The sequence below is a fragment of the Bos grunniens genome, chromosome 9 (assembly GCF_055505025.1).
Source record: "Bos grunniens cultivar Pamir isolate PY7600 chromosome 9, Bosgru_T2T1.0, whole genome shotgun sequence".
Classification (NCBI taxonomy): Eukaryota; Metazoa; Chordata; class Mammalia; order Artiodactyla; family Bovidae; genus Bos; species Bos grunniens.
In genome coordinates this window covers 16,048,991-17,202,423 of record NC_141173.1, presented here as the reverse complement: position 1 = coordinate 17,202,423, position 1,153,433 = coordinate 16,048,991, and the positions used below count along the sequence as shown (strand labels likewise).

Below are 1,153,433 nucleotides of genomic sequence, written 5' to 3'. Positions count from 1 at the left end.
ATAGATGATAGATAGATAGATAACCTGATTTTTAAATAGGCAAAGGACTTGAATACACATTTATCCAAAAGAGACACAAAAATGGTCAATAAAAATGTATTAAATTGCTCAACTTCACAAATCATTAGGGAAATAAAAATCAAAGCCACAATGAGATGTCACTTTGCACCTTTTATGTGGCAAGTATTAAAATAAAATACAGTAAATTTTGACAAGCATATTGGCAAATTGGAATCCTTCTGCTGAAGGGAATTTTAAATGGTGCAGCCATTGTGTAAAACAGCATGGATGTTCCTCAAAATATTAAAAATAAAGCTACCATGTGATTTTTAAAATATCATTTCTGGGTAAGATAATTGAAATACAGATTTCAAAAAGATATTTGCACTCCAGTGTTCAGTGCAACAGTATTCACAATAGCCAAGATGTGGAAGTAACTGAAATGTCCATTGATAGATGAATGGATAAGAAAATACATACATATAGCTAAAAATGTATTTTTTTTAATCTTAAATTACCATATATCTTTCAAATCCTAAAAGATGATGCTGTGAAAGTGCTGCACTCAATATGCCAGCAAGTTTGGAAAACTCAGCAGTGGCCAAAGGACTGGGAAAGGTCAGCTTTCATTCCCATCCAAAAGAAAAGCAATGGCAAAGAATGTGCAATCTATTGCACAATAGTACTCATCTCACACACTAGCAAAGTAATGCTCAAAATTGTCCAAGCCAGGCTTCAACAGTATGTGAACTGAGAACTTCCATATGTTCAAGCTGAATTGATAAAAGCAGAGGAAACAGAGATAAAATTGCCAATATCCATTGGATCATCAAAAAAGCAAAAGAGTTCTGGAAAAACATCTATTTCTGCTTTGTTGGCTATGCTAAAGCCTTGACTGTGTGGATCACAACAAACTGTGGAAAATTCTACAAGAGATGGAAATACCAGACCACCTGACCTGCCTCCTGAGAAATCTGTATGCAGGTCAAGAAACAAAAGTTAGAACTGGACAAGGAAGAACAGACTGTTTCCAAATTGGGAAAGGAGTATGTCAAGGCTGTCTATTGTCATCCTGCTTATTTAACTTATATGCAGAGTACATCATGCAAAATGTCAGGCTGGATAAAGCATAAGCTGCAATCAAGATTGCTGGGAGAAATAACAAAAACCTAGATATGCAGATGACATCGCCCTTATGGCAGAAAGCAAAGAGGAACTAAAGAGCCTCTTGATAAAAGTGAAGGAGAAGAGTGAAAAAGCTGGCTTAAAACTCAACTTTCAAAAAAAATTAGATCATGGCATCTGGTCCTATCACTGCATGGCCCATAGATGGGGAAACAATGGAAACAGTGACAGACTTTAATTTCCTGGGCTCCAAAATCACTGCAGATGGTGACTGCAGCCGTGAAATCAAAAGATGCTTGCTCCTTGGAAGAAAGTTATGACCAACCTAGACAGCATATTATAAAGCAGAGACATTACCTTGCCGACAAAGGTTTGTCTAGTCAAAGCTATGGTTTTTCCAGGAGTCATGTATGGATGTGAGAGTTCGATCATAAAGAAACCTGAGAGCTGAAGAATTTATACTTTTGAACTTTGGTGTGGAGAAGACTCTTGAGAGTCCCCTGGACTGCAAGGAGATCAGATCAGTCAATTCTAAAGGAAATCGGTCCTGAAAATTCATTGGAAGGACTGATATTAAAGCTGAAACTACAATACTTTGGCCACCTGATGCAAAGAACTGACTCATCGGAAAAAACCCTGATGCTGGCAAAGGTTGAAGGCAGGAGGAAAAGGGGATGACAGAGGATGAGATGGTTGGATGTCACCACCGACTCCCTGGACATAAGTTTGAGCAAGTTCCTGGAGTTGGTGACAGACAGGGAAGCCTGGTGTGCTGCAGTCCAAGGGGTCTCAAAGAGTTGGACATGACTGAGAGACTGAACTGAACTGAATTAAATATTATTCAGCCTTAAAAAAGAAGAAAATCCTGCCATACTTTAAAACACAGAAGAGCCTAGAGAGCATTAAGCAAAATAAAATAAGATAGGCACACATAAGAACATGTATTTCATGATTTCACTTACATGAGGATGGACAGAGAATGAGACAGTTGGATGGCATACCGACTTGATGGACAGAGTTTGAGGAAGTTCTGGGAGTTGGTGATGAACAGGGAAACCTGGTGTTCTGCAGTCCATGGGGTTGCAAAAAAACTGGACACGACTGAGCGACTGAACTGAACTGAACTTACAAGAGGAATTAAAGTAATCAAACTGATTGAAGCAGAAAATTCAATAATGATGTCCAAGGATGAAGGCATAAGGAAAACAGGGAGCATCTGTTTAAAGGATATAGAATATTGGTCACACAAGATGAAAACGTTTTATTGATGAGAATGACTTGCAAACTAGCAGAAAAGATTTTATGCAACTAATGTTATAAAGAGAAACCACAACAAGATGAGTATGAGGGGTACAAGGGGCAGAGATGTGGTATAGTGAAAACCCACACCTCTGGATAGTGACCCACAAATTGGAATATAATCACGATTGTGGAGATATTCCCCCAAGGAGTGAGTGTTCTGAGACCCACAAAGGACTTCACAGCCTGGGTCTTATGCTGGAAGACAGGCCCTCAGAACACTTCCATTCAGGCCCTCAGAACACTTCAATTTGAAGGACAGGAGACATGTGAACAGGACAGTGGGAAGGATATAGGAAACAGAAACTCTGCTGTTAATGATTGCGTGCAAAATCTCACACTTTGGGTCAAAATACTGAAAAAATAATTGGAAAGAAGTCTGGGTCAGAATCAACTGCTCATCTTATTTTTAATTTTTTTTTTATTTTTTTACTTTACAATATTGTATTGGTTTTGCCATACATCAACATGCATCCGCCATAGGTGTACACATGTTCCCAATCCTGAACCCCCCTCCCACAATGCAAACTAGTACAGCCACTATGGAGAACAGTGTGGAGATTCCTTAAAAAACTTCAACTGCTCATCTTGAAGAGCCTCCCAAAGAGGTCACTGGAAACTACCCTGGAGATACAGAGACTGGTGGCAGTCATTTTGAGGAACTCATTCTGTGACAATGACACTGATACCGGCAAACACCATTAGCACCAGTGGCTCACTTGCTCACCAGTGGGTCAGCATCAGTCCTGGAAAGCCCCAGGACAAGCATCCAACCGTACTGGGACACAGCCTCATCCACAAATAGAACAGAGGCCACTTTAGTAGTTATGACCTAGCACCCAATCGTACTGAGAGCCAATCCCACCCACTAGCACATCCACAGTAGGTGGTCCCACTGCAAGAGAAGAGCCCATGCAGCCCACATAATGGGAACTCCTAGAGCATACAGTTCTAGTGACCAGAGGGGAATATGCTGATGGGGCTATAGGATACTCCTACACAGTCTCAAAGATCATCTCCAAGTTCAGGAAATGCAATTGACTTAACCACAGCATTTGAAAAACAACAACAACAAAGAATTAGACAAAATAAGGAGGCAGAGGAATATGTTTCAAAAGAACAGGACAAAACCCAAGAATTAAGCAAAGTGGAGATAAACAACTACCCAGAAAGGAGATCAAGGTAATAATCATAAAGATATTTAGTGAACTGAGGAGAATGGATGAACAGAGTAAGAAGGTTAATTCTAAATTGAAAAATATAAAAAAGAACCAAAGAGAACTGAAGAACACAATTACTGAGATACAAAATACACCACTAGGAATCAACAGTAGATTAGATGATATAGAGGGATGAATCAGTGACTGGAAGGAAGGCAGAATAGTGGAAATCACCCAACATGAACAGAAAAAGGAAAAGAGAATTTTAAAAATATGAAGGTAGTTTAAGATACCTCTAGGACAACATTGAGCATACTAAAATTTGCATTCTATGGGACCCAGAAGAAGAGAGAGAAAGACAGTGAACTTATTTAAAGAAATAATAGCTGAAAACTTCCCTGGAAAAGGAAATGAATGTTTACCTATAGGAAGCAGAGAGAATCCTGAAGAAGATGGCCTCAGAGAGGTCCATACCAACATACATTATAATTAACCGGCAAAAATTAAAAATAGAATCTTAGCAAAGCAAAGGAAAATCAACTAGTTACATACAAAGGAACTGCCATGAGACTATAAACTGAGCTTTCAGCAGTAATGTTGGAGGCCACAAGGGAGTGAAACAATATAGTTGAAATGATGACAGGAAAAAGTTACAACCAAGAAAACTATATCCAGCAAGGTTATAATTCAGAAAGGTAGGAGAGATTGTGAGTCCTACAGACAAACAAAAGCTAAGAGTTCAGCACAAGAAAACTGACTTTACAAGAACTGTTAAAGGAACTTCTCTAAGTGGAAAAGACCAGACCACAAGTAGAAATATAAAAATTATGAAAGGAAAAAAAAATCCATTGGTAGAGGCAAGCACACAGTAACCACAGTAAATCAAAAAAATTATAAATATTATATAAATCAAAGACAAAAGCTGAAAAATTATTTATATCAACAATAAGTTGTTGAGAGATACACAACACCAAAAACTATAAAATATGACCTCAAAATATTAAATGTTATGTTTAATGGAGGAGGAAGCAAACATCCACAGTTGTCAGATTAATTTCAAACTTAAGATATCCTTAACTTAAAATAATCATGTAAATATTGAGTTTGATATATATGAACCTCATGGTAACCACAAATTAAAAACTGAAAATAGATACACATAAAAAGAGAAAGGAAGTCAAATACAGCACAAAAGATAGTCATCAAAGCACAAGGGAAGTTAGCAGAAGTAGAATTAAGGAACAATGGAGAACTTCAAAACTAAGCAGAGAATAATTAGCAAAAGTGTAATAATACATACACATAAAGTTAAAGTCAAAGTTGCTCAGTCATATCCATCTCTTTGTGACCCCAAGACTATATAGTCCACGGAATTCTCCAGGCCAGAATAGTGGAGGGGGTAGCCTTTCCGTTCTCCAGGGAATCTTCCCAACCCAGGAATCAAACTGGGGTCTCCTACATTGCAGGTAAATTCTTTACCACCTGAGCTATGAGGGAAACCCTACATATAAAAAGTCATCTTAAATGTAAATAGATTAAATGCTCTAATCCAAAGACATACTGTGCGTGACCAGATGAAGAAATGTGATATATATGTCATATTTCTTCATCTAGTCAGGCACATATATTGTCTACAAGAGACTCATTTTAGATCTAAAGATGAACACAGACTGAAAGTGAGGGGATGGGAAAAGTGGAAATGGAAATGAAAACCTGGGTGGCAATACTTATATCAGATAAAACTGACTCTGTAATAGGAGACAAATAAGGACATTATGTAATGATCAAGGCATCAATTCAACAAGAAGATATAAAATTTGTAAACACATGTACCAAACATAGAAGCACTTGAATACATACAGCAAAGAATAACAGACATAAAGTGAGAAACTGACAGTATCACATAATAGTATGTTACAATTTGATGCACTTCAGTGCACCAATAATTAGACTAATTGTCTGGGAAATGCAAATCAAAACCACAATGACTTATCACCTCACACCTGTCAAAAAGACAACCAATAACAAGCAAAGATGTGCAAAAAGGGAAAACACTTACACTATTGTTCGGAATATGCATTTTTGCAACCACTATTGAAAAAAGAATGGCGATTCCTCAAAAAAAAAAAATTGAATTACCACATAATCTGGACTTCCCAGGTGCTGCTAGTGGTAAGCAATCTGCCCTTCGATGCAGGAGAAATAAGAGACATGAGTTCGATCCCTGGGTAGGGAAGATCCCCTGAAGGAGGACATGGCAACCTACTCCAGTAGTCTTGCCTGGAGAATCCGTTGACAGAGGAGCCTGCTGGGCTCCATAGAGTCACAGAGGGTCTGACTGAAGTGACTTAGCACTCACACACACATGCATCATGAGTGAGTAAGTGCCAGTCGCTCAGTCGTGTCTGACTCTTTGCGACCCCATGGACTGGAGCCCACCAGGCTTCTTTGTCCATGGAATTCTCCAGGCAAGAGTACTGGAGTGGGTTGCCATTTCCTTCTCACACACATCATATAATCCAGCTATTCCACTTCTGATTATTTTTCCAAAGGAAACAAAAACACTAATTCAACAAAATATATACACTTTATGTTCATAGCAGCATTATTTAAATAGCCAAGTCATGGAAACAACCTAGGTCCTTACAGGTAAATAAAATATAGAAATTATTATTCAGTCCTAATAAAAGAATGAAATCTTCTGTTTGTAATACCTATAGGGTATTTTGTTAAGTGAATTAGATCAGGCAGAAAATGATAAATAACATGATTTTATGTATCAGTTCAGTTCAGTTCAGTCACTCAGTCATGTCCGACTCTTTGCAACCCCATGAATCGCAGCACGCCAGGCCTCCCTGTCCATCACCAACTTCCGGAGTTCACTCAAACTCATGTCCATCGAGTCCGTGATGCCATCCAGTCATCTCATCCTCTGTCGTCCCCTTCTCCTTCTGCCTCCAATCCCTCCCAGCATCAGAGTATTTTCCAATGAGTCAACTCTTCGCATGAGGTGGCCAAAGTACCGGAGTTTCAGCTTTAGCATCCTTATGTATACATGATATTAAAAAATCAAAGCAAAAGAAGAAACATAACAAAACAGAAACAGATTCACAGAAACAGAGAACAAAATGGTGGTTTCCAGAGAGGAAGAGTGTGGAAGGATGAGTTACATAATAAATAAGTCACATGGATATAAAGCATAACAGTGGGAGCATAGTCAATATTTTAATAACTTTAATAGTGACAGTAAATAGACTTGTTGGGATCATTTTGTAATGTATCAAAATATCAAATCACTGAGTTTTACATCTGAAACCAGTATAACATTGTAAGACAATTATTGGCCTTGGAATACGGAATGAAGAAAAATTTGGCCTTGGAATACGGAATGAAGCAGGGCAAAGACTAATAGAGTTTTGCCAAGAAAATGCACTGGTCATAACAAACACCCTCTTCCAACAACACAAGAGAAGACTCTATACATGGACATCACCAGATGGTCAACACTGAAATCAGATTGATTATATTCTTTGCAGCCAAAGATGGAGAAGTTCTATACAGTCAGCAGAAACAAGACCAGGAGCTGACTGTGGCTCAGACCATGAACTCCTTATTGTAAAATTCAGACTTAAATTGAAGAAAGTAGGGAAAACCACTAGACCATTCAGGTATGACCTAAATCAAATCCCTTATGATTATACAGTGGAAGTGAGAAATAGATTTAAGGGACTAGATCTGATAGATAGAGTGCCTGATGAACTATGGAATGAGGTTTGTGACATTGTACAGGAGACAGGGATCAAGACCATCCCCTGAAATTAAAAAAAAAAAAAAATTAAAATTAAAAAAAAATAAATAAAAAAAATAAATAAAAATAACTACTTTTAAAATTCCAAAAAAAAAAAAAGACCATCCCCATGGAAAAGAAATGTGAAAAGCAAAATGGCTGTCTGGGGAGGCCTTACAAATAGCTGTGAAAAGAAGAGAAGCGAAAAGCAAAGGAGAAAAGGAAAGATAAACATCTGAATGCAGAGTTTCAAAGAATAGCAAGAAGAGATAAGAAAGCCTTCTTCAGCGATCAATGCAAAGAAATAGAGGCAAACAACAGAATGCAAAAGACTACGGATCTCCTCAAGAAAATTAGAGATACCAAAGGAACATTTCATGCAAAGATGGGGTCGATAAAGGACAGAAATGGTATGGACCTAACAGAAGCAGAAAATATTAAGAAGAGATGGCAAGAATACACAGAAGAACTGTACAAAAAAGATCTTCATGACCCAGATAATCACAATGGTGTGATCACTGACCTAGAGCCAGACATCCTGGAATGTGAAGTCAAATGGGCCTTAGAAAGCATCACTACGAACAAAGCTAGTGGAGGTGACGGAATTCCAGTTGAGTTATTCCAAATGCTGAAAGATGATGCTGTGAAAGTGCTGCACTCAATATGCCAGCAAATCTGGAAAACTCAGCAGTGGCCACAGGACTGGAAAAGGTCAGTTTTCATTCCAAGACAATTATACTCCAATTTACAAAAAAAAAGATTGGGATATGGGAAAGCTGTAGCATATGTAATTTTGCAAGTTCTGGAAAAAACAGAGAGAAAATAGTAATTTTAGAAGTGATACAGGGCTAAAATAATTCAAAACTCACCAAAACATTAAGATTCTCTAAAATTTCATGCAACACAATTACAAAGAAAGTCAGACCAGTAAATCCTCTGAAAACCAAAGAAAAATATACCTTAAGAGTCTTTCAAAAAGACTCCTTTCAAATAACAAATACAAATACTGACAACAAAGAAATGGTGCAAGCCGGAACACTCAGTGATAACATCTTTAAAGTCCAGACAGAAGATAATTGCTAACCTAGAACTCTAAAACTACTGAAAACTTCTTGCTAAAATGTAGTTAACATAAATGGCAACCATTAAAATCAGGATCTAGTCATGAAAAATGTAGGCAAATACCATAGTTTTAGTGAAACAGAGGTTGAGAGAATATCTTGCTGGGAGAATCACACTGAAAATAACAATAAGACAGAAATTTTCCCACAAAAGAAAATTCATTCCAGTTGAAATTATGGTAATGCATAAAGGCATGAACAGTACCATAGGGATTAAACGTGTACCTAAATTTAATTTTGTACAGATTGTTTAAAACAATAAGAAAAATGTCTTGAAGTCTAAAATATATGAAGAATGAGATTTATGGCAATTATTGTGGTGACTATAGAGTTCTGATTTAGCATAATTTTCTGGGAAGAATTAAAGTATCAATTTAAAAAGAACTATAAGTCAAAGACAAACACTGTGTGTTATAAGCTCCAGGAGAGCAATAAAAGAAGAGCCAGAACTAACAGATTACAGAATAAGATGAATAAATGTAATGATTTTTGAAAACTTAACTAATCCACGAGAAAATCAGAAAGAAAGAAACATGAAACAATATAAATAAAATGTAAGTTTATTTATAACACCTATACATTTAATGCGGAGAAGACAATGGCACCCCACTCCTGTACTCCTGCCTGGAAAATCCCATGGACGGAGGAGCCTGGTAGGCTGCAGTCCATGGGGTTGCTAAGAGTCAGACACGACTGAGCAACTTCACTTTCACTTTTCACTTTCATGCATTGGAGAAGGAAATGGCAACCCACTCCAGTGTTCTTGCCCGGAGAATCCCAGGGATGGGGGAGCCTGGTGGGCTGCCGTCTATAAGGTCACACAGAGTCGGACACAACTGAAGTGACTTAGCAGTAGCAGCATACATTTAATGATAAAGTATTAAAGGGAAAAGATTGTTCAAAATCCAACTATAAGTTGCTTACATTAAACACTTTAAATATAAGGGAAAAAAATGTCTAAATAGTAAACAAAAAATATCTCATGCAGATACTAATTTAAATTTAAAAGGCTAGCATGGATCTACTAATATCATACAAGTTCAACTTTAAGGCAAGAGCTATTTTTTTTGAGCTATTTTCTAATGAAGTTGCTTATTTTATATTCTTACTACAAGCCTTTTACTATATAGTGAATTTGAAACATATTCTCCCATTCTGCATCTTGTCTTGTCATTCTCATGGCAGTGTTTCTCACAAACACAGACCAAAACTCCAATTTACTTATTTTCCTTGACATATAAATAGTTCTGCTGTTGTCATGTCTAAAAACCCTTTAGACATTTAGCTTTAGGATCCATTCTGAGTGAAGGTAGAAGTTTTTGGTAGGAACATACTTGGGCAGTTAGTATCTTAATCTCCATGTGGTCACGAAAGAGTCAGACACGACTTAGCGACTAAACAGCAACACCAACAAAACAGTGGTTAGCAGTTTATAGTCATTATAGACTTATGTGAACTAAACCAAAAAAAAAAAAAAATTGAAGGTAAATATAATTAAAAACAAAATCTCCCAACATAGATATGCTTTCCCAAAATAAGTAGAGACGGAAAACACTTTCATCACTGGATAAGCATTAAACCAGAATATGATAGACATCACAGTCAATCAACTAAGTGACTGCAAAAACAGAAAGAATTTTCACCCCCCCCCTTTTTTTTTTGTAGTTGAGCAGATACAATGCACACGTTTTCAAGCAATAACTAGTCCTTAAATGAGAGGAGTTTGCAACTTCATTTATCACACCTAATTCATCCTACATTTACTTGGTAATTGTGGTGATCATCTGTGTTACCTAATTAGAATTAATAGGAGGGAAAAAAAACACCCCATCTTTGTGGAAGAGAGGTAGTTTTGTGTCTTGAAGTCAGGCACCCACAAAGTTAGACCCCTACCTTCCCACAGAAACTGGAAGATGGGAGTGCCACCTCTCTTGATGTTTTCATTTCAAAGAAATGGCTCCCAGGCTCTTGAGAAAGTCATTTTTAGGTTATAAAATTGATAAAAATCCTATGTGGTCTTCAAAAATAATTCATATGCACTTCAAAGAGATGAGAAAGTATTTAATTTTATTTTCTATGTAGCAAATACTCTAAGAATAGGATGGAGAGGGAAATCTCCCCTAGTTTTCAACAGAGAGAATAAAGCCTCCGATTTTAAATTTATGTTGTCCTTACAATATGAAAAATATATCTCAGATTTAATTGTGTGTTAGTCACTCAGTCGTGTCTAACTCTGTGATCCCATGGACTGTAGCCTGACAGGCTCCTCTATCTATGGGATTCTCCAGGCAAGAATACTGGAGTAGGTATCCATTCGCTTCTCCAGGAGATCATCCCAACCCAGGTCCCTTGCATTACAGGCAGGCTCTTTACCATTGAGCCACCAGGAAAGCACCCAAATTTAATTAATCACACTGAAAAGTTTTTCACAGTGTATGTTTGCAGTTTATTTAGTGCATTTTTCTACAATCATATGTATGTGTATGTATTGATACTGCTGCTAAGTTGCTTCAGTCGTGTCCGACTCTGTGCGACCCCATAGACGGCAGCCCACCAGGCTCCCCTGTCCCTGGGATTCTCCAGGCAAGAACACTAGAGTGGGGTGCCATTGCCTTCTGCAATGTGTATTAATTAGCATCATTTTACATATCCGTTTTATTACTTATTATATATTTCATCATGTGTTCAAATCTTTCTGTTAATCCTAAGGTTAATGAGGACTCATCTTTGTGAAGGGAGTTAAAAACCAAAGAAATTCCTAAATAATAACAGGCAAAATTTACTTGAAGAATATTTTTTGAAATTTTTCTACAACTGGCAGCTCTAACCTCCAGGATTTCTGTGTGATGCTTGAGATACACCTAATTTGGTACAAATTGTAGTCTTGTAATAATTCTTTTAAGAAGTATTTATTCCTTTAGGAATTCACAATTTGATCTGTAAAATAACACAACAAAATTAATTTCTGTGCATTATTACATTTGCTTTAATAACGGACATGTAAGAAAAGTGCTATGGAGATATAGAGGTAGGAATGGTTAAGTCAGCCTGGGAAGTTCAGGAAAGACTCCACAGAAGAGGTTAAAAGTATAGTCTAGGCAGAAGGTGGGGTGGGGGCTGCTATGGTGAAAGTTCTGGAATATTTGAGCAATGGATTATAAATTCCAGTAGCATTATTTCGGATTTACCAAGGCTGTTTGTTAATGGTATGGATCCTGAGGCTCTATGCCAGAGTCAAAATATCTGTGAAGTAGTCCTAGAAATCTTTAAGTTAATATCTACCCATTTTGATTCCAATGCTCACTCACATTTGGGAATTACTGATTGATTGTGCTCAGAGTCTAGAGTAGATGAGAAGTGAGAGAGACAAGTGGAAACCATAAAATGAAAAACTGTGGGATGTGCATAAAGTGACAATTTATCCTGATGGTTTCTGACCAGACGTGTCATTAATTCCAGCCAAGCTGAGCATTAACAGTTCTAGGAAATGGAAGGCAGAAAGAAAACTAGAGGAATAAAAAGTCAGGATGGAAAAGTAAGTGTTAAGTTATCCCTCCTCTTCCCCCACCAGCCAGGGGCAACACTTTCTGCTACTTCAAGTGTTTTCTACCCTAGCAAAGAGGGAGCACAATTTATCAGGAAAGACCTCTGCAATCAAAGCATTTTGCTTCAAGCTGTGAATCTGACGGCTGTTCTTTTGAGTCACACTACCAGCCTCTGCTGGTAGACATGGTCGCTGTTTCTAGGAAGAAAATAAAAGTCTATGATTTGAAAATTATGGGGGAAGAACACCATTTTTCTCTCAGTCTGTGGAATAGCTTATGTAAGTAAGAAAATACATTATATAAGTGTGGTATTCAGGAGAGGCCACTCACTTTGTACCTTTCTAATATCAATTTTGACAGAGTAAGGAATCCATTACATATGTATTTACATGTATATATAAATATATATTTAATCCTGCACAAAAAGTCTTAAGGATAGTGACATCCCAACACCTATTGAGAATGCATAAGATTTTCTAAGTATGTCATAAGTTAAAATGACATCAGAACCTGTTAGAAAACCAGTTGTTACATGGGACTGCTTACTGCATGGTGCCTCAGCCTCAGCGTTACTGATATTTAGAGATGAAGAATTCTCTGTTGTGGGGATTGTCCTGTGTGTTGTAGGCTGTTCATCAGCGTCCCTCATCTCTACTTGCTAGATGCCGAGTTGTAGCAACTAAAAATATCTCCAGACATTACCAAATGTTCCTTGGGAAGAAGAGAGAAAAACTCATCCCTAACTGAGAACCAATAGTAACAAGTGAAGGTGAGATACCTCCTATAATTTCAAAATTATCTCCCACATACAGAGTATTCAAATCTAACCCAGATCCAATGTAGGGAATATATGTTCACTAATGCCACCACGTCCAGTGATGTGAATGCACAGGTAAATAATTAGGTGGGCTTCCCTAGTGGCTCAATGGTAAAGAATCCGCCTGTCAATGCAGGAGATGTGGGTTCAATCCCTGAATTGGGAGGACACCCTGGAGAAGGGAATGGGTTCCCACTCCAGTATTCTTGCCTGAAGAAATCCACAGATAGAGGAGCCTGGTGGGCTACAGTCCAGGGTGTCGCAAAAGAGTCAGACATGACTTAGTGACTAAACAATAACAACAACAAATAATTATGTCCATAAATAGCCTAGATTAAAAATGGAGTTGAAGCTTGAAAAGAGACTTCATAAAAACCTTAATGATACCCATTGCACTGATTTTTTCCAAACATTAGATTGTATCACAGTATCCTCAAAAGTTAATACTTCTCAAAACCAAGAGTGATGTATTCCTTTCTAGTCTTAAAGACCTTCCCATTATAAAACAGTGTGGCTCCCAGAGATAGGAAGGGGAGAAGGCAACAACCATTCTCCAAATATAATTTTTGTGTATTCTACAGACTCTCACAAAACTTGTGCAGTCAGGATCTCTGAACACCAAATATTGCTCATTCAAAGTGTCTCCTCTAACTTATGGCTCTGACCTATCTTTGCAAAATGTGGCATTCCTTTTTTTTTGGTTATGGTCATCCTTGAACCTAAAGGTAAATTTGGCTCCACAAAAGAATCTGGGAACTGAGTAACCTCTCTGAACACTCTAGTTTTACTTCTATAGGTCATGTTTTATTTTTATCCTCTATTAAATCTAACATAATTAAATTCGACAGTAAATACTGGCACCTTCTTGGTGTTCATAAATCCAGTTCTAAATGAAGCTTTGGTAATATATTACTTGTGTAAAATCTATATAAACTTTTATGGGAACAATTTACCTCTTCAACAATAAAGATATGGTTAAATAAATTACTCTACAGCCATGTACAGTCATTTAAAAATCATAGCTGAGGAATCTAGATGGCAGAATAGAAAGACCCAGAACTCATCTCCTCCCATGGGTATATCAAAATTACAATTACCTACAGAGCAACTATCTATGACAATGACTTTTAGGCTACCAGAAAAAAAGTTTCCACACTTAAAGATATAAATAAAGAGCCAAATGAGACCATTAAGAGGGGTAAAGATGCAATCAAGTCAGGATTAACATGCCTGGACTGATGACCCAAAAATGAGAGGGATATCACACCCATAGAGGTCCTCCCTGAGAAGCAAAGGGTCTAAACCCACATCAGGCTCCCCAGCTGAAGGGTCCTGCACTAGGAACATGAGTCCCAAAGACATCCAGCTTTGAAAATCAGCAGGGCTCACATTCAGGAAAACCAGAGGACTACTGGGAAGAAAGACCACTTATAGGGCACACACAAGACCTCACATGCTCTGAATCCCAGCCCAGAGGCAGCAGTTTGAAAGGTACCTGGGTCAGACCTATTTGTTGATTATGGAAAGCCCCCAGAGAGCAGGAGGCAGCTGGGTCTCCCTGGCCACAGAGAGGCTGGAAAAAGCCACTTTGAAGATGTTATTCTACCATGCTGGCACCAAAGCTGGCAAGGGCCATTTTGGAATCCTCCCTCCAGACAATTAATGACAGCCTTGTCCACCAGTGGGCCTACAGCAGCATGTGGGACTGGGCCAGACAGTCAGCCTGGAGGTGCCTAGCCTACCCACCAACAATCTCAGGTAACGGGTCAGTCTTAGGTCTCAGGTCACGGTCATGGGCAGCCGCCACAGAAACCTGCCCCACCCACCAGCACAACCACAGAAACAACACGAGGGAGAGAATTACAGCAGGCCAGGCCAGGGGCCAGCCTCACCTACGTGGGCAACAGTAGTCAGATCTGCCCAACAGCGGGCACGCACAGTCCATATATAGGACTTCCTTAGAGCATCTACTCGGGGGGCAGAGTGGAGTGTGCTGCTAAGCCGTCTCCTGTGTAAGGCTGAAAGTGAAAGTGTTAGTCTCTCAGTCATGTCTGACTCTTTGAGACCTCACGGACTCTGGCCCTCCAGGCTCCTCTGTCCATGGGATTCTCCAGGCAAGAGGATGGAGTGGGTTGTCTTTCCCTTCTCTAGGGGATCTTCCTGACCCAGGGAGTGAATCTGAGTCTGAGCCACCAGGAAAGCCTGTATAAGGCTACTTCTCAAAAAAAGAAACGTAGCCAACCTAATACATATATGTAAACACAAAGAATTAGGCAAATGAGGAGACAAAGTTCCAAACAAAGGACAGAGTTATAAAAGAGGGAAAAAAATAAATGAAATAAAGATAACTGATCAACCCAACAGACTTCAAAATAACGATGATAAAAACGTTCCCAAAGAGAAGGGACAAAGTGAGAATTTTGGCATGGTTAGAAAATATAAAAATAATTAATTAAGGCTGAATAATATGCTGTGTTGTGCTATGTCATTTCAGTCTTATCTGACTCTTTGCAACTTCATGGACCGTGCGTAGCCTGCCAGGATTCACTGTCCATGGGATTCTTCAGGCAAAAATACTGGAATGGGTTGCCGTGCCTTCCTTCAGGGGATCTTCCTGACCCAGGGATCAAACCAGAGTCTTTATGTCTCCAGCACTGGCAGGCAGGTTCTTTACCATTCGTGTCATCAGAGAAGTCCAGAGCTGAATAATAAAATATCTAAATAAAAATATACTAGGAGGAATCAATCATAGATTCGTGATAGAAACAGATCAGTTATCTGGAAGACAGAGTGGTGGAAATCATATATATTGAACAGGAAAAAGGAAAAGTGTTTTTTGTGTGTTTTTTGGAGGAAGGTATTTTAAGAAATTTCTGAAACAACATCAAGCATATTAAGATTTGTACTATAGGAGTTCCAGAAAAAAATAAGTGATATCATAATTCCCTGATGGTCCAATGGTTAAGCATCTGCCTTGCAATGCAGGGGATGTGGGTTCAGTCTCTGGTTAGGGAGCTAAGATCCCATACGCTGACGGGCAAACCTGTGTATCACAACTACTGAGCCCGCACACTCTACAGCCCATGTACCACAACTAGAGAGCCGATGCAGCCAAATAAATAAATAAGTAAATAAAAAAAAATAATAATAAGTGGGGGAAAAAAAGGACAGAGAATCAATCCTCCATTGGAATGCTGGTTCCAACCCAAACAAGCTAGGCTACTTTGAACTAGCTCTTTAGCTTCTCTCACACTCTGTCTCTTTATCTGGGTATAATGGGCCAAACAAAATAAGAAATCATTACCAAAAAAAAAAAAAAGAAAGAAACACTGTATTTCATATTCAACAAGCAATTTGAATGCCAGGTTTGTGCCACAGATTTTGCTAGGCAGGGTGTCAACATTCTGTGGTAACTTATAAATTCCTTCTTGGGTAAATTTGCCTGTGTTCTCTGAGGTTTATTCTCATTATATTTTAAGAGAAGAAAAAAACAAAACAATTGTGACTGAATTTTTAGATACATTCCACTTTGCAGTAGCAAAATCTTGCTAAGATTTCAGGTTCTATTCACTTTTTTTAGATACATTCCACTTTGCAGTGGCAAAATCTTGCTAAGATTTCAGGTTCTATTCACTTTAAGATTTTCAACATTTTCAAAATATAATTATATTATATGCTAAAAATTTTTCTGGGTTTCATGTATCCATGAGGTATTTAAGGAAAGGTAAACATGGTTGGCAGAATTATTAGGCAGATCTGGGTCATTATTGAGAGTATATACCATTTGCTAAATTCTGCATATATGTCTATTCATTTAGGTGTTATTATTCTTGTTCTACAACTAAAAAAAAAAAAACAAGATTCAGAGAGAATAAACAATATTTGTAAAGTCACAATGCCAGTGCATAAAGCCAAGGTTCATACCTTGACCTCATCTGACTGAAAAGTTTCCATTGTATTAAAGCACTATGCTTCTGTGAAGGTACTATGACATATTCTGATCTTTTTCTAACATATATAACATAGGCCAAACTTATTGGTAACCTACTATTGTTTAAACAAAATGCCACATTAACTTAGGATCAGATGGTCACTTCTGTTGTCTTCCTCTACATGCATTGACTTACTGTATCTTCCCGGCTGTTCTCAAAACTCCTAGGACAGCATTCTTTTTGCTCAAGTAGAGCCTGGAGTAGACCTTTATAAATGTTTGGAAGGAAACCAGAAATGCAATAACCACTTTATTAAGTAGAAGAGATTACTATACACTGAATTTAATTAAAACTATGGGAGCTGGTGCAATGGAGAGACAGATAGCCCAGATTGAACTAGTTTCCACAAATTCCACTACCCTCTTGGGTTCATGCCCTGAGAATAGTGTAATGTCCCTGGAATCAAAGAAAACTGCTAGACCTCACAGATTAACCCTTACAGGGACATTGTAAAAACTAAGAAAGTTTTAATATCATCAGTGCCATCTTCAGGGGCATGAATGAAACAGTAAATCTCTCTTTTCAAGTGTTTTTGAAATTCTTTGTTAGAGCAGGAGTATGATAATATGCATTTTTTATGTATCTTATCCTTCAACAGATATTGTTTTCTAAATTTCTCTTATAATCTGTTCCATTGATATGGAGCTAAATGCTGAGATTTCCTCATAACTGATGGCACTTTAATACCAATCAACCATATGGGGAATTTGTAGCTTAATATAAAATAGGCTAAGGGAAAATGATTGGTGGTTTTCAGGTACTTAATACCAGTCAAATTTGTTGTCAAAAAAGGATTTCAGTTGGCAAGATAAAGGGATAATTTGTAAAAAAAAAAAAAAAAAAAACTCACAGAAAAATGTAAGAAAATAAATCGTGTGTCTTTGAGAAATCTTACATCTGGCCCCCACCAATCACTGCAGGCATCTGTAATATAATTATTAAGTTGATGCAGGTTGGAGAGCAAGGTTCATATGCTCAAAAAAAAAGCTGATACAAAAACTAAAATATGGAATTCAGTGTCAAATGTGCAATAATTATTTACTTAATTAATCTTTATTAAAGCTTGGAATTAACTACAAGACTTTCAGCTTCCTCACTGGCTCACCTGATAAAGAATCCACCTGCCAGTGCAGGAAATGCAAGAGATGCAAGAGATGTGGGTTTGACAGCTGGGTTGAGAAGATCCCCTGGAGAAGGAAATGGCAACCCACTCCAGTATTCTTGCCTGTATTCCATGGACAGAGGAGCCTGGTGGACCACAGTCCAAAGGGTCACAAAGAGTCAGACATGACTGAGCACACACACACACACACACACACCAGACTTAGGCTTAGAGTGGAGTCTCCAGTTCCTCTCCTCTGCAACCCTATTCATGTCCAGTTCACTCACTTATTCAGCCCAGGGCCCTTAGTCACCCAACATCACTGTAGGGGACTCCCTTAGAGACCAGTTCTTCTGAGCCTCTGGACCACTTCATGTTTATCATCTTTCCCTTTATCAAATGCATCTAATTCTTATTTCATTGCTTGAGCTCTGTATGTTACTGTTGCTGGGTGGTTATATCAATTTGAATGAATATTAGTGCCCTTTCATGTCTACTCTTTTAACAGAAGTTCAGTGTTTAACTTCAATCCAGTAGCATATATATTGTTGGGGATATCCATGTCATGGTTTGTGGATGAAAGAGCAGCTAGGAATATGATATATGTTCCAGTTCCAGTTCAGTCACTCGGTCGTGTCTGACTCTTTGAGACCCCATGAATTGCAGCACGCCAGGCCTCCCTATCCATCAGCAACTCTCAGACTTTACTCAAACGCATGTTCATTGAGTCAGTGATGCCATCCAGCCATCTCATCCTCTGTTGTCCCCTTCTCCTCCTGTCCCCAATCCCTCCCAGCATCAGGGTCTTTTCCAATGAGTCAACACTTCACATGAGGTGGCCAAAGTATTGGAGTTTCAGCTTTAGCATCAGTCCTTCCAATGAATACCCAGGACTGATCTCCTTTAGAATGAACTGGTTGGATCTCCTTGCAGTCCAAGGGACTCTCAAGAGTCTTCTCCAACACCACAGTTCAAAAGCATCAATTCTTCGGCACTCAGCTTTCTTCACAGTCCAACACTCACATTCATACATGACCACTGGAAAAACCCATAGCCTTGACTAGACAGACCTTTGTTGGCAAAATAATGCCTCTGCTTTTGAATATGCTATCTAGGTTGGTCATAACTTTCCTTCCAAGGAGTAAGCATCTTTTAATTTCATGGCTGATATATGATATATAGCTAAATGTGGCGGAAATAATACCATCACTTCATGGGAAATAGATGGGGAAACAGTGGAAACAGTGTCAGCCTTTATTTTTGGGGGCTCCAAAATCACTGCAAATGGTGACTGCAGCCATGAAATTAAAAGACGCTTACTTAGAAGGAAAGTTATGACCAACCTAGATAGCATATTCAAAAGCAGAGGCATTATTTTGCCAACAAAGGTCTGTCTAGTCAAGGCTATGGTTTTTCCTGTGGTCATGTATGGATGTGAGAGTTGGACTGTGAAGAAAACTGAGCACCGAAGAATTGATGCTTTTGAATTGTGGTGTTGGAGAAGGCTCTTGAGAGTCCCTTGGACTGCAAGGAGATCCAACCAGTCCATTCTGAAGGAGATCAGCCCTGGGATTTCTTTGGAAGGAATGATGCTGAAGCTGAAACTCCAGTACTTTGGCCACCTCATGCGAAGAGTTGACTCATTGGAAAAGAGTCTGATGCTGGGAGGGATTGGGGGCAAGAGGAGAAGGGGACGACAGAGGATGAGATGACTGTATGGCATCACTGACTCGATGGACGTGAGTCTGAGTGAACTCCGGGAGCTGTGATTCATGGGGTCGCAAAGAGTTGGACAGGACTGAGTGACTGAACCGATTGACTGAACTGACACAGGTAAAAGACACTAGACTTTCTGCTTCTACCATGGAGGAAGCCATTCCCTATTTTTTTTTTCTTTTAATTGCAGTTTTGGGCTTCCTAGGTGGCACAGTGGTAAAGAATCCACCTGCCAATGCAGGAGATGCAGGAAGAGTGGGTTCAATCCCTGGGTTGGGAAGATCCCCTGGAGTAGGAAATGGCCGTTCACTCCAGTATTCTTGCCTGAAAAATTCCATGGACAGAGGGGCCTGGTGGGCTACAGTTCATGAGGTCACAAAGAATTGGACCCAACGGAGCTCAGACACATAGTTGCTTTACAATACTGTGTTAGTTTCTACTATACAGCAAAGTGAATCAGCTAAACATATACATAGAGCCCCTCTTTTTTGGATTTCCTTTAGAGTTCCCTGTGCTATACGGTGAGTTCTCATTAGTTATCTATTTTATACGTAGTATCAATAGTGTATATATGACAATCCCAATCTCCCAATTCGTCCCACCTCCTCTTCTCCCTTGGTATCCATACGTTTATTCTCTATAACTGCATCGCTATTTCTGCTTTGTAAATAAGACCATCTATACCAATTTTTTTCAGATTCTACATATGTACATTAATATACAATAGTTGATTTTCTCTGATTTATTTCACTTATTTCATCCACATCTCTACAAATGACCCAATTTCATTCCTGTTTATGGTTGAGTGATAGTATCACATCTTACTCTCTTGATCCTGGTTTTACTATTGCAAAAGAAGGCTATGAGCCACACAATCTCTAAGGGTCCATCTAAACTTCTAGGATTCTTGCTTCAGAAAACCACATATAGAATACAAAACATACACATAAACATAAGGCCAACTTCTTAAGGAATGCTGATTTAGACCTAATTGGTGAAAGCAATCTATAATTATGAAATGTACTTGATTAACTTAGTCTCCAATACAGTCCATGTGTCTATCAGTTAAAATAAGCTAGATTATGCTTCAGTGAGTGACAAATGATCCTCAAATTGCATTGCCTAAATACCAATTTTTATTTGTTGCTCTTGAAAACTTCACTGCAGCACAAGTAACTTTCCAATACTAGTATCCTTCTTGTTTTGACTCAGTGTACCAAGTTTCTTGGATTCTATGCCATCTCTGTATCAACATGCAGTTCTGTGAATAATGAGGCAGAGGAAAAGCAGGGTGAAGAGCTGAATACCACCAATAAATGCTCCCTTGCCATCTGGTCCATATATTTTACTTTCCAAAGGAGGTTTGCACTCACACCTCACTTCAAAGAAACAGAGAAGTATAAGCCACCATTTAAGAAAGTAGGGGGGAATCAGATGTTGGTAAAGACAGGTAATGCCTATTATAATGTGACATGGTATTGAGTATCATCAGATATTCAAGCAACAGATATAATGTGTGGATGTGAAAATGTTTGTCTATATGAAAACATCATTGTAGTGTAAGCCCTGATGATTTTTTTTTTTTTTTTGGCTTTTGCCTTTTTTTTTTTTAAAGCAAATATCTGACTTAAGCTTTGATTGCCAAGGCATCCATTTCAAAGAGGCATTGACTTCAAGACAGATAACTCAAATAAACACATCACCAGCTACACAACTGGACAAGGAGCCTTTCTGTCTACTCCCACTAAGGCTCCTTTGTTTTAGAAATCTTAGCTGATTTCAATAACACACACGGACAGAAGAGCCTGGTGCGATACAGTCCATGGAGTCACAAGAGTCGGACATGACTTAGCGACTAAACCACCAAACCACCATGTGGACTAATTGTTTTTTTCCCTTCACATGTTTTTAAACATTTAAAACATGTTGTGTTTTAAATTCATGAATAAACAGTGAGACTTCAAAACCCTAGGCCCCCATATTCAACCCTTATAAAAGTAGAACCCCAGGGCCATGTGGTCCCTTTCTCTTTGCATGATCTTGTGCATGACCTGAGCTGTGTTGTATAATTTCCAGACCTAATATGTCATAACTTTCTATGTGTTCAAAGTTTCCAGTGATTATTGCCAAAGGAGTAGTCCAACCACAACATGATGAGACTGGTATAGAAAAACAGTGAATACAAAACACAGTAACAAGGCTACAAATGTCTGCTGGAAATCCTGCGGTAAAGATGCATATGGGCCTTTGCAATCATTTATTCATTCATCTAGAGTTCATTTAACATTTATTTTTGAGTGCCCACAGTGTGCCAGGTGCTAGGAATAGTTATCTCTCTTTTAGCAGATTTAATTCATTTCTGAAAACCCTGATGCTAAGTGAAAAGTCATTAAATAAAAAATATGTTTCAATTAATTTTAATGGGAATAGTTTTGGTGCATTCTATCCCAAATCAAGATGCCCAGAGAAATTTCACAAATAGAAGACCATATTGATTGAATAATTAAACATGTTTAAATGGGAAATAACTTGGAAGTTAAAAAATTAGTTTGTACATAAATGGGCAGAAAGGTTCTTATTATAATTGTTGAACCAAACGAAGAAATAGCTAAAAGGAAGGCAGGAACTCTTACAGATAGTAGATATGTGAGATGATCATTTTATTTTTCACTGGAATTAGGACAGTTTTAGGAACTGAAGTCAGTGTTACCCATAAATACATTGGGAAAACAGGCATAAACCAGAACCATCCTGTGAAATCTGGGAAGTATGGTCCTCCTACTCAAATGCAATGTTGTTTATGAGCAAAAATGAGATGGAAGTGAAAGCTGGTCCCTCAGATTGGACCCACTGACACTCAAATGTGTATCACATTTCAGTTTTACACAGCTCAGTATACATTTACTCTGAGAAAAGTGAGACCACACTAAAGGATTTTGACTGAAATAAAAATATGTGACTGAGAGCTGATAGTTTCAGTTTTATTTTGCAACTTACTGAGGATTATAGCCCAGAAGATAGCCACTCAGAAAGCTCCAAGGAACAGATCTAAAGATGTAGTTTGGGAGGCCAGTATATATGTATTTTTGATGAAGGGTTATATGTGATCAAGCATACATTTCAGTAGAAGGTTACTGGTAGTCACAAGGAACAGATATCTCAGTGAATAGTTTTAGTGTTTTTCTAAGTATAAAAAGATGCAAGTATCAGGTTCATTAAAAACTTTGACTGAAATATTGCTTATCTAAGGGCCTGTTTTGCCTGTTTCCCAAAGCATGAGTTCCTATTCAACTCTTCATCCTGAGTTCCTTTCAGAGTGTACTGTAGGTCAGCAACTGCAATGGCCACGACCCCATTCTTGTAGAAACAGGTGATGTGACATTCCTTAGTAGATGGGGAAGAGTCTGCAGCCAGTGTTAGTTTGCCAAACTCCCCAGGTTTCTCTCTAGTCCCCAGAAACATACAAACCAGCAGACTCATGGGGACTACCAAGGCAGATTTCATTGCAACCCTGATTGGCACCAACCCCTGCCACAGCATCTTATTTTCAGGCAGGCAGTTCTTAAGAGTAACTATCCACTTGCACTTGTCTCAAACTAATCTACATAAATGAAGATATCTGTGAACAAAGATCACAACTCAACAAAATTAACCAATAAACATAGCTTGAATAAAATTTGTTTATATCCTGCAAATGACTTTAATGGAAATTGTATTATTAAATCTCACCTTAATTCTACCACCAAGAGTGTCACTGAAGAGTTTGATGCAAGAGAATGACATAATCCTACCTAGGGTGAATCTCTGTTTTGTCACTGACAATTTGCCTAGCTGTGAACAAACTATTAAATCTATCTAAGCCTCAGTTTCTCCATTTGCAAAAAAAAAAAAAAAAAAGTTTATGCTTCTATACTACTGAAAGAATTAAATGAGCCAAAGTGTGTAAACTGCCTGATATATTAGCATTTTCCTCCTTTTAAAAATAGAAAAGCAACAACACATAAATAAAGATAGTAACATAGGAGGCGCTTCAATTTCCCTCCTGCCACAGATACACCAAATGTACAACAAAACACAAAACAGTTCCCTGCAAAGAGAAACCCAGAAACCTACAGAGTGACTCATACACATCACTCAACTAAGAAAATTAGTTAAAACTCTAGACAGACTAAATAAGAGAAAAGGAGAGAAGACTCAATACATGAAATCAGAAAAAAAAGAGCAGACATTACAGCGGCTAACAGAGAAATACTAAGAATCATAAGAAACTACTGTAAGCAATCACACACCAAAAATTAGACAGCCTAGAAGATATAGATAAATTCCTAGAATCACACAATCTACCAAGACTTAATCATGAAAAAATAGAAAATTTGAACACCAATTACTAACAAGCACATTGAATTAGTATTTTAAAATATCCCCACAAAGAAAAGTGCAGTATCAAATGACTTCACTGGTGAATACTACCAAATATTTAAAGAAGAATTTACACCAATCTTCAAACTCTTCCAAAAAACAGAAGATAAAGGAACACTCCCAGATTCATTTATGAGGTCAGTATCACTCTAATAGCAAAGCCAGACAAGGGCACAACAAAGAAAAAATTACAAGCCAACAACCCTAATAAGCATGAGTGAAAAGAATACTTAACAAAATATTAGCAAACTAAATTCAGAAACACATTAAAAGGATTGTATGCCATGATCAAGAAGGATATATTTCTGAAATGCAAAGATGGTTCAACATAGGTAAATCTATTAATGTGATACACCACATTAACAAATGAAGGATAAAAGTCATATGAGTGTCTCAATTGATGCAGAAAAATTATTTGACAAAATTCAACATTGTTTCATGATAAAAACTTTCACATACTGAGTACAAAAAGAATGTACCTCAAAACAATAAAAGTCATATATTGCAAGCTCACAGCTAACATCATAATAAAAAGCTGAAAGCTTTTCTGGAAGAAGACAAGGTAGTCTACTTTTGCCATTTATATTCAAAATAGGACTGGAAGTCCTAAACAGAGCACCTGGTGAGTTGGGGGACAGGATAATAAAGGAATCCAAATTGGAAAGCAAGAAGTAGAACTATCCCTATTTGTAGATGGCACACACACACACAAAGTGTTAGAACTAATAAACTAATTTAATAATATTGCAGGATGCAAAATCAATATAAAATTTTTTCTGCATTTCTATGCAACAGCAATGAACTATTGGAAAGAGAAATTTTAAAAATGCTCCCATTTATAATAGCATCAAAAATATTAAAACATTTAGGAGTAAATTTAGTCAAGGAAGTGAAAGATCTGTACACTGGAAACTATAAGCATCAATTTCAAAGAAATTGAATATAAAAATGAGTGGAAATATTTTTCATATTCATGAATTGAAAGAATTAGTATTGTTAAAATACTAACACAAGCAATCTACAGATTTGATGCAATCCCTACCAAAATTTCAAAGGCATTTTTCACAGAAATAGAAAAAAGTCATATATCTGATTAAGGGCTTAATATCCAAAATATATAGAGAACCCAAAAACTGAATAGCAAAAACAAATTTTTTAAATAGTCCAACTTACAGGCCAAGGAATCTAAGCCAACAATTTTCCAAATATTTGTTCTTTGAAAGACATACAAATGGCCAAAATGTACATGAAAATATGTTCCACACCAATTAATCATTAGGGACATGAAAATCAAAGCTACAATAAGATATCATTTCATACCAGTTAGGATGTCTCTTATTGAAAAAAAAAAAAATAACAGGAAATAACAAATGTTGGTGAGATTGTGAGGAAAGTGGATCCCTTGTACACTGTTGATGGGAATGTTAATTGGTGTAACCCCAATGGAATACTGTATGGATATTCCTCAAGAAACTAAAAATAGTCCTATGATATGATCCAGCAATTCTATTTCTGAGTGTGAGTATATATCCTAAGGAAACTAAATTATTATTTTGAAAAGATATCTGTACTCTCATGTTCATTGCAACATTATTCACAATAGCCAAACATGGAAACAACTTCAGGGTTCATCAACAGATGAATGGCTAAAGAAAACGGGACATATACATATTAAGCATGTTCAATGGAATAATATTCAGTTTTAAAAAATAAGAAAATCCTGACATTTGTGAAAAGTTGCATGACTTGTAGGACTAAGTGAAATAAGCCAGACAAAGAAAGACAAATACTGCATTCTATCACTTATATGTGGAATTACAAATGAACAAACAAAAAAGTTAACTCATAGAAGCAGTGACTAGAATAGTAGACTGATGGTTGCAAGAGCCTGGGAGGTGGGAATTTAGAAACAGGTTGACCAAAGGGTACAACTCTATTAAAAGATAAATAAGGTCTGAGGGTCTAATATACACACAATGACTATAATTGATAATACTTACTGTGTAAATGAAATCTTTTGAGAGTAGAATTGGAGTTTCCACCAATAGAAAAAAAAAATGAAAGAAAAGAGGGAAGAAAGGAAGAAAGAAGGAAAAAGAGTAAATACGTTGGGTGATGGATGTGTTAATTAACTTAGTGGTGAAAATTCTCTGACAATGTATACATATATCAAGGGCTTCCAGGTGGTGCTAGTGGCAAAGAACCCAGCTGCAGTGCAGTTAGACCTGAGACCCGAGTTTGATCCCTGGTCAGGAAGACTCTCTGGAGGAAGACAAGGGAACCTACTCTAGTATTCTTGCCTGGAGAACCCCATGGACAGAGGAGCCTGGAAAACTGCAGTTCATAGGGTCTCACAGAGTGAGACACAACTAAAGTGACTCAGCATGCATGCACATATATCAAATCTTCACATAGTACTCTAAATACATTGTTATTCTATTTGTTGATTATACTTCATAAGCTAAAAAGCAACCTCTTAATATGGCAGGTATATGCCAAGTGTTTTCTATGTGTTTTATGTGTGTTAAGCCATTTGTTACTCCTAATAGCCTACGAAGTAGATATCATCACTTTAATACATGAGAAAACTAAAATATGGTGGGGGAGAAGGCAATAACTAAATTAACAACATTACAAAGTGGTAAAGCTAGAATTTGAACCCAGGAAGCCAGACTCAAGAGTCTATATTTAACACAAGGATATGAAGTCCTGGCCCCCTTCTTCCCAACTTGGGACAAATCTGCAAGGTTATCTCCACTTCTAAGCTGCCAGTAGCGTCAGCTGAGCATTTCATTGAGACAGACTCACACCTGATGTTCTCTCTGTGCCTGATCTGGCTTCTTCTCCTCCAGTCCAAATTTCTGTCCACCAAAAGAATTTTGCATCATGACAGAAACTATCTTAACCCATAAAACCTTAAATATTTACTAATTTACAGACCCTTTAGAAAAACTTTGCCAACTAGACTGTTAAAGTAGTTTGTATTTGGCTTTCCTTGTGCCCATAATGACCCTCAAACCACAGATCAATTAAACAATGTGAAGATTCAGACATCTGACAGAATATCTATTCCAATTATGAATTCCAAACTGAGAGAATAAGCACAAGGCTAGTCCAAGGACCTAAGAGATACACAGTAAAATGGACCCAGGCCAAAACTCACCGATCAGCCAATGTCCAGGAGCTTTGCTCTGATTCATGGACCACAATGACAATTTGCTTGACAAGGAATTAGAGTCTGTTCAGAACCAGTGTCCAGCAATTCCTGGAAAGTCTGATAATTTCCCTTCTGAAAGCATAATCAATCTGACAGATGGATACTGATCTCTTTGGGAAAGGTGAGGAGTGACTGAGTGACTAAGCACAGCACAGCATAAATACTTTGAAAGGGTAAATATTATGCTATTTTATTTTATTTTATTTATTTTTTTTATTCATCAACTGATCCCTTTTTTATTTTGTGTTTTTTTTTTTCTTCTTTTTTTAAATAATTAAAAAAAAATTCTACATGTGTTCCCCCGATACTGGATGCTTGGGGCTAGTGCACTGGGACGACCAAGAGGGATGGTATGGGGAGGGAGGAGGGAGGAGGGTTCAGGATGGGGAACACATGTAGAATTATGCTATTTTATACTATGAAATATACATTACACTCGGTAGTAAATATTATGTCTATCCTATGAAAATCACCCTTTCAATACAGTTTAAGTAGTAACTGAATGTATTGCTGATTATAAAATTACCATATTTGGAAACAGCAGAGGGGCCCTAAGCTGTTAAACTACTGCTGATCAAACATAAATATGGGAAGTATGGGGAGTTCGAATTTTTGAGTTTAGATCTTCAGTGACTGCATGAACATATGCTTATATATTTTGTATACATTTGTGGTATTGAGAAATTTAACTTCTGCACGTGTGAAACATTACCAATTTTTTTTTCTCTTTTGATACTGACAAACAAAACATGCTGTCCCTCTTGCACTACCAGTATGAGAGAATACATGTGAAACTTAAAGAGGAAAAACATTACTTACTTGGTGACATTTTTCTAAACACTGTGATGGGGGTTTTTTGTTGTTGGGCTTGGGTTTTTGGTTTTTTTGAGCCTGAGAAAATTATGGGGAACTTTCTTGACTACTGCCCCCTTGTGGATAGTATGTACAAACAGATTAGAAAAGTTGCAATATTTTGAATGTTTTCTTTGGGAATTTTTTTTTTTTTTTTTTAATTTTTAAAAGGAGTTGTTTAAGAACTGCATGACTAAATATTTGAAAACAAATAATTCACCATAATATTGAAACAGGAAAATTACATTGACATACCTCATTTCTCAACTGTTTATATGTAGGTTATATGTGTTTCATAGCATAGATTTACAGAAATTTTATCAACAGGAATCTTAAAGATAATCTGATCAAATCTAATTTTATAAGTGAGAAAATAATGAAACAGGGACAAAGCCTCACTTTACTTTCCAGTATGTCATGACTGCTGCTGCTGCTAAGTCACTTCAGTCCTGTCTGACACTGTGCGATCCCACAGACAGCAGCCCACCAGGCTCCCCCGTCCCTGGGATTCTCCAGGCAAGAACACTGGAGTGGGTTTCCATTTCCTTCTCCAATGCATGAAAGTGAAAAGTGAAAGGGAAGTCGCTCAGTCTTGTCCAACTTTTCGTGACCCCATGGACTGCAGCCTACCAGGCTCCTCCGTCCATGGGATTTTCCAGGCAAGAGTACTGGAGTGGGGTACCATCGCCTTCTCCAAGTATGTCATGACTGGGTAGATAGAAAAGGATAACAATTGGATGTGATTCTCTTATCTATCAGTTCAGTTCAGTCACTCAGTCATGTCCGACTCTGCGACCCCATGAATCACAGCACACCAGGCCTCCCTGTTCATCAACAACTCCCAGAGTTCACTTAAACTCAGGTCCATCAAGTTGGTGATGCCATCCAGCCATCTCATCCTCTGTCGTCCCCTTCTCCTTCTGCCCCCAATCCCTCCCAGCATCACAGTCTTTTCCACTGAGTCAACTCTTCGCATGAGGTGGCCAAAGTACTGGAGTTTCAGCTTTAGCATCATTCCTTCCAAAGAAATCCCAGGGCTGATCTCCTTCAGAATGGACTGGTTCGATCTCCTTGCAGTCCAAGGGACTCTCAAGAGTCTTCTCCAACACCACAGTTCAAAAGCATCAATTCTTCAGCGCTCAGCTTTCTTCACAGTCCAACTCTTATCTATAGTAAAGGACAAATACTTAGAAAAGAAACTTGCTTTAGTTTTATAATATTTAGAAGTAATATTGTGATAAGATAAAATCAAAGTGACTAAATTCGCCTTTTATTATATAAAGCTGTTTTTGAAGAAAAAAAAATTCCTCTTCTCTCTAACAGTAGAATCTCCATTTTTCCTTTAGCTTCACTTCCTGCTGCTACTGCTACTGCTAAGTCTCTTCAGTCGTGTCCGACTCTGTGCGACCCCATAGACAGCAGCCACCAGGCTCCCCTGTCCTTGGGATTCTCCAGGCAAGAACACTGGAGTGGGTTGCCATGGCCTTCTCCAATGCATGAAAGTGAAAAGGGAAAGAGAAGTCGCTCAGTCGTGTTCGACTCTTCCCGACCCCATGGACTGCAGCCTACCAGGCTCCTCCGCCCATGGGATTTTCCAGGCAAGAGGACTGGAGTGGGTTGCCATTGCCTTCTCCTTCCCTTAAAGGCAGGCATGGCTGTGTGACTAAGTCCTGACTGACGCATATAAAGGCAAGTCATATGTGCAGTTTTCAGATCACTTCCTCAAAGGACAGGTGGCACCCATTCTTCCTCTTCAAATGTAGACACCAAGGTGAACTATTTGAGATCATGAGAATAGAGAAAAACCTCGAGGATGGAAGAGAAAATTATTAGAAAGAACTTGGGTCCCTAGTTCTGAACTGATACCCAGACTCTTTTTTTTTCTTTTTTTAAATTTTTATTTTATTTTTAAACTTTACAAATTGTATTAGTTTTGCCAAACATCAAAATGAATCCACTACAGGTATACATGTGTTCCCCATCCTGAACCCTCCTCCCTCCTCCCTCCCCATACCATCCCTCTGGGTCGTCCCAGTGCACTAGCCCCAAGCATCCAGTATCGTGCATTGAACCTGGATACCCAGACTCTTAAGTGGAAGAAAAGTAAACTTCTAACATGTCTATTACTGGGGGACTGTTTTACTCCAGCTAAATTTATACTTGAACTAACAAAATGTTACAAATCTTTCAATGGGCAATTGGCAACTTCAGGTGCCACAGAGAAATAAAGACAAGGGATATGTATTGCTAAGGCTTACAGAACAAAATATCATAAACTGAATAACTTAAACAACAGAAACATCTTTTCTCAAAGTTCTAGAAGCTAGAATTTCAAGATGATGGTGTCAGAAGAGTGGATTTCTTCGGAGTCCTCACTCTTTGGCTTTCAGATGGCTACCTCTTCACTGTGCCTTCAACATGGTCTTTCTTTCTGTAAACACATGTCCCTGTCTTTATCTCTTTTGCAGCATGGACGTCAATTATACCAAATTAGAGCCCACCCTGATGATTTAATTGAAACCTGAAAGTGTTGAAAGTGTTAGTCCCTCAGTTGTGTCCGACTCTTTGCAATCCCATGGACTGTAACCCACCAGGCTCCTCTGCCCATGGAATTCTCCAGGCAAGAGTATTGGAGTGGGTAGCCAATCCCTTCTCCAAGGGATCTTCCTGACCTAAGGATTGAACTCAGGTCTCCTGCATTGCAGGTAGATTCTTTACAGTCTGAGCCACCAAGGATTATTAACTAAGTACCTCTATAAAAACCCTATCTCCCAAAACAATCACATTCTGAGGTACCAGAAGCTAGAACTTCAACATGCAAATTTTGGGAATACACAATTCATCCCATAATAAAGTAAAAGTGTTTACTGCTTAAATTAAAAATGCTATTTACCAAGTATCAAAATGCCAGAAGCCAAACACACAACAAAAATTATATTGAATGAGGACCACCTAAAGAAAAATATCAGAAGCTCTGTTTTTGTGGTTCCCTATTAATAATTTGTTTTCTCTGGCCTGTATCTCATTAGTTTCCTTTTCTGTTTCCCTTTTCAACCTCGAAATGTTGGTGAGCTTTCACTCTTCCTTCCTGGCTTGGTCCTAAGCCCTCTTACCCCTGCATCTACTTTATCTCACTAGGATAATTCATCCAGCCACAAGACTTCTTATATCTTTGCCTCAGTATTTCCACACATCTCCAGGCTGATATACTCATCATTTCCTACTTGACATCTCTATGTGGATGCACAATAGATATGTCAGCTTGGTTTTTCCCCCTCAATTTTTATCTTATCGCATAAAAGAACTGAAATGACAGACTAGGACAGCTCGAGCAAGCAGGATTTACTAAGCAAGCAGCAAACAGTATACTCTTGAGACATGAGAGTGGACCAGATCCTATATGAATGATCTCAACTGATCTCGGTTTCCCTTTTTTTGTTATTTGTTCCCTCCCATAAGTGGTCCCCAAAACGTAATTTGTTCTGCCCCACACAAAATAGGGCTTGTACCTGAGACCAACTGGGGAAGGAAATGTAAATAGGGCATATGCTGAAGGCCAATCGGGGAAGGGGTGTGCCAGGGTATCTTTTCCTGCTGAAAGTTCTCAGTTCAGTCTGTGGTTTTCTCTTTCCTGAGCTTTTCCTTGTCTTGGTTAGCCTCTGCATGGTTCTTCTAGTCATCTCTTTCTCTAACCACCATCTTGAATTTCTTTTTCCTATTCTAACTGCCTAAGAGATATCTGAAACTGGATGTGCCCATAGAGATCTCTTGATTTCTTCCCAGGCTTTCCTATCTTCTTAAATGGCACTACTACCCCAAAACTGTTCTAAAGCCCAAACCTAGATCTAATCCTCAATCCTTCCCATTCATCCCTCCTTACTCTCCATTACCCCCATACACGAAATCGAATCAATTCTTCTGCCAAAACATACTCTGCAAATTCCATACACTCCTCTGCATCTCTGGTGTGACAACTGTAGCCCAAGCATCACCATCTACCCTGGGGACCAACTGCTGTAGCTCCTATTTGATCTTAATGCTTCCATTCCTGCCTCTAAGTTTGTTTTCAACTTAGAAACCAAAGTCATCTTTTTGAAACATAAACCAGATTGAGTCACTCTCTTGCTTTAAACTCCCTCATGGTTTTCCATCGCACTTGAACTAAAATCCAAGTGTGTCACCATGGGACCCTCATGTGGGGCCCTTTGGGATCAGCTCCCTGTCTGTCCCTCTCATGATGAGATTCTGTCTCATGCCATCCTCTCTCTGTACACTGGGCTCCTCCACACTGGTTTCCTTTCTCTCTTTTGAATGCAATTGGGGTTGGGGTCATTTCTGTGTTTGGAATGCTTTTTGTCCAAAAGGTCATTCAGGTTTCAGCTCCAATGTTACCTTTAAGTAAGTCCTTTGCTGACTACCTGGTGTAGACACATCACTTTTTATTATATCACCCCCTTTTATTTCTTTCAGAAGAGTTACCACTATATGGATTTGTTTGGTCAATTTATTTACTAATTTGGGGATTTTTTTTTTATCCTCTCCATTATAACACTAGCTACCTGAATGCAGGAACTTATATACCTTGTTTACCATATTATTTATAACACCTAAAATACAGTCTGGCAATAAACACTATTGGATAAATGGACAGATGAATCTTGCGAGCTGCTTTGTGGGGGGTATCCTGCTATAATAACAGAGCAGAAGCTAGGTGAATAGGATTTTGAACAAGATCATATAATGTTGACAGCCAAGGCACAACTCACCCTGGTGTGAATTTCCTCCTTTAAGTAAAATTTAAGATGACTAAGCGCTCTTTTTAAGAGATGTTCTTCACACTCATTTATATTCTAATAGTTCTGAAATCTGTATCCTTTGAATTAGCCCATTTTCTTGAAATTCAGACACAATTAACAAAGTATTCCAATACATCATCTGTAAATTCAGGCATCTCAAACTAAGCTTATTTTTGTTTTTAACTCTTCTTCAATCTCAAAGTCAAAAAGCCTTGGAAATTCTTGGTTTTAATTCCATGACTAGTTGTATGATTTTGAGCAAGTCATTTTACCTCCCTGACTCTGCTTCATCCATAATATAAAAGGGTGTGTTTAGGTGACCTCACCTAAAAAAGTTAACATCAACATTATAACTTTATCTTACTGTGATGTCATGATTGAGCAATGTTAAGCTATTTTCCCCTCCAAATTACTACATCTAAGCAGCTACAAAAGTGACCAGGCAGCAAATTGTTCTCTTGGAATCAGAGTAGATGTAGTCAAATGAACACCGAATATAAGATTAGTTACTGAGAGGATTCACCATTCCAAATACACTCCCTGTAACTCACAAATATTCTTAAATAGAATACCTCTAAGGCTCACGTTTTCTGCTTATTATTTATGTACATGCTAGCTAATTAAGAATTTAGAACCAAAAACAGACTCAAATTTCCCTCATCACCATTTCACTTTCTTAAGTCTTTCTCATGTTTAAAATTTCAGTTAACATCTTTCTTTATAGAGGCCATAGAATACTTCCACCCCCTCTCGTTACCTTTAACATTCATTTGTCAATTGATACCTTTTTTTCTAACTCACAATGGGTAGACACATGGATAGATAAATACATATAGGCTCAGATACTGACGTAAATAGTCTCTCTTATTTATTTTTTCCCTTAGTGTTCAGTATTGCTTCTTGTTTTTGGGAAGTGGTTGATAAATACCTGAGAATAGTTACAGCTATTGTACCAGAAACTTACCTTATCTCTAAAGAAAACCATCATGAAGACCAGTTTGGGTGCCATAAATTAAGAAATCTAGGAGGGTGGGATCAAGATGACAGAGTAGAAAGACCCTGAGCTCACCCTGCCACAAATACATCAAGACTATGATCACATACAGAGCAACTCTTGTGGAATAGTCTGAAGACTAGCAGAACGACTCATCATCAAGACTGTAAGAAAAGAACTGAACGAAGTCTTACATGAGGGGAAGAGGGATGATCTTGTTGGGACCCATTCTCCTAACAGGTGACCCAGAAGAAGGGACTATCACAAGCTCCAGGATCCTTTGAGCCCCAGATTAGGCTTCCTAAACCTTGGGTCTGGAACCGGAAAGGAGAGTTCCCTTAAATGCTCTTAAGACCAGTGGGGCTTACTAGAGGGTAGGAAGTCACTGAGACTCTGCTCTTGAAAGAGTGCATAAACAGGCTTGATTGCTCTCAGTCACAGAGCAGAGAGAGCAGACTGAAAACTGCTGTTCACTGTGACTGGCCTGCCCAGGACTACCCAAGCACACCCACCAGAATCCACTGGGCTTCAGCCCCTCCTTTGGCACTGCTCCCTGCAAAAGCAGCAACTCCACCAGGGAAAGTGGAGCCAGGTCAGAAGTGCAGGTCCAAGTCCTCAGGCCTCGGTCATACCTGCCCCACCATAGGGTGGTGACCACCACTGAGCCCAGGTGATACCCCAGCTCACACCTGGCTTTGGCTACAGTCAATAAGACTCCAGCCTCACCTCCCACCAAGTCACAGGCTGCCACTTCACCCTGGAGGAAGACGTGGCTTGAGCTCCCTTCAGATCCAGCCCTGCCAACAAGACGCTGGGTGCACAGACCACAAAGGGCCACTCTCGCGTAAGGACACGACTTCAAGACCTGGATAGGTCACCATTTCATCTAGTTTCACAGAGACAGAGAAAGTCAAACAAAAAGAGAAAACAAAAGACTGTTTCAAATGAAAGAATGTAATAAAACCCCAGGGGAAAAAATCCCTAATGAAAAGGAGATAAATAATTTACCTGATAAAATGTTCAAAGCAATAGTAATAAGAACAAGCCCTGAACTCAGGAAAAAATAGAGGAACACAATGAGAACTTAAAAAAAAAAAAAAAAGAACTAGAAAAATAGAGTTAATTAGAGTTGAAGCATATAATAACTGAAATAAAAGAGACATTAGATGGAATTAACAATAGATTAGGTGACATAGAAAAAAGCATAAGCAACTGGAAGATGAAAATCACCCAAACAGACAAACAGAACAGGAAAAAAAAAAAAAACTAAGTGAGGAGAATTTAAGGGACCTCTAGGACAATGTCAGCCCTGGGATTTCTTCTGAAAGAATGATGCTAAAGCTGAAACTCAAGTACTTTGGCCACCTCATGCGAAGAGTTGACTCATTGGAAAAGACTTTGATGCTGGGAGGGATTGGGGGCAGGAGGAGAAGGGGATGACAGAGGATGAGATGGCTGGATGGCATCACCAACTCGATGGACGTGAGTCTGAGTGAACTCCAGGAGTTGGTGATGGACAGGGAGGCCTGGTGTGCTGCGATTCACGGGGTCGCAAAGAGTCAGACACGACTGAGGACTGAACTGAAATGAACTGAACTGAACTGAGGACAATGTCAAGCATTCTAACATTCACATTACAGGGGTCCCAGAAGGAGAAGAGAAGGAAAAAGGACAGAAAACTTATTTGATGAAATTATAGCTATAAACTTTCCTAACCTGGGATGGAAACAGATATTCAGATCCACGGATCTAAGAGTGTCCCAACAAAATGAACCCAAAGAGGCTCACAGCAAGATATATCACAATTAAACTGGCACAAATTAAAGACAAAGATAGAATTCTTTAGGTGGCAAGAGAAAAGCAAAGAGTCACATTCAAGGGTACCCCCATAAAACCAACCATCAGCTGATTTTTTCAGCAGAAACTTTGCAGGACAGAAAAGAGTAGATGATTTATTTGAAGTGCTAAAGGAAGCAACTTACAACCAAGGGTACTCTGCACAGCAATTTTGTTATTTCAAGTTGAAGAAGTGTAAGCAGCTCCTTGCTGGAAGCCTGCCCTCAACAGGAAACCCCTTTTCCTTGTCAATTTAGGAAAGCTACTTTGTGATTAACCATAAACAAGGCATCGCCACACTCTGCTCATCTCTGACCCAAGCACACCTTTGAAATCTTTTGAGCACACAATACATCATGTAAGCGGTTGGTTCTTTCCATAGATCAAATAAGTAGAAATGAAGAATAAGTAATTAGCAAATAATCAGATCTCTTCCCTAGCTTCCCCTTCATTAATCTCACATGCAAACTGTGTGAACAAGATAACATCCAGAGGACAATCACAAGAAGTTGGCAAGCCTGCCAAGTGATCCCCTCTCTCAATGATTAGTTGAGATTACCTCCCTTTCTCCTTTAAAAAACTTTGATGACCAAGCAGAATCTTGGGAAAGGATTCTAAGGGGCACTGAGTCCACCATCTCACCAGATTGCCAGCATTCTGATTGCAAGCAATCTTCCTTTCTAGTAAGAACTGCCTCTTGGGTATTGATTTTCTAGCAGTGAAGAGCCAGACCTCAGTTCAGTAACAGAAGAGACTGAGCTCCCCAGACAAGCAAAAGCTTGAATTCATCACCACTAAATTCATCTCATTCTCTCTCTCTCTCTCTCTCTCTCTCTCTCTCTCTCGCTCTCTCTCTCTCTCACACACACACACACCATTAAAGAATCTTCTTTAAGTGAAGCTGGAGTCAAGGGAAGGTGATCAGGGAAAGTTTAAAGGATTTTCTCTTTTTTTTTTAACTATATATTTTTATTTATTTATTCATTTTTGGCTGTGCTGGGATTCCTTACTGGACACAGGTTTTCTCTAGTTGCAGAGAAAGTGAATCACTCAGTCGTGTCCCACTTTTTGCGACCCCATGAACTGTAGCCTGCCAGGCTCCTCTGTCCGTGGATTTCTCCAGGCAAGAATACTCAAGTGGGTTGCCATTCCCTTCTCCAGAGGATCTTCCTGACCCAGGGACAGAACCTGGGTCTTGTGCATTGCAGGCAGATTCGCCTTGCAATATGTGGAATCTTCCTGGACCAAACCTGTGTCCCCTGCATTGGCAGGCAGATTCTTGACCACTGGACAAGGACTTCCCTATAGCTCAAACAGTAAAGAGTCTGCCTGCAATGCATGAGACCAGGGTTCGATCCCTGGGTTGGGAAGTCCCTCTGGAGAAGTGAATGGTAATCCACTCCAGTATTCTTGCCTGGAGAATTCCATGGACAGAGAAGCCTGGCGGGCTACCCACCATGGGGTCGCAGAGAGTCAGACACGACTGAGTGACTAACACACACACTACAGACATCTAGGATTTTTTCTTAAAGAATAATTCAGTACAACTTCCCATGCAGCAATGAAGATTGCTCTTTCAGGTGTTTTCATGAAAGATAATTAGGTTTATATTACTCCTCAGAAGAGAGAGAGAAGAATCTCAGAGACACTCAGAGAAACATAAATAGAACCTAAAATAATAAAAGAATACAGCACTGGAATTATTGTCACCACTTACCATATGATGGAAGATGAAGGATATTATGTCACTGGCAATAAATACAAGACATAAAATAAGCAACAGCCAGTTTAAATTTAAACTGCACTTGAATGGCAGCATGCAGAGGGCACATACTGAATCTATCAGAGGTAGGGTGTTGTAGCTTTTTATTGTTAAAAGAAGAAGCCAACAAAAACATCCTTAACAGAGAGGAGAAAAACTAACAAAAATGAGAGATTAGGTGAGCTTGTGAGAAAAGGGAGAAAAAGAATGACACCAGTATTCTTTCTATGTTGAGCAAATAATGAAGAGAAGAGGAAACACTGAGGAAGAAACTTCCCTGTGTTGTTCTCTTTATAGGATTCAAGAGAGATCATATCAAATCTTTCCCCTTGGGGCACCTCACAATTTCAATGGAGCAAACAATCAGATTGAAGGTCTGGAAACTACAAGACAATGAACATTTAAATAGATCTGAAAAGAAAAGAAATATCCTGAGGGAAAAGATAGGTGGGTGCAAGCTAGCCCAGAGAAAATTGGGACTTAGAATCAAACTAACCTGCTTCCCTGGTGGCTCAGACATAAAGAATCTGCCTGCATTGCAGGAGATCTGAGTTCAATCCCTGGGGTGGGAAGATCCCCTGGAGGAGAGCAAGGCAACCCACTCCAGTGTTCTTGCCTGGTGAATCCCAAGGACAGAGAAGTCTGGCAGGCTACAGTCCATAGGGTCGCAAAGAGTTGGACAGAACTGCAGCAACTTAGCATGCCTAATCTGAAATTTAATTGTGGTTCAGTTGTGTCCGACTGTTTTCGACCCCATGAATCACAGCACACCAGGCCTCCCTGTCCATCACCAACTCCCTGAGTTCACTCAGACTCACGCCCATCGAGTCGGTGATGCCATCCAGCCATCTCATCCTCTGTCGTCCCCTTTTCCTCTTGCCCCCAATCCCTCCCAGCATCAGAGTCTTTTCCAATGAGTCAACTCTTCACATGAGGTGACCCAAGTACTGGAGTTTCAGCTTTAGCATCAGTCCTTCCAAAGAAATCCCAGGGCTGATCTTCAGAATGGACTGGCTGGATCTCCTTGCAGTCCAAGAGACTCTCAAGAGTCTTCTCCAACACCACAGTTCAAGAGCATCAATTCTTCAGCGCTCAGCCTTCTTCACAGTCCAACTCTCACATCCATACATAACCACAGGAAAAACCATAGCCTTGACTAGATGGACCTTTGTTGGCAAAGTAATGTCTCTGTTTTTGAATATGCTATCTAGGTTGGTCATAACTTTCCTTCCAAGGAGTAAGCGTCTTTTAATTTCATGGCTGCAGTCACCATCTGCAGTGATTTTGGAGCCCCAAAAAATAAAGTCTGACACTGTTTCCACTGTTTCCCCATCTATTTCCCAGGAAGTAATGGGACCAGATGCCATGATCTTTGTTTTCTGAATGTTGAGCTTTAAGCCAACTTTTTCACTCTCCACTTTCACTTTCATCAAGAGGCTTTTGAGTTCCTCTTCACTTTCTGCCATAAGGGTGGTGTCATCTGCATATCTCAGGTTATTGATATTTCTCCCGGCAATCTTGATTCCAGCTTGTGTTTCTTCCAGTCCAGCGTTTCTCGTAATGTACTCTGCATATAAGTTAAATTAGCAGGGTGACAATATACAGCCTTGACGTACTCCTTTTCCTATTTGGAACCAGTCTGTGGTTCCATGTCCAGTTCTAACTGTTACTTCCTGATGTGCATACAGATTTCTCAAGACGCAGGTCAGGTGGTCTGCTATTCCCATCTCTTTCAGAATTTTCCACAGTTTATTTTGATACACACAGTCAAAGGCTTTGGCATAGTCAATAAAGCAGAAATAGATGTTTTTCTGGAACTTTCTTGCTTTTTCCATGATCCAGCAGATGTTGGCAATTTGATCTCTGGTTCCTCTGCCTTTTCTAAAACCAGCTTGAACATCAGGAAGTTCATGGTTCACGTATTGCTGAAGCCTGGCTTGGAGAATTTTGAGCATTACCTTATTAGCGTGTGTGATGAGTGCAATTGTGCAGTAGTTTGAGCATTCTTTGGCATTGCCTTTCTTTGGGATTGGAATGAAAACTGACCTTTGCCAGTCCTGTGGCCACTACTGAGTTTTCCAAATTTGCTGGCAGATTGAGTGCAGCACTTTCACAGCATCATCTTTCAGGATTTGGAAGAGCTCAACTGGAATTCCATCACCTCCACTAGCTTTGTTTGTAGTGATGCTTTCTAAGGCCCACTTGACTTCACATTCCAGGATATCTGGCTCTAGGTCAGTGATCACACCATTGTGATTATCTGGGTCGTGAAGATCTTTTTTGTATAGTTCTTCTGTGTATTCTTGCCACCTCTTCTTAATATCTTCTGCTTCTGTTAGGTCCATACCATTTCTGTCCTTTATCAAGTTCATCTTTGCATGAAATGTTACCTTGGTATCTCTAATTTTCTTGAAGAGATCTCTGCTGCTGCTGCTGCTGCTGCTAAGTCACTTCAGTAGTGTCCGACTCTGTGCAACCCCATAGATGGCAGCCCACCAGGCTCCCCTGTCCCTGGGATTCTCCAGGCCAAGAACCCTGGAGTGGGTTGCCATTTCCTTCTCCAGTGCATGAAAGTGAAAAGTGAAAGTGAAGTCGCTCAGTTGTATCTGACTCTTAGCGACCCCATGGACTGCAGCCCACCAGGTCCTCCGTCCATGGGATTTTCCAGGCAAGAGTACTGGAGTGGGGTGCCATTGCCTTCTCCGGTTTTGAGTCCCTGCTGCTGCTAAGTCACTTTAGTTGTGTCTGACTCTGTTCGACCCCATAGATGGCAGCCCACCAGGCTCCCCTGTCCCTGGGATTCTCCAGGCCAAAAACACTGGAGTGGGTTGCCATTTCCTTCTCCAATGCATGAAATGAAAAGTGAAAGTGAAGTAGCTCAGTCATGTCTGACTCTCAGCAACCCCACAGACTGCAGCCTACCAGGCTCCTCTGTCCATGGGATTTTCCAGGCAAGAGTACTGGAGTGGGGTGCCATTGAGTCTTTCCCATTCTGTTGTTTCCCTCTATTTCTTTGCACTGATCGCTGAAGAAGGCTTTCTTATCTCTTCTTGCTATTCTTTGGAACTCTGCATTCAGATGCTTATATCTTTCCTTTTCTCCTTTGCTTTTTGCTTCTCTTCTTTTCACAGCTATTTGTAAGGCCTCCCCAGACAGCCATTTTGCTTTTTGCATTTCTTTTCCATGGGCATGGTCTTGATCCCTGTCTCCTGTACAGTGTCATGAACCTCATTCCATAGTTCATCAGGCACTCTATCTATGAGATCTAGGCCCTTAAATGTATTTCTCACTTCCACTGTATAATCATAAGGGATTTGATTCTAGTGGTTTTCCCTACTTTCTTCAATTTAAGTCTCAATTTGGCAATAAGGAGTTCATGATCTGAGCCACTGTCAGCTCCTGGTCTTGTTTTTGTTGACTGTATAGAGCTTCTCCATGTTTGGCTGCAAAGAATATAATCAATCTGATTTTGGTGTTGACCATCTGGTGATGTCCGTGTGTAGAGTCATCTCTTGTGTTGTTGGAAGAGGGTGTTTGCTATGACCAGTGCATTTTCTTGGCAAAACACTGTTAGGCTTTGCCCTGCTTCATTCCGTATTTCAAGGCCAAATTTGCCTGTTACTCTAGGTGTTTCTTGACTTCCTACTTTTGCATTCCAGTCCCCTATAATGAAAAGGACATATTTTTTGGGTGTTAGTTCTAAAAATTCAGACATTTCAATGAATAGAATAGCAGTTTATGAGATATGCCAAAGGACCCCAAATCCCATAGTCATTAGGAACATTTACTGTTTTAGTTTTCATTGACAAGGGAAAGACGTTCTTTTCTTTTGATTTTTCAAATGCTGTGGCAGAAATTTTCCTTAGGACAAATCAGTGCCACAGATAGGAAACATTTACACTGTTGAGTCTGTTTTGATCTTTGGTCAACAGCCCACTTCAGATCTGTGTACTTTCCTAGGAGAGTCAGAGGGAAAGGTGAGCACCTTTGGACTTTAAAGAGCAGCTCAGGGCCATTAGTAGACAAAGGTTTATTATTAGCACAGTCTACTGAGATGGCAGTCCCTGAACTTGCAAGAAATTTCCCCAGCTTATCAATTTATTTCTAGTTAACCTTTGCACCATTGCTTCCATTTGATGCTGAAGTTCATTGAAGAAGCCTGACAAAACCTGTATTATAGTGCTTAATTGGTATGTATCAAGCTATAATATGGATAATTAAAATTCATCCAAGTACCATCATTTGTAAAGGAGGGCAGAGTTTAGTTAGGCTATTTCCTCAGCAGTCTAACTTTCTGATGTAATTTAGAGAGGAAAATAATTTAGTAAACTGTTCTCCAATAAGAGTTAGGTAGACAAAATGAAAACCAAAACAAAAAAGGAAAAATCAAAAAAAATTTTTTGGAGTCTTAAGAATTACAATTCAGAAGACACAGAGACATAGATTATGGCAAAACTGAGTGTTCCACGGTAGAAAGGCAGTTCAGTTTAATTCAGTCACTTAGTGGGGTCCAAGTTTTGTGACCTCATGGACTGCAGCACACCAGTCTTCCCTGTCCATCATCAATTCTTGGAGCCTGCTCAAACTCATGTCCATCAAGTTGATGATGCCATCCAAACATCTCATCCTCTGTCATTCCCTTGTCCTCCTGCCTTCAATCTTTCCTACCATCACGGTCTTTTCCTGAGTCATTTCTTCACATCAGGTGGCCAAAGAATTGGAGCTTCAACTTCAGCATTAGTCCTTCCAATAAATATTCAGGACTGATTTCCTTTAGGATTGACTGGTTTGACCTCCTTGCAGTCCAAGGGACTCTCAAGAGTCTTCTCCAACATTACAGTTCAAAAGCATCAATTCTTTAGCACTCAGTTTTCTTTGTAGCCCAACTATGACATCCATACATAACTACTGGAAAAGCCATAGTTTTGACTAGAAGGACCTTTGCCAAGCAAAGTAATGTCTCTGCTTTTTAATATGATGTCTAGGCTGGTCATAACTATTCTTCCAAGAAGCAAGCATCTTTTAATTTCATGGCTTCAGTCACCATCTGCAGTGATTTTGGAGCCCAAGAAAATAAAGCCTGTCACTGTTTCCATTGTTTCCCCATCTATTTGCCATGAGGTGATGGGACCGGATACCACCATCTTAGTTTTTTGAATGTTGAGTTTTAAGCCAACTTTTTCAATCTCCTCTTTCACTTTCATCAAGAGGCTCTTTAGTTTTCTTTGGTTTCTGCCATAAGGGTGGTATCATCTGCATATCTGAGGTTATTGATATTTCTCCAAGCAATCTTGATTCCAGCTTGTGTTTCATCAAGCTTGGCATTTCACATGATGTACTCTGCATATAAGTTAAATAAGCGGGGTGACAATATACAGCCGTGATGGACTCCTTTCCCAATTTGGAACCAGTCTGTTGCTCCATGTCCAGTTCTAACTGTTGCTTCTTGACGTGCATACAGATTTCTTATGAAGCAGGCATAGTCAGGGGCTTATACAGATTAAAGCACACTCTCACACACACACAAACACAAGGTTGTAAAGAGCTGCCCAGTGAGAAGGGACTCTGAGGGAGTCAAGAAGTATTTGATTCTGAAGGTAGTCAAGAAGTATTTGTCCTTAAGGAGTCACAAGCTATGCTAGGGTAGGGGTCTAAATACATATATAGGCTGTCATGAGCTATTTTAGAGTAACAATCTCAAGTACAGAATTTCTGGCATGTCTTCTATATGCCTCTTCAGGACAATATATGGGTCAGGTTCCATCCAGGCTGAAACACATAAGTCACACTTCTTCCTTGGCTTCCTGGCTTGACTTTAGGGAGATTCATAGCAATACTGACATCATTTTGATTTTCCTTTCATGTAGGCAAATTGCCAAGCAGAGAAATTTCAATTTCTATTAACTGTCACTTCATTACTATGATAACTTTTAATTTGATAAGGTACAAGTTTTAAATTGCTAGGATACAACAAAAATAATCTTAAAAAGAATACTGGGTCCCATTTTTTTACATGAGACCTGTTCAAAATTTGATGGAGAGACTGGATAGCTTCTGATAATGAAGGCAAGGCTCATGATGTGTGTGACTTTATCTTGAAAAGGGACAATCAAACAAGACACTTCTAATAATGCTAGAGGAGACATTGTGACACCTTCTTAGATGTTACAGGGAGGTTTGTAATCTGGTATTAAACATGCCTGGAAAAGTTCAACAAATTATATCAAAAGGCATTTAATTGTTTATATTTCTAACACATAATTTTTAAGAATATATACTAGAAGAAAAAGTGGAAATGTAATAAAAAATTAATGAAAATTGTGACTCATATTATTTGTGATATTAAATCAGAGAGATCAATTTTAAGGATTAACAAGCTGCTAAGTCACTTCAGCCATGTCCGACTCTGTGCGACCCCATAGATGGCAGCCCACCAGGCTCCCCTGTCCCTGGGATTCTCCAGGCAAGAACACTGGAGTGGGTTGCTATTTCCTTCTCCAATGCATGAAAGTGAAAAGTGAAAGTGAAGTTACTCAGTCATGTCTGACTCTTGGCGACCACTTGGACTGCAGCCTACTGGGCTCCTCCAACCATGGGATTTTCCAGGCAAGAGTACTGAAGTAGGGTGTCATTGCCTTCTCTGAAGAATTAACAAGAGGAAACTATATAAGTGAACTAGCCCATATTCGAATTGAAAAAGTATCAAAAATTCTGTAATTTTGAAGTCTACAAAAATATTAAAGACAGAAAAGTGCTCATATTATATCAAGTTAAAAGACAGAATAAGATTAATTCATCATGACCTCAACTATAGCTAGAGGCAGAGTTAGATGGAAAAATATATTGCAGTATAAATAGTTAAGGGCTTTCCTGGTGACTCAGCAGTAAAGAATCTGCCTGTAATACAAGAGACCTGGGTTTGATCCCTTGGTCAGGAAGATGGCAACCTATTCCAGTAATCTTGCCTAGAAAATCCCATGTATCCTGGTGGGCTACAGTCCATGGGGTTGCAACAGAGTCAGACATGACTTCATGATTAAACAACAACAATGTAAATAGTAAAAGTCTCTTGGAATTAAGGAAATTTTATCTCTATATTTTCTATAATTGTCATGTATCACTAAAGTAAACATAAATACTGAAGGTGTGAATCTGTCATCTACTTGAACATTCCAAGATAATTGAATAGCTCTATCCCTCATAAATGCTAGAATTATTTGTATGAACCATGTTAGATATGAACATACTATAATTATCCTTTATCAGAATAATGGTTTTCATCAGAGCGATGCTAACTAAATATATAACCTGGACTTTTAGAGAGGCCTTATTAAGACAAAGACAGTTGGAATAGAAACTTTTATTAATAGTGTTAAAAATTTTCCATAGAGTCTTTAATATGATATGATTCTAGTGATGCTTAAGTGTTCAGTCAGTTCAGTTCAGTTCAGTCGCTCAGTCATGTCTGACTCTTTGTGACCCCATGAATCACAGCACACCAGGCCTCCTTGTCCATCACCAACTCCTGGAGTTCACTCAAACTCATGTCCATCAAGTCAGTGATGCCATCCAGCCATCTCATCCTCTGTCGTCCCCTTCTGCTCCTGCCCCCAATCCCTCCCAGCATCAGAGTCTTTTCCAATGAGTCAACTCTTCGCATGAGGTGACCAAAGTATTGGAGTTGCAGCTTCAGCATCAGTCCTTCCAAAGAAATCGCAGGGCTGATCTCCTTCAGAATGGACTGTTTGGATCTCCTTGCAGTCCAAGGGACTCTCAAGAATCTTCTCCAACACCACAGTTCAAAAGTATCAATTCTTCGGTGCTCAGCTTTCTTCACAGTCTAACTCTCACATCCATACATAACCACAGGAAAAACCATAGCCTTGACTAGATGGACCTTTGTTGGCAAAGTAATGTCTCTGCTTTTGAATATGCTATCTAGGTTGGTCATAACTTTCCTTCCAAGGAGTAAGCGTCTTTTAATTTCATGGCTGCAGCCACCATCTGCAGTGATTTTGGAGCCCCAAAAAATAAAGTCTGACATTGTTTCCACTGTTTCCCCATCTATTTCCCATGAAGTGACAGGACTGGATTCCATGGTTTTAGTTTTCTGAATGTTGAGCTTTAAGCTCAACTTTTTCTCTCTGCTTTTTCACTTTCATCAAGAGGCTTAAGTGTTAATATTGTTCATTTTGACTAAAAGGAAAGGAACAAGGAAGGAAGGAGGAAAGAACAAGGAAAAATTAGAAAAGCATGGCGGGTGGGGGGGAAGCAAGCAAAAATAGCCACTTTAATTTTAAAGGAAACAAATCAGTAAATCCTTTAGTGTGACCTATGGGTTTGTCCAACACTTCAGATATAATCAGACTTAGTCTTAAAGTTCCAGGATAACAAAATCAGTTGGCATCTTCTTTCTATGATTTCCAATTCTTAGTTGTTCACGAAGGTGAGAAAATATTCTGGGATCTAGATTAACCTGGAGAGGACTAAGATATGTTTCTTCAGATAACCAAGGTGATTAGATATAAAGCAGGGCTCCCTGATGCCTACAAATAAGGTCAGGATACCAAGAATCCATTTGGTAACTTCTAGAGTTCTCCAAATTCTACCTTTCTGCTCTGAAACTAGACAAAATATATCCAAATATGACTGGATCATACCAGGAAATCCTGTGGCTGTCACAGAAACATTCATGAAAACAGCTAATGGGAAGTAGAAAGTTAATGATAACTGGATGCTGACTATTTTTATGGACCACAGGCCAACCATGTAAAGCTCAGAAAGCAGGTATAAAGCAAACAGTAGAGTAGATACTCGGACAAGGCAATGCCACCCCACTCTAGTACTCTTGCCTGGAAAATCCCATGGGCGGAGGAGCCTGGTAGGCTGCAGTCCATGGGGTCTCGAAGAGTCAGACGTGACTGAGCGACTTCACTTTCACTTTTCACTTTCATGCTTTGGAGAAGGAAATGGTAACCCACTCCAGTGTTCTTGCCTGGAGAATCCCAGGGACAGGGAAGCCTGGTGGGCTGTCTTCTATGGGGTCACACAGAGTCGGAAACAAGTGAAGTGACTTACCAGCAGTAGCAGCAGAGTGGGTACTGGTTACTTTGTAATGAACCAGTAGGCTTATTTGACATGTTATTTGATACAAAAAAATAAAATGCCTGACAATATAAGACTGGACCCCATAGTTTCACCCAGCTCCTTAGTCTAACTCAGTGCTAACTAGAGTGATGAGAGCTACTGCCCATTACTTTCCTCCTCTGCAAAATGCATATCTGATCATCTTTAAGTGAATAAAGTATATTACAGATATTTTTTTAAGATTCTGTACATTAAATTTTTTCTGTTAAGGTATTTTTTTCCTTCTGTGCTTTTGTCTTATGAATTCCAACTTTCTGTGAGAAAAAGCAATGTTTCTTATTAACTTAAACACTAGTAATCAAGTCACTGCTTTTTTTTCCTGTTTTGTATCCACCTCAACTTTAAAGAGGCTCAGCCATTAAGAAGGCTGAGCATCGAAGAATTGTGGTGCTGGAGAAAAGTCTTGAGAGTCCTTTAGACAGCAAGATAAAACCAGTCAATCCTAAGGAAAATCAATCCTGAATACTCATTGGAAGGATTGAGGCTGAAGCTCCAATGCTTTGGCCACATGATGCAAAGAGCCGACTCTTTGGAAAAGACTCTGATACTGGGAAAGATTGAGAGCAGGAGAAGGGGTGACAGAGGATGAGTTTGTTGGATGGCATCACTGACTCAATGGACATGAGTTTGGGCAAACCTGGGAGATAGTGAAGGAGAGAGAAACCTGGCGTGCTGCAGTCCATGTGGTCACAAAGAGACACGACTTAGTGACTGAACAACAACAACTTTAAGCAAACAAAAAACTTTTAAAAATAAACAGAAAACAAACCCAGAAACTAGTGCCCCAAGTATGTTTGGAAGTCTATCCACTAAAACTGAGAAGAAGTGCAGATATTTCCTGTATATTCCCTCCCCCATCCACATACAGCTGCCTCCATTACCAACATCCCCCACCAGTGTTGTACATTATTATAATTATTCAACAAATCTATCTTGAAACATTATTATTGCCCAGAATTCATAGTTTATATTGAGCTTCACTCTTGGTGTTGTATATTCTGTGGGTTTGTATAAATATATAATGATGTTTCCATCAGTCTAGTATCATACAAACAGTTTTGCAAAATCCTCTGTATTTTGCCTATTCATCTCTCTTCCCCTCTAACCTCTGGCAACCACTAATCTTTGCACTGTCTCCATAGTTTTCCCTTTCCAAGAAATTCATAGAATTGGAGTCAATGTGTAGCCTTTTCAGATTTGCTTCTTTCACATAGTAATATGCTTTTAAGACTCATCCTTGTCTTTTCATGGCTTAAGAACTCAATTCTTTTTTGCATTAATAATACCCCATTGTCTGAATGTATTGAATGTTCAACCATTCATCTTCTAAAGGACAATGTTGCTTCCAGGTCTTGGCAAGAATGAATAAAGCTACTATAAACATGTATCCCAAAGAAGGGCAATGCCCAAGAATGTTCCAACCATTGTACAATTGTGCTCATTTCATATGCTAGCAAGGTCATACTCAAAATCCTTCAAGCTAGGCTTCAGCAGTACCTGAACCAAGAACTTCCAGATGTACAAACTGGGTTTAGAAAAGGCTTAGGGTCATGGAGAAAGCAAGGGAGTTCCAAAACATCTACTTCTGTTTCACTTACTATGCTGAAGCCTTTCACTGTGTGGGTCACAACAAACTGGAAAATTCTTAAAAAGATGGGAATATCAGACCAACTTACCTGTCTCAGAAACCTATATGCAGGTCAAGAAGCAATCATTAGAACCAGACTTGGAACAATGGACTGCTTCAAAATTGGGAAAGAAATACAACAAGGCTGTATATTGTCATCCTGCTTATGTAACTTATATGCAGTGTACATCATGTGAAATGCCAGGCTAGATGAATCACAAGCTGGAATCAAGATTGCTGGGAAAAATATCAACAACCTCAGATATGCAGATGCTGCTACTGCTAAGTCACTTCAGTCGTGTCCGACTCTGTGTGACCCCATAGATGGCAGCCCACCAGGCTCCCCTGTCCCTGGGATTCTCCAGGCAAGAACACTGAAGTGGGTTGCCATTTCCTTCTCCAATGCATGAAAGTGAAAAGTGAAAGTGAAGTCCCTCAGTCATGTCTGACTCTTTGCGACCCCATGGACTGCAGCCTACCAGGCTCCTCCACCCATGGGATTTTCCAGGCAAGAGTACTGGAGTGGGTTGCCATTGCCTTCTCCAGATATGCAGATGATACCACTCTAATGGCAAAAAAGAAAAAGAACTAAAGAGCTTCTTGATGAGAGTGGAAGAAAAGAGTGAAAAATTTGACTTGAAATTCAACATTAAAAAAAGTAAGATCATGGCATCTAGTCCCATCACCAAATGGTGAATAGAAAGGGAAAAAGTGGAAACAGTGACAGTTTTTCTTGGGCTCCAAATGACTCCGGACAGTGACAAGGGTCATGAAAGTAAAAGACTCTTGCTCATGGGAAAGAAAGCTATGACAAAACTAGACAGGGTATTAAAAAGCAGAGACATCGTTGCCAGCTTTGTTGACAAAATCCATATGGTCAAAGCTATGGATGTGAGAGTTGGACTATAAAGAAGCATGAGCACTGAAGAATTGATGCTTTTAAATTTTGATGCTGGAAAAGACTCTAGAGAGTCCCTTGGACAGAAAGGAGATCAAAACCAATCAGACTTAGAGGAAATCAATTCTGAATATTGATTGGAAGTATTGCTGTTGATGCTAAAGCTCCAATATTTTGGTCACGTGATACAAAGTGCTGACTCATTGGAAAAGAACCTGATGCCAAGAAAGATTGAAGGAAAATGGAGATGGGAGTAGAGAGTGAAAAGATTAACAGAATTATCAACTCAGTGGACATAAATTTGAGCATACTCTGGGAAACAGTGGAGAACAGAGAAGCCTGGCATGCTGCAGCCCATGGGGTCACAAAGAGTTGGACACAATTTAGCAACTGAAGAACAACAAATATGTATATAGGTTTTTGTGTGGACAAAAGTTTGCAACTGGCTTCCCTGGTGGTTCAGACTGTAAAGAATTTGCCTGTAAAGCAGGAGATCCAGGTTCAGTCCCTGGGTCAGGAAGATCCCCTGGAGTATAGAATGGCAATCCAACTCCAGTATTCTTGTCTGGAGAATCCCATGGACAGAGGAGCCTCGTGGGCTACAGTCCATGGGGTCGCAAAGGCAGGGCATAACTAAGCAACTAACACTTGCCCTTTCTTTCAAGTTTTCTATTCCTTTGGGTAAATATTACAGAGTATGATTTCTGGATGGTAAGAGTACATTTCGTTTTTTAAGGAATTGCCAAACTGTCTTCGATAGTGGCTGTATCATTTTGCATTCCTACCAACAATGAATTACAGCTACTGTAGATTCACATCTTCATTAGCGTCTGGCTTTGTTATCAGTGTCCTGAATTTTGACCACTCAAAGAGTTGTGTAGTGGCATCTTATTGCTGTTTTAATTCATATTTCTCTGATGACATATGATCTGGAGCATTTTTCATGTGATTATTAACCATTTGCATGGTTTCTTTGATGAAGCATCTCTGAAAGTCTTTGGCCTGTTTTTAACTGGGTTCTCTCTTTTCTTATTGTTGAGTTCTAGAAGCTCTTGCATATTTTGATATCAGGCCTTTATCAGATGCATTCTTAGATTCATACATTCTCCCCACCTGTGGCTTAACTTTTCATTCTCTTAACACTGTTTTGTCAAGCAGACTTTTAAATTTTGAGGAAGTACGGTTTATTAATTATGTTAATGGATTATAATTTTGAGTTGTATTTAAAAAGCCATTGTCATACCCAACGTCATCTTAATTTTTCCCATGTTATCATTCAGAGCTTAATAGTTTTAGATTGTACATTTATGTCTCTGATCTATTTTTAATTAAATTTTGTGAGGTGTGTAAGGTTTGTGTCAAGATTCAATTTTTTTTTTTTTTTTTGGTATGTGGATGTCCAGTAGTTTCAGTACAATTTATTGAAAAGACTGCCTTTGCTCCACTGTATTCCTTTTGCTCCTTTATAAAAGAACAGTTGACTATGTTTATGTAGATCTGTTTCTGGATTCTCTATTCTGTTGCATTTATCTACTTATCTCTCTTCAGTAGATACCACACTTGTCTGGATTACTGTAGCTTTATAGTAAGTCTTCAAGTCAGGTAGTATCAGTTCTCTAACTTTTGTTATTCTTCAATATGATGTTGGCTACTCTGGGTCTTTCTGTATAAATTTTAGTATCAGTTTGTCAATATTCACAAAATAAATTGCTGGGACTTTTATTAAGATTACAGTGAATCATCTACAGATTAGGTTTGGAAGAACTGACATCTTAACAGTATTGAGTCTTCCTATTCATGAACATGGAATAGCTTTTCACTTACTTAGTTCTGCTTTGGTATATTTCCTTGGAGTTTTGTTCATATTTGGCACATATTTTGTTAGATTTCTACCTCAGAATATCATTTTGGGGGATGCTAAAGGAAATGGTATTTTTGTTTGTTTTGTGATTTCAAATTTCATGTCTTCATTGCTGGTCTATAAAAAAGAAGTGACTTCTAATGAATTTTTGTGCTAAAATACACACAACATATACCATTTTAACCATTTTTAAGTGTATAGCTCAATTGCATTCAGTAAGTTCACATGTTGTACTGCAGCATGACAACTGCAAACATTAACACCATTCAGCTCCAGAACTTTTTTTTATTTCCCTAAACTGAGACCCTGTACCAATGAAACAACTCCCCATTTACCCTTGCCCCAGCCCCTGACAACTGCCATTCTTTTTTTTCTGTCTTTGAATTTTACTACCCTATATACCTCTTGTAACTTTAATCATACAATATTTGTTCTTTTGTGTCTGTCTTATTTCACTTAGCATAATGTCTTCAGAGTTCATGTATGCTGCAGTATGTGTCAGAATTTCCTTCCCTTTTAAGACCAAATAATACTTCATTGTGTATATGTACCACAATTTGTTTATCCTTTCATTTGTTGGTGGACACTTAGGTTGCTTTCACCTTAGGAGTACTGAGAATAATCCTGCTATGAACACAGTGTACAAGTAGAAATGTGAGTCCCTACTTCTAGTTCCTTTATTATATGTACAGAAGTGCAATTGCTGGGTTATGTATAATTATATTTTTAATTTTTTGAGGAACCACCATAACTGTTTTTCGTAGCAATTATACTATTTTACATTTCCACCAGTAGTACACAAAATATTCAAATTTCTCCACACCAGTCATTTTTCTTTTTCAGAAAGCAATTGATATGTGTAGATTAACCTTGAATCCTTCAACCCTGCTCCAATTGCTTATTAGTTCCAGGAGTCTTTGGTCAATCACTTCCAATTTTCTGAACATCTCATCTACAAACAAGTGTCTGAGAAGGACTTGCTGTTCTGATAAAAAGATTGTTCATGGGCAGAGTTGAAAATCCATTGCTGACCTTATTTTTTCCACCAAATTATTAGCACTGCCTCTAAAAGAGTCTCAAGGGCGGGGTGGGGGGGGGGGGGCAGGAAGATCCCCAGGGTATATTACAGAAATCTTAAAACAGCTGAACGTTGACAAGAGAAAGTGTGCTAATTGACCTTCTTTATAATCACTCATGGAAGGTAATTAGAGAGGTGGAATCAAAAGATGAAATTAGGAGAACCTAGTTATTCATTCCAAATATGAGTAAGTTTTCAAAATGAATATTCAAAGATGAAATGTGGCACCTTGGAAAGTATTGAATTAGTCATCAAAGGAAACACTCAGGTTTAAGGAAGATAAATGTAAGCAAAGTACTGGAGTCGGTATTCAAGAATCACAGATGGTTAAACTAGGTGAAATTTTATTTTTTACAAGTCTATAAATATAATTGCATGCCAAAAGTGATCAATTTTTAAGAAATGACAAGTAACCATTGGTTGGATTAGTTAATAACTGAGTTCTTATATAGTCGAGAAACTGTGCAAATAAGCCTTTGTGTTAAGGTTGATGGATGTGACAACATATATGTTTTAGATGTTTCTCTTTCTTTCTGGTGAGTTAAGAAAACAGAAATTGTAAACCACTGTGTATCTGATACTATAGTATATACTCAGAAAGTGAGTGCGAAATAAATGGCAATATAAATTTAGCTTCGAAAAAAAAAAAAAAAAGCCAAATTTACTAACACAAGCTTTTGTTCTTTGTCCTTTATCTTTTGTCCTTGTTTCTTAAAACTGCTTGGATACAGACATGTGGCTGGAGGTGGAACAGCTTATACATGAGGTCAAAAACCATGGCTAGGGATTGCAGAACAAGAATAAGCATAGGATGAGTATCTGAAGGCATCACTTAGAATCCTTATGAGTCTTGGATTGCTGCCAAGTGATTAGAAAAACAAATTTGTAAACAAAAACCTTGCAATTATTTGAGTTATTGTATAAGAATTATAGGAAGTAGAAAACAATTCTTAATTGATATATTAGTTATCCAGTCTGTCAGCTTATTTATTTTCTTTGAGCTGGTTTGTTTTCATGGTATCCTTTGAAATGTGCTTCTATTTTCAAAGCTTGACCTATTATTCTATATTGTTGAATCCATAATGAGTAGTTTCCAAAATGCAATTTTGGGGAAGATGTCTGTTTAGTTTTCCATTCAAAACACTTCTAAGATGAATGGAATCTGAGGTTTCTATCTTACTGGCTCTCACCCAAGTGTTCAAGTTTCTCTCTTATTTTATTGCTCCGTATACACTATTCATTGCTGATTAGACTTCACTACCACATCTCTGTTCTTTATATACCACTTTTCTTGTTCATGCTTTTTTTTTGCCTACAATACCTTTCACTAATTATTGACCTTTTCTCTCATTGTCAGAAATGAGTCCTGTGATCATTTACGGCATAAGGAAGTGAACATTCTACACTCTAATGTTTGGAAGATAGAGAAGGAAATTGCAATGTGAGAGAGAAGAAGCCTTCAGTATCTGCCAAACCAGTGGACTCAGTGTAGGGAACATCACAAAAGTATTTGTACTTAACAGATCCTTTTATTTGCCTACTCAGTAGTGATTTTCCCCAGTCTTTTCACTAATTTTGCCCAGAAGCATAGAGCTTGTGCTCAAGAAACCTGGGCCCAACTCTAGCCCCAAGAAAACAATAATTCACCTTATTATTATATCATCACCAGTCATGATGACCACAGACTCCTTTGTAATGACTATATTGAATGGTCACATGACCCAATTTTAGCCAATAGGATATAAGGAAAAGTCTACCAGAAGCTTATGTAATAAGGTTTTCTCCCTGGTAAGAAGATAAATATGGAAACGGTTGTTCTTGTCTCAGAGCTACTGTTGCCATCTGTGAGAATGAGGAAAGTTATCACCACACGGACAGCAGAGTGGATAAATGGAAAGCACATGGATTCCTGATGACTTCCGGGAGTTACTGTACCAGTTCTGCAACCACCTCCCCCTGGACTCCTTATTATTTGAGATAATAACTGCTTAAGCCACCATTCATTTCAGAACATGTACTTGCATCCTCAAGCATATTAAGTGCCATAATACGAATGGGGCATCCAAATGAAGATTCCAGAAACCCTGAGGAGAAATGAGGGAACTAATTTAGGTCATTGGAGAGGGCAATGGCAACCCACTCCAGTACTCTTGCCTGGAAAATCCCATGGACGGAGGAGCCTGGTAGGCTGCAGTCCATGGGGTCGCTAAGAGTTGGGCACAACTGAGCGACTTCACTTTTACTTTTCACTTTCATGCTTTGGAGAAGGAAATGGCAACCCACTCCAGTGTTCTTGCCTGGAGAATCCCAGGGATGGGGGAGCCTGGTGGGCTGCTGTCTCTGGGGTCGCACAGAGTCGGACACGACTGAAGCGACTTAGCAGCAGCAGCAGCAGCAATTTAGGTCATAGATTATGGTCCAGGACAAGATCCTGGATACAGTGGTGGGGGAGAATAGAAGTTACAAAATTAGACTAATTCACTCTAAAGTAACTGTATTTTGAATCCAATCTGATCATATAAAACAAAATTTTGGAAATGTAAATGAAAAGTTGGCTCTCATCATTCCCAACAGACTATGATAGCATTATTGACTTTATTATCCATAAAAAAAATCACTGTTTTTGTGCACTAGGTCTCAAAGGTGTTTATCAGACAGCCCTGGAAATGGCTATGATGGAACTTGGAAGCTAATCAGGGCTCAGGCAAGTATCCTGAAATGCAAAGTTCACCTTTGCATTTCTGACGGAAAAGCAATGGCTGAGAAAGGGAACTACAAGAGAAGATTCTGACATTAAAAGCTTTTCTATTGTAGCAACTTTTCCCTCCCATGCCATCACCCTACTTGCTTTTATAAAATATAAACCTTTATTTATAAGTTGAGTAAAATTCATGGCAGAACTAAAATGATGATAAATAACATATCATGAGGTTATTTCATTGTGAAAAGCTTTTTCAGAGGCATCTGAGGAAGAAAATATAATATAGCTGATGATAGATATTTTGTGATTGGATCTATTAGGGTTATTCCTAGGCAGCAATGGGGGTGTGATTGTCAGGACAAATTATAGTGTAAGCTGTTTTCTTCCCACGCTCAATATTTTTGTCCAGTTGAGAGGTGTTCAGAATAAATCTCAAGAGTAGCTTTGAAAAAGAAAATACGTGGGAAAGGGTATAATGCTTAGTCTTTGGAGAAGTAAACAGACAGTCCATCCAGCTAGTCTTTGATGACGGGAGTTGGGGAGTGGGCTATAGTCTGGCTGCTGCTGCTGCGGCTGCTGCTAAGTTGCTTCATGTCTGACTCTGTGCTACGTATTCAAATTTCATGTGACTTTGCCAGAGCTACTATGAGCCAGGGGATGAACTCTACAGACTGCATCTCCTTAGCTCCTTTACTGTCTGGTTCTAGTCAGGTTCAGCCAATGGAAGGCAAGACCAAGAAAGCAGAGGTTGGAGAAGGAGTACTTCTTTCCAGTTCAGTTTCAGTTCAGTCGCTCAGTCGTGTCCGACTCTGCGACCCCATGAACTGCAGCACGCCAGACCTCCCTGTCCATCATCAACTCCTGGAGTTCACTCAAACTCACGTCCATCGAGTCGGTGATGCCATCCAGCCGTCTCATCCTCTGTCGTCCCCTTCTCCTCCTGCCCCCAATCCCTCCCAGCATCAGACTCTTTTCCAATGAGTCAACTCTTCACATGAGATGGCCAAAGTATTCGAGTTACAGCTTTAGCATCAGTCCTTCCAAAGAACACCCAGGGCTGATCTTCAGAATGGACTAGCTGGATCTCCTTGCAGTCCAAGAGACGCTCAAGAGTCTTCTCCAACACCACAGTTCAAAAGCATCGATTCTTCAGCGCTCAGCCTTCTTCACAGTCCAACTCTCACATCCATACATGACCACGGGAAAAACCACAGCCTTGACTAGACGGACTTTGTTGGCAGAGTAATGTCTCTGCTTTTGAATATACTATCTAGGTTGGTCATAACTTTCCTTCCAAAGAGTAAGCGTCTTTTAATTTCATGGCTGCAGTCACCATCTGCAGTGATTTTGGAGGCTCCAAAAATAAAGTCTGATACTGTTTCCACTGTTTCCCCATCTATTTCCCATGAAATGGTGGGACCAGATGCCATGATCTTTGTTTTCTGAATGTTGAGCTTTAAGCCAACTTTTTCACTCTCCACTTTCACTTTCATCAAGAGGCTTTTGAGTTCCTCTTCACTTTCTGCCATAAGGGTCGTGTCATCTGCATATCTGAGGTTATTGATATTTCTCCTGGCAATCTTGATTCCAGCTTGTGTTTCTTCCAGTCCAGCGTTTCTCATGATGTACTCTGCATATAAGTTAAATAAGCAGGGTGACAATATACAGCCTTGACATACTCCTTTTCCTATTTGGAACCAGTCTATGGTTCCATGTCCAGTTCTAACTGTTGCTTCCTCAGCTGCATATAGGTTTCTCAACTACTTCTTTCCAAGCCCCTCACTATTTCACTTACTGCAGTCTCACAGCAGCTGCATCCTCTGTCACCTCAGCTTCTGATCAGTCTCTCCTCCGTGGCTCCTGTCCTCACAAAATAATACTCTTCAAGCCTCTTGAATCTTGAAGAGCTCAATGCCTCTTCAAGCCTAGTGCAATAACATTTTCTCACAGTAGCAAGGTCCTGAGTGTATCAACATCTGTATAGATTCCTTTAACCCTACCACATCCATCTGACTGTGACTTCTGTCCCCAAGAGTCACTTATCTTTTGTTCTTAGTCCACAACAATCCCCGTTTACACCATATTATCTTTTTAAAATGTTTATTGGACTATAGTTGCTTTACAATGCTGTGTTAGTTTCTGCTTACAATAAAGTGAATCAGCTATATATATACACATATCCCGTCTTTTTTGGACTTTTTTCTCACTTAGGTCATGACCGAGCATTGAGTAGAGTTACCTGTGCTGTATGATTGTTCTCATTAGTTATCTATTGCATACATCGTTGTGTAAAAGGAACACTCCCAAACTCATTCTATGAGACCACCATCACCCTGCTACCAAAACCAGACAAGGATATCACACAAAAAAGAAAATTACAGACCAATATCACTGATGAACATAGACACAAAAAGAACTCAATATTCATTCATGATAAAAACTCTCCAGAAAGTGGGCAAGAGGAAACCTCTCTCAACATAATAAAGATCATCTATGACAAGCAAGCAGTATTCTCAGTGGTGAAAACCTGAAATCATTTCCTCTAAGATCAGGAATAAGGCAAGGATGTCCACTCTCACCACTGGTATTCAACATAATTTTATACTATAGTATCTTTTTATGTGTGTTTGCAATGCGAATACCTGTTTTATTCCCTCTATGATCACCAATCCCCAGGAAAACTCGAGATATGAATATTCGAGACTTAGAAGACTACTCAGTTTGGCATAATTTATGAAAGGCTTTGATCGATGTTCATTTTCGAAAAGTGTTTGGAATGTAAGTTCATTGGGACATATTTGTTTTCATTATTTTTATAAAATTCCTTCCTCAGAGTAGGTTGAAAATCTTTGGGAAAGAATGACTTATTAAGAAGATTGGCACAGTATGACTAGTTCTTCCCAATTATTTTTTAGAAAAATATATAAAAAAACTATCCAAAATAACCATTCGTTCTTCACCTCAGGTACACAATACTTAGGGAGAGGTACCCAGTAGTTAGGGAGAGCATGAAAATAGCTAACGAGAAGTCATATCAAGAAGCAGAGATAGTTTTTTCCTTTGTTGGTTCCTGTGGTCGGTTTAAACTGCATAAATTCAGTCAAAGAAATAATTGTTTTAAAAATTGCAAAAAATTTTCCATTCCATTTTGCTCTTTCTAAAAGTATAATGATCTTGGCTCTACATAGAATGATATTATTGAAAAGTGTTGCAATGATATGAACTGAAAATTAGACTTTTTTGCCTTAGTTATATGATGACTTTTCCTTAGATGACCTTTATATTTTCATTTTGAGAACTAACTTTTTAAGTTGAGCATGAACCAAATTATTGTAATTTCAGTTATTTGATTATGTGAGCACTTCTGTTCTTAGGCTGCAAGTTCCTTAAGTGCAGGTGCCAAATAATTTTTGTACTCTCAGAACGATCCTGACATATCAGTGGTTACTCAGTAAATGCATCTTTAATTAATTATGATATTTTTAGCAAAAAGCTACTCTGATAATCCTTTGCAATATTTGTACTAAATGCAAACTGTTCTCCAATGACTATAATGCTGTTTTTTGTGTGAAATGAGTTTTTTGTTTGTTTTATATTTCGCAAACAGAGCATGTCAATCAACTATCCAAAACCATTCACATTTCTATCTTGAAGACACCCAGCCTTCCTTTATCAAAGTTTACAGAAGAGACACAAATGATAGCTTCATTCCTGTTTAGAGTATGTATCTTGGCAACACATGAGACATGAAATGCTTTTGTGCATATCTAATTGATGCCATGTTCAGACATGAAAAAGGCTTTGTTTGAACTTTTTCTAAAGTAGATATCATCCACTCTGGACACTTGAATTTCAGCTCAATTATTGGTTGAGTCTCAAGTTCAAATTTCTCTTCTGAAAACTCTCTCACACACATACACATTCATTAATCTCAAGGATTATTGACTTTCACCACCACTCATTTGATTCCACTTTGTGCCAGAAATTATACATGGATAGGTAAAAATCAATTATACGAAGTTTAGACAATTGGTATAGAGAATAAAAATCAAGTCCCCCTCACCTTCCCCACCCCTTTCCCCTTCTATAATAGTAGCCACAGTGGTTAACAACTGGAATGTACCCTTCTGGACTTTTTCCTTTGTATTTGTAAACTGATATGTATAGCTGCAGATATATACAGTGCAGAGTTGTTATTTTGAGGGTTTTATTAACATAAATGGTATCGTGTTTTATGATTTGCCTTTTCCTGTTAACTCCTCCAAGAGATTTTCCTGTCTACACAACACCTTATTTTACAGAAAAGAAAGTTAAGACGCAGAAAGGTGAAGCCACTTGCCCAAGGTCACACAGCTACTAGTCCCAGACTTCAAGACAGATAATTTCCCTACATCAATAGGAATGTGTATTTTACCATTCCAATAACAATAAACTTTAAAAACATCAGGGGCTCACCACAATGAAAAGTTGTCCCTCATTCACTTAAAAGATCTGTCATGGTGGCACCGGCTCCCCACGCCCCCTTCCCTCTAGGACTCAAGAAGCAACCTCTGCCAATCTCACAGCAAATAAAAAGCAGAGATGTCAAGGTATAACCTGGCCCACAAAGCTTCCACACTGATCTTCCGTTGGCTAAAGCAAGTTACAGCCTGACACGTAACTTGCTTTAACCAACATGCAGCCTGATCCAGCAATCCCGCTGCTGGGCATACACACTGAGGAAACCAGAATTGAAAGAGACATGTGTACCCCAATGCTCATCGCAGCACTGTTTATAATAGCCAGGACATGGAAGCAACCTAGATGTCCATCAACAGATGAATGGATAAGAAAGCTGTGGTACATATACACAATGGAGTATTACTCAACCATTAAAAAGAATACATTTGAATCAGTTCTAATGAGGTGGATGAAACTGGAGCCTATTATACAGAGTGAAGTAAGCCAGAAAGAAAAACACCAATACAGTATGCTAACGCATATATATGGAATTTAGAAAGATGGTAACAATAACCCTGTATACGAGACAGCAAAAGAGACACTGATGTATAGAACAGTCTTTTGGACTCTGTGGGAGAGGGAGAGGGTGGGATGGTTTGGGAGAATGGCATTTAAATATGTATAATATTATATATGAAACGAGTTTCCAGTCCAGGTTCGATGCACGATACTGGATGCTTGGCGCTGGTGCACTGGGATGACCCAGAGGGAGGGTATGGGGAGGGAGGTGGTAGCAGGGTTCAGGATGGGGAACACATGTATACCTGTCGCAGATTCATTTCGATATATGGCAAAACCAATACAATATTGTAAAGTTTAAAAATAAAATAAAATTAAAAAAATAAAAATGAATTGAGCTCTAACTCTTATAGATTAAAAAACAAACAAACAAACAAACATGCAGCATGACATCAAGAGGGTGGGGAAGTATAACCCTCAGCAGGAAGAAGAGTCATAATAATTGACGAATCATGATACAACATGTATGCATCCTTCTTTCTCCTATTCATTCTTTTGATTTGTTTGATTTGTCTTTTTTTTTTTTCCTGATTCCACTTTTTCTCTCTACTAATTTGAAGGTTATTTTTAATGTTTGTTATAAAATGTTAAATGTATATTTAACTCTTTAAAGACTAAAGTTATTATTTTTATCTTCCCAAACAATACAATTTAATTCTAATTGACTTGCAGGCTATTTGACTCCTTTTTCTTACTTTATAAATCACACTTTATTTTAGTACTTTTTAGTTTTATAGATAGTGTTCATTGAGATTTATCCCATTTTTACCAGTCTGCTAATCTTTCCTTCTGTAATCACAGAATATTCTTGTAGCATCATTGTCTAGACTTCTGGAGTAAATACTTTACCATTTTAATAAGGGGGTTTAGTAAAGGATTGTTAGTAGTAAAATCTCCCTCTTATTGGTACAGGAAACAAGATATGAGTTATATTATTCTGGGTTAAGATTTATTTTTTAAAACACTATGAAAGTGTTATTCTACTGTCTTCTGGCTACCATTAGTGAGGTAAAAAATACCCTGTGTATCTAAATGCTGTTTCCTGTACTTAATATGTCTTTTTTCTCTGTCTGCATCTAAGCTTTTCTGTTTTTTTGATGATTTTCAGTTTCAATCTGATGAGACTTGAGTTTGACCACAAATCTTCTCAAGGATTTAAATATGCTTTTAGTTTATCTCTGGGGAGATTTACCTTTTCTCCTGTCATTCAGAAATTCTGCAGAAAATACTTATTTTGCATCCATTCAGAAGATGCAACTTTCCTAGTCTGATCTTATCTGAAAGGTCTCCTATTAGACTTCACATGGAACGTGATCTAGGCTTTGCCTTTTGACTCCATCCAGCCATGAAAATAAAGGCCATGGAACCAACTGTGGAAAAATGAATTTCTCCAGAGAAGCCAGGTACTTGTCACTTATTCACTCATCTCTCTGGATTCACGCTCCTAACTATACTTTTGCCTCCAGAGAATTTCTCTTAATTTTTTTTCTGGCCCAGCAATGCATTTGTAGATTTATCTGTAGGTGATTTTCAGATGCCGTGGGCAGGAAAGCTAGTGTGCCAAATTACTACAAATGAAAATACCTGACGGACTTAACCAAGAAAATGAAATCACAAGCCTGACAAAAAAATTAATTGAATAGAATACATTAAATAGTATTTACTGAATACATTTATAAAATAAGAAAAAAATATGGTATTTTCTGTTATTAAATACCAGCCATCTCAAAGAAGGATATGGATTATCACTAAGCCCAGTATTTTGAGGTAATCAATACAAACATACTATGAGCACTGAGAAATGGCTGACAGAGAGATTAAGAACTCTCCATAATTGCGTATCTGTTTGTGGTCTGGTGATACATGAGCCATAGCATTTTATAATAGGTTATATATTGACTTATCTTCCCATCACTCACTGCTTTCTGCTTTATGGAATATCTCCACAATAGGGTCATTAACCAAAATTTTTAAAAAGCAGACCTGATTGAAATTTAAAAAGTGTTTGTCAGGGATTTGTTAGGACAGCAGCCCAGGAGACATAGATTTAAGAAACACTTGAATTGTGTTCTGCCGGAGTACAAAACAAGGAGGCTTACCAAAGCAAAAGTCACAAGATTACAGTTAGTTATTTAGTTATTTGAGTTGTTTATCAAGAATTATAATTTAAATTGGCAAGAAGTAAAGGTGCTTGAGGTTAGGGTTCATTGGAGTCTGAGATAGATGCATAATTACAAGAGGAGAACTTAAGACTTTTGGCTGGTGGTGTTCTAAATACGGCTGGTGGCGTCCTTGGGTCTCATGCAGTTCAAACAAACTTAAATTGTCAGTGGTGCAGAGACAAGTCTGAGACCAGAATCTCTATGGCCACCTGATTCCTTTTTTTAACACCTGAACTGTGATTACTTCATTATAATTTCAATTTGCTATCAGGGTCTAACTTTGATTTTGTGTATCACTGAGTGTTTCACTGTCCTTCCCAGCCTAATTCAGATACTCAGCTGAAATAATTCATCTTTATCCCCACCCCAAACTCTGCTCATTGGCTCTAAAATGTTCACAATCCGATCCCAGTCTCATGAGGCCTTAGCTATATTTCCACATTCCATTTCAACACTGAATCATAGTGATTTTCCATTATGCTACTGACTTGCATTTGCAACTAGAGACTTTTGAGAAGATTCTTCTTCCTCAAGTCCTCACAGTATTGGTAAGGGAGAATTAAGAGGGTAGAACTACTTCTAAAAATTAAATATTTAAATGTTACTCAATTGTAGAAAGCAATGGATTAGTCAGATTCAAGTACAAAATGTCTTTTCTTTTTTCTTTTTAGATCTAAGTGTTAATTATGACCCCAGGGCAAAAATAATACTCTTTTGACAGCAGCTATTGTCTGCAAAAGATGCTTTTGAAACATACACAACAGGTGAAGCAGTTGAAGGGAAGCAGTTGAAGACCTTGGACATTTATTTAAATGAGTTTAGCTTTCCCAAGTTGGATCTGCTTCAGAAATAGGTAGTACATGTTTGTGCAGAGATCACATGATCTGAAGTGTGCCAGCTGGAAAGAACCTCCAGTAGTAGCTACTGTCTTAAATTCTAAAATTGGAGTTCTGTTTTGGAATATGAAGACATTTGATTCTCTATTAAAATATCTTCCCTACTTCCACCTCTGTCCCATGAGTACCACCCTAATTTATTTGAGTAGCGTGCTTATGTGCTCGTGCTCAATCAGTCTTGTCTGACTCTTTGCGATTCTATGGACTGTAGCCTGCCAGGCTCCTGCATCCTTGAGATTCTCCAGGCAAGAAAACTGGAGTGGGTTGTCATGACCTCCACCAGAGGATCTTCCCAACCCAGGGATCGAACTCACATCACCTGTGTCTCCTGCATTGGCAGTCAGATGCTTTACCTCTGATCCACTTGGGAAGCCATATTATAGTAATACCCTCTCAATAATTAGTTTAAAATAATATTTTAAATGTTGACATCTTAAGTAAAAGAACATTTTGAATGAACATCATTGTGTTTCTCAGATTGAACCTGTAATATGGCTAATTTTTAATTTTGATAAAGTACTGATATTCTTATTTTTGCTATCATTAATGGAAAAAGCTCTTATTTGGAGCTTTTTTCAAATACATTTTGAAATATTGTAATAGACTTATATAATTAGTCAAACTGTTAGAACCATTCTTCTGTAAAGAAAAAACACTTAAACTTATTTTTTCAGTGTACTTTGGAAAGTAATGTTAAAATAAAAGTCAAAAGACAACAGAATCATTCATTTGGTGTTTATATTACTGCTATCCTGCTGTAGTTATAGAGCTCCTATAAAGTTTTATTTGCAGGCTATGAAGATAGAGTGAGGCATAATGAAATTATACTAACGGAAAGTCTGTTCAAAACTAAATGTTTAATTACCAGAAAGTCAAAACTTAGTTAGACTATGCCAAATTAGACATCTTCTATCATCAAGATGAAGAGAATGTGGGAGACAAAACAGTACTAAACACATTTGTGATTTTATGTTCTTCCTCAAGACACAAAACAGAATGCTCAGTTGTGAAGCAGCGAGACAGCCTGCTAATTTTATAATGATAGACCCTAAGAATAAGCAACAATCATTCTCTTTTTCATTGTCTAACTGCTGACTCAAAGTCACCCCTCAAAAAAATCACTTAACTTTATTTATAGTTGCCAAAACTTGGAAGCACTTAACATAAAAATAATGAATGGATCTGGGATGGCCGAATGGAACATCTTGCCTAGATTTCTGTATTCCAATGCACATCATGTTGCTAAAGAGAGCTTGACTTAATAATTGCAAGAAGGGATTTAGTTCAAGTTCACAGAAATATTCTCATTGTCCCACCATCATATGTATGTGCTTTTTGACATAGATGACTTCTGCTCATCATTTAGAATTCAATATTTTGCTTGTATCCATTAATGGCTCCTTGAAAATCCTAACCTCTTGCCATATGTGAAGGGATTAGATCTCACTCAGTATTTTATTACATGTAAAACTATTCTCTTTATAGGTTCTGTAATGAAACAAAAAAACTTACCTAGCTAACACTTAAAAAATATGGAGTGATTTTAACATAAAAGATACTTGGAAAAATAGAAACTTTATACACATTTAACAAAAATAACATTGTCATTATTAACTACATGGGTTTTAAGAGCTTAATCTTCCCAATGGTCCAAAGTCACATTAGCTTCTGGAATATAACCAAGGGTAGTAATTGAGGTTTAATGTTCTATCAAAGAAGCATCAAGGGCCTCATTTCCTTGATTCCAAGGTCACTAATTAGTGATTTGTTTTTGTTTGTGGTTGGTGGGAACGTTCAGGAGAATAAGCTCAATTTAATAGTTTATGAAGAATTGGAAGACTATTACTCAAAATGATATTTTCTTTTTTTTTTCTTTTTATTTGATTGTACCAAGTCTTAGTTTCAGCACTCAGAATATTCGTTATCCTGTGCAGGATCTTCACTGAGGCATGCAGAATCTTTGGTTGTGAAATGTGGGATCTAGTTCCCTGACCAGGGATTGAACCTAGATCCTCTGCATTGGGAGTACAGAGTCTTAGCCCCTGGACCACCAGGGAAACCCCAAAACGACATTTTCAGTAGTTTTACTAAACTACTGCTAGTTATACTAGTAGTTATACTAAACTACTGAAAACTATACTAGTTTAGTAGTTATACTAAAATACTGAAAATATATAATTGGTGGTGGTGGTGTTTTAGTTGTTGAGCCGTGTCTGACTCTTACAACCCCATGGACTGCAGCCTGCCAGGCTCCTCTGCCCATGGAATTATCCAGGCAAAAATCAAGAATACTGGAGCAGGTTGACATTTCCTCTCCATAGGTTCTTCCCAACTGAGGGATCGAAACTGCAGCTCCTCCACTGGCGGACTGGCAGGCAGATTCTTCACCACTGAACCTCCTGGGAAGTCCCAAGGGAATATTACTCAACACTAAAGAGAAAGGGAGTATCAAGCCATGAAAAGACATGGGAAATGAAGTCAGTCTGAAAAGGCTACAGACTGTATGATTATAACAATATGCCATTCTAATAAAGGCAACACTACAGAGACCATAAAGAGATGAGTGGTTGGCAGAGGCTAGAGGGGAAGAAGGGATGGATAGGCAGAATATAGATGATATTTTTTAAGATATTGAAATTATTGTGCATAATACTATAGTGATGGATACATGCCATTATACATTTGTCATAATCCATAGAGTGTATATCAAGTGACCCTAATAGAAACTATGGATTTGGGATGATAATGATGTGTCAGTATAGTTTCTTTGCTTGTAACAAAATAAGTAAGTGTTAGTGGCTCAGTCATGCCCAACTCTTTGTGACCCTGTGGCCTGCAGCCCACCAGGTTCCTCTGTCCATGAGATTTTCCAGGCAAGAGTACTGGATTTGGTTGCCGTTTCCTTCTCCATGGTATCTTCCCAACCCAGGAATCGAACCCAGGTCTCCTGCACTGCAGGCAGATTCTTTACTGACTGAGCTACAAGGGAAGCCCAGGTGCCACTGTATTCGGTGATGATAGTGAAGGAGGCTGTACACAGGTGGGGGCCTCCAGGAGCTCTCTCTACTTTCTGCTCAGTTTTGCTGTGAACCTGAAACTGCTCTTAAAAATAAAGTTTGTTTTTTAAAATGTACATTTTAAAATTCTGTCCACTGAAAATGACTAGGAAAATAAAATAAAAGATCACCTTGGCAATAACGAGCACCCTAGTGCCTGAGTGGTGCTACCTAATGCCTTTCCCACTAAAGTAAACCAAAGCTCCATAAGAAATAGGTGATAAAAGGCTGGCAGAGGAATTATACAAGATGAGCCTGGGATATCTTATAATAGAAAGCAATAAAATTATTCAAACTTCTATGACCATGTCCACAATACTCAAGAGTCGACTTGAAGAGACTTTTACTCAGCAAAGGTAGGGTGGCTTGAGTCTCAGAAAGACTACTAGCTGAAGCAGATTGAAATAAATAAAATGAGTTCAGAAGTATATTTTTAAAATGCAGTTAGTGGTCGCCTTAGAAGGATGCTGGGAAAGCAATTAATTTAAAAAATAAGTACACTAAGGGAAATAATCAGGCATGCATCCTTTCTATGTGAACAAAACTTTGGAGTAACCAAATCTAATAGGTGATTCTTCACAGTTATATTCCAGGTTAAGAGGAAAAAAGGAAGAATAATTAGTAGACTATTCCCACTTTGCAAACCTATAATGAAATAATTAATCTAAATAATAATCATTAATGTTTGCCAGTGTCATAAAATAAAGGACCACCAGCCACTAGGTATCCCTGATAAAAGTATATGATGACATTCATAAAATAATTCTAACCAAATAAATTTAAAAAAAATCTGAATATGATCAAATCTCTAGATTTGGCTATCAGTTTACAGAAAATGCAGGGAACACGTCAAACAATGTCAGAAGAATAAAAAGTAAATCAGAGGGGAAAATGTTAGCTAATTAAGAAATTTTGAATATTGATTGGATTTTAAGTTTTTGAAAACAATTATGTTGTATTTCCAAATGGTATAATGGTATTATGATTGTACTTTACAAAGATCTTTATCTTTTTAAAAATATTTAGTGAAATATTTAAAGATGAAAGATGTTATGTCTGGAAATTGTTTCAAAATAATCCAGTGCGTCTTAGTGGGCAAAGACAAAAAAAAATCGTGTCTGTGAGTGACAATTGTTGAAGATGCTAGATGGGTACATAGAGGATTTATAATTATGGTAAGAGATATCAACCCCCCCCATTTGTATTAACAGATTAAAGGCTAAAATACATACAAGCAAAATATATACCTGAGACATGAGGCTTTAACAAACCCCTTTGGAATTCTTAATACTGATAATGATGCTTGGAAGATGCTCAGGAGAAATTTAGAAATGGAGACCCTATAGCAATATAATATGGGCAAATATTGCATTAACTAAATAGTTTGCTCCCAAAGGAATTCATAGTTCCGGATTGGATTTTGTTAAAAATGCCAAAATGTTAACCTCTTCTCCATCAATAAAAAACCAGGTCTGTTTAAAATAGAAAATACATTCATATAAACTGAATAGCAAGGAGCACTCTAGGATCCTTGAAATAATTGTAAGCATTTATTTTGAAAACTAGAGGTACATCCAGAACATCCTGAATAAATACACTAGAACTATGGATTATAATATACCAAACTATGGAAGGATAGAGACTTCCTTGATGGCTCAGTGGTAAAGAATCCACCTGCAGTTCAGGAGACACAGGAGACTTGTGTTCAATCCCAGGGTCAGGAAGATCCACAGGAGGAGGCCATGGCTACCCACTCCAGTATTCTTGCCTGGAGAATCCCATGGACAGAGGAGCCTGGGGGGATACAGTCCCTGAGGCTGCAAAGAGCTGGACAAGACTTGAGCACACATGCACACACACTTGTATGGAAGGATAACCCTGCTTGTCATAGGAAGGGAAATTTTCCATGACGTTTGATAAACTTGAGATCTGCATTTCTGAATATTAGATTTTAACTTTTAATATAGATTACAGAGAACAATAATCAAAATACTAACCATATATTCAAGCCAGATTACTTTGATAGAATCCTAAATAGAACAGTATTTGATGCAGATTATATTCTTATTACCTATTTATTACTTTAAGAAATATATTCAATGGGCACTGAGTTTCAGTTTTGCCAGATGAAAAGGGACCTGGAGACGGCTGATGGTAACAGTTGCACAACATGAATGGACTTAATGCTGCAGAACTGTATGCTTAAAAACAGTTATGGGAGTAAAGTTTATATCATGTTTATTTTACCTTAATTGTAAAAAGATTAAGGAGACATTAGCAGAACAAAAAATAATATGGTGCAAAAATCAAACCATCTTATATTATTTGGTGGATCAAAAGTTTCATTCAGGTTTTTCTGTAAGAACTTAGGCCAAACTTTTTGGCCTACCCAATAAAACTATGTGCAATTTAGAAACAGTTACGAAAACTTTGGTGTTCAATTTAGTGGCATGATACATGGAAAAACAGATAATACAAAGTTTCATCATGTAGCATTAAAAACCTTACTTATTACATTAGTGACATTCATTAACTCAAGCATCTAGAAAAAATCTGAAGCATAAGGACAGTCTGATAACACTGAAAAAAAAAAAAAACTTTAACTTAATTGCCATGTCTCTCTATATTAAATGCTTACATATATTACAAAGGATTTTATGTATTCTATTCATTTTTGCATCTTGGGTATAATTTTATATATTATATATAATTGTATATATATAAATTATATATAAATTTAGTTTTATTTATATATAAATTATATATATATATATAATTTTATATATGTGGTACACTGTCTTGGAAGACAATTCTCCATGGTCTCTCATGTTTCTGAACAATGGCTGTCTCTGTCAATGACACTGTTTTCAAGAGTGTTTATGATGCTTTCTCACTGTGGTGCTGAAGATGACTCTTGAGAGTCCCTTGGACAGCAAGGAGATCAAACCAATAAATCCTAAAGGAAATCAACCCTGAATATTCATTAGAAGGACTGATGCTGAAGCTGAAGCTCCAATACTTTGGTTACCTGATGGGAAAAGCAATTCATGGGAAAAGACCCTGATGCTGGGAAAGATTGAGGGCAGGAAGAGAAGGGGGCAACAGAGAATGAGGTGGTCGAATGGTGTCACTGACTCAATGGACATGAACTTGAGCAAACTCCGTAAGGACAGGGAAGGCTGGGATGCTGCAGTCCTTGGGGTCACAAAGAGTCGGACACAACTGAGCGACTAACACTTTCATTTTCACTTATTATATCAAGCATTGAGACCTGTGTGTCTCAGTAATTGACCCTGTTTAAATGATCTCAATAGAAGTTAGTACATGTCTGTTTCTCTATGACTTGATTTCTTTGTAACAAAAAAAAAAGAGGGGGGGGAGTTACAATTCAAGAGAGAAATCACAAGTATATTCTGAAAGCTAACGAGGAAATGTGGCGGAGTTCTTTAGATAAAAGGCATTACAGATTGAAATTACTATTTGATTTTGACACTCCTGCCAAGGGACTGCCTGTGTGTTTCTTTCTAAAGAAAATGCAATTTGTCCTCGGGAGAGAAGCCTCTAACCTGTTCAGCACTCAATGATACAGGATGAATACCACATCTCTCTAAATTATATTTTCTCTTACTTCTAACAGTGTATAAATTTTGTAAGTCAGTATCTTCACTAGTCTCTCTGCAGGTCTGGATTTTGCAATTCTATTGAGATACTCTCTGTCCTCATTATTTAACTTTCATTGAAATATATTCTTATCATGATTTTACTAATTTGAATTTAATAAGCATATGGAAATTACTTAGCATCCACTAATAAAGTTATTTGTTTTTACTTTTCATCAGAACTTTACAAAATACCAGATGCAATAATAAGCTTTGTTTTGTTTTTCATATTCGCAGATTGAGATAAGTGCCATATGGAAGGAAAATGGTAAAATGAACAAAAGCTGAGGCTAAAGAGATAAACTACAGGTGGTTCTCAATTTTGCCTTGAGCTAGACTTGAAAATTAAGCCAAATACCAATCTCCTCTAAAACATAAAATCGTGAAGAAATCACACTCAATAGTTGTCTCCTTGGCTTTGCTTAAAACCATTCTTCTTCTTTTTTTTTTTAACCAAAAATGCTTCCATGCTTAAACTCGTGTTTTGAATGGTTTCTTTTATATCAAGGCTAGAATCATTACACAAATCTTTAAAGCAAAGATTTGTAAAATGTACTCTTCTTGAAATTGGCCTGAAGAAAAAATCTAGGTTAATTATTTGTTCCATTTTATCAAAAAATTAAATTTTTATTATTGATGTTTTTTATTTTCCTACTATGGTCAGGAATGTACCATTTAATGTACCATTAAAATAAGTAACTTCCTCAAGGGCCTGCTCTTTATCTTTTATCTTTCTAAATCATTTTCATATTCTTATCTAGTTCTATATTACCATATTTTACTATGTTTGAAAAGCACCTTGGAAGCAGTTTTCCCCATTTAAATATCTCTGCAACAAAAATGGGTCTTACAAAGGGTATCCTGCGTACTCCCTGGCTGCTCTCAATATCCATTCTCTATCCACTGGGACTTTTCTCTGGCTTAAGGTCTGGCCAGGGTGTGCTAAGCCCTCTGGGTTTTCTTGTCCTCTGGATACTGGTAGGGTCCTGTAGTAGGAAGCTCCAGTAGCAGGTCAGAGGGAAAAAAGTCAGAAAATAAGCTCCCTCAGCTCTCTCTTGAAGACTTTGGTGCAGCAGTAACTGTGTTCCTCCACCTAAGACTCAGGTTGTTGTCTGGCTCCTAACCTCCCATAGTAGTTGGCAGTCACAGCAGCTTGTTCCCCTAACCCTTCCAAATAAGGGTTGCTGAAGGCTTCCAGTTGTTGCTAGATCCTGCTTGCATTGCGGTCCTTGTTTGTTTCCTTAACCTTCTCAACCCTCTGTCAACTGCCCCTTTATTTAACTTTATATATACATATATATATATATGGTCCTGATGGGATTTTTCCTTCCTGATGGGAAAAATACAATATTTTTTTTTTTTCCAGAAGTGGCCTGAGGAAACAGCCATTGAAAAGGAATTCTGGGATTTGGTCACACGTGTCAATGATCACGTTAGATATTGGCTCTAAACTCCTGCCAGTCTCCAGACACAAGAAAATGCCATTACAGAAAACTGGTCAGAGTAGGGCTGATGGAAGTTAGGTGACAGTTGGAGCTTTGGCCTTAGTTCATCTCATAATAGGTCCAGTGGGACTATAGAACTCTCCTATAGTTATTTCCTCAAGCCCAGGATTCATAGTAAGATTAGATCAACAGGGTCTATGGAATCTCTGATAAACCCTAATGGGGGACCCATTAGACAAGTCCCTAGGGTCTTAGAACAAGGCTATGTCATATACTGTCCAAAAGTATTCTCTACTTGAAAAGCAGTTTTTGGTGACAACTCTGTTTGATCCCTGAATATTCATTGAAAGGACTAAAGCTGAAGCTGAAGCTCTAATACTTTGGCCACCTGATGTGAAGAGCCAACCCATTGGTAAAAAAACCCTGATGCTGGGAAAGATTGAGGGCAGGAGGAGAAGAGGGCAACAGAGGATGAGACGTTTGGATGGCATCACAGACTCAATGGACCTGAGTTTGAGCAAACTCTGGGAGATAGTGAAGGACTGGGAAGCCTGGCATGCTGTAGTCCATGCTGTTGCAAAGAGTTGGACATGACTTAGCAACTGGAAAACAACAGTGGTTGATCATGACGCATCAGATTACTATGTCACCTCAACTCCCATCTGGACCACGCATTACCAATCCATGGAGTCATAGTATTTAATGCACAGAGTAGTATCCCATTTTAGGACACCTGGACCCAGCTGCTCCAGAGTGCAAAATTAAACTTCCTAAGCTTATGGCCAACTGGGGATTTTCCTGGACCAAGGGAAGAAAGATACAGGCCAGGTATATGGATGGGTCTGCAAGGGAATATGGAACCAGCTGGAAGTGAAGAGTTGTTGCATTACCTTGACTGTTAGGGTAGTCATGAAATATAGCAATAAAATTATATGCTCCCAGTTGGAAGAATTCTACATAGGATATTTAGTTATCTATTTTACAGCATGGCAATTATGACCTGAGGTAGGAGTCTATACTCATTCAGAATTCCTAACCCATTGGTCAAGGACTTAAATAAAAGAGTATTTGAAGGTGAATGTGATAGCACAAAGAGCTGACTGTCAAATCATTTTTATAAATACATATTATTACTCAGTAACAACATTTACATATAATTTAGAGGATAATCAGGAAACACAGGCAAGGATAAAATTTCTTCATGGATTCAACAGGCTAGTTCAAATGTCGCCAGTGCCCAAACTGCCAAATGCAAAGAACGTGGTTGAGTTTCCACTATGGCATCATATATGGTGGTCAAAACCCACCAGATGCTCTGAGGCATATTGATTACACTGAACATCTTTCACAATAGAGAGGATATCTGTTTGTCTTCATGGAAGAAATGTATATTTCATATTCATACCTACCTTTCTATTTACAAAATTTCTGAGAGCATCATCGTTTTTAGATTTATACAATTCCTTCATACGCTACACTAATATTATCTCTAACCAAAATATGTATTTTACAGTGAAAAAGGTATGCAACGAGCTTCTGACTACTCACTGATCTTATAAGTGTACCAATATCAGAAGTGGCTGGCTTGATAGAGTGATAGGATGGCCTATTGAAGTCTCTGTTTTCTGTCATCCAGGGGACAACAGTGAAAGACTGAGATATTGTTCAACAGAATATGGAAAGGGCCTTAAGTCAGCAACCAACATATGACATTATTTGCCCAAAGCCAGAATGCATGGGTTTGGGAATCAAGGGATGAAGGTCAAAATGGCCCATATCACCGAATGAATTATTTACTCCTTCCCTCTCAATCTTGGACTCATTGGATTTGGAGTACTTGTCAACATTTATCTAGAGAGAAATGGTCCACCAGGAAACAGAAGCATGGTCCATTAAATTGGAACTGACAGTGTGTGTAGAAAACTATTTCTATTGCTGTTGTAACAAATCAGCACAAATTTAGTGTCTTAAAACAACACAAATCAATCATCTGGCAGTTCTAAAAGTTAGAATTCCAACATGGATCTCATGGTACTAAAATCAAGATGCCAGCAGCGCAGCATGCCTTTGGAGAGGCTCTAAGGGAGAAATCCTGTCCTTGCCTTTTAGCATTTCTAGAGGCTACATAGATCCCTTCACTCACGGCTCCCTTCCTCCATCTTCAAGGCCAACAATGTGAAATCTTTCTAGTCATTCCTCTGTAGTCCCATCTCTCCCTATCTCACTTTTTCTGCCTCCTCTTCCAGTTTTAAGAATGCTTGTGATTACACTGGATTCACATAGATAATCCAGAATAACCTTTCTATTTTAGGGTCAGTTTATTCACAATCTTACTTCCACTCAAGGGGAAATTGCACATTAAGATTCCAGGGTAACTATTTCTGAAGTCTGGAGGATTCACTGGTCACCTTGTATGGATAATGGAGAACTACATAACCAATAAATACAGGACTACTGAGGATTTGGATCTTCTGGAAATAAAAGTTTCCATCATCCCATCAGATTAAATAGGCAACCAGTCAACATGCTAGAAGAGGGTAAGAGAAATACAGAACAAGTCATTAAAGAAAAAAGCTATTTGTCAACGTAGCCTTAAGATCAACTATAAAAGAGGGGACTGTAGTAGCTATGTTTCATGTAAATTAAATATGTTTCCTTTTTTTTCTTTTTCAAGAAGGAAATGGCAACCCACTCCAGTATTCTTGCCTGGAAAATCCCACTGATGGAGGAGCCTGGCAGGCTACGTACCATGGAGTTGCAAAGAGTCAGATACAACTGAATGACTTCACTTCACTTTTTTTCTTCTATGATATCTAAATGACACAGTTGGTCCTAATATTTTCATTTAAGACTATAGAGATGTTGTTTTGTAATAAGACAGACATGTTTTCTCTTTGTTAGATAAGAATCAAAAATGATGGGCAAAAGGAGTCGATATTCCCCATTTATTTTCTATAACCACTTTCTACTCTTTTCTAACCTACTCTGAGTTCTGAGCAATGATATCCATAAGCTGTCTTATCCAGGCTCTCTTGAGTTTGGCATCTGTTTGCGTTCATTCAAGAAATACTAGTAGCAGATAAGAGAGCAGGAGGAAACATGAGACAGAATATTTACTATCTAATTCCTACTTTACAAGTATAGAGAAGTGGCTGAAGTTCTCTAGCTATGGCCACTGATTCCAATAAACTGCATGTCCAGGGATGGGAATAGATCCCAGCTACTGTGAGTCCTTCTGTATTTCAGCATCACTTGTTACTTTTCTTACCCTGCCTACCCCTTTGGAAAGAGTACCGTCATTAAACTCTTTTTAGTTACTGAGTATAACATCTGTTCCCTGCCTGAACTCTAATTGAGAAATATGACAAGTACATATTTTTAATGATGCAAGCCAACTCACATCTACTTATCCTTCTATCTATTGCAATTTCTCTCTTTCTTTTTCCATTTACTGACTTTTCTGTTACTCTAGCTCTTGTTCTCTTTCAACTATTTCCAGGTAACACAATAGAAATCATAGGTCACAAGTCTTTTCATTTTGCATAAAATATGTAAAAATAAAGATTAGACTTTACATGTAAGATGTGGAATGCAGTGTATAAGAAAAGGGCTTTAGAATTATCTATCTATCTATGTATATATACATGAATCCTAATTTATCATCATGAGGAAAGATTATTTGAATTTCACTGCTGGTTAAGAAGTAATAAATCTACCAGAGGCCATTGCTTCCATTGATTACAACTAAAACTTCTGGACAAAATACAAAAAGCAACTAAATGAGGAGTCTGAAAAATTACCATTAACAGGTAGACTGAGGAAGTAAATGGTGAAGAATAATCTATAATGGGGCTAAATTTAAAAGCCTTTCCCCCTATCTTTTATCTTGATTTTAAGCCAGATAGTCCCATTGCAAAACTTTGCAGTGGGGCATGGACAGCCAAAATCCTGAGAGAAACTTTGCCTTTCTGGCCAGCATCTTGGGACAGGAAGTCCCTCTGAGCCAGAATGTATAGGAGGAAGTGCTTTTTTGCCAGAATGTATAGGAGGAAGTGCTTTTTTTTTTTTTTTTTTTTTTGCACTGTCCCAAAGACAATCTCATTCATAGATTATCCAGTGGTGATAGTCGTGGTGGCACAGGCATCAAAACCATGAGAGAAAATCTAGAATAGCGCCTCCTGTCACTGAACACTGTGGAGGGAATCTCTGTCATTTTTTTCTCTCTCTCACTCTTTCCTCTCACTGTTTTGCCCTACAGGAACTCTTTTCTCTCAGACAGAACTGTGGGGCAGCAGGAGTGGTGGGATCTCTGAAAAAAGTATCAGTTTCTAGATCAGCTCACCAAGAAGATATAGCAATTATCAATGGGCATGTATACAAAAGCACAGGTTCAAGATACATGAATATAAATGCACTCCAATGTTCATTGCAGCACTATTTACGATAGCCAAGACATGAAAGCAACCTAAATGTCCATCAGCAAAGGAATGGATAAAGAAGAGGCAGTACATATACACAACAGAATATTAGCCATAAAAGGAATGAAACACTGCCATTAGCAGTAACATGAACGGACCTAGATATTGTCATACTGAGTGAAGTAAGTCAGACAGAGAAAGGCCGATACCATACAATTAAACCTATATGTGTAATCTTAAAAAATGATACAAACTTGTCTACTAAACAGAAATAGAGTTACAGATGTAAAAAACTTATGGTTACTATTAGGCAAAGGGAGGGGAGGAATGAATTGGAAGATTGGGACTGAAATACACACATTACTATACATAAAATTCCAATTGCATAGGAACTTGGAATGTTAGGTCCATGAATCAAGGCAAAGTGGAAGTGGTGAAACAGGAGATGGCAAGAGTGAACGTCGACATTTTAGGGATCAAAGAACTAAAATGGACTGGAATGGGTGACTTTAACTCAGATGACCATTATATCTATCATTGTGGGCAAGAATCCCTTAGAAGAAATGGAGTAGCCATCATAGTCAACAAAAGAGTCCAAAATGCAGTACTTGGATGCACTCTTAAAAATGAAGGAATGATATCTGTTTGTTTCCAAGGTAAACCATTCAATAACACAGTAATCCAAGTCTATGTCCCGACCAGTAATGCTGAAGAAGCTGAAGTTGAACGTTTCTATGAAGACCTAAAAGACCTTCTAGAACTAACAACCAAAAAAGATGTCCTTTTCATTACAGGGGACTGGAATGCAAAAGTAGGAAGTCAAGAAACACCTGGAGTAACAGGCAAATTTGGCTTTGGAGTACAGAATGAAGCAGGACAAAGGCTAAAAGAGTTTTGCCAAGAGAACACACTGGTCATAGTAAACCTGGAACATTCCAGGTTCCTATGCAATAGGAATTTTATATATAGTGATGTGTATATTTCAATCCCAATCTTCCAATTCATTCCTCTGCTCCCCTTGCCTCTTCCAAAAACACGAGAGAAGACTCTACACATGGACATCATCAGATGGTCAATATTGAAATCAGACTGATTATATTCTTTGCAGCCAAAGATGGAGAAGCTCTATACAGTCAGCAAAAACAAGACTGGGAGCTGACTATGGCTCAGATCATGAACTCCTTATTGCCAAATTCAGGCTTAAATTCAAGAAAGTATGTCAATGTATGGCAAAACCAATACAATGTTGTAATGTAATAGCCTCCAATTAAAATAAATAAATTTATATTAAAAATAATTTTAAAATTTTTTAAAAATTAAAAAATAAAAAAAAGAAAGTAGAGAAAACCACTAGACTATTCAGATATAACCTAAATCAAATCCCTTAGGATTATACAGTGAAAGTGAGAAATAGATTCAAGAGATTAGATCTGATAGACAGAGTGCCTGAAGAACTATGAATGGAGATTTGTGACATTATACACGACACAGGGATCAAGACCATCTCCAAAAAAAAGAAATTCAAAAAAGCAAAATGGCGGTCTGGGGAGGTCTTACAAATAGTTGTAAAAAGAAGGGAAACAAAAAACAAAAGAGAAAAGGAAAGATATACCTATTTGAATGCAGAGTTCCAAAGAATAGCAAGGAGAGATAAGAAAGCCTTCCTCAATGATCAATGCAAAGGAATAGAGGAAAACAATAGAATGGGAAAGATAAGAGATCTCTTCAAGAAAATTAGAGCTTCCAAGGGAACATTTCATGAAAAGATTGGCACAATAAAGGACACAAATGGTATGGACCTAACAGAAGCAAAAGATATTAAGAAGAGGTGGCTAGAATACACAGAAGAACTATGCAAAAACTTCATGACACAGATAACCAGGATGATGTGATCACACTCCTAGAGTCAGACATCCTGGAATGAGAAGTCAAGTGTGCCTTAGGAAGCATCGCTATGAACAAAGTTAGTGGAGGTGATTGAATATCAGTTGAGCTATTTCAAATCCTAAAAGATGATGCTATGAAAGTGCTGAACTCAATATGCCAGAAAATTTGGAAAACTCAGCAGTGGCCGCAGGACTGGAAAAGGTCAATTTTCATTCCAATCCCAAAGAAAGGCAATGCCAAAGAATGTTCAGCCTACCATACAATTGCACCTGTCTCACATGCTAGCGAAGTAATGCTGAAAATTCTCCAAGCCAGGCTTCAACAGTTTGTGAACTGTGAATTTCCAGATATTGAAGCTGGAATTAGAAAAGGCAGAGAAACCAGAGATTAAATTGCCAACATGCTGGATCATCAAAAAAGCAAGAGAGTTCCAGAAAAACATCCACTTCTACTTTATTGACTACACAGAAGCCTTTGACTGTTTGGATCACAACAAACTGTGGGAAATTCTTCAAGAGATGGGAATACCAGACCACCTACCTGCGTCCTGAAAAATCTGTATTTAGGTCAAAAAGCAACAGTTAGAACCAGACATAGAACAATGGGCTGGTTCCAAATCGGGAAAGGAGTATGTCAAAGCTGTATATTGTCACCCTCCTGATTTAACTTACATGCAGAGTACAACATGTGAAATGCTGGGCTGGAAGAAGCAAAAACTGGAATCAAGATTGCAGGGAGAAATATCAATAACCTCAGATATGCAGATGACACCACCCTTATGGCAGAAAGCAAAGAACTAAAGAGCCTCTTGATGAAAGTGAAAGAAGAGAGTGAAAAAGCTGGCTTAAAACTCAACTTCCAGAAACCTGAGTTCATGGCATCCAGTCCTATCACTTCACAGCAAATAGATGGGGAAACAATGGAAACAGTGACAGACTTTATTTTCTTTGGATCCAAAATCATTGCAGATGGTGACTGCAGCCATGAAATCAAAAGATGCTTGCTTCTTGGAAGAAAAGCTATGACCAACCCAGACAACATGTTAAAAAGCAGAGACATTATCTTGCTGAAAAAGGTCCATCTAGTCAAAACAATGGTTTTTTCAGTAGTCATGTATGGATGTGAGAGTTGGACCATAAAGAAAGCTGAGGGCTGAAGAATTGATGCTTTTGAACTGTGGTGTTGGAGAAGACTCTTGAGAGTCCCTTGAACTGCAAGGAGATCCAACCAGTCAATGCTAAAGGAAGTCAGTTCTTAATATTCATTGGAAGGACTGATGCTGAAGCTGAAACTCCAATACTTTGGCCACCAGATGTGAAGAACTGACTCATTTGAAACGACCTTGATGCTGGGAAAGATTGAAGGCAGGAGGAGAAGGGGATGACAAAGGATGAAATGGTTGGATGGCATCATCGATCCCATGGGCATGAGTTTGAGCAAGCTCCAGGTTTTGGTTTAAATCATAGATTTTAAATAAACTATAACATATCCATCTTATAAAATATACATAAGAGACTCTACTTTTAACCATCTTTAAATTAAATAAATATTCATTACCATGAATCAAACAATAGCTTCTTTACCCTGCTCACCACCAAATGATGATTTTATTGGCCCTCTCATTTGGATTTCAGAACAAATGGATTTTCAGATCCTTCCAGAACTTTTATTTTATATAAGCTTATATACCACCTGAAATATAAGTTGTTACAGTCACTATGAAATATGAGAAATCTAAATGAAATGCTACAAAAAGATTTTCAAGACACAAATTTTAATGAAAATATAAAGTGTCACAGAAGGATATGTTATTACACAATTTATCCAAGAAAACAGTTATGCACACATATGTGAATATGTAAATACAAAGAAATTCACTGTAAGGATGCTTATCAAACTGCTAATCACACTTATCTCTGGGTAGAGTAATGGACGATTGATGGAGAGTAGTGTACAGAAAGTGGAATATGTGTGATTCATCCTTCGCATTATATATTGCGTGTTTTATTTAACTTTTATATAAATTATAAAAATAAAATTGTTTTATAATTATATATTGCAAAGGTTACTTTTATAATGAAAAGAGAAAGATTATGAGTTTAAACAAACATGCACATAACAAAACAGAATTAGAAACAGAATAAGAGAGAACGCAGCCTTGACTGGGATCAGTAGTGGGTCCCAGTGGCACACTTTTATACGGAAAATTCTTAGAGGCTATAATCTTAACTGAAAGGGAAGTCTGAAACTTTTCTGCAGAATAATATAGGAGAGACTGAAAAGTAGCTCAGGCTTCATGTGAAAAATCAGGAGACTGAAAGTATGAAGAGAGCTCGAATGAGGCTATTTTTGAAGAGTAACAAAATAAGGAAGGAAATAAAGAAAGGTACAGAGTAACTGAAGCGGTCTTGTGTGAAGAGCCGCTACCTGCACAGCTGAGTAATGGGAATGTTGCTCTGGAGAAGTTAGTTCAAACCATCCCTTGCTGTGGCTTCATTCTCTGTGTGGATCATAAAGTAGGCGAAGTGAGGTGAAGAGGGTTGGGGTGGCTGCTTTGTTACACGCAGCTTTGTTTTACTACCGGGTCTATTTGCTTATAAAGAATTGCCTGGTGGAATGTGTTGTATCAAGGGAAACTGACCCAGTGATGCTTTTCTCTCAAAACCTCTTTAAGCCTCTAGTTTCCCACTTAAACATTATGGAAAACAAGACCTACGTCACAGTGTCATTCTGAGTGCCAAAGGATACAATGTATGTAAAAGTGTAGAAAGTTACAGTTCAGTCGTTCAGTTCAGTTCAGTCATTCAGTCCTGTCCAACTCTTTGCAACCCCATGAATCGCAGCACACCAGGCCTCCCTGTCCATCACCAACTCCCAGGGTTCACTCAGACTCACATCCATCGAGTCAGTGATGCCATTCAGCCATCTCATCCTCTGTCGTCCCCTTCTCCTCCTGCCCCCAATCCCTCCCAGCATCGGAATCTTTTCCAATGACTCAACTCTTCGCATGAGGTGGCCAAAGTACTGTTGTTTCAGCTTTAGCATCATTCCTTCCAAAGAAATCCCAGGGTTGATCTCCTTCAGAATGGACTGGTTGGATCTCCTTGCAGTCCAAGGGACTCTCAAGAGTCTTCTCCAACACCACAGTTTAAAAGCATCAATTCTTTGATGCTCAGCTTTCTTCACAGTCCAACTCTCACATCCATACATGACCACTGGAAAAACCATAGCCTTGACTAGACGGACCTGTGCCATGCAAATTTACATGTTATTTAAAAGATAAAAAAATAAAGTTCTATAAATGCTAATATAAAATCTAGTAGCTTCCCTGGTGTCTCAGTGGTAAAGGAACTACCTTCCTGATCCTTGAGTTGGGATGATCCCCTGGAGAAGGAAATGGCAGCCCACTCCAATATTCTTGCCTGGATAAACCCACGGACAGAGAAGCTTGGCAGTCGACCGTCCATGAGGTCCCAAAAGTCAGACATGACTTAGAGACTAAATAACAACAACAGAAATCTGAAAAACATAGCCTCTAAGTGTAATGAGAACTCTATATAAATTTCCCCACTTAGGCTTACAAATTAATTTTTCTATAATGTGTGAAACAAAAATAAAATGGAATAGTTGAAAATCTGTAGTAGTGAGTCTGTTGGACTTCAATTAGCCCTCTAATTTTCAATATTGAAGGTTTTGTCTTTTCAATTAGAAAAAATATGCATAATAACACAACTCAATTGTGGATTTATCCTCAATTATATGTCTGGTTTATCTTTCTATGTCTAACAGTCTTCCCTGATGGCTCAGATGATAAAAATTCTGCATGCAATATAGGAGACCTGGGTTCGATCCCTGGGTTGGGAAGATCCCCTGGAGAAGGGAATGGCTACCCACTCCAGTATTCTTATTTGGAGAATTCCATGGACAGAGGAGCCTGGCAGGGTACAGTCAGGCATCACAAAGAGTTGGACAGGACTGAGCAATTAACACTTTCAATTACCTAATTCATTTTGACAACCTACTCCAAATTTGGTGACTTAAAACAAAATAGCCATTTGCTTTTTTGCACTAATCTGCAATTTGAGCAGGTATCAGCAACCACAGGCTATTGCTACTCCATGCAACACAAGCTGATGTCACCTGAATGGGGCTGGAATAGCCACTTCAGTTTGACTTTTTGACAACACCTGGCAATTAGGAGCTGGCTGTCAACTAGAAGCTCAGATACGGCTGTGAGCCAGAGATCATGATGGTTCCTCTCTACCCGGATTGCTTGAGCTTCCTCACAATGTGGCAGCTGAGTCCATGCACAAGTATCTCACAGGAACCAGAAGGAAGCTAAATCTTCCTTTATATCTTACCTCCAGAGTCCACTGTATCACTTCCACACTGAGACTCTAAGATGCCAATCCTCCTCAACTTAAGGGAAGTTACAGCCTGTCACATTATCTAAGATATAGTAAGAAAAAATCAATTTTAAATTTTATATTCTTTCATATTCTTTTGATTATTGAATTGTATAAATGTCCTATTCAAAAGGCATGTGTATAGGTGTACATATGCCCATGTGTGTGTTCCCAGAGATACTTACAGAAGTTAAGTAACCTGAATAAGCTCACTTAGGTAGCAAGTCATAGATTTAGGGATTAAAGACTTGTATATATAATCTTGAAATATAACCTCTTACCCACATTGTGACTCAGCTTCTCTCTCTGGGTCAAAACCCTCTCTAGATCAAGGCAGTTAGTCTATAAGATAGCTCCCTGAGACACTGGACTACACGTTTCCTTTCCTGTAGAGAAAGATTGTGAGCCAGCTCTCAATACGTTCCTGGTTCCCATATATCTGCATAATGCCTGCTCTCCTTCAGACTGCTTTCATAATGTGGTATTTTATTAGTTTAAAAAGAGAAAGAGAAAAATGATGCCTAAGAGGGAACACTTCTACATTTCCAGGATTTTCAACAGCTCAATAAAATTTTCTTTTAAAATCACATGTAAGAAAAATGAGCAATGTCTAGTGTACATACACTAGACATTGTTCATTTTTCTTACATGTGCTTTCAGTTCCACTGAAATATATATAAATATATATTTATATATATATAAATCCCATGGTGGTAGTTTAGTCACTAAGTAGTGTCCAACACTTGTGACCCCATGGGCTATAGCCCAGCAGGCTCCTCTGTCCATGGGATTTCCAAGGCCATTTCCTCAATCTTCCCAACCCAGGGATCAAACCCGGGTCTCCTGCATTATAGGCAGATTCTTTACTGACTAAGGCATCAGGGAAGCCCTGAAAATCCCATGATCTGTAGCCAAGATTGGCCTCAGCTTTATTTGTTTTTCAGAGAGCATCCTTGTATATTTAGAATATCAAATATAAAAAGCAATCTCATAAGGTAAACAAATGCTAAGCACAAATGCTTGGAATGTTGTCTTTCCATAAAATCTAATCCACTGGTGTTCTTATGGTATGGATGAAACATGAAACAGAATGACATTCAAGTCACATTGCTACCATGGATTTTGAATATTAGAAGGCAGCCAAGACGAGCTACCCCACACCCGAGGTCAGGGGAGGCAGCCATGAGGAGATACCCCTCGTGCAAGGTAAGGCGTGGTGGCTCTGCTTTGCTGGAGCAGCCGTGAAGAGATACCCTATGTCCAAGGTAAGAGAAACCCAAATAAGACGGTAGGTGTTGCAAGAGGGCACTAGAGGGCAGAAACACTGAAACCATAATCACAGAAAACTAGCCAATCTGATCACATGGACCACAGCCTTGTCTAACTCAAGGAAACTAAACCATGCCATGTGGGGCCATCCATGACCCCACAGGAGGGTCATGGTGGAGAAGTCTGACAGAATGTGGTCCACTGGAGAAGGGAATGGCAAACCACTTCAGTATTTTTGCCTTGAGAACCCCATGCACAGTATGAAAAGTCAAAATGATAGGATACTGAAAGGGGAAATCCCTGGGTCGGTAGATGCCCAATATGCTACTGGAGACCAGAGGAGTAATAACTCCAGAAAGAATGAAGGGATGGAGCCAAAGCAAAAACAATACCCAGTTGTGGATGGGACTGGTGATAGAAGCAAGGTCCGATGCTGTAAAGAGCAATATTGTGTGGGAGCCTGGAATGCTAGGTCCATGAATCAAGGCAAGTTGGAAGTGGTCAAACAATAGATGACAAGAGTGAACATCGACATTCTAGGAATCAGCGAACTAAAATGGACTGGAATGGGTGAATTTAACTCAGAGGACCATCATATCTACTACTGCAGGCAGGAATCCCTCAGAAGAAATGGAGTAGCCATCATGGTCAACAAAAGAGTCCGAAATGCAGTACTTGGATGCAATCTCAAAAACGACAGAATGATCTCTGTTCGTTTCCAAGGCAAACCATTCAATATCACAGTAATCCAAGCCTATGTTCAAATCAGTAACGCTGAAGAAGCTGAAGTTGAATGGTTCTATGAAGACCTACAAGACCTTTAAGAACTAACACCCCAAAAAGATGTCCTTTTCATTATAGGGGACTGGAATGCAAAAGTAGGAAGTCAAGAAACACCTGGAGTAACAGGCAAATTTGGCCTTGGAGTACAGAATGAAGCAGGACAAAGGCTAATAGAGTTTGCCAAGAGAACACATTGGTCATAGCAAACACCCTCTTCGAACAACACAACAGAAGACTCTACACATGGACATCACCAGATAGTCAACACCAAAATCAGATTGATTATATTCTTTGCAGCCAAAGAGGGAAAAGCTCTATACAGTCAGCAAAAACAAAACTGGGAGCTAACTGTAGCTCAGATCATGAACTCCTTATTGCCAAATTCAGACTTAAATTGAAGAAAGTAGGGAAAACCACTGGACCATTCAGGTATGACCTAAATCAAACCCCTTATGATTATACATTAGAAGTGAGAAATAGATTTAAGGGCCTAGATCTGATAGACAGAATGCCTGAAGAACTATGGACGGAGGTTCATGACATTGTACAGGAAACAGGGATCAAGACCATGCCCGTGGAAAAGAAATGCAAAAAAGCAAAATGGCTGTCTGAGGAGGCCTTACAAATAGCTATGAAAAGAAGAGAAGCAAAAAGCAAAGGAGAAAAGGAAAGATATAAGCATCTGAATGCAGAGTTCCAAAGAAGAGCAAGGAGAGATAAGAAAACCTTCCTCAGAGATCAAAGAAATAGAGGAAAACAATAGAATGGGAAAGACTAGAGATCTCTTAAAGAAAATTAGAGATACCAAGGGAACATTTCATGCAAAGATGGGCTCTATAAAGGACAGAAATGGTATGGACCTAACAGAAGCAGAAGAGATTAAGAAGAGGTGGCAAGAATACACAGAATAACTGTACAAAAAAGATCTTCAGGACCCAGATAATCACGATGGTGTGATCACTGACCTAGAGCCAGACATCCTGGAATGTGAAGTCAAGTGGGCCTTAGAAAGCATCACTACGAACAAAGCTGGTGGAGGTGATGGAATTCCAGTTGAGCTATTTCAAATCCTGAAAGACAATGCTGTGAAAGTGCTGCACTCAATCTGCCAGCAAATTTGGAAAACTCAGCAGGGCCACAGGACTGGAAAAGGGCAGTTTTCATTCCAATTCCAAAGAAAGGCAATGCCAAAGAATGCTCAAACTACCGCACAATTGCACTCATCTCACACGCTAGTAAAGTAATGCTCAAAATTCTCCAAGCCAGGCTTCAGCAATACGTGAACCATGAACTTCCTGATGTTCAAGCTGGTTTTAGAAAGGCAGAGGAACCAGAGATCAAATTGCCAACATCCGCTAGATCATCAAAAAAGCAAGAGAGCTCCAGAAAAACATCTATTTCTGCTTTATTGACTATGCCAAAGCCTTTGACTATGTGGATCACAATAAGCTGTGGAAAATTCTGAAAGAGATGGGAATACCAGACCACCTGACCGGCCTCTTGAGAAACCTATATGCAGGTCAGGAAGCAACAGTTAGAACTGGACATGGAACAACAGACTGGTTCCAAATAGGAAAAGGAGTACATCAAGGCTGTATATTGTCACCCTGCTTATTTAACTTCTATGCAGAGTACATCAAGAGAAACGCTGGGCTGGAAGAAACACAAGCTGGAATCAAGATTGCCAGGAGAGATATCAATAACCTCAGACATGCAGATGACACCACCCTTATGGCAGAAAGTGAAGAGGAACTAAAAAGCCTCTTGATGAAAGTGAAAGTCGAGAGTGAAAAAGTTGGCTTAAAATTCAGCATTCAGAAAACTAAGATCATGGCATCTGATCCCATCACTTCATGGGCAAACAATGGAAACAGTGACAGACTTTATTTTTGTGGGCTGCAAAATCATTGCAGATGGTGACTGCAGCCATGAAATTAAAAGACACATGCTCCTTGGAAGGAAAGCTATGACCAACCTAGACAGCACATTAGAAAGCAGAGACATTACCTTGTCAACAAATGTCCATCCAGTGAAAGCTATAATTTTTCCAGTGGCCATGTGTGAATGTGAATGTTGGACTATAAAGAAAACTGAGTGCTGAAGAACTGATGCTTTTGGTTGTGCTTTTGGAGAAGCCACTTGAGAGTCCCTTGGACTGCAAGGAGTTCCAACCAGTCCATCCTAAAGGAGATCAGTCCTGGGTGTTCATTGGAAGGACTGATGCTAAAGCTGAAACTCCAATACTTTGGCCACCTCATGTGAAGAGTTGACTCATTGGAAAAGAACCTAATGCTGGGAGGGATTGGGGGCAGGAGGAGAAGGGGACGACAGAGGATGAGATGGCTGGATGGCATCACTGACTCGATGGACATGAGTCTGAGTGAACTCTGGGATTTGGTGATGGACAGCGAGGCCTGGCGTGCTGCGATTCATGGGGTCGCAAAGAGTCGGACACAACTGAGTGACTGAACTGAACTGAACTGATAAAAGCTAGGGCAGGAAACACGATGAGATGAACAGTGAAACTTGCACCCTCCTCACAGCCACTTTTCTGTTCTCCTTGAGCTCTTTGGATCACAATGAGCTCTGGGAAACAGGCTTATACAGCAGACAGATCTGTTGCATTTATTCATGCTTTGATGCATTGGGACAGGCCACATTTTATAAAATGTTGGAAGGGCCACTGAGTTCAGAGTCAGAATACTTGAGTTCAAGTTTACATTATGCCACTGAGAATAATAACTCATCTGCCCTGCTTATTTCACCAGGTTGATGCAAGACTCAAAAGTACTTTGTAAACTGAATGACAGCAAGACTTTGTTATTATTAAATTAAAGAAAACAATTCAAGCAATGGCTGAATTCATGGAGTTATCTGGCTTGAATCAGAATTTTGCCACAGCAGGAAAGAAACAAACCAGTGTTTCTTTGTTACAAAGGGAAAAAAAGAAAAGTCAATTTTCAGGGTGATTGCATCTTAGAGTAACTGATTTTGTTTTAAAAACTGCTGTAAAATGGGGTCAAATAAAAGAGATGCTGATGATAACTATAAGGTATCACTGACTTAAGCATGAACAACTTGAGAGTTGTGAGTTTTAGTTTTATTTGGGAGCAAAATGAGGACTGCAGGCCATGTGACAACATCTCAGTTATCTCTGAGAAACTGCTTCCAAGAGGAAGGGAGAAGGTCAGTATATATGTGATTTTGGTGAAAGGTACATGCAATCAAGTACGTATTTTCTCAGGTTTCTGCTAGTCTCATAAAGCTTTTGCTAGTCACAAGGAACAGCTGTCATCATGAAGAATTTTAGTGCATATAAAGAGGTAGAAGAACTGGGCTCATAAAATCAACTCCTAAAAATATTGACTTATCTGAGGAACTGTCCTGCCGTTTTCTTTCTCCAGCACAGAGTGCATCATTTCTTTTCTACACCCCTGAACTTCTTTCAGTTCAGTGCAGTTCAGTCTCAGTCATGTCCGACTCTTTGAGACCCCATGGACTGCAGCACACCAGGCCTCCCTGTCCATCACCAACTCCTGGAGCTTGCTCAAACTGATATCCATCGAGTTGGTGATGCCATCCAACCATCTCATCCTCTGTCGTCCCCTTCTCCACCTGCCTTCGATCTTTCCCAGCCTCAGGGTCTTTTCTAATGAGTCAGTTCTTCACATCAAATGGCCAAAGTATTGGAGTTTTAGCTTCAGCATCAGTCCTTCCAGTGAATTTTCAGGACCGATTTCCTTTAGGATTAACTGGTTGGATCTCCTTGCAGTCCAAGGGACTCTCAAGAGTCTTCTCCAATACCACAGTTCAAAAGCATTAATTCTTCAGCGCTCAGCTTTCTTTATAGTCCAACGCTCACATCCATAAATGACTACTGGGAAAACCATAGCTTTGACTAGATAGACCTTTGTTGACAAAGTAATGTCTCTGCTTTATAATGTGCTTTCTAGGTTGGTCATAGCTTTTCTTCCAAGGAGCAAGCGTCTTTTGATTTCATGCCTGCAGTCATCATCTGCAGTGATTTTTGGAACCCCCAAAATAAACTCCTTACAGGGAGTGCTGAAAACCAGCACCCCTAGAGCACTTGATTTAATCCTTGCACAGGCAGAGGCCAAGTGCCAATCTGTAGTCGGTAGTGTGTATACACATTGTTCTTATTGTTGTCATTATTATTGTTTCTCCAAAATGGTCAATTTGGGGAAAACTAAAAACAAAGCAAAAATTACAATGGAGACATGTCTGTTTTTGTTCTTTAATTATTTTGTCCCTTTGTGCGTGAGGCCAGCCCTTTTCATCAAGACTTCCTTGGATACATTCTTAGAGAAAGAGAAGGAGCTGGTAGCTCCTTAAATGACTGAGATGAATTAGTCTTAATAAAAAAGAGAGTGTCCATGAATTCCAAGTTACCTGTGCCCTAAAAAGTTGATAGGGGACAACACAAATATAATATAATTGTGTTAACTCACCCTAAAAGAGAACAAAAATGATGCCTCTGAACACCCATTTTTATGGATAAGTTGCTTGTGCTTGTGCCCAGTAGTTATGTCATGCCCAACTCTTTGTGGCTCCATGGGTTGCAGCCTACCAGGCTCCTTTATCCATGGAACTTTCCAGGCAAGAATACTGGCGTGCATTGCCATTTTCTACTCCAATTGTTAGGGTAGCATAACAAAATAGCTTCTCAGAAAGGAGAAGAGTAAAGATTAAGTGAAAACACAGTCCTTATTTATTCAGTATCTCATTTTTATATACTTCATAACCATAATACCAGAGATTTTGAGCAACAGGAACATTTTTAACTTACAACAGGGCTTTAAGATAACACAATGTCTATTTTTTTAAAAATTAATACCGATTAAAAAGGAAAATAAACTACAGAGCTAGCTCTTTAATCTGTTTTATAGCAATCTCATAGAAAATGGTAATGTTTTCTAAAATTACAATATTTTGCATATGCTAAGTTGAATGTCAAAATTGGATAACATCAGCTGCAACTGTGGTGTCAAAAATCTGATAGCAAATTTGCTGCTCCATTTTGCTTGCAACATTATACCACAGATATGCATCAATTTTTGCTCCTGGAGGACAAAACATATCCATGATTATATTCATACCTTGCTGAAGGTCATCATTGATTAAGACTTCTGATGCTGGAATCTGGAAGAATTTTTCAGAATTTGTGAGGTAAGTTTCGAATTCTCCCATTCCATTGTCAAGACTGAATGTCATTATAAACACATGTTGGAGGGGTACAATAGCCAGCATTTCTGCTACAGAAGAAGGAATCCACAAAGTTTTATCAATGAGGGAATTTAGATTTTGTATCGGTCTCGAACTAGAACACTGTTTACATCCATAGTGACGTATTTTTCCTTGCAGAAGGAATGGTGCTGAAAGGTCAAGTATTTCCACATCTTTGTGACGAGATCTCATAGGAATTACTCTATGAAACTTGTTTGAGTGTTCTCAGATTTCACTGAGTGTATCTCCTTCTATCAAAATTAGACATTCATTTGAAAGTGGGAGAATACTGTTATTTTTCACAAAATGAACAGCTACTTTTCATTTCCTTTGGTCTTTAGCTAAACTGAGGTCATGTAAACTCAGAAGACTCTTTCAATCTGTTAAACTTTATTGTACTAAGTGTCATTCACTGCAAGAAGTTCCACATGAAGGTGATCTGGTTAAGATTTTGCAAGAGGGTGTAATCAAAAGCCCCATATACAAAATAAACCATTAGATGATTTGAAGAATGGAGAAGTTAAGCTACCATTTTTATTTATCTCCATGTGGTGAATAGGAGCCTTCAGATGACATTAGAATTTATGTTGGCTTATCTTAATCTCCTGGGACTTCCCAGGCGGCACTAGTGGTAAAGAACCCGCCTGCCAATGCAGAAGACTCAAGAGATGTGTGTTTGATCTCTGGGTTGGGAAGATCCCGTGGACAAGGGCAAGGCAACCCACTCAGGTATTCTCCCCTGGAGAATCCCATGGAGAGAGAAGTCTGTTGGGATACGGTCCATGGGGTCGCAAAGAGTTGGACACTATCGAAGCAATTTAACATGCACATGCAATTTAATCTCCTAAGGAAAAAAAAGCCATAAAAACTAAGAAACTATAGTAATAGTCTTATTGAGTTAATTTAAAAGATTCCAGATATTGGGTGCCACATACTCGTAAATCATTGATTAAGTCTTTCAATGGCAAATATATTAACAAATGCACTTCAACAAGAAAAAATGTACTATTCAATTTAAAAGAAATGAAGTAAGGATTAAGCTAATGTATTCAACACTTAGGCACTCAAATTATGAGAAAATTGCTTCAGGTTTTCCATTAAGAAATGATAAGACATTTATTCTGCTTAGCATCAATGCCCTTATCACAGCTGATATAAATCATTATTTCAGTGCAGTTCCTAAGTGACCAAATCCACAAATGACTTGCAATTTGTTTACAAACTAATCATTGAAGTTTTCAGATTTTCTACTGGCACACCTCAAAAGGAGGCTGCGGTGTAACTGCATGAACGCCTGCAAGCAGGAAACAAACAGATTTTATGATTTTACTGCCTGTTCTACTTCAGCTGAAAATGATCAGGGGGAAGAAAATGCAGACAGGCACACAGTCAGAGGTTTAGAGAAAAACATGAGGAGGAACGTAAGGGTAAGTAGAAGCCTTTGTTGGAAATGCCTTTGGAGTAGTTTGATTTCTATTTTTTGTGATAGTGTTTTACATGATATGTGGGGTATTTGTTAAGCAAAATGGATCCTCCTAGGAAAACACTGATAACTGTTCTGAAGACACTGCCCTCCTAGTATGGTTGAATTTAATAAATAGAACCGAACCTACAGACAGTGCGGGTCTCTATTAAATAAATCTCCTGAAATGTATTTATAGAAATAAAAAGGGGAAAGAAGAGTTGAAGTCCTTTTTGTGTGTCCATAAGGAGAAATCCCTACATATGCTGTCTGTACCGGGAGACACACTAGGCCACATCCCTTCACTTTAGTCTGCATTATGTGTCTAATAATGTAATTTCAGTACTGAAAACACGTATTTGTTCATAAGCTAATAAAAACACCTTACAAACATACTCATTTTGAGAAAAAGATTCACATTCATAATAGGGATATGAATTTTACCTGGCAGATAGATAGCAGTCATCAACCCCCGATGTAGGGATACTGTTGACCTACACAACTTATTTCCTGTAAAATATTTTGCTACGCTGTGCTGTGTGCCAAGAAGCTGAGCTCTTTAAAGGACAAAAGCAGAAAATGAGTTTTGCTTGCAAAGTATTTCTGATGTATTGTTTTGAATGCCACCATAAAATCAACAAGAACCAAAAAAAGCTTTTAGAAAATGTATTGTTGAAGTTTATTTCTTTTCAACTAAAGTGCTTAAAGAACCCTTCTTTAGCAGATGGACTGCTACAGGCAGGAAAATAACATATATTTGAAACAGCACACCATATTGTGTGTGTCAGGGGGAGTTCAACAGGCTAAATTAATATATGATGGTTTTCTCTTCCCCTTCCTTGTGTAACACCTGCTGTGATGAGTTTGAATTCTGAGCATTTCTAGCTCTCAGTATTAGAATATGGTAAGCTTAAACAGTAAATATTGGCTTCTCCCCTGCTTTAGAGAGAATTTCTGTGCATTTTGTGGACACCCTGCCATGCTTTCTGCCAGTGGGGTGCAGAGGAACCCAAAACCAATCACAGCAAGTGGGAGGTTTAAACTACTGTCTTGATGAAAAAAATATTATGTTCATAAAAGCAAAATTATTTACTGAGGCGTTCCACCCGCCAAGTATTGAAAGAGTAAATTATAAATATTTTCCCCAGATACTATAAATTGCAAGCATATTTGAAAATGATATTTCCTTAATCCTACAAATATATACACTGTTGAAACCACAAGGAGAAGCTCCTCCTCATTTTGTTAATTAGTTTCAAGCACAGGTGACTTCATAACTCTGAACTTTTCAACTAAACAGATAAATGTTTAATTTCGTAAGTAAACATACATAAGAGATTTTTTTTATTTTTTAAAGCCAGTTTTTTTTTTTAAATCATTTGCAACTGGAGTATCCAGGATCATTGTGAGAACAGATATTGATTAACATCATGGAAAAAAAAAAAAACAAGACCAGTGTCCATAAAAAAGATTTGAAGTCTTGGAAAATTTACCAATCGATGTCAGTTTCACTAATTGCTTGGTTCCAGTACTCTTGCCTGGAAAAATCCCATGGACGGAGGAGCCTGGTGGGCTGCAGTCCATGAGGTGGCTAAGAGTGGACATGACTGAGCGACTTCACTTTCACTTTTCACTTTCATGCACTGGAGAAGGAAATGGCAACCCACTCCAGTGTTCTTGCCTGGAGAATCCCAGGGACGGGGGAGCCTGGGGGCTGACGTCTATGGGGTTGCACAGAGTCGGACAGGACTGTAGCGATTTAGGAGCAGCAGCAGCAGCAGAATCTCTAACCACAGGATTTCTGGCTCTACCATTTCAGCACCTCTGCTTTTGTCAATTTTGCCCATTACCTCCAGGTGGCCAATTAGCCAACCCCCACCAGTCCCATTTTCTCTAGCGTCACACTTGCAGATTTTCCTCCTTCCCAGGAGACTTAAGTGACTTCTCTACTACTCAGTCACCAAATACTGGCTCAATCTGTTAACCGTGGCTTCTTTCTAAAAGACTTCTTCCCACAAGTTTAAGTCCTATTCATATGATAGTTACTCTCCAGTTTGTATCAACTTTAAGTTCATGTATTCACCTGCCAATTTGATATCTCCACATAACTGTCCACACAATCTAACCTCACAATTGACATGTCCAAAATAAACTCTCCCGCTAAAAATCTTCTCTACCTTACTCCCACTTAGCAACACTGTTCATGAATACCTACAGACAAAATACAAAGATCTGATTGAGTTTTTCCTTGTCCTTGCTCCCTTAATCCAGCAACAGTTTCTGTTGACTCAAACTCCAAATCATCTCCAAATCTGTCCTCTTCTCTCCATCTTCACTGTTACAAACCTTCTTCAGAACCCCATTACTGTTATATTGGGTCACTACATTAATCTTTTTATCCTGTCCTTTATACTCCATGCCAGGCACCAGTTAGGGTGATCTATGTTGAGTAAATCAGACCAGAGTATTCTCCTTCCTAAAAAAAAAGAAAAAAATCAATGTTTTCTTCCTTTGGCTTATGAGGCAATATGTGAACTAGCTTGGCTCTCTAGATTCATCTCATGCAATGATATCCATTTTTACAATGTGCTGGCCACCCTGGCCATCTTCTATTACTCCAACAAGTCATGCTCTTTCCAAATACACATCTTTACATTAGTTATTCTCTTGGTCTGGAAAGGTCTTTGCCCAGATCAGTGCAATCTTATTCTTCTGATTTAGACTTTGGATTAAATTTTCCTTCCTAAAAGAATGCTACCCTGGACACCAAATTTTAAATAGACTCCCTCTCCCACTCCACACCAAACACTCAATAAGATCCCACCATGTTTTACAGCATTTGTCACCAGTGATTTATATTTTGTATTCTATTAGAAGACATTTTACACATGTTCCTTTCCTGTTGTGTTTGTTGCTAAGTCCTAGCATCTTGAACAGGGCTTGGAACATAATATATGCTCAATAAATGTTGTTGAATAAATATGCGTGTTAGAATGTTAGGGGTACCTACAAGAAAGTTCCAACCGAGGATGAGTATGGTCACCTTTGGAGTTGTTTCTTTTTTTAATATGTAAAATGACCTTTGACTTTGTTCATTTACTTTCCCTGGTTTCAGTCTTGTCCCCATCCATCACTGAGTGGCTGCAGGTGGGGCTTTGGATAAATGCTTATGTTCTCTGTATGCATTTCTTTAAATATAAGATATAGATTTATATTTGTCCATTTGATACATTAAATAATGTCTAAATCTCCACTCTGTGCCAGATACTAGACTGGGCACCCAGAATACAGCAGTAAACACTTTATGCAAAAATTCCTGCCTTCAGAGATTTATATTCTATCAGGAGGATATGAACCACAGTCAAGAAAAATAAGCCACATATATAGCATGTAGATAGTGGTAAATGTTAAGCATAAAAATAAAAATAGCAAAGAAGTATAGGGATCCAGAATTGGTGGGGGGGAGTATTATACTTTTTAACTAGAGTGTCCATAAAAGATGCCATTTAAGCAAAGACATGAATTAGGTGGAGTGAGTCATCCAGGTGGCTCAGAATCGTGCAGAGAGAACAAGTGCAAAGACTATCCTGACAGAGAAGCCAACAAGGAGGACAGCCTGGCTGCAGAGGGATGAGTGAGAGGGAGGAAGGCAGGAGATGAGGTCAGAGAGGGCTGGACTGGAGGCAGAACACAGGAAGTCTTTGGGAAGAGCACTGGGTTTTATGCCTGTGAGATAGGGCAGCAATGGAGAGCTTGAGTGAAGGAGAAAATTGATCCGACTCCCTTTTTTTCTCAGCAAAATTTTTTTTAACTGAAGTATAGTTGCAGTTCGATGTTATATAAGGTAACAGTGTACAATTTAGGGATTCACAATTTTTAACGGTTACACTCTATTTATAATTGCTATAAAATATTGGTTATATTTCCTGTGTTATATAATATTTTCTTATAGTTTATTTTATGCCTAATATCTTGTGCTTCTTAATTCCCTACCCAGACATTTCCCCCCCCTCCTCCCCTCTGGTAAAAACTAGTTTGTTCTATCTGTGAGTCTGTTTCTTTTTTGTTACATTCACTAGTTCATTGTGTTTTTTTAGATGCCACATAGTTCAGTTCAGTTCAGTTCATTTCAGTCGCTCAGCCGTGTCTGACTCTTTGCGACCCCATGAATCCCAGCAGGCCAGGCCTCCCTGTCCATCACCAACTCCCGGAGTTCACTCAGACTCATGTCCATCGAGTCAGTGATGCCATCCAGCCATCTCATCCCCTGTTGTCCCCTTCTCCTCCTGCCTCCAATCCCTCCCAGCATCAGAGTCTTTTCCAATGAGTCAACTCTTCACATGAGGTGGCCAAAGTACTGGAGTTTCAGCTTTAGCATCATTCCTTCCAAAGAAATCCACATATATAGGATAAAATAAAATATTTGTCTTTCTTTCCATGTTGCTGCAAATGGCAAAATTTTATTCATTTATATGACTGAGTAGTATTCTGTTGTGTGTGTGTGTGTGCACTCAGTCATGTCCAACTCTTTGTGACCCTATGGACTATAGCCCTCAAGGTTCCTCTGTCCATGGGATCTTCCAGGCAAGACTATTGGTGTTGGTTACCATTTCCTTCTCAGGGATCTTCCCCACCCAGGATTCAAATTCATGTTTCCTGAATTGGCAGACAGATTTTTCACCACTGATCCATCTGGGAAACCCATTCCATTATATATATACATATATATATATATACATACACATATATATATATGTATATCTCACATTTTCTTTATCTATTCATCTATTGATGGACACATATATGTATACATTATTATATATTATTTATTTTACAAATATTTTTAAAAATCACCACAAAATACATTTTTGCATTGGAAATTTTACCCAATTGTATTTTCTTTCCCTGAACAATATTTTCATATATATTTACTAATAAGCAAACACAGAGTTTTGCTAGCTTTTGTGAAGGGGGAGAGCACAATGTTTTAATTAGGGTATGCTTGCCTATGAAAGGTACTGAAGTGATATTTTGTAGAAGTCACTAAAATTGATTTACTAGCTTGGCATTGTTGCAATCAATTTCAGGTAAGGGAAATATTGACAAAGGTAGAAGATGGTCATTCCTCTGGAAACCAGTTATCTTGAAAGTATTCAAGGAAAGTGACACAGAAACCAACATGAAGGAGCAAAAATAAACATAATAAAATAATAAAAGGTTTATATATTAATTTCTCACAAAAAATAAAAAATATATCACCACAAAAGTAAGCTCTTATCTTTGAATAGTTACATAAGTACATTTTGATGATGTTTTTAATTACATATAGCTATATTTTGCAACTTTTTTTTTTAATTTAGAAAGCTTCTGTAACCAAAGGAGATTCCATATTAACTTTGTAAAACACTAATTACAAATATCTGTAGTAGTAAGTATAATAACAAAATAAATATAATATATTTTATAAATAATATAATTAGTTAGGTACTCCCTCTCCCACTGAAATTTGAAGTTAAGGGTACTAGTTTATTGAAGTACTTTCTTTTTAATTTGTATTTGTCCTTACAAGGTCTGAGGGCTTCCCTGGTAGCTCAGTTGGTAAAGAATCTTCCTGCAATGTGGGAGACCCCAGTTCAATTGCTGGGTTGGGAAGATCCCCTGGAGAAAGGAAAGGCTACTCACTCCAGTATTCAGGCCTGGAGAATTCCATGGACTGTATAGTCCATGGGGTCGCAAAGCTGGATATGACTGAGCGACTTTCACTTCACATACAAGGATTGAAAGCATTCTAGGCAGAGGCATAAAATTGTTAGTACCTGGAAACATACAGGCACAAACTAGATAAAGTAGAAAATACTTTAGAAACAGGGATTCGATTGAATGTCAAACTATTATATTCTCCCTCACTGAAGACCTCATTGATCTTAATTAATGGTTTTTCCATTACAAGCTCAAAGCTTTCCCTTTAATAATTGAAAAACAAAAGCCTTTATTTAAATTTTATAAATGTACATCTTTTCTGTCCTTCCTCTTCTACCTGTGAAATTTAGTCCAGTTCAGAAAATTACCTCAATTTTTAGATCATCTTTCTAATTCTTTAAAATGGACATTTAAAACCAAATACTTTTCCAAAACACTGTTGCTTTTCTCCTTTGGACTTGAGCACTTTGTTTAGGAGGAGGAAGGGTAAAGATGAGGAGAAAAGGAGGATGTAGCAAATTAAGGGAAAAAAATTAAGCCAAGATCATAATGTGGTGAGCAGCTGTACTAATAAATGCCAATTGAAACTTTCTTGCCATTATGTCTAGTTGAAGCAGAATGCAACCAGTGACAAGAAAAATTCTTACCCACATTCTCATTTTTCTGATCCCTATTTCTCACATCATAATTATCAGTATCAGACCTTGCATCTTGCCTCTGTTCTCTCAAGGTCATCACAGGGCTGCTGAAGGCCTGAGCCTCTCTGCCTCCAGCGTCTCCTTTAGTTTTCTCTCTCCTCTTTCATTGTTTTCTCTCTGCAGGCCCAATTTGAACAGAAACTCAACCCACTAGGCAGGCACAGTCAGTTAGCAAGTGATAAGAAGCTATCAGCCTCAAAAAAAAAAAAAAAAAAAGACAACTAAATGGTATAAAAGCAGTGAGGAGGAGCTGTGTGGAAATGTAATACTTTGGTTCAGCTTTTCTCTGTGGATTTAATCATTTCAACGTCCTCACTTACCCTCTGCTGTCCTTCCAAGTAGATTAGCCTCTATTATCAGTTCTCAGGAACCAGGACAGAGAGTGAACCAGGAGAGAGCAGGTGCAGCTGTGCAACAGAGTGGAAGAACCGCCATTCCACCAGGCTCAGGGCAGGACTGAAGAAGCAGATGGCTAGGGTTCCAGCTACTTTGCAGCACCAAGTTTCATGCTGACCCTTTGAGATAAACCACCAACAGGAACAATGTGCCCTGACTGGATGAAAGCAAAGCAACCCACCACAGCCTGCTCCTTTTGTGGTAGAGAGGATTTCCCAGCCCAACACTTGTGCAGAAGGGATCTCAAGTCATCCTCTAGTAATCTTGGCCACATTGTAATATTATGATAATATCATTAGCATTGTGGCTTTGATCCATCCCTGCCCCATGTGGGTTCACTTCGGTGCTCATGGAAAAGATTCAAAATGGTGCCTGGTGGAAACGCAAGAATCACAGATGACATGCTTCTAGGAAAGGGGAAATGCAGTTACCCTCATCTAAACCCCAGAAAACTAACCCCGTATTAAAAATCTAAGCTATCCCTGCAACGTGTAACTCACTCTACAGGAATGCCTGTGTGCTCTCCCACACATGCTGCTGCTGTTGCTGCTGCTAAGTCGCTTCAGTCGTGTCCGACTCTGTGCAACCCCATAGACGGCAGCCCACCAGGCTCCCCCGTCCCTGGGATTCTCCAGGCAAGAACACTGGAGTGGGTTGCCATTTCCTTCTCCAATGCATGAAAGTGAAAAGTGAAAGTGAAGTCGCTCAGTCGTGTCTGACTCTTAGTGACCCCATGGACTGCAGCCTACCAGGCTCCTCTGTCCATGGGATTTTCCAGGCAAGAGTACTGGAGTGGGGTGCCATTGCCTTCTCCGCTCCCACACATACTGTGCTTCTAATAAACTCTGTGCCTGCTTTGCAATCTTGACCTCTTTGTCAAATATTTTATTCAAAGAATACAAGGACTGAGATCCTTTTGCTCATAGGAAACAGGACCAGCGCTCTCATCATCTGGGCACTTAGTCTAAAAGAATGGGCTCATTTGGTTTCATGTTTACTTCACGCATCTATGATAGCCCATCCTGTTTACAGAAAAGATTACAAAAGATCATAGACTTTAATTAGCTAATACTGGTTTTTTTTTTTTTCAAGATTTTTATTAGACTGCAGGGGTATCTGTATTATCTTTAAAGGTCAGGTTTCAAATTAAGACAAAGATGGAAAACTGGTGGCCCATGGGTTGCTATATGGCTGTCACACAAACTTTCTCTGGCAGACCCTGTGTTTTTATAAAAACTGAGTTGAAATCCTTTCAGACAGTGCACACAATTATGCTCTCTCCATCCCCCATTCTTCCCTATTATTTTGTACTCGACCTGACCCACACACTAGTTTATCTGTCTGTCTGTTACAGATATTTCAGATAGAACCCTCACAGTCTTTCAATCCATGTTGATCTGGGTGTGCCAAGAGAGGAAATTTGAAACCATTGTATGTTTCTATCTGTTCAACATCAATTTACTTGTACAGACAGAACTTTTCAGGTTTCCATGTTCCATATACTTCATCTCAGTTTACCAGAGGAACAAAGAGCTAATGACTTACATTTCTAATTGCTTCATTATAATTTAACTTCTCTTGCTGTCTACACAGAAAGGTGGCCAACTATCACTTTTTCTCTGTCCTTCAAATAATGGATAATTATTAATGATTTTATTTGAGATTGAAATATTTAAAAGCCATATGCATAATTGATAATTTCCTTTGACCTATTAATCAATTAATGGTTCAGTGTGCATATTCATGTCTATCCTGTGGTATATTTTAGCAATCAACACATGGAGCTGATAGAAATATTCTCATATGGAGTTGAGCACAATGCATGAACTTCTTTTAGATTCTTTCATCCATTCGCCTGATTCACCTATGCCATTTTATCCCTGAACACTGTAGGGAGAGTGTTCACTTTTCTTATAGGTACCGTGGCTGGTCCAGTAAGTAAAGTGATGTAAGACAGATTAACAGGAGAAAAACTGAAGTATAATAACATGTATATCCCTTACATATGTGAGAGTGATCCAGTAAAACTGAGTAAGTCCCCAAAGTGGCAGAGCCCTCACCTAATAACATCTTCAGCTAGATAGCAGATGTTGGAAGTGGGGAGTCAGGTGTGGGAGGTTACCAGGAAAAGCACGCTAAAAGAGGTTAAGATTGTTAAGCATAGTTAAGTCTATTTCCTTCTGCATAGAAGGAAATAGTGTTATAGAATTGGTCAACCAGACATATGCTGGGGTCCCAGCCCGGACAGAGACCTCCCTCTTGTCTCAGCCAGAGAGGTTCTTTTTCTGATGAGATTTGCACAGCCAATAACAAAATCTATGCTGAAACTAGAACAACTCAAGCTTTATTAAATGGTCAAAAAATGGAGAAATGGGACTTTAGTTCACAAATCAACTCAACCCAATTTGAGTGAGACAAATTTGGATGGAGACACCAATTTGGATAGACAGCAAATATATAGGAGGGTCAAGGTAAAAGGGAGAGATTGGGAAAGAGTGGGAGAAATAAATATCATGAGTTAACCAGGAACAAGGATGTGATTTGGACCGAAAACTAATACAACTCACCTTTTCAGTCCTTTTTTGGACCTCTCTGATTGCTGTCATGGCAATTGTTAGCTCTCATGGTGCTGACAGGTGTGTCATTTAAGTAATGATTTATAATGAGTGTATAATGAGGCTCATGGTCTGCTGGAACTCAAATCTTCTGCCATCTTGGGCCTAGTTGCTTCTAACTGGTTCTTGTTTTATTCTCTTTGCAGCTTCCTCCTGAAACTTAGGTAAGAGTAATTAGCTTCTGTTTGAGAGAGGGCAGGGGTATGTTTCTGGGTAACAGAAACAGCCTTGGCACAATAGGAGTTTTTAGAGATAACTTCATCTCCCTCTTCCTGGTACAGTGAGGGAGAGGCCCTTATAAATATATATATTTATACATGTAAGTGTCTCTTACAAAAGGATAACTTCTCAGTTTTCAAAGCTTCTCCTATGTCTGCAGTTTCTTAAAAATAATCAGCCTAAAATAATCCTTATGCCAATAAAGATCTTTTAGGGTGGCAAAATATGCTCTCCTGTAAAACTCAAGGATTTGGTACTCATAATAAGCCAGTTTGTCTTCATCTCCTTCATGCACTCTTTTCATCCTTATATCCATATCTTTATTCAGCCTAAAATGAATTTATTTTCCACTTGACAAATTCACATTCATTTACCTTGAGCACAACTTGATTTTTTACTTACAATGTTGTCCCTAAATAATGTTATCTTTAGGGTAATTACTCCTTAGTTTTATTTTAGGATTCTAAATTACTAAACATTTGTGTATTTTATTTTGAAACATTTTCCCCAGATGTTTTCTATATTTGTTATACATTCTGAATTAGATTTTAGGTTCCATGAAGTCAAGAGCTGTATGTGTTCTATGTCTTTATAGTGTTAAAAACTGAAAGTTCAACCTAGAAATTAGGAGATATCATTGATTTTATTGGGATACCCTCATAGCTCAGTTGGTAAAGCGGCTGTCTGCAATGCAGGAGACCTGGTTTTAATTCCTGGGTTGAGAAGATCAGGCAATTCATGAATCCAGCAGCATCCTATCTGGCAATTAGAAGGGCTCTCTGAGCAGCTGTACAGAATGGAAGAATTTATAGGAAGACTAGTGAGGCAAGAGAAAGGAAGAAAAAGAAAAGAGAGAATTATTCTTAGGCTAGGACATCTTTGGGGGAGCTTGGAGCATAGGCAAAGGGTTTTATCATGCATGCTGCCGCTCCTTCCTCTGTCTGATGGACTCATTGATTACATTTCTGGTGAAGGTCCAGAGTACTATGAGGTTAGGTATAAAATCTAGATTTGGCATTATGTGTACGAGTGACACCATTATGGGCCTGTGGTTTTTCTCTTTAACAGTAGCCACCTATAGCTACTCTGATTCTTAGAATATTCTAAAAGAATTACATATTCATATTTTGTTTCTTCATACCCCACAAACCATCAACACGATTCAGTTATTACAAACATTTAGTCTCTTATCTCCTAAATGGGTTTACCAGGTAGTGCTAGTGGTAAGGAAACTATCTGCCAATGCAGGAGACTTAAGAGACACAAGTTCAATCCCTGGGTCAGGAAGATCCCCTGGAGGAGGGCATGGCAACCCACTCCAGTATTCTTGGGCTTCCCTGGTGACTCAGCTGGTAAAGAATCTGCCTGCAATACAGGAGACTTGGGTTCAAACCCTGCATCAGGAAGATCCCTTGAAAAAAAAAAAAAAAGGAAGATCCCTTGGAGAAGCGAATGGCTACCAACTCCAGTATTCTTGCCTGGAGAATCCCCATGGACAGAGGAGCCTGGTGGGCTACAGTCCAAAGGGTTGCAAAGAGTCAGATATGATGAAGCAACTTATCACCTAATCTCCTAAACTGCCTAACTGTTGTTGTGTTGTTGTTGTTTGGTCACTCAGTCATGTCCAACTCTTTTGCTACCCCATGGTCTGTAGCCCACCGGACTCCTCTGTCCATGGGATTTCCCAGGCAAGATTACTGGGATGGGTTGCCATTTGTAATGGCTTACAAAATAAAAAACACAAATCTTTTTGTAATATATTTTGATTTGTAGTTTAGAAAAGATAATTGCCACTCATCCCTACCTAAAATCCCACCTAACAGTGCTGGAGTTATGCAACATTTGCTTGGTTGGATTCCAGAACATGGATGAGGCTACTTAAACTAATGGTCAAGTCACAGGGAAGAACAGTCGAAAATCATGAGCATGGTTTCTGAATAGTACTTCTATTTGGCTGGAGCTAAAAGAAGGAGTGAAGTGTGGGAACAGAGCCACCATGCTCCTCCACTTCTCTCCAAGAAGCAGATGTCATAAACTACCCCAATTTTTCATTCTGGAATAGTTGTGGCAGGTTTTGCAGATCACAGAACCTTGTGTTTCATGAAAAGTGAAAGTCATTCAGTTGTGTCCGACTCTTTGTGATCCCATGGACTATACAGTCCGTGGAATTCTCCAGGCCAGAATACTAGAGTGGGTAGCCTTTCCCTTCTCCACGGGATCTTCCCAACCCAGGGTTCGAACCCAGGTCTCCTACATTACAGACGTTGAGCCACAAGGGAAGCCCTGGGTTTCATGATGCTGGTTGTAAAGTAAAATGCCAGCCTCAGCTTATAACTCTTGGGGTGAGCAGAAGGATGGATTATCCATTTGGAGAGTCATGTTTCTGTGTTATTGCTGATTGTATTAACAGGAGAAAAATATCTGAACTTTTGGCTAGTTGTATACCCTCCAGGTCAATTGGAAAGAGTTCTTGTTATTGGAATTCAGGACCCAAGGCACTTAGCAATAAGTATTACCATATACTCCTAAACCATTATTCCCTGTAAGTTTAGCTTCCTCAATAACCATACTGGGGTGGATAAATGTGCTATGTGGAAGGATTTATTGATTCCTAGCTCTTGGGGCCATAATATATTTTAAAAAGTCTAATATTTAGACCAAATACTGTACTATTTGTATAAAACTTAATGGTATATTTATTGAAAGTTCTATAACTTGATGCAGGTATATATTTTAGGGTATTTCAGAGTACATATTTGAGAGTTTTAACTTTGTAAAGAGCACAATACAAAGAAGAGAGGTTTATATGATACCCAAGGGATTATGTCTGATTGGAAAATAGAGGTGCATTAATGAGAAACTTCTAGATAATGATAGGGAAGAAAGCTATATTGTAGAATCTTTCTTGGGCAGCTATTTTTTTTTAAAGCAATAAAAATATTTACCATATGTTAAAAAAGAAATGTCAGGCCCCTAATAGAGTTACAAATGCTAAAATCAAGACTTAATACATATATAACCTAGCTGAAATTACAACTTTCCTCAGGAATATAACCCTAAACAGTCAGTGTGAAATTTTCTGGTCAACACCAGTGAGGGTTCTCTCTATCTCCACTGAATGAAGATGAAGTAATCCGCCTAAGAAGACCACTTTGTCCCCAAACAGAGATGACCTAATCTGAAATTGTGTTTTTTGTTTATTACCTCTTTGTCCTGCCTCTGAAAACCTTTCCCTTTCTGTGGACCATTGCAGTTCCCCTCTACTCACTAGATGGGAGGCTTCCAGGTCCATGAATCATTCAGTAAAGCTTAGTATATTTTTAAATTTTACTTTGGTGAACTTTCTTTTTTGTTACACCATCAACAGCAACCATATAAAGAGCTACGATATAACTTGGAATAAATCTAGTCAAAAGATAGAGATAAAAATTGCTATAAAACTCTTAACCCAATCTTGTTCCTGAGAAGGGGGTCAGCCAACTCTAAGAATTTTTACTGAATTCAAAAATCTGTGGAAAAACAAGCACTTCATTCTCACTAATATGTCCACACCTATAGAAAGAGTAAACCATGCATTTTTTTTTTTAATTGGAAGATAATCACTCTATGGTATTATGCTGGTTTCTGCCATACATCAACTTGAATCAGTCACAGGTATGCATATGTCCCTTCCATCTTGAACCCCCTTCCCACCTCCCACCCCATCCCACCCCTCTACATTGTCACAGAGCACTGGGTTGTCTCCCTGTGTCACACAGAACATTCTCAATTGTTATCCATTTTCCATGTGTTGTGTGCTGTGCTTAGTCGCTCAGTCACATCTGACTCTGCAACTCCATGGACTGTAGCCCATCAGGCTCCGTTGCCTATGAGGATTCTCCAGGCAAGAATACTAGAGTGGGTTGCCATGCCCTCCTCCACGGGATCTTTGCAACCCAGGGATTGAACCCAGGTCTCCTGCATTGCAGGAGGATTCTTTACCATCTGAGCCACCGGAGAAGTCCATCTATTTTTTTTTTTTTTTTGACATTTTATTTTATTTTTTTTTCCTTTTATTTTTTTTTATTTAATTTTATTTTATTTTTAAACCTTACATAATTGTATTAGTTTTGCCAAATATCAAAATGAATCCACCACAGGTATACATGTGTTCCCCATCCTGAACCCTCCTCCCTCCTCCCTCCCCATACCATCCCTCTGGGTCGTCCCAGTGCAGCAGCCCCAAGCATCCAGCATCGTGCATCGAACCTGGACTGGCATCTCGTTTCATACATAACATTTCACATGTTTCAATATGAAAGTGTTTAGGTTTCCATGCTACTGTCTTAATTCATCCCACCCTCTCTTTCCCCCACTGTGTCCATAAGTCTGTTCTCTGTGTCTGTGTCTCCATTGCTGCCCTGCAAATAGGTTCATTGGCGCCATCTTTCTAGATTCCATATGCATGCATTAGTGAATGAGGCAAACATTTGTAAGAATTCTCACTAGTATTTGAAAATCTGCAGAGAAACTGGGGGAAAGAGCCTTTGTTACTGGGAAAGACAAGGTATAATGGGGAAAGTGAACAGCTGGAGTCAGGTGTTTAAATTCTCAGCTATCACCCCATAGGAACCACATCTGGCAATGTGGAATAAACCCTATGGCAGTAAATTTACCAAACTTCACATGAGAGCCAGTGGTTTTCAATGGACTGCACAGAGTTTCCACTGAGTTCTCTCCCTTCCCCTCCTTAGTCTTCATCGGACAGAATGCACTTGAAACCAATAAAAAAGTATTGATGTTTGGACAGAGATGGTCCTGTTGACTTAAGTACATGATGAGACAAATGCCAGGACACCTGTGTAATAAAATCGCAGGTAAAAAATAATAATAATAATTCCATGCCGAAAACAAAGAACTCAGACCAGAAGCCAGCAAAAACAGAGGAAATGAAACAAACAAACAAAAAAAATGATTGCAAAAAATAAGAACACAGGTAAAATACCTGAATGATATCATTATCAAACTAAGATAGATTTAGCAAAGTAAGATCCAAAAAGCAAATTAATAACAGAGATTGAGGATTCCTCTGACAACCAGAGTAAATGGAAAGGAAACCATAAAAGTAAAACAATGAAAGAAAACAGTGAGGAAAACAAAGATAATGTGACTTAAAGATAACTTTTCCTTAAATAGAAAGTCCAACAAACAAACAATTAATTCTACTTCAACATTAAAAAATTCCTTGCAGATATCTGGAAATAAATAAATCTTTTTATTAAAATATATGATTTTCAGGAAACACTAAGAAAAGTAATTTAAATTAGAAATATTCTGGATAAGCTGTTAAATTTCAAAAGTAAAGAAAATAATATGTTAAGCACTCAAACTGAAAAAAAAAGGGGGGGAGAATAAATCAAGCTGGCTTTAGGCTTTTCCACATTAATATCTCTTTGCAAGAGAAATTTTTTTAACATCTCCAAAGTTTTCAGGATGTAAAATTATGACCCAATAATATTCTAAGCAATCAGAAACACCAAAGGTTCTTCACTATACCATGGTATATTGTATTAGATCCTTATCACTTCTATAACAAATGATCACAAAATTAGTGGCTTTAAACAATACAAATTTACTTTCCAGGGGGACAGAAGTCCAAAATTAGTCTCATGGGTCTAAAATCCAAGTGTTACATAGTGGAATGTGATTTCAAATCTACTTGTCTATGGGAGAAATGAAGTTGTTTCTAAGACCGAATCTGTTTTGATCTAAGAATGAAGTTGTTTTGATTAGTAAAGTTGTTTTGATACAAAAAGGAAATTGTTGCATCATCCATGATTGCTGACAAGTGCTGAGTAAGCTGCTGAGAGGCACCACTGGTTGCTTACCAGTAAGAACATAAGAAGAAACAACCACGGCAAGGGACATTTAGAGTACAAATACCCACAGCTCGTGATGAGTATTCAAGAGTGTGTGATCTGGGCAAGGTGACTCCTGCTGATCTAAATAGCTCTTTGAAGACTTTGGGGCACCAGCTCATGCCTGGAAAATGAATGTTTGGCCACAGTGAAAACCATGTAGTGGCCTCAGAAGGTTGTCTTGCCTGTCAACACCTACATCTTCATTCCCTCGCATAAGGAGGGAATAAACAATAAGGAAATTATTCCTCTAGCAATAAGGAACATTTATTCTTATGCCAGCAGTTGGACATCAACATTTGGTTGGCTAAACTGACTCTCCTAAGAACAAGGGTTCAACTTGGTAGAAGGGTTCACCTTGAACTATATTTGGATTTTATTCCTTTCATCTTCCCTTACTTGGATCAATAGTTATTAATCTATCATTGGTTTGGAATATGGTATTTCTCTATTGGCTTATTACGAGACATTATCTTGCATGTTATTGGCTTATGAAATTATTATACCAGTTCTGCAGTAACTTGTGTTAAGTAAAACATTGGCAAAGATAATCGCAGTCTCTGAGCATAATTTGTCCCTACCCACCACCCTCCCCCCCCAAAAAAAAACCACAAGATGTTCCTTTTGGAGGTTCCAAAGAAGAACAGAGTTCTTGCTTCCTTCAGCTTCTAGAGGCTTCTGGCTTTTCTTGGATGGTGACAATATGTCTCCAATCTCTTCTTTCTCTACATTGTCTTCTCTTTCACTGTACTTTGACTGCCTCCCTCTTATAAGGACACTAATGGTTACATTGGACCCATCTAGATAATGTGGATAACTAAATCTCAATTTGCTATTGTTCAGTCCCTCACAAAATCTCAATATCTTTGATTTAATTACATTTCTAAAGTCTCTTTTGGCATATTAGGTAATATATTGCTATGACTGAATATGTGTGTCCCATAAATTCACAGATTGAAACTTAATCCCTAATGGGATAATATGTGTAGGTAGGGCCTTTGGAAAGTGATTAGGTCATAAGGGAGAATTGTCACGAATGGGATAAGTGTCTTTATAAAAGTGGTCCCAGAGAGCTGCGTCTCCCTTTCCATCATGGGAAGTTACAGCCAAAAGATGGTCACAGACACTGAATCTGCGAATACCTCCACCTTGTACTTCCTAGTCTCTAGAAATGAGAAGAAAAAAATTACTTTTTTCTTTTAAGCCACCCAGTCTATGGTATTTTGTTAATAGGAGCCCTAAAATATTCAGATACATATTCATAGGGTTCTAAGAATTAAGATGTAGATATAAGTCCTTGGAAGGAAAGTTACGTAGATAGCACATTCAGAAGCAGAGACATTACTTTACCAATGAAGGTCCGTCTAGTCAAGGCTATGGTTTTTCCCGTGGTCATGTGTGGATGTGAGAGTTGGACTGTGAAGAAAGCTGAGCACCTAAGCATTGATGTTTTTGAACTGTGGTGTTGGAGAAGACTCTTGAGAATCCCTTGGACTGCAAGGAGATACAGCCAGTCCATGCTAAATGAGATCAGTCCTAGGTGTTCATTGGAAGGACTGATGCTAAAGCTGAAACTCCAATACTTTGGCCACCTCATGTGAAACGTTGACTCATTGGAAAGGCTCTGATGCTGGGAAGGATTATGGGCAGGAGGAGAAGGGGACAACAGAGGATGAGATGGCTGGATGGCATCACCAACTCGATGGACCTGAGTTTGAGTGAACTCCGGGAGTTGGTGATGGACAGAGGCTTGGCGTGCTGCGATTCATGGGGTCGCAAAGAGTCGGACACGACTGAGCGACTGAACTGAACTGAACTGATATCATAATAGGGCCATATCATAGATATTCTCAACATTTAAGAATTAAAATCAAGTGAATTAAAAGATTAATCAAAGTAATATCCCCCCGGGTTTTGAAGAAATTTTAAAGAGATGAACAGAAATTCATTCATTAGGCAATTTAATTACAAAGTTAAAACTAATCAACTGTATGGTGACACAGCATTTTGTAAATGTTACAAAACTTGATAAAGATTAAATAACTATCACAATAAATAGCAATGGATTATGAGACGTTTATAATAGGTAGTGGAATGTTAATGTTCAGCTAATGTATAATAATAAGTCAAATTCTATGTTTAAAAATATTTTGTTGATCTTAGTAGTTTTAAGAAACAATATCACTTAGGGAAAGAAATACATTTATTTATTGTCAGTTTAAAATAAAAGCCTGGTAAATGTGCTTTCAATATACTACAGTGATTTCTCTGAAGATGCAAAGTAGTTGTGTAGTTCTTGAACAACAACAACAACAACAAAATCAATCGTGTCAAAAGAGATTTTAGTTATATTCTTTACTAAGAAGTATAATCATTCACAGACAGACTAAGCAACATAAAATACCCTTTTTTAAGATCTTCTATTGCAATATGTTGCTTTTCCTGCACAGTTTTACCCACGCTTCTTAGATTATTCTTTGCAAGATTCAGATTTTGCAAGTAGTCCACTAAAAATGTCTGTATTCTTTATCTGAGTTTGTCATCTACTGGGCAAACCCTCAAAAAATATTTTAATCTGAAAAAATATGCATTTCAGAAATTTACAAATCAAACATTAATTTGTCACAATTCAATATAATTTATGTGGTTATATATATAGAGAGAGAGAGAAATTAAGTAATATAAATTAATCTATTCAAAGTTACTTTCTTAATCACATGTATTACTGTCTTAATTATTCAGTTGTTTTTTGCACTTAAAATAACATGTAGTAGTTTTTGGTGGAAATATTTGTATTCTGCATAAATGTTTTCCATAATATGCAAATTTTGCTATAATTCCTGCCAAATGGAAAAGTTCCATTTGTTGTTGTTATTGTTTATTTGCTAAATTGTGTCCAACTCTTTTGCAACCCCATGGACAGTAGCCCTCCAGGCCACTCTGTACATGAAATTTTCAAGGCAAGAATACGGGATTGGGTTGCCATTCCTTCCTCCAAGGGATCTTCCTGACCCAGGGATCAAACTCACATCCCTTACATTGCAGGTGGATTCTTTACCACTGAGCCACCAGGAAAATGTTCTATAATCATGCTCATTATATTGTTTGGCTAATCCATCGGTGTTAGACATTGCATCTCTAAAAATTGAACTATGCTTTCAACTATCATATGACATTATTTTTTCTCATTTACATATAGTTTCTATTCTACAACACTAATTTTAAAATCGGATTATAATTCTGAATATTTAATATTACTGCTTAATACACATTTCTATTCTTTCATGTTTCCCTGTACTACATGCCAATATTAGATACATTGTTTTATATCTCCAAAGAGTTTGAGATATACACAATATAGAGAATCCTTTGAAATTGAATTAAGTAACCAAATTCTAGTCATTTTTTCCATTTGAAATATTCACATAATATTCATTTCCAAAACTTCCTACCTTTTGGAAAGTTAGACTTTCTTACTTGAGATTCAGAACTTTCAAAAAAGAGTAATTTAAGAGTCAATTTACACAGTCATATACTTAGAGTTGCAAAAGCTGTGTTTAGTTTAATGGATTCTCTGAGTATTTTTTTGTGTGTGTGTCTTTTAGTTTTGGTAAAATGTATCAAATATGCTTGATATTTATTAGTATGTTTTGCTGAAAAATAAGCAATTTTCTTTTTTTCCCCCTGGCATTCCATATTTTCTTCCAAAATATTTCTGTGATATAAGTAATTTTCTTTTCTTTTCTAACGTCTTTCCATCTTCCATTTCTCTGCTGATTGTGATACTTTTATTATTTTCTCTCTGGTAAAAATTTTTAGCATTTAAAATAACATGTAGGAACATGCCACTACATTTTAAGAGCAGTTTATATATGTATTACCTATAAAAGCATCATAAAAAACATGCAATTGGTGGATAATTGCTTAGTAATCAATGAAATATCTATTTTGTGGATTAGTGGCAAATAGATATTAGATATTATATTATGGTTCATGAATGCCACTCATTATCAATCACCATTAGAAACTGATTTCAGTAGTTATGCTTTTTTTCAGTAGTTTTGATTGGAATAGTTTTGATATTCAATAATTTTCATTTGGGATATCATTTCTAAAGATAGAATCTGTGCAAACATTTTCACCTTTCAGTTTTTAATATTTTATAAACCATATTTCCATATGTTGCTCAAGTTATCTTAGTATTTTGGATACATTTGTGTTTTACTAATTTAATAATTATTGATTATATGTCCAACAAGTATTTATTAGTCATCCACCATATTCCAGGGCACTAATCTAGGTCATATTATATTCAGTACGTTAGGTTCATTAATTTGAACATTATTTTATATTTACCTTTGACTTGAGAAAATTATAAAGAACATCAAAATTAAATCATACATTTCATTATTTTTCAATTTTTCTATATATATTTATGTAAAGATTACAAGCCTTAGCAAACAAGAGTATTGTCTGTCAACTTTTAAATATTTTACATCCTGTCTGACATGATATGATTTAAAAATACAAGCATTACCAAGAAGTTTCAAGTTTTGGACCCTCTGTGATGCAATGATGTTGGAAACCTGAATGCTACGGTGAAAAAGACTGCAAAATGTCTGTGTCCCTGAACTCAGCAGACAAGAGGATCAGGAATAATTAGCAACACTTGCCATATATGAGCTCTTGCCAGGTAAAGCTGCTGTACTAGTCTCAGAGGGTTAGAGTAGCAAAAGTTTATTTCTTGCTCATGGTACATCCCGCTCTGCTCTGGATGGAATTCTGCTCAATATATCAACTTCTTCCTGAGATTTAGGCTGAAAGAAACCACATTCTGAAATGTGCTGAGATACAAAAAGAGGCACGAGTTCTATTCTGTGTGCCTTCTCAGTGTGTCCAAATTTTTGTGACCTCATGAAAATTTCAAAGCAAGCATATTGGAATGGGTTGCTATTCCCTTCTCCAGGGGATCTTCCCAACCCAGAGATTAAGCCAGGGCCTACCACATCACAGGCAGATTCTTTATCTTCTGAGACAACTATTACTATATTATTACTACTGAAATGGGAGGGAAGGGGGCAGGGCACAATGTTTAAAAGAACAACATAGCCTGAGGACATTGTATAAGCTGATTAGAACCAAAAGATCCAAGATGGTGGATGAGTCATCTTTCAGTGAACCGTGAGCCTCACTGTATGCTCATTGTAATACATTTTGCTGTTGCTGTTTAGTCATTCAGTTCAGTCAGTTCAGTCGCTCAGTCGTGTCTGACTCTTTGCGACCCCATGAATCACAGCACGCCAAGCCTCCCTGTCCATCACCAACTCCTGGAGTTCACTCAAACTCATGTCCATCGAGTCAGTGATGCCATCCAGCCATCTCATCCTCTATTATCCCCTTCTCCTCCTGACCCCAATCCCTCCCAGCATCAGGGTCTTTTCCAATGAGTCAATTCTTCGCATGAGGTGGCCAAAGTATTGCAGTTTCAGCTTTAGCATCAGTCCTTCCAGTGAACACCCAGGACTGATCTCCTTTAGAATGGACTGGTTGGATATCCTTGTAGTCCAAGGGACTCTCAAGAGTCTTCTCCAACACCAGAGTTCAAAAGCGTCAGTTCTTCAGCTCTCAGCTTTCTTCACAGTCCAACTCTCACATCCATACATGACCACTGGAAAAACCATAGCCTTGACTAGATGAACATTTGTGGACAAAGTAATGTCTCTGCTTTTGAATACGCTGTCTAGGTTGGTCATAACTATCCTTCCAAGGAGTAAGCGTCTTTTAATTTCATGGCTGCAATCACCATCTGCAGTGATTTTGGAGCCCAAAAAACTAAAGTCAGCCACTGTTTCCACTGTTTCCCCATCTATTTGCCATGAAGTGATGAGACCAGATAACGTGATCTTAGTCATTGGTTTATGCTAAATGACACACCCACCACTGCCTTTACAGGCCAGCCATTAAAGACCAAAAAGTACACAAAGGCCCAATTGCTGGAAAACTTTATCCCTTCCCCCAAATTAGTGGAATAATCCTCCTACTCATTAGCCTATAAAAATAGCCAGCCTATAAAAACTAATCACACCATATTTCGGGCCTCTTTTGGGCTCTCTCTCTCTCTCTTTCTTACCTTCTGAGCTGGTCCACACTCTGCCTGTGGAGTGCATATCTAAAGAAATTCACTTCTTGCCTATCATTTCATCTCCAAATTCTTTCACAGTGAAGCAAGAACCTCAAATTCACTGGCAACACTGCGACTACTACTACAATTATAAAAATTCTGGGATTCAGATATAAACTGCTGCCTCACAGTACTATGCCTGAATTTAAACCCCTTGAACACAGAGCTACTGTTGCTTCTTTAGATGCAACTCCTGTTTTACTTAATTATACTCATAACAATAAATTCACTTACCACCAGACAGCTTCAGTCTCTGAGTCAGGGCTAAATTTGCATACCTATAAAATAGCAAAAAACGGTTAATAGCATGTACCCTGATGAGGTAAACAGGCCCAACTCTACCACTTACTAGCGTTGTGAATTTACTTAATTCCCTTAAGCCTCAGGATCCTCAAATCTAGAATGCTGATAAGAATGGTAGCTACTTCATGGGATTGTTGTGAAGATTAATCAGGTGATGCAAAGAGTTAACTGAGTAACATATGCAAGATATAGCTATATAAATGAAACATAAACACAATTTTATTTTGTTTAATAAAATAAAATAAAACACTAATTTATTAAAAAGTCCCTTTTATTTTGATTACCATCTTGGTTTTTGTATGGCAACCTTTTATAAAGAGGCTATGGAAGAGGTAAAAACAGATGGTACATAACATCTGAATCTTGACTGACATTCTTTGAAACAATGATGAGAATGGACTACAGTTTTGAAACTGTATGTGATATTCTACCTTCCAACATCCACAGATATGACTACACTTTTGATGTCTTTCATTTCTTTACTCTGAAAAAGCACATACAACAGACACATTTATGCACGTAAAGACTGAAGAGCATATTGTGGACCCGGTGAAAATCAAGATGATGTGAAATTGAAAGAATACACTAGAATGTGTCATAATTTAGTGAAGCATTTGTTATAAGGTAAAGTATATCTTTGAAGATTATGCTCTTTTTAGAAAAAATTTTCCTTTCTAAATATGAATTTAGATGCTACTGTACCAATGTGGCTAGGCTTTGTGAAGAGGCAAATGTTTCCTTTGGATGATCAAAGCCAAATAAAGCTCAGAAGGTGGAGGGGACATGCTTAAACCTAAATGTCTCATTCTAGAGAACTGACTTGGTAAAGTTTGGCTTTACCATTTGTTGCCGTCCTATACTGTGTTCAAGAAATAGTAAAGAGTTGAAGCTGGTAGTCTTTCTTTCATTTTGTACCTAAAAAAAAAAAAAAAAAGAGGAAATTTAAAGGAAAAGTTATTTGTCATTGATAATTAGTTCTTACACTGATGTTGGTCTATATATGTCAGTGCCACTGTTCTGTTTGAGACAAAAGAACCACTACTGTGAGCTGTGAGTAAGGGATAAGGTTTTGAATCAGTTAGGGTTCATCAGAGAGATAGAATCAGGTGTGTGTGTGTGTGTGTGTGTAAACAAATTTATTATAAGGTATTAGCTCACATGATTATGAAGACTTAAGAAGTCTCAGAATCTGCTATCTGCAAAACATCTGAGAAGGCCAATGGTGTAGTTCAAAGGCCTGAGAGCCAGAAAGCCAATGTTATAGATTTCAGGCTGAAAACCCAAGAGCCAGAAACATTAAGGGCAGGAAAACATCGATATTCCAGCTCAACAGTAAGACTGAGAGACTGAATACTCACTTCCTCCACATTTTTGGTCTATTCAGTCACCCAAGGAATAAGATGAAGCCCACTTACAGTATGTAATGTGCTGCACTAAATCTGTCAATTCAAATGCTAATCTCTTCCAGATCCACCCTTACAGACACACAACGAAAGAATGTTCCCCAGACATCTGGTCAACCCACTATCCAGTCAGGTGATACATCATAAACTAGCAACAGTTTCATCTAAAGGTAATGAGAATTCTCACTTTCAATCACTTTATGAAGAATCTGGGACAAAATTTTGAAAAGAATCTGCATGCCAATGCAGGAGATGCAGTCTTGATCCCTTGGTTGGGAAGATTCCCTGGAGAAGGAAATGGCAATCCAATTCTACATTCTTGCCTGGGAAATCCCATGAACAGAGGAGCCTTGTGGGCTACAGTCCTCGGAGTTGCAAAAGAGTCGTACACAACTTAGCTACTGAACAACAACAATATCAAGAGGACATTCTTGCTCCTTCTGAGTCTTCAACCTAGAATTCAAAAATTTGAACATTTTTGCCTAAATGATGAGCAGAAAATCAGGCTATTCAACAAGAAGTTAGACTGTATGGAATACTCTCAATCTGCCATCCGAATTCACTCTCCATTTTTTTCCACCCTACCCTGTGCTCCAGAAGGCTAACATTGGAGACTGCATCAATAGATTACTGGCTGATATCCAAGAAACAGATTGGAAGATCTCTTTCAAGAAGGGATTGGAAGATCCCCTACCAGACACAGGTTAGATTTTGCTGTGTCCTGCTATCCAAAGTTACAGCTCCTAGCAGACATTCCTCTTCTACAGCCATAGCTTCAGCTTTTAGGTTCCATAAATTCCCTTTGTACTCTTTCAAGACTAGAAGTGGTTTTAACAGCTCCCTTTTGTTGTTGCTAAGCATAAAGTTCTTCGCAATCCCTTGGCAGTTGTTCTTCACCATAAAACTAGTCGATTGGATGACCTAATTATTGAGAGAAGTCTTCCACCAGGAAAAGCAGTCATAATTGTATTAAATTGTAAGCCAAGACTGTCCCCTGTTCATTTGGGGCTCTTTATGGCACTGAACCAACAGACAGATAAAGGAACACCAGTGACTGATTCTGATTACTAAAAACAAATTAGGATGTTGATGCTCAAGAAAGGCAAATGATTTCTAACACCCATCTCCCCCACCCACAGTGAACATTTGAATTCATATATACATCATCATTTTCATTGAGTGCATGCTCAGTAGTCTTCAACTATTTTCAACCCTATGGACTGTAGCCCACCAGGCTCCTCTGTCTGTGGGATTTCCCAGGCAAGAATACTGGAGTGGGTTGCTATTAGCTTCTCCAGGAGATTTTCCCTACTCAGGATTGAGCTCTCAGCTCTTGTGTCTTCTTCATTGGCAGGCAGATTCTTTACTACTGTGCCACTTTGGAAGCCCCATATATATGTACACATGTAAAAATACATGTATATTTCATTTTACTATTGTGCCCCTTAGATGTTCCCAAGTGACCTTAGTAACTGAAGAATATCAAGGCGAAGATTGAATACCGGACTATGTTCCTTCCATAGAATCATCTCAAAAATTTTTAAAGAGCTGTTCAATGTCCTGAGGTCAAATAATATTATGTATCTTCAAAAAGGCCTCTAATTATGTCATTCAATTAAAGCATCTTCATATCTGAAGCAAAGATTTTGAATGCTAAGTGAAAATGGCTCAAGACTTTCATTAAATAAAAGTTGTTCAACCAAGTTAGTTTTACTATGATGACTTTAAAAGTAAGTTTATTTTATATGCATTGTTCATCCTCACTTACAGTTCGCTATCTAAACAAGACAAAATAATATTAATAAAGACAAGAAGTTCTACTTGGTAAAGGCCTTTCACTATACTTGCAGTTCTGTTTCCAAGACAGAGTATAGATTAGGTGTTCCAAAAATTGATTAAAAATTGATAGTTGTCATTCATATGCAATTTTTCACTTAAAAAAATCATAAATGATTTTTGCATTTATGAAACCAAGCAAAATTTTAATTTCTTAGGCTAATACTAGCCTACATACATAGCTGTTCAATTGGTTGAATATATACAGATATGCTTTTAAAGGTCTTTAGCTTTTATCCTCTGGAAAATCACTTACATTATACTTTTAAATATTTTTGACTCAGCTGCACATAATTGGATTAATTATTATACTAGATGGTGATTTAATTTCATCATCAGTCTATGGATGACCCCATTCTTAATCTTTCTTTTTGTTGTTTAATTTTCTATTTTGACAAATATAATACCAGTAGATAACCTTTCACTTAAAAATGAACACCTAACTATAACTTATAGTAATTAGTGTCATGTATATCTATGCATCTTCCCAACTATGTATTTCTAAATCCTTTCCTTAATGTTCTGCCTAGAACTTCCACTACAATATAGAATGCAAGTGGTGATTATGGAATTTGTTGCAAAATTCTATACTTTAGAAAAGACTATTCCATTGTTTCCTAGGTAAAATAATGTGTACATTTTTTGAAAAATGAAATCAGTTTATCAGGTAAATAAAGTTACCTTCTAATCTTAATTTCCCAAGAATTATTTTTGTGATTTGGTGTTGAAATTTATCAAATATTTTTCTGCATCTATTGATATGATTATATAATTTTTTATAAATTAATATGTTGAGTTACATTTATGGATTCCTAAAATTAAAGGATTCTTAGAGATGTAAAATTAAACCTAGCATGGTTGGAATGTATCTTTTTCATGCACATTGGATTTTACATGCTAATATATTCTTCTTGGGTTTTGTTTTTGTAAGTATGATTGAAACGAGTATGTCTTTTTTTCTCGTAATGACTTTCATTTTGGTAAATGCATTGGAGAATAAATGGAGGATTTTCTTGCCTTTTCAATTGTCTAGAAAATTTGAAAGAAAATTAATGCTTGTTTCCTAAATATTTGCTATAACTTGTAAAGTTATTTAGACATAGTATGTTTTGAAGAATAAATTTTTAATGACTTTTACTTGTGTTAAGGGGTATAAGACTATTAATGTTTGACTTCATCACAAGTCAGTTTTCATTGCATTTTTCTAGCATTTTTGGTAAGTTTTCAAAATTGTCATCTTATCATTGATAGTGTTTTCTTATTTTTGTGGTCTCTATTGAGTCTGTATTTATGTCCTCTTTTTATTCACAGTATTGTTTATTTGTGTCTTCTTTCATCTCTCTAACAATAATGATATATGTTTATTTCCTCTGTTAGTTTTTTTTTAAATCATCAAATTTTGCATCCTCTTTTCTATTTTATTTATTTCTACTGTATTTTTTTTCATTTACTTCTTTCTAATTTTTGGCCTTACTATGTTTTTCTTGTACTATATTTTTATATTAGATACTTAGAACTTTAATTAGATGCTTTTTTGTCTACTAACATAACTAGCTGGAGAAGGAAATGGCAACCCACTCCAGTGTTCTTGCCTGGAGAATCCCAGGGACAGGGGAGCCTGGTGGGCTGCCGTCTCTGGGGTCACACAGAGTCGGACACAACTGAAGTGACGCAGCAGCAGCAACATAACTAGCTAGAAAGTCTAACTTTGTATAAAACTTAGGTTTATGACATCCCGTAAGTTTTAACACATGTTTTCACTGTCATGCAGTGCTTGGATTATTTTATTATTTCCAATATTTTTCTTTTTCTAAAACAGTATTATTTTGGCAGAGAATATATATCATACTTTGACTTCCAGGTGACTCAGCAAGATACTCATGAGATGCAGGTTTCATCCTTGGGTTGGGAAGATCCCCTGGAGTAGGAAAGAACAACCCACTTCAGTATTCTTTCCTGGAAAATTCCATGAATAGAGGAGACTTGGCCTGAGGTCCGTGGGATCACAAAGAGTCAGACACCACTGAGTGACTGAGCACACACTCACATATATCATACATACCTTAATTTATGGCCACAATATAATTACCTTAGAAATTAATAACAAGAAAAATTTTCAACTTGAACATTGAATGAGTGTGTGTGTGTGCACTCACGTGCTTGGAGAGAGAGGAAGAGAGATTGCTCTAATTCTAGATTATTGTTTTATACTGATGTGTGAATTCATAGACTTTTTCTGTTTTCTCAGTACTTTGTACCTATTACATAAGATTGTAGATATAGTATTTACATAAAAAGAGACTTACTCTCTTTAGAAGTGCTGAGAATTGTCCAGGTTACAGTACATTACTCCCTTGAATATTAGCATACATTGATCTTAGTCTTTGATTTTTTTCCCTTATTTTTTCTGTATAATTTTTCTTGTGTTATTAAGCAAATCTATGTGTACTAGTGAACTGTGTGAAATGTTCAAAATATTCAATAAATGTTTGTGAAAGAAATGAATTACTTAATGAGATATAATTGAGTCACACATACATTATTAGTTCTCTGTCAGTGAAAATAAATTAACTTAGTTTTTCAATACTGGTACCTTGTATTTCCCTAATTTTTTCAGTTTCTTAGCATTTTAGCAATTTATTGGTCAGCTTGCTCCTGCTCTTCTAAATTGTATCCAATTTTTGTTTTCTAGGACCAAGACAAATATTGCTTAGCCTATAAATCCAAAATATATTGAATATATTCTTGATCTCAAAGTTGCAGAAGGCAGTTTTGTTTTAAAAAACTAGCAATCTAACCATTACAGTTACGTTCATGAAACTGAAACGATAATATGGGTACAAATTCTAGTTTTATTAATAATTGCCAATCTGGCTGTAACTGGATAGTATTTTTAAAGAACTGATTGGTATAAAAGAGCATGGACTGACTGGTCTACTTTTCAGGTTAGTTTTTAAAGGCTAATGAGGCAAACTTTACTAAATTAAGTATATGCAGAATGCTGCAAAGATTTTCCATCCAAAAGAGGTAAAACTAAATATCTAAGCAGAAAAAATATATTTGTGTAGTTTGCTTGTAGATATTGATTTCTAAAACCAAACTAAAATTCTACTCTAAGGTAACATATGATATTCCTACGGTTTACTCTTTTTCTGTCATTATCAACCTAACCAGATATGTAGGTAGCTTCACAGTAGCAATAATAGACTCCATAAAACTGAGAACAGCTTGCCAGCCATATTTTTATCTATGATACAAGAACAGTATCGTTTAATTTAATTTCAAATTAGATATGCATTTAATTTAATTTAATTTCAAATTAGATATGTATTTCCATAAGTGCAAAATTGAAAACACAAAGCTATTATAGACTAGGCATCTGAAATAATTTAGAGGGATTTGAGATATGCAAAATAGAAACCAATTTTTCTCAAAATTTTAAAGCCTGGCATTAACAATCTATCAAGTTTTCAGTCCCCTCAGTAACAGTTTTGAGTTTCAAATTTAAAAACTGAAATTATGTTAAAAGTGAAAGTGTTAGTTGCTCACTCCTGTCCAATTCTGCGACGCCATGGACTGTAGCCCACTAGGCTCTTCTGTCCATGCCATTTCCTTCTCCAGCGGATCTTCCCAACACAGGGATCGTACCTGTGTCTTTTGAATTATAGAAGGATTCTTTACCCTCTGAGTTACCAGGGAAGCCAGATAAATCAATACAACATAAGAGCCTTATTAAGAGCCATCATAAGGAATAATAGTCATCACTGCAGCTGCAGGACAGTAAGTTGGTTACTCATGGTTGATTAAAATGCACTTTGATATGACAGTTTGAGAAGCTTCTCTCTTTTTTCATGTTCTCCAAATGGGTAAGTTATAAGATTATTGATTCAGAAAAAAATAGCTGACAAGTTGGAAGTTCATACGCAAGAACAGGCATATCATTAATTTGTGGCGAATCTAATGACAACAATTATATCTATCTTTCTACTTCTTTCAAACTTAATATGTTACTATATATGAATACTTAATAAGGTCAGATCTTTAAGACAAATAATTTCATCTAATTATTAACAAACCCTTTGAGAGGTGTACAATTAGCTCTTGCTATTCAAAATCTCACCAATTTGTAAAAAAAAAAAAAAAATTATTAAAAATTCACTGTCAAGATCAAAACATCCCTAAACAAAACTACATATGCATATCAGCAGACACTAAACTGAGTGCTTCTCCTATAAGAGAGTTTTAATCATATTGCAGGTCTAACTCCACTGTTCTTTTAATGGGACTATGACTTGTGTTAACATTTTTAAAATCTATTATACAAAATTATTATTGTCTCCTCCACTTGTTACTTAGAGCTTTATACTGATGTGGATTCTTGTTTGTTTTTGTCAGGCACCCAAGAGCCCTATCAACGAATTCCAATTTAGTCAGTATCTTTTCTATTTTTAACGTATCATTTCACTATACAGCTGCCTTGAAGTACTAGCTCTTTGTAGTGGAAAAGGAAAAATCACAATAACATGGTCTACTCCAATGACTTCATTGCTTGTAAATAATAAGATATCTTGTATTTTCAATGCTGATGTTATCCAGAAGTCATTTGTGGACTGTTATTTAGGTATTTAAGAAAGTTTTAGTGACATTTGGTTGGAGTTTTGTGGTTTGGAATCCATCATGATTTTCCCACTAAAAATAATGGAATATAGGCTCCTCCTCTCTGAAATCCACAATAAAACAATTTCTGTAGGAATGAAAAGAGATTTAGCCACTCTAGGATACCTATACTATCATTATCAAAATTTGCAGGTAAGGAAATAAACCTCTATGTTAGTTCTTTCATTGATTGAACAAATATCTTAGTGTTGGATATTGATGATATAACAATGAATAAACAAAGATACTTGCCTTCATTCTAAAGAATCCTGTGGAATAAAAGGCAACTAACAAACTGAGTAAATTATACTGCATGTCAAGAGATGAAATGGAGAAAAAATGAGCAGAGAAGAGTAATGGGGAGTGAGTGGAGACTGTATATGCTTGGTCATGAGAATTTTAATGGTTAAATAATTCTGAACAAAGTTCTATACTAAAAGTAGAGCATTTTCTCTGATTCTTGCCAGCTCTGAAGTACTCACTAGTTGGACAAATTGAGAGTTCATTCTAGGGAGAAGAAATGGAAACTTGAATATTTTTATGAGAAATTTGAGCCAATTGGACTTGTGGATATGAGTTTAGGTAGAAGATCTGGGTTTGGCTAAGTGGCTAATCTCAGGGACAGTAACTAGAGCAGAATGACCACAAATTAGATGAACAAATCAGCCACTGACAGAGATAAATATGAATATGTAGTGAATAATAAGTGCAGGGTTCCGGAACTAGGCTGTTACATTTAGGAGCTAACATATCCCACTAGGATAAATCTCCTACATTAAGAAAGTACTATTAATTTTAACAATTATCATTATTATCCCTCTAATGACAAGCATTGCTCCCCACAGCATTTCTCCTCTGGCACAGATTTTTAACTAAATTTAAAATGAAATAGTAATGCAGTCACTTTGCAGCTGTCACAGGAGCTCCTAGAACAGGAGTCTCTCTAGGGAATCTCTCAGTGACAATGACACAACTGTGTCTTGTCTTGTTGAACTGAAGTGATCTGGCTGTTTTTCTCTGACACTTTTTGGCATGGTTGGAATGCTCTGTGGTACATAAGCACTAAACATACTCTGCCCATTAGGATCAGAGCTGCAAGTACAGAAATCATTTTGATATGACCACTATATGAAGACTGGAGAAGGCAATGGCACCCCACTCCAGTACTCTTGCCTGGAAAATCCCATGGATGGAGGAGCCTGGTGGGCTGCAGCCCATGGGGTCGCTAAGAGTTGGCACGACTGAGTGACTTCCCTTTCACTTTTCACTTTCATGCATTGGAGAAAGAAATGGCAACCCACTCCAGTGTTCTTGCCTGGAGAATCCCAGGGACGGGGGAGCCTGGTGGGCTGCCGTCTATGGGATCGCACAGAGTCGGACACGACTGAAGCGACTTAGCAGCAGCAGCATATGAAGATTGGGTTTAAAACATCCTCCCTTATGTTACAAATCTTGCCCTCAAAATTCATGTGGGATTTTCCTCTTCTCAATTTAGTTCAGAGCTAACAAACAATATTGTGTTGCGGCCTCTCTAAACATCTTTGTGCCTGTTCTTCTTTTATATTTTCATTTTCTTGCAAGCATGTGCATGCTCTCTCTTATTGAAAAGTCTAAGCTAATGAGAAAGTGCGATTATCTGGTAGAAAAATATTATAGAGGAAGTTCAGTAGTTGGTGAACCAGCTCTTGCTGTTTCAACATATTGCCTTTTTCTCCATATCCCATCCATTTTCAGAGGTAAGAGATTAATTTATTACATGAACCTTGAAATATTAAATATGGTTAAAAATCTATAATAGCTAAAGATAAACATATGCATGCAAATAGAGAATAAGTAATAATCCATTCCTGTAGAGGACAGAGTGGGAGTTAGTAGACTCTCTAAGCAGTCCTGGATCCGAATCCCAGTGGAATTTCTTATAGTGTCAGTCACCTAACTTCTAGCCCCACTCTCCTACTCAGTAAATATGCATATACACCTCCTCACAAGGATATTGTTAGACATGAATTTTAAAGTTCCTGGAATGTAGTATTATGAAAAATCCATTTTTGTACATAAGAAATGTTCAAATACTGGGAATTTCATATGATTTGAGCTAATAAAGGGCTTTCCGGGTGGTTCAGTGATAAAGAATACACCCTCCAAGCAGGAGATTCAGGAGACCTGGGTTCAGTCCCTGGGTTGGGAAAATCCCCTGAAGTAAGAAATGGCAACCCACTCTAGTATTCTTGCCTGGAAAATTCTATGGGCAGAGGAGCCTGGCAGGCAGGTTCATGGGATCGTAAGGAGTAGGGCATGACTAAGCACACACACACACAAGCTAATAAACACTCAATTAGTGTCTCTCTTCATTTTCAAGAAAATTTTATGAAGAGCTCTTTCTTGGAAAATAAAATAACCTCCAGTGAGTAAGATTCTATAGTTGGAAAGCAATTAGCAGTGTATACAGAGTCCAGACCTAACCACAGACAGGAAATCCATATCTGGGCAAATATCACACATCTCTTAAATAATGCTTAATAAGCCAGGATAAGTGAACAAATGACTTTAACTGAAATTATAAATGAAAATATAGCTTTACAAATAAGTGTAATAGGTAGTCTTTGCTTCTGGACAATAGTCATGAATCATAAACTAGCACTGTGTGTGTGTGTGTGTGTGTACATGTGCACACTCAGTAGCGTCCAATTCTTTGTGACCCGCTGGGCAGTAGCCACCCAGGCTCCACTGTTCATTGGATTTCCCATGTGAGAATACTGGAGTGGGTCACCATTTCTATCTCCAGGGATCTTCCTAACCCAGGGATCAAACCCACATCTCTTGTATCTCCTGCATTGGCAGATGGATTCATTACCACTGTGCCAACTGGAAAACTTAAGCCAACACTATTTAGTGCTGTTATTTACCACTAATTAATTTTAACTTTTTCAATGGTTTTAATAATGATAACACTGCAAGTTTCTCACACCTAACAACAGTTCAAAGAGACACACCTCCTCTTTCAGATCCTGTGCAGACTGAGATATGCTTTAGAAAACTTTTTTGAGGCATAACTGTCATATAACATTACATTAATTTCACCCAAGATGTACTTTTGCTGGGTCAGAAATATAAAATTCAGCACATTGCAGAAGTTTGGTCTGCCATTTATTTTAGATTAAAAACAGAAAAAAAAATGAGATAGACAATGATAGCTGTAGAATACTAACAAATACAACAATTTAAAATAAGGATAGGACACTATGATTTGTAATTTTAAATTAAACTTGAATTTGATAATACATATTTCTTTCTGTTACATAAGACTGTGTAACAAATTACCTCAAAATTGAGGGGCTCAAAATAACAATCTATTATCTCTCAAGATTCTTTGGGTTGACCAGGTTAAGCCAGGCATTCTCACTTGGCATCTCTCATGTAGTTTTAGATCCTTGGAGTCTGGAGTTGGCATTATCAGAAGGTTCAGATGGAATATTCATCCACAATGACCTCTTCATTCACGTGCCTGATGCTTCCCTAATCTTCCATGTAGCCTCTCTCTTCAGACCAAATTTTTTACAAGGCAGTTCAGAGCTCCAAGAGGCAAGAGCGGAAACTGCTAGTGTTCTCAAAGGCCAGGTCTATAACTGAAGCTGCACCATTTTACTACTCTCTTGGTCAAAATTGGTATGTCAGCTCTGGTTCAAGAGAATGAGCAGCAGACCCCACTTCTTATGGAGTGGAAAGTTAGTGAGAGAATGAGGACTATATTCTACTTCTTATGGAATGGGAAGTTAGTGATAGTAAACATCTTTGAGACAAGCTACCACACTGATATCAGCAGATAAAAGCTGAAAAGTCCTTACAGTAAGATATACGTCAGAGTCTGGAAAACTTAATGATATCTTTGTATCTCTTATGTCCTGTTATGTATTTGGTGAAAAATCATGGGGAACTTCACCTCTCTAGTCTTAGTTTTTCTCATCTATAAAATAGAACTAATTAACACCAATTCATAGGCTTGTTGTAAGAATTTAATGTAATGTCCACAAGGTGATTAACTCTTCTTGGGTCAATAAATACTAGCTGTTACTAGAGTTCTATTTAGAACCAAAATTATAGCACATGTATGAGAATGATCACCACCCAAACACCTATTTTAGAAAAGCAGAAAAATTGCTCGCATGGTGAGTTATTCCTTCATTCATTTTAAAATATTTAATAATATTAGAAAAATTGCCAGGATATATATTCAGTTCAGTTCTGTTCAGTTCAGTTTCTTAGTCATGTCCAACTCTTTGTGACCCCATGGACTGCAGCACACCAGGCTTCCCTGTCCATCAGCAACTCCCAGAGCTTGCTCAAACTCATATCCATTGAGTCAGTGATGCCATCCAACCATCTCATCCTCGGTCACACTGTTCTCCTCCTGACTTCAATCTTTCCCAGCATCAGGGTCTTTTCCAAGGAGTCAGTTCTTTGCATCAGGTGGCCAAAGTACTGGAGCTTCAACATCAGTCCTTCCAGTGAATATTCAGGACTGATTTCTTTTAGGATTGGCTGGTTGGATCTCTTTGCGTTGGGCACTAGAATAGCACAGACATCTTGAAACATTCTCATCTAATGCTCACAGTCTGGTGGAAGAGAAGGAACTCTGAACTATTTGGAACAAGGTGTTGCACATGTTGTATAAAAGAAGCACAAATGAAGGGAGGGCAAATCTTAGGGAGTTAGGGATGGATTCATAAGAAGAGATAACATTTGAAAGAACCATTAAGGAATGAGTAGGAAAAGTCTTGAAATGCTATTAAATGACACTCGAGTAAAATGGGGTTATAAGAAGTAGAAATAGGTCATCAAATCATCAGATAAATTAGAAAATAAGCAAAATGGACTAAAGTGGAAACTTTCTGACCAATAGCAGTTATTCTCCATTTGTTAGTTCTTCCTACACTCAAATCCCCAACCCAAACTGGGTCAGCAGTGCCAGTTCTCCCCTGCCCACACTGCCCAGGTGCACTTAAGGGATAAGAATGACATATAGCATCTTTAGTTCTACACTAGAATTAACTCATTGCAAGAGAAACAGATGCCACCATTGGGGAGGAGAATTGAGATCCTGTCTAGGATTCCTGAAGAATTATGGATGGAGGTTCATAATATTGTACAGGAGACAGTGATCAAAACCATCCCCAAGAAAAAGAAATGCAAAAGGGCAAAATTTATAAGGCCTGAGGAGGCCTTACAAATAGCTGAGAAAAGAAGAGAAGCTAAAGGCAAAGGAGAAAAGAAAAGAAAAACCCATTTGAATGCAGAGTCCCAAAGAATAGCAAGGAGAGATAAGAAAGCCTTTTTCAGTGATCAATGCAAAGAAATAGAGGAAAACAATAGAATAGGAAAAACTAGAGATCTCTTCAAGAAAATTAGAGGTACCAAGGGAAAATTTCATGCAAAGATGGGCACAATAAAGGACAGAAGTTGTATGGACCTAACAGAAGCAGAAGATATTAAGAAGTGGTGGCAAGAATACACAGAAGGACTGTACAAAAAAAGATCTTCATGACCCAGATAATCACGATGGTGTGATCACTCACCTAGAGCCAGACATCCTGGAATGCGAAGTCAAGTAGGCCTTAGGAAACATCATTAGAAACAAAGCTAGTGGAGGTGATGGAATTCCAGCTGAGCTATTTCAAATCCTGAAAGATGATGCTATGAAAGTGCTGCACTCAAGATGCCAGGAAATTTGGAAAACTCAGCAGTGGCCACAGGACTGGAAAAGGTCAGTTTCATTCCAATCCCAAAGAAAGGCAATGGCAAAGAATGTTCAAACAACTGCTCAACTGCACTCATCTCACACACCAGCAAAGTAATGCTCAAAATTCTCCAAACTAGACTTCAAAAGTACGTTAACTGATAACTTCCAGATGTTCAAGCTGGATTTAGAAAAGGCAGAGGAACCAGAGATCAAATTGCCAACATCCGCTGGATCATCCAAAAAGCAAGAGAGTTCTAGCAAAACATCTACTTCTGCTTTATTGACTACGCCAAAGCCTTTGACTGTGTGGATCACAACAAATTGTGGAAAATCCTTCAAGAGATGGCAATACTAGACCACCTTACCTGCCTCCTGAGAAATCTGTATGCAGGTTAAGAAGCAACAGTTAGAACTGGACAGGGAACAACAGACTGGTTCCAAATTGGGAAATGAATACATTAAGGCTGCATCCTGTCACCCTGCTTGTTTAACTTATATGCAGAGCACATCCTGCAAAAAGTCAGGCTGCATGAAACACAAGCTGGAATCTAGATTTCTGGGAGAAATATCAATAACCTCATATACGCAGATGACACCACCCTTACGGCAGAAAGTGAAGAAGAACTAAAGAGCCTCTTGATGAAAGTGAAAGAGGAGAGTGAAAAGTTGGCTTAAAACTCAGCATTCACAAAACTAAGATCACGGTATCTGATCACATCACTTCATGGCAAATAGATGGGGAAACAATGGAAACAGTGACAGACTTTATTTTCTTGGGCTCCAAAATCACTGCAGATGGTGACTGCAGCCATGAAATTAAAAGACACTTACTCCTTGGAAGAAAAGCTATGACCAACCTAGACAGCATATTAAAAACCAGAGACATTACCTTGTTAACAAAGGTCCGTCCAGTGAAAGCTATGGTTTTTCCAGTAGTCATGTATGAATGTGAGAGTTGGACTATAAAGAAAACTGAGTGCTGAAGAATTGATGCTTTTGAACCATGGTGTTGGAGAAGACTCTTGAGAGTCCCTTGGACTGCAAGGAGATCAAATCTTTTAATCCTAAAGGAAATCTGTTCTGAATATTCTTTGGAAGGACTGATGCTGAAGCCTAAACTCCAATACTTTGGCCACCTGATGCAAAGAACTGACTCACTTGAAAAGACCCTGATACTGGGAAAGATTGAAGGAGGAGAAGAGGACCACAGAGGATGAGATGGTTGGATGGTATCACTGACTCGAAGGACATGAATTTGTGTAAGCTCCAGGAACTGGTGAAGGATAGGGTAGCCTGTGTGCTGCAGTCCATGGGGTCACAAAGAGTCGGACACAACTGAGCAACTGAACACAACTGAGCAACTGAACTGAATTAAGATGGTATGGGGAGGGAGGAGGGAGGAGGGTTCAGGATGGGGAACACATGTATACCTGTGGCAGATTCATTTTGATATATGGCAAAACCAATACAATATTGTAAAGTTAAATAAAATTAAATTTAAAAAAAAGATTCCATTGCTAAATAGTTAACACACACACATACACAGGCCTGTTTTAACATCTTTATTTCTATATATTTCTACTGTATCTTTATTTTTCCTCATTAGCATGAGATTGAATGAGACTAAAAGTTTTGGTTCATTTTGCTCTTCTCTGTAGGTTCAATTGACAGATAGGACCATGCTTCGGTAAAATTTGCCTCTCAGTCCTGTAGTTTAGACATTCTATTATTTGAAAATACCTCTGTTAAATGGAGTAATAAATCCTACCTCATACAAATACTGTAAGGATAGCATATGTCATGTATCTAGCACATTTGACTATGCACCATAGAAATTCAATACATTGGACATTTATTTCTTTGAGGAGTTTCCAAAACTAAGGAGTTGGAAGTTCATCTTATGACAAGGTTTTATTTAATAATTTATTCAGTAAGCATTAATTTGTTGTCAACTATGTGAAGGATCCTCTGCAGGTCTTTTAAGAACTTAATAATTATACTTTTGGAGATTTTAAGCTTCCTTGTTTCCATGTTTTGTTAACAAATGTTCATCATCTTATCTCCTTTTGACCTCACAGTATTTGAAAATCCTTGTTTTTTGTTTTCCCCTAATCAAATACATATTTTTCAATTTTAACTAAAAATTTTCTTCTAACAGATTTTTCCCTCTGTTTCTATCATGACTGTTTTTTAAAAATGTAAAATTTCATTTATTTTTCTGTTCAGTGTTTTACAGATTTGAGGTAGAAGCCTTACACAGTTTTCATTAGATTTGTCTCTAAGTAGTTTGTTTTTGTTACTATTGTAAGTATTATAAGATATTTTCAATTATTAATTGCCAATAAAAGGAAATATAAATTATTTTTACTATTTGGCTTTGTGTCCTGAAATCTTGCAGAGTTCAAGTGTTAGGTCTAATACTTTGATTTTCAATATACATAATCATACTGTCTGTGAGTAAAAGCAAGTTTACTTTTTCTTGCACAATAGTCATACATTTTATTTTATTATTTCCCATCTTTTAGGCTAAGACCTCTAGTACAATATTGAATAGATGTTGTAAGAGTATTCATAAAGAATATTGTTTGGTTTTTATAAATGTCAAGTTGAGAAAATTTCCTTCTATTCATATATTATTGAGTGTTTTTTCATGAAAATTTCAGATATCAACAACTTTTTAAATCTGTTAATATGACCATATGATTTTTCTAATTTACTCTGTTAATGTGATGAATTACATTGGCTAAGTCTCACTTGTTAAGTTATGCTATTTTTATTGCTAGATTTAATTTAATAATATTTTGTTGTGAACTTTTGCATCTCTATTCATGAAGAATGTAACTGTATCATTTTCTTTTCTTATATCCTTTCCAAATTTTGCTATTAGGGCTACAACGGGCTATCATTATCACAACTTAGTCAAGTTTTTAGTTTTTTTTTTTTTTAATGTATTTACTAGCTTTTATTTTATATATATCACCCATAAGCAGTTCTAATGAAATTTCAGGTCCTTTACTACTGGTCATGGAAGTTTTTAGACTGTTCCATCCATACATTTCTCCTTTCACTCCTTACTTCCCTCAGCCAAAACAGCACAGAAGCTAATGTGACCCTGTGGTTGGCTGGAACCCTCATGTGTACATCATCTATGCTAATGGCCAACCAAGGATAATTACCATCAAAATAAAAGGACTATTTAACTTAGATCAGTGGTGTATCTTGCTTGACATTCTGTATCTTTCAGTGAATAATGTTTAATGCTTAGGGGGAAGTATAGAACCTATTATGCTCCTAACTATGCAAAACTATTCCAAGAAAAAAAAAATAGTGTTCCTCTGATAGCTAATCATCAGCTTGAAGCCAAAACATAAGGACAGTAAGAATCCAGTGCTTGAAAAATATGCCCCGTTGTGAAATTGCAGAAGCTGTTCTTATGCTCAGATGTTCTCCCAGTAGTCAGCATCTTCCAGGATTAATTCAATTTCAGTCTCATATGACAAGTAGCGAACAATTATTAAGAATAAATAAACCAGTATTTTTTCTCTTTCTTTTTAAGTCCTAATATTAGTAAAAGATAACCTCTGAAATAATTGATCAAGTTAAATAGCTGTTGAAAATAGGAAAAGGGGGGTTTCTTTATTAAAGTATCCATCTTATTGATACTGTTTTTCCCTCATTTTTTCTAACATTCCCCCACACACACACTCTGCACAAACCTTTTAATGAGAAAGGGCTTGAATCTACTCATACATGGGTAGAACAACAAAGCCAAAAAACTTCTCAAGACTGAGGATATATTGTTCTACACAATTTATCCCCGGACTGCAGACATGACATGAATTCTTGGTCTAGTTGCTTTGTCTGTAAATTGAGTGGATCCCTACTAAATTCCCTTGCAAGTCATATACTTTTTACTTCAGGTTATTCCAAACGTGGCCTTTATGTAGGCTTTACCAAAATGATAAATGGCAGTCAATAGATGTGCTTATATTAATACAATGTCTCCAATCATCTTTACATAAGATAATCACCCTCTGTATTTGTTCTATAATCATTTGAATCCCTTAATTCCTAAACTGTAGTAACATATTACTTGTCTTACAGGTTAACAAGGCATGTGCTTAATCCTTCAGTCATGTCTGACTCTTTGCAACCCCATGAACTGTAGCCCGCCAGGCTCCTCTGTCCATGGGATTCTCCAGGCAAGAATACAGGAGTGGGTTGCCAAGCCCTTTTCCAGGGGATCTTCCCAACCCAGCGATCAAATTCAGGTCTCCCACATTGCAAGTGGATTCTTTACCATCTGAGTCACCAGGGACAGTAATGAAACCTAATGTCTGAGATATGTAAATTAGCTGTCATTTAAAATAAAATACAAAACCAAAATAGAATCGATCTTATTTTAAACCACATGTCACTGAACAGATCACTGCAAATGAAGACATATTTCTCAGCATTTAGACTTTGGAAAGGGGATTATATTTTCTGCTAAGTTTAGTACAGTGGAGAGGTGATTATATAGGGAAATGGCCATTCTTTCAAAAAATAACAATAATTAATCATTTAGTCCACACTACAATACTAATAATAATATTATCCTGTTTTTTCTATCCTTTTTTTTCCAGAAAACTGAGTCTTAGAAAGTTTTAATAATTTAAACAAAGTCACAGCGTTCATAAATAGGCTAAAAAACTAGTATCCTTTTTAATTAGTCATGTTGCCTTCTCAACCAAGTAATTTTGTTTAGCATTACTAATGTGTATTCAGAGATGTTCTTCATGTCCACAATGTAAAGCATTAGTTGTTGGAAGAACATTATTGGGGTAAAAAAAAAATATCAAAAAGTTTCTTAAAAAAAAAAAAAAAAAAGAAGTCAGATTAGATTAGTAATAAGAGCTAGAATTAAACCAATATGTATCAGGTCCCAGGCACTACGCTAATCTCTTGATCATCAAACATTTACAAAATATAATACATACAAAATACTATCATTCTTTCAATGTTAACTGAATGCCTTTTATGTTTCATTTATACTTAAAACACCATATTATTCCTATTTCACAGGTGAGGAAACTGAAGTTCCGAGGCTTTAAATATCTTGTTTAAGGTCACAAAGGACTCCACATGATGAGGAGTCAGGTCAGAGCCATGGCTCCCAGCCACCAAAACTCACGGTTGTTGGCAAAGTCCTCAGAAATTATCCATGAAACTTAGGATATCTATCTTGATAGAAAATAGAGGAGTGCCCCAAAACATGTAGCTTCAAAAAGGACAGCATGGAATTCCAAACACCTCTTACCCAAGACACACATGATTCAATGACTTTTATCTAAATGTAAGTTACAGATGAGACACCAGCAATTATCAGCTCATCCTCCTGTCGGTTGTGATCTCTCATTTTCATTCTCTCCGTGTCTTACCTCATACCTTTCCACTTCTTGCACGTGAAATCAAACCCATATGTAGTCTTTCTAGAGTTTATATAAAGTAAGAAACTATATTTTTAAAGTGGAAGGATGATTATATCCATTTTTTTAACATAATCACAGAATCTAAAATTTAAAGAACTGAAACTATAACCATCAAACAACAAAGTGCCCACCTCCAAGAGTCCTTTGAAGCAAACAAATGTGCTTTTCTGGTTTCTATATGTTGACCTTTCATGCTGTTCTCTTCTAAAAGGAAACAGAACTCCTTGAGTAAGACTGATTCCATATTTTTGGCCCGAAAAAAAGCAAGCTGAATCTGAGATACTTTTTATTAAAGAATACTTGCAGAGTAGACAATGGTAATGATAATAGTAACAGCCTAGTGGCCGAGTAGAAACAGGCTGAATGGCTACAGGAGGAAGCAATTAGAACACATTGGTATTGTTAGAATAGTCCAGCATGATACTGGCAGGAAAAGTTTACAAAAATTGTGTTAAAAGGTGATTTTATGCAAACATGACTTTAGCACATTTTCTATAAAAATGCTGTGCACTGAACAGTCCATATTATAGGATAACACTGAATGTTCGGTCAAGTGCAAAAGCTTAAAATGCAATCATGGATTTCTTTTATAGGGAGATGAAGTTTAGAAAGAAAAGAAAGGTGAGTGTTGAATAAAAATTATCCTTGAGAAATTTCAAAGGATCAGAAAGAAAGGAGAAAAAAATCATACAGTGCGGAGTATTCACGGTAACTAGCCCTTAAGCGGAGAAGGCGGTGGCACCCCACTCCAGTACGCCTGCCTGGAAAATCCCATGGATGAAGGAGTCCGGTAGGCTGCAGTCCATGGGGTCGCGAAAAGTCAGAAACAACTGAGCGACTTTACTTTCACTTTTCACTTTCATGCATTGGAGAAAGAAATAGCAACCCACTCCAGTGTTCTTGCCTGGAGAATCCCAGGGACGGAGGAGCCTGGTGGGCTGCAGTCTATGGGGTCGCACAGAGTCGGACACGACTGAAGCGACTTAGCAGCAGCAGCAGCAGCCCTTAAGATGGCTTTTCATGATTTCACTTCTTTGTGTTCATGGTTTCTGGTGTGGTCCCTACTACACTGACATGAAATGACCTGGTAACCAATAGTGTGATGTCTGAGGCTGAGTCACAGAAAGACATTGCAAATTCTGTATTGATCCCTCTTGGATCACTTACCTGAATGAAATGAGTGGCCATATCATAAGGAATTCCACCCTCTAGAGAAAAATGCATTGCAAGGAACTGAGGCCTCCCACCAACAACTAATTTGCCAGAAATATGAGTGGGTAAAGCATTCTTTCTGAGTATGTCTATGTGGATGTTTATGAATGGGAGTAGCATTTAAACTGGTGATCTCAGTAAATTATATTCCCATCCCTAATCTGGGTGGACATAATTTAATCTGTTGAGGTTCTATTAGAACAACACAGCAGACAAAAGAGGAATTTGTCCCTTTCATCTGCCTCAATAGTTAGGCTGGGACATTGCATCTTCCCTGCCATTCTACTGGCATTTACACTCTTGACCCCTGCTGGTTCTCAGGCATTTAAGGACTGGGTCTGAATTATACCCTTGACTTAACTGGGTGTCCAGCTTTCAGATAGTAGATCATGGGGTGTTTCTGCCTCCATAATCATGGAGGCATACGTGTCTTTTGATACATACAGTCTTTTGATTCTATTCTCTAGACAACCCAGACTGTAAAGAGGTTAATCCTTCAGACTCAGTCAAGCCTCCACTCACATCTTGACTGGAATTCATGAGAGATTCCCAATCAGAAGCACCCAGCTAAACTGTTCCTGAATTCTTAATCTACAGAAATGGTCTGAGATTCCCTGGTGGCTCAGATGGTAAAGAACTTGCCTGCAATGCAGGAGACCTGGTTTGAATCCCTGCATCAGGAAGATTCCCTGGAGAAGAGAATGGCTACCCACTCCAGTATTCTTGCCTGGAGAATTCCATGGACAGAAGATCCTAAAAGGCTAAAATCCATGGATCACAAAGAGTTGGACAAGACTGAAAGACCGTCACTTTCATCTTCAATACACAGTCATCATTGTTTCAGCTGATAATTTTAGGGGAAATTTGTTATACAGCAAGAAGCAACTAGTGTTACAGGAGAAAAAATATACAGAATAGTCTGTAACAAAATATAAGCTTGATATATCCACAGAAATGGATAATTAGGTAAAGAAAAGAGAAAACTACATAATGTTTAGAAAAGAAACAAACCCCTCTGCACTTTTTGCCCCCTAAGCAAATGAAAAAGAGGAATCAAACCATAGTAAACGTGAGGAAAAACCGGAGTTGGGGGAGGGGGCAGGGAATTAGATCAAAGCAAAAAGAAAAAGAGATAAAAAACAAGAGAAAAGTCCATTTTGATAGAAATAAATTAAGAAACCCAGAATTGCCTTTTATTTTTAAAAGAAATTTAAAACAGATTGTGGAGTTGATGAAATTCCAGCTGAGCTATTTCAAGTCCTAAAAGATGATGCTGTTAAAGTGCTGCCCTCAACATGTCAGCAAATTTGGAAAACTCACCAGTGGCCACAGGACTGGAAAAGGTTAGTTTTCATTCCAAACACAAAGAAAGGCAAATGCCAAAGAATGTTCATACTATCACACAATTACACTCATTTCACACCCTAGTAAAGCAATGCTCAAAATTCTCCAAGCAAAGCTTCAACAGTACATGAACTGAGAATTTCCAGATGTTCAAGTTGGGTTTAGAAAAAAGCAGAAGAACCAAGATCATAGCAAAAGCAAGAGAGTTCCAGAAAAAACATCTACTTCTACATCCGAAAGGCTTTTACTGTGTGGATCACAACAAACTGTGGAAAATTCTTCAAGAGATGGCAATACCAGACCACCTAACCTACCTACATAAGAAATCTGTATGCAGGTCAAGAAACAACAGTTAGAACTAGACAGGGAACAACAGACTGGTTCCATATTGGGAAAGGAGTATGTCAAGGCTGTATATTGTCACCCTGCTTATTTAACTTATATGCAGAGTACAACATGTGAAATGCTGGGCTGGAAGAAGCACAAACTGGAATCAAGATTGCAGGGAGAAATATCAATAACCTCAGATATGCAGATGACACCACCCTATGGCAGAAAGTAAAGAAGAACTAAAGAGCCTCTTGATGAAAATGAAAGTGGAGAGTGAAAAAGTTGGCTTAAAACTCAGCATTCAGAAAATGAAGACCATGGCATCTGGTCCCATCACTTCATGGCAAATAGACAGGAAACAATGGAAACAGTGACAGACTTTATTTTCTTGGGGTCCATAATCATTGCAGATGGTGACTGCAGCCATGAAATTAAAGGACACTTGCTCCTTGGAAGAAAAGCTAGAGACATTGTTTTGTTGACAAAGAGCTATATAGTTTCAGATCAGATCAGATCAGTTGCTCAATCGTGTCCGACTCTTTGCGACCCCATGAATCATAGCACACCAGGCCTCCCTGTCCATCACCAACTCCCGGAGTTCACTGAGATTCACATCCATTGAGTCAGTGATGCCATCCAGCCATCTCATCCTCTGTCGTCCCCTTCTCCTCCTGCCCCCAATCCCTCCCAGCATCAGACTCGTTTCCAATGAGTCAACTCTTCTCATGAGGTGGCCAAAGTCCTGGAGTTTCAGCTTTAGCATCATTCCTTCCAAAGAAATCCCAGGGCTGATCTCCTTCAGAATGGACTGGCTGGATCTCCTTGCAGTCCAAGGGACTCTCAAGAGTCTTCTCTAACACCACACTTCAAAAGCATCAATTCTTTGGCGCTCAGCCTTCTTCACAGTCCAACCCTCACATCCATACATGACCACAGGAAAAACCATAGCCTTGACTAGACGGACCTTTGTTGGCAAAGTAACGTCTCTGCTTTTGAATATGCTATCTAGGTTGGTCATAACTTTCCTTCCAAGGAGTAAGCGTTTTTTAATTTCATGGCCGCAGTCACCATCTGTAGTGATTTTGGAGCCCAGAAAAATAAAGTCTGACACTGGCAGCCGCCGGGAGGAGCAACCCACGCCCGAGGCCAGGGGCGACAACGAGAGGAGTTACCCCACTATATAGTTTAAGTTATGGTTTTTCCAGTGATCATGTATGGATGTGAGAGTTGCACAATAAAGAAAGCTGGGTGCCAAAGAATTGATCTTTTTGAACTGTGGTGTTGGAGAAGACTCTTGAGAGTTCCTTAGACAGCAATGAGATCCAACCAGTCAATCCTAAAGGAAATCAGTCCTGACTATTCACTGGAAGGACTTATGTTGAAGTTGAAGCTCTAATACTTGGGCCACTTGATGCGAAAAACTGACTCATTGGAAAAGACCCTGATGCTGGGAAACATTGAAGTCAGGAGAAGGGAATGACAGAGGGTGAGATGGTTGGATTGCATCACTGACTCAACGGATATGAGTTTGAACAAGCTCTAGGAGTTGGTGATGGACAGGGAAACCTGGCATGCTGCAGTCTATGGGGTGGCAAAGTGTCAGACACGACTGAGCAACTGAACTGAAGTGAAACCAAATTGACTTAAAATCAAAACAAACAAGATGTCAGAAGAAATAAAATATTTAGTTCCCCATATTATGTTAATAAATATACTATAAAACACAGAAACACAGACTTCATGTGGTTTTAAATGAGGCAGCCCCAAGAGAACTAGGGTAAAGTGAGAAAACAGTTGAAGAAAGAGTTTGTTGTTGCTTTGTAGAATTATTTAAATATATACATTGAAACCAAATGGGCTTCTCTGATGGCTCAAATGGTAAAGAATCTGCCTGCAATGCAGGAGATCTGGGTTCAGTCCCTGGGTCAGGAAGAACTCCTGGAAGAGTGTGTGGCAACCCACTCCAGTATTCTTGCCTGCAGAATCCCCATTGACAGTGGAGCCTGGTGGGCTACAGTGCGTGTAGTGGCAAAGAGTTCGACCTGACTAAGTGACTAAGCACACACACACAAACCAAATCCTTGAATATTTGGCACCACCAATATGGTAATCTTTCTACTGGTGCTAGTCATATAAATACATGTAATAAATCATGTAGTCAAATTCTCTGCTAGCCAATCAAAGTTGCTATATGGGAGAAAGGTACAAACTTGGTTTTCATTTGCCTACAGTAACATGTCTTATATGCAGACTCATGGGTACTACATGATCAGGCAGTATCTAAAACTATAGGGATCCCCCAGTTTGTATATTTTTATGTCTTTTTTCAACTCCAAATAAAATTTAGCTAGGTGTATATTCGTGTAGTAATTTTATAAGTGATAAGGAAAACTTGCACAATTTTTGAAATAGTCCTAATCCAGTGATTTAGATTGAGTGGTATGTTCTCCCAAAATCTTGAGTCGAGGAAAGAAGACATTATTGCAACCATATAAATTTCATAGAGGAATACATTTTTATAATTTATTTTCTTTCATATAAAATTGATGGTAGTGAGTTATTTTTGCACTAAAGTAATTAACACAATTGCCAAATTAAAAATATAAGTTTAGGGAATTCATTAGCAGTCCAGTGGTTAGGACTCCATGCTTCCACTGCAGGGACACACAGATTTGATCCCTGCATGCCACATGAGTCAACAACCACAACAAAAAATACACAGACACACACACACACACATACATATATAAGTCTAGTGCTGATAAATAGCTTAGGTAAATGACAAAGTTGTCAGCTTTGATGTTTTATTTTGTTTGATTTATATCTATTAACTAATTGCTTATTAAAATGTGATCACTCACTTGGAGTAAGTCTACAAAAATTCATTTTAGAACCTTCTCCAACATCATATAAATTTGTAGGTTCATTAACTTATATAATCAACCAAGTCAAAAGTTAATGAGTGCTTCAAATCTTCCAGATCCTATCTGCTTTCCATTTTATGGAAATGGAGTAACACTTTATAACATACATTCTTATAAATTCTTTAGTGAAATACAATTTAACTCAAACTCCTGGATCTAATTTGGGATATATTTTGATGACAATTGCTAATTATATCTAATTCTTAATAACCATACACATTACTTTATAGACAATATGTTCTATGCAAATAAAGTTGCATCTTTCAACACTAATGAGAAGTCAAAACACAAACTGATATACTGTATTTTGTGATTTTATTATACTTTTTCTTATCTTTATTCTACAAGCTTCTGGAAAGCTGGTGAGGTGAGCTTCTATTTAGCTTTGATTCTGAATTCCACATACCTGGAAAGCTATGGTCACATTGCTACACGGGCTGCAACAGCAGCTCAATGTCTCTCTGTCACTGACTCTTTGGTTTTTGTCTTAAATTATCTTACATGGATAGGCTTAACTTTTATAGTTCTTACTCTGTATTTGTGCTCAGTCACTAAGTCATGTCTGACTCTTGTGACCTCCCTGGACTGCAGTCCGCCAGGCTCCTCTGACCATGGGGTTTTCCGGGCGCGAATACTGGAGTGGGCGGCCATTTCCTTCACTTTGATTCAGCATTTTGGCCTCTACTTCACTAGTGCATAGGCAATAGTTTCAATGTCCCTATTACTTTCCTGGGCCTTGAATTTATTGTTTTTCTGAGCTCTTTAATTCTTTATAGGTGATATGGGAGTTGAAGAAAGAATGCCTGAAAAAACATTTTTGTACCTAACCTCCCTACAGAGTGTTAGTTGTTCAATCATATCTGACTTTTTGTGACCTCATGGGCTGTAGCTGCCAGGCTCCTCTGTCCATGGGATTTTCCAGTCAAAATGTTACCTGAAAGTTCATCCTTAGCAAATAGCATCCACATCCTAAAGCTTAATCCTTAAGGATTAAAAAGGGTAACTAAGTTTCATTTAGTCACTCAAATACCATGGTTTCCTAGCAGCAGCAGGAGAAGCACCTGTCCTCTCCCACAGGTTGGTTCTAATCTTTGAATGAATCACTGAGAACTCCTGTAAGCCAAACATGAATTTTTGTATGAATATGTGTGAATGTTTTTTATTAAAGCATGTATATGAAATAAAGTCTTTCTGATGTTGCCTTTTATGAAAACATATTTCTATTGACCAGTAAGTCTCTTTTACCTCTTAAATCTTTGTTCTTGTTGCAGCTCTTGCTGAAATTAACGAACCATGTGAATTTCATCAAATGATACAACTACAGCATGACATAAAGCATAATTTTTCAGATTTTTTTTTCATAACTCTTTGCTATATAACACCCAGGAATTACAAGTTCAGCTTTTTTATTCCTCTGTCAAGTATCAAGCACTGGAATTTTGATTCTATACAGTGTGTTATATTGAACACACAAAGTGAAAAATAGGAATATTTTACTAGTAATATATTAATCAAGCAATTGCAAAATCTATTATTTAAATAATTTTGAATATTTAAAATGTAATAGTCATGGTTATTTTGAGAAATGACCAATAGCATCACTTCTAACATCAAACTTGATTATATTAATGGGAATTATTAACTTTGAGAAAGACATGATCAATAATTATTAATTGCTGGGAGAATCCTGTGGACAGAGGAGCCTGACACTACAGTCCTTAGTGTCACACAGAGTCAGAATTGACTGAAGTGACTTAGCACATGCGCGCGCGCGCACACACACACACACATGTACATTAGCTATTGTGTATTCAACTATAACCAATGTTAGTAAACATAAAATTGGTATTGGTCCAAAACTATATTAGTAAGTTTTTCTACAAAATAGGAAAGTACCAACAATTTATGATTTCTATAGGTTTAATATATTACTTTTTCAATTTTGAAAAAAAATTCTAGCTTAATTGATTAAGTAACATAGTAACTCATCTCTTTGAAAATATTTATTTAATTGATTTATACCTTAATTATCACTACAGTTATATGTTTACAGATTTTCTGAAAATTTAGAATAAATATTTTATGTATTTCTATTCATCAATATCTCTTTAAAGTTTGTTACCTTAAGTCAAATAATGGCTTTTTCATGAACTCTGAAAATTTATGTACCAAAGTTTTTCTTAGTATAATAACTTTTTACTCATATGAATTTCTGAAATGTATTTACTCCTTTAACATTTAGACAAATTTAAAAATTGAATTGTGCAGTGTATTTTTAGTAGTTATTTTAAAGACATATTACCTGCAACTTTATTATAGCTAGACAGCAATTTCTACACCACATTAAGTTAATCCAAACAAGAAAACAAATTCACAACTCCCTGCTCCTTTACTGTTTCCTGAAATCTCAATATTTGAGCCAGGAACAAACAGGTTTACACGAGCCCACTCCTTATGAGCGGGCTTCACAGGTAGTGTGAAGAACCTGCCTGCCAATGCAGGACATAAGAGACGCGGGTTCATTCCCTGGGTCGGGAAGGTCCCCTGGAGGAGGGCATGGCAACCCACTCCTGTATTCTTGGCTTTAGAATGCCATGGACAGAGAGAGGAGCCTGGTGGGTTACAGTCCACAGGGCTGCAAAGAGTCGAACATGACTGAAGCAACTCAGCAAACACACTCACCTTGTGAGCACTCTCCTTTATGTGCATTGCTTAATTCTCTCTTGTGTATATTTTCCATAGAGCATGACATTTTAATTCTGTCTGACTTCTAAAGGCTTACTTCAGCAGATGGTCCATATGGAGCTAGAGGAAGTTTCCCGGTAGTTTGGTTTTTGTGATTTTAATCAAATGCTCAGTCACGTAAAGCCAGAGGCAGTTCTGTTGAGTTACAATAAATTTCACACAGAGATCCCATACTGTGCAAAACATCTAAAATTTGATTTTCTAAAATGTTAAAAAGTCTGTTGAAACAGTAAAAAATTAATAAACATAAACCACAATGAAATAAAACTGGGAGATTAGAAGGGGATTTCTCATGCCCTGACAGCAGAGCCCAAGAAGAAGAAGAAAGACTCCTCTTCCTTCCTGTCAAGGACTCAGCCAATGAAAAGCTATGGAATCTTTGTTTCCCATAGCTCTCCCACCTTCCTTTTCCCCTCTATAAAAGCATTCTCCTTCCCTTGCTGTGCAGAGACTTGAAGGTGACTGACCATGGTTCCAGACCTCAAACTGAAATTCTCTGCTAGTCCTGAGTGATCCATCTTTGCTGGAAAAATATCTGGCAGCTTATTTCAGGTCAACATTTTAGAGGCCTGTATGGGAACCAAAGACCCTTAATGTTTCCAGGGCTGCTGAGCAAATAGGTACAGTATGTGTCCAATGCCACACACTGCTTTCTTGCAGATCTCAGGGGTTGGAGGTACATCTTTCTCCTGGATCTAAGCCCACGCTATCTTTGCATTTGAAGCTTTCCACGTTTTATTTGAGATCTGTTTTAAAGTTTTTCTTTCTGGTTAAGATCTTGTTCTCTGTGCAAGTATTTGTTTGGCACTTCAGCCTAATTTTTTGATCAGACTATTTCAACCAAAGCTGCCTGAAAATGCCTTTGGCTAATTTCTTCAGGAATAGGAACTGCTTCTCTGAAATGGCACACTTTTTCAGACATCAGCCTTTTCCTTTAGGAAGGGATATTCTCTTAAACCTGGCTGAAAAAGCCCTCTCCCTGGTTCCTCTGGGATCAAGCTGTTTTCTTAGAATTGGTTGGTATTCTGGCTTGTATACTACTTAAAAAGGAACTTTTTATACTGTAAGCTTTTTAAGCTGTCAGAAAATTGTTTTCTTACTCTATAGAAAAAACTCTGAGAAGCAAGGTCCAAGTCTTCTAAATATTATGAGAGTGTCCTACCTACAGGGACTTCAGTTGATTTTATATTTGAAAACCATGGTCCTTCCTCAAGTGCATTTCTAACTAATGGGACTGACTTGACTGAAGTTAATTTAGAATATTAATAGCCATCATGGGGTATTTTTTGAAATCAAAAGTAATTTTATTAAAACCAAATTGGATTACAATAGCTCAAAATTTTCCAGACTTTACTGAAATTTTTATTTTGATTGGTATTTTTATGCTTCCCAACATTATCTGGAGTCTACAAATGCCTCTCTGAAAAATAAGATTTTGAGATTACCTCAAGCAAAGCAAGCAGTTTATAAAAAGATAAAATGGCTCCTGAAACCTCAGATTCTTCTTCCACAACTTCTTTGCTTTAGGCACCACATCTAGCACTATCTTCCTCTTTCTCCCTTACACTGCCTATCCCTCCTTTATATCCTCGATGTGCCCTGCTTAGTCATTCAGTCATGTCTGACTCTTTGTGACCCCGTGGACTGTAGCCCACCAGGCTCCTCTGTCCATTCGGATTCTTCAGGCAAGAATACTAGAGTGGGTTGCCATGCCCTCCTCCAGGGGTCTTCTCAACCCAGGGATTGAACCTGGGTCTCCTGCATTACAGGTGGATCCTTTAACAGCTGAGCTACCAGGGAAGCCCTATATATCCTCAATACTCTCATACCAATTCTCTTGCCAACTTCTTTTCTCTGAAAAGAACCCTCCACTACTGTTTCCTCTGAACTTGTCAAAACATGTCCCTTTAAAATTAAGCCTTCTAAAGATTCAGAAGTTAACCTCTTAATTTCTTCTCTTTTTTTGGACTAAATATGATCTGCCAGTCATAATCATATATTTTCCCAAGGTAACTGAAGAACCAAAATTCACTGAAGAATTTGATACAGTCATTAAAGTTTATTAAACTGGGTTATCTGACATGTCAGCCAATTCATATGCTTATTGGTGAAGACTAGACTCATTAGTGGATGAAAGTTGCTAATTGCAAAAATCCTAAATAGTATCTAGAATTACAACCAGGAGATCAGCCTGCTAACATACCGTATGATCTACCTCAAGTAAGCACTGGGTGACTTCACTGAATAGTTCTTAGGGCTTTTACAAAATCTTTTCATTAGAATAACATTTAAACTTACACACAAAAATCTGATGAACTCATTATGATTAAAATGTGTGTGCTAAGGTCGCTTCAGTCATGTCCACTCTTTGCAACACTATGGACCATAGCCAGCCAGACTCCTCTCTCCATGGGATTCTCCGGCCAAGAATACTGGAGTGGGCTGCCATACCTTCTTCCAGGGGATCTTCCTGACCCAGGGGTCAAACTCATGTCTCTTGTGTCTCCTGCACTGGCAGGCAGGTTCTTTAACATAAGCATCACCAGGGAAGCCCCATGATTATCATAATAAACTTCAAATTATTTTTAAGGAAACTATGATCTTACTTCAGATGTTGACCCAGCTGTAGTTTTTAACTCTGTGTTGATTAATCAGCTGAAATGAGATCTTTCTTTTCTAGTTAAAAAAAATACGATGAAATGAGAAGATATGTTCACCCCAGATTTAACCTGGAAACCATCTCTCTCTCTCACCAAAAAGGAGGACTGGCAAAATTCTTAGCCTTTAGCTCTAGTAAGTGAAGGATCCTACCTAGAACCAAAGCCCCTCTAGCTTCTGCTATTATTGCAGACAGCCAGGACATTGGAAAAGAGATTATTATAAATTTAAGCAGTTTAGGCACCTTCAGTCCTCTAACTGGGTTTTCCAACATCCTCCCAGTTCTCAATGATGGGCTCCAAGGAACTACAGGAGTTCTTCCCAAGCCTCCTGCTTAGTCAACTTGAAGAACATTTCTGCATATTTCCAATGAATCTGTTCTAGTTCTGATATTGGAGCTGCACTCTAAGTACTCACTCACTATTATAAAATGCTTTTAGAGAACAATCTTGATCAAAAGGGGAAATGTAAAAAATTAATAACAGAAATCTCAATTAAATTGAGTTGGGAGACCATAAAGGGAAGCTTTCATGCCCTATAAGCTTCAGTTCAGTTCAGCCGCTCAGTCGTGTCCGACTCTTTGCGACCCCATGAATCCCAGCACGCCAGGCTTCCCTGTCCATCACCAACTCCCGGGGTTCACTCAGACTCACGTCCATTGAGTCAGTGATGCCATCCAGCCATCTCATCCTCTGGCGTCCCCTTCTCCTCCTGCCCCCAATCCCTCCCAGCATCAGAGTCTTTTCCAATGAGTCAGCTCTTCGCATGAGGTGGCCAAAGTAATGGAGTTTCAGCTTCAGCATCATTCCCTCCAAAGAAATCCCAGGGCTGATCTCCTTCAGAATGGACTGGTTGGATCTCCTTGCAGTCCAAGGGACTCTCAAGAGTCTTCTCCAACACCACAGTTCAAAAGCATCAATTCTTCGGCACTCAGCCTTCTTCACAGTCCAACTCTCACATCCATACATGACCACAGGAAAAACCATAGCCTTGACTAGATGGACCTTTGTTGGCAAAGTAATGTCTCTGCTTTTGAATATGCTATCCAGGTTGGTCATAACTTTCCTTCCAAGGAGTAAGCGTCTTTTAATTTCATGGCTGCAGTCACCATCTGCAGTGATTTTGGAATCCAAAAGAATAAAGTCTGACAGTGTTTCCACTGTTTCCCCATCTATTTCCCATGAAGTGATGGGACCGGATGCCATGATCTTCAATTTCTGGATGTTGAGCTTTAAGCCAACTTTTTCACTCTCCTCTTTCACTTTCATCAAGAGGCTTTTTAGTTCCTCTTCAGTTTCTGCCATAACGGTGGTGTCATCTGCATATCTGAGGTTATCGATATTTCTCCCAACAATTTGATTCCAGCTTGTGTTTCTTCCAGTCCAGCATTTCTCATGATGTACTCTGCATATAAGTTAAATAAGCAGGGTGACAATATACAGCCTTGACATGCTCCTTTTCCTGTTTGGAACCAGTCTGTTGTTCCATGTCCAGTTTTAACTGTTGCTTCCTGACCTGCATACACATTTCTCAAGAGTCAGATCAGGTGGTCTGGTATTCCCATCTCTTTCAGAATTTTCCACAGTTTCTTGTGATCCACATAGTCAAAGGCTTTGGCATAGTCAATAAAGTAGAAATAGATGTTTTTCTGGAACTCTCTTGCTTTTTCCATGATCCAGAGGATGTTGGCAATTTGGTCTCTGGTTCCTCTGCCTTTTCTAAAACCAGCTTGAACATCAGGAAGTTCACGGTTCATGTATTGCTGAAGCCTGGCTTGGAGAATTTTGAGCATTACTTTACTAGCATGTGAGATGAGTGCAATTGTGTGGTAGTTTGAGCATTCTTTGGCATTGCCTTTCTTTGGGACTGGAATGAAAACTGACCTTTTCCAGTCCTGTGGCCACTGCTGAGTTTTCCAAATTTGCTGGCATATTGAGTGTAGCACTTAAACAGCATCATCTTTCAGGATTTGAAATAGACCTATAAGCTTAGCAGAGGCCAACAGGAAGAAGACCGACTTCTCTTCTTCCTGGCAATGACTTAGTCAATGAAAAGCCATAGACTGTTTACTAAGGCTTTCCTAACTTCCTTTAACTCTCTATAAAAATCTTCTCTTTCCCTTGTCAAATGGGGACTTGCATGTACCTTGTCATAATTGCAGAACCCAGATTGCAATTCTCTTGGTTCAAAATTAACCTATCTTTTATGGAGAAATATCTGGCAGTCTATTTGTTTCAGATCAAAAAAAACAAAAGAAAATACTATGAACTACAGATAAAAATATTTATGCAGGTGGGGGTAGATGATTCCCTCTTTTGCATTGTCTAAACCTCAAAGCTAAGCTGCTTTCATCTGTTGGCTGAAAAGTAGCCCCCACTGAGTATTATTTAAGAGGTGTTAGAAATCATTCTCTCTTCTTTAAAATCCTGCTCCCTCTAATATCTGAATTTTTCATCAGAATATACAAATGATCTTCCTACCATCACATATACATTTGAAATGCATGGACTCTGGAGAAAAGTGAAACTACTGACTTCAGTTTGAAAGAAGATATAAATTACTGTCATTAGTCCTAGGTATTGAATTTGTGATAGTCTTCACATGGTATGTGAAAATCATGGCAGAAAGAAGTATTGATAGAAATAAGGCTGAAGCTGAAACTCCATTACTCTGGCCACCTAATCCAAAGAACTGACTCATTTGAAAAGACCCTGATGCTGGGAAAGATTGAATGCAGGAGAAGAAGGGGACAACAGAGGATGAGATGGTTGGATGGCATCACCGACACAATGGACATAAGTTTGAGTGAGCTTCGGGAGTTGGTGATGGACAGTGAGGCCTGGTGTGTTGCAGTCCATGGGGTCACAAAGAATCAGACGCAACTGAGCAACTGAACTGAACTGAAGACAAAAAAGACAAAGAAACGAGTCAGGTATAACAAAACCCAAGCTTTCTCTAATTTTCCACTCTACATAAGACAAGTACTTTGTTAAATCTTGGATGAAGTAGTACAAAAATAAAAACAAATTTTGAAATAAAACAGTTGAAAAGATTTTAAAAAATTAAAATGATTAAAATCAACCACATCTACTGATTTGATATTTCTCAAAGCAGCAATTCCACCTGTATATTGTCCTGCTTTATAACCTGGCTCAAACATCAACTTACAGAAAAAAACATATTTCTTTTTCTGCTCTGATTGCTGTGGTCAAAACTTCCAAAACTATGTTGAATAGTAATGGTAAAAGTGGGCACCCTTGTCTTGCTCCTGACTTTAGAGGAAATGCTTTCAATTTTTCACCATTGAGGATAATGTTTGCTGTGGGTTTGTCATATATAGCTTTTATTATGTTGAGGTATGTTCCTTCTATTCCTGCTTTCTGGAGAGTTTTTATCATAAATGGATGTTGAATTTTGTCAAAGGCTTTCTCTGCATCTATTGAGTTAATCATATGGCTTTTATTTTTTAATTTGTTAATGTGGTGTATTACATTGATTGATTTGCAGATATTGAAGAATCCTTGCATCCCTGGGATAAAGCCCACTTGGTCATGGTGTACGATCTTTTTAATGTGTTGTTGGATTCTGATTGCTAGAATTTTGTTAAGGATTTTTGCATCTATGTTCATCAGTGATATTGGCTTGTAGTTTTCTTTTTTTGTGGCATCTTTGTCAGGTTTTGGTATTAGGGTGATGGTGGCCTCATAGAAGGAGTTTGGAAGTTTCCCTTCCTCTGCAATTTTCTGGAAGAGTTTGAGTAGGATGGGTGTTAGCTCTTCTCTAAATTTTTGGTAGAACTCAGCTGTGAAGCCGTCTGGACCTGGGCTTTTGTTTGCTGGAAGATTTTTGATTACAGTTTCAATTTCCGTGCTTGTGATGGGTCTGTTAAGATTTTCTATTTCTTCCTAGTCCAGTTTTGGAAAGTTGTACTTTTCTAAGAATTTGTCCATTTCTTCCACGTTGTCCATTTTATTGCCATATAAATGCTGATAGTAGTCTCTTATGATCCTTTGTATTTCTGTGTTATCTGTTGTGATCTCTCCATTTTCATTTCGAATTTAATGGATTTGATTTTTCTCCCTTTGTTTCTTGCTGAGTCTGGCTAATGGTTTGTCAATTTTATTTATCCTTTCAAAGGACCAGCTTTTGGCTTTGTTGATTTTTGCTATGGTCTCTTTTGTTTCTTTTGCATTTATTTCTGCCCTAATTTTTAAGATTTCTTTCCTTCTACTAACCCTGGGGTTCTTCATTTCTCCCTTTTCTAGTTGCTTTAGGTGTAGAGTTAGGTTATTTATTTGACTTTTTTCTTGTTTCTTGAGGTATGCCTGTATTGCTATGAACTTTCCCCTTAGGACTGCTTTTACAGTGTCCCACAGGTTTTGGGTTGTTGTGTTTTCATTTTCATTCATTTCTATGCAAATTTTGATTTCTTTTTTGATTTCTTCTGTGATTTGTTGGTTATTCAGCAGCGTGTTGTTCAGCCTCCATATGTTGGAATTTTTAATAGTTTTCCTCCTGTTATTGAGATCTAATCTTACTGAATTGTGGTCAGAAAAGATGCTTGGAATGATTTCAATTTTTTTGAATTTACCAAGGCTAGATTTATGGCCCAGGATGTGATCTATCCTGGAGAAGGTTCCATGTGCACTTGAGAAAAAGGTGAAATTCATTGTTTTGGGATGAAATGTCCTATAGATATCAATTAGGTCTAACTGGTCTATTGTATCACTAATAGATGGAGAAATATACCATGTTCATGGATTGGAAGAATCAATATAGTGAAAATGAGTATACTACCTAAAGCAATTTATAGATTCAATGCAATCCCTATCAAGCTACCAACGGTATTCTTCACAGAGCTAGAACAAATAATTTCACAATTTGTATGGAAATTCAAAAAACCTCGAATAGCCAAAGCTATCTTGAGAAAGAAGAATGGAACTGGAGGAATCGACCTGCCTGACTTCAGGCTCTACTACAAGGCCACAGTCATCAAGACAGTATGGTACTGGCACAAAGACAGAAATATAGATCAATGGAACAAAATAGAAAGCCCAGAGATAAATCCACACACATATGGACACCTTATCTTTGACAAAGGAGGCAAGAATATACAATGGATTAAAGACAATCTCTTTAACAAGTGGTGCTGGGAAATCTGGTCAACCACTTGTAAAAGAATGAAACTAGACCACTTTCTAACACCATACACAAAAATAAACTCAAAATGGATTAAAGATCTAAACATAAGACCAGAAACTATGGACAACGTGGAAGAAATGGACAAATTCTTAGAAAAGTACAACTTTCCAAAACTCGACCAGGAAGAAATAGAAAATCTTAACAGACCCATCACAAGCATGGAAATTGAAACTGTAATCAAAAATCTTCCAGCAAACAAAAGCCCCGGTCCAGACGGCTTCACAGCTGAATTCTACCAAAAATTTAGAGAAGAGCTGACACCTATCCTGCTCAAACTCTTCCAAAAAATTGCAGAGGAAGGGAAACTTCCAAACTCATTCTATGAGGCCACCATCACCCTAATACCAAAACCTGACAAAGATGCCACAAAAAAAGAAAACTACAGGCCAATATCACTGATGAACATAGATGCAAAAATCCTTAACAAAATTCTAGCAATCAGAATCCAACAACACATTAAAAAGATCATACACCATGATCAAGTGGGCTTTATCCCAGAGATGCAAGGATTCTTCAATATCCGCAAATCAATCAATGTTATACACCACATTAACAAATTGAAAAATAAAAACCATATGATTATCTCAATACATGCAGAGAAAGCCTTTGACAAAATTCAACATCCATTTATGATAAAAACTCTCCAGAAAGCAGGAATAAAAGGAACATACCTCAACATAATAAAAGCTATACATGACAAACCCACAGCAAACATTATCCTCAATGGTGAAAAATTGAAAGCATTTCCTCTAAAGTCAGGAACAAGACAAGGGTGCCCACTTTCACCATTACTATTCAACATAGTTTTGGAAGTTTTGGCCACAGCAATCAGAGCAGAAAAAGAAATAAAAGGAATCCAAATTGGAAAAGAAGAAGTAAAACTCTCACTATTTGCAGATGACATGATCCTCTACATAGAAAACCCTAAAGATTCCACCAGAAAATTACTAGAAATAATCAATGACTATAGTAAAGTTGCAGGATATAAAATCAACACACAGAAATCCCTTGCATTCCTATACACTAATAATGAGAAAACAGAGAGAGAAATTAAGGAAACAATTCCATTCACCATTGCAACGGAAAGAATAAAATACTTAGGAATATATCTACCTAAAGAAACTAAAGACCTATATATAGAAAACTATAAAACACTGGTGAAAGAAATCAAAGAGGACACTAATAGATGGAGAAATATACCATGTTCATGGATTGGAAGAATCAATATAGTGAAAATGAGCATACTACCCAAAGCAATTTATAGATTCAACGCAATCCCTATCAAGCTACCAACAGTATTCTTCACAGAGCTAGAACAAATAATTTCACAATTTGTATGGAAAAACAAAAAACCTCGAATAGCCAAAGCGATCTTGAGAAAGAAGAATGGAACTGGAGGAATCAACCTACCTGACTTCAGGCTCTACTACAAAGCCACAGTTATCAAGACAGTATGGTACTGGCACAAAGACAGAAATATAGATCAATGGAATAAAATAGAAAGCCCAGAGATAAATCCACACACATATGGACACCTTATCTTTGACAAAGGAGGCAAGAATATACAATGGATTAAAGACAATCTCTTTAACAAGTGGTGCTGGGAAATCTGGTCAACCACTTGTAAAAGAATGAAACTAGACCACTTTCTAACACCATACACAAAAATAAACTCAAAATGGATTAAAGATCTCAACGTAAGACCAGAAACTATAAAACTCCTAGAGGAGAACATAGGCAAAACACTCTCTGACATACATCACAGCAGGATCCTCTATGACCCACCTCCCAGAATATTGGAAATAAAAGCAAAAATAAACAAATGGGACCTAATTAACCTTAAAAGCTTCTGCACATCAAAGGAAACTATTAGCAAGGTGAAAAGACAGCCTTCAGAATAGGAGAAAATAATAGCAAATGAAGCAACTGACAAACAACTAATCTCAAAAATATACAAGCAACTCCTACAGCTCAACTCCACAAAAATAAATGACCCAATCAAAAAATGGGCCAAAGAACTAAATAGACATTTCTCCAAAGAAGACATACAGATGGCTAACAAACACATGAAAAGATGCCCACATCACTCATTATCAGAGAAATGCAAATCAAAACCACTATGAGGTACCATTTCACACCAGTCAGAATGGCTGCGATCCAAAAGTCTACAAATAATAAATGCTGGAGAGGGTGTGGAGAAAAGGGAACCCTCTTACACTGTTGGTGGGAATGCAAACTGGTACAGCCACTATGGAGAACAGTGTGGAGATTCCTTAAAAAACTGGAAATAGAACTGCCTTATGATCCAGCAATCCCACTGCTGGGCATACACACTGAGGAAACCAGAAGGGAAAGAGACACGTGTACCCCAATGTTCATCGCAGCACTGTTTATAATAGCCAGGACATGGAAGTAACCTAGATGTCCATCAGCAGATGAATGGATAAGAAAGCTGTGGTACATATACACAATGGAGTATTACTCAGCCATTAAAAAGAATACATTTGAATCAGTTCTAATGAGGTGGATGAAACTGGAGCCTATTATACAGAGTGAAGTAAGCCAGAAGGAAAAACATAAATACAGTATACTAACGCATATATATGGAATTTAGAAAGATGGTAACAATAACCTGGTGTACGAGACAGCAAAAGAGACACTGATGTGTAGAACAGTCTTATGGACTCTGTGGGAGAGGGAGAGGGTGGGAAGATTTGGGAGAGTGACACTGAAACATGTAGAATATCATGTAAGAAACGAGTTGCCAGTCCAGGTTCGATGCGCGATACTGGATGCTTGGGGCTGGTGTACTGGGAAGACCCAGAGGGATGGTGTGGGGAGGGAGGAGGGAGGAGGGTTCAGGATGGGGAACACATGTATGCCTGTGGTGGATTCATTTTGATATTTGGCAAAACTAATACAATTATGTAAAGTTTAAAAATAAAATAAAATTTAAAACAAAACAAAAAAAAAACTCCTAGAGGAGAACATAGGCAAAACACTCTCAGACATACATCACAACAGATCCTCTATGACCCACCTCCCAGAATATTGGAAATAAAAGCAAAAATAAACAAATGGGACCTAATTAACCTTAAAAGCTTTTGCACAACAAAGGAAACTCTAAGCAAGGTGAAAAGACAGCCTTCGGAATGGGAGAAAATAATAGCAAATGAAGCAACTGACAAACAACTAGTCTCAAAAATATACAAGCAACTTCTGCAGCTCAATTCCAGAAAAATAAATGATCCAATCAAAAAATGGGCCAAAAAACTAAACAGACATTTCTCCAAAGAAGACATACAGAGGGCTAACAAACACATGAAAAGATGCTCACATCACTCATTATCAGAGAAATGCAAATCAAAACCACTATGAGGTACCATTTCACGCCAGTCAGAATGGCTGCGATCCAAAAGTCTACAAGTAATAAATGCTGGAGAGGATGTGGAGAAAAGGGAACCCTCTTACACTGTTGGTGGGAATGCAAACTGGTACAGCCACTATGGAGAACAGTGTGGAGATTCCTTAAAAAACTGGAAATAGAACTGCCTTATGATCCAGCAATCCCACTGCTGGGCGTACACACTGAGGAAACCAGAAGGGAAAGAGACACGTGTACCCCAATGTTCATCGCAGCACTGTTTATAATAGCCAGGACATGGAAGCAACCTAGATGTCCATCAGCAGATGAATGGATAAGCAAGCTGTGGTACATATACACAATGGAGTATTACTCAGCCATTAAAAAGAATACATTTGAATCAGTTCTAATGAGGTGGATGAAACTGGAGCCTATTATACGGAGTGAAGTAAGCCAGAAAGAAAAACACCAATACAGTATACTAATACATATATATGGAATTTAGAAAGATGGTAACAATAACCCAGTGTACGAGACAGCAAAAGATCAGTGTTTTGGACTCTGTGGGAGAGGGAGAGGGTGGGATGATTTGGGAGAATGGCATTGAAATACATATAATATCATATATGAAACAAGTCACCAGTCCAGGTTCGATGCATGATACTGGATGCTTGGGGCTGGTGTACTGGGAAGACCCAGAGGGATGGTATGGGGAGGGGGGAGGGAGGAGGGTTCAGGACGGGGAACACGTGTATGCCTGTGGCGGATTCATTTCGATATATGGCAGAACCAATACAATATTGTAAAGTTTAAAAATAAAATAAAAGTTAAAAAAAAATTAAAATTAAAAAAAAAACATAAACCTCTAAGAAGCCATAGTTTAGATTTATAGTTTTCCCTGTGTTAATTTTAAGTAATATGATATGCAGTTTAAACTAATACAGTAGTTTTAAGACAAAAGCAGGTTGAATCAGGAACAGTTTCTATATGTTTTTATACTTTTTAAAAATTCTGAACTCACTGTTTCAAGTAACTTAGTTTTAATTACTATTTTCACCAGAGCTATAAAAATGTAATTGTATGAAGATATCATTTGTATTACTTAGACAACTAGACTTTGCAATATGCATGGTAAATATTTTTAAAAAGTCAGAAGAGAGTTTCCATCATGTGGAATGGAATGTTCTAGAACAATCTAGCAATGTTCTAGATCAAAAATTAAAATGATCTTGCTTTACAAGGTTATGTTGGTTTCTGCCTTACAACAACATGAATCAGCAATAATTATAATAATTATACATAAATACCTTCCTTCTTAAGCCTCCCTTCCCCATCCCATCCCACACCTCTAAATCATCACAGAGTGCCAGGCTGGGTTCCCTGTGTTGTATAGCAGCTTCCCGCTAGCTATTTTAGATGTGATAGTATATGTATGTGGATGCTTTCTCAATTTGTCCTATCCTCTCCATCCTCCAATGTGTCCACAAGTCCATTATCTACATCTGCATCTCTGCTTTCCTTGCAAATAAGTTCATCAGTACTATTTTTCTAGATTCCATATATATGTGCTGATAGTCAATATTTCTTCTTTCTCCTTCTGATTTCACTCTGTATAAAAGGGTCTAGGTTTTGAAAATCATCTTGCAGGGCCATTCACCAGCTTTTGCTAATGAAATAGTCAAATTGAGAATAAAACTGTCAAGTTCTAAACATAAAGTCAGTCAGGATAGGCTAAGTTATGCTCCAGTAAAAATCCTAATTTTCAGTGGCTCAGTGCTTCATGTTTACTGAAGGGCTCTTTGTTGTTGTTAAGTTGCTAAGTTGTGCCTGACTCTTTTGTGACCCATGGACTGTAGCCTGCCAGGCTCCTCGGTCCATGGAATTTCCCAGTGAAGAATACTGGAGTGGACAGCTATTCCCTTCTCCAGCAGGTTTTCCCAACCCAAGGATTGAACCCTGATCTTCTGCATTGGCAGGGCAATTTTTTACCACTGAGCCACCAGGAAAACCCCAAGAGGGCTCTACTCATTGTATTTATTCAAAGATTTAGGCTGATATAGTCTTCAATATCAACAGGTACTTCCATGATTTTTCAAGCAGAAAGAAGTTGCTGAAGCAAATAATGCACAAACTTTTAAAACTTCCACATGGAAGTGACTCATGACCTTTCAACTCAACATTTCATTGGCCAAGGCAAATTGGATGACCATGTGTAATTCAAAATCAACTATTGATGTTGTTCAGTCTCTGAGTCATGTCCGACTCTGAAATTCCATGGACCACAGCACCGCAGGCTTCTCCATCCTTCAGTATCTCCCAGAGTTTGCTCACACTTGCAGCCATTGAGTCAATGATGCCATCCAACCCTCTCATCCTCCGTCTCCCACTTCTCCCAAGAGTTATCGCCAGCACCACAATTCAAAAGTATCGATTTTTTGGTGCTCAACATTCCAGTGAAAAAGCTTTGAAGAGTATTAACTTAGAAGTATTAATAGTTCATGAGGGCTCAACACCAAGCTACAAGTGGTCTGTGTGTATGAATCCGTGTTATCTACATTATAACTATTTGTTGGTTGTACTTTCGATTTCATTTTTTATTCCTTTGTTCAATAATGAAAAATCACTCTATTTTGTTATAGGTAATATGCATTTTATTCTTATAGTAATTAACTAGAATTTTAATTACAGGTCTGAAACCTCATCTAGCCTGCAGCGTGTTTTCCAATGGTTTTACTCTCCTCTCAGTTCTGGATACCAAGAAACAGGAGCAAAGTTCTGAAGATGTTCTCAGTCCAGCCTCTGAACACTAATGGGAATATTTTGGTGTCTAACTAGTATTTACCCATATATGTATCTATATAAAATTATGTTTCAATTTCCTCAGAAGTCTGAATAGACATAGATTCACTTTATCACAGATAAGATCCTCACCTAATCTATTACAGTGGAATTGAACAGAAATACTAAAAGAAATGGTAACAGTTCGTTCTCTATGATTTTGATTTAAAAAAAAAAATGCAACCATATTACTACTGAGAACTCAAGGCTGTTTACATATCTGACCTTCATATTCATAGTGTCTCTAAATTGTTCTAATTCTTCTCTTTATTACTTCAAACCATCCTAAGGTTCTCAACCATGTCTCTAATCACTATTGAATTTAGTTGAACTCAGGGCTAATGGAAGGTGTGGGGAAGGATAGAATGTGGCTTACTTACAAAACTCTCCAGGTCCCAGGGCCATTAGACAATGAAATTTAAATGCTTTCCATTTTATAATTGATAACTACAGGCTTGGACTAGACTCTAATAAGACTTTACTTCTTCAACTAAAAGTGTATGTTAATTAAATTTGGGGGCAAATATGAGCAGCACTGAACTCTGTGCTCTAAAACCACAGCTTGGCATGATATTCTGGTTAGCATTACTGTAATTACAAATATACTCATCCTGTGGCTGTACTGCTTAAGTTCCAATGTATTTATCATCAAAATTTGAAATGGCTATTCCTCTAAGTTTCCTTTTTCTTTTGGAATTCTAATCAAATCCTTTTACAAAACACATAAGGCCTTAAGCTATATTAAAGAACAAAATAACAGAACCTATCACAGAACATCACTTTCATAATTATTATTATTCATAATAATCTTTAACTTGTTGATCTTACTCTGTTCCCCAATTTTTATTATTTTTCTGTGAAAAACATACTTTGGACAATTAAAAATTTAACATGGAACATGAGCTCTTCTTGAGACTACATTAAAAATGCACGCTTACCTTGAGTGAAAATTAAGAGAAAACATTTGATTTATACCTTATAAGAAAGCTCTATTTTAATAACTCTTGATAACAAGTAGCTTAGGGAGATATTATTTCAAGGTAAATAACTTTGTCCATAAAAATGTAACCAAATTCAGAAGAATAAAAAATGTTAATGGGGTCTTAGGCTCCCCTGGTGGCTCAGCTGGTAAAGAATCCACCATCAATGCAGAGAACCTGGGTTCGATCTCTGAGTTGGGAAGACCCCCTGGAGCAGGGAAAGGCTACTCACTCTAGTATTCTTACCTGGAGAATTCCATAGACTGTATATAGTCCATGGGGTCACAAAAAGTCAGACAAGACTGAGCAAATTTCACTTTCAATTTCAAGTTCAATGCTAAACAAAACCAAGTAGATATCAAATGAGAAAACTGTTAACTGTTAGTTGAAAACTGTTAACTGTTAATTGAAAACTGTTAACTGTTAACTGAGAAAAGAGTTAACTGTTAACCTTAACCCTAATTTTTAGTTCAGTTTATCTAAATTAGATTATTCCTCTTTCCCCACATCTACCCTAAATCTATCCTCAATGAGATTTTGTTCATAATGCCCATGTTACTGCTCCTGTGTGAAATGGCTTTCTCCCCATCAGTTCTATGAAGACAGCAGTTTTTCAAGGTCCTGTTCAGAAAGCTTCTTTTTACTAATCTTTCCCCTTCAGAAGAAAAAAATATATGCTCTTTAATTTAGCTAATGAAGCTTGAGGTCTGTACCTTTCTTATGGAAATTTTATGGCAACTTTCTTCTAATAGATTAAGTTCTTCGAAAATAGAATCTGTAAAATGATCATTGTTATATGCTTCAAGAGCCTAGAATAATTTCTTCAACATAATTGAAGCTTAATACTTATTTGTCTGAATACTGTTGATATTTTTAACATCTGCAATATCTCCTAAATCTGGGATAATTTCAAAATTATCTGGAGAGATTTGTTTGAGATGCAGACTTCCAGGCCTTGAAAGTTAAAGTCACTCAGTCGTGGTCAACCCTTTGGGACCCCATGGACTACACAGTCCATGGAATTCTCCAGGCCAGAATACTGGAGTAAGTAGCCTTTCCCTTCTGCAGGGGATCTTCCCAAGCCAGAGATCGATCCCAGGTCTCCGGCATTACAGGTGGATTCTTTATCACCTGAGCCACAAGGGAAGCCCAAGAATACTGGAATGGGTAGCCTATCCCTTCTCCAGTGGATTTTTCCGATCCAGGAATCAAACCAGGGTCTTCTGCATTGCAAGAGGATTCTTTACCAACTGAGCTATCAGGGAAGCCCTTTCCAGGCCTTGTATCAGTCTAATAAATCCAAACTCCTTAGAACATCAGCTGTTTACCTCTTTTTTATTTATTTATTTATTTTATTTTTGGCTACACTGGGTCTTTATCACTGCATGCCGGTTTTCTCCAGGCTCTGTGAGTGGTGGTTACTTTTTGTGGCCGTGAGCGGGCTTATCCTTGCAGTGGCGTCTCTTGTTACAGAATTTTGGATTTGCTCAGTAGTTGTGCTGCTGCTCGAGGCATGTGGAACCATGTCCCCTGCTTTGGCAGGTGGATTCTTAACCAATAGACCACCTGGGAAGACTCTGATTTGCCTTTTTTGATGATTCTAATGTATCTTGTATGTAGATAGACAAGCTTAAGTACTTACATATTCATTTCCTAATGCTAACAATATAAAATTTCATTGAGAGTCAGAAGGCCTTGTGTGTACCTGGCTCTTTAGAAATGTTCCTATTTTTAATAGCCCAATAATATATACTTTTATAATTGTCTTTATCCAAGTCCTTCTTTATTAAACTATAAAATCTAATGCTGTTTTTCCTTTCATCAATAAAAGTAAAATATCTAAAACAACCAAAAAGCTTCCACATCATTTTACAATTTCTACTGACACTTTATATGAACATTATATTTCCTAATTTGTCCACTTAATATGTATTTACCATTTTCATTTTTTCATCTGCTTCTTCAGTTATTTTCTTTTAAGCCTTGTTCATAAGCATCATGAATATCATCACAATTCAATTATTATCACTGCATTCTAAAAGACCATCTTTAGTTAAAAACACTTTTGATCTACTTTTTCAACAATAGCATTTTTCTAACATTTGATAATCATATTTTTCTTATATTTTGTTGTTATTTTCCAGCCAAATCATCCACTCTCAGTCTGCCAAAATAGTAGCATTATTTCCTCTCATGAATACAATAGCACATAAGACCCTGATTCTATTCTTTGATTGGAAATGATGTGGAAAAAAATTGCCTGGTGAGAAAACATCCACAGTTTTCTTTTTTCCTTTTCAAAAGTTACATGCACCAGCACACATCTGATGCAATTCGATCCAAAGCACTGGACAAAAAAAAAAAAAAGATCAATAATGAAAGTAATATTAGATCAAAACAACCTCATATCAAAATTCATGCCTAAGAAAGTAAAAGTGAAAGTGAAGTCGCTCAGTCGCGTCCGACTCTTTGCAACCCGTGGACTGTAGCCCACCAAGCTCCTCCATCCATGGGATTCTCCAGGCAAGAATATTGGAGTGGGTTGCCACTTCCTTGTCCAGAGGATCTTCCCGACCCAGGGATTGAACTCAGGTCTCCCACATTGCAGGCAGACGCTTTAACCTCTGACCCACCAGGGAAGCCCTTAGAAAAAATGAATATATTGATCCTATTTGATAGAGTTCAAGTTCAGTGACTCTACAGTAAATAAATAACGCTTGTGAGAAAAAGCATTCCTTTTAATAAATTTGTAATAATTTATAATAGTTAGCATTGGTTTAAACCCTACTTTGCATCAAACACTTTATAAACTTGTTTATTCTAACCCTACCAGGAAAGATCTACCAAGATGGCAGACTAGAAAGATCCTGAGTTCATCTGCTCACATAAACACACCAAAATCACAACTAGTGGTAGAACAGCCATCAATGAAAAAAGTCAACCTATCAGAAAAGATATAAAGAAAGAACAACAGTGAAATGGATAAGAGGGGGTGAATTCACAAGATAGTCAAGTCCCATACTACTAGGTGGGTGACCCACAAACAGGAGTATAATTACAATTGAAGAGGTTCTCCCAAAAGAGTGAGAGGTCCGAGCTTCATTTTGGCCTTCCCAGCCCTGGGGTCCTGCACCAGAAAGATAAGCCCTCAGAGCATTTGGCTTGGAAGGGCAATGGGGCTTAGTTTTGTGAGGCCCAGAAACCTGGGGGAAATAGAGGCTCCACTCTTAAAGAGCACTAGAAAACTACACGATTGCACATACATACATTTGCATAAAATTTCAGGGGTGGAGAGATATAAAGAGACCTGACAAGGGAGACTAGATAAAGACTTGTTCATGTGTCTGATCACTCTAAAGAAACTGCATTTCTTCATCCTACCCAATAAAGAACTATAGCTGTAGGAGGCTTAACATCACCATAAGAGATGTAATAAAGCCAACACTATATCAATAATCTATAGCATTGTTCACACAGAAGAAATATGTTTAGGCAAGAAAAGGAGTTTAAATATCAGTGTAAATTTTTCCATAAGAATACTAGTGAAACACTTCTTTTAAAATTTTGCATTGTGCATCAGTTCAGTTCAGTCACTCTCTTTGCGACCCCATGAACCACAACACACCAGGCCTCCCTGTCCATCACCAACTCCCTGAGTCTACCCAAACCCATGTCCATTGGGTCAGTGATGCCATCCAACCATCTCATCCTCTGTCGTCCCCTTCTCCTCCTGCCCTCAATCTTTCCCAGCATCAGGGTCTTCTCAAATGAGTCAGCTCTTTGCATCAGTTGGCCAAAGTATTGGAGTTTCCGCTTCAACATCAGTCCTTCCAATGAACACCCACGACTGATCTCCTTTAGGATGGACTGGTTGGATCTCCTTGCAGTCCAAGGGACTCTCAAGAGTCTTCTCCAACACCACAGTTCAAAAGCATCAATTCTTTGGTGCTCAGTTTTCTTTATAGTCCAACTCTCACATCCATACATGACTACTGGAAAAACCATAGCCTTGACTAGATGGAACTTTGTTGACATAGAAGAGTATAAAAAATAATAGTATCTAAGATGTAAAATAGGTAGAAAGAGAGAAAATCTTCAGGTCACTATAATTCATTGTTGGTAATTTTCAAAGTTCAAATTACATAAATAGAAAAGAAAAATTAAAACAACATTCAAAAATAGTCATTTAAGAAACTGCAAGTCCATTATCTTAGCATTTATATTTTTATAATATAATGGAAACTGGGAAAGCAGCCAGAATATTTGGGAATATGAGGGAAACTTACAGGTCATTCTCATCTTCAGTTTAAGAGAATTATAGAGTATTTGCCAAAATAGACAACCTGATGCTGGGAAAGACTGAGGGCAGGAGGAGAAGGGGGTGACAGAGGATGAGAAGGTTGGATGGCATGACCAACTCAATGGACACAAGTTTGAGCAAACTCCAGGAGTCAGTGAAGTATAGGGAAACTTGGCATGCTGCAGTCCATGGGGTCACAAAGAGTCAGCCACGACTGAGCAACTGAACAACAAATTTAAGAAATTATGAATACAAGTTGTTGGAAAGCAAATTAAACCTGTGCATGAATCCTGTCCTCAACATTCATAGTAATTGGTCATCCTATCTCTATTTGAACATTTCCCTATGTCTTAAGATTCAGCATGGCAGCACAGTCTGTTTTCCAGGAAGATCTTACAGTTAAAAGTTTACTCTAACATTGAACCAAAAGCCATTTCCACATCACTTATCCATTGATGTGATCCTTTCCTCTGGAGCCACAAATAAATTTACTTATCTCTGGCCTGTTTTAGAACTATTAACTGCTCCTAAGTTATCTTCTTTCCAGGCCAACCTTCTCAGATTTTCCCATTATGTTTCATAAATTAGAGTTGTCAGTACCTTCCCTCTTCTATGAACTCCAATTTGTTTAGAGTGAGTTTCCAAAACTGAACACCATATATCAGCAATAGTCTAGTCAGAGAAACAAAAAGAAAAGTTAACCTAAATGTAAATCCACAAAAAAATAAATAAATAAATAAAAAGTAAGGACATAAATGGTGCTTAACAATTATTTAATAAGTAAACCAAAGTGTTGATTTGCTTTTATTTTATAGACAAGATTTTCACATATCAAATGAAGTTATATTTCTCCTGTCCTAAACATTATGACAGTATATTAAAAAGCTAAATGTAGTACTTTAGTTTATTTCAAGTCAATTTCACCTTGTTGGATACAGAACAGCTTTGCAGCATATAGAGATCATTATAGATGCTAATTTTGTCACTCAGTGTATTTGTTATACTCCCAGTTTCATGTTGTCTCAAAATTTAGCAAGAATTATTTTTTGTCAACTTTTAAAGAAGCAATGAAAACATTAAATTTAACAGTGTACTGAGATACTACCAGAGACCTTTCCTGCATTCTAACAATGATATAATCAGTAGGGCCTTTCAGGTACAGCCATTTCACTGATTAAAAATTCACTTATCATTAGATTATACACATGTCTTTTCTACGTGAATAATTTTTTAAGTTGTCAAATTGTTACTCACATCCAAATTTGTCATATTACTTTTCCTATCACTTTAGTAACTATTTCACATAAAGAAATTTGTTCCATCAGTGTGTTTATTGTTGGTAAAACCATGCCAAAAGTCAGGGAGTTAATTTTTTTCCTAATATTCTACATCATTTTTTAAAATTTATCTTCAAAATGGTAACATCTCAAGCCACTTTATTAAACATTCTTCTGTTTTTTGACAGCATCTCGAGGTCTCCATTATACCTGTTTTGAAAATTCAAAGGCTTTTTTACACTGAAAAGATATTTTACCACTTATAAGTAAGTAGACCACCATGTATTTTTTTTCTTTTATATTTCTTTCTCAAGAGTTGGCTGGGTGAGGGGTACCTACTAAAATGGGTATTAGGAATGTTACAGTCTTATTCAACTGGTCAAATGCCTTTTAATAGTCATGTGTTTCAAAGCAGACTATGATATAAATAAAACTTAGGAAGACAGAATTTTGTAAATGACATGGCTTACCTAGTATTCTGGAGTAGGAAATGGCATTCTACTTCTGTGTTCTTATCCCGAAAATACCATGGACAGAGGAGCCTGGCAGGCTACAGTCCATGGGGTTGCAAAGAGTCAAACACAACTGAGTGCACACACACACACACACAAACACACACACCTGCTCTTATATACATAGGTAGAATCCACCAAGCACAATATCCATATTAAATAATCCTTGAAAAGATTTTCTAACTGTGGATTCCTTAAAAATGGCAAAATATGTTGTTTGGAATGATTGATTCTGCCATCAATAGTAAGAATTACATATCATTTTCAAGCTTATACAGAAAAAAGAATACAGGGCTTTTGACACCAAGCTTCAGCGACTCTTCACAATGGTATTATTGATAACCTTTAACAATACAGAGTAAAAGAATAGCCTGTTCTACCTAAGTTTTTTAAATTCTCTAATCTCAGCGACTTCTTTCCCAGTGCTACCTGAGCACTGATATCTTCATTTTTGATTCAAGTCCTTTATCATTAATTTCTATTTGTAATTCATCAAAGTGCATTCTTCAATAACTGACTTTTCAACAGTTGATTGAATCATTCATTCTTTCATCTGATATTCATCAAACACTCTTGCTAGACATTGTTCTAGGCTCTAAATATCATGGTTTTAAAAAAAAACGTCAAACTCTCCTCCTCACCAAGCCTATATCTTAGTGAGAGTTTGCCTTCTTTGCTCATCAGATATAATGATAAAGGCCATGAAGAAATAAGAAAGTAAAGGATTAGACAACAGGGAGGAGAGTGAGGTTCTTTATTTAGCTTAGAAGATGACTCTGCAGAGATGGCCTTAGAGCTGAGAACTGAATGAAGAGAGAGAGTCAGCAATGCAGAGATTTGGGGGAAGAAGTGTCCAGGCAAAGGGAAGTGCAAATAAAAAGACTTGGAAGTTTGGCATATCTCAAAGAAGGAGAGAGAGATGATTCATCTGGAGCAGATTGGAAATGAACTAAGAGGTAATGCCCCAACCAGGCAAAGCCCTATAGACCAAGCTAAGCATGCTGCTGCTGCTGCTGCTGCTAAGTCGCTTCAGTCATGTCCGACCCCATAGACGGCAGCCCACCAGGCTCTGCCGTCCCTGGGATTCTCCAGACAAGAACACTGGAGTGGGTTGCCATTTCCTTCTCCAATGCATGAAAGTGAAAAGTGAAAGTGAAGTCACTCAGTCGTGTCCAACTCTTTGTGACCCCATGGACTGCAGCCTACCAGGCTCCTCCATCCATGGGATTTTCCAGGCAAGAGTACTGGAGTGGGGTGCCATCGCCTTCTCCAAAGCACACTACTTAATTCTAATCATATTGTATATGTGCTGTGCTTAGTCACTCAGTCATGTCCGATGCTTTGCAACCCCATGGACTGTAGCCCACCAGGCACCTCTGTCCATGGCGATTCTCCAAGCAAGAATACTCCAGTGAGTGGATTGCCATGCCCTCCTCCAGGAGATCTTCCCAACCCAGGGATTAAACCCAGGTCTCCCACATTGTGGGCAGATTCTTTACCATTGGGACACCAGGGAAGCCCTATATTATATATAATAGAGGGTTAAACAAAAGAGTGATATTACCTAGTCATTAATATGTTATAATTTATTATAGGACCATTATGGAGGTAATTTGGAGAATTCCCCAAGGAAAAACACAAGGGAGCTTGAAGGATTGTAGAACAGTAAAGAGAAAGGATCAGATTTGAGATTCTGAAGATGGTGCTGATAAATGAGATGTAGGATATGAGGAAAATAAGATTTAATAATGCCTCCGAAGAAAATGACCTAAGTTACTTTGTGACAGTTGTTGCCATTATTGAGGTAGTGGAGGTTGAAGTTTAGAGGTGTAAGTAAGAAATCAAAAGTTCTGTTTTGGCTATGGATCCTTATAATATAGCTGGTAAATATTTAAAATAAAACTCAAGTTCAAGAGAAGACATAAGGATTTCCCTGGTGGTTTAGTGATTAAGACTCCAAGCTCGCATTGCTTACCCCTGATTGGGGAAGTTCCTGCATGCCTCACAGCACAGCCAAAAAAAAAAAAAAAAACTATGATTCTAAAAAAAAAAAGAGAGAGAGAGAAGATATTAAGCTTGAATGTACACTTTTGAGAAACACCAACAAATAAATTGGACTTTCCATGTGGCGCCTGTGGTAACGAATCCATTGGAAGGTCCCCTGGAGAAGGGCATGGTGACCCACTCCAGTATTCTTGCCTGGAGAATTCTATGGGCAGAGGAGCCTGGAAGGCTACAGTCCATGGGGTTGCAAAAAGTCAGACATGACTAAAGTGACTGAGAACACACTCGCACACAATACATAAATTATACTTCAAGCTGCAGAATTATATGAGATGAGGCAAAAAGATCATTTAAATGAAAAAGTGGATTTTTTAAAAAAGAGCATTTAAGCAAAAAAAAGAGGAACTGAGAGAATCAAAATTCAAAGAATGAAACAGTAGGAAACAGAAAAGGAAACCAGAAAGATGACTGACAGCTGAGTAAACATGGTATTCCAAAGGCAAGATGACAGTGTTTCAAGAAGAACAAGGTCAAGTGAGAAAGCTGCTGAGAAGCCATGTAAGATGAGAAATGATGACTAACAGGGAAAATGGGGGTCAGAGGTGGTCCTAATGGATGTTATTTCAGTGGAATGAGGAACCTGGGATTAGAAAGGAACGGGTTAAAAAGAGAACGTCGGCAAGGAGTGGAGGCAGTGTGTGCTGCTTTAGCTAATTTGTTCCATAAAATTCTGGCCTTGAGTATAGGACCCTCTGGAGGTACCAGTATATCAGGGTTCTCTGTATATCATTCATCTGGTAGATTAAGGAAGATGAATTTTAAGCCATAATTATATGTAAGTAAGAGTTAATTCCTGGTGAGACTCTTAAATGAAAATTAATATGGGTGGTCCAGAAATACATTATACGTATGCAATACATATACAATATATATGGCACATAAACAATATAAATATAATATATATATAATATTATAATGCAATATAAAATATTCATATCATATACACTATATACAATAATACTATATTATATAAGCTGTTAGTTTTCCTTGAAAATAAACAAATATTCTCTAGGGTTTACAATTCAACTGAGGTAGGCCTTGCACAAACCAATATTTTTAGTACCAAACCAATATTACTAGGTCAGTTCATAAGCCATAGATTATTTAATTTTATTAAGAATGTCTCAGATCATGCTGTTATGTTACCATCACTTACCAAATTGAGTCACATTACTTCTATATGAAATAAAATGTTTTTCGTCTAAAACAGGATGAAGATGTAGATCTCAGACTCTCGGTCTGCTGCAATTAACTTTAATTGTTAAATCTCACATTCATATATAAAAGTACATGGCATAATTTCAACTACTAAGGAAGTCATTTAGAATCTAAGTCTATCAGTATGCCTTCCTTCAGTAATCAATTCTTAAAAATTAATGTAAAATATTATTAAGGACAAAGTACAGAAAATAAGTTATGAATCTTGTGCGTGTATGTGTGTGTTAAGTCACTTCAGTCGTGTCCAACTCTTTACAACTCTATGGACTGTAGCCCGCCAGGCTCCTCAATCCATGCAATTTCCCAGGCCAGAATACTGGAGTAGGTTGCCATTTCCCTCTCCGGGGGATCTTCCTGACGCAGGGATCCAACCCACATCTGTTATGTCTCCTGCACTGGCAAATGGGTTCTTTCCCATTAGCGCTACCTGTTATAGATCTTAGCTAATAATATCATTAGCACTTCTTACGTAACAATCATCATTCTTAAATACATTAATATGTTTAATCCCCACAACCTAATACAGTACTACTATTATCAGTTCCATTTTAAGGATAAGTTTCACAGAGTTTAAGTAACTTATCCTAAATTGCGGTAACAGTTATTGTGACTAGAGTCTGAGGTCTGTTCGACCTTTGAGGACTTTCTTAAGAGGAAAGAGAGAAGAGGGATGCCAGCAAGTTGGCAGAGGAGGAAATCCTTGGCCTTTCTTCCTCACTTAACCCTCAGTGACCTCCTTGGTAGACTGAGATTTAATCTCTGGAAGAACTGGGAATCAAAAAGGAGAGCAGGTAGATAGCTTGCCATAAAGATAGGGATTAAGTGAAAGCTCTTGTGGCAAACGAAACGCCTGATCCATCACTGTCCCTCTCCCAGTACCAGAATGCCAACAACCATGCTTATACTACATTCATATTCTCACTGACACACTAACTCCACCTCAAGCAGGAGATGAAAGCATTCTTATCCGGAGAAATTAAGCTATCCAGGGAAATACCTACAGATATAGACATCCAGGGCTTACCAACAGAAAACTAGGAATCCTTCACCCAAATCAAGTTCTGCCTTTTCTCCAAGCCTTGCCAGTACATACAGAGCCTGCCATCAGATTGTTAGCATCTTAGTCCAAAAGTATAATAGTGGCCAAGATGTTTGAGAAAGACATACAAAGAAAGGCAGAGAGGGAGGAGGAATGTGAAGGGAGAGAGGGAGAAAGAGAGAGATAGATGCAGAGAGAAGAAGCTCACAAGAAAAAGAGACAATAAAGAAAAGAAAAGATGTCATGACCTAATAGAAATATGTCTGCTAAGTCACTTCATAGATTGGCACTAAAAATAAACATTTGAGGATAGCAAACTATCAAAAAGTAAGATTGCCGGGAGCCAGCACGGGAGTCCCCACCCATGACAAGGTCATGTGGGAGAGATCCGGTGGGCAAGGCCAGCCAGAACTCAAGGGGTGCCCCTCTGGGCCTGCCTGAGGATCTACCCCAAAACCTGAGCCTGTCTGTTTTACTGCTTCATGACTTTCACCAACTCCCTTGACAGTCACGAGGGGCTATCCCCAACCACTCTTATCTGTAAGAAAAGCAACTTAGAGCTCTAGTTACTAAGTCTCCGGGGTATAATAAGGTGTGTTCCAATTGTGATGCCCTCAGAAAGCTTTCTAACGTGCCTAACAGGTTTCCGGACTCCTACAGCTATGCATGTGATTGTTTATAGTCTCCCAACCGTATGAGGTACAAGGAGACTCAGTTACTTTAACAATGCAGAGCCTCCCGGGGAGTTAGAAAATGTCAAAATAGAACCAATAGAAGAATTCTTTGTCGAGTTAATGCCTGCTGCCAAGTTTCCATATTTTCCACCCACTATGTCCCTGAAAGTGTATTGATTAATATAGTTGATATAAAAAAAAATATATATATATATATACAAGTAGAAACTTTAATGTTAATAATAACCTTAGACTCCTAAGCTAATAAATTCTTCCCTTAATTACCCACGCTGCACCCTTGCCCTATAGGAATGCAACTCTGCCTAGTGCTTTTGGGGAGTGGTACTAAACTCTAAAAAAAAGTCACCTTTGGAGAAAATAATTTTTTTTTGTTGACTAACTCTTATCAGAAGAAAAATGTTAGCAGGTCTCCTGACCAGAAGATGATGTAAATCATAAAGCCTTTGTATCTGAAGAAAAGCCTGGTTTCAAGGTCTGCTGACCTTGCATGACTTTACATCCCCTATTATCTTCTATGTACAACTTAGGGTATAAAAGCCCCTGCTGGAAATAAAGCTACGGACCCCGCTCACTAAGCTCGGTCTCCCAGCGTTGTTCTTTCTCGTCTCCTTTTCTTTCCTTTTGTCTCTACTCTTTCTTCAGGCCAAAGTAATTGGAGCATGGGGGTATATTAATTTCCCACGTAAATCAATTATAATTAGGCCTCTGATTCTCTCCACTGACACTATCCCTTTAATCGCCAACACCATCCTCCTGAGGGAATCCCTGGATCCAACTGGGGCTGGACCCTGGTATATGATAGCTAAAAAGTATGTTAAAAATTCAGGATTTGGAATATGTAATAGCAGAAACCCTCCAAAAGGCAGGGGAATAATCAAAGTTTTTTAAATGGGAAAGATAGAGAACATTTTTAGAATACAAAGCATTAAACCAATTGGAATTTCAGAACAAAAATATAAAGAAAAAGAATCTCTGAAAGAATAAGAAAATAATATTTTCTCAAACTGACAACCCTCTAAGCTCTAAGAAAGGCCTACACAAACACCCAAATAGTTGAAAAACACTAAACTCATGTTATGACGCATTATTATAAAATTTCAAAATAAAAGGATAAATTCCATAAAACCTCTCCAAGAGATAAGTAAAGTCACACTGAAGAAATAAAAGATGTCAATCTCATTAGACTTTTCAAAAATAAGACGAGAAACCATAAGACAATGAAACCATTCTTTCAAAATTACAAGTGAAAATGAGAGTCAATGTAGATCTCTTCCCCTATTTAAACTATCACAAAGGCAAGACCATAAACCATAAGACATTGAAGTCATTCTTTCAAAATTATGACTGAAAATGAGGTTCAGTATAGATCTCTTCCCCTATTTAAACTATCAACAAAATGAGTAAATAAAATGAAGTCATCTTTTAATTCTGTAATTCTCACATTTACCTCCATTGGCCTATTTTCAAAAAACTACTTACTAGTAAAACATATGTCACCAAGAAAAGAGCAAACCCAGAATGAGAAACACTAACACAGAAGCAAAATGGCAAAAATTCTCAAGATAAATAATTGAGTGTTCCAGGAAAATATACCAAGAAAAAAAGCAATTGAAATAATATGCCTTGTCCAAATGGAAAATTGTATTGAGAAATAGTTTACAGCAGTGATATACACAGAATTATTCCAATAAAATAATAATGAGACAATTTTTAAAATCATATAAGAAAGAAAATAAAATCATAGATACTATTTGGAACAGAAATAAATTATATTTAAATTGCTATGAAGATGATAAATATGGTTTTCTCCCAAAATTTATATATCATTATATTGGATTTTTTTTTAATACACTTGTCTGGGTTTTTTTTGGTTTGCACTCCATGACATGTGGGATGTTTTTTCCCTGACCAGAGGTTGAACTTTCACCCTCTCTGTTGGAAGCAGAGCCTTAACCACTGGACCATCAGAGAAGTCCCAATGTAAACTTATATTGGAATGATACAACTAGATGAAGAATATGGAACATAAAATAAAAAAAAAAGTTACTAAAATTGATATGTCTATTGAGAGAATTGAAAATGAGGTGGTAGTGTAGGAATACCACTTACAAATATGATGGTAAATACCAAAGAAACATCAAAAGAATAGAAGATGTTTTCATCTGGTAAGTTATGGGGGAGGATAATACTAGTTGGTGATCAGGACCATTATTTTTCACTATAATTCCTTTAGTACAAAATAATTTTTCAAAATTTTTGAATGCAATATAGTGATAAAAATATTTTTTATATTTTAAGTGAGAAAGGATTTGAAAAGGAAGATACAGAAGTCAATAGAACTAAATTTAGTAAAGAAGGTAACATGATGAAGACTGAAAATGACCATATGGATTTGTCAACATGAGAGAAGTTCATGATCCTTTGAGGGGAGCAGTTTCAGTGACATGGATAGTAGCTATATGTTTTCTCCAAAATGTTTGAATGAGAAGGGGAAAATAAGACAGTAACTCATTCATTTGCTCATTGCTGAATGAGAATTTCTTGTTCTAAGAATTCTAAGATATGATCATAATTTCTCATATTTTACTTTCAAAAATCATTCTGAGATACGACATTAAGAATAAATCCCAACTCCTTATCAGCCCGTGGCCTTTCTCTCCTTTCATGTTTTCCCCTCTACATACAATTCCAGCTCTATTGTCCATCTTCATCACTATTTTTGTGTTTTTTTTCTTTTTAATTGATTATTTTTCAACTGGGTTAAAGAGGTAATACTTCCCACTATCATCTTTTCATCAAAAGTTCTCCTTTAAGATATTGAATTAAAATAATTAACAGGGAGAGCAGCTAAATCTCACACCACCCTTTTAATCCAAGTTCCTGTCAAGGAATTGTGTATCATAATCTAGCCATGTTGAAGCATTTATAAGGTAAGAAGTGATGTCTCTTTGAACTTCCCAGTGCTGAGCTATTTTTATGTCAATCTTTATAAAAGAAAGAGACAGTGCATGACATAAGTAAGTATGTCTGTGTGGACAACACAGAACCCTAACCAGGAAAGAAAAAAAAAAATGTCCTGCTAAGAGATTTATCAGTTTCCTAGCTAAAAGAGTCACTATATGAACACTTTTGTATAGGGTTTATAGCTAGTTATGTGATAAAATTAATTGGAGAATAAACTCTATACAGTTTTCATTTGAAGAATGAATTTAGCCCTCTTCAATGTATGCTTTGGCAGCCATGTAATTCATGTATGTATTATAAAATCAGGTTGCAGTTACAGCTGATGTTTTAAGAAACCCTTGATCTCCTTTGCTTATGCTTGTTCTCATGGTTTTAATTCTAAAAATCTTAGCTTTATTCCTTGTCTTGGTTCCCCTGGAGCTAACAACCTCCTTGATTGTTTTGCAAAAGATGAGATTTGATTTTTTAGTCTCATTATTTTTCCAGTGTAGAAGAAATTTGACTTTTAGGGGATGACCCAGCATCCATTCCTCTCCCTCAGAGCATTTCTAATTCCTTTTGGGGAATTAGCTACACCTCATTGGGTGTATTATGGTAAGAATCCCGTCAAAGTATTTTGCACTCAGTTAAGACCCACGTTAGGTCAATAGAATGACTTTCAAGGGCCTTTGAATCTTGGAGAGAGAGCTTCAAAGACTTGAAAATGTCTGGTGTACACTTAGTCCAGCTGCTCCTCTTGGGAAAGACAGGTGAGTAGGTAATTTCTTATGCAGTCTCCCAGGGCAGCACTGATTCCATCCTGGACCTGCTACCATACTAGCTCTATAATCTTGGGCAATTTGTTTAATTCTTTGTGCTTATATTTATTCAGCTGTGAAAAAAGAACAGCAATATCATATTTAATAGGGTTGTTGAGAGGATTAAATGAGATAATTCATGTAAAACGCTGAGAACAGCTCTTGGCATTTATCAAGTACCCAATAAATGTTGTCCATTAAGTTTCATTTCTCCAGCCTCACAATAAATTTGACTTGGCTAAATGTATCCTGTATTGGTTTTGTTACATGGATCCCATGAACCATATCTGATTTATCCATCACTTTTCCATGGTCTTTGATGAGACTTGTGCCTCTAATCCATCAGCCTGGTCAAATAAGAGCCAAGTTCTCCAAGTCAAGGAGGGAATTAAGATAACCATTACTTGCCCTCTGAGGAAAACGTTTAAGGCCACTTCATTGTTCCTAATTCATTTTTCCTTAATAAACCTTGTCTTGAAATAGAAAAATGCTGATTTCCAACTGGATTTCCAGAAAGAACATCTGCTTAGGGAATAAGATGGACATTAAAACTGTGGCACTTTTTCTTGCTTTCAAGCAACCCCAGTTACAATTATAGCTCATAAGAATGAAATTACATCAGAGGCCTTGGCCAGTCAGCGGAAACCCTTGAAAAGTTAAATCATTCAGTACCCTTTACATGACTTATTCCATGTGATAAATGCTGGTCAGTTTTCAGTTCTCAAAGCAGTATTATACTAACTTGCATAGTTATTGTGTGTGGGCAAAAGTCTCTAAGAAGTTAACTAAATTGATATAACAAGCTATCGAAATTTAGTCATTAAAAATATTATATATGTGAATATTGCAATTTAGTAAAAAAGAAAATGCCATTTGCCTTTCATTAAGTTTACTATTTATCATTTTAATGTTCAATTTACATAATGTTGAAATTTTACAACCTTAAGAAAACATAAAGAGAAAAATATTTAGCCTTTCCACCCAGTTGCAAGTTTGACTTGGAAAAACACTGTATTTTTCATAGTCTGAACAGTTTAACAAAGCTGTTTGCATGTCATGCATACCACAGATACCTTGAACTAATGGTTTTGAATAGTAATCTTGATAGCCACCTGGTATTCTGTTAGTAGAAAACAATCTCAAAATGTTCTGGTCCTATTTTCATAATAAAGAATTTAACCTTGGAACAAGTTTTGAAAATAATTTAATGGTTTAATGTCCTGTAAAGAGGCTTTTAATTGATTTTTAAGGAAAATCCTTTATTCTGCTTTGCTTCACTGGACAACGAAATTTAAAATGATAATCAAAATATATAAATGTGTGGTCTTGGGAAAGAAGTTTTCTTAGTTAAGCATGCTCATTCAGATTGAGGCACTAACACTGGCAGGTTTGGGGGTTAGTTTTTTTTTTTTTTTTCCCTATGAAATCCATGAGGGGGAAAAAAAAAAAAAAGTACTGCTAAAAGCTAGATTCGAATAGGTGTGATTTAGCCTGCAGTAAAATGGAAATTTCCATATCCCATTCTAGCTCACTCTCCAAACAGCCCCTGGTGGATGTGGTTGATCACACCAGTAGTGACCAAATTGCAGATCACTGAAATGCCATTTGTTGAATACTGTATTTCAACTCAGTTGTTCTCCAAGTTGTTTTTTTTTCCCCCCTTTAGGCTGTATACTGAGATAAAGGAAAAAATTCTTATTATGCTTCATACATTTCACTGAATTTAGCTAAAAGTTAAGCAAAATTCTCTTCCTCTTTACATCGTAAAAGTTTAACTGCTATTTGGCCTCCAAGTAACAGAAAAAGTCAAACGTAATTTTCAACAATGGCATGCTTTATAATTTGGATTACAGAAAAGCAATTTCATTGTGCCACCTCCTCTACTTCTTCAGAGAAGAGTTTAGTCACTGTTCTACATAAGAAAATAACACTAGTGTATCTACTGATACTCTCTCCTGTCAGTAGTTCATGTATAAGTAACTTCTTTTTTTAAACTTCAGAATTCTTGTGTCAATGCATTTTAGCAGTGATCTGGTTGGTTTGTAATAATGAAAATGGATTATCAATAAAATAAATATTCATGGTGATTATCTATGGACATGCATTATCTGAATTGGATCTTAACTTTGGATTGGCACTATAATTCTCAGTTTTCTGAGACAGCCAATAAGAAACGTTAGTAAATGTAATGCATGCACATTTCAGTTTCCTCTCCTATAGTCAGTCTTTAGCTGATGGAAGCTAAGAAAGATATTCTGGGAAATACTGCAGAAAATTTACTTTGTTTCTACTTTATGATCAAGTTTCTGATCATGTTTCCGAACACTCAGTGTGAAATTCTATTGTTAATATATTCACTTAAGTAAAAGTACTACTTTTTTAGCTACAACAGAGAAAACTTTTAAAAAGCCCTTGTTGGAATTTCCCTGGTGGTCCAGTGGCTAATATTCCCAAAACAAGGACCCAGGGTGCAATCCTGGTGAGGATACTAGATCCCACATGTGGTGACTAATAGTTCACATGTCAATAACCAAAGATCCCACTTGCTACAGCAAAGACCTGGCATAGTCAAATAAATAAACAAATATTTTTAAAAAGAAGCAAGTATTTGTAGAAAGAAAAAACAATGTTTAAAAAAAAATACTCTCTTGTCAATTACTAGGGCTGATTCTAGTAATATTATTCTCTAAGAACAAATGAAACTGAAAACTGCAGTCATGGCTTTTTAAAATTGTTGTTTACTAGACCTTTTGAAATATTATATCCTAAAAATAATGTGAATAAAATGTCAAATTTATTAGGACAAGCTTTACATTCAGATGCATTAACCTAAAGTAAATAGGACATGGAATAATAACTGGAAAATTAATTTATGGTTAGAATATCATCAGTTCAAGGTTATTTGATGCGTCCTAAGAACTGGCAACTAAATTTATATTTCTTTGTACGTGAGCTTATATTTATATTTTCAGTAAGATCTACTGCTTTTGTATTCAATTCATCAACAATTTTGAGAAGAAGTCAATAGAAATAAAAACTTAAATATTTAAAAACTTTAAAACTAATTCTGAAAGGACTTCTGATGTTGAACTATTTTATCTCTGTCATCATTGTTTCTAGAACTTTGCTGTCAGTGATCTCCATTTTCTGTATATTTATGTGGTTGATTACAAAAATGACCATACCTTTTATTCCTTCCTGTGTTTGCAACCTTTTAAGTCCTTGAATCTCTACCCCTTGAAACTGAGCTGATTTTGTGGCTTGCTTTGGCAAATAAAATGAAGCAAATGTAATCAGGTAGCAGTTCTAAGGAAGGGCATGCTTCTCTCTCTGCTGGAACTCTGCCTCACCACCATATGAGGAAGCCTGGGCTAATCTGATGGATATTGAGACTGTGTGAACTAGAGCTGAGTTGATCCAGTTGTCCTACCCAAGGTCCTAGACAGATGACAAAGTCCAGCCAAGATTGGCAAAGGTGTTCAGGAGCCCAGATAAGAAGAAAAACTCCTCAGCTGAGTCCAGCTTCAATTGCTATCCAGGAAAGTCATGAACTAAATCAGTGGCTGCTGTTTTAAGCCACTAAGATTTGAGGTGGTTTATTACATGGCAATAGTTAATTCAATTAGACATTGAAAAGGGCTTCCCTGGTGGCTCAGCAGTAGAGAATCCATCTGCAATGAAGGAGAAGCAGGTTCAGTCCCTGCGTTGGGAAGATCCCCTGGAGAAGGAAATGGCTACCCTCTTCAGTAGTCTTGCCTGGGAAATCCCACGGACAGAGGGCCATACAGTCCATGGGGTCACAAAGAGTCAGACACAACTGAGAGACTAAACAGGAAAAACACAAACATGGAGAAGTCTACTAGATTTGGGCTACAAGTTGATACATCACTATGGGATGTCATTCTTTAATACATCTTTCATTTAACAAGCATTCCTATAAGAAACATCAATGAGATATGTTGCCTCTTTTGTCATTATTTAGAATCATGTATTCTACAGTATGTTGTAATTGTTTTACTGAAAACTAAAGGAAATTCTTCTTCTATGTCTCGCTCATTGTCTTTTCCTTTCCTTTTCGTTTGTGTATTGTATTTGCTTTCCCTCTCTCTTTCTCTTACAAAAGAATATGACCAAATCATAGCACAAACGATAGAGATAGTTTATTCTTTCCATTGGCAAAATAAGTTACTTACTGACTAACATTGAAATCTATCAGAACCTAATTCCTAGACTTTTTCTCAAAACTTTGGGCACAAGAGTTTAACAGTGTGCGACTTTGTCTATTCTGCCTCCCATTGTTCATTAGGGATTTAATAAAATGTTCAGAAATGATGATGGAAAGTTCCAATGGTTTTTTATTATTTCCACTTAATGAAGCTATCTGAATGAAATAGAGATTGTCATGCTTTTACTTCAAATAGCTTTTCAGCAATTTCTATATAATTATATTCCCTGAATGTGCTAGACTTCTCGGGAACTATTTGAAACATATTTTAAAACATGTACTTTCCCTTTCAATCTGTTTTTCTACTGAGTCTTTAAAATTTTAGTTATATAAATATGCTATCATAAAAAGTGAGATCTCCAAAATAGTATACAGTTTCACTAAAGACATTCTAATTTAATCATATTATAACATGTTTATTTTCTTTATACGTATCAGTTATTTGAGAGATCAAACTGACTTACAACTTTGTCTTACTAAGTTTTTCTCAACTATAGGACTTTAAATCATGGAGACTGGAACAGTGCAATTTTTCTAAATGACTGTGAGTTTGTTTAAAGAAGAATTTATATTTGAATACATTATTTGCTAAGAAGCATTTGTTAGATAAAGTAATGCATTCACTTTACTAGATACTGGGAATACAAAGACTTTTTTCTTCATTCGGGTGCTCACCATGAGGAAGAAGACAATAACAGACACAGAAAAAAATTATGATGTGGCATAGAAGATTGAATAACATTTAGCAAGAAGAGAATGAAACGACCCTTCTTGAAAAGTTAGGAAATCCTCACAAAAGAAGAAACTTTAGACTAGATACATCCTTTTATTTATCAACTATGAAGAAAAGGCACAGAATTTACAGTCAGAGGAACTGTTTTAACTACCTTTCATTCACCCCACTGGTGAAGAAAGGGCTCTTGCCTTATAATTATAGGAGTGGCTGAACACACATCACCGAACACTGGACAACTGAGATCAGCTGCAGTTAGTCACCTATACTCACAGCCAGGAGGATCACACTGCATCACACAGGGCCACACAGGTGATGCACTCAAGAAGGGAGTGAGCACATGGGAACTGTGGGAGGCAGGCTTTATAGTATCAAGGAGGTAAGATACCCCTGACTCCTTTGAGATGATATATCACTGACTTGGGATGATACCATGGCTATTGACTATGCCAAAGCCTTTGACTGTGTGGATCACAATAAACTGTGGAAAATTCTGAAAGAGATGGGAATACCAGACCACCTGATCTGCCTCTTGAGAAATTTGTATGCAGGTCAGGAAGCAACAGTTAGAACTGGACATGGAACAACAGCTGCTGCTGCTGCTGCTGCTAAGTCGCTTCAGTCATGTCCGACTCTGTGCGACCCCATGGACTGCAGCCTACCAGGTTCCTCCATCCATGGGATTTTCCAGGCAAGAGTACTGGAGTGGGTTGCCATTGCCTTCTCCTTGGAACAACAGACTGGTTCCAAATAGGAAAAGGAGTAGGTCAAGGCTGTATATTGTCACCCTGTTTATTTAACTTATATGCAGAGCACATCATGAGAAACGTTGGACTGGAAGAAACACAAGCTGGAATCAAAATTGCCAGGAGAAATATCAATAACCTCAGATATGCAGATGACATTACCCTTATGGTAGAAAGTGAAGAGGAACTAAAAAGCCTCTTGATGAAAGTGAAAGTGGACAGTGAAAAAGTTAACTTAAAGCTCAACATTCAGAAAACGAAGATCATGGCATCCAGTCCCATCACTTCATGGGAAATAGATGGGGAAACAGTGGAAAGAGTGTCAGACTTTATTTTTTGGGGCTCCAAAATCACTGCAGATGGTGACTGCAGCCGTGAAATTAAAAGACGCTTACTCCTTGGAAGGAAAGTTATGACCAACCTAGATAGCATATTCAAAAGCAGAGACATTACTTTGCCAACAAAGGTCCGTCTAGTCAAGGCTATAGTTTTTCCTGTGGTCATGTATGGATGTGAGAGTTGGACTGTGAAGAAGGCTGAGCGCCAAAGAATTGATGCTTTTGAAGTGTGGTGTTGGAGAAGACTCTTGAGAGTCCCTTGGGCTGCAAGGAGATCCAACCAGTCCATTCTGAAGGAGATCAGCCCTGGGATTTCTTTGGAAGGAATGATGCTAAAGCTGAAACTCCAGTACTTTGGCCACCTCATGCGAAGAGTTGACTCATTGGAAAAGACTCTGATGCTGGGAGGGATTGGGGGCAGGAGGAGAAGGGGACGACAGGATGAGATGGCTGGATGGCATCACTGACTCGATGGACGTGAGTCTGGGTAAAATCCGGGAGTTGGTGATGGACAGGAAGGCCTGGCGTGCTGCAATTCATGGGGTCGCAAAGAGTCAGACATGACTGAGCGACTGAACTGAACTGAAATTGGGGAAGTAAAGCCCACTAGTCAGGGATAACCAAAACTGTGTCTGGTTTCTTGAGAAGTATGGTTGTTTCTCAAGGAAACCTTATCAATGGAAACAGAGTAAGGAGGGAAATTTATACTTAGGCCATTATAGATGCTCCTGATTTTATGATTTCAAGGTAGCACACAATTTTGAGTCTTTAGGTCTCATACTATAAGAATGGAAGTTTTATAAAAATGGTGAAAAGTTCTGTGTGTTAGGGCATGGATAGGTAGAGGGTGACAAAGGTGGAAAGCTTTGTACGTATACTTGGTGTCTTTGACATATCTTTATGAAAATAGTAATTCTGTCTCTCTTGTCCAGATTGTACACCCAGCACCCAGAAGAACACTTGATACATAAGTTAGTTTCAAAAAATGATTTGAATGAATTAATAAAGTAATAGTTTTTGGTAAGACTAATGTTTTTATTTAGATGCACAGATAAATAAATCCTGGCCCCTCACTCACAGTCTCACATTGTCTAACTAAGACAGAACCAAATACAGCCAAATAAGTTGACTATTAAAATCATACTCAAGTATTATGTTTTGGTGTGGATTTTTAAGAAACTCGTAAGCTAAACAAGTTTCAGTTCAGTTCAGTTCAGTTCAGTAGCTCAGTTGTGTCCGACTGTTTGCAACCCCATGAATCGCAGCACGCCAGGCCTCCCTGTCCATCACCAACTCCCGGAGTTCACTCAAACTCACGTCCATCGAGTCGATGATGTCATCCAGCCTTCTCATCCTCTGTCGTCATTAATTCTATAATTGGTAGAGAGATGAAAGAGGATTTTAAGAATTATAGTTAAACAATTATATTTGTTATTTAAGTGGAACATCCTGATAGCAAGGGGAAATTACAACTGAATTGGGAGGAGGCTGAAGTTTGTGAGACAGTAAGTTATGCTAGTCAAGGGAAGCCATTGTAGGGATGTGAACTACAGTAGAAGTATTTGGCAGGGGTGGGGGTACTGATAGATTTGAGATAACTTCAAATTTCTTTGGGAGGATAGACCCTAGAAAAACTTAACAACTTGAGGTACCAACATGAAAAAAAAAATACAGGTATGAGAATTAAAACACTTGAACAATGAATATGGAGCAAGGGGCCTTTCCATTTCAGTGTAAAAAATACAGAATGCTGTTGTTGTTCAGTCACCCAGGCATGTCTGACTCTTTGTGATGGGTGGACCACTGCACACCAGGCCTCCCTGTCCCTCACCATATCCTCAAGTTTGCCCAAGTTCATATCCATTGCATCAGTGATGACATCCAGCCATCTCATCCTCTGACTCCCTCTTCTCCTTCTGTCCTCAATCTTTACCAGTATCAGGGACTTTTCCAATGAGTCAACTGTTTGCATCAGCTGACCAAAATACTGGAGCTTCAGCTTCAGCCTCAGTCTGTCCAATGAGTATTCAGACTGATTTCCTTTAACATTGACTGGTTTGATCTCCTTGTCCAAGGGACTTTCAGAAGTCTTCTCCAGAATGTATTTATCACCAGCAAAAAATAATAAGGGAAAATTAAACAAATCAGTGTTTATCTCTTAAGAAAAGAAACTTGCTTAGTAGGAGAACTCTCCATTTTGCCTTAACAAATGCCCACTATGTGAAATTTTCCCAGTCCAGCTTCTCATCAACATATCTCATAGTAAAGTGTATAGGAGGCAGACATCAGACAGCATCTTTACCGATGTCATTTTGAATAGAAATGTACAGGTGAGAAATATCAGTGAAGATATCACATACAGAAAATGAAAAAGATTAAAATAAACATATAGACAAAAAATAACTGCAGATCCAAAAATGACAATCCAGGGAATAGTAAATAATTTTTTTATGAAAAGGTCTTATAGTGTCTTGAAAGAAATTCTAGACTATATCTACAAAAGCAAAGACAAGATGTAATGAGAGGACAGGAAAAAAAGAAAGCGCTTAAGAAACTAAAAATATTATTGCCAAATAAAAAGTTAATTTAAATGTTGAAACATAAAATTGAGAAAGATCAAGAAATGGAAAATACAAGAAAGAAAGGATTTTGTCAAGATAAACTGGCCCAACTGAAGTGTCCAACATAAAACTAAGAATATCAGAATGAGAGTGCAGAGAGGAGAAATTTTCAATGGAGTGATACAAAATAATATCTTAGAACTGAAGTTGCATATGAGTCTTTAGGGCCTCCCAAATGGTGATAGTGGTAAAGAACCCGCAGCCAACGTTCAGGAGACATAAGAGATGCAGGTTTGATCCCTGGGTCAGGAAGATCCCCTGGAGGAGGGCATGGCAACCCATTCCAATATTCTTGCCTGAAGAAGCCCATGGACAGAAGAGCCTGGCAGAATACAGTCCATAGAGTCACAAAGAGTCAGACATGACTGAAGTGACTTGCACACACACATGAGTCTTTAGAGTAGAAATGCCAACTGTTTGACTTATAAACTGAATAAAGAAAACCAAGAGATCAAGATTGGTATATATCCAGAAGTGGGATTGCTGGATCATGTGATAACTCTATTTTTAATTTTTTGAGGAATCTCCATACTATTTTTCATAATAGTTGTACCAATTTACAGTCCCATCAACAGTATATAAGTTTTTCTTTTTCTCCACATAGTCATCAACACTTTTTGATAACAACCATTCTTCCCTGTGTGAGTTGATATCTCATGGCGGTTTTGCTTTGCATTCCCATAACAATTAGTGTTGCTGAGTACTTTTCATACACCTGCCATATACTTCTAGTCATATGTATGTTTTCTTTGCAAAAATGTCTATTAAAATTTTTTTCATTTTTTAATCAAGTTACATGTCTTTTTCCTACTGAGGTCTAGCAGTTCTGTATATATAAGATATTAACCTGTTAGGACAGTTTGCAAATATTCTTTACCATGGTATGTATCACCTTTTCATTTTGCTGTTTCCTTTCTTTTGCAGAAGTTTTTTGTTTGATGCAGTATGGCTTTACATTGGTCTATGTGTCTGTTTTTATGCCAGTACCAAATTCTTTTGATTATTATAGCTTTGTCATATAATTTGAAATGAAGACTATGATGTTTGCAATTTTATTCTTCTTGCTAAGACTATTAGAGTTCTTTGATTCCAAATAAAATGTTTTGTAATTTTGAGTATTGGAATTTGGCAGAAATTGCATAATCAGTAACTTTAAAAAATTGTAAAGTTAATCACCACCAACAATTTTTTAATAAAATCATGAGATGAAAGCACAGAGAAAACAGTTAGTGTGTATGTACATTCACATAATAACCAAAAAGGCAACAGGTATAGCTTTAGCAACCTCATTTCTGTAACTGGCCAGAAGCTATAATTGTCATATTTTCCTACTTCAACAACCCATTCCACGTTCCCTTCACAGTAAGTCAGCACTTAAGAGGGGTGAAATTCTTTTCCTTGTCACTCCTAAAGGGCCTGAGACCTCAGTGGTTTTTCCCATTTTGGGTTACTATTGTTTATCATTCATTTTTCTTAATGGATAAAGCACCCCAGAGAATCTCCTGGATTTCAGACATAATCCTCCCTCTCTAATTATATAAAAGCTTTCCAATTGGTATATAAAAACAAACACCCCAATAAATATTGTAACTCCCTAAAGTAAAGACCTTGTAAAGAGCCTGATGCTGGGAAAGATTGAAGGTGGGAGGAGAAGGGATGGCAGAGGATGAGATGGTTGAATGGCATCACTGACTCGATGGACATGAGTTTGAGTAAACTCTGGGAGTTGGTGATGGACAGGGAGGCCTGGTGTGCTGCAGTCCATGGGGTCGCAAAGAGTGGGACATGACTGAGTGACTGAACTGAACTGAAAAGTAAGCAGGAATCTCAACTTCCAATTTAAATGGGATATTATATGTTCCCTGGTGGAAGCATTTTTTGTCTTAAGTACTAAGCCCTCTAGATCAGCAAAGTTTGAAGTTTCAGGGATGGGAAACAAAAGTTCTATATGTAGTTTATTAAGGATAATAGTGAAAGAAGCCACATATATTTCCACTCTGGGGAAGAAGTAAAGCAGTTGGCTTATGATCAATGTCTCTGTTGATTACAGGAATCAACAGAGAATACCTCAGGGAAAGAAGAAGACAAACAATTTGCTCTAATTAACTCACATAGAAACATATCTAGTTATTTGTTAGTTTAGAATATAAACTAATAATATTGACTAGGAAGAGAATCGTCATCTGTGGAATACTTTAGCAAGATGTCCTTGCCTCTGGCTTAGAGTTGCATGTGGTACAAGTTATGAATCTGTGAATCATGGCTATCTGAAAATAACACCTAAACTTTAGTACTAGATGAGGTGGAGAATGTGGGCTTCCTAGGTGGCTCAATGGGTAAAGAATCCACCTGCAATGCAGGAGACATGTGCTCAATTCCTGGGTTGGGAAGATTCCCTGGAGGATGGTATGGCAAAACCCACTCCAGTTATTCTTGCCTGGAAAATCCCATGGACAGAGGAGCCTGGCAGGCTATCGTTCATGGGGTGAAAAGAGTTGGACGTGACTGAAGCAACTGAGCACACACAGGGTGGTAAATGGAAATATTACAATACATACCTTGTGTGAGCTGCCCTGCCAACATCATTAGAAACACCATCTCTTTCTCTAGGCCAGAAAGAGTATGACTGATGCTGGAAGGAATGACTTGGGGAGCCATATGGGACCTCTCCTACTTCATCTGTGCCTTTAAATTCTTTGTAACCCTGAAATTATAAGTAAAGCTTGTCACTGCGTAAGATATATGACTCATGTGGGTCTAATTTGATAACTCAGTCCTTTGTTCATATTCCTGATTCTTGATCCCGTATATTATGGCCATTGGAGAAAAAGCGCCATAGGTTTATCACTAATTCAAAGATATCCCAAAACCATCTCATCAGATCAGATCAGCCGCTCAGTTGTGTCCAACTCTTTGCGATCCCATGAATCGCAGAACGCCAGGCCTCCCTGTCCATCACCAACTCCTGGAGTTCACCCAAACTCACATCCATCGAGTCAGTGATGCCATCCAGCCATCTCATCCTCTGTCGTCCCCTTCTCCTCCTGCCCCCAATCCCTCCCAGCATCAGAGTCTTTTCCAATGAGTCAACTCTTCACATGAGGTGGCCAAAGTATTGGAGTTTCAGCTTTAGCATCATTCCTTCAAAAGAAATCCCAGGGCTGATCTCCTTGAGAATAGAGCTACACAAACAAATTTGTTTTTAGAGTGGAATGCTATTTATGGTTATTTTCTAACTGAAACAGAATTAAATTTGTAACATATTAAACTGGAAAAAGGATAAACTAGTAAAGCTCAATTCTCATCCTACTTCACTTGAAACTAATAAAAAAAAAAAAAAATAGGAGAAGCACAACATATCTTTTGGGCAGGAAGAATAGCTGACAGTGTATGCCCTAGAACTTGAGTGCTAAATTCCTTTGGGATTATTTTATACCAAGCTTGACTAAAAATAAAGACCCCAAGATTACTAAGGCAAATCAAATGGCAGGAATATAGATTTAGATAAATGGTCACCTGTCACCTATTGATTCTTCCCAGGAGCATGGGTCAGGTCATGAGTCTGTTGACATGTTCAAGTATCTCTCAGGGTAAAATCTACTTGTTATTAATATTAATGAATAGATATCTCTCTGAAGTAATGAGTACACTTTCTGATTTCACAGTCACATCATGTACAAACATGAAGAACTATAGCTTAATCAGATCTGTTGATTTTTAAAAAATAATCACTTCGGTTTTCACTGAGAAATATTCACAAAAAATGTTCCTAGTATTGCATTTGGCTATTATAGGTATACATATGGACACTGACCTTTTTTTCCTCAGGCTCTGTCTTTTACCTACACTACAACAAAGGTCCGTCTAGTCAAGGCTATGGTTTTTCCTGTGGTCATGTATGGATGTGAGAGTTGGACTGTGAAGAAAGCTGAGCGCCAAAGAATTGATGCTTTTGAACTGTGGTGTTGGAGAAGACTCTTGAGAATCCCTTGGACTGCAAAGAGATCCACCCAGTCCATTCTGAAGGAGATCAATCCTGGGTGTTCATTGGAAGGACTGATGCTAAAGCTGAAACTCCAATACTTTGTCCACCTCATGTGAAGAGTTGACTCATTGGAAAAGACTCTGATGCTGGGAGGGATTGGGGGCAGGAGGAGAAAGGGATGACAGAGAATGAGATGGCTGGATGGCATCACCGACTCGATGGACATGAGTTTGAGTGAACTCCAGGAGTTGGTGATGGACAGGGAGGCCTGGCGTGCTGCGATTCATGGGGTTGCAAAGAGTCGGACACGACTGTGCGACTGATCTGAACTGAACTGAACACATACCTGACTGGAGAAAGCTAGAGAAAAATTGTGTTACAAATGTAGCAGTACTCATCCTGACAGAGAGATCTGTCAAGATGAAGTCGATGTTTTTGTAGATTTTGAATGATTAGCTTTCTCTGCCCTGATACTCAGGGATTCAAGAAAAGAAAACAAATCAGCAGTACTTCAGTTGTCACTGATTCTACTGTCAAATCTATGGCAAGGAAGTACAATGCTCTATTGTATAAAGAAGAAAATATCCAAAGAATTTGAGTTTGTCGTAGTCAAGGTTTAGGATAAGAAACAATCCCTTACATTTTAGTGCAAGAAGAGATTAATCAGGCAACTAGGTACCTAAAAACTGGAAGCTCCTGAGCAGCAGATTCTAGGGGAGATCTGTGAAAACAACATGCAACTGATGCCCTAAATTTATCACCACATAGAAATTTAAATCAAGAACCCACAACATCAACCATGAGCCTTTCTTAGACCCAGAAGGAGAAAAAATAATGAAACATGAAACTAGGCTCCTGAGTTTAGAAATTAAGAGCAAGAACTTACCAATGCTACGTTTGCTTCCTCATACACTGAAATCTGGAGATAGACACTGTTGTTTTGCAAGCAAGTCACATGTTTCCAGGGACTTCCAGGTAGCGATAAATCAAAGACATCAAGCATGTGGCCTCCACCTCATATCTACCTTCCAAACACCAGACGAACGCATCTAAATGGCCAAAATGCATGTGCACACACATAAACACTAGTTGCAGAATGGAAAAAAGGGTAGGAAAGATAGTTTCTGCCTTTCCAGTTTTTCCAACTAATATTATAATTTAGAATAGATTGAGTTGGACAACCCCAAATGACCAAAAAAAAAAAAAAAAAAATAGCCTAGAATGTTAGGAGTTTCCTGTGCAAATGATAGAAAAATAAGCATCTCTTCTTTTGTAAAAAGAAAGACAATAATCTTATCATGTACATGATAACCCAAGTTACAGGTTCACAGGCAGAATCATTTGCCTGGTAGCTTCAATAACCAGATACAAAGAAAGAGAAAAGAAAAGAATTAGGAAAATATCCAACAATTTCACCTTCCTGAATACACTTTCTTCCTACTTACCCTGTGAAAAATTCATCACAGCACATTAAAAAGACAGCACCTTTCACAGTACTGCTCTATTAGCTAATGTGGTATTTTCTGTGCTTCTAGCAAGCTTATTATATTTGTCATGCTTTTAATATATGCTGCTTCTAAAAGTATGTCTTTTCATTAACAATACTGTTTATTTTTGTGTTTTGATCACTCTTACCAAAAGTTATTTTATTAGATTTTTTAAAAGAATTAGCCTTACCTTTGATTGTCTTCCTTACTATTTCCTTGTTTTCTATTCTTTAATTTCTTACATTTAATATTGCCTACTCATTATTTTCTTTTGGTTTATTCTATTCTTCCTTTCCTAAGTTCTTAAACTGGTTTCTTAGCCCCTATTTTTCAGTTTCAATAGGAAAATAATATATTATTCATAAAATACTAATTCTATCAAGTATTTCTCTATATATGCTTTTTTATTTAATTATTTTATTGAACCAGTAGTCATGTATGAATGTGAGAGTTGAACTATAAAGAAAGCTTAGCTCCAAATTGATGGTTTTTAACTATGGTGCTGGAGAAGACTCTTGAGAGTCCCTTGGACTGCAAGGAGATCCAACCAGTCCATTCTGAAGGAGGTCAGCCCTGGGATTTCTTTGGAAGGAATGATGCTAAAGCTGAAACTCCAGGACTTTGGCCAACTCATGCGAAGAGTTGACTCATTTGAAAAGACTCTGATGCTGGGAGGGATTGGGGGCAGGAGGAGAAGGGTACAACAGAGGATGAGATGGCTGGATGGCATCACTGACTCGATGGACGTGAGTCTGGGTGAACTCTGGGAGTTGGTGATGGACAGGGAGGCCTGGCGTGCTGCGATTCATGGGGCTGAGCACCGAAGAATTGATGCTTTGGAACTACGGTGTTGCAGAAGACTCTTGAGAGTCCCTTGGACTGCAAGAAGATCAAACCAGTCTATCCTAAAGGAAGTTAGTCCTGAATAGTCATTGGAAGAACTCACGCTGAAGCTGAAGCTCCAATACTGTGGCCACCTGATGCGAACAACTGACTCATTGGCAAAGACCCTGATGCTGGGAAAGATTGAAGGCAGGAAGAGAAGGGGATGACAGAGGATGACATGGTTGGATGGCATCACTGACTCAATGGACATGAGTCTGAGCAAATTCCAGGAGTTGGTGATGGACAGGGAAGCCTGTCATGCTGCAGTCCACGGGGTCACAATGAGTGAACGACACTTGAGTGACTGAACTGAACTAAACTGAAGTACAGTTTATTTGCAATGTTGTGCCAATCTCTGCTGTGTAGAAAGGGACTCAGATATCCACATTTAGACATTCTTTTTTATTTTCTTTCCCATTATGCCACTTCCCTGGTAGCTCAATGGTAAAGAATCTGCCTTGGGGATTCCCAAGTGGCGCTAGTGGTAAAGAACCTGCCTGTGCAGGAGACAAGAGATGAGACTTCGATCCCTGGATGGGGAAGATCCCCTGGAGAAGGAATTGACAACCCACTCCAGTATTCTTGCCTGGAGAATCCCCATGGATGGAGTTGCCTCATGGCCTACAGTCCATGGGGTCGCAAAAGAGTCGGACACGACTTGATGACTAAACACCAGCATGTTTTATCACAGGATATTGAATATAGTCCTCTGTGTTATACCAGACCTTGTTGCTTCTATATATATGCTTTGATAAGTAAATTTTTCATTATTTTTCAATATGAAGTATTTTCTAATTTCCCTTATTTTTCTTTGACCCATAGGTATGTGAATTATGCCTTTAAAGTATTTTTAAAGGCACAATTTATAAGAAATATATCTTATAAGACTATTTTTGTAATAGATTTTAATACATATAAAAACTCCAGTTCTATCTTTGGCTTAAAAATGGTGATGTATTGGTGAAAGGCTATAAACTCTTCTACATTACTTTATATTCTAGGATGTGGTCAATTTTTCTAAATTTTTAGAAAATTTGCAAAGTATATTTATTCTTTAGTTTTGGAGTACATGGGTTTATATATATATATATATATGCCTATTAAATCAATCTATTTATGCAACTGTTTAAATCTTCTTAAATCCTTCCTGCTTTATTTTATAATGTGATCTAATTCTTCCTAAGAGACATGCATTACAATTTCCCACTATCATGGTAGAGTTTTCTATTTCTCCTTGAAGTTATGTAAATTTTTGCTTTATGTATTTTAAAGTTTCATGGGACACATGTAAATTGAAATTATCTGCAGGATGTTTTGAATTTTTTTTTTAAAGTATAGTGCCACTCTTCACTTTAAAGATTTTTACCCTTAAAATCTATTGTAAAGTATTAATATGATTACAAGAGCTTTATTTTGTTGATTTATCCTTGATGTGGGTTTTTTTCATTCTCTTATGTCCAGCTTGCCTTTCCCTGCCCTATGTTCTAGCTATGTCTCTTAAAGAAAGTAGTTTAAATTATTTTTGATAATCAGTTATCTTTTATAGAAGAGTTGAAACCATTTATAATGATTATAATTATTTATGTTTCTATTCATTTCTACCACCTGATTTTGTCCCTTTTGTTTTCTTTATTCTTTAACAATCATCTTGCCCTACTTGAAGTGATTCTCTTTTCTGTCAGTGATATATTTTCTGTTATTGACTTTTTGTTAGTGATTTAACTCTCAATAAAATTCAGTGATGATCAGTATCTTTCATCTCTTCCTGAAAAAATATAAGCAGTTTAGAATGTTTAAACTAATACCACTGCACTCTCAACTAATATGATATTTTCTAGGATTTTAATTCTAGCTTGATGTAACCCTACAAATCTGATATTTCTTTTATCCAAGAAATGTTTCTTCAATTTATTCAACAGTTTGCATTTTATTTGTTGACTCTTCCTTTTTTGTATCCTAACCTATTTCTTGCAATTATTTTCCTTTTCCCTGAAGTACACCCTGAAAGCTTAAAGTAGTGAGAGGAACTTTGTAAGAGGAATAGTTGGTAATGACAGCTTTCCATATGTGCTCTCTAGCTGTGTCTCTGTTCCAGGGTCTTTATTGAAAGATAGCTTTTTCAGTTTACATTTATGACTCATTCCCATCTCTCGGTACAGAAAAATATTATCACCATTGTTTTTGAGACATCAGCAGTCAATTTTTAAGTAGTCAGTCTTTTTCCTCTGGCTAGTTTTAAGATCTCTTTTGTCTCCACCTTGTTGCTGTTGTTCAATCGCTCAGTTGTGTCTGACTCTTTGGGACCCCATGGACTGCAACACACCAGGCTTCCCTGTCTTTTACCATCTCCCAGAGCTTGCTCAAACTCATGTCCATTGAGTTGGGGATGCCATCCAACCATCTTGTCCTCTGTCATCCCCTTCTCCCACCTTCAATCTTTCCCAGCATCAGGGTCTTTTCCAATGAGTCAGTTCTTTGCATCAGATGGCCACAGTATTGGAACTTCAGCTTCAGCATCAGTCCTTCAGGGTTGATTTCTTTCATTTTACTACAATTCTTCTGAGTGTTGTTTGTTTAGTTGTTTTTTTTTATTTTGTTTTGTTTTTTTCCACATTATCCTGCTTGCAACGTGTGCGTTTTAAGATTCTGAGCATCTGTATCTTTAGTAAATTCTTAGAGAAAAATTCAACTGCTATCTCACATCATATTAGTTTTTCCCTCTTATTATCTCCTGGATCCCTTTGATACTGTACTGTCAATATCTCTCATTTCTGTAGCAGTCTGATTGAAAGAATACCTCTCATCTCTGTAAGAGTCTGATTGGTTATTTCTGCTGAACCTTGCTTATGTGGATTATTTCCTTGTATAAAAATGTACCACATTTTGAGGACTTGCTGGCAAGATGGACAAATAGAAGAACATGAACTTAACTCTTCTTATAAAAACATTGAAATCATGACTAACTGCTCAAAACCATCAACCAAAAAGAAAAAAAAAGTGAACAAACAAAAACAAACACTGGAACCTACAAAAAAATATACCCAACATCCAAAAACAAAGAAGGAGCCATAATGAGACAGTAGGAGGGGCACAACTGCAATCAAATCGAATCCCTGGGACTTCCCTGGCAGTCCAGAGGTTAAGGCTCCAAGCTTCCGTTGCAGGAGACATGGGTTTGGTCCCTGCTCAAGGAACTAAAGATCCCACACGCCACATGTCCTGGCCAAAAAAAAAAAAAAAAATTAAATGAAAGCCCATACCTGATGAAGTGGGCAACTCACAATCTGGAAAATAAATATATTACAGAGGTTCTCCCACAGGAGTGCAAGTCCTGAGCCCCATATCAGTCTTCCCAGTCTAAGGATTTAGTAATTAGAGGAAGAAGCCTTAGATAATCTGATTTGAAGGCCAATAGGGTTTGATCACAGGAATTCCATAGGACTGAGGGAAACAGAAATCATCCTTGAAGGGTGCATACAAGGTCTAGTGTAAGCCAGGGCCCCAGGGGAAAAAACAATGAGTTCACATCAGTAAGAATGGACATAACTAAAAAGTCTGCAGACAATAAATACTGGAGGCAGTGTGGAAAAAAGGGAACCCTTCTACACAGTTGATGGGAATGTAAATTGGTGCAGCCATTATGGAGAGCAGTATGGAGGTTACTTAAGAAACTAAAAGCAGAGCTATCATGTGATCTAGCAATCCCACTCTTGGATATACATCTGGAGAAAAACATGGTTCAAAAGAATACAAGCACTCCAATGTTCACTGCAGCACTGTTTACAGTAGCCAAGACCTAGAAGCAATTTAAATTTCCATCAACAGATAAATGGATAAAGAAGATGAGGTATCCATATACAATGGACTATTACTCAGCCATTAAAAATAATGAAATAAGGTCATTGCAACAACATGAATGGACCTGAAGATTATCATACTGAATGAAGTAAATCAGAGAAAGACAAACATCATATGATATCACTTATACGCAAGAGTCTTAAAAAAAATGATACAAATAAACTTATGTACAAAATAGAAATAGACTCACAGACTCAGAGAAAGAATTTATGGCTACTAGGAGGAACAGAGGGGGAGACATAAATTGGGAGTTTGGGAATGGCACATACATATTGCTGCCTATAAAACAGATAAACAAAATGGACCTATTACTACTTATAGCTCAGGGAACATGCTCAATATTCTGTAATAACCTAAACAGGAAACAGAATCGATACAAGTATATGCATAACCAAATCACTTTGCTAAACACCTGAAACCAGCACAACATTGTTAACCAACTATGCTCCAACATAAAATAAAAATAAATTTTTAAATATACTACATTTAATTTACTTTTCCCTTCTAATTAAGATTTTAATTTGTTTGCAATCCATCCCTATTGATATCTCCTTCGTCAAATGCACTAGTTTTTTTTGAAGATACTCAGAATGAAAACTGATGGTCACAGGGTTTGTTTACCTTGCTAGTTTACAGCCTTTAAAATTGCTGCAGTCATTTCATCCCCACCAAAAATATGGGAGAACAGTTTTTTTACAGAAAATCTCATCAGTACTTGATATTGTCAGGGTTTTACATTTGTATTGATCCTATGAGTTATATAGCTATTTTAAAGCTTATATTTCTTTAAATCACAGTGTCATTCATATCCATCTTTTCAAATGGTTATGGCCGTAAATTATTTTGTTGTAACTGTTGTCCATTTCTCTAAAAAACAAGTATTTGTTACTAGTTGAATAGCATGTTGTTTTGTACTAAATTTTCTAGTGAAAACTCATATTTGCTACTGCTCTTTTGAAAGAGATCTATACTCCTATGTTCCAGACATGAACATAGCAATGTTGCAGCGCTTTTGTGCACACTTCCTTCATAGGCCTTCCTAGGGCTTCCTTCATAGGCCTTCCTAGGGCTTCCTTCATAGGCCTTCACAGGGCTTCCTTCATAGGCCTTCATAGGGCTTCCTTTATAGGCCTTCACAGGGCTTCCTTCATAGGCCTTCCTAGGGCTTCCTTCATAGGCCTTCATAGGGCTTCCTTTATAGGCCTTCACAGGGCTTCCTTCATAGGCCTTCACAGGGCTTCCTTCATAGCTCAGTTGGTAAAGAATCTGCCTGCAATGTAGGAGACCCCGGTTCAATTCCTGTGTCAGGAAGATCCCCAGAGAAGGGATAGGCTACCCACTCTGGTATTCTTGGGTTTCCCTTGTGGCTCAGCTGGTAAAGAATCCGCCTGCAATGTGGGAGACCTGGGTTCAATCCCTGGGTTGGGAAGATCCCCTGGAGAAGGGAAAGGCTATCTACTCCAGTATTCTGGCCTGGAGAATTCCATGGACTGCATAGTCCATGGGGTCACAAAGAGTTGGACACTACTGAGCAAACGTCACTTTCACCTATGTTAAGATTTTGCTTGCAAAGAAACCTCTCAACCTTCCCTCTCCCCAAATCCCTACACCTTATAACCACTCTGTTTCTGAAGTAGCACCTGGGAATTATATCACAGTAGGTGGTAGGAAAAACAATTTGCTCACACATGCTTCTTGAGTGCTGTGTGAAAAACAAGATTCTACATATAAATAAGATTTTATTTTTAAAAAGTTATATAATGATTTGAGTAAAGGGAAATAGAATTTAGATGAGTTTAGTCTTTAGCTAATTTTCTCTTTTTAGAAGCTAAAGCAATATCCTGAATTGTAGCCATTAAGGAACCATCTATCATGCTAATGCCATAACAGAAGATTTTAAAGTGCAGATGCAAAACTCAAGGTATCACTAGTCTCCAGTATTATACAAGTTTTACAAGTGGATATCATAATTGCCTGAAAGATTTTGGAAAAAAACAAAATTATAATCCAAAAGTAACAACCAGCGAGTCTTACATCAATTAATATAACTACAGACTAATTAGCCGTACTGTGAATTGTCAGGACAATTTTCAGGCTGATTGCTGAGAAATATCTGATTACTCCAAGAGCTTGCACCTTTATAAGATTTATGTGGTCATTTTGATGAAAATGTGCTTCAACAAAACCTAAGAACTGCAAGTATTAAAAACACAAAATAAATTATACAGGGCTCTCTTTGCCTAACAACTGAAATTATATATGAGCAGAGCTATTCACTTTGATAGAATAAAACTAAAGTCTTCTGTTAGGTTAAAAGCCAATTTGAACTTATTTCCATAGCCAGAATAATCATTAACAAATTTACTAATAAAGGGCTTGTTTATAGTGAGGTACTAATTATTTGCTAGCTTAAGTAAAACTCTGGGCTTTGGCAACTATTATTATTGCACTAATATATTTTAAAAGGTTGGCTATCAGCCAGAAATATGGAAAGCACAATTTTGCAGATGCTTACGAAATTCAAGGATATTAGGTTTATTTGATAAGCAATCATAGTTATCATAAACAAAGAAGACTTCAGTTAAAACAATAAATTATTATACTTAACAAATAAGTAAAATCAAATATCTAATGAAATGTAAAATTGTTAACCCAGGCAGGTTCCCGAGTCATGGTCATTGAGTTTCCATTCATTTGATGAGCTGTAGAAAGTCCACAGATGTGTTTGCTGAAGGTGAATAAACCACTGAACTGTGACATGTAGGGTGTACCAGTGTCCAGAAGCTGTGTTGCTGCAGAGGGCGGGCAGGAAATGCTGTTGCTAGGGAACAGACACCTCCTAACAGCAGCCAGCCATTTTGAAAGAACCGCTGTAACTCTGTGAGAAAATACATCAAGAACATCAAAAAATATAACCAATATTCAATCCTTCTACACATATGAAACTGTTACCTGAAAACCAGTGGAATCAAGAAAACAATGCATTTGCAGATGACTTTTTTCAGTTTAAGAAGTACATTTAAAAATATCTTTAATTGAAGTCCAGTTGCTTTACAATGTTGGGTTGGTTTCTGCTTATAGCAAAGTGGATCAGCTATATGTTTACATATGTCCCGTTTTTTTCTGTTTCCTTTACATTTAGGTTCCCTAGTGGCTGAGTTGATAAAGAATCTTCTTGCAATGCAGGAGACCCAAGTTCAATCCCTGGGTTGGGAAAATCCACTGGAGAAGGAAACAGCTACCCATTCCAGTATTCTTGCCTGGGAAATCTCATAGACAGAGGAACATGTTGGACTACAGTCTATGGGGTCCCAAGGGTCAGACATGACTTAGCAGTTAAACCACCACCCAACAGAACACTGAGTAGAGTTCCCTGTGTTATAGGATCTCATTAGTTACCTATTTTATACCTAGTATCGATAGCATATATATGTCAATGCATGCATTCTTGCTAAGTCGCTTCAGTCGTGTCCCACTCTTTGCGACCCTATGGACTGTAGGCCACCAGGCTCCTCTGTCCATGGGATTCTCCAGGAAAGACTAATGGCGTGAGTTACCATGCCCTCCTCCAGGGGAATCTCTCTGACCCAGGGATCAAATCTGTGTCTCCTGCAACTCCTGCATTTCAGGCCAATTCTTTACTGCTGAACCACTGGGAAAGCCCATATATGTCAATCCCAATCTCCCTATTCATTCCAGTCCCCTTCTTGCCTTGGTATCCATACATTTGTTCTCTATGTCTATCTCTATTTCTGCTTTGCAAATAAGACCATCTATACCATTTTTCTGGATTTCACACATATGTGTAAATATATATTTTTCTCTTTCTGACTTCACTCTATGTGACAATCTCTCAGTCCACCAATGTTTCTGCAAATGGGACAATTTCATTTCTTTTTATAGTTGATTAATATTCCATTGTGTATATGTGCCACATCATCTTTTTTTTTTCACATCAGTGCAGGGGTCTTCATTTATTTTATAAACAGTATTCTAAGGTTAGTGAGAAAACTGTGCCTTGTTTTTGTTTTTTGGTTTTTTTAATCTAAGAAAACAAGGAAAACCAAGTGAAAATATTTCACTGGCTGTATCCTTTAGTTCAAACATCAGCGAGAAAGAAAGGTAAGTAGCCAGAGTGAAATTGTGCCTAGTATGTCAGCATATTTATGTCTGATTATCTGAAAATAAACAACATGCTTATTCTACAAAGACAGAGGACCTGCTGAAAGCTTATAGCAACACACAAGTCTATTTAAAATGATTCCATATGTTACCCTGTAGAGTTGCTGCATAGTTATACAAGGGAAAGAGTAAAAAACCCTGCACAGACACCTGTTATCGAACTTGAAACACCAAGTGGAAACAGAACTATTCAGTGTCTTCATTTATACACAATTTATAATATTTGACTCAAAATAAAAATCACAAGAAAAATACATCTGTTTCTGCTACAATTTCTCCCCTTCCCCCATCCACCCCTCAGTGAAAAGTCTTCTAATAAAAGGTATTATATTACCATATTGTCTTGTCTTGGGCTAATTCTGAAATCCCACCTTGGTATAGTTAAACACAAAAAGGAATGGCAATACTTGGAATTTATATAATGTACACATTTTATCCAAGGATCTTAAGTTCTTGCAGTCACGTCTCCAGATTTGAGAAATCATGGTTCAGTGGAAGCCAGAACGCTGGACGGATGCTGGGCAGGTTGCATGGGGTGTAAAATCCTTTGTATAAGTCTATGATCAAACAAGGTCAGGGTTGGTTGGCTAGAGTTGGGCTCAATTCCTCTTTCCGGACATATAACATCAGTCAGTTTTACCCTCTCTTACACCACACACCCATCTTTAGGTTACTGCCTAGAGTCAAAATCAGCTGAAGAAGCCATGTCCTCAGGATAAGCAGCAGGATAGAAAAGCAAAAACAGAGGAACACATTCATCAGCATCTGGCCAGAGGAGATGGGAAAATCGACTTGAGAGGCCATTCCTAGCAAGAATGAGACAAAGGTGTCAATTCACCCGTTTCAATTACAGTTAAGCTCGTGGTAGAGTTGATTCCAGCAGAGGTGAGGCTCATGACATCTAGTGCTTGATGTAAGATAATGCTACCGAAGAAGGGTAATGAGAGCTCTTTCTCGGCGGCAGAAGCAAGATGACGAAGGGAACGTCATCGTTTGGAAAGCGTCGGAATAAGACGCACACGCTGTGCCGCCGCTGTGGCTCTAAGGCCTACCACCTTCAGAAGTTGACCTGTGGCAAGTGTGGCTACCCTGCCAAGCGAAAGAGAAAGTATAATTGGAATGCTAAAGCTAAAAGACGAAATACCACCGGGACTGGTAGAATGAGGCACCTAAAAATTGTATACCGCAGATTCAGGCATGGATTCCGTGAAGGAACAACACCTAAACCCAAGCGAGCGGCTGTTGCAGCATCCAGTTCATCTTAAGGATTTCAACGATTAGTCGCACAATAAATGTTCTGGCTTTAAAAAAAAAAAAAAAAAAAAGAAGGGTAATGAGAAAACAGCAAACTAACAGGCAGGAACTGGCCATAGTGTATCTGGAGGGCCAAAGTGATTTTCCTTCCTTATCATTTCTACAGGAGAAGGCAAGGAAGGGATAGGAGATCAGGGCTAGAGGGCCCCTTGTTTGCAGATTTTTTAAAAAATTATTTTCTTATAACTCTGTAATGAAAATGTGTATTATGGTATAGAGGTTACAGAACCGAATCTGCTACTGGGTCACGGCTACAGGTCTATGAGCTGATCCACCAGCAGTAAAGACCTGGCTTGGTTGGGAAGACTGGACTCGGAGCTCCTACTGCTGTTTCTAGAGTGCCCACCTTGCGGGGCTTTGGTTATCCATGCAGGAATAGGGTCAAACTCATCTTCTGCCACCTTGTCCAAGCCCTCAGGGACATCAAAAGCTGAGATGAGATTACTATCTTCTGCAGCTTTATGGGCCGGAGCATATGCTTGAGAAATGTGTGCCTATAACCTTTGTGTGCCTATAACCTAAGAAGTTTGTGACTTCTCTAGGCCTCAGATTCCTCATTTGTAGAATGATGATAACAACAATGTATTTGTCTTGTTGTCTGATGTTGTGATAATCAAGTCATAGGTGGTTGATTGAGAGACGGTTGAGAGATGGCTATGGGCCAAACTCTTCTAGAAGGTCTGTAGAGGGGTTAGAAAGCAGAGAGTGATCAATCAGGGAATCTTCCCCAGCGAGAGGATCTGTGCAGTTCAAGGTCACAGATTTTGTCTAAGAAGGGAGGCACTGAGGCACCAGGGGCTCCAGGCCCAGTATCAGACTCTCAAGAGCAATGTCAGCTTTTTCAATTACAGCATCAAAAGTGCTCCCAAAGGGATCTTCTTTATCCACATCTTCTTTATCCATATCCATATCTCTGTTGACAGATATTTATGTTGCTTCCTTAAGAAGCATTTTTAAACCACCTATGTCTTGATTCTCACATCAGACAACAAGACAAATATATTGTTGTCATTATCATTCTACAAATGAGGAATCTGAGGCCTAGAGAAGTCACATACCTCTTAGGTTATAGGCACACAAAGCAAACTCAGGTCTGCAGCCCTGATGCCCAGTCCTTTCTTTCTTTTATACATTTTCTCAAGCACATGAGTTCTATGCTAGGACAAGCAGATATTCCAGAACAGCAGTTCCATCATGACTGGCAAGGCCAGTTTGACATGGAAAGAGATTAGGAAAAAGCATCTTAATGAGCCTCGCCAGCTGTTGCTTCAGGTGTAAAGAATAGTTGAATGGACAAGAGCCTAAAACAGAAAAATGACCGCTGTAGCACAGAAATTGTTCAAGTGGTTGTCATAACTGCATTGTCACACTAACTCTCCCACAGCTCTATTTGATGAACAAAGAAACTAAAGCTCATAGGAAGGAATCAGTGGTGCTCTGTCACCAGTAAGTGACAGAGCTGAGGTTTCAACTGTCTAATATCAAAGCTGAATCTTTTTTCAAAATGCTTCAAGACATAACAGAACTCACTCGTGTAATAAAATAATCAGATCTTTCCATACAACAAAAGACCTGTACAATATGTGAACTGTAGTGAGTGACACAGCATTGATGATCAGTGCTCACACTGCATGATCTACACAGACTTTAATTCACATCAATAGGTAGCAATTGCTAATTTTTTGTGACAAATGTATATGCATGTACCAAAGTAAACTTCTTCCATTTTTATTCTTTGCAAAAAAAAAAAAATGTGTTAGATTCACACACCTTCAAATATTCATATTAATTTACTAAAGCTAAAAACTCTTAGTTTTGAAAGAGAATCTGGAGATTTAAGCAGAAGCTCTGCCACTAAAGTGACTTCCCTGGTGGCTCAGATGGTAAAGCATCTGCCTACAATGCGGGAGACCTGGGTTCGATCCCTGGGTTGGGAATATCCCCTAAGGAGGAAATGGCAACCTACTCCAGCATTTTTGCCTGCAAAATCCCAAGGACAGAGGAGCCTAGTAGGTTACAGTCCATGAGGTCGCAAAGAGTTGGACATGACTGAGCAACTTCACTTTCACTGTCACTGACACTAAAATACCCATTTTTGGACTTTACCATATTCAGTTAAATTAATACATTTGTATATAACTCATTTTTTACAGATCTTTGTGGGATAGAACGGAGAAGACAATGGCAACCCACTCCAGTACTCTTGCCTGGAAAATCCCATGGATGGAGAAGCCTGGTAGGCTGCAGTCCATGGGGTCACTAAGAGTCGGACATGGCTGAGTGACTTCCCTTTCACTTTTCACTTTCATGCATTGGAGAAGGAAATGGCAACCCACTCCAGTGTTCTTGCCTGGAGAATCCCAGGGACGAGGGAGCCTGGTGGGCTGCCATCTGTAGGGTCGCACAGAGTCAGACACGACTTAGCAGCAGCAGCAACAGTGGGATACAAAATAAAGAATTTTCTTAAGAAAATAAATATTTTCTATGAATATCTGTTCCCTAATTTGTAGGCTAATTATGAAATGTACATCATATAGTTTTCTTAAATAAATCTCAATATAATTTCAGGTAAAGCAGTTTGTTTAGCAAGGAAAAGTGATCATAATTGCTGATATTTATCAAGCAGTAGACACTGCACTAGGCATGTTACATTTACATCTTCACATGCAAATTTCAAAACATCTTTGTGCCACAGGTACTATTATTTATCCTAAATGACAGACTTACAAATGATAAACAAGTAACCCATGTTCACATTGCTACTAAATGGAATAATCAGAACTTAAACTCATAGTGCTTTCAACAACCAGGAATCATGCTTCCTATGGAGTACTTACAAAGATTATACAGTAAAAGAAATAATTATAAACATTTTTATATTCTTTGCCAAAATGTATTATTTCCCATAGTTTTCACAAAAGATAGTATCTTTCCTAAGCTGTAGCAAGCATTCAGTTCAGTTCAGTTGCTCAGTCGTGTCCGACTCTTTGCGACCCCATGAATTGCAGCACGCCAGGCCTCCCTATCCATCACCAACTCCCAGAGTTCACCCAAACTCGTGTCCATCGAGTCGGTGATGCCATCCAGCCATCTTACAAGATACGTTATTAGATTAATGAATATGATTCAATGCCTATTTATTTGGCAAAAAATAAATATTTTTTCCTGCCACAGAACACAATTTCACTTCATTCTTACACATTTTACATTTTCCACCACAATACTTTAAACTGCAAGAATTTTAAACACCCAAAGAGAAACTGCTTAGGAAAGAAAAAAAAATCCATTCAATATAGATTTAATTATAAAAGCATTTAACTGCACTGGTAGTGATCATTACATGGCATTTCATGCAACATTAATAGAGAGCCTGATAGGAAAGATAGATTACTTAGAATTGAAACTCGCTTACGTGTCCCTAAATTATTAGGCATCTACATGTTTCACCTGTTTATTTCTTAAAAGTTCAAGTCCAGACCTGTTCAAAATCTTTGGCCTGATGTCAAATTTTCTTTGGAATTAAGTAGGAATTATCATACCCTACCAAATTTAATTTTTTTTCTAAACCAAGTCAGATATATACTAGAAGAGTATAATATTCAATTATAAAGAATTAACAATGCACATCACTAAAAATGACTATTTGCATCTCTAACAGATCATTTATTAATACAGTCAATAACTCTCATTAATTTAACTGAAATAAGCATTTTAAGTTATGTAACTATTTTAAAAGAAAAGCCATTAGAACTTCATAGTATGCATGCCACATAACACTATTTTAATCATATTAGTGGTGGGATACAAGACCTCAGGGAGGTACTTATAGAAGAAACAGGACAGTATATTCAGTGGGCCAAGGACTGTCACTGAAAATTACTTTAATATGTAAGAAATGTAATCACAGAGTTGGAGTTAAACTAAGTTATAAGAGATCCAAGTATAAAACCATGGTGACCAAATATCAACACAAAGATCAGAAATTAAGGAAGTGTACAGTAAGCCAAATTTCAAGGCAAGAATGAAAAATTAAGTAGAGAAATCTAAGAAAAACAGGGCATCTGCCACACACCTATGTTGCTCAAGAGACTTAAATCTAAAATACATAGGACTGACTTTATTAAATAGATGGCAGAATAACAGAATTGGTGTTGTTTTACTGTGTTAAACCCCAATAGCTCACCCTATTTATCAATACAAGTGAAAATAAACCCACAGGTAAAGAGTAAAAAAGGATTTTTGTTATTTACTCCAGTTCAGTTCAGTTCAGTCATTCAGTCATGTCCGACTCTCTGCAACCCCATGAACCGCAGCACGCCAGGCCTCCCTGTCCATCACCAACTCCCGAAGTCCACCCAAAACCATGTCCATTGAATCAGTGATGCCATCCAACCATCTCATCCTCTGTCATCCCCGTTTCCACTACCCTCAATCTTTCCCAGCATCAGGGTCTTTTCAAATCAGTCAGCTCTTTGCATCAGGTGGCCAAAGTATTGGAGTTTCAGCTTCAACATCAGTCCTTCCAATTAACACCCACCACTGATTTCCTTTAAGATGGACTGGTTGGATCTCCTTGCAGTCCAAAGGACTCTCAAGAGTCTTCTCCAACACCACAGTTCAAAAGCATCAATTCTTCGGCACTCAGCTTTCTTTATAGTCCAACTCTCACACCCATACATGACCACTGGAAAAACCATAGCCTTGACTAAACAGACCTTTGTTGGCAAAGTAATGTCTCTGCTTTATAATATGCTGTCTAGGCTGGTTTAACTTTCCTTCTAAGGAGTAAGCGTCTTTTAATTTCATGGCTGCAATCACCGTCTGCAGTGATTTTGGAACCCAGAAAAATAAAGTCAGCCACTGTTTCCACTGTTTCCCCATCTATTTGCCATGAAGTGATGGGATCAGATGCCATGATCTTAGTTTTCTGAATGTTGAGCTTTAAGCCAACTTTTCCACTCTCCTCTTTCACTTTCATCAAGAGGCTCTTTAGTTCTTCACTTTCTGCCATAAGATCATTTACTGGTCAGAAGTTATAACTCATCACCAAATGAAATGTATGTATGCAGTAGTCAGACTATGTTAAAAAAACTTTGGATTTTGTGATGGAAAGGACTGGAGATCTTATCAAATGCTCAGTTTAGTTCAGTCATTCAGTCGTGTTTGACTCTTTGAGACTCCATGGATTCCAGCACCCCAGGCTTCCCTGTCCATCTCCAACTGGGAGAGCTTACTGAAACTCATGTCCATCAAGCCAGTGACGGCTATCCAACCATCTCCTCTTGCATTGTCCCCTTCTCCTCCCATCTTCAATCTTTCCCATCATCAGGGTCTTTTCCAATGAGCATCAAGTAACCCAAGTATTAGAGCTTCAGCTTCAGCATCAGTCTTTCCAATGAATGTTCAGGACTGATTTCCTTTAGGATTGAATTATTTGATCTCCTTGCAGCCCAAGGGATTCTCAAGAGTCTTCTCCAGCACAACAGTTTGAAAGCATCAATTCTTTGGTGCTCAGCCTTCTTTATGGTCCAACTTTAACAATTGTACATGGAAAAACCATAGCTTTGACTAGATGGACCTTTGTCATCAAAGTAATGTCTCTCCTTTTTAATACATTGTCTAGGTTCATCATAGCTTTTCTTCCAAGAAGCAAGCTTCTTCTAATTTCCTTGTGATTTTGGAGCCCAAGAAAATAAAATCTGTCACTGTTTCGCTTGTTGCACCATCTATTTCCCATGAATAAATAAGACTGTATGCCATGATATTAGTTTTTTTAAAATTTTGCTTATCAGATCAGATCAGTCACTCAGTCGTGTCCGACTCTCTGCGACCCCATGAATCACAGCACGCCAGGCCTCTGTCCATCACCAACTCCCGGAGTTCACCCAGACTTACATCCATCGAGTCAGTGATGCCATCCAGCCATCTCATCCTCTGTTGTCCCCTTCTCCTCCTGCCCCCAATCCCTCCCAACATCAGGGTCTTTTCCAATGAGTCAACTCTTCGCATGAGGTGGCCAAAGTACTGAAGTTTCAGCTTTAGCATCATTCCTTCCAAAGAAATCCCAGGGCTGATCTCCTTCAGAATGGACTGGTTGGATCTCCTTGCAGTCCAAGGGACTCTCAAGAGTCTTCTCCAACACCACAGTTCAAAAGCATCAATTCTTCAGCACTCAGCCTTCTTCACAGTCCAACTCTCACATCCATACATGACCACAGGAAAAACCATAGCCTTGACTAGACGAACCTTTGTGGGCAAAGTAATGTCTCTGCTTTTGAATATGCTATCTAGGTTGGTCATAACTTTCCTTCCAAGGAGCAAGCGTCTTTTAATTTCATGACTGCAGTCACCATCTGTAATGATTTTGGAGCCCAGAAAAATAAAGTCTGACACTGTTTCCACTGTTTCCCCATCTATTTCCCATGAAGTGGTGGGACCAGATGCCATGATCTTCGTTTTCTGAATGTTGAGTTTTAAGCCAACTTTTTCACTCTCCACTTTCACTTTCATCAAGAGGCTTTTGAGTTCCTCTTCACTTTCTGCCATAAGGGTGGTGTCATCTGCATATCTGAGGTTATTGATATTTCTCCCGGCAATCTTGAGTGCAGCTTGTGCTTCATCCAGTCCAGCATTTCTCATGATGTACTCTGGATAGAAATTAAATAAGCAGGGTGACAATGTACAGCCTTGACGAACTCCTTTTCCTATTTGGAACCAGTCTGTTGTTCCATGTCCAGTTTTAACTGTTGCTTCCTGACCTGCATACAAATTTCTCAGGAGGCAGATCAGGTGGTCCGGTATTCCCATCTCTTGTAGAATTTTCCACAGTTTATTGTGATCCACACAGTCAAAGGCTTTGGCATAGTCAATAAAGCAGAAATAGATGTTTTTCTGGAACTCTCTTCTTTTTTCCATGATCCAGCGGATGTTGGCAATTTGATCTCTGGTTCCTCTGCCTTTTCTAAAACCAGCCTGAACATCAGGAAGTTCACGGTTCACATATTGCTGAAGCCTGGCTTGGAGAATTTTGAGCATTACTTTACTAGCATGTAATTTTGCTTATAGAATATATTAATTTGCAGGAAGAAAGTGCTTTTCTTTAAAATTTTATAGTTGATCACTATGAAAAATATCAGCTTACTCTAACAAATTTTAGCATCAAGATAAAATCATAGATGAGACACAGATGTATAGAACAGTCTTTTGGACCCTGTGGCAGAGGGAGAGGGTGGGATGATTTGGGAGAATGGCATTGAAACATGTATAATATCATATATGAAACAAATCGCCAGTCCAAGTCCGATACATGATACTGGTTGCTTGGGGCTGGTGCACTGGGACGACCCAGAGGGATGGTACGGGGAGGGAGGAGGGAGGGGTTTCAGGATGGGGAAGTATACCTGTCGCGGATTCATGTTGATGTATGGCAAAACCAATGCAATATTGTAAAGTAATTAACCTCCAATTAAAATAAATAAATTTATATTTAAAAAATCATAGATCTTAGTAAAAAAAAGGAAATGGATAAACTAAAATAGTTAATGTGGAAAACAGATTATATTTTCAACAATGATTCATTTCAAAAACAAATTTTTGTAATAAACATTTTATATAAAATTAAATACCATCCATCTATGTGTTTCCAGGAGTATTAAAGCAATATAGTCTTTATATTGCCTATAAACAATCATAAGCAGGGTGATCATTCTTTGTACACAGTCAGGTACTATAATTAATTTCTCAGCCTCATGCATAACTAATATGCCACAGTTATTTTTAAAAGAATGTATTTGAAAATAAGATCTTATTGTTTTAACTTGCTGATACATTTGAATACAGCCTTGACCAGAGTCAGATCAGATCAGATCAGATCAGTCGCTCAGTCGTGTCCGACTCTTTGCGACCCCATGAATCACAGCACGCCAGGCCTCCCTATCCATCACCAACTCCCGGAGTTCACTCAGATTCACATCCATCAAGTCAGTGACACCATCCAGCCATCTCATCCTCTGTCGTCCCCTTCTCCTCCTGCCCCTAACCCCTCCCAGCATCAGAGTCTTTTCCAATGAGTCAACTCTTTGCATGAGTAGAATTATATAATTAATATTTGATAATGTTGATATCCTTCACTGACTATTTTGTCTTTACCATAGTATTTTAAATCAAGATAAAATTCTCTGTAAAAATACTGTAAAAATTAATGAAAATTTTTACTAAATAAAGAATAATTTCAATTCTAAATTTGTTTTAAAATAAGTATTTCAACACAATTATTTTTGTAGGTGGACTTCCCTCTATTCAAAATATCTATCTTCAATAAGTGTTTTTGTCACACAAAACTTGTAGCATAATATCACTACGATGCTTTTAAAGTATCACATAATTTAGATGCTGCTGCTGCTAAGTCACTTCAGTCATGTCCAACTCTGTGTGACCCCATAGATGGCAGCCCACCAGCCTCTGCCGCCCCTGTGATTCTCCAGGCAAGAACACTGGAGAGGGTTGCCATTTCCTTCTCCAGTGCATGAAAGTGAAAAGTAAAAGTGAAGTGGCTCAGTCGTGTCTGACTCTTCAAGACCCCATGGACCGAAGCCTACCAGGCTCCTCCATCCATGGGATTTTCCAGGCAAGACTACTGGAGTGGGTTGCCATTGCCTTCTCCAAATTTAGATGCTACTAAGGACTGAAGCTGAAACTCTAATACTTTGGCCACCTCATGTGAAGAGTTGACTCATTGGAAAAGACTCTGACGCTGGGAGGGATTGGGGGCCGGAGGAGAAGGGGACGACAGAGGATGAGATGGCTGGATGGCATCACTGACTCGATGGACATGAGTTTGGGTGAACTCTGGGAGTTGGTGATGGACAGGGAGGCCTGGCGTGCTGCAATTCATGGGGTCCCAAAGAGTCAGACACGACTGAGCAACTGAACTGAATTGAACTAAACTAAACTGTAAAATTTGTTGAAATCATTTCAATAAGGCAGAGAATCTACATTTTTTAGTTAAAAATAGATGCTCTATCAAGAGTCATCCTGCAAACAAAATTCCAAACTGCAAATTTGGAACTTCAAAATTAAAACTTTTACACAGTCTATGCTCTCATTGTTTAACTGTTGAGCTTTTCCCTTGATTTTGTAGGTAGAGATTTTTAATATCTTCCTGTTTGTACCTTCAGTTCAGTTCAGTTCATTAGCTCACTCCTGTCAGACTCTTTGCAACCCCATGAACGCAGCATGGGAGGCCTCCTTGTCCATCACCAACTCCTGGAGTCCACCCAGAACCATGTCCATTGAGTCGGTGATGCCATCCAACCATCTCATTCTCTGTCCTCCCCTTCTCCTCCTGCCCTCAATCTTTCCCAGCATCAAGGTCTTTTCAAATCAGTCAACTCTTTGCATCAGGTGGCCAAAGTATTGGAGTTTCAACTTCAACATCAGTCCTTCCAATAAACACCCAGGACTGATCTCCTTTAGGATGGACTGGTTGGATCTCCTTGCGGTTTTATTGTTTGTTTTTTGTTTTATTGTTTTATTGAGAGTCCAAGGGACTCTCAAGAGTCTTCTCCAATACCACAGTTAAAAGCATCAATTCTTCTGTTCTCAGCTTTCTTTATATTCCAACTCTCAAATCCACACATGAGCACTAGAAAAACCATAGCCTTGACTAGATGGACCTTTGTTGGCGAAGTAATGTCTCTGCTTTATAATATGCTGTCTAGGTCAGTCATAACTTTCCTTCTAAGGAGTAAGTATCTTTTAGTTTCATGGCTGCAGTTACCATCTGCAGTGATTTTGGAGCCCAAAAAAATAAAGTCAGCCACTGTTTCCCCATCTATTTCCCGTGAAGTGATGGGACTGGATGCCATGCTCTAAGTTTTCTGAATGTTGAGCTTTAAGCCAACTTTTTCACTCTCCACTTTCACTTTCAACAAGAGGCTCTTTAGCTCCTCTTCACTTTCTGCCATACGGTTGGTGTCATCTGCATATCTGAGGTTATTGATATTTCTCCTGGCAATCTTGATTCCAGCTTGTGCTTCTTCCAGCCCAGTGTTTCTCATGATGTACTCTGCATATAAGTTAAATAAGCAGGGTGACAATATACAGCCTTGACGAACTCCTTTTCCTGTTTGGAACCAGTCTGTTGTTCCATGTCCAGTTCTAACTGTTGCTTCATGACCTGCATACAGATTTCTCAAGAAGCAGGTCAGGTGGTCTGGTTTTCCCATCCCTTTCAGAATTTTCACAGTTTATTGTGATCCACACAGTCAAAGGCTTTGGTGTAGTCAATAAAGAAGAAATAGATGTTTTTCTGGAACTCTCTTGTTTTTTTGATGATCCACTGGTGTTGGCAATTTAATCTGGTTCCTCTGCCTTTTCTAAAACCAGCTTGAACATCTGGAAGTTCACAGTTCACATACTGCTGAAACCTGGCTTGGAGAATTTTAAGCATCACTTTACTAGCATGTGAGATGAGTGCAACTGTGCAGTAGTTTGAGCATTCTTTGCAATCGCCTTTCTTAGGGATTGGAATGAAAACTGACCTTTTCCAGTCCTGTGGCCACTGCTGAGTTTTCCAAATTTGCTGGTATACTGAGTGCAGCATTTTCATAGCATCATCTTTCAGGGTTTGAAGTAGCTCAACTGGAATTCCATCACCTCCACTAGCTTTGTTCATAGTGATGCTTCCTAAGGCCCACTTGACTTCACATTCCAGGATGTCTGGCTCTAGGTGAGTGATCACACCATCGTCATTATCTGTGTCATGAAGATCTTTTTTGTGCAGTTCTTCTGTGTATTCTTGCCATCTCTTCTTAATATCTTCTGCTTCTGTTAGGTCCATACCATTTCTGTCCTTTATCGAGCCCATCTTTGCATGAAATGTTCCCTTGGTATCTCTAATTTTCTTGAAGAGATCTCTAGTCTTCCCATTCTATTGTTTTCCTCTATTTCTTTGCATTGATCACTGAGGAAGGCTTTCCTATCTCTCCTTGCTATTCTTTGGAACTCTACATTCAAATGGGTATATCTTTCCTTTTCTCCTTTGCTTTTCTCTTCTCTTCTTTTCACAGATATTTGTAAGCCCTCCCCAGACAGCCATTTTGCTTTTTTGCATTTCTTTTTCTTGGGGATGGTCTTGTTCCTGTCTCCTGTACAATGTCACGAACCTCATTCCATAGTTCATCAGGCACTCTGTCTATCAGATCTAGTCCCTTAAATCTATTTCTCACTTCCACTGTATAATCATAAGGGATTTGACTTAGGTCATACCTGAATAGTCTAGTGGTTTTCCCTACTTTCTTCAATTTCAGTCTGAATTTGGCAATAAGGAGCTCATGATCTGAGTCACAGTCACCTCCGATCTTGTTTTTGCTGATTGTGTAGAGCTTCTCCATCTTTGGCTGCAAAGAATATTATCAATCTGATTTTGGTGTCGACTGTCTGGTGATATCCATGTGTAGAGTCTTCTCGTGTTGTTGGAAGAGGGTGTTTGCTATGACCAGTGCATTCTCTTTGCAAAACTCTATTAGGCTTTGCCCTGCTTCATTCTGTACTCCAAGGCCAAATTTGCCTGTTACTCCAGGTGTTTCTTGACTTCCTACTTTTGTGTTCCAGTCCCCTATAATGAAAAGGACATCTTTTGGGGGTGTTAGTTCTAGAAGGCTTTGTAGGTCTTCATAGAACTTTTCCACTTCAGCTTCTTCAGTGTTACTAGTCGAGGCATAGATTTGGATTACTATGATATTGAATGGTTTGCCTTGGAAACAGAGATCATTCTGTCCTTTTTGAGAATGCATCCAAGTACTTCATTTCAGACTCTTTTGTTGACCATGATGGCTACTCCATTTCTTCTAAGGGATTCTTGCCCACAGTAGTAGATACAATGGTCATCTGAGTTAAATTCACCCATTCCAGTCCATCTTAGTTTGCTGATTCCTAGAATGTCAATGTTAACTCTTGTCAGCTCCTGTTTGACCACTTCCAATTTGCCTTGATTAAGGGACCTAGCATTCCAGGTTCCTATGCAATATTGCATCGGATCTTGCTTCTATCACCAGTCCCATCCACAACTGGGTGTTGTTTTTGCTTTGGCTCCATCCCTTCCTTCTTTCTGGAGTTATTTCTCCACTGATCTCCAGTAGTATATTGGGCACGTACCGACCTGGAGAGTTCATCTTTCAGTGTCCTATCTTTTTGCCTTTTCATTCTGTTCATGGGGTTCTCAGGGCAACCTTAGTGTTCAATAATCATAGTTTTCTAAAAGTATTCAAAAGTTGGAGTTTTTAATACTCTACTTGAATGTGTTTATTAAATATTCTCAACAGATATTAAGCAAAATGTAATAAATACAGGACACAATTATGTAAATATTTGATACCATTAAGTGACAAAGATTGATTAACAAAGTGTTTTGTAAAGTCTCAAATATTTTTAAAGTCTGGCATTACATGGACAGCAAAGAGCATGTTTTGCTATGCTGCAGTATTTTTATTGTTCAGTGGCCTTGTTTATATATAAACATACTTCTAAAGTTTTGCCATCTATAGCTGATGGCAAATCATGAGTCAATGACTGGAGCCTATTTGGATGTAATTATGAATTATATGTTCCCATTTCAAGCCAATTCCAAGTTCATTTTTTGGTCCATGAATTTCTTAATTTATCAAGAACATTACTTTCATCATTATTCTGTAGCCTACCAATATGTGTATTCCTATCATCACCATGAAAACAAGTACATTACCTTCAATAATTAAAATTTTCACCAAAATTACAATAGCAATCACAATATTGCAAAATGTTTTATCTTCAACATGATGAACTTCCAGATATATTTGACTCCATGTTTCAGAAGAAAATTAGGAGCCATTATTAAAATTTACTGATACTTTAATTTGACTCATATTTCTATTTCTATTGACTTCTAATGACACTGCTATAAAAACCAACATATTTTAGACATTTGTGAAGTTATTCCTCTACTGATGAAACCAAAAACAGCAACCAATACACATTTTCATAAAAAAACTGGAGTCAAAAAAGGCAAATCAAATAGGACAACTGTCATCTGATCTAAATGAAAGGTCATGTTTCACAAATTAATATGTAAATACATCTTCTGCAACTGCACATGTTAATATTTGATCTGATTTTTTTTTAATTTTAGTGTATCTGTGTCTTCTGGTTGTTGCTGCTATTGTTTAGTCTCTCAGTTGTGTCTGACTCTTTGTGACCCTATGGATTGTAGCACACCAGACTTCCCTGTCCTTCACTATCTCCTGGAGTTTGCTCAAACTCATGTCCATTGAGTCAGTGATGCTAACCAACCATCTCCTCTCTTGCCCACATCTTCTCCTGCTTTCAATCTTTCCCAACATCAGGGACTTTTCCAATGAGTCGGCTCTTCACATCAGGTGGCCAAAATACTGGAGCTTCAGCATCAGTTCTTCCTATGAATATTCAGGGTTGATTTCCTTTAGGATTGGCTGGTTTGATCTCCTTGCTGTCCCAGGGACTCTCAAGAGTCTTCTCTAGCACCACAGTTCAAAAGCATCAATTCTTCAATGCTCAGCCTTCTTTATGGTCCAACCCTCATATCCGTACATTACAACTGGAAAAACCTTTGACCATATTGATCTTTGTTTTTTTTCTCTTTCCAAGTTTTTTTATTAATCCACAATATTCAAAATTCAAGGAAAATTTATGAGAATATCTTAAAAGTGAGAAAAATAGGCAATTAATAGAGCATTTCTACAAGTGATTTGAATACTGACATCTTATAAGAATATTAAATAATCATTATATACTGGAATCATAATTGGGGATTTTAGATCATCTTTCAATAACTGATAAGTGGACAGAAATAAAATCATTAAGAATGCATCAGGTTTAAATAAGATTGTTCAAATTTATTTAATTTACTTATGTTGGTGCTGGTATAGTCGCTAGGTCATGTCTGACTCTTTTTTTTTTTTTTTTTAAACTTTACAATATTGTATTGGTTCTGCCATATATTGAAATGAATCCGCCACAGGCATACATGCGTTCCCCATCCTGAACCCTCCTCCCTCCTCCCTCCCCATACCATCCCTCTGGGTCATCCCAGTGCACCAGCCCCAAGCATCCAGTATCGTGCATTGAACCTGGACTGGCGACTCGTTTCATATATGATATCATACATATTTCAATGCCATTCTCCCAAATCATCCCACCCTCTCCCTCTCCCACAGAGTCCAAAAGACTGTTCTATACATCAGTGTCTCTTTTGCTGTCTCGTACACAGGGTTATTGTTACCATCTTTCTAAATTCCATATATATGCGTTAGTATACTGTATTGGTGTTTTTCTTTCTGGCTTACTTCACTCTGTATAATAGGCTCCAGTTTCATACACTCTCTAGGTTCGTCGTAGCTTTTCTTTCAAGAGCAAGTGTCTTAATTCCATAGCTGCAGTCACCATCAGCAGTGATTTTGGAGCTCAAGAAAATAAAGTCTGTCACTGTTTTCATTGTTTCCCCATCCATTTGCCATAGTGATGGGACCAGATGCCATGATCTTCATTTTCTGCATGTTGAGTTTTAAGCCAGCTTTTTCACTCTCCTTTTTCACCTTCAAGAGCCTCTTTAGTTCCTCTTTTCTTTCTGCCATAAGGGTGGTGTCATCTGCCTATCTGAGGTTATTGATATTTCTCCTGGCAATCTGACTTCCAGCTTGAGCTTCCTCCAGCCCAGCATTTCACATGATGTACTCTGTATAAAAGTTAAATAAGCTGGGTGACAATATACAACCTTGACATACTTCTTTCCCAATTTGGAACCAGTACATTTTTCCATGTCCAGTTCTAACTGTTGCTTCTCAACCTGCATACAGATCCTCAGGAGGCAGCTAGGTGGTCTGGTATTTCCATATCTTTAAGAATTTTCCAATTTGTTGTGATTCACACAGTCCAAAGCTTTAGCATAGTCAATGAACACAACTGTTTTGAATTTCAGAAATTCAGCCTTAGTATTTAAGTAAACATACTCTTCCTTTTTTTTTAATTGGCTGCTATCAAAATTGGATACAGACAGTCCTTGTCTCAAAATGGTTTGACTTAAAGTATTTTGACTTTACAATGGTGCAAGTACAATACCCATTCAGTACAAACTGTGTTTTGGATTTTGAACTTTGAACTTATCCCCAGCAGTAGTTTTCCTCTGTGATGGTGGATGATGGCAGCAAGTCACAGCTCCTAGTCAGTCATGAGATCGTGAGAGGGGACAGTCAGTACGTTTTCAACCATTCAGCGTCCATACAATCATTGTGTTCTTCACTTTCAGTAGAGCATTTAATAAGTTACATGAGATTTTTAGCACTTTATTGTAAACTAGGCTTTTTGTTAGATAATTATGACCATTTGTAGGCTAAAGCATGTGGTCTGAGTGCATTTTGAAGGTAGATTAGGCTAAGCTATGACATTGGGTGTAATAAATGCATTTTCAGCTTAATGATATTTTTTACTTATGATGGCTTCATTGGGATGTAACCCAATTGTAAGTACAGTAGGAGCTGTATTGAAAACTAAAATGTTTGCTAAACAATAAAATTCATAGGTACTTGTATATTTGCACCTTATTATAAATGACAAGTCTTCCCTGGTGGCTCAGATGTTGAAGAACCTGCCTGTAATGCAGGAGACCCAGGTTCAATCCCTGGGTCGGGAAGATCCCCTGAAGAAGGGAATGGCTATCCACTCATTATTCTTTCCTGGAGAATTCCATGAACAGAAGAGCCTCGTGGGCTACTGTCCACGTTGTAGCAAAGAGCAGGACACAACTGAGTGACTAACATTTTCACTTTCGTAAATGACAAAACCATAACTACTAGTATGCTCTGATTGCTTTCTTATATGTATTAAAGTAGGACCTTTCAGTCTTTTAATTTCTGAAATAATATTCTGTACTTAAATGTGTTTCAGAACCTCTGACCTATAATCTGATCTCTCTTAAACTGTTTCTACTACCTTGAGAGCTGCTGACTTTAGGCATCAAACTGGCCTCAGTTCAGTGACTGGTCCACCAAATTTCCAGCAAGGACAGTAGAAGATGGATTTCTCCCATCACCACCTAAGATCATAATAGGTACATAACTGATCTTCCTTACAGCTTCCTCTCCTGAGCCAGAATGGCAGTAAGTGTTGATTAGGTAAATGTCAAGACTAAAGGACTATGTATACTCAACAACTTCTGGATGAGTAGAGAACCAACTTGTGGTTGCCAAGAGTGGGTAGGGAGAGAAGATTGGGAGTTTGGGGTTAGGAGATGCAAATATTCTATTGTATATAGAATGGGTAAACAACAAGGTCTTATTATATAGCACAGAAAACTATATTCAACATCGTGTGATAAACCATAATGTCAAAGAACATGAAAGAGAATTAACATAAACATGTGTAACTGAATCACTTTGCTACACAGCAGAAATTAACACAACACTGCAAATCAATAAAAAATAAAAATATAAGTAAAAAATAAAAAAGAATACACAGTGAGGAACGGGGGTTAATATTCAGAATGAATCTACATGTACTGCAATATCTAAATTAATATGGTAACAGCTGAATTTAAAAGTTGTAAAATTTAGTATTTTTGTTGTTGTTGTTAACAACTGTCCCTTATTTTGAGCTTTCAAGTTCCTTCCAACCACCTTAAATTCCAATGACACACTGAAATTTCAAGGCAAGTTGGAGATAAAATACTTCTAACCTTAAGGTAAGACAACTTGAAGAAGAAAGGAAAAATCAGGGCTTCCCTTGTGGCGCAGTGATACAGAATTCTCCTGCCAATGCAGAAGACACGGGTTCAATCTCTGTGTTGGGAGGACCCCACATGCCACCGAGCAACTAAACCCAGGGCCCACAACTATTGAGCCTGTGCTCTAGAGCCCAGGAATCACACTGAGCCACATTTCACAACTATTGAAGCCTGCATGTTCTGGAGCCCATGTTCCGCTCAGGAGATTCCACCCCCTAGGCCAATGAGAAGCCTCACACTGCAATCAAGAGTAGCCCCAGCTCACCACAAGAGAAAAGTCCACGCAGCAACGAAGACCCAGCACAGCCGAAAATAAATAAGTAAATAATTATTTTAAAAAAGGAAAAATTAAAAAGAATATAAATCAAAATAAGCAACTAGAACTACACCAATAAAGAAGAGATACAAAGAAGTAATGAGTGATTATCGCTCTTTAGTTTCCACCCATTAGTAGTTTGATCGTGGATCCAATGTGCACCCAAAATTCATTTGGGATTATCCAAACAATCCAAGTTATATTTCAGACAATAGCTTCACAGATAAAATAACAACATAATATTTATGACAGGTGATTTTAATTCTTTCCAAGAATAAATTGTTTCTCAGAGTTCAGGTAATTATTCATTGCAAAAAAATAGCAGGAGATGTAAATAGTGACAGCTGACCATAAACTGAACACCTAAATCACTGGAAATTGGAGAAGATATTTTCTATGTGGATAAAATTAATATCTACTTATTTTTAAGTATAACAAAAGCTCATTCGTTGAATTTGATTGGTATGTAATGTTTTATCGACCCTGGTACTATGTTACGAAGCAATGTTTATAAAGTGGGCAACTGAAAAATTCTTAACCACCCACCCAAATTAGAACCAACTCTTCATTTGGAAAACCAATTCATATGGAAAATATTTCAATTAAATTTCAATAAGGAGGAAATTGTGTGTATATTATTAATCATTTGGAAGTATCCTTTACAAAATAATATATTTATTCTAATCAAAACTTGTAGAACTCTTTAGAAATCTTAATTGTACTAATAATTACCCCCAATACTATAATTCTAAAATATAAACTTAGTTTATAAAACTACAGAACCATTACTTTTGTACAAAAAAATACACAGACCTTAAAAACTAGATCGTGAAGAAAATATTTTCTACCATTATGTGTCCCAAACCCCTGTGATGTACACTGCAAAGGCCTTGATTTGACTTTCTAGCATGTGAATCTTTGTGAGTACAGATAATATTGCATGTGCAAAGTGTTTTGAGATCCTAGAACTGATCTAATATTTTAATATGTTATTGCCACTGCTTTATTATTTTTTATAAAACCCTGGATTTCTCAAAACACATCAGCAAAGCTGCAATTGAAGTGTCCTATCTTATCACTTTATCTGTAAAAAATAGGTGAAAAGACAAGTAAAAAGTCAAACAGAAAATGATTTTTAAAACACATTTTATGATTCCTTTTAAGTGGGTGAATAAAATTGAAAATAATTTCCCTTTCTTTATTTATTTTTTTAAAAAATCCTCTATTGTGCAAGCTTGCAGTTCAGTTCAGTTCAGTTGCTCAGTCGTGTCCGACTCTTTGCGACCCCATGAATCCCAGCACGCCAGGCCTCCCTGTCCATCACCAACTCCCGGAGTTCAACCAGACTCACGTCCATCAAGTCAGTGATGCCATCCAGCCATCTCATCCTCTGTCGTCCCCTTCTCCTCCTGCCCCCAATCCCTCCCAGCATCAGACTCTTTCCCAATGAGTCAACTCTTTGCATGAGGTGCCCAAAGTACTGGAGTTTCAGCTTTAGCACCAGTCTTTCCAAAGAAATCCCAGGGCTGATCTCCTTCAGAATGGACTGGTTGGATCTCCTTGCAGTCCAAGGGACTCTCAAGAGTCTTCTCCAACACCACAGTTCAAAAGCATCAATTCTTCGGCATTCAGCTTTCTTCACAGTCCAACTCTCACATCCATACATGACCACAGGAAAAACAATAGCCTTGACTAGACGGACTTTGTTGGCAAAGTAATGTCTCTACTTTTGAATATGCTATCTAGATTGGTCATAACTTTCCTTCCAAGGAGTAAGCGTCTTTTAATTTCATGGCTGCAGTCAACATCTGCAGTGATTTTGGAGCCCAGAAAAATAAAGTCTGACACTGTTTCCACTGTTTCCCCTTCTATTTCCCATGAAGTGATGGGACCAGAAGCCATGATCTTACTTTCCTGAATGTTGAGCTTTAAGCCAACTTTTTCACTCTCCACTTTCACTTTCATCAAGAGGCTTTTGAGTTCCTCTTCACTTTCTGCCGTAAGGGTGGTGTCATCTGCATATCTGAGGTTATTGATATTTCTCCCTGCAATCTTGATTCCAGCTTGTGTTTCTTCCAGTCCAGCGTTTCTCATGATGTACTCTGCATAGAAGTTAAATAAGCAGGGTGACAATATACAGCCTTGAGGTACTCCTTTTCCTATTTGGAACCAGTCTGTTGTTCCATGTTCAGTTCTAACTGTTGCTTCCAGATCTGCATATAGGTTTCTCAAGAGACAGGTCAGGTGGTCTGGTATTCCCATCTTTTTCAGAATTCTCCACAGTTTATTGTGATCCACACAGTCAAAGGCTTTGGCATAGTCAATAAAGAAGAAATAGATGTTTTTTCTGGAACTCTCTTGCTTTTCCTATGATCCAGCAGATGTTGGCAATTTGATCTCTTGTTCCTCTGCCTTTTCTAAAACCAGCTTGAACATCTGGAAGTTCACAGTTCACGTATTGTTGAAGCCTACCTTGGAGAATTTTGAGCATTACTTTACAAGTGTGTGAGATGAGTGCAATTGTGCAGTAGTTTGAGCATTCTTTGGCATTGCCTTTCTTTGGGATTGGAATGAAAGCTGACATTTTCCAGTCCTGTGGCCACTGCTGAGTTTTCCAAATGTGCTGGCATATTGAGTGCAGCACTTTCACAGCACCATCTTTCAGGATTTGAAATAGCTCCATTGGAATTCCATCACCTCCACTAGCTTTGTTCGTAGTGATACTTTCTAAGGCCCACTTGACTTCATTTTCCAGGATGTCTGGCTCTAGGTGAGTGATCACAAGATAAAAACTAATGTTTGAAGATGTCTTCACCCAGTTTGATAACATTTTGATATTTTACTCTGGAAGACAGAACTGATCTTTATAATACAGAAGTTTTATTATGAAGCATTATATGTTGTATCATAATAATTAAACCATCATATTTCTTTGCAAAACGGCTTAAAGAAGTCGCTTTTTCTACCAAAAGTTATTGAAGAGTTTACACACTGGCCGTCAATTGAATATTATTTCAAAGACTTACTTTCCGATAATTTTGATCATTAAAAGCTGGAGGAATCTTAGGGAGAAAGTTCTTTAGCACACTTGCAACACTCACTGCTCAGTCAGCAGTGATGATTTTGATTAATAATAAAGTGTCATGAGACACAACAAGCTTCACTCAATCCCAGATTATTTAATGATCAGATAAAGCCAGGACACGCAATGTGGCTTAAAGACCCCCAGCACAGCAGAGGCCCTATGCTGCTGCTGCTGCTAAGTTGCTTCAGTTTTGTCCGACTCTGTGCGATCCCATAGATGGCAGCCCACCAGGCTTCACCGTCCCTGGGATTCTCCAGGCAAGAAAACTGGAGTGGGTTGCCATTTCCTTCTCCAATGCATGAAAGTGAAACGTGAAAGTGAACTCTCTTAGTCATTTCTGACTCTTAGGGACCCCATGGACTGCAGCCCACCAGGCTCCTCTGTCCATGGGATTTTCCAGGCAAAAGTACTGGAGTGGGTTGCCATTGCCTTCTCCAAAATCATCGCTAGATTACTTCATAATACCTTACTTTATAATACCTCAGTTCAGTTCAGTTCAGTTGCTCAATCATGTCCGACTCTTTGCGACCCCATGAATCGCAGCACGCCAGGCCTCCCTGTCCATCACCAACTCCCGGAGTTCACTCAAACTCAAATCCATTGAGTCGATGATGCCATCCAGCCATCTCATCCTCTGTCGTCCCCTTCTCCTCCTGCCCCCAATCCCTCCCAGCATCAGAGTCTTTTCCAATGAGTCAACTCCTCACATGAGGTAGCCAAAGTACTGGAGTTTCAGCTTTAGCATCATTCCTTCCAAAGATCACCCAGGGCTGATCTCCTTATAAAGTGTAAATGATACATAAATAGTTGTATACTGTAAACGCTATGTAAATGGCTGTCAGTGCCTGGGAAATTCAAGTTTTGCTTTTTGGAACTTTTAAAAATATTTTCAAACTGCAGTTGGTTGGATGCCCAGATGTATAACCTGTGGATACAGAGGGCCAACTGTTAAAGGCCCAAAGGCATAGGCCTGAACATTTTATGTTGTTTAGCAAGTCCTCAGAACATTTTGTTGTTTAGCAACATCCTAGCAAACGAGCTCACATGTTCTGTCATGGCTGCCCTTACTGTCACAGGCCCACGGCTGCTAGAATAGTGTAGGAAGATCAGTCAGTCCCTGCTTGAGCACACTCTTCCCTCAGACCCCGCTGTGCCATGTTAAAGTACTTCCCCTGTATATCAGAACCTGCCTGAAGAACCTTTAAGAACACGGGTCCAGGAAAACCAGGAAAGAGGCTCTTCCATCTCCTCAGCAGCTAAGAGACACTGATAAAAGAGCTGATGTTATTCCTTTTTTTTTTTTTTTTTTTTTGCTATTTTTTGCTATTTTGGTAAGTTTCTAGGAGAGGTTTCAAAGGTTTTTCCTATGTCTTCACTTTCTTTTTTTTTTTTTTTTTCTGGAAGCTTGAATTCATTTTAAAGTTCAATATGTAAACTAGTGTTATAATTAGGGTGAAAAATAAATAGTAATAATAATCAAGTTATTAATAATTAAGTCACAATTTTCTTCTGAGGAGTACCAAAGTACCACCACCCTTCTGAGGAGAGTGTTTCCACTAACTCTAATTTTTATACACACAAGTAATAGCAAGGTAAAAAAAAAAAAAAAACAAGATCTCCTTTGCTTACTTTACCATGAAGCCCTTGCATCCTAATTAACATATTTCTCCATTTAGACATTAATTTCAGGTTACTCCTATACTGGTATATTGAAAAGAAGGTCAACCTTTTAAGCTAATTATTAAAGTCAATACACTGATGAATTGGGAGTTTTGATAGGAGCAAGTTGAAGGAACAGAAAAGTCAAGGTAAGTGAGTCGATACCTGACTCAGGGAAATGGAGATTCATTTTCCACCTCCATCAGCCATTGCCCCTAAAACCAGAAGTAAGATTTGGAGTGAAAATTGAAATAAATAAAGGCAAACTGTCTTTCATGTAATTTTTTCCCAAAGCAAGAATGGCTTCAAGTACCCCTCTTTCTTTCCGAAATCTCAATAAAAATCAAATGTAAAAATCAGACTAGAATTCCAAAGAAGGAATGATTTTATAACTCACTGGAGGGATGTTAGATTTCCTCCTCCGTAAATGTTCTAAATTAAAGAATCTCAGAGCCATATGGGCAGATAAGTCTCTCACATATCTTTAATGAACCTTGAAGTTACCAAATAAGTTATCTCCCAAGTAGAGGTTTTTTTCTTTATTAATGTGGTTAATAGATAGAAATTTTTCTTCTGTTTCATACTTTTCCTCTTTGGGATATAAACATTAAGTCCAATTTACTTCAGTAGATACATTTAGCCTGCATACATGTCTTAACTGTTATAAAGTAATATAAAGAGCTTTAATATAGTTGCCTTTTTTCTCAGTTCAAAAATCTTCTTATCTAGAGCTAAAATATTCATGGTACTTTTTCATATTTTACTGCATTCTATGCATTACAGAAGTTTTCATTATGTAACTCTAAAATTCTGCAATGCATATTTGTCTAGAGAGCTAGAAATAGTTATACACTTTGAACACAATGTGAATATAATGATAATTATAAGTCTGCACTGGCTTTCCAATGAGCAGTCAATAGTGATGGTGAAAGTGTTGGTCAGTCGTGTCTGACTCTTCGCAGTTCCGTGGACTGTAGCCTGCCAGGCTCTTCTGTCAGTGGACTTCTCCAGGCAAGAATACTACGTGGTTTGCCATTTCCTTCCCCAGGAGATCTTCCTGACAAGAATCAATCCCAGGTCTCCTGCATTACAGGCAGATTCTTTACTCCATGAGCCTGGTAAAAAACATCCAATAACAGTATCTGCAGTTCTTATATGTTAATGCAAACCGGACATAACTATGGGGCCTTATTTGCAACCAAACCATTTATACTTGAAGTATTTAAGTATTTAATGACTTGGCAGGACCTTTTACTGGAGTACGTGTGACTTCTTTCAGAGTATACCAGTTTAGCTTTCAATAATAGCAACCTCATTCTAGCACTTGGACAGCAAAGGTAAAACTTATTACTTTGTCCTTTAATTATATCATGTGTGAGAATTCCTGACTTCTATTGGGAGGCAATGGCTCTCCTTTTACCTATAGCTGATATTTATATTGCTGAATATGTTTTGTTTCTCTTACATAAGTGAATTTTAATAAATAGCTGCATAAGGCAATTCACCAGGAAACAATCCTTAAATGCTGCAATGTTTTAAATGCTCTTAAGCACTGCAATCTCTTCAAAGGTATATGTTTGAACACATGTTACTTTTTGCTAAATGAATGGGAGATAAATTATTTGCTAAATAAAAAGCATAACTGTTTGGGGCAAAACATCTAATTCAAACCATAAACATTTTCCTGGATAATCTTAACCATAAAGAAGGAAATGTTACAATCCTTTTTGTCTAAGCCATGTGGGATTTCAAGTCATCAGAGATTTAGATTCTAGTATTACATTTAAGGGCTTCCCTGGTGGCTCAGCAGTCAAGAATCTGCCTGGAATGCAGATCTCCACCTGCAATACAAGAAATGTGGATTCAATGCCTGAGTAGGGAAGATCCCCTGGAGAAGGAAAAGGCAACCCACTCCAGTATTCTTACCTGGGAAAATCCCATGGACAGAGGAGCCTGACAGGCTACAGTCTGAGGGGTCACAGAGAGTCAGACACAACTTAGCCACTAAACCATTACCACCACCACCGCTGCTGCTGCTAAGTCGCTTCAGTTGTGTTCGACTCTGTGCGACCCCATAGACGGCAGCCCACCAGGCCCTGACATCCCTGGGATTCTCCAGGCAAGAACACTGGAGTGGGTTGCCATTTCCTTCTCCAATGCATGAAAGTGAAAAGTGAAAGTGAAGTCGCTTCAGTTGTGTCCAACCCTTAGCGACCCCATGGACTGCAGCCTACCAGGCTCCTCCATCCATGGGATTTTCCAGGCAAGAGTACTACAGTGGGGTGCCACCACTACTACATCTAAATCTGAAGTGTAGACATGATACATAACTTAAATATGCACTTTTTACCTCCAACTTTGGGTGATGCTGCTAAAGTGCTGCACTCAATATGCCAGCAAATCTGGAAAACTCAGCAGTGGCCGCAGCCCTGGAAAAGGTCAATTTTCATTCCAATCCCAAAGAAAGGCAACTCCAAAGAATGTTCAAATGACTACACAATTGCACTCATCTCACATGCTAACCAGAGAAGGCAATGGCACCCCACTCCAGTACTCTTGCCTGGAAAATCCCATGGACGGAGGAGCCTGGTAGGCTTCAGTCCATGGGGTCACTAAGAGTCAGACACGACTGAGCGACTTTACTTCCACTTTTCACTTTCATGTATTGGAGAAGGAAATGGCAACCCACTCCAGTGTTCTTGCCTGGAGAATCCCAGGGACGGGGGAGCCTGGTGAGCTGCCGTCTATGGGGTCACAGAGTCAGACACGACTGAAGTGACTTAGCAGCAGCAGCAGCACATGCTAACAAAGTAATGCTCAAAATTCTCCAAGCCAGACTTCAACAGTTCATGAACTCTGAACACCCAGATGTTCAAGCTGGATTCAGAAAAGGCAGAGGAACCAGAGATCAAATTGCCAACATCTGTTGGATCATTGAAAAATCAATAGAGTTCCCAAAAAATATCTGCTTTATTGAATACACCAAAGCTTTTGACTGTGTGGATCACGAAAACCTGTGGAAAATTCTTCAAGAGATGGGAATACCAGGCCACCTGATCTGGCCTCCTGAGAAATCTGTATGAGGTCAAAAAGCAACAGTTAGAACTGGACATGGAACAACAGACTGGTTCCAAATAGGAAAAGGAATACGTCAAGGCTGCCTATTGTCACCCTGCTTATTTAACTTGTATGCAGAGAACATCATGCAAAATTCCAAGCTGGATGAAGTACAAGCTGGAATCAAGATTGCTGGGAGAAATATCAATAACCTCAGATATGCAGATGACACCATCCTTATGGCAGAAAGTGAAGAAGAACTAAAGAGCCTCTTGATTAAAGTGAAAGAAGAGAGTAAAAAAGCTGGCTTAAAACTCAACATTCAAAAAACTAAGATCATGGCATCTGGTCCCATCACTTCATGGCAAATAGATGGGGAAGCAATGGAAACAGTGACAGACTTTATTTTTGGGGGCTCCAAAATCACTGCAGATGGTGACTGCAATCATGAAATCAAAAGATGCTCACTCCTTGAAAGAAAAACTATGACCAACCTTTTGGTCTGTGACAGACAAGAAGTCTGTCTAGTTTCAAGGCTATGGTTTTTCCAGTAGTCATGTATGGATGTGAGAGTTGGACTGTAAAGAAAGTTGAGCCCTGAACAGTTGATGCTTTTGAACTGTGGTGTTGAAGACTCTTGAGAGTCCCTTGGACTGCAAGGAGATCCAACCAGTCCATCCTAAAGGAAATAAGTCCTGAATATTCATTGGAAGGACTGATGCTGAAGCTGAAACTCCAATACTTTGGCCATCTGATGCAAAGAACTGACTCAGTGGAAAAGACCCTAATGCTGGGAAAGATTAAAGGCAGGAGGAGAAGGTGACGACAGAGGATGAGATGGTTGGATGGCATCACCGACTTTATGGACATGAGTGATGAACAGGGAAGCCTGGCATGCTGCAGTTCATGGGGTCGCAAATAGTCAGACATGACTGAGTGACTGAACTGAACTGATAAGAAATGCAAACGTTTTACAGTGGATATTTTGCAGATAGAAATAATCTGCACATTCTTAATTGGGACATTTCAAACAGGACGAGTTAAAAAGGTAAAAACTCATAAATGCTTGTTTGCTTTTGTCTCAATCACAGAAGCTGTGAGAGCAGTAATCTGTCATAAAACTTTAACTTTAGTTTCCAAACTTTTTCTTAAACAAGAAGAGATGCCAAGTGTTTTGAAAGGGGAATACTAAAATTTTGAAAATCCCAGAAATAAAAATTCTCTATGTTCCGGAAGCTGTTGCCTGGGTAGAGTTATGGCAGAGACATCCTGCTGAGGAGATGGACTCTTTTGCTGCCCTAAGAATATTGTCATGACAATATACAAATCCTCCCTCCTATCACACAGACAAAAGCAGAGCAGAACAAGGAAGAGTCGGCAATTACTCATCTCACTTTGGTTAAGTCCAAGAGTATGAGAACTTCTTTCTCTACTAAACAAAGTGCCAATTCAGTAGAATTGTGACTAGCCAGGTGGGTCATATGACTCACCCTTGGTCAGTTCCAGAGGGTCGTGTTGACCCTCTCCTTTCTAGAATGCATGGAATAGGGGAAGAGCATTGCAACAAAGAAAAGGTGCTGTTATCTCCAGAAGATGGGCAGGAACTTCTGGTCAAACAGAAACCAAGTGATGTTCTCCACATGTGACAAGGGAGATATGAGCCCTGCTGGAAGGAACTAGAAACAAACAAGATTTGACTCATTTCAGCACTTACATATTTTAAATATTTAGCAAGTTTAGTGATTATTTAAAGTGTATAGATTAAGAAAATAAAATGTATTTTATAACTATTCAAGGAAATTTCCAATTAAAAAAAAAAAATGTACGACGTGAGAGGTGCAAGTTAAGTTTTACTTGGGAAGAGTGAAGACTGGAGCCCGGGATACAGCACCTTGAATAGCTCTGAGAAACTGCTCCAAAGAAACACGAAGAAAGTTGCTACTTACGTGATTTTAGTGAAGAAGGAGCTGTTGTTCAGTCGCTAAGTTGTGCCCAACTCTTTGTGACCCCATAGGCTGTCACACACCAGGCTTCCCTGTCCTTCACTATCTCCTGGAGTTTACTCAAACTCATGTCCGTTAAGTCAGTGATGCCATCCAACCATCTCATCTTCTGTCGCCCCCTCTCCTCCTGCCTTCAATCTTTCCCAACATCAGAGTCTTTTCCAGTGAGTTGGCTCTTTGCATCAGGTGGCCAAAGTACTGGGGCTTCAGCATCAGCCCTTCCAGTGAATATTCAAGGTTGATTTCCTTTAGGATTGACAGGTTTGATGTCCTTGCTGTCCAAGGGCCTCTCAAGAGTCTTCTCCAACACCACAGATCAAAAGCATCAATTCTTCTGTGAAGACAGTAAGTACAGGCAATCAAGCTCATATCTCTCTAGGAGGTTCCTGCTAGTCTTGTGAAGCTTTGGCTAGTCACAAGAAACAAGCATCACCATGAAGGATTTTAGTGCTTTTCTAGATATAAGGAGGTACAAGAATGAGGCTCATAAAATCATCTCCTGAAAATGTTGAATTCTCTGAAGACCTGTTCTGCCAGTTTTCCCAGAGCACACAGTGCCTCATTTCTGCTCTCCACCCAGAAGTCCTTTCAGCGGGTGTTTGAAGTCAGCAAATGCTGCAGCTCATGATTTAATCCTTGTAGAAATAGATGGCAAGTGCTGATTTGTAGCTGACAAAGTTTTCAGAAAACACAAAGATATTTCTCAGAACACGCTTCCAGATGAAGAATCAGCCCTGGATGGAGAGGTTTCAAAGGCACTCACTGAACAGTTATCACAGAGGCAAGCGCTGGATCCTTCATCAACATGAATTTTCCTTGAAGATGTTGAGTCTGTCGGGCCACTAGAGCCTTGATCAGTAAGTAGTCCAGGCACAGAATAGGTAGGATACTCAGGCAATTTAAGTAGCCAAAATTCCCTCAAACACTAAGCATGTCATGAGGAAACAAGCAGAGAAGTAAATCAATATGGGAAACTTCAGAACAAAGCACAGAATATCTGGGAAAATTTCTTAACAAAAGATATGTTACCATGGAAAGCTAGGATGCTCCAAAGCTTAGTTCCTAAATCTCACCCTCTCAAGGGACCCAGCTCTCCAGTGATGTCGCCACATTCCAGAACCTAGAGTGATTTGGAAATCTCTGTAGGGAGAATGTCAACAGTTTAAGGAGGTTAGTCAAATAATTGGAAAAAAAATTTCCCATTTGCAAGTACCTTGTAAATGAATTAACTGCATAATAAGGTTTCAAACAGCTTTCTGGTAGAAAAATAACTTGTTGAATTTAAATTAAAATAATTGGAATACGTTTATCATAGTGCAACATGTTCCAGCATAACTACCGAGATCGTGATTTGTACTCCTAACAGAGTGAGCAGCAACTGCTCTTCTCACACCATTGCAGTTAGAGGATAAAAGTATATAGAAAAGTAGCTTTCTTAGCCATTTGGAAATTCCTACAAACCTTAGGTAAATTCCAGACCACAGGCAAACTTGAAAAGGGTTTTACAAAAAGCTGTTATAATGCTTCAGAATATACAGGGCAGTCAATTTAATACTCTAACAACCCTAAAGCAACTGGAGTTATCATCTAATTCACCCCTTCTTTTTTTTTTAAAATAACTATATAAACGTGCTTTACAAATGGAAGATTCACAATAGACTTGAAATCTTTGCCACTGACTTTTAGAATCATGGCGTTGGCCATAATCAGTAAGGAAGTCATGGTGAAACTCCTTGATATCAGGAGCTAAATTTTAGAAATGCTCTCTTTTATCCCAGTTTTACCTTTTCCATTATCTTATTCATCTTGACTGCAATTCAATTTCTGATCACAGATGTGAAAAAAAAAATTGACACCCATAACAATCAAACCTCTTCCCAGGCTTCCCAAATCACAGTGAACATTTTATCCTTTTCTTCAACGCTTTATTGATAAAATTGGCATATGATATTGTGCAAGTTTATGATATATAACTGGAGAAGGAAACAGCAACCCACTCCAGTATTCTAGCCTAGAGAATCCCATGGACAGAGGAGCCTGGCAGGCTACAGTCCTTGGGGTCGCAAGAGTAAGACAGGATTTAGCAACTAAACCATCACCACCAACCAGGATATATAACATGATCTGAAATATGTATATATTGCAAAATGATTACCACAGTACAGTTAGTTGACACATCTATCATCTTGCAGAGTCACAATTTTGCTATTTTTCAAAACTTTTATACAATTGAAGGATAATTGCTTTATAATATTGTGTTAGTTTCTGCCATTCATCAACAAGAATCAACCCTAGGTATATATATGTCCCCGCCCTCTTGAACCTTTCTCCCACTTCTCACCGCATCCCACCCTTATAGGTTGTCACAGAGTACCAGGTTTGAGCTGCCTGCATCATATGGCAATTTGCCATTGGCTATCTATTTTATATATAGTGATATATATGTTTCAATATTACTCTTTCAATTCTTCCCTCCCCCTCCTTCCCTCCATCCATTCATTTTAAAGAAAAACTATACCATCCCACGAAATTGTCATCTGCTCCAATGAAAATACTATGAGAAAATCAAGAAATATATAGCAAAGGACTCAGATGATTTTATCCATCCATTCAATAAATAGATACCAGGCAATGCCAGTATCTGCCTTAGGCATTTGGAAGGCACAGGGAATAAGACACAATCTCCATGAAGAATGTATAGTCTAGTGGGCAAAATAAGTAAAGAGATATTAATAATTTCAGAATAATGTATGTATTCTGAGAAACAGTCAAAATATATTTTTAGAAACATGATTTTGGTATTTAATGACTCTAGAAGAAAAGGTTTACCATCTAAACTGAGACCTGTCACACGATTTTGCCAGGTGAGAAGGTGGCTGAAAGAAGTTCCAGTGAGAGGGGACCAAACTTGTAAAACCCTAAAGACAAAAGTGGAAGTGGCTTATTAGAAGCTTAGGAGTTGGTGTGCGTGGGTCTAATCAGGTGGTGTGTTCAGATACCAGGCTGGAGAAATAAGCAGAACCTCGCTAAGAGTCGGACATGGCTGAGCGACTTCACTTTCACTTTTCACTTTCATGCATTGGAGAAGGAAATGGCAACCCACTCCAGTGTTCTTGCCTGGAGAATCCCAGGGACGGGGGAGCCTGGTGGGCTGCCGTCTCTGGAGTTGCACAGAGTCGGACACGACTGAAGCGACTTAGTAGCAGCAGCAGCAGATAGTAAAAAGACTAGAATATTATGTTGGGGTTTTGGAACATTATCAAGCAAGCAGTGAGAAAGCAATAAGGTTTGTAAGCATAAAGTGTATTTGATCAGATCTGAGTATAAGGAAGATTTATCTAAATGGGAATGGAAAATGGCTTGAAGATGGATAACACTGGGGGTGGGAGCGGTGAAGGGGCTGTTGTAGGAACCACTCAGTGAGAGGATTCAGAGTTCAGATCAAACCAAGACAGCAGTCATGAGAACAGAAAAACCTTCCCTGATTCAACTACTCTTTTTGAAGCAGTACAGATCCGACCTCACACCATACAGGAAATGAAGAGTCAAAGGAAGGAACTGGGATGTCTGCTGGATTTTTGGTCTTGGGACTCGGGTGTCTTCAGAGGGGGAACACAGAAGGAGCAAGACTGGATTAAAGACAATGAATTCAGTTTTTCATGTTGGATTTTGTGTTTCTGTGACTCATTCAGTGGATAATTTTTATTCTTATATTTATCCTTATTGAACTCAGCTACACTATATGAAGTGGGGCAGGGGGAGGGAAGAATACATAGTGAAAACAAACAGTGATGAAAACAGAGTGCAATTGAAAAACAAAACCCTATACCAGACATGGAAAAGGGACAGTTCTTAGTGAAACAGAATTACATAATCATAATAATGTAAATGCTGTTATTAGTTTTTTTTAATTTACATGATCAAAGAAACAATCAGTATCTGAATTGAGTGCTTATGAAGCTTCACTGTTGGTGTAAAGATGTGTTTATATGAAGAAGTCAATGAGTACATCTCTTCTCCAAGGTCCTTTGGGAGAGGATTTTACAGATAATCATAAAAAGTGATGTTCAGGCTGTTTAGTGAGGATAGGATTGCTCGTCTGGACCTGGTTGGCCTTAGTGTCTACATTCAGATCTTCAGGACATAGTGTACATGCAAACATCCTTAAACACACTTCATGTTGCCTATTCTAAGGACTTCTTAAGCAAAACATTTACAGGCTATAAAATACGATGGTTCACAAATCTCTTCCTTGATCTAATTTTTTCTGCAACAGTCAAATTATGAACAGAATACAGAAAATATTAATTTTGGGTTCAATTAATGTTCTCTTCCGTACAATATGTAGTAAGTAATTGTTATCAATTTTTACAAAGTAAAAATACAAATAGAAATTGCAGTAGAGAACTGCTAAGAGAAAGTTAGAGGTACGAATATCCATATTTTATAAATCAGGGAATAGAAATGACTGTTTATAGTTGGCAGAACAAAAAGTAAAGGCATAAGAATATTATCTAATGCTCCAAATGTAAGAAGTTAGTAATTAAAAAAAAATACAATTGTGTTAGAGTGAAGGAAGATTGCTCAGTTATAAGTGGGCTAAGTTCTCATCTATCTTAGCAAGAGGTTAATAGAAAATATCTAAAAACTGACAATCAAGAGACTCTATTTTATCCACATTATTTGCAGCAATGCAGACAACCTCCAGGGAAAAGAACTGTGAGTGGTAGTGACAGGACTTTTTTTGTTTAAGTCTTCTGATTTGTCAGTCATGGATGAGTATTACTTTGGCAAAAGTTTAAAAATTTAAAAAGATATAAAAAGGATGTGTGCTATGTCATCTAAAATATTAAAAATGACTCCCAGTTGGCACTGTGTTTGCAGACATAACAATGGCATTAATATATGTGAACAAAGAATGTGTCAATCAGAAAAAATATACATGTTGAATGTGTGTGTGTGCAGGTAACGTGAAAAAGAAAAGCCAGCTGTGACCAACAGACAGAGGGAAGAGTGATGGGACTTAAATTAACTGAGAAACTTTGCTGAAGATCACATGCACTATTATGGTCTGAATGTTTGCATTCCCTCAAAATTCATATGTTAAAGTCCTAATCCCCAAAGCGATGGTATCAGGAGATGAGGTCTTAGAAGGGTGATTAGGCCATGAGGGCAGTATGCATGGGTGTTTAGTCACTCAGTCATGTCCAACTCTTTGTGACCCCATGGACTGCAGCACGCCAGGCTCCCCTATCTGTGAGGATTCTCCAGGTACGAATACTGGAGTGGGTTGCCATCTTCCCAACCCAGGGATTAAACTCAGGTCTCATGCATTGCAGGCAGATTCTTTACCATCTGAGCCACCAGGGAAGTCCCTGAAGACAGAGTCCTCATAAATGGAATTAGTGCCCTTATCACAGAGGCCTTTCTTGCCCCTTCCCTCATGTGAGGTCACAGCAAGAAGTCAGCTGTCTGTAAGGAAGCAGCCTTACCAAACACCAAATATGCCAGTGTCATGATATTGGACCTTCTAGCCTTCAGAAATGTTAGAAATAAATAGCTGCTTACAAACCACCGTGTCTGTATTTGGCAGAGCACCAAAGACACGCTCTGTGTGCTTGTTCTGTGTTCACCAAGCAGCCTTGTTTTTATAATCAGATTTGTCACTGCAGCTAGCTTATAGGGAGAGAAATCTTGTCACAACATCACAAGTACTCTGGTCAGTGTAGAGTTTTATTTTACTATTAATTAATAATTTAGCATTCAGAATTACATCTAAGTCTTTGGTATTATGTGTGTGTCCTCAGTCGTGTTCAATTCTTTTTGACCCCATGGACCGTCGCCCACCAGGCTCCTCTGCCCGTGGAATTTTTCAGGCAAGAAAAAGGAGTGGGCTGTCATTTCCTCCTGCTTGAGATCTTCCTGACCCTGAGATGGAACCCATATCTCTTGTGTCTCCTGCAATGGCAGGCAGATTCTTCACCACTAGCGCCACCTGGGAAGAAATAGTGCTTTTCAGCACCTGTCTTTCTACCTTCAATGACTTGACCAGGCCTCCCTTTTGTTAGATCAATGCACATCTTTGGTTTCATCCAACTTCTTGTTGTGTTGTATTGCTGGAAGTTGTTCAGTTTTTAATAGCTCATACAGAACTAGTGTTCTAAGAAGCAGGCAACAGTGTGTGGGTCACAATCTCAGTCCTTCAGATTTGCTCATAACTTTTGAGGAAAAAAAAAAAAAACTGAATAAGAAAACATAACCAGACACAAAATCTAGTGTAGCAGATCTGAGACTGCAGAGAGCAGGATCCTACAGGGTGAAACTTTTTCTCAGAAAGTGCTGTAATCAGAGGCAGATTTGCTGTGAAGCTAATGAACCTTAACTTCTGGGCAATTTTCTTAGAGAAGGCCCTTCCCAGGCCCTAGGATTTCCCTTTGCAATGAGCTCACAGAAGCACTGTTTTTTCTAAAACTTTCAAAAGTGAGAGATTTTAACACAACTGGTTAGATTGCCATCTCTTTTCTCTCAACTCCCTCTCCATCACAAATCCCCTGGAGTGAGGTGTCAATGGAGGAGCCATGTATATTTTAGAATCAGGCTAACGGAAAGTTGAATAGGGGATATATTTACCTGGTTTGGATGTGTTTATGTTTTACAGTTTTTCCCATGTATAGTTCAATTGTTGCTCACTCACCAGGCATCGTTAAAAGAAATATTAATGAATGTATACATCCAGAGTCCATATTGTGGTATAAACAAGCCTGTAGTTCCCAGGAGAGGACAATTTGTAACTAGGAAAGAAGAAATAAGGTTTGAAATGTATGAAGCAAGAAGAGTATGGGGAAAATTCTTCTAATTATCAGACATTGTAAAGGAAAGGATTTAGCTCTCAGTGACCCCCAATCAAAATGGAAGCTCTATTTTTTTCAGGAATATTCTCAATAATGCAGCATATATCATTATCAGCACAATATAATGTTTTACAGGAATCTCTCAAAATGAAATGTATTAGAATTAGAATTACTGTGTGTGTGGTGCACATACTGAGATCAGCACTATAAATAGTAGAAATGTGTTCTCAGTTGCTCAGTCACATCCAACACTTTGCAATAATACCCTGGCAGGCTCCTCTTTCCATGGAATTTTCCAGGCAAGAATATTGGAGTGGGTTGCCATGCCCTCCTCCAGGGGATCTTCCTGACCCAGGAATTGAACCCAAGTCTTCCATGGCAGGCGATTTCTACACCATCTGAGCCACCAGGAAAGACTGAATAATAGGTATAGTTTATTATAATATTTCATATTGAATGCATCCCAGCTCTTACTAATGAAAAACAAATTTTAATCAGCTATGGTAGAAAAAAAGGTTAATCCTGTAGTTGCTATAGTGAATATTGCACAATTATTTGTCATTTAATGAGATAATGAAAGAGCATTCAACTGAATACATAGGAAACAGTATTACTGTGCTTTGTGAGGCAGTTCATTAATAAAAATACTAGAGTAAGTTAATTTCTAGACATTTGTAGAATATGCAACTTTTTAGGGTTTTTTCTTTATCCCAAATAAATGTTTACATTTTTATACAACCTTGTTGTTGAAATTTTTATCCCTTTTATGAAAGAGGGCCCTCCCAAATTGCATAATCTTCAGGCAAAGCAAGGTTGAGAGCCAACCCTTCATGTAATATCAATCTTAAAGTGTTCTCTTAAAATACAATCAAAAGATAAAGGAAATAACTCAGTGTATAAGTTATTACCAACCTTTATATGTCATGTACACAGAGAAGACTGTTTCCAAGGAACAAAAACATGTAGAAATATTCAGTTTACATATATTGACAAGTTTCAATCACTTGCATCTAATTTTCTCTAACTTCCTCCTCCAGTTCCAAAGACACTTTTCTTTCTCTTTTTTTTAATTAAAGAAAGGATGCACAGAAAAAAAAATCTGTTTGGATGTTCTCTAAAATTCCATACACTTTTGCAAAGTAAAAATTACCTTGTAAAAAACAAACAAACAAAAAAAACAAAACTAAGGCATGAAGGTTGTCAGTGGTATTAGAGCAAAAGTCCCATTTGGAAACAAGTGAGGGAGCTGTCCTAAATGATTCCCAAAATCATAAAAAATGAATGGGACCATCAAAATAGAAATGAATAATTAAAGTTGCACTCCAATTCTGCATCGATGAAGATCAGGAAAGCAGCAAACTGAAATAGCTAGTAATGCTGATTCTCTCCAGGTAGAAGCTCAAATTATACTCTAAAATTTAATAACAGATATAATCCTCAGGACTATAATGCTAAAACATAACAACCTTTGGCAAGTCTCTAGCAAGGGCTTATCATCCAAAAAAAAAAAATGCAAAGAGAATGCATACAGATCTTACTGGAATAAAAAGAAAGGAGAAAAGAAAGCTAGTTCAGTCATAAAGAGAAAAGCAAGAAGTGATGGAGAGAGGGAGGCAGGGGGGCAGCTAGAGGGAGGGCCCATGGGCACTCTGCCATGTATTCAGTGTTTTATATCCTTCAACACTGCTTAACCGTCACAGGCTCTGGGCGATCATTATTATAATAACCATTTTACAGAATAAAAAATTGAAGCAAAGAGAATAAAATCACTTGTTTGAGAACACAAAGCTGAGATGAAGCTGGAGTACACGACCAGATCTGTCTGCCTTGAGCCCACACTCTTTTCACTCTGAAGTTTGGCACCAAAAGCATAATTTCTATTCGCACCTGGTCAGTTGGCTAGACTTGGTCACAACAACAAATACACTATTGATAATGCAGCATATACACTTCCTAAGTGCAAGACAGAATTCTGAGCACCTGACATGTATTGCCTTATTTAACTCTAACATGTATTGCCTTATTTAACTCTGTGTATGGAAAGTAATATTTTCCCATTTGACGTAAGCAGACATTTTGCAGCATATACGCTTCCTAAGTGCAAGACAGAATTCTGAGCACCTGACATGTATTGCCTTATTTAACTCTAACATGTATTGCCTTATTTAACTCTGTGTATGGAAAGTAATATTTTCCCATTTGACGTATGCAGACATTTTGCAGGATGGAATTCTGCTCCCTAGGCTTCTTCTTTACCTTGCTCCCATTGGGTGATATGAACTAAATGATATTAAAGATACCAGTGAGAGTCTTTATCTATTGTAGCAAAGATGGAGGTGAAACAGATCAGAAAAAGAAGATAAAACTCTGAGAGCCATCTCTGAGTGTTTGGGTTTCTTTTTTAGCATTGTAAAAGCAATACTGATTGTAATATAAACACAAACTGTTTGAAGTGATTAAAGAGTGCATTTCCTGCCAGAGTCACTGAATCCCACTTAGAAGCAGTTAGACTGATGCACATAAACATTCGTACTGAACTACAGCTACTGCACTTAGACTGGCTTCACGATACATGGTTCAGTTCAGTTTAGTAGCTCAGTCGTGTCCGACTCTTTGCGACCCCATGGACTGCAGCACGCCAGGCCTCCCTGTCATATTTTATAACAGTAGTCCATACTCTGTACGTACCATAATTTATTTAAGCGGAACTAAAAGAATTTAAATCTATTCAAGTTTTGCGTATTAACAAAAGAAATTTTTCCTTCTGCAGAAACATGACACAGGGTTCCTCTAACTGCATCAACCTGTCCCTGTTCTTAGGGGATACTCAGAGTTCCACTGTATCAGCAGCTCTCTTAACTGATCTCTACTTTGCCTGCTTACCGGATTACCCAACGCTCTATTTCCTCAGTGAAATATAGCTGATGATGACTGCGGTTCACTAAATACTCAAAGCTGCTGAACTGCTTTCTGTTGGGTCTCTTCTGCTTCCATCAGTTTCCAAATGTCAGTTGTATTTTCACCCAAATAAGTTTATGCCAATTTTACATGTTATTCTAATTATAACACAAATTAAAGAAAAATGAGTGCTAAATATAACTGTTTATATGAAAATGAAATTAAACTTTTGACCTTAATGAAGATCCATCATCAAAATGAAAGTGGTATGAAATTAGATACAGAAGAAAACTATAAAAATTGGTGGAAATTTTACAAAGCTCTACCAGGATTATGCACTCAGATTGCTTTGCATATACGTTTGAAAACTTATTTTAGTGCTGGAAATACATCTACATATTACAGAAAAATATTGCCCTTGAAAGGACAAAGTTGAGCTCTTCCTTAATCACAGTACAGATTTAATGAGGTATGGGGATATTTGTCTTCTCTATAAGGAATGCTTAATAGGCGAATCCTATTTTAGAATATATAGAATTGACACAATTTCAAAAGAGGAAACATCACATGAGTTAATATACACGCTATCTCCTTACCTACCCTGCCAAAACTTGTGAAAAGAAATAAGTATTTAGGAAATATTATCCTTTTACTGAACATACTTTGAAGGGTAATGAGAAGGAAATCATAGACTTTAAGACTTAACTGAAAAAAAATGGAGAGCCAACCAGATGTATTTGGCTCTCCATTTTTTTGGATTTATTTATATCCAAAAAATGTAAATAATTGTTCAATGCATAGATATAAATATATATGCTGCCAAAATGTCACTGATACAATTTATGTAAAATGCCTTTTTAAATATAAAGCAACATAGAAGTATAGAACATGTAACCAGTAAATGAGTTTTTTTTTACAATTGAAATACAAGGAAAGTTTCTGTGATTCTTGTTAGGAAAAGGCTATATGCAAATAAAGAAATAACAGTCTTTCCAGGAAAAAATAAATGGTTTAAGACAATAGTATTTTTCTAATATCCATTCTAAGCTTTATAAATCTTAGAAAAAATGTAAACGCATACATCCATTTGTCCTAAATCAATCCTACCAATAACATAGAGAATAAAACAATAAGCAATCCTGAATCTTAATATAAAGTAATATATTCATAATAAGCTATTAAAGTGTTTAGAATGCATTCATGAATTTCATAAGAATCAATACAATAATTTGCTTATTAGAGAGCATAAAATTATAATATTCCCTTACTATTTGATGCCAGAACTAATTACATATATACACAGGTAGTTAATATACACATAAATTACCATATCTCATTGACTCTAAGATAATTTTGCAGTTAAATATTCATGAAATGTTGAAATACCTTACCCCACTAACATAAATATTTAATGGAGTGTTTCTCATCTTTTGTTAATAAACATTAAAAAAAATTGAAATGACACATATTTTAAACTACATTTTAGTACCAAGGAACTCCAACAGTAAAATCATCAAACCATATACTTATCCAAAAAAAATTCTTTAAGAGGTTAAAATAACAATGCAAAATCTTAATAAGAAAGAAAGAAAATGAAGTCGCTCAGTCATGTCCGACTCTTTGCAACCACATGGACTGTAGCCTACCAGGCTCCTCTGTCCATGGGGTTTTCCAGGCAAGAATACTGGAATGGGTTGCCATTTCCTTCTTCAGGGGATCTTCCCAACCAAGGGATCGAGCTCAGTTCTTCCACATTGCAGGCAGACGCTTTACCATCTCAGCCACCAAGTAAGCCCAAAGTCTTAATAGATAACCATCAAATAAAAGTCAATAAATTTGCATTTTTCTGAAAAGCTACCCCAGAGTCTACCAGAATCCTGGAAAGTCCTTGAAGTAACTAATACCAAAACCCAAACAAACAAAAACAAAACACACAAAGATACAATTATTTACACAATTCTGCAGTAGTTTACTTCAATGTCTTCAATGGTAGTGGGCATAAATTTTTTAAAAATAACCAAATCCCAAAATGGAGAAAAGAAAAAATAATACAGAGCTTAAATGTAGTCTGAAATTTTAAGGTAAGAAAGAAATAAATAATCCTTTCACTATAAAAGCGCATCTGAATTTAATACTATTCTGGTTGTACCATTTTGCTTTTCTCTCCTGCAGCATTTCAGGCCAAGAGAATTGAAAAAAAATATTTAACCTTAATTTACTTAAGAAGAATTTACTTAATGCTTAATTTACTTAAACATTCTTGGAAACATCTTGGTATTTCAGTTAACAATAATATATAGTTCTTCATTACCAAAGAAAGACTTTGCTTCTAAGGTTTATCCTTAACACTATAAGATTTAATAGAAATGTACTTGATTCTCAGCAGGATAACCCATACCTATCATTCTCACAACATAAACTGCATAAATCCTATGTCTAATTCATTTCTCAAAGACTCTGAAAAGTCCTCTCTTTTTATTAAAAAAGATTGAAATCTTTTATGTAGATATGAGTTTCTAATGAAACACTGAAAATTAAATATCTATATTAACCACCAACCTCTCTTAAAATCCCACTAGAGTTATAACAAAAGAACTAATTAATATGATACTAATATATAAAGACAGTGAGAATGGGAGAGTAAATCTCAGAAAACAAGATTTAATGAAATTTTAGAAGTCAGAAAGCTAATAGCTCATTGGTAACTACACAGAGGAGGGAAAAAAAGTTACTCAGGAGCTCAAGGGTATAGAAACCAAGAAATTAGAAACCGCACATCTCAGCAACTTGGAAAGTCTCAAGATTTGGAGGTACAAAAACTGCAAGTATTGCAGCAGTCAATGAAAGCAGAAATACCGTGTAGTTACAGAACAGAAGAATAGGCTGAAGATGTTTATAGGGTGCACTTGACCCCTGGATCACTGAGGGACAGCAAAGCAATTCTTCTCCATGGGGAAGCTTGGCCATTCACTCTCTAGTGAGGCTAAACTGAATACCTCTTGACTCAAGACACTGGGCAAAGCTACAGCAGACGTGCTGGAAACCAAAGCTGGGAAACTAAACAAAAGATTACGTATGAGGAATAAGACCTACTGGGGATTCTTTGGTTTATATCTTCAGGGTTGAAAGGGAAGATATTCTCTAAGGGAAAACTGATTAGGACAAAGAAAAAGTCAATCAATGTTGATTATTATGGATCCCTTGTGAAAAGACCAATCCCTAATTAATCAGTGAGATACAGCAGTCAACAAGTATTGCCCTTGCCACAGTCTGTAGTCAGAATTTTAGGGTTTCACTCTGAAATATGGAAAGACAGCTCAGAATAACCTGTCAGTGAAGAAAGAATTATTTTAGTCAATGCAGATACCAAAATAAACAAGTAATCAGAGACAACAGAGGCTATGCTGAGATCAAAAGAAAACTTTTAATATTTTATAAATTACATTTAATATGAATCATTTATAATTTTTTAGAAAATGATGTAAATAGATTTGCATCTATTTACTGGTATGTTTCAAATGTTCTGTAAGTACTGTATTATTTACTTCATCCATTGATATTTAAAAGAGATGCTATTTAAAATGAAGCTATCCAAAAATAAGAATTCTTGCATTTTAAAAATATGATTACAGAGCCAATTTTGTTGGTCAAGTTGTTAGAAATCTCTCAAAAAGGATTTTAAGATATAAGATGGGAGATGAAAGAGAAGAGATGAGAATATTTGGGGCAGTTTACCATGCGTGTTCAGTTGCTCAGGTGTGTCCAACTCTTTGCAGCCCCATGGACTGTAGCCCACTAGGCTCCTCTGCCTGTGGAATTTTCCAGGCAAGAATTCTAGAGTGGGGTTCCATTTCCTACACCAGCAGCTTACAATATTTAGCATCAAAATAAAGCCATCCCAGCCTAAGAAAAATAAATTTGTAGGGTAAAAATTCTCAAACAATAACACCAATAGTTTTACCAGACCTGAAGTACATGAACATCCAAGTTAAAAGAGACTACAGAAAGCCAAGGAAATTAGATGAATAGTGACCTCACTAAGTCACAGCATCAAAATTTTCAAAAATCCAGAAATAGAAGCTTTTATAAGCAATGAAAGAGCAAAATTAAATGTCATCTAACTTTTAATGCAACTTTGGAAGCTTGACTATAATACAGCTTTCACACACACAAGAAAAAAGTCTGAAGGTAAATGATTTTCAACCCAGTACTGTATTCCAAGGTAGAAAATCAGTTAAGTTTGAGGGAAGATCAAAGACGTTTTCAAATATGCAAGCTCTCAAAAGTTTACTCCAATATACCCTCTTTTCATAAACTACTGGATAATGTGAGTACCACCAAAAGTAGGGAATAAACCAAGAGGGCAAAACGTGGAAGATATATCATGAAGAGAATCCAACAGAGAATGGAGGCAAAAGGAAAAATTCTGTAAGGATAGCTATGCTACATGCTGTTTTACTTAGAGTACAAGATCCTTCAAGGAAATCACAGAGTTCCAAGATAAACACCTTCAGAAAAAGAATAGAATTGATACATGATTTATGCATTTGAATGTGTTGGAAGATTCATGGCTGTTTTGGAGAGTTTATGGGTGGAAAGCTTATGGGTGGGTATTATTAAACAGGTATATTAACAGCTTATTAACAGGTATATTAAAAATTAATGAAATTTAAAATGATTCTGAATTTAACTTCAGAGAATTTTACAAGAGAGCAAAACAAATTTTGATATACTATAAAAAGATTGAATAGTGCTTATATATCTATTATAATAATGTATACACTGGACATTTACCAAAAATTGGGTATGACTTTATCAGGAAGATGGAGGAAAAGTGTGTGTGAAAGAAATCTGTTACAAAAAAATCAGGAAAAAAAATACCCAAAAGTGAAAAATAATATGACACTGTAGTAGAGGCAGGTCATTCCAAAATATGGAGGTAAATTGCAGAAAAAGCTGTAGTTTCCTGAAAGCTGGATCTCAGGACAGCAAGGATGGGAAAGTGGACGACTATTTCTGCTGGAATTCTATTTTTAAAGTATTTAGTTATTTTTGGCTGTTCTGGGTCTTTGGTTCTGCATGGGATTTTCTCTAGTTGCAGACAGTGGCAGCTACTGTTCTTTGCAGGGCTTCTCTCACTGCGGAGCACAGGCTCTAGGGAGCACAGTCTTCAGTAGCTATAGCACGTGGGCTCAGTAATTGCAGTTTCCTGGCTCTAGAGCACAGTCCCGGGAGTTCTGGCACACAGGCTGAGCTGCTCTTCGGCATATGGATTCTTCCCAGACCAGGGACTGAACCGGCATCCTCTGCATTGGCAGGCAGATTCTTTACAACTGAGTCATTAGGGAAGCCTTATAATTCCTATTAAGAATGTTTTTTTAAGATCCCCTGGAGAAGGAAATTGCAACCCACTCCAGTATTCTTGCCTGGGAAATCCCATGGACAGAGGACCCTGGTGGGCCATAGTCCATGGGGTGGCAAAAGAGTTGGACACGACTTAGCAACTAAACAGCAATCGCAGTTCTCTTTTACTTTTTAAAAATTTCCAAGTTCTACTTGGCTAAAAATGAAATGTAAAAGCTAAAAACTCAGTGTATATGGGAACACAGGACTGTTCTATAAGCAGTGGGGACCTGTGTCACTGTTGATAATCTTATTTTCAGTGACATGCAACTGTCCCCTGAGGACCCCACTTTCCAGCTCCCTCAGGAGCAAAGGTTGTTTCACGTCTATCCTCCACATTCCTCCATGCCCGGACGTGGGTGAGCTGCTCTTACTGCTTCCCATTGCTGCTTTTAAATCATTTCTCTACTCTCCCTTCTCAAAACTTCAGTTTCTGGAGTTTTGAAAACTCTTTCATTTTTGAAGACTTTTGCTCCCACCTGACTCTCACTCGCTTAATATATGTGCATTTCATTATATGTAAATTATGCCTCAATAGAGCTAATTTAAAAATTCAAAAAGGGAGAAAAATCAGTGTCCTAGGCTTCCAGGGTCTGTCCAATTATTGATCAAGATGACAGCACCAAGGGACACAAGGGGGACATCAAGAAGCAGTTCCAGGTGAAGTTCAGTACTGATGTTCAATTCAGGTGAAGAGCAGCAGGAAGATACGAGTAAGGAGAAACAACCAGATTTCAAGTCAGAGAGGCAGAGATTTAATGAGTATTGCTAACTTTTCTACACACACACACACATGAAAAAAATGGTGGAAGAATATATGTATCCAGGGCAAACACAGCAGATTTTGTTAAACGATATTTGAGACAACAAAGCCTCAATCAAAGCTTTGATCTTCATCAGCTCAGTCACCACATTTGCCTTATATTATCTATGTAAAAAAGAAATAATTCCAGTCCCATTTAAACATGATGTGTACTTTAATCAGGTGGTAAATTATTCCTTCAGTCTTTGGTAGTAACTAGACGTTATTTTATGCTTTTGGTATTGCTTTGTAAAAGATTTTCATTTCAGAGAGGAGTGTTCACCTTTACCGTTTAGCACAGTAATTTAAGTGTTGATCATTCCATTCAAGGAGAGTCATAATTTTTAATGGTTAACAGTGAGGTTTCTGTGGCTCAGACAGTAAAGCGTCTGCCTACAATGCGAGAGAACCAGGTTCAATCCCTGGGTCAGGAACATCCCCCTAGAGAAGGAAATGGCAACCCACTGCAGTACTCCTGCCTGGAGAATCCCATGGATAGAGGAGTCTAGTGGGCTACAGTCCATGAGGTTGCAAAGAGTCAGACACGACTGAATGACTTCACTTGCACTTTAATATTCAAAAGGAACCATAAAATCTCTAATAATAGATGATGAAAAAAAATATGAATAAAGGAAATCACAGAGTTTCTCCATGTTTTTTTTTTTTCATAATTAGTCTCCACTAATTATGACAAACCTCCACAAAGGGACAAGGAAGAGATAGAAAGTTTGAAGGATGAAATCATACGACAACAGAAGTAAGTGAAGAATAAACTGGCAGAATTCAGTAAAGAAAGGAAAGAACAATGCAGAAACATCACCAAGAAAGAAAATCCAGTCTTTGATCAGTGAAAAATAGGATCACATGACTGAAATCCAGAGAGACACAACATAGGTTGGCTAGAGAAACTAAAATTAAATAAAATGGAAAATAACAAGGTTTTTTATTGAAAATGATTTCAAAAGAAACCCAAAACACATGTATTTATTACTCTTGAAAAGAAAACTCATCAAATGAAAATTGTCACAGGTCTTTTATAAGAGAATCTCCTTGAAACATAAACATAGTATATCCTAGGGGGGGAAACAATGACAGAAAATAACCAACCCCAAGATATATCCTGGTGAATTTATTGAACTTTCTTTGTAAGAAAAGAATCATATAGATCTTCAGGTAAATAAAGCAACACTCTTAAACCAGAAGGAAATAAACAAGCTCTCAGAATTTGATGGCTCACTGGTAAAAAAAAAAAATCTGCCTGTCAGTGCAGATTAGGGTTGGATCCCTGGGTGGGAAAGATGCCCTGGAGGAGGAAACAGCAACTCACTCCAGTATTCTTGCCTGAAAAATACTATGAAGAGAGGAGCCTGGTGGGCTACAGTACACGGGGTTGCAAGCAGTCAGACGTGAGTTAGCAACTGGGCACAGAGACACGTGCACAGACTCCTCCACAGCAACACTCTAGGCAGACAGAGCACAGCACCATAACCAAAATTCTGAATAAAAGATGTTCTTCAAATATAAAGAAACCACAAATTTTCAAATAGGCTTTAGGATTACAGTATCCTTGAGTTTGTTCATGAAATGATTGGCCAGTGAAATCCAGCAAAGAAAGAATGAAATAAAGAATTTTTTAAAAAAAGCAAATGGAGGTGAGCTTAAAATTAAGTGTAAATCAATTTTAGTACTGAACTAGGCTACATACGTGTGGATATTCATTATTTAGACATCAGAGAATAAAACTAAAATAATAATGCTACTTTGAGTTTAATGACTGAAAGTATCCTTGAAACTAAGTATAACCTACAAAGCCTTATGGATAAAATTAACAAACTCTCTGAGCCTCTTGAACTAATACACTGTTTAATGCTGTTCCATGTCATCCATGCTTGTACCCAATGGAGAACAAAATGAATTACTTTCTGTATGTCTACCAGATCATAGGTCCCTATTCCAAATTCTGGTCCCCAAGTCCTTATGGCTATACAGCTCTCTGGGTCCTACTCAGCTCAATCTCACAGTCAGAGCTGATTGGACATGAAGGCATAATGATCCCCACTCGGCCAATCAGATCCTCACACCTGTGGACTGGAATTAGGACACAGATATTGTAGCTGAGAGTACCAAATGCCAGAATTACCATTCTGGCCCAACAGAATTCTAGTCAGTAGAGAGAAACAAATGAAAAAGATACACAGAGATGGGAGATCAACTTAATTGAAATGAAGAAGATAGCTTTTAGGTTCTTAGTTTTTCTTTCCTAAAGTCTAATATACATCCTGCCTTTGGCTTCATGAGATATCTGTGAATGTTGATAATAACGTGAGCTCTTTTGCTTGAACTTCTTTGAATGGGATTCACTCATCTGCAGCCAAAGTTAAAAACAACGGAAATTAGTACAAGAAGTGAAGTTGTAAATAAATTCACATGAGGAAAAAAAAGCAAAACTGGATGAATTTAAATGGAATACATGCTGAAGGGTAATAATGATTCCTCTATCAAGGAGTAGGAAACCAGCAATTTCTGTTGGGCAATATAAAAAGATTTCAGCTAACATCTGCCTCCTCTGACAATTTAGAGAGGCTTTAACAGGTGTCATAGCCAATTTAAAGGTATCAGAGTATGCAGATTACAATTTGTGAAACACAGCTACAGAGAAAGAATACAGGGGAAAATTCCCTGTCTAGAGGCAGAAAGGAAAGCAGGACCTGGATCTAAGATCTCTGTGTTCCAGATTAAGAAATGATGTGCCTTGCCAAAATGCAGCATCCAAATTATCTGAATGATCACATATTACAATTTAGGTGTTCTGATGTTCTGATTGGGGGAAAAGTATCATAATATTGAGAATGATAACACGCGCAATTAGCTAGAAAGTTAGAAAGGAATCATTCTCCATAGGCCCTCTCAAAGAATTCCCTCACTCTGTGCCATCCTCAAGCTTCCACATAACAAATATACAAATAATTCAAAAGCTAAACTGGATTTCATGACTTGAAACTGAAAGTGAAAAAAATGAAAGTGAAGTCGCTCAGTCGTGTCCAACTCTGCAACCCTGTGGACTGTAGCCTACCAGGTTCCTCCGTCCCTGGGATTTTCCAGGCAACAGTACTGGAGTGGATTGCCATTTCCTTCTCCAGGGGATCTTCCCAACCCAGGGATCAAACCCGGGTCCCCCCCCCTGCATTGTAGACAGATGCTTTACCGTCTGAGCCACCAGGGTAGGGGTACATGACTTATGACTTGGGAAAGATACAAATACTTGAATAGTTTAAAGAAATCTGTCCCATTGGCCATTATTTTTCTACTAGACCTTAAGACTAAGGTCATTAAGCAGATAAATATAGAGTTACAGAATCCCAGGAAGAGATGTTGATAAGAATCATAAACCTGGCCCCAAGAGTTCAGCCAAGCTCATAGAGCACTATGATGCAACAAGTTTTCTGACTTGGTTTACTACAAGCAGAGCTCCTCCAAACCAAACAATAGCCACAAGGATTTCACTAAAGTCTACAAGAATGTTATTTAATTTCAGAAAATAAGAGAAAAAAGAAAAAATAAACCAAAAACACTCTCTGATCACTAGGACATGAATGGTTCAAGGCAAGCTAGTAAACTAAGCACCAAGATTTCTTTTAGACACAGTTGCAAAGGATGCTGGAACAGTCAGCCTTGATTCTTACAGCCTTTATAGACAGACCGTCTGTGGGAACTCTACTCAGTGCTCCATTCAGAATGGTGCTGAAGGGTATCTGCACCAGAGGACAGAGCCCAAGGCACCTAGAACTGTTAACTATGGAAGACATTCTGCTGCAAAGTAAATGAGTCACCAGCCCATGAAATTAACTGGTGCACCTCCTCCCTCAGATTATCACATGTCTTCTCTCAGGTTCCAGTGATATTCCAGAGGAGGAAATTTTAATATCAAAATGTGGTGAGAAACAACATAAAATCACATTAAATAAACTATACCATTCATTAAGTTCTATTTGACAATGTTAAAATTTTACATCTTTGTCAAGATAAACACTGAAAGAGAGAAACACTGTGAGTGCCGTCTTGCGGCTGTTGATAAAGTTATTGCTTTGTTAGTCACTCAGTGGTGTTTAACTCTTCATGACCCCATGGACTATAGCCTGCTAGGCTCCTCTGCCCGTGAAATTCTCCAGGCAATAGTACTGGAGTGGGTAGCCATTCCCTTCTCCAGGGGATCTTCCGGACCTGGGGACTGAACCCAAGTCTCCTGCATTGCAGGAGGATTCTTTACTGTCACCAGAGAATCCATCTTGTGGAAGGACTAATAAATTCACCTCAAAGGCTGGCCCTCCATGAATCATTTTAGTCATGTTGCCAAAATTCAGCCTCTGTTCACCAGTGCTAAATAGAAATGTGGAGACAGTTTGGGGTGAAGTACAGAAGAGTAGCTTTTATTGCTTTGCCAGGCAAAGGGGGCTGATGCCCTCAAGTCTATGTGACCCATGCTGGAGCCACTAGTGAGGAATAGGGCACGATCTACTCATGGACATTCTTCTGACTGAGTGGAGTTAGTCAGGAGTCAGCATCATCAACCTTCTGGTTCCTACAAACCTGGAGCCTAAGTGCTTCTGGGCAGCAGACAGTTAACTTCTTCCACCTGGTGGGGGCTTTCAGTTTCTGCAAAATAGCTCAAAGGACATGGCTCAGAATATTAAAACTATGGTCCTTGAGAAAGAACTAAAAGTCCTTGACTTCGTTTAATGGCTCAAGTATTATTATTTTGTCTTGCTTGATTGTTTTCCTTTCTTTCTGCCTTCCCTCAATTGCCTGATTAAATGCATCCTTTGACTAAAGTTCTACAGAAAAAAGGCAGTCAGAGGACATGGGCAGAGGTCTATTCTCGGAAGGCCTCGTAGGGTCCTGCTTGGTTACAGTCACACTGCAGCTTTGACCTTCTCATGGCAGCCATTGGCCACAGGAGGTTCCAAACACAAAGGCCAGAGGCAAAAAAGACACAGAGTGATGAGATGAGAGGAACAGTCAGAACTGGTGCCTCACAGAGAGCAAAGCTGCTCCCACGGCATGAGTAATGGAGAACAATATTTTGCACAAAGAAATAAAAACTCCTAGGTAAGGCAGTGATAAAAACTCAAATTCAAATGAACACTGAACAAACACACAGGCAAAGACTAGAAATGGTATGCAAATTGTACTCACAGCATCCCATCCTGAGGCAGACTTAAACGGACTAAACCACTGCAGAAGGACAGAATGGGTCACAGGAGATGGTCAGTGGAACCTGGAAAAAGAAACATGAAAATTACATGTGAATAAACCATGCCTTTGTCCACACTCTCTGACCATTTTCACCAGTTTCATTATGAGAGAAGACAATGTAAGTGCCTAATAGCACCCACTGTTAAGAATCCCTAAGTAGAGAATAAAATTAAATCAGTTTATAGTCCAGTACTATATGTAGCTTTTGTTGCATAGAACAGAAGATATTCTTTTAGTTGCAATTTTATAAAATACTGACTTTAACCACCTCTCCAGGTATTCATCAACATTCTTATCCTTATAGGAGACAAAACAGATGAGCAAATAAATTTGGTTTCTAGCAAGGCATATTCTCTGGATAGGTAATAAGTCATTTGAAAACATAAAACTTCTATTAAAAATGGATCTGTTTAGATGAATATGCCAATAACATTGACTTTTCTAGCCAACCCAGCAAAACAAAGATAAGATCTCAGATATATTGAGATGTAAATACCGGAAAGGAAGAGACAATGCTGTTATTTGTAGAAAATGCTGCTGGAAAAACTGACTAATGAACACTTCAGGGATACAACCCCATCATATGGGGAAAAAACTTATCTTTGATGCAATCATTCTAGCTCAAGAAATTTATTTAAAGTAGATAAACAGGGAAGTGAGCAGATTTGTGTGAAAGATGTTTATCATAACTATATTTCTCTGGTTAAGAAAAAAATAGAAACATTCTTTATGGTCAAACTGCTGAATTAGTCAAATGATACTTATAAAATGAGGTAGGAGATAGCATAATATACCATCAGTTTTGTGGGCTTAATTCATCTGAATACAAATCAGCTGGGAAGAGTAGTTGGCTATGGGTGTTGCTGCTGCTGCTAAGTTGCTTCAGTCCTGTCTGACTCTGTGCGACCCCAGAGACGGCAGCCCACCAGGCTCCCCCGTCCCTAGGATTCTCCAGGCAAGAACACCGGAGTGGGTTGCCATTTCCTTCTCCAATGCATGGAAGTGAAAAGTGAAAGTGCAGTCGCTCAGTAGTGTCCAACTCTTAGCGACCCCGTGGACTGCAGCCCACCAGGCTCCTCCATCCATGGGATTTTCCAGGCAAGAGTACCGGAGTGGGGTGCCATTGCCTTCTCCGATGGGTGTTGAGCACCCTTCATATATCTTTGCTTGGTGCTCTCAGTTACAAATCTAACCTCCTCTGCTTTGATACTATTTGGGAAGCTTAACACGTGGGCAATAAAGTGGGTAAATGCTACCACAGCACGAAACCATGAGACTGAGGGGCTTGTTTATTGCCTGCTACAAAAGGTGCTGAGCCCTTCACCCAAGGATCCTGGGATAAGGTTCGTATGACTGTGTGAAGAGTTACCATCCACTGAGTCCCTCCCTGAGATTAGCGTCAGGAAAGCTGGCATTATCATGCTAATTCTCCTGCTGTTGGATGTGCCATGAGTACTGAATTGTCTGGTTGAGACAAATTGAGAATCATACTCTATTTTCAGCACCTCTCTTACAAGGGTTGAGATTTTTCTTTAACCAGCTCCTTGCTTCTTCATCTGTCACTTCTATGTCACTTCCTTTCTTTGTGTTCTGCTTTATGTTCCTTAAACTTGAGAAACGCTGACTGAAAGAAGTGCAAGCTGCAATCAAGATTGCCAGGAGAAATATCAATAACCTCAGATATGCAGATGACACCACCCTTATGGCAGAAAGTGAAGAGGAACTCAAAAGCCTCTTGATGAAAGTGAAAGTGGAGAGTGAAAAAGTTGGCTTAAAGCTCAACATTCAGAAAACGAAGATCATGGCATCCGGTCCCATCACTTCATGAGAAATAGATGGGGAAACAGTGGAAACAGTGTCAGACTTTATTTTTTGGGGCTCCAAAATCACTGCAGATGGTGACTGCAGCCATGAAATTAAAAGACGCTTACTCCTTGGAAGGAAAGTTATGACCAACCTAGATAGCATATTCAAAAGCAGAGACATTACTTTGCCAACAAAGGTCCGTCTAGTCAAGGCTATGGTTTTTCCTGTGGTCATGTATGGATGTGAGAGTTGGACTGTGAAGAAAGCTGAATGCCGAAGAATTGATGCTTTTGAACTGTTGTGTTGGAGAAGACTCTTGAGAGTCCCTTGGACTGCAAGGAGATCCAACCAGTCCATTCTGAAGGAGATCAGCCTTGGGATTTCTTTGGAAGGAATGATGCTAAAGCTGAAACTCTAGGACTTTGGCCACCTCATGGGAAGAGTTGATTCACTGGAAAAGACTCTGATGCTGGGAGGGATTGGCGGCATGAGAAGAAGGGGACGACAGAGGATGAGATGGCTGGATAGCATCACTGACTCGATGGACATGAGTCTGAGTAAACTATGGGAGTTGGTGATGGACAGGAAGGCCTGGTGTGCTGCGATTCATGGGGTCGAAAAGAGTCGGACACGACTGAGCGACTGAACTGAACTGAACTGAACTGAATGCATATCTTCTAGGTATATCTGAAGGTTAAGAGACATAATATGTTAGGCACTTAGAACAGTGTCTGACACATAAAAATACCCAAAATGTATTTAGCAATCATTATCATTACTATCAGCATCACCTCCATTGTTATCTTTGTGTTTGGGTTAGTTGCTCAGTCGTGTCCTACTCTTTTCAACCCCATGGTCCATAGCCTGCCAGGCTCCTCAGGCAATCCTCCAGGCAATAATACTGGAGTTGGTTGCCATTTCCTTCTCCAAGGGATCTTCCCAACACAAGGATCGAATCCAGGTGCCCTGCATTGCAGGCAGACTATTGTCTGAGCCACCAAGAAAGCATCACCATCTTTAGAATGATGCAATATAATTATACCTAGTAAATATCAGAAGGTATGCTATACTTGCTAAATAAACCAGCAAGTTATAAAGCTTTGAGCACAAATGGGGAAAATATAAACAACTGTTGAATGTTAGTAAAGAGTATGCTGAAGCTGTTTGCACTAATCTAGCAAATTGTATGTAAGTTTAAAATTGAATCAACAGTTACCTAAAATCCAGTGAGTACAATAAATATCAATATGAATTTATCTATATGTAATACATGTGTATATATGTGTGTGTACAAACACAGACATTCTATGCACATTTATAAACACATGTGGAAAAATAAATATAAGGTTTCATTGCCTCCCTGATGTGATTTGGTATAACTTTCTTTATTCGCATTATCTCAGTATTTTCCAGATTTCTAAATAGACATAAATCATGCTTAAAAAAGGAAAAAGTATTACCAAAAAAAAAAAAAAAAAAACTCTAAAACTCTTTTTCAGGGAAGTTTTGCATTAATAATGCCTTCAAAGTACATAACTCAGATGCTTTATGTCTTTTTGTTTAAATAAAGAAATGTAAATGAGGTATTCAAACAATGATCATGATTTGAATAAGTCAAGAAATTAGGCATTCAGAAACTCAGAAAGTTAATGACTGATCAAACACTTTACATGAAGTTTGGGTTTCAACTCAATTTGGATTCCAGAAAGTTTGCAACACCCCCAGCCTTAAATAAACAAGGAAGTGAAGGAGATGGTGCCTTGTTAATCAGCTTCCAGATTTTATTTGATCAGATGAAGGTATGGTCAAGTTACTGGGGATAATTCTAATTATGAATTAGCACACTGATCAGAAGAAAAGATCTGGCGCTGACTGGGAAGATGAGAATACGTGAAACTTCAGTACTGCCTGCTCCAAACAAGGGAGAATAAGAGAATCATCAGGAGTGAAGAAAAAAGAATAAAGCCTGAGTTGGCAGAATCTCAACAAGCAAATTCAGGTTCCAAAGGAGTCTTTGTTGCCTGGTTCAGTTTCCTGATCTACAGCACAGATCTCAAAGGGCTCCCTACAGAGAGGAGAATAATCTCTTTCATGAAAACTTTGCTGAAAGTTTGTTTTCTTCAAATGAGAAGGCTAATAAAGATGACTGTCATTCTCCCAAGTAATGCAGACAGTACCAATACTCACAGGTTTCTGCAGAAAAATTCATTTTCTTCAATAAACAATAAAAGCTCTAGCCTATGAATATATTTGACATTTTAAACCATTGGACTTTTTTCCATACTCATCTATCTTACTCTTGGATATAACAACTGGATAAATGTTTAACAGAACTTCAGAAAGTGAACTTGCTCCTAGATAAGAAATGTATTAATTATAAAAGTGATTCTGATAAACAAGAAAAAGCATCCCTCCTAGAGAGACAGACAGAAAAAGTTAACATTGACTTTAATTCAGAATGTCCCAAAGAGAATGCAGAATTGGGTCATAGCAAGAAAGATATATATCTACAGATGCTTTTGGTACAAATAATGAAGTATCAAGAGAAAAAAGGCTGTACCAAGAAGTAAAATTCCTGATCTCTCATAATTATAAATGGCTGAGTAGCTAGTTCCAACGTTGGCTACTAGAGTAACTCAGTGTAGAGAGGACTCCACATAGACTTCTGCTCTACTCATGGACTCACATTAATTGCCACTATTCCAAGCATCATAGTGTCTGTCAGTGTCCAGAGGCTGAGAGAATCAACTCATTGTATTGGGTTCCTTTACTAGAGGTCCCCAATATACATTCCATTACCTCTCAGTGACCAAGGATTCAAACCATTTTCACACCCCATCCAGTCACTGAAAAGGGGAAGAAATTACTGTGATGGGCTTAGATATTCAACCCCTCAGGTAGCCAATAGTGAGAAAAATGGAGATTTTGATGGCAAAGAAGGATAGCTGTGGGAGAAACACAGCAGACTTCCAGACAGCGTTTAAGACAAAGGCCAAATTTACTGTAATATATGATGCCAGCCCAGCTTTTAAGCCCTTCAATTCCATTCCTCTGCTAACCATATACTCTTTCTCTGCAGTTTTATCAGCTGTTTCCTGGACAAACACACTCATCTCATATTTGAAAATTTGCTCCCATCCCTATATGGAACATCTCCTCACTTTCTTCCAATTATAATTACTTTTCTCTTCCAGAGCTTAGTTCAAAAGCAACCTCATCTTATCTCCCATAGCAGAATGCATGCCGCATTTCTCCAGCCATTTGCAGTTTGGAATCTACTTGGTACCTAACCTTTCTACTTTATGTCAGTCTTATGTCTCTGACCCCACTAGAATAAAAACTTCTTCAAAACAGAAATGGTATCGTCTTCATCTTTTACTTGTGACTCCGGTGCTTTCAATATAAAACTGATTTAATAAACACCTGTAGAATTCATCCAAAATTGTCATCCTATTTAGAAACACTCAATTAAATTCCAAACAAGGATCCTGACCATCATTCTCAATTTCTGTTAAGAATCAAAAACATGGGTCACCTTGAAACTAATTTCAGAATAAATTCAAACTAGATTATTAAGATTTAATTGTGTCATTTGGTTGTCTATTTTAAGAGACATACATTTACATTTTTAAAACACCTAGTGGATTTACAATATTAATATACTTCATGTGCATCTTTGGGATATTTCGCTAAGAAGCATTGCAAGTGATCTTAAACAACTCATCAGATCCTGCTGTGACTCTGCCCTTTTCCACTTATCAATTCTTATTAAGTTTTCATCTTCTTTGTGTTTATTCTAACAATCTCTACCCTCATTTAATAATACAATTTTCAGGATTCCCCTGGTGGTCCAGTGGTTAAAACTTCACTTTCCAATGCAGTGAGTGTGGGTTCGATTCCTGGTCAGAGAGCTAAGATCTCACACCTCAGGGCCAAAAAACCAAAACGTAAGAACAGAAGCAAGGTTGTAACAAATTCAATAAAGACTTTAAAAATGGTCCGCATCAAAAGTCTTTTTAAAAAACACAACTTTCAAAATAAGGATCGATTAAATCAAACATTGCAAACTCAAAGTGGTAATATAGAACACATATTTACATTTCTCCAATCAAATGAGACTTTATTTCTTGGGCTCCAAAATCACTGCAGATGGTGACTGCAGCCATGAAATTAAAAGACATTTGCTTCTTGGAAGAAGAGTTGTGACAAACCTGGACAGCATATTAAAAAGCAGTGATATTACTTTGCCAACAAAGATCTTTATAGTCAAAGCTATGGCTTTTCCACTAGTCGTGTATGGATGTAAGAGTTGGACCATAAAGAAAGCTGAGTGCCAAAGAATTGATGCTTTTGAACTGTGGTGCTGGAGAAGACTCTTGAGAGTCCCTTGGACTGCAAGGAGATCAAACAAGTCAATCCTAAAGGAAATCTGTCCTGAATATTCATTGGAAGGACTGATGCTGAAGCTGAAACCCCAATACTTTGGCCACCTGATGCAAAGAATGGACTCATTTTAAAAGACCCTGATACTGGGAAAGATTGAAGGCAGGAGAAGGGGATGACAGAGGATGAGATGGTTGGATGGCATCACCGACTTGATGAACATGAATTTGAGCAAGCTCCAGGAGTTGATGATGAAGAGGGAAGCCTGGCATGCTGCAGTCCATGGGTTCATAAAGTGTCAGACATGACTGAATGACTGAACTGAACTGAACTGAACTGAATCAAATGAGAAACTTATCTTAAAAGATCTCTGGAAAGGAGACACCATAATCACTTAGGTATGATATGTTTGACATTTCCTAATCAGGTAACTTTTCTTTTGGTCTGTCTAAATCCTTTTGTGTTACATCTGGAACCTTCTTTCAAACTTCTGTTTGCGATAGAGATAATACTAGACTCTGCATCTAAATTAGAGCTTTCCCTGTGGCTTAGTGGTAAAGAATTCACCTGCAGTGCAGAAGATGTAGGAGGCCCTGGATTCAATCACTGGGTCAGGAAGATCCCCTGAAGGAGGGCGTGGCAACCCACTCCAGTATTCTTGCCTGGAGAATCCCATGGACAAGGAGCCTGGCAGGCTACAGTCCATAGGTTCTCAGAGAATCAGTCACGACTGAAGAGACTGAGCATGCATACACACATCTATACTAACTGTGCCTTAGATTGGTTTAGCTTTTGTCTTAGTTTGGTCACCCACCATCTGAATATTCTAACTTGCTTGTGGAATTCTCAAACTTAGGAATCTTAACAGGAAGATGAGTGTATCTATCTTTCCCCATAGAAGCAAAAAAAAAAAAAAAAAAGTCAGATCCCCTTAACAATAAATTACTTCCAGATAGGGTATAGGCTTGTGACATAGGCTGGAACTATGATTCAGCCATTAGTGATAGGAGAGTTTCCATTGCTGAATAGCAAGTACTGGGACCATGGCTGTAACCATTGTCCACAGGAGGCCAGGTTAGGTCTGGAGTCCAGTGATAAATAACAGCAGTAGGGACCTATGTCATAAGACTAGCTCTGGTGGAAAAGTCTATTTATTCCTGCATGTTTCCCAAGCCTGTTTCTCCAGTGTTCTCAGAAATTCCGTAAACTTTCCAGTTCAGTTCAGTTCACTCACTCAGTCGTGTCCGACTCTTTGTGACCCCATGAACTACAGCATGCCAGGCTTCCCTAACATCATCAACTCCCAGAGTTTGCTCAAACTCATGTCCATCACATAGGCGATGCCATCCAACCATCTCATCCTCTGTCATCCCCTTCTTCTCCTGCCTTCAATCTTTCCCAGTATCAGGATCTTTTCCAATGAATCAGTTCTTTGCACGAGGTGGCCAAAGTATTGGAGTTTCAGCTTCAGCATCAGTCCTTCTGATTAATATTTGGTACTGATTTCCTTTAGGATTGACTTGTTTGATCTCCTTGCAGTCCAAGGGACTCTCAAGAGTCTTCTCCAACACCACAGTTTAAAAGTATCAATACGTTGGCACTCAACTTTCTTCATGGTCCAACTGTTAGGGGAAGCACACTGACTGAAACCGCCCACTCTGGTCAGGCCCTTTAGTAACCATTCGCATGAGTTGTTTTATGACAGGAGATCCTGGTAAGAAAAATGAAACTAATAAGCCACCACCAACCGGAAGAGTTGGGGAACGGTCAAAAGGAGACACCACGTGTCTGTCCACTTCCCAGAATCCCTCTCACCAGCATCCATCTTGGCTGAGCAATGAGTGCACCACCAGGAAAGACTCTAAATTAGGATGATTGGCCAAAGACAACCCAGAAACTAATCCCATCACCATAAAACCCGAGACTGCGAGCCATGTGGCAGAGCAGTTCTCCTGGGTTCCCTTACCCTCCTGCTCTCCACCCGGGTGCCCTTTCCCAATAAAATCTCTTGCTTTGTCAGCACATGTGTCTCCTCAGACAATTCATTTCCGAGTGTTAGACAAGAGCCCAGTTTCGGACCCTGGAAGGGGTCCCCCTTCCTGCAACACAACTTTCACATCCATACATGACTACCAGAAAAATCATAGCTTTGACTAGACAGACCTTTGTTGGCAAAGTAATGTCTCTGCTTTTTAATATGCTGCCTAGGTTGGTCAGAGCTTTTCTTCCAAGGAGCAAGAGCCTTTTAATTTCATGGCTGTAGTCACCATCTGCAGTGATTTTTGGGGCCCCCCAAAAATAAAGTCTGTCACTGTTTCCACTGTTTCCCCATGTATTTGCCGTGAAGTGATGGGACTGGATGCCATGATCTTAGTTTTTTTAATGTTGAGTTTTAAGTCAGCTTTTTTACTCTCCTCTTTCACTTTCATCAAGAGGCTCTTTAGCTCCTCTTGGCTTTCTGCCATAAGGGTGATGTCATCTGCGTATCTGAGGTTATTGATATTTCTCCCAGAAATCTTGATTCCAGCTTGTGCTTCATCCAGCCTGGAATTTTGCATAATATACTCTGCATATAAGTTAAATAAGCAGGGTGACAATATACAGCCTTGATATACTCCTTTCCCCATTTAGAACCAGTCCATCCAGCTCTAACTGTTGCTTCCTGACCTGCATACACGTTTCTCAAGAGGCAGGTCAGGTGGTCTGATATTTCCATCTCTTTCAGAATTTTCCACAGTTTATTGTGATCCACACAAAGGCTTTGGCATATTCAATACAGCAGAAATAGATGTTTTTTGGAACTCTGTTACTTTTTCGATGATCCAGGGGATGTTGGCAATTTGATCTCTGGTTCCTTTGCCTTTTCTAAATCCATCTGGAAGTTCCCAATTCATGTACTGTTGAAGCCTGGCTTGGAGAATTTTGAGCATTACCTTTGCTAGCATGTGAGATAAGTGCAATTGTGTGGTAGTTTGAGCTTCTTTGGCATTGCCTTTCTTTGGGATTGGAATGAAAGCTGACCTTTTCTAGTTTGTGGCCACTGCTGAGTTTTCCAAATTTTCTGACATATTGTGTGCAGCACTTTCACATCATCATCGTTTATGATTTGAAGTAGCTCAGCTAAAATTCCATCACCTCCACTAGCTTTGTTAACAGTGATGCTTCCTAAGGCCCACTTGACTTCACACTCCAGGATGTCTGGCTCTAGGTGAGTGATCACACCCTCATGGTTATCTGGGTCATTAAGATCTTTTCTGTATAAACTTCCAAACCTCCTTCAAATTTCTCTTATGGGTCAATCTCTGTTACTGAGGATAAATAACATAGCCAGTATTTTACATAACACTGCAAATGTCATTGCTCATATGTGTATGGTCCCTACTCTCAAATTGTTTTTCAATCATTATTTTATTTGTACATGGAAATTCAAATAGTTGATGTTTTGTTTTTCATTTTGTTCTTTTCTTTTTATTTCTGAATTATGAGTATAGAGAGAAAAGTTTTGAGGATGAACTTTTGTAACTCTTTTTCTGTATCCCTTTAAAGCTTGAAAATCAGAAGTGGGTATAGAAGTCATGTGAAATTCTGTGAATGATAGTTATGTGGTATAATTATCCTGACCTTCAAACATTCCATAGAAACCAAGCAGGTAAAGATATTTTGCATGTGTGATGTGAAAGGCCAACTGATTTTCTCCAGAACAGGTTTTCAACAAGGACGGCATTGTATTTCCTGAACAATAAAAAAATCTCACTAATGGGAAGGACACATTATTTTTTCCCTAATATTCTACTTATATCTTTGTATGCAGAAGTTTATGCTTTTGTACCACATGAGCAATGTGAAATCTTTACTTTTTGACCTTTTGCCTGAAGCAACCTCAAAGAACAACAAATACCCCAGAAGATTAATCTGTTTTGAATTCAGAGGAACCCTGAAATTTCAAAAGCCCAGCTTCTGCTCTCAGAATAAGAACCTTTCTGAAAAGGTTAAAACTAAGAATTTTGATGGATCAATATTATACACAAATACACAATGCGTTTCACTGGTCCTATGAAAATTATATCAGAAAACAAACTCATAAATTCTAATTATAAAAGAGAAAGAATTGTTCACTTGTGCTACTGAAACAGGAGGGAAGGGGAGAGAGCACAACCTTTAAAAAATGACATAGCCTGAAGACACAACATAAACTAATTAGAACAAAATAGGTCCAAGATGGCAGATGAATCGACTTCCACTAGACCTTGAGCCCAGTATACACTCATTGTAACTCAATCAGCAAGTTAAAAGACACACGCACCAGTACCAAGACAGTTCCAAGGCTGACCATGAAAGTCCAAAAGTGGGTAGTGGCCCAATTCCTGGAAATCCCCATGCGTTCCCCAAAATAGCTGGAATACTCCTCCCGTGCATTAGCCTATGAAATTATGCACACTTATAAATACTGGCAACCCCATACTTTGGTGCTGTTCTGACCTTTTGAGACAGCCCATACTCTGTCTGTGGAGTGTGTTTCTCTCTAAATATATCCACTTCTTACCTCTCACTTTCTGTCACTGAATTCTTTCTTTGATGAGACATCAAGAACCTGAGCTTCATAGGGCCTGAGATCAAGTGTGATCTCAGTTAAAAGACTGTGGGATCAGTCCCAAGCTGAGATGCATGATTTTATTCCCTCTCATGTCCAGGTGGCCGTCTCTTAGCAGTTACGCTGTTGCCGCTCCTCGTTTCCCCAGCATACCCTACCCACCCCAACTAATCCAGCTCCCCTTCTGTTGAGACCAGCTCGACAAGCAGGGTTTCCAAAAGCGCGATACAGTAAGAGAATGAGAAACAAGACACAAGAATTTAGAGAAAAGCCAGGATCAGGGGACTAACACCGCTCCAAGGTGAAGGTCCCGAAACTGAATCCAAGCCAGCTTTATTATACTTTCAGCCGTGAATGAAAGAATATGCGGGGAGTTAAACTATAACTCATGTGGCCTTCAGGGCCAAAGAACACAATGATCATTAACCACTGAGTAGTTAGGAAACAGTCATCAATAACAAATCAGTAATTAAGACTAATATTCTTATCTATAGATTTTCCACCAGATACGTAAAACATGTGACTCTGAGACGCCAGTTGAGAAAGTCTGGGGTCGGTTTTCTGACTCCAGGATCATATCTTGTTTTCAAGATTATGAACTGTTCCCTCTGGACTTGTTCCAAGAGTCTCATGCCTTATAGCATCCAGTTTATCAATAATTATAAATTTCTTTTGCAGCCCTTGCTGGGGCCTGCTTTTCTTTTATTTTTCCTGTCTCCTACACCCTTCATTGTCTGCTCTATGGCTTGAGAGACTAGTTTCTTCTGAACTCTCTTGCTGACCAGCTTTATGCAGGTTAATAGAACTGGTGAGCAAATCAGAGCACCAGAGGGGAGAGAGCTGTGGCACTCTGCCGTATTTCTCTGCTCTATAAGCAAACCTCTTAAAATGTCCACTTTTCTCCATGACCATAGTTCTCACTGGGTCTCCTCTCCTCCATGGCTCTAGCTTTCACTGGACTCCAATCAATCCACTTCCTTCCCATGTCTCATTGGCACCAAGAGTGAGGCAGGCTTTCCCTTTTGCTCTTGTGGAAACCTCACCATCCCACATGCATTCTCTTAACTGTGACCTACAGCTGGGCAAGTAATCTGTTAATTAACTCTCTCCACTTGAACTACCAGGGTTTATTCTGTTTTCTGGCAAAACCCTAGCAGCTTACAGGATGGAGCAACATGATGCATTTAACATAAACCAAGGTCTTTTTTTTTAAATCATCTTTTCAGCCCAGAAAGCTGTCTGGTTAGCATCCTGGATCTATACTTTAGAGAAGGACTCATGGATGCAAAATTCAGGAAGGCATGACAAATTCAGAATAGCAATTTTTTCCAATACAATAGTAAATATTGTCAAGAGGATTGAGAGCCTGTGTGCCATCTTGCCCTTTTACTGTAAGATTTGCATGAGAAACCAACTTATAGTCAAAATATTCAAAAGTGTGCTTGGTAAGTCTAGCTTCAGACCAAGAGGAGTTAATTATATTATTCAAATATTTTATGATCTTGGACTAACACAGCCTAGAGTCTCTTCCACTGCCTTTAGGACTTCTCCTGAGACATAGTAGGTGAGGGGAGGGTGTGCTCTGATGAGTGCTTTGGGCTGTACTGCTAAAATTTATCACCCTGATTCTTTTATTGAGTTTTCAAGCTGACAAATGTGTTCCCCACTTCACGCAAACTCCTTCTCTATCCATAGTTATGATCAGAGCATCTCTTCGTTAGAATTTTTTTTTCATTTATATAGTTAAATCATATAGGATTGAGGGCCCTTATGTCTTCATAAAATGACTTTCATTTATTCATGCTTGCCACACCTCAAATCTTTGTTGTGTCTGGCAGATGCTAGGATTGGGGAATATACCTTGAGTCATAAATTTACTCTATCACTCATTATATAGTGGTTTCCTATTGTAATTCTCAGAAAATCCACCCCCAATCCTTCATTCTAATTTCTTTGGGGACACCACAAACTACCAAAAATACAATTTCCTACATAAAGATCAAAGAAGAATCCAATTAGATATAGGGCAATACCCAAGGGAAAGGAGGAAATTTGGTAGAATCATTTTGAACATTCCAGATATTCTGAATTTAATGAAAAATAGTAAGAAACTACATTTTATAATGATGTAAGCAAATTTATATTTTTAAATTTATTTTAATTCTATTGAAATATAATTGATTAACAATGTTGTGGTAATTTCTACTGTACGGCAAAGAGATGGATTTCCCTGGTGGTCCAACTGTTAAGACTCTGTGCTCCTAGAGCAGGGGGGTGGCTTCAATCTCCAGTCAGGGAACTAAATCCCGCATGCCACAGCTGAAACCTTGGACAACCTTAAGTTTGGGATTCAGGTGGCTGAATGGTAAAGAATCTGCCTGCCAATGCAGGAGCAGCAGGAGATGCAGGTTTGATCCCTGGGTGGGTAAGATACCCTGAGGAAGAAATGGCACCCCACTCCAGTATTCTTACCTGGAGAATTCTATGGACAGAGGAGCCTGGTGGGCTACAGTTCATGGGGTTGCAAATGGTCAGACACCACTGATCATGCACGTGTTCAGCAAAGTTATTCAGTAATACACATATATATTTTTTCATGTTCTTTTCCATTATGGTTTATTACAGGATACTGATTATAGTTCCTGGACAGTAGGACCTTGTTGTCTATTCATTCTATATATAGTAGTTTCCATCTGCTAATCCCAAACTCCCAATCCATCCCTCCCCAACCCCCTTCCCCTTGACAATCACAAGTCTGTTCTCTATGTCTGTGAGTCTATTTCTGTTTCATAAGTAAATTCATTTGTGTAAGATTATGTTTTTAAATTGTGGTCTCCTATTTATCAAATATGTATGTACTGGTTGTATGTATATGTATGTACTGATTAGAAATCAGAGTTAGTCCATACCAAATGGACTAGTCATTCTGTCTTCCTCCTCTCCATCTTCATCAAACTGAAATTGTTCACTTCAGATTGGAACTTGACCCCATGTGCAGGGACTCGAACCTGAACAAAACCTGCTTGGAACTCAAACCCACAATCTTTTCATTAAAATCACTCACCTGATGTCTTGACTTACTGAAACTCAGGTTCATTGTGTCTCAGTACAGAAGGAATTCAGTGAGAGGCAAAGTGATGAGCAAGAAACAGATTTACTAACATAGGATGTGTGCAGGAGATGCAAAAAGGCAGGGGAGGGAGCTTTTCCCCGAGGGTTGAGTGCACTACAATTTTATAGTCAAAGGAAGCAGAGAAGGGGGAAGACCACTTTCTTTGAATAGGCATGAGGCTTTTATCATTAACTCTTCCTTCATATCAGAGGAGAGAGTGTCTGACCCTATGAGGTCCAACTAGGATTATTTTATCAGTAACAGGTTGGTGATATTTTTCTTCCACCTAATGGGCTAGGGCATATCTCATGCTTTTATTCAAGGCCTTACAGTTAAGCAATGTTCCATGACATTCCAACAGCTTTCTTGCGTGCGTGTACAGTCTCTCAGTCATGTTTGACTCTGCAACACCATGGACTGTAGCCTGCCAGGTTTCTCTGTCCATGGGATTTTTCAGACAAGAAGACTAGAGTGGGTTGCCATTTCCTTCTCCAGGGGATCTTCCCAACCCAGAAATCGAACCTGTGTCTTCTGCATTGGCAGGCAGATTCTAACGCAAGAGAGCAACCAAAAGTGTCTTGTGTCTTCAAGAAAGACACAGGCAGAGCTATGAGAGGTGGCATCTATAGAGTCTGAATGGTTGGGGTGAGGAACCAAAAAAAAAAAAAAAGCAGTCAGCCTGAGTCATAATCAAGGACCAGATGACAAGAAGAGCGCTTCAACAGAGGTCAGCATGGAGAGATGGACCCCATCTCTCACACCCCAGCCCCCCCCCCAAATCCCTCAGCACAATATTAGAAACAGTCCCAGGATAATGAGTTATACTATTGACAGGGTCTCAAACATTCAGTGCAGCTGTAGAAATATATTCTCTACATTCTTAATGCCTTCCTGTTGCTCTTAAACTACACACTTCTTTCACTTACGAGGACTGCATCTCCAGGTAGCTAACTCCTTCTCTAAACTTGTCTCACACCATTTTTTCTCCTGTCAGAACATTTCAATCATACTAGCCACCTTTCCCTTTAGGGAACAAGGCAAGTCCTTTCCCAGATTAAAGCATTTGCAGTTGATTGTTCCCAGCACTCTTAAAATGTGTAGATCAGTCTAACCTTCTGGTATCATTTGAAAATGTTTTCTCAGAGAAGCCTTTTCTGACTTAAAGTGAACTTCCCAGGGTATTCTCCTTATCATCACCTTAATTTCTTCCATAATACTAAACACAAACAAAATTATGTTATTTGCTTACCTACTGCTGTAGACTTAAAATATATTCACAACTTAAAAGGTGAGAGTTATGCTTTATTTTGTGGGAAATTTTTAGGATTTCAAGCCTAGAAGACAGCATCAAGTGGCCCTGAGAGAACTGCTCTGGAAAGTGGGGGAGAACAGCCAGGTTATATAGAAGTTTTGCAACAAAGGGCATGCAGTCTGAATATCAAAAGGTTATTACTAATTAAAGAAAACAAAATATTCCAAGGGCCTCCCAGGTGATGCTAGTGGTAAAGAACCTGCCTGCCAATGCAGGAAACACAGGTCCAATCCCTGGGTCAGGAAGATCTCCTGGAGAAGGGAAAGGCAACCCACTCCAGTATTCTTGCCTGGGAAATCCCATGGACAGAGGAGCCTGGCAGGCTACAGTTCTTGGGCTTGCAAAGAGTTGGACACAACTTGGCAACTAAACAACAACAATATTGTTTAAAGATAACCAAAGTCAAGGAATGAAGCACTTTCTAGGCATAGAAAGTTGCAAGAGTTTGGGCTCACTTAAATCATTCCTTTGATATGCACCTCAGCTATCTGAGACCAGGGTCTTGTTTTCACATCCTGAGTTCTTAGGGCTCACCACAGGGAGTGACTGCAGTTTGATGGCTGCTAGATGGCAGGTGTCCTTTCCTTCCTGGGTTCCCTCGGGGCTCACCAGCTCACCTTTTGTGGTGTCTGCCGTTGCTGATGACTGTGACATACTTTGTTTACTGATATGGCAGGATATGTTTCATTCCTTGCTGTTTTTATTTTTTTCTTTTTCTGATCTTGATGAGAACTGGAAACTTTTCCATTTTGCTTTTTGCAGTGTCCCCAGCATCTTGCATATCTATCCTAGCCTAGAACAGTTGTTCAATAAATTTTTGTTAAATGAGTAAGTGAATGTTTTCCTTCACCCAATCAGTGGGAAATTTCACACTGCTGTAAGAATGACTTAATATTTTATCCTTCCCATTTAAAATTTGTTTTTAAAAGAAACCTTGAGGCATATTTTCTATCCTAAATATAAAACTGCACATATGTCCATGGATCTACAAGACCATCTTCAGGTTCAATGATTCACTAGAAATAATCACAGAACTCAGCAAAGCCATTATACTCATGGTTAGTTTATTACTGCAAAAACCCCTGCAGATTAAAAATCAACAATGAGAAAAGATACTTAGGATAGCATCCAGGAAAGATCAAGTACAAGCTTCTAGCAGTCCTCTCCCAAGGGAGTCCTGTGAACAGTGCTTAATTCTCCCAGTAATACTCTGTGACAATACACAGGGAGTACTACCAACCAGGGAAGTTCACATGAGCATGCAGGGTTTTCACTGAGGGTTTTTCATCTAGGTGTGGCTAACCGCCAAAGTCAAGCTATTACCATGTGGGTCAAGGACCTCATCATGTGTCTCAAGCTGATAGCACTGAGTATCAGCTATGGTCCAAGGCTCACAGATAACCAAGACATTCTGTTTAGACATAATATTCCAAGAGTTTACAGGTTAAACTTCCAAGAGCCTGGCAAGCACCAAATCTTTATTTGGAACGTGCAGAATTTGGACATCCCATATTTGTTGAGTTAATCCATTACCATAAATAATATATCTTTAGTCATTAAGGCGGAGAAGGCAATGGCACCCCACTCCAGTACTCTTGCCTGGAAAATCCCGTGGACGGAGGAGCCTGGTAGGCTGCAGTCCATGGGGTCACTAAGAGTCGGACACGACTGAGCGACTTCACTTTCACTTTTCACTTTCATGCATTGGAGGAGGAAATGGCAACCCACTCCAGTGTTCTTGCCTGGAAAATCCCAGGGACAGGGAAGCCTGGTGGGCTGCCATCTATGGGGTCGCACAGAATCAGACCCGACTGAAGCGACTTAGCAGCAGCAGCAGTAGTCATTAAGGCAACTAGGGATGCTGAGAGATAGCTAGCACAGATTGATCTCAGAGGGAGAGAAATCAAGAATCCTAGCCACTAGACCACCAGGGGCTGGGAGCTAGAAACAAAGTGGCCCTGGGCTTGAAAGCAAGAATGTTTCAAGGAGGCCAAACTGTAAAAACAGGTACAAAGTTTGTTATTAGAGACACAACACAATGTATCTCTTTGTATCTCAATGTATCTCTTTTCAGTGAGCACACAGGAAAACAGTTTGTTTATCCAAATCAGAAGCTAGATAGAGAGACACACCCAGAGAGTGGTGTGGGTGTCTTGGATGAGGAAGAAGGAATATGGAGGTGATGTAAATCACTTAAATAGGAGAGTCCTTCCAGGTCTTTGTTTATCCTTGGCCAATTATCTTGTTTCTTTCTTTACATCTGACTGGTCCATAGATCCTCCCCAAGATGCGTGGGCAACTTTTTTTTGCTAAGATTGATCCCACTATAGAGGCTTATGGGTGCATGTCCACATTTTTTATGGGGTGGGCCTCCCTCATTTTGTGACTTCTAAGAAGCCTTTCTGTGCATGTGCGGACAAGAAAGATTTCCTTGATCCCAGGAGTGGGCACCTTATCACTTTGCTTTAGCAGAGTTCATCTTTTACCACTAGCTTTGTCTTTGGGGTGTCTGGGTGAGAACAAAGTGTGAATTTTACTCTACTTAATAAATACCACGAGTCCAGCCCAGATGCCCACTGTCTCCTACCTCAAGATGAGAGAGCCTTTTCTAAAACTCCTAAAATCAAATATAGTAAGAGAATAGTGTGGGACTCCCCTGGTGGTCCAGTGGCTAATTTGTGGCTCAGCTGGTAAAGAATCCACCTGCAATGCAGGAGACCTGGGTTCGATCCCTGGATTGGGAAGATCCCCTGGAGAAGGGAATAGCTACCCATAGTAATCTGGCCTGGAGAATTCCATGGACTGCATAGTCCATGGGGTCACAAAGAGTCAGACATGACTGAGCAACTTTCACTTTCAAGAGAATAGTAAGAAATTATTGGCTTTGTGTGTGAACGTGTGTTAGCACAGGGTTGACGTACGTGATCAGCTCTCACAGAGATAAACATATCGTTGAATGAATTGTTAGAAGACCCTGAAGGAGAACATATGAACCTCCCTCTGAGTAATAGAATATCTCGGAATAGAATATATTGGGAACTTGTTCCCACCAGGAAGGGAACTTCCTCAATATAGAGCAAGAAGAACTTTGATATAGTAGTCACCTATTTGAGAGTTTCACTTGAGAAGTAGATTATCCAGAGGATTCTAGAAGCTGATTGGTTAACACTAGTTCACATCTATTATTTCAATGCAGCAATATGTCTACTGAGAGTGACAGAGCCTCCAGAGAAAATGAGCAAAGCTGGGAGGGCAAGATCAGTAAAATCAGTCATCTCACGTAAACTTGATAGCTAGTGGCACCACACGTGCCCACATTCTATCAAAAAAGGAAGGTAGAAACAAGGAACAACTTAGTTCAACTTCTTAGAATTGTGGTGATTTTCCATTTTTCTCTTCCAAATTCCTCAGAACTTAGCAGTGAAACCTGTAAGGCAGAAATGGCTTATATATTTAGTTTTTATGAGCTGAAAGAGAGTTCCTGAAGAAATTATGTCCCACTCGGCAGCAATTCTTAAACAGGAAGTAAACCCAGGAGATACTATAGGTGGTGGTAATTGCAATTAAGGGAGAAAAAGAAAAATAAATTGAATCTCCGAAGGTTTAAGATTCATGGGCCCATAACTTGCAACCAAAAAGTAATACATGCTGCTGAGAAAAAGGAATTCCATGTGATTACTTCCTACTACACAACTATATACACGGCCTTGCACAGAGAACATGTGAATGCAATCCAAAATTAGTTTTAATGAAGATTTTTAATAAGATTAAGAGTCGAGACATATTCAAGCTCTCTGATTAGGGCAAAGATCTTCCAGTGATTCTACATTTGTTGACCAAGGTATTGACTGCTCTTTAGCTATTTTCTGGAGGATGCACCAAGCAGCATGGTTTGGTACATCCAATTTGGTGCAACAGTCCAAAATGAATCTTTGTTGCTACAGAATTACAGTAATTTATATTCACTTGCAGACCAAAAGAATTTGACACAAGTTTTTTGTTTTTTTTTTTAATAATATGACCAGTACAGAAGATTCTAGATAAAATATCTGCATAAGAAAATGATACAACACAGAAGACTTGTTTGGAGATACGTTTGACAGATTTCAAGAACCTAGATGAACATTCACTACCACCAGTGTGAATGAATTCTGGAACTCAAGGTGATAGAGAAACTGAGTAGGAACCTTTGGGGTTCCTGGGCACAAAAGCCTTTCTGTGTCCACCACTTTTTGATTGTAAGAAATAGGCTTCATTCAGCTTCCATGACTTTCCTTGAGTTCCAACAGGCAGGTTCAAACAGATGCTAATTAGAGAAGGGAGGGGAGGCAGAAACAAGGGAGAAACAGTCAAAAGAAACAGTAGTGCAGCCCTGGGGCAGGACCCTGGTCCCCACTCAAGGGACATATTTGTATATAATAATATCTTTGAGCTATTTTGCAGACAATGAAGCCTGGAACAGGTGGAAGTTAACTGTGTGCTACCCACAAGCATGTAGATGCCAAACTGATTGGAACAGAAGGTTAATGATGCTGACTCCCACTTAGTCACCATCAGTCAGAAGAACATCGGAGAGCTGTTCACACTCTCTTTGAATCATTACTATAAAACTCCTCACTACCCGTTCTATGTCAGGACACAGTTCTGAGAGCATCAGCCCACTTTGGCCCCCTTTGCCTGGAAAAGCAATAAAGTTATTCTTTTCAACTCCACCCAAAACTGTGTCTCTGAGATTTAACTCTGTGTTGGAGTACAGAGGTCCAACTTGGCTTCAGTATCTGGATGCTCCTCTCCCTGGATTACACAGATTGGTGGACTCATCACAAAAACAAAAATAATCATAATATGCCAACCACATTATCCAAAAAGATAATGTTTTATGTTGTTTATTATAAGAGAGTATATTACTTTTTATTGTTTATACTAGCAGCGTATTATACTGTTTCAAGGACAAGTTAGCCAAAATTATCCAACTTATTTGGCATTTTCCTAGTAATGCTCTAGATGGTCAGGTCTGAGAAGTTTACTCAGGGATTATTCTGAGAAGCTGTGAAACCATGCTGCTCGGTGCATCCTCCAGAAGGCAGCTAGAGAAGAGCAACACTTTGTTCAATAAATGTAGAATCACTGGAAGATCTTTGCCCTAATCAGAGAGCTTGAATATGTCTTGACTCTTAATCTTATTAAAAATCTTCATTAAAAAGCAGACAGAAATTCATTATATTTGCATATGCACCCTTGTATAGTGTCATGAGTAAAGAATCAACATCAGAAGCAAAATAAATTAGAAAATCATTTTAAAGCACTTACGGGTCATGGAATATAATTAAAGTCTCGGTAGGTTATTATTTTCATCACAGCTCTCTGAACAGTTTAACCACATCACAAGCAGACAAATGATGAGGAGATGAGTTGTCATGTCAAAGATAGAAGTATTCCATAGTCTTTACTTCTAAAGATCTCCTTAAGAGCCTGTTTTCTTAAAGGGACAAAGGGCAAAAAGTCTAAAGACTCTTAAAGTCATAGGTGATATAAGAAAAAAATAGCTTCTTCTGTTGTACTGATGTGACTGATCAAAAAACAAGCTCAGGCTGCCCTGTGATGCCTCTGCAGCAGACAATGGCAGAGGAACTGAGGCTAGATCTACATTAATTTAAGGGCCAAAAGTTGTGACCTGAGATTCTGCTCCCAACCACATTTATACTGATGGTCAAAGGCAAAGAAAGATATTCTGATATTCAAGCCTTCAGACAATCTTCATATGCATTTCCTAAAATAAAAATGATTCCAAAATATTTCCAAGTAGGGGGTAGTTAGTCAAGTAAAGGAACTCAAGTGAAAAGTTGTAGCCACTTTTTTAAATTCCAAAAAGAGAAATAAGGAAAAAGAAATAAAAAGTTAAAAGGAAAGTTCCCAATGTTTACATATGAGAAGAGTGTCCTTCAAGAAAGACCTGGATGATCAATGAAAAAATTATTTGAATAGAGAGCTCACTAAAAGAGCCTGTTTAAAAAACATACGTAGATATTTCCACACTTTTATAGCTGAAATAACACATTTTAAAAATCACAGAAATAAATTACTATTCCCAAAACAAGAAAGTATTTCAGATACCTGGGAATCGCAGGACAAATTTATGTGGCATTTATGTAAGAAACTATTAAAGATATCAAGGAATGTAAAGGCTAACTTGAAATGGAGCACTAACACTGTTTCTAAATGGAAAGGCTGAAGGAAATGTAGATGAGGATGAAACGGGAGTGAGAATAAAAAGCTTTTTTAAGTGTAATGCTATAAGGCAAAAATTATAAAGGAAAGCACTGGATTGCACAACAGGGCTAGGAAAGCTTAATATTCGTACACCCAGAAGCAAAATAAAAAGCACCCATCTATCTGGGAACAATACTTGCAATCTATATGACAAAAAATGGATAACACTCATATAAAGAGCACAAACAACAGACCATCCACCACAAGTGAAAATAAGTGGCAAATATAAAAAAGTTTTCACTCATGTTGAGTTTTAGAGGGAAATTTTTGAGTTAGAGCTCTTTTCATTTTTATGATTTTCCTCATTCCTCTTTCAACAAGGATGATGTAAATTCTAAAACTCGTATTGCATTTCCAAGGCAGAGAAGTATAGTTGCAATAGTACCATGACCACAGGAACTGACCTTTCAAAAGGTTAAAATGCCCACCACATATAGAAAGTGTGCTTTTTCTACTTTTCTTTTTTTTTTTGATTGATAAGAATGCCAGACATCTATATGATAAGGAGAAGCAGCTCTCTCTGTTCCTCTGTATCTCTCCCTCTCTCTCCTGGTGTGTGTGTGTGTGTGTGTCCCAATTTGGACACAGTTTATTCTCTGACTAAAATACAAATGGTTTGAGGTCCACTTCTCCAACAGGGTATAAAAACCTATGTTCTTTTAGATACATATTTATTGAATAGACAGATAATGTGACATTTTGTTAAGGAAGAGGAATGCTTAGATAGCAAAATGCATAAAAAAATATATGTAGATAGAATGGCTAATAGATTAAATAGTTGACATCCAAAAGTCTCAAAAGGGCTACATCAAATACCATGTTTCCACTTGATGCTGGTATTCCCCCATGATCCTTGTTATATTTCACATGGGAATCCTCTTCTACATCACACAATTGCTCCCATCTCACAATTATTTCATTAAAATGATTATTTCTTTGTATGCAGAGCACTGTGTTAGTTGCACCTGCTTTTCTTAAATTGCCTTCAATATATCTAGGAAAGTCTGTAACTTCGCGATAACAGCTACTGTTTATTAAACTTTTACTATACTGCAATAACTAAAACACTTGTTTTAAATAATGAACTCATTTATTTACTACAGCTACTCACTGAGATAGGTACTATTATTATTATCCTCACTTTTAATGCAAATGAATGAACTGAGGCTCAGGGACATTACATAACTCTCGGTTAGAAGAATGGAAATAGAATGTGAGTCAAGGCGTTTCTGTTTCCACAGTGTATGCAGGGTTTAAAGTCTACACTGCCCCTGTGCACGCATGCTCAGTCGCTTCAGTCATGTCCGACTCTTTGTGACCCCGTGGACTGTAGTCCACCAAGCTACTCTGTCCATGGGGATTCTCCAGGCAAGAATACTGAGGTGGGTTGCCATGCTCTCCCCCGGGGGATCTTCCCCGCCCAGGGATCGAACTGGTGTCTTTTATGTCTCCTGCACTGACAGGCAGTTTCTTTACCACTAGCGCCACCTGGGAAACCCCTACACTGACCTCAGTCTAACCCAAATCTCTCACATCCTCAGCTTGGGGTACAAAATAAGCTCATCAACTTTTAACAATAAAATGAATAAGACTTCAAGCCCCATTTGGCCACTCTGACCTTCTTGAACTCCTGAGGCATGATTTCCCAGGAACTGTCTTTATGTCTTTAGATGATAACCGAGCTCTTGTCTTTAACACAGGCCACTGAATGGGTTTCCTGAGGCTATGGATCCTCAATCCATGAACAGCAGGTTTCTAACAAACTCTAAAAGCACAGCTGCCACTGCCATCAAAACAATGGAGAGCTAATGGTCAAAGGGTCAGTACTGAGGGCACCATCAGAGCCAATGAGCTATCCAAGGGGAAAGTGGAATTCTTCTTTCCCTCACTGGATGCTACTTCTATTTCTACATCAACTTTGCTATTGTTCAGTGGAGGAGAATGGAGACCACTATCTCTATGTGAAATTCTGCAATGAGCACCTCCCTCTGGGGGGCTTAGATCCCAACATTCACTGTTAGATACTGATAACCAACCATTAATCCCAATGAAGGTCAAGGAACAACTCCTGAGTAAGAGAATAGAGGAATTTAGGAATGCCTGGGGTTAAAGAAAAGCATCTGTTTTTAATTTTAATGGGTGAAATTTCATCTTTCTTTTTAAAACATCTAGGGCTTCCCTCGGAGAAGGCAATGGCAAGCCACTCCAGTACTCTTGCCTAGAAAATTCCATGGATGGAGGAGCCTGGTAGGCTGCAGTCCATGGGGTCGCTATGAGTCAGATGCAACTGAGCGACTTCACTTTCACTTTTCACTTTCACACAATGGAGAAGGCAATGGCCACCCACTCCAGTGTTCTTGCCTGGAGAATCCCAGGGATGGGGGAGCCTGGTGGGCTGCCAGTCTATGGGATCACACATAGTTGGACACGACTGAAGTGACTTAAAAAAAAAAAAAAAAAAGGTCTTCCCTGGTGGCTCAGACTGTAAAGAATCTGCCTGCAGTGTGGGAGATCTGGGTTTGATTCCTGGGTTGGGAAGATCCCCTGGAGAAGGGAACGGCTACTCACTTCAGTATTCTGGCCTGGAGAATTCCATGGACAGAGAAGCCTGGCAAGGTATAGTCTATGGGTCGCAAAGAGTTGGACACAATTGAGCAACTTTCACTTCACTTCACTTCCAGTAGACTTAAAATACTGCACAAAACTCTAAGGGTTTTGGCAATTGTTGTCCAGTTTTTTCAGAATAAGTAACTCTCTGTAATTCTACCTGGATAAATTTGTGCTCAAAAATTGTAAAAAAAAAAAAAAAAATCCTTTAGATAAAGGGGACCATAAATATTCACAAAGCCTCTGTATGAGTAATTAGGATAATTATATTTAGACTGGTTGTTCTTACGTGTAAGGGAATATCATCTATCTCTCAAATTATAATGTACTTCAGGTACCTATTATAAGTTTTAACTATTCTGATTATAAAAGTAGCACATGGTCAACATAAAAGTATAAAAAATAAAGAAAAGCATAAAACATTAAAATTATTCATGATCTTACTACTTAAAGATTACAACTCTTAAGATGTTTATATATATTTTTCCTATCTGTAGGTGAATGCTAAGTCACTTCAGCCCTGTCAGACCCTTTGTGACCCTGTGAACTGTAGCCCACCAGGCCCCTCTGTTCATGAGATCTCCAGGCAAGAATGCTGGAGCTATCCCCTCCTGCTGGGAATCTTTCTGACCCAGGGACCAAACCCTTGACTTTCATGGCTCCTGCACTGCAGGCAGATTCTATACCACTGAGCCACATAGGAAGCCCCCATCTGTAAGGTTACCCACCACTAATACTCAGACATTTTCAGTCCTCTCTTATAAACTGTTAGGAGAGTAGGGTAGCGTAGTCAGATCTTATTCCCAAGAACATTTGAAAAGCTTCCTGGAATATTGTACCTGAAGGAAGGAGAGAATCACAACCAATTGGAACTACCACCAGAGTAAGCAGTTGGCAGAGAGGGACACCAGGTCTGGACCAGAGGCTGGCACTCAGGTGTGTACCAGATCCAGTTCCAGGGAAGCCTCAGGGAGCAGACTGCTACAGATGAATTACTGATGACTGCATTCTCCAAGATCTCAGGAAGGTACTGAGGATTAAGGCTGTTCTCTGATCGCTTTCTAACTGACTGCAATACAATAAGGATGGGGGACATTCTCCTCACTTCAGCAAAAGCAAGTCTTGCTTTAGCACAGAACTTTGACAGTTAGGATTCCAGATCACTGAATAGCATTTATACTTTGATATATCAACAGCAAAGGAGACTCTAGACAATAAAAGGGGGAGTTTGAAGTAGCAACAGGGCTCTGTTTGAGAAAAGAGAAGAGAACCAGGGAAATATAAATCAGTACTTTCAATGGGAGTTCATTTGCACGCACATGCTTGTGAAAACTGTCCAAAACACTTGATGTCTATTCATATATAGGAAGAAAAAAAGATTTTTATTCTCCTTTTAGAAAGAAAACCAACAAACTATTTTGCTAATAGAAAGACAGCCCCAGGGCACGCTCCTGAGGATAGAGAAATGAAGCAAAAGAAAGCTAAACTGTTTTGCATTACAAAAATCTGGGGACTAATAAACAAATTTGTAGAAAAAGAACAAAGGTATTCAGAAAAGGTATTCTTTGGAAGAAAAGCTATGACCAAGCTAGATAGCATGTTAAAAAGCAGAGACATTACTTTGCCAAAAAGGTCCATCTGGTCAAAGCTGTGGTTTTTCCAGTGGTCATGTATGGATGTGAGAGTTGGACTGTGAAGAAAGCTGAACACAGAAGAATTGATGCTTGTGAACTGTGGTGTTGGAGAAGACTCTTGAGAGTCCCCTGGACTGCAGGGAGATCCAACCAGTCCATCCTAAAGGAGATCAGTCCTGGGTGTTCATTGGAAGGACTGATGTTGAAGCTGAAACCACAATATTCTGGCCACCTGATGCGAAGAACTGACTCATTGGAAAAGACCCTGATGCTGGGAAGGATTGAAGGCCGGGGGAGAAGGTGACGACAGAGGATGGGATGGTTGGATGGCATCACTAACTCAATAAACATGAGTTTAAATAAGCTCCATGAGTTGGTGATGGACAGGGAAGCCAGGCAAGCTGCAGTCCATGGGGTCGCAAAGAGTTGGATACGACTGAGCAATTGAACTGATTCAGAAAAGGGTAAAGATAAAAGAGAACTAAGAGACTGGCAGGAAGCAATTGCCCAAAGTGAAGGAACAATCTATGAAAAATGCCTGGTGGAAGATATGGCTAAGGGACTTTGAGAAGGGGGATGCTAGGCTGTGCTTTTAGGTTGAAAGCTTGATGTGCTAAAGCCCTTCTCCACTGCCCTCTAACATTCAGTCCGGGTCCTCTGCTGCACACAGCTGCCCTGTGTGTGAGATGCTCAGGGGAAGTCAAAGAAAAGTATGTCCACATTTTGTTGGAGGGAAAGGAAGTAAACAGGAGGCAAGATATTAGATGTCTGTAGAAATAGGATTTGGAAAGGAACTCACTATGTGAAGATAAACTTTGGGGAAATAAAAGAAAACTATAAATTACCATACGATACTATTATAAATATGTATTTATATGGAAATACATAACATTGGAGAAATGCTGTCCTTTTTTACTTAAAGTATATCTATGTTTTTACTCTTATTTCTACCTTCTACTTTTAATGCTACTAAGAATTTCATAATAATATATGAATGTGAATTTAATTATTGTTGCTTTTTGTTTGCTTGTTTGTTTTTAACCATTTTAAACTATCTCCTGTTTGTGACTTGTGGGTTATTTCCTATCACAAGGATAAGAGAAAGTTTGCTTTTTGTCTGGGTGAATCCAACTAGCAAACACAAATGGCCTTCTATTCGCCTCCCTCCAGCTCATCAAAACTCTCCAGTGCTTTGCTTCCACAGAGTTGAACTCAGACAGATTTGTAGCCTTTTTTCCCTGTAGCCTTGAATAAAATCTTCCTTGCCTGTTTACTTTTGTCCAGTGAAATTTTTGCTTTAATCCTCCATAAAACAGTCAGAAAAGCAGGATATTTGTGTGTGGTATAATTAATAAATTGCTGTGGAATTAGATGGCTTCTTAAAATTCTATTTTATTTCTTTCATCTAACATAAATTTACAAAGTATTCCCAATATTAGAGCTTTTTTAATTGTTTTAACTTGGTAAATATTGAATTATTATAGGCCCTACCACAAAGGATATGATTTCTCTAATCTCTGCTTTCACATTTGTAAAATTAGACTTGTTATATGGCTACTAAGATCTTCAAAGATCTAATATAGTTAACTTCATTCTTCACAAAATTCCAAATTGTTAAACAATCTGTTCTACTACTGTACTAGAGTATTTTGTACTCAAAATACTCTAAATACTAGAGTATTTTGCTGAAACCGTGCACCTCTGATTGAGCCAAAACCTGGACGTGTTACAGTGAACATATACTGAGGCTCCAGATCTAGTGGAAGTTGACTCATCTGTCATCTTTGGCCCATTTGGTTCTAATCAGCTTTTGCCGTGTCCTATGGGCTTCCCAGATGGCACAGTGACAAAGAATCCACCTGCCAACGCAGGAGACAAGAGTCTCAAGTCCGATTCTCGGTCAGGAAGATCCCCTGGAGGAGGAAATGGCAACCCACTCCAGTATTCCTGCCTGGAAAATTCCATGTACAGAGGAGCCTGGTGGGCTACAGTCCACGGGGTCTCAAAGAGTCAGACATGACTAAGCGAATGAGCACACACACACGTGGCTATGTCATTCTTTCAAAGGTTGTGCCTTGCCTCCTTCCCTCCTGTTTCATTTCTACAACATGAATTAGCTCATGAAGAATTGGGAAATAGAGAAATGTCAGTATAATGTGGAGATAATCGGGTTCATATGTAATTTTGCTAGTTGAGGGGAGCCAAAAAAGCAGGAACAGAAATAAAACCTTCAACAATGAAGGAGAAAGCCCTCAGTCCATGTCTGCTCAAGCAGCAGAAACTCTTTCAGCCCCATTTTCAAAAAAATTTGAAATAAATCCTCCCCAGAGAGGAACATCCCAGAGTCCTATAGTTTATCCTCTTGACAGTCTTCACACTCCAAACTCATCTTCAGAGGACCCCCACTGCTCAAGATTTCTGCTTCTATCTACCTGCTAGTCTGTTGCTAATTAAGGAGTTGCCAGACTTTCTACTAGATTTTTTTGTGTACATTTTAGGATCCTCTGGGACAGCCTCTAGCTATACTGAACTGCCTGCCTGAGTAGTCTGTTATCTCCCAAGGCATCAATGCTAACTTGGTTAGTGCTCTAGTCACAAAGTTGTACGAGTGTGAGTGGTCACCTCTCACCCTCACTCCATTTTCTCCATTAAGTCTTGCTAATTTCAGCACACAGTTTTGCAAAACATCAGATTCTTGGTCTTTGGCTTTTTTTACCCCCAAACACAGAATCTCTATACTGATAAACATAACTCCTCTCAACCTACCAAAAACTGAAAAAAAAAATTTGTGATAAGACCCTCTACATTTCTCATCTATTTGTCCAAAAGTTAAGTACCTGCCATGTGCCAGGCACCGTGCACATCTCTTCAACTGCTCTGTTTAAAACCATCTGAAGGTTTTTCACTTCCATTGATGATAGAAATATGTTTTGGTACTTAAGATTATCCCCTCAAATATCCTTTACATGCTTCAAAACTCATTCCTAAACATAGAGAATATTCTTTTAAAAAATCAGTCCACTCTTTGACTTAGAGAGCTGTAACTCAGACCTCGCTGGTGTTTCATCCTTTCCCCTACCTCACTTTCCTCAGGCTCTCGGGAAGGGCATCAGCCCCAACAAGACAATCTCTATTAGTCCCTACCTGGTAGCTCACTTCACAGCTGCTGGCCTGCTTACCTCCACATCCTCGGGCTTTCTTTCACAGCTGTAGCTTTCACTCAATAAACTAGACCACACTTGGCTTTTCATCTTCCTGAAGCTAATTTATAACAGAGCCCCTAAAAGAATGCAAATCTGAACAAAGCACACACACACACGCACACACACACACCTCACACTAATTTTATTACAAAACCAACATTTCTCTATCAATGTGGCGGGGGAGGGGAGGGGGGAAGGAGGACTTCAAAAACTGATATTTCAAACACCAAAGAAAATATTTTGGGGCCTCCATCCATTTACTAAGCCTCACATGATTAATATGTGATACAGACAGAGAGGATTTTTAGCTTGCAAATATATGGCTTGCTTTTATAAGCAACGGTTAAGACACAAATAAAATTGAAAGGCAATCCAAAGCTTTACCCTAATTCATAGTGAAATGACAAAGGTAAATATATGTTTAGAGCACGCATGTATGAAAGCACGTGGCATGTATGCTCAGTTTCCCAGTCGTGTCCAAGTCTTTGTGACCCTATTAACTATAGCCCACCAGGGTCCACTGTCCATGGAATCCTCCAGGCAAGAATGCTGGAGTGGGTTGCAATTTCCTCTTTGTGGGATCTTCCCAACCCAGGGATAGAACTCACGTCTTTGGCATCTTCTGCACTGGCAGGTGGATTCTTTACCACTGAGCCACCTGGGAAGCCCCAAAGCACATGGAGATGTGCATAAATATGTACGACTATAGAAACTGGAATCATAAAACCAACTTTTCTCCTCATCTCAACTCAGACACACAGAATGGGAAGATGTATGAATCTTTGCTAAAGAACAATTTTAATCAATGATTTACACATATTATTGCAAGTATTGTTTTAAATTTTCTCTCAAGGTACTTGTGTAGCTAAGACAATGGCTTGTAGGAGGCATAAGACTTAGCTAAACCCCAGGGGCACAATTACCAAGCAGGGGACTCAATTACTACATAATAATGTGAGCACTGATTGCATTGTAGAGAGCTTGCCTTTCACTTTACATTATAGTTAAGAAAATATGTTCTCCCTCCTTAAAGTTTTAAAATGTACTGTCTCGGGAAATTAAATGTCCTTCAGAAGTGTCTCATTTGTATGTATCTCTAAATCATCTGGATGAAATAATTAAGGGGTATATACCCAACCTACCTGGAGTAGGGCTCATAGCAGTGACCGTATCTAAGGCTACTGGACCAGAGGTGAAGCACCAGTCATTCCCAACCCCTGACCCACTGAACAGGACTTTATATATCGATTGTTACCACAGGCTGTGTTTCCAGAGCTTCACAGGATGTGATTCTAGACCACTGGTTCTCCACCCTGGCTGCACAATAAGATCACTTGAATATTTTAAAATAAAATCGCCTGGGCATAATTTTAAAATGCACGCATGTATGCATGCTAAGTTGCTTCAGTTGTGTCTGAATCTTTGTGATTCTAGGGACTATAGCCCGCCAGGCTCTTCTGTCCATGGGATTCTCCAGGCAAGAATACTGGAGTGGGTTGCCATGCCCTCCCCCAGGGCAATCTTCCCAATCCAGGGATTGAACCTGTGTCTCCTATGTGTGCTGCATCAGCAAGTGGGTTCTTTACCACTAGTGCCACCACTTTGTGTCTCGATAGTAAAGAATCAGCCTCAAATGCAGGAGACCTGGGTTCAGTCCCTAGATAAGGAAGATCCCCTGGAAAGGGAATGGCTACCCACTCCAGTATTCTTGCCTGGAGAATTCCATGGATAGAGGAGACTGGCAAGCTACAGTCTATGGGGTCACAAAGAGTTGGACACGACTGAGTGACTAACACTTTTCAAGCTAGGGAGCAGCCACCTTGAGAACTGTCTTAAAATTGCTAGAAGTTTAGAAGAGTTATTAACCTTTCTCTCCCTCTGTTTGCTCAACTATAACATTGGAAAATAATAACACCTATCTATAGCGTTGTTTTGAAAATTAAACAAGTTAATGATATAAATCCCTTAAAACAGACTGACACGTAGTAATTCACTATAAGCACGTGAGTTGTTATTTTACCCCAACCATTCAGGAAAGTCTGGTATCCCCATTCAGTTACGCATGGTAGTGCAGATGGGACCATAGAGGGACAGGGGCCAGCCCATATTCACTCCTCCTTTAGCACCCACTCAGACAAGGTAACATTCTGATGAGGACATTCTGACCTGAAAGTGACCTGTTTCCTTGCACTAAAACCACCAGTAGTCCAAGGTGATGCTAGAAACAGAAGAGCACCAATAAATTTAAATGGCCCACAAGTTTATCTCTAAGCACAAAGATTGTCCAGGGCAAATGCCAGTACTACCTTTCCATGCTACCAATGTGGCCATTCACTTCACAGACAATGCTATTTCACCTGTGAGTTACCCAAAAACATACTACTGCATTCAGCTGTAAATACCCCGACACAATGAAAAATTTGTGTTATAGCAGAGTCCCAAGGAGTTCTGTGACTCTAGCTTGACAACACAGCTTATATAAAGAGAAGGCAGAATACCTGTTTCTGGGTCCTGGCTCACTCTATAGCTTTTGTGGAAGCTAGTTGCTTAAAATGAAGTATTTAATCAATACTTGCAAACCAAAAACAAAGAATGCAATTGGTCATCCAGCAAATCAATGCTGAACAGTCAATACAAACAAAGCATGATAGAAAGTCAAGACAGCGAGACTATGGCATTTTATATTCTCTGCATTTTTAAATGTCTAAGTCACTTCTAAAAGAGTGTTCAGTGAGAAATGAGGCAAATTCTGTAGAATGCTTTTACAAAAAACAAACAAAAAACCATTTCATTCAACCACAATTCCCCAATGTTAATGGGCCTTTAACATTTGGGAGACTTAACCCCCACTGGGTTTAAGTAATAGCACAAGGCTTTCCTATTTCCGTTAGCCTCCAGCTAATGACACTCGATTCTTCTGTCTGGGAGTGCTTCTGCTTGAGGCCTGTCATTGCCTCCCTTGAGCAAGAGTATATTAAGGGAAAAGCAAAGAGTAACCCCACCTGGTATATTTGACATATGGGTGCTGGACAATTAAGGACATCAGGATTTAATCTTATAGGATTCCAGGAATCTTAAAAACTTCAGAAATTCAAATAATTTTCATAGAAGAAGCCCAGAAGGGCAAATAGCAGAAACATTTTGCTCTCACCACTTTTATTATTCTGTATCTATACATTTAACAAATTTGTACTGAGCACTCATAATGTGCTAACTATTCTGGCCTTGAGATACAACATGATACAAAAGACAGCTTCCTTGATCTTTATTCTATTAGAGAAGTAGAGAGTTGAAGGATGCAGGTAGTGAAAAATTGAAAAATGAAGATGATTTTACCGAGTATTTTTTTTAATGTGTGAGAGATTAGAGATGAGAGTGACGCAGGGTCACTGTGACACGAACATCAAAGCAGGCGGTGACTAAGAATGAAGGCTTGGGGAGGTCTGTAGAAAGAGCATTTCCAGTGGATGAAACTCACTGTGCATTGGCCTAGAGATAGAAATAGTTTCATTGGTTCAAGAGACCTAAAGTAAGTGCCAGTAAGACTAGAGGGAGGGAGCAAGGAGGAAAGGTTTGGAGAAATGGGGTCAGAGCCTGAACACAGACAACATTGGGCAGTTTGAAGCAGGAGAGTGATACAACTGGATTTGTCTTTCATTTATGAAAGTTTTACTGGTAACTGCCCAAGAGGGTAGTTGGTGTGGGACAAGGATGGAAGCAAGAGAAGATGAACATGGCATTAACATGTGAATCACATGATAATTTACCTATAGAATCCTGCTGACCTTTCTTCCCTGACTCAGATTGAGGTTGGAACACTACCTGCTTCCTCTGAAATGGAGATAAAAAATCCTCAGCTCCACTGTCTGATCAGTATCTCTTTTATTTTATTTTATTTTTTTATTGTATTTTAGCTTTTTAATTTAATTTAATTTTTTATTTTATTTCTTTTTATTTTATTTTATTTTGAGATCCAACTCAAATCTCAGGTAATAGTCAAATAATTGCCTAATTAGTTTTTTTATTGGTAAAAAATAAACTACTTTTTTATTACAATGAGTTTGAGAGACTTGAGTCATTGTCATGACCTATATGTAGTAATACCATGGGTAGCAAGAGAACATATTCTCTACTTGTTCCTAATAACAGCCTATTTTTTGTTGCCATTGTCATTCTTATTTTTAACTTCAAAATGTGATAAACATTGCATAAATGTAACCTGAATTGTCACCACTAAACACACTCATGAAACCCCTGCTCAGATTGCAAATCCCCAGAGGCTTCCACTCAGTCACTACAGGAGTTGTTACCTCCACACTCGCTTCCCAACCCCCAGGAAGGCAGTAACCACTGTCCTGACTTCTAACAGCATAAGCTAATTATGCCTACTTTTATACTTTATGTAAATGGGACTCAGATGTAGAGAATAGACTTTTGGACTTAGTGGGAGAAGGCAAGGGACGTTGGGAGAGAAGAGCATTGAAACATATATGTTGCCATATGTAAAATAGATGACCAGTGCAAGTGTGAATCACTAAGCAGGGCTCCCAAAGCTGATGCTCTGAATCAGCCCGGAGGGATGGGATGGGGAGGGAGGTGGGAGAGGGGTTCGGGATGAGAGGACATGTGTGTACCTATGGCTGATTCATGTTAATGTATGGCGAAAACCATCAAAATATTGTAAAGTAATTATCCTCCAACTAAAATAAATATTTTTTTTTAAAATAGGGTCTATACAATGTGTTTTCTTCTATGTCTTACTTCTTTCATTCGATAATGTGTTTCAGATATATCCATATTATTGTGCAGTTGTAGCCTAATCATTCTTCCTGTTCTCCACTGGGTATTCATTGAACTAATTGTTAATGGGTATCTGGATAGTCTGCATTTTGAGCTATGCTAAGAGGTGTCATTAGATGAAAAGAAAGGAAAAGAAATAGATTTCTACATATGCATACACATGCACACACACTCATACACCTCGGCTGAGTGTGTATCTAGAAGTAAAACTGCCAGGCCATTGAGTATGTGTATTTTAAACTTCAATAAATATTACTAAGGAGTCTTCCAAAGAGATTATACCAGTATACATCAGCAGTATGAATTTCTGTTGTTCCATACCCTGGAAAGATCTAGTTTTGTTTTTTATGAGGTCCTACTTTAGAGGTAATAAAATAGATTATAAAGTACTTTCAGTTCAGTTCAGTTCAGTCACTCAGTCGTGTCCGACTCTTTGTGACCCCATGAATCCCAGCACGCCAGGCCTCCCTGTCCATCACCAACTCCCGGAGTTCACTCAGACTCGTCTATCGAGTCAATGATGCCATCCAGCCATCTCATCCTCTGTCATCCCCTTCTCCTCCTGCCCCCAATCCCTCCCAGCATCAGAGTCTTTTCCAATGAGTCAACTCTTCGCATGAGGTGGCCAAAGTACTGGAGTTTCAGCTTTAGCATCATTCCTTCCAAAGAACACCCAGGGCTGATCTCCTTTAGAATGGACTGGTTGGATCTCCAAGGGACTCTCAAGAGTCTTCTCCAACACCACAGTTCAAAAACATCAATTCTTCGGTGCTCAGCCTTCTTCACAGTCCAACTCTCACATCCATACATGACCACAGGAAAAACCACAGCCTTGACTAGACGAACCTTTGTTGGCAAAGTAATGTCTCTGCTAGGAACATGTAATCAATCAAAATTCAGATTTCACCTCTCTCGTACAAGGTATATTTCTTTAAGGAAATTATCTGTGTCTTCAGCCACACATATGACAGAGATGAGAAAGGCATGAAATGACTGTTTGGAGCTGATATCACCCCACCACCGTTACTAGTGTCTGGGACGCCTACCATGAGTGAGTCACTCTGCTCTACATACCATAGCTCATGCTTTAAGGAGAATAGACTGGCAGTCAGACACCTTAGCACCTAAGGATTTGATTCTCTAGCCAATAACAAAACCTTTTCCAGACTATTGTTTTCATGCACACTTCTTAATTAAGGTGTATATGAATTTGGTCAACTATTACATTGCACTCAAGCTACGTTGATGTTGTTTAAAAACCAACTCCTGACAGTTCAGAGTAGGCATGTTTTAATCAATAAAGAAACACAGTGATTATAGAATTACAGTTTGGGGGACATTTTGTCTGAAGTCATCAGACCTATTAGAAAGTTCATCCTTCTGTAGTTTTAGAAGCAAGTGCAACCTTAACAACATGTCATGAAAAATTGTATTTGATGAGTACAAGGCGTAGTTTGCTGAGAAAAGTGCACACTCAAACTAAGTTAGTATCTATGTTGAATCATTGTGCCAGGTTTATTAGAACAGTCAGCCACAAAGTGGAGTGTGGCACCAGCTCTTCCAAAATGCCTGTGAGTGACACTGAAAGTCACGACCTGTGAGTGGCAGCTGCTTCTCTTGCCTTGGTCAACAGGCTCAGTGATTAATATGAGACATTATCCATGTATTTTAAAGGTAGAATATTCAACAGGAGAAAGTCGATTAATGTCATGTTTAATCATTTCCAAGTAAGGGAATATAAATATCCACCTTTCTCCACTTATCCAACCATGCATTATCTTCTCAAGTTCTAGGTAGGTACATACTTTTCAAAAGAGTGCAGTTATTAAGAAAAGAGATTGGAATATTATAGCCCTTTATTCAGGAGAGAACGCAAATAAATTTTCAGTGAGCTTAGGAATGGTGATAAAAATAAGATTCTTTCTGGGGAACAGGAAGTAGCAGCATGTGTTATTTTAATGTGTGTCATATACATATTCTGTATTATGTATCACAGAGTACCAGAAGTTTACAAGACTCCTGTATGTCGTTAAGACACTTTCTCCAATGCAAGGGTCTCAAGTTACTCATTATCTTGTTCTACTTCCCAGGATTTGTTATTGTGGTGGTGGCAGTTCTGGTTAGCTTAATTCATGTAAAATATTCTGAGCATCAAATATAATTAGTTATAAGGGAGGAAAAGTTTGGTTTACAAGCACTGTACATGGTATCTGGGGAATACTGGAATTTCCATTGGTATCTGATCTGATTCAGTATTTACCCCTCTGGTGCTCCTGTGACAAGTCAGGCAAAACAGTGCCCATTTGCACTGGCCCATGGACTTGGTTTTCACAATTGCCAGCCCTGAATATTCCTACCGCATACGTAAAGATCTGCTCTATACTTCCTCCATTCATTAAGATTCTCTTTCAAAAACTAAGTCACAATAGAATAAGCATTTTAAGACTCCAATATTGTAGTATTTAAAGGAAATTTAAGAGGACTTTGGCTCAGTTGTCTGCTGAGAATTCTCTTCCCTGATCGGACAAAGGATCAGGCAATTTAACACTGTGGCTAAAAGCCCAGGTGTCAAGGGCAGAACCTGGGTTTGAGGCCAAGCTTTCTAACTTGTAAGCCTCCAGATCTTAGGCAAGCTCAAGAAGCTTGCAGAGTTAGACTCCTCACCTCTAAAACTTCGGTAACAGTATTTATCTGCAGGATGTTTTATAAGAGAGGAACATGAGGAAACACACATTTAGCCCTTAGCTGTTATCTAACCTCTCACCACAGGATAGCTATTATCTTGTTTGTTCATCTTTAGGAAAAGGGGCACCTCAGGGAGGAAAATCTTTATCAAAATGATCTGAAAAAAAAAAAAGAACAAACCCTCCTCAAAAAGCAGCTGCCAGGAAACAAAACCAGTAGAACTATATACTTCACTCAGGAAATGGAGTCTGGTAATTTTCGTGTCCTGAGCCAGCCCTCAGAAATGGGTGATAAAATGGAAAATGGACTTAAAAGGGATTAAATTTCTGATTTCTAGTCTGAACAGGCCATCCGAGTGGGAAGGGTACTGAAATCAAAGAGCCTGGCGACCCAGATGGTTCCACAGACGGCTCCATCTCTGAGAAATTCTGCACCTCGGCCATTCAGTCACCTGCTGGGCCACCACAGCCCACTGTGGCAAAAGGAAAGCCAGCTACATCAAAAAGGTCTGCAACCTTCTGTAAGTGAGGAGCTCACTTCCTGGGTCGTTGACTTCCTGATAGCGACCGTAGGCAGAGCTGGTCTCAGCCAGGGCTGTGCCCTCCTGCGTGTGTCCTCTGCCCTCACGTGGCTCCCAGGAGGCTCCTCCAGGACAGTCTGAAACCACCAGACTGGACAGTTATGTTACTCCTGGCTGATGTGTTCAGTTCTGATATCGCCATTCTTAGCGGTGTAGCTTGGCTCTTGGGATGGGATTTTTCTGAACTAAAATGGGAAGCAAACAGTGTTTTGGAATTAGACCTGAGTTTGAATCCCTCCACTTTTCAGCTTGGTGACTTTGGGCAAGTAACTTAACATCTTCCTAGGTTCTTATCTGTAAAATGGGTCTGAGAGGAATTAGATCAGCCCAAGACAGTCCAGGCACAGTGTGCTGAGCACTGGCTTCTCTTCCCTATGCCAAGCGTGCTACCTCACTTTTCCCCTCTTCAGTCCTCTGGAAAGGATTTAGAAACTTCCTCACAGAATATGTTCTGAAAATATTCATTAATTGGTATTTCTTCCCAAAAGAATCTCTTCATCAAATAAATCTGGGGATCTCACCAGATTAAGTAAGGATTGCTGTTGTTGTTCAGTCACTAAGTTGTCTCTGACTCTGCAACTCCATGGACTGCAGATTGCCAGGCTCCTCTGTCCTTCACTAACTCCCAGAGTTTGCTCAATTTCATGTCCATAGAGTCAGTGGTGCTATCTAACCATTCCATCCTCTGCCACCCCTTTCTCTTTTATCCTCAATCTTTCCCAGCATCAGGGTCTTTTCCAATAAATCAGCTCTTCTCATCAGGTGGTTGAAGTAGTCGAGCTTCAGCTTTAGCATCAAGCCTTACAATGAATTTTCTGGGTTGATTTCCTTTAGAATTGACTGATCTGATCTCTTTGCTGGGCAAGGGACCCTCAAGAGTCTTCTCCAGCACCACAGTTCAAAGGCATCAATTCTTCAGTGCTCAGCCTTTTTTATTGTCTAGCTCTCACATCCACACATGACTACTGGAAAAAACATAGCTTTGATTAGACGGACCTTTGGTAGCAAAGTGATGTCTCTGCTTTTTAATATGCTGTCTAGGTTTGTCATAGCTATTCTTCCAAGGAGCAATCATCTTTTAACTTCATAGCTGCAGTCACCACCCACAGTGATTAATCTGGTAGTCCTGAGTTATTTTATTTTGCATTTTGAGATCTGATATCTGGAAACACAATAAGAACCCTACAGTCGAGTCAGCATAGATGACTGTCAGATCAAGGAAGTGGAGCCCTGTCTCAGGCACAGGTTGCTACTTGTCCCTCACGGTGACTTCTTTACCACTGGCCCTTTCCTCTGATGTGGCAGCTTTCAAACTGAGGTCAGTGCTTTGATGGCAGCAGGAGATTCACCAGGGCAGCTGAACACTCACCTCCCCCCACCACCCCAGACAAAGCAGCTTAGCTTATTGTATACTGTATCATATATTTGACTTCCTTAAAAGACTGCATTCAAAGGGGGATTCTGTGTGCCTGAAATGCAAAGTCATTGACTGAACTGCCAGTCGGCTTTCAGGCCTCCTCTGTCTCTGGCCTGCTGCACTTTCATCCGAGAAGTGTCAGTGCAGTCCAAAGATAGAAGCAAACAACGGAGACATTTTTACAAGGACTGCTGTTACCCTGTACTGGAAGTTTCCTAAACTGTCAGCAGGTTGAGGTTATCCTAATGCCTTCCTTCTGATATAATTGCTGTATTTGTACAGCATTGCGGAAAGACCGTCATCAGCATTTTTCTAATTTTCTCATCAACAAACTACGGCAAAAATAAGGAAGATATTATAATTTCTGCTAAAGCCAGGGCTAAGAGAAATTAAATATTTTGCTAGAAATAGTAGGCTAATAAGTGGAAGACGAGAAACATAAATCTAGAAGTTCTGATTCTTTCCACCGCACCTTGACCCTTCTAGATAACTTTTTTTTTTTTTAACATGGCTCCTGGAGAAGGGAACAGCTACCCACTCCAGTGTTCTTACCTGGAGAATTTCATAGATAGAGGAGCCTGGCAGGCTACAATCCATGGGATCACAAAGAGTTGGACATGACTGAGCGACTTTAAAAAAAAACCAAAAGACAATCTGAACTTTAATTACATAAGTATAAGATCAAAAGTCCATCACATCAAAACCTCTCAGAGAATTAATAATACTAACTGTAGCACTTCATGCCATAAACCTTTCAAGATCTTCCCTTGGCAAACATAAATTGCTGAATAAGAACTTCATGGATAGACAGAACCAGCCTTGGTGCTCTGAGAGGTAGCAGCTCACTCTGAGAGGGTTCCCAGCCTGCACACCTTTCTCTGATGGGTAATCCTGACGTCACTTCCTCTGAGGGTGATAGGAGCTCCCAGCATCCCTTTCTTTCATCATGTTACCAGCATTCCTCTCTCTGATGGAGGCTTCCAGAATTCTTCCCTTTCATCATGTTCCCAGCATCCCTCTCTCTGAAGGCAAGTTCCCAGCATCCCTCCCTTATATTGCCTTCCCAACATCCCTCTCTCTTGTGGGGATTCCCAGCCTTCCTCTCTTACATGGTGATTCCAGGATCCCTCTCTTTGTTAGATAACTTTATTTTGATGAAGGACAAAGGTCATGAACAGAGCAGGAGATAAAAATAATTCTCTTGAATTACTGTTCCTTATATTTTTCTTACTAATAAACTTGACTATTACAGTTCACAGTACATACACATATACAATAGAAATCTATAGATGTGTAGACAAATAGTATCAAAGAACTGAAATTCACTTTTGCATTCAATGTTTTACAAGTGATCATTGTACTCCAACTTTCAGAAACCATCTGCACTTAATTATGAATTTTTTTAAATTAGGCTGCATCACTCATGACTCCTTCAGACCAGATATTCAGAAACAACTCAGAAAATATTGCTATGAGTACAGACACAGGAATCACCTTTTTAAGTGAAAAGTGTTGAAGGAAACTGAAAGTGACCAGGAATGAACTGGGCCCTTTGACAGGATTGCTTATTATGATATTTCATGTTTGGGATGAGCCTTTGTTCTGAGGAGGCATCAATTTCTGTCGGATCTAAAGCCCATCAGCTTTTTGAAGGTGCCTTGAAGAAGTCAGGGCATGAGTGCTTTGGGGGATCTCACAACCTCACACATTTAGAAATAGGATGTGCCTTCAGGAGTCAGATATCTATTTAGCAGACTCCCGGGTTCTGCCATGTGAAGTGGAGAACTTTCCCCTGAGAGTGACTACTGTCTCTGGGCTCTGTAAATTGAAACAATGACTCTGCTTTTAAGATGACAAATCAAGTTAACTTGCAGAAACAGATGGATTCACATATGCATTTTACAATTCTCTTCTTTTCAAGATGATCTGAAAGCAAACATTTTATGTACTCTGTAACCCAATTTTAATCTACTTAACGTTTATCTAAGCTAGAAATTAGAATAACTAATAACTTTAAAATGAAGAATAAAATAAAATAGACCAAGTTCTAGGTTCTATAGACTTTTCTCTGCAGTGATTTGTCACAATGTGTAGCAGATTATGTAAAATAGCAATATCTTACCATTTCAGTATTTTCCATACTTGGAACTTCTTATCTTAAAACTATACCTCTGGGGAGCACAGTACCAAAACCCAACTGTAAGTATCCTAAAAGGGTAATAATTTGTTTCATTTATTGACATATTCATTCTTTCAATCATCAAAAATAATAATGTGTTATGCTATAGGCCATGCGCTCTGCCAAGCATTGGACATGAAATGATTAACAAAAAGGTTCTCTATTGTCATAGAGTTTATGGTCAAGTGTATAGGCTTTCCCTCTTGACCTACTGATTTTTATTTGACATACAGTTCTAACAGCTCAATATATTTAAGAGTCATGTCTAGATCCCAATAGAAATATCAAGTTACAAAGGGAAAGAGCTACCAGAAAAGGTGAGGAGAGCAAGGAGAGAGGAAAAACTAACCTGAAAAGAGAGAAAACTTAACAGGATTCATTCATTCAGACAAATATTTATTAAAGTGAAGTCCCTCAGTCATGTCCCACTCTGTGACCCCATGATATGAAGCCTGCCAGGCTCCTCCATCCATGGGATTTCCAGGCAAGAATACTGCAGTGGGTTGCCATTTCCTTCTCCAGGGGATCTTCTCAACCCAGGGATTGAATCTGGGTCTCTTGCATTGCAGGCAGATTCTTTAGCATTTGAGCTACCAAGGACTCCCTATAAGAATGAGGTAAGATCTGGGGGCTTTTTTGTTCAGTGATTGCCTCCAATGTTTATTGAGTATCCAATAAATGTCAGTACTGCTCTAGGAACAATCACTGAACAAAAAGCCCCCAAATTTACCTTATTCTTATAGGACTCACCTTCTACCGCTGAGCAGACAAACATCTAAAGGCATGTGAAGTTGAGGAGATATCAGGTAAAGATGTGTAAATGATAATATAATAATGATGTCAGTGAACCGTTTTCTGATACTACATGCTAGACACTATTCCAAATCTTTTACCTATAAAAATTCACTGAATCCAACACTTTTCTGAGATGTGAACTATCATATATTTCCATTTAACAGAAGAGGAGATTGAGGCATTTCTCCAGAAATGAACTTTTACAGAAGCATACCTACAACAAAGGACTTCCCTTGTGGCTCAGACAGTAGAGTCTGCTTACAATGCAGGAGACCCGGGTTCAATCCCTGGGCCAGGGAGATCCCCTGGAGAAGGAAATGACAATCCACTCCAATATTCTTGCCTGGAAAATCCCATGGATGGAGAAGCCTGGCAGACTACAGTCCATGGGGTAGCAAAGAGTTGGACACAACTGAGTGACTAACACATACACACGTTCAACAAATGTGTGATTGTCCTGGTTGAAGCAGCCATGAGTAGCCTCCTCACACTCAGCCTCCACCTCACACTCCTAGTTGCCCTTGGAGATTCTTCAAGAAATGAGATTTTTTGGCTTTTCATAAAAAAAATTGAAAATCACTGACTTCTGATAGCTCATTTCTTGTGAGGCTGAATGGCTGATATAGAATCTGCTCATTCTATTCTAAAAAGTTAGTGGATATTTTAGACATACCCTTTCATTCTTTACCCTTATCTTCATATGAAGTGAGGAGTTGAAAAAAAGGTATCCCTGTTTCACAAATGAACTTAACAAGACATAAAGAAGTACTGGCTAACACTGTTTTCTACCAGCTACTATGAGATTAATCAGATCATAAAACTGAAAATGTTCTTTTATTCTTTCCTCCAAGTACCAACAGCACCTAAGTCCTCCATTTAGATGAAAACAGATACTCTAGAAAAGGTCATTTCACAAACTTTGCAGTAATGTTTTTCACTTGGGATTGTTAACCTTTACTAATATTTATTGAACATGTATTTCATGAACCTTTCACCAAATTAGAAATTGAGATCATACAAAGGCTTATGGTCTGTAATATTGAGGTCAAAAATATAGCTAAAGAGAAAGAATATAAATGTTATTTTTGATGTATTTTAAAAGGTCAGTTTTCATTCCAATCCCAAAGAAAGGTAATTCCAAATAATTTTCAAATTACCACACAATTGCACTCATTTCACATGCCAGCAAGATTATGCTCAAAATCCTTCAAGCTATGCTTCAGCAACATGTGAGCCAAGAACTTCCAGATGTACACGCTGGATTTTAAAAAGGCAGAGGAACCAGAGATCAAACTGCCAACAAATGCTGGATCATAGAAAAAGCAAGTGAATTCCAAAAAAAATCATCTACTTCTGCTTCACTGACTACGTGAAAGCCTTTGACTATGTGGGTCACAACTGTGGCATATATTTAATGAGATAGAAATACCAGATCACGTTACCCGTTCCTGAGAAACCTGTGTGCAGGGCAAGAAGCAAGTTAGAACTGGACATGAAACAATAGACTGGCTCAAAACTGGGAAAGGAGTATGTCAAGGCTGTATATTGTCATCCTGCTTATTTAACTTATACGCAGAGTACATAATGAGAAATGCTGGGCTGGATAAAGCACAAGATGGAATCAAGATTGCAGGGAGAAATATTAATAACCTCAGATATGCAGATGATACCACTTTAATGGCGGTAAGTGAAGAGGAACTAAACAGCCTCTGGATGAAGGTGAAAGAGGACTGTGAAAAACTTGACTTTCAAAAAATGAAGATCATGGCATCCTGTTCTAGGACTTCATAGCAAATAGATGGGGAAAATGTGGAAACAGTGTCATATTTCATTTTCTTAGGCTCCAAAATCACTGCAGACAGTGACTACAGCCATGAAATTAAAGGACACTTGCTTCTTAGAAGAATAGCTATAACAAACCTAGACAGTGTACTAAAAAGCAGAGACATAACTTTGCCAACAAAGGTCCATCTAGTCAAAGCTATGGTTTTTCCAGGGGTTACGTATGGATGTGAGAATTGGACCATAAAGAAATCTGATCACCAAAGAATTGATGCTTTTGAACTGTGGTGTTGGAGAAGACTTTGAAAGTCCCTTAGACTGCAAGGAGATCAAGCCAGTTAATTCTAAAGGAAATCAACCCTGAATATTCATTGGCAGGACTGTGCTGCAGCTGAAGCTCCAATACTTTGGCTACTTGATGCAAAGAGCTTACTCACTGGAAAAGACCTGATGCTGGGAAAGATTGAGGGCAGGAGGAAACAGGGTTACAGAGGATGAGATGATTGGATGACATCACTGACTCAATGGACATGAGTTTGAGCAAACTCTGGGAGATAGTGAAGGGCCCGGAAGTCTGGCATGCAGCAATTCATGGAGTCACAGAGAGTCGGACACGACTTAGCGACTGAACAACAACAATATCCAAAGAAGGGTGTCTGTGTGTATGGGTAAATTGATGATTTAGTGGATGAATGGGTGAAAAGCAGATGAAAGGATATAGATGGATGCATGGAAAGGTGTATGTATTGTATGGATGGGTGGATGGATAGATGGATTGGTTGAGAATGAATGGGTGGATGGGCCACAGGTTGATTAATAGAGTGAAGGTGAAAGGATACATGTAGATAGACAAAACGACTACTAAATAAATAGTAAAGATATGAGTGCTGTTTATACAGAAATCAGTAACCATTATTACTGAGGCTGATTAAATGATGTTTACTATTATGTATTTAAGAATGCAAGAAAACAGGTTATGAACAATTTAGGAATTTTTGTATTTGTCTAAAGCTAAAAGAATGAATTCTTATATGTCTCTAGAATAATTATCAAATAAATCATTATTCATAGCTATAGTAAATAATTATTTAAGAAAGTGTCTTGAAATTGAGTCTTTAAAAATAGATATCTTGAAAAAGTGGAAAGGAAGACTCTCCGAGCAGAAAGATGAAATGCCAGAGGAAGGAATAGAAAGGGTTTATACACGAGAAATAAATCCATGTGTTTGACGTAGAAGTTCCATGTTGGGAAAGGGTGAACAATGAGGCTGACCATGAAGCAGGTGCCAGATTGTGGAGCACCTCATGCCCTTGGATGAGGTGTTTAGAGTTTCCCCTCCACATACTAAGGAGATCTTGCATAGCTGTGGTTTTGTTTGTTTGGGTTTTTTAGTTTGGGGGATTGGTTTGCTTGACTGGTTTTTTAAAGTGATGTATGCCAACTACCTCGCCGCAGGCCACGGGGTTGCAGAGTCGAGCACACCGGGTGGCTGGACAACAACCATAGCAGGCCAACTGCCCTCTTGGGAAAATCACTCTATGTGATAAAGAAATGATGTGTGAAGGGAGAGGAAGTCTATATTTCCTAACAAAGACGACACCAGCTCTTCTACCCAAATAGCCCCTTAGAAAGATCTTCAGTGACCAAACAACCTGAGATAGGCTTACCTGATCCGTACCCCAACGAACTCACCATTCTTTTACCTTGCTTTATTTATCTTTACAGCCTTTGTGTTTACCCTGATATAAACATATATACTTAATTTTTACTTGTTTATGTTATTTATTTTCTTTTTCCCACTAGAATATATTCTTCAAAGGGTAGGGAATTGAGTTTGCTCACTGATTTATTTCTAGTTTACAGAACAGTACCTGGCCCAGGGTGGCATTCAGTAAATATTTGTTTTACAAAGAATGAGTCTAAACAATAAGGAGTCATTTATAGAAAGTCCACAAACCTGTAAATTCAGTCATAGTGCGTGTGTGTGTTAGTCACTCAGTCGTGTCTGACTCCTCACGACCCCGTGGGCTGTAGCCCACCAGGTTCCTCTGTCCGTGGAATTCTCCAGGCAAGAATATTGGAGTGGGTTGCCATTTCCTCCTCCAGGGGATCTTCCCAATCCAAGGATTGAACCTGGATTTCTAGCATTCTTTACTAGCAGATTCTTTACTGTCTGAGCTACCAGGGAAGCCCAATAAAACTTTTAAAATAAGCCAAAATTATTTTAACTGAGGAAAAAATCCAAAGCAAATTAAATAAGGTAGTAACAAAGTGACAAAACATACAAAGCTAAGCTAATTATAGAATATGAAATTCAGCAATTAATAATTTTAAACACCTTTGCTATAAAAAGCATTAAGAAATAACAGGGGATTATGTAAACAAGAAATAACCTTTAAATCCACAAAATTCAGATCTCAAACCTGGGAAGGAGGAGAAGGATCAGAGAATCTGGTCTGTAAATCTGCAGAAAGCTAAAGGAACAGAGCCAGACCATGGCTTCTTTCTCAGAGCTAACAAGACTTGGACAGATTCATACTAAATGGAACCTGCCTCCAAGTCTACCTCGTCTAGGCTTCCTACATAGAAAAACAGATCTGTTGGCAGAGACAGAGGTAATAAATCAAACAGCCCATCCAACTCATTTAAGCTTGGTTTTCTGGTTGTGGTACATTGTGAAAATATTCATCCCCAAGGACTTGCAGAGAAAGAGTACTGCTTGTCCTCACCCCACTTCCCTCCTTCCTCCAGAAGCCAGGTGGCAGGTTGGGTCCAGGTTTACAAATGAGTTGCATAGCTTCCAACATCATTCCCACACAAACAAAACATTAAGGGAAAGAGCTATACATTGAAAAATTAACCATTTTGCATTTGGAATCAAAGATTATATTGACTTCCTCAACACTAATAACTCTAGAAATTCCGGACCAAGAGATAGGGTATGAAAAAGTTGGATGGCCTCATCAACTCAATGGACATGAACTTGAGCAAACTCCAGGATTTAGTGAAGGACAGGGAAGCTTGGCATGCTATAGTCCATGGGGTTGAAAAGAGTTGGAATCAACTTAGTGACTAAACAACGAACAATCTTGCTGAGATACTATGAACATTCAGCTGGTGCTGCAACAAAACCTCTTTTCAAAGATCATTTAAGACAAACACACATACGGAAACCAAAAGGCATTTCTTCTAAAGACGAAAAGGTGTGCAATTTAAGAACATTCTAGCACATTGTTCATATTTGGGAATGATTCATCTGCATCTGCAGCTCTCCTACTCTCTGTGTGCTCTCAACTCAGCTTCTCCAGGCTTCATATTGCAGCAGGGGAAGTACACTAATTCATAACTGAGTCCATTGTCCTACAGCCAAAGGGAACATTGTAATTCTTCTTCCCAGCCACTTAAAGTACAGTCAGCCCAGATGAAAACACTGTTTCAGCTGTGACTCCATCATTATACCTAGAAATTACCCTCAAAAGTAAACGTGTCAAAAATTTAAATATTATGGCCACATATTCAATTTTTATTGTAGAGAAAGATCACATCAAATTTTGACCAAATAAAATAGGAGGAACCAGTGCTCCAAGGGGAGTGGGTTTTAGATATTAAGTTTCATTAGCTCAGTCGTGTCCAACTCTTTGTGACCCCATGGACTGCAGAGCAGTCCCTGTCCATCTCCAACACCTAGAACTTGCTCAAACTTGCTCAAACTTGCTCAAACTCAAGTCCATCAAGTCAGTGATGCCATCCAATCATCTCATCCTCTGTCATAACCTTCCCTTCCTACCTTCACTCTTTCCCAGCATCAGGATCTTTTCTAAGGAGTCAGTTCTTCCCATCAGGTAACCAAAGTATTGGAGCTTCAGCTCCAACATCACTCTTTCCAATGAATATTCCTTTCTTTTTCTTGGGGATGGTTTTGATCACTGCCTTCTGTACAATGTTATGAATCTCCATCCATAGTTCTTCAGGCACTTTGTGTATCAGATCTAATCCCTTGAATCTATTTGTCCCTTCCACTGTATAATTGTAAAGGATTTTATTTAGATCATACCTGAATGATCCAGTGGTTTTCCTTACTTTCTTTAAGTCTTAATTTTGCAATAACATGACCCCACGGAGACTGAGTCAGACCTGCTTTGAGTGGCCTGCCATGGGGACAGGGGCTCTGGCTGCAGTAGACCTGGGAGGCATGGCGCACATCATAAGTCATCTTGCCAGGAGGTTGCCTTTAGCCCCACCATAGAGCCACTGAGCAGATGACCCACAAACTGGAGAACAATTATACCAAAGAAGTTCTCACACTGTTACAAAAGTCCTAGGACCCACAATAGATTTCCCAGCCTTGGGAAATCTGGCAAAGGGACTGAGAATGCATGAGAATTTGACTTGGAAGACCAGTGGGATTTTATTACAGAACTTCCACAGAAATGGGGAAACAGACTATTGAAGGGCACAAACAAAACCTTGTGTGCACCAGGATCCAGGAAAAAGGAGCAGTGACCCCACAAGAGACTGAGCCAGACTTGCCTGTGAGTGTCCAGGATTTCTGGCAGAGACGTGGGTCAACAGTGGCCTGCTGCAGGGTCTAGGGCACTGAATACAACAGTCCAGGGAGCTGTGGCAGCTGGCATAAGTCATTTTGAAGGAGGTCACCATTATAGCCATTACCCCTACATAGTTTGGCCTCAGGTCAGCCCTGCCCAGCAAAAGAAAATTTACTAAAGAATTACTGAGCATGGCCCTTCCCATCAGAGCAAGAGTCAGATTCCCCCACAACCAGTCCCTCCCATCAGGAAGCTTCCACAAACCTCTTATCCTTATCGTCCAAAGGGCAGGTAGAACGGAAACTGCAATCACAGAAAACTAACCAAACTGATCATATGGGTCACAGCCTTGTCTAACTCAATGAAACTATGAGTCATGTCACGCAGGGCCATCTAAGACAGACGGGTCATGGTAGAGAGTTCTTGCAAAACGTGGTCCACTGGAGAAGGGAATGGCAAAAACTTCAGGATTCTTGCTTTGAGAACCCCATGAACAGTATGAAAAGGAAAACAGATATGACACTGAGAGATGAACTCCCCAGGTCGATAGGTGCCCAATATGCTAAAGGAGAAGAGTGGTGAAATAGCCCCAGAAGGAATGAAGAGGCTGAGCCAAAGCGAAAACAATGTCCAGTTGTGATATGACTGGTGATGGAAGTAAAGTCCGATGCTATAAAGAACAATATTGCCTAGGAACCTGGAATGTTAGGTCCATGAATCAAGGTAAATTGGAAGTGGTCTAACAGGAGATGGCAAGAGTGAACATCGACATTTTAGCAATCAGTGAACTAAAATGGACTGGAATGGGTGAATTTAATTCAGATGACCATTATATCTACTACTATGGGCAGGAATCCCTCAGAAGAAATGGAGTAGCCCTCATAGTCAATAAAAGAGTCTTAAATGCAGTACTTGGGTGCAATCTCAAAAACGACAGAATGATCTCTGTTTGTTTCCAAGGCAAACCATTCAATATCACAGTAATCCAAGTCTATGCCCCAACCACAAATGCCAAAGAAGTTGAACAGTTCTATGATGACCTACAAGACATTCTAGAACTAACAACAAAAAATGGTGTCCTTGTCATCACAGGGGACTGGAATGTAAAAGTAAGAGTGAAGAGATACCTGGAGTAACAGGCAAGATTGGCCTTGGAGTACAAAATGAAGCAGGGCCAAGGCTAGCAGAGTTTTGCCAAGAGACTGCATTGGTCATAGCAAGCACCCTCTTCCAACAACACAAGAGATGACTCTCCACATGGACATCACCAGATGGTCAATACCGAAATCAGATTGGTTAAATTTTTTGTAGCAAAAGATGGAGATTCTCTATACAGTCAGAAAAAACAAGACCAGGAAATGACTGTGGCTCAGATCATGGACTCCTTATTGCAAAATTCAGCCTTAAATTGAAGAAAGTAGGGAAAACCACTAGACCATTCAGATATTAGGTTTACCCACTGGTATCAGTTTCATGACAAATTTCCTGGGTGCCACTGCATTGATTAGTAAACATCAATTTTCAGACCGTCTAAACTCACATTGAAATTAATGACATCCTATGCGCATTATTTTTATTGTTCTTTGAGCATACAATTATATATATACATATATATGTGTGTAAAGAGAGAGAGTCCATAAAATATAGCAAAAAATAAGCCCATTTGCAGCTCTTCAAAAATCTGAAAAACAGTTTGGCTTACCAAGGCACTTGCTCTGACTTCCAATAGCAAATCCAATTTAGCTCAGTCTCTGGTAGCAAGTAGTCATGTAATTGAGCATAATTTGTCACAATTGGCCATTCTGACTAGAGAACCATTTAGGATTGAGTTAGTACAAACATTGGAAAGCCCTTGCAACATTCCAGCTAAAAAACAGAAAAGATATAACGTGGCAATCTGCCCTCCCTCAAAAACAATCTATTAAACTGTAATATTTTTTGTTTCCTTATTTACTTTGAATATTCTTATTGCTGAAATATTACTATTTGCATAAAGTTCTGATCCCTGTCCATAGAAGTAACATTCACATTTAATTATTCAGTGTCACATGGCCTAAAAGTCAGCACTTACATAGTACCTTTCACTTGAAGATTTTTTTCCAAAGTGTTTGAAATAAAATTTTGACAAGTTGATTTTCCTCACATCAATGCTGCTTGACTGCATAAATCTCTTAACTCTGACATTTCCAAATGTACTAAACTGAATACAATTGTTCCTCAGTAACTGCAGAAAGGCTAGTTCTAGATTCCCTCAGATATCAAAATTCAAGCAAGCTCTTGTATTAATATTTATATATAAATGAACATTGTATTTACATATAACCTATGCACTTCCTCCTCTATATTTTAAATCATCTCTAGATTACTTATAATACCTAATACAATGCAAATGCCATGCAAATAGTTGTCTGCATGTGACAAATTCAAGTTTTGTTTGTGGAACTTTCTGGAATTTTTAAAAAATATTTCCCATCTTTAGCTTGAATCCATAGATACAGAACCTTGGAATATGGAGGACAAATCATATATGGAAATGAAAGATGGAAGTACTCATGGATTTCTTGATCAGAGGAAAAAAACAGACCATGACATTCACTGTAAAGTCATTATACAGTGAATGGCTTTTACTAAAGTAAAAACAAACCTCTAGAAAAGGATGGTAGCCCCACAACATTGTGGACATTGTTAGAAGTCGTTAAATGTTAAGAAAAAGGCATAATTAGACTTCAGACATAGTTTTTCACAGTTGTCATGGCTGAGGACTTTGTAGCACTGTGGCTTTCTGCACCGGAACAGCCTCTCGGAATACATGATAATGTATGATAATGCACGCCACATTGTGCTGTCCTTGTCCTCAATCTTTCAGTCGTGTCTGATTCTCTGTGATCCCATAGACTGTAGTCTGCCAGGCTCCTCTGCCCATTGGATTTTCCAGGCAAGAATACTGGAGTGGGTTGCCATTTCCTACTCCAGGAAATATTCCAGACCCAGGGATAGAATCTGTGTGTCTTGTGTCTCCTGCATTGGAGGCGGATTCTTTACCACTGGGCCACCTGGGAAGCCTACATGCAACACTAATCATAATAATAATGGTAATAACAATAATAACAACAGGGTGTTAGCATTCTTGAGTTCCGCCTGTGTGCCAGGCCCTGTGGAAGAACTTTGCAAACTTTCAATTTACAAGCAAAACCCTAACCCTAATCCCACAAGGCTGGTGCTATTATATTTTGGTTTGATTGATGAGACTGGGGTTTAGGGAGAGAATTTGCAAGAATGCAAATTTAGATCTCTCTGATTCTAAACCTTAAGCTTCTAGATATTATATATTCTATCTTATAACGCTAAGGAATAATTATTTAGGAAATCTTTGCATGCAAGTTAATATAATTTAAAATTAAGTTAGAAAGTATTTTAAATTAAATTTTGCAAGTTTTTGCATATACCCTTAACTAAAATGCTCATATAATTTTTTTCAAAATGTATGTAGGATACCTTTTTCATTTCTTTTCAACTTCACCTTCTATATATCATGTTTATTTCACTAAGCAATAGTACTCCTTCTGAGTTAGCAAAAAATTTGCTTTGCTGATTCAGGAGAAGTTTTTCTTAAAAGAGGTCAAGGTTTGAGTTTTTTTATGACATTAATTTAATCCTTAAGGTTACCACCTACAGCACAATACATATAAATGCATGTAATAAATATAATTCTGTAAACCTCAGCATTCTGAGGACACATCCTCAAGCCCCTACAGACAATTAAAAACATACAATGTGGAAAACAGTGAACAAGGACTAATCTTAAGAAATTATTTCTAACTTTTTTTCTCTGGTAATGTTTCTCAGCTTTAAATCCTCAGTCTTTATCCCTTTGGTGGTCAGTAGCTTGGACATCAAGTGCAGAGCAAGAACACATAAGACACATTTGATAACCATTATCTTTTATGAAGCTCTGATGCTCATCTCTGTTGGAATAGCAACAATTTTTCCTCAGTGTAACAGAATGAGAACATTTGAACATAGCTATCAATACATCTCAAAATACATCTATTCCCTCCCTCTTATAAGCAACAGGAAAATGAAAATTAAAATCTCTATTAAGCTAGGATTGGCCAACTGTTTCACCACAGAGCTCTTAATAATTAAAGGGAAATGCTACAGAATTATACACAGTTAAACATGTAATACCAAGGAGTTAATGTACATTAAAAGCTATGCTTATATAAGGCAGCGTTCTCAGGGCAGATTATTTGCAATAATGTATTTTTTTAACCCCAATTTTAAGAAGCATGTGAGAGGAGGGGACTTTAGATGAAGGCAGTCAAAAAGTGTAAACTCAATTTAAGATATATAAATACTAGAGAATATAAAGTAAAACGTGATAAATATTAACATAGCTATTTGTTATAAGAAAGGTGTTAAAAGAGTAAATCCTAAGAATTCTCATCACAAGAAAAAATTTTTTTCTAATTCTTTAACATTGTACTTATTGAAGTGATGGATTTTCACTGAACGCACTTTGGTCATCATTTCATAACGGATGGAAGTCAGGTCATTATACTCTACACCTTAAACTTACACAGTGCTGCATGTCAGTTCAGTTCAGTTCAGTCGCTCAGTCGTGTCTGACTCTTTGCGACCCCATGAATCGCAGCACGCCGGGCCTCCCTGTCCATCACCAACTCCCGGAGTTCACCCGAACTCATGTGCATCAAGTCAGTAATGCCATCCGGCCATCTCATCCTCTGTCGTCCCCTTCTCCTCCTGCCCACAATCCCTCCCAGCATCAGGATCTTTTCCAATGAGTCAACTCTTCACATGAGGTGGCCAAAGAATTGGAGTTTCAGCCTCAACATCAGTCCTTCCAATGAACACCCAGGACTGATCTCCTTTAGGATGGACTGATTGGATTTCCTTGCAGTCCAAGGGACTCACAAGAGTCTTCTCCAACACCACAGTTCAAAAGCATCAATTCTTCGGTGCTCAGCTTTCTTCACAGTCCAACTCTCATATCCATACGTGACCACAGGAAAAACCATAGCCTTGACTAGACAGATCTTTGTTGGCAAAGTAATATCTCTGCTTTTCAATATGCTGGTCATAACTTTCCTTCCAAGGAGTAAGTGTCTTTTAATTTCATGGCTTCAGTCACCATCTGCAATGATTTTGGAGCCCCCCTCAAAAAAAATCTGACATTGTTTCCACTGTTTCCCCATCTATTTCCCATGAAGTGATGGGACCAGATGCCATGATCTTCGTTTTCTGAATGTTGAGCCTTAAGCCAACTTTTTCACTACCCTCTTTCACTTTCATCAAGAAGCTCTTTAGTTCCTCTTCACTTTCTGCCATAAGGATGGTGTCATCTGCATATCTGAGGTTACTGATATTTCTCCCGGCAATCTTGGTTCCAGCTTGTGCTTCTTCCAGCCCAGCGTTTCTCATGATGTACTCTGCATGTAAGTTAAATAAACAGGGTGACAATATACAGCCTTGACATACTCCTTTTCCTATTTGGACCAGTCTGTTGTTCCATGTCCAGTTCTAACTGTTGCTTCCTGACCTGCATATAGTGTTTCTCAAGAGGCAGGTCAGCTGGTCTGGTATTCCCATCTCTTTCAGAATTTTCCACAGTTTATCGTGATCCACACAGTCAATTACATCTCAATATAACCAGAAGGAGAAAAAAATTAAAAGATGCTAGAAATGTGGTTCTTATAGAAGATATAGGGTTAAAGGCGATGTAACTACAAGACAATAGAGTGGGCAAGGAAAGAGGGAAGCTGCTTTGGGCCTCACTGTATGAAACAGTTTATAGCTACTTGCCTTCTGTATTATCTGTCAACTCCTCTAGAGTACACTACTATCATACGAGAGCAACAGGAAAGGAACTATATGTGCTGTTTTCCTTTTAGAGCTGTTCTGGTTTATGTTAATTGTGGTAAAAAAAATTTATAAATGCTTTCCTTGGGACTTCCTTGATGGTCCAGCAGTTAAGAGTCCACTCTTCCAATGCAGGGGGCACAGGTTCGATCACTGGTTGGGGAAGTTCTGCATGCCGTGGGGTGTGGAAAAAAAATTTAGGAATCCTCTATTTTATTTGGAAGATAAATTATATAGGGAATTATCAGTTATAAATTAAAATCTTTCCTGAACAATAATACAGAGGGTTGAAAACAATCATCATGACAGAATGAGCTGATGTTGACAGGATAAATCAAAAACAATGAAAATACAAAAAAAAAAAAAAAATACCTAGGCACTAGAAGCAAAGAGAGAGCTCTGTAACAGATGTGAGCTGAGGAGAATAAATTTCGTGCAAGAATATCAGAGCCATGGTACCCAGACAGCCTCCATGGCTGCTGGGCATGACCTGTAGGAAAGCTATTGCTAAGGGTGAACTCTGTGTCTAAAATATGAACAAAACAGGGCTGAGGAAGCAGAATAAAAATTTGAAAGACTTAAGTTAATTATGTTTAAACGTTCACAGAGGTGAAGGACTTGATTTATAAGCCAAGAACAGAAATGAATGAAAAAGTGAATGACTATGAATATGAATGAAATGAATGAATAATGAATGACATCTATAAAGGACTATCACAAAATCACTATGAGGAAGGTCTAATGTAAATGATTTTAGAGAACATTCCATGTGCTGTACAAATATCTGGTACATAATGAAGGTTTTCAGGTCACTCTACCTGAGATTAATTTTTATTGCCATATCTCTTCCAAAATAGACCTTATCCCAAATCATAAATTCTTGACAAACCCAGAGCAATAAGTATACCATTTAGGAGATCTTATATTAATACCTGTACTAAAACCTTGAAATTGGGCCAAAGCAGAGAAAGAAAGGCAGAAGAGTCTTAGTGGAATTTGAGTAGCAAGTTCATAAGGTTTGACAGAGAATTTTGTTCCCGAAAATAAATGAAAAAAAGGTGATCATTAGTAGAATCATCATCAAATATCTACTTGCCCTTAAAACTGATCATTTATTGCCAATTTTCCCTTTGGTCAAAATAGAACAGCTGTTTATTCTAATATTTGGAATGTGTTTTTATGCTGCTACAACAGCAATAAATGTAGTCATCCTTTCTTGAAAAGTGATAGAAACTTGCAGTCAGTCACTCAGTCTGGTCTGACTTTTTGAGACCCCATGGACTGCAGCATGCCAAGCCTCTCTGTCCATCACCAACTCCCGGAGTTCACCCAAACTCAAGTCCATTGAGTCAGTGATGCCATCCAACCATCTCATCCTCTGTTGTCCCCTTCTCCTCCTGTCTTGAATCTTTCCCAGCATCAGGGTCTTTTCAAATGAGTCAGCTCTTCCCATCAGGTGGCCAAAGTTTTGGAGTTTCAGCTTCAACATCAGTTCTACCAATGAACACCCAGAACTGATCTCAAGGGACTCTCAAGAGTCTTTTCCAACACCGCAGTTCAAAAGCATCAATTCTTTGGCGCTCAGCTTTCTTAATAGTCCAACTCTAACATCCATACATAACCACTGAAAAAACCATAGCCTTGACTAGACAGAGCTTTGTTGGCAAAGTAATGTCTCTGCTTTTGAATAGGCTATCTAGGTTGGTTATAACTTTCCTTCCAAGGAGTAAGCGTCTTTTAATTTCATGGTTGCAATTACCATCTGCAGTGATTTTGGAGCTCAAAAAGATAAAGTCTGACACTATTTCCACCATTTCCCCATCCATTTGGCATGAAGTGATGGGACCAGATGCCATGATCTTCGTTTTCTGAATGTTGAGCTTTAAGCCAACATTTTCACTGTCCTCTTTCACTTTCATCAAGAGGCTCTTTAGTTCTTCTTCACTTTCTGCCATAAGGGTGATGTCATCTGCATATCTGAGGTTATTGATATTTCTCCCACAATCTTGAGTCCAGCTTGTGCTTCATCCATCCCAGAGTTTCTCATGATGTACTCTGCATATAAGTTAAATAAGCAGGGTGACAATATACAGCCTTGACATACTCCTTTTCCTATTTGGAACCAGTCTGTTGTTCCATGTCCAGCTCTAACTGTTGCTTCCTGACCTGCATACAGGTTTCTCAAGAGGCAGGTCAGGTGATTTGGTATTCCCATCTCTTGAAGAATTTTCCACAGTTTATTGTGATCCACACAGTCAAAGGCTTTGGCATACTCAATAATGCAGAAATAGATGTTTTTCTGGAACTCTCTTGTTTTTTCAATGATCCAGTGGATGTTGGCAATTTGATCTCTGGTTCCTCTGCCTTTTCTAAAACCAGCTTGAACATCTGGAATTTTATGGTTCACATATTGTTGAAGCCTACCTTGGAGAATTTTGAACATTACTTTACTAGCATGTGAGATGAGTGCAATTGTGAGGTAGTTTGAGCATTCTTTGGCATTGCCTTTCATTGGGACTGGAATGAAAACTGAACTTTTCCAGTCCTGTAGCCACTGCTGAGTTTTCCAAATTTGTTAGCATATTGAGTGAAGCACTTTCACAGAATCATCTTTCAGGATTTGAAATAGCTCAACTGGAATTCCATCACCTCCACCAGCTTTGTTCATAGTGATACTTCCTAAGGCCCACTTGACTTCACAATCGAGGATGTCTGGCTCTAGGTGAGTGATCACACCATCGTGATTATCCGGGTCATGAAGATCTTTTTGTACAGTTCTTCTGTATATTCTTGCCACCTTTTCTTAATATCCTCTGCTTCTGTTAGGTCCATATCATTTCTGTTGTTTATTGAGCCCATCTTTGCATGCAATGAAACTTCATATTTGTATTATTCTGATGAAATGTTGAATGTACTATTATTCTCTTTTCAAATCCCATTCAAGTGCCATGTAAGCTTAGAGAAATTCTCCTGATTTAGGATTCCTTTTTATAATTTCAGTGGACCTTCTGAAGTGGATTCTTCTCCTTAAGGACTTGTTCACTTCTTTCCTTGTTTATACCCGGTAGTGGAAAGAGAACAGTGGTGAGAATGCAAAGGCTTGAGTTTTAGTCCCAACTGTGTGGCTAACAAGCTAAACCTTGGGGAAGTCACTCTACTTCCTAGAAATTGTCTTCACATTTGTAGGAAGAGAAGGTTGAACTAAAGATTTTTTTTTTTTTGCTTCTTTCAGAATTTTATGTTTTCAACAATATTTACCTAATTATTATTCATTATACTCTATTTTTGTGTGATGCTACTTAGGTTTTTTGATTATGTGATCAGTATACAAACCTGCACTATTCTTGGACTGTTCTATTTTAAATGTGTATGAGTAGCTTTTATCCACTGACTTCATTCTTTCTGTGGCTTTGCTTCATTTATACAGAGACAAGGGTTTGGTCAGTGTGGCAAAGAATGTTATTATGATTTTTGCTGATTTAAATAAATTATGATTCAGATTTCCAAACTTTCAGTTAATATCCATGTCCATGTCATATAACAGAAACTTCAAAAAAAAAATGTCTTATAGACATTTATTCCTGTGTCACATAAAAACAAGTCTACAGTTTTACCAGCCAGAGACAGTAATTCCAAGTAGCACAAAGAATCCAGGCCAGCCTTCTATCCAGGCTCTAATTGTGAAGATCAGAGGAAAATGTTTTCTGTCTGAGACCTTCTACCTTTTCATTTTAAAAAAATAATGGCTTCCTATAAACTTGTACCTAGGTCTAGAGACTTGGTTGGATTCAACAAAATATTTTTGGCAAGGAAATGTCAAAGCTCATGTTGCGTATTTCATATTAAATCACACCAGGAGCCACATAATATGAGGTTGCTTCTTATTAGTGATGCTACGTGAGGCCATTTAGTTAAATTGGTGACAGCCAGATATCTCTGTTTTCATGGTATTAATACCTTGTTCCTTAGCAATTGAAGTGATCTGAATAGTGTTCATTTGGTACCATGCTGATATATCCTATTCCCCTACAACTTTTTACCTAATGGCTATAGCATCTTTGGATGGTCATTGGCTGAATGGTTACTACATTGAGGGGCAGCACACGGTAATCGTCTTAATTCTACTATGTGTGTGTGTATGCCCACTCAGTCATGTCCAACTCGTTTCAGCCCCACACAGGCTCCTTTGTTAATGGAATTTTCCAGGCAAGAAAACTGGAGTGGTTGCCATTTCTTACTCCAGGGGATCTCCCCAAGCCAGGGATCAAACTCTTGTGTCTCCTGCATCAGCAGGCAGATTCTTTACCTCTAGCACCACCTGAGAAGCCCCTTCTTGATTCTATTATTCCTTCTTTATTAATTAGCATTCCTCTGCAAAGATGAGGTCTTCTAGCACATCAATATGTTCCAGACTGTCAAAGAAAAAATTCACTGGTTAGGGTAAACAGACAAAGAAGACTTTATTCAAGACTGTTCCAATAGAGGAGATGACACTCAATTCTGCTGAAACAAAAGGTGGGTTTTTAAGCATGGGGTGGATGAAGCAGTGGAAAGTACTAGAGGACATGAAGTGGGTGGTTAGTTAATGGGATCGGGCCATCTGCACTTGCTAATTTTAGCTTAGTTAGTTTTTACCCTCCTACAGAGACTGGAAGATAGAGTAGCTATCTTTCTTGCTTATTACATTTCAAAGGGATAGATCCTAAATCCTTGAGAGTTACATTCCTGGGTTGTAAAACTGATAGAAAGCTGGAAGAAGATTTACATCTTAAAGAGACAGAAAAGAATTTAGAATTGAACGTTTTTTAAAGTAAATGCTCTAAGAGGAAGATAAGAGGCCTAAGAAATCTACCTGAAGTTTACTCACCTTGTATTTTCTCATGATATAACACACATAGACCCCATTTCCAAGGTCATTCCTAGGCCCCATTTCGAAGGTTGCGCTTAGGCCCAAAATGGCTGGTGACCATCATGGCCACTTGCCAGGCAACAGGAAATACAAAATTTCAAGAGGAAAATAAAACGTGCCATCTATTTGGTTTGTTTTTTATTATTAAATAATCTTAGAATCACCCAATAACTTCTACTAGCATGTAATTGACCACCTCTAGCTATGAGGACATGAACTTGGGCAAACTCTGGGAGATGGTAAGGGATGGGAGGGCTGGTGTGCTGCAGTCCATGGAGTTTCAAAGAGTCAGACATGATTGGGTGACTGAACAACAACAACAGCTATGAGGAAGATGAGAAACATGGTATTTTAGGTGAGCACACTGTTCCCTGGAAAAGCCAGGAATCTGTTACTATTTTAAAAGATGAAAATGGCTGTGGAGTAGGCAACCAGAAGTATCGAATATATTGATGAATATAGATGTCACAGAAAATAGAAGCAATGGTAACACTGACTAAATAGTCAGTGTTCATTAGTTCTTCCTCAGATCTGTTATCCAGAATATTTTGTTTCATTAAGAGTATATCACTAGCCTGATGCTTCATATCTTTTTTCAGCAAATCTTCTTAAACTATAATAATAATATTCTTTTAGTTTTTATTATATTTGTCAATATTAATGGACAACTATTAACCCACATAGTATATTCAAAATGCCATATATTTGATGTAAACTTTGTAATCTGTCTTTCCCAAAATACAAAGAACCTATATAAGGACCTTAAATAAAGTGATATGAAATATTTAAGATGCTGTAGTTTCTAGACTATAATCTGACCCACAATTTTAATCTAGTTTAATAAATCTGTTCTTTAGAAGTGAAGACATAAACTTAAAAATCTTTAGGAAAACCTCTTAATGAATGACCTTTGGATTGCATTTATTAGAACTGAATCAAATCAGAACTTAAAGTTTCAGATCAATACTACCTACGTAATATTCCATTTGTATAAATTTGTTTCAACAAGCAAACAGCGGAAATTTTAATAAAAATCCTAGCTCTTCCTATTCACTTCAGCACGTGTGTGTGTGTGTGTGTGTGCGCGCGCACTCAGTCATGTCTGATTCTGCAACCCCATGGACTGTGCCCCACCTGGTTCCTCTGTCCATGGTATTTTCCAGACAAGAATACTGGAGTACGTTGCCATTTCCTTCTCCAGGAGATCTTCCCAACCCAAGGACTGAACCCACATCTCCTGCATTGGTAGGTGAATTCTTTACCACTGAGCCACCCAGGAAGCCCTTATTACAGCATAAACTGAAGAAAAATTTCAAACCTCAGAAAAATTCTCCTAATTAGGCAGGGCCAGCTTCCAATTGAAATTAGTATTCAGAGTTTTCACTTAGTACAGTTGCTTCTGGTTTAAAAATAGACCACAGATAATTTTTCACATTTTCTATACAATCTCCAAATATCCAATGAAAAGAAAAATAAGGAACTGGGATTTATAATCATGATGTACATACATTTGTTTTCAGGACTGTGTTTTTCTCACTGCATTTTTTATTCTTATCTGATGGCATTATTAGAATGCCATACAGGTGGTCCATATTTACCATGCTTTATTTATAATGCCATACAGGTGGTCCATATTTACCATGCTTTATTTATTTCACTCTTAAAATGATAAGCCAAGAATTTATTAATATATTTAAAGTTATCTAAATAAAACTTCTTATATTATTTTTCTAAATTTTCAACCAATATTTCAGCTTAATTCAACAGTAAGTGATGGACTAGAAAGATTATATTGCCTAATTATGAAAAATATTATTAATTAATATATGTGATGCCCTTTAACAGCACATATTTATTCAAACTTAATATTAGATACCTAATATTCAGTTAAGGCTGAGAATATGCAGCTATATATAGTATACAATCTCTGCACAGTCTACGGAGGAACATAGATGTGTATCAAGAACCAAATACCATTTGATAGCTAAATTTGATAGAGTCGTTAACCTGATATAAACATCCTTACCACATAAGAACTTCACCCATGAAACAAGGGCTTCCTTGGTAGCTCAGTTGGTAAAGAATCTGCCTGCAGTGCAGGAGACCTGGGTTCAATCTCTGGGTTGGGATGATCCCTAGAGAAAAAAATGGCAACCTACTCCAGTATTCTTTCACCAACATGAAACAAAAAGTGACCCAGAGTTTACATCCAGTGTAATTTGTCTTAAAAGGCTTTGTTGTTAAAATGGAACTGAAAGGTATAAAGAAGTTGTATACTTTGGCAAAAATGCAGCAAATTTGTCATGCTGTTGTATCTTTCCAAATTAATCAATTTGAAAAGCTTCTATATGTCAGTGGTCTCAAGAGAATAAACAAAACTTCTATCTCCTTTACACTGTTGTTGTTCAGTAGCTAAGCTGTGTCCAACTCTATATAACCGCTTGGACTGAAGTACGCCAGCCTTCCCTGTCCTTCACTATCTCCTGGAGTTTGCTCAAATTCATGTCCATTAGGTCAGTGATACTATCCAACCATCATATCCTCTGTCACCCACTTCTCCTGCCTATGATCTTTCCCAGTATCAAGGTTTTTTCCAATGAATCAGCTGTTGGCATCAAAGGGTGAAAGTATTGGAGCTTCAATTTCAGCATCAGTCCTTCCAAGAATATTCAGGATTGATTTCCTTTAGGATTGACAGGTTTTTTTTTCCTCTCTCTCTCTTTTGCATTGCATTTTATCAAAATAGAAATTTATCTTCTGCTCTTCTAAATTGTGCTTTTAATTTGAAAAGGAAAGTATTCCATTCCTTTAAAATGAACATGCTAAAAAGTGTGCTTTACTAAGTCTTTTTTAAAACATTTTCACCAATACTGATGTAGAAGGCCAATTCACTACACCACTGTTACACCAGTAACACTCTGTTTATGAATGCAATTTTCCATGATAAGGAACAATTAAAATTATCAACTACAGTTCAGGATGGGGAGCACATGTATACCTGTGATGGATTCATTTTGATATTTGGCAAAACTAATACAATTATGTAAAGTTTAAAAATAAAATAAAATTTAAAAATAAATAAATAAATAAATAAAATTATCAACCGCAGAAGACAAAAGAAAAGGACAACCATGACTCTCTAGGCCACAAGTGAAACATAGAACTTTCAAGTATTTTTTCCCTTGAAAATTAAAGGATTACTTTTAAACACTGAGATCAATAATGAGATTTCAATTGCCAGAGCTTCCTGGATCAACCATATCTAATGAGAAATAGATTAGAGTTCCTGCTAGAGTGGGTGAATTCTCATCATACTGCGGCAAATTCTATGAATTGGGCTATTGCAATTCCTCTCATCTGAAGTTTGAACATAATTGGGCATCAAATGATAATTCTCACTTTGTTTTTCTGGTTGACTAAAGGAAAGATTACTGATAAAGATGCCATTAAAGTGCTGCACTCAATATGCCAGCAAAGTTGGAAAACTCAGCAGTGACCACAAAACTGGAAAAGGTCAGTTTTCCTTCCAATCCCAAAGAAGGGCAATGACAAAGAATGTTCAAAGTATTGTACAGTTGCCCTCATTTCACATGCTTTCAAGGTAATGGTCAGAATCCTTCAAGCTAGGCTTCAACCAAGAAATTCCAGATATAAAAGCTGGATTTAGAAAAGGCAGAGGGACCAGAGATCAAAATGTCAACATCCGTTGGATCATGGGAAAAGCAAAGGAATTCCAGAAAAACAGCTACTTCTGCTTCATCGACTATGCCAAAGCCTTTGACTGTGTGGATTACAACAAACTGTGGAAAATTCTTCAAGAGATGGGAATACCATACCACCTTACCCACCTCCTGAGAAACCTGTATGATGGTCAAGAAGCAACAGTTAGAACCAGACATGGAACAATGGACTGGTTCAAATTGAGAAAGGAGTTAAGTCAAGGCTATATATTGTCACCCTGCTTGTTTAACTTATATGCAGAGAACATCATGTGAAATGTCATGTTGGATAAACCACAAGCTGGAATCAAGATGGCCAGGAGAAACAGCAACAACATCAGATATGCAGAAGATACCACTCTAATGGCAGAAAGCAAAAAGGAACTAAACAGCCTCTTGATGAGGATGAAAGGACAGTGAAAAAGCTGACTTAAAACTCAACATTTAAAAAACGATGAGCATGGCATCCAGTCTAATCACTTTCTGAAAAATAGATGGGGGAAAATGCAAACAATGTCAGATTTTATTTACTTGGGCTCCATCACTTCAGACAGTGACTGTAGCCATAATTTAAAAAGATGATTGCTCCTTTGAAGAAAAGCTATGACAAACCTAGACTGCATATTAAAAAGCAGAGACATCACTTTGCTGACAAAGGTCCATTTAATAAAAGCTATGGTTTTACCAGTAGTCATGTATAGATGTGAGAATTGGACCATAAAGAAGGTTGAGTGCAGAAGAATTGATGCTTTTGAAGTGTGGTGCTGGAGAAGTCTCTTGAGAGTCCCTTGAATTGCAAGGAAATCAAACCAGTCAGTCTTAAAGGAAATCCTTCCTGAATATTCATTGGAAGGACTGATACTGAAGCTGAAGCTCCAATACTTTGGCCACCTGATATGAAGAGCAGACTCACTGGAGGAGACCCTGATGCCTGGAAAGACTGAGGGCATGGGAAGGCGGGGTGACAGAGGATGAGATGGTGGGATGACATCACCAACTCAATGGACATGAGTTCGAGCAAGCTCCAGGAGATAGTGAAGGACAGGGAAGCCTTGCATGCTGCCGTCCGTAAGGTCACAAAGATTTGGATGCTAGTTAGTGACTAAACAACAAAGGAAAGATTGACTTCTAGCATATGTTATCCTGGATGGACTTTATCAATGACTACTTACAGTGATACTCAACGGACCACAGACAGGGAGCTTTCATACCTTGCTGGGGATTGGGGAGCATGGTACCTTCTAGAAGCCAGTAAACCAGAGAAGGTGCCACTTAAGACTCATTCCCCTTTTTCCACTCATGATGCTGTTCCCTTACACATATATAACTTGCTCATCTTCACCCTTGACCTAACACTAATGACTTTCTTAGGAATTCACAGGAAAAAAACATCTACCATTTGTTGTAGCATCATCTTTTTTTGGTAAGCAATGTGCATTAGGGCTTCATATAAAATATATACAATATTTCTTTGAGACTGAACAACAGTACATTGAAAAGATGGGGAAGTTGGGCCTCCCTGTGACAAACCAACAATTCCAATTCTATTCTAAGGCCAGAGCCTCTTTCCATCCGCTAATACCATATGTATTGTTGCTACTGTTGCTCAGTCGCTCAGTCATGTCTGATTCTTTGCAACCCCATGGACTGCGGCATGCCAGGCTTCCCTGTCCTTCACCATCTCCCAGAGCTTGCTCAAACTCGGGTCTATTGAGTCAGTGATGCCATCCAATCATCTCATCTTCTGTCATCCCTTTATCCTCCTGCCTTCAATCTTTCCCAGCATCAGGGTCCTTTCCAATGATTTGGCACTTCACATCAGGTGGCCAAAGTATTGGAGCTTCAGCTTCAGCATCAGTCCTTCCAATGAATAGTCAGGGTTAATTTCCTTTAGGATTGACTGGTTGTATCTCTTGCTGTTCAAGGGACTATCAAGAGCTTTCTCCACAGTTCAAAAGCATCAATTCTTTGGTGCTCAGCTTTCTTTATGGTTAAACTCTTACATCCATAGATGATTACCAGAAAAACCATAGCTTTAACTAGACAGACCTTTGTTGGCAAAGTAATGTCTCTGCTTTCTAATATGCTGTCTAGGTTGGTCATATCTTTTCTTCCAATGAGCAAGCATCTTTTAATTTCATGGCTACAGTCCCCATCCACAGTGATTTTGGAGCCCAAGAAAATAAAATCTTTCACTGTTTCCATTGTTTCCCCATCTATGTGCCATGAAGTGATAGGACCAGATACCATGGTCTTAACTTTTTTTTTTTAATTGAAGGATAATTGCTTTACAGAACTTTGTTGTTTTCTGTCAAACTTCAACATGAATCAGCCATTGGCATACATATATCCCCTCCCTTGTGAACCTCTCTCCCATCTCCCTCCCCATCCCACCCCTCTAGGTTGATACAGAGCCCCTGTTTGAGTTTCCTGAGGCATACATCAAATTCCTACTGGCTGTCTATTTTACATATAGTAATGTAAGTTTTCATGTTACTCTCTCCATACATCACCCTCTCCTTCCCTCTCCCCATGTCTATAAGTCTATTCTCTGTTTCTCCAGTGCTGTCCTATAAATAAATTCTTCAGTACCATTTTTCCAGATTTCATATATATGCATTAGAATACGATATTTATCTTTCTGCCTTCCTTCACTCTGTATAATGGGTTCTAGGTTCATCCAAACTCATTAGAACTGACTCAAATATATTCCTTTTATGGCTGAGTAATATTCCATTGTGTATATGCACCATAACTTCTTTATCCATTCATCTGTTGATGGGCATCTAGGTTGCTTCCATGTTCTAGCTATTGTAAATAGTGTTGCAGTGAAGAATGGGATACATGGGTCTTTTTCAATTTTTGTTTCCTCGGGGTATATGCCTAGGAGTGGAATTACTGGGTCATTTTTAAGATCTTAGCTTTTTAAATATTGAATTTTTTTTCTAATTTTATTTTATTTTTAAACTTTACATAATTGTATTAGTTTTGCCAAATATCAAAATGAATCCACCACAGGTATACATGTGTTCCCCATCCCGAACCCTCCTCCCTCCTCCCTCCCCATACCATCCCTCTGGGCCGTCCCAGTGCACCAGCCCCAAGCATCCAGCATCGTACATTGAACCTGGACTGGCAACTCGTTTCCTACATGATATTTTACATGTTTCATTGCCATTCTCCCAAATCTTCCCACCCTCTCCCTCTCCCACAGAGTCCATAAGACTGTTCTATACATCAGTGTCTCTTTTGCTGTGTCGTACACTGGGTTATTGTTACCATCTTTCTAAATTCCATATATATGCGTTAGTATACTGTATTTATGTTTTTCCTTCTGGCTTACTTCACTCTGTATAATAGGCTCCAGTTTCATCCACCTCATTAGAACTGATTCAGGAGGAGGAGCCAAGATGGCGGAGGAGTAGGACGGGGAGAACACTTTCTCCCCCACAAATTCATCAAAAGAGCATTTAAACGTCGAGTAAATTCCACAAAACAACTTCTGAATGCCGGCAGAGGACATCAGGCACCCAGAAAAGCAACCCAACTCTTCGAAAGGAGGTAGGAAAAAATATTAAAAACAAACAAACAAAAAAAGAGACAAAAGAGGGAGGGACGGAGTTCCGTCCCGGGAAGGGAATCTTAAAAAGAGAGAAGTTTCCAAACATCAGGAAACCTTCTCACTGCCGAATCTGTGCCGAGCTTTGGAAGCACAGAGGGCAACATAACAGGGAGAAAAAATAAATAAACAATTTAAAACTCGCAGATTGTGAGCCCTATGGTAACTCCCCCAGCAGAGAAGCAGCGCAGACGCCTGCATCCGCCATTAGCAAGCGGGGGCTGGGCAGGGAGGCGCGGCGCGGGCTGCATCGCTGAGAGTAAGAATTTGGCCTGAATACCCTGAGCGCTATCTGAGCGAATTAATTTGGGCTAGCAAACCAGACTGTGGGATACCTACCACGCGAAAAGCCAGCCCTAACCTAAGACCGCCAGGCCCGCGCACGGAACAAAGGACTGAACAGAGATAGCCGGCTGCAGACCTTCCCCCTCTGGTGACAGGCAGCCAGAGCCGGAAGGGGGCAATCGCAGCCCCAGAGAGACATTATCTATAAAATTGTAAGCAGGCTTCTTTGCTAACTAAAACTTCTTGGGGGTCTGGACGGTCAACATCTGCCTGAGAAGGTGCGCCGGTTTTACATCCAGATAACCGAGTGGCGGGGAGGAGATAAGTCGCAGCATTGGCGCTCGCCTGGGAAGAGCAAATTGGCGCTCGGACCTGGGAAGAGCACAAAACGCAGGCCCAACTGAGTCTGCGCCTCTGAGGACTACCCGAGTGCCTGAACCTGAGCGGCTTGGACCTGGGAGGTGCATGCAGCCCAGGGCCAGCCTCGGATTGTTCCCGGCGGAACAACCTAGAGTCTGAGCAGTGTGGACAGGGAAGCTACACGCGCCGTGAGCGGGGGCAGACCCAGGGTGGCTGAGGCACTGCGAGCCCACGCCAGTGTTATTTGTTTGCAGCATCCCTCCCTCCCTCCCCACAGCGCGACTGAACAAGTAAGCCTAAAAAAAAAAAAAAAAAAAAAAGTGTCCTCCACCGTGCCCTTTGAGTCAGGGCGGAAACCAGATACTGAAGAGACTAGCAAACAGAAGAAGATATAACAGAGGGAAACGCCTTGGAAGCTACAGGCAATAGATCAAAACCCTGTGGTTACTACGGACTACATAGGAAGGGGCCTATAGATCTTGAGAAATATAAATCTGACCAAGGAACTAGCCAAAAATGAACTGAACCCACAACACCCACAAAAAAAAAACACAAAAAAGTCCTAGATATATTTTTATTATTTTTACGATCATTCTTTCTTTTTTTTTTTTTTAAGTCCTCTATTGTTCCTTTAATTTTCACTTTTATAACCTATTACTTTGCAAAAAAAAAAAAAAAGGAAAAAAAAAAAAGACCCTATTTTTTTCTTCTTCAGCAAACTTCATATATATATATTTTATAATTTTTTGACCTTGGTTTTTTTGTTGTTGTTGTTGTTTTTGTTTTTTTCTTCTTTTCTTTAACGTATTTTTGAAATTCCAAACTCTACTCTAGATTTTTAATTTTCGCTTTTTGGTATATGTTATCAATTTTGTACCTATAGTTTTTTTTTATATAATTTCTGTGACTTTTTTTTTTTTTTTCTTCTTCTCTGTTTCTTTCTCTTCTTCTTTTATATAACATTGTATATATGAAATTCCAAACTTTACTCTAGATTTTTAATTTATGCTTTTTGGTATTTGATATCAATTTTGTACCTGTATTTTCTTTATAATTTTTGTGACATTGTTCGTATTTGTTTGTTTGTTTTCTCTCTTTATTTTTCTTCTTTTCTTTTTTTTTTTAACATTGTATTTTTGAAATTCCAAACTCTACTCTAGATTTTTAATTTTTGCTTTCTGGTATTAGTTATCAATTTTGTACCTGTACTTTCTTTATAATTTTCGCGACCTTGTTTGTTTTTGTTTGTTCGTTTTTTCTCTCTTTCTTTTCCTTCTTCTTTTCTTTAACATTGTATTTTTGAAATTCCAAACTCTACTCTAGATTTTTAATTTTCGCTTTCTGGTATTAGTTATCAATTTTGTACCTGTACTTTCTTTATAATTTTCGCGACCTTGTTTGTTTTTGTTTGTTCGTTCTTTCTCTCTTTCTTCTCCTTCTTCTTTTCTTTAACGTCGTATTTTTGAAATTCCAAACTCTACTCTAGATTTTTAATTTTTGCTTTTATGTATTTGTTACCAATTTTGTACCTTTAAGGACCCAATCTTCAGGACCCATTTTTCACTAGGGAGTGAGATTACTGGCTTGACTGCTCTCTCTCCCTTTGGACCCTCCTTTTTCTCCACCAGGTCGCCTGTGTCTCCTCCCTAACCCCTCTCTACTCTACCCAACTCTGTGAATTTCTGTGTGTTCCAGACGGTGGAGAACACTTAGGGAACTGATTACTGGCTGGATCTGTCTCCCTCCTTTTCATTCCCCTCTTTTATCCTTCTGGCCACCTCTGTTACCTTCCTCCTTCTTTTCTCTGTATAACTCCGTGAACATCTCTGAGTGGTCCAGTTGTGGAGTGCACATAAGGAAGTGACAACTGGCTAGCCCACTCTCTCCACTATTGATTCACCTCATCTCATCTGGGTCACCTCTAACTCCCTCCTCCCTCTTCTCTTCTCCATGTAACCCTGTGAACCTCTCTGAGTGACCCTCACTGTAGAGAAACTTATCATCTTTAATGTAGATGTTTTATCAATGGTGTTGTATAGAAGGAGAAGTTTTGAAACTACTGTAAAAATAAGACCGATAATCGGAAGCAGGAGACTTAAGTCCAAACCCTGACTCCAGGGAACTCCTGACTCCAAGGAACATTCATTGACAGGAGCTCATCAAATGCCTCCATACCGACACTGAAACCAAGCACCACACAAGGGCCAATAAGTTCCAGGGCAAGACATACCAAGCAAATTCTCCAGCAACAAAGGAACACAGCCCTGAGCTTCAAGATACAGGCTGCCCAAAGTCACCCCAAAACTATAGACATCTCATAACTCATTACTGGACATTTCATTGCACTCCAGAGAGAAGAAATACAGCTCCACCCACCAGAACACTGACACAAGCTTCCCTAACCAGGAAACCTTGACAAGCCACCTGTACAAACCCACACACAGTGAGGAAACGCCACAATAAAGAGAACTCCACAAACTGTCAGAATACAGAAAGGACACCCCAAACTCAGCAATTTAAACAAGATGAAGAGACAGAGGAATACTCAGCAGATAAAGGAACAGGATAAATGCCCACCAAACCAAACAAAATAGGAAGAGATAGGGAATCTACCTGATAAAGAATTCCGAATAATGATAGTGAAATTGATCCAAAATCTTGAAACTAAAATGGAATCACAGATAAATAGCCTGGAGACAAGGATTGAGAAGATGCAAGAAAGGTTTAACAAGGACCTAGAAGAAATAAAAAAGAGTCAATATATAATGAATAATGCAATAAGTGAAATTAAAAACACTCTGGAGGCAACAAATAGTAGAATAACAGAGGCAGAAGACAGGATTAGTGAATTAGAAGATAGAATGGCAGAAATAAATGAATCGGAGAGGATAAAAGAAAAACGAATTAAAAGAAATGAGGACAATCTCAGAGACCTCCAGGACAATATTAAACGCTACAACATTCGAATCATAGGGGTTCCAGAAGAAGAAGACAAAAAGAAAGACCATGAGAAAATACTTGAGGAGATAATAGTGGAAAACTTCCCTAAAATGGGGAAGGAAATAATCACCCAAGTCCAAGAAACCCAGAGAGTACCAAACAGGATAAACCCAAGGAGAAACACCCCAAGACACATATTAATCAAATTAACAAAGATCAAACACAAAGAACAAATATTAAAAGCAGCAAGGGAAAAAAAACAAATAACACACAAGGGAATTCCCATAAGGATAACAGCTGATCTTTCAATAGAAACTCTTCAAGCCAGGAGGGAATGGCAAGACATACTTAAAATGATGAAAGAAAATAACCTACAGCCCAGATTATTGTACCCAGCAAGGATCTCATTCAAGTATGAAGGAGAAATCAAAAGCTTTTCAGACAAGCAAAAGCTGAGAGAATTCTGCACCACCAAACCAGCTCTCCAACAAATACTAAAGGATATTCTCTAGACAGGAAACACAAAAACGGTGTATAAACTCGAACCCAAAACAATAAAGTAAATGGCAACGGGAACATACTTATCAGTAATTACCTTAAATGTAAATGGGTTGAATGCCCCAACCAAAAGACAAAGACTGGCTGAATGGATACAAAAACAAGACCCCTACATATGTTGTCTACAAGAGACCCACCTCAAAACAGGGGACACATACAGACTGAAAGTGAAGGGCTGGAAAAAGATTTTCCATGCAAATAGGGACCAAAAGAAAGCAGGAGTAGCAATACTCATATCAGATAAAATAGACTTTAAAACAAAGGCTGTGAAAAGAGACAAAGAAGGTCACTACATAATGATCAAAGGATCAATCCAAGAAGAAGATATAACAATTATAAATATATATGCACCCAACACGGGAGCACCACAGTACGTAAGACAAATGCTAACAAGTATGAAAGGAGAAATTAACAATAACACAATAATAGTGGGAGACTTTAATACCCCACTTACACCTATGGATAGATCAACTAAACAGAAAATTAACAAGGAAACACAAACTTTAAACGATACAATAGACCAGTTAGACCTAATTGATATCTATAGGTCATTTCATCCCAAAACAATGAACTTCACCTTTTTCTCAAGCGCACATGGAACCTTCTCCAGGATAGATCACATGCTGGGCCATAAAGCTAGCCTTGGTAAATTCAAAAAAATAGAAATCATTCCAAGCATCTTTTCTGACCACAATGCAGTAAGATTAGATCTCAATTACAGGAGAAAAACTATTAAAAATTCCAACATATGGAGGCTGAACAACACGCTGCTGAATAACCAACGAATCACAGAAGAAATCAAAAAAGAAATCAAAATTTGCATAGAAACGAATGAAAATGAAAACACAACAACCCAAAACCTGTGGGACACGGTAAAAGCAGTCCTAAGGGGAAAGTTCATAGCAATACAGGCACACCTCAAGAAACAAGAAAAAAGTCAAATAAATAACCTAACTCTACACCTAAAGCAACTAGAAAAGGAAGAAATGAAGAACCCCAGGGTTAGTAGAAGGAAAGAAATCTTAAAAATTAGAGCAGAAATAAATGCAAAAGAAACAAAAGAGACCATAGCAAAAATCAACAAAACCAAAAGCTGGTTCTTTGAAAGGATAAATAAAATTGACAAACCATTAGCCAGACTCATCAAGAAACAAAGGGAGAAAAATCAAATCAACAAAATTAGAAACGAAAATGGAGAGATCACAACAGACAACACAGAAATACAAAGGATCATAAGAGACTACTATCAACAATTATATGCCAATAAAATGGACAACGTGGAAGAAATGGACAAATTCTTAGAAAAGTACAACTTTCCAAAACTGGACCAGGAAGAAATAGAAAATCTTAACAGACCCATCACAAGCATGGAAATTGAAACTGTAATCAAAAATCTTCCAGCAAACAAAAGCCCAGGTCCAGACGGCTTCACAGCTGAATTCTACCAAAAATTTAGAGAAGAGCTGACACCTATCCTGCTCAAACTCTTCCAGAAAATTGCAGAGGAAGGTAAACTTCCAAACTCATTCTATGAGGCCACCATCACCCTAATACCAAAACCTGACAAAGATCCCACAAAAAAAGAAAACTACAGGCCAATATCACTGATGAACATAGATGCAAAAATCCTTAACAAAATTCTAGCAATCAGAATCCAACAACACATTAAAAAGATCATACACCATGATCAAGTGGGCTTTATCCCAGGGATGCAAGGATTCTTCAATATCCGCAAATCAATCAATGTAATACACCACATTAACAAATTGAAAAATAAAAACCATATGATTATCTCAATAGATGCAGAGAAAGCCTTTGACAAAATTCAACATCCATTTATGATAAAAACTCTCCAGAAAGCAGGAATAGAAGGAACATACCTCAACATAATAAAAGCTATATATGACAAACCCACAGCAAACATTATCCTCAATGGTGAAAAATTGAAAGCATTTCCTCTAAAGTCAGGAACAAGACAAGGGTGCCCACTTTCACCATTACTATTCAACATAGTTTTGGAAGTTTTGGCCACAGCAATCAGAGCAGAAAAAGAAATAAAAGGAATCCAAATTGGAAAAGAAGAAGTAAAACTCTCACTATTTGCAGATGACATGATCCTCTACATAGAAAACCCTAAAGAATCCACCAGAAAATTACTAGAAATAATCAATGACTACAGTAAAGTTGCAGGATATAAAATCAACACACAGAAATCCCTTGCATTCCTATACACTAATAATGAGAAAACAGAAAGAGAAATTAAGGAAACAATTCCATTCACCATTGCAACGGAAAGAATAAAATACTTAGGAATATATCTACCTAAAGAAACTAAAGACCTATATATAGAAAACTATAAAACACTGGTGAAAGAAATCAAAGAGGACACTAATAGATGGAGAAATATACCATGTTCATGGATTGGAAGAATCAATATAGTGAAAATGAGTATACTACCCAAAGCAATTTATAGATTCAATGCAATCCCTATCAAGCTACCAACAGTATTCTTCACAGAGCTAGAACAAATAATTTCACAATTTGTATGGAAATACAAAAAACCTCGAATAGCCAAAGCGATCTTGAGAAAGAAGAATGGAAGTGGAGGAATCAACCTACCTGACTTCAGGCTCTACTACAAAGCCACAGTTATCAAGACAGTATGGTACTGGCACAAAGACAGAAATATTGATCAATGGAATAAAATAGAAAGCCCAGAGATAAATCCACGCACATATGGACACCTTATCTTTGACAAAGGAGGCAAGAATATACAATGGATTAAAGACAATCTCTTTAACAAGTGGTGCTGGGAAATCTGGTCAACCACTTGTAAAAGAATGAAACTGGACCACTTTCTAACACCATACACAAAAATAAACTCAAAATGGATTAAAGATCTAAACATAAGACCAGAAACTATAAAACTCCTAGAGGAGAACATAGGCAAAACACTCTCCGACATACATCACAGCAGGATCCTCTATGACCCACCTCCCAGAATATTGGAAATAAAAGCAAAAATACACAAATGGGACCTAATTAACCTTAAAAGCTTCTGCACATCGAAGGAAACTATTAGCAAGGTGAAAAGACAGCCTTCAGAATGGGAGAAAATAATAGCAAATGAAGCAACCGACAAACAACTAATCTCAAAAATATACAAGCAACTCCTACAGCTCAACTCCAGAAAAATAAACGACCCAATCAAAAAATGGGCCAAAGAACTAAAGAGACATTTCTCCAAAAAAGACATACAGATGGCTAACAAACACATGAAAAGATGCTCAACATCACTCATTATCAGAGAAATGCAAATCAAAACCACTATGAGGTACCATTTCACACCAGTCAGAATGGCTGCGATCCAAAAGTCTACAAATAATAAATGCTGGAGAGGGTGTGGAGAAAAGGGAACCCTTTTACACTGTTGGTGGGAATGCAAACTAGTACAGCCACTATGGAGAACAGTGTGGAGATTCCTTAAAAAACTGGAAATAGAACTGCCTTATGATCCAGCAACCCCACTGCTGGGCATACACACTGAGGAAACCAGAAGGGAAAGAGACACGTGTACCCCAATGTTCATCGCAGCACTGTTTATAATAGCCAAGACATGGAAGCAACCTAGATGTCCATCAGCAGATGAATGGATAAGAAAGCTGTGGTACATATACACAATGGAGTATTACTCAGCCATTAAAAAGAATACATTTGAATCAGTTCTAATGAGGTGGATGAAACTGGAGCCTATTATACAGAGTGAAGTAAGCCAGAAGGAAAAACATAAATACAGTATACTAACGCATATATATGGAATTTAGAAAGATGGTAACTATAACCCTGTATACGAGACAGCAAAAGAGACACTGATGTATAGAACAGTCTTATGGACTCTGTGGGAGAGGGAGAGGGTGGGAAGATTTGGGAGAATGGCAATGAAACATGTAAAATATCATGTAGGAAACGAGTTGCCAGTCCAGGTTTGATGCATGATGCTGGATGCTTGGGGCTGGTGCACTGGGACGGCCCAGAGGGATGGTATGGGGAGGGAGGAGGGAGGAGGGTTCGGGATGGGGAATACATGTATACCTGTGGTGGATTCATTTTGATATTTGGCAAAACTAATACAATTATGTAAATTTTAAAAATAAAATAAAATTAGAGAAAAAAAAAAAAAAAAGAACTGATTCAAATGTATTCTTTTTAATGGCTGAGTAATACTCCATTGTGTATATGTACCACAGCTTTCTTATCCATTCATCTGCTGATGGACATCTAGGTTGCTTCCATGTCTTGGCTATTATAAACAGTGCTGCGATGAACATTGGGGTACACGTGTCTCTTTCCCTTCTGGTTTCCTCAGTGTGTATGCCCAGCAGTGGGATTGCTGGATCATAAGGCAGTTCTATTTCCAGTTTTTTAAGGAATCTCCACACTGTTCTCCATAGTGGCTGTACTAGTTTGCATTCCCACCAACAGTGTAAGAGGGTTCCCTTTTCTCCACACCCTCTCCAGCATTTATTATTTGTAGACTTTTGGATCACAGCCATTCTGACTGGTGTGAAATGGTACCTCATAGTGGTTTTGATTTGCATTTCTCTGATAATGAGTGATGTTGAATTTTAAGCCAACTTTTTCATTCTCCTCTTTCACCTTCATCAAAAGGCTCTTTAGTTCCTCCTCACTTTCTGCCATAAGAGTGGTGTCATCCACATTGCTGAGGTTATTGATATTTCTCCTGGCAATCTTGATTCCAGTTTGTGCTTCATCCAGCCTGGCATTTCACATAATGTACTCTGCATATAAGTTAAATAAACAATGTGACAATATACAGCCTTGACACATTCTTTTTCCAATTTTGAACCAATCTGTTTTTCCATGTTTTGTTCTGTTGCTTCTTGACCTGCATAGAGGTTTCTCAGGAGGCAGGTAAAATGGTCTGGTGTTCCCATTTCTTGAAGAATTTTCCACAGTTTTTTGTGATCCACACAGTCAAAGGTATTAATATAGTCAATGAAGCAGAAGTAGATGTTTTTCCAGAATTCTCTTGTTTCTCCTGTGATTCAACAGATGTTGGTTATTTGTTCTCTGGTTCCTGTGCCTTTTCTAAATCCAGCTTAAACATCTGGAAGTTCTCAGTTCACGTACTGTTGAAGCCTAGCTTAGAGGATTTTGAGCATGAACTCATCAGCATGTGAAATGAGTTCAATTGTGTGGTAGTTTGAATATTCTTTGGCATTGCCCTTCTTTGGGATTGGGATGAAAACTGACCTTTTCCACTCCTGTGGCCACCGCTGAGTTTTCCAAACTTGCTGGCATATTGAGTGCAGCACTTTAACAGCATCATCTTTTAGGATTTGATTTGCTCAGTTGGAATTCTATCACCTCCACTAACTTTGTTCATAGTGATGCTTCCTAAGGCATATTTGATTTCACACTCCAGGATGTCTAGCTCTAGGTAAGTAATTACACCATCGTGGTTACCTAGGATGTATAAGGGTACCTAATACCATTGTCAACCTGTGTAAGAGCAGTATACACAGCAAAGTGTGCTTTCCTTTTACAATCACAATGGAATTATGTTATTGTTGTATTAACTATTTTAGTTGAACTTGCCAGATTGTAAAGTTAATGTGATGCAAACATACCCAGTCTCTCCCATACTTGGCTTAGAAGCAGGAACCTGTGATGACCCTTCATTGCTGCAGAAATACCAGAAGCATTTATGAAGTGTTTGGATTTTAAGCATTTTTTCAAAAGAGACACAAACTATGTGAAGTCTATATAAACCCTTTCCAGATTAATATACAAAGGAGTAACATGTTTTCAACATACAAACATAAGGGTTTTCCTGGAATTATCTTTGCAATAATTCTGCATTTTTTTCTTCTTGTAAGAAGGCCTTTGAAAGTCAACGATGGTAGTGACTAAATAATTTTGAAATGTGACTAATGAAGGAAAATCTTCAAGAAATATATGAGTTTGAATCTGTCAGAGGAATTAACCCAACAAGCTGTAATACTATGTGATAACAAAAAATATTCAGGTTTTATTTGTACAAGGTGAGTTAAAGTTTATCCAGGAATAACCTCAAGGTTATACTGGCTGTATAGACTTTATTTTTGAACTTACTTCATTCATGTGACTTTCAAGTCATAAAAACCATTGAAAATCATGTACTCAAAGAAAAAAAAAAAAAAAACAAATGTCAACTCCTTATAGCAAATAAAATTCCAGTGAATAATGACCCCTTCAGTGTATGTGGTCTCACTCAACCAGTTCACAGTCCTTTACACAAGATAAATTACAGGTTAAAAGAGAAGAAAAAAACAAAGGTTAAAGCAGAGCTTAGCACTTACGAAAGCTTACAAGCATATGAAATAGTTGTGATTTAAAACCAAACTCTGTAATTGATAGAAATATCACTAAATAATAATGAACACGTTTATACTACATGCTTTATTATATAATGCTCTCTGTATAATATAAAGTTTTCTGTTTTATAAAGTGCTCCAGTCTGTGTGACAGCATCATGATTATGCCACCACCACCTCCTCACAGTGAGAAAAATAAAGTTCAGCAAGGTTACTTTCTCAACTAGATTTGCAGAGCTAGAGCTAGTACTGACTCCAGAATTCACCTGATACAAAACCGGTGCTGTTTATTTGTGCCATGAAGGCAAATATATATTCCAAATCTGGCCGGCTATTGCCCTTTGCCTCCTAAGGTTCCCCAATAAGTTAAGTAAGGGAATCTGATTTATTTCTCTCTCCAGATTATATGAACTACTCAAATTTTGTTTTTGAAAACTGAAGCAGCTAACAGTATTCTTTCAGAAACCGAATGGATTAATTACTATAAACCAAAATAGAATAAAAGTGTAATAGAAATCAACCCAAGTTTCTAAAGATTCTTTACAGAGTCCCAGCATGACTGACTATTTCTGCAACATGGCCCAGATCAAAACAAACAGCAAAAACAACAAAAAAGAGTCTGTTCTCTTATTGATTATGTGGCAGTCTGGCCAGTATTACTAAAGGGAAAACTTCAGAAGATATTTTTTTATAAAAGCCCAAACTTTACTGCTCCTCTAATAGTCCCATGACTCAAAGCACCCCAGCAGCAACCACTGTGGAAAGCAGTGAGCAAGCTGTAAAGTCTTCCAGCAGCAGGAGGCTCAGAAAAGAATCCAAGACTGAGTGGCTTCACAACTTGGGACACCAAAAACAAAGATCAGAAACCCACAGGGAAGGATGTAGGCAATTGCCCAGGGTAGCTGGTCCCAACAGACAAGGAAGCAGGCATCTGGCTAAGGAAAGGCTTTGGGTAGAGGGGAAGGCAGGAGGGGAGGCAAGATGACATGGCAAAAAGAAAAGAAATAAACAGGTTTCAAGATGGATCAACAACGGACCACTTCATAGGTAACAGCAGATTTCAGCCTTTCAGGCTGGGAGATAGACATTTTCCTGCCTTCTGGAGCAAACTTACCTCCCAGAAGGGCAAGTGTGTCTGAGTGCACAGAGAAAGGTCCCATTTGCTCATCAGTTCAGGTCATCTGGACAAAGGCTGCCCTGATTGTAGCACCCCGGGAAGCAGGCTGAGCTGGCCATGCGGATGCCAATAGGACAGAGAAAAGGGAAACATTTAAGGGGATGACAGCATATTAGATAAAGAAAGTTTGTGAAGACACATCTGTGATCAAATCTGGCTTTGTGGAGTTCATGTAGCACTTTCTACTAGCAAAAAGTCTGCTGCAGAATGAAGAGTTTATGAGTATGTCAGGGAAACTGACACAGGCAAAAATCTCCAGAGCTGAAAGCCAGCAGGTGCTTGTCAGTTTTACTCAAATTACCAATCAACAACAGTGAAACAAACACACAACAATGACAACAAAAAACACCAATGCAACAGCCAACCCTTCTTTGGACGAGTAACTTCCCATCCAGTGTATCAGGGGCCTTATGTTTCAGACCACAGTTGAAATGCAAATTCCATCATGCTCTTGAGTGGGAATTATGGGGAAGTTGTTGCAAAAGCTATGCTATCACAAACCATCTGCAAAAGCAGTTTGGGACCTGGACAATTTGCTATGAGTATTACCACCATCATTACTGTCCTAGGAACTTGGTGATAAAATAAAATATTCTGACTTTTGGCAAAGAGGTCAGAAAAGGAAAATCAGTTTCCAACATCACAGGATAACTGTGGCCTTTGAGAAACAAAAATAAAAGATGAAACTTTTATCATCTGAGCTTAGCCAAAAGAGCTGATTTCTTTTTTCAGCCAAGGGGCTTTTGATCAAAGTGAACATTCAAGTCAATTTCACAAATGAGTAGGACCTAAACAGTGGCCTCAAGTGAAAATCAGACTCATTATCTACGTGATGATCTGCATCCCCTACCAAACCCAGGGCTCAGTGCTACAGCCCAAACCCAGCCCAGCTGCCAAACAAGGCTGTTTGTCAGCCTAAAGCTGAAGAACAAATCAGATCCATAAACACTGGTTTTGAAAAACTATTATGTCCATCTACCCTTTTTTATTTCAAGGGATAAGTTCTGTAGAATGCTTTCTTTTCAAATGCATCCAAGACCCCATACGTAAATTCCTTGAGCTTCCAAATAGAGAAAAAATATTTCCTGGAACAATTTGTGGGCAAGCTGTCTCTTGGAATTCAACCTGTGATTCATATTTCCAGCTCCATGCTTCCCTGAATGACAGCTGGAAATACTGTATATATGCGAGTGTGTGTTCATAAATGATGTATTGGGGAAGAAGTGTGTGATGCTAGAAAAGGCAGAGACTGCTGCAAAATCTTCAAAATCCATTTATAAATGCCCAAGATTTATTGACGATCTTGGTTTCCTTTTCTTTAGCTGATGTTTTCTATAAGACAATAAAAATCCTGAGCTACATTGAAGAACATGCAGAGAGGCATTCTCAGGGAAGGGGATATAAATTAGACATTTTACATTTGAAGAGCAACATGAACTGTTCAAGATAACAGAACAGAGACAGCACATAGAAAGGAAATCCTTGTTAATTATCAGTTGTGCTTGAGTTGGTGGTTTTGTCTCTCATGATAATGGTGCAACTATTTACCACAGAGTCGGACACGACTGAAGCGACTTAGCAGCAGCAGCAGAAGATAGACAAGGGCTTCTTCCCTGGTCGCTCAGCAGTAAAGAATCCACCGACTAGTTCAGGAGACATAAGAGACGCAAGTTCCATCCCTGGGTTGGGAAGATTCCCTGGTGGAGGGCATGACACCCCACTCTAGTCATAGCATCGCAAAGAGTCAGACAAAATTTAGCACTAAACAACTGCAACAGAAAATAAGAAAGCAGTGTTTCTGGGAGCTTCTCTTACAAAAAAAACCAAAAAGTTAACTGCTACAACATGTTTAGCAATTAGTATATGCTACACTATTCTAGGCACTCAGCACATATACTCTTTTATTAAACATATATATATTTATTTATTTCTTCTTTGGGCCATACCACATGGCTGGTGAGATCCTAGTTCCCTGACCAGAGATCAAACTGTATCCACAATGAAAGCATGGAGTCTTAACCACTGAAACACCAGGGAATTCCAGCATATATATTCTTTTTTTTTTTTTAACTTTACAATATTGTATTGGTTTTGCTATATATCAAAATGAATCCGCCACAGGTATACATGTGTTCCCCATCCTGAATCCTCCTCCCTCCTACCTCCCCATACCATCCCTCTGAGTCGTCCCATTGCACCAGCCCCAAGCATCCAGTATCGTGCATCGAACCTGGACTGGTGACTTGTTTCATATATGATATTATACATGTTTCAATGCCATTCTCCCAAATCATCCCACCCTCTCCCTCTCCCACAGAGTCCATAAGACTGTTCTATACATCAGTGTCTCTTTTGCTGTCTCATATACACAGTTACTGTTACCATCTTTCTATATTCCATATACATGTGTTAGTATACTGTATTGGTGTTTTTCTTTCTGGCTTACTTCACTCTGTATAATAGGCTCCAGTTTCATCCACCTCATTAGAACTGATTCCAATGTATTTTTTTTAATGGCTGAGTAATACTCCATTGTGTATATGTACCACAGCTTTCTTATCCATTCATCTGCTGATGGACATCTAGGTTGCTTCCATGTCTTGGCTATTATAAACAGTGTTGCGATGAACATTGGAGTACACGTGTCTCTTTCCCTTCTGGTTTCCTCAGTGTGTATGCCCAGCAGTGGGATTGCTGGATCATAAGGCAGTTCTATTCCCAGTTTTTTTTAAGAATCTCCACACTGTTCTCCATAATAGATGGAGAAGTATATATTCTTAATAGTTCATTCTCAAAGTTACTCCATGAGATAGGCATTCATATTCCCATTTTACTCATGATGGATTGAGAGACAAGGATAAGTGACTTGTCAAAGATCTTGTGTGAGAGAGAGGCAAGATTCAAAGCAGAAGCTTTTCTCACTCCCCAAACTATAGTCATGCCATTACACTCCATTGCCTAAAAATAAATATTTCAAGAGTTAACATCAGATGAACCTCAGTGAATACAGAAGTAAGCCCAGTTTGCTGCACTGATATTTGCTAAGCAATACTGTTTTTAAAATCACTGTTGTTGTTGTTGTTTTAATTTTTGAAATGTTTAGTACTTTTTTAAATAAAAAAATTAATTTTTAAAAAATTTTTAACTTTACAATATTGTATTGGTTTTGCCATATATCAACATGAATCCGCCACAGGTATACACGTGTTCCGCATCCTGAACCCTCCTCCCTCATCCCTCCCCATACCATCCCTCTGGGTCATCCCAGTGCACCAGCCCCAAGCGTCCAGTATCGTGCATCAAACCTGGACTGGCGACTTGTTTCATATATGATATTATACATGTTTCAATGCCATTCTCCCAAATCATCCCACCCTCTCCCTCTCCCACAGAGTCCAAAAGACCGTTTAGTACTTTTGAAAGTAAGCTTTCACTATACCCACTCCCAAATCTAGGAGCGTTAAATTAATGTGTTCAAGTCACTGTTAAAAGGTGTCATTAGTCTATACTTTTGTGTCTAAATAATTCTCATAATGGGTTGCCCAAGGGTCTCAGACACATTCCTGCTAACTGACTCACCTGTCCAATAGCACTATAACACCAAGAAACCATATGGCAGGTAGGGGTAGAAAATTGGTTAATTCCAGGCTTAAAAAAGGATTACCTTCCTTGAAGCTCACCTATGAGGAGATCTGCTGTATTTATAGATGACATTCGTCAAAATGGACAATGGCTTCTATGAGTTACTGACTCAACTGCTGAATGAAAAGATACCCACATACACACCATCTACATGATCGCTGTGAATATTTCACATATTCAGGTACAAGAAATGTCATACCTCTCTTCCACAGTCCCTGACTGCACCTTTGAAAGCTAGCAAGGGAAGGCAAGAGACAATACTTCTCTCATACCCAATGAGAGGGAATATGCAGGAACTTTTGATTATAGAAGAAAAAAAATGTTCCTTTTAGAAAATATATGAGTTCAATAAAATATAAAATAACTCACCCTAGGACCTATTTTGGTCCGTTTCTTCACTATTATTTGGGGACTTACCCATTTCCTTTAAAATCTTTATTCTTTGAATATGCATCCTTCAACTAGAACCATTTTGAATGTATCTATTGTGATTTCATTTTTGAGTTAATAGTCCATTATGGGGATTTTAACACTTCATTAAACATTAAATATCTATGATATTACACCATGCATGTTAACGTAACTCACTTGCTCATTCCCCTGTTAGGCATTATTTCTGATTTTTCACTACTGCAGGTATAATGATAATAAGCATTTTCATATCATTTTTGTACATCCCTGAGTATTTGCTTAGAATAGGTTCTGCAGGTCAGAGAAGTGATGGGTAGAATATTTAAGTAAGTTCTGATGAATTGCTCTCCTGCAAAGTTGTACCCACTTATATTTATGAATTGTCATTTCATATTACTCTTATCAAATTTGGAGCCTAATTTTAAAGTGATGCTTTTTCAAGAGGTAAGGCATTCCCGGAACAAATCAATTTCTACATACAGCGTTCATTAGCTTCCTGAATAAAACAGTCACAAATATTTGTGCCATCACCCAACTCAAAGACAGATTCTATTTGCAGTATTTTCCAACAGATGTTGTTAAGCGCTCAATAAATATTTGTTAAGTGCAATGAATAAATGATCATCTAATTCTGTCAAATTTGAACTTGGATGTGGCAACCAGTATGTGTTTTACAAAGGGCTTTAACCAATATGTATCTCATTAGATGATCACAAGGACCTAATGGGAAGATACTATGACTCCAGCTTTAGAGATGAGAAAAATGAGAGTCATTAAAGTTCCAGGATTTTCTCACAGTCGTAAATAGTAACTGTTAATTCTGAACCCTGTCTCCTAGAGCATGCTTGGTTTCTGCTAGCTTCCTCTATGCTACAGCCAAAGGTGACAAGGCCAGAGGGATTCATGAATATTCTGACCGTTCAGTACTCCACACCAATTAAATGAAATTTAAACAATCGCCCAATATATTGAATTTTCTAGAAAGTACTTTTTGAATAATAAGATATTTGCCTCACCAAGTGTGATGTTTTCTCTCAAAGAAATATGATGCATTTAACAAATTTAGATTTATGTTTGTAAGAAGTGCAAATGAATATTAAACATAGGTATAATCCTTGGTTAATTATGGGAATAATAATGGTTATTTTAATATTATTGAGATAGTAAAAAGAATAGTAATAGTAAATTTTAAAATATTTACTATTTATATGTATTAAAATAGTAATTTTCATAGGAAAAAGAATGAGGACTAAGTAATAAAAACTATGTCGTTAGAGCCTGCCAACCACTATATACGTGTTACTCTCATTCTTACACTGAAAGGTAAGTTATCAAGTCCATATCATACATCAGTGGTTCTCACACTCTAGAATGCACCAGCAGGACCTGAAGGGCTTGTTAGAAAATAGATTGCTGGATTCTTCCCTGAGTGTTTTGTATTTAGGAAGTCTGGGCTGGGGCCCCAGAATATGTATGATTCAGGTATACTGGTGAGGCTGCAGGTCCCTGGATGCCATTGCGAGACTCACTGGCTTCCCCGCAGTGAGAGCTAGGAAGAGCTAGGATTTGAACTTAGCCTGACTTCAAAAGTCATACATGTTACTTGCACTGTCCTAACTGGATTATAATGTAAAGACTTTGAATTAGAATGTTCTTCATCTTAATTTGATCTTTGAGACTTGTACATAAATTAATAAAAGAAGGGATGAGAAATTTATATTGGAATTCTAAAAAGTAGATTTAAACTGAATTAATCAACTCTCAATGAGAATTAAATTAGCCACAACCTGCTCACTTTACCTCTCCTATGTCATGAAATAATATTTTAAAGCTAAAAGTAACCTTAGATCTCATTTGGTTGAGTTCTTTCATTTTATAGATGACTTAAATTCTTAAGATGCTTCAGTGATCCCTCTCCCCTATCAGTCAACTCCCACACCTCAAGGAAGTTTAACCTCTTCTCTCCTCCACCACACTGTAGAGTTTACCACTTCCTTCTCTGCTACGATTGCTTCTTATTTTTTATTGTAGTATAGTTAATTTATAATATCATGTAAGTCTCAGGTATACAGCACACTGATTCAGTTTTATATATATATATATATATATATATACACATATATACACACATATATATATATATTCTTTTTCAGATTCTTCTCCTTGTAGGTTATAACATAATATTGAGTATAGTTCCCTGTGCTATACAGCATATCCTTAATGGCTGTCTATTTTATATATAGTAGTGTATATATCAGAGAAGGCAATGGCAATCCACTCCAGTACTCTTGCCTGGAAAATCCGATGGATGGAGGAGCCTGGTAGGCTGCAGTCCATGGGGTCCCTAAGAGTCGGACACGACTGAGCGACTTCACTTTCACTTTTCACTTGCATGCATTGGAGAAGGAAATGGCAACCCACTCCAGTGTTCTTGCCTGGAGAATCCCAGGGACCGGGGAGCCTGGTGGGCTGCCGTCTATGGGGTCATGCAGAGTCAGACACAACTAAAGTGACTTAGCAGCAGCAGTGTATGTATGTCAATCCCAGTAGCTTCTTATCTTGTAAATGCAACAGTAGAAGTCTCTCTATGACTGACTTTGCCACTAATATTTTAACTTACTGTTTTATATTTTTGCTTCCTCTTCTGAACTAGAAACATCTGAAAACCAAGTATGACATTTACATGTTCTCTGTAGCCACTTAGAAAATGCTTGTTGAATTAAATAAAATTGAATGGGATGGCATTTCATTTAGCTTTTCTCTTTACTGCTGTAACCATTTTTCCCACTGTGCTTAGCTTGCTTCTGAAAAGCAGTCACTAGTAAATAGTTCTTTCCTTCTTTAGTTTTACCTACAAGTTCATTAAGTAATGTAATAATTAAGTATTAATCAGTTCAGTTCAGTTGCTCAGTCGTGTCCGACTCTTTGCGACCCCATGAATCGCAGCACCACCAGGCCTTCCTATCACCAATTCCTGGAGTTCACTCAGACTCACTCAAGTCAGTGATGCCATCCAGCCATCTCATCCTCTGTCATCCCTTTCTCCTCCTGCCCCCAATCCCTCCCAGCATCAGAGTCTTTTCCAATGAGTCAACTCTTCGCATGAGGTGGCCAAAGTACTGGAGTTTCAGCTTCAGCATCATTCCCTCCACAGAAATCCCAGGGCTGATCTCCTTCAGAATGGACTGGTTGGATCTCCTTGCAGTCCAAGGGACTCTCAAGAGTCTTGTCCAACACCACAGTTCAAAAGCATCAATTCTTTGGCGCTCAGCTTTCTTCACAGTCCAACACTCACATCCATATATGACCACTGGAAAAACTATAGCCTTGACTAGACGGACCTTTGTTGGTAAAGTAATGTCTCTGTTTTGAATATGCTATCTAGGTTGGTCATAACTTTTTTTCCAAGGAGTAAGCGTCTTTTAATTTCATGGCTGCAGTCACCATCTGCAGTGATTTTGGAGCTCAAAAAAATAAAGTCTGACACTGTTTCCACTGTTTCCCCATCTATTTCTCATGAAGTGATGGGACCAGATGCCATGATCTTCATCTTCTGAATGTTGAGCTTTAAGCTAACTTTTTCACTCTCCTCTTTCACTTTCATCAAGAAGCTTTTTAGTTCCTCTTCACTTTCTGCCATAAGGGTGGTGTCATCTGCATACTGGGGTTATTGATATTTCTCCCAGCAATCTTGATTCCAGCTTGTGCTTCTTCCAGCCCAGGGTTTCTCATGATGTACTCTGCATATAAGTTAAATAAGCAGGGTGACAATATACAGCCTTGATGTACTCCTTTTCCTATTTGGAACCAGTCTGTTATTCCATGTCCAGTTCTAACTGTTGCTTCCTGACCTGCATATAGGTTTCTCAAGAGGCAGGTCAGGTGCTCTGGTATTCCCATCTCTTGAAGAATTTTCCACAGTTTGTTGTGATCCACACAGTCAAAGGCTTTGGCATAGTCAATAAATAATAGCAATTAATAAAATAAGTGAATGTAATTAATCTGACTAATCAATAATAAAAATCAATGAATATTGATTATATAATTTAACTAATATATGCCATTAAGTAATTTAAAAGTATTTTTAGGATGATTGCTTTCAATGATATTTAGGGTATTAAAAAGCATTTTACATACATACAATGTGTGTGTATATATAGAAATATATTTACATATCATTCAAATCTTCTTTGCCTCTTCTCTTTCAAATATGTCCATCTCCCACTTTCTTATGGAATATGATTATAAATCAGTCCATTTTATTAATGGAAAAAAATAGATTATTTGGAGACAGTACAATGACAGAGTAGATTACAGGTATAACTTGAGTTCTTAATTATGACCCTTAACTCCTCTAGTTCAATTCAAAAGAAATAATGACTTAGATCACACAGAGTAGACAAAGGGCTTCATCCAGGTATTGCAATGAAATCAGCAGAAAAGCAAACCCTGTCAATGCTTCTGTCTGAATTGATGCAAAAGCTAGTATTAAAGCACAGAGTAGGAAAGTAGAGGAATGGCTGAATCACAGGTCTCTGGCATTCCTGACATCTATTGTATAATATGGAGTCGTACCTACTCCTTCCTTAAAAATGTCTAGACCAGAGGAGTTTTACAACCCATATCCTCAATGTTCTCCTAGCGGTGATATTAAGATATACAACACCATCCCTTAGGGCTTCCCTTGTGGATCAGCTGCTAAAGAATCCGTCTGCAATGTGGGAGACCTGGGTTCAATCCCTGGGTTGGGAAGATCCCTAGAGAAGGGAAAGGCTACCCACTCTAGTATTCTGGCCTGGAGAATTCCATGGACTAGTCCATGAGGTCGCAAAGAGTCGGACTCAACTGAGCGACTTTCACTTCACTTCACTTCACCATCCCTTAGAGAAGGGTGCATTTCAATAATAATAGCAATACAACAACAATAATGATAATAACAGCAGCCCTTTAAAGGGTGCTTCTCACATGGCAAGCACTTTGCAAACATTGTCTAAACATTTTCTAAACCCAGCCTTGGAAAAAGTCCTGAAAAGTAGACATGAGCTTATCCATGTTACAAATGCAAAGGGAGGATCAAAGAGTTGAGGTGACACAGTTGTGGTCGCAGAGTTTGGATTCTTTGTTTCCAAACCATACTATTCATTTAAGTTGTTACTTGCTCCATTAGAAGTACAAGCAGATATCTATATTTCAGTGGAAAGGGGTTACATTTTTTCCCAAGAGCTATATTTTTAAAAAATTGATTCTTCTTTCTTTGTCTCTCTGAGACAGATGAAGAGTTGCTATTTTCCATCCAGCAGAAAAGTAAGAGCACTTCTGAACATGTGATGCCTCCTTAAAATTTAAACAAAATTTAAACAAATCAAATGAAGATGTGGGTGAGCTGAGAAGTCCAACCAAGACTAGGACTGAGTGTGTGTGTGTGTGTGTGTGAATATAAAGTTTCCAGAAAAATTAATCTTTTTGAAAATCAAGACAAAAAAGTTTTTTGTAGTGCACTCTACATGACCAAGTTGCCAGTCTGAGAGAAACAAAAAAATTCTGATGTGGGCTCCCTTACCTTTTATTAGCAGTACGAATACTCCCCACTCTTTCACAAACCCTAACTTTCCAAAACAAAGGGTGTACAAATAAAATTTGGCACAAAGAAAAAATCTTAATTTCAAATGATGTTTTCACTTTTCTTAATTAGATATTGACATTTCTTCAAGATATCAGCTCTTCAGTGATCAAACTTTATCTCCCAGATTGTTTCTTTTATCCCAAAACCATGAAATAAAAATCTTTCTCAATTTAGGAACACTAGACTTTCTTCATTGTTGTTTAGTAGCTAAGTTATATCCAAGTCTGTTTGTGATTCATTGGAAAAGACCCTGATGCTGGGAAAGATTGAGGGCAGGAGGAGAAGGGGGCGACAGAGGGTGAGATGGTTGGATGGCATCACCGACTCAATGAACATGAGTTTGAATAAATTCCAGGAGATAGTGAAGGACAGGGAAGCCTGGCGTGCTGCAGTTGCAACCCCGTGCATGAGGTTGCAAAGAGTCGGACATGACTGAGTGACCGAACAACAACACACCAACAGACTTCCTTCTTCAAGACCAGAATAATAGACAAACTGAAAAAAAGATACCTTTTAATCTCCTTTCAGAGGTAGCTGAAAACAACTGAGTTGATTGTTTATAACTGAGTGTGGAAACAGACCTGTGCAGGGGAAAAACTCCAGGGACCATGGTTCTGTTCTTCCCTCCAGCTACTAATACAATGTGGAATAAAAGATTTACAACATTGGTGCTAATTAGTGTCAAATGAGGAGAAGAACAAGCACGATAAATACTTAGATCTGGGAGGAACCATGGAGGGCAATGATTTATCCCAAAACCCTCTCTTTCATGGCTCTTAGGAAAGAAAACAAAATGGAAAGAATCAGTCTGACTGGGGCGCCAGAGGGAAAGGGCTTAAGTTCTGTCTTTATTGTTTAAAGCTGCTTGACCTTGAAACACTTAACTAATCTGAGCCTCAGTTGCCCTATTAATAAGACAGGAACAATAATTCCAACATCTTCAGAGCTATTTTAAGGATAAGAGCTGTGTTCTTTAAAATGATGCATTGGAGACTTCCCCGGTGGTCCAGTGGTTCAAACTTCCCCTTCTAATTCAGAGGTGCAGGTTCAATCCTCGGCCAGAGAGCTAAGATCCCACGTGCCTATGGGCCAAAAAACGGAAACATAATACAGAAGCAATATTGTCATCAATTTAATGAAGACTTTAAAAAATAGTCCACACCAAAACACTCTTTAAAAAATAAGTAAAATGACAGGTTGACAATAAATGTTCACAAGGTGAAGAAATTTTGATGCCAAGAGTTTGTGGCCTTTCTTACAATTAAATAGCTGTGATTTGCAGCAGAACAGAAAATAGGAGTCAGAACTGCCACCCAAATACTCTTAACACCACTTCATGTGAAAATTTCAGAAGTAAGCTCTGTCTGCCCTCGTTAGTGATGTTTAGGATTATTTCATCTCATTTAATCTCTGTTTCTGGGAGCTCTTTGCTGATTTTTACTTGCTGTTGTTTTATAATTTCTAGGTTAAAAGACAAAATGAGATGTGAAAGAGATCCAGTCTCCCTTCAAGTTACTTTCAAGGCTTGTCTGGAAAGATGAGAGCCCTTGGCTACCCCAGAGATAGAAAGACACAAGGTCAGAACTGGCAGGTGGGAAGCTCCAGGATACAATCAATCCCCACGTGTCTGGAGGACGGGTGGATCCCATAGCAACACATGTGGATGTAGATTCTACACAAAGCACTTCTTCCTCCAGGACGACACAGAAATGACGGTGTAGAGTCAAGCTCTTGCTAATGAGTGCCAAAGGGCATCGCATAATTGAAGTGAAATTAAGAACTCTCAGAGACACATCAGCTAGGAGCCCGAAGTCCCATTCCTTGTTGATGATCTGAGGTCACTCAGAATATAACCCCAGGCAACATGAGCCAAGGCACTGGTGAATTACATCTGCAGACGTCCATCCTAAATGACAGTCAAGATTCGTTCAGCCATTTCAAAACTGTGTTTCTGCTTTAGTTTTGTTCTCATGATTTTATCAAACATTGACTAGATAGAAAAGAATATAAAAGGCATGGGAATTATGATGAACAGTGATGCAAATACTTGTGTGCCCAAAACTAAGTTTAACTGAAAGGGTGTAACCTTACATGGGAGGGTTCTTTCAAGTCCCTCCCCAACCCCATTCTGATTCTCTCTGCTTAGAGGTAAGCATAGTCTTCTGAGTGTATAACTCCTTTGCTCTTTAAAGTTTTACCACATATATTTTATATCCCTGAGAGATTATTGTTTAGTATACATGGTGTTGAACATTGTATAAATAGTCACGTTATATATATTTTTATACAACTTGATATATCCCTAGCATTTCATCCACACACTTTACCATTTAATAGAATACTGAAAATAGTCCAACATTCTAATACTATGTTCATAATTAGAATAGCCGTTGTATTTAGGAAAGGCATATAATGCTCTAAGGAAAAAAAAAAAATACCTTGAGGTGCAAGAAAGCTTTATTATGACAGTAATCCTTATGCCTTAACTTTCTTTAGTTTCTCCCTTCCAATAAATGAATGTTAAATAATGAATTATAGTTGTCTTTACAAAAATTCACTACAGTTGTGTGATTATTCAGCAACATAACTTCAAGATGATGAGAGCAACAAAACTGGCATCTTCTGAAGTTTCTCCAGAGATATTTTTAGCGCTTCCCTTGAGTTGGTTGCTACTGAGAGTCGTTTGTTATACTGTTTAATACTTATCCTTCGTTATTGTCCATGATTCTCTATTATTCCAGTGTGTGAATGCACCCCTATCATTTATTCATTTTACTAGTGTTGGATCTCTGTGCTGTGTGCTGTGCTTAGTTGCTTGGTGGTATCTGACTCTGTGTGGCCCCATGGACTGTAGCCCGCCAGGCTCCTCTGCCCATGGGGATTGTCCAGGCAACAATATTGGAGTGGGTTGCCATGCCCTCCTCCAGGGATCTTCTCAACCCAGGGATTGAACCCAGATCTCTCACAGTGCAGGCAGATTCTTTACCATCTGAGCCACCAGGAAAGTCCATTGGATTTCTGAGCTGCCTCTAGTTTTCCTCCTTTTACATTTTTGGCCTTCTCTCCTGAAATAAGTGCAAGAGTCACCCAAATCTCTCCCAAACTTTCTCACATAAAGAGTACTTCAGAACCCACATCACTCCACATCCTTGCCTTAAAATTGCAAGCCCATGAAAAATGATATCTCATTGTGACTTAACTTGCATGATTACTAATGAATCTAAGCATGTGTTCATGTGTTTATGTGCCATTCATGTTTTTTCTTTTCTTTTGTGAAATGTTTATTCATGTCTCTGACCCATATTTCTGTTGAGTTGTCATATTGGTATTGAATCTGTTGAGTCAAATTATAATCCCCTGATGGTTTTGTATGCTCCAAATGTATTTTCCCTTTTGTAGATTATATTTCTCTTTGTTTTAAAGCATCAACTGATGAACAGAAGTTCTTAATCCTAACAGTGAAATTTATAACTTTGTTTATGGTTTGTGCTTGTTGTGCCCTATTTATGAGATTTTTCACTACTGTGGGGGTTATAAATATACACTCTCACGTGGTTTTGTAAAAATGTTTTTAGTTTTTCCTTTCCAACATGTCCTTAATTTTTTATATATTTTCCAATTGCTTCAACACCATTTTTAAAAGTCTTTTCTTTCTCAACTATTGTGCTAGCTTTTAACAAAATTAAGTTTCCATATATATGTGGGAATTCCATATGTATGCGATTATAATCTATTAAGGAGATCAAACCAATCAAACCTAAAGGAAATCAACCCTGAATATTCATTGGAAGGACTGATGCTGAAGCCGAAACTCCAGTACTTTGGCCACCTGATGCGAAGAACTGACTCATTGGAAAAGACCCTGATGCTAGGAAAGATGGAAGGCAGGAGGAGAAGGGGATGACAAAGGATGAGACAATGGATCATGGCCTCAATGGGTGTGAGTTTGAGCAAACTCCAGGAGATAGAGAAGGACAGATAAGCCTGGCATGCTGCAGTCCATGTGCAAGGAGCCAGACACAACTGAGCAACTGTACAACAATATATTGCATTGGTCTTTTCACCTGTCACTGCACCAGTACCACATTATCCAATTTGGTATGAGTTTTCTTTCATCTGGTAAGATAAGTATTTCCAAGCTGTACTTCTTTAAGAGTGTTTTGATCCTTTGGGGGCTTCTTCAATTTTATATATGGATCAGCTCATCAAATTCCACTTGAGCACCTGTTGAGACTTTTGGAATTGCATTCTCTGTAGATGAATTTATTCATCACTATAGACTAGTCTATAAATCAATTGGCTTTGTTCAAAATTTGTATTTTGTATCTATTTATTTATATCTGAGGTAGTAGTAATAGTTTTATGACTTTCTCCATGAAACTCTTGCTTATATTTTGTCAGGTTTATTCCAAAGTGTTTTACATTCTGATGCTATTTTAAATAGTATCTTTAAAAATTACTTTTTAATAAAATTTTCTGCCAATAGTGTATAAAAATACAATTGATGTTTTTATATCTAGGCACTTTGTTAAACTTTCTTATCATCCTAATAACTTACATATAGATTGTTTTGTTTTTACTTACACAATCATATCACCTGTGAATAATGATATATTTATTTAGATTTCATTTATAATTGAATGATATTTCATTGTATATAATGCTAATTGAAAATTATGTATAAAGAATTGTAGATATAGGGAGTGACCTTATTATCCATTCATCCATTGATATACATTTAATTTGTTTTCCATATCTTGGCTATTGTAAATAATGCTGCAATGAACATAGGGGTGTATACATCTTTTTTGAGTTAGCATTTTAGTTTTCTTTGGACTAATACTCAGAAATGGAATTGCAGCCTCTAAAAATGGTAGCCCTATTTTTATTTTCTGACAGCCTCTATACTGTTTTCCATCACGGCTGCACCAATTTGCATTCCCACCAGCAGTGTACAAGAGTTCCCTTTCTCCATATACTCATCAATACTTGTTATCGCATGTCTTTTTAATAATAGTCACTCTAACAGGTGCAAGATAATATCTCACTGTTATGATTTTCATTTCCTAGGTGATTAATGATGTCAAGAATATTATCACATGCCTGTTAGTCATTTGTAGGCCTTCTTTGGAAAAATGTCTATTCAGATCCTCTATTTTTTAATTGGACTATATTTTTGGCTGATTAAAAAATTAATATTTTAAGGATATTAACTTTTCCAGTTCATAAACATTGGATATCTTTCCATTTATTTATGTCTTCTCTAATTTCTTCCATCAGTGTCTTATAGTTTTCAGTATACAAGTCTTTCACCTCTTTGGTTAAACTTATTTATAGATATGTAATGATAATTTTATTTATCCCTTTTCCAATGTTAATTCATTCATTTGTGGTTTTGGTATTTTTATTTCTTGGGCTGTTTGTTTGTTGTGGGTTTTTTTTTATTTTCCTTTGGTTGTTGTTGGGTGGTTTGTTGGTTGCTTGCTTGCTTTACTAAACTAATTTGAACTTCCAGCACAATATTGAATGGGAGTGGGGATGGTTGACAACTCATTAACCTAATCTCAAAAGGAATGCTGTTAATATTTTACTAGTAAGTACAATATTCCCCATAGCTTTTCTGTAGTCATCTTCTATTACACTGAATATATTGACTCTATTGCTAATGTCTTAAGAAGTTTTCCCATAAATGTATACTGAATTTTGATCAATTATTTTCTTGCCTATATTGAGATAATCAGATTCTTTTCCTTTAATGTGCTAATGTTGTGAATTAAATTCTTTATAATGTCAAACCAACTGTGTATTATTAGAATAACCCCCAATTAGTAATAATGTGTCAATTTTTTATGCAATAATCAGTTTCTTAATATTTTTAGGATTTTTGCATTCATGTTCATAAATGATATTGGCCTGTAATTTCCTTTGTATTGTCCTAGACTGGGTTTCACAACAAGATAATTCTAGACTCATAAATAATGAGTTGAGTACATTCTTTCATTGTCTGTATTCTGCATAGTTTTGCAATATTGTAATAATTTGTTTGTTGCATGTTGATGGAACTCATATGTAAGAAATCTCTGGTCCTGCTAACTCCAATGAGGTAAACTTTTTATTTGTTCTTTTAATTTCTTTTGTGGATATATAACTGTTAAGTCTTTCTGGTTTTCTCTGAGTCATTTTTGTTAATTTTTTTTTTAATTTGTTCTTCTCTCATCAAAACTTTCAAATTTATTGGCATAAAGTTACTTACATTATTTTGTTTTTCAAATCTCTGTAGTTGTCTCCTTTTGATTCCTAAAATTACTTACTTGTGCATTCACACTTTTTTTCTGGTTAATTTTGACAGAAATTGTCAACTGCAGTCTTTCCAAGTGAACCTTTCAGTTTTGTAGATATATGCTATTAAATGCTTGTTTCCTATTACATGTGTTACCCTGTTATCTCTATCATTTCTTTCCTTTAATAGTCTTTGTGTTTACTATTCTTTTGCATATTAAGTTAGCTACCTAGCTCATTAATGTTGAAACTTCCTTCTTTTATAATACAAATATTATTTGTATAATAAAATAGTATTTTATTGACAATAAAATATAAATTTATTTGATTGATAATAAAATATCAATTTATCTGCTGCTGCTGCTAAGTCACTTCAGTCATGTCTGACTCTGTGCGACCCCATAGACAGCAGCCCACCAGGCTCCCCCATCCCTGGGATTCTCCAGGCAAGAACACTGGAGTGGGTTGCCGTTTCCTTCTTCAATGCATGAAAGGAAAAGTGAAAGTGAAGTCGATCAGTCTAGATCCCCCAAATTTTAATATGCAGCAAATTATTATAATTCAGTTCAAAATATTTTCTATTTTATACTTATGATTCTTTAACTATTATATTAAGAATGTATTTCTAAATTTGCAAACATATGGAATTCTTCTGTCTCTTGTACACATATATATGTACTTACTGTGTTAATTTCACTGGAGTCGGAGAATGAAATGGATATGAAATCCATCTCTTTTTTTTTTTTAGTTTTATTTATCTATTTGTCTGTGTCAGGTCTTAGTTGTAGCACATAGAATCTTCGTTGCATCATGTGAGACCTTCTGTTGCAGTACACAGATTCTCTAGTTTTGATGCACAGATGCAGTAGTTTTGGTGCACTGGTGTACGGGCTTCAGAGGGGTTGGAGGCTGCTTCAGTAGTTGTGGCTTAGTTGCTCTGCAGCATATGGGATCTTAGTTCTTTGACAAGGAATCAAACCTGCGTTCCCTGCATTGCAAGGAGGACTCAACCACTGGATCACCAGGGAAGTCCCTGAAATCCATCTTTCAAAATGTGTTCTATGGCCCATTATGCATTAAATTCAGAAATATTCCTTGTGTATTAAAACAAGAGTATGTACCTTGCAGTCCCTGTTGCAAACTTATCAATTAGGTTATTCAAATAAATATTCAATATCATCATTAATACATTTGCACACTTATTATTCCAATCATTAAACTGTGTGTGCTAAAGATCTCTCACCATGATATTGATTTGTTAATTTTCTTTGTACTTGGTCAGTTCTGACTTTATATAGTTTGCAGGCTGGTATTAGGTATATAAAAGTCTAGATTATTATATCTTCTAGGTCATTTGAGTTTTTATCAATGTGAAATTGACTTTTTATTCCTAGTAATACTTCTTACTTTAAATTCTGTTTTGACTGAAGATTAAATAGAGCAATCTCAGCTTTATTAGTATTAGCATTTATTAGTATTGTTCCAGGAAAAAATTTGATATTCTTTGATTTTCAAACTGTCTCCAAATGATACAGATGGGTTACTTGTAAATTATATGTATTAATAGCAGAATTTTGGTTTATTGATCTAGTAATCTTTAACTCTTAGCTATAGAATCTAATCTACTTATTTTTATTATAGTTGCTAATATGTTCTCTAACCCAGTTTATTTCTTATTTTTTATGAATCCTTTTCTACATTTTTATTGTGCTTTCTGCTTTTCTTTTTTTCTTCAACTGGTTTGAAAGTAATGTACTCTATTTCTATTTTGTGCATATATGCTTATCTAGAGAACTAGCTAAATGTGTTAACATGTCTACTTAACTTATCAAACGTAAATATTATTAATTTATTTACCTTTGAAGGTAAAGATATTCAAAATATAATTTTTAAAATTCTTAGGATTTTAGAAACTAAATATCTGGACTTCTAATAAACAGAATTACTTTCCTATGCTTTTGTCAAGGAAAAAAGAGAAACAAAGGAAAAGAAATAAAATAAGAGAAATTTCATTTGACCTGAAGGAGACCTTCAACTCAGTTTATTATTCAACCTATAACCATGGGATTTTACAATACAGATTTCATTTTCAAAGAGAGCATTTGAGGGTCTAGAGGTACCACCATTTCTAAGACTGCATTCTATCCAGCTTCCAAAGCATGAGGTTTGGTGAAAAGACTGCAGGCTATGTAGATGAACTGTGGAGCCCATAGCAGACCCTGTCATTGTCATCGCACCAGTATTTACATTAAGCCCACAAATCTATGGCTTTGCCAGTAGTCATGTATGGATGTGAGAGTTGGACCATAAAGAAGACTGAGCACCAAAGAATTGATGCTTTTGAACTGTGATGATGGAAAAGACTCTTGAGAGTCCCTTGAACTGCAAGGAGATCAAACCAGTCCATCCTAAAAAAAATCAGTCCTTAATATTCATCAGAGGGACTGATACCGAAGCTGAAGCACCAATACTTGGCCACTTGATTGGAAGAGCCAATTCATAGGAAAAGACTCTGATGCTGGGAAAGATTGAAGGTAGGAAGAGAAGGTGATGACAGAAGACAAGATGATTGGATGACAACATTGATTTCAATGAACATGAGCTTGAGCAAACTCCAGGAGATAGTGAAGGACAGGGAAGCCCGGCATGCTGCTGTCCATGGGGTCTCAAAGAGTCAGACATGACTGAGAAACTGAACAACAACAACAAAATAAGGAAACTGAGACATAGCATGCTTAAATTATAGGTTATATTCATTATAAATTACAGGCAGAGCTGGGGCCTCAACACAGATTCCTCAACTAAAAGTTGGCCTTTTCTTCACTGCTTTACATATATCTCTCTAAAGTATATACAGGGCAAAAATAAACCTGAATTACTGCTAATCTACTCTGACCTATTATTCAGGGCTAATAAAGGAGAATCATATTTTTTTAAAAATTTTTTTATGAGGATACAAAAAATACTGCAATTCTCTTCTACTTTGAGAATCCTTAAAGTTGAAAGGCTAGAAGTTCATTATTTCACACTTAAAACTCAGTTGAAGAATTCCCCACTCAGTTAATCATCATCTAGAGTTATTTCATTTTTAATGCCTTGTACCCATGAATACTTTGAATACCATTATGCATGAATAGAACAATGGCTTCCTACCTCATCCTGAATCCAGTAAAGTTCATTATTTTCTTGTCATTTGGGGGGAGCATGTATGCATTAAATTTGGAAGATCTTAGAAAAGAAAATAGCACAGAGGTAATATTGAAGAAACAATTGATTTACTGGAAGTGCCTGGAGATTCTTATTCAGATTTCTGACTTCATTTTTTATGATGGATGAGACTTGACAATTCTGTCTAGGTGTTTGCTTGCATTACTGATCAAAATGAGAAAGTAGAGAAGAGGGAAAACAGTTTATTAAAGCAATAAAATCCTATTTGAAATATTTACTTCAAAGACACTTATCATGTTAGCATCTAGTGCCCATAGTAATGTCAAAATTAAAAAGGAGATGAACTTTCCTTGGGAGTCAGATCAGGTTTAAGAGATTATTTTAAAAGAGCAAGAAATGCCTATATCTTGGAAAATAGCACTCAGTCTTTTTATAAGTGGATAAAAGCACAGTATGAGGAAATATTCTAAGCTTAGATCTGTCTACTATGTTGAGTCATCTCATTCTGATCAGAAAAATCTAAAGTACCTATTAAGCATCAGGTGGTAATTATATAAATGCTTTCATATATAATGAGATTTAACTCTCACCATAATATTCTTGTGTGGTAGGTATTATAATGAGCATCTTGACAGATTTAAAAATATAAGGCACAAAGAAGTGAAGTAAATCAATCAAGGTCATAACTAACAAGTGGAAGAAACCAAGGTGTTCCAATAAGGCCCATGTCTACCTCCCAACGAACCACAACGCTGGAGGGTTTTGCTTTTCATTGTGTTTGTATCTTTCAACCTTGACTTGCAAAATAAGATGCAATAGGACAAAGAGGGAAAAGGTTGTGTTGTTTCAGAACGACCTACATTTTACAAGCTGGCTTCAATAATTCTGTGGCAAAACAATGACTTAACTACTCTCAGTCATCGTTTCTTCAACTAATTTTAAAAAGATAGTAACTCTCATCGGGTTATGGTGAGGATTAAGCCTACAGTTATGGTAAAATTAAAAGACCTAAGTTTAAAAAGCTATTTTCTACAGTTTGGAGCCTCTATTAAGGTTTCAGAAAAAATCAAAAGTGAGACTTCTAATTTCCCTGACCAGCGTTAAAAAGTATGTCACCCCACTTTCTTGAAAGAACATTAGGGGTAGATTAATATTGGCTTTCATGAAGATTTGAGGTGCATGAGAGCCAAAGGAGGAAAAACAAAGCTTTCACAAAAGCAAGCCATTAGTGGTATTAAAGAAAGTCAAAGCCATCTGGAAGTTATCATAAAATAACAGTGAAAGCAGATTTTTTTCATGAACTATTGCAGTAGGGGAGAAGATACCTCAGTATATAACTTGACTCAAATCTGAATACAACCTGGACAAGTAGGGATTTATAAACAAGGAGCTTGGTGGGGGACAGAGGATAAAAAAATTACTGAGGTGATATCAAAGGTCAGGGGAATTCTTGCCAGACTGACTTAGCAGGATTCTTGCTGAAGGTAGACCAGGTGATCAGACCCAAGGGTGAAGGAAGGATGAGGCTTCAACCTGAACTGACTGAGCAAGATTTCTGCTAAAAACCAGGTGACACAAAGAACAAGTCTGTCCAGAGACTGAGGTCCAGTTGACAAAAGGGGCCTGAAGAAAGTTTGGTCAAGGAGGACGTATGGTCAATGACCTAAGGTTTTCTTTTAAAGGCAGCTTTTGAGTACAAATTTGATTAATAAATATAGAAGTATGAAGCTTTTCTATTTCTTCTTATAATTAGTTTTTGTAAACTGTTTTTTCTAGATTTGGAGAAGGAAATGGCAACCCACTCCAGTATTCTTGCCTGGAGAATCTCATGGAAAGAGGAGCCTGGTGGGCTACAGTCAAGTCCATGGGGTCGCAGAGTTGGACACGACTGAGCGACTGATACTTCTCTAGGTTATCCATTTCACCAAAATATGTTGTCACTAAGTTATTTGAAATATCCTCTTATCATTTTACTGTGGGCAGAATCTGTAGCAATGTGTTCCTTGGCATTCTAAAGGTTAGTTTTTCATTCTTTAATTTTTTTCATCAAGTCTTATAGTTTCTTAACTATAAATTGTTAAGAAACTTAACTATAGCTTCTAAACTATAAGTTTCATCAACTATAACTATAGTTGATGCTCTCTATTGTTTATATGTTTTCTATAGCCACATTTAGAAGCCATTTCTGCTTCTAAATCTGACTTTCTTCTTTCTATTCTTTGTATTCTTGACACAGACACAATGCTTACTTATTTTTTTCCAGTTTTTTTTTTTTAAAGTTTCCAATATGTGCAGTTAAGGCTATAAATTTTCTTTTAATTCCAGTTTTACTGCTATACCAGAAAATTTTATATAAAGTAGTTTCATTATCATTTGAGTCAAAGTATTTCTAATTCCCACTGTTTTTCTTTGATGCATGGATTGTTTATACATGCATCTTTTATTTCAAAGCATATTGTGATATTAATTAATAGTTACTTTTTTGCTATGAATTTCTAACATAAATACATTATGGTAAGATGCCATGTTTCTGGTTGTCTTCAATCCTTTCAAATGTATTGAGTGTTACTTTGTGGCCCAACATGTGATCAATTTTTGTAACTCTTCCACATGTACTTGTAAAGAATGCATATTCTGCAGTTTGAGAGAAGCACTGTTGTAAGTATGTTTATTTTTTTTTTTTTTTTCAAATAGAAATCTCCTTTTATTATAAAACTCATTGGGAGAAATTAAAATCCAAAAATTTGGATTTTTTTTTTTTTCCAAAAATTTTATTTAAAAAAAAATCACATGCTCCCCATCCTGAACCCTCCTCCCTCCCAACCTCCCCATACCATCCCCCTGGGCCTTCCCAGCGCACCAGCCCCAAGCATCCAGCATCGTGCACTGAACCTGGACTGGCATCTCGTTTCATACATGACATTTCACATGTTTCAATGACATTCTCCCAAATCTTCCCACCCTCTCCCACAGAGTCCATAAGACTGTTTATAGGTCAAGATTGTTAATGGTGTTCAAGTCTTCTCAATCTAGTCACTGTGCCCTAGCCCATGACACTCCTGAAAGTCTCCACCACCCAGTCGAGTTGACAGTTGTGCCCCCATCCAGGAGACAGTGGTTGAGGGGGTAAACTTCAGCAGAGCCCCTGCTCACCTCATCTTGACCCCATAATTCTTCACTGTCTTATTAGCACTCTGATACCTTCTAGTAGATTTTGTGTGTGCCCAGATGCTTTAGCTAAATTCAGTGGGACATTTTAATTGAAATACTAGTCTGCCTTCATCAAGAACGCTGTCTATTTGTTCTCTCTCCTCCCCCGGAGTGTGAGGTCTAGAAGACCAATGATCGTCTCACTATTGTGTCTCTAGTGCTTAGAAGAATGCATAGAGTAGATGCATAATAAGTATTTGTCGAATGATTAAGTACATACTTCCACTCCAGCATTGCAAATGATTCTTCTTGGCTCAGCAACTTTCCACTCTTTTCCAGAAAGAAAACTTTTCAGAGGCCCAACTTTTTCGCTGGGTACTGCAGATCTTTAAGCCCTATATCTAGGATAATTGGATAGTTAGCCTTTCTAATCATGTCTGCAAAAGCCCCCAGAGTGTTTAATGCATTGACCACTATAAAATGTTTTATCATCTTCAAATTTAAGGCTGGAAAGCATCAAGTGATATGCTTAAGTAAAAGAGTTTTAATTCCACATAGGCTTAAGATCACAGTGACTGCACACAAAGTAAAAGCAATAGGGACTCTTCACGTGAGAGAAAAACATTAACTATTGTGTTTGAGTTGACATATCTTTCATCTGATAAATTCTGAGAGCGTGAAGATATTTGAAACGTCTATTTCCAGCTATTTCCTGAGAGAGTTTAAAAAGAGTTTTCTAAGCAAGATAACTTTTGCCTGTATTTAAAACATAGTTCATGTGTTAATATACAATTTATCCATGAGGAAAAAAAACAGAGACAACATAAACTTATCCAAAGTAATAAAAGTAAGTCATTAAGTTTTTAACCCATGGCCCTATCTCTTGACTAAATTCTGGGCCATTATCTAAATGGTCGATTTTTAAATTGTTAGAGGGACATTTGAAAGACCTAAAAAAAAAAGTATAGAAAATTCTACCTTCTAAAAATAAGCGAAATAAAGATTGGTGAGTAAGTGGGTATGAACCTCCTGGGGAATATCCTAGAAATGAATCCTTGAAGAATTTTTCACACTTGTTCAAACCTTCTTCTATTGCTTTCCTTCTATCCCTTTCTGGGAGTTACAAGGACAGGGTAAGGAGTGAGAGGCATTCACCCTACCCTCCACTCACAGCTCCATTGCTAACTGACCAATTCCAAGAAAAGAAACCCATTTTGCTTGGCCACTGATTAGTGATGAGAAATACTTGGGCATCTATAGTTGGATATTCAAAGGTGATAAGGCATTTTACATATCCAGTGAATTACAACTTCACTGACTTTAATTAGGATAGAAAGGGATAACTGTCCAGCAATCCTAGATGAAGAGCTAAAAGAGCTGAAGTAGCCAGTTGAAAAATGTAGCCTTCAAGGATCTAGATCTCCAAAGCTGGGTATCATGCAGGCTGCCCAGCCGAACTAACTTAAGAAGGTAGATATATTTTATTCACTGTGAACGTCCTGGACCTAGACTGATCCTGACACATAATAGGAGTATCACAGTGGCAAGTGACAAGAAGTAGAAAGCTTGGCTCCTACCAGTTCAGTTCAGTTCTGTCACTCAGTTGTGTCTGACTCTTTGCAACCCCATGGACTGCAGCCAGCCGGGCTTCCCTGTCTGTCGTCAACTCCCAGAGCTTACTCAAACCCATGTCCATTGGGTTGGTGATGCTGTCCAACCAACTCACCCTCTGTCATCCCCTTCTCCTCCTGCCTTCAATCTTTCCCTATAACCCCAATAATTAAAAGTATACTGGTGCCCAGTAGCAATCAGTGGACTTTGATATTAGTGTTATTATTATGAATTCAAGAATCTTGTATATTTGATACTTTTCAATCCATTGCAGTCAGTAATGCTTTTTCTAATTCAAAATGCCATCTTGATGGACCTAGAGCTCATACTAAGCAGAGTAAGTCAGAGAGAGAAAAACCAAACCTCGTATGATACCACTTATATGTAGAATCTGAAATATGATACAGATGAACTTATCTATGAGACAGAAACAGACTCACAGACATAGAAAATAGACTTGTGTTGCTGGGTGGGAGTGCAGAGGGATATTGGAAGTTTTGGACTAACAGATGCAAGCTATTATATATAGGGTGGATAAACAACAGGTACTGTTGTATATATAGCACAGGGTTCAATACCCTGTAATAAATCATAATGGAAAAGGCTATGAAAATAATATATGCTGCTGCTAAGTTGCTTCAGTTGTGTCCAACTCTGTGCAACCCCATAGACAGCAGCCCACCAGGCTCCCCTGTCCCTGGGACTCTCCAGGCAAGAACACTGGAGTGGGTTGCCATTTCCTTCTCCAATGCATGAAAGTGAAAAGTGAAAGTGAAGTCGCTTAGTCATGTCCGACTCTTAGCGACCCCATGGACTGCAGCCCACCAGGCTCCTCCGTCCATGGGATTTTCCAGGCAAGAGTACTGGAGTGGGGTGCCATTGCCTTCTCCGATGAAAAGTTATATAACTGAAGCAGTTTGTTGGTTCAACATTGTAAATCCTGGCTACTCCACACTTGCCAACATGTGACAGGTGAAACTTTGACCGTATTCTTGATCTTAATTTTAGCTATTCTGTGAGGTGTTGAGTGGGAATTTATTGGAGTTTTAATTTGCATTTTCCTGCTGACTAATAAAGTTGGGCACACTTTCCTATGTTCATTTTCCATTTAGATATTATCTTCTCTTACATTTGCTGGTCAAGTGAATTCACTGAAGGAAGAGCCTTTAGGTCAGCATTCATACAGGGTAGAATGGTCTCCCATCCCAAACCCACTTTGAGAGGTCTATCTAACTCTTTCCCATACCTCTTTATTTCTCTCCTTCAATTGTGGGTCTTTTAAGTTCCTGACCATTCAGCCAACTTAATTGCAGCATCCTGTGAACTGGGATAGATCCATGCCTCCAAGGGTCTCTCTTTCTAGAAAATGTGGGCAAAGTATAAGTCTCTATCTGCTAGGAATAGTTCCCTCCTCCACTGTTCTGCAGACCACAGCTGACAATGTCTCATCAGTGCACCTTGGACTGACTCAGCCCAGGCAACCTGATGTGGGCAAAGCTGTGGGTTAAAGGAACAGGCACACTCTATGAGTCAGCTCTACATGTATCTTATTTGTGCTTCAAGGTCTGCTCCTTCAAGATCTAACCCCACATTACCACTCAGTCTGATAAAGGAGTCCTACTGGACATGCTCCAACTTTACAACTTGATATATACCAATTTTTCAAAGTTTTGTTTCTAATTTTTGTGTTATGTTAGAGTATAGCTGATTAACAACGATGTGTTAGTTTCAGCTGTACAAAAAGTGATTCAGTTATATGTACACATGTATGTATTCTTTTTCTAGTTCTTCTCCATTTAAGTTATTACAGAGTATTCAGCAAAATCCCCTGTGCTATACAGTAGGTCCACATTGTATATCTATTTTAAATAAATGTCAGTCCCAAACTCCTAGTCTATCCTTTCTCCTAACCCTTTCCCCCTTGTAGCCATAATTTCATTTTCTAAGTCTGTGAGTCTGCTTCTGCTTTGTAAATCAGTTCATTTGTATCATTTTTTTAGGTTCCACATAAAAGTGATGCCAAATGATATTTGTCTTTCTCTATCTCACTTACTTAACTTAGCAAAATAATCTCCAAGTCCGTCTGTGTTGCTGCAAATGACATTATTTCATTCTTTTGATGGCTAAGTGATATTTCATGGCATATATGTACACACCTTCTTTATCCATTCCTCTGTTGATGGACATTTAGGTGGCTTCCATGTCTTGGTTATTATAACCAGCACTGCAACAATAATTTGGGTGCATAGATCCTTTCAAACCATGAGATTCCCTCAGTTGAATATATGGTCAGGAGTGGTATTGCTGGATAATATGATAGTTCCATTTTTAGTTTCTTAAGGAACCTCCATACCGTTCTCCACAGTGGCTGCACCAGTTGACATTCCCAACATCAGTGTAGGAGGGTTCACTTTTCTCTTTGCCCTCTCCAGCATTTACTGCCTAAGCCTTTTTGATGATGGCCATTCTGACTGGTCAAAGAAAACTCAAGTAGTAATATCAATACCCAACAAAATAGACTTTAAAATCAAGACTGTTACAAGAGACAAGGAAGGACACTACATAATGATCAAGGGATCAATCCAAGAAGAAGATTTAACAATTATAAACATATATGCGCCCAACTTAGAAGCACCTCAATATATAAAGCAAATACTAATAGCCATAAGAGGAGAATTGGCCAGGAAGACAATAATAATGGGGGACTTTAACTCCTCACTTTCTTCAATGCACAGATAATCTAGACAGAAAATCAGTAAGGAAACACAAGCCTTAAAAGACACATTACATCAGTTCAGTTCAGTTCAGTCAATCAGTCATGTCCAACTCTTTGCGACCCCATGAATCACAGCATGCCAGGCCTCCCTGTCCATCACCAGCTCCTGGAGTTCACCCAAACTCATGTGCATCGAGTCAGTGATGCCATCAGCCATCTCATCCTCTGTTGTCCACTTCTCCTCCGGCCCCCAATCCCTCCCAACATCAGGGTCTTTTCCAATGAGTCAACTCTTCACATGAGGTGGCCAAAGTACTGGAGTTTCAGCTTTAGCATCAGTCCTTCAAAAGAAATCCCAGGGCTGATCTCCTTTAGAATGGACTGGTTGGATCTCCTTTCAGTCCAAGGGACTCTCAAAAGTCTTCTCCAACACCACACTTCAAAAGCATCAATTCTTCAGCGTTCAGCTTTCTTCACAGTCCAACTCTCACATCCATATATGACCACTGGAAAAACCATAGCCTTGACTAGACGAACTTTTGTTGGCAAAGTAATGTCTCTGCTTTTGAATATGCTATCTAGGTTGGTCAAAACTTTTCTTCCAAGGAGTAAGCCTCTTTTAATTTCATGGCTACAGTCACTATCTGCAGTGATTTTGGAGCCCAAAAAAATAAAGTCTGACACTGCTTCCCCATCTATTTCCCATGAAGTGATGGAACCGGATGCCATGATCTTAGTTTTCTGAATGTTGACTTTAAGCCAACATTTTCACTCTCCTCTTTCACTTTCATCAAGAGGCTTTTTAGTTCCTCTTCACTTTCTGCCATAAGGGTGGTGTCATCTGCATATCTGAGGTTATTGATATTTCTCCCGGCAATCTTGATTCCAGCTTGTGCTTCTTCCAGCCCAGCATTTCTCATGACGTACTCTGCATATAAATTAAATAAGCAGAGTGACAATATACAGCCTTGATGTATTCCTTTTCCTATTTGGAACCAGTCTGTTGTTCCATGTCCAGTTCTAACTGTTGCTTCCTGACCTGCATACAGGTTTCTCAAAAGGCAGGTCAGGTGGTCTCGTATTCCCATCTCTTTCAGAATTTTCCACAGTTTATTGTGATCCACACAGTCAAAGGCTTTGGCATAGTCAATAAGCAGAAATAGATGTTTTTATGGAACTGTCTTGCTTTTTCGATGATCCAGTGGATGTTGGCAATTTGATCTCTGGTTCCTCTGCCTTTTCTAAAACCAGCTTGAACATCTGGAAGTTCACATATTGCTGAAGCCTGGCTTGGAGAATTTTGAGCTTTACTTTACTAGCGTGTGAGATGAGTGCAATTGTGTGGTAGTTTGAGCATTCTTTGGCATTGCCTTTCTTTGGGATTGGAATGAAAACTGACCTTTTCCAGTCCTGTGGCCACTGCTGAGTTTTCCAAACCCAAAAAAGATGTCCTTTTCATTATAGGGGACTGGAATGCAAAAGTAGGAAATCAAGAAACACCTGGAGTAACAGGCAAATTTGGCCTTGGAAATGAAGCAGGGCAAAGGCTAATAGAGTTTTGCTAAGAGAACGCACTGGTCATAGCAAACACTGTCTTCCAACAACACAAGAGAAGACTACACATGGACATCACCAGATGGTCAACACCGAAATCAGATTGATTATATTCTTTGCAGCCAAAGATGGAGAAGCTCTATACAGTCAGCAAAAACAAGACCGGGAGCTGACTGTGGCTCAGATCATGAACTCCTTATTGCCAAATTCAGACTGAAATGAAGAAAGTAGGGAAAACCACTAGACTATTCAGGTATGACCTCAATCAAATCCCTTATGATTATACAGTGGAAGTGAGAAATAGATTTAAGGGCCTAGATCTGATAGAGTGCCTGATGAACTATGGACGGAGGTTAGTGACATTGTACAGGAGACAGGGATCAAGAAAAGAAATGCAAAAAAGCAAAATGGCTGTCTGGGGAGGCCTTACAAATAGCTGTGAAAAGAAGAGAAGTGAAAAGCAAAGGAGAAAAGGAACGATATAAGCATCTGAATGCAGAGTTCCAGAGAATAGCAAGAAGAGATAAGAAAGTCTTCCTCAGTGGTCAATGCAAAGAAACAGAGGAAAACAACAAAATAGGAAAGACTAGAGATCTCTTCAAGAAAATTAGAGATACCAAGGGAACATTTCATGCAAAGATGGGCTCGATAAAGGACAGAAATGGTATGGACCTAACAGAAGCAGAAGATATTAAGAAGAGGTGGCAAGAATACACAGAAGAACTGTACCAAAAAGATCTTCATGACCCAGATAATCACGATGGTGTGATCACTCACCTAGAGCCAGATATCCTGGAATGTGAAGTCAAGTGGGCCTTAGAAAGCATCACTACGAACAAAGCTAGTGGAGGTGATGGAATTCCAGTTGAGCTATTTCAAATCCTGAAAGACATTAGATATAAACTACATTAAAAAACTGTAAAAAACACAAGACACATGTAGAGGCTAAACAATACCTACTAAAAAACCAGTGGACCACTGAAGAAATCAAAGAGGATTAAAAAAGTAAGTAGAAACAAATGAAAATGGAAGTACTTACAATCCAAAACCTATGAGATGAGAAGTTTACAGCAATAGAATATTACCTTAAGAAATGAGAAAAATCTCAAATAACCTAATCTTATACCTGAAGCAATAGAGAAAGAAGAACATACAAAATGCAAGGTTAATAGAAGGAAGGAAATCATAAAGATTGGAACAGAAATAAATGAAATAGAGACAAACCAAATGATATATAAAGATTAATTAAACTAAAAACTGGTTCCTTGAAAAGATGACATATATATATATATAAATTATACATATATATGTATATGTCACATACACATATATATTTATAATATGTATATACATATATACATATATAAATTAATGGGCAACTTTTGTGTGATCACCCAGTGAACTATGATAAGACTTTTGGTCTCTCTCAGAGCCTCACAAGAAAGCTAGAGCTCTTTCTCAAAAGGGAAGGAATTGTTTGATGAAGATCTGATTTTTCTCGAAAGCCCTAGAAACCACTGCAACTATTTTTCTAATTAGAATTTAGCACAGCTACATAAAATTCTGATTCTCCCAGACACTTTAGACATCACTGGGTCTTAAGGACTGACTGGTTAGCTAAAGATCCACATAAATGATCCAATGAAAAGACTACATGCATAAGTCTTGACAATGAATTCATCTTATACTTCTGACGAAACTGACAGAGAACATTACTTTTAAAACTATAGTCACTATTGTCTAGGTAATAGATTTGAGTGGAGCTTGTGGTAAATAACCTGCCTGCCATTGCAGGAGTCATAAGAGATGCAGATTTGACCCCTGGGTTTGGACGATCCCTTGGAGGAGGGCATGGCACTCCACTGCAGTATTCTTGCTGGGAGAATCTCATGGACAGAGGAGCCTGGTGGGCTACACTCCATGGGATCGCAAAGAATCAGACACGACTGAGCGAGCACATAGCACATTGCCTCTGACACCCACAACCAGAATGGATTCTGCACAGTCCCTGCTTCATCACATCACTAGCTTTTAAGCTAAAGTTCTGCACCAGGGGTATTGATCAGCAGAGCCTAGATCTTATGTCCAAGCCATAGCTGAGAGGGGAGCTAAGAAAGCAAATATTTAGCTTTTTCCCAGACATTTCTGAATATAAGACGGGGATTTAAATTCTGAGCTGTCAAAATACATATAAAAGTCCACTTCATTAGGCATTCAATCGATGTTTATTGATCTGAATTAAACTGACCCCACTTCTGTCCTTTCACATTATGATAAAATATGAGAAAGTGTGAAGTAAGGTTTAGCAGCTGGTCCCACAGCTGAGAGACGCCTGAGAATTTGACCCTGAATTTACTCCTTGCACCATTGATCTCCAGAACATCGTGAGTTAAGATACTATATAATTTAACTGTGTGCCATTCTCTAACAAAAAGATTGTATCTTATGAAGAAAATAAACCATGGGGTCCCTAAAAAACTTAAAATAGAATTACCATATGATTCTGCAATCCCACTCCTGGGCATACATCTGAAGAAAACTCTAATTTGAAAAGATATATGCACCCCAGTGTTCACTGAAGGACTATTGGCAATAACCAAGACATGCAATCACCCTAAATGGTCAAGAAGAGATGAAAGAATAAAGAAGATGTGGTATCTATACATAGACAATGTATGTATATATGTGTATGTATGTATATATTACTACATATATATATATATAAAGTTTTATTCAGCCATAAAAAAGAATGAAATAATGCCACTTTTAGCAACATAGGTGGACATAGACATTATACTAAGTGAAATAAGTCAGAGAAAGATAGATATCATTTGATATCACTAATATGTATAATCTAAAAAACTGATACAAATTAACTTATTCACAAACCATAAATAGATTCACAGATATAGAAAATAAACTTAAGGTTACCAAAAGAGAAAGGGGAAAGAGGGATAAATGGGAGTTTGGGATTAACAGATACACAGGACTGTATATAAAATAGATAAACAACAAGGATTTGATATATGACACAGGGAACAATATTCAATATCTTATAATAACCTATAATGGAAAAGAATCTGAATATATATGCATATGCTATGCTATGCTATGCTAAGTCACTTCAGTCGTGTCCGACTCTGTGCAACCCCATAGATGGCAGCCCACCAGGCTCCCCCGTCCCTGGGATTCTCCAGGCAAGAACAGTGGAGTGGGCTGCCATTTCCTTCTCCAATGCATGAAAGTGAAAAGTGAAAGTGAAGTCGCTCAGTCGTGTCCGACTCTTAGCGACCCCATGGATTGCAGCCTGATAGGCTCCTCTGTCCATGGGATTTTCCAGGCAAGAGTACTGGAGTGGGGTGCCATTGCCTTCTCTGATATATGCATACACATATATGTTTATATATAACTGAATCACTCTGCTGTACATCTGAAACTAACACAACACTGTAAATCAACTATACTTCAATAAAAAGATAAAATAATCTTTTTGAACATATGGTTGAACTTCCTGTTACAAAAATTTTGGAATTCTGTATCTGTTAGTGCTATATATGTTGCAAGACATCAAAAATCAGATGAGCTTAATGAGGCGAATCTATAACCAAAAGTAGTTTCTAGTTCGGTCAGATTGATCATGCAGTTCAAAAACCATTGCCCAGAACCACGTTTGTCTTTATTTCTCTGCACTGCCTTGCACAGCCTCAGTCTCCTATATAGGTATTATGCAACACCCAATGACCCCTCCCACCAACACACACACAGCGACACAGGAACAGACTCTACCTATAATGGTAGCCAAATAGATGCCTTAGCTATAAACCTGAGAGACTCACATGCTTATTTTAGTAACTGTTGTAGAAGAAAAGCAGAATCTTCTCTTTTCCAGAAAAGCTTGGCAACTATCTCCTTACATCGTAACACCTTTGAATGACTTGTGTGTCCATCTCTGAACTCTGTATTATGACTCTGAAACTGGGATGGCCACCTTAATTTAAAATTATGAAAACTCAACCTTGAAATCAGGAGTAGGTAAAACTGCCCCCCAAAAATTAAATGTGAATGAAAAAGGATGGTTCCATTAGAGGAAACATCTTAGAAAGTCAGGGGATTATTGGTAGAAAAGGCAGGAAATAGATATGAGAAGACACATAATAAAAGCCCAATCTGGATTGGTTTAAATTTTCTGTGTAATTACAACTACCTTCTTTTTTGAGTGATTAAGAACTATGCAGTCCATTAAGTACTATTACTACTATGCATTTTTTAAAAGATTAAGTGATTTTTAGTGATAGAATCCATTCATAGTTCCTAAGTTATTATCTTCCTCAAATCTTTATATACGCTATTAAATGTCAATCCAAAAACTCAGAGCAGATGTTTCTATTTGACCCTGTACTGATGGTACTAAGCATTGCTGTCAGGAACACCAAGCTGTGTCATATACAGATATACAAGCTTTACCTGTGTCCCTACGCACCATCCCCTTTGATTATTCTTTAGATCAGAATTCCTCAAGATGTTTTCAGTGCTAAGAATAATCTCCAAAATTATTGTGAAAAATCTCTCTCAAATATCCTAAATTGAGGGCCCTGAAAATAATGATCACTTGGGAACTTCTATCTCTAAAAATGTCTTGAACTTGTGGATTTTTATGTCCCAGTAAGAAACACCACCTTGTGCAGTGTATCTTTCTCTTTCTTTCTCCAGGAGTTCTCTTGAAACATCAAAATCAGTCCCCAAACTGCCATAGCAGCTTAAGTCCATACTTCTACAGTACAATTACATTTCATTAAAAGCCAATAGTGTGCGAAAATATTAAAAAAAAAAAAAAAAACAGCTAAATTGTGCCATCCTCGTTGACATTGACTTACTGTCTCTGGCACCCAACTGAGTAACCAGAATAATGCATTTTTATCTACTGGTGACAACCTTTGAATAGGAAGCAGCCTAGGAGGAGGGGAAGGGGACAGGTATGTCATTTGGTGAAGAAACAGGCAGTACAACATTTGGCTTCCTCTGTACCTGGGCTTTGAAAGAACACTAGGCAAGCTGCCAGCTTTTATTCTGATGCCCCAAAGGCAAAATACTTGCTGAGGTCGCACTGCCACTTCCAGACAGCAGAGAGAGTTTTGCCTTTGTGGATGCCCTCTCCAGAAGTTCACAGCTTGGAGTCGCTGGTTTTCTGCACTGCCCAACTTACTCAGCAAACCTGGGATGAGAGAGTGCTAGGGAAGCATTTTCGTGTATTCACTTTTCACATCCTGTCATTTGCAGTGACCTCAGGGAGACAGTACATGGCATTTGTCAAAGCAGCAGAAACAACGTGTCCGGGGGACTTTTACTTGAGTTGCTTTCTAATTTGAGATGGCAGCAATCTATAAGAATTGCTCTGGTGAGTGTGAAGGAGAAGAAAACCAGGGGCTCTCTGCCTGTGTAGCCATGTTATTTCTGATGATGCTGAATTATATTAAGTGAATTAATACTTTGAAGTCAAGCCACACCTGTCTAATTGTATATTCCTAGATCAGGAAGATCCCCTAGGGAAGGGATAGTCTACCCACTCCAGTATTCTTGGGCTTCCCCTGTGGCTCAGCTGGTAAATAATCCACCTGCAATGCGGGAGACCTGGGTTCAATCCCTGGGTTGGGAAGATCCCCAGGAGAAGGGAAAGACTACCCACTCCAGTATTCTGGCCCGGAGAATTCCAGGGACTATACAGTCCATGGGGGTCACAAAGATTCAGACACGACTGAGCAACTTTCACTGAGAAGTAGATGTCTTTGTGAAAGTAGTAAAATAGATCAAATGTTTCCTTTTATATATCTAGTTATTTAGCAAGCCACAGAGATTCTTATATTTTTACATTATTCACCATTAGAACAATAGAGAAAATATTTGTATTACTTCCAACCTCACCATCATCACAATAATTCTACTATCCCATACATTCCAGTCTTTCACAATGTGTATACAGAACTTACATCATAATCATGGTGTAAATCACTGTTATCTTAGAGTAAATATTAGTTTATATTCTCCCTGATTTCACAGAACATTATTTAATAAACATTATCCCAATGTTTTGCCTGTACTTCATAGAAATCATTTTATTTTGTATTTTTCCATTGAATTGGTGAACGATATTTCATTAAACAATTCTATTGTTGGACATTTAAGTTGTTCCAAATTATATTATAAATAATGCTGCAATTAACATCTTGCAGTAGAGAAATTTGGGGAAAATAATTTTGTTTTTCTAGGTACAAAAGCACCACATGCTCATTGCCTAAAACATGGAAAACAAAGCAAAACCTAAAAAAAAAAAATTATCTGTAGCCCCACTACCCAGAAGTAACTATTTTTACTTTGGTAATGTCCTTCCATGCATTTAAGGAATTTTTTCAATGTGATAATATTACATATAATATTTTGTATCCTTTTGCTTCACTATAAGTCATGTGATTAAATTCACATTTAATTCATGTGATCAATTCACTATTCATAAAGTCTGATAAGCTTCAACTTTATAAACAGTCATACCTGGGTCTGAATCCAATTTTCATAATTTACCAGATATGTGGCTTTCAGGTGGTATATAATATCTCCAGCATTAGATTGTTATGAGGATTAAATTTTGAAATGTATTTAAATGCATTAAATGGTACATATTAAGTACAGATGGCCTCTCTGGTAGCTCAGCTAGTAGAGAATCCACCTGCAATGTAGGATACCCCAGTTCGATTCCTGGGTCCAGAAGATCCCCCTGGAGATGAAATAGGCTACCCACTCCAATATTCTTGGGCTTTTCTCTGCTCAGATAGTAAAGAATCCACCTGCAATGTGGGAGAGCTAGGTTCTATCCCTGTGTTGGAAAGATCCCTTGGAGGAGGGCATGGCAACCCACTCCAATATTCTTGCCTGGAGAATCCCCATGGACAGAGGAGCCTGGCAGGTTACTGTCCATGGTGTCACAAAGAGTTGGACACAACGGAGCGACTAAGCACAGCACAGCATTAAATACAGCAATCTTCTCTTCCCTGAGGGTATATGGTCCAAGACCCCCAGTGATGCCTGAAACCGCATGTGGCGCTGAACCCCATCTACATTATGTTGCTTTCTATACATGCATAACTGTGATAAAGTGTAAAAGTTAATCAGTAAAGAAGTAATGATCATAACTAGGAATAAAATAGAACAGTTATAACAATATGTTTTACTAAAACTTACATGAATGTGGTCTCCTTCTCTCCATTGAAGTATCTTACTATGCAAATGTAATGCATTTTCCATCTCAGCTAAGTAAGCACTGTGCAGCTTGTAGTTTGAGGTGCCACATCAAAACTACCACAAAACTAATTTTCCTTCTTCACGATTTTAAAGATAGAAGATTTATTCTTACTGTAGATCTAAACAAGCTCAGCACACAATTTTTTTTCTTTCCTTATCCATGGAGAACTTTTACCTTTTCACTTAAAGGAAGCACTTTATAGCGTCTCTTTGGTGTATCCATGTTGCCAACATTGCTAGTCTTGCAAGTTGTGGCCATTGTTCAGTAAAATCAGAGTCAATGAACATAAGCACCATGGTACCACAATAGTGCATCTGATAACCTAATGATTACTAAGTGGCTAACGTGGACAAAGGGATGCTTCAAATCCCAGAAGGGATGGAGCAGGACAGGGCCAGAGTTCATCCTGCTTCTCAGAATGGTGTGCAATTCAAAACTTAGGAATTATTCCTAAAATCTTCCATTTAATGTTACAATTAATATTACTATTTTGCATGATTTTAATTGTACCATATAATTTTATTATATAGAGAATATAATTAACTCATCCCCAATTATTGGTATTTAACTTATTCCCGCTTTTTCAGTAGTATAAAGAAAAAGATCATAAACATCTTCATTGAATAATAGTGTACTCAGTTCACTAGCTCAGTCCTGTCTGACTCTTTGAGACCCCAAGGACATCAGCATGGCAGTTGTCCATCACCAATTCCAGAGCCTCAAACTCATGTCCATTGAGTCAGTGATGCCATCAAACCATCTCATCCTCTATCGTCCCCTTCTCCTCCCGCTTGTAATCTTTCCCAGCAGCAGGGTCTTGTCCAATGAGTCAATTCTTCATATCAGGTGGCCAAAGTATTGGAGTTTCAACTTCAGCATCAGTCCTTCCAATGAATATTCAAGACTGGTTTGCCTTAGGATTGACTGGTTTGATCTCATTGCAGTCTAAGGAACTCTCAAGAGACTTCTGCTGCTGCTGCTGCTGCTGCTGCTGCTGCTGCTGCTGCTGCTGCTGCTGCGTCTCTTCAGTCGTGTCCAACTCTGTGCAACCCCATAGATGGCCTCCTACCAGGCTCCTCTGTCTCTGGGATTCTCCAGGCAAGAACACTGGAGTGGGTTGCCATTGCCTTCTCCAATGCGTGAAAGTGAAGTCATTCAGTCGCGTCCAACTCTTAGCGACCTCATGGACTGCAGCCTACCAGGCTCCTCCATCCATGGGATTTTCCAGGCAAGAGTACTGGAGTGGGGTGCCATTTCCTTCTCTGTGCAAGAGACTTCTACAACACCACAATTGAAAAGCAACAATTCTTCGCCACTCAGTCTTCTTTATGGTCGAACACTTACATCCATACATGACTACTGGAAAAACCATAGTTTGACTGGAGGGACCTTTATTGGCAAAGTAATGTCTCTGCTTTTTAATATGCTGTCTAGGTTGGTCATAGCTTTTCTTCCAAGGAGCAAGCATCTTTTAATTACTTGGCTGCAATCACCATCTGCAGTGATTTTGGAACCCAGAAAAATAAAGTTTCTCACTGTTTCCATTGTTTCCCTATCGATTAGCCATGAAGTGATGGAACCAGACACCCTGATCTTGTTTTTTGAATGTTGAGTTTTAAGCCAGCTTTTTCACTCTCCTCTTTCACTTTCATTAAGAGGTTCTTCAGTTCCTCTTCGCTTTCTGTCATAGGGGTAGTGTCATCTGCATATCTGAAGGTATTGACATTGCTCCCAGCAATCTTTATTTCAGCTTGTGCTTCATCCAGCCTGGCATTTTGCATGATATACTCTGCATAAAAGTTAAATGAGCAGGGTGACAATATACAGCCTTGGTGTACTCCTTTCCCAATTGGAAGCAGTCTGTTGTTCTATGTCCGGTTCTAATTATTGCTTCTTGAACCACATAGATTTCTCAGGAGGCAGGTAAGGAGGTCTGATATTCCCATATCTTTAAGAATTTTCCAGTTTGCTGTGATCCACAGAGTAAAAGGCTTTGGCATAGTCAATAAAGCAGAAGTAGATGTTTTTCTAGAACTCTCTTGCTTTTTCTATCATCCAACACATGTTGTCAATTTGATCTCTAGCTCCTCTGCCCTTTGTAAATCCAGCTTGAACATCTGGAAGTTCTTGGATCACATAATGTTGAAGCCTCACTTGGAGAATTTTAAGCATTACTTTGCTAGAGTGTGGAATGAGTGCAGTTGTGTGGTAGTTTGAACGTTCTTTGGCATTGCCTTTCTTTGGGATTGGAATGAAAACTAACCTTTTCCAGTCCTGTGATCACTGCTGAGTTTTCCAAATTTGCTGACATATTGAGTGCAGCACTTACACATCATCTTTTAGGATTTGAAATAGCTCAACTGGGATTCCATCACCTCCACTAGCTTTGTTCATAATGATGCTTCCTAAGGCCCACGAGTTGAGTAAACTCCAGGAGTTGGTGATGGACAGGGAGGCCTGGCGTGCTGTGATTCATGGGGTCGCAAAGAATCGAACACGACTGAGCAACTGAACTGAACTGAACTGAACTGAGGGCCCATTTGACTTTGCATTCCAGGATGTCTGGCTCTAGGTGAGTGATCACACCGTCATGGTTATCTGGGTCATGAAGATCTTTTTCCTATAGTTGTTCTGTATATTCTTTCCACCTCTTCTTAATACCTTCTGCTTCTGTTAGGTCCATACCATTTCTGTCCTTTATTGTGCCCATCTTTGCATGAAATATTCCGTTGCTAGCTCTAATTTTCTTGAAGAGATCTATAGTCTTTTCCATTCTATTTTTTCCTCTATTTCTTTGCATTGATCGCTGAGGAAGGCTTTCTTTTCTCTCCTTGCTATTCTTTGGAATTCTGCATTCAAATGGATATACCTTTCCTTTTTTCCTTTGGCTTTAGCTTCTCTTCTTTTCTCAGCAATCTGTAAGGTCTCCTCATACAGCTGTTTTGCCTTTTCAATTTCTTTTTCTTGGGGATGGTCTTAATCACTGTGTCACAAACCTCTGTCCATAGTTCTTCAGACAATATAACAGATCTAGTCCCTTGAGTTTATTTGTCACATCCACTGTATAATTATAAAGGATTTGATTTAGGTCACACCTGAATGGTCTAGTGATTTTTCCCTACTTTCTTCAATTGAAGTCTGATTTGGCAATAAGGAGTTCATGATCTGAGTCAGTCAGCTCCTGGCCTTGTTTTTGCTGACTCTAAAGAGCTTCTCCATCTTTGACTGCAAAGAATATAATCAATCTGATTTCAGTATTGACCATCTGGTGATATCCATGTGTACAGTGATCTCTTGCGTTTTTGGAAGAGAGTGTTTGCTATGACCAGTTGTGTTCTCTTGGCAAAACTCTCTTAGCATTTTCCCTGCTTCATTTTGTACTCCAAGGCCCAATTTGCCTGTTACTCCAGGTATCTTTTGATGTCCTACTTTTGCATTCCAATCCCCTATAATGAAAAAGATAGCTTTTTGGGGTGTTAGTTCTAGAAGGTCTTGTAGGTCATCATAGAAGCATTCAACTTCAGCTTCTTCGGCATTAGTGGTTGGGGCATAGTCTTGGATTACTGTGATATTAAATGGTTTGCCTTGGAAACAGAGATCTTTCTGTTGTTTTGAGAATGCATTCAAGTACTGCATTTCAGACTCCTTTATTGATTATGAGGGCTACTGCATTTCTTCTAAGGGATTCCTGCCCACAGTAGTAGATATAATGGTCATCTGAGTTAAATTCACCCATGCCCATCCATTTTAGTTCACTGATTCCTAAAATGTCAATGTTCACTCTTGCCATCTCCTGTTTGACCACTTCCAGTTTACCTTGATTCATGGACCTGACATTTCAGGTTCGTATGCAATATTGTTCTTTACAGCATCAAACTTTACTTCCATCACCAGTCACATCCACAACTGGACGTTGTTTTCATTGTGGCTCTGTCTCTTCATTCTTTCTGGAGGTATTTCTCCACTGTTCTCCAGGTACATATTGAGCAACTACCAACCTGAGCAGTTGATCTCTCAGTGTTATATCTTTTTTCCTTTTTATACTCTTCATGGGCTCTTAAGGTGAGAATGCTGAAGTGGTTTGCCATTCCTTTCTCCAGGGGACCACATTTTGTCAGAATTTTCCACCATGACTTGTCTGTCTTGGGTGGCCCTACACAGCATGGCTCATAGTTTCATTGAGTTAGACAAGGCTGTGGTCCATGTGATGTGTTTGGTTAGTTTTCTGTGATTGTGTTTTTCATTCTGTCTGCCTTCTGATAAGAATAAGAACAAGAGGCTTGTGGAAGCTTCTTGATAGGAGAGATTGACTATGGGAGAAACTGGGTCTTGTTCTAATGGTGGGGCCATGCTCAGTAAATCTTTAATCCAATTTTCTGTTAATGAGTAAGGTTGTGCTCCCTCCCTATTGTTGGCCTGTGTCTCTGCTGGAGATTCCTAGACATTCACAGGCAAGTCTGACTCAGTCTCTTGGGGGGGCACTGCTCCTTCCTCCTGGCTCCTGGTGCACACAAGGTTTTGTTTGTGCTCTGTTTCCCCAGGCCTGTGGACGTTCTGTGATCAAATCCCACTGGCCTCCAGAGTCAAATTCTCTGGGAGTTCTCCATCCCTTTGCCAAATCCCCAGGTTGGAAAATCTGTTGTGGGTCCTAGAACTTTCTTAACAGTGCAAGAATTTCTTTGGTATAATTGTTCTGCAGTTTTTGGGTTGTCTGCTTGGTGGTTCTGTATCCCTCTAATTCTTTAGCATTAATATATAGCAGAATTGTTGTGTCAAAGGATATAACTGTTTTTGAATTTTTAATGAATGTAGCAAAAAAAGCCCAGAAAATGTCACCCAATTTATACTCCCACACACAATTCACTGCCCTTCTGACTTGTTTACAAGAAAACCTGATTGATGTAAGGAGAGATAAAAATATATGAGCCAAATTTTCAACAACAAAAAAAAAAAAAACCCTCTGTGTAACTGAGGATGGAATGGATATAATTTAATATGTGCAACCAGTGATGTACTTCTTTCATTTAAATTTCATGTGCTATTACTGCTACTATATTCAGTCTGAAAATAAACTCCCTTAGAAGAAGATCTTCAAATCACAGTATCCAAAGTGTCAAACTAGGACTTATAAAAAGTAATGAAGCATATTGCAATCACATTACTTTAAAAATATATATTATGAACTTTTGTAAGAATAAATGATTGAACACATAATAAACCAAAACTCAAGAGGATAACAAATAATCCTGATAATATTGTTGCTGATATTAGTGACAACCCATTTCACAATTTTTAATTTAATAATGTCAGATATTATATTTCTTCTAAAATATTCACATATCACAGGATAGATATTTCACATTTTTTTTACTTAAATGCATAAAACTAACAGCCTAACAAGTTCACAAATATCTCATTACAGAAAAGCCATACTATATCATTAAATAATATAAAATAGTTGTGTTAAATGCATTCCTTATATTTCTGAATATTATTATTGGATCTCTGTCATAGCAAAAGCTTACACTGTACTGGAAGTGATTTAGTATCTTTTATTAAGAGATTCCTTTGTGAACACTTTAAAAAGAAGGAAATTTTGGTTTAGGTACTCTACAGGAATTATTCAAACAGCCCCCAAATTAAGATATTTTATTGATTTTCTAAATTTGGGTTGAAATTTACCAGAAAATCCCTGAATGACCAAAAGCCCTTTTGACTTTCAGACAGAACCCATGAATTGTCAGAGAAAATACATGTTCTGAGCTCTCAAGGAGAAAATCTTTTCCTAATGACTAATGGCTAATGACATAAAAAAAGATAGCACCTATCTTATCAAAGTATGCAATCATTTAAAATAAATTCCTTAAGTCCCGTAAAGATTTTCATCCTTGATAACTAGAAGGGTGATCTTTCTACAGTTCAGGCTAACATGCTAATGTCATCACCTTGCAACCCTCTACTCCCTGCAGGCTGCCACCTTGCAAATGTGAATCCATCTGTTGCAAAGTAAATCAGAAGAGTGTGGTTGAGTCAGCAAAAACCTAACACCACTTCAGAAAAGTCACTCCATTTATGCATGCCTTATAACACTAGGCTAGTAGCATCATCCACCTATGAACCAAATCAAATGTAGCTGCATCTTAACCATATCAGTTCCTTGCTAAGAGTAAGAATTCACACTGTCAGTTGTAACACTGTGACTTCATCTGTCATTAACCAAAGTGGAGTTCACTGATGTTCTAGTTTTCATTTTATTACACACTAAAATTCCCAGATTTGCTTTCATATCTCTGATTAGAATACAATATGTTAGTTAAGTTAAATATCCTCTACTCTCTATTACCTGTGTTATCTTGAATAAGTTTCTCAATCTCTATGGACCTTAGTTTTCTCATTTGTAAAATTGGAATCAGAATGCATTTCTTGTAGCATTGCTTTAGACATTTCTCGAAAGATATAGATCAAATTTATAGTTGATTGTGGCTCAGATCTCGAGCTCCTTATTGCAAAGTTCAGGCTTAAAACAAAGAAAGTAGGGAAAACCACTAGACCATTTAGGTACAACCTAAATCATTTCCTTATCATATACAGTGGAGGTGACAAACAAATTCAAGGGATTAGGTCTGGTAAACAGAGTGTCTGAAGAACTGTGGACAGAGGTTCGTAACACTGTACAGGAGGTGATGGTCAAAACTATCCCAAAGAAAAAGAAATGAAAGAAGAAAATTGGTTGTCTGAGGAAGCCTTACAAGTAGCTGGAAGAGAAGCAAAAGCAAAGGAGAAAGGGAAAGATATACCCAACTGAATGCAGAGTTCCAGAGAATATCAAGGAGAGATAGGAAAACTTTCTTAAGTAAACGGTGCAAAGAACTAGAGTGAAACAATAGAATGAAAAAGACTAGAGATCTCATCAAGAAAACTGGAGACACAAAGGGAATATTTCATGGAAAGATGGATACAACAAAGGACAGAAACAGCAAGAACCTAACAGAAGCAGACGAGATTAAGAAGAGGTTGCAAAAATACACAGAACTATACTGGCAACCCACTCCAGTACTCTTGCTTGGAAAATCCCATGGACTGAGGACCCTGGTGGGCTACAGTCCATGGGGTCACTAAGAGTCGGACACGACTGAGCGACTTCACTTTCACTTTTCACTTTCATGCATTGGAGAAGGAAATGGCAACCCACTCCAGTGTTCTTGCCTGGAGAATCCCAGGGATGGGGGAGCCTGGTGGGCTGCCATCTATGGGGTCGCATAGAGTCGGACACGACTGAAGCAACTTGGCAGCAGCAGCAGCATACAAAAGAAGTCTTAATGACCTGGATAACAGCAGTGGTATGATCACTAACCTACAGCAAGACATCCAGGAGTGTGAAGTCAAGTTGGCCTTAGGAAGCACGGTTTGTTTGTTCATACTATGAACAAAACTAGTGGATGTGATGGAATTCTAGCTAAGCTATTTAAAACTCTAAAACATAATGCTATTTAAGTGTTTCACTCAATTTGCAAGCAAATTTGGAAAACTCATCAATGGTCACAGGGTTGGAAAAGATCAGTTTTCATTCCACTCCCAAAGAAAAGCAATGCCAAAGAATGTTCAAGCTACCACAGAATTGCACTCATTTCACATGCTAGCTAAGTAATGCTCAAAATCATTCAAGTTAGCCTTCAACAGTACATGAACTGAAATTCCAGATGTACAAGCTGGATTTAGAAAAGGCAGAGGGACTAGAGATCAAATTGTCAACATCTGTTGGATCCTAGAAAAAGCAAGGGAATTTAAAAAGGAAAAAACTTCTCATGCTTCGTAGACTAGGCTAAAGCCTTTGACTGTGTGGATCACAACAAACTGTGAGAATTCTTGAAGAGATAGAAATACCAGACCATCTTACCTGTCTCCTAAGAAACCTGTATGCAGGTCAAGAAAACAGTTAGCCTCAGACATGGAACAACAGACTGGATCAAAATCGGGAAAGGAGTATAGCAAAGCTGTATTTTGTCACTTTGCTTATTAAGCTTCTATATAGAGTACATCATGCAAAATGCTTGGCTTGATGGAGTTTAAGCTGGAATCAAGATTGCCAGGGGAAATATCAACAGCCTAAGATATGCAGATGATACCACTCAAATAGCAGAAAGTGAAGGGGAACTAAAGAGCATCTTGATGAGGGTGAAAGAGAAGAGTGAAGAAGCTGGCTTATGTATACCTATGGCTGATTCACGTTGACGTTTGACAGAAAACAATAAAATTCTGTAAAGCGATTATCCTTCAATTAAAAAATAAATAAATTTATTAAAAAAAAAAAAAACCCTCAACATTCAAAAAACTCAAATCATGGCATCTGGTCCCATCACTTCATGGCAAACAGATTGAGAAAAAGTGGAGACAGTGACAGATTTTATTTTCTTGGGCTCCAAGAAAGTAAAATCTAAATCTAAAATCACTGCAGACAGTGACTACAGCCATGAAATTAAAAAATGCTTGCTCCTTGGAAAAAAAGCTATGAGAAAACTTGACAGTGTACTAAAAAGCAGAGACACCACTTTGCCAACCAAGTCCATATAGTCAAAGCTATGGTTTTTCCAGTAGTCATGTATGGATGTGGGAGTTGGACAATAGAGAAGGCTGAGCACCAAAGAATTGATGCTTTTGAACTGTGATGCTAGAGAAGACTTTTGAGAATTCCTTGGACAGCAAGGCGATCAAACCAGTCATTCCTAAACAAAATCAACCCTGAATAGTCATTGGAAGGACTGATGCTGAAGCTGAGACTCCAATACTTTGGCCAACTCTTTGGAAACGACCCTGATGCTGGGAAAGATTGAGGGCAGGAGGAGAAGAGAGTGACAGAGGATGAGATGGATGGATGGCATCACCAACATAATGAACATGAGTTTGAGTAAATTCCAGGAGATAGTGAAGGACAGGGAAGCCTGGCATGCTGCGGTCCATGGAGTTGCAGAGTCAGACATGACTTAGCAATTAAACAGCAACAACAAAATCTAGATTAAATTTATAGCACAGTATCTGGCACATAATACATTGTTCAGTTAACCATAACTATTATCATTAAGTTCAGTATTTCTTAATTAATATTGATCATTAGATTGTTAATAATACATCTTTAAGATTTTCTTCTGACAAACATTAGATGCACTAAACAATTGGTAAACATAAAATGTTGGCTTAACTTAAATAATGCCATTGTTAAATAACACTTTAAGCAGTTCAGATTTTAAAAATTCTATTTAAAACTCAATTTGAGACATGCATGCACAGCAAGTGGTAAAAAAAATCTAAGAAACATGCTGTTTCTGAGTAGCCTAAGTGGCAACTCTGCAATAGTCAATTTCACATCAACAGAAACTAATAGTTCAAGGCAGAGATGGGTTCAAGCCCATTTGCTCTCAATGGACCTCCACCCAGGGCCGTAAGTCATGATATTTGAAAGCTGACCTTGATAGCAAGCAGAGCTTGCAGCCTACCCTGCTCTTGGCACTAAACACTCACTAAACTCAAGCCTTGTGCACTCAACAAGATGAAATGCATGTATGGAAAAAAACAAAACCAAATATGTATGCAAAAGCTGATGGCAAACACTGAAAATAGACCCCAAAACAACAGAACACATAAATTAAAAGCATTCAACAATCAAAAATAATGTTTTAGATATTGAGGTAAAATTTCTATCCCACTAATTTTGTGAGTAGTAATCCCCTGCTCACAAAAACCACCGAGTATTCAAGAGACCAGAATTGTCTAAATCATTTTAACTCCTTTTTTCTACATTTTTTTTCTCTCCTCTGACCTACTCTACACACAATTTCCATAACAAGCTTACCAAATATTCATTAACATATCAATTAAAGGTCATCAGTGATTTTCCATAATTCATAGGATGAAGTCCCCAATTTTGTCTGACCCCTCCCTGTCTCTGCAATTCCATATCCTGCCCATCTCTGCCTGCGTGCACTCTGTATTTAAGCTTGACTATCACTTATACATCAAATATCCACCTTATCCTCTTTCTCCTTTGACTGCTTTGGTGCAGTCATGCTCTTCTATTATTACCTAAATAGCCTACCTTTCCCTCCAGATTCAGTCCAAAGTCAAACTGCAGAATCCGGTTGTTAACATAAATTAATAGATTCAAAAATAAATGAGGGCTGTAAGACTATGGGACCAAAACTACAGCCCGTTGATTTTTTTCAAGAGGTGCTCCTCTCACATCCACCCCCTACTCTGATGGAGGGAAGATGCAAACCCAAACTGATGGAGATTGACATTGACATTGAAGTCACTCAGTCATGTCCAACTCTTTGCGACCCCATGGACTGTAGCCTACCAGGCTCCTGCGTCCATGGAATTTTCCACGCAAGAGTACTGGAGTGGGTTGCCATTTCCTTCTCCAGGATATTTTCCCGACCCAGGGATTGAACACAGGTCTCTCGCATTGTAGGCAGACGCTTTACCGTCTGAGCCAAGATGGAGATTAAACATCTACTAATCTGAAGACTATGAGCTCAAAATACAAATTACATTCACTTACAGAAAAGTGAAATGTATTGCTTGATTGAGTTTTGGGTCTGCAGATGCACCTGCCCCACGTCTGCAAATCAGACCAGCCCAGCACTATCTTCCACAATGATCCTGCTGCCCAGTGATTCCTTTTTCCTCTCCAAATATTGAGAGTTTGCAGTTGGAAGCAACTACTAAAGGCAATTTCTATTTTTATATCTTTGGAGGCTTCTTCATCTATGTAACCATTCCTCAAGTTTCTGAAGGGGCCACATCTGTGTTCCACCATCCAACCCTGATGCTGGAATACTCCAGGGTAAGTCCTTTGTGTTTTGCTGAGAATTCTAAGCCACCAGGGAAACCCTTTCCCCCAGAGATGGAACACAGATGTGGCCCCTCCAGAAACTTGAGGAAAGGTCTTATAGAGGAAGAAATCCCCAAAGAGCTCAGATGGGAAAGAATCTGCCTACAATGCAGGAGACCCAAATTCAGTCCCTGGATTGGGAAGACCTTAGGAGAAAGGAATGGCTACCCACTCCAGTATTCTTGCTTGAAGAATTCCATGGACAAAAGAGTCTGGTGGGCTACAGTCCATGGGGGCCCAAAGAGTCAGACACGACTGAGAAACTAACACACACAAACACATACCTGGGGAAACAGACTAAAGATATGAGAGGGAAGCAAGGAGCATAGATGGATACACCTGCTGCAGAGATTGACTGAACTCCTTTTGTACAAGTGATTGTTACTTTCATCACATTCCTGGAGGAATCTAAACCTCTCGGTGCAAGTGAAGTCCCTAGAGTCATGGCCCACAATACTCCTCCACTGCCTGCCAAGATAGACAGAACACACGCTGTGCTGTCCTTAGTCTGACTCTTTGTGATCCCGTGGACTACAGCCAGAAAGGTTCCTCTGTTCTGAAACTCCGCTGGCAAGAATACTGGAGTGAGTTGCCATTCCTCCTCTAGGACATCCTCCCAACCCAGGGATAGAACCCAGATCTCCTACACTGCAAACGGATTCTTTACCATCTGAGCCACCAGGGAAGCCCATGAATACTGGAGTGGGTAGCCTATCCCTACTCCACGGGATCTCCCCAGCCCAGAATTGAACTGGGCTCTCCTGTATTGCAGGTGGATTCTTTACCAGGGAAGCCCCAGATAGAACATACATACTCCCTTGGAAATTAAGTCCCTGCTGCTTTTGTGTAATAGATACCTTTTGTAGAACATCTGCAGATTTAGCCTAAATCAAGGAACTTTGCAGCCCAGGGATTTATTGATAGATTCCATGGGAATAAAATTCTGTTAGGGAAGGTTTCATATTTACAACAAAAAGCCTAGGGTATGCAGGTGGGAAGAAAGGTTTGCCTCTACAGCGCCTGACTTCTGCCCTATTTTCTGTTAATACTTCATTGTGAAAGTATGAATCCAACTGTGACTCCCTCCCTAAATAATGGTGCTTTATTCCCAGCTGTCTACCTAGAACTTAGGAATTCCATTATCAGGTGGATGAACCTGGAGCCCATTATACAGAGTGAAGTAAATCAGAAACAGAAAGACAAATAATATATATTAACTCCTATATATGGAATTTAGAAAGACGGCAGCAATGATCCTATATGCAAGACAGCAAAAGAGATAAAGATGTAAAGAACAAACTTTTGGACTCAGTGGGAGAAAGTGAGGGTGGGATGATTTGAGAGAACAGCCTTGAAACATGTACATTACCATATGTAAAATAAATGATCAGTGCAAGTTCAATACATGAAGCAGTGAACTCAAAGCTGGTGCTCTGGGACAACCCAGAGGGACAGGATGGGGAGGGAGGTGGGCGGAAGGGTTCAGGACAGGGGCATACATGTACACCTACGGCCGATTCATGTTGATGTATGGCAAAAACCATCACAGTATTGTAAAGTAACTATCCTCCAATTAAAATAAACACGCTAAATTTTTTGAAGTCAAGCATCTTCCTTGGATTAATGGTATGCAGGCTCTTCTATATGCTAAGTGTGATGTCTCGCATCACCCATCCCTTTATTTTTGTTTTATCATCTAATACATATGACAGAGTGGGACACCAAGATTGGGGTCAAGCTGAGAAGTTGCATTGCATAGGGGACCTTATTCATCCTCTAGCATTCGCAGCATGGTTTTATGGTGTTGGCACAGGGCAGCTCTTGTGTTCATGGGTCCAGGGGTCTTTGATAAATGGTTTCACCTAAATCTGTTACTTCTGTTTAAAAATAGTGTGTTTTTTAATCTTCAAAAAGAGTTGTTCACTGTGATGTGTCATTCAAATAGCCAGAGGCATCTGGAGTTTCTAACAGCTGGAACCCAAAGATCCTTCTAAAGGAAAGCCCCCCTCACTCCATGATGCCACTTACACATTCTAACTCGAGGCAGAAGTTCCCTGTGGTTTGCTGAAAAGTAACACAGGACTGCCCAACACTTAGTAATTAACACATCATTGAAAATCCACTATTCTTCAATTAACATTTTTATTAAAAAAAAGAAAGCAGTAAATACAAACAGATTTCAATCAAATCTGTCACCCAAAGAAAGAAAGGAAAGAAGGAAGTAAGAAAGAAAAGGTAAGAAAGAAAAGATGCCCTCCAGAGTCAGTTTAATGCCATGAACCAGCCAGGGCTGAGTGGCCCGGTTTTTCTGTATTCTCCTAATGTTCTTCAACCCTCTTTTTAGCCTTTCCTATAAACAGATAGATCTCTTTTTTTTTTACTTTTTATTTATTTTTAAATAGCCTTATTTTAGGTAGGTAGAATAACGTGAAAGTGTTAGTCCCTCAGTTGTCTGACTCTTTGCGACCCCACAGACTATAGCCTTCCAGGCTCCTCTGTCCATGGGATTATCCAGGCAAGAATACTGGAGTGGGTGGCCATTTCCTTCTCAAGAGGATCTTCCCAACCCAGGGATCCAGCCCAGAACTTTTGCGTTGCAGAGAGATTCTTTACTGCTGAGCCACCAGGGTAGAAGAATAGATCTGACTAACTATTTAGGAAATTCGTAATTCCATAAAAAACTTGTAGTTTTTAATTCTGTTCAGTTCAGTTCAGTCGCTCAGTTGTGTCTGACTCTTTACGACACCATGAACCACATCACACCAGGCCTCCCTGTCCATCACCAACTCCTGGAGTCCACCCAAACCCATGTCCATCAAGTTGATGGTGCCATCCAATCATCTCATCCTCTGTCATCCCCTTCTCCTCCTGGCCTCAATCTTTCCCAGCATCAGGGTCTTTTCCAATGAGTCAGCCCTTCACATCAGGTGGCCAAAGTATTGGAGTTTCAGCTTCAACATCAATCCTTCCAATGAACACCCAGGACTGATCTCCTTTAGGATGGACGGATTGGATCTCCTTGCAGTCCAAGGGACTCTCAAGAGTCTTCTCCAACATCACAATTCAAAAGCATCAATTCTTTGGTGCTCAGTTTTCTTTATAGTCCAACTCTCATATCCATATATGACCACTGGAAAAACCATAGCATTGACTAGATGGACCTTTGTTGGCAAAGTAATGTCTCTGCTTTTTAATATGCTGTCTAGATTGGTCATAACTTTCCTTCCAAGGAGTAAACATCTTTTAATTTCATTGCTGCAGTCACCATCTGCAGTGATTTTGGAGCCCAGAAAAATAAAATCAGCCACTGTTTCCACTGTTTCCCCAGCTATCTGCCATGAGGTGACAGGACCAGATGCCATGATCTTCGTTTTCTGAATGTTGAGCCTTAAGCCAACTTTTTCACTCTCCTCTTTCACTTTCATCAAGAGGCTCTTTAGTTCCTCTTCACTTTCTGCCATAAGCGTGGTGTCATCTGCATATCTGAGGTTACTGATATTTCTCCCAACAATCTTGATTCCAGCTTGTGCTTCCTCCAGCCCAGCATTTCTCAGAAGCAGAAGATATAAGGAAGAGGTGGCAAGAATACACAGAAGAACTGTACAAAAAAGATCTTCACTACCCAGATAATCATGATGGTGTGATCACTCACCTAGAGCCAGACATCCTGGAATGTGAAGAATGTTCAAACTACCTCACAATTGCACTCATCTCACATGCTAGTAAATTCTCCAAGCCAGGCTTCAGCAATATGTGAACCATGAACTTCTAGATGTTCAAGCTGGTTTTAGAAAAGGCAGAGGAACCAGAGATCAAATTGCCAACATCTGCTGGATTATCGAAAAAGCAAGAGAGTTCCAGAAGAACATCTATTTCTGCTTTATTGAGTATGCCAAAGCCTTTTCTTTGATTGTGTGGATCACAATAAACTGTGGGAAATTCTAAAATAAATGGGAATACCAGACCACCTGCCTCTTGAGAAACCTATATGCAGGTCAGGAAGCAACAGTTAGAACTGGACATGGAACAACTGACTGGTTCCAAATAGGAAAAGGAGTACGTCAAGGCTGTATATTGTCACCCTGCTTATTTAACTTATATTTAACATTTAATTCTGCAGCAACCTTAACTGGTACTTTATTTTTTTTTTTTCAGTGTTACAGCTCCATTTTATTTAGAAGATAGCAGGAGAATCCGAGACTTGAAGAGAAGAGAGTGGAGTAGTGCGTGGGGAGGGAGAAAGAGAAAGAGAGAGAGAGAGAGTGCGCGCATGCACGTGGGAGAGAGAGTCCGAGAGAAAGCACTTTGGCTCCTCCTTTTATATTTTTTTCCTCCACCTGGGCCTGCCCTATGCAAATTGGGCTTAGCCAGGAGTGCTGTTTGTTCTGTTTGTTCTGCCTGAAGTCTTCACTCTGGTCCTCGGATCTTCCTTGTCTTTTAGCCGCCGCCATTTTGGACTCCTTTTCCCTATTCTACCTACCTAACATTCCCCCCTCAAGAGATGGGAGGCCCAATTCTTTGGAAATAGGGGTGTCGAGGTCTTTCTGGGTACTTCCTGCTGAACTGGGGCGGCAAGGGGTATATTGGGCCTCTCCCTCCTGCTAGTCTCAATCTTCAGAGTCCTTATAGCGGTGTCCAGGGGTGTGTGATATTTTTCATGGTCAGCTGTAGTTTTATATCTTTGTTGAACTGGCACTGCATGGTGTAGCTGGTTGACCTGGGCAGAGACAAAACAGGTTAGACAATTGACAGTACATGGAATAATCATAGGCATCATCAATATAGCATAATGAGGACTAGTAGGGACATTGGTCAATTTTAAATCCACATCGCCAGGATGGCTCAAGTCCCTCCTTGTTCAGGGATCAGAAGATCTATCTCCTGTCTGTTTTGGAGTACAGTCTCTGTCAAGCTGTGTTGACTCCTTAGAGTTATCCTGAGAAATCTTATCCCCAGAAACCAGATTTTGGGGATGTTCATTAGAATGACACTCATTGGTAGTTCTGAATAGGTATCTGAGATCTCCCAGGGGCTCACAGGTGTATTGAGTGTCCTCTTCTGTTTTCTTCCATGGCTTGACTCATGAGTAGTGAATCCAGGAGTCATGTCCTGGTACCTTGATTGCTGTGGGGGTAGAAAGTATCTTTAAAGTCTCAGTGTCACATTCCTTGTTAAGACTGTTGTGATGGTTTAATGAAGCATTTTATTTCTTCTTTTTTTTTTTTTAAATTTTATTTTATTTTTAAACTTTACAATATTGTATTAGTTTTGCCAAATATCGAAATGAATCCGCCACAGGTATACCCACGTTCCCCATCCTGAACCCTCCTCCCTCCTCCCTCCCCTACCCTCCCTCTGGGTCGTCCCAGTGTACCAGGCCCAAGCATCCAGTACCATGTATCGAACCTGGACTGGCGACTCGTTTCATACATGATAATATACATGTTTCAATGCTATTCTCCCAAATCTCCCCACCCTCTCCCTCTCCCACAGAGTCCATAAGACTGTTCTATACATCGGTGTCTCTTTTGAAGTCTCGTACACAGGGTTATTGTTACCATCTTTATAAATTCCATATATATGCGTTAGTATACTGTATTGGTGTTTTTCTTTCTGGCTTACTTCACTCTGTATAATAGGTTCCAGTTTCATCCATCTCATTAGAACTGATTCAAATGTATTCTTTTTAATGGCTGAGTAATACTCCATTGTGTATATGTACCATAGCTTTCTTATCCATTCATCTGCTGATGGGCATCTAGGTTGCTTCCATGTCCTGGCTATTATAAACAGTGCTGCAATGAACATTGGGGTACACGTGTCTCTTTCCCTTCTGGTTTCCTCAGTGTGTATGCTCAGCAGTGGGATTGCTGGATCATAAGGCAGTTCTATTTCCAGTTTTTTTAAGGAATCTCCACACTGTTCTCCATAGTGGCTGTACTAGTTTGCATTCCCACCAACAGTGTAAGAGAGTTCCCTTTTCTCCACACCCTCTCCAGCATTTATTGCTTGTAGACTTTTGGATCGCAGCCATTCTGACTGGCATGAAATGGTACCTCATAGTGGTTTTGATTTGCATTTCTCTAATAATGAGTGATTTTGAGCATCTTTTCATGTGTTTGTTAGCCATCTGTATGTCTTCTTTGGAGAAATGTCTATTTAGTTCTTTGGCCCATTTTTTGATTGGGTCATTTATTTTTCTGGAGTTGAGCTGTAGGAGTTGCTTGTATATTTTTGAAATTAGTTGTTTGTCCGTTGCTTCATTTGCTATTATTTTCTCCCATTCTGAAGGCTGCCTTTTCACCTTGCTAATAGTTTCCTTATTGCTGCATTTCAGTATTTCTACCTTAAACATTGATCATCAAAATTTGAAAGTAGACAAGAAAAAACAATCTTCAGACCATCCTGTTTCATGAGTTAAGTCTAACTTAAGCTATTTTCAACTTTCAGAAATGAGTGTTCACAGAGAAAATGATCAGGCACGCATTTCTGAGATGATGACCAGGAAATTACCCTCACTAGCAGGCTCACTGCTTCCCAGGCTCTACCGCATTTGTGCTTCACAACAACCCTGAATCAGGTGCTGCTAATATTCCAGTTTTAAAGCAGGAGAGAACCGAAGCTTGGAGAGATTAATAACTACAGTCAATGTCACACTGCTGGAGAGATGAAGCAGGGGTTTGGCCCCAGCTATAGCGTTGCAGAGTCCATGGCTACATCACCACACAGAACTGCATACACTGCCATACACTGCTAAACAGTGAAATCCTACTCTCTCACCCAGGAAAGAGTAAACCCTGCTCCTGGACTTCTTAATCAGAAGCCCCCAAACTTCTGATTAAGGAAGGGAACTTGATTCTCTCAGTTACATCACCAAGATTGAGTTCTTATTTCCCAAAGTATGTATTCCAAAGACCTAAATTCAATGAAGAAATAATACTGGGCAAGCCAATGTCCTAGTTTTCATACAAATCATTTAATCTTCAAAATGACATTTCAGGTGGATTTTGTTACAGACGTTTTCATAAAAGAAAAAAAGAGACAGAGAGACAGATAAGTGACGCAATTTACCCCTTGATGCACAGATAATAGAGATAAAAGCTGGAATTTATACCCATCTCTCTTTAACTCCAAAGATGACTCTACTAGCTGAATCCACATTGGTCTTGGATGAATTAGAAGCAGCAAAATCACAGCAATCAGATGGATTCTTGTTCTAGGAGTTGATTCAGCTGCCAGTGCTACATAGTAGCCCAAACAGCAGAGAGAGAACACTGCTGAATTACCAGTTCTGATGATCCCCTGAAAAGGATGCTCCTTATCCAACACAGTTCTAACTTCATTCCTCGTGGTTTACACTATTATTAGTTCCATTACACACACACACACACACACACACACACACACACACACACACATATGTGTGTGTATATGTTTTTCCTAGAGGTTTTTCCTTTTTTATGCTCTTATAAGCACCACAAGATATGCTAAGAATTTTGTCATGTAACCAAACGGGGTTCTTGCCACAGACATTAAGAATATTTAGTTAGGGCTGCAGAAAACCATTAGAATCTGGCAACTAAATTGAAGCAAAATATGAAAACTCTTCTTCAGAAGAAACAGTACACTTCAAATGATTCATTTTATCTAACTTTGGCATTCCAAATGGATAATTTAAGTGTCAGCTTAAGACTTCAGTGGATTAAAACTTCTCAGAAAATTATATTAGAGTTGTTCAGCATCTCAAGTGGTAGTGTAAAACGTCAAAGGTCATCCTTACCACTTCGTGCATATCACCATTTGCTCAGGTCAAAAACCTATGGGGCATCTCTGGTAGCTCCTTACCCTTTGTCCTTTATTCAAGTCCTTGCCCACATGAAATCTTGTAGAAACTTCACACTGAAAATAAAGCATATACCAACTAAAAAGGGTCTCTATAATAGTCCCCAAAATTGATAATATATTACACAAAGAAACCCAGCGCATGCCTGCTCAGTCATGTCTGATTCTCTGCAACCCCACGGACTGTAGCCCACCAGACTCTTCCATCCACAAGATTCTCCAGGCAGGAACACCGGTGTGAGTTGCCATTTCCTACTCCAGGGGATCTTCCTGATTCAGGGATTGAACCTGTATCTCCTGCATAGCAGGCAGATTCTTTACCACTGAGCCACCAGGAAGATCCATTCCAAAAACTATAACCAATCCAAGCTCTATTCCCTGATCACAAAATACTAACTCCACAAATTACAAAAAAAAAAAAAAGTTAAAAAAAAATTGTCAGGATAAGTGAAAGCGCTATCTTCCTAACTCTCTAAGAAAAAAATTACAAGAGCTAAAAAATAACGATGATGAAAATATCACAATTGAGCCTATAGAACACAGCAAAATGTGAAATAATCAGTATCAAATAAGAGAAAAAATAAGTAAATTAACCATTTCATCTCAAGAAACTAGAAAAAAATTTAAATTATCTTAAAGAATGCAAGAAGAAAAAATTGATAAAGAATATTAGAAAGTTAAAAATTATAATCCAGAAAACAAGCATAACCGATAAATAAACTCAACAGTTCATTCCAGAAAATAAAATAATTAACTAAAATGAATAAACCACTAGCACAATTAATTGAAAAAAGAGATGGACAGAGAAATCATAAATATATAAAAATTTTAAAAATAATGGTGAAAAAGTATAATAAGAAATTAAATAATTAATAAGAAGCAAACAATATCTAGCATAACATACACTGTTCTAGCAGAACTTAATAGTCATTGATGAACTATTAATATGTTCTGTTCATCCAAGTGTATACCTATCACTGCAATTTAAAAGTTCTTTTTCTTAGATACTAGTCTTAATGAACCTAATAAATGAACTCCTGAAAAGGCAGAGGAACCAGAGACCAAATTGCCAATATCTGTTGGATCATAGAAAAATGAAGAGAATTCTAAAAAATGTCTACTTCTGCTTCATTGACTGTGCTAAAGCCTTTGATTGTGTGGATCACAACAAACTGTGGAAAATTCTTAAAAAGATAGGAATACCAGACTACCTTACTCCTAAGAAACCTGTATACAGGTCAAGAAGCAACAGTTACAAATGGACATGGAAACATGAACTGGTTCCAAATTGGGAAAGAACAGGTGTATATTGTACCCATGAGTACATCATGCCAAATGCTGGGCTGGATGAAGCACAAGCTGGAAACAAGATTGCCAGAAGAAATATCAATAACCTCAGATGTATATGACACCACCCTTATGGCAGAAAGTGAAGAAGAACTAAAGAGCCTCTTGATGAAAGTGAAAGAGGAGAGTGAAAAAGTTGGTTTAAAGCTTAACATTCAGAAAACTAAGATGATAGCATCTGGTCCCATCACTTCATGGCAAATAGATGGGGAAACAGTGGAAACAGTGGCTGATTTTATTTTTCTGGACTCCAAAATCACTACAGATGGTGACTGCAGCCATGAAATTAAAAGACGCTTACTCCTTGGAAGGAAAGTTATGACCAATCTAGACAGCATATTAAAAAGCAGAGACACTGCTTTGTCAACAAAGGTCCATCTAGTCAAGGCTATGGTTTTTCCTGTGGTCATGTATGGATGTGAGAGTTGGACTGTGAAGAAAGCTGAGCACCAAAGAATTCATGCTTTTGAACTGTGGTGTTGGAGAAGACTCTTGAGAGTCCCTTGGACTGCAAGGAGATCCAACCAGTCCATCCTAAAGAAGATCAGTCCTGAGTGTTCATTGGAAGGATTGATGTTAAAGCTAAAACTCCAATACTTTGGCCACCTCATGCGAAGAGCTGACTGATTTGAAAAGACGCTGATGCTGGGAAAGACTGAGGGCAGGAGAAGAAGGGAATGAGAGAGGATAAGATGGTTGGATGGCATCATTGACTCAATGGGCACGGGTTTGGGTGGACTCCAGGAGTTGGTGATGGACAGGGAGGCCTGGCGTGCTTCGGTTCATGGGGTCGCAAAGAGTCGGACATGACTGAGCGATTGAACTGAACTGCACTGACATTGTGTGTTGAATATCACAAAATAAATCTCCAAGAACTCATCCAATAGATGATAACTTATACAGGAAGGAAGAAAGTAGAAAGCTTTAACTACTGGCAATTTTAATATATGTCTCAATTGTACCTTCCTAAACCTTGGTTATTAATCTGTTTGATACCCAAATTGTTTCATTCTCTAATTACCTTAGACATACTCACCAATTCTATCTCCAATTGCTCATCCTCCAAACCCTCTGAAACTTCAACCCCTCACCATTTGGGTAAGAAAATGCTAACTTATCATCCCAAGGAAAGGCAGGTTCTTTAGGATAGGGCAGGATGCTCAGTACTATCCAGAGGTACTCAGGGAACTTTGCCATTTCAAGACCCACTTAGTTGGTTATTGTCTTCCCTGGTGGTTCAAATGGTAAAGAATCTGCCTGCAATACAGGAGACCTGGGTTGGGAAAATCCCTTGGAGAAGGGAATTGCTAACCACTCCAGTGTTCTTGGAGAAGGCAATGGCACCCCACTACAGTACTCTTGGCTGGAAAATCCCATGGACGGAGGAGCCTGGTAGGCTGCAGTCCATGGGGTGGCTACGAGTGGGATATGACTGAACGACTTCACTTTGACTTTTCACTTTCATGCATTGGAGAAGGAAATGGCAACCCACTCCAGTGTTCTTGCCCGGAGAATCCCAGGGACAGGGGAGCCTGGTGGGCTACATACAGTCCATGGGGTCGCAAAGAATCAGACATGACTGAGTGACTAACACTTTTACTTTGACTTTGTTCAATTTCACATAACCTGCATTTAGGAAAGACTCTTTCTCTCTCATTCTTATTCTAGAAAATTTCCTCTGGACAAAATGTCCCTCTTCCTGTCCCTGCATTTCCAGACAAAGTAAGTTCAGCACTTTCTGTAAACATTCCCACCCTTAATTCTCTCTGGCAGGTTTATAATCCCAGGAGTCTGTTAAAAATAAATTTAAAAATATGGAAAAAACAGAATGGATATATATCATTAATGGAAATGAGTCCTTAAATATCACATGAAACTGTGTGACACCTTTCAAAGTGTTGACAAAGTTGCTAAAACCTCAAGCTCTAGAAACAATGTCTTCTCTAATTTTGTTCCATCATATTACTCTTTACCTCAATTGATTCAGTCAGTTGCTGTGTACTGGTCAGGCACAAGGCTGAGTGCTGCAACATGTAGCAAGTATGCTGCTGCTGCTGCTGCTGCTAAGTTGCTTTAGTCCTGTCCAACTCTGTGCGGCCCCATAGACAGCAGCCCACCAGGCTCCCCCGTCCCTGGGATTCTCCAGACAAGAACACTGGAGTGGGTTGCCATTTCCTTCTCCAATGCATGAAAAGTGAAAAGTGAAAGTGAAGTCGCTCAGTTGTGTCCAACTCCCAGGTACCCCGTGGACTGCAGCCCACTGGGCTCCTCAGCCCATGGGATTTGCCAGGCAAGAGTACTGGAGTGGGGTGCCATTGCCTTCTCCATGTAGCAAGTATAAAGAACTCATAAAACATATGGGAAGTTGATAAGACCTCTACATTATTATCCATGTCTCAAGGAAGGAAATAAATTTCAAATCCACTGGACACAGAGGGCCTTTTGTTGGGTACTTGGGCAAGAAGGTGCAGGAATGCAAAAGAGACATAAGACATAGGGCATATAGTATATAAGCCCTCTGAGACCCCACAGTCTACTTAAGGATGTGAAATATCTTAAGGAACATGTAGTTAAAAAGAACTGGCAAAACAACAAAAGCTGTATGGTTATGCGCTTCCTTCTTCCCAACCCAAACTTGTCCTGCTCCTCATCCTCTAAATCCATTCTGAAGCCTCTCTTCCAGGGTTAACAAACTGCCTCTCTCCTTATATTCTGCACTCACACACTTCAGACTTCCTCTGAACCTCTCAAATTGAGAGTAGTTATTCTCCCAGGCACCTTCATAGCCAGGAAGTGAGATAGACATTGCCCCCGAAATCAGTGTCATTTACAAACTATACAAAGCAGGCTTCAGTGCCTTCCCCACCCAGCGTCCATTGAAACTGAAATACACTGAGAATCTTGAGAGTTAGTGGTGAGAAACTGTCACGAGGCAACCTCAGGCTCAAGGGTAGGTTGACATTGGGTATTAGGTGCAGACCAATGGTAAGATGAGGAAATTCCAGAGAGAAAGCAGAGATGGACACAGAAACATGAGAGGAAACTTTAATGTGGCCTTTGAAAGAGGCCACAGAGAAACTCAGCTCCTGAGAACCCATCTACATCCCCCAATGGCCCTACTTTTTCTATAGTGCCAAGACTTTACACATCTACACACCAAACTAGTTTAAACTGCTTTGCATGTTTTCTCAGAAGAGACATGACCAGAACATAGGCCATTACCTCACTGCATCCATAAAATTCCTATTTTGAGCCCTGCTAGTCACTGCCTGCCCCCAACATGGATTTCTTCTAAGATGCTGATCACCCCTGCTCATGCACAGAAACTGTGACATATCACCTTGACCTTGCCTTCTGTACTGCCACCATCCTAGGTAACTTCAAAAACAATGCTGATAACAGTGACAGTAAATTTTAAAAGTCAACTTGGATGGGCTAAGGGATGCCAGGATATCTAGTAAAGAATTAATTCTGGGTGTGTCTGGGTGTTTTCAGATTTCAACATTTGAATAAGCAGACTAAGGAAGATCCACTCTCACCAATGTGAGTGTCACCCAGTCCTTTGAGGGAAGCAGAGGGTGAGACTCCTGCCACACTCCCCCCAACCCACCCTCACCCTCCTTGAGCCTGACATCAATCTTCTCCTGCTCTCACACAACAGAGCTCCTGCTTCTCAGGCCCTCAGACTCCGGGACTTATATCAGCACCCTCACCCCCTACAATTCCCTCCCTCCCATCCCAGGTCTTGGGACTGAATTATCCCACCAGCTTTCCTGGTTCTCCAGCTTGCAGACAGGACACCGTGACTTCTCAGTCTCCATAATCATGTGAATCAGTTCCCATAACACAACTCCTCTTATACTGATTCTGTTTCTCTGGAGAATGCTGACTAATACAATACCACATTGAACAGACTGCTTTACTATTTGTTCTTCATTCCCATCATGGCCACATCCCATCATAGCCACCACCAGAAGCTTCTCCAATTCCATCCTTCCCTCTGTGCACCCTCTCCAAGATCAGATCCCTTAATGATAAATTCATCTTACAGCTCATGTCTCACGTGGCCTTGCTACAGAGGTGGCAGGGCTTCCTGGTGGCTCAATGGCAAAGAATTCACCTGCTGATGCAGGAGATGTGAGTTCAATCCTTGGGTTGGGAAGAACCCTTGGAGAAGGAAATGGCAACCCACTCTAGTATTTTTGCCTGAGAAATCCCAAGGACAGAGGAGCCTGGCAGACTACAGTACATGGGGTCACAAAAGAGTCAGATACGACTTAGCGACTAAAACAAAATAGATGTGGCATCACCGGCCACATCAGATGAAGCCAAACCTAATACTAGATGGGATATATTCAAGAAGAATTAAGCAAATCTGAAGTTGATCTAATGTCTTTTATTTTTAAACATATATATGCAATGATATTAAAATAAATAAATAATATGTTAAATTTTGCAATGTTTGCTTCTAAGCATATTGAAAAAATAGACATCCCAATTTAAAGATGATGACCACTTTCCATTTGTGTGAATTGAATTCTGCTAGAAGACAGTCATACGTATTCTTGATAGATGCACAAGCTATATTTTATATCATTTTGTTGCTACGGTTCAGTTGCTCAGTCATGTCTGACTCTGTGACACAATAGACTGCAGCACGCCAGGCTTCCCTGTCCTACACTATTTCCTGGAATTTACTCAAGCTCATGTCCATTATGTTGGTGATACCATTCAACCATCTCATCCTCTGTTGCCCACTTCTCCTCCTGCCATCAGTCTTTCCCAGCATCAGGGTTTTATACATACTACAGAATAAAGTTATTATACACCCTAAAATAACAGACTGTTTTGGGAAAAGAGTGAAGGTATATTACAAAAACATTATCAGATCAGATCAGTCGCTCAGTCTGTCCGACTCTTTGTGAACCCATGAACCGCAGCACGCCCTCCATGTCCATCACCAACTCCCGGAGTTCACCCAGACTCATGTCCATCGAGTCGGTGATGCCATCCAGCCATCTCATCCTCTGTCGTCCCTTTCGCCTCCTGCCCCCAATCCCTCCCAGCATCAGAGTCTTTTCCAATGAGTCAACTCTTCTCATGAGGTGGCCAAAGTATTAGAGTTTCAGCTTTAGCATCATTCCTTCCAAAGAAATCCCAGGGCCGATCTCCTTCAGAATGGACTGGTTGGATCTCCTTGCAGTCCAAGGGACTCTCAAGAGCCTTCTCCAACACCACAGTTCAAAAGCATCAATTCTTTGGCGCTCAGCCTTCTTCACAGTCCAACTCTCACATCCATACATGACCACAGGAAAAACCATAGCCTTGACTAGATGAACCTTTGTTGGCAAAGTAATGTCTCTGCTTTTGAATATGCTATCTAAGTTGGTCATAACTTTCCTTCCAAGGAGTAATCGTCTTTTAATTTCATGGCTATAGTCACCATCTGCAGTGATTTTGGAGCCTAGAAAAATAAAGTCTGACACTGTTTCCACTGTTTCCCCATCTATTTCCCATGAAGTGGTGGGACCGGATGCCATGATCTTCGTTTTCTGAATGTTGAGCTTTAAGCCAACTTTTTCACTCTCCACTTGCACTTTCATCAAGAGGCTTTTGAGTTCCTCTTCACTTTCTGCCATAAGGGTGGTGTCATCTGCATATCTGAGGTTATTCATATTTCTCCCGGCAATCTTGATTCCAGTTTGTGTTTCTTCCAGTCCAGCATTTCTCATGATGTACTCTGCATATAAGTTAAATAAACAGGGTGACAATATACAGCCTTGATGAACTCCTTTTCCTATTTGGAACCAGTCTGTTGTTCCGTGTCCAGTTCTAACTATTGCTTCCTGACCTGCATACAAATTTCTCAAGAGGCAGATCAGGTGGTCTGGTATTCCCATCTCTTTCAGAATTTTCCACAATTTATTGTGATCTACACAGTCAAAGGCTTTGGCATAGTCAATAAAGCAGAAATAGATGTTTTTCTGGAACTCACTTGCTTTTTCCATGATCCAGAGGATGTTGGCAATTTGATCTCTGGTTCCTCTGCCTTTTCTAAAACCAGCTTGAACATCAGGAAGTTCACGGTTCACATATTGCCGAAGCCTGGCTTGGAGAATTTTGAGCATTACTTTACTAGCGTGTGAGATGAGTGCAATTGTACAGTAGTTTGAGCATTCTTTGGCATTACCTTTCTTTGGGATTGGAATGAAAATTGGCCTTTTCCAGTCCTGTGGCCACTGCTGAGTTTTCCAAATTTGCTGGCATATTGAGTGCAGCACTTTCACAGCATCATCTTTCAGGATTTGGAATAGCTGAACTGGAATTCCATCACTTCCACTAGCTTTGTTCATAGTGAGCTCTCTCAAATAATATGGTACCATAATTTATTTCTGTTTCTATTGAAGTGTATTGTTTTATACTGCTGTGTTAATTTATTGCTATTTCTTAAATACATAACGCTAGCAGGGCCAGAGGCTTCCATTCCTTATACTGCAGGGCCCCGCTTGTGTACTGTGTGCATAGTCACGTCTGACTCTTTGTGACCCTGTGGATTGTAGCCTGTCAGGCTCCTCTGTCCATGGAATTTTCCAGGCAAGAATACTGGAGTGGGTTGCCATTTCCTACTCCTTGGGATCTTCCCAATGCAGGGATAAAACCCATATCTCTTGTGCCTCCTGCATTGGCAGACATTGCTTTATCACTGAGCAACTTGGGAAACCCCATGAAAATATATCAATCCCAAACCCTGCTTGATTAGGACTATTTGTTTTGCTGTCTCCCATTTGAAATTCCAGGCATGATTTAAAGGCTGATTCTAAATATTTTTAAAGTATCAATCATTCTGGAAACCAAAATATTGTAGAACAATTGAGAAAACAACACTCTTTCTTCGTAATCATGACGCCAAAGACTTTGTATTGAATATATACCATAACTATCACGTTTGATTCTTTCACCTCTAACAAGGAACCTGGGCTTGCTATTCCTATATTAAATGAGAAAGCTAAGACACCTGGCATATTCTACCTTTAGAATTCCTAGGAAGGTTTATGTCCTTGCCCTGTCATTATTAAATATTGACTTCATCCTCCAACATCACTTTAGTCCAATAAGTTCTAAACTGTCATTTGCTGCAGTTTTATACATTATGACTAATTTCACCAATATACATTTTACCCATTTCAATTGTCCTGTGAAGCAGTTTCTACCCTAAGGCCTTTAGAAAACACATAAACCACAGCTCTAAAGCATTCCTGAAAACTGCTTGTCCATTGATCAGTGTCAGTTGCATAAATATATTGTTTCACATGGGGCTTCCCTGGTGGCTCAGATGGTAAAGAATCTGCCTGTAATGCAGGAGATCCAGGTTCGATCTCTTGGTCGGGAAGATCCCCTGAAGGACATGGCAACCCACTCCAGTATCCTTGCCTGGACAATCCCATGGATGAAGAACCCTGGTGGGCTATAGTCCATGGGGTTGCAAAGGGTTGGGCATGACTGAGCAACTAAGCACACGCATGCACACACACACACACACACAATTTTTTTTAACCTGAAGGCATCTGGGACTTAGCAATTAATACCACGTATAATTTGAATACTGAAAACAGTGAAGTTCACAGCTAATCTAAGATCTGATCTAACAGCTCAGCTCTGTCAATCAACCTGCAGGATACCTCCTAATGACCCCTAAGGGCTAATTTATATTACCTGACCCAAAGCTAAGATGTTCCTCAATGAAAAGGAATGGCTTTAGCAAGTATTTCAAGCCCTTGCTTCTTTTCTTAGGTGGTGTATATGATTTAAATAATTCTTTTGTCCTAGACTTCTATAATCTTAATTTGATTAATACACATACAAATATATTGAGTACCACTGAGTCAAATTAATGTTATGAAAACACTGCAAAGTCTGGCATCAGTGTCTAGGAGCCTAGAACCCTCACTTCTGCTCTTAAGTAAATATATTTGAATAGGAATGTTGACTCCAAAGCCAACATCTACTTGGTTTCAGTATGTCCATGGCTTAGACCTGTCATCATATCACATTATGTTACAGGCATTCCTTGAAAAACCACCTTGTCAAGTGCATTTCACAAATGCCTGACATGTGGCCCTGGCAACTTCCAGGTGTTACATGACATTCTGTGTCTGAGTAATACAGCATAATTCACAATTGGTCTGTTTCTCATTTTCAAATCAATTCTGCTGAATGACAAGGAAAAGACTGTTATATTTTGTAGATACTATTCTTTCTCCCCTTAAAGCTATCACAGAAGCTTCTCTCAGAGCAAACAAGGGCAAGTGTCACTGAGGACCAGTGTCTCCTAACAAGCATATGGAAGTTGATCCGTCCTAACACTCTGCTCATTAAGAGCCAGCCAGTCACACACACAAAAAAGATCATTTAACATGTGTCCACCCCCAAAATCATTAAGTTCACTTCAACCATCTAATTTCTTCTCTATTTCATTCGGCTCAAAAGCAAAATTGGTGCAATCTTATTCACCACTGGAGATTAACTTCTAATAGAGTTGTTAGAGTACATATATGTGTATGAATTGTTTGCCATTGTTTCAGAAAATGAAGAAGTGAAGACTGGAACAGAAATTGGTACAAAGCTTCTAAATGCTTAGAGTGAGCCTGAAAATTACATTCTTGAAAGTCTTTTTTCAATTTAATGAGAAATAATGAAACAAGCATTTACAAAGAAAATAGAGAGCACAAAGAATCATTAGCAAAAGCAGCAAGCACTTTCGAGAACAAATCAGACCAAGTTGATAGCTTTTCAGTGAAATTATAACACTGATGGATAAAGACAGAAGCTATCTTATGTGTTGTGGATATATGCAAAAGAAAATGATTCTCTACTGCTCAAGTATTTTAACCACATAAACAGCAGAATAATAAAAGTTCAGTCTTTTGATCAACAAGGTCAATATTGGTCAATGTAATTCTCCTAAAGTCTTTTTCTTTTATTAGAGTATAGTTGCTTAACAGTGGTGTGTTAGTTTCTGCTACACAGTGAAGTGAGTTAGTTATACATGTACTCTTTTCAGTTCAGTTCAGTTCAGTTCAGTTGCTCAGTCGTGTCCGATTCTTTGCGACTCCATGAACTGCAGCACACCAGACCTCCCTGTCCATCACCAACTCCCAGAGTTCACTCAAACTCACGTTCATCGAGTCGATGATGCCATCCAGCCATCTCATCCTCTGTCGTCCCCTTCTCCTCCTGCCCACAATCCCTCCCAGCGTCAGAGTCTTTTCCAATGAGTCAACTCTTCGCATGAGGTGGCCAAAGTACTGGAGTTTCAGCTTCAGCATCATTCCTTCCAAACAAATCCCAGGGCTGATCTCCTTCAGAATGGACTGGTTGGATCTCCTTGCAGTCCAAGGGACTCTCAAGAGTCTTCTCCAACACCACACTTCAAAAGCATCAATTCTTCGGCACTCAGCTTTCTTCACAGTCCAACTCTCACATCCATACATGACCAGAGGAAAAACCATAGCCTTGACTAGATGGACCTTTGTTGGCAAAGTAATGTCTCTGCTTTTTATCTAGATTGGTCATAACTTTCCTTCCAAGGAGTAAGCGTCTTTTAATTTCATGGCTGCAGTCACCAGTCCCTTCCCATTTAGGTCACCATAGAGCACTGAGTTTCCTGTTCTATACAGTAGGTTCTCATTAGTTATCTATTTTACATATAGTAGTGTATATATGCCAATACCAATCTCCCAATTTATCCCACTTACCCTTCCCCGCTTGTTAGTCATAAATTTGTTGTCTATATTTGTCATTATTTTTGCTTTCCAAAAAGTTCATCTGTATCTTTAGATTCCACATATAAGCAATATTATATGATATTTCTCTTTCTCTTTCTGACTTACTTCATTCTGTGTGACAATCTCTAGGTCCATGAAAATGGCATTATTTTTTCAATTTTTACAGCTAATATTTCAGTGTGTACATGTCTCACATCTTCTTTATCCATTCCTTTGCCAATGGACATTTAAGTCAATTCCACATCCTGGCTATAACATAGTACTGCAATGAACATCCTGAAGTTTTAACAAGGAACCACTGGCAGTAGTAAGTTCCTGATTCAGGTAAATATTATTACTTTTTCTATGAAAATAAGAACATAAAACAAACTGAGATATTTCTCATTCACATATTTCAGTTCAGTTCAGTTCAGTCACTCAGTTGTGTCTGACTTTTTGCGACCCCATGGATTGCAGCATGCCCGGTTTCCCTGTCCTTCACCAACTCCCAGAGCATACTCAAACTCATGTCCATTGAGTCAGTGATACCATCCAACCATCTCATCCTGTGTCATCCCCTTTTCCTCCTGCCTTCAATCTTTCCCAGCATCAAGGTCTTTTCCAATGAGTGAGTTCTTCGCTTCAGGTGGCCAAAGTATTGGAGTTTCAGCTTCAGCATCAGTCCTTCCAATGAATATTCAGGACTGATTTCCTTTAGGATTTCCTTTAGAATCCTAAGGTCACTTATTTAGGAAACCTATCCATAATATTCCCAAAAGCAAACTATAGTAATGTATTCATTTAGTTTTAAGGCACTTACACAATTTAACAACAAAATTAGCTTAGAAAATATATATTATCATTGGAAGACAGGTTTAGAGTGAGAAAAAAACTTTTCTACATTAACAAGAATGAGAAAATACTATAAATTAGCATTATAGTCTTAGTGAAACAATCAATAATTTATTTATGATATATGAAGTACTTGTTACTTCAGAAAAAGCTTTTGACAGCATTCAACATGCATTTATGATAAAAACTCTCCAAAAAAGTGGGTATAGAGGAACAAACCTAAACATAATAAGGCTGTGTATAACAAGCCCACAGCTAATATCACATTCAACAGTTAAAAGCTGAAAGCATTTTCTCTAAGATCAGTAACAAGACAAGGATGTCCATTCTCACTACCACTTTTATTCATTGTGGTATTGGAAGTCCTAGCCACAGCAATTAGGTAAGAAAAAGAAATCATAGTCATCCAAATTGGAAAGGAAGAGGTGAAACTGTCACTTGTCATGTCATAGATGAAATTATTTAAAAAAAAAGAAAGAAAGAAATTATTTACTTGTATACATAAAATCCTGACAATACCACCAAAACCTGTTAGAACTAATAAACGAATTCAGTAAGTTGCAGGATACAAAAATCAGTACACAGAAATCTGTTATAATTATTTACACTAGTAATTAACTATCATAAAGAGAAACTAAGAAAATCATTGCATTTAGAATTGCAAAAAGAAAAAAATATGAAGGAACAAATTTAACCAAGGAGATGAAAGACTATAAAAATTATAACATTGATGAAAACCATTGGAAAAGACATAAATAAATGAATAGAAAAATATTACCAGCTCATGAGTTGGAAGAATTAATATTTTTTAAATGTCCAAAATACCCAAAACAATCCACAGATTCAATGCAATCCCTATTGTCAGGGCTTAGGGCAGGCCACCCCCAAAATATGCCTCAGTGGCATGTTGATTACTTTGAATTAAAATTATTTAAGGAACAACTGAGGCGAGAAGAACATCCAATTCTTCTTTCTGTATTCCTGAAAGCAGGAACTAAATCTCCCAAATGAAAGGTATTCTCCTCTTACCAGGAGGTAGAAAGACATCTTTGTCACCAGAGACTGAGAATTCAGAGCCAAGAAGCCAGTATAAACAAATCTTGCTATTTCTTTACTGATGCCCTACCCAAGCTCAAACTTTCCTTACATTTTTTACTAATTAAGCACCCAAACCTAAGTTTCTTTGTCTGATAAAATCCTCACAAGTTTCTCATTTATCGGTATTAAAATAAATATATAAATGTTGCCTGCTTATAGTCATGCTATGAACATCATTTTATGGTCTCCTCTGAACACAAAATTAAATTACTTTTTCTCCCATTAACCTGACATGTCAATTTTATTATTAATCTAGGCACAAGAACTATAAAAGGGTAGAGGAAGAAATTTCCCTCTTCCAAACACTATCAAAAATCCAATGGTATTTTTCACAGAAATAGAACAAACAGTCCTAAAATAGCCAAAACACCCTAGAGAAAAAAGAATAAAGCTGGAGACATACTCCCTGGTTTCAAACCATATTACAAAGCTACAGTAATCAAAACAGTATGGTGCTGGCATAAAACCAGACACATAGATCAATGGCACAGAATAGTCCAGAAATAAACCCAGCCATATATGGTCAAGTAATTTACAGCAAAGGAGCCAAGAATATGCAACGGAGAAAGGACAGTCTTATCAATAAACAGTCTTGGGGAAACTGAACAGCTACATGCAAAAAAATAAAACAGAAACACTATCTTATACCATAAACAAAAATCAAATTAAAATGGATCAAAAACTGGAATGTAAGGCCAAAAACCATAAAGAAAAAAAAATAAGGGGTAAGTTTTGAATTTGAACCAAAAATAAAGGCATCAAAAGCAAAAATTAACAAATGGAACTGCATCAAACTAAAAAGCTTCTGCACAGCAGAGGAAACCGTCTATAAAATTAAAAAGCAATCACCTGAATGAAAGATAATACTTGAAAATAAAACATCTGACAAGAGGTTAATATCCAAAGAACTCATAATTCTCAACAAGAAAAAATAATAATAAATCAATTAAAAAGGGACAGAAGATCTAAATAGACATTTTTCCAAAGAAGATATATTGATGGTCAACAAGAACATGAAAAGGTATGGAACATCACTAGTCACCAGGGGGGTACCAATCAAAAATACAATGAGATATCACTTCACACCTGTCAGAATGGCCTATGATCTGAAAGATAAGAAGTAAGTTTGGGCAAATACATAGAGGAAAGGTAACTTTTGTGCACTGTTGGTTGGAATGTAGTGCACTGTTTTGTGCACTGTTGGCTGCAATCACTATGGAAAACAGTATGGAGGGTCCTCAAAAAATTTAAAATAGAACTACCATATGATCCAACAATTCCAATTCTTGGTATTTATTTGACGGAAATGAAAACATTAGTTCAAAAGGATATATGCAGCACCATGTTCACTGCAGCATTATTTACAATAGCCAAGCTATGGAAACAACTAAATGTCCATGGATGGATGAATGGATAAAGAAGTTGTGTCATATGTAGAAATACTCACATATGTCACAAAAAAGAAGGAAATCTTGCCCTTCGCAACAATAAATAGATCTCAAGAGCATTATACTAAGTGAAATAAGTCAGCCAAAGACAGAGAAATACCACACAATGGTTACCAGAAACTTGAGGAGATGGGGATAAAATGGGTGAATGGCATCAAAAGGTACAAATGTCCAATTAGGAAATAAATGTCATAAGAATGTAATATAGAGCATGGTGGCTATAGTTAATAACACTGTATTGTATAGCATGGTGACTATAGTTAATAACACTGTATTGTATATTTGACAGTTGCTAAGAGAGTAAATCTTTAAATTCTCATCCCAAGAAAACAATGTACAACTACTTGTGGTGATGAAAGTTAACTAGACTTATTGCTGTAATCATTTTGCATTATATACAAACATCAGATCATTGCAGTAACCAAAGGGGAAAGTTGAGGTGGGACAAATTAAGAGTTTGAGATTAAAATATGCACACTGTTACATATAAAATAGATAACCAACAGGACCTATTATATAGCACAGGAAGCTATACCCAATATCTTATAATAATCTATATTGGAAAAGAATAAGGAAAAAAGAATATATGTATATACATATGCATGTGTTCAGTCACTCAATCAAGTCTGACTTTTTGTGACCCCATGTACTGTAGCCCACCGGGATCATCTATCATTGGAATTTTCTATGCAAGAATACTGGAGTGGGTTGCTATTTCCTAATCCAGGGGATCATCCCATCTCTTGCATCTCCTGCATTGGCAGGCAGGTTCTTTACCACTGTGCCAGTTGGGAAGCCCATGTGTGTGTGTGTGTGTGTGTGTGTGTATGTCTGTATGTGTGTGTGTGTCTGTCTGTGTGTGTGTGTATAACTGAATCACTTTGGTGTACATCTGAAGCTAACACCTTGTAAGTCAACTATATTTCAATAAAAAAATTTTAATATCAAATCATCATGTTGTACATCTGAAAATAATATATTATCAGATGGCAATTATATCTCAAATTTTTTAAAAAAGAAAAAATTAGAATCCTTGTTTTTGAAGTGATAATATTAAAATGACAACACCAAGAAAACAGAAAGGAAACTTTCAGAAGAGATGCCAGAAGGAGACATGCACCAGAACACTTGTGAAACTTCTAGGATGCCAAATGAAAATTGAAACTAAGTTAAATACACATGGAGAGGGAAATCTCATATTAAAGTGTGGTGTAGTCAGTGAAATATCATACAGATAAATCAAGGGGATTAAATAAATCTACACAGGTAAATCTTAAGAAAAGCAAATTGTTCTACTGCTAAATTAAAAAACCAGCAGCTAGTTGTGAGATGATATGAATAAGATGATTCCTTTAAAACACACACACACAGAAACACCATATATTATTCATGGGTACATTTATACTTGCATAGTAAGGTAATACTGCCAAAGGGGAAGTTCAGAACACATTAACTTAAGTTTAGTGATTCTTAGAGGAGGCCATCTTGAGTGGAAGGACAGCTATACTCCAAATACCTGGGGAGGAGAAAGGAGGGCTTTCACAGGTGGAAGCCATGAACCAGGGATGCAGGGGCATGGGGCCATTAGCCTGGCTGTTGAAAGGTGGGAACAGAGGAAAATGAGAAGTGGAAAGGTAAATCTGTGAACTGACTGTGGGAAACTCTTAGCCAGATCAGGCAGCCTTACCTTACCTACAGACAACTGCAAATCACTGACATTGTTCATGGAGGTACCAACACAGTTTGAGTTATTTGGGGAAGACTGGGCTGGGAATTGTGTGCATAATGGATTAAGATAAGAAATTTTAAAGGCAAGTGCCATTAAAAAGCTATCACAATAGCCCATGCATTAAATAATAAGGGTTCTGAATTCAGATGGTCTTGATAAGAGTGGAAAGGAAGGTACAGATGAATGTGTATGACAAAAAAAAAAAAAAAACTTGGAAAGATTTGGTGACTAAGAGAAAAAGGAGACATTATAGGCTGAAAGTTTGTGTTCCTCTCAAATTCATATGTTGGAGCTCTAACCCTCAAAGTGATGGTATTTGGAGATGGGGATCTATGGAAGTTAATTGGGTTAGAAGAGAGATGGCACTAGTGGTAAACAACCTGCCTGGCAATGCAGGAGACAGAAGAGATGTGGGTTTGATCCCTGGGTCAGGAGGATTCCTTCTGGAGAAGGAAATGGCAACCCACTCCAGTATTCTTGCCTGGGAAAATCCCATGGACAGGCAGACTACCGTTCATGGGGTTGCAAAGAGTTGGATATGACTGAAGTGACTTAGCACTAGGTCATGAGGGTCAGGCTGTCAATAAGCCCTTACAATAAGAGAGCTTTCCATCTCTGTCTGTCTGTCTGTCTCTCCCACTGCACACACAAAGAAGTCATGTGAACACATAGCAAGATGGTTGGTAGCCACCTACAAGCCAAGATAAGAAGCCTCATCATGAAACCTACCTTGCCAGCATCTTGATCTTGGATTTCTCAGCCTCCAGAACTGTAAGAAATAAAATTCTTTTGTTTAAATCACATAGTCTTGATATTTTTTATGGTGGTCTGAGCTAAGACAGGAGAGTGAGTGAAGTCGTTCAGTCATGTCCAACTCTTTGCTATCTCATGGACTATAGTCTACCAGGCTTCTCTGTCCATGGGATTTTCCAGGCAAGAGTACTGGAGTGGGTTGCCATTTCCTTCTCCAGGGGATCTTCCTGACCCAGGGATCGAACCCAGGTCTCCTGCATTGCAGGCAGACGCTTTACCCTCTGAGCCACCAGGGAAGCCCTGAAAGACAGGAGAAGTCAAAGATAAAACTCAGATTTTCAATCTGGATTCATAGGGAAAACGATAATGACCCTGATGAACAGGAAGGTGAGGATAGGACCTAGTCTGAGAAGAGACCAACCTAAATCTACATGATTTAGATCAGCTTCAGCCCCCTCTATGCTATGTAGATCAAATGGGGTTATGTGTTCAGTACATAATAAAGATGAATGTGATTAAGTATAAAATGATAATGCATGGGCATGTCTCTGTAGGATGACCACAGAATGATTTTGCATTTGAGATATCAGGATTAACAAAGCTGTAAGAACACACCAAAAAAAAAAAAAAAAAATCATTTGGCCCTCTCTGCTACTGGTTAATGTTTGGTATATGTTTTTATTTATTCTTCTCTAATGACATTGGTAATAGCTTGCCAAAAAATTTTAGTGCCAGGATTTGAAATATTATATTTCAAATTGTTTGGATTTTTAGTATGTTTTATTATAATGTGACAGTTACACATAATAAGAGGAAAACCACTTAATACCCACTCAGACCAAGAAGAAATTTTTTCTATTGCCAAACTTAAAATTGTTAAACCATCAACCAACTGTAAAGAAATCATACTTTTTTAAAGTAATCATCCAGGTATCAATCTGATACAACACCAAGTCTTCTGGACTGATTTTCTTTTTCTTTTACTGGGTTCATGATGGTTTGCAAACGACTGATGGAGGGCTACCCTACAGTGGTTCATGTAAAAGTTAGGATCAAGATGACCACATGTGTGCATGAGTTTTAATAATTTAGAATTAAGAGTTTAGAATAAATAATTAATTTTCTCTTGTTGGCTTTCACTAGTGTTTTATCAAAATCAACACCATTTTCTCCATTCAGCATTCTGTTTGATGAGGATATTAGTAGAGATAAGTTGAAACAAATTTTTTTTCCATTTTTTGCTCCTTAAAAAAAAAAAAAGGTCAAAGACAAAAAAAAAATAATGTCATTGAGATCAATAGGAGAATGGAAAGGTCATTAAGTTTAAACGAAAAGGAAAACAAGGACAAACCAACTTGTATAAATTTCATGATACATTCAATGGAATGTGATTCAGCAGAAATCAGTAGAAAAGCTGCTATATAACTAGGCTGGTGTCATCCAAAGCAGCCCCAGGTAATTAAAAATTCTGGTAGCTCAAGAGCACAATTTGAATTTCGGTAACTCCAGAAGCTGACTCTGAGACAAGTAAAAGTATTTGGAAGGTGATTGTGAAGTGAGACAAGGGCATCGGAATCAAGGGCTTATTGAAGCACACACAGCTGTGTCCAAGGGGCCAGAGCGCACCCAGCAGAAGGTACACTTTTTGGGTGAGCTGTGAAGGTCAGCATTACCAAGAAATTCCCAGGGATGCTGATGTGGCTACAGAAACCACACTTTGAGAAAAACCACTTTAAAACAGTCTGGGCATCAACTCCTATGGAAAGCCATCTCTGATGTCCTGTATTTTCCCCTGCATTTCACTCTGTTGTGCTGTTCTTAGATGCTCCGTCATGTCTGACTCTTTGAGACCCCAAGGATTGCAGCCCGCAAGACTCCTCTGTCCTTGGGGATTCTCCAGGCAAGAATACTGGATTGGGTTACCATGCCCTCCTCCACGGGATCTTCCCAACCCAGGGATCGAACCCAGCTCTCCTGTATCGCAGGTGGGTTCTTTACTGACTGAGCCACCAGGGAAGCCCAAGAATACCGGAAGTGGGTAATCTATCCCTTCTTCAGGGGATTTTCCTGACCCAGGAATCAAACCAGTGTTTTCTGCATTGCAGGCAGATTCTTTACCAGCTTCACTTTGATATTACCTTGTATTTCTCTCCATCTTAGCACACTTACTACTCTGTACTATAACACTGTCTTTCCTATTCTGTCTCTCTGGAGAGACTTTGAAATTCTTTTTTAAATTTTATTTATTTATTTAATTGAAGGATAATTGCTTTACAGAATTGTGTTGATTTCTGCCAAACATCAACCTTGAAATTCTTGAAGGAAAAAAAAATAACTGTCTCTCATCTCTATTGTTTGGGGGTTGCAATAAAATAGGCATTCCACAAATACAGGATTAAGGAAAGGAAAGTCATAGGGTAGGGAGAGAGGAGACGAGTGAGAAAAGAAAAATAAAGAGGGCTTTAAATCCTTGATTAGCTCAGTGTCTTAAACTCTTCAGAAACCAGGCACTGCATTGAGGACTGAATGCATAGAGTTGATTTGGGAGGGGCAAAGAAACCAACATTGACTGGAGGGGCACAGGAAGAAAAGGGGAGGCAAACAAATGAAAGATGCATTATAAGGCAGCGAGCATTGTCAGCGAATGAAGTGGGTGATGGAGACGCTGTTGGAAAGAGTGTAAAGTGCATGTCCTCCCAGCAAGGCCGGGGGGAGCTGGAGTGGATTACCCCAACATCCTTCAGTAATCAGTTAGGGGCTGCCACAGGAGTACTTGAATTCTCAGGCACGTTCAGTGACGGTTCTAAGGTCCTAGATGTTGGAAGTCAAGCTGGAACAGGCTGAAATGGTCAAGAGATCCCAGGAGATGGGGTGAAGAACTGACAACATCTGCTATACTCAGAGACCAAAGAGAACTTTCCAATCAGGTATGTCCAAGAGAAAAAAAAAGAAACTGGGTTGAAATATGGAAACTTGGCATGTTCTGATGCACCAGTGAATGAATCTTAGGCATTTCTATTAGAAGAATCTAATTTACAATAGCAGGAAACAATCCAAGGCAAATTAAGGAGAGACACCATCATTTTAAAAAATCTATATTTAAACCTCCCTAATATTAAGCTTTCTTAGAGACAATTTCCAGACTCAGTCATCCGAGAGAAATGAGCATTGTTACAGCTGACAAGAGAGAAAGCTCAGTTAAACAGCTCAGGGAGAGGCCCGGAGAGGCAAAGAGTCTGATTCCCTGGGTCCTTAGCTAGTAACTGATAAGCAAAAGAAAAGCGAGCTCCCACAGCAAGAAATCTATGAAAATATTCATCTGGCACTTAATTAATGAAATATGTGAATGCAAATATGCAAGGAGATCCAACCAGTCCACCCTAAAGGAGATCAGTCCTGGGTGTTCATTGGAAGAACTGATGTTGAAGCTGAAACTCCAATACTTCAGCCACCTGATGTGAAGAGCTAACTCATTTGAAAAGACCCTGATGCTGGGAAAGATTGAGGGCAGGAGGAGAAGGGGACAACAGAGGATGAGATGGTTGGATGGCATCACCGACTCAATGGACATGGGTTTGGGTAAACTCGAAGTTGGTGATGGACAGGGAGGCCTGGCGTGCTGCAGTCCATGGGGTCGCAAACAGTCGGACATGACTGAGCAGCTGAACTGAACTGAATGAAATATGTATTACAAGCCGCATTGCTGTCAGAAAATAGGTCATGAGAGGATGGTCATGTGCCAGGTCTCAGGTGAGCTCCTGGGACAGGCCACCAAGTGAAGGTCTTTGGGCTCTCACAGGAAATAATTTGAGAGCAAGCCACAGTAAAGTGAAAGCAGGTTTACTGACACAGATATACAATTCTTAGGCAGAATGCAGTCCATCTCAAAAGGCAAAAGAAGCCCCAAAATATGAGAAGGTTAGTTTTTATGGGCTGGGTAATTTCATAGGCTAACGAGTGGAAGGACTATTCCAACTGTTTTGGAGAAGGGGCAGATATTTCCAGGAATTGGGCTATCCCTCACTTTGTTGTCCTTTTTTAGTGGGCCTTGATACTAACTCACGTGGCATTTGTATGTCATTTAGCATATGCTAATATATTATGAGCATAGAATGAGGCTCAAGGTTCATCGGAAATGGAACCTTCCACCATCTTCTACCTAGTTGCTTCCGACCAGTTTTGTCATATCCTCAGTGACTGTGTCATTCTTTCTTTTTTCTTTTGGCCAAACCACACAGAATGACGGATCTTAGTTCCCTGACCAGGGATTGAACCCGTGTCCCCTACGGTTGAGACACAGACTCTTAACCACTGGACTGCCAGTGAAGTCCCTATGCCATTCTTTCAAAGGTTATGCCCTGGCCCCTTCCTCCTGTCTCATTATGAGTATGCTGTGGTTGGTAAAACTACATTTCCCCCCAACTTGAAAGCACTGTTATAAAAGTCACATAAGTCCAAAATAACTACATATGTATCCAGGTACACATTTTTCATTTCTGATTATTTGCAATCATTTTTGAAACCTAGTTAATAAAAATCACCCTCAGGTAGAGTTTAACTTATGATTCATTAAGCGTTCAGTAAATGCCATCATGAGCAAAGCACAGGGCTAAGCTTTGTTACACAAATTTTTTTTATTTAATTTAATTTTATTTTTTAACTTTACAACATTGTATTGGTTTTGCCATATATCAACATGCATCTGCCACAGGTATACACGTGTTACACAAATATTTTCATAGATTTCATGGAAGAAAACACAGTCCTTGGTCTCAAGAGATGTATGACCTGGTAAAAGAGATATGATGGCTGTGTAGAAAACTTAAGGTTGCTAAGCGCCATCCCAGAATATAAGGGCTGAAAAGTCAGAGAGGGGAAAGCTTACTTCATGTGAGGGAAGATAGGACCTCCTGGGACAGGTTGCGTTTGAACAGTGTTAAAGCGCCTGCAAGACTAGGCAGTGCGGAAGAGAAATAGCATCTCATGGGTACAAAACAGCCCAGAGACATGGTGGCAAGATAATACAGATGATTTACAGACATGGATATTGAGTGCAACTTGACTCGAACGTACTGCATAAACAGAGGAAAGAAAACAGAGACAGAAACAGATCTGCAACACGTAGTGAAAGTTCTAGCGCTTCACTGTCTAACGGGGCAGCCATTACCCTCATACGGCATTGAGCCTTTGAAATGCAGCTAAAATCATATTTCAAGGTTTAGTAGAAAAGTAGAATGTTAAATATTAATACTTTTACATTGATGAGGTGTTGAACTGATAATTTAATAAAATATTGGGTTACGAATATATAACTTCCTTTTAACTTTTTAATGTGATTATGACAAAATTTTAAATTGTGTATGTGGTGCAAATTGTACTCTACTGGAAAACACAGTTCTAGAAAGAAAGTGAAAGTGGTGGTAGTCCAGCTGTGTCCAACTCTTTGCGACCCCCGTGGACTGTAGCCCACCAGGTTCCTCTGTCCATGTGATGTCCCAGGCAAGAACACTGGAGTGGGTTACCATTCCCTTCTCCAGGGAATCTTCCTGACCCAGAGATTGAACCCAGGTCTTCTGCACTGCAGGCAGATTCTTTACTGTCACGATAGCTATAAAGCTCATACTTTGCTTCATAACAATTTGGGGGGCCTCAGGATGAAAAGTGCATGGATGGGTGACCTAATGAGATGTATGCTGCAAGACAATTTGAAGAGAGCAGATATCCTTTGGTTTAAAGAGAGGGACTAGGACAGAAAGAAGAAAGAAAACCAAAGACACAAGATGTGGTGAAGTAAGTTGCAGTTGGGTGTGCAGACAAGGTTAAGTGATGCTGGGTAGGTGGCATTGGCAGTGTTTGGCCATGGACCAGAAACCATGTAGGAAAGGGTGAAGTCAAGCAGAATGCCAAATCCCTGGAAGAAGTAGCTGGAGTAAGTGCGATGATGTTAACACTGAGGGGGAATCTACTAAAAGAAAAAAGGATGGGGACTTCCCTGGTGGTCTAGTGGTTGAGATTCCACTCTTCCAATGCAGGGTAGGTAGGTTTGATCCCTGCTTGGGGAACTAATGACAATGAGTCAAAAAATAAAAATTTTTGTAAAGGAAGACATTAAAAACAAAGAAGAAAAAAAAAGATGGGTTCAGCTTGGGACAAAATGAAATTTAGGTCCATGGGACATACCTTTGGGTCCACAGTAAAAAAGCCAAGCAGACAGCTAGAAATGTGTTAGAACAGATGCTCCTACAACTCAGGAGGTTTTCGAAAACCATAAAAAAAGAAGGAAAACATGCTAGAAGATTTATTTTTTTAATTGTGAAAAGTTATGAGAGACTTTCCTGGTGGCTCAGATGGTAAAGCGTCTGCCTACAATGCAAGAGACCCAGGTTTGATCCCTGGGTTGGGAAGATCCTTTAGAGAAGGAAATGGCAACCCACTCCAGTACTCCTGTCTGGAAAATCCCATGGATGGAGGAGTGTGGTAGGCTACAGTCCATGGGGTGGCAAAGAGTCGGACATGACTGAGCCCTTCACTTTCACTTTCATGTACTCATCATTCAGGTTAGATTGTTTTACTGTATTTGCATTTTGTAAGTAAATAATGGTAATTAATATTAAATTTGGTGTTTTTTTTTTTTTGGTTGAGGAGTTGAATTCTATTTTATATTTTTTATTTTTTAATTGAAGGATAATTGCTTTACAGAATTGTGTTGGTTTCTGTCAAACATCAACATGAATCAGCTATAGGTTTACGTATGTCCCCTCCCTCTTGAAACTAACACTTTATACTCAGGAAATGGAGCCCTCTTGTTCCTCCTTGATCAGACATGGAGGCACAGTCCCAAGTGCTATGAAAACCAGTATAACATTGTCATATGTCACCAGCCAATGGCCTTTTTAAAAAGTTTTAATGAGAGAAAAGCATAAAATAAGGAAAAGCTCACCCTTCATTTAGCCATCATTTATTGAGCTCCACGCTCCAAAATCATTGCAGATGCTGACTGCAGCCATGAAATTAAAAGACACTTACTCCTTAGAAGAAAAGTTATGACCAACCTAAACAGCATATTCAAAAGCAGAGACATTACTTTGCCAACCAAGGTCCATCTAGTCAAGGCTCTGGTTTTTCCAGTGGTCATGTATGGATGTGAAAGTTGGACTGTGAAGAAAGCTGAGCGCTGAAGAATTGATGCTTTTTTTTTTTTTTTTCCCTTCCATTTTATTTTATTTTTTTAAATTTTATTTTATTTTTAAACTTTACATAATTGTATTAGTTTTGCCAAATATCAAAATGAATCCACCACAGGTATACATGTGTTCCCTATCCTGAACCTTCCTCCCTCCTCCCTCCCCATACCATCCCTCTGGGTCGTCCCAGTGCACTAGCCCCAAGCATCCAGTACCGTGCATCGAACCTGGACTGGCATCTCGTTTCATACATGATATTTTACATGTTTCAATGCCATTCTCCCAAATCTTCCCACCCTCTCCCTCTCCCACCGAGTCCAAAAGACTGTTCTATACATCAGTGTCTCTTTTGCTGTCTTGTACACAGGGTTATTGTTACCATCTTTCTAAATTCCATATATATGCGTTAGTATACTGTATTGATGTTTTTCCTTCTGGCTTACTTCACTCTGTACAATAGGCTCCAGTTTCATCCACCTCATTAGAACTGATTCAAATGTATTCTTTTTAATGGCTGAGTAATTTGAACTGTGGTGTTGGAGAAGATTCTTGAGAGTCCCATGGACTGCAAGGAGATCCAAGCAGTCCATTCTGAAGGAGATCAGTCCTGGGTGTTCTTTGGAAGGACTGATGCTAAAGCTGAAACTCCAGTACTTTGGACACCTCATGCGAAGAGTTGACTCATTGGAAAAGACTCTGATGCTGGGAGGGATTGGGGGCAGGAGGAGAAGGGTCTGGCAGAGGATGAGATGGCTGGATGGCATCACTGACTCGATGGACATGAGTTTGAGTGAACTCCGGGAGTTGGTGATGGACAGGGAGGCCTGGCGTGCTGTGTGTCCTGAGAGTATTCACTGTCACAAAGCCTTTTCCCAGGGAAAGTGAAAAATGTTAGGAACACGTAGCTGGTATGAAAATGTGTTAAAACTTTAAGTGATAAAGATTACAACCCCGGATAGAAACAAAGGCTGAGGCAGAGTGGGGTGAAGAAAAGCACTGTTTTCTTTTCATTCTGTGATTGGTTGATTGGTTTTAGTATGAAAACAATACTAGCCTTTAACACTTTTGAGCATACTGCATCGTTAAGTGTCTATTGTTTATGTTGATATTCAGGAACCATTTCTAATCAGTGGAAACAAAAGCTGCTCTGTTCTCTATGTGAGGTCACATCTCTAATTTTGAAATATCATGTCCATGATCAAAGATACCTACAGGATTCTCTTTACAGCTGAGAAGACTACACCTTGCAAACTAGAAGCAATATGTATCCACTCGCTAGGGAGACAAATGAAAACACCACATCAAATTCTCAAAGCATCACCTGGAACTGCATCATGGGTCAGATCCAGTTGCACAGGGCTTGGTCAGAGGCACCCTAACAACCCTAAATGGAACACTGTGATAGGTTTTGCAGGGTAGGGAAATAAGAACATTGAAGCCCTGAAGAACCATGATCTCCTGAAAGCCTGACCCCTGAGTCAAAGGAATAGAGAACACATCTTTTTTTCAACCAGAGAGATGGAAGAAAGTAGCCACAGTTCAGGTCTTCACTGATGGCTCAGCAGTAAAGAATCCACCTGCAATGCAGGAGAAACAGAAAACACGGGTTCAATCCCTGGGTGGGGAAGATCCCCTGGAGGAGGAAATGGCTACCCACTCCAATTCTTCCCTGGAGAATCCCATGGGCAGAGGAGCCCAGTGAGCTCTACAGTCCACAAACAGTAGGACATGACTGAACGAACTGATGCATGTACAGTCACAGTTTAAGAAACCAAACGCCCAGAAACTATAACCACATCTGACAGAGCAGGTAAGTTCTGCACAGTGTTAGCACTGAGCTCTGTCATTTTCATCAACTGAGGGGGAACCCACAGTTTTTTCCAGATCTGTACAGCTGGTTCTAGCAAAGCACGATGTAAAATTCCCTAGAAAAAGAAGACACAAAACTAAAAAAAGTCCAAGTGTGGTGATTTTTGACTACTGACAAATTATATAGTCACTTTAACTCGTTTCCCTTCCAAAAACAGAACAGAAAAGATAGATGTAGCGCCAAGATTCTGCTTTGTCAGAATCACAATGAAACTTTCTAGGATACAGTAATGGTACTAGGGAGAGAGGCTGATGGCAAGTCTTAAGCTTGTGATTAACCCTAAAAGGAAGTATGATTGGATGATTATTCTAATAACAGAAGAATAAATGATGATCCGGTGACAGATCAGACAAGGGAGTTCTTTCTCAGAGGAAAAATATTACAGTAATTTTCATTTTAATTTGAGCTGATCTATTATTTGGTAAAACTCCATAGATCCTTAAAGAATATTAATTCAAATCTTCTAAGCTGTTGGTGAAATACACTATAACTTTTTTCTCCTTCTCATTTCTTCAAAAATCCTGACAATGAAGATGTAGTCCCCCGTTCCCGAAAATGACGTTCTGTATAACCCTTATAATGATTATGGAAAATCAAGGCATTGATCTTCTCCTCATTTCTCATTGAAATGATGGCATAGTCAATCCCCTTTCCTGCTAGAACATTTGTTTAAATTTAATTACTGTACAGTTAGAAAGCCATCTTGTCACATTAAATGCAAAACATAAATTTTAAAAGATATAAAATATCTATATCCATGCCCCCTAAATACCAGCTAGGGACAAGTCACCCTAGAACAAAGAGCATTTCTTAATTTTGATATTCAAGTAGCCATTTTTAGAGGGAGATAGCTAACCTTTACAGATCTGATATTGAAGGCCAAGCACTAGGTGAAGAGCTCTATGTAGATTATGGCATTTAATTATCATTCTATCTTATGAGATCCAAAACCAGGCATGCCAAGGATTGACAATACTGGAAATGTGAAAACGCAGGAGAAATGTACACCTCACCACAGTCTCCAACTTCCACCCCACCTATGCACACCCCCAGCCCTGGGTCTGCTGTTCCTCCACCTGTAGGGTCCCTGGGCTGGCTGCAACAGCACAGGCAGCCCTGAAATCCTGGCAGAAGAAAACACAGGCTTAAGGGGCAACTGTAAACATATATCCTGAAGATTCCCCAGGAGAAGAAAGTAAACTCTGAATGTGCTGCTTCTGAGTTTATTATACTAAAGTAAAAAACAACATATTTAGGGATTTTCTTTCCCATCATTCATCATTTTCCCTACAAATAATAAGCAGAGAATGATAAGAATGTTGCAGAAATGTTTTATAAAAATAGCTGGGTAAAGCAAATGCGGTGATTGATTAACTATAAAGTTAGAGGCAAGGGGGAATAAAGAGCTCCCTGGGACAGCTGAATCAGAAATGGTTACAAGTAACAGAAACCAAATTACAGGAGTTTAAGCATACAGAGGAGTGGGAGGACGCTGGAGTTTCTTCTGAAACACAAGAAAAATATTAAAGGAACTGGCCTTGGGACGGTTAGATTTAGAAAAACTGATGACAGGAGTTCCTTTAGAAATCTGTTAGTGGTGACATGTGAAAAGCTTGTGAAAAGAGCACTGATTATTAGGGAAATGCAAATCAAAACCACAAAGATACCACTTCACATCCAGTAGAATGATGACTATTTTTTAAAAGAAATGAAAGAAAAGAATGGTGAGGATGTGGAAAAATGGGAACTCTTTGCATTACTAGCAGGAATGTAAAGTGGTGCAGCTGCTTTGGAAAACAGAATGCTAACTCCTCAAAAACTTGAAATGACCATATGATTGAGCAATTCCTCTTCTGGGTATGTGGGCTTCCCTGGTGGCTCAGAGGGTAAAGCGTCCTGCCTGCAGTGAGGGAGGCCTGGGTTCAAATCCCAGGTGGGTAAGATCCCCAGGAGAAGGAAATGGCAACACACTCCAGTACTCTTGCCTGGAAAATTCCACGGATGGAGGAGCCTGATAGGCTACAAGTGCATGGGATCACAAAGAGTTGCACATGACTGAGCAACCTCACTTCTCACTTCTGGGTATGTACCCACAAGAATTGAGAGCAGAAACCCTCGTGTTCATAGTGGCATTATTTACAACAGCCAAAAAGTAGAAACAACTCAAATATTCAGTCATGGATGAGTGAACAAACATATTATGGTATATACATACAAGGAAATACCGTGTGTGTGCCTTCAGTCATGTCCAACTCTGCACTCCCACGGACGGTAGTCTGCCAGGCTCCTTGTTCCAAGATCCAACCCAAGTCTCTTGCATCTCCTGCACTTGGCAGGTGGATTCTTTACCACTGTGCCACCTGGGGAGCCCATAATGGAATATTATTCAGCCTTGTAAAGAAAGAGAATTCTGACACATGCTACAACAGAGTGAACCTTGAAGACATTATGCTAAGTGAAATAAATCATAAAGATTGTATTAGAAAGTGTGATACATTCCATGACTCCACTTACATGTGGTACCTAGTCAGACTGATAGAGACAGAAAGTAGAATGGTGGTTCCTAGTGGGTCTAGGGGAGGGGAAGTAGGGAGTCAATGGGCGCAGTTTCAGTTTGGAAGGGTGAAAAAGCTCTGGAGATGGATAGTGGTATTTTCATGCATGCTGAGTCACTTCAGTCGTGCTTCACTCTTTGCGACCCTACGGACTGTAGCCTGCTGGGCTCCTCTGCCCATGGGATTCTCCAGGCAAGAATACTGGAGTGGATTGCCATGCCCTCCTAAAGGGGATCTTCCCAACCCAGGGATCGAACTCGGGTCTTTCATGTCCCCTGCATTGGCAGACGGGTTCTTTACCACTAGCACCACCTGGGAAGCCCTGGGATAGTGGTGATGGTTATACAGTAATGTGAATGTGAGACAGGCGGGGACCTGGAACCTGGGGACTTTGCTACAGTGCCTGCACCTCATGCAACAAAGCACAAAGAAATTATAAGGGACTAAAAACAACTGTGTACATGCATAGTTGGGGCAAATTAGGAACAAGATACATAAAGACCAAAAACCCTCTACCACTTCTGAAATGTCGGGAGCAAAAGCAGGTATTACGCATGCTCGCTACACACATCACCACCAAGGGGAGTAAGGCAAATACCTAAGCCACCCCTCCAGTCCAATCACTAGACACACCCCTACCATCATCCATTTAGGGGACCAGCTTGCCTGCCCCAGGGACCCCTGGCCAGGGAGCAATCAAGGGCACCTATTTGTTGTTTAGTCAATAATTCGTGTTAGATTCTTTTACAACCCCATGGACTGTAGCCTGCCACGCTCCTCTGTCCATGGGATTTCCCAGGCAAGAATTCTGGGCTGGGTTGCTATTTCCTTCTCCAGGGGATCTTCTCGACCCAGGGATCAAACTCGAATTGCGGGTGGATTCTTTACCACTGAGTCACCTGGAAAGCCCAGGGCACCCCTTCCTGTTACTTGTTTTCACTCCCTCCTGCTGCAGCACAAGTCTCAATAAAGCCCTGCCTGAAATTTTGCCTGATCTCTTATCAAGTTCTATTAAGAGTCCAAGAACTCCGATCACTAACTTGTGTATGTAATGCCATTAAACTGTATGTCCTAAAATGTTGTGTTAGTTTTTTAAGATCACTAGATTTAGATCTGATCTTTGAAGTGTTCAGATCAGATCAGATCAGTCGCTCAGTCGTGTCCGACTCTTTGCGACCCCATGAATCGCAGCAGGCCGGGCCTCCCTGTCCATCACCAACTCCCGGAGTTCACTGAGACTCACGTCCATCGAGTCAGTGATGCCATCCAGCCATCTCATCCTCTGTCGTCCCCTTCTCCTCCAGCCCCCAATCCCTCCCAGCACCACAGTCTTTTCCAATGAGTCAACTCTTCGCATGAGGTGACCAAAGTACTGGAGTTTCAGCTTTAGCATCATTCCTTCCAAAGAAATGTTACTAGCTGCCAAATGAGCGATTTCAGGAAAGATAAAAGATAAAAGCCAGGCTGTGAAGACCTAGGATTCTGGCCAGGTATGAGCAGGAAGTGGTGGACAAGTGTGTTCACTGAGGTCAGATAGGGCCCTGGACATGGTGGATGGATGAGAGAATATACACAGAAATAAATGACTGAAAGATAGTGAAAGTTTCTACTTTCAGATTAACAAAAAGGATCCTGCAGCTAAAGGCTCAACAATTGATATTTTCTGTTCAGCAAACAGTATCAGTTCAGTTCAGTTCAGCCACTCAGTCATGTTCGACTCTTTGTGACCCCATTGACTGAAGCATGCCAGACTTCCCTGTCCATCACAAATGCCTGGAGCTTGCTCAAATTCATATCCATCGAGTCCGTGATATCATCCAACCATCTCATCCTCTGTCATCCCCTCTCCTCCTGCCTTCATTCTTGCCTAGCATCAGGGTCTTTTCCAATGAGTCAGTTCTTCTCATCAAGTGGCCAAAGTATTGGAATTTCAGCTTCAGCATCAGTCCTTCCAATGAATATTCAGAACTAATTTCCTTGAGGATTGACTGGTTGGATCTCCTTGCAGTCCAAGGGACTCTTAAGAGTCTTCTACAACACCACAGTTCAACAGCATCAATTCTTCGGCACTCAGCTTTCTTTATGGTCCAACTCTCACATCCATACATGACTACTGGAAAAAACTAGATGGATTTTGTCAGCAAAGGAATGTCTCTGCTTTTTAATATGCTGTCTAGGTTGGTCATAGCTTCATTGCTCGGAGAAGGCAATGGCGCCCCACTCCAGTACTCTTGCCTGGAAAATCCCATGGATGGAGGAGCCTAGTGGGCTGCAGTCCATGGGGTCACTAAGAGTCGGACATGACTGAGCGACTTCACTTTCACTTTTCACTTTTCATGCATTGGAGAAGGAAATGGCAACCCACTCCAGTGTTCTTGCCTGGAGAATCCCAGGGACGGGGAGCCTGGTGGGCTGCCATCTATGGGGTCGCATAGAGTCGAACACGACTGAAGCGACTTAGCAGCAGCAGCAGCAGCAGCTTCATTGCTGCAGTCACCATCTACAGTGATTTTGGAGCCCCAAAATATAATCTGTCACTGTTTCCACTGTTTCCCAATCTATTTGCCATGAAATGATGGGACCAGATGTTATGATCTTAGTTTCCTAAATGTTGTGTTTTAAGCCAACTTTTTCACTCTCCTCTTTCACTTTCATCAAGAGGATCTTTAGTTCTTCTTCACTTTCTGCCATTAGAGTGGTGTCCTCTGCGTATCTGAGGTTAATGTTATTTCTCCCAGCAATCTTGATTCCAGCTTGTGCTTCATCCAGCCTGGCATTTTGTATGATGTACTCTGCATATAAGTTAAATAAGCAGGGTGACAATATACAGCCTTGACATACTCCTTTCCTGATTTAGAACCAGTCCGTTGTTCCATGTCCAGTTCTAATTGCTATTTCTTGACCTGCATACAGATTTCTCAGGAGGCAGGTCAGCTGATCTTGTATTCCCATCTCAAAAGAATTTTCCACAGATTGTTGTGATCCGCACAGTCAAAGGCTTTGGCATAGACGATAAAGCAGAAGTAGATGCTTTTCTGGAACTCTCTTGATTTTTTTTATGATCCAATGGATGATAGAAATTTGATCTTTGGTTCCTCTGCCTTTTCTAAATCCAGCTTGAACATCTGGAAGTTTACAGTTCATATACTGCTGAAACCAAGCTTGGAGAATTTTGACATTAGTTTGCTAGTGGGTGAGATGAGTGCAATTATGCAATAGTTTGAACATTTTTTGACATTGTCTTTGTTCAGGATCAGAATAAAAACTGACCTTTTCCAGTCCTGTGGCCACTGCTGAGTTTTCCAAATGTGCTGGCATATTGAGTGCAGCACTTTCACATCATCATCTTTTAGGGTTTGAAATAGCTCAGCTGGAATTCCATCACCTCCACTAGCTTTGTTCGTAGTGATTCTTCCTAAGGCTCACTTGACTTCACATTACAGGATGCCTGGCTCTAGGTGAGTGATCACACCATCGTGATTATCTTGGTCATGAAGATCTTTTTTGTAGAGTTCTTCTGTGTATTCTTGTCACCTCTTCTTAATATCTTCTGCTTCTGTTAGGTCCATACCATTTCTGTCCTTTATCGAGCCCATCTTTGCATGAAATTTTCCCTTGGTGTCTCTGATTTTCTTGAATAGATCTCTAGTCTTTCCCATTCTGTTGTTTTCCTCTATTTGCATTAATCGATGAAGAAGGCTTTCTTATCTCTCCTTGCTAGTCTTTGGAACTCTGCTTTCAAATGAGTATATCTTTCCTTTTCTCCTTTGCTTTTCATTTCTCTTCTTTTCACAGCTATTTGTAAGGCTTCCTCACATAGCCATTTTGCTTTTCTGCATTTCTTTTTCATGGGGATGGTCTTGATCCCTGTCTACTGTACAATGTCATGAACCTCCATCCATAGTTCATCAGGCACTCTGTCTATCAGATCTAGTCCCTTAAATCTATTTCTCATTTCCACTGTATAATTGTAAGGAATTTGATTTAGGTCATACCTGAAGCTCGAATACTTTGGCCACCTTATGTGAAGAGTTGACTCATTGGAAAAGACCCTGATGCTGGGAGGGATTGGTGGTAGGAGGAGAAGGGGAAGACAGAGGATGAGATGGCTGGATGGCATCACCAGCTCGATGGACATGAGTTTGGGTAAACTCCAGGAGTCGGTGATGGATAGGGAGGCCTGGCGTGCTGCAATTCATGGGGTCGCAATGAGTTGTACATGACTAAGTGACTGAACTGAACTGAACTGAATGGTCTAGTGGTTTTCCCCACTTTCTTCAATTTAAGTCTGAATTTGGCAATAAGGAGTTCATGGTCTGAGCCACAGTCAGTTCCCAGTCTTGTTTTCACTGACTGTATAAAACTTCTCCATCTTTCGCTGCAAAGTATATAATCAATCTGATTTTGGAGTTGGCCATCTGGTGATGTACACGTGTAAAGTTTTCTCTTGTGTTGTTGGAAGACGGTGTTTGCTATGACCAGTGCCTTCTCTTGACAAAACTCTATTACCCTTTGCCCTGCTTCATTCTGTATTCCAAGGCCAAATTTGCCTGTTATTCCAGGTGTTTCTTGACTTCCTACTTTTGCATTCCAGTCCCCCATAATGAAAAGGACATCTTTTCTGGGTGTTAGTTCTAAAAGGTCGTGTAGGTCTTCATAGAACCATTCAACTTCAGCTTCTTCAGCATTACTGGTTGAGGCATAGACTTGGATTATTGTGATATTGAATGGTTTGCCTTGGAAATGAACAGAGTTCATTCTGTCGTTTTTGAGATTGCATCCAAGTACTGCATTTCGGACTCTTTTGTTGACCATGATGGCTACTCCATTTCTTCTAAGGGATTCTTGCCCACAGTAGTAGATATAATGGTCATCTGAGTTAAATTCACCCATTCCAGTCCATTTTAGTTCGCTGATTCCTAGAATGTCGATGTTCACTCTTGCCGTCTCCTGTTTGACCACTTCCAATTTGCCTTGATTCATGGACCTAACATTCCAGGTTCCCATGCAATATTGCTCTTTACAGCATCAGACCTTGCTTCTATCACCAGTCACATCCACAACTTGGTGTTGTTTTTGCTTTGGCTCTATCCCTTCATTCTTTCTGGAGTTATTTCTCCACTGATCTCTAGTAGCATATTGGGCACTTACCGACCTGGGGAGTTCATCTTTCAGTGTCCTATCTTTTTGCCTTTTCATACTGTTCATGGGGTTCTCAAGGCAAGAATACTGAAGTGGTTTGCCGTTCCCTTCTCCAGCGGACCACATTCTGTTAGACCTCTCCACCATGACCCGTCCATCTTGGGTGGCCCCACAGGGCATGGCTAGTTTCAATGAGTTAGACAAGGCTGTGGTCCATATGATTAGATTGGTTAGTTGTCTGTGGCTGTGGTTTCAGTCTGTCTGCAGTCTGATGCCCTCTCTCAGCACCTACTGTCTTACTGGGGTTTCTCTTACCTAGAACATGGGGTATCCCTTCACGGCTGCTCCAGCAAAGTGCAGCCACTGTTCCTTAACTTGGACGCGGGTTATCTCCTCTCGGCTGCTTCTGCACCACACAGCAAATAAGTATATCTTTCCTTTTCTCCTTTGCCTTTAGCTCCTCAGACAACCATTTTTCCTTTTTGCATTTCTTTTTCTTGGGGATGGTGTTGATCACTGCCTCCTGTACAATGTCACGAACCTCTGTCCATATGTCTTCAGGCATTCTATCAGATCTAGTCCCTTAAATCTATTTCTCACTTCCACTGTATAATTGTAAGGGATTTTACTTAGATCATACCTGAACGGTGTAGTGGCTTTCCCTACTTTTTTCAGTTTAAGCCTGAATTTTGCAATATCTGAGCACAATATCTGTGATTCATGATCTAAGCCACAGTCAGCTCCCAATCTTGTTTTTGCTGTCTGTATAGAGCTTCTCCATCTTTGGCTGAAAAGAATATAATCAATCTGATTTCGTTACTGACCATCTCATGATGTCCATGTGTAGAGCTTTCTCTTGTGTTGTTGGAGGAGGGTATTTGCTATAACCAGTGTGTTCTCTTTGCAAAACTCTCTTAGCCTTTTCCCTGCTTCATTTCCAAGGCCTAATTTGCCTGTTACTCCAGGTATCTCTTGACTTCCTACTTTTGCATTCCTATGATGAAAAGGACATGTTTTTCAGGTGTTAGTTCCAGAAGGTCTTGTAGATCTTCATAGAATTGTTCAACTTCAGCTTCTTCAGCATTAGTGGTTAGGGCATAGGCTTGGATTACTATGATAGTGAATGGTTTGCCTTGGAAACAAACAGATCATTCTGTCATTTTTGAGATTGCACCCAAGTAATGTATTTTGGGCTCTTGTTGACTATGAGGGCTACTCCATTTCTTCTAAGAGATTCTTGTCCACATTAGCAGATATTACAGTCATCTGAATTAAATTCACCCTTTCCAGTCCATTTTAGTTCACTGGTTCCTAAAATGTCGATGTTTACTCTTGTCATCTCCTGTTTGACCACTGCCAGTTTGCCTTGATTCAGGAAATGGCAACCCACTCCAGTGTTCTTGCCTGGAGAATCCCAGGGATGGGAGAGCTTGGTGGGCTGCCGTCTATGGGGTCGCATAGAGTCGGACATGACTGAAGTGACTTAGCAGCAGCAGCAGCAGCAGCATGGACCTAACATTCCAGGTTCCTAGGCATTATTGTTCTTTGCAGCATCAGACTTTACTTCCATCACCAGTTACATCCACAACTGGGTGTTGTTTTCACTTTGGCTCTGTCTCTTCATTCTTTCTGGAGTTATTTCTCCATTGATCTCCAGTAGCATGTTGAGCACCTACCAACCTGGGGAGTTCTTCCAGTGTCCTATCTTTTTGCCATTTCATAATATTCATGGGGTTCTCCAGGCAAGCATACTGAAGTGGTTTGCCATTCCCTTTTCCAGTGGACCACTTTTAGTCAGAACTTTCCCCTGTGACCCATCTGTCTTTAGTGGCCCTACATGGCGTGGCCTAGTTTCATTGAGTTAGACAAAGTTGAGGTCCATGTGATCAGTTTGATTAGTTTTCTGTGACTGTGTTTTTCATTCTGTCTGCCCTCTGAAGGATAAGGATAAGAGGCTTATGGAAGCTTCCTGATGGGAGAGACTGACTAAGTGGGAAACTGGGTCTTGTTCTGATGGGTGTGGCCAATCTCAGTAAATCTTTAATCCAATTTTCTGTTGATGGGCAGGGCTGTGTTTCCTCCCAGTTGTTTGACCTGAGACCAAACTATGGTGAAGGTAATGAAGATAATGGTGACCTCCTTCAAAAGGACTGTGCACACACAGATGTACTCAGTGCCCCCCACCCCGCTGCAGGCCACCATTGACCCACGCCTCCACTGGAGACTCCTGGACTCTCACAGGCAAGTCTGGGTCAGTCTCCTGTGGGGTCACTGCTTTCTCCTGGGTCCTGGTGCCCACAAGCAAACAGTATATAAACTACCTAAGAACAGCTCATATACCTGTTACACACAGAGTATGACTTTCTAATTGTCTCAGAAAGAAAATACTGTGTTGAGTTAAACAAATCAGTTAGGTACCATTCAGTCTTATCTTTATCATGGTTTCTGTGGTTTTATCCCTAGAGATTTTGTCATTTTGGCTAACAATAAGTGAAATTACAAGAGAAGATTCATATGAAACATTACCCTCTGTAATTGGAAAGTAAAAAAAAAAAGTGAGACAAAGTAGAAAACAAACAAGAGAAACCAACATTTAGGTATTTACACTTTGGCAATCTTTATAGACAGGCAGTAGCAAATTTTGTTGGTGGTGGTGTTTAGTTGCTAAGTCATGTCCAATTCTTTTGTGACCCCATGGATTGCAGCCCACCAGGCTCTTCTGTCCATGGGATTTCCCAGGCAAGAATAGTAGAGTGGTAGATGATATTTAACCTCCTCCAGATTTAGTAATTTCCTTTTGAAGCTAATTGTGCTTTGACTTAAAGTGCATATCACTGCATAGAAATTTCTCTATAAAATAATGCTTTTATTCAAAGGGATAAAATGTTCAATTGGAACAACCTGAAGAATTATCTCCCTTACACAGGAAAAGAGTTAAAATTAAAATAAGCAAATTAAAAGTAAATTTTTTAAGATTAAATTCCAATGTAAAAAAATGGCAAACCTTGTAACTTTATCAAGCCTAACATAAAGAGACTAATACATAGTTGATCAATAAAGAAAGTATCATGTTACTTAACTCTCAACATCATTCATCCTGCCAGAGGCGCTACAGTGTAAGAGTCCATCACTCAAGCCTCACAGCTACACTCCGGGGGTTTGGAGCCCACTTCTGACAGTACCCGTCACTTAATCTCCCAGTGCAAAATACAGATGATGACAATGAGGAGGATGATGGTGGGAGCAGCGATGATGATAAACCTAACAAGTTTGCTGTCAAGATTGGACAGGTAAGTGTTTATAGTGGTAGCTGACACATAGAAAGTGGGACAAAAGTACTACCATTGGGTCTCCTGGTCAGTGCAGGGTCTGAAATTTGCAAATTGTACTAACAGGTAAGAAACAAATGGTACCTTTCAACTACCTCCTGCTGACACCAGTTCTCCTTGTGTCACTCTGCTGTTGTTAGGAACATGCCCAGCATTTGCTCTCCCAAAAGGCGGCCTCACACCAACCCCTCAATGCCCCCTCCCTGTCCTGCCAGGCTGCTTCCTGAGATAGAGGAGGGGTGCTCTCTGCTGCTTCTGATAGCATTCAGCAGCTTCCTTAATTATTGGACAGCTTTATACATGACTGAACACTCAAATTTGTTACAATGACATGATAATGTGAACAAACCAGAGAAATTAAGTAATTGCATACAGCAAATAAAATCACTGCTGCCGAAACTATTTATGTCAAAAAGGAAGACACCTGAAGCAAGAATTCACATAAAAAGTACACTCTTTAGCACCAAAATATTTTTGTTTTACATTGTTATTAATATACATATGAGTGTGAAAAGGAAAAACTGAATATAAAAATATACACTGAAGTCATGCTAGTGGTTGCTTCTGAGGTAAAAGAAAGAAATATGACTGGAGCATGTGGTCAAAAGAAGCATCACCTGTACCTGGGACTCTGTTTTTCTAACTGTAAAATCTGTATAATGGTATTATGTACCTCATAAGATTACTGTATGAGATAATTCAGCACAGTAAAATGCTATAGTAATACATATTTTTTTCATTAACCAGGTGTTTTCCAATAAATTGTGTATCATAATGTTACCTTGAAATAAAATTATCTGCTTGCATAATTTGTAATGAAAGACATTTATTTGAAATGTTATTTTTAAATACACTATTTCACTCTTCTATCCTCTCATCGGAGAAGGCAATGGCACCCCACTCCAGTACTCTTGCCTGGAAAATCCCATGGGCAGAGGAGCCTGGTAGGCTGCAGTCCATGGGGTCGCTAGGAGTCGGACACAACTGAGCGACTTCACTTTCACTCTTCACTTTCATGCATTGGAGGAGGAAATGGCAACCCACTCCAGAGTTCTTGCCTGGAGAATCCCAAGGATGGGGGAGCCTGATGGGCTGCCGTCTCTGGGGTCGCACAGACTTGGACACGACTGAAGCGACTTAGCAGCAGCAGCAGCAGCAGCATCCTCTCATATTTTAACTATATTTGATCATTTCTATGTTTACAACAGACATATTGATTAAAAGTAGGTGTAAATATATACTCTAAAGAAGCTTATTTCAATGTTATAATAGGTTTTGAATCCTAATCTATCAGTAAGTATATAAAGATATTATTTGTATCTCTTAGTTATAATTTAGACATCAAATCAGATCAGATCAGTTGTTCAGTCGTGTCCGACTCTTTGCGACCCCATGAAATGCAGCACACCAGGCCTCCCTGTCCATCACCAACTCCTGGAGTTCACTCAAACTCATGCCCAAGGAGTTGGTGATGCCATCCAGCCATCTCATCCTCTATCGTCCCCTTCTCCTCCTGCCCCCAATCCCTCCCAGCATCACAGTCTTTTCCAATGAGTCAACTCTTCGCATGAGGTGGCCAAAGTACTGGAGTTTCAGCTTTAGCATCATTCCTTCCAAAGAAATCCCAGGGCTAATCTCCTTCAGAATGGACTGGTTGGATCTCCTTGCAGTCCAAGGGACTCTCAAGAGTCTTCTCCAACACCACAGTTCAAAAGCATCAATTCTTCAGTGCTCAGCCTTCTTCACAGTCCAACTCTCACATCCATACATGACCACAGGAAAAACCACAGCCTTGACTAGACGAACCTTTGTTGGCAAAGTAATGTCTCTGTTTTTCAATATGCTATCTAGGTTGGTCATAACTTTCCTTCCAAGGAGTAAGTGTCTTTTAATTTCATGGCTGCCATCACCATCTGTAGTGATTTTGGAGCCCAGGAGAATAAAGTCTGACACTGTTTCCACTGTTTCCCCATCAATTTCCCATGAAGTGATGGGACCAGATACCATGATCTTTGTTTTCTGAATGTGGAGCTTTAAGCCAACTATTTCACTCTCGACTTTCACTTTCATCAAGAGGCTTTTGAGTTCCTCTTCACTTTCTGCCATAAGGGTGGTGTCATCTGCATATCTGAGGTTATTGATATTTCTGCTGGCAATCTTGATTCCAGCTTGTGTTTATTCCAGTCCGGCATTTCTCGTGATGTACTCTGCATATAAGTTAAATAAACAAGGTGACAATATACAGCCTTGACATACACCTTTTCGTATTTGGAACCAGTCTGTTGTTCCATGTCCAGTTCTAACTGTTGCTTCCTGACCTGCATACAAATTTCTCAAAAGGCAGATCAGGTGGTCTGGTATTCCCATCTCTTTCAGAATTTTCCACAGTTTATTGTGATCCACACAGTCAAAGGCTTTGGCATAGTCAATAAAGAAGAAATAGATGTTTTTCTGGAACTCACTTGCTTTTTCCATGATCCAGCAGATGTTGGCAATTTGATCTCTGGTTCCTCTGCCTTTTCTAAAACCAGCTTGAACATCAGGAAGTTCACGGTTCACATATTGCTGAAGCCTGGCTTGGAGAATTTTGAGCATTACTTTACTAGCGTGTGAGATGAGTGCAATTGTGCAGTAGTTTGCACATTCTTTGGTATTGCCTTTCTTTGGGATTGGAATGAAAACTGACCTTTTCCAGTCCTGTGGCCACTGCTGAGTTTTCCAAATTTGCTGACATATTGAGTGCAGTACTTTCACAGCATCATCTTTCAGGATTTGGAATAGCTCAACTGGAAATCTATCACCTGAACTAGCTTTGTTCGTAGTGACGCTTTCTAAGGCCCACTTGACTTCACATTCCAGGATGTTTGGCTCTAGGTGAGTTATCACACCATCGTGATTATCTGGGTCGTGAAGATCTTTTTTGTACAGTTCTTCTGTGTATTCTTACCACCTCTTCTTGATATCTTCTGCTTCTGTTAGGTCCATACCATTTCTGTCCTTTATCGAGCCCATCTTTGCATGAAATGTTCCTTTGGTATCTCTGATTTTCTTGAAGAGATCTCTAGTCTTTCCCATTCTGTTGTTTTCCTCTATTTCTTTGCATTGATCTCTGAAGAGGGCTTTCTTATCTCTTCTTGCTATTCTTTAGAACTCTGCATTCAGATGTTTATATCTTTCCTTTTCTCCTTTGCTTTTCACTTCTCTTCTTTTCACAGCTATTTGTAAGGCCTCCCCAGGCAGCCATTTTGCTTTTTTGCATTTCTTTTTCATGGGGATGGTCTTGATCCCTGTCTCCTGTACAATTTCATGAACCTCATTCCATAGTTCATCAGGCACTCTATCTATCAGATCTAGGCCCTTAAATCTATTTCTCACTTCCACTGTATAATCATAAGGGATTTGATTTAGGTCATACCTGAATGGTCTAGTGGTTTTCCCTACTTTATTCAATTTAAGTCTGAATATGGCAATAAGGAGTTCATGGTCTGAGCCACAGTCAGCCCCTGGTCTTGTTTTTGCTGACTGTATAGAGCTTCTCCATCTTTGGCTGCAAAGAATATAATCAATCTGATTTCAGTGTTGACCATCTGGTGATGTCCATGTATAGAGTCTTCTCTTGTCTTGTTGGAAGAGGTTGTTATGACCAGTGCGTTTTCTTGGCAAAACTCTATTAGTCTTTGCCCTGCTTCATTCCGTATTCCAAGGCCAAATTTGCCTGTTACTCCAGGTGTTTCTTGACTTCCTACTTTTGCATTCCAGTCCTATATAATGAAAAGGACATCCTTTTTGGGTGTTAGTTCTAAAAGGTCTTATAGGTCTTCATAGAACCATTCAACTTCAGCTTCTTCAGCATTACTGGTTGGGGCATAGACTTGGATTACTGTGATATTGAATGGTTTGCCTTGGAAACGAACAGAGATCATTCTGTTGTTTTTGAGATTGCATCCAAGTACTGCATTTCAGACTCTTTTGTTGACCATGATGGCTAGTCCACTTCTTCTGAGGGATTCCTGCCCTCAGTAGTAGATAAAATGGTCATCTGAGTTAAATTCACCCATTCCAGTCCATTTTAGTTCGCTGATTTCTAGAATGTCGACATTCACTGTTGCCATCTCCTGTTTGACCACTTCCAATTTGCCTTGATTCATGGATCTGACATTCCAGGTTCCTATGCAATATTGCTCTTTACAGCATCAGACCTTGCTTCTATCACCAGTCACATCCACAGCTGGGTATTGTTTTTGTTTTGGCTCCATCCCTTCATTCTTTCTGGAGTTATTTCTCCACTGATCTCCAGTAGCATATTGGGCACCTACTGACCTGGGGAGTTTCTCTTTCAGTATCCTATCATTTTGCCTTTTCATACTGTTCATGGGGTTCTCAAGGCAAGAATACTGAAGTGGTTTGCCATTCCCTTCTCCAGTGGACCACATTCTGTCAGGTCTCTCCACCATGACCCGCCCGTCTTGGGTTGCCCCACGGGCATGGTTGAGTTTCATTGAGTTAGACAAGGCTGTGGTCCTAGTGTGATTAGATTGACTAGTTTTCTGTGAGTATGGTTTCAGTGTGTTTGCCCTCTGATGCCCTCTTGCAACACCTACCGTCTTACTTGGGTTTCTCTTACCTTGGGCGTGGGGTATCTCTTCATGGCTGCTCCAGCAAAGTGTAGCCATTGCCCCTTACCTTGGACAAGGGATGTCTCCTCACCGCCACCCTTCCTGACCTTCCACGTGGGATAGCTCCTCTAGGCCCTCCTGGGCCCGCGCAGCCACGGCTCCTTGGACGTGGGGTTGCTCCGCCTGGCCGCCGTCCCTGGCCTTTAGACATATGTTTAATCAAATGAAAGCATTTTCAGGTTAATTTTTAAGGTTAAGTCTAAGCCTAATCAAGCAATGGTATAAAGTGAAAAAAAAAAATTAAAAATCAGTGAGTCGTTAGGTAAACAGAACCACTGAACAAACCTCAGAGGATGGGTCTACTCATTGCTGTATCCCCATTGCCTAGAGCAGTGTGACATTAGTGGCATTTAAACAGCTGTCTGCATTTTGAATGAATGAATGAACTATTAACCTCTAAAGCTATTATTAGGCAGAAAGTTCTGGGTTTTGTAAAAGAAGTGATTCTCAACTCGGGGGGAAGAGCAACTTTCTTATGGGTATTTGGAAATATGCTGTGAGATCAGCTTGTCACAATGACTGTGCTATGGACAGTTAGTATCTGGGGGCCAGGGATGCTAAACTCTCTACAATATGAAGAGAGGTGGAGGGGACATCAGCAGGACAGTTCAGTCCAACAAAGATCTTTCAATGCAAAAGGCAAATAGCAGTCCATCAAGAGCTGCTGGAAGCATGTACCCACTGCCATGTTTGAAATGGATAGCCAGCAAGGACCTTCTGCATAGTAAAGGGAACTCTGTTCAAAATTATGTAGCAATCCTTATGGGAAAGGAATTTGAAAAAGAATAGATACATGTGTTTGTATAACTGGGTTCACTTTGCTGTACACCTGAAACCATCACACATTGCTAATCAACCATACTCCCATATAAAATAAAACGTTAAAAAGAAAAAGAATTACTCCAAGAAGCACTGGGGTGGAAGGGATAAATGAAATAAAGACAAGCAAACCAGAAAAATGAGATCAAAAGGCAGGGGCAGGACGTGGGCATCCTTCATAGTGCTCAGGAAGTCTCTCCTAAGAGTGGAGAAGGAACTGTTCTGAAAACTGAGCCGGCCTAAAAATGCCTCCCAATGTTTAAATCAGAGTTTCTGGGATACATGTACTAGCCCATAAATGACACCAAGCATCTACTTTTTATAGTTAAAAAATATGGAATAATTATAAAATAGAATGCAAATTTACTTTATATAAAGATAAGAGATTCAAAGCAATTTCACGTTTGTGGCAAGCATCTGGGGCATATTCCCAGAGCCCCGTATAACCCACTCCCACACCTTGGGTGGGTGGCACTTTAGTGGAAATTCTGCCTCAAGCCCTGAGCGGTGAACAGTTCATCAGAGGCAAACATCAGTACGAAGTATGGAACGCCGTGTACCAGGAGAGGAGCAAGCAGAAAAACTGCATCTAAAGGAAGGGAAGATGTTCACGAGAACACAACAAAGACGAGTTCCAAGGTGTGAAATACACAAAGTACGGAAAACAACGAAACTAAGGCCATGTTTATTTCACTTATCATTTGTTAAATGTTTGCATATGCATCAGGCATCATGCTGGGCCCTAAGCACAAAATGAACAACAACAACAAAAAAAATGACCTGACGCCTAGAGTCTCCAGAAGAAGAGGACATTAAACAAATAAACCATTATTGAAACTCACGGAGCACTTAGAGAGACGATAGCAAGGGCTTCTTTTTAAAGGATGAAAAAGAACCTCTCAAAGAAGACCTCTTCTGTGGTTCTGAACAATGATCAGGAACAAGGCAATCTTTGCAGACAAGCATTCAGGGATAGAGGTCAACCTGTATCCAGGCTCGAGGCAGGACTAAGTCTCACACATTCCTTTTGCAACAACAAGGAAAGTGTGGCTGCTATCTTGGTCAGCTGGGAGGAGGGACGTGACATAAAGTTGAGGACAGGTTGGGGACATACTGCTTCGGCCTCCTATAGGAATTTGGGTTTCACCCTAATTGGGAAATCACTGAAGGGCTTTCATCAGGCCATGAGTCAGGTTTCATCTTACTAAGATCACTGCCTATAGTGTGGAGAAGAATTAAAGAGGAGACAAAAACAAGGGGTGGGGAGAACATTAAGGAAGCCAGAGCAAGAGTCAAGGTGAGAGATGATGACAGCTTGGTCAAGGGTGACAGCAACTGAAATAGGAAATACAGATAGATATGAAGCACAGAGTTGGCCATGAATTGGATATAGAGAGTGAGCCAGATGTGAGTAACGAACAAGCATGACTCTGGCATGAGTAACTGCAAGGGTGTCAGAAGCAGGCATGTTCCAAGTGGGCATGTTGGAGGAAGAAGGGTTTCAAGAGAGGTTGATCAAAGACTCAGTTCTGGACTTCCTCACCAGCAGTGCCTGAGAATCATCCTCATGGAGGTGTCTAATAATCAAATCTCCAAGTCAGAAGTGAGCTCTGGATCAGGCTGTGAATTTCAGAGCTCCAGACACACATAGGAGCCTTTAAACACCTGGCGTTGGATTGTTGTTATTTAGTTGCAAAGTCACCCCAACTCTTTGCAACCCCATGGACTGTAGCCTGCCAGTCTCCTCTGTCCATGGGATTGCCCAGGTAAGAATCCTGGAGTGGGTTGCCATTTCCTTCTCCAGGGAATCTTCCTGACCTAGCAGTCCCACCCATGTCTCTTACACTCCCTGCATTGCAGGCAGATTCTTTACCACGGAGCCACCAGGGAAGCGCTATTTAATAGGATCACCTAGGAAATGTGTGTTTGTCTCAGACCACAGAAAACACACTGAAGTCAAGTAAATATGATCCCATGGGAGAATAATGTCATTTCCAAACCTTTGTCCATTATATTTCTCTTGTCAACGGTTTTGTCTGGTCTTTCTTCTCATACACTAAAGTGCAAAAGAAAAGAAACAAAAAAGTCTAAATGTTCTGGCTCTGTGTGCTTCACATTTTAATGAATGATTCCATTTCAAGATGTAGCAATAATTGCTTTTTTTATTCATGTGCTTCCTGTGTTATCTGTAATGAATGATTCCATTTCAAGATGTAGCAATAATTGCTTTTTTTATTCATGTGCTTCCTGTGTTATCTGTGAGTTGAGTAAAATGGTCACTAACAAATGTTTCTCAGAAGTTCACTGTGAATCTATAACATACACTACATTAATGTGGGAAGCATGCAGTCTACTTACACGTCTATGCTTCCATAATTCAAATCTCGTCGGCCCCCAGCATCACCTTACAAGGTAAACTCAACCCCAGGCTGCATATTCTTCCAGCCTCTCTCTTCCCAAACCCACATAACAAGGCATGACTTAGCAGTCAGTGCTTATACAGCTTCCCACTGCTCTGCTATTGCCCATGCTTTTCCAATGCCTGGGAAAAATGAAAATGCAATGTTTCTTATTCAAAAATTATGAAGACTTTGAAGGCATTACACCAATGCAGGGTCCCTCTGAGGCCCTGTGTAATTGTACAGATCTGCAGGCCCCTGGAGCCGGCCCTGGCCTGTTTCCTGCCCTGGGAATAATAGTATCTGCTTCCTAAGGTTGGTATGGGGATTAAATGAGGCAATACGTGTAAAACAATTAGAGAGTGCCTGGCACATAGGAGACATAATGAAAGTGTGAGCGACACTGTTGTTGCTGTTCAGTTGCCAAGTCGCATCCGACTTTGCAACCCCATGGACTGCAGCACATCGGGCTCTGCTGTTCTTCACTATCTCCTGGAGTTTGCTCAAATCCATGTCCATTGAGTCCGTGATACTATCTAACCATCTCATCCTCTGCCGGCCTCTTCTTTTGCCTTCAATCTTTCCCATCATTCAACAACTAAAGACACTAGAGTCATTTTTGAGTTAGAAAGAGTCTGTCTTCCAAATTTTAATTTTATAATTTAAGCATAATAAAAAAAAGAGTACAAGAAAATTTTTCATTTTTGCATCTTTCATTCTTTACCTTCCTTCCACTGAAACCTTCTCCCACTACAACTCAGCACCCAGCCCTTCCAGGTCATTCCTTCTTTGGTAGCTCAAGGGAAAGCAAAGGTGTAAAGACAATGTCTATGAAATATTTCAACTTCTTCAGGAAGTTGTGGAGAAGATGAAGTACCTAAAATCCATTGGTCAAAGTCTGTTTTTGGAAAGAGGTTCAGCAAAACAGGTCTTTGAGAAAAGAGTAATGGAAAGCAACTCTGACCTGACAAAAGGGAATCTTCCCATGTTGTCAAACTTGGAGGAAAGGAATCAAGGGAGGAAAATCTGCAACACTGGGGTAAGGCCCCAAGACCATTTTTGTTCCCAGTCTGCCTTTTTTGCTTTGTGGAAGAAAAAGTACTTGGGGACTTCCCTGGTGGTACAATAGTTAAGAATCCACCTTCCAAAGCAGAAGATCCAGGTTCAATCCCTGGTCAGGAAACTAAGATCCCACGTGTGATGAGGCAACTAAGCCGACATGCCACAATGAAGACCCAGTGTAGATAAAATTAAAAAAAAAAAAAAGAACTTGAACTTGGAATGAGGAACTTAGAATTCATCGTGTTGAAGTTGATTTTTTTTTAAATAGCTTGTTGAGTATTTGACACTCATCTACAATGGTAAAATTTTAGGATTAAAACAGAACAACCAATTTTATAAAGAAAAAAGGTGACTGGAGTCTTATCACTCAAGGTCTCTAATTTCTTTTTCTTCTGTATGTGTCCCTGCTTATTTTTAAGTGCATTTATTCTTTAATTGAAGGATAATTATTTTACAGAATTTTTCTGTTTTCTACCAAATAATTAGAAGCAGAAATATAATTTCAAATATTCTGTCAATGGATATTTTAAAAGTAACAGCATTTTTTCTTAAATTTACATGAAAAATAGTGTAGGCATTTCCCCTTTCTCAGATATTTTCTTTATACCCAAAAAAGGAGGAAAAAATGACCAAAATTAATAGCAATCATTATCACAGTTGTAGTGATTTTCTTCCCAGAAGCTTAAAGTACTTTTTAAACATCATTTTATAATGAAAAGAAAGCAAATGGACTATTGAATTACTATGCTACCATCATTATTTGAATAATTTTATAGCATCTGTAGTGAATTTTAAGATAGTTGAGAACATCAGACATGTAAGAAATGCAAAATGGCAGAGGCATTTCTATTATTTTTAACCCTGAACTTTATTTTCTCTAGAAAAGTACTGGGTGATTGTGTACTGATAGCTCCTAACACCAAATACACCAGGGTGAGCCTAAGACAAAATAACAATTTAGAAAATGAGGGACCAAATGGGAAATGTCACATCAATCTATCAGCCTGGTTCATGACTCATATAGAAAAGATATTTCAATACTGGCATCCATGACAATCCTCATACCAGCTTATCATACAAATTAGATTATTTTGGAATAAAAATTTAGCCAGTAGTGTAGGTTGTACTCAGTTCAGTTCAGTTCAGTCGCTCAGTCGTGTCCGACCCTTTGCGACCCCATGAATCGCAGCACACAGGCCTCCCTGTCCATCACCAATTCCCAGAGTTTACCCAAACTCATGTCCATTGAGTCAGTGATGCCATCCAGCCATCTCATCCTCTGTCGTCCCCTTCTCCTCCTGCCCCCAATTCCTCCCAGCAGCAGTGAGTCAACGCTTTGCATCAGGTGGCCAAATTATTGGAGCTTCAGCTTCAGCATCAGTCCTTCCAATGAACACGCAGGACTGATCTCCTTTAGGATGGACTGATTGGATCTCCTTGCAGTCCAAGGGACTCTCTCAAGAGTTTTCTCCAACACCACAGCTCAAAAGCATCAATTCTTTGGTGCTCAGCTTTCTCTACGGTCCGTCTCTCACATCCATACATGACTATTGGAAAAACCATAGCCTTGACTAGACAGACCTTTGTTGGCAAAGTAATGTCTCTGCTTTTCAATGTCCTATCTAAGTTGGTAATAACTTTCCTTCCAAGGAGTAAGTGTCTTTTAATTTCATGGCTGAAATCATCATCTACAGTGATTTTGGAGCCCAAAAAAATGATAAAGTCTGACACTGTTTCCACTGTTTCCCCATCTATTTGCCATGAAGTGATGGGACCAGATGCCATGATCTTAGTTTTCTGAATGTTGAGCTTTAAGCCAACTTTTTCACTCTCCACTTTCACTTTCATCAAGAGGCTCTTTAGTTCCTCTTCACTTTCTGCCATAAGGGTGGTGTCATCTGCATATCTCAAGTTATTGATATTTCTCTCAGCAATCTTGATTCCAGCTTGTGCTTTTTCCAGCCCAGCGTTTCTCATGATGTACTCTGCATATAAGTTAAATAAGCAGGGTGACAATATACAGCCTTGACGAACTCCTTTTCCTATTTGGAACCAGTCTGTTGTTCCATGTCCAGTTCTAACTGTTGTTTCCTGACCTGCATACAAATTTCTCAAGAGGCAGGTCAAGTGGTCTGGTATTCCCATCTCTTTCAGAATTTTCCACAGTTTATTGTGATCCACACAGTCAAAGGCTTTGGCATAGTCAATAAAGCAGAAATAGATGTTTTTCTGGAACTCTCATGCATTTTGATGATCCAGCAGATGTTGGCAATTTGATCTCTGATTCTTCTGCCTTTTTTTTTTTTTAACTTTACATAATTGTATTAGTTTTGCCAAATATCAAAACTTACCCACCACAGGTATACATGTGTTCCCCATCCTGAACCTTCCTCCCTCCTCCCTCCCCATACCATCCCTCTGGGTCGTCCCAGTGCACTAGCCCCAAGCATCCAGTATCGTGCATCGAACCTGGACTGGCATCTCGTTTCATACATGATATTTTACATGTTTCAATGCCATTCTCCCAAATCTTCCCACCCTCTCCCTCTCCCACAGAGTCCATAAGACTGTTCTATACATCAGTGTCTCTTTTGCTGTCTCGTACACAGGGTTATTGTTACCATTTTTCTAAATTCCATATATATGCGTTAGTATACTGTATTGGTGTTTTTCCTTCTGGCTTACTTCACTCTGTATAATAGGCTCCAGATTCATCCACCTCATTAGAACTGATTCAAATGTACACTTTTTAATGGCTGAGTAATACTCCATTGTGTATACGTACCATAGCTTTCTTATCCATTCTTCTGCTGATGGACATCTAGGTTGCTTCCATGTCCTGGCTATTATAAACAGTGCTGCGATGAACATTGGGGTACACGTGTCTCTTTCCCTTCTGGTTTCCTCAGTGTGTATGCCCAGCAGTGGGATTGCTGGATCATAATCTTCTGCCTTTTCTAAAACCAGCTTGAACATCAGGAAGTTCACAGTTCACGTATTGCTGAAACCTGGCTTGGAGAATTTTGAGCATTACTTTACTAGCATGTGAGATGAGTGCAATTGTGCAGTAGTTTGAGCATTCTTTGGCATTGCCTCTTGGGATTGGAATGAAAACTGACCTTTCCCAGTCCTGTGGCCACTCCTGAGTTTTCCAAATGTGCTGGCATATTGAGTGCAGCACTTTCACAGCATCATCTTTCAGGATTTGAAATAGGTCCACTGGAATTCCATCACCTCCACTAGCTTTGTTCATAATGATGCTTTCTAAGGCCCACTTGACTTCACATTCCAGGATATCTGGCTCTAGGTAAGTGATCACACCATTGTGATTATCTGGGTCGTGAAGATTTTTTTTGTACAGTTCTTCTGTGTGTTCTTGCCACCTCTTCTTAATATCTTCTGCTTCTGTTAGGTCCATACCATTTCTGTCCTTTATCGAGCCCATCTTTGCATTAAATGTTTCCTTGGTATCTCTAATTTTCTTGAAGAGATCTCTAGTCTTTTGCCTTCTATTGTTTTCCTCTATTTCCTTGCATTGATCGCTGAAGAAGTCTTTCTTATCTCTCCTTGCTATTCTTTGGAACTCTGCATTCAGATGCTTATCTCTTTCCTTTTCTCCTTTGCTTTTCCCTTCTCTTTTCACAGCTATTTGTAAGGCCTCCTCAAACAGCCATTTTGCTTTTTTGCTTTTCTTTTCCATGGGGATGGTCTTGATCCCTGTCTCCTATACAGTGTCACGAACCTCTGCCCATAGTTCATCAGGCACTCTATCTATCAGATCTAGGCCCTTAAATCTATTTCTCACTTCCACTGTATAATCATAAGGGATTTGATTTAGGTCATACCTGAATGATCTAGTGGTTTTCCCCACTTTCTTCAATTTAAGTCTGATTTTGGCAATAAGGGTTCATTATCTGAGCCACAGTCAGCTCCCAGTCTTGTTTTTGCTGACTGTATAGAGCTTCTCCATCTTTGGCTGCAAAGAATATAATCAATCTGATTTCAGTGTTGACCATCTGGTGATGTACATGTGTAGAGTCTTCTCTTGTGTTGTTGGAAGAGGGTGTTTGCTATGACCACTGCATTCTCTTGGCAAAACTCTATTAGCCTTTTCCCTGCTTCATACCATACTCCAAGGCCAAATTTGCCTGTTACTCCAGGTGTTTCTTGACTTCCTACTTTTGCATTCCAGTCCCATATAATGAAAAGGACATCCTTTTTGGGTGTTAGTTCTAAATGGTCTTGTAGGTCTTCGTAGAACCATTCAGCTTCAGCTTCTTCAGCATTAATGGTCAGAGCATAGACTTGGATTGCCGTGATATTGAATGGTTTGCCTTGGAAATGAACAGAGATCATTCTGTCGTTTTTGAGATTGCATCTAAGTACTGCATTTCGGACTCTTTTGTTGACCATGATGGCTACTCCATTTCTTCTAAGGGATTCTTGCCCACAGTAGTAGATATAATGGTCATCTGAGTTAAATTCACCCATTCCAGTCCATTTTAGTTCACTGATTCCTAAAACGTCAACGTTCCCTCTTGCCATCTCCTGTTTGACCACTTCCAATTGCCTTGATTCATGGACCTAACATTCCAGGTTCCTATGCAATATTGCTCTTTATAGCATCAGACCTTGCTTCTATCACCAGTCACATCCACAGCTGGGTATTGTTTTTGCTTTGGCTCCATCCCTTCATTCTTTCTGGAGTTATTTCTCCACTGATCTCCAGTAGCATATTGGGCACTTACTGAGCTGGGGAGTTCCTCTTTCAGTATCCTATCCTTTTGCCTTTTCATACTGTTCATGGGGTTCTCAAGGCAAGAATACTGAAGTGGTTTCCCATTCCCTTCTCCAGGTTGTACTAGTCAGTCCTTATTAGAGAATTTTGAATGCTGAAGTCCTTTCATGTACAGGTAGAAATGATGTCATTTCTCTGAGATTCTATTAGCACATATCACTAATCCCTCTCAATTAAGTATTTAATTCCTCACATGTAGAATTTTCGTACAATTATTTGAAAGTGAGACATATAATTTTGCAATCAGTGTAACTGAGTGGATTAAAGACATTACTCATTTTACAGAGACAGAATGTAGTTCTGTGGGACTGGAATTTGGAATTACAGAATTACATACATTTTTGTCCTCACCACTTATTAGCTGTGTGAATGTGGGCAAATTACCTTAACTTTTCCAACCCTCAGTATTCTTGGCCATAAAATTGTCCTAATAACAGTGCCTGCTTCATAGGGTTGCTACTAGAAGTCATGAAATTATCTATGAGGAGCACTCAATACATATGAACTGTAGGATTTTATTTATACATTCAAATGCATTTAATAGCATACTGATAAAGAATCCACCTTCCAATGCAGGAGACACAAGAGATGTGGGTTTGGTCCCTGGGTCAGGAAGATTCCCTGGAGAAGGAAATGGGAACCCACTCCAGTATTCTTGCCTGGGAAATTCCATGGACAGAGAAGCCTGACTGACTACAGTCTTGTGGGGTCCCAAAGAGCCAGACACGACTGAGCCACTGAGCACTCACAGAAAGAATATAGTGTCTAATATAACTTGGGATAGGAGCAAGTTTAACATAACTTCAAAGATAAATATTATCGGAACCTGCAGCCATTATTACCACAGCAGCCATTTTTTAACAGGCTCTGAAGAATTCACCCAGGAGATCTCAGGAGCCACTTGGGGTAGGGAAGCAGCTTGGCATAGGGAAAACTTGGCATAGGGAATGGTGGGTTGTGGGGAGCAGTGGTCAACTGGGGACATAAGAGTTGGGGGGGCTAGACTGACACATCCTTCCCTCAGGCCCACGAGAGCATCACAACTTCATCTGAAGACAACTTTGATTCTTCACTTTCTCTCATGCCCACACCCAACCCATCAACTAATTATCAGTGCTACCTTCAAAATACACCTACAGTCTGACCATATCAGGCCACCTCTAACTCCAACACTTTGACCTACATCTTCATTATTTTTCTGCTGTTATCCCTTCTCCCATTCCTCCACAAAACCTATTCACAGCTATAATGATCCTGTTGAAACCTGAACATGATCTTGTTCCTCTTGTACTCAAAAGTTTCAATGGTTTCCCAATGAACGTAGAATAGAATCAAGAATTTTTTTCTATGAGTTTCAAGGCTATATACTCCTTCTAGATAGCTTTTCCTACCAATCTCCTATTCAGTCTTCCTGATCCAACTTCAGTGGTCTCCTTAGTGTTCCTCCAACACATCAAACACACACCCATCTCAAGGTCTTTGCACCCATGATGCCCACCATCTGGACTACCTTTCTGCGTGGTATCCACAGGGGCACTTCCTTCATATTTCTCTTCAAATGACATTGTACTAGAGATGCCTTCCTTGACCCTCCTGCATAAACTAAATTCCCCATCACCACCACGTTCTTCTTCATACACCTTTTATTCTTCACAACACCTATCACGACCATCAGACAAATATACTATTCACTGTTTACTGCCTGATCTTGTACTAAAATGTAAATTTCGTAAGAGGAGATTATTCTATTTTATTCACCAATGCATCCTAGAATCTAAATTGGGCTTCCCAGATGGTACTAGTGGTAAAGAACCCACTTGCCAATGCAGGAGACGTTAGAGAAATGGGTTCCCTGGGTCAGGAAGATCCCCAGGAGAAGGGCATGGCAACCCACTCCAGTATTCTTGCCTGGAGAATCCCCATGGACAGAAGAGCCTGGCAGGCTACAGTCCACAGGGTCGCAAAGAGTTGGACATGACTGAAGCGACATAGCACACACACAGTATCTAAATTAGTCCCCAGGACACAATAAATGATTAACAGAACTTTATAATTGATTGGCAGAGTGAAGAAGAAAGTGGTACCCTGGACGACTTCCAATCCTGGCTCATGGAAGTGAGCAAGATGATGATTCAATTCATCAATGCTGGGCATCCAAGAAGAGGGTCTGGTAAGCAGTATATTAGCTCTCCTTTCCTGCTTAACAAATTACCCTAAAAGATATCAACTTAACATACTAAGCACAGAGTTTCTAAAGGTCAGAAATATGGGAGCAGGTCTCCATGAAATTGCCAGCAAGCTACCTGCCAGGGCCACAGTCATCTTAGAGTCTGTTGTTACTGAAGGATTCATTCCTAGGCTTGCTCATGTGGTTGTTGGCAGGTCTCGGATCCTCCTTAGTGATTGACTGTAGGTGTCTGTTCTTCTCCATAAGACTGCTCCCAACAGAGCAGCTGGCTTCCTCTCCTCCCCACTCTGTGCCCCACCCTCCCCATACAGTGAGATAGCCAAAGGAAAGAAAACACAAGCAAGAGAAAACTTTCAAGATGGAAGCTGCAGAGTTTTTTAACCTAACAGCATAATTGACATACCATCACTTCCTCCATATTGGTCACATAGACCAACCCTGGTACAATGTGGGAGAGGATCACACAAGCAGTTGACCCTCAGGGAGCAGGGACCCTTAGGAAGATGGCCAGGAAAGGGGATGAACTGTGACTTCAGTAAAGGACAGGCTGACATTGAAAGGTCTCTATGATATTTAAGGGGAACAAGTCAAGGAAAAGTTGGGGTATAGGGCAGTTCTAACAAATGAGGACAGGCCAGGAAAACATCCCTCTTAAGTGTGCTTCAGTGATAGTCTATGGGGTTCCCCCAGAGTCAGACACGACTGAAGCGACTTAGCAGCAGCAGCAGCAGTGATAGTTACAGCTCATGATTCAGATTTATTCCATTGGGATTAAAGTTGATCTAAATTCATTTCATTTTATACTACCAATATTATTTCTCTTTTCATTGAAGTATTGTTGATTTGCAATATTGTGTTAGCTTCAGGTGTGCAGCAAAGTGATTCAGTTTTACACAAATATATATGCATGTATCTCCTTTTTCAGATAACATTGTTATTTCTGATGTGTGAATTTTGAAGAATGTATATACTTATTAAAATTAAGGAAAATCTTCTACTCTATATTTAAAGATTAATACAATTATATGTAATTAAATGAACTATTGATTCACTCTGGTAACAACACTTTACTTCGTGCATTAAGGAACATCTGTAAAGGATAAAATCAGAACACATAAAATTCATTTTCCATTTATCCTACACCACTGTGAAGTTTGAGATCATCAGGCAAAAACAACCCAACATTCCCCTATCTGATTCAAATCTTCTCTATTACTTTCCATTTCAGTGAGAAAAAAGAAAGGGTAATAATCCTTCCCATCATGCCCTGGATGCCACCTGGCCTGACCTTCTCTGAGAACTTGCTCTTGGAGAATCTTTCCACTACTTACTCCTCATATCACATTCTCTCAAAGGACTCTTCCCTACAGTTTGTAAATACCTGCACATGCCCTCTTCTTAAACAACAACCTTTCTGTACCTTTCCTACCTTTTTGTTCAAGTGCAATCTTACCTGCTTCCTTCCTTTTTCTGCCAAACTTTTCAAAAATAAAATATGCTAGCAAATTCCTATATTCTTCTTTTCATTTACCATAATCCAAAGTATATTCTCATCTGATGTGCTGAAATTGTTCTCCCATAGCCATCAGTGACCTCATAGCCATCAAGCCCACTGGCTTCTTCCCATTTTCAACTTCCCCTGCAGCACTCGATTGTGTTAACAGCCTTCTTGTATAAAAACCTCCACTGGTTCACTATAGACTCTTCTTCTCCCATTCCCACTCTCTCTTCATTGTGGTTCATCTCCTGACACCAACTTCAATATGAACATCTCTTATGGATTAATCCATGGATTTCTTCTCTTCTCTCAAACTGTTTTCTTCTTTGTCAGTTTGATCCAGGCTCATAACTTGAAATACCAGCTGGATGTTGATAATTCCTTTTTATCTATGTAGAGCTCTTATTTTTCTCTCAAGGTCAGCACCACATTTTTAACTGAACTAAATACGTTTCCTCCTTCGTGGGGACACCATCCTCCTGAGCCCTAAGCTGAAAACATTTTCACACCCTTAACAGCTCACTCTCCCTCGGTTGCCCACATGTAATCAATATTCCTTCTGCCCTCATAACAGCTCTAACATCCATTTCATCCTCCACATTCTCACCACCACTAGCTTTAGACTCTTGGGATTTTTCATTTGGAGCACTGGGGAAGTCTCCAAATTGTCTCTATTTTTTTCCCCTTCACATTCTGTTTAATATGTCATTCCAGAATCTTCTAATGTCCCTAGAAAGCTTTCAGTGACTGCTTATTATAAAAGGAAATCCAAACCCTTATTCTGATCTTTTATTCTCTCCAATTAACTGATATATACTTAGATGTCACACTTTTAACCAATCTTACAAAAAGGCCCCAGCCTTCTTGATTTGGTTTCTGCTTTTGCTTGGACTCAGTGACTTAAGATTCATTACTAGTAAAGTCACTGTTTGGCCTCAGATTAATGATCAAATAGTTTATCTGTTAAAGAAAATAAATTCATGAGACCATGATACTTGTTAAAGAACAGTGAGGCAGAATTCATTTAGGGGAATGAATGAATGTCCCTTGTATAGGGACAAGGAGTTTTGCATCAGGGAAGAGAGACTGGACTCAACTCCAAATACAACAGGAAAAAGTGAGGATTAATAGCCAGGAATATAAGGGAGCAGGATGAGGGTCAGGGGATGGGAAATTACTAAGGGGAAATATGGGGGCAGGGGAATTCTGGCTAAACTAACCTAGCAGAATTCTTGCTAAAGGCAGGCCAGGGTGATCACACATCACTTGGAGATAGTAGAGAATGGGGAGCTTAAGTGGATATTGAGAGTGATTTGATATCAAGGGAGGGCTTCCCTGGTGGTTCAGAGGTAAAGAATCTGCCTGCAGCCTTGCAGACTCCACCACCCCAGAGCCTTCCATGCTGTCCATGGTCATGGTCAACCCCACCATGTTCTTCAACATTGCTGTTAATGGTGAGCCCTTGGGCCTCATCTCTTTCAAGCTGTTTGCAAAGTTCTAAAAACAGCAGAAATTTTTCCTGCTCTGAGCACTGGGTAGAAAGTATTTGGTTATAGAATTTCCTGCTTTCACAGAATAATTCCGGGACTTATGTGCCAGGGTGGTGACTTCACACCCCTAATGGCACTGGTGGCAAGTTCATCTATGGCAAGAAATCTGATGATAAGAATTTCACCCCAAAGCATACAAGTCCTGGCATCTTGTCCATGGCAAACACTGGCCCAAACACAAATGGTTCCCAGTTTTTCATCTGCACTGCCAAGACTGAGTGGTTGGATGGCAAGCATGTGGTGTTTGGCAAGATGAAAGAGGGCATGAATATTGTGGAATTTGTGCAGTGCTTTGGGTCCAGTGCTTTGGCAAGACCAACAAGATCATTGCTGACTGTGGACAAATCTAATAAATTTGACTTGTGCTTTACTTAACCTGATGTAAAGAACTGACTCATTTGAAAAGACCCTGATGCTGGGAAAGATTGAACGTGGGAGAAGAAGGGGACGACAGAGGATGTAATGGTTGGATGGCATCACCGACTCAATGGATGTGAGTTTGAGTAAACTCTGGGAGTTGGTGATGGACAGGGGCCTGGTGTGCTGCAGTTCATGGGGTCGCAAAGAGTCAGACATGACTGAGCGACTGAACTTATTTAACCACAAGACCATTCTTTCTGCAGCCCAGGAAAGGACCCTTCACCTCCATCTGCTAGAAATATCCTATAATCTTTATGCTCTCGCTTTAGTTTTTTGGGTTCCATATTTTCCTTATCCCCTCTTCAACTTTAGTTGGATTTCCAAGTTAAATTTATGATTATGAAATAAAAACTAAACAACAACAAGAAAAGAATCTGCTTGCTATTCAGCAGACACAGATGAGTCAGGCTCAATCCCTAGTTCAGGAAGATCCCCTGGAGGAGGCTATGGCAACCCACTCCAGTATTCTTGACTGGGAAATCCCATGGAGAGAGGAACCTGGTGGGCTACAGTCCATGAGGTCACAAAGAGCCAGACACAGCTGAAGCGACTGAGCATGGCACGGCACATGGATAGCAAAGGTAGGGGATTCTGGCTGCACGGACAGCAGGATTGCTGCTAAAACTAACAAAGCCAAGACAGACATGGAAGCCCAAAGTCAGAGCTTAACTGAGAAGAGCTCAGAAGAGTCTGAGGAGATGATCAAAGGAGATTATCTTTGTCAATCTTAGCTGAGTTCAAATACTAATAACCTTCAAAAATTATCCCCATGTCTCATTTTTTGAAGATCAAGAAATGTTTTCAATGAAAGATCTCCCATTGGCAGGTTTAATTATTCTTTTCTGCAAGAGAACTGGTTTCTTATCACATAGTCAAGTGCAAAGTTTTGCTCTGTGTCTTTGTCTAGCTGTATCAAATTTGAAATGCATCCTTTTCCTAGTTTTCTAATGAAAAAAATTCTTAACTGATATGAAAAAAAAGTCCCATGAGACATACTTTTGCACTTACAATCACCTAATAACAAATCATTCCTTCTTTATTCAGTAATAATATTTTATGATTTATTCTAGGAATTTAAAGATAAAAATCATTGATAACTAAAGCCACCGATAATTGATGCAAACTCATTGGAAAAGACCCCCGATGCTGGGAAAGACTAAAGGCAGGAAGAGAAGGGGGCAACAGCAGATGAGATAGTTGGACGGCATCATCAACTGAATGGACATGAGTCTGAGCAAACTCCAGGAGATAGTGAAGGACAGGGCATGCTGTAGTCCATGGAGTTGCAGAGCTGGACACGATATAGAGACTGAATGACAACAATAATTTTCATGGGCTAGAAAGCCACCAAAAATATATAAATAATAATTCTCCAAAATATTGGCTAATTCACTAAAGCCACTATTAGATACCATACTAAAATTTAAAACTTTGCAGAGAGCAAATCTGACAAGAAAACAAATCACTCCAAGGAAAATGTTCTCCTTTTCTGCTTGATAACTGACTAAAACGGAGAAAGTGAGTAAACTGAATGATCATCTCCACAGACCAATTTCTCACTGCTACTGCTAAGTCACTTCAGTTGTGTCCGACTCTGTGTCACCCCATAGACAGCAGCCCACCAGGCTCCCCTGTCCCTGGGATTCTCCAGGCAAGAACACTGGAGTGGGTTGCCATTTCCTTCTCCAATGCATGAAAGCGAAAAGTGAAAGTGAAGTTGCTCAGTCGTGTCCGACTCTGTGCGACCCAATGGACTGCTGCCTACCAGGCTCCTCCATCCATGAGATTTTCCAGGCAAGAGTACTGGAGTGGGGTGCCATTGCCTTCTCCGAATTTCTCACAGTCTATGTGATAATTCTTTCAGGCTCTCCAGGGTACTTTCAGCTCCACCAGCCCTATCTAGGTCCTCACTTTCTTGGCTCTAAGTCTGAGCCCAGCAATCGTGGGTACCAAGCTGCTTTCTTAGTACAACTCGTTGTCAGTATGATTCAGTTGGGCATGGAGGAAACATACTTTGCCTTCATAACCAAAAGAAGTGGTTCTTTGACTCTAATTCTTAACTCTGAAAAATATTTTACTTCCTAATATTTGTAAACTTTACAAATCACATTAGTATGTTGACCTGAAAAGAAATACTTTACCACCACACTCTTGACAAGCACTGAGGAGTCACCCAGTAAAGGTCTGTCAAGAAAACACTGGACGTGGAGCCACAAGACCCAGTGTGACTCTCAGTGCTTATCAGCTCAGTGACTAGCATGGCACGTGCCCTCTTTGATTTTCAGTTTCCTCAGGTGTAAAACAGAAGTAATTACCCTCAGGTGAGAGAGTTCTCGTGCCAGTGAAAAGTGAGACACTACATGAGACAATCTTTTTGTGAAAACTATAAAGCAATACACAAGTATAAAGTATGTTTTTTATGAGGCCTCAAAAAATCTCACCTATCAAAGCCAAGCTCCTCACATCACATTCACATCTTTGGAAACTCATATTTTTCAGGTTAGAAAAACATTTAGCTCCATGTGTCTCTGTATGAAACTGAAAAGCAAATGCACTTTGATTGACTAATAGCTGTATAACTCCAAAGAAACCTGAGCTAAAATAGGACTTGGGTAATATTAAGGTGAAATTGAACAATATTAGAGGCAAAAAGTTCTGCTAGATTCCAACTTAAGGGGAAAAAATAGGAAATAAAAATACATATTTCTGTCAAAATCCCTAAAGAAGTTGCCTTTATTAGTGTCAGGAGACACACTATAAAACTTACAGACCACTTAAGGACCAGTTATAATCTTCCTGGAGAAGAAGAAAACTTTCAGTTCTTTCTCCACAAATCATCTCTTTTCTCATACAGCAATATCTTTCCTCAAATTTTCTTATGGCTAAGATTAGAAAGCCAATGGTGCGCTCCATTTTTTCCAATAATTAATACACCTCTCCATATTTTTCTTAAATCAAATCACATCCACTTACAGTGATGTGGCTAAGTTCTCAGGCTAGAGAGATCTTGTTTATATTTAAACATCCATCACAAATAGAAAGGATGATACATAAGTATGTCTGATTAATTGAAGCTCATCAAGTATCTAGTCATTCAATACAGGACTACACCAGAAAGATCTGGTTATTAACAATGGCTGTGGGACCATCATTATGGAAGACATTAGAAGCAGTACCAATCTTAATGAAAAGATAATCTTAACAAATCCTAATGAAAAGATAAAATCAAATTACTTTTTTTCCAGCACTTCCAGTTTTATGTCTTTCTTCCCCCACAGCGCTTCCATGCTCTTCTCCAGTTGTCCATGTGGTGTAATCACACACACACACACACACACGCACCCCTACCATTTTGTTGTTGTTGCTAAGCCCTGTCTGACTCTTTGTGACCCCATGGACTGCAGCATATCAGTCTTCTCTGTTCTCATTGTCTCCCAAAGTTTGCTCAGATTTATGTCCATTGAATCGGTGATGCTATCTGTTTCATCCTCTGTCATCCCCTTCTCCTCCTGCCCTCAATCTTTCTCAGCATCAGGGTCTTTTCCAATGAGTCAGTTCTTTGCATCAGGTGGCCAAAGTATTGGAGCTTCAGCTTTAGCGTCAGTCCTACCGAGGAGTATTCAGGGTTGATTTCCTTTAGTAATGACTTCTTTAATCTCCTTGCAGTTTAAGGTACTCTCAAGAGTCTTCTCCAACACCACAATTTAAAAACACCAATTGTTCAGCACTCAGCCTTCTTTATAGTCCAACTCTCACATCCATACATGACTACTGGAAAAAAAACATAGCTACTATATGGACCTTTGTCAGCAAAGTGGTGTCTCTGCTTTTTAATATGCTGTCTAGTTTTGTCGTAGCTTTTCTTCCAAAGAGCAAGCATCTTTCAATTTCATGGCTGCAGTCACCATCCACAGTGATCTTGGAGACCAAGAAAATAAAATATGTCACTGCTTCCACTTTTTCCCCTGCTATTTTCCATGAAATGATGGGAGTGAGTGATAGTCGCTCAGTCGTGTCCAACTCTCTGTGACCCCATGGACTGCAGCCTGCCAGGCTCCTCTGTCCACTGAATTCTCCAGGTAAGAATACTGGAGTGGGGTGCCATTTCCTTATCCAGAGGTAATGGGACCAGATGCTATAATCTTACTTTTTAAAATGTTGAATTTCAAGCCAGCTTTTTCACTCTCTTCTTTCACCTTTATCAAGAGGCTCTTTAGTTCCTCTTCACTTTCTCTCATTAGAGCAGTATCATATTTCTCCCATCAATCTTGATTCCAGCTTGTGATTCATCCAGCCCAGCATTTTGCATGATGTACTCTGCAGATCGGTTATATAAGCAGGGTGACAATATAACAGCCTTGACATATTCCTTTCCCAATTTTGAACCAGCCTGTTGTTCCATGTCTGGTTGTAATTGTTGCTTTTTGACCCAAATATAGGTTTCTCATGAGACAAGTAAGGTGGTCTGGCATTCCTATCTCTTTAAGAATCTTTTACAGTTTGTGGTGATCCACACACCTACCATGACCCTCATCAAATGCCATAAAAATCTCTATCCACCTCCTTTCAAATGCAGTGGCTTTAGTACCACTTAACTGTCTTCTGCTCATAGCAATGTCTGCACAAATACAAAAGATAAAATATAATATTAATACCATGAATATTTTTAATATTTACACATATATACATATACTTAAATAACTTTATAAATCTAAAATGCCAACTGTCTGGCACTGGCTTTTATGGATTGTGATAGTTTCAGCGCAAAAAAAGATATGTGAAAATGAAAAAGTAAGTAGGTAGACAGACAGATACAGACAGCTAGACAAATGACAGCCAAGCAGCCAGAAATTAACTGCTTATATGTCTGTGTATATTTCTAGGGATATCTCTTCCTACTGAGGGGAAAGTGAAAGTGAAGTCGCTCAGTCGTGTCCGACTCTTTGCGACCCCATGGACACCAGGCTTCTCCATCCATGGGATTTTCTAAGCAAGAGCACTGGAGTGGGTTGCCATTTCCTTCTCCAGGGAGCTTCCCAACCCAGGGATTGAACCCAGGTCTCCCACATTGTAGACAGACGCTTTACCGTCTGAGCAGAGAGTTTTTATATCACACTACTTTAGATGACATTCTAGTCTGTTATATGTGAGGTCAATCATGAGATGAAACAGCCATTTTTTCCCTGAACCAAGTACAACATCAAACAATGGACAAGACTTTTGCAAAATATTTCTTACCTTGCAAATGCCTTTTTAATCTTAGGTAAGAACACTTTCTAAAATTGGATTTGAATCCTCACATTGCTTGACTTATAGCACTCCTTATTCTGAAGCCTCTTTCTGATGTCTTGGTATCTATGATAGCTTTTCCAAAGAAATCTTTTCTGTTTTCTGAAAAAAACTACTTGCTTCAAGAAACTTTTCTTTAGAGTTCTCTTTCAAAGATTATTTATTTATGAAAACAGCTATAATATTGAGACCTATAGTATATAGAGAGAATTACATTATTACATTTATGTTAATCAATATTTATTCTTCTGCAACCCTTAAAATCCAGGAAGTAAGCATAATCCCAGTTCTGTGATGAAGGAAAGCACATGTATGGCTCAAACTGACAGAGCTACATATAACATACAACTAACACACCACTTGCAGAAGCAACTGACACAATTAGGAATCAAGAGTCCTTTTTCCACTCTTCCCTACATTTTCTTGGTAATTCTGGATTTTAATTTGCTCCCAGAGACACTAATATTTTCCCTGCCTGCTTCAGAAGGATATTGAGAATCATATGGGACAATATATTTTAACACAATGTATTGTGTTATTATTAGTATTTATAGACAAAGAACACTATAAACTATTTTTGGCTTTTCAAGAAAATAAGCTCCCAGATTTTACCATTAACTTCCAGAATGATGTGTTTTTTTATAACTTGTTTTACAGTCTTATAGAACTGCCAAATCTTAGATATGGGGCTTAAAGACCCTAGTAAGTATAGTCTTTACCATCTTAGCCACCAGGGAAGCCCCAAGAATACTGGAGTGGGTAGCCATTCCCTCCTCCAGGGGACCTTTCTGACCCAGGGGTCAAACCTGGGTCTTATGCATCACAGGCAGATTTTTTACCATCCAAGCCACTAGTGAAGCTCTAGAAGTGGTTAAGCAATTACTTAAGATCCTATAAGTTTTAAGGCACAGACTTCAAGGACAGTGGAGGCCTTCAGTTAGTTGAAGACCATAAGATGAAGTCCAGGAGGCTTAGGCAGTCCTACAAGGTCAGCACAATATGATTTCACCTCTCCTCTCTCTCATCATCTCCTAACACACCAACAGCACCTATGCAGGGAAATAAACATTCATGTCTATTCCCTCCCCAACCCCACATGGAATTCTCTCTCTACTGATTCAAATTCTACCCAAGGTCACGCACTATAAAGATCTCTGCCTTCCTTGGTGATCTCTGTAGCTATTCCAAACCAATGCCACTGACCAACATTTAAAGTGCTTCTTAGCATCCTTCCTTCATTTTTGCTTTTACTACTATCTGATTGTTTAATTATATATGTCTGGTTTCAACCTTTAAAGTATGAGGTCCTTATAACAGAATAAACTTGGGATTATGGACAACCATCAGAACAACTGTGCAAGTGCGTGCGTGCTAAGTTGCATCAGTTCTGTCTGACTCTTTGTGACCCTGTGGACTATAGCCCTTCTGGCTTCTCTGTCTGTGGGATTCTTCAGGCAAAAATATGGGAGTGGGCTTCCATGCCCTCCTCCAGGGGCTCTTCTCTACCCAGGGATCAAACCAGCTGTTTTCTTATGTCTCCAGCATTGGCAGATGGGTTCTTTACCACTGAGCCACCTGGGAACCCCAGAACAACTGCAGGAAAAGGCAATCAATTGCAGAGCCAATTTGAAAGATGGAGGTAAACATGAGTTAATACCACCATCCTCATAAACCCTCAAAATGTTCATAGTATTGTTTTATTAGAGTGAATGATAATTTTGTTCTATTTGCTGTGAAGGACACACTTTACAATGAAATTTGAGTTTCCACCCTCCAATGCTATACTTAGACAATTTAGTCTCTACTTTCCTGAAATGCAACCAGAATCAGAACTGAAAGACTGTCCCTATTAATACTGTCACCAAGGTACATACACACATCATTTAAGACAAAAAAGTAGGCTTGAGACTATTACAGTTTAATTTTACCAAGTGTAGGTGTTGATAATATTTCTAAATATCTCTAGCTATTAGTCATTCATTTCTTCCACTTGAAATTTTCATCTTTTCAAAGTCAAGGAGAAATGAGGGAAACAAGTGGAAAGTTTCACCAAATTTTAACCCTTCTTTCCCAATTTCATCACAATCCTAGTGCTGGTCAAATTTCTAAGACTGTAAATAGACCATTGCTAAACCCAAACCTTTGACCTGAAAGAAAATAAAATATGTACAGAGACTGATCATGTTTCTCAATTGTACTTCCAAAATCTTTTTTAAGTATTATTAAATGAAATTAAATTCAATTTAAAATCAGGATATAAATGTGTCTATGTATATTACTTAAAAGTCACCTTATAGACTTTATATTGTTCTGCAGTTTAATGTATTTTAGTTTTTATCTATTGGAGCAGACTAAAGGTAAACTAGAGCTCTGGTTAAAAAAAAAAATGCCAAGGAGATTAAATTCTGTATTGGGTTGGCCAAAAAGTTCCTTTGGTTTCTTTAAGTAAAAATAAAAGACATATTTTTCATTTTCACCAAGAACTTTATTGAACAACATATTCACCATTTTGTTCTACTACTTTCTGCCATTTTTCAGGCAACTTCATAATTCCATATTCCCAAAGATTTTTATCTTTTTTAGCAAAGAACTCTTCCAGGTACCTTTTACAGTCTTCCAGGGAACTGAATTTTTTTCCATTAAGAGAATTTTATAAAGACCAAAATAAATGGAAATCTGAAGGTGCAATAGCTAAGTGAATTAAGCAGGTGAATCAGAAATCCCTAGCCAAACTATAACAATTTTTGCCTGGTCATCAAAGAAACATGCAATCTTGCATTATCCTGAAAGATTATGTATTTTCTCTTGATTAATTCTGGGTGCTTTTTGTTGAGCTTCCCTGGTAGCTCAGCTGGTAAAGAATCCACCTGCAATGCAGGAGACCCCTGTTCAATTCCTGGGTTGGGAAGATCCACTAGAGAAGGGATAGGTTACCCACTCCAGTATTCTTGGGCTTTCCTGGTGGCTCAGCTGGTAAAGAAGCCTCCTGCAATGTGTGAGATCTGGGTTCAATCCCTGGATAGGAAGATGCCCTGGAGAAGGGAATGGCTACCCACTCTAGCATTCTTGCCTGGAGAATTCCATGGACTGTATAGTCCATGGGGTCGCAAAGGGTTAGATACAACTGAGTGACTTTCACTTTCACTTTTGTTGAGTGCTGCCTTTAGTTGGTCTAACTGGAAGCAGGACTTGTTGGAATTATTCATTTGGTTTTCCAGAAGGAGCTCATAATAGAGGACTTCCTTTTAATCCCACCATTTACACAGCACCATCTTTTTTGGATAAAGTCAAGTCTTTGGTGTGGTTGGCAGTGGTTCATTTCACTTGTCCCACAATCCCTTCTGTTCCACATTGCTGTGGAGTCTCCACCTTTCATTACCCATCAAATTTTTTTTTAAAAAACAGAACATTTTTGTTACATTTAATTAGAGAATCACATGAGGAAATATGGTCAAGAAGGTTTTTTCTTACTTATGTGGAACCCAAACATCAAAGCAATTAACATAACCAAGCTGGTGCAGATGCTTTTCAATACTTGATTTGAATACTTTGAGTTTGTCGACTATCCCCCCTGTGGTATAACTTTGGTTATTCTTAATTAATGTCTTGATCGCTATCAACTTCAACTGGTCTACTCAACTGTGGAGCATTGTCCAGTGAGTAATCCCCAGCAGGAAACTTCGCAAACCACTTTTGACACATTGAATCAGTGATAGCAGCCTTCCATACACTGCACAAATCTATTTTGCCCTTCTTGAAATAACAAAGCATAATATGCCAAAATATTTTTTATTCCATCTTCAATATTAAAATGGCTACATAAAAATTCACCAATTTTAATGTTTTTTTTAAAAATGCACACTGATATGACAGCTGTCAAAATACAATCTAACAAAATTATTTTGAATGAAATTAAAGACAACTAAGCATTATTAGAGCCATCTTATGGGGGGGGAGAATGAACCCAAAAGTATTAGGAAATAATTCTAACAATTTATAGAAACAGCTGTGACATACCTGTTGTTGAGACCAAGTTGACATATTAGAAAAGGACACTGTGATAAGAGTAGAAACTCCAAGGCAAGTGCAAATTCACATAGTGGAGAATTTAGCAAGAATATACAGGTGGAGTTCCAAAGAAATCTGTGCAGAAGTTAACCTGGGTGGAATATTTCCAGGCAAAAGTTACCTGTTTGCCATAAGCTTTTTAGAAATTGTGAAAGTAGGTTTGATTTTATTTGGATTGATAATTATTATCCCTCTAATAAAGTCCTCTAAAGGCGTTCAACTAAGATGGTACCGAATATTCCAACATCATCTGACATGAATATGCTTGTATACATGGTTCCCTTACCTGGCTCCTTCCTCCAACTGCCTAAATTTCCTCTTGGCTTCAGATTCTCTTGTTCATGCTTATTCAGGTTTGGAGATTCGGCTAATGGTTTTTCTTTCCCGTTGAGCTTCCCCAAGGCTGCTTTGGTGACCTACCTCTACCGTTTATGGGACCTGTGTTCAGCTCCTCCCATTTCAGCATGAACATCTCACAGGAGACACAGTCTACCTTATCTCTAGGACGTAGCCCAATTTTCTCCCCATGAAAATCAGTATTATGAAAGAGTAATGTGTTAGCATGCCTCGAAGAAAGAAGGAAATGTACTATGTCACATAAGACCACAAGTTTTGAAGGGATTTTTAATTCTTACTAATGGAAAAATGTCCAAAAAATCTGAAGATTCAAGATAGCTTTCTTGAGAACAAAATTCTTGACCCAACTGAACCCTAAGACTTTTCTCCTGCTTGTACATTCCCTCCAAGAACTGCTCTCAATTTATTTGATTTGGCCTTAAGAGTAAATAAAACCCATACAACTTGCTTAAGCAATCCAATTTTATAATGTTTTCTGTAAATGTCAATCTCCCTTCTATTTCCCTTTTCCCACTAGAATCATAATTTAGTATTGCATTAGTTCAATATTCATTTACCTTTTCTTTCCCTCTATCACCCCGCTATTTGAACATAGTAAATGCCAAAATAAAGTTTTGAAAGATAACAGAATAAGTATCATCTAATATTATATAAAATGTATTCTGAAAATTTTTTTCTTTTGAGTCTTCCAATTGTTATAAGTAAATTGATCTTCACTCTACCAATTTAACACTTCAGATAATATATACGTTAGGAGATTCACAGCTCTTCAATTTTTATAACTCTCTTCCCTGAGCCAAGAAATTCCTCCATCACATGATTATATTAAATTCAGAGTATTCTTCAAACTTCAGCAAAAGAGTGGTCCCCCCAAGAAAGCCTTCCCAACACCACCAGACTTCTCTGGTCTCATGCTGTCTCTCAGGGTCTTTGTTTCTTCATGTTGCCTTCTGTGGCAACGTGACAAACATCATAACAAAACCCACCCTCACCCCCAAGACCTCACTCCCACAAAAACATATCCGTTCCACAAACACATCCTCAGAACTCTGCTGAGTAACTGCAGATAATGAAATCAGATGTTTTATCTATCTTCATCATTGTGAAGCGAGACTGGGTGAGCTCAACGGCAGTCTGCATTACTTTAAATTATAAATGGTCTGATGAGAAATTTTAAGGCACAATGCAAAAATTTTTTAAGCATAAGATGCAAAGGAGAATGTTTTAGAGTAAAGGGGAACTTTGTAACTCCTTAAGTGAGCCATTCATTGATGTTATAAATGTCAACACTATCTTGCCAGCAACTTGTAGCCAACGAAAGCTATAAATGTTCTGAAATCCAAGTTCAAGCAGGAATCAATATAAACATACAGTTTAGAAAAAACATTCTAACTCATGAGGCTCCTATGTTTTTCAACTTACAATTATTAGTCCTTATAAAGAATATCAGCTTTATTATATCTTATCTAATTAAATCAAACTAGGCTTAATCTATTGGAGAAGGAAATGGAAACCCACTCCAGTGTTCTTGCCTGAAGAATCCCAGGGATGGGGGAGCCTGGTGGGCTGCCGTCTATGTGGTCACACAGAGTCGGACATGACTGGAGCGACTTAGCAGCAGCAGCAGCAGCAGGCTTAACCTTATAGGTGGGTTGCTTTGAAGAATGTTATCTAAGTCCCATAAGTATTGAGTGCTTTCTTCATTTCCTTTATATCTGGACATAATTTGGGCTTATCTCTTTCCACACAGTACCTCCTGAAATAATTTTGACCCCTGCTAATTTTGGTTAGCTTCACACAGATAAAAGTTTGTGTGCTGAAAATGGTAAGACATTGATGAAAAAAATTGAAGAAGACACAAATAAATGGAAAGATAGTGCATATTTATAGACTGAAAGAATTAATCATTCAAATGCTATGCAGAGCCAACTATAGATTCAATGAAATCACTATCAAAATGCCAGGGTAGGACAAATACTATATGATATCTAGAATCTAGAAACTGAACTTGAAAACAGAGAGTGGTTACCAGAGGTGAGGGTGGAAGAAATGGATGAAGAAGGTCAAACAGTACAAATTTTCAGTTACCGGATACATAAGTTCTGGAGACTAATAAATAGCATGATGACATGTTAGCAATACTATATTGTATACTTGAAAGCTGCTAATAGAACAAGTCTTACAAGTTCTCACCCCACACACACCAGAGAAAAGGTAGTGTGAGTGACGGATGTGTTAACTAATCTTGGTGGGGTAATCATTTTGCAATATATAAGAATACTAAATTATCATGTTGGACACATTAAACCTACACAGTGTAATGTGTCAATTACATCTCAATAAGGCCACTTGCGTGTATGTGTGTGTGTGTGTGTGTGTATGTGTGAATTCTACAACCATAGGCATTCTTCCTACAAAAACACATAATTTGCAAAAAGCAAACCAGGTAACAGTGTCACATAATGAAATACAGCCAAAAGTAGGAAATGGCCATCCTAGCCATCTTTGCAGACACGCAACAGAATAAATGATAATATTTTGCACTATGGTTAATCTTGTAAGTTGCCTCAAATCCTCTCTAAACTTTAAATCCTAAATAACAGTGCAACATGATTTTTACTAAACAAAATAAACATAAAAAATATTTGGCTTTTTTGTGATGATCCCACTATCAATCTAGAAGTTAGAAACTTGATAATCATACACAACGAATATTAGAGAAGCATGGCCTACCATAAACTGGCCTGGCCTACCATAAATGTGAAATTGTTCAAACCTTCCTAACTAGCAACAGAGTTTTGCATAAGTGACATCTAGGGGCTTAAAATGATTAACAGGAAAGCAGAGTCTTCAGCTAGAGTCCTTAAATTTTCCCCCTATTTGCATCTGAGTAATTAACATATATATAGTTCAACATCTAGTATAGAATCTATACTTAAAATGGAACTCCTGTTATTAAAAATGCCATTACCTAAGACCATTTCTTTATTTTTTTTTCCTTTTTAAAATAGCTTTATTGAGATGTAGTACACATACCAAACAATTCACCCATCGAAGTATACAATTCAATAACTTTTAGTATAGTCACAGAATTGTGCATCCATTAGCACAATTTTAGAATTATAAAAGAAACCCCACATCCTTCATCCATCACCCCCAATTTAAACTATTGCAATACTGTATGAGTTCACTTATTGAAGACTTAAGAACCAAAGAATGGAAAAGAATTTAGTCCTCCCTATTCTTTAATCTCCTATCATTGTCCTCAATAGATTTCACTCTATAATCTCTTCATAGCAATGTTGGAATCCTCTTTATCTACCTTGCTTCTCCAGTAAAGCTTTTGCTGTGGTTCTATTATCTAGGAATAATGCTTGTGATACTAAAGGAAAGTAAGTTTCCACCTGAGGAAGTGGGATGAAAAAAGAGGTTAAGCTATATATTAGCTCCCTATACCTACATGGCACTCATATAAGGTGTGGTAATTCCCCTTGTCCTTGAGGGATGCATTCCAAGACCACCAGTGGATGCCTGAAATCTCGGATAGTACCAAACTCTTATAAATACTGTCCTTGTTACAATGCATACATACCTATGATGAACTTTAATATGTAAATTAGAACTGGAAAAAGAGTAACAGTAATAATGAAATAGAACAATTTTAATAATACACTATCAGTCAGTCAGTCAGTTCAGTCTCTCAGTCGTGTCCAACTCTGCAACCTCATGAATCGCAGCATGCCAGGCCTCCCTGTCCATCACCAACTCCTGGAGTTCACTCAAACTCACATCCATCGAGTCGGTGATGCCATCCAGCCATCTCATCCTCTGTCATCCCCTTCTCCTTCTGCCCCCAAACCCTCCCAGCATCAGTCTTGTCCAATGAGTCAACTCTTCGCATGAGGTGGCCAAAGTACTGGAGTTTCAGCTTCAGCATCATTCCTTCCAAAGAACACCCAGGGCTGATCTCCTTTAGAATGGACTGGTTGGATCTCCTTGCAGTCCAAGGGGCTCTCAAGAGTCTTCTCCAACACCACAGTTCAAAAGCATCAATTCTTCGGCACTCAGCCTTCTTCACAGTCCAATTCTCACATCCATACATGACCACAGGAAAAACCATAGCCCTGACTAGACAGACCTTTGTTGGCAAAGTAATGTCTCTGCTTTTCAATATGTTATCTAGGTTGGTCATAACTTTCCTTCCAAGGAGTAAGCGTCTTTTAATTTCATGGTTGCAGTCACCACCTGCAGTGATTTTGGAGTCCAGAAAAATAAAGTCTGACACTGTTTCCACTGTTTCCCCATCTATTTCCCATGAAGTGATGGGACCAGATGCCATGATCTTCTGTATGTTGAGCTTTAAGCCAGCTTTTTCACTCTCCTCTTTCACTTTCATCAAGAGGCTTTTGAGTTCCTCTTCACTTTCTGCCATAAGGGTGGTGTTATCTGCATATCTGAGGTTATTGATATTTCTCCCGGCAATCTTGATTCCAGCACTGTAATGAAAGTTAAACGAAGGTAGTCTCTCTCTCTTTTTCAGAGTATCTTATTATATAAATTTAATGCCTTTGCCTTTCAAACTGTGGTGCTGGAGAAGACTTTTGAGAGTCCCTTGGACTGTAAGGAGGTCAACCAGTCAATCCTAAAGGAAATCAACTCTGAATATTCATTGGAATGACTGATACTCAAGCTGAAACTCCAATATTTTGGCCACCTGATGTGAAGAGTTAACTCTTTGGAAAAGACCCAGATGCTGGGTAAGCTAGAGGGCGAAAGGAGAAGGGAGCAACGGAGGATGAGATGGTTGGATGGCATCACTGACTCAATGGACATGAGTCTGAGCGAACTCTGGGAGACAGTGAAGGATAGAGAAGCCTGGTGTGCTGTAGTTCATGGGGTCACAAAGAGTTGGACACAATTTAGCAACTGAACAACAATAACAATACCGTTGCCATCTTAACTAAGCGTGTTTGGGATATTCCCTGGTGGTCCAGTGGTTAGGACTCAAGACAACCACTGCCATGGCAGCCCAGGTTCAGTCCCCAATCTGGGAACTAAGATCTCAGAAGCTGCTTGGAGCTGCCAAAACACAAACAGAAGCACATATCATGCACTATGGCCATAACCTTTGTGCTTTGAGATGCAACAGTAAAACTAGCAGGAATTTCTTTTTCCTTCTTCAAATTCCACAGACAGAAGATTCATTCTTATGCTAGATCTTAGCAACTTCAGTGACTTCTTTTCTTTCCTCGTTAAGTCAAGAACTTTCACCTTTTCACTTAAAGGAAATATGTTATAGCTTATTTATTTTTGGCATATAATAATTGCCAGCATCACTCCTCTTGGGGTTTGCAACCATTATTCAGTAAAATAAGAGTCACTTGAACACAAGCATAGCAATAACCTACAGACAGCTTGATAACTGAGAAAGATGCTGAGGGGTTAAAAGGCAGAATACGCTAGACAAAGAGATGATTCATGTCCTGGAGAGATGGAGCCAGACTGTACAAGGTTTCATTACACTACTCAGAACGGTGCTCAATTTAAAGCTTATGAATTATCTCTAGAATTTTCCATTTGACATATATGACCGTGGTTGGCCACAGCTAACCGAAACCATGAAAAGAAAAAGTGCAGATGGGCTGGGAGGACTACTGTATTTACTTATTAAAAGTGTTTAGAGTAGTTTGAGATAGTAAAAGCCCATTCATATATTAAATGTTTCATTCAAGCATGTTTATATAATTTTTATATCCAAATATAAAAATCTACTTTAAGAATTTTGATGACTTAAGAAAACAATTACATTTAGACTTCTTGATGCTTGTGTTTTTATATCTGGTGAGTAACTAAGAGATTGAAAAAAAAACTATCTCAGAATGTTTTAATAGCTTTGATATTGTGTAAAATAAAGGCTTTGGTATTCGTCTTGGTTTTCCTTACTATGAATTAAATAGGAGTATCCAGGTATCTCAAAAATAACACTTTCTTTTCTTCAAAACAAGTCCAGGAGGATTTCTTCAATTCATTGTCAGAATTGCTCTTTATATTGCAAGAAAACACTGGAGTTTTTTAAATTATTTATTTAAAGATCTTCACCTCACCCAATTATCAGCAACATACTAACCACATCTCGAGTTTGGATGCACACTTATCTAGAAAATGGCTGTGGAGGGCCATACTCCCCTTTAGAGACTCAGGCTATTTGGAAGGAAAATTTCTAGGTTATTCCTACAGGATTTCTGGAATCAACTCTACTGGAAACTAGTCCCATAAATACTAAAACAGCTCTTCTTCATTTCCTTTACATCTGGACATAATTTGTATTCATCTCCTTCCACCCAGTTTCCAGTTACAGTCTAGTTAAATCCTAATGACATGACTATTAGGAGGAACCGCTGCACTGAGAGAGCACAACTCAGGCAGCACCAGCCACACAGTGGGGATAAAAAAACCAATTCTTATGATCAAAATACAAACCAACACATTGTACTGGAGAGAGGGAAGAGAGTCATTTGCTATACAATTTTACATTATTTTTAAAACTCACATTAGAATAATTAAATATGAAAAGGTATGGAAATAAGAGAGATTTTGATCTGGTATATGTTTGGGTTATAATAGCTATTTGTTGAATGAGTAAATGAAATGCAAAGCAGTACAGTCACTGAAGAGGCTTCCACAAAGAACGCAAAACAAGAAAGACAGTGAGGAAGGTGTCCACTCTCTCCACCCCACTAGCAAGTGAAACCCTGTTGACCAAGCCCCCTCCACACATTCTGTTATTTTTCTACATCCACTTCACAGCCGATTATATCAAGTTGTTTATACCCATCATCACTACTTCACCACCTTCCATTCATTTTATACCTTATTTTTTAGTCTGAGGCCGACTTCCCCAAAGCCTCAGAGTGACACGAGATGACCACAGTGGAACCAAAATGGCGGCAGAGCAGCTGTGCTTATGTTGGGGAGGGGGGACAGTGGGAGAAGAGGGCCTGAGATACAGCAAATACACCCGGAGTTTCTCTCATTCTTCCCAAGGTGACTCAAAGGATAACCAGCTGAGGCCCATGGCAGAGGATGTGAGCTTCTCTAATTGGAGACGAAAGAGATGGGAATACTAGACCATCTCAACTGCCTCTTGAGAAACCTGTGTGCAGGTCAGAAAGCAACAGTAAGAACTGGACATGGAACAACAGACTGGTTCCAAATAGGAAAAGGAGGACATCAAGGCTGTATATTGTCACCCTGCTTATTTAACTTATATGCAGAGTACATCATGAGAAACACTGGGCTGGAAGAAGCACAAGCTGGAGTCAAGCTTGCCGGGAAAAATATCAATAACCTCAAATATGCAGATGACACCACCCTTATGGCAGAAAGTGTAGAACTAAAGAGCCTCTTGATGAAAGTGAAAGAGGAGAGTGTAAAAGTTGGCTTAAAGTTCAACATTCAGAAAACTAAGATCATGGCATCTGGTCCCATCACTTCATGGGAAATAGATGGAGAAACAGTGGCTGACTTTATTTTTGGGGCTCCAAAATCACTGTAGATGGTAATTGCAGCCATGAAATTAAGATGCTTACTCCTTGAAAGGAAAGTATGACCAACCTAGACAGCATATTAAAAAGCAGAGATAGTACTTTGTCAACAAAGGTCCATCTAATCAAAGCTATGGTTTTTCCAGTAGTCATGTGTGGAGATGAGAGTTGGACTATAAAGAAAGCTAAGCACTTAAGAATTGGTGCTTTTGAACTATGGTATTGGAGAAGGCTTGAGAGTCCCTTGGACTGCAAGGAGATCCAACCAGTCCATCCTAAAGGAGATCAGTACTGGATGTTCATTGGAGGGACTGATGTTGAAGCTGGAACTCCAATACCTTGGCCACCTGATGAGAAGGGCTGACTCATTTGAAAAGACCCTGATGCTGGGAAAGATTGAGGGCAGGAGGAAAAGGGGACAACAGAGAATGAGATGGCTGGATGGCATCACCGACTCAATGGACATGGGTTTGGGTAAACTCTGGGAGTTGGTGATGGACAGGGAGGCCTGGTGTGCTGCAGTTCATGGGGTCGCAAAGAGTTGGACACGACTGAGAGACTGAACTGAGCTGAACTGGAGGATTGACAGCACAATCTCAGACCCATGTGAATGGGAAAGCCAGTGGGAAGGGACCACTGTGCACCTTCAGTGTTGAGAACAAACGTCAGTTCAACAGGCATACTGGTACCTAGATCCAGCGGGGGCAGAGGAAGAGATGCACATGACCGGCAACTGAGACCCCTCACTGGAAGCCAGAAAGGGCCAGAGGGCAGCAGGTTCCTGCCCTAATGCTGTGAAGTTCAATCAGGATGCAGTATTGGTGAGCAAGGGTATTCCTGTCCCCAGATTCAGCAGGAAGAAAAGGAAAAAGAGATACTCTGAAAGCTTGAGTATTTACTCAAAAGACACTGACATAACCTGGATGAAACTGAGGAAACCAGAAGGACTATTGTCTTTAAAGAGCCAGATGATCAATCCTGCCACACAAGACAGGTCGCAGGAACAGATCAAGTTCACTTGCAGAGAAATAAAATTAGATGCCTGCATATCTGAGTTGTAACTGTGAATTTTAAACTTATTACATTTGAAAATGGAGAGACTAGAACCCAGAGAAATTCTATAATTAGCATCTTTCCCTGCCAGATGGATCTCCACAGAAGCTGAGCAATTTAAGCTCATGTGGCGGACGATTTCCCCTCCATAAACGACAAACAGATGTGACACAAATTTCCTCATTCTGAAGAAGGGAAATTGAGATGCAAAAAATTTTAATGATTAACCCAACTAAATTCTGTGATTCTAAATACCCAATTTATTAGTCACAGAAATAAGATCGAGACTTTTTTTCCGCCAGCATCAGTCTAGGTGGGATAAGAAACAGAGGGTGAAGGCCGAGTGAGCACTTGTCCCATGAAAGTGAAGGTTAGGGAAAGAAGACAGCAAGGTCTTCAGTGAGAGATCAACTGAAATTAAAGTGTTTGTTTTGTTTTGTTTTAAAGATTTAATTATGTTTTATTTGGTGGAAATTTTTAGGACTTAGGCCTGGGAGGCAGCATCTCAAGTAACCTTGAGAGAAGTGAAAGTGAGAAGTGTTAGTTGCTCAGTCATGTCCAGCTCTTTGTGATCCCATGGACTGTAGCCTGCCAGGATCCTCTGTCCATGGGATTCTCCAGGCAATACTGGAGTGGGTAGCCACTTCACTCCCTTCTCCAGGGGATCTTCCCAACCCAGGGATCGAACCCAGGTCTCCCACATTGCAGGCAAATTCTTGACCATCTGAAGCACCAGAGAAACCCTGAGAGAACTGCTCCTGAAATTACTGTTTTGAACCTGAGTTTTATGTTGCTTTAATTAAATTAGGAGCTCTCTTGTGCTCTCCCTCTCTGATAATTCTTCTAATCATTCACGATATGTTTATTGAGGGCTTGCTGCTGCTGCTGCTGCTGCTGCTAAGTCGCTTCAGTCGTGTCCAACTCTGCGACCCCATAGACGACAGCCCACCAGGCTCCTTCATCCATGGGATTTTCCAGGCAAGAGTACTGGAGTGGGGTGCCATTGCCTTCTCCTTAATGAGGGCTTATTTCTGATCAATTCAGTTTATTCCAATTAAGTGTTGACAGTAATTAGTCATGTGTCTGCCACTGTGCTAACTTCTCGGGACAGAGGAATGAAATGGACTAAAACACTCCCTGCCCCCTGGCCTAAAGCAGTGGGGAGGAGGCTTTAAGAGGTTACTGTGATTGTGATAAGAGTTAAAAAATATAAAGTATAAGGTACCATGTGGAGCATGAAATTGAATCTAATCTGGACCAGAGCCTTACTCTAGTAATGGTCTTCATAGGCTTTTATTTACAAAAAATAGATACAAATGCATCTTTCTTTGAGGTTAAAATTAGAATGCTTTTTTTTTTTAATGATAACATTTTAAAAATCAGATAGCATAGAAAACCAAAGTAATTTATAAAACTTACAGATTATTGGGATTTGAACATTCATTGAGCACAACCCTTGTGCAACATTTGAGTTCTCTCATTCACATTGTTCCCTGAAGCATCATAATTTATATACATAATATTATATATCTATATATATGCACACACCATATTTTATATCTCACTAATCACTCTTTGAAAGAGAGTGAATCCAAAACCACTTTGTCATGTAAACAGCCTAAATTGATTTTGTACATAGTATATTATAGCAGGCATGGTATTACTATGTGTTCATGTGTAATGAGTTTTTAGACCTAAAAGCTAAACATTGCTTGTGCCAATATTGAGAATGAATTGATTGAAAAAAATGTTTACATTATTTTTAAAGCCCTAAAATCTACGTAGTCTGGAACTCTTTCCGTTGTCCAGTTGCTAACTCATGTCCGACTCTTTGGGACCCCATGGACTGCAGCACATTAGGCCCCTCTGTCCTCCACTATCTCCCGGAATTTGATCAAATTTCTGTGCACTGAGTCAGAGATGCTATCTGACCATCTCATCCTCTGTCATCCTCTTCTCCCTTTCCTTTCAATCTTTCACATCAGGGTCTTTCCCACTGAGTCAGCTTTTTACATCAAATGGCCAAAATATTGGAGCTTTAACTTCAGTATCAGTCCTTCCAATGAAAATTCAGAATTGATTTCCTTTAGGATTGACTGCTTTGATCTCCTTACAAGGGATTCTCGAGGGTCTTCTCTAGCACCATAATTCGAAAGTAAACGTTCTTTGGCACTCAGCCTTCTTTATGGTTTATAAACTCTCACATTCATACGTGACTACTGAAAAAATCACAGCTTTGACTAGTCGGACCTTTGTTGGAAAGATGATGTCTCCGCTTTTGAATACATTGTCTTGATTTGTCATAGCTTTTCTTCCAAGAAGGAAGCATCTTTTAATTTCATGGCTGCAGTCATCTGCAGTGATTTTGGAGCCCAAGAAAATAAAGTCTGTCACTGTTTCCATTGTTTCCCTATTTGCCCTGAAGTGATGAAACTGGATGCCATGATCTTAGTTTTTTGAATGTTGAGCTTTAAGCCAGCTTTTTCACTCTCCTCTTTCACTTTCATCAAGAAGCTCTTCAGTTCCTCTCTGCTTTCTGCCATAAGGGTGGTGTCATCTGCATATCTGAGGTTATTGATATTTCTCCCAGAAATCTTGATTCCAGCTTGTGCTTCTTCCAGCCCAGCATTTCTAATGATGTACTCTGCATATAAGTTAAACAAGCAGGGTGACAATATACAGCCTTGACATACTCCTTTCCCAATTTTGAACCAGTCAGTTGTTCCAGGTCTGATTCTAACTGTTGCTTCTTGACCTGCATACAGCTTTCTCAGGAGACAGGAAAGGTGGTATGGTGTTCCCATTCCTAAGAATTTTCCAAAATTAGTTGTGACAGAATTTGGCAACATGATGGCAACTTCAGTTACTGGGAACTACAAAAATTATCTGGAGATACAAATAATTAAAAGTATATTTAACACTATAAAGTTCAAATAGTTTTACAGTAAATTAGAGTATATGTGATATTACTGACATCATAAGATTATTCTCTCACTTGCATTCTGATATGCTCTCATGAGAAAGATAACGAGATGACATTATGACCAGCACATTAGTAAGAGTGGGTAGGAGTGGGCCTGTGGGAGTGTCAGACATGGGAATAGCAAGTGTATCCTACAGGTTACATGTCAAGGACATCTGCTCTAACCGCTAAATGGTCCTCCCTGTCAGGGCCTCTATCCTCTGACCTTGGGTATTTCCAAGAACAGAAAATATCTCTATCATGAGTCTGTTGAAGAAGCAATAGAACAAAATAAAGAGAAATCGGGAAAGCAGCAGTGGGAAAACAGAAGTGGATTTCATTGAATGAATATGATAGCTTAAGGATAGGAGGAAAAGAGGGATAACAAAAGCAAAACCGTCATTCACACACGTCCCGAATTTTCTGAACCCTTATTCACATTTGAAAATATATGTATCCCAAGAAAAATGTTTCCATCCCCCCTTTTATTGCTTAAGCCATGATAGGTGTTTTAATCCCACCAACAGAAGCATCTGTGGGTTAAAGCATGACTTTAACTCAGAACTAAATTACAGGAAGAGAAGGGACAAGAGGTTGCCATGGATGTGGATCATAGCCATGTCGGTGTTGTTCTGAAGTCCCCAGCTCAGAGGAAGCTCTAATTCAGCATCTTATGGATGATGGAAGGCATGGCACATTTTTGGAGCTGGCAGGTGGAGTGGCACCTTCATAATTGGAGGCGCTGGTCTTCGCAGGGCTAGCAGATGGTGCTGTCAGCTTCAGAAACTCAATCTGTATCAATCAGTCTCCCCACAGGAAAGAGTCAACATACTCAGAAAAGTTTGGCTGAAGAGAATTTAATGAAATGACTGATACAGAGTTTCGGGAGAATTTAAAGGAACCAAACAAAAAGGTTAAGCAGCCAGACAGTAAGCGCCATTAAGTGTGAGGGGACAATAAAGGAAAGAGTAAGGTATAGCCAGGGAGAAGGGGCCCCCTGACAGAAGATACAACCTTAAAGAAATTCAGCGACTGCCAGACCACCACATGGCAGAAAAGAATAAGGAGGAATAAATGCCTAACTTCCCTCTGAACTCTGAACTCTGCTCTTCTGCTTCATGCTCCTATTGGCTGAACCTGACTGGAAGCCAAGGTGCAAAAAGCCCAGCTAATGCTGTTCGTGGAGGTCCATGTTCTGGGGTACTACAGGGCAAAGAATGGAGCAGGGAGAAGCCAGGAAGCAGGAAGTAACTCTGATGTAGCCCATAGTCTACTTATTCATCTTGAGCTTTTTATCTTCCTTAATAAATCTACTTAAATTACAATCATGGATTCTGTTGTCTATGACTTAAAAACCGGATCTGCATGTTGTTTGCACTAGAAAATGAAGACCCTTAGGAAAATTAGATGGGTTGTCTTATTTACTTGGGTTTGAAGGTGATTAACATGAGGGAGGCCTGGCATGCTTCGGTCCATAGGGTCACAGAGTCAGACATGACTGAGCAACTGAACTGAACAGAACATGAGGAAAGCTTTAAGGTAGGAGCAGCTCAGTCGGTAAAGAATCTGCCTGCAGGAGAAAGTGAAAGTCACTCAGTTGTGTCTGACTCTACTACCCCATAGACTCTACAGTCCATGGAATTCTCCAGGCCAGAATACCCAGTCCAGGGATCAAACCCAGGTCACCCACATTGCAGAGTGATTCTTTACCAGCTGAGCCACAAGGGAAGCCCAAGAATACTGGAGTGGGTAGCCTATCCTTTCTCCAGTGGGTCTTCTCCACCCAGGAATCGAACCAGGGTCTCCTGCGTTGTAGGCGGATTCTTTACCAACTGAGCTACCAGGGAAGCCTGCAGTGCAGGAGACCAGAGTTCAATCCCTGGCTGGGGAAGATGCTCTGGAGAAGGAAATGGCAACCCACTCCAGTATTCTTTCCAGGAGAATCCTACGGACAGAAGAGCCTGGCAGGCTACAGTCTATGGGGTCACAAGAGTCAGACATGACTTTGTGACTAAACCACCATGAGGATGAGAAAAGACCCTAATGCTGGGAAAGATTGAAGGGAAAAGGAGAGGAGGGCGGCAGAGGATGAGATGGTTGGATGGCATCACCGACTCAATGGACATGAACTTGGGCAAACTCCAGGAGATAGTGAGGGACAGGGAGGTCTGGTGTGCTACAGTCCATGGAGTCACAAAGAGCTGAACGTGACTTAACAACTGAATAACAACAAGATGATGTTAACACTAGAGGATGGTATACCACTACTCCTTGTAATGAGATGCAGGCAAATATTACCTACAGTAGCCTTGTCAACCCCATCAACTTACCCCTGTACAATGCTTCCCAGCTAGAAGGGCAGCTTGCTCCAGTGGACCTTACTGGTATTTGCAGTAACGCCCATATGGATTTGCCAGTATTGTGCAATCTGTCATACATGCTTTGCTTCTCTAAACACTGAATTCCTCCTCTCTGCAGTTAAGATTTCACAGCCTTCTTGATAGAGTTGTTGTTCAAAAATACTAGTACTTGCAACAGCAACTAGCACTTAGATACTCAATAAATGTTAGTTCTCTCTAGACTGGATGAATGGCCTTGAAGACATCTCAGCAAATGACCTGAGCGAGCCTGCATTGACTTTTTCTACTATGCATAAAGGCCTGGACATCATGAATATTTTTTCCTTGTGAATTATCACATCTGAGTTTAAATCTGTGATGCATTAGTTAGAATAACTCATCTCACTTTAGAATTCATCTGCAGTTTGAAGTTCAGGGTCAGGATATTGCATTATTATCCACACATAGCTCTGCTCTTGAATTTAATGCCAAAAAAGAGTGAAAATATAGACTCCCCCAAAAAAAACGATGCTGTAAGGGAAAAATTTTTGAAAAGGGCTTAATAATAGACTCCTAGTTTCCTTCTTTGTTTTACTTTCCTGTTACTTAACTACAGCTATAGATGCAAGAATTACAGGCAGGCAGACTCCCCAAAATCACATTTAAATTACTTCAGATTTATTGCTTTCTTCTTTTTATTCTTGACTCCCTCTCATTGCTTTTTTCAGAGTTGCTGCCTTTCTTTCCTGCTGCAGAACCCCTTGCTTCAGAGGAAACTCACTTCCCATGGCTACAAACAGCTCCACAGAAGCAATGACTCTCTCCTTCTTCTGCATTCTTCTATTTCTTCAGCCCACAAGGAGACCTTCACCATGTCATGAAAAGTGATCTTTTCCAGGGGAGTTTAGCCTGATTTCATCTTGAAGTCCTAACTGCATTCTGGCAGTTGCATTTCTATTTTTCATCTTCCTTCTTTCAAGCTGAAGATTTTTTGCATTATTACAGAGATAAGGCAATTGAAGCAGGAAGGACAGAACTCAGGTGAGACACTGAGATCTCTGGTTCAGTTCTGGTTTCTTGCTTCATGTATTTCTTTAGGACAAATGCATGGACACAGAATCCTTTATTCTTAAAGTCTCTTAAACAGTTCTCCTATTAATCACCAATTGGTTTCTTAAAATAATTTGGCATAGCTAAAAGGAGAAGAGTAAGGAAGTTCTGACATATGGTGAAGTTCTCCAACAGCAATTGTGAGATTACAATTTAACAGCCACAAATCTGTATGCACATCTATTAAAAGTGTCTAGAGACTTCACGGGGGAGTGAAAGTGAAAGTCTTAGTCATTCAGGCGTGTCTGACTTTTTGCAATGCTATGGACTGTAACCAGCCAGGCTTCTCCGTCCATGGAATTCTCCAGGCAAGAATACTGGAGTGTGTAACCATTCCCTTCTCCAGGGATCTTCCCAACCCAAGGATTGAACCTAGGTCTCCTGCACTGCAGGCAGATTCTTTACCATCTGAGCCACCAAGGGAAAGTCCCAAACAATGCTAATGGCAGCCACACCCAAATGGCCGGTCCAGGAACCTGAAGAATCTGAGTATACAGGCTTGTGAAGGATAATTAAAATAATTTATGATTTTGTGCCCGCAAAAATATAGACTAAGCTTTTTTTTCTAATAGCAATTTAAACTCATATCCCTACCTTTTCCAAGAAAATTGGAGATATCAAGGGAATATTTCATGTAAGGATGGGCATGATAAAGGACAGAAACAGTAAAGATCTAACAGAAGCAGAAAAGATTAAGAAGAGGTGCCAAGAATACACAGAGGGAACTATACAGAAAAGGTCTTAATGACCCAGATAACCATGATTGTGTGGTCGCTCACCTAGAGTCAGACATCCTGGAGTACTAAGTAAAGTGAGCCTTAGGAAGCATTACTATGAACAAAGATAGTGGAGGTGATGGAATTCCAGCTGAACTATTTCAAATCCTAAAAGACGGTGTTGTTAAAGTGCTGCACTCAATATCTCAGAAAATTTGGAAAACTCAGCAGTGGCCGCAGGATTGGAAAAGGTCAGTTTTCATTCAAATGCCAAAGAAGGCAATGCCAAAGAATGTTCCAACTACCGTACAGTTAGTCATTTCACATTCTAGCAAAGTTACGCTCAAAATCCTTCAAGCTAGGTTTCAGCAGTACAAGAATAAAGAATGTACAAGCTAGGTTTTGAAAAAGCAGAAGAACTAGAGATCAAATGGCCAACATTTGTTGGATCATGGAGAAAGCAAAGGAAATACAAAAACACATCTACTTCTGCTTCATTGACTATGCTAAAGCCTTTGACTGCGTAGATCACATTAGATCACATAGATCACATATGGAAAATTCTCAAAGAGATGGGAATAACAGACCACCTTACCTGTTTCCTGAAAAACCTGTATGTGAGACAGGAAGCAACAGTTAGAACCAGATGTGGGACAACTGACTGACTCAACACTGGGACAGGAGTACGACAAGGCTATATATTATCACCCTGCTTGTTCAACTTGCTATGCAAGGTACATCATGGGAAATCCCCTACTGGATGAATCACAAGCTGGAACCAAGATTGCCAGGAGAAATATCAATAACCTCAGATGTGCAGATGATACCACTCTAATGGCAGGAATGTGAAGAAGAATTAAAGATCCTCTTGAGGGCAAAAGAGGAGAGTGAAAAAGCTGGCTTGAAACTCAATATTCAAAAAACTAAGATCATGGCACCTGGTCTCATCACTTCATGGCAAATGGAGAAAAAGTGGAAACAGTGACAAATTTTATTTTCTTGGGCTCCAAAATCACTATGAACAGTGACTGTAGCCATGAAACTATAAGACGCTTGCTTCTTGGAAGAAAAGCTATGACAAACCAAGAAAGTGTATCAAAAAGCAGAGACATCACTTTGCTGACAATGGTCCATATAGTCAAACCTATGGTTTTTTCAGTAGTCATGTACGGATGTGAGAGCTGTATCATAAAGGCTGAGCACCAAAGAAAGGATGATTTTGAATTGTGGTTCTGGAGAAGACACTTGAGAGTCCCTTGGACTGCAAGGAGGTCAAACCAGTCAGTCCTAAAGGAAATCAACCCTGAATACTCATTGGAAGGGCTGATGCTGAAACTGAAGCTCCAATACTTTGGCCACCTGATGCAAGAGCTGACTCTTTGCATTAGGTGGACCCTGATGTTGGAGAAGATTGAAGGCAGGAGGAGGTGAAGGAGAAGGCATCTCTGACTAACGAACATGAATTTGAGCAAACTCCAGGAGATAGTGGAGGACAGAAGAGCCTGACATGCTGCAGTCCATGGGGTACCAAAGAGCCAGACACCACTCAGCAACTGAACAACAGCAAAACTCTTCCAGTAAGCTGACCCAGGAAGAAAGCCACGTCAGAAAGTCAATCCCAGGACTTCCAAAAAACTGGGTGGGTTTCTTTTTTTTCATTTTCTGTCTAGAATATTTAAGGACATTTAATCAAGCTACAGAATGTAAAAGAAATTAATTCTGCAATCTATTGTGACTGCTAAAAAGAAAGACACAGAAGGAAATTTCAACTATAATGAAAGATTCAATTATTTCAATTACATCTCTTTTCAAAATGCACATTCTTTTCCATCAGACATCTGCACATTAGTGCTAATTTGCTCCCCAAAATAGCATCAATTATAATACTTTAACCAAAAAAAGATAAAATACATTCACAAATTATTTAATAGTATTTATAAAATGTAAGACTTATAAACATATCTGATTGGTAAAGTTTTGTCTTTATAGTTAATTCAATTATTATCAAGGACAGCATGTAATTACACATATATATTCTCTACTTACAGTGTGTGTCTCTGTGTGTAAATGTGTATTATTCACATATGTAAATAAATTGCCCTCTCCTCACAGTCTCCTGCATTGCAGGTAGATTTTTTACCAACTGAGCTATCAGGGAAGCCCCTTCACTTCACTTCACAGTCATAAATACCCAAAGAAAACTTTTTATTTATTAACGTGTCTTTGCCTTCCGAATTTCCATGAATATCTACAAGCATTGAAGATCCAAAAAAGGAATTAACTGACATTTTCTTTTATGGGGATCCATCTAGTTTGTACCTTAGCAATTGTAAATTCCAGCAAAGAGAACAGTAATTCTTTCTATGGACCTTACATTTGGAGATAAAGATCAGATGTGCTTCCCCAATCAGGACATGTCATTACACAGTAAGCCTGTCTTATTATCCCCAGGCAGCGTCGGGACAACCAGTTTTCAATGACAGACAGGAATGGACTCATGAAAGCAGTCTTCAGGAAATCTTAACGAGGATGAGTAGATGAGAACTTGGCACTGATATGCAGAAGCTGGCTCCTACTGGAGTGCCAACTGGTAAATACTTGGGACTTAGGAATTAATACTTAATTTGCTAGAACAATAGTATTTTTAATTAAAATGAAAATGAGTCATAATATTTTACTTCCACCATACAAAGATTCATTAAACTTATCAAAGCAGTAATCATTATTATTACTGTTGAGTACCTGTTATACATTATAAGGTACTTTTTTTTAACACACTGATATTCCACTTTATGAGTCAGAAATTATTATTAGCATTTTACAGCAGCAGAACTGAGAGGCCTAAGGAGTTTAACTTACCTAGTTTCACAACAGGTAAGAGTCCAAGCTTGGATTAGAACCTTCTCTCTGACTCCAAATTCCCTCCATTTAACCACTAACATTTTATTGCTTCTTGTGCATACATAGTTCCCATGCACAGACCAACACAATTGTTTCTTTTTACCAGCTTAAAACCATCAGAACTGTGCTCTGAGCTAATCATAATGATTATTGACATGCTCATGACTAATGTGTAGTCCCAGGCTGTTTAAATTGACTGCCTTTGAGAGTTTATGCTAAACTGGGTTGTTAGTTTTAATTCATCCACCAACTAAATATTTGTATCAAAATTGCCACAATAGTCAAACCCCTTCATTACATAGTGAATCTATGGTCCAAAATCTTTCCTGCTTCTCACATCGCCTCAACATTCTGCAATGAAATTTCAGTTTAGTACTGATGACTGCACATACTTAAAAAAATTTTTTTAAGTTAATTTTTAGGTTAAGTGTTATCTTTGATCCAAAATAATATAGCAAGTCACAAAGTCCACACTTTCCTATTGGTTTCAATATCTAAAAATTGGATCCTATGATTGAATGTGGAAAATGAAACTGATCCTACAATCCGTACATCCATTTGGCCCCATCTTTATCAGTAAGAGGAACATTTAGAATGAAATCGAAATGTTCTTAGAAATAAGGCCAAGACACAGCTGATAGAACTCCACAGCAGCAATTGACAGGAAAATATCCTTTACTTTCAGAAACCGGCAAATTGAATGGTGTCTGGTATGTTGAAAATGTCTTATAAATGTTAGAGAAGGCAAGGTTTAAACCTTGGGGAAGTCACTGAAAGTTCAACCTTATGATAATCACAGTGTGAGGAGAGAGATGCCCCCAGGATTTCAGGGACGTTATTAAATCTGTGGGCAGACTTCTATTGGTTCACAAACTATTCATTAGCACTTCACCTAATCCTGAGTTCTCTTGAAATTGAGAGACCCTTATCTTGTCCATTTATTTTCAAGTAATTCCAATAGGAGAATGTTATTAGATGAGTTTTAAAGATGAATAAGGGAGTTTTGACGGCAATCAGCAACTGCTCTTTAGTTCAGAGTCATTCCTTATACCTTCAAGAATAACATAATTTAGCTCAACTTCATTTTCAGTAGTGAATAATTAGTTATCTCACATATACAAGAAAAAAATTGCATTAAAAACTCAATTACTTTGCTCAACTGAGATTACTCTCTAGATGAAATGGCTCATTACCATAAAAACGTGTACTCCAAACAGAGGTTTCTTTGATATTATGAGAAAATATATTTATTTCATTAATAAAAAAGTGAATTTGAAAACTTATGATGTCTACTTTGATTACTCCACATTTCTCCTGATCCCAATATGTTTCCAGGGTTCACTGATTTCCCACAAGAAATTATACATGTAATTTGCTGAGGAACAGTGCTATTTTTTTTTTTTACATTAAAACAAGTTAATAGCTTATACTAGATTGTTCTTAAAGTCCTTTCCAGGGCTACATTTCAATGACCTCATGTTTATATTCCATGTATTTTCATAATTATACTGAATAAGCACACAAAAGAAGCTCTGTGCATCAAGTGTATATATTTATGCTATTTTTTCTCTAAAATTTCCCTGATCTCATGTGATAACAATACTCTACTTTGTCCTTTTTCCAACCAGTTTGACAATGAGTTTTATGTTAATATCACCTGTTCCTAAATAATTATTCTCATAAACAATGGTCTTATCTTCCTGCTCAGCAAATGCACTGCTGAATCTGTGAAATTGCAACTGTTACCATGACAACAGAGGTGGCCAACAAGGAGAAGAGGCAAAGCTTTTGTATAGCATCAAGTAGAAACAGCGTGTAATTTCTTAAAGTTGTTATTCAAATTAGATTTTGTGATCTGTTTAAAAAAAAAAAAGAGAAGGAAACATGTAACTTTCTCACTTTTATTCTCTCCTATAGGTTAATAGCTCTAGGACAATCTCTCTGCACAAGATAAAATAATTCCAATCAAATTCAATTTTTGTAAGCTTAACTGGCCTAAATGGCATGGACTAACAGTATGCATAAAACAGAATTGATGCAACACTGATGCTAGTGTTTAATAAAAACAGACCAACCCAAATTACCCTCTGGTAACCCGATCCTAATTTCACCCAGATTGTTAAAACTTCTGGGATGATAAGAAGAAAGGATTTGATACAGATGTATTTTTCTGTCAGCACATACTGCCCTCCAAGTCAGAGCACAACGTGGCTTCAGGAATAACTGAAAAGGTGGATGGGGAGGGCTAGCCGGGCACACAGACAAGGGCCCTTCACTGTGCAGCTAAAGCAGCTTTTCTGCAATTGGTTTTTCCTCACTCTGCCTCTTAGATCCCCAAGCATTTCAGAGTCTCTAATACATCCCACTCCAGTACTCTTGCCTGGAAAATCCCATGGACGGAGGAGCCTGGTAGGCTGCAGTCCGTGGGGTCGCTAGGAGTCAGACACGACTGAGCGACTTCACTTTCACTTTTCACTTTCCTGCATTGGAGAAGGAAATGGCAACCCACTCCAGTGTTCTTGCCTGGAGAATCTCAGGGACAGGGGAGCCTGGTGGGCTGCCGTCTCTGGGGTTGCACAGAGTCGGACACGACTGAAGCGACTTAGCAGCAGCAGCAGCAGCAATAAGAAAACAGATAAGCGCCAAGGCCAGAGCCTGTAGAAAAATGACAACAGGCATTCTGAAGCAATTTGGGCTGACACAAATGAATAAATCTAAAACACAAACGGACGCCAGGTGTCACTGAATCCTGGCATCCCCCAGGATGAATTGTGAGAAGCATTGGAAGCGCTGGACACCCTTGAAGTCGGCGTGTTAAAGAGGAAACTGCACAGCGCTTGTCAAGCAGAGTAACGTAGTTTGGGAAGAGAAAGGAGGTGGAGGAAGCTGACAGATCACACAACTCTGGGCCTTCCCAAAATACAAGTAATTTTGCCCACACATGAACAATCTCAAATTGTTTGCCAGTTAATCACAGGCAAACACTGATTTTCCTCTCCCTAGGGATTGTACGAGCAAGGCGGTTAGCGTCCCCCAGGGCACCGGGGGTCACTCTTGCAGAGCTGCTGGTCCACAGTGGCTATCTGGTTTTTATTTCTCTGTGGACAGCATGTGGATTTTTTCTGATCTAAGATTTACAAATGGATTGCACCCAAGGTCCCATCCTGGGCCCAGACAAACCAGAGAGAAACGTGCAACCTGGAACAATACGGAGGAGTCTCAGGGGAGTGGAGATATCTCAGCAGCGAGAGACTCCTCCCGTCCACCCACCCCCACCCCCAACCCCCAACAACCCACCCCTCCCCACCCACCATGACCTCCATCCCCCTCTCCCCCCGCCCTCTCCAGACACAAAGCTCCTTGGTCATGGAAAAGCAGGCAAATTCTGAACACAACCTGGAGTTTGCCACTCTAACTGATCTCCGGATGCCCAGAAACTGCTGTCTGCTCAATTAAGCTCCTGCTGGTCACTAGACTGGGCTCTGAGGATACAGAGGTGAGCAAGATAAAACTGTCAGTGAACAATTAAAACTTAACCTCTAGCACAGAAACCAAGCTCTTGCAGAGCAAGCTGCTCCAGGTGGGCTCAGTGTATAAGGGGCTGTGAGACTCTGTAAGAGCACTGAAACAGGGAGATGTAACCCGGGGAAGTCAAAGGAAGCTTCTCTGGGGAAAAGACAAATTGGGATGTAACCAGGCAGGAGCCAGAGGCTAGGGATGGAAAGATTAAACTGTGCCAAGACCCTAAGGACCCATGTGATGGACTCAACTCCAGCAAGTCCAAAGAGGGGGTCCATAGGTATCAGAAGGTGTGGCAATTCTATCCTGTGTTTAAGGAAATGGGCCAGGGGAATTCCCTGGTTGTCCAGGGGCTTCCATGGTGACTCAGACGGTAAAGAATCTGCCTGCAGCTCAGGAGACATGGATTCAATACTCTGGGTGGGGAAGATCCCCTGGAGAAGGGAATGGCAACCCACTCCAGTATTCTTGCCTCGAGAACCCCATGGACAGAGGAGCCTGGTGACTACAGTCCATGGGGTTATAAGGAGTCACAGAGACCAGTGTCTGCCCATATGAGGCACACAGATTATTGTTGATTCCAGCAATGGAGCCTCCGGATTCCTGTTTTCTGGATTCCCTTCCAAAAGCTCCACCTTCTCACTTCCTTATACAGAATAATTTGCATTTGACCTCCTACTCTTTTCCAGAGCTGTCCTTACACACCTCCAAAGATTCATTAATATGCTCCAACAGAGGTTCTCACGCCTTACCCATTACATAGGGAGGAACTATCAGAGACTGGATTTCATCTTCTCTACCCTCCAGTCTCTGCACATAGTTCATGTGGGATTAAAATAGCTTGCTTTCTATCCAGCTACTCACAGGAATGGGAAAAAATGTGTGGAAATTTTATTTCCTAAATTCACTTAGTTGAAATAATATTAATGAAAATATCTAAACTGAAAATGAAGTAAAAGTGAAAGTTCATTTTTTTTAAATTCATTTTTGCTTTAAATTAAGTTTTTGAAATGAAGTCTACTGCCTGGGCTTCCTTGGTGACTTAGATGGTAAAGAATCTGCACAAAATGAGGGAGACCTGGGTTAGATCCCCGTGTCGGGAAGATCCCCTGGAGAAGGGAATGGCAACTCATTCCAGTATTCTTGCCTGGAGAATTCCATGGACAGAGGAGCCTGCCAGGCTTAAGTTCATGGGGTCACAAAGAGTTGGACACAACTGAGTGACTAACACTCTCACTTTCATACTGCCTATTTTATAAAATAGCATAACATAGTGATTAGACTTTGCCAAGGAGACTCCCTTTTTTGTTCCTATTTCTTTCATGTTTTCTTTTCCTTTTTCCTCTGAATATGCATGCTCATTATAGAAACCTATATATAATATGTGTGTATGTTATATACACACATATATGCACAAAAATGAAATCAATCATTTTTTCCTAAAATTTATTTTTTATGCATTTTCTATCCATAGTTAAAATGATACTATATACACAAAACTGTCCTGGTGCCTCAAAGCTCTTGAACTATAGGGGTTTTTGTTAGCCTAAAATATACTGACACTACATTAAATCAATTGCCAAGACTATGATACAAACAATGTGTGCTGTGGAATGAAGAGAACAAAGAAATCACTGGGATAGTTTTTCAGAAGACCTGTGACTTGGACATGAAGAAACAGAGAAGGAAATTTGGAAAGAGAAGTTACTCTGAAAGTGGGGAGGGCAGGCATCAGGGCAAAGCAAGGGATTCATGCTGAAGAGAGAGCAGGATCATGAGGGAAGAATGTTAGAGACAGAGTTTGGGTTGCTTAAGAAGTGGTAGGACAGGCATGCTGACGAGCAGCCAGGTCTAGATATATCAGCAATTTCAATTGGGAGGTAGAAAGAGATAAACTTGGAGAAGATTTGATTTGATCCTCATACAATGCTGTTGAATTACAGTTTTTGCCATGTTTTAAGACATGATGCTTTCTGAACTTATTTTAGAAAAGATTAGCATAATCAGACTAAGTATCTTTCAGGTAATGAGATGGTTCGTCTATTTTTGCAAATATAACTCTTGACTGCCAAAAAGCACGCTGCAATCCTATAACTAGTAATTAGATATACTCCAATAACTTTTAGATACATCATGTAAAACCATGACTAGCATATGTAAAGTTCTTCTGTACCATATTTTAACTTTAGGGGAGAGAGCTTATTAGTAGTTGCTATAATTATTCTCACTCTTCCTAAAATTTTATCCAAAAGTGTTTGTTTTCTTATTATAATCTAGCAAAAAGCAAGTGCTCAGATCAGATCAGATCAGTCGCTCAGTTGTGTCCGACTCTTTGCGACCCTATGAATCGCAGCACACCAGGCCTCCCTGTCCATCACCAACTCCCGGAATTCACTCAGACTCACGTCCATTGAGTCAGTGATGCCATCCAGCCATTTCATCCTCTGTCGTTGCCTTATTCTCCTGCCCCCAATCCCTCCCAGCATCAGAGTCTTTTCCAATGAGTCAACTCTTCGCATGAGGTGGCCAAACTACTGGAGTTTCAGCTTTAGCATCATTCCTTCCAAAGAAATCCCAGGGCTGATCGCCTTCAGAATGGACTGGTTGGATCTCCTTGCAGTCTAAGGGACTCTCAAGAGTCTTCTCCAACACCACAGTTCAAAAGCATCAATTCTAGGAAAGATTAAATTTACTTTTGTTTTGTATTTGCACTAGAAGACTTCAACCCCATGATTTTTTTTTTTAATTTATACAAAGACCCTGTTTCAGAAATAAAGAGAAGAATAGAAAGAGTGGAAGAAGGTGCTGCCTTCTAGAGAGAGAGTGTGTGTGTGTTAATTTTCAGTGTTCAAGGGCCTCTCATTTCATCAGTAACCTATTTATTCTTCTGTCAAAGATATAAGGTTAAAAGAAAAAATTTGCACTTAAATTTTTCATATAATATAATTAGACTTCCTCTAGTATTTTTACATTATCTCAGGAAGGACTTACTATATTCTTATTCCACTTATTATTAACCAGCCCTTCAGTGTCAGACAGTATTGTGCTACAAATTATGTGTTAGGATAAACTCAAGGGAGTTGGCACATAAGCAAAAGCACATTACAAATTATCATTCATTCCTGTTCCAAACTGTAAATGCAATACAGATCTTAACCAACAATATCTTTTTTCCATGCATGTAATTTTTTTTCCCTAATAGTGAAACTTAGTTTATTCAAAATCACAAATGATGCTAAAAGAAGCCCCCATTGTCCTTTGGGATCTGCCATTCTGAACAGCAAGTCCAAATGGCTTTTCCTCTGTCGTTCAGATGCTGATATTTCAGTACAAGTGTGTGAACCATAGTCAGTAGCAGCTGAAATAGCATCACACCTGCAACAAAATAATTGTTCCTTTTGGTTATCTAACTGGCTACCGCCCCCCTTTGTTTCATTGATAATGATGATCCTGCATTGTATTTTTTAATTAATTCTTATTTGAGCATAGTTGCTTTATAGTGTTGTGTTAGTTTTTGCTGTACAGAAAAGTGAATCAGATATACATATACATATATGTATCTTTTTTGGATTTCCATCCCATTTAGGTCATAACAGAGCATTGAGCAGAGTTCCCTGTGTTATACAGTAGGTTCTCATTAGCTGATCTATTTTATATATAGTAATTGTTATATGTCAATCCCAATCTCCCAATCCATCCCATCAACCCCCTTCCCTGGTTGCTATCCAAATGTTTGTTCTCTACATCTGTGCCTCTATTTCTGCTTTGCAAATATAATCATCTATACCATTTTTCTAGATTGTGCATATATGTGTTAATATACAATATGTGTTTCTCTCTATCTGACTTACATCACTCAGTCTCTAGGTCCATCAATAGCTCCACAAATGATCCAGTTTTGTTCTTTTTATGGTTGAGTAATATTCCATTGTATATGTACCATGACTTCTTTATCCATTCTTCTGTTGATGGACGTTTAGGTCGTTTCCCTATTTAGAGTCAAGTAAAATGATATTGCCTGGAAAATCCCATGGGCAGAGGAGCCTGGTAGGCTGCAGTCCATGGGGTCGCTAGGAGTCGGACACGACTGAGCGACTTCACTTTCACTTTTCACTTTCCTGCATTGGAGAAGGAAATGACAACCCACTCCAGTGTTCTTGCCTGGAGAATCCCAGGGACGGCGGAGCCTGGTGGGCTGCCGTCTATGGCATTGCAAAGAGTCAGACACGACTGAAGCGACTTAGCAGCAGCAGCAGCAGCAGCAGCAAATGACACACAGCCCAGGCGGCTGAGATGGCGCACATAGCGCAGGCTAGAGGAGCTACCCCACGTCCGAGGTCAGGGGCAGAAGCCAGGAGGACCCCATGCCCGAGGGGCAGTGGCCAAGAGGAGTTACCCCACATCCAAGGTCAGGGGCGGCGGCCAGGAGGAGCTACCCCACTCCGGAGGAGCGGTGACTGCACGGGCGCAGGAGGGCCTAGAGGAGCTATTCCACGTTCAAAGTCAGGAAGGGCGGCGGTGAGGAGATACCCTTCATCCAAGGTAAGGAGCAGCGACTGCGCTTTGCTGAAGCAGCTGTGAAGAGATACCCCACATCCAAGGTAAGAGAAACCCAAGTAAGACAGTAGGTGTTGCAAGAGGGCACCAGAGGGCAGACACACTGAAACCATAGTCACAGAAAACTAGTCAATCTAATCACACTAGGACCACAGCCTTGTCTAACTCAATGAAACCAAGCCATGCCTGTGGGGCCACCCAAGACGGGCAAGTCATGATGGAGAGATCTGACAGAATGTGGTCCACTGGAGAAGGGAATGGCAAACCACTTCAGTGTTCTTGCCTTGAGAACCCCATGAACAGTATGAAAAAGCAAAATGATAGGATACTGAAAGAGGAACTCCCAAGGTCAGTAGGTGCCCAATATGCTACTGGAGATCAGTGGAGAAATAACTCCAGAAAGAATGAAGGGATGGAGCCAAAGCAAAAGCAATACCCAGTTGTGGATGTGACTGGTGATAGAAGCAAGGTAGATCCAACCAGTCCATTCTGAAGGAGATCAGCCCTGGGATTTCTTTGGAAGGAATGATGCTAAAGCTGAAACTCCAGTACTTTGGCCACCTCATGCAAAGAGTTGACTCGTTGGAAAAGACTCTGATGCTGGGAGGGATTGGAGGCAGGAGGAGAAGGGGATGACAGAGGATGAGATGGTTGGATGGCATCACCGACTTGATGGACGTGAGTCTGAGTGAACTCCGGGAGTTGGTGATGGACGGGGAGGCCTGGCGTGCTGCAGTTCATGGGGTCAAAAAGAGTCGGACACGACTGAGCAACTGAACTGAACTGAACAGAAATGAAACAAGCTTAGGTAAGGGGTATTCATTGTAAGTAGGTGACCGGATACAAGCTTTCTTCATTCATTAGTTTTAACAACAGAATAGAACTTAATTATGGCCTGAAAGTTTTGACTTAGAGTGGCCTCAGTGAATAGTATCTCTGTTTCATATTTCACTGCCTCCAATATGAAGAGGTACAGATACCTTGGAAACATAAAGCTTATCCATCATGTTAACTCCGCTTGGTTGGAAAGTCTTCAAACAATTAATGAATCATTTGGAAGGAATTTAACAAATAATTTTGTGAGCAACCACTGTCCTCTGCTGTGCTAAGTTGTGTCAGACTCTTTTGTGACCGCATGGACTGTGGACCACTAGGTCCTCTATCCACACAATTTTCCAGGAAAGAATACTATGATACACAAGCAGTTTCAAGGTATTCTGTCTGTGACTCAATTTCATTTTCAAAGCAAACTTAATTCTCCTGATTTCTTCTGCAAGTTAACTTTCCAGATTCTCTGAGCAGGGCTGCCATAAATAGGCATGTGTTATTTCTACCAATGTATTTAAACTCCAAGGGGAATCTAGTCACTTGGTAAGGTTAATCTTTTTAATTGTTTCTATTCTAATGGATAAAGTGATATCTCTTTGGGTATTTTAATTTGCACTTCCCTAATGACTAATGATGTTGAGCATCTTTCTGTGTGGCTATTTGAAAACTGTTTATCTTCTTTGTGAAGTATCTTTTCAAATTCATTTCTTTTTTAATTAATTTTTTTTGTTTGTTTTCTTATTGCTAAGAACCGAGTGTTCATTATGTATTCTGGGTACAAGTCCTTTATCAGATATAACATTTGCTAATATTTCCTCTCAGCATGTAGTTTGTCATGGCATTCTATTACAATCTCTTCTGAAGAGAAAAAGTTTTTAATTTTGATGAAGTCCAGATTATCAATTGGTCCTTTTATAGATCATGCTTTTAGTGTTGGATCCAAGAGATGTTTGCCTAAGTTAAGATCACAAAATTTTTCACCTATGTTTTATCTTAGCAGTTTTATAGTTTTAGGATTCATTTTCACATTTATCATTTATTTTTGTTTTAACTTTTGTGTACTGCTCAAATATGAACCAAACTTTTTTTTGCACAAGGCTATCCAGAGGCCTTACAAATAGCTGTGAAAAGATGAGAAACGAAAAGCAAAGGAGAAAAGGAAAGATATAAACATCTGAATGCAGAGTTCCAAAGAATAGCAAGAAGAGATAAGAAAGCCTTCTTCAATGATCAGTGCAAAGAAATAGAGGAAAACAACAGAATGGGAAAGACTAGGGATCTCTTCAAGAAAATCAGAGATATCAAAGGAATATTTCATGCAAAGATGAGCTCGATAAAGGACAGAAATGGTATGGACCTAACAGAAGCAGAAGATACTAAGAAGAGGTGGCAAGAATACACAGAAGAACTGTACAAAAAAGATCTTTACGACCCAGATAATCACGATGGTGTGATCACTCACCTAGAGCCAGACATCCTGGAATGTGAAGTCAAGTGGGCCTTAGAAAGCATCACTACGAACAAAGTTAGTGGAGCTGATGGAATTCCAGTTGAGCTATTCCAAATCCTGAAAGATGATGCTGTGAAAGTGCTGCACTCAATGTGCCATCAAATTTGGAAAACTCAGCAGTGGCCACAGGACTGGAAAAGGTCAGTTTTCATTCCAATCCCAAAGAAAGGCAATGCCAAAGAATGCTCAAACTACCACACAATTGCACTCATCTCACACGCTAGTAAAGTAATGCTCAAAATTCTCCAAGCCAGGCTTCAGCAACATGTGAACCGTGAACTTCCTGATGTTCAAGCTGGTTTTAGAAAAGGCAGAGGAACCAGAGATCAAATTGCCAACATCTGCTGGATCATGGAAAAAGCAAGAGAGTTCCAGAAAAGCATCTATTTCTGCTTTATTGACTATGCCAAAGCCTTTGACTGTGTGGATCACAATAAACTGTGGAAAATTCTTCAAGAGATGGGAATATCAGACCACCTGATCTGCTTCTTGAGAAATTTGTATGCAGGTCAGGAAGCAACAGTTAGAACTGGACATGGAACAACAGACTGGTTCCAAATAGGAAAAGGAGTTCGTCAAGGCTGTATATTGTCACCCTGTTTATTTAACTTATATGCAGAGTACATCATGAGAAACGCTGGACTGGAAGAAACACAAGCTGGAATCAAGATTGCCGGGAGAAATATCAATAACCTCAGATATGCAGATGACACCACCCTATGACAGAAAGTGAAGAGGAACTCAAAAGCCTCTTGATAAAAGTGAAAGAGGAGAGTGAAAAAGTTGGCTTAAAGCTCAACATTCAGAAAACGAATATCATGGCATCCGGTCCCACCACTTCATGGGAAATAGATGGGGAAACAGTGGAAACAGTGTCAGACTTTATTTTTCTGGACTCCAAAATCACTACAGATGGTGACTGCAGCCATGAAATTAAAAGATGCTTACTCCTTGGAAGGAAAGTTATGACTAACCTAGATAGCATATTCAAAAGCAGAGACATTACTTTGCCAACAAAGCTTCGTCTAGTCAAGGCTATGGTTTTTCCTGTGGTCATGTATGGATGTGAGAGTTGGACTGTGAAGAAGGCTGAGCGCTGAAGAATTGATGCTTTTGAACTGTGGTGTTGGAGAAGACTCTTGAGAGTCCCTTGGACTGCAAAGAGATCCAACTAGTCCATTCTGAAGGAGATCAGCCCTGGGATTTCTTTGGAAGGAATGATGCTAAAGGTGAAACTCCAGTACTTTGGCCACCTCACGCGAAGAGTTGATTCATTGGAAAAGACCCTGATGCTGGGAGGGATTGGGGGCAGGAGGAGAAGGGGACGACAGAGCAGGAGATGGCTGGATGGCATCACTGACTCGATGGACGTGAGTCTCAGTGAACTCCGGGAGTTGGTGATGGACAGGGAGGCCTGGCGTGCTGCAATTCATGGGGTCGCAAAGGGTCGGACACGACTGAGCGACTGATCTGATCTGATCTGATCTGATCCAGTTGTTCCAGTGCCACTTGTTGAAAAATTGATTCTTTCTCCACTGAACTGTCTTTGCATCTCTGTAGACAATTAGTTGCCAATATTCTTGTGTGTTAATTTCTGGACTATTTTGTCCCATTGATCTACTGATGTCTGTCAATATCGAATCAATATGGTATTGATTATTGTAGTTTTATAATGTCTTATTATCAAGTAGTGTTAGTTTCCAACTTTACCATATGCATTTTAAAATTATAAAAATTTAAAAATGTATTCTCTATTAACCTATATGGGGAAAAACTGAAAAAAAATGGACATATGTTTATGCATAACTGAATTACTTTGTTGTATACCTAAAACTAATACAACATCATAAATGAACTCTACACCAATATAAAATAAATATATAAAAGAGATAAACAAATAAATGCCTACTGTATGGCTCAGGGAACTATATTCAATATCTTGTAATAACCTATAATGAAACAGAATCTGAATAAAGTCTATATGTATATTTGAATCACTTTGCTATATACCCAAAACAGTGTAAATCAACTACAATTAAGAAATAATAAATTATAGAAATGGAAAAATTTATTAAAAAAATAAAAGAACAAAAGTTTCCCTGAAAAAATAAAAAAAAATAAAACTTAAAAAAATTTTTTTAAAACTAAACTAACAGTTCTCCTGTTATCATGGAACCCATTCATTATATCCTTTCAGTGTTGAGATACAGGTGTGCTGGGCCTATACTTGTCCACACTTGTGTCTGATCAAGGCTACTAATACTCTCCTTACTTTAGAAAGGCAGTCTTGTTCTTAGAAAATATGGGAAGTGTGGCCATTTGCAAACAATCTTATAAGCACCTCAAGTACTAGCAATAGGATATGGTAAAATACTGTTCACTTTCCCAAAATAACTTGCTCTTTGAGCACAGTTTCATTTACATACACATGGGAATTAATTCAAACCTCAGCAAAGCAAGATGTCATTGCAGCAGCAGAACTTAGTTCATGATCTCCTCTAGGGGCTGTCTCAGAGCTGTAGCCCTTGTCTTCTTTTATTCTTTCCACCCTTCAGCACCTCAAACATAACTCTAAGACCCTCCCCCAACCAAAAGTGTCCATTAATAATTAGTGATCATCTACTGTAAAGGAATGTTTTGGGCTAAATTAAACATCAGAATGTTTACCCACCATTTGGACTTCTTCTCTCCTAAAGATAATTGATAATAATTTCAAAAGAAGAAAAGTCAGTCTCTTGTGGTTATTCTATTTTCAAATAGTATAAACTGTTTTCCTCAGAGACTAGTTTTAAACACCTTGCTGTTTTCTAACAAACAAAGAGAGATAGGGCCTACAAACAGGGGCTTCCTGGTAGCTCAGCTGGTAAAGAATCCACCTGCAATGCAGGAGACCCCAGTTCAATTCTTGGCTGGGGAAGATGCCCTGGAGAAGGGATAGGCTACCCACTCCAGTATTCTTGGTCTTCCCTGGTGGCTCAGCTGGTAAAGAATCTGCCTGCAATGTGTGAGAACTGGGTTTGATCCCTGGGTTGGGAAGATTTCCTAGAGAAGGGAATGGTTACCCACTCCAGTATTCTGGCTTGGAGAATGCCATGGATATGTGTAGTCCATGGGGTTGCAAAGAGTTGGATACGACTAAGAGACTTCCACTTTCACTTTCACACCTTAAAAATAAAGTGATTTGATTAAAAGAATTAACAAAACTGGTTTTTAAAAAGCACTTTTTTACATACTTTTGCTTAAAAGAATATCATGAGAGTAAAATCACATTATCCCAAAAAGAACTCCAATGTCAGGTAAGAGATTTACAATAAAATGGAAGACTTTATTGTGTATTAAAAGCCATAAAGTCTACTATGTTCAATGAAAAAGCTCAAAAAGCTTGCTTTTGAAATATTCAGTGATCAAGGTGTATAGTGATAATTCAACAAATATTTATTTTATTTAGTCACTAAACATTGATTGAACATCTAGGCTGTGCTCAACACTGTGTCAGGGACTGAGGTTTCAAATAAGAATGAATCAAATGTCTTTCCTTTCATAGAAACTTGTGGATGAGATTATTGGAACAGGGAAAAGAGGAAGGAGGAGACAGACCTGTAAGCAAATAATCATAATATCATAAGTACGCTTTAATAAAGTTAAGCACAAAGTACATTGAAAGTCCGTAAGAGAAAGTAACTAACTCTATGGTGGGGGATGAAGGGGAACTACAAAAGGTCAGCTCCCTGAAAGATTCCAAAAGACACAGGAGCTTAAACCCTCATTGCAGAGAGAAAACCTACCCATATGAAATAGCTACTGATTCAAATAAACACCACTTCGAAGAAATCAGTTACCAACTAGAATTTTCTAAAAGCAGCTTTTTCTATTTAACATTTCTATCTAGAAACAACGATGCTAGTAGAAACTTTAGAAAACTTTTAACCTTGAAAATAGTAACAAGTCTTAAAATAAAATTTTATTTTTTGTTTTACTTCATCAAATGTTAACCCATATCCAAATAGTGGTTGTCACTTATGTTTTAAACTAAGCTGTTAGGGAGAGGGAGTGACTGTGTAGTTATTAAAAGACCATACTATGATCAAAAAATACCATTAAGAGAGTGAAAATGCAAACCACAGACTGGGAAATATTCATAATACATACATCTACCAAAATGTATCCGCAAATATGGAAGAACTGCTAAAAGCCATAAAAAAGACAGTCTAATTTTTCGATGAGAAGAGCTAATCAACATTTCAAAACTATATATCCAAGGGACTAAAAAGCTAATTTAAAATGATCAACATCATCATTCTTCAGACAAAAGAAAATTGAATAAAAATGCCCCATCAGAATGATTGAAATTAAAGAGGTCAACAATTCCAAGATTTGAGGAGGATGAGATAAACTGGAACTCTAGTTACTGCTGGAGGGACTATAAATTTGTGCAGCCACCTTGGAAAACTGGCAAGATTTACTAAAGCCAGAGACCTGCTCTGTGTTGTGCTTAGTCACTCAGTCATGTCCTATTCTTTGCAGCCCTATGGAATGTAGCCCACCAGGCTCTGTGTGTGGGGATTCTCCAGGCAAGAATACTTGAGTGGGTTGCCATGCCATCCTCCAGGGGATCTTCCCAACAAATGTGGTATATAGATTCAACAGAATAGTATTCAGCCATAAAAAAAATAAGGAAATTCTGTTATTTGCAACAACATGAATGAAACAAAAGCATTATGCTAAATGAAATAAGTCCTACAGAGAAAAATGTATGCTGTGTAATTTCACATTTGGAATCTGGAAAAAAGTTGAACTCATAGAAACAAAGAGCAAAATGGTGTTGCCAGGGGCTAGGTAGTGGTGGAAATGGGTAGATGTTGCTCAAAGGGTGCAAACTTCAATTTGTAAAATGGATCAGTTAGAAGATCTGATGTACATCTGGGTGACTATAGGTAATAACATTGCATTGTATATTTGAAGCTTGCTAAGACAGTAGATCTTAAGCATTTTCACTGTACACCCGCAAATGGTAACTATGTATGGTGATGGGTGTTTTAATTAACTTGATTTATGGTAATAATTTAACACTATATACATATATCAAATCATTTAAATATACATAATTTATCACATATACCTCAATAAAGCTGGGAAAAATAAAAAATTTAATTTGGAAAGATAGTAAAAAATTAAAAATCAAAAATATTAATCATTTCTGAGTGGTAGAAGTGTTCATGATTTTTATTTTCATTAAGGTTTCTCTGTTTTTTCAAAATTTCTTCAGTGCATGTACATCATTGTTATAAAGCACATTTTATTTTCAAAGTGTGTTATTAAAATGTATAGTTTACTTCCTGTTCTTGTTCTTTTTACTCTATGAATCCTTTATAAGTATTGTACGTGAGAGCTTTTTATCATAAGTACATAGATCGTTTCTCAGGCAAATTATAGCTTAAATACTAGGTATTCCATCAAAATCTTGCCCCAAATCAGCAGATAATGAGCATCCCAACTGAAAAAAGTATACAAACACTTCTTCACAGCTTTAGCTGTTATCTTAATTAATTATCAATGATTCTTGATTATAGTATTAATACATTCTTAAAGTAATTCAGTTTCAAGGAGAAACTACTACCATGTACTTCACTACATGATTGTTAATTATCCAGCTCTTTGCAAAAACTTTAAGGTGTTATAGATTAGTAAATGCATTGTGAATTCCTTATATGTCCCAGGTTTCCATGGACCAATAAAATTAGTATGCTGTTTTTGTGCATCCAGAATACTAATGCAGACATTTTTTCAGGAGGCAGAAAGACAATATTACAAACCAAAGTGCTAATCCCATCGATTAAGTTTAATCTTTATTTTTTTATTCATATATATTGATGATAATGTTACTTCTGTTCCCAGTGTCTCTTCAATATAGCGCAGAGAAAAGATCGGGATTTTAGTTTGCTTGCATTCTGCTTTGCTTGTCTGGTTTGTGGGTTTCCACTTTACATCACATGGAATGAAGTGGAAGCCAGTCTGCAGTCCCACCACCTTTGCCTGAAGACAGATACTGTGTGGTGATTAGTAAGCAGTAAAATTGGCTCTAGGGAGAAGTTTATCTTTCCCTTAACTATAGCTTTCTGAAGTCAAATTACAGCTGGTACTAAGCAACACAATATATACTGGAACAGACTTTTCCAGCCTTAAGAGGCTATTGTTCAAGGTACCTTAATGACAGGCTGTCCACGAGCTTCTGATTGACTGGTTCACAACTCTGACTCCAATGCTCATCATACTGCCTAAAGCTCAGTAGGGAACAAGAGAAGACAAGGAAATTAGCACAGAACTTTCAACAGATCTCAAGAGCTGAGAGAATTGAATTACATCGTAGAGGAGATACCTAAGCCGTAAAATAGAAAAGCTTTGAGATTGTGCACAAAAATGCAGCCCAACTATGATCTATTAATGTCTTACGCTCTGTCCCACCTGAACTGACACAACAGACAGATACAGTCGGCAAAAATCCCAAAGGTCCACTCAGTACTTCATGTTGAAAGAATTTGGATCAAAGACTAAGATCAAAACCCAGATGGGTCAGAGTCTGACCTTTGTTCAACCCCAGCTGTCCCTCAAACCTTGCCTTCTCCCCGTGATCTCTCCTTTCGCGCTCTGGGCTGAGTCTTTCTTCCATCACATTTCTGGGAGTGGGGTCTCTCACTTTTGACATATTTGCAAAATCTTTACAGAAAGTATTAAAACTTAAAAAAAGGAAAAAGACAGGAGCCACAAACAGAGATGAAATGTACAAAACAAACAGACGAACAAACTAAAGGTTCTGGAAAGTATTTTACTTCAGAATGAAAAATGAACAGTTTTCACTCTGTTCATTGCAAAATACCCAGAATACAATGCTGGTCATTTGAGGAAATGTACACCCCTCAATTTCTCCATCACCCTTTTTCTTAATACTGTTTACCAAAAAGAAACTTCAACAGCATTTGAAAAATGATTTTCCAGGAGCCTGGTGGGCTGCCGTCTAGGGGGCCGCACAGAGTCGGACACAACTGACACGACTTAGCAGCAGCAGCAGCAAGATTCCCAACGGAATCAAGATTGCCTCCCCCCTCACCACCACCTTAATATAATCACTTGCTTATCAGAACACAAAAATTTGCACCATAAGGGTACATTAACTTAACAATGAGAGTCACTCTCAAAAAAAGAAAGAGAAGGAAAAAAACTTCAGTGTGGTAAATATAACATGGATTTCTGCAAGTATTAAGTGTCTAAAATAGGCAGCTAAAACTGGATTTAATATTATTTTGTAAATAAATTATTCCCTTGTCCCTAAACATAAATCTACACATTCACAATAGTCCTAGAAAAGAAATACTGTGATTAACATAATATATTATGACAAACTAGTTTCAAAATCCCCAAATTCAATGTCTTGATAAAAATTCTGATCAGAAAAAAATGTGACTCAATTTTAAAACATTGTCAAAACAACATCACATTTAAAATCTTCCACGGTTTACACAAATAATAAGAATTTTCAATTTTCCCATTGTGACTTAAAACACAAATAGTTCAGTTCAGTTTCTCTGTTGTGTCTCACTCTTTGCAACCCCATGGACTACAGCATGCCAAGCCTCCCTGTCCATCACCAACTCCAGGGCCTTGCTCAAACTCATGTCCATCAAGCTGGTAATGCCATCCAACCATCTCATCCTCTGTTGTCCCCTTCCCCTCCCGCCTTCAATCTTTCCCAGCATCAGGGTCTTTTCTAATGAGTCAGTTCTTCCCATCAGGTGGCCAAAGTATTGGAGTTTCAGCTTCAGGATCAATCCTTCCAATGAATATTCAGGGCTGATTTCCTTGAGGATGGAATGGTTGGATCTCCTTGCAGTCCAAGGCACTCTCAAAGGTCTTCTCCAACACCACAATTCAAAAGCATCAATTCTTCGGCACTCAGGTTTCTTAGTAGTCCAACTCTCACATCCATACCTGACTACTGGAAAAACCATAGCTTTGACTAGATGGATTTTGTCAGCAAAGCAATGTCTCTGCTTTTTAATATGTTGTCTAGGTTGGTCATAGCTTTTCTTCAGAGGAGCAAGCATCTTTTAATTTCATGGCTACAGTCACAATCTGCAGTGATTTTGGAGCCCCCCAAAAGTAAAGTCTCTCACTGTTTCCATTGTTTCCCCATCTATTTGTAATGAAGTGATGGGACCAGATGCCATCATCTTCATTTTCTGAATGTTGAGCTTTAAGCCAACTTTTTCACTCTCCTCTTTCACTTTCATCAAGAGGCTCCTTAGTTCTTCTTCACTTTCTGCCATAAGCGTGGTGTCATCTGCATATCTGAGGTTATTGATATTTCTCCCGGCAATGTTGATTTCAGCTTGTGCTTCTTCCAGCGTTTCTCATGATGTACTCTGCATATAAGTTAAATAAGCAGGGTGACAATATACAGCCTTGACATACTCCTTTTCCTATTTGGAACCAGTCTGTTGTTCCATGTCCAGTTCTAACTGTTGCTTCCTGACCTGCATATAGGTTTCTCAAGAGGCAGGTCAGGTGGTCTGGTATTCCCATCTCTTTCAGAATTTTCCACAGTTTGTTGTTATCCACACAGTCAAAGGCTTTGGCATAGTCAATAAAGCAGAAGTAGATATTTTTATGGAACTCTCTTGCTATTTGATGATCCAGCAGATGTTGGCAATTTGATCTCTGGTTCCTCTGCCTTGTCTAAATCCAGCTTTAGCATCTGGAGGTTCACAGTTCACATATTATTGAAGCACAGCTTGGAGAATTTTGAGCATTACTTTGCTAGCATGTGAAATGAATGTAACTGTGTGGTAGTCTGAACATTCTTCGGCATTGCCTTTCTTTGGGATTGGAATGAAAACTGACCTTTTCCAGTCCTGTGGTCACTGCTGAGTTTTCCAACTTTGCTCGCATATTGAGTGTAGCACTTTCACAGCATCATCCTTTAGGATTTGAAAGAACTCAACTGGAATTTCATCACCTCCACTAGCTTTGTTTGTAGTGATGCTTCCTAAGGCCCACTTGACTTCCATTCCAGGATGTCTGGCTCTAGGTGAGTGATCACACCATTGTGGTTATCTGGGTCGTGAAGATCTTTTTTGTACAGTTCTTCTGTGTATTCTTGCCACCTCTTCTTTATATCTTCTGCTTCTGTTAGGTCCATACCATTTCTGTCCTTTATTGTGCCCATCTTTTCATGAAATGTTCCCTTGATATCTTTAATTTTCTTGAAGACGTCTCTAGTCTTTTCCATTCTATTGTTATAGAAAGCTGTTAATTTCAATGATGACATCAGTTTTGGTCTTTAGCATTATTTTCTTCATAAAAAAATTGAGTTGTAATGTGATCATTTCCGGTCTGATTGGTTTTCAGTATTTTATAAATGTATATTAAAAATTTCTTAAAAGCCAACATGTTTAACTATTGTGAGAGAGAATAACTATAAACAGCTTTATTTAAATCATATTTAAAAATTAAAGATTAATAGGTCTACATTTCATTGCTTATTAAGGCCAAGTATTTCTTTTTTATTTGTTTTTTAATTGGAGGAAAACTGCTTTACAATGTTGTGTTTGTTTCTGCCATACAACAACACAAATCTGCCATAATTATACAGGGAGGTGATATAAACATGAGGAAAGCATGGCAACCCGCTCCACTGTTCTTGCCTGGAGAATCCCATGGACAGAAGAGCCTGGTGGGCTACAGTTGATGGGGTTGCAAAGATTCAAACATGACTGAAGCAACTTAGCACACATATACGCATGATTATATAATATATACCCTTCCTGATAGGTTTCTTGTGAGGATTAAGTGTGCACACAGGATGGTATATAGTAAACAGTCATTAAACATAGTGTAGGTGATGCCTCTCATTCTGCTTTGTCTCAAAGTCTTACATGTATGTATGTGTATATATGTGTGTGTATATATATATATATATATATATATATCTCAAGAAACTCCTGGTGTAACAGGCAAATTTGGCCTTGGAATACGGAATGAAGCAGGGCAAAGACTAATAGAGTTTTGCCAAGAAAATGCACTGGTGAACACCCTTTTCCAACAACACAGGAGAAGACTCTACACATGAACATCACCAGATGGTCAACACCAAAATCAGATTGATTATATTCTTCGCAGCCAAAGATGGAGAATCTATATACTGTCAGCAAAAATAAGACCAGGAGCTGACTGTGGCTCAGATCATGAACTCCTTATTACCAAGTTCAAACTGAAATTGAAGAACGTAGGGAAAACCACCAGACCACTCAGGTATGACCTAAATCAAATCCCTTATGATTATACAGTGGAAGTGAGAAATAGATTTAAGGGCCTAGATCTGATAGATGGAGTGCCTGATGAACTATGGAATGAGGTTCGTGACATTGTACAGGAGACAGGGATCAAGACCATCTCTATGGAAAAGAAATGCAAAAAAGCAAAACGGCTGTCTGGGGAGGCCTTACAAATAGCTGTGAAAAGAAGAGAAGTGAAAAGCAAAGGAGAAAAGGAAAGATATAAACATCTGAATGCGGAGTTCCAAAGAATAGCAAGAAGAGATAAGAAAGCCTTCCTCAGTGATGAATGCAAAGGAATAGAGGAAAACAACAGAATGGGAAAGACTAGGGATCTCTTCAAGAACATTAGAGATACCAAAGGAACATTTCATGCAAAGATGAGCTCGATAAAGGACAGAAATGGTATGGACATAACAGAAGCAGAAGTATTAAGAAGAGGTTGCAAGAATACACAGAAGAACTGTACAAAAAAGATCTTCATGACCCAGATAACCACAATGGTGTGATCACTCACCTAGAGCCAGACATCCTGGAATGTGAAGTCAAGTGGGCCTTAGAAAGCATCACTACGAACAAAGCTAGTTCAGGTGATAGATTTACAGTTGAGCTATTTCAAGTCCTGAAAGATGATGCTGTGAAAGTGCTGCACTCAATATGCCAGCAAATCTGGAAAACTCTGCAGTGGCCACAGGACTGGAAAAGGTCAGTTTTCATTCCAATCCCAAAGAAAGCAATGCCAAAGAATGCTCAAACTACCGCACAATTGCACTCATCTCACACAGTAGTAAAATAATGCTCAAAATTCTCCAAGCCAGGCTTCAGCAATATGTGAACCGTGAACTTCCTGATGTTCAAGCTGGTTTTAGAAAGGGCAGAGGAACCAGAGATCGAATTGCCAACATCTGCTGGATCATGGAAAAAGCAAGAGAGTTCCAGAAAAACATCTATTTCTGCTTCATTGACTATGCCAAAGCCTTTGACTGTGTGGATCACAATAAACTGTGGAAAATTCTGAAAGAGATAAGAATACCAGACCACCTGATCTGCCTCTTGAGAAATCTGTATGCAGGTCAGGAAGCAACAGTTAGAACTGGACATGGAACAACAGACTGGCTCCAAATAGGAAAAGGAGTACATCAAGGCTGTATATTGTCACCCTGTTTATTTAACTTCTATGCAGAGTACATCATGAGAAACGCTGGACTGGAAGAAACACAAGCTGGAATCAAGATTGCTGGGAGAAATATCAATAACCTCAGATATGCAGATGACACCACCCTGATGGCAGAAAAGTGAAAGAGGAGAGTGAAAAAGTTGGCTTAAAGCTCAACATTCAGAAAACGAAGATCATGGCATCCAGTCCCATCACTTCATGGGAAATAGATGGGGAAACAGTGGAAACAGTGTCAGACTTTATTTTTCTGGACTCCAAAATCACTACAGATGGTGACTGCAGCCATGAAATTAAAAGACGCTTACTCCTTGGAAGGAAAGTTATTACCAACCAAATAGCATATTGAAAAGCAGAGACATTACTTTACCAACAAAGGTTCGTCCAGTCAAGGCTATGGTTTTTCCTGTGGTCATGTATGGATGTGAGAGTAGGACTTGAAGAAGGCTGAGCACCAAAGAATTGATACTTTTGAACTGTGGTGTTGGAGAAGACTCTTGAGAGTCCCTTGTACTGCAAGGAGATCCAACCGGTCCATTGGGATTTCTTTGGAAGGAATGATGCTACAGCTGAAACTCCAATATTTTGGCCACCTCATGCGAAGTGTTGACTCATTGGAAAAGACTCTGATGCTGGGAGGGATTGGGGGCAGGAGGAGAAGAGGATGACAGAGGATGAGATGGCTGGAAGGCATCACTGACTCGATGGATGTGAGTCTGAGTGAACTCTGGGAGTTGGTGATGGACAGGGAGGCCTGGCGTGCTGCGATTCATGGGGTTGCAGAGTCAGACACGACTGAGCGACTGAACTGAACTGAACTGATAACCAAATATCTTGTAATCTCATTCTTTATCCTCTCCTTTCATGGATATATCTTTAACGAAAGATTTTTAAAGCATGGACTTGTTTCAAATCATACTGTAAATTTTGGTTGTGGTCAGACACTACCAAGCAACTAACAATTTCACTTTCTTTGAGTTCAAGCGACATATATAATTCTGTTATTCATCCCATGTTGAGTTTGAAATTCCATTAGGAATATTTAATGGAATGTAAGTGACATTTCTGAAAAATGCTTTCTCTAGGTCAGTGTGTGTGACTCTTAATTATGGCCATTTCTGAGATGAGATTCTTTCATATATATATATATATATATATATATATACACACACACACTTATGAGAGCAAAATTTCTTGAACCCAACTCTCCCAGTCAAGCTCAGCTCCATCACTGACTCATCATGTGGCCTCCAGTAAATTATTTAATCTCTCTGAGTCTCAGTTTCCTCACATGTGAAATGAACACAATAATTGTACCTTCCTCGATACAGGGTTCTCGTGAGGATTAAGTGTGCACACAGGATGGTACATACTAAACAGTCAGTAAACACAGTGTGATGGTCACATATCACACAGCGTGTGATGGTCCGTTCCACCTTATCTCCACATGAGCTCAGTGCCTGAGGAAGGAACTGGCCCTCTCTGCCTGGCAAAGTTCAGTCTGAAACACGATTGAATGGCACGTGCAAATGACTATGTGTAGAAATGTAGCTGTTTTATTTTAGCTAAAAATCTATTCAAATAAGTCTTTCTCAGGTATGTATTTAAATCAATAAGTTCAAATGGTCTCTTAGGTCTGTTTCTCCCCACCATTCATACATAATTTGGTGACTGCCTTTCCATGTTGGAGGTAAAACAGTTTTCTTAACTCTTATGGATTCCTCTTCTGATAAAATTTTTCAAATGCTACCCATCTTTTACAGTCCATCCTGAGTAGAACTTCTGTCAAAAATCTTTTCTGACTATAACAGGCAACTTGGCACCTTGCCTTTCCTCAATTTCTAAGGGTTTTACATAGTCTGAATGTCACTTGATTCTACTGGCTCAGATTGCTGCATATCTTAAAATTGAAAACAATTTAAACAAAAACTAAAATCACTTGGAAATTATTGGAAATTATAGCTTTGTGTTAATTAAACCATAGGGAAAACATTCAGAAATATATTTCTGATTTCCTCAAATCCCATAGGTGTAAGTTGTTTAAAATTACTTCTTATTTAGTGAATGCATTCTATGTTCCATACTGTAGGCTATGTGCTTTTCCTATCTTGTTTAATTTAAACCTAATGGGCCAGGGTAACCAAGAGGTAGGTTAAGATAGATGGTAAGGAGAATTATTGTTTGAGGAGTTAAACATTATGGATTTTGTTCATATTATTAATTGAATTCTCCTAACAACCTTTGATGGAGACACTAAATTCTCCCTTTATAGGTGAAAAAACGGAAGGTAAATGGGTTTAAATCATTAATCCAAGGTCATGAATTGACCAATAATTAGCAAGTGTCAAGCCCAAGGTTAGAATTCCTTGATTTCTGACTCCAGTACCTGAGGACTAAGCCCTAATTCATTCTCTGACCAACTTGTGACCTTGGGAAAGTGAGTTAAACCTGCCAGACCTCAGTCCCCTTGTTGGAAAGGAATTACTATAAAACCAAAAGCTAACATTTATTGAAAATGTACTTTGTTCATGAGCTGTGGTAAGTGGTTTATGGAAATTATTTCATTCTGTCCTCAGAACAAATTCACAAGGCACTTATTATGATCCCTGTTTTAGAAATAAGGAAAGACAAGCCCAGAGAGTGTTAAAACACTCAGACCACAGAGCTCGTGTGGTTGACCTCGACTTCATGTCCCACTTTCCTCTCCACCACGTGCTACGCTGCCTCCAGGGACTGAAAAAATCTGCCATCAACACTGCGAAGCATCCGGTGAAAGAGTGCATGTGAAATGGCTAGCACAAAAAATGTCAGCTTTGCTTACAAAATCATAGGTAATACCAACTAATGTATTAGGACAAAACTCAGCTCTAAAATATCCTTGACAAGCTCTAAAGGTTGGCCAAATTAACAAGAGGAAATTTCACAGGATAACAGCCAGGCCCTATAATTAAATTTAAAAAATCAAATGTACCTGTTCTGAAGAGAGCAGGCCTGATTAGCAGCTGGTACATAAAAGGATTTTAGTAGATTTCAAACTCCAGGATACAATACTGTAATATAACAACTCCCCCCAACAGAGTCAAAGTTATCTTAGGCTACTTTAATGGAAATTCAGTCTCCAAACAAGATGGACCATAATGGGACTCAATTTGCACTGGTTGGATCATGTCCGGAGTACTGGGGTTCAGTCAGTTTTAGAGAAAATGATGATAGAAGAGCCGAGAACTCAGAAATCTGCCACACTGGACCCTGAAGTTCCGACACTGTACCAGAAAGTTCACACTAGTGGTCATTAAATATTTGAAAGTTTTATATTCTAGATGGCCCTTTAAAGCAAAATAAGAATCATGGTTGGAAGATACAGGGAAGAATGTTCCAGTTCACTATAAGGGCAACTTTCAGAAGCAAGTAAAGTCACATAAAATTGTATGAGGGGCTTCCCAGGTGGCGATACTGGTAAAGAATTTGCCTACCAGGGCAGGAGACACAGAGATAAGGGTTAGATCCCTGGGGAGGGAAGATCCCCAGAAGTAGGAAATGGCACCCAAAATCACTAGGACAGTAACTATAGCCATGAAATTAAAAGGTGTTTGCTTCTTGGAAGGAAACCTATGACAAACCTAGACAGTGTATTCAGAAGCAGAGACATCACTTTGTCAACAAAGGTCCACATAGTCAAAGCTATGGTTTTTCCAGTAGTCAGATGTACGGATGTGAGAACTGGACCATAAAGAAGGCTGAGCACCAAAGAATTGATGCTTTTGAACTGTCGTGTTGGAGAAGACTCATCAGAGTCCCTTGGACGTCAAGGAGATCCAATCAGTCCATCCTAAAGGAGATCAGTCCTGGGTGTTCATTGGAAGGACTGACACTGAAGCTGAAGCTCCAATTCTTTGGCCACATGATGCAAAGAGCTGATTCATTGGGAAAGACTTTGATGCTGGGAAAGATTGAGGGTAGGAGGAGAAGGAGGAAACAGACAATGAGATGGTTGGGTAGCATTACCAGCTCAATGGACATGAATTTGAGCAAACGTCTGGAATAGTAGCAGACAGGGGAGCCTAGTATGCTGCGGTCCATGAGGTCACAAAATGTTGGACACAACTTAGTGACTAAAGAACAACAACAAAATTGTATGAACTTCTTTAAGACTATGAGTGTTTACTTTCATTGTAGGTGTTCAATCAAAAGGCCAACAATCACTTGTCAGAAGTATTATGCAAGCAATCCAGGTAAGAGACAAGGGCTCAGAATACATAAACTTACTATATTCCTTCCAGCTTTGTAATTCTATGTGTGAACAGGAGTAGGAAGATTTTAATCTGACAGAAGTTACATACTTCTGCTTGCTTAAATTATTTCAGACAGCACATTAATTGCATAGTGCCATACTCATAAGTGGCTTAATAAATAGTCTCTAAATAAAGAAAACTTTTCTACACATCAAAATAATATGTTGTCTAATAAATTTAAGTTTAAAATGTAGTTTAAATGCATCCTACAAGTTTAACACTTTATAGGCTATCAGATAAGATCAGATCAGTCGCTGGGTCATGTCCGACTCTTTGCAACCCCATGAATTGCAGCACGCCAGGCCTCCCTGTTCATCATCAACTCCTGGAGTTCACTCAGACTCACGTCCATTGAGTCAGTGATGCCATCCAGCCATCTCATCCTCCGTCGTCCCCTTCTCCTCTTGCCCCCAATCCCTCCCAGCATCAGAGTCTTTTCCAATGAGTCAACTCTTCGCATGAGGTGGCCAAAGTACTGGAGTTTCAGCTTCAGCATCATTTCTTCCAAAGAAATCCCAGGGCTGATCTCCTTCAGAATGGACTGGTTGGATCTCCTTGCAGTCCAAGGGACTCTCAAGAGTCTTCTCCAACACCACAGTTCAAAAGCATCAATTCTTCGGCGCTCAGCCTTCTTCAAGTCCAACTCTCACATCTATACATGACCACAGGAAAAACCACAGCCTTGATTAGATGAACCTTTGTTGGCAAAGTAAGGTCTCTGCTTTTGAATATGCTGTCTAGGTTGGTCATAACTTTCCTTCCAAGGAGTAAGCGTCTTTTAATTTCATGGCTGCAGTCACCATCTGAAGTGATTTTGGAGCCCAGAAAAATAAAGTCTGACACTGTTTCCACTGTTTCCCCATCTATTTCCCATGAAGTGGTGAGACCGGATGCCATGATCTTCGTTTTCTGAATGTCAAGCTTTAAGCCAACTTTTTCACTCTCCACTTTCACTTTCATCAAGAGGCTTTTTAGTTCCTCTTCACTTTCTGCCATCAGGGTGGTGTCATCTGCATATCTGAGGTTATTGATATTTCTCCCAGCAATCTTGATTCCAGCTTGTGTTTCTTCCAGTCCAGCATTTCTCATCATGTACTCTGCATATAAGTTAAATAAACAGGGTGACAATATACAGCCTTGACGTACTCCTTTTCCTATTTGGAACCAGTCTGTTGCTTGTCCAGTTCTAACTGTTGCTTCCTGACCTGCATACAAATTTCTCAAGAGGCAGATCAGGTGGTCTGGTATTCCCATCTCTTTCAGAGTTTTCCACAGTTTATTGTGATCCACACAGTCAAAGGCTTTGGCATAGTCAATAAAGCAGAAATAGATGTTTTTCTGGAACTCTCTTGCTTTTCCCATGATCCAGTGGATGTTGGCAATTTGATCTCTGGTTCCTCTGCCTTTTCTAAAACCAGCTTGAACATCAGGAAGTTCATGGTTCACGTATTGCTGAAGCCTGGCTTGGAGAATTTTGAGCATCACTTTACTAGCGTGTGAGATGAGTGCAATTGTGCAGTAGTTTGAACATTCTTTGGCATTGCCTTTCTTTAGGATTGGAATGAAAACTGACCTTTTCCAGTCCTGTGGCCACTGCTGAGTTTTCCAAATTTGATGGCATATTGAGTGTAGCACTTTCACAGCATCATCTTTCAGGATTTGGAATAGCTCAACTGGAATTCCATCACCTCCACTAGCTGTGTTCGTAGTGATGCTTTCTAAGGCCCACTTGACTTCACATTCCAGGATGTCTGGCTCTAGGTCAGTGATCACACCATCGTGATTATCTGGGTCATGAAGATCTTTTTTATACAGTTCTTCTGTGTATTTTTGCCATCTCTTCTTAATATCTTCTGCTTCTGTTAGGTCCATACCATTTCTGTCCTTTATCGAGCCCATCTTTGCATGAAATGTTCCTTTGGTATCTCTGATTTTCTTGAAGAGATCCCTAGTCTTTCCCATTCTGTTGTTTTCCTCTATTTCTTTGCACTGAGTGCTGAAGAAGGCTTTCTTATCTCTTCTTGCTATTCTTTGGAACTCTGCATTCAGATGTTTATATCTTTCCTTTTCTCCTTTGCTTTTCGCTTCTCTCCTTTTACAGCTATTTGTAAGGCCTCCCCAGACAGCCATTTTGCTTTTTTGCATTTCTTTTCCATGGGGATGGTCTTGATCCCTGTCTCCTGTACAATGTCACGAACCTCATTCCATAGTTCATCAGGCACTCTATCTATCAGATCTAGGCCCTTAAATCTATTTCTCACTTCCACTGTATAATCATAAGGGATTTGATTTAGGTCATACCTGAATGGTCTGGTGGTTTTCCCTACTTTCTTCAATTTAAGTCTGAATTTGGCAATAAGAAGTTCATGGTCTGAGCCACAGTCAGCTCCTGGTCTTGTTTTTGCTGACTGTATAGAGCTTCTCCATCTTTGGCTGCAAAGAATATAATCAGTCTGAATCAGTGTTGACCATCTCGTGATGTCCATGTATACAGCCTACTAATTAATTTACCATTATGTGTGACAAACCATATTTAGGTTTCCTTTTCTTTTTGTTCTGCTTTTCTCTTTTCAGGGCTGAACTGACAAACTCCCCTCACCACAAGACTCGAAATACTACTATTACTAGCCCAGATCACTCTTTTGAGCTCCATATCTGTATCTCTTACTCGATAGTTCCATTTAGATAGCCAAGAGATATCTCAAAAAGATTATTGTTGCAATTGAGCTTTTAAAGGCTAAATCCCACCCACAATCTAGTCTTCCTCCAATTTTCCAAGTCTCAGTAAGTGACCCATTCATCCCCAAATTTGTTTATGCCAGAAAGCTTGGAGCCTTCCATGAAAGTTCCTTCTCCTTACATCCCATAACTTGCCTGTAACCAAGTAGCAATTGTTCTCAAAAGCATTCCTCTATCCACTTCTTTCCATGGCTTATGCCCTCATTCCAGCCCATTCCATCCTCATCTCACACCTGAACTACTGCAAAGCCTCAGAACTAGCCTACCCTGTCTTAACTGTTGTGTCCTAATTGTATTATCTCTGTTATAACAGCTTATCTTTTGGTTATTTTGCATTTCTATGTAGTCTACAATCTGAGATAGATATTTGTCAGTGGTCTTTTAACATATGGAGGTGGAAGGGCAGGATTTCATGCATGGAAAGAAATTCTTTGTGATATTTTCCATATTTTGATTAATATTTAATTTATTAAATTTATGCATGTTAAAATATTGCTTTACTTAGCTCCATAAGATAAATTGAAAGATCTTATTTTATTTCTGAACTTTCAGCTAAAAATAAAAACCTCAATTTCATTTGTTCTTTGAATAATACATAATAATTCATGTTTAACAAATTAAATTCTTTTAAAACATTTAATACCACTTACATACATAATTAATCAAATCCTGTTAGACAGTTCAAGTCTTAATCACCCACTCAGTATACCTGATTCTCTCAACTACATTAAACACAAAAAGGCAGACTTACAAATTGAACAAATACATTTTCTTAGACCATCACTCTTGTGAGTCTAAGTCACACATTGTTTTAACAGGTCATATTTTATTACACATTTCAAATATCTTGGAAAACAAAACAAGAATCTTTTGGGCTAAAAAATGTGAAGACATATCTAGATGTCTTCTCTCCTGAAATACTACTAAAACCCAGAGTAAAAGACATTTTTTTAAACAAATCAATACACCTAATCTCAGACTTCCAACCTCCAGAAATATGAGAAATGAAATTTGGTTATTCATAAGCCACCTAGTCTATGGTGTTTTGTTACAGCAGCCTAAACTAAGGCAAAACCCACAAATATATTCGGAAGACTACAGCACAGAATTTTGGAAGTTAAAAAGCCTAAAGCCAAGAAAGGTAGAAACCAAGTAAGTAGTAAGGAAAGCTAAGAACCAGCCCAGTTTACAGCATAGAGTCTCCAAACTGTTCAGGAACAGGCAGCACCAGGCGTTTCAGGTAGAGGGGCTCAACTGTGGAGACAATTAAGGACAATTTGGTTTTAAAGGACATTTACATGTTTAAATCGCCTGCCCCCATCCCATTTTTGACAGAAAGTTTATACTTTTGGATAAAGAAAACAGAAGGTCTCTAGACTGATGAATACTGGAAAGAGTTGGGGGCTTAATTATTACATCTACACAGGGGAAAATAATGAAACAGCAGACCAGTATAAATGCAGAGAGTCCCGATGCCCTTGCCCCATTGAGCGCTCAGAAGTCTGACAGTCACATCTTCATCCTACAAACAAGTGATTAGAAGGCCCTTTCCTGGGAATCTGACTAGCCCAAGAGGAGTTCGGAGAGTGTGTGTGTGTGCGCGTGTGTGCGCGTGTAAGCACACGTGTGCACTCACATGCACACGTGCGCATTCAGTCATGTCCAGCTCTTTGTAAACCTTTGAACTGTAGCCCTTCAGGCTCCTCTGTCCTTGGGATTTTCCAACAATACTGGGGTAGGTTGCCATTTCCCACTCCAGGAGATCTTCTCAACCCAGGGATTGAACCTGTATCTGTTGTGTCTCCTGCATTGGCAGGTGGATTCTTTACTAACGGCAGCACCTAGGAAGCCCAATTCTAGGAAGTTTTTCTAAAAAGCAGCCTACACTAAAGCAGTAGTATTCAACTGGGAGCAATTTTCCCACCCCACTCCCCCAGGGAAAAATTTAGCAATATCTGAACACATTTTGCTGACACAACAGAAAGGAGAGTTTACTAGTATCTAGCAGGTAGAGGTCGGGAATGCTGCTATGTATCAGGACAGTCTCCACCTCTAATGACAGAAAACAGGAAAAAAAAAATCTATCTCCAATTTTAAATAGTGCTGAGGTTGAGAAATCCTACCCCAAAGAGAAATTCAAAGTTCACAATTCCTGACAATCCATCAAAGTTACCAATAAGATTTTTGTCCCCCAAATTTTTAACTGGGAACTGGGAACCAAGAATTATCAGACCCCTGAGCAAGACTTATAACTTGGAAGATAAGAAAACAGGATCAAAACAAAAGAAACTGAGACCATGGAGGGAGAATAAAATTTCAAAAATATATTATTCATCTTGAAAAAATGAGAGAAGATACTGACTCTGTAAAAATATAAAGAATGCAATAAAGCAGTTTTGGAAACAAAATTCATGCAGGCAAAAATTTTAAAATATCAGTGAAGGATTGCAAGATAAATGTGTACAAATCCCTAGAAAATCGGCAACAAGAAAAAGAAATGGAAACAAGAAAGAAAATAAGAGAGGAGAGAATTAGTTCATGAAGTGCAACACCCATATAATATATGCTCAAAAGAGAGAAGAGAGACAGTAGAAGGAAGAAAATTATTTAAGAAATATCACAGGAAATTTCAGCAGAAAAAAAGACCTTGAATTTCCAGATTGAAAGGTTACACCAAACGCCCAGCTTACTGGTTTTAAACAGCAACTCTAGAAGATAAAAGTTAGTAGAATAATGCCTTTAAATTATAAAAGGAAACTCAATTCTCTACCCAGCCAAAATATTAGCTAGTTTTGATATTTTTAAAGATATTTCAGACATAAAATGTATTTTAAAGTGTACCTTCCCACAGACATATGTACCAATGAATAAAATAGGGGAGCCAGAAATAAAACTTCAGGTACACAGGCAAATAACTTTTGACAAGGATGCCAAGATCATTCAGTGGAGAAAGGACAGTATTTTCAACAAATGGTGTTGGGGAAAGTGTATAAACATATGGGGAAAAATGAATTTGGACTTGTTACATAATAAAAAAATTTGAAAGTGTAAGTTAAGTTGCTCAGTCGTGTCCAACTCTTTGGGACCCCATATACTGTAGCCCACCAGGCTTCTCCATCCATGGGATTCTCCAGGCAAGAATACTGGGGTGGGTTGCCATTTCCTTCTCCAGGGGATCTTCCCAACCCAGGGATTGAACCCAGGTCTCCCGCATTGCAGGCAGATGCTTTAACCTCTGAGCCACCAGGGAAGCCTTAAATAAAAAAATTTAAGTGGATCAAAATCTAAACATAAAACGTAAACCTATAAAACTCTTAGAAGAGAATATGTGGGAAAGCTTTATGACACTGCAAATGACAATCATTTCTTAGATGTGACAACAAAAGTATAGGGGACAAAAGTAAAACTATATAAATTGCACTAAATAAAATTTAAACTTCTGTGCTTCAAAGCACTCAATTAACAGAGTGAAAAGGCAACCTAAAATATGAGAAACACTTGCAAATCATTGATCAGTTAAGAGGTTAATATCCAGAATATATAAAGAATTCCTAATAATGCAACAAGAGCAAAATAAACAGGCCAATTTAAAAATGGGCAAAATATATGAATAGACATTTCTCTAAAGAAGATATACAAATGGCCAGCAAGTATATGAAAAATGTTCAACATCACTAATCACTAAGGAAATCAAAATCAAGATCACAGTGAGATGCCACCTCATATCCGTTAGGATGGCTACAGAAAGAGCAACAAAACTCAGAAAATGCCCATAAAATGGGCATCTTAGCACAAATGGATTTAGAATTTAGATTTCTAAATTCACAGAAATGTCCCCAGACTGAATCAAGAGAAATATAAAACATGAGCAGACCAATTGCCAGCAATGAAATTTATCAGTATTTTTAAAAACTTCCAGAAAACTAAATACCAACACCAGATGGCTTACCAAGCAGTTAAAAATGAATTAACACCTATTTTTCTCAAACTATTCCAAAATACTGATGAGGAAGGACTCATTTTGAGTCCACCAATGGACTGTATACCTCATCATAATAAAGGCCATATATGACAAACCTGGGTTTCCCCAATGGCTCAGCAGCTAAAGAATTCACCAGCAATGCAGTTCAACCTCTGAGTCAGGAAGATCCCCTAGAGGAGGGTATGGCATCCCCCTCCAGTATTCTTGCCTGGAGAATCCCTTGGACTGAGGAGCCTGGTGGGCTACAGTCCAAAGGGTCGCAGAGAGTTGGACATGACTCATTAAGCATGCATGCATATGACAAACATACAGCCAGTATCATAAAAAACATTGAAAAGCTGAAAGCATTTTGTCTAAGATCAAAAACAAGACTAGGATGACCACGCTCACCAATTTTACTCAGCATAATATTGGAAGTCTTAACCACAGCATTTAGACAAGAAAAAGAAATTTTAAAAATCCAAATCAGTAGGAAGAAGTAAAACTGTCATTGTTTGCAGGTGGCATGATACTATGAAATCATAAAGACATCATCAAAAAAACTACTAGCATTTATCAATGAATTCAGTAAGGTTGTAGGATATAAAATTAATATGCAGAAATCTGTTTATACACTAACAACAAAATATCAGAAATAGAAACCAAGAAAACATTCCCATTTACAACCACATCAAAAAGAATAAAATACCTATGAATGAATCTAATTAAGAAGATAATTACTAAGGACTTCCCTGTTGACCTAGTGGTAAAGAATCCACCTTGCAATGCAGGGGATGAGAGTTCGATCCCTGGTTGGGGAACTAAGATTTTGCATGCTGCGGAGCAACCAAGCCCATGCTCCACAACTACCAAGCCCAAGCACTCTAGAGCCTGTGCTCCACAAGAGAAACCTGCACATCACAGCTAGAGAAAGCCCTCGGGCCACAGTGAAGACCCAATGCAGTCAAAAAAGAGAGAGAGAGAAAAAAAACTATACAATGGGAAAGCCTGACAAAAACTGCTTCAGCTAGGTGATCAAGGCCAACACCAAATATGAAATCATGTTGACAGTATGCCCCCAAATGATGAAATGAGCATGGTACTTTACCTCTTATGGTCTTCCTGTCCAGAAATTCAGATTTGCGCTTTTGCCCTTATAGCCACACTCTAATCATAAGAAAAATATCAGACAAGTTCTTATGGAGGAAATAAAAAACTAAATGATATTTAGTCCTGAGGTCACATGTCTGTTTTTCACCTTTTCCTTTATGGGTCATGTTGTAAAATGCTTGATCTTCTTCTGCAAAATATCTGACCAGTACTCCTCAAAACTGTCAAGGTCATTGAAAAGAAGGAAAGTCTTAAAAACTATATAAATGAAAGAAGTCTAAGGAGGTACAGTGTCTAAAATGTAATGTGGTATATATACTGAATTGGATCCTGGAATAGAAAAAAGGCATTAGGTTAAAAAGTAATCTGAATAAACTATGGATTTTAGTCAACAATAGTAAATAAATATTGGTTCACTAGTTGGAATAAATGCACCATATTAATGTAGTATAGTATAAAATACACACTAATATGTCCCCCTAAAGGGAAAATTGGGTGGGGCATATATGGGAACTCTCTGTACTCTTTGTAACTTTTCCATAAGTGTGATATTATTCTGATAACCTAAAATCTAAAAAATAAAAATGTATTAATAATAAAATAAATAGAAATAGTCAATAATACTCAGAAGCATGCAAGGTGAGTACTGAAATGACTGTTCACATTGAATGGCCAGGTAAATGCTAAGAATGGCAAAAATAGAGCCTTTTTTTTCTCTAAGACAATATCAAATGTAGGTATTTCCTACATTTTAAAGAACTCAATAGAAGACCCAAAGCTTTCATCAGTTGATGATCATTACAATTAAATTACTTTACTGTTCCTCCCCCAAACTCTTCCTTACAATCTAATTAAATTCATTGTACTACAATTTCAGCTCATCTTCCTTTTGATTTTTCTAGATGAAGACCTGAATATGGTGGACCATAGTGTGTACTTGTAAATGCTGTACAAGTACTTAAAGACAATTATGAAAATGACCTGTAGTCTGGAGGCCAAATAACTGACTCTTTCACCTTTTCTCTCGTGGGTCATATTTCTGTCTTTAATCATCTTTGTAATTTTTTTAACCTCTTTATTAAAAAGTCTCAACAGTGCAAAAGAACAAACTATTTAGCAGACTTGCAGCATTATAACAGCATTGCTAAATTTCATCCTTCAGATTTTCCCTTTTCTTAAGTCATACTCAGACTTCTGCAGCTGAAAAAATAACGCCAAAATTTTGCCCTAAGATACAGAAATTATATTGTCACTGAAATAATATCTTCCTCCAAAATAACACTGTGCAAATTGAAATACCACTGTAGCTTTTCCAGAACCAAGTGTTTAGCATTCAAAATGCATATTTTGACTATTTTAGTACATGCTCCATAATTAGGTTATTATGGACAATCCTTACTTCAATAAATAATAAAGAACTAACCTCATAAAATAAAGCAATTACTTTCAAAATTCTAGCCTTTTCCTTTCTACAAGTAGACTCACTGACCTCTCTTTTTATAACTGCTGAGGTTAAACAAGATGTGTCTGACAATGAATTATAATAACACAAGAGTCAATCCACTTAAACTGATCTGAAAAAGAATCATTTTATCTTCCTAAAGCTACCTATTATTGGTTTATCTTCACCTCATGAAGTTAATTTGACTTTTTTACATATAAAACTGCCAAAGTCTTACCAATGCTCAGGAAGGAAGTGCCAATACACTAATTTCTGGAGCGGCTTCATTTACCCAGTTTCTACGTCTTTTACATTTATCATTTTCATTGTTTTTTGTAGCTAATGTGTTCCTCGGTTAAATTCATCACACTTGTGACAAATAGAAAATAAGAAATTCACAAAAATTTGACCTATAAATCAATTCATATGTTTTATTGTAATTGTATTGCATGGGTTAATCCCAATGTGGAAGCACTAAATCCACAGTTCCAACTGGTCACACTTTCTCATCAGTCTCTCACCATCTCAAACACACGATTTTTCATTTACATGGGACTAATCTAAACACAAGAATATGAAAATCTTTGCTCACTTCTGATAAAATCCCCTGCTTTTTCCCCCCAGTTTTCCTACCTTCTCTCCCATTTTCTATCTATGTTCTGAAATTCACTTGTCCCATAAGAATCCTTCTGTAACAGACATATTCTGCCCCACTCACATTCCTCATCTCTTATCATTCTCATTCAGGCCAAGAACTTCATTGCAAGTCTGTCTGAGGAGCCTCTCAGACTAAAGAAGCAGGTATTGATGGGAAGGTCAGAGATGCTGGGAAGTTAATGCCTCAGGGGTAACTCTTCACCAGTGATGGGCAGGAGCTAGTAGGTGTGTTTGTCCTTCTGAGGGGCAACCTGGCTCTGTTCTACATAGTATTGAAGAGGTCTACGCTGACATTGAACTTCAGGTGCCCACAATGACAGTCTGTTTATTAATGCACTTAATAGCTCTTTCTTTTTCTGACAATATTCCCTGGGATCACCTCCCAAATAAAACTTCTTATGCTCAAATCCTTGTCTCAGGGGTCAATCTGAAGCCATGATCTTTATATCAATATTTATTTTTCTTTTCCATTCTCATTCTGAATACAGAGGGGTCAAAGCCACTCATTGATAGTTCTAGCTATGTTTGAGTTAATATTTAAGTTATAATCATGTAACTAGAAATCCTTGCTTGATTTCCATAAGCTCGATAAATTTAAAATTATAATTTTAGAGAACTATGTTACCAGTTATTGATGCTTTTGAACTGTGGTGTTGGAGAAGACTTTTGAGAGTCCCTTGGACAGCAAGGAGATCCAACCAGTTAATCCTAAAGGAAATCAGTCCTGAATATTCATTGGAAGGACCAATGCTGAAGCTGAAGCTCCAATACTTTGGCCACCTAATGCGAAGAACTGACTCCTTGGAAAAAACCCTGATGCCTGGAAAGATTGAAGGCAGGAGACGGAGACAACAGAGGATGAGATGGTTGAATGGTATCACTGACTCAATGGACATGAGTTTGAGCAAGCTCCAGGAGTTGGTGATGTACAGGGAAGCCTGGCATGCTGCAGTCCATGGGGTCACAAAGGGTTGGACATAACTGAGTGACTGAACTGAACTGATGTTACCGGGTTCAAAATAGTTTGAGCTAAACTTTGCAATCATGTTGTTAATTTCCTGTAATCAGACATGAGCTTTCAAATTTCAGAAATATACACACTAATACTAGCATGGTCCTAGCATGAAATAGCTTTCAAATATTGGTTCATTCTTCACTGTGTGGGACATGGTATCACTAATTTGTATACCCATTTCATAAATTCTGCAATATCTAGTTGACCTTCAGGAAAATATGAATTTTCTCCATTGCCAACAAAATGGACAGTGATTAGAACTGCAAATAGTCTGATAAAACATTAAATAAGATTTAATGAAATACTTTAAGTTAAAGGCCAGCTTTCATTAAATAATTTTGATGAGGCATATGGTATGTGAGCATCCATCTGTGCTCCTATGCGGGGTCTCACAGATATTAGGAGAGAGAGAACAGGGGTGGTCAAGACGCTCAGTACAGGAAGGCCCCTCCACTTCACAGAACCACGCCCACAAAAAGAAAGTCAAAGCCAACAGCAGGGAACTGGCAAAATTGGATGTTTGTGAGAGAATTTAGTTGGAGTCTGGTGAAAAGTGTCTGTTTCATTTTACTCTAGGCCCTTGATTTCTTTTCCAAATAATTGGTACTGTTCTGAGAAATAGAGTTAATCCTCATTTAATATCCAAAGGCATCCAGTAAGGCACATTGCTGCTTCTCACCATCACACTGAGAGATTACTCTCTGGGATAACTTACAGGTATACTCAGCACCAACCAGAGCTTCTAGAGAAATATTAAGCAAAGTGGCATTTGGTCCCTATAAATTTCTAAGAGAATGAGGATAGAAGGAACTGGCATTTGGTGAGAAGACAAGTAGTGATTTTCTCACCATCAACTTTTATTTTCTACATGTGTGCTAAGTCACTAATGTCTGATTCCTTGCAGCTCCATGCACTGTAGCCCACAAGACTCCTCTGTCCATGGGATTTCCCAGACAAGAATACTGGAGTGGGTTGCCATTTCCCCAGGGGATCCTCCCAACACAGGGATCAAACCTGAGTCTCTTATGTCTCTTGCATTGGCGAGCAGGTTCTTTACCACTAGTGCCACCTGGGAAGTCATTTTCTACATGAGTTGTGCTTAATAAAATGGCTTTAAAAAATATTAGTGCTCTTTGGTACAGAAATATAAAAATTCAGGGAGTTAGAATGTTCCTATTATGAAAGGTCCTAGTACTGCAGAATATCGACACTTCAAAGGGCTGAAGAAACAGAAAAAAACAACGGGCCCTGAGATAGCTGCTCTATGAACCAGCCATCACCTAGGACTTTCTCCTAACTCCTCCTGAATAGTGTATGCATGCAGATCCAGGTGCCATCACACATTCTAAATCAGCCCCCACAATGGCAACACCATCGAAATACAGACGTAGAAATCATGCTGCAGTCTCTAGACGTGTCCACATCCCTGCAAATGGCACAGTTACGTTCCTTTCTAAGACTGAGTACTATTGCATTGTCATGCAGAGTGAAGTAAGTCAGAAAAACAAATATCAAATATTAATGTGGAATCTAGAAAATAAGGCAGATGAACCTTATATGCAAAACAGAAATAGAGACACAGATGTAGAGAACAAACATATGGACACCAAGGTGGGAAAGAGGGGTGTGGAATGAACTGGGAGGTTGAGATCGACATACAGACACTATTGATACTACGAATAAAGTAGATAACTCATGAAAACCTGCTGTATAGCACATGGAATGCTACTCAATGCCCTGTGGTAACAAAGAAGGGATATATGTATACCTGTAGCTGATTCAGTTTGGTGTACAGCAGAAACTAACAAAAAATTGTAAAGAAACTAAACAATTTAAAAGAAAGAAATCAGGCTGCAAGGAGTACTTACAGGTCAACAGCGTAGTTACAAGGAAAACTTATCACAAAACTTTTCTCTTTTAAATTGGAAGATAATTGCTTTACAATGTTGTGTTGGATTCTGCCACACAACAACATGAATCAGCCATAAGTATACATGTGTCCCCTCCCTCTTGAACTTCTCTCCCACACCCCACCACTTCTCACCCCACTAAGCTGTCACAGAGCTCTGGGTTGAGCTCCCTGTGTTATACAGCAACTTCCCACTAGATGTCTATTTTATACATGGTAATGTATGTGTTTCAATGCTATTCTTTGAATTCATTCCACCCTCTCCTTCCCCTACTGTGCCCACAAGTCTGTTCTCTATGTCCACATCTCCACTGCTGCCCTTCAAATAGGTTCATCAGTGCTATTTTTCTAGATTTTATATATATATATGTATTAATATATAATATTTGTTTTTCTCTGACTTACTTCACTCTGTATAATAGGCTCTAGCTTCATTCATCTCGCTAGAACTGACTCAAATGCATTCCTTTTTATGGCTGAGTAATATTCCATTGTATATATGTACCACAACTTCTTCATCCATTCATCTGTTGATGGACATCTAGGTTGCTTCCATGTCCTGGCTATTGTAAATGGTGCTGCGGTGAACACTGGGGTACATGTGTCTTTTTTTTTTTTTATATGTCTCTTTGAATTATGATTTTCTCAGCACATATGTGCATGAATGGGGTTACTGGGTTATATGGTAGTTTTATTCCTAGTATTTTAAAGAATCTCCATACTGTTCGCCATAATGGCTGTATCAGTTTGCATTCCCACCAACAGTGCAAGAGGGTTTTCTTTTCTTCACATCCTTTCCAGCATTTAACAAACAGATTTTTTTAATGATGGCCATTCTCACCAGTGTGAGGTGATACTTCATTGTATTTTTGATTTGCATTTCTCTAATAATGAGCAATGTTGAGGATTTTTTCATATGTTTATTGGCCATCTGTATGTCTTCCTTGGAAAAATGACTGTTTAGGTCTGCCCAACTTTTGATTGGGTTGTTCGTTTTTCTGATATTGGGCTACATGAGCTGCTTATGTATTTTGGAGATTAATCCTTTGTCAGTTGTGTCATTTGCAGCTATTTTCTCCCATTCTGAGGGTTGTCTTTTCATCTTGTTTATGGTCTCCTTTGCTGTGCAAAAGCTTTTAATTTTAATTAGATCTCCCTTGTTTATTTTTGTTTTTATTTCCATACTCTAAGAGGTGGGTCAAAGAGAATCTTGTTGTGATTTATGTCAAAGAGTGTACTGCCTATATTTTCCTCTAAGAGTTTTATAGTTTCTGGCCTTACCTTTAGGTCTTTAATCCATTTTGAGTTTATTTTTGTGTATGGTGTTAGGAAGTGTTTTACTTTCAGTCTTTTATCCATAACTGTCCAGTTTTCCCAGCACCACTTATTGAAGAGGTTGTTTTTTCTCCATTGTATATTCTTGCCCTCTTTGTCAAAGATAAGATGCCCATAGGTGCATGGGTTTATCACTGGGCTTTCTATCTTGTTCCATTGATCTATATTTCCATTTTTGTTCCAGTAACATACTGTCTTGATGACTGTAGCTTTGTAATATAGTCTGAAGTCAAGAACAGAGCTTTTTAAGTCCACATACTGAGGCTAGATTGATTTAAAAATGTAACCTGTATTACTATAAATTTGGCAATTAGTAGCCACAAGCATAATTTAACTACAATAGCCCAAATAGGCCAAACACAAGTTTCTGTTATGATGCTGTGGCTAAAAATATGGTGGCTGGGAAAAGAGAAACTCTAGCTAATTGGAGAAGCAGAGAAGTTAACCACAGAAAGACATATTAATACAAATTGTACCTGTGTAGCCAAGAACAAACCTGATTCTGTATATGATCTATTTCTTTAGCTCTGACCCTTGTGCTCTATTGCCTGTGCTTAGTCATGCTGACCCTACACTTTTTAAAAAGACGTTGCCTATAGCCTGATATATACAATATAGCCCATTCTCAAGCCTCTGACCTTTAAAGGTCCATTCATATAGATATTGAAAGTTGATTTTTTTTAAGTTGCAGAGAAGAAAGTTAAAAAAAAAAATTTTTGGAGGCTTTTTTTGTTGTAGGTTTTTGGTTTTGTTGCTGTTGTTTGTTTTTCTTGTTGGAGGTTTATAAGAACATTGTGACCTAACCTATGTAGAGAGCTAAAATAACAAAGGATTCTGATACCAAGAAGTATGCAACAACCAGCCATATCCCCTTCTTTTAGTATAAAAGAAGCCTGAGTTCTAACTCAGTTAAGATGGTTCTCTGAGACAGTAGTCTACCATCTTTTCTGTCAGTCGGCTTTCTGAATAAAGTTGCCTTTCCTTGCCTCAGCAATTCGTCTCTCTATCTGTTGGCCTGTGGTGCTGTGAGCAGTACAAGCTTGGATTCAGTAACACTGCCTGAGGCCCATTGTGAAACTAGCACCACCATTCTCTTCCCAACTTTACTTTTATTTTCTTCATGTAAAATGCATCAAGAGAAATCTTATTCAACGACTCAACTATATTAATAGAATAATATAAAATATATGTCAACATGGTTTATGTCTGGAAGATTACTATAATATTAAAATTAGTGTCAATCTATGATTTTCATATGTGTTAGAGACAGGAAACTAAGTAGGGAAAAAAGAAAAAGTGTTCTGATCCTGAGGTCAATGAATCTAATTTCAATTCTACATAGAAAACGGCCATGACAGCAACTAACCCTCTTCCTCTAGGCTACACATAATGTCCTGTGACAGGAGATGGGGAAAAATCAATTAACATTTTATCATTTAAATGATGATTGATGATGTATTAAAATATTCATGAAGGAAGAGCATGCTTTGAAAACTGTTCAAAGCATCCAAAGTATGGGTGATGTAAGTCCATTAACTGCCTTTTGGAGAATGTATGCATTACAGATGCCATTTACCGAAAATAAGACACCATGTATATAGTGAACTTTGAAGTAATTTCTCCAACAGAATATATACCAGCTAGACACTTAAACAAATATGTGTGATGCACTGTGATGAAAGGATCTATCATTTTATCTATGCCACACCCCCACATCTTGCTTGATATCATCTTTAGGCTTTTTTAATTCCCTCAGGAAAGCATACTCTGACCCTCACGTCTGCATGAAGCATCCCTACATGTCCTTCCATCATATAGAAACCCGCACTTATATCACAGCTCCTCTCTCCATGCATGCTAATTCCTGTTTACTATGTAGAAGCTCCACTGGCCAATGCACTTTGGAAGTTGGGGGCCATGCTAAGCTCACTTCCTTTTCTATCCTTAGCATCTCCCAAAATGCCTGGCACTCAGTAGGTACTGCATAAACACTTAAGTGAAATCTGTCTCAATGGGTCCAGAGTCACATTTTAATGATTAACCTATGATTATCAACGAAATAATTTTTGTTGGATCAAACTTGTTAAAAATTTAAGAGTCATTCATATATACCAGCATGTCTTTGGGTCATTTCTTTACAACATTTTTATTGCCATTAGGATAGCCATGGTGATTTTAAGACAAATAACAAATGGTAAGTAAGATAAAATCTACTGCCAAAAGAAAACTTGTAACTAGCCTCCATCCTACCTGAAACCTAGTTTTCTCATTGCTACAACTCAAGTCCCTCAGTTCCAGTCATGCATGACTCTCTGATATGCAATTCAGCCTAATTAGCTTCTACAACATCTTATGGGATAACACCACCACGACCAAAGGCCAGCATGATTACACCTCTCAGATTTCTCATAGTCTGAAACATAACTTATATCACTGAAATGCAATATGACATTATAAATGATATTTTTTAAAGGAGGCATAGTATTATGAAAGACAGAAATAGAGAGCCAGAAGTGATTACATCTGTCTATGGCAGTCTTGGAAGAAAAGTTATGACCAACCTAGATAGCATATTGAAAAGCAGAGACATTACTTTGCCAACAAAGGTCCGTCTAGTCAAAGCTATGGTTTTTCCTGTGGTCATGTATGGATGTGAGAGTTGGACTATGAAGAAGGCTGAGAGCTGAATAATTGATGCTTTTGAACTGTGGTGTTGGAGAAGACTCTTGAGAGTCCCTTGGACTACAAGGAGATCCAACCAGTCCATTCTGAAGGAGATCAGCCCTGGGATTTCTTTGGAAGGAATGATGCTAAAGCTGAAAGTCCAGTACATTGGTCACCTCATGCGAAGAGTTGACTCATTGGAAAAGACTCTGATGCTGGGAGGGATTGGGGGCAGGAGGAGAAGGCAACAACAGAGGATAAGATGGCTGGATGGCATCACTGACTCGATGGACGTGAGTCTGAGTGAACTCCGGGAGTTGGTGATGGACAGGGAGGCCTGGCATGCTGCAATTCATGGGGTTGCAAAGAGTGGGACATGACTGAGCAACTGAACTGAACTGAACTGATGGCAGTCAGGAAGTCTTCTGAAAAGAAATAATACTTGAGCAGTGTTTTTATCTAGGGGAAAATAGTGTTGACATTAACATATATATACACACATATGTGTGTGTGTACATATATACATATATATACATTGAATATCTATATAGACACATTGAATTGAAATGTATGTGTGTATATAGATCCTTCTGAGATGGTGCAGTGGTAAAGAATCCCCTTGCCAATGCAGAAGGGATTCCCTTGAGTAGGAAATGGGAACCATGCCAGTATTCTTGCCTGGAAAAACCCATAGACAGAGGAGCCTGGTGGGCTACAGTCTATGGGGTTGCAAAGAGTTAGACACAACTGAGTGACTAAACATGACGATGACATCAGACTCACTCACCTAGCTCCCCAGGTAGGTATTATCATCCCCAAGAAAAGGAAATGCAAAAAGGCAAAATAGTTGTCTGAGGAGGCCTTACAAATAGCTGAGTAAAGAAGAGAAGCAAAAGGCAAAGCAGAAAAGGAAAGATATTCCCATCTAAAGGCAGAGTTCCAAAGAATAGTAAGCAGAGCTAAGAAAGACTTCCTAAGTGAACAATGCAAAGAAATAAAGGAAAACAAGAGAAGGGGAAAGGCTAGAGATCTCGTCAAGAAAATTAGAGATACCAAGGGAACATTTTATGCAAAGATGGGCTCAATAAAGGACAGAAACAGTATGGACTTAACAGAAGCAGAAGATATTAAGAAGAGGTGGCAAGAATATTTGGCAAAACTAATACAATTATGTAAAGTTTAAAAATAAAATTTAAAAAAATAATAATAAAATAAAATAAAGACTGTTACAAGAAGCAAAAAAAAAAAAAAAAAGAACATACAGAACTGTATGAAAAAGGTCTTCATGACCCAGATAACCACAATGGTGTGATCACTCACCTAAAGTCAGACATCCTGGAATATGAAGTCAAGTGGGCCTTAGGAGACATCACGAACAAAGCTAGTGGACATGATGGAATTCCAGCTGAGCTATTTCAAATCCTAAAAGATGCTGCTGTGAAAGTGCTGTACTCAATATACCAGCAAATTTGGAAAACTCAGCAGTTGCCATAGGGCTGATAAGGTCAGTTTTCATTTCAGTCTCAAAGGACAATGCCAAAAATTGTTCAAACTACTGGACAATTGCACTCATCTCACACACTAGCAAAGTAATGCTCAAAATTCTCGAAGCTAGGCTTCAACAGTACATAAACCAAGAACTCCCAGATGTACAAGTTGGATTTAGTAAAGGCAGAGTGACCATAGATCAAATTGCCAACATCAATTCAATCATAGAGAAAGCGAGAGAATTCCAGAACATCTACTTCTGCTTCATTGGCTATGCCAAAGCCTTTGGATCACAACAAATTGTGGAAAATTCTTAAAGAGATGGGAATACCAGACCAACTTACCTGCCTCCTGAGAAACCTGTATGTAGAAACATACAGGAAGCAACAATTAGAACAGGACAGGGAACAACAGACTGGTTCCAAATTGGGAAAGGAGTACATCAAGGGCGTATGTTGTTACCCTGCTTTTTTAACTTATGCAGAGTACATCATGAGAAATGCCAGGCTGGAGGAAGCACAAGCTGGAATCAAGATTTCCAGGAGAAATATCAATAACCTCAGATATGCAGATGACACCACCCTTATGGCAGAAAGTGAAGAGGAACTAAAGAGCCTCTTCATGAAAGTGAAAGAGGAGAGTGAAAAAGTTGGCTTAAAACTCAACATTCAAAAAACAGACTATGGCATCCGGTCCCATCACTCCATGGCAAATAGAAGGGAAAACAATGGAAACGATGGCAGACTTTATTTTCTTGGGCTCCAAAATCACTGCAGATGGTGAGTGCAGCCATGAAATTAAAGGACGCCTGATCCTTGAAAGAAAATCTATGACAAACCTAGACAGCACATTAAAAAGCAGAGACCCTGCTTTGCTAACAAAAGTCCATCTAGTCAAAGCTATGGTTTTTCCAGTGGTTATGTTTGGATGTGAGAGTTGGACTATAAAGAAAGCTGAGCACCAAAGAATTGACGCTTTTGAACTGTGGTGTTGGAGAAGACTCTTGAGAGTCCCTTGGACTACAAGGAGATCCAACCAGTCCATTCTACAGGAAATCAGTTCTGAATATTCATTGGAAGGACTGATCCCAAAGCTGAAACTCCAATACTTTGGTCACCTGATGCAAAGAACTGACTCATTAGAAAAGATCCTGATGCTGGGAAAGATTGTAGGCAGGAGGAGAAGGGGACGACAGAGTATGAGATCGTTGGATGGCATCACTGACTCAATGGACATGAGTTTGAGCAAGCTCCAGGAGATGGTGAAGGACAGGGAAGACTGGCATGCTGCAGTCTATGGGGTTGCTAAGAGTCAGATACAACTGAGTGACTGAACAACAATATACATATTAAACAGGAAAAGGGGGAAATGCCAGAATATCCAGAGAAACAATAATATTCAAAAATAAAGTATGGGAGAGGATCCCAAGGGAGAGCCCAGGGAAGCAGCCAAGGCTTTGGATGCTGTCCTAAGTGCTGATACTTGTGTGTTGTAAGCAGAAAAGTAAAACCATTCCGCACTCTTTATCACCTTAGAAATAGCACTCTAGCTGACAGATCTATAGAATGGATTTGAGTGCTGTAAGGAGAGTCAGGGGGATCAATTAAGAAGCTGCTGCAAAAAAGCAGGCAGTGCTGATGGAACAGGATGGTACTTTTGTGTCATTGCTCTCCTCTAATCAGTAACAATTGTTAGAAGGGTCTTATATTCCATGCTTTTCTATGCCAAACTACAACTCCTAACCCTAGAAAACTGCAGAAGTGGACTCCTACCTCGAGGAACTGAGACTGGGTGGATTGCAAGGGAGGGCAGGACAGGACATTTTTTTTTTTTTCCTACAGAATTCTTTTTCCCCTGAGAGGTACCATTTGACATTATCTATAAGATGTCACTCTAAGGTACCAAATACTGTGTTCAAGGTAAGCTTATGAAACTCCCTCCATCTCCAAAACCTGCTTTCCTGGAGCACTTCTACATATGGCAAACCAAATAAGATGTTATTTTAATTAAATTGTTTCAATCAAAAGATCAAAACCTTGCTCAATCACTGAAGACAGTTCAACAAGGACTGATTTTAAAAGGGAGATCCAGTAAGGATTTTCATAATCTGCCTTGTACTGCCTGAGAATAAGAAGCCTGTTTTGGAAAAATCTGAAGTGACTTGTTCACATTTGTTGATTACAATGATGATAAATTAACATAAACTGTAACAGCTAATTCAGAACCGTCATATCTCACTCTTTAAGAAAAGCAACTGACTCACACAAATATAGTCACCTGATCATTGACAAAGGAATAAAGACAACATGGTGGAGAAAATATTGTCTTTTTAACAAATAGTGCTGAAACAACTGGACGTCTTGATGTAAGAGAAAGAGCTTAGACACAGACCGTACACCCCTCACAAAAATTAATTCAAAATGGATCATAAACCTAAATGTAAAAAAACAAAGATAAAACTCCTAGGAGAAAGCATAGCAAAAAACCTAAATGACCCTGGGTACGGCTGTAACTTTTTAGACGCAATACCAAAGGCATGATCCATAAAAGAAATGGTGGATAAATTGCATTTTATTAAAATTTAAAGTCCTGCTTGTCAAAAGACTATCTATTAAGACAATGAAAAGCCAAGCCACAGAAAGGGAGAAAATATTTCAAAAGACATATCAATTAAAGGACTATTGTCTAAAATATGCAAAGAACTCTTTAAAACTCAGCAGTGAGAAAAGCAAGTGAAAGTGAAAGTCATTCAGTCATTGCTGACTCTTTGTGACCCCATGGACTGTATAGTCCATGTAATTCTCCAGACCAGAATACTGGAGTAGGTAGCCTTTCCCTTCTCTAGAGGATCTTCCTGACCCAGGAATCAAACCGGGGTCTCCTGCATTGCAGGCGAATTCTTTACCAACTGAGCTGAGGGAAGCTCAAACAACCAGATTAAAAGGTAGGCCAAAAACCTTAAACAGAAACCTCCCCAAAGAAGATATACAGATGACAAATAAACATATGAAAATACGCTCCACATCATATGTCATCAAGGAAATGCAAAGGGAAACAACAATGGGATACCACTACACACTTCTTAAAATGACCAAAATCCAGAACACTGACAACCAAATGCTGGTGAAGATGTGGAGCAATGAGAACTGAGACATTCATTGCTGGTGGGAAGGTAGAATGGTTCAGTCACTTTTGAAGGCAGATTTGCGGTTTCTTATAAAGCTAAACATACATTTAGCATACTATCCAGGGATCCCACTCCTTGGTTCTTACCCAAAGGAGTTGAAAACTTATGTTCACACAAAATCTGCATATGAATGTTTATAGCAACTTTATTCATTCATAACTACCAAAACTTGGAAGCAATCAAAATATCCTTAGGTAGGTGCATGGTTAAATCAATTGGACAGAGGAGTCTGGTGGGCTACAGTCCAGGGAGTTGCAAAGAGTCGGACATGACTGAGTGACTAACACATATTCACTATTTCCAGACAGTGGACAGTCATTCACTGCATAAAGGAAATGAGATATCAACCATGAAAAGACGTGGAAGAAACTTAAACGCACATTACTAAGTGAAAGGAAGCCAACATGGAAAGGTTACAGAGTGCATGCTTCCTACCATATGACATTCTGGAAAGTATAAAAACTGTGCAGATGGTAAAAAAGGTCACTGGTAGCCACGGACTGGGGAAAGTGAGTGAAGTGAAAGTTGCTCAGTCGTGTCTCACTCTTTGTGACCCCATGGACCATACAGTCCGTGGAATTCTCCAGGGCAGAATACTGGAATAGGTAGCCTTTCCCTTCTGCAGGGGATCTTCCCAACCCAGGAATCGAACACAGGTCTCCCACACTGAAGGCAGATTCTTTACCAACTGAGCCACCAGGGAAGCCCAAGAATACTGGAGTGGGTAGCCTATCCCTTCTCCAAAGGATCCTCCCAAACCAGGAATTGAACCAGGGTCTTCTGCATTGCAGGCAGATTCTTTACCAACTGAGCTATCAGGGAAGCCCCACAGAAAGGGAAGGATAAACAGGTGAAGCAAAGAGGATTTTTAGGGCAACAAAATTAACACTGTGTGATACTAAAGTGAGGGATAAATGTCATAATATATTTGTCCAAACCCACAGAATATACAACACCAAGAATGAACCCTAATGTGAAACCCTAATGTCAAAAGAGCCAGCCTAAGACTAAATATTAAAAAACTAAGGTCATGGCATCCAGCCCCATTCCTGCATGGCAAATAGAAGGAGGAAATGTGGAAGTAGTGACAGATTTCCTCTTCTTGGGCTCTAAAATCACTGCGGACAGTGACTGCAGTCATGAAATCAGAAGACGATTGCTTCTTGGCAGGAAAGCGATGACAATCCTAGACCGTGTGTTGAAAAGCAGAGGCATTACTCTGTCATTTCAAAGGCTTGTATAGTCGAGGCTGTGGTCTTCCCAGTGGTCACATAGGGTTGCAAGAGCTGGACCGTAAAGAAGGCAGAATGCCAAAGAATTCATGCCTTCAAACTGTGGTGCTGGAGAAGACTCCTGCAAGTCCCTTGGACAGCAAGGAGATGAAACCAGTCAATGTTAAGGGAGGTCAACCCTGAACATTCACTGGAAGGACTGATGCTGAAGCTGAAGCTCCAGTATTTTGGTCATCTGATGTGAACAGATGACTCATTGGAAAAGTCCCTGATGCTGGGAAAGATTGAGGGCAGAAGGAGAAGAGGGCGTCAGAGGATGAGATGGTTGGATGGCATTACCGATGCAGTGAACCTGAACTTGGGCAAACTTTGGGAGGTGGTGAGAGACAAGGAGGCCTGGCGTGCTGCAGCCCATGGGGTTTCAAAGAGTTGGACACGACTGGGCGACTGAACAGCAACAACAACAACAATGTTTATTCAATGGAATTATTATGCAATTAAAATATATTATACAATTAAAATATCATTATGTATTTTTTTTAAATCCTACTGAAAACTTACAAGTAATTTTATCAAATTGTTCATCATTTTAAAGTTGATTTGTTTGAAATTATTTTGCTTTTTTGTATTTGAGTAGCAGCTTTAAGGACACCCAAACTAATTTTCAATTAATCACCAATTATTAAGCACTATCAGGCACAGTGCTAAGAAATTTGAGGTCAATAAGACCTATCTCTTTGCCTGGATAGCTTATGATATATTTGACAAACAAGGAAAGCAAACGTTAGAGTCAACCAATGTTGCTTAAATATTCATCTAAACCAAAAATGAGTTTAAAAACAACATACGATGAGCCGCAATATACTGGATTGGCCAAAAAGATCATTCAGATTTTTACATAAGATGTTACAGAAATACTAAATGATTCATTTCCACAATGATAGAATTAGACAACAGTTGTGTTCAGAGAATGTGGGCAATAGGGATAGTGATTTATCCATAAGAACTGGTGTATAATGGGAAATGGAGTTGTCATTTCGATAACTCAAAATCATATGCCATGCTTCTTTAACACATGAAAATACAATTCTAATTTCCAGGTTCTGCCTAAAGGACCAGTAGCTGTTTTCAGTTTAGTGTTTGTGGCTCACAAGTAATATGTGTCCATCCCAGACCAAAGGAGGGTGAGCCTTCAACTAAATCCCATCATCCTGGCCACGTAAGGCCTCAGGCCACACTCGGGCCACATGCGCACTTTCTCTTTCCATCTTTGATTCCTCATACAGCAATTACAGCAACACATGGGCAAAAGCACTGATTGATCTAAATATCCCAATTCTAATCCCCAGAGCTAAAAACAATTTTAGTTAAAGCAATATGACCAAATGTCCCTACAAGAAGTAACAACCCAAAGGGACTGCATGCCTAGCAGAATCCTTTTCTAGCCCTGGTTGATGGATCACATCAATTAAGCAATGCTCCTCACAGTAAAATTAGCGCACTTCATAAACACAGGAACTGCACACCAACTGCCATAGAATATTAGAGCCATGTTTTCATCTTGAGTTGTTTTCCCCGGTCTGTATTACCATATTGTTAACTCATATTTAGGCTCTCATAATTCTACTGCTTGCTATTTTCTTCCTCTTGGTCTTATTAGTTTTACAATTGTAATTACTTTATATGGCTTCTCTTTATTTCTTTCTTTCACTCTTCACTATGTAACTTCTATGCTTCAAAATGATAAAGAAATATCTTAATTCTCATGGGCATCCAACAATAAAAATATCACTTAAGCATCTACAATCTTTCTACCATTGGGTAATAGAAACTTCTATATACATTACTATCTTGCCTTCTGAAAATTTGCAACACAATTTTCAAAATTCTTGAATAAGCTCAACTATGATTGCTCCTGTATGTTCCCTAAATATACGGAAACCCTTTTTCCAAGGTGTCCCATATATCAAAACCAAAATCCATGGATCAGAGGTAACAATGATCTGTTCAAGCACTAAACTAGGAATTTTATATGCATTATCTCTTTTAATGTAGGTAACAACCCTGAAAGGTAGCTATTATTATTTCTATTTATCAGTAATAAAATGGAGTATGAGGAAGCTAATGTTCCTCCTTCGTTCAAAGTGAAACTGAAAAGTGTTAGTCACTAAGTCGTGTTTGACTCTTTGTGACCCCAGGGGCTGTATCCTGCCAGGCTCCTCTGTCCATTGAACTCTCCAGGCAAGAATACTGGAGTGGGTAGCCGTTTCCTTCTCCAGGGGATCTTCCTGACCCAGGGATTGAACGCGAGTCTCCTACATTGCAGACAGATTCTTTACAATCTGAACCACTAGGGAAGCCCCAGGTCTCATGCAAAATTTTAATTGTTCTGCATCCATCACATGTCTCTCTGCTCCCAAATACACATTCTTCTTACACTACCACCACTAGGCTTCTCTCCCTCCTGCAAGGCGGCAGTGTGTCATCACACTGACATAGCAACTTGGCAATAAACTTTGCATTTTCCATGGTATCTTAAAGTTTTTCCCTGAAAAATTTACTTAACAAATGCACGTAATTGGGCAAGGAAGTCTAACAGAAAATCATGGAAAATGAAACAACCTCTCCAAATGAATATGTTTGAGAGTTTATGAAAATTCATTGATTTTGATCTTCTTAACTTTTGGTTCCTTTAGGATTTATGGAAGGCAGACTGCACAGTGTTCAGGGAAATCAAGTTACTGTCAGCTGTACCATCTTGGTCTCCATTCAAGTTCAGCCTCCCTCCCAACATGTGTACCCTAAGCAAGTACAACAATTCAGAGCCTATTTTGTAGGCTATAAAATGACTAGTGCTGCCTTGAGGGCTGCATATAATAACAATCTCTGGGACATAGCAAGTGCACAATTGAAAAAAAAAAATCCCTGATGATGCTTATCATGATTCCTGCAGCATGGAAATGCATCTTTATAAGTAGAAATATCACCATTGCCCTCACCTACCTAAATCTTTCAAGGTGAAGTTCTAATTTCGTAGTGCATCATGTAAGACCTGTCATGATGTAGCCACTGCTTCCTCATTAGCACCATCGCTCAGCCTTCCAAACTGCATCTTTTGCACCAATTTGGGGACATGGACACAAGTTCCTTCTTATATTTGATCTGTTCTGCCCAGATCCCACACATCCTTCAGCTCCCGGGTCAAGCACTAACTCCTCCAGTATGGTTTTCTCAGCTCATGTTCTGGCTACACACCCCTCAATTCAGATTTGCTTTCCCTCCTCTTTTCCAATCATTCCCCTCGCAAGCCTGCAGCACAGCAATAGTTCTTCTGGGTTATAACTGCTGGTGACTTGATTACTTCCTCTATTAAAATTAAGTTCAATGTTGAATGATTAAAAAGCACACTCTCCAGCATACAGGCAATTTCCCCCCAAAATTGAGACTGATATGACCAACTTTGCTTACACTTTGGCTACTAAGTAGACATTAAATTGTAAATACATTTAAAATGTAGTAATCCCTTGGCAATTCAGTTCAGTTCAGTTCAGTCGCTCAGTCATGTCTGACTCTTTGCAACCCCATAAATCATAGCACGCCAGGCCTCCCTGTCCATCACCAACTCCCGGAGTCTACTCAAACTCATGTCCATAGAGTTGGTGATGCCATCCAGCCACCTCATCCTCTGTCATCCCCTTCTCCTCCTGCCCTCAATCCCTCCCAGCATCAGGGTCTTTTCCAATGAGTCAACTCTTTGCATGAGGTGGCCAAAGTATTGGAATTTCAGCTTTAGCATCAGTCCTTCCAATGAACACCCAGGACTGATCTCATTAAGGATGGACTGGTTGGATCTTGCAGTCCAAGGGACTCTCAAGAGTCTTCTCCAACACCACAGTTCAAAAGCATCAATTCCTCAGTGCTCAGCTTTCTTCACAGTTCAACTCTCACATCCATACATGACCACTGGAAAAACCATAGCCTTGACTAGACAGACCTTTGTTGGCAAAGTAATGTCTCTGCTTTTGAATATGTTATCTAGGTTGGTCATAACTTTCCTTCTAAGGAGTAAGTGTCTTTTAATTTCATGGCTGCAATCACCATTTGCAGTGATTTTGGAGCCCCCCAAAATAAAGTCTGACACTGTTTCCACTGTTTCCCCATCTATTTCCCATGAAGTGATGGGACCAGAAGCCACCATCTTAGTTTTCTGAATGTTGAGCTTTAAGCCACCTTTTTCACTCTCCTCTTTCACTTTCATCAAGAGGCTTTTGAGTTCCTCTTCACTTTCTGCCATAAGGGTGGGTGTCATCTGCATATCTGAGGTTATTCATATTTCTCCCGGCAATCTTGATTCCAGCTGGTGCTTCTTACAGCCCAGCGTTTCTCATGATGTACTCTGCATATAAGTTAAATAAGCAGGGTGACAATATACAGCCTTGACGTACTCCTTTTCCTATTTGGAACCAGTCTGTTCCATGTCCAGCTCTAACTGTTTCTTCCTGACCTGCATACAGGTTTCTCAAGAGGCAGGTCAGGTGGTCTGGTATTCCCATCCATGGCAATTACTGTATTTTAAATGTATTTACAATCTAATGTCTACTTAGTAGCCAAAGAATAAGCAAAATTGGTGATATTAGTCTCAATTTCAGGGAGAAACTACCATGTGTAAAATAAATAGTTAGTGGGAAGCTGCTATAAGGCACAGGGAAATCAGTGCTGTGCTCTCTGATGACCTAGGGGGTGGAATAATGGGGAGTGGGAGAGAGGCTCACAAGGGAAGGGATATATATACATATAACTCATTTACTTTGTTTTATTGCAGAAACTAATGCAACACTGTAAAGCAATTATACTCCAATTAAAAAAAAAAGATAAACGTGTACTAAAATAACGCAGTAATTGCATTTATTCTTTAAAAATAAAATCTTCAGACATCAGATAGTAAGGAACCAATAAAAAAACAAATTTTGCGTGACTATTATCAAGAAAGTTTTTTTACTGTTTTGTTTTCAACATAAAGTGTGAAAAAGTTCTAAAACTTTTTATTAATTGAAAGTGAGTTTGGGACACCAGAAGTAGCTCTAATTAAATAAATTCTAAGACATCTGTTTTGTCCTCTAAAGTACAGTTTCATGTTCATTTTTCCATTAACCACTGTGAATAAGAATACATTGTTCTTTCTAAAAATAGTTGCTGGCAATTTCCAAGGACATAATTTCTTGTAGGGTAATGAACTATGCATAGAGGTGGTATAATACTGGGCTCTAAGGTTTGTTCCTCAAGGACACTATTTTTTTTAAGTCCTCTATCAGGTGAAATGGAAACTTTTAGAATATTTGATGAAATGGCTTAAATTCCACAGAAAGATCTATAATTGTTCCTTTTAATTACTTTCATTAATAACAAAAAAAGTTGACCACCAAAGTTTGGGGCAGTGAAAGGTACAAAGATTCATCAGTGAAGCAAGTCATTAAATTTGAGTGGAAAGGAAATTACATCTCTGCTAAATTTTAGCATTTTTCTCTTAAATACTCCAGGATATTTCTCTAGTGAGTAAGAGGTCTTCTTCTTGTGATGTGAATTTCTATGGAGCCTGTTGGATTTTTCCCAAGAAGTCTTTTCTCCACAAAGGAAATTAAATCTATTCCTTCTTATATTGAAAATGAGAATACATATCACAGCAGACAACTCTATATCAAAAAATCATTTAACAGTGATCATTCTGGTTAAATGTACATGGGTATTATATATGTATTTTATATAATTTTAGTCTATTAATATTACGAATATCAATACCACAGAGCAGATATAATATGTATTTTGAAATTTTACCTTCATTTAGGACAAGTCACACATGACTTATCAAAGCATTTCAAGTGAATCCTTAATTTTAAAAGCTACATATATTTTTTTCTTAATGTTTTGCCCAAGAGTGGCAAGGCTTGTGGGATCTTAGTTCCTGGACCAGGGATCAAACCCGTGCTCACTGCAGTGGAAGCAAGAAGTCTTAACCATTAAACCACTAGAGATGTCCCCAAGAGCTATATTTTCTTGAGCTTATCTTTTGTTTTAATTGGGGTATGTGAATGGATAGAGAGTATGTGTGAGAGAGATAGAAACAGAGACAGAGACATAGATATAATGGAATGTTATTCCATTATTATTCCATGAAAAAAGAAGGAAAAGAAGGGAATCCTGCCAATTGCAGCAACATGAATAGACATAAGGGCAATAGGCTAAGGGATATACGTGAGACAAAGACAAATGCTGTATGTGATCTATTTAGACACAGGTTTATGTGATCTAAAAAGGCCAAACTCATAGAAACAGAAAGTAGGGGCTTCCCTGGTGGCTCAATGGTAAAGAATCCACCTGCCAATGCAGGAGACACAGATTTGACCCCTGGTCTAGGAAGATCGCAAGTGCCAAGGGACAACTACTGAGCCTGTGCTCTAGAGCCTAAGAACTGCTACTACTGAGTCCCATGCTGCAACTCCTGAGCCCACGTGCTAAAAACCCATGCTCCGCACCAAGAGAAGCCACCACAATGAGAAGTCCACGCATTGCATCCACAGAATAGCTTCTGCTTGCTGCAGCTAGAGAAAGTTGCAAAGAAGACCCAGCACAGCCAAAAATAAATACATAAGTAAAATCATAAAAACCGCTGATTGGGAAAAAAAACAAAAAGTAGTGGCCAGAGGCTGGAGATTGGGGAAACAGGAAGATTTTGGTTGAAGGGTAGAAACTTTCAGCTATAAGATTAATCCATTCTGAGGATCCAAGGTACAGTGTGCTGACTGTAATTAACAACAATGCTTTATATACTTGAAACATGTTTAGAGAGTAAATCTTAAATATCACATATGGGCTTCCCTGGTGGCTCTGATGGTAAAGAATCCGCCTGCAATGCAGGAGACCCAGGTTTGATCCCTGCATTGGAAAGATACTCTGGAGAAGGGAACAGCAACCCACTCCAGTATTTTTACCTGGAGAATTCCATGGACAGAGGAGCCTGGCAGGCTACAATCCATGGGGTCACAAAGAGTTGGACACAAACAACCGAGGGAATAACATACACACACACATACATACATACAAAAATGTGACTGCATTAGGAGATGGAGGTGCTGCTGCTGCTGCTAAGGCGCTTCAGTCCTGTCCGACTCTGCGACCCCATAGACAGCAACCCACCAGGCTCTGCCATCCCTGGGATTCCCCAGGCAAGAACACTGGAGTGGGTTGCCATTTCCTTCTCCAATGCATGAAAAGTGAAAATTGAACGTGAAGTCGCTCAGTCGTGTCCGACTCTATGCGACCCCGTAGACAGCAGCCTACCAGGCTCCTCCATCCATGGGATTTTCCAGGCAAGAGTACTGGAGTGGGTTGCCATTGCCTTCTCCGGATGGAGGTGCTAACTAACTTTATTGCCATAATCATTTTGCAACGTGTATATGTGTGTGTGTGTGTGTGTGTGTGTGTGTGTATCAAATCATCACATTGTTATATGACATATAACTTACATATTGTATATCATTAATATCTCAATAAACCTGAGGGAGAAAATGTATTTTCTTGGGCATCACCTATCATGGCTTATAGTTTAGAAGTCAGAATGGAATCTAGAGCACATCGGCTCACTCTGCCCCATGAACCCTAATGCAACACAAGCATAGCAGGACCACTGTCAGAAAATAAGAAAACATGTCAGAAAGTCCCATGTAGAGCCAATACAACGATGGATGGCGCGAAAGAGTGCAGAGTGAACCTCAAACTGCGGAGAAAGTTATTGCATTTTCCAGGAGGGACACTTGGCGAATTTAATAGCAGATGCATTGGTGTCTGTGGTTCTAACCAAGAATGAAAAACGCTCAACACAGACCTAGCCCCGGATGTCACTCTTCCTGCCAAAAGGAACTGACTCCTGGGACTCCTTTCATCAAGACAGGAGGAGACAGCGGAGCTTGAAAGCAGAAAGTGGTTGGAGAGGAAGCCAAGGTGTGTTTCTAAGCAACTGCTTATCAACTGAGGCTTGATGTAAACCTGTCATTAAATCAATTTTGTAAGTTCAAACCATATTTCTTAATGAAATTGATGAGACTAGGATAGAAACATGAGTGAGTGCATTGCAGATCACAATGATGAAAATACTTTACCATGAAGTCACTTTTGTTTCATTAGTATATGTACACATGTTTGTGTAAGGAATAACAATGTAAAATGTGTTTCTTACTGTGAATCATAATGAAAACTGTTGCAAAAACACTGCCCTGGCAAACAAAGAAAGAACAAAAGCCATGAGTAATTACTGGCAGACATTTTAGAAAATGTTTCCTTACCAACAGCTCATATAATGACTTTAAAGTATTTAAAGTAAATTTGAATGCCTGAGTCCTGGTCAAAATTTTATTTACTATGTTAATTTTTTTTAAAAGCCATGTGTAAAACAGCAAGTGGCAAACTGCTATATAGCTCAAGGAGCTCTGATCAGTGGTGTGATGACCTGGAGAGGTGAGGTTGAGGGGAGGCTCACTAGCGAGAAGGTATATATATACATACAGCTGATTCATGTTGTTGTACAGCAGAAATTAACACAACATTATAAAGCACGACACCCCAGTTTTGTTTTTTTAAAGCACCTGGATTTTTAATACAGGGTCTAAAAGCTGGTGTTGTTACTATCATTGTGGTCTTGGCAATAATAATCATATCTGGGATCACTGCACTGTTTTTTCCAGAAAGAAGAGAATGGCAAAGTATGGGATGGCTGAGATAAAGGAGGTGTGAGGAATGCATATGGAACTCAGTGGATGACCACTGTAATTTTAGGAGTAACTACAGAAAGGAAACTTAGCACGTGGACTCAGATTACAAATGTGTCTGTGTGGGACAAAGCAAAGATCTTTGAGGATTACTATTTCATTAGTTAACATCATATATTTGTAATGGTGAACTTGTACTCAAAATAAAAATAGCTTTAAATTAGCTTTACCAACCTTTTTTCAAGATTTGTTTTTTGCAATTGAACATTGAGATCCAGTTTTAACGAGCTTTTAATTTCAAAAGCAATACATAAAAACACTGTAGTTTTTAAATGCCAATGAACACAACAAGTGTACAATATGAAAACAAAATCCTCCCTAAAATATACCAATCCCATCCCCCAAAATACACATCACACCTCCCTCCTCACTGGTAATAGCAGTTAACAAACCAAGAGTATTTTACAAATTTTTATCTATGCAACTACAAACATACATACACACACATGTGTAATGGAGGAGAGTGTTTTTTAAATAAATGTTTATTCTATATCTATTGTTCTATGGATGGTTTTTCTTCCTTTAACAGTTTGTCTCAGACATCATTCCAGGTCATTGTGTATAGACCAGAGGTTGCAAACTAGGAGCTCACAGTTTACAAATCTTTTTTAAAAATTTTATTTGTTTCATCATACAAAGTCATTATTTTCCTTTTTTTAGTGAAAATATCCAGCAGCATTGTCCGATCATAAGCAGGGGGCCCTCTGATACAATGCACACTCTCAGTACACCACAAACTCCTGCAGCCCCCAGCCCCACTTTCAGGCTGGCCCTTTAAATCTCCAAGTTTGCTACCCCTGTTTAGATATATTCATATTGCTCTTTCAAAATGTGCATTATATACAAGGATGTATGGTACAACCCAGGGAATATAGCCAGTATTTTACAATAACTATAAATGGAATATTACCTCTAAAAATAGAATCACTGTGTCAGACACCTGTAACTCATGCAACATTGTGCAAAAACTATACTTCAATTTTTAAAATATCAAAAAATAAAATAAAAGTCTGCATTATATCCCATAAGAAATACCATATTATATCCCATAAATAAATACCATAATTTATTTAACCATTTCCTTATTTATATCACATTTTGAATGTTCTAGTTTCATGCTGTAGAGTAGAACTAAATCTCTCAGAATGAATTCCCCCCTTTTGGTTTTTATTTTTTCCTAGAGTTTGTAAAGATCCCAACTCCATAACTGGTAATGCCTTAGAAAACTTTCCAAAATACAAAGGATTGTTGTAAAAAGCCTGTTGTCTATAACAGATAATGCCTTACAAGACTTTACAAAATACAAAAGGTTGTTCAATTTTTTCCCTTTGAAAAATGATAGTGTAACTGAAAAACCAGAGATCCAGGGATTCAGAGAGAACAAGGACATTCTAAAAGATAAAGAAAACTCAAGCAGAAGCTCATTAAGATGGGTTCTCTGTGCTATTTAGTTAAATCAAAGTTTTCCTCTTTTTGCAAAAATATGTCCCTGGCTGAAAAGTGACAAAGACCCACTGAATAATTAAGGTCTTGCCTTAGTCTCTTTCGGCAGCTGTCTGTATTCTCATTCTCCTATTTCTTTTTTTATACCCCTGGCTCAAAAAAAATCTCTAAGAGCATGTAAAGTTCCCATCACAGGGGTTTGCAATTGTGAAAATGGGACAGCAATCCTGAAGTTCAAAACTTCTTCCTCCAAACTGATGCTGTTCATATGAATAAAGCTGACAGCCTTCTAATAAGAGGCTCTAAATCACAGCTACAGTTTAGTAACTATAGTATACACTGAGCCAAAAATCAAAGCTCTTTATTTGCAGGTTTGAGACTATCTATCTACTGAATCTCTTCTATGTGCGCATGTATAAAGAATAGTCATCTTTGATTATTTTTAACAGGAATAATTTTCAATAGAGAACAATCAGCATCTACAAGTCTTTATAGAATGCATCAAATATTGTTGAAACAAGCTATTTTAAATTAAAATTGCATGTCTGTTTTGAAACAACAAATCCATTTTTTTTTTAGTCCCTTTCTGCTTATGTGAGCTATTAATGGTATTGCCCAGGTAAAGTCAAAAGTTTAGGCTTTACATAAAAGGCATCTTGCGCTCCTCACAGGAACTGAGAACAGACTGATCAGATGGCTCGGCCTCCACCACTGATTTAGAACATAGCAGGCTCGTCAAAAGAATTCTGGAAATGCTCACGGTTCCTTGCAATAGTCCCTTCCCCATCTTTTGAAGTTATACACAACCTAAAAGTCAGTACATCACGCCAGATTTAAAGAAATCCTCAAAACATCTGCTCCTTTCCTATGGTTAGTATCAAACAGGTATCAATAAGGATTCTTTTAAAACAACCACCCCTATGATTTCAATAATGGCAGAGAAAATTAGCCTCTAAAAATCAATGTCTCAGAAGATGATGATGGGCTGCAGTCTACGGTGAAATACAGCAGAACTTGCAAAAATACTCAAGCCTTGCAGAACCTGTGCATCCTTCGTGCTCTGAGCTGACCTTCTGACCAATATCCAGAGAGGCTCAAGATTGATAACCTCATCACTGAAAGATCATGCAAATACTGGTGCCTGTATGCACCAAGTACTGTGATAGAGACTTGAGGAAATTGGGTAATATGTATATATACCTTGGGGGCAGACTGATGAAAATAGAATTCCACAGTATACATTGTAGCTAATACCAAAATGCAGTAATGCACAAGAGAGCATAAAGAAGGGACTAACTCTAATGAGGACCATTTTTTTAGTCTTCATTGAAGTTGTTAGAATACTGCTTCAGTTTTATGGTTTGGTTTGGTTTGGTTTGGTTTTTGTCTGTAAGACATGCCAGATCTTAGCCCCCCAACCAAGGATCAAACCCACACCTCTGCATTGGAAGGTGAAGTCTTAACCACTGAACTGCTGGGAAAGTCCTTGGCTTTACCGATCTTAAAATTTGACTACAAATGTCTTATATGTGCAGATTTAATATTTTTAAACCTGAACTTGGACTGCATCATTATAAATATTTATACATAATGTTGAAGAGTTTACATTAAATATGCTTCCGCAGGAAAGGTTGTTCCATCCACTTGTGATTGAAAACTGCCTACCTATTTACTTTGCATCCTATACACCTAAACTTTTTAGTGAACTATGAAATAAAACACTTTTAAATAGGAAGAAAAAAAGGAAAAGTGAAAGAGAAAAAGAAAGGAGGGATGGAGGGAGGACAATAGAAAGAAAGAAAGAAACCATAAGCGGTTATAGACTAGGAACTGATTACTCGTCCCAACTTCCCTGAAAGTGCTCTAATACTAGGAAATGGCAACTTGGCTCAAAAATGGCACATGTCAGAAACTGTTTGGAACATAAGAAAAATTCAGAACAGGAAATAAAGAAATAATCGAAAACAGATTTGACTATATTGGCTAGAAGCTGGGGTACTGGGTTTAACATATTTTTAGGCATTGGGATTTAGAATCACACTGCAGTGGAAAAGGTGTGCTTAAATCAACTATATAAAGTTCTCATCCATTAGTGAGCATCTGGGCATTCTCCACTAGACTTTTCTATCATCTCCATAAACTCCTCGGTTAAAAACATCCCTCATTCTACCACAAACTCCCCTCCCATCCAGGCTGCCACATATCATTGCGTATATTCATGGTTGAGTCCCTTCACCATTCTCCTGAAACTATCACAGCATTGTTAGTCGGCTCTACCCCAATACAAAATAAAAAGGTTTTTTAAATGTCCCTCCAAATATAGCCATAGTTAGAGAGCTAAAATAAAGAGATCCTTTCTAACTCTTGCAGTCAAAATTCAGATATCAGGGTAGACAAACAAGTGGTGAGCCCGTTACAGAAACTCTCCCTAGCCAGGCATATTTCTGCACAGATATGCTCCTCGAGTTACACATGCATGAAAACACAAGCAAATTTAATTTTCCACCTTTCGTAGGTCAGAAAATTCAACCAAAGTCAGGAAAATAAGTACTACACCTGTTTTATCACCATCATTTCAGAAGTCATGTTGATTCACACATCTTCAAAAGTGAAGTTTTGAAGTTCTAGAACTTTATGCTGTTCCCAAAACATTTTTTGATATCAGTCTGCCTTTATGTTCCATCTAACCACAATTTGAATGAATTAAGTTATCACTTTGCAGAATAGGCTTGAATTCTCACAGATAAGGCCCATAATACACCTTAGATTTTCACGTAGATTAGAACATCTACATGTACTGGCATCCTTCTAGGCAAGAAATTTTCTCTTAGCTGTGTTCTATACTTTCAAACTATTTAAAAATTAAGCCATAAATTTTGCCCTATCTTCTTATTTTCCAACAGATTTTGTGTGTCTACATGAAGCCAAAATGACTGTGAAATTCTGAGCGCTCAATCAAGACTTTACAAAGCTTTCATCTACAGATAACCCATAAACACACACATTTTTCAGAAGTGGGTCAGAGTTCTACACAATTAGAAAATTCAATTTAAAAAATGAGGATAAGGGGCAATTTAGCTTCATACAAAAAACTTAACTAAGCTAACTTTTTCAGCATGATTTTTATGGTATCTTACTGATAGAAGCTGTGTCTGACATTGATCATCCTCTTTGTATCTCACTGATAAAAGTACTTCTTTCTTTTTAATTTTATGTCATCCCTTGCTCAATAAATTTCACATTTCTAGAACTGCCTAGGTCACAAACAATTTTTACTTTTTCTTATTATCATTTTCCTTAACAGAACCTCTTCCTATACCATTTATACCTGGAAAACTAATAATGAACTGGAAATTTCCTGAGTAAAAGATTAGATTTATTTTTATATAGTCCATATAGCGCCCAATCCACTATCAGAAAATAGTGGATGCAAGAATAAATTAATTAATTGAAATGAACACTTTGAACTTAATAAATATAACTTCATTTTCCTGTAAACTCCTAAACACTCTGTAGAAAAAATTTCAGTTTTTTTCTCTCTAAAATCTATTGGATCTCTCGCATTGACTTTGGCTTACCAGACCACCAGTGATTCTGTCTCCCTTGCTCAGGATTGATGCTCATGATTTTAGTAAAGTTTCTATTATCTGTTCTGAGGAAGCAAAGCAAAGATATGACTATAACCAGAATACAAGTTCTGATTTTTAAAAGATTCACTTTTCTGAATTGCCTCCCTTGGGCTCATATTAAAATGTGTTTGTACTAACTTGAAAAAGAGTATTAAGGTAAGGTTCAAAGATGGATGGTGGCTTTTAGGGGAGAGGTCAATCCAGGATGGAAATTTACTTTCTATACTACTCAAAGTGAGAGAAAAAATTCACATAACTACATACTGAACATCTAAATACCAAATATCACTTGCTTGCCCACCTTCAAAAACTCACCAGTTAATAGAGTCAGCAAGTTTGCATTTTTGCTGCAAATTAGCTGTCAGTAAATGTTGAAACACTGTTGGACACGTATTTTCACTGGGGCTACATGTCATAAACAGATTAGGTTCTTATCAGATGGTCCAGACTTCAAAAAGGCTATGTTGCTTTTCTTTCTGTGTCCCTGTGGCATCACTATAATAAATGGTCTACATGATTATTCACGGTTAGGAGAATACTCTCGTTCAGTGAGGTCTGTAGATGAGGCAATGAAGCCAGTCTTTTACTAGACTTTCATGTGCCATCTCTTTCTCTTCATCAAAAGTTTACTTTATACTGTTATGTGCAAATTTATAGCCTCCATGAAGCAGCTTCTGTTTCAAAATCTTGGGTGAGAAATTTCAAAGCCTGTATAGTGAATATCACCTTTTGGTTGCAGAAAAGTAGCAAAGAAAGTTATTGTTAATTTTATTTATTACCTTGAAATTTTAAAAAATGTTAATGGACATTGAAAAAAGTTTCATTATTTCAAAAAAAACCATTATGCTGCTGACAAGGAGAAAGCACAATAGATGTTTGTATTTACAAGTGAGTCAATAAAGCCCAGAAATTTTTGTGACCATAAGCAATTTAGTAGCTAACTATAAAAATAGACCCAAAATGCAGAATAACCACTCTACTTCTTAATTTCCTTTTATAGAAAACTACTAGTAATAATTTTATTAAAAATATAATTTTATCTTAAAAATTTTTATCAAAGACTTTCCGTGTGTAAGAAACTTCTGAGATGCCACTTATTTATACCAAATGCAACTGAAAATTATGACTTTGCTTTAAAATTTTTATGTCCGGTCACAGACTATTTATAAACTATAGGTATGATTGACAATTATCATTATTCAGAATGCAGTACTAGTTAATGGCCACATTTTTTAAGGATTAAGTTAGGTAGTGTGCCTTTTGTTATTTGATCGCACTGAGCTCTGGGCAGATTTTCTATAATAAAAGAAAATTTGGCTTCAATAGTCTTCATTGTAATTAATTAGTTAGTTAAGTAACTGATTCATTCATCCAGGTTTTGAAAATCCTTTGTATTACTGTTTTGTTTTGCATCATTGGAGCTAAGATTAAGCATTCGATTTGCCTTGAGTAAAGATTAGTATCTGATACACAAATAGTAAGTACCTAAACAATACGTGGTACTTAGAAAATGCTGTTGCTCTTTGTAGAATTTCTACAAATTCTAAGAATATTGTTACAATTATCTCAGCGTGGGGAAAAGGAAAATGAGAGTCTTACCAAATATTCTGACTTTGAATAATTTGCTTTCAGCGTCTAATTTACTAAATATCGTCTCCCTTGACACAACGAAGCCACTGAGCCAATAGTATTTAGACGTCACTTCTCTGAACCAGTGCAAAGATACATCATTTTTATTTATGGTGGTAAATAATCAATTACTTCTAATAAATCAATCTTAGGGGAGATGAAATGACGAAGAGGAAATCTGCTTATGATGAACAGGAGGAAACACCCTCACAGGACAGAGCCCAGGAGGAAGAATGGCCTTACTGTTTTTGTAACACCAAAAACATTTTGTAATGAGGTATAGCTGATTTTTTTTTTTTTTTTTTTTTGTGGTAGTTTCAGGTGAACAGCAAAGGGACTCAGCCACACATATACGTGTATCCATTCTCCCCCAGACTCCCCTCCCATCCAGTCTGGCACGTAATATTGAGCAGAGCGCCATGCACTATACAACAGGTTTTGTTGGTTATCCATTTTAAACATAGCAGTGTGTACAAGAGCTACCCAAAGTCCCTAACTATACCTTCCCCTCAGCAACCATAAGTTCGTTTTCTAAGTCTGTGAATCTCTTTCTCTTTTGTAAGTTAATTTACATCATTTCTTTTTCAATTCCACATACAGAGGATGTCATATGGTATTTCTTCTGGCTTCCCTGGTGGCTCAGACAGTAAAGCATCTGCCTGCAATGTGGGAGACCTTGGTTTGATCCCTGGGTTAGAAGATCCCCTAGAGAAGGAATTGGCAACCCACTCCAGTATCTTGCCTGGAAAATCCCATGGACGGATGAGCCTGGTAGGCTATAGTCCACAGGGTCGCAAAGAGATAAAACTGAGTGACTTCGCTTTTCTGTCTGACTTATTTCACTTGGTATGACACCCACTTGGTCTATGCATTTGCAGCAAATGGCATTATTTGATTCTTTTTAATGACTGAGTAATAAGAATGGCCTTATTTCATTGACGTGTCCTTCCTATTCAGACAATGGCCTGAGACCTGAGCCAGTTCTAGAGGCAACCCATGGCCAGGACCCTGGACAGAGACACTTCAGCCCAGGCATGCTTCGAGAGGAGCTACCTCCATCTCACCGAAATGCCATAAAACATGTGCTCAGCTGCTAAGTTATTTCTGACTCTTTACAACTGCAGCCCGCCAGGCTCCTCTGTCCATGGGATTTCCCAGGCAAGAACACTGGAGTGGGTTGCCGTTTCCTCCTCCAGGGGATTTTCCTGACCCAGGGATCAAACTTACGTCTCCTACATTGGCAGGCAGGTTCTTTACCACTGAGACACCAGAGAAGCCCATGGGTGTGTCTTGTCTTGAGGCAGGAGAGAAAGAAGAGAGAAACATGTTGGTTGATACCACTTATTTCTTTCCCCTTTCTACCCTATAATTTGGTTCTTAATCACCTTTATATTTATATACATATATATATATATATATATATAAATCTGAAAGGTCATTTCACATCCACCTGTAGGTGATTTTGGAGAAAAGTAAAATAAACCCCTTTCTTCTTTAGCTCATTGAAAGACCATCTAGAACTATCATCAAGATAAATGAATATTTTAAATGAGAAATCAAGTCAAATCCAGCATTATCATTATGAAAACAATGCAAAGTGGGTAACTCACAGATTCAGTTAATTATACAGTAAGAATTAAATGACTTAATTCACATAGAGAAATAAATGCATAATAAGTGTGTGTAGTTAATATCAATAATACCGGTAAACATTTCTGTCACATATTATAGGAGATCCTCGAGCTTATCATCTCATTCACTCTTCATAGTAACTTTCAGAGATAGCTAGTACTTTCTACATTTTATGGATATAAAAAGCTTAGTTATCAGGTTAAATAACATAAATTCCATCATGTCACTCCCCATCACACACATTAAATTGCTTCATCTTTCATCTTTAGGATAAAGTTCAGTCTCTTTCCCTAGGGTAACTCCTGATGTGGTCCTACACACAAGCCACATCACTATCTTCCAATTCACCAACCCATTCATCTGGACAGAAATGAAGCACCTCCTCTCTAGGCTAAATCCTGGCCACCTGGCTGACTTTTACTTATTTATTAAGACTATGTTCAAGCCATGTTTTTCTCCGGATGGACCTAGAGATTGTCATACTGAGGGAAGGAAGTCAGGCAGAGAAGGAGAAATATCATATGACATCCCCTATATGCAGAATCTAAAAAGAAATGATGCAAATGAATTTATACATGAAGCAGAAACAGACTCACAGACTTAGAGAATGAACTTATGGTTCCCTGGGGGAAAAGATGGGAGGAAGGGATAAACAGAGAGTTTAAGATTGACATGTACACACTGCTATGTTTAAAATGGATAATCGGCAAGATCCTACTGTGTAGCACAGGGAACTCTGCTCAAGGTTATGTGGCAGCCTGGATGGGAGGGAAATTTGGGAGAGAATGGATCCATGTATGTGTATGGCTGGGTTCCTCTGCTGTGCACCTGAAATTATCACACTGTTAATCAGCTATATCCCAATGTAAAATAAAAAGTTAAATAAGATAGACTAGGTTTAAACATTGTACTGTACTTAGTCACTCAGTCATGTCTGACTCTTTGCGACCCCATGAGCTGTAGCCCGCCAGGCTGCTCCGTCCAAGGGAATTCTCCAGGCAAGGACACTGGAGTGAACTGCCATGCCCTCCTCCAGGGGAAGGTCCCAACCCAGGGATCAAACCCAGGCATCCCACATTCCAGGTGCATTCTTTACCGTGTGAGCCACCAGGGAAGCAGGTTTATTTTAAGCATTATGCCTCCTAAAAGAAGTCAGCCTTGATTTTTCTTTTCCCACTTTCTCTAGATATAGGTTGCTTCCTGCTGTACTCACCTTTTCACAAATTTATCATATGACTTTAAACCTCGTCTGCCCCTACACCTCCATTTAGATGCTGAGGGAGCACCCATAACCATTTCTTGCTTCTATATTCCTACCGTTTTGCACACTATCTGACATGGGACAGGTGCTCTATCTATGGAGATAGAATGAAAGGAAAAAAGGGAATGGGTAAATGAAATGTGCAGAGTGATAAACAGTAAACAGTACTTAAACCCAAGACTTCTCAATCTGAATTCTTTCATTAACGCATTTATAGAGTATCCCTACTGTCTTCTAAGTTTGCCACTAACACTGGAGACAGAGCTGAGAAGGGCATGATTAACACCCTGAAAGGCAAATATACAAACCCTACTGTGCCTCCAGAAAGCCAATTATTATGAAACTAACAGCATTAGACATCTCATTTGAAATATTTTCTTCGTGGATATGTGAAATTGCTCAGAGTTCCAAACACACAGGAGGAGGAGGCAAAGGAGCCAGGCTTTGTTTTTCTTAGACATTGAGCTGTACACCTGATGGTGACAACCTGAACTTTTCTTCACCTTAGCAAAACCATTAATGCCAAAAAAAAGTTGCAGTTTTCACAGAATACATAATTAGTCATCATTATTTCCAAGCTCTTTGGATATTGTAGAACTTGACTGCACAGGCAAAGACTTTGAGGTGATCCTGGATCTAAATTTTTAAGAAGTGCCATTTGGATAATCATCATAGAATAAAACAGTGTATGAAGTCACAGAAATTGATTGTGATTTCCAGCAACATTATTTATGTCGTTGGTCTAATCCAGCAACTGTTTAAATTTTTTGCATGACAAAAAAACATATTTTACATGAAGTCATTCACAAATTAAATGTAAAATACTGGAACCAAAAGCTGTTGAAAGAGAGCAAAACCGAACATACAAATTTTCCTCTTGCTGAACGTCAGTTTCAAAATTATGATTAATTCTGACAGAAACTCCACTCTGAGATTTGAAGCATGATTGAGTTCGAAGGGATCTTTTATGTCTAGGAGTGAAATATTTGCATATTCATAGGGAACATGCCTCCTCAGAGTAATGAGAAAGATGCCAGCAGGCCCGTCAGCTGAAAAATGCCTCTGTGCAAGTTGGCATGACAGTGCCTCCCTCCAGGTCTGAAATACTCACCACTGCAGTTTACCTTTCAAACAGGGAAACAAGCCCTTGGGAAGATGGTTGTCAAATGCACTTGGGTTAATTGAGGAGAGCTCTCTGGTGTTCTCTTATATAAAAGGGAATTAAAAGTCTGGAGAAATATAAGAAAGAAGGGGCTCACCAAGAAAGATTACAGAAAGAGAAGAAAAAGTATTTTCAATTTTATTAAAGGCTAGCCCTGCAACATAAAATAAATGCCATGTTTCTCCATCTTCTCTTGTAAGTGCCTTTAGAAATGGAGAATAATCTTCCATATGAGCTTATTTTTTTTCTTTTTTTTAATTTATTTTAATTGGAGGTTAATTTACTTTACAATATTGTATTGGTTTTGCCATACATCAACATGAATCCACCACAGGTGTACACGTGTTCCCCATCCTGAACCCCCCTCCCACTTCCCTCCCTGTACCATCTCTCTGGGTCATCCCAGTGCATATATAATATCGTATATGAAACGAATCACCAGTCCAGGTTCGATGCAGGATACAGGATGCTTGGGGCTGGTGCACTGGGATGAGCTTATTTTATATGCTTTTTTTTCTAGTTATAATAAATTTTACTTCTACTCAGTCTACACTACGTCATGAGAATATTGCATTTTTCCATATGTTGTCTTGCAAGTGTTTCAAGATCATGTTAACGATTTATATTAGTCCAGGGACCATGTCTAATTTTAACTGACATTAAGGGTCTGCAATGTATATAAGACACTGTCTGTTAGGAGCAGTGAAAAATATAAAGATCAACAATGGATAGGAGAGATTGAGGGAAGGAAGAAGATGAAAAAAGAACATTCACTTTGGGTTTGGGATGTGTATTAAGACTCTGTCCGACTCTTTGCAACCCCAAGTACTCTAGCCTGACAGGCTTCTCTGTCTATGGAATTCTCCAGGCAATTCTACTGGAGTGGGTAGCCATTCGCTTCCCACCCCAGGGATCAAACCCAGGTCTCCTATGTACTGCAGGAGGATTCTTTACCATCTGAGCCACCAGGGGCCTTTATGTGATACCCCACTTTATATATGTGATACTTCATTTTACATATATTTATACGATACCTCGCTTTATATATATATTTTATATGTGATACCCCACTTTATACCTCCTATCTGGTGAGACAAGTGCTATTATTATCCCATTTATATAAAGGAAAATTAATCTCAGAGAAATATGCTATTCACCCAACTTCTCACAGCTGGTCAATAGCTGAAGAGACTCTGAACCCAGGCAGAACCCATACATGCAAGCACTATATTACTCTCCCTTCAGAAAAACCATGTGTTATCTAATAATAATTTATATGTGCAGATTGGTTGACATTATTCAGGGCACCTTAACAAACATCATTGCCTTAGCCTTTTACAATGGCCTGAGAATTCTCACCATCATTTTCCAGTTGTGGTAACTGAAAGCCAAATGTTAAAGTTTCCAAAGCGAGAGAAGTTTGCATCAGTATGTATCCATCCAAACAGCAAACACATTCATTGTTTCAACTGAAGGTGACTTGGAACGAGGAATTGCCTACCAAAGTGTCAAAAAGCCTAGAGGAGAGAAAAGGAGAAGATGATGAGTAATGGCACAGAACCACTATCATCATTAGAGCAGAATGAACAGAAAAGAAAGTGACGTTGTCCTGAGCCAACAGACTCTGCACTACTGAGAAATGCAGGACCCCAGGTGTCTCTTGACAGCTCTGCTGAAGCTTCTGACTGGTTGCTTTCACTGTTAATTTCCATAGTCACTTGCAACAGCTCCTGCAGCTGCTGAAGCCAGAAGCAGAAAAAAAAAAAAAAAAAACAGCTGCTCTTTCTCTCATCTTAAGATCTTATACAAGGTGTTCCATTGAATAAGTCAAGAGCCTTTAGGAAATAATGTTTTTAGACTGCCAGGCATGTGCAATCCAGAGAATACAAAATGCCAAGTGTGATGCTAAGAGCCAGAAGACAGAAAAGTGACACAGTGGCAGAAAGAGACCTGAACTCAGAGCTTCTGATTTAGAATCAGTCCTTTTCATTCAGTGTATATTTATGCAACTACTCAGGAGACCAGCACAGTGAGAGCTGCCAGAGGTTATCATTATGAACTAAGTCACAGCCTTGGGGGAATCACAGTGTTACAGAAATGAATATGGGAACTCTTTCCATAGTATCCCATCCTCTGGTCAGAGCTGAGTCCTCTTTTACAGGGGAAGACTTTGCTGAATTTTGCTATGTCGACTTGATTAATCTGGGAACACTGTGTTTAACAGTGTTTCCTAATACATGTATGTCTGAGTTAGAGTTGGATGAAAGAGGAACTTGCATGAGACTGGAAAACAGAAGCAAAACAAAACTATTAGAAGGCTCTGTGGTAAGCTACTATTAAGGACAGATGAGGTGCCTGGTGGGTCTCGACTCTCCTCCACTCTACCGCCATCCCAGGGGTTGGTTCTATCAGCCACCTAACATTTGGCTACACAGAAGCAGTAATTGCACAGCAGCTGCTTCTCATGGGTCATTCCCTGAACTGCCCCTTCACTCCAGTTCCACAGTTGGACGTGCTAGCTTTGCAGATTGCCCTATGATTCCTGTCTGTCCACGAATGCTGGTCCATCAGGCAGAATAATTAGTGATTCCTCCTCTAACCCCTAGGACTTTCACGTTCCAGTTCCCCAATTGTGCATGGGCTAGTGTTAAAGAAATCTTTTATCTTGTAAACTCAAAGTGGCCCTACTCTCTTTTTTCCTAATTGGAGTGTAATTGCTTTGCAAAGTTGTGCTACTTTCTGGTATACAATGAAGTGAATCACCTATATGTATACAAATATCTCCTCTCTCTTTGATCTCCCTCCCACTCCCCCATCCCACCCCTCCCTATTATCTTAACTGATAAAGTTAGCATAGAGTCTCTCAGGTATTTTCAAAAACAAATTGTCTTTCAGAATCCTGGAAAGAATTGCTACAAGTTATGTACAGTAAATCATTTCTTATGCCTGGTTCATGATGTTTTCTTACATGCCTAAGACCCATCCACCTCTCAATCAATTTCTCTCCCAACCGTCATCATAGTATTCTGATATGGCTACAAAATATAAAGGCTAATTATATCTCTGACTTTAAATTAATAAATAATTCAGCAAGATGTTTCTGGTTGGTCTCCTAGGAGTACCAAGTGGCTAACCAAAAAGATAACCAGAAGATGATTTGGCTTATTTCTTACCCTATGGCACCCCACTCCAGTACTCTTGCCTGGAAAATCCCATGGACGGAGGAGCCTGGTAGGCTGCAGCCCATCGGGTCGCTAAGAGTCAGACACAACAGAGCGACTTCACTTTCACTTTTCACTATCATGCATTGGAGAAGGAAATGGCAAGCCACTCCAGTGTTCTTGCCTGGAGAATCCCAGGGACGGGGGAGCCTGGTGGGCTGCCGTCTATAGAGTCACACAGAGTCGGACACAACTGAAGTGACTTAGCATAGCATAGCATAGCATAGCATTGCTACTGGTAGTTGAATTCTTTTAATTTTTTAATTGAGATTTATTTACATAGAGTGAAATGCATAGATCTTCAGTGTAAAATTTAATCATTTTTTACAAATACATGAACCTGTGTATAACAGCCTCTACCAAGATCTAGAACATTCCTAATTTCCACCGTCCCACCAAGTTAATCTGTCCCCCAGAAGCAACCCCAGACTAGTTCTAGAATGACATAAAAATGGAGTCATATAGTAGGTACTCTTTTGGACATTACTTATTTCACTCAGCATAATATTTTTGAGATTCAATTTTGTCTCCCTTCCCTGGTGTAATGTTTAATACCCTGCTCTAAAATGCTAATATGATAAGTTTTCTCAACTTTCTTACAAGTAATTAATTGTTCTCTTGACTGTGTATTGGAAACAAAGAGTATCAACTACCTTTTCTTGGGGTGCCATGGTAACTGCCAAAGAAGATAACATAGATTTGGCAAAAGCCAACCAGTCAATAAAAATCAGGGCATGACTTCCTGATCTTCAAGGAAAGGAAATAAGGGGTTTTGAAAAATAATCATAAGTTCTTTTTTGTGAGTCACTAAACCATTAACTGTAATGTTTTCTATGACTTCAGCAACACTGATAGAAAATATCATCATCCAAACTATTTGAAGTGCTGATCAACGAGGATAAAGCCAATACAACAGCACAGGAGAAGTTTTGAAATGCCACATCAGCTTATACTCACGTTTAGTTAATTTCAGTGATGTACATTAACATAAAAGGCAAATATTGGATGAACTAGGAGCTCTGGGGTGTTTGGATTGCCAGAAGCAAGGACTAAAGTCAGAATTCCAGAGAGTGAGGTGCAGCAGAGTACATCATGAGAAACGCTGGACTGGAAGAAACACAAGCTGGAATCAAGATTGCCGGGAGAAATATCAATCACCTCAGATATGCAGATGACACCACCCTTATGGCAGAAAGTGAAGAGGAACTAAAAAGCCTCTTGATGAAAGTGAAAGTGGAGAGTGAAAAAGTTGGCTTAAAGTTCAACATTCAGAAAACTAAGATCATGGCATCTGGTCCCACCACTTCACAGGAAATAGATGGGGAAACAGTGGAAACAGTGTCAGACTTTATTTTGGGGGGCTCCAAAATCACTGCAGATGGTGACTGCAGCCATGAAATTAAAAGACGCTTACTCCTTGGAAGGAAAGTTATGACCAACCTAGATAGCACATTGAAAAGCAGAGACATTACTTTGCCAACAAAGTTTCATCTAGTCAAGGCTATGGTTTTTCCTGTGGTCATGTATGGATGTGAGAGTTGGACTGTGAAGAAGGCTGAGCGCTGAAGAATTGATGCTTTTGAACTGTGGTGTTGGAGAAGACTCTTGAGAGTCCCTTGGACTGCAAGGAGATCCAACCAGTCCATTCTGAAGGAGATCAGCCCTGGGATTTCTTTGGAAGGAATGATGCTAAAGTTGAAACTCCAGTACTTTGGCCATGTCATGCAAAGAGTTGACTCATTGGAAAAGACTCTGATGCTGGGAGGGAATGGGGGCAGGAGGACAAGGGGACGACAGAGGATGAGATGGCTGGATGGCATCACTGACTTGATGGACGTGAGTCTGAGTGAAGTCCGGGAGTTGGGTGATGTACAGGGAGGCCTGGCTTGCTATGATTCATGGAGTCGCAAAGAGTTGGACACAACTGAGCGACTGAACTGAACTGAACTGAATGGCTGTCTCACTGAAATCTCTATGCAACTGTTGGTCTGAAACCTCAAGAGCTTCCCAGGTGAAATCTAAAACTGGCCCTCATAAATGGAGGGCAAGGAAAATCCAAACAAAGAGGCAGCTCACTATAGATTGATATGCAGGAGGTTTAATAAGAAAGGGAACTTACATACAAGCCTTGTCTTGGGCAGCTGCATGACAAATAGATCACCACCCCTGCTTGTCAGAATCTTGAGAGTTTATCCAGAGACCTTAATAGGATTCAGTCACATATATACCCAGATAAACTCAATAACACATTGTTCTCTCAAGGCTGTGTGGGACTGGCTCCCACTGTGGGAACAGTGTGTAGCATATACAGTTCAAGTCAGGGGCAGGGGTGAAGAGCCTCTGAGAGCCCCAGTCCAGCAAATGGGTCAACTGATGGTCACATCCTCTTCATGACCTCCTGCAACAATAACACTGGACAAATAAGACAGCATTTGGGGTTTACCATGGCAGAATGCGTTGGAGAGTAGGGGCAGAGAGGAAAAGAGATTCCACCCATGTTGCCAGAGTGCTCTTGTTCAAGGTGGCCTTGGTGTAGGATAGTTTGGAGAGAGGGGGACAGCCACAAACAAGAAGCAACAGCAGCAAGATGATGCCTTCAAGAGGCTCTAAAGAAAAACACGGAAAAGAAGCCAGAGAAGGAAAGGAAAAGAAGATGTAAGCACCTAAGAGCACATGAAAAGGGCAAGTGTTAGTCACTCAGTTGTGTCCGACTCTTTGCCACCCCTTGGACTGTAGGGGACTGTAGCCTGCCAGGCTCCTCTGTCCATGGAATTCTCCAGGCAAGGATACTAGAGTGAGTAGCCATTCCCTTCTCCAGGGGATATAATCAACCCAGGGATCTGAACCCAGGTCTCCTGCATTGCAGGCAGATTCTTTACCATCTGAGCCACCAAGGAAGCCCATAAGAGCACATGCCCAGAAGCAATTATCGGACATGGTCTGCAGACCTTGAGATCTAAATGGAGAGATTTTTTTTGCAGGAAAGGAAAGCTTGAGGTGTCACAATAGTAGGGCGAGATGAAGTACATATTACATTTAATTCTCCCAAAATACTGTGAGGCAGTTCACAACAAAAGCAAAGATTATAAAAATCTTAAGTATTTAAAATACAACAAATGTCCTCTTGCTAAATTCTCCAACAACCCTTCCCCTACAAGCCTACCACTGTTCCTGGAACTTAGTAGGAACTCAAAAAATATTTGCTGAATTGAGTAATAAATAATGTAAATACCAAAATGTTTACCAAATCCAACATTTGAACTAGTCAGTTCAGTTCAGTTCAGTCACTCAGTCATGTCGGACTCTTTGCGACCCCATGAATTGCAGCACTCCAGGCCTCCCTGTCCATCACCAACTCTCGGAGTTCACCCAAACTCATGTCCATCGAGTAGGTGATGCCAACCAGCCCAACTCCAGAGGGTGACAGCCATCCTCTGTCATCCCTTCTCCTCCTGCCCCCAATCCCTCCCAGCATCAGAGTCTTTTCCAATGAGTCAACTCTTCACATGAGGTGGCCAAAGTATTGGAGTTTCAGCTTTAGTATCAGTCCTTCCAAAGAACACCCAGGACTGATCTCCTTTAGAATGGACTGGTTGGATCACCTTGCAGTCCAAGGGACTCTGAAGAGTCTTCTCCAACACCACAGTTCAAAAGCATCAATTCTTCGGTGCTCAGCTTTGTTCACAGTCCAACTCTCACATCCATACACGACCACAGGAAAAACCATAGCCTTGACTAGACGGACTGTTGTTGGCAAAGTAATGTCTCTGCTTTTTAATAGTAAATAACGTAAAAGCAAAAAGTAATGAATCAAAAAAAAAAAATTAGAGAAATGCAAAAAGAAGGAAACAAAGAGGAGAGGGAAGGTTCAAGATGGCAACACAGGAAGATCTTGAACTCATATCTTCCCAAGGATACAACAAATCTACAACAGCATGTGGCATAATTCCCTCTGAAGGAGACCTGAATACCAAATGAACAGAGTGTCCACATGAAGGGTAAAGGAACAGCACTGAGGATAGGAGAAGTAGATATCAGTCATGCCAAGGAAAAAATACACCCCATTCCCTAAAGAACCAAAATGATCTTGAGAAAGAACAAGCTGGAGTTATCATGCTCCCTGATCAAACTCTACTGTAATCAAAAAGTTACAGTATTCAAAACAGCATGATACGGACAAAGACACACAGGTCAATGGAACTGAACAGAGAAGAGAGCCCAGAAACAAACCTACAATTATTTGGTCAATTTATGACAAAGGAGGCAAAAAAAACACAATGGGAAAAAAGGACAGCCTCTTTAATAAACAGTGTGGAAAAACTGGACACCCTCATGCAAAAGAGGGAAACTAGACCACTTTCTGACACTATACAAGCAATGAACTCTAAATGGATTAAAGACCCAAAACCATGAAATTCCTATGAGAAAACATACGTGGTGATTTCACTAACATCTGTCTTAGCGACACTTTGGTGGATCTAACTCCAAAGATAAGAAAAACAAAAGCAAAATTAATAAATGAGGCTACATCAAACTAAAGAGCTTCTGCACAGTAAAGGAAACCATCAAGAAATGAAAAGACAATCTACTGAGTGGGAGAAGATATTTACAAATCTTATATCCAATGAGGGGTTAATATCCAAAGTATATAAACAACACCTACAAGTCAGCAACAACAAAAACCTGAATCAATAATGGGCAGAGGCTCTGAATAAACACTTTTTTCCAGAGAAGACATACAGATGGCCAACAGGCACATGAAAAGATGCTCAATATCACTAATTATCAGGAAATGCAAATCAAAACCACAGTGACAAGACAAATTATAAAACTGATGCCAAAGTTAGAAAAAAAAGTGTTGTGAACATCTGAGAAGCTGTTCAGAATCCCAGTGCACGTGTAATGAAGGTGAGTGGTCAAGATTTGTAAAGACGAATGAGATCATACTTTGTATTCCTTCTATGGAGAGTGAATTAGAATAACTGATATAGCAAGAATTCACACTCATAGTAAGAACACAGTTTCAAGAGCACTTACATAAAATCTTCTCTGGACATGTTATTCATCTTTTTGTTAGCCAGCTACAGTTGAAAACCAGAAGAGTCTGTAAAGCTTTTCAATCTACAAATGGCCAGTTCCCCATCTCTAGAATGTGCCTGAATCCCAAGTCCCAAGCTAAGGAAGACATCAGCCGCCAATCAGTCAGCTACTGTGGAGCAAGTAATAAGCTTGTAGCATGTCTGTATGACATTCGGAAGTTACCTGGCACTGAACCATACACATGATTGAGGAATACCTGGTTAGAAGAAAAATAAAAGTTCAATTTTAGGAACTCTCTGACCCACAGGCTTCCTATCCTGCCTCAGAATATTTATCCTCAGCTGTTTATCCACAGACTTACCACCATCTAAGGTGTGTCAGCTGCCAGAGAAGGTTGTTAGACATTCTGCCTTAGTTGACAGAGCCATAGCTGATACAGACAACCCTACACAACATCATGTGTGTGCTAAGTTGCTTCAGTCATGTCCGACTCTTTGTGACCCCACAGACTGCAACCCATCAAGTTCCCTTGTCCGTGGCATTCTCCAGGGAAGAATACTGGAGTGGGTTGCTGTGCCCTCCTCCAGCGGATCTTCCCAACCCAGGGATCAAAGCCGTGTCTTTTATGTCTCCCACATGGGCAGGTGGGCGCTTTACCACTAGCACCTCCTGAGAAGCCCACACATCATCATATTCATCTCATTTTACAGTTTTTACTTTGCCTCATCCTTGACAGTCTAATCAGAGTGAGAGAGTTGCTTTAACATTCAGGGTCATCCCAACCTCGGCAGGCATCTGATGCAGGTTTAACAATACAAAGCAGCCTTTCTAGTCACCTAGCATGCACTGTCCCCCTACCAACAACTTCATTAGAAAGCCCTATAATCTCTACTAGGAACCATATCATAAAACTCCAGGGATCACATTTGAGAACACACACATACACACACACACACACACACACACACACACACACACAGGCTTTTCGGATGTTAAGCTGTGCTTAATTGGGAGGGGCAAGTAAAAACTAATGAAGAAATGTCTTACAAAAAGCATCCATAGTGAATCAGGCTATCACCCCAGTGGTCCAGCTATACAGAATCTGCCTACAATGCAGGAGACGTGGCCATGGCTGAGCCTCAGGTTCAATCCCTGGATCAGGAAGATCCCCTGGAGAAGGAAACAACACCCCACTCCAGTATTCTTCCTTGGAAAATCCCATGGACAGAGGAGCCTGGCAGGCTACAGTCCATAGGGTCGCAAAGAATCAGACACAACTGAGTGAGCATTCACACAGCAAATCATAGTCTATTCCTTGGACTGTAAAAAGAATACTGACAACACAAAAGGCTTTTCTTCTCTCTGTACTTTCTGATTCTCCCTGTTACACCATTCTATTCTGAGAAGAGGAATTAGGGGATCAAAGAAGCTATCACTTTTAGCCAGTGATCGAGAGCATCAATACAACAAATAATTAATAATACTGATCTCCTTGAGTTATTAACTTCATTATCTGATGAAAAAATCATGGAGAAGAAACCTAAGACCTAGAACATAAAATTAAGTTATTCTTCAGGTCAGTAGTAGGCAGAGCACATCAAGGACCCCCCAGGAAAGAAGCAAGGGGAACAGATTTGAGGAGGCAGCCAGTGTGTTTACTTCCCTACCCTGTCAAATTTCAAGACACAATTCTTTTTTATCATTTCTGGAAACATTCAGAGCTGACAGGATCAGGGACTATGCAGCTGCTTGCCTTTTGTAACTTCACATGGAATGTGTCTCCAGTTCCTGATTTGCTAACTCTGACAGGGTTTGACAAGCCTGGTGAATACAACGCACCTGACCAATTTCCCGGAGTGGGAGAATTTAGAGACTATTTCAGTTAACATCTCAAGAAAAGGGGCTGCCGGGAGAAGTCAGCCAGCTCTGTGGGCCAAGAGCATACAGGAGTTGATGAGAATGAAATTGGATGGGCATGGGACTAAACACCAGGCTGCAGAAAGAGAAAATGAAAGAGATCACATTCAAGTTCTTTAAAAAATGGGCAAATGGGAGGGGAGTCAACTGACTGAGTTTCTCAATTATGGGGAAAATCGGGTCGCTATGTATAAGAACTCAAATGAATGGCAAAAATGAATTCAAGCCAAGAAAGGTGGGAAATTAAGTCCAAGGAAAGACTGTTAGTAAAGTGATTTCCCACTGGGAAGTGAGTCCTGGCATTACACATTATGCTCTATGGGACCTCTAGCCTAACCCGAAAAGCTATTCAATTTTTCTCCAGATAAACAAGGGACGTTTGCAGTAGGACTTCTACTATTTTAAGGTTTTTTTGTTTTGTTTTGTTTCAATTAAAGCTGCATTTTTTTCTGGAGTGAGGGAATAAATGAGGTTCCCTGACCTTAAGGCATTGTGGATCCCAGGACTGGGGGTGCAAAGTTCCCTGCGCTGAAACGCCAGATGGAGATAACTCCAACCCTAACCAATTAGTTTCTTTTTATTAATTTACGTTTTCCAGGATATACCAAGCTAATGAAAAGCACTGGAGGGGACAGCAACAGAAAGAGAGGGAAATCGCCATTGGAAACTACAACCTCCCATTCGTGGCTCAGGCGGTAAAGAATGTGCCTGCAATGCAGGAGACCTGGGTTCGATCCCACGTTGGGAAGATCCCCTGGAGGAGGGCATGGCAACCCACACCAGTATTCTTATCTGGAGAATCCCTATGGACAGAGGAGCCTGGAGGGTTACAGTCCACGGGGTTGCAAAGATTAGGACACAGCTGAGCGACTAAGTGCAGCACAGCACATTCCCAGAGCCATCTGCTAGCACTGTGTTCCCCTCAAATTCCCCACCCACGTGTCTGAGCAGCCCCAGCGGGAATCTGGAGAGAGGGCGGGGCATCCTCTCCTGCGATACACGCATTCTCCATTTCCTCTTAATCCGTGCTGCCTGCCCCAGAACGGTGTTGTTGGAGACATCTCTGCTACTCTGCTCACCAAAGTCAAGGTCACAACTGTGAATGCCCTCACACGCAAGCATACGCTACCCTCCCAGATGCTGGTGGTGCGAAGCTGCTAACCACGCTACCTCCTGGAGTCTTCATCCCTTCCAGGGCTAGCTGTGGTCACTGTAATGGTTCTATAAGTGGTGTCGATGCGGCAGATATTTTATTTCTGTTTCCTTTCCTTTTCACTGGAGCATAATTTGAGCTCTCTCACCCCAGACAGAGCTCAGCCCTAGGAGGCTGCAGACAGGGTGAAACCTGAATGATGGCATACACCATCATCAAAATCCTTCTTCCTCTCAGACACTAGTCCTCAGTCCTTTTGGCTAAATTTATGTCTTTATGTTGGGCTTCCCTGGTGGCTTAGCAGTAAAGAATCCTCCTGCAATGCAGGAAACCCAGGTTCGATCCCTAGGTGGGGAAGATTTCCTGGAGGAAGACATGGCATCCCACTCCAGTACTCTTGCCTGGAGAATCCCATGGACAGAAGAGCCTGGCGGGCTACAGTCCATAGGGTCACAAAGATTCTGTTGAGACAGCAGGCGCACATGTCTTGATGTTCCTCTTTCCTTTGCTTCATTTCTCTCCAAAGAGGTTTCTCTGTTCATATAGTGAGTGAGGCAGACATATCCCTCCAGTCCCGTAGACATGTGTCATCCTGTCTGAATCCAAGGCACTGCTGGGTCATCATAATTCATTCGTTTATTCGTTCAGCAAACATTTTTCGGTGCCTGTTTTTACCAGAGACTCTACTAAGTGTTAGACATGCAGTGGTGAAAGAGACCAATACAATCCCTGTCTTCATGAAGCTCTCATTGCATGAAGAAAGATGCAACAAAATAATCATAAAATAAACTGGGATACGAATTATATAATTGCAAGAGACTGACCATATAAACACATGAGGAAATTTTTGAATCTGTGCTTTGAAGAGAAGAAAATCAATTTGCCTGTTTATCCTGGAAGTAGGTCAACATAATAAAAGATTCCAATGATTTTGACCTTCTCAGAAAAGTTTTGGAGGAACAGTCAAAACTACCTGGATGTTGTCCAGCACAATCCTAGGAAATTGAATTATAGATCCCTCCCTAGGTAAAATTTTCACAATTATTTCCTTCTCTGTCTGTGATACAGGGCACTCAGGATAATTGGCCACAGTCAGCAGTCATAGATTTCAGAGCACAAATAGCCTACAGAGGTTCTGAACTGTCTTGGAAATAAGAAAACAGCATTGTCCCAACTCATTCGGAATCGCCTTTGAGGCTGGTCTTGCAGCTCTCTCCTAGAGTTAATTTGGCAAGGGGCTCTGCTAAATGTCCTGCGTAGAAAAAGCCCAAAGATAAAGGTATCTAAATATGCCCAAGAAACCACTGCAATTTTCACTTTTATTGCCACCACCATCACCATCTACCTGGTCATCCCCACTTTTATATTGGTATTCCAGGACAGGAGGCCTCTGGGAGATGGAAGACAGGGCTGTGGATGAGAAGGCAGTAGGTCCTCCTTGCTCCCTGGCCAGTGAGGTGGCAGGAATCTTGAAAAAAAAAATGATAATAAAGATTTTTAAAAGGAAAAAAAAAAAATGAAGACCTAGTGCTTCTCAGACCCTAACAATTCCAACTGTCTGTGAGGGTGAAACAGAGCGGATCATAGCCCCAGGCCATGTTAGGCCAAAGCAGGTATTCATTCCCATCACCCTGGCTCACGTGCACAAAACCATTTGCAGCATCTTAGCTGCCATGGTCCAGGGCCCAGGCTGGTGAAAGGCCCAGAACCAGGCATGAAAGCAAGGGTGATGACCACAGAGATGGCAGCAGTGGCAGCCACAAGAGTGGAAATTGCTGTGAAAGCAGCATTGACCGTATGTCCCATGGGGAAAATGTTGGCAGGAGAGCAGCAGAACTCACGTTCGAGCAGCAGAGAGGCAGGGAGCAAAGGCAAGGCATCACCTCCAAGAAGTCCTTGCACACTCTTCTTGGGAGCAGAAAACAGTGATGGGAACTGAGGCTTCCAGGAAGTTGACGTTGGCTGAGCGGGTCTTGTGACTCTATGAACCTGGTGCTGGAGAAACTCTTTTATGCTTGTAGAGATTAAGATGGTGATATTAGTGTCTGGAATCAGCAAGGAGTTCAGGGATGGATTAGTAGGAATAAAAACACCCACCACATGTCTGTTCTTTGAGACAAGCAAGATAATCCTCTCTATGTCTTCCACACTTCCATTTCTCATCCCCCATCCATAAATAACAGAGCCTCCCACCTTGTCCTCCCAAGATCCTCCTCCTGGGGTGATAGCTGATCGAAGTCCTCAGTCTCTATTCCTGAATCTCATCTCTCTCAGCCATCACCCCAGACACCTACCTGGCTTGTACCTTCTGCTCCTCCCCTGTCCTTTATCCCTCAGTTGGCGTGACTTCTTTCAGTCAAAAGCTTGTAATAGCTACTCAATATCTCCTACTGATTTTCTCTAGAAGCCCTGGCACATAGTGTGGAATTCAGATGATACTCAAGGTTATTGCACTCCCCCAACACACACACACACACAAATACTCATTTTTGTCTCATCATGTGAAAAATTGAACTTGCTATTAGAATGTCAGCATTGGGAACTTCTCTAGCTGTCCAGTGGTTAAGACTTCACTCTCCAACAAATGGATTCAAGTTATATCCCTGGTTGGGATGTCTCACAGCCAAAACAGCAAACAAAAAACCCATAAATGACAGAAACAATATTGTAACTAATTTTAAAAGACTTTAAAATGGTCCATATCAAAATAACTTTTTTTAAAAAGTCAAGATAATCAATTTGACCTTGCCTTTTATTATCTCTCACAATCACCTACAGAGTTCAAAATTCTCATATCACATGGTGTTTCAGTAGCTCGAGGTTATGGGTTTAGGAACTTACTAAAATAAATAAATTTACTATATGCATTGAGTTGGAACTTCTAACCATGCAATTCAATGCATATAGTAAATTTATTTATTTTAGACTGATGAGACATGAACTAGTCAAATATATTCCAATCTAAGAGGGGGGATATTTGTGGGCCTGTGACCAATGCAGTTCACAGTATCTCATGCTTACTTTAATCCTCTGTATCACTGTCTTGAAATTCTTAATAATTCTTGAACAAGGGGCCCCCATATTACCCTGGTCTCCACAAGTTAAGTGGTTGGTCCTACTTTTGTGGGTCATGATCACGTAGTCCTCACATTCACTCAAATCCCAATTCAGCAGAATTGGTGGGAAGCCTCCAAATAGAATTCAAATAAAACCAGAGAAGAAGATAGAAAACAGAGATCATCAGCTATAGAATTATCCTGAGAGAGTCTAAACAAGTAGAAGAATTAGGTAGCCAACCTATCTCACAAACAAGACAAAGTCTTCGCTGTTATAAACCCTTTCATCTGTTCTTACTTCATGCTTTCAACCTCTCGGATAATGAAGCTCTCAGAGTTTCCACAAAAGAAGGTCTATAGCAGTCAGGGAGAATGCCAAGGAAGAGTTAGGGTTTGACATCCTCTCTGTTTACATGGGTGAATGTGAGGTTTGTAGACAGAATATGTTGATGTGGAGAATAAAGAAGTGTTTTCCAAGCCAGACAGTCAGAGTTGGGATTTCCCCAGTGCTCCAGTGGTTAAGAATCTGCTTGTCAATGCAGGGGACATGGGCTTGATCCCTGGTCAGGGAAGATTCCACGTGCTGCTGAGCAACCCAGCCCATGTGCCAAACTACAGAGTCCACGTGCCTGCAGCCCGTGCTCCACAACAGGAGAAGCCGCACAATGAGAATCCCACGCACCACAACTCGAGCAGCCCCTGCTTGCCACAACTAGAGAAAGCCTGCACACAGCAATGAAAATCAAGCACAACCAAAAATAAACAAAAGAGAGAGAGAGACAGAGAGCCAGAATTGGCACTGCATGTGCTAAAGTCAAGTGCAATACAAGGGTGTATATGAGGCCACAAGAAGAATGTGGTTGGATGGAGATTGAATGAAAGAGGCAAATTTGGGGTGACTTGAAAGCAGGACTTCAAGTAATAAAAAAAAATCTAGGCATATTTTTGAGCAAGAAAAACCTAACATGGTGACTTTCTCTGAAGGCTTGTTTGACCAATTTTTACCTTTTGGTCTGGGGTGAGAAAATATGAAGAAAAATAGCCAACTGGAAGAAGGCTGCAATCATCCACAACAGTGACAGTAAGCTTTGACATTAAAGGAAGAAAATTAAATGTGTTTAAAAAAAAAGTCTCCAGAATTTGGGGGATCAGTAGGGAATCCAAATTAAAACAGAAAGAGAAAAGAAGGGCTAATACAAAGCTCTGCACAAGACTTTCTCCTGCTGACAGTAAAGCAAAATTGTGGAGGTGATATTGGCAGTCTTCAGTTTCAAAGAAATAGCGACAGTTTTTTGTGATGGGCTACCTCTTGCAACAGATGTATAAACAAGGAAGAGTTTCCTTGTTCATGATTTGTGAGACTTTCATTTTTTATGACAAACGTTGGGAATGTTAAAAAAAAAAGTTGAAGAGTGAATGACAGTGATTCACTCTCTACATTATGAAGTCTGGATAGTCACCCATCCATGAATATCATTGGCATTGAATCTTGTTTGTTTAAAGCGTAAAAAGAAATGGATCTGTCTGTAAATTGGGCCACAGATACTGTGACTGCTAAAATCAGAATAATGAAAGGGCAGAGCAAGAAGATAAAATAAAGCTAAAATTGTTGTTGTTGTTCAGTCATTAAGTTGTGTCTGACTCTTCGAGACTCCATGGAATATAGCAGGCCAGGTTTCCTGTCCTTCACTATCTCCTAAAGTTTGCTCAGATTCATGTCCATTGTGCATTGTGTTGGAGATGCTATTTAACCATCTCATCCTCTGCTGCTCTCTTCTCTTTTTGCCTTCAATCTTTCTCAGCATCAGGGTCTTTTCCAATAAGTCAGCTCTTCACATCATGTGGCCAAACTATTAGAACGTCAGCTTCAGCATCAGTCCTTCCAATGAATATTCAGGACTGGTTTCCTTTGGGAGTGACTGGTTTGATCTCCTTGTAGTCCAAGGGACTCTCAAGAGTCTTCTCCAACACCACAGTTTAAAAGCATCGATTCTTTGGTGCTCAGCCTTCTTCTTGGTCCAACTCTCACATCCATACATGAGTACTGGAAAAACCTTAGCTTTGACTAGATGGACCTTTGTAGGCAAAGCCTTTTCTGTACTTTTTAATACAATCTCTAGGTTTGTCATGGGAGAAGGAAATGGCAACCTACTCCAGTATTCTTGCCGGGGGAATCCTGTGGGCAGAGGAGCCTGGTGGGCTGCCGTCTGTGGGGTCACACAGAGTCGGGCATGACTGAAGTGACTTAGCAGCAGCAGCAGGTTTGCCATAGCTTTTCTTCCAAGGAGCTAGCATCTTTTAATTTCATGACTGCAGTCACCATCTGCAGTGATTTTGGAACCCAAGAAAATAAAGTCTGTCACTGTTTCCATTTTTCCCCATCTATTTGCCATGAAGTGATGGGACTGGATGCCATACTCTTAGTTTTATGAATGTTGAGTTTTAAGCCAGCTTTTTAGCTCTGCTCTTTCACTTTCATCAAGGGACTTTTTAGTTCCTCTTCACTTTCTGCCATTAAGATAGTATCATCTGAATACCTGAGGTTATTGATATTTCTCCCAGTGATCTTGATTCCAGCTTGTGAAGCTAAAGTTCAGTTCAGTTCAGTCGCTCAGTCATGTCTGACTCTTTGCTAAAGTATGTGCTTTGAATCTTTTTTAAAAAGTAACATTAAAAACATACTTTACAGGTGAGTTGAAAAATATGGGAAAGGTGAGAAAAATTAAGAATATGGGAGTGATTGAAATTATTATGAGGAGGCAAAATATATTTTTAAAAAATGCTTTAGGGAAGGGATAATCTTCAGAGGAAATAACAAAAAAAGAATAAAAGTGATCATCCAGAAAACTGCCACATTTTTCTTGTGTTTAATTTTCAAGATGTCACTACCAAAAATGTTAGTAGCTAAAAATTCAATTAGACAACACATCTGGAGCCATTGTGAGTGCTAGCTACACCAGCACAGTATGCAATGGTCATTGGAATACATGTAACACAGAAGTAAAGAGTACCTTGGGCAAAAAAAAAAAAAAAACAGATGCAAAGTACAAAAGACTGAAGGACATCTCTCCAAGATACTATGAGGGGGGAAAACTCATAAAGTGTCCTGTAAATATTGGGGTGAATGCAATGAACTGTACATAGATGAGGATGAGATTTAAATTATGCTGGTGTCATGCTGGATAAACCGATTAAGGTACTTCATCTCTGTAACAAAAGCCCAAGGTTAACAGTGATAAACTTCCCCAACTGTTGCCCAGAAATCATGTGAAAAAAAGATGACTTTAGACAGAAACTGTACAGTGGTTACTCTCTGCACCTGGAGAAGTTCAGTAGAACCATATGAAAGAAATCAGATATAAACCTGTCCAAAGGAGAGGGGGGAAGCTTTTAGAAAGACAGATGGTATTTTTAAAATTATAATGAAACCAGCTTCAGGGAAAATCATTGACAGGGAAGTAAGGCAAGAAAATAAGCATCCATTAACATAATGGGTCTAAGAGTCCAGGTATCATGTAATGAGTGCAGAATGTACAGTAGATTTTAAAGTAATACTTTTAATACAGACTAATAATAGCCCCAATCCCCCAAGAAGTCTAGTCTCCCAGATTTGCCAAAAAAAAATAAGAGATTATCATTAATCTGCTTCCAAATGACTTCTTCAAGCCTACAAATTTCTCTGGAAAACTCTCAACCAGGAAATTAATCTCACTGCACAAAGAGAACATTCCCTCCACCTAGACCTCAGCTTTAGGAAGAAATTGCCCCAGACAGATGCAGGTTGGGCAAAGAAAAAACACAGCATGCAATCAGCCTTTGACTCTCAAAGCACACTTACTTTAAGAGGAAAAAAAAGTCTGATATTTATGCTATACCCACAAAGAAATGAATAGATGTGGCAGAGAATAAGGAATATGCAGTGTCCCTTTCTGAGTCTGAGAGTTTTTTCATAAACTGTATAAACTGTAGAGACATCCTACTCTCACCAAGCATGGCCTCCTCCTAAAGCAACTCTATACTCTGCATCTATTGTGTGTGGGTCTTATTGTGTGGGGTGGGGAGAGAGATAGAAAGAGAGACAAAGGGATAGGTCAATAGAGAGAGAGAGAGAGAGAGAGAGAAAGTCGAAGAGACAGGAAAGAGAAACAGCCAGCATACAGATGAAAGAAGGGCGTACAGAGAGACAGCTCCTGAACATGAACTCTGTTCCCAAGGTCATGTCATTTCCTTCACATCCCAGATCAGCCTGTTCAATCACCTTGCCCACAGGAATTCTGGTTAATGGAGATCTGTGCTGGAATTCTAGGTCTGAGGAGAGATAGTCAAGCCAATTAGCTGCAAAGGTCAGAACAAACAGTAGCCTTTTTCAGGTGCCTGTTGTTGACAAAGAAAAATACACAATGTATGAGTTGTGAGTCTGTGTTATTCAAAGTCTTACTGAGGACTAGAGCCCAGGAGACAGCATCTCAGTTAGCACTGAGGAACTGCTCCCCAGGATATAGCTGCTGCTGCTGCTAAGTCGCTTCAGTTGTGTTCGACTCTGTGCGACCCCATAGACGGCAGCCCACCAGGCTCCCCCGTCCCTGGGATTCTCCAGACAAGAACACTGGAGTGGGTTGCCATTTCCTTCTCCAATGCATGAAAGTGAAAAGTGAAGTCGCTCAGTCGTGTCCGACTCTTAGAGGAGAGGCCAATTTCTATATGACATGTTTGTTTGGGAAAACATGGAGTCAAAAAGACATCTTGATAAACTGTTAATCACAAGGAACAATTAACAACAGTTAACAATTTTAATGCTTTTCTACGAATGGGAAGACACAATATTCTAGGGTCACTGAAATTCTTCTAGAGATTTGCATCTGACTATGTAAAAGCCTGTTTATCTAAAGCATAGAGTGACTCAGCATATTTTTCATCCTGGATTCCTCCTGGTAGCACCGTGGGTGGGCAACTGCAGTGGATAATGACTTAATCCTTGTAGAATTGGTGGTGGGCAATGCTATCTTGTTCATCTTTGTTTATACTATCTTTCAATCTCGTTCTGATGTTTCCTATAGTAATAACAAAGACAGCAAGTTTGAAAGATACTTCATTCTGAGTTCACTGCTAACTGTATTTATACTGCGAATAAAAAATAGTCTGTCATATCAGTAAACAAAGGATGTTGCAGCCACTGAGCCATCACATTACAGCTGTCCTGACAGTGAGCCCTGAAAGAAAGCAAGATGGAGTCAGGATGCCTCCCCACAGCTGGCGGTCAACTACTGTGGTCACCCACAAAGGTGCACCTCAGGAGACTCAGGATGTGAAAATATGGGATACTGGCCCCAGAGAGCTGAGGTTCAGATCAAAGGACTGATTTCTATGAACCCAGACTCTTGCATCTTCCCATGCACAGAAAAGTGCTAAATTTGTTAACTTGGGATATCTGGTTGTTCTTAATTAGCAGTAATCTTTTAATGTTCTGACTACCTGGTTTTTGTTGCAAAAACTCCTGCATATCCTGGCTTCCCTCCACCCCTTTGCCTCTTTGGAGCAGTCTCCCAGAGTTATCTGAGATACGGTGGCCTGGGCCTAAGTCCTCAGTTTTGTCCACTGAATGAAACATAATGCTCAACTTTTAGGTTGTGCATTTTTTCAGTTGACACTACGTAGCTTGTATATAATTAATAAATCTTACACCCTGCCACTGTTCGCTTTCTTCTCCATCCAGCCACCCTTCATCTTCTTCTTCTTTGCACCTCAACAGTCCTTTCTTCCTTGCTTCTCTTTATCCCATGTTCTTTTTGCTCATTATTTTTTCTACTTTTCCTCTTCTCTCTCTTCACTTTTCTTTCTTTACTTTGAACTCCTTTTGCCAAATTCATTGGGCTTCCCTGGTGGTTCTGTTGGTAAAGAATCTGCCTGTAGTGCAGGAGACCCAGGTTCGACCCTTGGGTCAGGAAGCTTTCCTGGAGAAGGGCATCGCAACCTAGTCCAGTGTTCTTGCTTGGACAATTCCATGGACAGAGGAGCCTGGTGGGCTACAGTCCATGGGGTCACAAAGAGTCAGACACGACTAAGGGACTAAGCACATTCACTTCTTCGTTCAATCCTATCTTAACCTCCTTTCTACCTTCCCTCCAGCTCACCATATTGATTCCTGAAAGCTGTGATGTTTGAATTCAGGTTTTTTCATATAGTGAAATTTCTGTAATTCATCATAATCATGAGAGGGGAAAAAAAGATTATTTAACTTAGTGGAAACTTTGAGGAAGAGAACTTTTCCTAAAGGAACTAGGTTTCAAAACTTTCCAGGACAAAGCAATGAAACCACTGTCACAGAAAGGCGAGCTGTGAAAGCACTTCAACCGATAGTGTATTTATAATTAGCACATCCATTATTTGAATACAAATGCTTCAGCTGAAGATCTTCACTCTAAATCAGCATAAGATGTCCCTTGCTCACTCTATTAATTTACTTAGCGGCCCCTTGTTCATAGATGTAGGTTAAACAAAGATTCTGCCTAACAAAGCTAGATGTCCTAGCAGATGGCCCATCGAAACAGCCTTGTTGGTCTAGTCAAAACAAATTTTGCACAGCAAACACTTGCTGTTCCATGGCCTTGTCATAATCACACTCCACGTCAGAGTCATTCTCCCCGGAGAAAAACGTGTAATTGGGTATTGTTTGCTATTTGCATTGTAAGCAGGCAGAGCTGGCCTTAGATATAAATATGAAAATAGTTCGTTTGTCTGCAAAGTCCTGCTTGCTCCTCTTCTCACCCTTCTCCCTGCTTCTATCCCATAATAAGCAAGTGGTCTATTTCCCTGCCTTCTGCAAAACTGCCTTCCTTCTTCCAAGGATCAGTCCCTATTCCACTGGAAATGAGGAAAGGTGATGGGAGGTAAGAAAAGTTAGGTAAAAGGTGGTCTGGAAAAGCATAGCCACGCTACGTGGCTCTTTACAGGATGCATGTTCAGAAAATAGTGGTGTTAGGATGTTCTGAGGGTGGAGTTTTTGGCCCTCTGATGTCATATGGTCAGCCACTGGATGCTCATGCAAGTCCACTTGGAAAATGTATCACATTAATGAAGCTGTGAAAAAGAAAATCATTACCTGTCAAGAATCATTTCATTATTTTACCAATCAACACTGTTATTTGTAAAATTTAATGTATTTTTTTTAATGTCTGCCGAATTTTTAAGAAATTTATATCCTTTTTTGGATCAAAGACACATATTAGCTTTGAATCAGATCATGATGAGGTCTCAAAGCACTTACATTGTGAATGCTCCTTTCTATGAAATCTGCACTGCATCCACAACCCAGCCTGGACCCCCTTTTCAGAAGGTGCACCCTCCAGCTCCTGGTTGTGAAAGTGAGGATCAGCCTGATTAGGCTAACCAAAACTACCCTTGATGAGAAAAGACTCTGAGGCTGGGAAAGATTGAAGGCAGAAGGAGAAGGGGACGAGGGGACGACAGAGGACTAGATGGTTGGATGGCATCACCAACTCAATGGACATGAGTTTGAGCAAGCTCCAGGAGTTGGTGAAGGACAGGGAAGCCTGGTGTGCTGCAGTCCATGGAGTCACAAAGAGTTGGATACGACTGACAGACTGAACAATAACAAAACCTACCCTACCTCAACTAACTTCCACCAGCCTCCTAAGAGATATCACCTCTGATGCAGGGATGACTAGAGTAACTGTTGTTAAAATTGTTTTTCAGAAACTTGGAGCTAGTTCTTAGCCAGTTCAGACTGCTTGAGACCACCAACCTTTCAGCTGGATCTGCATGAGCATCCAATGGCTGACCATATGACATCACAGAGCCACCAACTCCATCCTCAGAACAGCCTAATGCCACCATTTTCTGAACACGCCTCCTAAAAAATATCATGCAGCTTGGATATACTTTTCCAGACCACTTTTTATCCCACTTTTCTTACCTCAAATCACCTTTCCCCATGCCTCAGACCACCCTGCCTTTTAATCCCATTCAGTTCAGTTCAGTTCAGTTTAGTTGCTCACTCGTGTCTGACTCTTTGCGACCCCATGAATCGCAGCGCGCCAGGCCTCCCTGTCCATCACCAACTTCCGGAGTTCACTCAGACTCACGTCCATCAAGTCAGTGATGCCATCCAGCCATCTCATCCTCTGTCGTCCCCTTCTCCTCCTGCCCCCAATCCCTCCCAGCATCAGAGTCTTTTCCAATGAGTCAACTCTTCACATGAGGTGGCCAAAGTACTGGAGTTTCAGCTTTAGCATCATTCCTTCCAAAGAAATCCCAGGGCTGATCTCCTTCAGAATGGACTGGTTGGATCTCCTTGCAGTCCAAGGGACTCTCAAGAGTCTTCTCCAACACCACACTTCAAAAGCATCAATTCTTCGGCATTCAGCTTTCTTCACAGTCCAACTCTCACATCCATACATGACCACAGGAAAAACCATAGCCTTGACTAGAAGGACCTTTGTTGGCAAAGTAATGTCTCTGCTTTTGAATATGCTATCTAGGTTGGTCATAACTTTCCTTCCAAGGAGTAAGCGTCTTTTAATTTCATGGCTGCAGTCACCATTTGCAGTGAATTTGGAGCCCAAAAAAATAAAGTCTGACACTGTTTCCACTGTTTCCCCTAACTATCCCTAAACCCATCTTAAAGAGATAGGAATACCAGACCACCTGATCTGCCTCTTGAGAAACCTGTATGCAGGTCAGGAAGCAACAGTTAGAACTGGACATGGAACAACAGACTGGTTCCAAATAGGAAAAGGAGTACATCAAGGCTGTATATTGTCACCCTACTTATTTAACTTGTATGCAGAGTACATCATGAGAAACGCTGGGCTGGATGAAGCACAAGCTGGAACCAAGACTGCCAGGAGAAATATCAATAACCTCAGATACACAGATGACACCACCCTTATGGCAGAAAACAAAGAAGAACTAGAGAGCCTCTTGAAGAAAGTGAAAGAAGAGAGTGAAAAAGTTGGCTTAAAGCTCAACATTCAGAAAATGAAGATCATGGCATTCGGGCCCATCATTTCACGGCAAATAGATAGGGAAACAGTGGAAACAGTGGCTGACTTTATTTTTCTGGGCTCCAAAATCACTGCAGATGGTGACTGCAGCCATGAAATTAAAAGACGCTTACTCCTTGGAAGGAAAGTTATGACCAACCTAGATAGCATATTCAAAAGCAGAGACATTACTTTGCCAACAAAGGTCCATCTAGTCAAGGCTATGTTTTTCCAGTAGTCATGTATGGATGTGAGAGTTGGACTGTGAAGAAAGCTGAGCACCAAAAAATTGATGCTTTTGAAGTGTGGTGTTGGAGAAGACTCTTGAGAGTCCCTTGGACTGCAGGGAGATCCAACCAGTCCATCCTAAAGGAGATCAGTCCTGGGTGTTCTTTGGAGCTGAAACTCCAGTACTTTGGCCACCTGATGCGAAGAGCTGATTCATTTGAAAAGACCCTGATGCTGGGAAAGATTGAGGGCAGGAGGAGAAGGGAATGACAGAGGATGAGATGGTTGGATGGCATCACTGACTCAATGGACATAGTTTTGGGTGGACTCCGGGAGTTGGTGATGCACAGGGAGGCCTGGCGTGCTGCGGTTCATGGGGTCGCAAAGAGTCAGACACGACTGAGTGACTGAACTAAACTGATCCATAAACCCTAACCTTGGGGAAGGCAGGTCTGAAACTTGTTCTTCCATCTCCTCTCTTGACTGCTTGATGAATAAACCTTTTCTGTGCTGCAGACCTCAGTGCTCAGCATTTGCCTCGCTGTACATCAGTCAAACAAACCTAGTTCAGTAACAGTTGGGCAAGGACAACTTAACCAAAATGAGCCAATTTGTTCTCTTTCCAGAGGAACTGGAAATGGAACTGAGAGATTCCAGTCATCTGGAATCTAAGAGCCTATATGCTTGTTTTGGAATAATGATGATGTGTCTTCATTGCAAACAGATCTCGAATAAGTTGGCCATTTATATATTTACTGAAGGCAGAGACAAGGACATTTTAGCAACATTTAGGTGAGTTAAATTTCTCACCACAGCTTGACAACAGAATCCAGAAACAGAATGGAACTGAGTCCTAGGACAAGAAATGCCTCTTCAAAAAATGTAACTTGATACCTGCTCATATAAAGACTTATAATACTTCTGACCAATCTCTATATCTTGAGTATCACACATTTCACTCATGCAAAGTCATTTCTATTGCCCTGTGTGCTAGTTTCAAAACTGTCTAGGGCTTCCCTGGTAGCTCAGATGGTAAAGAATCTACCTACAATGCAGGAGGCCTGGGTTCAATCCCTGGGTTGGGAAGATCCCCTGGGGATGGAAATGGCTACCCACTCCAGTATTTTTGCCTGGAGAATTCCATGGACAGAGGAGCCTAGCGGGCTACAGTCCATAGAGTCACAAAGAGTCGGACACAACTGAGCAACTAACACACACAGAGCTAAGATGAAGTAAATATATTTGAAACTTGTAACTGTCTTCAGATTTCCATTTAAGTTCTTTCAAATGTTAACTAACTTGTGTAGGTAGTCAAATACTCCTGAAGAAGTACTTGACTTAGTATTTCAAAATTTAACTGGTCCCTGAAGAACAGATTAAGTATGTATGTACAAATGTGTATATATACATACATACATACATATATGAGTGCATGTGTAATACATGAGTGTAGATAGATACACATAGATAAATACACAGACTATCTTCATTCAAGTGTGGCATTTGCTGGCAGAGCCTAAGTATCCAGCCTACAGGGAACTGGGTAAAACTTGTTCCCACAAGAAAGCAGATAGGGGACATCTGATGCTGCAAGGTGAGCATTCAAGACAGCTGCCTTCATATTTGGTCAATTTTGTCCTTCTGCTTTCAATATTGTATGAGATGTAGCTGTGCTTCCTGATTTGGGCTTGTACAAGATACCAATATCATTATATTCAATTTTCCCTTTTCCTTAAGTAATCTGAGTGGTACAAGTAAGTCCCCTATATACGAACCTTCAAGTTTCAAACTTTCAAAGACAGGACTGTACATTGGTATATCCAAGCAGGTAAATTAGTACATGTGTCTGGTGGACATTATCACATGTGCAACCTTGGCAAGTGGTTGTGCTTTTGTGTACTTTATAGTACAGTACTGTATAGAGTACAGTAGTCCAGGATCTTTATTTCAAGCCCAGGAAGCAAGCATAAAAGCAGCGGTGATGTAGCTAGTACTGCTAAGAAGTGCCTAGCAATAATGATGGAAACAATAGTGAAAATAATTGAGAGAGTGAAGTGAAGCAAAAAAAAAAGTGTGCTAAGTCACTTCAGTTGTGTCCAGGAGGGTTGTAACACACTCTGCCTCAGTCGACAGAGCCATAGGTAATACAGGCAATCCTAGACATCATCATGCGTATGCTAAGTCACTTATTCATGTCCAATTCTTTGTGACCCTATGGACTGTAGCCCTCCAGGCTCCTCTGTCCATGGGATTCACCAGACAAGAATACTGAAGTGGGTTGCCATGCCTTCCTCCACTATGAATGGGTTTGGAAGAATCTTTGCCCACAGTTTGTCCACAATTCTTATGAATTTGAGATGGTGGGGAAAGAATCTAAAGAGGTCTTCAGCAACTAAGTGACCCTTAGTGAGAAGCTGAGCTAAATCTACAAGAATACATTATTGAACTCCTTGCTGTGCATCACAAGGGGCTTACTAATGAAGACCTGATGGAATTGGAGGTCCAGAGAAAGGACAGAGACAAGAGGAAGAAGTAACAGAAGAACTGAAGGGATTCATGATATAGGAACTGACAAGGGGACTTTCTTTCTTTAAGGAGGCTGTTAGTTTTGAAGCACAAGACCTGGATGTAGAACAGTACACGAAGGTCGCAGCAGCTATTCAGAATGCAATCCAGTGTTACCGTGTCATCCGGGACAAGAAAAAAAAAAGCCACTGGCCGAACATCACGGGATTGTTTTTTCAAGAGGGCAGACAGAATTGAGTCCAGCAAGGAACCAGAACCTGTGCTTTATTTTACGGTGGGAGTGAAACTGCAGCTCGCCCTCCATCTTCCATTGCTGACAATCCTTCAGCTCTGCCACCTCCCACCTCCTCTCCCTCCTCCAGTCAGTAACTCTTCTTGCCTGTTCACTCGAGGCCAGCCCCTGTGTGCAGCTGTTATACTGTACTACTGTAATTTTCAAGGTACTGTACTGTAAGATTAAAAATGTTTTCTTTATTTTTGTGTTTGTTTTATGCATATTATTTATGTGAAAAGTATTATAAACCTATTACAGTAGTACAGTACTATTTAGCCAATCATGCTACTTGGGTACCTAGACTAACTATGTTGGACTTATGACCAAATTGGACTTAGGAACACACTCTCTGAATAGGACTTGTTTGTATGCAGTGGATTTACTATATCCTGTTACTTTCTACAGAACAATACTAGACTAAGATTAATATTCTTCCTACAGAGTTATTTGCAAACAAAAACAAGAAAATTTGACATTTTAGTTAGTCTCATTATAGATAAATGTGTGATTTCCATTACGCCTCCTAAAATACTAGAAGTAGCTCAAGGACCCACATATGATCTTCATGGTCAAGAACCACTAAACAAAGGCGTAAATGCTCAAGTGTTTTCCTCTAAGTATTTCTAAATGTATGCTCATTTTAAAAGAAGATGACTCAGATGGTAAAGAATCCACCTGGCAATTCAGGAGACCAGGGTTCAATCCCTGGATTGGGAGGAGCCCCTGGAGAAGGGAATAGCAACCCACTCGAGTATTCCTGGAGAGAATTCCATAGAGGAGCCTGGTGGGCTACAGTCCATGGGGTTACAAACAGTCAACATTTATTGACTACCTGATATATATTTAGAAAACTGTCTTAAGTTTTACCATGTCTAAAAGTAGAGGGCAGCATTCTTAAGGAGGATAGAAATTCTTATTTGCATTCCAAAGGAGGATAGAAAAGCACACAACTGACTACAATGAAGGGTCGGAGAAGGTGGTAAATGTCATGAAAAGTATAAACTCTGAGGGGCGTGAAGGCAGGGGATGGATTTCTCAGCTCAAGTTCTCAAAGTCTTGGGTAGATACTGGGAGACTGGTGTAGTCTGCACAGACAGAGATGTAAGAAAGAAGGAAGGCCTCTCAGGCAAGAGAGACTGTAGGAAAGTATAGAGCCTGGAAGCCAGAGGACTTGTTCTGGAAACAGCAGGACTATGATTTGGATGTTGTATAAAGTGCCTGAAGACATGATATGAAAGACTGAAAAGGCAAGTTGGAACCTGATTGGTGAAGACCCTGAATCACACACTGAGGTTTCTGAAAATGTATTCTATAGTCAGTGTGCGTATAGAGGGGAAGGAGGAGAGGCTAGAGAAGTAAAATGACATGACAAATTTGTACTGGAGAAAAGTACCTGTGGCCACAGGAGGTAGAGAGAGTGAGAAGATGGAGAGACTAGAGCTGTGAAGCCCGTTAGGAAGCTGTTCAAACCTCCAGCTGAGAGCTAATAGATGCTATTCTAGGGCAGGTGCAGTGAGAATGGAAATGAGGGATAAAGTCAAGAATCACTATAGACTTAAAGATGACAGGACACAAGGATGAACCATATAGGAAGTCTGAGGGCTACAAAAAATGACTTTAAAAAGTTTCTTAACCATGGCAATTTGGTTTCATCTTCTTTAAAGGGGAGTTTGATATCTTCTCCCTCACAATATTTTGTGAGAATGAAGGGTATAGTGCATAGAAAAGTGAACACCTATCAAAAAGGGATTTATCAAGAGTGTAAAGAAAGGAGTTTTCTAAAAGCAATCTAGGAAGTCATTGCTAATAGGAAGTAACTTAGAGCCACAGACTTTGGCTGCCTCAACAAGACTTTTCCAAGTAAGGCCCACCCTAGGTCAGAGCCACACCTGATATGAGTTCTCAAGTTTAGTATATTGTTGCTGCTGCTAAATCACTTCAGTCATATCCAACTCTATGAGAGCCCATAGACAGCAGCCTACCAGGCTCCGCCATCCCTGGGATTCTCCAGGCAAGAACACCAGAATGGGTTGCCATTTCCTTCTCCAATGCATGAAAGTGAAAAGCGAAAGCGAAGTCGCTCAGTCTGTCTGACTCTTTGCGACTCCGTGTACTGCAGCCTACCAGGCTCCTCTATCCGTGGGATTTTCCAGGCAAGAGTACTGTAGTGGGTTGCCATTGCCTTCTCCATAGTACATTGTTAGAAGGGAACAAAGATATGCCAAAGATGATCAACACTCACTGTTAGCCTCAAAGAGGTTGACTGGCAATAAAAAAAAAAAGAAGCAAGAAATTAACTAAAAATGACGTCAAAGTACCGACTTGGCAGGTAACATGCTCCATTCCAGCCTTCAGGAGACTTAGAGATGAAGTGATGTTCAGATGTGCCCACTGGTGCAGTTCAAAAACGGATTCCATAACCATGTTGTAGCCACGTGGCAACATTCAAAATAGCTGTTCAGTGGGCATCACTGGTCGAGGGTGGGCTTTTATAGCTGCCCCCAGCAAGTTCCATGAGATTATTAAATCCTACTGCTCTCCTAAGCTATTTATTGTATTTAATAAGTGAATGTCTCCATTTTGTATCTAACGTGTTGTCAATATGCTATCCTGGGGAGAATTAAGAATAAGCCGACATACTAAGTAGATCTGCTAACCTGAGAATATATTGCATGGAAAACACAAGGCATATGAAGGAAGTAAATCTGCAGAAGTTCCTGCTTTATTCCAATCTGTGTAATACCAGCATGCATTCTCAGTCACTCAGTTGTGTCTGACTCTTTGCAACCCCATGCACTGTAGCCCACCAGGCTCCTCTGTCCATGTGATTTCCCAGGCAAGAGCACTGGAGGGGGTTATCATGCCCTGCTCCAGGAGATCTTTCTGATCCAGGGATTGAATCTGAGTCTCCTGAGTCTCTTGCATTGGCAGGTGGATTCTTTACCACTGAGCCACCTGGGAACCTAGAGCTGTAGAAATTCAGTTAGCAAAAATCTACAGTTAGTCTGAACTTTTAAACACTGTCGAGTTGCAGGCAGAAGCAAGGCAAAGGCAATCTCAGACAGGGCTGGCATGAGACCCAGACTTGTGAGGGACACTGCAGAGGATCAAGGGGTGAACCAAACAGGACTCCCAGTAAAACTAGGACCAAGATGGTTCCTGCAGATGCTGCTAGTGAACAGCTGGGAATAAATTTGTTTCCATAGTTAACACTTTAAGTATCAGTTCAGTTCAGTTCAGTCGCTCAGTCGTGTCCGACTCTTTGCGACCACATGAATCACAGCACGCCAGGCCTCCCTGTCCATCACCAACTCCCGGAGTTCACTCAAACTCACATCCATCAAGTCGGTGTTGCCATCCAGCCATCTCATCCTCTGTTATCCCCTTCTCCTTCTGCCCCCAATCCCTCCCAGCATCAGAATCTTTTCCAATGAGTCAACTCTTCGCATGAGGTGGCCAAAGTACTGGAGTTTCAGCTTTCGCATCATTCCTTCCAAAGAAATCCCAGGGCTGATCTCCTTCAGAATGGACTGGTTGGATCTCCTTGCAGTCCACGGGACTCTCAAGAGTCTTCTCCAACACCACACTTCAAAAGCATCAATTCTTCGGCATTCAGCTTTCTTCACAGTCCAACTCTCACATCCATACATGACCACAGGAAAAACCATAGCCTTGACTAGATGGACCTTTGTTGGCAAAGTAATGTCTCTGCTTTTGAATATGCTATCTAGGTTGGTCATAACTTTCCTTCCAAGGAGTAAGCGTCTTTTAATTTCATGGCTGCAGTCACCATCTGCAGTGATTTTGGAGTATATGGCTCTTTATATAATATAAATTCTGGCAATTCATTTAAATTTTTCTGTTAAAAAAGCACTCCCCTTCCACCCCACCTCCTTTCAAGTAGTGTCAAGATGGATATTTGATACTTAACAACTGAATATAAAGTTCTGTGATCCTGAGTGGGTGAAGGAAGCAACTTCCATATGAAATCCTTCTTGTTAAGGCCCCCTGTCCATATATGTCCACTTCACAAAAACTAGTCTAGTCCCTTGTGTAGTACAGATGCCCAAACATTGTCCTGCTTTCTTTCTTAACTTTGAGATTCTTCCATCATTGTGTTCTTCACTACCCTGGAAAGTACTTCATTCACTCACTCAACAAATATTTATCAAGCCCCTCCAGGAAGCTAGTATGTGCTTTCTTGGCACACTACCACCAGCTCAGATTACCTGTTCTCTAAAAAGCACAACTTGCAAATCCATTTTCCCTTTAAACCTATCATCAGTATATTTTCTGCCAATATGCTTGACTTTCCTTCCTTTGTGCTCAGTAAATTAGGCTTCAAAAGAAAAGCAACTAAATGCCATGGTTCACAGAATAGACTTTACAGGCTCATCACCAGGTTTGATCTCCAACTCTGGCACTTATTAACTATGTGATCTTTGGTAAATTACTTCACTTCTCCCCATCTTATAAATGTCTCCTTGTTTATTTTTTTTAAAGAAGGACTGTATATTTTTAAAATGCTTTCAAGGAAAATACATCAAGGAAAGAATTATTTGCTTAATAAATTCAAAAATGACAGGCAATAGCATAAAATCCACATGAACATTATAATGTGCCCAATCATTACTAATTAAGGGTCTAATTATACCTATTTCATAGCTAATTTGCATTTTTTCTGGATTTTTAAAATTAATTTATTTTAATTGGAGGCTAATTACTTTACAATGCTGTGATGGTTTTTCCCATACATTGACATGAATCAGCCATGGGTGTACATGTGTCCCCATCCTGAAACCCCCTCCCACCTCCCCTCATCCCATCCCTCTGGGTTGTAACAGTGCACCAGCTTTGAGTGCCCTGTTTCATTCATCAAACTTGGACTGGTCATCTATTTTACATATGGTAATATACATGTTTCAGTGCTATTTTCTCAAATCATCCCACCCTCACCTTCTCCCACAGAGTCCAAAAAACTATTCTTTACATCTGTGTCTTTTTTGCTGTCTTGCATAGAGGGTCATCGTTACTGTCTTTCTAAATTCCATATGTATGCATTAATACACTATATTGGTGTTTTTCTTTCTGACTTATTTCATTCTGTATCATAGGTTCCAGTTTCATCCACCTCATTAGAACTGACTCAAATGCATTCTTTTTTTATAGCTGAGTAATATTCCATCGTGTATATGTACAATTACTTTCTTATCCATTCATCTGCTGATGGACATCTAAGTTGCTTCATGTCCTGGCTATTGTAAACAGTACTGCAATGAACATTGGGGTGCATGTGTCTCTTTCAATTCTGATTTCCTTGGTGTGTATGCCCTGCAATGGGATTGTTGGGTCATATGGCAGTTCTATTTCCAGGTTTTCAAGGAATCTCCATCCTGTTCTCCATAGTGGCTGTACTAGTTTGCATTCCCACCAACAATGTAAGAGGGTTCCCTTTTCTCCACACCCTCTCCAGCTTTATTTATTTGTAGAATTTTTAAATTAATTTATTTATTTTAATTGGAGGCTAATTACTTTATAATATTGTAGTGGTTTTTACCATACATTGACATGAATCCGCCATGGGTGTACATGTGTTCCCCATCCTGAACCCCCCTCCCATTTCCCTCCCCATCCCATCCCTCAGGGCCATCCCAGTGCACCAGCCCTGAGCACCCTGTAGACTTTTTTTTTTTTAGTATGTAATAACAGAACACACATTCTGTCTATTTATTTTTTATTTTTTAATTTAAATTTATTTATTTTAATTGGAGGCTAATTACTTTACAATATTGTATTGGTTTTTGATGGAAGCCATTCTGACCGGTGTGAAATAGTACCTCATTGTGGTTTTGATTTGCATTTCTCTGACAATGAGTGATGTTGAGTATGTTTTCATATGTTTGTTAGCCATCTGTTTGTCTTCTTTGGAGAAATGTCTGTTTAGTTCTTTGGCCCATTTTTTGATTGGGTCATTTATTTTTCTGGTATTGAGCTGCATGAGATGCTTGCATATCTTGGAGATTAATTCTTTGTCAGTTGTTTCATTTGCTATTATTTTCTTCCATTCTGAAGGCTGCCTTTTCACCTTACTTACAGTTTCCTTCATCGTGCAAAAGCGTTTAAGTTTAATTAAGTCCAATTTGTTTATTTTTTGCTTTTATTTCCATTAGTCTAGGAGGTGGATCACAGAGGATCTTGCTGTGATTTATGTCAGAGAGTGGACTTCAGACTATACTACAAAGCTACAGTCATCAAGACAATATGGTACTGGCACAAAGACAGAAATATAGATCAATGAAACAAAATAGAAAGCCCAGAGATGAATCCACACACCTATGGACACCTTATTTTTGACAAAGGCAGCAAAAATATACAATGGAAAAAAGACAATCTCTTTAACAAGTGGTGCTGGGAAAACTGGTCAACCACCTGTAAAAGAATTAAACTAGAACACTTTCTAACACCATACACAAAAATAAACTCAAAATGGATTAAATGTCTTCTTGTTTACAAGATGGGGAGAATGATAGCTCCTATTGACCTGCTGGGGCTGTTGTGAAAATCAAAGAAGTTGATTTAGGTAAAGCACTTAGAAAGAAGTGTTCCAAACATATTAAGCAAGCACTACATAAAGTATCAGCTTTTATTATGTAAACTCCACTTTTTAAATATTTCACATGTTCAAGGATCCCTGACTGGTCAGTGCAACCTGGACTCTTCCTACCCCAGGTTACATCTGTGGGGCTCAAGCCCTTCAGACACAATACCCCATTTAATACAAATGTCTCATGGTCCTGAAATTAGCATCCATTGGTAATATAACCTACCTAAGAACATAATCTCAAAGTAATTCATATAATGCCCCAACTATAATAAATAGGAGATATAAAAAAAAACCTTGGAAATAGTGAGAAGAGGGCAACAGAGGATGAGATGGTTGGATAGCACCACCAATTCAATGAACATGAACTTGGGCAAACTCCAGGAGATAGTGAGGGACAGGGATGCCTGGTGTGCTGAAGTCCATGGGGTCACAAAGAGTTATACATGATTTAACAACAACAAATAAAAAATTATAATAAAATACTATTAATTCCAGGACATAAATTCTTGGGCAAACTACAATAACATCCTCACATTAACGTTCGGGAGGAACTACACTGAATGAGAAAACAAAGTAGTCATCGTGTGCTTGTACTTAGGCTGCAAGGACCCCTGGTGTGCTGCAGTCCATGGGGTCTCAAAGAGTGGGACATGACGGAGTGACTGAACAAAAACAACAAACTGTACTTAGAGGTAGCCTTGTGAAGGCAAAGGCCAAAGAGCACATTAATGAGAGTGTGTTGTGTTGATGAATTAAATACTGTAGGTAGCAATTCTACTAGTAGTTTCCTGAAATGGAAAGAGCCAAACAAAACAGCTTTCCATCTTCCTCCAAATTATCCAGTAATTGTTTTTATAGAAAATTCAATGAATAGTGAAAACTATGGAAAAATTACTTTGTGGTTATAAGAAAACAGAACTAAGGTCCAGTCTCAGATAAGTAGAGACAGTTTTTTACCTATATGAATTTGGCGTTAACATTCAAAAGCAATGAAATACATGGGACAGTTCTTCACTGTGAAGGACAAAGTGCAAGATACTTACCTCCCCGACCCTGCCTGCTGAACCCGTTAGCTCCCAACTCTCTCAAACATCTGACAATCGAAGCAAACCCAGAAATTTCTGAAACAGCCCTTGGGGAGAATACTATCCAACCAAGAACCATTGGATTAAAGAATGACAGAGGGATAGAAGGAGGGGAGATACTTGTTAGGACACAGTTTCATTCCTAAGAGACCACAAGGCATTAACCCAATTGAAAAAGATCTAGTGGTAAGACTATCCTAACAATGGAGAGGATAGTCTCCTAAAATATTTAAAAGAAAGATTAAAATATTTCTTTCTAGATTTCTCTATATTTAAAAATAATCGGCAACATGAAAAGCAATGAGCATACACTGAAATATAATGAAAATATTAAGAAATTAAAGGGAATTCTCAGAATCGAATATAATTTAACAAAGCTCAGATTATTGGAAAACTCCCCAAAATATAAAAGTCTCTTCACTTAGAAAATTGCAAGAAAGAGAGAGAAAAAAGGAAAGGATTTATAGATTCATAGGTTAAAGGAGACTAAAACAACATATCAATCCATTGCAATGTGTGGATCTTATAACATAATAAGAATTATAAACACTGGATATTTGATGATACTACAGAGGACAAGGGGACGACAGAGGATGAGATGGTTGGATGGCATCACTGACTAAATGGACATGAGTTTGAGCAAACTTCCGGAGATAGTGAAGTCAGGGAAGCTTGGCATGCTGCTGTCCATGGGGTTGCAAAGAGTTGGACATGACTGAGCATCTGAACAACAACAACAAGACTTATTGTTAATTTGGGGGGGTTATATTTGAATTATGATTATTTTTATTTTCTTTTTTTTTTAATTTTATTTTATTTTTAAACTTTACAATATTGTATTAGTTTTGCCAAATATCAAAATGAATCCGCCACAGGTATACCTGTGTCCCCCATCCTGAACCCTCCTCCCTCCTCCCTCCCCATACCCTCCCTCTGGGTCGTCCCAGTGCACCAGCCCCAAGCATCCAGTATCGTGCATTGAACCTGGACTGGCGACTCGTTTCATACATGATATTATACATGTTTCAATGCCATTCTCCCAAATCTCCCCACCCTCTCCCTCTCCCACAGAGTCCAAAAGACTGATCTATACATCAGTGTCTCTTTTGCTGTCTCGTACACAGGGTTATTGTTACCATCTTTCTAAATTCCATATATATGTGTTAGTATACTGTATTGGTGTTTTTCTTTCTGGCTTACTTCACTCTGTATAATAGGTTCCAGTTTCATCCATCTCATTTGAACTGATTCAAATGTATTCTTCTTAATGGCTGAGTAATACTCCATTGTGTATATGTACCACAGCTTTCTTATCCATTCATCTGCTGATGGACATCTAGGTTGCTTCCATGTCCTGGCTATTATAAACAGTGCTGTGATGAACATTGGGGTACACGTGTCTCTTCCCCTTCTGGTTTCCTCAGTGTGTATGCCCAGCAGTGGGATTGCTGGATCATAAGGCATTTCTATTTCCAGTTTTTTAAGGAATCTCCACACTGTTCTCCATAGTGGCTGTACTAGTTTGCATTCCCACCAACAGTCTAAGAGAGTTCCCTTTTCTCCACACCCTCTCCAGCATTTATTGCTTGTAGACTTTTGGAAGGCAGCCATTTCTGACTGGTGTGAAATGGTACCTCATAGTGGTTTTGATTTGCATTTCTCTGATAATGAGTGATGTTGAGCATCTTTTCATGTGTTTGTTAGCCATCTGTATGTCTTCTTTGGAGAAATGTCTATTTAGTTCTTTGGCCCATTTTTTGATTGGGTCATTTATTTTTCTGGAGTTGAGCTGTAGGAGTTGCTTGTATATTTTTGAGATTAGTTGTTTGTCAGTTGCTTCATTTGCTATTATTTTCTCCCATTCTGAAGGCTGTCTTTTCACCTTGCTAATAGTTTCCTTTGTTGTGCAGAAGCTTTTAAGTTTATTTAGGTCCCATTTGTTTATTTTTGCTTTTATTTCCAATATTCTGGGAGGTGGGTCATAGAGGATCCTGCTGTGATGTATGACAGAGAGTGTTTTGCCTATGTTCTCCTCTAGGAGTTTTATAGGTTCTGGTCTTACGTTTAGATCTTTAATCCATTTTGAGTTTATTTTTGTGTATGGTGTTAGAAAGTGTTCTAGTTTCATTCTTTTACAAGTGGTTGACCAGATTTCCCAGCACCACTTGTTAAAGAGATTGTCTTTAATCCATTGTATATTCTTGCCTCCTTTGTCAAAGATAAGGTGTCCATATGTGTGTGGATTTATCTCTGGGCTTTCTATTTTGTTCCATTGATCAATATTTCTGTCTTTGTGCCAGTACCATACTGTCTTGATAACTGTGGCTTTGTAATAGAGCCTGAAGTCAGGTAGGTTGATTCCTCCAGTTCCATTCTTCTTTCTCAAGATAGCTTTGGCTATTCGAGGTTTTTTGTATTTCCATACAAATTGTGAAATTATTTGTTCTAGCTCTGTGAAGAATACCGTTGGTAGCTTGATAGGGATTGCATTGAATCTATAAATTGCTTTGGGTAGTATACTCATTTTCACTATTTTGATTCATCTAATCCATGAACATGGTATATTTCTCCATCTATTAGTGTCCTCTTTGATTTCTTTCACCAGTGTTTTATAGTTTTCTATATATAGGTCTTTAGTTTCTTTAGGTAGATATATTCCTAAGTATTTTATTCTTTCCGTTGCAATGGTGAATGAAATTGTTTCCTTAATTTCTCTTTCTGTTTTCTCATTATTAGTGTATAGGAATGCAAGGGATTTCTGTGTGTTGATTTTATATCCTGCAACTTTAATCATTGATTAGTTCTAGAAATTTTCTGGTGGAGTCTTTAGGGTTTTCTATGTAGAGGATCATGTCCTCTGCAAATAGTGAGAGTTTTACTTCTTCTTTTCCAATTTGGATTCCTTTTATTTCTTTTTCTGCTCTGATTGCTGTGGCCAAAACTTCCAAAACTATGTTGAATAGTAATGGTGAAAGTGGGCACCCTTGTCTTGTTCCTGACTTTGGAGGGAATTGCTTTCAATTTTTCACCATTGAGGATAATGTTTGCTGTGGGTTTGTCATATATAGCTTTTATTATGTTGAGGTATGTTCCTTCTATTCCTGCTTTCTGGAGAGTTCTTATCATAAATGGATGTTGAATTTTGTCAAAGGCTTTCTCTGCATCTATTGAGATAATCATATGATTTTTATTTTTGAATTATGATTATTTTTAAATGAGTTTATATGTTCTAGGAAAAAAGCTAAAATATTTATAAGTGAAAAACATGAGATTTTCTTGAAAATAATATTGGGAGCAGAGCAAGGCTGTGGAGACATAGCTGAAATGAGATTAGATAAAGTTATTCTCTTTTTGGATATGTTTCACATATTCCATAATTTTTTTTAATAAATAAGTTGTAAAAATGTGGTTATAGAAAAAGGAAGAATTGAGAAGTATCACAGTCTGATAATGTTCTAATTAATGCCGTGCTGAAAATGTGTTGTTGTTTTCCATTCACTCAGTCATGTCCCACTCTTTGTGACCCCATGGACTGCAACATGCCAGGCTTCCCCTGTCCTTCACTATCTCCCTCCCAGAGCTTACTCAAACTCATGTTAATTGAATCAGTGATGCCATCCAACCATTTCATCCTCTCTTGTCCCCTTCTCCGCCTGCCTTTAATCTTTCCCAGCATCAGGAGATGCTTTTCCAATGAGTCAGTTCTTCACATCAGGTGGCCAAAGTGTTGGAGTTTCAGCTTCAGTATCAGTTCTTCCAATAAATATTCAGTACTGATTTCCTTTAGGATTGATTGGTTTGATCTTCTTGCAGTCCAAAGGACTCTCAAGAGTCTTCTCCAACACCATAGCTCAAAAGCATCAATTCTTCAGTGCTCAGCTTTCTTTATAGTCCAACTGTCACATCCATACATGACCACTGGAAAAACCATAGCTTTGACTAGACAGATCTTTGTTGGCAAAATAATATCTCTGCTTTTTAATATGCTATCTAGGTTGGTCATAGCTTTTCTTCCAAGGAGCAAGTGTCTTTTAATTTCATGTCTCCAGTCACCATCTATAGTGATTTTGGAGCCCAAGAAAAATAGTCTGTCACTGTTTCCATTGTTTCCCCATCTATTTGCCATGAAGTGATGTGACAGGATGCCATGATTTTAGTTTTTTGAATGTTGAGTTTTAAGCCAACCTTTTCATCCTCCTCTTTCATCTGCACCGAGGCTTAAAACTTAAAAACACAAGAAGGGATACAGAAACATCCACAATTCCATCACAAAGTTTTATTTATTTTTTATTATCAGTTTTATTGTGATTTGGGATATAGCAGTAATACTTTTATTTATTATTTTCATCTATGGTCTCTTTTCCACTTTACAAAGCTTTTAAAAATAAATTTTCCCCAAATCTCAGCAGTGTTTCAGGGTCAGGAAAGGAGAGGAAAGGTATAAAGATGGATACAAAGTAAAGCCTCTGTAATGTCAACATTAATCCACTTGATGTTTACTCCATTGGTTACAGTCTTGTAGGACCCAAAAGTGTCCTACAGTGACACCAGAGTCAGGCAATGTCCTCTGGCTGAAGCCACTAAGACCAAGCACCATACATAAAACCAGGGCACAAGATGTGGATAAAACTTCCCCTGTCCCCACACAGGAGGGACTGGTGCTCTGGAACACTGCAGAGGGAGAGCACAAAGATGGCATTCACTGGGAAATTTTTTTTAAAGAGGAAAGAGGAAAAAAAGAAGGGGGGATTAGAGATTTGGGGCTTTTAAATGGCATTTGCCCAATGATGGACTTCCCTGGTGGCTCAGTGGTAAAGAATCCTTTTGCAGTGTAGGAGAAACAGAAAATATGGAATCAGTCCTTGGGTTGGGAAGATCCCCTGGAGCAGATCATGGCAACCCACTCCAGTATTCTTGACTGGAGAATCCCATGGACGCAGGAGCCTGGTGGGCTACTGTCCCTAGGGTTGCAAAGAGTAGGACACGACTAAGCGACTTGGCACACAGGCATGATGGGCATAAAAGAAAGATGCAAAGATGGTGCCCACCAGTCTTAGTCCTGGGGAGCACCCAGCAGGAGTCATATGCATGACCTTCAGTCAAGGCTTTGGTGTTTATACATACGCAAAATCTGATGTGAGACTTGCTTTGCCTGTAACCTGCCTATCAGACATGGAGGTATGGTTAGGGGACACCTATAGCTGTCACCTATGTGAAAATAGATAACAGCTCTACCAATTAAGACTTATCCATTGATTGTATACAGCCCATTTGGCTTAGATCATTTTGCAACCCATGTGTCTCTGACATCTATCAGAATAGATCAGTCGCTCAGTTGTGTCCGACTCTTTGCAACCCCATAAATCACAGCACGCCAGGCCTCCCTGTCCGTCACAAACTCCCGGAGTTCACTCAGACTCACATCCATTGAGTCAGTGATGCCATCCAGACATCTCATCCTCTGTCTTCCCCTTCTCCTCTTGCCCCCAATCCCTCCCAGCATCACAGTCTTTTCCAATGAGTCAACTCTTTGCATGAGGTGGCCAAAGTACTAGAGTTTCAGCTTTAGCATCATTCCTTCCAAAGAAATCCCAGGGCTGATCTCCTTCAGAATGGACTGGTTGGATCTCCTCGCAGTCCAAGGGACTCTCAAGAGTCTTCTCCAACACCACAGTTTAAAAGCATCAATTCTTCAGCGTTCAGCCTTCTTCACAGTCCAACTCTCACATCCATACATGACCACAGGAAAAACCATAGCCTTGACTAGCCGGACCTTTGTTGGCAAAGTAATGTCTCTGCTTTTGAATATGCTATCTAGGTTGGTCATAACTTTCCTTCCAAGGAGTAAGTGTCTTTTAATTTCATGGCTGCCATCACCATCTGTAGTGATTTTGGAGCCCAGAAAAATAAAGTCTGACACTGTTTCCACTGTTTCCCCATCTATTTCCCATGAAGTGATGGGACCGGATGCCATGATCTTCCTTTTCTGAATGTTGAGTTTTAAGCCAACTTTTTCACTCTCCACTTTCACTTTCATCAAGAGGCTTTTTAGTTCCTCTTCACTTTCTGCCATAAGGGTGGTGTCATCTGCATATCTGAGGCTATTGATATTTCTCCCGGCAATCTTGATTCCAGCTTGTATTTCTTCCAGTCCAGCGTTTCTCATGATGTACTCTGTATATAAGTTAAATAAACAGGGTGACAATACACGGCCTTGACGTACTCCTTTTCCTATTTGGAACCAGTCTGTTGTTCCATGTCCAGTTCTAACTGTTGCTTCCTGACCTACGTACAAATTTCTCAAGAGGCAGATCAGGTGGTCTGGTATTCCCATCTCTTTCAGAATTTTCCAGTTTATTGTGATCCACACAGTCAAAGGCTTTGGCATAGTCAATAAAGCAGAAATAGATGCTTTTCTGGAACTCTCTTACTTTTTCCATGATCCAGCAGATGTTGGCAATTTGATCTCTGGTTCCTCTGCCTTTTCTAAAACCAGCTTGAACATCTGGAAGTTCACGGTTCACATATTGCTGAAGCCTGGCTTGGAGAATTTTGAGCATTACTTTACTAGCGTGTGAGATGAGTGCAATTGTGTGCTAGTTTGAGCATTCTTTGGCATTGCCTTTCTTTGGGATTGAAATAAAAACTGACCTTTTCCAGTCCTGTGGCCACTGCTGAGTTTTCCAAATTTGCTGGCATATTGAGTGCAGCACTTTCACAGCATCATCTTTCAGGCTTTGGAATAGCTCAACTGGAATTCCATCACCTCCATAGCTTTGTTCGTAGTGATGCTATAATTATATACAAAATGTTTTTTCCTACAGCAACCTCGTTTCACAAGTATTTTAATATACATATGGCTATGTTCTTTACTGCTGCAATTAAACACATTTCTGTGCACATCATGACCCTGCAAACTGCTTCTCAAGGGTCAACTATGGCCTGCCACATTTTCTATGGCCTGTGAGCTCAAAATGGATTTTACAGTTTTAAACAGTTGGAAAAACTAGAAGAAAAATAATATTTATGACATGCAAAAATTACATGAGATTTCAACCTCAGTATCCCTAAATAAAGTTTTATTTGGTGGTGTGCCCAAGGTGCCAGAGTATGAAGACACTGAGCTCACTTCCCAAGGGAACGCCAGTTTTAGAGCTACTGACAACCATCTGTGACAAACCCCTGAAGACTAACAGAAAAGGTTTTCCACAACTAAATACATAAAGAAGAAACCACAAGAGGGGTAGGAAGGGCAGAGACATGATACAGTCGAGACCCACACTCCTGTAACCTACAAACAGGAGGATAATCACAATTACAAAGGTTCTCCCCAAAGAGCTAGGGTTCCAAGCCCCCACACTGGGCTCCCCAGCCCAGGGGTCCTTCACTGGGCAGATGAGCCTTCTAGAACATCTGGCTTTGAAGGCCAGCAGGGCCTATATACAGGAGGAGAGCTGGAGGGCTGTAGAAAACAGTGACTGTGCTCTTAAAGAGTACATACAAAATTTCACATGATCCAAGCTCCAGTGTAGAGAAAGTAATTTGAAAAGTACCTGATTTGGATCCACTTATTGACCTTGGAAAATCTCCCAGACAGGCAGAAGACAACTTGGAGTCCCCTTGACAACATTTACACTGATATGACAAACCTAGACAGCATATTAAAAAGCAGAGACATCATTTTGCCGACAAAGGTCCAGATAGTCAAAGCTATGGTTTTTCCAGTAGTCATGTATGGACTACTGAGAGTTGGACCATAAAGAAGGCTGAGTACCAAACAATTGATGCTTTTAAACTGTCGTGCTGGAGAAGACTCTTGATAGTCCCTTGGACAGCAAGGCTATCAAACCAGTCAATCATAAAGGAAATCAATCCTGAATATTCATTGGAAGGACTGATACTGAAGCTCCGATAACTTAGGCCACCTAATGCAAAGAACTGACTCATTGGAAAAGACCCTGATGCTGGCAAAGATTGAAGGCAGGAGGAGAAGGGGGCAACAAAGGATGAGACGGTTGGGTGGCATCATCAATTCAATGGACATGAGTTTAAGCAAACTCCAGGAGATAGTGAAGGTCAGGGGAGCCTGGCGTGTGGCAGTCCATGAGGTCACAGAGAACCAGATATGACTTAGCGACTGAATGGCAACAAGAGCACACTGGCAGCAGTCATTTTGGGGAGCACGTTCTACCATGAAGACACAGTGCTAGGAAGCATTACTGTGGAGTCCTTCCTATAGCCCAGTAGGATGAAGGGTTTATCTGCCCACCATCAAAATGGCACCAGTTCTGGGAACAACAGGGATCCACAGCCAACCACATGGGGACCCAGCCTCACCCACCAGCAGGTTCAGTTCAGTAGCTCAGTCGTGTCTGACTCTTCGTGACCAACCAAACTATTCCAAACTATTGAAGAGGAAGGAATGTTTCTGAACTCATTCTAAGAAGTCAGCATCACTCCCATACAAAAACCAGACAGAGATACCACAAAAAAAAAAAAAAAGAGAGAGAGAGAGAAAGAAAATTACTGACCAATATCACTGATGAACTGGTCAAGAATCTGCTTGCAATACAGGAGACTGCCAATGCAGGAGATGCGGGTTCAACCCCTAGGTCCAGAAGACCCCCCCAAAGAAGGAAATGGCAAACCACTTCTGTGGGAATGTATTCTTGCCTATATAATACTCCTGTATTCTTGCCTGGGAAATCCCATGGACAGAGGAGCATGGCAGACCACAGTCCATGGTGTCACAGAAGAGTCGGACACGACTTAGTGACGAAACAACAATTGCTGATGAACATAAATTCAAAAATCCTCAAAAAAATTAGCAAATCAGATTCATGGCTTCTAATATGCCTGCAAAGTCAAGTGCATTAATCAAATGCTGGGCTTAGAGCAATGAGTCAATGAAGTTTTTGATCAAGTTTTGAGGGTAAAAACAGCCAATTAAGGTGTGTATGCTGCTGCCTCTTAAGTCATTCTGGAGTGATTTGTCAACAAATTGGCCAAGCACTGAATTCAGCAGTTATTTTAAAACAGAAGAGGCAGATACATTTTAATATCCTAATCTACAGGTTTCTCTTGATTCTGTACCTCTTCTATTTAAGCTCAATAAGAATCTCGTCAAGCTAGACACAAACAACCTGTCAAAACAGTGGCTGAGAAAGAAGGTTCCAGCTCATTAGAACTGTGCTCATTACCACCTTAAGAGGCTCCTGGAAAAAAATGGAAAGTTAAGCAGGGCAATTGAGGTTCACGCACAATAAATCCAGTCAGGCAGATTCTTCTAATCTACTGCTCCTAATCTTCACAGACAAAGGCCACTCTGAGCATTTTGACCCACTGTTTAAAAAAAAAAAAAGTGGTAGAAGTGTGCATATTCACACATGAAGACAGCTCTTGATTTTCAAATTCAAAATCAGTTTTAAATCAAAGGGAAATTTCCAACCAAAGAGAGAAAGTTCAGAATATTGACATTAACATATGGAAAAAATCTGTGGATAAACTCAGATTGAGAAAAAGAAATCAAGGTTGTTTGATGGCCTGATTTTTAAATGTTTGCTTAAGAAAGTGTGAGAGAAGTGGGTGATAGTTTTTCTTAACCTCTCTGGAGTCTAGCAAAGGACTATGGTACATGCTGTTACTAATCTCATTAATGAAATCCCATTTTCAACATTTATTATCTAACTAATAATCCACTGACTTCACCAATGAATACCCATCTCCATCTTTCATTATGATACTATTTTAAAATCTGGTATTAATTGGAATTAAAGACTATTGAAGATTGCTGTATTTATCTCTGGACTGTGGCCTTTTAATTAAATGTTGACCATCCCCTTCTCCTTCTAGAGTATGTACTGAGACCAGGCAATTGGCCATAAATAGAGTGCAGCTCAAACTCACACAGGCAAACACACATACAAATACGTGTGCACACATATGGACCTATGCCCAAGTATTTTAAAGTAAGGTGCATTATCCTACGTAAAGTAAGATACAGACATTATTGAATTTTCACTAGAGAGTTGAAGTCACAAGCTTCACTCAGGACTTCTACTGACTAGGTGAGAGCCCAGCTTGTGATCAGAGGCTGGATTTAAATCATTGACTAGCTATGACTAACACTGATTACTTAAGGACTTCCTTGGCCTATAGCCTGCCTAAACCTCAGTTTCCTCATTTGCAAAATGATAACAGTACGAACGTGACATGGATACTAGGTAAATATACTGAACAAAGTCATGCAATGTTTTTTCTTCTGGTTAGAGTGTTCTGGCTAAAATCTTCTGGCTGGTATCATTTTGAAAGCTGCTGAACCGGTAAGTCCATTTCATTATCTCTATGTGCTTTGTGTCACTCTTTGCCAGCCCCTCTAGGACAAACGTCTATGTGTTTCATGCTCTGAACCCTTTGAGTCCTACAACAATTAAGCAGTCTTGTAAACTTCCTTTTTTGGTAATTGCTTATCAAGCTGACTGAGCACCTACCTGCTCCTGGAAAGTTTTGCTAACCAGTGCCTCTCTCTGTCTCCCTCTACCACCCTGAACTCTGTTATGAACACATATCTTTCCCACCCCTTCTGCTGGGCTTATAAACAATCTTTTTAAAAAATTGCACTTTGAAGGATGGGGAGTTTGGAATTAACAGTTGCAAACTATTACACATAGAATGGATAAACAACAAGATCCTACTTTATAGCACAGGGTTCTATATTCAATATCCTGTGATAAACCATAGTGGAAAAGAATATGAAAAAAGAATATATATATATATACATATACACATATATGTGTGTGTGTGTCTGTCATTTTGCTGTACAGAAGAAATTAAATACACCATTGTAAATCAACTTCAATAAAATTTTCAAAAAATTATACTTTGACCCAGCTCACTGGATGAACTAATTCTCTCCCATATTTCACTGCTACAAAGAGAAGTCTCACTCACTGTCCCTTTTTTGCTACCCCATTACTGTATAACGCACTATAAGTGGATTCTGTCTCCACTGTGCTACTGACATGCTCCCGGGGTGGTGGCTTCCTCCCTATCACAGATCTCAGCACTTCCTCAGCCTCATAGTCTCTGTTCTCTTTGCATCTCCTGACCTTGCTGACCACCCACTCCATCTTGCTCTGTGTCAGGCCATGAGGGCTAGAGGAATTCAGCCATGGAAGATCTTTCAACAGCATCATTTAAACTGGTTTTAATGTCTATAAAATTCAAGTCACTGATGAAAACGCTATAGCTCTCAGAATGTGCATCATGGCTTCATATTGAAAGGAATATATGAAGCTTGCTGACATCAAATCATACCTTATTGCTTCTCTTAGTAGACATGACTGGTAATTATTTTGAAAATGATGTATTTTAAAATGCATGCAGGTCCCTTTTTCCACCAGAGGCCAAGGGAGCCCTGTAAAGTGGGAGGACGGTGCTGGAGGTCCTGGTGCTGCTGTCAGGGGATGCTACTGGGGAATAAGCCTAATACAACTGCTCCTCCCAGGAGCCCACCAACATTTCCATCCCAGACTTCACCATCAGGGCCGGAATGGAAATGACCTCAAGGCTGTCACACCATAACAAAACTGAGATGGGACCAGCCTGATGCCCCCTCACCTCCAGCTGCTCCCTGCACTCTGAGTCCAGCCTGTCCCTACGCCCCTGTTCTCGCAACCCAAGGACAGGGATGAGCAGAGCCACTGGCATTTGTGGGCAGCCTCAGTGAAGCTCTGTTGGCAGCTCTGCCCCAGTGTGGCAGTCAAAGATGTGCCTTGAGGTCAGAGAAGTATCCCAAGGATGATCCCAACCTGATGTGGTGGGCATGCCCAGAGCTCTTCATCCACTGCAGTACAGCTGTCAGGCACTGGGGGACAAGGGGCAGAGCCCAGGGTCTTTCTGGAAGACCCCTGAGGGTGCCCCTTCACCATCAAGTTCTGCAGCTGGCAGGATCAGGAAGGCAGCTGCAACTTCAGGGCCCCTATGGGGCCCCAACAACCCCAGCTGTTCTTGCCTCCTGGAGATGAACCTGGAGTTCCATCTCTAACAGTGTGAACAAGTCAGGTCTCCCCACTTCCAGTACAGGTAGGTGCACATTTATAGAGGAGCAGTATACACATGAGGCACATCTGGCCAGGAGCCACTATTATTATTGTGATTTAGTTGCTCAGTCATGTCCAACTCTTTGTGACCCCGTGGACTGTAGACTGCCAGGCTCCGCTGTCCATGGGATTCTCCAGGCAAGAATACTGAAGTGGGGTGCCATTTCCTAAGGGGACCTGAAAGAGTTCCTGCCTGTAGCAGATGGCCAAGAACTTCCACAAGATTTACAACTTCCCAAGTGGCGCTCGTGGTAAAGAATCCTTCTGCAAATGCCGGAGACGTGAGAAACACAGGTTTGATCCCTGGGTCAGGAAGCTCCCCTGGAGGAGGCCATGGCCACCCACTCAAGTATTCTTGCCTGGAGAATCTGTAGGGTCGCAAAAGAGTCAGACACAACTGAAGCGACTTAGCACAGAGGCACTCATGGCCGAAAAGGACCAGGAGATGGCTTTCTTGTCCTCCTCAATGGGCAAGCACTCGGAGAAGGTTGACCAACTGGAAAAGAACCTAAACTTAGGTTTGATTGTCCTGGAGTGAAGCCAGAGGCAAACTCAGCGAGGACCTCAAGGAGTTCTGGAGGGAACTCTTCAATAGGCATATCCTGCATCAGTGTATCACTGAACATAGACATCCAAGGCTCCTGTGACCTTCAGCAGATCCTTAAGTGCAAAGGAAACTGCAGAGTCATCAGGGCGCTGTCTGGTGCCCCTATGTCTACTCCATGGGTGACCTCCTATAACAAGACACTTGTACCATGAGCAAGTGTCAGAAGATGCTGGGCTCTGATGGAACTGTGCCTGCACCCTGCATCAGGATGCAAGCTTGCATGGTAAGCAATGGTATGGTATGGCAGCTCAGTAGACTGTGCTATCACCTGAGGGACATCCAGAGCCTGTAGGAGAATACCTCCTGGGCCCAGACAAGCATTGTGCACACTGGCCTCATCACTCAGCATTCTCTTTAGCAGATCCATGAAGGCCATCGGGTCTGGGACATCATGGATGGGCACTGAGATGACCTTGAAGAAGCCATACGTGGGCCTCAATCACTAGGTGCAGGCCCTGGTGGCCACCCAGAACCATCTGTACCTGGAAGGCCACTCCTAACCAAATAGCCAAGATCTGGGATGTCTGGACACTCAACTGCATCCATGACCTGCAGACATTGGCAGAGGGGTCACCATGATGGATCACCAGTGACTGCCACACCAGAAGAACCTTATCCACATGTGTGACATCAAGTCCAAGCAGCAGGTGCAGATCTTGGAGGGCCACGTGAGCAGCGTGCCAGCTGAGGCATCTTGTCACCAGACCAGATCAGTCTCCAGCACATTCTATGGTCTCTCAAGGATAACACAATCAGTGCTGGGAAAGTTTGGACTTGCTCACAGAGAATCCAGGCCAGCTCTTGACTTCCTCTGGCCCCTTCCTAGGCCTGTCTGAACTGGACTGACCACGCACGTGATCTCGGAGTCTCTGCTTACCCTGTGAGACAAGACAGCAGGCTAAACAGAGAAGCTCAGCCAGCTGGGCAGTTCCCTCCCACCCTATTCCCCACAAGCCTCTCTCTGCTTGGCCCTGCCATTGTTTGCCTCCAGGACAAAGCTTAGCACCCTCTCTCTGGGTACCAAGAAAAATGCTGGTCCAGACCACCTTCTGTCCCCATTCCAGACAGACAGCAGGTCTCTTCACTTACTTTTTCTAGACCTTTTTAGATTGTATATAGTTTTAATCATTTCCTGATTGAAATAAAAGCTCACAGACTGTGAAAAAAATTAACTAAAACACATGCAGATTGAAATCTTTAGTTCAGTTCAGTAACTCAGTCGTGTCTGACTCCTTGCAACCGCATGAATCGCAGCCCGCCAGGCCTCCCTGTCCATCACCAACCCCTGGAGTTCACTCAGACTCACGTCCATTGAGTCAGTGATGCCATCCAGACATCTCATCCTCTGTCATCCCCTTCTCCTCCTGCCCCCAATCCCTCCCAGCATCAGAGTCTTTTCCAATGAGTCAACTCTTTGCATGAGGTGGCCAAAGTACTGGAGTTTCAGCTTTAGCATCATTCCTTCCAAAGAAATCCCAGGGCTGATCTCCTTCAGAATGGACTGGTTGGATCTCCTTGCAGTCCAAGGGACTCTCAAGAGTCTTCTCCAACACCACACTTCAAAAGCATCAATTCTTCAGCGCTCAGCTTTCTTCACAGTACAACTTTCACATCCATACATGACCACAGGAAAAACCATAGCCTTGACTAGACGGACCTTTGTTGGCAAAGTAATGTCTCTGCTTTTGAATATGCTATCTAGGTTGGTCATAACTTTCCTTCCAAGGAGTAAGCGTCTTTTAATTTCATGGCTGCAGTCACCTACTGCAGTGACTTTGGAGCCCTCAAAAATGAACTCTGACACTGTTTCCACTGTTTCCCCATCTATTTCCCATGAAGTGATGGGACCAGATGCCATGATCTTCATTTTCTGAATGTTGAGCTTTAAGCCAACTTTTTCACTCTCCACTTTCACTTTCATCAAGAGGCTTTTAGTTCCTCTTCACTTTCTGCCATAAGGGTGATGTCATCTGCATATCTGAAGTTATTGATATTTCTCCCGGCAATCTTGATTCCAGCTTGTGCTTCTTCCAGCCCAGTGTTTCTCATGATGTACTCTGCATATAAGTTAAATAAACAGGGTGACAATATACAGCCTTGACGTACTCCTTTTCCTATTTGGAACTAGTCTGTTGTTCCATGTCCAGTTCTAACTGTTGCTTCCTGACCTGCATATAGGTTTCTCAAGAGGCAGGTCAGGTGGTCTGGTATTCCCATCTCTTTCAGAATTTCCCACAGTTTATTGTGATCCACACATTCAAAGGCTTTGGCATAGTCAATAAAGCAGAAATAGATGTTTTTTCTGGAATTCTCTTGCTTTTTCCATGATCCAGCAGATGTTGGCAATTTGATCTCTGGTTCCTCTGCCTTTTCTAAAACCAGCTTGAACATCTGGAAGTTCATGGTTCACGTATTGCTGAAACCTGGCTTGGAAAATTTTGAGCATTACTTTACTAGCGTGTGAGATGAGTGCAATTGTGCAGTAGTTTGAGCATTCTTTGGCATTGCCTTTCTTTGGGATTGGAATGGAAACTGACCTTTTCCAGTCCTGTGGCCACTGCTGAGTTTTCCAAATGTGCTGGCATATTGAGTGCAGCACTTTCACAGCATCATCTTTCAGGATTTGAAACAGCTCAACTGGAATTCTATCACCTCTGCTAGCTTTGTTTGTAGTGACGCTTTCTAAGGCCCACTTGACTTCACATTCCAGGATGTCTGGCTCTAGGTGAGTGATCACACCCTTGTGATTATCTGGGTCATGAAGATCTTTTTTGTATAGTTCTTCTGTGTATTCTTGCCACCTCTTCTTAATATCTTTTGCCTCTGTTAGGTCCATACCATTTCTGTTCTTCATTGAGCCCATCTTCGCATGAAATGTTCCCTTGGTATCTCTAATTTTCTTGAAGAGATCTCTGCTGCTACTGCTAAGTCACTTCAGTCGTGTCCAACCCTGGGTGATCCCATAGACGGCAGCCCACAAGGCTCCCCTGTCCCTGGGATTCTTCAGTCAAGAGTACTGGAGTGGGGTGCCATTGCCTTCTCTGGAAGAGATCTCTAGTCTTTCCCATTCTGTTGTTTTCCTCTATTTCTTTGCATTGATCGTTGAAGAAGACTTTCTTAATTTGCCTTGCTATTCTTTGGAACTCTGCATTCAGATGCTTATATCTTTCCTTTTCTCCTTTGCTTTTCACTTCTCTTCTTTTGACAGCTATTTGTAAGGCCTCCTCAGACAGCCATTTTGCTTTTTTGCATTTCTTTTCCATGGGGATGGTCTTGATCCCTGTCTCCTGTACAATGTCATGAACCTCATTCCATAGTTCATCAGGCACTCTATCTATCAGATCTAGTCCCCTAAATCTATTTCTCACTTCTGCTGTATAATCATAAGGGATTTGATTTAGGTTATACCTGAATGGTCTAGTGGTTTTCCCTACTTTCTTCAATTTCAGTCTGAATTTGGCAATAAGGAGTTCATGATCTGAGCCACAGTCAGCTCCTGGTCTTGTTTTTGTTGACTGCATAGAGCTTCTCCATCTTTGGCTGCAAAGAATATAATCAATCTGATTTCAGTGTTGATCATCTGGTGATGTTCATGTGTAGAGTCTTCTCTTGTGTTGTTGGAAGAGGGTGTTTGCTATGACCAGAGCATTTTCCTGGCAAAACTCTATTAGTCTTTGCCCTGCTTCATTCCGTATTCCAAGGCCAAATTTGCCTATTACTCCAGGTGTTTCTTGACTTCCTACTTTTGCACTCCAGTCCCCTATAATGAAAAGTACCCCCTAAAATGAAAGTGGGCGGCTGCAACGGCACATAGAGCGCAGCGGAGAGGAGCTACCCCACGTCCGAGGTCAGGGGCAGAAGCCGGGAGGACCCCATGCCCAATGGGCGGTGGCCAAGAGGATCTACCCCACAGCCAAGGTCAGGGGCGGCAGCCAGGAGGAGCTACCCCATGCCCGAGGCCAGGGGCAGCGGCCAGGAGGAGCAACCCCAGGTCCAAGGAGCAGTGGCTTCACGGGCACAGGAGGGCCTAGAGGAGCTATTCCACATCAAGGTCAGGAGGGGCTGCGATGAGGAGATACCCTTCATCCAAGGTAAGGAGCAGCAGCTGCACTTTGCTAGAGCAGCCGTGAAGAGATACCCCACGTCCAAGGTAAGAGAAACCCAAGTAAGATGGTAGGTGTTGCAAGAGGGCATCAGAGGGCAGACACACTGAAACCATAATCACAGAAAACTAGTCAATCTAATCACACTAGAACCACAGCCTTGTCTAACTCAATGAAACTAAGCCATGCCCGTGGGGCAACCCAAGACGGGCGGGTCATGGTGGAGAGGTCTGACAGAATGTGGTCCACTGGAGAAGGGAATGGCAAACCACTTCAGTATTCTTGCCTTGAGAACCCCATGAACAGTATGAAAAGGCAAAATGATAGGATACTGAAAGAGGAACTCCCCAGGTCAGTAGGTACCCAATATGCTACTGGAGATCAGTGGAGAAATAACTCCAGAAAGAATGAAGGGATGGAGCCAAAGCAAAAACAATACCCAGTTGTAGATGCGACTGGTGATAGAAGCAAGGTCCGATGCTGTAAAGAGCTATATTGCATAGGAATCTGGAATGTTAGGTCCATGAATCAAGGCAAATTGGAAGTGGTCAAACAGGAGATGGCAAGAGTAAACGTTGACATTCTAGGAATCAGCAAACTAAAATGGACTGGAATGAGTGAATTTAACTCAGATGACCATTATATCTACTACTGAGGGCAGAAATCCCTCAGAAGAAATGGAGTAGCCATTATGGTCAACAGAAGAGTCTGAAATGCAGTACTTGGATGCAATCTCAAAAACGACAGAATGATCTCTGTTCATTTCCAAGGCAAACCATTCAATATCACAGTAATCCAAGTCTATGCTCCAACCAGTAACGCTGATGAAGCTGAAGTTCAACAATTCTATGAAGACCTACAAGACCTTTTAGAACTAACACCCGAAAAAGATGTCTTTTTCATTCACACCTTTAAAATACTTTAAAAGTCACCTGCTTTTCTAGTGTTCAGCTTAGAACTGTTTTTCCCAAGAAGAGACTAGTTCCATTTTCTGCCTTACTCTGTTTGTTACCAAGGACTTGCAGGGGGTAAGAAGGAGAGACAGGGAGCCCTGGGGAAAAGACTAGGCTGCTTGGTGTTCACAAGAGCACAGGGCCATCCGAGTCCTTCCACACCAGGATTCTTTGTCAGATCTCTGAGAAGATAACTAAGGTTGATGAGGATTCAAGGCAGACATCCCTGGAATATTGCTATCATTCACATCCTCTCTCAGCCTTACGATTCCCTCCCTCCATCCCTGTTCTGATGCAGCTTTTGTCAGATTCCATCTCCTGCTCCTCCCCTCACTATGTCCAAGGCAGCCCTTTTGGTTTAATCCTGACAGTCAACAGGAGCTGATCTGGGGGGATAAACCCAAAAGATAGGCACCCCCCTTAGATGACATTGCCATCTGTGCTCCCCTTGTGTTTCTGGATGTTTTATCCATCCTCCCTAATGTATACAAGGGAAGCTCTCTAAGCTACACAGTGTGACTCTTCTATTAACAAGAAAGGCACTTACTCAAGATGCCCAAAGGGCAGAGGAGGACACTGCATTTTTATCAGAGGTCACAGAACCTCTTCACCCCAGATCATGGATTTAATACCCATGGCGCTGTCTACCTGCCCCTCCTACTGATACAGGAAACGCTTTATCAGAAGTCCAGGCTATTGTCCAACTCATCTAAAAGAATTTGGGTGAGGAACACAAAGCACAAAGGAAAACACAAACGCACACAGAGGGGCAATGAGAACAAAGAAGCAAATTATTTAATCACTTTCACAGAAGTGAAAGTTACATACTCCGAGAAGAAGAGTGTGAGTGTCCTCAGAAGTGAGGGGCACACTGTAGGGTTGTTGATCTCCTCTCACTTTATTTTTACCCCTTTGAATGGGTGGAGGTCTTTTGATTAAAGGTGCGATATTCATTGAGTTGAGGCGGGGCCTGTATTGCACCAGTTTCCATCAGCCCCCGGTCTTGCCCATTTGTCTCCTGAAGTCATTGGACATTGGCTGTAAGAGTTGTTCTGCCTTAAATGTTCCCTTACTAGTCCAGCACCACATGTGGAAGGTCGTACAGCCATCATCAGCTTCCTATGCATTTTTTATCGCACAAGCTCCATAAAAACTCTTTCAGGGTCAGAGTTTCTTGCTCAGATGTTACAAAGTTTCTGTTTTAGATACCATTCCTCTGTTGTGTCATGGCCTCCCTAAGTGCAAAACAAGGAGGTGGCTTTGCTTTTCTGCCTAATGCCTGACCCTGTCCTTCCTGCTTCAGTAGGACTAGTCCCGTCTAGGAGTGGTTCAGCCACTCCTGGGTAGTCACTCATCCTGATGGTGATGGAAATACCTCAAGAATCCCCTTTGTCTGACCAAATTGAAGAGGCAAAGCAACCACATGAGCAAAAGGAAACCTAGAATCCTAAGTGGACAGTCATTCCTCTACCAAAGAAAAGAGGTGCAAGTTTCCTTCCAGAGATGGGAACTGCCCAGATTCCTATGATGCCACTCTATCCATGATGTCCAAATTAGTAGATGCAATGTGAAGGAAAAGACCAAGGCCAACAGTGGGCTTCAGATGTGACCCTATGTTTTCATCATCTTCTCTTTTTATTCAATATTGCTGTGACTTTGTGATTTATAAGAAAATGTACTTGATCTTCTTCCCTGTTTATGGCACAGAGCTCCCCCTTTAGAATTTCTTAAGTGTGCATAGTGAGAAGGGTGTCTTTGATTTTGTTAATGAGATGGCTTAGGACCCCATGTTAGGATGGAGGCTGATTGCCAGGGAGCCAACCATGAGATCATAGGGTGAGAATTCTCAGTCCCACTTCCCCTCTGGGGAGGGGATATGGGCTGGAAACTGAATTCAGTCACCAACGGTCAATGACTTAATCAACTGTGCCCACATAATGAAGCCTCCATTTGGTTTTTCAAGTCCAGAATAACAAGGTTCAAAGAGCTTCTGGGTTATCGAACATATAGAGATTTGGGGAGAGTGGTGTGTTCAGGGTATGGAGGCTCTGCATCCTTTCCCCAGACCTTGCCCTTCACATCTCTTCCATCTGACTGTTCCTGAGTTATATCCTATCATATGAAACCAGTAGTCTAGTGAGTAAAATACTTCTGAGCTGTGTGAGCCACTCAGCAAATTTGTGAAACCCAAGAAGGAGATCACTGTAGCCTTCAATCTATAGCCAGTTGGTCAGAAGCCCAGGTGACAACCTGGACTTGCAATTGGTAGAGCAGGACAGAACTGAACTTGTGGGTCAGACACTATCTCCAGATAAACAGGGACAGAGTTGAGATGAGTTATAGGACACCCATTGAGAAGGAAATGGCAACACACTCCAGTATTCCTGCCTGGAGAAACCCATGGACACAGGAGCCTAGCAGGCTACAGTCCATGGAGTCACAAAGAGTCAGACATGACTGACTGACTAAGCATAAATATGACACCCAGCTGGTAGCTATCCAAGAGTTGCTTGTTAGTGTGGGAGAAAATACCCCTACATGTACACATTCTGAAATGGGTGATCAGAATCCATTAGTTCTTAATTTTTCTGATGAGTATCAAGAGTGGCAGGAGAAAAATCAACAACCTCAGATATGCATATGATACCACTCTGATGGCAGAAAATGAAGAGGAATTAAAGAATCTCTTAAGGAGGGTGAAAGAGGAGACTGAAAAAAGCTGGCTTAAAGTTCAACGTGAAAAAAACAAAAATCATAGCATCTGGTCCCATCATGGCAAATAAAAAAGGAAAAAGTGGAAGCAGGGACAGATTTTCTTCTCTTGGGCTCCAAAATCACTGAAGATGGTAACTACAGCCATGAAATTAAAAGATGCTTGCTCCTTGAAAGGAAAGCAATGGCAAATCTAGACAGCATATTAAAAAGCAGAGTCATTACTTTGCCAACAAAGGTCCATCTAGTCAAAACTATGGTTTTCCAGTAGTCATGTACAGATGTGAGAGTTGGACCATAAAGAAGGCTGAGTGCCAAAGAATTGATGCTTTTGAATTGTAGTGCTGGAGAAGACTCTTGAGAGTCCCTTGGACTGCAAGATCAAACCAGTCAATCCTAAAGGAAATCAACCTTGAGTATTCATTGGAAGAACTGATGCTGAAGCTGAAGCTCCAATACTTTGGCCACCTGATGCGAAGAGCTGACTCACTGTGAAAGATTGAAAGCAAAAGGGAAAGAGGGCAACAGAGGATGAGATGGTTAGATAGCATCACTGACTCAATGGACCTGAATTTGAGCAAACTCTGGGAGACAGTGAAGGACAGAGGAGCCCAGCATGTGACCTCCATGAGGTCCCAAAGAGTCAGACATGACTTACCAACTGAACAACAATAAAAAATCACTTACATGCTTAACACCTGCTTTCCTTCTAGAGGGAAACTAGTGAGGACCCAAGAAAAGAACATAGGCTTTGGAATTTAGATGCAGGATGAAAACCCTGCTTTACCTCTACTATTAATAGTATTCTTTCTGAGCTTCAATTTCCTCATCTATAAAGCAGAAATAAAAGTATCAATAGCATTTACCTCATAGAGGTGCTGAGAAGATGTCATCCATGAATATATAGCACCTAACAGACGGACCTAACAGAACCAGAAGATATTAAGAAGAGGTGGCAAGAATACACAGAAGAATTGTACAAAAAAGATCTTCACGACCAAGATAATCACAATGGTGTGATCAGTGACCTAGAGCCAGACATCCTGGAATGTGAAGTCAAGTGGGCCTTAGAAAGCATCACTATGAACAAAGCTAGTGGAGATGATGGAATTCCAGTGGAGCTATTTCAAATACTGAAAGATGGTGCTGTGAAAGTGCTGCATTCAATATGCCAGCACATTTTGAAAACTCAGCAGTGGCCACAGGACTGGAAAAGGTCAGTTTTCATTCCAATCCCTAAGAAAGGCAATGCCAAAGAATGCTCAAACTACCACACAATTGCACTCATCTCACACACTAGTAAAGTAATGTTCAAAATTCTCCAAGCCAGGCTTCAGCAATATGTGAACTATGAACTTCCAGATGTTCAAGCTGGTTTTAGAAAAGGCAGAGGAACCAGAGATCAAATTGCCAACATCCGCTAGATGATTGAAAAAGCAAGAGAGTTCCAGAAAAACATCTATTTCTGCTTTATTGAAAATGCCAAAGCCTTTGACTGTGTGGATCACAATAAACTGTGGAAAATTCTGAAAGAGATGGAAATACCAGACCACCTGACCTGCCTCTTGAGAAACCTATTTGCAGGTCAGGAAGCAACAGTTAGAGCTGGACATGGAACAACAGACTGGTTCCAAATAGGAAAAGGAGTACATCAAGGCTGTATATTGTCACCCTGTTTATTTAACTTATATGCAGAGTACATCATGAGAAACACTGGGCTGGAAGAAGCAGAAGCTGGAATCAAGATTGCCAGGAGAAATATCAATAACCTCAGATATGCAGATGACACCACCCTTATGGCAGAAAGTGAAGAACTAAAAAGCCTCTTGATGAAAGTGAAAGAGAAGAGTGGAAAAGTTGGCTTAAAGCTCAACAGTCAGAAAACGAAGATCATTATATCTGGTCCCATCACTTCATGGGAAATAGATGGGGAAACAGTGGAAACAGTGGCTGACTTTATTTTGGGGGGCTCCAAAATTACTGCAGATGGTGATTGCAGCCATGAAGTTAAAAGACACTTACTCCTTGGAAGGAAAGTTATGACCAACCTAGATAGCATATTGAAAAGCAGAGACATTACTTTGCCAACAAAGGTCCGTCTAGTCAAGGCTATGGTTTTTCCAGTGGTCATGTATGGATATGAAAGTTGTACTGTGAAGAAAGCTGAGCACCGTAGAATTGATGGTTTTGAACTGTGGTGTTGGAGAAGACTCTTGAGAGTCCCTTGGACTGCAAGATGATCCAACCAGTCCTGGTGGATCTCTCTCTAAAGGAAATCAGTCCTGGGATTTCTTTGGAAGGACTGATGCTAAAGCTGAAACTCCAATACTTTGGCCACCTCATGTGAAGAGTTGACTCATTGGAAAAGACTCTGATGCTGGGAGAGATTGGGGGCAGGAGAAGGGGACAACAGAGGATGAGATGGCTAGATGGCATCACCGACTCGATGGACATGAGTTTGGGTGAACTCCGGGAGTTGGTGATGGACAGGGAGGCCTGGCATGCTGCAATTCATGGGGTCGCAGAATCGGACACGACTGAGTGACTGAACTGAACTGAACTGAATGGAAAGCTTGACATGTAGTGCTCACAAACAATTATGTTGGTTGATTGATTAACAAATGGAAAAAGTTCTTTATAATACTGAATGATTCATTTTGGCAACCATTTCTCATTTCTACTGATTTCAGGTGAAGGAATATATACTGCCCTTTTCAGCCTACCTTGTACATTTTAAATACACCTCTGAAATTCTGCCAGCAAATAAAGGGGAACATTAATTTATTTAAGAATATATAATTATTATTGATGTTTAACCACCTTGAAGAAGTACTTCTGAATTAACAGTAACCCACAATTAAGAACAACAGTACTTATAGAAAGACCTGATGGTCTCAGAAAGCAATAATAATAATAATGAGTGTTCATCATTATTGTTTGCTTCCCAAATAGCAGATATCAATGTTAAGTTACCAATGTGAAAAAATTAATAAGGTACTACTGTCAAAAGAAACTTTTAAATATTTGTCATTGTAGTATAAATTCTATGCCTTCGTGATCGTATTTATTGCAACTGAGCAGGACCCAGTGAAGAATTCCCCAGGGACAGATCACACACACACACACACACACACACACACACACACACACACACACACACACTGTGTCCCTTGCCTCTTGTTTATAGAAAAGCTTTACCTTCCCAGGCCATCTCCGAGTTTCAAAGAGCAAATTTAATCAGAGAAGTAAAAATGCAAAAACAGAGGAAAACAGTCAAGTAAGACAAAATAATAATAGTTTAGCTATGGAACCAAGTCAAGGACTTTGAGTTCCTCTTCAAAGACTACAGATAATATTCTGAGTTATATCCTTGAGCTGTTTTGTAGATGTTGATACCTCTACCATGGGAAGAAGTTAACTGCATGTTAATCACCAGCACAAAGACCCTAGATAGGTTGGAGCTAGAAAATGGATAACTGAGATTCCCAAAACTTTATCCTTTACCTCACCATCAATCAATCAAAGATGTATGCAGAAGCTGATTAGCACCCTGCAACCCACACCCCTAACCAGACCTTCAAAAATCCCTTCCCTGAAAGCCATTGAAACTTTGGGTCATTTGAGCATGAGCTGCCACTTCTCTTTGCTTGTCCCCATGTTGTAATAAAGGCTGTACTTTCCTTCACTACAACCTATTTCAATAGATTGGTTTTACTGCAGGTGGGAAAGCAGACTCAAATTTGGTTCAGTAACAATATCATATAGGATATTTTTAAGAATGCAAAGTAGTCTATACCACATTTTCCTTTAACCAACATGTTTTATAAAGCAGGCTATTAAGTAGAATTTATTTTCAAAACTTAAAATTATTGCTTTTTATCCTAGAGAAAGAATACTGATGTTTCACAACAGGGTTAAAAACTAAGTATAACACAGGGATATACAGCAAACGAAGAAAGTATTTTGTTATCACCCATCAGCTTTCCAGCCCATAAAAATATACATTAGAAATACTTATATATGTAACTATTCAGAAGTAAGGGCTTCCCAGGTGGCACTAGTGGTAAAGAATCCCCGCCTCCCAATGCAGGAGATGCAAGAGACTTGGGTTAGATCCCTAGGTCAGGAAGATCCCTTGGAGAAGGAAATGGCACCCCACTCCAATATTCTTGCCTGGAAATTTCCATGGGCAGAGGATCCTGGCAGGCTGCAGTCCATGGGGTTACAAAGAGTCAGATATGACTGAGCAACTGAGCACACACACCCACATGTAAGTATGTTTCCATTCTAAGTCCTCAGATCATTTTTCCTGGATATGGTTATTTAAAGGCAGATTCATCTTTCATTGAGTTCATTTCTCATTTTCAGATGCACAATTTTGAGTAATATTCTACACTAATTTGATGATTCTAATTTTCTTTAGCTACCACCAAAATAATCTGTAGTTGAAGAGGAGAGCTGAAAACTTATTACCCTATTCTACCCTCTAGATACTCCCTCAAAATAAAATTAAAGGCATTTTTAAAGTATAAAGCCACAATAAACAGAATTAGAAAGGAGACAATAGTCATAAAACTTAAAAATTTTTGCAGTAGGTAAAGCAATTAGGTCATTTGAGCCAATTCTCCAGCTGAAGAAATATAGAAAAGCTGGATGCAATATAATAGCATCTGATGGAAGGGAACAGAGAACTAACAAATAATGAAGCAGAACAGAGATTTACAAGAGGTCAGAATCAAAACAAGTGAGCCTAGCTCTGGGGGCTGCTTTTGCCCCAAAGCATTTGCGATCTGTAAGAAACACAGAGGCTGAACGGGGCTTTGAAAATCTCTTGGTAGAAGCAGACAAAACTTGGAGTCCAGGTCATAGCAGAGCCCTGGTAAATTCTGAAGAGCTGCCTTCTAGAAACAAAGGTGAAACTAGGTGATCCATGCCTCCACCAATTACAGCCCAGCTCCTGTGTAGCCTAGAAAATCTCTAATTCAGAAATTTCATTACACTGATCTTGGATTGCTAGTAATTCCCAGTGCTGAGAAGAAGCAAAGGAAAATTCTCTCTGGAAGGAAATATCCTAGACTTCAAATTCTTTCTATAAAATTATTTTTTATATTTTAATAAACTTTTCATATTAGAATAAATTAGACTTACAGAAAACTTGTGAAAATATTAGAGTTCCCCTATACCCCTATATTATATACCCCTAATATTAATACCTTCTTTTACTACGGTACATTTGGTACGTTTAATGAACCAATATTGATACCTGAAACCCATTAACTGAAGCCCATACTTTTTTAAAATTTTCCTAGGGTTTGTTTTTCATTTTAATATCCGTTTTCTGTTCCAGGAACAGAAGACGTGTTCTGCTGTTCTGCTCCAGGACACCACATTGCATTCAGTCTCCATGTCTCCTTAGGCAAGTCCTGGCTGTGACAGTTTCTCAGACTTTTCCTATCTTTGATGATCGTGACAGTTGTTAAGGAGAAACTGTCAGGCACTTTGTAGAATGTCCTTCAACTGGGATTTGTCTAATTTTTTTTTCTCATGATAGGAGCAGGATTACAAGTTTTTTTGGAGGAAGACCACAGAGGTAAAGTCCATTCCCATCACACTGTATGAAGGTGGGTACTGTCAACATGCCATCAGTGTGACTATGCTGTCAACATGACTCTCTTGTTGAAACTGACCTTAATCAAACGAGATGTGCGTCAGGGTTCCCCACTGTTAAAGTTACTCTTTTCTTCCTCCTTTCCATATTGAACTCTTTGGAAGGAAGTCACAAGTCACACTTAAGGAGTGGGAATTATGCAGCACTTACTAAAGGGATGTTACCTACACAAATTATTTGGAACTGTTCCACATGGGATATTTGTCTATTCTCTCCTGTTCGTTTATTCCATAATTTATGTGTCACCATGGACTTGTGGGTATTTATTTTACACTTTATGTTATAATCCAAACTGCTTTATTCCTCAGATTGCTTCAGTCTGGGTCGTGGGGACCTCTCTTGGTTGGCTCCCGTGTCCCTTTGACATACGCCACCAGTGTTCAGCTTTTTGGCTCTTTTTTGTTTTGTTTGAGCACTTCCTTACTTTCTGGCACTACAAGATGCTCTAGGTTATCAAACTTCCTGCCCCGGTTTTAACATCAACCATTTTTCCAGGAGTCCTGATTTATTTCACTGAAAAACAGGAAGAACCAAGATCTGGGTGCTAAGTCTGCTCACTCCCGGGGTATCATAGCTTCTAGGCTCTTTCAGCTGTTGGAGAAAGAAAATATGTGTATACTAGCCAGTATGTATGCACAAGTCCATAAATGTTTAAATACATACAACAAACTAATTAATATTTGTATGGTATAAATTAATACAGCCATCTCCATTTACGTATAACTAAGCATGTGTTCATACTGATATCTCCAATTCTACTCTATTACCATATATGTTATTTTTGCCTCTTCCACTTGCTTGTCTCCAACCTCCACTCCAACAGTGAGAAATCTGACTCGCATCATTCATTTACTTAACTGTTCAGTTCCAGCATGCACACAGTTGTTTCAGAATTGTTAACTCATACCCTTCTGGGAAACAATTTTTTTCAACTAGAGTACACTGCCTAGGTACAGTTCCTTTTGCCTGTTGTCTGACAGACATTTCCAAAGTTATATAGGTCAGCTTTTCCCCCACCCTCTTCAGTGACGGTTTCAGACATTTTTAATAAAGTTGTTTAGTCACAGCCTGCACTGTCACAATTAGCATAGTTAGGTACTACCTGAAGGATTTGTTTTTAATTTACATGCTTTCAGATTCATTCCTCTGCTATAAAGTTCTATGGGTTTTGAAAAATGTATAATGTCATGCATTACAGTATTATACAGTAGTTTCATGCTCTAAAATCTATGTTCATCTATTCAAAGTAGTTTCATGCTCTAAAATCTATGTTCATCTATTCAAAGTACACATACCCCAAAATGCCTACAAATGTTTCACCTGTTTGTCCCATCCCAAGTGTCATAAAATGGGATGACATGGTATGCGTCTTTTCAGAATGGTTTCCTTAATGTAGCAATGTGAATTTAGGATTCATCTGTGTCTTTGCATGGCCCAGTTCATACCTATTACTAATAATATTCTCTTGTATGGGTAGGCACAGTTTGTTTATTACTCCATCTTCCAAAGAACATCTTGTTGCTTCTGGGTTTTGGTGATTATGAACAAAGCTTCTATAAATATTAAAGTGCAGGGTTTTGCATGGACCAACATTCTCAGTTCAATTGGGTGAATACCTAGGAGTGTGATTGTTGGGTTGTACGGTGAGACTGTTTAGCTTTTTTAAAAAATTGCCAAACTGTCTTCTAAACTGTGCTAACTTGCATTCCCACCAGTAATGAATGAGAATTCATCGTTGTTCCACATCTTTGCCAGCAATTGTAGCATTAATTTGTATTAAGTTACCCTAATAGGTATGTCAACATCCGCTGGATCATCCAAAAAGCAAGAGAGTTCCAGAAAAACATCTAATTCTGCTTTATTGACTATGCCAAAGCCTTTGACTTCATGGATCACAATAAACTGTGGGAAATTCTGAAAGAGATGGGAATACCAGACCACCTGACCTGCCTCTTGAGAAACCTATATGCAGGTCAGGAAGCAACAGTTAGAACTGGACATGGAACAACAGACTGGTTCCAAATAGGAGAAGGAGTATGTCAAGGCTGTATATTGTCACCCTGCTTATTTAACTTATATGCAGAGTACATCATGAGAAACGCTGGGCTGAAAGAAACACAAGCTGGAATCAAGATTGCCGGGAGAAATATCAATAACCTCAGATATGCAGATGACACCACCCTTATGGCAGAAAGTGAAGAGAAACTAAAAAGTCTCTTGATGAAAGCGAAAGAGGAGAGTGAAAAAACTGGCTTAAAGCTCAACATTCAGAAACCAAGATCATGGCATCTGGTCCCATCATTTCATGGGAAATAGATGGGGAAACAGTGGAAACAGTGTCAGACTTTATTTTGGGGGGCTCCAAAATCACTGCAGATGGTGATTGCAGCCATAAAATTAAAAGACACTTACTCCCTGGAAGGAAAGTTATGACCAACCTAGATAGCATATTCAAAAGCAGAGACATTACTTTGCCAACAAAGGTCTATCTAGTCAAGGCTATGGTTTTTCCATTGGTCATGTGTGGATGTGAGAGTTGGACTGTGAAGAAAGCTGAGCGCCGAAGAATTGATGCTTTTGAACTGTGGTGTTGGAGAAGACTCTTGAGAGTCCCTTGGACTGCAAGGAGATCCAACCAGTCCATCCTAAAGGAGATCAGTCCTGGGTGTTCATTGGAAGGACTGATGCTGAAGCTGAAACTCCAGTACTTTGGCTACCTCATGCGAAGAGTTGACTCATTGGAAAAGACTGTGATGCTGGGAGGGATTGGGGGCAGGAGGAGAAGGGGACGACAAAGGATGAGATGGCTGGATGGCATCACTGACTCAATGGACTTGAGTTTGGGTAAACTCCAGGAGTTGGTGATAGAGAGGGAGGCCTGGCGTGCTGCGATTCATGGGGTTGCAAAGAGTCGGACATGACTGAGCAACTGAACTGAACTGAACTGAATAGCTATGTAGTGATATTTCATTGATGTTTCAATTTGCATTTCTTAATGACAAATGACACTGAGCATCTTTTCATTTGATTATTTGACATCTGTACATCTTCTTTGGTGAAGTGTCTTGTTAAGACCTTTGGCTTATTTTTAATTGACTTGTTGTGTTTTCTTATTTTTGCTTATTTAAGCTTATTTAAGCTTTCTTCATATATTTTGGATACATGTCTTTTATCAGAAATGTGTTTTACATATATTATCTCCCCATTTGTGACAACTTTTAATTTTGTTTACAGTCTCTTTAGAAGGCCAGAAGTTTTTCACTTTAATAAAATCTAACTTACTCTTTTCTTTCATGGTTCATGCTTTCATATTCTGTTTAAGAATCTCATCATTAAGCCTGAGCTCAAGAAGATTTTCTTCTATATTTTTATAGAATTTTATATACATTTCTCACTTATGTGCATGATTCATTTTTACTTCATTTCTGGATAAAGTGTAATGTTTGTGTGTAGGTTCATTTTTTGTTTGTCTTTTACAGGATTTTTTGGTGATGAGGAGGATTCATATGGAAACATTTGTTGAAAAGACAATCCTTTTATCCGCTGAATTGTTTTTGTACCTTTGTCCAAAATCAGTCAACTGTATTCGTGTGAGCCCTTCTTGGCTCTTTATTCCGTTTCATTAATCTTTATGTCTTTTCTTTCACCAATACAATGCTATGTCTTGCTTATTGTACTATAACTCTTAAAATATAATTTTCATCATACAATAATAAAAGATAACCACTTGTACAAGGAGATGAGGTAATAATGAATCAGAAGAAGACAACAAACACAACACCCTGAGCCCCATAATTTGAAGTTATCAAACTATTCTTTCTATGTTCAATGAGATAAAGCACAAAATTAAAGATTTTAACACAGAGGCATAAACTATTTTTAACAAATAATGAAGCAGACTTGAAAAAGAAGTAACTTATCTTTCAATAAAAAGTAAATAAATTAAAAAAAAAAACTAAATGGATATCCAGAACAGAAAAATGCAGTAACTAAAATTAAAAACAGTAACTTATACCCAGCTGAAGAGATAACAGTGAAATAAAAGATGAGTCAATATAGTGAAAGTTAGAGGGAGGAAAAGGGTAGGGAAAACATGAGTACATGATATACACAGATTTTATGACAAAGGTGGAACTTCAAAACAATATGGAAAATGATTCTTTCAACAGAGGGTGGTGGGATAAGCAAAAGTACGCAGTGGTGCTTACAGATGTGTAGTTAAGCAGCAAAAACAAATAAGAAAAGCAAATAAGTGATCACCATAGAAATCAGAATTAGTGATTATAATTCATAGAGAATAAAGGTCTTTCTTTGTGAATAGGACCATGTATCCCTCTGGAGGGCTATTAATATTCCCTGGTTTTACTTGTATGTTACCAGGGTGTTCACTTCATAAAAATTTTATTGAGCTGAACATGTAGGTTGAAGCCAAGTTTTAAAATATGGATAAATGGCAGCAGACCTAGAAAGACTAATCTTAAACTGGCAGGAGAGAAAGCTCAGAAACAATCAAATTCACATATATATATATATTTATATACAAATATTTGTATAAATTGTATATATTTGTATATATTACATATTTATATATATACAAATATATATATTTAGATATTTGGATATATCTAAATTTACATAATATATATAATATATATATATTCTTCCCTAGTAGCTCAGCAGGTAAAGAATCTGCCAGTAAACAATCAGCAGGTAAACAATCAAATTTACATATATATATTTACATATATATATTTGTAAGTATATATATATTTGTATATATGTATACAAATATTTGTATATATATATATTATATATATAAATTGTATATATGTATACAAATATTTGTATACATATATATTATATATATATTGCATATATTTATATACAAATATATATTGCAAGTTTATATATGTAAAAATATATATACACAAATATATATATTTGGATATTTGTATATATCCAAATTTACATATATATATATTCTTCCCTAGTACCTCAGCACATAAAGAATCTGCCTGAAATGCAGGAGACATGGTTTGATTCCTGAATCATAAAGATGCCTTGGAGGAGGGTGCAGCAACCCACTCCAGTATTCTTGCCAGGAGAATCCCATGGATAGAGGAGCCTGGTGGACCACAGTCCAAGGGGCTGCAAAGAGTTGGACATCACTGAGCCGCTAAGCACACATGCACTCATTAAATATAAATATATATACATACACATATATATATTTAAAGACATGCAGAGTACTTCTAGATATGTAGGTAACTTAACGGAAGATGACATTAAAAATAGAAGAATAAATTGAAGTAGCTAATAATCACCTAGATTTCCAACTCCCCTCCCCCATTCCATTATTTATATAACTGTCTTTTTGCCATCCAACAGAAGGATGAATGTTTATTTTCTGAACAGGGTAAAGCATTCTCTGGACTATTAAATATTTGGCAGATTTGAGAATAAAGGTACTTCTCTGAAAGCAAGAAGATTAAATTAAAATATATATTAAGACCCAAGTCCCAGACCTATTTCTTCACTCAGGTACTGATATATTGGGAGTTAGGCTATCTCCTAAAATCAAGAGATGAGTATAGTCTTTTCAGGAAGATCTGACCCCCTGGGGAGGAAATATTTAAAGATACTGACTTCAGATATTCTGGGAAAAGATTTGCCAAATGCAGCATAAAAATGTAGAATTCTCAGTTAAATTTGGATCTTAGACAAATAATTTCATAGTATGTCACATGTAATGCTTGTGACAAATTTATACTACTGCACTGAAGACCACAGTTCCCAGGTTCCAATATTATTCACAAAACTTTCAGTCAACTATATATAGACTTTAAAATAGGTGAGTGGTCAGCCAAGAATTATCAGATATTTGTGAAAAGCTTTGAATATGAGATCAAAAAAATTTAAATTCAGCTTGGATGAAACAGGCAACAAAAGAAAGTAATTTTTGAAAATGTTATTAATATCATTAAAGACGTAAAAGAATTTTTATCCTTGAAATCCTGAAACAGTATCTTATTAAAATTTTTTAAAAAGAAAAGAATTTAAGACAAAAACCACCAAAAACAATTCCCCAGAAATTATAAATGACATAAAAATTTAAGGTTAAAAGATTAAGTTAGAAAATGTTCTAGAAATGAGAGTAGAAAGAGTATGGGGGAAATAGAAGAAAGTGTGAATTTTAAAAGTCAGAGAATCAGTTCAAGAATGCCACCATCCGAATTATACGGGTGGGGAATCTACAGAAATCTCTAAGAACAATGTTGATCACAACACATGAGTTCAATACCTGTTAGTAATTATAGTATATTGCAGGCTCAGAGATAAGTAGCATGTATACAGTCACAATAACGTAAGACTGAATTTTCAATACACTGAAAATACAATAAGATTGAGGCAGGTGGAAGGATAGGACTAGAGTTTGTTTATGAGGGTGGGGAAGGATTGGGTGGGGTCAGGGGAGAAGGCGTTCTCAACATTCGTGATTTGACAATGCCTGAAAGTGAAAAACAAAAAGATTAGCAACAGAAGCCTACTATTTAGAGGTACTAATGAGACTACTAGAAGAACTAGCTTAAAGAATTAAAAGTGGTTGCTGTCCACGACAACATTGGCAGATGCCCGTGGGCACTTGCCATCTATCTCTACCACGATTAAATCATGTGCTGCTGCAGCTGCTGATCGTCAAAACTCTCTGCGAGGAGTTCAGGGTGGAGAGCCCCGGGGAGGCATGCTGTGCTGGGCGCAGGGGGACTGGCAGGACAGGTCTTCATAGTTAGGTGTTTTCAGGAGCCAAATTTATGAGCCAAATTCTTGTATCTTCTCAAATCTAGAAAAGCCCTAAAATCCTTCATGGTGATGACTGTCCCTCATGACCAGCAGAAAGCTTCCCCAGGCTAGCAGAAACCTTCTGGAAAAATATGTGCTTGGTGACATGTAGCCCCCCTTTCCTAAAATCTCAAATATATTGCCATTTCCCCCTGCTTCTTTGGAACAGTTTCTCAGAACTGTTTGAAGTGCTATCTCCTGGGTTGCAGTCCTCATTTTGCTGCAAATAAAACTAGCAACTCTCATGTGGGGTATTTTTTTAAGTCAACATTACCTTTGAATGCAGGTAGGTATGGTACCATTACTTTGCACAAATCTTGTAGAACTATTTGACTGTATACATTCTGCGAAAAAAAAAAAAAATTTAATTTAGATTGGACTTTAAAAGGTCATCTGTGTACTCACAGATGCCAGAAAGAACGCAGTAGTCAAAGCAGTTCAATTCTATGAGAATGGAGACAGTTTTGCTACCTCTGGAGACGAACATATCAAATAACCACATACTTCCATGGGCTCACAATTAAGTTCCTTCAATGGCTGATCCCGCACATGTCATTTTGGAAAACATTTGACCCTAACTGTCAGCCTTCTTCTGCGTTTGTCAGGACTTCCCTAGCTCTCTGTGTCCCTGTAATAGGTGAATAACTAAGGGAAAAAGCATTCCTTCTGTCTGTGGACACTTGTTTTTAATGGCATTTGGGGTCCTGGAGCTGGGCTGACAGATGCTCTTCCAGAAGGTTAATGAGATAAAGGTTCTCCAGCTGGTCCTTAAGCAGAGATTACACCTGAGGGGAAGATAAGGAGATTATTCCAGAAGCAGGCACTGCCTCCTGTTCTTCATAAATTGGCACCCTCACAAAGATAAGCCGAGAAGGTTATCCTCACTCAGTCAATTCAATATTTCATTATTTTTCATATTTCTGTCATATTTTTTAATGTGAGTGTGGGCTGTTCTGTGACTATTATCAGAAGTATCAATGCACAAAAGCCAGAATGCATTTGGAAGCTGCAAGAGTTATTTTTTTCCTTTGGATTTTTCTTCAAGTTCAAGGAATCAAAGGTAAGTTAAATACTTCTTTATTTTTTTAACTGCTTATATATAAAATCTATTTACAAAGGTGAACAGTCAAAATCAAGAAAGTCACCACTGTATTTCTGAGGGCTCGTATACAGTAGGCCCTGAATTAATCATGACTGAATGATTGTCAGAAATGATTTTCACTTGATTTTTTTGAAATATTTATTTTATATTTACATTATATGTTTTTTATAGTTTCATGCCAAGTGAAACTTACATAAACAAGAGAGATGAATGCATCCTATTTGCTCTTTAAAAAAATGAACAATATTCATAATACTAATGTTAATAGCATTAGTAGGTCCACAAAAAACATGAAATTAATACTTTGTCACTTATGATCAGACAAAAAAAATATTCGTTACTTTCTCATAGTTAAATCATGAGCTGCTTTCCCTTAGAAAATAGCAAATGTGCTTCATCTTCAGAGTCCATGATGAAGACCAACTCAGAAACTTGGCTGCTTGTTAGGCTATACGCATAAAAGAACTAGGCCCTGAAAGTTTTTATGGCAAATCTTAAAGTGAATCTAAAGAAAGTCACAAAAATAGGTATATTTCAGAAAAATAGTGTACTAAAAAATAACCTGTTGAAGAAAACTTCACTTTTTTAAGTATAAGACTGATCATTATAACATACTTGATCTTCTTAAGACATCTGAAATCAGTAATGTTCAGTTCTGTAAGAATGACATAACTTTACACAATCAACGTTTTAACTGAAGCACTGATTTTAAAATGCCTGTGGAAAAGTAAAACACATACTTGATTGCATTTCTTAAGTCACAAAAAAAACAGATTCCAACAGTTATTTTATATGTAACGTCTTAGTCATTGCATTTGGAGGGAAGAGAAAATTTATGGAAAAATCATATAAAAACTCCCTTTATGTTTTGCTACCTATAAATGATAAAGGATGGAGACAAAGTTTACTTACCTTTCAGTTGTCAATTTTATATAAATGTTTACATTTATAAAAACATTTTAATTAGAAACAAATGATGAGATTTCAGTATATTCTGAGCTTACTCTGCTGAAGCAAACTAATTTGTCACTTTCCAAAACCTGACCCATCAAATCAGCTTTGGTTTTATTTGTTTAATTAATTGCTAACTAATGTAGCTATTTTTTCTATTTTCATATATTATATATCAGCTACTACAATTTCAAATAGCATAATTACATATAGAAAGTTAAGTGAAAGAAGCTTACCAAAAGAACTGCTATTTGTTATATGCCGATGTCTAGGAAATAAAGTACTATAACTGCATAATAAAAGATCTTACATGGTTACTTGTTTGGGGCTTTTTATTCCGTAAGAGTCTCCGATCTGTGAATTTCTGTTTATCTTCATTAGCGAGGTTTACCTTAATTAGAGTTTATATACTTTAGCCAGATTGGTTTCTCATTTATGGCTAATTAGGCATTATGACTGGTTTCCCATTTATGGCTAATTAACCATTTACACAGAAAATGCTTCTGGTAGACAGAGGAGTTCAACTCAATAAAACTAGCTTTTGAGTTTAAAAGCTGGGAATTTAAAGTCAATCAGTAAGCCACTTTAGTCCTTACTCATGTCTGACTTCTGACTCTTTGTGACCCCATGGACTGCAGCACACCAGGGTTCCCCGTCCTTCACCAACTCCCAGAGCTTGCTCAAACTCATGTCCATCGAGTCAGTGATGCCATCCAACCATCTCATCCTCTGTCGTCCCCTTCTTCTGCCTTCATTCTTTCCCAGTTTCAGGGTCTTTTCCAATGAGCCAGTTCTTCGCATCAGGTGGCCAAAGTATTGCAGTTTCAGCTTCAGTATTAGTCCTTCCAATGAGTATTCAGGAATGATTTCCTTAACCACAGAATGGTTTGATCTCCTCACAGTCCAAGGGACTTACAAGAATCTTCTCCAACACCGCAGTTTTGGCACTCAGCTTTCTTTAGGGTCCAACTCTCACATCCATACATGACTACTGGAAAATCCATAACTTTGACTACACAGACCTTTGTCAGCAAAGTAATGTCTCTGTTTTTTAATACGCTGTCTAGGTTGGTCATAGGTTTTCTTCCAAGGAGCAAGCATCTTTTAATTTCATGGCTGCAGCCACCATCTGCAGTGATTTTGGAGCCCAAAAAAATAAAGTCTGTCACTGTTTCCATTGTTTCCCCATCTATTTGCCAGAAAGTGATGGGACCAGAAGCCATGATCTTAGTTTTCTGAATGTTGAGCTTTAAGCCAACTTTTTCACTCTCCTCTTTCACTTTCTTCAAGAGGCTCTTTAATTCTTCTTCACTTTCTGCCATAAAGGTGGTGTCATCTGCATATCTGGGGTTATTTCTATTTCTCCCAGAAATCTTGATTCCAGCTTAAGCATCATCTAGCCTGGCATTTTGCATGATGTACTCTGCATTTAAGCTAAATAAGCACGGTGCCAATATATAACCTTGATGTACTCCTTTTCCTATTTGGAACCAGTCCATTGTTCCATGTTGGGTTCTAACTGTTGCTTCCTGACCAGCATACATATTTCTCAGGAGACAGGTAAGGTGGTCTGGTATTCCCATTTCTTGAAGAATTTTCAACAGTTTGTTATGATCCACACACTCACAGGCTTTGGCACAGTCAATAAAGCAGAAGTAAATATTTTCCTGGAACTCTCTTGCTTTTTCTATGATCCATAGATGTTGGCTATTTGATCTCTAGTTCTTCTGCCTTTTTTAAATCCAGCTTGAATAGTTGTAAAAAGTTATAGATTATTTTTTAAAAGGTATGGAAAATTACCCATAGTACACCTATCCAAACACAACCTATGCTGGCATCTTCATATGTTTCCTCAGTCTTTTTTCTATGCTTATTTAATATTTAAATGGTTGCAGTTCTACCATGCACACAATTTTACATAGAGCTTTTTACACAAGTTTTCTGTTAGATCTACATTGGTCTCCATTGTTATCTTGCTTTGACAATCATCATTCTATTGGCTGCATATTGTTCCTTTCAGTTGTTACACCATAATTTGCTTTATCTAAATACACAACAAAAAGAAAGAACTGTTTCTAATTGTTTTGTTATGATGAGTAACGTTACAATAAATATCTTTGTGCATAAGCCTCTCTCAGTATTTAAGATTCCTAGCATAAATTCACTAAAGTAAAATTATTGGGTCAAAGCAATATCAACAGTTTCATGGTATTTTATTCATATTGCCAAATTGCTCCTCAAAAGTTTTCCTATACTCTTAGGTAATTTTTCCCAATTTGAGTCCACAAGTAGAGTATTTCCTATTCATTAGAGTATATGTACCCAGCACAGATTATTAAGAGATTCAGAGACACGGCAACATTTCAAAAAGTTTCCTTTAAGCTTTGCAGATTCCAAATGTAGTTTTTCCATTGATACATGAAAATGAAATGGTTTTGATTAAATAAAACTGTTTAGGGCAACAAGACCGTTCAATAGTTTCAAAGAACAATTACTTCATCAAGATACAAAGGGGCCTGTCTTCAATTTTCAAATGAGGATGCTAGTTACATCTGGTGTGTACAGCACAGCTTTATGCTCTTAGCTTTCCAGTTCACATAAGTAATTTCATCTAATTGCTTGTAACATTCCTATGTGTGGAAGAAAGAGAAGAGAGATAACCCAGCCTTAGCAAGCCCTAAAATGGAAATGGTGTTTATCAGAGTCTGTGCTTTTTGTATTATATTTGGTTATACTAAATGAAACCTTTAGCTAAGTTATTATTAGTTCCCCAAGGTAAAGTAACTATTTTAGCAACTGTGAAATGTGAGGAAATTTGCATTTGAAGACTCTCCAGTTCTTGCTAATCCTTTACTACTGGGATATGTTCTCATTTCATAAAATTACCCAGGAAGGTATTTTCCTTTATTGTGGCTCCAAGAACAGAGAACAAAGCTTCATTTATATCCCTAAGATACCTGCCCAATGACAATCACATTAACTTTGTGACTCCTCTATTTTTTCATCTCGGCTACAGTTTCAGAACAGTGTAATTCAAAAGGCTGAAGGCAGATATCCTGAAACTATACCTGAAAAGATGTCCTTAAAATCGAAGTCATATGAATTGAAGACACTTTGTGTCCAACTTAACAAACCATGGCAGCACACCTCAGACCATTTATTAGATTATATACTTTAAAAAGAAAAAGTGACTGCTGCCTTGTGACCCTCCCACACTTATTTTGAGGATCACTGCTGCTGATGCTGCTGCTGCTGAGTCGCTTCAGTCGTGTCCGACTCTGTGCGACCCTATAGAAGGCAGCCCACCAGGCTCCCCCGTCCCTGGGATTCTCCAGGCAAGAACACTAGAGTGGGTTGCCATTTCCTTCTCCAATGCATGAAAGTGAAAAGTGAAAATGAAGTCGCTCAGTCGTGTCCGACTCTTAGCGACCTCATGGACTGCAGCCTACCAGGCTCCTCCGTCCATGGGATTTTCCAGGCAAGAGTACTGGAGTGGGGTGCCATTGCCTTCTCCTTTGAGGATCACACTTAAGGACTATTGTATGTGTGAACTAATTAGACAGCATTGGCATGATCTATTACTTTCTTGGCCACTTCCCTCATTCGTGAGCAAACCACTACCTTAAATACCAGCTGTATTTGCACACTAAGCCTGTCTGCCAATTCAGATCCTATAAACTTTTGGTGCCTCAGTCACATTAACATGTTTTATGCTGTTTTAAAATAATCCATCTAAGGCAATCAAGTTCGTTTTTCACAATCATCTATAAGTTTATAATTAAGTAGATATGTGGAAGTGACCATAATAAAAGTCTGGTTTTCAGCAACCACGGTGTCTGAGTTCCCTGAGAGTGAGAGACAGTGTCACTGGGAGTCAACCTCACAAATGAAGAGCACCAGTCAGATGAAATTATTTTAATAAGGGAAATGGATGTACTTTTTGTTCTGAGTCCAAAGCAAGCTGCATGCCACAGCTTATCCTATACTGAGTTGATGTGGTTGACTGGCAAAGCTGTGGTAATGAGAATTCATATATGGAAATGCCACTGTAAAGTCTGAACGGCAGCGTGCATTACTATGATTTTTTATTGAGAATGTACTCCCATTGCAGCCCCTTTCCTCTGGCCATAGTGAATGTGGAAAGAATATGAAAGAGCTACGAAACAGTGATAAACACTTCTAAGCATGTGGCTGTATTCAGTAGATAAATATTCTCCCATTTACATTCAGGCATTCTTGAGGAGGGCTTCCCTGGTGACTCAGACAGTAAAAAACTGCCTGTCAACACAGAAGACCCATGTTCAATCGCTGGGTTGGGAAGATTCCCTGGAGGAAGAAATGGCAATCCCCTCTAACATTCTTTTATTTTTTTAATTGAAAAATAATTGCTTTACAGAATTTGTTATTTTCTGTCAAACCTCAACATGAATCAGCCATAGGTATACACATATCCCCTCTCTTTTGAACTTCCCTCCCACCTCCCTCCCCATCTCACCCCTCTAGATTGATGCAGAGCCCCTGTTTGAGTTCCTTGAGCCATACAGCAAATTCCTGTTGGCTATCTATTTTACACATGATAATGTAAGTTTCCATGTTACCCTTTCCATACATCTCACCCTCTCCTCCCCTCTCCCCACGTCCATATGTTTATTCTCTGTTTCTCCACCGTTGCCCTGTAAATTCTTCAGTACCATTTTTCTAGATTCTGTATATATGTGTTGTTTTCAATATTTATCTTTCTCTTTCTGACTTACTTCACTCTGTATAATAGGTTCTAGGTTCATCCACCTCATTAGAACTGACTCAAAGGCATTCCTTTTTATGGCTGAGTAATATTCCATTGTGTATATGTACCACAACTTCTTTATCCATTCATCTGCTGATGGACATCTAGGTTGCTTCCATGTTCTAGCTATTATAAATAGTGCTTCAATGAACAATAGGATACATGTGTCTTTTTCAATATTGCTTTCCTCAGTGAACATGCCTAGGAAAGGGATTGCTGGGTCATACGGTAGTTTTACTCATATTTTTTAAGAAATCTCCATACCATCTTCCATAGTGGCTGTATTAATTTACATTCCCACCAACAGTGTGAGAATGTTCCCTTTTCTCCACACCCTCTCCAGCATTTATTGTTTGTAGACCTTTTGATGATGGCCATTCTGACTGGTATGAGGTGATCTCTCATTGTGGCTTTGATTTGCATTTCTCTAATAATGAGTGATGTTGAGCATCTTTTCACATGTTTCTTAGCCATCTATATGTCTTCTTTGGAGAAATGTCTGTTTGGGTATTTTCCCCACTTTTTGATTGGGTTGTTTGTTTTTCTGGCATTGAGTTATATGAGCTGCTTGTATATTTTAGAAATTAATCCTTTGTCAGTTGTTTCATTTGCTATTATTTTCTCCCATTCTGAGGGTTGTCTTTTCACCTTACTTATAGTTTCCTTTGCTGTGCAAAAACTTTTAAGTTTAGTCAGGTCCCACTTGTTTACTTTTGTTTTTTATTTCCATTACTCTAGGAGGTGGGTCATAGAGGATCTTGCTTTATGTCATTAAATGTTCTGCCTATGTTTTCCTCTAAGAGTTTTATAGTTTCTGGTCTTACATTTAGGTCTTTAGTCCATTTTGAGTTTATCTTTGTGTATGGTGTTAGGCAGTGTTCTAATTTCATTTTTTTATGTGTAGCTGTCCAGTTTTCCCAGTATCATTTATTGAAGAGGCTGTCTTTTCCCCATTGTATATTCTTGCCTCTTCTGTCAAAAATAAGGTACCCATAGGTGCATAGGTTTATTTCTTGGCTTTCTATCTTGTTCCATTGGTCTATATTCCTGTTTTTGTGCCAGTACCATGCTGTCTTTATGACTGTAGCTTTGTAGTATAATCTGAAGTCAGGAAGGTTGATTCCTCCAATTCCATTCTTCTTTCTCAAGGCTGCTTTGGCTCTTCAGGGTCTTTTGTGTTTCCATGAGGAAATCAGTCCTGAATTTTTGTTGGAAGGACTGATGTTGAAGCTGAAACTCCAATACTTTGGCCACCTGATGCAAAGAGCTGACTCATTTGAAAAGACCTTGATGCTGGGAAAGATTGAAAGCAAGAGGAGAAGGGGACAACAAAGGATGAGATGATTGGATGGCATCACTGACTCAGTGGACATGAGTTTGAGTAAACTCTGGAAGTTGGTAATGGACAGGGAGGCCTGGCATGCTATAGTCCATGGGGTCACAAAGAGCTGGACATGACTGAGCAACTGAACTGACTGACTGATGAATTGTGAAACTTTTTTCTTCTAGTTCTGTGAAAAATGTCATTGGTAATTTGATAGGGATCACATTGAATCTGTAGATTATATTTGGTAGTATAGTCATTTTCACAATATTGATTCTTCCTACCCAGGACCATGGAATATCTCTCCATCTGTTTATGTCATCTTTGATTTCTTTCATCAGTGTCTTATAATTTTCTCTGTACAGTTCTTCTGTCTCCTTAGGTAAGTTTATTCCTAGATATTTAATTATTTTTGTTGCAATGATTAATGGCATTGATTCCTTAATTTCCCTTTCTGATTTTTCATTGTTACTATATAGAAATGCAAGTGATTTCTGTGTATTAATTTTGTATCCTGCAACTTTTCTAAATTCACTGATTAGCTCTAGTAATTTTCTGAAACTATCTTTAGGGTTCTCTATGTACAGTACCATGTCATCTACAAACAGTAAAAGCTTTACTTTTTCTTTTCCAATTTGGATTTCTTTTCTTTTTTTTTTTTTTTTTCTTCTCTGACTTCTGTACCTAGGACTTCCAGAGCTATGTTGAATAATAGTGGTGAAAGTGGACACCCTTGTCTTGTTCCTGATCTTAGGGGGAATGCTTTCAGTTTTTCACCATTGAGAACAATGTTTGCTCTAGGCTTATCATATATGGCCTTTACTATGTTGAGGTAGATTCCTTCTATGTAGATTTTTTGAAGAGTTTTAATTATAAATGGGTGCTGAATTTTGTCAAATGCTTTTTCTGCATCTATTGAGATTTTCATATGATATTTATCTTTCAATTTTTTAATATGGTGTGTCCCATTGATTGATTTGCATATATTGAAGAATCCTTGCATCCCTGGAATAAACCCAACTTTATCATGGTGTATGAGCTTTTTGATGTGTTGCTGAATTCTGTTTGATAAAATTTTGTTGAGGACTTTTGCATCTATGGTCATTGTGTTGTCTTTGTCTGATTTGGGTATCAGGGTGATGGTGGCCTCATAGAACGAGTTTGAAAGTGTTCCTTCCTCTGAAATTTTTGGAAAGAGTTTTAGAAAGATAGGCATTAGCTCTTCTCTAAATGTTTGATAGAATTCTCCTTTGAAGCCATCTGGTCCTGGGCTTTTGTTCTTTGGGAGATTTTTGGTCACAGCTTCAATTTCAGTGCTTGTAATTGGGTTGTTCATAATTTCTACTTCTTCCTGGTTCAGTCTTGGAAGATTGAACTTTTTCTAAGAACCTGTCCATTTCTCCCAGGTTATCCATTTTATTGCCATATAGTTGTTCATAATAGTTTCCTGCATTGTCTGTTGTAACCTCTCCTTTTTCATTTCTAATCTTGTTGATTTTATTCTTCTCTCTTTTTTTCTTGATGAGTCTTGTGAAAGTTTTGTCAATTTTTTTAATCTTGTCAAAGAACCAGCTTTTAGTTTTATTAACCTTTATTATTGTTTCTTTCATTTCTTTTTCATTTATTTTTGCTCAGATCTTTATGATTTTTTCCTTCTATTAATTCTGGGGGTTTTTTGGTTCTTCTTTTTCCAGTTGTTTTAGGTATAAAGTTAGGTTGTCTATTTGATGTTTTTATTGTTTCTTGGGTAGGATTGTATTGCTATAAACTTCCCTCTTAGAATGGCTTTTGCTGCATCCCATGGGTTTTGAGTTGTCATGTTTTCATTGTCATTTGTTTCTAGAAATTTTTTGATTTTCCTTTTGATTTCTTCAGTAACCTGTTGGTTATTTAGAAACGTGTTGTTTAATCTCCATGTGTTTGTGTTTCTTACAGTTTTTTTCTTGTAATTTATACCTAGTCTCATAGTGTTGTGGTCGGAGAAGATGCTTGATATGATTTCAATTTTCTTACATTTACTGAGGTTTGGTTTGTGACAAGATGTGGTCTATCTTGGAGAATGTTCCATGTGTACTTGAGAAGAAGGTGTGTTCTTCTGCATTCGGATGGAATGTCCTGAAGATATGAGATCCATGTCATCTAATGTATCATTTAAGACTTGTGTTTCCTTATTAACTTTCTGTTTTGATGATCTGTCCATTGGTGTGAGTGGGGTGTTAAAATCTCCTACTATTATTGTGCTACTGTAAATTTATCTTTTTATGTCTGTTAGTGTTTGTCTTATGTACTGAGGTGCTCCTATGTTGGGTGCATAGATATGTCCAATTGTTATGTCTTCCTCTTGGATTGATCCCTTGATCATTATGTAGTGTCTTTCCTTACCTCTTATAATCTTCTTTATTTTAAGGTCAATTCTGTCTGATATGAAGATTGCTACTCCAGCTTTCTTTTGCTTCCCATTTGCATGGAATATACTTTTCCATCTTCTCACTTTCAGTCTATATGTGCCTTTAGGTCTGAAGTAGATTTCTTGTAGACAGCATATATATGGGTCTTGTTTTTTGTATCCATTCAGCCAGTCTGTGGCTTTTGGTTGGAGCATATAACCCACTTACATTTAAAGTAATTATTAATGTATATGTTCCTGTTGCCATTTTCTTAGTTGTTTAGGGTTGATTTTGTAGATCTTTTTTCTTCTCTTAAATGTCTTGACTATATAAGACCCTTTAACGTTTGTTTTAAAGCTGTTTTGGTGGTACTGAAGTCTCTTAACTTTTGCTTGTCTGAAAAGCTTTTTATTTCTTCATCAGTTTTGAATGAGATCCTTGTTTGGTACAGTAATCTTGGTTGTAGATTTTTCCCTTTCAGTACTTTAAATATATCCTGCCATTCCCTTCTGGCCTGCAGAGTTTCTGCTGAAAGATCAGCTGTTAAGTGTATGGGGTTTCCCTTGTATGTTAATTGTTGCTTCTTCTTTGCTGCTTTTAATATTCTTTCTTTGTGTTTAGTCTTTGTCAGTTTCATTAGTGTGTGTCCTGGCGTATTTCTCCTTGGGTTTATCCTTTCTGGGATTCTATATGCCTCTTGGATTTGATTGATTATTTCCTTTTTCATGTTGGGGAAGTTTTCAACTATAATCTCCAGAAATTTTCTCATACCCTCTCTTTTTCTCTGATTCTTCTGGGACCCCTTTAATTCAAATGTTGGTGCATTTGATATTGTCCTAGAGGTCTCTGAGACTATCCTCAGTTCTTTTCATTCTTTTTACTTTATTCTGCTCTTCAGAAGTTATTTCCACCATTTTATTTTCCAGCTCACTGATTTGTTCTTCTGCTTCAGACATTCTGCTATTATTCCTTCTAAAGTATTTTTAATTTCAGTATTTGTGTTGTTTGTCTCTGCATGTTTATTCTTTAATTCTTCTAGGTCTTCATTAATTGATTCTTGCATTTTCTCCATCTTGTTTTCAAGGTTTTTGATCATCTTTACTATCATTATTCTGAATTCTTTTTCAGGTAGTTTGCCTTTTCCTCTTCATTTATTTGGACTTCTCTGTTTCTAGTTTGTTCCTTCATTTGTGTAGTATTTCTCTGCCTTTTCATTATTTTTTTTTAACTTATTGTGTTTGAGGTCTCCTTTTCCCAGGCTTCAAATCTGAATTCTTTCTTCCTTTTGCTTTCTTCCCTCCTAAGGTTGGTCCAGTGGTTTGTATAAGTTTCTTATAGGGTGAGATTTGTGCTGAGTTTTTGTTTGTTTTTCCTCTGATAGGTAAGGCTGAGTGACATGGTAATCCTGTCTACTGATGGCTGGATTTGTATTTTTGTTTTGTTTGTTACTTAGATGAGGCATCCTGCACAGGCTGCTACCTGGGTGGTACCAGGTCCTTTATTCAAGTGGTTTTCTTGGTGTGAGTTCTCAAAATTTCATACCCCTAGGGTTGGTTCTTTGGTAGTCTAGGGTAGTCTTGGGACTTCCCTTGTAGCTCAGCTGGCAAAGAATCTGCCTGCAATTGGGACACCTGGGTTTGATCCCTGGGTTGGGAAGATTCCCTGGAGAAGGAAATGGCAACCCACTCCAGTATTCTGACCTGGAGAATTCCATGGACTGTATAGTCCATGGGGTTGCAAAGAGCTGGACACGACTGAGCTACTTTCACTTTCATTTCTAGGGTCTTAGAGCCGGTGCTCCCACTCCAAAGGCTCGGGGCTTGATTTCTCAATAGTTGCCAGTCCAACAAGCAAAACTAACCAGTTGCTCCAAAACAGGGGCCAGAAGGACTCCAGAGAACTTGGCATCTCAATCAGGACTTATATCCCCTCCTTCTCGTTCTCACACAGAGCAACAGGGTAGCCGAGAAGGACCAAACTTAAGATGCACAGTAGCGTGTCTGACGTCTGACATAGGCCTTCCTGCCACAGAGCATTTTGGGAGGAGCAGCAAAACACGAAGCGGGCACTCCTCTGAAGAAGAAACAAAGTCCAAGGACGACTAGAGGTGACTGCCCAGTGCCTGTTGCAAGTAGGGTTACCCAGGTTTTGTGGAAACAGCATTGCCCACGTGGAGCAGGAACCACCCCCAGTCCTCTGGAGTCCCAGTGAGATGCACAGTGACCCTCTCTAGTATTCTTGCCTGGAGAATTCCATGGACAGAGGAGCCTGGCAGGCTACAGTCCATAGGATCACAACAAGTTGGACAGGACTGAAGCAACTGAGCACACACACAGCACATTCTTGGGGAAAGTGTCTTTCTGGGTGCCTTTGTAAAGGCATCTTCTTTCATCCCAACTTGGGTTCCTTCATCCAACCATCTTTCATCCCCTCACACACCACTGCTGGAGGAGGAAATTGCAACCAACTCCAGTATCCTTACCTGGAGAATCCCATAGACAAAGGAGCCTGACAGGCTACAGTCCATAGGGTTGCAAAGAGTTGGACGTGACTGAAGCGACTTAGCAGGCATGCATGAAACCCAGGGGCACTATTTTTAAACAACCGTAGTCAATTCAGAGTTGATCACAATGCTTTGTAGCTAGCAATCATATTAACAATAAAAATATTATATTTTTATTGTAAAAGCTCAACCAAATTTTAATTAACTCATTTCTTAAGATTTCACTGCTTGGTAGACAAAGTGCTCATTTCTGGTCAGGAATCTATGGCAGAGAAGGCTAAGTAATGTTCCTAAAATCATTTGAGGTTGGAAGGTTAGGACCAAACCTGAGATTTCAGCTGTATCCAGTCCCATTTTACATCTACTTGGTCTAGTAATCAATTCAGTATAATATAATGAGTACAATTAATATGATTTTTATTAGTCATTCAAAAGCCAACTTTCCTCTGGTAGCAGCACCAGATGATGGCTAGTTCTGGACCATCTCCAACATTTATTTGCATGACTGATCTCAGGGTGGCTGGCCACACCCTTCAGCTCTACCTTAAAAATGGAAGCATCAATTTTAAAAGTTCTATTACTCATTAAGAAAGTGTGACACTCTGAACTCTTCAAAGAAATAGAGTTGTTTTTTCACGGTGTTGTTTCAAATGCCCAATATTATGGTCTAAGTTTAGTGGCAACACCCTGATGCTGGGAAAGATTGAAGGCAAAAGGAGAGGGGATGGCAGAGGATGAGATGGTTGGACAGCATCACCAACTCAATGGACTTGGGCAAACTTTGGGAGATAGTGAGGAACAGGGAGGCCTGGCATGCTGCAGTCCATGAGGTCGCGAGGAGTCAGATACAACTGAGCGACTGAACAACAACATTAGTGGCAAGTGACTTATTAAGAGAACTGTGGTTTTGGAGAAGACTCTTGAGAGTCCCTTGGACTGCAAGGAGATCCAACCAGTCCATTCTGAAGGAGATCAGCCCTGGGGTTTCTTTGGAAGGAATGATGCTAAAGCTGAAACTCCAGTACTTTGGCTACCTCATGCGAAGAGTTGACTCATTGGAAAAGACTCTGATGCTGGGAGGGATCAGGGGCAGGAGGAGAAGGGGATGACAGAGGATGAGATGGCTGGATGGCATCACTGACTCCATGGACGTGAGTCTGAGTGAAGTCCGGGAGTTGGTGATGGACAGGGAGGCCTGGCATGCTGCGATTCATGGGGTCGCAAAGAGTCGGACAGGACTGAGCGACTGAACTGAACTGAACTGATGTATCTAAAGGTAGTACCTGACCAAATGGGTGAAGTCAGACACAGCAGGAAAGCCTCTCCTGAACCAAAAATACCCCTCTATCAAAATGCTGAAACTTCACCTACAGGTCTGTAATATTTCCAGATTCGAGATACACAATTCTGAAACACCTCTTTCTAATAATCTCTCCTTCTTGCCTTTGTGGAATATAATTTTCACTATCAGCAAAACACCCCAATCCCTCTGTGTGTTGTGTGCCAAGTCACCTCAATCATGTCCAACCCTTTGCAACCCCATGGACCGTAGCCCACCAGGCTCCTTTGTCCATGGGATTCTTCCCGCAAGAATATTGAAGTGGATTGTCATGCCCTTCTTCAGGGGAACTTCCCAACCCAGGGATCCAACGTGCATCTCTTATGTCTCCTGAATCGGCAGGCGAGTTCTTTACCACTAGCACCGTCTGGGAGGCCTCTCTCAATTTCTCCAGTTCTTCAACCTATCCAGCCCTCAGAATCCTTCATATTAACCCTTGGTACTGGGATCCACTTCTGAACCTCTCTCAAAAGTCTTCTTATTAGTACATTAGAAACCTTAGACCTTGACCTTCTGCTCCATTTGCTTTGATTAACCCCATTTTGGGTAACTAGCTTTAGAGAATCTCTTTAGAAAATGTCAGACAAAATGCTTGATCAACAAATTCATGCCCCAAACCCTTAATTGGGCCCTCCACAGTCAAACTTATCTCTGATTCCCTGATCTAGTCCAAAGCTGATTTTCAAAGCTTCTCTTTCTCTTTGAACCTGCAGTCTGATTCTTCCTCATTTCCATGATGGCACAGTTAAAAGCCAAGGCTTTCAGGTTTGCACAGCAGTGCATTCAACACAGCTCAGTGGTGTCTGACTCTCTGTGGTCCCATGGACTGTAGCCTGCCAGGCTTGTTTATCCATGAAATTTTCCAAGTAAGAATACTGGAATGGTTTGCCACCTCCCACTCCCAGGGATCTTCCCGACCCAGGAATCGAACCTGAGTCTTTTGCATCTCCTGCATTGGCAGGCAGATTCTTTACCACTAGCACCACGTGAGAAGTCCCCAATACAGCACACAGATACATAAAGAATTCTGTCACTTATGAACTGTGTGACCTTAGCAAATTTCTGGGTCCCACACATCTCTCCATCTTATGGCTTCTAATCAATAAAATGGGAAAAAATAATAGCAGAATCTGCTTCATAGGGCTGTAATGAAGATTAGTGAAGCATTTAATACTATTGTAGAAACTTTTGCTCAATAAACACCAGCTCCTAAATGACAATGATGATCATCACGGTTACTATTACCACCTCCTACACTGGACTGGAAGAAGCACAAGCTGGAATCAAGATTGCCGGGAGAAATATAGATAACCTCAGATATGCAGATGACACCACCCTTATGGCAGAAAGTGAAGAGGAACTCAAAAGCCTCTTGATGAAAGTGAAAGTGGAGAGTGACAAAGTTGGCTTAAAGCTCAACATTCAGAAAACGAAGATCATGGCATCGGGTCCCACCACTTCATGGGAAATAGATGGGGAGACAGTAGAAACAGTGTCAGACTTTATTTTTCTGGGCTCCAAAATCACTGCAGATGGTGACTGCAGCCATGAAATTAAAAGATGCTTACTCCTTGGAAGGGAGGTTATGACCAATCTAGATAGCATATTCAAAAGCAGAAATATTACTTTGCCAACAAAGGTCCGTCTAGTCAAGGCTATGGTTTTTCCTGTGGTCATGTATGGATGTGAGAGTTGGACTGTGAAGAAGGCTGAGTGCCGAAGAATTGATGCTTTTGAAGTGTGGTGTTGGAGAAGACTCTTGAGAGTCCCTTGGACTGCAAGGAGATCCAACCAGTCCATTCTGAAGGAGATCAGCCCTGGGGTTTCTTTGGAAGGACTGATGCTAAAGCTGAAACTCCAGTACTTTGGCTACCTCATGCGAAGAGTTGACTCATTGGAAAAGACTCTGATGCTGGGAGGGATTGGGGGCAGGAGGAGAAGGGGATGACAGAGGATGAGATGGCTGGATGGCATCACTGACTCGATGGACGTGAGTCTGAGTGAACTCCAGGAGTTGGTGATGGACAGGGAGGCCTGGCGTGCTGCGATTCATGGGGTCGCAAAGAGTCGGACACGACTGAGTGACTGATCTGATCTGATCTGATGTGTGTGAAGCAGGAAAATGGTTTCTTTAAAAATATATGTATATATGGATCATCAATTGTTTCAGCACTATTCAATGGATAGTTTCTTCTTCTCTCTCTGGTCTGTGATGCCTTTTCTGTCATGAACATGGGTTTGTTTGTTTGCTTGTTTTAATTTATTTATTTTTAAATTGAAGGATAATTGTTTTACAGAATTTTGTTGTTTTCTATCAAGCCTCGACATGAATCAGCCATAGGTATACATATATCCCCTCCCTCTTGAAACTCTCTCCCATCTCCCTCCCCATCCCACCCCTCTAAGTTGATACAGAGCCGCTGTTTGAATTCCCTGAGACATACAGCAAATTCCCATTGGCTGTCTATTTTACATATGGTAATGTAAGTTTCCATGTTACTCTCTCCATACATCTCAGCTTCACCTCCTCTCTCCCCATGTTCTGAACATGGGTTTGTTAATTTTATTACACCTGAGCTGGTACCACATTGCTTTAGTTATTACAAATTTATAATAATCTTGAAATCTTGTAACCATGCTTGCCTGGCATTGTTCTCTTTCTACAGGAATGTCTAAGCTATTCTTGATCCTCCACTCTTCTATAATATGTCTAAAATTAGATCACTAAGTACCACTGAGATTGGATTGGAGTTGTGTTGAATATGTAGATCAATTTGGGGAAAAATTGACACCCTTATAATGTTAAGTCTTTCTATCCAGAAACATGGACTATCTCTCCTGTTATTAGTACTTTATAATAAAGTTGCATAATTATATTGTAAAGGGCTTCCACACCGTGGACTTATCCCTAGTTACTTGGTATTAACTGTAATCTTGTAAATAGCTCTCTTATTGAAGTTTTTGTGTAGAAAAGTAATTGGCTTTATATCCCTTAGCTTTGCTGAACAATCTTAATTCTGAAAATTCACTAGCAATTCTTTGGAGTTTTCTGCTTAAAAATTATACCATTTTTGAATAACAAAAACTAAAGATCTCCCTTTTCAGTTTTTGTATCTTCTTCTTTATATTTTCTTACTGCCTTCCATAGGCCATCCACTATTGCCTATGTTTATTTCCTTTATATTCTATATAAAGAGAGATGGTGATTGCATACACCATATACTTTGATATCGCATATAACCTTGATACTGATCTGGAAGGGGATGCTTTCATAGTTCACCATTAAGAATGGTGTTTGTTTTAGATTCTGTGCTTGTTTTGTTTTTGAAAATCTGCTACATCAAGTTTTAAAAAGTTCCTTTCTAGTCCTAAGAGTTTTAATCATGGATAAATAGATATATATCATGAACTTCTTTTGTACCTACTGAGATTATCAAGTGGTTTTTCCTTTTAATTCATTGTGAAAAACTACTTTAATCAATTTCAAATATTAAACCCACCTGATATTCCTGAGATAACTTGGTCGTCATCTTTTTTCACACTCTGCTGGATTCCATTTGCTAATATTTTATTTCACATTATTACATTCATATTCATAAGTGAGATTGGACCATGATATTTTTCTCATACTTTCCTCATCAGGTTTTTAAGAGTTTGTATGAAAATAAAGTTATTCTTTCCATGAATGTTTGATAGAACTCTTAGGTGAAGAGTTATATTTATGAAAAGATATTTGGCTACTGACTCAGTTTTTTAAAGATTATAATAACTCTTCTGTCTCTGCTTACATTCGTTTTGTATAATAAATTTGTAATTTACATATTTCTAGAATTTATCCATTTCATCAAAATTTCAAATTTATCAACAAAACATTGTTAAGTTTCTCATGCCATTAGGAAGTATAGTGATGTCTTCCTTTTCAATCTTGATAGTAATTAATTGTACCTTCTCTTTCTCATGTTTTTTGTTTTTGTTATTAGTATTTTCAAAGGAAAAATGTTTTGCTTTTATATGGCTTTTTCTTCTCTGTTTTGTTATCTTTTCTTTTATATTTTATTAATCTCTACTTATCTTTATTCTTGCACTTTTTTGAATTTATTTTGTTTTCTTTTATTAAATTCTTGAGATAGATGCTTAGATCATTAATATTTAGCTTTTTTCTTTTTCTAAAATAAGCATTTTAATGAGCTAAATTTACCTTTCAAGTGGTGATTTAGCTATATCCCACAAGTTTTATTATGTAAAGTTTTAATCATTTGATAAAGATATTTTTAATATCCAGCATGATTTCTTCATTAACTCATAGGTTAATTTTTTTACTTATATGTTATTTATAAGAATTTTTTTTTCAGTTTTCAAACATAGGGATTTTCTATTTGTTTTTTAAAACTGATTTTTAACTCATCCAAAAAGGAGGGTTTATATGTATGCATATAGCTGATTCACTAAGATGTACAGCAGAAACTAACACAACATTGTAACATTGAGAACATAACGTACATGCATTACAGTCCAATATATAGTCAGTATTCATATAGTTGCATATGTTCTCCCTAAGCTTGAAAAGAAGGTTTATTTTTATAATGTTCCATATATGTCCATTGGTTAAGTTTACTTATGTTCTCAATCCTCTATCTTTATTGATTTTTAATCTGCCAGCTCTATTAATTACCATGGAGAAGGCAATGGCACCCCACTCCAGTACTCTTGCCTGGAAAATCCTATGGGCAGAGGAGCCTGATAGGCTTCAGTCCATGAGGTCACTAAGAGTCAGACACAAGTGAGCGACTTCACTTTCACTTTTCACTTTCATGCATTGGAGAAGGAAATGGCAACCCACTCTAGTGTTCTTGCCTGGAGAATCCCAGGGATGGGGGAGCCTGGTGGGCTGCCATCTATGGGGTCGCACAGAGTCGGACACAACTGAAGTGACTTAGCAGCAGCAGCATCAATTACCAAGAAAGATCTCTTAAAATCCACCTATTATTATTGTTGATTTTACATTCTTTATTGTTCTTTAAACTTTTGCTTTATATATTTCAAGGTTATATTATTTAGTATATAAAATTATAATTTGCTACATCTTTCTGACGACTTTTAAACTTTTATCTTTATGTTGTAACCATCTTCATCTTTGTAATGCTTTCTGCCAAGGAAGGAACTTTGTCCATGGGTGTGCTGGAACTGGCCCACAATGATTTACAGGCACTAATTGTTCACATCTCTCTGGGTTCTGTGACTTGAAATCAGTCATGGAGGAGTACATGTATCTTATAACACATAAAAACTGGCAAATGCTACAAATCAGGCCTTCTCAATCAGCCCCAAGGCCTGAGGGGTTACCAACAGGCCTCTGATCTAATATGATATTAACATAGCTAAACCAAGTTTCCTTTGATTACTGTTTGCATAATGTAACTTTTTTCATCCTTTTAATTTCAACTTCCCTGTATCTTTTTTTTAAGTGTGTCTGTTAAAAGTATATAGTGGGGTTTTTTTTAAATGTAGTCTGACCATCTTTGTCTTTTAACAGAATCTTTTTTGTCCTTTTATACTTAATGTGTCCCAAATATACAAATGTGTCCTAAAAAATAATAATAATAATTACATAGTTGTTTATTGGAAATTCAAGTTTGACTGGTGTCTTATATTTTATTTGCTAAATCAGGCTATCCTATTCCTAGCCTTAAACTTCAAAATAGAATAACAGCCAACACTAGGTCAGGCCTTCTGCAAAATCCTAACATCTAGTTTCTCATTTGATCTTCAAAACAAAACAGAACTATATAATATGCAAACATTAAACGATGGGTTTTTTTTAGGCTGGACCCATGATTTAACTTACACTGATCAATTTCAACATGGACTGTTTTGGGGGTTTTTTGTTTGTTTGTTTTTTGTTTTTTTCAGTTTTGCGTTTTTAAATAAAGCATCATTAATGTATATCGCAGGGTTTTGCCAAACAGCCCAAGCTGTATACATTACAATCATTAAAAGCTCTTATTTAAAAAAAAAAATGCAAACATTAATACAAAACTATGGTGGGATTATAGTTATACCTTTTGTTGGTTAGAAAGTTAAAGCATGTAGAGATTATTTGCCCAAGTTCGGGAAACAACTTAGGAAAGCAGAGCTATCTTACTGCAACTTCAGCCCCCCAGGTACTCAAACTGCAATTGACCTTTCTTCTCTACAAGAACTGTGATAGGTTCTTAAGCACAAGAAAGGTAGAGATGGATGGGATGGGGTGGTTGGAGGCAGATCCGAAAAGGAGGTTTGCATATAGCTGATTCACTTCATTGTACAGCAGAAACTAACACAACATTGTAAAGCAATTATATTCCAATTGAAAATTTTTAAAAAATAAAAAAAAATGGATTACACAACACAAATTTTTTTAAAAAAAGAAAGGCACAGATTTATAGCTGTTTAAACTGTTTAATTTGTCTCCAACTCTCCTTAAGTAGCTACAGTATCACTCTTTTATGGCAATATATGCAAGAACACTTTACATGCAAGACTATTTACTCAGAACTCCCAATATACTCTAAGATCAGGCTTACATGAGAGCACTAAAATTTAAGAGGAATTGTTTCATAGTTTGCAATATTAGAATCACAAGTAACAAAAAGATTCAGAAAACAAAGATGCTAGGCTAAATTAGGGATATTTCCGTTATGAGTACTTCAGGCATGGTTAGACTCTACTGAGATAAATATGCCCCAATAGATAGCAGCCCTAGGGATCACGGGGAGAAACACACCAATACAGCTGGAACCAGAAGAAAGTGGGTATTTTGCACATGTCATTAATGTGTCCCCTAAGCAAATCTGTATTCCTGCCTGTGATATATTTCCTCAGTGCACTCCCAGCTTCTGAAATTAGCTTCTTCCTAATTTGGGGGGATTTTTTTTATAGACTCTTGGTAGGTCTTCATGATTTGCTACTTGTCTTGTGAATGACCTTGTATAGTTTCAGCAAAATCCTTTGGTCTCTGTATCATTCAAACTTCTGTCCAGCCAGGCTAGAAAAATGCTCCGAATACTGTCACATCCCATAAACATTTGTGAGATACAATTGCAACTCATCATGCACAGATCTCAGATTAACTTGTAAAATTCCATTCTGATTCTCTTATTCATAACCTATGTGTTTGTTTAACCTCCACATTCCGAAACCTATGGAGATGGTGCCCTAAAAGTTTTCGTGATGGGTCAGTGCCTGGGAAGAAGTAAGAGTTTGTGATGGTGGTTTAGCTGCTAAATCGTGTTCAACTATTGCGACCCCATGGATTGTAGCCCGCTAGGCTCCTCTACCCACAGGATTTTCCAAACATGAATCCAGGCAAAAATCCAGCCATTTCCTTCTCCAGGGGAATCTTCCTGACCCAGGGATCAACCCCAGTCTCCTGCATTGCAGGCAGATTCTTTACCAACTAACATACCAGGGAAGCCAGGAGAAGTTAATGTAAGAAAAAGATGATCGTTGTTCAGTCGCATCCAACTCTTTGTGACCCCATGGACTGCAGCACATCAGGCTTCCCTGTCCTTCACCATATCCCAGAGCTTGCTCAAATTCATGCCCATTGAATCAGTGATGCCATCCAACCATCAGGTGACCAGAACAACATCCTCTATAATCCCTTTCTCGAGGGGCTTAACAGGGTTAGTCCTATATGGATACGCAGAAGGTACCTGTCTACCCAGGGTGATTTGAGGGGTTGTTGAACATCTAGCTGGGGAAAACACTGGTTTCTTTTTGTCAGCACCTGAAAAGAAGCCTTAACCAGGCGGACCAGCAACTTCAACATAATCGTTCTCACCTCAGTTTCACATCCCGTTTACTTCAATCTGACCTCAGCACTAATCCAACTTCACTCAACATTTTCCAAGGAAATACACTTTACAGTTAATCACGGCTTATAGAAATACCCAACTTGTCTGAGGGAGAAAGAATTTTGCTGACTTCGCTTGTGTATTCATGTGAAAATCGTTTACAGTTCTTAACATTTTCAACTTTTCTCCTAAAATGCTCAAGTAAATTTAGTACCACAGGAAGAAGCTAAGTGTTGATCCCGTGGCTTCTCACGACCTCTGACACACTACTGCAACCCTTGAGGGCACTTGAGAGTTAAGGGCACCCCGTGGTCCTGAACTGCAGCAGAAACAGTGCCTCTGGACCTGGCAGGTGGCTGGGAATGGGCCTTGGTCAAGAGGCTCCGTTGTGAAGCTTAGATGAAGGCAGCATGAGCGATCTCCAAGCTACGCAGTGACGAGCACCTCAGCTGTGTCGCTCGACTATCTCAGGACACACAAGGCCAGTCCTTTCTGAGAATGCTCCTTCCCCTCGAAACATCATCCTCGAAGGAAGTGGGGAGCAAGCACTCGTTTCTGTTCAGGGTACAGTGAAGGACGCTGCCCTCCTGGACTCCTGTGTCTTCACTCCCTGAAAAAGGCGAAAGTTACTCATTTAGTCGCGTCTGACTCTTGTTGACCCCATGGATATTAGCCCACCAGGCTCCTCTGTCCATGGGATACCCTAGGCAAGACTACTGGAGTGGGTTGCCATTTCCTTCTCCAGGGGATCTTCCCCACCCAGGGATCAAACTCGGGTCTCCCACATTGCAGGCAAATTCTTTACTGTCTGAGCTACCTACCAGACATGAAGAGCTCAGGACCCCAGCTGGTCACAGGGCATCCCCCTCCCAGGACACAAAAGACACTACTCCATTCCTCTTTTCTTATTTTTTTAATCCGTAATTAACATTTTTACAGATCTTTTCCGATTCTTCCAAGTATATGAATACATAATTATTTTGTAAAAATCGGATCAGCAAAATATATTTTCAAACCATCATTTTTAATGTTTGCCCAGAAGTCAAATGAACTCTCCTTTTTTTAACTTGGTAGGCATTTTTATTTTATTTATTTAGCTTATTTTTTTACTGAAGTAGAGTTGATTTGAAATATTGTGTTATTTTCTGCTGTACAGTAAAGTGATTCAGTTATACATATATACATACTTTTACAAATTCTTTTTCATTATGATTTATAACAGATTATTGAATATAGTTCCCTGAACTATCCAGCAGGGATTCTGTTGTTCACCCCTCTCTTTTCTACTTCTCCCTTCAATTTCAGTTCTGTTTCTGCCCTGTTACCAAGCTGTATATGTCCTCAGCAAAATTTCCCAGCATCTCACTTATAGATCCTGTCCTTTCTCTTTTTTTTTTTTTCCTCAGTTCAGTGAGATGGAAGAGGAGCTCAATACAGATGTATCCATATGAATATACAAGAGAATAGAAGATAGCAACTGTTGTTTCTTGTAATGGTTTTCCCAGGTCCTAATCCGTTCCTCCTGATGTAGCAAAAGCAGTGGCCAAACCTGGTTTTTGCATTGTGAAGAAAAATAATGCATCTGCTCTGATTCTTTGAGAGAAGCAAGCATTGGCTTTCACCCTCAGCAGGGAAAAGTGGAGCTGAACAAGGCTAGTGCTGGAGGCAAGGAAGGCTGCGATAGCATCCAGCTTCCAAAGCTTCTGAGAGGACAATGGTGTGGCACCCACCAGCTGCATCACCGATAATCACCGTGCATGCGGACTCTCAAGGGCTTCCCCTGTGGCTCAGTCGGTAAAGAATATGCCTGCAATACAGGAAACTTGGGTTAGATCGCTGGGTCGGGAAGATCCCCTAGAGTAGGAAATGGCAACCCACTCCAGTGTTCTTGCCTGGAAAATTTCATTGACAGAGGATCCTGGTGGGCTACAGTCCCTGGAGTCGCAAAGAGTCACATACAACTGAGCGACTGAGCACATGTTTATTCCCTTCATTTTCCCCTAAAAAAAAAATCACTGGAATTGCCCTTAATCCCTATGGTTCTTTTTTCTATCACTTATTCCAACACACTCGCACTGGGGCTGTCACGGTGGAAGTTCAGTAGGAACTACGCATAAGATGGGAAAGCAGAAGTAGGAGCTTTTGCGATCTCTGCTTGATCATACAGAAGACAGTGTGCTTAAAATCCATGCCACTTTCTGGAACAGCATTGAAGGTGTTCAGTACCTCTGCGTAATTTTTGAGGCGTGTTCAGGTATGTTAAGCATGATGTACATTTAGTTGCCCTTAATCTTTGAAGAAAAACAATTTCAAGTGGGTAACTGAGCATTTCCTCTAATGGAGTGGGGAGGACTGGGATATAACAGATCACAAGCAAGCTGAGCGTTTGCAGAAAGGCCACAGCTGCTTATTCTTTTTTGTTAAGGTCTGTCTGGAAAGCACATGTGAAATTAAATTATTATTTTTTAAGACTTCCAGTCATTGATTTGGTCCTGGAGTGTTATCTACTTTCTCTCTGTGGAGTCCTGTTCTTCAAATGGAGATTTTTATTCTGTAGGATTCCAGTAACTTCCATCTCCACTCCTGTTAATTCATTCATTAGCCACTGAAACGCTTTCCCTTAGGAAAACATAATGGGTTCACTAAGTGCTTTTACCAGCCCAGCCACTGCTACTCTCATAACAATAACGCCACAAAAACCCCATTCTCCTCTTCCTAGAGTCTATTACTGTCACTATACACGTACGGTAATCCTGGATTATAAACCTGCAATGTTAGATGGTGAGAAAATATTTCTCTAGAAAAGAGTGTCTGGTCTGAACAGGTTAGTAAAGATCCACGTGAATACATAACCTAGAAAGAAGCAGATTCAAGGGCAAGGCTGAGCCCTGAAATGGAAAACTTGTAAGCAATCTCTGTGTGTGTGTGTGTGTGTGTGTGTCTACTAAATTGTGCCCAACTCTTTGTGACCGCCCCCCCATGGACTCTACCCTGCCAGGCTCTTCTGTCCATGGGGACTCTCCAGGCAAGAGTACTGGAATGGGTTGCCATGCCTTCCTCCAAGGGATCTTCCCAACCCGGGGATCGAACCCACATCTGAGGCATGTCCTGCATTGACAGGCAAATTCTTTACCTCTGAGTCACCTGGGAATCCCAAGCAATCTATGACTAGCAGCCAACTTTAGTACATGAAGGAAAAAAATAAACTCTTCAGTGATATGATAGGGAGATGGTTTCCAGGATGCCAGTCAGTATCAAAGAACCAACCTAGAGCCTAGAATGGAAAAGATACTTTTGACTGAAGGGCTAACATTCACAAGAACTAGAGGGCATGTTTAGGCGGTGCCCAGACAATATAATTTTGACACGATAAATGAAGGGTCAAAAGCCCAGTATTTCAGAGCAGCCTCTCTACCCCAGCCAGATTTGACTTTTCCTTTGGGTAATATAATGTTGGGATTCAGTGTTTGAATCTAATGGTTGTTTCATTGATTTCCCTTTCTGTACATTTAGACATTTCCAAACTTGTCATTGCTACCCTGGGTGGCACAATCTGGGTCAGCCCCAGGATTGAGTGTTGCAGTTCAGTTCAGTTCACTCACTCAGTTGTGTCTGACTCTTTGTGACCCCATGGACTGCAGCACGCCAGGCCCCCCTGTCCATCACCAACTCCCAGAGTCTACCCAAACTCATGTCCATTGAGTCGGTGATGCCATCAAACCATCTCATCCTCTGTCATCCCCTTCTCCTCCTGCCCTCAATCTTTCCCAGCATCAGAGTCTTTTCCAATGAGTCAGCTCTTTGCATGAGGTGGCCAAATTACTGGAGTTTCAGCTTCAACATCAGTCCCTCCAATGAACACCCAGGACTGATCTCCTTTATGATGGATTGGTTGGATCTCCTTGCAGTCCAAGGGACTCTCAAGAGTCTTCTCCAGGACCACAGTTCAAAAGCATCAATTCTTCGGTGCTCAGCTTTCTTCACAGTCCAACCCTCACATCCATACATGATTACTGGAAAAACCATAGCTTTGACTACACAGACCTTTGTTGGCAAAGTAATGTCTCTGCTTTTTAATATGCTGCTTAGGTGGTCATAACTTTCCTTCCAAGGAGTAAGTGTCTTTTAATTTCACGGCTGCAGTCACCATGTGCAATGATTTTGGAGCCAAAAAAAATAAAGTCAGCCACTGTTCCACCATTTCCCCATCTATTTGGCATGAAGTGATGGGACTGGATGTCATGATCTTAGTTTTCTGAATGTTGAGCTTTAAGCCAACTTTTTCGCTCTCCTCTTTCACTTTCATCAAGAGGCTCTTTAGTTCTTCTTTGCTTTCTGCCATAAGGGTGGTGATATTTGCATATCTGAGGTTATTGATATTTCTCCTGGCAATCTTGATTCCAGCTTGTGCTTCATCCAGCCTAGCATTTTTCATGATGTATTCTGCATAAAAGTTAAATAAGCAGGGTAACAATATACAGCCTTGATGTACTCCTGTTCCTATTTGGAACCAGTCTGTTGTTCCATGTCCAGTTCTAACTGTTGCTTCCTGAACTGCATACAGATTTCTCAAGAGGTAGGTCAGATGGTCTGGTATTCCCTTCTCTTTCAGAATTTTCCACAGTTTATTGTGATCCACACAGTCAAAGGCTTTGGCATAGTCAATAAAGCAGAAATAGATGTTTTTCTGGAACTCTCTTGCTTTTTCCATGATGTTGGCAATTTGATCTCTGGTTCCTCTGCCTTTTCTGAAACCAGCTTAAACATCAGGAAGTTCAAGGTTCACATATCGCTGAAGCCTGGCTTGGAGAATTTCGAGGATTACTTTGCTATCATGTGAGATGAATGCAATTGTGTGGCAGTTTGAGCATTCTTTGGCATTGCCTTTATTAGGGATTGGAATGAAAACTGACCTTTTCCAGTCCTGTGGCCACTGCTGAGTTTTCCAAATGTGCTGGCATATTGAGTGCAGCACTTTCACAGCATCATCTTTTATGATTTGAAATAGCTCAACTGGAATTCCATCACCTCCACTAGCTTTGTTTGTAGTAATGCTTCCTACGGCCCACTTGACTTCACATTCCAGGATGTCTGGCTCTAAAACATAATTTAATCCCCAACTTAAAACATCGGTGTCATGTCAACCACCGTCTTCAGTCTGCTGAAAGATGCCTCCTGTGGACTTGTGGTCCTCCTTCCCACCACCTAAATATTTCACATCTGGCAGGCCTTTCAGGAGTACCTCCCAGCTCAGTGGGAGTCCATTTCAGCATATTAAGTCTCAGCCCTTCCTCAAATAGTCTGCTTTTCTGCAAAATCACAACCCTCACCATCACCTCCATCAACACATGTCAGTGTTCAACAGGTACAATCCCAAAGTCAAAGAACTGATTATTTCATTATCCAGTGGGCAGCTTTCATTATATTATGTGTTGCATAGCGACACCTACTGGTGAAGTAACGCAATAACATGTTGAATACAACGGGCTCTATGAGCATGCTAGGGCTTCTTCCCTGATAGTTCAGCTGGTAAAGAATCCGTCAGCAATGCAGGAGACCCCAGTTCGATCCCTGGGTCCGGAAGATCCCCTGGAGAAGGGATAGGCTACCCACTCCAGTATTCTTGGGCTTCCCTGCTATCTCAGACAGTAAAGAATACACCTGCAATGTGGGAGACCTGGGTTCCATCCCTGGGTTGGGAAGATCCCCTGGAAAAGGGAATGGCTACCCACTCCAGTATTCTTGCCTGGAGAATTCCATGGACCGAGGAGCCTGGCAGGCTACAGCTCATGGGGTCACAAAGAGTCAGACACAACTGAGCAATTTTTGCCTTCCCTTTTTCACTTATGAGCACATTGCAAACAAAAATTTTTTAAATAAAAAAGTAAAAAGAAGGAAAGGGAAAAGAGGAGGGAAATGTCGATAGCTTTGCACATGATGTCACAGAAATCCTCCCTTACTCATGTGAACCTTGCTTTTGTCAGGAAAGGAAGTAAAAACAGATCTTTCCAAGAGTTTTGCTGAAAGCGCAAATAGAAAAATGTAGGGAAAGTGATATTAAGAAAGAATCTTTTAAGTAGAAGGAGAAAATAATAGAATGTCTACAGGCTAAAAAGAATGATCCAGTAGAAAGAGAAAAAAAATGATCCAGTAGGTGAACAAGGAGCATTTCTGGAAGAATATCCTTGAGAGGTGAAAAGTCTGGGATCCAGAGCGTAAGTAAAGGAACTGGCCTTAGACAGGAGCACAGATCAGTCATCAGACACAGAAGAGAAAGTGTGAGTATTTGAGGTCAGATACAGCCAGTGAGGTGATGCAGTGCTAGAAATCCAAGGAGTTATCTTCTGGCTCCTTCTGCTCTCAAAAAAAAAAAAAAAATGTGAAGCAAGGTCATCAGCTGAGACTGAGAATTGGCAAGAAGTGCAGGAAATTTGAGATAAGTTGTGCATAGTTGTCCAAGAGAGAGAAACTCAATGGACCAGAGAAATGTAGTGTGATATTATTTAAGGATCATAAATTTAAAGTGAGTCCTAATGGTTGTTTTTCTCCAGCCGAGTTCAGCTACAAGGGTGCAAGTGAGGAGAAGGCAAAGAGCAGGGTTTAACCCTGGCTATGGTTTTGCCTATCAAGTACAATAATTGGGGGGGTAAGAGAGTGGAGGGCTTGTCCTCCTAAAGAGCCAGGCAATATTAATTTCCTTTCCTATTACACTCATGTTTTTAATGACTCAGTTTCCTGTTCGTTTGTTTACTCTTGGATAAATTGAAAGATTGTGGGGATGATGATTTTACTAAATTATAATTTGTGTATAAGCCATTTCTTTTCTGTTCTTTTGGTTTTCTTTCACAAAGGATTTTTTATTTGTCTTTTCACTTAGGATATTATCTTTAATAAGATGACTGTATCCAAAACCTCTGATATTCAACACTGTGGAAAGGAGTAGATGTTTCAAAGGAAGATTGCAATAGTGTAGGTTGACAGGACATATGAAGCTATTTTTCATAGTCTAATGGCTTATAAAACAAATTAACTCATGCCCATATATAAAAGACTCACTTCTCTTAATGGCTATGTATTGCATATCTGTTGTGTACAAAACACTGTACTAGGCAAGCACTGAGGTGACTTGGGGAGAGGGTAGGATTATAACACACAGGAATTCGCTGTCTAAAAGTTCTAGGTATTTGCAAACCCAAAGGTATTTGCAGTCTAAAATCATATATTTACAACAAATTATTGTGCAAGGCAGGACAAAGCAAGCACTACACACAAGGTCCATGACAGTCGTTCACCTAATTTACCTTTACCTACCACAGTGGGCCTGAAACAGTAGAAACCTAGTGAATACAGTAAATCAGTAAATGTAAAAAAGATCTGAGCCAGGCTAGAGGGGCTGGAGGAACCCACACGTGAATTCTGCACGTGAGATCTGAGAAAACTTAAGAGAGAAGGAGAGCCGGACCTTGAAGTAAAAAGAGGAGCCCAACAAAAAAAGGGGGAAGAAAAGAGCCCTTCTCTACGAAGACACAAGCCTGAGATATACAAGCAGCATGGAAGCGCAGGGATGCATGGGGCATGCGCAGTCTAGTCCGTGGACCGCGATGCAGTACCGTGCAAGAGAGTCAGCAAGGAAGGGCGATGCGGTACGCGAAATCTGTGATCAATCAGATGAGTTTTTATCGAGCACTTACCACTGTGCCCAACACCGTAGCTCTTCTAATATCACAGAAACCCTGTAAGATAGCCACCAAGTCTCCATTTTACAGTGGAGAAATTTAGACAGAGAGGTCAATTTTATACCTCTTATACAGCTGGTCAGTCACAGAGCCAGGGCCTCGGGCACCGCTGGTACTATTAATTAAAACACTTTGAATAGTGGAGTGACATGTGGTTTGCGTTGCTGCTACATTTTTCTTTCACAAATAACGGACATATTCAAGTTAAATTTAAAAGTTAAGCGCCATAAATATTAGCTGTTACTCCTCCCTGGCCGCTCAGCGGTAAAGAATCCACTTGGGACGCAGGAGACACAGGTCTGATCCCTGTGTTGGGAAGATCCCCTGGAGAAGGGAATGGCAACCCACTCCAGTATCCTTGCCTGGAAAATCCCATGCACAGAGGAGCCTGGTGGGCTACAGTCCATGGTTGCAAGAGTCCCACACCGCTTGGCAACTAAATCACCACCACCACCTCTGTACTTAGAAGTTCTGAATAGACAAATGTATTAATTTCCTCTTTCCTTCATCCAATGATATGACTATTTCCCAAAACTACTGGCTTATGGATTGTTTTCTTTATGATTAATCTACAATATAATATAACTCAACTGCACTGTTATCCAAATGCATATTTAACTAAATTTTTCTAATACTATGAAAAATATAGTTTCTTTTTTAATGAAATCACTTTGTCTTTCTCTTTGTAACTTTGAACTTCATCCAGAGACAGTTGTTGATGACACCCAATTCATCATCATACAGGTTATACTTATGTTTTATCACTATCTTACAGAAATATTTTCTGCCTCAAAAAATTTTCCAATCTATTAAATGCACTCCTTTTTTATAGCAAGTCTTTCAACTCTCAACTCATTCTCATTAAACTTTTACCCCATACCTTCCAAATACTTATATAAACTAAAACTATCAGCTCATAAAAATGTATCCTGAGAATCGGAGTTCAGTTCAACATCAACATTACAATTTATGCAACACTGAAGGACAGTATCTAATGTGATCTAATTATTTTACCCAAGAGTGCTTTCATTAGCTCTAATAAATATCAGCTCTTTTTACCTCCTCTAAATTTGTAACATTACATGTTTCAATTCTTTACATTACATATATTTTGTTTTTACTTGAAATCCTTGGGAAAGAGACAGATTTCATCAATGTAGCCTGTCTTGTAAATATTCTTGAGCCCAGGTAACCTTAAGCCTCTCTTCTCAAAAATCTTGCCCACATTTTCTCTAGAGATGACAGGGGATGGGGGCACCCTGCTCAAATGAAAGTATTATCAGAGTGGGTCCCCTGTGGTTGGCTTCATATGATCTGAAGAAACACAGAAGGCTGGGGAATCTGATACTTAGGTCATGCAAGAAACCAAAGAAAGGTAGAGGATGTTTATCCTAAAGTAAAAAAGTGCCTAATATAAAGAAAATACAAGGAACTGCTTGTAGAAGCATATGTAACTTGGTCTTTGCTAGACCAGAGGGCAGAAGTAGAACTAATGTGTGGAAGCTACTGGAAAATAATTTTCAGCTCAAAGGAAAGAATTATCTAGGTAGACATTCAAAAATGGAACTCGGTGTTTCCTTGAGGAGGGAGGCAGCCGTTTGCAGAGTACCTGCATTAGGTCTCCTTCCACAGGAGATCTGAAAAACTGGTGACTGTATTATTTATTTTCCAAGTAGGGACACATTGAGAATGAAAGGACAGAAGCAAGAAATCAGGAGACCCAAAGCCCACCAAGTCCCACACCCTCCTAGTTCACCTCCTTGTTGACCACTAGCGACGTGGACTTATGGACACGTGGAGGTTTGTGAAATATCAGCCCTGGTAGGGAAAGGGAATAGCTCAGATCCCATGAGAATGCAGGGAAACAGGGAAATCTGTGACCTTCTCATCTCTCCTTCTGTTCCCACTCTGATAAGATGAAGTCCAAAGTCATAGATCTAGCAGGATCTCTGTGAGCGAGCCTGGGTATCAGCAAAGTGTTAAGATCCAAAGGGATCTGATTGGGAAAAATTCCAGGATGGGGGCTTTGTTCCCAGAGCCAGGGTGGAAATACTATTCCCAAACCAAGCCATTCAGAGAGTTCTACCAGAGCATAACAAGCAAGTAAGAACAGACCAACCCCAAAGGACCAAATACTCTGGAGGTGGCTCAGGCGAGAGCAAGACCAGCCTAAGAGCAGGGCCCCACCCTGCAGCCAGGTGCCATGGCAAGGACGGAGAGTGCAGGAGTGTGGAAACACGAGCTCCCCCAGTGGGGTCTGTGCTCACCAAACCAGAGAGGCTTAGAATTATCCGATGACGCACATTTTTTCTCTTCCGTTCTTCATGGCGATTGAAATACGATTACAAAACTTTGTGAATGTTGCAAAGAGTTTATTAGAAATTAACATTCCTAAACTAAAATTCCCGTCTTACCAACTGCAGTGGCCACTCATGGCTGTGGATTCAGCTTCTAGACTCCCCCTTGGGCAGCTTTGGCCCTGACGTGGAATGGGCACCTTCCACTCTGCCGTGCAGCCCACCTGACAGAGGGAAGGCTGACCCCCACCTCCAGTTAGAATGAGCCACTCAGGATCATCCCAATTCCCTGCCCAGGACCACTCAGCTCAAGCTAATAGCGCCAGCGTATCCCCATTGGCAGCTGGTATTCATCTAAGCACGTGGCGTGGATCAGCCAGACTGTAGGGAAAGGCTATTTTTCAACACGAACAGGGCAAGCGCATTTAATTTGGTGGAAGCTGGCCTACAAATAAAGTCCCACGTGAGGGGATGGAGCAGAGAAAATGAGAGTAGTAGAAAGGCAAGCAGGGTTTCATTGCAGCAGGCAGTTCTTACCTTTTAGCTTTCTTTCATATGCAGTAATAACTCCCTTATTGTTTAAGCCAATGAGAAGAGGGTTCTCCTGACTCTTCAGCTGAAGGTCTCCTTACAGATCCACAAAACAGTGGTTCCCAAACCTGTCCACATCTTGGAATCACCTGGAGACCTTCAGAAGCTGCTGACCCCTGTGTTCCAATCAGAGATTTCACGTTATTGCTCTGTTGCATGCCTGACGAGTCTCTAAGAATGGGTCACTCCCCAAGACTGGCAGTGTCCTTTGAGCCTCCTCAATGTGACAGAGAATGTGTTCCTACCCAGACTCCATCAGCCCACTCACCCCACCCCCAGTGAAGGAGGGGTTTATATGCTTTGTGGCAAGGTTTGAATTGCTCTGCAGCTGCTGCTGCTGCTGCTAAGTCACTTCAGTCGTGTCCGACTCTGTGCGACCCCATAGACGGCAGCCCACCAGGTTCCGCCGTCCCTGGGATTCTCCAGGCAAGAACACTGGAGTGGGTTGCCATTTCCTTCTCCAATGCATGAAAGTGAAAAGTGAAAGTGAAGTCGCTCAGTCATGTCTGACTCTTAGCGACCCCATGGACTGCAGCCTGCCAGGCTCCTCCATCCATGGGATTTTCCAGGCAAGAGTACTGGAGTGGGGTGCCATTGCCTTCTCCGGGCTCTGCAGCTACATGCTTACATTTCTGCTTGATCCCCTCATCTGGACAGTATTTCAGAAGCTAAAGGGTGGAGTGCCTTCTTTAGTAAAGTGACAGCATCAGTCTTTGTAATCCACATGCTGGTGGTCTCCAGGGGCCAGAGTAAGTGGTCCCAGGTCATCAGTAATTCATCCCTTAAACAGTAGACTGGCTAAAAGGAAGGAGGTGGAATGGGAGGGGAGGAATGGAGATGTGACCACACTGTTAACATGCTCTGACAGCTCTGGACCCCAGTACCCAACTGGGTGGTAAATGGAGATATAAAATAGTATCTGTTTCATCTATATAGTGGAGTTTCCCCAGTGGCTCAGTGCTAAAGAATCTGCCTGCAGTGCAGGAGGTACGGGAGACATGGGTTCAGTCCCTAGGTTGGGAAGATCCCCTGGAGAAGGGCATGGCAACCCACTCCAGTATTCTTGCCTGGAGAATCCCATGGACAGAGGAGCCCGGTGGACTGTTGTCCATAGGATCGCAAAGAGCCTGACAGACTGAAGTGACTTAGCATGCATACGCATCTATATAGTACAGCTTTTGTGACAATGATAGGAAATAATATATATAGAAGAAAACTCAAAATAAAATAGTGCTCTGTGAATGTAAGGTATTTTTATGAAAGGTCCACAAAGTTACAAATGAAATCCAGACCTCACCCTACCAGACACCACGGTGGCGGCCAGATGAATGGCTCCAGGAGTTTAATCCTCTGCCAACACCCTCTCTTTGGCCTGTCTTCCACTCCTTCTCTCATCATCCTTCATAAAATATCAAGCATGCTCTGTAAATGAAATTCTAACTCCTCAAATCACTTTCAAGCACACTGCCACCCCCAGAGCCCTGCCCACACAGAAATCCTAGGGCTGCGACTAATGGGCAGGGAGGTTGTTTGGCTGCATTTTTTTCCCCTTGGTTTTTAGAAGCACTCCACTTCCTCATCAAGAGCACACCTCTGGGTACCACAGTGCTATATCATTCCCTACTTGAATTATAATGTCTATCAAAAGAGGCATCTCTCGGGAGGCTTGAGTGCTAAGTGGGGAGTGATTTTTAGAGAGATGTGTGGGAAATCGTTTCAATATTTGGCAGTTCCTAAAGGCAAGATGATTCGAGACTTTTTTTAAAAATACACTTGATCGGCTCATTCTGCTATTCCCTGATTTCTGAAAATGCTTTATCATTGGAATTTGACATTTGCATTAAAATAAAACTTCCATAAGCCACAGGACCAGTTTTTCATTTTCTCTAATCATTTATCGTATGCTTCACCTATAACACACAAATGTATATGTTCACCAGGAAATCAATCTTTTTTTAAATCGAAATATAGTTGATTTACAGTGCTTCAGGTATACAGCAAAGTGATTCTGTTATGCACATATATATATTCTTTTTCAGATTTTTTTCCATTATAGGTTATTCAGTTCAGTTCAGTCGCTCAGTCGTGTCTGATTCTTTGCGACCCCATGGATCGCAGCACGCCAGGCCTCCCTGTCCCTCACCAACTCCCAGAGTTCACTCAGACTCACGTCCATCGAGTCAGTGATGCCATCCAGCCATCTCATCCTCTGTTGTCCCCTTCTCCTTCTGCCCCTAATCCCTCCCAGCATCAGAGTCTTTTCCAATGAGTCAACTCTTTGCATGAGGTGGCCAAAATACTGGAGTTTCAGCTTTAGCATCATTCCTTCCAAAGAACACCCAGGGCTGATCTCCTTCAGAATGGACTGGTTGGATCTCCTTGCAGTCCAAGGGACTCTCAAGGGTCTTCTCCAACACCACAGTTCAAAAGCATCAATTCTATGGCACTCAGCTTTCTTCACAGTCCAACTCTCACATCCATACATGACTACTGGAAAAACCATAGCCTTGACTAGACAGACCTTTGTTGGCAAAGTAATGTCTCTGCTTTTCAATAGGTTATTATAAGATATTAAATATAGCTCCCTATGTTATATAGCGGGCTTCCCTGGTGGCTCAGATGGTAAAGAATCCACCTACAATGCAGGAGACCTGAGTTTGATCCCTGAGTTGGGAAGATCCCCTGGAGGAAGGCATGACAACCCACTCTGGTGTTCCTGCCTAGAGAATTCCCATGGACAAAGGAGCCTGGCAGGCAACAGTCCATGGGGTCGTGAAGAGTCACACATGACTGAGTGACTAAGCACATGTTATATAGGAGACCTTGTTGTTTATCTATTTTATATGTAGTAGTGTGTATCTGTTAATCCCAGGTTTCCTATTTATTCCTCCTCCCTCCTTTCCCCTTTGGTAACCATAAATTTGTTTTCTCTGTCTGTGAGTATGTTTCTGTTTTGTAAATAAATTCATCTGTATCATTTTCTTTAGATTCCACATACAAGCAATATCATATGATGTTTGTCTCCGTCTGACTTACTTCACTTAGTGTGATAATTTCTAGGTCCATCCATGTTGGTGCAAATAGCACTATTTTTTTTTTTTTTTTTTTTTTTTATGGCTGAGTACTATCACCAGGAAATCAATCTTTCTTTTACAGATCTCTCCATTAAAATATACGGTTCTGAAATTAAAGACATAGATAATGCCCCAAGAATTGAAGCAACCAAAAATACCGCAAAAACGTACAAAGTGTCAACCATGAGACGAATATTCGATTTGGCAAAGCATCGAACCAAAAGATCAGCATTTTTCCCAACTGGGGTTAAAGTCTGTCCACAGGAATCCATGGAACAGATTTTAGCCAGTCTCCAAGCTTATTATAGATTGAGAGGTAAGGAAAGAGATGTAGCCTGTTCAGACTTCCCCTCTTTTTGTCTCTTCTCTTTCTTCCATACCTAGATTGTCTTCAGCCCAGGACTTCCAGTTTCTGCTTCAGTCACAAGAGTTATACAAAATAGCCAACTGAACTGAGAGTTGTGAATAATAAACCTTTGAAACTATGGTAGATCTGTGTTTGTCTGTCTTAAAGCCATGTCCTCTGCAACACAGAACCATTAGGGCATTTAACAAGCCACCCACCCTGTGGCGGATTCATGTTGATGTATGGCAAAACCAATACAATATTGTAAAGTAATTAGCCTTTAATTAAAATAAATAAATTTAAATTAAAAAAAAAAAAAAAGCCACCAGAAAGCCTTCGCCTATGGGTTTCACCTCTTTGTTTTATTTCTGCCAAAGCCCAGTACTGAATTTGAATATTGTTATTATGAAGAAGCACAAGAATGATTGCGACATCAGGGAACTAAGCAAATTGATTTATGACTTAAGATCTCACTTTTCAAAAACCACGTTACAATCCTGATCCTCCCTTCCTTCTTGGTAAGTTTGCTGATTCAGCAAAAAGGCCTGACGCTGGAAAACCTAGAGGCACAAATTAGCAGTGGTTACCAAGATAAATGCATAGGTGTTAAGGGGATTTACAACACAATTACCGTGGCTTCCAGCAGAGTTACAGCACAGGTTTTACCCCGAGCCAGCATCACAGGACTCTTACAGCATTCCCGGAAGTCATGACGGAGTTCAATCACACCACAGCTGTCAGCGGCTGTCCTTGCCATTCACTTACAATGGATGAAAAAAATTCCCATGGCTTACTTAAACAGAAGAAAGAATCTTTGGTAGCTTCTGTTACATCCCCAGGACCTCCCTGCTGGCTCAGTGGTAAAGAATCTGCCTGCCAATGCAGGAGACTCAAGTTGGATCCCTAGGTCAGGAAGATTCCCTGGAGAAGGAAATGGCAACCCACCCCAGTATTCTTGTCTGGGACATCCCATGGACTGAGGAGCCTGGCGGTCTAAAGTGCCCAGAGTCACAGAGTCAGACACAACTTAGGGACTGTTAACAATTACATCCCCAGGTAGTCCCATATTATGCAAAGAGTCTTGCTGGCTGAATTCTAAACTCAGCTCACCTTCCCTGTGAGTGCTGAGGAGGGTTACTGATTACAGCCTTGATCATAATAGACATTTGCTTCTATTCCAAACAGCGCAGTCACCTGGCTCCAGACTTACTAACCAGAGCAAGCTGGTGCAATTCCAGCCTTGATGTGTTACACGTTATGACCACTGAACAGTATGTCTTCACACTAACATCTCACCAAATTCTTAAGTATTTACATCTATAAGATGTGCAAGGATTGAAATTAATGTGGGGCATTCTTATGGACTTGGAAAGCATCATTAACTAACAGTATCAAAAATACCAAGCCTTGTGTTCCTTGTATGCCTCATTTTATGTGGAAGTAAAGAGAGAACTTGCTTTTTGACAGAAGCCACACCTGCAGAGAAATGACAGGTACTGGATCAGAGTCAGAAGGAGGACTCTAATGATAGAAAATCAAGTGCACTATATTAATATTCTTTATTAATATAATATTTAGCCCAGCACCTCTGTGTAGCGGTTTCTCAGTAAATGCTTGTTGATAGATGCAGGAAGTCATTGGAAGTACAAAGAAAAGACAGTGCTGCTTATAAAGCATTCATTTGAATGTGACGACACAGTGGTCAGCTAATGACACTGGTAAATTTCATGTTATTATTTAATAGATAGAAAAATAAATGCATAATATATGCATCGCACTGACCATGAACACAGCTATTGCTGACTATTTTCATGTAGCTTCTAATCTTTTATGACATTCACAAACAGGATTCATCACAGGAATTTGCAGACTAGACTACTCATTGCTGCAACCGAATTCTTTGCTCTGAATTTTATTCATAGCTCTTTATCCTTGATTAGGTTTGCCTCTTTCATTCTTGCTTCCCTGGATGAAACAAGCCACTGTTTTCTCCCCACAGCAATGACAGCCCATTATCTTTATGGCTGCCCCTGGGTGATATGAAATTTTACTATTCATCAGCATAATGTTTTTAAGTCTAACAAATTGGTTCACAAAGAAACTAGAACTAAGACCCAGCTATAAAGTGGCATTTCTCAGACAGAGTAACCCACTTATTGTTCTCATAGCTGCTTTTACAAAATTATCTTTCTAATTTAGGAGAGACAGCATCCACACTCCTCAAATCAAATGGAATATTGAGCTATTTCTTTTCCCAGTCCTAAAACAACACAAGGGAAAATGTTCTGTGCTTCCTGATGGAATCACAGGCATGCTCATCAGAAAGCACAGACACAGGAGCCAAGGTCATTTCTGGTAGCTTCCCAGGTAGGACCCTGTGCGCCCACCTAGATGACTGCTGGGGCTGCATCCCTTCAACATCCTCTGTGAGTCCTTTGAGAAGCCACTCTCCCCATGTCTTCCCCCTTCTCTCCCTTCCTCTGTCTTCACTCTCTCTCCCAACCCCAATATTAAAAGTTAGATAGAAGTTAGATCTTTGTTTCATGTTACTGTGTGACCCAGAGAAAGCTAAGATGGAGGGAACCCTGGTTCTTGCTGCTCAAAATGCTGTCCACAAACAGGCGGTATCATCATCAGCTGGAAACCACCTAGAGATGCTGGTACTCAGACTCCACAACAGACCTACTTCATAACCTGCATTTTAATAATTTGCCCAGATAATCCTGCTCTTTGGCCTGCCACCCTTTCTTACACCTTGGGGACACAGAAAGCCCTTGTCCCCATTAAAACTTTTCACCAATGTTCTGAGAGAACATTCTCCCTGAAGCACAAATGGCTGAAGCTGCTTGAAGAATTATTTCCCTAAAGCATTGTAGTTTCTAGAGATCAAAATGTTAGGATGTATCTAGGAGCCAGTGTCTTTTCTTTAGACTAATTTGAGGGACAAAAAAAATTTTTTTTTGGTGACTCCTCTGATGTCATTTTTTTGCCCTCCTGGAAGCTCAGCACAAACCAGGAGAAAGAATCCTTTTGTGATCAGGAAAACAGGGGCACCAGCCCATGACTCACCGGGATAGTCATCCATCCTTATTGAAGGCATAACAAATAAAAACCTTGTAAGCCGAGGTATCAAAAGATCTCAGGGGCTGGGAGGCATCTGGAATTTTCTAACACTTTGTTATACCACTCTGCACCATCCTTGTCTGAACTGGTTGTGAAGGATTGTCACAAGAATTTTGGAGAAATCAGAGCCTTGAGTCCCCAGTCTCCTCACCGTTACTTGAGATCTGACCACAGGACCTCAGCCTTCCTGCTGAATGTCTCAACCTAGGCTGTTTGGTGATGTAGGAAGAACTCCAGGGAACACACACTTCATAGGTGGACAACTTAAATGGCTCATTCCAAGTGGTGGGAGCTGCACCCACCCCCAGCTCTATGGCTTCTGGTCACATTGCTGATGATAAATGACCTGAGCTTCTGTTGGTCTGGAATTCTCTTTGTTTCTCAAAACAGAAAGCTAAGAGAAACCCAGATGCGGACCAGATGGGGAGTGTGGGAGGGTAAATCATAGGAATAAAAGTCTCCTAACTAGGTTTCTCATACCTCATTCCTCCCCACGACTCACAATCCTTTTTCTCTGCCTGGCAGTCAGAGGGTTTCTTTAGAAAGTCAGATGACGTCAACTTCTGTTCCAAAGCCTCCACTTGCTCCCCATCCCTCCAGAGGGCAAAATCAATATATTGCAATTGCTTATGACTGAAATCATCTAACTTTTTAAAAAATCTAACTTAATCCCCTAAAATAATTTGTAAATTCAATGCCCCCTTGCATGCCATCACTTCATGGCATGTAGTTGTAGAGGTGACTGCAGCCATGAAATTAAAAGACGTTTGCTCCTTGGAAGAAAAGCTATGACCAACCTAGACAGAATATTAAAAAGCAGAGACATTATTTTGCCAACAAATGTCCATCTAGTCAAAGCTATGGTTTTTCCAGTGGTCATGTATGGATGTGAGAGCTGGACCATAAAGAGAGCTGAACGCCGAAGAATTGATGCTTCTGAACTCTGGTGTTGGAGAAGACCCTTGAGAGTCCCTTGGACTGCAAGGAGATCCAACCAGTCCATCCTAAAGGAGATCAGTCCTAAATATTCATTGGAAAGATTGATGCTGAAGCTGAAGCTCCAATACTTTGGTACTTTCACATCAATATCTGATTCAAAGAACTGACTCATTGGAAAAGACCCTGATCCTGGGGAAGATGGAAGACAGGAGAAGAAGGGGACAACAAAGGATGAGATGGTTTGATGGCATCACTGACTCCATGGACATGAGTTTGAGCAAACTCCAGAAGCTGGTGATGGACAGGGAAGCCTGGTGTGCTGCAGTCCATGGGGCTGCAAAGAGTCAGACACGACTGAGTGACTGAACTGACTGACTGCATTCTTCTTCTAAAGTTTTCATTATAAGCTTAAATAATTGGATACGGTGTAAGTTTGGTGAGCTGTAAATATCGATATTGAAAATAAAACAGGAGTTAGATCATTCTCCCGTATACAGTGGAATCTACCACAGGCTCAATACTTATCATCAAACACTCTTTACAAATGCATGAACACCTCTTCCTAACAGCAGGCAATGTCACATGGTCCCTCTCTCTCCACACACCCACATTTCCATCCCACTTCTCGCTGCAGAGTCTTATCTTAATGTGATTTATATCATACTTTAAAGTCTGTTATGGGGTGCTTGAAGATATTCCTCAGTAACAAAATATACATAAATTGAAGTTAATTATTTTAACTTATTTCCTAAGTAAATAACTTATTTTACTTATTTTCAGAAATCTCTTCTGGATTCAGTTACAATTATTTTTAATATAGGATTGATTACAGTAAGTAGATGTAAATTTGACAAAAGTTTTTATTTTTTGTACTGACAGATGCATGTAAGCTCAGATGTTCGGTTTTGGGTAACTAATGTTTATGAATACAAAGTTAGGAACAAGGCTTTGAAAAGAGCCAATTTAAATGAAGAGCCTGTAGCTTAAGCTCTCCTAACCTCTGCCCTGGAGACATGGGATTGCTTTGGTGCTGTTCCTTTCCTCTGTTAATTCATGTGCCATTATTTGTTATTTCTATTATGCGTTGCGAACATTAGACAGAACTTAACATCAATTTGATCTCTATTCTTTTCCTTAGTTTCGCTTAACTGCTAGGAAAACGTGAAACATAAATAAGTAGACAGGAACAGATGGAGTTTTGTTATAGTGATATTCTTATTCTTTAAGTTCCTCTGGCATGTTAGGCTAACAATCACACCATGATCTGATCATTATTTTTAATGATGTATCAGCTGTTGACTCCATTAGGACTTCTAACGCAAAGAATCACAAACTGCCCTACTTGCAAAAACTGTGTGCTATCCGTCAACCAAGTTCCCTCCCTGTCTTAACCTCAAACACAATTATTTCAAACACCCTTTGTGTGGCAGCCCAGGGGCACCATGCCACAGAAAGATCAGGGATGGGGGAGTCGGGCAAGGATGCTGGCCAAGGGGGAGATGAGGAAGGAAAAGTCGTGTCCTTAGGGAAATTTAGGAAAGCATGCTAGGAAAGCTGAGATCTAGACACTGAGTGTTTAAATATATATGTGACTGTTTACCCCTTGGAAAATCTGCAGATCCAGCCAGGTACCCGAGGCCCAGCAGAAGACGACTGGGCTACAAGTCCTGTACCCTCTGTGTGCCTCTCACCACAGCCTTCTATGTTCCACCTCTGTGACTCTCAGCCTTGCTCTGGCCACAGCTGACCTGCTTGCTAGTCTTTCAATGCACTCCCTGTTCTTCAGCCTTGGGGCCTCTTTCCAAGCTGTTCAAAAGTCACCTTGATCATGAGGACTTCTTCAACCACCTTATTATAAATAGCAGTCACCCACACATACACATTCCTATCTCCCTTCTTTTATTTTTCTCCCTGGTGATATATATACACCTGGGAGTATTTCTCCCAGGTATATATTTCTCCCTGCTCCATATATACTTGTTGAATGCGTTAATCTCTATGGGCTGTAAGCTAGTGTGTCAACATCAGCCATGACAGAGCTCTCCATGTTTAGGACTGTGTTTGGGTTGGGAGAAGGGCATCTTCTAAGGATGTGGCATCTTCTAAGGCATGCTGCCTTCCAGTGTGCCAGGAGGCGGTGTGGGAAGCCTACCGGATCTTTCTGGATCGCCTCCCTGAGCCGGGGGAATACCAGGACTGGGTCAGCGTCTGCCAGCAGGAGACCTTCTGCCTCTTTGACATCGGGAAAAATTTCAGCAACTCCCAGGAGCACCTGGATCTTCTTCAGCAGGTCAGTTCAAAGACGGTATGTAAGTTAGTCCAAAGTAGCTCCCAGGCCTCCAGCCCTGTCCCCTTTAGAATTAGTTTCCCCAGGGTATGGGTTGGTTGAAGAAATGCTTGGAAAGATCTGAGAAGGCCAACGGTAAATTCATTTCTGCAAAATAACATTGCACAGGCAGGTTGAAGTAAAGTTAAAGAGAAAGAGGAATGAAAATAGACTCTGGCTCTTCGGTTGGCATTATCTCTTGGTAAAATGACTTTTTATCTTTCTGCAGAGAATGAAACAGAGAAACTTCCTTGAGAGGTAAGTACCCAAAATAGAGTGCAGCATGCTCTTGACTTTTGAAGGATCACACGATGGAGCTATTATGCCTTTATATTATTTCAGCTACTGAGATCTGAGTAGGTGATTCTGACAGACAATTTGTGCATGTATTTTGCTGAAGATAAATGAGTATATAAAAGGGAAAATGGATAGACCTTATAGACTGAGATAGATGTTTGCACTACATTTGCAGATGAAAATGAATGCAATACCAGGTGACAATTACCTAATATGGTTTTTTTACTTATAAGACATAGAGCAATTAAAATAGTTGTTTTTAGAACTGTTGAAAAATATTAGTTACATCGGAAACATATTTAATGCAATCAGAGAGCAACCTGAATTTTGAACTCTCATTTGGTATTCTATAAAGTGTTAGTATTTCTCAAACTAAATTACTGAAGCACTGAGCTATGCCTTCAACAAGAACTGAATATCAAATAAGAAAATCGAAATGCAAAAAAAAAAGCAAAGGAAAAGTACATTCGATAAAATGATTAAAGAAGAGACATGCTGTTACCAAACTCTAAACTCACAAATCACACACATTATATAACATTTAGAAATCTAAATCTGAAGATAATAATGCTGCAGAGAGAGACACAAATTGGGCTATAGAGATTACTGACAATGCTTTTCACATTTGTTCCTTCATTTCTGCTCCCTTTGCCGCCACCTGGTCCAGGACCTTTTTAATTTACATGGTGAAAAAAGTCAAATCTGGTCTCCCTAACAGGTTTTTCTGCCTCTAACCTCTTCCCCTGCTTACCTGGCATAACTTCCGCTGGATTTATATGTCTGAGATAGGCCCTTTTTTGCACTGAACTTTGTTCAAAGGCTTTTGAAAATATTCCCGCATCTTCCTCTGGCTCTTGGGATTTTCCCCTCCCCACCCATCTCCACCTGCTCTGTGCCAAGGGTTGAGCGGGAATGATTGCCTCACTCACCTCCCCTGGCCTCTGACTTCTGAGAAGGACCAGCCAGTGGGGGGCAGGAGACCAGAGGGCAGAGCAGAGTGAGGTGAACGAATGCATCACCTCCTGCACCCGCCGCCTGCAAAGTCTTCCGGACGGCTGGCCTCCTTCAGCCTCCGCCCAGCCCCTGTCAGGCAGCCCTCTCTTCCCACGGAGCCTCCAGGTCTCTGGTTGACATCACCGCTCCATCTCCTCAACCCTCCTGGATGAAGGGAGCTTTCAGCCCCTCGCTGTTACCAGCCGTGGGTTCTGCACTCACCCTTGTGGTTGCTCTCACACTTGTCCCATGACTTAGCAAGGCCTTTATTACACTCTGAGTGAGCTATCTGTTCCCTGTTAGGACCTCCACTGAGGGAGAGACCAAATTAATTAATCAAAGCTTTCACCCCCGGACCTTTCCAGCCTTGTCTCCACAAACCGTGACCCCACCACAGTCACCATGACACTTCCCCACCGTGTCCAGCCCACACCCTGCTCATCCTGGGCTCTGACTGCGGTCTTCCTCTCTGTCTGGAGAACCTGCCTTCTCCTCTCCACACATCCAAATCCTGCTCTCCTTTCAAGCCCCCTGGAGAGTCCCACCTCTCCATGACCCTACAACAGAGGACCTCGCTGTGACTTCTGGTCTGCCGTCAGCATGAGCTACTGTTTGGATCAAACAGTCCATCATGGCTATGTTGCACAAACTCAGACACCATCCTTTGAGACCTGATAGCTTACAGTAAGAAATCATTCAGTACGCTTCAATAGATATCACTACTGCTACCCCTTTCTAAATAAAGCTTGCTAGAATGGGCTAACATTATATGCAGACAGCCCTATAACCATGACCTTGGGTTTGCCCTTGGATATCATCCACACTCACAGTCCCTGGCACTGCAAGCCTACCCACAAGTCCCCAGCAGGTCACCATGGTGGGCAATGATTATGTCCAGAATAGGGATTTAATACACCTGCATTATCCAAAAATCTATCCCTCTCTCATTATCGTAACCACAAGAGTTACTTTATCAGATAAACTTAATGACTCTCTGAGTTTGCAGGTTTGAGGGTCTGAGATTTTAGAAAAACTGTTTCAGTCATAGTTCATGTGACCAATTGTCTTTGATGTCAAGGACACAGTTGCAGCATAGTGGAACTATAAAGTTTCAAGCCCCCCAAACATTTGTCTACCATGAAAATGCTCCCCAGGACTACAAAAAGCCAAGGTGCTCAGGAAAAACCCTGGAGTCAAAAATAATTTTTTTGGAAGTTGTTTGAATTTTTCTTCAATGAAAATGTATTACAAGATTACTTTTGTGATTAAAAGAATAGGTAAACCTAGTTTTAAAGTATACTTTCTCTCTAATTTTTAGGTCTAAATACAAGAAAATGTGTTAAATGTGTTTCTTCTGTTGTCATCAAGCTCCTTTTCACCACCTGTTTTTTATTTTCTATTGTGCTAATAGAAAAGATGAAGTAGTCACAAAGGAGACCTTAGGAGAGCTTGGTCAAACCCCTGTGTCTTCAACAGGTAAGCTTGGATGTCCTCATTTCATCTGCTTCTGAACCTTAATTCACATCATCATGAAAGCCTGTTATTTGAAAAGCAATCCTTAATTGATGTTGACACAGTTTATAATGCACTGCTTCAAAACTGACTATATTTCTAACTTTATAATTTAAACTCATAGCATGAATCTTAGAAAATATAGGAAAAAATAAATGGAAAACCAAATCACCCATTATCCTACCACTTGGAGGCAATCATTACCAATATTTTCCAACAAACAAATTCAAGATAAGATATCTTTGTGACCTTAATATAATCACAAAAAGAAAAATTAACCAGACCTCATTCGGCAAAAACCACTTAACTAACACGTCTAGGGAAGCACCAAGCTTGGGTCTTGGAAAGGATAATGAGGAATTTAAGTGGGATCAAGAGTATGAGTTATATTTTGCCCAAGAACACATATATGTGATCTTGAAAGAAAATGAGTTCTGATATCTGTAATTTTCAGAGTGACAGGAAAAGCATGTGACATCGTGACCTTGTTCTACTTTAAACTCCTCCAGTCTCAACGTTGTTCTTTTTAAAATTTCCACAGACGTTGCCAGTGTCTCACCCGGGCCCTTGCCTCTCCCTACCGACGACACACTGCTCAACAAAATCCTCAACTACACCCTCCCGGACACCAGAGTGCCTACAAGAGTAAGACGTTCTCAGACTCAATCTAGCTCTTCACATGTCTGTTTGGTTTTATTAGTAAAACAGGGATGGGCTGGCCATTCGCTGTCATCAGTGCTACCCCTTTCTAATTATTAAAGCTTACTAGAATGGGCCAACATTATATGCAGACAGCCCTTTAAACATGACCTTGACTAACAGGACTTTCACTTAGCGTTAGAGTGAATAAATGATGGGTGAATGAATGAATGCGTCTCTCAACTCATCAACAAAGTCCTTTCCCCACCAAAGTGTGATCCCACCCTGACAGCAAGGACAGAGGCTTTTTTCTCAGTCATGTCCAGCTCAAATAGTCCAGAAAAATATCCAAATGGCTGAAATCCTGCATGTCAAGATGGGGAAAAATTAAAACAGTGTTTTCTGGCAAAAAGCAACTCTGGCCACCACCCTGTTTGAGTGAAAAGGCATTCAGGATGAGAGGATTGTTAGGGAATTGAATGTTGGTTATCACTAAAGGGGGACTTTTTAATTGACTACCTGATTTGGGCTTCTCAAGTGGCTCCGTGGTTAAAGAATTCACCTGCAATGCAGGAGATGCAGGAGACACAGGTTCAACCCCTGGGTCAAGAAGATCCCCTGGAGGAGAGCATGGCAACCCACTCCAGTATTCTTGCCTGGAGAATCCCACGGACAGAGGAGCCTGGCAGGCTATGGTCCATGGGGTTGCAACGTGTCAGACACGACAGAGGTGACTGAGCACGCACGCACAGTCGATTTGCATTGTTGTGTTAGTTTCAGGTTTACAATATAGTGGTTCAATATTTTTATACACTCCATTTAAAGGTACTACAAAATAATGGCTATATTCCCTGTGCTGTATGATAAATCCTTGTTACTTATTTATTTGATACATAGCAGTTTGCATCTCCTAATCCAAAGGAGGAGGAGGGCATGGCAACCCACTCTAGTATTCTTGCCTGGAGAATCCCCTGGACAGAGAAGCCTGGTGGACTACAGTCCACGGGATCACAATGAGTTAGATGTGACTGAGCAACTAAACAACAGCAATCAAAGGAGGATATTTTCAACCCCTCCAAAAGGCTTTGGGCCCAGACAGTGCAGAAGCAGGCAAATCTCGCTCCCTTTGTTCCAGTGGTAGAGTTGTGGAAGCGCCAGGCAGGCAGCAGACCCAGAAGAAGGCAGTAATATAAGGCTCTTGTGCCCTTTGTCCAACTCAGCCGAGTCCAACTCCTGGTGACCCCATGGACTGTAGCCCACCAGGCTCTTCTGTACATGGAATTTTCCAGACAAGAATACTGGAGTGGGTCACCATTTCCTACTCTGGGGGGATCTTCCCAACCCAAGGAGCAAACATGCATCTCTGGAGTCTCCAGCATTTTTGGGCAGATTCTTTACCCCTGGGCTGTCTGGGAAGCCTCAGTAACGTAAGGTTGTTGTTGTTCTGTCACTCACTTGTGTCCAACCCTTCATGGTCCTCAGGCTTCTCTGTCCCTCACTATCTCCTACAGTTTGCTCAAACTCATGTCCATTGAGTCAGTGATGCCAACCAACCATCTCGCCATCTGCCACCTCCTTCTCCTCCTGTCTTCAATCTTTCCCAGCATCTGGGTCTTTTCCAATGAGTCAGTTCTTCACATCAGGTGGCCAAAATATTGGAGCTTCAGCTTCAGTATCAGTCCTTCCAATGAATATTCAGGACTGATTTCCTTTAGGATTGACCAGTTGGATCTCCCTGCAGTCCAAGGGACTCTCAAGAGGTTTCTCCAACACCACAGTTTAAAAGCATCAATTCTTCAGCAATCAGCCTTCTTTATGGTCCAACTCTCACATCTATACATGACTACTGGAAAAACCATAGCTTTGACTATATGGAATTCTGTTGGAAAAGCGATGTCTCTACTTTTTAATACGCTCTCTAGGTTGGTCATAGCTTTCCTCCAAGGAGGAAGTGTCTTTTAATTTCATGGCTGCAGTCACCATCTACAGTGATTTTGAAGTGAAGTGAAGTGAAATCACTTAGTTGTGTCCAACTCTTTGCAACCCCATGGACTGTAGCCTATCAGGCTCCTCCATCCATGAGATTTTTCAGGCAAGAGTGCTGGAGTGGATTGCCCTTTCCTTCTCCAGGGGATCTTCCCAACCCAGGAATCGAACCCAGGTCTCTCGGATTCCAGGCAGACGCTTTACCGTCTGAGCCACCAGGGAAGCTGTAGTGATTTTGGAGCCCAAGAAAATAAAGTCTCTCAGCGTTTCCATTTTCTTCTCCATCTGTTTGCCATGAAGTGATGGGACTGGATGCTATGATCTTTAGTTTTTGAAAGTTAAGTTTTAAGCCAACTTTTTCACTCTCCTCTTTCATCTTCATCAAGAGGTTCTTTAGTTTCTCTTCACTTTCTGCCATTAGAGTGGTATTATCTGCATATCTAAGGTTATTGATATTTCTCCCAGCAATCTTGATTCCTTCTTGAGCTTCATCCAGCCTGGCATTTTGCGTGATGTACTCTGCATATGGGCTTTCCCAATAGCTCAGCTGGTAAAGAATCTGCCTGCAATGCAGGAAACCCCGGTTCGATCCCTGGGTTGGGACAGTCCCCTGGAAAAGGGAAAGGCTACCCACCCCAGTATAGTTCATGGGGTCACAAAGAGTCGGACATGACTGAGCAACTTTCACTTTCACTCTGCATATAAGTTAAATAAGCAGGATGACGTAAGTAATGTAAGGAAAGGGCCCCAAATCAGAACCTGGATTTTATCCTTATGCTGCCACTGTGATAGGTCTACCATTCTCTGCAGTCTGTGAGGCTTCTCGGGCCCTTTCCTTTTCCTCTGACCCTCCCTCCAAAGCACAGGTCAAAGTCAGGAGGTAAGGACAGGAAGTTCAGTCTCATCAGTTCCACATGGAAACAGAGATAAGAACCCTGCAGACCATTCTTTCTGGGTTTTAGGCTGGACGACTGTAGACCTGATGGAACTATTGCCATGAACAACAAATTTCAATGCTTTGTTTTTCTCAGAAATACTGGTTTACCAACAGTGAAATCTGCCATTGGAAAAAATTAATGAAATTAAGGATATTCACTACAAAATTTCTGAAAACTCCAGTTTGCCTTCTCTTTTCTCATATTAACAGTGTTTCATCTCCTTCAGAGTCTGATATAGGTCCCTCCTTCTGCAGTAAATATGCTCCGAAGGTTTTATTCCACATTCATCACATCCTCCTCTTAACATCCTTTTTCCCACCTACATCTAATTCTTTCATTCAGCAAACATTGGGCTGTACATAAAGATACTAAGATGAGCAAGACTTAGTCCCTGCCTTCAAAGAATTTATAGTGCGCATAAGGACAAAAAATAAGTACTGTGACTGAAGATGAAATCAATAAGCCAAGACAGGTTACTGAGGATGTGACCTGCCCCGTCATATATATTTCCCAAGAGTTTTGTACAGAAATGGTCTCACGTTTTTTGCTGTGGGGGACTCAGTGAAGTGTGAGAATCACACTGGATTCAAGGGGATTATTTGTGGGATGACAAGATTACCATTAAACAAAACCTCTATATAAGTATATCAAAGGTACCAAATGAGCGATTCAGATGTTATTCACCAGTACAAAGGTTCAGAGAAGGCGAAGATTTCCACCCTAGATGATAGAGGAGATATTATTTTAAATGAACCAAAGGATATAAAAAGTAAAAAGTAAACAAGTGTGTGTGTGTATGTTTGTAAATGCTTCCACAAGAGCATGCAGTCATAAAATGACAATGTTCTTGAAGACTCTACGTAATTAACTCATTACAGCTCTGATACTTCGTCTCTCAGTGAAATTCAGAGGCCAATTCTAGTTAATAGGACTTACTCTAAAAGCACTTAATGCTTCATAACCCTCTTCTTGAGACAATAGCAATGCATACATATTATATGATGTAACCATTTGCTTATGCTTTACAGTAATAGAACCACTTCTCTTTTTTCTAACTCTAACACAGGAAAGAAAAATAGAATTCACTGATGCTGCTGAGGATGCACTGGAGCAGAAAGTAGAGCTAAGTATCTCTCTGGCAAACCAGAAGTTCAAGTCAGAGCTGGATAACTCCCAGTCCCCGTATTACCAGGAGGTCGCAGCCAAGTCTCAGCTTCAGGTGAGCAAACCCACCCCACACAACCAGAGCCCAAGGTGTGACTTAGATCTGGGAGCCCATAAATCCCTTCTACTCTTCTTCTGGCGATCAAGCATTCTTTTTACTCTTATTTATTTATTTTACTTTTTGACTGCTTTCACCCATTTCTGCTCCCCTCCACCCAGCTCTGCCTCTGACAGTCACCAGTCTGTTTTTTGTATCTATGAGCCTGGTTTGGGTTTTTTTTAGGTTCCACATATGCGTGGGTTCACTCAGTATTTGTCTTTCTCTAATTTATCTCACTTAGCATAATGCCTTCAAGATCCGTCCATGTTGTTGGAAATAGCAAGATTTCATTCTTTTCATAGCTGAATAATATTCCATTGTGTGTGATATATTCCATCTTCTTTATTCATTCATACATTGGTGGCACTCAGGTTATCTCCATATCTTGGTTATCATAAATAATACTACAGTGAATATGAAGGTGCATATATCTTTTCAAATTAGTGTCTTAATTTTCTTCAGATAAACCCCAGAACTGGAATGAAGTGGAATTGCTAGATCATATGGTAGTTCAATTTTTTAATTTTTTGATGAATCTCCATACTGCTTCCATAGTGGCTGCACCATTTACACTCCCACCAACTGGGCACAAAGGTTCCCTTTTCTCGACATCCTCTCCAACACTTGTTATTTTTAAAAGGCATTTTCCAGGGTGATAAGTGGAAGAAGTGATACGGTCCCCATCAAGGTGCTCTCCCAAGATGTCTCTTCTATCTCTGACCATCATCATAGCTGCCTGTTTCTGATTAAATTAAAAGCTCTTCAAACGTCAGTGCTAAACTTGGCATCTATGTACTATGATAAGCCTCCTGCCTTCCTTTCCAGCCTCCTCTTAACACCAGTTCCTCACATCCCCCTTTAGACTCCACAGAAATGAAACTGCTTGCAAATCTTTTATCACCATTAGTCTTTACACGCACTGCATCCTCTCTCTAGAATGCCCTTCCCTGAGTCGCATTGTACAGACTTCATCATGAAGTGTTCTCCTTACCCATCCCGGGCTCAATGCCTCTTCTCTGGGCTAACACCCAGGGCTCCCTGTCGTCACAGCACTGATCACCCTGTCTTGAGATTGTCTACTTACACATCTGTGGCTTTCGTGGTCTCCACTCCTCTCTGCTTCTCAGACGCCCTCACCAGCACCAGAGCATAAGCTTCCCCTTGAGGTCAGGAACTGCTTCTTTCATCTCTGCCACTTACCTCCAAATACAGAGCTTTGCAGGCAGTTAACTACTCAGTAATTGTCTGCAGAAATGCAACTGAAAATAGAAGCACCTGTGAGATTAGGTAACCATGAATTACATTTCTGAACCACCTGGGTGTACAAGCATCTTACTCAACATAGTCAGGGAACCACCGGTATCCACTTCTCATACTTGGAGAATTCAGTGCTCCCCTCCTCTCAGCTGGTGAGGAGATAAATAACGAAATACATTCTTAGCCTCCAATCTCTTACTGCATCAGCATTCAGTCAACAAAATGGTAAAGAACCCTTTCTACAGATTTCAAAGAGAAAGCATCAGTGTATTTATGGACCAGAGAAGTACTGAGGCATGGATTAGTAGATAGCATGAATTAAAGAATAGTCTGTGAACTTTTCCATTTGCTCTTTGAAATATTCTTTTCAGCAAATCCTCAGGAGAGTCAGAATATTTTAAAATTGGATAATTGGCCATAGACTGTCTTCATCGACCTGTTGTTAATTCTCTAAGCACCTAAAACCACCTGATGTAGAATAATGCAGATAAATTATAGTTTTTTCAAGTCTTAGTTTTAATCTTTGTTTCTGCCCACAAGGTAGTCATGAGAATTTGGGGATCACTTCCCTGACCTTGGATCCCTCATTTAGAAACTAAAGATGACCTTGAAGTCCCTTTCCAAGTCTAAAATGCTCTGTATCAAAATAGTAGCACTGTTCTTAGTGTTTTATATATATATATAAACGCATTTCATTTCTCACATGATTCTATACTTAAAGTAAAATCATTTCTCTTTTTGACAAGTGAAGATACTGAGGTGCAGGAGGATTAATTAATTCACCCAACTGACAGAGTCAAGTTTCAGACCCAGACAGCCTGACTCCAGAACTCCTGCTCTTAACCACTATGCTATACTCTCTATTTTTCCCAAATAACTAAGTGTGGGAAAGGATTTTGCATCATCAGCAAATGCACATGCCTCTTCTAGCCTCTGAAAAATTTGTCCACCAAAGAAGAGTATGTATTGCTGAGTCTTGTCCCAAAGACCATCGCACCAGTCCTCTGGTTCCACTTCCACGGTCAGGGGACTGCTTCTGCTCAGCCTTCTGTTCCCCTTCCAGGCACCCCAGCAGTTTGACCTCCCAGCAGCTACCCTGAGAGAACCAGCCAGCCTCACCACAGCCCAGCACTCACATTAGCGCAGCCATCCAGGCCTAATCAGGAATTAATGGCCAGTCCTCTGCAGTAATTTAATTTCCACAATAAACTTAATGACCAGTTTAATACAAATGTCAGAAGGATCGCTTAGTTGTTGTCTGCATGCTTTCTCTCGTGCAAACATTCGGGAGAACTCCACACAGCTGCCTTTTTACAGCCCCGTTAACATACATCCCAGCAGAATCAGGAAGGCCCCTGTGCATTTCATATTATTAATAAGATTAACTGGGCACTTAATTAGCAATTTAGTGGTTAGCGCTCCATGATCAGAAGGTCCCCAGAAGATAATTTAGCAGAATTAACTGAAGGCCTTTGTCATCGCCTCCCTGGATGCCTTCTGCACCCTCCTAAGCAACGTTGATTCTTAATCCATTACAGGCAGGTTCACAAAGAGGACAGGGACACGAGCAATCAATCCAGTCCCCCAGAGCCAGGGCTGCAGGGCTGCTCTCCCCACAAGGCTCACTGCTGCCCACATTGCAGCCAGGGCTTCTCCAGAAATAATTCTGTGTGTGATACATTGTTTTCAGATGCGTAACAGCGTCCCTGGTATCCCGAACCAGAAAGAAGGATGAGTCAGGGTCCGAGTCTTTAGCTACAGATTCTGTAGCTCACACTTGAACCTTCCCTGGACTGTAACCCACCAGGCTCTTCTGTCCATGGGACTTCCCAGGCAAGCATACTGGAGTGGGTTGCCATTCCCTTCTCCAGGAGATCTTCCTAACCCAGGGATCGAACCCGAGTCTCCTGAGTTGCAGCCAGATTCTTTGCCATCTGAGCCACCAGGCTGTCACTGGACTGGCATGACAATTGCTTTGTGGCCCCAAAGCCATTTGTTGTAGGGCTTTTGTCACTGAGCTTTCCCACCTGCCCCCAAATAAAGACGGGCCCTTCAAAACCTTGCCTCCTTGCTCGCCTCTATCAAGCTCATGGTGAGGCACATGAGTGGAGGCATGGAAACTTATTCCCCAGGCCTCCTGCCCTCGGCTCTATGGGGACTGTCATCCTGTCCTTCCTCCCCCCACGGTGGTGGTTTAGTCACCAAGTCGTGTCCAACTCTTGCGACCCCATGGACTGTAGTCTGCCAGGCTCCTCTGTCCAGGGGATTCTCCAGGCAAGAATACTGGAGTGAGTTGCCATTTCCTGCTCCATCCTCCCCCCATCAGTTCAGTTCAGTTCAGTCGCTCAGTCCTGTCCGACTCTTTGCGACCCCATGAATCGCAGCACGCCAGGCCTCCCTGTCCATCACCAACTCCCGGAGTTCACTTAAACTCATGTCCATCGAGTCAGTGATGCCATCCAGCCGTCTCATCCTCTGCCATCCCCTTCTCCTCCTGCCCCCAATCCCTCCCAGCATCAGTCTTTTCCAATGAGTCAACTCTTCGCATGAGGTGGCCAAAGTACTGGAGTTTCAGCTTTAGCATCATTCCTTCCAAAGACATCCCAGGGCTGATCTCCTTCAGAATGGACTGGTTGGATCTCCTTGCATAAGTCTGTCTAAAACAACTGACTGAAGGCTTGCCCTGCCCTCCCCAGACTCTGTGCTATGTGGACACTGAAGAAATAACAGGAAATTGGGCTTTTAAGGTGCTAGGAATCCAGTAGGAGAGGCAGAGATTAAGTAAATAAATAATATAGCATCACCAACTCTCTTCCCAGGTGGCGCTAGTAATAAAGAAGCCGCCTGCCAAAGCAGGTAGATGAATGAGACGCAGGCTTGATCCCTGGGGTCGGAAGATCCCCTGGAGGAGGGCATGGCAACCCACTCCAGTATTCTTGGCTGGAGAATCCCATGGAGAGAGGAGCCTGGAGGGCTAAGGTCCATGGAGTTGCAAGAGTTGGACACAACTGAAGTGATTTAGCACACACACACAGCAACCTTACGCTATATGAATTGTTATCTTATGCCGGCTAAGAAGACAGAGGTCCAGAGAGATTAAGCAATAAACTCAAGGGCTTGCAGCTAGAAAGTAGCAGAACCAAGGTTTAAACTCAGGTGTACACAGCTATCTCCTCCTCACCCAAAAGCTGAGCTACCTTCATCACTGCAGTTGTCACACACTCGGGGTGGGGGGTGGGGAGGGACTATTTATAACACTGGTACAATAAAATATAATTTAGATAGTAAATCAGTCTGCTGGAAAAAAGAAAATCCACGATGCACTCCAAAGCCCAGTGTAAGTGACTTGGGGTTATCTGTGCATGACTGCTCTAGTCCTTGGTGTAGATAGCATAGCATCAGCAGTAATTTTAGATACCGTGACAAGGCAGGCATGAGGATGAATTTAGAGAATGAAAAGATGCACTCAACTCGATTAAGCAAAATTTGCTGAGTTCCTACTATAAGTCCCTACTATAAGACTGGGAGGGAGGGAGAGAGATAAAGTAGAATAAATTTGACCTAAGCCCGAAGTCCAAGAAGCACAGTTTCAGTGAGGGAGGCAGCATTCCCCTCATGGACTATCTTGTGGGATATATGGCAATAAGTTCTAGAACAGTAGAGAGAAGATATAATGGAGCCTGACTTTGGGGAGTTACAAATGCTTTTCAATAGAGAAGATGTTTGAGCTGCCTTTGAATGATGGGGGGTGGGGAAGACAGTCAATGAACAGAAGGTAGAAGTTGCCTCTTAGGCCAAAGGGAAGAACAGTCACAGAAGTCGGGAAAAAGGACAAGTTGTATTTAGGGAGACACAGGGGTTAGTTTAGTGTGACTTGAGGACAGGATATTTGCCAAGGGAATAAGGATGGCAGGAAGAGCAATGGAAAGATACTGGGGGGTGGACAGGGTAAATAAATTGTGGAGGGTCTTAAATGCCATTCTAAAGAATTGGACTCTTTTTTCTCTTTTTCCTTTCTCTTTTTTTTTTCCTTTTTCCTTTTTTCTTTCAACCTCAGCCAGGATGATTTTATTTTTTCTTGGAGTATAGCTCTTTTACAATGTTGTGTTAGTTTCTACTGTACAGCAAAGTGACTCAGCTATCCATATGCATATACCCCCTCTTTTTTGGGCTTTTTTTCCCATTTAGGTCACCACAGAGCACCACACTGAGTTCCCTGCGCGATACAGTGGGTTCTCCTCAGTTATCTATTTATACAGTATTGACAGTGTATATATGGACCTTATTCGATACACAGTGCCGCCTATCACAGGATTTTTATCGAAGAGCCACAGATATGAAACAATAAACTTGGTTACAAAAAAAAAGAAGTGTAGTTAGGAGATGTCTTCCTTCTCCCCACCCCAACACACCCCCAAAACCCTTCCTTTCCCCTACACATCATCCAGAAAAGCCATTTCAGCAGACAGGGAGGGTGTGCCTGCCATGGGAATAAGGAAAACTTGGTGGCATCGAAAGGCATGGGGGATTTGGATGAGCATGTGTTGGTGACTGGACGGGAGGGAAGGTGTGCAGGGACCGCTGGGCTCTCTGGATGGAAGCTGGTGAGTATCCGTGACCCTGACTGATACAGGGTGCCTGGGGAAGGCAGGCAGATCGGGAAGGATGAGGCTGACTCTGGTTCAGACATATTTAGTTAGTGGCAAAGTTGGGATCTGCAGGTGAAGGACTCGAAGCTGTTTCTTAAGTGATCATAGAAGCCGTGGGAGCAAACCAGATCCCCCATGAGAGGTAGAGGGGAGTGGGCACGGAGGATGGCAGACAGGGCAGGTCCCGCTCACCTCTCCAGCCCTCCTTTGGCCCTCCTCTCCCTCCCACGCCTGGATACAAACTGTTATCACTTCCTCGTGGTCTCTGTTGCCTCCCTGCTTTCCCACTAGTGAGCTGCCCAGGGCACATCTGCACGGTGATGCGTCCCAAGAGCCTAGCACAGAGCGCAGGGCGAACTTTCTGCCTAAATGGGAACATGAGTGCAACGCGAGGCTGAGGATGCGGACCTGAAGAATCCTAGTAGTTAAAGGAGTGGGTGAAGCCAGAAATATTAATAGGATGGAGCAAAGGCGACTGAGAAAGTGGCCAGAGGAGTGGAAAAAGAACCCAAGAAAAGCAGGGACTCAGTGGAGAAGGGATGGAGAATGCTGCTGAGTTTGGCGAGGACCATCTCATGGCGACCCACTCCGGTACTCTTGCCTGGAAAATCCCATGGACGGAGAAGCCTGGTAGGCTGCAGTGCATAGGGTCGCTAAGAGTCAGACACAACTGAGCGACTTCATTTTCACTTCTCACTTTCATGCATTGAAGAAGGAAATGGCAACCCACTCCCGTGTTCTTGCCTGGAGAATCCCAGGGACAGGGGAGCCTGATAGGCTGCCGTCTATGGGGTCGAACAGGGTCAGACACGACTGAAGCGACTTAGCAGCAGCAGCATCCCTCCTGGGGGAACCCAGAGACAGAAGGCTGCCGTGGGTCAGGGAGTCACTGAGTACTGCAATTGTAAAACATTCTGATCATATGCCTCATTAACAAGGTCAAATGAAGAAAATGTAAAGTCCGTGTAAATCTAAGAGTGAATCTAATAAGATTAGAAGCTGCTGTTACCGTTTTTCTACTCATTCTTTTTTATTCTTTCAATTGAAGTATAGTTGCTATACACTATTATTTGTTACAGGTGGACAGTATAGTGATCCACAATTTTTAAAGGTGCCATTCCATTTATCATTATTATAAAACATTGGCTATATTCCCTGCATTGTACAGTGTATCCTTGTAACTTATGTTATAGACAATATTTTATACTTAACCCCATCCTCCTATCTTGCCCCTCCTCCTTTCTTCTCCCCACTGGTAATCTCTAGTTTGCTGTCTCTAGCCATCTGTGTCTTTTTTGTTATATTCACTAATCTACTATATGCTTCTACTATTTTATTTAGGTACAGCAGCCAGTCTGACTTTAACAATCCTTTAAGCATCACAGAATCTTCCCAATCATATGATACAATGGACTTGAGTTGGGGCAAACCCTGGGAGATGGTGACAGACAGGGAGGCCTGGCCTGATGCAGTTCATGGGGTCACAGAGGGTCAGACATAACTTGGCGACTGAACAACACCAACAGTAATGTGTGCGTTAGTTGCTCAGTCGTGTCTGACTCTTTGCAACCGCATGAACTGTAGCCCACCAGGCTCCTCTGTCCATGGAACTCTCCAGGCAAGAATATTGGAGTGGGTTGCCATTTCCTTCTCCCACACTGTGGGTAGATTCTTTACCATCTGAGCCACCGCCAGAGAAGACCAAGTGAAAGTAATTCAGTCATCCCAACTCTTTGCGACCCATGGACTATACAGTCCATGGAGTTCTCCAGGCCAGAATACTGGAGTGGCTAGCCATTCCCTTCTCCAGGGGATTTTCCCAACCCAGGGATCAAACCCAGGTCTCCTGCATTGCAGGCAGGTTCCTTACCAGCTGAGGGAAGCCCTGGGTGCTAGTTGCTCAGAAAATATGATCATTACTCAGTGTGTGGGATTCCCTCATAACTCAGTCAGTAATGACACTGCATGCAATGCAGGAGACCTGGGTTCGATTTCTGGGTGGGAAAAATCCCCTGGAGGAGGAAATAGCAACCCACTCCAATATTCTCACCTGGAGAATCCTATGGACAGAGAAGCCTGGCGGGCTATGGGGTTGGAAGAGTTGAACACGACTTAGAGACTAAACCACCACCCAGTGCGTATAACTAAAAGTACTGTAGCCTTCTTCCATATAATACTACCTTAAATTATTTCATATTTTATATAAGGTAACCAGTAAAGCAGCTCAGAACTACCCCCCAATTATTAGCTTTTCAATGAATAGCAAAGCACTTTCCTCTGGGTTTCAGAAATAACTGAGAACAAAGAGTTTGGCCTCAATCGTTCGTTCAATTTTCATTTTTTTTCCATTAATTCATCAAAAGTGTTTAGGCTTTTTCAGTTAGGTAAGATCTGACCCAGTAGAACCAAAGAGGGTTTCATAACTGTTTTTCTCTCTGCAGATGCAAAAGATATTTAAGAAACTTCCAGGATTCAAAGAGATCCATGTGTCAGGATTTAGGTAAGAAAATGGGACTCTTTGCAATTTTTAAATTTACTATCTCTTTATCCTCTTTTAAAAGCGATGTCATGAGGATTTTAAGGTCCCTTATGCCCCAGTTGTTTAACTCTACCAAATCCTGAAATCTAAATACATTTCAGATAAAGGACTTGTCTAATTAGAACATGACTCTAGGTGATTTTTAAGGCATAACAGAGGAGCTGCTCCTTCCTCCCTCTGGAGTCAGAAACATGGCTTCCTGCAAAGAGTTTGTCCTCTGTCCTTGGCAATGTCACTACAGAACCTTTTAGGAAAATCCCTCAGCAAAGACAGACCCAAAAAAGTAGCAGTTAGTTACCTTGTTCTCTGATTGACTGTTCTCCTATCCAGTGCTAAATACCATCATTGTTTAAGCAAATCAGTTTGACCCTGGGGAGACCGGGGAAACTAATAAAGTGGTACCCAAGGGGTAAGAGAATTGGGTGGACAGGGGTGGGGAGGCAAGTACCTTTTTATCATTCTGATGTCTGACCGTACTTTTACATCTTTCAGATGTCTGAACCATAGTAATGTATTACCATGCAAAATTTAAAAAATTGAAATTTTAAATAGAAGACATGAAATAAAATAGTGCCACACTGAAGCAGAATTCCATCATGTTCGTAGGGTTTGCTGTCAAGCAGGCATCTCAACAGTCTGATGTGGGTTCAGGATTTGGGGCAAGAATTTTTTTGCATCTTTAAGTTCTCGTCATTCAAAACATTTACAAGTGGAATCATAATATGGTATTTTTTTTTAAAACCATGCCACAGGGCATACAACAGCCCTGGTGTGAGCAGAATGAGATCCCTTGCATGGAGGGGGATGTATAAAATGGGAGGACAGACCTCACTCAAAGTCCTTCCCAGCCCGTCATCATCTGATGTCTTAAAGCAAGAAGGCCCGTAGGGCGGGTCCCACACTCACAGAGAAGAGCTTCAGTGGCGGGTGAGGTGTGGGGCTGTCCATCCATTTATTTCTCGCGAGCTATCAGGCACCTCTGGTTTGTGTAATTCCAAAGGAAGGAACTGTTGATGTGAACCAACATTTACCAAAGCAAACTGGTTTTTTTCCCTTAATTTTAAGATGCTGCTCCACAGTACTCCATGTGAAATCAGATGGATTGGAGGGGAATAAAAGGTGATAGGAGGGTACTAGTGTAGACGCAAGGTCTTCTGGATAGATCACTGCAGTGAAAGAACAAATTTTTAATTTAAACCTGACGGAAATGATAGGAATTCTCTTGATGAATGCTCACATACTCATTATCCCCACCCTTCAAATAAACTGAAAAACTAATAATAAAAAAAAAATAACTGTTTACGAAGAAGACCAAAATGTCAGGTGATGAAATTTTGCACGGTAAAAATTGTAAAGACATATCCCTTGAAAATGCATCTTTCCCATGTGTTTTTCTCTGTAAGAATTTATTCTTATTTCTGTCGAGGATGCTTATAATGTAAATTTGATCACATTTTGTCAATGATTTCCATTATGTTGCATAGAATTAGGCTCCCAGAAAATATTTTGAACTCTGAATACAATAAATAATATGCTTATGAGTGTGGCAAACTTTTAACCATGAAAACAATGCTCAGAATATTGTAAAGCAAACTTATTAGGAAGGAAATTGCTTTCCATGGAGCCAGATCCTCCTACAGAAGACCTAAAACTGCAGGAGCCTCAAAGTACCCTCTTTTTGTGAGCTCAATTGTAGAAAACCTGATCTACAATTGAACAAGTACATTTAGATCAGTGACCTCATTTGATTCTTTCAACACAACTGGGAAGTAATTAGAACACCTATTATTACCATAATTATAAGGAGGAGCAGTAAAAGTTCCACTTTAAATATTGCTGTAACAATCATTCAGTCTAGTTAGAAAATGCTGTACCTAGTCGCTCGGTCGTGTCCAACTCTTTGCGACCCCATGGACTGCAGCCCACTAGGCTCCTCTTTCCGTGGGGATCCTCCAGGCAAGAACATTGGAGGGGGCTGCCATGCCCCTCTCCAGGGGATCTTCCCAACACAGAGATCAAACCCAGGTCTACACGCATTGCAGGCAGATTCTTTACTGTCTGAGCCACTAGGGAAGCCCAAGATCACTCTGAGTGGGTAGCCTACCCCTTCTCCAGGGGATCTTCCCAACCCAGGAATTGAACCGGCGTCTCCTGCATTATAAGTGGATCCTTTACCAGCTGAGCTACCAGGGAAGCCCAGTTAGAGGGTATACTCCTTCAAAAACTTACTCCTTCAAAAACTTACACACAAATACCCACAGCAGCTTAATTGTATTAGCCAAGAACTGGAAACAACCCCAATGTCCTTCAACAGAGCCGTAGATAAACAAACTGTGATATATTCTTATCACAGACTTCTACTTAGCAAAGGAACAAACTATTGGAATGTACAACATGGATTTATTTCAAAATAATTGTGTTGAGTGAAAGATGCCAGAAAAAAAAAAAAAAGGGGAGTGTGGTATACTTCCATTTGCATTTAACTCTAGATAATGAAAAGCAGGGCTTCCCAGGTGGCACTAGTGGTAAAGAGCTTGCCTGCCAGAGCAGGAGACTGAAGAGACTCGGATTCCATCCCTGAGTTGAGGAGAGCCCCTGAAGGAGGGCCTGGCAACCCACTCCAGTATTCTTGCCTGGAGAATCCCACAGAGAGAGGAGCCTGGCCAGCTACAGTCCATAGGGTCGCACAGAGTTGGACGTGACAGGATTGACTTAGCATGCAAGCACACACAATGCAAACTAGTCTACAGTGAGAGAAAGCAGCTCAGTTATTCCTTAAGGAGGGGGAGACAGACAGGGATTATAAACAGGGGAAGAAGGGGAAGATTATAAACAGCCATCAGTAAACTTTTGGAGGTATGAATTTGATTGTAGTGATGGTTTCACGGGTGTATATATGAAATTTATCAGACTGTACATGTGCAACATGTGTAGTTTGTTTTATGACAATTGCATCTCAACAAAACAATTCTGTGAAGTTAATAGGATTAGGGTCTTGGCCCAGGAAGCTCGGTCTTTCTCCAGAGCTTCACGGATTGAAAACTATTGCTGAAAACAAGCAAGAGACAAGCCCTGAATAAATGTCTAGCAGTAGAAGCAGAGGCCGTTTCAGTCATGTTACATCAAAGAAAGACAGTGAATGACTTTGTGATCCAGGCAGAAAGAGCAGCAATGCAAATCCCATCACGTGTGTAGAGTGTCTTTGTCAGCAACTAGCGCGTGAGACTGGAGAAGGCGATGGACCTCACTCCAGTACTCTTGCCTGGAAAATCCCATGGATGGAGGAGCCTGGTGGGCTGCAGTCCATGGGGTCGCAAAGAGTCCGACACGACTGAGAGACTTCACTTTCACTTTTCACTTTCATGAGTTGGAGAAGGAAATGGCAACCCACTCCAGTGTTCTTGCCTGGAGAATCCCAGGGACGGGGGAGCCTGGTGGGCTGCCGTCTATGGGGTCGCACAGAGTTGGACACCACTGAAGCGACTTAGCAGCAGCAGCAGCACTTGAGACATAAAGTGGGAAAACTGAATGTAGCTTCTGAACTAAATTCACATATATGCCCACAGAAGTCCAGAATGTTTTTTTCAATCTGGTGACCAAATGACCTTTCTGGCACAAACATTGCAAAATGAACCCAGGTTTATGGCCAGGGTTTGAATACCAGTTCTGCCACTTTCCACATGATAGCTTTCCCTCTCTCTGCATCTTCACTTACCTATGAAATAGGAGTTGCTGTTGCAAAGATTAAATGAGGATGCTCCTAAACTGCCTCCAACAAACCACCCTCTCAGTAAAGAGGTATTTGTTTTTCCTGCACCCTGTTGCATGGTAGATTGTACCACCCCCCTTAAGTCTTACTGATGAAACCAATTCAAAAAACAATCAGTCAACAAAACTCCAGTTCCAGTGTCAAGTCTCAAATAAATTATCTTCGGGAATAAACTAACCATATAATGCCATACAGAGGATGAGAAATCCATTTACAAAATATTTTTTAAAAAAAACTTCCTGGTACTAGTAGCCCTGAAAACCTAAGAGCTATAGGATATATTTGCAACCTCTATAAAAGGAATATAAGGAAATCAAAGAGTTTAAGGATGCATAATCTTTGAATTAGGGCTCAAATTCTAATAAGAGGCATCATAGAATAATGTTTACTTCCTGAGATTCATATGATTCTCAAAATTTCCATCCAGATTCTGATGGCAGTTTATATATTTCCTTCAAAGCTCTGAACCAACATGAGAGACAATGTAATATGTATATGAATTGATTCATTGAATGCCTCAGTAAATTTCTTGAAAATTCTTTCTCCTTTCCATGTTTCCATTGTGCATGATGAAATGAAGACCAAAGAAAGAAAGAGACGGGTAATTTGAACTTTTTTTCCTACTGTTTTGAAATATAGTACATCCCCCACATAGACACATTTATATGCTAATCTCTTAGAGATCACTTCTACATATAAAATCTGGATAAGTCATTGACTATTGGTGACTTAGTCTAATGGGAGTAACTGATCAATTGGTCAGTAGTAGAAAAGAATTCTTAAATCAAGATCACTACATGAGATACGCAGGTAAAAGGTGACTTTATCAGTGGAAGTGTCTTCTATAAAACTCAAAAGCTTTTCAAAAGAAAAACATAAAAACACCTATCTGCAATGCAAGTATGTCTCAACAATTTCCTAAATGTCATTTATGATGGGAAGTTGTCAGTCTGGTTGCACACTCATGCATGCAACATATTTAGGTCTGGAATAAAGCAGAGAAACTGATTTGCCCCTTGGCTCCAAGGTCAGCGTGACTGGGCAAAGGGCCCACTATACCTTAGAGAGCTCAGTAATAGGCATCCAGCTTGGCTCCTGTAATTGGTGAAATAACCAAATGTAGACTTTGACTAATCATGTGGCCTGAAGAACTGCTGAGAATACACATTATTGGCTCCTGTGGCCTTTAAAACATTTTTGTATCCCTCTGTGTGAATTTATGGCATAAACAAAGAGATGAAATCTGGTCCTAGACAACAGAGGTAGAGAGAATCCTATTTCATTTATAAATGCATAAGGGCATTGAATCAATAAATATGAGAATAAATACAGTTAATCATGAACTACTTCCCTTTCTCTTTTCTCACATCTTCCTTCCAAGATGTTATTTTAAAAGCAACTTGAGGGAAGACAAAATTATGTTTAATATAGAGTTGTATTTTTTTAATTAAAAAATGCTTCTTGAAAAAAACAGGAAGGAAATAGCCTTGAGAACCGAAGCTTTGACTTGGTTACAACACTTAAACATTATTGCCCTATTGCTCTATCCTACTTCTATTTCACAGACCTTCCTAAAGGAGGCTACTTGTAGAGAAAAAAGACAATTCATCCTTCCTACTGACTGGCCATGAAAAACACTGATCAACACCAGCAACTCTTGGCAATTAACACTTTTTCACAAAGACCTGACATGAAAATCTATGGCCCCTTGATCCAGTTAGCAGTCCCTCTTCAAGCTGGATTTAAGTCTTATCATAACAATCTATTTCAGAGCTAAAATACACATTAATTCTTTCCTACCTTTCAAATAGGGTAGGATAAACACTTATCAGTGTTCCTGATAAACACTGAAATTAGTTTCAAGTGTGATATTCATTAAGAGCCCATCAGGAAAGAGGTTGAAGCTGTCCTGAAGCTTTGTAGCAGCATAGTGATTCTCTTTACAAGGCATGTAACAATGGCTTTGGATGCAATGTGTCCCCTGCTGTCTACAGGACAAGCTCCACAGAGATGCAACTTACAGCCATCTTTAAGAAAGGCAAGGCAGAAGCAAAAAGCCCTGCCAGTGACCCTCTGTCACTTGATTCCAACAAAATTGAAAGTGAAGGAGACCCTCGTGGAACGACGGAGGAAGAGAAGCAAAGAGAACTCTATCCCACAGCTTCAGAGCTCAGGAAGCTGATCAGCAGAGCCCTGGAGGAAGACCAGTCCTTGGATGTGGGGACAATTCAGTTCACTGACGGTCAGTGGGTGATTTCATAGCTCTGGGATTATCCTCATTCTGATAGAGATAAGGAGGCATGAATGTCTCCTGGTCACTGATATTTTAATGGGTCCTGTAGAGTCGATCATTTCTGTGACTTTCATTGCTTTTTTGTTTTGTTGTTTTGCTATTTTCAGTTGCTAAGTCATGCCCAACTCTTTTCGACCCCATGGATAACAGCACACCAGGCCTCCCTGTCCCCCACTATTTCCCAGAGTCTTCCCAAGTTTGTGTCCATTGCGTCAGTGATGCCATCCCACCATCTCATCCTCTGTCATCCTCTTCTCCTTTTGCCTTCAATCTTTCCCAGCATCAGGGTCTTTTCCAATGAGTCAGCTGTTCGCATCAGGTAGCCAAAGTATTGGAGCTTCAGCATCAGTCCTTCCAATGAGTATTCAGGGTTGATTTCCTTTAGGATTCACTGGTTTGATCTCCTTGCTGTCCAAGGGACTCTGAAGAGTCTTCTCCCACACCATAGTTTGAAGGCATCAATTCTGCGCTCTGCCTTCCTTACGGTCCAACTGTGACTCTGGAAGGTATCATTTCTGTCTTTCCTCACTGTCCCCAGGGTCTCAATTGATAAAGCTTTCATGACCACTTCATGCCATAAATAGCTCTAGGGAAGCCGACAACTATAGCTCCATCCAGCTCAACAAGTCACCCACCAAGTCGAGGTGGAGAGAAGAACCTGGGTTGTATTCCCTTGGCACAACCCAGATTCCCTCATCTAGTAAATTGGTCAGGGTCCAGGAGGAAACAGATGGCACATTCAAATTAGAATAATTTGAGAAGGGTTTGATAAAGGGACTATTTATAAAGGTTTCTCTAACGCCCAGAGGTAGAAAAGGAAATGGCAACCCGCTCCAGTATTCTTGCCTGGAAAATTCCATGGACAAGAGGAGCCTGATGGGTTACAGTCCACAGGGTCACAAAGAGTCAGACACGACTGGACATGCACTCTATGCCCAGAGGACTAGAACAGTTCCCTGGGGCTGGAAGCAGTAAGGCCCCGCCACTACCTCTAGGCCTGATCTAACCAGCAGTCCCCAACCTTTTGGGCACCAGGGACCGGTTTTATGGAAGACAGATGAAGGGGAAAGGGAATGATTCAGCAGTAATGCAGTGGTGGGGAGCCATGCGGGAGTGGCAAATGAAGCTTTGCTCCTTCACCCACCATTCACCTTCTGCTGTGCGGCCCAGTCCCTATCAGGCCTTGGACTGGTATGGGCCTGAGGATTGAGGACCCCTCATCTAAGCCATCCCAAAGACAGGGAGCAAGGAACCACTGATATGGTTCATATAAGTCAACTTCCCAGGGCGGAGAGTTGTGGAGAGAGAAGAGTGTATAGATCTAAAGAAGTCAGCAGGGAAGCAGGACCCTCAGAGGGTGCCTGGAGGGACCCAGGAGCCTGCAACTCTTCACAATTCCCAGTGCTCCAGGCATAATAGATGAGCACTGGAAATGTCATTTTAGTGTGACCTGGCGCGAAACTGGCATTCTCTGTCAGTTCTGTTTCTGTAATTTAGATAGTCAAACTCAACTCTGGAAAACTTTACAAAGATCTCTTGGGATTAGATAGAGGGCATGTCAGTAAAGATGTCAGCAAGCATTAAAGTCCTCTTGGTTCACTTTTGAATTTCTAGTTCAGTGAAAAACTTCAGGTTCATCTCCAAGGCCACCTGATACTCTGGGTTGGTCTCTTGGTTAAATCCTTCGGGATAATCTGAAAATCCAGCTTCAGGGTGGAAGCAAGCAAGGACTCACAAATGGTCCTTGGTTCCAGTATTTTTTCTAGACATTCCTGTCTTTGTCAGCTTAGCAATATTTTTGTTCCCACTGGCCTAGCCAGTGAGCCTGCCTGCTTGGTCCAAATGTGTACAACTAAAGACCTTAAAAACCACCTTAATAACTGTTCTATCACATAGACTTGCACAATGCACTTCCTGCAACCGTCCTTCGGTAGCTCCTAAAGGATCAATGACCACCAATGCATCTGATGCTGATTTCTTGATCACTTGTTGTACCCTCCTTAAGCTCTGACTTTTGCCACATTTTACAACCCTCACTGTTTTACTGCCCCAACCACAAAAAAAAAAAAAAAAAAAAAAAATGGGCAGGGGGGGACGTTGAACCCTTGTGATATTTTTTTCACCCACAGAAATTGTTGGGTCATTGCCAAGCCTGGATCCTGACACCCAGATGGTGCTGCCCACTCTCCTCACTGATATCACAAAGGTGAGTTTGTTATCCTTTGTCCTTCAAATAGGAACAAAGCCTCCAAACTTCCATCAGAAAAAAACAGCCTAAGGACTGAATAGAGCAAGATCCCCTCTGCAGTGCCAATTGAATCTAAAAAAGAATGAATACATGTATACATATAACTGAGTCACTTAGTACATCTGAAACTAACACAACATTTTAAATCGCTATACTCCAATAAAAATAATCCAATAAATATAATTATTTTCTGTGTTTTACAGGTAGTACTTGCTTACCCACTTTCAGTGTCTGTATTAATAAGACGTAATACAACTTGCATTTCAAATATCGTTAAATTCAAAGTTTTCTTCAACGTAGTTAGAGCTTTGTTCCAATTAGAATCAGAATTTGCCTTTTTTGATAAAACAAATTATGTGTTCGTGAAGTGAAAAAGAATACTTACAGTAGAATGTATATTTGACTTTGACTTTCTGACACAAATACAAGCATAAAAATGCATTTGTTCTTAAGTCTTAAGGTCTCTATATATTTATGGGGGGGTTGCAAGCATAAATTAATGTCTTTGGAAGTACAAAGTTATGAATTCAGTAATAATTTTTGTATTTCATTTAAAGGTGTGTTCATTTAATTTACGCTAAAAGTTGTCACTGGGGGTGCATAACTCAAAGTGCTGACTAAGCTCTATTCCCTTTTTTAATGAAAGAATTCATAAGTTGAAACGTGATTGACGCATGTTTCAAAGTATTTCAGTTATAAGTCAACCCTACACAGGCAGACTCAGTTAGCCGAGAGATTGTATTTTGCTACTGTATCAATGCATCTTTTCCTTTCAGGACTTGTTTCTGTATCAGAACCTATATCAGAATCCACAGTAGATTCAAGTCAACTACAAAATGATTTGTTTAAATTTAATTGAAAAGAAAAAATACAGAGCATAGCCCTTCTCAGATACAGAGCAATGTCCCTTGTCAACAGCTGTCTCTAAATCCTTCTTCAGGATGCTACTCTGAGTCCAGAACTTCCTCTTGGTCAACCGAGGCTGGAGACAGTGGACAGAGCAGGACACAGTCCACCTGGTGAGTAGAGTCTATGTTCTGGAGTCATAGACCCTTCCCGTAGGGTCTACGTTAGAGGACAACATCCTCTCTGAGGAATATATCTACGGCACTGCTTCAAAGTCCAGTGATTAAAGTCCTCCTCAGCCCAGGAGAGGGTTAGGTCCCCACAGCATTTCCAAGAGGAGAGCCATCCACTGAACTCCTTCTTCTGATGAGGCGATCACCCTCAGCCTCCTTTCCTCAGCTCTCGGCCCCAGTCCCACAGAGAACACTGAAAGCCCTTTCCCGACGGATCTGGTGAAAGAAGCTGAAACCAAAGCAGCACCAACTGCCCACACAGAACAGCTGTCTCTGCTGGGCTTCAAAGCTGAGAGCTTGTCAGGACAAGGTAGGTCCTAAAGCCCGCATCCACGGCAAAGCGCTGTGGCGGCAGAGGACGGGGCCCTTGCAATCAGTGTTTATATTCCTGTTCACCATATGCAGGTTGCCATGGATACTGTCTGTTCCTCCATGTGTGTTTCTTCGCTGCCAGTTACCACATGTGTAACTGGTCTATAAGGATGTCAGTAAATACTGAAATCCTCCTGGTTCACTTTTTTTAATATTTTTTACTTTTTCAGTAATTTTTCTTAAATTGAAGTACAGTTGATTTGCCATGTTGTGTTAATTTCTGCTATATAAGAAAGTGATTCAGTCATACATATGTACACATGTTTTTCAGATTTTTTCCATTATGGTTTCTCACAGGATATTGAATATAGTTCCCTGTGCTATACAGTAGGGATCTTATTGTTTATTCATCCTGTATATAAGGGTTTGCATGTGCTAAACTCGAGTTCCCAACCCTCCCTGAACACCCACCCTCTTGGCAACCATGAGTCTGTTCTCTATATTTGTGGGTCTATTTCTGTTTTATAGGTGTTTCATTTCTGTCTTATTTTAGAGTCCACATATAAGTGATATCATATGGTACTTGTCTTTCTCTTTCTGACTAACTTCAATTAGTATGATAATCTCTAGTTCCATTCATGCTGCTGAAAGTGGTATTGTTTCATTCTGTTCTATAGCTGAGTAGTGTTCCATCGTTTATCTATACCACATCTTTATCCATTCATCTGTCAACACGTTTAGGTTGTTTCCATGTCTTGGCTATTGTGAACAGTGATGCTATGAACATTGAGATGCCTGTATCTTTTTGAATTACAGTTTTGTCTGGACATATGCCCAGGATTAGGATTGCTAGATCATATAGTAATTCTATCTTTAGTTTTTTGAAGCTTCGAGTTCACGTCTGAATTTTCAAGAATGTTTAATTTTGAGGCGATGGGGTCAAGTTTTCTCATAATTTAAGAGGAAATCTTTACCAATATATGAAGACTTTAGGAAAACAAATACCAATATTCTGCAGAAGAGTCCTTTTTTAGTGCAAAAAATAGTGGATATAATGGCTTTGAAAGTGAAAGTTAGTTACTCAGTCTTGTCCGATTCTTTGTGACCCCATGGACTGTAGCCCATCAGTCTCCTCTGTCCATGGGATTCTCCAGGCAAGAATACTGGAGTGGGTTGCCATTCCTTCTCCAGGGGATCTTCCCGACCCGGGACCGAACCCAGGTCTCCTGCATTGCAGGCAGACTCTTTTACCAACTGAGCCCCCAGGGAAGCCTCTTAGGAATCTCTATGCTTCCCACTTTATACAGCTCTCTGGTGACGCTCTAAATAAAAATGCCTTTAAGGAAACATGGAACCTCAGAATATGAGGCTGATAAGTATGATCTGTGATTCTAAGTGAAAATGCCAGGGAAGATTGTCGTTGTTGATATTCTTACAGGAGTTTTACCATTGTAGTTAGGGCTCTTTACAAACTTCTACAGGTTTGAGTGGTCTATCTCATTTCTATTTTCCTCATAAACCTTGTGTGAAATTAGTATGTAATTTTATTGTATACAAAGTTTTTCCCAAAAACATATATACCATGATTGCAGAACCACCTATACAGATCATATTTGGTTTACATGATTACATGTAATGCATGTAATGAATAACATGAATGCATGTTAACCGCATGATACAGTTATCTATTTCTGCATTATAAATCACCCCTGAAGTTAGTGTCTTAAATTAACAACCATTTATTTTGCCCATAACTCTGAAATTTGGGCAGGAATCAGTAGGGACAGCTCTTCTCTGCTCCATGTTGTATCAGCTAGACTATCTCAACTGGTGTTGAAGATCTTTTTTCAAGAGGGCTCACTCATGGCTAGCAAGTTGGTGCTCAGTCAGAGCTACTGGCTGGAGTCCTCGTTTCTTCTCTGTGTACCCTCTTCGAGGGGCTGCTTGAGCTTCCTCCCAGCATGACATCTGGTTTCAAAGAGTCATTACCACAAGAGAAAAAAAGTTGAAGGTGCCAATCTCCTCAGGGCCCAGAAACAGTGTCACTTCCTCACATACCGATGGTTAGGCAGCCATTTTGTTTAAAGAGGAGGGAACATAGATCTTGTCTCTTGATGGAAAAAGTAACAAAGCATTTATGGCTATTGATAATCAGCCACAATCCACATCAACCACTACTTTGACTTTTGAATTACTTAAAAGTTGGTTGGATAAAACAAACCAAATTTTGATGACATGAGGGATATAAAGTTCTCACTGAATCCCTTTCCTTCATTATGATATAAAAAAAGCTTTATTATAAGATCAGCATTTCAGATATATTAACTAAAATGATAGTATATCTATGAGGAAAGTATTATTGTATTTTCAGAATTGCATTACCGTTTTCATTTTATTATACATTCCTTCCATTCATAAATATATCATAGAACACTAAAGCTGGAAGGACTCTTAGACATAGTCCAGTTAAACTTTATGTTTCACAGTAAGAAAACCAAAGCTAGAGATGGGAAGTGCCTTGCTCAAGGTCATATCATGCTGCTGCTGCTGCTGCTAAGTCGCTTCAGTCACATCATAGCTGGTCACAAAGCCAGGACCATCCATATGCTTGGCTTAAGTAGCCCCATCATTTAAAATACTATGTTCTTTCAATCTTGTTTGCCCTCCACTCACAGCCTTTTCTTTTTCTATTTCACTACACCGTCATTGTTTTAGTAGTCTAGGCTTGTAAGTCTTCACCTCCTAATCTTACCTCCTAATCACCACAGTTTTCACAAGGTTTCACACATTACAGGGACACAATTTTCACAAAAATCACAGATTTTGTTTTCAATTTAGCAGCTTCATTTCCATCTTCATTTTACTTGACGCTGCTGGCTTGAGTTCCTGCTGATGCTGCCTTCTTGAAACCCCTTCATTCGTCTTCCACAAATGAGTCATTCTTGTTTCTTAGGTTTTATCAATAATCTTTTAATTAAAATGCTGCATCATTCCCCAAAAAAGATAATGATTGTTTACAGACATATATGAAACACAGTAAGGTTTTGTTTTTAAAGAATTGAAAGAAAATGGAAGAAAAGATGAAACAATGCTAGGTCAGATGATACTTTTACAGTAGTAAAATGTTTGAGAACAAGACAGAGGTGATGGTTACACTATATTGTGAATTTTCCTCACAATTACTGAATCATTTATTTTTTTAAGTCATAAGATATTTATAACTAACGAATAATTTTAGAATAACAGAATTAAGACAATATTTAGCTGAATAGCATCATCCCGCCTTTTGTATATTTGACATTTTACAATTTGAACCATTTTTTTTAATTTTATTTTATTGAAGTATAGTTGATTTACAGGACTGTGTTAATTTCTGCTGTATAGCAAAATGGTCAGTTATACACATATTTGCATTCTTTTCCATACTCTTTTCCATTATGATGTATCATAGAATATTGAATACAGTTCCCTGTGCTATACAGTACAACCTTACAGTTTATCCACTCTGTATATAATAGTTTGCACCTGCCAATCTCAATACTTCCCTCCCCCACCCCTTCCCCCTTGACAAACACAAGTCTGTCGTCTGTGTTTGTGAATCTGTTTCTGTTTTTTAGATGATCTCATTTGTTGAAACATCCACTTTAAAATGTCAAGCTTCATGCTGTTTCACCTCAATAATATTTTTTTTTAAGTCACATGATTCTGTAGGGAAAATTGTATGCAAAATAAACATCAGAAAGGTCTTTGTGTGCTTTAGGTGGTTCATGAATTTGGCTTTGAGATTCTTGGCAGACTGTACAGTGAGGACAATGCAATTACACACAATTTGGAATCTGTGTGCTTACAGCATGGTAATTGCTTAGCAGAAAAACTTTCTCCTACAGGTCCTTTTAAGGAGGAGCGTCTGGGTTACAGTGAACCGTGTCCTGTCTGCATCAGCTTCCCTACAGCATAAACTTGCTGTCAGATATTTCCTAGAAAGTGCTCACTTTCTAGGAGAGGCGTAGCCAATTCCCGAGCCCAGTTCACGACAGCAGTTCCATGAGAGGTCAGGTGCTGACCGACTGCCCTAACTCAAGGATTGATTTTAGAATATCCATAGGAATGACTATACTACATAACCTTCAGCCAATGTTCTATAAAATAAAATAAATTATGCTCAAAACTGAGCTTTTGATTAGTATTGACCAAGAAGCACTATATTTGCTGGCCTGGGCTTAGACAACAAATATGCTGTGTTGCCAATGAATGGGAGATCCATACACTTTCAAAATGAGCCCAACCAGGGATAGAAAAGACCTTCAATGACCAATGAAGACCCCAATTAGAAAACCTCCCTGATAAAAAAGGACATTTATGTAGAACAGAGCTGGTCGTGGAACAAAGAGCAGCTCTAGGCAGGACCAAGGCTTCCCTTCCTCATAAAATTCTGGCTCTTTCCCCAGCACAGGTAGCTGACAGCCAGACTCCACAGCCCTGCACATTGGCATCACTAAGATAAATCCAGCCTGGAAAATGTTTAAGGTCAGTGTCACCAAACACCCACTAAGCTATTAAAATTTCAGTCAAGTACTCATAGAAAGCTCTCAACTGAAGTAGTTTAATATAATGGTTAATCCTTTGAGATAAAGTACTTGCAAAATGTGCCTCTGGAGCTCTAAATAAATTGGTATCTATTTGCCTGAAATTCTGCGGTCTTCTATTTTTACTTTTTTAGGGTATCCCTTTCTTTCTTGCAGGGCCAGTTGTCTGTTAAGATCACACCTACTTCATAAATATAAGTCATACACCTATAGAATAAACTCAACATACTCTTCTCCATATAACATACATCTAACACATTCAAAAGTAGTATCAAATCATTAGGATAAAAATTGTGTGTGTTTTGCTTTGGTTTGGGTTTGGTTTGGTGTAGGGGTGTGTAGGCAGCAATACATTTTCCTTTTCACTCATTAGAATGATGACCTCAACTATCAGAAAAGAAGCTCTTTAGTGTTCTCCCAAATACCAGAGTTTTTCACTTGCTAGAATGACTTTTAAGATGAAAGCCAAATCTCTCAATAATTTGCAATATTTTAAAGGTGAAAAATAAAACTTTAGGCAGAGCTATTTTATATTGGACATTGTTTTGCCTTTTATTACCCTATAGTAGACTGGATTCTCCAGAGAAACAGAACCAATAGGGGATTGAGTGAGTGAAGTTGCTCAGTCCAGTTCAGTTCAGTCGCTCAGTCGTGTCCGACTCTTTGTGACCCCCTGAATCACAGCATGCCAGGCCTCCCTGTCCATCACCCAACTCCCAGAGTTCACCCAGACTCACGGCCATCGAGTCAGTGTTGCCATCCAGCCATCTCATCCTTTGTCGTCCCCTTGTCCTCCTGCCCCAATCCCTCCCCAAATCAGAGTCTTTTCCAATGAGTCAACTCTTCACATGAAGTGGCCAAAGTACTGGAGTTTCAGCTTCAGCATCATTCCTTCCAAAGAAATACCAGGGCTAATCTCCTTCAGAATGGACTGGTTGGATCTCCTTGCAATCCAAGGGACTCTCAAGAGTCTTCTCCAACACCACAGTTCAAAAGCATCAATTCTACGGTGCTCAGCTTTCTTCACAGCCCAACTCTCACATCCATATATGACCACAGGAAAAACCATAGCCTTGACTAGACGAACCTTTGTTGGAAAAGTAATGTCTCTGCTTTCGAATATGCTATCTAGGTTGGTCATAACTTTCCTTCCAAAGAGTAAGCATCTTTTAATTTCATGGCTGCAGTCACCATCTGCAGTGATTTTGGAGCCCAGAAAAATAAAGTCTGACACTGTTTCCCCATCTATTTCCCATCAAGTGGTGGGACCGGATGCCATGATCTTCGTTTTCTGAATGTTGTGCTTTAAGCCAACTTTTTCACTCTCCACTTTCACTTTCATCAGGAGGCTTTTTAGTTCCTCTTCACTTTCTGCCATAAGGGTGGTGTCATCTGCATATCTGAGGTTATTGATATTTCTCCCGGCAATCTTGATTCCAGCTTGTGCTTCATCCAGCCCAGCGTTTCTCATGATGTGCTCTGCATATAAGTTAAATAAGCAGGGTGACAATATACAGCCTTGACGTACTCCTTTTCCTATTTGGAACCAGTCTGTTGTTCCATGTCCAGTTCTAACTGTTGCTTCCTGACCTGCATATAGGTTTCTCAAAGGCAGGTCAGGTGGTCTGGTATTCCCATCTCTTTCAGAATTGTCCACAGTTTATTGTGATCCACACAGTCAAAGGCTTTGGCATAGTCAATAAAGCAGAAATAGATGTTTTTCTGGAACTCTCTTGCTTTTTCCATGATCCAGTGGATGTTGGCAATTTGATCTCTGGTTCCTCTGCCTTTTCTAAAACCAGCTTGAACATCAGGAAGTTCACGGTTCACGTATTGCTGAAGCCTGGCTTGGAGAATTTTGAGCATTACTTTACTAGCGTGTGAGATGAGTGCAATTGTGTGGTAGTTTGAGCATTCTTTGCTATTGCCTTTCTTTGGGATTGGAATGAAAACTGACCTTTTCCAGTCCTGTGGCCACTGCTGACTTTTCCAAATTTGCTGGCATATTGAGTGCAGCACTTTCACAGCATCATCTTTCAGGATTTGAAAGAGCTCAACTGGAATTCCATCACCTCCACTAGCTTTGTTCATAGTGATGCTTTCTAAGGCCCACTTGACTTCACATTACAGGATGTCTGGCTCTAGGTCAGTGATCACACCATCATGATTATCTGTGACGTGAAGATCTTTTTTGTACAGTTCTTCTGTGTTCTTGCCATCTCTTCTTAATATCTTCTGCTTCTGTTAGGTCCATACCATTTCTGTCCTTTATTGAGCCCATCTTTGCATGAAATGTTCCCTTGGTATCTCTAATTTTCTTGAAGACATCTCTAGTCTTTCCCATTCTATTGTTTTCCTCTATTTCTTTGCATTGATCACTGAAGAAGGCTTTCTTATCTCTTCTCACTATTCTTGGGAACTCTGCATTCAGATGCTTATATCTTTCCTTTTCTCCTTTGCTTTTCACTTCTCTTCTTTTCACAGCTATTTGTCAGCTCCCCAGACAGCCATTTTGCTTTTTTGCATTTCTTTTCCATGGGGATAGTCTTGATCCCTGTCTCCTGTACAATGTCACGAACCTCATTCCATAGTTCATCAGGCACTCTATCTATCAGATCTAGGCCCTTAAATCTATTTCTCACTGAAAGAGGAACTCCCCAGGTCAGTAGGTGCCCAATATGCTACTGGAAATCAGTGGAGAAATAACTCCAGAAAGAATGAAGGGATGGAGCCAAAGCAAAAACAATACCCAGCTGTGGATGTGACTGGTGATAGAAGCAAGATCTGATGCTGTAAAGAGCAATATTGCATAGGACCCTGGAATGTCAGGTCCATGAATCAAGGCAAATTGGAAGTGGTCAAACAAGAGATGGCAAGAGTGAATGTCGACATTCTAGGAATCAGCAAACTCAAATGGACTGGAATGGGTGAATTTAACTCAGATGACCATTATATCTACTACTGTGGGCAGAAATCCCTCAGAAGAAATGCAGTAGCCATCATGGTCAACAAAAGAGTCCGAAATGCAGTACTTGGATGCAATCTCAAAAACGATGTTCGTTTCCAAGGCAAACCATTCAATATCACAGTTATCCAAGTCTATGCCCCAACCAGTAACCCTGAAGAAGCTGAAGTTGAACGGTTCTATGAAGACCTGCAAGACCTTTTAGAACTAACACCCAAAAAAGATGTCCTTTTCATTATAGGGGACTGGAATGCAAAAGTAGGAAGTCAAGAAACACCTGGAGTAAGAGGCAAATTTGGCCTTGGAATACGGAATGAAGCAGGGCAAAGACTAGTAGAGTTTTGCCAAGAAAATGTACTGATCATAACAAACACCCTCTTCCAACAACACAAGAGAAGACTCTACACATGGACATCACCAGATGGTCAACACTGAAATCAGATTGATTATATTCTTTGCAACCAAAGATGGAGAAGCTCTATACAGTCAGCAAAAACAAGACCAGGAGCTGACTGTGGCTCAGATCATGTACTCCTTATTGCCAAATTCAGACTTAAATTGAATAAAGTAGGGAAAACCACTAGACCATTCAGGTATGACCTAAATCAAATCCCTTATGATTATACAGTGGAAGTGAGAAATAGATTTAAGGGCCTAGATCTGATAGATAGAGTGCCTGATGAACTATGGAATGAGTTGCTCAGTTGTGTCCAACTCTTTGTGACCTCATGAACTGTAGCCTGCCAGGCTCCTCTGTCCATGGGATTTTCCAGGCAAGAACACTGGACTGGGTTGCCATTTCCTTCTCCAGGGGATCTTCCAAACCCAGGTCTCCCACACTGTAGGCAAACTCTTTACCATCTGAGTTACCAGGGAAGCCCAATAGGGGATTCAATATAGAGAAAGAGATAGAGAAAGATAGAGATGATAGTGACAGAGGGAGAGATAGAGAGATGATTGAGATACAGACAGAGATAGAGAAAGAGCCCACCTGAGCTTCCCAGGTGGTGCTAGTGATAAAGAATCCACTTGCCAAAGCAGGAGATATAAGAGACGTGGGTTTGATCCCTAGGTCAGGAAGATCCCCTGGGGGAGGGCACAGCAATCCACTCCAGTATGCTTTCCTGGAGAATCCCACGAACAGAGGAGTGTGGCAGGCTGTCCACAGGGTAGCACAGAGTTGGATATGACTGAAGCAACTTAGCACACAGAGAGATGATAGAAACAGGGAAAGAGAGAAGGAGAAAGAAATAGAGATAGGTTTACTATAAGGAATTAGTTCATATGGTTATAGAGGCTGGTGACATCCCAGATTTAAAGTCAGTAAGCTGGAGACCCAGGAGCATCAGTGGTGTAAGTCCCAGGATGAGTCCAAGTCCAAAAGCAAAACAAGACCAGGATTCCGGCTCAAAGACAGGGAGAGAGAGTGAACTCTACCTTACTTCACCTTTTGTCCTATTCAGGCCTCCAACAGACTGGGTGAGGCCCACCCACATTAGGGAATAAGCTGCTTTACTCAGCCTGCTAATTCACATCTTAATTCCACCCTGAAACACCCTCACAGACATGCCCAATGCCAATAGTGTTTATCCAAATATATGGACATCCCATGGCCCAGTCAAATTAGCCATCACAGCCCTTATCTGGGTAATAGGTCAAAACACCATGGGTTTCTGGTTTTTCTTAATCTTGCCTCAGCCTTTGACTCCAGTGAAAGGAATCACTGAGATGAGCTAAACTGAACGAACCCGTTAGAGAACTGGCTGCTCATGTTCCATGAGGTCAAGGACTTGGTCTGTCTCTATTTATTGCAGGATCTTCAATGTGAAGCCAGATGCTTAGAAAATCTAAACAGGTAATTAACCCACGTTAAATGAGTTGAAGGAGTTAATGGACAAATTTATAGCATAATACCTCTGTGAAATTCAGAATTGAGGGGTTAATTTGATTATTTCCCTTTTTGAAAGAGGAAGTGAAGTGAAAGTGTTAGTCGCTCAGTCTCTTTGCGATCCCATGGTCTGTCCACAGGATTCTCCAGGCAAGAATACTGGAGTGGATTGCCATACCCTTCTCCAGGGGATCTTCCCAACCCAGGGATCAAACCCAGGTCTCCTGCATTGCAGGCAGATGCTTTACCATCTGAGAAGCTCAGAGAGAGCCAATTAAGTGGTCCAGAATGAGGTGTCTTCTGGTTGGATTGCACACCATTCCCACAATATGCCATCCATATTCACACTTTTGTGGGTCTGCACAAATTATTTTCTGATGTGCTTATAATACCCATCCATCCTTCTAGCCTGAAGACCTCCTACTGACACTTTAAGTTCCAGCTTATGTGCCATCTCCTCTGTGAAGCTTTTCCCCAAGTGCTACCTGAAAAGACTCAGTTCAGTTCAGTCGCTCAGTTGTGTCCGACTCTTTGCGACCCCATGAATTGCATCACGCCAGGCCTCCCTGTCCATCACCAACTCCCAGAGTTCACCCAAACTCACGCCCATCGAGTCGGTGATGCCATCCAGCCATCTCATCCTCTGTCGTCCCCTTCTCCTCCTGCCCCCAATCCCTCCCAGCATCAGAATCTTTTCCAATGAGTCAACTCTTCACATGAGGTGGCCAAAGTACTGGAGTTTCAGCTTCAGCATCATTCCTTCCAAAGAACACACCCAGGACCGATCCCCTTTAGAATGGACTGGTTGGATCTCCTTGCAGTCCAAGGGACTCTCAAGAGTCTTCTCCAACACCACAGTTCAAAATCATCAATTCTTTGGTTCTCAGCTTTCTTCACAGTCCAACTCTCACATCCATACATGACCACTGGGAAAAACCATAGCCTTGACTAGACGAAACTTTGTTGGCAAAGTAATGTCTCTGCTTTCGAATATGCTATCTAGGTTGGTCATAACTTTCCTTCCAAGGAGTAAGCGTCATTTAATTTCATGGCTGCAGTCACCATCTGAAGTGATTTTGGAGCCCAGAAATATAAAGTCTGACACTGTTTCCACTGTTTCCCCATCTATTTCCCATGAAGTGATGGGACCAGACACCATGATCTTTGTTTTCTGAATGTTGAGCTTTAAGCCAACTTTTTCACTCTCCTCTTTCACTTTCATCAAGAGGCTTTTTACTTCCTCTTCACTTTCTGCCATAAGGGTGGTGTCATCTGCACATCTGAGGTTATTGATATTTCTCCCGGCAATCTTGATTCCAGCTTGTGCTTCATCCAGCCCAGCGTTTCTCATGATGTGCTCTGCATATAAGTTAAATAAGCAGGGTGACAATATACAGCCTTGACGTACTCCTTTTCCTATTTGGAACCAGTCTGTTGTTCCATGTCCAGTTCTAACTGTTGCTTCCTGACCTGCATACAAATTTCTCAAGAGGAAGGTCAGGTGGTCTGGTATTCCCATCTCTTTCAGAATTTTCCAGTTTATTGTGATCCACACAGTCAAAGGCTTTGGCATAGTCAATAAAGCAGAAATAGATGTTTTTCTGGAACTCTCTTGCTTTTTCCATGATCCAGAGGATGTTGGCAATTTGATCTCTGGTTCCTCTGCCTTTTCTAAAACCAGCTTGAACATCTGGAAGTTCACGGTTCATGTATTGCTGAAGCCTGGTTTGGAGAATTTTGAGCATCAACGGCAACCCACTCCAGTATTCATGCCTGGAAAATCCTATGGACCGAGGAGCCTGGTGGGCTACAATCCAGGGGGTCGCAAAGAGTCAGACACGACTGAGCGACTTCTGTGTGTATTCTGTGTTACTAGCGTGTGAGATGAGTGCAATTGTGCAGTAGTGTGAGCATTCTTTGGCATTGCCTTGAAAAGACTCATAATTGCCTAACTCTAAAAAGTACATATACCTTCATCAAGTATTTACCACTCGGTACTAACATGATTGCTATGCATATCTGGGGTCCCTCCAAGAGTGAATTGCTGAAGTAAAAAAATGTTATTCACTTATTCCTTTAAAAAAAAAAAAAAATCCTGTACTGAGCACAGTCTCTGACACATGCTTGGGGTTTCATAATTCTTTGTTACCATTGTCCACTTCATTGACATCAGTGTTTCTGGAGGATACATCTTCTCCTGTTTCAGTCCTCTTGCATCTCCAGAGATAGCCTCATATGAAAGGTGATATTCTACCTTGGCAAATACTTTTGTCAAAATGAGCTTACTGAACAACTTTAATCATTGCCCTCACATGGGATGCATTAATATCACACTGACTCATGTGTAGGCCTGAAGTGGAGGAAATAGGCAATAAGCCCCTCTCCCAGCCAAAACATTTTATATCCTAACTCTCAACCAGAAGGGCCTGGTCAAGATGTTATTTAAATTGCTCCACTTCAAGATGAAAAGATAATGATTAAGACTTGGAAAAGTCTGTAAGAAAACCTCAATTGAACATAATGACTACTGTGGTCAATATGTTTGCCTTTTCTTCCTTGTCCTTCTAAATCAAGGACCAAACAGTAACTTTTCCCAGACAGAATATGGCATTTACAAAAATAGTTCAGTGAAGTCCATGGGGAAAATCTCATCTCAAAGAAGGAAGGGATGGCCACTTAGCAGAAGCTTGCAATTGCACTCCATCCCTAGATAATGTCTTCTCAATGCCTGGAGAAAGTAGAAACATAAAGGCTCTCCAACTCTTCAATTGAGTCAAAGCTGAGACTGTACTGTTACCAAATTTTATATTTGGGAAATTCAATGCCTTGCCCCAAATTGTGGCATTTCCCAAGAAAACGTGCGTTCTGACTTTCTGCCCCCAACTGAACGGATCTGACACCTTCTCCCTGATGCAGGGCTGTTCAGTCCTCATTTTCTCAAATCTCCCTTCAATGTCCACCCTTTTTCTAGGCTCTTCCCAATTCCGTCCTCAAGTTATGACCCATTTTTTTTAATGCAGAGTAGCTATCCCTTTAATCTCTTTTCAGCATTGTAGTGAACAGAGACCATATGTTTCTAAGATAAATTCTGCCGCTTCTGCAAGAGCAAAAGCAAGTAGAAGTGATCATCATTAGAGATTGCCTCTCTCTCTCCCTTCCGTGCTCACAGTCCTTCTCGTGAATACGCTCACAAACACAGCAGATGGCGCCTTGTAGACGGTGGTTTCCAGTAACTTTGGCCACTTCATCTCACCTTAGGGCCCCATTTCTCCTTTCCTGCTTTCTCAGGCGAGCTCTCTTTTTCCTCCACTGTATCATGTATAATCTCCTGGTTTTACCCCATATGGCACTAGTATATATGGATTTCCCCAGTGGTTCCCTGTAACTTCTCCACACATCTTCAGATACGAGACCAGTTGCCATCTTGGTGAATTCCAGGGACACGATAGACTACAGAGTCAAGCAAACTCTTCGTGTGCCAGTAAACCACAGAGTAAAAAGGATTTCAACTAGCTCACTTAACTGGTAGTGGGATGCTGGGAGGCTATGCTCATTTATTTACTTATTCAACAAATATTTATGTTATGCTTGTTAGATAATGGAGATGAAATAGTGGACAAACTAAGGACACTCCATGACTATTGTGGTTTGAGTTTCCCTAAAAACGGGCCCTGAGACCAGGATTTGCTTAAAAGGAGTTTGTTTCAGAGATGAACCCAGGAAACCCAGTAAAGGAACAGGCAACAGAAACACGGAAGGGAAGGAAACTGATCCAGCCAGCTAACCCAGTTACCCTGTGACCACCAGAACTCATTGGTGATGATAAATATTTAACAACCAATCTCAAAAAAATCTGGGATATATATGCATATAGCCGTTTATCATAAAAAGTTTCTGATGCAAAGGATATGTAGCAAATAATAATAATCTATAAATAATAAAATATACATATCCTTTATTATTGATTCTGTATAGCCAGTTAAATCTCCTGAGGAAGTTATTCAAACTGAAATCAGAATGACAAGAGCAAAAGTAGCAATGGTAGGGGGAGAGTTTTGCGCAGAGAGGAGTAGGTGAAGCTGGAAGTAGATGGCGCATTGAAGGAGAGAGCCAGTGTCACAGGAGCACAAAGGAGTTAGAAAGCAATGGAACTCCAGAAACATCTAGCTTTATGAGCCCTGTTAAGAACATCGAAAGAGTCTTGAGCATGGGAATGACACATCAAATTTGAGTTTAAATAGATCTTTTGGCTGCATTGTGGAAAATTGACTGGAGGTGGGCAGATGCAAGCAATCAATTAGAAAAGTGTTAACAGCAATCCAAGCTGAAAATGTTGCTGGCCTGGACTTGGGCTACTACTGCCCAAGGGGAAATGGACAAAAATGAACTGATCTGAGTGATCTTTAAGAGGTGAAATCGTTATGCAGAATTTTGAAGCTGTGAATGGCCTGGCCTGATTAATATGTGAGTGAGCTGGTCAGAGCCATGCTCACAGATGTCCAAATATTCCATTCCGGTTACCGCTTTATGGTCACATGACCAGTGAGCACAACCTAGGAGGTGCTAGCCTTCCCTGGTTCTCAGATGCTTGGCATGGTTGCTTTTCATCACTCTCATCCATTTTTTCTGGTTCATATTTACGTAAGGAGGAAGATTGATAAGTGTCCATTATTAGCAATGCTTTCGATTAATCTGTCAAGTATTTTACAGAGAGGAGAAAAGGAGAGGTCGATGGGTACAGAAAACTGTGCCACCTAAATGCGTCAAGATAATTATTTCCAGTGACTCAGGATGTCTCTTTAGGGCCCACTTTAGGAAACTGTCTCCAAGATCACTTCACATCTGTAGAGCTCACAGCCCCTGTGAGCACTTGATCCTCCAACACAGACTGACTTAGAGGTTCCATTCTAACCACCCAGGGGCTTTCATTTGGTTTGGTTTTTTATTTCAATTTTTGGCATCTATCATATTTTTCACTTTGGGTTTAGCATCTGCATCCTATCCTCTTGCTTCTTGGAGTGGCTGCTGACACACCCCAGGAGTTGTTTTTGTATCTTCCTCACTGTAGCTACAGGGCCAGCATCTCAGCAGCACTGGAGAACCAGCTCTGTGGGACATGTGCCCCACACCACAGGCTCTGTGGTCCCTCCTGGGGCATCGGGCATCAGCTCAGTTCTGTCTCCTTTCACACATGGTGGCACTGAGGCAATTAGAATAAACCTGGTGAACTCAAGTCCCAGAATCAAACCTCAGTGCAAAGCAGCTCTAACGACCAGGCCAGTGTCTCTGCGTGCATTCACCTTTAAATGCATCCCAAAAGCAAGCTTTTATGAGAATCTTAACAGAACTCTTATCACATGTAGAGAATTGAGAACATTTTCAGGAAAAATATAAAAAGGTAAGACAAAAGGAAGAAACTAATGTGACATTGAACAGGAAAAATACTGAAGGAAATCTATCTTTAAGATATGAATGCACTGTCACATATGTCTGTGATGTTTTCAAGGCCTAGATTTAGAGGAAAATTAAAATTTCATGTTGAAGGGGCCACCCTGGTGGCTCAGATAGTAAGGAATCTGCCTACAATGCAGGAGACCCAGGTTCAGTCCCTGGGTTGAGATCCCCTGGGGAACGAAATGGCTACCCACTCCAGTACTCTTGTTTCATGTTAGAGATCTCAATTATGATAATGCTACAAATTTGGCTCTGGAAAGGGAGGTGAGTTCATATCGGACCACAGTGTGCTTCCCCTCTGCTCCCTTTATTCAAGACCTATACACAAGAAATAGAACAATGTAAGATTTTTATGTATAAAGACTAAAAATTTTTTTCTGGACTAAACATATGTATGTATACAATTGTTTTAGGTTACAGGGACGTGTATTAGTGAAAAGCAGAAGCACCAAAGAAGGCATATGTGAGATGTAAGTGGCCCCAAGGAGGCACAGAGGCAGAGGTTGGGGATTCAGGATAGAAGACAGAAAAATAAGTAGGAAGAGGGCAAATATCAAGCAAGACTTTGAAAATCAGGAAAAAAAAGTTTGTTCCAACTTTTCAGGAAATCAAGGGGAATGGTGAAGATGGGACTTGGGAAAGTTGGTCTGGCCACAGCTTGATGGATGAAAAGTAGGACAGTGAGATTTTGTCACACATGTAGTATGAAGCTTTAGGGGCAAGGGAAAGGGTAGGAGCAGAGGAAGAGGGGAGGAAGAAGAAACACAAAAGATTTTATTTAAAACTAGAATAGAATTAAAATAAAAAATAAAACAGGGCTAGTGGTAAGTGGAGGAGAAGTATGAGCATGATCACAAGGTTGAACAGTTCCGTGGTCAACCATATTATACATGAGACATCAAATTTCTTCTTACCCTGAAACATAATGGAGTATAATGATCAACATATTCCCTCTTTCTCTTTCTTTCCCTCCTCAGCCTCTCTCTCTTTCTTTGAAAAACCAGTACAGGTCAGAGAATAGGGATTTGAATATGTATGAGAAAGGCCCCCTTAAGTAGTTAGAATTTCACCCAGAGGTGAGTTGAATGTTCAATGCATGTATTAGTCGGGCTTCCCTGTGGCTCAGGTGGTAAAGAATCTGACTGCAAATGTATTAGTCAGGGTTCTCCAAAGAAGAACTAGTAGGGTGTGTGTGTGTGTGTGTGTCTGGAGAGAAACTGATTGACTTTAAGGACTTGACTCTCTGGCAGACCAGAGACCCAGGGAAAGAATCTGCTGACAGAATTTCCAACTCCTATGGGGAGGTCAGGTTCATTTCTTTTTTTTAACTGAGGCCTTCAACTGATTGAATAAGGACCTTCCACACTATAGAGGTCATTTGTTTCACACAAAGTTAACAATTTGAATCTTAACCTCATCTAAAAAATACTTTCACAGAACCGGCTATCTGGTTGACCAAATATCTGGGTACCATGGCCTAGCCAACGTGACACATAAAATTAACCATACTCAGTTCAGTTTGGTCGCTCAGTTGTGTCTGACTCTTTGCGACCCCATGAACCGCAGCACTCCAGGCTTCCCTGTCCATCACCAACTCCCGGAGTCCACCCAAACGCATGTCCATTGAGTTAGTGATACCATCCAACCATCTCATCCTCTGTCATCCCCTTCTCCTCCTGCCCTCAATCTTTCCCAGCATCAGGGCCTTTTCCAGTGAGTCAGTTCTTCACGTCAGGTGGCCAAAGGATTGGAGTTTCAGCTTCAACATCAGTCCTTCCAATGAACACCCAGGACTGATCTCCTTTAAGATGGACTGGTTGGATCTCGTTGCAGTCCAAGGGACTCTCAAGAGTCTTCTCCAACACCACAGTTCAAAAGCATCAATTCTTCAGTGCTCAGCTTACTTTATAGTCCAACTCTCACATCCATACATGACTACTGGAAAAACCATAGCCTTGAGTAGATGGACCTTTGTTGACAAAGTAATGTCTCTACTTTTTAATATGCTGTCTAGGTTGGTCATGACTTTCCTTCCATGGATCAAGTGTCTTTTAATTTCATGGCTGCAGTCACCATCTGCCAGTGATTTTGGAGCCCCAAAAAATAAAGTCAGTGACTGTTTCCACTGTTTCCCCATCTGTCTGCCATGAAGTGATGGGACCAGATGCCATGATCTTCGTTTTCTGAATGTTGAGCTTTAAGCCAACTTTTTCACTCTCCTCTTTCACTTTCATCAAGAGGCTCTTTAGTTCTTCTTCACTTTCTGCCATAAGGGTGGTATCATCTGCATATCTGAGGTTATTGATATTTCTCCAGCGAATCTTAATTCCAGCTTGTGCTTCCTCCAGCCCAGTGTTTCTCATGATGTACTCTGAATATAAGTTAAATAAGCAGGGTGACAATATACAGCCTTGACGTACTCCTTTTCCTATTTGGAACCAGTCTGTTGATCCATGTCCAGTTCTAACTGTTGCTGGTATGTCTTTAATGAGCTCAAAATAGTAGGTTAAAAAAAAAAAAAAAACCAACAGGTGCTTTATACCTTATTTCAGCAGGAAAAGAGGCAAAGTCAGGACTAGAATAAACAGAATCAGGTAGTAATTTGACAATTCATCTGATGCAAACAGAAAGCAGGGTGGCCTGATGGAATGCCCTTAATCTTCGTGTGCATATGTTTGTCATCAGTGATAATAGGAGGTCAGTATTTGTGCCATTTGGAAGAGGAACCCATGGTAGAAAGAGGGGCAGGAAACACACAGTAGAAAGAGCATTGCCCAGAAGAGAGCCATGGAGAGAGAGGCACCAGCGTGACAGAGGCCAGACAGATGTCCAAGAGACATCTAACCAATTCTCTAGTCATGCATTCCCACCTGAGTCACTTCTCGAGGGACTGGGCATATCCATAGGTACAGGACTGCTGTCTCGTGTGTTATCTTGACCCATATGTGGTAACATCAGAATTACGGTGGAAAGGAAAATGTTTCTGACCCTCTTTTTCCCATTTTTACAGAGTGTGAGCCTCTGGTTGTACAAATGGTTTGAGGCCAGAGAGTAGTAACCTGGAGCAGGCAAGGTCACCTTTGAGACTGGGGAATGATTGTCCCCTGGGTCCTGCTGTGGAGAACTGCAGGTTTACAACAGGATCAGCACTGTAATCAAAGAAGCAACTCTTCCATTGAGGGACAGTGACATTTTAGCAATCTTCAGATAGAAATAGCAAGAGGATCTACAATGGAATTCTATCCATTTACATGGACAGAAATTCCCATGAATGTTTCCTTTAATTTTTTAGTTATAAGATGAAACTGCATTTCTAAAGGCATCAAGAGACTACAAGTTGCATGCTGTGGTCAGTTTCTAGAAGGAAGTCTACACAGGCGACTGAGCAAATGGGTCATTGACATGCCCTTCTGCTCGAAGAGATAGGTCACATCATCCATCTGACCTTAAAAATGTAAGTGTCAGAAAACAGGACCTTCATCTTTAGATTCTATCATCACAGAGAGAATTTAATCTCTTTTGACCACTGAATAAGCCAAAAGATAAGAGGATTTTTCAATTTCGTCCACCTCTCTTATTTTTTCTTTTCTGCTTGGCAATGAATGAGATAGAAGAATAACAACTCTCCCATGCTACTTGGCAAGTTCTCTGTACTCTCAGATTAGGTAAAATCCTTGCCAGAGCATGTGTATTAGCTTTATGCTATTTGAAATGTTAATACAAGTGCTAATTCACAGAATTTTAATAAAACGCTCACAAAATAGCATCCAAAGGCAGTACTGACAAAACTTACCAAGCTATATTTATGGAGAGGACAATTGAAAGCATTGACAAGAGGTAAATGAATACTTCTATTTGCATCTATTTGTTTGTTTGCTTTGAATGAGCATGTCTGAAATTTAAGAAAGTGTCTCTCTTAAGGTTTTCAATCCAGGCCTTCATTCTGTAGGATGACAAACTGCCCATTGATTTGAGTCTTTCCAGGAGAGTTTGCCATCACTTTAGTCGAGCCCTCAGTTGTATATTTGACACTCTTTATTTTTTTTAATTTATTTTTAATTGGAGGATAATTGCTTTACAATGTTGTGTTGGTTTCTGCCATGCATCAACATGAATCTACCATAGGTATACACACGTCCCCTCCCTCTGGAACCTCCCTCCCACCTCCCACCCCATCCCACCCCTCTAGGTTGTGTGACATTCTTGTAAATTTCTTCAACTTTGAAAGCTAGAGTGACTTGAGGGTAGTGAGCAAATGAGGTGTACCACTGTCTGCTTTAAGTATTTTTTGTATGATAATTTTAAGTAGAGATAGTTGGACATGAAACTGAGAAGAAATATTCAAGAAACAGAACAGGAAATATTACAGCTGAGAGAACTGGGCAGTGGAGAGAAAGAGGAAAGATGGAAGAAGGGAAATAAGACAGAATACAAACCACAATAGCTTAAGGGCCTTTTAATTGTGGAAAATGGACTTCCGTGGTGGTTCATCAGTAAAGAATCTGCCTGCAATGCAAAGGGACTGTGGTTCCATCCCTGGCTTGGGAAGATTCCCTGAAGAAAATGGCAACCCACTCCAGTATGCTTAGCTGAAAATCCCTGAAATGGATTTTCATTTCATTTCATTTCAGCTGAAAATGGACAGAGGAGCCTGCCTGGTGGGCTACAGTCTATGGGGTCACAAGAGTGAGACACAACTTGGTGACTAAACCACCACCAATTGTGGGAAATACTCGTTTTAATCATGGGATCTAGAGGGCTGCCAGTGATAGAGACCTTGGGAACAGAACAGCGGCGGTGGCGAGAGGTACCATGCAAGAGGGGGGTCTTATCAGCTGGGGGGAAAGAGGCTTCTGGAAAGGGAGCTGGGGATGGAACTGGAGCTGATTAAGTCCCTGGAGAGCCAGTTCAAAGGAGTAAAGGTTGATCAAGAACCAGGGAAAGGAGAAAAGCTGAACTGATTTGAGGGGGCAGTTCAGTTCAGCTCAGTCGCTCAGTCTTATCTGATTCTTTGTGACCTCGTGGACTGCAGCACGCCAGGCCTCCCTGTCCATCACGAACTCCTGGAGTTTACTCAAACTCATGTCCAATGAATCAGTGATGCCATCCAGCCATCTCATCCTCTGTCATCCCCTTCTCCTCCTTCTTTCAATCTTTCCCAGCATCAGAGTCTTTTCAAATGAGTCAGCTCTTCACCATCAGGTGGCCAAAGTATTGGAGTTTCAGCTTCAGCATCAGTCCTTCCAGTGAACACCCAGGACTGATCTCCTTTAGGATGGGTCAGAGTCGCCCTTTGAGTGGACAAAGCCACACCACTACGGGGTTGGGTACCTGCAATTAGCTAACTCACAAACTTTACACAGGATTTTCACAGGGCTCTAAGGAACTGGATATTTTGAATAACTGTCATGCACATAAGGGTGAGAATATGCGGCAAGACATTAGTGTCTGACAGAAATTGAGCAAGAGGACCTCCCCATCTTCCTGCAAAGAGGGCTGGGGGAAGACCCTTTTCCACTTCACCCCAGGTGAATCCCTCTGCTGAGGTTCTTCCCAGTGAGGCTGCTGCTTCTGAGGCTCAGAGGATGCTAAGCAGAAGCAAAGAAATTGGAGAAGGAAATGGCAACCCACTCCAGTGTTTTTGCCTGGAGAGTCCCAGGGACGGGGAAGCCTGGTGGGCGGCAATCCATGGGGTCACACAGCGTCGGACACGACTGAAGCGACTTGGCAGCAGCAGCAGCAGTGCTGCCGTACCAGGCCCCAACTGCCTTAAGACTCCCTTCGGAAAATGGAACCTGCCAGCTGGCATCGCTGATCTCTATGCTGTGCTCAGTCACTTCCGTCGCGTCAGACTCTGCAACTCTATGGACTGTATTCCTCAGGCTCCTCTGTCCATGGAATTCTCCAGGCAAGAACCCTGGAGTGGGTAGCCATTTCCATCTCCAGGGGATCTTCCTGACTAAGTAGTGGAACCCGAATCTCCTGTGTCTGCTGCATTGCAGGCAGATTCTTTATCCCTGAGCCACCAGGAAGGCCCATTCACTGATTCATGGGTGCCCTTAATTCCTGCATGAAAAAGAAAACCAAAAAAATACTGTGAAACTTTCCTGAGATTGCATACTACAGTAGAAGGCTCATTTCTGGGGACTTCCCTGGCCAGCCAACGGTGAGGACTCCACCCTTCCACTGTAGGAGCCTAGAACTCCATCTCTGGTTGGGGAACTAAGATCCCACATATCTGCACAGAACAACGCTCCCCACCCTACCCCACCCCCCTCCAAAAAAAGGAAAGAAAATATCAGAAGGCTCATTTCTGGAGCAATTTTATCTGTTGTTTCATCATATATGAGAGGTATGAAACTCTCCTGTTTTCATGAAACTGATCTGAGGGGGTTTGTTGGTTTGTAGGCTTGTTTTGTGTTTGTTTTTCAAGTTTGCAACCTCCACACACAAATTAATGGATTTCTCAGTTCATTTTTCCCCGGGAAATTCTCATTTTCTCTCGTTAGGAAGCACAGGCTGGACTAGAGATCCAATCTGACATATCATATTTATTGCTGATAGCAATAAATCTGCAATGAAATCCTCTAGTCCTCTCAAGGCAGGTTCTATTACAGATGTCATTCTCTTCTGTTGTAAGGCCATTTTCCCAATTTCAAGTTTTCTTGGGAAACCTATGATAAACAATAAAGTATCTTTATCCTGATCCCCATCCAGATCTGTGTCTTCAGGGTGCCCACCACCTGGCAAATATAAAGTCAATTTGCCCAGGACTCAATGGACCTGGTTTTTCTTCCTCAGACTTTATTATAGGAATTCTTAGGACCTCGAATTCACACTGGAATATTTTTTCTTGGTTCCTTCATGAACTCCTGAACAGACATTCAGCCCTTTCTCTTGCTTCTCTCAACCTAATCTTAACATGCCTTCAGTGCAGGTGTGACAAGTAGCACCCCAGCAGAACCGGGTTTAGTGAGGCACAGATTTAAGGGCGATCCAACAGACTCAGTCATCAAGATAATACTGAAATGTAAGATTTCAAAAAAAATCAAGATTAATGCAGGGAGATTAGGATTGACTTATATACACTCAGTTCAGTTCAGTTGCTCACTCGTGTCTGATTCTGCGACCCTATGGACTGCAGCACGCCAGGCCCCCCTGTCCATCACCAACTTCCGGAGTTTACGCACTCATATACACTACCATGTGTAAAATAGCTAGCTAGTGGGAAGCTGCTGTAGAGTACAGAGAACTCAACTCTGTGCTCTGTGATGACCTAGAAGGGTGGGATGTGTGGAGTGGAAGGGAGGCTCAAGAAAGAAGGGATGTATGTATAAATATAGCTGACTCACTTTGTTGTACAAGAGAAAGTAACACAACATTGTAAAACAATTATACTCCAATTAAAAAATAATGCAAAAACTCATGAGGAACAAAATATCAACATTTTAAACAAAGATAGCTGTTGTTGGTTCTACAATCCTGTATTACCATATGAAAGTGACAGGCATTTCCAATGTGTGCAGCTTTTGTGCCCCTTCAGACAGATTTCTGGGGGTTGACATTGGTGCAAATGACTGAATAACATAGTGTTTCACAGAGAGTTATGGTTTGACTTGGTTTGGGGGGTTTTTTGGTAGTGCTTTTGCTAATTTTTCCTAACTGTATACAGGGGCACACATTTTTCCTTTTGCCTCAGGACCCAGTAGGCCCAGGGCAAATAGAACTAAGTCTTGCTAACTTTGTGTTCTATGAGCAGTACTCCCCTCCAAGCTTTGTACAGCAACCCGGTGCCAGGTCATGGAGTAGCAGGGTTGCAATAGACCAGATAACAATGTAAACAGTACAGACGGGGGTATTTACAAGGATGGCAAAAAGGTTTGTTGTAAGTCACTAAAGCATTCTTTGGGATGAGGAAATGTATTCATTTTTCCAGGCATTCACTGAAATATGCTTTTCAGAAGGGTTCAGAATTAATTTTTAAATTTTTCTTCCCTAATGACCCACCCCATCAGTGTAAGATTATCACCTTGGATCTGGTCCACCTGGAAAATGTTGGCTGCCTTAACATGTTCCCTGGACTGGCCAGCCAAATCTTCTGCCCTCTGCCTCCTCCCGATCCCAACACTATGTTCTGGCCCCCTGTGCTCTCTGCGCTCTGAGTTCCCCTCTGCCAGGGCCAGCATTTTTTTTTTAATTGGAGTAGAGTTGATTTACAATGTGGTGTCAGGATCAGCATTTTAAAGTCCCTTTTTGGTGGAAAGAATTCCTTCCTTAGTTGACCTGTAAGAGTCAGAATTTAACCAGGAAAAAAAAAAAACAGAAACTCTTTCAGGCATGAGGTTGCCCAAAAAAAAAACAAAAAAACAAAACAGAAACTCTTTCAGGCATGAGGTTGCCCTTTTTTTAGGCCAAAAGTCAAACATGAGCAATTTTATAATGATTTAAAGTATTATTTACAAGAAAGTGAATTTAATGCAAGGAATCTGTTAGTTAACAGAGGAACTGAGAAGCCAGACAGGAGAGAGGCTGCCCATAGATGCAGAAGAGCAGTGCTTCTACCCCACTCCCACCCCAGGCTAGAGAAACAAAGGTTGGAGGGGGCATTCCTGCAATTCATTGCTCATCCACACCCAACACAGAGCTCTGCTATCCAGCCATTTCATTTCCAGTATTGTAGGAACACACAGGCCATTGCACTTTGAAACTGTCCCCTTATTAAGTGCAAATAATAAATAATAAAACAGGTGACTGTCTCCCAATGTATCAAGTAATTTTTTAATATGTTTTATTTTATGTTGGGGTTATAGTTAATTTACAATGCTGTGTTAGTTTCAGATGTATAGTAAAGTGGTTTGGTTATAGACTATATATATATATATATCCATTATTTTTCAGATTCTTTTCCCATACAGGTTTTTGCAGAATTATGTACAGTTTCCTATGCTGTACAGTAGGTCCTGGTTAATGATTGGACCAGAACCTGGTGGTCCAGAGTTGACAATAAGAAAGTAAAGGAGAGAGAAAGAGGCTGATATTCCTTGGTTTATGTAGAAAACCAATAAAATCCCTGACACAGGGGTTGCTCTGTTCAAGAAGGCCTCAGGCGCCCTCTTGATGGGGTGAAGGCGCAGAGCGCCTTCTCAAGAGGGTCTTAGAAGTCTGGCAGGAAAGTGAACTCAGAGAGCCTCTGCGCTCCAGGGGATCAGCCTGAAAAAGAGAGACAGAGAAAGAGAGAGGGAAAGAGAGAGAGACACAGGGACCAAAGCTCTGATGGAGCAAAGGTGTTTTATTCAACACTGTGTGAGTATTTATACTGTCTTGCTGCTGCGGCTAAGTCACTTTAGTCGTGTCTGACTCTGTGCAACCCCATAGACGGCAGCCCACCAGGCTCCTCCATCCCAGGGATTCTCCAGGCAAGAAAACTGGAGTGAGTTGCCATTTCCTTCTCCAGTGCATGAAAGTGAAAAGTGAAAGTGAAGTCGTTCAGTCGTGCCCGACTCTTAGCGACCTCATGGACTGCAGCCTACCAGGCTCCTCTGTCCATGGGATTTTCCAGGCAAGAGTACTGGTGTGGGTTGCCATTGCCTTCTCCGTTATACTGTCTTACAAGGTAGCTATTTTCAGCAGAGATAAAATTAAAACTTACAAGTTATCAAGGAAACATGAAGTCATCCATATGAAAGAGAGGGTTGTAAATAATCACTTTTACCCTATGGTTCATAAAAAGGAAGAGCGTCGTAAATAGCTGCTTATCACTGTATGGAAATGCATGCATACTTCAGCCCCCAGGAGTAGCTTGCTGCTCCACTTAATTCCTGAATATTCAGGAATTAATAAGGGACAGAGGATTCATGACAGATCCAAAACAACACACAGGAAGCCTCCTGTTAAATGCTTCCTGACAAATGATCTAGTATACATATTGTAGTATGTATATGTTAGTCTCAAACTCCTAATTTATCCCTCCCCTCTCTGGGCTTCCCTCCCCTCTCTGGGCTTCCCTCATAGCTCAGTTGGTAAAGAATCCACCTGCAGTGTGGGAGACCCCGGTTCAATTCCTGGATCGGGAAGATCCCCTGGAGAAGGGACAGGCTACCCACTCCAGTACTCTTGGGCTTCCCTTGTGGCTCAGCTGGTAAAGAATCTGCCTGCAATGCGGGAGACCTGGGTTCAACCCCTGGGTTGGGGGGATCCCCTGGAGAAGGGAAAAGCTACCCACTCCAGTATTCTGACCTGGAGAATTCCATGAACTGTATAGTCCTTGGGCTCCAAAGGGTCGGACACAACTGAGCGACTTTCACTTCTTCCACCTTTCCCCTTTGGTAACTGTAAGTTTGTTTCCAAAGTCTGTGAGTCTGTTTCTGTTTGTGCTAAATAATTTTAAAATTGCAACAGAACTGCTTATTTTCCCAGGTAAATAGCTCCTTGTGTACCCAAACCTATCAGGTTCTACAAAGTAGTACACATCATGATCACCTGGTGTAGTCCTCATTGTTACTGACATCTTCCTGATGTAGTTATCCACCTTAGTTGTACTTGAATTGAAGCAATTTCACTCCATCTTTGGACACCGGCTCTTACCATTATCTTGTTTGCCTCTCTAGACACACTCTAGGTGAATAGATGGATGAAGGGGTGGAGGAGTGGGTGATGGAAAATGGATGGATGTTAATGACAATGATGATGTCCCTGGATTTTAAATAAGGGGATAGTCTCAGCCTTTCTTTTGGGGGCTGCAGGTTGATACACACAAGTGCCACAGTTGATTCAAGGTCATAGATGTAAAATGTGAACCTCATCAATGTAACACTTTATTTTCTGTAGTTAAAATGTTAAATTAAAAGTAGAAAGAGATGATTTTCTCTGAAAGATATTAATGATGCAAGAATTCCTCCCAGCAGATGTGGAGCATTTGAATGTATTTTCTTAGTTCAGGTAATAAATAAACTGTTGCCTGAGTTATTCAGATTCTCTTCTTAATGTTCACATTCTCTGTACATTCAGCCTTTGCAGAATGCTGTAAATCTTCCCTGCACCCCACCACCTACAATGTCCTATGGAGCTGAATTTTTATTACTTAATGCTAATATATGATTAGGCTATTATTTCTTCAAATACTGTTTATTACTTTTAATAAATCTTGCAAATTATTCAAAATCCATTATAAAATAAAAGCAGATGAAATATATTTTAGGTATGACTGTCAATACCAAGAGCATGAAATTAGCCAGGTATCTGAAAGACTAAAGGCAATTTAAGTGATCTTTATAGATCACTTGAGGCTGAGTGGTGCCTCGAGTTTGAAATTAAGACTATTAAGATAACCCCCTCGGAGAAGGCAATGGCACCCCACTCCAGTACTTTTGCCTAGAAAATCCCATGGACAAGGGAGCCTGGTAGGCTGCAGTCCATGGGGTCGCGAAGAGTCGGAACACGACTGAGCGACTTCACTTTCACTTTTCACTTTCATGCATTGGAGAAGGAAATGGCAACCCACTCCAGTGTTCTTGCCTGGAGAATCCCAGGGACGGGGAAGCCTGATGGGCTGCCGTCTATGGGGTTGCACAGAGTTGGACACGACTGAAGCGACTTAGCAGCAGCAGCAGCAGCAGCAAGATATCCCCCCAGAAGTTCTTGCTTCTAAACTATCTTTGAAAAACAGAAATTTAGAGCCAGTCTCTTGCATTCTTCCCTCCTTTGCACATAAGGATTCCCTCAAGCTGATAAAATGTGGTGTACTCTAGTAATATCTTCAAAATATGTATTTACAAAACCAACTTACAAAATGCATTGAGGCAAGATGTTATGGTTTTAATCAGCTGATATACAAATGTCTTCTGCAACTGTAACTTGACAAAAACCACTAAAAACTGTCATACCAGCTCTCTTTCCCAGGAGGATTTATATTCCATTAAGAAGTAAGCAAAGAAAGATCCTACCCAGCTTGTATTGACAACATCCTGGGAATTCAAACATACTTTTAACATATATTTGCTTTTTAGCAAGTTCTATAGATATATGGCAGGAAACATTAATTTTTTTCCCAAAATGACTTTCACGGATATAAAAAGCATTTTATATGTCAAATGGAAGAATGTTTCTGAAAGAACTTCAATGTGATCTTATTATAGCTTTCTTACTTTTAGAGTACAAAGCTGCTGTCTAAAGTTGAATTTTCTTGTCTTTAATAAATTAATTCTAAAGAAGAGTTCCCTCACAGATTTTGGTATTTAACATAAATGTTCATGTAACCCTTCTGGACCCAAGTATTTACCAGTAAACTATAATAAAGGGGCACTGGTGGACGAAACAGGGATTCCAAGGATTGAGGGCTGAAGAACAATGTTGCTTTACATCCCCCTCAGGGGCAGATCGGCTGGGATGCCTGCATCGCTGTGATCTCGGAGAGGCAGCAGTGAGCAGTAGTGTGTTTCTAGATGTTAGTTCCCTGCCCAGGAATTGAACCTGGGTAGCCTGGATGAATCCCTGGTGGCTCAGCTGGTAAAGAATCTGCCTGCAATGTGGGAGACCTGGGTTCAATCCCTGGGTTGGGAAGATCCCATGGAGGAGGGCATGGCAATCTACCTCCGTATTTTGGCCTGGAGAATCCCCACGGACAGAGGAGCCTGGAGAGTTACAGTCCATGCGGTTGCAAAGAGTTGAACACGACTGAGTGACTAAGCACACACACACGGTCTGGATGAAAACCAGGAATCCTGAGCACCAGACCAGCAGAGGCTAGAGGCTAAAAGCTATCTTTCCCTGGCTCTTGACTCCAGTGACAAATGCATTTTTCTCATGGAGGAAAAAAACTTTATCGTTTAGTATAGTATACAGCAGGTACAGAGTTTATCATTAGAGGCGTAGCACAACAACTGGGAGAGCACACAGAGAAACCTTTTGTTTAGTTAAGATAGAAGCAAGGCAGAGATGCACACCCAGAGAGAAAGGGTGTGGGCCTCCTCCCTCAGGAGGAGGAGCACAGTAAAGAGGCAGTTAAATGTAGGACAGTTCTTCTGGGTCTTTGTTTACCTTTGGCCAGTTATTTGGTTTCTTTTTCTACACCTGACCTGCCCTAGGACCCTCCCCAACGTGAGTGTGCAAGTTTTTTCAAGATAGATTCCGATGCAAAGGTGTCTGGGAGGAGCAAGACTCATAATGGCTTGGCATCCCCTGAATTCTGAACCCCAAGAAGCCTTTCTAGACATATGTAGTGTCTCCCTTGTCCCATGGAGGAGAAATATGTGATCTCTTGATCCTTTACTCAACCAAAGTTTAGCCCCTCTCTGTGCCTGCGAGGACTGTTTTCTTAAGGTGTCCACAGGAGGCAAAGCCTGGCTATTTACCCTGTTCCTGTTGTTACTTCCATTTCAGAAAGGAAACAGGAGGCTGATTATAAATGCCTAACCTGGAGCCCATCTATCTCCGGTTTCAGGAAATGCAAACAAGAGGCTAGTTGTAAATGCCTAGCATGGAGCCCACCTATCTCCTGCCTCAACTGTACTTTAACCACTGTACATTTTCCCATAATAAATTGTAGACATCTCTTCTACAGTGTTCATAAACTTTTCCATGAATCAGAATCCCTGGAGATCTTGTTAAGACACAGATTGCTGGGCCCTTCCCCTGGAGTTTCTGATTCAGTAGGTGTGAAGTGGGGCAAATTAGCATTTCTAACAAATTCCCAGGGGCTCAGGTGCTGCTGGGGGCCTGGAGCACATTTAGAGAAACTCCACTCCATAGGAATAGCTATTGGGCTTTATTTGACATCTTCAAAGCTCTCCCATGCCTTTGCATTGAATTAATTAATTTCTAAACTTTGCCATAAGATGCACAGAGTAGCTCTTCTCCTTTCCATTTTAGATTATAAATGAAAAACACTGAAGTTTCCCTCCCACTTCCCACCCCCCAACCCCTACCCCACCCCACCCCCATACCCCTCCCTCCCACTCCAAGTATTTCCTGTCTCAGTGACTACGCTCAGAATGTAAAGAATCTGTCTGCAGTACGAAGAGCTGGGTTCCATCCCTGGGTTGGGAAGACCCCCCGGAGAAGCAAATGGCAACTCACTCCACTATTCTTGCCTGGGAAATCCCACGGACAGAGGAACCTGGAGGGCCCCAGTCCTTGGGGTCACAAGAGTTGGACACGACTTAGTATCTAAACCAGTGACTACAACCACCATCAGTGAAAGTGCCCGAGCGGGAAACCTAGCAGTGCCCCAGGCCCTCTGCTCTCCGCGCCCGCACGTGCAGCACCACAGTGCCTCCACGTCACGCTGCCCTCAGTCCCGCCTGCTGAGCGTCCTGCTCCCTTCCGTGTCTGTGCCTTTGTACATACTGTTTCTCTTCCTGATAAACCATCAACAGAAAAAAATACACAACCTAAAAGTTGAGATTTATGTTTTATTCAGCAGACCACATGGAGGACTGAAGCCCGGGGCCAAGCCTCTCAGATAACTCTGAGAGACTGCTCTAAAGAGGCAAGGGGGTGGGGAGGAGCCAGGATATACAGGCGTTTTTGCAACGAAGACCAGGTAGTTGGACTATCAAAAGATTACTGTTAATTAAAGAAAATCGTATATCTCAAGTTTAAAAATTTGGTACTTTTCTATGTATAGGATAATGCAGGGGGCTGGGCTCACTGAAACTATTCCTTTTATATGAACCTCAATTCTCTGGGGCCAGTATCCTGCGTTTTCTCATCCTGAGTCTGCTCTGGGTGCACCACCAGGGGTGACTGCAGTGCTGGGCGGTGGGGTGGGGGGCTTGGGAGGCAGCATCCGCCCTCCATCCTGAGTTCCCTCAGGGCTCAGGGTGGCTGTAATGTGATGGCTTCACAGCTGCTACATGCTTTTACTGTTATGGCATTTTTTATTCACAATACCTTGATACTTTTAAGTTTTTCTGCAAAATGTTTCTTAATATTTGATATATAATATTGAAACAGTATGAGTTAACCTTTGATACAGATCTAGTACATTTTGTCCCCTTCTTAGCATTCATGAACCCAGTTTCTCCGTCATGCTGGTTAATTTTGTGGTACATTTTGTTTTTAAAATTCAGCATTCCCCAAGTGTGTGACTGGGTCTGAAACAATCTTGCTTGAAACACATGAGGCATGCGTGGCGAGACCTCTTCAGTTGGGAACTGGAGTAGCTAATCGCATAATTCCCTATGGAATCTGAGTCCCATTTCTCCAGCTTCATTCAACCTGCTTCTTCGCCCTCACAAGTGTTCTGACTCAGAAGTCTTCCCCTTCTTCTCCTGGGCTCATTAATTTCAGCGGAGCCTCATCAAGACCTGAGGTTGAATGGGGAGAGCTGCTCTCCTGAGAAAAAGTGTACACTAATATTGATAAATACAATTACCCTTTTATTGTGAAACTTTATGAGGAATATAAACAACCATGTTGCTAAACTGTCAGACTCAAAATCATTAAAAAATATAGCTGCTGTAATTTTCCTTAACTTGAAATTTCTGAAGTCTGTATTTTCATTGAAAGAAAGTCTCTCTAGACTCCTTGTTTAATGCTCCCTCAAATCTCAGCTCCTGGACCCTCCCCCCTAAACAAAATGGGGAGGAGGTGGTGAATACTGTTCTCAGTAGACCTGCCTGTCCCAGTTCCCGAAGACAGTTGAACTACCTGGAAAATAGGACTTAAGCAGTTTAGAGATTCATTATTGAAAAGTAAAAAACTAACCTTTTGTTTTACATCATGCGACCCACCCACTCTAGTATTCTTACCTGGGAAAATCCTATGGACGGAGGAACCTGGCAGGCTATAGTCCATGGGGTCGCAGAGAGTCTGACACGACTGAGCGACTTCAATCAATCAATCACGTGTTAGTAAACCCACATGCCCCCTGATTGTCATGCCCCTGATTGTTCTCTGTTGTACGTAGCTTGTAATTCACAAAGATTCACCAGAGCCACTTCTTTGGGTGTCCCCACATCCACCCACCCGCCTACCCACCTCTTTTTCTTCCAGTTCTTCATAACGTATATTAGATCCAGCACCTCGTTAAACTACTGGTTGTTCCTGGAGACGATGGGTCTCCCATGTACTTAACACCAGCCTTATTAAGTACACACTGCTGATTCTATTAAGAGTTTATTTATCTGTCTAATTGTCTATATCTCAATTTCTTTATCTGCACCTTATAACTTAGATGTGACTTTTAGATACATACATAAATACATAGAAGGTGCTCAATAAATAGAGTCATTGCCATATTTTGGCCACTATAAGCATTGACAGAGAAGGCAATGGCACCCCACTCCAGTACTCTTGCCTGGAAAATCCCATGGACAGAGGAACCTGGTGCGCTGCAGTCCATGGGGTCGTGAAGAGTCAGACACGACTGAGAGACTTCACTTTCACTTTTCACTTTCATGCACTGGAGAAGGAAATGGCAACCCGCTCCAATGTTCTTGCCTGGAGAATCCCAGGGACGGGGGAGCCTGATGGGCTGCCGTCTATGGGGTCGCACAGAGTCGGACACGACTAAAGCGACTTAGCAGCAGCAGTGAATGAATTTATCTTGTTCATTGCTACTGCCCCTGTGCCTTGTAAGTAGCCAGCACCTGGTAGATACTGCATAGTTTTCTTGAATTCAATGCAAGCATGCATACACGAATGAGTGAAAGAAGCCCTGGCAGAGAAGCAACAACTTAGGGGTAGGGGGGTCTTGGTGGAAGTAAAATGGATAAGTTAGGAAAACTGAATTTTAGGGAGGAGCCAAAGTAAATTTTGAGTAGGACTTCTAAGTTTTCTCAGTCTTTCTCTGTAAATGGGACAGCAATGCCTACCTTGCCTTTCTCAAAGAGGGGTTAATAGACATAAATGAAATAAAGAATGGGTATAGAGAATAGAAAGCAAGTAAAACATATGTCAGCAACATAAGACTACACTGGGTCTCACCAACAGGAAAGATGGAGAAAGCACAAAAATGCGTAATTTTCACTGCAGTCCGTGAGGTGCACTGCCTGTGAATGGCAGAGAGTCAGGGCAGAAGGGACTGAACTCTGAAGACCCCCAAAGAGGAGCAGAGAGGACCAAGACAAAAGGTCAAAGACAGCTTGTATTTAGTGAGTATTTGAGTAGGGCTTCCGGGGTAGCTCAGTCAGTAAAGAATCTGCCTGCAATGCAGGAGACATGGGTTCTATTCCTGGAGTTGGAAAGATCCCCTAGAGAAGGAAATGGCAACCTACTCCAGTATCCTTGCCTGGGAAATCCCATGGATAGAAGAGCCTGGTGGGCTACAGTTCATGGGGTCACAAGAGTCAAAAACTGAGAAGAGTTTTGATTTCATATGGAAAATAAATTACAAATTTTATGCAATGTAACTAACTCTTATAATACCTATTAAAATCTTCAAAGCTAATTTTACACAAAATACATAAAAATACTTTGTGAGGTATAAAAAGTCAGGGAAGTATATAGCTACTTGGTATTTCAGAGCTCAGTTCAGTTCAGTTCAGTCGTTCAGTCATGTCTGACTCTTTGTGACCCCATGGATCGCAGCACGCCAGGCCTCCCTGTCCATCACCAACTCCCAGAGTTCACTCAGACTCACGTCCATCGAGTCGGTGATGCCATCCAGCCATCTCATCCTCTGTCATCCCCTTCTCCTCCCGGCATCAGAGTCTTTTCCAATGAGTCAACTCTTTGCATGAGGTAGCCAAAGTACTGGAGTTTCAGCTTTAGCATCATTCCTTCCAAAGAACACCCAGGACTGATTTCCTTTAGAATGGACTGGTTGGATCTCCTTGCAGGCCCATCACAATTAGTGAGTTCTCAAAGTTACTCAAAACTTTGAAATCTGGAAAATTTACAGGTCCTGCTTAAAAAAGACTCTAAGTTTTCCTTTTCAAAAAACTAAGAACACTATAAGATGGAGTGGAAAATCACACTTACCAGGTTGTTATTATGTTTTCAGTCCATCTTGAATTCTTTATGCAATGAAGTAAGGGTCCAATAATGAAAATTAATGTTTGAGTTTTGCAATAACCTTAACTTGCCAATTTCCAAACAATTAGAAAAAGTTTAGGAAAAGATTAAATATGTTCATAATCTTATAATCATCTGTTTCGTGTAATTGGATCTTTCTATTATGCTTTAAACTAAAAGAATATTCAGTCAGTTCAGTTCAGTTCAGTTCAGTCACTCAGTCCTGTCCAACTCTTTGCGACCCCATGGACTGTAGCACGCCAGGCCTCCCTGTCCATCGCCAACTCCCGGAGGTGACTTAAACTCATGTCCATTGAGTCAGTGATGCCATCCAACCATCTCATCCTCTATCATTCTCTTCTCCTCCTGCCTTCAATATTTCCCAGCATCAGGGCCTTTTCAAATGAATCAGCCTTTCGGATCAGGTGGCCAAAGTATTGGAGTTTAAGCTTCAACATTAGTCCTTCCAATGAACACCCAAGATTGATCTCCTTTAGGATGGACTGGTTGGATCTCCTTGCAGTCCAAGGGACTCTCAAGAGTCTTCTCCAACACCACAGTTCAAAAGCATCTTTGACACTCAGCTTTCTTCACAGTCCAACTCTCACATCCATACATGACCACTGGAAAAACCACAGCCTTGACTAGATGGACCTTTGTTGACAAAGTAATATCTCTGCTTTTTAATATGCTATCTAGGTTGGTCATAACTTTCCTGCCAAGGAGTAAGCATCTTTTAGTTTCATGGCTGCAGTCACCATCTGCAGTGATTTTGGAGCCCAGAAACATAAAGTCTGTCACTGTTTCCCCATCTATTCACTATGAAGTGATGGGACCAGATGCCATGATCTTCGTTTTCTGAATGTTGAGCTTTAAGCCAGCTTTTTCACTCTCCTCTTTCACTTTCATCAAGAGGCTTTTGAGTTCCTCTTCACTTTCTGTCATAGGGTGGTGTCATCTGCATATCTGAGGTTATTGATATTTCTCCCAGCAGTCTTGATTCCAGTTTGTGCTTCATGCAGCCCAGCGTTTCTCATGATGTACTCTGAATATAAGTTAAATAAGCAGGGTGACAATATACAGCCTGATGTACTCCTTTCCCTATTTGGAACCATTCTGTTGTTCCATGTCCAGTTCTATTGCTTCCTGACTTGCGTACGCAATTCTCAAGAGGCAAGTCAGGTGGTCTGGTATGCCCATCTCTTTAAGAATTTTCCAATGTTTGTTGTGGTCCCCACAGTCAAAGGCTTTGGCATAGTCAATAAAGCAGAAGTAGATGTTTTTCTGGAACTCTCGCTTTTTCCATGATCCATCCGATGTTGGCAATTTGATCTCTGGTTCCTCTCCTTTTCTAAAACCAGCTTGAACATCTGGAAATTCACGGTTCATGTATTGCTGAAGCCTGGCTTGGAGAATTTTGAGCATTACTTTACTAGTGTGTGAGTGCAACTGTGGTAGTTGAGCATTCTTTGGCATTGCCTTTCTTAGAGATTGAGATGAAAACACCTTTTCCAGTCCTGTGGCCACTGCTGAGTTTTCCAAATTTGCTGGCATATTGAGTGCAGCACTTTCACAGCATCATCTTTTAGGATTTGAAAGAGTTCAACTGGAATTCCATCACCTCCACTAGCTTTGTTCGTAGTGATGCTTCCTAAGGCCCACTTGACTTCACATTCCAGGATGTCTGGCTCTAGGTGAGTGATCACACCATCAGGATTATCTGGGTTGTGAAGATCCCTTTTGTATAGTTCTGTGTATTCTTGTCACCTCTTCTTAATATCTTCTGCTTCTGTTAGGGCCATACCATTTCTGTGCTTTATTGTGCTCATATTTGCATGAAATGTTCCTTTGGTATCTCTAATTTTCTTGAAGAGATCTCTAGACTTTCCCTATTGTTTTCCTCTGTTTCTTTGTAAAAAATATTATATATTGTTAATGTCACAGGAGTTCTATCCATTATTTATTAAATGCTGTCTATCTCAAAGAAACAACTTATCATTGCTATATCGAGTAATATTTTTAAATGCCACTTCCTCAAATGTACTGATTCTCCATCCAGACTGCATGTTGGAATGACCCGGAAAGCTTTTCTAACAGTGCAGGGGCCGTCTCTGAGGATCTAATTGTGCAGTTCAGTTCCTTTGCAGAAGAGCGTAGATATAGATACAGTTCTGAAAATTTGCCAAGATTTTAATATTCACTCAGGACATAGAGTCTTTCAGCCTGTGGTCATGGTCTCCAAATACCTCAGTTGAATTTCATTCCAACTGCCTTTGACAAACAGTAAAGAATAATTCTCTAAAGGGGTAAAATCATGACTCTCATTCAAATATAAAATGAACACACGTCAAAGATTTTATCCAACTCATTAGTTAACAATGGGACAGATAAGATGTTACAACTGGTTCAGATGAGAATTCAAAGACAGGCAAAATGTAAGTCAGGGATTGACAATAGCCCAGTGGGCCAAACCTAGCCCACCAAGGGTTTCCAAACAGCCTGCATTAAGTATGGCTTTTACATCTCTAAATGGCTGAAAAAAAAAAATCAAAAGAATCTTTTGTGACATGTGAAAAGAACATGAAATTCAATTTCAACCCCCCATAAATAAGTTTTACTGGAACACAGCCAAGCCCCTTGGTCTACTGACTGTTTTAGAGCTACAGTAGCATAGCTGGGTGGTTGTAAAAGAGAACAGATGAGCCATACAACCTAAAACATTTATTATTGGGCCCTTCTCAGGAAAAGTTTGCCAACCCCTGATATAAGCAATTAGGGATGCTGACATGAATTTGCAAATTAATGCAAAACTGGGTCAAAAATCTACCCGGCAGTAAAATGTAATGCTTGAAATCATTTCTTCCAGAGGAGGGAAATCAATGACCCCCCATCAGACAAACTTCACTTGCATCTCTATGGACTAGAATTATTGCATTACCTTTAGTTTCTCATAGCTCATGGAGTTGTGAAATAGCCCGAAGACAATGAAAACCACAGAACTCTCTAGAATTAGAAAACCTCTCAAAATCTGCTCACTGATGCTCAGAATTCCTTTGAAAAGACACCCAGTAATCTTTTACATCCATATCACAATCTTTCATAATTTTTCCTGACAAAAAACTAAACTGCATTCACTTTTTTAAAAATTTTATTGGAGTATAGTTGATTAACAATGTTGTGGTTGTTTCATGTGTAGAGCAAAGTGAATTTGTTACATATATTCATATATCCACTCTTTTTACAATTCTTTTCCCATTTAGGCCATTACAGAGTGTTGAATGGAGTTTGCTGTGCTATATAGTAGCTGTCTATTTTATGTATGTGTATGTTAATCCCAATTTCCCAATTTATGCCTTCCCCAGCCCTTACCCCTGATAACCATAAGTTTGCTTTCTACATCTGGAACTCTGTTTCTGTCTGTGGATAAGTTCTTTTGCATCACTCTTTTAGATTCTACATATAAGCAGTATCATATAATTTATGTCTTTCTCTGTCTCACTGACGTCACCTGGTATGACAATTGCTAGGTTGATCCGCATTGCTGCAGATGGCATTTGTTGTTCTTGTTCAGTCACTCAGTCGTGTCCAACTTTTTGCAACCCCGTGTACTGAAGCATGACAGGCTTCCCTGTCCTTCACCATCTCTTAGAGCTTGCTCAAACTCATGTCCCCTGAGTCGGTGATCCATCCAACCATTTCATCCTCTGTCATCCCCTTTTCCTCCCATCTTCCTTCAATCTTTCCCAGCATCAGAGTCTTTTCGAATGAGTCAGCTCTTCACATCAGGTGGCCAAAGGATCAGAGCTTCAGCTTCAGCATCAGTCCTTCCAATGAATATTCAGGAAATAGCATTACTTTGTTTTATCCACTGAGTAATATTGCATCATACATATATACCACATCTTCTTTATCCATTCCTCTATTGAGGGATATTTAGGTTGCTTCCATATCTTGGCTATTGTAAATAGCACTGCAATGAAGACTGGAGTACATGCATCCTGATTAACCATGTTTTTTTATATGCCTAGGAGTGGGAGGGCTGGATCATATGGAAGTTCTATGTTTAGTTCTTCAAGGAGCTTCCATACTGTTCTCCATAGTGGCTGCATCAATTTACATTCCCACCAACAGTGTAGGAAGGCTCCCTTTTCTCTACATCCTCTCCAGCATTTATTGCTTGTAGATTTTTTGATGGTGGCTATTCTGACCAGCGTGAGGTGATAACTCATTGTAGTTTTGATTTACATTTCTCTAGTAATTAGTGGTGAGCATTTTCTTATGTGCTTTTTCTAGGCATCAGAAACATACTTTAAACAGAACTTCTTGTATTTCAGATGTGCTTAGGACATCGCCAGACTCTGTTTTAGAACCCATATTCTCAGCCTGCTCTAGGAGCTGGGTACGTACCAGTGACTGACCACCACTAACTGACCCCTGAATGTCAGCTTCTCATTCACAGGCCAAGCATGAGTCTTTATTTGGCTTGTGCCTTGTCCCTGGGCAAGGAGCTCCTTTAAACAAAGGCCCAGGTTCTACCCTGAGAGAGCATGTGTTGCTAGCACACACATTCCCAAACCAGTGTTGTTGTTCAGTCACCAAGTCGTGTCTGACTCTTTGCAACCCCAGGAACTGCAACATTCCAGGCTTCCCTGTCCCTCAACATCTCCCAGAATTTAGCCAGGTTCATGTCCATTGAATCAGTGATGCCACCCAACCGTTATATCCATTGTCACCCTCTTCTCCTTCTACCTTCAGTCTTTCCCAGCATTAGGGTCTTTTCCAAAGAGTCAGCTGTTGACATCAGGTGGCCAAAGCATTGGAGCTTCAGCTTCAGCACCAATCCTTCCAAAGTGTATTCAAGGTTGATTTCCTTTAAGACCAACTGGTTTATAGACATTCTCCATTTTAGATCTGATTCCCCTGTGATTTTATAGCTTCGTACTTCCCCCTAAAGAAGAGGCAGCATCCTTCTAAAATTCTTATCTAGACTGCATTTCTTCCATGTACTGGTAGAAAAACAAGTCTGCATAAAAATCAGTTTCCTCTGATATCCTCTGATCATCCCTTAAAATACATGTTTGACTTTTCAATCAATGTTGAATACTTACTGCAATTAACAAAATTCTCATTAAATACACCTTCAGTGTTTTCATGACATTCTTATGGAAAACTCTGTGAGGTAAACAGTCTTCTTCCAAACCTGCACTAAAATGTTTGCATTATTCTTAAAAAATGACTCGCTTTGATCTTAGTAGTTCACAATGAAAATTGCTTAAGGCTGTTCTCTGAAGAGACTCTCTCCTAAAGCCAGACATGTGTCTCCAGGGTACACTAGTTTGGTTTCTATAAATGATCACAGTTTGTGGTTCAAAGAATTGCACTTGCTAAGTTTTGCTTTCTCGTGTTTGGCTTTGTTTCTCACCACACCCCTAAAGCCAGCAGGGCAGGTCGTATCAGCCTCCTTTCACAAACACAGACACACCAGGTAGTGAGAGTCAGGCCTCCCTTTATGTCTTCCAAAGCACCTCGCGTGAACCCTTTGGTGGCACTTGGCACACGTCTGACTGTACAGTTACTGCCTGAAGATGAAAAGTTCCCTGGAAACAAGGGCTAGGCCTGCCATTTTCATCACTCTAGTGTCAGCAGTGAAGTGAGGAGTGTTCTGGAGTGTGGCTGTGTGCATTTAAACTCCAGTTAACCACTAACTGACTCATTTGAAAAGACCCTGTTGCTGGAAAAGATTGAAGTCAGGAAGAGAAGGGGACGACAGAGGATGAGATGGTTGGATGGCATCACTGACTCAATGGATATGAGTTTGGGTGAACTCCAGGAGTTGGTGATGGACAGACAGGGAAGCCTGGAGTGCTGCAGTCCATGGGGTCACAAAGAGGCGGACACAGTGAACCACTGAACTGAACTAACCACTAGCAACCTTGGGTAAGTTCTTTAACTGATCTCTGTGCCTCAGTTTTCCATCTGTGAAATGGCCACAACAGTGCTTATTTCATGGGGTTCTTACGAAGATTTCATTAGTAATGTAGAATACTTACAATTGTGCCTAGAGGGAGAAATGGACTGGGAATTGGGGGTTAGTAAATGAAACTCCAGTACTTTGGCCACCTCATGCGAATAGTTGACTCATTAGAAAAGACACTGATGCTGGGAATGATTGAAGTCAGGAGGAGAAGGGGACGACAGAGGATGAGATGCCTAGATGGCATCACTGACTCGATGGACGTGAGTTTGAGTGAACTCTGGGAGTTAGTGATGGACAGGGAGGCCTGGCGTGCTGCAATTCATGGGGTCGCAAAGAGTCGGACACAACTGAGCAACTGAACTGAACTGAGATGTAAACTATTATATATAGAATGGATAAATGACAAGGTCCTACTCTATAGCACAGGGAATTATATTCAGGATCCTGGGATAAGCCACACTGAAAAGGAGTATAAAAATAATGTGTGTGTGTGTGTGTATATATATATGTATATATATACACATAAAACTGAGTCATTTTGCTGTACAGCAGAAATTAGCACAGCATTGTATAGCAATTATACTTCAATGGAAAAAATGAGTTTAAAACTCTAAAAAATAAAAGATCTGTGTCTGGTACATACCATGTAACCAAAAATTAAGAGCATGTCTGGCCACAACTCAGTATGCAATAAATATTTATTAAACAAATGATTGATTGGAATAAAAGCAGAATTGAATCAAATATTCAAATATTCCATCTCCAGATATTCATATATATGAAGGGGAAAAACTATAAATTTCTAAGCATATACCTTGACTCCTGTTAAAGTTGTTGTTATTATTGTTTCGTTGTTGTGTCCAACTCTTTATGACCCTATGGACTGTAGTCCACCAGACTCCTCTGCCCATGGGATTTCCCAGTCAAGAATACTAGAGTGGGTTGTCATTTCCTCTACAGGAGATCTTCCCGACCCAAGAATCGAACCAACATCTCCTGCATTAGCAGGCAGATTCTTTTCCACTAAGCTACCAGGGAAGCCCCATGTTAATGTAAAACTTTATTAAAACCTTCCATTAATCATTACTCTCATATATAAAATAAATAAGTCAAAGATTTTGTATGTTACAAATTAACTATTAATAATGAGGCAACAAGTAAGATGAGCAGTTTGAAGGAGAATTCAAACAACGCACAATCAGCAATTTAAGAATGAGGAAATACATTTACAAGTATATGCAAAATTGGTCAATATCCACATGGAAACAGTCAATTATATTCCCCCTGACAAAAACCCTTTGTCTTTCATAAGCAAGAGTAATTTGCATTACTCTAGTTCAGTTCAATTCAGTTCAGTCGCTCAGTCGTGTCTGACTCTTTTCGACCCCATGAATCACAGCACACGAGGCCTCCCTGTCCATCACCAACTCCTGGAGTTCACCCAAACTCACGTGCATCGAGTCGGTGATGCCATCCAGCCATCTCATTCTCTGTCGTCCCCTTCTCTTCCTGCCCCTAATCCCTCCCAGCATCAGGGTCTTTTCCAATGAGTCAACTCTTCACATGAGGTGGCCAAAGTATTGGAGTTACAGCCTCAGCATCAGTCCTTCCAATGAACACCCAGGACTGGTCTCCTTCAGAATGGACTGGTTGGATCTCCTTGCAGTCCAAGGGACTCTCAAGAGTCTTCGCCAACACCACAGTTCAAAAGCATCAATTCTTCGGCACTCAGCTTTCTTCACAGTCCAACTCTCACATCCATACATGACCACTGGAAAAACCATAGCCTTGACTAGACGGACCTTTGTTGGCAAAGTAATGTCTCTGCTTTTTAATGTGCTATCTAGGTTGGTCATAACTTTCCTTCCAAGGAGTAAGCGTCTTTTAATTTCATGGCTGCAATCACTATCTGCAGTGATCTAGGTATACTACAACTAAAAGATTGCATAAATAATAAATGGCATGGACTCCTATAGATCAGAAAACCCAGAAAGTTCTCTAGATAAGACACTAAAGTCCTTCACACTTTTTCCTGACACTTTTTAAATATAATTTGCAAAATACATTTTGCAAAATTTAACTTAACCTGAAGTTCTGCAAATTCAACTAATACGTATAGGGAACTTTATGAAGTGTTAGCCACCTATTCAGAAAACCATGTACTACTCTTACCATAGTGGTGATCACTGTGTTTGTGTCCAATACAACATCTGAATCTGCCACTATAGCTGTAGAATTTATAGTGATGTTTAGGAAAACGATAACTCTCAGATGCTCAGTCATGTCCAACTCTTTGCGACCCCATGAACAGTAGCCTACCAGGCTCCTCTGTCCATGGAATTCTCCAGGCAAGAATACTGGAGTGGGTTGCCATTGCCTTCTGCAGGGGAATCTTCCTGACCCAGGGATCAAACCCAGGTTTCCTGCATTGCAGACAGATTCTTCACTGTCTGAGCCACCAGGGAAGATCCTGGTGATTATAGATGTTTATAGAAGTGATGTTTATAGATGTTTACATGTAAGTACATACTGAATCTGACTAGTTTATTATGTCTTGTGGTGCTGTAATGCTTTTTGAATTACATATTATACTATTGTAAATTATTTTTTATCTTTTATATTACATTTTGAACTTTTCATTTTATATTGGAGTATAGTTGATTAACAATGTTGTACTATTTTCAGGTGTACAGCAAAGTGATTCAGTTAAACACATGTATCTGTTCTTTTATAAATTGTTTCCTATTTAGATAGTTCCATAATATTAAGCAGAGTTCCCTGTGCTATACAGTAGGTCCTTTTGGTTATCTGTTTTAAATATATCAATGTGTACATGCCCATCCCAAACTCCCTGACTATCCCCCCGCCTCCTTGTTCATATTACAGTTTCAACCATGCATTGATTTTTTTGAAAGTGTGTGTGTGCTCGATTATATTCTTGATGAAGCTCATTTCAGGATCATGTGGTGAGCATTACAAAATATTTTCAGGAAAAGGGGTACTGAGTTGGTTGGCTTGGGGGCACCTGGCATGGAGGTTGTCTGTGGTAACCTAGATTAGGTAAATTAGGTCAGAGCAGCAACACTGAGGATAGAAACCACATTCCTGAACACACAAGATATGTCTGTCTATCTGTCCTTCCTTCTGCTCAGTCCTCCCCTTCTTCCCACCATAAACACAAACACACACCATGTTCTAAAAGCTTCCTGTAAAGAGGTTGTCATCTAATGTCCCCATTGCAGGTTAGAATACTGATAAAGCCTTTCAGCATATATTATGTAGATTATGACATATTTCTGTAAAAGAAGATGACATACATACATACATACATATGTATACGTATGTCATCTTCTTTTACAGAAATATGTCATATATAATGACATATTACTCAGCCATAAAAATGAATGAAATAATGCCATTTGTAGAAATATGGATGGACCTAGAGATTGTCATACTAAGTGAAGTAAGTCAGACAGAGAAGACAAATACCATATGATGTCACTTATATATGATATCTTAAAAAATAATTCACATGAATGTATTTATAAAACAGAAATAGGTCCAAAGAAATAGAAAACAAATATATGGTTACCAAAGGAGAAGGCAGGGGGAGGGATAAGTTAGCAATTTGGGATTAAGATACACACACTATTATATATAAAACATACCAACAAGGACCTACTGTATAGCAGAGGGAACTCTATTCAATATTTTATAATAACCTATAAGAAAAAAGAGTCTGAAAAGAATATATATATAAGAATTTACATGTTTATGTGTATGTGTGTGTGTGTGCTTAGTCGCTCAATTGTGTCCAACTCTTTGTGACCACATGGACTGTAGCCCACCAGGCTCCTCTGTCCATGGGATTCTCCAGGCAAGAATACTGGAGTGGGTTGCCACGCCCTCCTCCAGGGGATCTTTCCAACACAGGAGAGGAACCCAGATCTCCCACACTGCAGGCAGATTCTTTACCATCTGAGCCACCAGGGAAGCCCATATATATATTATATATATATATATATATATAAAACTGGATTATTTGCTCTACATCTGAAAAATTAACACAGCATTGTAAATCAACCATACTTCAATTAAAAATTAAAGTTTTTTTAAATTTCATAAAAAAAAAGAAAGGGAATATCTTAAACCAAAGCCAGATCCTTTGTGGTATTATAAAAGCTAGCGTAAGAGACTGAGAGACATAAATTCCTACAATGCCAGGTCCTTAAGGGGTTCTGTGTGGATTGTTGCTGCAATAAAAAATGATTGTACAATCTGGTGGCCGAAAGCAACAATGAGCATTTATTGTCACTCCCAGTTTCTGTAGGTTCGAAATCTATGTAATAATTTAGCAGAGTGGTTCAGGCTCAGAGCTGCTCATGAGGTTGCAGCCAAGATGTCAGCTGAGGCGATAATCTTAAGGCTTGACTGATGGGGCTAATGGATCTGCTTCCAAGATGACATACTCAGAACCTTGCAAATTGCCCACAAGAAGGTTTCAGTTGTTCCTCATTCAAGCCTCTCCACATGGCTGCTTGAGTGTTCTCACAACGTGACAACTGATTTCCCTCAAAGCAATTCATCCAAGAGAGCAAAGTGGAAAAAGTCATATCTTTTGTGACCTAACCTCAGGGTCTTGCGTCATCATTTCCATAGCATTCAATGGAAGTCAGCCCTCTGCTGTGTGAAGGGGGAATCTATAGGGATCCTAATAACAGGAGGTAGTTTCATCAGTAACCCCATGAGAGGCTACCATATCAGGTAATGTGCTGTGGGCTTTCCACAGTCCCAAATGCACATTTTATGTAATTGTAATCTTTACTATTCCCTCAGGCACATGTGAAATTATTAGTAGAGAGAAAATATATTGATTAGTTCACTTTGCAAGTCAAAGCTGGAAAAACACCTTTTCAATAATCTTGGGATAAATGATTCAGAAGCCATTCAGAACCAAACTATGACCATGTTATTAAAACTAATAAATATTAGTTTCCTCCCATTTCATCCTCAATCACTACCACAATACTGTCACAATTACTTCATTTAGCCCAAAATATTCACTTCTTCGGTGAAATTTTATTGTCATCAACAAACCAAGGATTGTTGTTCTTTTTATCCAAGTCATACTCATAATTTCTTCCTAAAGGGCTGATTCTAAGCTTCTAAATTGACAGCTATTAGAAATTATACTACAAGGAAGAGAGGAAGTAGTCAGGTGTGACTCAGAGCTCTGTACTATTTATATTATATGAGGCAGGGTTTAGGTGTAATAAGATATCATAGATTAGGCATTTTTGTTTAATGAGGGAAAACTGTAACAAACTAAACTTGAAAAAACTGTGCCTTGCTTGATTTGTTAAAATACACTGACAGCCATAGTTCATTCTGATGATGACCTCTGGTCAGAGGACCTTCATCTTCATAGCCTTGAATCACTTCTCTTAATTACTCACTTTAATCACTTAAGACATAATTAGATATTTCAAAGACATCAAGTAGTGAGTGCAAAGTGTTAAATCCTGTGGAAATGTATAAAATGCCTTAAAGTAAATGAAGTTTATTTTTAATATTCCAGTACCTAGAACATAACAGGTGTCAAATAAATATTAGTTTTCTTCCATTTCATCTTCAGTCCTGTCTCTCAATATTCTTTTTTTTTTTTTATTTTATTGAAGTATAGTTAATTTACAATGTAGGGTTAATTTCTGCTGTGCAGCAAAGTGATTCAGTTATATATATATATATATAATGTGTATATATATATTCTTTTTATATTATTTTCCATTATGGTTTATTAAAGATATTGAATATAATTCTCTGTGCTTAGGACCTTATTGTTATCCTTTCTATATATAATAATTTGCATCTGCTAACCCCAAACCCCCAATCTATCCCTCCCCCTGCCTCTCAAGAGTTTAAGACTAGATTCTGAGGCCATAACCCCGTAGAAACATCTAATTAAAATAGTAATAAGGCACAATGAGGTCCTCCAAGGTGTAGGAATTAAATTGCTTAACAATTTCAGTTTTAATTGAAGTGTTAGTTTAATGTTAACAGTAATGAAGATTTGGTAGTAAAATATTTTTACTTCTGTGGTGACTCTCTGCATAAGATTTTTACATAATAAGTAGGCACATGTGAAATTTACATTTACCTCAGTTAACCAAGGAGCTATATTTTTTATCTGGTTTATAAAATCTAAAATAACATCCACAGGAAACACTTTTAAAACTGTATATTTCTGTAAATGTTTATTTATGTAATGTGTATTTATATATTTCACAGTGCACAAAAAGATAATATTGGAGATTTCAGTGACCTCAAGTTTCACCAAGAAAAAAATTACATATATTTATGTTAAGAGACTAAATAATAGACTTATAAAAATATTTTTAAATGATACATGCTCATTATTTAAAGTGTTAGAGAATGAAGAAAATTACCAAAAAGAGAAAATAAAATAATATTAAAACTGTGCTGCTCACAAATATTTAAATGCTAAATCTGTCTTTCCAGCTATCTCTCAATACATTTTAAAAGATAGGCTAGATGAAGTGCTTTTACAAATATGAAATGTTTCTGGAATGCTATTCAAATAAAATGGACTGCATTTTATTTTACTTGACTTTAACATAAGAAAGTGAAACTGAGATAAAACCTAAGAAATTGCTGAATTTCAGATAAATATTTCCTTACTTTATGAGATACTCATTATTAAAAGATCCCTAAAGGCTAAAAAAGATTACCTAAAATATTAATTTGAGACATTATCACATTTACTGTCTATGTACCAACATTAAGCAGCATTTTGATGTATTGTTATAAAAGGCAGGATTATCAGAACACTCACAGTCCAGCCGTCTTCACTCCCTGTATCCCAAGTATTGATAATTAGGTGAGTTATTATACTTTGTCAAGGTTTATAAATTTAAAACTGATTCTGCTGCTACAACTCCTATGGCTTCTTGGACAAATTTCCACGTTTAAATGAATTTAAGGCTCAATCTCAAACCTGCTATCACAGCTTCTCCATTCCTGAGTTCTCTGTTTTGATTTATCTTTCAGTTGGCTGGAATGCATCATCAAGTAACTGCTTCGAGGAGGGCTCTGGGTATCAAAGTTCCTGAGGGTTTGGCTACTAAACGAACTAGTTTTCTATTCACAGCACTTCTAAAATCAAATGTGTAGGGGATTTTCCTACATCAACCAACGCTTAGCTTTCCAGACATCAACTGGGTGTCCTCCAACTCATTTATGACACTAAACACCTGCAGTTGGTACAGAGCCCCCAGATAAAGAACTCAGATCCTCAAGACTGCCCCCTACCATAGATACCAAAGTGCCAAGGTGCCTCTTGTACTTCTGATCAACAAGTTATAAACTGAGCTTTCCCAATTTTTAGGGCTGCCATAGGAGGAACTGGCTCCCAAGTCACCCAGCTCTGGCAGCCAATGGCATTCATCATTCACAAGTCCCCCAGAGCCACAGAAAAGGAAAGAAGAAGTTTTAAACGAACACCAAGCCCTTCCTGTGATCATCACCCTGGATTTAGCACAGGGGAAGCAAGCAAACATGCACGGCTCCCACTTCCTCCCTGAAACAGGTTTGACTACAGACTTTTCCAGCTGCTGCTGCCCAAGGTTCAGAAATTTAGGAGCTCTGTGTCAGGAACTGGAGGCTGAGATAAATATGTGTTTCTTATTGTATCACAATTACTTGCTACCTGTAACTTTCAAACGTGAAGGACAACTTCACTTTTGGAGTTTCTTCCTCTGCCATTTTCACTGATGCCCCTCTCTACTGTTCTTAGAACTGCATTTGAATATTCAGTCGCCTCCAAATAAAAAGTGTAAATTTTTTAAAGCCAAATCGTATTAAAGTATTCTGACAAATATGGCATTTTGCTACCTCACACTTCCCTTCTGTGCAGGCCCTCTTACCAAAAGTACTCCCTTTTAACTCCGCTCTTTCTTCCGGTATTTATTCTTGCCTTATTTCTAAATGATATATATCCTTTGAGCCGTCTGTTTCATATATTATTTACTGACTTCCTATTACTGCAATTAGAAATCTGAGGTTCTACAACACCCTTCCCTCTCAGTATGGTAACAACTATTACTGAATCAATATTCAGTGTTTACATTATGTATTCACAGCAGACCTATTTGCCCGAAATATGTTTACTTTCTGTTTTCCTGGAATTTAACGTCTTCTTTGTTTTTGTTTTTCTTTTTTTTAACTTGCATAATGTTCTTTGACATAATACCTAAAAAGTCAAGTTGTTTTAGATCTGTTTTGCATCCCTCATGATGAAATAAATGGCCTTGGCTCTTTGTGCTTGCCATCTCCAATGCAGAGTAAAAACTTCAAGATCAGAATGGCTTTTACTGTTGCCATGTGTTTTACATAAGAATCTGATGAAAACATAATTATTTAAAATACATTTATAAGTGGTGGTAAGGTTTCTAAGAAAGTTTTATTTTGAAAGAATTGACTATAGCCTTCAGTCAGTCAGTTCAATCACTCAGTCGTGTCCGACTCTTTGCGACCCCATGGAGTGCAGCATGCCAGGCCTCCGTGTCCATCACCAACTCCTGGAGCTTACTCAAACGCATGTCCATTGAGTCGATGATGCCATCCAACCATCTCATCCTCTGTCGTCCCCTTCTCCTGCCTTCAATCTCTCCCAGCATTGGGGTCTTTTCAATTGAGTCAGTTCTTCACATCAGGTGGAGATTGGATGGACTGGAGTTTCAGCTTCAACTTCAGTCCTTCCAATGAATATTCAGGACTGATTTCCTTTAGGATGGACTGGTTGGATCTCCTTGCAGTCCAAGGGACTCTCAAGAGTCTTCTCCAACACCACAGTTCAAAAGCATCAATTCTTCAGTGCTCAGCTTTCTTTACAGTCCAACTCTCACATCCATACATGACTACTGGAAAAACCATAGCTTTGAGTAGATGGACCTTTGTTGGCAAAGTAATGTCTCTGCTTTTGAATATGCTGTTTAAGTTGGTCATAGCTTTTCTTCCAAGGAGTAAGCGTCTTTTAATTTCATGGCTGCAATCACCATCTGCAGTGATTTTGGAGCCCATTATTTCCATTGTTTCCCCATCTATTTGCCATGAAGTGATGGGACCAGATGCCATGATCTTCATTTTCTGAATGTTGAGTTTTAAGCCAACTTTTTCACTCTCCTCTTACACTTTCTTCAAGAGGCTCTTTAGTTCCTCTTCACTTTCTGCCATAAGGATGGTGTCATCTGCATATCTGAGGTTATTGATATTTCTCCCGGCAATCATGATTCCAGCTTGTGCTTCACCCAGTCCAGCGTTTCTCATGATGTACTCTGCATTTAAGTTAAATAAGCAGGGTGACAATATACAGCCTTGACGTACTCCTTTCCCTATTTGGAACCAGTCTGTTGTTCCATGTCCAGTTCTAGCTGTTGCTTCCTGACATGCATACAGATTTCTCAGGAGGCAGGTCAGGTGGTCTGGTGTTCCCATCTCTTTCAGAATTTTCCACAGTTTGTGGTGATAGTTTGGCATAGTCAATAAAGCAGAAGTAGATGTTTTTCTGGGACTGTCTTGTTTTTTCAATAACCCAGTGGATGTTGGCAATTTGATCTCCGATTCCTCTGCCTCTTCTAGAACCAGTTTGAACATCTGGAAGTTCATGGTTCACATACTGCTGAAGCCTGTCTTGGAGAATTTTGAGCATTACTGTACTAGCGTGTCAGTGCAATTGTGTAGTAGTTTGAACATTCTTTGTCATTGCCTTTCTTTGGGATTGGAATGAAAATTGACCTTTTCCAGTCCTGTGGCCACTGCTGAGTTTTCCAAATTTGCTGGCATATTGAGTGCAGCACTTTCACAGCATCATCTTTTAGGATTTGAAATAACTCAACTGGAATTCCATCACCTCCACTAGCTTTGTTCATAGTAATGCTTCCCAAGGACCCCTTGGCTTCACGCTCTAGGATGTCTAGCTCTAGGTGAGTGATCACACCATTGTGATTATCTGGGTGGTGAAGATCTTTTTTGTACAGTTCTTCTGTATATTTTTGCCACCTCTTCTTCATATCTTCTGCTTCTGTTAGGTCCATACCATTTCTGTCCTTTATTGTGCTCATCTTTGCATGAAATGTTCCCTTGGTATCTCTAATTTTCTTGAAGAGATCTCTAGTCTTTCCCATTCTGTTGTTTTCCTCTATTTCTTTGCACTGATCACTGAGGAAGGCTTTCTTATCTCTCCTTGCTATTCCTTGGAACTCTGCATTCAAATGAGTATATCTTTCCTTTTCTCCTTTGCTTTTCGCTTTGCTTCTTTTCACAGCTTTTTGTGAGGCCTCCTCAGACAGCCATTTTGCTTTTTTGCATTTCTTTTTCTTGGGGCTAGTCTTGATCCCTGTCTCCTGTACAATGTCACAAACCTCCATCCATGGTTCCTCAGGCACTCTATCAGATCTAATCCCTCAAATCTCTTTGTCACTTCCACTGTATAATCATAAGGGTCATACCTGAATGATTGGGGTCATATAATCATTTAATGATTATATGATTATTTATAATCAAATAATTATATGATTATTTATAATTATATCATTATATCATTTAATGATTTAATCATATAATCATATAATCATTTAGGTCATACCTGAATGGTCTAGTGGTTTTCCCTACTTTCTTAAGTCTGAATTTGGCAATAAGGAGTTCATGATACAAGTCAGCTCCTCGTGTTGTTTTTGCTGACTGTATAGAGCTTCTCCATCTTTGGCTACAAAGAATATAATCAATCAGATTTCAGTGTTGACCATCCAGTGATGTCCCTGTGTAGAGTCTTCTCTTGTGTTACTGGAAGAGGGTGTTTGCTATGACCAGTGAGTTCTCTTGGCAAAACACTATTAGTCTTTGCCCTGCTTCATTCTGTACTCCAAGGCCAAATATGCCTGTTACTCCAGGTGTTTCTTGACTTCCTACTTTTGCATTCCAGTCCCCTATAACGAAAAGGACATCTTTTTTGGGTGTTAGTTCTAGCAGGTCTTGTAGGTCTTCATAGAACCGTTCAACTCCAGCTTCTTCAGCATTACTGGTCGGAGCATAGACTTAGATTACCATGATATTGATTGGTTTGCCTTGGAAACTTGGATTGTATCCAAGTACTGCATTTCAGACACTTTCATTGACTATGATGGCTACTCCATTTCTTCTAAGGGATTCCTGCCCACAGTAGTAGATATCATGGTCATCTGAGTTAAATTCTTCCATTCCAGTCCATTTTAGTTCGCTGATTCCTAAAATGTCAGTGTTCACTCTTGCCATCTCCTGTTTGACAACTTCCAATTTGCCTTGATTCATGGATCTAATGTTCCAGGTTCCTATGCAATATTGCTCTTAATAGCATCAGACTTTGATTCTATCACCAGTTACATCCACAACTGGGTGTTGTTTTTGCTTTGGCTCTGTCTCTTCATTCTTTCTGGAGTTACCTCTCCACTGATCTCCAGAAGCATACTGGGTACCTACCAACCTGGGGAATTCATCTTTAAGTGTCCTATCTTTTTGCCTTTTCATACTGTTCATGGGGTTCTCAAGGCAAGAATACTGAAATGGTTTACCATTCCCTTCTCCAGTGGACCACATTCTGTCAGACCTCTCCACCATGACCCATCCATCTTGGGTGGCCCTACACAGCATGGCTCATAGTTTCATTGAGTTAGACAAGGCTGTGGTCCATGTGCTCAGATTGGTTAGTTTTCTGTGATTGTGGTTTTCAGTCTGTTTGCCCTCTGATGGAGAAGGATAAGAGGCTTATAGAGCTTCCTGATGGGAGAGACTGACTGAGGGGAAAACTGGGTCTTGTTATGATGGGTGGGGCCAGGCTCAGTAAATCTTTAATCCAGTTTTCTGTTGATGAGTGGAGCTGTGTTCCCTCCCTGCTATTTATGTGGTGCCAGTCTATGGTGGAGGTAATGAAGATAATGGGGATCTCCTTCAAAAGATCCCATGCATGTACTGCTACACTCACTGCCCCGAACCCTGCAGCTGGCCACCACCGACCCATGCCTCTGCTGGAGACTCCTGGACACTCACGGGCAAGTCTGGGTCAGTCTCTTGTGGGGTCACTGCTCCTTTCTCCTGGGTCCTGGTGCACACAAAGTTCTGTTTGTGTCCTCCAAGAGTCTATTTCCCAGTCCTGTGTAAGTGCTGGCAGCTCTATGGTGGGGTTAATGGAGACCTCCTCCAAAAGGGCTAATGCCATACCCAGGTCTGCTGCACCCAGAGCCCCTGCCCCTGTGGCAGTCCACTGCTGACCTGTACCTCCACAGGAGACGCTCAGACACAGTTCTGCCTCAGTCTCTGTCAGTCTCTGACTATAGCCTTACTGGTTTCCATATCAAGCTGAGAGAATATAAGGAGTCTTTTAAAATCACACTTAGATAGGGATACTAAATTCAGCAAAGAGAAATACAACCAACTTAGTTTAAATTTCAGATAAAGAAATGATGATTTAGTGTAAGTATATTCCAGTGGGGACCCTGTCTTTCACCTACCAATGTACATTTAAATAGCCAACTGTTCTATCAGTGAAACCAACTTGGTTGGGTTTATTGTGAATGTGAATGATTAATGTTAAGAGGCTACAAAGGGGAAAAGAAAGTCATTTTTGTTGGCTGATAACATAATGCTGTAGGGCTTCCCTGGTGGCTCAGAGGATAAAGAGTCTGCCTGCAATGCAGGAGACCCGGGTTCGATCCTTGGGTTGGGAAGATCCCCTGGAGAAGGAAATGGCAATCCACTCCAGTATTCTGGGCTGGAGAATCCCATAGACAGAGGAGCCTGGCGGGCTACAGTCCATGGGGTCGCAAAGAGTCTGACACGACTGAGTGACTTCACTCACTCACTCAACGTAATGCTGCAGACTGTTTTAATCTGACTCAAGTCTGTATAGTAGAAAAGGTGTGAGTGAGTAGTGCAATGCTGACCCAGAGAAGAATGAAGACATATATCATTGGTCTTCTTCCCTGGCCCTGGTCACCTGGAGGGGTGCTGAGATCGCATGCCAGGAGCATGAATTCAAATGTGTTTCTCCATAACACCAAGAGGCCACTGATAGTACTCAAAGGGTTCAATTCACTCATCCCAGATCCCTCCACAGGTATTCTAGACAGCTCGGGCTGCTATATAGCAAAACATCATAGACTGGGTAACTTAAACAACAGAAATTTATTCCTCACAGTTCTGTAGGCTACAATGTCCAAAATCAAATTGTTGACTGATCTAGTTCCTGGTGAGGGTCTTTTTTCCAGTTAACACACAGACGCCTTCTTGCTGTATCTGCACATGGCAGAGAGAGATCATCTCTCATGTCTCTTCTTATTTATAAGGGCACTAATTCCATTCATGAGGGCTCCATCCTCATGACTTAATTACCTCCCAAAGACTGTTCCTTCAGATACTGTCACACTGGAGATGAGGGCTGTAACACATAAATTTTGGGAGGAGGCAAACATTCTGTCCATAGCAATGGAGATGTGAATAAAACTACAAGTGTATATCCAGAAAGATCTTAGATGTTAGGAAACTTCATTCTGATAGTAGACAAACCTAGGCATCCTCCAAGGGGGAAAGAAAGGGAGGAACTTCTTTGAAATCTGCTTACAATTCACCATAGACAGTTTTTATTTTAAGAAACTAATAAAAGTAATATGATTCCACCTTTCCGAGCTGTTTATCACTTGGAATTTCAGTTTGGGTGATTGCACTCTTGTAAATTAGCTGACTGAGAGTCCAAAGATTATATCTGCCTCCAGACAGTCCATTCATCATGCTTAGTGTTTGAATTTGAGCACAGCTTTCCCACATATTTGCCAAAACACCACCAAAGTAATCACAGAAAGCTCCCCGTTTTGATCTACCTAATGCCTTAAATATTGCCAGTGGCTGTGAAATTTAGGTTTAGTGGAATATTTTAATAACCCACCAATCTCTTTATCTGAAAGCTTCATATAACCACTCTCTTAGTTCATAAATACTTATTGATTTTAATTTTTCACCAAAAAGGGAGTGGACTTCAGTAGTTCTATATGTACTTACTCAAGAAAGCAATGCAAAGTCGTAGTATTATCAAGATATAATCATGTAGGAATGAAAAAACCTTTAAATAGTATCAACTATTTACTTGCATGGCCAACACAAAGTTCAAATTATTTGTGTGTAACCCACACCTTCACACTTTCAATATTATTTTGCAAACAGGGAAAGTGTTCATTTAGATTATCCAATTTTGGAAAAACATGATTTAAATTTTGATTGGTAAAACTACCAAAATGTGATCACTGTGATCCCAAAAAAGCCAATTGCATAAAATTCAGGCTTGCATGATTGGAAAGTGAACAAAATTTCCAGGCCAAAAGTGCCCAACTAATTGGCTGAGAGTTCCAGATGGGTATGTGGGATCCAAGTCTATGCCAAAGCCATCTGTGGTGTGTACCACCTGCTGACCTAGTCATTTTTTTACCACCTGGTCCCTGTGTGTGCTGTGTCTCACTGGGCAGTAATTCCTAAAATTCTAGGCAATTGGTGCTCTTTTAGACGCACATATCCACAAGTTTTGGACCTGAATAAAATGGTTACAGAGACCTAGCCTCTGTATCCCTAAGTGTGGATATAGGGCTGCCTGCCCTTTCTGTACCAATTTGTTTTTTGAAATATGATATGAAACATGGTAATTACTTCATTGTATATGTAAGTCAAACCATTATGCTATACATCTTAAATTTATACAGTGAGGTATGTCAATTATATCTCAATAAAACTTGGAAAAAATCTAGAAATTAAAAAATAAGTAAAACCAAATATGATATTAAAATAATTAATTCAAATGCTATCTTTTCCAAGATTAATTTTAACTTTGGATTTTCTCTTTTGCCTTCTATTCTTTGTGGGGATGCTTGGACATAATGAACTGGTCTCAGGAGCTTCACCCATGGATGGTTGGTCTCCACCTGCTATGACCTCTACCTCCCTATCAGAAACTCTACCTTTTTTTACTGCATCAAGCGTCTTTCCTCAGACTGATCAAAGTGCCACAGACATAATGTCCATTGACCAGACAGTACTAATCCCACGGCTTACTGTCCCCACTGATGATTATTCTGCCATCAGCCCATTGGTTCCGGAAATTTCACACTTGCCTACATCTTCAGAAGACTGGTTGAGTACCAGCAGCCAAGATACAATGGAATACTTAGATGGAGTGGATCTCACTAAGACTCCTACCTCCTCTGAGGTCCCAGGATTCAGTGGGTATGTTTCCAGCCTGGATTATTTCCTGGAGAACATCACTCCTGACCCAGGTTTGCGCTACATCACCACCAGCGCCATGACTGTCGCTGCCAGGGGCCGAGAGTTGGTGGTGTTCTTCAGTTTGCGTGTGGCCAATGTGCCCTTCTCCACTGACCTGTTTAACAAGAGCTCGCTTGAATATCAAGCTCTGGAGCAGCGATTCACACAACTGGTGAGTGGACACTGCTTACAACTCTGTGTGTCTCCTTTCTTTTTTGTTGTTACTTTATAATGTAATCACTGCTGTCTTGAGCAATGCAATTCGGAAGAGACAAGCTTCTGAGCTATCTGTTGCTGATAGCATTCAACTGGAGTGTTGAGATGGATTTGGATCCAACAGGCAAGAATTCTATGGTAGATGCACGAGGCGGCCACTCAGCTATCTGGGAACAAACTTATTTCTAAGACCTTTTCATCATAGTTCTTCTAGATTTCGTTTTCCTGGGAATAATACATAACCACTCAAGAACTGAACTTGGAATTTATAAATAATATGAGCAGACTTTTCCTAAGTTCATTCTGTTTTCCAGCCATCTGACAAAAGGGTTCAAGGCTAGAAAAGTCCAGAAGAGATGAGGTCAAGTGTTCAGGTATAAGAAATCTTTTTTTTTTTTTTAGTTCCTTTATGTTCTTATAAAACAAACCAACAAAAAAATAAAATGACAAAATGGCTCAGCATTCCAACCACTAACAAAGAAAGTGAGATCATCATCAAAAAGCATATAACTCTGATTACAAAACATCCCCCCAAATCACATATTTATTTTGTTTCTTCATGTACTTTTGTAGAAATACATACGATATGAAAACTGCTAACCTATGAACCTCTCACAGGCATGGATAATTAAATTCAAGTACACAATGCCCATCACAAAGATTATAGAATTTCTGAAAATAAGAAAAAAATATTTGTAAGCTCCATGTAAGTTAAATCACTATGCAAATTAAAACCACATTAAAACCAATTTTTCAAGTGAACTTTAAATAAGACTTTGTGCTATACCCACCTCCCCCAAGTGAGGTGAGTTGATGTTGGGACAATCTCAAGGAACAGAGTCCCAGGGTACCAAGTCCAGGTGTATTAACTAGGATACATCTAGGCTGCCATAATGAAGAAATCAAGAATACAGTAACTTAAATAGAATATGAGTTTATTTTCTTTTACTGGGTGGGTGGGACAACTCTGCTCTACAGAGTCATCCACAGACTCACATTCCCTCCATCTTATAACTCTGCCAACCCCAGGGGTGTTTCCTCACTCTCACATCCAAAGCTGGATCACTGGTACATCATTTTATTTATTTATTTAATTGGAGGACATTTATTTTACAATATTGTGATGGTTTCTCCCATATATCAACATGAATCAGCCATAGGTACACATGTGTCCCCCCGATCCTGAACCCTCCTCCCACACCCCTCCCCATACCACCCCTCCAGGCTTTTCCAGAGCACCAGCTTTGGGTGCCCTGCTTCATGCACTGAACTGGCCCTGGTCATCTATTTACATATGGCAATGTACATGTTTTGATGCGATTCTCTCAAATCATCCTACATTGTCCTCCCACTGAGTCTGAAAGTCTGTTCTTCATGTTCGTGTCTCCTTTGATGTGCTGCATGCAGAATCATTGTAACTGATACATCTCTGTTTCTATTTCCCTTCTCTGTGAGAAGAGGAAAGTGAGGAACCCCAGGGCAAGCAATATCCTAAGCAAGTGATGCCAAAGTTGCCCACACCTCTTTCACTCATATCCAATTGGTGGGAATTGGTCGTGTGGCCACACCGTGCTGCAAAGGAGGGTGGGAAATGTCGGCTGTAGCAAGGCAGCCTCTTAGCCATGAAGAAGAGGAGAATGGATTTGGGGAAAGGGAGCAACTAGTTGTCTGCACATGAAGTGAGGACAGGGAATTCTCACTAGAGGGCAAAGCAATGTTAAGACACAAAGAATGAGTCTAGTTAAAGTACATGGGAGAAAATAGGAGAGAGTAATTCCACACTCTGTATACAATTTCATTTTATTTTCATAATAACCTGGAGGAGGCGGTTAACTGGAGGTGGTACCAACATGTGGGTTTGGGTCAGAATCTGGTGGGGTGGAGATGGGGACAAAGGGAAAGTAGGTCTGGGCCAAGCCTGGGAGATAATAGGTTGTATCTGTGTCCTCTCTGGGTTTGTGGGTGTCAGTTCATGAAGGAGAGGTCCCACTTTCAGAGCCAGGAACAAAGCAGACATCACTGTTTCAGACATTCCTGAAAAGTGATCTGCAGGATGGCTGTGGGGAATTCCCTGGCAGTTCAGTGTTTAAGGCTCTGTGCTTCCAGGGTTCAGATCCCTAGTCAGCAAACTAAGTTCCCATGTGTCATGGGGCATGGCCAAAAAAAAAGGCTGGTTGTGGGTCTCAAGAGGCAGATGGAGGAATGTGAAGCACAACTCCCTGAAGCATCCTTTCAAGATACTTAAATTCTAGCTTGAAAAAGGTCCTTAGGGAGCCATTTTTTTTCTCCCTCACAATTCAAATAAGAGCACTGAGGTACAACTTAGTAGGTTATGTGGATTGATGAAGTCACATGTCTGGTTAGCAGCAATCTGAGGACTGACACCTAGTTTCCTGAGGACCAAGTTCTTCACAGTTTCCACTGCAGGGAATTTGTGTTGACATGAAACCCCCTGAACAGACCAATGAGCCCATGTTTATGCTGTTGTTTATTTCAATAGGTCATTTCAAATTGGTTGCTTCCAAACAGATGTTCCATTTACCAGGCATAGGTCAATCTGCTACTGCTCAGTTTGGAACATGTTTTTATTTACTTGGATTTTTTTTTTTTAATAACTGAACCTGGCATCCCTGCTTGGCTCACAGTGTTGACCAGGATTTCTTTTTCAATCCTCTGTTCTCGCAATTCATCATGAAGAAAATCACTGCCCATCCATCTCAATACACATAAAAGTGGAAATATGGGACATAATCACTGCAAACAGATCATTAAGTAGTGGTGTTCTGGTTTCACATTAAGTCCAAACACAAATATAAAAAAGGAACTGAAATTTATGCCTCAGATAATGAAATGTGAGTATAAATGGAATTAGCAGCAGCTGAGCACTTGCAACACCATTAAGGGTAAACCGTCTTTTGTTTTTGCAGCTGGTTCCATATCTGCGATCCAATCTTACGGGTTTTAAGCAACTTGAGATACTTAACTTCAGAAATGGGAGCGTGATTGTGAATAGCAAAGTGAGGTTTGCTAAATCAGTGCCATATAACCTCACCAAGGCTGTGCGAGGTGTCTTGGAGGATTTTCGTTCCACAGCAGCCCAACAACTTGATCTGGAAATAGATAGCTACTCTCTCGACGTTGAACCAGGTAAAAGAATCCAACCCAGAAAATTGTGGGAGTGTTTTTGGTTTTGCTTGTTTGTTTAAGCATGCAGCTCAAGTTTGAGGCAACGAAAATCAACTTATAATGGCATTTAGCAAAATAATTTTTTGGAAGCTATGAATCAATATAGAAGAAAGGTAGCGCCCTAAGACATGCAGCCCAACAGGCTCCTCCATCCATGGGATTTTCCAGGCAAGAGTACTGGACTTGGGTGCCATTGCCTTCTCCATCTATGTGTGCAGGTTAAAACAAAGTAGAGTTAGATGTGAAAAAAAAAAAAAATTAAAGATACAGGGGCTTAGCCTGAAGCTACATAATAGAAAGCGAACATTTGTTCTGATAATAAAGCACAGTGTACTGTACCAGTGTAAGAAGCTATGCCCAAATTGGGAACTGTTTCCACCATTAGCTTCAAAATTCTGTTTCCTAACCAACCGAAGGAAATTTTTTAATTCCCCAGACTGCAAGTGGGCAAGGCTCCAAATCCACTGGCAAAGCGACCTTCGAGGCAGGTTCAAAACAAAGCTTCCTAATTGGCCATGAATTAGTGAAGTGGATCTGTAACATCCTCCCTAGATTTTCCCAGACTAACAAAGAAGGCAGAGAGAAAGGCCTTGGGCAAAATGCAAACAAAAAGCCTCTGTTGGGAGACACTTATCTTTGACAGAGCAGAACTTTGAGCAACTTTAAGAAAATTGCCTCCTACCTTAGTAAATAGGATTATTAAAAAGACAGAAAGCCCTGAAGGTGCTGAGCCCTGAAGCACTTACCTTTGAACACAAGCAGCTAAGCAAACCCTCTGGACCCCCTAGGAAATCAAAGACCTCCTAAACACTAGTAAGATACCTCCTCTTCCCCTGAAAACTTCCAGGGGGTCCTTGCCGGTTGAAATCAGGAAGACCAATTTTTTCCAGTCAATTGAAAACAGAAACATATATAGAGAGAACTTGGCATAAGAGAGGCAAGGGCCCAATCCTCTCCCTTCCTTTCTCCCCTGCGGAGCTGACAGACAACAGAGAGACTCATCCAACATTAGGAGAAGATCAAACGAGGAGCCCAGTTGAGGCAGGGGAAAACTGGGCACCTCTTAGAAAGAGGGCAGGAAGCTGGTGATGCATTTGCCAGTGATGCTCAAGAGACCCTAGTGATGCTGGAAGGAAGCATTGCACAAAGTCACGACTCTGTAAGACCATGGTCCTGAATCTGTATGCTGCTGATGCTGAAAACTCAGTCTTTGTGCATGCGTGCCGAATGAAATCTCGGAGACAGAACTTTGGGGAAAGTAGAAAAGAATAATGTTACTGCAAAGGGGGCCAGCAGTCGCATGCCTCTCAAAACTGTGTCCCAATCCAGAGTTGGGGGCAGGATTTGGTGAGGAGTTTTATAGCAATCGTTCAAGGGCAGGGTTGCTGATAAGGATTGGGTTGTACCAGGCCTACATTCCTTTATTCTGGCTTTAAGAGGTCCCCTGATAAGCTTCTGGAGTTTCTTTCATCTGTCCTCAGGTGCTCTCTAGATGAGCTTCTTGAGGTTATCATTCTCTGATCTTCTCTGGAAGGAAGAATGCTGACATCTTCCGTTTGTTTTGGGTTTTAGTTCTGCAGAAGAGCTCAAAGACACAGTTCTGTGTATCCCTTGAGGCAGAACCAGGACCCTGCCCCAAGGCTGCACCCTTGCTTCCTGACTGCTCCTCCCTTGTCTCAGCACCCTCTGCCTCCCCTGATTAGGACTGTTTAAACCTGCCCTTTGAAACTCAGGGCACGTCATGCTGGCTGGAGTCTGTTCCCTACAAACGAGAAACAGCGGACACAGAAATGCTTCCATAGCCAGGAGCTCCACAGTGTCCTGCTTGGTTTCACTAACAGCAACACTCCATCTCCACAACTGGAAAAATGGATATAGTGACAGTTGCGAGGATCAATCAAAATTATATTTACAACACTTAGCGTAACATTTGATACACAGTAGTTGACTAACAAATGTTAGTGGTTAATATGATAGCATCGTCATTAGTAAATGAGCTAATACTTTGTGATATGAACAGGGTACCAGTGGGACCAATGAAAAGTACCAGGACAAGGTATTTGCGTGGAGGGTCCACTGAAATTATTTCACTAATTTCTCATGACCAGTTCTGCTGTGTAGCCTTTCCTCTAAGAAGCCAAGAGCAAGAGAAATGAGACAGTGCTAACATGGGTTTCAGTCCCTGCATGCTTGCTATGTCACTTCAGTCATGTCCGATTCTTTTGCAACCCTATGGTTGCATGGAATTCTCCAGGCAAGAATACTGGAGTAGGTTGCCATGCCCTCCTCCAGGGGATCTTCCTGACCCAGGCACTGAACCCGCATCTCTTATGTCTTCTGCACTGGCAGGCAGGTTCTTTACTGCTAGTGCCACCTGGTCCTTACTGAAGCCAAATTTATACTGATTACTTAATTAGAACAGTAGCGGAAGCTAGAGAGCATTGGGCAGCCTGGGACATTATCTTACTCTACGCCTGGCTAGACAGTTGGAAAGTTCAGAAGCTCTGAATTTTTGATACATTGGAGACTCATTGAATAATTGAATGAATGGACAGATGGATAGATGGACAAGGTCTGCCAAGAATGACTACTGTGAGCCAGCCAGGACATAAGTACTGCCTAAACCAGTGGGTTGGAAGACAGCAGATTTAGAAAGCCAAAAATTATTTTATAAAAGTTAAAAATAAATAACAAAGAACTTTATGAACTACATAAATCAAAGTGGATAAATCCAGTATTCAGAAGGGATCTTATTTATAGTGAGAAGCCACTGTGCCATCTACCCCCAGAAATGCTCCTTCCATTCGACAGGGAGCTGGACAAGGTGGGAGAAGCCTGGGCTTCCTCCTACCTCGCTGGTTTAGTCATTTCACAGAAAGCAAAGTGAAGAGTCACCCATGTAACCAGCAACTGGCTGAGATTCATTAAACCGTGACCATCTTCTACACACGTGTAATCCAAAACAATCACCGTTCATTCACCACAGTTATAAACTGTAAAAATGTGAAAGTCCCTGCCCAAAGGAACATGCCCAATGGCCAAGGATGATCACCTTACAACAATGCTGGGATCAAAGCTATTCCTTTTTCCTTCAAAGACCTTCTAATGAGCACCTTCTGATATGCTTTATTTTATGGTTCATTCATTCAGTCTTGTCTGACACTTTGTGACCCCATGAACTGCAGCAGGCCAGGCTTCACCATCTCCCAGAGTCTGTTCAAACTCATGTCTATTGAGTTGATGATGCCATCCAACCATCTCATCCTCTGTTGTCCCCTTCTCCTCCTGCCTTCAATCTTTCCCAGCATCAGGGTCTTTTCAAATGAGTCAGTTCTTCCAATCAGGTGGCCAAAGAATTGGAGTTTCAACTTCAGCATCAGTCCTTCCAATGAATATTAAGGACTGATCTCCTTTAGGATGGACTGATTGGATCTCCTTGCAGTCCAAGGGACTCTCAAGAGTCTTTTCCAACACCACAAGACGGACGGGTCATGGTGGAGAGGTCTGACAGAATGTGGTCCACTGGAGAATGGAATGGCAAACCACTTCAGTATTCTTGCCTTGAGAACGCCATGGACAGTATGAAAAATGCTTCTGCAGAGTTCATTAATTTCATACTTCTATGAATTTATTCATTTTATAAAACTTCTTGAACTTGAAATGTAAAATGTTGTTCTTAAAAAGAACACCTGTATACTTATTGTACAGTAAAGTGTACTATAAATAGTGTCAGTTCTCCTATACAATTTTAGTTTGGAGAAATATGCACAAAATTAGTATTTTGATTATAGAAGAAATGGGCTTCTGGGTTTTAAAACAAATTAAGGGAAAATATGCACATGATTTTCAATAGTTTTCTTCCTATTTTTTTTTTTTTTAATCTAGAAGATCACAGGTATTTTGCTCCCAGTTTTTCAGCATGACTAGCTGATCCAGATTTCCTGCTTGTGGTGGTGTATTTGAGTGTAAGCTGTCATGGTGATTGACAGGCAAGCTGATTAAAATGTCTTCCTCGTAGAGTAAACCAATGCAACCACCTGATTGTGCTGCCTCTCAGCTCCCTGGACCTGTAGTGAAGATAATTACTTCAGCTTCCTGGACAACAAGGACTCAAATTCTAATTTACACAGCCTCTGGCTGTGTAGCTGGTATGGTCTCTTCCAGTGTCTAAGGCTTGGCTGATTCTCAGCAGTGCCCATCCCCCAGCACATAGTAAGGGAGATCACAGATCAGGACACTGCTAATCAAAATCCCAAGTAATACCTAAAGGTCATTTTAGCCAATACATGAAGCCTCCCTGATTCAGACTGGATCTTGCAAGTATTTCCTTGAACTCATTGATGAAAACTCTCCTTGAAAGAGAGTTAAAAGGGGAAATCTTGAGGGAGATAAAGGACAGCTGCTGGAAATACCAAACACCAGGAATACATACCTAGCTTTGTCTCTGGGAAAGAATCTCAAGAATCTTCCCTTGGAAAATGGAGACGGTATCCTACCATTTCAAAGTTTTTCCAACCAGGATGGCCAAATATAGCAAAACTGAGTTACTGGATGTCTTACCCCTTTGCCCTTTTCTCATCACTTTCTTGGGAGAAACAGGCGATTTGAACTAGGTCTCCAAAACACTGGAGGATCTCCCACCTCAAATCCAGTGTTCCGCAGCCCGGGAGCTGCTGGCTTTACCACCCATGCCTCCCACAGCCCTTATCAAAGAATAGCCTCCATGTGTGAAAAACATACCAGTCAATCAGGTAGATAGTGGTCGTAGTCACTAAGTCATGTCTGACGCTTGCATCCAATGGACCATAGCCCGTCAGACTCCTCTGTCCATAGAATTCCCCAGGCAAGAAAACTGGAGTGGGTTTCCATTTCCCTCTCCAGCAGATCTTCCCAATGTAGGAATCAAATTTAACATCTCCTGCATTGCAGATAGATTTTTACCACTGAGCATTAGACGACAAATACAGTTTAAAGAGGATATGGAAACAGGTTTTAAACAGAGAACAAAAGCAAATGCTGAAATCTAAATAAAAAACAGAAAATACAATCACTGTATCATATCCATTATCTATACAGTAACTTCTGACTTTATAGAGATCTGAAATGCCATTATCAATAGTAAATGGTAAATCAGTCCAAGTTACTGTCTTTTAGGTGTCAGCAAAGTGTTTCTTAAAATGCCAGATGGTTAATATTTTAGGCTTTGCAAGTCAATAAAGCAGAAGTAGATGTTTTTCTGGAATTCTCCTGCTTTTTCGATGGTCCAAAAGATGTTGGCAATTTGATCTCTGGATCCTCTGCCTTTTCTAAATCCAGCTTGAACATCTGAAAGATCTCAGTTCACTTACTGTTGGAGCCTCACTTAGAGAATTTGGAGCATTACTTTGCTAGCATGCCAGATGAGTGCAATTGTGTAGTAGTTGGAACATTTTTGGCATTGCCTTTCTTTGGGATTGGAATGAAGACTAACATTTTCCAGTCCTGTGGCCACTGCTGAGTTTTCCAAATTTGCTGGCATATTGAGTGCAGCACTTTCACAGCATCATCTTTTAGGATTTAGCTCAACTGGAATTCCATCACCTCCACTAGCTTTGTTCATAATGATGCTTCCTAAGGCACACTTGACTTCGCATTCCAGGATGTCTGGGTCTAGGTGAGTGATCACACCATCGTGGTTATCTGGGTCATGAAGATCCTTTTTGTACAGCTCTCCTGTCTACTTCTGCTTTATTGACTACACGAAAGCCTTTGACTGTGTGGACCACAACAAACTGTGGAAACTTTTTAAAGAGATGGAAATACCAGACCACCTGACCTGCCTCCTGAGAAATCTGAATGTAGGTCAAGAAGCAACAGTTAGAACCGGATATGGAACAATGGACTGGTTCCAAATTGGGAAAGGAGTATGTCAAGGCTGTACATTGTCACTCTGCTTATTTAACTTATATGCAGAGTACATCATGTGAAATGCTGGGCTGGATGAAGCACAAGCTGGAATCAAGATTCCAGGGGAAATATCAGCAACCTCAGATATGCAGATGACACCACCCTTATGGCAGAAAGCAAAGAACTGAAGAGCCTCTTGATGAAAGTGAAAGAGAAGAGTGAAAAAGTTGGCTTAAAACTCAACATTCAAAAAACTAAGATCATGGCATCCAGTCCCATTACTGCATGGCAAATAGATGGGGAAACAGTGGAAACAGTGTCAGACTTTACTTTTCTGGGCTCCAAAATCACTGCAGATGGTGATTGCAGCCATGAATTTGAAAGACGCTTACTCCTTGGAAGGAAAGTTATGACCAGCCTAGACAGTATATTAAAAAGCAGAGACATTACTTTGCCAACAAAGGTCCATCTAGTCAAAGCCATGATTTTTCCAGTAGTCATGTATGGATGTGAGAGTTGGACCATAAAGAAAGCTGAGCGTCAAAGAATTGATGCTTTTGAACTGTGGTGTTGGAGAAGACGCTTGAGAGTCCCTTGGACTGCAAGGAGAAACAACCAGTCCATCCTAAAGGAAATCAATCCTGAATATTCATTGGAAGGACTGATGCTGAAGCTGAAACTCCAATCTTTTGGCCACCTGATGGGAAGAACTGACTCCTCAGAAAAGACCCTAATGCTGGGAAAGATTGAAGGCAGGAGGAGAAGGGGACAACAGAGGATGAGATGGTTGGATGGCATCACCAACTGTATGGACATGAGTTTAAGTAAGCTCCAGGAGTTAGTGATGGTCAGGGAAGCCTGGCATGCTGCAGTCTGTGGGGTTGTAGAGTCGGACCCGAAGGATCGACTGAACTGACTGAATCTGCCCTTTGGAGTTCAGGCAAAGTCATGGGGACTAGAATCTGTTTCCAATAAAAAAGAAATGGGGAACACTGAGAGGCTTCCACGTCCAGGAACCTCACAGTGTCCAGTTCAGTTTCAGGGTGGGGCTAGTCTAGAAAGGCAGGAGGAAAATAAAGAGAGTCCTAGGAATGGCAGGGTACTTCTCCTGCTGTGAAAGCAGCTTTGGATACAAGGTAAAGATGCTCAGCAGAGAAGGAAGGGAAGGCAAGAATGAGACAGTGTTACCCCAAACACAAGGTTTCCCTCTTGGTGGGTGTCTAGCTAAATAACACAACCAAGCCAAAGAGCAGAAGGATGTATCACTTGCAACAAGTAAGGAAAACCCCATGGATCCTTCCCAAAGCAGTGTCTCCCCAACCACCAAATTGGCGAAGTTTTAAGCTAAAGGTACATGCATATTCATGGGGGGCTTGAGAAGAGGAGAACTAAGGACAAAATTAGGACAAAGGTTGAGTCAGAACTTTAGCTGATGGAAGTCAGCAGGGTCAGAAAAGGTCAACGTCATCTTCCCTCAGGTTCCAGGTGACCTGGAGGTTGAACCTTCAGGGTAATCTTTCCCACTGAAACAGAACTGGGAGTCTTTACAACTGGTATGTTATCTTTGCTATAGGTTTGTAACTTTAAAACTGATATGTTTTCTTTGTTATTTCTCTGGTTGTTTGTTTCTGCATTCTTTTGTTCCCTTAAGATTAATTACTGAAAACTGTTCGAGGGCAAACATTATAGCCAGGCTTAGATCACAAAATAGCTTAGGCCAAAGTGGCTTCTCTTATGTCAATAAAGCCAAGCCTGGTTCTATCTCCCAGGAACCCCATCCTATCTGCATACAGCAGCTCAGTTAAAGTCAGGTTGTCTAACAGACCCTGTTCAATCTATTTGCATCTTCTCTGGGGCCCATTTTTCTGTTCTTTCTTCTTCCCTCCCCGCCATGATTTATGGATTTTTGAAGTTAAACTTTTAAAAAAATGTGTGAAAGTCTTCAGACTAGGTGTTTAAAGCATTCCCAAGATTATAAAGTAAAAACACATAGAGTTTATCATTCATAAAATGCTGAAAATTTAGAAAATATTTGTTAAAAATCTATAAATAGTTACAAAGGACACATAAAGTAACTCATTTTTAAAAGATGAAGGGCAAAATTAATAAAATGCCTTAAAGATATCAAAATATCCCAAAAGACCTCTTTGGGGAAGCCAATTTTATGGAAGTGGATATTAGGTGAATTGACCTCTAACCTACGAAGTAGCCGTCTGGAGGCCTGGGTTGAGATGATACTGAAAGGATGCATTTGGGTGAGTGAAGAGTAGATGAAGTTCCTTTAAGCTGACAGTGCATAGGTCGTTAGAATCCTCTGCAAAAGCAATCTGGTGGAGCAGCAGGAGCAGAGGCCACATTTCTGTGAGATTGCAACGATACGGAAAATGAGAAAGTCAACACGCCCTGTCCACCTCCTGTCTTACAACTTGGAGCAAGGCTCCAACCCTTCCACAGATACTGGAAGGAGGGGGTGCTATCTTCCTTGATGATTACATTTCATAGGGATGGCTCCCAGATCCTGCAGAAAGTCAGGAGTCCAAATTCTGGCAGGAAGCTTTAAAGAGATTTCCATCTCAAACAGAGGAAGAAGTTACAAGTTTTCTAAAGTCTTACTCTTGATGCCAAAAATTTGGCCTCTGTGCGCTGGTGCCAAATCAAATCTGAGAGACAAGAGTTTCGTGTGAAGCAGAGAAGGATTGCTTTATTGATTTGCCAGGCAAAGGGGGACACAGTGGATTCATGGCCCTCGAAACTGCGTGTACCAACCTGGTGGGATTTGGTAAGGAGCTTTATAGCAGTGGTTCAAGTATTCGGTTGCTGATAAGACTAGGATGTGTGCAGGGCATGCACTCCTTTAATCTAGTCTCAGGTGGTCTCTTGAAGAGCTGGTCTCAGGTGGCCTTCTCTGAAATGAAGAAAGCTAATATTTTCTATTTATTCGGAGTTTTAGTTCTATTGCTGTTGTTCAGTCACTCAGTCATAACCGACTCTTTGCGACCCCATGGACTGCAGCACGCCAGGCTTCCCTGTCCATCACCAACTCCCAGAGCTTGCTCAAACTCATGTCCATTGAGTTCTAGAAAGACCTCAAAAGATAGTGTTCTGTGTATCCCTTGAGCGGAACCCGGACCCTGCCTGAAGGCTATGTTATTGATTCTTGGCTGCTCCTCCCAAGACTGTATCCCTTCCCTTCCGTGATTAGCAACTGTTCGAATCTGCCCTTGGGAACTTAGGGAAGGTCATGGAGGCTGGAGTCTGTTCCATACAAGAAGTGGAGGACACAGAAAAGTTTCTGTGGCCAGGAGCCCCACAGGGTCCTTCTTGGTTTCACAGTAAGGAAAGAGAGGTCAAGGAAAGAAGTCTGGGTAAAGATGAGTTGAGCTTAACAGTCCCAGACAGCTTAACAGTCAGAGGATGTAGCATTTCTTTTCTTTGCCCCAGTTTTAATATATTTATAGGCAATGCCCAGACAGACCAATTATTTAGGTACATCTGCAAAATTTGAAACAAAATCCAATCAGATCTTTTTCTTTTCTTCTGGCCTAATGTCAGGGTGGAAAGTGGATTGGGGTAGCAGTGCTGGGAGGGTGGAGTATTTTACTACTTGGGGACTAGAGAGAAGAAAGAGAGAATTTGAAAACCCTCCGGAGATTTCCAGGTGAGTCTCATTCCACATTCAGATCAGCACCAGGATGTGGGGCTGCGTCCTCTAAAGGAGGATCGGCAGTGGTTAGGGCAGAGAGCATCTCAGAGGCGCAGGCAGGTAGGAGGAGCCACACCCTGTTGGTACAGCGTGCGGTTTGCCTTTCACCTTTTGAAACTCCCTGAATAAATGAATCTGTGATATAAAAAGTATAAACCAATGTTAGAACCACCTGATTCATCAACTGAGAAGCTGAATACATCACGGCTTGCTCAGTATTCTGCTGGCATCCCCGGCCACTAGGGTCGTCTTTCATTTGAGCTGCTATGAAAATTCTTCAGAAGCATGTAGGGCTTTTATGCCAGTTAGCTGTGCAGGGTGGAGATTTCAAAAATGCAAAACTCCATATAACTTATTCTAACTTCTTCTCTTCTTGAATTCCTAAAAATCTTCCTTAAAAACAGGCAGACCTCAAGGCTGGTAAGTGGTAAACATTGAAATTAATTACAGTCTGGCATCCACGACACTTCCGGCCAGAATGTGGGTCAACGCTCACTTTCTCTGGAAAGTGCATAATGTGTAAGACTCGCACTTAGTCACCAGCTCTGCGAAGGTGGTAGGTGTCACTCATCACAATGGCAATAAAAATGGTAATTGCTGTTAATTAACACTATTTTTAAAATCTTAATAAATAACTACACAAAGTTATTTCCCCCCATTCCATACTTGAAGAAACTGTGTTTCCTAAAAGTGTAAATAACTTATGTTTTACTGTTAAACAGTCACCAAGGGCTGGAACTGAATTCAAAGGCAGTTTTATGTGCTTCCCTCAACTCTACCTACTGCCTCTTTGTGAAAAAGAATCTTATTAACCCTCCTCCTACTGGTATACTGGAGAAGGAAATGGCAACCCGCTGCAGCATTCTTGCCTGGGAAATCCCACGGACAGAGGAGCCTGGCGGGCTACAGTCCATGGGGTCACAAAGAGTCGGATTATGCCTTAGCAACTAAACAGCAATTACTGGGTATACGCCAAGTGTTTAATCTACTTAGAAAAGGTGACAACACACTTCAGTCTAATGAGACCTAAACGAACTCTTAGGTTCTACATCTCACCAAGAGAAATTTCCTACAATATTTTATCATATTCTAGAATACAAAAAAAAAAAATAAACTTATTCTCAGAAACAAAAGTCCTAAACTTCCCTTTCTATGTTCTGTTGTCCCTGCTAGGAGTGTCCCCAGCCCCCCCCATCTCTGTCTCTGGCTGTGCCTCCTGCTGCCCTGTGTTCCCTGTGCTGCCATCGTAGGAGTTTTTCTGTTAACGCCTGCTTCCACTAGGGAACCACAGTGCCGGCTGGACTGCCAGACGGCTTTTGCCCGCTCCAGAGTTTCAGCCTGTCCCCTCAACCCACCCCCAACCACCCCATGGAGCTTCCTTAAGAAGCTCCCAGGGTCCGTCATCCAACCCTTAATGCAAACCCTCCACGCGAGCCTGGGCTTCCGCCCAGCTGCAGGGCCACCTCCCACGCTCCTCTTGGGGTCCCCATCTATCCTGGGACACTCAGGCCCTAAGATCAGTGCACCCAGAATCCCTCGGTTTGGCAAATATAAAAAATGACTGAGAGCGGAGTTCATTCTTCAGCTTCTAGTCCAGGGTAAGCTACGTGTGTTTGCCTTGGAAGTGTTCCTGAAAGCCTACTATAAACAGGTTGTGGTAGTTGTTCTTGAGAATGGTAGAAAATTGAACTGAAACCCAAGCTTCTTATCGCATGCCCCTTCAAGCCAGAAAAATGTCCCATGGATAACTGATTCAATTCCACAAACTTAAAGTGTATGCTCCAACAGCCATGTGCATGGTCCTGCTGCTGCTACGCTTCAGTCGTGTCCGACTCTATGCGACCCCATAGACGGCAGCCCACCAGGCTCCGCCGTCCCTGGGATTCTCCAGGCAAGAACACTGGAGTGGGTTGCCATTGCCTTCTCCATTGTGTGCAAGTGAAAAGTGAAAGTGAAGTCGCTCAGTCGCATCCGACTTGTAGCGACCCCATGGACTGCAGCCTACCAGGCTCCTCCATCCATGGGATTTTCTAGGCAAGAGTACTGGAGTGGGGTGCCATTGCCTTCTCCAGTGCATGGTCCTATGTATCATCAAATAATTATTCTTAATCCTACCCTTCAGCAATAAGTCATAAGCAAAACATTTCTGGCCAATAATAAAATAATAATAAAATGATAAATATGAACTTAAGTGTAGTTGTTTTTTTCTTTAAGTTCTTTTAGTCACTGACCTGCACAACAATTCTGGAGCCTGGCTATATCTCCTGCTAGCTTTGTTCCAGTAGGACACCTCAAATAGAAGATTTATTATATTTGATCTGGAGCAATATTAGTGATCACCTTCTTTAAATTTCTCTTTTTAGAGAGGGAAGAAATGGGTCTCAAAGATGCTAACCCACATTCCAAGGCCACAGACAATTGCTAGCAGCCAGTTCTTCTCTCCCAGGGTGCTTGGGTGTGCACAGCAAGGATGAGCAGGTTAACTCCACGGCAAGTGAAGCCAAGCCCACAAAGTCCTCAGAATTTAGGAAAATAAGCCAGATGCACATGTGTGGAAGGTGAGGCATCTGCATTATATCTCAGATGAAACCCCAGAAGGGCACCATAGTTATTCAAATGACTAAGCACTCAGCACCAAGCACTGAATCGATACTCATGCCTTAAGAAGGAGCAGTCAGAAGACCAGGCTGCCTAAGGATTCCCTGGGCTCCAGACCCTTTGCTTCATGCATATTAATTTTAAACATTAATATTAATTAGTGTTTAAAATTATATATCCTATCTGCAGTGGTATAGAGACAAATATAATCCAGGCTGCATTATATTAATTTTTGTTTCTGATTTCAAAGAATTTAAAACATGTTCTTAAGTTCCTAAAAGTATGGTGGTCAAAACTCTGTCCAGTGCCCCTGCAGATTATATGGATTGGTATGTGTGAGTTTGTCATTCTTTGATGCCCCAAGCAAAGGAATGACACCCCCTCCTCCCCACCAACAAAACCAGGACTGCAAAGCCTCCGTGGTTGGGGAATGAAGGGGCCCCTGCTTTCCACTCCTTTCAGACTTGGTCTCAGCCTCCTGGGAACTCCAGGGCTCTGGCTCTGCCTTTCTGAAATGGGAAAAGATGAGCCAGGAGTTTGCAATATAACCTCCAGCCGGCCAGGCCAGATCTGCTGTGGTGATCAGAGCCCTAACGGCTCTATCACTGATCCTCTGGAGCTGCTCTTCCCACCGCCCGATAGCTGACAGACCTCGCCTCCCTGCACCAGTGCGCTCAGCATCGCAGTTTTCCAGCTCAGTTCAGTCTCTCAGTCATGTCCGACTCTTTGCGACCCCATGGACTGAAGCACGCCAGGCCTCCCTGTCCATCACCAACTCCCAGAGCTTACTCAAACTCATGTCCAAACAGTTGGTGATGCCATCCAACCATCTCATCCTCTGTCGTCCTCTTCTCCTCCTGCCTTCAATCTTTCCCAGCATCAGGGTCTTCTCCAAGGAGTCAGTTCGCATCATGTGGCCAAAGGATTGGAGTTTCAGCTTCAGCATCAGTACTTCCAATGAATATTCAGGACTGATCTACTTTAGGATGGACTGGTTGGATCTCCTTGCAGTCCAAGGGATTCTCAAGAGTCTTCTCCAACATCACCGTTCAAAAGCATCAATTCTTCGCTGCTCAGCTTTCTTTATAGTCCAACTCTCACATCCATACATGACTACTGGAAAAACCCATAGCTTTGAGTAGACAGACCTTTGTTGGCAAAGTAATGTCTCTGCTTTTTTTAAATATGCTATCTAGGTTGGTCATAGCCTTTCTTCCAAGGAGCCAGCATCTTTTAATTTCATGGCTGCAGTCACCATCTGCAGTGATTTTGGAGCCCAGGAAAATAAAGTTTGTCACTGCTTTCATTGTTTCCCCATCTATTTGCATGAAGTGATAGGACCGGATGCCATGATCTTAGTTTTCTGAATGTTGAGTTTTAAGCCAACTTTTTCACCCTTCTCTTTCACTTTCATCAAGAGTCTCCTTAGTTCTTCTCCGCAGTTTTTAAGGAAACAGAAATCAGTTCGGACCTTATATTAACAGTATAATTTAATTCCGAGTCTATTCCTACTTCTTTTGCTATTGAGCGCTACCTAGCGATCACTAGGTTTCATCGCATCAAAAAAAAAAGTCCACCGTAAAGGCCTAACAGGCCCTCAGCCGGGACCAGCCCTAAGAAGCCAGGGTTTCAGCCACACTGAACTGAAATCCTGCCCTAGGATGGAACCCTATCAAAGCAGATGCCTCATGTCCTGTCCAATATTTGAGTGTTAGGGCAGCGCAAGGCAAGGGGATGACAAAATGGTAAAGAATGATGAAGTACAGGGTGGAAAGGGAATAATACACAGAACCAAGGATTTGGGACAAGTGACAGGATGTTCTAGGGGAGGCATGTGAGTGCAATGATCCAGAGTTAGTGACACGTGGGCCTGAGACTCTCAGGGGCCGGCAGGAAGGGAGAGTCTGTGTTTAAGCCTGAGCAGATGAGTAGAGTACCTTTGGGATCGGTAACAGAGGGTTTGAAAAAGACAGTCTTGGACCATCAGGAACCTATGAATTTATAAACTGCTTGATGACCTGGATCATAATCTTTTTAGCTTTAACTGTAAAGTGCTTCCAAGTGTCGCCTGCAGGCAGCAAGGACTGTTCACTAAATGCATTTTGATTACATGGTGTAGAGTTGAGAGACAACCTTCCTCAGTCAGCGCTTGGGAATGCTTTTCAAGACCTTTAAAATGCAAACCTACTGCTCTGCATGCATGCATGCACGCTAAGTCACTCCAGTCATGTTCGACTCTGTGTGACCCTACGGACTGTAGCCTGCCAGGTTCCGTCTGTCCATGGGATTCTCCAGGCAAGAATACTGGAGTGGGTTGCCATGCCCTCCTCCAGGGGATCTTCGCAACTCAGGGATCCAACCCGCATCTCTTACGTCTACCTGCATTGGCAGGTGGGCTCTTCACCACTAGCACCACCTGGGAAACCCTATAAAACATTAAATCCGGCTGAATTCGAGCTCTGCAAATGTTCCCGCGTGGGAAATACTAGCTCAGATGATCACTGAAACGATCCCAACTCTGAAACTTCTGAGATCTATGTACATGTTTTCTAAAGCACACGTCTGTAGTATTACAGCCCTCCCCTGCCCGCAGATCCTTCATGGCCCTCACCTCCTGTCAAGTCCAAAGTCCTTAGCACGGCATTCAAGCCCTACCAGAGCTTGGCCTGAACGTACCTCTCCAGGCTCAATTCCCTTCCTTCCCATCCACGAGTCTCTGCTCCCCCCTTGCTGAACTTGCCCTGCTCCCTCTTCACATGCCTGTTTCTCTCCCACCTCCGTGCCTCTGCTTATGGTGGGTCCGGTCGGAATTCCTTTCCCAGTCTCTGCAGATCCAAATGCAATCCACCTTAGACACAGGGTTCAGCAATCTCCCTAGCCCCTGTATCTCTAATGTAACCTTGTGGTTAGAGTTCTTACACTAGACGAGACCCTTGTCTTCTTGTAGAGGAGCATCTGTGTGTGTCTCTTACTGTCCCCCCTCAGCTTCTTGAAAGAGTGGCTTCATTCCGGATTGCCTGTCCCCTAGTCCCTAACTGGCTTCCCTGGTAGCTCAGCTGGTAAAGAATCCGCCTACAATGCAGGAGACCCCACCTCAATTCCTGGGTTGGGAAGACCCACCAGAGAAGGTATAGGCTACCCACTCCAGTATTCTTGTGTTCCCTGGTGGCTCAGATGGTAAAAAAAAATCCACCTGCAATGCGGGAGACCTGGGTTCGCTCCCTGGGTTGGGAAGATCCCCTGGAGAAGGGAACGGGCTACCCACTCCAGTATTCTGGTGGACAGAGGAGCCTGGCAGACTACACTCCATGGGGTCGCGAAGAGTCTGACGTGACTGAGCACCTTTCACTTTCACTCCACTAGTTCCTAGCACATGATAGGTGCTTGTTGAAATAATCTGAAGGGTAAATAGCTGATGCGATTCAATGGGAAACCCTTCTAGGCAGAAAGAACCGTGGTCTGGGGACCAGTGGCCTGTTGTGATTGTGCCATCAGCATGTGATGATACCGACCTTTTGCTTCTCCCCTGGAGAGCAAGGTGTGCTCAACTCCAAAAGACAAGGAAGGGGCTGGAAGGGGCCACGATTCTCCCAGAGCTAACAGTCTGAGATTTATAATTGTCTGTTGATTTGTAATCTACTTGATGAAGATTTTGAGACAATCCTACAGAATTAAGAATAGAGTGAAAAGAACAATTGATGACTAAAAACAAAACAGAGAAAGACCTGAGGTCTATTTGAATTTTCAAAGAAAAGAACCTCTAGGGATCAGCAAGAGACTGAAAGAGATTTTCAAACCAGGAAGGTCTTGAAACTACTGACTACTGCTTTAAAATGTAACCCTGATCTTACATATGTGTTTACCAACTAATCGCTGCAGAAAATGTTTGCCTTAAAAAAAAAATTCTAACAAAGAAAAAGAATTTTATTGAAATATAATCGATTTCTAGTGTTTCGTGTGTACAGCAAAATGATTCAGTTATACATACATAAAATATACGTGTATTTTTTCAGATTTTTTCCATAATAGGTTATTACAATGTATTGCATACAGTTCCCTGTGCCATACAATATCTTGTTGTTAATCTATTTTATATGTATTAGTGTGTATCTGTTGGAGAAGGCAGTGGCACCCCACTCCAGTACTCTTGCCTGGAAAATCCCATGGACAGAGGAGCCTGGAAGCCTGCAGTCCATGGGGTCGCTGAGGGTTGGACACGACTGAGCAACTTCACTCTCACTTTTCACTTTCATGCATTGGAGAAGGAAATGGCAATCCACTCCAGTGTTCTTGCCTGGAGAATCCCAGGGATGGGGGAGCCTGGTGGGCTGCCTTCTATGGGGTCGCACAGAGTCGGACACGACAGAAGCAACTTAGCAGCAGCAGCAGCAGCAGTGTGTATTTGTTAATTTCAAATTCCCAATTCATTCTTCCCCACTCCCTTCCCTTTTGGTAACCATAGTTTGTTGTGGCTGTGAATCTATTTCTGTTTTGTAAATAAGTTCACTGGTATCATTTTTTTTTTTAAGATTCCACATATAAGTGATACTCTATGATATTTGTCTCTCTCTCTGATTACTTCACTTAGTGTGATAATCTCCATGTTGCTGATGTGTATATATATGTACCACATCTTCTTTATCCATTCCTCTGTTGATGGACATTTAGGTTGCTTCCATGTCTTGGCTACTGAACATAGTGCTGCTATGAACACTGGGGTGGGTGTATCTTTTTGAATTTAGAGTTTCTGTCTTTTCCAGATATATGTCCAGGGGAAAAAAAAATTAATTCTCTAATGAGGTGGTTGTCAAAATGTGCTCCCCAGATCAGATACATTAACATCATCTACATTAGAGGATTTTTTAAATGTTCTGCTTGGTTTTTTCTTAAGTTTTTTTTTAATGTGGACCATTTTTAAAATCCTTATTGACTTTGTTACATTATTGCCTTTGTTTTTTGTGCGTCCTTTGGGGTTTTTTGTTTGTTTGGTTGCTTGTTTTGGCCATGAGGCATGTGGGGATCTTAGTTCTCTGACCAGGGATGGAACTTGTATCGCCTTAATTGGAAAGCAGTCTTAGCCAGTGGACTGCCAGGGAAGTCTCCCTCTTCTGTTTGTTAGCGCCTTAGAGATACAGATTCTTGATCTCTAAACCTCCTGCATCAGAAGTTGTGATGGTGGGGCTCAGGAGTCTGACATTCAACAAGGCCTCTAGCTGATTCTGATGCACACCAGTTTGTGCATAATTAAATATGTCATCACCTATGTCTGTAAACTCATTCATTAAGGATATAGAAATGCTTGGTTCTCTTTACTCCACTCTGTTCTCACTCCTGTACAACTCACGTCACAGTGGGGCGATGGCAAACCTTTTCGATCTTCTGTCTTGACTTCTGCTGGTCCCACTGCTCAGGCATCCACGCATCAGTAAAATATACCCTGTTTTCTACAGCGGATCAAGCAGATCCCTGCAAATTCCTGGCCTGCGGCGAATTCGCCCAGTGTGTGAGGAATGAGTGGACCGAGGAAGCCGAGTGTCGCTGTCGATCGGGGAACCCAGGCCCTTGTGCTCCCATAGAGGACTGTGAAGACATCCCGGGGAAGGGAACACCGTGCAGGTGAGGCCAGCATCCCAGCGCTGAGACCTGAGAATCCGTTCCTCAGGCTTCTGAGACACCCATCATTAGAATGTCTTCACACGGTCCCTTAAACCCATGATCCTTAAACTTCAGCGAGCATCTGTCAGAGAAGTACTTGTGGAAACACACGTGGCCGGGCCATGCGAGGCTGTTTCTGATTCACTCAGTCTGGGTCGGGCCCACGCCTGGCTGCTGCTGCTGGGCCAAGGACCACACTTTGAGTACCACTTGTCCTCAGCCTTTCCAGTGTTTCATTAAGACCAGTAAGGGAAGAAAAATGAGCCTGTATCAGTTTCTAATGATATCTAATGGCCACTTACCTCAGTTTCCCACTGGGGGCTCATGGCTAGCTGCTTACACAATCAACAAGAAAGGAGAGAAATTTAGCCCTTTTCCTGATGAAACATACCCTGTGACTTTCAAGTATCTTAAAGACCATTATCCAGTAGGGGTTAAGAAGCAATTGGCTCAGCAATTTACTAAGCAAGTAGCAAGACACATTTCCTAACTTCTCTAAACCTCAATTTTTCCCCGGATAATGAGACTAATAAAACCCCCCTGCTGGCTTGCTGCAGGGGGTATATGAAATGACATTTATTAAACATCTTTACAAAGAACACAAAACACAGAGTATCTATTCAAATAAGGGGGGATTATAATGATGCTGTCAATTTTCCCTGAGTTAATCCCAATTAAAACCCTGACGGGATTTGTTATGGAACTTGACGTTCTGGAAATAAAAATGTACAAGAGAAAATCTTGAAGTACAGTGGTGGGGAGGCCGCTCTATAGGAATACATAACATAATAATCTTTAAAGCATTAAGATACACACAGACCTAGACAGTAGATCAATAAAACATACATAAGCCCCAAACAAAGCCTTATATAGCAGGAAATTTATTTTAACAAGCATTTCAAATCAGTCAGGTAAGTATAGAGTTAACAGCAATAGTTAGTATAAAACTGGCCCTCCATTTAGAAAAATAAAATTAGTTTATTACCACACACAAATCAACATCAAAGATTCAAACCTAAAATTGGAAGTATGAAAATATGAGGAGATTTTTTTTCTACATTTCTACAAATTGGGCTTTGAAAAAATTTTTTCCTGAATAAAATCCAAGAAGACATTAAGAAGAGGATTTCCACAGGGCCAAGGACACCAAAAATAAACAGATAAGCAATGAGGTGGGAGAAAAATATTTACAACTTATAGATAAAGGATGAATATCCCTACTAATAGGAGCTCCTACACATCAATAAAAGGTAAACATACTAATATTAAAATGAGCAAAAAATACAGAGGCTCAGTTCATAGAAGATATCCAAATGACCCATGAAGCATAGGAAAAGATAATCAATCTCACTACAAGTAGGGAAATCTAAAAGCAATATGGAGATATCATTCGTTACTCATGAGTTTAGCAAAAGAAGGCTAATAGCATCCAGTGCAGATACTATCAGGGAAAAACAAGTTCTATCAGGCATTACCAGTAGAAAAAATGGTAAGACGTTATTGCAAGAGAAAGTTGTCAATATTTTAAATTTGACTAAGATGCTCTACTTTTAGACAATTATCCCTACAAAAATAGTTGCACTTTGCAATGTTCACAGCATCATTGCTTTGAGTCATGAAACAATTGTGCAGCCTATCGGTAGGGGATCAGTTAACTCCATAGTGTGGTGTTATATTCATTGTGAAACATGGCAGTTAAGAGCGGTAAGATGGTCTACTAGAACTGCTGTAGAAAAAGAGCAAGACATTTCATTAAATGAGAAAAGTAAATTTCAGGATAATAAATGCCATTTATGTAATGTATTAATAACAGGAATATGTACGTCTAAGTATTTTAGGTTCAACCATATGGCATTGCCGTTTTGTCAGTCACAAATCATACAATGTTATACGATTCATTCTAGTGATAGTCGCTCAGTCCTGTCCAACTCTTTGTGACCCCATGGACTGTCGGCTGCCAGGCTCCTTTGTCTATGGGATTCTCCAGGCAAGAACACCGGAGTGAGTTGCCATTTCCTTCTCCAGGGGATCTTCCCAACCCAGGGATCGAACACATGTCTCCTGCATTGCAGGCAGATTCTTTACCATCTGAGCCATGAGGGAAGCCTACTATTAAGAGACAATGCTAAGTATAGAGACAGGTCAACTTAAAAAGTATCAGCTTGACTTTATCTTGTAATCTGTAGACAATACATTAGAATACGTAATGAATCCATACACCTTTTCCAAAGGAATACCAGAGACAGACAATCATCAATCAGATGAAATAATATAGATGAAGCTTATCTCTCTCAGAGAGATGGGGACTGGGCGAGTGGTCAGGAAGGAAATACAATGTGCTTTTAAAATCATAGCAAATATGTGGACTAATAGGTTCACTTAACTACCATTCCACTTAACAATGGAGAGGAGCAGATTTGTGGTCCACAGTTTTTAGTTATGTGAATATGTTCCTGCTTCACCTGTATAACATAAATGAAAGGGGAGGAAAGGAAGAAAGAGTAACAAGCAAGGCCCCAGTAAGATGTGGAAGAGAAAGGGGTTGCACATGCCCTTTACAAACAATGAATATAATTTCTATTTTAGTCAACCTTATTTCCTGTTTCAGATGGCTATACAATTTGTCATTTTAGACACCCTTCTTCTAGAGGAAGAAAGACCACTTTCTGGTGGTTATAAATGAGGTCAGCAGAACAAAGCTTTCAGTGATCTGGAAAGCTGTCACGAGGGTTTGCTGTATCTACTGCCTCCACTTGTGCCTGCCTCTGGGGCTGACATGGACCCCAAAATGCAGTTACACAGGAATAAGGTGCCCCTTCAGTTCAGTTCAGTTCAGTCGCTCAGTCATGTCTGACTCTTTGCAACCCCATGAATCGCAGCATGCCAGGCCTCCCTGTCCATCACCAACTCCCAGAGTTCACTCAGACTCACGTCCATCGAGTCAGTGATGCCATCCAGCCATCTCATCCTCTGTCGTCCCCTTCTCCTCCTGCCCCCAATCCCTCCCAGCATCAGAGTCTTTTCCAATGAGTCAGCTCTTCGCATGAGGTGGCCAAAGTACTGCAGTTTCAGCTTTAGCATCATTCCTTCCAAAGAACACCCAGGGCTGATCTCCTTTAGAATGGACTGGTTGGATCTCCTTGCAGTCCAAGGGACTCTCAAGAGTCTTCGCCCACACCACAGTTCAAAAGCATCAATTCTTCAGCACTCAGCTTTCTTCACAGTCCAACTCTTACATCCATACATGACCACTGGAGAAACCATAGCCTTGACTGCTGCTGCTGCTGCTAAGTCACCTCAGTCATGTCCGACTCTGTGTGACCCCAGAGACGGCAGCCCACCAGGCTCCTCCGTCCATGGGATTTTCCAGGCAAGAGTACTGGAGTGGGGTGCCATTAGCCTTGACTAGATGGACCTTTGTTGGAAAAGTAATGTCTCTGCTTTTCAATATGCTATCTAGGTTGGCTCCCCTTACACCAATTCAATTCAACAAACATGTTTGAATACCCATGTGCTCATTGCCATGTTAGATGCTGGGTAATAGCTAGGAAGGGAGGGAGGGAGAAAGGGCCCCATGGACTGTAGCCCGCCAGGCTCCTCTGTCCATGGAATTCTCCAGGCAAGAATACTGGAGTAGGTGGCCATTTCCTTCTCCAGGGGATTTTTTCCATCCAGGGATCAAACCCAGTTCTCCCATATTTCAGGCAGATTCTTTACTGTCTGAGCCATCGGGGAAGCCCAATAAATAGGAAAGGAGGGAGAGAGAAGAAGAGTAGGAAGAAAGGACACAAGAAGAATGAAGAGAAACTCAATTTCTTTGGGTGGTAGAGAAGAGAAATCTGCCACATCCCCTCAGTTCTACTCTTTCCAACTCCTTGATTAAAGATCCCTTTTCAAATGTGAAGTATTAAGCCCTAAGAGTATTATATCCTCTGGAGAAGGAAATGGCAACCTACTCCAGTATTCTTGCCTAGAGGATTCCATGGACAGAGGAGTCTGGTGGGCTGCTCTCCATGGGGTTGCACAGAGTCGGACATGACTGAAGAGACTTAGCATGCATGTATGCATTGGAGAAGGAAATGGCAACCCACTCCTGTAGTCTTGCCTGGAGAATCCCAGGGAAAGAGGAGCCTGGTGGGCTGCCATCTGCGGGGTTGCACAGGGTTGGACACGACTGAAGCAACTTAGCAGCAACAACATTATATCCTCAGCATGAAGATAAACCCCACTGCCCCCATGAGTGCTTCAGACAGATTCTGGAGAAAAATCGGAGCCCAGGGGTGCTCTGAGCATCTCTCCTGGACCCCTACCACCTGTTCTTTGTCTCATCAGTTATTTCTGTCCCTCACAGGATGCCATCATTTGTGTGACTCTGGCAATTTACTTATTTGAGGATCAGATGACAAATGAAGTGTAGATAGGTGGGGGCACAGCCACACCCAGCTGCAGACTGGCTGCCTAGGAACTCCTGAGCCCCTAGCCATTCTGAGAGCCCAGGGCAAAGCTCCACCCACCAGTGGACTAACAACTCCAGGATCCCCAGAGCCCTTAGTCAGAGACCCTGGAACCTGGATTCACCCCTCAGAGGGTAGGCACCAGCCCCAAGATGCCCCTGGGCCACAGGCCCCCCTATCAGCAAGCTGTCTCCAGGTCTGAGACACCTTGGAGCCCTCAGTCAGCTGCCCCACTCATGATGGGCCAACACCTCTTTTAGAACATCCTAGATCCCCAGGCCAGCCACATTAGGAACTGGCTCTGCCTACCAGCAGGCTAACACTAGATCCTGGACCACTGGCTCTGTAACAACCCACCCTAGAGCCAGGTTCCACCCACCAGTGACCTGGTGCTAATCTTGGCACCCACCGGGGCCGTGTAGTCAGCCACCTTATGACCTGGTCCCACCCACAAGTGACCAGTAGCCACCACACAAGTCAGGGTTTGGCAACCAAATAGACCAGGACCAGGCACATCTACCAGACCATCCGCAGTAGTCAGCCTGGCACAACAGAAGAGCCAGTACTGCACACACAAAGCATGTGTCTAGAGCATGTAGCTCCGGTGACCAGAGGGGAGTGTACCGCTTGGATGCACAGGATATCTCCTACAAAGGCCACTTCTTCAAGGTTAGGAACTGTAACCAACATATCAAATACATAGAAATGAAAATAGCAAATTAAGCAGAAGAATATGCTCCAAAGGTACAAGATAAGACCCTGAAAGAACTAAGTGAAGTGGGGATAAACAATTTACCCAATAAGGAGTTCAAGGTAATGATTGCAAAGATGTTCAAAGAATTTGGAAGACAAGTGGATGAATAAAGTGAGAAGTTAAAAGCTTTTAACAAAGTGAGAAATATAAACAAGCACCAGAGATGAAGAATACAATAACTGAAATTTAAAAAACTACACTAGAAAGAATAGTAGATTAGATGATACAGAGTGAATTGGAAGACAGAGATGTAGAAATCCCTGAAGCTGAGCCAAGAAAAAGAAAAAAAAATGATGACAGATTTAGAGACCTCCGAGACAACATCAAGCATATAAGGGTCCCAGAAGGAGAAGAGAGATGAAGAGGAAGAGGACATATTTGAATACATGAGAGTTGAAAACTTCCTCAGCCTGGGAAAGGAAACAGACACCCAGGTCCAGGAAGCACAGGGAGTCACAAACAGGCACAATCCATAGAGGACCACACTAAGACACGCTGTAATTAAAACGGCAAAAATTGAAGAGAAAAAGAACATTAAAAGCACCAACGGAAAAGCGACAAGAAGGTAAGGCTGTCAGTTGACTTTTCACCAGAAACTGCAGGCCAGAAGGGAGGGGCATGACATATTTAAAGTGATGAAAGGGAAAAACATACAACCCAGAGTACCCTACCCAGCAAGGCTTTCATTCAGATTTTATGGAGAGATCAAAATTTTACAGACAAAAAAAAGCCAAAAGAATTCAGCACCACCAAACCAGTTTTACAAGAAATGTTAAAAGGATGCACCAAGCACAAATTCCCATAACTAGAAATATGAAAATTATGAGAGAAAAGAATCTCTTTGTTAAAAGCAAATATTAATGTATATAAAGTTAATAAATCAACCACATATAAAGCTAACAGGGAGGTTAAAAACAAAAGCAGTAAAATCATCTATATCCACAGTAAATAGTTTAGAAATATACAAAAGTATGTAAAACAAAAACAATAAACATGATCTAGGGGAATTAAAAATGCTGGGTTGTTAAAATGCATATAAATTTAAGAGATCAGCAACTTAAAACAATTATATGTATGGCTATTTTATATAAATCATATTTATTTATGTATTGTCTTTATATGAATGATATCTCATGGTATGCACAAACCAAAAGTCTCTAATAGATACACAAAAAAGGAGAAAATAAATTCAAATATAACACTAAAGATAATAAATCAGAAAGGAAGAGAATAAAAGAATAAAAAAGAAAAAAAAGAACTACAAAAACAAACCCCCAAAATAATTAACAAAATGGCAATATGCACATAGCTATCAATAATTACTTTATATAAGATGGTGGGGTAGGAGAACATGAGCCATGAACAAATCCCCCCGTGAACACATCAAAAATATATCTACACATGGAACAATTCTCCCTGAAAAATAACTGGAAACTGGCAGAAAGATGACTGTACAACCAAGGCTGTAAGAAAGATCCACATGGCATCAGGTAGGAAATGAAGAAAAGTGATCAGGTCTGGACCTGTGTCCCTGGAAGGGGGCTCAGCGGAAAAGGGAGATTACACAGGCGAACACCTTCCCTGGGGAGTGAACAGTGAGGGCTCCAGATTTGACGCCCCAGTCCTAGGGTCCTACATGGGGAGACAAGACCCCCTGGCTGGTTGGAAGATGGCTGGGACTAACAGGAGGGCTGTGGGAAGCCTGGACTCAAGCACACAGGTAAGGTACAAACTTCCTGTTGCAAAATAAATGTCACAGGTACGAAATGTGGAGTGTGAGGAATATCGTCGATAACTGTAATAAATGTGTAGAGTGACACGCTGTAGCTAGACACACCGTGTTGATCATTTAGAAATGTACAGGAATCTTGAATCACTGTGTTGTGTAACAGGAAATAACGATAGTATTACAGGTCAGTTTTACTTCAAAAACAAACAAACTCACAGAAAGATGAGATTTGGGGTTACCAGAGGCAGGATCTGGCTAGGGGGAATTTGATGAAGGTGGTCAAAAGTTACAAACTTCCAGTTATGAAATAGATAAGTACTATGACAGTATGGTAAGTATAATTACCACTGCTGTGACATTATAAATTAAAGTTGAGAATACTGAGTTCTCATGACAAGGAAAAACATTTTTTTTCTCTATTTCTTTGTCTTCTACCCAAGATGATGCATGTACATTAAACTTATCATAGTCATCATTTCATGATGTATGTAAGTCAAAACATTATCTCTACACCTTAAACTTTTACAGTGCTGATGTCAATTATATCTCAATTAAGCTGGAAGAAAAAGAGATTGGAGGCTTTAAAGTTAGTCCCAAGTTCCAAGTTTAAGCTCTACCCAAACTAGTTGCAGTCCATGGGGTCACTAAGAGTCAGACACAACTGAGCGACTTCACTTTCACTTTTCACTTCCATGCATTGGAGAAGGAAATGGCAACCCACTCCAGTGTTCTTGCCTGGAGAATCCCATGGACGGAGAAGCCTGGTGGGCTGAAGTCCATGGGGTCGCACAGAGTCGGACACGACTGAAGCAACTTAGCAGCAGCAGCAGCAAACTAGTTGCAACCTTAAGCTACATTTCCCCACTTTAAGCCTCAATGTCTCATCTTAAAATGAGGACAAGAAGAATAAATCTGTGGATTTGGTAAGCAATACCTTAGATGCTCCTGGGTGTCAACTGCTCTGTGCTGGCATTATTAGAGCTGTGTGACCGTTATCAACAAAGGGCAGCCCTGTAAGGAAAAATCGATTCCCTACCTGGAACTTACAAGTAGTCTCAGAGGGAAATCAGCTGAGGACACTGAGTGTTACAGCTTTGAAAGCAGCATTCTCTAAAGAACCGTACACTTGGCTGCATTTTTGTTATTCCACCTGAAAGTGAAGAGAGAGATGAGGGTGTCCTGAGGGCGAGGGCCCTGCTGGGAAGATGAGGCCCCTGACACACAGCACGTTTGCACCTGGTTCAGGGCTTCATTCTAGCGCCGAGTCACTGCCGTTCGCTGTATTTCACCTTTTTCTTCCAGTTCCTTTCCTCCGTTCAATATTTATGAACAGAGACCATACATTTTTCATTTCCTTCAGGTTTTGATTTTTATACATAGAATCAGTTGTACTAGCAACATGGCAAACTGCTCCCCAGAATAAACAAAATTTCCACTTTCCAAGGTCTCTTTTTTTGGCCTGATGAGCTTGACTTTTATTAATCATAATTACCATTATAAGTGCACTGAACATGCAAATCTACATCTAACAGAGTAAATTATACATGATTTTTCCTCTTCAGAATTAAGCTTTTTCACTTTGTCCTTCAGTAGGGCCTAACATGTTCTCTATGACATTATTTATAACAATGAAAACCATTTCCAAATATAGGGGCCAGATTAAGTACATGATGGTAAAAAGTGAAATTTATGAGGAGGTTTTAATAATATGGAAGTAATGTTTTAATTACAGCAAGATCATAGGTTTACTCACATGCTATACCTCAAATAGGGTGGGGTGGGAGAAGGCCCATTTTTTTTTTTTTTTTTCCTTTAGAAGCTATTCCTAACTCCCTTTTGAACCCTTTCTCCACTGGATAATGGAGGTATGGGGGGAAATATGAGAGGGAGAGCTTGGAGTTTAATATACTCCAATCTAGTTTATAAAACTTCATTTGATTAATAGTTCAAATAATCATTTGAGGCAACTCAGCTCCCTTGGGATATACAGCCCAGCTCACAGGTCCTCCCCAACTCCCCTGTCTCCCCCCAGGTGGTATCTGGATGTATGGCAGAGCGAGGTGGCTCTCCTTGTCTTACAAGATCCTTTGAGAAGTTTCTATTGCCATGGTCCCCTCACCGGTGACCTGTGAGTCCTGACGCCAGTGTCTGCCTGATCCTTGGTACTCTCGGAGCCTCCAATTTGCCCAACTAGGGCAAATACGAACCAAAAATGCTACCTTAGCTAGAGGCAGGAGGAGCCAGGAACTTGATACTCATCCTCTTCAAACCCATCTCAGTTTTCCGCCTTCTTCCACTCAAACACAAGGACAGGAACAGGGTTTCCCTCCTTCCCCCTTTCCCTAAAATTATACTGGACAAAATATTCACAGAAGGGAAAGAGTTTACTGATAAGGAAATATACATCAGAAAACATCTCACAAATATCATACTCATTTTGCAATTTAAAGAGGGAAAAAAAGCAAGGTGCAAAATGTGTGTACAGTATTGTCAGAGGTTATATTACATGTATATATGAGAGTCTGGAACTATATACATACAAATTTTAAATACATTATATTTTTAAATTAACAAAATGTTATTACAGAGTTGTTTTTCAGCAACCATAAGTCAGAATTTGAGTTCAAAAATAACCCCACTTCTTGCAAGATAAACATCACTCTTTCCCATGAGCTTTGTGCAATCCTTCTGAGACCATTGCCAATGGAATAGTAAGCCAACTGGAAGGCAGAACTCAGTGGGGGTGGGGAATGCAGGAGCATGTTTCCCCCAACTCCAATGGAAGACACCTGCAAAAATATGCTATTTTCACGTGTCACAATCATTTTAAAACATGATATGAGAAAACTGTAGCTGCTCTTAATATTGGTAAGTCCAGGAAACAGGATATGTTGTTTTCACTTTCTTTTGCAGATCACTAGACCAATCTAAAAATCAAGTGTATGAACCTGGTGTTAAAAAGTTCCAACGTCAGCAAGATAACAAGGTAAGACTGTATTTTTATATGTTGGTTTTAATTGTTGAATTAGAATTCTGAAGGAAATTAAAAATATTTCTGGGCCTGACTCATATTTTAAATAGAGATAAGAAAAATCACTTTTCCTTTATTTGCCAGGCTTTTTAATTTTGTGTTTTAAGAGGGAAAAAGGCAATTCCTGGTACAAAAAGGATAGAGACAGAGGCTGGCACTAATTGAAATATGTAGACAAAACAGTAAGATTTCAGGAAAAAAAAAGCATATTATAATATTTCTAACCTTTTCTTATAAAAATACACATGCACTTTATCAAATGCATTTCAACAAGGTTGAATTTTTCATAATCATTATTTATATACCTGGAGTTGAGTAATTATATATATATATATATATATATATACACACACACACACACATATAAAATCTTGTGACATGTCTTTTTATTTCAAATAATCAGCTAAAACAAAAATATGTAGGAGAAACATGATTTGTGAACAATGAGCAGCATCAAAAATTCCTAAAAGTTCATCCTCAGATAAAGGTTTCTTCCAGTGTTCAAGATGTCTCTTTGAAAATACTCATCCATTCCATCTTTTTTTTTGACTAAAATTTTATTCTGCAAAGGGAAATAACTTATCTAATAACCAAGTTAGCATAAGAACTTTTAAAATAACTTTTTGAAAAATACCTTGGACAATTTATAGCCTAAAATAACCTAGTTTCAAAAATTATACCTAATCTTTATGGTAAAAAATGAGTGTTAATCAGCCAGTGTCCTGTCCAGTCTACCTGAGATCTCTCTCTCTCTCTCTCTCTATATATATATATATACACACACACACACATATATACGGTGCTAAATGGAAACACACACAACAAAGCTTGCAACTGAAACTCAGCATACAGTCAATATACAGTCAAGAGGGATGCTGAGGCCACCACACACACACATATATCCAAGGGGGCACAAAGAATAATGTGTGCCACTTTTATTTCCTAAAACAAAGAACATTGAAAAGACAGGAAAGGGTCAGACTTGGGCCATAAAATGACAGCAGGACACAGGAGCTGATCATGAAATCTCCAGGATGAAGTGTACACCAACTGAATCCAGAAGGACCAGGGAGAATCAAAAACCACATTTCAAATGAAGCAGCAGTCTGGAATAATAATGCTTGGAAGGGCACATGGTGACTGATTCACAAACTATTTGCCACCCCTGCTTCAAGATACTGGTTCAGTCTGAGAAGGTTTAGGAAGAAATTGACTACATTCTCAGTAGGTTGTAAAGTTAGAGATATCTGGGGGGAGGACATCTCCCACCTTTCAAAGAATATATCCTAAATGACAAGCATATTATCTCATCTACCAGCAGAGCTAATATTGGAATGAATCACTGGTTTTGACCTTGGATGGCATTTCTTAATCTCTTAAAAATATTTCTCTTCCAGGTAACTATGAAAAGAAATTTGAATTACTGACTATAGGATATGAAGAATTTAACTATCAAGATTGGGAAGGAAATTAAAAACTGGAAGTGTACAAATTACCATCTAATCTATCTCAAGAGAAATGACTTGCTTTCTCAAGGAAAACTGGATTCACTCTCTCAAAATTCTGAAAACCTAGGCAGGCATATCCACTGGTCATCAAAATCCAGGCATGTAATCAACACAGAACCAGGACACATCACATTTCAAATAGAGAAGACTTAGATACTTGAAGACCAATAAATTCTGAAGAAAAAGCAGCTTATTATCAAAACCCAAAACACAATCAGTTAAACAGAGTAAATATTTTGGTTATTTCTCAGTGACAGTCAAGGTGATAGCAAACCAGGTTTTTGTCTAGCCGCCCTTAAAATATTGCTCACAGATCATTTACAAGTGCAACTTAATATTTGGGGGCAGGGGGGTGGGATTGACCATATACCGGGAAATAAAGCTCTTCACATGTTAGGATGTACATAAAAGATTACGCATGCAAGGAGGTGCAGAATGAATGCATAAGGGACATGAACTGTGGTGAGCACATAGGTGCTCCACACTTCAGTGTCTGTAACTCACATACCTCTTCAGTGCTTAGGCATACTAGTTGTATAAGAAATTACTGCTTACACAGTAGATAATTTTGCTGCCAATAATTCCTAGGTTGTTCCTTTGAAGAACTGGGATATACATATCATGGAAAAAATCTTACTTTTCTTGTAACTGCATAGACCTATTTTAGAGGAAGATATTATATAGGGGAAAAAAGTGAGGTTGTACTTTGTGAATAACCAATTCCTCTTTCCCAACATGGATGAACTGTATGTTTCTACAATTTGGTAACCTCACTGGGTAATCCTGGACACTAACTGTGGTGTGTGCAGAGGTAGACTGGCATCAAAGTGTTCCAGTTCAGCCAGTTTGCAATGTGCATTGAATGAAAAATGAATTCCTCCATATCTCTTTCAAATGTTCAACTATCAATTATATTTGATGCAAAACTTTAATTTCAATAAAATATGATATGTACTATATCTCCATAGATTTATAATGTGTGTTTACTAGGTATCTCCTGGATTTGCTTTACAGATTATGGTCAATGATTTTAAGCATGCAAACCCTTGGGAAAAAACCACTGATATTTGTCTCCCAAAGGCATAACTTTGACCCCTATTCTCGTCCCAATTCTCCCCAAAGTGAGGAGTGATGATATAGGATGGAGACTGTGTCCTGATAAAGTGCTGCAAAGCCAAGAATGGTGGCAAGACGTGTACCTGCTCATTTCCACGGCCTTGGAACTCCCCAGAGGAAAACATGCTTGTCAGAAGCATGACAGGCCAACCAGAAGCATGCAAGAACAATTCCATCAAGACAGAAAATGAAAATCTGACGCCATTACCTCCCCCATAACGTGCCCTCCACATGTGAGTTGTGCTGTGACTACTACAGAGAATGCTGCTTTGGGTAAGGAAAGAGAAGTGGGCAGGCACTCCAGCTTCTGTGGGGAAGGGCTCCTGTGGAAGCAAGTGTCCCCCACCCTTTGGATCACCCACTTTATGGATTGGTCTTTTCCAACCCCCCAGAGAAGAGCTGCTGAGGTAAGCCGGCCCGCCCCCCTGCCGTCAGAAGACCCTTCTGGATCACGGTAGGCTTCACACGAGTCAGCCTACAGAGACCAGCTGTCTCTCAGGGAGGAACCTTCTTTGGGTCCCCGGTTTTTACATCCTGTGTCACCTCACAAACAGATTGATGAGGGTCTGGGGAAATGCAGCCAAGATTTGGTTTCTCTTTAACCTAGGCAAAGTGGCTCACATATGATCCTGCTTTTCCCTGGAGGGAGAACCCAGAAGTTTGGGGTCAGAGCTCAAAGACCTTCCAATCACCCAGGTTCCTTGCCTGTTTCTCCACCTCCTGGCACAGAGTTTCCAGTGACTGGACCAACTTCAAGATCCCAGCTTCTCCAATTTATTCCAGGCAACACATGCAACATTTACAACTTTGCAACACTTTGCAACTCTATTAAAAGCACAAGAAGCAAGAGGAAGTTCTACATAGAAAGCATTTATTTTTTGTATTTCCAGTACATCAGTATTTTAGGACAGTGTCAGATACACATCTTTAGGAAATAAGGAAAAATTAAGTAACAGATATAATTCACTGAATTTTCAAAATGAAAAGAAAACAGCCAAGTAATACACCTACTTGGATCTGAAGGTGAGTCTGGTACAGGTAAAAATTAGCATTGAAGATTTTCTTTTTGATGTGAACTTTTTCCTGGTTATCTCCTGTTGAAGACTATGACATACATTAGGCTAGTCATGGGCAAGGAAGACTACACTGATTTGACTTGAACTTCACTGTCCTCCAGATCTGGTCCAGGAATGGGTAGGCTTGACCTCTCAAAGGATTTCTATTTCATCCTTCCACAAGGCTTATGCACAGAATGTCTACTGGCCTTCCCCAGCATGCCATTTCTATATGCTAAGAATGTATACACCAGGCCTGTCTCGGTCCAGGCTCAATAGGTCCGTGGGTTCTGCTCTTATATTGCATACAATTCATTCTAAAACTTGGGGAGGATCTAGGAGCACCCAGCCCCCTACACCACATCAGTGCTTTCCGCCTGGCAAGCAGCTCTTCAGGAAGCATCTCTATTCTTTCTCTCCATCCACTCTTCTCTCTCCTTACTGTTACCGCTGCCCCTGACCCCTGCCCCTGCTTGTCGTTACTGTAATTTTTAGGTATCCTCTGCCCTCCCCTCCCTTGTTAGTTTATCTTCTAGGAGAAATAAAAACACTCAGTAATTGTTACTGCTGGCTATGCTACAAAGGTAAAAGCTGCCACCCCTTCTGAATATTGGGGGTGACAGAGGAGCAACCCTCTGTAAACCCCCAGGGGTTACTCGAAGAAGTCTGCTTGCTTTGATCCCATGCTCCATGAGTGGAGTGAAGGCATTTCTCTCTCTTTCACGGTCTAGAACTCAATTACTCAAGCTGTCTGGATCCCTGTTAACCTCTTACATAAAAGCAGTCAAGTCTACCACTAACACTGTAATAATTCACTGACTGATTCATCCAATACTATTTATTCTATTGATCCAGTACTCTCAAGGTGGTTCAGGTGAAGAAACCAAAGATCTACCTATTTGGATCCCCTGAGAACCATTGCAATAACCTGTGAATGAAAATAGCTTTTTAAAAATCCAATTAATAAAACTACAATATCCTCATTATTCTTTGAGCCTGTGAGTTTCTATTCTCTAAGTTTTCACAAATACCACTTGCGTTCCGCGTAAGATGCTATATTCTTTTGTGATCTGATATGATCTTTTGTTTCGCTGTCTACAAAAGGGTTCACTATGTTACTGGAAAGAATGACCTACAAAAAGTCACTAGAGGAAGCAGAAAGTAAGTTACAGTAGAATGTTTTTTGTGTACTCTTTTACTTCTTCCTCATGTTATCCTTCGAGATGGTGCCATCTACTCAACCTTACAACCAAGAAAACTCACTTGTCTCTTAACATCTGAGTATTAGAGAAACTTTTTCTTGGAACCTACCCATAGCTCACAATATGTATCTTAAATGTGTTAATGAATTAGGAATTCCATTATAGTAGAATGTGAAAACTTTCTGTTTTCTCAGTTTTAATATTTTATGGACGTCTACCCTTACAAAGCATATGCTAAGGAAGGAACTGGTATTGAGCAAGTAATACAATATTGTAAAGTTTAAAAATAAAATAAAATTTAAAAAAAAAAGAAGAAGAATTGGCTCTTAATGTAGAGTATGCTGGTTTAAACTTCCAATTTTATATCCCAATTAAAATGACTGATTAAAATTTAAATTTGCATTTGATTCATCCGGTTTTCATCTGGCATTCCTGGGTGTGACTGAGAACACTGTAAGACGCTGCACCCACATTTTTCAGAACACCACCTCCACTACTTCCCTCAAAGGGTGAAGGGTCCGAGGCTTCTCCAGCAAAGGGGCTTCTGTGTGTGTGGAGCTGTCCTATGGAGGTGACTGGAAGCTATCCGAACTAGGGCAGGTCTCCTGGAGTCAGAACTAACTCAGGAGACTACTTAAAATAGATGTGTTCCAGGACAGCTGTGTAACACAATTAGCAATAAAATGAGTTCAGGCTTAAGACTGCCGATAATTTTATCAGCTATTAAAGTAAAACACTATGAAGATCTGTAACAATGCTTTGCTGTGATATATTTCTTTTAAAAAAAATACTCTTAATTATTATTTCTTAGCTAAACTTTTTTCTGTACCCTTCAGTGATTCAAAGAGCATAAAGGTCAGGCCCATTTCATAAACCCTTAGAGCAACTAAAGATTTCCAATGCCTAGATAATGATGTGTGGCATCATTCCAAAGAAACTTGATCCGGACAGGATTTGAGCTGTAAAAACAGAACTAAACTGCACTCAGAGCACTAGGTTCAGGCCTGTGCTTGATATGGACACGGACCGTGATACATTTCCCACAAATTCTTCACAGCTTTAAGTTCTCTGTTTCCATAATTTAACCTGTGTGACTAGCTTTCCATCAAGTGCCTGCATGGATCTCGGACGCACATAAAACTGTTTCTGGAAACAGTACTAAAGGCACAAGGCATTAAAAATCTATTTGGTTACTAAATTTTCTTCCAGCACTCTACTTGCTACCAGTTAAGAAAAAAAGCTTTCTATTCACTATCCTGTACAAATAAAAACACCAGTTAAAGCCAAGTGATAAGAAGAGGAAGAAGAGGACATTTATTTTCAGTAACCAGACCGCCTGTCACCAAATCACAGAGGGACCGCAGGACCCAGGGGTGGGTGAGTCTATGCGGTAATACAGCTTTCAAAGGATGATCACATCGACGTTCTCAACAGGACAGACAGGACCACTTAATTTCTTTAACAGAAGACCATCATTTGCACAGTGTCGTAATAAATAAATATCTCTACACTAAGACATATTATGAGAGAAGCAATTCTGAAAACAGTGTCTGGCTCACAAGCTCTAATCTAGTCAGCTGGGAAATACCTTCCTAACTGAGATGGCTCTCTCTAAGAGAAAAAAAAAATTACTGGAAATTCATTTCAAAGGTTTAGAGTCTTTGAACATCAGGGAAAAAAGGTACAGAGAATAATTTTATTTTCTAATTTTATTCTAAAATACAAACAAGACTCCTTAGAACTATATCAACATAACTCCTTGATGTATTTCTGTTTCCAAATTCCTAATATGAAAGTTAGAAATATTAGGCTTGAAACTGCTGACATTTGATCAAAACTAAACAGCACACAAACAAAAACATTTTTTTAAATTATCAGTTACATGAAACAAGCAATTTCTAAGTATAGGGTTTTTGAATTACAAAGCTTATAAAAGAGCTCTACAATTACCAGAATCTCAAAGGCCAAAAAAGACAATAGGAATTTTTTTTAAAAAACAGGAGTGTTTTGAAGTAGAACACTAGATTAAAATCACATGAAACACCTTGGACAAGATTCTGATATAAAATTGCAACTGAGATGAAACTGAAATATCTGAATTCAGTCAGTTAAGCCAAACTGCCACCTAAAACTTTCTTTTTCTAAGTGAAACAAAAGTTATCTCAAAACTTTCAAGCATTTAAATGATCCAAATTTCCTTTATTTGTTCATGGAGTATAAGAACATATTCTTATAGCAACACAATGTGATAGAAAAGCAAAACAATCTGTGCAGAATACTATGTACCTTCTCTATCAAAGATCGTATCAGACACATCAAGGCTCTCTCCAGAATTCTAGAACTTCAGGTAAATTGCTTTACTCAAACTAAGACGTTGCAGAACAGGGGGGAAAAATATTTCCACCTTTGATGGAAATTTCCATGAATTTCTGAAAAAGTGAGTACAGGAAGGATACAGCTTTCAGAGAAAAAACACCAGTGCCTTGATCATTCTAAGTGCCTTGATTTTCGTAAGAAAATTGAAGTTAAGTTTTCTTTATTCCAGTTTTACGGTACTGCGGCCTCCTTAAAAAGCAAGAATTCTGCATTTTTTAAAAAAAAACTTCTTTTCCTAGCGAACAATTAAAATGGATATAAGGTAGTCTGTTGGCAAAGAAAGAGAGACGTCAGAGTCTGTCCAAGTGTAACAAGTATCACACTGACGAGAGGTCTAACAGTTATAGCTGGATACAGGAAAACAATTTTTTGGTCCCAAAGTCACTACCATAATTAACCTTAAATTAACAAAAACCCATGATTAGTAAAATCTGTTCACTTGTGTAAGTAATCCTAACTTGATCGTGGAAGGGTTTAATCTCTGGGGCACACTCCCTACATGGCAAGGCCTCCCAGCTGCAAGGTTAGTGCACCTTCTACTTTAACAGATTCTGCAGCATGGCCGTGGCATACGTGGGTCTGGCCTGCCTGCTCTCGATTGCACTCTGGAGATACTGGATGCCTCCACAGCGCTCCCAGATTTCTTCAAACTGTCTTGGCAGAATCTCAGCACCGCGCTTTCGAGTCAGGCCTGTCTCTTCAAGATTCAGCTCACACATCTCCATGTCATCCTTCCCTGCACAGATAGAGACATCAGAGAATTAACCATACCTCCTTTCAGATGTTTACTGTAAACTTTATTCCTGAAATGTCTACCAGCTGTCATAGATTTGAGAACTTTTAAAACTTTATTTCCTTCCTTGAAGGTTGAAATTTGCTTCATAAATTCACCAGTAAGAAATGTGTCCTCCACCAAGTATACCATTTCAAATATACTAAGGATGCAGTTGATCCAACAAGTTGCCAGGGTTAAGAGAAATGCTACATCTCCTTAAACCACTACAAGGCAACCTATATAATTAAATAGGAAAGGACACAGACAAGTTTCTGTGTGTTCCACGAGGACACAATCCAAGCGATTGATTCCACGCTGTAAATAAGTAATCCTCACCTGATGTGATTTAACTGCAAAACTCCATGCCTCAACCTTGAACTTTACTGCATTATTACATTACCCCATTTCATTCAGAGGGTATACACTACTTTTCTGCTTTACAAATTTTTGTTCATAGGAATCGTACACACCAGCCACGAGGAGAATGGGTGGCTTGTCAGGATGAAGCTCCATCTGCCGGGCAATCCACGGTCCATCAAAATGGGCATACCACCAGCCTTTCTTCTTATTCTGCGGGTCTTTGTACTGGTCAGCGGGGCGGATAAATGGGATGCGGAAGAAACGCTGCTGTCGGTTCATCTCGATCTCCTGCTGCCTGGCAGGAAGCTGGGCTGCCGGGTTCTGCTGAGCTGTCACAGGGAACAAGGACAGTCACCCAAGGGAGAAGGTAAACAGTCTTTAATCCTAGAATGCACCACCAATTTTTTTTTAAAGCCGAGACAGGGGGTCCTAATAGTGAATTTAAAACAAAATGTAAATATGAATTATCTACAAATGAATACAATTCAAAGTGTGATTTTTTTTTTAGAATTTTCTCTCCCCCCGCACACACCCCAACCACCAGCACCACACCACCAGCACCATCGGCAGCAGCAGTAACAACAGCAGCCCCCAGAGAATCCCACAAATGCTTGCATCCCTACCTAAAATGAACTCATGCAACTCACACGGCAGGAAAGCAAACTAGTTCTGTTTACTAGATTTATAGTTTTCCTCCAAGGAGTTCATATGAACGCTGCAGAATGATTTTTATGGGACTATTTATGATGAAACAAACAGCAATTCTACAAATCTAAGGGATTCTAGATATTAGACAATTTAACCACAATTTCCTCAAAGAAGTGAAAGACATAAAAGTTTTCTCCTTGCCAACTGATCTGGGGATGTAAAATGGCCCAGATAACACAGATATTTTATGAATAAGATTTAAACAACTTTATGACAACAAAACTGTAACAGGAAGCATGAACCTTCACTCAGATTTACTTACTCTGAAACTAGACTTCTCTTGGAATAAAATCCATTGTAGTAAGTGGAACGTGTATAATATTTGGTTCTCTTTGCCAATAGAAAAGAAAAATCCTTGCTCTTCTGTTAACACTGAGTATTGAGCTCACAGTAACCTCTTTTCCCTTGCTCAATTTTCATTATGGTTGGTTTTTTCATTTTTTTTTTTTTTCCTGAAAACACACAGTTCTCTGGGGCAATGACTTTACATCTTCAGGAGCATAATTATGGCAAATCTGTTTCATATTCTCTATACTCACAACTTTAAAGGTAGACCAATCATTTACTGCAGCTCAGTTAAGAATCTCTCTGAAACTAAGTATGTCAATGAAAACTTGTATGTCTAAGTCAGGACAGTCACATGGCTTTTGTAAGACTTTCCAAGTACTGAAAGGATGAAATTACTCTTATTCTACCTCTTGCACCAATAGCAAAAGCTACAGAGCAGCTGAATTTATTTCTGTGCAAACAACAGAAAGCAAAAAGCAGTTAGCAAAGTTGTATATGCCTATGAAAAGAGAGTCCCAGCTTTATTAGTGATTTAAAAAAGCTGTATCACCTTCAGCATGTTACCAGAGATGAGCTTATTTATCCTCTCATTCCTATTCCCTCAAAACAACTTACAGCTCAGTGTTTCCACTTCGAGTTTTAAAAACTACCTACTCTTCAGGATATACACTAACTCAAAACTAAAACATTTTATAAAAAGGATTAAAAGGAAAAAACCCTGCCTTCCATCTTAAACAGTGAATTAGAACTCAAGGTCCTACTGATCGAAACATACTAGATACCAATGGCCACCCATTAGTACAATCTACTTTTTTTCTTTCAAAATAACAATCTCCTGTTGGATAAAATTAAGAAACCCAACAGAAAGCCTTGGATGGCTTTGTCTACTAATGTGAGAAAGGAAACTGTATTTGGGAAGCCTGGAAATGAACAGTCATCTGGAAAAGTACAAAGATACAGATGTGGAAAGCCTGAAACTAATCTTCTAAACAACTATTTCTTTCACATTCAATTGTTCTTCTAAAGTGTATGAAAACGTTTCAAATCTGTAAGTTTGTAAGTTACTAGAAGCAGTAAAAAATAATTATGTGCAACCATTTGGCAAATAAATATGGCATTATATTCAAATCATTACTGTTCAACTGATTCTAGAAGAAATTTACTGTACACTAAGATGACTCAAAGGTTTTGACATTATCAAAAAAACATGTATCATAGGAAGCTATAGAAGTAACAGAATAATCTCTTCCTATTAAGAGGTATTCTATTAAGCTGTGTACATTATCACATGAAAGTCAGATCTCTTCAGACAGAAATCCTTAGACCATTACAGCATTTGAAACCAGCACCTAAAGTTAGTCTTTATTCTAAAAGACTAGCTGCTTATTAAGATAGAGTTTTGCTACAATAAGAATTGTATATACTCAACTTAAAATGCTAGGTTTTTTAAAAAGGAAGTAATTTGATAAAATAGGGACTTCCCAGGTGGAGCACTGGTAAAGAATCCGCCTGCTAGAGTTCAATCCCTGGGTTGGGAAGATCCCCTGGAGTAGGAAATGGTGAGCTGTTCCAGTATTCTTGCTTGGAAAATTCCATGGACAGAGAAGCCTGGCTAGAGTCCATGGGGTCCCAAAGAGTCAAACATGACTGAGCGACTGAGCACTTTTATAAAATAACAGATTAATTAAATTTTTTTCTGCAAATATATTTTGGAGTGATCCAAATGAAAGTACTCTCAAATTAAGTATCTTAGTACATATAAACCGAAATTAATGTACCACAATTCACCTTAAAATTGTAGCAAAACAATGTTTAGAATAAGTTAGTACTTTATAAAGTATTTTTAACCCATCTTCCAGTTAGCTCATGAGTAACCACCCATTGACTTACGTGAATTGTTCAAAAATGGTGCAAAATCTGTGAACAAATATTTTATGTTGAAGAAAAGATAAAAATGCCAAAAATGTTATATAAGCATTCTTCTAATTCATAACGATTTCCCATCAATGGAGGTGGTGACTAACAGATAAATTCCCTATCCATAGCCAAGTACTTCTATAATAACCTACAAGTAGATGCTGCTTTCCAACTTTTAAAAATCTATTTTGATGTTTGGGGGACATCCTGCTTGATAGACATAGAAAGAGGACCAAAATTTAATTTTTAAACACAGCAATATCCAAACAAAAATCCAAAACAGCAACTTAATAATCAACATGAGAGTACCATCAAAGCATTACTAGAATTTTTGTAGGGGAGGGAGGGAAGAGAATAATTCACAAATTCATTAAAAATGCTTTTTATATAGAGAAAAAGCATTACCACACTTACATATACTCAGCAGGTTTTAATTTCTTCACACTGTCTTAAATCTTAAGCTGACAACATTTTTAGTTAGGGATGATGAAATAAAACTACTCTCCAAAGTCACTGTTTCAAGCAAGTAAATATAAATCTTTACTGGGTAATTTGCTACTACCCCCCAAAATTATTTCTGAAAGCCTCTTTCCAGGGTAAATGTGATGAGGGGTGTGCTCCCCTACTACAGCAAAAGGAAAAGGGTTTCTGAGCCTCCCAATTCCTAACTCTTAACACTAATCATGATTTGTCAATGTCTTACTCTTTAAGGCTATATTTTTGTTAATTGCTACGTTGTCATAATTTTGCTTTCTCAAATTAAGGACTTCTAATCCTTCTAAATATTAAACTGCATAGCCATTCCTTTTATAAGTCAAGCAGCTGCACCATTAGGAAACCTTCTGGAGAACAGAATTTTCTCAAATAAGCTGTTAAGCATCTTGGTGCTCGTCACCTTTCAACTGTACTCCTGTGTCAGAATAAATTTTACATGAGAGAAAAATAAAAATGTACTTTTCAGAGCAGAAGTTACCTTCTACCCTGAAAATACACCATGTTCAATTAAAATTCTCTGAAGACTACATATATGTGGAGTATGTTCATACACAAGTCCTAGTTTTCTTCACATACCTGGATGGGACCCTTGGGAAATTTTCTTAATCTACTCTGTTGTTCTTCCCAGTGGTACATTATGAATGGAAACAGTATGGGAACCAGTAAGGCAAGCCACATTTTATTTGCTCCTTTTGGGGCAAAGTTGGCTGAGTAAGGTGCCAAAGTTTGGTTTGGTACAATAATACAATAAATACTTATATATTCATTAAAAATGTGAATGTCAAATATGAGAACATTTATTTCTTTAAAGAAGTGCAATCATTCAGATGCATAAATTTTAAAATAGAATATAATGAAAGTCAATCAGTTGAAGGTCATGATTAGAACATTACAGCTAAAGATTATCGCTAAAAAAAATACTCCTTTGTCATTTTCACAAAACAGAGCAACTGTGGTAGGAACTTGGTACAGACAGTGAACAGAGAATGGAATCATTGCATCATCTTCAATTCCTAGAGACAAAGTTTTAAACCAGAGAAGAGAGAGGTAGTTACAAAAGAGCAATGTTTAGAGGGCTTTCCACCTGCCATCTCTTAGTTGCAAGGCAAGCTTACTGCTCTTTCAAGAGTCTTACATTCTGATTGATGACACCCATAAGCAGTTACTAGCACTACTAATAACACTTCCCTTCCTCAATCTAACCTTTGCAACAGCTTAGAAACACTTAAATTTTACCACCTAATTGCCTTTCATCAAACACTGTTTTATTTGCTAGGAAGGTAGTAAGGAGACAAAATATAACCGTGAGCTCATTTCCTAAGTCAGCTTGGGTCATGCATGGCTAAACTATACTATCAAGAATTGGGAATATACCTCTTTAAAAAAAAAAGATATTAATATGCTGTCACCTTGACATTAACCAGAATTAACCTAATAAACTACTCCTATGGTAAGTTGAATAAATGAAATTCTAACTATTGTTTTTAAGACTGAAATTACAACTCACAGTTATTCTTACTAAATGTTAAAGCTAGTATGTGCTTTGACTAGGTTATGACTCTTCTGCTGTATTCCCCAATTGCACATACACAGCTTTGCCGTTTGAACAGCAAAGTAGCAAAATTCATTTTTAGGATCTCAGTCAAAAAATCAAATTCTGGTTGAGGGAAAATTCTTCTAACCAAGGTACTATTTCTCACTCTTATATTTTCACTGTATTATAAAGTGTTATTTGCAATAAATATTCTTTTTTCATAGTAATCTTTATATTTCCACACTTAATCTTTACATATGTCTGTATATGCATATGTGGAAAGAATACGTATTTACAGCATTATCATACAACTTCCTCAGTAGAGATAATTTTTACCCCTAGACTTTATCTTAACAAGTAAATTCAATACTTATAAACAAATATGACTTTAAAGATGTATCTAACAGAAATAATACTTTGAAAGACAAGCTATCATGGTTGTGTCAGGATCAGTGGACCCACAGTTCTAAAGTAAGAGGAAACTTGGACAGTTTTACCCAAATGCCTTATGCATAATTACATGTAATTATACACATATACTTTGGAACATTCAGAAGTACAGATGTGTTTTTACCATAATCAGTAACAGACTTTGGAGCACGCTGTTCTGTTTCGGTATTTCTCTTCTTGTTCTTGGATTTCCAAGCATGATACACTTTTAGTCGCCTATGAAATTCTTCTCTGCAAGCTGCCAGGAGCTCAATATCTATCAGTTACATAGAAAGATTTAAAAAAAAAAAGCAATTAACATCCTAATTTAGTTCTCTAGCATAATTATTCTTTGGCATAAACATATTTTTAAATGAAGGTTTCATTTTTAAATTAACAGTACAAAATCAAAAGTAAACCAATTATTGACAAAGATGAGTACTTTCATGGTAATACTATTTTTTAATACAGAGCATTTTCTTATGCATAACTACTATCTTATATCTTTACTCCACACAAGAACTCTGGACCAAATAGGTCTTTTATAGATAAGGAACCTGGATCAGAGAGGTTAAGTCACTTGTCCAAGGTCACAGACCAGAATAATAGAATAAGAAGTCACTGTGCTCAAATATAAGCTAGATTTACAAGCACCGCATGTTTTACATTTGTAATTATGCAGATAAACTCAGTGACAAGGGAAAGAACAATAGTGAGGCGTCCTGTACGATTATGACATCTGAGGTCCTAGTTACAGGGTCCCAAATTCAAATACTGTGACTGACATGTGAACACAACTGTGTGGGAGCCCCTGGATACAGTATTTTACTCTGTTCTGTTGGAAGATAAACAGCTTTAAAAAGGAAAAACTCCACTGCCATTTTTCACTCTGCATTTATGGGCCAAAATTCTTGCTGGAATAATCCCATGGACAGAGGAGCCTGAAGGGGTACAGTTCATGGAGTTGCAAAGAGTCGGCCACAGCTGAAGCAAGTGAGCTCACGGACCAAAAGGGTCTGATACATAGGCATTTAGCTATTACGAATTGCCGGGAGCCAGGGTGAGGAACGCCGCCCGTGGCAAAGCTCATGAGGCATACGCAAAGGCAGGATCGAGCCTCAGGAGTCCCCCTGGAAATTCTCGAGCATCTACCCCCAAAACCAGAGTCTGCCTTCTTTACTGCTTTGTGCTCTCACCTACACCTCTGACTTTATGGAGGGCTGTCCCCCATCACCATCTCTCTCTCTGAAAAAGAGTTAACTTAGAGCTCCAGTTAATAAAGTTCCTGGGCGTGACAAGAGTGTTTTAGTTCACAAACTCCTTTGGAAGTTCTCTAGCCTGCCTGAACAGGTTCTTCCGGCCACATGTGATTGTTCACAGCCTCCCAACCGTGAGAGGCATGAGATGTTCTAAACTTTCTAAATACAGATTCCTTTGAGCAGTTAGAAGATTATTAGTATAGTATAGTGGGTTGATTAGAAATTGTATCGGTGAAGGGTTTTCATTTATTGGGCCAATGTTTGCTGCTAAGTTTCCATATCCCTTACCTACTGTGTCCCTGGGAGTGTACTGATTAATATAGTTGGTGTATAGGAATGTAAGTAGTAGCTTTAATGTTTGTAACCTTGGACCCTTGAGTTAATTCTTTTCTTGTTATAGCTGACCACATCTTTGCCCTATAGGAATGCAACTTTATCTAATGCTTTCAGAGGGTGGCGCCTCACTTTAGAATAATCACCTTTAGAGAAAAATAAATTTTCTGAAGAAAGGGTCATAAAATGTTAATAGGCCTCCTGGCCAGAAGATGATGTAAATCACCTAAATTTTTGCATATGGTAAGTTTGCAGGAAGAAAGCCTGGCTTCAATAAGGATCAAGGACTGCTGACCTTGCCTGACTCTACCCCTTCCCCCATTATCCTCTATGCACAACTTAAGGTACAAAAACTACTTTGGAAAATAAAGTGCGGGCCTTGCTCACTGAAGCTTGGTCTCCCCATGTCGCTCTTTCTCTCACCTTCTTGCTGAATTCCCATCTGGAGCGTGGAGGCTCGTCAAGCCTACTAATTTTGCCTGGGCTTCTAAGGTCTGACCGGGGAGGCCTTAGTGTCTCCTCTCCTTCGGGAGAATGGGAGGACGCCTGCGGCCTATGTAGGTGACGCAAACTCCTTGTCTTGGAGTTTTATTGGCTTTCCAGGTAAACCAAGTTATTCAGGCTCTTTTCTTCACTGAATTTCTTCGCTGAGCTATCCCTATTTAACCACTCTTTATATCTTTAATTCTATCGTATCCTGATCGCCGAAGCCGTCTCCCCTTTGAATTTCCTGGATCCACCGGGGCTGGACCCCAGCAACGAATAATGACAGGAATGCTGTGTGCTGTGCTTAGTCACTCAGTCAGGTGCAACTCTTTGTGACCCCATGGACTGTAGCCCGCCAGGCTCCTCTGTCCGTAGGGATTCTCCAGGCAAGAATACTGGAGTGGGTTGCCATGCCCTCCTCCAAGGGATCTTTCCAACCCAGGGATCGAACCCAGGTCTCCAGCACTGCAGGAGGATTCTTTACTGTCTGAGCCACCAGGAAGCACATGTTAGGACAGTCAGTCACTGATACAGCCCCAACTGTAACTTCTCTGCGCTCTTCCTCTCTGGCCTGCAAAATCAATTTAACTTAATATCTGTCTTTTAGCTTTGTGAAGAAACTAGGTCTTCATTGCAAGGTGTGAGTAAAAAGAGAATGGTTTCAACTAATTTATATGAATAAAATTCCCACCCCAATCTAGGTATTTACTTGCCAGCTACGGAACTTTCCCACTTTTCATCCTCCCTGTACACTTACCACAAGAAGTATTGATGGTATCACGGAGTTCTGCGTATTTCCACTTACTAAGATCGTGTTTCTTGGTACCAGCAGCCGCCTTCGTGGCTTGTACAGCAGGGCCTCTGTAATTATTACACATTTTTACATATTGAAACTAGAAACACAAAATGTTGACTAAATAGACAAGAAAATGAACCTAAGTTTGCAAACTGGAAACAACTCCTGGAAAATATAATTTTTTTATCTTTAATAGATGAGATTAAGAATGGTATTCTATGGAATGCCCAGGCAAATTAAAATTTTCCACTGCATCATTTTTGTATTAGATTTTAAATCAGAACTTCTGATTCCAATATTCTAGTACCATGGAGTCAGAAGTTCTGATTTAAATATTTTTTAATTTAAAAATTTAAAATATCTGTTTAAATATTTTACCCACACCTGTTTAAATATTTTAACTCATGGATATATGATCATCAAGACTTAATACATTTATATATATATAGTGTGTATATACATATATTCCTCAAAATCAAAACTACAATGAGGTATTACCTTACACTAGTCAGAACAGCAATCATCAAAAAGTCTACAAATAATAAATGCTGGAGAGAATATGCAGAAAAGAGAACCTTCCTATGCTGCTGGTGGGAATGTACATTGGTACAGCCACTATGGAGAACACTATGGAGGCTCCTTAAGAAACTAAAAATAGAACTACCATATGACCCTGCAATCCCACTCCTGGGCATATATTCAGAAAAAAACTATAACTGGAAAAGATACATGCACCCTGATGTTCATAGCAGAATTATTTACAACAGCCAGACATAGAAGCAACCCAAATGTCCAGCAATAAACAAATGGATAAAGAAGATGTAGGTATAATTAATATATACAATGGAATATTATTCAGCTATAAAAATGAATAAAATAATGCCATTTGCAGCAACATGAATGGACCTAGAGATTATCGTACTAAGTCAGTCAGACAGATAAAGACAAATATCAAGTGATATCTCTTATATATGGATTCTAAAAGAAAAAAAAAGACACAAATGAACTTATTCTCAAGACAGAAAAAGATCACAGACACAGAAAACAAATTTATGGTTGCCAAAGGGGAAAAGGTAGTGGGGAAGGGATAAATTGAGAAACTGGAATTAACATATACACACTATTATGTATAGAATTAATAGCCAACAATGACCTGTTGTATAGCCCTGGAACTAAGCTCAGTATTATGTGATTATGTGAAGTGAAAGTTGCTCAGTTGTATCTGACTCTTTGCGACCCCAGGGACCATACAGTCCATGGAATTCTTCAGGCCAGAATACTGGAATGGGTAGATGTTCCCTTCTCCAGGGGATCTTCCCAACCCAGGAATCGAACCCAGGTTTCCCTTATTGCAGGCAGATTTTTTGCCAACTGAGCCACCAGGGAAGCCCAGGAATACTGGAGTGGATAGCCCATCCATGTAGTAAGGGAAAAGAATCTAAAAAAGTATATACATATAGATAGATAGGTACTTGTGTGTGTGTGTGTGTGTGTGTGTGTGTATAACTGAACTGCTGTGCTATACACTTAAACGATATTGTAAATCTACTATACTTTAATTGAAAATTGTTAAAAAAATCACATACTTTAAGATCATGAGAAGCACATGATGGGTTAAGGGCCAGTCACCTGCAGACTGCTGGAAGCTGCAGATGACCAAGCCCCAACCATTCCTACTGGCTGACTCTCCCTGGACGTCTGGATATTTACAAGTCCCCAGGGGAGTAGCCAAACTGCCACCCTTTGCAGAAGTCTCCAGATATAAGCTAGAAGAGCTGCTTGGAGCCTGGAAACTCCTGTGACTTTTGAGTTCAGGTCAAAAGTTTGAAAAGTTCTATAAGCAGATAAAAAAATCACACCTTGGTATTCAGTGAGTAATAATATGACAACTAGTAAATTAAAGGAAAATGGTTGTAGGTCACGAGACAGATAACGGAGATTCCAAAGGGTACAGGTACTATAATATGCCCCAACTGGTAGGAACGTTTGAGCGGGAAAATAGAATGAAATAAAAAATAAAATACATATATTTACAATATAAAAAGTAAAATAATAAATAGTTTAAAAATTAAATGGGATAAGCTGTTTCACAGTAATGCTCCTGAGGGACGATCATGGTACAATGTTCAAAATGAGCTCGTATTTTCTCAGCATTTTACATTTTGAAAGACAACAGCAATCATGGCAAACAACCGAGACATAAGACACTTAATGAGACTTATGTTATTTAAAAACGATGCTTGAAAATATGAATCGTCCTTCCTGAAATAAAATTACTCCTTCAGTACTAAGCTTAAAATTGAAACAAGGTACTTATGACTCTTCGAAAGGGGTAGTTATGCATTTTTAGAGAATAAAAAGTAGCATACTTCACCCTACATTCTTAAAAATTGTTAGACATGATGATTTTTAGTCACTTATATGCCAAGTTAAAGAATAATGTGTGCCCGTTTAGTCCTTCCTGAATTTTCATGGTTACAATCTGTGTCAAGTTCACTGTAGAATTTCTTCATAAGCTGTGTAACTGGCATTCTTCATGGAGCTTTTTCTTCTTAAATGTTTTGCTCAAAAAGTGCCAGCTGTGTGTCAGCAAGCTCTCCCTATTACCCTTAACAATAAATTATGCTTTTAACATTATTCAAATATCTGTTTTTTCTTTTCTGCATCCTGAAACCACCATTCAATAAGCTTAACCAAAAAATTCTCTTGTCTTCCTAGCTCTTCTACTAGTCTTTTCTAAAGGTAGCTCAAATTATGGGTTTTTGCCGTTGTTTTCTTTCCTTTTGAAAGAGAAAGTGATTCTACATTATACAGCTTTATAGACTGTCGAATATATATGAGATGTTGATATACATAAGATGTATTTTGATACTTCTAAAAATCACACTGAATTCAAATTATTACTGCTTGAAATATGGTTTTACTGTTACCAACTTTTAATTCATAGTACCTCAAAGAAAAATACACCTGCTAAAAAGCATATTCAGCATCCTAAGAAGTACATAAATCAAATTCACTTAAATGCCCCCCACCCTCATCTTTGGAAGTATTAAGATAGAAAATGAAGCTTCACTTTCAACGACTGATTATTTAGACTTGTTATAAAGACAATCATGTGAACAACAGAGTAAGGCAGTGGCAAAATTGACTTTGATTTAAAAAAAAATTAATTTGAACACTTTCAATTAGCTCTGTAAGTTCAGAATTGAAAGTTAAAAGGTTCTTGATTCATATCCAGGTGGTAACGGACCAGATCCTGCCGGGAAGTTCCATTCCTTGGTGGCTCAGCTTTTACACCTGGTTTTCCCTCCCTGTGCTATGGTGGGCAGGGGCCTTGGGGCCACACGCTTCCTCACTTCTCTTCCGTTCCCCAGGCAGAGTGGGTCTCAGTCAGGGGGCAGCACCACCCTCAGGGGGCATTTCAAAGTGTCCCTTCCGTCACAAGGACAGGAAGGGTTCCCCCACTGAGACCGAACTGGTGGGGTCCCTGGCAAGTGCGACAGCACCAGCAACAAGGGACAGTCCCCTCTGAACACCAGCTGTATCCCCACTGAAAAAGGCCAATTTACAGGCACTCTGGTTGTTGTTTTTTTTTTAACCTTTTTCTACGTTAGTGTGGCAAGAGAGCAGAGTGACATTTCTTGTACAGAAAATTTACATGGAAAGAACAGGCTACTCTATATAACAGGTTCTGGTCCAAGTGATGAAAATATGATTTTGATGTGACACTTATCTCCCCAAATTACACTGCACTAACCTACTCAAAATTTCTGACATCTCTTTCGCCATTTGTTCCCTATAAGAAAAATAATAATCCAAGTTATATAAGACAACTATATAAAAGTATAATAAAAATTTCAATAAGAGTATTGCTTTAGTAACCATACACTATTATTTTACTTTGCAAAAGTTGGTAATACACTTTTTGATATATAGCCATAAAATACAATAAAATTTTTGTTTGACTCCAGTTAAAGTTATTTGAACTTCATTTTTGCAGTAGCAACTTTTGGATAAAGTCTCATGAGAGAGAGCCATGCTCCTGTGATATTTTCACATATAGAATATAATCAGCATGTTCTAAATGCACACAGGGAACTTGGTGGAATTCAGAATATGTACAAGGATTTTTGCACTGGGGTTGCTTGGTAAATATTAATTAGGGCATAATGGTGGTACACCAAATGATCTATTTTATGGTGTCAGAGTTTAAATAAGAGTCTGAGGTGTTCAAAACTCTAAAATTCAAAATCAAAGCATGCCTAAAAATATTCAAATCAAGTACTTGTTAAATTAAAGATCAGAAGTGTTCTGACCTTTCAAGGATAAACATTTCCCAAAGGCAAAAACGTACTTTTTTTTATTAACCAGAAGACTGTAATTTTTCTCAAAATCTGCTTAATTCTGTGTAATGGAATGTTCATGTAATCATGTTCATCGGCTTCCTTAATATTTTATTTTCCTGTTTTGCTCTCTTCCTTCATAATCAATCATTCATTCATTCTATTCATCAGACTCTGGTAACCCCAAAAATCTTATAAGTCAGCAAAAATCAAGAGAAAAGAAGATGGCCATGTTTGCTTCAGGACTCAGAGCTGGGCCCTGACCATAAAGGAGAAGATTCATGGCATTTAACTGACTGAAACAAATTTCTTACATCAACTTGCATTGGTAGCTGTTGCATTCATGGTGATTCTTTGTATATGTGAAAACATCTGAGTACCTACTATCATTTTCTTATAGTTGAGAGTCAGCACTTTCATATTAAAATAAATAAAATATAATAAAAATAAATAAAATATAATAAAATAATTATAGACTGCTGTCTTTTTATTTCTCTTTTATGTGTATTATTTAGAGAAAACTATTAAAGGAGGTTGCATCATTTATGAAACATTTGTTATTGGTACTGGGATCTGATACAGTTAAGAACCTTCAGTACAAAGGATACAGCTGGAAAAATAAAAGCTGTTAAACTTCCAAATTTTATATATATAGCACATATACAAAAATATATGTAAAAAGTATATTTTATGCATATAATGTATATGTATATCCCAAAATGTTATTTAGATTCTCTCTGTGGGGAGATTTTCATAACAAAAAGATACACAAACACCACAATTAACAATACATATATATAACTTCAAATTATGAGCTGTTTTAGGTGTTAGCAGAATAAACTATTACACATACTGAAAGACAGCTATCTGCCATGATTCAAATACTTTAAATATTTTGCTTATTCTTATTTATATCTCTACATCTACTTCTATAAAGACATCAGTAAGGGAAATTAAAAACACATAAAATGGGTGTTAAAGTTGAAACAAAGTTAGCAAACACAAGGAAAGAAACCAAATCATGAACTACTGTGACTGAACACCAAAAAGGAGCATAAACATCTTTCCTGGGCAAAATAACAATGATGATGATAGTAACAAGGACGTAAAATTTACTTCAATGAGGAAAATATTTCTCCTAAAAAGTATCCACAACCTATTAAAAAAGAGAAAAAAAAGGTTACACGATTAAGTCAACTTTAAAAGGGAAATGACATACGGTGTCATTGTGCGTCTTGTTCCGTTAATTCTGTGAAAAGAATACACATATTTTAGTCAATACCATAACCAATTCTGAACTGTGGAAATCTGGATTGTGCCAAATTTGTGTTTCAGTGACTTTGCAAATTGATTTTCAAAACTCCATTATCTCTATTTAACCTATGTATGAGAACACTCAGAATTTTAATGTTTTTAAATCTTCATTACAAATGATTAGAAAAGAATAAACTAAAGGCATTCCATGAAAATTAAAGAGTGAATATATTATATCTGGATTTGAAAAAATTACTCATGTGGGGTTTGTGTTTGGTTTTAGTAGAATCTAGAAATGATAATATTAGATAATGTGAAATCATTACTTTGCATCAAGGATCATTAGTGTTATTAAATGAGATCATAATTTGAAATACATTACATATGTAGGAAATAATTCTTACTTAGAAGTTACTGGATGGAAATCCAAGCTGGAAAAGTAACTTAAAATTGTTTACTGCAGCAGAATCTATCTACATATATATTTTTAAATGTATCACACACCCCAAGAACACTTTCATGCCATATATTGAGAACAGAGTTACTTAGGTTCTTACTCATAAACATGTTAGAAAGAGTTCAGTGCTAACTAACGTAACATAAACACTCAAAAACACTTAGTTGTAGCCCATGGAGTAAGATAAAATAATCAAACATGGGAAAATACATAGAGAACATCATCCACAATAAAGTGTTAATGCTTGTAGTACAGCGTATAAAATAACCAGGCACTTCAGAAGTGAAGGAGTTCACAGGGAACCGAGGGTCAGGAAAAGCTTCCTGGAAGACAGCTGGCAGAAAGGACCTGAAGGGACAGTCCAAGGAGGGGACATCATCCCTACAGCTACCCCACAGGAGAACTAAAACTCTTCTGCGGTTCAAGTCATAACTACTTATGTATCTCCTAATTACTTCATAGTGATCCCATCACCCAGTTAATGCTGTTTAATTTAAATCATGGTAGCTCATACCTTATGCTAAAGTTCCTAAATGCTCCACTCTATCCAAGACCACTCACACTGGATGAACTGCATCTTTCTGAGGATGGGAAGGAATCCACATATGAGCTAGTATTTTATTCACAGTACACGGAATGACACTGGATACAGCTAAATATTTCAAATGCTTAAACACAGAGTTAAGCCATAAATACCAAAAAGGGCTCCACCTAAGAGTTTTTCACTAAAGAGCGTCAGCCTTTATGATGTCAGCTGTGTCAAGTGCGGAACTGCCTCACACACATCATGGCCAGCCTTGGCTCACTGGGAACCCGGCCTAGCCCACTAGCTGGTTATCCACAAAGGCTCCAGACACATCACCAAGAGGCACGTGGAAGGAACTGAATAGCAGCTGGGCTGAACCTGCAGTTAAAAAGCCAGTATCAAGCAAACTCACTTTAACTATAGTAAGAATGTTAGTTAATTAAGAGCCCAAAGAGTGGCTCCAAACCAATGAGCTCAAAAATTATTATAACACATAGGCCTATTCAATTTAAATATAACTTTCATGTACAATTCAAGCTCCAGAGTTCCCCAATATAATCATTCACTACAAAACGTGCAAAGGCAACTTAACATACCCTTTTCCTTACCTGTCTTTGTTTTCAGCTAAATAAAATCTAATTGCCACGTTCCAATGTGGACCAAATTTTCTACCTTTCACAAGGAAATAGCAACATCTAGTGGTTGTGTTTTACTTATTTTGTTATAAACAGCACTTGGACATTCTGAAAAGTATGGTTACACACAGGCCCCCATATATATACAACATAGGTACTTATGCATAAAGGAATTCCACATCTGAGTTTTGTTTTTACAAATAAATAATAATAACTAATGTCTGTACATTCTATATTTTTAAAAATGAATCTGTTATAGTAAAACCTTCCTTCAACTTTTACCAAGAACTTCTGTAGTCCTCTGTTCAGTAGGAAGTTAGACATGAGCAGCAAGGGGAGGCCTGGCTGAAAAGAATGCAATCTGATTTCTAAACTCCATCCCAGACACACCTAGGAGAGCTCACAGATGCTACAAGATAACCACAGACTTTGCACCTCCTGCACAGGCACCCTACTAACATAGTGGATACAAAGAGGCTTCTCCAAGTAACCTTTGGCCATGAGGAGCCCAGTAAGGGCTGATGAATATTCTACATCTAATCTAATTATAACAGACTGAATTATACGAAGACATAAGCAACACAGTCTGCTGTTATATAACTTGAGATTGTCAATCGGCCTTGAGGGTATGCCTATTTGCATTCCCTTTCATTGACTGGTGGAGGGTACAAGCCCTACTTTGAACCAGGCATAACAGAAAGGAGACTGGAAGAATAAAAGAGGGAAGCCAAGAGGAGTGGATAGGAAGGGTGAGGAGCCCTCCTTTGGGAGTGTCCGACTAATAAAAGATATGTCTGCTTAAGCTGAAATGAGCTGTAACTTGTCTATTGTTTAACGCTTTTTGGTCCATTGCTCCAAAATTTTGTTGCAAGGAGACAAGAACCAAGGAAGAGAAATAAACTGACCTGACACCTCCACACTCCATACTATTTAGAGATAATTCAGACCTGAGGAGCAAAGTTATTTCCATGTGATTAATCTGCCTTCTTGGAAAGGTAAATCTTATTTATTCTAAATCACAATGGGGAAAGGTATGTGTATGTGTAAAATTTCTCAGGGGTTAGGGTACATGATACATTTGAAAAATTTGCAATACATTCCAGCCTCAAATATATTAAGCTGGATTATAACATATTCACCATTTTTATGCCAGTATCTAGTGGCAGATATTTAAAAACTGTCTACCCTTTATACAATATTTTTTTGATAGTTTCAGAGTAAACCAAGATGTTTCCTTTAAGTAGTTATGAACTGAAATAGCAGTTTTAATTTTCAACACAGCTTGATGAAATCAACAGTTTCACTGACTTAAGGGTAAAAGTAAATACAAATAAATTTTTAAGTGGCAAATATACCAGGACCTAAGCAACGTGATTTTCCCCCTACTTCCCTCTCCGTGGAAGGAGAGGCAAGGCAACAGGTGAGTAAAAGCAGCAGCGCCCTTGCCCAGGCGGCATCGCCCCGCCCATCCGAGCGCCCCACCCCGCCCATCTGTGCCCCGCCCACCTGTGCCCCCGCCCACCTGCGTGCCCCGCCCCGCCCCCGGCCCACACGCCGTACCTGCGCAGCGCCGCAGGGTCGGCCTGTGCCTCGTCGCTGATGAGCTCGGCCTCGCTCCGGGCGATACGTAGCGCCAGCTCTCGGTCCCGGCGCTCCTGCTCCAGAACCGCCTGCTGCTGGGACTCCTCCTCCCGCTGCCGGGCCAGCTGCGCCTCCACCTCTGCCTGCCGGCACAGAAGGCCTTGACGCCGGGCATCTCCGCTTGTTTACCTGCTCATCCCCCTCACTTTGCACACTTGCTCCATACACGTTTTTCTTTTCATTTTTTTTTTAAACTAAGAAATACATACTCTTTAACCAGAAAAATCCCATCTTCTCCCCTTCTATATTATGATTAATGTTTCCTCATGCCCAAACCAAGAATCCGCCATTCTATCACTAGAATATGAGTCTCCCAAACATTACATCAGTAGCCTTGGTGTGACCTGAATACTAACACCTACACTGCAGATTTCAGGAATTTAAAGTCTTGGTTGTGTTCAGGATAAATCAGAAAGCCAAGACAGACAGATACTCAAAATAGGATTAATTATTCTCAGACATGGATTAAAAAAAAAAAAAAAAAAGATGGTGGAGGTAGAGAGAAAATCTTAATCCTACTAATATTAGCATCTACAAAGTTATAAAATAACATTTTAAAATATGAGATAATTATGTTGTGACTGAATGCTGATCTGACTTTCCCCCTCTGAATAATAACAAACTAATATTTACTAAACAAGGCACTGTTCTAAATGCTTTAATAGGTATTACCTCATTTAATGCTCACAATTATTATTTATCTCCATCCCAGAAAGAAAACTGTGGCCCACAGTCACTCACTGTAACTCCTGCAATATCACAATTGCTGTCAGAGAGGCTGGATTTGAACTCACTTCCCTAGCTCCAAAGTCCCTTCCCATAACCACTTCTGAAACTGCCTTTGCTCTCTAGATAAATCAAAGACAATTTATCTAGTAAATGAAGATCTTGTTTTACAGTTTTGCAGATTCTATTTAATAAGAATTCAGTCTGACTGCCTAGAGAGTACAGACCTGAATACGTTTTTCATCATCTTCCCTTTTCTTTCTTTCTTCTTCTTCTTGTTTTCTCTTTGCTTCCATCTCAAGTTTCCTAAAAAAAAAAAGAAAAAAAGAAAAAAATTAGAAAACTCTTCAAAAATTAACAGAAAATAAGGAACTCTTCAGAAGAAAGTTTAACTGTTAATAAATAAATGTTACAAAATGGGAAATCAAATTAACCTCCTGGCTATTACATTATTAACTTATTTTTTGAAAAATAAAATATAACTTTGATAGCAGCTCTTTAGAAACAAAAGAAATATAATTATATTCCATAACCTTTAACATCTCTGGATTAACTTGGTTACCAAGCCTATTTGTAAGGTCTTGAACACACTGCCTCTCCAATCAGACAACTCATATTCCTTCTGTCTGTCCTACTATGGCAAACTTCCAAAATTTTATCAGTTTTAAAACTGCTGAGAAGTACTTTCTTCCTAGATCATAAAATAATATGAAAGTCTGTTTCAAAAAGAAGTTAAGAAACCCTCAGGTGTGAGTTTAACCAAAATTCAGATTATAGTTAAAATCATTTTATGTTATTGTAAAGTGAGCTTACTTTCTCCATTTTCAAACTTCTTCTAAAATCAGTATTTAAATATAGGAATATCACTTTTACAGATAAGAATATTCATTAACCACCATCAACACTTCAGAGTTCAGTATGGTGTCAGTTTCTAATCCAAGGCAACAACATAAATGCCTTACATCCGCCTTTCCTCCTCCTCCTTTCTTCGACGTTGCTCATCTTCTTCACGTCTTTTTCTTTCTTTTTCCATTTCTTCTTGAATGCGCCTCAGCCTTTCTGCTTCTTCTTCCTGCTGCTTTTTTTTCTGTAATGCGCTGAGAAGGACCTCTGAGCTTTTAACTAGAGCATCATATTCTTTCTGTATTTGTTCCCTTGTCATCATCGTGGACTTAAAGAAACAATACAATGGACGTGCACTTAAAAAGTTATATCTTCTGTTGTACAACAATTTGAACACACTAAACACCACTGAACTGTACATTTAAAAAATGGTTAAGGTGGTAAGTTTAATGGTATGTGTTTTACCACAATTAAAAAAAACAAACCAACATACACATACACAGCAAAACTGAAAAAGCTGCTTAGCAGTAGGCCCATTATCTTTTTATATTGCTTAAATATTAAATAATATTAAAAAATTTAAGTTATCTCTATGAACAAAATTTGAGTCTACTTCCTATCAATCAAGTATCTTAAGAGTGTACTGTGGACAAACTAATATACTGTAGTTAAGAGTTTATTTTTTAAGAAATGATTAATTTTGTCAGAATTTACTACCCTTTAATATTAATGATCAAATAATACCTCGGGAATATTTAAGGAATTATCATTATACCCAAAATTGTTGGATGATATTCTTAAATGTGGCTGGGTTGATTTTAATTGATTAATACTGCATAAACAGGGGTGGCTCTGGACAGATCTGTAAAATCAGATCTATCTGATTTTAAGGCTACCCAAATAGCTATCCAAAGCATTTTCAGTTTTCTCTTGACTTTTCTCCATTCTTACTCCAATATTTATCATTATCTGTAGAAAGTATCTAAAAGCCTCACTTTAAGATATTATATCTCACGTAACTGCAATGAATTATGAAAGTCAATGAGAAAAACATTGAGGCCCTAAAATATAATAGAAAAAGATATGACTAAACAGAACATAATCAACAAACAAGCACAAAGAAAAAATTTTCAATCCCACTAGTAATCAAACAAAAATCAAAACCAAAGAGGCCCTCTTGTTTTTTCTTACAAAATATGGGAGAAAATTGTTATTTCAATTAATAGTTAAGTAATTTATGATATAACCTATATGAAAATAATTTAATAATAGGGATGAGGCAATAACATAATGATAGGAATGTGAAATAAAATGTACCTTATAAGAACGATGCAAAAATATGTGCATATAAAATAAGATTGAGAGGAATATGTAATAGTATATAGCTGAATGTGTTAGTGTGAGGGGTAAAGATGTGGAGGAGATTTTCTCCAAATTTTTGAAAATATTACATTACTTTTGAAATTTAAAAATTAGTTTCTGAAAGTAGAAAAACATGAAACAAAATAATTTGCATTAATTTTCTCTCAGTAATGATTTTGCAAAAGCTTACCAAAAGAGTATAATATTTTAGTTAATATTTTGGAAAAATCTTTCCTAGCAACAAATGAATTGCACAAAAATTGTCTTCATTTTAATTTTTTTGCTATGAAAAATTTCAAACACAGAGTAGAGAAATTAATATGACTATCACTTATCACTGAGACTCAACACATATAACAGTCTGTATTTTTTTTAAAAAAGGACATTTTTCTATAAAATTTCAATATAGTAACAAAAAAACTTAAACTGTTTTCAAAAGTCAAAAGTCATTTGGGTTAAAACTACATACCTTAATTTTGGCCATTAAAGCATCAATAGAAATTTCAAGGTCCTTGACCTGTTTATTCATCTCTGCTTTTCCATCTTTCAATGCACTTACTACTTCATTAAATTTATCGAGCCGTTTTTTCAGTGTGCCCACCTTAACCAGGCCATCAATGCTGCAAAGATAATACTTTATCAGTTTAATTCTACCATTTAATCATAGAAATAGATTTTTCATTTTAATTAAATGCTAAAAATATGACTAAATAGAATACTTCTGTTTTCATGTTATGCAATATTGTTCTTTTTTTTAAGGTCTCTTGTTGAGGGTAAAAGAAATCATCAAATATGGATGTGAATGACATTAATATCTGTCAGTAAGATTTAAGACTTCTATACTTACACTGAAGAATTTGAGAATTAAAATTCTTTAAATTTTAAAAATTTAAAGAAAAACTTTGAAGACTAATTGCTTTGAAAATGTGTTATAAATGAACAGTTATTCAGACCTCCACGTTTAAAATTTCTAATAATAAAAGAATCAAATAAGAAATAAAGGCTAAATTTACAGTGACACAGTATAATTCCTACAGAAAATCTTGAAAATTATGGTCAAAACATTAATGAGATGTTTTTAAAACAATGTCAATTTGACATTTACTAATAAACTCAAGTCACTAAAATAATCAGTATAAAACAGCTCCTTTCAATCTCTTATACTGTTTACATTTCTCTAATCTAACCCATATGGCAGAAAGTGAAGAACTAAAAAGCCTCTTGATGAAAGTGAAAGAGGAGAGTGAAAAGTTGGCTTAAAGCTCAACATTGAGAAAACTAAGATCATGGCATCTGGTCCCATCACTTCATGACAAGTAGATGGGGAAACAGTGGAAACAGTGGCTGACTTTATTTTTGGGGGCTCCAAAATCACTGCAGATGGTGATTGCAGCCATGAAATTAAAAGATATTTACTCCTTGGAAGGAAAGTTATGACCAACCTAGACAGCATATTAAAAAGCAGAGACATCGCTTTGCCAACAAAGGTCCATCTAGTCAAGGCTATGATTTTTCCAGTAATCATGTATGGATATAAGAGTTGGACTATAGAGAAAGCTGAGCGTTGAAGAATTGATGCTTTTGAACTGTGGTGTTGGAGAAGACTCTTGAGAGTCCCTTGGACTGCAAGGATATCCAACCAGTCCATCCTAAAGATCAGTCCTGGGTGTTCACTGGAAGGACTGATGTTGAAGCTGAAACTCCAATATTTTGGCCACCTGATGCTAAGAGCTGACTCCTTGGAAAAGACCCTGATGCTGGGAAAGATTGAGGGCAGGAGGAGAAGGGGATGACAGAGAATGAGATAGTTGAATGGCATCACTGACTCAATGGACATGAGTTTGGATAAACGCAGGGAGTTGGTGATGGACAGGGAGGCCTGGCGTGCTGCGGTTCTTGGGGTCACAGAGTCAGACACAACTGAGCAACTGAACTGAATTGAACTGAATCTATGCTATTTCAAATCCTTTTACAGAATGAGGCAAGTAATGAATGAATGAAGAAATTAATTAACATCCAAATAAGTAACAGACTAACATCTTTTTACAAAGAACACGAGGAAAAAGAAAACTCTGAGTATGCAAACTGCTCTTCATTTTGACCTTATAGCCATTTTATATTAGGATAAACAGGTATCTTGGATTCTTTAGACTCTATTCATCTTACCGAGGTTTGTGTCTCCTTTTGCAAAGCCACATTCGAATAGTTTTCTGCATTTTAATGCAGGCTTCAGCTCGATATTTTATTTTGTTTTTCACTATGTGTAAGAGGAAAATATAATGATAGAAAATTATTTAGCTTAAATTAGATTTACAGTATTTCTAAAAACCACTCATTTCCACAAAGCAATCCTCAAGAAACATAAAAATCTTGATGAACGTATTATACCAAATATCAAAATTGGCACATTCCTTTAGTTCCTTAAACTTCTTAAAACAAAAAGTGTATCAACTATATGACTAAGTGTACAGTTTAAATATGCTATTTCCTTGTTACACTACACTAATGTGTCCCAAACTGCCCTATGCAATACTGGCTTAGGAAATGTTAAAACGTGTGTCTTTTTTCTTTTTTATCAGGTGCACTTTTTTTTCATTGCTGCATGTGAGCTCTCTAGTTGCAGCAAGCTGGGGCTACTCTTCACTGTAGTGGCTTCTCAACAGGGTAGTGGAGCACAGGATCTAGCTGCATGGGCTTCAGTAGCTGCAGGGGACTCCGGAGTGCAGACTCAGTAGTTCTGGCACACAGGCTGAGTTGCTCCATGCATGTGGGATCTTCCCAGACCAGGGACTGAACCCATGTCCCCTGCATTGGCAGGCAGATTCTTAACCACTGTATCACCACAGAAGTCCAACAGGTGTGTCTTGAAAAAAGGATTCACCTGTCAAATGTAAGTCAGGAAAAGCTATCTGCTACACCTCCTTCTGAAGATTCACAATGAACATACTGAGTGTGGCCTCTAAGGATCCTACCACAAAGGACTCTACTTAACTTCAGTCAGTCAGAATATCCTAGACTAATCTGACCTGGAGACATTCCCCATTAACATCCTGCAACGATTCTGTCTACTTACTGACTTGACCACTGCACAATATAGTCCACAAACAAATAGTATAGTAGAAATAATGTTAATAAAATACGTTTTCCATCATAATACAATGTTTAAAGCTGAAAGCATTTAACTATAGTGAAAAGTATGATCATATTTCAGTCGGAAAGTCATGGGGAAAGAGCTTCTGTTATCTTGTTTTATTATAGTTTTATTTATATTACAGTTGACTAACAAGACCTCATGGTTGTATGCTGCTTACATGGTTCCTTCTCATTAGGTCAAAGGAATTTTTTTTTTATTAGTAAGCGGAAATGTACTGAATCCTTTTCCTGTGCCTCTAGCACTGTTCCAGGTAAGGTGGAAAGTTGGGCGGGGGTTTAAAATTTTAATCAAGTTACTGACAGTACTCCCTATGACTAAAGGTTTTGCATAGACCACCACCATCAGGTAACCCACAATTATTCTGTCCCTCATCCTTGTTTTAGGTCAGAGATAAGTAGTTGCTATAACATTCTAAGACTTTAGACTTTGCCCTGTATTACAGAAAAGATATAATCAAAGCCTTTTAATTAGAGACTCTGGGAAGATAAGCCTGGGAAGCCAGGAAAACCAGTTTGGGAGCTGCTGAAGTCACTATGCAAGCCGGGGAGAGGGGTTCCATGAAGAGAGTGGCAACAAGGAGAAAGATGTGCAGTGTTTGGAGGGGGAATCAAATGAGTTTGGTGACTGGCATAATTTCAGGGACAAGAAAGAAGAGACAATACAACTGTGAAATTTTCAATGTGTGTTCTGGTGACGCCATGTGGGTGGAAAGAAAAGTTCTGGTTTAAGTCCCAGAGACTGGGGTATGGTGAGGGGAAAGGGGAGCAAGGGAGAGAGAGTTGGGGAGAGAGGGAAGGAGTCAAGATAGTGAGATAGAATTTTTAGAACAAGATGAAATTAATTTGAATACATATGATTAAAGAAGCTAAGTATCATACACTCAAGAAGCTGAGGAAGTCCACAAGTACTAATTTATCACATACTACATGTAAGGTGTTACGTGAGGAACCAGGGACATAGTGTGAGTAAGTGACACAGTCCCTGTGGCCTAGCTCTCACCACTGAGACAAATTAATAACATTCCACAAACCAACATGTTTCCAATATAATTCCAGGTCTGAGAGTGGAAGAAAACACCTACGTTTGATGACGGACAGCGAGCACCACTGGACCTTCTTCCAGCGACTGCAGATTAGCCAGTGGTTGACCCTCTTCACCAGCTGTGCTAAGTGGTCAGGGTCAGACTTCATAATCTGATCAAATTCTGCAAACTGGGAAATCAAATAATTGACTAATAATATCAAAAGACAGACGTGCTTAAACACACAGTGAGATACAAAATAACCAGAACACAAATCAAAATCTAGCTTTCTGTATGGGGTCACAAGCCCGTTACACAGACATGTCTCAGTGGAGTTTCACAGCAAACCCAGACACACGTGACTGAATTTTGCTGCCTTTCTCTTCCTTCCTCCAGGACTCGTTTTGTAGAGGTTACGGGGAGGGTGAGTTACTCATTGCTAGTTAGAAGACTCAATAATAAAAAGTAGGAAAAAAAAAATCTTAAATGACCATTATAGATGATAGGTAAAAAGGTTTTATGGCGAGAAGAATGAAAAAAAGTCTAGCATATCTCTGAACTGGCAAATCCATATTCCCAGATAACTGTACAAGCAAAGGTCAGCTCTATAAAATTGGGTACCACCAAAACTACCATGTCTCTCCCAACCCCATCCTTCTTTTGATCAGAAAGAAGAAACTGCTACTAAGAGACAGACAACACAAATAAAACATCTATTAGGTTATTAAATCACAAAATGCATTATTTCCACAATTTACCACCAAACTACATATTGATTTCTATCCTTTACCGAATATCCCACTACAATATATTGAGGATGTCACACACCTATCAAAATAACAGCTTCTTATAATCAAAATTAAAGGTAACAGAGATTAAAGATCTTTGAAAATTTGCCCTGTGCCTGCACTGTGTCCTTCTGAATGATTAATTTTTCTGGAGGCAGATAAAACCAAGTGCTTTCTCTATCAAGCCATAAATCCCTAAAATAGTTATTATAGATCCGAAATAAGAAATGTTGAGTTTCTGATAAATATGCATGACTACAGCTAAGCCAACTATGAATACTTATATATTCATTTTCTTTTAGCTTGCTTCCATTTATGATAAGAGATGATACAGGTTTTCTGCAGTAAAAATATTCATAGGAAAGGGCATACATTGGTAATGCATTACACAGATTTCATCTCATGCCTCAAAATGTGAAGTCAGATTTATTTATCTGATTAATTTAGCCTTCAAGGCACTAGAGATATTTACGAATAATTTTGCTAAGTCAAACAAGTATAGTTGTCTATTACATAATAATAATTGTGTTTAAAATTATGAGAAAGCAACATTTATGAATGATTTTGCTAAGTCAAACAAGTATAGTTGTCTATTACATAATAATACTTGTGTTTAAAATTATGAGAAAGCAATATTCAATCAATATTAAAGAAGTCAAGAGTGGTGAAAATACTATGAACAGACTGTGAATGGGAAGTAAGTATTTCTGCCTCATATGTATTTAGTCATGAAATCTTCCATAACTCAATTTTGTATCATAGTATAAGACCAGTGCAAGAATCTATAAATACTAAAACTATGGGTAGCCTAAGAAAACTGTATTAGTACAAAAGTATGCATACAGCCATCCCTTCTATGATTTGACAGACGTCAGCACAGACTCCAGTCTAATTTTCTACATGCAATACATCTATCATGCTCTAACAGATCTCGTTCTCACAATGAACACTCAAAAGTACTGTGAAACTTTTAATTACTGAAGACCAAATCAATGTTTTAGAAAATCTTTCAACTTGTTTAAAATAGAAGTATTCCTGGTTAACCCTTATTTTAAGTAAAAATTCAACTAAACAATCGTCTGATTCCAATACCTCTAAAGCTAGAGGGAAAAAAAACAAAAACTCTATAGAGTGCTATACATTGGAAACTTCTCACCAGTGGGAAAATTTTGTGTATGTGTGTCCCATATATATATGCATGCTCTAAGTGATTATCTAATTTAAGAATAATATACATCACTAAACACTTAAAAATATTCACTGACTCCAACTGTCCATACTAATTATGTTACAGTTTAAAATAAAAATGTATTTACCTTGCCAGGTCTAAAAAATACTTTAGTTAACCCAAACTTGTAGTCAATTTCATTTAAGCCCAAAGCTTTAAAAAGAGCCTGAAAAATAAAAGTTAAGTGCCAATTAGGGATTAATAAGAATGAGTTTATAGCTAATAAATCTCAATTTAGGTAGTATGTGTACCTTACAAAATAGTCTTGGATCTAATCTTGCAAGTTTATCTGGCATATACTTTTTATACATGTTGTAGAGTTCGTGAAATGAAGCTCGTGATGGGAAACCACCTTGCATCAAGTCCAAGACAGACACCATACCTAGATTCATAAACAAACACAAGTTTTACTGCCAATCACCATACAGAAGTCCAAACATAATCTGCAAATGATCAAAGAATTTTAGAAATTAAAAGTGGTAATTTACAGAAATTATCCGCAATGAAATATTACATAGAAAATATCATACTTACATCATGCTTATGTTCCCAACTTATCCACCACCTAAAAACTACTGCAACCAAATTTCATCTTTAGCTTTTTTTAATATATTCAATGTTGATAATATTTAGTGCTGCTAAGACTGTGGGGGAAAATTACTTTTTAATACACTATTTCTGGAAATAAAAGATGCTTCGGGATTTTGAGAGCAGTGCTATAGAATCTGTCAAACTTAAACACATGCATATTTTCTATTTTAGTGAAGACACAGATTTCTCCAACAGAAATAAATGAAGATATCTACAAGTGATGTTCATTGTGTCCCTGTGTGAAAGGCATAATATTAGAAATAAAATAAGTTGCAAGAAAATGAAAATAAAGCAAAACTAGCTTGACTATATTTTCTAGAGATAAACTACTGGTCTCCTGAAAATTCAAATGTAGTTTGTATCTATTTTTTCTGCTGGAAACCTCTGTGTCACAGTATACAAGGCAAAGACCTGCATTTGGCTATTTTCCAAGTTCTGAGATTACTTCTGGAGTAAGATTAAGAGTTTCCAAGACAAAGTCAAACATATTTCCTGGTTCTCACCAGCGCTTAAAGCAAATGGAGAAGACAGAAGACTATGGCACTCTAAAGACCCCCATTTCATTCACCTCTCAAAGGAGCTAGTCTAGTCTACCGGGGTAAAGAGTCTACAGGATGACTATCGACATTCAGTATAACTTTAGTAAATGACTAATTTGAGCCTTGAGTCAGTGTGAGCTTTTCATGGCAGGAACAGCATAAGAAAAGGGTCAACTATTGATAATACCAGGACTTTTGTTTATAAAAAGACCTGGATTTCAGTCTACAGGACTATTTACATCGATGAAGAAAATAAGATTATTCAATTAAAAAGTGTTAGGACAAATGGTTAGACATAAGGAAAACAAAAATAACATAAGATCTGTACCTCACTCCTTATAACCAAAATAAATTTCTGCTGGTCAAAAATTTAATTAGCAAAATAAAATTATAAAGTATTCTTAAATGGGTAGGTTTTTATTTTAAAATAATCTACTGGAAAGAGAGTCTCTCTAGGCAATCAGATTGAATTTTAATCTGAGTGGCAAAGGGGTAAAACCCCAATAATACTCAGGGATGATGACAATGTAGGAAAACACACATGTACATTCTTAGTGGGAGAGTAAACCAGTGTAACAGTTTCAGATGGCAATTTGGAACAAGTATTTATATTATTAATATTAAATGCTAGTAAGTTATCCCTTTGACGATTTTTCACTTCTATGAATCTATCCTACAACTTGCCACATATGTGGGCAAAGATACACATAGAGAAGGTCTATAAATTCACTGGGTCATTGCTAGTAAAACAAAACACAGAAATAACTTAAATACTAATCAAATTATACCACAATCATATGACAGAATATAATGTATTAATTAAAAATAATAGGGCAGAGCTCTAGCAAGTATAAAAAATATGTTGAAGGCACAGAGTTAAATGGTCACCTTTTTGAAGTGAGACTTCTTTTTAAGTATATTATTCTGTACCATTTAATTTTTGTTACAGTGAACATATATAACTATTATAATTTTCAATATAATTATATAATATATGTAATATATAATTTATATATACTACTATAATATATAACATGTTATATATTACCATAAAATAAAGTTTAATACTGAATTAAATATAATATTACATTTAATATAATGGAACACAAAGGCAGTTGTTCTTATGGAAAGAAATTTCCAGAACTAGATCAAGGCTCTGGCTCTGTCTGGAGAAATAAAAGTAAGGTTTAATTGGTACTGTCAGAATTGTTGCCCATGTATATCAAATAAACAAGCACCCTTAGAAGTGTGAGCGTTGTCTGAGTCCCCTGGCTTGCCCTACCACTGCATACAACGTAGGAAGTGGCTCACAGGAGTTCATTAAGAATTTCATGGAGCTTAACAAATTACTAAGTCTGTGGTTGCTTTCTCCACACTTGAAGTTAATTTACTCTAAAGATATTCTGAGGCTTAAAAATGTAAAAATCACCCAACCAGGTACCCTTCCTTCTAGAGATTCCCATGCCCGGCTTTTCCTCGGGGGAGTCTGGTGAGGAACCTCCTGGCGCAGTCCCAGCTGGCCATCCTCAGAACCCTCTCTGCTACCATGCAGGGAGCACAGCCCCCAAGTTAAAGGAAGACCTGCCTTCTCTTACTTTCCCCTACTTTCCCTGGGGTTGGCTGATCAGAAGACAGTCCCTTTAGTAAAAGCTGTCCTAAATTAATTATTCTCCTTAAATTGGAAAAAAAAATAGAAATGGAAAGGCAAAGGAGCATTCCAATCTTAGATGTCTTTATTTTAGAAAGCGTCACAACTATTTTTATTTCTACCAGTTATTGGTAAATGTTTTTGCTTTTTCTCATTACCTAGTCATACAATTACCAATTCTAAGCCATTTTACTGCAATTAGTATTATAAAAAAATCAAACCGTTATGAATTGGTGGCATCTATTAAACTGCCAACATATCTTGTTAAAATGAACTGCTTACTGAAAGAGGAATCCCAGCTAAAGCATTAGTGAGCCCACACTGTGCTAATCTCATAGTGCACAGAGCTAAATCTAAACACACTTGACTGGCCAGGACACTGGATGCTCAGTAGGAAGTAAATGATATTATGTTAGGCTAACCAAATCCTAAAGAGAAATTTAAATGAGGAAAATCAGCAGACTCCAAGCAAAAATGATCTGAAGAAAACATTACAAAAATACAACTATACATATGTAGGAATAAAACAGACATCATTTATTTAACTTTCTGGTGGTGGTGGTTTGGTCACTAAGTTGTGTCCAACTCTCGCGACCCCATGGGCTGCAGCCCATCAGGCTCCTCAGTCCATGGGATTTCTCTGGCAAGAATACTAGAGTGGGTTGCCATATTTAACTTTCTAGTATTTGCTAAAATCAGTCAAGAATAAATCTTTATTTCCTAGTCTGTGTATTTCATTCAACAGATATTTACTAAGTCTAGTGTATGCTTTGCATTGCCAGGAAGCAGGAATGTGCATACAAGTCAGAACGATTTCTGCCCTCAAGAGTTTACAGATTAGAGAAAGGAGAAATTAAATAACATCTGTGACTTTGAAATGAAAGTGCCTGGCGCCCTTTACTCGGGCCCCCTTCCTTGTTGGGGGCATCAAGAAAGTCTTTCACGAGGAAAGGACCACCAAGCTCAGATGTGAACAATGAAGACAAAGGGGAGAGGAGAATTTATCAAACAGAGGAAGCAGCAGATGCAGAGGCCCCGAGACCGGAGGGAACACAGGGCATTTAAGAAACTAAAACAAAGGCCAGAGTGACTGGAGAGCAGAGGGGAGAGAGAGAAAACAGAGGCAAACGGGCCCATGGGCCAGATCACAGGGGGTTTCATAAGCTGCCGAGAATTCTGCTCTTTACCCCAACCAGAGTCAGAAGCACTGCAGCATGTCAAGCAATAAAAAGGCATGCTCAGGTTTGAGTTGTAAGGCAGCAATTCTGGACCTGTGTGAAGAACAGACCAAGCAGATGCAAGGAGGATAGTTAAGAAACTTCAGCAAAGAGCCAGGTGAAAGATGGTGACAGCTTGAATTAGGGAGTCCTAAGGCTCACCGTTTGCTAGGAGAGTAGATCTTCAATGTTCTCACCACAAGCAAGCAGTGGTAATTATGTGGCCCAACAGGACTCTGAGCTAATGCTATGGTGGTAACCATTTTGCAATACATAAGTGTATCAAATCAACACATTGCACAACTTGAACTTATACAGTGTTACATGTCAGTTATATCTCAGCAAATCTGAAGGAGTAAAAGATACACTCCAAAGGTCACATGGAAAGGGGCTTGGGGAGCCTTAGACTGAGAACATACGCCTAGGCTGTCCAGCGTGGCAGCTGTTGGACACATGCTCTGTAGCTGCACTAGCCACATGTGACTTGGTCTTGTTTAGACGCCCAGTCGTGTCCGACTCATGGACTGCAGCATGCCAGGCCTCTCTGTCCCTCAACCTCTCCCAAAGTTTGCCCAAGTTCATGTCCATTGCATCGGTGATGCCATCCAGCCGTCTCATCCTCTGACACCCTCATCTCCTTCTGCCCTCAATCTTTCCCAGCATCAGAGACTTTTCCAGTGAGTCAGCTGTTTGCATCAGATGACCAAAATACTGAAGTGTCGACTTCAGCATCAATCCTTCCAGGGAGTACCCAGGGTTGCTTTCTCTTAAGATTGACTGGTTTGATCCCCTTGCTGTACAAGAGATTCTCAGGAGTCTTCTCCAGCACCACAGTTCCAAGGCATCAGTTCCTCAGTGTTCTGCCTTCTTTACGGTCCAGCTCTGACAACCATACGTGACCAATGGGAAGACCATATAGCCTTGACTATACGGACCTTAGTTGGCAGAATAACATCTCTGCTTTTCAATACACTGTCTAGGTTTGTCACGTGTGACTATTTAATTTTTTTAATTAAGCACAATTAAAAATTCAGTATCTAACTCATACTAGTCACATTTCAAGGGCTCAAGAGCCACAAGTACCTAGTGGCTGCCATACTGCACAACATGGGTACAGATTATTTCCACCTCCACAGAAAGTCATATCAAATAGCACTGATGGAAGTGAGAAGAGATACAAGTCCAACAAGAGATACCCAGGTGGAAGACGACGACCCTGCACAGCAGGCAGGAATGGCCAAGCATTCAGGAGAAGCAGGGACACACGCTGTTTTAGCAGCCAAGGAAAGGCGATGTTACAGGGACAGAGCGGAGCCTGACGCTGCTGCAGTCCACTGAGATGAGGTCTGCAAAGAAACGCCTAATTCAGGATCAGGAGAGTCACCAGAGATCCTACCCAGAATCATCCTGGTGAAAGCTGATTTCTCCTGGGCTCAAGAGTGAGTGGAAGGCAGGAAACTGAGAAAGCGAGAAGAGAATATTCTTGGAGAGAAAAGCAAAACCTGGAGAACAGAAAGTAAGGCCAGAGATGGGACGGGAGTGGGAAGGAAATGCTGGTGAGAGGGAAAGAAGAGGTTCAGAGGGAGAGGCCGTCTCAGAGCTTCAGTACAGGTCGTCAGTACTCAAGGTTCCTGAGAAGGCAGGGAGGGATGAATCCAAAACACTACAGTCTCAATGAGGAAGAGAGGCACTTTCTACTTTCCATCAGGAGGGAAGGTATGCAGGCAAAGATATTTGGCGGCACACAGGTAAGGCGTTCAGCTTTTGAGTAAAAACAGGTGAGGCTGCTTGTTGGCAGAGGCTCGGGGCAGGGTGAGTCAGACTGGCCTCTGGGGAGAAACAAAACCTGCTGGCCAGGGAAACTCGGTGGGTGGCTATGAGAACCCTTTGAAGGTTAGCGATCATGAGTTTACAACAGCGCCAATCTGCCTTGCCCACCTTCTCCATGCAAATGAGGAGAAAACCATTCATCGACAGCTAAGGTTTTATGAGAGGGGTCGGGGTAGACGCAGCTGAAAGCCGAAGAACTGATGCTTTTGAACTGTGGTGTTGGAGAGTCCCTTGGACTGAAAGGAGATCCAACCAGTCCATCCTAAAGGAATTCAGTCCTGAATATTCATTGGAAGGACTGATGCTGAAGCTGAAACTCCAATATTTTGGCCACCTGATGCGAAGAACTGACTCGTTTGAAAAGACCCTGATGCTAGGAAAGACTGAAGGCAGGAGAAGGGGACGACAAAGGATGAGATTTGGACAGCATCACCGACTCAATGGACATGAGTTTCAGTAAACTCCGGGAGTTGGCAGTGAACACAGAGGCCTGGTGTGCTGCAGTCAACGGGGTCGCAGAGAGTCGGATACGACTGAGTGACTGAACTGAACTGAACTGAACTGAAGCTTATATAATTGGGGGAGGGCTCTTTAAGAAATAACTACGAAATTATAAATTACAAAGAATATAATATCAGGTACAGGGTTCTGAAAGGAGCCCATATAAACAAGGCACTCCATAGCTAAAGCGACCTCAGCTTTCTAATACATCTGCCGCCAAGAGGAGCAAGAAATGGAGTCCGGTTGGCAAGAGAGTTTCAGGAAGTGTCCCAAGCCTGAATCTATAGGAAGGAAAAGGCTGTGCCCTGGAAGAGGCAGGGGTGGTATGAGAAGGACAGAGGATGGGCACAGGATAAAGAAAACAGTCCCGGGCCCCTGACCTACATGACTGGGTCAGGTTTTGGTGTCCTTGCTTCTCACTCTACTACTTGTAAAAAAAAAAAAAAGTTGAAAGCACACTTCCCTTGGCGCCCGTGGGACTTTTCTGCACTTAGTTAAACCATCACTCTCTACCCCTCACCTGGCTGTGTCTGTCCTTTCTCAAGGGCACTGTGTTGTTTGTTTTTAATAAGTAGTAGAGTGAGAAGCGAGGACAACAAAACCTGACCCAGTTACATGGGGAATGAACTGCTGTGGGACTGAGAAGGCCATGGAAAGAAAGCCACAGAGAGCACCCACAGAGGAGATCTGGGTTCGCAGCTTAAGAGTTTTTTTGGTTTTCTGAATTATTTTTTATTTTTTAATTGGAGGAAAATTGCTTCACTATGTCCTGTTGGTTCCTGCCATACAATAATGCAAATCAGCCATAATTATACATATATCCCCTTCAGACATGAAACAACAGACTGGTTCAAAATTGGGAAAGGAGTATGTCAAGGCTGTATATTGTCAGCCTGCTTGTTTAACTTACACACAGAGTACATCATTCAAAATGCCAGGCCGGATGAAGCTCAAGCTGGAAGCAAGGTTGCCGAGGGATATATCAATAACCTCAGATATGCAGACGACACCACCCTTATGGCAGAAAGTGTAAAAGAACTAAAGAGCCTCTTGATGAAAGTGAAAGAGGAGAGTGAAAAAGCTGGCTTAAAACTCAACATTCAGAAAACTAAGATCATGGCATCTGGTCGCATCACTTCATGGCAAAAAATGGGGAAACAATGGAAACAGTGACAAAGTTTATTTTCTTGGACTGCAAAATCACTGCAGATGGTGACTGCAGCCATGAAATTTAAAGATGCTTGTTCCTTGGAAGAAAACCTATGACAAAACTAGACAGCATATTAAAAAGCAGACATCAGTTTGCTGACAAAGGTCCATATAGTCAAAGCTATGGTTTTTCCAGTAGTCATGTACAGATGTGAGAACTGGACCATAAAGAAGGTTGAGCACTTAAGAACTGATGCTTTCAAATTGTGGTGCTGGAGAAAACTCTTGAGAGTCCTTTGGACAGCAAGGTGATCAAACCAATTCATTCTAAGGAAATCAACCGTGAATATTCATTGGAAGGACTGATTCTGTAGTTCCAATACTTTGGCCACCTGATGTGAAGAGCCGACTCATTAGAAAAGACCCTGATGCTGGGAAAGACTGAAGGCAGGAAGAGAAGAGGGCAACAGAGGATGAGATGGCTGGATGGCATCACCAACTCAATGGACATGAGTTTGAGCAAACTCTGGGAGATAGGTAAGAACAGGGAAGCCTGGTGTGCTGCAGTCCACGGGGTAACAAAAAGTCAGACATGACTGAGCAAGTGAACAACAACCCCTTCTTCTCCCTCTTGAGCCTCCCACCTCTCTAGGTCATCACAGAGCGCCAGGATGGGCTCCCTGTGTTAAACAGTAACTTTACACCAGCTATGTATTTTATACATGGTGGTGTATATATGTGAATGCTACTTTCTCCATTCATCTCAATTTTTCCTTTCCCTGCTGTGTCCACAAGCTTGTTCTCTGTATCTGTGTCTCCATTCCTTCCCTGCAAATAGGTTCATTAATACCATTTTTCTAGATTCCGTATGTATGTGTTAACATATATTTGTTTTTCTCTTTTTGACTTACTCCACTCTGTATAACAGGTTCTAGGTTCATCCAACTCACTAGAACTGACTCAAATGCATTCTTTTTTTTATGGCTGAATTGTATTCCATTCCGTGTATGCACCACATCTTCTTTATCTATTCATCTGTCAATGGACATCTAGGTTGCTTCCATGTCCTTGCTATGGTAAAGAGTACTGCTATGAACAGTGTGGGGAGCGGGGTGGCCAGGGGGTGGAATTCTCAGGTGGCACAGTGGTAAAGAACTCACTTGCTAATGAAAGAGACATGTGTTCAATCCCCAGGTCAGGAAGATCCCCTGGAATAGAAAATGGCAACCCACTCCAGTATTCTTGCCAGGACAATTCCAGGGACAGAGGAGGCTGGTGGGCTACCATCCATGGGGTTGCAAGGAGTGTGCCACAAGTGAGCACACACACATGTAACTACTATGAACACTGGAATACGAATATTTTTTCAATTATGGTTTTCTCAGGGTATACTCCCAGTAGTGGGAATGCTGGGTCATATAATAATTTGTCCACCTTTCTTTTCTTATAAATAAAGGAATATAAAAGTCTTATTGTGCTTAAAAATAATCAAGATAGTTGTGAATTATTTGAATACACTGGATGTATTAAATTGTATTTGAACTAAATAAGACTCTTGATACACTCCAACACAGATTATAAAATAGAGAAATACCTGAACACTGAAGCTGCGACAGAATTTGAGCTCCTTCAAAGTCATGGCTTGTCATCTTTAAATTAGGCTTGATACAGCGAATAAAGCTTGCTCCCTAGAAGAATAAAGGTACTTTAAAACATAATACATGCAGCATTCTTCTTTTTCTAAGAATTCTAGCAACTTTCAGAGCATATTATCATTAAGTTATGAGCTTCTCTTAAAATAATCACTAAGGAACTTAAAACAACTAGCATACTTTTACAATGTAAAGCATTTATATAGTAATAATGTTAGAAAAATACTGTTTTATATTTGAGTGCCAAAAACTGTGTTATTGTAAAAAGAAAAGTCTTTCATAATAAAATATGTCAATATATTTAAACAATATATTTCATAGGATGGCATACATGTGATTATACTCCACATTTAAATGTATTTATGTGCTATGCTGCTGTGATAAGAAAACTGCCCTATGACAAGATGAGCAAATAAAATTATGCCTCTTAAAATTTAGGGCAAAGTAATAAAAAAAAAAAATCAACTTTTCTCATCGTTCTACTTTAGAAACATACAGTAGGTCCCTGAGCTGCACTACTGTACATCTTAAAGTTTTGTTAAATGGTATGTATTTTAAAAAGCTTAAAGGCATTCGTTTGGAGTCAGTGACCAGATCATGCTGAACAAGGCAAAGAGAACACTGCCACGGACACAGTGAGACTGCTGGGGACTGAAGCTGATACACTGAACATCCAAGTAACGGCTTCTCTTCCAAGCAGTCACATCTGCAAAGCTCAACAGTTATATCAACAATGATGCTCACTGCAAATGCTTTTAGATACTTTTTAGAAAAGCCTTTAAAAAAAAACACACAACTATAATATAATCGTTTAACAGTAGCATCACATTTGGATGATAAAAATAAAATACCTCATCAGGTTTAGTTTTCAAAGAAGTTTTGTCCTTAAGAGATAAATATTTGCAAACAATGAAGATATTTAAGAGAATTTCTTAATGGTTTCAAAAGCAAGTCTAACAATAAATTAAGCAATAATAGCACAGAGAATAAATATTTGGCTTTTCAAAATGACTACTTGAAAATGAAGAGTATTTAGTTAAGTTCTGTGGATTTGTTTAAAAAATAATCTTCTCCTGAAGTCATGCTTCATTAACATAAGCCACATATCAAATTTCTTTCTATGGTGAACTTTCTTTAAACAAACAGAGGGAATTAAAATATCCAGTTTTTAAAAAAGTCTCTGGGGAACTACTGCCTCTATTATATGGCATAAAAATACTACGTCCATTTTTTCCATATCAACACTGTCACGTCATGCTGTCCTGTAACACTGAATGTTACCACCAGAGAAGTACAATGAAAATGAATTACATGCACTGCCTTTAATCCTAAAAAATACATCTTCCTTCTCTATAATAACTAATTGTTTTCACTCTCCTGAAGTTACAGGATAATCTTAGTAACATTCAGAGAATTCTTTATGTTTATAGCAATTTAACTGCACACATACATTTGACTTGTCTTCAGAACAAACCTAACCAAAATGATAACCATTTTAAAAACTGATTTTCTTTCAATGAGAAAATTTTTTTAATAAATTTTTAATTATTCCAAGTTTACTGTGCTTATTTTAATAATTACTAATAATAGTTTAAGAAGATCATTTAAAAACCCTTTTCTTTTTTAAGTATACTCACTGTACTTCGAAGTTTATCCAGAAGCAAATTTAACTGTGTCTGTAGAAGAAATCATTTCATTATTTCAGAAAGCAAAAGTACACAACACCATAAGTAAAAATTAGCTCTTCAACATGCAATAATGCTCATCTACAACATGTTACAATTTAACAGCTCTACACAATCTCTTTAACAGATAGTAACATGCAAAAATGTATGGCTAATACATAACACCAAGGACAATAACTTCAATATACAGAACTTGTGTAATTAAAAGACTGAAAATTAGCAATACTAGAAAACATACATGCATGCTTGGAGGTGGGGTGAATGAGGAAAAAGGATACAAGCAATGAAAGAAGTAAATGAAAATGCAGGTGTGATGCATTCAAAAAGGAATCGATGCAGCAGTATGTGAATACGTGGCCAGCTGGGTGTAGCTTGTGTCACACTCCATTAAGGAGGAGGGTGTGTTTAAAATATCCACTCATGCTATATATTAGAACTGTTTTATGTAACACCTATCATAAATGAAACCAACCTGCCTATCTGTTGAAAGCCTCTTTACTGTTTTAAAATCTCTCATTTCAATTATTTTTAAAGGCTAGGACAATTTTCTCAAAGCAAAATTCACAACAGACACTATAAGTAGTTACTGTGCTTTACTTTTTAAAATAATATTAAGTGATTATAATTTACTCTGGCTCAGTACGTTAAAATCATATATTCCCTTTACTTCTCTGCAAAGTAAATTGTGTAAAATTGTTATATTGATTTTATACTGGGATGCTTACTGTACTACTTAACAAAAGATAAATTAACATATCTACTTATAGCTATATTTAGTAATAATAATAGGTATACTTTACTGAATGCTTTCTATGAGTCAAACACTGCTCAAAGCTTTTCACAGGTACTGTCTAGTTTAATCTGCACAACTCTAATTAGGGATATATTAGTCTCATTTTACAGGTGAAAGCATTGAGGCCCAGAGAGATAAATTATTTGCCAAGATCATGGAGCTAGTAAAGGCAAAACCAAGATTCTAACAAAGGCCTAACACCAAGGTTCATTCTCTTAAGCACGATACTCCAGCACACTTCACACATTATAGGCTTAAGTTATAAAAACACAATGAATTTAGATTAAAAGAATACACCCATTTATCTGGTTGCCACAGTTTTGACAACCTTAACCAGTCTGGACCAGCACACAAATGAAAACCAAGTGTAAGAGCCGCTAATTTGGAAAGAAAATGACTGCCACAAAGCCCATGGTTCCTAATCCATAGCACAGTACTCTCCCCAAAAATGGAGATAAAGTGAGAATGAAGAATAGAAGCAGCAAAAATGAACTACAGTATCTGAGAGAAGAGGGAAGAACGTCCATTACCAAAGACTAGTGGTCAAAGACCACAAGGCATAACAGCCTTATGCAACTCATGCTTTATTTGTATTTTATTTTAAAACATACAATTGCTCCTGTATATAATAAAAGAATAAGATTTTCATTAAAAAGAAAAACTTTTTCTAAAACACTAATAGTAAAAGAGTTCTGTTTCGATAACCTGAAAACGTCACATTTCATTGGAAAGCCTCTGGTTCTCAGTGATGCTCAGTAGTGTAAATGCTAGTCTGTTTTGTTTTATTGCCACACATAACTTGAATTTAATAAACTATTCTACTATACTTAAAAACAAGAATTACTATTATTTCATTTCAAAGCATCACAACAGAACACTTTGAAATTTTATTATTAATGTTACAGCTTTTAGTTACAGTTTTCAAGTAGTCTGAAGTGCAAAATGCATCCTATTGCATTTAAGCAATTTTAAGCACTTAAAGTCTTAACATAAACTACCTTAGTCCAAAGAATTTTAAGAATGTTTTTTATTGTATTTATATAAACTGTCTAAAATTTCAAGTGTGTTCTTGCCAGCAATACTAATATATCATGTAGGAAAATACTTAATAAATGATCTCTATTTCATACAGACTACTGTACTATTTTAAACCAATCTGTCAGCACATGTTTATGTAAGAATTTAAGAATATCCAAATAAGAGAAAGAATACTCAAGAGAAGAAGCTCATAATTAATTAATAAGAGTTTAAGACCTTTTATTCAGTTACCTGAAAAATATGTGACAAGCTTTCTCTTATATCTATGCTTCAGCTTTTGTTTTATAACCATGATTTTATCAAGTTAGTTATTTAGAGCCCATTTCAGCCCACAGTGGATTTCAGGAAGCTTACATTATCAGTATCCTAGTATTCTGAGTCTTAATTAAATACTGTTCCTAATTAAATCATTTTTTAATATTTGAAGTACACAAAATGAAAGGCATATGTGGTTTTCTTATAAATGGAACAAGACTGTGGAAATGTATAAGAGAGAAATTAATTATATTTATTTTTTTCTATTCATTATCATTTATTCATTAAAAGTGATACAAAGTTTTTAAATTATCTTTTTATACACAAAATACTCAACAGTTAGAAACAAACAGGAGTGTTCCATTTCTTAGATGCATCATGTGACAATTCCCTGTCAGACCTCAAGGAATAAATAAATTCCTGATCCAAAATCAGTGAAACAAATGAAGTGTTCTTCAGCGTTAAACAATACGAAGGGTTTGCCACAGCAAGTATTTATCTTTTATGGAAGTTATTAAAAGCTTTAATCAAATTTTAGTGTAATATGCACACCCAAAATGCACTATGAGAGAGAACACATTAAAAATGAACTACAAACTGAACCATTAACTGAGCCAGGCTTTAACACGGCAGCCGCTCTATTAAGGAGGAGTCCACGAAGGTGATCATTTACCTGAAGCCCCTGGCAGTGCCTGCTTTTCCTCTCTCAACTCAACTAGGCCTCTCTAGCCATCTCGAGCTGGACTACTCCAGCTAAAACAAAACTGCTGAATGAGGAAGGAAACAGAAAACACGTGGGAAAGAGAAGGTTTGAAGGTCAACCAGACAGTAAGCAGAAGCAAGAACATTAGGAGAAGCAATCAGACATGTGAAGCACCAAGAAGGAACACGTTCATAAAATTACAAGATTTCTGTATGTTCCGTTACTATGCCAACTTTATGTTCTTTTGTATACAAACATCAACAATTCAGCGTCTGCTCTTTGAATCTCACTCATGGGATTTCTCCGAGTGAACTACATTATCCACTGGATAGTGTAAAACACAATTTTTTAATACAGTAAGAGTAAAAAAAGAAAAAATTCTAGCAATACATTTGCCATAAATACCTTAAACTTGTTTCCCACACTGATGAAGCTAAGTTTTCCTGCTTTTTGTTTAGTGTCTTTGTTGTTATTTGTGGATGACTCAAATAATTCCCGGATAAATTTATCCCTGGATTCACATATTAAGGACTCAAGAGACATATGTAAGGCGTCATTATTTTTTTCCACAAACTGCGTCTGAAAAACAAAGCAGACAGGAATGGTTCAGTCCATCTTGTGGTGATATTCCTTAACACGGTGCTGTCCAACAGAACACTCAGGTAACAGAAATGCTCTGTATCTGTGCTGTCCAATACAGCCACCACCAGCCACGGGAACAGCGAGCACGTGAGATGTGGCCAGGGTCCTGAGGGACTGAATTTTAAATTTTGCTTAACTTTAAAAAGCCAGATGTGGCTAGACATTATGGTATTGTACAGCGCAGCTTTAACATCGAATGGTTTTCTCCCTGTAAATGTTCTACTCACTGTTTCATAGCACACTGCCCCGGCAAAATGCCTGACGATGAAGCCTTCGTCATCTCGGATGTTCCTGTGAACTGCCAGCTTAGACTTTCTAGGAATCTGAAAATCAACACATACATCAGTCATTAAATTATCAAAAATATACAGTGTTAATAACTCCCTTTAGAAAACATCTGGGATGTGAAATACTTAAAATCAAAAAGGGAGTTTTCATACTTTATACAATCATATTGCTCCTTAAGTAAGCCTTCATGTACCAATAAAATCTAGCAAATATTTTTGGTCATAATCTCTTAGGAAGAAAAAAAAAAAGGAATAAGACACAAAACAAAACAAAACCACATTATTTAGAAGCACATGCAAAACACAGCAGGCATTTTATAAAGTTAACTGTTTATGTCTAAAGTAGTAGCTGCTGAATGGTCATCTGGAGCACTTTTAAACCACCAGACCATTTACATGAGGTGATTCCTAGGTGTGACCAAGGTTGAGAAGCATTGTTCTACAGAAACACCTGAAATCAGCACAGGGACTCACCAACTGATTTTAGCCATGCCTCCTAACACTTTTACACAATGAGCCCAAATCTATTTGAAGAAAACAAAATCACTTTCTGGTTGTACTATCACTATAATATCTCATATTGGTATCATTTCTAAAAGTTTCCAAAATAAAAGATCACCTCTGACCCACAAAATAGCCTAAGGTTAAGAAAGACGATCTCATTTAAAAATGAAAAAGCTAAGACCCCATAACCTCACCAGGCTTCTCCTGGGTGAGAGAGCTGGCAGACAACAGAGCCTCCCCTCTGCGTGGCAGCAAACAGCACGAGTCAGAGGGTGGCCCTGGGATCAAGATGCCAGCCTGATGCCCAAATCCAACACTTTTTCTCTATTCTAGGAAAGGAGGTCGCTTGCCCTCTCCATGCCCGTCCCCTCATCTCTAGCATGGGGAAGCAAGCAGGAGCAAGGGCAAAGGATTACTGTGAGCTTAGTCACTCAGTCGTGTCCGACTCTTTGTGACCCTACAGACTGTAGCCTGCCAGGGTCCTCTGTCCATGGGGATTCTCCAGGCAAGAACACTGGAATGGGCTGCCATGCCCTCCTCCAGGGGATCTTTGCAACCCAGGGACTGAACCCAGGTCTCCCACATTGCAGGCAGATTCTTTACCATCTGAGCCACCCGTGAAGCCCATTATGAGGATTAAATAAAGTAATTCAAACAAAATGCTTAGAATGCACTTGGCACATGGCAAGCAATTCAATAAATGATTATCATTATTTATATTTTCAAAGAAACACAACAAAAGTAGTGAATCGTACAAATTAGAATTTACTGCTGTGCTCTTGTTCTGTTTTGAGGAAAGTGACCAAAGCCCATTCCTGATGCTTTTGTTGGCTGTCCTTGGAGCACTATGTCTCAGAAACCTTGGTCACAATTTGTTGACCAGCAGTCAGTTCTCTTGGCAAAAGTGACTGTGCATCCAGACTGGTTCTCATAGAGAGCAGTGAATAAACAGGACGGGATACACGTCTTCAATCTTAGCGGAAGTTTTCCTGGGGACCCACGCTGTTTTATTTCTATCTCCACTGAAGTGAAGAGAGGCAGCCTTCACATCCCAAGATTTATTTAAGGACACAGAAGAACTGCAAGTCAATGAAACAGGTGGCTATGGGATGCAGTCTCCAGAGAAGGTTAGCATAATTACATCAGCTTTTTCAGTAAATGCCTTCAACCTGCTTATGTTATGATGTATGGAAACAAGAATATCTGCTTTCATTCACTTCAACTCCTGGACCCATCAAAGCAATGACTGTTATACTATGCCCCAGTCTCAAAACTGTAACAGTATAGGAGGCAACTGCAACTCTGAACAGCTTTTCTTTTCTCTTCCATCTTCCTTCCTTCCTGTCTTTGTTGTTCTAAGATGAGGTAGCAACTATCTACAAGGGTGAAATTAACATCCACATTTCTCTGTGCTACTCTGCTCATTCTGGGTCCAAGGACAGAGTTGTGTTTGGATTACGTCAGAGGATGTAGGTTGAGTGTAATGATGAACACAGAGTTACCTAAACAAAGAAAACTCCTTGAGATGCAAACTCCAGCCTTATGGAGAATGGCCCTACTGATCACCACCACTGGCGGGGATTCAAGCACAGCTCTATGACACAACAGCAGTCTAGAGAATCAGGTCTTCTGACACTTTTTGGAAGAGTACTTCTCATTTATTTCTCTCTGTGTCTCTTTTTGTCTCTCTCTGTGTCTGTTTTACCCTTCAGCTAATTCTTCTGTTGCTTCAGCTTCTGTGACCCTTTCTGAGCACTATTTCCATTCAAAATTCATAAGGAAAGAGCATCAAATGAAATTACTGATCATTAAATGAATTGCTTCTACCAGTCAGACTCTTAGCCACAAGCTTTGCTGGTTTTACAAACGTGCAGACAGGTGGCTGCATGTGACTCTAGGTCCTAACACCCCTGGGAAGTGATCCACTTCACACAATACCTAACAGAGCAACTGATGGCCACTTCATCCAGAAGGGAGAACATAAAAACAGTACATAAATGTACAAAAAAATGTACATAAATCTTTTTGTACATCTTATATAGGAGAAATGTATTTTATATCCAGCCAAAAAGGCCTTGATTGGATAGATCAGCAGCAGCAAAGATATACAGATATAAATTAATGGTCATCTATAGAAGACACAGTGCTGGATTAATTATAGAAGATGTATATAGTTGTTCAAAGCCTTACATAACTTAAGAGTCTAATTATCTAATATCTAACATCTAGCACATCTTTCTGAAAGTTTCTCTTCCAACCAGAGCCTCAATTTTGAAATGACAAACTCACAGAGAGTCGGAAATGGTCTTTGTGCTTCTGGTGAACTGCAGATGTGAAGTGTTGATCACTTGGCTGGGGAAGGCGATTTTCTTCATCCAAAATATCTAATATTCCCATTAATTTTGCTTCAATTAAATCTATTTCAAAAAATTCAAATATGACAGGGTAAAAACACAACACTTTAAACTTACTGATCACAAATTTTGAGGGCTGGTCAGAAACAAAGTAACATGATTTCACTGTTTTCTCTCAAAAGCTACAGAGAGTAAATGAATTTTATTTTACATCTGACAATTTATTAGAAATATCTAATATCTGACAATATTAGAAAGCAACATCATATACTCAACACAGTTTAGAGAACAACTCTATAAAGAAAATGACTAACGTAATAACCATCCTGGCTGTAAGCTAGGACAGAGGCCAAAGAGCCAGCAACCTTCCTCTCCCAGATGACCTCTATATTCAAAATGAAGTAAAACTACAGAAGCTTTTGTAAGTGTAGGTTTTCAAAACTACTTATAGATATGGATTCAAAAGCTTTCCAGCAAAACTTCACCAACAACACGTATTTATGTTCCTTACATTCATATGTTTTGAATTTACTGCCTGCCCAAAACAACTATAAAATGTAAGCTGCTTAAATGCAGTAGATAGAACTGTTAAATGGGACAGACTCTAAAAGACAGGAATTAGGAACAAGATGGCAGAGGAGTAGGTGGACATCGAGTACATCTCTCTCTACGGATACATCAGGAACATAGTTTCAGACACAGAAGTGCATGCAGAACACCAGCTGAGAGTGGCCTGGAGTACCTGACCAGAAGAAAACAATATACAGAACCACGCAAAACCCGGTAGGAAAAAGGAACTAGGGGGAAACACAGGAGTGTTAGTACGGCTGTACCTGCCCTCGGCGGGTGGGGGGACTGAAGCAGGGGTCCAATCCCCACATCTGGGCAATTGTCTGAGTCAGAGGAGAAACATTTAAGGCTGAGAGTGAAACAGCTGATCTGTGGCAGCCTAAATGGAATGAGAATCAGACAGTCCTTGCCACAGCCATACATACCCTGGATAGGGATGCAGGTCCCCTGGAAGGGGCAGCAGCTGGAAGCTGGAGTTTAGGGATTGTGGAGCAATCCCAGGGCAAGAGCTGCTGTTGACTGCAGAGAGACAGGCCAAGGGGATGTGAGGGAGGAGAATATGGTGGGAAATGCCTGTGGAGGAAAGCCAGGCAGCCATGGAAGCAAGGCGATACTGCTGAGTCACACATAGGGGATGGAGCCATCACCACAGCCTCTCTCTCCACACGCCAGCATTAGCAGGTGAACAACAGAGAGGCTGGCCCATCAAATACCTGAGGCACTACAGAGTAGGACCCCAGCCAGGGAACCCCTTTAAGTGCCCGACACAAGTATATACTGAGTAGGATCCCAGTCAGGGGGGCCCCTCTATGTGCTTGACACCCCGAACAACAGAGAAGGACCCCAGGCAAGGGAGCCCTCTAAGTGCATGAATGGGCGGAGCTACAGACAAAGGCTGGCCAGAGGCCTTCTGATCACCAGCTACAAGAGGCTCGAAAAAAGATTCTGAGAGGGCCATAACTCCTGCCAGGGAGGCAGTCCATGTCCCTGCACACTTGGTGCCACCAGGGTCCCCACAAGCCAAGCAGCTGCACCTCACCTCTCACTGGTGAGCTGCCACAGCCAAAAAAAGTCTTGCATCTATGCGCACAGGGTCACTTCAGTCATGTCTGGACTCTGTAACCCTGTACACTGTGGCCTGCCAGGCTTCTCTGTCAGGGAGCGGGGCTCTCCAGGCAAGAATACTGGAGCATATTGGCCAATACCGGTTGCCATACTCTTTTAGAGCACTGTATTTCCTGCTGCCCTAGCTTCTAACTCCCCTGAGTACCTGGTGCTGCCAGAACCCCTGAGACCCAAGCAGCTGCACCAACTCCACACCTGGCCCTCACGGGGAAAACCCAAGTCCTCCAGGGCAGCCTCAGGAGCAAACCCCAGTGGATGACCCACATGCAGAGGTGGAAATAAAACCACAATTGAAACCCGGGTGTAGTGTGGCTGAGGAAGAAGACCTAAAACCTTCCCACCAGCTGTACAAGCTGCAGATTAAATCCGTACAATCATCTAGGCAGACTCTGTGTCTATGGAATATATAAAAGGCCACTGAGAGCTCCCACAAAAGAAAATGCACTAGTCCTGACAGCTGCAGACATTGGAAGCAAGAATGCACAGGAGTAGGACCAGATTAGAATCTGAGCTGCCCCCACAGCAGGTCCAGAGATCAGCACAGTGTTGGAGGGCATCCTAGAGAGGTGAGGGGGACTGTGACTTCCAGCGAGGGAGAGGACTCTGACAGCAGGGACCCAAGAAAAACATTTATTCTTCTTATGTTTGACTTATTCTGTAGATTCTTTTGGATTTTTTTTCTTTTTTCCCCCTTGCCCCCCCTCTGTTGCAGTTGTCGATTTTACTGGCACTATGAAACCTAATTAAGCTTTTGAGCTTTTCTTTTTTTCCTCAGTTACATTTTTTATTATTGTTATAAACCTCTGCCTCTACACTGGGCTTTTTCAGTTTTGTGGAGTTTTCCTTTTTTTTTTTTTTCTAATTTTTTAGTATTACTTTTTAATTTTTTAAACCTATTATTTTTCCTACATTTATCTCTTTGTTTCTCCTACTGTTCTTTTCCCCTTTCAATTAATCCTTAATGTACATAAATCTTCTTTATTTACCTTTATTTAACTTTGTATATCTATTCTTTCTTTCCTTACATCTCAACATATTTGTTAATGTTATTTTCATTGTTTTATTCCGCAGTTGGCACCTTGCTTTAGTTTTGTTTTCCAGTTTGTGCTTCAGTTAGTTTTGTTCTGGTAGATACAATTTTTGGTTTCCTTTGCTCACCGGGTCAGTCTATTATACTTTATTTTTGTTGGAATGCTTTGATTTTGTTTATGGGTGGATATGTATATGTGTTTATTCAGTCACACTTTTTATTGTTGTTATAAACCTCTGCCTCTACACTGGATTTCTGCGGTTCTGTGGAGCTTTCCTTTTTTTTTTTTCTTTTTCTTCACTTTTTTTCTTTTCTCTTTTTTATAATTTTTAATTTTTTTAAACCTATTATATATTTTCTACATTTATTCCTTTGTTTGCCTTTCCTACTGTTCTTTCCCCCTTGCAGTTAATGTTTAATGTATATAAATCTTCTTCATCTACCTCTATTTAACTTTGCATATCTATTCTTTCTTTCTTTTCTTTCCTTCCTTTCCTCTCAACACATTTGTTGGTTTTGTTTTCATAGCTTTATTCCCCACTTGAAACCTTGTGTTAGTTTTGTTTTCCAGTTTCTGCTTTAGTTAGTTTTGTTCTTAACTGGTAAATATAATTTTTGATTTCCTTTGTTCACCGGGTCAATCTACTGTACTTTATTTTTCCTGGACTGTTCTGTCTTTGCTCATGGGTGTATATGTATATGTGTATGTTCTATTTTTTAAAATTATTATTTGCCTGATTTTGTAACTGCCATTTGTCTGGGGTTCATCTTTGGTTTCTCATTTTTGGATATTTGTTTTAATCTCACTTAATGTCATAACAAACCACTTGTGGAATCTTCATTCCTGACCAGAGATCAAGCCCTGAGCCTTTGGAGTGGGAACACTGACTCCGAGACCCTAAACTACCAGAGAACTAATCCTGCTATTGCTGCTGCTAAGTCACTTCAGTTGTGCCCAACTCTGTGCGACCCCATAGACGGCAGCCCACCAGGCTCCCCCGTCCCTGGGATTCTCCAGGCAAGAACACTGGAGTGGGTTGCGTTTCCTTCTCCAATGCATGAAATTGAAAAGTGAAAGTGAAGTTGCTCAGTTGTGTCCGACTCCTAGAGACCCCATGGACTGCAGCCCACCAGGCTCCTCCATCCACGGGAGTATCAAACAGAGAGAACTCACACAAAGGAAACCCCTTGACTGCAAGGCCCAGCATCACCCAACCACGAGTGGTGCCCTGTGCAGGATGCCCCATCTGAACAACAAACAGAACAAAAATACAAACCCAATCATCAGCAGACAGCATTACCATATCACTTAGCCTTGTCCATCAGAGGAGAAACAAACAAACAAACAAGACCTCAGCATAAATCTCACCCTATAGGAAGCTTACACAAACCCCTGGACCAAACTTAGGAGGGCAGAAACCAAAAGGAAGAAAGAATTCAAACTTGAAGCCTGGAAAAAGCAGACCTCAAATACAATAAGTTAAAAAAAAAATAATGAAAAAGCAGAGAAATACTACACAAATGAAAGAACAAATGAGAAATGCAGCAGTCCAAACAAATGAAGAGGAAACAGCCAAACTACTTAAAAAAGAATTCAGAATAATGATAGTAAAGATGATCAAAAACCTTCAAAACAAAATGGAGAAAATGCAGGAATCAATTAACAAACATCTAGAAGAACTGAAGAATAAACACACAGAAACAAACAACACATTTACTGAAATTAAAAATACTCTAGGAATAATCAATAGCAGAATATCTGAAGCAGAAGGAATCAGTGAGCTAGAAGGGAAAATGGTGGCAATAACTTCTGAAGAGCAGATTAAAGTAAAAAGAATGAAAAGAACTGAGGATAGTCTCAGAGACCTTGGAGACAGTATCAAAAGCACCAACATTTGAATTAAACATTCAAAGAAGAAGAGAAAAAAGGGGTATGAGAAAAATTTTAAGAGATTATAGTTGAAAATTTCCCCAACATGGAAAAAGAAATAGTGAATCAACTCCAAAAGGCACAGAGTCCATACCGGATAAAACCAAGGAGAAACACACCAAGACACATACTAATGAAACTAACAAAGACTAAACACAAAGAAAGAATATTAAAAGCAGCAAGGGAGAAGCAGTAAGTGACATACAAGGGAAACCCCATATGCGTAACAGCTGATCTTTCAGCAGAAACTCTGCAGGCCAGAAGGGAATGGCAGGATATATTAAAGTTCTGAAAGGGAAAAATCTACCACCAAGATTACTGTAGCTGGCAAGGATCTCATTCAAAACTGCTGGAAAATTCAAAAGCTTTTTCAGCCAAGCAAAAGTTAAGAGAATTCAGTACCACCAAACTGGCTTTACAACAAATGTTAAAGGGATTTATATAGTCAAGAAATAGAAGAGAAGAAAAAGATTTACAAAGTCAACCCCAAACAATTAAGAGAATGGCAACAGGAATATATACATCAAAAACTACTTAAAATGTAAATAGATTAAATGCTCGAACCAAAAGACACAGACTAACTGAATGGATACAAAAACAAGACCCATATATGCTGTCTACAGGAAACCCACTTCAGACCTCAAGACACATATGCACTGAAAGTGAGAGGATGGAAAAATATATTCTACCCAAATAGGAAGCAAAAGAAAGCTGGAATAGAAATCTTCATATAAGATAAAATAGACCTTAAAATAAAGAAGATTACAAGCGCGGGCAGCTGCAACGGCGCACAAGAGCAGCAGAAAGGAGCTACACCACATCCAAGGTCAGGGGCGGAGCCCGGGAGAAGCTACCCCGTGCTGAAGGTAAGGAGCAGCAGCTGCACTTTGCTGGGGCAGCCGTGAAGAGATACCCCACGTCCAAGGTAAGAGAAAACCAAGTAAGAGGCAGGCACTTAGAGAGGGCATCAGAGGGCAGACGCACTGAAACCACAATCACAGACAACTAGCCAATCTGACCACATGGACCACAGCCTGGTCTAACTCAGTGAAACTAAGCTATGCCCTGTGGGGCCACCCAAGACGGGCGGGTCATGGTGGAGATGTCTAATAGAATGTGGTCCACTGGAGAAGGGAATAGCAAACCACTTCAGTATTCTTGCCTTGAGAACCCCATGAACAGTATGAAAAGGCAAAATGATAGGATACTTAAAGATGAACTCCCCAGGTCAGTAGGAGCCCAATATGCTACTGGAGATCAGTGGAGAAATAACTCCAGAAAGAATGAAGGGATGGAGCCAAAGCAAAAACAATACCCAGCTGTGGATGGTACTGGTGATAGAAGCAAGGTTTGATGCTATAAAGAGCAGTACTGCATAGGAACCTGGAATGTTAGGTCCATGAATCAAGGCAAATTGGAAGTGGTCAAACAGGAGATGACAAGAGTGAACATCGGCATTCTAGGAATCAGCAAACTAAGATGGACGGGAACGGGTGAATTTAACTCAGATGACCATTATATCTACTACTGTGGGCAGGACTCCCTTAGAAGAAATGGAGTAGCCATCACAGTCAACAAAAGAGTCCAAAATGCAGTACTTGGATGCAATCTCAAAAATGACAGAATGATCTCTGTTTGTTTCCAAGGCAAACCATTCAATATCACAGTAATCCAACCCTATGCCTCAACCAGTAATGCTGAAGAAGCTGAAGTTGAACGGTTCTTTAAAGACCTACAAGACCTTCTAGAACTAACACCCAAAAAAGATGTCCTTTTCATTATAGGGAACTAGAATGCAAAAGTAGGAAGTCAAGAAACACCTAAAGTAACGGGCAAATTTGGCCTTGGAGTACAGAATTAAGCAGGGCAAAGGCTAATAGACTTCTGCCAAGAGAACGTACTGGTCATAGCAAACACCCTCTTCCAACAACACAAGAGAAGACTCTACATGTGGACATCACCAGATGGTCGACACTGAAATCAGATTGATTATATTTCTAATAAAAAATTGATTATATTATATTTCTTTGCATCCAAAGATGGAGAAGCTCTATACAGTCAACAAAAACAAGACCAGGAGCTGACTGTGGCTCAGATCATGAACTCCTTATTGCCAAATTCAGACTGAAATTGAAGTAAGTTGGGAAAACCACTAGACAATTCAGGTATGACCTAAATCAAATCCCTTATGATTATAGAGTGGAAGTGAGAAATAGATTTAAGGGACTAGATCTGATAGACAGAGTGCCTGATGAACTATGGACGGAGGTTCGTGACATTGTACAGGAGACAGGGATCAAGACCATCCTCATGGAAAAGAAATGCAAAAAGCAAAATGGCTGTCTGGGGAGGTCTTACAAATAGCTGTGAAAAGAAGAGAAGCAAAAAGCAAATGAGAAAAGGAAAGATATAAGCATCTGAATACAGAGTTCGAAAGAATAGCAAGAAGAGATAAGAAAGCCTTCCTCAGCTATCAATGCAAAGAAATAGAGGAAAACAACAGAATGGGAAAGACTAGAGATGTCTTCAAGAAAATTAGAGATACCAAGGGAACATTTCATGCAAAGATGGGCTCGATAAAGGAGAGAAATGGTAGGGACCTAACAGAAGCAGAAGATATTAAGAAGAGATGGCAAGAATACACAGAAGAACTGTACAAAAAAGATCTTCATGACCCAGATAATCACAATGGTGTGATCACTGACCTAGAGCCAGACATCCTGGAATGTGAAGTCAAGTGGGCCTTAGAAAGGATCACTACGAACAAAGCTAGTGGAGGTGATGGTATTCCAGTGGAGCTATTTCAAATCCTGGAAGATGATGCTGTGAAAGTGCTGCACTCAATATGCCAGCAAATTTGGAAAACTCAGCAGTGGCCACAGGACTGGAAAAGGTCAGTTTTCATTCCAATCCCAAAGAAAGGCAATGCCAAAGAATGCTCAAACTACCACACAATTGCACTCATCTCACATGCTAGTAAAGTTATGCTCAAAATTCTCCAAGCCAGGCTTCAGCAATACGTGAACCGTGAACTTCCTGATGTTCAAGCTGGTTTTAGAAAAGGCAGAGGAACCAGAGATCAAATTGCCAACATCCACAGGATCATCGAAAAAGAAAGAGAGCTCCAGAAAAACATCTATTTCTGCTTTATTGACTATGCCAAAGCCTTTGACTGTGTAGATCACAATAAACTGGAAAATTCTGAAAGAGATGGGAATACCAGACCACTGGACCTGCCTCTTGAGAAATCTGTATGCAGGTCAGGAAGCAACAGTTAGAACTGGACATGCAACAACAGACTGGTTCCAAATAGGAAAAGGAGTATGTTAAGGCTGTATATTGTCACCCTGCTTATTTAACTTATATGCAGAGTACATCATGAGAAATGCTGGGCTGGAAGAAGCACAAGCTGGAATCAAGATTGCCGGGAGAAATATCAATAACCTCAGATATGCAGATGACACCACCCTTATGGCAGAAAGTGAAGAGGAACTAAAAAGCCTCTTGATGAAGGTGAAAGAGGATAGTGAAAAAGCTGGCTTAAAACTCAACATTCAGAAAACGAAGATGGCATCTGGTCCCATCATTTCATGGGAAATAGATGTGGAAACAGTGGCAGACTTTATTTTTTGGGGCTCCAAAATCACGGCAGATGGTGACTGCAGCCATGAAATTAAAAGACGCTTACTTCTTGGAAGAAAAGTTATGATCAACATAGATAGTATATTCAAAAGCAGAGACATTACTTTGCCAACAAAGGTCCTTCTAGTCAAGGCTATGTGTTTCCCAGTGGTCATGTATGGATGTGAGAGTTGGACTGTGAAGAAAGCTGAGCACCGAAGAATTGATGCTTTTGAACTGTGGTGTTGGAAAAGACTCTTGAGAGTCCCTTGGACTGCAAGGAAATCCAGCCAGTCCATTCTGAAGGAGATCAGCCCTGGGATTTCTTTGGAAGGAATGATGCTGAAGCTGAAACTCCAGTACTTTGGCCACCTCATGCGAAGTCTTGACTCATTGGAAGGGACTCTGATGCTTGGAGGGATTGGGGGCAGGAGGAGAAGGAGACAACAGAGGATGAGATGGCTGGATGGCATCACTGACTCAATGGATGTTGAGTCTGAGTGAACTCCGGGGGTTGGTGATGGACAGGAAGGCCTGGCGTGCTGTGATTCATGGGGTCGCAAAGAGTCAGACACAACTGAGCGACTGAACTGAATGAAAGAAAGAAATCAAAGATGACATAAACAGATGGAGAGCTATTGTATATTCCTGGGTAGGAAGAATCAATATTGTGAAAATGACTATACTACTAAATGCAATCTACAGATTCAGTGTGATCCCTATCCAATTACCAATGGCATTTTTCACAGAACTAGAACAAAAAATTTCACAGTTCATATGGAAACACAGAAGATCCCAAATAGCCAAAGCAGTCTTGAGAAAGAAGAATTCAGCTGAAGGATTCAACCTTCCTGACTTCAAATTATACTACAAAGCTACAGTCATCAAGACAGTGTGGTACTGGCACAAAAACAGAAATACAGACAAATGGAACAAGACAGAAAGCCCAGAAATAAACCCATGCACGTATGGGTACCTTATTTTTGACAAAGGAGTCAAGAATATACAGTGGAGCAAAGACAGCCTCTTCGATAAATGGTGCTGGGAAAACTGGACAGCTACATGAAAAGAATGAAGTCAGAACACTTCCTAACATCACACACAAAGATAAACTCAAAATGGATTAAAGACCTAAATGTAAGACCACAAACTATAAAACTCTTAGAGGAAAACACAGGCAGAACACTCGACGGCATAAATCAAAGCAAGATCCTCTATGACCCACCTCTTAGAGTAACAGAAATAAAAACAAAAGTAAACAAGTGGGACCTGATTAAACTTAAAAGCTTTTCCACAGCAAAGGAAACTAGAAGCAAGGTGAAAAGACAACTGTCAGAATGGGAGAAACTAACAGCAAATGAAACAACACACAAAGGATTAATTTCCAAAATATACAAGCAGCTCATACAACTCAATATCAAAAAAACAAACAACCCAATCAAAAAGTGGGAAAAGACCTAAACACACATTTGTCCAAGGAAGACATACAGATGACTAATAAACAAATGAAAAGATGCTCAACATCGCTCATTATTAGAGAAATGCAAATCAAAACCACCATGAGATTATCGCCTCACACCAGTCAGAATGGCCACCATCAAAAAGTCTAGAAACAATAAATGCTGGAGAGGGTGTGGAACGTTCTTGCTCTGTTGGTGGGAATGTAATTTGATACAGACACTATGGAAGAAGGTATGGAGATTCCTTAAAAAACTAGGAATAAAACCACCATATGACCTTGCAATCCCACTTCGAGGCATATACCCTGAGGAAACCAAAACTGAAAAAGACACATGTATCCCATTGTTCACTGCAGCACTATTTACAATAGCTAGAACACGGAAGCAACCTCGATTTCCTTCAACAGATGAGTAGACAAAGAAGTTGTAGTACATATACACAATGGAATATTACTCAGCCATAAAAAGGAATGCCTTTGAGTCAGTTCTAATGAAGTAGATGAACCTAGAACCTATTATACAGAGTGAAGTAAGTCAGAAAAAGAAAGATAAATATTGCATTCTAATGCACATATACGGAATCTAGAAAAATGGCTGAAGAATTTATTTACAGGGCAGCAATGGAGAAACAGACAGAGAATAGACTTACGGACATGGGGAGAGGGTAGGAGAGGGTGAGATGTATGGAAAGAGTAACCTGGAAACTTACACTACCGTATGTAAAATAGACAGCCATGGGGAATTTGCTGTATGGCTCAAGAAACTCAAACAGGGGCTATGTATCAACCTAGAGGGGTGGGATGGGGAGGGAGATGGGAGGGAAGCTCAGAAGGGAGGGGATATGTGTCTACCTATGGCTGATTCGTGTTGAGGTTTGACAGAAAACAACAAAATTCTGTAAAGCAATTATCCTTCAATTAAAAAATTAATTAATTAATTATAAATAACGGCTACAGGACACAGGAAGAGAAATGAAGACTCTAACTGCACTGGTCAGAGAAAGATGCATCTTGGGCAGCTAGTGGGGGTGAAGGGGGGCACACTGACTGAGCTGTAAACGAGAGTATTCTGACAGATGCAGGACATGGACGTGGGCAGAAAGGTAAACAGAAGGGGAGGCATTCCAGCCAAGACATCCAATGACACCATCAGAGGCACGAAGATCTGAGAAAGGACAAGGTATGTGGAGGGATATGCTAAGTGGACCAGGCAGGATATGAGTCCTTTGAGAAGTTATATAAAGTATTATCATTGTGACTGTGTTGTTGTTTTTACCACTGTTGTTCTCTCTTGTCCAAATCTAGCAAGAGTTACTGGCTCAATTGCCAAATTCCACTTTCACAGCAAGGTTTACCCAACAGCTGATTTTAGAGATCGGCTGGAAGGAAAAGACAGCCTGAGCACCAGCTGGGTGACAACAGGGCAAGGTCTCTCTACCAACAACAGACCAGGAAAGGGACTGTTCTCCTGCTGCGTGGCATTATCTGATGGGACCCACTGAACTTGTGAGGCCTACTTGCCACCAGCTGGAGTGTAGAGCCAACGTCCAGAGAACAGAGACGAAGAACGGCAGACGCTGAGCGAAGCCCCTGCAGACCCCGCGGGGACCTTGCTATACCACGGGCTTCCTCACGCCAAGTAAGGAATCCCTTCACTGCTTGAACAGTTTTGTTTCCTCCTTAACTTAGCCACGTGTTAACTGTTTAACAAAGAAAATGCCCATCACAGTAAACAGAAGAAATTTTCAGAATACTTCCAGTATAGCTGAATTTGGTGCCTTCATGTGAAAAAACAATTTCCTAGCAGTGCTAGAGAAGTAAAACCTCTCTTGAATACCACAGTTTCAAGTCCCATAATCAGAAGTATCAATCACAGAGCATAGAAGAATGACTAGTAAAAACATTCACTATATCTTCCCGTAATTCCCCAAAATGGAGTAAAAACAATACATACCTATACAGTCCTGATTATCCACATAATGCACTTCATTCACACCTAAACCTTCCTTTTGATAGAGTTCTTGTTCCTAGAAAAAAATAATCACAATCACAGATATGGAGATGCCATGTGAGAGGAAAGACTCAGTTTGGTGCCAGATATAATCATAACATTTATTGATTAGTCAGCGTACAAAAGGTTCATACCAATTGACTGGGTAACTGAGAAGTCTTACAAAACGTTAGGGAAGAAAAATCCTTGCCCCTAAGGCAAGGCGAAATCACAACTTCAATGGCCAACATAACACACGATTTACATATGTGGAAACGTTCCCTCACAGATAAGCACGCTTTCCCTGAAATACGCTGGGCAGCCAGGCACAGACACAGGGATCTGTTAATAATCACTCAAACCCAAGACAAGACCAGGGCAGGCAGGCAGGAATTTTATCACAGATGAGTGAGCAACGCAATGAACTCAGGGTTATGTATATTTCTTATTTTTCCCCCTGAATGTTTAAATATTTCCTCCTAAGAGACATACTAGCAGAAGGTTCTGTCATTCTAGGAGGCAGTGTCCACTTGAACTCAATCTGAATCTGAAATTCACTTTTATTTTAAAGAACTGTTATAAACATAAATCAAGACTGTCTCCTCTTCATGCAGTTTCTAGATAAAGCTTGCTGGGCTGGTAGGAAGGGAAGAATTAAGGCAGGTTATGTGAGAAGCATACATGCCAAACTTCACACAGTAATGGAAGGACTAAGGCAGCCGGAGGAAACATTTCAGAGAAACCCTCTTAACTGCTAAGTACTTGTTTTCACCTGTTTGTTTATGCCAGAACTGGCTTAACTATAATATATAAGGAGAGGTGTAAAAGTTGGAATGTGCTGGGAAACCCAAAAGGACAAAAACATAGTAAGAAAGGAGGAAAAGATGAATGGGATGGGAGCAGGAAAGAAAGGATTTCACATTTCAAGTCCAGATTCAGAGGGGAGCTGAGAAAACAGCGGTGCTCATATGAAGGGAACAGCACTATGAACCAGCAGCCAGGAAGGTGGGTGTAGACCTGCAGAAGTCACTGAACCGCTGTGGTTTCTTCATCTGTAAAACAAAGGGCTGGACTAGACTAACGGGGTAATTTTGAGTTCCCTTTAACTCTATTTGCTTCACCCAGGAAAATACATCTCAAACAGCTCAAAGGAAGGAAAGGGAAGAGTATTAGTAGGAAACAGCAGAAAATTCAAAATACAAGGTAAAAAATGGTGAGACTAATCACAAATCTACTGATTCAAAGTTACCTATACTTACTGTGCACTCTCAAGTGTTACAAAGAACTTTCCTAAGACCTGAGACTGTAAGTGCAGGACAGGTCCACAGTTACCTACTATGAGTATGAGCGGGAAGTTCCTTACCCGACCAGAGACGGCGTCCGGCCAAAAACACGCCACCAACAGGCCACTGGCAGCGCACAGTGTAACCTGGCAGGGCTAGGGAGGCAGGCCAGGCCAGTGCCCGTGGACTCTCCCAACCTGGGGGCTCCGCTGCCATATACAGAGAGAGGGTGAGCAGGTAACGAGTGGGCAGAAGCAGAGACCCAGGGGAAGAGAGGGGTGCCCAGGACTGGGTGAGAGACTGCTGACTGGCAGTGGAGGAGGAGAGAGCCCAATCAGGAAAAGAAACAAGAAAAATTTCAAGTCTAGTAAAAGTCACTAGTAAAAGGCAAGATTCCCTCACTTCTGAGGAGGCACCTATTTTAGAGTTTTTACTTGGCTTGGTCCCTAAGCTCAGCTCACATCGACACTTAGGATGTGCCCCCACAGCCCACACAGGGCCTCTCTGCTTCCCTGGGCCACCTTACACCACACCCCATCCATCCGGGTAACTACAGTCTATCTCTGTACCCTGAAATTTAAAATAGAGGGCCGTTCTTAAATCTAAATTGTACGCCAATTACCTCCTTCAGAATCCTTTCATTAAAAAATTGTTGAAGCTTCTCATTGCAATAGTTGATACAAAATTGTTCAAAACTGTTATGTTCAAAGTACTCTGAAAATAAAACCAGAATCAAGAGTCATCATCAGATCAACTTCACATTAATAAATTTAACTTAGGATAAAATTTTATTGTATCAATGCTTAATTTAACAGTATGTTAAAATGTATGTATAACTGTTTCATAATCCTCAAATGCTCTTATTTCAAGACTTAAATTTTGATAGGCACTAAAATTAAGTATTAGAAACACCTCAGCTTGACAAAAAGTTGTTTGTTAAATAAATATAATATAGTAAAAGATATAAAATATAAGTCACTTGAGACATATTTTTAAGGCACAGGAGTTAAGGCAATCTAAATTGAAGAAAATGACTTAAAATGTAAGCACTTCATATTTTTCTGTATAATCTGTGAGATTGTAGTTAGCAAAAATATTATAGATACTGATGCATTTCTAAAATTAAGGAGTTGTATTACATTATTTCTAAGATCCTTGCAGCTTTAAAATGTTATGACTTTGTGTATTCATGTGCTGGCACAAACTGGTGCAGACCAAGAAACCCATGTCTGAAGACTATGAAATTCTCAAGTCAGTGATGAGTGTTTCTCTAGCTCTGAACAAAAGGTAATGCTTTATTGTAAATTTCAAAATATATATCACATCAAAAACAAAACTCTGCCCTTCCCAAAAATGTAAACACTCATATCTTCTCATGGCAACTGCAAACAAATTACAAAGGACACCACTTGTGCACAGACAGAAGGAACGCCCGCACTGATAAAGCTCAATAAAAAAATGGTCAGACTTACTGCGAGATTTTTACAACATGGTCATTCCGAACAAAGCATTCAGACATGAGTGACTCATTTCATTTCTGGTCATACACACCCACAATTCCTCCCAAATATTTATCTGAATAGTTTACGCATTCGGCAGAAATTAATTGGACATAGCTCTCTGTTAACAACTATCGGTAAGGATGGAGTTTTATATATAGTCATGAGTTTGGCCTCTGTGCTGGGTTAACCTGTACCCAGCTCTACACTGGAGTCAATGGTCTTAATGAGTCAATTCTCTTTATCAGCAACACTGAGGACTTTATTCAGCTCTACTCATTTAAGAGTACTGAGACATGCCTACCCACAGTAGTTTCAATCAATATTTTAAGCATTAGTGTGACCAAAATCCACAAGTCTTTCCTTTTTTCCTGAAACATTTAAATCATATTATGAAGTGAAATGATAGTATGGACACATAACTGGAAATACATTAAGTAAAAGGTACTACAGGGAAAAAAGGCTTTTAAAATTGTAATCATGTGTGGAAAAACTCAGTGTAAAAATATCAAACAGATACAAACTCACAAACAAAACTATATTTACCAAACCCAGCAATATCCAGGACTCCAATAAAATAGGATGATGTTTCAAAAGGAAAACACTGGTTCACTCTGTTGACCACATGATCAAAAAGATGGCTATAGACGGTCTTTGCCAGGGCATCCCGGGCATTGTTTGCCTGTTCCACTTTCAGGGGTACCCTGTAAAAGAAGACCGAGTCAACAGAAATTCTTCCTAGTAATACGTTATGGAAACAACACCAGGTTCCCAAGAGCTGAGCACAGTCAACGCGAAGGAGAAAATAAACAGCTACAAAATGTCAGTTGTGAATGAAAACAAACAAATAGGGCCAAGTAAAATACTACAGGAGAATTATCTATAATTAAAGACCTATTATTGAGTAAAAGAATATTAGGCTCAAAACATCTTTTTAACCTTAATTTTATACCTCACGGTACATGCTGAATACACAAGAAATTTATTCAGAGGAATAATCTTCCAGGTGACTTTCTTAAATGCAAAAGAAACTGTGTTTAATTCCAGACAACTTTAAAGTTCAGTAATTTGTTAACACTGCTTAAGGAAAAAAAGTTGATCTTAAAATCCAAACTGTCCAACTGTACTCTTTCATCTAAGTATTAATTAACTACACGGCATAACAGCATCAGACGCTGTAGATACATACACGGTCCAATGAAGAGAGTGCCACACAAAAGAACTTCCAGACACTGTGCCAAATGCTGTTGTAAAGCATGAGGCACCTTGGGAACACCAGAAAAAATGATAAAACTTCGAAAGACATCTTGAAAGTCATTCAGGTCAGACTAATACTTCAATCTCTTCTGAACAGTGGTTTCCCAACGTATATTTCTTGCAGAAGAACCCTTTCCTAAAGGGACTCTTATGTGGACACTCCATCCATAAAACATAGAACTGCTTTAGCACACAGGGGAAATGGAGCAGAGGACCACAGCCGGGGCTTCTACCAGCCTTCCCGTGGCCTCCAGAAATGTCTCTGAAGGACCATGCTACTGCAGGCACAGATTTTCTTCATCATAGCAATAATTGGGAATTAGCTTAGCAGAGAACCAGGCTAAACATACCTTGCTAATATTTCTGAAAGTAAGTTACAGGATTTTCTGTGTAGCTAAAAGGGCTTTTTTTATCCTTACTTTTTAAATTTATTGAAATGGTTTGACACACTCCTTTGCCTTACTCAGCAAGGAACAGAGACAGGATCTGGCTTTTCCCTCACAAGGCAGGACTTGCAAGGAGCAGTGAGCAGGGAACTTACTTTATCACTGTTCCTTTGGTGCCCCCTGCTGTTGTCAGCATGACTCTTGTAGTTAAACTTACACGAAGATCATCTTGATCCAGACCCAGTAATTCAGCACAATATTCCAATGACTGAGTAGATTTATTCTTCAGATTACAACCACCTAACGAAAACACATTTTAATTTGCAATTAATAAACATTACATGAGATTTTCAAGAGGCATTTCTTAGGAAATACACTTCACTGACACAGCTATGAATAAGACAAGGCTTATTTGTGACTTTTAATTTCACCTCCCTCGTTCCCCACCCTTGTCAGACACTCATACTGCCAAGGTCACTGGGCAACTCATTCAGGGCAGCCCATGACACAATCCTTTCAGCCCGCCAAAATTTTAACCTGTCAGGGTTTCATTTTCCATGACCCTGCAAGGGAAATATTACTAATGATAGATTACAAACCTTGTTAATATATTAAATCTCTGGAGTAACAGAATGCCTTATCACTAAAACTCTCATGACTGCAGAAAACGTTAAGGAGTAATTTCAGTGGTAAACGTCTTGATGTCAGTGTGGGTGTGGATGTTTGTCTAGGGGCAGGTGTGAGTGTGCACACGTGCATGTGCTGGTGACACTCGGGGACAAAGGAGGAGGGTAAGGCGGCCACGGCTATTTTTTCTGAACATCATATCTACAGGTTCCTATTTATTGAGGCTGTTTCAAAATGCTTCTTATAGAAAGACAGCATACAATAGTGCTTTAGACTCCGGGCTGTTATGGCTCTAGAATTTACTAGTTGTGTGACCTTGAATGAGTTACTTATTATGCTTAGTTTCCTCACCCATATAATAAGGATAGTAACTGTATCAATCTAATAAGGTTGTTATGAAGACTAGTAAGGGTGGATACGTGAATTGCTCGGAAGAGCGTCTGGTGCATAATAAGCACATATAATTATCGTCTTATTAATAATAATAAAATAATTAATATTTTAGGACTGTATAAATGATTCATTTAAGACTATCTAATTTCAAAATTACAAAGAATGCATGTAATCATATGAGAATTATATCATGACAAATAGATAAACTATTTAACAGACTGGTCTCAGGGGAAATAGACTATGAGATCTCATATGAATAAGGGGTTGTCAAGACAATTCATTGAGGAAAGAATTGCATTTCAAACAAATGGCATTGGACAACTGGACGTCCACAGGCAAAAGAACGTAGCTGGATTCCTACTTCATACCATACAAAGAAATAAACTCAAAGACTTCAAGGTAAGAGTTAACACAATTCTCTTAGAAGAATTCAGACATAAATCCATATGATCTTGGACTAGGCTGGTTTCCTAGATATGGCACCATAAGCAACAAAAGAAAATAATGTGCAAACTGAATTTCATCAAAGTGAAAACCTTTTACGTTTCAAAGAACATTATCAAAAATTTAAAAGACAAATCACAGAATATGAGAAAATATTTGCAAATTATATATCTGATAAGGAACTTATATTCAGAATATACTTAAAAATTTTTACAAGTGAATTTTTAAAAGGCAATCAAATAAATGAGTAAAGAATACAAGCAGTCATTTCTCAAAAAAAAGATACACAAATGGCCAATAAAATCATGAAAAAATGCTCAGCAGCTTGATCCATCAGGAAAATGCAAATAAAAACCACAATGAGGCAGCACTTTGCATGTACTAGAGTGGTGAGAACGTACAACGATTCAGTTACTTTGAAAATCAATAATTCCTCTAAAGGTTAAATATAGAATTACCATATGACTCTGCAATTCCACTCCTAGGCATACACACAGAGAAATGAAAATATATACGCACACAAAAACCTGCACATGAATGTTTACAGTAGCAATATTCATAACAGCCAAAGGTCGAAGCAACCTAAAAGTTCCTCAAATGACAAATGGATAAAATGTGGTATATATCCGTGCAATGAAGTACTAGTCAGCAAAAAAAGAAATGATGTACTGACAGATGTTTAAACATGAATGAACCTTGAAAACACTATGTTAAGTGAAAGAAACTAGTCACAAAAGAGCCCATATTGTTCGATTTCATTTATATGAAGCACCCAGTTGACAGAGACAATGTAGAACAGTGGCTGCCTAAAGGCTGGGTATTCGGGAGGGTTGGGGAGTAACTACTGAAGGCTATGGAGTTCCTTCTGGAGTGATGACAATGTTCTAAAACTGATTAGAGTGATTATTGTGCAACTCAATACAAATTGTTTAAATAAAGCGGGAAAAAACAATAAGGGAAGAGGAATACTTAGAAGACATATTAAACCTTTAATTCCAGGAAAATAAAATTACTACTAGTTTGTACACACATACACATGATCTAAAATTACATAACTCAAAAAATTTACCACCAATAACTGATCAATTCATTTCAATGCTTCTTTTTTTAACTGTTTTGCAAAGTTTGCCTGGAAAATCCCATGAATGGAGGAGCCTGGTAGGCTGCAGTCCATGAGGTCGCTAAGAGTCAGACACAACTGTGCGACTTCACTTTGACTTTTCACTTTCATGCACTGGAGAAGGAAATGACAACCCACTCTGGTATTCTTGCCTGAAGAATCCCAGGGACCTTGGGGGAGCCTGGTGGGCTACCATCTGTGGTGTCTCACAGAGTTGGGACACAACTGAAGCGACTTAGCAGAAGCAGCAGCAGCATAAAATATTTATGCTAGTAAATTAAAAGTTTTTTAAAACATTAAAAGTTTCAAAAATGCAAAAAAAAAACCACTATAAAATAACGTAAGGCTTTCATGTCACACCTTCTAAAAATGAACTTCTTTGAACAATTTTTTACAATTGTTCTTATAATAACGTATATTTCGTTATGTGGAATTTTAAAAACATATGAAGTCCCAATAGGTATTTTTTGCATTTCCATCAAGTACAAACTTCTAAATAGCAATGGGAGCTGTCACCATATTTACTAAAGAATAAATTTTCTGATAAAATAATTACAAAATATCCAGAGCTTTTTCAAATTGCAAGGTCATGCCAAAATTGAGCTCTCTGAGACAGGAAAAAATAAATTCTAACTAGAAAGAAATCATCTGAATCTACAGGAAGGATTATAGGAACGATGAAGATTAATATAATAAAATCTTAGCTATTAAAATAAAAAAGACTTAGTTTATTAATTCTTTTGATTTATTCCCTCATTCCAATCTGCTCTGCTTTCTCCTCATTTTCCCTTCAACAGAAGGAAGTTAGAGAAGAAAAATAAAAGACAATGTAAATATCTACTAAGTGCCTTTTGACAATTAAATGCTTTTCAACTAACTAGACCCACATTCATGATTCTCTGTGTACACCTGCGCCACAGGGTAATAACACGAGGTGTGTGAACATGCCACCTATCACTTCAAACAAGCAATATTTCCAAAGTGTGCATTAACTAAACATTTTTGGATATTATTAATACTTGGAATTCCTGCATGCTCCCTTGGTATAATGATGCCACAGAGCAAACGAAAATGTACTCCAACATTCATTACATTTTCAAATCCCTCAAAAAAAAAACTAATACAAATTTTAATGCATACTAAGTATATACCTGATATTGTCTGGTTTTTCTTTTTGCTTGTTTCATTTTAAACTGGGATTAATCACTATTTTTATTTTACTTATGAATTAAAAACACAGTGATTACTACATGGCAGGCATAAGTATTTGCATCATTCTACAAATATTCAACTCATTTATTCCTCTTTACGACATGAGGTTGGACCTGGTATTTATTATTCCCACTTTACAGGTGAGGAAACCGAGACTCAGAGAGGTTAAGTTCCTGCCCCAGATCACATAGGCAGGTAACACACGGTGAACAGATTAGCCCTAGACAACGTACTCTTACATACCATACTCTGTCATCTGATGCTGCAGTCACAGACTCACAGACACTCAGTCTGAAAGCCATTAAGACTGTCGACTTTCATCTGCTCAGAAAGTTCAGTGACAGAGGGCAATGAGGGGCAGTTATCGCACACACCGGAGTTAGTCAAATGTGAGGAGAACCAGCTCTCATACCTACAACTTCACTAGTGACCATACTACTTAAACTTCTCAAAGGTCCTACTTCTGTAAAACAGAGATAATATCCTCTATCTCATTATCTTTATTAAGTTCAGATTATGACTATGATGTTTACAATGAAACACAATATATGAAGGGTCTTACACGTAGCAGACACATTCCTTTTTTAATGTTCTTCCTTCCTCTTGTGCCCCCTCCTACTACTGCTAAGGTAACTGTACTTTAAAAACACTTCCCTTGGGGATTATCTCTTCATTATTTTATGAGTGAAAAAGTCAAGGTTTACAAAGCTTCTGGGATCTGACCCTAAGGCCCACATTACTGATCACTGTGTTACATGGTGCTTTTGATGTTTTTAAAACAATGTATGTATGCAGGAATCAACAATCTTTTCCTCTAAAGTATGAGGTTTTAGGCTTTGCCGGCCAGGCAGTCTTTGTCACAACTACCCAACTCTGCCACTGCAGCATGAAAGCTGGCATGGATAAGACATAAATAAATGCCTTTGTGTATTCTAATAAAACTTTATTTACAAAACAAAAACAGGCAGCTAGTCAGATTTGATCATAAGCCAACCCCCGCATTCATGGATCAAACTTAAGATCATACAAAGAGTTAGTTGCTCAGTCATGTCCGACTCCTTGCAACCCCATGGACTGTAGCCCACCAGGCTCCTCTGTCCATGGAATTCTCCAGGCAAGAATACTGGAGTGAGCAGCCATTCCTTTCTCCAGGGGATCTGCCCAACCCAGGGGTTGAATCTGGGTCTCCTGCATTGCAGGCAGATTTCTTTACCATCTGAGCCACCAGGGAAGCCTTGGTATTTACATAGACACTGAAACAATATGGCTGAAAAGTTGTATCATGAAGGCATTTAAATGCTTTTTCAATGTGCATCAAGTTTAACTTGTTTTCATTTCCGATAATAATGTATATGGGCTTTTACATACTCAATTATCCTAACTAACTAATCTAAGTTTAGATCAGTGAACCAGAAAAAATATCAAAATACCTTAAAAGATAGTAGAGGATTATTCTGTTCACTTATTGGAAAAGACTATCATCAGTCCAAAAATTTATCCAAATATGACCCTAGTAGTCAGTTACTTATCCTTCATAAAATGAGTTTATTCCTCACCAGTATCACTGATTTATTCAAAAACAAATCTCACAATAACCAAAAATGCAGCACCCTTCAGTTGCAAGTTTCATCATGTGACACAATGTAGTCTGGAAATGCAGGGGATTAACAAACTAGCACAGAGTCAAGGTACATATACAATTAAATAACAGAACTTCGAATTTTACTTCTTTTTAAAACAAAACAAAAAGATCACACACAAAAGAAAAACAACCTGAAGTGCTGCCAGCTTCCTCAAAATCAATATTCCCAAGGTGCAGGACCCCAGCTACTACCCGGAACAGATCAAGCTTTTCTTCATCATCCAAGCCAATCTTTTTCATGGCTGTGCACATTCTAACAAAATCTCCATGGTCATCCAACAAAGGATCTTTCAAGGAACCTGCCTTAAGATGCTACAAAACAAGAAGACATCAATTACCTGTGGTCTACACTGCTTAAGTATCACCAACACAACTACACAAGGTCTACTAACGCTCTATGTAACATGCAAAAATAAAATGTGTCATTCAGAAAACTTTAGTGTTTCAACACATTCAAAAACTGAATGACTGGGCAAAGTGTACACAGGCTCTATATATTATTTCTTTCAATGATGTGTGAATCTACACCTGTCTCCATAAAAATTTCAGTCAAAAATGCAATGAGATGTTTTCCAATTTAATTACAGTTTTAACTCTAAAGATAAGATACTATATAAATATATAAATTGAGTGAAAATGAAGGAAATATCAGTGGTTGAATCAACATAAAACCAAAGATCAAAAAAAACTGAAGTTTTAAAAAACTGTCAAAAAAGTTTAAATCTGAGCTGTACCAGTATTCAAAAGCAGTGAACAGTGGAAAGTCTAACAACAATTTTCATGGCCTGGGAATTAATTTTTAAGCCTTTATCTATTAGTATATATGAGGTAAAGTATATTAGTAAGCATTATGCTTATGCTAAGAATTCACACAATGACTGAAAACATTTCAGAAAAAATGGAAGAGAAAATTTGCTTTCTTTCTTAAAAGAATGTTCATCTAATGTGTTCTTTACTAGAACCTATAATAAACTCAGAAAAAGGAAGAAAAGTCAGCCCTGCAGAAACTAGAAGGAGGAAAAACAAAAGTTACTGGACACAGAAAGACTGGACTAGCAATTTTCCAGAACTTGAGAATAAATAAGCAAAATTAAACATGAGGTAACAGTGTCGGAATTAACTGGCCATTCTAGACATCCCTAGGAGAGTCTTTTTTTCCTCCGGGTTGCCAACTGCTTCCCAGCTCAAGTTGTAGCTGCCTTTCCACAGTCTTTAAAATGTTAAATTATGCATGTGTAAAATTTCTGGAAAATGTCTAGACAAAGAAATTTAATTTTATTTTTCAAAGAAGCAAACAACAACATGCAGCCAAATTTAAAAGAAAACACATATCATGCAGAATTTTTAGTCTTGCAATTGATCAGTTACTTCACTTGCAAACTGTTTCTAATCAAATGTCTGTGAATATATTGCTATTATAGCAGACTAAAAATACTGCATTCTCCTAAAAATTACACACAGCTTAAAGACACGCCAATGGAACTAGGCAAAGAATTCTGAATAGTCAAAATGATCACCTCATCCTCCTGATACAGAAAACAATAAAAAGTAATTTAAACATATTAAATCCATTAGTCACTTACATATTTTTATATATAAACTCAATAATGTGAATAAGATTCTTAACAATGTATGGTGACTCTAGAATCAGAAAGTGAACATTTTCTTCTTAAGAGAGTACAAACAGTGCAATATTCTTTGGAAAGTAAAATAATAGTCTTCTTTCCTCTCCACTCAGTCTTTCCCACGCCAGAAGATTAAGTATATATATGTATGTGTTTTTTAGCTTTGGGATAGCAGCAATATCCCACTAGGGAATGTCCCAATTATCTTAGTGAAAGTAATACAATTTCTGTATTTCAATGGTACCTTGTAAAAAGATAGATTATCATAACAAAAGAGAATACTGTAATAAGTAATAATGTCATTTCTTAAAGTCTCTACCATGGATGTTTACAATTTATAATTCAGACATCTGTATCTAAAATAATAAATAAAATATCAATTTAAACAAACATTAACTGCAGACTCATCTGTTTAGAATTCAAAATAATGGGGATTTTTATTTGTTTTCTATTCTTTTCTATGAATATATTAAAGATATAATCCTCACTATCTTGAAAGTAGTCAAAAACATCTAACTCACTCAAATGCATCTAACTCAAATGCAGAGACATTAAAAACTGAATATAATAAAATTTTGTTCAATTACACACTCAAATCTTTTTAAAAAATTAATAAAGACAATATTAACTAGTCCCTATAATTAATCCTGACTTAGTATTTCATAATTTAAGCTGCCTGAGTAGCTACACCTTCATACCACTTACCACTTAATAAAATTTATAAAGGTTGTAGATTTTTAGATTAAGGATTTTATGCTTTTAAAGTAATGCTTACATACCTGTGGCGGATTCATTTTGATATATGGCAAAACCAATACAATATTGTAAAGTTGAAAAATAAAATAAAATTTAAAAAAAATATAAAAAAAAGAATAAAAAAAAAAGTAATGTTTAATGGTATAATTATATTTAATTAATCCTAGAAATACAATAATTTAGTAAAAGTTACACATAAAACTAAACTTTTCATAATAAATTACAGAAACATGCTGCTTTAAAGAGAAATATCACAATAACACATAAGAACTAGTTCACAACAATGCTCACTCTTTGTGTACATCAAAGCTCATTTCAGCCTTGACACAGATAATAAATTATAAAGAGCATATTTTATATTTAATCCTAATGGTTAATATGAGAGTAAGTTTCAAAGCTGTTAGCAAAGGATTTTTAGGCAATTTGATACACTCATGTTTGGAAAATAACAGGAAAAAAAGTGCACTGAGGTCCCACCAAGAAGACCCAGAACCTGCAGCTTCTAGAGATAGCAAAAGAGGAATAAAGTGTTTCAGGGCGAGAGAAGCGTGAGTGACTGTGAAGGTTTTTTATGCATAAGCCTAAAGTAAGAAATCTTACTTGGGCTTCAGAATAAAAACAGAATGTATCTTTCAGCACAATTTTTTTGCATTAAAGATTATAATTTGTTTTAACAGTCTACTTTACCTCAGGAGTTTTTCGGTTCTGTAAAATCTGTTTGTCAGTTTCTTTGTTAGCAAAGTATCTAGTGCAGCCTCGGTTTAAATACTATGACAAAGAAATTTAAAATATCATTAACAATATTATCCACAGGAAAACAACACAAAGGCAAACACAATCTATCCAAAAGTACTAACCATTTCTACACATAACCTGATTATCATTTAATCTCTCAATTAAAATCAGTACTTCTGTACATCATAAACACTTTACTTCTATTAATCAAACCAGGGATGGTAAAACTCTTAATCTGAAAGTTGAATTAAATGATTAACAGAAAAAAAACAGTACCACAAAGCTTTCCTACTTTTAAAAGGGAGCAATTTTAAATCTTTACAAGATTTGACCCACACTGTGGTTTAATATTTTGAATAATACTTTAAATTCTGAACAATTAACAAATAATATCCTTGAGTTTCTTAATTTCTGGTTTTTACAATCAGTCCTTCAAAACATGCCTTTCATCAGATCAGACTGACCAACAGTTAACACTAACTGTACATAAATTACATTTGCTTTATGAACCTTCACAGGTATTCAAATAACAATTTCAGCTTTTACCTCAATGATTTACTTCCCTGCCCAGAATTTAAGATTAAGTGCTTTGAAAACCCAGAACAAAGCAAACAAATGAAAAGAAAATAATGTACTGGTCTTCAGCAGAATCTATTACCCACAATTAACAGGTGGGGGTTGTTCAGGAAGGAAGAGCACAGGGAACAGGATGAGAAAATTGTTTAAACATCTCAGCTTTTCTTAAATCAGGTCACTAGGGAGAAGGCAATGGCACCCCACTCCAGTACTCTTGCCTGGAAAATCCCATGGACAGAGGAGCCTGGTGGGCTGCAGTCCATGGGGTCGAAAAGAGTCAGACATGACTGAGCGACCTCACTTTCACTTTTCACTTTCATGCATTGGAGAAGGAAATGGCAACCCACTCCAGTGTTCTTCCCTGGAGGATCCCAGGGATGGGGGAGCCTGGTGGGCTGCTGTCTACGGGGTCACACAGAGCCGGACACGACTGAAGTGACTTAGCAGCAGGATTCTACTCTCCCATGACATGAATTCCAAGATTAAATTATACAGATACCAAGAAAAAATTTACAGTAAATTGAATGATTTAGGGATAAATACTGAAGATAATCAACGCATTATCTCCCACCATTATAATGAAATATTAAAATACAGTTAAAACCAGAAAATAATATCCAATGAATTTTTCTTTGCAGACTAAAATCTTGAGGGAAAGAATAAAATAAAAGGGATAATACTGGTAAGCATTTTCAACTGACTTTCAAAAAAGAGCTCTTTTATTTAGTAGGATAATAGTAGCTTAACTATATGGACCCAAAACTAATGTTTTCTTTGCTAGCAAGAATTTTATCCACCTACTGCAACTGTTTTTATCAAGTACTAGGTTTCTGGACAGATGGACTTAATATTAAAATCTAAGAACAATACGTGTTTCTTCTAACTTTTCTGTAACTAGAAAGCTGTAACTATTCTAGTCACCCATTCTCATTCTATCCAAGCCTTACTTATATTCAAAGATCCCTGCATGACTATAATGAACGCTTCCATGGAACATGTGCAAAAATATTTCAAATTTTTGAATAATGCAAGCATTTTTAACCTTTTATTTTCTAAAATACATGTGTAGTTAATATGGATGTTTTTGAACAGATGTAATTCAACAATTCTTTGTATACTGATTTGGATAGAGTCACTAATTTGTATACAGCAGTGACGAAAAAATCTGGGGGGCGGGGGGAGTGTTCACTCTACTGCAGTTTCTCCTTTGTCTTTACAACTTTATCCCCGAGTTATAATTCGAGGCCTAAACTAAACCAGAGAAAAACCTGATGAAGTGACCAAGACTCGAAGTCACTCTAAGGCAGGATAATTTGGGGGAAGGAATATAGAGATGCATGTCCACCTGCCAGAGAGGAAGATCCAAGACGGCAGATGTTTTTAAGTAAGAGCTAATGCTGTTCCTCTAGTTTTCCTCTTACCACCAAAAGGACTCCCTTGTAAGAGGAAATCATGCCCCTAGGTCACGCCACAGGGACAGGAAACTCTGACCTGATAAAGTGTTTCAGAGGCCGCCCTCTTGGGGTGGCTTTCCTTGTGCCAGGAAAGACTACATTCTGAGACACAGAAACCACGTTCCCAAGCCCCCAAGTAGAAGGAAACACTGTGTTAAGACAACAGGCATGTCACTTTATCCTTAACTCCGTGTTGACAAAGCCACATCAACATTATTAAATTCCATGTGAGTCATATTAATTTATAGTCTTTTTCTAAAAGTCACTGTAGAGAAATGCCTCTTCTACTGTCATCAAGATACTGTGGGCAACTAACAAATTCCAATTAATTTGGTGAGTTCTAGAGAAGGTTAAAGGCTTCCCTCATAGCTCAGCTGGTAAAGAATCTGCCTGCAATGCAGGAGACCTGGGTTCAATTCCTGGGTTGGAAGATCCCCTAGGGAAGGAAACGGCAACCCACGCCAGTATTCTCGCCTGGAGAATCCGATGGTCAGAGAAGCCAGGAGGGCTACAGTCCGTGGGGTCACAGGAGTCGGACATGACTTAGCGACTACACCACCACCACCACCACCACCACCACTGGAGAAGATTAAACATTGCAGAACTACATACACAGATGCAGTTATACAGCATTTTAGAACAACAGAGTTTTTAAATGTCCAAATATACATTAAAAGAAATTGACTGAAGTAATAAAGAGAAGCCAGGTTGCAAACACACACACAGAACAATCATTAAATATAAATGTGTGTCATGATTCTCAAGTGGAGGACTACTGGCCAAAAAGGACTATGAGAATCACCTGGAGAACTTTACACCCACTGCACTTCCGACTTGCCCCCCACGATTCTCAGGTCCCAAATAGGGATGCCATTTTCCAGCTGCGAACTTGTAAATTACACTAACCACTCCCAGTCACCACTTCCTGAAACTGAACACTGACTTGTGATCCTTGGCATTCCTGATTTCCTCATGCTTCTCTCACAACTCCACTTGGGCTTCCTTTCTTAGACAGCTCGTCTTACTCATCCTCTTTACCTCTAGAGTTTGGATCTTGGCACATGCTATTCTACATTATGCAATCTCTCTGCACAATCTCATCTCCTCACTCTCACAGTTCTAACTATCATCAGTGTACTGACATCTCACAAACCTATCCCCACAGCTCTGACCTGATCTTATCCCACCCAACAGTCTTCTGAACAGCTCCACTTGGATATTCCACAGACTCCAAAACTGGACGCATCCTACACACCACAAATCTTCCATCTGGCCCCAACATGGTATTTATAGCCACCCAGTTATCCTAATCAAATCCTGGAAAATAATTTCAGACTCCGCCTTCTCCTTACCTAATTCAGTCTCCAAGTCATGTCAATTTTACCTCCTGTTTCACATATCCTCTCCTCAGTAACCCTGCCATCGCTAAACCAAATTCAGGCACTGAGTAACTGCTATGTCACCGACAGGTTCCCAACTCACTTATCCATGGTTGCAATTTATCTCCATCCCCTCCTCTACCACCCCATCCCACCCCCCGCTTAAAGCTATCTTCCATACTAAACCTGAAGTTAAGTACAGATCTGATATCCAACTTTCTTCCTAACACCCTTTAACCACTCTTTACTAACTACAGAAAAAAGACCAAACTCTCTAGCTTCAACTCCCATTCTTCCTGTCCTTTGCTTTAAGCTATTTCTTGCCTTTCTTTGTTTATCTTTTCGCATCTACCAGGAATACCCTTTGCATGTTTCCTCCTCTAATTAATACCTGAAAATTCCTCAGGATTCTGATCAAGCATCAATCGTTCCAGTAAGGTTTTTTCCAAAATTATCAGTTTCCTATGCATCTCTCTCACTCATTTAACGTATCAGTCAAAATTGTGTGCATGTTTTCCACCAGTTTCTAAATTGCTCAGAAGCAGGAACTGTGTATCATTTATCTTTTTAACTATGTCACAATCCTGGTACCCAAAGGGTAAGCAATAAATATTTGTTGAAATGAATTAAGGAAGACAAGTAGGGATCTTTTATTAATATTAATTCAGTGGTCAAACTTTTTTTTTGTAAGTAAGTCAAAGGTAACTGTAAAGCTAGCATTACAGAACTATCATAAACTACTTACTGAAGATAAATTGATAACCAATTGATATAACTGGTTTAGCATCCTTCCTTTTATCTACTCCATTATGTATCTTCTCATATAGTGTTATAAACTGAGCAGTAAACCTCCATACAGATCCACTTATTACAGAAGTCACTCTATTCACAATACACTGAACTTAAGGTAAGTTATATGTAACTAGACATCAAAATCCACTGAATTAAGTTTTAGAATAGAAGACAATTCAATTTGCAAAAACTGTATGAAATTTCTTTTCATCCAACCTACCCGAAAATTATCTGGAGAGCTCAAATGAAGTCTTTCCCTAATATCTTCAGAAGCACCAGCACATAACCTATAAAAGATATGATAATTCCTTTCCTCTTTGCCTTGAACACAGATCCTAGATTTCTCTAGAAGATAATGTGAAACAAATCCTCCAACAACTGAACTCTAGAAAACAAAACAGAGAGAAATTATGGTTTTGCATCTGAAGTCTTAAAGTATAACCTACCAGTGTCAAACTATCTTTCCTAATAACCATTTGTCTATCAAAGAGGTTGCAATATTTATCAAATAAAGGGGAAAAACACATAACTATTAAAAAAACATAAGCTTTAGAATTTACAGAGATCACAGTGAACATATATATTCTCCCAAATATCTAATAGTAAGAGAAAAATTTTAACATATTTGCCATGAGTTCAAGTACACTACCAATTCTATCAAGACCTTTTGCTTTTTCCAAAAACACTTCCCAAATATATTAACCCAAAACTCACTCTCACTTACCTTTTCATTGAAATGTATTTCTACAAATTTCCCAAATCGACTACTATTATTGTTGCGAACAGTCTTTGCATTTCCAAAAGCTTCTAAGAGTGGGTTAGCTATTAAAAAAGAAATGAAAATATGCCATAAAAATTAACATGAAGGAAAATTACAAAGTAATATACATAGTGTTTCCATTTATTAATAAATACATATAACTAGAAAAATATTCTCGAAAAACTAACATGAATGAATTCACTTGTAATGTCAAATCCCACAAATATTTCTTGACTCCCCTTATGTCAGGCCCTATTAAAGTACAAGAGATGGAAAATTTATTCAAAATTTATCAAAAGAAAATATAAGTGTTATGACAAAGATGAAATTTTCAAAAGTCATTAGATTACAAAATTTATAGCTCAACTTTAAAAATTACTCTCTAAATATTTTTATAGTTTCCACATCAGCCCTACATGAGCAGAAAACAGCAAACCTCCTATGATAAAATACAGGCAAAATGTTATTAGTTCACCTACTTTTAAATATATATATTAACATAACCTCCAGATTTAACATACATGCACATCCAACAAAACCTAACAAATTCAGTTTATAGAATTACCTACAAAAGGTTCTCAGAACAATAATTTTTGAAATACCAATGAACAAATGTAAAATTTTAATTGTCTTCATTTTAGAATGTCTCTCTCACACACACATACACTCTACACTACTGAGTTACTAGAGTCCATTCATGTACTCCCCATAGTCTCAACTATAATTATACCAGATTAGTGTCACTTTTACTCACACATTCCTTCAACAACCTCATAAACTGCTTCATATGTTTATTGCTCGAATATTTGTTATGAAATAGTCTAAAGTCCATCTCTCTTTGTCTGTCCACAGTAGAAAGCTTAACTAGTCTCCAAATCCAGTTAAAGATCACTCCTAGGTTGCTTCACTTGCTAAAATAAGTAAGAAAGTACTAAAACTGAAAGAAATGTTAGCATGTATGTCACTTCAAGATGTCTATGGTCCTGCCAGTTAACATACACTATCCTCCAATAAGGGGCTGGAGGAAAATGTGGAATAACCCTTTCCACTGGTCCTCAACTACAGCCTGTTACACATCACACAGTGTGTTCTCATGACAGAAACTAGGCTTAGATCCAACTCACAAGTGAATCTGTGCCTCACATAATCAAGTCGGAATATTGATTAGTATTTCATTAAATTAATCCCTAATTTGTTTTTATTTACTCATTCAATTTTAAACGACAATTCTCTCACTAAAGGCACTTTACTGCGATTATACTTTGGTGTGTCACCATACCTCAGTGAGAACTGTACATAAAATTAGAAAATTATTTATATCAAGAAATATGAAAAATCTTATTGATGTAAACTTTAAAAATGTTTATTAGAGTAGAATTTATATTCATGTACATGGATATTTTACATAATTGTGAAAAAGTGTATGTAACTTCTGCCTGCCATGATCTAGTAAAATGCATGAAGGCTCCTGACAAATCTTTGTTCAACTAAAAATTTTTTTTTTAAATGTCAGGAGTATTAAAAAGAGCACTTAGTAGATTATGCAATTAAGATGTCTGTCTTTATGTCCCTTCTCCACAACTGATAAGCTATTTACTCTTCAGAAAGTCACTTAGACTCTTTTTACCTTAGTTTTTCATCTGTGGAGCAGGGATAAAACATTACCTACCTCGTATTCTGTGAAGATGTAAGTTAGGTAACCCATTTTAAGCAAATCAGACAACACCTAATGGACCCCACACATGTCAATATCATCATCATTATTAAATACTGAGTGTCTGGTAGGATGGGGGAGCCTGGTGAGCTGCCATCTGTGGGGTCGCACAGAGTCGGACACGACTGAAGCGACTTAGCAGCAGCAGCAGCAGCAGTCTGGTAGGAAAAAGTGAGGAAGTGGTGAGGGACGTGTCAAGGAGGCCTGAAACACCTCAAAGAACTACAAGGAGACCAATGTGACTAAAGCATGAGGATTCACAGGAAAAATGACTCAATCAGACCAGAAGAGGCAGGTACCTAGCCACAAAGAGCAAGGTTTAACCCTGAGAGACATATGAAGCCAATAAAGAGCTTAGAGCAAAACAGATCATTCTAACTTCCACACAGAGAATAGATTAGAGGAGGGGAGACTAGAGAGGAACCTGTGCTCCAGAGGCTACTGCAGACTTGCCTGGACCAGCAGAGTCCAAACAGGGTATGGAACGACTGTCTAAGGGGTATACAGACACTGACTGCTTAAGGAAATCAACATACAGCCTCTTGCCTTCCAAGTGTACTCTTTTGTTAAAATGATTTCCCCCAGCACCTCAATTCCAAATAACCCTCTCCTTTTTTCCTTTACTAAAACAAGGTCAACAAAATGCACAGGAGGCCAGAAGGCTTCATGTATTCCTTTCACTCACTCACAGCTCCATAAATGATAATGCACATGCCATGTATCAGGTACTATTCCAGGGATTCTGAATCTATAAAATCTCTGCCCTCTTAGTGTGTACATGGAGTCAGGGGAAAAACGACATTAAGTAAATGACAAGATAAAAACGGAGCAAAGATTTGTAAGAGATTGGAGTTTTCTGATCTCTGTGAGAACATTCCAGACTACTTAGAGGATTCTTCTTAATTTCAGTACATATCTAACAATAAAAAATAAGAATTTAAAAAGTTCTATCACCTTCAACAATTCTATCATCAATGTCTTGACCGGATCCATAGGATTCAGTCAGATACCTGTTTAAAATACAGGATAAAAAAAAAAGTTAGATGACAGTGATATTGCATGCATTATATGGCTTTTTAAAAATATTTTTCTTTATACATTTTATTGAAGTACAGTTGATTTACAATGATTCCAGTGCATAGCAAGGTGATTCAGTTATACATATATACATATTATTTTTGAAATTATTTTCCATTATAGATTATTTTTTTATATTTTATTTTTAAACTTTACACTATTGTATTGGTTTTGCCAAATATCGAAATGAATCCACCACATGTATACATGTGTTCCCCATCCTGAACCCTCCTCCCTCCTCCCTCCCCATACCATCCCTCTGGGTCGTCCCAGTGCACCAGCCCCAAGCATCCAGTACTGTGCATTGAACCTGGACTGGTGACTCATTCCATATATGATATTATACGTATTTCAATGCCATTCTCCCAAATCATCCCACCCTCTCCCTCTCCCACAGAGTCCAAAAGACTGTTCTATACATCAGTGTCTCTTTTGCTGTCTTGTATACAGGGTTATTGTTACCATCTTTCTAAATTCCATATATATGCATTAGTATACTGTATTGGTGTTTTTCTTTCTGGCTTACTTCACTCTGTATAATAGGCTCCAGTTTCATCCACCTCATTAGAACTGATTCCAATGTATTCTTTTTAATGGCTGAGTAATACTCCATTGTGTATATGTACCATAGCTTTCTTAACCATTCATCTGCTGATGGACATCTAGGTTGCTTCCATGTCCTGGCTATTATAAACGGTGCTGCGATGAACAGTGGGGTACACGTGTCTCTTTCCCTTCTGGTTTCCTCAGTGTGTATTGACTAGAGTTCCCTTTGCTATAAAGTCAACCTTTGTTGTTTATTGCATATCTATTTTTTTAATTAGAAATCTAGCATTCTAGTCATACTAAGTGATACTAAGAGGGATCAAACTGTCATAAAATTTTTAGGCAAAAATTCATAAGTTTTCTGAAATATATATATTATTTACATATGCTGCTAAGTCACTTCAGTTGTGTCCGACTCTGTGCGACCCCATAGATGGCAGCCCACCAGGCTCCCCCGTCCCTGGGATTCTCCAGGCAAGAACACTGGAGTGGGCTGCCATTTCCTTCTCCAATGCATTAAAATGAAAAGTGAAAGTGAAGTCACTCAGTTGTGTCCGACTCTCAGTGATCCCATGGACTGCAGCCTACCAGGCTCCTCTGTCCATGGAATTTTCCAGGCAAGAGTACTGGAGTGGGGTGCCATTGCCTTCTCTATTATTTATATATATATATATATTTATATAAAAGCTTTTCTACTACACTTGCTAAAGACTTGAGAAAGAACATCAAAAGAAAAACAAGATGTGGAAAAACTGGAAAACATAAACTAAATGAAATGGGAGCACTGAATATGAAACAGAAAAAGTGAAATGAACTAGATAAAAATAATATATCATCATATAATAGAGTTGTTTTTAAACATGGCTGCTTATTAGAAACATATCTGGGGCTCTGGAGAAAAAAGAGGCAATATCTAGGCATTTGTATTTTTCAACAAATTCCAAGATAATTCTGCTATGTATCTGGATTTTAAAGTGATTACAGGTTTTTCTATTAAACCATAGTTCTGGTGATATAGAGTTCTATTATTTTTCTGTTGACCAATCATAATACAAATAGTACTGAGTGAGTAATAGTTACATAGCAATAGTAAAAGATGTTTATCAGTTTTCACAATCAATAGCCAGACAAAAAATAAAAAATAATTGTAAGTCATAATGGAAACATGATTAACCTAACATTATAAAATAATTATATACAATTTGGGGGAGTCGAGCAGAATGATGCGTAAGTGGAAGTGTATACATGTATACATGTTTTCATCTGCCCAGCCAGTCTATGTCTTTCGGTTGGTGCATTTAATCTATTTACATTTAAGGTAATTATCAGTATCTATGATCCTATTACTGTTTTCTTAATTGTTTGTGGTTTATTTTCTGTAGGTCTTTTCCTTGCTTGTGTTTCCTGCCCAGAGAAGTTCCTTTAGCATTGTGGTAAAGCTCGTGTTAGTTAGTGTTAGTGTTAGTGTTAATAGCTCAGTCGTGTTCGACTCTTTGCAACCCCATGGACTGTAGCCCACCAGGCTCCTCCATCCATGGGATTCTCCACGCAAGAATACTGGAGTGGGTTGCCATTTCCTTCTCCAGGGGATCTTCCCAACCCAGGGATCGAACCCAAGTCTCCCGCATTTAGGCAGATGCTTTAACCTCGGAGCCACCTTAAGGCCAAAGCTCATGTGGTGGTGCTAAGTTCTCTTAACTTTTGCTTATCTGGAAAGCTTTTGATTTCTCCATCAAATCTGAAGGAGAGTCTTGCTGGGTAGAGTATTCTTGGTTGTAGGTTCTTCCCTTCATCACTTTAAATGTATCGTGCCATTCCCTTCTGGCTTGCAGAGTTTCTGTTGAAAAATCAACTGATAGCCTGATGGGAATTCCCTTGTGTGCTATTTGTTATTTTTCCCTTTTAATATTTTATCTTTTCTTTAATTTTTGTCAGTGTGATTACTATGTGCTTATCCTACCTGGGACTCTTTGTGTTCCTGGACTTGGTTGACTATTTCCTTTCCCATGTTGGGGAAATTTTCAGCTATTATGTCTTCAAATATTTTCTCAGGTCCTTTCTCTCTTCTTCTTCTGGGACCCCTATAATGTGAATGGTGTTGTCTTTAAGGTTGTCCTAGAGGTCTCTTAGGCTGTCTTTATTTCTTTTCATTCTTTTTTCTATCTTCTGTTTTCTGGCAGTGACTTCCATCATTCTGTCTTCCAGGTCATTTATCCATTCTTCTGCCTCAGCTATTCTGTTACTGATTCCTTCTAGTGTATTATTTATCTGTTTGTTTGTTCTTCTAGATCTTTGGTAAACATTTCTTGCATCTTCTCCACTGTTTTCCCAATATCTTGGATCATCTTCACTATCATTATTCTGAATTCTTTTTCTGGAAGGTTGCCTATCTCCACTTCATTTAGTTGTTTTTCTGGGGTTTTATCCTGTCCCTTCATCCGGAACACAACTTTCTGCTTTTTCATCCTGTAATGTGGTCTTTGTTTTAGCTGCTGTGTCTTCTTGCTTCTTCTGTCTGCCCTCTGATGGAGGAAGCTAAGAGGCTTGTGTAAGCCGCCTGATTGGAGGGAATGGTGATGGGAAATGCTGGGTCTTGCTCTGATGGGCAGGGCCTTGCTCAGTAAAGCTTTAATCCAATTATCTGCTGATGGGTGGAGTTACATTCCCTCCCTGATAGTTGTTTGGCCTAAGAAGACCCAGCCCTGGTGTCCATGGACTTTAGAGCAGGGTTAATGGTAACCTCTAAGAGGGCTATGCCATGGGGGACCTTCCAGGACTGCAGCTGTCAGTGCTCCTGATTCTGTGATGAGCCCTTGCCGACTGACACCTCCACAGGAGACCCTCCAACACTAGCAGGTCGTTTTAGTTCGATCTCCCCTGGGGTCACTGCTCCTTTCCTCTGGGTCTTGGTGCATGCGAGACTTTGTGCCCTCGAAGACTGAAGTCTGTTTGCCCCAGTCCCATGGAAGTCCTATAATCAAATCCCCCTGGCCTTCAAGGTCAGATTCTCTGGGGATTCCCAGTCTCTTTGGCAGGTCCCCAGGCTGGGTAGCCTGACGTGGTGTTGAGAACTTTCACAACAGTGGGAGAACTTCTTCAGTATTATTTTTCTCCAGTTTGTGGGTCACCTACCTGGCAGGAATGGGATTTTATTTTCTTGTGATTGTGCCCCTCCCACTGTCTCACTGTGGCTTCTTCTTTGTCTCTGGACATAGGGTATCTTTTTTGGTGGGTTCCAATGTCCTTCTGCCTGGTTTTTCCACAATTGCTGCAAGTTTGGTGCTCTTGCAGGAGGAGATGAGTGTATGTCCTTCTATACTGCCATCTTGAACTGGCAGCCTATATTTCCAATTTTAATATTATTTAACACATCTAACATTGAAACCTGAATCATGTACTGGAATGGCTCACTTAAATATTATAAATTTGTATTTAAATGTACCTACTATTCTATTATAGCTTTTCTGATATTTAAAATCCTATTTGGATGGTTTTTGACATCTAAATCAGCATTATTTTTTTAGAACTCTTTGGGAACATTCTGATTTTAACCAACTATTGTATCTGAAATATGATATACATTACACATAGAAATATTTATCTTTGACACTGGGAGGAGGGCTGCGGGGAGGTAGAAACAAGGTCAGTCATCATAAACTTAAGGTAAAAAATTATTCTGACCACTCTAATAGCAGGAATATTGAAAACAGAATGTAATGGTTGGATTTTGAAGGAATGGTTGGAGATTTCCCTTTGCCTAACCAGCACTGGTCTCCTCTAGGATCCTCCTGAGAATACCATGTCAGAGCCAGATTTCAAAAATCTCCAGCTTAGCTTCCACATAAGGTGCCTGTTTTTGTAACAGAAACAGAGCCCACCATTTCAAACTATGTCATAAAGCATGCAAAATATGCAAGGTTAATCTGGTCAAATCTCAAGGAGATCTTTGTAACTCTTTGTTCATATCATGTTCAAGGCAACACTCTTCACAAGAATCAAGAGACGGAAGCAACCCCAGTGCCCACTGATGAGTGAATGGATAAACAGATGTGATATATAAACATGACAGAATATTACTCCTTAAAAATTAGGAAAATTCTAACACATGCCTCAACATGGATGAACTTTGAGGACATCATGCTAATGGGGGAAAACCAGTCACAGAAAAATAAAAAGTTGTACATTTCACCTACATGAGGTGTCCAGAGTAGTATCAAAAAGGCAGGAAGTAAGAACAGTGGTTGCCTGGCATTTGGATTGGTCAGGGGGAATGCAGAGTTGTTTAAAGGGTATAGGATTTTAGTTTTGCAAGATGAGAAGTTCTGGACATTGGCTGAACAACAATGTGAATGTACTCAGCACTACTGAACTGTACACTTAGAAATATTGAAAATGCTAAATTTTATGCTGTATATTTTTTACCACAACTAAAAATAGCCAACTTGTTCAAAACATTTTAGGTCAGCTAAATATTCCTCACCTTAGAACAAATTTTGTATTTTCCGTTTTGCCAGCTCCTGATTCTCCAGATACAATGATGGACTGACTCATCTTGAGCACCTTCATGTCTCGAAAAGCCTTATCAGCTGGAGACAAAAGAATACCACACTGTTAGTGAGGAACAAAGTATTAAATAAAAATTTCCAAATGATAGAAAGTCCATTTACTAACAAAAAGCACTTGCGCTCAAAGAAATTATAAATGTGTATTTACAGTTACCAAAATTTTTAAATAAAATCATTTGAAAGTACTCAAAACATCTCTATAAGTATATACTTTAAATATTCTCTACAATTATCCTGACAGCTAACTGATATGAAATCCAAATAAACAACTCTTGTATTTGCACTAGAATGTCTCCATATTATGAGCAGTGGCTCAGCTTTTCCTAATACCAGAACATATTTTCAGAGAGATGAAAAATGCTCACTATACATAACTAATGACATCCCCAGAGAATTAAACAAAAAGTAACAAGCTAACAATTAAGAAATCTGGCAGCTAAAATTTCTGCTGGAGAAAAAAAGAAAACACAACTGCACAACAGATCTGTGGTGCTTTTTTTTCCCTCCTGTAATTCTACCATTAAACATAAACATCTTGCAGAATTTACCAACATTTCAAAAACGGAAAAATTAACTGCTTTCAATTGTTTAGAGATGCCATTATTTATACATACAATTTTTAACTATCTTCATTATCCTCCAACAATTTAAGCTGTATCTTTTGGACTTTGCAGACAAGATGAGCACAATTTGATTCTGTTAAAGTGGACTAAATTAAAGTAAATTTAATTAAAAGTGAGGTCCTGATAAGTTGGGCCCTATAAGGCAGCTATTTCTCACCCCAGGCAGGTGCTACCCGTACCAGTGAAGAAGGCTCTACAGATGGCTTTTTCCCTAAGGACCCAATGCAAACTCATGCAAGACTGTTCACATCCCTTTGACCAATTCATCAGCAATCTGTTTCACTCAATTCTGTGGAATCGTTGTAAACACTTTTTAGTAGTAGTAAGCAACTACATTTTAAACACATAACTCTGTCTAGTGATGAACCTGCTCACCATTTCGCCAGCTGATAGAACACATGCAGATGCCCATCAGAGCATCATAGAACCAGCTGCACTGGACTTGGTGCACATATTCACTCTGCTTAGCAGCACCCAGAACATGTGCAGCCAAATCTGGAGGTGAAGCCCAGTTAAGCCAAAACACAGGTACGAAGAGAAACTAACTGCGCTAAAAACCTGAACCAAAACGTGTCACAATTTAACTGCTGGTTATGTCTGAATTTCAAGGCTTAGCTAACATCTCTGTACTTGTAGTCACCAGCTATGGGGGATGCCTCTCAAGCAACTCTATCTCTGCTTTTCAGAGCTAAAGTGCTTCGAGATGAGAGACAGTACCCAAGAAAGGCAAAGACAGATGCTGCTGCCCTTCCATGCAGATTCTCCAGAAATATGAAACATGTGTCACTGTCCATCCTTTACAATTTAAAATGCCCTGATGAGGGATAAGGCAGGGAAAGTGTTTGTTCTCACATCCCCCTTCTAGCCTAGGTAACACGCTCACAAGTAAGAGTAAGAGCAAATGGTCTAGGCCTCCTTCTTAGTTGTGGAAGGAGGACACTTTAAAGATGGAGTCAACGGCCATTAAAAAAAATACATTTGAATCAGTTCTAATGAGGTGGATGAAACTGGAGCCTATTATACAGAGTGAAGTAAGCCAGAAAGAAAAACACCAATACAGTATACTAACGCATATATATGGAATTTAGAAAGATGATAACAATAACCCTGTGTACGAGACAGCAAAAGAGACACTGATGTATAGAACAGTCTTATGGACTCTGTGGGAGAGGGAGAGGGTGGGAAGATTTGGGAGAATGGCATTGAAACACATATAATATCATGTATGAAACGAGCTGCCAGTCCAGGTTCGATGCACGATACTGGATGCTTGGGGCTGGTGCACTGGGACGACCCAGAGGGATGGTATGGGGAGGGAGGAGGGAGGAGGGTTCAGGATGGGGAACACATGTGTACCTGTGGCGGATTCATTTTGATATTTGGCAAAACTAATACAATTTGTAAAGCTTAAAAATAAAATAAAATTTTAAAAAAAAGAGAGAGAAAAAAAATAAAGATGGAGTCAAACGAAAACATTAGGTCACATTTTATTATGACCTACTTTCAACTGGATAGATGCACTTAAGAGAACACAGGCATTTAACAAAGGTAACGAGGTACAACCACCCCATGAGTCAGCAGCAAAAGTATTCCTCCCCACCCTGTATGAGCGACACGCTCCTAACACAGTGACGCAGTCAGGTGCACACAGGCCTTCATACATTCAATTCATGGTGTCTTTTACTAATCCAAAAGAAAAACTGAATGAGTATGTACAACTGAAATAAAAATTAAGATATAACGAAATTACTTACCGATTGCAAACACATGGGGTGGCATCGTCCCAAGAGATTTTCCTTGGTACGACTTTATTGAATCTGAAGAATAGATTTTAGGTATGTCAAAGTATGGGTTCACTGCAATCAGAATGTTGGCCACATAGGTCTAAGGGGGAAAAGCGTAAACATTAAATTTTCTAATTATTATTTTCATTTAAAATCAAACAAAGCTCATAAAAGAAAGAACATACAGCAAGTAGACACCCCCAATTCTCTCTGTAACTAGAACTCCCAAATCTGCATTTCTAGCCCTCAACATTCCCTGATCTCTGTTGGACCCATATTTCTTCAACACTTAATAAATATTTACATCTTCTTATCCCACAGGCATCTAAAACTTGCCACATCCAAAATCAAAATCGCCTCTCTTGACCTCCCTTTGCATCAAAGGAAACACACTCCTTCCACCCTCCCTCCCAGGTTCAAGACACCACCACCAGATCCACGTGCGCAGAGCTGAGCCTCTACTCCTCTGTCTCAGACACCTTCTGCTGACTCCACTTACAACATCTGCTCTATACCTACAGCCTGCATGTTGCTTATCTGTACTCCTTGTCTAGACTACTTTCTTCACTGAAGAGTGTAGCACAGATCACGGAACCCTCAAGGTCTATGCCCGTCACTGAAAACCTAGGATTGATTTAGCTCTGCAGTGACCACTTGGTCCCAGACCTTTGCAAAACACCATATGCTAACTATTGCCTAGAACACTGATGGGCCAAATGTTTGATGAGCAATGAAGCTTCCTTTCAAATGTGAAATTTCACCGTGGCTTCAAAAGACCAAAAAGAAAAACAAAATGCTACCAACAGGATTTATAAAATTCTTTGTGGGTAGAAAGAGAGTTGTGGTTTAGCAATTGGTTTTTGTTTGCAGACCAAACTAGGGCATACAGGACCATATTTTTTTCTCTTCTGTTCTAGCTATGGAAGGGAAATGATGTGGAAACCCCAAACTCTCAGCCTGCTAATCTAAAATTCAGTGAATGCTCTCAAACCTGCTTCCTGGGGTGGGGTGAAAAATAAATTCCAGTTAATAATCTTTCCATGGGAAACGAAAGGAAAGTAAGAGAGACTTTAGTAACCAAGGAAAATGTTAAATGTCTAAGGGAGAAAGGTGGCAATTCTGGTCAATGAGAAGTATAAAAATATCCAACTCAAACTATTCTGAACTGCTTCACTCTCTTACATATGTTACAGTAATAATCATTCTGCTTGTGTGTTGCTGATATTTAATGGTTTTATAACTAAAAGGCATAACTGGCTAGGCAAAAACCCACCAGTTAATGGCTTTCATTAACTTTGAAAACACTGGTTTTCCAAACAAGAGCTGTGATGCTAAACAGCCACTGTCTAACAGAGGTTGTACACCCAACTGCATGTACATCTTAGGAAAAGAATGCCAGAACAAATAGAAATAATTTTAAAATTCTCCAGAGTGATGCAGACTCATACATGAGGAACAAAAACCTAAAATTTCACAAATAAGTAATTATTTCTATCAGGTATGTGATTCGGCAGAGACTTGTTGATCAAATGCAGTGCTCATCTTTTTATGAAAGTACAATGAATTCTGCATGTAAACCTTCAGTTATCAGTGGCCACAGTCGGCCAATAGAACATCGCCATTGCATAGGAAACATTAATGGATCAATGAAAATTCCAGGGTGAGAAGTTTATGCATAATCATTCCAAATAAAAACCAACCATCTCAATGTTGTGTTTTGTTGAGTAAGATGATTCTGTAAAGGTAGTTTAAAATGTATAAACTTTAAGAAAAAGATATTAAAACAATTAAAATTTGCTCAGGTAAGTAAAACTGATTCACTATCACCAAGTAATGTAGACATGTAAAGAAAAAATAGTGGCCAGTTCTACCTGAAAGATGGTTACAGCTATATCAACTTTTACTGACCTGTTACAAGTTAAACTGCTTTAACAAACAAACTTTAAAAACTTTATTATTTTAGTACCTAAAACATTTAGCACACATTAGACACTCAACATTAGTCTGCTGATTAAATGAATTTTGCTTCCAAATATATTTCTAAATAAGAATAGCCATATCTATATTAACTCAAATATACTATTTAGTTGACTTTGGGGGGGAAAAAAATAAAGAGAAAAGGAAAGACTTAATACTATGTATAAGCGAGGGTAAATTCTTTTGGAAAAGACTAACTAGATTAGTTCTATTTCCCAGCTGTCACTACTTGGACAGATGGCAAAGACTAAAGGTAATTTAGTCAGAATTAAGTAAGTACAATTAGGCAAACTGATAGTGATATAAAAAATTAAGAACGTCATTTGATCTAGGAAGTGTCAAAGAAGCCATGTGTTTTCTTCTTTCAAAAATAATGACGAGCCCCATCTTTATAACAGGAGAGCTACAGCAGGGTAATTTATCTCCAGCCAACAAAGGAACCTGTAACTAGAACAAAACCTCATACATGCCCAATGAATCATGATCATTAAAACACACCATTTAAGCATTCATCTGAATGCTATGGTGCAAACCCTATTTAATACATTAGAAGCACTGTCTTTCATTTTTAAATATCCTGGGCTTTTAGGAAAGTTCTCTCTTTGGAATCAAATATCACAACTATTCAGGCTCATGATCAGCATTTCAGTGTTCCTGAAATTTCCTCACATATTGCCTTCTATTCTAATTTACATTTTTTGCCATCCAAATTTTTAATTTCATTATGTATGCCTTAAGTCGGACTTAAATGTTTTGCAGAACAATGTGGAAAGTGCATTAATTAAACAGATCTATAGATGTATGCCATAAATTTAAAAATCAAAGTCCAAAATAATTAGTGCTTTTTTAAATAACCAAATTGGGTAGATTTAAGGCTGAAAAATATTAGATGATGCCCTGAATTCATTATTTCATTCCAAAAATATTTCTTAAGTACTATGTACCATGCCTGGTCTAAGCCCTGGAATTAAGAGGAGTAAATTACGAAAAAATCCTCATCCTCATGGAGCTCAGGCTCTATTCAACAGGCTCAGGTCAAGTGTGATCTCCTGGTAAGAAAATTTCAAGCTCAACAAAATCAAACAGCAGCATGTAAAATAATAACCCCCACAAAACTTAAACCACAGGTAAAATACTTACATAAATTCTGTCTTTACTGTATCGAACTTTGATATTATGGAGTAGTGTGGCTTCATTTAAATACATTAATGAACCTGAGATGGAAAGTTTGTAAATCATTAGATATCTGAAGAAAAAAAGCAAAATAAAACAATGCCATCTTAAGCTGAATCACTTGGACTCAAGCTAAAATTCACCTGTTAGGTTAAATTTAATTCCATCTTTTCCCTGGTAACTATAAACTCCAAAAGCCGATTTAAAATATATCTAGCTTACATACATGTTATAATGATATTTTTAAACAAATTTTCAGCAAGAGGAGTGTCTCCAGTGAGGATCAGGTGAATACACAGTTAGGAGGGCTTCCCTGGTTGCTCAGCTAGCAAAGAATCCACCTGCAATGCAGGAGACCCTGGTTCGATCCCTGGGTTGGGAAGATCCCCTGGAGAAGGGCTTTCCTGGTGGCTCAGTCGATAGGAACCTGCGGAAACCCAGTCCAGTATTCTTGCCTGGAGAACTCCCATGGACAGAGGAGCCTGGGAGGCTACAGTGCACGGGGGCGCAAAGAGTCGGGCACGACTGAGTGACTAAGCACACACACGAAGTAAGGAAGGTTGGCTAAAAAATCAGGCACCATTCAAGTGGAAAGACAGTACTACTTTAGACAGTGCTGATTTTTAACAATATTTACTGTTTGTTTACAGGGCGACACCAGGTCTTGGTTGCGGCCTGCTGGATCTCGTTCCCTGCCCAGGGGTAGAACCAGGCTTCCTGCACGGGCATGTGGACTCAGCCACGGACCACCAGGAAGTCACGGAGTGCTGACTTCACACATTTTTGACACAACAAAGATTAGTGGATGACACTAATCCAATCTGATGCTCAAAATTTCATAGAAAATAAAAAAGATGCAATTTTAGAATGTGAAAGGAACAGGTCATTCAGTCAGTGCATCACAGCTGACATGACAAAGTAAGAATCCTGGAGAAATTATTGTGTCTTAAACTAGAACAGCAGCATCGGGGTAGAAATCCTGTTTTTCTGACGTCTGTTCCACTAACACTCTGACACATTCAATTCTCCCAGCCTGATTTACTGCCCCAGCCCACAGTTGGCTGAGCTCCATTTTCACATTTCCACCACACGCTCAGGCAGACAAGCCCACTCTTACCCCACTCACTCCGTTTCCATCATCAGCACTACCACTCCCCACTCATCTGTTCTGCAAGCCAAGTGGATACGAGGACCCTCCTCTCCCTTCCTTGCTCTGAACTCACTTCCAAGTCCTTACACATGTAATAAAGTGCAGCACAGCACCCGCCGCAGGGCAGGCACTCACAACTAACACAGTCTGAGCCTCTGAAACGGCTCTCCTTTCTTTCCAATTCCACAGCCCCAAGCCCAGTGCAGGTCTCATCGCTGCTTCTGTAATCACAGGGGCCTCCCGCCTGTCTACTGCCCCGGTCTCTCTCCTCTCTAACCCTGACTGCTCATGGCTCTCATCTGACCACACTACTGGTGGCTTAGTCGCTAAGTCGAGTCCACCTCTTTGTGACCGCATGGACTGTAGCCTGCCAGGCTCCTCTGTCCATGGAATTTTCCAGGCCAGAGTACTGGAGTGGGTTGTCACTTCCTTCTCCAGGGGATCTTGGCAACCCAGGGCTCAAACCAGGGTCTCCTGCATCTCCTGCACTGTAGGCGGAATCTTTACTAAGCCACTGCTGCTGCTACTGCTGCTAAGTTGCTTCAGTCGTATTCGACTCTGTGCGACCCCATAGATGACTAAGCCACTAGGGAAGCTTATAACTATACTAGAGCCCTGACTAAATCTCTTTCTTCCTCAAAAATTATCAGTGGGTCTCCATCAACTACCAAAGTCCATATTCAAGTCCAGTATTCAAGGCCCTTAGTAAACCAGCACTCGACTGACCTTTTCATACAATTTTCCATAACTCTCTTTAATATGGTCTGACTTGCAGGCAGACTAAACCATTTATCAAACTCAAATATCATGCCTCTGCATCTCTATGTCAAAAATCTAGCTGTCCTTTATGGTCAGCTCAAAGACGATCCCTCAAATAACACCTCCCCATCCTCACTACCCCACCACCACTAGGACTACTTTCTCCTTTCTTTGTGGAGCTTACCACAGAATGCCAGAAAACACTGTCTCGATCCATGAAAAGGACTGCTACCAATTCTGAATACCCTAGCAAGTTAAAATAGAAAAAAATTTTCTCTCTCATTTTAGATGCAGCAGAATCTCATTCCTTTCTGTTGCTGTGGTTCTGACTGCTAATTGGAAAAACATTATCCCATCAGACAAATTCTCTAGCAATTCTGGAATGGAGGGGAGCTCCACATTTTTCTCCCCCAGTCTCTTACACCTAATAACAACAGATACCATTTACTGAGAGGCTATTAGAGGTCAGGCACTGCGCTAAGCATTTTATATGAATAATCTCTAAGTATGAAACAGAATCATTATTACTCCCATTCTATAGAGAAGCCCAAAGGAGAGAGAGAAACTGCCCATAGGCACCCAGCTTCCTAACTGCTTAGTCAGAATCTGGGCGCTGGACGCCCACCATTACTCTTGTATTCCGCATCTTAGATGGGAATCCTGCAGGCTTGCTCAAATGTGAGCATCCAGAGAAAACCAGCAAGGACAAAACACATTCCTTTATTTACCTCTCTTCTTTAAATGGTTTTTAAAGTCAGATACTTTTAATGAAACCCATGACAACTGGACATGGTTCTCAAATCTTGCCACATAAAAAATGAAACATGATTACTGCTTCATTTTGGTTACTGCTTTTCCACCAAAAATTCCAAGGCAGTTATAAGTCAAACTAATGCTGCACTTTAATATACTGTTCTGAAATCATTTTTTCAATTGGTATTTATTGAACAGTATTTTTTTAATGTTTTTTCTTTAAAACAGAGGCATTACATGGCTGTTTTAGACTCAAATTCCAAATTACTGAACCACATATACCAAAAAAAAAATCTGATTCCAGATGAGGTTCAAAAAACTCTTCCAAAAAACAAAAGCCCACGAGATCTTTAGTTCAGGCTTCACAGTAAATAAATTATTCCCATTCCCTGTATTTACACAACTGAGATAACAGCCTTTCAAGAGACTCCTTCACCAAAGTTTATGTGTGAGAGACCAATGCATCTATGACTGTGGGCTCCTCCATTCACAGAAACCTTCACATCAAAAGGCTACATTTCTTCTCAACCAGGATAGAGAGTACCCTGTAATATAATCACTCATACATTTTTGGAAGGAACAGTTTCCTTTTCTATGATGAGAACTACTTTTCAAATGGATGCTTACAGTTATCTTCCACATCTTTTTTACTGTCCTCTTCTGCAGGAAACACTTGGTTTATGAGTGCCAAAAATGTCTAAAAAAAGACAAAACAAGAGCTTATTAAACTAGAAGCTTATAAATGGTAAAGAAGTCAAAGGAGCTTAATTGTCTGCATACATTGCAATAACAGCGATAATATGCTCTTCATTAAGATGTAATACCAGATCCTACTGTTCAACAAGTCTTTAACACAAAAGCAGGATAACTTTAGTCAAATATATTATCCATTATTATTATGAATGCAAAATCAATAATAGAAATCAATAAAAAAAATCCTGTGCTCTAACACCAAGAGTGGCACAAAACAAGAAGTATGTTAATACTAACATACTGCATAGTACATTACACAGGCATGCTTTTCAATAACTTTTCAAAAAATAAAAATTTTAATGTTTATATATACAGCAATTTTATTGTTTTAAAAAAGGAAAAAGTAACAGCCAATCAATCAAATATACCAACAGACTATAATTTAATTAATGTTATTGTCTGAGTAAAACACATTAGACACAAATTCCTATAGGAATGTGTCAAAAATATAAACAGTATCCAAAACTATTAGGTACATAAAATTACAGATATCTATGAATAAGTTTGGGTTTAAATAAATGCTATGGCAGAAACTTTAGAATTAAGATAGTATCTTGTAAGAGAGAAAGAATGATCTCAAATTACCTCTAAAGAGAATCAAATTTTCTCCATGCCATTCTAATAGCTGCTTATACATTTCTATTTCTCAAACAACTACAATTACTCCTATGGTTGAAGTTCCGAACCATCCATATCAAATAAATCTCTAAGGAAAAGCTGCTCAATGATTTTAGAATAATATATATAAATTCTATATATGAATATATATGCAACAGTATAAGACAAGGCTACTGCTATGGTTTACAGAGTAAACTTAAAATCCAGGTTGCTTGTACTACCACCATTCAAAGTCATATCCAAATTAGAAAACTGTTATACCCTGAAGAATCTAGAAGTTAATTATTCGGAACCCACCACACATGTTCTTAACGTTATATGTGAGGGAAGGTTTAAAGGATAAATCACAAGTAGAGAACTAATCTATAATGCACGTTAAGTATATTAATGGTACTATAAAACAATCCACAACTTATAACAATGATTCTACAGGAAAAACACATTCAGAAATAGCTCCCGATGTCACAGGGCCACGTGCCACATTCACAGCCTTAGCCACCGGGCTAAGGCCTCCCCCAGGTGTTGGCTCTGTTATGTTTGGAGCCTCTAAGAGGTCAGAAAAAGGGCTGCAGGACCAAGCGTTCCTGCAGTGAGAAGGGGAAGCCCGGCGCTGAAAGGGCTGCAGGGAAGCCCTTAAAGCTAGTTTCTCTCCATCTTGTTTCATCCCCCAAATGACCACCAGCCGCTACCTTCTTCCCCGCTTTACCACTACTCAGGAGAAAGAGGAAATTAGTTTCATTAAGGCAGTTGTTTTCTCTTAGAGGAAGGAGGCTTCTTCTCCTCTCAAGAGACTGCAGTAAACATCTACCACCCAGCAAACACAGGGCATCCAGCCCCAGGACATGGACAAAGGAAACCGCCCCCGTACTTGAGAAGATTACAGTCGAGTAGGAGGGGAAAATGTAAACCACTGTCTCCAATAAAGTGTTACAGAGGTTAAGAATGTATACCACTCCTCAAAGCAAAGAGTAATCAATGCAGGGGAGGAGGAGGAAGAGACAGAGCATCTGTGGGAAAACTCCAGAAAGGAGGTGACTTCAGTCAGTCCTGAGAGATGGATTAGTGTTTGCTGAGCGCAGGGCTCTGGAGAGCGGCATTCCAGGCAAAAGTAGTACTGTGAGCAGAGACACACAGCACCACCCGGATCCCTGAGGACCGAGGGGGAAGGCTGCAAGAGGAAGAGAAACGCACACAAGACCAGGGGTATGGCAAGAGTGTGAGAGGGAGACTGCTGGCCGACAAAAGACAAGACTAGCAATGTAGACTGGGAAAAGGAAAGGTTGACCCTTAAATGCCGCGTGTTCAGGGCTTTAGTCTGAAGGCCAGCCAGCTGCAGATATGGAACATGAAGTCAACTGAGAGGTTCAAGACGGCGTTTTTAACAGAATAAAAGATATCAAAATATCAGAATCCATCACACATGAAAAAGATGTTTCATCTGAATACACACACATGTGTGTTGTTGACATGTAATATCTGTTATCAGTACACATATACACACACATGAATAATACACCTACCTAATGCGATTTAAAATCTATTTCTTACTATGTGCCACAACTGAAAAACTTTAAAAGGCACTGCTATCATCTAAAACATGTTGCCCATGAGAGCTAACCCCCTCTTCCACGCTTCTGTTGTATCAGAAAACAGATCTGTTTAACTTGTCCATTGCTTTCTGTACTTTCTTAATTTTCAAATGCTGATGATTATTACTCCACAAATCATCCACACAAGAGGCTCCTTCTCTTACAGATATTTTTAACCACATGGTAGTCATGACACTTTATAATTTATTAAGACTCTGACCAGGAAGTAGGAAGAGGGGGAATTAAAAGAAATCACTGAGAATTTGTGCACTTTCAAAAAACTCTGGTGAAAAGAAACTTCAACTTTAGTTATAAATAATCTATAATCCATAGGGTTTTTATGACTCCACAATTTAAATTTTAAGTGTCTGAATTGATTCTATGCGTGTACCTGATTGATACTAATAAGGCACAGCAGAAAGCACATAAAATATTTAAAATACAAAAAAGCATATACCCATAAAGCAAGCTTCTTCCATCCTTGAACTGAATACTTGTGGATACAACAGAATACATATTAGTATAACAGAATGTAACTAGGAAATTTACTTTTCATTTCATGGTTTTGATTTACTGGGCTGACAAATATATTAAAAATTAAAAAAAAAAGACTTTGAAGGACAAAGAAAGCCTCACTACATTTCTGTCACTTCCCCCCAAATACGCTACTTTGGCATACTGATAATCTTGAGTTAAAAGCACTTGAGAAACAGCAGCTGTAACAAGTGCACTCTGACCCTTTTTATTCCTGAAAGCAAGAGATAAAACTCCCACTTGAAAGGTCCCTCCCTCTACCAGGGGGAAAGAGACATGCTTATCACCAGGGGAGGGAATGGAGGCCAAGAGCAATCTGTGCAGAAAAACCCTGTCTTGTCAGACTAACCCCAGCCCTCCCTGCCACTTGTCCACAATTCACCACCCTTAGCCCAAAAGCCCCTGCCTTATCAATTCTTCTCAAATTTGTTGTTTCTTTGTCTAAAAGACATAAAAGCCTCCTGGTCTGGTTACTTCTTTAATTCTTCATTCCCTTGCGAAGGCTGCTATGTTCATGTAAAAATGTGACAGAAGTTGTATGCGTTCCTACTGTGAATCTGTCTTACGTCAATTTAATTTTCAGGCCCAGAGATCCAAAAAGGTAGAGGAAAATTTTTCCTCCCCTACAACTTCAAATATATACAAATAATTGAGCTCATTTTTAAAATTGTTTCTTTTTTAGAACATGTACTGCATTGTTAAGTACAAATAGGTACTTGTTAATAAAAGGAAAAACTAGAAACACTCTGTCTTTTCTTTCCTGAGGGTATCTTTAATTGGCCTCCTCTAACATGGCACATTATATATTATGCATTTAGGTTCCTGGGTTGTTTACAGTAACAGAATAGTTTTCTCTGTGAACAGACCTCATGAGAGATCTACCTTGTTTTTCTAAGGTTCCCAGAAGGATGGCAGTCATATGGCATTAGTTAACCATGTATCAGTAGAATATAAATTATTCATGAACACTGGCAGAGTCTAAAGTAAACAGAAATGATATCAACAAATTTAAGTTAGAAGTCCTACTTAACAGGAATATTTATTAAACTAAGAAGAGCGAAGCTCTCCCACAAAACAAGCCCTACAGTCTCCATGAAAAATGAAGACTCCAGGTCACTTTCCCCCCAGACTTTCATTTTGTTATGCAGTCTAGTCTGTGTCTAAGCCTAAAAGGAGACAGATACCATGTATACAAAGCAGAAATATGCTTTTAGGGTTTAAAAATGCCATTACAACAAAAAACAATAATAGATGGTTATGTTTAAGACTTAAATACAGTATCTTTCCTTAATAGAAATATTTTAATTCTAATCACACAGTAAATTAACTAAATAAAAAGTTTTTAAAAAGTAATTACAGAATGGATAAACAACAAGGTTCAATATCCTATGATAAACCATAATGGGAAAGAATATAAAAAACAATGTATATATATGTATCACTTAATCATTTCGCTGTACAGCAGAAATTAACATTGTAAATCAACTATATTTCAATTTAAAATTATTTTAAAAATTATTCAAAAGCTAAAGCAAACAGCAAAATTTCATATCATTCACTTTTCATATTTTTACTTGGTAACAGATTGAATATATCACTGATGCATATTCATAACTTTAGTTATATGGCATCAGGAATAAAAATGTTATTGTTTATATTTTATTATGCAGATATTTCTTAAGAATATGCTACTTACAGGCTCACTAAATTATTATCTGATTTTAGGAAGTGATATCATTTCCCTCCCTCCCACCCCTGGGGGTCTGTACCTCTAATTCAATCAAATGAAAACTATGATTCACTCCCCAGAAAACTGCTTCCCTTTATCTGAGCTAAAAAAAAAAAAAACCCACCTACTTCATTAAAAAGGGAGATACCCAAGAAATGAGATTTTGAAATCATTCTGAGAAACTTCTTACCTTGCCTTTTTGGCCCAGGGGCTCAATGGTTAAGCTGTCGGGGCCAATATCCACGATGTTGCCCATCTGAAACCCCTCTGTGGGGTGCGGGGCCCACACTGGCCTTCCGTCCTCCATTTTCAAAGGGAGCTACCACAACCTCCTGTTTCAAAGGAACAAAGTAACATGAATCACTTTGGAGTTTGTTTTTTTTTTTAGTAACAATCTTTCTTTCAGTTAACATGTAAATCACAATTCACAGAAAGGCAGGAGTACCCCTGCACAGGTAATCCTCGCCCCACCCTTTACCAATTGCACAGAAGGACCCAGCAGAGGCTGCTCCACCCAAGGGGAACACCTACTCTGCCACCGCCTTCCTTCAACGGCGACTGCAGAGAACTCACTGCACTGCGAGCAGGACAAAACAGAGAGCAATGGTCACAGTGTTTACCTCCTGCCCACTCTCAGTTACACTAGCACCTCATTACTTATCGACACCTAAAGATGCTTGTGCCCACACTCTCCTTCCATGTGGCATTCTCAAATCTTCGATGTCCCCCATGGATTCTTCATCAGGCCTAGTCCCTCATGAAGGATAAGGAGGTCTGGTACATGGTTCAATCGAAAAGCTGCTAACTGTTGGCAAGTCGGCAAAGTGCTTGCTGGTTATTGTCTTCCAGGCCATGGTTACATGATGGGATCTGCTGTCCGAAAAGCAGTCAGTGTGATCATGGCGGTGGTGGTTTAGTTGCTAAGTCGTGTCTGACTCTTGTGACCCCATGGACTGGAACCCACCAGGCTCCTCTGTCCATGGGGTTTTCCAGGCAAGAATACTGGAGCGGATTGCCATTTCCTTCTCCAAACATGATCATATTTAAGTGCAATTCACAGTTAAGAAATGAACTGAGAATTCTTCATAGAAGTGAATGAACAACACTGCTTCAGATCTGGATGACCACACCTATACCTACACACCTTTCCTAAATTATTATATCCAGTTCCAGGGCTTTGAATAGAATTTATATGTAAGTGATGGGCTTCCTTGGTGCCTTAGTGGTAAAGAATCTGCCTGCCAATGCAGGAGACATGAGTGTGATCCCTGTCGGGAAAATCCCCTGGAAAAGAAAATGGCAATCCACTCCAGTATTCTTGCCTGGGAAATCCCATGGACGGAGGAGCCTGGCAAGCTATAGTCCATGGGGTCGCAAAAGAGTCAGATACGACTTAGCCGCTAAACAACAGTTATGTGTAAGTGATGCCCAAATTTACTCCTCCCGTCTGTAACACCACTGAATACCCAGGTATTTGCCTGCATACTGGACTCCTCCTTATGGAGATATATAACAGATGTAACATTGTTATTCGGAGAAAGCAATGGCACCCCACTCCAGTACTCTTGCCTGGAAAATTCCATGGACAGAGGAGCCTGGTGGGCTGCAGTGCATGGGATCACTAAGAGTCGGACACGACTGAGTGACTTCACTTTCACTTTTCACTTTCACGCATTGGAGAAGGAAATGGCAACCCACTCCAGTGTTCTTGCCTGGAGAATCCCAGGGACAGGGGAGCCTGGTGGGCTGCCGTCTATGGGGTCGCACAGAGTCCGACACGACTGAAGCGACTTAGCAGCAGCAGCAACATTGTTATTAGTATTGTGTTATTACTCTGTTCCACTACATTCCTTATGTCAGTAAAGGCACCAACAACGTTCAGTTCAACCTGGAGTCATTCTCAGTTTTTTCAGCTCCTTCCAAATCCTTAATACCCCCTAATCCTACAGGCTCTACCTCCAATAGGTATCTGAAATCCACCCACTTCTCTGTAGCTCCTCTGCCATCCTGGTTAAAACCAGCATGCCTTTTACCAGGACTTTTGTAATGAACTTAACTGCCTACTCCTACTCTTGCCAACACTCACAGACCACCAGAAATTCTATTGGAAGTTAAGTCTGATCATGATTTACTGGCTGCATCAGGGCACGGTCCTCTTGTGGCCCCAAGGCCCAGCACGAAGCAGGCAACTCAACATTCACTGAAAGAATGAAAGAACTGTTCACACAGTTTGGTAGCCTAGGAGGAACTGAAAGGTCTTAAAGTCTAGGTTTGAAATGAAGCTCCACCACTGTCTGACTAGCTCTTAAATAAGTGAGTTAATCTCTCTGATCATTATCTTCATCCTTACCCATAAGTGATAATATCACTTACCTTACAGAATTGCTATGAGGATTAAGTGACATAAGGTTGAGATCCCCATTCTAATGGCACCCAACTGTTGCTATCAACACTGTCTTCTTCCCTTACATTTCCCCACAGGCTTTTTAAAGCCACCAGTAAATTTCAAAAATGGTCTTGTTAAGTTCTACATACAAAGGGAAACTACAGGACAGTCATGAGGGATCATTTAGGAATCATTAAATATCTGGGGGAAAATCACAGTAAAGCAAAACCTGCACAGTTCAAAAAAGAACAGCAAATTTCCTGGAACTATACAAATTGTTTTCCCATTTTGAACCATTTGCTGCAGCTTCCCAGTTAAGACACTAGACTTGAAGGAGACTCAAATGCATACATCTACTGTTGTTCCTTCATCAAACCCCTAAATCTACTGCAAAAAGATTCTTTAAAAAGGTATCAGTCCACAAGGCGGGGAGAACCCAGGAGATGACAACGACAACATTCCGGAAGCTGGGAAGTGAGTGGCTGGAGGACAGCTAACTCAGCACACCCAAGAGCCAAACCCCAGATTGGAAGGAAGAAAGATGAAAGACAGCTCAAATTATACCACTGTCACTCAAAAGACTTAAAACTACAGTCTTCTAGGAGCAAGGGTGAAAAGAGGTCTAACATAAGGGAGACTACACAGAAGCTCTCTGAGAGAGACGTCCTAACGCTGGCCACATGCTCCATACACTGGGCAAACCCCTGCTGTCTCCCATCATCGCCCCAAGAGAAACCTAGAGGTTCTTCTCTGAAGGAGACAGAAAAATGTTAGTCACTCAGGCGTGCCCGACTCTTTGTGACCCCATGGACTGTAGCCTGCCAGGCTCCTCTGTGAACGGAACTCTCCAGGCAAGAATAATGGAGAGGGTTGCCATGCCCTCCTCCAGGGGCTCTTCCTGACCCAGGGGTTGAACCCAGTCTCCCACATTACAGTCAGGTTCTTTACCGTCTTAGCCACTCGGGAAGCCGACAGAGGGTCTCTGGAAAGAGAAACACAAGGAACAATGAAGGGTGTGCAGACCAAAACTTCTCTTCTTGACCAAACTTCACTGAGCCTCTGAGCCCTCTTCCTGCTGAGGCCTCAGATGGGCCTTCAGAGTCTATTCGGTCCTTGTTAGGCCTACAGAGGCCAGTTTAGCAAGAATGCTGCTAAGCCTGTTTAGGGAAATTCCCTCACCCTTGATATCTTATCAAGTTCCTCATCCCTCTGATATATAAATCCTTAACTTGCCTGCAACAAGAGCCCCTTTAGTTCAGTTTAGCAGAAATCCCCTACCCGTGCGGTTTCCACTTAGTTCTTTGCATCCCCTGACCCCTGCTCACTGGCTCCAAGTCCCCAGCTGTCTTTGCTGTATTCAGAGTGGAACCCAGCCTCTCTCCCTACTGTAAACCCCCTATTATAGACTGAATGTATGTGTCTGCTGTGGACTGGATTGTATTCTTCTGAATATTCATGTTGCAGCCGTAATCCCCCTGTGACTGTTTGGAGACAGGGCCTTCAGGAGGTAATCCTGGTTACAAGGCATCATAAAGTTAGGATCCAAATCCAACAGGACTGGTGGAGTGTGGAGTGTTAGTCACTCAGTCGTGTCCCAACTTTTTGCAACCCCATGGACTGCAGCTGCCAGGCTCCTCTGTCCCTGGAATTCTCCAGGCAAGAATAATGGAGTGGGTCTCCATTTCCTTCTCCAGGGGATCTTCCCAACCCCAGGATTGAACCCAGGTCTCTGCACTGTAGGCAGATTCTTTACCATCTGAGTCATCAGGGAAGCCCCAAAAGGACTGGCAGCCTTACAAAAAAAGGCAAGAGAGCCAACTCTCCGCCTCAGTGTACATATGTAGGGAAAGGCCATGTGAGCGTCCAGCAGAAACGTAGCTATCTGAAACCCAGAGAGAGTCCTCACCAGACTCCAACCATGCTGGCACCTGACCTCAGACTTCTGGCCCCCTAAGTGTGAGAAAATAAATGTTTGCTGTCTAAGCAACCCAGTCTATGGTATTTTATTATGCCAGCACAAGCAATCTAACACACTCTTATGGTCCTAAATAAAGCTGTATTTGTCATCTTAACAAGTGTCAAGATAATTTTTCTTTAAGAACATAATAGCAGAAACAAAATGCTTATTAGCAGGTACAAAAAATAAAGTTGAGGCAATTTTTTTTCTTCAGAAATCCAAGGAGGGGAGAAAAAGAGAAAGTGGGGGCAAAAAAGAAAAATAAAAGGAAAAAACAAAAAATGAGACAAAGATTTCAGCATCAAAATGCCAGGAAAAGCAGATATCCTGCATCCTTCAAAATAAAGAGGGGAGAAAGCTTTGAAATATCCAAAGAAAACTCACCAGAACTGAAAGGCCTGATTTTCCACAGTCTAACCAAAATGCCCATTAAATCCTCAACATAGTAACTGAAAACAGATTCAAAAAAATAAAAATAAAAACCACTGTCAAATTTCAGAACACTAGAAATAAAGAGATGTTGAACATTTCCAGAGAAATGAGAGGAAAAAGGAGGAAAAAACCTGAGTCATACCCAAAGGATTATGAATCAAAATGGCTTCAGCAGCACTGAAAGCAGGAAATTAATAAAGCAATGCCATTAAAATTCTGAGGGAAAATGATTTCCAACCTAGAACACTTAGGCAAATTACCAATTCAAACTGGAGCAGTATGACTCCAGAAGAGCCACTTTGAACACCGTTATCAAACACACCCACTGCCTTTGAACCAAGCCAGTCTGGCCCAGATTCTGATCTGAACTTATCTTACTCTGTGTCAATGCTGTAACTTGTATCTGGAGGGGTGCTAGACACTCAATCCCCCTTCTACTAAATTAAATATTATTTTATATCAAGGGGAAAGTAAAAAAGTGAAAGTTAGCTGCACAGTCGTGTCTGACTCTTTACTCTTTGTGATTCCATGGACTACAGCCTATCCCACTCCTCTGTCCATGGAATTTCCCAAAAGAGTACTAGAGTGGGTTTCCTTTTCCTTCTCCAGGGGATCTTCCTGACCTGGGGATCAAACCCTGGGTCTCAGGCACTGCAGGCAGATTCTTTACCAACTGAGCCACTAGGGAAGCCCATCAAGGGCAAAGTTTTCACTACAGCAAAACCTCTTTTAAAATAAAACTTTATTTAATTATTTCTGGAATCCTCATTATTTATGACATAAATTATCTCTCATCAATGAAGTTTAACTTATTCATTCCAGGAAAAAAACTTTTTTTTCTTTTAGACATACTACTATTTGGCCCCAGAAAACCATTTAGAACACCAATGCAATCAACACTCTTACATATTGAGATGCCTGCACAGGAAGAGCACCTAAACAAGTGCTACTGCCCTAGAGACCATAAGCACATTAACAGCTGACTACGTATACACAAAATACGAAGGGAAAAAGATGAGCAGCACTGGGGCTGGCTAAGCAAATCTAAAACTCTTGAAATTCTTTTAAGTTATTCAGGAAGAGAGGGAATGCTCTATAGTGTACTATCATCAACTGAAAATTATTTCATTTTTAGTACTCACCTGATGGCAGCTTTTTATAAGTAAGCAGTTCAGTAATCAACAGAAAAAACCTACAGACAGTAATCTGTAGCCGTTGAGAGGTACTTTGCTAACTTTTCATTTAGGCTTTGTTGAAAAGTAAAAAGTGTTATCACCAAGAGACTCCTTAGCGAGCAAATACACTGGAGGCTAGGGTGACAAATACATTCACATCCATATTCTTTTTTTTTTTCTGCAACTCCAGTGATGATCCCAATAGTGACCATGCACGCCAAGCAGAACGCGTAGACCCAAACCACCACACACAGGTCACTGCCTGCCACGTCACCATCACCTTCAAAGATTACCCTCTTAACGTTCTGTAACTGTGATATACAACAATGCCTTGTTTTAAGTAGCGAGGGTATCCGAAACTGAGCACTAGCGGAAGTTAATTTAGAATTGAGCTGAAAGAGTGGGCGCAAGATGCCCAAAAGGAAGAAGCATTAAACAGGGTAAGAAGAAGCCTTACAGACCGTCTCCCACAGTCATTCACTCTGTAAATTATTATTTATTTGACCACCTACTATATACCACACACTGCTAAGCGCTCAGGGCATAATGACAGGCCAAAAACAAGCAAACAAAAAAAGACGTGGTCTGGCTTCATGAAAGCCTTCCAACAGTAAAACAATCACTTGGAACAGAGCAGTAAACCAAACTGGCAAATATCCCTGCCCTCCAGGATCTTAAATTCTAGCTGGGGGTAAGGGAGCTGCACAGATATATCAAATTTGCCTTTTAAAAAGACTACTCTTTCATCTGGCCAGGCTCCAGCCCAGTTGATCAAAAGAATATTATGTGCACCTTTGGCACACAAGCTTTAAACTGGCAACTTCTCTCATGTGTATCAGTGTATCCTCAAGGCGATTAGCTTCCCTGGTGTCCAGACACTGAGAAACCTGGGCACCAGGGAACTGCTGGCCATGGCTGGTGTGCTCTGTGTGTATCGAGCACAATCTTTCATTGAGCATTTCATTTCAGTTCCATAAGAACTTATCTGTACAGCAAATGTCTCAAAAACATTTCAGCAGGTTTCCCTTCTGTCACTAAATTATCTTTTAAAAGCCTTCCTAGAAAACATTTCCCTGTTAATCCTGTTCAGCTTTTATAAAGCATGGGAATTATTTAATTGCTCTAATACTATATTATGAATTCACTAAACATTTGTATTAAAAATTTATCGTGAATATCTTGGTTTTATCAGCAATAAACAATCATTAACAATGGGAAGAAAATACCCACCATTAAATACACACTCTTGACAAAGAAGTAAAATAAGAAAACATCTCAAGATCTACAAGTTGACTATCTCAATGAAGAAGTAACTTTGGTACTCACTCATTTATTTTTTCAGTGCGTACTTACTGAGTGCCTACCAAGTGCCAGCTACTGTTTTAGGCTTATATATTGGTAAGAAAATACAGAGGTCTAATGTTTTTTAGTCTAAGACATAAAAAAGGAGCAAGTAGGCCAGCTATGACACTTCTGATCTTAGTAGTGCTAGGTCCAGTCAATCACAGCCACGGTCCTAATGAGTGATGGTTTTTACAAAGGTTATACAATACTTCCAAATACAACCTCAGGAAGCCCAATGCGCCCACTGGTGTCTAAAGCTAAGTCCACTACCCCTTGATTCTTAGAAGTAGCCTCAGAACACCAAGGTTAACTTTAGCTTAACCGATAAAGCTAAGATTAACTAGCTAACAAACAAGAGAGTAAAAACATAAAGGCAAATGTTTTATTAATAAGGTTATCATATGGTTATATTTAATATCTTAAATATTTAAGATATCTTATAAGGTTATTTGAAAACCAGTACAACCAGGCAAATTTCTCCAAATAAACATAATCTGAATTATGAGAACTGGTTATGTAACGTTCTTAAAGATTTTCCGAAAAGAATTATAATTACATTTAAGAAATGAACTTCTACATAAATTACTATCACAAAACTGATTTTAATTTAGACATCACTCAAATAATACATGTAGACAACCTACATTAAGATAAGCTGGTCACAATTTAGATCATTCTAAAGAAAGTTCTATATTCTTCAGAGATTAAAATCCCAGTTTATTTCAGAAGCTCAAATTCTCTTTTACAGATGTTAAAATATCAGAATAGAACAACAAGATATTCATTATGCCATGTGATTTAAATTTTCCATACCCTGAGACTAATAGTAAGATTTTATTTATTGTCCAATGATTACATCCTGACCGCTGGATAATTAGTGCTAGACTTAAAAGCTACTTCTGGGAAGTTTGTCGGTCTTTCAAAAGTGGAGTCTGTGAAAGACTGAAGACTTTTTCACTTTCTCCACCAACAGGAAATGTTAGCCTCCTAATAAATGGTTAATGAAAAGGACAATCATATTTCAAGAAGCCACACTGGTCTTCAAGTTAAAGAAATGCCTTTTCTCTAGGGTCATCCTGCTGCTGCTGCTGCTGCTAAGTCACTTCAGTCCTGTCCGACTCTGTGCAACCCCATAGACGGCAGCCCACCAGGCTCCCCGATCCCTGGGATTCTCCAGGCAAGAACACTGGAGTGAGTTGCCATCTCCTTCTCCAGTGCATGCAAGTGAAAAGTGAAAGTTAAGTCGCTCAGTTGTGTCTGACCATCAGCGACCCCATGGACTGCAGCCTTCCAGGCTCCTCCATCCATGGGATTTTCCAGGCAAGAGTACTGGAGTGGGGTGCCACTGCCTTCTCTGAGGTCACCCTACCTACGTAAAATGGCCCCACTCTGCTCAAAGTAAAACATTCTGCAGCTTAAATTGCAGGCCCTTGTTCCATGTGACTCAGATTTGTCAGGAAGTAAAAGTTTCTGTGTGAGCAAATCCACAGTCTAGACTGTACAATATCATTCATCAAGATAATAAGAAGTCTGAACATCCTTCAGGCCTTTAAACACATCTGTGACATCTCTGGCATTTGAACCCTCTGGGAAATCAACCCTGAATACTCACTGGAAGGATTGATGCTGAAGCTCTAACACTTTGGCCACCTGAGGCAAACAGCCAACTCATTGGAAAAGTCCCTGAAGCTGGAAAAGACAGATGACAAGAGAAGAAGGGAGCAACAGAGGGTGGAATGCTTGGATGCCATCACCGACCCAATGGACATGAGTTTGAGCAAGTACCGGGAGTTGGTGATGGACAGGGAGGCCTTACGTGCTGCAGTCCATAGGGTCACAAAGAGTCAGACACAACTTAGCAATTGAACAACGACAAAAAAATGTCCCAAAACAGGAGTTGAATATTTTCACTTATGAATAGCAGAGTTGTTTTAAGAGACGGCTGCAAGTCCAATCCAATTCAGGCCACCGTTCTCCTGAGACAGGAACTCATTAAACAAACAAAACGAATCAGGAGGAATAAACTCAGAGAAACACAAAAATTAGAAAGGAAGGGGAGATGGTGTTGTTTCACTGTCATTTCTATCACCCTCCCATAAATGAGCCAACATAATCCAGGATACTCAATGAAGTTCTCAGGCAATTCATAAGACTAAGAATTTGTTGGGTTTTTTTTTTTTTTTTTTTTTGCTGCACCAGGTCACAGCTGTGGCATGTGGGGTCTGGCTCCCTGACCAGGATTCGATCCTGGGCTCCCTGCATTGGGAATATGGAGTCCTACCCACTGGACCACCAGCGAAGTCCCAGGGTGTGTTTGTTTAATTGTACTAACTAGGGTTGCGTGTGTGCACGCATGACACATTTATCACACAAAACAGGGACTGACGACACACTGACTTTTCTTCTCACAGCTGGGATGGAGCTCAGCCTGTCAAAGGCAACCACAGAATCACAACGTTTCCCAGACCTTCACTATGCACAGACGTCACACTAAATCACTCCCATATGTTATCTCAGTTCATTTTTACAGCTCTGGGAGGCAGCTACCATCCCTGTTCCGGAAGTGAGGTTCGGAAGTTTGGGCAAGTTAGCCAAATAGAGGCAACTGAGAAATGAGTGTGGAGGATTAGAGTCCTGTGCAACTACGCCCAAATTCATAGTCACTGCACTACACAGCTCTGCCTCGGCAGGGGTGTCGGCACGTGGTGGTGTATGTTAGTCACTAGGCCCGCAGAAACACCTGGCTGGATAATCCTGTGCTGTCCTGATCTGTTTTTTAATGGCATAAGAAACGAATGAAAGTTAAAAGATATGTATGTAAAGGCTTTATGAAAACCTTCTTACTGCTGCTTTCATGAACATTAAAATGTTTATTATTTCTTATTCGTAAAGTCTTAACTTGGATTTAAATCTTTCAATGGGCAGACTACAGGGAAGCACAAACTAGAACTTCTTTTTGGCCTGGGTGCTCTGTGCTGAAAGACAAACATGATGATTGCTGCTGTTCCTGTTGCTCAGTCACTAAGTCGTGTCCGACTCCTTTCAACCCCATTTCAACCTGCAGCACGCCAGGTTTTCCTGCCCTTCACTAAAACATGATGATACGTGGAGTTAGTTCTGTCTGCCAGTTAATACTGCATTTAAATGACTAACAGAGAGTCAGAGAGATAATGAAAAGGACTGGAGTTTTTCATTGGACTTTTTCATTTTATTAATTCAGTTATATTTTTATATTATTCTTTCTGAACTGCTACATCAGTAAAAATAATGCAATAAGAATGTTCAGATATTCTAATTGACTGCAACTACTTCCAACCCTACTTTACAATATGCTTTGAAGACAGTATCTACCAAAATATCTGTAAAAATTCAATTCTTTTCACTTTTTAAAATAATCAAACATGCCTCGAGTTTTCATCACCGCATTGACTTACCATCCTGTATCTGTGCCCATATATTCTGCTTTCTCGTCCATTACTGAGACCGAATGAGTCTTCCTCAGACCTAAGACAAATTCCTCTTTTTATCCACCAGATCCTACCCCCTCGGGCCACACAAAGACAGAGCTGCCATCTCTGCTTCCCACCCATCTCCCCCTCATCACAATCGACTACCCTCCCATTCACCGTCCACACTCAGTGCCTCCACTTCCACTCTTCTCCTCACCTCTTGAGCCCCTGCCTTAGCAGACTTCATCCCTACGCTGGAGGGTCACTAGAGACCCCATCACACTGCTAAGACACATGACCAGGGCTCAGTCTTCATCTTACTCCAATCAGCAGCTCCACCTGACAGACAGAGCTTAGGACTCGCCCCTGAAGCAGCTCCTCACAGCTTTCAGGATCCTGAGCTCGTCTGGTGTGCTCCCTGGATTGCCTCAACTTCTCTGGCTGGATTCTCCTTATCTCCTCAAGGTCAGAAACTCTTGGGGAATCAATCCTTGGGCCTTTTCTCTTATCTACTCTCATCCCTCATCAAGCCTTATTTCACCTAGTCCGAAGGCTTCATGCATTACCCCACCACATGCTGATAATGCCCAAGTTTCCACCTCAGCTGACTCCTCTCCCCTCACTCCAGGCACCCAACACCCACAGCCTGCTTCGCATAGGTTCAGTTCAGTTCAGTCGCTCAGTCGTGTCTAACTCTTTGCGACCCCATGAACCACAGCACGCCAGGCCTCTCTGTCCATCACCAACCCCCGGAGTCCACCCAAACCCATGTCCATGGAGTCAATGATGCCATCCAACCATCTCATCCTCTGTCGTCCCCTTCTCCTCCTGCCCTCAATCTTTCCCAGCATCAGTGTCTTCTCAAATGAGTCAGCTCTTCGCATCAGGTGGCCAAAGTATTGGAGTTTCAGCTTCAACATCAGTCCTTCCAATGAACACCCAGAACTGATCTCCTTTAGGATTGACTGGTTGGATCTCCCTGTAGTCCAAGGGACTCTCAAGAGTCCTCTCCAACACCACAGTTCAAAAGCATCCATTCTTCGGCGCTCAGCATCACTCTTTAGGAAAGGGCAGCCACCTCCACCTTCTATCCTAAAGTGGCCTCCGACCTCCCCTTTCGATGCATTCCTCTCTTGGTCCTCTTCTCATCACATGACAATGTCACCCTCACTCGTGTATGAGCCCCAAACTTTGAAGTCCTCCTCAGCTTTCCGCTTTCTCTCCATTCTCTGTCTAGTCCTTCAGCAAACCCTCTTGGCTCCATCTTCGAGTTCTATCCAGACCTGGAAGGGTCTCACCAGCGCAACGGGCCCCACCCCAGCCCGCATCTACACGGCCTCTCGCTAAGACTGCCGCCGCGGCGTCTGACTGGGCTCACCTTCTCTCTCCTTCGCCCACACAGATCAGGGCTGGCCTAGCCATCAGTCGGATCCTTTTATAACTCAGGCCAGTGCCTATCTCTGCTCCACTCTCTCCAAATGCCTCCCACCACTCACAGAACACCTAACTCTCCCCAGGGGCCCACAGGACCCTTCACAAAAGCCCTCCCTTACCCCACCCCTCTGATGCTACTCCACCTCCTACTCCACTCCCACTCTGTGCTGTTCCTTGAACACACTATTAGTGTTAGTCGCTCAGTCGTGTCCGACTCTTTCGCAATCCCATGGGGTGTAGCCCACCAGTCTCCTCTGTCCATGGAATTCTCCAGGCAAGAATACTGGAGTGGATTGCCACTGCCTTCTCCAGGGGATCTTTCCAACCTAGGGATCAAACTCGGGTCTCCTGCACTGCAGGCAGATTCTTTACCAGCTGAGCCATTAGGCATGCGTTTATTTCAGGCCTCTGGTCTTTACTGGTGCAACCCTCTGCGTGAACAACACTGCTTTCTCCGAACTTCTTCAGGACTTTGCTTCACTGTCACCTTCTCAGGGAGGCTTCCCTCATCATCTCACTAAAAGAGAAACCCCACCCATCCACCGAAACCAGCACCCCTTAACACTCCCCTCGACTTTGTAATTCATATAGCACTCACCATCTGACATACTAATTATATGTTTTGGTTATTTAGAATATCAGCTTCTTCAATCCAGGGGCTTTATTCACTGCTATAAATCAAGATGCTCAGAACAATGCTTGGCACAAGATAGGTAGGTATCTGTTAAACTGACAAATTAATTCTATAGTCTCACCAACTGTAAAATAGCTAGGGTCGCTGCAGTGAGATTCAAAATCAAAAACTGAGAAAGCTGACACTTTAGGGTGCCTACTCCAGTCCCACCAGAGCAAGTGTCAGGCTTGCTGGAATACTGAAAGCAGACTAAGGAGATCCACTTGGACCTGAGGGCCCTCGAGGTGGGCACTTCAGTACTTTCTCAGCAGCTCCCAGGTCCAGCTACTGATTCGTTAGGGAGCACACCTCATGGTGGGTGTTTCTGAATGGTATGTTAACCCATTCACATTTGTTCAGCCTCACAAAAAATTCTCTATTTTCCTGGGTTAAAGATAAGGGCTGATGTCACATGTCTCCTATGACTCCAATACAGAGCAAACAAGAATCCAAGAAGAAGGTGGTAAATGTCACTGTGACCCAGGCAGTCCTGCTCCACAGGATGTAGGACCGTGAAGCATTCTCTGATGCAGTGGAACTCATTGCCAATGGAGCTGGGACTCCCACAGAACACTCTTAATAACCACAAAGGCTCAGAGAAAGAAGTTTTTCAACAGAGCAGAAATTCTGTTTTAACTTTTAATTAAAGTCACAAAGTAAATATATCTCAGACACTTGAGTTTAAAAAAAAAAAAAAAAGCAAGTGTAAGAGAAACAATAAATCTTTTCCACAAAATCAGACTTCGACCAAATGTCCTAGGATTATGAGGTGGGAGCCTGAGTCAACCATATGCTGTTCAATAATATCTTCTAACAGGAACTGCACCAGGTTTGGAAGGACAAACTGAAACACATTTATGGACTTTAGGAGTCATTCTTCTTTCTCGACTACCAGCCATTAGTAGGACACGCAATCATTACAGCACCAAAATGTTAAATCTCTGACAAATCCATTCCAAAACAACTCGTATGGAGAATATTGAGTGATTCAGCTAATTTCATTTCTTCTCACTTTTATATCTGGCGTAACTATACTTATCTTGTTGGCTTCCCAGGTAGCTCAAATGGTAAAGAATCTGCCTGCAGTGCAAGAGACCTGGGTCGGATACCTGGCTCGGGAAGATCCTCTGGAGAAGGGCATGGCAACCCACTCCAGTATTCTTGCCAGGAGAAGTCTATGGACAGAGGAACCTGGTGGGCTACAGTCCATGGGGTCGCAAAGAGTCGGACACAACTAAGCAACTAATACCTTCACTTTTCATGCTTATCTTAAATATTAACCATTTGAAGTAGTCATAGGATGATGAGGCTGTGTAAGTATTTTAAAAACATGCTTTCCTACAAAATACAATTTTTTTCAGCAGATAACATCAAACAATTATGGACCAAACATAACACATCCTAAAAACTCCAAAAACTTACAAAGTTATCTCCCACTGCCATTTAAAGAATTCACACCAGTTATTTCACAGCAGGGTCAGGGGAGAATAACTAAGATGACAATATCCCAGGTGCCCAAACGCAGGGGTGAGGAGGGAGGTGGTCAGAAAACCAGCACTGCAACGCTGCCCCAAAGAGTTATAACGTGGGAAAAGTTAGTCTACACCGTCTTCTCTTTCCTCACCTTTCTCCACCTAAGCACACTAACTCAGGCATCCAAACAGGCAAAAAATCAAGACCCAGTGGCTATCTTAACTCTTTGAAGTAAAGATTCAAACTCCAACCTACACAAACCTTCCTTGTTAGCAAGTAAATTAGGAAGGGGGAAAAAAAAAAAAAACCAAAGGAAGTATTTTCCCGCTTTATAGACAAGTCTACATTTGCCTGCCTTATAAACTCCTAGGGCTTATACATTTTTTAAAACATTAATTTGAAAATTTCAAACACTGATGACATTCACAATGATCACAATGCTTCTGGATCTATCATCCTTGTTCCTCTCCCGCCTACAAACACCTGTGTTCTTCCCTGGCCCTGCTGTTCTACACAAATAAGAGACCAGAGACCAAAGTAAAATAGTCTCATATGTGAGCATTAAGACAGGGTGACTCTGGCTACCTGACTGGTCAACGCAGGGGTGTGACTTTAGGTAGAGTGATGTAAGCTGCGTTTCAAAAGTCCAAGGATTTCAACAAGTAGAGAATCGGGGATGGGCATTCCAGACAAATCAAAGAGCAAAAGGAAAAAATCAGAACTGTGGAACTGAAACTGGAGGGTACTGAGGAGAAAAAAAAGAAAGCTGGCAAGACAGATCCATGCCAAAGTATAAAGGGCCTTAACTCTTAATTCTTTATTCCACAGGCAATGGAGAGCCATCTGATTAGATCTGCATGAGAAAGATCACTGTGTTCTGGTAGAAGAGCCTGTACTTAAGAAACCAATATGATGAGGGGGAAAAAAAAAAAATCCAAATTCAAGCAGCGTCAGATAGAATGACAAAATAGGACGGAAACCAGATAGCAATAAATAATTAGTGAATGCATGAACAGACAAAAAAACAGAACAGGCTTAGTAACTGACTGGATGTTTCAGACAAAGTTAAAAGAACACTGTTACAATCTGTTGGACTGCATACACCCTCCAAGCAGATACATTCATTGCTGGCCATCCAACCAGGCAATTCCCACAAATGTGCTGGAAAAGTAAGTGACGGAAACAGGGTAACACAAGAGATTCTCAAAACATGGATAAAAACACAAAGATTTACCAGTCGACAAAGTTTAGGTGAAAATTAGATTTTTTTTTAAAGGTAGATTTTTATTAAAAAGTATAAGTAGCAAAATAAATCACTGTAATTGGGATTTCCCTGAGTGGAAAAATCTACTTGGATTTTTTATTTTTCTGAGCAAGACTTGAGACAAACACAATTTATACACTGCTATGATCCCTCATACAGTGTTTTATGAAACTACAATGCTTTTGTCAAAGCACTTAAAGAGTTAAACAGTTAACTTTTCACAAACAAAATCAATTAATCATTCTAAAACTGTAAAATAGTGACCACACAATCCAAACATTCCTACATCTTCCCAGCTCATAAAACATGACACCTCAAAGAAATGCTACTTCCAGGGTTAAAGGGCTTCAGTTTCCCTAAACAGTGAAAAGTAAGTGAGCTGTTTTGTTTTTTATTCAGCTCTCAGGGTGAAAACTCTCTCCTCCATTGCACTTTGGGCATTTTGCCTTTACTCCAACATAGCTATGAATGGTTTCCTTTAAAGCTGCTGCTTTCCACCTACACCAAAATTCAATCTTGAGTTTTTACAGTATCAACTTTATTTGTAAAGTTACTAGCTGTTAAGGTCAACTGAGTCCAAAGACTTTAAATCAGAGTAGTTCTTGTCCTCAGTTACTATTTTTATAATCATATGCATCTTGTGGACATAAAATTACACAGTAATTATTCAACAATTAAAATTCAACTCAGCTACAATTTAGTCTCAATTCACAAGAATTACTGTCCTGGAACAGAATCCGCTAGAACCACTGAGTACTCTTCATGAATTTCTTCTCACCCTGATTTTGGTCTTCTTTTCTGTCAGTTTAAGCTGCTCACTTCAAGTTGCATGAATTACAATCTTCCCAAGAGTCCTATGCAATACTGATAGCACTTCATGATGACGTACTTTATATTAACTTTTTTTTATTAAACTGATTTTAAATTAAGAACAGAGTATTTAAACCAAATATACTATTTTAGAAGGCTTATATAACCAACCCCAGGGCCCTGTCCTCCCCTCTCCCCTCCCAGCCAGCTGCTCTCTGGACCCGCAACCCAGCATCACCGAGGCGCCCTTCCCTCCTGGGTACACGCTGGAGCCCATTCACGTCCACCTTCGTATCAGTGATAGACTGAACACACACACACACACACACACACACACATTGAATTCCAGGATGAAAGTCGTTTCTCTTCAGGATTTCAAAGGTGTAACAATTAGCATCCAAGGACTGTTCTGCCTTTCAGATTTCCCATACTTAATACTCCTTTTCTTATCCCCTCGGAACTGCAAGCTTCAAGGATTGAAACTCCCCGAGGACACGTTAGGTGTGGGGTACTTGGATTCACTGAGCTATACACTCAGGAGAGGACGTTCATGCTGGGGGCACAAGTCACACAAAAGTGACAAATCCTCCAATGTTACTTCTTTAGAAAGCCTCACTGTTCTCTTTCTGAAAGTTCTATAACCTGATGCTGCTCCTCCGAGTCCTCTCCCTTTCTCCTCCTTTCTATCATGCATCCCTCACCTCTTTATTCCACCTAAATGCCCCCATTCAACTCTCTATTCCTGTCATCGAAATTTTTATTCTGTAATCACATTTCTAATTTCCCTCCACCGTCTTGGTTTCCTTGTTGCTGTGTGTTTTCCTACTGTTTCTGTTCTTTCTCTTTTCGTGAGAAGGCTTTTCCTCAACATGTTTGTTTTCCATTCATGTTTACAAGGCACGAGAAGGCTCTGACCAGAAGCTCTGTAATCGCCCGGAGGGCAGTATTCATTCTCAGTAACCCAGGCAGGACTCAGCCTCTCTGTGGGCACAAGCCGCTGGCAGTATCTGTTCACCTTACTCGGGTAAAGGTCCGTTTTCCAGACAACCAGGTCTCTGTCTCTGGCGAGACAGTTATGGAACTGGAGGCCTCAGCTCTTCACATGCAGACTTCTGGCCAAGCCCACCATCCTCTGCCCTGAGCCTCCAACCCTCACTTCTGCACTAACCAAAATCCCTGAGCCCGAGGCCTCGCAGGGATTCTTCAGTTTGATCTAATCTGCTCTTGTTGGGTTTTGTCTCTGCAAGATCTTAGAATATAGATTCCTCTGCTTAACTAAGTCAGTTTAATACTCCTTTATCCAAATTTGCTGAAATTCCTCATCTGCTGCTGCTGCTGCTGCTGCTAAGTCGCTTCAGTCGTGTTTGACTCTGTGCGACCCCATAGACGGCAGCCCACCAGCCTCCCCCGTCCCTGGGATTCTCCAGGCAAGAACACTGGAGTGGGTTGCCATTTCCTTCTCCAATGCATGAAGGTGAAAAGTGAAAGTGAAGTCGCTCAGTCGTGTCCGACTCTTCACGACCCCGTGGACTGCAGCCCACCAGGCTCCTCCATCCATGGGATTTTCCAGGCAAGAGTACTGGAGTGGGGTGCAATTGCCTTCTCCGGAAATTCCTCATCTACCACTGCCTTAATATTAACACATTAACAATTTTTAAAGAGTTTTTTCTTAACTTAATTTTTTAAAGTTTGCCATTAAATGGCTTCCCCAATGGCTCAACAGTAAAGAATTCACCTGCAATGCAGGAGATACAGGAGACATGAGTTCTATCCCTGGGTGGGGAAGGTTCCCTGGAGGAGGGCATGGCAACCCACTCCAGTATTCTTGCCTGGAGAATCCCATGGACAGAAGAACCTAGTGGGCTACAGTCCATAGAGCTGCAAAGAGTTGGCCACGACTGAAGTGACAGAGCACAATTAAATGCATTTCACGTAAGTAAATTCTGGTGAGCTCAGTGACTTGTATTCTACTTCTCATTATAAAACTGGGATTGTTTTCCCTAAGAGGAAAGAGGCTTAATCCCAGGGTAGAATAAAACCATTTAGTATCTTTTAAATTTTAAAGTCATGAAAAGAAAATTAGTTTCACAGAAATGTTAACTGAAATACTCAAATACATACAATAGATGAAAATGCACAATAAATGAAAAACACAAGCAGAAGCCAGCAGAACCACTGCTCCTGCCCATCACTCTTCACATGCTGTGCCCACCACATAGTACCAATCCCACAAAAGGCCTACAACTTTTACATTTTTGCTTTACTTCAGTATTCTCAAATACTACATTCTAAGATTCAACATCTGGATAAAAACAGATGTAGAAAGATGCAGGAAACTTCAGAGAAACTATGTGTGGGGTGGTGCTGTGTGTGCGCGTTCACGCAGAGTAAAGCGTGAGAGAAAACATTAACGTCATCTTTCGGCAAGACAAAAATACAGGTTTAGGATCTTGAATTCTTTGGCACAAATTCTCCCTTATTAACTCTGTAAAAATAATTATACAGTCCAACCTATCTTCTAGAGAATAATCTAATTTTACCTTGTTAACAAGACACTGACAGCCCATGGCATCATCCAGTGTACCCCATTAATATCAACAGAGCAAAACTGGCCAGAACACGCTAGATCGGATCAAGCCGTTCAATAAATTCATCTTAACTCAAAACTTAAAAACCAAGAACCAAGTAACAGCAGAGACTGGTGGACCAACTCTTCAGCAGAATATCAGAATTAACTGTTTCTGCAATAATGAACAATCAATGACCTATGTTATTGTCTTCATTTCCAAAAACAAAGGCAGAGAAAAGTTAAGTGACTCATCCATAGCCATAGAAGACTGGACACTAGAACAAGGCTACTCTTTGTCCATCCATTTGCTTTTCCATTAAACTGTGCCAGCCCTTCAACTTCCTTTCAAAAATTGGTTTCTATCAGAGCCACAAGAAAATTCTGCATTTTAATATATATTACTTAACATTCAATTTTTGTTTGTTCCCCAAAAAGATTCAACTATGCACTTCTAAATAGATTGCTGACAGCCATTCAGAAACAGCAGATAGTGTGGCTCAAGGGAAAACTTTTTAAATGTTCAACCCAAATGCTTCATAATTAATCTAAGATTCTTATATCAAAATGAAAAATACTTTTTTCATTCTTATATCAGCTGAAAAATCAGACTCTTTGATGAAGTACTTTTAGTAATGGAATAAAATCAAGAGGAAAAGATTTTACAGTATCTCTCTATTATTAAGTGCCAAAATTATTTTTACCACCTAATGTAATATATATTATTATGTTTTAATCATATACCATTATAATTTAAATTTTTTTCAGAGATTCAGGTTTCACAGCAGATACAATTTTATCCTACCATTAATAGGATCATAAACATTATACATATTAAGTTCATTAATTCTTCAAAATATAAAATCTCATCTAAGGAAAAAAAAAACACACACACAAATTGAGCAACAGATCAAAATAAGAAATTCAATAGGACTCCAAAATTTTTCTAACTATAACGATTATTTTTTATAATTAAAAATTTGGCCATTATGCTACTGCAGAAGAAAAATAAATCTAGTAATTAAAAATGTCATAACAGTTGCATAATTGAATCTTCACTTTATAATTTACTTATTACCATTAAAAAAAATCCAGAAACTTAACATCAATGATAAGCTCCTATAAAAATTAATGTGAATAAGTCTTCAATCTAATAACCAGAAAAATGCAAATTAAAATGAGATGCCATTCTTGTCTACAGAATTAGAAAAAACCTTTACTGTAATAACTAATGTTAAAGAAGTTATGATGGAACTTATATCTTCAAGCATCATTGTGAAAAATATAAACTGGTATTACAGTTCTGAAAAGCAATACAACTGTATACATATATCAAGAGTCTTAAGGGACTTCCCTGCAGATCTGGTGGTTAGTACTCCCCGCTTCTACTGCAAGGGGCAAGGATTCAATTCTTGGTTGGGGAACTAAGATCCTGTATGCTGTTTTAAGAATGCTTAGACTTTTCTTATTTCTAGGCATCTATATTTAAGAAAATAATGAGAAGTTTAGCTAAATTCTGTAAAGTACTTACAAAAAGAAAAAGACAATGAAGAGAAAAAGAAAACAGAAAAACAAAGAAAAATCTTAGAAATAAACTAAATGTTTAATGATAAAGGACAATTAAGTAAATTATAGTGTTGTGTAATTCAGCATTTGAGGAATCAAAACCACAGGTTTGAATATCCAATAAGAGCCACTCTGAAAAACCACAATACAGTGATTTACAAAGGAGTGACACCTACCAACACTGTTATTGTGAGGATTAAACGAAATACCACATATCTCAACAATCATAACATGTACTTTTTTCACATGCTAACATGTTTAGAACTAAGATCTATTTAGCAATCAATGGTGTGTCATGACTTAATTGGTAGTGTTTTTTTTTTCTCTTTCAACAGTACATAAAATAATTATGTACTTTAGAATTGATGGTTATTAGGATGGAATTTCGGAGAAGGCAATGGCACCCCACTCCAGTACTCTTGCCTGGAAAATCCCATGGACAGAGGAGCCTGGTGGGCTGCAGTCCATGGGGTCACTAGTAGTAGGACAAGACTGAGCGACTTCCCTTTCACTTTTCACTTTCATGCATTGGAGAAGGAAATGGCAACCCACTCCAGTGTTCTTGCCTGGAGAATCCCAGGGATGGGGGAACCTGGTGGGCTGCCGTCTCTGGGGTCACACAGACTCAGACACAACTGAAGTGACTTAGCAGCAGCAGCAGGATGGAATTTAGATTCAGTGAAACACAGCAATGGACTGCAGAGCCTGGCTCAAGTTTGAAAGGCGTAACACGCATTACAACTTGCGCCTTGATCCAGTCATCTGGATGGCAAGTGAGCCTGCAGAGCCTCCGGCCGCCTCCCTCAGCCCATCGGGTGAACCGGTGGTAACACACAGAGGACCTTCCATTACTGTCTTCAGTTAAAGTCTACGCTGCATATGAAGGAATATCACATTGCCTTAACTGTCTTCATTTCTTTAATAGCATGGCAAATGCTTATTTCTTTGGGTAACTACTTTTTCTCACCTCCTTCTCCAGCCATCCTCAACCCAAGCATAATACTCCCCAAGCCACTGCTTGATCAGCTTCCTCTGACAAGATCATTCCAGAACCAAAGCTCTGGCGTCAGCTCTCTCTGAAGCTTCTCCTGCCTCAGCCCAATCTCTTCCCCCCACTCTTCCTCATATTTGGTCCCACTTTATCCCACATAAAATCTTCCAATAAAGCATGAGAAAATGTTATTATACTAGTGTTTACTTAAGCTCGTCCCCCTAAACTGAAGCACCTAATGATGAGGACATTTGATTCATATATGTGTATCCTCAAGCCAAGGGCACAACAAACCTTCTATAAATGCTGCAATACACAGAGGGATTTAGAGAGCAACGTACAGAATTTGCAGAACTAACTATACCTTGTATACTCCAGAAATAAAATTGGCATCAGAAATAAATTTTTAGTCCTACATGTTTATCATAAAATATGAAAATAGTTCAACTTTTCTTATATACTTCATTTAGCCAGTATTTTCTCAAAAGAAAACAGTCAAGGAGTTAAACCAACACATATTTTACACAGCCCTCATGCAAAGAATTCCACAATTCATCCTGACGAAAGAGCAAACTTGATGATAAAATTCACAAACATAGATACAAAAATCCTAAACAAACATCAGCAAACCAAATCCAGTAATAAATAAAAGTACAATGTATCACAACCATATTTCATTTGTTCCAAGAATGCAACTTTGTTTCAATATTTAAAAATCAATGAAAAGATACTCAAAAGTATAATGGATGGCAAAAGCAGCACAGAAAATAATAATCAACACTGTAATCATAGGAGAAACACACCTTAAAACCCCAATGAAATACTACTATGCATCCGCTAAAAAGGTTAAAATTTTAAAAAATGATACTCCCAAATGTTAGCAAGGATGCAGAACAACTAGAACTCTCATATATTGTGTACCATACTATCTGAAATCCTACTTCTAGGAATTTACCCAAAAGAAATAGCCACACAAAGACTTATAACCAAATGTTTACAGCAATTTTTTTAATTGCCACAAACTGGAAACAATTCTAGAAACCATTGACAGATGAACAGATAAACAAAAATCTATACGATAGAAAACTACTTAGTAATAAATAAGACTGAAGTGCTGATAGCCAACAGGAATGAAACTCAAAAGCATTAAAAAAAAAATACACAGGACACCAGGAATATATAGTGTTGGATAGCATTTACAGGCAAAATGAATTTAAAATAACAGGAATCAGATTGTGGAGGGGATCATGAGCTGAGGATGGGGCACTTTGGGAGGAAAGGGAGCTATTCTAAATCTTAAACTATACTCCTTGAAAATTGAATTTTATTGTATGTAAACTATACCTCTGTAAACTTGAATTTTTTTTAATCAACTATTAGGATTCATTTACACTACAAACACCTGGTAAAATTCAACAGTCAATTGTGATTTTTTTTAAAAAAAAGAGACCCTCAGAAAACTAGGAAGAAAACATAAATTCCTTAATTTGATCTAACCAACTATGAAAAAAGAAAAATGATATGTATTGGTTAAACACAGAAAGTTTCTCCTTTAAAAACAGACACTGTGTAATAAAGGAGCCTGTTACCACCACCTCATCATTTTAGCTGAGGTCTTAGCAGATTCAGTAAGGCAAGGAAAAAGCAAAAGACATGGAGGGTGGAAAAGAAACAATAAAAATCTTATTTTCAGACCTGACTATATACAAAAAGATACTTTTCAAATCTACAGATAAATTATAGGAACAATAACTGAGTTAAGTAAATGTGTGAAATAAAGATCAATGTACTGAGTGGATGACATTTTTGCACATGAACAATAGTTTAAAAATTAAAAATTTCCAGGGACTTCCCTGGAGGTACAGTGGTTAAGACTTTGCCTTCCAATGCAAGGGGCATGGGTTCAGTCCCTGGTAAGGGAACTAAGATCCCACATGCCTCGTGATTACAAGAAGCAGTATTGTAACAGATTCAATAAAGACTCCTTAAAAAATGGTCCACAATAAAAAAAATCTTTAAAAAACAATTTCTGAGATACCATTTATAATAGCACCAAATACCAAGGAATAAATCTATTTTAGAATATGTCCATCCCCCCATAGATACCTAATTACAGAGCAGAAACAGTAACTTTCTATGTAAAGTGACAGATACCACCTTAATCAAATGATCAAAATTCTAGTCAGTACTTCATACCCCTTCTGAAAACATACAGCCTAAATCCCACCATGAGAAAACATTAGACAAACGTAAACTGAGAGACTTCATGCAAAAGAGCTAGCTTGAATTATGCAAAAATTTCAAGGTCATGAAATACAAAGAAAGATGACAGGAGACTAAAGCAACTTGATGACCAAATACAACTTAGGATCTGGGGTTTATTTTTGCTATGCATGAACTCTGATTATGATCTGAAAATTTTAGATAACATTTGGTTATTAGGAAATATATACAGAAGTGTTTAGGGGTAAAGGAACAGGGTTCTGCCTGTAAGCATTATGAGGGGAATAAAGAAAATGTGGTAAGGTGTTCATTTAGGGAATCTCGGTAAAGGATATTTTTGTAAAATACAGGAATTTTTGTAAAGAACACTGTTCTTAAAACTTTTCTATAAATTGCTTTGGGTAGTATACCCATTTTCACTATATTGATTCTTCCAATCCATGAACATGGTATATTTCTCCATCTATTAGTGTCCTCTTTGATTTCTTTCACCACTGTTTTATAGTTTTCTATATATAGGTCTTTAGTTTCTTTAGGTAGATATATTCCTAAGTATTTTATTCTTCCCGTTGCAATGGTGAATGGAATTGTTTCCTTAATTTCTCTTTCTGTTTTCTCATTATTAGTGTATAGCAATGCAAGGGATTTCTGTGTGTTGATTTCATATCCTGCAACTTTACTATAATCATTGATTAGTTCTAGTAATTTTCTGGTGGAGCGATCCAAAAGTCTACAAGCAATAAATGCTGGAGAGGGTGTGGAGAAAAGGGAATCCCCTTACACTGCTGGTGGGAATGCAAACTAGTACAGCCACTATGGAGAACAGTGTGGAGATTCCTTAAAAAACTGGAAATAAAACTACCTTATGATCCAGCAATCCCACTGCTGGGCATACACACTGAGGAAACCAGAAGGGAAAGAGACACGTGTACCCCAATGTTCATTGCAGCACTGTTTATAATAGCCAGGACATGGAAGCAACCTAGATGTCCATCAGCAGATGAATGGATAAGAAAGCTGTGGTACATATACACAATGGAGTATTACTCAGCCATTAAAAAGAATACATTTGAATCAGTTCTAATGAGGTGGATGAAACTGGAGCCTATTATACAGAGTGAAGTAAGCCAGAAAGAAAAACACCAATACAGTATACTAACGCATATATATGGAATTTAGAAAGATGATAACAATAACCCTGTGTACGAGACAGCAAAAGAGACACTGATGTATAGAACAGTCTTATGGACTCTGTGGGAGAGGGAGAGGGTGGGAAGATTTGGGAGAATGGCATTGAAGCATGTACAGTATCATGTAAGAAATGAGTCGCCAGTCCAGGTTCGATGCACGATACTGGATGCTTGGGGCTGGTGCACTGGGACGACCCAAGGGGATGGTATGGGGAGGGAGGAGGGAGGTGGGTTCAGGATGGGGAACACATGTATACCTGTGGCGGATTCATTTCAATATTTGGCAAAACTAACACAACACTGTAAAGTTTAAAAATAAAATTTAAAAAAGAAAAAGAAAAAAAAAACTTTTATGAAAGTCTGAGATTAAAGTTAAAAAAGAAAAACACACACAAGTAAGACTATTACAGAGCAAACTATAAAATACCATCATGAGGAATTAACAAAGGCCTAAATAAAGCAACACGTTATGATCCTAGACGAAAAGACTCAACACTAAAGACTCAACAGTGTAGATATCAGTTCTCTTCAGTGACCTCTACGTTCAATGCATCCCAACTAATATTCCAATAGGTCTTTTTTTTAGGACTTCACAACCTGATTCTAGAATTTATACAGAAATGTGAAGGCCAAGAATAGCCAAGACATCTTTGAGAAGAATGAGATGGGAAGGTAAGATTTATTATAAAGCTACAAGACAGTGTGAGAACAGAACATGGGCAAAGAGACCAATGGAACACCACAGATCCGAGCACCAGGAAGCATACGTGCACACCTGCTTAACAACAAAAGCAGCAACCCAGAGGAGTAAGCAACGCAGGGGGCAGGTTCCCCTTTCAACAAATGCTGCTAGAAAAACAGAAACACGTCTGGGAAAAAATGAAATTTCATACCTACTTTACACAAAACACAAAAATTACATACAGGTAAGCTACAAATCTATATGTGAAAAGCAAACAATAAAGCTTCTGGAAGTTTTACAGGAGATTATCTTTATGACCTCAGAACAGGGAAGAACTTTAAACGTGGCGGGGAGGGAGGAAGATGAAACACAAAGAAAAAGATGCACAAATCTGACAAGCTAAAAATTTGTGATCTTAATTACTACACAATTCTATTTTCCCCCAAAGAAGGCACTTTAGCAGAACTTCCAGTTACTGAGTTATGACTTTCTTCTTCATGATGAGAAAGATTGCTACTCTGTGTTTCAAATGATTAACTTGGGGAAAATCTCATGGTTAGCACTCAATGAAATAGTTACTGGGTAAGCCACTAGATAAATAAATGAAAATTTACATTTACTTGATGAAAAATACATATTTGGAGGACAGAAGAATGCACTGAGTATTAACACATAATGAGTTACAGACGGACCCCTACACTGTTAACTGTGGGTCTCTCCTCCCAGTTCCAAGGATTAACAAATTAAACAGCAGGTAGCTTTCACTTTCTCTATAATGGTTTCAAACCACAGAAATATGAGTACTCTTCCATCTCAAGTTGGCTGGTACTTTCTTTCCCAGCTCCATTCTCTTTTTCTTTGCCTCCTAAAGTAGGAACCTTTCTCCCTCTCTGGTCTGCTCCTTACTGTCACACCCTGTGGTCTGCTGGTTTTCCCCAGACTGATTTTATTACACTATGTCTGGCTTCAGCTTCACCTCCATTTCTCTGTGCCCAGCCCTAGTTATTTCAAACTTCCCTCCCACCCCTCAAATAAATACATCCCTTCAGGATATCTTAACCACTTATGTAGACGGTCCTTCCTCCAGGGCCCTACTGAAGGCAAACTCTGATGAACAAGAATCGCATCCCAACTTTTTCCACCCGGTCCTTCACCTTACAGCAGAAATCTGATGCCGCCCTTAAACACATCTGATGCCTGCCTTCTTCTGTCCCCGACTTAGGAGATTCACAAATATGAGTCAAGATCATGTAACTGTGTTCCAGTCTAGATGAGAAATTTCTAACTCTCTCAAAACGGCTAGTGAACGCTAAATGATAATAAAAATGACCGCAGATGGGTAGATCCTAGACTTGAGTAGGAGAGAATTACTGCTATTGTCAAAATAATCGATTTTATTGACCTCTTGACACAGCCCCAGGCCTTGTCTGATTATGGCATGTGTCCGCACCACTGACGCAGGGAGGACAGCTATGAGATGCCATCTTAGGGTGGAAATACCCCTCTTTAAGGGGCTTCCCAGGTGGTGCTAGTGGTAAAACCCACCTGCCAATGCGGGAAACTTAAAGAGACGTGGGTTCGATCCCTGGGTTGGGAAGATCCCCTGGAGGAGAGCATGGCAACCCACTCCAGTATCCTTGCCTGGAGAATCCCCAAGGACAGAGGAGCCTGGCGGGCTGCAGTCCATGGTGTCGTCGCAGAGAGTCAGACCTGACTGAAGTGAATGAGCACACACAGCACACCCCTCTGTAAAATATTCCATTAGCACAATAAAGGGCTCTACCAAAACGCAGGAGAGATGGAGGCACGCTGAAACCAAGGCTGTTTCAATGTCCTAATTTCACAAGTGGGGTTCCCAGGTCAGTGCATCCAATCAGAAATTCTCATCTGAAATCAAAACAAGAACCTATGCCAGCAGGCAGTTTCCCAAAGGACAGAGAAAACTAAAGCTTTGGGAGAAAACCAGAGGCACTTTGAGGAAAGCAAGACTAAAAAGTAAAAAACCCCCAGAGGATATCTAAGACTATGGCTTGTTCTTTTGGAAAAGCTAGGTTTGCAGCAAATCCACTTCAGAGAGGTTCATGAAGACAGCCAGAACCCTTGGTCAGACAAACAGAGAATCTCTATTTTCAGCTTAAGAGATAGTTAGCACAGAAATAATAGACATGGGGCAAGGAAACAAGGACAGGTGGAAAACAGGCTGAAAAGGGGAAAGGGAAAGAAGAGAAGAGAAACATGAATCTCGGGATGGGCTATCAGCAAGGATGAAAGCTGAACAACCAGGGCAACACACACTGGCCAGGAAAACAGCAACTCACTCAGCACTGAAAACTGAATGACGGCGGGCAAGGGGAAATGAGAGCTCTGTAACCACCACCAGATTTAAATGATAAACCATAAGTCATCTTTCTACTTTTCTTTCTAACCAGCTATAGAGAAAAGTTTAAAAAAAAAAAACACACACGAAGATTCTGCGGAAGAAGAGTGAGTACCGTCACCTTGAATATAAGGGTAAGGAAGAGACAGAAACCAAAATAAAACTACAACATAAAGCTATTTTAAACGGATACAAATTAAGGTAATTAATGAATATGAATTGTATTTCAACCTATCACTAACATCCAACAAAATGCCCAGCACAAATTCAGATCCAAATGCAAAGCAAATGCGTTTATGAAAATTCCATTAAAGCCAGAGAACTGGGAAACCCACCGCAAAGTGACCTCCGCCATCAGCCACCCTGCACTTTGTAATATTTGGAGTGAGGCTGCTCAGAATAATTAGTCTCACTGAACTACAGCACTGCTGCTCATTTGTTCCGGTGGTTTAGGTGACGCCTCACCCTCCCGTACCTTTGTCTTATCTTATCTTGCAAAGAAACAGTTTCTCCAAGTGACACTAGAAGAAACACATACAATCCTGCAAACCTGGGAAGCCTGGATGATCTCCCTTTCACCAGCCTGAACAGGTCAACTTCTGCTGGGGTCGCTTTGACACATCTCATGTATTCTGCTCCCCAAACACGTTGAAGAGTCGCCCATCCACACACACGCAATTCACACTCCCCTTTCCCTACAGTATTCATTTCATTCATGTGTCATTTACTTCTATTCACAGCTTCAAGAATCAAGTAAAGCACTCCTCCCTGATAATCCTCACAATCAGGTGTCCCTTCCTCTAGATCTGCTTTCAGCTTTACAGAACAGCGTCAGTTTCTGTTTTGTTTCGTGCTTTGTTAAATTTTAACCTCTTTACTTAGAGTTCTGTTTCCGTGTCCTGCCTATTCATATACTGCCAGCACTGAATGTATCGTATGTAGGGAATTATTAAATATTTGTTGATCAAATAATGTAGCCAACGCCCTCTTCAATCCAAATGACTAAACAGCTGTATGTTAAGGTTAGAATCTGAACAAACGATAGTGTCAGATGCTAAAAGTTTTCAAGAAAGCAGGTATGTGTCATTACTAGTTCATCTCTACGGAACATATCTTGTCTCCGTAAAGAACAAAAAATTGGTAATATGCTTAAGTGGAGTTTTAACATCACACGTTCACAGTGTCCTAATTTAAAAATGAGTTTTACCATTACCCAGAAATGTTGACAAACATCACAAAATGGTTTCTGAAGTAAAACTGACACATTACAATAAAGTATTACAATGAAAGACAACTACTGGCTTTAAAAGTGCTTATCTTGAGGCTCACAAAACTTATAAAATTAACGTATGGTTGCCAGGGGAAAGGGATAGTTAGGCAGTCTGGGATGGACATGTACACACTGCTGTATGTAAAATGGATAACCAGCAAGGACCTACGGTACAGCACAGGGAACCCTGCTCAATGTTCTGTGGCAGCCTGGATGGGAAAGCGGCTTGGGGGAGCAAGGATATATTTTCATGTATGGCTGAATCCCTTTGCTGTTCACCTAAAACTATCACAACATTGTTAACTGGCTATACCCCAATACAAAATAAAAATTTAAAAAGAAATAAATAAAGGTGCTCATCTTTTTTAAAAAAGCATTTTTAATAAGAACTTAATTAACAAAGGTATTGTTGTATACCTGAAACTAACACAACTACATCAACTATACTCCAATATAAAATAAAAATCAAATTTTTAAAAATAATTCAAGAAAGTTAACTGGCAGTCAAAAACACAGGGGAAAGATTACCTTTTATTCTGGTTCTTTTTTAAAGCATTATTTTTTTCCACCAGGAAATAAGAAAAGTGTAGGCAGAGCTATTCCTATTATTTATATTCACTAAACCAATATCAGTCATATGAAACTAAACACCTTAAAAAGAAGTAAACAATTCATTTGCTGCTCAATTCTTAAGAAATCATAAAATACACTAGAAAATGTACTGTACAGTATGTGTAAGATGCTTTAGGCTTTGACTACCATAAATAATGGAGACAGAAAAACACTTAAAAAAAGTAAAATTCATGTCAGAGGGGACTATTTACACACTTAGCTGGGTATTTTATGATCTGCTGCCACTGCTGCTAAGTCGCTTTAGTCATGTCCGACTCTGTGCGACCCCATAGACGGCAGCCCACCAGGCTCCCCCTGTCCCTGGGATTCTCCAGGCAAGAATACTGGAGTGGGTTGCCATTTCCTTCTCCAATGCATGAAAGTGAAAAGTGAAAGTCAAGTCGCTCAGTCATGTCCAACTCTTAGTGACCCCATGGACTGAAGCCTACCAGGCTCCTCCGCCCATGGGATTTTCCAGGCAAGAGTACTGGAGTGGGGTGCCATCACCTTCTTCGACTTTATGATCAGGTCCTTTTAATACCATACTCGTATCTGTTTCTGTTTGCTTATCATATAGATCATGCCAGTGCTAACCAAAAATCACTGATACATGTACAAATGCTTAAACTTAACACTGCAAATGCTATACTCAATTACAGTATTTGAATTCTAATGTAAATTCATTACTTGTCTATTTGCCAAACTAAAATGTATTCTTATCTCTCCATTCCTCTACACAAAAATATATCTTTATTCCATATTTTATTAAACAAACTGCACCTTTTTAAGTTTGAGGACATTTCTCAAGGTCTTAAGACTTTAAAACATTTGATTCTAAAAACTGAAAGGCAAAAAATACTTTTGTCCCTGTGTTTTAGCTCAAGTCAAATGAAACCTAAACTAACTAAAATGAATTGGGGGTAGGGAGTTAAGTGTTTCTTTATACAAAATGATGAATTCAAAACAATTTTTTTTTTACCTTTCAAACACCAAGTCTGTATTTCAAATAGCCAGACATGTCTCTGTAAAGAATTACACCAGAAATCCACATTTTATCCATCTTTATCATTAAATTCTGATATTTCCCCTTAAGAAAGATATTATTACATAAAATTAAACAAGATACTTTTTTTCACCCATTACACTGATTAAAAATTAAAATCCAGTAACATCAAGTTCTTCTACAGAGTGGTAAATTCTCTGAATCAGCACTTCTTAGGATACACCAAGGCTATTCACTATAGCATTATAAGTAAGAGAGAAAAACTACAAACAGTCTAAGTATCTAGCAATAAGGAAAATAGCTGAGCAACTACATAATACCTGGACTACGGAAAACCATCAAATTAAAAGCAATAAAGTAGATCTAACCTTCCAACATGGCCACATAAGTCATGTGGTTACATGAAAAAACAAAACTGAAAAACATTTTGCAGAGTACTCATGTCAAAATACACAAAACACACACAAAATGACAAGCATAAAACTATAAATAACACTAAAAGAAACAGAAGTATACACACCAAACTGAAAACAAGGCTTGGTTTCTAAAGGGAGAAAAGGTGGTGTCCATGGGAACATCAGCTGGAAGTGTGCTGTTTTCTTGTGGCAAATCACTTGCTAGTTGATTAAAATGAATACACTGAAAAAGATATTACTCAAAAAAATTTTATGAGGCTTTACTAAAGAGCAGAGGAGGACTGCCCTGGTGGTCCAGTGGTTAGGAAACTGACTGCCAAAGCAGGGGACATGGGTTCCATCCCTGCTCCGGGAAGATTCCACATGCCGCGGAACAATTAAGCCCGTGAGCCACAACTACAGAGCCCAGGAGCCTGCAGTCCCTGTTCCACAAGAGCGGCCACCAAAATGTGACCCCCGAGCACCTCAGCCAAGAGGAGCCCCCACTTGCTGCAACTAGAGAGAGCCTGCATGCAGCAACGAAGACCCAGCACAGCCAAAAAATAATATTTTTTTAAAAAAGAGTAGTGGAAATGGGACTTCCCTGATGGTCTAATGGTTAACATTGCACTTCCACTGTGGGGGACATGGGTTCAATCCCTGGACAGAGAACTAAGATCCCACATGCTGTGTGGCATAGCCAAAAGGAAAAAAAAAACAAAGAGTATGGAGGAATTAAAAAATAAAATTTCCCTAATAACAATCCAAACTATCAGACTTTACTGTGTGATAAAAGGAAAATGATTAAATATTAGAGTTTTAAAATAACTGTTCAACCATGCTCCAAAATAAATGTAGGACAAATTACCATTAATTAGGAAAAGAGAAAGTGGAGCATAATACTTATCTGATTTTACAATAAGAGTTAATTAATAAAGCTTTAAAAATATGTATATTAAAGTATAAATACTTCTTGTTTCTAATTGGTGCCATTATAAATGAGTTTTCTTTTCTCCTTTACACATTTCATATTTTTCAAGTTTTCTGAAGGATAGTGACTGCTTTTATAATAGAAAGAAAAGAGTTATCTTTAAAGTAACTTTCATTTAAAAATATAATAAATTGTATGGAAACTCTAACTGGTTCTATACATGTATGTGTGTTTACAACAGTCTTTCTTACTTGGTAAACTTGTTCAGGGCAAGAAAAATAGTACACAAAACTTCAGGATGCAGGTCAAAAGGCGGAATATGCACAAATTACTACATTTAGCTTTCTAATTTTTCAAAATGATTGATCAAACCCTAACAGTTATGCAAACAAGCAGACCTGGTCTCCACCATGTATCCTGCACCACATCCTCCAAATTATTAAAGAAAGGGTTCTTTCAGCTGAAGTCTCACCTTCCTTAAACAGATCTTTCTTACCGTTGCCATTAGTTTCAAGGCTTTTCTTTTTTTTAAGCAATATTATAGGTACCTGGGTTCATTAAACCCTTGACTATCCCAATCTCACCTGCTTTAATAATCAGGAAATTTTTTTTAAAGTTATCTTTAAAGTAATTTTCTAAGAGGTTTTAGGTTAACAAGATGACCTAGAATTTCTACTTGGAGAAAAAACTTTTTCAAAGAAGCAGACAATATATCTACAGTTCAAATTTGTGATTCAATTATTCACTGGATAAACATTTACTGAGCATCTAATAAAACAGGGCCAAGTCTTAGGTCCTAAACACACAAAAATAAACCTAGTGTTCACAACTCACTGAAGGAGAAAGACCAGGTAAATAAACCAGGTAAATAAAAGTGTTGCAGAGAAACACTTAAAAGAAGTGCTGAGAGAATTCAAGGGGGAGGGACTGGGTGAGACTGGGGTGGGGGGACACAGCAAGGACAAGGACCAGGACAAAGGAGACCTATTTTAAACAGAGTAAAGACGAGCAGAACAAAACCTTAAAGCAGCGGCATGCTACACATTCTAGGAAAATAAAACAAAACTCCAATGTGCTCTGGAGAAGGAAATGGCAACCCACTCCATCCAGTATTCTTGCCTGGAGAATTCCACGGACAGAGGACGTCCATGGGGTCATAAAGAGGCGGACACAACTGAGCAGCTGACAGCCAATGTGCTCTGCAGGTCAGGACTGAAACTACTTGCGAATGTTACTGTTCCCACAAAGGCATGAGTAAAGGCCATTTAAAAGCCACCTTCACGGGTCTATAAAAGTAGTCCTAAGAATTTCTGACACAAGCCATAGTCCCTCAAACAAATGTATTGCTAAACAGCCTAACTGGAAAAGGAGAGGGTCCTTTTGACAGGTCACGTGCACCTCCTGACCTCCCAGAGGTCACAGCACTCCCAGAGGGGCCACAGATCAGCAGCAAGGCTCTCAGGGCAGGAGACGGGTCTCCTGCAGGGCCAGGCATCCACTGGGTGCTGCTCTCTGCATGCTGCCGGCAGACAAGCCAAGGTAGCCCTGGAACCCGAGAAGGTATATGTCTGATCTGGACAGTTGCCAACTTATCCCATTCGAAGCATCCAGGGACCAAGTCCAGCCCAGCCCCCACGTCCGGAGCCCAGGCAGCAGCACCTTCTGTTTGGACTCCCGACCCAGAGCTGACCTGCAGGCACTCTTCCCTACCTGCTGATAACCAGACAGGAATTTGCTCAGTCCAGCAGCTGTGCAGCCTCCAGCCTGACCACTGGCAACCCAGCAACCACAGCTTCAAGTCCTGCGAGGATCATATTTACTATAGAGAGCACATGGTCTCTTGGGACAGAAACTAAGGACTGTAAAACAGCACCTCCTTTACCATGTATAAATGATAATACTAAGCATCACTCTTGCACGGTTTAGAGCAAAATAATCCCCCAAGGTTTCAAGTAACGGGGGATGTTAAAGGATAAAGGGAGAGAATTCCCTGACCATCCAGTGGTTAGGACTCCAAGGGTGCAGATTCAATTCCTGTCTGGGGAACTAAGATTCTACAAGCTGTAGGACTTAGCTCCCAAAAAAAGGCAAAGGGGAAAACTTGGTTTCTCTAAATTACACCACAAAATTCTAACCATTACTGAAGAAGCCATTTTTTGAAAGGTAAAAAATGAAACACCCATGATGCTTCAGTATATTTCAATATTTACAGATGTCAATAGCCATGTAAAATACTACTTACATTCATTCTCTAACACTGGTTTTAAAAAAAATCTAAAAGGGTATCAGCAATTTGGTGGCATAAAGTTACACAAATAAATAAAAAGTGTCAAAAATAAAAGGCAAGTTTTTTCAAACTGTTGGATTATAAGAAGGAAATCTAACAATTCTTTAAATTTGCACAGGGCTATAATTCATATCTGGGCTTCCCTGGTGGCTCAGACAGTAAAGAATCTGCCTGCAATGCAGGAGACCCAGGTTCAATCCCTGGGTCAGGAAAACCCCCTGGAGAAGGAAATGGCAACCCACTCCAGTATTCTTGCCTGGAGAATCCCATGGACAGAGGAGCCTAATGGGCTATAGTTCATGGGGTTGCCAAGAGTGGGACATGACTAACTAACACACAAAATTAGTATAAATTCATTAATCCCAGTTGGTGCAAAAATACTGGATTATCCTGCTTTTTAATTATATCCTTAGAAAAATACACAATTCACAACCATTTTGTTATACGAAATTAAAAAACAATAAACATGTATTACATGATACCTATAATACCATAATAAGAACACATTTGCCTTGGGCTATAAATAAACATTCATCTACTTAAGTTATCAAGTAATTATTAAGTAGGGCTACAACACTTTGGTATCTAAAGGTAGTTATTTTTCTTTATACAGCAACAATACTCAGAGGACCCAATTCATAAATTCCAGGTGTAGAAATGAAATTTCCCAAATCATTGTACAAAAATGGAAATGCATGTAATTTTTAAGGCTTTTCAAAAAGGACATGGGGAAGGGGAGTTTAATTTCATTTTTGTGAAGAATATATAGGCACACACATATACACACACAAAAAATACTAGAAGATCACCCAACGATATGCCAACAATAGTGATTATCTCTATGTGATAGAAAGACAGAACAACCAGAGATCAAACTGCCAACATCTGCTGGATCACAGAAAAAGCAAGAGAGTTCCAGAAAAACATCTACTTCTGCTTTATTGACTATGCGAAAGCCTTTGACTGTGTGGATCACAACAAACTGTGGAAAATTCTTAAAAAAGATGGGTATACCAGACCACCTGACCTGCCTCCTGAGAAATCTGTATGCAAGTGAAAAAGCAACAGTTGGACATGGAACAAAAGACTGGTTCCAAATTGGAAAAGGAGTAGGTCAAGGCTGTATATTATCACCCTGCTTATTTAACTTATATGCAGAGTACATCATGTGAAATGCTGGGCTACATGAAGCACAAGCTGGAATCAAGATTGCCCGGAGAAATATCAATAACCTCAGATATGCAGATGACACCACCCTTATGGCAGAAAGTGAAGAGGAACTAAAAAGCTTCTTGATGAAAGTGAAAGAGGAGAGTGAAAAAGTTGGCTTAAAACTCAACATTCAAAAAACGAAGATCATGGCATCCGGTCCCATCACTTCATGGGAAATAGATGGGGAAACAGTGTCAGACTTTATTTCGGGGGGCTCCAAAATCACTGCAGATGGTGACTGCAGCCATGAAATTAAAAGACGCTTACTCTTTGGAAGGAAAGTTATGACCAACCTAGATAGCATATTCAAAAGCAAGACGTTACTTTACCAACAAAGGTCCGTCTAGTCAAGGCTATGGTTTCTCCAGTGGTCATGTATGGATGTGAGAGTTGGACTGTGAAGAAGGCTGAGTGCCAAAGAATTGATGCTTTTGAACTGTGGTGTTGGAAAAGACTCCTGAGAGTCCCTTGGACTGCAAGGAGATCCAACCAGTCCATTCTGAAGGAGATCAGCCCTGGAATTTCTTTGGAAGGAATGATGCTAAAGCTGAAACTCCAGTCCTTTGGCCACCTCATGCGAAGAGTTGACTCACTGGAAAAGACTCTGATGCTGGGAGGGATTGGGGGCAGGAGGAGAAGGGGACGACAGAGGATGAGATGGCTGGATGGCATCACTGACTCAGTGGACATAAGTCTGAGTGAACTCCAGGAGTTGGTGATGGACAGGGAGGCCTGGCGTGCTGCGATTCATGGGGCTGAGCACCAAAGAATTGATGCTTTTGAACTATGGTGTTGGAGAAAACTCTTCAGAGTCCCTTGGACGGCAAGGAGGTCCAACCAGTCAATCCTAAAGGAGATCAGTCCTGAATATTCATTGGAAGGACTGATGCTGCAGCTTAAACTCCAGTACTGTGGTCACCTGATGCAAAGAACTAACTCATTCGAAAAGACCCTGATGTTAGGGAAGACTGAAGGCAGGAGGACAAGGGCATGACAGAGGACGAGATGGTTGGATGGCATCACTGACTCAATGGACATGAGTTTGAGGAAGCTCCAGGAGTTGGTGATGGACAGAGAGGCCTGGCATGTTGCAGTCCATGGGGTCACAAAGAGTTGGATATGACTGAGCAACTGAACTGAAACTTAACCTGAACAAACATACTGGTCTAAATCCCTCAGAATGCAACTCAAGCAAGATTTCCTCTGTTTCCACTAAAAAATGCTGTCTGATAAGTGATCATTGTCTTCTGTATTTGAAAACATGTCTGAATCACATCATTATTCTTCTTTTTCAATTTAATCAATTTCAATCCCCTGAAATTTTCTCCAAATACGTGGCTCTTATTCTGAACCCTAGTTTCTTCAAAATGGTTCAGTTGCAAAGTTTAGGATTCATAAGCCAAACATTTGAATTCTTATTTACTATTTATTATAACTGGAGGAATATACATAATTTTATACAAAATTTGGGCCAATTCAATCAAGTGTTTATAATACCCTCCATATATAAACATCCTGCCCTCCCAGAATATGAAATTTCAAGTTTCTAAGACTTTCTTTCATCCTCCCCTTTCACTACCATCACTAGCATAGTATTTTCACCAATGGTATTATTTTACTTTTTACACATTCTATGTCATAATCATGACTATTTCTTACTCTGTTTTTAAGAGACATATATAGATAAATGCAGAGAAGGCAATGGCATCCCACTCCAGTACTCTTGCCTGGAAAATCCCATGGATGGAGGAGCCTCGTAGGCTGCAGTCCATGAGGTCGCTAAGAGTCAGACACGACTGAGCGACTTTACTTTGACTTTTCATTTTCATGCATTGGAGAAGGAAACAGCAACCCATTCCAGTGTTCTTGCCTGGAGAATCCCAGGGAGGGGAGCCTGGTGGGCTGCCGTCTATGGGGTCGCACAGAGTCGGACACGACTGAAGTGACTTAGCAGCAACAGCATATAGATAAATGTATAGTTACTTCCTAACCTCATGGAATTAATTTAAATTTTTTTTGCAAAGTCAAGTAAATATAATTAAAATCCAAATCCTTGAACAAGGTAATTGGACAACTTGCTTTAATTATCTGTATGTTTCCTAAAATCACAAGACCCCTAACACAGTCCATATATCATCTCCCAACTCTGGAATTTCAGTAAGGGCCCAATATCACCTTTACCTTACAAAAACTTGTGATGACCTAATGTCTACCCGACAGGAAAAAAAAAATGCAATAAGCTGTGAAACTTCTCAATACTCTGCCTCTCCAACCAAAAATACATCTGTAACTTCATCCACTTCTGAACAGAGCTGACTTCTCCACACACGGTTGTGACTCCATGAGTTCCCAGCCCTTCAGAATCCCAGTGCTCCAGGTTGTCTCTGAACTAATTTCAGTCATGTCCTCACCACTACCTTTTCTTCATCAGATATAATCTCTTTATCTTACACAATTTGGAGTTCCCTGATGGCTCAGACCGAGTCTGCCTGCAAGACAGGAAAGCCGGGTTTGATCCCTGGGTCAGGAAGCTTTCCTGGAGAAGAGAATCCCCCTACCCACTCCAGTATTCTTGCCTGAGAATTCCATGGACAGAGGAACCAGGTGGGCCACAGTCCATGGGGTCACAAACAGTCAGACACAACTCAGTGACTAACACTTTTGCTTTCACTTTAATGTTCAGGTTATAATTATGACTGATTTTTTTCCCTTTAAATTTTATTCACAGAGAAAACATTTAGCACCTGGTGTCCAAATATAAATACTGGAGCTCTGATGAGGAACAATTATAGATAAATGTATCTTGAGTTAAAACATACATTCATTCATTTCTTTCCCTTTTGTTCATTAATCAATTTCTTGGAATATATACACACTTTAGCAAAGGCCAGTAAAAAAGCATTTTGCAGAATCCTTTTCACAGAAAATTTTTGTAAGGAAAAGCATTGCTAACTTACATGGATATCTCCTAAGTCTACGTTTCTATATATTTCTCAGGCAAAGCTATCTACACTACCATTTTTTACAACACTTAGATTCTTTATATTGTTACCTGTCAAGGTTCAGCTAAACTGTCAATGTGGCATCAAAAAATCAGAAAAGTCAACTAAAAGATATCTTGCTTTCAATTACACATATAAGTCACTGGAAAATGTCTATAAAACTAAAGGTATATAAAAAAGAGTAGATTCCAAGGACTACAGCCTGCCAGGATTCTCTATCCACGGAATCTTCCAGGCAAGAATACTGGGGTGGATTGCCGTTTCCTACTCCAGCAGATACTAAATAGAGCACAACACATATTTAATGCTATAATAATAAACAACATGATAAAATTATTTCTGGCCATCTTTTCAACTATATACCTCTTTATGTATCTTCATGACAATCTCTCTCTAGTATATCTTTGTGGAAAACTAATTAACATATCTTACAGCAATAATTTACTTCTAACCTCTGTTCATTTTGATACTCACAATCTCCTTGAAGGTAAAAATTAGATTATCTCCATCTGGGGCAAATCTCTCATAAGATAAAGAAAAATTCTTGTATTTAAACTCATATTCAAAATAGAGCAGATTATTGGGATCTCAATATTCTAAAACTATAGATAAAAGGTTTATTTGTGCATTTTGCAACACATATGGCCTTTAAAAAGCTAACAATATAACACCTGTGGAGACAAAATATGATTTCTGTAGCAAATTTGTTATCAGTTGCAATGAATTGCTATTAATTTGAGTGGAATCTGTGAACCATATGCTATTTTTAAAAGAACTACATATATTTACAACTATCACATTTGCAAATTTACATCAGAATAAATATTTTCGTTATTTCACTAATTATTTCTATTTTCTACTCAATTTAAGTTTCAGTATTTCACCTGAAAATAGTTACACATCACTCAATAATGAATTAAAGGTGATGATCCAATAAAATTAATGCAGCCAAAACAAAGGTATAGAAGGACAATGCAAACTGATATGACTCCTGTGGGAAGGGATATAAAGAGCATTTTACATTTTACTTCAAATTATTCTGATGCCATTAATGATACATAGAAGGCAAAATAAGTAGCAAACTTAGAGAAGACAGTAGAGACGAGAATCATATCTAAAATATTTTTGCACTGTTTTAACATTTACTGAGTTTTCCCGAAATAAAATATCATATAAATTGAGAGAAGACTGTCTTTCATCTGGATTCTCACCGAAGATGTTTTTTATTTTGGAGAATATTCTATTACAGAGCAATGCTGATCATGGTATTTGAGTCACCAATATGACACAGCTCTATGTTAGTCTAAACTGAAGTAGCTGCATTCATGACTGTTTTATATACAGATGTTAGCAATGGATTACTTTGTTCTGTATTATAGTATAAGAGTATCTAAGCCTTCACATACTGAAGTATGTGTAGTAATATGTAATTAATATAAATATATTTAATTTATATAATATATATTGTTTAATATAAATATATTTGTGATACATAATAATTACTTCATTTATGTAACATCACTATATTTTTAATTATACATGCATATACATACGAATATACATGTATGTGTAGGTTAATTCAATGTAGTAAATGGAGTTTTACAATTGTTTTGAAAAGGGGGTCCCACGTCTGACAGAATAGAGAATCACTAGTATTAAGTAAAAGAGAACAGGACTGAGGCCAGAAACAAGGCATTTTAAAGGATGAATGAAAAAGAAAGGGACAGTTGGGAAGAGTAGACAGAAAGGGAGCACCCTGGGAGACAGTACATTACCAAAGGAGAAAGAAGTCTGAACAAGAAGACGCTGTCCTCATCATCAGCTGGTTCAGAAGAGGCTGACAACTGAAAGTAAGCGGGTGGATTTGCAAACGGGAAGGGCAATGGCGATCTGGGAGCAGTTGAAGCAGAAATAACACTGCAGTGAGTAAAAGGGTGAACAGAAGAAGAACAGAAAACAGCGTGCAGAGAATTTGCTCGTAAGGGAAAGAGAAAGCAAAACAACACAGAGATGACAGGGTATAAAGAGGAGGGTTTGTTTCTGGCTTTGTTGGTTAGGCTAGGAAAAAGCCCCTGAGAGGTGAATTCAGACTTATTTTAGATATCAATTCCTCTAATTACGAAGTGTGAAGAAATATTCTCTCCTACAAACTGAAGTGCTTCTAGATGATACATCATTTTTTTTTTAAAAAAAAGTAAAATAAGATTAACAATGAGCTGTTAATTGCTGAATCTGAGTGGTACAAAGTGGTGCACGAGCTCTTTTCTGAACACGCTTAAAACCTTCCACAATAAATTATTTTTAAAAGAAATACACTCCAAAAGATGCTCAATTATTTTTCGATTTTCTATATAATCATATCCTGCACCATCTCAAATGTTAAGCTGATGATACTCATTTTTACTAAGGTATATAGAGGTTTCTCTTAGTAGTAATTAGACATTAATTGCTGAATTATCTTAATTTTTCACCCAATCTTCCATCTGATCACAGCAAGCCATTTCATAGCGAACTAGCTGAAAAAAAGGGAGGAGGCAATGGCACCCCACTCCGGTACTCTTGCCTGGAAAACCCCATGGACGGATGAGCCTGGCAGGCTACAGTCCATGGGGTCGCTAAGAGTCGGCACAACTGAGCGACTTCACTTTCACTTTTCACTTTCCTGCATTGGAGAAGGAAATGGCAACCCACTCCAGTGTTCTTGCCTGGAGAATCACAGAGACGGGTGGGCTGCCGTCTCTGAGGTCACACGGAGTCGGACATGACTGAAGCGACTTAGCAGCAGCAGTGTATATATATAACTGAATCACTTTGCTGTGCAACAGTAATACAATATTGTAAATCAACTATATTTCAATAAAAAAATAATACCTCCAAAGTTGTTGCTGTTGTTGTCAAGTCACTCTGACTCTTTTGTGACCCTGTGGCCCGTAGCCTGCCAGACCCCTCTTCCATGGGATTCTCCAGGCAAGAATACTCGAGTGTGTTGCCATCTCCTTCTCCAGGGGAGCTTCCCCACCCAGGGATCAAACCTTCATCTCCTACATTGACAGGTAGATTCTTTACCACTGAGCCACCAGAGAAGCCCCAACTTTATGACATTTTGATCCTCAAATATAAATCTGTCATATACACGGGGATGGTGCACAAATTACTTCCACCCTAAAACAAAGTACAGTGTTGCCCCAAGGAAAACATTCACAAGAGTGTCTGAGTTAGCGTCTTCAGGAACTGACGTTTTTTCATGAAACGCTATTTTCACTAGAAAGAATGACTAACAAACCTTGACTAACAAACTCAAACTTGAGTTTTTGGTAAACAAGTTTTCTTTTTCTGAGTGAAGCCTGTCACATCAAGGAAAGCAACTGACAGTATTTCTTAACAATGATACAATTCAAATGAAAACAGAATCCGGGAAAACCCGTATGTGTCACCTTGAACATAAAACAACTTATCCTGGAGAAGTATAAACACTTGACTTTTTTGATGAGATTACATATATTTTGAAGGTCTGCATAACTCAGGGAAATAGTATGTTCCAAATGACCATTACATTATATTATGAAATCACATACAAGGAGAAGACCCATTTAAAGTGCAAAACTGAATAACAAATTTTAATGTCACAAGATACAAAAAATTTACTGATATGGTTTAGAATTTCACTTGGGACTTTAAGAAATTACCATTTAGGAGAAAAGGAAAGATATAAACATCTGAATGCAGAATTCCAAAGAATAGCAACAAGAGATAAGAAAGCCTTCTTCAGCAATCAATGCAAAGAAATAGAGGAAAACAACAGAATGGGAAAGACTAGAGATCTCTTCAAGAAAATCAGAGATACCAAAGGAACATTTCATGCAAAGATGGGCTCAATAAAGGACACAAACGATATGGACCTAACAGAAGCAGAAGATATTAAGAAGAGATGGCAAGAATACACAGAAGAACTGTACAAAAAAAGATCTTCATGACCCAGATAATCACAGTGGTGTGATCACTGACCTAGAGCCAGACATCCTGGAATGTGAAGTCAAGTGGGCCTTAGAAAGCATCACTATGAACAAAGCTAGTGGAGGTGATGGAATTCCAATTGAGCTATTCCAAATCCTGAAAGATGATGCTGTGAAAGTGCTGTACTCAATATGCCAGCAAATTTGGAAAACTCAGCAGTAGCCACAGGACTGGAAAAGGTCAATCCCAAAGAAAGGCAATGCCAAAGAATGCTCAAACTACCGCACAATTGCACTCATCTCACACGCTAGTAAACTAATGCTCAAAATTCTCCAAGCCAGGCTTCAGCAATATGTGAACCGTGAACTTCCTGATGTTCAAGCTGGTTTTAGAAAAGGCAGAGGAACCAGAGATCAAATTGCCAACATCTGCTGGATCATGGAAAAAGCAAGAGAGTTCCAGAAAAGCATCTATTTCTGCTTTATTGATTATGCCAAAGCCTTTGACTGTGTGGATCACAATGAACTGTGGAAAATTCTGAAAGAGATGGGAATACCAGACCACCTGATCTGCCTCTTGAGAAATCTGTATGCAGGTCAGGAAGCAACAGTTAGAACTGGACATGGAACAACAGACTGGTTCCAAATAGGAAAAGGAGTTCGTCAAGGCTGTATATTGTTACCCTGTTAATTTAACTTATATGCAGAGTACATCATGAGAAACGCTGGACTGGAAGAAACACAAGGTGGAATCAAGACTGCCGGGAGAAATATCAATAACCTCAGATATGCAGATGACACCACCCTTATGGCAGAAAATGAAGAGGAACTCAAAAGCCTCTTGATGAAAGTGAAAGTGGAGAGTGAAAAAGTTGGCTTAAAGCTCAACATTCAGAAAACAAAGATCATGGCATCTGGTCCCATCACTTCATAGGAAATAGATGGGGAAACAGTGGAAACAGTGTCAGACTTTATTTTTCTGGGCTCCAAAATCACTACAGATGGTGACTGCAGCCATGAAATTAAAAGACGCTTACTCTTTGGAAGGAAAGTTATGACCAACCTAGATAGCATATTCAAAAGCAGAGACATTACTTTGCCAACAAAGGTTCGTCTAGTCAAGGCTATGGTTTTTCCAGTGGTCGTGTATGGATGTGAGAGTTGGACTGTGAAGAAGGCTGAGCGCCGAAAAATTGATGTTTTTGAAGTGTGGTGTTGGAGAAGACTCTTGAGAGTCCCTTGGACTGCAAGGAGATCCAAGCAGTCCATTCTGAAGGAGATCAGCCCTGGGATTTCTTTGGAAGGAATGATGCTGAAGCTGAAACTCCAGTCCTTTGGCCACCTCATGCGAAGAGTTGACTCATTGGAAAAGACTCTGATGCTGGGAGGGATTGGGGGCAAGAGGAGAAGTGGACGACACAGGCTGAGATGGCTGGATGGCATCACTGACTCGATGGACGTGAGTCTGAGTGAACTCCAGGAGTTGGTGATGGACAGGGAGGCCTGGGGTGCTGCGATTCATGGGGTCGCAAAGAGTCGGACACGACTGAGCGACTGATCTGATCTTAGTTGTGATGAATGACTGAAGCATATGTACACAATTTACTGACAAGGTCAAATTAATACTTCCTTCCCCAATAAGATATCTGTAGGATGCCAGATTTTCTTCATCCAAAGTTCAACCAAAAAAAAAAAGCAAAATACTGCAACAAACCGAATCATGAGCAGATATGACAATCGAGCTATCTTCTATTGTCAGACATTAAGGAGTTTTACAAAAGTGTAAAATAGTAGCACTCTTTCACTAATTGGTGTTTTGGAAAATAACTGTTTTTCATAAAACATGTCATTTCTGCTAAAATGCATAAATTTTTATTTTTAAACAGATTAAGTATTTTTAAAATTTCTAATACAGCAAACATCAGTAAATATAACTAAACAGATAAGCAAAATCTTTACAGAGTCCTCAATAATTAAAGAGTATAAAGGAGTCCTAAGACCCAAGATCTGCTGATCTAAATAAAACCTTGCCAAATCATTTGCTGGCAGTTCACACACTTGAGTCATTCACCATCTAGGAAGAGAAGTGGAGCATGAAAGAAGATACACATATATTATATCACCAGTGATGAATACTATAATACAGGCATGCTTCCAAAACACTAAACTGGGGAAAGCTACTTTCAAAGATTTAATTCAAGCAGGTTCTGAGAGATGGGTAAGCCTGACTACAGGCAAGTATTCCAGACAAAGGCCTGTTTGAAGTGGAATAGGGAGATGCGAGAACCGGGATGTGTCTGGGGAGCAGGTCGATGGGGCCTGGGCACAGGACAATGGCCAAAGAGTGACGAATGCGCAGGTGAAAAGTGGGCCAAGAGATCAGTCCACAAAGAGTGTCAAATCCCACAATAAACGTCTGGACTTGCCAATGTATTAAAGCGGTAAACAGGGACTCTCACTGAGGAAGAGATCATTACAGTCAGATGTCTACTCTGAAAGAGAACTCTAAAGGCAATGCACAGGGCAGCCCATACGCCGAGGGTAAAGGCCAAATGCAGGGAGCCGTGCAGGAGAGCAGGCGTGAGGCTGCACCTGGTCCCGGGCAGGAAAGCGATGGCCGACCTTCACAGAGTGTGAGGAGTGACGTGAGCAAAGGTGAGTGAAGTTCTGAGCGTGAACCACTAGCTTAAGGAGGGGATCGTAAGGAAAACGGGGGAAAAGCAGCTTCTGCCTGGAGGCGGTCTGGGAGGAAATACGTGAAATGGGAAGGTGTCTGTGAAGACGATACGTTCAGGGATGATTTCTATAGTTCATGAAGATGTCTGTGGAGCATCAGTTTGGAAAGGTGCTCAAGATAACACAGAAAGCAATCTGAGAGGAAAGCGGCATGAAATGAGAGCTGATATAATTATCAAAAATAAGAACAGCGCAAGTAGAGCAAAGTGCCAAGCACAGGATTTTATGAGACATGAACAGTAAAGGCATGGGCGGAGAAAATCAAGCAGCAAAAACTAGACCAAAAACGTTGGAGATCTGGGAGAGTGCAAGAGCACAGGTGCTGAGAAGGAAGAGTTCAAGGAAGACTTAGCAGCAGCAGCAGCTGAAAGAGGCTGGAAAAGAAGAACGATCTAAATGAGGCCACTGGATCTATTAACTAGGAGGTTACAGAGCAGTCTCTGTTGAGTGTTCAGGGAGAGAACACAGATTACAATGGAACTGGGTTCACGGCCTCATTAACAAGGTATTAGGTACAGGAAATAAATATTTTACTAAGGACTGCATGAAACTGTGTATTCCAAACCAACAGTCTGTCTGCTTTTCAACCATAACAACTGTTTCATAAACTCTCACTCTAAACTTTATCTGTTATTTTTAGAGGATGTATTTCAGATTCATGCAAAACACTTACTTTGGCATTTAAACAGAACACTAACATTTACCTAATAAATTTTTATGACACAAAAAGAATTTACTGTTGTGCTATATATTTAACCTCAACCTACTGCTTAAAAGAACATTATTCTTCGTCTAGATAAGCCTACTAAAGTACATTTTAGTACAAATACAACAAACAGCACTTAATAAACCCATTTTTTCAATCCCTTTTTATTAACAGTATCAAGCACAGTATGAAGTCAAACTCAATTTAGGCATATTCATATGAAATGTGTGTTTAGCCGGGTCTGTGTTTATACAAAGGTCATATGTGAAAGACCCAGACTTATTAGTATAATCTAGAAAACAATCATTTGTTTTACAAAAGGATTCTTCCCTTTACAAAAGAAGTCACTTATTGGGATCCTTTAAACAAGCAGCTTTCCAAGGATAACAAAAAATTACAATTTAGTTATTTAACTTATACAAAACTTGACAGCAATACATTTGTTTAAAGCAGACTAATAAGGTAAGTGAAAGGGGTAGTGGTTAAGGAATTTAAAACGTCATCTAGAATGGTTTAGCCACTACATGCCCACAAGGTCTCCCCGGTCATCAGTCCGAGAGGCCGCGGCCCTGTGAACAACAGGAATTAGTGGGCAGGGACACCAGAGCGCATCGCAGAGGACCTATCCGCCCTGGACGAGAAACCACGCCGCTGCTGCCTAAGGGTCAGGATGTTATCACCCTCGTTTAGACAGAGAAGGACACAGTGGCTTAATCCTCAAAGCTTCAAGTCTTTAAAAGAACACACAAAAGAGGAAACTAACATTATAAACGGGACAGAGGCTCGGATCCAGACCCCCTGAAGACGCCTTCAGCCCTGCCCCCACTACAGGGTCACCTAGGCAAGTTGCTAGACCTCGGTTTTCTCAGCTACAAAAGGAGGTGAGAAGAGCCACCTCACAGGGCCCACATTAGAATTAATGAGGAAAGGACTATAGGGCTCGCAAAGTGGGGGCACGTCACTGGCCCTCAGGAGCTACCAGAACTGTACTCTTGGAGAGTCATTCTGGGCCCACTCCTTCAATCATCATCATGAGACACTGCTGTCTTTGACTGCTCAAGCATGCGCAAGTACTCAGGTGTCTGTAGGGCCCGAAAATAGTCTAGGTCAATGTTGTTGCCAAACAGCGGGATGGCAGAGAATAGGACCAAAGTGCATGAGATTCTGGGCCAGTTCCAGAGGCACACTGTTAATAAACAGCCCACTTTCTGACACACTGACATTCCACGCAGCTGTCAAGCTATCTCCATTTATGCTAATAACTCGTGAAAATCATCATAGCAAACAACTGGTTTATAAATTCCTAATTTACGCTGCACACCCACCCCCCTTTCAAAAGCAAACTCATCAGTCAAACTCATCAGTAGAATCTATCTCTATAAAATACAAAATTCTGACTCAGATTTTATTCTCTGACTTACTGGGTTGGCCAAAAAACCATCTGAAGTGAATCTGGTCATATGCTCAAATTCATTCAATTCTCTTCCTCCCCTCCCCCTCGCCACCACATCCGATACAAAATCTTTCTTCTCTGTCCATGGAAATTTCCCAGGCAACAAAACTGGAACAAGTTGCCATTTCCTCCTCCAGGGGATCTTCCCGATCCAGGAACCAAACTGGAGTCTCCTGCCTCTCCTGCACTGACAGGCAGATTCTTCAGGACTAGCACCCCTGGAAATCTCCAAACTAATACAAACTTCCTCATTAGCAGGTGGATACAAAACAACTATTTTTACACTTTAAAATAGTTTTCTCCATCATCTGGACAGCCAACACAAGTCACAGTTCTGTTTGCAGCCTCAAGCACAACAGATACATAAATCATCTTGCTCTTCTCATCTTCAACTCAATAATGACAGCCCAGAAACACAGAGAAAGTAATTCATTCCCTCGCAACACACACACACATGCATACTTTGTTCTTCCCCAAAATACCAAAAGGATAACAGACAGCAAATCATGCCCACAAACCAAAACACAGCTGTTTCATCTAATTTTAGAAAAAAAATAACAAGGAAAGGGAGAAAAGTTCTCTCTGGAATAACTCAATCCTCAAATCAAGGAAATTCAAAGAGCATAACAAGGAAAAGCCAACAGCCTCGATCCTTTCCTGCGGGATACTAATTCTATCAGCATCAAATCAAAATAAACAATATGCTTTCAGAAGATTTCACAAAAGTTTGAACTCGTTCCTTTCAGAAAAAGGCTCACTTACAGGAAAAAAAAAATCTAAATATATGATTTTCAAGCACAGGTGTGATTTTGTTTACTCCAAACCTGTTTATTTTTTCCACCATACTCTTTTAAAGACAAGCTGAGAAACTTATTTGTTCCCTTTCCAAACCCCCCCTCCCAGTTTTAACATTTACATAGACGTATCATTTATTTGTATGTTAAAGTTTCATACCTAGGTGTTGGTTACTGCTTAATTTGGTCTTTTTTTGGAAGCTGTGAATAAGACCCAGTCTAGCTGCTGCTTAATCTGAATAAAATCTTGGACTCTTTCCCCTGGAACCCGTAAGAGGGGAAATGTAAATTATTCTAATTGCCTTGTCTCGAGTAATGCTCATAAACTAGCGATCTTCACGCCATCTCTTCAAGGCGAGAAATCTTTTTCTTTAGTAATCTTCAGGAATCTATCCAAAGTGAAGAACAGAGGTTTAAACTTTTAGCCACAATTCAGATTAACTAGGTAAAGTTGGCATTAGCAGAAGGCAGCTGTATAACAGTACACTGTGACAGATTCATACAGAAATTTAATGTGTCTTTAAAAGGACTTGGGGAAGAAGAACAATTATTTCATAATAGTCCTACTTCTATGAACTGTATTCTGGTGTTCCTGCTATCAGTCCAAGTGAATAAATTCCAGAAGGCAAAGGACTTATCTTACCAAAATATTTTAAGCTTAATCAGTAAAAGATTTTTTTTTTAATGAAAAACATTCATTCTATCAAACCAAGAGTACCCAATGAAGAAAATTTCAGAAAGACTTACTAAGGCATAACAACACATGAATTAAAGTGCTATATGTTAACCTGCCTAGATTATGTTTTTCATCGGGCTATATGGATCATTAAATTTCCTAATTGTTTGATTAAATGAGAAGTATTTTCTAAAAGCATGTAAAAGACAGGTAGTCTCAAGTACTTTGCAGACGCATCACAAAACTAGAAATTATTTAAAATGCACCAAGGCAATGCAACAGAATCCCAGTTTCCAATTGATGCCTGAGTCATTCCACTGCACCCCCGTCCCTCTTCCGCTCCACTCCTGCCCAAGGCTCCCTACTCAGAGCCATGCTAACTGGTCTCCCCAGCTGCCTGATAACAGAAGCCACCAGCCAAGACCCAGAAGACAGAGGATGCCGAGAGCCCTGGGAACGTCCCTGCTCCCTGCCTTGAAGCCTGGGCTCCCACCCGCCCTTCTCCTCCTCCTCGAGGCCAGCTCTCTACTCCCAGGATCTCTGGAGAACTGAGGGCTTCTCACCACTGCTATCCCCTGGGTACCTCCCCACTCCATGTTTGCTTCTAAGCCCTGCAGTCTCTTCACTGGCACCATCCAGGATGGAATCTCTTCCTGCTGGGACCTCACCTGCTGTGGCTAACAAGCCCAAGAGTGGTTATTCAGAAACAGTGCATTATCTAAAGAAATCCAGCTAAAAAGTTTAAAAAGGTCTTAAGGTTTAAATGAGGATTATTTATATAATACTGCTGTGTGTGTGTGTGTGTACACACATGTGCGCTCAGTCGTGTCTGACTCTTTGTGGCCCCAAGGACTGTAGCCCACCAGCCTCCTCTGTCCATGGGATTCCCCAGGCAAGAAGACTGGAGTGGGTTGCCATTTCCTTCTCCAGGGGATCTTCCCGATCCAGGGACTGAACCTGAGTATTTTATGGCTCCTGCACTGGCAGGTGGATTCTCTACCACCAGCTCCATCTGGGAAGCTCCACTACTATTCGTATAGTCATTTAAAAATTAAACATGACCAGCTCCCTTCCAAATGAAACTGGTTAATAAGCTGAAATACTCTCTACAATTAACGTGTGAAATTTAACACTGCATTGTCCTCTCAAGATAAATGCTGTGAGCTCCAAATAAGCTTAAATGAAAAAAACAATCAATGGAGAGATTCTGGTAACCGATATTTCACTTCCTTCTACCACATGCTGCCTGGTTAATCCAAGCAATGTTTTGGTGTTATTGCCAACACCCTCCCAAAGCAGAGGATGAAGAAAAGGTGTCAACCAGTGGTTCTCAAATTTTGGTGCACAAATAAATCAACTGAAAAGCTTATTAAAATGCCATTGCTCACATCCCACCCACACCTCTCTGACGTGTTTTTACTAGTTCCCCAGATAATTGTGGTGTGCACCTGTTTTAAGTACTACTTAAAACAGGTCAACCCTTCAAGATTTCACCTGAATCTCCAATACATAGCTTGTTTTTCCTTTTGGATGAACATTCCACGTTAAACATGGGGAAAACCCCAACTCGGTAACAATAATACTGTACCCTAGCTATGTGCTTTCGCTGTGTTAGTGTCTAATCCAGTTCTCATGAGAACCGCACCAGCTAGGTAATACTGTAGCCTCCATCTGACAAACTGAAGCCCAGAGAAGCGAAGCCGTGTGACCCTGGTAACAAGAAGCAAAACCGGGATGCCCTCCCCTCTGCCTGCCTTCCCACTTTGGGGCTGGATAAGCAAGCCCTTTTCACAAATGCAACTCTGGAGCCTGGGGGCTGGAATGAAGCAGGTCAGGGGTCAACAGTAAGGCAAACAACAACAACAACAAAAACCCACCTTGTCCCTGCTGCTGCTGCTGCTAAGTCGCTTCAGTCGTGTCTGACTGTGCGACCCCATAGACGGCAGCCCACCCTGCCTCCCCCAACTCCCCCCACTCGCCCAACAAGCTCTCCTGACCCTCCGCGCCCACCCCTCACTCACCAAGCCCTTCCCCCTGCGCGCCGTGCCATGACTTGTGGGCGGCACGACGCAAGTCTGTCGACTCTCGCCATGTGAGCAGCTGCGACCACACACTGAGGACGGCAAGGGGTTCAGTCCCAGCTTCTCCCAGTACTGGCTGGGAGCTCGAGCCAGTTTAACACGCCTGTGTCTCTGTTTCCCAAGACACAAGTCACAATGCCAAGGGCACTGAAGCAACCCAGTGATTAACTGAGCTAAGGTACACACAGCACTCGTCTGACAGTACCTACACACGGCAAGCGCTCAATAAACAATAGCTGCCATTAAAATTATACTTTGCCAACCCACTCTTCTCCCTTTACTTTTCTCTCAGCCTTGTTTCCTGAAACTGTGAAAAAAGGTGGAACATATTAGTATTTATCAAAAGTCAACTGGTAACAGGGCTGTGACTCAGGGGACTGAAGGCCAGGAATAGAATATTTTAGAGTAAATGAGGCTTTCAGTAGCCCTCAAATTGCACCACTTTGACAAGTTATTTCCCAACTTTAGGGTCAGCCCTGTTAATCACATACTAGAATGAAGAGTCTATAATTAACTTAATTCAAAACAACAATAAAATGTCACTCAGTACGAGGACTTGGTTTTAATTTATCACCTTATCGACACTTAGAACCATGCCTCCACGTGATAGACACTCAAATATTTGTGGAATGAATGAAGGCATATACATACCAACACAGTCACACCTGACAGCTCATTAGTGAGTCTTTACAAAAGCAAGATAACCATCAGATCAATACCAATGTGCCAAGTCATAAAATTTATTTTCAAAATTTCCCCAAAATACTTTTCTCCTTTTTTAAAACTAATTGCAGTTTTCTCTTAAAAACTCTACAACTAGATAACTACCAACATGACTCCATTAATCTACTGAAAATGTTAAAATGTTAGAGTAGTTCCATAATAATGCATCATGCTCGTCTTCCACCTTACATTTTTTTAAAAAAAAAGGAAGAAAAAGGAAAAACAATGTGTAAGTACATATTTAATAATTATCACTTTAGTGACCCTGATTATTCAGAATTTTCTGACCCATCTGACTTAAATCCATAAAATGAAATAAGTCACTGCTGAGAGGCTGATGAGAAGAACTGACTCATTGGAAAAGACCCTGATGCTGGGAAAGACTGAAGGCAGGGGGGAAGGGGACGACAGAGGATGAGATGGTTGGATGTTATCACAGACTTGATGGACATGAGTTTGAGTAAATTCACCAGGGAGTTGGCGATGGACAGGGAAGCCTGGAGTGCTGCAGTCCATGGGGTCGAAAGAGTCCGACACGACTGAGCGACTGAACTGACTGACTGAAAGGTTAACCCCAACTAACACCTAAGAGCTAAGAGACCTGGAGGAGGGCGGATCTATGGGAATATGAGGGCAGAAAGTCCAATTCTCAGGGGTGCTCCTAAGCAGCCTCCCATGCGGCCTTGAACAAAGCACTGCAGTGGCCATTAGGTTTGTTCAGGTTTTCCCATAAGATGCTAGGAAACACCAGAATGAACGTTTTGGCCAACCCAATACTTTTTTTTTTTTTTGGTCTCCATTTTCTCATCTGCAGATTAGGAATAAACTTACCACATCTACTTAATCAAGTTTCTCTAGGACCAAATGTACATAAACGAATTCCAAAATGGGAAAGCACCCCACGTGTAAGGTGTTCACTTCTGACGTAAGCGTCTTCAGGTTTTAAGTGGATGCTTCTGATTATCTTTCTTTTCACATCTGTGCCACGCTTTCTGTACCCTAAATCCAAAGATCTGCCAGGACAGGGAAGAACCAGTGCCCACTAACAACTGTATTTAGACACAATGGACCCTCAGTAAATACTGGTTGGAAAAGGTGCTGATCCATAAAGCACCTTTAGAATAGAAGTATTTTAAATCTGCGATATCGAATACCTTACCTGTACAGGTTAAGCGGCAGGTTACCTTCAAATAAAAGAACAAGTGACATAAGGTACATGAGCGATGCCTGTGGTTCTGCGGGAGCACCGCCTGGCTTTGTGCACATCACTCGGCAGGCATGTGAATATCACCTGAGGAATGTGCCTAGGTATTTTGGTTTCACTGGAGGCCTGCTTTGTGAATAGAAAAGGCCTTCCCCCTCTCTCTGACACTAGCAAGGTTTCTAGCCGGATCTGTTCTTCCGGTTTGACTTCCCACGCTTCAGTACTCACAAGGAGAACTCTTGCAGACTTGTGGTCATTTCTCAAACCACTGTATCATTCTTCAGTTCAGTTCAGTTCAGTTCAGTCGCTCAGTCGTGTCTGACTCTTTGTGACCCCATGAATCGCAGCACGCCAGGCCTCCCTGTCCATCACTGACTCCCAGAGTTCACTCAGACTCACGTCCATCGAGTCAGTGATGCCATCCAGCCATCTCATCCTCTGTTGTCCCCTTCTCCTCCTGCCCCCAATCCCTCCCAGCATCAGAGTCTTTTCCAATGAGTCAACTCTTCGCATGAGGTGGCCAAAGGACTGGAGTTTCAGCTTTAGCATCATTCCTTCCAAAGAAATCCCAGGGCTGATCTCTTTCAGAATGGACTGGTTGGATGTCCTTGCAGTCCAAGGGACTCTCAAGAGTCTTCTCCAACACCACAGTTCAAAACCATTAATTCTTCAGCACTCAGGTTTCTTCACAGTCCAACTCTCACATCCATACATGACCACAGGAAAAACCATAGCCTTGACTAGTCAGACCTTTGTTGGCAAAGTAATGTCTCTGCTTTTGAATATGCTATCTAGGTTGGTCATAACTTTCCTTCCAAAGAGTAAGCGTCTTTTAATTTCATGGCTGCAGTCACCATCTGCAGTGATTTTGTATCATTCTTACACTACTCAATAAGAAAAAAAAAAAAAATTCATCTTTGAACACCATAATTAGGAAGATATCCTAATAGTTATATTTTAAGATTATTAACAGTCCACTAAATGTGTCAAATAAAAGTGTAAATATTTTAAACGCAGACGGTCCTGGCTCCTCTTAACATTATATATGCCTCAAAAACAGAATTAAGCTTATTATCAAAAACAGAATTAAGCTTATTAAGCTTTAGTTAGTTCTTGATTATCCACACACACACACATACACACACAAAAGCAGATGTGTTACAGATCATCCATTAATAATTTACACTTAGCCCTTGGATGATGGTTTTGTATTTACAGTTGAATTTGAGTATCTTCCAGATGCGAAATTCCCCGCAGTTTAAAACAAATAAACACCTGTAACAGAAGTCACCCAACTCCGCCTTCCTACCATTTTTCTGCTCATTTACTCAACCACATTCTACTGCCGAAATGACTCATTTGCTACAGAAGGTGGACTTTGTGTGCTCATTTTTGTTCTTTATGTCTATTATAGCTCAAGGGACAGTCCTGAAATAAACACAGGCCATTAAAAAAAACTGTTCTAATCGAACAGGTCACCATTTAATCATGATCTAAAAACCATTTCCCCCCTTAGTATTACACAGTTAATTATGTATTACTTAAAAGGCAACTACTGTATTTATGGGCAATAGTCTACCTCATTTTTAAGTTCTAACCAAGAATATTATGCTATTCATTTTAGCTACAATGAAAACCAGTGCTACATTACAGTCTGATTCTAGTTCCTATAACCCACCAAAATTAAAAGTGCACAATACGTGTAATATTCTGAAATTTACCCCCAAAATGATAAAGCAACATCATATCATTGTTTAAGGCTGTCCACCTAAGAATGAAGAAACAGAATTCAAAATTAGTTCCACAGGCCATGTCCAGTCTTTCTCAACATCACGCCTCTATACCTCCTTCAAATCTGCAGTTACATTCTTTAGCACAATACCAGTTCTGCAGGTTTACCAGAACAGTCTACCAAATGCACCTGAGATCAAGGTAACCTGCTCTGGTGGAAAGGTCTGAGGTTTCACGGTCAGAGGACTAGAGTGTGAATCCAGAATCTCTCAGGAATTGACAGGACCTCATTACCTTGAGCAAATATTTAATCTCTGAGCCTAAATTTCCTCAAGGGACAATTTAGGACAGGTGGTGCTAATGTAAAGAATCTGCCTGCCAATGCAGGAGACTCAAGAGATGCAGGTTCGATCCCTGGGTCAGGAAGATCCCCTCGGTAGGAAGTGGCAACCTGCTCCACTATTCTTGCCTGAAATATTCCATGGACAGAGGAGCCTGGTGGGCTACAGCCCATAGGATCACAGAGTCAGATACAACTGAGCACCCGAGCACACACAAGACCACCAACCTTGAAAATTATTTTGTAGATCAAGTTCCTCACTGTTCTGCTCATGACAGATGCCTAATAAATGACAATTTTATCCTACTAAAGGGCCAGTCACCAATTATACTAATACCAAATATCTCATAAGGATCACAGATAAACTGTATGGAATTTATTACAGTTATCATCCTTTTTTCCATCTTTTACTTAAAATGTTTTAATATATAGAAATAAAAAATTCACAAGGGTTAAATATCTTTGTAAAACTGACATTTGACGTAACAGACATGGTACTTCGATTATCAGCAGACTGTAAAATTTTCTTAAAAAAAAAAGTCTGGGCTGCTTATATTTATTCAAACTTCATGGTCATTTCTTTAAAATGTTATTTAAAAAGCTGCGTTTTATTGGGAGATTGGGACTGATGCATCTCCGCAATTGATACCATGTATAAAAGAGACAACTGATGGGAACATACTGTGCAGAACAGGGAACTCTCCTTAAAGCACCGTGATGTCCTAAATGGGAGGGAAAATCCACAAGAGAGGGGGTATATGTATATGTACGGCTGGTTCACTTTGCTGTACAGCTTAAGGTAACACAACACTGTGAGCAATTATACTGCAATAAAAATTAATTAATGAAAAAAAAAGAAAGTTGTATTTGAGAACCCGGAGACAGCCGGGTTATCTAAACAATGGACTACATAATCTACCACAGTCTCCAGGCAAAGTCACAACAGGATGAGAAAACGGCCTCAGCTTCTCTCAGATTTCCTGGTCACTGTTATTTTAAAACTTGATCACACAAACATAAACAGAGGAAAAAATCCATTTCAGATGAGCTCCACGGGTTACGACTTAGGATATTTTTAAGACTTTGCATGGATTTACATTAAATTCTGCAACAGCTTATTACATTTTTCTTGTCCATGTTTCCAGGCACTAATGAAAAATATATATATTATACATAGTTTAAAATATTATATAGAGAGTTTTTAATCATCATCTTTCCTTGAAGTTGCTCACCACTTCCATTACTCCCTCTTAAAGTCAGTTTTTGAACACTAAAATGTAACTTAAAAGCCAACAATAAATAGCATGTCACACAGAACATACAAGTGCGACTGGGCAAATGTGCATAAGACTAAAATAACTTTCGTTTACCACTATGCAAGTAATTAAGCTGGATATTTAAAAGTCAATGAGTTATTTTAAAAGGTTGCTTTGTTTCAAGCTCTGGCTATAGACCAAGTTGTGGTGTTACTAAAATTAATAATAAAAGACACCAAGGTAATTTTTTCAGTAAACAATTTCCAATGGCAAACCACAAGCCAAGGAATCTAAGAAGTTTAGTTAATTTGTAGAGAAACGTCCTTTTGCTGCCAACCTTTGTACCATGACCAAGTTCAAGATTCACATTTTATGGTGTGAACACTGTTCAGCTAAATCTTAAGAATAACACTTTTTAAAACTCTCAAACCCTGACGATACTTAGCTATTTTGCCTCTTCACGGTCAGAGCACACCAACCAGGAAAACTTACTTAGCATGAACAGGAGCCTATTAAATTGGGGCAGTGTTCCTAGCTCCTTAGATCTGTAGATTAGGATTTAAGCATTCCTCCACTACAAACTTCACTCCAGATAAAATGTAACACTTTTTCTAGAACTATATGGAAATATTTCTGATACGGATGCTCGGGTAACAATAACCCTCTCAAACTACTTCCTTATCCCAGAGCTTGAGCAATTTTAATCGTTTTTAAAGAGTTTTGGAAACTAACAAATATGAAAAGCTCTTGTTCAGTAGCAGATACATAAATTAACATACCCAAAACACTAGACTAACCGAAGACTAAAAATGCAACTTTAAATAGTCCCAATCCGGGCTCCTATATGATTAACAGTAATAGCAGCTGATTCTCACAGAACAAAAAGCACTCTTTATGCACTGAATTTTAAGCTCGTGGACGAAAGAGAAAACTGTCACGGAGCGTCCAGGTCTGAGTTGGACACCTGAGTGCTCTGTTTCAACCTGGGAGCCAGAGATGATACACAAAGGTATCTTAGTGATGATAAACCCATGAAAGGAGACTCTCATTGTCCTGTGGAAATGAGACCCAGCCCTGAGCTCCCGGGAACAGCCTCCGCCCGGGCCCACTCATCACCTGCTTCACCCTCGGCGTCCTCGGGAGAAGAACCGAGCCGGCTCTTCGACCCCGGGCGGCGGGCGGAGGCCTCGAAGCGAGGCCGGGCTCGGACAGCGAGGCAGCAGAGGGCGAGGCGCGGGCGCCCCGGACACTCACCGATGCGGACGCGAGGGCAGGTGCGCGGCGGCGGGGCTACCTGTCGCCGGTAAGGCTGGTGGGTGGGGTGCGGGGCTGACGAGGGCGAAGAGACAGCGACGGCGAGCGCCGGCACCAGGACGGGGCGGCGGCGGCGGCGGCGACCGGTCTCCGGCTCGCTTCCTGCTCGGACAGATCCCGGGTCCGTCTCCACCCGCCGGCCGGCGCCCTGCCGAGTCCCCGGCCCCGCCGCGCGCACGTCACGGCTACGGAGCGCCCGAGGGGGCGGGGAGGCCGCGGGCCCGGCGGGCGGAGCGGGCGCGCGCGCCGGGAGGGGGAACGCGCGCCAGGGAGGGGGACGCGCGCCGGGAGAGGGGGCACGCGCGGGGAAGGGCGCGCACACCGGGAGAAGGGGGCGCGCGCCGGGAGGAGGGGGCGCGCGCGGGGAAGGGGGCGCGCTCAGGGAGGAGGGGCGCGCGCGGGGAAGGGGGCGCACGCCAGGAGGAGGGGCGCGCGCGGGGTGGGCGCGCACCGGGAGAGGGGGTCGCGCACCGGGAGGAGGGCGCGCGCGCCAAAAGCGGGGGCGCGCCGGGAGGAGGCGCGCTCGGCGCAGGGCCGCCCCGCCCCTCAGCTCCAGCCCGTGGCGCCGAGCCTCCCGGACCTGGTGGGCGCTCGGCTGCTCCCGGAGGAGCCGCCCCTTGCCTGGCCCGGAGCCCTAGTTCCTGCCCCCGCGAAACCGCCTGGTTCACGGGGCTGTGGTTCCCGGCGACTGCAGAGCCCCCTGCGGACTGTGGGTGCAGGGACGGTGCAGTCCGGCTGCAGCAGGAATCAGTTCCCGGACGGAGAAAGTCGTTCGGGGACAGGGCGAAGACCCTGAGTTGTGGAGAGGACGGGGTGGGGGGGGGGGGGGGGGGGGAACCGGGCCGCTTGGCGGAGGCGGGGGGAGGCGGACTCCCCCGCAGCCCCGGGCTGAGCTGCCCAACGAGAGTGGTCACCTCCCCGTGCAACAGACTCGCTGTTCTGCTTTTGGGAACGGGGGTCTGAGATGGAAATTTTGCATTTCTTCTGCCCTTCTGCCACCGCCGTATACACTTAATAGAACCCAGATATAATGTTTGTTTTACTGTTTGTACAAGTGACATACCTGTGAGTCATATTCGAAAGTTTAATATGATGAAAATATGTTTTGCCTTTACGACAAAAAGCTTTTTTTTTTTTTTAAAGAAAATGATATGATGACTATAATGCTGTAAGTCTCCGCGGAAAAAAAAAAAAGCTAATCGTACTCACAACAGAGAATTACCCTGTGAACATTAACCCGGAAACATTCCAAGTAGCAAGGGAAACCTACAAGATTCTGATCAAGAACAAATTTGGGAAAGCTTTGGGAAATCTACAAGATTGTGATGGGGACAAGTTTCAGTTATTTAGATGTTCCACAGTTCTAGGGGGAAAGCTAAGTTATGATGAGGTATTTTAGCATAGAATTAAAACATAAGATATTAAGAATAAAATAGGGAAGTAAGAAAGAGGAAGAGAAACCAAGAAAGGAAATAATTGACAGCAATCTCAGAAATTTAATTCCAGATTGCCAGGAGGTAAAACTTAATTAGATTTCAAAACGAAAAGGAGTGGATGGTTTCAGTTCACTGCTTTGACTTCATTTTGGATTCAAGATTAAAAGGCTTTGACAGACCAATAGAAACCCATACACACGACTCACTATGAGTAGGGACTTGATTTTTCTCTCTCTCCCTCCCCCTCCCCTTCCTCCTCCACTTGCAATTCATTACTGTCTCTTTGCCCCTAGCTCCCTGCTTCTCTGGCTTCCCCGGTGCCTCAAAGGTAAAGAATCCTTCCGCCCAATACAGGAAAGGAGGGTTTGATCCCTGATGGGGAATATTCCCTGGGGAAGGAAATGGCAACCCACTCCAGTATTGACAGAGGAGTCTGGTGGGCTACGGTCGCAAAGAGTCTGACTCGACTTAGTGACTAAACAACAGCCCTGCCTCTCTGGTGTATCCAGTTCCTCTTCCTAACAACTGCTATCTTGTTTCAGGCCACCATCCGTTCACGTGTCTTATGCTGCTTTAGCCGCCAAACCAATTTCCCAGACTGCAATCTTGTCTGCTCCTAATCCAGTCTGTACAGTACCATCAGATTTACATTTTATAAAATGAAAGCCTGATTAGGTATTCCTCTCTGTAAACTCTTGTGGCGGCACTCCACTACCTCCTTGGTGGTTTAGTCGCTAAGTCGTGCCAATTCTTGCAGCCCCATGGATGGTAGCCTACCAGGCTCCCCTGTCCATGGGATTCTCCAGCCAAGAATACTGGAGTGGGTTGCCATTTCCTTCTCCAGGGGATCTTCCCGACCCAGGAATCAAACCCAGGTCTCCTACATTGCAGGCAGATTCTTTACCGACTGAGCTATGAGGGAAGCCCAAACTCCTTAAGATGTCTTATATGATCCTTCAACTGTTTTTGTTTGACTAGCATAGTGGGGATCTCCTTTGTCTTTTTTTTTTTTCCATTGAATTTGCATGCCTCTTCATTGTTTCCTAGTTTATCACCGTGCTAAAATCCATAAAGCTGTCCTAACAGCTTCCTCACAGAGTTACCTTCCTTGAAAATTGCTGGCCTTTGAGACTACTGTCTTAGCCCTGCTTACTTGTCTAGTTTCATTTCCACCCACTGCCTTTTGCCATTTCTTGTACTTTACATTCAAGCCCTTCTGAAATGCTTGCAGTACAGAACAAACTGAAGTGTTGCCAGACTAAATACAGTTAATTCTTCAGAATACAGCCTATTGGTCCTCTCCAAGAAATTTTCCCTCAAAACCTTATTTTCAAAACTGAGGTGCAATATGATGCTGTCTCTTAGCACCTATTGCATGTACGTCTTCCAACACTCACTTCCCCATCCGTACTTTAGTTGTTTACAAGTACTGCCCACCTGGACTGTAAGCTCCTTGAGAGCAGGGTAGTGTCCTTAATTTGTCTTTGTGTCCCTGGTGCCAGACATGATGGCCTTCACATCTCATTTAACAGTGCCTACTGTTATTAAATAAATGGGACGTGCGGATAAACAAACAGCAAGAGAATAGGCAACTCTAGGAAACAACATATGTTGCTGAGCATAGTGGATATAACTGTATCTTACCTGCTGCCAGAACTCATCCTAACAATGTATTCCATACTTACGTTTGTAAACATTTCAACTTCGCTCTCACTCATTGAATATTTGTAAGACTCTTCCCCAAGTCTCTTTGTGCTATCCCATGGATTCCTAAACTGAGATCCACAGACTTCCTATCACAGATGGGGTCTCCAAGAACTACCTCTGAGATCACATGCAAAATCTTGTGATTTGGTTCTTTCATTTTGATAGGAATCAATATTATAGGTATCTACTGAGTCTTTCCACCTTCTCTGACTGATAGCCAATTTAATAGCTTCAGCTGCATTCTTTGATGCCAACTTTTAATGTGAGGCAAGCCAAAGACCACGCAGAAACTCATTCTCTTTCCTCTCCCAACTGCTTCAAATTATTCCCTTGCCTATCATTATAATGATAGCATGACCATCTGCTCATCATAAGAAGTTGTAGGGTTTTTTTAGTCACCCAGGATCCCTTCCATTCCTCACTCCTCATGCAGGAGGCACTGAATGTAGTTCATTCTATGTACTAAATTATTGGGTTGGCCAAAAAGTTCATTCAGGTTGTCCCATAATATCTTACAGAAAACCCTTAATGAACTTTCTGGTCGACCCAGTATCTCTAAGCTGCTGTCTTACTTTTCATCTTCCCTGAGAACAGGCCGTCATCTTCTCCCATCTGAACTCTTGACACTGCCTCTGCTCACTCTCATCCACTCTCTCACGACTCCTAAAGAGTCACCCCATCCCCCAGGTCTGATTAGGTCACCCCCTTTACCAAGTCCTGGTAATCAGTGAAATCACTCATTTCGGTGATACACAGAATCCTTCACAATCCTGAACCTGCCCCAGTCACAGGAATTCAGACATGCCAAGCCCTTTCATGATGCTGCTCTCAGGATTCAGAACTCAGTCTGTTTTATTCTTTGTTCTGACTGGGGCAGAATTGTTTTCCTTTCCCTTCTTTTCCAGTATAGGTATGAGTCACAGTATATGAGTCACAGTATATGACTTACAGTATAAGTCATACCTATACTGTAGCAATGGCACTCCACTCCAGTACTCTTGCCTGGAAAATCTCATGGATGGAGGAGCCTGGTAGGCTGCAGTCCATGGGGTCGCTCAGAATAGGACACGACTGAGCGACTTCACTTTCAATTTTCACCTTCATGCATTGGAGAAGGAAATGGCAACCCACTCCAGTATTCTTGCCTGGAGAATCCCAGGGTGGGGAAGCCTGGTGGGCTGCCGTCTATGGGGTCGCACAGAGTCGGACACGACTGAAGTGACTTAGCAGCAGTAGCAGCAGCAGCACTTATTTATTGGTATTATTACTATGTTTTTATATTTGTTTCTGCCTATAAAAGCTTTCCAAAATAATTGAGCCTTTTGGTTAGAAATGTGCCCTATTACAGTTTTATCCCTAGAGATGAGCGCATTGCCCGCCTCATTGAGTTGATAATGATAACAGTGCTGAAACTGATCACCTGCCTCCTTGTGCCAGCATTGTGCCAAGCACTTTACACGGATCCCCCCACTAGGTCTTCCCAGTCTTGTGAGGTCATACAGTGAGCCTTTTACCTGCCTAATTTCTAACCTCCCATTCTATTTGTGGAGAATCCGTAATTTTGAGTCATGGTGGGAACAGGGCCTGCTTCGCAGTTTGAAAGCTGAGTTTGGCTCACGTCCTCGTCACCACTCTCTGGTAACCAGGGAGCAGTCAGGGCATGGGACCCAGGTTCCGTCAATTGGATGCACTCACCTGGAACTTGGAATCTGACAGAGTGCCGCAAAGATACAGAGATAACCCCCAGTGGTGTGCGTCACTGTGGCGACCGGGGTCTGGCTGTGACAGTGCCAGTGGTCATGGCCCTGCCCATTGTACACAGCGGCTTCTCCACCATCCCGTTTTTCTTCCAATACAACCTTTTCCCAGATAAGTTAGCCAAGGTTTAGTCTCCTTTTAATATTTATTTATGTATCTGGCTGCATGCGGGATCTTTAGTTGTGGCATGCGGGGTCTAGTTCCTTGACCACAGATGGAACCTGGACCCTCTATACTGGAAGCACGAGTCTTAGCCACTGGACCATCAGGGAAGTTACAGCCAGAGTTCATTTATGTTGTCTTCCACAAAGAAACCTGATTGATACAGAAAGTTCAGCTGTTATCCTTACCCTACAAAGGAGGAATGAGTAGGTACTCAAGTATTATGTAAAGAATAAAAGAGATATTTACATAAAGCTTCTGAAAGAAATTTTGATTTGCTTTAGTTATTAACACGTTTGCATTAATGGTGATCATCGAGAATTTATAGGGAACTAAAATACAGGGAATGAGCAGATCCCTAAAGAGCTCATCTTATGATTTTTTTCCTGCAGGTATTATGTAGCCCATCCTCAGATACCATCAACACCTGTATCTCCCATACTTTATCAGGAAAAATATATGCTTGATGTAATCACTATAAAAGCACAATCTTTAAAAAATATTAAATCATGTTTTGAGCATCATTCCTGAACATATTCTCTAGAAAGAAAGTAGGTTAATATATGTTAGAAATAATTCCTATATAAAGGACAAAAATAAAGCTAAAACCTCATTTATTAATGCTGTTGTCATTCAGTCACTAAGGCATGTCTGACTGTGCGAACCCATGGACTGTAGCATGCCAGGCTCCTCTGTCCTCCACTGTCTCCCAGAGTCTGCTCAAATTCATGTCCACTGAGTCAGTGATGTTATCTAACCATCTCATCCTCTGCCGCCCCTCGCTCCTTTTGCCTTTAACCTTTCTCAACATCAGAGTCTTTTGTGAATCAGCTCTTTGTATCAGGTGGCCAAAGTATTGGAACTTCAGCTTCAGAATCTGTCCTTCCAATGAATATTCAGGATTGATTTTCCTTAGAATTGACTTTAGATTTGACATCGTTACAGTCCAAGGGAGTCTCAAGAGCCTTCTCCAGCACTACAATTCAAAAATATCAATTCCTTGGTACACAGCCTTCTTTATGGTCCAACTCTAACATCCATACATGACTGCTGGAAAAACCGTTTCTGTCATTAGAGTGGTATCATCTGCATATATGTTGATATTTCTCTTGGCAATCTTGATTCCAGCATGTGATTCATCCAGCCCAGCATTTCACATGATGTGCTCTACATATAAGTTAAATAAGCAGGGTAACAATATACAGCCTTGTCAAACTACTTTCCAATTTTTGAACCAATCAGCTGTTCCACATCTGCTTCTAACTGTTGCTTCTTGACCCACATACAGGTTTCTCAGGAGGCAGGTAAGGTAGTCTGATATTCCCATCTCTAAGAATTTTCCACAGTTTGTTGTGATCCACACAGTCAAAGGCTTTAGCGTAGTCAATAAAGCAGAAGTAGATGTTTTTCTGGAATTCCCTTGCTTTCTCCATGATCCAACAAATGTTGGCAATTTGATCTCTGGTTCCTCTGCCTTTTCCAAATCCAGCTTATACATCTGGAAGTTCTTGGTTCACATACTGCTGAAGCCTAGCTTGAAGGATTTTGAGCATTACTTTGCTAGCATGTGAAATGAGTGCAATTGTGTGGTAAGTTTGTACATTCTTCTGCATTGCCCTTCTTTGGGATTGGAATGAAAACTGACCTTTTCCAGTCCTGTGGCCACTGCTGAGTTTTCCAAATTTGCTAACATACTGAGCCACACACAATGGTGTGGTCTCTTATTTATTAATAGATGCTTTAAAAGAAAATTCCTTAACCAGATCAACACACATCTCATCATTCTAGATCCTGGAAATTTCTATGCAGTGTTTTTCTTATTTAAACTTGCACCTAGTTTTTCCTGAATTGTTATAGTGGTCTTAAAATTAAAGCTGAGAGAACTCTTGGTTATCCACTCTCTTCTCAGTCCCTGCTCCTGATGGCCCTGAGGGTATGTGTGCAGGGGGCGGCCCCCAAGAGTAGGATGTGCTGGGGCTGGGGGGGTGACTAGGAGGGGAAGCGTCACTCTTGCAGCAAGGATGGGGAAGACCAGGAGACAGCAAGGATAGGCCCAGAAGCAGTGGCGTCCAAAGAGGAACAAGCAATAAAAAATCTCGGCATGGAAAATGCCAACGAGGAGACTGAAAACAAGAATGAAAGGGGGCAAGACGCTAACAAAGGAGAGCCTTGGGCCCTCCTTTTGGAAGCTGTGTGCCTAGAGGAAATCGTAGGTGCTGCCATGGTAGGCAGCCCTTTCTGCATTATAGATGGGACATGGCTCAGAGGCTTGCAGAGCCACAGGCAAGGGTGAGAGAGGAGAATATGGGAAGCACTGGGAAGGAGGTGAGGCAACTAATGGAAAAGCTTTGGGAGAAGCAGTTGAGTCATAATCTGCGGGCAGTTAGTGCTGACCGCCTCACCACGGCCATCATGATGAGTTACGCCTTATGCCTTGATGCCTGATGCTAATAGAGGGACATCTGCTTCCTAAACTTACATGTTCGTGACAGACCTTTGTTGTAAATCTTTTGGTGTTGGTTCTTGTGGGCTTCCTGTTACCAGCTTCTCACTGACTGTTGTGTTTTTGACCCAATCTGTTAAGTTTCTGTCAGCAGCAGCTTCACCTATGGTGTGGAGAGATGTTCATTATATATTGTGAAGTTAATAAAGCAGTTTAAAATAGCAAAAAACAACAGCAACAACAAATAAAACTGAAACAGTAGTCTAACCAAAGATCATCACCTCAGACACTTTCACTGAACTGTCAAATGCCTTAAAAATAATGTTTCACCTAATGTGCCATATTCTGTGATATCCAGCTCAAGTGGGATAATTTGAAGAAAAGCAGAGGAAAGATGATTATTTTTTCTTTCCAGATTTCAGTGGGTCAAATGTAATTAATCAAGTTGTAGAAATTTTAAAAAAAATGTGTGAAGGCCCCTCTAGAGGTGATATTATATTAAAACTTATTTAATTTGAGGGGAATAATGTGAAGAGAAACTAGGTTCCAGGCCTGTGACCTGTAAAGTCACTTAATCTCTCTGAGACTCAATTTGCTCATCAATAAAATAGCAATGATAATGATACCTCCTCCTCAGGGAAAGGACTAAATAAGATAATACAAAAATGAAAACGTTTTGCAAACTAAATGGAGGTTTGCAAACAGCGCATTACCAATCCCATGTGTGGATCATGTAAACAATAATAAATGCATTTGTAAGAATACATGCCCATATAATCTTGAACTTTTACATGCTAGAAAAGTTTGAAATATATTTGAGAAAAAAAATATAAATCTTTAAAAATAAAACCAATGATAAAATTTATTTGAAGTTAACTTTGTTTTAAACTTAGAAATTAATTTGAGAAGTAAATTATAGAATGTCTTCTAAGGTGCTGAAATATGAATGTTTAAAAAATCCATAAAAATTTGTGTAAAACATATAATTTCTAAAAATTTTCCCAGTCTAGAGAAGTCTTCTGCTGTAGCAGAAGTTCTGCTGTACTTCTAGGAATATAGTGAGCAAAGCAGTTGATTATCTATTTTTGTTGCTTATTATGAATGAATGATTACAGTTGAATTTATGGATATTATTTAATGAAAAAACCAAAATGTCCAATTGAAGGAAGCCTTAAGAAGCTATCAAAACAAGCTTGAATTAAATAAAGGAAACTATGCATACGTATTTGCTTTAAATAAATAATCAGCTTAAAATATTCAGTGACACAATTTGGAAAGGTCGGTTCTGCACATCCTGCTTAAATAGTCCCAGAAAACACACCAAAACATTAGCGGTGTTTAAAATCTTCAAGATTGTATCTTTACAAATTAATCCCAGTTTGATTGCAAGTTAGTCCTTTTCAGTGCCTTACTGATCTTTATTTAGAAGTTAATATCATAAACAAGTTTCAACTCTCTGGCTGCATTTAATGGCCACTGACATACCCTGTGCAGGTCTCCACATTAGCACACTTCCTAATAATAAAGGATGTTTTATTTACAAGTCTGTGAGCTCACCGAGATCCTACTGGTCCAATGGGTTCATAAAAGGCATGCATTGAGGAAACTTTTGTGCGATGGACCTGAGCTGAATACACTTGAGATTTGCCATGTGTCCATAATCTTAACAGTCCTTCAGAAATGAATATTTTTAAAACATTTTAGAACTGTGTTATAGAAAGGCAGGGTTATAATCATTGAAATATAAACTACCATTTCACATATAATTCAGTATTTATTGAGCTGTCACTATACTTATTTTTATTTTTACCAATTCTTCAGTTTCATATGAGTTAAACATTATGATGCTGCTATCTTACAGGAAATATAAAAATGAAAATAAATTGTACCTTTTCTCAAGGTAAATAACATTCAAAGTTGATATTGCATAATGCAAAAAATTACTATGTATATAATATTAAAAAAAAAAGACTCGGTGTGGGGAGTACTATGTAGACAAATCAGTGATACACAGTATTATTCTGAAAGCAGTGTTTTTTAAACAAATGAAAATATTGGCATTGACTGATTTCCTTGCCTTAAAAATAGTAGTATCTTGAAATAGACCAAGGAAGTATCAAGTAATCTCTGACCAGGAAGTATCTAATTAAATATACGTCAGAGTTAAATATTATCCTTCAGTTAATAATAAACATGAGTTTGAAGTGAACAAAGCCTTAAATGGATTCACAGAGTAATAACCAGAGTTCATTCACTTATGCTTTATTGAGTATACCAAATGGTTGTTATATCAGTCAGCCGTTGCTATAACCAACAAAATCTCAGTGGCATATAGCAAAAAGCATTCATTTTTCTTTCTGTCACGTATGTAGGTTGCCGGGGACAACTCTAATTCAGGCTGCTAGTAAATTCAGGTCTGCTCTACGTGTCTCATTCTAGGGGTCAAAATGAAGGGCCAGTGGCTACCTGGGGGTACATTCTACAGGAGGTCAGAAACCTGCTGTGATTCCTAAAGCCTCGGCTCAGAACTGGCACCCTGGTACTTCTGCCACCATTCCATTAGGTGAAAAAGTTTAGATGACCAAGTCTAGCATCCGCAGGGCAAGAAGAGTGGTCCTAACGTGGATGCACAGGTGGTGAATGTTTGCTGAACAGTAATCAAATAATCTATTGCATTTATTAGTAATTCAAACTGATACATTAAGAAGGGTTGGTAGCTTAAGAAGAGGCATGTGGAAGGCTTCCGAGATGCTGGTAATGTTCTGTTTTTACCTGAGTGGGCGGCAGTGGTTCAGGTGGGTTCATTGGTGCCCATTCTTTGAGTTATACATTCATTCATTTACAGTCTTGTACTTTTTCTGTTATGTTTGTAATACTTAAAAATAGAAGCTTGTATCTTTTAAAAAGAAAAAATAATCCGAGACATTTTCAGCATTTTTTTTAGCTTTCTGAAGTTTTAGTTACTTTCTCTTAGAAGAGTCAGATTGAAATAAATGGCATGATTCTTGAAGTCTTTTGTTAAAAAAATTGCTGTGAGAAAACTTAGGTCTTTTCAAAGAAATATATCCCTAAGATGAAATAAATATTATATTTGCACATTTATTAATAATGTGAAGATAGGCTGGCTAAGTTAATTAACTCAAGAAAATTCTAAAAAATGTCTAAGGTAATTTCTGGGTACAAACAAAATTTTTAATTTTGCTTTTGGATATTTTAAAACAAATGTCTGTACATCGTGGGTCCCACTGCACTCACAACTTCAACTTTCCCCCGAAGAGGCATCTCCTAACCTGGATTTCTAGTTTAATAATTTTCTGACTTTTCTATGTTTTCTTATATATGAATTCCTATGCAATGTAATTTTAGCTTGAATGTTTTTTAACATGAAAGAAATGGTATCTTGCACTGTAAATTCTCCTGATACATGTTTTCAGCTCACAGTACCGTTTTTTATCTAACATCCATGTTGTTACATGTGGATGGAATTCATTTTCACTGTTGTGTGAATTAACGTTATATGCGTAAACCACAGTTTATCCATTCGACTGCCAATGAACATTTGGGCTTTTCCTTGTCTATGCTATTGTGAATAGTATTATTATAAGTATTATTCTTTACATGTTTCCAAGTCCATTTTTACACAAAAATATTTCCAGAGTATTAATCTGAGAGCAGAACTGTGGCTTCCTAGATTATAAATATTCAGGTTTTCTAGACAATACAAAATTGTTTACCCAAGTGACTGTTTCAGTATAAACTCCTACAACAAATTATTCTCTGATTACTAATAAGGTTGAAAGTCTTTTCATGTTTGTCATTCATATTTTATTAGATTCCTTGTATACTTTGCCCATTCTAAAATTTAAATAAAAGTCTGTAGAGAAATATATTGGTCATGCAATATAATCTTGCCAATAGCAATTATAATGAAAATAATCAGAAAACATCCTGCCTCAGCATATACCCCACACATTCCAAAGTTCAACGTCATCTTCGAATAAGTGATACATTTTTAAACAAAAGTTTGAGAATTCAAAAATAATTTTCATAATTTATGCAACATGAATATATCAATGTATCCAAGTTGTCACTAGATAAGAGTTTACTCTTTTGTATTTAAATCTTTTGAAGTGCATAAAGTTAAAACATTGGTGTTATTCAAACTGTGGATGATGATATCAAGGTAGTGGCTTTCAAGGAGCATTTTAAAAAAGAATAAAACAGAAATTATCATAATGCATCTCCGTAGAGTATATAAATTGTTTCCTCCTGAAACTTTCCAGTTCTGTTTGTGTGTTTGTGTGACAAATTCACGTCGCAGGCAAGGTGTGAGGGGAGGGGGCAGGGGCAGGGGGGCAATGTATAGAGAACTGGACTTTATACAGGGTCAGAATCTAAAACATTTGTCTGTGATGTCACTGTCAAAAAGCCTGCAAAGAAACATCTGACATCCACTGACTCTTCCAGAAGGAATATAATCTCTAGTCCATGAATCTAGTCTTGCCTGGGGCTTTGGTAGGTTACTTGGCAACTTGAAGAAATCGTGATGAGTGCTGTGTCTAGAGAATAATTTCTCCCCAGAGTTATTGTGGTTATCCTATTTATAGCCAGGTCTCTATTGAGTTAAGGATAAAAACAACTGAAGGACTGTTATTATAAAATGTTAATTAGTACTTCAGACACGGCTGATGACAGCAGCAGTTTATTCTAAAGCCTCCAGCCTAAATGAACAGCAGGTAGAGAAGTAGCAACAATGAACAATTGGATGACTGGTCACTTGGATATTTGCTATGTTGTTCTTTTCACCCTTTGTGTGTTGCTGGTGTCTCGCTCTCTTCTTTTTCACATTGTATAAGTTTAATGTGCACAGTGTGATGATTAAAAACCCACACATATTTACTTTTAAAAATTTTATTGGAGAATAGTTGATTTAAGATGATGTGCTAGATTCGAGTGTACAGTAAAGTAAATCAGGTATGCATATATCCACTCTTAGATTCGTTTCACATATAGGCTATTACTATACTGAGTGGAGTTCCTGGTACTACACAGTAGGTCCTTATTAGTTATCTATTTTGTATATATAGTAGGATATATATGTCAATCCAATCTCCCAATTTATCCTCCCCCTCCCCTCACCCCCTGGTAACCATAAGTTTGTCTCCTACCTCTGTGACTCTATTTCCATTTTGTAGGTAAATTCATGCTGCTAAGTCACTTCAGTCTGACTCTGTGAGACCCCATAGATGGCAGCCCACCAGGCTACCCCATCCCTGGGATTCTCCAGGCAAGAACACTGGAGCTGGTTGCCATTTCCTTCTCCAATGCATGAAAGTGAAAAGTGAAAGTGAAGTGGCTCAGTTGTGTCCGACTCTTAGCGACCCCATGGACTGCAGCCTACCAGGCTCCTCCAACCATGGGATTTTCCAGGCAAGAGTGCTGGAGTGGGTTGCCATTGCCTTCTCCAGGTAAATTCATTTGTACCCTTTTTTTAGATTCCACATGTGTTGTTAAGTTACCCAGTCGTGTCCAACTCTTTGCGACCCCATGGACTGTAGCACACCAGGCTTCCCTGTCCCTCACCATTTCCTGAAGTTTGCCCAAGTTCAGGTCCATTGCATCGGTGATGCCATCCAGCCATCTCATCCTCTGACGTCCTGATATCCTTCTGCCCTCAATCTTTCCCAGCATCCGGGGACTTTTCCAATGAGTCAGCTGTTTGCATCAGATGACCAAAATACTGGAGTTTCAGCTTCAGCATCAGTCTTTCCAATGAGTATTCAGGGTTGATCCCTTAAGATTGACTGGTTTGATCCCCTTGCTGTCCAAGGGACTCTCAGGAGTCTTCCCCAGCACCATAGTTCGAAGGCATCGATTCTTTGATGCTCTGCCTTCTTTGTGGTCCAACTCTCACAATCATACGTGACCACTGGGAAGACCACACCTTGACTATATGCGCCTTTGTTGGCAGAGTGCTTTTCAAACACTGTCTAGGTTCGTCATGGCTTTCATGTCAAGAAGATGCCACATGTAAGCAATATCGTATCATGTTTGTCTTTCTGTATCTGACTTACTTCACTCACTATGACAATCTCTTTATCATGTGATCTCTCCTGTCTTCCTCTGCTTCAGTCTGTTTCTCTGAACACACCTCATTTTTATTCTATCTTCCTTCCCAAATTCAATATTGATTTTTCATAGTGACTTGTCATACATTCTGATACCTTTTTTCTAGGATTCTCTCAGGGATTTTTTTTTTTTTACTTTTATATAAGCTTTGAGATTTTAAATCTATCCAGAACAACACTACCAGTATTATATAAAATTGAATAATAGTTCAATTTTGAGAGAATTGACATTTTCACAGTGTAATACCTTCCCGTCTGAGAACACGATTATGTTTTCCATTCCTTTAGCTCTTATTCTGAGGCCATCGATGAAACTGTGTAGTTTTCTCATTCAGGTCATATGCTTTTTCTTGTTTAATTTACTCCTAAGTATTTTATATCTCTTGGTCATTACTGGAATATTTTCTTCCCACATTTCTTTTCTAGATTCTTATTGTGCATTTATCCAGGCAATGGACCAGTTCTTTTCTTAAATAAGTCAAAAAACATTCTTTATACTGAGTTTATACCAGATATCCCATATTCTTGTCTTTTTACATCTGTTTTGAGTGCAAAAACAATGTTTAAGAGTATGAGAGCCATCTAGTTCTCAGTATAAATTTTAGTTTTTTGTGTTTCATCATTTAATATATTATTATTAGGAATTTGTATTTTAACAGATTTCTCAATTCTCATTTAAATACTGTGTTGTGTTATGAATGGCTGAATTTTTATACAGTCCCATAAATTTCTCCCTTTAAATTTTGGCATAACAATTAAGTTGATATATTTTCTGATATTGAACATCCTTGAACTTGGTCATAGGATATCACTTGTTTGTTATTACTGGATTCTAATGATCAATATTTTATTTAAATTTTGTCAATCTTGAAGCACAAATTGCACTTCCTTAGTGTTGCTTTGTAATACAGTCTTCACTGGAACTTTTTAATTAAAGGTATGCTGGCCTTATAAATGAGTTGGGAGCTTTTCACCAATTTTTATGGCCTATATTGTTTAAATAACCTCAGATTTAACTGTTTAAAAATTCAAATCCAAGAATTGATAAGGTATTTGTGCAATGTAACAGTGGCTCTGTAATACCTTGCCAGTATCTTCTAACTGTACATAATATAATCAAGTTGTCTACTTCATGAATCCATTCTAGTATATTCTAACTCTCCAAGATTTCTGCCTGTTTCCTTCAAGATTTCAAATTTGTGGTCGGTCATAGAATGACACATTAAAATCCCTTTTTAAAGCCTTACTGTATCTGTGATATCTCTCCTTTTCCTTTTTTTTTTTTTTCATTTTACCTTGATCAGGCTCAGAGTTTATCTGAGATAAGAAAAGATAAATTATTATCTTTTCCCAAAATCCAGATTTGGGGAGGTTTTGTGCTTGGAACAACAGACTGGTTCCAAATCGGAAAAGGAGTATGTCAAGGCCGTATACTGTCACCCTGCTTATTTAACTTACATGCAGAGTACATCATGAGAAATGCGGGACTAGATGAAGCACAAGCTGGAATCAAGATTGCCAGGAGAACTATCAATTACTTCAGATATGCAGATGACACCACGCTTATGGCAGAAAGTGAAGAGGAACTAAAAAGCCTCTTGATGAAAGTAAAAGTGGAGAGTGAAAAAGTTGGCTTAAAGCTCAACATTCAGAAGACGAAGATCATGGCATCTGGTCCCATCACTTCATGGCAAATAGACGGGGAAACAGTGGAAACAGTGTCAGACTTTATTTTCTGGGGCTCCAACATCACTGCAGATGGTGACTGCAGCCATGAAATTAAAAGACGCTTACTCCTTGGAAGGAAAGTTATGTCCAACCTAGATAGCATATTCAAAAGCAGAGACATTACTTTGCCAACAAAGGTCTGCCTAGTCAAGGCTATGGTTTTTCCTGTGGTCATGTATGGATGTGAGAGTTGGACTGTGAAGAAAGCTGAGTGCCAAAGAATTGATGCTTTTGAACTGTGGTGTTGGAGAAGACTCTTGAGAGTCCCTTGGACTGCAAGGAGATCCAACCAGTCCATTCTAAAGGAAATCAGTCCTGAGTGTTCATTGGAAGGACTGATGCTGAAGCTGAAACTCCAATACTTTGGCCACCTGCTGCAAAGAACTGACTCATTGGAAAAGACCCTCTTGCTGGGAAAGATTGAAGGCAGGAGGAGAAGGGGATGACAGAGGATGAGATGGTTGGATAGCATGACCGACTCAATGGACATGAATTTGAGTAAGATCCAGGAGTTGGTGATGGATAGGGAGGCCTAGTGTGCTGGAGTCCAAGGGGTCACAAAGAGTTAGACATGACTGAGCGACTGAACTGAACTGAACTGTGCCAGGGAATGGTAGTGTGATAGAGTTAGTTCTAGCTCATTAATGTTCATTTTCCTTAATTTCCTCTTCCATAGTTTTTTGAGAAAATGTTATTTTATTGTTCTGTTCCTATTTTCTAACGTGTTCTAAATACCTTTATTTTTCATTTTTCTGTGTAATAATGGAAGAGATTAAGTCTATAAGCTTCCTTTGGGTACAGCTGTCACTGACTGTGCTTTATAGTTGTGTGTGTGTATGTGTGTTTAGTCATGTTTGATTTTTTACAACCCTATGGAATGTAGCCCACCAGGCTCCTTTGTCTATGGGATTTTCCAGGGACCAAACCCGAGTCTCTTGCATCTCCTTCATTGGCAGGCAGATTCTTTACACTAGCACCACTTGGGAAGCCCCAGATAGTTACTATAGTTATTAGATATATTAGGTCTTATAGTTATTAGGTATAAATGAAGTAATTGTGTGTGTGTGTGTGTGCGTGTGTGCACACATGTGCACACATGGGCTCAATTTCATCCAGCTCTTTGCAACTCCATGGACTGTAGCCCACCAGGCTCCTCTGTCCATGAGATTATCCAAACAAGAATACTGGAGTGGGTTGCCATTTCCTCCCCCAGGGGATCTTCCCAGCCCAGGGATTGAACCCACATCTCCTGCACCGACAAGTGAATTCTTTACCACTGAGCCACCTGGGAAGCCCCATAAATAGAGTAATGAGACCACTTAAAAAAATTGAAATTTCAGAAATAAATATTAATGTTATAGTAATTCTATGACAAAGATAGACATTCATTTTAATGCTAAAAAGTTTTTATAAATAATGCTGGCACAAATGGCTATTTGAAGAATATAAATTTAATAATACAACATCCATATCTTTTTGCCATATACAGAAATCAGTTCCCCAGTTTTATTACTTAAATTTTCTAAAAATCTTGAAAGATATGTGTGACCATGTGTACTGTCAGGATTCAAGAAGGAGCTTCCTAACTAAGATTTTAAACTCAGAAAATACATTAAAATGTTGGTATGAAGTACCTCCCTGGCAGTCCAGTGGTTGAGACTCCATGCTTCCAATGCAGGAGGTGCATGTTCAATCCCCATTTGGGGAACCAAGATACCACATGCCACAGGGCTCAGTCAACAAACAAACTGGTATGAAAAATATATAAACAAGGCTTACAAATAATAATTATGAAAGATACACTTATAAAACAGATGACAGTGTAATACGCAGAAAGCTTAAATGTTAATAGAAAAAAACCTAATACAATGGAAAAGTAAACAAATGAAAAGCACAGCTGTCATGAAAAAAAGTACTCAAATTTAAACTGGAGCTCAGGGAAACGCAAATCAAAATAATACTGAAAACGGCTTTATGTTCACAAGACTTGCAAAATAAAACAGCTAGAATACTTACTGCTGCTGGGGATGCAGAGAAAAATGTGTTTTAATAAACTTCTGGAGGAAACGTAGATTCTTACATTCTTTTAGGAAATAAGTAGAAAATATTTATAAAATTTAAAACTATCTGGGATCTTTGATCCTGCAATCCCTAGGAATCTACTCCAAAGAGCAAAAACTATCAGTGTACTAACAAACAAACAAACAGGGAAATATATTACATGCTCATGGAAATAAAGGGAAAGCCCATCAGTAGTGTGGTGGTCATGGAAGCAGCTAAAAATATTCCATTTTAGAATTATGGTAAGAGTGAACTTCTTTGTTCATGGTGAAATTAGGAGCGTCGCCTAGCACGTTTGGGCCAGGGCAGTGTGAGTGGAAGACCCCTCTGGGTAGAAGCTTTGGGTTCATGTGCTGCTCATCATTAGGCTTCCTTCCTACTCTGTTGTGGCTGTGAAAGCTTGTATCAGCCTAGAGCTTCCTCAGTCTGGGTAGCCAAGTAACTGGGACAGAACTCCCTTGCCTTCCTCTTTTGGACATGTAGCCTGACCAAAGGGAGAAAGCTTTTGGAAAGAGTAAGCCACTGAGATTTTGGAATTGTTACTACAGCATAATCAAGCCTATCCGGACTGCTAGAGCTAAGACAATGGCTAAATTACAGTCCACCACTGGTGGGTCAGATGGTAAAGAATCTGCCTTCAATACAGGAGACCCAGGTTTGATCCCTGGGTTTGGAAGACCCCCTGGAGAAGGAAATAGCAACCCACTCCAGTATTTTTCCCTGGAGAACTCCATGACAGAAGAGCCTGGCGGGCTACAGTTCACAGGGTTGCAAAGAGTTGGACAGAATTGAGTGACCAACACTTTCATTTTCTTTCTATAATTCACTTTGACCTTGATTATACTAGGTGGCTTGATTTTCACAAGTTATTGCTGACAGACAGAAGAAAGATGCTTTAAAAGTTTATATTGTTATCCCAGTTTTTATAAAAAACACATTTAATACATCTTTATACATATTCTATAGAGATTATATGAGTATGGAGAATATATGAAAAATACAAAGTTGTTAAATGAGGCTATAAAGGAAAGATAAATCTAGACTTAACCATTTTTAAAAAAAGCTAAGCTGTGTGGTGTGATCACATGCCTTGGAGATATTCACATTTAACTGTAATTACACATAAAGTATTATTGAGTAGATATCATCAAATAATTTCACATAGTATTTTTCTGAATCTAGGGTGCTTCGATGCTTGGTGCTCTCTTGGTCTTACCTGCTTCAAGAGGTTTTCACATATATGGCTGCAAATGCTAAATAAGAAACACCTCAGTGGTTCTTGAAGTGTGGTCTTCCATGGGTTGTTAGAAATGAGAATGTGCAGGCTCAACTGAAGACAATCCTGAATCAGAAATTGAGGATGAGGCCCAGTAATATGTGTTTTATCGAGCTTTGCAGGTGATTCCAACACAATGCAAACTCATTCCTTGTTCAGTAAGATGTAGCCTTAATTCAGAGGTTAAAATGAGAGAAAAAAAAAAAGTCCATCTTAGAAATAAGGTATCTTTTAAAAATAAGGACATTGCATTAATTTTCATCTTCTTTTATCTAGCCAAGTTGACCTAGCTTCTAGGGCAAGATGGTGCCTAGCTTTGCTGGAGAAACTATGTCTTTGGGCCTGCTGGTACTTCTGTAAAGTGGGAGTAGTAATAGCACATAGCTCATAGTCATTGTAAATAAATGAATTCACACATTTAAAGTTCGGAACAACGTTTGGCATATCGTGCACACCTGAACGAGGCCGTCATCATTTAGGACAGCTTACACATCTCCCTGCCTCACGGACTTTGCGGTCTGCAAGCACAATTTTTCTGCCCTCCCGTACTTCATGTCCACCAGTAGTTCAAATGTCACAACTTCAAGGACGATGTCCCCAACCTCCCCAGATTAGCCTTCATACAATGTATGCTTTTCCTGCATGGCACTTATTTAAAATTATTTATTCATGAGGCTGATTAACAGATGTGTTTCCATTATACTATAAGGAAGCTCCATGAGCGGAGAAGATGGTATCTGTTTGGCTCCCTGTTTTAAACCCTGAATACCTAGTACAAAAGTAGGTACTCAGAGCATTTCTTCTGTATTTAAGGATCAGTTTCATCTCTGGGCTTCCCTGATGGCTCAGACAGTAAAAAATCTGCCTGCAAAGCAGGAGACCCAGGTTTGATACCTGGTTGGGAAGACCACCTGGAGAAAGAAATGGCAACCCACTCCAGTATTCTTGCTTGGAGAACTCCATGGACAGAGGAGCCTGGCAGGCTACAGTCCATGGGGTGGCAAAGACTCAGACACGACTGGGTGACTAACACTTTCATCTAATTTGTTTTGGATCGAATCCTCTGCTGTCAACATGTATAAAGTTAATTATGATAAATGTAGTTAAGTTTTATAACAAGCTTTAAACAACTAATTTTCGGTTATTTCAGGGATTAAACATATGGAAAGTATATTAAATCAATAGAGTACTTCTTTGCAGATTTCTTCAGAAGGAAAAAAAATGTTCTAGCTATGGAGTTTGTGGGTTTCAATTTAATTCTAAACTAGAGGCTGATGGAGTGGAAATTAGGGGAGGCGTAAGCTTGCAGTTAAGTGATTCAGATGTAAACAGAAGGAAGAGCCTCCAGATAACCTTTCAGCTCACGTTCATCTTTTTACACAATCTCTACTTGTGTATGAATGAGTTTAGGAAGTTTGATGACTTATAAAAATTGGTATCATCAAATCTGTTTTCTCTAGAAGAACCCACTTTATATAGAGAGAGTTAGGTCTGTAATTTTTTAATTATAAAAGAATGATTCACATGAAACTTCATTTCCCCAAGACACTAGTCATTTATTTTCAAGTTTCCAAATCGTATACCCAAGTATTAATAAAATAAAATGTAAAAAAATAACCAGCCTCAGATAAGTCTCAAAAACATCTTCTCATAAAGTTCAGTTCACAAACACCCCAAATAGTTAATTCTGTCTTCTGATGGCTAGTATTTATAAGCAAGTTTAGAGAACCAGTGTGGGAGAAGAGAAAGAGGATATGGTCAAATTCTGAATTTAGTATACTGTGTTCTGTATATCCCTTGTTTAATCATTCTGAATATTGGCTCCAAAAAACCTGCCTAATTTGTTTTAAAATTTTTCTAAACTTATTCAACCACAGAACTTATATCTCTCAAAACTAGAGTCAGCAAAAACACTTTGAGAATTGTTAGTCTGGCTGCATTCTACGGATTGACAAGTTCAGAATCCTAGTTAAAATACTAAACAACCCTGGTTATAGTGCCCTGTTAACTCCTGGTGGACCATTAAGAGTTCGCAAATCATCCATTTAATAAATCCACTTTAGAATCTTATCAAGAGTTGATGTTAGTTTGCAGAATTTACTTTGTGCCTTTTGAAAAACAAGGTATCTGCTGGGCTCTAACCTTTGAGTACCTTAATTTCTTTATAATTCTGCAAAGTTTAGTAACAGGAATTTATTAACTTTACCTATCAAGTTCTTAATGAGAATTTGGGAGGTAGGTGTAAAATGGTATCTTAAAGCATTTTAGAGAAGAAAATGCAGACAAGCCTTTACCTTTGGGACCAGCAACTTGAAAGATACCAGGGACATATATCAATCCTTTTTACATCAGTGGAGGTGCCTACTAGAATTACTTGAGGAACTGTCTGAAAGAACATGGCACCACTGGGGTAAAGACCCTAGATATGAGAATTCTGAAAAGCTCCCCAGATAATTCTGATGCACGTTCCTAAAAAACCCTTTTTTGGATAATATGTTCCTTGCTATAATCTACAGTAAGTATGGCATGACTTGTGATAAAAACAGTGAAGACCTCTAAGCTTTCCTCTAAGTACACTGCTCTCTGATTTCCTTAATAGTTCAGGGCATTCTACCATTATTTCTTCATCTGGCTTTTCAGAATTAAGATGGGAGGCTATTTCCCCCAAGGTATACATTTCTTCCACTTGATCAACCAATACTTCCTCTGTGGTTAAATTTAAGTTTTGAAGAACAGTTTTCGTAACTGTTTTACTTCTTCTTGGGAGTAGTGAAATGACAAACGTACCAGAAAGCCTTACTGGAGTATTTTAGAACATTGTTTAGTAGGTTACGTTTCCTCCTCTGGTCTACCTCTCTGCATTCAGTGGTCAGCTCTCCATTGATGGTCCCCTGGCTAGACAGTCTGTGGTCTCCTTCCCCAGTTCACCTTCCGCTTTGTTGTCAGAGCCACTTTGCTGTCTGCATCTCTTCTAGACACACAGTACCACACAGCCTCATCTCTGATGGCTTTTGTCTAACTAAATTACCCTTTCTATTACTACATCCCAGTAAGCTTTATGCCACCAACTCTTGATCATATATATTAAAATATATTCTTTATTATTCCTCTTCAGTCAATTTTCTGAGACTTTAATTATAATTTTTAACTTCTGGGAAATTAAAACATTATTTTTTTTATCTTACAGTTCTCAGAGATCATAGTTTTTTAAAGAGAAAAAATATGAAATTCATTTTGGTGACTTAAACAAGATATAATTTCATCCCTTCAAATAAAATCTCCTACATTTAATTAACTAATAATTTAAGCACAGGTTACTATGCTTAACTGATTTAGGTTTATATAAACCTGAAATAATACTATTAAGTTTTCAGCTGTCTTAGCAACATCAAAGGAAAAGGACTAATTGAATGCCAACTTTGCTCGTAAACTACCAAGAGCTAAGACACATACAAATTTTATGGCAAGTAATCTAAAACCCTTCTAAAAATGATTAAGTGTTATTCTATCCAACAAGAAAACAAATACAACAAATCTATCTAATTAGTTAAGACACCAGATACTGTCATGCAGTTTCAGCATCTAGTAACAAACCTCTAAGCTTTAAAATTCTGTTTCACAACTTCTGAGTACTAATAATACATTTTAAAAGGTTGATACCCACTATAAACTACATGTAGAAGTACCAGAGTACACAATTAGCAAGTAAATGTGCATACACACCAAAGATTCTCAACTCTAATTTTGGAGCTCAACCTGGCAGTCTCCAAAGATTTTTATCTCCAAAGCAAAGTCATTAGCATAACTTTTAAATATAGAATTTTATACAGGGTGGGAGAAATATGATCAAACAGCTGGATACTCTGCCTCTAGAAAGTTGACAGACATATCTGTATTTCTCATGTCAAAACATGATGGACTGAACTGGCCCAAGGGACAGGTTATTTTTTTATCTTTTTAAAAATTAAGAGTGCAAAATGTAACCATTAGAAACTGAAACACAAACAAGCATTTTAGAATAGTTCTTTCAGTACCTTAAATTCTAACACAGTACAGTGGAAAAAAATATGGCAGTTTTGCGTACTGCCATCAGGTTTTTTTTTTTTTTAATTTCTTTCTTGGTCCATATTCAGTAAATAATAAACTTGTCTTTTCATATCTGAGCTAAGAGCTCTAGGGTATTCCTTAAAAAGTAATAATATAATCACAAATAAAAATGTTAAGATAGTTCTAAGTAACAAGTCCATAATCAATACCACTAATGGTGATGTTCCTGAAACTTAACATTTTAATTTTTCCTTTAATGAGTGTGTATAAAGCCGATTTTTTCTTTTTTTTTTTTTTGGTTGTTGTTAACAACACCCCAAATCCACCCCAAACATATCCATGGTCTTTGTTAAATTCAATAAAGTAGCCTAAAATGTGGGTTGCAATGCCAGAAACGGCTAGATTAAAAATAAAGTAACTACTGATTAAAAATGGTCTTTCTTTTATTCTCAACTATGTTTGTTATATGTGCTTTTTAAATTATTTAACAAAAAAATGACTTTTCAAATATATAATTTCAAGTCTCAAAGTTAATTTGAAAGAATGTGTAACATTTCATTTGAAAATAATAGTTTCAGCAGATATATGCAAGATTCCTACATGAACTGTAAACATGTCAACACCACCACATTTTAGTGTTTTTAAAGGGCAATTCAAGATAGACTATTATTTTCTGCAGTATGCAACTGATTAAAGATAGTACTTTTACATGTAAAAATAATTTTCACTAAAAAACTCAGGTGCAAAAAGTCTGGTACTTTGTATATCAAAATAACAAGAACAAAATGAGCAGTGAAAAAATAGCAAAAGTCATTACAAAAAATAGTAAATTCCTATTTAAATTTCTGTGTTCACAGGTTAAAAATGTTTATCAATTAACTATATCACACAGATTGTAGATACTTTAATATAGGAAGGTAACATGGGATACTTGAAATTCAAGCTGTACTTACCAGAATAGTTTTAACCTGAGTTTTTGATATCTTCAGAAAGGTACTTCAGAATAACATATGACATAGTTATTATGTAGTAGTATAATTCCAAGTTATTTTTCTTTGACTTGCTTCTTCTTAAATAATTGAGTAAAATTATCAATATTTATTACACTTTTGGGGCCAAGTTCTCCAAACACAAGGAAGTATCTGGGTTAAAAAAACCTGTTATTTTTTCCTGCTATACAAGCATATGAAGATGTCTTCTTGTTCAAAATGCCTTCAATCTAATCTTATTTTTATGTTTTATTTTAAAACAAATGCAAAAGTGAAAAGATCATCATAGATACTCGAATATTCCCATGAAATATATCACACCCACTGAAGAATTTAATTTCACTAAAGAATATCAAATTAATCATTTCCTCCTATAAATATTTTTTTTATTTATTTGTGTTTAGAAGTTGCAGTTTTAAGTACTATTAACAGAAAATACATAACAAAAGCTTCCTAACAAGTGAAAAAAATAATTATAAATGCTGGAAAAATTGGCCTCATTAACATATTTACAGACTTTTACTTAATACATACTCCATTGGAAATTAATTATATGACATTTATACAATCATTAACATTTCCAAATCACTCTGAGTAGTGAGTATTTCAGTTCTTTACTGTCTATACCCAAAGTTGAAAGTCACTCAGTTTCTGAAGGCAATACGCAGAAGCATCAGAAATGGTCAATCTGAGATGCTATTGATATATTGTTCTGCTCCTTCACCTAAAGACGTTTCTGTTGAGTAAGTGTCCTTATGCTTCTTTTTCTCTTTGCTCTGATCTTCCTGTAGCTTCAGAATTATGTTTCGGATTTCTTCTCTTTTTGTTCTCATTCTTGGGGGAGGAAACCAGTTTGCCAGATTCATAGGTAATTCAAAATTGAGAATTGGATTCTGAAAATAAAAATATTAAATGCACATCAGAAAATTATAATAACTAATATTTTAGTTTCAATGACAAAAGCATTCCAGAGTAGAAATGAAAAAAAATCAGTAACATGCCAGGCATTTTGCTAGGCACTAGAGATGTAAGAAAATTTCTGCTTACAGATCAAGGGTGAGCAAACTACAGCCAGTGGGTCAAATCCTGCCTATTGCCTGTTTTTGTAAACAAAGCCTAATTGGAACATCACCACAGAAACTCATCTACATGCTGTCTACGGATGCTTTTTCTTTCACACACAACAGCAAAATGGAGAGCACAGACCACAGAACCTAAAATATTTATGACCTGGCCCCTTATGAAAAGGATTGCTGACCCCAGTCTAGACAGATAACTCAACAATTAAAACAATGGATGTGACAGGTATTAAGACAGGAAAAAGCAGAGAGTCCTATGAGAATACATACCTAAGGGTGTAGCACAGTATCAAAATGTGATATTTATGCTAAGGTCTAAAGAATGAGTAGGAATTAGTCAAATAAAGAATGATGGAAGCAACAGGGAAGAATATTCCAGGGAGGGAAATAGGTATCAATGTCTGGAGGCAAGAGAGAATATGAGAGCCTAAAATGACATTCAGGTAGATGGTACACAGAATGCTGGAGTGAGAAGGGTATAAAGGCTAGAAGCTTGGACAGGAGTTAGAGCATGCAGGTCATGTGAAGGATTCCAGTCTTTTAACTCAAGAGCAACAGGAAGCCATTATAAGATTTAAAGCAGAAAAGTAACATGATTAAATTTGAGTTTTGGGAAGACAACTGTGGAAAAAACACGGCAACAGGCCCAGCAAGCTACATGTAAAAGAATGAAATTACAACACTTTCTAACATCATACCCAAAAATAAACTCAAAATGGATTAAAGAACAAAATGTAAGGGCAAAAACTATAAAACTCTTAAGAGCAAAACATAGGCACCGTGCTCTTTGACATAAATCAAAGCAAATCAAACATAAATCTTTGACCCACCTCCCAGAGTAATGGAAATAAAAACAAACAAATGGGACTTAATTAAACTTAAAAGCATTTGCACAGCAAAGGAAATTATAAACAAAATGAAAAGACAGCCCTCAGAATGAGAGAAAACAACTGCAAACTGACAAAGGATTTACCCTCCACAATATACAAGCAACTCATGCATTTCAGTATCATAAAAACAAACAACCTAATTAAAAAATGGGCAGAAGACCTAAACGGACATTTCTCCAAAGAAGACATATAGATGGCCAACAAACACTTGAAAAGATGCTCAACATCACTCATTATTCGGGAAATGCAAATTAAAACTAAAATGAGATATCACCTCACACGAGTCAGAATGGCCATCATCAAAAAATCTACAAACAATAAATGCTGGAGAGGATGTAGAAAAAAGGGAACCCTCGTGCACTGTTGGTGGGAATGTAAACTGATACAAGCACTATGGAGAGCAGTACGGAGATTTCTTAAAAAAAATAAGGAGTAAAATGACCACATGACCCAGCAATCCCACTACTGGGCATATACCCTGAGAAAACCATAGTTCAAAAGGACACATGTACCCCAATGTTCACTGAAGCACTATTTACAACAGCCAGGACATGGAAGCAGCCTAGATGTCCATCGAGAGATGAATGGATAAACAAGTTGTGGTACATATACACAATGGAATATTAGCCATAAAAAGGAATACATTTTAGTCAGTTGAACTGAGGTGGATGAACCTAGAGCTTATCATACAGAGTGAAGGAAGGCAGAAGAAGAAAAACAAATACCATATATTTAACGCATGTATATGGAATCTGATGAAGCTGTCTGCAGGGGAAGACTAGAAACGCAGCTGTAGACAATGGACTTGTGGACATAGCAGGGGAAGGACAGGGTGAGAGGAACAGATCAAGTGGCACTGACGTATATACACTACCGTGTATAAAACAGGTAGCTAGTGGGAAGCTGCTGTACAACACAGGGAGCTTGTGTAAAGCAATTATCCTCCAATTACAAATAAATAAATACATTAAAAAAATTTTAACAGTATACTAAATGCATATATATGGAATTTAAAAAGACGGTAACGATGACCCTATATGTGAGACAGCAAAAGAGACACAGATGTATAGAACAGTCTTTTGGACTCTGTGGGAAAAGGCAAGGGTGGGATGATTTGAGAGAATGGCACTGAAACATGCAAATTACCATATGTGAAACGAATCGCCAGTCCAGGTTCAATGCGTGATACAGGGTGCTCAGGGCTGGTGCACTGGGATGACCCAGAGGGATGGGATGGGGAGGGAGGTGGGAGGGGGTTTCAGGATGGGGAACACATGTATACCTGTGGCGGATTCATGTCAATGTATGGCAAAACCACTACAATACTGTAATTAGCCTCCAATTAAAATAAATAAATTAAAAAAAAAAAAAGGCGGCCAACTCAGAGGTTGGTACAGCACTGTGGAATAGTGATGCTATTGAACTGAGCTGCGAAAGTGCTCCCGGGGTTAAAGGACTCAGCATGTGTGACACTGAGTGATGGAATCCACAGAGCTTATGGCACAATGGCTGGCGGATGAAGAAGAGGAAGAAGTCAAGATAAACTGTAAAGAATATCCAAGACAGGTATGCACGGTAAAGTCAAACGAAGAGTGTGTTACAAGGAAGGAATGCTCGGCAGTGTCAATGGTGCCGGGAGGTCAGGAATAATCCCAGTGTAAGGGGGAGGGTCAAGCCAGATTACACAGATTTGAGAAGCAAGTAGGATTTGTGGAAATGAAGACAATGAGTATGTGTCCAAAAATACATCTGTGAAGGGAAGAGAAGAAGGTAAAAAGATAGAGCCTGAATCATGGCAGAGATTTCTTTAAGGCCAAAAGAGCCAGTGGAGAAGAGCTGATCAGTGATAGAAGTGAGTGGATTAGGATTACATGGAGTACAGCCTTTTTTATGTCTTAAATATTCTCTGATTTATGAGTTTTTGCTCCCTGGAATAATTTTTGAAACAGCAGTTTTCAATCTCTCCAAAATATTTGATTATTGTGTCTTTAACACTAACGTAAGATCAAAAACACCATTTCAGTATTTAAGTCAGATCCAACCAACTGAAACCCACCTCAAAAAAGCTCTCTACATACTGCAATACATATACGCCACAGTCACTAAAGTTGTTTTGCTGTGGTACTTTTGGATTAGAGCCTTTCATAACATCTTTGGAAAAACTTCTTTTGCTTCCTTTTTTAACTTCCCATTCCACCTCTAAATACCTGCAATGACATGTATATAGTAAGAACACATACATACATATAAATATACATACTTCCTCATCCCCACCAGAATACAAAGTACAGGTAGAGTTTTGAACTTACTCTCTTAGAATTTTGACAACATTTGATCGAGAAGGGCCTCTGAGTGAGTCCATCAGTAAGATACAAGGTCTGAAATAAAATGGCCAAATATTAATATTTTATTAATGTTTAAAAGGCATAAAAAGATGTACATTAACAATAACATGGAGGGGGTATAAACCTTTTAGGCAAAAACACCCTAGTAACACTTAACTACCCATGATTATATTAAATACTGAATTACAGAGTGATAATTTAGCCATACCTAAGTTATGAATATATTTCACCAAAATTCCATAGCTAGTTCCTAAAAATACTTCAAAATTTAGTACAAAATCAAAACAACTCTGAAAATTTGAACATTTCCTGTTCCAAAGTACCAAAAGTGAGACCACACAAAAGTAGAAGAAAGATAATCCCATTTTAAAAATCTACTGATATTTTAAATACCAAAACAGGTAATCTTCACATAGAAGAATTAGCTTAGAATCCACTGTTTGGGGCAAGATTCCACTTTAGAACACTTACTATAAAAAAACACTTAATTTTCAAAATTTTGTTCTTAAACCTAAGTATGTGAGCAAGTTTAATGTAGTACAGGAAGTCCTGAAATGATTTAAGACCTAGGTTCTTCCTGGCTAACATTTTATGGGATTTGGAGAAAATCTTTTAACTGCTGTAGGTCTCTATGTTTTCCTTTATACTGATGTTTGCTTTTCAAATGCTGTTACTAGAATTTCAGACAAGATTTCCTACAAAAAGTCAAGAAGAGATTAAGTGAAATAAGTACTTCATCCCTGAAGTCTGGAGACCCTGGAGAGATCTCAGAATATGTACTTCTGAGAACCAAAACAGACTCACTCTCAGTGTGAGGTTCCCTGGAACACGCCTCTTAGGATTGCCCTGAGTCACTCTACAGCCTTCACACAGTGGCTATGGAACGTGTAAACTCCAGTCCCCATGCTACCGACGTGAATCTGAATGAAAATTCTTTGCCCTTTCCTGCTTCAAATCACTACATATCCAAAAGGAATAGTGGCTTTCTATGCGCTTGCACAGAGACGGAAAGTGGGCAAATGGAGAACTGAAATGATTTCCATTCTCCCCAACTCAATCCTGACATTAGTAGGCATGACCCAGGTTTTCCTCACTGATTCTGAAAGCCTTTGCGATTTTTGCTTAAGTACTTGTTTCAGTTAAAACAGTATGGTTAATACTTTATTCTAAGAGAGTATGTGAATAAAAGTCACCAGGTGGTTTACAAGATGTACAGTGAGCGCTTACTGTTTACAGAGAGTAGGCTTTAAATGCCACTGTCCTATTTCTGAACTGCAGCTGTCATCAGCAAGGAGTCCATCATCACTGCTATCATCCTATAAAAGACAGCCTCTGTTAGTACTGAAACTATAAAATCTAACTACTAACAAAACAGCACTACTGAGGGTAAAAATCCTTGTGGCAAATATGTAAAAAACATATCTCTAATTAGGTGATTAGACTTTAGAAAATGCTGTATGTCACTCAATCCCGAAGGAACTGCATAGGAATCCAAAGAAAAACTTCTAATGATATAAAATATTGGAACTCCTTACTAAGCATTAAGTTTCACCTGGTTATCCTGATCTTCTGAGAAGTCGATGAGTTCATCTTCAAGCATTTTACTACCTTCCGCTGATTCATCACTGTAGTTTAGCCTTATTTTGCTTAAACCATCTGTATCAATAAGAAATATTACATAATTCTTAAAAAGAATATGCACATAACTTAAAAGTATATGATCTTAAAATTAATGCTAGCAATTATATAGTAATTACAAATATAAAATTTGTATTAGCATATAATATCACAAATACAAAATAAGTTACTTTTTTAAAAACCTGAACTGTCATACTATTTGCAGAGCTGTTTCTACTACTCAGACCCTAAAATTCATTAAATATTAAAAACTAGCTTCATCTTATTATTAAAATTTATGTATATTTAAATACATGTCTGTAAATAAAGGTTTTGTGCCAGGTATGCTTGATATCTTTAATAACAGAAACTACAATAGTTTGAAAATAACTGTTCAGTAACAGGAATACCCAGCAAATATAGAACATAAAATGAAATACTGTGTACATGTGAGAAATTAAAATTGTGAAAATACAGAAAATTGTACAAATTAAAAAACATGATTAAAACATAGTAAGATGGGCTTGCTTTTGCACAAATAATTTTTAAAAAACACAAAAGTGAAAATAATGATATTAGTAGTTATGGATAAGCTCTTCAACTTGGTACACTTTTCCTTCATGTTTGGTTATATTCATAAGATTTTTCAATAAAATAAAACAACACAAGCCAATGTAGATGCTGGTAGTATGAAAGAAAATGACTCACAGAAATATCTGAAATGAATTATTTTAAAAGTCTCTTTTAAGAATCCAAATTCTTAAAAATCAATGATTAAGCTTAAAAAAAGAGATGACTTAAAAAAATAATGAAAACTGAGTCAGGAACTTTGATGCCAAATATACAAATATTGTTTACTATAGAGAATACCATTTCCAAGTTTTTTAAAAGCATGACTTCAAGGTATTTTAAACAGGATTTAACTTATTTAGTACAAGTTATTAAAAGAGCATTAAGAATACTAATATTATTAAGCAAGACAAGATGGGAAGATAGCAGGATAAAAGTGCTCCTGAAAAGATATATATTTAACATATATTAAGTTTAAATGTAGTGATCAAAAAAATACTATTTAAAATAATAAAGCCCTATGATTAATCCTTTTATTATGCAAAAAATAACCTTTACAATTTATCTTTTTAAAAATTTGTATTTTAATGTTTTGAAGCTAAAATACCTATATTTAAGTAAAATTTGTCTAAATCCTTAGGTAATTCAGAATTAGTAATTACAATCAAGTTGTTTTAGTAGCAAAATATTCGTAACTATACCCTTTACCCAGAAATTGTATCATATAAACATGAACTTTATACAAAAGAAAACACATGTGCATTGTAAAAAAAGAGAGAAAAGTATATAGTATAGTCAATTTCTTCAGTTATTTCGTTCAGTAAACAAATGCTCTAGTATAAATTGAGTGGCAGTAACTCAATCAGCTATTCTCACAACCAGTCCCAGTTCCTGAGGTTCTCACATAGTGAGATCATCTGAAGATCCCGAACCAAGTGTGATTCTAGAATTTAAACATATTTTTCATGTATTGATACCATACATCGCAAGATAACTATTTCAAATGGTGCCCAACTGAAAAAGCAGCAAATCAAAGTAATAACAACACACATTATTACTTTCCTACAACTGATCTTAAAAACTTAATCCCTGTGTTAATATACAGTTCTATTTATTTGCTGTAGCATGTCAACCTACATTGAAGTCACTTGTGACTATATGTGTTCAGTGGTTAAATTATGTTTAAACTACCTAAAATGCTTCATTTAAATCCTGTCAACTATCAGACCAAACAGAAATAGATCAATAAGGTACAAATCATTATCACAAAAAATTTTTACAAGCTCTCCTCTTCTTAAATTTTGATGTCATAATTTTATATAGCATAGACTGCTTAAACCATCCTCTCTGAGGCTATTCAATGTTCTTTTGGGTGAGTGAGGCCTTGAAAACATCTGATGAAAAATGAGACTTCATTCCTTAAAAAAAATACAAACCCATTCTAGAGAACTGTGGGACAGTATCATCACTGGATTAAGAAAACATTAAAAAAGGATAGAAAAACACTAAAAAAAAAAAAACACAACAAAGCACAAACTATAATTTTTCAAAGAAGAATAAACAGATACTGAAAGGGCAAACTAAAGGAATCACTGGGACATATACTCATATTTAACCAGTTACTTCTCAACTAGAACACTAACTTGTAGGAAAGGGCCACTAGGAATTTCTGGGGTTTGTGTACAAGAAGGAAGCCCTAAGGCTTTGTCTCATTGCTCTAAGTCATGCATTTTAATTCATTTTTTAACTTGAATTCATATTAAACTATATGAAATTATTCATCTAAAAGGAACTTTAAAAATGTTCTCTAGAGATATAATTCACATGCCATACAATTCACCCCCTTAAAGTGTACAATTAAGTGGGTTTTGGTATATTTACACATACTGTGTGCAACCATCACCAGAATCAATTTTAAAACATTTTCAAAATGTTTCAAATCTCAAAACAAACAAGCAAAAACAAACCTCTAAACCCTTTAGCTATCAATCCATTTTCGCCATATTCCTCTCCAATCCCCAAGCAGCCTTAAGCAACCATTAATCTACTCTTATAGGCTTTCTGTTTGAGAGATTTAATACAAATAGACTCACATTAATATGTGGTCTTCTGTGACTACTTCAACTTGACATGTTCTCAGTTTCATCCATGTTGTAACATGTATCACTACTTCATTTCTTTTTATGGCCTAATAATATTCCATTAAATAGATATATCATGTTTTCATTATCCATCTATCAGTTGATGAACATCTGGGTTGTTTCTACCTTTTGGCTGTTGTGAATAATGCTGCTGTAATTGTTCATGCCCAAGTCTTTGTGTGGACATATGTTTTTATTTCTCTCAGGTATTTATCTAAGAGTGGAACTGCTGGATCATATTATAACTTTATGTCTAACTTCTTAAGAAACTGTCAAACTGTCTTCCAAAGCAAGCTGTAGCATTTTACCTTCCTACATTAATAATATATGAAGTTTTCAATTTCCCCACATCCTCACCAACACCTACTGGCATCTGACTTTCCAATTCTAGCAACGCTCTATAAAAAGGCTTAAGCAGACATTAATCCACTCTATAGGCTTGTGGTTTTGATTTATTTTTCCCTCATGACTAATGATATCCAGCATCTTCTCATGTACTAATTGGCAGGACTTTGTTCAAAGGCAGTGAAAAACAGTGCACACTGCCTTGAAGGCTTAATCTTCAGAGTGCCCATCTAAGCAATGCTTTCAGTGTAGCAAAATGGTAGTTAATGTAGCTATTCAATGCCTTTTATTACTTTTTTCTTCAAGTATTAAAATACTAAAACTGAAAAAAATTACAGTGACTTGGGGACTACCTATTTTGCCTTTCTTCATTCCATTTCCTCCCTGATAAAATATATTAGAAAGTCAGCAATAAAAATAAGTACTGTTGACCCTTGAACAGCACAGGTTTGAACTGCACTGTCCACTTACACATGGATTTTTTTTTCGCCCAAGAAAGAGGTTAGTACAGTACTGTACAATCCGAGGCTGGCTGAATCCAGGGATGTGAGTCTGTGGATGTGGAACAGTGGTATGACACAAATGGCTGATGATAAAGTCAGAGGTGGATTTTGACTGTCAGAGGGTCAGCACCCCTAAATCCCATGCTGTTCAAGGGTCAACTGCATTTATCTGCTTGGTTTTGATGCACTTTTTTGCTTTATCTGCTAAATTCCCCCCTTTTGCCTCTTATCTTATACCCGCTAAAAGGCACAAAGACCAATATCCATAGGCCTAATATCAGCTTTATGCAGCTGAGCATGTCAAACAAAAAATATTTTTGTAAGAACGCAGCAACAGCTTTCTGATTTACTAAAATAACATACACTTGTAGAAGTACCCAAAATATGCTCAGCATTCACAACTTTTGATAGGTTCTTTCTGAGGTCACATAATTTCTTCTATGTCTTATACTGAGTTTTTTCCTCCAAAGGGAATGTATTAAATCTATTCACAGTTTATTAAGTTTGCTATCTTATATATATAGTATACTATAGTTCATGAAATGGACTATTTTACTTTGAGGTTGAAGTGGAAATTCTGCAGTTGACTTGACTTGATAAAAAATTTAAGTATCTGAAGAGAAACCTTAGATTTCTAGAATAAGTGCTAGTAATATGGACCTGATTCAAGGAAAGAAACAATTTATTAGAATTGAAGGCAAATAAAAAAGCAAAGGTTGGACCAGTGCCCTTCTTTCCACTGAAAACCATGAAAGAGAGTGAGGAACAGGAACTAACCTTTAATTTGAATGTCAACAACTATTTGGAGGAAAAAGCTTTAATTTTTTGCCTCTTGATCTCAATTTGCCCATCTGTAAATTGAGAAGATCAAACTAATTTGCCTTTTAGATCTAAGATTGTACAACTACTGTTTATGCTGAATAAGTAAATTTCCTACGAAATAAAAACAAGTCCAAGTTCCTACAAATGAAAAATGCAGACCTTGTACTATAATTTTAAAACTGTACTCTTTGTAAGGATGAGGGGAGGAGACTCACTATAAAGGGGGCACAAGAGAATTGTTTTGAGTAATGGCAAGGTTCTAAATCTCAATTGCTATAATGATTACATGACTATATACATTTATCAAAGGTCACTGAGCTATGTTTATGAGCAACTGTTACTGTAAATAAACATTAAATATATTTATACAATAAACATTAATGTTTATACAATTAATGTTTATACAATAAACCTGACTTTAAGAAAAAGTGCACCCTGAAATTTTAGTCCTATTTCTAAAAAATCCAACTTATTCTGAATTCTTTTTTTGAAATATTTAGTAACATACCTGTATGGTGCATAGAACTTAAATATTCATTCTGCAGGCCATTCTCACTTTCAGTCCTATCAACAAATTTCTGGCATGTGGGTTCTCCTTTATTCGATTCTTCATTTTCACTTGCAGTATGATTTATTTTTTTCAGACTACATTTCACACTGCTTATGTTTCTCCGGTAACGAGGGTCACTTTCTTCCTGTTCATTATTTGAATCAATTACAGCTATGCAATGCTTTCTGTTTAGCATCTTCTTAATTACAGGCTTGGCAGCAGAGTTTTGTGAACATCTGTCAATTTCACTGGCTGAAGGAGAAGAAATACAACTGTCCTCTACAGGTGAGCTTTTTTGCGTGACTGTATTTTCATGGTAATGAGGATTAGGTTCATACTTTGGTTTTTCCAAACCAGGGAAACAAACAACGGCCAAAAACCAGTGTGCACTGTAAAAAACAAATGAGACTACTGAATATATTACTAGAAAAGTTTATTATATTTGGCAATAAATATTAAAATATTTTTCTAAAGCTTCTATAAACAAATTTATTAAGAATGCCCAATTTTTTCAATTCTTTTTTTTTAATGTGAAAATAAAAACATTTTTATTCAAATCACAAATTTACTGTCTAATATAAAATAACATTAACATATGCATTTCTGGAAAATCCCACCCAAAAGTTTCTTTATCTGTTCCTTGTTGTCACTGTCACTAGATCCACAGAGCAGCCACAAGGTTCAGACTCATCCCTGGTGTCAGGATGGCATTTAATGTGCTGAGGGCCTCCCAGTGACTCAGATGGTTAATCTACTTGTTTGAAGACTCACTGATTCATTAACAGAGTATAATGTCTATTTTAAAATAACATAATTTTTGTCAGAATTACCTAGCCTGCATTCACTTCTGCAAACAATCCTTTAAACATTTTCTTGCTTTTGGAATGAAAAATTCGTTTTCCAGGCATTTAACAAAATGTAAATTACATCACTGCAATTCATCATTCCCATTTACCTTTCCTTTGTTTTACTTATGCCAAGGGTAAAAAACCAGCAACATTAAAATATCTTCAGAAGTCTAACTAATTAGACTTTATAAGTTTGAACATTTTCTAAATATTGTACATAATAGTTTTTTAAAGACTTTTCATCTGTGTTTTTCTTATTAATAAGGTGAGTGAGTGAGTGAAAGTTGCTCAGTTGTGTCTGATTCTTTGCGACCGCATGGACTATACAGTCCATGGAATTATCCAAGCCAGAATACTGGAGTGGGTAGCCTTTCCCTTCTCCAAGGGATCTTCCCAACCCAGGGATCGAATCTAGGTCTCCTGCATTGCAGGTGGATTCTTTACTAGCTGAGCCACCAGGGAAGCCCAAGAATACTGGAGTGGGTAGCCTATCCCTTCTCCAGGGGATCTTCCTGACCCAGGAATTGAACCGGAGTCACCTGCACTGCAGGCAGATTCTTTACCAACGAATCTATCAGGGAAGCTTGGTTAATATTAACTAGGTATTATTAAGTATTAATATTAGGTATTAACAGATACTAATAACACTTATTAGGCATTAATAATATAGATTTATTAATACTGAAAATAATATTCTTGTCTCATACTCTACTGAAATAAAATACACTAAATTGAAATAGTGTATCTAGTCTAATTATCACTACAGAAGTATCAATAGAATTCCAGCTAGAGCTGAATTCAGGTATCATCATAGTTCCTGACAGTAGGATATAAGCTATGAATAAGAAGCTATACAGCTAAAAGTGGCTAATATTCATTAATCTAACTAATTTTATTAAGGGTATACTATTTGCTAGGCACAGTGTTATGTGAAAGGGTCTTCCCTGGTGGCTTAGACAGTAAACAATCTGCCTGTAATGCAGGAGACCCAAGTTTGATCCCTGGGTTGGGAAGATTCCCTGGAGAAGGGAATGGCAACCCACTCCAATGAACAGGCTAAAGATGTCAGATAATTTATTAGCTAAGCACAATATTTGTCATAGAGTATGGAGTTCAGTAGATATCTGCTGTATGAAAAATGAATGTTGACCCAGACAAAAGTTATTGCATATTCTATTTATGCAAAATATTAAATTTCCCCAAGGTAATACTAAGAAGCACTGTATGTCTCTTCATTAGACACAATAAATAGAAAAGTTCACAGAGGCTGCCTTCATCCTCAGTACTGAAAATCCAGATGGAGAAATGCTTCCCTCCTCAACTATTAATCCTCAGGACCCTATGGACTTAGGTCAGGCCAGGCTGGGAGAAGAGTGCACACCATCTTCCTCACTTCCTCAGCCCAAAGACACAGCTGACACTAAGTCACATCTCAACTTCAGAAAGGTTATAAAGTGAAAAAATGTGCTTTAAAAATTGATTAAACATGGTATAACACAGTGATTCTCAACCTACAGCTGAAACCGAAGTCTATCACAGTTATAAACATTTTTCAGCTATGATAATATGGATGAGCCATAGTTTTTCTGTTGTAATAACTTGGGGAAAAAAATCTTCCTTCACCTAGCTGTAAAGAGAAAGCTGAATCGGATACATCTCACCTTACTTTCAACCTCTAAGAGCCAGAGTTTTGCTTTTATGATCCCTTTTAATGGCAGATACCTTGACCTTAAGCCATTAGTGGGAGGCATGGCTAAAACAGGCAATTTCACTTAGTTTAATTTGATGTTTGGATTAGGTCCAAACATCAAATTTCTGTTCCTTGTCCATTACTACAACAATTTTTAACAAATAGCTTATCAACTTTTAGCTTAAAGAAATTACCACCACCAGGAAAATTAAAATAGATGACGAATACAGGGCAGCCTATCTAGTTAGTTTTACCTCTTTATAAAAAAGCCCTCCTGATCTGGAAGTTATTCTTCCATCTACGAACAGCACAGTTCTGCAGAACACAACTAATTCACTCGCTACCTTTCACCAAGACAACCAAGATGACACGAAGCACTAAACATAGCATCCACCCACATCAGTCACCACAACTAAGGATGTGCCTCTATTACTATATTATATATGCCTCAAATTATATTTTTATTTTAAATTTTTACAATTAATTTCTGACAAATGGCTTCCCATGTATACCCCTCCCTTTTACCAAGTGGGCAGCTCATTTGCTACTTGATATGACAAATTAATGTCAAGAAATCTAATTTTGAGGAAAATGAAGAAATTATAAAGATTAATTTTAAACTTAGTTTTAAATTTTATTGATACTATGATACTATGTTTAACTCAAATCATTTTGAAGAGGCTGGGCTTTACAGTCATAACCAATGTTTTAACCTAGTCTACTATCTTTGGCTGGGCTAATTAGAGATAATAATAGGTGTTATAATTAAAGCATGATTTTTTTTTTTAATTTTTTTTCTAATTTTATTTTATTTTTAAACTTTACATAATTGTATTAGTTTTGCCAAATATCAAAATGAATCCATCACAGGTATACATGTGTTCCCCATCCCGATGATGGGGAAAAGCATGATTTTAAATAAAAAGAATCTGACTATACTACATAGTAAATGTTTTTTATAGTGAGAAAGAGAGCACATTCAGAAGCTAGCTTGGCACAGACAGGCGTATTAGACATTAAAATCTTACAGAACACCAACCTCAAACAAAGTTACTCTGCAACCATGATAAAAATGAGACAAAGCAAGGTCATTTCATAATTTGTCTTAGCAGAGACAAATATAAGGTCACAATGCAACCCTTCAAAATACCAAATATCTTTTTGCTAAATGAGTGAATGCATGCCGCTGGAGCGGTTGTGAGGAGATACCCCATGTCCAAGGGCAAAGGAGAAGCCCCAGCAAGATGGTAGGTGAAATCGCCTTTAGAATCAAACTCCATACCCACCAGAGATGCTCAAAGGGCTCAAATATACCTTGTGTACAACAGGACCCAGAGACCCCACAGAGACTGAGACAGAACTGTGTGTGAGTGTCTCCTGCGGAGGTATGGGTAAGCAGTGGCCTGTCACAGGGGCAGGGGGCACTGAGTGTAGCAGTGTGGGCATGGGACCTTTTGAAGGAGGTCGCCATTATCATTGTTACCTCCACCAGAGTTTGGCTCCAGGTAAACAGCAGGGAGGGAACACAGCCCCACCCAGCAACAGAAAACTGGACTACAGATTTACTGAGCATGGCCCTGCCCATCAGAACAAGACCCTGTTTCCCCTTAGTCAGTCTCTCCAATCAGGAAGCTTCTGTAACCTTCTCCAAAAGAGGGAAGACAGACTGAAAACCACAATCACAGAAAACTAACCAATCTAATCACATGGATGCTTTACAGTATGAGCCACCAGGGAAGCCTCACATGGACCACAGCTTTGTCTAACTCAATGAAACTATGAACCATGCCAAGTAGGGCCACCCAGGACAGATGGGTCATGGTGGAGAGTTTTGACAAAACATGGTCCACTGGAGAAGGGAATGGCAAACCACTTCAGTATTCTTGCCTTGAGAACCCCAGGAACAGTATGAAAAGGCAAAAAGATAGGACACTGAAAGATGAACTCCCCAAGTCTGTAGGTGCCCAATATGCTACCGGAGATAAATGGAGAAATAACTCCAGAAAGAATAAAGAGACACAGCCAAAACAAAAACAACATCCAGTAGTGGATGTGATTGGTGATGAAGTAAACACCGAAGCTGTAACGAGTAATACTGCATAAGAACCTGCAATGCTAGGTCCATGAATCAAGGCAAATTGGAAGTGGTCAAATAAGAGATGGCAAGATGAACATTGACACTTTAGGAATCAACAAACAAATCAGATGGACTGGATTGGGTGAATTTAACTCAGATGACCATGATATCCACTACTGTGGGCAAGAATCCTGAGAAGAAATGGAGTAGCCATCATAGTCAATAAAAGAGTCTGAAATGCAGTACTTGGATACAATCTCAAAAACGACAGAATGATCTCTGTTCATTACCAAGGCAAACCATTCAATATCACAGTAATCCAAGTCTATGCCCCGAACAGTAATGCTGAAGAAGTTGAAGTTGAATGGTTCTATGAAGACCTATAAGACCTTATAGAACTAATACCCAAAAAAGATGTCCTTTTCATTATGGGGGACTGGAATGCAAAAGTAAGAAGTCAAGAAATACCTAGAGTAACAGGCAAATTTGGCCTTGGAGTACAGAATGAAGCAGCAAAGTCTAATAAGAGTTTTGCCAAGAGAATGATCTGGTCATAGCAAACACACTCTTCCAACAACACAATAGAAGACTCTACACATGGACATCACCAGATGGTCAATACTGAAATCAGACTGATTATATTCTTTGCAACCAACGATGGAGAAGCTCTATACAGTTAGCAGAAACAACACCGGGAGCTGACTGTGACTCAGATCATGAACTCCTTACTGCCAAATTCAGACTTAAATTGAAGAAAGTGGGGAAGACCACTAGACCATTCAGGTATGACCTAAATCAAATCTCTTACAATTATACACTGGAAGAGACAAACAGATTCAAGGGATTAGATCTGATAGGCAGTGCGTGAAGACCTATGGATGGCAGTTCATGACATTGTACAGGTCACAGGGATCAAGACCATCCCCAAGGAAAAATGCAAAAAGGCAAAATGGTTGTCTGAGGAGGCCTTACAGATAGCTGTGAAAAAAAGAGAAGTGAAAGGCAATGGAGAAAAGGAAAGATATACCCATTTGAATGCAGAGTTCCAAAGAATAGCAAGGAGAGATAAGAAAGCCTTCCTCAGTGATCAATGCAAAAAAAAGAGCAAAACAATAGAATGGAAAAGACTAGAGATTTCTTGAAGAAAATCAGAGATACCAAGGCAACATTTTATGGAAAGATGGGCTCAATAAAGGACAGAAATGGTATGGACCTAACAGAAGCAGAAGATATTAAGAAAAGGTGGCAAGAATACACAGAAGAACTGTACAAAAAAGATATTCACAACCCAGATAATCACGATGGTGTGATCACTCACCTAGAGCCAGACATTCTGGAAGGCAAAGTCAAGTGTGCTTTGGGAATCATCATAATGAACAAAGCTAGTGGAGATGATGGAATTCCAGTTGAGCTATTACAAGTCTTAGAAGATGATGCTGTGAAAGTGCTGCACTCAGTATGCCAGCACATTTGGAAAACTCAGCAGTGGCCACAGGACTGGAAAAGGGCAGTTTTTATTCCAATCCCAAAGAAAGGCAATGCCAAAGAATGCTCAAACTACAGCACAATTGCACTTATCTCACACGCTAGTAAAGAAATGCTGAAAATTCTCCAAGCTAAGCTTCAATGGTACGTGAACTGTGAACTTCCAGATGTTCAAGCTAGATTTAGAAAAGGCAGAGGAACCAGAGATCAAATTGCCAACATCCGATGGATCATCAAAAAAGCAAGAGAGTTCCAGAAAAACATCTACTTCTGCTTTGTTGACTATACAAAGCCTTTAAATGTGTGGATCACAACAAACTGTGGAAAATTACCAGACCACCTGACCTGCCTCTTGAGAAATCTGTATGCAGATCAGAAAGCAACAGTTAGAACTGGACATAACAGACTGGTTCCAAACAGGGAAATGAGTACGTCAAGACTGTATATTGTCAGCCTGCTTATTTTAACTTATATGCAGAGTACATCATGAGAAACACTGGGCTGGAGGAAGCTCAAGCTGGAATCAAGATTGCCAGGAGAAATATCAATAACCTCAGATATGCAGATGACACCTCCCTTATGGCAGAAAGTAAAGAGGAACTAAAAAGCCTCTTGATGAAAGTGAAAGAGGAGAGTGAAAAAGTTGGCTTAAAACTCAACACTCAGAAAACTAAGATCATGGCATCTGGTCCCATCACTTCATGGCAAATAGATGGGGAAACAATTAAAACAGTGTCAGACTTTATTTTTGGGGGCTCCAAAATCACTGCAGATGGTGACTGCAGCCATGAAATAAAAAGACGCTTGTTCTTTGGAAGAAAAGTTATGACCAAGCTAGACAGCATATTCAAAAGCAGAGACATTACTTTGCCAACAAAGGTCCATCTAGTCAAGGCTATGGTTTTTCCAGTAGTCATGTAAGGATGTGAGAGTTGGACTACAAAGAAGGCTGAGCACCAAAGAATTGATGCTTTTGAACTGTGGTGTTGGAGAAGACTCTTGAGAGTCCCTTGGCCTGCAAGGAGATCCAACCAGTCCATCCTAAAAGAGATCAGTCCTGAATATTCATTGGAAGGACTGATGCTCAATCTGAAACTCCAATACTTTGGCTACCTGATGCAAAGAGCTGACTCACTGCAAAAGACCTGATGTTGGGAAGACTGAAGGTGAGAGGAGAATGGGACGACAGAGGATGAGACGGTTGGACATGAGATTGAGTAAACTCTGGTGATTGACAGGAGGCCTGGTGTGCTTCAGTGCATGGGGTCGCAAAGAGTTGGACACGACTGGGCGACTGAACTGATCGCCTGACTGAGTTCTTTATCCAAACAAACCACTGCTTCCTTAGACCTTCCCTCAAACCACCAAAACAAAGACCAAATTCTGCTACTGCCTCTTTCAAACACATTTTTATTTAGAGCAGTTATGGTCGGCCATGGTATATGTTCTCCCTGAATACAAGTACTAAACCCATGCTGCCCAATTCCAAGAGTATTCCTGGAGGTCTTTGGCTGGAGGGCAGGACAGTTAGAAAATGAAATACAGAAACTCTCAAGTGCAAATTGTATAATAATACTAAGGTATACATCTATGCCTCTCTAGTCACTGGGTGAGAATAACATGAAATGTTTACCACCTCTATTTACTTAGGAAATAGCTTCAGGTAGTAAACATGGTTTTCAGTGAGCAAATGACATAAATCCAGCCACCTTCTCTTCATTTTGGTTGAGTCAAAGTGTGTTTTATAAACTAAAAATCCAAATTCTTCTGTGTGACCTAATCACCATTCTGTACAAGGTAGTGTTTTCTATAGGATGTCTCCTAGACCACAAGTACCATTTTTAAAAGATGACATTATTCTACACTGATGAATCAAATGAAATTAGGAAGATTTCTTATTACTTGTAAAATTCCATATCTTACATGATTCACTGAAAAAGTATATTAATATCCATAAAATAAGAAGTATAAGTATCAACATATACAAAAAATTTCAGAAAGAAGTTTAAAACTGGATGAATTATTCACCTCATAAACATATTTTCTAAAAATTGCCATCACATTTACATAAAGAAAACTGTTACTCACGCTTCATTAAGGGGTACAAAAATAAAATCCTTCTCAAAAATGTCTACATGCCGGGTCCATGTTTTTACTCTTCCATGTCGCTTCTGCTGTATTCTGTAAGACAAGAGGAGAACTATCAAGCTTCTGAAATGTTTCCAGTGTTGTCAGCCTATATGCAGCAATTTATACATTACAGTGATTAAGATGTCAACAGATCAAACAGCTGTATAAGAGGATTTAACAAGATGTGAAAAGAAAGCAAAATATCTGAGATGGAGCTGGGAAGATGTGAAACTGACCATCACTGAATCTGGAAGAAAGAGATTCTTTAATTCCTACTATTTCTTACTAGGGTGCTTATTGTTGCAGAACTGGTTTTAGCAAAAATATTGAGTGTGTATCAGACTGTGACCCATAAGAACTAAGGTGAAGAGAGCAGGAAAAGTGAGCACTGTTTTACAGTAGGTAAAACAGGACAAATTATCAGGACTGGTCAAAACCAACCACTACCATCAACTCTGGGCTTCCCTGATAGCTCCGCTGGTAAAGAATTCACCTGCAATGCAGGAGACCTGGGTTTGATCCCTGGATTGGGAAGATCCCCTGGAGAAGGGAAAGACTACCCACTCCAGTATTCTGGCCTGGAGAATTCCATGGAGTGTATAGTCCATGGGGTTGCAAAGAGTAGGACACTACTGAGTGACTTTCACTTTCTTTCTTTCACCATAAACTCTAAGATACAAAATTAGATATCACTGAAACAGTGGAAAACTTATTTATATTGTACACAACAGCCATTGATTCAAGACATTTAATAGCACTGATAACAACAACGGACTCTCGTGTGTATCTTGTAACCAATTACCAGCAAGTATTAGAGCTGGATGCACTCGCTATATGGAAAGGCATTATAAATAACTCAGGGCTCATACGTAGAATACTGTTTCCTTGTCTGAGAATTATTATCCAAAGAACTTATTAATATTACAGATTCACAGGTTCCACTGTTAAAGATACTACAGATGCAACATGTAGGGTAAAACAGAGCAATTGGTATTTAATAACTTTCAAGATTTAATAAGATTCAAGTAATTTTCCTTTTTTAAACTTTCAGATATATTTGGAAAATATTGATCGACATATTAGACCTAAAACCTTTACGAATCCCAGGTATTCTTTGGGTTTTAAATATTATAAGCTATATAAATTTTGCTAATTGAGACTAGAAGGAAAAAAAGTTGCTTTAATATAAATAAGTGATTTTTTTCCTAAGTTAAACTTAAGTGACTTACTATGCTATGCTAAGTCACTTCAGTCATGTACGACTCTGTGCGACCCCATAGACGGCAGCCCACCAGGCTCCCCCGTCCCTGGGATTCTCCAGGCAAGAACACTGGAGTGGGTTGCCATTTTCTTCTCCAATGCATGAAAGTGAAAAGTGAAAGTGAAGTCGCTCAGTCGTGTCCGACTCTTAGCGACCCCGTGGACTGCAGCTTACCAATATCTATTAAATATTTTCAAAAAGCTTGACTTACGATAGATTAGTTGTTTCATGAAGATTTCTCCTCTCCCTTTGATTAAGGCGTTTATAGAAAAAAGAACTGAATATATGAATTCGGTCAGCTTCTTCTTTCTTCAATTTTTCAAGCACCAAATACCTGTTTTATACGAAGCAATTCCAAACAGAATGAATTTAAGTTTGTGTACTAAAAACAGAGTGATCAAATACCTATTCACCACCAATCTCCATTCCTTTAAACTGAAAGACTTTATAAACAAAATTTCACATTCTAGACAATGATTACTATCAGATTATTTCTAAGTAATAAAACATGATATTTAAGAGTAAAACTAGAACTTGAAAGATCTAATCTTTTTAAACAAGGGCACATTTATGAACATTCACATAAACTTTATCAAAGCCAACAGAAATGCTAGAAATGCTCATCAATCAATGAATGGAAAATGTGGTATACCCATACAATGGAAAATTACACAGCAATAAAAAGAAATGAAGTTGATGCATGTAGTTTGATAAAAAGAACCTTGAAAATGTTATGCTAAGTGAAAGAAGCTAGCCACAGAAAAGCACATATTGTATGATTCCATGTATATGAAATGTTCAGAATATGCAAATCCATAGACATAGTGAGGAGACTGGTGGTTGCCAGAGCTGCGAGTAAGGTTCGAGGGAAATGGGGAGTCACTCCTAATGGGTACCGAATTCTGTGAGGGATGAAAATGTTCTAGTATTAATTATGGTGGTGGCTTCAAAATTGAACACACTAAAAACCACTGGAATTATACAGTTGAAATGTGTGATCTGTATGGTATATGCACTATATCTTAATAAAGCTATCTTTATGTATTATTTTGTTTTAAACACTTTAAATAAACCATGGATGACCTAGCCATAGACTACTTTTTATAAAAACAGAAATGAAACAGAAAGAACCTGTACAGTGGTGAGGCTGTAACAATGACTAGTCTTTAAAGTGATCTTATATCAGTTCTAATTTTTCCTTGCTTTAGTTGTTTTTTTCCTGAAGGTAGGTCTATATTAAAACAAATAGATATGGTCCTTTAAATTACAAAGATAAATTATGATACATTAAATTTAATTGTTTACGTCTTAAACTCCCTCAAAGGAGCTATGCAAAGTCAAGCTTATGGCCACATTCATCTTATTAAAATGAGGCTCATAAGAAAACCTTGTGAAATCTTGCACAGAAAAAGGAAGTACCCACAGGGCACACCTTTGAGGCCTGTCACTTTAATCATAATATTCAATAATTCTAAAGCTCAAAAAGGACATAACTTACAGATTTCTTGCTTTAGGGCAACTCAGTGTGCCCCCACAAAGGATATAAGACAGTGAATCAGCTCATGACACAGTTTAAATCAACTGCTGAATTCTACATCTTATATTCAAAACAGAGCATGTAGTGAATTAGACTTGAACTTACAGACTGTAACCATAATGGGTGAACCATGCTGCTTTACCAAAAAAAATGACAATGGCTCTTTTGTAAACTGAACTGAATGAACAATGGGATTTGGTGACTTAAGAAAACAGACTATACTTCATATACAAACAGACCCATGCTTTATTTTTGTAAATGTACGAAATTAATTTAAAGATGAAAGGATTTTCATACAGAAAACTTAAGAAAGATCTACAGACGTATTAGAAAAAAGTTTTATCAAGATGGCTGGCTATAAGATCAGAAAATATTTTTACTGAAATACTCAAAAATATGAGTATCAGTCATGTCCAAATTGCATAAATTTAGTGGCAGGCTCCTCAAGCTTGGCACCACTGACATTTTAAGCCAGATAATTCTTTATTGCTGGGATTGTCCTGTGCAGTGCAGTGTGTTTAGCGTTATCTCTGGCCTCTACCCACTAGATGCTATTAGATTGTATCCTTTCCTTTTGTGAGAACCAAAAATGCCCACAGACATTGTCAAACAACCCCTGGGGCCAAAGCTGCCTCCAGTTGAGATTAACTGATTCAGTGCGATCACAATCAAAATCGCAAAAGAATTTTAAAAACTGTATTTGATAGGCTGATACTAAAATTTATCTGAAAGAATTAAAAAGGTCAAGCATATGCAAAACATTTGTGAAGAATATTGCCTTTTTAGATAACAAGAATAAAGAAATAGTAATCATGGCAGTGTGGTACTGATGCAGGGATAGGTACACGGCCGATGGAGCAGACTACAGAGTCCTGAAAACAAATCTGTGCCACTGTTATCTTAGTATATGACAGAGGCAGGATTTCACATTGGTAGGGAGAGAATGAACTGTTTCACAAATAATACCAGGGCAATTATTTGTCCACACTGAAAAACATGAAATTAAGTCTCTATCTGATACCATGCATAAAAACAAATCCTATAGGAATTAAGGACATAAAAGTGAAAAAACAAAACTTCAAAAAGCCTTTTAAAGTAACTAGTTCTGTCTCTCTAATCTGATATACATCCTTAAGTATTAACATTTCTGTGACTATATATAGTTCTGGGTTTTTCATGTACATGTATGAGAATTATTAATTTTAACTTGAATAGCTGTTTCTTATTCTGGAATTAAAGGTAAATCCAAGTTTATCACACACACACAAAAAAAAAACAGGAATTTCTTTCACTTTGAAATTTTTCTTTCCATGTATAAATCATTTAAATATCGAAAGTCATGCACCTGTTATAAGGTGGACAATCTAATAATTATGAAATTTATATTACAGGATGAAGTTAAAATATCTTTCCCTCTGTATTTTATTAACATTCTCTAGATACAATGCCCTTCTACCTCTTATAAGTATGGCAAACTGTTTAAAGGTTTGCTTCTAACTTGTAGAGTTAGAAATGGAAAAGAATGAGCAGCTCTGGTGGCAACTGAATTACTTATTTCAATAGTGAAATTTGAAAAAGTTTCCTCTTTGTAACTCACTTCTAAAAATCATGAGACAAATATAAACGCAGATTTTTTAAAAATCACGCATTTTGTTAGATTATTTGGAATAGTAATTTGCATGAGAAAAGGCAGAACTTGTAGATAATGTAAGTTCATTGTAAAAAATTTGCTTTAAAGTTTAACTATATGCTGTCAAGAGGCCTACTGAAAATAATTTCAAAAAAATAACTATAAAATCTCTACTCTAAAAAGTATAGATTAGTATGAAATACAATAAACTAAAATGTAAACAAAATATAGGAACTTATTTTGTAGATACATCTATATGCTTTCAGAAAGAATTTTTTTAAACATAAAGACTTAAATAGGTTAAAAGTAAAAGGATGAAGAAACATACATCATGCAAACATGAACCAAAAAAAAGCTGGAGTTGCTATATTAATTTTGAACAAAGTAGGATTAAAAACAAGGAGATTATCAAGAATAAAAAGGAATATTATATAATGACAAGGGGCTTGATTCTCCAAGAAGACATTAACATGCATGTACCTAACAGAAGAGCTTCGCAATACATTAAGGAGAAAGAGACAAGTCAGTAATTATGGCTGGAGATCAATGACTTTCTCAGGAGCTGAGAGAACAAGCAGGTATAAAATCACTAAGGACAAAGATGACATGAATGGTGCTGTCAAACTTGACCTAGCTGACATTCATACAACACTTTATCCAATAACGGCAGCACTGTCCTACACAATTGCTTAAGATTTTGCAGCTGCTTGGTTTCTTAAGGTAGTATACATAAAGACATAACGTCTCTTGAAAAATTATGGAAAAAATGCACAACAGTTTACAATCTTAACCATTTTTAAGTGTACAATTCAATAATGTTAAGTATATTCATACTGTGTGAAACAGATCTCCAAAACTTTATTTTGCAAAACGAAAACTCTATATCCATTAAACAGTAACTCCCTTTTCCCTTGCTCTGCAGCCCTGGGTCATCAGTTCTTTGCTTTTCTATGAATTTGACTACTTCAGTTCCTCATGTAAGTGGATTCATACAGTGTTTGTCTTTATGTGATGGTCTCATTTCACACTGTATAATGCGTTCAGGTTCATCCATGCTGAAGCATGCGAAGGATTTCCTTCCTTTTAAGGGTGAATAATACTCCATTATATATATCACATTTTGTTTATAACCTCATCCATCAATGAACATATGTGTTACTTCCACATTTTAGCTATTATGAATAGTGCTACTATGAACATGGGTATGCAAACATCTCTAAAATAGCTCTACCTTCAATTCTTTTGTATATCCAGAAGTAGGGCTGCTGGATCAAATGGCAGTTCTATTTTTAATTTCTTGAGGAACCACAACACTGTCTTCTGCAGAGGCTGTTCCATCTTATACTCCAACCAGCTGTGTACCAGGGCTAGAACTTGTTCACATTCTCTTGTATACTTGTTATTTTGGGGGATTTTTTTTTTTTTTAATAAAGCAGCCATCCTACTTAATGGGTGTGAGGTGAGATCTCACTGTGGTTTTGACGTTCATTTCTCTGATGATTAATAACACTGAAGATCTTTCCATATGATTTGTTGGGTATTTTTATGAAATAATATCCTTTAATTTAGTTATCAAGAACTTTGAACTTGTCCTTGAATATGTGTGAGGTTTCAAAAGAATCTACATATGCAAAGTTAGGCATTTAAAATCTAGGACAGTTTCTCTTGCCAGCAAATCTTTATTTTAAAATTCTTACCTCTCAAATACCTTCAGAATCTATTGTCTCCTTACTCGCTCTCTCTTAAAATCTACTCTGCAGGGTTTGTCCTTATAGCCCTTTTTCTCATTCTGTATCCCTCACTGTGCAATTTCATCCATTCTCCCAATTAAACTACTATCTGTAAAGCCTTCTATCTCTATGTGTCTCTAGGTCAGAACTCAACTGACCTCTATAATCATATATACAATTGTTTACTGACACGGTCCCTTTTGTCATATCACAGTTCGGTGAGTGGCAACATCATTTGGACATCTTACTAGTAAGAAAACTAGGAGTTACTTGACACCTATTTATTTATCTTCTTAATATGCAGTTGATCAGTCCAGGACTTCTGCTAAACAACTCTACCTCTTAAAACATTTCATTATTTCTTCTTCACTGCAACTGAAATGCCTTAACTAGGCTTCTTATATCACCTTAATTGAATTTGCTTAAATCGTCTCTCATCTAGACATTCACAATAAACCTGCTTGTCAAAATGACCTTAAGGAAACAATTACACGTCACTTTTCTGATCAAAATCTTTCATTGTGAATAATAATGCTGTCTTTTCCCCAAGTGTGGGCTGCAATCATAGGCTATAAAAATCAATCCAGGGGCTTTTAACAACCAGTTTAAAAATATATATATTATACATTTGAATAAACAAAATATATTGGAGAGCACTAGACACACCGATGGTTTTGTTTCATACCCACATTCATCTTACATCACAAAGCAGTAAACACATACAGTTTATACATACATAAACACACTACACATACATGTTATGTATGTGTATTCCAGATCATGATGTAGGCCCTTCAAGGAAAGCTTCTTGATTCTTCATTTCTCAACCCCCAAAGAGAATGATGCTTTCTTTTTCTGCTATATTTGTACCATGTTAATGCTTCTGTCAATACTTTAATCCCATATTTGTATTCCCTATAAAATCATAAACTTCTAACACAGCGTGTGTGTGTGCTCAATCATTCAGTCATCTCTGACTCTTTGAGACTACAGCCCACCAGGCTCCTTGGTCCATGGACTCTTCCAGGCAAGAATACTGGAGTGGGTTGCCATTTCCTTCTTCAGGGGATCTTGCTGACTCAGGGATAGTACCCGGGTCTCCCGCACTCAGGCAGATTCTTTACCATCTGAGCCATCAAGGAAGCCCCAAACACTCTAACAGTAACAATGTAATAAGCTACTATCTATGATCACTTTGCATGTGCTATTTTTTATAGCACCTGAAATGTGCATCTCAAGTACATTCTCATGATTCTTTTAGATATTATTCCCATTTAAAAAATTCATTTATTTTGAGGATAATTACAATATTGTGATGGTTTTTGCCACACATCAACATGAATTTGCCATAGGTATACATGTTTCCCCCACATCCTGAACCTCCCTCGCACAGTCCTCCCCACCCTATCCCTCTAGGTTGTCACAGAGCACCAGCTTTGGGTGCCCTGCTTCATGCATGGACATCAAACATGCTGGACATTTTTACACAGGGTAATGTATATATTTTAATGCTATTCTCTCAAATCATCCCACCCTCTCCTTTTTCCACTGAGTCCAAACGTCTGTTCTTTACATCTGTGTCTCCTTTGCCGCCCTGCATGTAGAATCATCCATTGGTACCATCTTTCTAAGTTCCATATATATGCATTAATATACAATATTCATCTTTCTGCCCTGCAGATAGATTCATCAGACTGCATATATATGCATTAAATATACAGTATTTGTTTTCCTCCTTCTGACTTACTTCACTCTGTATAATAGGTTCTAGGTTCATCCACTTCTTTAGAACTGACTCAAATGCATTCCTTCTTATAGCTGAGTAATATTCCATGGTGTATATGTACCACAACTTCTTTATCCATTCATCTGCTGATGGACATCTAGGTTGCTTCTGTGTTCTAGCTAATGTAAATAGTGCTGCAATGAACACTGGGTCTGACAATGAAAGCACAGTGTCTCTTTCAATTCTGGTTTCTTCAGGGTATATGCCCAGCACTGGGACCACTGGGCCATATGGCGGTTCTATACCCAGTTTTTTAAGGAATCTCCACCTTCTTCTCTATAGTGGCTGTTCCAGTTTGCAATCCCACAAACAGTGTAAGAGGGTTCCCTTTCTCCATACCATCTCCAGCACTACCATTCAACATAGTTTTGGAAGTCCTAGCCACAGCAATTAGGTAAGAAATAGAAATACAAGGAATCCAGATTGGAAAAGGAGAAGTAACACCCTCACTGCAGATGACATGATCCTTTACATAGAAAAGCCTAAAGATGCCATCAGAAATTACTAAAGCTAATCAATGAATACAGTAAAGTCACAGGATATAAAATTAATACACAGAAATCCCTTGCATTCCCATTATTCTCATTTTTAAAATGAAGAAATACATACAGAGACATTACTTTCGAAATGTCACACAGTAAGTGGCATTGATGGAATTCAAAATACAACTCTGACTTTAGAAAACAAACATATACATTATGATGTGTTAAAAATTTGCTGAAAGGCTAGGAGAAAATTAACTTACTTCAAATAAAAGTCTATAATAACATCATTTAAAAATTCTCCTTCACTTAGACAATGCAGGTCCTCATTAGTAACGGAGATGCCTCCCTTAGCTGGAGGTGGTGGATATACTATCAATCTGTAACAAAATTTTAAAATATAAGCAAACAAAACAAAAATAGGTCTGTATAACACTGAAATGTAATAAAACAGAAGAAATTTAAGTGTTGCAAATGTAAAGGAATTCTCTCACTTTTCTACAGGACCCATGAAGATGGTATGGCTCTCTCCAGTTTCTTCCTCATCATCAAAAAACTGGAATTCTTGTTTGTTTTTAAGTTGTATTTTAGATTCAAGGGCCACCTGGTAAGGAAAATTAAATTACCAGTTCACAAAATCAATTTGAAAAAATTTCAACAGAAAGATAAAGGCAAGAATGCTTTTCAATTAAAAAGGATTAAAAATAAGAAACAGGCAAAACTAGAGTCCACTTTCTTTTTATCTGTAGCTTCTAGAACAATGATACTTCCAATTTTTGTAACTGGTTTTCTGGTATCTTGTCTAAGATCTCTACCATCCATATTAAATTAGATTATGTTAGTAAAATCCAAAGAACAGATAGTGGATTTTTTCTTCTACAAGTGGAGGCCTACCTAAGTTCAGTGCCTAGGAAATCCATGGAATATGGGAGCAGAGGCTCAGGGAACACAGTCCATTGAGCTTCAGTTCTCCAGAATCAAGGAGTCCTTAAAGAAAGAGCCTTCCATTGAAATCTGAGTCCATCACAGCTGCCTTATGGCTCCAACTGCTCTTTTCTTCCTCTGGAATTATTTCCTGTAGCCAATTCTGCAAAAGAAGGGGAATGGTTCCCCTTCCTCCTCCTGTTCTTTTCTTCCACCCACTAACTGTGTGGATAGTTCTTTTCTGGTGAAGTCTTGCTCAACTTCACCAATATTATGCCTTGGATAGCCCTATTTCCAAATTTGTAGGCAGGCTGCAACATTTAAGTATTTCTAATAAATTGTCAGCAAACTCCAGTTGCTGTGGTAGGAGACAAATTTCGAGTATTTAAGTTATATTTTTATTGAATAACTTATATTGTATGTTATAATAGTATTGTGGCCTTTGATTCAGGTGGCTTCAGAATTACCTACTACGTGATCAATTATTCTAGAATCAGTTATTCTAGAACTGGTGAGAGTCAGAATCAAACGGTTTATGTGCTTCCTTTCCAAGTTTTCAACCATGTATGCACATGTTACACATAAAAGTATAATACATCAGGGACCAAAATGCCTTTATTTGTATTGAAGCCAATGTCACCAATAGGAATCACTAGCAAAATGTAAGAACTAGAATACCAGTCACTTTGAATGTAGCACTGCATATATATGTATGCTGAGGGCGGGGAGCGGGCGGGGCGGTGAGGGGAAGAAAAAGGGACAAGAGAAAAAGAAAAGGAGACAAAAAGTAAAGACAAGAATGGAATGTGGAAAGAAACTAAAATACTTCCGAGACTTGTACCAAATACTATTTGTGTCACAAATCACCCACCACCGTTAAATGTTTTGACACCATGTAGTTTACAAATTACACATAAAAGCAAATAATTCTGAAATGGAAATAAAAAGAGCTAACTCCAAATAAGCAATATGATAATGAAACACATTTCCCTTTAAAGTTACCATTTAAAAAATAATTACATTTTTAATTTTGTTTTCTTTTTGCACACAACTTCCTTTGATGCTCTCTTCATAGGTTCTTGTGCAGGCAACAAGTCTGCTATTGGCTTCATCAAAGGGAATTTTCACAAAAAAATTTGACACATTATTCTTTATACCAATGTCAGTAATAATATTTTCAAATAGCATATTTGCCTGAGGATCAAGGCCATTTTGAAAAATTAGAATTATGTATTGTTCTTCCAAATCTGAAAAGAAACCAATATAATTATAAGTCTAAAAGAAAAAAATAAGTAAATAGATACTAAAATAAAAAGTAACTAGCTATTTCCAAGAATATCACCAGAAATCCTGGTATAAATGTTCAAAACAGTGTTTGGCATACAGTGGATATATAATAAATACTAAAATAAGGACCAATAATACTGTCACCTAACAATGTCACTTCAGTCAATTAAGAGAAAGGAACCAGAACACATTACCCTAGCAGCAGCTCTAGAATGAATCTATTCATAGATGTAACTAATTTATTTCACCTAATAGGATCCAAGTATATTGAGTTTTAAACATATAATCCATCAATACTGCTGTCAATTGGCAGTAACTCCAGATTTAACTGTAAAAACCAATATTCACTAATGTGTCAACTCTTGCAGCTTTCATAGTTATCTATCACTTACTTATCATTAAGCTGAAGGAGCAATTAGTGAGGAGAAATATTTTACAACTAGTCACACTATGCCACAAATGTTAGGGGGAAGGGAAACAAACAAACTGGAGAACCACATTGATTTATTGTAGAAAATGAAGGCCTGTTACTGAACTTTCAAACTTTCTATTCGGGCTAAGTTTTAAAGATTCCAACTTGATGGCTGATTTACAGTTACAACGTCTATCAGTACATTAAAACAAAACAAAACACCTCATTTTACTCAGATTATACAGTGTTAAATAAAGACTATGTATGTTTTGGGGTTTCAACCCATTTTGAAAACTTTCCAAATGGCTAAACCTGGGCTTTAACTTCAGAACTTCCATTTTCTATGGACTTTTCCTCTTCTATAAAATGAGGGAAGTAATATCTTATAATGTCATTATCAAGATTGTAGGTAAGACGAATATATCTAAGGTATCTATCAATATCAACTCAGTCTGCTAACCAGTGTATTGTACCTTTGCTCTACATAACTTACTTGTTAACTTATTTACTCCTTTACAGTCATTCCAAACTTTATCCTCCATGTTCATCTGCAGTTGCATGCTCAGCTTCTGATAAACTGCCGGCTTAGTCTGAAGAAACACTACTGGTAATTTTCGGACACTACACCATTCACATTTTGTTAGATCAGAGGTATTTAAAGTAATCCCTACAGGATCATTTTCTGGTTCTGGAGAAAAAACAAATGGAAATGGAAAAGGAATCAATTCTTAAGAGGGCAAAATCATGAATGGAGGAAACTGTAGGGAATTACAATTTTAAAGTACATATTTATTATGAAAAAATGAAAGTGAGAGTGTTAGTTGCTCAGTTGTGTCCGACTCCAAAACACCATGGACTGTAGCCTGCCACACTAACCTGTCCAAGGATTTTCCAGGCAAGAATAGTGGAGTGGGTAGCCATTCCCTTCTCCAAGACATCTTCTTGACTCAGGGATAGAACCTGGGTCTCCTGCACTGCAGGCAGATTCTTTACTATCTGAGCCATCAGGGAAGCCCCCAAATATTTATTATATTTTGTACATGGTAACTTTAGTGGGAAAATGAAGAAAAATCTTTGATCTTAAAGAAGTATCTAAATACATTTTTTCCCAGATGCAAAGAGAATTTTAATGAAGAATACTTAAAAACTTAAACATAGCTTCTGTGATGTTATAGTATGAAATTTCCACTCTTAAGGTATAAGGCCCTTTGTTATGATGCATGTAATAACTAATTATCTTAGTGAATTCTAAAAATAACATTTTTTATTCCAGTAAAGTGTTTTACTGTAAACAAAGCTTTAGTGAGCAGTAGGACATACAACAGCTTACCTTCTAGCTGTATCTTGATAAAATCTAAACAAAACTAAAAAATAAGATAAATTAGTAACAATCATAGATTTTGGGGGAAGATTTTGCTACAGAGACCCTAAATGACATGCTTTTGGGACTTAGCCTATAGAAGGCAGAAAAAGCGATCCATGTACTGCATTTGTCCATCTGACCTTTACAATACTGAGAATGATGCCAGCCCCTATTCATTAAAAAAATAGTTGGAAACACAGAATTAAGGACACCCGAGTTAAGAAGCCTTATAAAATAAGTACAGTAATATTGGAAGATTAACAATGCATAGGATACATCAAAAAGAAAAAAAAAATATGACTTAGAAGGCAGATTAAAGAGATTATGTTATAATCTTAAATAGAAAATATACATTTGAATTGGACTGGTGGTAGCAGAATAAGAATGAGACAGGTATGAGAGGTAAGATAAAGGGACTAAAGAAAGTTCTTTGGCTTCTCTGGACACTGAACTAGTTCAAAAGCACAATGCCTCTTGGGCGGCCACCAAAGTCCAATAATCTATTTCTAGGAGTTACTATGTCATAAGACATTTTTCTGCAGACCCCAAAGCTTTTCAATTCTTCTTTCTCTCATAAAGTTCCTCAAAATACTGTTTTCATGCATTGGGCTGGCATGAGAATAAAACGGTAACACACAGGAGTGAATTCCAACTCAGTGAGAATAAACATTTTCCTATAATGATTATGCACTACTTTGAATATTATGTTATAATTAAAAAAATTTTTTTATCGGAATACATATGACCAAGTTTTTACCCACTAATTTTTATGGTGAGTAGCTATTTTTAATTGTCTATATTCCTAAAGCAAGTTGAAATCTTGAAATAATTGCAATGTTCTATTAAATATTTTAACTTATAAATTTTAACATGTATTAGTCTTAGCCAAGAAATTCTGAATCTTATAATTGGTAGTAAAGAGCATAGTGTGTACTTACAATTACAGGTTCTATTAATAGTCGGAATAGTGTTCCTACTCGTATACTTCGACAGTTTAAAACTACGGTATCAGAGGAACTTTGGCAGCTTAAAGATACAGGATCAACTAAAGTTTCTTGAGAAATCACTTTGCGACGTTTTAGAGGTGTGGTGATAATAGAATTACCAAACTGAAAAAGGAAAAAATTTTTCACTTAGTAAGTTACTAAAACAAGACTGTAAACTAAGTAGACATAGCAAAGAAGACCCAACAGAAGAAATGTAATTATCAAAACATAAAATTGATTTTACTTCAACAGTGCTACATGAGTATTTATTGATTTTATAACAGTAACAGTAAACTCTTCCTGTTCCATCTTGCTACTTTACCTAGTTATTATGTGAAGCTCCAGTAACAGCCCAGCAGTGAGAAATGGTACTTTAGGAATCAGACAGTTCAAATCAGTTTGAATTGGGTTCAAAACACAGTTTTACTACCTTTCAATGATTTGATCTTGTAAAACTTATATAATAACTTCTAAACTAAAAATTTTGGTTTCCTAAACTAAAATGTTAACAGTATTTACTCAAATGAGCTAATGCATGTAAGTAGCTTAGCATGGTGCTTCATGCATGGTAAAATGCTGGATAAAAGTTATCTAGTAAGAGTGGTAGTAGTTGCTGTATTTGGATTAAATTAGCAGCTCTTTAGAAAACTGATAATTTAGGAAAATGGCTATTTACATTATAAAATGATGGTTCTTTATATATTAAAAACTATTAAATGACTTGATCTGTTAAATTAAGATTTCACAGTCATTCCCAAATGCAAATTAATCATAATATAAAAGTGTCTTTACAAGTATATATTTAAATTAAATGTAATTAAAAGTAAAGATGTCAAAATCCTTATCATTAAAAAAAAAAAGATCTTGATTAAAACGAATATTTTCCCAGGTTATTAACAGATATCTATTAGAGAGGTTTAAAACTTTAGCTTTAGAATTATTTCTTCAAATGAGATTTTACTTAGCTCAATAGTTAAGTTAGGTAATTTCCAGCAATCTAACACTTAAAAATATATTTTAATTTCTTTTTTTGTACCTTACTTAAAAAAAAAAAAACACACCTCTTATTTATACCCTTTACTCATTTTTCTATAGTTGCTTCTATTTTTTGATTTTTAAGAAATCAAAACTATGTAAAGGACCAACTTATACTGTCACATATTTCACTATTTTTTCCCATTTGCATTACCTATTAAATTCTGTGGATGGTGTTTTGGTTCATGGTATTGTACTTTCCATTGAAACAAATATATTCATCTCTTCATTTATTACTTTGCTTGTGCTGAAATGTTTGGAAAGGCATTTCCTAAGATTACACTAAAACTATCAACCTATATTTTTTCTATTATTATAGTTACTTTTGGTTTTTTCATTTCTTACTGATCCCATCTTAACAATCAAATATGTATGTTTTCATATTTTAATCTACAACTTTCCAAATTCCTGACATATATACATACAACTTTTTAACGTACAAATTTATTTTTTAGGTTCTTTTTACAAAAATAAGAAAATATGCACGTAATTTCTGCATCTTGGTATTCTCACTAAACAGTGCCATGTAGAAAATCCTAAGCCATTGATACAGCTCCAATTTTCATTGACAGTGGCTGAGTAATAGTCCATGGTACATATATACTAGAGTTTCTTCAGTAATTTCTATGAAAGTGAAAGTGAAAGTGAAGTCTCTGTCGTGTCCTACTCTTTGCGACCCTGTGGACTGTACCCTACCAGGCTCCTCTCTCCATGGGATTCTCCAGGCAAGAATACTGGAGTGGGTTGCCATTTCCTTCTCCAGGGGATATTCCCAACCCAGGGATCGAACCCAGGTCTCCCACATTGCAGGCAGACGCTTTAACCTCTGAGCCACCAGGGAAGTCCCAATGTAATTTTTGTATCAATCATTAAAATGATTGTTTGCTAATAATTATATTTATATATATAATCAAAGCACTGGAGGTTAAAGAGTCCTTTGAGTCTAGGGAATGAATTACTTGGTCATTCAGTATACATTTTAAATATTTTAGTAGATACTTTTACTCTTTTTCCAAAAGGCCACAACTTACCTTTTTTTCATCAACATATAAGGAAAGTACCCTTTACCTTGGATTTTTGCCAATATATGTGTTAAGTGATTTTGCATCAATTGTGAAAGTTTGTTAAGTATATGGTTATATTTCATTTTCTTTGATATGTACTTTTCCTATAAAAGGTTTATTATCTGAATTTCTCTTCTTTTGGTCTATTCCTATCTTTTTTTAAATTTTCTTTTTCCTTCTTTTAAAAGTTCTTGGTTTATTATAGACATCAGCGTAGTTTACCTGCATTACAAATATTCATTTCTAGACCTACTGTTGATTGACAGAATTTCTTTTGTCATCTAAATATTTTAAAAATTTTACTGTAAAACATAAATTATACTAAAACCATATTATGCTATTAATGAAATATACCCAAGTTAAAATGACCTTACTGTCTACTAGATTATATAAATATATGTTTTACACTTATATTTTGCTTACTAAAGGTTGATGTTGTTTCTTTTTGTTGAATTTTTACACTTTAAGCCTTTAATTAAAATATATTTTTGTGTATGCTTTAATGTTCTTTCAATAATCTTCCCAGTGTTATTTTAAGTTCTACTTAATGAATAATTCATTTTTTCCTATTGATACCACGAAATTATCCTTGCCCCCCAAATATTTACATATCAAAGCAGAAATCTGAATAAATGTTAATAAATGTGAAAAGTACCTGGTCTTTCATTCTTGCTTTTCTTGGCAATATAACTGTATTTAATTCTGAATCTGCTGGAATGCTTCTTAGTTCATGCTCTATTCTACAAGTGTTTTCATTTAGTGCTGCTTCTACTTTTCCCGTGGATGGTGCTGGGGAAGAACATGCTGAATCAGCAGGTTGAGGAGAGATGCTTTCTCTTCTGTTAGTCCTGTCATTGTCATCATCATCATCATCATCATCACTGGACAAAATGACTATAAAGAAAGTGTTAAGTACTTCAGGTATTTCATTCTTGTCAGTTAAAAATGTAAGTACATGACAAAAGTTGGAAATATACCAAATCTGCTTTGGATCTCCTCCTGATCTGAGATTAATAAAAATGAAGATACAATCCATTCTATCTGATGAAAAGTTAAATTTGTAGAGCAATTAGAACTGGCATTTTTTATATAACATACAAATGTAAAATTTATTCTACAATTCATCACAATCACCCACAGAGAAACATAGACAAGTTACAACAAAACTTGTATGTTTATCATTAGGTCTATTTCAGAGTTCCAGAAAGTCTTAGGTATGAAGACAATTTGCATACAAATTATTCATAAAATAGCATGCATTTAAAAAGTCTGTAAGACTGCATGTGATCAAACAATTTTTATCTCACACAAGAAATCACTAATATCATTACTAGTCTTTGGGAGAACTTGAACCAGTGCCTGGAAGTGAAAGTCACTCAGTAGTGTCTGATTCTTTGTGACCCCACGGACTATACAGTTCATGGAATTCTCTAGGCCAAAATATTGGAGTGGGTAGCCTTTCCCTTCTCCAGGGGATCGTCCCAACCCAGGGACCAAACCCAGGTCTCCTGCATTGCAGGTGAATTTTTTACCAGCTGATCTAAAATTATTGGACCAATGCCTAATATGCAATAAATCTTGCTGAGTAAATGAACATGGGTAAGATATTACATGAAGGTAATTTGCTCTTATACCATGTACTTATTACTGAATCTTTTCAAACTCATCTCTATATCAAATTCTGCAGGGCCAGCATACTGCACTTGCAAAATCCTAACTCCTTACTCTGGTTCATACATGTATGTAATTTGGACCCAGGCTACTTTCTCATACTACTTCATTTTTTCCTCTTTCTGTTTCACCAACACCAGCTTGTTTCTCTCTGACTGTAATTCTCCTAACACTTTTGCACTTTTGCCATCAAATAAGTGGTTTAAATACCACTTTTTGATTAACTACCCAATCTAAAGTAAGCACACAGGTACTTGCTTATTCACATTAACTAATTTAAATTTCTGTTGTCTTTTGCTGTGGATGTACATTACTCATTTGTTTCTCCCACTAAAATAAAGTATAAAGAACAAGAATATTGCCTTGTTTACTGCTATATTCCCAGTGTCCAAAATACTATCTGGTAAAGAAAGTCATGTGTTGAAGAATGTAAAAATTTGTAGGAGCAATTCTGTTTTCCCCTATCATACATCATAAACATAAATGCTTAGTTATTATTTCTGAGTCATATAACAAGTCCCAGAGAGGAAGCACCACCAGCATCACACCATTCATCTTTTTAATTCTGCTATCCAATCTCAAATGTTTTTCAGAAGTGATATTTTATTAACAGAAAATGTAACAGGCCAGATTAGAAGGCCCAAGACCCTAGTTTTCAAGTCAGTTTATACACACTTGAAAGTTAGGGTCTTGCCACTTACTAGTCATTTGCCTCAGTTTCTCCTCTGTGATATAGGGGACAACAAAGTCTTAGGAACAAATGATTTAATGTGCCAAAGATTTATTAGCATAGTACCTGACGTATAAAAGCTTTAGAAAAATTCTTATTTTTCTAAATAAAAAAACTGCTTATATTGTTTATCAAGAGCTACACAGAAGCACATATTAAACAGTAAGCCTAGTGTTCAATCTACAGTCATTTTTTTGTGCTTCGGGAACATTAAAACTTCTATATCTGCTCTATCAAAAACTTATTTTAAAGCTTCAATGCCACAACAGATAGACCTGTACTACATAGTTCTTGTTTTATTAAAGTAAATGAGGGTTGTGCTCAATGTCACCGTAATAACAAAGCAAACAGGGAGAGAGTATGCGAAGATGATAATAGTTAAAGAGCTGTTCTTATAACTGCTTTAATTCTCTACAAAATATGGAATATATTCTACATAAGTATATACCTAAAATTCTGCATCAGAGTCTGCTATGAACTAAATTCTGTCCCTTTAAAATCCACATACTGAAGTCCTAATCCCCAACATGGCTGTATGTGGAAATAGGGCCTATAGAGAGATAATAAAGGTTACATGGTCTTAAAGGTGAAGCCTTAATCTGATAGGACTGGTGTCACAGGAAAAAGAGATGCCAGAAATCTCTCTCCCTCTCTGTGCAAGCACAAAAGGAAGGGCATGTAAAGACACAGCAAGAAAGTGGCTGTCTGCAAGCCTGGAAGAGAGGCCTCCACCAGACACCAATCCTGATGGCACCTTAATCTTGGACTTCCAGCATCCAGAACTGTAAGACAATAAATTTAAGCCCACTCAGTCTGTGGTATTCTGTTATGGCAAGCTAAGCAGATTAATACTGGTCTCTGCATTTACATTCCAAACTTGTTCCCATAGAAATCAGGCTATCTTCTTTCTCACCTCATTCTAGGCAGTATTCAAGTTTCTTTATCAAGTAACTTTTCTACCTACCTATCTAAAATTCTATGATCTAAAACTGCAAGCTTCTTCATTGTGACACTTGTCACTATTTCCCAGAACTGCTTCACTTTTCTACCAGCATTTATCACTACTTGAGACACTGTACATTTTATTTACTATGTGACCACCAAAGACAGAACAAAAGCTTCATAATAATAAATCATTTTAATAGGAACACAAATTTAAGAATGATGAAGTATATAAACAAAAGAGACTTTGAAACCAGAAAAATCATTAAAAAAAAAATCTAAACTCCAACAGCCCATATGTATATAACAATGAAAAGCCTTAAGCATAGACTGCCTCATTTATAGAGTAGGGTTGCATTAGTAACTACCTCACAGGATTGTAAAAACCAAACTAAACTGGTTAGTATATAAACTTTTATAAGCAGGACCAATAAGCATGTAATAAATATCTTAAAACAGAAAATATTTTTTCTATATACGTTACTGAGAAATATGGTTTTTAGTTTTTCTGGAGGGGAGGGAAACAAAATTAGGCTTTATGGTTTTAATTCATAGTAAACTGCTTAAGGCACCTCAAAACCACATAGATTCACTTTGTTTTTTTTTTACTTACCAACTCAGTCTTACTAACTTCCAGTTCCCCTCATCCTGGAAATCTCAGCAAGCTGAGTTTCCAGCATAGAAGTCTGGCTCAGAATAATATTCAGTAATTGCATAATAAGTTTTAGAGTTCTATTGATATCTTACATTAAAATTTTACACAACAACCTCACCATTAGGAAATATTCAAATGATATTAACATATTTAATATTCCACTGGTATACCATTAAAATGTGTCATAAAATATTCATATTCAACATAGACATCCTCATAACATAACAGAGTGTTGGCTTGACAGCTATCATACAGAAATTCCTTTACAAATCAAGCTCTTTTGGAAAATAAGCTAATATACTGGTATAGGTTAAGGTTTCTCACATTGAATTAAAATAGGACTTGATATATTTTTGAGGTTGAAAAACTTGATTTTATCCCTTTTATAAGGTGGAGCTTTTCTGTGAGAGAGGAGGTGGATATCATTATGAACTAATTGTGACATATTTCACATATTTCAATGCATAGTAGTTATGGTTCCTTTTGTGGCCCAAGCAGATTCAGTCTTGGTCACTGAGAGGAGCCTTTTCATCTTAGCTATGTGCTTCTGACATACCCTTAGTTGTTTGTGACTGTTTCCACGCTTCCTGATACAACTCAATGACTGAGATTTATCTCCTACATTTGTGTTCCAGACCTAGAGTCAGCCATTTCTCTGAAGAGCTCTGATTCCTTTCAGTGGAAAATGGTATTCAGAAACACAGATATGGGATATGGGAACTAAAGTTGTTTTTATACAAGGTTTGCTTACTGTTTCCAGGCATATTTTATGGGTAAAGCTAAGAGATACTTTCTATTCAATAGAAAATATTGATTAAGTTTCAGTATTATCTCCAATTCAAATTCAAAGTTAGTTATTTTTACTTCTTTGGTTTTACTTTTGTATTCATTTTCTCCAATACTGAACATCTTGGGTTCTGGAGACAGTAATATAATTGCTGGCTTGTTTTATCAATATGTATTTAAAAACAGCAATATTATTATTAATAAAATTACTGAATCCAGTTAGGAATTTCTCTGGAGTTTTATTTAAACATTAAGGATGTACAGCCACAATATTATTTTAATTTAAATTAATTTGAGATAATTCTGTGCGTTCAAGCCACCAACAAGGTATATAAATTCTCCTATCCATCACAAATGGAGAAGGCAATGGCACCCCACTCCAGCACTCTTGCCTGGAAAATCCCATGGACGGAGGAGCCTGGTGGGCTGCAGTCCATGGGGTCGCTAGAGTCGGACACGACTGAGCGACTTCACTTTCACTTTTCACTTTCATGCACTGGAGAAGGCAATGGCAACCCACTCCAGTGTTCTTGCCTGGAGAATCCCAGGGACGGGGGAGCCTAGTGGGCTGCCGTCTATGGGGTTGCACAAAGTCGGACACGACTGAAATGACTTAGCAGCAGCAGCAGCATCCATCACAAATAAAGAGTAGCATACTATAAACTCTGATCTGCACCTTGCTTTAATTCATTTGATAAAACAGCTTAAAAATCATTCTATACAATATTAAGTTAGTTTCCCCCCCTTTCCAGCTACCTACACTGAAGTTTATTTAATCAGTCTATGACTGTTTCCAATCTTATGCTATTTATTACAAAAAGGACTGCATTTCATATACATACACATATGTACATGTGAATAAAGACAGGAAAAGGATTTAGAGGAGGAACAACAGTAGTAAGGGAGTGAATTTTCAGAGTCCTTTCTTTTGTCAAATGCTTTATTAAGCTATGCTAGGCACTTCATGTTATTTTTAAATTTACTCCCTCAATAACACTACCTAGGCAGGAAATATATCCACTTACAGATCAGAGAGATTAAAGTAACTGAGTCAAAGTTAGAAAGTTGGTTCTAACTGGCAGCTGACCTAAGACTAGGGCCAAGATCTATGCTCTTTTTTTCAAAAACTACTTAAAATGGATAGGGTAAGGACAAAGTCTAAGTCAGTTACTATTTTTCAATTACATGGGCAGTTTTAATAATCTACCCAAAAAGCATGTCATGTAACCAATACAAAAAGCCTTTTAAAACTATACTTCAGAAATATGCTCATGCTCACATTAAAAATATATGTGAAAAATATTAGACTCATATAAGCAATACTAAAAAGAGTAAAATACTTACTTGGATCATTTAGGTCTGACAGGCTTGTTTTCCTTTCTTTCAGGTTTGTGATTTTGGCTACTTTTGCCCTAGACAAAATGACTTTCCCATTAGTATGTAAATAATTCTGTCCACTCTCATCACAACTCACAATAATATCAATTGGAATCTTTCCCACACTGTTGCCATAAAACTTCTTGGCTGGTAATATTGTGTTTTGTGACTTCTGTCCTCCAGAATTCTGATGAATTGATGTTCTTAATGATAATCCAGCAGAGTCATTCAAAGTTATAGCTTGTCTGCAATTTCTCTGCAAATCCTTAGAAAAAGGAATACCACAACTTTGGCATTTGGTCTGATTTTCTTTTTCTTTCCCACATTTTGGACAAAATTCACACTGTTTAGAAACCTTAAAATGCAAAAGAAAGAAAAGGAAAAAAAAAAGACTTTGGCATTTTATTTCAACATCATGGAACAACAACAACAATAATCTCAAAATTATTCTCCTATTTCTCATCACCATCGCTATGGCTACCACAAAATCCTGAATGTTACTTGGGATTTAGCATCACAATGCTGGAAGGAATTTTTGAAACCATCTAGTCCAGCAGTCTTCAAATCAGACTATGTATATTCCTCAAGGGCTACATAAAGATTTTCTAAGGCATACAGGGCATAAATAATCTTAAGGTAATCAATATTTAGATGTTCAGGTCACACATATAACCGTTCTAAAAACTGCTCTGATTATGCTTATGTCAAAGTATCACCTGCCACAACTGTTCTTCTCATACTTTAAAAAAAAAAAAAGAATCCTAAATCCATCTTCCATTTGAAATATTAAAATGGCATATGGCCCTAGGGTATAAAAATCTCCAAACAAAACAGAAAGATAATGTTACATGCTGGAAAAATGAATTGATTCTAAGTTCTGGTTAAGACAATCTTTTACAAGATAATTTATTTCTAAATTATCAGTGCTACAAAAATAGTTCAAGGAAGGCCCAATCTAGGCCTCTTACAATTATGATACCATTAAAGAAGTTTTTTTGACAGTAGAGTATCATACGATTTTGAAGCCTATAATGTAGAAGGAGTTGAAGGTATTTGGTGATATTACTGTAATAAAGCTCTTTCCATACTCATGTACCTATTTATGTGAACAAGGTTCTTCAGCACTTACATCTGTAAGAAGGAAAACATGAATAGATGCCGCATCCAGTTTCAATATGTAACATAATATTCATCCAGGGACATATAAAATAATTGAAAAAAATAGTCTGTCTCTAATTAAAAGATGCACTTCCAACCATTTTGCTTTTACATCAAACTATTCATCAAACTTTGTATGAAATATATGGTTTTAATCAATTATATACTATTAAGAAGTGTATATTATTAATTTGGATGTGCCCAGATCCATATATGAGGAGACTGATCTAAATATTCTATTTTAAAAGGTTAATTCCTTTTCACTGTGTCAACTATTACATCCTATGTGACCTTTTAAATTCAGGATGAAAAATGCTCAATGTCAACTTAAGAATACATAAGAGGATAATATAATCATTTAAAATTCTTTTAGGTGACAGAAGACATCAAGTAGTTGCAGGACCAACAGATATGTGGTAATTATATATGATTAAATGACAGAAGACATCAAGTAGTTGCAGGACCAACAGATATGTGGTAATTATATATGATTAAATGTGTAGGATTACATTTCAAAATTCACCAAACTGAATGCTTAAGTTCTATGTATTTTTATTTTATGTAAATTTATGACTCAAAAGTATGTACACAAGCAAAAACGGCCTATAAAGACCACTACTCTAGACTTACCTGTTTGCTGTAAAGAATGAAAAAAACTGACAGAGAAAGTGCTAACTTTGCCCAACTGACCATGACAAAGCTGTTCTATTATACCATGTTACCTATTTGAGGGTCTACCCCAGACAACAAAAAGGAATGAAATTTGTTACCCAGATAACACAAAGGAATGAAAACCAACCAGGGCAAAATTAAACTTAATAGGTACATCATCAGCTCGGCATATGTAGATTGTACTTTTTTTTCCCCCTCTGCCAAGACATAAAGAACTCAATTATGCTATTTTGAATGCATATAAGTTATGTGAACAACTGGTTAGATACAAAGGAGCAGTCCGTACCTACATACTACCCCGTGATGAAATATCTAAATCTCTTAAAAAAAAAAAAAAATCTAAACCCCCTCATTTTCATGATGAACATAGATCTCCACATTTAGCTAGGCTTTAAACACATCCATTTATGTGAAAACTAGACCCTCATTTGTCACAGTGGGAGTCAGCTCTATGTAAGCTAATTCTGTCTTTTATTAAGAATCAAGGATATCATCAAGCTGGGTTCAGACTGGCTCCAATACTTTAGTGTCTATAATAAAGGGTAGATTTCAATAAAAAGAACCCTATGGAAAAACAATACTTTCACATATTTGCTTTTATAAAATTGATACTGAAACAGAAAAAGACTTCCCTACTATTAAAAATTTTAATCTTAAAATATAGAAGAACTATATCATGAGCTAGTATCATATGCCATCCACAGGCTAAGAAACACCTATCTTAGAACTACTTGCAGCAATTAGGAACAAAATGCAGATCAGCTTAACCAAACATGATATTACACTGTTCACGATAAAAACTAGAGATTAAGAATTTTATCAACCTGGTGATCAAAAGACTAGAATCTCAACATTATTCAATTATTTTTAGTAAAGTAGCAAATTTTCTTAACAGTTTTATGTTAAATATAAATTCCTTCAGAAAACAAAGATTAATTAAAGTGTCATTTCCCCCTTCTTTGGTCAATGGAACACTTTAAAATAAATCCAAATCTCATTATCACATATTATCTGCCAGCCTATACACATTAATAATAACCTGTATACTTAATAAGCATGTCTTTCATGAGACACCACTGAGACAATGTCATATTTTGTTAAATATTCTGAACACTGTTATAATCTCATTAAATACCAAAGACTTCATTTTCTTACAAGCAGTATGTAATGTGAAATTTCACAGACTATACATGGAAAGAAAAACCATTAATCTTGTTCAAAAATTTAAAATTACATACAGGATGGCTACAATCTATTCTTTATCTCCACTAAGAAAAGAATAAGTGGCACAGAAGTAAAGAGTAAAAAGAAAGAAAATATATTTTCGATGTTAAAAAAAAATGCTGAGGCTTTTAGCTGGCACGCCTAGGCAAGGAAGGACAGTGTGTGTGTGGGAAGAAGCTTTCTTCTTTCTTCCTCCTTTCCGGGGTCCAGCAAAGGGCTAAGCAGTGTGGGTGATGACAGCATAGCCCAAGCCAATCTTAGGCTTGCGTGCCAGAAGACTGGTCACAGAAAACCCAACTGAGCAAATACACTGGAGATAATGGAAGACAGGTTTTTCAGTCAGAGAAGGGAGTTACAAAAACATGCAAAGCACAAAAGGCTAAAATAAACACTGTGGTGTTGGACTAGAATTGGAGTTATCAATGTAAACTCATGAATTTTAATATATACTAAATATTAACACGTATATACACAAATATTCCTAGTTCAGTCTGCTGAGAGGGCCTACATTTGACACCCAGTAGCAACAAGCACAACTACTGCCCAAATATCTTCCGAAATCACTTATACAAACAATGATTCCTTGGAGAAATGCATGACTACAGAGCTGATACAGAGAAATACAAAGAAATCTAGACCACCTGGTTATACCAGAAGACAGGTACTCAAATAATGATGGGGATATGTCAAAAAGAAAACAGCCAGCTTGAAGAACTTTCCATGGGCCAAATCTAGGGCAATTTGAGCATCAAAATAAACAACGACACTTGTGGAGAATAACCTTTCTGAGAAAAATAAGAATCCATGTCTCCACGCTGATAAAAATAGAAACTATGGTAAATGTGGGATAAGCAAAAACTCTTATTAACAAGTAAGTATAGAAATACTAGAAACCTCCCAGGTGGCTCAGTGGTAAAGAATCCGCTTGCCAATGCAGGAGATGCAAGTTAGATCCCTGGGTCGGGAAGATTCCCTAGAGTAGGAAATGGCAACTTGCTCCAGTATTCTTGCCTGGAAAATTCCATGGACTGAGAAGCCTGGCGGGTTATAGTCCATAGAGTCACAGAGTCAGACATGAAATGAGTGACTGAGTACACAGAAATACCTATTAAAAACACCTACTAAAATACCTGGAAAAATCTAGAAGAGTACATCTTAAACAAGATAAAAGTGAGTATCAGCAATAATGTCAAAATCAACATTATATACTTCCCGATATGATGCAATAAGATCATAGCATCACCTCTGAGGAATCTTGAAAAATGTATAAATGATGAAGAACCTGCAGACCAATTCAACTTGAGGTACAAAATAAGTGGCCTGTATTTCTTACAAATATCAAGGTTAGGAATGACGAAGGAACATTAAGGAATTATTCCAGATTAAAGAAGACTGAAGATCGCCACAACTCAATGTAACATGATCCTGAACTGGATTCTGTTTCCATAAAGGACATGGTTAGAGAAAATGTGAATGGAGTTTGTGCATTAGATGATAATTCTGGATCCATATTAATTAAACATTTTTGACAGTTGTACTCTGGTTATATGAGAATTTTATTTTAAAAAAATTCTGATCGAGAGCAATTATGTGAAGTATGGTATAGGGAAGTGTTCATACGTCTTTTCAGAAAGATATATATTCTGGACTTGTGACAATTGAAAAATGACCTAATGAAGGCAGACAAGTTTTCCAAAGTAACCTTTTCCAGTTCTCTTCCAATCCTATTTGAAAAGATCACCAGAATTTAATAAGTACTAAAAATAGTATTAATAAAAATACCAACTGATTAGCAGCAAAGAATGATTTCTCTACCCACCTCTAAATCAGTTAAACATTTTTTGGAAGCAGGAGACAGAGAAGGTGGGGTAGACTGATATGTACTACTGTGACGTTTCTGTGCAACTTTCCTTTTAATTTCAGACTCCAGGTGTGATTCAGACTCTTCTGTTTTTTTCATTATACGATCTAAAAAACAAAATAGGGGGAAAGTACTAAAATTAAACTTTATAAATTTCTCATTTTTCACTATGAAAAAAATACTAACTCATATTATCAAATGATGTTTTAGCTAAAAGAAACTAATGTTTCAATATGTACAATAGAGAAAAATAGAACTTTAGGCCACAGCCAGTAGCCATCTCCTGGTTGCTCTTGTCTGTCCTTCACCAGGATCACTTTCCACCCGCTCTACCATGTACCATTTTCAAGTGTACCAATATTCTCTTCAGCTTGTTCTGTGCTACTAAGGCAACAGAGCACCTTCTGCACTGAATCACACACACGTTTCTTTTTCCTATGTTACTGTTCTTAGATCAGTAATGAGAAAAATATGAATTCAAATGTTGGGCACAACTGTTTCGATAAAGGAAAATAATTCTCAATTTAATGGTTTTTTAAATTCAAGACACACAAAAGAGAATTTTCGTCATTATTTTTCAATGTAAAGTCAATCATTTCATTTCTAATTAATTCATAATTAGAATTGTAAAACGATTTCACAAATTCCAAACAGAACAATTTAAAATTCATTACAATTTGACTTCATCAGCAAAGAAAACTGAACATGTATCTAAATCAAAAGTTAACGAACCTACGCTGATGACTAATTCATGTTGTTGTATGGCAGAAACCAACACAACATTGTAAAGCAATTATCCTCCAATTAAAAATAAAATGAAAAGGCATTAAAAGTTAATAAATCTAAAACAAAAGTGTTCTACCTGCATAATCCCAAGTATGTTAAATATTTCCATTTTCCTATCTTTTAACATCCTCTAAAACTGTCTTAAGAAACCCATGCAATTATTGTTGCTTGGTGCAATCACAGAGTTCCACCTCCTCGGCATCTGCTCGGTCAGAATACCTGTATTTTCCTGGACACCGAAGCTAGAAATCTAAGTAATCGCTGACTTGTCCCAGTGAGTCCTTCTTCACAGTCAAGGGAATTCTACTAGTCAAGAGTCTTAAACTCATTCCTTCCTCTCCAACTCCACTGCTGCTATATTTCAGATGCTTAACTCCTGCCTCAATCGATCTCCCTCATTCCAATTTTGTTTGCTTCGAATCATTCTCCACTACTGCCAAAGTGATCTTTCAAATGATCTAATCATTCTAATGTTTAAAGTGTTAGTCACGCAGTCATGTCTGACTCTTTGTGACCCCAAAGACTGTAGGTTTCTCTGTCTATGGGATTTTCCAGGCAAGAATGCTGGAGTGGGTTGGCATTTCATTCTCCCTAATGCTGAAAATCTTTCAATAATTTCAGTAGCTTAGGAAAAAAGTCTAAACCCCATATCTTAGCAAGGTGAAGTTTGTATTGATGTTCCAGTCTTAATTTAAACAAAAACAAAAACACTCTACCTCAAAGAAGTGCATTTCTCCAGGGTATTTTCTTTCTCACCCTCATATATATGTCATTCTCTTTGCAAGCAAAGTCCTCCCTATTTATCTAGTAAATTCAAACTATTCTTCATTAAGAAGCTCCTCTGGCCCACACTATGCATGATGAAGCACATCCTCAGAGCTTCCACAGCACTTTCTCCATACTTCTATTAGCACTCATTTTATTCTCTGCTAATTATTTACACTGATCTGTTTCCTCCATTATACTGTCGGCTCTGAAAAGGTAGAAATAATGTTTTACTCACATGTTTTCTCAGTGTTTAGAAACTGCACAAGGCAAGGGCTCAAAACATGTTTACTGGATTAATGAATCACATTACAAAACATCATATGTCACAAGTTTTAGTAACAGATCTAGATATGTCAGGACTCAGCCAGGGAGAGGAAGGAAAAGCTGTTCCCAAGAACACCTGAGGTTACGTAGCAGCTGCTCCAGCCAGAGCATCCAGGTGTTAGTTATATTCCTATGAAGGCTAACAATGGTATGGTGTTAAATGGATTGGATCAGATCTAAAAAGAAGTTTCCATACAAATGAGTATTAAAGAACTAGAATGTGGCACTAAGTTAAAAAAAAAAGGAGGCAGACAAGATATGGAATTCAGAAAATATAGAGTTATTTGGAATACATAACCGATTACTGACGTATTATAATTTACAGAGACAGCTGTCTTAAGACATGGGATTTTTTTTCTCCTCCAACTTTTTTTGGTCTCACTAATTAAATTTTTGTATGTATACAAAAGAGCTTTTTCCTTTTAAACATATTTTAGGAATCTCTGTAATCTCTAAAAAATCTTTGCAAATCATTTTGTTCAAGTATGTCTTTATATCATTTTCCTGCCAGACCCTACTTAGAGAATGACGTTTTAAAAACTATTATCATTTCAATCCATATCATATAATCACACTCATCTGTCCACTATAGCTATCTCATCATGTCTAAGTCACATTTTTCTCTACCACATAATTAACAAGGGAGAAACGAGTGGCCCAAGCCCTGAAAGAAACACAAAATTGTTTATTGATAATAGAGAAAAACAGTGTTTGTATGTACCACATCTTTATCCATTTCTGCGTCAATGGGCATGTAGGTTGCTTCCTGGCTACTGCTGTTACAATGCTCTATCTATCGCTGCTCTGGCTGTTACAATGCTCTGGCTATTGCTGGTAGTGCTGCAAGGAACACTGAGGTACAAGAATCTTTTTGAATTTTGTGGTTTTCTCTGGGTTTATGCTCAGGAGTGAGATAGATAGATCTTATGGAAGCTCTGTTTTTGGTTTTTTAGGGAAGCTCCATACTGTTCTCCACAGTGGCTGTACCAATTTACATTCCCACCAACAAGGTAGAAGGGTTCCTTTTTCTTCTTGACAAATATACACTACTATACATAAATAACAGATAACTAAACACACACACACACATGCCAGAAGAAAAACCCAGAACCAATATACAAAGTACCAAAAGAGCTAATGTTAAATAATCCAGTACTATGAACTGGCTCACTAATTACTTTGAGAAAATTAATTCTGGAGAAACTAATTTTGGCCAATCAGATAAAAAAGAAACTGCTTTCCCAACTTTACACCCTAAGATTTACACCCTAAGATGGCATTTAAAATATTGCCTTCAATATTGTACTTAATCCTCATTTATGGCCTAACAAGCCCAATCCTGTAATCATTTCATAGGCCCAATTAAATAATGTGCTAGCAATCAGTAATTTCCTTGCCTGGAAATATAAGATGTTCATTCACATTGAACACCTAATGTTCATATGTTCCCTCAAAGCTTATTTTACAATAGCTTATATATATATTAGTATATCCTTTTTCAGCTGGATTATATCTGTAATGTGGAAACTTCTGTATCATTGTTATTATAAAATGATTTCAAAGATTTTATTAATTTTTAAGAAAACAAATTTTGGCACCCAAAAAAAGACAACAGAGGAAAACAATTTTAAAATCTGACCCCTCCCTCAATCAAGATTATAGGGTACCAAAAGAAAGAGACAGAAACAGAAAGAATGACATACTTAGAAGTTTTAAGATGAAGCTTTATCTTAAGGTAAACACAACTATGAAGATTATGATAATTCATGTGAAAATTAACTAATTTCAAGTTATAGCCAGAAATATAAAATGGCTAAATACTTAAAACTTGATGAGTATAAAAAAACAGCAAATCCCTAACAAGAGGCTCATGAAAGTTTTAGCAGCTGACTATGAAAGTTATTTTTGCTAAGCTATGTATGACACAGCCTCCAAACCCTCAAAGTACTCCAGGGAGGTACTTAAGATAAAACCTATCCCACCACCCCACCACCTTTTAGGGATGAGAAGGTGAACAGAGTATTAATCCAAGACCACACAAAACAAACACCAAGATTAAGATGGGGCACCATAAAACTCCTAAAAGAAAACATAAGCAGAACATTCTCTGACATAAATCATACCAATGTTTTCTTAGGTCAGTCTCCCAAAGCAACAGAAATAAAAGCAAAAAATAAAAATAAAAAATAAACCAATGAGACCTAATCCAACTAATAAGCTTTTGCACAGCTAAAGAAACCATCAGCCAAACAAAGACAATCTATGAACTGGGAGAAATTATTTGCAAATGATGTGACCAAAAAGGGCTTAATTTCCAAAATATACAAATAGCTCATACAAAACAAACAACCTAATCAAAAATTAGGCAAAAGACGAAAACAGACATTTCTCTAAAGAAGACATACAAATGGCCAACAGGTGCAGGAAAAGATGCTCAACATCACCAATTACTAGAGATTATTAGAGAAGTGCAAATCAAAAGCTACAATGAGGTATCACCTCACACCAGTCAGAATGACCACTATCAAAAAATATGCAATAAATGCTGGAGAGGATGTGGAGAAAAGGAAACCCCTCTACACTACTGGTGGGAATGTAAACTGATACAGCCATTATGAAGAACAGCATGGAGAGTGCTTTAAAAAAAAAAAAAAAACTAGGAATAAACCTACCATATGACCCAGCAATCCCACCACTGGGCATACACCCTGAGAAAGCTACAATTCTAAAAGACATATGCACCCCAATGTTCACTGCAACACTATTTACAACTGCCAGGACATGGAAGCAACCTAGATGTCCATCTACACATGAATGGATAAAGAAGATGTGATACATACATACAACAGAATATTACTCAGCCTTGAAAAAGAACAAATGTCAGTTCCAGTGAGGTAGATGAACCTACAGCCTGTTATACAGAGTGAAATAAGTCAAAAAGAGAAAAACAAATATATTTTAACATAGATATATGGAATCTAGAAAAATGCTACTGATGAACCTATTTGCAGGGAAGGAATGGAGATGCAGATGAAGAGAATGGACTTGTGGACACAGTGGGACGAATGGAAAAAGCAGCACTGACACACATACACTATCACGTGTAAAACAGATGGCTGGCGAGGAGCTGCTATATAACACAGGAGCCCAGTCTGCTGCTCTGTGATGATTAGAGAGGTGGCATGGGAAAAGCGGAGGGAGGTTCAGGAGGGAAGGGATATGCGTACAATTATGGCTGATTTGTGTTGTTGTATGGCAGAAACCAATAAAATGTTGCAAATCAAGTTTCCTAAAGTTAAAATTTTTTAAATAAAATATTCTTTACAATTAAAAAAAAAAAAAAAAAAACTACAATGAGGTATCACCCTATACCAGTCAGACTGGCCATCATTAAAAGGTCCACCAACAATGAATGCTGGAGAGGGTGTGGAGAAAAGAAAACCCTCCTACACTGTTAGCAGTATGGAGTTCCTCAAAAAACTAAAACTACAACTACTATATGATCTACTACTATATGATCTAGCAATCCAGACAAAACTCTGGCTCAAAGAGACACATGCTGACTTCTGGTTAAAGACAATGGAGTAGGACGTACTCCTACAGCAACGACACCAAAATAACAACTAGCTGCTGAACAACCACTGACAGGAGAACGCTGGAACCCACCAAAAAAAAGATACCCCACATCCAAAGACCAAGAAGAAGCTGCAGCGAGACAGTAGGAGGGAGGCAACCATGATACAATCAAATCCCACACCTGCCAGTGGGTGATGTACAAACTGGAGAACAATAATACCAAACAAGTTCTCCCACTGTCGTGAAGGTTCTCAACTCCACGTCGGGCTTCGCAGCCTAGGGATCTGAAAAAGGACTGGGAATCCCCAGGGAATATGACCTTGAAGACCAGTGGGATTTGACTACAGGACTTCACAGGACTGGAGGAAACAGAGACTCCAGTCTTGGAGGGCACAAACAAAACCTTGCCCACACCAAGATCCAGAGAAAAAGAACAGTGACCCCACAGGAGATTGAACCAAAACTGCCTGGTAGTGCTGAAGGGTCTCCTGTGGAGGCATGGGTTGGCAGAGTCGGAGACTCTTTTCGACCCCATGGGCTGTAGCCCACCACGCTCCTCTGTCCATGGGATTCTCCAGGCAAGAACACTGGAGTGGGGGGCGATGCTCTTCTCCAGGGGATCTTCCTGACCCAGGGATCAAACCCATGACTCTTGCATCTCCTACACGGGCAGGTGAGTTTTTACGACTAGTGCCACCTTTGTTGGATCACACATATATAATTACCTTAAATGGATTAAATGCACCAATCAAAAGACACAGACCGGCTACGTGGATGAAAATAAGTACATGAATGCACTTCCACTTACCACATCACTCTGCTGGAACCCCCAAATTGCATGTCATTTTATAATGTTAGGTTAATCACGTTCCCATTATGACTTGCAATTATAATTATCTTTTATTTTTTGTCTGGCTATTTCTTGTGAAAACTGATAAACACCTATTACTACTGTGATTATGTAACTCTCACTCACTTAATACCACTGTATTATGATCGATCAACAGAAAAATAACAATTCTAAATTTTTGAACATGAGGGAATATTTTGAAGTGATGATATCATTTACACTATGTGTTCCCAGGGCCTTGGGTTAGAAAGGTGTGTATACCTGTCAAAATATATTCAACTGTACACTTATGACTTGTAAATTTCATTATATGTAAATTCTATTTCAAAAACCAAAACTAATGTTTAATAGAAAAGCCTAAAATCCAGATGCATATTAGAATTATCTTTGAATTAAAAAAAAAATACAAATGCTTGTTTTTTTCCTCCAAAGCTCCAGACACGTTTCTAATGAGCAGCCATGTTTGAAAACAACTGGACTATGTTATGTTTTCCTTTTACCTAGTTGGTTTCCCTGTTGCTATTTCATATCCCATGCTCCCATATCATTCACTTCATATTTTCCAATTTCTCCATCTCTTCCTTTGATATTCTTTCTTATCAAGTGTAGTAGAAAAGCTTCTGTATACATACATACAAATAGCATGTATAATATATATATTTTAGAAAACTTACCAACTTTTGCCTAACTAAAAACCTTGCAATATTTTGATTCCACTTGTTTGACTTAATATGAAAAGAATGTTAGATTTATAATTTAAAAAAAACAGGTATGCAACAAGAAACAAAGGTGTACTGTATAGCACAGGTAACTATAGTCAGTATCTTGTAATAATCTATAATGGAAAATAATCTCAAAAATAATATATATGTATAACTGAATCACCTTGCTTTGCACCTGAAACATTGTAAGTCAACTCTACTTCAATAAAATATATATATTACAGATAAGAATAAATAAATAACTTACATTAAGGCAAGTTAAAAAAAAAATACATGCACTCTAATGTTCATAGCAACACTATTTAGAATAGTCAAGACATGGAAGCAAGCTAAATGTCCATCAACAGATGAACATATAACATAGACAGAGGAATACCACCCCACCGTAAAAAAAAGAATGAAATAATGCCATCTGCAGCAACATGGATGGACCTAGAGCTTCTCATACTAAACGAAGTCAGGCAGACAAATTATCATATGACAGCACTTATATCAATGTATGTGGAATCTAAAATATGATACGAATGAACTCAATTAAAAAAAAAAACAGAAACAAACTCACAGACACAGAAAACAAATCTACGATTAACAAAGGGGAGAGGGGTGAGACAAATAAATTAGGAGTTAGGGATTAGCAGATACAAACTACTATATATAAAATAGATAAATACCAAGATAAGGCCCTAGTATATAGCACAGAGAACTATATTCAATGTCTTGTATTAATAATGATCTAGTGGAAAAGAATATGAAAAAGAACACATACTATACATATAACTGAATCATTCTGCTGTATACCAGAAACTAAAACTGTAAATCAACTATACTTCGATTAAAAAAAGAAAAAGATTAGAGTATTTCCTGGTGGATTTTCTAGCTCAATGTCTTTTTAATATACCACCCTATGTCCAGGTATGCAGAAAAAGTAAATATGGAAGCTATTATGAGATAAGTAAAAGTGGTTGGCTCTTTAGAATAAATTTTAAAATCTATTCTATGCTTTAAAAAAGAATGGTCCTCCATAAAAAGAATGTTTATAGTGGCTTTCCTCATAAAAAACAAACAAACAAACAAGCCTAGAAATAACTCAGGTATCCATCATAGGAGATTGATAAATAAACTGTTACAGCCCTACAATACAATACTAAAGAGGAAGAAATTGCTAATGCACGCAACAACACTGGTGAATGTCAAAAATTCATCCTGAGGGAAAAGAAGACTTACATAAAAGTGTACATACTGTATTATTCCACTTATGTGAAATGGTTACCTATGATGGGGCAGAGATGAGAAGTAACTGGTAGGAACATGAGGGAATATTCTGAAGTGATGGTATCATTTACACTATGTGTTCCCAGGGCCTTGGGTTAGAAAGGTATGTATACCTGTCAAAATGTATTCAACTGTACACTTATGGCTTTTAAATTTCATTATATGTAAATTCTATTTCAAAAGAAAACAAATATATATTGAACTCAAATCAGATGTCTGCTGAAGTATTTAGGAGTAAAACTATACTGGTGTTCGTAATTTTAAATGTACTGGAAAAAGAAGATGAATTTATAAAAATGATTAGATTTACAAATATATAATGCTGCTGCTGCTACTGCTGCTGCTACGTCGCTTCAGTCGTGTCCGACTCTGTGAGACCCCATAGACGGCAGCCCACCAGGCTCCCCCGTCCCTGGGATTCTCCAGACAAGAACACCGGAGTGGGTTGCCATTGCCTTCTCCAATGCATGAAAGTGAAAAGTCAAAGTGAAGTCGCTCAATCATGTCCAACTCTGAGCGACCTCATGGACTATATACTAAACAATGGTAATTAGAATCCTTACCTTTGGGCTGCTGTTTTTACTATTGCTATCTGTGCATTAGCACGAGAAAAACGTCTTACACTTCCAGAGCATAATGATATATTTTGTGTATTTTCACTCAATTTCTTATTGTTTATTTATAAATACATAATGCAGTAGTGTTCATTACAGAATCTATATGGTACATGTAAATTCACTTTTAAAAGTCGGTTTTTTGGTATGTTTGAAAATTTTCATAATAGAAGTTGGAGGTTGGGTGGGGCAGGGATAGCCCTTTATTTTTGTTTGAAAATTTAGCTCTGCTGGAAAATATATACCTCAAGGATAGTTAGAATACAAACAGCTATCTTTATTATGGTACTGTGGTTATTTATTTGCTTTTAAGTTATTTTTATCACCTTTTAAAAGAGAAAGACAAATTAGAAAAATGGTTTTCTCCATCATGTCGCTGTTACTATGACCGATTTTCATTATAAAATAAAACTAAAGTCATATATTATATTCTCATTATAATCTCCTTAAAAATCACTTTGGGCTATGCTGAATATGTGTGATAAACAGAGAACACACTAGGCAAAGAACACAACAGGCAGACATGAATAAAAGAAGAAACTCAAATCCACTTAACATATAAAATGCCTGGTCATTAATGAGGAAATGTGAAAAAACAAATACTATTTCCCAATCAGTCTGGCAAAGCCTGAAAGAATGGTAAGATCTAATACTGCTGAGGAGCATATGAGAAAATAAACATAGATCATGCCTGTTGGGTGCTGATACCCTTTATAGAAAGCATTTTGGCAGAAACATATCAAAAGTCTTTAAAATGTACATAACCTTTGACCTTGTAATTTTATTTCTAAGGACGTGATCTAAGGAAATAATATAAAATACACAAAATGTGCTAAATTATTAATCATAATATATAATATCAAAACATTAAAATTTAATTATACTATATAAATATAGTGGGTCACCTCACATCTATTAAAAAATAAGAGACTTGGCTATAGTCCATTTGATTCTTGTAATTGTGTCTTTCATTGTGGTATTCCTCTGGAATTCCAGTATCTCTTAATGAGAGTACAGGAACCAGATATCATAACAGTCAAGATGCAAGTTATACAACAATACACACAGTATAAATGCATCAAAAAATAGCTATATATGCACAGAAGTCTGGCAAGTTATCAATATATGTTAAGATACTAAAAGAAGATACCTTGACTGATTAAGATGAGGGGATATATTTCTTCTGCAAATGAGTTAAAACACTGCTAAGTCAGATGATTTAAGTTAGAATCATAATGTAATTACATTAAGAATTTAATTAAATATTTACTCAGAGACAGCATATAACATCTATTCATTCTCTGATAAGAACACACAATCAGAATGGAAACCAAAAAGGAAGCTTAAGAAATCAGAAAGAAAAAGAGAGATCTTAAGACATTATTTTTCATGCTTAGAAAAACTGTAAAAAGAACACCAAACAAAAAATCAACAGGATATGTGACATGTCCAAAAATTACACCAATACTTAATTTTTACAAGTTTCAGTTTAACTGTACAGAACTGTTCATCAGTAATTACTAGCCTAGTGCTGATAAATAACTATAATTCATATTAAATGCCTCTTAAATGCAAAATAAAGGAGAAAAATAATAAAGGAAGTCCTCATAAGTGTTAAGAACTATAAAAAGATAGTGATACCTTTAAAGGAGAAAATTATTCCAGGTGCTATGCCACTAACTACTGATCCTGGGGTGTGAAAATTTTATTTTAAAAACTATCTCCAAGGGAATCCTAAAATAAAACGCAATCTTTATGAAACAATATACACATTATTATAGCCCTATCATTCATACTATATCCAAGTATATATGAACCTACCTAACACAAAACTGCGGAGAAGGCAATGGCACCCCACTCCAGTACTCTTGCCTAGAAAATCCCATGGACGGATGAGCCTGGTGGGCTGCAGTCCATGGGGTCGCTAAGAGTCGGACACGACTGAGCGACTTCACTTTCACATTTCACTTTCCTGCATTGGAGAAGGAAATGGCAACCCACTCCGGTGTTCTTGCCTGGAGAATCCCAGGGACAGGGGAGCCTGGTGGGCTGTCGTCTATGGGGTTGCACAGAGTCGGACACGACTGAAGTGACTTAGCAGCAGAGACACAAAACTGAACTGACCTAACACAAAAGAGCTATCAGTTCAGTTCAGTGCAGTCGCTTAGTCGTGTCCAACTCTTTGCAACCCCAAGGACTGTAGCACATCAGGCTTCCCTGACCATTACCAACTCCCAGAGCTTGCTCAAACTCAGGCCCGTCTGGATGGTGATGCCATCCAACCATCTCATCCTCTGTCATCCCCTTCTCCTCCCGCCTTCAATCTTTCCCAGCATCAGGGTCTTTTCAAATGAGTCAGTTCTTCGCATCAGATGGTCAAAGTATTGGAGCTTTAGCTTCAGCATCAGTCCTTCCAATGAATATTCAGGACTGACTTCCTTTAGAATGGACTACTTGTACCTCCTTGCAGTCAAACAGACTCTCAAGAGTCTCCTCCAACACCACAGTTCAAAAGCATCAATTCTTCGGCGCTCAGCTCTCTTTATAGTGGAAAGACCATAGCTTTGACTAGATGGACCTTTTTGGCAAAGTGATTGATGTCTCTGCTTTTTAATACGCTGTCTAGGTTGATCATAGCTTTTCTTCCAAGGAGCAAGCATCTTTTAATTTCATGGCTGCAGCCACCATATGCAATGATTTAGATCCCAAGAAAATAAAGTCAGCCGTTGTTTCCACTGCTTCCCCATCTATTTGCCATGAAGTGATGGGACTGGATGCCATGATCCTAGTTTTCTGCATGTTGAGTTTTAAGCCAACTTTTTCACTCTCCTCTTTCACTCTCATCAAGAGGCTCTTTAGTCCTTCTTCACTTTCTGCCATAAGGGTGGTGTCATCTGTGTATCTGAGGTTATTGATATTTCTCCTGGCAATCTTGATTTCAGCCTGTGTTTCCTCCAGCCCAGTGTTTCTCATGATGTACTCTGCATAGAAGTTAAATAAGCAGGGTGACAATATACAGCCTTGACGTACTCCTTTTCCTATTTGGAACCAGTCTGTTGTTCCATATCCAGTACTAACTGTTGCTTCCTGACCTGCATACAGGTTTCTCAAGAGCAGGTCAGGTGGTCTGGTTTTCCCATCTATTTCAGAATTTTGCAGTTTACTGTGATCCACACAGTCAAAGGCTTTGGCATAGTCAATAAAGCAGAAATAGATGTTTTTCTGGAACTCTCTTGCTTTTTTAATGATCCATCAGATGCTGGCAATTTGATCTCTGGTTCCTCTGCCTTTTCTAAAACCAGCTTGAACATCTGGAAGTTCATGGTTCACATATGCCAGCACACCAGGACTTATGTAGCTCCCAGGACTGGTGTATTCAGTGCCCCTGACTCTGCAGCAGGTCTCTGTTGACCCACAACTCAGCCGGAGACTCCTGGACACTCGCAGGCAAGTCTGGCTCAGTCTCTTGTCGGGTCACTACAGTAAAGAGTCTGCCTGTAATACACAAGTCCAGGGTTCAATCCCTGGGTCAGGAAGATCCCTTGGAGAAGGGACTAGCTACCCACTCCATTATTCTTGCCTGAGGAATTCCATTAACAGAGCAGCCTGGAGGTCTATAGGCTATGGGGGCGCAAAGAGTTGGACATGACTGAACAACTGCAACTAACACTGTCACTTTTTTACAAGCTAAATATACCAATATCCCTTTCCCAAAGCTAACATGTTTCATGTGGACAGGTAATATTTATACATATACATACATATATATATATATTTACACACTTTATTATGAGTCCACAGGCACAAACTGAGTAAGTAAATAAAGCAGCAAGTACAGCTCTTCCCTATAAAAAATTTTCAATTAACACATGTAAAAGAAATAAAATAGAAGACTACCATTAATAAACACTGAGTAATAATTGTTGCCAGCAAGAGCTACCAAAAGTTGCTAGTATCAGTGGACACAATTTTGAGGAAAAAGAGGGTATCTGCATAGTGTCAGAGTCCCAAGTTATTAATAAGGAGGGGAAAATAGCTGTATGGTGGAAGAACTCACCAGAAACTACCTAAGTAGGAGATCATGTTTAACAGTAATTAAGACAAACCAACATCATACAACCCTTGATATAATGTGTAGAAAAAGACACAACCTAACTTTCATGAAAGTTTTGCCAAAAATGAACAGCCTCAATCTAATCATAAGATGCAAAGAGCTGACTCATTGGAAAAGACTCTAATGCTGGCAAAGATGGAAGGCAGAAAGAGAAGGGGACATTAGAGGATGAGATGGTTGAATGGCATCACCAACTCAATGGACATGAGTTTGAGCAAACTCCAGGAGATGGTGAGGGACAGGGAAGCCTGTAACAGTGCAGTCCATGGGGTTGCAGAGTCAGACATGACTGAGCAACTTAACAACAACAAATCATAAGATAACATTATTCAAACTTCCAAACAGAAAGGCATTCTACTAGTATTCTTCAAATTAATCAAGGAAACTTAGGAGATGTAACCAGTATAAGATCCTCAAACTGGATCTTGGAACAGAAAAAAGTTATCAGTGAAAAACTGGTGAAATGAGACCAATGTCTATCTGCTTAGTTTAAATGTTATACCAGTGACAATCTCTTATTTGCAAATGTACTATGACTATAACATGACTATAACATGCTCTTAATGCTAACATTAAGAGCAACTGGGAAAAAGGTAAATGAGTTCTAGTTTTATAACTTTTCAGTATTCACTTAAAATGATTTTAAAATAAAAAGGTTTTTTAAAAAAGGTTATTCTTATCTATTTAGTGAATGTCACTGAATCAACAAAGTTTTTTTTTTTAATTTCGTTATTTTTGGCTCCCCTGGGTCTTCATTGCTACACAGACTTTCTCTAGTTTTGCAGGTGGGGGATGGGGGGTGGTACTCTGCAGCTGTGGTGCTTGGGCTTAGCACCATGGTGGCTTCTCTTATTGCAAAGCACGGCCTTATCTACACAGGTGGGCTCCGTAGCTGTAGCTCATGGGCTTAGTAGCCCAGTGGCATAGGGAATCCTTCCAAACCAGGGATCTAACCAGTGTCCCCTGCACTTGCAGGCAAATTCTTAACCACTGGACCACCAGGGAAGTCTCTGAATAAACAAAAAATGTTTGTAAAATGTCTGGGGCTCACTGATATCTAAAACCATATAACAGGCCAAATCACTTAACTTACTGAAATGCATCTGGGGAAAGGGAATGATAACCGTACCTATTGTGTAGTTCTTCCCTGAGGATCAGAAATAAGTTTCTTTTTGATCTAGGGAGAAAATAGTAAAGCACAGTGGTTAAGAGAACGTGTGGTCTTTATCATCATATAGACCTGGATTCCAGTACTAGTTTGTGTCCTTGAGCAAGTTATATAATCCCTGCAAACCTCAATTTCTTCCTCTGTACAAAACAGAGGTAAAGTTGGACTTAGCTTATTGAGATCCTGGGTAGGGAACTAGGATAAAAGCAGATAATCAATGTCAAGCATCTGACTCAGCTCAAGTGCGGGGTATGAGTTCAGTAAAGATTTAAGGTATGAATGTTAAAGAAGCTAGTCATTACTACCACATTTAATAAACCTAGTGAGCATAACTATGCATTACAAAGTATACTAATTCACATTCATAACAACTGCAAAATTATTAAGAAAGAATCTATGTCTCAAATATTCCCTTTATAAAATATGTTCTATATATACACAAAAGATTTTCATCCAAGTTATAGAAAAATACAGGTGCTTTAAAAAAAAAAAAAAAGAAAAGAAACTGTTGGCAACCAGGAAAAACTCAGCTGCTTAAAATCATTCAATTTTGGATAGTAAGAGACACTACTGCTATTTAAAACAAGCAAAAGGCCTATGGGATTAAGAGATACAAACTACTATACATAAAATAGATAAGCAACAAGAATATATTCCATAGAACAGGAATTATAGCCATTATCCTGTAACAACTTAATGGACAATAACCTGTAAAAATACTGAATCACAACACTGTACACCTAAAACTAATAATGTAAATCAAAGTATACTTCAATTTTTTTAAAAAAAGCCGAAAAATACACAAGCAAAGGCCTGCGGAAAACAAGATGGACACACAGATTGAAAATCTCTAAATAATGAACATCAATTTGATGGTAGAAACAGCTTTCATAAATGCTAATTGCTCTTATTAGTAATTTTTAAAAAATTGTTTCGATGTAAATTAAATTTCTACTTACAATAATATTTCAACATCTACTATTAACACACTTTTATCAGGTATGGTCTCTTTTTAACTCAGTGATTTTCTTGTCTAGAATAATTTTGATCCTAAAATTTAGAATATATTAGGCAACCACTGAATTAACACTGTTGCACTATATTAAGATTATAACATAGTGCAACAAAACAGAATTCTGAAGCTATAACCCATCCAGAATTAATATTTGGATCCTGAATTTAACAACAATGCTAATATAATCAAAAAGACTTCCAACTATCATCACCTGAATGTGTACTCTCTGAATCATTCTCCAGTGATTTCAGATGAGAAATTCTCAAGTCAGTTATTAAAAATGGGTCTATGTATTTCTAGTCTAACTGGGAATATTCTAAAGCCAGTGCTACATCCCTAATTTACCTTTCATACAACAACTCAAAACCCTTCACAGGTGTTAACAAATAAAACTGCACACTTACCAACACCTTGGGGCCGACTTAACCTTACAGGGTTACTTTCAAATTTTTGGACATGAGGTGGGTATTCTTTCCTAAAAAGGAAATTCATATAGTTTTACTCTAAAAGAAAAAAAATATTTTTAAAATGAAAAAGTAGAGGGAATACTTACAATATGTTTATCAAAAGCAAATCATAGCTTGTTACATAAAAAGACGTAATATAAAATAACACTATATCACACAAACATACTAAACCTTAATGCACTACAAGATCCCTAAGGGCAGTGATTATATTTTATTTAAACTGTTAATCTATGCCAGCCAACAGTGGGCAGTCTTTCAAATAAACATTTAATAAATGAATCCAAATATTTATCTTTTCAAAGTAGTCACTTTGGGAAGATACATATATCTCCCCAATGCACAAAATTTTAGAATTTTTCTTTTGGAACTACCTTCATAATCCATTTATAAAAACTTTAAAAAAAAAAAAAGAAAGGCTTGTAATATTTCATTGTCACATGCAGTTCTGAAATAAATTACTCAGCTTAGAATAAATATCTGCCCTATTTTGCTGTAAATGTTTCTAGCTATTTAAAAATCAATGAATAAAGGGAATAAAGACTGAATTTGATCTTGTTCTTCAGGATAATTACAAAAGCAGTAAAAAAAAAAAAAAAGCTATATACAAAACTAGAAATCATGAAACAAGTATTCATACTGTGTAGTCACAAGTATGAATATTTGTGACTATATAATGGGGTTATTAATACTTTAAAAAGTATATTAATTACATTGTCAGACTTCACACACAACCAATTCTCAGAATTCTGAACAGGAATCCTTAGTAAATAGGATCCTAAAATGTCAGAGAAGTCCAAATATACACCAGTTTGGGAGAAAAGCAAAAAACCTATAGCTAAATTATGGGATAAAACCATTAAAGAAGGAGATGTGCAACAGACGAGGGAGCTAAAAATAGCTACTTCCCCATCCAAATGAAAGGCTCCAAAAATATTTTCATATTATTTAATGGGGGAATTAAAAGAGGTTATTCTGTTCTTTATAAATCCATTTGCACAAGTGATCAAACCTATCACAAAGCAATACAATTCAACAAAAATTAAACAAAAATCCTAAAGGAGTTTTCCTTATAAGGATTTCATATTTTTATATTGCAAAAGTCAAAGCACCTGAATTGAAAGCAAAATAAGAAAATGACAAGAAGAACATAGTAAGAGTAGTGACAGTAGTGTACTTTTGATAGCAGCTAGCAAATAGTGAGCATAATGTGCCAGGTACTGTTCTAAGTGCTTTGCATCTATTAATTACTTTGGCCTTCATGATAACCGTATAAAGTATATACTACTGTTACCACTTTACAGATGAGGAAACTGAGGCACAATGAGGTTAATTAACTTGCCCATGGTCACAGAACTACTAAATAGCAACACCAGAATCTAAATCCTAGCAAACTGCATCAGTATTGGTAAGTAATGGTATTTTCATTATTATCATTGAGCAGTATGTGGTCCAACTGAGTCACTTCCACACTGTCAAAATTTTGTGAGGATACAAATTGTGAAGATGAGAATTTGCCTCAGAGACAGCAGTACCAGTGCTATGAAAAATAAGGTTTTCAGCTCCTAAAGTACATGTTTTTATATTCTACACATGTTCACACTAAAAATTATATAATATAGTCTTATCCATATACAATCAATTTTCAATCTGTTATAACTCTACACTGGAAAAATAAAAATATCAACTATAAAATACAACCGAGGCAATAAATTTGAAGCAAAATATGATACAACTATAGTAAACTCCAAAACCTCTATGTATTAAAACAGTGGACAATAGAAACAGTAGATATTCTTAAATACTAAGGATTATCAACAAGCAGAATGATTTGACAGAATGGCCACAAAATCTGGAAATACAGATAATTTGGATTTTTGTCTATTTAAACCTGCTTTACTTATTCTGGGGTATGCTATAAACACAAGTTCATTCGGTAATAACTGGTATAAATCATCTAAGACAACATATCACAGATATATAGAGATTACTAATTCACTCAGCTCTCTGCTATTTGACAGAGTGCACTGAACCATGCATTGCTGATGAGGAACAAAATGAATATATATGTCATATAATGTCCATGACCATCATGTATTGTCATGTTAAAAATTATGTACATGTGCCAACATTTCCAAACCTTATGGCCACTCTGTATTTGATATTTACTATACTTTGCCCTATACAGAGCAAATTTTGTTTTAAAAAATAAAATAAGCAAATTACTGAAGTAAAAGCATGCCTTAATTTTAATATAATTAAACAAGAATTTCAGAATAAAAGTATTTGTTTAATAAGAGAAAAGAACTTTATAATCTTGTGTTAACTTTTGTTAGGTAATCAAAAATAAACTTTGTTAATTTCTCAGTATAAAGGTTCCAACACTCAACAGACATTAAAAATTTCAAACTTCAAACTAGTATGATGCTTAAGGCTAGGATTTAATTTCCCAGTGGATTTTCTTTCCTACCTTAAACCAAGCAGAAGCAGAGAAGTGTCCCTACTAACTGGGAGCATTTTTTCTTCTTTCTTTTGCTTCTGAGTAAGTGTTTTGTATGTAAGTTTTAGAGAACCTCATTTCATGGATCATGGATCCAATATTTCACAAGCTGCATAAAACTAGATACCTTTTCCCCCTTCTGTGCAAAACTGTTTAAATAACATCAGAATGTTCCATTTATTAAAGGTTAGATGGGCTTCAGCTTTGGAAGTCTTTTTTTTTTTAATAAATAAAATTTAGAACAAATTTAGATTTACTGAACGGTTGAAAAGATAGTTCAGAATTCTCTTATATCCCTTACCCAGTTTCTCCTAATGTTAATACCTTCATCACCCTCATATCTATGTCAAAAGACCCAAAAATCAACATTTGCACATGGCTATTAACTAAATGCTAGGCTTTGTTTGAATTTTACGAGCTCTTCCACTTTTTACTAATATCCTCTTTGTTCTAGAATACAATCTAGGATTCACTGTTTTTAGTGATCCTGTCTCCCTAGGTGTGCGTGCGTGCATGTGTGTGGCTCAGTCATGTCTGACTCTTTGCAACCCCATGTACTGTAGTCTGCCAGAATCCTCTGTCCATGGAACTCTTTAGGCACAGACACTAGCCTGCCAGGCTCCTTTGTCCATAGAATTCTCCAGGCAAGGATACTGGAGTGGGTTGCCATTTCCTTCTCCAGGGGATCTTCCCAACCCAGGGACTGAACCTGGGTCTTCTGTACTGCAGGCAGATTCTTTACCATCTGAGTCACTACAGAAGCAGCTTCTTTATTTCTCAGACTAAAATTCTTTTTCATGACCCTGGCACTTCGGAAGAGACTAGTTAGTTATTACATAGAATACCCCTCAAGGTGTGTCTGGTGTTTCACTCATGACTAGACCGAGCCTGTAGGTTTGGTGGATGTCTCATCACATCCTATCAGAGGTTACATGATATCAGTGATTTATAACACCAGTAAGATTAACTGTGATCATCTGGCTAAGGTAATGTCTGTCAGGTTTCTCCACTCCAAAGTTTATTTTCCAGTTCCAATGTTCTATTTGGAAGCAAATTCAATTAGTCCAGCCCACAAGAGAGGCAAGGGTACTTAAACTCTGAGGCTTCTTCCCTGGTGTCTCAATAGTAAAGAATCCACAATGCAGGAGACGCAGGTTTGATCCCTGGGTCAGACCCCCTGAAGAAGGAAATAGCAACCCACTCCAGTATTCTTACCTGGAAAATCTGGTAGACAGAGAAGCCTGGCGGGCTACAGTCCATGGAGTTGCAAAGGAGTTGGACACAACTTAGCAACTAAACAATGCTTCAATTCTATTTCTTCCTGAAGAGGGGAGTATCTACATATATTATTTATTTGGAATTCTTCTGCAGCTGTCAATTTCCCCCAATTCATTTTATGCAGCTTACAAAAATTTTAGGTTAGTTCAGTAAGTAAATCACTTATTCAATTATTTATACCAGTACCACCAATGGATATTTATTTTATACTTTATGTTATAATCCAATTGTTTTGGTTCTGGCCCTTGGGAGCTCTTTCAGTTGGCTCTTGTGTTCCTTTCCTGTCCTTTTTAATTCTGATAAAATATGCATAAAATTTACAGAAACATGGAATGCTTCACCAATCTGCATGTTATCCTTGTACAAGGGCCATGAACATCTTCTGTACTGCTCCAATTTTAGTGTATGTGTTGTTGAAGTAAGCGCCCTTTGGTTTTTTGAATTGGATTCTGATACTACAAGATACTCTAAGATTATTTTGTGTTTTCCCTAACCCATCCCTGCTGCTGCTAAGTCGCATGAGTCGTGTCCGACTCTGTGCGAACCCATAGACGGCAGCCCACCAGGTTCCCCCATCCCTGGGATTCTCCAGGCAAGAACACTGGAGTGGGTTGCCATTTCCTTCTTCAATGCATGAAAGTAAAAAGTGAAAGTGAAGTCGCTCAGTCGTGTCCAACTCTTAGCAATCCCAGGGACTGAAGCCTACCTGTGTCCATGGGATTTTCCAAGCAAAAGAGTACTGGAGTGGGGTGCCATTGCCTTCTTCTAACCCATCCCTAGAATCAGCCATTTCTCCAGGTTCCTTTTATTAGAATATTAGAAACCAGGATCTGAGTGCTGGTTTATTTTTAGTTGGTTTTAATAATTCACTTTATAAACTGTTCCACTGCTGTAACTGATTGCAAAAGATGTAAACTTCTATAACAAAAATTAAATGTGTCTATTTTCCATTAAAATCCATTATTCTAAACTTATGTTTAAACTTCAAATTTTTGCAGATTTATTAAAATTTCCCAAAGTTGTACTCTAACCAAAAACATTTTTGCATTTTAAATATTTTAGGGGAGCTTTATTCATTTCTCAGAGTATGTCCATTATGAAATGCACTCCTTTATCCTATTTAATGCTTCTCATCCTTAATTTGGTCTCATTTGTTGCTAAAATTCTACTCATGCTTTTCTTTTGTTTGCATCTTTAACTTATTTTTAATCGGAGGATAATTGTTTTCTAATAGTCTGTTGGTTTCTGCCATATTGTTTGTGTCTCTTTTGACTCTAAGAGTCAAGAGACCCTTTACTTACAAACCATTATTTTAGAAGTAGCTGATTCTTATAAATAGTATGATACAGCTGAGTTTAAACAACATATTTGTCTTTTAATAAACATATTCAACCTGATCACAATTATTGCAGCTGATAAACTTCACGTTTTCCTTTCATCTTACCTTATGAGTTAGTTGTTTTTTATATTTGTTTCATTCTTTCCTCTTTTTTCCTATTTTTACTGACTTACACAATTACTTTTCTTTCTTTTTAAATTTATTTATTTGGCTGCGATGTGTCTTAACTGAGGCATGTGGGATCTAGTTCCCTGACCAGGAATCGAACCCAGACTCCCTGCACTGGGATTGCGGAGTCTTGGTCACTGGCCCACCAGGGAAGTCCCCACAATTACTTTTCATTTATTTTTTTCTCCTCTGGTTAATGTAACAAATACAATAGTTACCTTCCCTGTCTCAACTCTTACTTCAATTGCATACTATGTTCATTAACATGGTATCAAGATTCCAACTATTTCCTCAAGCAAGATATTCTACACACCCCAAAGACATAAAGATCTTTAAAATCCTTTCACTTCCCCATCCTATCCCATTCAATCCCTCTCCCTTAAAAAGCCATAAGATTCCTTTTACCTATGTCTTTCTACCTCTCTAATTCCTAGACTTTGCTGAGCTATTAATAGTTTTGAACAGTCAAAGATTATTACTGCTATTCTATTTGGTAAGTGAAACAAGCTTAGCCTCAATTAAATAACCACATAAACCATACATAAAAGACTATTTTTTAAAAAATCTCAGATATTTATCAGGTAGTAACACTTCTCTACCTAAAAAGCACTGCACATTTTCAGTGAGTGCACCAATGTAAAACTCAAACTCTTGAGATCATCTTACAAAGCCTTTTATGATCTAGGGGTTCTAGCTGACCTTACTAAAGCAACCCTCGTAACATTTTCCCCTTTGCTCCCCAAGTTCCAGCCACAGTGGTCCTTCTTTCTTTCTCTGAACATACCATACTCATGCCAGCATTAATATCTTAGTACCACCTCTTTCCTATCTGAAGAAGCCATCTCTATGATCACTGTATCTGAGTCTACATTCAGTCAGTCCTCGCTTAAACGTTAGCTTTGTAGCTGAGTTTCTCTGAATATCTAAAGAAACCATATTGTCACACTATATCACATCATCCAATTGTACTTTTAAGCACAGAACTTATTAGGTGCTTTACTTATTCATTATCAGCTGTTGTCCATCAAAATGTAAACTACAGGAAAACAGAGGTCTTGCCTGTTTTGTTTGTTCATCACTGTATTCTTATGCCTAGAACATAGCAGGCACTTGATAAATAGTTGGAAGGAATAAATGTATATAACTAAAAGGCAGTATGTAATTGGAAGTGTATTTATCAGGTCCAACAATTATCTAAATATTGCAGTACAAGGATGACAATGTCAAAACTGAACCATTGGCTACCATGCAGCCACCTTAAAGGAATTCAAAATATTAGCCTATGTGAAAACAATATAATTCAGGCATGGTAAACTAAACATTTATTGATTAGACAGGCTAGCCGGAAGTTCACCACACCTGGATTCTCTAGTCTGTTTACTGTCCTTCTTCCTTTTTAGACCTTTTCTAACGTTTCCATATTCAACCACTGTTTTCCTCACAGTATGCTTTATTATGTGGCAAGGCATGTCATTCTTCTCTTCCCTCATTTACTCTTTTTACAAAATTAAGACTGTTGCTCTTCTCCAATATTTACTCTTCGAAACAAACTTGAGTCAATTGGTCAAATTTCCTAAAGTAACAAAGTCAACAGGATTTCTAACTAAAACTCCATTAAATTTATCTTAAGGAGCAACTCTATCAAATAACCAACCAGGAACCAAATATATGCCTCAAATCAGGGTTCTTTAGGTATATTTATAAGGGAGCTATACATCATTAATTTTATTATTGAATATTTTAGTTTCTACTATGAATGAAATTTTGATCTTTTCAATATATACTTCAATTGATGAGTGAATTAAAAAAACTTAATTACTATTAGTCTTACAATCCAGTATCTTGCTATACTCATTTCTCAGATATCAAGATAGTATTTTATACAGCTAATATAAATTGGTACTACCTGTCTGCAAAACAGTTTGGAAGTACCTATCAAGAACATTAAAAATATTTATAAAGAATCCTTCCTAGAGATTTATCTTAAGAGACATATTTAGAAATTTATATACAAAGTTGTTCATCAATGTGTCATATGTAACGGTGAAAAACAACCAGACATGGGCTAATGGGTAAATAAATTATGTATATCTGCAGGACAAGCTATTCTGTGATCATTAAAAATCATTTTTAGAAGCCAAAATTCAGAATATGCAGCTGTATTTTTACTATGACCCCCCTGTTAGATATAAAGGACAGAGGAAAATACATTGTAAAAGAAATGTATAAAGATGCTAATGATGTATTATAAAATATTTCATTATAACAGTTGTCTTTTCAAACATACCCCATATTTAAGTAAACATGTCTAGTGTTTCACATATATTCTTTCACTACATTCTTTTCACCTTTGTACCTTTCTGTTATTTCAAAATTCTGTATAATATGAACATACTATTTATAATAAAATATTTTTAAAACTTTTGAAATTACTATGTGCTCATTTCATAATGGGTCACAGTCTATTTAAAGAGGGGGGAAAAAACAGTTCTAATACCAGATTAAGTATCCCAGGCTGCTGGTGCCAGCACGTACACTGTATTCATAACCCACTGTCCAAGAGTCAGAAAAGAAGTCACTTAAGTCATCAATGTCACTTACAACAAAGAAAAATGGGAGCAATTTTTTTAAGTTTGAAAGCTCTGGACCTTAAAATGATTGTTTATTATTTATTCCAGCTTGGTTTTAAACCTAAAATATACCTCATTGTGCCCAGTATATAGTTTAACCTTCCACAACTTCCTATCTTTCAATTTATTACATAAGCTATCCTCTTGTAAAGCAATCATTTAGTTCAGAGATTTTTAGTCCTTCATATGTTAAGGGATAAGGATAAAAAATTTTCTATTGCTCTTCAAAGCTCAGAAAAAAAGATGTGACTTTGCTTGTAAGAAGAGAGGGGAAAAGGCTTATGTCAAAAATAGTTCCAGAGTAAAATCTACTGACAGAAAATTTCTCAGCTTAACTCTGACAAAGATAAAATAATTTTAGGTAAGAATCCAAAGGATTAATGGACTAAATTGAAGCTAACAGTAACAAAGGTGCTAAATAAAGCATTCCAGTGTATTTACGTATTTTATAAATACCTGCTGCTTTATGCTAGTCCCTGACTGTAATGTTGGTACAAAAGACAAAGAATTTCAGTATCTATTACAGATATTTCAAACTTTACAGAATATATGTCACTTTCAAATTATTATCTCATTTGTTCTTCACAAATCTCCTTCAAAATTGGGCAAATATCATTATTCCCATTTTAGAGTAAGTTATATGGTAACACTGGTTACTTAATTCTATACCTTTTGATTCCTATTCCAGTTTTATTCCAATAAGACTACAAGCTCCAAGAGGGTAGGGATTTCTGTCTGCTCCTAGAAGAGTGCCTTGGCACATAGAGTCACTAAAACATTTGCTGAATGTATCAGTGAATAAATTTCCACAACAGAAATATGCCTAAGAAGCCAAAACAGTGGGGGAAAAAAATCAGTTTAACTCTCCAAGGCTATTGGGAGAAAGAGAATACTCTAAGCTCTATACTATTCTGATAATATAACAATACCTACATTTTATCTACTATAACACACAGGAAGGAATGTTTATTTCTATAAAACAACAGTCTGGTTCATGTGTGACTGTATAGTTATTTAATGTATATTCTTCAGCAATTTTATTAAAAAATCTTATTAATGGTCTTCTCTCCAAAATGAGTCATTTATGAGTTAAAAATTTAAAAGACATAAAATCTATATCTGACAAGAAATAATAATTTACTAAAAGAGAAACAGAAGAATAAATTTTCTTTTCCAGGATATAAGTAATAAAATATCTGCACAACCCATTCATTTAAAACATATAAGAACTGTGAGGTATTTCAGAATTATAAAATAATATGCCTAAATCTTTTGCTGACAGAATCACCTTATAGCTCAGAAACTTGGTGTTCATGAAGTAAGATGGAATATATAGCATTCTATAAAACACTGTAAGTTGTCCTCTTTGCTTCCTCTACACCTTTAAACAAAAGTATAGAGTCAAAGTCACACAATTAAATCAAAGTATAGAATGTCCCTTCTTTTGACTGTCACCAATGACACAAAAGTATTGTCTTAATACAAGCGTTGTTTACCTGTTTTGGGAGGGGAGAATTCATAAAAGGTTCCTGAGATTCAGGGAAGCAAGACAAAAAGATACGCACATGCACAAAAATTTCCACATATACACATTGAGGAGAGAGCTATTCTTAAGGGTATTTGCTTCAAAACAACTACAATCATTTCACTATTCAAAGAAATGTGTTCTTAAAGACTTGTTTCTATGTTATTTACGTTACATTATTCAACATTTCTGCTAAAGGATGATGTGTCTGCTAGAATTATTACAAAGGGAACAAAGAAGGATCATAAAATTCTGTCACAAAATTTTGGGTCAGAATAGAGTTTTAACTCCAAGCTTAAGGTATTCTATTCAATTTTTCACCTCACTCTAATAAAGTATTAAGCAAAAATATTATCAGTAAAATACAACAAGAAATATTTATATTATGTAACTGAAAATAATTTTACTACTAAGATCCTGAAATACTTTATTTAAAGTAGTTACACATCAGTATAAATAAATAATAATCATTCATGGGAAAATGTATGTTGAGAATTATGGTGAAATATTACTCACGTAAATCAAATATCACGTTGTGCTATGTTTCCTTTTATTAAAATAATTAATAAGCTTAATGATGAACTCGAATTCAGTGATTTTTCAAAGCATATAAATAATATGATATTTTATTGTTGTATCCATGCTCTAATTTCATCAATATTAAGCTTACCTTTCCTTTTGGTCCAGACTGCTTAAAACATGAAAAAGAAAAAAAACGTAAGAGGCAAGACCTCATTTTGATATATCACTATAGTTTTAGTAAGTGCAGTCAATAAGGCAAAACTATGATTTACTTGTTTTAAATACATCACATATGTTATATACTAGTGCTTTCAATCCTCTCAGATATGTAAATTGGTTTTCAATTTTTGTCAGTACAGAAACTAATTTATATCTAAACATATTTAAAGAAGAAAAAAGGATGTATAAAGGTCAAAAAATTCTTGAAAGAGCTTTATTTAATGATACAACATTTTAGGACATGTGTTATTTAGAGTGGTTACAGCAATAGTCTCCAAGGAACAATACAATTTTCTAAAAGCTATACAATTTTTAGAGGTCCCAATTCCGTTATCAGGAGCGATTACAGCAGTCCCTTGGTTATCTGTACGGGATGGGTTCTAGGACCCCATGCAGATACCAAAACAGTGGGTACTCATGTCCCTTACATAAAAGGGTATGGTATTTCCTCCCATATACAGCAAATCATTTCTAAATTACTTATAGTGCCTAATACAATGTAAATGTTATATAAACAGTTGCAAGCACGAGCAAATTCAAGTTTTGGTTTCTGGAACTTTCTGGAATTTTTTCCTGGAATATTTTTTAATCTGTGGTTGGTTGTATCCACAGATGTGCAACCTCCAGATACAGAAGTCCAACTGTATTTGCTTCTGAGCCAAAAAAAATCAAAAATAAAAATTTAAGGTTGACACTTTTCCACAAAAGCTTTATATTAAATACAAATATACGGCTGGAGACACTAGAAAAAATCCTGGGACTTAAAATCATGGCCTCTATTCAAAAGTCCAAAGTATAAAAGGTCCACCCTTTTCCACAGTTCATGGAAAATTTAAAAAGCTATCAACATCAATTACTCAAGGGTTTTTATAAAACCCTCAATTTAGAATAAGAGTCACATTCTGCAATTATTCCTATTACAAAGAAAAATAAATATTCAGAACTGTAAGCAAAACATAGTTAATAAAAATCTCTGAGTCCCTATATTAACTCCTGAATTCCTATCATGTATTCAGTCCTGGCAAATTAAGAAAAAATAATATGGTAAGTTGGTTTTACATAAACAACATTGTAAAGAAACATTTATCTCTTTAAAAAAATTTTTTAATGATAAGGAAAAGAAGTATTACAAACTTATATGAATACCATATTTGAAATTTTACTTTTGTTATTTAAAAAATGTGATAATCTGTATAAGATAAATTTATATTGGACAAATGACAGAAAAATGAAGGAAAATTATCTATCATAAACCTATTAAAGTGAAACAAAATATAAACATAAAAGCTCAATCTGTCTGTCCTTATGTATTTATTTCTTATGGTGTTACATTTTTAAGAAAAGTAAAATGAAAACCAAAACTGAGGCATTAATACCTAATCTAGTCATTTCCTACTCTACACTGTTGTGCCCAGAGTTCTCACTGTTGTGAAAAGAGTTTAGTACCACAGACAGAAAGGTAGAAGACACAGTAGAAACGGGCTTGGTTCTTTCCAATAAACCAAAGGAGTTACGAAGAAAATAAAACCCCAAAATACATACATTCATGTTCACGTCTCTTACACTTGAAAAAAATGCATTTTCTATGATATTTAAGTATGAGTTATGGTAGTTTTCCAATACTCCTCACCTCAATATGTGTTTATTATCAAGCCCTGCCCTAGAAGAGCTTATATATTCAAAGAAAGAGAGAGAGAAAGAATAAAAGAAGGAATAAAGCTTTTAAAAAATGAGACAGGAAGCCATTATTGGTAATGTAAGACTTCGTAAAACTGTTGATTTAATGTTCCTTTTGAACTACTTCTGCTCTTAAAATTTAAAAAGAAAACAAGCTGATTGATTCTGGTATCTATGATTTGATTTTTGACTTCCTTTTGGTCAAAGTGGTACTTTTCATTAATAATGAAATCTTGCTTATTCCAGGAGCCCATTTTCCTATTTATGAATTATATATGCTTTTGTAAACATTCATGTTCCTCTAGAGTCCTTTTAAGTCTTTCTATCTAGCCTTAAATAAAAATTAAAAAAAGGCGAAAATGTAAATAAAACATTAATCAATAAATAAGTTCTTTTTCCAAGTCTAGTTAAAGTTAGGAGTGGAAATGGTACAGTTATAAAGATTTTTAATTTTCTGCATTTCATTTTTTTCTATACTATCTCCATCACTATTAGTATATAAACAACCTACCTTTTAAATATGAATTAACATTTGGAATAGCAGTAAGAAACCAGACTGTACCCATAATATCCTCCAAATAGTAGTTAATCTGATTTGATACTTTAACACTCCTTTCTTTTAGATTAAAAAGGTGTGATGTACTTATTTCAATCTTACAAATTATACAAAATGCAGGTCTGATTTACTTAAAAGACAAGGTACACCACTCACCCCAGGAGGCATGGATTATGTGTGTGAATCACCAACTAGTAACACTGCCTTTAATTTCAAATGCAGAGGTGAGAAAATAAGAAAAATTAGGTGAAACCATAAAAGCCAGTGTGCTTTTACACATCTGAGGCCTGACAATTGTGCCAACACTACACTAATTAAAACCAAAAGTTTGCTAGCTATCATCTTGGGTGAAGGTTTTTTTCATGCTCATTGAAGATGTGGTTCCTACCCCATGGAGTGTTCTCTTAAGGCTAAAACACTCAAAAGCTTCTTTAATACTTCCTTTGTGAATTTTTCACTGCTTTGTACTACACATACTTTGCATACTGCTACTGTACTCACCAGGTAAACATTTGCTTACTTGTTACTCTGTCTTCTACCCTAACCAAACTTGAGTTTCAAGGAAAAAACTGTGATACTCATCTTTGACTACTCTGTACCTATGTATGTAGGTACATGTATGCAGCATTCTGCATGCTTAATCATGTTCCACTCTTTGCAACACTTTGGACACTAGCCCACCAGGCTCCTCTGTCCATGGGATTTTCCAGGCAAGAATACTGGAGTGGGTTGCCATTTCCTCCTCCAGGGGATCTTCCCAACCCAGGGAATGAACCTGCGCCTCCTGTGTCTCCTGCACTGCAGGTGGATTCTTTACCCACTGAGCCATAGGTATGTAGCATAAAATCACTCAAAACTTTTGAAGGAAGGAAATTGGGAAAACTCTCAATGACTAGTGTTTGCAAGTCATAATCTTTTTAATGACAGTCACACTGCAGTAGCACTAAGAAATATTTATTCTATGAGAGACAAACCTAACGAGAATCTGTCCTGTAGACATGACACTTCACGGTTTCCCTTAATGCCCCTACTTGTCCTTCACTTGTATTTTCACTCAGGATTGTTTTTTAAATACATTTGAAATCGTTTTTTATTTTTCTAAGAAACATTATTTTACTAATAAATACCACTCCTATTAACAGAAACTAATTTTTTATACAGAGGCGTAATGTATACCTTATACATGGCAAGGTATGAGGTGCCATGACACAGAATTTAAAAAAAAAACAAGCCAATTCCCAAACTGAAATTAATTTTTAACATTACCAATGAAGAAAGGCGAAATGGGGAGAATAAGGCATAGTGTAAATAATTCTGAACTACTAGTTAACTTCTAAACCAGTAATAATCTTGGTTGTAGAATATATCACTTGATTATAAATTAGAATTTCAACTTACACCTCATTTTCAGAATAGAAAGTAGGTTTTTCTTAGTGATGAATTGTATCAATGTGATCAGTATATGAGAAACAGTGCGTCTATCCTTCTAAACTTCTTCCTTCCCCTTAATTACTTTGCTTTCATTGTTTCTTCTCATGTTGTGCTATGTGTAGGCCACAGAGCTTGATGTGTAAGGCAAGTCAATTTTTTGGTATGTATAGTAATTTGCCCATTTTTTTAGCTGAATTTCTAAAACATCTTACAGTAAAACTATGAAAAATATTTAAGCAAAGAAAAGATTTTCTTATTGTGCTAAAGTATGAGAAAAATTTAAGGTTTTTAAGTTGAAACTCTGTGTTATAGCAAATACAGCAAGGCTAAGAGTCAGGACACATTTTCTCAATGAAGAGCAGTCTAGATCAGCAGTCTAAAGACTGAAGAAAAACATCTAGTACATATTTTAAAATGAACATCTAGCACATATTAAAAAAAACCTTTAACTTTTACTAGCTATAAAAATGTAATGCAACTATTCAAAATGCAAGAAATAAAGAGATAAATTATTTTGTAATTGTTGGAGCCTAAAAAATTTTTTGTTGGCTGAAATTGACTAAGAACTGAAATTCAACTGAAACTTCATTACCATCCAAAAATGGTTATGAAAAACCTCAAAAGCATTTAAGAACATCAACTATCACACTATCCCTTGAACTATTTCAAGATTCAAGTAGGACTTTCATGATCAATGAGAACAGTCATATTTATGAAAACACAGAAATATCTCGTTTAAAACAATGTGATTTACTTTGATACTATGAAATCTTATAAACCTTACAAAGAAAGTAAAGTAATAACTATAGTTTTACTCATCAGAACTAAAGTACCAGCTGAAGACCTCTCTGTTAAATGTAAAAATCAGCTTAATTTAACAGGAATATAATCCAACAGAATGGCTTTTACTTAAAATGTCTGTTTACAGACTGCAATTTATTTAAAAGTAGGTATAAAATAAAAAAATTGTAGGGTATGAATTATATCAGAAACATGAGTATCTCTTTAGAGACAATGGAAACATAGTGAAATTCTAGAAAGTAAGAAAAAAGGTTCTTTTAAAAAAAAAAGGCAGTGACCAACTCTTATTAAAGAGGATGATAAGTATATACTGCTCCTGCTGCTAAGTCACTTCAGTCGTGTCCGACTCTGTGAGACCCCATAGACGGCAGCCCACCAGGCTCCCCTGTCCCTGGGATTCTCCAGGCAAGAACACTGGAGTGGGTTGCCATTGCCTTCTCCAATGCATGAAAGTGAAAAGTCAAAGTGAAGTCGCTCAGTCATGTCCGACTCTTAGCGACCTCATGGACTATATACTAAACAATGGTAATTAGAATCCTTACCTTTGGGCTGCTGTTTTTACTATTGCTATCTGTGCATTAGCATGAGGAAAACGTCTTACACTTCCAGAGCATAATGATGTATTTTGTGTATTTTCACTGCAGAGTCAAGAAACAAAGCATAAATTAAACAGGGAAAAATTATATATACATAAGAAAAATACATCCTTTAAAATCTGAGGACACACACAAAAAACTTAATCACTTATAAGAACTTTTTTATACATAAACCCACTGCCCATGTTAAGTTTTCCAATAGTTTCCACTTTCTGAATTTGTCTCCAAAATGTTTCCAATCCAGTTTATTAAAGAAGGTAAAGAGTAGAACATTAGAACAGAAATGAGGAATCCTAAACATATATTTCACACTGTAATATTTCCTGTAAATTAATCCAGATATATTTCTTCTTATTCTCTATTTAGGAATATCTATTGAGGAAAAAAAAGCTTTTAAACTATATACTATGAATATACAAAGCTTTCTTATGTGCCAAAATAATAATAAGTGTCAATTATTAAAAAAATTAAAAGTGCTAAATTCTACTTTTGACTCTCCACTGACTTGAAAATTAGTTAGCCTTTATGTTTCTCAAATGACTTATAAACTAAGAAAGTAAAAATAAAACAGTGATTTCAATCCTATTTCTGGGATATGCAATAGACCAATCATATCAGTAACAGTGGTTCACTATGACAACAACCAGGAAAGATGAATGATATCTAGAAGAAAAGCAGAATAAGAAATCTTAAGGAAAAAAAAGAAAGAAAATAAAAGGAGTACCTCACTGAGAGTTTTGCCAAGAGAACTCACTGGTCATAGCAAACATACTCTTCAAACAACACAAAAGGAGACTCTACACATGGACATCACCAGATGGTCAACACCGAAATCAGACTGATTTTATTCTTTGTAGCCGAAGATCGAGAAACTCTACCTAACAGTCAGCAAAAACAAGATCTGGAGCTGACTGTGGCTCAGATCATGCGCTCCTTTATTGCAAAATTCAGACTTAAAGAAAGTAGATAGAGAAAACCACTAGGTCATTCATGTATGATCTAAGTCAAATCCCTTACGGTTACACAGTGGAAGTGACAAACAGATTCAACAGAATTAGATCTGATAGAGGACCTTAAGAACTATGGACAGAGGTTAATAACACTGTGGCAACCAGAACCATGCCCACAAAAGGGAAATACAAGAAGACAAGATGGTTTTCTGAGGAGGCCTTACAAATACATGAGAAAGGAGAAGAAAAAGGCAAAAAATGAAGGAAAAGATATACCCAACTGAATGCAGAGTTCCAAAGGATAGCAAGGAGAGATAAGAAAGCCTTCTTAAGTGAACAATGCAAAGAAACAGAGGAAAACAATAGAATGAGAAAGACTAGAGATGTTTTCAAGAAAATTAGAGATACCAAAGGAACAGTTCATGCAAAGATGGGCTCAATAAAGGACAGAAACGGAACAGAAGCAGAAGAGATTAAGACTAAGAAGAAGTGGCAACAATATAGGTCTTAATAACCAAGATAAGCATGATGGGGAGATCACTCACCTAGAGCCAGACATCCAGGAGTGTAAAAATCAAGTGAGCCTTAGGAAGCATTACTATGAACAAAGCTACTGGAGATGACAGAATTCCAGTTGAGCTATTTCAAATCCTTAAAGATGATGCTATGGAAGTGCTGCACTCAACATGCCAGCAAATTTGGAAAACTCAGCAGTGGCCACAGGACTGGAAAAGGTCAATTTTATTCCGATTCCAAAGAAGGGCAATACCAAAGAATGTTCAAACTACCATACAACTGCACTCGTTTCACACACTAGCAAGGTAAGGCTAAAAATCCTTCAAGCTAGGCTTCAACAGTACGTGAACCAAGAACTTCCAGATGTACAAGCTGGATGTAAAAAAGGCAGAGGAACCAGAGATCACAAACTGCCGACATCCGTTGGATCACAGAAAACGCAAGAAAATTTTGGAGAAACACCTACTTCTGCTTCATTGACTACTCTAAAACTTTGACTGTGTGGATCACAACAAACTGTGGAAAATTTGTCAAGAGATAGGAATATCAGACCACCTTATCTACCTCCTGAGAAACCTGTATGCAGGTCAAGGAACAACAGATACAACCAGACATGGAACAATGGACTGGTTCAAAATTGGCAAAGGAATACGTCAAGGCTGTGTATTGTCACCCTGCTTATTTAACGTAAATGCAGAGTCCATCAAGCGAAATGCTGAGCTGGATGAAAGCACAAGTTGGAATCAACATTGTTGGGAGAAATATCAGTAACCTCAGACACCACCCTAATGGCAGAAAGCAAAGAGGAATGAAAGAGACTCTTGATGAAGGTGAAAGAGGAGGGTGAAAAGCTGGCTTAAAACTCAATGTTCAGAAAATTAAGATTATGGCATCTGCTCCCATCACTTCATGGCAAATAGATGGGGGAAGAAAGGGAAACAGCCCAGACTTTATTTTCTTGGGTTCCAAAATCACTGTGGATGGTGACACTAGCAATGAAATTAAAAGATGCTTGCTCCTTGGAAGAAAAGCTACGGCAAATTTAGACAGCATATTAAAAAGCAGAGATGTCACGTCACTGACAAAGGCTCATATAGTCAAAGCTATGGTTTTTCCAGTAGTCATATATGGATGTGAGAGTTGGACCATAAAGAAGGCTGAGTGCTGAAGAACTGATGCTTTTGAACTGTGGTATTGGAGAAGACTCTTGAGAGTCCCTTGGACTGCAAGGAGATCCAATCAGTCAATCCTAAAACAAATCAGTCCTGAATATTCATTGGAAGGACTGATGCTGAAGCTGACACTCCAATACTTTGGCCACCTGATGCAAAGAATTAACTCACTGGAAAAGACCCTGATGTTGGGAAAGATTGAAGGCGGGAGGAGAAGGGGATGATAGAGGTTGAGATGGTTGGATGCCATCACCGACTCAATGGACATGAGTTTGAGTAAAGACAGGAGTTGGAGATGGACAGGGAGGCCTGGCATGCTGTACTCCATGGGGTCACAAAGAGTCGGACATGACTGAGCGACTGAACTGACTGACTGATCTTTATGTATACTTAAGTATCTTTATCGGAGAAGGAGATGGCACCCCACTCCAGTACTCTTGCCTGGAAAATCCCATGGATGGAGGAGCCTGGTAGGCTGCAGTCCATGGGATCACTGAGAGTTGGACACAACTGAGTGACTTCACTTTCACTTTTCACTTTCCACTTTCATGCATTGGAGAAGGAAATGGCAACCCACTCCAGTGTTCTTGCCTGAAGAATCCCAGGGGCGGCGGAGCCTGATGGGCTGTTGCCTATGGGGTCAAACAGAGTCGGACTGAAGCGACTTAGCAGCAGCAGCAGCAGCAGCAAGTATCTTTATGACTTAAGAGTGAGGAGTTATTTTTTTTAGAAGATCCAAATAGCATGAATCAGAAGGTAAAAGTTGATTTGTTCATATGAAGATGAAAGCTTTCAGGTCAATGAAGGACTGTACAAGCAAAATTAATAGATAACTATTTGGGAAAAAATATTTGCATTCTTCAAAACAAAAATGGAATTTATCTGTTTTATATATGGAATCCTTCCAAATACAAGGGAAAATAAGGAAGTATAAATAAGAGCCCCTCAGACAGCAAGGAGATCAAACCAGTCAATCCTAAAGGAAATCAACTCTGAAAATTCACTGGAAGGACTGATGCTGAAGCTCCAATACTTTGGCCACTTGACAAGAGGAGCCAACTCACTGGAAAAGACCCTGATGCTAGGAAAGACTGAAGGCAGGAGGAGAAGGGGGCAACAGAGGATGAGAGGAATGGATGGGATCATTGACTCAATGGACATGAGTGTGAGCAAACTCCAGGAGATGGTGAAGGACAGGGAAGCGTGGCAATCTGTAGTCCACGGGGTGGCAAAGTGTTGGACATAACTTAGTGACTGACAACAACAACACTGAGATAATCCTGGTAAGTACTTTCCAATGAAGACTTGACTTTTAATTTTATGACCAAGATTTTGCTGTTTGAAAGCAAGTTCATTTCATGAAATCCTTGTGTACCAAAATTTTCCTTTCAATATTTTTATTCCAAACCAAGAAATCACTGCAATCCATCCTAGTCCCAAAATTCAAAGCAAAGAATTCACACATTAGGGCCATTCTAAAAACAAAAGGTACAGGTTGGGCCAATTGACCAAACGTGGCCAATTAGTTTCTGCTGTCAAACCGTTTATCTTTTCTGTAGGGATGTACAGTAAAGTGCCTATACCTCAATTTCTTATTGTTGCTCAACATGTTAAGTCCAATTGCGTTGCCTTTCAAAGGTTTTAAACTTTCGGTCTTGTTTCGTCTTGCACATGTCTTCCAGGGATCAACAGAACTAGTAGCAACAATTTCAGATTGACGATTTAACTGTAAAAAGATCCATAGATGTTAGAGTCAATAAGTGACAAAATAAGATAATTTATCAACAAGTATTTGAAAATCCATTTATTAAAAAAAGTAGTAAAAATATACCAGCTATTGGAAATGGGGGAAAGGGGTGGCAGTGGCACAGACTTAAGAGTATTTCAACTATAGTACTTTTTTTTCCCTTAAGCACAACACAAATATGTAGGAACATGGGTATTTATCATATCATTTCCTTTTCATTTCAGCATCACCAAAGTTATTTGAGAAAATTATGAGAAAAATAAAAGGGATGAGGGTGGAGCATCTTAAGATAGCTCTTTCCTGAGAGTAAAATATAAACATTTCCCCTGCGTAACAGGCCTCGATGCACCTGTAGGACAGGACAGCCAAATACAGCAGTAAGTTATCACTGTACAAGGACAATGGCTTTAGCCAATTACCTGGGTGGTTTGTTAAAACAAACTGCTGTGTCCAACTCTTACAGTTTATTCTGATTCAGTAGATTTGGGATGAGCCAGAGAATGTGCATTTCTAACAAGTCCCCAGGTTTCACAGATAGTGCTGAAAAGGGGACTACACAGCTAACGAGCCTCTGAGCCACAAATGCTGAAGCCTGCAGGCCCTAGAGCAGTGGCAACTACTAAGCCTATGTGCTGCAACTACCGTATCTGTGTGCCTAGAGCCTGTGCTCCGCAACTAGAGAAGTCACCGCAATGACAAGCCTGTGCACCTCAATGAAGAGTGGCCTCACTCACTGCAACTAAAGAAAGGCCCTGTGCAGCAATGAAGACCCAGCACAGCCAAAAATAAATACAGCAGTGTGCACATGCCAAAAAAAATTCTGAGACATTTCCATTAGGACTAACCATTTAATTTCACCCCTCCATATATGGATAATTACAACAAATAAATGACTGCTTATGGCATTTGGCTTCCGAGGTGGTGGCTCAGTGGTAAATAATCTGCCTGCGAATGCAGGAGACTGAGGAGACATGGGTTCAATCCCTGGGTTCAGGAAGATCCCTTGGAGCGGGAAATGGTAACCCACTCCAGAATTCTTCCTGGGATAATCCCGTGGACAGAGGAACCTTCCGAGCTACAGCCCACAGGGTCTCAAAGAGTCAGACACAACTGAGCACACGCACACATAGACAGCATTATGATAATTACTATATACTCAATATCTCACTTCATCTGCATATTTTATACATTTCAGTAGTTCTTCAGACTGGGATTCAGAAGCTACACCTAAAACATATTACTTGACACTATGGAACTGAATGACAGGATTAATATGCTCAGATTTGATTTCCCACTTCAGTTCTCTTTCTCTTTCTCCAACAAAATCTCTTCACCACGTATCACTTAAACTTTATGGGAACTCTGTTCCTAGATTATGAAAGATTACTGAGCTTAGAAAGCAAAGTAACTTGTCTAAACTAGTTAAATGGATTTGAACAAAGTATTGACCTGACAACAAACCCTATGCTTTCCCATACTACACTGCATGTAAGGAATTTTTTATAGTGTTACTTGCAGAAATGTGGGCTTCCCTAGTGGCTCAGATGGTAAAGAATCTGCCTGCAATGCAGGAGACCTGGGTTTGATTCCTGGGTTGGAAGATCCCCTGGAGAAGGGAATGGCTACCCTCTCCAGTATTGTTGCCTGGAGAATCCCATGGACAGAGGAGCCTGGCAGGCTACAGTCCATGGGGTCACAAAGAGTCAGACACGACTAAGCAACTTTCACTTCACTTCATTTTGCAGAAATATAAATACTATAAATTATGGAAATATAATTATAGATATTAATTCTTCACCAGAAGAGATAAACCCAAACTATGTTATTCCAAGTTAACACTCAAAATCGTAAATCTCAAAATCAAAGGAATAAAAATTTCTTTATATGTTAATGAATGTAGAAAGCTAATCCTAAGATAAAAAATTATCTTACTCAATATACAGGCACTTAACTCAGCAAATTCAACCATATTTCCTGACTAAGTGCTAACACATTTTCAAATTTCCTTTTTAAGAAAATATTTAGGCATAGCAATAGACAACTCAAAGTTCATCATTAAAGCAAGATTTGCATAAGACAAATTCTTAAATTTCCCAATTCTGCTACCAATAGGTTACTATCAAAAGCTATATACAGTCAGCAGTAAGACAAATAGTACTTTCAGTTTTGCAGATAACTCATGAAAAACATCTAGTGCATTGTTAAATTGCCTTAGAAAAGGGCCCTTACTATCTGTTACACTTAGAAAGTAGCTTGCAGGGGGTGGGGGCAGGGGGAATGTCACCCCATAGGAGAATCACAGGCAGAGTACATCATGAGAAACACTGTGCTGGAAGAAGCACAAGCTGGATCAAGACTGGTGGGAGAAATACCAATAACCTCAGATATGCAGATGACACCACCCTTATGGCAGAAAGTGAAGAGGAACTAAAAAGCCTCTTGATGAAAGTAAAAGTGGAGAGTGAAAAAGTTGGCTTAAAGCTCAACATTCAGAAGACGAAGATCATGGCATCCGGTCCCATCACTTCATGGCAAATAGACAGGGCAACAGTGGAAACAGTGTCAGACTTTATTTTCTGGGGCTCCAAAATCACTGCAGATGGTGACTGCAGCCATGAAATTAAAAGACGCTTACTCCTTGGAAGAAAAGTTATGTCCAACCTAGATAGCATATTCAAAAGCAGAGACATTACTTTGCCAACAAAGGTCTGCCTAGTCAAGGCTATGGTTTTTCCTGTGGTCATGTATGGATGTGAGAGTTGGACTGTGAAGAAGGCTGAGTGCCGAAGAACTGATGCTTTTGAACTGTGGTGTTGGAGAAGATTCTTGAGAGTCCCTTGGACAGCAAGGAGATCCAACCAGTCCATTCTGAAGGAGATCAGCCCTGGGATTTCTTTGGAAGGAATGATGCTAAAGCTGAAACTCCAGTACTTTGGCCACCTCATGCAAAGAGTTGACTCATTGGAAAAGACTGATGCTGGGAGGGAATGGGGGCAGGAGGAGAAGGGGACAACAGAGGATGAGACGGCTGGATGGCATCACTGACTCGATGGACGCTGAGTCTGAGTGAACTCCGGGAGTTGGTGATGGACAGGGAGGCCTGGCGTGCTGCAATTTATGGGGTCGCAAAGAGTCAGACACGACTGAGCGACTGAACTGAATTGAACTGAAATTTGTAAAAGATTCTCTTCTCATGCAGTTACAAACCTACAGTATAGAATTAAAGCTGCCAGAAAATTTAGAGCTATCTGTTGAATTAAAATACAACATATAAATTATTTCCGATGCATGGCACATCTACTTTTCTTTATGTAATAAATAATTTTTATTTTCTTTCATTTTATTCGTATTTTTGGTAATCTACATCAAATTATTGGGAGAAAGTTGTAAACAAGTAAAGTTCGAGCCATTTATGACCATCTCATGGATTAGAGTGCTACTATAATTCAGTCTAAAAGTGAAAGTGAAAGTTGCTCAGTCCTGTGTGACTCTGCAACCCCACGGACTATACTATACAGTCCATGGAATTCTCCAGGCCAGAATACTGGAGTGGGTAGTCTAGCCCTTCTCCAGGGGATCTTCCCAAGCCAGGAATCGAACCAGGGTCTCGTGCATTGCAGGAGGATTCTTCACCAACTGAGCTATGAGGAAAGCCCCAATTCAGTCTAAAGGCCCCCCCAAAACTTTTAATCTTCCTTCCCCTCTAACTCTCAGTTTCCACGTGGCAGTAGTAGCAAAGAACCCACTTGCTAATGCAGAGATGGTAAGAGACATGGGTTTGATTCCTGGGTCTGTAAGATCCCCTGGAGGAGAGCATGGCAACCCACTTCAGTATTTTTGCCTGGAGAATCCCATGGACAGAGGAGGCTAGCGGGCTACAGTTCACAGGTCGCAAAGAGTCCACATGAAAAGCCCTAGGTGGATTACAAAGTCTCAGAATTCTCACAACCATCCGTCATACGCAGACCTAAAACCTGATATTCTAACTACTTTAATATGGGCTTCCCTGATGGCTCAGTGGTAAAGAATCTGTCTGCAATGTGGGAGACCCAGGTTTGACCCCTGGTTCAGGAAGATCCCCTAGAGGAGGAAATGGCAACCCACTCCAGTATTCTTGCGTGGGAAATTCCATGGACATTAGAGTCTGGCAAGTTACGGTCAACAGGGTTGCAAAGAGTGAGACACAACTGACCAACTGAACACACACACACGTACTCTAATTCATAGACCATAGGCTGTGGGCCAGATTTGGCCTGTGAGTCTTGGTCTGCTAATCCTTGTATTTTAACATTAATCATTAATAACTAATAAGCAGCCAGTTACCAGAATATAAGCTCCACCGGAATAAGAAACTTGTCTGCTCTGCTCTCTATTATCTAGAACACTGTTAACAATACTATTTTGTGACATGATTATTTCACTGGGACTGCTAAATGTGCAAATTACCAACATGTGTATCTTCCTCCCAAGCTTACCGCACATCACGACGACAATTAAAAACAAAAAAGTATTCAGGAAATTTAGCATCTAAGAGTATCAGAAAATAAGACAGTATAAAGGAATCTATTAAATGATTAAAGACATTAAAAATATATGTTAAAGGTTCTGAAATTCTTAAAATTGAAATGGAAACAAACAGTACAGAAAGAACAAGGCACTATGAAAAACATAAAATTTTAAAAGAGAACCAAAAGTTCTACAAATTATATTTAAATTGTTTTTAAAAAAAGAAAAAGAAATGAATGACTAAACAGCAGATTAGGTATAGCTGAAGATAAAAGTGAACTGGAGGACACAACTGAGGAAACTATATAGAATATGGTATAGGAATGATACATTAAAGGGCATAAAAGAAAGATGGTCTAATAATACCTAATAAAATTAGTTCCAGAAAAAATGAGGAAAGGCAATATCTAGATAATGACCAAAATTTTTTCAGAATTAATAAAAAACATGCATCCTTTATATAAAGAGGCACAATGAAACTGCAGGAACGCAAAGGCAAAAAGATTATTCTGTGAAAGAGAAGGGGAAGAATACTAAAACACTTTGAGCCAAAATAAAGGCTTTCTCCTAATTCTACACTCATTTTCAAATACAGTAAAGGGGCTACATTAGTTTAAACTAATGACCCATAAGGACCTATATATTACCCACACTATTAAAGAGACTCTTTTACACAAAGACTTTCTAAGGGACCAACAGATATGGATCATTTTAAGACAATCAACTCCTACTGTACAACTGCGCTCATTTCACATACTAGCAAGGTAATGCTCAAATCCTTCAAGCAAGGCTTCAGCAGTACATGAACTGAGAAATTCTACAAGATGGGTTTACAAGAGCAGAGAAACCAGAAATTAAACTGCCAGCATCCATTGGTGTACAGAGAAAGAAAAACATCTACTTCTGCTTCACTGACTACACTAAAGCCTTTGACTCTGTGGATCAAACAAACTGGAAAATTCTCAAAGAGATGGGAGTACCAGACCACCTTATCTGTCTCCTGAGAAACCTGTATGTAGATCAAGAAGCAACAGTTAGAACTGGACATGGAATAATAATGGACTGGTTCCAAATTTGGAAAGGAGTATGACAAGGCTGTATGTTGTCACCTTGCTTATTTAATTTATATGCAGAGCATATCATGCGAAATGCCAGACTGGATGAAGCACAAGCTGGAATCAAGATTGCCAGAAGAAATATCAATAACCCTAGATATGCAGAGGACATCACCCTTATGGCAGAAAGAGAAGAAGAACTAAAGAGCCTCTTAATGAAAGAGCAGAGCGAAAAAGCTAGCTTAAAACTCAACATTCAAAAAACGAAGATCATGGCATCCAATCCCATCACTTCATGGAAAATAGAAGGAGAAAAAGTGGAAATAGTGACAGATTTTATTTTCATGGGCTCCAAAATAACTGTAAACGGTAACTGCAGCTATGAAATTAAAAGATGCTTGCTCCTTGGAAGGAAAGCGATGCAAACCTAGACAGCATATTAAAAAGCAGAGACATCACTTTGCCAACAAAGGTCCATATAGTCAAAGCTATGGTTTTTCCAGTAGTCATATACAGATGTGAGACCTGGACCATAAAGAAGGCTGAGCGCCAAACAACTGCTGCTTTTTAACTGTGGTACTGCAGAAGACTCTTGAGAATCCCCTGGACAGCAAGATCAAACCAGTCAATTCTAAAGGAAATCAGTCCTGAATATTCATTGAAACGATTGATGCTGAAGCTGAAGCTCCAATACTTCAGCAGCCTAATACAAAGAGCTGACACACTGAAAAAGACCCTGATGCTGGGTAAGATTGAAGGCAAAGGCAGCAACAGAGGATAAGATGGTCAGATGGCGTCACTCACTCAATGAATTTAAGCAAACTCCAGGAGATAGTGGAGGGCAGGGAAGCCTGGCATGCTCCAGTCCATAGGGTGGCAAAAAAGTTTGGATATGACTTACTGACTGAACAACAACCACTTTAACACTTTCTTAAAATTGATTTAAAACCCATCTGTAGAAAAGGCATCATGTAATATCTCCTTTCCCATCTTCACTTTCACAGTAAACTTCTTCCACTTTACCAAAGACATAATTCTTACTGTATTAAGAGTCTAAAAACCTCATGAAAAGAACATTTGTAAATACTGGTATCTGGAACCTCTTTTGGCACTTAGTAGAGTTTCCTATCTTTCCCTGTTTTATATATATTTCTGTTAAAATTGAACCTATAGTTAAAAACAGTATTCTGGACCAACTTAGGATTTTCTTAAAATAACTATTTAATATAACACAAAATGGAAAAGCAAAAGTGATGAAAACTTTCATTTAATGACTTTATATCTCTACTTTAGTTAGTATCAAGAAAAGCATTGCCCCAAGGAAAAAAATCATGTGAGAACAATGAAAAGAAAGCCCTCCTCCCCCGCAAAAAAATTTAAATTTGCACACATTTATTACAAGCAGTGATTTTGATTTGGGAGAAAAATTCAGGTCAAAATCAAGGCTGTATTTTGCTACTAGAATTCCATGGTAAAATGTCATCATAAGGAGGGAAATTAACATGTATATTTGAAATAAAAACATGCATATTTGAAAAAAAATCTACTTATTTATCAATAATATATCTGATTTAACTGATGGCCTTGTCAAGTAAGTGATGTGAAAGCATTTTCCACAGATCACATGAACTAAATATGCAGTTCCAAAATTTAAGAAAATATACAAAAACAAAATATTTTACAAACCATATGGGCAAAGGCCAATTAATAACGAGCAAGATTTCAGTATTTTCAGTTATTTCTGAGATCATCTGGTTAAAACAAAAGGAAGTAACAAGTATAACTACTGCTGCTGCTGCTAAGTCACTTCAGTCATGTCCGACTCTGTGCGACCCCATAGACGGAAGCCTACCAGGCTCCCCCGTCCCTGGGATTCTCCAGGCAAGAACACTGGAGTGGGTTGCCATTTCCTTCTCCAATGCAGGAAAGTGAAAAGTGAAAGTGAAGTCACTCAGTCGTGTCCGACACATTAAGTACTGATAAAGTCTTTTTAATATATTTCCCCCAAATTCAGAAAGACAACAAATCTAAAGACTGGATTACAAATTATGTTAAGCTTTCAAACTTACATTACATTGCTATGTGATTTCTTTTTTTTTTGGCTGCACTGGTTCTTCACTGCAGTGCACAGGATTCCAGTAGAATCCTGGAACTGGCAGCCTCTGGAGCACTAAGGCTCAGTAGTTATGACACAAGCTTTCTGTTGCATCACACAGGCTTAGTTAGCTGCCCCACATCATGTGGGGTCTTAGTTTCCCAACTGGGGACTGAACCGGAATCCCTGCATTGGAAGGACTGGACCATAGTAGACCATAGTAGAAGGAAGCTTCTACTATGTGATTTCTGCCATTTAAATCAAAAGGAAAGAACTGAGTGATAAATGCTATAGCAATTATCACTATATCCATCTATTATGTGACCAAGATTTCTCAGCACTCATATCTAAAAAAACTTAAAATTACTGTTGGAAGTTACAGCATAGCAATTAATATTTATGGATACATAAACTAAATGAATAAGGAAAGAAAATAGCAACGCCATCAATTTTAAGAAATATATTTCCAATATAACTCTACTCAATAGATTTAACAATTATAAATTACATGTTTATTAGTAATTATAAATCATTTAATTCAGTAAAAAAAAATTTAACAACTTTTAGTGGCAAGATCACTAAATATTAAATTTCAATAAATGTATATATCTTTTTATTCAGTAAACATATATCTATAAAGTATGATAGAGTAATTAAAATATTTTCAATTGCATAAAAATATATCATGTGAAGTTAAAATATATATATAGGGACTTCCCTGGTGGTCTAGTGGCTAAGACTCCACGCTCACAACTCAGGGAGCCCAGGTCCCCCACGCTGCAACCAAGAGTTCACACGCCACAACTAAAGATCCAGCATGCAGCACTGAAGACCAAAGATCCTATGGGCCTCAACTAAGACTGAGAGAAAAAAGCACAATATGAATTTTCCAACTGTTAAAAGAGGAGATGGCATACATATTTTTAAAGTTTTTTAAAACTGAAATATAGTTGATTTGCAATGTTGTTGTACATGTATTTTTAAAACAGATGATGATGAATATCAGATCTGAACTATCTTTAGAGATCACAGGATACACAGTGTCGTGTAAGTTTTATTTTTAAAATATCAACATGTACATCCTCAAAAATGTGTAACAACGCAAATACTTTATTTAAAAAGGGGGGGGCAGGGTATCTGCAAGAAAAAAAAAGTGAAAGTGGCTCAGTTGTGTCTGATTCTTTGCAACTCCATGGACTATAAAGCCCATGGAATTCTCCAGGCCAGAATGCTAGAGTGGGTAGCCTTTCCCTTCTTCAGGGGATCTTCCCAACTCGGGGATTGAACCCAGGTCTCCTGCATTGCAGGCGGATTCTTTACCAGCCAAGCCAAACCTCCCAAATCAAAAACCTAGACTGAGAAGAACCTCTGCTTATCAACTAATATATGTATATCTATAGTACATCTATTCCCTGGACTACTACATAGCAATAAGTAGCAATACTATAGAGCCTATCCCTTCTCCAGCAGATCTCCTCGGGAAGATCTTCTCTGCGTCCGCCCAGGAATCAAACCAGGGTCTGCTGCATTGCCAACTGAGCTATGAGGGAAGCCCCTATCTAGCAATAAAACAGATGATAAAGATATCAAAATACTTTGCTATGGAGTGATCTTACAGACTACACTACCAAGTAAAAAACCAAGATACCAAACAATGTTGAGAGTTTCTTCAAGAAGGGTGGCATATTCTAATGTTAAAAAAAAAAAACAATGGAAGGCTAAGCCATATAATATTTAAAGCAGGTTACCCATGGGTAAAAGAGAAGGGAAAAGAGGGAATCAGGACAAAAGTTAGACTTTTCTGAATAAACTTCTTTTGCAGATTTGACTTTGGAACCATGAAAACATCTTCTGCATAATTATAAAATACATTAAATTCAAAACATTTTTTAAAAAGCATATCCTCAAAGCAACAAAAAAAAGTTTAAATAAATAAATTAGCATAACTCTCACCCAAATGGTGGAATTACAAACCAAGAAAAAATAATTTCAAGTGTCTTTAAAACACAGTAATTTATACAGGAGAAAAACTATTAAAAATTCCAACATATGGAGGCTGAACAACACGCTGCTGAATAACCAACAAATCACAGAAGAAATCAAATAAGAAATCAAAATTTGCATAGAAACGAATGAAAATGAAAACACAACAACCCAAAACCTGTGGGACACGGTAAAAGCAGTCCTAAGGGGAAAGTTCATAGCAATACAGGCACACCTCAAGAAACAAGAAAAAAGTCAAATAAATAACCTAACTCTACACCTAAAGCAACTAGAAAAGGAAGAAATGAAGAACCCCAGGGTTAGTAGAAGGAAAGAAATCTTAAAAATTAGAGCAGAAATAAATGCAAAAGAAACAAAAGAGACCATAGCAAAAATCAACAAAACCAAAAGCTGGTTCTTTGAAAGGATAAATAAAATTGGCAAATCATTAGCCAGACTCATCAAAAAACAAAGGGAGAAAAATCAAATCAATAAAATTAGAAACGAAAATGGAGAGATCACAACAGACAACACAGAAATACAAAGGATCATAAGAGACTATTATCAACAATTATATGCCAATAAAATGGACAACGAGGAAGAAATGGACAAATTCTTAGAAAAGTACAACTTTCCAAAACTCGACCAGGAAGAAACAGAAAATATTAACAGACCCATCACAAGCACGGAAATTGAAACTGTAATCAAAAATCTTCCAGCAAACAAAAGCCCAGGTCCAGACGGCTTCACAGCTGAATTCTACCAAAAATTTAGAGAAGAGCTAACACCTATCCTGCTCAAGCTCTTCCAGAAAATTGCAGAGGAAGGTAAACTTCCAAATTCATTCTATGAGGCCACCATCACCCTAATACCAAAACCTGACAAAGATGCCACAAAAAAAAGAAAACTACAGGCCAGTATCACTGATGAACATAGATGCAAAAATCCTTAACAAAATTCTAGCAATCAGAATCCAACAACACATTAAAAAGATCATACACCATGACCAAGTGGGCTTTATCCCAGGGATGCAAGGATTCTTCAATATCTGCAAATCAATCAATGTAATACACCACATTAACAAATTGAAAAATAAAAACCATATGATTATCTCAATAGATGAAGAGAAAGCCTTTGACAAAATTCAACACCCATTTATGATAAAAACTCTCCAGAGAGCAGGAATAGAAGGAACATACCTCAACATAATAAAAGCTATATATGACAAACCCACAGCAAACATTATCCTCAATGGTGAAAAATTGAAAGCATTTCCTCTAAAGTCAGGAACAAGACAAGGGTGCCCACTTTCACCATTACTATTCAACACAGTTTTGGAAGTTTTGGCCACAGCAATCAGAGCAGAAAAAGAAATAAAAGGAATCCAAATTGGAAAAGAAGAAGTAAAACTCTCACTATTTGCAGATGACATGATCCTCTACATAGAAAACCCTAAAGACTCCACCAGAAAATTACTAGAACTAATCAATGATTATAGTAAAGTTGCAGGATATAAAATCAACACACAGAAATCCCTTGCATTCCTATACACTAATAATGAGAAAACAGAAAGAGAAATTAAGGAAACAATTCCATTCACCATTGCAATGGAAAGAATAAAATACTTAGGAATATAAATATATCTACCTAAAGAAACTAAAGACCTATATATAGAAAACTATAAAACACTGGTGAAAGAAATCAAAGAGGACACTAATAGATGGAGAAATTATCATGTTCATGGATTGGAAGAATCAATATAGTGAATATGAGTATACTACCCAAAGCAATTTATAGATTCAATGCAATCCCTATCAAGGTACCAACAGTATTCTTCACAGAGCTAGAACAAATAATTTCACAATTTGTATGGAAATACAAAAAACCTCGAATAGCCAAAGCGATCTTAAGAAAGAAGAATGGAACTGGAGCAATCAACCTACCTGACTTCAGGCTCTACTACAAAGCCACAGTTATCAAGACAGTATGGTACTGGCACAAAGACAGAAATATAGATCAATGGAATAAAATAGAAAGCCCAGAGATAAATCCACGCACATATGGACACCTTATCTTTGACAAAGGAGGCAAGAATATACAATGGATTAAAGACAATCTCTTTAACAAGTGGTGCTGGGAAATCTGGTCAACCACTTGTAAAAGAATGAAACTAGAATACTTTCTAACACCATACACAAAAATAAACTCAAAGTGGATTAAAGATCTCAACGTAAGACCAGAAACTATAAAACTCCTAGAGGAGAACATAGGCAAAACACTCTCCGACATACATCACAGCAGGATCCTCTATGACCCACCTCCCAGAATATTGGAAATAAAAGCAAAAATAAACAAATGGGACCTAATTAACCTTAAAAGCTTCTGCACATCAAAGGAAACTATTAGCAAGGTGAAAAGACAGCCTTCAGAATGGGAGAAAATAATAGCAAATGAAGCAACTGACAAACAACTAATCTCAAAAATATACAAGCAACTCCTACAGCTCAACTCCAGAAAAATAAATGACCCAATCAAAAAATGGGCCAAAGAACTAAATAGACATTTCTCCAAAGAAGACATACAGATGGCTAACAAACACATGAAAAGATGCTCAACATCACTCATTATCAGAGAAATGCAAATCAAAACCACTATGAGGTACCATTTCACACCAGTCAGAATGGCTGTGATCCAAAAGTCTACAAATAATAAATGCTGGAGAGGGTGTGGAGAAAAGGGAACCCTCTTACACTGTTGGTGGGAATGCAAACTAGTACAGCCACTATGGAGAACAGTGTGGAGATTCCTTAAAAAACTGGAAATAGAACTGCCTTATGATCCAGCAATCCCACTGCTGGGCATACACACTGAGGAAACCAGAAGGGAAAGAGACACGTGTACCCCAATGTTCATCGCAGCACTGTTTATAATAGCCAGGACATGGAAGCAACCTAGATGTCCATCAGCAGACGAATGGATAAGAAAGCAGTGGTACATATACACAATGGAGTATTACTCAGCCATTAAAAAGAATACATTTGAATCAATTCTAATGAGGTGGATGAAACTGGAGCCTATTATACAGAGTGAAGTAAGCCAGAAGGAAAAACACCATTACAGTATACTAAGGCATATATATGGAATTTAGAAAGATGGTAACAATAACCCTTTGTACGAGACAGCAAAAGAGACACTGATGTATAGAACAGTCTTATGGACTCTGTGGGAGAGGGAGAGGGTGGGATGATTTGGGAGAATGGCATTGAAACATGTAAAATATCATGTATGAAATGAGATACCAGTCCAGGTTCGATGCACGATACTGGATGCTTGGAGCTAGAGCACAGGGACGACCCAGAGGGATGGTATGGGGAGGGAGGAGGGAGGAGGGTTCAGGATGGGGAACACATGTATACCTGTGGTGGATTCATTTTGATATTTGGCAAAACTAATACAATTATGTAAAGTTTAAAAATAAAATAAAATTTAAAAAATAAATAAATAAAACACAATAATTTAAATACACATTTTTAGTGAGATAAACCTAGTGAGATATGCCACCAACAAGGAAATAAAAAGACTTTATTTTATTGGCAACTATATTTGTATTGATATTGTGAAACTATTTGTCTAAAAGAATAAAGCAAGTAAGTTACTAAATTAACATCATTAGGAACCAAGACACTCAACCCAAAAGCTATGAAAGAAAAATAGTGTTGTATTTGACAATGTAAGAAAATATCTTTCCTCCAAGGCAATAACCACCAAAAGTGAGGACAAAAAATTAGCAGGAAAAAAGTAGTTTAAATTACTAATAACTATTATTAGTATCACAGCAGTGGGCTCCTTTCTTTAAAATACCATTATTTTGTCAAATCTAAGAAACCATCATAAGATACATTATTACTGTCTATACTAATGTACAAAACATTTTTAACTCAACAAGAGGCATCCAGTTAATTTTAGAGATGTCAAAAATGTGGGAAAATGTGTCTGAGACTCAATATGAAAAGAATTTCTACAAATCAATAGTATTCCAAAGACCAAATGGAAAAAAGGGCAAAAGATATCAAGTAACAATTATCAAAAGGGAAATAAATGGACTATATGTGTTATGAGTGAGGTATTCAAACTACATTCAAAAGAAATACAAAGTAAGACTACACTGAGATACTGTTTTTTATTGCAAAGATCAAAAGGATGATAATATTGCTAAAGTGTGAGGGAACAGGCATGCTCTGACACTGCTGGTGAAAGTCTAAATCAGGTATAACAAAATTAGAAATGTACCTGTCCTGATATAGCAGCTCTACTTCTAGAAATTTATCCTGCAGATATGCTGATAAATGTGCAAAATAACCCATATAGAGGCTAGTTTATGCAACATTATTTTAAGTGGGGGAAGAAAGCTGATAGATCCTTCAATATGTTGGTGTTGGATAACAGCAATATATCATACACTGGAACATTATGCACCTACTGAAAAGAATGCTGCTGCGGCTGCTAAGTCGCTTCAGTCATGTCTGACTCTGTGCGACCCCATAGATGGCAGCCCACCAGGCTCCCCTGTCCCTGGGATTCTCCAGGCAAGAACACTGGAGTGGGTTGCCATTTCCTTCTCCAATGCAGGAAAGTGAAAAGTGAGAGTGAAGTCGCTCAGTTGTGTCCAACTCTTAGCGACCCCATGGACTGCAGCCTACCAGGCTCCTCCATCCATGGGATTTTCCAGGCAAGAGTACTGAGTGGGGTGCCATTGCCTTCTCCGACTGAAAAGCATGAGGGTGATTTTAATGGACTCTTATGGTTGGTGTCTTAAGATATATTAATTTTACAAAATAAGATTACAAACAGTGTGTACAATATACTACTGGTGAAGAAAGAGTAAGAAAGTGGGATGAAAATACAGATTTTCTTTGTGATAAATAAAATATTTCTGATGAGATAAACACGAAGCTACGAATACCATTTGCCTCTGGGATGGGAATGTGGGTGGCTTGGACTTACAATCACAAATACAAATCTTCTGATGTATTAGTTTTTAGTATATAACCTAAAAAAAAAATTAAAAAGCAACACTTGCCTTTTTTCCTTTTGAGGTTTCAGAATCCTCATCTTCATCTACACTGAGTAGATTTGCCTCACTACATAGAAAATAAGGGGGAAAAAAATCTTCAGTGACAATTACAACTCATACATTAAATTCAGAAGTTTTATTCTCCTTGTTCACCTAATACAGAGATCAGCAAACTTTCTGTAAAGGGCCAGAGACTAAATATTTTAGAATTTTGAAAGCCATATGGCCTCTGAAGCCACCACTCATCTTTGCTTTGCAACTAAAGTATGAAAGCAGCCACAGACTAAATGTGTGGCTGTGTTCCAATAAAACCATAACAAAGTCCAATGATGGGCCAGACTGGGCCCACTGGCTGTTTATTGACCTCTGCCATAAACGAACACGTAGTTTTTGTTTTCATCTTAACTACAGATTTCATCTACTTTCACTCATTTTTCCTTTCTGTCTTGGATTTTAAATTAGGGAGAAGGGACTCAAAAACAAAACAGAAGTAAAGAAACATACTGTTAAGAAAATCTTAGTTGATGGAAAAAAGTAATTTCAATGGTATTAACCCAATAAAATTGTTATACCTCTACCATTCTGAGAAATATCAAACCTTCACTGAGAATTATTGACCTCAGATTCTAAAAGACCAGAATTATGTATCTATTAACAGTTCATGTTAATCTGAACACAATGATAAACCAACTGTAATTTATAAATGAAGCATACAGAACAGGGAGCACCATAAAAGACACATTTTTATACATGACAAATATTCTATCAAATAAAGTAAAAATAAATCCTTCTGAAGACAACTCTGCTAAACTGTTTTTAGTTAAAATCTTAGCTATTAAAATAAAGATGTAAACTGTTTCAATATTGCTTGTATACAACTTTTTAAATGCTCTCCTACAAACATTTTACAAAAATGTTTAAAAAGTGGTACATTTTTAACTTAACATTTAACATCTTAACATTTAAAGGTGGTCTACTCAATTTCTGTAAATTTTTAACTTAACATTGAACATCTTAACATTCAAAGGTGGTCTAGTCAATTTCGGGTTTAATGCCAATTTGTCAAAACAACACCTAAGTAACAAACATCTGTAATAAAAAATAATCAGAAATAAAAAGAAAGAAGACCATAAAAATGCCAATTTTGAGTGAGAAACTTACTGGTTCAAAGTTCTCCTTCAAACAAAACTTAACTTCAAATTCAACATCTCACAGGTGAAGGCACCTAAAGTGGTAATGATGAACGGAGCTGCTGCCCAGACAGAAGGGAAGCGCCTACAATACTTAGCCAATATACTCTGAAAGACTTCTTGCATAAAATTTCTAAAAAGTACTTGCAGTTTTGGTAGAACTTAAGTGTATATATTTATGTATCTCTTAATTTGCTATTTGTTCTGGCCAGCAGAAACCAGATCAATAACCAAGAAACTAATAGCAATGCTAAATTTGTAATACAAATCTCATGACATGCAAAAGGTTGTATGAAAGCCATTTAAAAATCTACAGCAGTCACTCCAAGTACATTAACAGAGTATGATGAACGCTTCACTTAACTTCTGTCTGGGTCAACACCTGTGTTTAGCATTTATAGGGTTTCTGCTTTCTCTGGTAGCAATCTATGATGAACATGGTTGGGGATGGGGTTGGGGGTTGGGGAGAGTTTCAACTGCAAAGACAGACACTAAACTTTCTTACAAACTTCAGGAATTGTAATCTGCGTTCATTCACTCCTGGTAAATGGTGGCTTTTCTTATCACTACCTGAACAGAGTGCCATATTAAAAAAAAAAATAATGTCTTTAATAGGAAATCCACAATATGGTCAACTTTTAATCATAAGATTACATGTATAATATGTACATATTTATACATTGCAAAAGATTAAGAAATATAACCACATAATTATTTACCAATAACACAATTGCTTTTTCTTTCCTTAATGCTATTGTAAGTCAATGTTTTCTTAAGAATATCATACTCTTAAAAATATTTCCATGGAATATAAATTGTTTTTCTAATGAAAGTTTCATTCTTATAAAATATCTGAGGGGGTAAAAAGAATTCTTACTCTTTATCTGTATCTCCTTCACTTTCTTCTCCATGATCAAAGCTCCAATTATTTTTAAAACCTCCATCTCTTTTAGATTCTGATCTAGCCAAAGCTGAAATAAAAACAAACTCAGATAAGTATTCATTAATAGAGCTATTCAATATAAAATAAAATTGAGCATTTGCCAAATTCTTTGCTTAGTCAAGATTTTCTTTTGTTTGCTTTTTGCCTACTGCCTCTAAGAGAAAAAGAACACGTTAAAATCTGTTTATACACTTGTCCATATGTGTGAATGCGCTACAGAAAAAAGCTCAAATTCAGTAAAATATAATAAAAAATGTGGACAGGAAGACATGAATATGTATGAAATACATAAAAATCAACCCTGTATCTCCATATTTGATCACTGGTTCTAGAAATTAGTAACAATTTGCTTGCCTTATTAATGAGAACTAAATCCAGACCACCAGCCTTTTTACTACCTCAGCCAACCGTCTCTGCATTTTAACAGAAAAGAAACAAACCAAGGTTTTTTGGGTTAGCATCAGGGAGAGCTCAATGTTCAAAAAACCTCTCCAAATCAGAACACCAAACATGCTTAACTATGAGATTAAAATCATATAAATGCATGCCTGAAATATCCTGAAGCCATAAACAACTAGAAAGTGGGAACCTGAAAAATAAATGAAGTTCTGAAGGTGGCATTTATTTTGGAGCCACGTAACAAAAACCTGAGGCCTAGAGCTTAGGAAGATCACTTCTGGGGGGCCCAGCAAGATGAAAGGTCAGACTGAAGACCAGAAGGGCAACAATCCAACTGGCTGAACTAGTGCGGAAAAAAAACTTACTGAAGAAAGAGACGGCAGTGGGGGACGGGGGGGCATTGATAATTACAATATCATGCTGTTGGTTCTGGGTTCCGGGATTGAACTGAAGACAAACAGGGCTTCCCTGATGGCTCAGCACTTATAAAGAATCCACCAGCAATGCAGGCGACAAGTGTTTGATCCCTGGGTCGGGAAGATCCCCTAGAGGAAGAAAATGGCAACCCACTCCAGTATTCTTCCCTGGGAAAGCCCATGGACAGAGAAGCCTGGCGGGCTACAGTCCAAAGGGTCATAAAGAGTTGGACACGACTGAGAGACTATGCATTCATGCAAAGACAAATAAAGAATACCTCCGCTTCATGTTTAGGGAATACCTCAACATGAGCTCACAGTTACTCAGGTTTGGGACCAGAATTTTCATCACCTACATGGCCCAGAAGAGTCCATAATTAAAATGGAAAAGATGCACAATATCACAAAGATGTTAGGGAAGTGCAAAGCAAAAATATAATGAGATACTATTTCACATTTGTTAGGACAGCTATTTTTTTTAATGGAAAACAGTAACTGTTGGTCAGGATGTGGAGAAACTGGAACTCTTATGCATTACCTGTGGGAATAGAAAATGGTACAGCCATTGTGGAAAATGCTTGGCAGTTCTTCAGAAAGTTAAACATAGAACTACTCTATGATCAGTGATCCTACTTCTAGAAATATACCCAGAAACAACTGAGAGCATGGACTCTGAAACTTGTACACCAAAGTTCACAGCAGCATTATTCACAGAAGTCAGAAGGTGGAAACAACCCAAATGTCCATCAGCAGATGAACGGATAAACAAAATGTGCTGTGTTCACAAATACACATACAGAGGATTATTTTCTGCCTTATTTTTTGAATTATAAAGAAACGAACTCTAACATACTACAACATGGATGAACCTTGAAAACAGGAGTAAAATGCTTTACCCATTTTAACTCATGGGGCTTCCCGGTAGCTCAACTGGTAAAGAATACGCCTGCAATGCAGGAAACCTAGGTTCGATCCCTGGGTTGGGAAGATCCCCTGGAGAAGGGAACGGCTACCCACTCCAGTATTCGTGCCTGGAGAACTCCATGGACAGAGGAGCCTGGCAAGCTACAAGTCCATGGGGTCACAAAGACACACAACAGCAATTTTCACTTTCATTTTACTCATGCCAGACACAGAAGGACAATTACTGCATTATTCCATTTATATGATATATCTAAAAATAGGCAAATCCTGAGAGCAAGTAGAATAGAGGTTTCCAGGGGCTGAAGGGAGAGGAGAATGTAGAGTTATTTTTTAATGGGTACTGAGCTTTTGTCTGGGATGATGTGAAAGTTCTAGAAATCGATAGTGGTGATAGTTACATAACATTATGAATGTACTTAATGCCAATTTACATTTGTATATTTATAAACAGTTAAAACAATAAATTTTATGTTGTGTATATTTTCCCACAGTAAAAAACTGTAAAGGCTAAAACATAAGTACCAAAACCTCTAAATGACTAGCAGAATCAAATATAAATCTTCTCTAAAAAAACTAAAATGTCAATGTCTCAAAAAAATTCAAAAAAATATGAGTTTACAACCAAAAATATTATGAAGTAGGTGGAAAGAAGTCATCATGAGCAAATCTGAAACCTCTTTACATGTATAATATACATAAATAAATAGCAGATAATAGGAGCAAGGTTTTTCTTTCAGAAAAAGAAGTTATAAATTAGCAAGAGAGGAGAGCTAGAATGAACTGTTCATTCTAGTGGTGCTAAGTTAGAGTAAGAAGTATCAGTATGAACTTATATTTATTTGATACACATACAGATGAATAGATACAGAAACAAATACAGACACCTACAAGTGATATCCTAGTAGCAACAAGCACGCTTACAACCAGATTTTATTTTCTGAATACCATTCTCCAATACAAGGAGCCAGAGCTCCCTAGAGAAATGACTGATTCTAGGATGAGGCAGGAAAAATACAAGGTAAGTCTGGAGTATTCTGTAGGGCCAGAAAGCAAGAAGGCGTTAAAAAAAAAAAAAAAGGATGGTGTAAAGTAATTAGCCTCCAATTAAAATAAATAAATTAAACAAAAAAAAAAGGATGGGAAATTTCAAAAGGATTCAAGAACAACCTAAAAGAAATTCCCAATGACCAAAAGTGGAACAATTTTCACAAAAATAAATGATAACAGTACTGAATTATAATCCCCCTAATAAAATATTCATTATATAAATAACTGAATAAATAAATGGGGAGAAGGGACCCATCTTCCTTACAGAATTCCAAATAATACATATACAAACCCCTGCCTTTAAGAGACAGAACTTGTAATTGACTTCCAATGAGTCAACTACAGGAAAAGGTGACCAACAGTAAGAAATCTGATAATCACTACCTGCATCAAGTGAACATCAAAGTTAACATCAAAAGTGATGTTTTATTCATAGCATTCCCTTCATGGATCATAGCCTTGTCGTGGTGAAGGCACTTGCATAACTCAATGAAGCTATGAACCATGCTGTGCAGGGCCACCCAAGATGAACAGGTCACCATGGAGAGTTCTGAAAAAACGACTTCCACTGGAGGAGGGAATGACAAATCACTTCAATATTCTTGCCTTGAAAACTCCACGAACAGTATGAAAAGGCAAAAAAGATATGACACCTGGAGATAAGCCCCCCAGGTCAGAAAGTGCTCAATATGCTACTGGGAGATAGCACAGAAATAGCTCCAGAAAGAACAGAGGATGGGCCAAATGGAAATGACACACAGTTGTGCATATGCCTCGGGGTGAAAATAAAATCCGATGATGTAAAGAATACTGCATCGGAACCTGGAATCTTAGGACCATGAATCAAGGTAAATTGGACGTGGCCAAGCAGAGGCAGCAAGAGTGAACATCAACATTTTAGGTATCAGTGAACTAAAATGGACGGGAACAGGCATTTAATTCAGATGACCACTGTATCTACTACTGTGGACAAGAATGCCTTAGCAGAAAAGAGTCCAAGTGAACTCCTTATTGCAAAATTCAGGCTTAAATTGAAGAAAGTAAAGAAAACCACTAGGCCTTTCAGGTATAACTTAAATCAAATCCCTTATGATTATACAGTGGAGGTGATGAATAGATTCAAGTGATTAGATCTGGTGGAAAGAGTGTCTGAAGAACTATGGATGGAGGTTCATAACACTGTACAGGAGGCAGTGACCAAAACCATCCCCAAGAAAAGGAAAGCAAGAGGGCAAAGTGGTTGTCTGAGGAGACTTTACAAATAGCTGAGAAAAGAGAACAAGCAAAAGGCAAGGGAGAAAGGGAAAAATATATCCAACAACACGCATAGAGAATAGCAAGGAGAGAGAAGAAAGTCTTCTTAAATGAACAATGTAAAGAAATAGAGGGAAACAAAAGAATGGGAGACTAGAGATCTCTTCAAGAAAATTGGAGATACCAAGGAAACATTTCATGCAAAGATGGGCATGATAAAGGACAGAAACGGTAAGGACCTAATAGAAGGAGAAGAGACTAAGAAGAGGTGGCAAGTATACATTGAAGAATTGTACAAAAAAAGTCTTAATGATCCAGATTACTGTGATGGTGTGCTTACTTACCTAGAGCCAGACATCCTGGAATGCAAAGTCAAGTGGGCCTTAGGAAGCATCACTATGAACAAAGCTAGTGGAGGTGATGGAATTCCAACTGAGCTATTATAAATCCTTAAAAATGATGCTGTTAAAGTCCTCCACTCAACATGCCAGCAAATATGGAAAACTCAGCAATGTCCACAGTACTGGAAAAGGTCAGTTTTCATTCTAATCCCAAAGAAAGGCAATGCCAAAGAATGTTCAAACTACCATACAGCTGCACTCATTTCCGGAGAAGGCAATGGCACCCCACTCCAGTACTCTTGCCTAGAAAATCCCACGGACGGAGAAGCCTGGTAGGCGGCAGTCCATGGGGTCGCACAGAGTCGGACACGACTGAGTGACTTCACTTTCACTTTTCACTTTCATACATTGGAGAAGGAAATGGCAACCCACTCCAGTGTTCTTGCCTGGAGAATCCCAGGGACAGGGAAGCCTGGTGGGCTGCTGTCTATGGGGTCGCACAGAGTTGGACACAACGGAAGTGACTTAGCAGCAGCAGCAGCAGTCATTTCACATGCTAGCAAGGTAATGTTCAATATTCTTCAAGCTAGGCTTCAACAATACGTGAACTGAGAAATTTTCAGATATACAAGCTGAGCTTACAAAAAGCAGAGGAACCAGAAATCAAACTGGCAACATTTGTTGGATTATAGAGAAAGCAAGGGAATCCCACAGAAACACCTACTTCTGTTTCATTAAATATAAAGCTTTGACTGGGTGGATCACAACAAACTGTGAAAAATTCTTAAAAGAGATTGGAGTACCAGACCACCTTACCTGCCTTCTGAGAAACTTGCATGCAGGTCAAGAAGCAAGTCAAAACCAGACACGGAACAACAGACTGGTTCAAAATTGACAAAGGAGTATGTCAAGACTGTATATTGTTACCCTGCTTATTTAACTTATATACAGGATACATCATGCAAAATGCCAGGTGGGATGAATTACAAGCTGGAATCAACGTTGCTGAGTGAAGTATCAATAACCTCAGATATGCAGATAATACCATTCTAATGGTAAAAATCAAAGATAAACTAAAGAGCCTCTTGATTAGGGTGAAAGAGAGTGAAAAAGCTGGCTTAAAACTCAACATTCAGTCCCACCACTTCACGGCAACCAGAAGGGGAAAACGTGGAAACAGTGGCAGACTTTATCATCTTGGGCTCCAAAATCACTGCAGATGGTGACTGCACCCGTGAAATTAAAAGACGCTTGCTCCCTGGAAGGTAACCTATGACAAACCTAGACAACGGATTAAAAAGAAGAGACATCACTTTGCCAACAAAGGTCCGTATAGTCAAAGCCATGGTTTCTCCAGTAATCATGAATGGATGTAAGAGTTGGACCATAAAGAAGGCTGAGTGCCTAAGACTTTGGGCTTCTGAATTGTGTACTGGAAGACTTTTGAGAGCCCCTTGGACTGCCAGATCAAACCGGTCAACCCTAAAGGACACCAACCTGAATATTCACTGGAAGAACTGATGTTGAAACTGAAGCTCCAATATTTTGGCCACCTCAGGTGAAGGCCGACTCATTGAAAAAGACCTTTATGTTAGAAAAGATTGAAAGCAAAAGGAAAAAGGGGCAACAGAGGGTGAGATGGTTGGATAGCATCACAGACTCAATGTATGTGAGTTTGAGCAAACTTCGGGAGATGGTGAAGGACAGGGAAGCCTGGCGTGCTGCATTTCATGGGGTTGCAAAGAGTTGGACATGACTTAGGGACTCAACAACAACATTCATAGCACGTTTAATACGATGTGATGAAAATGTGACTTCAGCTCTCTGTTTTCTTCCCCAAAACCCATGTCAGTTTCGTCATGAGAACACATCAGATAAACCCAAACTGAGGAACATTTTAGGAAATCCTGACCAGGACAGTTTAAAACTGTTAAGGTTATGAAAAAAGAAGATTAAAGAAATCGACATGATCAGAAGAGACAAAGGTGACACGCCAACCAAATGCAATGTGGAGTCCTGGACTGGATCGTACAAAAGAAAAAAGACATTACTGAAATAACTAGTGAAATTCAAGTCAAGTCTGTAGTTTATGCCCTTGCTAATTTCCTAGTATTTACAAACATATGATTATCTAAGTCGGCAACATTAGGGGAAGATGGGTAAACAGTACAAAGCAACTGTAACATCTTTGAAACTTCTCTATAAATCTAAAATTATCCCTCCAAAATATTCAGAAACCAAATGTAAAATAAACCTGTGGTTTTTTTTAAAAAAAAAGGGTTATGAAGAACAAAATAAACTCTGATGATTACTAGTCTATAAAGACTCCTAAATGCAGCAACCAGTATCTATCACTGAAAGCCACACAAGTTACCATAAAGGCCACTAAGTGAAAAACCAAGAGGTTTTTACATTGTGTACACCCTAAAGGAAACAGGGTTCTGTACACACAATTCTAACAAGTCTAATCATATCATTTCCTAATTGACAGCAGACTAGAACCTATAAATTAGTGAGAGAAAAATAACCTGATGAAAGTGATGATTGCCAATTAGAACAAAATTAATGATAAAAAACAAGCAAATTCTAAAAATATAAATTTTAGAGCAGCTTGCACTAAGGAAAAGAACTTTGAACCCTCAGAAATCCTTGAGAGTATCAGCACTTTTTGCTGTCCTGTTATGGTTGACACTCATAATGATCAGAGTGGAAAATTACATCCACTGTATTCTATTTATAAAGTTAAAGGAAATACAAAGGCTAAAGAGAGTTCTCCATTAAGCAACATAAATTAAATACTGCATTTTTCTCCATGCACCTCCACTAAAATGACAGTAATGAAACGAAAGGGGAAAATCAGAAACCTGTAAGAACAGAAAGAACCCAGAAAGAAGATAACAGCAGATGACTGATGTACCTAACTGATGAAAGATGAAAGTCTGATGGATGCATAGGAACTGATTTAGTTTGTCTACAGGAAAAAACAAACACCTGTGAGGGCACAAATATTACCAAACTGACAAAAGAAAAATTTTTGAATATTGCTATCAATAAAAGATAATTGAATTATTACAAATCTTTCTGAAAAGAAAAATTCAGACACAGAAGGCTTCTCCCATAATTTCTTTCAAGCTTTTAAAAAATACCAACAAATAGATCTAGACTTTTCCAGAAGAATAAGATTTTTAAAAAGGAACATTTTGCAGCTCATTTATTAAGTCAGAAGACTATCCCAAACCTGATAATAACATTTAAGGAAGGAAAATGCCATGAGAACATGCTCTCATGAAGATAGATATCTAACTCTAAATAAGATAACAGTAAATCAAATACAGCGATAATAATATATTACAACTAAGTACCATTTATTCTAAAAGCGAGTTCACATTTGAAAATCATGAATGTGATTCACAAAATAAAAACTCAGCAAACTAAGTACAGAAGGAATAAAAGAAAAGAGTAACTACTGCACAAAACCCTTTGGAAAGCACTGTACCTTCTCGCCTTAAGCAGCATGAACAGTTCTATAACTATATAGTGAAGGTCCTAGCTGGCACAGCATGGCGAGGGCAGAAAACGTCTGCAAGAGGTGAGGAAAGCAAACAAGAAGCAAACCCCTCATGTACACAGCCCCAGAGCTAAAAAACTGCAGGCACAAGGCATCTGAAGGTAAGAAGAAAATCTGATTTTTTTTTTTAAAGAACAAGTATTTAGTAGAATGTGAATTAACAAATATATAAGAAGGATACAACTGGAAAATCATAATTTGGGAACCATTATAATAAAAACTGATTAAAGCATACATCATCCAGGAATGCTGAAGCTAATAAATGGAAAGAAGCTAATTCTAAGGGTGAAATCTGGTAAGAAATATGTTGTTATATTGTCTCAAAGTAGTTCCCCACAGGATATTAATTACAAAGGAGAATATAGTACCTTTCAGTGGAGAAACCTGGCAAAAACCATCTTAACTAAGTCATCAAAGATAATTTCACCAGTAAATAGGACAGAAGCTCATTACTGTGAAATACTTATAAAAATGCATAACCTAAATCTAATCATTAGGAAGCATCAGACAAACTCAAAGTACAAAATAACTGTCAAGTTTATGGCTTCCCAGGTGGTGTAGTGGTAAAAAATCCTCCTGCCGATGCAGGATGCAAGTTCCATCCCTGGGTCAGGAAGATCCCCCTGGAGCAGAAATGGCAAACTGTTCAGAAGAATCTGCCTGCAATGCAGGAGACCCGGGTTTGATCCCTGGGTTGGGAAAATTCCCTGGAGAAAGGAATGGCTACTCACTCCAGTAGTGTTGTCTGGAGAATCCCATGGAGAGAGGAGCCTGATGGGGGTTGCAAAGAGTGGGACATGACTGAGAGACTGAGTGCACACACACATCTGTTAAACATGTCAATGTACAGACAGACAAAGAAAGACTGGAATACTCTTCCAGATTAAAAAAGACAGAAGAAACATGACTAATAAATGCAGTAAGTGATCCTAAATTGGACCCAGAATCAGAATTTTTCTTTTTCCTAAAAGAACACTTTAGGTCAACTAGTAAAAATTGAAATAAAGTCTGTAGATTAGACAATAGTATTATAGTAATGTTAATTTTCTGATTTTGATAACTACACTGTAGTAATTTAAGAGGATCTATAGTTCAAAAAACATGAAGAGGCAGGACAATGAAGTAAGTTGGGGTAATGAGCAGTATGCCTGAAATTTATTTTCAAATAGTTCAGGGGAAAAAAAGTAAGCATATATAAACATATACAGTTAGAGAGAGAATACAATAAAGCAATGATGGTAAATATCAATACTTGGAGAAATAAGTTAAGGGCAAATGAAAATTCTTTCTACTAATCTTACAACTACCACAGTACCTTGGTAGGAAAGTCTCAACTGTAAATTGACAAACTGATGGAGGTTCAGTATTTACATGTCTGAGGATTAAAACTCCAGAGGCACCCAGTCATAAGAGGGGGTCCCACTCTCGTGAGTCTCACCTTCAGGAGCGTGACCAGGTTCTCCCAGTAAACACTGGAGAAAAATCCAACCCCACCCAACCCTCCCCTTCCATCTGGGAAAGGGGAAAAGGAACCATTTTGAAACGCAAGAGAGGACTCTGTTCTTAACAAGGCCTCAGGAGTAAGAAAGAGCCTAACCTACAAAAGTTATATTAAACTGACACAACTCCTGCTGGGAGAAGGCAGATACCAAACACCAGCCCATTCTAGCCATCCCATCTCACCTAAAAGTAGAGAAAAACACAGAAACACGTGTAAAGTTCACAGTTTAGAGGCCTAGGCTCATGGAACTTAAGATCAGACCCAATCCCAGGACTGTAGAATGCTTCCTCTTACCCGAAAACCTGTAGTTCCTTTTACCCAGAATATCATGTCCAGGTATCAGGAAAAAAATTATTAAGACATACTAAAAGGCAAAAAATACAATTTAATGTGATAAACAAGCATCAAGGCAGACATGGCATGGATGTTGGAATTATCAAGCTGGGAATTTAAACAACTGTGATTACTCTGCCAAGGGCTCTAAATGGTTAAAGCAGACAGTACAGCAGACAGTTAATTAACAAATTAACACCTCTGCAATGTAAGCAGAGGTGAAAATCCTAAGAACCAAAAATTAATGCTAGAAATAAAAATATGTAACCTCTGATGAGCTTAATAGTAGATTGGACACAGCTAAGGAAAGAATCTCTGAACTTGAGTATATCAGTGAAAGGGAAAGTGAAAGCTGCTCAGTCGTGTCCGACTCTTTGTGACCCCATGGACTACACAGTCCATGGAACTCTCCAGGCCAGAATACTGGAGTGGGTAGCCTTTCCCTTCTCCAGGGGATCTTCCCAACCCAGGGATCAAACCCAGGTCTCCCGCATTGCAGGCAGATTCTTTACCAGCTCAGCCACAAGGGAAGCCTAAGAATAATGGAGTGGGTTGCCATTTCCTTCTCCAGTGGATCTTCCCGACCCAGGAATCAAACCGGGGTCTCCTGCATTTGCAGGCGGATTCTTTACCAACTGAGCAATCAGGGAAACCAAAGAGAACTGACTGAAGCGGGGCAAAAAAAGAAACAACGCCCAAGGGTTGTGGGAGAAGTACAAAAGGTGTATCCTATGTTTAATAGAAATACTAGAAGGAGAATAAAGAAAGGAACAGGAAAAATATTTGAAACAACAAAAGAGTGAGAATTTCCCCAAATTAACATCAGACAACAAACCACAGATCCAGGAAGTTCTGAGGCAGAATAAATCTAAAAAACTACACCAAGGTGTCAGCTACATATTGGCACTTGCCAAGAACATCTGCCAGCAACTGAACAACAAGGGCCTTTGCCACCTGCCTCTGCAGAGACTGACCCCTGTGCTGCTGTGGCTGCTGACCTTCAGCACCACCGAGGAGAACCCAGGGTGGAGAGTGAGGAACTCTGTGCTCCAGGGAACCTGGTGTAACAGATCTTCAGACAATTAGGTATTTTCAGGAACTGACTTCACGATCCAAATCCTTGCATCTCTCCTCATATCTAGAAAAGCACTAAATCCCCTTCATGGTGACATCAGCTCCTTGTGACTAGCAGAAAACCTTTCGTAAAATAAGCACTTGATTGTGCTGAACTCCCTTTTCAGCAAAATTTTATACACTGACCATCCCCCATTACCGCTTTGGATCAGGCTCTCAGAGCTATCTGAGGTGCTGTCTCCCAGGCTGCAGTCGTCATTTAGCCTCAAACAAAACTTAACTCACAGCTCTCACATTGTGCATCTTTTTAGTCGACACAGGCGTATCATTTGCAAACCACAGGCAGAGATAGGATGGGGGAGGGGTGGGCGGGTGATGCTGAAAGACGCCCGGGGGTGGGGCGGGGAACACCCCCCCCACACACACCCCCCACACACACACCCCCACCAACCACACACACACACACACACACCAACCACCAACCACACACACACACACACACACCAACCACACACACACACCAATACCAACCACACACACATACACACACACACACACCAGCCACACACACACATACTACCTAAAAAGGACCAAAGGTAAGAACTGTAACTGAATTCTCCTCAGAAATTATGCAAACAAGACAGGAGAGTGAAACAGTATAAAGTACGGGGCGGGGGGCCTCTGGGTCTCTGTACCCTGTGTTATTATTTTTCAGTGTGTTAAGTCGCTTCAGTCATGTCCGACTCTGTGCCAACCTAACCAGGCTCCTCTACCATGGGATTCTCCAGGCAAGAAAACAGAGTGGTTTGCCATTCCCTTCTACAGGTAGTAAAGGAAAAATAAGACTTAGACAAATATCCAGAGAACTTGCTGCTGTTTTGCAAATTTTTTTTTTAAGTTTTTCAAAGGGAAGAAAAATGATGTAGGTTAGAAATCTGAATGTATATAAAGAAAGACTATCGAGAAGGAATAAGTGAAGATAAAATTAAAACTTCAATTTTTCTTATTTCCAGTAGCAGGTAATAGTTTGCTGAAAATAATATAAACAAGGTATGTGATTATATATCTTCTGTGTTGTATTTACAGATACAGATTGGGAAGAAAGAAATAAAACTTTGTTTGTAGATGACATGATCATCTAGGTAGATAATCCGAATCACTCAAAAAAAAAAAAAAAAACACAACACCCTCTTGGAACTAAAAAGCAAATACAGTAAAGCCGCAGGATACAAGGTTAATACAAAAAATTACACTTTCCTATATACCAATAATGAGCAAGGTGAATGTGAAATTAAAAACACAGTAACACTGACATTAGCACCCCAAAAAATGAAATACTTAGCTATAAAGCTAACAAAATACATATAAAATCTACACAGGGGAAACTACAAACTCTGATGGATGAAATCAAAGAAAAACTAAATAAATGGAGAGATACTTTGAGTTCACAGATGGGAAGATTCAATACTGTCAAGATGTCAGTCCTTTCTAACTTTATAAATTCAATGCAACTGCAGTCCAAGTTTTAGCAAGTTATTTTATGAATGTTAAGGAACTGATTCTAAAGTTTATATGGAAAGGAAAAAGATTCAGAATAGCCATCACAATATTTGTTTAGTCTGACTCTTTTTGTGACTCCGACTGTAGCCCACCAGGCTCCTCTAACCATGGGATTTCCCAGCTAAGAATACCGGAGTGGGTTGCCATTTTCTTCTTCCGTGGATCTTCCCAACCCAGGGATCAAACCTGCATCTCCTGCATTACAGCTGAATTCTTTACCACTGAGTCACCAGGGAAGCCCAATCACAATGTTTAAGAACAAATCTGGAGCACAGACACCACCTGACTTCAAAGACTTATAAAGGCACAGTAATCAAGTCAGAGTAGTATCTGCAGAAGAACAAGTAAATGAGTGGAAAAGCATACAGAGCCCAGAACAGAGCCACATAAATATAGTCAACTGTTGCTTTTCAAGGCTAGAAAGGCAACACAATAGAGCAAAAGATAATCTTTTTGAAAAATGGTGCACGTTCACATGCAAAGTAATGAATCTCGACACAGACCTTACGCCACTCACAAAAATTAAAGCAAAAAAAACTAATTCAAAATGGATCACAGACCTAAGTGTAAAGTATACAACTATAAAACTCCTAGAAGATAACACAGGAGAAAAGCTAGCTGGTATGGAGATGACTCTTTAGCTAAAACACCAAAGGTATAATCCACGAAAGAAAGAATTGATAAACTGGACTTCATTACAGTTAAAAACTTTTGCTCTGTCAAGAAAACCAGAAAACAGGCCACAGAGTGGGAGAAAATATCTGCAAAAAAAAAAAATCTGATAAAGGACTTTATCCAAAATATACATAAAACTCAATGATTAAAAAAAAAACCTGATTAAAAAATAAGTCAAAGACCTTAACAGACATCTTACCAAAGAAGATACAGACATGGCAAATGAGCATATGAAAAGATTCTTCACATCATATGTCATAAAGGAAATGCAAACTAATGAGATACCACTACCCATCCATTAAAATCGACAAAATCGGGAACACTAACACCAAATGCGGTGAGGATGCGGCACAAGCACGCTCATTCACTGCTGGGGAGAATACAGAACAGTACAGGTTTAGTTTCTTACAAGGCAAAATGCACTGTTACCATATGGTTCACAACTACACTCCTCGATATTTACCCACAGGAGCAAAAAACTAATATCCACACTGAATCCGCACCCAGATATTTACAGCAGCTTCATCATAACTGGCAAAACTTGGAAGCAACCAAGATAGCCTTCAGTAGGTAGGTGGATGAACAAACTGTGGTGAATTCCACGAAATATTATTTGGGGGAAAAAAAAGAAGGAGTTGCCAAGTCATGAAACGACATGGAGGATGAAACAACCTTAAATGCCTATCACTCAGTGAAAACAAAACAAAACAAAACCCAGAAAAGTAGACCCACTGTATGACTTCACCTAGATGGCACTGTGAATAGGCAAAACTATGGAGACAGTAAAAAGCTCAGTAGTTGCCAGGGTGAGGTGGGTGTGGGGGATGGAGGGATGAACATACAGGTAGAACAATGAAGATTTTTACGGCAATGAAAATACTCTGGGATACAATAAAGATGGTACATGTCATTATACACTTGTCCCAACTCACAGACTACACCACACAATGTGCAGTCAATGGGTGAACCATAGTGTAAACTATGCACTCTTGAGAGGCTATGATGTGGCAACGGAGGGTTATCAATTGCAGCAGCCGTACCACTCTGGTAAGAGATGTTGATATTGGTGAAGGCTATGCATGTGTTGGGGTGGGAGGTATATGGCAAATCTCTGCACCTTCCTCTCTCAATTTGCTGAGAACCTAAAACTTCTCTTTAAAAAACGAGTAAAGAAAATTAAGTAAACCTTTTGCATAGTTAGGAAAAAAAAGTCCTCCCTGCCCAGTTTTATTTTTTATTGGAATATAATTGCTTTACAATGTTATGTCACCTTCTGCTGTACAAGGAAGTGAATCAACTGTATGTAAAATATATCCCCCCTCCCTCATAAAACCTCCCTTCCCCACCCCATCCCACCTCTCTAGGTCATCACAGAGCATTGAGCTGAGTTTCCCATGCTTTAAGCCAGGATTTTACGCATGGTAATGTATACATGCCAATCCTACTCTCCCAACTAATCACCGCCCCCCCCCGTGTCCACCTCTGTTCACCATGTCCGCATCTCTACTCCTGCTCTGGAAATAAGCTCATCTGTACCATTTTTCCAGAGAAGGCAATGGCACCCCACTTCAGTACTCTTGCCTGGAAAATCCAATGGACGGAGGAGCCTGGTGGGCTGCAGTCCATGCGGTCACAAAGAGTCGGACACGACTGGACGACTTCACTTTCACCTTTCACTTTCACACAATGGAGAAGGAAATGGCAACCCACTCCAGTGTTCTTGCCTGGAGAATCCCAGGGACGGTGGAGCCTGGTGGGCTGCCGTCTATGGGGTCGCACAGAGTTGGACACGACTGAAGCCACTTAGCAGCAGCAGCAGCAGTACCATTTTTCCAGATTCTACATATATAAATATATGCGGAATGCATATATATTCCACATATATGCGTTTATATATGATATCTGTTTTGCTTTTTCTGACTTCCTTCCCTCTGCATGACAGACTCCAGGTTCATTCCTGTCCAGCTTCACTGAGTTATAACTGAACAACACTGTGTAAGTTCAAGGTGTACAGCATAATGACTTGACTTAAATATACTGTGAAATAACCTGTATGCCGGTCAATTACCATAATATGCTCAGTTAACAACTATCACCTCATACAGATGAAATAAAGAAAAGGAAGGGAAGGAAGAAAACAAAGAAAGTTTTTTTCCTTGTGATGAGAACTCTTAGGATTTACTTTAACTTCTAAATAAGTCAAACTACCACACAATTGCACTCATTCCACATGCTAGCAAGGTCATGCTCAAAATCCTTCAAGCCAGGCTTCAACAGTACATGAACCAAGAACATTCAGATGTACAAGCTGGATTTAGAAAAGGCAGAGGAACCAGAGATCAAATTGCTAACATCCACTGGATCATCGAAAAAGCAAGAGAGTTCCAGAAAAATATCTACTTCTGATTCACTGACTATGCTGAAGCCTTTGACTGTGTGGATCACAAATAACTGGAAAATTCTTCCAGACCACCTCACCTGCCTCTGGACAAACCTGTATGCAGGTCAAAAAGCAACAGTTTGAACCAGACATGGAACAACGGACTGGTTCCAAATTGGGAAAGGGGTACATCAAGGCTATATATTGTCACCCTGCTTATTTAACTTATATGCAGAGTACATCATGAGAAACACCAGGCTGGATGAAGCACAAGCTGGAATCAAGACTGCCAGGAGAAATATCAATAACCTCAGATATGTAGATGACACCACCTTTATGGTAGACTGTGAAGAGGAATTAAACAGCCTCTTGATGAAGGTAAAAGGAGAGAGAAAAAGCTTGCTTAAAACTCAATATTCAGAAAACAAAGATCATGGCATCTGATCCTATCACTTCATGGCAAATAGATGGGAAAACAATGGAAACAGTGACAGACTTTTTATTTTGGGGGGCTCCAAAATCACTGCAGATGGTGACTGCAGCCATGAAATTCAAAGACACCTGCTCCTTGGAAGAAAAGCTATGACAAATCTAGACAGTGTATTAAAAAGCAGAGACATTACTTTGCAAACAAAGGTCTATCTAGTCAAAGCTACGGTTTTTCCAGTAGTCATGTACGGATGGACTGGACAATAAAAAAGGCTGAGAGCCAAAGAACTGATACTTTTGAATTGTGGTGCTAGAGAAGACTCTTGAAAGCCCTTCGGACAGCAAGGAGATCAAACCAGGCAATCCTAAAGGAAATCAGTCCTGAATATTCATTTTAAGGACTGATGCTGAAGCTTCAATATTTTGGCCACCTGATGTGAAGAGCCGACTCATTGGAAAAGACCCTGAGGCTGGGAAAGACTGAAGGCGGGAGGAGGAGACGACAACAGAGGATGAGAGAGCTGGATGGCGTCACTGACTCAATGCATGTGAGTCTGAGCAAACTCCAGGATATACTGAAGGACAGGGAAGCCTGGTATGCTGCAGTCCATGGGGTCGCAGAGTCGGACACAGACTGAGCAACTGAACAACAATTATGTCATAGAGGACTATTAACTATAACCATCCATAATTTTTTACATTACAACCCCAGCACTTATCTACCCTAAAACTGGAAGTTTGGACCTTGGACCACCCTCATCCAAGTCCCCCTACCTCCCTTGCCCTACCTCTAGAATCGCACATCTGATCTTTTTTTTTTCTGAGTTTGGGATTTTTTGTTGTTTCATTTTAAACCTTTTTTTTTTTTTAAAGATTACACATATAAGTGGGATCACACAGTATTCTTATGATCTCAGGGTCCACCCACGGTGTCACATATGGTAGGATTTCTTTTCATGTCTAAATAATATTCCACTGTATATATATCCACATCTTTATCCACTGATGGACACTTAAGATTGTTTCCATGTCTTGGCTATTATAAATAACACTGCTATGAATTGGGGGCACAGATATCTCTTCAACATAGTGTTTTTGTTTCCTTTAAATATATTCCTGTAAGTAGAATTACTAGATCATAAGATCGCTGTACTTTTAATCTCCTGAAGAACCTCCATACTGTTTTCTACAGGGGCTGTACCAGTTTTACAATCCCAACTCCAAAGCATGGTTACCATGGTTTCATGATAATCATTCTACAAGGCATAAGATGATATGGTGGCTTCATTCACATTTTCCTAGTAATTAGTGATGCTAAGCACCTTTTCATGTATCTGTTGTCCATTTGTAGGCCTTCTTTGGAAAAAATGTCTATTCAAGTCCTCTGTCTATTTTTGGTTCAATTATTTGGAGGTTTTGCTACCGAGTTTTATGAGTTCTTTTTATATTCTGGATAACCCCACTATCAGATTCGGAAGTATTTAATAAAGTCTTTTTAAAAACCTTTTTTTTAAATGTAAAGAAAACGTAAGAAACAGATACACTAAAGTAGATTTTCAAATTCTGTTACCCCAGCCTGGATAACTTATCACTCTGCTAATAATAAAAACCAAAGAAATGAACAGTAATTAATAAAAAAAAAAAAAGGTAAAGTTACAAGGGACCAATAAGACCTAAATTTCACGTATCACAAAAACTGTAAGACATTAAGAAAAAAAAACCAAAACACTGTTTTTAAAATGTGCTCATAAAATTATTCTATGCATTAAAAAATAAGCAATAATTTTATAAGATGTATAAATTTATATACATCTTAAATATATATGTATATATGTGCATATGTATATATATATACACACACATACATATATCATATGTATATATGAGCATAAGATGTATGCTCAATACATGTAATTCAACCAAGGTTTACTACCCAGACTATATAAAGAACCCCAACATTCCAACAGAAAACAAAATGTGCAGAAGACATGAGCAATTAAGAATAGAGGAAATATACACAAATTAACCTAAAAACAAAAAGAAACTCATAGATTACCTTTTTAGTTTACTCAAGCACCACAAGTGAACAGAACAGGGATTAACTCTAGGTTGGCACTCAATATTTTAATACTGCATGAACAATGAGTGAATTTTTAAAATACAGCAATAAAGATACTCAACCTCACTATAAACAGGGCTATTACAAATTCAAATCACCATCCGATAAACCCCTTCAGACTGGCAAAAACTAAAATATCAGACATTCTTAAGTGGGTGATGATGTGTATAAACAGGAAGTCTTAAAAAGTGCTAGTGAAAGCACTTTGGAGATCAATTTGGCAGTATCTAGGGTGAAGCTGAAATAATACATGACCCAATAATTCCAATGCTAAGAAATACTCTAGATCAGCTGTAAACAAAGTATGGCCAGCCAACTCTGGCCAGCTGCTTGATTTTACAAGGCCCTTGAGTTAAGAATATGGCTTTTACATTTTTAAAACACTCTTCCCTGGTGGCTCATATAGGAAAGACTCCACCTGCAATACAGGAGACCCAGTTTCATTTCCTGGGTTAGGGAAGATCCCCTGGAGAAGGGAATGGCTACCCACTCCAGTATTCTTGCCTGGAGAATTCCATGGACAGAGGAGTCTGGCAGGCTACGTTCCATGGGGTTGCAAAAAGTCGGACGTTACCGACGACTAACACTTTCACTTCACTTTTCACTTCAGCGAGGAAAAACAACAAATCAAACAAGAAAGATGTTTCATGTTACAAGAAAATCATATAAAATTCAAATTTCAGTGTCTATAAAAGTTTTACTGGCACACAGCCACCCTCATTTGATTATGCATTATCTATAACTACCTTCTTGCTAAACTGGCAGCACTGCTTGAAATGCAAAGTGTAAGATATTCACTATCTGGCCCTTTACAGAAAAACTTTGCTGACCTCTCCTCCAAAGAAACACACACATGTGCACACGGAAATGTACTTTAAAAAAGTTCATAGTAGCAATATGAGACATCCCAAGACATTCATACTAGCAATGTATGTAAAAGTACAAAAATCAGATACAACCTAATTTCCACAAGAAAAGGAAATGCATAAATATAATGCAGTATACATTCATACTATGAAAAAGAAATAGAGCTATTCTTATCAACATTATTTAATTTCTCAATGCGGTAAGAATGAAAAGTTACAGAAGAATATAGTATGGCATGATGTATAATATATTCTAACAATCTGTACGGGTACACAGGTTGAAAGACATATACATAAAGTACAAAGCAATGTATAGGAATAACTACCAAACAGAGGTTGGTGATTACACCTGGAGTGGAGGCAGGAAGATGCAAAAACCAAAGGGTTCAGCCCAGCTTCACTGTAGCTAACACTCTACTAACACTGGATTAGTAATGTTTTCTTTAGGCGAGGAATTAGAATATGAGTTTTTGCTCTATTATTCCTTATATTCCACACAGACATGAAGTATTTCCTAATAATTTTTTAAACTGTCACTGGTAACATTTTAAAATAATAAAAAATAGAATTTTAAAAAAAGTATCACTGACACAGAAGTTAACTTCTGCAAATTAGAAATATAAAAGCAATAACAGAAAACCTAAAGAGAGAATTAAATGCAAAGATCAGGAAATCTCCAGCTTCCCAGTGACTCAAACGGTAAAGAATCCACCTGCAAAGCAGGAGATACGGGTTTGAGCCCTGAGTCGGGAAGATCCCCGGGGGAGAAAATGGAAACCCACTCCAGTATCCTTGCCTGCAGAAACCCATGGACAGAGGAGCCTGGCAGGCTACAGTCCATTAGGTTGCAAAGAGTCGGACACGACTGAGCGACTTCACTTCACTTCATTTCACTTTGTAATGCTTTAGTCCCAAACTTTCTCAAGAACCCGTCAAGATTCTCCAAAGGCAGTGTCTTGGGAGCCCTAAGCCATCATGTTACAAGTCTGGGTACCCTGCTGCAGAAACCACATGAAGAGACCTTTATACTGCATGGAGAAATAAGGGCCCAACTTTCCAACCTGCCCATTAGACATCTGAAAAGAGCCACCTTGGAACGTTCAGGCCAGCCAAGCTACCACTGAATAACTCCCACAGATGCTACATAAAGCAGAAAAATCACCCAGCTAAGGTGATTTTCTCAAATTCCTAAACTAAAAAAAAAAAAAACTGTATTTTTTTGATACAGAAGACAGAGTACAGTCCAATATTATCTGAAAATGAAGCCTGAATATATTATATTCTTGGGAATAATATTAAATTAGACTTCTCTGTGAGCCACAGTCCATAATATTCTTTGCCTCAGGATGAAGCTACTGTTCACTGTTCTCTCCGTTTATCTACTTCTTCATCCCACTGAAGAAGTTTCTATGGGTTTCTATGCATCTTTCGGCAGGATGCCGACATCCAGTTAGTTCTGTCCAAGGCCAGCATCAGGCAGCAGTTTGGTGCTGCTTGTATTGCTGGAAGCATAGTGATCTTCTATCGAATCAAAATATCAGTACCTTAAGCCAAAGTAATGTAGTTGGTAATATCTTTACACAGAATAACAACTCTAAAAATAGTTATCTTAAGCACACAAGGTCCAAAAAAATGAATAACTTAAGAAATGATCACAAGAGACAGGTGGTTCCAAAAGTTCCTTCTGCTTCAAGGAAAGGAGAGAAGACTGTCAAGATGGCAGGGGAGTTCAATAGTCTTGAGACAGACAAACGAAACACTGTTTAATTCTGAAAGTGCAAATACAAAATTCAACAAGGAGAAAAATGACAGGTTCATAGTAAACTTAAAAGAAGATAAACTTGAAAGCCAGGTATAAAGCCTATAAAGGGTGCAGACAAAGGAGACTCAGGAGTTGGTACTCAAAACTTGTGAGGGAAAGGTGGAGTAAGATTTGCAGAGTTAATTACTAGAATGACAAAATTAAATCATTCTTTTTTATTTCCTGTGATAATAGAGAATGAAGACCAATGTGAACTGAAGAAAGAACGTTTAAATGCCAAAACATGGAATCCCACCCCATCCAAACAGTGGCACAGGGGTTTCAGAGGCAAAGATAATACTGGTTTCCATGAAGATGGAGTCACCAGAAGTCATGGTGGTAAAGGGAGTACCTTCACCATATCGCAGATTTACTGGCAGATTCAAACAGAGGAGGTTGTGGAGGCAGAAAGTTTGCAGATCTTTTTTTCAATATAGGAAAGACAAGAAGGTTATTACATAGTCTACAAACAAGTCTCTGGAAATTTCTCGCTCTTCCTGTCCTTAAAACTGGCTTCAATCTTTCCAAAAACTAAAAAAGTACATTTGCTATACACTATAAACAAGCACTGTTTGCTTTCTTCTCCTTGCTATATTTCAATGATTATGAGGTTAATGTGGGAAGTAAAAACTCTCCTGTTAAAAACTAAGCATGAAATGTACTTGAAATAACAAAAAAACTCTCCCAAATCAAGACCAGAATATGGCTTGCTCTCTTACTTCTCAAGCCTGTCGTTTCAGATGGTCTCAAGGTAGTTGCTGGCTTGGGAGGAGGCACAGGGTCCACATGTCCCAACTTGCCTAGGGCTGCTCCAATTTTAGTACTCAAAGTTAGTATCCACAGGAGACAAGAGGTCCTAATTTTTGGTGATGAACACAGAAGGCTCTGAGAAGTACAAAACACTAAGGTAGCCCCCAAAAGGGGGCTAAAAGTAACACTGTTGTTAGTGTCAAATGGATACTGCACAGCTACTTTCTGTTTCTTAGGTGATGTAGGCAACCATAATCGGCAGTTCACAATAATGGATCATCCATTGTTGCATCACTCCAAGTAACATGACCTAAGTGCACAACTGAAGTGGGTTGTAATTGTGATCAATAGCCTGCCTTTGATTTTCTGGATTAACTGCTGTGTTCTGTACTGAAATAACATTTAATTTTTAGTACTGTAAACAGTGGTGACCATATTTTCTAAGAGATTAGATGATAAAAATGAGAAGAATTACAATAACTCCAGCATATCACTGAATGAAAGAAAAAAAGGAAGGAAAGGTTTCTAACACTCCTCTTTTCTTCCTTTTGCTTGCTTGTTCAGAAATTCTTGAATCAGTCCCTAATCAAAGAAAAATTAACCAATGACTATGTTGCAGTTTAAAAGACGCTTACTCCTTGGAAGAAAAGTTATGACCAACCTAGACAGCATATTGAAAAGCAGAGACATTACTTTGCCAACAAAGGTCTGTCTAGTCAAGGCTATGGTTTTTCCCGTGGTCATGTATGGATGTGACAGTTGGACTGTGAAGGAAGCTGAGCGCCGAAGAATTGATGCTTCTGAAGTGTGGTGTTGGAGAAGACTCTTGAGAGTCCCTTGGACCGCAAGGAGATCCAACCAGTCCATTCTGAAGGAGATCAGCCCTGGGATTTCTTTGGAAGGAATGATGCTAAGGCTGAAACTCCAAAACTTTGGCCACCTGATGTGAAGAGTTGACTCACTGGAAAAGACTCTGATGCTGGGAGGGACTAGGGCAGGAGCAGAAGGGAATGACAGAGGATGAGATGGCTGGATGGCATCACCAACTCGATGGAGGTGAGTCTGAGTGAACTCCAGAAGTTGGTGATGGACAGGGAGGCCTGGCATGCTGCGATTCATGGGGTCGCAAAGAGTCTGACACGACTGAGGGACTGGACTGAACTGATATTGCAGTTTTCATTCCAATCCCAAAGAAAGGCAATGCCAACGAATGTTCAAACTACTGCACAACTGCACTCATCTCACACACTACCGAAGTAATGTTCAAACTGCTCAAGCCAGGCTTCAACAGTATGTGAACCATGAACTTCCAGATGTTCACGCTGGATTTAGAAAAGGCAGAAGAACCAGAGATCAAATTGACAACATCCACTAGATCATAGAAAAGGCAAGAGAGTTCCAGAAAAACATCTAATTCTGATTCACTGACTACACTGAAGCCTTTGACTGTATGGATCACAACAAACTGGAAAATTCTTAGAGAGATGGGAATACCAGACCACCTTACCTGCCTGCTGAGAAATCTGTATGCAGGTCAAGAAGCAACCATTAGAACCAGACATGGAACAACAGACTGGTTCCAAACTGGGACAGGAGTACATCAAGGCTGTATATTGTCACCCTCCTTATTTAATCTATATGCAGAGCACATCATTCAAAATGCCAGGCTGGATGAAGCACAAGCTGGAATCAAGATTGCCAGAAGAAATACCAATAACCTCAGATATGCAGATGACACTACCCTTACAGCAGAAAGTGAAGAAGAACTAAACAGCCTCCTGATGAAAGTAAGAGAGGACAGTGAAAAAGTTGGCTTAAAACAACAGTCAAAAAATGAAGATCATGGCATCCAATCCCATTACTTCCTGGCAAACATATGGCGAAACAATGGAAACAGTGAAGACTTTATTTTCTTGGGCTCCAAAATCACTGCGGATGGTGATAGCAGCATGAAATTAAAACATACTTGCTCCTTGGAAGAAAAACAATGACCAACCTAGACAGCATATTAAAAAGCAGAGACATCACTTTGCCAACAAAGGTCCATCTAGTCAAAGCTGTGGTTTTTCCAGTAGTCATGTATGGATGTTAGAGTTGGACCATAAAGGTGAGTGCCGAAGAATTAATGCTTTTGAACTGTGATGTTGGAGAAGACTCGAGAGTCCCGTGGACTGTGAGGAAATCCAACCAGTCCATCCTAAAGGAAATCAGTCCTGAATATTCATTGGAAGGACTAATGCTGAAGCTGCAACTCCAATACTTTGGCCACCTGATGCGAAAAACTGACTCACTGGAAAAGACCCTGATGCTGGGGAAGATTGAAGACAGGAGGAGAAGGGGACAACAGAGGGTAATATGGTTGGATGGGATCACTGACTCGATGGACATGAGTTTGATCAAGCTTTGTGAGTTGGTGATGGACAGGAAAGCCTGGCGTGCTGCAGTCCATGGGGTCACAGAGTCGGATATGACCGAGTGACTGAACTGAACTGACTTATGTTGCTATTTACATCTTTGAGAAAAATTACAAATGTGTGCTCTATTTTTTTTCTGTCTTCCTTTAGCTTCCTAATCTGTCTAGAAATTAGAAACTTTTGGATCTCAAAAGAACTGTAGTTCTCAAGTTCAAGAAACAATATGACTCTGTTGAAAGTATTTAAACTACAACAAGAACAAAACACCAAAGAGGTATGTGAGAGGAAAAATGGCTGCAAATTCTTTTCCACCGTTCCTGATGATGTTCCCCTCCCCTTGAATCTGAGCTGGCTCTGTGGCTTTCTGGCCAATCAAATGTGACAGAAGTGACACTGTAATTTCTGAAGTTGGACCTTAAGACATCTGTGGCTTCGGCTTTTGCCCTTGTAGAGAGATCAAATTGAATCAATGAATGTTAAGTCCCCATAATTCCCTATTATTTTTTCCTTCTCTTGTCCAGCCCCCATGCTCCTAAAGGTTAAATAGGTAAGAAGAAAGGGAAAGCAAAGAGATAAAGAAGGAAAGGAGGGAAGAAAGAAGGAAAGGAATGCTGAAGGAGGTTAAGGCTCTAGCACAGGTCCCAGGCTCCAGTTCTGCTGATGCCCTAACTTGCTCTAGGTCATATAAGCCCTCTAGACCTCCTGATCTCCTCAAATTGTCAACATACTTTTGTAATGGCAACATTACAATACAATACATTACAATATACAATGTTATTGTAGTAACATTACAGTAACATTACAGTACAATAACAACTAATTAATAGAAGTCTAGATGTAGAATACATAACTTCATTCTCTTTTCCTCTCTCACTAGTCACTCTAGAATATCAAGAACGATCAGCTAATATACCTAGGGAAAGAAAGGTAGTAAGTGAAAGAAAGTAAAAACTAGAATTCAAGTGAGAGAGAAGGCAAGCATTAAGAACAGAAAAGCAAGAAAAGTTTTTCTCTTTTCTACCTGCTAAGAAAATAAATATAATACCAACTTATACATAGTATTTGGAATTACATGCCTGGAATTGTTCTAAGTGTTTACTATATATTAACATGTTTAATCTTCAGGGCAACCTTATGAAGCAACTGCAGTTATTATCCTTGTTTTACAGATATGAAAACACAGAGGTTAAATTACCTATCCAAGATTGCAGTGCCCGTAAGTATAGAGCTATAGAAGATGAATCCTAGCATTCTGGCTTTTGACTTCATGTTCTCAATGCATCTCTTATGAAAACTGCTTCCATTTCATGTGAGGTTCTACTAGACTGTTTCATGTGAGTACATGAAATCAAGTGATAAGTAGAATTTATCAAGTCAACTGGAATGCAACTAGGAAATATACACAGCTAAAGCACTAAATAAGGAATGACACCATGGTACAGATTCTAACGGTACACAATCAAAAGAGGAAGGAGTGGGGCTAAAACGAAGAACTTTGCGGTGTGACCCCCTGAGCAGGCCAACATTGAAGACCTTGCTCACAACAATGCGAGCGTGCTAAGTCCCTTCAGTCATGTCCAACTCTCTGCAACCCCATGGGCTGTAGCCCGCCAGGCTCCTCTGTCCATAGGATTATCAAACAAGAATACTGGAGTGGGGAGCCATCTTCTCCAGGGGAACTTACTGACACAGGGACTAAATCAGTGTCTCTTATTTCTCCTGCACTGGCAGGCAGGTTCTTGACCACTATCACAATTTCAGTTCAATTCAGTTGCTCAGTCATGTCCGACTCTTTGCGACCCCATGAACCGCAGCACACAAGGCCTCCCCGTCCATCACCAACTCCCGGAGTCCACCTAAACTCATGTCCACTGAGTCGGTGATGCCATCCAGTCATCTCATCCTCTGTCGTCCCCTTCTCCTCCTGCCCTCAATCTTTCCCAGGATCAGGGTCTTTTCCAATGAGTCACTTCTTCGCATCAGGTGGCCAAAGTTTTGGAGTTTCAGCTTCAACATCAGTCCTTCCAATGAACACTCAGGACTGAGCTCCTTTAGGATGGACTGGTTGGATCTCCTTGCAGTCCAAGGGACTCTCAAGAGTCTTCTCCAGCACCACAGTTCAAAAGCATCAATTCTTCGGTGCTCAGCTTTCTTTATGGTCCAACTCTCACCTCCATACATACTAGAAAAACCATAGCTTTGACTAGACAGACCTTTGTCGGCAAAATAATGTCTCTGTTTTTTAATACACTCTCTAGGTTGATCATAGCTTTTCTTCCAGGGAGCAAGCGTCTTTCAATTTCATATTGCAGTCACCATCTGCAGTGATTTTGGAGCCCAAGAAAATAAAGTCTCTCACTACTTCCATTGTTTCCCCATCTATTTGCCATGAAACAAGACTGGATGCCATGATCTTCATATCTTGAATGTTGAGTTTTAAACCAGCTTTTTCACTCTCCTCATTCACTTTCATCAAGAGGCTCTTTTGTTTCTCTTCACTTTCTGCTACAAGAGTGCTGTCATCTGCATATTTGAGGTTACTGATATTTCTTCCAGCAATCTCGATTCCAGCTTGTGCTTCATCCAGCCTAGCATTCGCATGATATATTCTGCATATAGGTTAAATAATAATCAGGGTGATAATATATAGCTTGACGTACTCTTTTCCCAATTTGGAACCAGTCTGTTGTTTCATGTCTGGTTCTAATGATTGCTTCTTGACCTCCACACAGATTTCTCAGCAGGCAGGTTAAGGTGGTCTGGAATTCTCACCTCTTGAATTTTGCACAGTTTGTTGTGATCCACACAAAGGTTTTGGTATAGTCAATAAAGCAGAAGCAGACATTTTTTTTTTTCTGGAATTCTCTTGCTTTTTCAGTGATCCAACAAATTTGATCTCCTGTTCCTCTGTCTTTTCTAAATCCAGCTTGAACATCTGGAAGTTCTCGGTTCATGTACTATTGAAGCCTGGCTTGGAGAATTTGGAGCATTACTTTGCTACCATGTGAGATGAGTGCAATTGTGCGATAGTTTGAACATTTTTGGCGTTGCCCTTCTTTGGGACTGGAATGAAAACTCATCTTTTCCAGTCCTGTGGCTACTGTTGAGTTTTCCAAATTTGCTGGCATACTGAATACATCACTTTCACAGCATCATCTTCCAGGACTTGAAATAGCTCTACTTGAATTCCATCACCTCCACTAGCTTTGTTTGAAGTGATGCTTCCTAAGGCCCACTTGACTTCACACTCCAGGATGTCTAACTCTAGGTGAGTGATCACACCATCGTGGTTATCTGGATCACGAAGATCTTTTTTGTAGAGCTCTTCTGTGTATTCTTGCCACCTCTTAATATCTTCCTCTTCTGTCAGGTCCATACCGTGTAAGTCTTTTATTGTGCCCATCTGTGCATGAAATGTTCCCTTTTCTAATTTTCTTGAAAAGATCTCTTAGTCCTTCCCATTCTGTTGTTTTCCTTTATTTCTTTGCATTGATCATTGAGGAAGGCTTTTTTCTCTCTCCTTGCTATTTTTTGAACTCTGCATTCAAATGGGTGTATCTTTCCTTTTCTCCTTTGCTTTTTGCTTCTCTTCTTTTCTCAGCTATTTGTAAGGCCTTGTCAGACAACCATTTTGCCTTTTGGCATTTCTTTTTCTTGTAGATGGTTTTGATCACTGCCTCCTGTACAAGGTCATGAACCTCCATCCATAGTTTTTCAGGCACTTTGTCTATCAGATCTAACCCTTAGAATCTATTTGTCACCTTCACTGTATAATCATAAGGGATCTGATTTAGGTCATACCTGAATGGTCTAGTGGTTTTTCCCTACTGTCTTCAATTTAAGTCTGAATTTTGCAATAAGCACCACCTGGAAAGCCCCTATTCATATTCATGGAATGCCAATCATTTAGGAGAAATGGTACTTTAGTTCAGGAGATGTGGTGAAGTATTTACTATCCCCCGTAAAAATGACAAACGGATTGGATTCTGAACTTGACTTGTATGTAAAAATAAAGTATAATTAACGGAAAATGGAAAACACTTTTCATTTGGAAACATAAGCAGTTTTGCTGGATAGAGGACAACACTGCAGTAGTTCAGACCAATCTCTTCAACTAGTAGACAAAGTCCACAAAGGGAGAGGGGCCCAGAATGAAAACAAAGTAGTAAATACACACAGACACACACACATATGAAAGGGGAAGGATAAAAAAATGGGAAAAAATATTGGTTAGGCAGTTAGTTTGTAGAGGAAAAAAGATAGAGAGAAAGACAGTTATTATAGGATGAACAAGAGCACTATAAAAAAAAAAAAAAAAGAAACAAATGAGAGGAGTTAGACTTGCCAGAGGTTCCACAGGTGAGAAAAGGAGAATATCAAAAGAGAAGGAGCTAACTAGCAGCACCTTTGCCCTATACCACAAGTCTCCTAACTGACCTCCCTGACCTTCTTCTGCCCCTCCCTAGAGCATTCTACAAGCGGTAGACTTCGAACTTTTTTTGAAACAAACCTGAGGATGTTAACCCCAGTCTCCTCTTGTAACACTCTCCTTACCACCACCATATGGTCCTCTCAGTTCCCTAAACATATGATGTTTCCTCTATCGCATTCGCCCTGATTAGAAAGCGCTCTCTCCACCTTTCCCTCTCCTAGTCACCCTCCAAACTGTCCTCAGTTCACTTCAGTCCCTTAGTCGTGTCCGACTCTTTGCGACCCCATGAATGCAGCACCCCAGGCCTCCCTGTCCATCACCATCTCCCGGCGTTCACTGAGACTCAAGTCCATTGAGTCGGTGATGCCATCCAGCCATCTCATCCTCTGTCGTTCCCTTCTCCTCCTGCCCCCAATCCCTCCCAGCATCAGAGTCTTTTCCAATGAGTCAACTCTTCGCATGAGGTGGCCAAAGTACTGGAGTTTCAGCTTGAGCATCATTCCTTCCAAAGAAATCCCAGAGCTGATCTCCTTCAGAATGGACTGGTTGGATCTCCTTGCTGTCCAAGGGACTCTCAAGAGTCTTCTCCAACACCACACTTCAAAAGCATCAATTCTTCGGTGCTCAGCCTTCTTCACAGTCCAACTTTCACATCCATACATGACCACAGGAAAAACCATAGCCTTGACTAGACAGACCTTTGTTGGCATAGTAATGTCTCTGCTTTTGAATATGCTATCTAGGTTGGTCATTAACTTTCCTTCCAAGAAGTAAGCATCTTTTAATTTCATGGCTGCAATCACCATCTGCAGTGATTTTGGAGCCAAAAAAAATAAAGTCTGCCACTGTTTCCACATCTATTTCCCATGAAGTGATGGGACCAGATGCCATGATCTTTATTTTCTGAATGTTGAGTTTTAAGCCAGTTTTTCACTCTCCACTTTCACCTTCATCAAGAGGTTTTTTAGTTCCTCTTCACTTTCTGCCATAAGAGTGGTGTCATCTGCATCTCTGAGGTTATTGAGATTTCTCCCAGCAATCTTGATTCCAGCTTGTGCTTCCTCCAGCCCAGCGTTTCTTATGATGTACTCTGGATATAAGTTACATAAGCAGGGTGATAATATACAGCCTTTACGTACTCCTTTTCCTATTTGGAACTAGTCTGTTGTTCCATGTCTAGTTCTAACTATTGCTTCCTGACCCGCATATAGGTTTTTCAAGAGGCAGGTCAGGTGATCTGGTATTCCCATCTCTTTCAGAATTTTCCACAGTTTATTGTGATCCACACAGTCAAAGGCTTTGGCATAGTCAATAAAGCAGAAATAGATGCTTTTCTGGAACTCTCTTCCTTTTTCCATGATCCAGTGGATGTCGGCAATTTGACCTCTGGTTCCTCTGCCTTTTCTAAAACCAGCTTGAACATCTGGAAGTTCACGGTTCACGTACTGCTGAAGCCTGGCTTGGAGAATTTTGAGCATTACTTTACTAGCATGTGAGATGAGTGCAATTGTGCGGTAGTTTGAGCATTCTTTGGCATTGCCTTTCTTTGGGATTGGAATGAAAACTGACCTTTTCCAGTCCTCTGGCCACTGCTGAGTTTTCCAAATTTGCTGGCATACTGAGTGCAGCACTTTCACAGCATCATCTTCCAGGATTTGAAATAGCTCCACTGGAATTCCATCACCTCCACTAGCTTTGCTCGTAGTTAGATCAAATTCTCATTACTATAAATAATCCCCATTTGTTGTATTTGACGTCTGTAATTTTACACTTACAAGTATGATTATTTGATTACTGACTCTCTTCACCGGACTGGAAACTCCACCAGGAAATCCCCCCTGCCTCCACTCTGCCTCTCAGCACAGTACCTACAACATTATAGTTGCTCAGTAAGTATCTACTGAATGAATGAACAAAAGAAACCTCCCAAACTATCACAAGAGGGAAAGGGGCAGAAGACAACTTTAAGTGAACAGAAGAGAAAGGAACAAATCAAAGAGGGGGAAGAAAAAAATTCAGTACAAATGGCCTAATTCAATTCACACCATTTCAGTGTGATACTATACTGACAAAATAAAACACAATAGTAACCAGTAGCTCTCTTTTTCCCTAGTGAAGGTAGGAAAAGAATTGGAATTAGTATTTTACTTCACAGTTTATGAGAATGTAAAGCAGTATTTGGAACACGGACGACAAACCAGCACCTCAAACTTAAGATGATGAAAGCAGAGCTATGAGCTTCTCATTCCTCTATTCCATCTCAATAAATGGAGTCCCCCACCCCCACCAAAACCTCAAACCAAAACCCTAGGAGTCATCTCCGATTCCTGCTTTTCTCTGATCCTCAATATGCAATGCATTAAGAAGTTCTCAAACAGATCTTCCATCTATCCACTCCTCTTTCCTGATGGCCACTGCTACCATCCTAATCCAAGCCTGTGTGTTTTTCGGACTGCTACAATATTCTCCTAACTAATGGCTCTGCTTTTACTGTTACTCTGCTCTAATTTACTCCAGGTGCAAAGTGATTTTTTAAAAAAGATAAATTGTATCATTAACTCCATTGCCCCAAACTCTTCAATGATTTCCTACTTTTCAGAATCAAATAAAAATTCATGAACTTTCATGATCTGCTCTCATATCTGTGCTTGTTACTGTGTTCTGTACTTATTACATTTCAGCCATAATGATCTTTTTTTAAACAAATGAAATCCTATATCATCTTGGAACCTTTACAGGCATCGTTCTCTCTGCCATACTCTAGTCTCACAGTTATTACCTTAACACACGTGTGACCTCCTCAGGAAGGCCTTTCATGACCTTAACACTATGGAAAATGGCTTTTTCTATGTATTTCTTAAATAGCCTTTAGTACACTATCATCTTCTTGTTTATTTCATTAACAACAAATACAGATGCTCCAGGTGCAAGAAATATGATGGTGAAAAGAAAAAGTTATTGCTTTAATGGTGCTTGTATTTTTATAGGACTTAAAAACATGAAGACAAATTTATCATGTGAAAAGTGCTACCACGAAAAATAAAACAGAGGAATACCATGTTTGTACATGTGAGTGTGGCAGCATGACATTTTAAGTAGGCTGTCAGGTCTGAGCAGATCTAAATAAAGAGGGAAACTATGCAAAAAAAAAAAAAAAAGCGGTAAGATTGTTCTAAATGGATTAATTTTTAATTATAAAAACTCCCTCCTACTAAAATATAAGTCCTATGAAGGAAAGGACGCTATCTATCTTATGCACTGCTGTCTTTACTTTGGTAAAGTGCCTAGCACAGAGTAGGCTGATATAAATATTTGATGAGTGAATATTTGGCAAGTTATATTGAAGTATCTCATCATTAAAAGCATAAAGAACCAAAAGAATTAAATATAAAAAAATACAAGTAGTCCTAAATATCATTCCACTTATTTAGTAGTACTAAATATCAGCCCCTTATGCTCATACTCTAAATAAGGCACCATTCACTTGCTTATGCAAACGCTGAAAAAGAAGTGATGAAACTCAGTTTTTTCCACTACAGGAATTCATAGACCCTTAAGTCAGAATAAGCTAAAACCAAAAGAAGGCAATGGGAGCCCACTTCAGTACTCTTGCCTGGAAAATCCCATGGTTGGAGGAGCCTGGTAGGCTGCAGTCCATGGGGTGGCTAAGAGTTGGAAATGACTGAGAGACTTCACTTTCACTTTTCACTTTCATGCACTGGAGAAGGCGATGGCAACCCACTCCAGTGTTCTTGCCTGGAGAATCCCAGGGACGGCGGAGCCTGGTGGGCTGCCATCTATGGGGTCGCACAGAGTGGAACACGACTGAAGTGACTTAGCAGCAACAGCTCTAAATTTACCTGAGCCCTGTATCTGTTGGCCTTATTTATGCTCCTTCCATCCTCCCAATGTTCATCACATAGCACCACCTGTAACACAAGCTGCACCACTCTCAGCCTCTGACAGGTAACTAATCAGCCCAAATGAGAATGGAGGTAGAATGGAAGAAATATGAAGTGAACCAAGAAAACTCACAAGCTTTCCACATCTTCTTACTACAAATCTCATATAAAACTCTCATCATTTTTAAATAAAGGCTGGTTTGCATAACAAGATAAAAAAAAATTTTTTTTTGTTCTGCTATACTTTAAGGAAGAAGAATTAAGAATATTAATATTTCTTTTCCCACTCACTTCTACTGGTCTCTATTTGTTCACTGGACTTGAGTACCTACTGTGTTCCAGGCACTGTTCCCAATGCAGTTAAGAAAACTGTAAACACGGCATAAGCATCTTTTGACGCCCTCTTACAGGACTTTGTACCATAGTGAAGTTGTACTATCTTAATTCAGAAATGTTTCCAATTAAGTACTGCCTATTTCCCATGTGAAATTCATCTTTGCAAAAGCATCCAGAGGAGTTAATCCTTTTTTTTAAACAATCACTGCACAGCAGACAGGCCTGCTCTCCCGAACTGATTAATAAACCCAATTACCAGCATAAACAGTGAATCCACAGTCAAATTAAGCAATGAACATTACAGTTCCTGATTCACAACTACAACGAATTTAGCTGTATTGGGGGATCTTTTTACTTGGCCAAAGAGCCAATACTGTTACCCATTAACACCACCCCCAACAATAATATGTAGCTTTTCTTAACATTGGCTTAGTCTACCTACAACAGATGTTTAACTTTTTCCTCACAAGTGAATAAAAATGGAATCACTCGAGCTTTGTCTGTTAGCTTGGGTGACGACCCCCAAATTGATATTGTGTATCTCGTTCTCTTTTCCCAGGTAACTTCCTAAAATATGTTCAGTCAAACACATTTCTTAGGGCCAGGCCTAATCTGAATGCTGGCTGCAAAAGGAAGCCTGAAGCTCTGCGAAACAGAAAGGCCTGCGGGGCGGGGGGGAGGCGGTGCGTTACAACAAGCTCCAGAAAACTACGTCTCCCCTCCCAAAGTGGTCTGGCCCCCGATTTCACCCAACCTTTTAGCAACTTGAAACTTTTCACAAACACCAAACAAGAGCCGAGCGCAGTCGGCTCTCATCCCTAGGCCAGCATGGAGAAAGCAAAAAAAAAAATGTCAAAAAAAAGACACGCGTGCAGTCTCAGAGGACGCCCAGAAACTCCGGCTCGCGGCCGGTCCACCGCCGCCCCCTCACAGCCTCCCGGCTCCCGGCCGAGCCCCTCGCCGGGGCGGACTCGAACCCGGCGCCCCCGCAGCACCTTCCCTCCCAGCCATCGCCCCGGAGCCCCCGCCCCCCCGGTCCTCCGCCGCCCCTCAAACCCACCCGGCGCCCGTCACCGAATATCCGGGAATCAGGGGCCCACATTTTCCTGTCTTTGCCCACCCCCAACCCCCAAAAGGGCAGGAATAGACGTACCTTCCAGAAAAGTAATCTCCCCGGCGCTGCCGTCGCTCTTGCCAGCCGCCATCTTCCTCCTCCCACGCCGCCGCCGCCGCCGCCTTAATCCATGGCCCACACCGCCGCCGCCGCCGCCGCCGCGTTCGCCAGGATGAGGGGCCGCGCCGCAAGAGGGTAGCCGCCGCAGGGTTGCGGGCCTAGGACTCGGCCGTGAGGCGGGCGACGCTGCCTCGTCCGGACGGGCCTACACAAAAGCAGCCGGCTCCCGGGGCCTATCCGCGGGCGGGCGGCGAGGCCCGCAGCCTGGGCTGGCTCAGGCCCCGCCGGGCGAACGCGAGCGGCGACGGCGGCGTCGGCGCTTCCCGGGCCCGGTGCCTCTCGGCCCGCGACTACCCATCCACCGCCCGCCTAGGCCGCCCCTGAAGCTTCCCCCAGCCGCGGGCCCGCAGGAAGAGGGGAGCAGAAGGCGAGCACACAAATAGGCTTCCCTCGGTCCCGGGCCGTAAAATGGCCGCGCCGGAGCGGCGAGGCCTCCGCGACCCACAGGCGCCCCCCGGGGCCCTCCGCTCCCTGTGCCGCCGCCGCCGCTACGGCCGTCCGCCCACCCCGCCCAGGCGCGAATGCATCAGCCGAGGCCTCTGCGACTGTCCATGTGGACAGGGGTGGGTCTCAGCTGCCACCGCCTCGCGTCCGTCGCCACAGCAGCTCCAGCCGCCGCCGCCGCCGCCGCTCCTCCCCCACGGACGCTGCTGCTGCTGCCGCCCGGCTCCCGCCCCCGCCCCGCCGCAGCCGCCGCCGCCGCCGCCGCCGCCGCCGCCGCCGCCGCCGCCCCCAGCGCGGCTCCCCCTCAGGAGCCCGGGCTCTCGCGCGGGCGGAGAGGCTGCGGCGCCGCGCAGAGCCCCGCCGCGTGGCGCCGGCCGCCGGGCCCTCGGTGGCGAGGGCCCAGCGCGGCGCCGGCTCGGCCCACACACGCCGGGGCCGGGTCGCTGGCGGGCCGGGCCGGCGCTGCATTCGGCCTCCGTGGCAGCACGGTGGCCTGAGAAAGGACTCTGAGTTCATTCCTTTGAGGAGGCCTTCGGGCTTAGACCATAGCCAACTGGAGAGAAAAGGTCGAGTGAGGTAGTGCGATCACACGTGTGGAGAGTGATTTGTGGCCTTCTTCATTGTTAAAAAAATGTTTTCAAGGTAATTCATCAGGGAAGTTGCTACAGTACCCTTTGGATGACAGTGTAAATTTTTTTTTTAAATCGTGTCTTTTTGTGTACCTGAAACTTTAAAAGCCGTCCCGCTGCCTTAACAGTCACTCAGGCCTTGTGACTACAGGTGACTGTGTCATGTTCGTTTTTCTTTTTTTTTTTTTAATTAAAGAAATGTCATGTTCACTAATGAATATTTGGAAAATACAGAAAAGGAAAGAAGTTAGGCATAGTCCCACCACGAAACTCATGACTCCATTTGGTGTGTAGTCTAACAATCGAACATTTTTCTTAAATCCCTCACTGTCTTCCCTGGAAAACACACACACACACACACACACAAATGTATGCTGTATATCCATGAAAATTCAACAGCAACTAAAATGATACAGGAAAACTATGAGTCAATTAAGGAATGAACTATTTTAATTGCCCTAAGGCCAAGGTATAAATAAAAAAACTTTGTTTAAAACTTCTTTTAAAGTCTTTTCCTAAGATGAACTAATAACCTTTCCTGACTTAGTAAGAGTGAGATAATGAATATGTTATCATTTGCTATTTTTGTTGCTTGAGGAGACTGAATGGTAGTTGTGATGGTCTATGGCAAAGAGTCTGTGCCAATGACAGTATCCTGCTCAGGCTGGTAGATCATAGCCACATGTGGGTGACTGGACTCATCTGTACAGATTCTAAAATGAACTTTTGGAAAGAATTTTTGAGTTTAAAATCCATACATGGCGTTGAAAATGGAAGAAGGTGCCAGAAGTCTAGGAATATGTATGGCCTCTGAAAGCAGGAAAAGGCAAGGAAACTAATTCTTCCCTAGAGCTTCCAGGGAGCAAAGCTGACATCTGGATTTCAGCCCAATGAGACAGATGTTGGACCTCTGCCCCTACAAAACTGTAAGATAATAAATTTCTAAATTGCCAAATTAATGGTAGTTTATTACAGCAGCTGTGGAAAACTAACACCCATGAAATGAGTAAGAAGGTGCAGTTACAGAAAAGATGTCTTTTAAGCAATCTAAGTTAGGATCTTTCAAAGTCCACTATTTTATTTTTAAGTAGTGTGAATTTCAGTTTATTTCTTTGGTATTCCTTGATTCCAGTTTTAAAAGAGAAATACCGATTAAACCAATGGGTCTCAAACTTCAGCATGCATCAAAATCACCTGAAAAGGCTTGTTAAAACATTGCTCTGCCCCTCCGCTGTAGTTTCTGATTCACTGGGTCTGGAGTGGGCCTTAGATTTGCATTTTTAACAAGTTCACTGGTGATGCAGGGGACCCACAATGTGAAACCCTCTAGATTAACTGTCTCTAGATTCCTTTCCAGTTCATTTATTCTTACTCTATGAGTCTGCAATTTACTAATACAAGTGAAGTTATCAGTTTCCATATTCAGGTATAAAATTAAAGATATTTTCAGAAATCACTGTTCTTCCATATAAATATGATCAACTAAGAATTGATGGTATCATGTATCCCTTTATCCAGGATTCGGGGCCTAGAAAACTTCAGATTTAGGATATATCCCTGAAACTTAGATGTATTTAGTATGTATGCAAATATATACTTCAAATATTTACAAATATTTAATTATTAACTCTTTTATATGTACAATTTGAAGCTCAGAGATATTACTGAGGATGGCTTTGGATATTAGAAATATGACTAATTACAAAACCAATTCTCTGAGTTAGCCATTCAGTTTTTATTAAAAGGCCTAACGTGTCTTTATTGTTTAAATTTAGCAAATTCCATTCAGATGTCAACGAACTTGTTAGTTTCTGTATTAAACAGTTTAATTCTGGTACATAAGATAAAGAAAAATTAGACTATTTCAGATTTGAGTGAATGAGTAATTACAATGGATATATTAATCTACTTCATTTTTTCTAAATATTCCATTAAAGAAAATATAGAAAAAAAGGAAAATAAAAACAGGGTACTGCTGCCTAAAATGCTAACTCTAATCCATAGCTTTGCCAATCTCTTTTTACTCACTCTGGTCACCTGCTCTCAAGGTTAAACCCTGGACCTACCTATCTTCCAAACTCCCTGTAATGTGGCTGGAGACAGTAATTCAAAAATCACTGTCTCCAATCACAACCACTGTGACCATTTGCAATCTCATCACAATCCCTAAACACACCCTAATGCCTTCTCAACATTCCCACTCTCCTTAATCCACTAGAATTTGTCTTCTTTGCAGCAGAATGTGCTGATTCTACGATTTACAATCTTTGGGATGTTTTGACCACACCATACGGTTGAGAGTTTTGCAGGCAGTGAGGCCTACCGAAACTGTTTCAAAATCATGTATTCAGGGGTCTCCATATCATGAATGCCTTCAGTTTATGTGCAGTCTGAGCCCTTGAAGAAAGAATAATCAGTGGTAATGACCAGTGGACCAGCATTTTCGAGGCTACAATCCTGTGCAGGTAGAATTCAGAAGAAAACAGAACTGAAAGAGTTCACAGGATTCGTTGGAAGGATGGAAGAATGGGAGACCCTACCCAAAGCTACTGCTCTCCTGGGATTGTCTGTTCATTAATAGTGTTGCCATTCACTCAGCTTCACAAACCAGAAACCTAGAAATCATTCTTGACTCTTTTTTTTTAATTAAATACATCTTCAATCTATGGTACTTTTTCCCATCCCAGTGGCCCCACCCTAGTCCTAGGATCTATCACCTCTCAGCCACACTGCAGTAATAAGCACTTCAAACAGATCATTCCTTGTTCTCTCTGCCCCTCCTCTAATCCATTTCTCACACAAAAGCCACAGTAATCTTTTTTTTTCTTTAATATGAATCAGATCAAAGCACTTTCAGTTTAAAACCATTCAAAGGTTTCCCACTGCTCTTAGGATAAAATCCTAAACCTTTAATTGATCTACCAGACCCTCCCTTCCTACTTTACTGACCTCATCTTGCATCATTTTTACTTCTTAATTTTGCTCCAACCGCTTTGTACTTGGCTTCAGTTCCTCAAATACTTCTTTTGTACTTCAGGGCCTTTAAACATGTTTTACCTTTTATCTGTGTCTACAGAGTCTTACACCAGTAGGTTAATACATTTCTACATTCAGATGAATACAAGTATATATAAACAAGTGGATACAGTATATTTAAAATAATCATTGCCAAGGAAACTTCAGAGTTCTAGAACCCAGACTCCTTAAAGACTAACATAATCCTTTCAGAGGTCCAGAAAATATCTTTGCCCAAAGTTACATTGTGGTAGAAATTTAGGAAAGATACCCTAAAAGGGATCAATAGTCCAGGTATGAACCCAGGGTTTGGCTTTGAAGATTTTGCTGAAAAGACTTGACCTAGGAATTGACAAAAGGAAGTGTGGTATTGGTAATACATATACATATAGATACATAGTAACACAGCTTCCTCTCTGTCTATGGCTATAAATTCTTTGTATCACAGCTGGTGTTTCCTCTATTTTAGCCAGATTTAAAATGCTGTTTGTAAAACTATACTTGAATAAACTGACTCTTACATTATGCTGGTGGACCTTAATAGTTATTAATAGAATAGTGACCCAATTTTATTTTTTAAAATGTCTTAATGCAGATTTTGATACAGTAGGTCAGGGTAGAGCCTGGGATTTTCAGGTTTTTTGTTTGTTTACCAGGCCACACAGCAAGTAGGATCTTAGTTCCCTGACTAGGGATTGAAACCATGACCCCTTAACTAGAAGTGCAGAATCTTAACCACTGGACTGCCAGGGTAGTCCTGCAACCCACTTTTAATACATATATTTCCTTGAAAATGCACCTATAAATCTTATTCTTTTAAACACTACACTTAGAAGCATATGGTTAGTTCATGACTAAATACAAGTTTCAAAAGACAATTAGAGATTCTGCAAATTATGTCTGGTTGATGGTTTTTGAAGGGCAAAGTACATTTGTGTCAGATGCACAGTGTGGCCAAAAAATTTTGAAAAATAATAAAAGGAAATGAACCTTGAACGTTTTTAATACATGAGAATCTTGTATATGTTTTTGTTATATGTTTATCTAATGTAATTTACTTTGCCAACAAAGGTCCGTCTAGTCAAGGCTATGGTTTTTCCAGTGGCCATGTACGGATGTGAGTTGGACTGTGAAGAAAGCTGAGTGCTGAAGAATTGATGCTTTGAACTGTGGTGTTGGAGAAGACTCTTGAGAGTCCCTTGGACTGCAAGGAGATCCAACCAGTACATTCTGAAGGAGATCAGCCCTGTGATTTCTTTGGAAGGAATGATGCTCAAGCTGAAACTCCAGTACTTTGGCCACCTCATGCGAAGAGTTGACTCATTGGAAAAGACTCTGATGCTGGGAGGGATTGGGGGCAGGAGGAGAAAGGGATGACAGAGGATGAGATGGCTGGATGGCATCACTGACTTGATGGACGTGAGTCTGAGTGAACTCCGGGAGTTGGTGATGGACAGGGAGGCCTGGCGTGCTGCGATCCATGGGGTCGCAAAGAGTCAGACACGACTGAGCGACTGAACTGAACTGAATGTAATTTCTGCCTTATAATATTCCACTTCACTTTCAACTTGTTGATTATTTTTGCTCTTGTTTAATCCTGCTATGCTTCATGTTCCTTCCAGTTCTTTTAGACAATGCTTTTCTGTCCCTCTTTCATGTTCCAGTCTTTTCCCTAGGACTTTATCATGCAGTTTAGTTGCTAAAATTTTAATGTTTAAAAATTTTAACTTTTGATTAAGTGAAAAACAAATTTTTTAAAATTATAAATGAATTTATCCTCAAAATAACACATTTCTTATAATAGTCAATTTCTACCACGTACCTTCAGTGTCAACAATTATAACTCTAGATTAATACCTTCAATGTCAACAATTTATATAAACTTATATAAATATTAGTTTTCAGGTGATCAGGGCTGACTTCTTACTTTCCTGGATCCTAGGCACTTTTGTCTGCATGGGCCCTTCCTCCACAAGAAATATATTATTTTTTTTTCACAGCCACCAGTATTTATTTTTTATAAGTTCACATTTATAACCATTTTCCCACTAGGAAATTAGCAAAAATTTTTAAGTATATTTAAAGTTGGTGAAGCTACTGTGAGCTGAACATTCTCATTCACTGATGCTATTAATTTAAAGAAGAGTAAACTTTCTGGAAAGCCATTTGACAAAAAATGTATCAAGGGTTTAAAAGTTCTATTCCATTTGTCTCTATTATATATGCATTTATGCCTGCATGTGTGATGTTCAGTCGTGTCCCACTCTTTGTGACCCCATGGACCATAGCCTGCCAGGCTCCTCTGTCCATGGGATTTCCCAGGTAAGAGTACTGGAGTGGGTTGCCATTTCCTTCTCCAGGAAATCTTCCTGACCTAGGGATCAAACCTGCATCTTTTGCACGTTTCCTGCATTGCAGGCAGATTCTTTACCACTGAGCCACTGGGGAAGCCCCTCCCCACTATATCTTGGGGATAATAGGTAGTTTTTAATTTGGAATTCTATGTATATATTTTTTATTTAATTTTTTAAAATGAGGTGTAGTTGATTTATATTAGTTTACAACATAATGATTCAAAATTTTTGTACATTATACTGTTTAAAGTTATTATAAAACATTGGCTATATGACCTGTGCTATACAATATATTCCTATAGCTTATTTACTTACACATAGGAGGTTTTAACCTCTTGATTCCCCACCCTTACCTTGCCCCTCCGCCTTTCCTCTCCCTACTGGTAAACACTAGCTTGTTCTCTGTATCTGTGATTCTATTTCTATTTTGTAATATTCATTCATGTATTTTTTAGATTCCACTTTAAGTAATACAATATTTGTCTTTTACTGTATGGCTTATCTCATTAAGCATAATCCCATCTGAGCCCATCTATGTTGTTGCAAATGCCAAAATTTCACTGTGTGTGTGTACATGGAGTACTATGTATATGGATATATATTATACACACACACACTGTATGTGTGTTCCGTGTATGATTTACTAGGTATATTATCAAGATCTCATAACCAACATTTACTGAACATCTACTGTTATTTTTATTTGATGAGGAGAAACTGAGACCCGATAGGCTAAATAACTTTTCCAAGGTTTTTTTTGTTTTTCCCCCCTACCTAGAAGAGGATAGAACTGAGATTTGAGCCCACATCCATCTGGCCTCGAAGGTTCGCACTCTCCGATCATTTTCCTAGATAATGATCCCAGAGGTAGATATAATCAGTGGGCCTAGAAACCAGCTTTTAAACATGAAATAATGTGCTAAAAATGGTGAAGAAATGTATTTCCTAGATCATCATTGTATTTTTCCTGTTTATTGAACTCTGCTGATGGCTTTCTTCTTTTAGGCTCTTGATTCCTGAGTCCTTGCTTCCAGTTAATAGCAGCAAAAGAATGAAGTAATGGCTTGCAGCATAATTTTCTGAGAGCGCTGTTCTATAATGCTGACTCCCAACTCAAGCTGATTAGGGTTTTGCAACTTTCATTACTTTCACTTTTCAGTTTGAACTGCTTCCTCTCTTCTGCAAGCCAACACATTTAATCTTCAAAACACAAAACAAGTAAAGGTAACTTGCACTCAGGAGTTTTAGACTTTAAAAATCTTCACCTTGTGAGGTTAAAAGCCTCATTTTATAGCTAACTTTCTCATCCATTTTTCTTAATATTGTCTCATTATAAATATAAACACATAAGATAATTTCTCTTTCTCCATCCACGTGTGTGTATGTTCCTCATTCCTTTCTGTTCTCTGATTCTTTTATTCCTCAAGAACATGATGTAAATGTAGGCCATTTTATAAAGTTGTGTTTTTCAAGAAGATGCTTTGGTGACCTCTAAGTTTACAAAACTTTTTCCCCCACCCCAGTGTAAAGGGACTACAGTGTTTTCAGTAATCACAGACATAATAAACTAGCTACCAAAAATACTAATGTATTACAAGGATAGATAAATGATCAAAATGTTATGGAGTATCCACATAATGAAATGCTTTGCAGCTGTTTACCAGTGAAGTAGATCTATTTGTACTTTTCAGGAAAGCATCCATGATTGATAAGAAAAACCAAATTACAGACTAGTTCAATGTCATTTTTAAAGATAAATTTATAAGTCTATATAGCTAATCTGGGTAGTGTAGGCTATTTCCAATGAAAGAGATTAGAAGGTTGATATAGAGGACTTTGTCTTCTTTTTAATGGAAATTTAAGTAGTTTTTGGATTGTAGGTAACTAGTATTTTTCAGTATTTTCAAATAATTTTAAGCTAACAAAAGAGAAGGAAATGGCAACCCACTGCAGTATTCTTACCCGGGAAATTCCACGGACAGAGGAGCCTGGCAGGCTATAGTCCATGGGGTCGCAAAAAGTCGGCCATGACTGAGCGACTGAGCACAACAGATAAATAAAACTATATTTTTAAGACATTTACCTCAAAACTCAAAAGTTTAACAGTATTAGCTTACTGTTTTCATAAATATATATGTTTTCTTGAAACAAAAATATGGTCATTGTGCACTTGCCCAGTTGGTATATTTTTCTTCATCTGTCAGTCTTCATCTTTGAGGACTTAAAATTTTAGATGTGAAAATAAAAAAGTTCTATGATCTTATAAGTTGTAAAACTGTATATAAGTCAGAATTGAATTTGGACAACTGCAGTTGATTCCTCTGTTTTCTATTTCTTTATTATTATGAACTTGAAGAAAAGCTTGAATTATTAAAAATGTAGAACTTATATGGTGACTATTAAGCTTATAATACAGACATATACTATGACCTCAGTTTTAATTATTAGAAAAACAAGGAGTATAATATTATTAAGAATAGATACCAGCCTTTATCCATAATGTGACAAATTGGAGATTATATTCTTATGAAATTATGATAAAGATTAGAGGTTAGATAAAGAGGGAAGATATGTCAGGCCTTTAACCAGGAATTACTTAAAGAATGTTTATCATTATCTCCTTTTGAGAAAAAGTCATTATTTAGTTTGGAATGGAATGCATTATACAGTGAATCAGAGAACATTATATGCTTGTCATCACTCCCATGTCCATGAAAGTATTCTATTTTCTATATACTACTGAAATTTTGGTTTGGTTCTGTGAATGAATGTTCACTATGTGAAGGCCCCAGCCACTTATGTAACGAACTTGGCAGAGTAGGATGAGTTCCTGCTTCTGATCAACAGAAACAGGCTAGGGTGTACAATGTAAAATCTGAACTGTGGCTACAAACACCAGTACTGAGACCCCCACCTTGCCTCTCTAGCCCCTTTCCCCAGTCAGGCTTTGTGGATGACTTATGGACAAGCCATGGTCCTGAAGAAGCCATTAACACCAAGGCATTAGACACTTCTCTCTACCCTGGGAAGGCGCTGTGGACTGTGAGTGCAGTCTGCCCTGAGGCCAGGCATAAAGGAATAGGGGGACAGGGAATTGTGCCATTTCCTTCATACCTGCTGTTGTCACTAAATCAGCCAACTTGAGAAAAATATAAGTACCTGATCTAATTCTTTCAAGTCATGTGGATAGGTCTGTCTTTGGTGTCTTCAATAGATTAAGAATCTGTCTGAAATATGTGGGTTTAGAAATGAACTAGAAATGTGTAGGCTTATCCCTAAGGGGCTTGCCTGGTGACTCAGATGGTAAAGAATTTGCCTGCAATGTAAGAGACCCAGGTTCAATCTCTGGGTCAGGAGGATCCCTGGAGAAGTGAATGGCTACCCAATCCAGTATTTTTGCCTGGAGAATTCCATGGAGAGAGGGGCCCGGAGAGCTACAGTCCATAGAGTTCAAAAGGAATTTTTTAAATTGCTATAATAATGTAAAATCTTCTACAGTAAAATCTCTCAGTAATAATGAGAGAAAAAAAATACTGGCCCACAGTTCAATCTGCTACCTGACGAAAACAATTACTCTAGTATTATTGATATAGTTGACACATTTAAATAATCTAGGAATCTCTACCTTCCCTCACAATGGCAGAAAAATCAAACCCAATGTAAAACTAGATATAACATTTAATAGATATTCAATAAACATTTGCTGAATTATGTTATAATTGCAGTCTTTTTGTTTTTGGAGCCTGGGCTTATTAAAGTTTCAGTAAGTTGTAGCCAAGCTACCTGGACTGGAATTTCAGTGGTACCCTGTGATGTGAACATTTTTTTCTCATATGGAAATAAGGTCAGGCCTTGAGCATTAACTTGGCCTCTTCTTAGTGACAGAATTAAGCATCAGGTAACCCCTTCCATTCATTTGTATCATTATATTTTGTTTAATCTTCACAGTTCGTTCTTTCTTTTTCCTGTTTTAATAGTAAAATGTAAAATCTTTAAGTCATCAATCTTCCAACCTAAGTGGCTTTGTGGTCATACACTACAAAACCTAGTATTCTTCTGAATACCTGTTTTAATCATTAGGAAATTTCTCTAACCTAATAACAGACTTAGGAGAAGGCAATGGCACCCCACTCCAGTACTCCTGCCTGAAAAATCCCATGGATGGAGGAGCCTGGAAGGCTGCAGTCCATGGGGTCACTGAGGGTCGGACACGACTGAGCGACTTCACTTTCACTTTTCACTTTCATGCATTGGAGAAGGAAATGGCAACCCACTCCAGTGTTCTTGCCTGGAGAATCCCAGGGGTCGCCTGGCGGGCTGCCGTCTATGGGGTCACACAGAGTCAGACACGACTGAAGTGACTTAGCAGCAGCAGCAGCAATAACAGACTTAAAACACTAGATTGTAATATGAAATAATTTTATCAATTAAATGATTTTCTATTAAGTTTATAGAAGAACTTTGCCTAAGCCTGCATAAATAAATATACTCACTTTATCCTCACAATTTTAGGCCGGTCATGTATTTTGCTTTGCTTTTCTGAATTTAAAATCAAAGAAGTTGTGTCTTCTTCAATGTCTTTGTCAATGTCACAAATAGATTTAGGATCCTAGACCCTGAGGGTGCCTCAACAAGGCTTTGGGCGTGCTTGGTTTGTATAACCCAATCAGGCTAATTCCACCCACTCTGGCATAGTGATTACTTCAGATAAACCCACTCTTGCCTGGAAAATCCCATGGATGGAGGAGCCTGGAAGGCTGTAGTCCATGGGGTCGCTGAGGGTCGGACATGACTGAGCGACTTCACTTTCACTTTCCACTATCATGCATTGGAGAAGGAAATGGCAACCCACTCCAGTGTTCTTGCCTGGAGAATCCCAGGGACAGGGGAGCCTGGTGGGCTGCCGTCTATGGGGTTGCACTGAGTGGAACACGACTGAAGTGACTTAGCAGCAGCAGCAGTTCTGAAATACACCTTGACAAAGGGGTGAAGTTCTCTATCATCATGAAGTTAACATCATCTTGACAAGTTGGCTAACTAGCAGTTTCACACTGATTATGTTAGTCCGTTTCAGAGTGTGAACTCTGTAATATTGTCCTCTTTATACACCATGTAGAGAAAGTGTGCATGGCTTAAGGCTGGAGACAACCAAGAAGGATGGAAAGAGAAAAATTAAGGTCATACAAAAGGTGGTTTTAGCTGCAAGCAACTGGTAGCAGTCCTTTTCTTCTGAGAAGAGAGCTGAGATAGAAGGGAGATTCACCTTTTACCATATATCCTTTTCTACTTTTTGAGTTTTGTATCTTTCCTTTATGTTACCTAGTAAAAAGTTATTTTGAATTGATGGTGTTATAGTCATCTGAAAAGTTCTCTAGACACTTTTGTAGTTCTTGCCTCGTAAATTGATTTACTACACGTTACAATAATGTTAATGAGCCAGTACCCCTGGATGTTTGCTTATTTCAGTTGTCAGTCTGTAGTAGTTGACTTGTAATGATTCATGCACATTGCCTTTCCTTCTTCAACAAGTACTGCTGCTGCTACTGCTGCTAAGTCGCTTCAGTTGTGTCCGACTCTGTGCGACCCCACAGAGGGCAGCCCACCAGGCTCCCCTGTCCCTGGGATTCTCCAGGCAAGAACACTGGAGTGGGTTGCCATTTCCTTCTCCATTTAACAAGTACAACCACCATCAATTCTCCACTTTCAAAATTATACTCTTGCCTCTATTTTTTTTAAAAAAAAAAACCTCTCATATCTCAATCTGACAATATTAAACTCTCCAAGAATGCTTATCTTTAACATTTTTTAATGTCACCAAATATTGACAAAAACACAGTTAATGCTAAAATGATGACATTATATTGTATATAAAAATTGGGCTTTTATTCTGAAAGGATATAAAAACAGGAGATATGATCAACTAACTTTGGACTGCAAGGAGATCCAACCAGTCCATCCTAAAGGAGATCAGTCCTCAGGGTTCTTTGGAAGGACTGAAGCTGAAGCTGAAGCTGAAACTCCAATCCTTTGGCCACCTCATGCAAAGAGTTGACTCATTGGAAAAGACCCTGATGCTGGGAGGGATTGGGGGCAAGAGGAGAAGGGGACAACAGAGGATGAGATGGCTGGATGGCATCACCGACTCAATGGACGTGAGTTTGGGTGAACTCTGGGAGTTGGTGATGGACAGGGAGGCCTGGCGTGCTGCGGTTCATGGGGTCGCAGAGTCGGACATGACTGAGCAACTGAACTGAACTGAACATCAAATAGCTACAGTTTGGAAGCAACTAAATTTAGTTAAAAACAGGAAGTGTTTTTATAGATTTCTTTATGTCTCCTATAGTATAGTAATTTGAACATGGAAGGTACTTAATAATTGTTCATCTGATGATGAACCAAATATTCTAACATCAAAACACCACAAGATTCTGAATGCACACTTTATTTTAGGTAATACTGCTGTTAATGGAGGTGAGATGTTAACATTTAACATGCACCTGCTGAGATCAGGTTTCCTCTGCTCCTCAGTGTGTGCAAAACAACCAGTCTATATTTTCCAGATATTTCTAACATTTTTGTTATGTTATTTTAACCATTAGTCATCAAAATTAAACTCCTCGCCACAAAATCGTTTTAAATATGTGGCATGTCTGTGAAACAAACTCAGAAGAATCCAAAAGCATGATGTAATCCTGTGCTGATTTCGAATACTAACCACCCTGCCTGCATGCCTTCTTGTGTGTGTATTGCTATTTACATATTCTTATTGTATGTATATAATTTAATCTTTGTTTTGAAAAATATTCAGCCATACTTCTTACTTAATGTATGTTACCCATGAACTTCAAAATACACAAAAATGCTGGAATCCCTGGTGAACGTCCCTATATCCATGCCAGACTATGGGAGATGACTTAGTAGTCTTTAGCAGGGTCTTTAGGTATTTTGGAAAACAAACCCATTTAGGTGGCTGCAAGTTAGAGCCTTTATGTGACTGAGTCCATTCTGTAATGTGTCACGTGACAGGAGGATTTAGACTATACATATATGTGTAAACAAACACCAAATATTCTTCAGACTCAAGGCTGTTGAGATTATTGTTAATAATACTAATACTGATGTGGCCTTTATTACTAATGTGATTAATGTGATCAATATTATTGTGATTATTCTTTCAAATATTCATGGCTGAGTAGACCAATAGATGATCAGCTTTCAATGCATGAAGAATGTGCTTTGGTTAGCAGACACCAGCATTACCTCAGCCAACATGTGAAATTTCTTTGAAGAAATAGCCTTACTATTAGTTAACAAGTTAATGGAATGAGTTGTTATTACTGACTAATATTCCACAGCACTTCTATGAATTTTAAATCAGTACTCTAGGTATAGTTTCTTAATGATCATAATTGCATCAGAGATTTTTTTGTCCTTTGTTATATACTTTGTTTTCATATCTGTAGTGATGTTTAGCCCACACTGACTGGCATTAAATTCTGGTAAATTATTGCTGGCCAGGATATGGTCTCTGTTCTTCAGAGTTCTGGAACTTTAATAATCACAGCGTTCAAGTATCTGGTTTACTCTAGTCAAACATATAATAGGTCAGTGTGTTTGTGTATCCTAGAAGATCACTTTATTAACTTTTTTTAAAGATCAATGTTTCCACTGGCTGGATTACTTGTATCTTATCTGGCATCCATTTGCTGGTACCAAAGTAACCAAGATATCAAAAATGTTTGGTAAGTGTGAAAAGCAGAGTAAGGGGAGTTTGATACTTAGATTCTTCCTTCCAGCTCTGGTAGGTCAAGATAAATCAGCCCTTTTCAGCTCCAGTCCTCTTATCTACGGTGTGCAGAGTTTCTCTTTTCTTTGTATAAGTTCTATTTGAAAATCCAGTTTTGCTTTTCAATTCTGTTTTTTATTTTCTTTATGCATACTTAAAAAAAAATCACTGACACTCCTTCACTAATTCAGAGTTTAACACAAGGATAATAAAGCAAAAGGAGACTCTCATGGTTCAGCGTGGGAGTGGTTATATTTAACGTGCAGCTCTAAAAGAAATTTCAATCTTGAGTCATCTCTCTCTTGGAAGTTTAAAGGAATCCAATTGCTTAAATCATGGGATCTCTTAATAAAATTCCCTGTCCACTCTTGTCACCAATACTCTGAAATTCCTAGGGATCTCTCACTACCCTAACCTTCAAGACTGTTCTCAGACTCTAGACTGCCCCAGCTTCTGAGCACCAGGCCATATGCTCTGAGAGACATGCAGTCCCCTGAGAACAGCCGTTCTTTCTATGCCTTTCTTTTCCACTCCTAAAGCAAGAAGAAGCTTCAGTAGGCAGCCCTAGAGAGCTTTGTGGAAGCAGTTGGAGGGAAAGGAGCTATGCATCCCCTATGTTAATAACTTTTATCTTGTCACATATACAAGACAGTAAGAGAATCCCATTATTTGTGGGATTATGGCAACCACTTTGATTTTAGAAAATGTTATGAATGGTTATTTATATTCAAAGAAGTAGACCTGCCTGACCTAAATAGGCTGTCATTTTCCCCAAATACCAGTTAGGGTTGCTCTTTCTTTTTTTTTTTTTTTTTTTTAATAATTATTTCTTGCGGGCCGCCTTAGTGGCCAGCTGCTTGCGCGGCGCCTTGCCACCGGTGGACTTCCGAGCAGTCTGCTTAGTACGAGCCATCACAAGTGAGTGATCAGAAACCAAAGGTCTCAGGGTTGCTCTTTCTAGCAGTCCTCTGACTAGTAACCTAAGTAACTCTTCATTTTGATTGTTGTGCATGCATATGTGCTCGGTCGTGTCCAACTCTTTTGTGACCCCATGGACTGCAGCGCCCTCAGGCTCCTCTATGGGATTTTTCAGGCAAGAGTACTGGAGTGGGTTGCCATTTCCTCCTCCAGGGCATCCTCCCCACCCAGGGATCAAACCTGCATCTCTTGTGTCTCCTGCATTGCAGGTGGATTCTTTACCACTTGAGCCATTGGGAAAGCCAGTTCCTCCTTTATCTTATTTTAAATCCAATAACAAGATCTATTTCTGTACTCTCCAATACTTTTTATTGGAGAATAAACTTTTATTCCAATGTTACCATTATACCTTTATGTTACCACTATACCTTTAAGAATATTGTTATTCTGCAATATATTTGAATTATTGGTAAGGCTATTTTTCCCTGTCATTACTTTCTATTCTCACCTAATATATGATTTTCAACATTGTATTTTTTTTCAAGTTCTGATATAACTACCCCATTAGAATATCGACTGGAATTATTAAATCTATGGGGAAAATGCAAAACATGAGGTTTCAAATTCACAAAAAAGATGTTTTGAAGAAAGTGGAGCTTTTTTTGAAAATCTAAAGGGATCACTAGGCTTTCAAAATATTTTTCCCTTTTATTCCCCAAATGACACCAGCTGTGCAGTTTTGCTGCCAGCTAGAATGTTGTTTTCAACTCCCACTGGAAGTTTTTTCTTTCACTCAGTGTGCAGACTTTTTTCTATTGTATTTGGCAGCATGACATGTATACCAAAGCACATTTTATGATGTATTGCGTGTACACAGAAATTGCATATGAATTACTTACAGTGGTGGTGGTTTAGTCTCTTAAGTCGTGTCCAACTCTTGCCACCCCAAATACTGTAGCCTCCCAGCCTCCTCTATCCATAGGATTTCCCAGGCAAGAACGCTGGAGTGGATTGCCATTTCCTTCTCCGGGGGATCTTCCCGACTCAGGGATCAAACCCTCATCTCCTGCATTGCAGGCAGCTTCTTTACTGCTGAACCACCAGGGAAGTCCTGAATTACATATACACTGAAGTAAATGGTATTTGCAATGACTTTTATATTCTCTGGACAGTTTTCCTGTAAATAAATATGACGTTTTATCACTTTGTTTACTTTTGTCCTTTTTAAAATTTTTACTTATGGTATTCTTTTAGCCTGATTTTGGCCAGTGATCTTTAAGTAAGTTATATTTTACCCCTTTTCTACTGTAACTGAGATCTCTACAGGCACTGCCATACTGTGAAGCAGGTCACTGCTCACTGAGGACGGAATAGTCTGCACACAGCTCCAGTGAAGAAAACTGAAAAACATGCCCTTTTGCTGGTACTTCCAGTTCAGCACAGCAAGGTTGCTTCTGGTCTTCTACCTTTCCCTCTATATATGAGTATCTCTCCTACAGTGAGAAATACAGGTTTCATTTTTCAATTCTTTTCAGTGTAATTGCTGACTGTCTCAATCAGTTTATTTTCTCATTGTATCACTCTCCAATGTCACCGTCTCCTTCGCCCCCATGTCCAGGCCCCGCTCCTCTGCTACCACTGAGAGCCTCCTCATGGCATGTAAGCATGGCATCCCTGCTTACACTCCATCTCCTTGGGCGCTGGCAGCTGATGGACCCCTGCACGTCTCCTTCGCCTCCTCATCTCTCTGTGCAAAGAAGGGAAGGGAGGAAAATGGGAAGAACTGAGAAGAGAATGGAACAGGAAAGGAAGTGAATAGGAAGGGGAAGAAGGGGAAGAGGAAGGAGAGTCTAAGGTTTCAATTTGATTTTTAAGAGAGTAATAGATTGAGTTGTTAGATTTGTAAATAAACAGGACTCCTGATGACTCCAAAGTTCTGGCGATAAGTGCAACTTCAGTACTTGCCGCTTTCCTTGCGTAAAGTTTATGCAACTTTATTCTGTTGTTTGAGTGTGGCAAATGGGCAAGAGTGTACTTTGGGTTCTTCTTGGCTAGTGTTTCTCCTTGAGCTCCATTTACCAGGCTTGATTGTTGGGTGGGTCAGGAACAATAGCTGGGCTGCTGTAGCACAGAGACTTTCTTCTCTAACCTGCTTTGCAATGACCTGACCTACACTCAAAAATTTGTACTCCCGGAAACATTTTCCTTTCTTTCCTCGCTCCCTTCCTCCTTCCCTCCCATCCTTTTTTCCTTTGTTACTTGACACAAACTGTTTTTTAATACATCAAAGTAAATAAAAGAATCTGTTACACTCAGTAAGATGAGCAAAATGTGTGATTATTCCTGACTATTAGAATCTATGGTGGGAGCAAGAGAGAAATTGGGAGATTGGGACTGACACTGCTGCTGCTGCTGCTGCTAAGTCGCTTCAGTCGTGTCCGACTCTGTGCAACCCCATAGACGGCAGCCCATTATGCTCCTCTGTCCCTGGGATTCTCCAGGCAAGAATACTGGAGTGGGTTGCCATTTCCTTCTCCAATGTATGAAAGTAAAAAGTGAAAGTGAAGTCGCTCAGTCATGTCTGACTCTTAGCGACCCCATGGACTGCAGCCTACCAGGCTCCTCCGTCCATGGATTTTCTAGGCAAGAGTACTGGAGTGGGGTGCCATTGTATAGCACAAGGAACTCTACTCAGTACTCTGTAATGGCCTTATATGGGAAAAGAATCTATTAATAAAAAAGTGTGAATATGTGTATAACTGATTCACTTTGCTGTACAGCAGAAATTAATACAACATTGTAAATCAACTATATCCAATAAGATTTTTTTTAAATAAATGAAAAATAAATCTCAAAACTCTGTAACTTGATGTATTATTAAAGAGGCAATTAATATTTGTGTGTGTATATGTGTTTCTTTTAGTGAATTATCATTTAAGAAGGAGCATTTTTTTTTTTTTACTTTTATTTTGCATTTTTTTTTTTTGGTGGCATTTATTCCCAGGCTGTAAGTTTTCGTTTCTTCAGTTTCTTCTGGGATATCTTTTTCTTCTGTGCAACCTCCTCTTCTGGTTTAGGAACAATCCATTCTTTTTCAGTAAGGATTGTCTCAATGCGGCAGGGAGAGCTCTTATACGGGTTGATCCAACCATGAGCTCTGTAAGTCCTGTGCCACATCTTCGGGGCTTTGTTCACCTGGATCTGCTCAATGACCAGAGAATCTACATCTAAGCCCTTCAGTTCAGTTCAGTTCAGTCGCTCAGTCGTGTCCGACTCTTTGCGACACCATGAACTGCAGCACGCCAGGCCTCCCTGTCCGTCACCAACTCCCGGAGTCCACCCAAACTCATGTCCATTGAGTCGGTGATGCCATCCAACCAACTCATTCTCTGTCATCCCCTTCCCCTCCTGCCCTCAATCTTTCCCAGCATCAGAGTCTTTTCCAGTGAGTCAGCTCTTCGCATCAGGTGGCCAAAGTATCTAAGCCCTTAAGTTCAGCACCACTTTCTGCGTTTTTGAGTATGTGCAGTAAAAACTCAGCGCTCTTTTTGGGCCACCGACCCTTCATCCAGCCCCACTGTTTGGCCTGTGCACACCTACCAACTCCACTGTAATAACGGAATGGCACACATTGCTTCTTTAAAGCGACAGCCTTCAGATACTTGGTGGCTTTTCAGATATGCATACCCTTTATCGCCTGGGCAGCTTCACGAGTGCTTTTAAAGTGAACATGAATATTTGAACCTCTTGATTTGCATGATTTTGTGGAGTTTTCTGGGTCAAGTGAATAGTGTACCAGTTTTAGAGGTCACGGAAAAGCCTGGTGGGCTGCAGTCCATGGGGTCGCACAGAGTCGGACACGACTGAAGCGACTTAGCAGCAGCAGCAGCAGGCTGCTTATGGGAAAAGCAAGAAGGAGTTTTTTTTTTTTTTTTAAACTCTGAAGTTTGACCTCTTTGGGGGTCAACTCAATTCATATTTCCTAAATATCTATATGAAAAACTAGGATAGCACCCACTTTTGCTTGTTTTGTAATAGCATTTTCAGAAATTATCCATTATAAAAACAGTGGCTTGGTGGTAAAGAATCTGCCTACAATAAAGGAGACCCGAGTTAATCCCTGGGTTGGAAAGATGCCTTGAAACAGGAAATGGCAACCCACTCCAGTATTCTTGCCTGGAGAATTCCATGGATAGAAGAGCCTGGCAGGCTACAGTCCATGGGGTTACAAAGACATGACTGAGTGACTTAACGAAAAACAACATCTGCTGTATAGTAAAATTACATTTTAGATATTGTTATAAACAACACAGTTCAGTTTCTAAAGATAAAATTTCCCATTTGTTACCATATTTTATAAGGTGCAAACTTTTATTTTCAGAATATCTATGTATACAGTCTAATAAATTTGTTTTACTGTGGGTGAACAGAAAAAAAAATGGTGTCTAACTTAGTGCTGAATTTAAAGTTGAATTGAACTTAAAATTGTGTTCGGTAAATAAATAAAAATAGCATCATTAAAAAAAACCCTAAGTTACAGATAGATGTATGTGGTAGTTTTAAAGTATCAAATAGTTCTATAAGGCAAAAGAAAAGTAGTTATCCACTGTTTCACTGGTTCCATTCAGAATTTCCCTCCCCAGAGGCAAATACTTGCAAATCTTCCAGCTCTTTTTTCTGATATTTGCCTCCATTTATCTAAGAAACACACATAAGCCTTTTACTAATATTTAAGTTGATATTTTCTAATGACTTGCAACTGGATAAGGTGACAATTAGCACCCTTATCCAGATGCACCGCCACACAGACATTTTCTCTCTTTTTAATCCTCCTATTTTTTAATAATAATATTTTAATATTATTTTAATAATTTAATAATAATATTTGTTAGGTGAATTTCTATTGTTTAAATTTATTTATGTGGGATACTAGGACTATACTTCCTTTCTTTTATAATTTATGTATTTAATTTAGTTGCTCAGTCATGTCCAACTCTGTGACCCCATGGACCGTAGCCTGCCACCCAATGGACTGTATCTCACCATGCTCCTCTGTCCCTGGAATTCTTCAGGCAAGAATACTAGAGTAGGTAGGCCTTCCCTTCTCCAGGGCATCTTCCTGACCCAGGGATCAAACTCCAGTCTCCTGCATTGCAGGCAGATTCTTTACTGTCTAAGCTACCAGGGAAGCCCAAATTTAGAGTTTAAAAGTGGTTTTGGTTGCTTAGTTTTTTGTTTTTAGGTAAGAAGTGGATTTATTTAGAGAGAAACACACTCCACAGAGGGTGGGCTGTCTTAAAAGGTAAGAGCAGCCTTGGGAGAAACACACTACACAGAGGAGACAGCAGGCTGACTTAGAGGGCAAATACCACCTAGAAATGTAGTGTGGTCAGCTTTTGTGGGCTGGATACTTTCACAGACTAATGAGTGGGAAGATTATTCCAACTATTTTGGAGAAGAGTGGATATTTCCAGGACTGGGCCATCACCCACTTTGTGAGCTTTGATGGTCAGCCTTGGAACTGTCATGGTGCCTGTGGGAGTGTCACTTGGCTTGCTGATGTGTTACAATGAGCATATACTGGGGTGAGAAGGCTGGTGGACTACAGTCCAAGGGGCCGCAAAGAATCAAACACAACTTACTAACTAAAACAGCAACACAACAGCATACTGAGTCTCAGAGTTGTTTAGTTTCTAACATATTTTCCACAATGTTACTCCCAAATTTTGCTAGAAATAGAATTCTCAGCACCATATGTTCCAATTCCACTCCCACTGCCTCAGTTAATTAATTCTTGTTTTTCTTAGTGACAGCCTTCCTGAACCTGGATCTTCTTGTTCTGATCTCCGCTGGTGGTTTCTGATCTTGGACTCAACTTTAATCTGGGTTTTTGCTTTTGGTTTTTTGGTTGAGCCTTATGGCATGCAGGATTTAAGTTCTCCAGACCAGGGATCGAACCTGTGTCCTCTGCGTGGAAGTAAGAATTCTTAACCACTGGACCAGGGAAATCCCTCAACCTGGGCTTTTTCATTTTTTCATTGCTTTCTTAGGGGTCCACTTTGCCTTTCTCTTTTTTTCTGAATCCCACACTTTCTCATTCTTGATTTACTTCCTTGTTTGCTGAAATACACCCCTCAGTAACGTCTAGGAAAAGGTGTAGTAAACAGCCTCCAAAGTAGCCCTTAATGATCCCCATTTCCTAATATTTGCATTCTTTTATGGTCCTCTCTCAGCAGTATCCCTGGAGAAGGAAATGGCACCCCACTCCAATACTCTTGCCTAGAAAATCCCATGAATGGAGGAGCCTGGTGGGCTACAGTCCATGGAGTCGCAAAGAGTTGGACACGACTGAGCGACTTCACTCACTTTAACTTCACTCAACAGTATATGAGAAAAGTTATGTTATTTCACTTCTGAGATTAGGTTATAAAAGATTATAGCTTCTATTTTGGGAAACTGGCCTCTTTGTCTCAAATTCATGCTTGGTGGGAGATAAGTTGCCTTGTTTTGAGCAGTGTTATATAATGGCCCGTGTGCTGAGGAACTGAGATCGCCTACTAATGTAGAAATTGATAGGCAGTCAGTGTAGGACTCTGAGACCTTAGTCATGTTTTCAACAAACATCTTGCTCCATTAATTTAAAGTTATATCTTTATCCTGAATTCTTGGACTGTGTCCTTGGTCTGATAAATTATCAGATCCAGTGAAGGGCAGTAATTAACTTCTGTCCTGTATGCCTGAGGGAAAAGCAACTGGTGATCATTAATCTGAGCCACCAGGGAAGTCCACCGTGAACTTCCAGATGTTCAAGCTGGTTTTAGAAAAGGCAGAGGAACCAGAGATCAAATTGCCAACATCCGCTGGATCATCGAAACAGCAAGAGAGTTCCAGAAAAACATCTATTTCTGCTTTATTGACTATGCCAAAGCCTTTGACTGTCTGGATCACAATAAATTGTGGAAAATTCTGGAAGAGATGGGAATACCAGACTACCTGACCTGCCTCTTGAGAAACCTGTATGCAGGTCAGGAAGCAACAGTTAGAACTAGACATGGAACAACAGACTGGTTCCAAATAGGAAAAGAAGTACGTCAAGGCTGTATATTGTCACCCTGCTTATTTAACTTCTATGCAGAGTACATCATGAGAAACGCTGGGCTGGAAGAAGCACAAGCTGGAATCAAGATTGCCAGGAGAAATCTCAATAACCTCAGATATGCAGATGACACCACCCTTATGGCAGAAATTGAAGAGGAACTCAAAAGCCTGTTGATGAAAGTGAAAGAGGAGAATGAAAAAGTTGGCTTAAAGTTCAACATTCAGAAAGCGAAGATCATGCCATCTGTCCCATCACTTCATGGCAAATAGATGGGGAAAAGTGGAAACAGTGACAGACTTTTTTTTTTTGCTCCAAAATCACTGCAGATGGTGACTACAGCCATGAAATTAAAAGACGCTTTCTCCTTGGAAGGAAAGTTATGACCAACCTAGATAGCATATTCAAAAGCAGAGACATTACTTTGTCAACAAACGTCTGTCTAGTCAAGGCTATGATTTTTCCAGTGGTCATGTATGGATGTGAGAGTTGGACTGTGAAGAAAACTGAGTGCCAAAGAATTGATGCTTTTGAACTGTGGTGTTGGAGAAGACTCTTGAGAGTCCCTTGGACTGCAAGGAGATCCAACCAGTCCATCCTAAAGGGGATCAGTCCTGGGTGTTCATTGGAAGGACTGATGTTGAAGCTGAAACTCCAGTACTTTGGCCACCTGATGAGAAGAGCCGACTCATTGGAAAAGACCCTGATGCTGGGAGGGATTGGAGGCGGGAGGAGAAGGGGACGACAGAGGATGAGATGGCTAGATGGCATCACTGACTCTATGGACATGAGTCTGAGTGAACTCCGGGAGTTGGTGGTGGACAGGGAGGCCTGGCGTGCTGCAGTTCATGGGGTCGCAAAGAGTCAGACACGACTGAGTGATTGAACTGAACTGAACTGAACTGATCATTAATCTTAAGCAGCATATATCTGATCCATTGTAAAATGGCCAGAGGGCATGAAAAAGGGTGACGACTTAATCTAAGGATCAAGAAAAGCCATAGAATTGTTAAGCATCTTGACCTTTAAATTGATTGGTTAGAAATAGTGTATTTTAAGGACAGGAGCCAACCAAAAATGTACAGATTAAGTATATAAAAACTGTGGTGAGTCCTGACTTTAGGGGACTCTTTACCTCTTCTTAGTGTCTATGCAGAGAACTTTGTGCTTTCCTTCTCTTTAATAAATCCTATTTGCTTGCTACCATGAGTGTTGGCGTGTTCATGAAGTCCATTCTTCAGCTCTGTGAACAAGAACTCAGAGTCCTGTTTCACTAGTAGCAGCCAGTGAGCACCTGAGAGCAGCCAACAGGCGCATGAATGACCTTGGGTGCACCTTCTTCAGCCCAAGTGCAGCCACGACTTGACTGCAGCCCTGGATGATGGCTTGACTTGCGATCACCCGAGGGCTTCTCAGCTATAACCCCCAGCTGACCCACCCTGGAATTGCTGACTCACAGAAATTGGAAGAAAGTAAATGTTTGTTTTCTTAAGCTGTACAAATTTAGGGGAATTTATTTTGTTGCAATAGATAACTAATACAGAGTGAAAAGGAGATAGATCTTTGAGATATTTAAAGTCTAAAAATGTATTTGTTCTATCCTTGCACTTGTTTGGAAGCTTGGCTGGGTATGTAATTCTGGGGAAGAAATGAATTTTCCTTAGAATTTTGAAGGCTTTGCAGTTGCAGTTGAACAGTTATCAGACATCTTGATTCCTGATTCTTTTCAAATGTCCTTCTCTCCCACTCCAGAATCTCTATTCTGAAGTTTCATGATGATATTTCTTGGAATGGATCTCTTTTTATTTATTATACTGGGGGATATATTAATCTTTTATTTTAGAATTTGTGAGAAGTAGTTTTCTTCACTTATTTCTCTGAAGATTTTCTTTTCTCTTTTTCTCTGTTCTTTCTTTCTGAAACTCATACTCTTATTCAACTCAAGGCTGTTGAATCTTCTACACTGATCCTCTAATTTTCTTAATCTTTTCTCTTCTACATTTCATCTTTTTTTTTCCCTCCTGTGGTCCGGGTGATTTTCGTCAAGTTTCTATTCCAACTCTTCTACTGAATTTTAAAATTCTGCTATCTTTTCCCTCTTCCCAATCTTTCAAACAATAAGAACTTTATTAGGTAGATCAGAATAGGATAAACTTCCAGGAGGAATAATATACATTGGTTACAGGCAAGATATTACAGTTATTCGGTTCATCTATCTTATGAACATGTCTCAAATTTGGAAATGCCCATCTCCTGGGATAACACCAAAGATCAACCATTTTCTATTGAAGGATGTATATAAATTCTAATTAGAAATTTTACTTAGTTTTTTTTTTTTACAAGTCTGATTGTATATTGTTGAACAATATACAAAGACTACCATCACATGTGGGATGAAATTGCTTTTCTATTTAGTAAGTAGGGATGGGGTGATGAATTCAGTTCAGTTCTATAAGATTTTAGGCAGGTGGGAAAGTATCAGCTACTGTTCTAGAATACATTTACTATTTTTTATACTTTTTTTTCCCTTAGAGCTGAGGTTCCATTTGATATCATTTTCCATCAGCCTCAAGAATTTCCTTAACATTTCTTGTAGTATAGGTTTCCTGCTGACAAATTCTCTTGAGTTTTGTTTTATCTGAAAATATCTTTTTTCTTTTTTTTAATTATTTGGCTGTGCTGAGTTGCAGCACACAGACCTTCGATCTTCACTGTGACATGTGGGCTCTTGAGTTGTGGCATGTGAACTCTTAATTGTAGCATGTGGCATCTAGTTTCCTAACCGAAGATTGAACCTGGGCCTGCTGCATTGGGAGCATGGAGTCTTTAGCTGCTGGACCACCAGGGATGTGTCTGAAAATATCTTTATTTCACCATATTTCTGAAGGATATTTTCACTGCATGTAGAATTAGAGGCTGAATTCTAGTTTTCTGCTTTTAACAATTTAAAGATGTCATTTTATTCTTTTCTTGCTTGCATTGTCTTTTATGAGAAATCAACGATAATTTTATTTTTCCCTTGTAAGTGATGTATTTTTTTCTCCTGGCTGTTTGTAAAATTGTTTTTTGTTCTTGAGTCTTCAATAATTCAACTATGCTTTGCTGTGGTTCTCTTGGTTTTCTCATTATTGAGACTCCCCCCTCCCCAGTTTTATGGAGGTGTAATTGACTTACAAGATTGTGTAAGTTTAATGGGTGCAACATTATGATTTGATACATATATATATTGCAAAATGATTGCTACAATAAGGTTAGTTAACACTTCTATCATCCCACATAGTTATCTTTTTTTTTCTTTTCATTTATTCTTTCCTTCTGCCCAGGTGGTGAGAATATTTGACATACTTTCTCAGAAACTTTCAAGTTTGTAATACAGGATTGTTACCTTTAGTCACCATGCTGTGCATTAGATCCCCAGAACTTACTCATCTCATAACTGAAGTTTGTACCGTTTGATCAACATCTCCCCACTTCCCCCACCCCACAGCCCCTGGCAACCACCATCGTACGCTTTTATTCCTATGTTTTGTTTTGTTTTTGCATATAGACCTTTTTTTTTAATTGAAGTATAATTGCTGTACAATATTATATAAGCTGGTCCATCCCAGGTGGAAAGGAAAGAAAGTGAAAGTCACTCAGTCATGTCCGACTCTTTGCAACCCCATGGACTATACAGTCCATAGAATTCTCCAGACCAGAATACTGGAGTGGGTAGCTGTTCCCTTCTCCAGGGGACCTTTGCAACCCAGGGATTGAACCCAGGTCTCCTGCACTGTAGGCAGATTCTTTACCAGCTGAGCCAACAGGGAAGCCCTATCCCAGGTGTCTCAGTGGTAAAGAATCCACCTACCAATCTAGAAGATGCAAGAGATGGGGGTTCAATCCCTGGGTTGGGAAGATCCCCTGGCGTAGGAATGGCAACCTACTCAAGTATTCTTGCCTGAAAAATTCCACCAGACAGAGGGTCTGGTGGGCCACAGTCCATAGGATTACAAAGAATTGGACACGACTGAGTAACTGAGCATGCACACGTGCATGCCCATTATATAAGTTACAGGTGTACAATATGGTGATTCACATTTAAATTTTACATTCCATTTATAGTTATTATACGGAGAAGGCAATGGCGGCCCACTCCAGTACTCTTGCCTGGAAAATCCCATGGACAGCAGAGCCTGGTAGGCTGCAGGCCATGGGGGTCTCGAAGAGTCGGACACGACTGAACGACTTCACTTTCACTTTTCACTGTCATGCATTGGAGAAGGAAATGGCAACCCACTCCAGTGTTCTTGCCTGGAGAATCCCAGGGACGGGGGAGCCTGGTGGGCTGCCATCTATGGGGTCGCACAGAGTTGGACACGACTGAAGCGACTTAGCAGCAGCAGCAGCATAGTTATTATAAAACATTGGCTATATACAGGAGTATATCCTTGTAGCTTATTTTATACTTAATAGTTTGTTATCTTTTACTCCCCTGCCCTTATCTTGCTCCTCGCCCCTTCCCTCTTTTTACTGGTAACTGCTAGTTTGTTTTCTATAGCTGTGTTCAGTTCAGTCGCTCAGTCATGTCCAACTCTTTGTGACCCCATGGACTGCAGCACTCCAGGCTTCCCTGTGCATCAACTCCTGGAACTTGCTCAAACTCATGTCCATCGAGTCAGTGATGCCATCCAACCATCTCATCCTCTGTCGTCCCCTTCTCCTCCCGCCTTCAATCTTTCCCAGCATCAGGGTCTTTTCTAATGAATCGGCTCTTCATATCAGGTGGCCAAAGTATTTCTTTTAGAATTGACTGGTTTGATCTTGCAGTCCAAGGGACTCTCAAGAGTCTTCTCCACCACCACAGTTCAAAAGCATCAGTGCTTCAGCACTCAGCTTTCTTTATGGTCCTACTCTAATATCCGTACATGACTACTGGAAAAACCATAGCTTTGACTATATGGACCTTTTTCAGCAAAGTAATGTCTCTGCTTTTTAATATGCTATCTAAATTGCTCATAGCTTTTCTTCCAGGGAGCAAGCATCTTTTAATTTTATGGCTGCAGTCACCATCTGTGATGATTTTGAAGCCCAAGAAGATCAAATCTCTCACTGTTTCCATTGCTTCCCCATATTTTTACTGATAACTGTTTGTTTTATATAGCTGTGAGTCTCCTTCTTTTTTGTTATATTCACTATTCTATTGTATTTTTTACATTCCAAATATAGGTGACATCAGGCTTCCCTGGTGGTTCAGTGGTACAGAATCTGCCTGCAATTCAAGAGAAGTGGGTTCGATCCCTGGGTTGGGAAGATCTGTTGGAGGAGCACATGGCAACCTGCTCCAGTATTCTTTCCTGGAAAATCCCGTCAACAGAGATGCCTGGCAGGCCACAGTCCATAGGTCACAAAAAGTTGAACATGACTGAAGCACCCGAGCACACGTGCATAGATGATATCATACAGTATTTGTCTTTCTCTGTTTGACTTACTTCACTTAGCATAATGACCCTCCAAGTTCCACTTTTTCAGATTGCACATGTAAGTGAGATTGTTACAGTACTTGTCTTTCTCTGTCTGACTCATCTCACTTAGAATAATGCTCTCTAGGCTTGTCCATACTGTTGCAAATAGCAAGATTACCTTCTCTTTAATGGTGAAATAATATATGTAGATGAATATTATTGAATGCAAATATATGAAAAAATATATATCTCACATTTTCTTTATTCACGTGTCAATAGGCACTTAGGTTCTTTACAAGTCTAGGCTATTATGAATAATGCTACTGTGAACATGAAAGCATATATCTTTGAGATAATGGCTTCAAAGAGCTCTCATTCTCTTTTATGCTTCTACTACTCAGAGTGTAATGAGCTTCTTGATTTATGAGTTCATAATTTTCATTAAATTTGGAAAAAAATTTGGCCATTATTTCTTCAAATATTTTTTTCCTGCTTCAATCTCCTTTCTTCCTCTTCTGGGATTTCAACTACATTTTAGACCATTTGATTTTGTCCTACAAGTCACAGAGAAACTCATAATTGTATTCAACTTTTCTCTTCCTGTGCTTCAATTTGGGTATTACTACTGCACCTTGCCCTCTTTTGTTTGTGTGCTTGTTTTAAACATTTGTTTATCTGGCAGAGTCAGGTCTTAGTTGTGGCCATGCAGGCTCCAGAGCAAAGACGCGGTAGTGCCATGTGCAGACTTAGTTGCCCTGCAGCATGTGGGATCTTAGTTCCCTGCTGCTGCTGCTGCTGCTGCTAAGTCGCTTCAGTCATGTCCGGCTCTGTGCGACCCCATAGACGGCAGCCCACCAGGTTCCCCCGTCCCTGGGATTCTCCAGGCAAGAACACTGGAGTGGGTTGCCGTTTCCTTCTCCAATGCATGAAAGTGAAAAGTGAAAGCGAAGTCGCTCAGTCACGTCCGACTCTTAGTGACCCCATGGCCTGCAGCCTACCAGGCTCCTCCATCCAGGGGATTTTCCAGGCAAGAGTACTGGAGTGGGGTGCCATTGCCTCCTCCCTTAGTTCCCTGGCCTGGGATCAAACCCCAGTCCCCTACACTGGAAGGCAGATTCTTAACTATTGGCCCACCCGGGAAGTCCCCAGCCCTGTTTTTAAGTTCACCGATTTTTTTCCTCTGCAAGGTCTAATCTGCCGTGTGATAAAATTTTCTTTTCAGATATTGTATTTTTCATTTTTAGAATTGTTTCTATTGTAAAGTTTTCAAATTTCTCGACTGAGATTTCCCCCATCTTTATACTCATAGGTTATCTTTTTCTTTACATCTATTAATATATTTATGAAATCTTCTTTAAATCCTTGTCTACTAATTTTCTGATTTTTGCCATTTGTGAGTCTACTTTTAGTTTTCTTCCTGTTTAGAGTAATATTTTCGTGCTTCTTTGTATGCCTAGGAATTTTTAATTTGATACTGGGCACTGTGGTTCGTATATCATTGTGAATCCAGATTTTATTTTCTTACTTTAAAGAGGATTGTATCTTTTAAACTCAATTTACTTACAAAATGAGCTTGATATTTTTGAGGCTTTTTAAAAAATGCAGTTAGGACAGGTACAGACTGGCCCTTCCTTTACAGCTTAAGCTACCCTACCTCTAAGGTGTGGGCTTTCTGTGATCTCAGTCGAATGCCTAGGCTGTCGAGTGATGTTTCTCCAGTCTTGCAGTTGGGATTCTGTCATCTTTTGGACTATGCAACCTCTGCTCAGCTCATAGGTCTACAGTAGCTGATCTCTACCAGGTCTTGTATTGTCTCATCTTTAGCATTTACCCCTAGTCTTAAGGAGTCTTTGATGTAGATTTGTGGTGCTCATTCTCTACTTGAATCCTTTTACTTCAGCATTGTACCCCCACAAACTCCAGCCTCTGCAGACCTGAACTCTGACCTCTGCTTCCTCACAGGCAGTGAGACCTCTGTGTTCTACTTGGCTCCCACATCTCTGTGCTGCAATCTAGAATGTGCTCCCAGGGGAAAGTTTGGTTAAACGTCTGTGGTTCACTCACTTATGTGTTTCCCTTTACTTAGGGATCTCTGTCCTGTATGCTCTTGTTGTCTAATATCCAACAATGAATCATGTATTTTGTCTGACTGTAGTGTCATTTGTTTGTTTTAAATGTTCTAAGGGCTTGTCTAGAACCAGTTACACAGTTGTGAATAGAAAAAGATGTTGATTTTATGTTTTTAACTTCTAAGGCTAAAAATAAATTCCTGACTGTTTTATTCTTCGTTCTGCATATGTCTTTATAGATTTATTTTTGACTGTGCTGGGTCTTTGTTGCTGTGTGCAGGTTCCCTCTAGTTATGGTGAGTGGGGAGCCTCTCCCCACTGTGGCCTGTGGGCTTCTCACCGTGGTGGCCTCCCTTGCCCTAGTACTCGGGTCCTACAGCCTGTGGTTGTGGCCTGTGGCCTCAGTAGTTGTGGCTCACGGGCTCGAGAGAGGGGGCTCAGCAGTTGTGGCACACGAGCCCAGTTGCTCCATGGCATGTGGGATCTTCCCAGACCAGGGATTGAACCCATGTCCCTTGCATTGGCAGGCAGACTCTCAACCACTGAACCACCACCATGGAAGTCCCTCTGCATATATTTTGTTTAAATCTCAAGTTCTTCTTATTTCGTTTTTTCATTACCGTCTTCATGTTAGAGACTTTCCCTCAAATATCTGGTGATCTTGGCAATCTGCTCATATTAAATGGTAAGGCAATGCAAGGTTGTTTGAAATTGTAGGTGCTTATGGAGAACCTGCTGCTGCTGCTGCTAAGTCGCTTCAGTCATATCCGACTCTATGTGACCCCATAGACGGCAGCCCACCAGGCTCCCCCGTCCCTGGGATTCTCCAGGCAAGAACACTGGAGTGGGTTGCCATTTCCTTCTCCAATGCATGAAAGTGAAGAGTGAAAGTGAAGTTGCTCAGTCATGTCTGACTCTTCACGACCCCATGGACTGCAGCCTACCAGGCTCATCAGTCCATGGGATTTTCCAGGCAAGAGTACTGGAGTGAGGTGCCATTGCCTTCTCCATATGGAGAACCTAGCTAAATGTAAATTTAATTGTAAGATGGCTTGGCAGGGCCTGTTATTAGGATCTTTAAGTAATTTCTCTTGGGCTAGGGGAAGTCCTCCATTCTCCTATGAATAAGGGTCAGAGATCTCATTATTTAGCAAGTTAACTTTCACTTGATCATCTGATTTCAGTATTTGTCCCCCAGTTCAAAGTCACTATGGTGCCTGAATTTCCAGAGAGCAAATCTTTAGTTGTCTTCCAGGGTTGGGGAGGGGAATGTAGTAGCTTTGGTGCTGGGAGAAGTGTTGAGGGGCGGGGGGTTAATTACATAGTCTTTCAATCAATTTTTTAAGATTCATCTGTGGGTCTTTAAAAAAAAGTCATCAACTTTGACTTTTAAATACAGCTGGTCCCTCAACTTTCCCAGCCTTGCTAGGATCCTGCGGTCTGTTTCTGTATTTCTCTTGTGCTGGCTTACGTTTCGGTATTCTCTTGTTTGTTAAGGCAGTTACCACTCATTCATCTCCTTTCCAGCCTCTTAAACGTTGTTGCTATGATCTTTTTATCCTCTTTCTCCTTGTGGTTTAAAAAAATCTGCCTACTGTCATTTTAATGGGGTTTGTGGGGGAGAGGAAGTAAATTCTTATTTTCAGTCTGTTGTGTTTAACTGTATGCCTGTGTTCAAGATTTCAAGTCTACAAACGTCACTGTTAGGACTAAATATTTCTGCGGCAGCCGCAATTCAATCCTTAATTTATCTGCATTATGGCAGGGTCTGTTTATTTTTTTAACCTTAACTACAGCAATAATTTTGTGAGTTTTCATCAAATATAATATCTAGGTTTTAAGCCTGAGCTGATATTTTTAAAATAAGGAAAATATTCTTGGTACTAAAAAAGGCAAAGAGGGCTTATGAATCCCCTTGAAGTCTATCCAGAGAACCCCACGTGCTAAGCAGCAAGTATATATACATATACACTCTTTGGGGTCACAAAGCAGTCACTTCCAGATATGAAATTTTAATAGAGGAAATGTGCATTTCTGAATTCCTTGCTTTATCTGATGTTAAATTTAAGACTTCTTTTATACAGAATAGGTAACAAGAAGGCCAATTTTGATAATATAAATAATAATTATGATAGAAATAATACCTTACATATGTTTCTTTTGACAATTCAAAAAACTTTGGTGCAAATAATTTCATTGGTATGTAAACATATAGACTTATGCTTGGTGTCTTTAAAATGTTACTAATTTCTATTTATTTAAGGTTTAAATTACCTTTGGAGATACGAAAATTAGATAAACAAGAAAGCATAAAATAGAATTAACAAATTGTAAGCAAAATGTTAAGATCACATTTATTTTTCAAGTCAATAAAATTCTCATTCCTTCCTTCCCCACTCACCTGGTTTCCTCCCACAATGGTTTACTAGTAAACCAGTCTTTTCTTTAGACTGGATTAGGCATGATAGGAAATTAAAAGCAAGAAGTTAAAAATGTAGTCCAGGGCTGATAGAAGACTGAGAAAGTATATTTTTGGGTATAGTATTAGTGCCTATGGTTTGTCACTGTTTAATTTATGTTGATATTTCAAGTTAGATAAATTCTTTTAAAAGGATAGGTTGCTTTGCCATAAGGGGTTATTAATGCAGAGATAACCCGGGAAATTGTATCAGAAAAACTAGGTTTGAAAATGAGTACAGGGGTCAATATGATCAACATTTGGCTTAGAGTTTGTGATTTTAACTAGGCATAACCCTGAATTGGGCTTCCCTGGTGGTTCAGACAGTAAAGAATCCTCCTGCAATGCGGGAGACCTGGGTTCGATCCTGGGTTGGGAAGATCCCCTGGAGGAGGGCGGCACCTACTCCAGTATTCTTGCCTAGAGAATCCCCATGGACAGAGAGACCTGGTGGGCTACAGTCCATGGGTCCCAAAGAGTCAGACACGACTGAGCGACTAAGCATAACACATACAGCCCTTAACTACTCACTATCCAGGAATCCTAGGAAAATGTGCTTAATTTTAACATCTGCTGGTTGTTGTTGCTGTTCAGTCACCGAGTCTTGTCTGATTCTTTGTGACCCCATGGAGTGCAGCCAGGCTTCCCCATCCTTCACCATCTCCTGGAGCTTGCTCAACTACATACCCATTGAGTTGGTGATGTCACCCAGCTATCTTGTCCTCTGTCTTCCCCTTCTCCTCCTGCCTTCTGTCTTTCCCAGGATCAGGGTCTTTTCCAATGATTCAGTTCGTAGCATCAGGTGGCTAACGTATTGGAGCTTCAGCTTCCGCATCAGTCCTTCCGTATTCCAATCAATATTCAGGGTTGATTTCCTTTGCGATTGACTGGTTTGATTTCCTTGCAGTTTAAGGGATACACAAGAGTCTTCTCCAGCACCACAGTTCAAAAGCATCAATTCTTTGGCACTCAGCCTTCTTTACAGTCCAACTTTCACATTTGTACATGACTACTACTGGAAAAACCATAGCTTTGACTAGATGGACTTTTGTAGGCAGAGTAAATCTCTGCTTTTTAGTATGCTCTCTGGGTTTGTCATAGCTTTCCTTCCAGGGAGCAAGCGTCTTTTAATTTCATGGTTGCAGTCATCGTCTGCAGTGATTTTGGAGTCCAAGAACATAAAGCCCAAGAACATAAAACAGACTTTATGTTAACGTATAGTTGTTTCCCCATCTATATCCAGTGAAGTCATGGATCCAGATAGATTCCAAGTCTTTGTTTTTTGAAGGCTGAGTATTAAGCCAGCTTTTTCACTCTCCTCTTTCACTTTCATCAAGAGGCTCTTTAGTTCTTCTTCACTTTCTGCCATAAGGGTGGTGTCATCTGCATATCTGAGGTTATTGATATTTCTCACAGCAAACTTGATTCTGGCTTGTGATTCATCTAGCCCAGCATTTCACATGATGTACTCTGCATGTAAGTTAAGTAAAAGGATGACAATTTACAGTCTTGACTCACTCCTTTCCCAATTTTGATACAATCTGTTGTTCCATGTTCAGGTCTAACTGTTGCTTTTTGACCTGCACCCGGTTTCTCAGGAGGCAGGTAACTGGTCTGGTATTCCCATCTCTTTAAAATTTTCCACAGTTTGTTGTGATATACACAGTCAAAGTTTTAGTGTAGTCAATGAAGCAGAGTAGATGTTTCTCTGGAATTCTCTTGCTTTCCCTATGATCCAATGGATGTTGGCAATTTGATCTCTGGAAAATCAAATTGCCTTTTCTAAATCCAGCTTGAACATCTGGAAGTTCTCGGTTCACATTCCGTTGAAGTCTATATTGGAGGATTTTGAGCATGACCTTGTTCACGTGTGAAATGAATGTAATTGTGTGGTAGTTTGAACATACTTTGGCATTGTCTTTCTTTGGGATTGGAATGAAAACTGACTTTTTCAGTCCTGTGGCCACTGCTGAGTTTTCCAAATTTGCTGGTGTATTGAGTGCAGCACTTTCATGGCATCATCTTTTAGGATTTGAAATAGCTCAACTGGAATTCCATCACCTCCGCTTGTTCATAGTGATGCTTCTTAAGGCCCACTTGACTTTGCATTCCAGGATGTCTGGCTCTAGGTGAGTGATCATACCATCATGATTATCTTGGTCATGAAGATCTTTTTCGTACAGTTCTTCTATGTATTCTTGCCACCTCTTCTTAATAGCTTCTGCTTCTGTTAGGTCCATACCATTTCCACCCTTTATTGTGCCCTTATTTGCATGAAACATTTCCTTGCTGTCTCTAATTTTCTTGAAGAGATCTCTAGTCTTTTCCAGTCTATTGTTTCCCTCTATTTCTTTGCATTGTTCACTTAGGACGGATTTCTTATCTTTCCTTGCTATTCTTTGGAACTCTGTTTTCAGATGGGTATATTTTCCCTTTCTCCATTGCCTTTTGGTTCTTTTCTCAGCTAAAAGACCTCCTCAGACAACCACTTTGCCTTTCTTTTTTCTTTTTTTGTGGACGGTTTTGATCACTGCCTCCTGTACAATGTTACATACCTCCATCCACAGTTCTTCAGTCACTCTATCAGATCTAATCCTTTGAATCTATTTGTCACTTCCACTTAATAATTGTAAGGGATTTGATTTAGTTCATACCTGAATGGCTTGGTGGTTTTTTCTACTTTCTTCAATTTAAGTCTGAATTTTGCAATAAGGAGTTCATAATCTGACCCACAGTCAGTTCCCAGTCTTGTTTTTGCCTACTGTATAGAGATTCTCCGTCTTTGGCTGCTAAGAATATAATCAATTTGATTTGAGTATTGACCATCTGGTCATGTCCACATGTAGAGTCGTCTCTTGTGTTGTTGGATGAAGAGGTTTCTTTGACTACTGTGTTTTCTTGGCAAAACTATGTTAGCCTTTGCCCTGCTTCATTTTGTACTGCAGGACGAAACTTGCTTATTACTCCAGGTATCTCTTGACTTCCTACTTTTGAATTCCAGTCTCCTATGATGAAAAGGATATCTTCTTGGGGTGTTAGTTCTAGAAGATCTTGTAGGTCTTCATATGACCATTCAACTTTAGCTTCTTCAGTATTACTGTTTGGGGCATATACTTGGATTACTGTGATACATCTCCTGGCAGTTTTGCATTTTCGTATTTTATTTATCCTTTGGAAAATAACCAAACTAGTGTCTCTGAATCAAAAGACCAGCACTAAAACATAGGATGTGAATGGCATAGAAGTCACAAAAGGTTACCCAAAACAAACTTGCAGAGAACAAGCAGTGTGTGACTCCTGCTCAATAGCTTAGAGCTCTGGAAATGGATCACTGCTGTACTCACCTAGGTCAGAAGATATAAATGTGGGGTTCTGGGGGTAATAAAGTGAAAAACAGCCATCAATGTACATACTTCTTCATTAATAATAGGAAAGATAGGGGAGGGCATTGATTTGACTTTGCTGCAGTTCTGTCAGAGGGTGATTCAGGAAAAAGTGAGGTTGTACCAGGAATCAAGTATGGAGCAGATTCTTGTAGTCCTAAAAATTAACTGACATGTTTTATTTTTGTAATGTCCTCATTGAAAACGTCTATAATCTTTTAAAGAATTACATATGGCAGAGATCTTATCTTAAGGATTTGTAATGAGTTATCTATTGCTGCTTGATGCATTATTTTAAAATTTAGCAACTTAAAATAATACTTATCATCTCACAGCATTTGTGGGCTAAGAGTCCAGGTACTGCTTATCTGGGTGCCTCTATCTCAAGATTTCTCACGTGCTGCAAATTGTGGGTAGGGCTGAGATCTCATCTGAAGGCCTGACTGAGGAACAGTCTGCTTCCAAGCTCACTCTCCTTGATGGTAAGTTGCTGGCTGAGGACATTAGTCCCTCCCCATGTGGGGCTCTCCACAGGGCAGTTTACACCATAGTAGGTGGCTTCTTGAGACACAGAATGAGAGAAAGAGAGAACCAAGGGGAAACCATAATCCCTTTGTAACCCCATCTTGGATGTGATATTTCATCATTATGTCTGTATTCTATTGGTTGGAAGAAAGTCACAAGGTCCAACCATGCTCAAGGGGAGAGGATTACACACATACACATGACTTCCAGGCAGTGGGATCTTAGGGGACCATCTTAAATATTGCTATCAAAACTGACTAAACACTTTGGGAGGCTCAATGAAAAATAAAAATACAGAGCTCTTTGCTCAAAAGATATTGATATTTTCAAGTTGGTGAGAGCTTTATATTAAACCAAGTGTGAGATTCTTCTAAGCACAGGTTCCTGTCTGATCGCACAGGTCACCAGCTTGTGAAGCTGGCCCTGCTGCCGACCACAGAGGTGTCAGTTTCCACCCTGGTCCCTCACTCAGTCAGGCAAAGCTGTAGAAAACCTGGGGCCAGGCACATCTCAAATGACTTATAAAGAAATGAAAAATTCTCTTTTAAGAATGATCCTCCACATGCAAGATGATTTGAATGTTGAAAAGAAAAAGATGAAGAAAACTAAGAGTATACACGTATTTTAGTCAATTCTGTGAAATGTGAAGAAAGAAGAATAACAGTGTGAAGTTAAGTGAGCCTTGAACTGCGTCTCGGGAGAAAGAGAAGCGTTGAGACAGAGCAAATATTAGTTGAAGAACTAATGGTAAGTGTTGAAATGATTTATCAGTCAGGGTTTGCCATGAAATAACATATGTAATTATATAATTTGAGGACAGTTTTAAAAAGGAACTGTTTACAAAGATGTGGTTAGGGAACAAGGAAGATTAAAAAAAAAAAATAGAGCAGTAACCTTGTACTGAGTGTGATGGGACTGCTACCATCCCCATGACTGAGGGTGTCGTGGGGATAGTGAGAGAATGAAGCGGCTGGTAATGGTATGTAGACACAGCAGGCTGTTTGTGAAGGACTTTTAACAGGAGCTGTGACCTGTGGTTGGAGAAGGCAATGGCACCCCACTCCAGTACTCTTGCCTGGAGAATCCCATGGACGGAGGAGCCTGGCAGGCTGCAGTCCATGGGGTCGCTGAGGGTCAAACATGACTGAGCGACTTCACTTTCACATTTCACTTTCATGCATTGGAGAAGGAAATGGCAACCCACTCCAGTGTTCTTGCCTGGAGAATCCCAGGGACGGGGTCGCCTGGTGGGCTGCCGTCTATGGGGTCGCACCGAGTCAGACACGACTGAAGCGACTTAGCAGCAGCAGCAGTGACCTGTGGTAGACAAAGGCAGCCCTTTTGGGGTTGGACTCTAGAGGGCAGAGGCTGGAAAAGAAATAAGCAAATGTTACCATCCTTTTTTCCCTCAACTCTCCTGTTGAACCCAAGGGAAGGTGGAGAATGGATCAGAAAAGACAACCAAAGCACAGATAGATTCCAAGACATGGCTGTAGTGGGAAAACTTAACAGAGAACATAAATATCTCATCTCTTTACTTCCTTTTTTATGCGTTTATTATAGATTACGATTTGGGTGGAGGGGAGTTTCCTAGTAGTCTCTTTTGCAGGTAATATGTCTTTATAACCCAAACTACATTTTAATGAATATAGATTCTATTTTTTTTAATTTAAAAAGTATAAAAATTTTTATTATACTTTTTGGGTAGTATATTCTACAACTCTATGGTTATAAATTCAAAATTAAAGCAGTATGTCTTCTACTTTAATGTCTCAGTTTCTGAGTTCTCTCCTCAGAGGCAATCATTGTTATCACTTTTTTGGGTGTTCTTCCAGAGACATATACCTAATAAAGTTAATATATTGACAAGTCATTTTTCACTTCTCAGCATACTATATGTACTTTTGTGTACCTTAGTTTTTTCATTTAATATGTCTTGGAAATTACTCCATGTCAGTACATATATAAAGTACTGATATATCAGTACAAACAAGGAGCTCTCTTCCTTGTTTCCTGTCTTATCTCCTCCTTTCCTTGCTTCCTTTCTCCCTTTCTTCCTTTCATTCACGCAGTAATCCATTCATTTAGCTGCATGGTATTCTCTGGGAATTATGGTAAATCCACATTTTCCCAGCTGCCTGGTCTTACATTATATGATACACTATCATCTATTAACTAGACCCTATTGGTGAGCATTTAAGTTATTTTTATTTATTTATTTTTATTTTATTTTTTTTCTAATTTTATTTTATTTTTAAACTTTACATAATTGTATTAGTTTTGCCAAATATCAAAATGAATCCGCCACAGGTATACATGTGTTTCCCATCCCGAACCCTCCTCCCTCCTCCCTCCCCATACCATCCCTCTGGGCCGTCCCAGTGCACCAGCCCCAAGCATCCAGCATCATGCATCGAACCTGGACTGGCAACTCGTTTCCTACATGATATTTTACATGTTTCATTGTCATTCTCCCAAATCTTCCCACCCTCTCCCTCTTTTAAGTTATTTTTAAACTTTTAATAGTGTTAACAATAACTGCTGTGATTCATCTTGGACAGCCGTCATTTTGCAAATCAATGAGTATGCTTGGAGGATAAGTTCCAGTAGTGCGACAGTTAGTACAGGTTGTGGCAATCTACTGTCTAGCAGTAGTGTGTCATGCTTGATAAATAAAGTGTATCAATAATTTTATCTTTGCCGTCATGATAGGTGAAAATTTAACTCAGAGTCATTTTGCTATTTTCTTATCATGAGAGGGGTAGACCACTTTTATTGTAGTAAAGGAATTTTGGTAAATACAAATGTGATTTGTATTTACATTTTAGTGAACTGTCTCCTCATATCATTTGCCTACTTTTCCATAGGGTCGTTGGGCTTCTTATCAGTTTATAAAACACAGATATAGAGAGGGTGTGGAGAAAAGGGAACCCTCTTACACTGTTGGTGGGAATGCAAACTAGTACAGCCGTTATGGAGAAGAGTGTGGAGATTCCTTAAAAAACTGGAAATAGAACTGCCTTATGACCCAGCAATCCCACTGCTGGGCATACACACCAAGGAAACCAGAATTGAAAGAGACACGTGTATCCCAATGTTCATCGCAGCACTGTTTATAATAGCCAGGACATGGAAGCAACCTAGATGTCCATCAGCAGATGAATGGATAAGAAAGCTTTGGTACATATACACAATGGAGTCAGATCAGATCAGATCAGATCAGTCGCTCAGTCGTGTACAACTCTTTGCGACCCCATGAATCACAGCACACCAGGCCTCCCTATCCATCACCAACTCCCGGAGTTCACTCAGACTCACGTCCATCAAGTCAGTGATGCCATCCAGCCATCTCATCCTCTGTTGTCCCCTTCTCCTCCTGCCCCCAATCCCTCCCAGCATCAGAGTCTTTTCCAATGAGTTAACTCTTCACACGAGGTGGCCAAAGTACTGGAGTTTCAGTTTTAGCATCATTCCTTCCAAAGAAATCCCAGAGCTGATCTCCTTCAGAATGGACTGGTTGGATCTCCTTGCAGTCCAAGGGACTCTCAAGAGTCTTCTCCAACACCACAGTTCAAAAGCATCAATTCTTCGGCACTCAGCTTTCTTCACAGTCCAACTCTCACATCCATACATGACCACAGGAAAAACCATAGCCTTGACTAGACAAACCTTTGTTGGCAAAGTAATGTCTTTGCTTTTGAATATGCTATCTAGGTTGGTCATAACTTTCCTTCCAAGGAGTAAGTGTCTTTTAATTTCATGGCCGCAGTCACCATCTGTAGTGATTTTGGAGCCCAGAAAAATAAAGTCTGACACTGTTTCCACTGTTTCCATTGTTTCCCCATCTATTTCCCATGAAGTGGTGGGAACGGATGCCATGATGTTCGTTTTCTGAATGTTGAGTTTTAAGCCAACTTTTTCATTCTCCACTTTCACTTTCATCAACAGGCTTTTGAGTTCCTCTTCACTTTCTGCCATAAGGGTGGTGTCATCTGCATATCTGAGGTTATTGAGATTTCTCCCAGCAATCTTGAATCCAGCTTGTGTTTCTTCCAGTCCAACGTTTCTCATGATGTACTCTGCATAGAAGTTAAATAAGCAGGGTGACAATATACAGCCTTGACGAACTCCTTTTCCTATTTGGAACCAGTCTGTTGTTCCATGTCCAGTTCTAACTGTTGCTTCCTGACCTGCATACAAATTTCTCAAGAGGCAGATCAGGTATTCTGGTATTCCCATCTCTTTCAGAATTTTCCACAGTTTATTGTGATCCACACAGTCAAAGGCTTTGGCATAGTCAATAAAGCAGAAATAGATGTTTTTCTGGAACTCTCTTGCTGTTTTGATGATCCAGCGGATGTTGGCAATTTGATCTCTGGTTCCTCTGCCTTTTCTAAAACCAGCTTGTTAGCCATTAAGAAGAATACATTTAAATCAGTTCTAATGAGGTGGATGAAACTGGAGCCTATTATATAGAGTGAAGTAAGCCAGAAAGAAAAACACCAATACAGTATACTAACACATATATATGGAATTTAGAAAGATGGTAACGATAACCCTGTATGTGAGACAGCAAAAGAGACACAGATGTATAGAACAGTCTTTTGGACTCTGTGGGAGAGGGAGAGGGTGGGATGATTTGGGAAAATGGCATTGAAACATGTATAATATCATATATGAAACAAATCGCCAGTCCAGGTTTGATGCAGGATACAGGATGCTTGGGGCTGGTGCACTGGGATGACCCAGAGGGATGGTATGGGGAGGGAGGTGGGTGGCGGGTTCAGGATGGGGAACACGTGTATACCTGTGGCGGATTCATGTTGATGTATGGCAAAACCAATACAATATTGTAAAGTAATTAACCTGCAATTAAAATAAATAAATTTATATGTAAAAAAACACAGAAAAACACAGATATAAATATAGATACATTAGTCATTTTTAGTGATATGAATTATTGCTCTGCAATGTATTTGTGTTTGTAGTGGCTTTAATTTGCAATATTTTAGATATTTAAAAAGAGGTTGAATTTATAAACCATTTATTTTCTGATTTCTGGGTTTGTGTCATATTTGGAAAGATTTTCTGAAATATTGTTTCATTTTTGCATTCCTAGGGTAAACCACAACTGATTGTGGTGTATTTTCCCTTCAATGTGCTGACTGACTCTCTTTGCTAATAGTATGCTTAGCATTTTTGAATTAACATTTATAAATAGTAATGGCCTATAGTTTTCTTTTTTATGCGATCTTTATCAAGTTTCAGAGTCAATGCCCGGTTTGGCTCATAAAAATTAATGTTGCTCTTTCCTTCTCTATGGCCTAGAACAATTTAAATAGCACTGTAATAATCTATTCTTTAAAGATGTGGTAATATTTCCTTGTGCGTTCATCAGGGCTTTTTTTTTTTTTTTTAATTTGTTTTAACACCAAAAGCATTTTGTGTTGGGGTATAGCTGATTAACAATGTTGTGATAGTTTCAAGTGAGCAGCGTGTTTTGCTTTCTTGAGCATTCTCTTCAATAGTCTTTTTTGTCTCTAGGATCATTGATTATCTAGATTTTCTCTTTTTCTGGAGTCTATTTTGGTAAATTTTACTGTCAGAAAATTATCCATTTTATCTGGGTTTTAAAATGTATTTGACATGAGCAAATCAGTCTCAAGATAATTTTAATTTCTTTTTCATCTATGACTATTTTCCACTTATTTTCTGTATTTATACTTTCACCTATCCCTTTTTTCTTAGTTAAATTGGCTAATGGCTTATTAGTTAATGGCTTATGACTGTCCTGTTGTCTCCCTCCAGAGCTCTGTCATCTTTGTTTTGTATTTTTGCTTAATATAAGCATGATTTCATTATGTTTTAAAACTTGTGGCAAAATTTTATTGTAATTCTCAAATGCCCTGTAGCAATATTATCTGGAGAATGCTTCTCATCTCCCCTATTTTACTGTTCATTTCCTCACCCCCTTCCTGATACAGTATCATGAGAATGAATTCTCCTCTGGCTCATTTTTTATTTTTCATCTGTGAAACAAGTGCATTTTTCTAGGTCCAGATCTTGCTGAGGCCTCCGTGCAAAGGGCTTCAGGGCTCATCCCAGGTCTGGAAATTCCCTTTCCCTTTGCCTCCCCATCTCCGTCCAAGTTCCCCTCCCTGTTTCCCTCCCTCCCTTTCTTCCTACCTTCCTGCCTCCCTGCCTTCCAGTCCCACTTGCACAAGGTCAGACTCCTTCCTACAAATTTGGCTTGTCTGTCTTATTTGTCATTTAGCTCTTCTTTTTCTGTTTTTTGAACAAATGGAATGATCTTGTTACAAATCTATGTATGCTGTGCCTCCCGCTTTTGGCAAGTGACTTCAGTTTTATACCTCAATATATCTGTCGATTTTATGTGTCAACTTGACTCAGCCGTGAGGTGCCAAGCTATTTGGTCCAACATTATTTGGGGTGTTTCTGTGGATATTTTTGGGTGAGATTAACTTTTAAATCAGTAGAGTGATTAAAATTGCCTTATATGTGGATGGGCCTCATTCAATCAGCGGGAGGCCTGAACAGAACAAGAAGACTATCCCCACCCCCTGTAAGAATCTTCTCGTGTGACTGCCTTTCTACACAGACAGAAACATATGTTTGGAATTGCAGCCTGTTGGCCTTTGGGAGGGCGTTACACCTACACCTCTCCTAGTTCACAGGTCTTTAGACTTACACTGAAACAAAACCAGTGTCTCTCTGAGTCGCTAGCTTCCTAACTCACCCAGCGCATCTCAAGACTTGTTTGCCTCCATAAATGAATGAGACAATTTCCTATTTAAAAAACTGTTTATTCATATATTTGTGAGCAGAATAATAATATATGTATATATATAATATTCATATGCATATGTGTATATAAATAACATTCTACTGGTCTTGTTTCTCTGAGAAATCTGATTACCATGTGTTTTTTACCTGTGAGCAATGTATATTGCAGGTTATTTCTGAGCTTTTCAGCAACAGACGTCCCCTCTTTCGTTCTGGCTTTAGTTTATCTTCTCTAGTTTTGGCCTCTTCTCCAACTATATTGTGGTTTAAATACTAGCTGTCACTATTCTCCTCAAAGATGTGTTACACATTTCTTTCCTTGTTATCTTAGCACCTTTTAAACGATTTCCGGAGAAGAGGGACTTAGCTACTTTATTCTTTGTTTGAAAATCAGAAGTTCATATCCTGTGAAACTGGAGGTGTTATTATCTTACTTATCCCTTATTAAGTTTGTTGACTAGTGCTCCATAATAGAGGAAGAAAGATTTGGAACTCTTGGGGCAATTTGCAAAGAAAGAAATAGGATAAAGGTGAAAGGGAGTGGTTGGAGGCTGGACCTAAGAAGAACAAAACAACTGGAGAAAATTACTGGTGTAATCTTAAAAGGCCGGGAGCTGACTATGGCTCGGATCATGAACTCCTTATTGCCAAATTCAGACTGAAATTGAAGAAAGTGGAGAAAACCACTAGATCATTCAGGTATGACCTAAATCAAATCCCTTATGATTATACAGTGGAAGTGAGAAATAGATTTAAGGGACTAGATCTGATAGAGTGCCTGATGAACTATGGATGGAGGTTCGTGACACTGTACAGGAGACAGGGATCAAGACAATCCCCAAGAAAAAGAAATGCAAAAAAGCAAAATGGCTGTCTGAGGAGGCCTTACAAATAGCTGTGAAAAGAAGGGAAGTGAAAAGCAAAGGAGAAAAGGAAAGATATAAACACCTGAATGCAGAGTTCCAAAGAATAGCAAGGAGAGATAAGAAAGCCTTCCTCAGGAATCAATGCAAAGAAATAGAGGAAAACAATAGAATGGGAAAGACCAGAGATCTCTTCAAGAAAATTAGAGATACCAAGGGAACAGTTCATGCAAAGATGGGCTCAATAAAGGACAGAAATGGTATGGACCTAACAGAAGCAGAAGAGATTAAGAAGAGGTGGCAAGAATACACAGAAGAACTGTACAAAAAAGATCTTCACAACCCAGATAATCACGATGGTGTGATCACTCACCTAGAGCCAGACATCCTAGAATGTGAAGTCAAGTGGGCCTTAGAAAGCATCACTATGAACAAAGCTAGTGGAGGTGATGGAATTCCAGTTGAGCTATTTCAAATCCTGAAAGATGATGCTGTGAAAGTGCTGCACTCAATATGCCAGCACATTTGGAAAAGTCAGCAGTGGCCACAGGACTGGAAAAGGTCAGTTTTCATTCCAATCCCAAAGAAAGGTAATGCCAAAGAATGCCCAAACTACCGCACAATTGCGCTCATCTCACACGCTAGTAAAGTAATGCTCAAAATTCTCCAAGCCAGGCTTCAGCAAATGTGAACCGTGAACTTGAACTCCAGATGTTCAAGCTGGTTTTAGAAAAGGCAGAGGAACCAGAGATCAAATTGCCAACATCCACTGGATCATGGAAAAAGGTGGAGAGTTCCAGAAAAATATCTATTTCTTCTTTATTGACTATGCCAAAGCCTTTGACTGTGTGGATCACAATAAACTGTGGAAAATTCTGAAAGAGATGGGAATACCAGACCACCTGAGCTGCCTCTTAAGAAACCTATATGCAGGTCAGTTAGAACTGGACATGGAACAACAGACTGGTTCCAAATAGGAAGAGGAGTACCGCAAGGCTGTATATTGTCACCCTGCTTATTTAACTTATATGCAGAGTACATCATGAGAAACGCTGGGCTGGAAGAAGCACAAGCTGGAATCAAGATTGCCAGGAGAAATCTCAATAACCTCAGATATGCAGATGACACCACCCTTATGGCAGAAAGTGAAGAAGAACTAAAGAGCCTCTTGACGAAAGTGAAAGAGGAGAGTGAAAAAGTTGGCTTAAAGCTGAACATTCAGAAAACTAAGATCATGACATCCGGTCTTATCACTTCATGGGAAATAGATGGGGAAACAGTAGAAACAGTGGCTGACTCTATTTTTCTGGGCTCCAAAATCACTGCAGATGGTGACTACAGCCATGAAATTAAAAGACGCTTACTCCTTGGAAGGAAATTTATGATCAACCTAGAAAGCATATTGATAAGCAGAGACATTGTCAACAAAGGTCTGTCTAGTCAAGGCTATGGTTTTTTCAGTGGTCATGTATGGATGTGAGAGTTGGACTACCAAGAAAGCTGAGCACTGAAGAATTGATGCTTTTGAACTATGGTGTTGGAGAAGACTCTTGAGAGTCCCTTGGACTGCAAGGAGATCCAACCAGTCCATCCTAAAGGGGATCAGTCCTGGGTGTTCATTGGAAGGACTGATGTTGAAGCTGAAACTCCAGTACTTTGGCCACCTGATGCAAAGAGCTGACTCATTTGAAAAGACCTTGATGCTGGGAAAGATTGAGGGCAGGAGGAGAAGGGGATGACAGAGGATTAGATGGTTGGAAGGTATCACCGACTCAATGAACATGCGTTTGGGTGAACTCCGGGAGTTGGTGATGGACAGGGAGGCCTGGTGTGCTGTGGTTCATGGGGTTGCAAAGAGTCGGACACGACTGAGTAACTGAACTGAACTGAACTGAACATTTAAGGTACACAGTATGATAATCTGATACTAACGTATGTTGTGAAATGACCACAACATTTGTAAAATTTTAAGTTCAAATGATCTTTTTCCTCTGTAAGTTTACATAAATATTTTCCTCACAAAGAATCAAGATTGATAGCCTTTATATCCTATAAAAATACAGTCACTTCATTGGTGAAAAATTAGTATAAAATTACATCATGTAACTGGTACCCAAATATTTAAAAGAATAAAATTTGAATTACTAAAGAACATATTGGATAGAAAGTTAATGTTTGAGCTTATCTGGTATCTCAGTTAAGATTATTTTAGTGGAAAATAACAGACTCACTAAGGCAAGATTTAGCAAGGAAGGCAAATTTATTATAAGGATATAGGGATGTCTCTCAAAACACAAGGTCAGGGTACAATTCAGGTCATTTTCAGATCTTGAACCGTGTGTTGGAAAGCCATTAGGATTCTTCACAGCTTGTTCCTCAAAAGAAGATCTTCTGTTTCTCTGGTGACACGTGAATTCTCTCATCTCTGCCTCCTTCTATACTTTTGCTTTTTTTTTTTTTAACTCAGGCAGTCTTTTCCTGTTTCTCTGTTCACATGACCACCTTAGCAGATAACAGCTTACATCCTAGGCTCAAGCGGACATCTCAGATTAATGAAAGTATCAAATTCTCAAATGCAAATTCCTAGAAGAAAACATATGATGGTCCCAGCCTGAGACAGATGTCCAACTCTGGGTCAGTAATTCATGGACAGAAAGCAGGGCCACAGATTTCTAATGTAAGGCTCTGTATCTGAGGAAGGAGCAGTTCTTAGAGAAAACACTCAGAAGGAATTGGTCTCTGCCTTTCGTATACATTTCCAGAACATGCTTAACATGCCTGTTACAGTCCTGTTAACACGGTTTCATTTGGTTTCCCTTTGTTTCCCTTCCTCACACCTGCACCCTGAGGAAAAGGACAGGTTGCTTAGTATCCATAACACCTAGCTGACATGAAATTATAAGAGTTAATATTTAGTTAGTGCTTATTGTAGGCTAGACACGAAAATTTTAAAAAATTAACTTAATTCTTACAGCATCTCTATGTAGAGAGAAATTTTAATGTATCTTTTAAAAATATGATTAGGTGGAAGATGGTATTGACGGTGAGTATTAGACATGTTCATAACACTGACTATAAAAATTTTTTGGTCTATCAAATATCCTGTAACAATACCAGTTATATTTTTTTAGTTAAAGTGTTTATACCATTTTTTACCACTTGGTGTCAGACTTATACTATTTGAATGTATTAGTGCATTTAGGAAAAGTTTGAGGTTTGTGTGTTTTAAGTTTTTCGTGCTCTAAGACTTTTCTTAGAACATAACTGTTCTTTGCAGAGTCACTGAGGAGATAAAATATTACCTTTGTCTTTCTCTGATATTTTTAGGTTAAATTGCATTCACTGCCAGACTGGAAGGGAAGATTATTATCATAAGAAGTGCACAGAGAATTTATGAGAGAATTCCTGGAGGCTCAAAGAGCTTTTTCAAAATCTTTATAAGAGGTAGGAGTAAGTCAGTCTCTTGGATTCATCCTCTGTTCAGAAACTATTTGAATACTTCTTTATCCTTGTAAGTGGAATCCAAAAGGACTTACCTTGCAAGGCTTATGACAAATTCATCTCTGGCTGATGGAGCAGAGAAGCGGGATGAATAATGGATGAAAAGATCAAGGATTTCAAATATGGAAACAGTGCTACATGATGATTACATGTAATTCATTAATTCATTCAATAAAGATTTATTGATCTGCTATAATGTGCCAGGCCCTGCTTTGGGGAGATTTTCCTGGATGTCAGCTTCTCTTCTTAGCCTCCTCTGAGGTTTTATCTATGGCAGCATTCTTCACACATCCTGCATCTGACAAATACAGGGAGAAAATTATCTGTTATGGAGACACTCAGTCCAGACATTGCAGGGTAGAGAGTCATCTTGGCAGCTGAAAAACACAAATATTCTTTTTTTTCTAAATCTTGCTAAAATATACATAATGTAAAATTTGCCCATTTTAACCATCAAGGTATTCTTAAGTGTTTGCCTATGATATTCAAAGTTTTTGCTGTGAGATTTTAATGAAAATTGACTTCTAAAAATATGATTATTCAGTCATATGTCTTATTTATATAAAAACAAATATGAAGAATTCAGAAGTAGGTAAGGAAAAGAGTCTCTAAAAAGAAAAGGGTTACTATGATTACTTGAAAAATAGAAATATGTAGGCCTTATGTTATTTTTTCTTTAAAAATATTACTTTATTGACTAGGAAATATAATTTTAAGTTTCAAAATCCAAAAACATAGGACATAGATATACATATAATAAAACATAAAAGGATATATATGACATAGAAATATATATATATACACACACATATTTGTATATATTACTATAAAGGATATATATGTATACATATACACATACATATATGTACTTATATAAATATACTTCTTCTCATCAGTAATCCCTCATCACTCCATTTCCCTTGCCAGAAAAAACTGATTGTGTTAGTATTTAAAAAATCTTTCCAGAGATATGTTATTCATATATATATCAAAAGGTATATATTCTCTATTCCCACATTCTTTTCACACTTATGCGACCACCTCTGTTCCTTACTTTTTTTATGACTTAATAATAGTGGAGGACTTTGCTTGTGGTCCAGCAGTTGAGAATCTGCCTGCCAGTGCAGGGGACACAGGCGCGATCCCTAGTCTGGGAAGATTCTGCAGGCTGCAGGGCATCTAAGCCTGTACACAGCACCTACTGAAGCCTGTGCCCCAGGGCTTGTGCCCCACAAGAGAAGCCACTGCAATGAGAAGCCCATGGACCAAAACTAGAGAGTAGCTCCCTCTCACTATAACAGAAAAAGCCCTCTTGCAGCAACAAAGGCCCAGTGCAGCCAAAAATAAAGAAAGAAATGAAATAAACATTGAAAACAATAGTGGAGAATTGTCCACATCCTTACATAAAATGTTTTCTTACTCTGCCCTATGTCTCAACAGCATTTCATGGCTTGTCAGGCAAAATTGTGAAAGACTTTGAAAAGGGAAAGAGGAAAGAAAGAAAAAAGATTACCGACTGTCTTTGCAATGGAACATTAAGCATCCTTCAGTGAACTCTTCCATGTTGGCTGATTCAATACCAGACTGTGTCTTTCACTGTCTGTAACAGAGCTATTACAGATACTGTAAGATGGAGAAAACGGAAAGTTATGAATATGAATTTTGTCTGGTGAAAGGCAACTGATTTCCTTCTCCACCCCCAACTCCTAGGCTCATTTTTATATCTATTAGCAAATTTATTTTAGTATTTTTGATGTTATATCTATTTCCATATCAGTATCTGTTCTTTAGATTCTTCTTGGAACCATTTGCAACATCATACTGGTTCTCTCATCAATCAATGAGTTAAATCTTTGATATGTATTAATTTTATATTTGTATGATAGTCATAACTTTACCTTTAAAAAAATAATCCTTAAAAGCTTTGGTGGTCATCCGCTGAATTGCCCAATGACAAAACCAGGTGAACTGCATTGCTTGAAAAGTGCATTTCATGGGTTACATAAGCCCAGGCATTGCTTTTCTTGGATCCTAGAATAATTCCAAGTGACACTAGAACTTTAATTTGGCTGTTTCTCCATTTTTCTAGGTTTTTCCTTTGCTGATATTTTGCCTTGTTTTTGTTTGGGGTTTGCACATGACAAATAAATATTTCTTTTTGGTGGCAGTAATGATTGAGAATTTGATCTTACGGTATGGTCTGTTTTATGATCTCTGTAGATGGATGATAGCAATTTTTTTGCCATGCTGGGACATATAAAAGGAAATTTTTTTTTTTTTAGTCTTTTTTTGTGTGTGTCTATCTATTTTGAGTTCAAAGCAATTTAGAATATTTATGCTCACTGAGAAGAACAACTCCTTGATATCTGCACTGCTGTTTTTGTGTTTCTATGTTTACCCTAAAGCTGTTGAACTGAAACTAAGTTTTCTATGTCTATTTATGCCTATGTGCCTGTGTGTTTATATCTCTGTAATACAGAAAAGGCCCTATACTCTTATTTCGTGACTATTAAATGTTTCCCTATCTCTGGAGAATATTAATAAATTAGATTGTGCAAGCTCTTTAAGAAACTTTGTTCTTATTGATTTATAGAGTTAGATAATACTTATATAAATAAAATGTTCCTAAAATTCCCATAAAATAAAAATGCTGAACTACTAACATTTTTAATATGCTAAGCTTAAAAAGAATTCTTACAGAAACTGCAAATTTCAGAACATTTTAAGAATTTTAGTTCACATAATTAACAAAACTCTTTGGCAATGAGATTAGTTTAATTTTGTAATATTAATTTAAATAACAACCATATATTTTCTTGATTTATCAGTATTGATATATTTATTTTACTTGAGTTTGTTTTTCCTAAACGTATATAGGTTTTCTAATCAAATAAATATTAGCCTCTATGGGCTTCCCAGGGTCTCAGTAGTAAAGAATCTGACTGCAGTGCAGGAGACACAGAAGACGTTGGTTCAGTCCCTGGGTTGTGATGATCCCCTGGAGGAGGAAATAGCAATCCACTCCAGTTTTCTTGCCTGAAAAATCTCATGAACAGAGGAGCCTGGCAGGCTACAGTCCATGGGGTCACAAGAAGTCAGACACAACTGAGCACACACACACACCCCCCTATAATGTTTAAGAATATAAAAAATATAAATTTGTGTGCAATAAAATGTGAATTATGATCTTGACTATTTATATATATTAATAATAATTAAGTTTTTGTACTGTGCCAATTTAAACATAATTTCCAAGATCTTTGGGTAGTTTAAAACTTTAAACTAACATTAGCCTAATTTGTGGTTTAATCTTGGGATACCTAAATAGCTTCTAACTAAGATACAATTCTGAAATTTTGGTTACTAAACAATATCTTAAGTTTATATGTTTTTTATTTTTTAAAAAATATGCTATAGAGAGGCTATATCTTTGGGTCATGTTAATGAATATGTTCACATTTGCTACAATAAGATATGAAAAGAATGTGTATAGTTGTTGTAAAAACTTGTGTTATGTATGTTTATGAGCTTTGCTGGTTTGGTTCATGCTTATTTATATTAAATAATTTTCAATTATTTATGGTCCTTCAATTTTATATGTGAAATGGAAGTTAACTATTTTGGTTGAAAGTTATAATTAATACGAGTAGCTGAAACTATACTATGAAGATTGGTGAGAAATATAAAGGTTTATGTGCTTTCTTTTTCAAGGAAAAAGAGATTAGTTTTATCTTAATGAAGAGATGATCAAATCCTTTTGTCTCAGGATCCTTTTACATTCTGAATATTTAAAAGCACAATGAATGAGCTTTTGTCTAAGTAGGTTACATTTGTCAGCATTTACCATATTAGAAACTAAAGCCAATAGATCTTTTAAATATTTGATTTTTGAAAATAGCAATAATGAACTGATTTCATGTTCACCTAAGTAACATATTTAATGAGAACTGTATTTTAAAAACATTAAGAGAAGAGTTGATTTACTTTAAATTTTTGTAAATCTCTGATGTCTGGCTAATGGGACTCAGCTTGAGTCTCCTATCTCTTTCAGCTTTCGATCTGTGATATCATATGTCATGCAGCTTCTGGAAAGCTTCAGTGCACACTTATAAGAATATAAGAGAGAAAAAGACAGTCCTAAAGTATAAGTGTGTTCTAAGATATGAAACTTTGAAAGTGAATTTTATTTGCCTTGGCATATAACATCTAAGTTTGAAAAGAAGCTATGAAATATGTTAAAATTTTGGCATAGTTCATCATGTTTCAAAGGGCTTGCTTTCTTGGTTTACTGACTGATGCATTTGTCAAATGGCAATATGAAAGACTTTTCTTTATATTCTGTGTAATCTATGTAATGCCCCTTCAGTCCACAAAATGTTTTACCCTCAAGATTAAGCAGAATAAGAATTAAATAGGTTGAATGAATGTATGGGAAATTTCATTTTAAAATGAAATAATGAAGTATTATTGCTTCAATGTTCTATACTTATTGGACATAGGAAAAAGCCATTTATTTTTCTTTGTAAATTATCTTTAATCTGTGATTTATTAGATTCTCCTTATGTAAATGAAATGAAATATTTAAAAATTATTTCTGAGTCTCATAGACACCCTCCTTGAATTAAAAAACTCTTGCTGAGAACCAAAACTTGAAAACTCTTAAAGGAAAATACAAGTCTAAATCTTTATGACTTTGGATTAGGTGATGAGTGATCTTTTAGCTATGACACCAAAACCAGAAGCAAGAGAAGAGATGGTGGAACAGAGGACAAGAACTCACCTCCCTTCATGAACACAAAAAATACACATTTACATGTGGAACAGTTCTCACTGAAAATTAATTGGAAACTGTCAAAAAGATGCCTGTACAACCAAAGCTGTAGTAAAGGTATACATGTAATCAGGTTGGAAAGGAAGAAAAGCAATCAGGTTGGGACCTGTGTCTCTGGGAGGGGACTCGGAGGGAAAAGGAGACTGTACAGATAGATACCTGCCCTGGGGAGTGAGCAGTGACAGCCTCAGATCTGATGCCCCAGTCCTGGGGTCCTACATGGGGGCAACAAGCCCCCGTGGCTGTTTGGAAGATGACTGGGACTAACAGGAGGGCTGTGGGAAGCCTGGACTCTGCTTCTGTGGAGCTCATGTGCTGCCTTGCCCCTGATGCAGGGTGGTGAGTATGATTAGAGGACTGATCCAAAGGCTGTGGATTTCCCTGACCCTCTTGACACATGCCCCAACCCGAGCTGAGCAAATGTTCCACCACTGCTTACTCCTCATCGCATGGGTGGCACAGAACCTAGGGTTATGGGTACCATGACTGGGGAGAAAACTCAGATTTTTCTATGGGATGCAGAGGCTGCCTGATCCCAGCACGGAATCCAAGTGGGGTGACACTAGCCATTGTTGGCATCTAGGTTTAGCTGGTAAAGAATGTGCCTGCAATGCAGGAGACCTGAGTTTGATACCTGGGTTGGGAAGATCCTGTGGAGAAGAACGGTTACCCACTCCAGTATTCTGGCATGGAGAATGTCATGGACTGTATAGTCCACGGGGCCACAAAGAGTCATACATGACTGAACATCTTTCACCCAAGGGGTGCGTCAGAAGCTGCCTAGATCTCTGATGGTGGCTGCTCCATCACACCTCATGCCCAGATACATACCATGAGTCCACTTGGGCCCCACCTGCCCTGCAGTGCAGCTCCAGAACAGGGCAGGGGCGGCAGAGGCTGAGGGAAGTGATCAGCTGTGAGGCAGAAAGGAGACTTGGATTTAAGGCTGCATTTGAGCAGAGCAAAGAAAACAATTCCTGCTACCTGTACAGACTGTTCATTGGAGACAGTTTAGAACTGTCTGTGGCTGACACGAACTGAGAATGTGAATGAGCCCTGCTTGCTTCAGCACTTCCCTCCTCTTGGGCAAAGGTCCTGGTGCTGGAAAATGGGAAAGCACACACTTAAAGGAAACAGAGTCAGCTTGGGCCAGACCCTCAGGGCTTCCACTCCAGCAACTTGTGATCAACCCCACTCGTTGTAGGGCTGTGATGCCACCGAACAGGGGGCAATCCCTGCTCTACACTTGGCTCCAGCTCTAAGAAATGGAAAGATATCCCATGCTTTTGGATTGGAAGAATTAATGTTGTTAAAATGGCCATACTACCAAAAGCAGTCTGCAGCTTTAATGCAATCTCTATCAAAATACACATGATATTTTCCATAGAACTCAAACAAATAATCCTAAGATTTACATGGAACCACAGAAGACCTCAAATTGCCAAAGCAATTTTGAGAAAAAAAGAACAAAACCGCATGTATCACCTTCCCAGATTTCAGAATATACTACAAAACTACAGTAATCAAAACAGCTTGGTATTGGTTAAAAAAAATAGACACGTAGATCAATGGAACAGAATAGAGTCCAGAAATAAACTTACCCATGTATAGTCAATTAATCTATGAGAAAGGAGGCAAGAACGTACAATGGAGAAGATACAGTCTTTTGAATAATTGGTTCTAGGAAAACTTGACAGTTTCATGTAAAACAATGAGATTAGAACATTTCCTCACACCATACAAAAAAATAAACTCAGAACGTATGAAAGACCTAAATGTAAGATATGAAACCATAAACCAGCCAACAGAGAACATAGGCAGAATACTCTTTGACATTAATTGTAGCAACACCTTTTTTTGATCTGTCTCTGAAGATAAAGGAATCAAAAGCAAAAATAAACAAATGGGACCTAGCTAAACTTGGAAGGAATGATGCTAAAGCTGAAACTCCAGTACTTTGGCCACCTCATGCAAAGAGTTGACTCATTGGAAAAGACTCTGATGCTGGGAGGGTTTGGGGACAGGAGGAAAAGGGGACGACAGAGGATGAGATGGCTGGATGGCATCACTGACTCGATGGACGTGAGTTTGAATGAACTCCGGGAGATGGTGATGGACAGGGAGGCCTGGCGTGCTGCAATTCATGGGATTGCAGAGTCGGACACAACTGAGTGACTGAACTGAACTGAACTGAAACTTAAAAAGCTTTTGCACAGCAAAAGAAACTATTGACTAAGCAAAAAGACAATCTACTGAATGGGATACCATATTTGCAAATGATACAACCACTTAGGGGTTAGTATTCAAAATATATAGGCAACTCATACAACTCAATGTCAAATAAACAAAGAAATGGGCAAAGATCTGAAAAATTCTTTGAATTTTTCCAAAGAAGACATACAGATGGCTAAAAGTTACATAAAAACATGGTCAACATTGCTAATTTTCAGGGAAATTCAATCAAAACAACAATAAGATATTATATCACACCCATCAGAATGGTTATCATCAGTCTACAAATAACGAATGTTGGTGAGGATGTGGAGAAAAGGGAATCCTTGCACACTGTTGATAAGACTGTAAATTGGTGCAACCACTATTGAAGACAGTATGGCATTTCCTTAAAAAAAGAACTACCATAAGATCTAGCAATTCCACTTCTGAGTACCTATTCAAAGAAAATACTAATTCAAAAATATACACACATCTCGATGTTTACTGCAGCATTGTTTACAGTAGCTAATATATGGAAACAACCTAAGTGTCCATCAGCAGATGAATGGATAAGGAAGATGTGTTATATACATATACAATGGAGTACTACTCAGCCAAAAAAGAATGAAATTTGAAGCAATGTTGGTGGACCTAGAAAATATCATGCTCAGCAAAATAAGAGAGAGAGAGAAATACTGTATGATATCACTCATATGTGAAGTCTAAAAAAAAAAATGAATGTATATAGCAAAATAAAAAAAGACGCACAGGTATAGAAAGCAAACATGTTTGCTAGTGGGGAAAAGGGAAGGGGAGAGGGGCAAAATGGGGTATAAGAGTAATTAATACAAACCACTATGTATAAAATAGTTAAGCAACAAAGATACATTGTACATCACAGAGAATTATAACCATCATTTTAAATAACTTTTAATGACATATAATCTATAAAATACTGGGTCAACATGTATAACTGAAATAAATATAATATTCTAAATAAATTATACTTAAAAAAATGGAAGCAATAAAAGAAAAAATACATAAATTAGACTTCAGAATTAAAAATTGTGCTTCCAAGGACCCAAGAAAGCAAAATGACAATTTACAGAAGAAATAATTGCAAATCATACATCTGATAAATGTATCGTACCCAGAATATATAAAAATTTCTTATAATTCAAAAATAAAAAGACAAATTGCAGTTTAGAATGGGCAAGAGATTAGAATAGACATTTTTCAAAGGTGGTGTACAAATGACCCTTAAACACCCACTGAAAGGATGCTCAACATTATTAGTGTTTGTTGCTGTTGTTCAGTTGCTAAGTCATGTTTAACTCTGTGCAACCCCATGGACTGCACACCAGGCTTTCCTGTCTTTCACTGTCTCCCAGAGTTTTCTCAAATTCATGTCCATTGAGTCGGTGATGGTCTCTAATCATCTCACCCTCTACCGCCCCCTTCTCCTTTTGCCTTCAATCTCTCCCAGCATCAGGATCTTTTCCAATGAGTAGGTTCTTTGCATCAGGTGACCAAAGTATTGGTGAAATGCAAATCAAACTCACAATGAGATATCACTTCACACTCACTGGGTATAATAAAAAAGACAATGACACATGTTGGTGAGGGTGCAGAGGAACTGGAACCATTATATGTTGAAGGTGGGAATGTAGGATGGTACATCATTGGAAAACAGCTTGGAAATTCCTCAAAAAGGTAGATATATATGACCCAGCAATTTCACCTCTAGATACACCCTCAAGAGAAATGAAAACTTCTGTACAAACAAAAACTTGGGCATGAATGTTCATAGCAGTATTATTCATAATAATGAAAAAGTGGAAGCAGTGCACATGTCCATGGGCTGAGGAATGGATGTACAAAATGTGGTATGTCCATTCAATGGTATATTATTCAGCCATATGCAGAAAAATGAAGTATAGATTCATGCTACAACATGGAGGTACCTTGAATATATTATGGTAAGTGGAAATATCAGACACAATAGGTCACATATTTAATTTACATGCTCATGGTTTAATTTACATAAAATATACAGAATAGGGGATACCCTTGTAGCTCAGATGGTAAAGTATCTGCCTGCAACGCAGGAAACCCGAGTTCAATTCCTAGGTGGGAAGATCCCCTGGGAGAGGGCAGGGCAACCCACTCCAGTATTCTTGCCTGGAATATTCCCATGGACAGAGGAGCCTTCCTGGCTACAGTCCATGGGGCTGCAGAGTTGGACATGAATGAGTAACTGGAGTTTCAGCTTTAGCATCATTCCTTCCAAAGAAATCCCAGGGCTGATCTCCTTCAGAATGGACTGGTTGGATCTCCTTGCAGTCCAAGGGACTCTCAAGAGTCTTCTCCAACACCACAGTTGAAAAGCATCAATTCTTCGGTGCTCAGCCTTCTTCAGAGTCCAACTCTCACATCCATACATGACCACAGGAAAAACCATAGCCTTGACTAGACGGACCTTTGTTGGCAAAGTAATATCTCTGCTTTTCAATATGCTATCTAGGTTGGTCATAACTTTCCTTCCAAGGTTGGTGATGGACAGGGAGGCCTGGCATGCTATGATTCATGGGATCGCAAAGAGTCGGACATGACTGAGCGACTGAACTGAACTGAACTGAACTGAGTGACTAACACTTTCACTGTCATACTTCCACATACAGAATAGAAATATCCCTAGAAACAGAAGTTCAGATCTTCCTCAACTTATGATAAGGGTATGTCCCAATAAGCCATCATATGTTAAAAATATCATAAGTTGAAAATGTATTTAATATACTTAACCTACTAAACATCATAGCTTAGCCTAACCTACTCTAAGTGAGCTCAGAACGTTTACATCAGCCTATAGTTGGGCAATTCTGAAAGAGGTGGGAATACCAGGCCACCTGACCTGCCTCTTGAGAAATCTGTATGCAGGTCAGGAAGCAACATTTAGAACTGGACGTGTAACAACAGACTGGTTCCAAATAGGAAAAGGAGTATGTCAAGGCTGTATATTGTCACCCTGCTTATTTAACTTAGACGCAGAGTACATCATGAGAAACGCTGGGCTGGAAGAAGCACAAGCTGGAATCAAGATTGCCAGGAGAAATATCAATAACCTCAGATATGCAGATGACACCACCCTTATGGCAGAAAGTGAAGAGGAACTCAAAAGCCTGTTGATGAAAGTGAAAGAGGAGAGTGAAAAAGTTGGCTTAAAGCTCAACATTCAGAAAACGAAGATCATGGCATCTGGTCCCACCACTTCATGGGAAATAGATGGGGAAACAGTGGCAGACTTCATTTTTTTGGGCTCTGAAATCACCCTAGATGGTGATTGCAGTCATGAAGTTAAAAGACTTACTCCTTGGAAGGAAAATTATGATCAACCTAGATAGCATATTGAAAAGCAGAGACATTGTCAACAAAGGTCTGTCTAGTCAAGGCTATGGTTTTTCCTGTGGTCACGTATGGATGTGAGAGTTGGACTGTGAAGAAAGCTGAGTGCCGAAGAATTGATGCTTTTGAAGTGTGGTGTTGGAGAAGACTCTTGGCAGTCCCTTGGACTGCAAGGAGATCCAACCAGTCCATTCTAAAGGAGATCAGTCCTGGGTGTTCATTGGAAGGACTGATGCTAAAGCTGAAACTCCAGTACTTTGGCTACCTCATGTGAAGAGTTGACTCATTGGAAAAGACTCATGCTGGGAGGGATTGGGGGCAGGAGGAGAAGGGGACAACAGAGGATGAGATGGCTGGATGGCGTCATTGACTCGATGGACATGAGTTTGGGTGAACTCCGGGAGTTGGTGATGGGCAGGGAGGCCTGGCGTGCTGCAGTTCATGGGGTCACAAAGAGTCGGACACGACTGAGCGACTGAACTGATAGTTGGACAAAAACATCTAACACAAAGCCCATTTTATAATAAAGTGTTGAATAGTTCATATAATTTATTGACTACTGCACTGAAAGTGAAAATAGGATAGTTGTCTGGATACAGAACACTTGTAAATGTTTGCGTTATTTACCCTCGTGATCACATGACTGAGTGGGTGCTGTGGCTTGCTACTGCTGCCAGGCATCATGAGAGTATCATTCTGCTAGTTCAGGAAAAAATTAAAATTTGAAGTTTGGTTTCTACTGAATGCATTTTGCTTTCACACCACTGTAAAGTTGAAAATTTGTAAATTGAACCATTTTAAGTTGGGGGCTATCTGTGGATTAGTTGTTGCTAGGGACTGAAGTGGGACTGAAGTCACTGACAGTGACTGCTTATAGATATGGGGTTTCTTTTTGGAGTGATGAAAGTGATCTGAAATCAGATAATGGTGATAGTTGCACAACTTTGCAGATACTCAAAACTGATGAATCGTATACTTTAAAAAGGTGGATTTAATGGTATTTGAGTTATGTCTCAAAAAATGTTTAAAAAATGCAATTAAAACTTTAGCAAGTCTCCTTTTTCATGGCAAAATATTATTTGCATAAGTTCAATAAGAATCTATTCTCTCTGTCTCTCCTTTTTTCTTTACCAGAATATAGTTTGACAAACTGATTGTGAGAACAAGGCCCTAGCATATTCAAGAATAATGCTTATTCAAGTATGACATGTCACATCACAAAAAAATTGATTTTACTTATGAAAGACATGCCTACAGAATCCTCCAAGGAAGCATGGCTTGGTAACTTGTTTATAGGATCCCAGCCTCACAGATGGTAAACATGGCTAATTAGGTCAGGAAACTAAGATAATGTTAGTGACCTCTAGAGAGAAATTCTGGAGAAGGCAATGGCACCCCACTCCAGTACTCTTGCCTGGAAAATCCCATGGACGGAGGAGCCTGGTAGGCTCCAGTCCATGGGGTCGCTAAGAGTCGGGTATGACTGAGCAACTTCACTTTCAATTTTCACTTTCATGCATTGGAGAAGGAAATGGCAACCCACCGCAGTATTCTTGCCTGGAGAATCCCAGGGACAGAGGAGCCTAGTGGGCTGCCATCTATGGGGTCGCAAAGAGTTGGACACTACTGAAGCGACTTAGCAGCAGCAGCAGAGAGAAATTCACCCAAATTAGTAGATATTTCAGGTTTAATATGGTGAAGGGAACTTCCTAGGCCTCATTTCATAATCTCAGGAGAGCAAATGAACGGCTTTTAGAAGTTCAGTCCGAGATTCCTTGTGAAAATGTCCAGAAAGAAGTTAATATGGCAGCCTGACTACTTGTTCAATACCATATGGCTGTGGGATTGCAAGATCTCAAGGAGGCCTGTATGGCTAATTAGTACTTGCTACATCTATGTGAATAATTAGGCCAAACCTAATGAGATGAGCCTTTTTTATATGTTGTTGTTGTTTAATCATTGTCATGTCTGACTCTTTTGTGACCCCATGGACTGTGGCTTGCCAGGTTCCTCTGTCCATGGGATTTTCCCGGCAAGATTACTGGAGTGGCTTGACATTTCCTTCTCTAGGGGATCTTCCTGACTCAGAGATCGAGCTTGGGTCTCCTGCACTGGCAGGCAGATTCTTTACCACTGAGCTACCCAGGAAGCCCTACATCTGTGTGAATAATTAGGCCAATGCTAACGAGATGACCCTTTTTTAAAAAAATTAATTTATTTTTATTGAAGGATAATTGCTTTACAGAATTTTGCTGTTTTCTGTCAAACCTCAACATGAATCCCTCCCTTTTGAAACTCCTTCCCATCTCCCTCCACATCTCACCCCCTAGGTTGATACAGAGCCCCTGTTTGAGTTTCCTGAGCCATACAGCAAATTCCCATCGGCTATCTATTTTGCATATAGTAATGTAAGTTTCCATGTTACTCTTTCCATACATCTCACCCTCTCCTCCCCTCTCCCCATGTCCATAAGTCTATTCTTTATGTCTATCTCTCCACTGTTGCCCTGTAAATAAATTCTTCAGTACCATTTTTCTAGATTCTGTATATATATGTTAGAATACGATATTTCTCTTTCTCTTTCTGACTCACTTCACTGTATAATAGGAGATGAAACTTTTTTGACGTGTACAAAAGTAATTTTTGAGATTATTATGATCACAAGGGTGGACAAAGGAGATTGTTAGAGAAAATATTTGAAATGGACTAAAAAGGATTAGTGGGTTTAATTTCAATGAATTCTATGTATTGTCTAGTATAGCTTTCAAAGTTTTCTTCTCTACAGTGTTTTTCTCCTTTCATTTTCTTTAACAGAGAAATTTTACAACTCTGTAGTTGTAGAAAATGGTAATTCAAATGAGTTTTGTCCGGGTGGCCACTTTTGTGTCTGTTAATAAATTCATTTCAGAATTTTATTTTTGAGTAGGCTGTATGGCTCACACCCCTTTACTTCTTCACACCCCAGTGCCAATTTCCAAAGCACAAAGATATCTTCCTACAAAGCCACAGTACAGTTATTAAACTTAAAAAAGTTAATTGATACAATGCTTTTATCTATAATTCATACTCCAGTTTTGTCAATTGTCCCAATAATGTCCTTTATATAACTTTTTTTTGCTTCTAGCCCAAGATCTAGCCCAGAATCACATGTAAGCATTCAGTAGTTATGTGTCTTTGGTCTCCTTTAATCTGGAACTGTTTTTTGTCTTCTTTGCTCTTGACTGACAGTTTGGAAGAATAAAAACCATTTATTTCATAGACCATCTCAGTTTGGATTTATCTGATATTTTTCTATTTTGTTTTATTATGGTTTATTATAGGATACTGAATATAGTTCCCTCTGCTATACAGGAGGACCTCATTGTTTATTTTGCTCACAGTAGCTTGTATCTGCTAATCCCAAATCTTAATTTATACATCCCTACCCCCTTTCCCCCTCAGTAATCATAAATTTGTTTGCTATGTCCTTGAGTCTTTTCATTTTGTAAGTTCATATGAGTTATATTTTATATACCACATAGAAGTGATATTATATGATATTTGTTTTTATCTTTCTGACTTACTTCACTTAGTATGGTCATCTCTATGTCCATCCAAGGTAGCAAATTGCATCATTTCATTCATTTTCGGTTCAGTTCAGTTCAGTTGCTCAGTCGTGTCCGACTCTTTGTGACCCCATGAACTGCAGCATGCCAGGCCTCCCTGTACATCACCAGTTCCCGGAGTTTACAGAAAGTCATGTCCATTGAGTCGGTGATGCCATCCAGCCATCTCATCCTCTGTCATCCCCTTCTCCTCCTATCCCCAGTCCCTCCCAGCATCAGGGTCTTTTCCAATGAGTCAGCTCTTCTCATCAGGCTGCCAAAGGATTGGAGTTTCAGCTTCAGCATCAGTCCTTCCAGTGAACACCCAGGACTGACCTCCTTTAGGATGGACTGGTTGGATCTCCTTGCAGTCCAAGGGACTCTCAAGAGTCTTCTCCAACACCACAGTTCAAAAGCATCAATTCTTCGGTGGTCAGCTTTCTTCACAGTCTAACTCTCACATCCATACATGACTACTGGAAAAACCATAGCCTTGACTAGATGGACCTTTGTTGGCAAAGTAATGTCTCTGCTTTTCAATATGCTATCTAGGTTGGTTATAACTTTCCTTCCAAGGAGTAAGCGTCTTTTAATTTCATGGCTGCGACCACCATCTGTAGTGATTTTGGAGAGCCAAAAAATAAAGTCTGACACTGTTTCCCCATCTATTTCCCATCAAGTATTTCATTCTTTTTGTGGCTTATTAATATTCCATTGTGCATATATATTGCATCTTTATCCATTCATGTGTTAATGGACATTTCGTTTGCTTCCATGTCTTGGCTATTGTAAACAGTGCTGCTATGAACATTGGAGTGCATGAATTTTTTCAAATTAGAGTTTTCTACAGATATATGCCCAGGAGTGGTATTGCTGGATCACATGGCAACTCGATTTTTAGTTTCTTTGAGGGCGCTTCATACTGTTTTCCATAGTGGCTGCATCAATTTACATTCCCATCAACAGTGTACAAATTCCTGCACTGTTGGTTCTCATTTGCATTCTCTGGATCCTGTACAACTTGTCAGATCCAAGTCTGACACTGGAGAAGAAAGGAAAGATACTGTTTTACTTTTTTTGGACTTCCTGCTTAAGGAGACTAATCAAAAGGCAATAAAATCAAGGTAAACTGAACAGAGCCCTATCTTCAAAGCTGATTCTGCCAGAGACGAGGACAAACATTTTGGGAGCCAGCACAAGCTGTACAAGCAGCCAAAAATGAGGCAGAGTGCGGGGAGCGAGCTCCGCCCGTGGCAAAGGTCATGAGGAAGGAGGCTCGGCATTCGCAAAGGCGGGGTCAAGCCTCAGGAGTCTCCCTGGAAATTCTCGAGCATCTACCCCCAAAACCAGAGTCTGCCTACTTTCTGCTTTGTGCTTTCACCTACACCTCTGACTTTACGGGGGCTGTCCCCCACTACCTCTCTCTGAAAAAAGAGTTAGCTTACAGCTCCAGTTAATAATTCCTGGGTGTGACAGTGTTTCAACCTACAAACTCCTTTGGAAATCCTCTAGCCTGCCTGAATAGGTTTTTCTGGCCACATGTGACTGTTCAGAGCCTCCCAACTGTGAGAGGCAGGAGATGCTCTAAACTGTCTAAACACAGATTCTTTTGAGTAGTTAAAAGATTGATTAGAAATTGTATTGGTGAAGGGATTTTCACTTGTTGGGCCAATGTTTGCTGCTAAGTTTCCATATCCCTTACCTACTGTGTCCTTGGCAGTGTATTGATTGATATAATGGGTATACAGAAATGTAAGTAGTAGCCTCAATGTTTGTAACCTTGGACCCTTGAGTTAATTTTTTTCTTGATTGAGCCCACCCACCTTTGCCCTATAGGAATGCAGCTTTGTCCAATATTTTTTGGAGGCTGGTGCCTGACTTTGAAATAATCACCTTTAGAGAAAGATAAGTTTCTTAAAATATTAACAGGCCTCCTGGCCAGAAGATGATGTAATTCACCTGAACTTTTGCATATGATAAGTTTGAAAGCCTGGCTTCGGTTAGGACCAGGAGCTGCTGTCCTTGCATGACTCCACCCCTTCCCCCATTATCCTCTATGCACAATTTAAGGTATAAAAACTACTTTGGAAAATAAAGTGCGGGCCTTGTTCACTGAAACTTGGTCTCCCCATGTCGCTCTCTCTCTCAAATTCTGGCTGAGTCTCCATCTGGAGCGTGGAACCCGCCATGCTTGCTAATTATGCCTGGGCTTCTGAGATCCGACCGGGGAGGCCTCAGTGTCTCCTCTCCTTCGGGAGCACGGAAGGACGCCTGCGGCCTACGTAAGTGGTGCAAACTTCTTGTCTTGAAGTTTTATTGGTCTCCTGCGTAAACCAAGCTACTCAGCCTCTTTTCTCCACTAAATTTTCCTACGGAGCTATCCTCATCCTATTACTCTTTATATCTTTGATAAAATATTTAAATAAATAGGTCGCCGACGCCATCCCCGCTTCGAATACCCTGGATCAGCCGGGGCTGGTCCCCGGCAGCAGAGGTTGAAAAGAGATGAATATTTTAGTGGAAACGACCCTCAGAAGAACACAAAGATGATGAATTTGAGTTTGCATGACTTTAGGGGAAAAAAGAAAAAAAGAGGACCTGAATCAGTACCCACATTTTGTCACCTTTTACCACTCAGGCCAGAGACTGTGCAAGGCTCTTGGGAGTCTCTCTAGAGTAGATGAGAAAGCTTGATCTCCTCTTAGTAGGTGGGAGAAGGCTGGGGGATTGTAGGTTTGTGGTAGACTTTTGTTGTTTCGTGTTACTCAGATACACTCACAGTTTCAGTGATCATGTTCTAGTTTTTTTAGAGAAATCATCCTCCATCTTACTTCTAATCCATATAACTTATTACATAATAATTACATAATCCACATAGCTGATTCCCCTAAACAGTGTAAGATTAGGGCTTGGTGCAGGTGGCCTACTTGGGAGGTAATTTCAAGGAGAGAGGGAGTAGGAAGAATGACATATGGAATGAGGAAAAGCCGATTAAGAATGAGTTACCAAACTGGTTACTGTGAGCAACTGGGTTTCAGCCCTTACAAAGATCCTCTGAGCTGGGATGTTGGGGAATTAATCTGTTGTCCTCATCTCTATTTGGTTGCACATTGCAACTAGGGATGTTAATTCCTCTGTGTTTCTAGCCTGTGCGTGTGTGTGGGTTGAGCAAACTCCTCAAGCTTTGGAAAGCCTTTAGGCAGAAAAGTACAGAAACACAAGGCAAATTGCTTGAGGTGGGATGGGTTCAGGATGCACAGAAGTTTCTATCACAGTTGAAGCTGAGATAAGAGGGACAAGGTGATGAGACAGAAGTCTAAATTGTCTGCTACAATAGCTTAAGTGGTATTGATCTCCCCCTTTGTTCCAGGAGTGGGAATATAATTTAAATGGAAAATCAGAATATTGTGTCCCCTGTGTGATTGCTTTAGGAAAAGGCATGTCACCCTGGGTTTCCCCAATGGCTCAGCAGGTAAAGAATGCCACCTGCAATGCAGGAAACACAGGAGATGCAGGTTTGATCCCTGGGTCAGGAAGATCCCTTTGGAGAAAGAAATGGCAACCTGCTCCAGTATTCTTGCTTGGAAAACCCCACAGACATAGGAGCCTGGCAGGCTACTGTCCAAAGTGTTGCAAAGGGTCGGACATGTCTAAGCACTCGGGCAAATCACCCTATTTGAATTCGAGTCAGGTCCAGGACTTCTCCACACTCACCCTTCCCCAACCCCCATGTCGGTTTTCTGTTGGTTATAAAAAAAAGAAACACGACAGAGGCAGAATCTCCAGTTAGACAGGGACTTGGAGAACGAAGGAGAGGCCAAGAATGTCTTAGTGGAAGGGCACCACCTTGCAGATGGGCAGTTATGGGAACTAAATTCCTTTATCAACCAAGGAGTCACAAAGCTGTTGAGTTGTACAATCTTTTCCTGTCCACCTGGAAATTTCACTCCCCCCTCCCCCACCACCCCTGTAGCTGTAGCATTGAGTCACTTGATTGTCACTTGGATTTTTAGTTTCTGGTCCCTTTTTGGAGAGCTCAATTATGCATCTAAAAAAGATGTTTATTAAATTTGCTGAGAGTTTTTAGACATTTGCAGCAGAAGAGTTTTCTGCTTGTGTCCTATATTATTCCTCTTTCCTTCCTTGTCTGCCTTCTTTTTGATATTTGGATATTTTAAATAATTCTATTTTATTTATCTACAGACTTTTTAGCTAGACCTCTTAACATCATTATTATTTTTTTTTTGGTGACTGCTTGACATAAAAATGTATAAACCATGAAACTTTCTTATAAATCAATTAACTTTCCCCTCCAGTATCTTTTATGTTATAAATGTCATATGTATTACATCTACATGTATTATAAATCCCACAAAACAATGATTAATATGTGTTTTAAATGGTCATGTATTTTTTTTTAAGAGAGGAAAAAGTAGCCTTTCATATTTACCCATAGTAACAATATATAAAGCTCTTCATTTGTTCCTGAAGATTTGAGTTTCCATTTGATTTCATTTTTCTTTCAACCTACAGAAAAAAATTTAAACGCATTTCTTGTAGTGAATTTCTTTTAGTTTTCTGTTGTATGAAAATGTCTTTATTTTGCCTTTATGGTTGAAAGACGTTTTCACTGGATATAGAGTTCTAAATTGACAGCTTATTTTTTCTTTCAGTACATTAAAGATATTGTCTCACTGTCTTCTGATCTCTCTAGCTTCTGGTAAGAAGTCAATGCGTAGCCAAATGGTTGTCCCCCTTCTGGCGATGTGTCATGTTTCTCTGGCTGCTTTTGAGATTTTCTCTTCAATGTTGCTTTCTAGCAGTTTGACTATGATGTGTGCAGGTGTACTTTTCTTTTTGGGAGGATGGGGTTGCCTGGCTTGTAGGATCTAAGTTCCCTGACCAGGTATCTATACTGTGATTGCTTTAGGAAGCAATCTGCATTTCCCAGTTTTGGAAGTGTGGAACCCTAAACTCTGGGGCACCAGAGAATCCCCAAGTGTACTCTTCTTTGTACTTTTCTTTCTGAGCATTTTGAGTTCCTACATTTTTGTCTTTTACTAGATTTAGACTTTTGGGGCCTTTATATTTCAAACATTTTTTTCTTCCCCTTTTTCTCTATGCTTTCCTTTTGGGAGCCTGATATAAGTATGTTAAATTTCCATTACTGCTCTACAGGTTTCCAAGACTCTGGAACTTAAAAAGTAGTTTAATTTTAAAAAGCACTTTTTAAATTGGCTGCACCATGTGCCTTTCAGGATATTAGTTCTCTGACCAGGGACTGAACTCTGGTCCTCTGCAGTGAAAGTGCAGAGTCCTGACTGAACCACCAGGGAATTCCCTAAAAAAAAAAAAAAAAAAAAAATCTTAAAAAATATTTTTGTCCTTCAGATTGGATACTTTCTATCTGTTTTCAAGTTCACTGATTTTTCTGTCATATCCAATTTGCTGTTAAGTCTGTTCAGTGAGATCTTAGTTTCAAAATTGCATTTTTTTAAGTTCAGGAATTTTCTTTCGGTTCTTTTTAAATAGTTTCCCTTTTTTTCCCTGCTGAGATTCTTCACATCTTCATTAATACAAGCGTATTTTCTCTTATTTCAATGAGCAGAGTTATAAAATCTGCTTTTAAAATCCATGTCTGCTAATTTCAACATTTAGATCATTTTGAGACCAGACGTGGTTCATGGTCTTGTCTCTTGAAAATAGGTCACGTTTTCCTGATTCTTCACAAGTTGAGCAATTTTGGATTTTATGCTAGACATTGTGGGATGTTCTGTAGTAAAGACTCTATATTGTATTTCTCCAAAGAGTTCCCCAATTTTTTAAAGTGAGAAATTAACTTGGCCAAACTCAAACTGTTAAAACATTTTCTTGGACAGCAGCTTCAAACCCCTATTTTGCCTTTAGCTGAGGTATTGGAGTCTGCTCCCTTCATATATGTCCCAGGTCAGAGACTTGAGCAGAGTTTATAAATAGAATTCAGGACTCTCTCTTCCTGGCTCACATCTTTCTCCTCATCCTCTCAACTTTTCAGGACCTGTGCTCTAAATTCCATCTGCTAATTCTTTAGGCCAGAAGAACTGTTTTCTATTAGAGTTTTAGGCATGCTGTGCAGTGCTAACTTCGGTCTGCCCTCAGGGTAAAATTTGTAACGATGGAAAACTCATCCTCTTCTGATCCTTCTTCCAAGTTTTGATTCTTCCAGAATCTGCTTGTTCACTTTCCAGTGACTTCACTTTTCAGTTTTTCTTATTTGTCTTTTTTTTTTTTTTTTTTTTGTACAGAGTTTTTAAAAGTTATTTGTGAAAGATCCTGATAGGATCTAATTTGGCCATCTGAGTCATATTCCACATGGTATCGTAGTGTGATTGAGTCTGTTTCCCCAAAACTTCTCCAAATTTTAAGCTATTTAATTGACTGTTCTTATCCTTTATCTCATTCCCCACTTCTTCACAAAAAAAGCTTTGTGAAGCTTTCTAAACTACTCACATCAAGTGTTTATCTCAGGGTCTAATTTAGGGATGATGTAAATTAAGACTTACTTGCTCATTAAATCATTTGGTAATTCACACATTATTTAATCCCCCAATAGCCCTTAGAATTATGCTGTGAGAAGAGCTTAACTGTATCTCTGTTTTACATGTGACTGATTTTTAGTGCGATTGTATTATGACTTTGACACTATATTTGATAAGTGGTAGAATCTAACTTCTAAGCTAGATGTGTCTGATTCTAAAATCTTACAGCTTTGTGTGTTTTAGATTAGTTACTTTACTTCTGTTGTATTGCTTTCTCATCATTGCTTTCTCACCTATAAAAAGGGAATAATAAAGTATGTAACACATAGGATTATTTTATCAGTTAAATGAGATATTGTGGCTATAGGACATAGTGTTTACAAAATATTAGATATTATATCCATCAGCTTTCACTATATGGTAAGCAATCTCAAATTTTCAGTGGTTTACAATAACAAATATTTCTTTCTTTTTCAGGTTCATCTTGTCAGCTACTGTTTCGATGTGATTTTACTCCAGACTGCAAGCTGAGCAACCTCTACCTATATCCTTATTTTGAGACCTAAACTAAAGGAAAGCTTTATGCTTTTCTGATGACAGAGGGCACAGAAGCTAGGAGAGTTTTGAAATCTTTCAATTCTTCAAGAACTTCTGTTTGGAAGTACTACATAGCAAAACGTTCCATTGGCTAAAGCAAGTCAGATGTCTTGAGCCCATAGTAAAAGGGACGGGGGAAACATTTTATTCATGAAGAAAGAGGGAGTGAATAACCGCACACAATAATGCCATCTACCAAAGGTTTAACAATCATTACTGCTCCCATGGCATACAGTTACAATTTTCCAACAACCAGAGCAGAAAGTGGATCATAAAAATGGCAAGGGTCCAAGGGAGTATTTTATTAAATGCCAAAAAGGGAAAAAGAAGTTCAGATGAGATACTATGGGCATTCAGAGACAGTTAGTGTGTGAACACAAGGATCGGGAAAGTTCCTGTGAATGAGAGAGGCCTTTAGTTGGGTCTTGAGAGATGATTAGGGGTAACAGTCATTCTAAGCAGTCACAGCAGGACAAGCAAAGGGACAGAGGTGGACTTTTTGGCCGTGTTTTGGGGTGTTTTTGGTGGGAGGGGAATCACTAGAGGCAGGTTGGAGAGCTTGGATTTCAGGCAGAAGACAAAAGCGAAACCTTGGGAAATTTGGGGCAAGATTCAGAATTGAAAAGTTGTTTTAGGAAGATTGGCTTGGCGATCCCCTAGACGTGCAGATGGGTGGCAGTGAGCATTTCTCAGGGTGAGACACAGCAGCCATTCTTCCCTCTGTGAAGTTGTACACTGGCTCTGTGAAACAAGTATATGACAAAAATGCGGTGAGCATGACAAATATTTCCTCAATGCAGACTTGACGCCCACAAATAAAAAAATGAAAATTGTCTGACTTGTTTTTCTCTGAATCTCCAGTCTGACCAAATAAAGAGCCTGCTTGGGTATGAGACAATACTTCCCACACCAAAACATAATTAAAGTAATGTATTCGATAGGCTGGATGTACAGTGAAACCTTGCCAACTGGATGGAAATATTGTGCACTGTCATCTTACTTTGCCTCTGAACTACCCAAGGGAAGACAATTTGAGCACAGTTTTCGGTTGTACACTTCAAAATAGAGAAACGATTTCTAAAGTTTTCCATCTTTGAATTCCTTAGCAAAATACAATGCCCAGAAGCTTTTGGAAAGCAGTGACAGTGGCTGTGGTAAGAGTTTCCACCTATTATTTTATTTCATAATCTTTCCATTTGCTCTTGTTGTCTTTCATTAACAACCTCTATAAGTATCTGTTATGTTAATATTGCTCTACTTTAGATTTGAAAACTAGTAACAGAGGTTTGAATGAGGTTAGTTGAATTTCAAAATTAGATTTATGACTTAGCCAAGTGAGAAAAAAAATGATGCATGTATTTATCAATCCTTAATCCAATCACCTAAAAATTAAAATTTCTTTTCTAATGTACTGGACCATCCTTATTCATGCCACGAGACTACTTCATTATATGTTGCTCATTTTTATATGGCTTTACAGTTAAAAGGCATAACTGTCAATCAAAAAATACTAATCATGGCTTTCATTAACTTTGAAAATACATTTTTCCATATAGGAGCTGATGATGACAATCTATAGCCACTATCTAACTAAGGTTACATGCCCAACTGAATACACATCTTGGGAAAAGAAGCATCAATAAAATTTGGAATAACTTTAAAATTCTCCAGAGTAGTACAGATATTATATATGAGAAACAAAAACTTAAATTTTATAAATTGAATTTGCTTTTATTTGGGATGAACATCCCAAATACAAAAGCTTAAAACCCATGGGATTTTCATCAGTCTTTTAATGCTTCCTGTGTTGCAGTGGTGTTATATTCCTGTGTTCCTGTTTTTGCTCAATCAAATCTTTTTTTTAAAAAAAAAACCAACACAAATTTATTATATTGCAGTTCTACAGGTCAGATGTCTAGTATGCGTCTCACTGGGCTGATGTCAAGGTGTCAATAGGTCTCCATTCTTTTCTAGAGAATTTAGGGGAGAAGCCTTTTTTGTACTTATTTATTAATAGATTGTTGGCAGAATGCAGTTTCCTGTGGTCATGGGCTGAAGCTGACTCCACTTCCTAGCTGGTTGTCAGCTGAGTGCATTCCCAGTTTCTAGAAGTTGCCCACGAACCCTTTCTATCTTCAAGGCCAGCAATTTTTCTAGCATTTAAATTTTATTTGGGAACTTGTAATGATTAACTTCTACGTGCTTTTCCTTATTTAGAGTGTCCTTCTGGGCCCATCTGAGATGGGAAGTAGGGCGGCTTGTGTATAGGAATTGCTCAATAAGCAGATTCATGGGAAAACCACCATGGGCTCAGTCCTTTAGATTTCACAGCTTTGTGCTAAACATTTCATGAGCCTTGTCGCCTCTCAGTTGTCGTGTCTTCAGAAGGAGGGAGTGGAATTAGATGATTTATAAGGTCCTTCCTAACTCAAAACCCTTACACTTAAAAATGCAGTCCCTTCCATGACATCTTTCCTAATCTCTAGTGTCACCCCCATCTTTCAAAACTCACGGTATTTGTAGGCTTCTCTTTTTTGCCTCGCATAAGCTTTCAATTTTGTAACAGTCCTAGGAAATAACATAGGGCTTTTCCCCTCCAATTTTTTATTTTGAAAAATTTTAAACTTACTGGAATTTGAAAGACAAGTACAATGAACACCCATCTATCTCTAAATTCTATATATTACATATATTATGTATGTTAATATGTGAACTATATATTTTATCTATGGATAATTTATATATATGTGTGCATATATATGTATATACACACATGCTAATCCATTTGAAGATAAGTGGAAGGCATCATGACACTCAGCATTCATTTTCTAAGAATAAGAACATTCTCCTACCATTATCATATCTAAGAAAACAATGCTTTAATAATATCATCTAACTTCAGGTATTGCAAGTGGTAAAGAACCTGCCTGCCAATACAGGAGACTTAAGAGACACAGGTTCATTCCCTGGGTCGGGAAGATCCCGTGGAGGAAGGCATGGCAACCCACTCCAGTATTCTTGCCTGGAGAAGCCCATGGACAGAGGAGTTAGAGTCCCACCACGGGCTAGAGTCCATAGGGTCTCAAAGAGTCAGACACAGCTGAAGCGACTGAGTACATACAGCTCATATTAGAATTTCCCCAATTGTACCCAAAGTAACTCATAACTGGTTTTGATTTTTTGACTCAGGCTATGATCAAGGATGATACATTATATTTTCTTGCTATGTGATCTAACCTAGAACATTCTCTACAGCTTGTGTGGATTTTTATGACACCACTGTGTTTGGAGAGTACAGACGATGTAGTTATCATTTGGAATGTCTCACATTGCTCTTTGGTGTCCTTTGATGAGACTTAGATTAAACATTTCTGGCAGAGCAGAATCACAGTTGATGTGCACTTACTGCTTTGCACAAGAGGCTCAGCAAGTCCTTTATCTCATTATCAGTGGTGCACAATGTGATCACTTAGCTAAGGGCAGACTAACCAGATGGCTCTATTTTGAAGGTGTATTTTCCTCTTTGAAGTTAGAACTTAGAGACCATGCAAATATACTGTTCCTTATCAATTTTTAGCCTGTCATTTTATCATCCAGTAGTGACTTTTGCCTAAATTAATTATTACGTTGGGGAAGGCAAAATGGTTAGTTTTAAAAAAATTCTTTCAATCCTTCAGAGTCATTCGTTGTCATTTCTCTATCAGGAAGAGTTTTTCCCTCCCACTCTTTTTTCCCCTCTGCTCACTCTACTTCTTTTGAGTACCTTCAGGGACTCCATTTTTAATTTGACATGCTTTAACCCTTCACTGTTTTTAGTCTTTTTGATGCTCAGGTTATCCCAGATTGAGCCAGTGGAAGGCTCTTCAAATCAAGACACTACTTCACTAGTCTTTGGGCATCTCCTTGCCTTGTGGTGTAAAATATTTCAGTCTCATCTTATATTTTTCTCTGTCCTAAACCTGGAACGGACCACTTCCCCAAAAGAAACACTGGTTTCTTTCAGTGTGAAATGGGATTTCAGTTAACACGGTCTCTGCCCTAGGAATGCTCATTGCCAATGGGATAATCGTTGTTTCTAGGCCTTTCCAGTAGAGAGAGCCAGGAATTTCTTTTTAAGAAGAATGATATACTGAGTTATAATAATATATCCAAGTTTAAGATTATGGGGTTTTTGCTAACTGCTCTGTCTGACATTTTTATTTCTTCTCTCTCATGTCAAGAATTCTGGTTCTCAGTGACACCAAGAATGAAAGGATTAGCATGTCACCTAATTACCCATTTGCTTTATCATGCATTACATGCATAATTATCTCCATAGTTATCTCAGAATAACACTACTGTCCACAGTACAATTACTGAAAATAGTTGATGAACTTTTTTTTGGTTATTTTCATCCTTAGGGTATAGGGTATTTTCATCCTTAGCTATATCCAGGGTATATCTCTCTAAAGGTGTACAATCACATTTAGTATTTTAAAGTCACTTAGATATTACTCAGCCAATAAGGAATAAATTTTTCCATTTTCAAACAACATCGGTAGACCTAGAGGGTATTGTGCTAAGTGAGATAAGTCAGTGGAAGACAAATATTATTAATATTACTTACATATGGAATCTAAAAAACAAGTGAACAAAGATAACAAAACAGAAATAGACTCATAGATGTTGTTGTTCAATCACTAAGTCATGTCCAACTCTTTGTGACTCCATGCAATGTAGCACACCAGGCTCCTCTGTCCTCCACTATCTCCCAGAGTTTGCTCAAACTCATGTCCATTGAGTCCCTGATGCCGTTTAACCATCTCATCCTCTGCCGCCCCCTTCTCTTCTTCCCTTCAGTCTTTTCCAGCATCAACATTTTTTCCAATGAGTTGGCTCTTCGCATCAGGTGACCAAAATATTAGAGCTTCAACTTCAGTTCTTCCAATGAATATTCAGGGTTGATTTCCTTTAGGATGGACTAGTTTTATCTCCCTGCAGTCCAAGGGACTCTCAAGAGTCTTCTCCAGCACCACAATTCAAAAGCATCAATTCTTTGGTGCTCAGACTTCTTTATGATCTGGCTTTCACATCCGTACACGACTACTGGAAAAACCATAGCTTTGACTAGATGGATCTTTGTCAGCAAAATAATGTCTCTGCTTTATAAAACACTGTCTAGGTTTGTGATAGCTTTCCTCTCAAGGAGCAAGCGTCTTATAATTTCATGGCTGAAGTCACTGTCTGCAGTGACTTTGGAGCCCAAGAAAATAAAGTCTATCACTGCTTCTATTTTTTCCCCATCTATTTGCCATTAAGTGATGGGACCAGATACAATGATCTTAGTTTTTTGAATGTTGAGATTCAAGTCAGCTTTTTCACTCTGCTCCTTCACTTTCATCAAGAGGCTCTTTAGTTCCTCTTTACTTTCAGCCATTAGAGTGGTATTCATCTGCATATCTGAAGTTGTTGATATTTCTCCTGGCAATCTTGATTCCAGTTTGTGATTCATCCAGCTCAGCATTTTGCATTATGTACTCTGCAAAGAAATTAAATAAGTAGGGTGACAATATACAGTCTTGTACTCCTTTCCCAGTTTTGAACCAGTCCATTGTTCTGATTGCTACTTTTTGACCCACATACAGGTTTCTCAGAAGACAAATAATGTGGTCTGGTACTCTCATCTCCTTAAGAATTTTCCACAGTTTGTTGTGATCCACACAGTCAAAAGCTTTAGTGTAGTCAATGAAGCAGAAATAGATATTTTTCTGGAATTCCTCTGCTTTCTCTATGATCCAACAAATGTCGGCAGTTTGATCTCTGGTTCTTCTGCCTTTTCTAAATCCTGCTTGTACATCTGGAATTTCTCAGTTCACATACTGCTGATGCCTAGCTTGAAGGATTTTGAACATAACCTTGCTAGCATGTGCTACTGCTGCTAAGTCGCTTCAGTTGTGTCCGACTCTGTGCGACCCCATAGATGGCAGCCTACAAGGCTTCCCCGTTCCTGGGATTCTCCAGGCAAGAACAGTGGAGTGGGTTGTCATTAAATGAGTGCAATTGTACCATAGTTTGAACATTCTTTAGGATTGTAATGAAAACTGACCTTTTCAATCCTGTGGCCACTGCTGAGTTTTCCAAATTCGCTGGCATATTGAGTGCAGCACTTTAACAGGATTATCTTTTAATAGGATTATCTTTTAGCTCAGATGAATTTCTGTCATTTCCACTAGCTTTGTTCACAGTAATGCTTGCTAAGGCCCACTGACCTCACACTCCAGGATGTCTGGTTCTAGGTGAGCGACCACATCATTGTGGTTATTTGGGTCATTAAGACCTTTTTTTGTAAGTTCTGTGTATTCTTGCCACCTCTTCTCAGTCTCTTCTCCTTTCGTTAGGTTTGTGGTTTCTGTCCTTTCTCATGCCCATCCTTGCATGAAATGTTCTCTTGATATCTCCAATTTTCTTGACAAGATCTTTCCCATTCTATTTTTTCCTCTATATCTTTGCATTGTTCATTGAAGAAAGCCTTATCTCTCCTTGCTATTCTCTGGAACTCTGCATTCAATTGGGTATATCTTTCCCTTTCTCCTTTGCCTTTTACTTCTCTTTTATTCTCAGCTCTTTGTAAGGCCTCCTCAGACAGCCACTTTGCCTTCTTGTATTTCTTTATCTTGGAAATGGTTTCGGTCTCCTCCTCCTGTACAATGTTATGAACTTCCATCCATAGTTCTTCAGGCACTCTGTCTACCAGATCTAATCCCTTGAATCAACTCATCACCTCCACTGTATTATCATAAGGGATTTGATTTAGGTCATAACTGAATAGCCTAGTGGTTTTTCTCTGCTTTCTTCAATTTAATCTGGAATTTTTGCAATAAGGAGTTGATGAGTCTGAGCCACAGTCTGATCCAGGTCTTGTTTTTACTGACTGTATAAGCTTCTCAATCGTTGGTTGTAAAGGACATAATCAATCTGACTCATAAATACAGAGAACAAATAGGTGGTTGCCAGAGGGGAGGGGGTTGCAGGGATAAGTGAAATAGATAAGGGAGATTAAGAGATATAGACTTCTAGTTATGAAATAAATACATCACATGAACGTAATGCACAGCATAGGGAATATAGTTAATAATACTATAATAACTTGTTTGATAACAGATAGTAATTAGACTTGTGTGATCAGTTTGTAGTATATACAAATATCACTGTATTGTGAATCACTGTTGTCAGTCAATTATACTTCCAAAACAAACAAACCAAAAAACTAATAGAAAAGAGACAAGATTTGTGGTTACCAGAGGTAAGGGATAGGGAGAGGGGGAATTGGGTGAAGGCAGTCAAAAGGTACAAACTTCTGAGAGAGTCATTTCCTAGGCAGGTTGATAGGGAGTGTAGGGGTCCCCAAGAAGAGAGGGGTCTGGAATTCTCAAGGAGGAAAAAAGGACAAACTTTTTGTCCTTCTCTACATTCCTTAGGATTATATAACAATAATGTATCCTGCCTGAGGACAGTCTTTGGATTAAACCTTCTGGCTAATTCTGTTATCTTAAAATGTAAATTATGGGAGTAGGTCTGATGAGGTCTTTACAACCTCCAGACATTCTTTGGAATATCTAACTTCATTGTTAACACCAGCAAGCGGGTACTCTTTCTGCCCCCTTCTGATGCCTATGTCAGAAGCTTTCTCTATCTCCTTCATATTTTAATAAAACTTTATTACACAAAAGCTCTGAGTGATCAAGCGTCGTCTCTGGCCCCGGACTGAATTCTTCTCCTCCGGGGGCCAAGAATCCCGGTGTATTCGCATGATTCAACAACAACCTTTCACTTCCGATTCTAAGTAAGTCCTAAAGATATGATGTACAATACAAAAAATGGAATTACCACTGTTGATGTTGTATATGAAAGTTGTTAAGAGTGTAAATTCTGAGTTCTCAACATAAGAAAAACAACTTGATTTTTCTTCTGTTTTGTATCTATATGATATGATGGATGTTCACTGAACTTATTGTGGTCATCATTCCATGATGTATGTAAGTCAAGTCATTATGCTGTACACCTTAAACTTACACAGCGTTGCATGTCTGTTATATCTCAATAAAACTGAAAGAAAAACAAAGTAGCTTGGAAAAGTTATTTTCTGGAATTGGATATAATCCTAATTTCATGTGTTAGAAATTGTCCTCATTTAATTTAAAAATTAATAATACAAATAAAAATGAACATTTCAGTGTTTATTCTTATTTTTTTTAATATATATGCTAAATTTTTTACAATGAAAATCTTCATTCATTAGTAGCAGTAATGTTAACTTATTTAGAATGTCCAAAAAAGTATGTAAAATAGTTTCAAGAGTTTCAATACAATATCACTACTAACAAGGCAATACCAAGCAAAATCTTAACATTTCTTTTTTTTTGTCCTTAGAATGTATCCTATGAAGCACATAGAGTAATGGGTTCAAAAGTTATATGAATGAATTCCTTTTTCTGTTTGGTTTTATAACTTAATTATCTGTTTCTCGCTGCATGGGGCCTTTGCTGCTGTGTGTAACCTGGCTCAAATTAAAATCACTTGGTGAGCATTTGAAATATACTGATCCACGTTACTCCTTTCTAGACTTATTAAATCAGAATTCTCTGTGTTTAAGAGAGAACATTTAAAAAAAACCTCTCAGTGTGATTCTCGTTACAGTCAAGGTTGAGGACCACTGATCTGTAGGCAGATGGGAATAACAAGGTAGGCACCACATGTGAATGAAGGGTGTGAGGGAGAGGGAAAGGGTCTCCCGGGCGGGGAATATTTGGACTCACAGAGCATATAGGATAGTGCGAAAGAGTGAAATAAGAGGACGGGTATGACTTTGAGAGGAGGAAGACATGGAAGTGGGCAAGAGCTGTGGATCTGTGACTGACGCATGGATAGGAGTATGTGATGAAAATGAAGGCAGCAGGAAGTTTGTGTCCTATTGTGGTGAATAGGTCCGTTGGAAAAGAATCTCCTGCAATGCAGGAGACCCGAGTTCATATTCCTGGGTCAGGAAGATCCGCTGGAGAAGGGATAGGCTGCCCACTCCACTATTCTTGGGCTTCCCTTGTGGCTCAGCTGGTAAGGAATCCGCTGGCAATGCGGGAGACCTGGGTTAGATCCCTGGGTGGGGAAGATTCTCCTGGAGAAGGGACAGGCTACCCACTCTAGTATTCTGGCATGAAGAATTCCATGGACTGTATAGTCCATGGGGTCACAAAGAGTCGGACACGACTGAGCGACTCTCACTTCACTTCACTTTAGAATAAAAGAAAATTCAGGTCAGACTATGGGTTAGGGAAGGAAATGGCAGCAGAAAACGCATTTGGCGTTTCAGAAATCGAAAGCAATGATCTGACAGGATGATGGGTGTACCAATCTCTCTGTTAACTTTTTTGATCTAGAAATGAGAAGGAAGAATAATATCTGGTAGAAGAAATTCTGCAAGCCACACAATTTTGAGCACCGGTGGTGCTGCCCACATCTGACTCTGACCTTCCTCCTTTCCCTGTGGTCCCCTGAGGATGAGCCAGGTGTCTCCAGACCCCTCCACCTCAGGCTTTTGCCCACCACCGTAGGGTCCAGGGGACCTCATATTTCCTCTCTTAGGCAGAGGAAGGAGTTGATAGGACGTATTTGCTTCTGGGCTTCCCAGATGGGAAGTAAAGAACCTACTTGCCAATGAAGGAGACATAAGAGATGTGGGTTTGATCCCTGGGTGGGGAAGATCCCCTGGAGGAGAGCATGGCAACCCACTCCAGTATTCTTGCCTGGAGAATCCCATGGACAGAGGAGCCTGGTGGGCTACAGTCCATAGGGTCGCAAAGAGTCTACTATTTTCTCAATAGACTTATATGGTGTAAACTTTATGGCTGCCTACCTGATGACCCAGAATGCACTGAATGTTGATTTTTTTTCTTTTTTGTTCTCTTAACAGCTCTCTTACTGGGGCATGGGGGAGGCAAGAAAGTATGGAGGAAAAAAGTGAATATTTCAAAATTATCTTTTTCTACTCAAAACAAGGATAACTTCCTTTGCTAGCTCAAAGGTCACACTAAACATGTGATTTTAGTTTTCTGATTTTCTGGTTTTCTGATTCCAAATTTCCTAATCCTTTGGTGACTCATGCAACTAAATTAAGATGTTAAAACACAATGGATTATCTAAAAATAACAAATAACCATTAATGTTTTTGCCTTTCTGCTTTTGTATTAGTAGAACATATTTGACCATTATAGAACAGAACTGGTTATATATTTCAAAATATATGTCTTACTGTGTTAGAAAGTTCAGGAGTCTGCTATTTGGGCAGAATGGTGTATCTGTCTTGCAAAAAATGTCTTATTCTAATTTAGCATTTGGAGGGTCAGGTTGGTGTAAGGTTGCCCCATGCCAGAGGGTCAGAGGAAAATCCCTGTGTGAGGAGGAGGCCAGCCACCAGGTGGCAGTCAAACACTACCCACTAACATAAGAAGCAGCATCTGCGTTCAGGTTAGTGTGTATGATGGTGAAGCAACTGATTTTGTTGAAAAACAAACGTGTTTAATTTTAAGATTCTGCCTCATATGTAGATAAAATCTTGTATAGACCACAAACACTATTATTAAAATCATATAAACTAAGATAAAATTTTATTACTTATCTGCTATGAACAGGTAGTTCCATTTCTCCTGCATTTGTTGTTGTTATTGCTTTAGTCTAAGTCATCTCTGACTCTTTTGCGACCCCATGGACTGCAGCCCACCAGGCTCCTCTGTCCATGGAATTCTCCATGAAAGAATACTGGAGTGGGTAGCCATTTCCTTCTCCAGGGGATCTTCCCAACCCAGGGATGGAACCCGTGTCTCCTACATTGGCAGGCGGATTCTTTACCACTGAACCACCTGGTAGCCCTTCTCTTGCATACTGCAAACAACGGATATTATTTAGTAATTATTACATATTATTGCCCATATGCTTGAAAATATATGTCAATAAATAGTGCCTAAAAGTCTTCTGTCAGAAAAATGCCCAGAACTTCTTTTGTGCAAAGGGAACTGCAGCAAGATTGATGTACCGCTACCTGGCATTTCTTGGGAGAGGCCTCCTCGTCACCTCAGAGGGTGTGCAAACTTGCAAGCCCAGTTAAGAACTGATAAACATAAGACAGTTTCACGTTTCTAAAAACCTCATATTTTTATTCCCAACTTCACTTTTTATTGATATAAATATCTAACATAGCATTTGAACATACTAAATAAAAATTTGGAGTCTCTGTATGTAATTAAAGCTGTTTAGATCCATGCTAAGGTAATTCTTGGGCTTCCCTAGTGGCTCAGACAGTAAAGAATCCAGGTGCAAGGCAGGAGACCTGGGTTCAATCCTTTGGTCAGGAAGATCCCCTGGAGAAGGGAATGCTACTCACTCCAGTTTCTTGCCTGGAGAATTCCAAGGACAGAGAAGCTCGGTAGGCTACAATCCATGGGGTCGTAAAGAATCGGACACAACTGAGTGACTAACACTTTCTGTTAAGTTAATTATATCATAGAAAGTAACTAATGTGAGCATTTTAAAGCATAAAATCAAAATTACATCATCCTTACTGATATAAATTGATTTATCTTACTGTTACTGTTCCTTTCTCTTTTAAATAGAGACTGTGTCTCTATTTGGTCAAAATATCTTTTTGTTTCACATTTTTATTCTGGAAATTTAAAAAAATACACAAAAGAAGAGAGACTAATATAATGAGCCCATTTATATTCTTGTTTCAGCTTCAATAATTGCCAGCATTTTGCACTATTGTTCCATCTATTCTCTCCAACCTTTATTTTTCCAAGTATCTGAAACATTTTAAAGTAAACCCAAGAGATCATATCATTTATCTTGTGAACACTTGTTTGTATCATCAGTAATTGAAAATTTAAAAGAAAAACACCAACCACATAATCACAACACCGCTATCCCATTACTGGAGCGCTTGATATTTATCTTTGTTTCAAAGCTCAATATGACATCCTCAAGAAATAATATTTAAGTTTTGAGGGCTTAAAATGAGGATATGCTATAGAATGTTGAATAAATATTTATTTTTGAACTATTTTTAAATACATTTAGTATATATTGCAGCTGAAGATGGATAAACTCTGTACAGTCAGCAAAAACAAGACTGGGAGCAGACTGTGGCTCAGATCATGAACTCCTTATTGTCAAATTCAGACTGAAATTGAAAAACGTAGGGAAAACCACTAGACCATTCAGGTGTGACCTAAATCAAATCCCTTACAATTATACAGTGAAAGTGACAAAATAGATTCAAGGGATTAGATCTGATAGAGTGTCTGAAGAACTGCGGATGGTGGTTCATGACATTGCATAGGAGGTGGGGACCAAGATCATCCCCAAGAAAAAGAAATACAAAAAGGCAAAACGGTTGTCTGAGAAGGCCTTACAAATAGCTGAGAAAAGAAGAGAAGCCAATGGCAGAGGAGAAAAGGAAAGATATACCCATCTGAATGCAGAGTTCCAAAGAATAGCGAGGAGAGTTAAGAAAGCCTTCCTCAGTGATCAATGCAAAGAAATAGAGGAAAACAACAGAATGGGAAAGACTAGAGATCTCTTCAAGAAAATTAGGGATACCAAGGCAATATTTCATGCAAAGATGGGCTCAATAAAGGACAGAAATGGTATGGACCTAACAGAAGTGGAAGATATAAGAGGTGGCAAGAATACACAGAAGAACTATACAAAAAAGATCTTCATGATCCATGATAACCATGATGGTGTGATCACTCACCTAGAGCCAGGTGTCCTGGAATGTAAAGTCAAGTGGGCCTTAGGAAGCATCACTATGAACAAAGCTAGTGGAGATGATGGAATTCCAGTAGAGCTATTTCAAATGCTAAAAGATGATGCTGTGAAAGTGCTGCAAATTTGCCAGCAAATTTGGAAAATTCAGCAGTGACCACAGGACTGGAAAAGGTCAGTTTTCATTCCAATCCCAAAGAAAGGCAATGTCAAAGATTGTTCAAACTACTGCACAATTGCACTTATTTCACATACTAGCAAAGTAACACTGAAAATTCTCCAACCAGGCTTCAGTGGTACATGAACCGTGAAATTCCAGATGTTCAAGCTGGATTTACAAAAGGCAGAGGAACCAGAGATCAAATTGCCAATATCTGCTGGATTTTCAAAATACCAAGAGAGTTCAAGAAAAACATCTACTTCTGCTTTATTGACTATGCCAAAGCCTTTGACTGTGTGGATCACAATATACTGTAGAAAATCCTGAAAGAGATGGCAATAGCAGACCACTTTACCTGCCTCTTGAGAAATCTGTATGCAGGTCAAGAATCAACCATTAGAACCAGACATAGAACAATAGACTTGTTCCAAATTCGGAAAGGAGTGTGTCAAGGCTGTATATTGTGACTCTGCTTATTTAACTAATATGCAGAGTACATCATGTGAAAGTACAGAGTACATTAGAGTACATCCAGCCAGGCTGGATGAAGCACAAGCTGGAATCAAGATTGCTGGGAGAAATATCAATAACCTCAGATACTCAGATGACACCACCTTTATGGCAGAAAGCAAAGAAGAACTAAAAAGCCTCTTGATGAAAGTGAAAGAGGAGAGTGAAAAAGTTGGCTTAAAGCTCAACATTCAGAAAACTAAGATCATGGCATCTGGTCCCATCACTTCATGGCAAATAGATGGGGATACAAAGGAAACAGTAATAGGCTTTATTTTGGGGGGCTCCAAAATCACTGCAGATGGTGACTGCAGCCATGAAATAAAATGACTCTTACTCCTTGGAAGAACAGCTATGATCAACCTAGACAGCATATTAAAAAGCAGAGACATTACTTTGCCAGAAAGGTCCGTCTAGTCAAAGCTATGGTTTTTCCATTAGTCATGTATGGATGTGAGAGTTGGACCATAAAGCAGGCTAAGTGCCAAAGAATTGATGCTTTTGAACTGTGGTGTTGGAGAAGACTCTTGAGAGTCCTTTGGACTGCAAGGACATCAAACCAGTCAATGGTAAAGAAAATCAGTCCTGAATAGTCATTGGAAGGACTGATGCTGAAGCTGAAACTCCAATACTTTGGCCACCTGATGCAAAGAAGTGACTCATTGGAAAAAACCCTGATGCTGGGAAAGATTGAAGGCTGGAGGAGAAGGGGACGACAGAGGATGAGATGGCCGGATGGCATCACTGACTCAATTGACATGAGTTTGAACAAGCTCTGGCAGTTGGTGATAGACAGGGAAGCCTTGCCTGCTGCAGTCCAAGGGGTCGCAGAGAGTCGGACACGACTGAGCAACTGAACTGATAGAGAGACATTCCATTATTTAATTAAACTATAAAAATCTCATGTGTGAGTCATTGGACAAATGAAAAGCATATACATTTCTAGAGATAGGCAAAGTTTTTTTTTTATTTGCATGTGTATATAAAATTTTATACACTTTTATAAGTAAGATAAGTGTATTCCAATTAGCTAAGTGTGTTCCAATTAGCTGAGTTCTGTTTTATTACCACAGTCCTGGTAAAAGTTATACAAATATAGCTACATTGGTTAAACTGTGTCTGCCATGAGGCTTAAGACTTCTGATGCACAGCTCTGTTTATTCTGGCTTCCTTTCATTTTCAGACTTTATGTGATGTAATGTTCCCTATAAAAATCTGACATCAATATGGGTAGGATTGGATTCCTTAAACATTTTCTGTAGATAATCAGTGTTGTTAGATATTAGTATTCTTCTCCAGGGCCGCCCATATTGACCTTAGCTTCAACTGAAGCAGGCGTGAGGCGTTTGTTTACCTCAAATAACTAAAGCTTAAGATCATGCCGCAGCGTTTAGTTAAGACCAGGAGAGGCAGGCTATCGCCTAGATGAATGTAATTGATATTGCATATCCTTTAAGGAATGCAATGTTTAGATTATATCTAGTGGTGGCGAAGAGCAAACAGACAGCTTTTTTCCCCTCTAAGATCTTGTAATTCTTCCACGCTGTTTACAATATTCTATTAACCCAGTATACTGTCTGTGTGTGACAACCTTGCAGGGTTTTTCCTGGCAGACGGTTAACTAAAAATCTAAAAGAATGCACAGATTCAATTGCAAACACGAGTATAAAGTACCTGTTATTTCCTCAGATTTTTCCTATCTTCTGTGTATGCCGGCTTTACATGGAATTAGTCTTGGGAGAACCTGTATGAGGAAAAGCATAGGAAAGTTAACTTTGTCTCATCATATTTCTTGTCGTTGAAGTTGCTAAGTCGTGTCCGACTCGTTGCCACACCATGGACTGTAGTCCGCCGGGCTTCTCGGTCCATGGGATTTCCCAGACAAGAATACTGGAGTGGGTGGCCATTTCCTTCTCCAGCCTCATCATATATCTCTAAATTTTATTTGTTGACTAACTTCTGAAACTCTAAAACCAGAGTTCTATTAATTCTATAGTAGAGAGATTGAATTCTTTGTTCAAATACAACTCCTGAGCCCTAAGCCTTGTGAATTATTTATACCTTGATGTGTATTCACCCACTATCCTTTTCTCTGGGTAAGTCTTGATGTTAATGGGAACAGGAGCAGACCTAGGTTGCTCTCAGAAAGAATACATATGGGCCGTCTTAAGAAGCAGGCGTATTCAACAGAATTACCTCTGGTCAGAATTTGACTAACTAAAAAGTACCAAGTAAATTTGTGTCAGCAAGTAGCCTAAAACTACCTGTTTTGATTTCTGTTCAGGCTAAAAACGTCTGTTTAACAAAATGTTATCAGAAGTGTTTTATTGAAAACAAATATTATAGGCTGCTGTAAGAAACTGTTTCGTCTAATTTCCCTGAAATATATCCTCCAACCATAAAACTGCCAACATCATCATCTACTAAAAGTTATCCCAATAGTTCCTCTTCATGGATCACAGCCTTGTGCCGAAGGGGCTTGCATGACTCAATGAAGCTACAAGCAGTGCTGTGCAGGGCCACCCAAGACAAACGGATGATAATGAAGAATTCTAACAAAACGCTGCCCACTGGAGGAGGAAGAAAAACTGTGACAGAACCTGGACAAAAGCTATGACAAACCTGGACAGCACATTAAAAAACAGAGACATCACTTTGCCGACAAAGGTCCTTATAGTCGAAGCTCTGGTTTTTCCAGTTCATGTACGAATGTGAGAGTTGGACTGTAAAGGCTGAGTGCAAGAATTGATACTTTCGAATTGTGCTGGAGAAGACTCTTGAGAGTCCCTGGGACTGCAAGGAGATCAAACCAGTCAATTCTAAAGAAAATATACCCTGAATATTCACTGGAAGGACTGATGCTGAAGCTGAAGCCCCAATACTTAGGCCACCTGATGCAAAGAGCCGACTCATTGGAAAAGACCCTGATGCTGGAAAAGATTGAAGGCAAAAGGAGAAGGGGATGACAGAGGATGAGATGATTAGATAGCATCACCGACTCAGTGGACACGAATTTGAGCAAACTCTGGGAGATAGTGAAGGACAGGGGAGCCTGGTGTGCTGCAGTCCATGGGGTCGCAAAGAGTCAGAATGACTTTGCGAATGAACATCAAAAACAACATATCCACATATAATTGGAAAACTTCCACTTCAAGCGGAGTAAAGTGTATTAGAACTTGTAAACTTTTGAGTGACACACTCCTGGGTTTTAATTTTAGTTCTAACACCAACTATTGGTCTATTATCCTCTCATAAGTTTGATTTCTTCACCCATAAAATAGCATAATCCCTGTCTAAAAATAATAGCTATGTTGGAGACTGTTTTAGCTGAGATGGCAAATATGAAGTCTGGCTGTCTGAATTTGGGTTCTCCCAGAAGCAGATCGTAAGGCAAGGACTCCAGTGAAACAGTTTGCTTGGAAGTTCAGAGAAGGGAAGTGGAGGAAGGAATCTAGTGATGGGGGGTAACCAATAAAAAGTCTGTCCGTGGGTCAATTGGCTACACAAAAGGCACCCAGAGCTTAATTCTGTAGGGAAAATGGTGCAAAGCACACACCTTAGAAATTTCCACCTGAGGAGTGAGGGAGTTGGGATATTAATACACCAGCTTCTGGGAGGCCACTGGTTGAGGGCTTCTCCCTGGGGTATTACTTCCTTAGCACTTTGTCCTGCACCTGAACAGCAGCCCTGTGGGATGCCAATGGCAGTGTCAGAATCTCATGGAGCACACCGAAAATTCCTCAGGAATGTGGGCTGGGCACTAATGTGCCTTCTAGCACAATGTTTTCCCAGGCTCCAGCAAAAGATGAGGATTCCCTGTTGGCTCAGTGGTAAAGAATCTGCTGCCAATGCAGGAGACACAAGTTCAATCCCTGGGTCAGGAAGATCCCCTGGAGAAGAAAATGGCTACCCATTCCAGTATTCTTGCCTAGAGAATCCCACGGACAGAGGAGCCTATCGGGTTACAGTCCATGGGGTCTCAAAAGAGTCAGACACACCTTAGGGACTAAACAACAATTAATAAAAGATAGCTATGGAAATAAAAAGTTAAACTACCTTTTATTAGAAGATGTTGTTTTTGAACACTACACTTTTCCCTTTATAACATACTTTCTCTTCTGAATTAGTTAGCATAGCTAAGCTGCTTTAAAAAAAAAAATCCCAAATGCAGTGGTTTAAAGAATGAAGATATTTCCTTCTTATGTATTAGTCCAGGATTCAGCAGGACAGATTCACAGACCTCACATTCAGGGAAGCAGGTTCCTTCTATCCTGCTGCTCCACAGTAGGAGCAGGAGGAGACATGAGGGTGATGTCTTTGTTTACGTGATCAAAGTAGAATGTGCCATGTCTAGGTTCCAGCCAGTGGGAGGCAGAAAAGAGGGGAGAAGACTGTTCTCCCATTGCCTCAGGCTTAGCCAGACCCAGAAGTGGCCGCATCGTTCCTGCTCTCAAGAGAGAGCTTGGTCACGAAGCCTTGTCTCACTGCAGGGGAGTCTGGGGACGCCGGCCAGCTGGGTGATCAGTGTCCAGCGACAGGTCAGTTACTATGGGAAAGGGGAGAAGGAGGCTCAGTGTCCAAGCAGCACTGTCTGCCACATCTTGGTAGTACAGCATCTATTTTAGGCTTGATTGAGCTTCTTGTAAATCTCATTAACCACAGAGAGAGGACAGGATATGAACCTGTCCACCTATCTGGTGTCTTTCACTGAAGTTGAGTCACAGAGCTATTTACGTGCTATTGACAAAGGCTTGGATGTCACCACCTCTCTTCTCTTCACCACATCTTCTTCACGCAACCACGTACTTATCCAGCACTTTTTCTGCTCTCACTCATATTTTTGTACATTCGTAGACGTCAGTGTCTTGGTTTTTCAACGTGCGTGCTAAGTTGCTTCAGTTGTGTCTGACTCTTTGCACCCTAAGGATTGTAGCCTTCCAGGCTCCTTTGCCCATGGGATTCTCCAGGCAAGAATACTGAGTGGGTTGCCCTTTCTTCCGCCAGGGGATCTTCCTGAACCAGGGATCGAACTTGCGTCTCTTATGTCTCCTGCATTGGCAGGCAGGTTCTTTACCACTAGTATCACCTGGGAATGATTTTTTTCAATAGCGTATATTTGAATGGAGACTTAGCTAATTAATTGATTGCTTGCCTCTCTTCTTCCCCCTACTGAATAAACTCTACTGCTTCATTGATTGGAAAGGAGAGTGAAAGGGAAATGAATGAAAGTCGCCACAGGGAGTTCTACAATTCTATACATAATAAATTATAAGAATAAGAACATTTAATAAATTCTAGAAAGTAAAATGCCTGAAAGTCACCAGTCTGCTGATATATCACACAAGGGATTCTGTTCTCAGATCATAAGCAATGGCATACAATCTGGAGCTATATTTTAAGAAAATGCTGCTTTGGGGGGCTCTAAGCTACATAGAGAAGAACTAAAGAGCCTCTTGATGAAAGTGAAAGGGGAGAGTGAAAAAGTTGGTTTATAGCTCCACATTCAGAAAACTAAGATCATGGCATTCAGTCCCATCACTTCATGGCAAAGAGATTAGGAAACTGTGGGAACAGTGGCTGACTTTATTTTTTGGGCCCTGAAATCACTTGAGATGGTGACTGCAGCCATGAAATTAAAAGACGCTTACTCCTTGGAAGGAAAGTTATGACCAACCTAGACAGCATATTCAAAAGCAGAGACATTACTTTGCCAACAAAAGTCCATCTAGTCAAAGCTATGGTTTCTCCAGTAGTCATGTATGGATGTGAGAGTTAGACTACAAAGAAAGCTGAGTGCCGAAGAATTGATACTTTTGAACTGTGGTGTTGGAGAAGACTCTTGAGAGTCCCTTGGACTGCAAGGAGATCTAACCAGTCCATCCTAAAGGAAATCAGTCCCGAATATTTAGGACTGATGCTGAAACTGATACTCCAATACTTTGGCCACCTGATGCGAAGAACTGACTCATTGGAAAAGATCCCGATGGTGGGAAAGATTGAAGGTGGGAGGAGAAGGGGACCACAGAAGATGAGATGGTTGGATGGCATCACCGACTCGATGGACATGAGTTTGAGTAAACTCCAGGAGTTGGTGATGGACAGGGAGGCCTGGCATGCTGCACTTCATGGGGTTGTAAAGAGTCGGATATGACTGAGGGACTGAACTGAAGCTACCCAGATGGTGGGTGCTGGCTCAGGCTGCCTGTTCCTTGAGGGGGGATGGTCCACTCTCCCAGGGGTCTACTGCTCTTCTGTAGTGACCTGAGCAGATGGCTGTATGGTCAGCCTGATGGAAATCCCAGCGTCAGGTCTCAATAGGTTCCTAGAGCAGCAATGGGGGAGACGATCTTTCACCGTCCAATCACACACAGCTGTCTGGTGCATATGTGACACGTGGCAAGGCTATTCCATTTACTGCTTGCTTGGTGCTCCATTGGTGATGGAGGAAGCAGGAAAATGGAGTGTGGGGGTGGGAGGGGAGGTTGCATTAGGGTGACTGTGGAAAAGCAGATTTTTGCCCCTTGGCCTTTGGGTGGAGCTGTTGGGAGCTCAGGGAGGAGAGGAGGGGGCCTGTACTTATTCTTATAATTTATTATATATGGAATTGTAGGACTCCCTGTGATGATTTTCATTCATGTCCCTTTCACTCTTCTTTTCAATCAAAGAAGTAGAGTTTATTCAGTGGGAGGAAGAGAGGCAAACAGTCAATGAATTAGCTTAGAAGCAGAGAGATGTAGGGGACTGCCAGAGGGGGCTTCTTAAGTTATCGATTGTAGGTCGCCACAAACATGGACCAGTGAGAAACCCCCCCTTCTTGCCTTTTTAATGGTGGCCAGGCTCTTTCTCCCAGTGACACCAGCTTGCAGATAGTACCACCTTGTGATTAGAAAATAATTTTTAGTCAAGTGATTGGTGAAACTCCAGTTAGGCCCTGTGATTTGGGGAGATGGATGCATGATGTAAGAGAG

At 39.1% G+C, this 1,153,433-nt stretch overlaps 5 protein-coding genes, 4 long non-coding RNA genes, 1 other non-coding gene and 2 pseudogenes across 64 annotated transcripts; 5 read left to right on the top strand and 7 right to left on the bottom strand.

The window, feature by feature from the left end:
* The first annotated feature begins 194,160 nt into the window (after positions 1 to 194,160).
* On the top strand, positions 194,161 to 194,548 carry LOC147365635 (large ribosomal subunit protein eL37-like). The gene has a single exon (XM_086316887.1). The coding sequence runs from the start codon at positions 194,165 to 194,167 to the stop codon at positions 194,456 to 194,458; it is 294 nt and encodes a 97-aa protein (XP_086173013.1). The 5' UTR covers positions 194,161 to 194,164; the 3' UTR covers positions 194,459 to 194,548.
* Positions 194,549 to 430,250: 235,702 nt separating this feature from the next.
* Positions 430,251 to 430,736, top strand: LOC147365634 (peptidyl-prolyl cis-trans isomerase A pseudogene; annotated as a pseudogene).
* A 163,580-nt stretch (positions 430,737 to 594,316) lies between these two features.
* Positions 594,317 to 597,279, bottom strand: LOC147365633 (uncharacterized). 3 transcript variants are annotated; one of them, XR_015132614.1, is made up of 3 exons: positions 597,046 to 597,279; positions 595,031 to 595,100; positions 594,317 to 594,424 (listed from the first exon to the last, which is right to left on the bottom strand). It is a non-coding gene; the product is annotated as an uncharacterized LOC147365633 (long non-coding RNA). The 3 variants fall into 3 exon arrangements; XR_015132615.1 differs by lacking the exon at positions 597,046 to 597,279 and adding an exon at positions 595,261 to 595,423; XR_015132613.1 differs by lacking the exon at positions 597,046 to 597,279 and adding an exon at positions 595,228 to 595,421.
* Positions 595,503 to 752,610, top strand: IMPG1 (interphotoreceptor matrix proteoglycan 1). Its single transcript, XM_086316885.1, has 18 exons — positions 595,503 to 595,816; positions 630,764 to 630,997; positions 637,213 to 637,379; positions 637,645 to 637,673; positions 640,117 to 640,181; positions 640,759 to 640,862; positions 644,847 to 644,999; positions 653,392 to 653,450; positions 657,839 to 657,859; positions 659,253 to 659,500; positions 661,681 to 661,757; positions 662,740 to 662,809; positions 700,294 to 700,302; positions 717,000 to 717,541; positions 720,513 to 720,732; positions 738,409 to 738,574; positions 748,464 to 748,536; positions 749,979 to 752,610. The coding sequence occupies exons 1-18, from the start codon at positions 595,750 to 595,752 to the stop codon at positions 750,006 to 750,008; spliced, it is 2,334 nt and encodes a 777-aa protein (XP_086173011.1). The 5' UTR covers positions 595,503 to 595,749; the 3' UTR covers positions 750,009 to 752,610.
* Positions 617,950 to 646,293, bottom strand: LOC147365632 (uncharacterized). Of its 5 annotated transcripts, none has more exons than XR_015132612.1 (4): positions 646,129 to 646,293; positions 637,242 to 637,523; positions 627,554 to 627,723; positions 617,950 to 618,790 (listed from the first exon to the last, which is right to left on the bottom strand). It is a non-coding gene; the product is annotated as an uncharacterized LOC147365632 (long non-coding RNA). The 5 variants fall into 5 exon arrangements; XR_015132611.1 differs by lacking the exon at positions 637,242 to 637,523 and adding an exon at positions 628,905 to 629,006 and having other exon boundaries at positions 617,957 to 618,790; positions 646,129 to 646,287; XR_015132609.1 differs by lacking the exon at positions 637,242 to 637,523 and adding an exon at positions 628,900 to 629,006 and having other exon boundaries at positions 617,958 to 618,790; positions 646,129 to 646,287.
* MYO6 (myosin VI) lies at positions 752,056 to 909,422 on the bottom strand. Of its 7 annotated transcripts, none has more exons than XM_086316879.1 (36): positions 909,067 to 909,422; positions 851,784 to 851,925; positions 846,998 to 847,067; positions 843,676 to 843,749; positions 840,529 to 840,658; positions 838,067 to 838,172; positions 832,918 to 832,973; positions 830,214 to 830,311; positions 829,710 to 829,874; positions 825,241 to 825,321; positions 822,304 to 822,484; positions 816,890 to 817,034; positions 815,638 to 815,795; positions 814,215 to 814,306; positions 812,274 to 812,346; positions 800,520 to 800,647; positions 797,667 to 797,762; positions 797,203 to 797,376; positions 793,961 to 793,999; positions 792,266 to 792,359; positions 783,448 to 783,578; positions 783,285 to 783,362; positions 781,241 to 781,370; positions 779,172 to 779,262; positions 777,475 to 777,625; positions 775,763 to 775,971; positions 775,028 to 775,106; positions 773,994 to 774,157; positions 771,220 to 771,246; positions 770,781 to 770,810; positions 768,976 to 769,014; positions 765,180 to 765,283; positions 762,490 to 762,621; positions 759,860 to 759,886; positions 757,084 to 757,302; positions 752,056 to 756,574 (listed from the first exon to the last, which is right to left on the bottom strand). In XM_086316879.1, exons 2-36 carry the CDS (start codon positions 851,898 to 851,900, stop codon positions 756,375 to 756,377), a joined length of 3,888 nt encoding a protein of 1,295 aa, XP_086173005.1. In that variant the 5' UTR covers positions 851,901 to 851,925; positions 909,067 to 909,422; the 3' UTR covers positions 752,056 to 756,374. The 7 variants fall into 7 exon arrangements, with proteins under 7 accessions (XP_086173005.1, XP_086173003.1, XP_086173006.1 ...); XM_086316877.1 differs by having other exon boundaries at positions 909,205 to 909,422; XM_086316880.1 differs by lacking the exon at positions 759,860 to 759,886 and having other exon boundaries at positions 909,205 to 909,422.
* Positions 909,423 to 914,092: 4,670 nt separating this feature from the next.
* On the top strand, positions 914,093 to 916,765 carry LOC147365629 (protein BEX2-like; annotated as a pseudogene).
* Positions 916,766 to 932,435: 15,670 nt separating this feature from the next.
* SENP6 (SUMO specific peptidase 6) lies at positions 932,436 to 1,065,205 on the bottom strand. 43 transcript variants are annotated; one of them, XR_015132604.1, is made up of 25 exons: positions 1,064,485 to 1,064,622; positions 1,030,745 to 1,030,838; positions 1,028,684 to 1,028,744; positions 1,013,801 to 1,013,943; positions 1,009,526 to 1,009,621; positions 1,004,448 to 1,004,468; positions 994,278 to 994,348; positions 978,623 to 978,771; positions 973,717 to 974,104; positions 968,244 to 968,482; positions 965,442 to 965,612; positions 964,471 to 964,504; positions 963,634 to 963,828; positions 962,462 to 962,688; positions 961,012 to 961,121; positions 960,781 to 960,897; positions 953,564 to 953,686; positions 952,050 to 952,142; positions 943,820 to 944,250; positions 943,267 to 943,340; positions 938,866 to 938,969; positions 938,541 to 938,629; positions 937,278 to 937,346; positions 937,025 to 937,175; positions 933,361 to 933,892 (listed from the first exon to the last, which is right to left on the bottom strand). XR_015132604.1 is itself a non-coding variant. In XM_086316856.1 (24 exons), exons 5-24 carry the CDS (start codon positions 1,013,824 to 1,013,826, stop codon positions 933,683 to 933,685), a joined length of 3,093 nt encoding a protein of 1,030 aa, XP_086172982.1. In that variant the 5' UTR covers positions 1,013,827 to 1,013,943; positions 1,028,684 to 1,028,744; positions 1,029,839 to 1,029,902; positions 1,030,745 to 1,030,838; positions 1,064,485 to 1,065,205; the 3' UTR covers positions 932,436 to 933,682. The 43 variants fall into 43 exon arrangements, 38 of the variants coding, with proteins under 38 accessions (XP_086172982.1, XP_086172960.1, XP_086172961.1 ...); XM_086316856.1 differs by lacking the exons at positions 943,267 to 943,340; positions 1,004,448 to 1,004,468 and adding an exon at positions 1,029,839 to 1,029,902 and having other exon boundaries at positions 932,436 to 933,892; positions 1,064,485 to 1,065,205; XM_086316834.1 differs by lacking the exon at positions 943,267 to 943,340 and having other exon boundaries at positions 932,436 to 933,892; positions 1,064,485 to 1,065,205.
* On the bottom strand, positions 998,437 to 998,541 carry LOC147365628 (U6 spliceosomal RNA). Its single transcript, XR_015133534.1, has one exon. It is a non-coding gene; the product is annotated as a U6 spliceosomal RNA (small nuclear RNA).
* Positions 1,064,974 to 1,070,440, top strand: LOC147365626 (uncharacterized). Its single transcript, XM_086316876.1, has 2 exons — positions 1,064,974 to 1,065,651; positions 1,069,725 to 1,070,440. The coding sequence occupies exon 1, from the start codon at positions 1,064,974 to 1,064,976 to the stop codon at positions 1,065,517 to 1,065,519; it is 546 nt and encodes a 181-aa protein (XP_086173002.1). The 3' UTR covers positions 1,065,520 to 1,065,651; positions 1,069,725 to 1,070,440.
* Positions 1,070,441 to 1,112,009: 41,569 nt separating this feature from the next.
* Positions 1,112,010 to 1,113,481, bottom strand: LOC147365625 (uncharacterized). The gene is made up of 2 exons (XR_015132602.1): positions 1,113,368 to 1,113,481; positions 1,112,010 to 1,112,152 (listed from the first exon to the last, which is right to left on the bottom strand). It is a non-coding gene; the product is annotated as an uncharacterized LOC147365625 (long non-coding RNA).
* Positions 1,113,482 to 1,133,122: 19,641 nt separating this feature from the next.
* On the bottom strand, positions 1,133,123 to 1,148,212 carry LOC147365624 (uncharacterized). The gene is made up of 2 exons (XR_015132601.1): positions 1,148,140 to 1,148,212; positions 1,133,123 to 1,133,741 (listed from the first exon to the last, which is right to left on the bottom strand). It is a non-coding gene; the product is annotated as an uncharacterized LOC147365624 (long non-coding RNA).
* Between the last annotated feature and the right edge of the window lie 5,221 nt (positions 1,148,213 to 1,153,433).

Coding starts and splice junctions, on each gene's coding strand:
- MYO6 (XM_086316879.1), bottom strand. CDS start 851,900: ATGGAGGACGGAAGGCCAGTGTGGGCCCCGCACCCCACAGAGGGGTTT. Junction 783,363..783,447: donor ATCCAAGACTATTTTGTAAG/GTACACATACTA, acceptor TTTATTTTTCAG/GCTCTTTTTAAAGCTTTGGG. Junction 770,811..771,219: donor TTCCATCCAGTAACTTCTAA/GTAAGAATTATT, acceptor TTCTTTTCACAG/AATTAACGGAACAAGACGCA.
- IMPG1 (XM_086316885.1), top strand. CDS start 595,750: ATGCATTTGGAAGCTGCAAGAGTTATTTTTTTCCTTTGGATTTTTCTT. Junction 640,182..640,758: donor AACCCCTGTGTCTTCAACAG/GTAAGCTTGGAT, acceptor AAATTTCCACAG/ACGTTGCCAGTGTCTCACCC. Junction 659,501..661,680: donor GACAATTCAGTTCACTGACG/GTCAGTGGGTGA, acceptor TTTCACCCACAG/AAATTGTTGGGTCATTGCCA.
- LOC147365626 (XM_086316876.1), top strand. CDS start 1,064,974: ATGGCCGCGCCGGAGCGGCGAGGCCTCCGCGACCCACAGGCGCCCCCC.
- LOC147365635 (XM_086316887.1), top strand. CDS start 194,165: ATGACGAAGGGAACGTCATCGTTTGGAAAGCGTCGGAATAAGACGCAC.
- SENP6 (XM_086316834.1), bottom strand. CDS start 1,064,536: ATGGCGGCTGGCAAGAGCGACGGCAGCGCCGGGGAGATTACTTTTCTG. Junction 963,829..964,470: donor TATCAAGATACAGCTAGAAG/GTAAGCTGTTGT, acceptor TTTTTTCTCCAG/AACCAGAAAATGATCCTGTA. Junction 937,347..938,540: donor AAGCCTACTCTCTGTAAACA/GTAAGCGCTCAC, acceptor ATTTTATTTCAG/ACCTTGTATCTTACTGATGG.